General features: G+C 36.0%; 1 protein-coding gene and 10 long non-coding RNA genes across 33 annotated transcripts; 3 read left to right on the forward strand and 8 right to left on the reverse strand.

Annotated features, from left to right (window-relative positions):
- Positions 1-139,158: 139,158 nt before the first annotated feature.
- On the reverse strand, positions 139,159-145,974 carry LOC135304798 (uncharacterized). 2 transcript variants are annotated; one of them, XR_010366037.1, is made up of 3 exons: positions 145,910-145,974; positions 142,957-143,739; positions 139,159-142,872 (listed from the first exon to the last, which is right to left on the reverse strand). It is a non-coding gene; the product is annotated as an uncharacterized LOC135304798 (long non-coding RNA). The 2 variants fall into 2 exon arrangements; XR_010366034.1 differs by having other exon boundaries at positions 139,159-143,739.
- Positions 145,975-167,800: 21,826 nt separating this feature from the next.
- Positions 167,801-169,583, forward strand: LOC135288541 (uncharacterized). The gene is made up of 3 exons (XR_010351611.1): positions 167,801-167,985; positions 169,000-169,108; positions 169,454-169,583. It is a non-coding gene; the product is annotated as an uncharacterized LOC135288541 (long non-coding RNA).
- Positions 169,584-239,516: 69,933 nt separating this feature from the next.
- LOC135304890 (uncharacterized) lies at positions 239,517-251,910 on the reverse strand. The gene is made up of 3 exons (XR_010366134.1): positions 251,636-251,910; positions 246,287-246,451; positions 239,517-242,319 (listed from the first exon to the last, which is right to left on the reverse strand). It is a non-coding gene; the product is annotated as an uncharacterized LOC135304890 (long non-coding RNA).
- Positions 251,514-962,173, forward strand: CDH12 (cadherin 12). 13 transcript variants are annotated; one of them, XM_064427694.1, is made up of 15 exons: positions 251,514-251,937; positions 259,926-259,997; positions 261,950-262,050; positions 333,421-333,529; positions 807,654-808,069; positions 840,832-841,126; positions 888,323-888,442; positions 894,450-894,617; positions 912,650-912,837; positions 922,424-922,677; positions 945,328-945,464; positions 952,097-952,218; positions 952,830-952,947; positions 957,241-957,492; positions 960,915-962,173. In XM_064427694.1, the coding sequence occupies exons 5-15, from the start codon at positions 807,839-807,841 to the stop codon at positions 961,409-961,411; spliced, it is 2,382 nt and encodes a 793-aa protein (XP_064283764.1). In that variant the 5' UTR covers positions 251,514-251,937; positions 259,926-259,997; positions 261,950-262,050; positions 333,421-333,529; positions 807,654-807,838; the 3' UTR covers positions 961,412-962,173. The 13 variants fall into 13 exon arrangements, with proteins under 13 accessions (XP_064283764.1, XP_064283760.1, XP_064283770.1 ...); XM_064427700.1 differs by lacking the exons at positions 251,514-251,937; positions 259,926-259,997; positions 261,950-262,050 and adding exons at positions 324,274-324,328; positions 329,863-330,048; XM_064427690.1 differs by lacking the exons at positions 251,514-251,937; positions 259,926-259,997; positions 261,950-262,050 and adding an exon at positions 316,817-317,059.
- Positions 336,750-343,718, reverse strand: LOC135288546 (uncharacterized). Its single transcript, XR_010351616.1, has 3 exons — positions 343,643-343,718; positions 342,561-342,666; positions 336,750-338,279 (listed from the first exon to the last, which is right to left on the reverse strand). It is a non-coding gene; the product is annotated as an uncharacterized LOC135288546 (long non-coding RNA).
- On the reverse strand, positions 394,629-402,139 carry LOC135304881 (uncharacterized). Its single transcript, XR_010366114.1, has 4 exons — positions 402,008-402,139; positions 401,729-401,900; positions 400,268-400,401; positions 394,629-397,755 (listed from the first exon to the last, which is right to left on the reverse strand). It is a non-coding gene; the product is annotated as an uncharacterized LOC135304881 (long non-coding RNA).
- On the forward strand, positions 535,090-549,857 carry LOC135304817 (uncharacterized). Of its 2 annotated transcripts, XR_010366049.1 has the most exons (5): positions 535,090-535,199; positions 541,000-541,109; positions 541,220-541,702; positions 546,672-546,818; positions 547,148-549,857. It is a non-coding gene; the product is annotated as an uncharacterized LOC135304817 (long non-coding RNA). The 2 variants fall into 2 exon arrangements; XR_010366050.1 differs by lacking the exons at positions 546,672-546,818; positions 547,148-549,857 and adding an exon at positions 542,243-545,971.
- Positions 894,592-931,714, reverse strand: LOC135304865 (uncharacterized). 5 transcript variants are annotated; one of them, XR_010366108.1, is made up of 4 exons: positions 931,255-931,712; positions 929,446-930,376; positions 902,703-902,894; positions 894,592-896,019 (listed from the first exon to the last, which is right to left on the reverse strand). It is a non-coding gene; the product is annotated as an uncharacterized LOC135304865 (long non-coding RNA). The 5 variants fall into 5 exon arrangements; XR_010366091.1 differs by lacking the exon at positions 894,592-896,019 and adding an exon at positions 898,422-898,891; XR_010366093.1 differs by lacking the exon at positions 894,592-896,019 and adding an exon at positions 898,422-898,910.
- On the reverse strand, positions 936,923-951,531 carry LOC135304883 (uncharacterized). 2 transcript variants are annotated; one of them, XR_010366126.1, is made up of 6 exons: positions 951,260-951,531; positions 948,468-949,163; positions 946,360-946,481; positions 944,988-945,157; positions 938,080-938,221; positions 936,923-937,325 (listed from the first exon to the last, which is right to left on the reverse strand). It is a non-coding gene; the product is annotated as an uncharacterized LOC135304883 (long non-coding RNA). The 2 variants fall into 2 exon arrangements; XR_010366125.1 differs by lacking the exons at positions 936,923-937,325; positions 938,080-938,221 and adding an exon at positions 941,186-942,746.
- Positions 962,174-983,699: 21,526 nt separating the features above from the next.
- LOC135304892 (uncharacterized) lies at positions 983,700-1,021,543 on the reverse strand. 4 transcript variants are annotated; one of them, XR_010366145.1, is made up of 5 exons: positions 1,021,471-1,021,543; positions 1,000,858-1,000,951; positions 991,504-991,644; positions 988,333-988,410; positions 983,700-985,499 (listed from the first exon to the last, which is right to left on the reverse strand). It is a non-coding gene; the product is annotated as an uncharacterized LOC135304892 (long non-coding RNA). The 4 variants fall into 4 exon arrangements; XR_010366149.1 differs by having other exon boundaries at positions 1,000,853-1,000,951; XR_010366147.1 differs by lacking the exon at positions 991,504-991,644.
- LOC135304900 (uncharacterized) lies at positions 1,012,778-1,021,462 on the reverse strand. Its single transcript, XR_010366153.1, has 4 exons — positions 1,020,311-1,021,462; positions 1,019,371-1,019,931; positions 1,016,207-1,016,494; positions 1,012,778-1,012,915 (listed from the first exon to the last, which is right to left on the reverse strand). It is a non-coding gene; the product is annotated as an uncharacterized LOC135304900 (long non-coding RNA).
- Positions 1,021,544-1,153,433: the final 131,890 nt, after the last annotated feature.

Here is a 1,153,433-nt window from a genome sequence, read left to right on the forward strand (position 1 = left end):
TGTTACATTTTTTAAATTATGCTCTTTCCTGTGACTGTTAATGAAGTCAATGCTATAGCAATGATTTTCTTTCACACTAAGTTAACTGATCTAGGATAATGGTTTAGAAATCAATTATTTTTCCTAATTTCCTGAAAAACATTAAATGGCTATTATGAAAGCAGAATACAGTGAAATGTATAAAAAAAGACACAGCCCTATTATTATCTAACAACCTACTGCTTGCTCCATAGCATGATAAAAATTATGACAAAATATATCTAAATATTAGTGGTTTCTACTAAAACCGAGTTCTAAATGTCAAAATATTTAAAACTAATCTACATATCATAACAGACTACACTTTTCTTCTGTGTCTGAATTTGAGTAATTAAATTTTACAGTTTTTTATTCATTAGCATCTGCTTCATATTTCTGCACTGTAGTTAAGCTATCAATTTTTGGCAGTGTAATAACCCTGTTGAGTCAATAGCTACTGTTTGCTCTGACATTATTGACTCAGCAGCAAGTTTATTGTTTTTCTTGTTTTTACAGTGCATGCAATTCATACACATGATCACTTTTAGCTGATAGATCATATTAATAAAGGTGCACTTCACTGCATCTAGTAGAGAGCCCAGTGTCTCCACTGAGTGGAGACCCTAAGAAAAACTTTTATAGCCCCATAACTAGAGATAGCCTTTAAGTAAATCAAGTGATACAGCTCTGCTGCCATACCTTGGGATTGAATACCTCTTTAAACTGGGTCAGGTGCTATTTGTCCTCTCAATTGTTCATTACCCATAGCCTCTACACACTTACATGATCTAAAATCATAGAATCGCAGGATGCTTTGGCTTGGAAAGAACCAAACTTCCAAGTTCATCTAGTTCCAAACCTGCTCCCATTGGAGTGACATTTTCCACCAGACAAGGCTGCTCAAAGCCCCATCCAAATTATCCTTACACTCAAGGAGTGGGCATCCATAACTTCTCTGGTCATCCTCTTCCATTGTGTCACCATTTCTCATTGTAATAAATTTCTTTCCTCTATCTAATCTAAATCTATTTTAAAAATCTATAAATCTTTTTCAGTAACTCTATAAATCTATAAATATTTTTCAGTATAAAATTATTATTATTATTCCTTGTCTTATTACTACAAGTCTTTGTAAAAAGACCTTCCCTATCTTTCCTGTGCACTCCCCCCAACCCCTGTTAGGTACTGGAAGGCATCTATAAGATCTCCTATGATCCTTCTGTTCTTCAAGCTAAACAATTCCAATTCTCTCAGCCTGTCTTCATAGGGCAGGGCTCTATCCCTCCTATCATTGCTGTGGCCCTCCTCTGAACTTTCTACAATAGGACCACATTGTTCTTACCTTGGGGACCCCGGAGCAGAATGCAGCATCTCAGGTTGGGTCTCACCAACATGGAGTAGGGGATAAAAATCCCCTTCCTCACCCTGCTGCCACACTGCTTTTGATGCAGCCCAGGACACATTTGGCTTTCTGGGCTGTAAATACCCATTGCCAGTCCACGTCCAATTTCTTACCCACCAGCTGCCTGAAGTCCTTCTTTACAGGCCTGCTCTCAATTCCTTCATCCCTCAACCTCAACTGAAAACAGATATGTTCCTGTCTTGGCTGCTGGACTTTTCTCTAGGATTTGTCAGATTTTATGAGGTTCATATGAGTTCACCCCTCAAGTCTATCAGAATCCGTCTGGATGGCACCCCTTCCTTCAAGCAAATCATACATGCCACTCAGCTTGGTGTCACCTCCAAACTTGCTGAGGTTGCACTCTATCTCACTATCTCACTGACATTAATAAAGAGATTGGATAGTATTGTACCTAATAAGGACCCTGAGGAATACTGCCTCTTGATGAGCTCCATTGAGCCATTGACTGCACCTCTTTGGATATGGCCATCCAGCCATTTCCTTATGCATCTAACAGTCCATCCACCAAAATTTATCTTTCAACTTACTCACAAGGCTGTTGTTGGAGCCCATGCCAAAGGCCTTATAGAAGCCAATAGGTGACATTTGTTGTTCTCTTAGCCACCAATGCAGAGTCAGTCCATCCTTTACGGTTAGTAAACACCATGACATTAGTGAAGCATGATTTGCCCTTTGTGAAACCATGCTGGCTGGCTCTAATCACCCCCCCCGTAATCTCTGTACCTTGACACAGCTTCCAAGAGGATCTGTTCCATGCTCTCATTGAGGCTGACAGGGTTTTTTTCTCCACAATCCTCCTTTCTACATCTTATCAGAAAACAGTCATATTCTGTAATTGACTTCTGATTTTTTTCCTTTAAGTGCAGTGATTTTTCATTGCTGTTGTATCTTGTTGAGCAATGTACATAGAGCTAATAAAAATCCACATTACAAAGGGTTTCTTGCTGCATAAGTGTTCTTAGACATCTAAAGTTTGCCCTCAGCATGTCAAAGCACAATTATGTCTTTTCTGAATTACAGGAAAAGCTGTACAAGCGAGAGGTATCTCTGTGAGGAATATATGCCGTGTCTTTCAAATTATTTGGAAGAAAGAGAAGCAAAACTATATACTTTTTAAAAATTTCTGTTCAGTTGTTTAAAGCAATAAATTTTGTAGTTTCTGCAGGTTAAATAAAACACTATTACCCTCCTCTGGCATTAAATTAATAGATCTTACCATTCAGGACTGAGTGAAATGACAACCGATGTTTTAACAGAAATACATCAGAACCAGAACTATCAACTGGACAAAAAAATTATAAAAATCTTTGACATATATAAATATTATTTTTATGTCTGAAGAAATGATTAGAGAGATAGTCATACAGAGAGCATGGGAGAAAGAAAATGTCTTTGCTATGTTAAACTTTATGCATTTTGTATTTGGCAGGACTACAGAGCAGTTTCTGATCTCTTAGGTAGAGAAGGAAAAAGGAAAGAAGAAAGAACAGGCATAGATTATTTGCTCCTCTGCATATCTAGGTCAAGTTTTTGCCGCCTAGGCTCCCAAGTGTTTTGAAAGATGTTATAGCACCATCAATTTCACTAATCACACAAAAGATAAATGGGTCAGATACAGGTGGCCCAACTGCCCTGGCCAGCTGTCCAAGGCTAGCGTTGGGGATGACATGCTTCAGGTCTTGCGCAGTTTATACTTCCACAACACATATGGGAAGGCATCCCATTCATCTTCCTTTCTTCCAGACACAGTCCCTCCAGAATCAGCTAACAGGGCTTTGACTCCATTTTTCCTCAGCAGAAAAATTACAGTGGAAGAATATGGCCAGATTGCTAGAACTGCAAAACAAGTTAATGCTGATTGGAGTTATATTAACACATAAATGACTGGACAGTTTTGCATACTCACATCTGAAACATAGGTATGAGAGAAAATAAGAATGAAGTTCACATTGTTAAAGGACACATTGTATTTATTATCTGAGTAAAGTATTTGGAGTTCAAGTCTTTCTTATTTGCAGTTGTATCTGAACAGAAGTGCAGCACTGTGGATATTTTTTGTTGGAAGATTTTCTGCAAATTCTGTAATAAATTAGCAAATGGTCAGTGTACCCATTACACATTTGTGTTTTGAATGCTTCCAAATTATTTTATTTTCTGATCAGTGTGTCTAATTCAGACAACTATATTTTTAATAAGACAAGTCTCAGTGTCAAAGTTATTAATATAAAGGAAATTATAGTCTTTTTTTATACAACTAGAAAATAAATTCCCAACCTTCCCTACAATTAGCAAACTAGTATGGCTATCCTACTTCCACTCAGCTTCCATTTTTCATGAAGCTAGTACAAACCTAAGTTTTTCAGGCAATCATCTCTGTCAAACTTGGAAAAATTAAGTAAATGATTCAGAAATATTTCAGAGTGACAGAAGAGTCTGGCTAAGGCTAATTGGCAGACACACGGAGGAAGGCAGTTTAAGAAAATACAAAGTTAAATACAAGTCTCAGAACTTGGCAGTAACTACATTTTATATAATCAGGTTATTGGATACAAAGCGCTTCTCAGGAGGTTTCTTTTAGAAATAAACACTGATGCCGACTCTAACAAAAAGCTTAAAAGATTAACAAATATATCCAGTTCTGTATTAAGGAGATTGCAATTTAAATGCAATTCTTTGGAGACTTCAACTTGTTAGTATGGACTTAATACAGTTTTGCATTGAATAATCATGCTTTAATGCGAAAAGAAAAAGTAGTTCATGTTAAACTATATTTAATGACAAGTCTGTGTCCTGTTAAACCCTGAAATTGGTGGATCACATGACTAAAAAAAAGCATAATGTAGCAAGGAAGACTTCCAGTGTGAGATCAACAATAGTCAGTGGTGCTTTTTGATGCAAGGAAAAATTAACATAGCATTGGCTATTCTGCTTAGCATAACATTAATCAGATAATCAGAGTCAAGCTGTAACTTTCTTCTTTGGTTTTGTTATGAAATGGAAAACTTATCAGGATGCCAGGTTTCAGAGATTTTGAGAGTCAGCTCAAGCATTTCTGTCATGACAAATTGTTTTATATAAAATAATAAAATACTTACTTGCACTTGAAATTAAAGGAGTGTAAAGTATGCTGATCATATATACCTTAAATGATGAAACAAGAAAGGGCTTCCTGATAGCAGAATTTAAATTTTATTTTAATTATTAACTTTTAATCCCCATGTTTTACATACATTGATTTTGAATTGGATAATCCATTCATATGCAAAATACATCAATCAGCCATCTTGTCTAAGTGACTACTTTGAACTTATATACAGGTGACAAAATCTTTTCCAGTCAAGATGACTTTTAATTAGAACATATTTCTTCATGTCTTTGTTTTAGATTTGTTCCACTAAAACACAGAGGGTTATTATTAGCCTATGTTTTGTGTAGAGTGCTCTGCTTTAATTTAGTGTGATTGCCTCCAAACTTTTTTTTATTAATTTCTTACTTTTTTTAAAGAAGTTCTTGCTTTTTAGTTTGGATTTTAAGATGAGTGTTGACAATTTATGTTGAAAGGAAATACTGCTTCTAATTCCTTTCAATGAAATATCAAGAATATAATTCAGACCTCTGATTCTTCTGCAGTATAGGTAAAACTTTAACCTGCCCTAACATGGAATTATGGTGTCACCATTGCTGTTCGTACCACTTGATCGAATATTATAAAAAATAAAATAATAATGTAAAAATTTCTACTGTAACATCTAACTTGTCGCAAAATAATGGGCAGACTTTTTAAAATGGTTAGACACAGTGTTTTGGTTTATTTTGCCTTGCATTCCTTTGTATTCTGGAGTGTTAGTCTGTTTTGCTACTAGATTTTGAAACGTGATGCTAAGGGATTCTTCAGAAACTGCATTAAAATCCAGTTACATACTCTGTTTGTTTGGTATGTCAATCAAAGACTAAATAGCTCTGTCTCTGTAGTGTTCAAGAGCAATGTTTATTGCAGATCACATGTGTGCAACCAGCTTCTCTTTTGGTTAATAGACCTATGCATTTATTAGTTCATATGGGCAGTACTTATGTCTCCTGGAGTGGTCATGATTAGCAAGCAGTGCTTTCTGATTTTATTACCATTTATGAATGAATTTGTGCAATTTATTCACCATATTTTGTAGAATAAAAACATGCTTACATTTATAATTCCAAAATGTCAATTGTACATGCAAATTCTGCTTCACATATAGACCATGATGGTTACTATCAATTCTACAGTTGATTGTAATATTCATAGTTTTCAGATAATTTAAATTATTTCCTTGTTTACTTTATATCATCCAAATAAATTAGGAAGCATTCAAAATAGACCAATTATGAAGTGATAGTTTGTTATAGAAGTAGATGACAAGATCACACACAAGTATTTCCTTAGGTCATAAATTTTAAAAAGAAAACTGAGAAATACTTTGAATTTTTTAAAAGCAGTAAAGCAGTAGATATATATCAGGTGAACTTTGCTTTATATACAGTGTTGTGAATACAGTGGGCAGAAGTGAAATAACATGCTATCATTCTGTCTTGCTTAAGAGCTGCAAGCACTCAAATGCTCATGTTAACACATGGATAACATAAGTTTATTTTCCAGTCTGTAGTGTCTTGAAAATTATCTTTTTTTCAATAAATATTTCATCATTTACAGATTAAATAGCATACTTAATTCTTTAGGAATAATTAGTATTTTAATTATTTTACATTTTTTATTCATAACTTGTTTTCTTAAATTCCACTGGAGGCAGTGGTGTTGTACAATGCTCCCAACATCAAGTAACCCAGCACCATCTATCTCACTGCTGAGACAACCTCTTTTGCTGACCTGATCTCTCTCGAGCTTCTGGAATACTGTATCCAGAGCAAAACCTTTGTGCAGCCTGCAGCCTTCTATGTCATATAGGCTGTGCAGTTTTCATGCTGCAGCACCAAGACGTAATTCCCAGTAAAAGAACAGGGGCACAGAAGAAGGATTATTGAAAAGGTTTAAGACTGCATGTAGCATTGGTTTTTTTTACTATCATTATTTGCCCTAAATGTCTATAAAAACTTGGGATGTGAGAGGTTGAGTGAAATTTAAACACTTATGGAAAAATAAGGTGAGAAAATGTGAAAAACCCTAAGAGATTAGTATTAGTTGAAAATGTGGGGCTATCTTCTCATCATTTTGTACACAATTCAAAATGTCTGGACCTTATTAAGCTGGAAATTCTGTAAAAGGCCCTAAATCAGGAAGATAGTACCCGACAGAACAGAATAAAATTGCTATTGAATCTCAGTGCACTCCTAAAATGTGATTTTGCATATGCTGGCAAAGAGAATATGCAGCATCTGCTTTTGTGACAGGTTACATCAAAGTAGAATTAAAACAATTAAAAAAAAAAACAAACAAACAACAAATCTGGTTTTAATGTGATTCAATGTCAGTGGAGTGGATATCTTTTTGAAAAGCTACTTGATGTTATCTCTTTTTTTATCAAAGAAATAGTACTAACTTCTTATAAATTATGTCTAAGAATTGTAATTTATTGAGTTTTCCTCTTTGATAATGTTTTTTTTGCTGTCACAGAAACTTAAACCAACATATGTTTTTGCCAATGCCTGACAAAAGCACATACCAGTATTTACAATAGAATATTCATATAAGAAGAAAAGATTAAAATTATGGTTTAATTTTGTGACTCAAATGTCAAATTTGAAGGTATGTTTCAAACATCATTTAAATAAAACAAATACACACTCTTTTTTCTTCCCTTATTTTAAGCCATCCTAGCAAGAGTTATAAAGAAAAATGCACCCCATCTTTACACTTGGATCTGATACTAACAAATGAACAACTAAATCTCACAGCAACTTCTCAGGGTGCATTAAATCTACTTCAAATATTCTGAAAATAATAATCTGTTCCCCAGTAAATAGCAATCAATCTGGCAAGAACCTAAACTATAATGTGGTACTGAGAACAAACTCTTTTGTGGTTGTTCTATTTCCTTTCCAACACATGCCATTTGCATTGCATCCAGTATCACAGAGATGGCATCATTAACTTATGCTGATGCAGTGGTGTTACCTGTGCTCATCCTCAAAAAGCACTAAAAGTCTGAGCCCCTGCACTGTTTCTCCACCTGCACTATGAACTCTAAAACAGGCTTGTTTAACAACAATACTGCAGTTTCTGAAAAACTGCAGAGGAAATTAGGAAGAAATTGCACAGGGAAAGGGCATAAAGGGCAACGTGACTTTTAATTTTGTAAGCTGCTTTCTTCCAGTTTTGTGTTAAAATAAGGTGCCAGATAAAGTTACTAGTAACAAAAATGACATGAGAAACACAAATTGAAAAGTAATTTAAACCTGAAGTAAATTGTCCCAGTGGAATAAGCAGTACTTTCAGTTAGACCTCAAAAACCCCTCAGCATCTAAAGAGCATTCTCAGGCTCTTAACAGTAATAAGTGTCTGAGGTCACCTTCATGTTAAGCTTGTTACAACTTTCCTTGGGAAAATGTCGAGAGAAAACTAGAGCATCTGAAAGAAGAAATGTTGCAAAATTTACTCTGTGGATACTCTTTATTTCTTTGGGAGAAATATGTCAAGTGCTATGAACAAAATGACAATATTTAACTTATTAATAAAGGTACTGTCAGTAGTTCTAGAGTTTTGGTTTTTTATTCAACTGGACAATCTGTTGTTATAATTGCCCACTCTGAAGTTTACCAAAGACACAAGGCTGCTCTTTGCAGTAGCAATTGCTGAGGTTTGTCTGCAGCAAAAGATGTTTGGAGCAGTGCTTAATGATGACTTCTGAGTAGTTAGAGGTAATAATGGCTAAAATAAAATACTATAAAAACATGGTATCCACAGAGATTTTTGAAAACAGAAAGATTTATGTGATTTCATTTCTATATTGGTTTAATTTAATTTCCTTTATAAACCTAATTAATCTTCCAGTGGTAGAGATAAAAAAAATATTCCAAATCATCATATTAAATACACAAATGTGTTAAATATTAATTACATATACATGGAAAATGGTGGCCCATGATGAAGGGAGGGAGGGAGGGAGGGAGGGAGGAGGGAAGGAAGGAAGGAAGGAAGGAAGGAAGGAAGGAAGGAAGGAAGGAAGGAAGGAAGGAAGGAAGGAAGGAAGGAAGGAAGGAAGGAAGGAAGGAAGGAAGGAAGGAAGGAAGGAAGGAAGGAAGGAAGGAAGGAAGGAAGGAAGGAAGGAAGGAAGGAAGGAAGGAAGGAAGGAAGGAAGGAAGGAAGGAAATTCCAAAAATAATTGTTGAACTCACTATTTAGAGAGAAGCAGCCTTGGGTTTGATTAGTAAAAATGTAAAATCAGTTGTTTTTGCCAGTTTTGAATAGCCAATCGCAGAGTGCTAAAACATGAAAACACTTAGAGAAGCGTTATTGTACAATATCAACCTTTGTTTCTCTCTCACTACTATACCTTTTTAGTACTGTGTCTTTAGAGCACTGTTAGAGTTTTACCTTTTCTACCACTTATTTTGAAATAGGAAAGTACTGTATAATACACAAACAATATTTAAATACAATATATGTAATTTTTTTGAAAGATCCCCATTGCAACATAATGCAAACTGAAGTGATCATGCCTCATGTAGAGGTACTAGGCTTGGATTTTTTATTTTTTTGCAAATGGGTTTTCTAATCCCTTTTATGTTTAAGAAAGTCCCTGAAAATCTATCTTAAAAAAATAAAAATGTCTCTACAGCATCAGAGACCATTGTTTTTGTTTAAATTGAGAATGTCTGGATTGGTGAACAAGTCACTGATAAGGATTTTCCTGGGATTCTGACTACCAGCATCTATGTGTCCTTTTTGTCTTGTCCATGTGCTGTGGGATGGGGCTGTTTCCTGATGAGGCACCTGCTTCTCTCCATCTTGCTATCACCATCATCTCCTTTCTCGCTTTTTCTCAGGGAGCAACTGCTCTTGCTGTCACTTCACAGGATCATGCTCTACAGACTGTCAATGAGAGGATGTTTGAAACTCCTTACTTACTAGGGTCTTTTAAACAAGACCATGCTTATATGATGAATCAGATCTCCCATATTTTGATATGTGATCAGCTCCTGTCTGGGTGGTGGCAGAAGTGTCCATTGTAAGGAACTTTGCAGTGAGGTCTTCAGATGGATAAAGAATGCCTTCTCAAAACACATCTTTGCTGAATTTTTACATTCAGTTTTGTGTCCCATGAGACACAATGGGACCATGTATGTTCTATTGCGATTGATAAACAGTGTATGAAACACCTCATGCCTTAAGCATATTCAAAAGATCATCCTAGGTGACCATTTCTGCCTCTGCAGGAGTAATTTCTAAAGCTTATTTAGAATGACTTTATCTAGCTGAACTTAAATCTATTCTGCAATAAGAACTACCTCAGAAGATTTTCTGGAGCAACCAGATTTGGCATCTCAGATGTTAATCAATACATGGAAGCACATGGATAGTGACTATGAACTGGCCAAGTGCATAACAGAGATGATCACCTGGATTCCTTGAATTTTCAACCTCTTGCAGCTATTTCCTAGCTCATGCAGTAATTAGTGAAATGTTCCATAGTGCAGCTGAGTAAATAAATCCCTTTGTCTCAAATTAGTCAGTGGGATCATCTCAGTAGAAACTGGCCAGAAGCTTCTTTGATCAACCAGGGAATTGCTGACTGAGTGGACATGGGCATAGCCATGCTATCTACCTATACCACAATTTCAGGAAAAACAATAATTTCATATTTGTATAATATTTCTAAATTAAATTCTTTAGATCTTGCCACAACCAGATGTGAGCTTTGCCATAATTAAAACACAAAAATACTAGGTTTGTGTTTGGTAGGAATGTTTCCTCCCTAAAACTAAAAAACTTTAACTAATAAAAAATAAAGATGAACTTTTAGCACCTTCATCATTAGGACAAATTAGAGAGATGGACAATCACCAATTGTTTGAAATTTAACAGAGACAAGTCCTGGATTCTGTCTCAGGGCAGCCCTAGATATATGGATAGACTGGGGAATGAGATGCTGGAGAGCAGTGCTGCAGAAAGGGACCTGGGGGTCCTGGTTGATGTCAAGTTGGACATTAGCCAGCAGTGCCCTGGCAGCCAGGAGGGTCAACCCTGACCTGGGGCCATCAGGCACAGCATGGCCAGCCAGGCAAGGGAGGGGATTGTCCTGCTCTGCTCTGCACTGCAGCAGCCTCACCTCGAGTGCTGGGGGAAGTTCTGTGTGCCTCAATATAAAAAAGTCATTGAGCACCTAGAGAGCGTCCAATGGAGGGCAACAAAGATGGTGAAGGGCCAGAGGGGAAGCTGTACGAGGAGGAGAGAGGTCACTTGATCTGTTCTGCCTGGAGGAGACTGAGGGGAGACCATCTTGTAGTCCATCTCAAGCTCTTCCTTGTGAAGGAGTTTTTCGTTATTGCAAGTTTCAACTGTTCTTCCTACTGTAAATTGGCTTCATAAGAAAATACCACAACATGACATTCTTGTTAAGAAATTGGGTTTTTCTGCCCTTTGTGTTAGCAGTGATTTTTGTTATAATGTCAGAATCCTTGTGAAAATAACTACTTTGGAAAGAAAGAAAAGATGAATCACTGAAAGATTTTACAGACTTCCCCTACAATTTTCCTTAAAATATTGTCACAGGTGTCCATCACAAATGTACATATGCTAACAAAAGGTTTGTTTGTTTGTTTGTTTTTTCACTTCTCCATTAAAAAAAAAAAAAAGAAATATAGACTTCTTCAAACAACTCTGTGGCAAAGAGACAACATTTTCTTTTCCTTACTGTCAAAGAAACAGAACAAAAGAAAAATATTTTTTTTTAAAGAACAGAAGCACTGAACTACCTTGAAAGAAAGCATCATTTTCACCAGACGAGAAATAAAGTTTGTATCAGTCCCATAGTCCGTTCTCTTTTATTCCTCTAATACATTTGAGTCACGTTCTCATTTCATGCTTAAAAATCCTCAGTTACACCTCCACAGGTCTCTTAATGGGCTCTTTTCATAAACTTTACACTGTATAAGGCAATCTAATGCATCTTTTCAAAAAAACAGGCATCCTAACATGTAAAATATATTCTCATCCAGTCTAAGTGGGAAAAGTTTCTAGAATGGGACTACAGAGTCAAAATTACTCTCCAAATGTAGCCCATAGGGAAATGACAGAATGAGCAGCGTATTCAGCCCACTTTTCTACCATTTCTCTCTCTTTCCTCCACTTCCTTAGTCCCAAATGAGCACCTTTTTCACGGCTTTTAGAAGCTATGGAGTATTCCATCACATATCAGGAAAAGCTTCATGAAAGCTGTAGCAGTCAGCTTTTAGTAAGCAGTCTGAAAAGTTTCTGGGGAAATAATTAATGAAGGCAGAAAGAAAGTCAAGAAAGGGAAGTCTGAACTACTTGTAGGTAACCTATTACTTGAAAGTGTCAGCAGCAGCAAAAGTGCTATCTACTGTTTGCAGCAGGACTGTGGATACATGTCATGCCTGGATTCCTACTTTACTTACCCTAGGAATTTTCTCAAGGGTTGGGAACTATTTGGCTTTATTACTGTGATTAAATCAATGTGCCTTATAGGCTTTAGATCTTTAGTTTCTGGCCAATGTAGTCAGAATTGATCCTATGATCTCAAAAGACTAGACAAAACAGAATTTTGCAATCAGAAGAAGAAAGGCATATGAAAGAAATATGAATTTTGGGAGCAGAATGACAATTGATAAATCTTTCTCCTTTCTGCTTGCCTAAGGGACAAAGCTTTCATTTTCCCTGGAAGAGGTATTCATTAGGGCTATACCAACAATAGTCTGCAGAACTGAGATTCAAAATCCATTGTACTCACACCAATTCCAAGGAGATGCTGCTATGCTCAGTGTACTAGTAGCATGTGCTATTCTGGGGAAATCCAAACTTCTGTCAAAAAATTGGGGTAAGGCTGTTTGCAGTGACAGCAGGAATGACAGGATTGCCTGTTAATGAGGGTGTTTTCTTACCCTCAGCAGTCTACCTGGGACAAGTATTTGTCTATTGCAATCTAATTTCAGTCAAAAGGAGCAGGACTTTTCTGCTATTCAAGAAGGTTAAATTCTGCTATTCAGAAGGTTAAATTCAGTTTTAACTTTGTTAATGAATTTCCTGGAAGACAAGGAGTAAATTATTAGGTGAATTTAAGAGGTTAATAATTAAATCTTTCCTTTTTCTTAATTTTTCATGAGGTAAAATGGTTTATATTTATGGGTAATCAATTCTTTAATGTATTAATTTAATTGCTGTCTCAATGCCATTTTGTTGTAACTTGTGCAACCTTATTCAAAACAGTTGAAAGAAAAGTTTAAAAATCTATAGCTCCATTATAATTCTAAAAATAATGCTGAAGAGCATGTGTCATTCAGTTTGAGGTTAATTCAAATAAATTTATGTTTTGACAGGTTGGATTGCTCATGTGCACACAAGGTCTCTAAAGTCATCTCTTCCTGACATTCCTGATATTACCGTCTGCTGAGACTTCATAGTTTATCTTAGACATCTCTCCCAGGATAGGCATGACACAGATACAAACTATAAGGGAGGTTCACATCATCTGCAACAGTAGGCAGAACCAGATGAGACACATTGGAAGAGCTGAAGTGGCACATGGTGCCCGTGTGAGAAAATGGGGCCAAGCTCCTGACGGCGACTCAATGCAAAGCCTCTGCAGTGACTGACAGCTGTCTTGAGAAAGCTGCCTGACAGGACTGGAGGTACAGTGCACTAGGGGTTGCATCAAAGAAATGGTCGTGAGTTTATGAGTGCATTTGGGAATGTACTGGGAAAAAAAAATACTTGCCAACTAGGTGGAACGCCCCCTCTACAGGATTGTGGATGACACCAAATTGGAAAAAAGAGTTTGGAGTGTTGGACTGCTGTGTAAAGGGGCTTAAACAGAAGACACAATAGGACAGAAATTTAATGAAGTGTTAACATGGTAAACTGAGTCCTGCATTATGACTTTAAGAACCAAAAAACGCCACTACTGGCTGGACATCGAGTGAGCAGAAAGCAGTTTGGGGTCCTGGCAGGCAGCAAATCCATATGAGCCACCAGTGTGCCCTGGCAGCAAAGAGGGGCAGCTGCACCTTGGGCTGAGTTAGGAAGAATCTTGCCAGCAGGTCCAGAGAAGTGATTGACTGTATATCTCCTTTTGACATTTGTTACACTACATCTGGAGTATTGTATCTAGTCTTGGTTCTCCTCACCATGAGGAAGACATTGATGTACTGAGCCAAACAGCAAAGATTTGCCAAGGAAATTAGAGCACTTGACATTTGACATATGACATATGAGGAGGGGCTAACAGATGAATTTGGTCTTAGCAAGAGAGGCTAGGAGGGAGGTCTCATAAATACCTTTAACAAGCCAGTGGAAACATACAGAGAGCCAGGCTGTCCTAGAATGAGATGCAGTGGACACAGTTTGCAACATGGTAAAGTCTAAATATATAAAAGGAAATCTATTTTCATTATGAGGGTAGTTAAAGTGGCTTCCCAGACAGCTAGCAGAATTTCTGCCTGTGAATATATTCAAAACTCAACAGGATAAAGCCTTAATTTACATGGTGTAAATTGGCTTATATTGAGCAAGAGTTTGGACAAGATGACCTCCAGAGGTTTCTTCAACTTAAGTTATTTTTTAGTTAATAATTCTATGAAAAACAAAAAGTGAAAAGTGTAGTAATGTCATAAAATCCCAACTTTTATGTTAGTTTATGGATAAGCAAATAGTTGTTTCTGAACAATTAAAAATGCAATATTCTAATGCTACTGCAAATTTGAGATTAACAGCTAAGAATTTTTTAATAATGCGCCTTTATTTTATTTTGTTTCTTTAAAAAAAATTTAAATGTTCTAGACTGATTATTTTCAGAAACACAAAAGATTCCAGACCTTGGAAAAACAAAGTAGGCAGACTTTTACAGGCAGCAAACACAGAGAGAGTGCGAACTGTTAGCAGTCTCATCAATTTGTTTTGTGGGACCGGTGTGTTCTTGCCGTATTGCATAGGCAACTGTGTATGTGAGCATAAGGCATAGAACTTCAGTGTAATTTTGTTATCCTGTATACGTAGAGAGCAAGCATAAATTGATGAAATACAAGTTAAATAAAATTAACTGTTCCCTCTGCATATGCTTTTTTATGCAAAGACCACTATATACAATGACATGCTTTCTAAAATTACAAGTATCTCAGAACCAGAAAAAAAATGCATTTTACCCATCTGCTGTACCTATTTAAATCTATGAAGTAGATATTTTTGCATTTTGCAAGACAGAAAGAACAGAAAAACACACTGTCAAGCACAGTCCATAATAGATGGGGATTATCCAACTGTTAATCAAGTTGACAAGAATATATTTAGAAATTATCCTGAACTTTTCAAAGGGATGCAGCTTCATCTTCACTATAACGCAGTGGGGAAAAGCGCTTAAGAGAGAAATACAGGAAAAACAGGCTTCAGCTGTGGTTCACCAGGAGCAGAGATCAACATATCTATGAAAAAATGTACTGAATTGCTGATAAGTCACGTGCTGATAGATTTCAAGTATCTGGTTTCATCATTACTACTTTCTTGTATAACTGGGTTGCTCTTTTGGACCTCTCCCTCTTTTCCAACTTTAGCTGGCACAAAACTATAGTGGCAAAAATAAAAATACAGTCATATACTACTATAGTTCATCTCCATAAACAATCCTGATCTCTTCTTTATTGTAAGTTTACAAAACAAAATATTGAAGTTGGATTATTGCCTCCATAGAAAATTAATATATTACGCTGAGTTAAGAAAATTTGGGGTTTTTGTCAGATTTTAAGAACTCTGACTTCTATATAACACTGATTATGTATATAAAGACAACCATATTTGTCTTAGTTCAGTGACATTTTTAAAAATATCTCCTTAACATCATTCTTAAAATTCCCAGGATTCTTCATTTTTATGCATATAAAATTCTTTGCATTTTAGGAAGACAAGTGGCAATAAGATTTTTTAAATCTTCTTAAAGCATTTCTGCAGTTACAAACTGGTTTTAGGTTACCAGAATTTTAAAATTGCATGTTCTTTCAAACTTTCCAATTTCTCTTTCCATTTACTAAAAATTTCAATGCTTTTAATAAGAAACTATTTACTAAGAATTTTACTACATCTCATAAAGAATTTTGCAGCCCTATCTTATGGCACTTTTATTGCTGCTTTAAGTAGATTATGTATCTCCTCCCATGGGAATTAAGACATTAAAGTGGCTGAAATTTGCCATAGATCCTAAGCAAAATGAAGTACATACACAACTAGGAGACTGTTGCCTGTTAAAGTGTTGCAGAGAGAGAGAGATGCATGCTATTGTCCTCATGTCCTCAAAACAAAGTCATGGGGCTTTTGAAATAAAATACAAATACTGAATAAATGCAGATAAGAGTTTCAGGCAGGCAGTAGATTGCATGCTGTCAGAAGGAATGTGAAAAAGGACTTGCTTTCATCCAACTCAAACTGGAACCAAAAGAAAAGTAGAATAATTTTCAATGTTACTTAGAAAAGCCTATTTTAGGAGATTATAAAGGCAAAGCTTGGAGCCACACATTATATTTCCACAGCTTTACTCCACTGAATATAAATTGTGTTTAATGGCTTTATTTCACACATATTCCAATTGACTTAGGGGTATGGCCTGCAAACACAATGGCAGTACTGACTTAATAGTCTTGCATTTCATGCTCCTCTTAGCCACTAGGACTCATTTTAATCATCTCACCTCATTGTCCAAGAGAAATATTATCATACACAGAAAAAATTTGTGTCTAGGCTGCACACTGAAGATCAGTATTCATCACAATATGCAGAATGCTAAGACCAGATTCAAGAGGAAACTTCAGCACTCCAAATTAATTTGCAATGAGTTTTTAGATACAGAGCAGAGTTACTATTGGCTCTCCTACGTCAGAGTTTTGAAGAGGAAAAATGTATTTGCCAAGACAGACTTACTGACTGGGAAACTACAGTTAGGGAACTCACTGAATACGAAGGGCCAGCTATAGATGGTATAAAATTAGCTAAGCATTATTTGTGAAAAAAATTTTTCTTGTGACACTTAGAGAGGACATGATTTCTGACATGGAATTTATGCATAACACCTATGGTATGTTATACATTGTAAAAACTGCAGTTATGGGGAAACAAACAAAAAAAAAGAGAGCAAATAAAATTACTGTCTCATTTCAAGAAAATTAAACTTCTGCTGCTGAAGGAGAAAATATCCCAAAGTTCATTTTGTGAAACAATTGTGAAATATTTCAAAAAATGTGAAATATTGTGAAATATGTGAATATTTGTGAAATAATTTAATTTCACATGTTGAATAACGTAAACTTAGTAAATAATATTATGGGGGGAAAAATGTCAGTTTCCCAAAAATTATGTTTTCTAGTTGAAGTGGCAATAAATTTTATTTATGAAACTATTATGCTGTTTCTGGATTATTATCTAAAACCTACGTTTCTCTAACAATCTTTCCACACAGCTATAAAGTCCTCTAGAATGTACTCACAAATAAAGAAAAAATACATTCTGTAAACAGCAAAAAACTACGCTTAATATAAGCAAACCATCCCCCCCCAATTAATTTAAATTATTTGTGATTTAAAAGGGAAAAACAAAGCTTGAGCTGCACCTGGCAAGGGAAAAAGTAATGAACAAGGAAGTCTTCTACAGGTATGTCAGGTAGAAAAGGAAGGTCATAGAATGTGACCCCACAATAAACAAGTCTGCCAAACTGGTAGCTACAGATGAAAAGACTGAGATATTCAACAACTTTTTTTGCTTCAGTCTTCAATGGACATCTCTCTTTCCACACCTGTTGAGTGAGTGGACACAAGACAAGGGAGCAGAATGCTTCCCACTATAAGTGAATATCAGGTTCATGACCTGGAGAATCTGACTGCACATACTTCTACGGGAGCTAAATCAGGTCCATCCCAGAGTCCTGAAGGAACTGGCTGATGTACATGTCAAGCCACTGTCCATGGTTTTTGAAAAGTTGTGGCAGCCAGGTAAAGTCCCAGGTGATTGGAAACATTGCACTCATTTTTACAAAGGGTAGAAGGAAAAGAATTACCAACATGTTGGTTTCACTTCTCTGCTTGGGAAGATACTGAAACAGATGCTATCCTAAGGCACGTGCAGGACAGGGAGGTGATTCAAGACAGCCCGCATGGCTTCACCAAGGGCAAATCTTGACTGACCAACTTAGGGGCCTCCTGTGATGGAGATTTCATCTGTCTAGATTTCTGTAAGGATTTTGGCATGGTCCCCGCTTTATGTAAGGATTTTGTCATGGTCCCCACAAGATCCTTCTCTGTAAATTGGAGAGAGATAGATTTGATGTGTGGACTGTTTGGTAGATAAGGATTTGGTTGGATGGTTACATCCAGAAGGTAATCGTCAATGGCTCTGTGTCCAGATGGAGACCTGTGACAAGTGGTGCTCTTAAGGAATCTTTGTTAGCACCAGTATTGATTAATGTCTGATTGATTAGTGACCAATGACATAGAAACAGGATCAAGTCAACTCAGCAAATTTGCAGATGATTCAAGCTGAGTGTTACTGTTGACATTCCTGCTATCCAGAGGGACCTGGGTGAACTTGAAAAGTGTGCTCATGGAAACCTCATAAAATCTAACAAGTTTAAGTGCAAGGCACTCTACCTGAGTCAAGATAACCCCCAGTATTAACATGGGCTTGGGGATGAACAGATGGAGAACAGCCCTGCCGAGAAGGACTTGGAGCTGCTGGGAAACGAGAGACTGGACATGACCCAGCCATGTGCACTTGCAGCTCAGAAGCCAAGCATATCCTGGGCTGCATCCAAAGCAGTGTGGCCAGCAGGGCAAGGGAGGGAATTCTGCCCCTCTGCTCTGAAAAGACTCCACCTCAAGTGCTGCATGCAGCTCAGGAGGTTTGAAACTAGATGGTCCCTTCCAACACAGGTTATTATTCTATGATTCTATGATTCATTCTTACTTTATCCTGAATTAGAGTTTGAGAAGTTGTGTAAGAATTAAATGTAAGAAAACTCAGAGGAAGAAGTTTTGGAACAGATATTGCATTTTAAAGAAAAATGTTTTCAGTCATTCCCACCTATTTCCTCATGTGTTCTACTTATTCATTCCTTTGTACTAGTACCAAGAGGTTCATTCAATCAGTTAGATTACTATTACTTTTTGTGATGCAGAAGATAAGTTTGCCAGCTATTGAGTCATCTCTTAATTTCTTCTTGACTGGTCTTAACTCACTGGTAATAATGAACTGATTTTTGGCTAAAATATTGTTTATTTCTTATGAGTCAATTCTTTGTATGGCCTGATATTTCATCACCAAGGTCTTATATCCTCCACTTCATTCCCTGTAAATCTTAAAGCAATGTTGGTTCCCATTGCCTTATTTTCCATTCCATGTGGTTAAATTATTTTTCAGTTGAAATGACAAGAAGAGGAATCATATTTGCAGACTTCCATCCATCTGTAATAGTGAACATCTTCTCCTGGAAAGTCATCTGTACTGTAGTCTTGTTGCAAACATACCTGCTTCAGTGGTCACCAGCTTATTGTGATCAGGCATGTCCTGATTCTAAATACAGGCCAATTTTTTGTTCTGCTGTTTCTTCTGGTACTTAAAAGCCTATGCATTCCCATTCAAACTTCCCTCACAGCAGGATTTACAGGTCTCTGCAAAACACGTTTGCCTCACACAAGCACAGGTGTGTGAAAAATGACAATGCATGAAGAGAATTATGGACTTTTTTATTTAAACCTATTGACACAAGCTTATTCTGCACAGGAAGTATTTTTAACACAGTTAAAGCACATGGCATCTGTTACAAGCAAGTTTAATCACAGAGGAGTGAAGACAACTAACTATCTGTAAATAAAATGGAAAGAACTTTGAAGGTGCTAAATACTCCCCTCAAAAATGAGATAAAAAACAAATGAGATTAAATGTTGATGCAAAAAGAAAATAAATTATTTAATAGTAAAAGAGGCAAAAAGAAAGAAAACAAGAAGTAGAGAAAAGTTAGAAAAAACTAAGGTTACTTGAAAAAGCACAGGATAGGTCACCACCACATTGTGCTACTTTTGTTGCTACTGAGTCAGAGGAGGGGGGAGAGAAGCAGTTTTTGCCTTTTTCTCTTTTTTGCAGTTTGAAGCATCTCACCTGCCTCCTCCAATCTCGGGATCAGTTTGGCTGGGATGCAGCAGCACATCCCTTGGGATGCAGGTGCAGTGCCTGATGGCTGCAGCCAAACTTCAATCTGCTAGTGGTGCTCTCACCATGGGATGCAGGAGCAGGGTGGGGGCTCCACAGCTCACTGTGACTCTGCTCCAGGGCTGCAGGATCAGGGGGTTCTCCCCACAAGGGCGGTGTTGGCTCCAGGGGCCTCAGGGTGTCTTGCAGAAGGTGATGGTGGGGGGGAAAGAGTGAAGGCGAAGGTCAGGGATTCTGCCCCTTGCTTTCCCCTCCATGTTTTGCACCAGTTTCTCTTTCTTTTTTATGTGCCTCAAGGCGGGCTACTCAGTCCATCCTGCACATAGTTTTCGGGAGTTCAAGAGTGATTATGACAAAGCACTTTTTGAAGCCTTTCTCTTGTTATCAGGCTCTTATGGCATCTTAATTGTTGCCTCAAAAAATCTTCTTTCATGTGCTAGAAATCTGTTGATTGTATTCTTCTGAGTGTTTTGAATATAATTAAATTATGATAAAAAGAAGGTCTGCTACTTAGCTCTAGCCTTTAAAAACCATAGACACGTAGAACTGGAGAAATCTGAAACAATATACTGTTTCCATGTGTCTAAAGTTTTACCATCCGAGTCTGTTCTGATGCCTCAGAACATCTGCACATACTTCCATCTCAATATGAGAAGTACTTCCTAATACTCATACTGAGATGTCTCTTCAATATCAGCTTCCTAATACTTCTTTATTATCGCAGATTCTGTAAATTTTTTTATATTCTTGTGATATGGTGTGTACCAGTCCCAACTATTTCTTTCTAATAGTCAATGGAACACATTCTTTTCACTGTTGGCTCACTTGAGAAATTGAACTAAGGAAAAAAATCTAGACAGCTATTCTTCAAAGCTCTAATTGACTCAGAGCAGTTTTGCTACAATCATCTAAGCATTTTGGAAGATGTGTATACCTTAATTATTTTTTTTTTCTTAATTTTTTTTTTTAGGAAAACAAACAAAACCAGTTGCCTTTTGTATCTCACAGCATTTTCTATTTTGTCATTCTCCTATGCTTTTTGTCTCCTCAGCTATTCTTTTATGTGTTTTTCATAAAAAAGTACTTCTATGTACTAAAGAGAACTTGATGTTAGCAAAACCGACAAGAAGGGAATAATTTCGTTACTTGTAAGGCGAAGTACAGCTTTATATTTGCTTTTTTATTTTTCTTTCCTTTATTGTAAAATTGTATCACTGATGTGATTTACAGTCCTTTAAATCTATAGACAAATATTTTCTATTTTTGTGTCTCCCAATCTTAATTTACCTTCTGGTTTATATTATATTGCTTTTGTTTTTTGTTGACTTGATCTTAGTAAAATGGAGTCATGAGTGATTTTGACCAGCTGATTCAGATCTGTCTTTGAAAGTGTTTACTCTTCCTGTTTTGGTGATATCTGCAAAATGTCAAAGAGCATTTCACAGTCTGTTGTCTGAATCATTCATGAAAAAAGTGATCTTAACTGGGTTCATCTCAAACCTTTGCAAGGATCTCCCATATTTTCACACAGCCTGAGTGCATTTTAAGTATGTGTTAGCTAATAAGACCTGTTGTGCACTCATCTTATAGTGGTTTTAATCTAGGCTGTTGAACTTCTTTTATTGCACTGAAAAATACTGGAAAACAGCATGATTTTAGAGAACAGATAGATGTTGTATGGCTGTGCTTTCTTCAAGGGATTGGACACCATGAGTGGTTCTACTTTATTTTTTTCTTCGGTGCTTGTAAAGACATAGCCCTTATCCTATATCTTTTTTGTCTTTTACTGGTTTATTGTATGCATGTGATTAACTGATACCCTCTGACATTTCCCTTCCACATATGCTCCAGTACTTTTCCTTATACCTTGTGAAGTTCTATAAGCTACAAACAGCCAGTCAAGTACATCTTCTAACAAAAGGTTATCTACAGAATGTAACTTCAGATCTTGCTTATAAAAACAGAGTTTGAATTACAGTAGTGTTATTTTTTCAAGACTCAGTTCCAGTGCTGTCCCTTCTTTGGTAACCAAAGTTACTCAAGTTAGTCTAAAATTTAGGATTGTGAGGTCTATACATGTATGTAGATGCAGAAGTCTGTGTACATATGCATATATTTATTTAACATTTATATTTACATATGTACATACACATATCACAGAATAACAGTATAACAGAATATTCTGAGTTGGAAGGGACTCACTAGAATTATGAAAGTCCGGTTCCTGGCCCTGCACAAGAATCACACCCTGTGCCTGAAACCTTTCTTTAAATGCTTGAGTCTTGACCTCTATCAGACTTAGTGCTGTGACTACTTCCCTGGGGACCCTGTTCCAGTGCCCAGCCACCTGATGGGTGAAGAACCTTTTTTCTAAAATCCAGCCTAAACCTCCCCTGACACAACTTCACGCCATTTTCTTGGGTCTACTCATTGGTCACCACAAAGAGAAAAGATCAGTGCCTGTCCCTTCTCTTCCCCTCATAAGAAAATTGTAGACTGCAATGAGGTCTCCCCTCAGTCTCCTCTTCTCCAGGCAGAAGAGACCAAGTGACCTCAGCTGCTCCCCATACAGCTTCCCCTCCAGCCCTTTCACCATCTCCACTGACCTCCTTTGGACACTCTCTATGAGTTTAATGAATGTCTTTTTTATATTGTGGCACCCAAAACTGCCCCCAGCACTCAAGCTGAGGCTGCCCCAGTGCAGAGCAGAGCAGGACAATCCCCTCCCTTGCCCGTGTGGTGATGCTGTGCCTGATGCACAGGACACACCTGGCCCTCCTGGCTGCCAGGGTACTACTGGTTCATGTTCAACTTGCCATCAACCAGGACCCCCAGATCCCTTTTCATGGCACTGCTTTCCAGTCTCTCATTGCCCAGTCTATCAACACATCCAGGGTTGTCCCATCCCAGGTGCAGAATTCTGCACTTTCCCTTGTTAGACCTCCAATGGTTGGTGATTGCCTTTTTCTCTAATTTATTGAGGTGTCTCTGCAGAGCCCTCCTGCCCTGAAGGGAGTCAACAGCTCCTCCCAATTTTGTACCATATGCAAATTTACTTAATATCCTTTCAAGTCCTGCATCCAAGTTGTCTAGGTAGATCATATGTATACAAATAGGCATACACACTGTTTGTGTGGTTAAAGGTTCTCTTTTCCTAACCAAATTTTAATGAAGGTATTTCCCTTTCCCCTTCCCACTTAGGCTTTGTATTAACAGCAAACTTTATTTCAAATTAGAAAACCCATCCATAACAAAATATATAATCACAAATTATAAAAAGCCAGGGTGTTGGGCAGAACTGCAATTTTGTTAGATGTCAGTAAAATCAGTGTCTTATTTGTGTTTTAAGTTTCAGAATTTCATTGATAAGGATAGAATATCACATTCTACAATGTCTGATATTTGTAACTCTTCACATGTTTTAATTCTCTTTCTCTTGGTTGACTATCTTCTATTCATGACACTAAACTCTGCTTCTTAGCCTGTTCAGGAGAACACTAATGTCTTTGCTTTCTTCTTGTTAAATTAATTATATCTGACTTATGTACCTGTAACTATCAACTTATCAGGTACATTTTTTGGCCTATTTTTTTGGAATAGGCTATGGCTTGTTAAGTTCTTCCTTCTACGATGGTCAAAATTGTTATTATCAGGTGCTGTAATAATAATTTACACTATAACCCAGAAGGCTTACATCAATTATTCTCCTGCCATAAAATAAATTTAAAACTTTTAAAGTCATATGGCATTAAATTGTCTGGTGGAAGCCAGTGTTCCAGAGTTCTTTGATATTCACAAGGATCTGTATATTACATGATTCAGTGGAGGAATCTTCCCTTTCGGATTATCATTCTGCAGTTACATTGATGGCTGGCCACTGGCGTGAGCACAGTAACCTGTTACCACATCACATCGGGCCCTTCAAATTGTGACTTTTAGGATGCCATTAGTGAGACAGCAAGTCCAGACTGGATTTTACCCTATTCTGGATGGATTCTGTTGCTAATTTTGGCTGAGGTTATGAGTGAGTCATTTTGCTCAACAATTAATACAAAAAAAAGGTATTATTTTTTATGATACTTCAAAAAATTAATCTCACCCTCATTGTAATCACAAGTAAAACGCATATCCTAACCACAGATTCAGCTTAAGTTCAAAACTTGCAATAAACACCTTCACTGAAATCAGAGGACATAAACAGAAAATGGTTTAGTGGTTGAGCTCAGAAAGGCCAAGGCAAAATTTTTGCTTTTATTCTGTATTACGCAGTACTTTCATCCATTATGTTAGCATGTATTGCACATCCTCAATATTATTTAAATCTTTTGTTCAGGCTGGTCCTATAGGGCTGTATTTTTCTGGCTTCCCTGTGAGGTCTCATGTGGCACTGCGTAAAAAGTGTTATTAAAGTAAAGCGATCTCATCTTCTACTTCCTTCTTATCCATTATACTGAAAGTTACTGTGTCAAAGGAGGAAATTAAATTGTTTTGACATGATTTGCTCTTGAGAGAGCTGTGTTGGCTGTTTTTCATCACCTTTTTATTTTCCTGTAGAGTGGTTATAAATTGGCTGTTTAATAACTTCTCCCAGTATTTTTGTGCATACTGAAAGTGCTGTGACTGGTCAGTGGTTTCTCGAGTCTTCCCTTTCCTAGTGGAATGTAATGGCTTGCCCTTCCTCAGTCACCTGAGACTTCTGTCTTCTACAAGATCTCAAAGGTAATGACTTTGATTCAGATACTACTTTGGTTATTTTATTAAATGCTCAAGACCTTCTAATTGTATAATTTATCAAATATATTTAAATACCTTTAACCATAATTTATGCTGTTTCTCCATTTCTAGGAATTTTCATTTATTCTCAATAACTGTGACTTATTTGGGAGGGTATTTTTTGATGGTAAATCAAATCTTGCTATGTCATTCATCTGATTCCAAAATGGATGGAAATTTCTGAAAAAAAAAAAAAAAAAAGAAAAACCCAAAAAAACAAATAAACTTAAAAGCCCCAAAAATTAACTTGTTATTTCAGAGCCTTTCTTTCTTTCTTTTACTTTATAATTTTGAGCCTAAACCGCTTGTGACCATCACTAGTCCTTACACCTTCTAATCCTCAGACACCTACTGTCAGTTGCAATTGAGGCTAGAGAGAGTTGTTTCCTAAACTACCTCCCATTTCACATTCTCCCCACTGTATTCTCCAACTTCTGTTAGACATTGTGTCTGTGTTCCTTTCTAATACATATTGGGTAATTAATGTTTCCCTTTATCACTGGCTCCCACTTTTTCTATTGCCAAAAACATCTTATTTCCTGCCTGTGGTACAGTGGTTTAAAAGAGTCTGTCATCATTACAAACCTTTGTTCTTTGCTTTCTATATTCATTAAAAAAAAAGCCCAAAAAACCTAACCCAAAAGTGTTCAGTCCATCGCTGTGTTTGTAGAACAAATAAATGAATGTGTATATATACACATATTTCTTAATATTTAACATTACCTCAATTTTTAGTTCTGTATTTGTCCTTTTAAATTCTAATATGGGATGTGTTTTTACAAGTTAGGAAAAAAAAAATTCATATTAATTCCACAGAAAATACTTCATCCTTGTACAAGCAAATATAATTTTCATATCCTTTGCTCTTATTGTGACTGCAAACGAGATTGAGTAAACCTGCAGCATATGACATCTCTAGTTACTGTATAACTGTTATTAGGAAGAAAAGAGTTTACTGCATTAAACAAACTAACAAGAAAACTTTTCTCTTATAATTAATGGTATCTGCAGAACAGATTCGCCTCTCAATGCTCTCTCTGTATGAACAGTACATGTATGCTGTCTTATGGAACTTAATATAATTCTACTCTAAACCCATCATTCACTTCAATATAAACAGACAATTGGGGAATATAATATTAGAGGCAATATAATGTGCTTTTCTAGGTGTATCAGAATGAAATTGATTACGACATAATTTAATACTATTTAAAATAAAGTTGAATTAACTGGTTACTCTTTCTAGTGATTAATCTTCATTTTGATTGAAACATAATAGTCATGTTGTTTTAAGCAGAATATCTAGTGGTTAGCACCACCATTAACAGAATTGTCACTAGTAAAGCAAAGTATAGTACAAGTCATAACAAGATAAATTACATTTCCTGTAGGGGATGTAGCAAACATAAACATCTATTTCAGAAAAGTTCTGAAGCCACTTGAACTTAAGAAGACTCATATATTTTAAAAACATGATGATACTTTACTCCATACCCTATTAAAACTACATCTTTCACTTGGAAAAACTGCCAAGAATGCTGTGAAATATGCTGTCAGTATAAATACGTTGTCAGGATAAATTTGGCACTAAAAAATAAAATGTAAGTGTAAGCTAGATATGGGGAATTGTTTGAATAACAGGAGCCCATTGTATTTGCATCCTACTCTCTCCTTTAAAGTGAGATGAACTGAACTTATGTCTCTGCTCTATACATTTACAAGGGCAAAAAAGGGACATGATTTTCTTCCTTGAGATTACTATGTTATATGCACTCAGTGTTCATGTTCTCACCTCCATGAATTCATATCATGTGCTATTCATCTGATTTTCCTTCCAGCAGCAGCTAGTAAGGTGCAGAAAGGCCATGCCCAGGGTTAATGCTCATATTGCCAATGATTACCTGCTGAATGAATTGCTTATCTGCCCTTCCAAACATATTTTTAAGACATTTGGTGCTTTCATGGTATCTTACCAAAAATGTGTTTTCACAGTTATTCTATCTCAAAGACCTTCACTATCCTACTCTTAAGAATAGTCAAGTTAATGCCTATTGATCCCTTGAGAAACAGTAAAACTAAGTCAAAATACAAGATGAAAGAGTGTCAATATTCAAGCATGTTTTGGCATTTTTTACTGGTCAGAGCTATGTAGGGACAGAATATATGGCTTAAGAAAGTAAATTAAATGAAAATGTGTGTTTTCCGTACTGGGCAGGAGGCAGTAAGCAAATCCTATATTGCCTGTATTCTTGATTTAATGTGATAGAAAGACACCATCAGCTGAGATGTCCTGAGATGTTTTTCAAGGTAACCATTTTCTGATATTTTTCATTTTATGTAGTTCCCCCTTGGTCCAAGGTTCTACTAGAGTTACTAACTGTGAACAAAGCTGGCCCATTGCTATCCTGAAACAGAATTTTTTTAAAAATCTGACCTGACCTAGCTTGACGAAAAGGCCTCAGGTCGCTGATACAGAGGAGACCAATGATCTGCAGCTTCCCATGCATAAAGTGCACACATGTACAAAGTCTGCAGTCTTCCTTCCTGAACTTCATTGCCTGAGATAAACCTGACCCTCGGCCTACACTACTGCCAGAAGGATGACAGCCATGAATTCTACACTTCAGCTGCTTTTGTCGTGAGTTTCTGCCTTGGGTGCTGGAGTAGGAAGCTACCTTACAGGCCTCTTCTAGTCAGTGGTTCAGCACAACTGCCATAGGGGCAGGGTCCAAGGCTAACTTGAGAGAGTGGCAATTTTTCTGCCCTTCCCAGCAGCATTTAGAGCACACCTAGGAGACAAATGTTACTTAGAATAATTCACCTTAGACACACCTGAAAGTAGGCTGTGCTACCTGAGTCATCATCTGGGATTCATCATCACCTGCAGCTTGCTATGGCTGCAGCAGCAGAGCACTGCTTGCTCCCCTCATGATTTCATGTACAGATTTCATAGCTAAAATCTGTACCCTTCAAGAGCCCAGCAAGTGATTGTGTATCAGGTAGAGTCATGTCTCATCTGGAAAGGCTGCAGTAGGCATCTAAACACAGCCAGATACAGGTATATCACTCCTGTGATACTGTGCACCTTTCACTCCCCAGCCCTACAATGGCCTCTTGAATGACAGCACAAACCACATTGTTCCCATGCTTTACTTGTGAAGGCAACAGCCCCAACCAGCAACAGCAGAACCCTAATCATAGCTGACATGGTCGAAGATAGGAGCTTTCCATGTCCCAACAGCATTCCTCAATCTGCTGTCAGATTTCTATATGGATAACCAAAGCACAACTGGCATATGAGGGAAGTTGGGAGTGCATGCAGGAGTGAGCACAAGGACAATGTTTGCAAGACATACAGCAAGAAATGAGTAAGAATTCATGCACCTGTGTACTTACTGTTCTGAATCCTCCCACCCATGTCTTTTTCCTGAGAAGTTTTATTGCATGTCAGGCAGAAGAGACACAGGACTCCAGATACCAAAACTGGCAGAACTACAGCAGGCATGGCTATGTGTACACTGGCAATGAACCACCTGGTCCACTGGCAGGAGGAGGGCTGAGCCTTATTTCACTGTGGCTCCTCCACACCATGTAAACATAGCTGCTGATCTGAAAATTAAAGATACTTCTGGCAGTTGTTGAGTCTTCCTGGCTCATTAAACCACTGAAATAGTTTCATCCTTCTTCTAATTGACTGTCAGTCCAGCTCAGCTACTGGACCAAACACTGTGGCAATCAGCCCAATGGAGGTGAGACAGGATTGCTTCCTTTTTGTTTTTATTGGCTGTTGGGGACTTTTTTGGAAAAGAGGCCTAGTAGCTATTCAGCCTATTTTTGCCTTTGTTTTCCCATTTCAAGAGTAATTTTTGCTAATATGATGAATTATGCAGTGTGGTGACACTTTGCCAAGTGCATTTCCTCTTGTCTTCCCTGGGTCCTGCTGCAAGACCGGTGTTGCAAGCCCCAGTCTTGGTGTGATAAACCAGAAGATGTCCAAGGCTAAGTAAGGCTTGCACTGGGAGAGAGCAGGTGATGGCCTCCTCTCTGTTTCCTGAAGAAGTCAGTAATGGAGTTGCTGAGACCCTTGAAAACTCAGGGGTGTAATAAAGAGAGAGGTGAGAAAAGGTCTTGGGGAAGGGGAACAGCTTCAAGGAATGCTTAGTGATGCAGGTGGAGAGAGAAAGCAGCACAGGCCAGCAATACTTGGCTACAGCAGGGCTGGGGAAGAGGTAGTCAAATGTTTGTGCTACAAACCATTAAATACATTGATCTGATACAGCAGAGAGGAGATGTACAAAGCTACAGATGGAATAACTGCATATAACTCAGCAGTATGAGAAGAGTAGAAAGTTAGAGAAAAAGAGCAGAATTTAACGTAGAACATTTACATGAAATCTGTCTAGCACAAAAGACATACATTAAGTCAGAATAAAGGTCTAACTAGGATTCATACATATGACAGCCTGATAGCAACCACTCGTGAGAAAGGACAGGTCTGAAGATGTTTTCTTCTGAGATGTAGCAGTTCGGAGATTTCTTCAGCCTTCTATTAAGTCTAATATGCAATGTTATTGCTGTCATTCTTGAATTTGATTGTGTGGTATCTTTTAGGATAAGATCAAATTTACTTGTCTACTGAGAACCTGCTGTGACTGTAAAAGTAGTTTTGTTTATGGAAAAAAAAAAAAAGCTTTCTGGTGTACACCCATCCTAAGTGGCCAGTAGCTTAGGTAGTTTCAATTTGAATCATAACATTGACATTTTAGTATTTTTACTGAAGTCCATACTAAGATATATATATGCATATATATGTATGTGTATATATGTATGTACATATGTATATATGTCTATATATATGTGTGTGTGTGTATATATATGTATATGTATATGTATATCTATATCTATATATCAGAAACTATTGAAGATGGAATTTCAGGAGTGCTCAACCTCCACTGAAGTTCACAGGCAGTTTATTTCTCAGCTGAAGTACATTAAGCTCTTTACCAGGACACAAAGGTGTAGAGTGTGTTACACTTCATTAGCACATGCTTTAGTCTATTCAGACGTGGTTGAACCCAATTACATTAATTATTTTTTCCAATCTGATTGATTCTATGATTGTATATTTCCATGACTTTTTTATTCATTTCCAGGTCCAGGAGCTGAATTGAATGCACACTGACTGTGCACCAAGACTGCTGCTTCACTGCATCATTCTGGAACCCATTTTTGTACTGTTGCCTTTTGCCGGGCCTGGAAATGAAACTCAAGATAATTTTAGTAAGGAGGTAATATAAAAGGGGATCTTTATTTGAAGGTCTTCAGGAGCAGCTGTGGAAAGATGTCCACAAAATCCCACTCTCCCAGGGATGAGTGCATTTTTATAGGTTTTAGGAAATTAGCATAAAATATAAAAAACACCAGTTTGGAGGAGAAGTGGTGATGCAACTCCCCCCCAGGTCAAGATCCTCCTCTGTATAAAACCACTTTTCTCTTTTATTTTATCTTTCCATCTTTAGGACCTAAATATTTTCTCTGGACATATTGGCAAAAAAATCTATATCTCTCTAACTACCTCCCCTTTTGTTACATTAGGAAGTGATAAGAATTGGACCACTAGGATTCTGTGCAATCTGTAAAATTCTGTATGGACTTTTAGCTAGAAGATGAAGCTTCTAGAGGTGAAATATTAGTGTTTCAGGAAGACTAATTGGCATCTGTGAAAATCCAGCCTCACTGAGCAGAGATAGACTTGAAATGATAAAAAAACCAACAAAGAGGAGAACCTGCAGTCTTGCCTTGTCACTCGTGCTTCACTCTAGAGGATTAAATGAAAATATTCAATGTTATAGTGATGCAAGAGCGAGTAAACCCACACTGTCTATTAGGGACTGCCAAAGAAATGTTATTTAGTGTAATAAGTCTCCATACACAGCTTTGGAAGTATTGAGAACGAGTAGATTCAATTGAACCATGTAGAAACTTGTGTCTTATTTTATGAAGAATTTGTCATAGAGAGTGATTCAGGGGTTCTCTATGAGGAAGAAGGTTATTATAAGACATCTTTAATAAAAAAAAAGATTGGGCTTACACAGAGGATATCTAGGAGAGCAGCATGTGTAATAGACACCAGAACTTTAGCAGCTGTTCTGGACTATTTAATATAGAGGTGGATGTATAGCAGAAGAGCAATCAGTCTACAGAAAGGGTGCCATGATATAAGCTCAGTTTTCAATCTATTTGGCAGGTAGCCTTGAGCTGGGATTACTTTTAAGGTTTCCAGTAAAAGTGGGTAAATTAAGTACAGAAAAATGACTCAAAAAATCAATGAGAAAGTTATCTAGCCAATGGCGTTACCTACAGACTTTCTTACAACATTTAGTGACTTTTGCACCAGTAAGTCCTACATCAAAAATGCTTTTCTATACTGACCTTCATAGGAAGATATGTAAGGGCCGTTTTTTCACCAAGAAAGCCTACAGCCTTTGAAAAATAATTGTGAATATAATTAACGAAGAAATTGAATCTAAAAATTAGTATTAAAGCATAAGATGGTCAAGGTGTTTCAGTGTCTCATGCTGACCAGTTTCAAAAGCAGTTAGCAGTTTAGTACCTATACAGAAGGTTTCTACTGGTACCTTCCAGCTCAGAGTAAATGGGAAGTTGATCACTTCATGAAACTTCTTTGAAATACTGATCCCCAGATGAGTTTAGGTAGCAAAATCTACTGTAAAATAGACACATGGTCTATTACCCTTAGAAAATGTGGTATCAAAGTTATATGTGAAGAAATCTGAAGAAGATCTTTGCTGCTTGGGAGTTATGCTACTGTCAGTATCCAAACCAGCATGTTGAGACATTCATCTTGAAATTTACTTTACAACCTGTAATATCAAAACCACAGCAGATAGATGAGGTTCCAGTCTTACAACATCATGAACTAAATGGTTCATTTTCTAGATCTACATACCCTTATTCTGAGACATTATCTTGGAAATTCTTGCCTATGAGAAAATTGATTAATCAATAAACCATCTATCTGAAAAGAGAAGTAAAATAACTAAATCACATAGTTTTTACTGATAACTACTTCTTTATTCATGCATAAAGCAAATATTATTCACTTTAAAATGATGGTAATATGTTTTATATTTGCTTGAAGAAGTAATAACATTTGTAGTCTTATAGCAAAACGTTGATCTTCTGTCATTGTATAATGCAAAAATTCAGAGTGCCATGCCTATGCACATTGAATAGAAAATTTCAAAGGAATAATAAGTGTTTTGCTACCAACTATAGTCTGTCATACAAGTATCACATACTGAAATGCAATCCTCATTACTTCTGGATGAAATCACTGTTCCTAAACAAAGCCATGAGATTTAGTCTGTGTATCTGCTTTATTCATTCACATAAACACAAACATAAATAGCAATTATTGTATATGTGACTTGTGCCTAAAACTAGCAGTGTAGTATGACCGCAGGGCTTTAATCATGGTTACTATCTCTTCTCATGAAAAACAGCACGATGTGATGCTATCTTACCACGGCATGGTAGAAAGCCCAACAATAAAGATGGCAGAAGGAACTTGATGTTCTTTTATGCTACTGGTATAATAAGCAAGAGCATTTTTGAATCAAAAATGTGTTGGATATTAAAAAGGCAGTTTTTTTGCAGGCCAGATTGTGCCTTATAAGTAATGACATATGATATATATTGATAGTGGTGGTATAGTATTTGGTGACGTAAACAAAGTACACTACTAAATCAACCCTTGGGAAGTGTAGCACAGCAGCCTGAATTAATCCCGCAGTTACAGGCTCTTCTACTCTGAAAAAGTTTCCTAAAGCATATGCCTGATACCACAGTGGAAATGACATTACATATAATTGAACTAAAAGCTGTTGACTGCCTACGTGGTGAGGAATTTCAGTGTCTACACTATCAGTTGATTGAGCCCTGCAATTACAGACACTTGAATTGTCATGTTTGATCTCAAAATACATGTCCCATCTTTTAAGTGTTAAGCCTGGGCACTCAGATGTGAGTATTTGCCTTCACATGTGTGGAGTTACTCTTCAGCCATCTCACATTCACAGAGCGACATTAATGTGACTGGTAACATGACTGCCTTTCGATACTCTCACTTGCTCACCAGGGCTAAACACATTTTGTTTCTTACTCTAGGGGCCCCTAAGCAAGAGTTATACTAAGGCTACTCCAGATAGAGATGACAGAGTTTAGACATGTTCCTATTCTTGGCTCTTCCCAAACCTATTAGTTAATAGATTCCTACCTTGTCCTTGATGTCAGATTAGCCTTTGCAGCCTTAATAATAGTGAAAGTTTTGTCTCACCCTCTGTACCAGAATCATCACTAGACTAGCAGAACATCACCTCCTTCTCATTTTAGATTTTATTGCAATGTTTTCTACTTTTATTATTTTTCAATAGCACACTGAGATTTTACTGCATGTCCTGCTTGCAATTCATATGTTAATTAGCTTTCAAATTGCCTGTTATCAGAGAAATCTGCTGCTTTGCCAGAATTGTTGATCTGAGTTCAGTCTAAGGCCAGTACTTCTCTGTGCTGTGTTTATGGGATCGTTTTCCATAACCTATTCCCTGCAATTTCCTTGCAAAACCCTCAGATTTGCAGATGCATTTACTCCTTCAGATATTTTGATCCTTCTAATTAGTATACATCTTTAACATCATGCAATTGTCTTCAATTATCTGTTTCAGTTTTACAGGTTTTTAAATTGCCCCTATGAAAGTGCACTGTCAACAGAGACTAGCAATAAAGGTAATCTTGAAAATAGCAGACCCCAAAATGCATGGTGACGAGGTTTGTTAATTACTGAAGTGGAATTAGAGTGTATAATTAAGATTAAATTATCCAGTTCATAGCCTGAGAATGTCAGGATATGGCCGTCCAAATACATCACTCATCTATTCTGTAATTCTTTTACTATAATTTTATAGCATATTAGTTGTCTCAGTAAATATCACTTGAAAAATTTTTTACCTGAAAAAATGGTTTATAAAAACAAAAGTGGTTTCTGTTATAGTAGTTAAATTCCCTAGAAATCTGGAAATTGCTTGCTAATGCTGCGAACACTTGAAAGGTTTCAGCATTTCAGAGCCATTAGCGATATTGCCTTACTAAGAACCTTACCTCACACAGGTGTGAATGAACTATTTTATGCATCAGCTTTGAATTATTGTACATCCTAAGGCTTTACTTAGTATTTCAGAGAAAAAAGGTTTTTTCAAATTACATAGCATTACAACATTTATCTTGTGATCTTTTTTGATAGCCCAGATTATGAAAATGGACTGTCATACTCTGTTTAGCATGCAAAAATATTGCTTCCCTCTACCACTGGGAGCTGACTTTGTTAATGTGGTGGGATGACCTTGGGCATCTGGAAGACCACACTCAGTTGCTCTCTCAGTCCCTGTCCTCTAGGGAGGACTAGGGGAATGGAAAAGATTATTGGTCGAGATGAGAACAGGGACATCACTGGCCAATTATTTTGATGGGGCAAAGAAGATTCAACTTGGGAAAAAGTAATTCAATATATTGCCCATCAAAACCGAGTTGGATGCTTCACAAAAAAAATTCAAAACTATCCTTTGCTGAAAAAGGAGAAAGGCTAGGATGAGAAGTATAGAACTAGAAGAGTAATTTGATTCATGTGCATGAGGTGTCCTATTAATGTTGGATATTAGGTCACTCCAAAACCTTTTCTTTTCCAGGTTGAAAAATCAGTTTTCTCAGCCTTTCTTGACAGGACACAAGATCCATCCATTTAATCACTTTGGTGGACTCTCATATGGACTTGCTCTGACAAGTCGATATCTTTCCTGTGCTGGGGCCCCCAGAGCTGGGTGCTACACGGCAGGTAGGGTCTCCCTAGAGCAGAGGGGCAGAATCCTGTCCCTCACCCTATTGCCTACACTGCTTTTGGTGCAGTCCAGTATGTATTTCCTTTCTCGCCTGTGAGTGCACATTGCTGGGTCATGTCCAGTTTTTCATCCACCAGCACCCCAAAGTCCTCAGCAGGGCTGCTCTCACTCTCTTCATCCCCCAGCCTGGGTTGATTCCATCAGGGGATGGGGAACAATTTGGTTGGCCTTTCTTTTCTGACCCATGTGCTTATAGAATCCCTTCCTGTTATTCTTCATATCCATTGCCAAGTTCCATTGCATCTGTGTCTTGGCTTCCACGATCCCATTCCTACACATCCAAACTGTATTCTTGTACTTCTTACAGGTAACTTGTCCCTGCTTCCACTGACATATCTTACTTTCTTACTTCTCAGTTTGAGCAGCAGGTCCTTGCTGAGCCATTTCAGTTTCCTGCCTGCCTTGTTTGATTTCCTACTCATGGGATAGACAACTCTTGCACTCTTAAGTGTCCTTAATTTTAGCTGTGTCCTTATTTGTAATAAAGTTTTGTAACGTGAAATATTTTTGCACATTAATAACTTTTCTTTCTGGTGTTTATCACTACATCCCTTTCCTCTTTGCATATTGGTAGGTAACACTAAGCTCACCACATGCTACATATGAAGCTCATTATACATGTGCGAACAGCCCTACTGATTTCAGTGGAACAGCTTATCTCTGTAAAATATGCTGTATGTATAAAATTTTAAGTCTAAGTATTCACATTTGGATTACACATAGGATGAAAATTAACTGAAAAAATTTATTTATTTATTTAATATTTTCCACAGTTTGATGGAAAATGCTTTTTGTCATGCATAAAATGAAATCATGATGACATAATCATGAGCAGACACATAAACCCTCATGTCTCCTTAAATGTGTGCTGTGTAATTGCCATAATATTAAAATAAATCTGGCCAATGATTCTTGTACATAATCAAGAAATTGAACCACAATACTATGATTTATCACATGATTCACACTTTAGGAGAGATGTTTGCAAGAGGAAATACAAAAACTAGGATACATAAAATTATTCTGGATGATCAGTTCTCTCATTTTTTTGCATCAGATCTTAGTGAAGATTGCAGATACATTCCTTAGAAACATAGTCTGTAATATTTTTGTCTGAAAAAGAAAAATTAAAACTTTACAGAGGCCTCAGCTGAGTTCTAAAAAAGTTGCTCCAAGTCGATGGTTATATACTTTGGGATTGTATCTTTCCTGATGGATTGAAAACACAATCAATCAACCTCAGAAATGTTTCAAGTATCTGTAGTAATTTTCATCAGTTGAAAGATTCAGAGGTACTTAATGGATAAACTTGTTTCCCTTCTGTATTTTAATTGTGCACTAATAATGTGTTAGTTTATAATCCAGGGATAATTTCTGTAATTGATTTTTTATAGTTGCAACCATTTCACATCCAAAACATCAGATGCTTTTAGAAAAAAAAAATCCAATTACAAAAAAAATCTTCTGCACCATACTTGACTTTTCTTAAACAATCAAATGATAATCAGATAATTTTTAAGCTTTATTGAGTGATTTTCCTCCCCAGTAATCTTTCAGTGCTCATCAACAATAAGTTATGGAGAAAAGGCTATTTGCATTGGCAGTGGTTTTGTAAGCCAAATTACTTATTTTACCTTTTTGCACTAAGCAATATACTTGAAAATGCACAAATCTCTATAATTTACTAAGTTAATGGCTTCCTCAACTACACTCCACACGAATTTCTGAGGGAAATAGGAGACCTTAAGTATGGCATACTGCTGGTTTAAATTGCAGATAGCCTGCTTGCAAACCTGAATTTTTGAAGATCCATTATATCCTCTTTTTGAAATCATCCTGCACAACATGACTAACCCCATATATTTTTGTTTTTCTGTGGAAAATTGCAAAAGAAAAAATATTATCCTATTTAAGCAACTGATGTTTTTGAGCCAGTAGTCAGCTATAAAAGCATAGCTGAGGTTTGAAGGGTATGACTTGCTGAAAAATTAAAAGGAGTATATAAACATCAATTGTGACATTCAGCATTTTTCCTCAATTCAGTGATCTTCCCCAGTTGTCCTGCTCTTTGAGAACCATGGAATATATGAATTCTGTGACAGCCATAATAAAAGGAAACTGTGCCCTTCTGTACACTAGCTCCAGGGTTTTTCTTCACAGAAAATGGAACTGGGAAGTGATGACTGGTTGGCCTAAAAGGTAAAGCCTTTTCTACAACACTGTCTAGATGCTGTAAAAGACACAGGGTCAAAATATGGATATTCCAGAAGAAAAATGCGAGAAGAGATTCTGGGAAGAGAAAGGGAAAACAGATAAAACCATAAATAACCCCTCACTTTAAATGCAAAGTTTTAAATACAACTGCCCAAAGACTAAGAAAATTGTATAGCAATTACTCATTTCAGCTTGGCCGGAACACACCACTCTTAAAGATTACCTAAAAAGTTATTTAATTGTAATATTAAGTCAGATGTAGACATAGAATTGCTTGCAGCAGTATTCCAATACTAATCCAAATAGAAGTTTTGAAGAGAAGGGGAGTTTATTTTTGCCCTGGATTTTTTCTCACTGTTAAATGTTAGCTTCAAAGAAAAGCAGTTTCAGAAATACAGTTTGTAAGTAATGTTAACCTGCTTATTTTTAGATATGTAACAATGTAAGAATGTGACAACATATGTCCATTTCAATAGTATATGTAAGTATAGCAATCTACCCAAATGAATACATAGCTATTGTGTCTCATGATAAGAACACTGACCTTTGTCTTCCTGTGTCTTACTGGAAGAAAAGTAAATATTGACCCCCTCAGTTAATGCCTGTAAACCTGTAAATGCTTCATAGAACACTATATCAATGCCACCAGCCAGCTAAACTAGCAGTACAGAATCTTGGACAAACATTCTTATCACCAGTTTCAAACATCTATTTCATATTGAGTAATGTATATTTGTGTATATGGAAGTCCATAGTCAATATTTTATCTGCCTGTTTGAGAAGTGCATTTAAATGGCAAAATTTCTGCCTGCTATTTTTGACAAAAAATTACTTTTTTTTTAATTAATGTTTTTTAAAGGCATACATGCAGAATTAAAATTTCCTAACTTCTGAATTGTTTCCAAATGCAGTTTCAATTAAATTCTCTGGTTTAGGTATGTAATACTTTTAAAATGACAGGAGAAATCTGTCATGACAACCTTTGTTTGTAACTGTTGAATATAAACAAGGAAACAAACAAATCAGCCTGAAAATGGTGCTCACAACCTGAACTGTAGGGAAGTTAAACAATAACAACTGTCCTTGAATTTGGAAGTTTGGATTTAGAGTAAATTAAAAGTTAAAAGTAAATTAAAAGTTCACATCTGCAAAAGATACCCCAGCCAAAATCCTAACCCATTTTTTGTGAAGTCTAAGGTAGTAAATGACTGCATCCTGAAATTCAATAGACCAGGCACATTTTCAGCTTCACTCAAGTTTAAAAGGTTTATATAACTGAATTCTGGTCTATGATAGCTACACCTTACTGAAATTCCATAATGTCTAAAAAGTCTATTTTTGCATCCCAGCTGTCTAATGTTTTTATTTCTGAGAAAGACAGTATGTGCACTCTAAAATATGATTTCTTCAACTGGATTTTTTTCTACTGCAAATTTGATGAGACACATGTTTCTTCAAATTGCCAGAACACTAAATAACTGATTTCTGTACAGCAGTGCCCTGGCTGGATTATTTCAATGAGATTCTTGCTTTTCTTTGACATATTTTTATGGTAGTTATTTTTGGCTAGTAATCCACTTTTAAACTGCTTTCCAGAAACACTGCTCTTATAATAAAATCCAATTTTTCAAATCTCTGTAGTGTATGACTTTATTTCATAAAGAAATTAATATTAAAGTTTTTTTAAGTCTTGATTTCATAATTATGATGAAAATTCTTTTCATTTTTTGCTTAATTTTATAGTGCCCACATTTGATTTCCCTATTAAATCAGCCCTACCCTGCTGTCAGAGCAGTTTTCCTATCATTATTTGAGCCATGAAACTTACTGCTGTCCTCCAGAATAATTTGGCATCTCAGGATGAATTAACAATTTTGTTGGGGTCTTACAGACTTCACATGGTCAAGAACTTCTAAATTGAACACCCTGGATTGTGAAGTGTATTCTTTAAGGATGGCTTCTGAAAGACCACTCAGAGTTCAGTATCATTTTATTATAATTTAATAGAAATCTTTGCCAGTGTTGTAGCCAGCTTTATTGACACAGGGCTATGCATATGACAGATTGCAAATGACAGCAATTGCTCCTTGCTGTTAAGTGTTGGAAAATTGATATTAGATTTCCTCATGAAATAGAATGGGAAAATGAAGAAGATTAAATGGTGAAAAGTAACAATTCTAAGGATGAAGAGTTCCTTTGAGGACAGTCACTTGTCAAACAAACAGCAGTAATGTTGGTATTACATTATGCAGCTGTGGGGTTTTGGTGGTTCTTTTCTTTTAATGGGACAGGGTGGAGTTCTGGTAATGACTTCGGCTTGATTCTGCCTTCAGTATTGTACCATGGGAAGTTTTTTTAGATGGAGTTAATCAGCATAAAGAAGTGGAAAAAAAAAAACAAAAAAAAACTACAAGCATTGTTTTTCCTTCTGGTTCACTTAGGTGATACTTTAACCAGAAATCAAGCAAATCATATGTTTTCATTCCACATATTCACTTTGAAGTTACTGTTACTGAGTCACTTAAAAGGAAATGACTGGTCTATATTGAAAATTGCAACCCTTCGTAAAAAATTGGGCTTTTTTTGAAGATAAACAATGTAGTTGAAGTTTGGCAAGAAAATATATAAAACAGAAACTTGCCAATGAGTAATATTTTTAGACTTAGAAAACCAATGGTTTTTTTAAAACCTTATATTAAGTGCAAGAGAAGTCTTAATCATAGAGGAGTGTTCTTATCCAGAGTGAGATTTCTATGTGACACATTTAAGTTCTGAGTAGTTTTTTAGGCAAGTTGAAGTCCCTTGAAAATATTTTCACAGCTGAAGTGCTGACATAGTCTTAACTACAGCAATGTGATCATGCAATAATTATTTTTTTTAAAAAATTACGTAATTGATTTCAAAACAAATACAAGCAAAAAGCATGTGTCTGTACTTGAATTTCCTGAAGGGATGTCTAAGTTTTGGGTGCTGCCAAAGTGCACAATTTTCCTTGAGATTTACTGTGACTAAAGGAAACTGAATTTTTTGTTTGTTTGTTTTCAGTAATGGTGCTCAGTTTCTACTAAGAGCATTGCATATCAGTCTGTCAAGAAAAAAATCATCACCTAGCAGCTCCAGGTATCTTTCTAACGTTCTTTTATGAGTTTCTACCAATGGATATATGCCATTAAGCTGTAGTCATGTCTGTCTGTGTGTCTTCCTGTACACTGCACAATTATTTTGCTGAGTGTATACCTGACTTTTGATTTCATGAGCAGCACAGAAATTTACACATACAGTGACTGCTTTCCTGCTCACCTTGGTGATAAGTGTTACATTTTTAATGCATAACAGTTTGTTTAAAATTCAGTTCCAGTTCTCAGGATACATTTTCCTGCATGGTAACTTTTTCTTCAGATGAAGCAGAACAAGACGTTATAGTGCTGAGTATTTTAGAACTACATCTTCTAAGTCATTGATTTTGTTTACCATTACACTCTTCCCTGTTTCTGTTTGGAGCTGAAAGAATTGTCCCTTACATTCTGACACAAGGATGTATAATTTTGAAGTAGGACAACCAGATATCAGGCAAGAACCAGGCAGGTGCAGACACAGTGGCATCTAACAGCACAGTGGTTTGAACCATGCAAAATTATACTTCACTGTAGGTAAGCACAAGAAGGATGAAACTGAAATCTACTGTTTTCTTGGGATGTTTGGGGTGTAATGCATTTTGTGGTTTAACCACAGCCAGCAGCCAAGACCTGCTCACTCCCCCACCAGTATGATTGAAAAGAGATCCGAAGGGTAAAGCTGAAGAACTCAAGTGTTGATATAAAGACAGTTTAAGAGGGAAAGCAAAAGTCATGCACACAAGAATGGCAAAACAAGGAATTAACTCACTGATTCCCAAGGGCAGGCAGGTGTTCAACCATCTCCAGGAGAGCAGGGCCCCATCATATGTAACAGGGACTTGAGAAGACAGACACCATCACTCCAAATTCCCCCCCCATTCCTCCTACTTCCCCCCACTTTATATACTGAGCATGGCCTGGAACATCCCCTTGGTCAGTTTGGGTCACCTGTTCTGTCAGTGTCTCCTCCCATCTCCTAAACACCCACAAGCTCTCCACCAGCAGGGCAGTGCAAAAAGCAGAAAAGGCCTTGGCTCTGTGTAAGCCCTGCCCAGCAACAACAAAAACATCTCTGTATTGTCAACCCTGTGTTCAGCACAAAACACAGCCCCATCCCAGCCACTGTGAAGGTGATTAACTCTACCCCACCCAAAAACCAGAACATGCATGTGCATGCATGTGCTACTTCTAAAAATCACTGGTTCTTCATCTTCTGCTGCCTCTCTTTGCACTCTGACATCTGGCTCCTTGTTCCTGTTGATACTTGTGGAGAATGTGGCAGAATAGTTAGTACTGAATAGGTACTTAGTAAATATTCCTGCACAACGAGACAAGAAAAAATACTAGGACAAGAAGAAAAGAAGGAAATACATGGGAAGAGAAATTAATCCATAGGATTAATTAAACCCTGCTAATTAGAATGGGAAAGAATTACCACTTCAATGGAAATCAGCATCAAGAAATGTTTGTATCTGAAGCTTGTGAGCCTGCCTGCTATAAATTAGAGTGTGCTGTAATCCTGAAGACACAGACTGAGCTGAGTGTTCAAGCTCTCAATTTATCATCACATCTTCATTCTAATGTCTGGGGTTCGAATCTCAAATAAATAGTACTAGAAGCAAAATTTCTATCAAATCAATGATAAAAAATATTTCCTTCATGAAAAATTTTTCCAGATGAACAATTCGAAATTGCTGAAAAAAGCTAGTAGAATAACTGGATTCTGTGTGATGACATTTGTCCACACACTGAGAGTATCACAGGTGTTTAATGCTTTCAGGTGTAAGAGAAGGAAAATAAGGGAACTGGTGCATTCAGTACACTGTATCCCGAAGCAAAACATACACAATTCATTTATTCACTGTACTTGTATGTATGTATTGTTCCTTCTTGTGTAGTCTGCTTGGGGAGTGAGCTGTATATGAAACAATTCAAATTTTCACACCTGAAGTATAATCTCCAATACTTAAATATGAAAAAGGATTTCTAGGCTGATAAAAATTTACGGCTATATTTAAGCAACTGTAGCTTTATATATATAGTAAGAAAAATATGTTAAGATGAATTCCAGAACATTTTTCTGGAAATAGCAGAAACAAAATGCAGGGGAAAGTTTTTAAGCCATGTTTTTGGATTCAACATCCATCTGCTGATAAAGGTTCTCAGAAAATAATTGTAGAAATAAATATAGAAGAGGTTTCATTTGCTTGAAATGGCATTTTAATTAGAATATACTGATTTCATTTTGTCCACATTCCAAACAGTCAAGCTCCTATCGGGACATTTCTTTATTCAGTAAACTTCTAATAACTTGGGCAAGCTTCTGATAATTTGGGAAATCATATAACATGAGAAGTCCTGTTCAGTATATAATTCTGTGAAAATTAAAATTACTGTATACTTGGAATAAATATTCTATAAACTGAAATTTTGAAGTGGTTAGTTCAGATCTCAGTGGGAATGATGAAAACACCGTCTTTGATGTGTAACTAATTCAGGTTTCTGAATAGATGGAGGAAGAAAACAGAATTCTTCTGCTCCTCTGGTTTATATTTCACCATGAAGCATCACCAAATGGAATCAACACCATTGAATAAGAACAAGCAAATGGCTGGCATGATAATTAGCCTTGTGTTACTACTGCTGTAAAGTGTCACTCCACGTTTAGTATTGATGTATGTCACAGGATGGTACAGTGGTCTAGTACCTCTCTCAAAAATATATATTCAAAGGAGAAAAATTTGAATACCTGTAAATCCAATCTTAAAATTAATATTTTTTTTCCTCTTCAGTGCTTTGATTGACAAAAATCCTATTTTCTGAAATGCAAATTTCACTCTAACTCAAAACAGAGTATAGATTTTAGAAATATATAATTAGAGGCAAAAATATAAACTAATATTACCTTTTTGTCACTCTTACACTCACATAGTTAGAATTTAATAGCTGAACTATATTATCACCTTCTTGCCCAGTTGTGCCATGTCATGCATCTTTCCCTAAAAGTACTAATAATTCTGGAAAAGCTTTTGCATTTTTTGAAACCAATATCCTTTCACTTTACAGGGAAGAAATTACTTTTTCTGTACAAGTGAAAAGTATACTACACTGTTCTCTAAAAGTTTAAAACATCTAGGTTTTTAATATAACTGTAACTTCTGGTTAAAAATGTGAAGAATAGAACTCAAAATTTAGTTTATTTCTAAAGAATTTTGGCCAAAGCCTACCCTGAAGCCTTATGTACATAAAGAACACTAGCAGAGAACTATGCCACTTTTTTTTTCTGCTCAGTTGCCTGGAAAATAGGAGGCATGTAAGAAATGCAAAGAAAAAGACCATGCCAGACTGTGATTTGTAGAAGTAACAGATGATGACTGTCATCCACAAAAATAGCCCTAAAGCAATAAGTAAAGTAATCAAAAAAGAGAAAAAGACATTAATAATAAAGTCCCTACTGCCTGGTTTCATGGTTTGGGTTTCTTTTTCCCAAATATTACAGTTCAAAAGCTAACTTCAATTTTCCTTCTTGACATTTAAAACCACAACCTCATCATTAATATTATGCAACATGTCCTAGGCAGAGCCCTTGCCATGTTCAATATATGAAAATAATCTGGTTTATTCTCTCTTTGACATTTACTTTGTGTGTCACCTAATTTTGAGAGAGAAATGTGACAAAGAAGCAAGATGGAATGTCTAGCCATACGTGATGTCTCTGACATATTCTTCAACAGCAGACATCTGGAAGGGCCATAGTCTGTCATTTTCACACTGAACTACAAAAAAAAAAAAAATCACAGTAAGACATTTTGGGTACAAATTAGTGGTGTAAGTTAAAGGAGCTAGAATCAAGTCAAATAACCATCCTAGGAAGTAATGCAGATTCTGCAGTGAGTCTTCAGAGAGTCATTTATCACCATATGCCAAGAGACATAAAGAGGCAGAAAGAGAAATTAAAGCATGGTGGGACACTCCACTTTCTTCTCTTCCCTCTTCCTCTGCTAGGGACAGGTGGCAAACGTAACACCAGGATGCAATACAGTGGAAAAAGTTTTAAATTTGCTGATTATTTGTTTCATACATCTGTTTCATGTATAGGGAGCTGCAAGAGGAGGTGCAATCTGTGACTTGGTGCCAAGCAGTGTCCAGGGTATGGGTAAAGATTTTATTGATGAGGAGTAACTGTTTAACAATAATCATCATCATATTTGACATCCTCACAGGATTTACAAAAGCCAGCAGGTTCATTGAAAAGTAGCGGTGTAAAAGTAAAGACAGTTTTAAGGAGGAAACTGATGACAAAAGCTAAGGGGATTAAATCCTTATCTGTTTTGTGGCCATTATTGAAGTACACCTTCAAAAAAGTGCAACACTAATGTTAAAAAAAAAAAAGGTGTTTTAGCCAAAAGATAAGAAAAATCTTTAAACATTAGAAAATTTTTCATATCTATAAAAAGTTGAAGAGAGCTTTCTCAGAAGGAAAGTAGAAAATATGAGGAACCTTGGCAAAAATAAATTCAATTAATCCAAAAGCTTTTGAAAAGCAATTGACATAGGAATCAAAAGCAATACACAGCAATACATTCTTCAGACAGTAAAATAAAAAAAAAAATATTTAGCAAGTCTGCTCATTTAGTTGCAGATCAGGTTGCTAAAGAGTGCTTAGAGAAGGCAAGACCTGTACAGAAAAGTTAAAATTGTTCAAGAGGTTACACTATGAAAGAATGACATCAATTCACATGCTAGAACTCATCATAGCAGATGGCTCAGCAGAGGATAAGTCTTAAATTGAGGGGGATATGGAACAAGTTGATAGCATGAACATTCACAAGTCAGCAGGACTGTAATGGTATTTACTTTCTAACAGAACTTAGGGGTAGAGCAGATAAATGACTAATAGTATTTTTAAACAGAAATTTATCACTTTCCTTGCTACCAAGCTAGGGTAGAAAATGTACCACTGACTTAAAAAAAAATATAGAAAGTGATATAGTAAAGTACAGGTCTATTAGCCTGACATCAGTATTAAACCAGTTAAATAAAAAACTATATTAATTAGTGAGCATCTGGATCTGAGAATTAATTTTTTTAAGACATCTCAGCTGGCTGCTCTTAAAAGTTTTCTGAAGGAATTAGCAAAAATGAAGACAGGATTGACTCATATATCCCCCAAATGACTTTTCAAACAGTTTTATAAAATGTCTCCCAAAGCTAGTTTAGCCACTTTGCTTTATAACACCATGGTTTTTAAAGGAAATCCTATATAGTGACAGCTAAAGTAAGGATAACTTCCAAATGAGCTCAACAAATGTAAGAAGGATATTTAAATCTGAGAAAATAAACTAATAGGCATATTCAGCTCCTTCATCTTTTTATAATACATTTCAAAGACTTAGTATTATGACCTCCAAATTTTCAGACATGAAGAATGCTAGAATTTAAACCCATTTCTCCTCTGGATTCCATCTTGCATTTGGTTCTTGTTTGGTTTTTTTATGTTTTTTTTTAATATAATTTTTGTTTCTGCTTATTTCTTAAATTGAAGTACCAGATTCTGTTTGGACCTATTGTTACACAAAAAACTAATATCTGAGAAAAGTCTCCTTCCTTCTGACAAGGAAAGTCCTTCTGAAAAGGAAAGTCTTGTGACAAGCAAAACTCTCCAGTATGTCAACTGTAAGTATACAGACAATTATTCCAGTCTTAATAGGCGATGTCATTACAGAATGCATAGTCAAAATGAGGAGTTTGGGTATCCTTAAGATGCCTATTGTTTGTGATGAAAATGGCTTTTCAGAAGCATTTCCTGTTTGTTAAGTGTGCAATTGCAAATACTCAATGGAAAAATACAAATGTTAAATTGTGTGCTTCCTCTGTAGTTGGGGGGTTTTTTTGAGGGGGGGAGAGGTTTGGCATTTTTTGGATTTTCTTTATAAAAACCCCACATCTTTAAATAAAATTTGTAAAATACATGGCTTTTTTTTTTAGCTGCACTCTAAATTAAATTTGCAGTTCATGAATATTTAGGTCACCTCAACAGGTGAAAGTAAGTGGCTGGAGCTAAGAACAGAATTTAATCAGATTGTACACAGACTGTTGACAGATTATGTTTAACTGCATTTTTCTGATGAAGAAAAATCTTTGGATAGATTTTTGAAACATACTTTAGTGAAGATTAAAGTGCCTAATTATATTAAGATAATTAGAGATTCCAGCTGTTAGTTAATCAAGAGTGAATCTCAGCAATTTTCAGTGCAAGAATTGGTATTTCCTTTGTCTTTGTTTCCAGTTAAAGAATTTTCATTATTGCATACAGATGTTCAGGCTTCACAACTTTCTTTTTCTGATATAATAAGCTTATTAGTTTATTCCACCTCAGCTTAGAGAATACTGATAATGATAAGGTATGTCAAAATATTTGTCATGGGCATTGTAATATGGAGCCAAGCTGTATTTTCTTGTTTTCCTACTGTATGGTATTGATTACATCAAATCATAGCTCCTACAGTCTATCATATTTTATGCTATGAGGATATTAAGAAAACATTTGCTTTTGCTTCAGACTACCAATCCATTTGTTCTGTTTGTCATCAAAGCCCACAGCAGTCCTTTCAAGTCATGTCTGCAAAGTCACTGTGTTATGGGAGTTGTAGATATCAGACACTGGCATGAGGCATCAGCTACTATAGCAATACGATACTCTGCTGTTTCTCAGATATCAATTAAGCCTGGCTGAAGGAGGATTCAAAGTGACATACACAATATGCTTCTGTTATGAACTCTGTATTGAGAAATCATGCTGTAATGGGATGAATCATGTAAGAGTCATCATCTTCTGTCAGTGTTGCTAAAATTTTATAAATTTTAAGTATCAGAGTTGTATAACTATCTTCTCCTACTGTTTAACAATAAGCAAGGATGAATACAGGTGTATTTTGGCCTGGTTTAGGAAGTGGTATGGGGAGCTACAGGGGTGGCTTCTGTGAGAAGCTGCTATAAGCTTCTTCCATGTCCTGCAGATCCAATCCCTGATGGCTCCAAAGATGGATGTGCACCTGGCCAATGCTGGGCCAATTAGGAATGGTGGCAACAACTCTGTGGTAACATATTTAAGAAGAAACCAAAATAAAAAGTTGTTTTGCAGTTTTAATTGTGGCCAGAGAACAGCTGAGTGAGAACACGTAAGGAGACGCCAAGGTCAGTGCAGAAGGAGGGGCAGGCAGCGCTCCAGGCACCAGATCTGGGATTCCCCTGGAGGCTGTGGTGCAGCCCATGTGGAGCACCTGTGCCCCTGCAGCTCATGGAGGGCCATGGGGATGCAGAGATCCACCTGCAGCCTATGGAGGAGCTCCACGCCTGAGCAGGTGGATGCCTGAGAAGAGGCTACAAGCCCATGGGAAACTCATGGAGAGAGAGCGACTGCTCCTAGGCTGGAGCAGCCTGTCCTTGAAGGACTGCACCCTGTGGAAGAGTGACCCAAGCCGTCGCAGTTTTGGGAGGACTGTCTGCCTGTGGGAGGGACTCATATTGTAGCAGTTTGGAGAGCTACTGCTCATGAGATGGAGCCACCTCAGATAAGTTTCTGGAGAATTTTCTCCTGTGGGAGGGACCCCAGGGTGCAGCAGGGGAAGGACTCCTGTCCCTGAGCAGCAGGAGAAAACCTCAGGCGATGAACTGATTAAAACCCCCATTCCACATCTCCTTGCACTGCTGCAGTGCAAGAGAAGGAGGGAGGGGTGGGGAGAAGGTGTTTTTGAGGGCCTATTTTACTTATTATCCTGCTCTGAATTTGTTAGTGTAATAAATTCCATGCATATCTCAAAGTTGAGCCCATTTTACCGTGAGGTTATTTGATGAGCAATTTCTCCTGGTCCTTATCTCAACCCATGAAACCTCCATTAAATTTTCTCTCCTCTGTCCAGCTGCAAAAGAGGAGTGGGTGAGAGGCTTTTGTGTATGCCTGGTGTTGGGCCAGTGTCAACTCACTGCAACAGGCTGTTCAGAAATTTAATTAACATACCGTGTAAGTTGTAATTTTGTAATTTGTAACTGATATTGTGAACATGGATACATCCTTCACTTGAAATGAGCCTATAACTCTTTGACGCAATTTTGTGAGATATTTGTACAGATGAGATGGCAATAAAAATAGCTTACATACCTGTCCTGGTTTCACCTATGCACACACACACATCTTTAACTTGTGAGGTAGCTTTAAACTGAGAGGCACACTGGATCAAATGTTCACTTCTGAACTATGCAGCTAAACTTTATAATCTGTGAAACGAAAGAGATGCTCAAAGTGCACAATTGATCTTAATCTAAAGAAAATGTTTGAAAGAGGTTATAAGATTCACGGCCTAAAACTATGAATTTCATTTTATTGACTGAAAAGCTGAAGCAGCTCTCTCAGATACAGATTCATACAGAGTAGATACTGAAATACTGAGACGGAGATGAACTCCCAGTACCAGACAATCAGTTTTCTTACGTTCCATTTTGAGCACTGCAGATCTTGTGAATTAACTATTTCAAAATGTTGAACCACAGTTACCCTCCAGCTGTTCTGTATTTGGACATTAAATATACTTCTCCAATAGAAGAAAACAAAGAACTTACCATTTGTCATGTGATAAAATGTTCCTACAGTAAAACAGCCCAGAGTCAATGAGTTAATGAAACATTTGAGTATTCATATGGACTCTCTAATTTAATTTTTTTTAAGTCTTATAATAACTAACAGGGCTTTTTGAAAATGAGAGCTGTTATATAAAGAGTAGCTTACACAATGAGATTCTTGCTAATTGTTGCTCAATACATTTACAAGGGTACCAATGAAACAGTAAGCAATTAATTAAAAAAATATAAATATTTAATTTCTTTATACAATACTAATTATTTTCTGGCACTCATTGCTACAAGCTGTGACTAATGCAAAGTCTGTAGCATTAAAGGATTAATTCTCTATATTACTGAGGGTACACCCCTAGATAAGATAAATCCCCTCAGGAAGAGGACATAAAATCTTCATGTTTCCAAGCATAAGGAAGAGATTTCCTGTGTGGTTGGATTACATTTCCAGGCAGGTTTGCCTGCCACTTAGCTAACATGATGATAAAGCCTGCATCCTACCTTTGCTGACACCTAAATTTTGATTAATGTCATATTAGGGAACTTTTAGTATAACTTCAGTCACAACCTAATTTTATCTTCTTGTTTGCCAAGCACAGGGAAGTTCTTTTTCTTTCTTTGAATTATTTATGAGTACTTGGTGTGGAACAAAATCTTCAAATATGGGTTATCATATCTGGCATATACATTACCAAATTTTCAGCATACTAACCTGAACTATGCTGAAAAAGGTAAGAGGTGAATTCTTTAGAACAAAATTAATTATCTTTAATTTAAGATACTGTACTTTGGCCCTTTAAGGAAACACAAACACTTAGCTTTTTGCAGGCTGGTAGCTTATCTGTCTCACAAACAGTATTTAAAGATCAGGGTGGTAGGAGGTTTTTCTTCTGCTGAAAACTAGGCATTATTGTTTAATCAGAAGTTTTGTTGTATTGTATTAGTATCATCTCATTATTCTGAAAAGTATTAAAAATAAATCAGAGAAGACATGTCTGTGCATACCAATATCGTCTTCTAACAAGATCAGAACTTATCAGTCAAATCCAATACTGAGCTCAGATTGCCCTAGCCAGGCCTTCAGGTTTGGCTGCACTGAAAGTTCCCCACAGTATTATTTCTCACCTTTTGGCTTTTTATATGTCACATGTTGATAACATTAAGCTTCTGCTCATTTTGTGAACTTTCATGTTCTTCCTTTGGAAACAAACAGTACAACTAACAGCAAACATCACATAGTTGAATGATGAAAGATGATGTTGTTGATAAAACCAAAGAGGATTAAAGAAAGCTGAAAACATGCTGCAGTGTAATTTTATTTTTAAATTTATACAAATATATGCAAAATTAACATTGCAATGGCTTTTAAACCTGAGAAAAGCTTGACACAGGCCGATCTAAAATTTGTAGACTTAAATCTAAGATATGTAACAATTGCTGTCTTCATTCAGAATTAATGTTTTGGGACTTTTTTACTTGTATCTCTTTAGTGCTTCATTTACTTTGAAGAGTATGACATACATGAATCCCATTATCTTGAATAGATGCATAGGTGCATGGTCTTTCAATATCATATTATAGTGAGAGGGTGACTGCAACTTTTGTGGCAATTACTTCTGGCAATTCCAAAGGAGTGTAGAAACAATTAGGAATATATTAATTGAAGATAAGAGCTTCTCTGAAATGAATGTCCTTTCAGAGAATTTGTTGTATTTGTTGCTCCTATAGATAGCAAACATAAGATGAAAGGATAAGCAAAAGTCAGAAATGCTGTAAGGCAAAAATTTTATTTATTTAAATCATGTTTTTATTTAAACCATGGTAATAGACTTTTTTTGGGAATAATATCTGCAATCAGTTTTCTTCCTTAGATGTCAATATGAAAATTAGCATCACTGTGTGATAGTCAAGTACCTCTCATCCATCAGCTTGGAGAATTTTGATTTTGGCTTACTGGAAAAACCCTGACAGATTCAGCATATCTACAGTACATTTCTCTGATTTAACTTGAATTTCACAGTGAATATTATGTGTTTAGGCTGGGTTTTTTTCTGTGTTTTCTTTTTGGTTTGGGTTGTTTTTTGCTTCATATAATAGTTCCTATTTGCTGACTTGATTTATCAGAGCATTGGAGAGACCTGGATACACTGATAATGCTTGATGTACTTGCTCAGTGGTTGAGAGATTGGTCAATCTGTGTTAGGACGGTAAAAATTCTTTCATTAAACTATAAAAAGATTTTCCCCTATTGTTACATAAATTACTCTAGATTCCTATAAAACTTACAGATTCTGGAATAATGATGTAATGTTCAGTGTTTTCATTTTTTTTAAGCTGTTCTTTGGTTAAGTCTTACTAACTATTTACTTGTTAGTATACTTATCTATATTTTCACATATCAGGTTTGATAAAGTCACTTATCTTTTAACTGATCCTGGTAATATCTGTTCACCTCTGCATAGATAACAAATAGATTTTTTTGTATCATATTAAAGCATTAATATTATATTATTCTTATCCCATTAAGTATTCAAACAACATTCAAAATGCAATATATTTTTGAAAAAGACTGCCAAAATTTGAAAAAAACCCCTGGAGATTAGGAACAAGATGGGATGCATTTCCAAATTCTTCCATATGCAAAAACATTAGACTATGACTTAGTAGTAGCTTATACCATGACAGCAGCTTAACGAAGTTTTGATTTATATTTAGTTCATTAATCAGGGACATGGGATAAACAGTGAAAGATCAAAGTTTACAGGTGATAGCAAAGATGGTTATTAAGTCAGAAAGAAATTATAAGGCAGCTGAGGGAGTAAATTAAGTCAATATGTGCCATGATACTGAAAGAAATTAAGCGTTTATGAAGGCAAAGCAGTTGTAGGAGGGGATGACACCCTGTAACTCCACAACTGCTACAGATTTCTAAATTAAATGCACCCACTCCAGAAAGTGATCTGGTTACTAAAGCAGAAAACTCACTGTGGGCTGATCAGTGAGCAATTTCAATTCAAAAGTAAAAACAAAATGCTTAATAAGGACATTAAGACTGTAATTGTGTTATTTATATGAGAAGGAATATAGGGTATCTCATCTCAGAGGTGTCTCAAATTTCTCTGAAAGACTCACTATCAATATGTTGAGCAGTGGTTGAGGTAGTGTTTATATTTTTATTCCAGGCAAGGAGATGTATAAGAAGCAGCATGATAAGAATGTAAAATCAGAAACAGCTTAGACAAGTTAAATTGGATGTAGAATAGAAGAGCAATGGGGTGGCAATCTACCATTCAGTTTGCAGGCTACTTCCTTTATTTATCTAAAATTACATCTTTAAATTGAGGGTGGTTGTGCATTCATAGAGATTTTAAATTTTGTAGGTGTTACAATGTAAACTTAATGGAGCTGTAAAGGGGCATAGGGACAGAATTTGACAGAGTTATGGAGGTGTTTAAGGTGTGAACTATGCAGGCATGAATTAAAACTCAAACTGCTGGAAGTAAAAGGAATAAGCAGATTTTGGTTGGATCAGGATGTCAGTACTTAGCATACATACAGGTTTGGCCACCAGGCCTCTCAATTTATAGATGCTGTGCAGGTCTAAGCTCTTAACCAAGCACCATTTTCAGACATTTTACTTCATGGTATGTATTTGAGCAAATAATCACATTCCAGGCAAGCAGGCTGTGGCAGAATTCAGCACAAAAACTGAGCAGACTGACTGAGAGATACATGCACTCCAAACAAGAGTTCTTTGAAGATATATGTCCAGTAAACAAGGAAGCCACTTTAAATATGCACGAATGGAGTACTTTGTCTTAAATAACCTGACCACTTGCCGGTATTTTATGTACCATGTCATTCTATAGATTGGCTGACTGTAAAAAAAACTTCTCAGGAATAAAATTCACAGGCCTTAGAATGGCATTTGAGTTTAATTTGTGAAAATCAGTTGATTAGTATTCTGGAGAAAACAGTACATTTATGTTCCATTAATTCCACAAGCTCTTCATCTGCCTTCCAGAAAAACCTGCTTTTACATTTCAGAACTAAAATTTTGTACTGTAAGTAAATAAGAGCAATCAAAATCCATGGCTGAATTTAGAAGTTATATTTCCCTTAACCCCTCTCTAGTCATAAAGAAATTCAACAGAATACTGTTCCTTCTTTATAAACATGTTTTAAAATTTAATTTATCACAGATCATTGATACATTGTTCACCAGCCATGAACATTGGACCATTATTTTCTTCTTACTATGCACCATTGGTTTATATGCTTTCTAAAATGCAAAGCCAAATTAAGAACTGTTGAAACATCACATGAAAATGAAAGATTTTATGAATAATGGAATAAAGGAAATGATCACGCATCCTAGAATTTTAGCATTCTATTTCTATCTTGTAGCTCAACAAATCAAGCTGCAATAAAAAAAAATCTTTAATGCCTAGAAACACGTGTAATAGCGTCTGTTGTTCATGTATTAGTAACAAAATGAATTTTTGCTTTAGAACATAAGTTCTAGACGTGCTTGAAATGTGGAAAGAAACCAGCCTCAGTTAAAGCAAAGCTGTTCTGTGGGCTGTATATTTCCCACCACAAAAAAGAATTTAAAATAGTAGAAATAATAAAAATATTCTACTTCATGATAGACTGGATCATCAGTTTGTTTGCTTGTGTTGTTGTAAGATACTTTCAGACAGGTAAATAATTTCACTTTTCAAAACAATATTTTACCATTTGGTGTTATGAGGCAGTTGTTACTCTCAGCTGGGTGGCTTTTATTCAGCTGAATCTTCAGTGTGGCTTTCAAGGAGTACAGCAAAAAACCCATATATACCTGGAATTTTTGTCTTAGCTTGCTCTCTTTTCACTGGGTTCTGACATTTATATGCATTTGTTTTTATTCCACATAGGAACTTCAATTTTATTCTCTTCATGACATGAAAGATAACACATGATCTGAGTCAAGTTTTGACATGAAATCCATTTTATGTCTCATTATGACTTCAAAGTTACAAAAAATTAAAAAAATCTTCAGATGGATCAAACTTTTGTAGTTAAAAGGTTAAGTATGTTCTTATTTAAAGAGCAAATATGAGTCATCTTACTGGAACTGAGAATTTCATTTTACGGATGTTATAAATTAGTACTGTGCCAACATCTTTGCCATTGCTTCCTTACTATCAACTTCATTTCCCCTCTTTTTACATTTAAATTTCAGTGAAAACACATAATAGAAGTACAGGGACTAGTTAAAGAGCAATGAAATTGTTATCAGTATTGTCTTTTAAAGAGCTGACACATCAATGTTTCGTGTATCGTACATCACTCCTCTGAAACTTGACTTCAATACCCAAAAAGAGCTGCTGAATATTACCTATTATTGCACACGGAAAATTTCCTTCCATTTTTTTTTTTTTTCTGAAATGGATATTTTCATGTAATGCACATTCACTAATATCTTCTGAATTTTAACAAAGATTTGATCTCTCTATTTTCTTTGATGCAGGGATTATTGTGTCCTAGGGGTATTAACTTATTCATAGCCTATTAAGAAGAGACTTCATTTTCTTCATCTGGGTGTGAAAATAAGGTTAAATGGTATCATTCCACAAGGTGATGCAGAGCATTAACTAGTTTGTAGAGAAGGATTTCCTGTGAACAGTCTGGCCAACATCTTTGGTATAAGCTAGCCTTGAGCATGAAAGTGTATAAATGACAGTAAAAAAGCCTTCTATCTCCTTTCAGAGCTACTGAACTAAGACATTTTTTTGGATTAGAAAGAGTCTTTATAAATCAAAAGCAACTATCCATAAGAGGCAAACAAATTATTTTTTAATCTTTCAGAGCAACGAGCTTGGTGGTGTAGATTTGTCAAATAATTTTTAATTTATTCAAGATATCATTGAAGAGGTAACAGCATAAAATTTTCCCTTCTTGACATAGCAGAAAAGAAAAGAGGGGTGAAAATACTGTTAACATATTTATTCAACCCAGCTACTAATTTGTACAGTCTTCTGATAAAATCTAGTAAAGTGAATTATGGTTTTGTCTCATCATATGAAAAAATTTTGGGTTTGTTTTTTTTTTTTTCAGTTTAGGAAAAAACTTTAAAGAACTAACTGCATCTTATCAATTGCATACTTCTTCTTTCCATATAGCAGAAAGTCTAACCAGCCATTTTTAGATTGCTTTTAAATTATTCCTCCATTTATATGAACAGTGGGACAACCTCTTTGATATTAAACCATGAACAAGATGGTTGTTTTCTGGGTTTGAGTTGGTTTTGTTTGTCTTTAATGGACGTAAGGAGAGAGTATATATGTAGTGTACCACTGAACTCTACAAAGTATTTTCAGGAATTGCAACTCTTTGCAGCTTACCCAGCCTTAAATTTACAGTAAAATGCTTCTGAAATACCTAAGATTGAAAATTCCATTGCCAGGAAAAAAGTGGGGAAGCTACTTATAGAAATCAGTGATTCCTTACCTCTCAGCTGCCTTTGGCATTGAGACATGATGCATAAACATTTGGAAATAGATTTAAAGCACTATGAGGCTTCTTGTGTTTAATAAAAATGTCATCATACATTATGTCATCATAATGTTCAGATTATATTACTATTATAAAGCTTGTACTAATTTAGCCCAGTATTTTGAACTTGAACTTTAAATTAATATTCAAGTGCATAATCAGAGATTTATAACTGTACCGTATCTGGTAAGACATACATAGAGAAGTGGGCTAATGTTAGTTTTCTTTTTATCTCTTAAAGAGATGCAAGGTCAGATGTTAATTCCAAGAGAGCTACAGGCCAGTCAGTATCACCACTTCACATGGTTGGTGATTGCCCATCTATCTTGTTCAGATGTTCCCGCACGGCCTCCATGCCCTCGAGGGAGTCAACAGCTCCTGTGTCCAAGTCATTTATGAAGATGTTGAAGAGCAAAGGGCTGAGAATAGAGCCCTGCAGAGTCCCATTAGTGACAGATCTGATGTCACCCAACTCAATATAACCCTTTGTGCCTGACCCATGATCTGGTTGCTCACCCATAGCATGATGTGTTTATCCAGCTTTTGCTGGGCATTTAGTCCAGAAGGATCCTCTGAGAGACAGCATGGAAAGCTTTAATGAAATCCAGAAAGAATACATCAGCTGAGACTCCTTGTCTCTAAACACAGGAAACAAGGATTTGATGGCTGGAACACAGTGGATAAGGAATTGGATGGATGATTATACCTAAGAAGTTGCAGTTAGCTGCTTGATACCCGGGTGGAGATCAGAGACAATTGGTCCTCCCTCAGGAACATGGACAGTGCTATTGAGGAAGAAATTCTTTATCTTGAAAGTAGTGAGACACTGGAAGAGGTTACCCAGAGAAGTTGTGGATGTCTCATCTCTAGAAGTGTTCAAGGACAGGTTGAGTGAGCAATCTTGTCTATTGAAATGTTCCCTGTCTGTGACAGTAGGGATGGAAATGGGTGATTTGTAAGGTCCCTTCTAAACCCAGCCACTTTATAATTCTGTGATTCTTGGTTCATGAATATATTATTTGCAGAAACAGGAAGACTACTGCATAGGAGTCAGACATAGTAGATAATCAGCTTAGCTGAGAGATTTAGGGGGATGGAGAAGATAGCTGATAATTATGTCACTGTATTCAATTATTATAGCTACCTTCTTTATGTAGCAAATTAGTGCTTCCTAGGAAAAAAGCTGTTTATTTATGAACTGGACAGACGCAGTTTTGTGCTTAGATTTCCAACAGATTTGTTGATGAACTTGAATAGTAATATCTTTCAAAAATACAATCGAGCTAGGTGGGATAACAAAATCACATCTAAAGGAAATTTATATGATCCATGGAAAAGTGACAGAAAAATTAAACATATTTAGTTCCTATTACAGGGAAGGACAATTTCAACATCATCTTTATAGGCTATGTAGGCTCTTTCAGCCTTGCCCAGTTCAGCATTACTTCATTACACAGGTGCTTGTTTTATGCTACATATTTTGTGGCAGTCAGTCAGAATTAGCGATAAACAAGATGCACTAGCACAGAAAAGGGTTTTTTCATTGAGAACTCACTTGGAAACATCCAACTACTCTACACCTGAATGCTTGCAAATAGCGTGTTTGTGTGCAGGCAGGGCAGAAGCACACAGGTACAGATTTGCCAATGTAATGATACAGTCTTCATATCCAGTGGTTTTACTATATTTAATTTGTAAACTCTTTTGGTACATATTTGATTATTGTTCCCAGCAGTATTACAAATATAACAAGCAAGCTCTCCTGAGTCCTGTTATAAGTAAGAAAGCTCTTAAAGATCTTTCAGAGACTTGTTTGGAGGGCTTCGGGCCCTTGTATAATTCTCTGAGGACATTCTGCTGAGCATCCACTAACTGGATCTGACTCCTGTTTCCATCTTAGTCTTGGGAAAAATCAGTACTCAGGGTTGTAACTAAGGATGGGGTGTTGGCCTTGGATGCCTATATTCCCACCCAGATCATCTTGCAAGCAAATGTTTTAATGAAGAATTTATACTAACTAAAGTTCTATAAAATTGTGCAGCGTAGGATGTGGCCAGATCCCCTTCCAGCCGCCCTCTCACTCAATCTTTACAGTATGGGGCGGAATAAGATGGCATTTTGTGGGGCAAGGTAAAGACAACTACCATCATGGAGAAAGCAGACTCAACTTTGAGAAAATTGATTTCATTTCTTTCTAGTTAAAAAACAGAGTAGGACAGTGAGAAAAGAGTGACAAATCTTCCTTCCATTCCACCTTCTTCCTAGATTTACCTTCACTATTCCATTCCCTACTGCTCAGACTGTGCAAGGGGGTGGGGAATGGCTGAACTGCCTACTGATCCTTCCTCCTCTGACATTTCCCTGCTCCAGCCCGGACCATTCCCAGTGGCCGCAGGGACAGCGCAGCCGGGCCGGGCTCTGTGCCAGGCCGCAGGGCCATCCCTGCCGGGCCTCTCCTGCCCCGTCCCTGCTCCCGCTGTCCCCTCGGGGCTCGCAGCGCTGTTTCTCGCTCGCTTCCCCTGGCTCAGCCCTGGCTGCCGGGCAGCGTTTTGCCCTCCCTTGGCCAGGCTTTCCCCGGGGCTGAGGGGCTCAGCCGTGCCCTGCGCTGGGGCCGGCCCGGGCAGCGCCGGCACAGCCCCGGCCCTGCCGCCACCAACGGGGCACCTCAAAATAAGCAGCAAATTGCCTTTGTTTGTCTTCTTAAAAATGTTAAAAAAAAATTAAAAGTCTATAAATATTTTCCTTATTGTGTTGTGCATGTGTATCTTTCTCTGTGGAATATTTGTCTAAAAGGATGAGCTGAGGACCAGCGGTGCTCGGTATCGCTGTGCCACAGTGCTCACGTTCTGCAGTGTTCATACGTGGTGATACAGTGCAGATGAAACAAATGTTGAAGATTAAAGCACTGCGTCTGACCTCCATCTATGGGAAATTCTCCCTGGAGCTCATGATCCATCCTGTAGTTTCAGTCTACTGGGTTCTGTTTAGTGCTGTGGAAACTATTAGAAAACTGCCATGAAATGAGCCATAGTTTCTTGATAATACTTATCAAAAAGAATTCAGGTCATGAGCTTTCATTGATTTCTTTCTGTGTACCTCAAAACATATTATGATTTTTGTTGTAGTTATTTGGAAACTAGATATAGTTATTAACACACAGGGATGTTATTAACATACAGGGATTGGTGGGCTCAATAAAGCATAAATGTTTCCAAAAGCTGTTTGTTTGTAAGTTGTCTCAAACTACATTCTTGTCTTAGAGAAACTGAGACAAAACTGAGAAGAATTATTGACAAATTCAATTAAAAAATAAAAAAGTAATTTCCTGTGCAGAATACCAAATGTGTACTGGCTGTGTAGAATAAGCATTATTTTCAATAAATGTTTGTTTAAGCAGCATAAAATTTCATACCTTTATTGCAAAAAGCCTATGTTTGGCAAACTTTCGAAAAATATTTTGAACTTTAATGTGTGTTTGAACAAGTGTGCTAGTGAAGTTTTAATAAGCAAAGAGATGTTGGGGGGTTAAGATAAGAGTCTGTTTTTCATTATGATCAGCACCTCAGTTTTTCAGCTAAAACAAAAAGCCATAAAAGTTTAATGTAGTCTATTATTATATTAGTTTTTTGGTCTTGTCTCATGTATTTTAAAGGTCACTGAGTCTAATATAAAACCTTGACCTTACATTGTGGTTGAGGTTGAATGCTGTGCTTACATACAGTTCCAAAAAAATAATTAGCTTTATAATACACAGGTAGTGCATATTTGTTCTTTTTCTGGGATTCTCTTGGGAATTACTCCGTAACAAAAGGCATGGTCTCCAACTTGAGGTCTTTGTGACTGTCACAGTCCTCTGGATTAAAGCTATGTGGGGCAGTGTATGCCCATGTTAACTCTAAAAAACCCTGGTGTAGACAGCTGTGTTTGTCTACAGCAGATTTTTGTCCAAAGGAATAATCTGTATGAAAAGCTGCAGTTTATACCATCAGAAGTCCATCAAGACCTTTGTCAGTTTTCCTTCATAAAGAATTTTTAGCTCCTTTGTAGTTAAGGGCTAAGAGGAAGAGTAACTCTGGATGAGTTCTCCTGTAATACCAGATGAGTCTTTTGTGGATCAATTCCATGTTTTCTGGTCCCTTTGGCTCCATGTACCTACTAACTACTTAATTCCAGCTAAATGTTAAATGTAGAAGAGAGTGCCAGGGTCTGCTGGTATTTCAGAAAATTGTGAGATATGTGTGGGATGGAGGACAAATATTTTATTTGTGCCAGATGGGAAACAGTTGAGGGGTGGGTAGTGCTCAGGAATTATCTGGACCTTGGTCAGACATTTCATTTCCATCACTGTTTGGGTTTTATTTTCTTCACTTTAATATTCTTCCTGTTTTCCATTTTTCAAAAATAATGTTGATTTTTGATGATTAAGCTGCTTTATATCAGTTCTCAGATGGGAAACAGTTGTGGGGCGGGTAGTGCTCAGGAATTAGCTGGGAATTGGTAATTTGCTGGTAAGACATTTCATTTCCATCATTTTTTGGGGTTTTATTTGCTTCTCTGATATTTTTTCCTGCTTTCCTTTCTTTTAAAATAATGTTAATTTTTAATCATTAAGCTGATTTTAGTCAGTTCTCTCCCCCATCTCACTTGGGGGCGAAGGGGACAGTCAGTGAGGGGCTTTGCGGTGCTTAGTTGCCATTTTCAGCAAAAACATGACAGGTGATTTAAAAAATATATGAAACTTTGGCTTTCTAGTTGCCAGATGCATTTTCAGGGATGATTTAGTCTTCTTGGATTCAGAAGTCTTTTGAGATTAAAATACAGACTCAAAACTACACTGCAGCTGTGATCAGATTATTTGCAATCAGATTGTTTGGGGTTTTAGGTCAGTACTGCTCATATCAACTCTGTTAAGTCAGTTTTAGTTTGCCACAAGAAGAAGCATGATTGAGCACCGTATGTACTTTGATTGCTGGTCTAGTCCCAAACAGGCAAAAGAGCTAACCCATCTGAGGATATTTTGCTCTTTCATATGTGGATATTTAACTTCTGTTCATTGAAGGTATTGCTCAGATTTGTTGAGCTGCTAAGTTTATTGCCTGGACAGTGTCAGCCTTATTCATAATTAAAATGTATACTGCACTGTGTTTTTGAAAGTAGAACACTTTCCATAAAGTATAAGAAGTGAAAATTAATAAAGAGTTTGGGGATTTTGCTGGGATTTTCATGAGATATACGTAATTAAAAAAAACCCACTATCTGTGTACAGGACAAAAAAGCCCTGAAACAAACCAACCCCCTGAAAAATCTACTTTGGGGAAATTTTCTTATATTTTAAAACACGGATATATATATGTAACCACTGGAATTTTGAAAAGATTCCTGTCCATCTCAGGAAAATATAAAAATATATTTGCCTGTATAAAGAGGACCATATTTTATTAATGGTTGCATTTGAAACAAAATATGTGATTATATACAATATATCTTTAATACTTTGTCTCTCACATCATTAATTTAACAGCTACCTCATTAAAATAATAGCTACAATTCCTTGGTGAGAAGATTATTAGCAAATGTTAGAGAGAAGCTGAGCTTGAACAGAATTTTGTAAATTTTGATTTGGAATGGCTTTGACCATCATTCTGAGTTTTTTGAAAAAAGAGCAATTTCAGGTGCTTTTATTTACTGTGTTAGATACGTGAGTTATCAGCAAAAATAACAATTATTCCATGGTCATCTAACTAGAGCATGAGATGCTTCAGTATAGATGATCTGCTAACTTTTCATTTCCTTTTCTAGCTTGATGAATTCAAACAGGTTCACTGCTGCCCTCTAAGCCTTGCAAGAGCTGGGCCTTTTGTTTCTGCAATGCATTTTTCAGTTACACTGAAATTTGTAGATCACTACAAATATCAGGTGTCTTATCAACTCCATGATAATGACAGTAATTCAAAAAGAGAAAGCAGGCAATAATAAAGAAGAGTTAAAGGTAACAAGTATCCTTCTGTAAATGCTGTCTTTAAATTCTCCAGTTTCATTTTCATTGCAATATCTGTGATCAAATATTTAATTTTATTTAGAATATGTTAGACATTTCAGTGAAGTCTTTGTGTTTTTTGTCACCCAAATTGTCTGAAATTTGACCTATTGATACAAATTAGTTGCATGATATTGAAAGTGAATCCACATACACAATATAAAAAATTTATAGGTCTGAAAAGAAAATACCTCTCAAGACTGCTGGCTCAGGCAAAGTCTGGCCTTCATGATACCACAAACAGAACTGTCTTCTCACATTTAAACCATTGCCCACCATGTGCCTTATCCATACCTGAAATGGTTGGTAGGACTTCTTCTGCCATGCTGGTAACAAAATTCCCACCTTGCCCAAGCTAGAAAGGTAAATGGAGAGCATGTACAATACAGTCAGACTTGGGCTGAAGTAGAATTCTTCTGCATAGATTTGGTAGCACCAGTTACAGCAAATAGATTTCTACCAATGAAACTCCAACTTTAAATGGATTGTGCAAAGCTTGGAAACTGAACTGTACAAGATTTGCATTGGTTTTCCTCAAATATGTAGACCTGAGAGCAACAACCCATACCCTATTACATGAATGGAACTGCAAATTTCATAACAAAATTAAATGTATTTATAGTTGGGGTAATGTCAGTTTAAAATATGGAGTATTCCAGTCAATTAGTAAAGAATTATTAATCAGATGCTACTTCAGTTGATAAAATGACAGAATTCACCATTTGCAAAACTTGTAAGACTGCTCTAATACCTTAAAAAATAATTCATTCTTATTTTGTGTATTTATCTTTTGTGTTTGCTTTATATGGACATCACATGTTTTGCTTGCATAAATGTTCTCAGAAAAAGCATTTTACCCAAATTCTCTTAATGCACAGTATGTATCAACACAATGTATGAATACAATTGTGATTGAAATTAAATGTTATTAAGTAATGGAGTTTGAGTTATCCTTGGAAATTCTGCTGTATGTTGTTTCTTGTAGAACATTTAAAGTATTTGGAGTATTTTTCAAAGCATCCTGCTGCTTGAAGAATGACAAGTAATCAAACTTTCTATTGGAATAAGTCAAAGGATGTTCTCTCATTGTAAGTACATTTTTAATTTTTAAGGCTTAGAATAATAGAATAAACTGCATGTTTGTTAGTTTATCTGTAATAAGCTGTGAAAATTTTTAAAAAATTGATTTCTGAGAAGGACTGTGTATTCCTAAGCCTGGTTAAAAGCAATAGCTTTCTTAATAAACTGCTGAATTCCTGAAAGAATGCAGAGCAGCAAACCCCAAAATATGGAAGGATTGGATGCTCAGAAACAGATCAATATTTAATGCAACTTTCAGAACATTCACAGTATTGTGAAGAAAAAAACAATTGTTAGACTCAACACATGTATTATATTTTAGTACAGAATGTCCTAGACCTGCTACAATTACTGTATGTTTTAAATCAGATTCTGCCATTGTTCTGTATAATATCTGTTTGAAAAATAGTCCCATTGTCAGCATGGTTGAAATCCTGACTGTCCAATTTAACACATCTCTATATGAGTCTGAATTAGAAGCCTCATTAGAGTGTACTTGGAATACAGGTTTGTGCCTTTGTCACGCAGGCTGTGTGCCTAAGGTTAGGCTGCAATGTGAGTATTTGTAGAGTGTAACTGGAAAGTCTACTGAAATACTGTTATGGACTCTGATCTGCAAAAAATTGGAAATAGGGATTTTGATAGGTTGAAATAAAATCACTGTCACTAGAAACAGTATTTTTATAGTTGTAATAAAACCTGGAAACTTTTGATCCAGCTGTGGGTCAGGACATCAAACACCTCTGAAGTCCATTTGTATTTAGATCTAGAAATACTTACTTGTCTCTTGCTCTTAAAAGTTTCACTGCAGATGTTTTACATCTCTAAATCTGATACATATTTTCACTGTCCATTTGCATTATTTTCACTAATAGCTTTTTGCTATTATAATAAAAATTATAATACATTCAATCCTAAGTAAAACATTTAATGACTCCTCAGAAGGAATCTGATCACCTGTGATATCTGAGCTAACACACAATGTTGAACAAATTCTTTGTCCTTTTTTCTGGTTTGATCACTGAATTTGATCATGTTTTAAAGAATTTGGCTGGAGATGGGCCAGCACTGGAAAAAAAATAGAAGGTAAGCTATGAGAAAATAATTTGAGGGCTGAGAGATCATACAGTTTATACCTTCAAGGAATGTTTCATTTGGGAAGTGAGATGTTTGCCAAGGAAGCAAATACCTAGAAAACAAAAATCTGTCAGGGGCAAATCTCAGTGTTCGTATTTAGAAGTTATTTAAACCCTGAAGAAAAATCGTATTTATGATTGATGTAGGAATAAAAGGGAAAGCAGAGAGAACTCAGAAATTAAATGGAAGATTTATTTGTTAGGGAAACAAATCATTTGCATACCTGAAAAACAGTTACTGTAGCATTTTGTCATGGTGTTGGTAGTCTTGACAAGATTGGTGTTGTGTTTTTGTTGCTTTGTTTTTAACTAAAGGGTTTACTTTTAAAAGGCCCTTCCAGATTGTCTGGGATTGACTTTATTAGGGCACACGTGCCAGCCTCTACATTGTGTGATGAAGAATGATAGAATGCTTTCAAGTGGAACTGAGTGTATCAGGCTTTGAGACACAGCTTCTACATAAAAGTGAGTTATTTGATTAGAGAGTCACTAAATCAAACCTGAAACCACAGTCTATGGAGACATATGTCTTGAGCTACCTAGTTTCTATAAAATCAGACACAGACATTTTAAATGCTGTTTCAGTTTAGGAAATAAATCCATTTATGCTAATAATTTCCAGATTACTTACATGGTACTTAATGGTGTATAAATAGCACTGTTGAACATGCACTTGGTAAATGTGAGGAGTTTTTAGATTCCAGAAATTTGTATTTCAGATAATCACAGCTTACAGGGATCCATTCAAAAAGTCTGCTCAGCCCGGTTCTGCTGACTTTTGGTAATTTTTTTCACGATTTGAATTCCAAAACTACTAGTTATTTCTTATTCAAATGAAGAAAAAAAAAAGGCCTACAATTCAGAAGATGCATTTTTTTTACTTCTAGTAAGGATGTTCCTAGAAGTATTCAGAAAAGTTGTCTTTATCTGTAATATTCTTCATCCTTTCTTCAGTTCCTATTCTGTCAGTGATCCTTCAGATAGACTTTTTAGTGGATAGGTTCAATGAACGCATCTTTAAACATGAATGTAACTACAGATGTGTCAACATTTATTGTCTTCCATGTATTAAGTGTTCCATGTTTTAATGCATAAGTATTAATCCTAGCTAATCCATCAAAAGTGAACACTTAATATTCTCTCCTGATTTTCAATTTTTTTCTAACAACACCAGTAAAGTTTTTTTATCTTCATACTACTGGACTTTAATGATAACAGTAAAAATCAGAAGATAAATATTTTTGGGGAAGATTCATCATTCCAGGTGATTATCTTGGCCTGTGATGGATGCAAGTATGTTGATTTTAAAAGAATATATCTCTGTAAGAATGAAAAAATTACCCTATATAGTGACTGGAACAAGCCCAAACCTGCTTCATTTATTTTTTTCAAGTGAATATGTAACTCCTCTCTTTTACTTTGCAAAAAACATTTGCCTTGAAATATCTGACTATTTTATTCAATCTTCTGTATTGTTTTATTTGTTTCAGTTAGACAAATAGAGCATATAGATATAATTTAATTTCCTTATTCACTGAATCTGTATGAGTGTAATATTTCTATTGAATACCTGTATGAGCTAAGGTGAAGTGAGAGTAAGGCTTTCACTCCGGTGCGCACCAGAATGTGCAGGAACAATTGCAGAATGTTGCAAATAGCACTGGTTGAATAAAAAGTGTTGACATATATTACATGATTGGAATATTATTTCACTGCCAATATATTCAATTTTCTTAAATTCAATCTGAGAGACTAGTTTGGCTAGAGACAAAACAGGTACATTTGATTAGAGCAAATATTTTGGTATGTGTCGACGGAGCAGTTAGTGACTTTTATTTCTTTCAAGTGATACATAATCTGTCACCTACCTCAAAAGCCCTTCATTATTATTCATTCTGACTCTTGATTTGCCTTAATTTTTCTGAATTTTGTTATGTGCACTTCATAATCTAAAGTGCTGAAAAAGCAAATAGAAGAAATTATGGCCAGATTCTGAGACTTAGCACTTTGTCCAAGGTGTGGTTTCATCAGTTTCGATGGAATTACTCATGGAATAAAGCACTGATATAATCTGAGTAAGAATGTGACCGTCCTGTCATAAATCTGATGTTTTTGCCAACAACGATCTGTGTCATGTTTGGGCCTTACAGAATAACAAAACAAATTACCATCTGTTACTGAAGAAAAGGAGTATGTAACATACAAGTCTGCTACTAGAATAGGATATGTCCCTCCTAACCCTGCTTCTTGGTAAGCAGTAGTGGATGGAATGTCCAAAATATATAAAATACCAGGTATTTGATGATTATGATAGAATATATTTAGAAAATATGTAATATAGTATTTTATACCAATTTTATATGGTAAAATCTAAAAAGCTACCAAATAGAGTCTTATTTTTCTTAATAACATGACTTGCTCCAAGTGAAATTGCAATATAATTTCCATACTTTCTAAAAAACTCATCTTTAAAATGTTGAGACAGTCATGAATTAGCAGATGGACGTAACAGGATCTCCTCTGATCGGGGCTATGGTACTCCATCTGACTGAGATTTATTGGAGCCATTGTGGAATCTCATTCAACAGGCATTCCGTTTCTTCTGTTCTTCTCTGAAGTTTGTCCTTGGCAAACCAGATTGGCTTTAACCCATAGGCTTTTTGTGGCATTCAGCATTAGGAAAATAATCATTGTAGTATCAATTAATGAAATAAGAAAGAAGCCAGTTTTAATTTAGTCAGGTCAGAAAACAAGATATGTTGATTGAACACAATTACATAAAGGTACCTCAGAGAAGAAAACTGGGTCTGTGCCCTCTTTCTTCTTTATGAAATATAGACAAGATCAGAAACTTTGTAATTTTTCTTTAAATAAATGTTGCTTATATTCACTTGAATATTAGAAATCCAAATTAATCTCTGTCTTGGAACATTTTGTAGGCAAATTAATTAACAAGTTTGAGTAGCAGGCAGCATTTTTAAATTTTTACTCAAACAGCATGTAAAGAAGAGTAAGCTATGTTCTCATGTCACTGACACGAGTCACACATAGGCATGAGTACAGGACAGCCTCTACCTGATACTTTTGCAGACAATCTCAACCTTTCTGTAACATTGGTTGTAGAATATTTTTAAGCAGAACCAGGCAATCATATTGATCATGGCAACAAGACTGACAGTGAATAAGCTTTACAAAAACTGTACATAAAAGGTCTGAAGTTCTCCAGAAATTGAAATGGGACTTCAAACTTCTCATTTGGTCATACTGCTGAAGACACTATTCATCTAGCAAGTACTAGTTAAGAAGCCCAGGGATATGAGTGAGTTACCTTCTAGTGTTTGCAGCCAGCCTGGAAACTGGTCCATAACTGGTCTAATAATTTACATGCTTGCTTCTCAGCTAACCTGAAAGCATTTCCAATTGATTTTAGTGTGTTGAAATCGATGTCCTCATTATTTTCTGTGCAATCAACATCTACGGCATAACTAGAGTAGGAGCAATAATGGTACCATTGCCATATTTTATGAGGCAATAATAATGACCCTAGTGAAGTTAAAATTAAGAAATATAATAACAGGAAGGATGGATATATGCCCAGGAGTGTAATCATGGCCATTTTTTTCCTTATCCTGACTGAAGGATTATCTTTCTGTGAGCAGACAGATTTAGAAACAGTTCCTGTGAAAGAAGAAGGTAAAGAAAAGGGCAGTGTGTGATAACAACTACTCTCTAGATCTAAAAGGAACATTCTCAGCTGGATGGAAAAGGTGAAGATTACCATGTCATACATTCTTAAAGACTCTCATTTTCTCCATTGTTGTCACAAAACTCTCTCTGTTTGTTGAATAAGGAAATCACAACTTTAAGTCTCTGGAAGCTGTCACTGCCAGCAAGGATGCCAGTTACATTTTTGGAACAATCTCTTACTACACCATCTGGATGCCTTTAGTACAAGTCCAAAGACGAAATCACATGGGACCACATTTGTAACAGTCATACTTATTTGAGAATTGGAAACATTTTGCAATATTTATATGCTGCTGGTTTTTTTCCCCCTCCATACAGAAATACTCAACAAAACCCTCAATATACAAGTAGCATGGATTTCTCAACTTTTTATAATTCACCTTTTTATCTGATCTTTCTTAGAAATTTTTTAATAGTACATGGGATATAGATGACAGGATGTCACATCATGGTTTTAACATTGTGAAGCATTCAGAGAATAACCCAAGGGATCTCTTCCTTGATTTTTCCAGTGTGACAGCTATGCTGCAGTCTTACGTTCATATTTATGTAAATTATAAGTATTTTACTGTCTGGTAGTAAATTTTTTTCTTACATTTTCACAATACACCCTTTTTTCCTTCTATAAGTATGAAATGAAAATACATGTTCAAACCAAGCATTAATTTAATTGAAAAGCTTTTGCTCAAATCTTACCAATTATTTCCAAAGTGTTGACTTATAAATGAAAGGTAGGAATATCTGGCTTTGCAGTATTGAAGACTTCAGTCTTCAAAGTAGTTGAATACTTGATGACTGAGGCTCTTATCTGTTACTATCACATATCACAACAGCAGTTTTTGCAGTAACTTATAGCTTGTGCAACTTCCATGCTCAGCATCTGTTCTGAGGTTAGGCTAAATAGGTGTGAATGTTAATTCACTATGATGGGGTATTACTGCTAAATTTTCAGTTATGCAAGCAGAACCATGTTTTTTCTCAGTTCTACCTCTTACCTCTGGTCTTTCCATACGCAACACCAGAAAGAATAAAACATTATAAACGTACACTGTTTAGCTTTATCTTCATTATAAATTCCAAATTTACTTTCTCTTGGGTAAATAGTTCTATTATGAAGTCAGCAAAAAACTTTGAAGAAACTTCATATTTTTCTGTATGTTTGCATATGACATAAAATATTTGGTGGTTAATACAAATTGCTACGATTTGGCCTTTAAGCAGAAATCACTTCAACCTCCTAGATATTTTTAATGTTGTAACTGTAATCAAAGTATTGCTTATGTCTGTGTTTTTTTCTTGGGGAAATAAAATCTTAAAAATATATGAAGCTTTTTGGTGAGATATAGTTCAATAACAAGTCCTGGAAAGAAAATCACATACAGGCTATCTTAAAGCAGAAAATATTAAACTTTCTGGAAGACATATCTGAGTGGTTTTCAGATTATTTCAGTTTTTGTTTTTTCAACTAATTGAAAGTCAGTGCACAACATAGCTTGTACAAGTTTTTGTACCAACTTAAATATTACCCTCAAATGTGGTCCAAACCTGTGTACAGAAGGACAGTGTGTTCTTTTGCTAAGTCCTCAGTTCACAAAAAATAATACTTCAATCTGTGCATTACCATAGCTGTAGTTCCTTTGAAATTGATGTACTTGTATCCACGCAGACAATAAGACAAAAGGAGAAATTGTGTAGCTGCTTGCAATGTGACAGGATGCTTTATGAAGCAATAGGATACAGCAATATGTTACTCAAAGTTATTTCTGTGGCTAATTCTGACAAAACCAGAAGAAATGAGATTTGCAGATTTATGCTTTAACATCAGTGTAATTTTGTTTCAGAATAGAAATCTTGAATTGCCAGTGCATCCTACTGTGCCAGTAGAATTTTCAATTTTACTGAAATTGCACTTTTGGAAAAAAAAATAGAAACTCAGAAAATTATCTTTGCATGCAGTCAACATTACTTGTCTCTAGAAAAAAAGGATCAGAATATTTTTTTATACATTTGCTATATGGGTATTGAACTTAGAACTGAATGTTTTATGTAAGGAATGGAAAATAAATTTTTGGCTTTAACCTCCTCCAACCCCTCCCTTTATTCTTCTTTTGAATTAGATTGCATTTAATCATCTCAGTTCATGAGAAACATGGAGAAGTGGATCTCTGCCTAATTTATTAACTTTGTTATGATGACTGAGCACTAGTGGAGTATCTGGAAGTATCAGTTATACAATAAGAGTAAGATTGTGTTATAAAGGTGTTTAAAAGAAATGCAGTATATTTTGAGAATAAGGATCATTTCAATGGCATAACATTTCTTCCTGAGCAGAGAAGAAAATTGTTGTTTCTAAATAAGTAGAAAAAAAAAGGTTTTTTTTCAAAAAAGAAGAAGAAATATAAAGACTTAATTATGCTTTTATGTTTTATTTCCTGTTTCTGACTGTGTCAGGAGCTATCAGCTACAAGCTGGACGTCAACAGATAAGTTCTCTTCTACTTTCAAAGCTTTCCAACCCTGTATTTTGGCAAAATAAGCTTTAAAAATGTGTGAAAACATTTATCTCAAGTCAGGAAGTTTCTTCAAAATGGCATTTTCAGAGTCATTAATTTATAAGTGGTTTGCAACACCAAATAAAATAAATGGGTAAGACAAGCAGATGCTAAGCACCTCTGAAAAATCAGTCTATCAACCTCAGTGTACATTGTCTTCCAGAAATGTAAAAGAGGAATAACAAAAATGCTCTACAAATTGGTGGACCTATGCATAATTCACTGAAATTTCTAAGATGCTCAGATACTATGGTGATGAATACTTACAGCTACAATGATAAATAATAGAAGTAAGCAGAATTAATTATTAATTTATGTGATGTTATTTCTCTTTTCACTTGTCTCTGCTGAATAGGACTAAAAACTAGATGAGTTTGAACAGGAAAATAACGGGTATTTTTCTTCTTGAAAAATGCAGTATATGGAATTTAAAAGCTGAATCTAAAATGTTCATGACCATGTCAAAAAAAATTTTGTCTTCTTTAATGTGTAGACAACTTCAGTTGATAGTAGTGATAGCTGTGAATTTCAGTTATTAGATATACATTAAAAAAATAAACTTACGCGTCATTATTTTTTAATTTTAGTTTTAGTCTCCTGTCCTACTTTGTGTTGAATAAAAGGCAGAAGCTGAACAGATTTACTTCTGGTTTAGTCTGCTTAGACGTTATGTACTGTATCAAATAAAAATATTCTTGTGTTTTCTTTTGCAGGAGAAATCCATAATGTTATTTGGAAGGCATTCTCTCAGTGGTTTCACTTTTTATGCCACCATTTCATATTTGCTTCTTCAGTAAAAATGGCTTTATAACAATTGTAGCATGAAAGAGTAAAGTTCCCATCCCCACCAGAAAAAGGCTTTGAAGTAATATGCCGTCTCTGAAGAGCACCAGGGTGGACTTGGAAATAAGGCACTTGAATGAGAGATGTGGACCAGACACACACAGAAAGGTTACGACATTTTTCACCTCTTATACATCAAATTCCACTTTCGCATTTTTGCGTTAGTCACAAAAACAGGGTCCTCACTTCCAGAACTTCTCTTTCTTCCTCTCTTGAGTGTCTGTCATCCTCCCACTCAGACACGATGCAGACATTCTGTCTCATAGCCTCGGACAAATGAAGTCATCTTACAAGTACCAATGTAGACAATTTGCACTAGTTGAAATGTAATTAATCAGATTGCTAGGGTAGTACTAGCTGACTTTCACACTTTTCAGTTTCTTCTCTCCTCTGATGCCTTAAGTTTTAGCTTTCATATTTTTCAGATTCTGTACTGAATTGGTGTGTAACTCGCAACTTCATATGGAGTGTTGTCAGGTTCTCTTCACAATTTGGTAAGACAAAACAATCCTTTTCCAGCCCCAGAACCAAGGACACCATTGCAGCTTCAGGCCTCAAAAAGTATAAAGAAAAGAAAATCTGAGAGAGTAGAACTGGAAGAATGTCACTTCATAACATGAAGCTGTAATTGGATAATTAACCCCAATATGCAGATGTACCAAACTCATAAAAGTGTGAAAACTATCATGGTGCCCATCATGGGTGTCACCTTGGCTAGGCTCTTGTACTGCCCAAGGTGCCTTTGAAGGCCTTTTTAATAAATACCTACTTTATTTCTTTACTCTTTCTAGCCTCTCTTCTAGGTAGCCTCTCAAGGCATCACTCTCATGGTATGACTGGCCATTCATCACCTTTCCTCTGGGTTAATAAGTTGGTCTTGAATGAAAAGTGCAGAATTTTATGGCTGAATAGTCTGGCAACAGCTTCAGTGTTTTAGTGGAAAAGCTCAGATACTCTAGATTTTGGAGTGTGGTGTATTTCTGTTTAACTTTGGCTTCAGCTATAGCTGGCTTCTTTTTTTTAGTTGTGGCAGTTTATATCAAATTCATAGCACTAATTGTCTGTAAGTATATTATCACTAATCATGTAAATTATGTGAAAAAAATTGTCTGTTCGCATGAAAGAACAAAGATTTCAAGAAGTATGCTCTTTAGAATAGTAGCCATCATTCTGTAAGGGTTGTTTGTAAGCTTACAACATTTTAGAGCAGCTATAATATGTTAAAAGACATTAGATTTTACTTGTTAGAAAACATGCAAATATCTATACATTCTGAACCTCAAGTCTTCAGTTTTTGTTGTTTCTATGTGAATAACATTTCCCTTGAGAGTCTGCTTCGATCCATATTTAAGTAACAGAGATAGACCACTCAGCATTTGGTGTGGTGGGTTGACCTCATCTAATGGAACTGGCTCCTTTCTGCTGTGTGTCAGAAAGAAAAAGGCGGGTGATAAGATTCATGGATTAAGGAAAAAAAACCAAAAACAGTCTAATAGGTGGAACAAAATGTATATGTGAAAGGAGAGAAAAAAGGAATTATTTCCTTCTACTCCCATGAGGAGACAGAGGTCTAACAACTTAATGGAAAGCCCGACTTCAGAATGCCTAACAGTTACTTGGAAAGAAAATGCTTTAATCATCAGCTTCTCTGGGTTTGTTTTTGTTTTTGTTCTTTCCTTAAGCTTTCATTGTTGGACACAGCATCATATGGTACACAATACTGCTTGATCACTTGTTGTAGTTGTGTCCTCTCAGCCTCTTGCTCACCTCTAGCATACTCACTCCAGCAGCAGAGTGGGAGGTAGATAAAGCCTTGACTCTGTGCAAGTACTGTTGAGCCACAGCCAAAACGCTGCTGTGTTATCAACACTGTTTAGTCACAAGTCAAACACAGCACCATACTGGCAGCTGACAGGAAAGTTACTTCCATCCCAGCCAGGCCTGGAATAGGTGGGGACCAGCAGAAGACTAGAAGTTCTTTCTCTTTCTCTGTGACAGTTCTGGGTTGATGCTTGCTGCATTAAAAGGCAGATAGGACATGAATTTTCTGAACAATTTTCTTTTTTAGGCCTTGCTGTTAAAATAATTTTATTTCACCATGGAGACTGCAGTATTGGGAATGGCAGGAGAGATATTTGAAAGATAGCATCTTCAGTAAGTACTCTGTGCTCTCTGGAGTAATTTTCAAGGACTGTTGCTCTAGCATAGTGCCAAAAAAAGTAAGCAACTACCATATATGTAGCATTTCATTTGACATTTTCAGTTCTCTGTGTATCTTTAAATGTAGGTACAAACTAGTAACATTCATTAAAGAATAGTGGCACTTCCCTTTCCCAGCACAGAGCCAGGGCTCCATTTCAGAATCCAGTCAGTTGTGGGTGAGGATGATTGCCAGCTGGGCTGGAGACGCTCAAACCACAGAGGAGTCAGAAGGGGTAGTTTATCACAGCAAGGTGTTCCACTTGTCTGTTATTTAGAGAGTGTGAACTGACTGCAGTGTGAAATAAAATATCAGAGATTTAAAATGCACAATGGTTGCTGCAAATTTAAATTGTGGTAATAATTGAGAAATGAATGACCACATACCTAGGTGAAAACTGAAACGATAATTGTTGTAAACCTATTGGATGGATCTTGGGTTGTGATTGGGTACTATATCATGTTTGTATGGTTGGGTTTTGGTAGTGGGGCGACTACAGGGATGACATCAGTGAGACCTGGCCAGAAGTTTCTACCATGTCTTGTCACTATAGGACACAAGACAACACGACGCAGACACACTGTTGCTCTCAAGGCAGGAAAAAAGGAAGTTTATTTCTGACTCCAACATTTATAGATTTCCAAAGGTGACAGTGGATTGGAGGGTGAAAGTGCCACCTCTCCAAGGACACAGGATAAACCAACAGTCTATCAGGTTTCTCCTCCTCCATAAAAGAATGCAAAACAATAAGTTGTTTACAGAAAGTGTGTGAGAAAGTTTGGTACAAGAATGCAAACATCAGAAGGCTTAGAAAATCTTAAATTAGAGTGACCATGTCTGACAGAGCCAGTGCCAGCTCCAGAACAGTCATGCTTCTGGCCAAGGCCAAGCCAGTCAGAGGTGGTGAGGGGATCCAAAGGTGGAGATGTTTTCCTGGTAGGATTTGTTATTTTGTGGGTTACCCACAGAAGAGCTGGCTGTGCCTGAAGGATTGCATCCTGTAGAAAATGACCCATGTGGCAGCAGTCTGTGAAGAATTGTTGCCCGTGAGACGGAGTCATGTTGGAGAGGTTCATGAAGAACTGTCTCCTGTGTAAGGGACCCCACTCTGGAGCAGGGGCAGGACTCCTCTCCCTGAGCAGTGGCAGAAAAAATGTGGGATGAACTGACCATAACTCCCATTCCCTGTCTCCCTGCACTTCTGGTGGGGAGGAAGTAGATCTGGGAAGGAGGGAAGAGTCAGGGGGAAGATTTTAACAGGTATTTCCTTCTCTTTATCCTGCTTTGATTTTGTTGGTAATAAATTCAATTAATACCCCCAAGTTTAGCCTTTTCTGTGACTGTACTTGATGGGTGATCCTTCCCTGTCCTTATTTCCATTCATGACCCTTGAACTGTATTTTCTTTCCCCTGTCCAACTGCTGAAGGAGCTGATAGGGTGGCTTTCATGGGTACCTGGCATCAAGCCAGGATCAACACACCATAGTCTTTTTGGTGCTGAAATCTGGGAATGAAACAAGGACCTTTAGGGACCTCAGAATTTTAGTCTGTCTAGATATTCTAATGACAAATAAAATATTCATCATTTATTGTTCTGTTAACCACAAGACAAATTTCATTGACACCATTTATAAAGTTTAAAGTTAGGTTGGTCTCTAAACATACCATTGTTAAGCATTTTCTTTTTGTGTCTGTCTTCTTCTGTTTGTCTGTCTCCCAAATCCATACCTTCTTTTACTTCTTCCCAAAGAATTAACTGCTAACAAGAGGTCTTAGGTTTGTCAGCTAAACTTCACAGACAGTTTAACATGCTACTTATTACAAATCTTCTTAGAGAAAATCTTGTTTAAAATTACATAGTTTGCATTTGAATTTATAATGCTGAAGTAATGTTAGTTTACAGGTCTATAGGAATAAGAATAATAACAAAAAATAAATGTAAGCTGTGCAGAGAACATCCCTTCATTTTCACGAAGAAAAATCTTCAGTTTAAAGATCAACTGTTGACAGAAACATGGTTTGTGATCAAACAGCTGGAGGAAATCCTGAGTTAAAAGATGTCTTTTGTTAAGCATCTTACAAGAATTAGCCATACACTTGCATAGCTAATCCAAGTTACTGATCTTCAAAAAGACATGACAACATAACACATGGGCTGTAACTTGTTAAAATGCCCATAAATCATTATGACATGAATAATAAACTTAGCTAAATGCATGGCTGTCAGTTCTATAGGATTAAAAAGTGCATTTGAAGGGTTTAATTTAAGGGGTTCATATAAATATCCCTAAGGCCTTGCATTAATGCACAAGTTGTTTTGCAAATTTGCTTTTTAAATTGCCAGTGACAGCAAAAAGAGAATTCTTTTTTTTTCCTTTGGATAAAACCTTTACACAAATGCCATAAAGCTTTCATGCCATGGTGACTAAGACTAGATCTAATGAAGAAATTAAGCACCTACAACTTAGGTCCTAAAATGTTTTAATGATTAGCCCCTCCTCAATAACAGAAGCTCAGAAATAGGTTTGGAGTTTGCTTCAAGTAAATAAGGCGTTCAGATGTCATACCTTTTTTTTTTTAAAATCTGGATGTTCATTTCAGTTGGTTTTCATTCACTCTGAAACCACAGAATGATAGGATGCTAGGAAAATTGCTCAAAGTTTTTCAGGGCTTTATCCTGAGAATCTGGAACCTTGAAAATCTTCAAGGATGGAGACAGCATAACCTCTCTGGACTGCCTCTTCAACTGCTTGGCTGCCTTCAAGGCAGGGTGAAAAAGAATTTCCTTACAAAATACTGTTTTTCCCTGTGCATGCTGTCTGTCATTTTCCCACTGTGCACCACAGCAAAGGTGACACTATCTTGTTGATAAACTATACAGAGGTGCCACCAGGCTGAATTTATTTCCACCCAAAGCCCTTTCTCCTCCAGGCTGAACAAGCCTGGTCCCTCAGACTCTCCACACAGGAAAAGTGTCACAGACCTCAGCCAACTTGAGGGATCCCATAGCTTGGAGTATACAGATGGGAGCTTAGGAGTGCTGAGCAGAGGGGGATAGTCCTTCCCCTCAGTGTCCTGGCTATGACCCTGTGACTAACTCCCAGGGTGCTGTTGGCTGTCTCTGCACCTGGACACGCTGCTGGCTTGTGCTCAGCTGGTGTTTTGCAAGGCCTCCTGGTTCTTTCCATCTGCCTGTGCCTGTGCTCCCTTGCCAAGTGAAGCACTGACTTTGCTGTAAAGTTCAATACTATGAACTGACTGAAATAATATGCCTAGTGTTACTTCTCAAAAGTCTGAGAATGAAAATAGGATCATTAAATCCCCAGATGAACCAGCAATCGATTGCTGCTAGATGTTCTAGCTAGCAAAGTATTGAACTGCAATCACATACTTTCTGAATTTTTGGTGTGGTGCCTTAATTCTGTCTAAAGCCCATTTTAGATTAATATATCTTTTACTAAATGGTTATTGATAGCTTCTAAACATATGGTCTTATAGAAGAACATTCACCAGACCCTGTCATGTTCAAACCTATTCCACCACTACACTGTTCTTAAAGTCAAGACTTGTAGGATGTTTCCTTTGTTGTTGCTTTATGGTTGTGTTTGTCTAACAGTGTTGGTTTTTGTCAGACAGTTTCCTGGCAAGGTATAACATTCTGGTCCACCTCAGCTATCAATAAATGAGGATGAAACATTTCTGCATCCACTCTAAAAGCAAATACACTGCTGGGATTTAGCATTCCACAGGAAATTTATTTCTGGAGTTACTCAGAAATGAATAGATAATTATACTGCCATTTTTCAAAGAAATGAAAAAGGTAGAAAATGTATTAATTTTCAAAAACAATTTTAAAGCAAATTTGAGGAAAAAATAGCCTTTCAGAAGGAATCTAAAATTATTCTCTGCTTAAATTAAAATAATCTGGCTGTCATTGTGTTCAAATAGTGTACAAAGTGAATTAAAATAAAATTCTCTAAATCCATAGAATTGTGGCAGTAAAATTATGTATCTCTCTTCTGGAGGCTAATAGAATATTGAACTGTGGCCTTAGTATGAATTTTACTAATGTTCGCCCTAGGTTGTCTTTAGAGTCTGAGCATTTTTTTAACTTACAAACTAATTTGGGAGCTCTAACAACATTCAAGTAAGTTTGAGGTTTTTTGTAGGTTTTGTTGGTTTGTTTTGTTGGGTTTTAAAGTGAAGGCAAATGTTCAAAGGTGTCCTCTGAGAGGACTTTACAAAGAAAAGAAAGACAGAATAGAATGAAATTCTGGGACCAGAAAATGTCATAATGGAGTCCTCTTTGTTCATTATTTTCAGCAATTTTTCCTTCTCTTCCTGCCATCTACTGAAAAATCCTGTCTGTTTTTATAAAATCCTGTATTTGTTATATCTTGTATTGAAAATGAAAAATGGTAGCCAGGTCCAGCAATTTTCAAGCAAAACAGATATTTCAGTACCAGCTCTTTTGTGACAAATATTTTTTTTTTTATTGATGGCATCTGACAATTCCTGAGCTCATGATACTAAATGAAAGCAATTGAAACTTTTTCAAAGTCTTTGCAGAATTTGTTGAAGTGTTATAAAGAATAGCCAGGTTTTTGTCACTACTCTTTCCATAACTTGCCTTTTTTTTTTTTTTTTTAGCCACTCTTTATACAGGAAAAAGTACTTGTATATTTTTCTTACAGAAGTTTAAGTTGTTAATCTGTTACATTTTTATTTGCTTATCTGTGTTCATTTAAGCAAAGCTGGCCCATGGGCTTGAATCTTTTTCCCATAGTTCAAGCTCTTGTCAAATTCTGATTTTGCATTGCATTAAAATATGCTAATACTATATTCTTCTTCCTACTCTCCTACTCTCCCACCATATCTAGCATTGAAATTTTATGTTTAAAAGTGAAACTGCTTGTATTGGTTTGGCACAGACTGGTTTTTGATATCAGGGGGGGCCACAAAGACCTCTCCTGTGAGAAGTGGCTGGAAGCTTCCACCATGTCCAGCAGAGCCAGTCCTTGATGGCACTGAGGATGGACAGGCTGCTGGTCAGGGCTGGGCCAGTTAGAGAGGCTGGTCACACCTCTGTGATAACAAATTTAAGGAGAAAATCAAAACATAGTTTGGGTGCAGTTTTAATTCCATCCAGAGAAGAGGAGGAGGTGAGAGCATGTGAGGGAAACCACATGGAGACACCAAGGTCAGTGGAGAAGGAGGGGCAGGAGGTGCTCCACGTGCCGGAGCTAAGATTCCTCTGCAGGTTGTGGTGAGACCATGGTGAAGCAGCTGTACCCCTTCAGCTCATAGGGATCCATAGGGAATGAGAAGATCCACCCACAGCCCGTGGGGAGGTGCCCATGCAGGAGTGGGTGGATGTCTGGAGGAGGCTGTGATCCAGTGGGAGACCCAGTGGAGAGAGGGGCCCTGCTTCCAGGCTGGAGCAGCCTGGCCTTGGAGGACTGCACCCTGTGGAAGAAGAGAGACCCATGTTGCAGCAGTTTTGGGAGGACTGTCTGCCCTTGTGAGGGACTCATTTTGCAGCAGGTGCAGTTTGGCTGCTGCTCCTGAGAGTGGAACCATGTGGGAGAAGTTCACGGAGAACTCTCTCCCATGGGAGGGGTCCCACAGCCTCACAGGGGAAGGACTCCTCTCCCAGGGCAGTGGAAAAAAATCTCGGTGATGAACTGACCTAAACTCCCATTCCCTGTCTCCCTATGCTATCAGTGGGAAGGAGGGAGGGGTCTGTGGGGAGAAGGTGTTTTAAGGGCTTATTTTACTCCTCATTATCCTCCTGGGATCCTGTTAGCAATAAATTCACTTTGCAACTAAAGTCCAGCCTGTTTTGCCCTTAAAATATTTTCTCCTTGTCCTTATCTCACTCATGAACCCTTCGTTAATTTTTTTCTTTTTTTTTTTTTTTTTTTTCCCCTCCCCTGTACCCAGCTGTGGCAGGGGAGGGTGAGTGAGTGACTCTTGTGGGTGCCTGGAGGTGGGCCAGTGTAAACCATGACACTGGTTTACTAAATTCTTTGACAAGCATTCTGATCACAAATGCATTTTTTAGTAAAATTATTTACCATGAGAACCTGAAGGAGTTATTTCAAACTGAAAAAAAAATGAACAATACAACAGCAACAGAAAAAATTTAAAACTGGAGGTCATTTAATAAGAAATAAAAGCAACATCATTATAACTTTTATAACTAGTTATACAATGGTACAGGCAAATGTCCAATCTATTCAACACCAAGTCTGGTATCACAACCTAACTTTTGCAAATATTAAGAAGTTGCTTTTGCTCTGTTGTGTTAAAGCAATCTTTCAGTGTTGTAGCAATTCTTAGACAAAAAAAAAGACAAGTAATTTTAATTTCTTTTTTAACTGCTTATGCAGGTTACAATCCTCCACAAATACAAAAAAGTACTTTGATGTATCTGATGTTACTATATTTATGCCAAGAAAGAAGAAGATCTGCCAAGAAAAATTATTCCTGTTGAAGATTGTTGTGATGTTTTTGATGTGGCATTCTGCCCTTTTTTTTAACCTTGAAAGCACTGGTGTTGCATTGAATATATGATGGCTGAACGGTCAAAGGATTAACAACAGGAAATCAACCACAACACATGCTACTCTTTTTAAAGTCACATTGAAGCTGAGAAAAATTATTCTTTTCAGTGACTTCATTGGATGCACATATCACCAGCTATTGCTTTTCATTGACTCAACAATTCTGTGGATAGCTGTTGCTTCTACTTAATGTCATGAACCTGAAATTTGCTGCTATATTTGAAATTAGTTGTATTTGTTCTTAAATTTTATAATCACACTTTCTTTATCATGGGAAGCTGTCATGGCACCTTTAAAAGGCATTTAATTGTTTCTTTCATCCAGTATAGTCTCGGAGATATCTCTTTATTTTCATTTGATTTAAATAAGTATTTAAATTTAGTTTCAAATTAGTCAAAGCCTATATTTTGCATAGATACTGCAAGCTCTTTGTATAATATTTTTCATTTTAAACGGCTCTTAATGATATATTTAGTACAGAATGATTATCAAAAAACATGATGTAATTTTTTTGCTTGGTATTCTGAGGTACCATGTTCTTACCTTTTCAGTACACTAAGGATGTGTACAATTGATAAATTCTTAATACAGATAGTGTAATACTTAGATGTCCTGCCATGTAAGCAACCTGCAGTGATATCACACAGAACAAAAGCACACTGAATGAATCAATCATTGTTGAAAGTCAACAATGTTTTGTTCCTAGAAAGAATTTTCTTCAAGTGTTTAAAATAGAAAATTTAATTAATTTTATAACTAAAGGGTGTTATAGAAACAAACAACTCCTCCATACATTCCCACTAATTTAGTTTGTTCTGTGAGGTTTGCAAAATCCTCTAAGGTCAAACTTGGTCGATTAGACTTTGGCTGAATGCTTAAAACATGAACCCTGTGAAGTTCATGAGATTTAATGATTTTGCATCTGGTGGTTATTTACTGTTCTTTTTTCTCCTGTTGCTCTTTTGCTTGTTTGTAAGATAAAAATATAAAAATATATAACTTATATCTAGTTGTATTCATTCCTCATTGGTGGAAAGGGATTGGTTAAAACTAAGGGGAGATAACTCAATTTAGAGTGCCCACCTCCTAAATTATCTTAAACCAAGACAAGCATATGATTATTTCCACTGAATCATTTGATTTTTTTTCACGGGGAAAATGATGATAAAAATGAAATTTATCTGGTTACAGTTTTTAAACTTCACTCTTCTGTTAAGTCCTCTTAAAAAGTTTAAGGTTTTTTTTCTGCACTATCAGATTCTTTGACAGGACTGCTATAAACTTTTGTCTCCATTCGCTTTTACACATTCTTCTAGACATGTCTCCTTGTATGACAAAGAAGGAAGTAATTCTCCAGTGATTTACACATGAGAGGTCTGACATCCCCCGAGAAAGAATCCATTTTTGTAATTCTATTTCCTGCTCTGGGCACGTAATGAGGGAAGACAAGACCTTATTTTAGATGAAACAGATCATACAAGTTGACAGTATAATTTACTCTAACAAATAGAACTTGTCCTGAAACCCACCTCAGAAATACCAACTCTTTTTTTTTTTTTTTAATTCACAAAGGAAAAAAACCACCAGGTCACTACATTTGTACATGACATTCAGGTAAAATGAGTATAAATATCATCTTAAAGAAGCATATAGACTGACAGCACTAGGATGAGTAGTGATTAGTACCTGTATTTCCTTACATAGCACACTCTTAGGGTTTCAAGAATTTCTTGTTGGTACAGTTTTTCTGTCATCAATCACCTTTCTTACTGCCATATTCTCTGTCTTCCAAGCTACACATGTTGTTCTCATTACAGCTGGCCTTTATCCTTCCTTCATACAGTGCTTGGTTATATTTGTCTAATATTAAATTAAGCCTTATGTATCTGTCATGCTCAATCAGTTTCATAATTTCTGAGAAGATTTGTCTGTATGAATGTATGCTGAAGAGAATATGAGAAATAGGTAGAATTTCAGATGATATGTAATGTCTCCCACATTTGAAAAATGTGCTTATTTTCTCTGATATTTTATGCCACAGAGAAATACTAATTAATTTTTTTCCACATGCTGTGATCTGTGCAGTCTATCTATATTCAAAGCACTTATTTTATATGTTTTTATGTCATTGCTGCGTCTGTAAAATATGAATTTAGGGTGGAAGATTATTTTTATTAAATATAAATTGTTGGAATGCCTATTGTCACTGCTTCCAGGAATGTTTGCAAAAATACTTAGAAACAAACAAAACACAAAACCAGAGCAAAAAATAAAAATAAAAAATAAAAAAACCCCACAAACAAACAAAAAACACCAACCAAAACCAAACAAACAAATAAACATACAAATGCAAAGAAATAATAAACCCCAAACTTGTATTTCTACCACTCTCTTGCTTTTTCCTCCATGGTATGGTGAACAACTAATTCCTGATTCCCTTTGGTATTGTCAGAGACTGGACTACAATTCAAGCCATGTAGGTATTGCAAAGAATACTTCCATCTCAAACACCCTAAAATACATCACCCGGGTATATATAAGTATCATGTTAAGGAAATATCATGGTATCATGGTAAGGAGGATGTAATTGTTTGACAGCTACATTATACCTGTTTATTATTTTCCAAATAAATTAAAGTGTAATCTGTGAAGGAGCCCAGAAGATTTTTGATACCTGCTAGGCTGCATAATGCTAAGGGTGTCAGAAAACTGCTTATGTCTCTGGTATTTGAAATACCCATTTTTTTCAGTGCTGATAATTGCTTTCAGCTTACTGTTGTGCCAGCCAGGTTTCTATTCTCCTGTCCCCCAGTGCTGTGTCATTAGCAGTAGGATTAGTGCTTCCTACTGTCTTTTAGTCAACTTCATCTGCAGAGTGGATTTGCAAATGTTCAAGTCACTTTAATTAGCTGTGTTACCTCTTTGGGGTAATATCAAATGACAGAGAATTGAGAATCCCAATTTTCAGGCACATTTCCAAGTCCTGTGGGCTTACCAGGAATGTAATGGTAAAAAATATTGCTTTGAAAAGTCTCACTTAAGAAATTATTTAAAATGCAATATCCAAGCTCATTCAATCGAACTTCTCTGCTTCACTCTGAGTACAGTGTTTTCAGGAAAAATTGTTCTGTCAAATGATGTGCACTGTAGAAGAAGAACATGAAAGTTATCTGCAGCTGCAAGCTGACAGACTGCATAGAATGCCCTAGCTATCCTGGTATTTTAGTACAGTGCTGTGTGCTGACATGGTGGAAAAGAGAACAACTGATAAAACCCCCATAATATAAATATATTTGCTATTTTAAATAGAGTAATTTAATTCTATATAGTATAAACACATTTGCTATTTTAAATCTAGCAATTTAATTCTGAATACTTTTCAGTACACTTGGTTTTATAGGAATTTCCTGTGTGAACATTTCTTACGTTCTGAGACCCCACAGCAACAAAAGCATTGAGGTAAAACTTTATATTTTCCTTAAAGTAAGGTACAGAGAGATATCAGAAAGCTTTTCATATTTAATGATGTTATATTGCAGCATATTTTATATTGACATTAATTTTGAATTTTAAAAAAAGTCAGTTTTGCCAGCAGATACAGGTTCTGGAAGTCATTTCCTCCCTTCATCTCAGTCTTACACTTTGTAATTCGGAAAGTTATCGCCTCAAACTTGCTCTCATTTAGCAGTTGTCAAGGGCATCTTAGGCTGGTAAAGGCTCCACACAGTCATAACTGGCTCTTTAGGTTGGTTTTTTTCTTATCACACCAAAGTCTGGCTCACAACTGCACTTTTGCCACCTTAGAAAATTCCAGTCTCTCATGGGCAATGGTGTCTCTGTCTGGGGTTTGGTGTGGTCACAAGAAATATCCAGCCTCTTCCCACCTTCTTATAGTTGTGCCTTACCCAGCAAGCAACAGCAAGAACGTGGTAAAGTCAGTCTTTTCAGCTGCCTTTAGTCAAATATAACATGCATTTGACATTAGGTCAACCATATTATCATCATCATAGGAAGCAAGCCCATTGATCCTCCAGGTGTACAGTTATCAGCTACCAGCTAATAGACGTGGAGTCAGCAAAACAGAAAAAGGTAATTGGAACATCAATACCACAGTTTGAGCAGCAGTCACTCCTCAGCAATGTCTTAGCCATACAATATTTTTAGGAAATCCAAATAATTTCCTTTCAGGAAGCTTCTGACCTTCATTTAGGAATTTGACCTTAAAATTGCAATGAGGTTGCACAAAGAGCAGTGACTCCTAACTGAAGTGCATTCCTAAAAGTTACAATAAGTTGAAATAGTTTTAAAGTCTCTGTACATGCTTATGTAAACTGTCATATGTTTTCTTTATATACCCCATAACAAATCAATCTTAATATAGAAGTAATCAGAATATTTGTTTTTGTCTTGAGTGTCAAGCAATAGCTTCCTTATTATCCTTGCAATCTGAATCCATGTCAGAATATATCTTTTGGAAGCTTTGAATTGTCCTCATCAAGAGACAAAGCTCAGGCAAAAAACTCTGATTTTTGCCTTCAAAAATGTTGTTCTCTTCTGATGGGTCTAGCTGTGTTTCACCACATCCCTTTACTCTGGATGTTTACTTCAGCTCTTTATTTCCTGTAGATGGTATCAGCCAGGCAGAAAAATGTTGAAATTTTCAATTTGCATATGTTGGAAAACTCTATTTTGTATTCCATAATGGAAATTATTACTGCATCCTAAATATCCTGCAAACATTTTAAACATGCAGCCACTTTTATCCATTTTCTGTAAAACATTATCCACAAAGGTTCAAAAAGTTTCATTAGGGTTGCTATAAAAGTCACTCTTCTCTTAAGCTGAAGTGTCTTATACCTAATAGAAAGTACTTTGTAGACCACTTGCTAAGTGTGTGGCAAACAGTGCAGGTGATGCGTTTTTATATGGAGTGATAATATTAGAAGAGTTAGAAGCTAGTACATTTTTAGTCAATGATTTTTCTTTAGTTTTCAGTACATGAAACATTAGTTCATGTTAATTTTTCTATTTCTGTGCCGTAGTTTTGGCTGAGGTAGAGTTAATTTTCTTCTTAGTAGCTAGAACAATGCTGTCTGTTGGACTTCACATGAGAATAATGTTGATAACACACTGGTATTTTAGTGGTTGTTAGGTAGTGCTTACTCTGATTTTCAGTTTTCCATGCTCTGACAGTGAAAAATTGCACAAGAAGCTGGGAGGGAGTACGGCTGAGGCAGCTGATCCAAACTGGTCAAGGGGTTAATCCATACCATAGAATGTCATGCCTGGCACCTAAGATCATCCATGAGGGAAAGGTTGCTTATTGGGGATTGGCTGGGCATTGGTCACTGGGTGGTGAGCAATTGTGTTGTGCATCACTTGTTTTTCCTGGCTTCTCACTCTCTCTAACCCCTTGCAATGCAATTAAAAGTAGTAGTTGTAGTAGTATGTAGTAGCTGTAGTAGTAGTATATTTTTCTTTATTTCAATTATTAAACTGTTCTTATCTCAACCCATGAGTTTTACCCTTTCTCTATTCTCCTCCTCATTCTGTGGGGTCAGGGTGGGGAGGGTAGTGAGCAAGCATACATGTGGTACTTGCTGTTTGGGGTTAAGCCACAGTTGTCTTTCTTGGTGCCCAGTATGGGGTGGGTGATACAGCAACAGAAGCTTTTTGAGAAAAGGAAGAATAGCCCAAATCTTTCTGAAATGTGATTTTGCCATAAACCAAAGGTCAAGGGACCTGCACAAGAGATAAAGTTTTTAGGAATAAACTGGCAAGAAGTATGTTGTCAGATGCCAGTGAATGTGAAGAACAAGATAACACCAAAGTCTCCACCAACTAAGGTAAAAGAAACACAAGTGTTTTTTGTCCATTGTGGGCTTTTGGAGAATGCACATTTCACACTGCAGTCTGATTGTAAGCTGTTTCTATCCAATTACCTAGATGAAAAATTATTTCAAATTGACCCCTCAGCAATGACAAGCCTTTGAACAAATCAAGCATTAATTAGTTCATTAGTAGCCCTTGGGCTAGTCAGGACAGGGCAAGATGCAAGAAATGTTCCCTACACTGCACCTGGAAAGAATGGCCCTATCTGGGGCCTCTGGCAGAAGACACCAGGGAACACCAGAGGTTTACCCCTAGGCTTATGGAGTCAGGAATACAGAAGATCTGAAGCCATTGCACTCCAACTGCAGAGATACTGGCAGCTTACAAAAGGGTTTGAGCTGCTTCAGAAGTGATTGGTACTGAAGCACGAATTGAGTTGCACTGATCAAACAATATTCTCAAATAATAATCCCCAGTCATTCACAAATCCTAGAAGTGGTGTGTCTGGCCAGGAGACAAAGACTTGGGAATGCCACCAGAGGACAGTGACCTGTTCTGAAGAAGCCCCACTGTGTAATAAATTACCAGGAAGTGAGAAGACTTGATGGGTCCTGCTGTACTGTAGGAAAGCATTGGAGGTTGAAGACGGTTCTATGGAGTCCCATATGACACATCAGAGAAACTGCTGAAGGAGAAGGTGAATCAGTTTGAAGTCAGTTTGCAGAGGTGAAAGCCATCCATCTAGCTTTAGACATTGCTGACCAAGAAAAACGGCTAATATTCTCTCTTTGTTCTGGCTCATGGGTGTCAGCAAATGCCCTGTGAGAGTGGTTACAGAAGTGGAGGTAGAGCAGCTGGCAGCAAGAACTAAACCACTCTGAGCTGTGGCAAAATGTTGCTGCTTGGGTGAAGAACCTGGTTGTGAAGGTCCATCATGTGGATACTCAGGCACACAAGAGTTGGGTCACTGAAGAGCACCAAGACAACCAGCAGGTGGGTTAGGTTGGTAAGACTGAAGTGGCTTAGGTGGCTCTTGACTGGAAACATGAATGACTTATTTCTAGCTCAGAGGGTCTATGACACCCAGGGTCATGAAGAAAGAGATGCAACATATATATGGACTTGTGATCAAGGGGCATATTTTCACAGAATCACAGAATATTCTGAGTTGGAAGCTATTCACAAGGATTATCAAGTCCAGCTGGTAAGCAAGTGGCCTATACAGGGAGGCAAACCCATGACCTTGGTGTAGTTAGCACCATGCTCTAACCAACTGAGTTAATTAGACTTAACCACAGACACCATGGTTCAGCTTATGAATGTGAAATTTTATACTATAAAGACTCCCTAGTATCAAGGACAATGGCTGAAACATGAATATGGGGAGGCCTGGCAGAAAGACTCTATCACACTCCCCCAAACCTGTGACCTCAAGTGCCATGTGCTTACAATGGTGGAAGCCACAACCAGATGGCTGGAAGGATATCCTGTGCCACCTTCCACTGCCTGGAACCATCCTGAACTTTAAAAAGCAAGACTTATAGTGACATGTACACAGAAAGAACTGAGTCCAACAACGGGGCTCATTTTTGAAACAAGCTCATAAATACTTGAGGCAAAGAGCTCAATTGAGTGAGTATATCTCATTCCCTATGATGCACCAGCCTTTGGAGAGATTGAGCAATACAGTGCACTATTAAAGACTACTCTGAGAGTAATGGATAGTGGAACCGTCAAGCATCAGGATACACATTTAGCAAAAGCCACATGATTAGTCAGCAATAGAGGATCTAGTGGGCCCTGCATAATCAAAATTTCTATGTACTGTATGTCAAAAGGGATAAAGTTTCTCAGAATCATAGAATCACAGAGTAATGAGGTTGGAAGAGACCTCTAAGATCACTGAGTCCAACCTATGCCTAACATCTCAACTAGACTACAGCACCAAGTGCCATGCCCAGTCTTTTTTTAAACACATCCAGAGATGGAGATTCCACCATCTCCCTGGGAAGAGCATTCCAGTGTTTTATTATTATTTCAGTGAATTTTTTTTTCCTAATATCCAAGCTCTACCTTCCCTGACGTAGCTTGAGACTGTGTCCTCTTGTTCTGTCAGTTGCTGCCCTGTGGAAGACACCGACCCTCACCTGGCTACAACCACCTTTCAGGGTATTGTAGAGAGCAATAAGGTCACCTCTGAGCCTCCTCTTCTCCAGGCTAAACAACCCCAGCTCCTTCAAACATTCCTCACAGGGATTGTGTTTCCAGCCCCTCACCAGCCTCATTGCTCTCCTCTGGATGCACTGAAGCCTCTCAACGTCCTTCCTAAAATGAGGGGCCCAGAACTGGACACTCAAGATGCAGTCTCACCAGCGCTGAGTACAAGGGAAGGATGACCTCTGTGCTCCTGCTGGCCACACAATTCCTAATGCAGGCCGGGATGCCATTGGCCTTCTTGGACACCAAGGCACATTGCTGGCTCATATTCAACTGGCTGTTGACCAGCACCCCCAGGTCCCTTTCCGCCTGAACACTGTCCAGCCACATTGTCCCCAGCTTGTAACTTTGTTGGGGATTTTTGTGGCCAAAATGTAGAACTCAGCACTTAGACTTATTAAACATCATGCTGTTGGACTCTGCCCATCTATCCAACCAATCTCAGTCTCTCTGCAAGGCCCTCCTTCCTTCCAATAGATCGACACAAGCTCCCAGCTTAGTGTCATCTGCAAATTTACTAATGTAAATTTTCTGTAGTGCATATTAAAAATATGCTGAAGAAAACAGATTGAGTTGTTCCTGCCTCAGACAAAGGAAAAACTATGCTTGGGATTTTTTTTTTCTCAAGGATGTGAGTGCACTTTGTGTGCAATGCAGGAGGATAGGGAGGTTCAGTGTGTATCTTGAGGGATTTGATTTTGAGTGAGAATAGGCAATTAATTAAGTTGTACATTATTACTTGCTATATAGCACTGGGTATCATCACCTGGGATGTGGGCCCATCACTGTGCGGGACATCTCACAGCGCCCATCTCTGCCACTCCAGATATGAGAATCTGAACTTTTAATCATCACATTAATGAAGAATGGACCCTGATTAAATCAGGCAAGTCCATCAGTGATGGAATCAGAACTGGCTTCAGCTTTCAAAAATCTAACACCATTTTTTCTTATCATGAAAGACTGTTACACTTGCATCCAATAGAAATCACTTTATAGACTACTTGGTAATCAGTATAGCAGAGAAGCAGGTGATTAATTTTTATATGGAACGATGAGAAGAGTTTGAAGCAAATATATCCTCAGCTAATGATTTTTCTTTTGTTTTCACCACATGAAACATTATTTCATGCATTTATTTCTGTGTCTACAAAGCATCTAAATCTGCATTTGTGCTGAGCTTATTTTTATTACATAAGTGAAATGTAGTCTTCCATGTGCAAGTTTTTGTGAAAAACAGTGGAGATGGATTGAAAATTAAAAATTCAGATATAAAAAGTACTTAGCTCACTTATTTTTCCCCATACATCATGCAAATACCCTTACAGGTAAGCTATGCTTTGCAGAGTAGAAAACTAGGACTGTACAACAGAGACTGGTCACTACAATTCCATGAGGAATATAGTGACATGTTTGTCTTTTCTGGGGTAGGTATTTTGAGTCAACAGAAGTAAGAGGAGCCTGGCTCACTAAAATGCAATACAAAGGACCTATGAAGTGCCTATAAAGATTTTTCATCACAGGAAATGTGATTTTGATACTGCTATATTTCCTGGTTTTGTGAATGCTGAAACCACTTAAACTTTCTCATGTTCTGCTCTGAGTGATACTTCAGTATGTTAAATGAAGTACAGATATTTTGGTGATAAATTACAAAGTCATTGATTTTTGAATATTTTTTCTGTGTTTTTAAAGCACTAATCAAAGATTTTATATGTGACAGGAAGAAGTGGAAAGAAGAGAAAGAGGAAATAGCATACAAGAAAAAGAGTTGAAAATCTTAAGATTAAAAGCAGGACTACACAGCTAGTTTGATGCTACACAAGTTCATACAGGGACGTTGACTTTTGTGGAGTACATCCTTCCCTCTGCCACTCTCCTTTTCTGTTTCTTTGACTGCCATGGTTTAACCCCAGCCAGAGGCCAAGCCCTGTGCAGATGCTCACCCACCCAGCCAACAGCAGATTTGAAGAGAGAATAGCAAGGGTAAAAGGTAGAAAACTCATGGGTTGAGATAAAGTCAGTTTAAGAGGGAAAGCAAAAGTCATGCACACAAGTAAAGTGAAATAAGGAATTATTCATAGCTTCCCATGGGCAGGCAGGTTTTCAGCCATCTCCAGGAGAGCAGGGCCCCATCACATGTAACAGGGACTTGGGAAGGCCAACACCATCACTCCAAATGTTCCCCCATTCCTCCTACTTCCCCCTAGTTTGTATGCTGAGCATGATGCTGTACTGAGTGGAATATCCTTTTGGTCAGTTTGGGTCATCTCTCCTGGCTATGTCTCCTCCCACCCCCATGAACTTACAGCTTCCTCACCAGCAGGGCAGTAGGGAAAGCAGAAAAGGCCTTGGCTATGTGTGAGCCCTGCTGAGCAATAACAAAAACATCTCTGTATTATCAACCCTGTGTTCAGCACAAATCCAAAACACAGCCCCACACCAGCCACTCTGAAGAATATTAACTCTACCCCAGACAAAACCTGCACATTCTACTTCTTGTGTCCTGTCAGGCTAATCTCAGCCTCCAATACAGTCAGTTGTTTGGATCTCCCTGTCACTGCAGGCAAGTCACTGATCAGTACATAGCAGTACTGTATTTATTGATAATTGTTTCCTGTCCTACCTAGTAAAATAAATTTTTATTTATCAGGGCTCAGGACCAATAGATAAATAAATACACTTTTATTTGGTAGGAATATAGAGCTGAAATTTTTGATTCCCATTAAATAATAGCTTCCATTTCACTCAGAAACATAAATGTGTCTTGATAGGATGTAGATTTTGAAGTATATGGAAGAGAAGAAAAAATGTCCTACAATAGAACTATATTCTCTTGGTTCTCTTGGCTCTTCAAGAAAAGGTAAATAATGTTTTAATAATAATCCGACAGTTTTGGCCCAGACAGAATTTTTAAACAAACCTCATATCTATTTTCAAAATCAGCATTTCCAGCATCTGCATTTTTCTTTAATTTTTTTTTTTAGTTGAAAAACTGCTCAACTGTTATCTTAATGCGGAAGTATTTTGCTAGCACAAAGTTTTCCACTGGATCAGTTTAATCCTGTAAATCCTCAATTTAGACAGGGCCTATTTCAGTACAAGTATACACTGCTGTGTTAGCACTGTTGCAGTGAAGGCTAGTTTAGGTAGGGCAAATAACGTCCCTAGAGCAGCAAAGAAAACCTGAGTTATAAAATAATTTCTCAAATATTCATTAATAGTTTTGGGAACTCCTCAAAGAGCTTTTCATCCCTCACCCGACACTCTGTGTAAAAAACTTTAATCTTGCTTAGGAGTAATAGGTATTTGGCACCAAATGACCTTATCAAATTTTATCAAAAGGAAAAGCAATACAATCAGATTCCCTCAGGTAATTTCTTGGAAGAACTTTTAATATAGCATTCAGCCAGGGAATTTTTTTATCACTTTCTTTTAGCACAACTTTATCTGGGATCATGTTAAACTGATGCTACAACACTTTCATCTACTACAACTCAAGCATTAACTTTTTCACTTAAACATGTCATGTTCTATTTTTAAAAAACCTTTAGAAATATATATAGAACATTTCTGCTCTTTGTACCCTTTCTTTGATTTGTATATAGAAGCAGCTGAAAGCTGATGAATACATGAGGGAAACTGTGCTTAACTAACCTGATTGCCTTCTATGATGGCACAAGGGTTGGATAGAGGAGGGAAGAGCAGTGGATACTGTCTGTCTTGATTTCAGTAAGGCTCTCGACACTGTTACCCATGATGTCCTCATAGACAAGCTCCAAGTAAATTTGAAGTTTTGTGGAAAATAAACTAGACATGTAACGGTGGGAATCAGAGTCTGTGCTTAACTAAATCTTTTAAAGGAAAGACCGACAAATTTTTATGACATTATGAATTAGGTAAAGATAGAATTACCAAAAAAACCCCACTTTGGATAGCTGTGGACCAAGTTTAATAACTTCTAATGATTGGTCTTTTCTATAATGCTTGTGGTAAGGATAGCTCAGGATCTGTTCTTCTGAATATATATTCATGTTACTTGATTTTAAATGTTGAGTTCAAAAATTGAATGTCAAACAGAAATATTTTCATAAAGTCATCGAAAAACTAGACACCAACTTGAATTATGCATTATTTAAACAATGCAACTCATCTTTATTTTTGTAAGTGGAGACTATTACATATTTTTAATCTGCTGTCTTCTACAAATTGTTTAAACTTCAGGGATCTTTACTGAATTACAAGAAAAAAGTTTATCAGTGATTTGCATCAATGGAGCTAGTTGAAATATTTATTTATTCAAATATCTTAATATATTTCATATGACCAGATATAACATCTCATTCTGTACTGAGATCAGAAGCCAAGTATCAAAACACATACAGGAAAAGCTATAACTGTATAAATTCTCCCATGCTTAGGTAGCCACATCCTAAGAGTGATACAAATTTTTTCAGTCAAGTATCTGGTCAAAATCCTTTGCACTAGATTGCAGAAATTAAACTGAATTTCTCATGATGTCTTTGAAAATAGGCCCTCTTTTATAAGAGTAATATACAAGAGAAGACCAACTCAAATGGACAGCTGAGAAGAAGTGAAAATGCAAATAAAAATGAACAGCTAATGAGCACAACATTTCTGAGGTATTTTGAGGAAAAGAATATATGTAACAACCTAATTTTTACTCAGAGTGTTTTGGTCTTGAGCTCTTAGAAGTAAATAAATAAGGAGAGTAGGAGAATTGAACAAAACTAAGTAAATGTTTGCATGATGAATTGTTGTTAATGAGTAGAAAAGTAAAGTGTAAAATTTGCACCTATAAATGTAGGAGTCCCAAGTAACAGCTGATGTCCCACTTTATCAATTGTTGCATACAGAATTTCTGGGATATTTATTTGGAAAATGCTCAAAATCATGGACTACCTTCAGAAGCAATCTGTCTTAATTATGTGTTATAAGAAGGTTTAAGGACTGATTGAAACAGATCAAACAAATTTAAAAGCCTTCAGTGGTATTTCTTTTGGCTGTTGAATCTGTAAATTCTAATTTTATTTTGTAAGTTTATTCACATATAAATAATGTGAATTTATTTATTCACATTAAATAAATGTGAATTTGAATAAATGTGAAATGAATAAATGTTGTTTAATATATTCATTCATGCTTAAACTGATCATAGATCCATGTTGCACTCTAAAATTTAGTGGCAAAAATTAAAATAATACTTTTATTGCAAAGAACACACAAAAACACAGACTGTGACTCTATTACTCACTAGAGCATGCTTTCAGAAAAAAATACTGAAGATCATGGTTTCATTAAGATTTTTTAAAACTAATCCATATAGAAACTGAGACTGCATTCATGAATTCAAGTTATGTGTATGTTAATATTTGGATAAAGGCCCACCATATTCAATATAGAACAAATTAAAAAATCTGACAACAGATGGATGTGTGTTTTGCACACAGTTTATATACAAATACATATATAAGTATATATACACTTGTATTAACATATATCTGCATGTATGGGTATGTAAATAGATATAGGTATATAGATGCATATAAGCCTACATAAGGAGAATTAATGACAGAAATAAAAATAAGGCAGAGAAAGAAGAAAATAAATCTTATTTTTGAATCAATCAATATATTGCCATTTTTATCATTTGATAGGTTTCTAAATTAAAGTCATAACTTGACTAGAATTAAAGCAAAGCTCCCTCATTCCCTAACAGAATCAAAGTTGTACCCCTTAAGCTTACATTCCTTGTACAAAATATTCAGACCAGTCATTACAAAATCAACACTTTATATAATTCAGTTGAAGAAAAGGAAATATGTAAGAGATGCATTTTCTTCTAATCCTTACTAGTTTCTTACAACACGAATATAACTCAAGATCACAAAGATGTCTTAACATTGATCTCTTATTCATTGGTGAAATAGCTGAAGAAAGAAAGCTAAAACATCTTCACAGGTTTTACTTCCTTGAATGACTAACATGGTCATACACCAGACTTATATGAGGAGGAACATTAAATCAAGAAAACCTTAGCATTCATGTATTCTAACTTGCAAGGAAAAATACCTCACTTAATAATTATTTAGATTGTAAACTGAATACCCTTTGAGAACAATACCCAAGTGAAACTGATCATGTTACTGAAAATAAGGATTGAGAATAAGTGGGAGCAGAAGTGTGACATATAAGAGAAAGGAGTAAAACTGACTTTTAATGAGAGGGAAGTTATTAGCTCATTATAGAAACAATGCAGGAGGAACTGTTGTATGAGCCAAATGGCATGAATAAATCTGAGCTGTCAGTAGGTGACTGTAGCAGATAATACTAAGTAAAATATAAATTTAAATCCATGTAGGAATTGTCCATCATAGAAAAACATTATAGAAGGCAGTATTCATACTCTTCAAAAGTACTGTTATTATGATCAAATAGAACCTTTACATTTTGTAATTTTGAACATCTGGTCATTATAAGGGGAAGTTCCTAAGCAAAAGGATTCAGTTTGTTACTCTGCCTCACATGCAGTTGTGGAAACTAATATTCTGAAAATATCACTTTGGTATTCCAATAAGGAGCTTAACCCCATGGCACACGCAAGTTGTACGTTAGAAAACCTGATTGAGGTGCTTAGAATTCTCCCTTTTTTTTTTCTTTTTTTTCATTCATGAAAGCTACAAAGCTCCACAAGAATTATTAAAATAACTTCTATCTTGTTCTGTCTTGACTCCTATTCTTTACTGAGAGAGTGAGAGTGGTGGGGGCACCAGAACAGGTTTCCCAGATATGTACATGTTCCATCCCTGGAAGTGTTCAAGGTCAGATTGGATTGGACTTTGAGCAACCTTGTCTAGTGGAAGGTATCTAGAAGATCTTTAAGGTCCCTTCCAATGCAAGCCTCTCTTTGATTCTATGACTTTCATAGGTTTGGATATATTACTGTGATTTACTTGTCCTCAAATATTTTCCTTATCCTCAATTGCCAGCTGTCCAGTGGATTCCTACCTCTTTCTCTTTTTGCACATCTTTTCCATGCGCAAATTAATTCAGTAGTATTAGAGTACTTCATGTGGAAAAAGAGTTCTTTTTGCCTGGAATTGTATTATTATAATTGACAAGTGTCAGGATCCATCACATCTGTGTCACTTCTTTTTACAAACTGAATAGATTGCACTTTGGAATACTATGAAAAATAACTTGCTTCTAAAAATGTCACAAAAATATCATCTTGAGAATTATTAATAAGGTATAAACCTTCATTTTTTTTAACAAAAGTAGGGGAGGGAATGAAACAATAGATCATTTTGGAATTTTTTATCAAATGTAATGTATTTACCTCTGCCAGTCTGTCAAAGTACTTGTATTTTACTGTCAATTTATTCTGAGGAAAATGGTTTCACTCAGCATCATAATACATACAAATTCAACACAATACAGCTTAGGTAAGAAGTCTTAGCTGCTGTGGAGCTATTTTATTATCTTTCTCATTGTATTGAGTTCCTGCATATTCTGTCCTCCATAAAAAGAAACTTGCCTATAGACATGACATCCTTTATTTTTCTCACAATTTATAGGAATTTTTCTTAATTTCTTTGTTTTCAAAAAGATCAGCAGCTTTTGAGCATTTTCAAAACCACATCCTCTAACTAATGGCCATACATATATAAATAGAAAGCAAGGTTACATGTGGGCTACTAGAACATATGTGGAACAGAGCCCTCTGAATCTTTGAGATGATTAATGGGAAAAAATGACAGCATAAAACCCCTCTGATTGATGTGATGCTATTGATATATAAGTTTAAGACCTGGCTTACCATCAGTGTTACTCCCATTTTTTATTGGCACATCCCGGTGAAGTCAATTGACTAAAGCTGATAAATGCTATCTCCATTAGTTTAGAAACATTTTAAATACTAGTGGTTTTTTTCCAGTGGACAGAAAATTCTGTCACTTCTATTTCTTCTAGTCCTATTAAAGCCCATTAACATTTTTGCAGATAAGTTAATATGCTGCAAGTTTTAATCCAGTGTTTAAAATGAAGCGGTCTTGAACATTTTCTTACTACAAGTGGTTTTTACCTGTGCTGGGTTTGGTTGGGGTAGAAGTAATGTTTGTTGTAGTAGCAGGCTGCCATGGTGCTGTGTTTTGGGTTTGTGCTGGAAACAGTGCTGGTAATGGAGAGATGGTTTTGTCACTGCTGAGCAGTGTTTACACTGAGTCAAGGCCTCTTCTGCTTGGGTAAAAGTTGTGAGGGTACAGAGCTGGGATGGCTGACCCCAACTGCCCAAAGGGCAGAATGTACCATATGTCATCAAGCCTAGAATACAAAACTGTGGGAAGAATACGGAAGGAGAGAACATGTTTGGAGAGATGGCATTTGTCTTTGCAAGACATTGTTACGTGTGATGGGGCCCTGCTTTCCTGAGATCACTGAACATCTGCCTGCCCAGAGGAAGAAATGAATTAATTCCTTGTTTATTTTTCTTGTGCATGTGGCTTTTGATTTCACTGTTAAGCTGTCTCTATTTCAACACATGAGTTTTCTCACTTTTACTCCTCCAATACTCTTCTCTGTCCCTCTGAGGACGAGTGAGTGGCTGTGTGGCTTAGTTGGCTGGGGTTAAACCACAGCATTACTTTACAGCATTGTCATATACCGAGGTCATGCACCTAAATAGGTGAGTGCAAGTAGTCCTACTCTCTCTCATATGCTGTCAACCATCTATGAACAGCATCAACTCTTATAATTAGTTAACTGGCACAATTAGCAAACTGATGAGCTGAAGATAGGTGCTTATGGTTTCAGATTGGGCACCAGAGTAAGGTAGTTTGACATCTACTAGATCCCATCTGCCTGACAGATGTATCCTTCCAAATAACAGGCCTTTTTTGCTACAGACTAATCTTTCACTCTGAAAACAATAATACCAAGCCTACCCAAAAGATGCAGAATTAGGGCAAATTGTGGGATAAGCAACATGATGATATACTTTTTAAAATTTTAGACATCCATCCAGTTTACTGAATGAACTAGAGGTCAAACAGAAAGAATAGGATTTATTAGAGACTGCAATATTTTGTATAGTACTTTTTGGAAAAATTGTGTGCAAAAAGAATTAAAGGATGGTTACATATTTTAACTTTATTGGTTCATAGGCACCTAAGACCAATCATATCAGTTCAGATCAGATGTGCAGAAACCCTCAATCCTAGTTTCAAGAATGAACTAGATACTTTGGAAAGAGCACTAGGACAAATAAATTATATAATAAGACTCATCTAGACACCAGGTTTGTTTTTATCTTAGCAACGTCTTGAACCAGAACTGCTATCTGTATGTAAATAGTCCTTGACCTTTTTTTTAAATTTTAAAATTTATTTTAGGGTTTCATCTAATTGGTTTTGCAGTTTTCAGAATTCAGAATAACGTGGTAGGGAGTTTCATGTCTTATTAGATTGTCTGTGAAGAATCACATCTTTCAGTGTGTTTTGAATGTTACTTGGATTCATGTAATAACCTCTGGGGTTGTTATTAGGTGTGGAAGATAAAGTCATCTACAATTCTCACAATTTTCTAGACTGCTCTCTCTTCATACCTGAGTTATCCTTTGTTTCTCTACATGGCAGCACTCTAGCCTATCCACTACACAAACATCAGCTGCTTCATCCCTGTGGTTATTGCTATTACATTCTTTGAGAATGTGCCAGTTTTAGTATACTCTTTCAGAGAGGGAAGCCCCAAACCCGCAAGAGCTGATCAAGATGAAAGTTGACACACAACTGTGTCCAAGCCCAGGTTGGATGGGGATCTGGGTACCTGGTTAAGCCAAAGGTATTCCTGCCCACAGCAGGGGGTTGGAACTAGACGATCTTCAAGGTCCCTTCCAATCAGAAGCATTCTATGATGCTATGAAGGATTTTTCTATTTTGTCCTCTATTCATATCAGGTTGATTTCTGACATCTGTTCACCTTCTGCCCAAGTTTTAATTTGGGAGTGGTGTTATCCAGTTCAGAGCCAATCTTCTGTTATGTAAAACTAGGGCTCTCATTTTGAAGGTATGACATTTCACATCCATGTATGTTGAAATGATTTACTGTTTTATTACATAATTTCCCATATTATGAGATCCTTTTGCAAATTGGTCATGTCTGGGTAACATTTTTTTACCTTGAATTCAGTAGTCAGCAAACATTATTATCTCAGTAATTCTAATGTTTCCAGACTATTCTTACTGATATGCTTAGTACAGATATTTGATTTGATGGCTTGGCATCTCATAAAGTGGCCTAGAATATTTTCTAATAATTGAAACCCCATCATCTGTCTTAAGGTAGGACAGCATTTGGCAGTTTGAAGGGGAATTTCATATGAAGTCAGTATTTCAGGTGTTTCATCCTTTGGGAGTTTTTGCCAATCATATTCTCATCCTTGTGATTTATTACAGTTCTCACTAGCTTTTACTGAGTATCCTTTATCAGCAAGTTTTTAATTCAAGAGAGAACTTCCCAAGGGCCACCCATGTTCTGACATGAATATTTCCCTTTTTGTTCCTCTTGTACTGCAAAAAAAAAATCTTACTATTTTTTCAACATTTTGAGGTTAGTCTTCCTGTTTTTCCATGCTTATGTCTTCTGTATTCTATATATGAACACAACTTCATATTTAGACTGAGTGCTTAAAACAACACAAAAACAAGAATGCAAAATGTACTTAGCTAATTCCCTTTTTTCTCCTCCCAAAATTCTTCTGTAGTCAACTGGCTTTACTTACCCTCACCATTTTTCACAAGTCTGCTCAGACTCCCAGGTGCAACCTGTTTCTAAGCAGCTAATATTTCTTCTGAAAGGCTCAGACCCTTTATTATAACTTTTGGTAGTAGTTTTACCCCACCAAATGTCATTAGAAAATGTGTCTGCTGATCTGTTGTCTGGTCTTCATCACCTGTGCATTTAAATGTTTCTCTTACTCTGATAAAAAAATCATTTCATGGTATATTAGGGAAACAACAATTTGAAGGTGAAAGCAAATTGGTTATATAATTTTTTTTTTTTTTTGCTTGAGGAGAGGCGTAAATAGATTAAATAGTAAAATACATTATTGATTCATATTAAAAGATGCTAACTCCGTTATGTAAGCACACTAAAACATGCTTCTTAGTTTTGTTAGTTGTGAAATGAGGCTTTAAATTAAAGAGACTGTGTTTCTCCTGACTTAATAGACATCATGGATGGGATAAAAAATGAGGAGAAAACACAGAAATGTTTGTTATATGAAAACTTCATTGCAGCTTACTGGATTGTTTGAAAATTTTATGTTTAATGATCATATTGTGAAGTATGGGTGACTTAGATTAGAAATCTGATCATAATAGGCATTTCTTTTATTACTGGCTAAACATAAATCCAGGGATTATGTTCCTGGCAGGGATGTCTATTTTGACTTTGAAATTTGTCTTACAAAAACATTTCATGATGTTTCTGTCAGTAAGTTTCCTTCACTAGAATTATTCTAGAAAGTAATCAAAATGGTGATCACACAGAGTTAAAATTACATAATTTAAAAGATACTAGTGTTTACCTAGGTGCAATTATCCTTTGTTTACACTTGTTTCTTCATCCCTTGATCCATACACAGCTACAAATGAATAAACAGATCCCAGGATAAAAACTTAGACCCCTCATTACAGTGCTGCACTGCAAAACCTCAACACTAGCAAGATCCACTTCTGAGTACTAAAATGCAAATTAAGAGACAGTTAAGGACAAATTAATATCTCAAGTTAATTATAGCTTCTGGATTTAGGAATACTCAGGAGTTTTGAGCTATACTCTCATGCATACATATTTATGCTATTATTTTTATTTAAATCTATACAGAGGATGTAAGCAAATATATTAATTTCTTTCTTGTCTTTACCTGTCGATAACATGTTTGTCAAACTTTCATCCTTTGTAAGAAGGGATCATAAATTACAGAAATCATAGAAATCACAGAAACAATCAAGTTGGAAGGATCCAGTTTGGGTCATCTGATTCAACCTCCCTGCTCAAGTGGAGTCATCCTGGAGCACATTGCATAGGATTTTGTCCAGATGGCTCTTGAATATCTCCAGTGAGGGAAGCTCCACAACTTCTCTAGGAAACCTTTTCCAGTGCTTGGTCCCCCGCACAGTAAAGAGGTTCTTCCTCATATTCAGGTGGAACTTCCTGTACATTAGTTCCTGTCCATTGCCTCACGTCCTAGAGGCTGGCACTACCAAGAAGAGCCTGGGTCCATCCTCTTGGCACCCCCAACTTTAGATATTAGTACACATTGATGAGGTTCCTTCTCAGTCCTCTTCTCAAGGCTGAACAGGCACAACTCCCTCAGGTTTTTCTTATAAGAGAAATGCTCCAGTCCTCACATCATCCTTTTTGCCCGGCACTGGACCTGCTCTAGGAGCTCTATGTCTCTCATACTGAGGAGCTCAGGACAAGACATAGGACTCCAGATGTAGCCTTGCTAGGGCTGAGTAGAGGGGATTTCTTGATATATTATATCTCTGGGATTTCTTCATTCTTATTTATTACAGAGTCACTTCTGAGTTATTGTTGTACCAGTTCTCAAAACCAGTTCACAGAATTTTGTTGATGATTCATAATGACTTCCAAGCATACTCTGCCTATGTATCAAAAAAGATGCATTTTCCTTTATCAACCACTTTTTATGAACAGAGTTTCTTTGTACACCTGTATTACACATAAAGCTGAAATAAATAGTGATAAACCTTTGGGATATGGTACCTAACATCATTTGTAGGAGAAACAGAAAGGTAGACTAGATGCACAATTGCTTAAAAGACAGTGGTAATATTTTTTGTTTTGATGCATTTCTCTTGATGCATTTGATTTGGCTAAGGAACAGATTGTTTAAACTGTCATTTCAGTACTCAGACTTTGTTCTTTATAAATGACATGAACATAATGTGAACTTAAGAATGAAGTTGACACAAGGAGTTATATTCCTGAATTGGGCCAGTGAGGACAAAATTGAAAAAGTAGAAGAGCCTCTCAGTGCTCAATCTACCACCACTGATGAATCATGTTATCTGTTATGGTAAGAGTACACAGTTATTTTAAAATTGCTTTGTGTATTTTGTTCTGTTTTTAAATAAATATGTGCAACAGAAACTGGATATAAATATAAATCTGTAAAACATATAACAGTTTTTTGAGTGATGATGCAATCACATTAATACAGGTGGATAATGAAAATACAGTACAACAAATGGGTTTTGGTCACAGACCAACTTTTTATAGTGCTTTATTCCTTCTTCCACGTGTGTAGTCAAACATTGAAAAACAGCCATTGGTTTTTCTCTGTTCTTGTCAGTATAATTGGGGTGAACATCGCCCACTCCTTTCTCCCTAAACACAGCAAAAACAATGCTGCTCGTTCCAGGTTACATTGTTTTGGTAGCAATAATGACTGATTTGTTTGGGGGAAACTGTCAAGTCTCTGTGTAAATTATTAACAAACATATTTCTGTATTATTTATAAGACATTGAAAATATGGCTTAATGATCACTTAAGATGATGGTTTTAGAAAACAATTGTTTCTTTACAGTTCTTATTGACACAAACAATTTTTCATTTTATATAGGGAATATCTCACAGAGTAGCAAAGAAAAGCACAATTTTAATAGCATGATTTTTGCTTTTACCTCAATATTTTATATCCCTTTTATAAAGTAAACTTTTATTGTAACAGAGACAAAAATTCTGAGGAGAGAGTATGAAATAGGCTTTACTGTGAACATAGCTGTAACACATTTTTTTTTTTTTTATATTTGCAATTTAATCATGTTAAATTGTTCCTCCTTGATGAAAACCATGAAGAAGACATACATATGTGATAACTATTTCTCAAGTTCAAAAAAGCCCTGGGGAATACTACACTAATGTTCAGGTCCTGAAGAACACAAGCTATACAAAACACACTGTGCTCTTCTGCTGGACTTCAGAGAGGGAGCTTGGTCTCATAGTCAGGAACAATCTCTTCCACAGATACCTATCCTGAACTTGGATGAATACATTACCCTCTGTGTGCCTTTATGTTTCTGATTTTAATTAATTGTGTTGGTAACTTCTCTCCACACCTAAAGTGATGTCAGTATTTACACACTGTATGTCACTGTGCCCATATTAATGGGATCGCTGATGGAATATTTTCACTGGAGCACAGCCTGACACTCATCTGGGACAAGGATGTTTGCATCAGCTTTTATGAGAAAACCTGCTATAAAGTTTGGTAAAGACAATCAAAAACTTCATCATTTACCTTAAAAAGTTTTTAAATCAAACTTCTTAATTTAACTCTGAGATTGTTTGAAACTTTAATGCCTTCCTGTGTGTGTGCCACATGCTTTCATGGATACTTCCTTAATTTGAGAACTACAATTAAACTCATAGCTCTGATTCTTGATAGCAATTAGATGAGATGTCTTAATTGTAAAGAATGAAAACAAGGCCTATTGTTGTTTAATGATTTGTTGGACATTATTTAGGGTGTAATTATTTAAAGGAAACATGTTAATTCTTTATTTAGATATAATTTTACTTATTAATTATGTAACAATTCAGGGGTATAAATAATGAAAAGCAATATTCAGTGTCATCTATTTTTCAGTTTGTCTCTCTTGCATTTTTTCTTCATTATGCACATTAGAAAGTGAAGAGTGTGTCTCTTTCAAAGACAATAAAAATATGAAGTTCTATTTTGTTAATCATCAAACTGTTTTGAAATATGATGAGGTTAATTTTTTTTTTTCAAGCAAAATTTGGAAAATTTCTACCCACATGGAGCAATATCAGCTCTTTCCTCCAAACTATTTGGTCTTCATTAACACTCAGGTGACTGCTGTGAAGGTATCATAGGAAATTCTTCTTTATTCAATCCAGCTGCATCAAGAAAAAGTGTTCAGTCTCCATTAATTTCCTTTTGTTACTATCGCTGCAGGCTTTCTAATGGGATTGCATCAAATAATGGGCTATCAGAGACTGCATTGACAGTAATATAAGGAGAAAACATCCTTTCATCAGATTGTGTCTATTGATGATCTGAGTTGTGTCGACAAAGGGATTATAGTACCCTTATTTCCATCCATCTCTACGTGTTTTTTCAGGGTTGATTTTGTGCATGAAAGGATGTGGCCAGGGTCCAGAACGTTGCAGCAATTTTCTGGCAGGCAATTTTAAGTAGCAGAGCATGTTATGATATTGTTTGGCCTGTACATCTTACACTTGGAGCAGAGGTATAAAAATACTCTGAATATAATCAACAATTTAACAGCATCCCATTTCCTTGCCTTATGTCATATTTCATTCTTCTTTTAAATGCAAGGGCACAATACATGAAAGCCAGACTGATGGGCAGAAAGCATTTCTGCTGGATTCCCCTTCTCTCCATTAGAAAAGTAATTCAAAAGGGAGTTTGAGAAGAAAAAGTCAACTTGTTCACTAAGTAAAATTTCATATATTTTTACCTAGAACTGAATCTTAATTTTCACAGTCTGCTGAAAAAGATATACACAAATGATGACACTGACTTTTTTAATATTAATGAGGTGAATGCAGCTATGAGAGAAGCTAATAAAAATATTTTTAATCCATTTGCTTGAAAGGCAATAAAAATTCTTGTTCCTTGGTGGAACAAAAGTGTAATACAGCTATTAAAGAAATTGCAGGGAGAGAGAGATCTAAATAAAGCTGACACATCACAGTTAGTATAAGGCTTAATGGCATATAGGAGTCTCAAAATGCTGTGAGGCTGAGAGAAAGTATATATTGACATAAGTTTTATTCAAGTGTTAGATGAAATACAGTGTCATCAAAACTGAGATGAAGAAAAGGTCTACAATGGTAGGATGAGTAGAGGCATAATTACATAAAAAATGTATTACTTTGTGAAATTCGAACTGTGATTATATATAATGGAAGGCTTTGTTGCAATGCATCTGTGGCACCTTTTGATGCATTAGGACAGGATAAGCGTAAGGATGATTTGAGTGGCTATAGAAGATGCCCTGATAAGAAGCAGATATATCCCTGTGTGAAAAATAGGTGCTACATTTAATTCATTAAAACTCACCACTTTGGAGATGAGTGGTATATGGAGCATTTCACTTACAGGCATCTTTGATTCTGGCTTTATGACAGTGAGAAGATGAACATAAATGTTTTCCTTTAAAGGTGATCCTTCCAGTAAGTAGAGATATCCCTCAGTAAAAAAAAAAAAAAAAAAAAAAAACCAAAAAAAAAACACCAAAAAACAAAAACCAAAAACCAACAACAAAGAACACTGGAAAACACTCCTACTCACCTTGCTCTTGTCTGAAAGATATACTGCTTTTATTCCTTCCACTCTGAGTGCATCTGTATTAGCATTCTAGTTTGGATCAGAAGATCTTTTGCTGTGGGTCTCCTGATTCACTCTCAAATTATTTTAATTTTAAAATTGAGTGATCTTGGAATTCATGAGATATATTCATCTTGAATGATGCTAAACCACAGATACACATCAGGAGCACACCTGGTACACTGCATCCACAAATGAATATTCAGGGCATGGGGACTCACGAGGGTCAGTTTTACATACCCTCTTCCCCCCATACAGTGTGTATATTAGTCCTCAATGTCAACTATTTTTCTTCATAAATTCATACTTATTTGCACATGGTAGTTGCTGAAGTAGATGTAGCCATCATGTTGAGTACTCCTCATTATTTGAGGATGTGACAAAAAAGTAAAAGACTTTAAATCAATGGACTTTAGTAAGCAATAAGGCATAGCTAGTGGAAAGGGCTGCAAAATATTTTTTTTTTCTTTATGAAAATAATCTCATTCAAAGCTTTTCTTAGTTAGAGTGCAGGAAAAAGGTTGACATATTGATTATGTCCTTGAAGCTTTCAACAAAAGAAGTCTTTTCATTAGTAAATCTTTTTAGTCCCTCTAGTTTTAACAAATGAGCAAGCCTAGCCAAATGAAGGCCTGTGCAATTTATTGTAGGGTTTCAGTAGTGATTTTATTTGCTAAACCTATTCAATCATTTGTTCTAAGTCTATTTAGAGCATGCCATATTGAGCTAATATTGAATCGATATTTGCATTAGTTTAGTACATTGAACTAAACAGGACATGAAGACTCCAGTGAAATCACTTGGTTTATATATCATAACTGATCAATCTGTAGTAGATGGTAAGAGCTTCTTTTGGCTCAGCAGACAGTTCCAAAAGACAGCTGAAGTTCAAAAGTGATGTTTGAATGCCTTGTTAATTTGACCTTTATATGTACTTTGTCTTGTTTGAGGAAAAGTGAAGAGATGAGCAAAGACAGCTTCTCATAAAACCACAAGAAAATTCTTATAATCACTTAATTTACTATTGTTTTCTAACATAAATGTTTTCTATGTATCCAGTAGAGGGAAATTAAAGGGCTGGGAAATTTCAAGTTAGAATAAGTCCTATGAGCCATATGGGAAGCAAAAGTCTCCCTGGTTAAAGAAAAGGAAACAGTCTTAGGAAAGAGTAATTAAAGTGCAACTAAAGTACTTTCATGAAACACAAATTAGTGAGTCCCTCAAAGTAGAAAATATGTAATTTTACATAACATTATGACTAGGTCTGATGATAAAAAGATAATGTAAACTCCTAATACAATCTTATGATTCATTATAAAAATCCCCAAACATTTTTTCAGAAGTTTTCTTCTATTTTCTTCTTTTCTTTCTTTGCATCTATGTAGTGTTCATACTAACTGTGGTGCTTAATGTCTTTTTTTATATTGTGGCACCCAAAACTGCACACAGGACTTGAGGTAAGGCCACTCCAGTGCAGAGCAGAGTGGGACAATCCCCTTCCTTTCCCGGCTGGTGATGCTGTGCCTGGTTCCCCCCAGGACATTGTTGTCCCTCCTGGCTGCCAGGGCACTGCTGACTTAACTTGTCATTGACCAGGAACCCCAGATCCCTTTCTGCAGTGCTGTTTTTAGCATTTCTCTTCCCAGTCTGTCTGTACATCCAGGGTTGTCCCATGCCAGGTGCAGAATCCAGCACTTTCTCCCACTGAATTTCACATGGTTGGTGGTTGCCCAGCACTCTGATTTGTTGAAGTGTCTGCAGGACCTCCCTGTATTGGAGGGAGTCAACAGAACCTCCCAGTTTTGTATCATCTGCAAACTTCCTAAGTATCCACTCTAGACTTGTTTCCAAGTCATTTATGAGGATGTTGAAGAGCGTGGGGCTGAGGTTGAAGCCCTGCAGAATCCCACTAGTGACAGGTCACCAGTCTGATGTTGCCCCATTCACTCTTACTTTTTGTGCTCAACACAATCTGAACACAGTTCTGTATTGGGAAGTCACCAAGCCTATGTGCTGTGTGCATTGGTATTACATGGAAAAATCCTCCAGTTCTTTCCATATAGCAAAAGTACTATTAAATTCATAGATACTGATCATAGAAAATTGGTGTATAAATATTCATGTAGGTGAATGCTTACATGTTTGTGGTAATAAGCTTGCACAGCAAGACTTCCACCTTAATGTTAAAATTCTGTCTTGAAGATGACCCAGTTATTATATCCATTTCCATTCACATATGCCAACATTAAATTTTTTTCCATGTAAGCGACCATTGCTAGACATCAAAATATCAGGAGAACAAGTCTGGCTGGTTTTTTTAGTATCAGTTTTTACTATATATGTAGTGTTCTTGGCTCTTTATAGATGTGTTAGAAGAAAACTTTTCTGCCAGTTACCACTAAAGAAGCTATAGCTGACCCATCCTTCTGATGAAAACTTTTACAATATATTGCTGGATCTTATTTGCTACTAAAGCAGATATATAAACTTTTTTTTTTCTAAGAGCGAAATGCACAATGTTCCAGTTTGAGAAGCTCAAACTTTCATTATCTCTGTGCTTTTAGGTTCTCTTTCTCACCACCTTTATTTCATTTTAAGAAATCAGATTTAGCAGGCTATTACAACCCTTAGGTATTGTGGTTTACTTCTTCACTCATTTTGCCTTTTGTATTTCATTATGCAAGTATTTCTTTTCTGCTACCCTGAAGCATTTCTTTTTCATTATGTTGACCAGAATTTGCTTATGTGTCCTCATTTTGTTTGTATTAAAAATTTATGCAAAAGTATTTGTAAATAGGAACAAACCATACAGCTCATATCTGGAATCAGCACAGTGATACTCTGCATATACACTGCAACATAAGAGACATAAAAAGGAGAATTTAATGTAGTACCCACTACATAGCAAAGCATAAAATTAATTGGCAAAATATCTGTGAAGTGATTTAATATCATGATTTTTAATATAGGAAGGAAAAAGCCCTAACATCACAGCTTGTCCCAGACAACCTGCAGCATATGGCAATCTGTCAGAACAGTATTGGAGTATGCTAAATGTCAAACCAAATGGTCAGCCCATCCCAATCCACACATGAATTTTTAAAATCTTTTGAACCAGAGACAATCCAGGGACCTTCAGAAGATATCCTCACACAAAATAGATAAAAATAAGATGGTTTTTGTGTTGGTCATTCTCTTTTTTAAAATATATTAAGTTTATTTAACATTTTATATCTCAGAAAAATTCCTTAGAGATTAAAAAAGGGATTAGAAAAGGAAATATGAAACCACATTCTTTCTCTTTATATATTGCATATTTAGTATTCAATCTTTTCTTGTCATCCATACTGACAGTATTTTCTTTTGGTTTTTTTCTTGAAAATGCCAGTTCTTCTCAACTGTATAGGTTTCCATATTGATTTCTTTAAATATAAAATGCTTAACATTCCATGATTTTTTTTTGGAAACTGTGCTGCTCAGGAGCCAGAGGAGATCAGGTGCTCTTCTCATTTGGTCTTTGATTACAAGGCACAGTGCAGAGAGTGGCAGCAGGCTGGTGATCCCACAGCTGACACCTAAATCCTGGTTATAAGGCAGCAATTTTGCTTAAAGAGCTCCAAGATAGTCAGTAAGGGTGGCTTCCTTGACTCCTTTCAAAGCCAGCCCTGTTGGAGCCCCACTTAACAAGTTTTCCCTGGAAGATAATGCTGCTGGTGACTGCTCCAGTTGCATCAGACCGAGCTCCACATTACTGGGTCCTACTTTAAAAGAGTTCCCTACTTCCCAGCAGATGTTATTTCCAGACAGGTCACTCTGCGTGGCCAACAGGATGGGGTGAGACCTTGTGGGCAGAAAATATATCCATGGAGAGGCAAGGGCCAAAGCTATTCATGGGGATCAGGCACCAGATTGCCTGTGGTGACAGGAGGACAGGCTGCTTTGGAGAAGAAGGGAGCTTGAGCAACAGCAAATGCTTTTCTGCCATTAAGCCCGGAGGAAAAAAATGCCTGCATTCCTTTTGCTTCTTGTTGCCCTCCCAAGACCTGGATGCTACCGACAGTGGCTCTGATAATTTATTTACTTCGACTTTGGGTTAAATGCAAAAAAGAAGCTCTGCATGAATTTTAGTAAAACTGCTATAAATCCTGACCGAAATGTGAACAATGCCAGCAGGTGCCTAAGACTCTTAGGAACAGGCCACTGGAAACTCATTTGTGTCAGCTCAGTGCTGTGCAAGGAAGCAATGAGCTTCCTGATGTGTGGATACTCCTACATAATTTAGACTATAAAAAAATCCTTTCTCGGTTTATTCACTGTGTTAGTTCAAGGTCCATGGAAGCTAGTGTCATGCCACTTACTATGAAGCCTTTTTTGTGCTGAATTTCTCTAAATCTATGCTCATTTTGTCAGTTGTATCCCATGCTACTTTGCAGACTGTCATTTAATATTAGCAATATTTTAGAGGATGGCAACAGGCTCACTGTGAAGTAAAAAAATAAACTCTGAAGTTTGGAGAATAATTTTTTTCTTCTTAGTTGATGATTTATCTTTTTTATTATGTATTTGAAATTACTGGGTGTGTAACTCACAGAAAAAAGCAAAAAAAGGTGACAAGGAAGGGGGGAACTGTACAGATGGCAACTTGAATAGTTTTTCTGACAAAGCTATAAGAATCCCAGGGATTATTTCCAGAGTGTTTATTATACTGGGTCCATCCTACTGTGTGGTAATTACATTACTGAGAGCTTGAGACCCTTGTACAATATGGAATCAGATTACAAGCAAATACCACTGATCTCAAGTCCTGTTCCTTGTCACTGTGAGTTTCCCTTTCTTACCTTGTAGGAAGGAATGATAACTGAAGACAGGGGATGCCTTTCAATGGAGGCTTATAGCATATACTGGATAGTGAAACAAGGGTCATGCAGGCAAAATCATGTCTGTGTGCACAGCTTCCTGACTTGACACAGCATTACTCCTCTTTCCAGTCGGACTCAAAGGTTCGTGATCTGAAAGCAACCTTTGGACTGCAGCAACTGTGGTTCTGTATCAGCAGGACAGGTAAGAGTGGCATGATCATTACCATAATCCATGGTCATCCAAATCCTATATATTGACCTAAGAAGTTGCTGTAGAGGAAGCTAAAGCATGGCATATGTGATTATGTAATTGTTAACAGAGGCTTTGAGTTTATACAATGAGGTTGCCTTGGGAGAACAATGTGTCCCTGGCTGGGAAAATTCCTGTGATTGCTATCCAGCTCTCTCTCTTTCTCTCTGTCTCCCCCTGGACACAAACACTTAGTTATCTCGTTGGTGCCCAGGTTCTTTATGATGAGTAGCTCACTTCTCCTTTTTACTTGGCACCATCATAATGTACTGATACAGTCAGCATTTCCTGCAGAGCGGACTGCACATGGCAGCCAGCAACTCTTGGGGAAAGTGGGGCTCCTTCACTCCTAATGGTGGCTTGGGAAGGCAAACGTCTCACCGCCAAATGCACCCTGCTTCCTTCTTCTTCCCCCTCCTCATATGCTGAGCATGATGCCAAAAGGTATGGAAGTTGGTCAGTTGGGATCAGCTTACCTGGATGCATCCCCTCCCAGATTCTTGTGTACCAACAGCCTGTTTGCTGCTGGGATAGTGTGAAAAGCTGTCGTGGTTTGGCCCGGAAATGTGTTTTTGGAAAGGTCTAAGTCGGGCCAATCAGGGGCCAAATTCAAAATTGGCATTTAAGGTGGCCACTAAGGGTTTGGATACGCCTCTGAGAACACACGGGGGTTAAAAGCAGGAGATTCCCAGAGAATTTCCTCTTTGGGAATCCGGCGTTGGTGAGTAGAGTCTGGCCTCTCCCCTGCCCAGCTGCGCCTGGGTGGGGGAGGCCATGACAGGGAGGAGGCCGGGAGCCCCAAAAGGTGCAGAGGTGGAGGAGAACATGCAGGGATTGATGAGACTTGAGATGTCTGGGCAGCCCCCCCCGGAGAGAGGGACAGAGATTGTGCTGGCAACTCAGCGGGCCAGAAGCGGGGGATGCGTCGAGAGAAGGTGCCCGGCAGATGTGGGAGTCCTTGGGCAGGCAGAGTTGAAGATTTTAACCCCTTTGTAGACTAATAGAAACCTTACAAATACTGAATCCTCCTGAATCAGGATGAGGTGAGAGAGAGATGAGAGATGGGCAAGCGTGAGGAAAGCTGGAAGAGAGAAGAATCCTGAGTGGAAGAGATGATGGAGTGGCCTTGGGCTGGACTCTTTCTTGTATAGCCATGGACAGACCCGTGTTTTTTTTTTCCCTGTGACCCAGAGACTGTATTTAGGGGGAGGCAACACCCGGGAGTCAAGAGTGGAGCAGTGGCATGAACAGAGACGGCTGAAGGGGGTGTGGGATGCCCTCTGTCTCCACGGAGAGGAAGATCTCTGCTCATGAGGCCCCTCGGCCCCAGGGGGTGAAATTTGGGGGGGACTGGTGTCCCAAGAGTTGAGAGACTGCTGTTTCTGGAAGTGGGTGGAGCATCTTTAAACGGGGAGCCCTAAAGGCAGTCCTGGCCCGTGTCCAGTGGTGAGAGCACTGGACATGGGGGGGAGAAGTCACGAGGGCCGATGTTCTTTGGGTGGGGCCATGGATGACGCGGAAGCACAGGAGGTTTCAATTGTGCTTCCGGGGGAGGCCCATGAGGCAAGGGGGGACTCCTCTCTCCCTGATGGATTTGAGGGTTGATAATTTGAGGGGTGGTGAATCTGTGGAGAAAAGGGAGGGGGAGGAGGAAGGTATTTGGAAGGTTTTCATTCTTAGTTTAGTATGTGTTCCTTTCTAGATTTGTAATAAATAAAGTGTTATGTTTTTTTTCCCTCCATCCCCGAATGAGAGCCTGCTTTGTTCTGTTCCCGGGTCACATCTCACAGCCACCATTTTGAAAATATACCCTTCATGGGGGCCCTGGCATTGTGCCAGGGTCAAACCATGACAAAAGCAGAAAAGGCTTTGATGCTGTGCAAGTACTTCCCAGCAGTAACACAGACATCCCTGTGTTATCAACACTGTTTTCAGTACAAATCTAAAACATACTCCTATGCTGGCTACTATGATAAAAATCAACTATTCCAGCCAGACCAGGTACATGAGTACACATGCAGATGACCCAAATTCTAGCAGTCTGCACACACTGCAAAACTTCTGGGCAATACCTGGCGTGTGGTACAAATCTGCTATATAAGTGCTAAAACCCATCAAATTTCTGGTATAGATGAAACAAATTATCAAATAGTAGGCAAAAAAAAAAAAAAGAAAAAGAAAAAAGGAAAAGCCCTCCATCTAAATTAGTTGTGCATCAAAAACCTTTATTGTACAAAATTAGAATGATTTACAAGACATCATCCTTAAACAGCCTGAGCATTTGATAAATATCTGAATTTTGGCAATATATATATATATTTGAAAATATGTGATTCTTCTGTTCAGTAACACTTGCACTCTCTTTTCAAGCAGTCTTTCATTACAATGTTGCATGACTTTGAATATGTACAGGATTAAAACCAACCTTGCTATAAAAATCATGCCTCACACCCAACACAAGCTTCTGAATTGATCTTTCATGGAGCAAAAAAAAAAAAAAAAAACAGTGAAGAGGAAAAGTTAACAGCTAAATGCTGGCTTCTGTAGATCTGAAGTAGCAAGGAAGGAATATATGTATTTCAACTTTTCAAAGAGAATTTCCTGTGTGGTTTGAGAAGTGAGTAGTAGTATGAATGTATATGAGTTTGATATGTATAATGTCTGAAGTGTTATTGAGTTCAGATCACAAATCTTCACTGCCTAATTTCACAAATTCCTATTAGAGTACTATAATAACACTGAGAAAGATACACCTTGCAAATCCAAACTTTTAATGGTGGCCTATTCGTCTTGCAATGATTGCATTTGACCAAGCTTTAATGAAACATAAAAATTTGCTAAAGCTCTCACAGCCTTCGCGCTTGTCAATGTCCTTTCCATTCTGTGTGAGTAAGACCAAAAGATGAATGAGCTGTAAGTCACTTAAGTCCACACAGGAGGTGAAATGAAACTACCACTTTGAAAAACCGACCCACAGATAGCTTTTACAGTAACTAAATTGCACCACATGGCAATGTCAGATTTTCTGTCTTATAAAATCCAATAAAAACCCGTGCAGAAGACAACCTACATTTTTCAACAACTCACAAGTCAATACAACTGCCTCAGACCTTATCTCAAAATCAGTAATTATAAAGAAATTACTTCAGTGTTGCACTAGCATCTGAATTTAAGAATTAGCAGAAATTCTACTTAACTTTCATATTATATATGAGAATCTGCAAATATAAACAATGCATGGTAAACGTCCACTTAGGTCAATGTCAGCTAGAAAACACCAACACCATAGATACACTCTTACAGTGACTGTATGATGTGAATGTGTCAGCTTGTCAGTGAAAGGTGGGCTTTTCAAGGTGAGGAGTAAGAGGATGCTTTATTCCCTCATTTCACATATGCCTTCTTCAGATATGCAACATGAGGCTTTATTACTTTGGGCGCATAAAAGCTCTATGCAGCCTTGAGTGGGTGCCTTTGCAAATAGAAATGTATTCAGACATGTCTTTGAAACTGTGGAGGTTCAAATCTTCAAAGCCCTACATCAAAGAGGTTATGAAAAAATGGCAAAGACTAAGTTTCAGAAATTAAACCAAAGACCTATTCCCTGCTCTACATACCAAAATATGAATGTTTAATTAGTGAAGAAGGATCTGTAGTCCATTTACATGAGACATCTGTTCTAAGAAGGCTGTGGGAAGGCCCAAGTCCTAGGCAGGTATGGCTGGGGAGAGCGTGGATGAAGTCCTGGAAGAAGAGGCTGGTTCCATGCACAGAGCACCTCTTGAGCAAGGCTGGCAAAAGCATGCTAAGCCCAAAGCATGAAAGGAAAAAATACGAGGAGAGTTAGCATCACCATTCCTGCTCTTTTCAGATTCTTCTTTGTGGTAAGCTCTAACAGAGATCGTGCTAGTTATTTTATCATCTGGCTTGGAAGTGACCCCAGACACTATGGCAAATCTGTAGTGAATCCTACACTGGTCTGTGAAACAGATTCTAATTTATGTCATCTGAATAAATACAGTTAACTCTCATTTTTTCCTCATAAAAACTATAGGATCAGTTTAAAAAAAAAGAAACAACAACATAAGATTGACAACTCAAAAATGCCCCTAATATACAAAGATTAAAAGCAGATAAGCTGTAAAGGAACTGTTCTGAGACAGGCCCATTGAATCATAAAATGTGTGAATTGAAGCCTTCTATTCAGTTCCTACACTGTAGGCTAGCTCATGAATTCAGTTGTGCTCTATTGAAACCACTTCCTGGTTTAAAACTGCTGACCTCTTCAATGCAAAAGGCAAATCATTACACACTAAAATAACAGTAACAAATAAATAACTTCACCGTAGTACTAATAATTGTTTGTTACCTGTTCACAATAAATTCGTGGTGACAGTGAAATTTGTACTAAAAGATTACTTCCCCTGGTGCTTATAAACTCCATTCCATCTGAGAGTGTTTATCACAGGTCTTTTGCCTCTATGAGTTTAGTTTAAAACAAGAACAAAAAAGAACGTGAGGGAAAGAGTGAGCGACCTAATCTGTTTAGGAAAGTTTTGTAATTCGTTTTTCCATAAGCTACTGAGAAAAAAAAGTATGCATTCTCAGTGTGCTATTTCCCATTACACCTGAATAGAATTCCATCAAAAGATCTCATTCCCAAATTCCGGATTGCAGATTTTTTTCCCTAGTCTATGTCATAAACCAATTCTGAAGCTTATTTGAACATAAAGTAGTTAATTAAATTTTGTAATTGGCAAAGTAACTAGCATGCACTCCTTAAAAAGGAAAAGCCCTTTTTCTTGGATTAGTTTTCTGCAATTTTACTGATTTAATCAGGTAAGCTTCAAGTCAGGATAAAATCAGCAAAAGAATAGAAGAGGACATATGACTTCTGTCTTCCAGTAACAAGCTGTTAATTTGTTTCCACTCATAAGAAGAAACTTCCATTCCTTTTCGAAACTTCAGATACCAATATGTGGTCCTCTTAATGATTATGCAGTATATACTTACTAGCTGCTATTTTCAGTAACAATTTCTTAAAATTTCTTAATATTTTGCTTTTACATCTAATGAAAGATGTCTTTCTGACAGATTTCTTTTTCTTAATAGGAGTTTGAACTCCTCTCAAATTTCAGAAATATTTTCTTGATAAATCATGTAAAAAACTGTGGGAATTGATTTTTTTTTTTATTTTATCTAATTTCATTTCTAAGAAGTTAAATGAAAGAAATAAAATGTTTTCTTTTGAAAAACTTTTAAACTTGACTTTTATTCTCAATGAGCTAGTTGTGGAAAGTCATTAAGCATTGATGCCTAAAGGATTTCTTTAATTAGTAGTGGCAATTTTCCATGGTGAAATGTATCCTATTACTATTCATCACATACATCATACTACATGAAATAGAAATGATTTCAATTTCTAAAACCTTATTAACATAGGTAATTACTGTTAGAAATAATAACCACACACTTTAAAAGGTGTTTTTTGACGAAAAAGCATGTATGCTTTTAGAACTGTATGTACAGGATACATTCCAAAATTTCTCCAATTGCAAAAGTTTCAATTAAAATGAGAAAGTTTTTTGTAAGTGCTTGTAGAAACAAATCTTTCATAATAAAAAAAAACCCTTGACCTTATTTCACTACTTTCTTTGCAAGGGGGAAAGAAAAAAGTGGGAGGAAAAAAGGTCCTTTTAGGGATAATGTCTTATGACTCATACAATGCATATGTCCTGAACAAAAATTATCCATTCAGGATGTTATAGTCTCTTTTAAAACCCTATTTGTCTTAAAATTACTGAATTGTAGAGATAAAGATTACATCTGTACTAAACTGCATTGAGTTTCATTTATTTTATTCTTCTTCTCCAATACCCCATGTTTATAAAGGAGGTACACATAGTGATTGCTACTGTGTCAACAAAATAACTTCTTACAAAACTTACAAACTTACAAAACTTTGGGTTTTGTACATTCATGTAGTAGATAGGTAATTTTATAAAAAAAATTGTTAGATGTTTTATCCAAACAACTGAAGCACATTAAAAAAAAAAAACCAAACTATGACAGTAGATGTTAAAACTTCACTGTAGAGTGCTTATAACACATTTGTTTTACAGTCATGACTGTTGTTTCTGTTAATAGCTGAGACTCATCTAAATGTTGCAGCAAAGAAAATTCTCACAGAATTCCTGAATAACTGTAACACACATCTTGATGAGATGACCAGTCAAAACATTAATATATGGTTTTCTTCAAATGTTTTGAGTACAAACATAAAGTGTCGCGAAATGAATAAAAGATCTGTTGACATATATGTTTAACATTATTACAGTGTAATAGCTTTATCTGTTACTCTATCTTCATTAGCAGCAAAGTTTTGCCTGGCACCAGGTTAATTTTCAATTTCTGTCACTTACAAAGTCTGACTTTCAGAGATGCTGAGCATGAAAAAATTCTTTCTTTTGTAGGACTGGAAATGCTCAACTGTTCCTCCAACACAAGAATCCAACTAAATCCACCAGTACTGAGACATCCAGGAAGAATGATCCTGTGGAAATGAGGTATTCAATTCCTTTTTGTCCTCTTTTATAATGAGCAGCACAAGTATTTTCTAGGGAATTTACAAGGTTCTGTTAATTGATGACTAGTAATTTACTTAAAATCCCTGAAGAAAATGTAATTTCAAAATATTATTGTTCCTCCTTCAAAGTATGAGCTTTATTTCTCATTTTACAAGTGGAGCATTTTGTCTGCTTTTCTGCTGGCTAAGTTCCAAAGTGGGAATATTTTTAATTACCTGCTAGAATGACAAGGGCCATTAGGCAGCTTTGGGTGCAGCTTCTCATTGAGAAGCCAGTGCTTCCAGCCTACAGAGAATTGTATGTGCCACCTATTGCACAGGAGTCAATTAAAAATCTGAAACGTCAGCTGAAGAAGAGAAGAACGAGCTGTGATGGCGTTATGCTAATTGATTCCTGTAGTTGTACTGAAGTGACTCATAGAACAATATTATAGGATTAGTCATTCAGATGGATTGGAATCATGGAATCGTTCAGGTTGGAAAAGACCTTTTAAGATCATTGAGTCCAACCATTAACCCATAATGCCAAGTCCACCACTAAACCACATTCCTAAGTGCCACATCTACAAGCCTTTTCATAAGATAAGATGAGTGCTGTTTCAAGTAAAGCTCATTTTGTTTATCTAACCTTTGATTAATGTTTTTTGAAGTGGTACCATTTCCTGCCACATATTGATTACTTTAATTGAACAGTGTTCTAGTATCTCAGCAAGAGCACAAAAATCAGACATTCATCTGAGCATGTTTCTTGAACACACAGAAAAATTATGCATCATGATACTCATATTGACAATTATTTCTGTTAATATTCTAGAACATATGTTTTCTGTCTTACCATTTCCTGCTATACCAAAACAGTCCATGTGAATTTGAATTGCTTTTTACTTGGTATTATTCTTGGTATTGAGTATCAATACTCAAGAAAGAACAGAAATATAGCAGAAAACATTTCTTAACTTGATTTTTGATACCTTCACTGTATTTTTGTTTGCAGAGAGATTAATGTTTAAACTTACAGTATTTGTAAACAAAAAATCTGAAAATGTGATCTTGTAAAGGATGAAGAATATTTACTATCTGGCCTGCAGGATATTGCGTACATAATACACTGCAGGTATTATGCACATAATGAAATCTTCTTATACCTATTTTACAGAATGGAGAGAATTTCTGGTTAAACAGCAACTCCTTTGACTCCATGCAATATTCCAGTCAGATGGAAATATTCATTGTGAATTAACTAAAATTTGGCATGTTTAGACAATAATGAGTCATTTAAATCACATTGATTTATATGTATCTTTCCAAATATTACTCACAGTTATGAAGGAGGAAGAATGGGATGCAAACAGAATAATCAATCAATTGGTCTTGAGTAAACAGTCAAGTATAGAAAGGATGGCATTAGACAGAGGTTATACAACTGTGTTTATCAAATAGATGATAAATGATGGGATAAAGCTGGGAACTCCACAAACAACAAAGCTATCCTTTCTAAGAAATGTAACAAATCATTCAGGTTTATCATAAACTTCAGTGTAATCATGCCAGAAAATATTTAGGTACATCATGGCTATTTACTAGTCAGTTAAAATGTATAGAATCCTTCTCAAGTGGAGTTGTATTTTGACAATAGGTGAAGTAGTGGATGTTCTTAAAAAATTTGAGAATGTTACTTAACCACACAAGAGAAATGAACCATGCAGAGGTAACTTCAGTGAGAATGTAAGCTATAGAAAAGGGTGAGCTCATGACTGTCAGAAACCACTACCCTTAATTAATTATTCCTAGCTCTCGGGATCTTTTCTGGTCTGGTTGGGAAGATCCCAAGGTGTGTCTCTGTTAATAGTCTATTTTTTCCCAACCCAGCAGCCAAATAAGGAGTTGAGAAGTCTTTGGTTCATGTTCTCAAGGTTGTTTCATATTTCTTTATCTCAAACATTTTCTGTCTGGCCTGCCAAGGTCTGTTCTGCAGGTCTGTCCGAGGCACACCCTCTGCCTCTCAGGCTGGTGCTATCTTTTATACTAAAAACTACGTATACTATGTTTACAGTTATTTTCCAATACCTATCACCTATGTTAGACAGTGACTTTCTACTCTATACCAGTATGTGAATGCCAGCATCATCCTGAACATGGATGCCAGGGAGAAGAAAGGAGAAGGACAGGGCACACCCAAATCCCTCCATCTTGGAACCCCTGACCCCCATGTACGGAATTCCAAACCCTCTGTACCATGCTCCAAAATTTTTCCCTTCACCCTGTGATTGCTACTACTATGCTACTTAAACTTTTGTGACCTGTAATTCTTCATATAAAGTTGGTAATTTACTCCATGAGTTAAGATCGAATTTCCAGGTGTCTTTGGCTTCCTGCCAGGGTCTCCAAGCCCCTGCCAGGGGTTTGAGCCATCCAGGGCATCCAGAGGGATGTCCTGGGTTCCGACACCTAGATATTTTTACTGTGGTACTCCCCTTCTGGAGCCTGCACCAAAAAGCAGGATGTTCCATTACCAGAGACTGTGCAAAATGAGCATTGCTTCTTTCTCCTTTGCCCTAGCACAGCCCCCTTCATCCACTGGTCCTGCCTCCCATGGTCTCTTTTTGTATGTGTGTTCGTTTCCTTTAAACTGATTGTTCATATTCCCACTTCCTTTCAACATTGTCTCTTGGCTGAATCTCCACTAAAATAGCTTTCTTTTAAAAAATGGGTTTTTCATAGTGTTACAAAGTGGAGGCTAGGGAAAAGAAAACTCTGACCTATTTTCTCTGACCTAGGTACTTGAGAATGAATTCTGCTGGTCAACACAGCAGGATGTTAGTCTTTGATTGGAGCTTGTACCTATTAATGTCACAAAACAAAGTTTGTCACAGCTCAAGGTGTGTGATGCAGTCATTCTCTTTTAAGAGGAAGAAATAAAGCAAAGGATGCTTTTTTTCTTTAATTCTTTTTTTTTAATTGGTTTGGTTTGTTGTTTTGTTGAGGATATTTTTCTTAGTTTTGTTACAGTTCCTTGGACCACTATCAGCTATTCTGATATTTTATTTCTGGTGTAGCTGGAGGCGTCTATTTATATTTAAAGGGCAGAACATTGCAGCTATATATCGATGTAATACAGACCAGTTGCACATTCATTTCAAAAGGACCTGATAGGATATCCATCAGGAACGTCCTTGTGATTTTTGGAAAATAACCAGTCATCCTGATTGCACAAAATATCCACACATAAGAATTATTAAGAGGACTATATAATGAGTGATTGTTATTTCTTAAAATCTGGACATAAATCCTTATCTCCTATTGAGAGATTGAAGAACTATTTGAATTTAACATCCCAGATAACACCTGCGAATGCTCATGTCACAGCTCATGTGCTTGGGGTTGGATTGTACTCCATGTCTAGATCACAAGTTGTAGCCTTTTCACCTCAAAAATGTGTAAACAGACTCTAAAAACTTTCCACCCAGCAGAGAGAGGGAGCATTCATTGCTATTATAAGGAACCTGACAACCCCTGCCTGCCATTAATCCTGCACTCCAAATTGTAAAATAATTCAGATTTCATGAAATAACATTTCTCTTTAGTTTAATTTAACAATCCTGATTATTGACTTAGTGGTGGATTATAAATTTTTAAATGAGAACAAGCTTATGTGGTTCAGGTATATTCAGCCTGTAACTAGGGATCTTTCTTTTCTGGACATGCTGTCATCTGTATTTTCTAGATGGAAAGCAGAGTGTCAGCATCTCATTGGTCACTACACGTCCTTAATCCAATCAATAGCAGGTAAATGACATAAGCAGGAGGAAGCTCCACAGAAAAGTTTTGTCTAATTTGTGTTGAGTCGGATTCAGTATATGGGGGAGGGGAAGCTTGTTTGGTTTTGTGCTTGGGAGTTTTTGTTGTTGTTTTTAACCTCAGATAGCTGTTTGCCTTTGAAAGCACATTAGCAGGTCATTTTTGTCTACCTAGCTTCACTGTCACCAACCTCCACATTTAGTGAGTCCCATCTGGATCTTGGTAGCAGATCTAAATGTTTCATTTGATATTGTTTTCAATATATATTGTTTTATATTTGGTTTATTTTATACTGTTTTCTTGAGTCACAAATGATCTTACTTCTAGGGTGACTCAGCATTTGTATCACTGCCCTTTCTTGCCTCCCATGTTCTTTATGAAAAGTTTTAAATTCAGCTTTGCCTATCACTATTATCCCAGTTTTGCTGCTCACATAAGAATAGTGAGAAATTCTGCAAAAAGTTGGCAAAGGGTATTTAAATCAAGGCAGGAATGAGATTTCAGTGGGTAGATAGATTTCTGTGATAGAAGAGAAATAAGAATGAGGAAATTGTTTTTTTTGTCCATTCCCATCTGTTTTGCAATAAAAGCTATGCAGCCTTTGTAAGTGTACAAGAGAAGTGACTGTAAAGGACACACAGCATTTTTGATCCAAAAAAAAAAAATCAATTTATTTCCCGGCACAGGAGCTGTTAATGGCAATTGTTAGCACCTACATGGAATTCTATTTTTCTTCTTTCCAGGCATACTGAGCCGTATTTCAACAGAAAATAAATAGCTTATTACTTTCTGGGTTAGGAAATAGCTGCTATAGAGATTGTTGACTGGGTAGATGAGACTTCTCTCTATATGAAAAGAAATGACTTGTGTGTCATTATTAGTTTCATTCTATCTGTATTAAATTATTTTAGATGTGTTTAATTAAGAAAAAGGCTGCTTTTCTCCAGCTATTTTTATATTATGAATGGCCTTTCTTTTGTAATGGAAATAACTCTGCCATCTTCTAAAGGAATCTTGCTTCTCAAAAGTTAGCTAGTACAAAATCTGCTTCTTGCTCCCATGTTGATTGTATATTAGTTAGGTATGGAAAGTTGAATACAATCCTTTTTGTAAAAACAAAAGATAAAGCAAAGGATCCTGTATTGGTATTTTCTAACACTTTTGACATACATTTCACAGCAAAAGCAGAAAAAAAAAAAAGGGGAAAAAAAGAATATTTAGAAATATTTTTGCAGAGTCAAAATAGCATCCTTGTTTGTTTAGCCAGTTATGGAAATGCATTAAACAATCTGCCCTAAAATGGAATATTATATTTTCTGTAGAAAAAGATTACTCACTACATTATAAAACATAATGCTTGATAATTTTCTGCATGTAATTTGCATGGAATTAATGTTCTTTAGGATTCTTTTGATATGATGCTGTTGTCATGTTTGGGATTGGTGTAACAGGAGCATTCGAGCCCCATTTGAAACTGGAATTTATACACTTCAGCTCATAATGACAGCAAACACTAAGTGCTTGATATGGACATCATGCAGCAATATATTTCAGTTTAGAAATACTGTATTTTGCTAGCCAAGGGTCTTTTGCTGATCCACCTGGCCCATACTCACTCATGCATGTAAAAGCCATTAAAGAGTTTCTTGCCCCATGTTGCTTTCTGCCCTTGGCAAACACCTGTTTGTCCATATGGCAAAATAGGCCCTATCAAGACGAGTGTTTCTTAGCAATCACTACTTGATTCATTTAATGCCCGCCTTCCCTAACCAAAAAACCAAAACACAAACCAACCAACCAAACAAAACCAAACAAAAAACCCCAAACCCACAGAAAAATTACTTCATTTGGGCATTTGTGGTCAAAATAATTTGGAGACTTTTTATCTGATCTTTTTATTTTTCCTAGAATCTCTTCTAATATTTTATTTCTTTGCAGCAATTGATAAATCTATTTGCCTTTACAAGGAGGGAGGTTTAAGAACTCTATCCTGAAAGACATTATTTTTTGCAGTGCTCCAGTGTAAGTCTGATATTGTTCTCTTAGCTACCTATATACTTCATGAATTTTTAATTTCCCCCCAAAGGTTATCTGTTTCTTAATTTTTAACTTCTTTAATGTTGAAGAGCATTTAAATGAAAAATAAACATTTAAATGAAGCTGGAAAAGGCCTTGTTTGACTGGCACAGATTGTTCTTAGCTTTGCAGATCTTAGCTTATCTATAACATGGCACGACTTGCACTACAGCTACACCTAATCACTGCCACATGTGCAGTGAACCGATTGCTTTCTGGCATTTCTGGATTTACACAGCAAGGTTCATGGGCAGGCTGCAGTACAGCTCAGTGTGTGAAATCCTTGGGAAAGACAGCAGCTAAATGAGAGCTACTGCTGCCTGAGCACTTCAAGCAGTCTGATGTAGGCAGACTGAAATGACCAGTTCAGATAGGTGCTCAGGTCATGGCAATTTCTCCTTGAGGCTGATATGAACCGCCCTCTGCATCTAGAAGTTGTATTTGGAGCATCTGGGAAATGGAGGAAAGCTCAAACTAAATGGGTACTTTGTGCAAACATCTTTAGGTTAAATTAACTATTTGTGGTAATGATAAAACTTTTAACTGTACAGGCTATTTCCATCACAGACCATAAAGAGGAGATAATAGCTCATGTGCAGATGTAAATAGCACCTGAGAGAGTGATAAAGGTTAGCAGGTAAGGTGATGCCAGCCCTCTGTTTCAACTGAAGACAAAAACGCCAGTCAGAGTCCAAGAGGACTTTTTTTAATTAATTTTTTTTTTTAGCAAAAAAGGACCTTAAGATTACCCTTGCTCGGTATTTAAAGCTTCCTTATGCTTAATCTTAATGACAGTCTCAAGCTCCCTCCAGTACAGGAAGTCTACTGGGGTTTAATCTGACATAGTGCTCAGGGGAAGAGGGGGAAGAAAAGCTGAGATATCTTCACCAGAGGCCATTCACCATTTGCCTAGGAAGCCATTCCCAGGAGACCAGGTAAACTGGGACGGGCTCAGGCAATCCTAAGGGTGATGCAGAGCAAAAAAGGAGTATGTAAGAGCATCAGACTCTGTTCTATTGTTACTATTACACTTTATTGAGAAGGGACAGGAAAAAAGCTAGCAACTTATAAATTACTTGTGTGAGACTGCTTTTAAGTAATACTGTATTGATTGCACAGGAAAAAAAAGATTCTAGCTGTAAAGTACCAGACTTTAATGAAGGGTCCATCTCAAATCACAGTATACTATGAAATCACTTTATATAGGTTGCTAAGAAACTTTCTATGAGTAGTTCCCAAGCTCATATATCATATGGGATATATCACTTGGTACTATCCATAAACTACCTAGAGCCACATGTGTAAAGAGGTAATGCTGAAATTATATCATTGAACTACTGCAGGCATTATTAACAGTAACTGGAGTAATAGGCACACAATCAACAACCGAGGCTAACAGAGAGCCAGGCATTTCTGGCAAAGCTCATCTGTCAGGAGTTCAGAATGATAATGGTCCTGTTGCCATGGATAACTAAAACACTGGCAGTGCACAGCAGTGCCCTGACTGTATCATTTATGAGCTTGACAGTGTTTAGAACATTTATTTACAGTTATGGTGATGTACTAGCGTCTCAGATTGCTGCAATCTTTGGAAGACTTGACTACAAGAGTCATTCACTGAAGAAGGCATGGCGTATCTGATACCCAGTTCTGAGGAAGCAGAGATACAACAAATAGAAAGGTTAAAGTATTAATTGTCTTTATCTGTGGAGCTGCCATACACCAACATGTGTATGTGTGTGTAACATCCCTTTATCCTTTCAACCTTGAAGAAGAAATTAAAAGGAAAATGAGCCAGTTTTTCACTGATAAATCTCCCAACCTGACAGGATCAGAGCTTCTGGTGCCTGAGGGGCCAGCTTGGCCCTGCTGGCACTTATCACCCTGACTGCCTGGGTGTGACTGATTCTCACTTACCTGGGGCTCTGTGAGACCATCTGCCCCAAAGGCAGGAGCTGCCAAGGAGTGTCAAACACCAGCTCTGGATGTCCCTAGGGTGGGGGTCAGCCAGTTTGTGCTGGCCACACTGCCCTGGTTGCCTGGGGAGGGTAGTGGCATGTACTGAGGGAACATATGGAAAACAAATACAAGCATACCCCAGTATTAAAAGGAAAGAAACTTCTATAATGAACACCAGATTCTGCTTGACAAAGACATCAGGATTGTTATAAGTAAAAATTAAATATGCCCAATTCCAATAAAAAAAAAAAAGAATTAATTTTGCGACCGTAATACAGTCCCAACAGCCAACAATCAAATGGACAGCATAACACTCCCAGGAGGTAAGCTGGGTGAACATGGGAAATGGCCTCTCTACAGCACCAGATCCCCCTCGTCCACACTGGCTGCTCCAAGGCAGTGGTTCTTATACTCTTTAATTTGCTCGTGGCAGAGTCCCTTTGTTTCTTTTTAGAGTTCTTCATATTCAAGTTGGTTTCTTTCTTCGGTCTGGACTGCACAAAGCCTTCGTCCAGGAGTTGATTAATGCACTTCCGCGATTCCCGGAATCTGGCATTCAGATGGAAGGTGTTGATAGCTCTGGTCATCTCAGATAGGTATCCGGGCCATCATCTTTTGGGTGTCACTGGACACATGCCTTTGTGAATGCCCATCTCCTGTGCAGCCGAGGTTTCCTTCGCATGTAAATGTTGCGGTGCCTCCCTGTCCATCTGCCGCAGTTTCGCCATCCAGAGGATGAAAATTCTTCCTTCTCCCTTCCCCTATATACAGTTGGTTTGGTTTATATATTTTATACAACTTTATCTGCATGAATTACTAACTATATCCTTAACAAGGATGCTGATGGTTGTTGCAAAAAGCCAGTGACAGTCACTAAAGGCTGTCAACTAAGAAGTTGCACAGAAATGCAGGCATAAGTGTATGTATGTATAAGGGTGTGAATAAAAATTTCCTCTATGCTATTAATTTCCTTAAGTTGCTGAAAACTAGGGATTGTTGTAATTTTACTGAAAATTTAGTGAAAATTTTAGTGAAAAATCCATATTCAGTCTCTTCTCATCATCACACACCTAAATCATGCTTTTTGTTCAATTAATTAATTATAACTAGTTCTCATATAAACAGTACTACTCATTAAAGCACTTTGCAAAAGAGGTCGGTGTCATCAACTGCACTTTGCCATCAGTGAAACTGAAGCATAGAAGCTGATGTCACAACTGATCCATACTACTTAATTTTTGAATACATATTGTGATTAAAATAAAAAAAAAATCTTGCTGTAAAAAGGAAAAGCTTTTTTCTTTTTTAAATTCACAATAATTTAAAAGTTTGTTAAGAATTATGTCTTGTTTGCTTCCTAAATTGTTCGTAAATCAACTCTGAAACCAGAAAGACATAATAAAATCCAGAAACAATACATTCGAGTGGTATTCAGTCTTATAACTTGCATTTGGCAAACAATAAATCTTTGGGTTAAAAGCAACAGCTTGATAATTTTCTGTCAAACCTGACCCTCTTGCTGTCAACCTTAGTGCCAGCTAGGTACATAGCCAAAAGTTGACTCAGCCTACAAAAACAAAATACAACTAATTTTGAATTAGAATTGTATACACAAGAGCAGCTTTCTTCCTCATGTTATAGACTATATAACTGCATGGCTTTGTTTGCTGCTAAAGCCAACCTTTCCCACCATATTTTCTTTAAAGAGAAGTTGATTCTAAACTTACTTAATGAGAGATTTTTTATTTCTTATTGCCTATTCCAAACTTATTTGTGTTGAGGAATGTAGCCATGATATTTTAGGGAAAAAGCCTCTGCTGGGATTTTTCCTGTCCTGAGGAGCTGAGAACCTCAGGAAAGAAATGTAAACAATAACTATCTGCTGCTGTGGAATGCCACAGGTGCATCTTCCATTGGTCCATGTGGATTGTTTTCAATCAGTGACCAATCACAGCCACCTGTGCCGAGGCTGTGAGCAGTCACAGGATTTTTGTTATCGATTCCTATTCTATTCTTGTCTTTGTAGCCTTCTGATCTCTTCTCTCTGTTCTTTTTAGTATAGTTGTAATGTAGTATTTTAATATAATATATAACATAATAAATCAGCCTTCTGATGAAAATGGAGTCAAGCCTCGTGTCCTCACACAAGGGGTTCTTGTTGAAACAAGAGAGGAAAATGGGAGAGAGTGAACGACTGCAGATCCTACTGAAAATCTGTAATCTTTGGAATTTTTTGAGATTCTTTTATATGAAAGAAAAATATTCTATTTATCATAGAATTATGGAAAAAGAGAGTACTAAGCACTGAAATGGATGTTAAAGTTCATCTAGTCACATCCCCCTGCCATGTGCAGGGACACCTCCCACTAACCAGGCTGCTTAATTCCTTAACCAACCTGCCTTTGAACACTACCAAGGTTGGGGCAATGCATAAGTACGCATTTTTTCACACATAATTTAAATTAAGAAAAATGAAAGAATTTTGTGTTTAAATGTTGTTTCAATTTTATGCTAAAATTATACAGTTCTATCTATTTTTGTCTCTGACATGTCCCTGCAAATCCATGGGAAGTGTCTTTGAACTCAGTGCAAAACTCTTTATATGTGCAACTAAGTACTGGTTAAAAAAAGTGTTTCTCTTATTTTCTTTTTTTTTTTCTGGTCTCTTTTCTTAACTCTAGGTGTAATTCAGAATCATAGTACTTTTATTTTGCTCTCTTATTTGCTTTTTGTTTTTTAATTATGCTAGTAATGTGTAGGTTGTGGGTTTTTTCTTCTTTCAGACTAGGGTGAGAGCAAAAGGGCAGTGTATAAACTGACATTGATTTTTCACAGCATGACCAATAAAAACTATGGCAAAGGCTCTTAGAAAGCAGTGTCCTGCACTGAGATGCCTTTCTGAAAGATCAAGGTAATCTGTATCTTTTCACAGTAACCTGCAGGGAGTAACATCATAAACCAGTGAAGTGCATCATATGGTGGTTATTTGTGCTGTAGACCAGCAGATTAATCCCAGATAACAGGCTCTAGATGCATGTCATATTACTATTACCTGTAGAGAACAAACAGACAAGGTCGCAGAGATTTCAATACAGTGGAAAGAGTGAAAAAGTTTACAAGAATAAGATATTAAGTTAACTCCTGGCGACTGTTTGTTCCCTTGTACTATAGCACCCCTTCTGTCTCTGTTTATCTGGTGCTGGAAAAAAACCAAATTAAAACACCACCATATTAATCCTAGCCTAAACTAGCATCATGCAGACATGGTGTCAAGAGCAAGTTGGTTGCATCTTTGCACTTTAGTTAATATATTTTAAAACATCTATGAAATAGAAGGTAAATGGAATCTTTCCTGCCAATTTCTCTGTGGCTATTGCTTTAATGGCACAGATGTGTGTGGAGAAGTAGTCCTTGCCCAAAATGATGTAAACAAAATTTAAACATTAATAAGCTTCCATATTTTAGTTTAAATTCTAGTTATTAGACTAAAATTTGAACCACAGTTATTAGGCTTACCCTTGTGACTGAGATCCCAAACAGATATTTTAATTTTCTCAGACTTTAAGCAAGAGTATGAGATTGAGTTAAAAAAAAGGAAGTCAGAAATGGATGTAAAAGAAGTTAAAACAGCAAAAGCCATTTCTGGCAGCAAGTCAAATCTTGCTTAATCAGGACTTTGGCACAGGCAGAGTCGGGAGTGAGCAAGCACATTGCAAGTTTGTTTTGCCTGACAGGAAATCACAGCATGATATACTCAAGTGCTTATTTTCCCTAAGGCAAGGGATTGCCATGTCAAGCCTTGATTCATGCATGATCTTCATCTAAAACATAGATAATATTAATAATATTAAGAGTATTTCTTTTAAAGTTTCCTTCTCATTTTAGAATATATTTGCTGAGCTGATTGATTTTCCTAAGTAATATAACCATTTTCCTCATATTTCCCTTCTTTTTTTTTTTTTTTTTTTTTTTTTTTTTGTGCAGAGCTGGTAAAACTACACAAAACATTTATGCACTTCCTGAAATGTATTTTGATTTTTTTAAAGGTGTGTGTTTATGTGGATTTTTTCCCCCTAAATAGTTATTTTCATGGAACTAATAAATATAAGAAATGTTTAAAAATACCTGAATATAGTTTTCATGTCTGAATAGATAAGGAAAAACTGGATAAATACTTTTTTTTTAGATCATATCCTTATATTGAAAACCTCTAACCAGGAATATCAGGGAAAAGCTAATATTGTGGAGGTTTTTCTATTTTCCCCTTTACCTGCAGTGTTCATCCTTTTTATTTGTGTTTTGCTAACCTAATTTCCTTAAATTACTTTCATCATTCAAGTCCACTCTGCTGAACCTCACAGTGAAAACTTCAATCCATCTTGAAGGAAGTTACAATTTCCTAGTAGGTAATCTGATCTCAACACTTACTAAAAAAATCCCCCAGAGCTGCTGGACTAAGTGTATAAGACTTTCTACAAACAGTCTATGAGAACTTCCCAGAAACACAGTTCCGTGGCTTGATTAATTTCCCTCCCACCTGATGAAGTTTTTAAAGATGATCATAAATTTGAAGAAAGAAAAGAAATATGATAGTGCCAAAATGGCCTGCAGCCATCTGTGATCTCATGACATGAGTTAATTTAAGTATGATCAGGGACTTCTAAGGAAAGTCTCATTCAATAATCCTTTTTCTATACTGGGAAAGTAATCTATTTATCTGCTTAAAATACATGACTTTCAAGAATGTTTTGACCTAAAAGGGAGTGTGACAGAAGCAGCTAAATGTCTTTCTCCATCCAATTCCCTGTATTAGTTTATCTGTTCCAGCTGTCATATCTACTACTTAAGAATGGGTTCAAAACTTATCCTGAAAGGAAGAAAAATGAAAATTGGAAAGTAATTTTTCCTGTACTCAACTTTTTATGTGCTCGTTCACTGTTCCTTCAATCTTACATCATGTTTTAATTCTTCCTGTTACCTCAAAAGTTTCCTAGATAAAATAGGTAGAAAGCGAGTGTTTTAACCACACCTCATATCATCTTTGGTTTTGCTTCCTGCTAGTCTGCTGCTTGATTACATGATGCCATAAGGTACTTTTTTCATTATTGCTAGGAACCAGTCTTTTGCTCCTGAAAGTACACAAGACCAAGTTGGTGTCCTGGGAACCCTGATCCAGTGGAAGGTGCCCCTACCCATGGCAGGAGGGTTGTAACTAGTTGATCCTTCAGGTCCTTTCCAACCCAAACCATGCTATGATTACCTTGTTGCCATAGCACATGTTACCTGCTTTATGAGACACTGGGCCAATAAATTAAAAACTAGCATGGAAGGAAGACACAGGAAAGAGTTTTCTCTCAAAAACTCACAATGATTTGTTTATCAATTAGTAAAGTCAAAAATAGGAAACAGTTACCCCTTGGAAAGATCTAAAGCATGGAGCCGGAAACTTGATGCATTGACAAGCTAGAACTGGGACTCAAAACTCATTGATTGGTTTTCATTAGCGTCAGTAAGGTAGTCTTTAGCTGAAAATTTCATGTGCAGAATTAGCAAATGCAAGATACTATGTTGCATCCATGCAGGAGCTGATTTTTTCATCATTTCTTGATAATCAGCTACTATCAGTCAGTGTCAGAGCCATTTACTGTAGGCAGACTCGTTTATGTATTTGTGTAAATATATATATATATATATATATATATATATAAATATAAAACTGTTAACTCTCATTTTTTCTAAAAAAATTCTTAATAACAGCAACAAATAGACCCAAGTTTGTCTTCTGCATTAGATGATATAGGGGTCAAGGGTGCTAATGGGACATCAGTGCACGTACAAAATAATTTGCAGGTTGCAAACTATTAGGATTTTAATATAAAAATGTTTTTGAAGGGAAATCTACAATAGAATGCAATACTCCATTTGAAAGAATGATTATAGACAATTTTATCTTGACTTTCAGAGATAGTGCACTTGTCAGACTGTAAAAGGAGAGGCTAAGACATATAATTAGGCAGGTTAGTGGTGTGGCAGAGAGTCACCAAGCAGAAGCTCTTTTAGGGGGCAGCTGAAGATTTCCTATCTGAAGTCAATAGGAGGTCTGAGTCCATCGGGGATTCAAAACAAGCTCATATAGGAAAGAGTAGAGACAGGAAGTCAAGTGTCTGTTGTTTGCTCACCAAGAAAGACCTAAGGGCAGGGAAGATCAATACAACTGAAGAACTGGAGTTAAGAGGAAGATTTATGAATTATTTCTCAGACTCTTCATCTTTGAAAGAAGACAGAGAAAGAAAGTATCCAATTTTCTTGTGTGAAAGTTGGTTTTTTTTCTCTTCTAGCAAATTTCAAACATGTAGGTAGCATTTTATTGACACTAAAGAACTGGAAGAATTTTCAGAAGTATAGTTTTTGCGAAGCTCTTTAATCTCTCATCTTTTTTCTCACTTTATTTTTTTTTTTTTTTAGCCCTGAACTAGCTCAAGGTCAAAAACTTAATCGCATCTTCTTTTACCCAGTCAAACTTAAGCTGAGGATTCTTCCCAGGATCATTAAACATAACATTCCCCCCTCCCCCCTTTTAAGTATATATACAATTATACAGACTTTCTCAGTATATTAAAAATAAACCCTGGTGAACTTTTCTAAACACATCCTCAATATGCAAAGTGTAATGTGCCAGTGCCAGTATCTTGTATGCATATATATATTTATCTGTCTTGCGTGTGTGTGTACACTTGTGTGCATTTAAAGTCATAAGCATTTCTTATATCCTTTTCTTATTTGAGCTTCCCTAGAGCTATAAGGTATTTGTAAATATAGTATATTTTAAAAACATGTCAAGAACTTTAATTAAAAAAAAGGCAGTAACTTTTCAGTGAGTTTTAGACTTTCAAGCTAAAATTATTTTACTCTGCTTTGGCATCTTTGTAATCAGTGCAAATAGGAAGATACATACTCTGTAAATGACTGGTTTTCTTTATAGGATGAGCTTAGATGAACAGCCTAAACAAAACATTTAAGTTTTATTAGTCATATTAGTGCTTTTACAATTGCATTCATCTTGAAAATGGAAATACACATTTTTTAAATATCACATATTTATTTATAACATTAGTAGTGATATAAGCAATAAAACACACTCTATTATGAGTTACAAAATAATAGGTTTCCTTCATACATTGTTTTTGTTTTTGCATTATCTCTACAATTTTAAACTTAAATTTTGTGTTATGCACCAGTTCTAACTTGAGAACACTTCTCATTTACCATTTAAGGAAAGAGAAGAGAATGAAAAAGAAATCTTAGACAAAAGGAAAAATGCTAAGTGAAGGAATGATAAAAAATCCTTTAAAAATATCTTAATTTAGTAAATATTGGAGCCTGACAATAAGTTAAAGAAAAGATTATTTAACCGTAATGATTTCAATACTTCTCTATACTTTAGCAATAAAAGAAAGACTACTAGAAATTAACATCGAACACAACTTTGTTATTGTCTAAACATAAGTGGTAGTGGAGTAAAAAAAATATTTAAAAAAAGTTGAGTTACTTTGTTAGGAGCAAGTAACTCCGTCCACACCATTATTACAGGGCTTCCTTACAGGTGTTTCTATGCAGCTCGATAAAGCTGCTGTCATTTTAAAGGACACAAATGACATTGTTCTTAAGGAAAATAATTAATTGAAGTATTTTATTCTTGAATTACACTGGTTTCAAGTAAAACACTATTTCACACTGTTCGAATGTGCATACTAAAATTAAAAATTCAAATACTATTCTCATACTATTTATGTGTTGCAAACTTGCATTCTTAATCTTGTGCTTTTATTTCCTTTATGAAAAAACAGAATATTAGAAAATACTCTGATAGCTATATCCAAAACCAAATGTGAATTCAGATTCTGCTCCCCTTGAAAGCCAACATTTCATCAATTTTCTTTTCATTACTATATTCATATTTTTGTCCATATTCAAAAGGATTATCTGAAGCAACATTTCTAGGAAAGCACCTGTTGAAGCTGGTATGTCTCAGATGACCAATATAATAACATATATACTACATACTATATAATATATAATATATAACATATATAATATAATAGCAGTTAAATAAATAAGCAATATTAACAAGAAGGCACAATTCCTAGTCTTTTGGATCTAGTTTCTTCAGTTAATGGTGCTGATTTGATGTTGCCTTATAAATGTGTCTTAGCCATGCTCCTGATGTTGTTACGCCTCAGCTCACAGACGGGATGCAGCAGGAAGAGTAAGATGACAAAACAATTCAGTTGATATGAAGTATCTTGCAAACAGGGTCTAGGATATTCGGAAACTGCATTTGGTTGTTGCCCCTGTCTGATTTTGTTTATTTGTTTGTTGGTATAGAGTGGGATTACTGTGGGAGTGTTGTGGGGCCAGCTAGTGAATGAAAAAAGGAATAAAAAATTTACATGTTTGCAGAAGAGCTTGTGAAATGGCAGGAAAGCCGGGTGCATCAGCAATTTTGTCCAGTTGAAGTAAGTGGAAGTAGCAGTAGACATCCAAAAATGTAGGAATTGAAATGTAACCTCCTAATTCCCTGTCTTGTTTATGCTTTCTTTATTAAAGATAGTTTGTGAGTACGGAGAATTAATTCTATATGTGCACTAAAGTCCAGATTAAACTCACCATGATGTGGCAGATCTAAGCTATGTTTTTAGTGTGTCCTCTAATTTGACCATAACCATGACCTATATTGCTGCAAAACAGCTCTTACTAGAAGCTTATATAAAAATGGATGTGATAGTATAAACTACTTCCAGATTTTCTTGCAGAAAAATATGTTAGCTGGTCATAAAGTATAAGAAAAGAAAAATAACTTTCCAATTTTGTGTGATATTGAACACAGCAAAGCTATTCTTGCATCTCCAAATTATCTGTTACATTCTGGATGCAAATGCATGCATGTAGCTCTTTTCAATTTCACTAGAGCCTGACTCATTTAAGAAATGAGTATTATCCTGTGTACCAAATTTAGAGGCGCTGGTGCAATGAACTGAATACTAAAGAAGCATTGAATCCTGGAAATTTCTACATGCAAAGTGCCTGTAAAAATACTATTCCTATGTCTGAATAATATAGGTAATTTTTTAAAAGAAATGTATCTTCTGTCTAAAAGTCTTATTCTATTAAAGGGATTTGTAGAATATCTCAAATTATACAGTAAATTAGATATTAATCTTGATATTTATACCCAGGAAATCATTCCTGTGTTATTTAACCTGGATGGTTTGACTGCTTCCATTTCGCTGTTTTCCTGCACTGTCACTAATTCACTCTCTCAAAGTCAAGACTTCTGGCCCACATCCATTATCCTATTCATATTCGCCTTTATATTGCACTAATTTCAGAGGCATCTCCATGTGCCAGCATTGCTCACATTCAGTCTGAAAAACACTTTGGCTCACCATCAGCTGCAGAACAGATCCTGTGTGGCTGCTCATCGTTCTAGAAAAATATACTTGCTTACCATGCAGTTACTGATAGCAAAAGTCTGACTTTACTGAAGATTTGTACATTTTCTGGGCAGCTTTTGTGGGTTTGGCTCATTGATTTTAGAGGGGGGGAGATTTTCCACAGAGGTATTTCTCAAAGACAACTGGAGTTTTGGGATATTTTTATGAGCTCAGAAAAACACAGTTTTGTTATTCTGAGTTAGCACTTGTATTTTCATTATTTCCTTCCAACCTGGATTGATATACCTCTAAACACTTCTCAGTTCTGAACACAGAAAGGATTCTAGTGATATTTTTTCAGAAATAAGAATTATTTCCATCAAAATTTTGAGGAACATGATTACCTGAAAGACAGTGAAGTTTATTTGTGAAAAGCAGATCCTATTAATATCTTCAGCAATGACTAGTCCCAAAGTATCTGACATCAGAACTGACTGACCAACTTAAAGCAAGGGGAAAAACAGAGGATTTGAAAAAAAAGGAAGGAAATCAATTCTATTAATTTTTCACTTCTAGAGGGCCTGAGATGTTACCACAAAAATATAGCCACTGAAGAACCCAGAAGGGTCCAGATATAATCCTCCAAATCTCTCTTCTGATGCAAAATTATAAAAAAGGTTGTAGCACTAAGTTGTTCAGCTGCCAGTACCACATAAATATGGCTCATATTATAAAAATAATATGGCTATCAAAATATTTTTGATACTTAATTCTCATCTGTTGCAGTGTAAAATAGATGCAACACTGCATTTTTAGCACCACATATGTCTATATGTATTTAGTTAGTTAGTTTTTAAACACAGCTAAAGTTTTGATGCTTGTCTTCCACCCAGATTCTATGGAAGGCAGAACAATGGCAAGGTGTAAGATGACTCAGAAATTATAGACAAGTGAAATCCTCTACATCTATGATACCCAATTTGGTATAGCAGGCCAACTGGTGCACATTTCAAATGAATACTCTCTTCTGTTCTTAGATTTAGGATTAAGTAGATTACTTGTTGTATTCTTTTGTCCAGTCCTGCTGTAGAATTACAATGAAATAAATAAGTAGTATTAACAAGAGCTAATCATAGAGTTTGAGCTCTTCAATGCCAAGCTTTTGTCTAGAAGCTTAGTAATCAGACATGTTCCATCCTATTTTATAGCTCCAGCAATTGAATCGCAGCTAGAGACAATCAAATCATGGATTTAGGAAAAAAATCTGTTAGGGAAACAAAACAAAGTAGAGAAATGGAAGAGCAGGGTTTGTATAATGAGACAATACAATTTAATAGGTTTTAATCATTATATTGGTTGCATTCTGCAGTGTAAATAGAAAAGAGAATCTCTATGTGATTGTCTTGAAACACACAGTATAAACAGATTCCTTTAAGTTCTATCTGCAAAGACCGGAATATCAGAGGTCATGGCTCTTTCTGAAATATCTTGATTAACATGCTGAACTGTAATTTTGGACCCCTCTATGTGAGAACAAGAAGTGTGATTTAATAGTACATAATTATCTTTTTCCAAGGTGAATTGTACATTGATTATTCATATTCATGTTCTTTGTATTTATAAAATAACAACTACAGCACACTTAAAAGTCCTCCTGCAGCTTTTTGACACAGATTTCCATATTTCAAAATACATTACAATAAAATTTCAATACACAGCAATATAGATCCCATTACAAATTAATATGGATACCAAAGCTCTTTGCAGTTTTCTAGCCCTCTTACTACTTTCTCAATAAAAAGGCAGAGGCCCTTCAGACTGAGGAAAAGTTTTCTTGTTTGATCTGTTGTTGTATTTATGGACATGGGAAAATGCATTTCTATCAATCATGTTTGTTTGAAAATCATGAATCATCCTGGAAACAAAACTTTACCTCACATTCTTCTCCAGTTCAAAATAGGAAAAAAAACCAAAAAACAAAAACAAAAACAAAAAAAAAAAAAAAAAAAAAAAAAAAAACCCAACCAAACAAAAAAAAACACACCCAAACCCTCTGCAATAATTAATGTCCCAAAAGTCACTGAAATGATCCTGATGCTGCAGCCAGTTTCACCAGTCTTGATAGAATATATGTATTTACACCAGTCTAAACTGCAACTGAATCTATGTTCACTGCTCATAAAACTTTCACTTTTATGAAGATAAAACTATTCCGTGCATAAATATATCAAACAGTACTGAAATGCATTTTCAGTTTGGGCTTAACTTAAAATATACATCCATTTTATATCAAGATTTGATTGGTTTAAAATGATACACAATACTAGGTAATGAAATAATGGCTGTGCTTCATTAAAGGAAAGCTTTTTTGGTAACTGCCGCAGTCTTTCTAGCAATACTTGATAACATTAATATCCCCTAATGAAAATTGATTTTGTTTATGTACAGTCATAATGGATATGGCCACATAATTACTATGTGTTGACTGCTACTTATTAATTAATTATTATATTTTCTTCTGTAATTTATTTTCCAGGGAAAAAAATCAAGTATGAAGCAGCATCTGTATTCCAGTGAAGTTCTGCTTTGACTTAATTTCACAGCTGATCAGGAAGGAAAACATGGAGCTTGAATAACTTGCCCAAGGTCACCAAGACTGCAATCTGCCTTGATTTGAGCCAGGTGCAAATTGTTTTTCATTCTTGTGTTCTAGACACTCATGCTGATGTGGTTTTAGTTTTCAATAGCTGTTCCTGAAGTTACCAAGAGAGGCCACAATCTTAGATTATTACATCAACCACTTTCTGTGTATAGCAGCCAGACAGGCAGAAATTCTTCAACTTTGTGTAAAAGAAGAGCAATTTGAACATAAAGAGAAAAAGAACACCACATTTTCACTGGCTCTTTCCCTTTCCCTTTCCCTTTCCCTTTCCCTTTCCCTTTCCCTTTCCCTTTCCCTTTCCCTTTCCCTTTCCCTTTCCCTTTCCCTTTCCCTTTCCCTTTCCGAAACAGGCTTGGGGTAACAGCAATAACTGTAGCAGAATTGAAGCAGTAGATTAAAATCCATCAGGTGGCTGCAGCCTTACAATTGGTACGATCTATTCTGCTTCTCTGATGCATTTCCTTGCTATTAAGGCAGGCACCGCTCCTACTGCATCAGTTCTTGTAGCAGGATGGTTTTCATCTAGATATATTAATAGAGAGAAAAATAATTTGTTTTGCCTTGATGTGCCAGGCTGCAGATCACAGGTTTAGCAACCTATCTGTGAGACAATCAAATGTCTTAGGTTAGGTAAGCACCTTAATTTGGAAGACTGTTTGTGTGGTTTAGGTGGATCCTGCAAAAAGATGCCTCCTGACTCATCTTTTGATTCAGATATTTTTCATATTCATCCTGGACAAAATACCCTCCAAGTGCCACTTGCACTTGCCTGTGGAAGTTGGAGTACAGAGGCTGTTCTGTTCTTCTACCCTGTGTCTGTACAAGGGCAGTTTGCTGGCTGCACTGGCTCCAACAGGACAGGCTCAGAGTCCTTAGAATGTACCATTTAAATACAGCAGTCATGCTTTAAATAAGACTGCTGTTCTACAGGACTTCCTGATTCTATTCCAGATTTATTTTTAGTTTGCTACTCTCATCCCTTCTTCTGAAGACTGTCATAACACAAATAAAAAAACAGAGAATTCTTGGGATCAGAGAATAATCATGGAATAATCTGACTCTCTAGATCTGGGAGAACTAATATCAGTACAAAAGAAAGATGCTGGCTTCCCCAAATGCTGTGCAACCTAAAGTGTGTACATGTTTTCTGGCTGCAGAAAGAAGACTCTGTCTCTCCTTTTCCTTACTCTGGAGGACTGGAAAGCTATAGCTGATGTCACTTCTGTTGTTTGCTTTTCTAGTTTTTTTCACAGCACCAAGCAATCACATATACAAGGATTTAGATTCAGGTATGAAAGTTCTTATTTTCAGGGTACTTTATTAATGGCAGCTAGAGAAATGAAAAACATGGCAAAAGAAATGGGTTCTGAAATAACTTCAAGACAGTATAATGACCCATTGAAAAAAAAAACAGCAATCAAAAATTGATCTTAGAACCACTTAGAGTTACAGAAATTTACTGGAGATTTAAGGATAATATGCACACCTTGAAGAGATAACTGCAAATATTTTTGTTTCGGAAAACTAAGTCTAATAAAGTATATGTTTACAGTGGTACCCAGGTAATAGATTCTAGGAGTGTGTTTTAAAATGTAGTGAAAGAGACAAATAAAATTGGGCAGTAGAGTAAACAGGAATTTTATGTGGGTTCATGAAGATCAAAATTCCCTAAACACCAACTAGGAATAATCTTAAAACCTATTTTCCTCTATAAGAGGGAGACAACCACAGAAGCAGTGTCTACCATGCCAGTGCCTGGGAGTATGACAGCCTAAACAAAACAAAGCATTCCTCTTCTGGGGATGGTGACTCCAGATTTCAGCTAAAGCTGGAACAGGGTAATAGCTAAAGTGTTACTTGAAAACACATGCACTGCTGTGCCGAAGACTGCTATCATGGGAGAAAAACTAAAAGATATTTCCAGGCAAACAAAAGCATCGTGCTTTTGCACTATCAGGGTTAAGATCAGTTTTACTAACATATTTCTTAAGTGTTTTGATCAAAAAATATAAGACACAACAGGTGAGTCTCACAAAATGGTCATTGTTAAAAAATAATACAAAGACAGAAAATAGAAATTAGAAATTCATGGAATCTCAATGCCTGGAAGGACAGGGCTTGGAACCACAAGCTGAGGAATAGAAAGATGTTCTTATGAACAACTAGAGATGAAATTTGGCTGATCATTGTATTACATGGAGAGGTAAAGACATTTGTCTTTCATTTTGTTTCTTTCAAATACATCTTCAAAGAATCAACATCCTCTTACGCAGGAGGCCTCAAATATATGTAATACAGATAGCCCTTGGAAAGTGAAAGTGCCAGTAATAGCCCAAAAAGTCCCAGTTGGAAGAGTACATGTAAAAATCAAAACATTATTTCTTGGTATGGTACAGGAAAAAAAAAGGTAATCTAGTATTCATAGCTATCATATATTCTCTAGAGGTTTTTTAAATATCCATTGTCTTGATTCTATCATGCTTATATATGCAGTTCAGTTTCTTTGCCTCTATTTGATCTTCCTGGAAGCAATGGTGTATGCAAGAGCACCTAGGCTTTGTACAAACAGAGACAGCTAAATGAGAAATAACAAAATAGGCACCATGTTGGCCTGAATCTGTTGGAAGATTCAAGCCAGGAAAAGAAAAAAAAAAAGAAAATTCTGAAAATACTGTAAAAGAGAAGGGTGACTAACTCGTGAGGGAACATTTTGCAAGAAGAGTGCATGTGTACCTAATGGCTGCAAGAAAACATGACATATTGTCTTAACAAAGTGTTAACTCCAAGAATTAAGAAACAGTTCTTCATGTAAAACTTGAAGAAAGAGGTAGGCATGGTAAAGTGAAATCAGGTAGCAATTGCTGTGAGAAAAATCATCACTGCAGCATGATTTTTGTAGTAGTCTCCAAAGGCATGTATTATGGGTTTCAAATAAAATATCTGAAAAACACTAAAAGAAACCCCCTATTTTCAGGAACCATACCTACTTTTGCAGCAATTAATAATCTAAAATATCTTCCAATTGTAACACATCATACCGTCACATATAGGCATACAAATACACCGGCACAAGTCAGGAGTAACAGAAAAATAATATCAGTAAATCCTTTTTGACAACTATAATATTCCATTATGTAAATCTGCCACCTAAATAAATCTATGAGGGTCAGACTGTTGTCTCTTTTTTGGTGGATGGTGAGGAAAAGTTGGTGTGAAAATCTAAATGAAGCTCTTATATACAGAGATTTTATATGTCTCCTCCTCTGCAATCTGGTCCTTCAATTGCAGGCTTTTAATCCTAGAATGTAGGAGGATGAAATTAAAGGCCTCACTAAAATGACTAAATTAACCTCCCAAGTTTAAGGGTACTTTTGAGGTCCATCATCTTTTGAACTCAATGGAACTTATCCAGATGTTGAATTGTGGATTCCAGGCAATGTATTTTTCCCAAATTTTGTGCTTATTCTCCTAAATATGTATTTAAATTTCAAGAGTAAGTTACCCTTTTTCCTCACCAAAACTTAAGGAAAAAAATTGGATGCTTTTATCTAAAGGCAGATGCTGTACTTCTGATATTCTTGCTGTTACTTATTTAGTAGCTTAATGTCAGGAATGTGCAGCCCCAACCACACCTGACACCTGTGGTGCAATGTTGCTGTAGTCACAAGAACTGAATCAGTTTATTCCACCTGGGGACTATGTTCTCTACTACCAAAATTATTTCTGGCAGTTCTGTATTAATATAAAACTTGGGAAGTTTATTTTTTTCCTTCTTCTTTTTTCTTTTCTTTTTTTTTTTTTTTTTTTTTTTTTTTTTTTGTGGGGGAGTAGCAAAATTATCACTGAAGGAATGCTGAAGAGAGCAAGACTCAGAGATAAAGCAATTTATTTTTCTTTTGTCTAACCTGCTTGGTTACAGAGCTCAGTATCCAAGGGTCAGATCAAATCATGCAACCTGTTGGGTAGGTTTACACAAGAGACAGTGCAGTCCACTATCTGCATTGTTTTTAAGCTGCTACTGACAAGTAGATTGCCATTTAAATTCAGGCAGCCAGCTGCTGCTACTGACTACTGTCATTAATACCACGGCTTTGAGCACTGTTTCGCTGTTGCAAATGTTTCTTAAATTAGCTTTTCTCTCTTCTGCTGTGCTCCTGTAAAAACAACACCAGTGGGTCTTACTGGGAGTTTTGAGAGCAACCAGCCTCCACGGCATTTATTAGTGGCAGGAAGCAGCAGAGTTTTGTGGGCTCCGACAGAGAAGTTAAATAGCTTCAAACATTTTCTATCAGCTTAACACAGTGTGCTCAATGGTGCAAGCACACACTTTGCTTCCTTTGCCTTAGAATCACCCTGGGACACCCACTCTGGAAGAAGATTTGAATGAGCTTGAAAATTCAAGATAGGCTTCATTGCCAATCTGTCAACAGATCCTAAAAATAATAAAAAAATAAAATAAAGTGACAACTCAGAAAAGGAAACTGCCTGGCACACTCCATGCCCTGTTTTGTCTCTTCTGACTGTCAACTATCAATATTTATATTCAGTAGGGTAAACCTGGCTAAATTAGAGACATAAGAGGGCACCACTGAAATCAAAATTCTGTCAAAACTCACAGTTGGTCTTGACTTTTGTTTCATTAAAAATTTAATTGGAACCAAACTGTGCAGTCACAAAGCTCATCAGTGCTTCCTGTTCGCAACACTAAAGAATCAGATGCTCAAATATAGCAAATTAGTGAAGAGCATGTTTACACTCTGCTCCCTTATTACTGAAAATGATTATTTGATAAACAAAGAGGCACAGCCAGGAAGAAGCCAGCATGTGTTGACAGAATTAGCAGGCCTTGGTGACTGCACCTACTGCCTCTGCGTGGATCAAGAATGGTACTTCAATGAGTAGTCTTGAAGATCTGATAAATAAAAGAGAGCATCCAGCTGCCTCTGCGCTCTATATTCACCTCAGGGCAGAAATGGTAGGGGACTCTGACTCCAGCAGCACTGGCAGTGCTGCTGTAAACCAGCAAGCTTTCTTACGAGCATAAAAGGGAAGCCTGTGTGCAATACACAGAAGGAGCTCAGGGGACAGTGCACCATTGCAGACAGGATCTTTACCGTGTTCACTGTGTGCTTCTCACATTGAGAGAATCACTCGCAGGTAGAGCAGATGTTCCCGTGTCGGAAGGCACATGATATCACCCTAACCTTCCCCTTTTAAAGCTTACCCAGTCCAGCCATTCTGTGCGGCTGTCCAGTGAAAATTGAACTGAAAACAATATGGGGTTTTTTTTAATTTCTGAGGCTTTAAAAGATCAGGCTTCGCCGTGGGAATAAAGGTATTGCTGAGAGTCAGACAAGCTTTTATATTGTTTAATTTCAAACAGCTTGCAGCTGGAAGAAAGAATAATAAAAATCTCTTAGGAAGGTAACAAATACCAAGAGTTCAAGAACAACAGGACAAATCTACATTTCTTTAAATGGCTCCTTAGCTGAGATCAGTACCTATATGAGAAATTGAAACTCCGGCAGGTAAAACTTAAACATACATGGCTAAATAAAATAAGGGAAGAATAAAAGTAATGTTATAGTCATCTGTGGAATTACTAACGAGGAATTTATTAGAACATGTATTTCAATATGAAAATGTTAATTTATAGGGATTAAAATTAATAACACCCCTGCTAGTTTTATTGCCAGTGGGATTGACGTGAAATTGTTTTACACTAAAAAATATACTTGAGGTACTTGGAAAGTCTTTTGTATTTGATTGAGAAGCCCTTAAATCTGCTTAATTGGGTCTGATGAATCACACAAGGAATAGATTTAAACTCAGAGATAGTGGGAAACAACTGCAATTTATGTGGTTTCTATTTCCTCTTAAATAGGATTCAAATTATTTTAGTAATCCCTGCCTGCAGTTTGCGCTTCAACTACCCCTGCATCAGAGCACTCACAGACTGCTTGCTGGGAAGCCCAGTCAGAGCCACAAGTGTCTCCTCCTGGCCGTTTGGCATAGATGTGTCCATACTGATGCGTTCTCAGGCTCCAGCTGTGTCCCCTTGCACTTATTGCTTGGTATGTGCAGGTGCTACTCTTCCACTCTCCTTTACCACTCTATAAGTCTTTGGGAAAGCCTGTATTTTTAGAATTTTTTAAATTTTTTTTAATTATTATTTTTTAATAATTAATTCATGTTAATTCTATTTCAATGGTTTCGTTAGGTCACCTCACACCCACCCACCCACCCAACTTTTAACAATGTTACAGCTTTTATGTTTTTCTGGTTTAGGAATCAGTGGTTTTATCGTCATTTAATTATTGATTACTTCAATAACACCTGCATTGGCAAGAGTGTTCTGTTACTCAATGCACTGGCTACAACACTATCTTTTACTTTTCTTTAGAGATTCCAGAACTATTATGAGAGAAATTGTCTGAGACTGGCCATACAGGATACTTCTCTAATAAAATAAATCATTTGACTGGAAATGCTTTTATCCCAATGAAAACAAGAGGTAACAAAACTGGGGAAGTATCATGTCTGTTTTCCTGCCATGAAGCAGCTTCAGTCTTACCCTCTTCATGTGTTTCACAGCCCATCATTGGGGTGTATGTGCAGCTGTGTGTGGGTGTATGTGTGGGTGTATGAAATATATTCTAAAAGATGGTCTAGAAGCATGTCTAGGCTGCACATTACTGTGTGCAGTAATTCAGTAATTAAACAATTACTGCAATATTTTACTGCACAATGTGCAGTAATTTAGCCTTTGAATCAACAAAAATTCTTGGACTTGCATAACAAACCTGAAGGTCTGTCTTCTAATGGTACTGTACACCTAAAGCCTTATGCAGCCAGGCTCTTGGCCAAAGTGTTTCACACTCAGCTCATGTCTATGTATCTATGATGTTATTGCTGCTCGAGGTAAAGTGAACAAAAATAAATTGCAGAGTACATAGTTGAAAGCAAATATGGTCGTGTAACACCTTTATATTCTCCTACTTCATAAATAGATGAAAGTTGTGTGCATTGGGCCGAGGTGCCCCGTTGGTGGCGGCAGGGCCGGGGCTGTGCCGGCGCTGCCCGGGCCGGCCCCAGCGCAGGGCACGGCTGAGCCCCTCAGCCCCGGGGAAAGCCTGGCCAAGGGAGGGCAAAACGCTGCCCGGCAGCCAGGGCTGAGCCAGGGGAAGCGAGCGAGAAACAGCGCTGCGAGCCCCGAGGGGACAGCGGGAGCAGGGACGGGGCAGGAGAGGCCCGGCAGGGATGGCCCTGCGGCCTGGCACAGAGCCTGGTGGGGCAGCTTTTGACACCATCTCTCACAGGATCTTTCTGGACACGATGGCCGGCACACAGCTGGATAAACACGTCATGTGATGGGTGAACATCTGGCTTACAGATCGGAAACAAAGGGTTATAAGGAATGGGGTGACATCTGCTGGCAACCTGACAATAGTGGGATTCCACTAGTGGGGCTCCATCCTCAGCCCTGTGCTCTCCAACATATTCATAAATTATTTGGATGCAGAACTCAAGGGATTCTGGGCAAGTTCGCAGATGATACAAAACTGGGAGGAGCTGTTGACTCCCTGCAGAGAGATCATGACAAATCAGAGGGCTGGGCAATTGATAGCCCTATGAAGTTTAACAAGAATAAGTGCAGGATTCTGCACCTGATGTGGGACAATCCTGGATGTACAGACAGACTGGGCAATGAGAGGCTGGAAAGCAGTGCCATCGAAAGGGACCTGGGGATCCTGGTCGATGGCAAGTTGAACATGAACCAGCAGTGCCCTGGCAGCCAGGAGGGCCAACCATGTCCAGGGGGAATCAGGCACAGCATCACCAGCTGGGCAAGGGAGTGGATTGTCCTGCTCTGATCTGCTCTGGGGCAGCCTCAGCTGGAGTGCTGGGAGCACTTTTGGGTGCCAGAATATAAGAAAGGTATTAAGCTCCTAGGGAGCGTCCAAAGGAGGGCAATGAGGATGTTAAAGAACCTTGAAGAGAATCTGTTTGCAGAGTGGCTGTGGCTGAGGTCACTTGTTGTGTTGAGCCTGGAGGAGTCTGCAACCTCCTCGTGAGGGGAATTGGAGGGGCGGGCAGACACTGTTCTCTTCTCTGTGATCACCAATGACAGGATGTGAGGCAATGGCCTGAGTTTGTGTCAGGGGAGGTTTAACCTGGATTTCAGAAAAAGATTCCTTACCCAGAGTGTGTTTGGGCACTGGAACAGGCTCTCCAGGAAAGTTGGTCACAGCACCAACCCTGACAGAGTTCAAGAAGTGTTTACAAAGTTCTCTCAGTCCCATGGTGTGATTCTTGGGGATGGTGCTAGGCAGGGCCAGGAGTCGGACTCAATAATCCTTGTGGGCCCCTTCCAACTCAGCACACTCCATGATCCTGTGATTTTTTGGTCTCAGCCCATGAAGGTTTCCATGTTATTTTTTTCCCATGTCCTGTTGGGAACAAGTAAGAGCAGCTGAATCAGTGTGTGGCAGTCAGTCAAGGTCCACCCATAACTTTAACTCAAGAAAATTAAGTCTAAACATTTATTTTGCATACTTCACTTAAAAAAAAAAACCAAAAAAAACAAAAAAAAAACCAAAAAAAAAACCCCCCAAAAAAAACCCCCCAAAACAAAACCCCAAAACAACAAAAAACCAAACAACCAACCAAAAAGCACAAACAAGCAAAAAACCCTACCATTATTGAGAACTATGCAGCATACATAATCTTGAGGTGGTGTCAGCTAAATTCAGATTTTGCAAAGATGAGAATGTTTTTAATTTTTTTCTTATTAAGTGGCATATTATTTTTTTGAAATCATTCTTCTTTGAAGAACTGATTCCTTGCCTGTCTTTTCAAATCTCTTTAAACAGAAGTAAGATGGAGTTAATCTGCCTCACTCCACTGTGAGAATATCCAAGTGTTATAAATTAAGGAATTCCAAAGCTTAGCATATCTAGAATTTGGGTGCCTTAAAGGAAAGCTTAATCACTATTGATATATGAATGAAAGCTCTAAATTATCCCCTCACAGACTTTATCCAATTAGGTGAGCTATCATCACATGAGAACAACATTTTTTTGGAAATACTATGGTGCTAAACTCATAAAGTTATAATTTTACAGGCTTTTTTTAACTTTCCACTCAGAAAACGGCATTAAATCCAAGTTTACAGGGTTCACTTATTTCGATACAGTTTTGTAATGATCATACTCCTTGAATAACGGATGTTTTATTGCCATTTCAAATGAAAGGGGAATTGTTCTCTGTTTTCCTTAATTGCATTGCTATAGCAGAAACCTGGTTTACTATTCTTTTATGCCCATCAGCTTAATAGAATATTAAATAGTTATTGACTTTGGAATAGGTGAACCATCATGATTTATTGAGCTGAGAGGTAAATATTCATCAAGCAACTCCACTTAAGCTTCTGCTTGTGCTCTTCATTTACAGAAAATGTAGGTGGTAAAAAAAGGCTTGTGAAATGTGAAAATAACTACATCATTAAAGCCCAATTACAAACTGATCTAAAGAGGATCTGAAGAACAGCAATTTATAAGTCAACACAAAAAAATATTTAAAAATAATAATAAAAAAGCACAAAACATTTTATTTCCATCTTTGCTATCTCTGATCATGTACTTGTAATTCCTGACAGGCTTAAGGATTATAAGGAAAATGGTGAAAATCCTCCTAAAACATCAAGATAGTGTTTAATGTCATTAAGCTGAAGCAATGAATTACTGCAAAGTTGACATCATAGACTTTGCAGTTTTGTTGGTTGGCATTTTTTTATCGCCCCTAATTCATTAAATGAGAAACTGCCAACATTTGTTTCTGTTTTACAACTCCATGAAAGTACAGAAATGATATATCACACTGTATTTTCCTCCTCCCTATGTATGTGTTCAGATAAGAACGGTGATATTGGAGAGTTTGGAAGCAAGAGAGGTAATTGTCTACTAATTTAGATTTAAACTAAAACTGGAACATTATTGCAACCATCACCATTACTGATTACAGAGAATGATCTGTCAACACAGAGCTAATGTTAAGTGTGATTTGAACTGAAAGAGACTGATTCAAGTCTTGCCATAAATCCTTTACATAATTATAATCTTAATGAAAGGATGAGTGTAAAGGAAACAATATTAGTCACTTACAAGAAATTTGTGACTCATTTTGCTGCTTATCATGCTGTTACAGAAATGCAGAAAGTAATTTAACCTATATGAAAAAAACACCCAAATAAACAAACAAAATCTAAGAAATTAAGTATGGTAGGAGACTTCCATTGGCTATACCAGAGGTCAGGTATTCCCCAGTCTATGTCCTGGTCCTGCAAATGTGTGATATGCAGTGACCAACTGTTATGCTACAGTGCCCTGTTATGGGAAGGTCACTTGATTCACTCTGGGTAGTGCATTACAGAAACGACAAAATTATCAGAAATTCTCAATAAATAAGATTTACTTTTAAACTTTAGAATAATAAGGTAGAATAAATTGCATGACAAATTTTAAAACAACATCCAGGCAAAGTAAGGGACTTCATAAACTTTAACTAAGCATGCTTAAACTTAGTCAACTTTAATTTATCCAGACACAACAAAGCACTTACTAAGGCATTGACTGGAATTTTTTAGTCCGGCTTAAAATATACTTTGAGAAGAAGTTAGGAGAAGAAAGAGAGAAAGAAAGAGAAAAAGATGAAGGGAAGGGAAGGGAAGGGAAGGGAAGGGAAGGGAAGGGAAGGGAAGGGAAGGGAAGGGAAGGGAAGGGAAGGGAAGGGAAGGGAAGGGAAGGGAAGGGAAGGGAAGGGAAGGGAAGGGAAGGGAAGGGAAGGGAAGGGAAGGGAAGGGAAGGGAAGGGAAGGGAAGGGAAGGGAAGGGAAGGGAAGGGAAGGGAAGGGAAGGGAAGGGAAGGGAAGGGAAGGGAAGGGAAGGGAAGGGAAGGGAAGGGAAGGGAAGGGAAGGGAAGGGAAGGGAAGGGAAGGGAAGGGAAGGGAAGGGAAGGGAAGGGAAGGGAAGGGAAGGGAAGGGAAGGGAAGGGAAGGGAAGGGAAGGGAAGGGAAGGGAAGGGAAGGGAAGGGAAGGGAAGGGAAGGGAAGGGAAGGGAAGGGAAGGGAAGGGAAGGGAAGGGAAGGGAAGGGAAGGGAAGGGAAGGGAAGGGAAGGGAAGGGAAGGGAAGGGAAGGGAAGGGAAGGGAAGGGAAGGGAAGGGAAGGGAAGGGAAGGGAAGGGAAGGGAAGGGAAGGGAAGGGAAGGGAAGGGAAGGGAAGGGAAGGGAAGGAAGGAAGGAAGGAAGGAAGGAAGGAAGGAAGGAAGGAAGGAAGGAAGGAAGGAAGGAAGGAAGGAAGGAAGGAAGGAAGGAAGGAAGGAAGGAAGGAAGGAAGGAAGGAAGGAAGGAAGGAAGGATAACAGTAGAAAGACAGCACCACCTATGGATCCAAGTACAAGACTCAATTGCTGCAATTTAGATATTAATTGGTTGAAGTGATGGTTGCAGTCTTGATCTGTTGTGGGTGGGGGAACCCACAAAATGCAAAGCTGAGTGTGTTAATATGTGTTTAGGTTAACACGGGAACATGCAGGGGATGTTGCAGCACTGTGGATCCTGTGCAGTCCTCTGAGGTGGAAGGCCTCAGAAAGAATTCTGGGGGGGCTTATGACCCCTTCAAAGACATGACACTCCCTCTCACATCACCTCAGTGGAGTTGAGCCAATTATGCCCCATCAGAAGGGATGAGCACTTTCAGGCCTGTGCGTGAATGTTCCAAATATATCCCCTGGGGTTGGGGGAGTTTTACAACAGAGCCAGTTGGGTAAGGGAGAGCACGGGGATTATGGAAAGTACTATCTCACCTCCACAGTGTCAGCTTCTCATCATCCTCCTCCCTTGTTTGGCTCAAACCCCATCTTGTTCCTAAACAAAGGTTGATTTGTCATGGTCATCCTCTGGTGATCACCCCCTCTGCATCTGGTCTGCTCACTTGCACACTGTCAGCAAAGCACCTGCTGTTTTTACAAATGGCTGATTGAGTTATTAAACATTATCATCACAGTCTCACAGCCACACAATAGCTTACTTCTTGCCTGTGCACAATTTTTACTCTAAAAGTTGGGAGCTGCAGTTAACACAGTTCCAAAATAAAGTTGAAACCAGTCCAGGTGCTCAGAGGTACTCTTGAGTCCTTTTCTGAAGCAGGCAGTGTTTTCTCAGGTCAGAATATTTTTTTACCTCATGAGGGAGTGGCAGCTACTGTTCCTTGTACCATGAGGCTCATCACATCTGTGAACACACTTTGCCAGTGCACAGTGTCACAGACTGTGAGCTTCAAATCAGGTAAATCACCTACTGTGTTTTTTGCTGTTGAAATTTCGTTGAATCACAACTTTGATTATTTCAAGCAGAAGAAAACACAAGCATGTATTCATTATTATATTTCCTCTGACACTTCATTTTAATTATCTGATTCTGCATGATTCATTAAATGTGAAGAAATGTTGTTGATATTCCTGTGGCAGTAATGACTTTATGGGACATTAATGCTAGAGTGTAATGCAACTCCTGGTACAGAAAATGTATATGTCAAGGGCTTATATAATGAAATTGTTTCATTTTTGATGCAATAATAACACATTTTAAATGCACTTATAATGTGTAGTTTCATAATATAATAATTTAATAGTGTTTGTGCAAATGCTCTTTACCATGCTTAGAGGTTCATGCATACCAAGTGAAAAATCTTGCTTTAATGAGAAAAAAAAAAACATTTGTGGAAGATTTTTGAGCTAGACAATTACAGAGGTGTACATCCTGTCCAAAGACCAGGTTGTTTTCTTTCCACAAAAGAGAAAGACAGGAAGTCAGATTTTTAGAGTATTTTATTTGAAGATGTAATTAAGTGACTAACCCTTTCCTTTTGTACTTCAAGGAATGATTTCCACTCCCTGTTGCTACAAAGTTTTAGGCCAGTGCACAGTTTTTTGTCTCTGACGTAGAGGGGAAAAATAACTCCAACAACAGAAAAAAAGAAGGAAAAAACCCGACAACAACAAAGAAAAAACAAGCAAACCTCCCTCAATGGGGAATCCTGACATTTTGTGCTACCCTGGCCACTGTACCCACACAAGCCTTCTGTTAGCGCTCATGGGAATCTAGTCACACACAGGGAATATATTGAAAAGCTTTCTGAAAGAGACACTGCTCAGGCATTATTAGCTACACCTGCTCAAAAACTTCACAGGAGTCATTGAACTTTAGTACCAGCCAGTTCTACTTTCCCTGAACCTGCCATTCTCAGCTACTGCAGGATAAATTAATTTATTTACATAAATAAGGAGGATAATAGTTAGCTAAATACAAGAACAAATAACTCCTCTTGTATTCCTTTGCTGCAGCTCTAATGCTGCTGCAAAATATTAAGATGAGTTATCTGTCCCCTGCTGACATCCATATTCTCAGGCTTTATTGAAAGAAATCTGTAAATGTGTGATTCTTCTACTGATCCATTGCAGCAGTTTTATTATATGACAGACACCTCTCCACCGCTAGGTCATACTACGGGCTGTGAAGGGACATCCAGGCATTTATAACTTGTGATTTCCACATGATTAAATAAATAACACCTCTAGGTCAAGTACAAAGCACCATTAAATAGTGGAATTGAGAAGAAGCCTTTCAGTGGAATTCTGCTAAATTTAATACAGTGTAAAAGAAATTGTCCTTACTCCCCCTCAAGTCACAGAGAATAGACCATTTGCATATAAATTTCACTGCTGCAGCTTTTGCATAAAGACAAAAATGCACCATTTCAAAGCTAGTTCAAAATTTACAGTGTGGAAGCCTCAAGAAGCTGGTTTTACATGTAATTATATTGGATGTGGTATTTTGTCTTGGGTAGTATGAAATGGAAAATTGTATATCTCTTAATTTACTATGATTTTTGTGACCAACACAGATTTTTATTTTTTTTTGTAAAATTCTCCTGTTTGTTTTTGTTATAATCAAAATAATGCCAGTTGTAGCACTCTTAACATGGCAGCCTCTTTTGCATCTCCTCAATGATAACTGCTCTACTAACTTTTACACATTTAATGATCAAACTTTTTTTTTGATGTGTCTTAATTTAGCATGATTCAAAATATGATATTTATAAATTATAAGATAAAAAATCAAAAACACAAAGCAGTGCTAGCTGCTGCAAAAATTACATTGTAAACTTTGTGAAAAATTTGCAAGAACAGAGACTGAACAGGAGAAATGTTGCAGATTACATGGCACATGAAAAAAACCTCCAACTTTATTTAACCTATTTACCTTGGATCTGATTGTTTTCAAAGTCTGGGGTTTTTTTCCAAAAATAAGTATGCTTTTTAAGTTGCTGTATTCATATTTTACTAGAAATGTTACCTTTTGTTGTTGTTACAAATAACATATGGAAGATGTACTTGCAGCCTGTTTTTTTCAAAATTATGGTGACTAAGACAAAATCAAGCACCTTAATAGGTGTAAGGATACATAATTATTAGATATGTACTTCCTAAATAGTAAAATTTAATAGTAAATTTAATTAGTTTTAAAATTTCATCCCGCACTTTGAAACTGAGTGGGCACATTTTTCAGAAGATATCATCACTATGCTTTCCTAGATAAGCCAGATATTTTAAGGACAAGTCTTTAACAACTTACAAGAACTGGTAGGTCTTAAGGTTTCCACAGAATGATTTTAAGATTCATGTTGCTCTTTTCATTGTATCTGTACATGTTACTACATATAGACCAAATAATGCTTTTTTTATCCTTAGCATTTTCTCTTTCTGGCCAAAGCTGAGAATAAGTCGGGAAAAAGAAATTCGTGTTTATTAAAGTTTATGATGGTGGTACATGTTCTCCTTAATTAGAGTCTGGATTGGCTGGCATACTTCTTTGCCTTCAGTTTTGTAGTATCTGAATTTTTTTAATTACACCAGCTGTGTCAGGATACTGCCTGCTCTATAAGCACAGGTAAAAAAGTTGGAAATTCTGATCTCATTGTCTTTCAGATCTTTTATTTTTAAAGATTCTGGATTGGTTCTTCAGTTTTACGTTTGTCAAATTCTTCCCTTTTTGGGGGCTCATTTATGGTTTGTTGTTTTTTGGCTTTTTTTCCCTTTTTTTTTTTTTCAGTGGTGGTGTTGTTTCTGAGGAGTCATAGAATGATTTGGATTGGAAGGGACCTTAAAGATCATATAGTTCCAGCCCCCCTTGGACCTTACACATTTCACTGGTCCACGTTGCTCAGGGCTTGAACACTTCCAGGGATGGGCCATGCACAGCTTCTCTGGACAACCTGCTCCAGTGCTTCACCATCCTTAGAGAAAATAATTTTTTGTAATATCTAATCTAAACCTATCCTCTTTCAGACTCATTTCCCCATGCCCCGTCACTACATGCCCTTATGAAAAGTCCCTGTCCATCTTTCCCATAGGTTTCCTTCAGGTACTGGAAGACTGCTATAAGGTGTCTACAGAGCCTTTTCTTGTCCAGTCTGTATAACTCCAGTTCTTTTAGCCTGTCTTCATAGAAGAGGTGCTTGAGCCCTCTGATCGTCTTCCTGACTCTCCTTCCTCCTCCTCCTCCATTTTTTGTATAATCTCAAATACTTGCTCTTATTGCTATCATACAGTTTCCCAGTTTAGTTATCTTTGTAAGACGTAGTAGTTGAAAACTTGTGATAGGTTCTGAAGATTTTCAGGGGTACTGTTGGAAATAAAGCTGTCATCTGAAAGTCTTCCTTTTTGACCCACACTTGCTACTCATAGGTACAGATGCACCTGTGAGAACCTGAACAGTTTTCTTACATATTTTCAAAAGGCTTCCTCTGCAGTGATGTTTTCAGCTGTCCAGTTCATACCTGCAAGGTTGTTTTTTTTTCCTGCAGCCAAAAATTCTGCTACCAGTCTGTTTATGTTCCCATGGCATAAGATCAATCTCTTCCTTTTACCACTGCTTTCAAACATGTTATGACAAATTCTTTCATGTGTTAGGGAATTGTTGCCATTAATATGCCCCTTTTAAACTTTTATATTTTCTTTGTTTTCACTTTAAAAAATCTAAAGAACAATACTTCATCTGTCCTTACATAACTCAACCATTTGCTAGTCCCGTGACTGAAAAATAAAGTTGTTTTCAGTATTCAGTTTTTGTCCTTCTTCAGTACTCTTTTTTCTTTTTTCTTTTTTTTTTTCCTTTTTTCTTTTTTTTTGTTTTCTTTTTTCCTTTTAATTACCCAGCCCAGAGAATACTCTGGTTCTAAGAGTCTCACTGCTGCTGTGGAAAAATGAGTAGCTGCATTTCCTTCATGTAGATTGGGCTTCTTATTGTATGTTTTGTATTGAAGAGTTTATTAAGTGAGTGGCTCTTAAATAGTCAGACAAATCCTGAGGCAGTGTTTGGTGAGAAAACCTGCTGCTTTTTAGAAGAGGTTGAAAACCTAAGGGACATAGCAACCCTAATTAAAGCTCAGGAGAATTCTGAAGCCGGGAAGACACGGAGCAGCAATAAAAACTACTGAAGTTTGTGGTCATAAAGTCTAACATTAACTATTTCAATCTGAAGTGAAGCATAAAATGAGAAATGTCAATGCCTGATTTTAACAATGCCTGATTCTCAGGAGAGAACTGAAAGAGAAGACATCTAGATGCCTAAGAAATCTCTCTTGTATGGCAGTGACTCTTCATTTTTTTGGTGCTATTTATAAATTACAAAGCTCAAGCTTTGTAACTCTTCAGAGAACTTCAGTTTAACTGCTTAAAAGAGATGATAAATCAAATTGTGAAACAGTTTTTTAAGTAACATAGTGCCAAGAATAAGTACATAAATCAGTTGTTCAGAAGTCATATTCAGATACCCCAAGGGTCAAGTCAGAGAGCCCAAAATGAGGCATTATTGACAGATCAGATGTGCAGAATAGTTTTATTATACCACACCCCAGATTCGAATTTCTGGCACAGTACTTTTTACGAATATAGCTCCAGGGGAGTTTAAGAATGGCTGGTAGGGTGCCATGTGTATAGCAGCTGACAAATACTTCCTCTGCAGCAGTGTATGATCAGCTAATAGGAGGTAAGTACCACCATATTCATCTCTAAACAGCCTTTAGGAAAAGAGCCCCAAACCAGAATTCTAATTACAGAAGAAAATTAAATAGGGATATGTGAAGTAAGCTGTCATGGACTAGATAATCTCTATTTTTCTGTGATTTTTTACTGAAATAGTACTGACTTGTTTACTGTCCAGTAGTGGTAGGTAGACATTACCTGTGGTTTTTTACATTATTGTAACATGTAGGTTGTTTTCTATGCCATTGATACACAAATCACATAAGATTTTTTCATCTGAATGAAAAGAGATGCTAGCCCGCATGCTATTTAATATTTATTTTATACAATCGTTTGTTAAATTATAAGCATATTTCTCAACATCACCTTTTTCCAGTTGATTGTAACATGCTAATGAGACTGTCATTCATTCAAAGTCAGTTTTTTTAGATGAAATAGCAGGAATCATACTGAGATGCTAAAATGAATACATTACAATAATTGAGCTTTCAATTTACTAAGAGCAAACAGCATGAGTGACGGGCAACAACTAGATAATCAGAAACTTTCTTTTGCTGCTTTATGCATTTGATTAGTTTTTTCACAGCTTTGCCACATTTTTTTTCACCCTGAACTGACTCATTTATTGACTTCTGCACTCCACTTTTTCACTATAGCTTCATGTCTTCGTTTTCCATGCTCCTTTTCTTTTCCTTCTTTTTACCTGCTTCCTGCCATTGAATTGTTTTAGATCATAACAAGGTTTATGAAAGCTATGTCATGAAGTCCCAAGCAAATAGTTGCTTAAATGTACATCCAGTCTGGTAATGTGTCTTTGACAAGCTTTTTCAAAAGGTGCCAAGAATTTTGGAAGCTAAAATTGTAAACTCACTGATATTTTGGTGTTGTAGACTCATATTTGTGACTCTTTTCCTGCCTTGTCTTCTTTCTAGAAGACAAGGAAGTCTCAAATAGCATATTGAGATGTCAAGTCATCCTGCATTGAGATGTCAAGTCATTAAGGGACAGTAGTAATAAAAAAGATAGAGATAAATTTGATTCTAAAGGTTTCCCAGAGTGAAACTTTAATAAAAGAAAAAAAAAATGCACCTGTGCATAAAAACACTATGCGTAATGATCGATATCTAATTATAATATTATTATGTCTTTCAAATGAATGTAGATAATTTTAGCATAAATACAATTAGAAGAGTAAATGTGGAGATGTTTTTAACATGTCCCAGTATGGTCATTGTTTTAGTATTATTTTTCCTGTAAATGGGCCTGCCTTTTGTGCCCCATTTACATGTGACAGGTGCATAGTTCTAATATTATAGTAATAAATGTTAAATTGCAACCAGAGGCAGAATTGTAATCTATTTGCTTTTGCATTTTCAAGCTATTGTCTCTCCATCTGTGATCATTATGTGTTTAACCCAATTTGTATCATTATCTACAATTTACATCCTATTATTTTAAAAGGAGTGAACTCTAGCCCTGGTAACAATATGAACAATCTGTGTTAAAGAGAGAAATGTACAGCATAGGCTGCTTTCTCTATTCCCTTAATTAGACTGAAAGGTCTGTGTTACTGACAACCTGTGACTAGGGATGCCAGATGATTTTCTACATTATTTGTGCTTCCTGATCCAGCAGATTAATAGAAGTCCTTAGGGAATTTTGAACCCCTTTTCCTTAGAGTTTTTATTTCCATACTCTAGTTTTAGCATGATTACAAGAGCAGTTAAGCACGATAGGAACTGCATAGGTTGGATAGAATTAGATGTAGTTTCTCCTCTTTACTGCCATAAAAATACACAGAAATAAAAGACAAAGTTCACTGAAAAGTAGATCAATAATTACACATGCAAACATACAGAATGGAATTTTTCTTGATCACATAAATGTTAACATGCTTGCATATTTCATCTCTTGTAGTTTCTTTCTCCCAAAGTGTTTTTTATTTGCTATTAAGAAGCAGAGGAAAAGGTCTCTGTATTCTCACCTACCTAAATACATTTTAATACAGTTTACATTTGATACCAAGGGTTAATGTCGAATTTTCAAATTTCAACACCTTGCATCACTCACTATATAGCTAGATGAAAACTGGAAGGGTTTTTTCTGGGTTTCTTTTTGGTGGGGGAATTTGTATACAATCATATGAACATGAAGGCAATTATCCTGTAGTTGTATACACCCATAGATGTCTGACTTCTGGATTAAGAGAAAAATGTTGCGTACTGCTTTTCAGGAGGAATAGAGTGGCATAGGTCTGATCACTCAGTCACAGCAGGAAAAATAACATCACATTTTTTAAAACAACCTTTGTGTGGAAAAGCACGAGATGCTTCCTAAGCAGTGGGATCTTTGCAGTGTAGTTGGCCTAAAAAGGCCAACTGATACGATGGAGCTGTTCAAGCCCAACAGGTACTGTGATCCTTTCAAGCCTTCTTTCTCTTCACTGCCCGATTTACTGCTTGAAGAGGTGAGAAGCCCAAGAGAAAATCCATTTAAAACAGACCACAGAAATAAAATAAAAAATAGAGATATTAACTCAGGCTTGTTTCCTGCAAAACCCTCTCTGCTTCTCTACACCAAGTAGTAATAGACAAAAATGGTAACATTACCACTCTACTTCTGTGAATAAAGTGCTACTATGCTACTATGCAAGTAGATGACACTAAAAGCTCCACAGTGAAAAAGGGCTTAAATAAACAAAAAATAATTTTCTAAGCATTGGATAGCATTCGGCACTATTTTCATAATACTTTGCTAAACCTTGCTATTTAGGTCAGCTTATTGTTTTCCAAAAGCAAATATTCAGCTTTTCAGAAGTACCTTCATAAACCAAGAAGAAAAATCACATCTGGCATGAATGGCTTACAGTGCCTGGAGAGGGTAGTCTGCACTGCCAGAGGCAAGAAAGCTTCTCTTCCTTCCCTGTGTATTTCAATACACACTTAATATAGTTAATAATTCCTTTTCTACTGTAAAACTGCTGCATTCAGCAGGATATTTAGCTCTTGTCCCTTGGAAAGATTAACTTCTTTGTATTTATTTGGCTATCCTTACAGAAGTTAAGTGACCACAAGTTTTGTTTTTTCCTGAATTACTGCCACTGGGCGGTTTTTGCATTTTTTATGAGATCTGGTGAACTAGGACTTGTATAAAACTTTGTTTATTCTGACAGAGCTGAAACAAGATAGCCAAGTAAATTCTAGCTGTTGCTTGGAAGTATTGTCAAAATAAACAGAATTTTTCTTAGCACACAAATATTCAATATTGAAAGTATTTATTGCACGTCTTCTTCTATTCCAAGTTTTAAGTAAAGACTGTGGCTCTTGAATATGAATCTGTACAACAATCTGGAGTTTACTCTCCTCCACCTTTTTTAATATATGATTCTCTATTCTTGAGACAGAGAGCAAAAGCAGGTACTCACAAGGAGGATGGAGTATTGTTCTAGAGCCTATTAAGAGTCGTGAGTGTCCATATGGAGAAAGGAAAATTACACTGGGGAGATGATCTCTACATGCATTCCGCATTCTTGCTCAATGATAAAATGACCTGCAAGACTTCTGATGATTTTTGCTGTTTGATGGAGGTGTTAAAAATGTACAGCAGTATTACATGACAGAGTGATATTATTTTTCCTTGTAGGTATAATGTTTACTTACTGGCTTCTTGTGCTGGACAATATGCTATTTGAGACTTCCTGGAATTTGAAAAACTTACAGGACTTATGAGAGTTTGCTGTCAGAGTGTTTGTAGACTTCCAGTACTGCCTCAAAGGTAGTTTGTGTAAGGAGAAAAACAGTCAAACTCAAGCAGCATTCATTTTAAGCTAAAAAGTTCAGACAAAATGATTCCATGAAAAGTTTTTATGTAAGCCCCTGCACCATCCCACAAAAATGTGTAGTGGAAGGCAGAGCCAATTAAGCTGATTTTACACAGAGACTTTCTTGCTCCATGCTTTGAGCAGTGCTTGTTTCTTAATTCAAAATTGTGCAAGATGATTGTTTTAATTCCTGCTCACAAAAGCCCCTGAAATCCAGAGCATAGTGTAAATACAGCCAAACTAGGACAAGAAAGGGCAGTTAGGACTCTGCCCAGGTTTTTCCATTGTGCATGCAGAACTCAAATTAGAAAGCTAGGCTGATACTGAACTTAAGCAACCTATTGGACTAAATGAAAAATGTAGAAGTGATCTATTGCACTTCCATATTTTGACAGTGGCTCTGAGACTGACAGCTCTCTCTTACAAGCTGGTGCCACACTTGACCTGTAGCATGAAGAAAGAGTCTTAGAGAAAAGAATTAGTCTGAGACTAGGACTAGTTTTTTGTTAAGGTAGAGAAGAAAAGGAGAAAGCTACTCATATTCTAGTGATGGTGTGCTGGGTCATTTCCGCTCATAAGTGGTGATAGGAAAATAAGAAAGTTAATACCTATATCTAAATGTAATACCTATATCTAAATGTGAAGCTTTGGGCATAGATAACTGGTCCAAGATCTTTCACAGTGTGTAGTTCATCACCAGTGTATGTCTATTTTATCCAGGCCTTCAGTTTAACAGTGACATTATTCTTAACTCTCTGTATAACTTATTTGGCCAATTAAGCATGTTGATTTGGTAAATTACTGGCTTAATAAAATTGATTAAAACAGCCTAATGAAATAAACCTGGAAATCTTTAATTTATCTGACAGTACTTATAAGTAATTGGGACTAAATCAACAGTTAGCTAAAAAGACCCAGTAATAAAGAGCAGGTACTGGGATTTATCTTCCAGTTTGCAGAGATGAAGCAAGCAAAGTGACCACCAAAATGATGTCGTTGATTTCATGAAAGCACCAGGAGAGCTGATGATGAAAAATTGCAGGTACATAAAGCTGTTGCTATGGCATTCAATTCTCACAGCACTGTGTCGGGATTTAGTGACTTAGACTGAAGCCTTAGACTGAATTACAAAATCATATATTCCAAATGCTGCTTATCATTTCAACAGAGCCTAGTAATAAATGACAGCAAATATATTACCCATCCAAGATGTGTACCAGTGGATGAGAAAAGATTGAATTCAGGAATTCTAAAATGTTGTTTTTCGGGGTTTTTTAAACTGCTGTTTGTCGCTCCTAACATATATTTGTAATTCCAAGGCACGAGGTGGTGTTTGAAGACCAGATTCAGAGGCTGTGAGCAGGTAAGGACAGTGTCAACATGAGGGAAGAATATACAATACATCTGTAGATCTCATAAAAATCCATGCTTTACAGCAGAGGGGAAAAGAGAAAACAATTAGAAATGTAAACTTTAAGTGCCTCTGTGATATTGCAGATTTTTTACAGCACAACTGTATGTGCTATGCAGTACCACAGAAGACATTGCTAACAAAAGAGATTTTCAAGTGGAGTTCTGAACACTCATAATAGCAGCCACTCTGAGACAGGGAAATGGGGACAGGCAAACCTTTCTGAAAGGGAACAAATGATGGCACCGATACTTTTTCTTGACTTTCTTTGACCTTCCCTCCTTCTTTCCAGTTTTATTTTTTAATTTCCTCAGTGTTGACCTGTTTTGCACTTGACATTCCCTACCTTTCCCCTTTCCTGGAATCTTACATCTTCTGGTTTCTTGACCTTCTTCATTATTACTTTTATCCCTTCCACTTTTGACTTCACTTATGTCCTTTTTCTGCCCTCTGCTTCTTTTCCCTCAGTCTTCTCTGGCCTTTTTCTCATCATACAGTCTTTTCTCATTTTGAAACAAAGAAAAATCCAGGGCAAGTTTCAATATCTTATGTTTTAACAACAGCTTCATCCTCCAGAGTGGTCTTCAAAAGCCATCTTGCCCCATCCAAGTAACTTGAGAATACTTTTGCAGAGCTGATGTTTAAATGCTGTCATCTCGTTTAGGTCACTTTTCCTCTTGATCCCTTCTCAGGGATTCCCCATTTTTTTTTTCCTTCAGCCTACAGGATATCTCTTTATATCAGCTGTCCCAGACAGTTTAATGCAGTAGTGAGTCCCTGTTCCAAAGCTCATAAGAACACAGAAACTTTCAGATGTACATCAAAAAACTGAGGAGATAATCAGGAAAAGTGTTGGGGTTTTTTTCTGTCCACATTTTTTTCTGAATACATTGTTTTCCCATCAAAACACTTACAAAACATTTGTATCTATGTAAAATGCAGGTTCATGACCCCAGTCCAGTTTTGGACTGTGTGAAATTGTTACCTTAATCTCTGAGTAAAACAGGAATAACTTAATTTCTTCTGTTATGCACTTCTAATGGGATTGATCTCTCTTTCTCTTCTGCATAGTGGTCATGATCAAGGCAGAAACCTAAAAAATGTTTCATATCAGAGAGTATAAATAAAGATTTTTGTCTAAAGTATTTTGAAAAGACAAAGCTTTAAAAGCTTATCAAAATAATAAAAATCTTCTGAGATCTGGAAAGATTTAATGTAATTTGAAGGGAAAGTGATTCAGCAGTGTAGATTGAACATATTAAATTTTATCAAGCAAGTTATGCTCATAGGTAGGGACTTATAAAGCAAAATAATCTAATATAATATCATACTTCAATCAAGTTTAATCCTATGATATTCTTCATAAATACCTGTGTGAAGGTTTTGTAGAACTTTGATTTTTGTATTTAATTTAACACAAAAAGTGTTAAATTAACTATGCCCTGATTGTCTGTACAGTTCAAAGAAACTCCCTATCCTTTCTTCAAAAACCTAAAACTTGAGACATGTTCCAGTGCCTTTGCCTGAGTGATTGTAACTTACCTGTTTCATTGTGTAGTAAGGAATTGTTAGTGTTAGGAAGGAACAACAGAGAAATAAAAATAAGGAAATAAAGAGGAAAGATAACAAGAACTGTGGGGAAAAAAAGCTGAAATATATTCATATATCAGGGCACATTCAACATTTTACTAAGGTAAATTAGAAGGCCATAGAATTTGGTCTAATTTTAGGCAGCAGTATGAATTAAGTGATAACTCTTTTCATAGGAATTTTGACAATATAGCAAAAAACATGTAAAGGTACTTGCATTAAACAGAATGAGGAGACTTTCATAACAGGAGACAGGAAACTTTCAAAACTGGAGATTTGTTTAATTTGAAGAGTATATTCGGGTTCTAATTTGCTAATAGCAACACTATTGCTTCCCAGTTTTGCATTTTACAAGGGGTTTTCCAGCTAGAGCAATAACACATGGTACCTTAGCAAAAGTAAATTATTTTTTGTCTCCGTCTCTCTGGGTGCCTCCCAGTGAACCCCGGCCAGCCCCGGGTCCACAAACAACGGGGGGCAGCCCCGAAGTGACCGACAGCGGAGGGACACTCTCTGGTGCCCCGAGGGTACTGAGGGCAGCTGGGCCAGTCACCTTTGCAGCAGAGGAGACACTGGAGACATCGGTAGAGGATAAAAGGCTGACTCTCAGCAGGAGCCAGTCCAAGGTTTATTCGGAGCTCCTCAGGGAGCCCCATACCTCAGTGGGCGCCTTGCTCAGAGTGCAACAAAGGAATCTCAAGGTTACATTTAAAGCGGGGGAGGAAACCGAAGGTAGGTACATTTGCTGACCAATAAAGACCCTCCAGGGATGCAACCTTAGGGATGGACATTTGGGATAGAGTATAAAATAATACTTAGGAGGCTGACCCCTGGCCTCGGACTAATCACTCGATGACTTTGATCGAAAGTTCTAGATAGAGGGGATGGGATGCTGAGTGACTGACAGAGAGCCAGGGCGGGGATTTGGGGGATGATCTCAACACAGGAGAATGATTACACAGGTAGAGGAAGGGGGTACAAAATGGGGTACATCATTTGGGAAAAATAAGGGGATACAAAATCAAAACTATTACAAAGTATTACAAAGTATAAAAGCACACTGCAACAATTTTTGCTACTTATGGTTGTAATCTCAGCAGTCTTGAAGTGCTGACAGTGTCTCAGGTTATGTGGTGAGAAGGTGGGAGGAATCCCTGGAGAGCAGCTTTTATGTGAAAGGCACTGACGTTTGCACTTTCTTCTGCAGCCTCAGGTTCCATGAGAGGAACATTTAGCACAGGGCTGTTCCATGTGATTGTAGCAATATGAGATGCTCAGCACTGGTACTACACCATGGATCTTAGGAAGACCTTTACAGCAGTGGATGTGAAGCATCAAAAACTCTCATTGGGGAAGGGACTCTGACAATTCAGAAATTAGTTGCAATTTGGATGTGGGAGGCTCCAGCTTCACAGTCCCGTAGGAACTTGTCTAAAATATTAAATATTTCAGTCAGTGAAAAGAGATTCAGGAATCAATTTTGAGGCAAGTTTTGTTGCTGTTTATTCAAATTAAATACTGCTGTTGTTTATAAAGACAGAAAATGATTGAAAATTATGCAGTGACTCTATTTTTCACTCATGAGCTCATAAGCTCAACCCAAGAAAACAGTGAACTTGCAGTATCTTCTTCATTTTTCTTTAAGGCAAATGTTGGTGCAAGAGCAGTGCTGTGCTTCTTTGCCCTATGAATGGCACCATGCAACTGAAATGATCTGAAGTTTAACAATGAAATGAAATATATTTATATTCTTTCAGTTATTTTACAATTGACTCTTCAGAGCTCTGACTTACGGAAACAAAATGAGAAATTAAAGCACTTCACAGAACAAAATTAAAGCACTTCACAGAACAAAATTTAGCTGCAAATATTTCACTGGCAGGGTAACAGCTTTTGGTACAGTAAGATCAAAGCTACCTACACAACTTCTTAGATGTCATTGAAGACTACACTTCATATTATCACTGCAGATTTTCCCTGCAAAATTTCTGTAGGTGAGTATTTTCCTCAGTAGAAGCTAAAAAAAAATTAATCTGCCTTTTGCTTCTGCCAGAATCCAAGGTGGGTTGTTCCCCTCCTAACCCCTCCTACTGGTATTGGGATGCCAGGGCTCAGGGTGTATTTCAGTTGTCTGCCTTTGAGACATCCCAGGCTGCTGAAGAAAGTGTTAAATGGAAGAGAGTTGCACATTAAACAAAAGCTTCCACTATGTGGAAGGTATCTGAGAAACAAGTATTCAGAAAAGCTGGATGAAGCACGAGGATTATCAAAATTTTTCATCTACAAAAATAAGCTTTTAAAATACCCTCACTACAAAGTAATCTGCCCTTAAAAAACAAAAACTATCAAACAAGAACAAAACACCCGAATTCTGTTAGCATGAACATGTTATTTCAAAGCATGGAAATAAAAGACTTAAGATTTGTCTTTCAAATAATATGTAAGCCTGGGCTAAGTGCCAGGTTAAGACTGAAGGTAAAATTGTAGTGGTAACATGCTCTAAGTGACACATGGCCCTACATCTTATTTTCAGGACCAATTTTGGCATATTCTATCTAATGTGTCAAATTACAATGAAGGAGATTTAGACTTCTTCCTCATTAAAACCCACAGAAGACTGCCAGGAACTCATTAAGCAATCTACTTGGTTAGCACTCTAGCCATGTCTGTGTGTAGCACAGTTTATTTCAACTTGTTAGTTCCTACTGTCAGTGGTTGTACATCTCAAGAATTCTGTGAACAGAGAAAGATGATAGGTCAATGTGGCCACTAAATGAAAATAAAAGGCAAAGTTTTATGCAAAATATAAAGCATTATCCTTGCAAATGCTGAAAAGAGGCATGCATTCTAGAGATAATTCCAAATGCTTTTTATTCCGTTTGGGAGAAGCATCTGCCTTCATCAGTGGTCTTGAAGCAAAGCCAAACTGTTTGTCTTGAGGTGACTTAGGATCTGACTTTTTCTTCAACATACAAACATATTAATTATATAATTCGTTTTTGGCAAACCAGGATTAGAATTCATAAACTTCTGTGGCTAGTTACACTGTTAGCCCTGAAAAGTTGCTCTTAGTTAGAACTCATCTGTCTCAATTCATGTTTCAGTGGCAGCACTCTGGATGGGACATGGGACTGTACAAAGCAAGAGGTTGAACCAGAGGGCCCTGAGAGTTTTTTCCTCAATCATGTTTTAATTCTATGAAGTTTTAACAAATGTTTTATGGAGTCATATCTGCTTCTGTGTACTAATTGCCATTATAATTAATCCTGTTGTTCAAAGATTAGATGTTATTAGCTGTATCTCTAGGAAATCACATTTGTTCTTCTGATTTCACAGGACAGACCTGAGGCTTCTGCTAATGTGCTTTTACATTTCCTACTTATTTGGGGTTTTTTCTTATTTGGTCTATAGTCTAAGATGAGAGATTGGACCTGGTCAATCAGCTTTTTTTAATATCTGGTAGATTGTTTTTTGAGAGGTGAGTCAGATACCACTTTTTCCCTATGGCTATGACTGGTGGTGATAAAATGCATATGTTCACTAGGAATCTGAGAGACTCATAAGGAATATGGAATTTTCTGCAAATGTGGAAGACATGATATTTTTAGTACCTTACTGTCTGTTGGGCAAAACTTGCTTTCAATCCATATTTCAGCCAGTGCCCATTACTTGAATTTTGTTTTGTAGAGAGCTTTAGCCATGTCAAAGCTCTGAAAATCTGGATTTCAGCCATCTTACTACTAATTAGATCTTCAGAGGTGTCTGGAATCTAAACAGTATGGTATGCAGAGATATTGTCAATCATTCCCCGCAGAGATTGTATTCACTGAAGATATTCAGCAGGCTTGCTGTTAATAGATGCCTGTATATGTGAATCTCTCAGTGGGAGTGTAATAGAATCATAGAATATTCTGAGTTGGAAGGAACACACAAGGATCATGGAAGTCCAAGTCCTGGCCCTGCACAGAACATCCCAAGACTCACACCATGTGCCAGTATGACCAAAGCACCTGACAGTATTGTCCAAAATCTTTTATCAGGGTTGGTGCTGTGACCACTTCCCTGGGGAGCCTATTCCAGTGCCTAATAACCCTCTGGGTGAAAAATATTTTCCTAATAACCAACCTACATCTCTCCTGTAACAGCTTCAGGCCATTCCTTTGTGTCTTGTCACCAGTCAACAAGAAGAGATCATGTCTGCCACTCCCAATTATGAGGAAATTGTAGACTACCATGAGGTCTCCTCTCAGTCTCCTCCAGGCTGAACAGACCAAGTGACCAAGCCATTCCTCATATGGCTTCCCCTCAAGGCCCTTCACCATCTTTGTAATCTACCTTTGGACTATCTCTAATAGCTTTATATTATTCTTACATTGTGTTGCCCAAAATTGCAGACAGGACTCATGGTGAGGTCTCACCAGCACTGCAGTGGGGCAGGACAATCACAAGTGAGGATCTATAAAGTCTCTTCTTCAAAGCTATTGTTTATTATCTTGCTCTGATGCAAACCTTCTTTGTTATGCATTGGTAGCTTGCATTCCTATTTAGGTATGCTAATGTGCATCTTTTCTAGTTTGTTTTCAAATTTCCCCTGCAGGTATCTTCTTTTGCCTCAAGGTGGTCCCTGATGACTCCATGTTACCACACTGGTAGCATATCTGGTCTTTCCCATCCTCAAGCACTTCACCTTTGTGTTTGGAAGTGTCAATAATTTCATACATTTTTATGGGTGTATTCAGGATCTGAGAGTCCTCTGCTTTCCCACTTTTACTTTCCTATACACACACTAAAAAAGGCATAGAAGTAAGAACCATTTCCACTCCTTTGATAGTACACAGGGATCTTCTCATTAAACACACATGACTTTTGCAGTGGTCAGTGAGACTTTATAGGGCAAGTTTAAGTTATGAACACACTTTTCTTTCTCTAAGGTTATATAAGAGTCATGTAGAAGTTGGGCACAAGGGAAGGGACTACCCACAGATTTTCATTAAAACTAGTGAATGACAATTTTTTTAAGTTTTGCTTTTCTGAGGATTCATTTTTCTCATTAAAAGCCAAAATTATTCTGTCCTTCCAAAACAAATAAAAAAAAATTAGAGTAATAAAGTCTGTCTCTTCATTCACTTTACTCATGGGAGCCATCCCATAATTCTCAATTTAGCCTACAACAGTGAGTTGTTTGGTCTAACCACAGAGCAGAAATATGTCATTTGAAGAAAGATCGTCAAGGAAAAATGTTATTGTAAAAAAATATTTGTACTAAAAAGGGTCCTTAGCAAAAATTAAACAGATAATTTTCAGATATAATGTAAGTAATCCTATACTCATCCACTCTAATAATGCATCAACATGTTCCTTAATACAAGCACAGTTCTACCATATGTAAAATTTACCTAAAGTTAAACTGATGTTTATCAGCAGATTGTGAAAAGTACATCTGTGGTATTCTGTCCTAGCCTCCAGCAATATAAAACTCAAAGTCAAGTTGAACCAGAGGCAGCATTTGAATTTAACAGTCTTTGTCAGATTATTTCTTTAAGAGCTTTCCTAATAATTCTTATTTTGGAAAATATTTCCTGTTCTTGTATCTTTGTATATTCTTTTTCTGTTTAGATCTTTAAAAAAATAATTCTTAAAAAACCAAGCAACTCCTCTAAGATGTAATTTTAAGAACATCTAACTGTGGTGTCCATTTTTTAAAAAATGTAACTAGAATAATCTTTTTACCTTTTCTTCCTGTTCTGTCCTCAATAAAATTATAAGTAGCAGAATGGCTGTTATATTTGCTGAAACTTAGCAACAAACTATTCATGTAGAGGAAACTTAATAGGAATCAAAATACATAGTTGCATATTTAATTTCATGCGCTCAAATGACATTTCTCCTAAAAAATAAAAGTCAAGTCAATTTACTTTAGAATGCAATACATGCACTCATTACGGATTCAGCTAATCCATCACACTCTCTGTTTCTGTCTCTATCCTTTTTTTTTTTTTTTCCCCTTTGGTCTCAAGACATTTGCATGCTTTGGTTTTACTTTATATTGTAGTTCAGAAGGTCAGCTTTTACGGCAGGTTAAACTGGTTTACTTTTCACCTAGAGATTATCAAACATAGGTGCCCTTATGTATTAGGTGCAGGTTACAGAGAGAACCAAGGCATGCAGCACTCAGGTGCACATGTTTTTCTGTGTTGCACAAATTGTGTCAAACAGAATGATTTTGTGACATTAGGTTAAAAGTTCACAATGACAACTAACTTCTCCATACCAATCTGAATGCATTTATGTGTATATCTTTTTTTTTTTTTTTTTAATATGCTAGACAATTAATTCATACCTCATCTGACAGCACAGCAAAGACCTCTGTTGTAGGCCTGGAAAAATTCAGTTTCATCTATGCTTTTAAAATTGCTAAGCCAGCTCTGTACTTACAGTGATGCTTTCAGACCATTAATTAAATGTGACAGATATCTGATTTCAACTTTGTTTCTCTCATGCTGACCTCCAGATAAGTCTACATCACTTAAATTTTGTTATCCTATATTTTTTAGATATGTACAGCATTTTTCTTGATTGCCTCAACTTCCTATCACAACCTACACAGACTATGGTCAGACATTCATTACAGAGAATGTGTGTGACATATAGAAATGTCATACTAGAGTGACACTGGACTCTTAAGACCTTAATTAGCATGTCAGTTCCAAAATTTCAACTTTTTATGAAAAAATCTCTTAGTCTTTATGTTAATCTTTAAATCGGGAACTACTCTATGTTTTAATGACAATTGGAGCTGTTTCTTGCATTTATCCCCAAAGCAGTAATCCTTTCTACTGCAGCTTCATTTTAGAGTCTTTAGTTTTCCACATTTTAATCACCTTTACTGAGTTTTAGTGGTGATTTTGAGGTGAATAATTTATCATCCTCTAAACAGAAGCAAAGAATCAGAGTAAATGATCCTTCACAATTAGATTTAGAAGGTGACTTAAAAATCTTACGGGATTGACCAATATATTAAAAGTAGTCAATTCAGAAATTTAATTAGAAAAGTAGAGCCTGGTTTTGTGTGTTATATGTGTACTTTAGGTTCACCCTGAAGAAGATTTCATTAACATTTGCTCATTTTTATGCATTTGTGTTTTTAAGATGCTCTTCTCTATAATGGATCTGCTGCTTCGGTTTTTAGATAGACACAAGACTAAATAAACTCAGGCAAAACAGATACGAAGCTATTAGTGAAAGGGCACATTTCTGAGCAGTCAATTAGGATAGTCTGGTCTATTTAAATTCTAGCCAATTTATTTTCCCTACACATTTAATTCATTAAAACAAGATAGAAAAGTTGAGGACTCTATATAACGATCTGAGTATTTTTCCTTACAGAGATAATCTTACAGAGATGACCCTAATTCTTGCACTGTGGTATACAAACACATTCCTATTTTAGTTAGAAGAAAAGACTGTAAGGTTATTCTACTCAGATCTTGGATGTTTTGTATTGTTTTCAAGGTATCATGTCTCTCTTCTATATATATTAAAAAATTGCAAGTATTACCTCGCAGCATTATTTTTTTTTTACAGGAAGTTGAAAGCATGATGGTAGTTCTGTTCTGGGGTTTTTTTCGTAAATATTAAGTGGTTTAATAAATTGTTTATATGGCAAATCTGTACCCATGTTGATAGAATCATAGAATCTTGAAACTAAACCCCATCTCCCTCAGCTGCTCCTCTTGTGCTGCAGGCTCTTCACCAGCTCTGTTGCCCTTCTTTGAACACCTCAATCAATGTCCTTCTTGCAGTGAGGGACCCAGATCTGAACACAGGATTTAAGATGTGGTCTCACAATGCAGAGGGACAAAAACTGCCCTAGTCCAGCCAGGACACTATTGTTTCTTGACCACCTGGCTCATGCTGGCTCATGTTTAGCTGGCTGTTGACCAGCACAGGTCTTTTCCTACCAAGCAGCTTTCCAGTCACTCTTCCCTAAGCCTTGTAGCATAGGCTGCTTGTGACACTAGTGCAAAATCTTCACTTCACCTTGTTGAACCTCATACAACTGGCCTCAGTCCATGGATCCAGCCTATCCAGATCCCTCTGCAGAACCTTCCTATCCTTCAAAGATCAACACTTCCACCCTACATGATGTTCTCTGCAAACTGACTGAGGATGTGCTTGATCCCCTGCTCCAGGTCATTGATGAAGATATTAAACAGGGCTGCCCACAATACTGGCCCTCAGGCAACACCAGCAGTAACCAGCTGCCAGGTGGATGTAGCACCATTCACCACTACTCTTTGGGCCCAACCATTTGGACAGACAAGTTTTCTATCCAGCCAGGAGTGCTCTCATCCAGGCCATGAGCAGTGTCACCAGGAAAATCCTATGGGAAATGTTGTCAAGTGCTATATTGCAGTCTAGGTAGACAACATCCACAGCCTTTCCTTCATCCACTAAGGATGACATCTTGTCATAAAAGGAGATCTGGTCATTCAAGCAGGACCTACCTTTCATGCGTGATCTTGTGTACTGTGGTGCATGATTGTGCTCAAGGTGATCTGTTACATCACTGAGGTCTCACACTGACAGGCCTGTAGTCCCCTGGATCCCTCTTCTGTCCCTGCTTGTAGATGGGTGTCACATTTGCTTACCTCCACTCAACTGGGACCTCCTCTATCAGGATTCTTGATAATTGATGGAAAATAGCTCAGCGAGCTTTTGCACCAGCTACCTCAGTGCCCTTGGGTGGATGCTATGTGACCCTATAGACTTGTGAGTGTCTAAGTGGTATAGCAGTTTGCTGACTATTTTCCTAAGGATTAAAGGGGCTTCATTCTTTTTCCCATCCTTCTGGGCTTCCATCTTTCAGCTCAGGGCCCAGGTATCCTGATAACACTTGGTTTTACTTTTAAAGACAAAGGAGATATTAGGTACCATAGCCATTTCCTCATCCTTTGTTATTATGTTTGTGCTTACATGCACTAAAGGACAGAGATTCTCCTTAGGCCTCCTTGTGTTGCAGTTGTGTTTATAGGAACATTTTTTATCACCTTTTACAGCAGTAACCATATTAAGTTCCAGCTAAGTTTTGGCTCTTCTAATTTTTTCCCTGCTCATCCCCATGACATCCATGTAGCCCTTCAGAGCTCCCTGCTCCTACTTCCAGTTTAAGTTTCTGCTGTAATTTCTGTGGAGAAATATTCTATGGCTCACCTGGAAGATTGTGATTTCCAATCTGTTTTCAAATTGAATTTAAATACTTTGACCTTGAATAACACAGAAAGGGTTGGTGGTTTGGGTTTGGTTTTTTGTTTTGTTTTTTTTTTTTTTTTTCTTCTTGTTCCACGGCTGTAAATAGCCTTTGAACTTCACCTTTTGAAGATGACATCAGACTTACCAATTATTTCTTAACTATCTTTAGAACTAGGAGAAGATTGATTCCTTCAGTGTCAGGCATTATACTGAGGCTGACACTTCTGGAGAGCTGCAATGTTAAATAGCATTTCTTTAGCACTATTCTTAGAAATAATATACACACAGTATTCACAGTGTTTCTAAAATTATATTTTTGCTAACTTAGACTGGATAAGTGAGACCATGTAAGCATTCTTCTCAGTATCGCTGTCAATAAAGCTGACCTTTGTTTGGGAGAAAACCTTATTTTTAGAAGCTAAATGCCATCAAATTTGTTTTATAAGCCATCTTACCCTAGAACTCAATAAAAATTTAAATAAATAGGAACAATAATGATTGCTTTTACCAGGAACCTTTATGATTTTATTTCAGGAAGAAGAGCAAAATACCTGTTCTGTGAAAGAAATAATTAATTGCAGCTCAATAGGATATTATTTTCATGCATTTTAGCTCAAAGCTGAAAGTATCTCTTTGGGGAAGGGTAAGCTTCATTACTAATTATAAATCATGTTTAAAACATCTTATTTGAATGAAACATGTAGGACTAAGAGTGAGATACTGGAGCCTTTTGAAATTATATAAAAATATTCCTTGACTTCTGCTAGATCTAAAATTTCAGACAGTTTAACCTAACATTTATCCCCAGTTGAATAAGTTCTATTGAAGCTTGTAACAAAAACTTTTCTACAGAAATCTGTGGGAAGATGTCTACTGCTGTGGGACCCTAACGAAATTACATAAGCATCCACAGATTCATGTGTTTATATATTTTAAGATATGTTTGTGATCCAAAAAAATAACATTGATTCTTTTTGTTTGCTTTTAGATGATTTTGAGGCAAAACCCCGATGTGGTACTAAATTGCTTTTAAAAACTCAAAATAGTTTCTCAAAATGGCCTAATATATTTTCTCACATGACAAAATGAAACAAAATAAATGGAGTTGCACTAGTATATGTCAAGTGTTTTATATTCTATATTCATGTGATTTTAAGAGTATGAAAGACTTTACAAACAGAAAAACAATCATAAGCTCTGAGCAACTGAGATAAAAAAGAAGTAAATTTTTTAGAAGTTCTGCTGATAAAAACAATTCAAGGCATGTTACAGGACTTGAAAATCATTACTTGCCAAGTGGATGTCTAATGATTACTGTGTCTTCTAAAACTTCGCTAAACTAAAATCACTATGTGTGATAACTGTGTGAGTCAGCTTGTTAAAGCATCCAAGAGCCTTCTCAGAATTTCGGTATTCTCTTTGTGGGAGAATAGTGGACACAGTCCAATGGTTTCTTTCCCTTATTTGCTGTGGTTTGGTGTTTGGGGTTTTTGTTTTTGATTTTTCAGTGTGAAGGAGCTGGGGTGCATGACAGAAAAAAAGTGCAGGCCAAAAGAAAATATAGTTGCAACAGCTGGAATGAATTCTTGTCAGTCAAGATGGCTTGGAGGGTGGAGACATGGGAAGATTTATTCCAAGGCTATGATAGATTTTGAGGACAGAGCAGTTAGAGACATTCCCATTGTGGAAACCATTTGAATTTTTTAAATTAAGTTTTGAATTTTGTCTATTTGGTGGAGTAAACAGATTAATTAACCTTTCTTATCAGTGAAATTAAAACCTTCATAAACTCCAAGGAAAAGAGAGGCAGTATCTGTATGTTAAACAGGTCCAAAAAGTAGTCCTGACTTACCTAAGACACAGAATTATTGCAGCAGAAGAGACCGGTTTTAATGTGCCAGCTGTACTGTTCAGCTAAAACTAGTGGGCGAACTAGCAGGAACAAGTAACCAATTATATCTCTCTGAGTGCATCAGCAAATACCCAGGTAAAACCAAGCCTAATTATGAGTGAAGTTAAGCTTAGTGAAAAGCTGAATTTGTTTATTTAGTTTCACTTGCTATCTTTAGTTAATCATTGGCTAGCCTTAGTATATCAAGTACTAAAGCATTAAGTGCATTTATTAACAATAATTAAAAATCTGAATTTTTGTTACTTCAATAAACTGGGCTGTTTGTGAATCTGTGATTGTGAAAGTTTTTTGTTCGCTGCAACTGGACTTAAATAGTGTTGAATTGGCTATAATCACAAACTAAGCTCAGACTCACCCAGCCCTCTGTAGATCAGTTGGAAGGCAAAGGAGTTTATTTTCCACCAAATTTCTTCAGTCTTAATACACCAGTATTGGGGTAACTGTGTGTCTGGAAACCTCTGCAACTCATAAAAGTCATCACATGAAAGTATGCTTCAGGAATAGCACTGGAAATTTTAGATTTTTTTTTTTTTTTCAAAATAGGGGCACTAAGAAACAGAAAAACTGTTTTCAGAGGCAAAAGTTATATTGGCATTTGCAGTTCAGGTAAATAATATTTTATCAGTTCATAAGCAAATACTGCATTTTTTATCTTTATTTCCCAGAAAAGTAAATACTGAATTTAATATGAAGCTACCAATGTGACAAGGTAAAGATGCTCACAGCAAAGTTAGATTGTAACACAGGCTGTGATTCAAAACCAGATCTGTGATTACTTTGGTGAAAATCAGTGATGTCAGAAGTCTGTATGGGGTCTGAAGTTGTAAGCCCAGATATTGATATTGGCCTTGCATATTTTATAATACAAACCATGCCTCTAGCACCATGTAAAGGTGCAAATAACTTCTACAGATATCCTATATTTCTTTATACCTGCTTACTTCAAATATAATCTTAGGGGATGAGTATTTTATTTATTACTTTGGAGGGTTGTTATTTTTGGTTATTTTTTTTCCTGCTCATAAATAAAACATACTTCAAAGCACAGAGGAAATTGAAGTGACTAAGTTTCTTCTAATCATTAACTTTTTCTCATAATTATATTTGAACTATGATTTTCATCTATAGAAAAGACTTAATATACTCTTCCTTGATAATTTTATTTCTAATACAATAAAGACTTACTTTAGGAAAAAAAGTTTTGCATTCTGTTGAGTAATGGGAAAATATGGCTATTTCACATAGAAGGAAAACATAAGTACATTTTCTGCTAAACATGGCTAGAATCAGTACAGGCATTCCAATCTGAGTATGATTCTGTATCTTAATAAAAGTCTTGAGATTAATTGGGGAAGAGGATACTAATTCTGAGAAATAAAGTACATTTTTAGTAAAATAAGTATATAATGAGAATTTTTCTTGATTTTTTGGTCATATTTTTGCAACTGATGATGTACTTGATAAAATAATTAGGACTATAGCAATTTAATACGGTGCATAAATGCCAGAACTCAGCAGTGTGAATCTTGCTCCCTGGGGCAGTGAAACCCTAATTGCATAACTGGATGTGTTACCCAAGGAGTTTACCTCAATCCATGCTAAGCAAGGGAAACATGATGTTATAGATAAATTTAGGTTACTTAATCTGTTCACAAAATTTTTAAAAGTCATTGATCTAAATTACTGCAATTATAGTAAGGGCACACACTGCCTGATGTCTGTATTAAGACAGAACAGCAGACTAAAAGGATTGAGTTGTAATTGATCTCAGTGAAACCCTCTCAAAAGCACGACTTCCTAAGCCATGAGCAACACCCAGCCTTTTGTGCCTGCACATTTGTTCTGTTTGTAGAAATGGAACTACCTTTTCCTTGAATGGGTTTATGTGAAAATGTACCCACATAGCATAGACTAAACCTTAGCAAAAACAAGGTATAAATTAACTTGGTTTTCTTTTTCACTTGACAACATCTCATTTATTTATTACCTGTTCTTTTGCTCTCTCTCACTGATTATAAAAGTGCTTGTAATAGGAACTTGAAATCCTTCTTGTCAGGAAGCAGGCTCTAAACAAGTCTACTTTTAAAGCAGCAGCATAATTAATCTGCTCAACTGAGAGTTGCTTGAAGATGTGAAAACAATTGCAAATTGTCTTGAAGGCAAGTGATTCTCTACTTGATAATCACTGTATGTTCATATTTGTAAGTGAGGTCTTGTTTCACAGTGAGATGGCTAACTTCATCTCTTCATCCTAATATGCAGAGAGTGAGCAGAGAATTCTTCCTGCTTTCAGGTAACAGAAAAATTATTTTGACAGGTTGTTGAACATGGACTTTAGCAGAATATTCAGTATTGCCGTTGTACTTTCTTAAGACAATCCCAACTGCATAACACTGGTTAGAACCAAAAACACAAGGGCAGAAGTTCTCTAGGCAGATTTTCTTTAGTAACTTGGTCATTCTGGCAAAGCTTTTTATCCATCTTAAATTTAGTCTTGTTTCAGTAGCTGACATTCAGAAACCCCAGGGATGATAACTTCCTGGCTCCATAACTGCACACAAAAATTTGCTTTTATCAAGTTTTTTACTCATCTCCTTACCCAGAGGTACTCAGTAAAGGGAGATATGGGAAATCATGAGGCTCTTTCTCATCTCACAGACTTTAAAGGTGAACCAAATCATGAGAACCATGACTGCCTTTACTCCACTAAGAATTGGAATATTTCAGTAGAAATAATGATTTAAAACACAGCTGCCTTGGATGTACTGTGGTAATGGGAATAGTGTTCAAAAAACTATTAAAAACATAAATTGGTATACTTAATTCTTTACAAATATGGAAGTGAAAATATGTTTCTCTAAAAAAATTGGCTGCTCTTTCTTCTGTACACAAGCTTGGATTAAACAAAGCATAAAATATTCTCCTTCCTCACATAAAAAAAAATCCACGAAAAAGGATTGATAATAAAGAGGAAGTCTGGAGTATTTGCTTGCATCAGACATATAAAATATGTGTATTTTAAATTACCTTACTTCTCCAGTTAAAATATTGTGACTGTATCAAGACTGTATGCACTTTTATCTTTTCTTAGTTTTAAGAAATTCTCTGGCCCATATCAAACAGTAAGAATTAGGAACAAACAGCATGGGCTTCCTAGGTAAACACTAGGTACGGCTATTCTGGTTTTAATGTTTCAAACTGAACTGGAATAAGTAATTTTATACTGAATCTACTGCTGGATGCCACAATCATTCTGTAGATATCTATGACATACCATTGTATTGTGTCAAAAGCCAGATTAAGTTCTGTATATTTTTTGTGAAAATTTTGAGTAACAAAGCAAAGCCCATAGTGGGTCAGAAAGACAAATCTTTAAGTGTTATGTGACTAAAGACATATTAGACCGTTTTTGGTATCTGATTTTTAATGAAAGATCCAGTATTAAAGAAGAGATTGCTAACTTAAAAATATTAGCTTATTAAATCTTGTAACAGATAGTTATTTGTGTTATATTCACTGTCATAATCTTTTAACTTCCTAAGGGTTTAACTGGTTTTTTTGGTTTTTTTTTTTTTTTGGGGGGGGGGAGGTGATGTCTACATAGAATTAATAGTTTAATTACAGTTTCTACTTCTTTGAGCCAGCCAAAATTTCTCCTTGATTTCTGTTGCACAATTCAGTTATCAATCTAGACCTAAATGAAATTAGATTATTTATTAAGGTGTGATCTGAAATCTTGAATTTAGAAGACAGATGAGCAAGAAATCCTAGAAGTAACACAGTATCTTATCTATCATAACTAGTGGATTTATACGACCAAGCATTGTGGCAACAAAATCACCCCTTTTTTCAAGGCGATGGCAGATTGGTTACAAGAGCCAGACTTGCTTGAAATCTAAATGTGCCAGTTGAGAAATACAACAGTGTAAAATTTAGGTGAGACACTTGCCCAGGAATTATGAAATATTAATAAGTCAGGATCTATGTTGTTGATGTAATTTATCATTAAAATAAGGATAAGACATAGTTTTGTCTAACTTATACAAAAGTAACACAAAAATATTCTCTATTCTAAGAGAATTTCTGCCAACATATTTTCTTATGGACTGATTAGACACAGTCTATCTTACCAAACAAAATATTTCACATAGAGCTACTGTATTTTTAGATACAAAATTTCAAGTAATATTACTCTTTAGACTCCCATGGAAAAATGTGTATGTAAATAGAAGACTTAGAAAAAAATACTGATATAGTAATAGTGGAAATGAATAAAGAGCATAAAGAGGAATTTTTAGAACACGTAATTTTACTAAAAGAGATGGAACAAGAATGTCAAGCCTTGCTGTTTATGGTTGCAATAACAGTTTCTTCTATTTTTGTCAAGCATACTTTAAAACATTTGGAAAATGTGAGAGTTTAAAACAATCAAAATGTTACATTAGTGATTGCACGCTATTAATTTTTCCATTTGCTTCCATAAAAATCCTGTGGTAAGTAACAATTACTTCCAGTTTCTCTTCAGTTTTATTTAAAATGTCTACTGCCTGGTTTCACAGTTCTGACAATTCTGAAATAAATTTTAAATATCATGCTGCACAATGATGTGAGCCTTCATTTCAAAGATGGGAGAAAGGCTGGGGTTTGGCTTTTGGTCTGACAAGGTCAGCTATTAAGCTACCATACTGCTCTTTGTATTGTAGTCAAATACTTTGTCAGGGAGTACAGAAGACATATATCCACATGTTCAATAATCTCTTTATGACAATTATTTGGGGAACTCTAACTTCTGAAAGCAGTAGTAAAATGAGAGGAATTACTGCAAATTATCTGAACTTATTTCCTACCATTTTTTATTTTAAAATCTCCATTTTTGTTTGGAATCCAATCAATATTTGTGTGGTTTTGAGCTACAAGAACAACTGTTCTTCGCTGGGCACATGCCCAATATCAGTGTTCATAGTGAAGCTTTTGGGATTATTAATAGAGAATTACCAACAGCTGGACTCTAAGAAGACTGAGTAAGTTCAAACTAAGTGTTTACAGTAAGCAGTGTAAGCTCTCACAGCACCAAGGTCAGGGAAGATAAACCGAAACCTTAAAAATAAAGCAGATGTCCAGGATGTCCAAGAGTAGGATCTGTTACAAATATCCATAATCCAATTCACTGCAGCAGACCCCAAATTTTAACCACCAAAGTAAAGTATGCTTTGTTGTATGCAATGGCAAAAGACCTCCTAATGGGGCCATGTGGATTGTGAACTTTTCCAATTATTCTGTTTGTCAGTGAATTGGTCATAATGTAAAAAATGGTAAAACACCCATGATTTGAAGCTACAAGCAAAAATCTGCTAATCAGCATCAGTTTTACTAAAAAAGGAGACGAGAAAGAGAAATCCTAATGACAGGGTTTGTAATTTCCATGCTAGGCACAATGTGAGAGAGATATCCAAATCTCTCTTGGCTTGGATAGAATAAATAAATTTTTAAAAACCCAAACAAACAAGAAATGCCACCACCACAAAAAATAATTGAAAACACCAATAACAGTTGAGAAAAACCCCAGTAAAGCTACCCTACTGTATATTAATTCAGCCTAATAGAGGAGGTTTGCAAGTGTCATGAAAGAAGTAGTCATTGGGAAAGAAAATAGTGAAAAAGTAGGTGGCAAGTTCTTATGAAGATTCTTCTGTGATCCTTCATTTATGTGAGCATTATCATTAAATCTGGACATGTAATATCAGCTTCTCATTCATGAGAGAGTAGATGGCAAGGGCAATCATATTAGACTGTGTCTCTATTAAATGTACTGTTCCCTTAACCAAAATAGCACATTCAAGGTGAGAAAACAAGTCATGTCTATTTTTAATTCTGATGTAAAATATAGTCTATGGCTTCAGCAGGCACAGAGATAGGAGGTTATAAGCTAAAACTTTCCTTATTTGGAGACAAAGAAGTGGCTTCTACACTTCTACATATGCATGTGTATATATATATATATATATATATATATATATATATACACACACACACATATATATGTATGTATGTATGTATGTATGATGTGTCTTCAGACTCCATACATTATTAAAGTAGCAATATGTTTCCATGTCATAGCTAGTAAATATAAATTAAATATTGCTTTTAATGTTCTGAATGACTGAAAATAGGAAAATGCAAAGCAACTGACTGGAGGAGGATGGATTTGTGTTGGTTTTGCTCTGAACTACAATCACAAATAATCAGGTAATTTCTCTTTTAAAAGAAAGAGCACAAGGTGCAAGAGCAATGCACATTGTTTGCAGACAGATTTTTGAGGTACTGAGAATTTTTTATAGCCAGTAGCTATTTCAAAACTCTCCAGGACACAAATTAAGGTTTCCTGTGCCACTGAATATTGTCCTGGTCTTTTATGTACTAGTCAGTACCTCAAATATGCAAAGCTCATAAATTGGACATGGCACAGGCAAAGATAATAAGTGACATTTATAATGATTTCAAACAAGTTGTATTAGTTTTTTACTTGACTTTTGGCCTCAGGGGCTTTAGAGCACATTTGAGTTACATTTGTCCTTCTTTTCTCCAAAGCTGTGAGAACTAGGAACTTCTAAAATGAAGCACAGATTTTCTTCTAATTACATGACTGCAGGAACTGGAGCTTAAAGATTGTACAACATGGGGATTGCAATAAAATTAGCAGTTGACAAGTGTGTCACAGAAGAAATATTAGTCCAAAACCAGAATCTTGACATAAGAAAACCTGGTAATTATTTGAAATTATCGATCCATAGGCATGCAAGTAGTAAAGATGGAATGGTAGCACCCCCGCAGGACCAGACCTATAGAGAAATCCACTGAAAACATTAAAAAATATCCTTTTTTTCACATATTTCTATCTCATATGAATATAAAACTCTATTCTTGCCTTCTCGTACTCCCTTTTACTTAACTTTCTAATATTTACTTCATGGCAATTTTCAACTTTTCCACTGGAAGTATAAGGTACATTTTTCCTACTCCTAAGTTAAGGATTTCTGTCTAGAGGCAGTTCTGCATTTATGTCATCATACTACAGAATGTCATCATATACAAGTGCTGGAAGTGACTGTATTTGGTGATCAAGGGTCAGGCATGTTTAAGGGCTACAGAGAATTGCAGATTGCATCAGCTGGTCTGATGCAGAGGTAGCCTTCCATGTCTACTCAAATGTCATGAGGATTAAGAAGTCTTATAGCATGTGAAGAAGCCTTTTTAGTGGTGATACACCCACTCTGTATAGTAAACAAGCAACCTACACTGATCAAGTTAATGAGATCTGGAAGTGATAAGCATCTATATGGAGATGGCCACGTGTTTCTGAATGAAGAGTGCAATTGTCACCTATCTATGCTGAAATAGTATGAAATGGTTCTGGAGTAAATTCTGCCAGACATCCAGGAGAGAAAATATTTATCTGAAATTCCAAGGTCACTTCCCAGGCCTGCAACAGTCTCCCCTCACTCACTGTTTTTTAGCTCATAAAACACAACCATGAATAAATGTAATCAGAGGAAAAAAACTTCCAAATTGAATGGGAAGTCATCTCTCGCTACTGTTCATTGTGACCTTTTTGGTATTTAAAAGGAGTTTATACAAAAGATACAAAAGATGGAGAGGTACTTTTCACATGGGCAGATAATGATAGGACATAGGGAAAAATTTTAAACTTATAGAGGGGAGACTAGCCATGATGGCTGGAGGAGGCTTCAAACTACAGGATCTTTAAAGTTCCTTCTAACCCAAACCATTTTATTGTTCTGTAATACTGTTCTTGCCAAAACAGCAGCAGGTGCCATTGTCTGTCACCTAATGGCAACTTGCCAAAAACCTTTTGTGAACCACTGTGTGTTAGGGTGCTCTGCGTCATTGGTTGAGTTAAAGTAGTTGGATAATCACTTAAATATGGCACAGGTCAGCTCCAGAAAACATGGCTTGCTGTACAGAAATAAAATGTATATCAGGGTCTTGCATTAGCCTCATGTTCCTGAACTGCAGTTTTCTCAGATCTATTCTCTGTTACTAAGGACTGCTATGGTACATATAAAGTAAGCCGTGTTTTAAAAAATATGAAGAAATTTGGATTAAAACTTTTTGTTGATAAACCTCCTGTTTTGACGCTTGAGCTGTTATTTCACAGTGAAGCTTCTTTACTCAGGTTCTACAAAAGGGCTTTTTAATTTCTTTATGTGCTGAGAAAAATTTCTTAATGCCACCATGATGAAAAATACACACTTATTGGAGGATTTTAGTACTGAATGTGTTTGTATCAGTTGCAAGCACATTCAGAGAAGTTTTTACAGCAAGTAATATTCCCTGTATTTATTTCAGGTTGATGCTGGTCTTGATTGTCAGTGGGATTAAAGCTATGTCAGTTGTTGGTATCATATAATGTACTAATAAATTGCAACAACTTGACCTTGCAACCTAACTTGTTCCTAATATTACCTATGAGACTACTCTAAATTACTTAATAATGTATTTTCTTTTTTGACCATTTTGTCAGGATTCCCAAAAGTATACATTTATGAGCCTTACCACCATGTCTTGATGTAAAAAGCAGGCTGAGAATTTTTTGTAAAGAAGTTCCTCATCCTTCTAAATGAATATACATTTCAAATGTACATTTAAACTTTTCCAAAATTACTAGATACCCTCCCTTATTGTATCCTCTCTAGTACATTTATAGTCTAATTACCCTAGTGAAAACCTTAGTTCAAGGTTATGTAAATGACATCTGACCTCCTTAAATGGCATTGGGAAAAAGATATAAAAATAAACCTGCTGGTGTTAAGATATAATGCTAGTTACAAGAATATATCTAGATATAAATGAATATAATAGAATTTACAGGAAAGGAAGCCTCTGTTTCAGCTAGGTTAATGCAAATTAACTGAGTACTTTAAAAGTCCTATTTTGACAAAGAATATTCTGTTACTACTTTTTACACATGAAATCCTGTTAAAAGCAATAAAGCGCTATTGTTAAAAGCAATAAAGCGTATGTGTGAAAACAAGATTTTATTTTTAGACTAATCAAAATATAACAAAGTTACTACTTGTACAGTTAACTAATAAGATATTCATTAGCATTACAGTCAAGATTTATATGCATATACTTCCTTGTATCTGTGCCATTTCTTTAGCACCATGCTCCCTCTACCAATATCCATTTAGTTCCTGAGGTCCAATTTACAACTCTTTCTCAAGCAGAAATGGCAAGAGATTATGATAAGATACTCTAAATCTTCATCATGTAACATTTAATGCTAGCAAGGGAGGAAGGAGAGATGGTTATCTTCTGTGTTCTTTGGAGTCAATTAAGACTATCTTTTTCCTCAGGTTTTGTTACCAGTCTACTTTTTATACACAGTAGCCTCCTTAAACACCGATTAAGCCAAAATGTGTAAGGGTTCTGAGTTTCTTATCTTTTCTTAATTACCCTGACTATCCTCGTCTGGAATGGATCCTCACCATATCCTTTCCCTGTAGTGCCATGACATTTATTTAAATTAGACTTGGACACCCATCTTTTTCTTAAGGTGAATTAAAGTGATCTGTTTTCAGTCCTGCTTTTAGCCTCAGCTTGTGTATTCACCTATGGGAAGAGGTATGAAAACTAACAGTACTGAATTATTTAAACACTTCTGGTTTTGCCTCCATATGTATCTTCATCAATGTATCTTAAATCAATGATATATAACATTTTACAATGTTAAACTTTACCAAATAATGATAAGTGAGAAGAAATGTATTTAATTCGAGGATGATGTAAAATAACTGAGTATCACTAATAAAACATTTTTTCCAAAATCAGAACTTATGCAAAGTAAAGATGCTGATAACACTCAACTTTTTAAAGCAGAGTATCCATTAGTTTGTGCAAAGTGAGTTTCAATGTAAAATGTTAGTTTTCTATGCCAAATTTTCAATTGATCATTGTGCTGGTTTAGTCTGGAGGTGAGTTAGTTTCATTCACAATAGCTAACATGGGGTTAACAGCTAACATTTGTGCAGAAACAGTGTTGAAAATACAGAGATTACTGTATTACTGCTGTACAGTGCTTACATACACCAAGGCCTTTTCTCTTTCTCCTACTACCCTGAGTGAGGGGGCTGGGGGCAGACAAGAAATTAGGAGGGGACACAGTAGGGACCCTTGAACCCAGATGACCAAAGGGACATTCCATATCACATGGCACCATGCTCAAGATATAAGATGGGGCACAGAACAAGGAAGTGGAAGAAGTTTTGAGTGATGGCATTTGCCATTCCAAGTCACTTTCACGTGTGATGGAGCCTTGCTTTCTTGGAGATGGCTGATCATCTGCTTGATGATAAGAAGCAGTAAATTAATTCCTTGTTTTTCTTTGTATATGCAACTTTTGCTTCACATCAAACTGCTTTTATATCAAACCATGAGTTTTCTTATTTTCACTTCTCAATTCTCTACCCCATCCCACTGAGAGGAGTGAGTTGTGCTGCTCCTTAGCTGCTAGCTGGGGTTAAACCATGATATGCATGAAACTGTTTTGTACAGTTGATAGTGGGGTTTAACATTTTGAAATATCTTCCATTTGTAAAACTAAAAGGGAAAGTGGCTGGTCTCTCATCATACACTTTCAAATTCTTTAGTGATCTAGTAACATGGAGATATCAGCTCTGAAGACAGCTATAAATAATTTGAGCATTTCACTTCGCAGGAGGAACAATTTTACATATTGCTTTTTAAAATTCTGTTTCCTATCATACTTCACAAGCACAGGTGAAAAAAAAATCTGAAGTGGAAGCAGACACTCTACTCATGTTAAGGATGCTGACTGTCAAGTCTGTAAACCCAAGGGAGCTGTGCTCCTCTGTACTCATGCAGAGTCTTTGATCAACTGCATAACTACTCAGACTCAAGATTATGAGTATCTTGTGTGCATTCATTTTGGAATGCATTTAAAATTATACTTAATGATGAAGGGCAACTAGATTCTTAATCTAACTGCTAGTGTGATGATTATCAATTGGTATTCATCTTGAACTAGAATTTGATGTCATTCAAAACGGACTGTTTAGGTTGTCCTAATGTTTTGTTCTTGCTATACTTGCCAGTATTCAAGGTCAAGGTCTTCATTCCCCCACCTGTCCTATACTACTTGAAAATTTCACAATATGACGGTCTCCAATGCTTATAAACCACACTGCATTCCCCGCTCTTTTAATTTCTCTGGACTTCAAAGTGTTTAGGACCAGTGGTAATTAGGTACCCAAAGCATATATACTAAATGGATTAATAATACATCTTCTTAAAATGACCCTTAGTAACTTGTTTTGCATGTTACTTAAAAAGTCATCTTTATGCATCTATGTAGCAATATCACACTATTGCTGAGGGATGTGAGCAATTATGGCAGACCTGCTGTGGATAAATACACCACTCAATGTGAAAGACTAATACAATTACTTAGAATCATAGAATATCCTGGGCTGGAAGGAACCCTCAAGGATCATCAGTGCCAGTTCCTGTCTTCTGCACAGGACAGCCCCAAGAATCACACCACTTCTTGAACTCTCTCAGGCTTAGTGCCATGACAACTTCTCCAGGGGAGCCTATTCCAGTGCTCAGCCACCCTCTGGGTTAAAATCCTTTTGCTAATATCCAACCTAAAACTCCCCTGACACAATTTTAGGCCATTCCCTCAGGTCCTGTCACTGGATACCACATGGAAGAGATCAGTGTCTGCCTGTCCTCTACATCTCATAAGGAAGTTGGAAACTGTCATGAGGTCTCCCCTCAGTCTCCTCTTCAGGCTGAACAGACCAAGTGACCTCAGCTGCTCCTCATATGGCTTCCCCACAAAGGTGTTCACCAACCTTGTGGTCCTCTTTAGGACAATCTCTAATAGTTTAATGTCTTTCTTATATTCTGACACTCAAAATTTCCCCCAGCACTCGAGCTGAGCCCGCCCCAGTGCAGAGCAGAGCAAGACAATCCTCTCCCTTGCCTGCATGGCAATGCTGTGCCTGATGCACCCCAGGACATGTTTGGCTCTCCTGGCTGCCAGGGCACTGCTGGCTTATATTCAGCTTGACGTCAACCAGGACTCCCAGGTCCCTTTCCATGGCACTGCTTTCCAGCCTCTCAAACCCCAGTCTGTCTGTACATCCAGGGTTGTCCCACATCAGGTGCAGAATCCTGCACTTGTCTTTGTTAAAGCATGTATGGTTGGTGACTATCCAGCCTTTCAGTTTGTCCAGGTCCCTCTGCAAGGCCTTTTTGCCTTGGAGGGTGTCAACAGCTCCTCCCAATCTGCAAACCTGCCCAGTATACTTTCAAGTGCTTCATCCAAATAATTTATGAAGATGTTAAAAGAGCACAGACCCTAGGATGGAACCCCAGCAGTGGAACTCCACTAGTGACAAGTCACAAGTCTGACGTCACCTTATTCACTATAACCCTATAACGTCATTCACTATAACCCTATAACCTCATTCACTATAACCTGTAAGCCCATCACGATATGGTGCTCTCCCACCATGATGTGTTTATCCAGCTGTGTGTTGAACATTTTGTCCATGAGGATCCTGTGAGAGATGGTATTGAAAGCTTTACTGAAATCCAAAGAGGATACCTCACCTGGCTTTCCTTGCAACTTGCATTGCCCTATTACAGCCCTTCTGCTATGCAAGTCCACAGCTTTCTTTTTCTTAACATCTTGCTTCTCCTGGATGATGTTCATTATTTTCTCTGCTCTTCCAAGAACACATCCAGGTATCTTAAAAATTTCAAGATACGACATAGACGTGCCAAAACTCACATCCCTAAATGGTTGCTGTGAGTTTATTGCTGCAACTTCATTGGCAATAACAAGAGATGGTCTTGCTTTCTGTCCACTATAGTCTCAGCCTTTGGGCTCAAGTTTTCAAGCATCTTTTTTTTCCTGTTTTTACCTACTTTCTTTTTTTTACGTAGTTACAGTGTGCATTTCAGCATTCTGTCTAGGCAGGCTTTTTTTAATTAAAATTTCCCCCCAATGTTTTTAAAAGGAGTTAAGGGAGCACTGATGCGCTAATATAGTAATTCTAATCTTGTCCTAAGTGCCAAAAGTAGTGAAAGTGAGGTCTAGCATGACAGTAAAACTATATTAGATAGCTGACAAATATTACACCCAGAGAATATACTCTTCACAGGATAATACAAGTATCTATATGTCAGTAAGAATAGTAAGACAATTAGTAGTGGAAGATTGCCAGAAGCTAGAATTTTGAGAGATTGTGGAAGCTTTCTAACAGCTCAAAACAACACTAAACAAAGTTTGTGCTTCTGTTCTGAAAACAAGAACAAACAACTTGCTAAACTCATGCCAGAAAACATTTAAGTCTTATCTCCAGATATCAGGAACGACCAGTCAGTACAATGGCAGGAATCAATCCCACAATAATTATGGAACAACTTTCACTAGAGAAGTTTGTCTTCTGAACCTTAATATTTTGCTCACCTACCATGTTTACATTGTTCTGTATTTATTCTATTTTCAGTAGACATATTTTTTTTTTTCTTAAATACACCAGTCTAAGTCGTAGCATGCCATGACAGAAACAGGAATGAAATATCTACATGTAGAAGAAATTGTCAGTCATCTCCCCTTTAAAGTATTAAAATGATTAATGCATTGCTCTTTACAAATAATATTTACTGATTTAAGATTGCTGGTCCTCCCCAAAATTGTTGAACAAATTAATAATGTTTTAACTATGTGTATAAACAGCACGCCCTGAAGAGTTGCTACTGTGACTGTGTAATTTGCTCGGGACTGGATGAGGAACCCTGTAGCAAAAAGCACAGAAAAGAAAACATTGCTCTCAAGAGTGTTACAGTGCATGTGACCATAGATGGTTAGGTGATGGATTGAAGTAAGTGATGCAGAAGCATTGCAATATTTTAATAGTACTCAATTAATATAGCTGGGTGTTTGATAACACAAGAAAATAACCAGAAATAATAATATCCAATAATCATTTAAGGTGAAAACTTAAATCCAGACAAACTTGTAAGGAAAGAAAAGACACTATAAAAATAAAAGCATTTATTTCCTTGGTATCTATTTATTTCCTACCGGTATCAGAAGACAGGTTGCCTGTCTCACTGTGTGTGCTTTGCTGAAGATTTCATAGGTGGGGTCCCATCTTTTTCAAAAAATGAGCTTCTGATTCAGAAAATTTTGGCTTCTTATAAAAATATATTTTTATTGGTTTTAAATAACTTTCTCCTCCAGTTTACAAGCCTGGGGAACTAGGTCATCTGTTGTACAGAACAACAGTTTTTTGAATGACTTGAGAGGCTTAGTGGCTTTTCTCTGACAGAACCTAGGCAGATCCTGCTCTGATTTAGAACCAAACAATAGACTTGCCATTGTACTTAGCTGTCTAAAGAATAATGTGCCTTTATAAATGCCTTGGAGAAGACTCAAGGTATTGATAATTTCTTTCAGGAACACACAAAAATAAGCTTGATCTGTGTTTGTGCTTTCCCTCAAAAACTGACTGAGAATTTAATATGTGATCATTAGGATTTTCTTCCTCTAAAGTACTCAAACAGAAAATACTGCAGGCCAATTTAAATGTTAATGTGACACATGCTGTGATGATCAGTGCACAAACTGTGTGGGAATATAGATCCTTTACAGGTGTCAACTGAAATTACAAAAGAAATGTAGTTTCTTGAATGATAAATCATTCAGATACTAAATATGTGACCATAATATCAGTGTCTGTGAATTTGGGTGTCACAGCTGTGGACTCTTGTCTGACTGACTGAAAAAAACTGTCAAAGAAAAGTTTATCAATTAATTTTGGTATAATTTGTTGGTGAATTCTGACAAGCTCAGATTTTCTCTTACAGTTTTTTTCCCAGAATGCTATTTCAGGTATGACATCTTGTACTCACTTCTATCTGTAATGATAATTATTGTACATCTACCAATGTAACAATTCTAATCATATTGCTACAAATGTTATTCAGTACATACTGTTTTTTCAAAACAGACATCTCTGTTAGGTGTATGCAATTGCATAAATAATGAATGTAACTTTGAAAACACTTAAATGATAAAGAATTAGCTTGACATTTTACCAGTTGAATACCAAGGAAGTATAAAATCAAGCAGCTTAACTGTACAAATTTTTCAAAGAGCATGTTAATGGTGATAAAAGGCAGTCTGAAGTGATAGACTGATTTAAGGCTATGAGCTAATTAGTGAGATCCTGGTTAGAACTACAGGGCCTAATGATTTGATAAAGCTGTCTTGCAAAGCATCGATCTCTAAATTTTTCTTGAAAGTCTACAAATAGCCCTCATTAAGTGCTAGTATTATGCCTGAAATTAAATATCTGCATCCCTGGACTGCATTCAGAGAACCCACTACAAACCCCAGAAATTTTGCTCATCACTAAAGTTAGAGATTAAATGAAGGTGAACAACAATGCTTAGTTACACCTCCACCCAACAAAAGCATACCTACTAATTTCTGGGAGAACAGAATTATCTGGAACACTAGTTAAATGATAATTATGGATGGTTCACCACTGTTACTCTGCTATTGATTTATCACTGATCCTTTTTTGTGGTTCGAATTGAGGTTCCTATTTTTTGTTTACTCTTTTTAACCTGTTTCTGAGACAAATGTAGGATGTGGAGGTCAGAATTCTCTAGTGCTTTCTACTGTGCATTTAGTTTTCTCTAGTTCCAAGAGCAATAGATAATGATAAACATCTTGCCAAAAGTGTAAACTCAGAATTATTGTCAGATGAAGTCAACAGGTGCACATATAAAAAAGGAACACAACTTTCTTAAAAGGCTCATTTATTTATTTTATGGTATGTTTCAGCTTTCTATCTATATATTTGTAAAAAACTAAACTACCAAGGGAAGGAAAGTGTTGATATCAATACTTCTCTTCCTACAGTACAGTCAAATGGGTGGAAAAAAATGGAATAGTAGTTCAAAATTCCTTTTTTAATGCTGAAGACATTAAATTGAATTTACTTCTCTCTCCAGGGAAGTTGCCTATCTTTCCTTTCAACCAATGAGACATTACTGGATTATCTATGGATAATCCAGTAATGGCTGGTGGCCCAACCAATAAGCTGAAAGAATTCTACTGCTGGCTCATAAATAATGAAATAAATGTGCAAAGCAGAAAAGCCTCAAAGTTCCTGTGTAGTATCCAATGAACTCTCTTCCCTTGGCCAATCCCCAAGTCCCCAGCCCTGGAAACATCATTAACTACTTACCATAGAGTTAGCCCCCCTGGGGGAAAAAACAGTCTCCCAAATGGACCTTTGTGTATCAACTTCCTCTGGTTTCTCCTTCCCCTGTCCCCTCACTGGCTTGGCATCCCTGGTGGCCACCCCCCTTGCCCTGGAGCCCGCCCTCAGCTCTCTGCCTTCCACCCATTCCTCTTCTTAAGCTGCCTGCTCAACGTGGTTCACTTTCTTTCTAGCCGGGTTTTCCTTCAGCTACTGTGTTACTCCGCTGGAATAAAACCTTGCAAAAGAGCCTTTCTTGCCTCTGTTGCTGAGACAGCTGCGGTGAGTGAGTGGAGGAGTGTTGAGTGTTGAGTGAGCCTGAGTGTTAACTCAACTTGCTTTTCAACAGGAGAGGGTTGTTGCAGACAAGAAATAGGCAGCAGCACCTACCATTCTAACACCTGCATTTTTATTCCTGCTCTGACATCTCCCCAACTACTGCGTCCCAGAAACATGGATAACTGTGCTGGATGATAAGCCCCATCTGAAATACTTGAGGTGAGCAGAAATGAGAATATAACACTTCCTCTTTCAGAACTGGAGTGTTTTTACAGAATTGCATGTCCAGAGTTTGATGGCTTTATTCTGACAGTTTAATTTTCTTAAAAAAAAAAAAAATCCCCTGCTTTTGCTAAACTGAAAAAGTTTATTTTGGTTATTTTAGAAGGATTAAAATACTCCGCACACAATTTTTTTAAAACAGTATGAAACAAGGTCAAAATTTTGTGTGGTTTTGGTGGGGTTATTTTGTTGTTGGATTTTTTCCTTTCCAGTCTGTAAATTTATAAAAGAAAATAAAAAACCTAAATTTTTAATATAAAGGTGTTAGTATAACACCTCTTTAACTCGTCCTCTAACAAAGGTAGGTTATTACCTTAAGACATTTTAGATAATTTTTCAAATGTAAGATAAATCCATACTGTACAATCTCAAGTATTCTCTGTGTAAAGTAATGTATACAGTGCAATCTTGAACTAAAATATGTATGTTCATTGTTCTATGTCTTGCCCAAATCTCAGTCCTCTCACCAACGCTTGGCTTCCAGGAAGTTCTGTTACCCTAAAGATGCTTCCTTCCTACTGTGGTTTCTTTGTTTTTCTTCTCTTGGCACATTGGTGCTTGCCAAGCAATAGGGATGGCTTAATTGAGCAGAAGGTAGATAGGAGGCAAGAACCTTCCTGCTGGCATTGCCTGAAGTAATAAACAGCTCGTGTGTTACTTGAAGTGCTTCTATTAAGCAGCTGCCTCGCTTCCTCCTTACCCAGCACTGACTGTATGGGTGAAACACAACAGCACTCGAAGCACAGCAACCTCTCTGAGAGCAGACGTGGCAGACTGATCTGTCAGCTCTTGCTGTGACACCTGTCCTCAGAATGAATTGATGGCATTTCCTGCTGGAAATCTCCTTTGTTTTACACTGGGGCCATGGTGTGTGAGCATACAATTGTTCTGAGATGCTGTCATGGCACAGTACAAACCAGAGAGCCACTGGCAGCATGTGCAAGAGTGTCTGTGCTGCCTGTAGAGATACTTCAGGTAACTGCAGCCAAACCAATACATCTCTGTGGCTTTATGCTGTGTAATAAAGGAAAACTGAGATATTAAAAGGGGTGTAAAAACAAAGCATATAAAGTGATATAAAAAAAAAAACAAACCGAAACCCACATTGTCCCATGCCTAGGATATTTTCATCTGGGATTTAGCCCCATAAAAATGTTACATAGATGAAGCTTTATTCTGAAATTTGAGATAATTTTGAAACTCTTTGAAAAATCCTTATAAATTGCACAATTCACATTGCTTAGGTAATGTGCATATATCTTGAGATTGTAATGAAGATGGGATATCTAGAGATAGCTAGATATCTATTTGTCCTTTAAGCCAAGAAAAATCCATGAAAAAATCTAAACAATCTTGTGTAGAATCACAACATCCTACCTCAAAGCAGTTGTCATTTCTTTGTCTCTTTTGATCACAGTTAATGATCTATTAATTTGTCTTAAGTATGTTCTTATAACAAAATGCCCACAACTACTAACTTTATTCACTGAATACAGGAAAGCAAATATAATTCTGAGCTTTTTGAATGCTTTGTTTTTGTTTTTTCAAGTGAAGTGTAAGTGAAGTCTTTGGGGATAGTTTTAAGAAAGTGTCAACATGCAGTAGGAAATACTAAGGATCTTGAAATACTTGTTTGAAGTGTGAGGGTCTGAATGTGTAATTTGTCTTTAAATTTGTGCATATAAATCAAAGCAAAGAGAAAATAAAAAGGATCAGAAACCCTAGGAAGTTATGTGCAAAATATATATTGAGGCAAATCCCAAATTGTCTAAGGAATAATTTCTTTTAAACAGAAAATGCTGTCGTAAATCTTTTCCAAAAACTTCAGAATGAAAAGAGGTAGAAAAGAGTGTATAAAGCTAATTGATAATGGAGGCATAAAAAGAAAACTTAAAAGCTGAAACCACAGCAGAGAAATTATGAGGAGGGTTTTTGGTTGGTTGATTTGGTTTTTTGCATTACTATTCATCACTGAAAAGACTGGGGACTTCCTGCATAGAAATCCTGGGTTTAGTCTGTTAGGGAATCTGTTAAATTGTTTGGTAGAAAAAGTATGGAACATGAACAAATGAGAAAATGAACAAATAGAGATTGTGATGATCAGATGATATTCACCACAGACTTCTAATTTAAGTCAAAACTTCTCAACACAATTAATAGTTGAACTATCTCTAACATAAAACTGCTGTGGTATTGCAGGCCAGCAAGCAGCAGAAGTGGCACCAGTGGAGGCTTTCAAGGTTTCAAAGATCATCTAAGTGGCTGCAGATTAGTGATTCTGCTGTCTGTACAGAGCTAATTACTGGAAACTCTCCCAAAAAGTAAAATTAGTAAACATAGATTAATAGACTATGCTATTTAATATGATTTATCATGATTTTATAGAGAGAAAATTCCTGCCTCAGGGGGTCAAAAAATCATTAGGAAAACAAAGAACAGGTGCTTGTAGATATCCGTTTGTTCCTTGAAGTCTGAGCCACAAACTACTGGAATCTATAGAATATCCTGGGGAATCATTAAGTTTGTGTGTTCTCATTGCTTCCTATTCATTCTGTTGTTGACATGGTAGGAGGGAAATGGTTGACCGATAGTCACATTTCACCAGACTTGTTATGATCATGTTCTTCGTGGTGAAATCTGATGGTGGGAAAGGGTGGTATGTTGAGCTGGACTTTCTAATTTAGTCAGAACAGATTTCTGCTGCTGGTTAGTATTCTGGCGTCTCATGTCTGCGCTGTATCCCATGCAAAAAATAAATATTCTCCAGAAGGAAAAAGAAGTTACAGATGTACAGATGGTATATACAGCAAATGTATGACATTTTGCCATTACATTAATCTAATTTTAATATCCCAAAGAAGTCTGACTTCTGAGATAGTAGCAAGAATTTATCACTTCTCTATGGGCCTTAAGGAACCTATTTGTCTGTGATTTAGACTCTGTACTTCAAAGTAAACTGACTGCATATTAATAACAAATAATGGCCTGTCATCAATAAAGCTGAGGATTTAGACAAACATTGCTATGGAAATGGATTGCAGAAACTGGCAAATAGTTTGGTATTGACTGTTAGAAGTAAGCTACTGTGCAAGATATGCTGTGTGAGGAATCTGATCAGCAATGGCAGCTACACAGCTGCTGGTTTTACACAAATAGGTCTGTGAAGATATGTATACAGATAACATTTACCATGATTTGGACAATGCAAATTGTAGTTCCTGAAGTGCATTTGGATTCGTGTATTGTGAGTTATTTGGAAATTTTCATTCAATATAGCTCCATCTTTCAAATTTTATCTGGTGAATTCTAAACACATTTCCCAAAAGATTACGTGTTTGTCCTGGGAATGGGAATATTCTGTTTATAATGTTTCTATTCATTCCAGTTCCAGCCAGTCTTGTTCCCAGCTGTCTTTACACACTGTGTGTGTGAGTGTGTAAAATCAGCATTTGAGACTGTTGGTATAAGAAATTGCTACAGCTAGTTTGGACTTGTAGAAAAGTAATAATACAAAGATGGAACTCCTAACATGAGTATTGGTAAGGTATTTTGGATTTGTATTTTAAATTGTTTATATTGCTTGGTTTCTTATACTTCATATTTCAAACTGATTTAATTGGCGAGATTATTCAGAGTGACATTGAACAGACACTGTGATTTTATTATTCTTGCTATTTGAGAAGAAGAGATTTTTTACACCAACACAAATCTTTCATCAAGGCAGCATCCACAATCTTGTAGTTATGGACAGCTATGAAATTCTATGCAATCCTGCTGACAAGACACCCTCTTTGATTATTAGTCCCTGCTACAAGAAGCTTAAGTGTTTATCAACTTTTTAATCTACTTATTTGTCAGTTTGTTTTTTTCTTTCACACACTTTTTTCAAATTAAAATATTATGCTACAATGAGTTGGTGAGCAAGGTTTTAAATAAATAACAGGAAATAGATCATGTTGAATCTGCCAGGTATATCTTTATCAAAAGTATTATTAAGATTTTTTTTCCTCTCATTGATCATGTTTTAATCCTTTAATTCTTTAGTACTTGAATTAATTTTTTATTAATAGTCTTGTTTTAGCCATTTAATATTTCATCCAGCATCAATATCAAGCTGACAATCTGTTACCATACAGATCCCCTCATTTACCTTTTGATGTGTATGCCAAACTTTAGCTGTCTTCCACTTGAAACTTGGTTATTGTGCCAAGTTCTGTTGAACCTTGGTATTTCTGCTCCAACCTCCCTCTGGAAGCAGGCTGTATGGGAGCAAGGAATTTGGGAGCAATTTCCCAACATATGAGTTGCAGTTGTTTATCCGTCCTCTGGTATAATATCACTTCTCTTTCCAACTTGCAAAAAAAAATCAGCCACAAAAGCTCACTGAAAATAAATTCACCATTTGCTTGAAATGCATCTACCATTTCTATCTAGAGAGTCACTTTAAGTATGTTCATTAATTTTATTTCTGACTCCTTAAATAAGCACAAGACTCTATGCCCCCCCCCATTGTATTCATTAGTAATTTATTTCTTTAGTGTCCTTTGCTTCTTTTATTGATTTCAGCCCTATACCACCTAATTTTTAACTTCATTCATATCTACTGCGCTCAGCCATTACATATGTAAAATGGATTTTATGAGAGCTTTTTTCCCCATAAGAAACATACTGATTTTCTTAAATTCCTGAAACTTTTTTCAGCCATAGGATTCTGATTTCTAGAGAATCTAGCCAAATAACTCCCAATTATTATTCAGTTTTATTAATATTTTATCAAATTGCTTTTATCAAATAGTTTGAATGTCTTTCATTTGAAAGTAAAGAGTGTGGCTTTTGAAAAATATAAATGCATAGCTTTTAAAAAAGTGGAAGGACCTAGCTACAAAAATGCTAATTTACTTTTCATTATTTCTCCTGCTTAAATAGAAACTCTAATGACGGTGGCTACTTCTCATAAATTCTCCACAATTTAGGCCTTCTGGATTTAAGTGCATGCAAAAACTCCAAACTGTAGATAAAATTGCAGAGTCATTCAGAGAAGAGAATCTGTTTGGTTTCTAAATATTAGAGGAAGAATATATACCAAATATATACCAAACTGGCTCCCAGTTGCAAATGGTTAATTATACACAAGACAGACACATATGCTATGACATTGGTCCTCTACTCCTTACTGTACCTGTGGGGAAACAGATCCTGAGAAGATTTATGGGGTTGAATTTGGAATAAAATGAAAGATGTTGACCTGGTATTTTGTTGGAGTCTGCTCCTCCACTGCACGTGTGTTGGCTCTTGAGTGAAAAGTGTCAGCATACAGTATGCGGATATAATCTTGTTCAGAAGTTTCAATAGAATATTCCTGGGAAGTAATTGTGTCTCCAGTATCATCAGTTTAGCAGGCTGAGGTAAAGTAAAAGTTCTCAAGTTCAAGACAGGACTTGTCTCAGCTGGTATGCACAGCAATTGCAGCAGAAAACTGCGTGGCACAGCATTTTCTACAGAATTAAAAATGTGCCTTATATTCCAAAAGAACCTGCAAGGCAATATGTAACAGCATCATACACAATGTAATGAATTAGTCATGTGAAACTATTAATCATACTCCTTTCACCACTTGCTCCTCTATTAATCCATTCCTGTCAGAAATTTAACATTACAAATTCTTCAGATGTCTCATACACCTACCACTGTTTAAATTAATGTTCAGCTTCCTCAAGTCTCATTTCCCTTCAAAATACCTGTTTTTCCCCAGGAATGAGATGGTACAATTCCCATAGGAAGTTAGTTCTTATAAATACTGTGAGAGCCAGTTCTGAAATTAAAAACCTAGAATTATTTCATGCTTAGCAATGCATGACTACTATAGTTAAACTTTGTAATATTTTTTGTTAACTGCAAAATAAAAAAGAAGCAAAGAACCCAAAGTTTCTTTATTTTATGGATGAGTGAGTGCAGTACAAAACTGTGACATATTCAGTACTTGCAAGGATCTGAACATGAGTAAGCAGTAGGAAATAGATACCTGTGTAAGAGTAACACCATGTGATAACTAAAATACTTTGCTGACCTTTGAAGAAATGGAATATAAACCTGGAGGAGGCTGCTGGTGATATACTCTGTCTGTTTTGGGAATTAATGAGAAGCTATTTTAGGAAAACATTTACATCTCAAGAGGATGGTATTGAAACAGTAACAGAGCAGATATCATTCTTCAGAGTCTGATACCTCTGGAAGGTGACTTGAGTTTCGTCGTGTGACTGATGTTTTCATGGTTATGTTTTTTTGGCAATGCTTCATATGGGAAAATGGAAGCTCTTTTAGAAATTGAATATGGCAATAGAGTGACATGATCATAGGACAGGATCATAGAAGGTCATTCAGGCTGGAAGGGACCTCAGGAGCTTACAGCAGGGTCAGCTTGTAGTAGGATATTTTGCCTTGGAACGTGGTCAAGCAACTCACAAAATGCCCTATTTTACAAGTTATCAGTACTGGATTGAGAGGGGGTTCATTTGCTACTTTTGGTATTGAATGATGCTAAAACCAGTCTGGCTTATAAGCCCCAAATTAATATTTTGACAGGGAAGCAAAAATTTGGCAGATAAGCTGCTAGGGTGATGTGGAGACTTATGACTGGCGGTCAATCCTATAAAAGTCCAGTTCACTACCATAAAGTAGGTTACTCTAACATATTCTTTCTTCGAGTATGTCTGTGAAGTTTCCTTTCGTGAAGTGGGGATGCCTCTTCAAGGATACTCCCTCAGGTTGAGCGAAAGAGATGTGCCCGTGGTGAGTTACATTCATCTCTGGTTAATATTTAGGGCTTTTTTGCATATTTAATTTAATAGCTTTGATAGAGGGCACTATACCACTACCCTCTGAAATCAGTAATTGACATATTTTTGACTATAACATCTTAATTTGTTTCCAAGAATGTTGTGAGGGACTGCTCATGTGGGAGTAGCTCAGTTACTCAGAACATGGTGCTAACAATACCCAGGTTTTGAATTAAATCCCTCTATAAACCATTCACTTTGGAGTTGAACTTGCTGATCCTTGTGGGTCCAACTCAGTATATTCTGTGATTTCTGTGATCTGTAACTACAGATACTGTTCTCCCCCTGTCCACAAATACACTAATTTTATCACTTTTTGTATCTGATGAATTACTGGGTAAAAGGGAAAACTTAGGCTTTCCTATCTGGGGGGAAATTTCTGGAAATAAATACAAAAATTATCAGAGAAATATTTGCAACTCTCTGTAAATACTGATGAAGAGAGCAAGCAGAACTGATGCATGGAACACAAAGGAGGAATGTATTAAATAGGAAAAAAACCCAAAAAAACCCACCATTGATGTTATGCCTCTGTCCTCCTTGCAGAAATAAGAAAGGCGAAAAAGGAGCCTAAGAATTAGAAAAGTAGTTTACAGTGGGTTTATTACAATGAATGTTTTAAGTGAAGGCATTGGGATTAAATTTGTTGCAAAAACAAGCAGGCAACTGAGTCCATGTTTCTCAAGATAAAAATTACTGTTACTATACTTACCTCAAATGGAAGCACCTATAGCTGCTAATTTTTCCAACTTTCATTTTTAGCTGATAAGCACAAGGCAGCATTAAAAATTCCTGTCTTGCTTTATGCACCTGATTTATGATGAAATTATGACTCAGATATAATAGGCTATATTGATCTCTGATGTCTATAAAAGGAGATTAGCTTAAGAATATTTGTCTACATCATGGTTAGATGTGTTTGGTTTTTTTTTTGCTTTGAATCATCACTCAGTTCTGCAGCTGATATTAAAGTTGTCCACCAGAGGAAGATTTAAGTATAGATGACTGCTATAATTTTATCACAGTTGTTCAGATTTTGGGTTGACTCACAATGCAACTTTAAAAGTTTTGGTTTCATACATTCTGTTTTGCCATCAGTGTGACCAGCAGCAAAAGCTTTTAGTGCCACACGCTCTGAGGGGAGACCACGAGAGACAGCTACCACAAACTGACAGGCAACATGACAGCAGTAAAAATAGATTGCCACGCTCAGGCAAACTCAGTGACAAAATACTGCTAACACTGGAAAATACAGGGTTTTAATGTTCTCTCATTCAGCATTTGTCTGAGTCATGCCTTTGAAATATGACTGTTCGGTACAGAAACATCCCATGGTCTGCTTTATACTACTAGGAAAAGTCAGCTTCCTGTGACTGAAAGTCAGTTCACAGTCAGTGCTGGGAACTGTAGTTTTATATGAACACTAATCATCAACAGTGTGACATTAAGATAATGAGACCTAATTGTGCCTCCTCCCACCCCTTTCCATCAATGATTTCTACAAAGAATCATAATTTATTATAGCATTGTCTTATCAGTTGGATAGGTACATTCTAATGGTCTGAAAAGCCTCAAAGAAACAGTGTAGCTGATCATTGTTTGCTTAATTCACTAAGTAAATCAGAAGTTGAATTGGGTTCACAATGCATAGTTGATTTATCTAAATAGCAAACTGAACACTGAAAAAAATTTTGACAAATGAATGGAATGTTCCACAGTAATAATGGCAGGCTCATTCACCTCAAAAATTCTTCATTTTTACTGCTTATTCCTTAAATTCTTTATTTTTCTCCTAATAAATATCCCTATACTTAAAGCATAGATTGCAATTTTCCTTACCACCACAAAAAACAACAATCTGTACAGTGGCTAAAATGAAGGTAAGGGAATGCAGTACATATCCATTACTGTGAAAAATTTCATATATATGGGTAACCCATTATTTTGTTTCAAAATTGTTTGTTCTATGAAAATATTCAGCACAAAACATAAAAAAATAATAGTTTCAGGATAACAAGTAATTTTGCAGTTGATACAAAATTGGGAGGCGCTGTTGACTCCCTCCAAGGCAGGGAGGCCTTGCAGAGTGACCCGGACAAACTGAAGGGCTCGGCATTCACCAATCATAAGAGCTTCAGCAAGATAAGTACCAGATTCTGCACCTGAGATGGAACAGCCCTGGATGTACAGACAGACTGGGCAATGAGAGGCTGGAAAGCAGTGCCGTGGAAAGGGACCTGGTCAATGGCAAGTTGAACATGAGCCAGCAGTGCCCTGGCAGCCAGGAGGGTCACGTGTGTCCTGTGGGCCACCAGGCACAACGTCGCCAGCTGGGCAAGGAAGGGGATTGTCCCACTCTGCTCTGCACTGGGACAGCCTCAGCTCGAGTGCTGGGAGCAGTTCTGGGTGCCACAATATAAGAAAGGTATTAAGCTGTAGGGAGTGTCCAAAGGAGGGCAGAAAAGGTGAAGTGCCTTGAGTGGAAGCCGTGTGAGGAGCAGCTGAGGTCACTTAGTCTGTTCAGCCTGGAAAACAGGAGACTAAGAGGAGACTTTAGTGCAATCTATAATTCCTTTCAGTTATGGGGGAAGGGGAGGGGCAGACACTGACCTCTGTGTCCAGTGACAGGACCTGAATGAATGGCCTGAAGTTGTGTCAGGGGAGGTTTAGGTTGATACTACAAAAAGACTTTTCACCTGGGGTTGAGTGAGCACTGGAACAGACTCCCAAGGGAAGTGGTCACAGCACTAGCCCAACAGAGTTCAAGAAGCATTTGGACAATCCTCTTAAAGCCATAGTGTGACTTCTGATATGTCCTATTCCAGGCCAGGAGTTGGACTTGGATGATTTTTGTGGGTCTCTTCCATCCCAGAATAATCTCTGGTTCTTTGATTCTTTTTGCTGTATGGTTTGTCTTTTACATTTTTATTCAAGTATACAAGTAACTCTGCAGTTACTTAATACTAAAAATAGACATTTTACAGCTAAGAGCTATCACTTTTAACATCAGAAGTTTCTGCTTCTGCAATGAGCTAATCCCAAAAATTAAATTTCCACTATTTACGAGGTTTTTAATTGTATATTCACATGCATTTTCACAATAGCTAGAATAACTTGTTATATTGTAGTCCTTTGTCTGTACCAGAAAAACATTTTATGAGCAATCCTCAGGTATTGAAATCACTCTGCCTTTTAAGTGGCAGGACATTTTATTTGCAAAAGCGTCTAGGAATATAGCAAAATTCATTCCAGAAGCAACATGAATTTAAGTGCGCAACAGTTTCCTCTTTTGTTTTGGAATCAGATGTTTTCAGTAACAGTATTTCAAGAGCTTTATGATGAAACTTAAGAGCTGTTACCTTATCTTAAGTCCACTGGTTCCTTTACTGAGATTAGCCTACACTTATATTGCACTCCTAAGCTTATAGCTAAAGTCTGTATCCGTAAAATAGAACACTATAAAGACAATATAATTGGATGATTATAAATTTTAAAATAAGTTTTTTCTATACAACATATGTGACCTCACCTGCTGTATAATTATAACTGATTAAGAAAATAATTTGCAAAATGTTGAGTAGGTTATGTTTGGATTTTATCCCAGGTAAATCCACGTGGGATATACCCAGGTGGGATATATCCAGGTGAGATATATCCAGGTAGGATATATCCAGGTGGAACATCTTGTTTAGCACCACTAATTGTCAGCGTGTTGACAATTTGAAACAGCAGTTGATAAAATGTTGTTGTGGTTTTTTTTTTTTGTCTTCACTAGCCAATCTGTCTGAAAGGTCTTTACTGAAGTAATTTTCACTTTTTTTTTTTTCTTGCATAACACCTTCTTTTTCATTAAACTTTCACATATTTCTCCTTTGTATGTGTTGTCTTATATCAGAAAATGTAGGGGAGATATAACTTATGCACCAGCTTACTTGGCTTTGAGTCACATGTTTTAAAGTTAAGTTTTTAAAACTCTTTATGTCTTTTTAGGCGTTCTGTTCTTTTCCAGTCACTTGATGTAAGATTTTTTTGCAAAATTTGATATTGTGTTGCAGTTAAATGTTCATTTTCTTCCCCTTCCAATCTTCAACTCTAATCTTTGCTAAGATTTTTAAATGAATACATTAACTTTATACTAATTTTACTCAAATATAGTAGAGGTTACATTTTTTTCTTTGAGGAAATTGAAATAAAGGATAAAACCAAATTAAGGTGATAAAAAAATGGAGATCTGTATGACTGGTGAAAGAAAAAATAGAGCTAAGAAAATATATGGAAAAATTATAATAACATGGAAAATTTAATAAAGTAAGAACAAGTAGATGGGTTCACAGTTCACTAATAAGAAAAAAAATGAAGATCATGCCTAAAAATTTTATTTTTCCAAAGGAGAAATATTATATTAAAAATACTCAAAGTAATCTGATGGTTGAGAAGCTGTTGATCCAAAACCACGTACCTTCCACAATAGAATAGCTGTTTCATGTAAAAATTAACCTGTCAAAAGTCTTTCAATCCCAAAGACCAGACCATAATGTTTTAAAAAGTATTCTCCCACCTGGATGATGCTATTTGAGCTATCTCAAGTAGCACAGTGTGAGTTTTTATCAAAAGGGCTGTGATACATTTTACAATTTTAGGCTGTGACAGTGTATTGGGATAACAAATGCATGCATGACCTGAAAGATATCTGAATAATAGACTAAGAATGCATGGTAGCATTTTATGGCATTTATGTGTCTCTACAACACACACTTGGCTGACAGCCCAAGAGACCAAGTTGTTTTCTTTCCCATTTGTCCATCAGCTGTCAGCAATTTTCTTCTTTCCTGCTCAAGGAGACTTCCCTCTATACCTCTAGCTCCAGTGATACAGCTTTTTTTGAATGTATAGTGAGAAGAAAAAAACAAAGACCACAAATGAAAAGGAGCTCATCTCTAGAGTTTTAAAATAAAATTTGGTACAGAGCTAATAATACCTGTAAACCTTCATTTGCATGGAGTACAGTCACACTGACCAGACCTACCACTTTCTACTTGCTTTGCAAGTAACATCCTATGTGCTACCCTGTATCAGCACAGTTTTTATGGGAAAGGATATGCTTTTTAAAACTTTAAATATAGCATCTAATGACTGTAATATCATAACCTTGTTGAAATTGCTTGATTTACTTTTAACATTTGAATTCTTGGACAAGGAAGAAAGGACCACGAGGGACATGAAATCAACAGTCACATTCAAGCAAGAAAAGGTCAAAAGCAATAGTGATGCAAATGATACTTGGATTTAAGTTCATAGCCAAATTCCAGTTATCTGAAAAAAAATCTTGCAACACCCTGTATTCTAAGCCACTCTTGATATAGGATGCTCTTTGCATTTTCTTTCTTTCTCTGTGAAATTAGTTTTTTCAAGCATGTGTGTCTGAAGAATTATGGCTCATTATTTTACATGTAGTCTTAGAGTTGAAAAGTCTGTAGCCTTTGTGTTTTACAAAGTATTTTCCTATGAAAAACCTCTTATTTAAGATTTGTTTCATAGGTCCAAGGTTATATACAGGTTACTAAAATACAGATGTTTACCAAGATCTGCAAATTAAAACTCCAAAGCCTATTTTAAAGCTTTTGGATCTTGTTTAATCAGCAGCATAAGAGTAGACAATTCCCTTGTGTGCTCCAGTTAACTGAATGTTATTGCTTAGATAAACAGTAAAGCTATTCTGATTAGGTTCATGTTTATTCATTGAGTCAAGGAAATAAGGGATGGAAACACCTCTGAGGTCATCTTGTCCAATGCCTTGTAGGTGTAGGATTGTTCCAATGGGAATAGAAGTTTTGTACACTCCAGCTTTAACCAATTCAAATAATGTGGTTTCTGTCTGTTCCAGTGAGAATCATTAAGCAATTTAACAGGCTTATCAGACTTAAACACTTTTAACAGTCTTTCAGGAAAAATTGATAATACTCAGTTTGCATTTGATTTTGAGTTTCTGTCTGTTACATGGACTATGGCTCAACCAAAGATCTATCTTCCATACACAGTGTTTTCAAGTAATGCTAGACCTTTATGAAAGTCTTATTTCTTAGCTGATGAAAAAAAGACTTTATAAAGCTAGTGGTTTTGATTAATTAGATTTTTTGCTTTGTTACACATTCTCATAATTTTGAAATCTCTGTTTCTTCTTCAGCTGTACTCTTGAAAACTACTTACTGGTAGCCTAGGAGATTTTCGGGAGGGGTTAGGCTCATTTTTTCTTTCATGGGTGTGGTTAAAGGTGGATTTGTCTTCTTTTTGTTTAAAATATTTACATCATTATTCTTTTTGCTTCTTATCAAACTTTTTATATGAAGCATTTTTGAAACATCTCAAAATGTGTCCCTGGTTGACTTTGCTTTGATTTCATTGCTACAAAATATATTTTTAAAAGGTGGAAAAAAATTCCACAAATACGGCAAACAAGTTTATGTATGTTTGAATAGGTTCCATTTGAAATATGTGTTTGCAAAACATAGTCAAATTAACTTTGATTTCATAGCTGAAAGTTCATGCATCAGTATTTAGAGATGGCTAGTGGCTTTGTCAAGGGAAAGAAAGGTCCCTCAAGTAGGGACTGCTTAAAAATCCATTGCATCAGCAGTTTTCTGAGGCGTTAGTCTATAGCACTCCAGGTGCTATTCTTTTCTTAGTAACTGTGTGCCTTCCTTTAAGCACAGAGCTCTTCGCCCTAACAGTCTTCTACATCAATTATATATCAACCTCTCCATGATCTTTACTAGTGAAGCAATCAGGAATTCTAGAGAAACCGAAAGCCTCACATAAACTCACAGGAGGGTCAGAACAATTAAACCAATGGACAACATGCCATACTTCTCAGGTTGTCCATACCCATAGATCTTAATCCTGTCTGTAAGCCTGGAATTCCCTTCTAATACCTCATGATCCCAAGACCTATCCATCCTCAGCTGCTATTGGGAAGGCATATTTTAGTAAAAGAGTTGGGTTTCTGTCTTGTTAATGGGGAGCATTTTGTGACTAGAACAGAAGAGAGTGCTTTAATACATAACACCTGTGCTACTGTATAGTAGCTGAATGCACAATCATGGTAGTATTTGAATGTCTTCTCAGAAATCAACTTTATAAATATCTGTCAAAACAAATTTCACCTTTTGTTACTTCTATATAAGCTACAAGTTTTTAAAACATCTCCCTTTTTACTGACTGGGTTGCATCTGTATGTTAAATTTCAGCCTGTGTGAATTCAATAAATACATTTATGAGGGGTGAGTTTGGTATAAAATCTTATCAGCTCCATGTTTTTGACTGAGGTGACTGAGCTTGAATGTATATTTAGCTCTATAAATAAATTAAGTTCATCGATATAAATGGGAAATGAAAAAGAAAAATCAAACCATTTGCCCTTAGAAAAACAGCATAATGCCTTGCTCATAAAAATCAATTTTTATGGGGTTTTCATTTTGAAACAATAAGGTCAGTTAGACATAATAATCTTTAGCTTCCAACTCACTAATATCTGCTGCAGTGAAGTAAAACCTGCAAACTCTCATTTTATGCAGAATGTGAAAAGGAATTACCATAATGGTGCCTCGAGGTCTAAATGCTCTGAAGCAAGCACAGAGAAGTGCATTGGTGGATCAGTGGACAGGATTTCTTGGGAGTCCCTCTTTTTCTCAGTGGCAATTTTTGTATTTTCAGATGCAGTGTGGGAGCTGGCTGCTCTGTACAGTGTAGCCACATTTTCAGCAGTGTCTTCAACCAGAGCTTTTGCACCATGAATGCAATTCAAAGATGTTTGCCAGGGCATAGAGGGGATAAAGGTGAGAAGAGGAAGGCCCTGTCTGAACAGTCATCAGTGTTACTACCTGAATATTTACCTAACCAAGAGGTGGTGGTTACTTAGAAGCTATGAACTGCTCTTAAATAGGAGGTCTCCACAGCCACCTTTCCTATGCTCTATCCCCTTGTTTTAGGATAGTCCAAATGTGGTTCCCTGTTGTGTATCAAGAAGAGACAGGTAAAAAATACACTCATTCTTCCTGACTCTTCAGAGTCAGTACACACAGTACCTGTGCTTCATGGTAGTCAGAGAGACAGAAAGACATCATCACAGAGATGTTTCCATCAAAGCAGTGGCCTTGGCTTTTTATTATTGGAACATGGTGACACATAATGGTCCAAAACATCTTGACCTTGACTACCAATGCTGAATACCACCTGGACACAAGTCTCAAGCAGTAAAACATGGTTGGATGCTTTTAAAAAGCAACTGCACTTAGGTTTATCATCACCTGAGTTCTGATACAATAGAGGAAAGAAACAAAGCTACAATCCGTTATTAAAATATAGTTAAAAATAACTGAGGATGAAGAGTAAAGGCTCATTCAAACACTCTGTAGCTGGGGTTGCATCAATTGTTTTTAGTTCCTTATTGGCAGGCATTTTGAAAGAATCTAGAAAATAGAATCCATTTGTTTTGCTTTTAACACTTATTGCTATTCTTAGCTTTCTTACATTGATTATATCAGTTGTGATCTATGTACTTCAATAATGTGTGATCAAATAGAATGGGATTGTGTGCATTCATATTGAATTTTAGAGAAAATATTTTTTGCCTTATGCAGCATACAACAAAACCAAGTGGAATGAAATGCAATAAAAAGCCACAACACAACAAGAAAAACAGGTCTGTAGGTTATCTGGGATGCGGAGATCCTTCAATATGGATAAAGACTGCAAAACTAACAATAACACAAATAAAGAAAACTTAATTACTTAAATGAAACACAGTGATTCACTTATAGAAAGAAAAACTAATAATGGAATGCACTGACAAAAGCAAATACAGTTATGAACAAGAAACAGATTATATAGAGTTATAAATAAGCAACAGACAGAGGAAATGGGTCACTCAGCAGTATATTTTCCTAGAAGATAAGGCAAATTAAGTTGCAATAAATTCCCCCCAAATCTACAGCTTTGTGAGAGAAAAATTTTCCTTTTAATCAAGCTGAATGGTACCACATTAGAAAAATGGGGAGGCAACAAATTCATTTGGTCCTATCTGCCATAAGACAATGGATTAAATACAACAGTGTGAATGCAGAAAATAAGAAACCTACTGAACTAGAGTGGAACTTACTGCCTTCAGTTTCCAAGGGAAAAATAAAAGTTTCATGCTGTTTCAGCCAGCATTTGAGCATTTGGATACAGTGCAAACACACTTCCAGCAACAGGAAATTGTCAATGCAAAAAAATTAATGTGATGCTCTACTATAAAAATTTCCTTTTTATTTTTAAAAATGTGAGGCATTGCAAGCTTATATACATCGGCTGATAATGAACTGAAAAGTAGTAGATGAGTTACAAGAGGAAGGAAGAAGATCAAAAAGCCTAGCCTTGGACTGACAGTGAAATAAGTGGTTGTTTTAGGGCAGCTGGATGAGAGGCTATTAACACTTCTCCTCCACTAAGTTTTGCTGTATTCATATGTAAAATAGAGCATGAACATCAGACTAACATTATAACAAACTAATCAAATTACTGCTGGTGAAAGCAGATACTGGCACATTAAGTAATCTCCTTTTCTCCTATGATACTTGTCACTTCAGGGATTTTCTGATTAGTGTAAGGAAAAAACTTACAAAATCCATTCCTATTCATGGTACTGAAGATGTAGTACTTCAAGAATGGGGCAGTAATCTTCTGTAGATTATGTTTCTCACTGTAGAAATGAAAAATGCCATTAACATAATGTAAATTACCTTCTTAAGGTTTGTATTGCTGATCCCTTGCAGGGGTCAGCACTAATAATACAACTTCCATATATTCAATCCAAAACATTTTATATTTTTTACTTTGGTGATACTCATATTTAGTAAGGTACCTACAATTAGTAATCCCTGACACTAAAATCAGAGACCATTGAATTGACTTTCTGGAGCCCCAGTCCTCTTAGTAACAGCAATAATGATCCTTCCCAACAGCAACAATTTTAAGATTTTTTGGTATATTGGGAGTGCAATATTCTTATTGTAAATTTACTGGTTAATCACTGAAACTCTGGTAGTATCTGTAATTTTCTATACCTTACCAGAAGTGATAATAGTTCCTAAAGCTGAAATCCAGCTGTGATGCAGTCATCCAAAATCGGTATTTTTGTGATATCTTTGAATTATATTGTTCTCTTGAATTGTGCAGATTCTAACCAGCAAATCTGTCCAATGATAATATGGGTCAGACTAATTTTATTGAATGTAAATCCAAATGCTGATCAACTTCTACATTGGGCCTCCTCTACCAATTTCAAAACTGGTATTTTATTGCAGTTTCATTAAATTTTGTGTGGCATAACACTGAACATATCAAAGGAACTGCTTTTCCTTTACATCAGTAGGAGGGAAGAGAGCGCTACCATCTACTCTGGCTTTTTAGAGTATACCATTTGCTTTTTTAAAACCATGTGCTTAGTCTGTATTTCTAGCTATAATGTTTTATCCTTTACTAAGCAATTTGAAGTGTTAACATTGAAAATATGCTTTAAACATAAAGGTACATTTAACAAAGCTCAGTATGACTTTCCCCTGGCATGAAGTAAGTTAATTTTTCATCACTTGGGAGTATATCTTCTTGCATAATAAAGGCAGATAATTCATTGATGTTTAACGGTATTCTTGAAGAGCTAGAATACAGTATTTTGAATTGGCTTTATTGCGCTGAAATGCCTTGGGTTTAGATGATTTTCAAGGAATTTCAAAGCAAACAAGCAAGAAAGCTCTACTCCTAAATAATTTGATTTCAATCCAAACTTCCTTGAGAAATAGGTGTGAAGCAATACTAATCTTATTGGTTTACAGCAGATGACAGAATATTTACCAGAAAACACAGGAGGCCAAACCTGAGAGGTGGGATGGTGCAAGAGCCCCAATGTGCATGTGTGGTTTTTCATTTATATCAGCTCTAGGGTGCTCCTACCTGTGCCTAGCTTGCTCCCTCCTTGGGTTGCTCCTCCCAGCCCTTTTGGTTGTACTATGGATGGAGAAAGAGGTGCAGACCCTATTTGGAGAGTTATCCTGTCCTCCTGGACAGTTCAGAGATGTGCTTACCAACCTAGGGCCGTCATGGGAGATGCAGCCAATACCAGCAGTTCCTGCATCCGACACCTGCCTGGGGCATGTGCTCTGTGCTTATCCCAAATGGGCACCATGGTGGAATTCAGGCTGTGAATGCCAGAGGATTGGTGAGCAGGGGGAGCTGGGAGAGGCCCCGGCAGGAGTCTACCCTATGCTCAGGAGGAACCACAACATCCTGGACCACCCTATCTTGATCTCTCAGCCCACCTCAGTACCTATCTCCAACCCTAGCCCCATTTCTTCACCAGGAAGGGAGGACATATCCCCACCAGCCTGAAGAAATCTGTTGGCTCCATCAGATGTTTTGAAACATGTAGAACAGTCCTACAAGAACTTGAAGAGCTGCCTTGTGTATAAGACCGGTTTACACAACATATGGCTTTCTTCTATGCGTAAAGTAGGAAATAATCAAATACCTTCAGTAATGGAAAATTATTTTCCTGAAAGCGCTTTGACTAAAGTTACTACTGCTATTTTCTTTATAACTTTTCATTTGTTTGAATAAACAAATTCATTGTTTGATCTATAGAGCTGACTTCAAATGTCTTCATTATTTAGTCCATAAATCACTCAGTTTAAATGACAAGTTATGCATCTCAATATAAGTTGCAATGCAGTCATTCAGTCTGCCGTGTTTCTTAGTTAATTAATCATCTGAGAGTGACCTTTCAAAGGTGTCCTGGAATCACAAAAATCCAACAATTCCCTGAGAGATAAAAATAGCTTCTACATCCTGGTAATATGATTTTTTTATAGCAGTTATACAGGCCACTGAAATTATCACTTTCTTGTAATTAAGCTTTTCCTTAAATACTTTGATAGCGCATGTGCAGAACATATCTTTCACATTCATCTTACTTACACTTCTGTGGTAATTATGTTTCCTATTGTTACTACTAAACTTAATCTTTGACAGTTATTCAGAAAAATAAATATTTTCTGTGGGGAATCCTTATATTTGGACATGGACTGTTTTATTGATATCAACAGCTTTTTCTATAACATTTCTGTTAGGATGTGCAATAACTACTTGTTTACGAATACTCAAAGATGAGAAATTAAGGAAAAAATGAAAGGGGAGCAAACACAGGTTTGTGGTTCACAATACGGAGCAATTCTGTGTTATGAAATAGAAAGTGAATCTAGTTAGAATATGAAATCTTCAGGCATCATTTAATCCCCAGGCTCTTCAGAAAACAACCAAGGAATAGAAAACTGCAGTGCTGTTTCTCAGGATTTGTTTCAATTTAAACACAGAAAAGGGAAACAAAATCTTGCAAAACAGAAAAGAAAGACCTACAAACACTCTGGAAAGGAGATACCATCAAATGAAATGCAATGGAAAAAAACAAAACAAAACAAAAACCCAGTGCAAAGGAGCAAAACATGCCAAAACTAACCTCACAGATGCTGCAGTAGCAGGGGAAACAATGAAGGAGGAAGGCACAACCTTGAGGGGAAGATCTGAGAGACATGACATGGAAAGAAAACCACTTAGCTCATACTCTTTTGAATAATCATTTATTTAGTGACAGCTGAGATTTGAGCATGAACCTGACAGGATCCTCCAGCCCGAGTGGGTGAAGCTGTCATGAGGGTGTTACTAGAGGCACCACACCAGATTTAAATGGCTCCAGGTACCACAAATCACACAGAGTGCAGCAAACAGTCCTGGTGGACAAGAATCTCTGCATGAGCCAGCAGTGTGTCCTTGTGGCCAAGAAGGCCAATGGGATCCTGGGGTGCATTAGGAAGAGCATTGCCAGCAGGTCGAGGGAGATGATCCAGCCCCTCTGCTCAGCCCTGGTGAGGCCACATCTGGAGTGCTGTGTCCAATTCTGGCTCCTCAATTCAAAAGAGTTGCGGAGCTCCAGAAGTGAGTCCAGCAGAGGGTGAAAAAGAGGATTAAGGAGCATCCCTCTCACAAAGAAAGGCTAAGGAAATTGGGTTTCTCCAGTCTTCAGAAGACACAACTGAAAGAGAACTTCATCACTGATATAAGATTCTGAAAGGGAGTGTGTCAAGAGAATGGAGCCAGGCTCTTCTCAGTGGTGCCAAGCAACAGGCCAAAAGACAACAAGCAGAAACTGGTGCACAGGAAATTCTACCTGAATATGAGCACAAAGTTCTTTACTGTATGGGTGTCTGTGCACTGGAACAGAATGCCCAGAGAGGGGATAGAGTCTCCTTCACTGAAGATACTGAAGAACTATCTGGAAAAATTCCTGTGCCATGTGCTTTAGGATGACTCTGCTTGATCTGGGATGTTGGACCAGATGACCCACTAGGGTCCCTTCCAACCTCACCCATTCTGGGATTCTGTGTTGCATTTGTGTATTGTTCTCCAAATTCAAACTTAACTGTGAGGCATAACAATTTATCTTACTTGGTCTCTCAGTTCCACAATATGTTTGAATTTCCATTAGGTTTTGGCAACCTGTTCTTAAATGTAGCACATACTTTGCTCAGTGATTATGATGATAAATTCTTTGTAGAGGGAATCTGCAGGATGAGGCATAGTGTGAGACTGCTTATGAATCTCCTGGCAAATAGGCAGGACTCTTCCCTGTTTCTCACAGAGCTGTCAAAGAAACAATTAATGTGTTAGTGTGATCTTACACTGTAAAGCTTCTTATGCTGCTGGCAATAATTATGTGACCCAGCTGAGTAATTTTTTTTTCTAAAGAGAATGAGATACCAGATAAATTGCAGCCAGTGAAATCAATAGCTTTTTTTGCAAGGTCTGAAAGGCCATTTTCTTATTTTCCCTCTTCTGTGGAGAACAGTCATCAAAGTAGCTGAAATATGTCTGCAATAAATGCATTCATTTCTATAGTTTTGATATGGGCAACAGTCTTACGCTTTGCTAGGGAAACAGCAGGTCTGCTGTTTCTATTCCTGTTTTACCAGATTTCTTTTACCTTGCATTAGGAAGTATAACCTCTCAGGAAATATGGCTGATATATGGGGACACATGAAACTTGGGAGTCATTATAATATATTCAAGGACAGAATAACCATACTGATGCTAACTTTTCATGACACTGTGTGTTCCTGTGTTCTGCATGCTAACAAGACAGCACTAGAAAATGTTTGAAGTCAACCCACACTATTGCTTCATACTTAGATGGAGAAAGGAAGCACGATTTTTTTCAGAAATTTACTGATCAGATAATGTAATAAGTTTCCCTGTGTTATTTAAACTGTGTAAGTAGTTAAAAATATTTCTCAATTTCTGAATTAAAATTAAAAATTAAACATAGTGGTGTGGGGTTTAGATGGTGGATGCTGCTACCTATTTCCCAATAAGCATCGCCTGTGGAAAAGCCACTTGGGTAAGCACTCAGGCAAAGCAGTCACATTCACTCACACCACACTCACCACGGCTAGCTCTGTGAAGAGAGGCAGAAGGGCCTTTTGTATGATAAATTCCAGCAAAGGTTTATTCCAGTATGCCAAAGGGAAATCAGGGACAAAAGATGAAACCATGTGGTGTGAACAATATTAAATATGGGGGTGAGTGGCCAATAGTCTGAGGGCTTGGGGGCAGCACAAAGGGCAGGGCAAACGACATTTTCCTACAGGGAAGACGGGGCCAGCCACCAGGGATACCACAACCAATGAGGAAACAGGGAAAGGAGAGACCACAAGAATTAGAGACATATGGGGAAAGGAACTGGGGTGGTTCTAGTGTTGTGCAAGGCTCCATGGGGGAAGTTTTCTCTTTCAGCCTAGGTGGAGACTCTGTTGGATTATTCTTCTAAGGCAAGGACCTGGGGATTTCCCTGAGGGTTCAAAGGATTCCAGAACTCCCGTTTTTTCTGACTATGAACACTTCCCCAATGGACTTCTGCAGGCACTTAACTAAACAGGGAAACATAAAAAACAATTATTAGAAGAAAAAAAATTCCTTTAACAAAAGATGAAACCCATCCTGTCAATCCCCATTGTCCGAAAAGTTCATTGAATCAAATGCGTGTGATATGGCATGTGTTGGTAGACTTAACGGTGTAATGAGTAGTTTCAAAGATGTGATGCTTGATGTGAAATTTGGATTAGCAGTTCTGCAGCCATTAACTCCAGTGAGGTCTGCCAGATGACTGAGGATGTGTTAGAGTAACTTAAGATATTGTGGTGCTTCTTCTTGCAAATATGACAATGGTAGTAATGCAGTCAAAAAGCCTGAGAAACCATGATGACTGGAGATAATTTGGGGTTCATCTTGTAGTTGTTTAGCATTGCTACAACTAGAATTTTACTGATGTGTTTGCTAATAACTAGGATTAATAATATGTCTTTTTTATATTACTCTGACATCAGAATGCCCATACATTTATAGAAGAAACTGAATATCTAATAGAGTGATGTTACAAGGCAGGACAAGAAAGGCACCAGAGTCTTTGGATAATCCCCTAGTGTTGTAAATTAATCATGGTCTGTGTCTAAATCCTTTCTAAATTAAGTTTTATATGTACATTCTTCTACTACTTTTCAGAGTTCCTCAGTTTTGGACAGCAAGAGATTGCAAATTCCATCCTCTAAATAAAATTCCATTCCCAGTAGCCTGTTTTTCAAAGTCTTCAACAATGCAGTTCTAGCCCTCTTCTACTTGAGTGTAATGAGACCTGTGCAGTTTTACTAACTGCCTCTGTCCGTCATTTTTCCCTGTAGTAATTTTAGAATACACTGGTTAATTCTGGACATGGTTTAAAACTAGCAAAGTTTTTAAAGTTTTATTTTCAAAGATTCCTACATATTTTCTGAGAAGAATAGCTGAGTTACAGCAGAGATGAAAACCAGCCACCTCTGCTGAGAGGAAAAACAAACAGAAATTAGTTCCTGATATACCTGGAGAGGCTCATCAGTGTGTGTATATATCTTTGGGTTACCCACAGTTTTCCTCTCTTTTTGCCTGATGGAGTTGTCTTGGAGAATTGAATTGATTCATTTGAGGTATAGAGGGAAGATGCAGTATTGGATAGGACAATTAAGCACAGAAATGTTTATGTCTTACTTTGCATGATACAAAAATTTTTTTAAAATAAATAGTTTCTATAAAAGCCATCTTTCAAATATTAGTTTTGCCTTGCCCATGAAACCTTACCTAAATGGTCAGATAAAAAGATACTGCATCAGTGGCAACATTGTTTTGTTGTTTTCTTTTTTTGTAATAAAGATGAGTTAGAATGAGCAGTCTTCTGCTGTTCCTGAACCATGCTTAGGGTAATTTGTCTTCTGACGCTTGTGACTAATGGCTTAAACATGTCAACATTCACAAGTGTTTATTTCCATTTTGCAGATTTATAAGGGAACTAAATCTGTTCTATTTAAACAAAGCAAGATGAAATCCATGTTTATGATCTATGTATAAAAAATGTAAGGAGAAGGAAAAAAAGGAAAGAAAGCTAATAAAATTGTCTTAGGGCCATAGCACTTTCCCTTTGAAAACAGGCATAAAGTCTGGAAGTTAAAAGCTTGCCTCAGGCATAGTGCAGAATATCATGAGGCAAATTCAGAAGCTAGAAGCCTCAGTCCTGGATCTTTTTTTATATGTGGAGTCAGTCTAATATGGCAGCAGTGTCGTCTTTCTCAATAAAGTAAGTAGTTTTGAACACAGGTTAACTGAGAATGGTGTCTCTTTTCATGCATCTTGAGCTTCTCCAAGACAGCAATGAAAGTCTAAATAACGAAGTTCAGAGTAAAAGCAATAGCAGAACATGAGCAGAATAAGAACTGAGGAAAACCTCAGTTCTTTCAGCTGCTTTAGCTATTAAGTCTAAAGAAAGTATTAAATTTTAAAAAAGATCATATTTTTGGAACAATAACAGGAACACAATTATTCTTGAATAATTTTGGAATAAGAATGAACGTGTATTTTATACCATAAGAAAGTCATCCCAACTTTGAAAATCACAGAAGTAATGATGTTTCTGACTTAGACTTAGCTTAATACAAATTAAAGTATAAAACATATTATATCAACACCTCCTTTTCAGGTTTCCACCACTCTTTGAAGCTTTTTTTGGTGTCCTTTTCCTAAACTGCATCACAAATTAATAAAAATACCTTTTACCTTGAATTTAAATTAATTTTGGTAATTTCTTAATTAAACAAGAGAATAGCAAATATGCCTTATCTCTTCAAAATACAAACCAGCTAGCTCTTTTCTACAGAATGAGTGTCTCCCACTCCCTGCCCCGAATACAAATTTTGGGCTGTATTCTAGCAATGCATTGACAGTACAATTTGAAATTAATGTGTACTTGGAAAGTAAGGGAATTTTTGCTCTGAAGAAAAAGAAGTGCACTGTCCTTGAAACAGCAAGTGCTAATCATTGGAGCATGTAACATCCCAGATAGGAATACTATAGGGTCTGTTTTGTTTTTTCTCCGAACAGTCACTACATTGAAATCAAATGCATTAATTGATCTTGTTGATTACAAGTAAATATTTGATCAATCTAAACTGACTGATCTGCTGAAGTATGAAAATAGCTCAAAGCAGAATGCAGCTGAAGTTTCCTTTCATAAAGCTAACACGCTGAGTAGTCATTTCTTAACACATCCTGGGGACTTAACAAAATATTTGATCAATTTTCTTTGTATTGTATCACACACTTAATTCCAACAGTTCTTCAGCAGAAAAATGCTAGCAGTGATTTAACCCTATGTGAGTTGTGAAGCCGAATGAGAAGGTAGTGTGTCTTCTGTCCTCCACAGAGAAAACCTCTGCACGTTAACTCTAGTTGTGATTTTTCCCTTTGGGTGAAATATAATTAATTTCACAATTATTTTCTTCATCTTACTAAGCAGTGCAAATAATTGGTGTTTGTTCTTGGTTATAAAGTCAAAAATTCATATACTATCTTTATGAGGGAAAAGTAGTGTTAAATTGATTTAGAATGAGAGCTGTAACAGCATCAGAAACTGGTGGATTTTTTTCTTTTAAGGTAGTGGGAGGAAATAATGACTTTGTTACTGTTCTTGGCTAAAGGCCTGGTGGTTAAAAGCATTTTGTGTTTGTTTGAATTCATTATCAGAGCTTTGCAATCTTAAATTAATCTCCATAAGCCTGGTGATAATTCCTGTGGCAGGTTTGTGGGTGTAGAGAGAAGGAGGCAGAGCACTTGATCCAGCGCCCATGGTTGCTAGGGCAAGAATCTCATTGTCTCTAGAATGGGATTCTGTGAAAGCAAGACTGCGCATAATTGCATTTTAATGACAGTGCAAACAAGCAGTTCACCTAAAGCTACTGGAAGGGTTGTTGATGCCCAGTCTCTGTTTCACGTAGCCCCTCCCAGCAGAGGTCAGCCAGCTACAGCAATTATTGCTGTGCAGCCTCTAGAGCTCCTTGGTGGCTGTTCCTACTAACTCTTAAAAAAACCCCAAGCAAACAAAAGCACAAGACCCCCAGAAGCGCAGAAGAAAAAGCCCCTATACCTGTTCCCTATTGACCATTGCTTGGGGAAAAAGTCCCTATATCTCTTACCTGATGAAAACGGCTTGTTTGAAAGAAGAGTTTGATGGATACAACAATGTATCGCAGCTACTCCCAATGGATACTGCAGCAGGAGTAGTTATTTGTAGTTACTGTCTTTGAGTGAATAAATATCAATTTGCATGCCCATTATGAGGTTTTGCAAGCATAATGTGTGCAAAAGCATTTATGTCAGGCACAGTGAGATTTCCTATAAATCTTGAAAGCAAATGTTAAGAACAAAGACATGTTTGAAGTTCTGAGTACATAGGAAAACAGGTTGCTTAATGAGCAGCACAGGGCTTGAATGCTTGCAACACTATTTCCTCTAGGTTTTCGTTCTGATGTTGTCTCAGTGTTCGAACTTGTCAGATGGTATCCTAAGTGTAATAACTGCCATTTCTAACAGATCTGTTTCCCTTTCTTTCATCTCCCTCTTGGAAGGAAGAAGTGGGATTAGCTGTGCATTGTAAAATGTTTTATCTGTTACTGAACATGAGCAAGCCAGTTCCTCCATGAGACAGAGTTTGTGGATATTCAATTAACCTTCCTTCCCAGATGATCATTTCTGTCCTGGTACTGTGCCCTCCATTCCCAAGGTGGAACTGTTTGTGGGGCTGTAATAGCATCTGAAGGATCCCCACTTTGCAAGTGTGGGTTAAAAAGAAAAAATATTGTTTAAACATAATTAGTTTCCATATTGCATAAGGGTGACTTCTTCTGCTACTATAGAGATACATTAATATATCTGAAGGATAAGAAACTATATGACAAAGTACATGTTTCTGTCAGAGGTGTTTTCACTCTTAAATGTTTGTTTCACTGTAAAACTGTCATCTTGCAGGAGTCACCAGGGTTCTGCATATCCATGCTCTGTGATTACTATGAGTGACACAAACAAGGGGATACCCAATTGCCACTTTTTCAATAAACAGATTTCTGATAAAAAGCATTAATGCAGACAAAAATAATCTTATATGTACCTTAATGTATAATAAGGATTTGCAGCCACTGAACCTATATGAAAAAATGTATGAATGTAGCAACATATAAATACTATACAGATTATGTTAAAAAAATATAATTCTGGCAGCGGAATTTGCTGCTGTCATTTTTATCAAGTTGAATTTGGCAGGCAATCTGAGAGGAAATTGCAGTCAACAATAAGTATTATAATGAAAGTGTGGGTAAGGGCTATTGTAATATTCTAATTAAAAATATGTGATGCATTGCAATATTTCTAGACTAAAAGACTACTGTTAAAATAGAAAACATGGCAAAATTCTTTGGACTAAATGTATTAGAGTATTTTTTCTTTTATTTTTTTTTAACAGACTTGCCCAGAGCATAATAGCTGGTTTAATTAAATTAAATTATGTAGCACAATAACTATAATAATTCCAAGCTGAGAAACAAAATTTAAGTGTGATAAATCATTTCATCAACTAGGTATGTTTGAAATGTGAAATTACAGCATACTCATAAAAAACCAGAAAATCACATCATAATAGTTTCAGGTGACAAAATACATTACTAATTGTTAAGGAGCTCTTGAGACTTAAAGCAGAATTTTTAGCACTCTGAAAGAAATTAGAGCACTGAGCACATAGAAAGTCCTAAGCTAAGATCACATAAGTGTGCAAGGATCCTAAATGAACTGTGATATGTCTCACAAAAAATGGTATTCAGAATTCTCTACATTAAATCTCCCACAAATATATGAATTGATGAAAAAGTAAGATGGTGATAACTAAATTTTCTTACATTGGCTAAGAATTTCCAGGTTAAAGCATATCAACATGTGCAATAAATGCCAGAGCATCATGGCAGGTCCTGGAACTGTTTCACATAGAACAGAGGAAACTTCTGAGAAATCTGGTATAGTCATTGGGCTGTTCTTCCTTCTCTGGTGGAGCAGTAGAGAAAACAGGTAACTGACGTGTTAACAGTATCAGCTTACATTCTCACATTTTGTTGAAGAATTAATTGATTTTTTATTCTTTTTTTTCCTATATATTTTCGACCTTCAAAAAAAAGACAGACTAAATTCACCAGGTTATCTCTCTTACTTGGCCAAAGAATTTAGCATTTCCTATCAAATACCATAGTCTACACCACAACTATTTAATTTTTTCAGGCCCTAGATAAGAGCTTTAAACTGATCTTAGGTATTTTAGAGTTTTCACCTTAACATTTCCCGTCCCTCAAGATGAGAAGAGCTCCTTATTTAGCTCTTGTTTTCTATATGATAAACTGTAAAATACTGCAGAGCACACATGAAAGCACACATAAGTAGATGACATTTGACCTGAAGTCCTGCAACTATTGTTAAAAAGTTGGTGCTGTGGTGTGGCTGCTCTGTTGTGTTTTCCACAGTTCATTTGGACTCATGACATACTCAAATTGAGCAAACCTTCCTGAAGTGTCACTCTCACTCCCTTGAAATCTTTGGCAGCAGGGCTCATAGCACTTAGTATCTCCATTCACATTTGGGAAATAGATAGCAGGGGATATTTTAAGAGATAAGGAGCTTCTGGAAATAAGCTCCATATCATCCCATCAGGCCTCAGCTGGTCAGGCAACTCACAGTATGCTATAGCGGGGAGTAGATGAGCTTCCTTGATGATATGAAATAGAATGAAGGCAGATGGGTTCTCTCTCTTTCAAAACTTTTCAAGGAACTGTAGATGTCACGCAATGCTTTCAGTGCTCTCCTGTCTCCCTTGACATGATTAACCTCCTTTCCAAAGCTCTGTGAATCTTATGAACTCCCTATTTTCAAGATTTGAAAGGTGTTTTTGGTTTCCTGTTGGAGCTTATTTTAATACTTTCTAACAAAGCAATACTTGTACTGTTGGTTTCTGTGTTCTGTTTATTTCAAGTAAATGATAAATAGGCCAATCTCAGAGGTACCTGAGATGGTGCTAGGGAACTCTATATCTTTCAGGGAAAATAAAGGAGACTTGGAGATTTGGTGGTGGCAAAAGCATACAGAACTCATCCAGCCCTGTCACAGCCCCTCTGGAATAAGCCACAGAAAACCTGTCCCGCAGCACTGACTATATTACAGAAGCTCTGTAGCTTCTCTCTAGATTCAGTAAAATATCTGATATCTGGGAGGATGAAGTATGAGGCTAGTGCCCATTGCTGAGCTAAGAGAACTATTCTAGCTTCCTTCTGTTCATTTTTATCTTCTAGGTATCATTGATCAGATGATCAATGGAAGAAGAACTATGACATGAGAAAATCCTTTTCTAATATCCAGAGCTGCATGTGAGCTATTACTGAATTTATAATAGCTGTCTGTCACACTGCCCACGCAGTCCCAGTCATTATCAAGTAAACAGTTTGCAAAGCATCCTGTGACTCAAAACACAAACATAAAAATGTCAAAGGCAATTTAACAAGATGCCTTAATACAATGTATCAGAAACAAGACACATGATTTTAGTTAGATTCATAAGCTTAAATACATGTAACATTGTGTTGGATGGGTTTTTTTGTTTGTTCACAGGAAGAACAGTGTCATCTCATACGAAAGACAGTACTGCACCCTTAGCACTTGGAATTGTTAAAGATCTCCTGTTACTTAATGCTGAATTAAAAATATGGTTATAGATATAAAATTTGGATAGATCCTGTAGAGACTACTAAAAGTCTGAATTGATACCATTGCAGCACTTAGCTCCACTCTTTGCATATTCACAAAGATTTCTTCACAAAAAAATCACCTATGCTTGGGAAACTATCATGTTAAAGGGCTCCAAGGAGTTTCAAGCGACAATATGTGCTTCAAATGTAATCTCAAATAATGCAGGTAGTTGTATGACAACCGAAAAAACCCCAAACATCCCTCCAAAGACAATTTTGAATATATTTAAGCTTATGAATCTAACTAAAATAATGTTTCTTGTTTCTGATCCATTATGTTAACACATCTTGCTAAATGGCTTTTAAAATTTCTATGTTTATGTTGTCAGCTTGAGTATATATTACAAAATCACTGTTTCTACACAATTATTTGCAGATTTCCTCTTAATATTTCTCTCATTTTAAACATCTATATTTGTATTTCTTAGAGTATACATGGCTATAAAGGAAACTATACTGCTTAGGGTAATGATAAGTTCCCGTTTTCCAAATTGCTTTTCCCATGACAAAACCATTACTGTAGAATTTGTATTGCTGCTTTCTGTACAGCAACAAATTGTGCTCATGAAAGGAATATGTACAAGTGCCTTTTTTCTCTTTGTAAACAAAATGAGTAGTTTTTTCATCTTCTATTTATAATTCCTAAAAGCAAAACCGCTTTCATGTTAGCGCCTTGATGCAGCAAAATAACCAGTAATGAACCAAACATATTTGGATTTTCCAAGTACCCACCTGACTCAGGGCCTTTAGATATGCAAAACCTTCTCCAAGGAGAGATGAATGTTACCCTATGGTTTCTACTGGTCTTACTGCTAAAGTTTAATATTTTTGTTCAATTTCTACCCTGAGAAAATGGAATGAAAAAAAGAAGTATTAATATTATGTTGAAATTCAACAAAAGATCCACATCTGACTTGTGTTTGTGCCTTTCAAAAATTGCAGTCCAGTATTACAAAGCATAAAAGCTCCTCCTAAGCTTTTATGAAACTTACACTCCTGGAATTTCACAGGAACTTAATCTAAATTGTGATTTTATATCATATTCAAGCAATTCATGTTTTCAGTGATTTTGATGTGGAATTAAATACAACCTCAAAACTTGATAAAGTTAAAATATTTTGAATCATTAAGAACATACCTCTATAAGCCCTCTAAAAAAAAAGGTGAATGAATTTTCTAAGCACAGATCACAGAAATGGCTCAAACCATAGATGGCAGTGGTTGACTGATCTGAATTTTGAGATGTAACATATCCTATTTCTGCAAAACTCTATCACAAAAGGTTTGTGACAGCTTCTTGATATCTTCCCAGTGTAATAGTTTGGAAGATCTCAGTGGTAATCAGTTTGCAAAGATCAGTGGCACTTGGGTGGCTCTTGGTGAATGTTCAAGGGACTTTCTCTCTCCAACTCCTCACAGACTCCAAGGAAATAAAACTTGGGCTCTGGAACGTGTTCACTGAGGGGTTCAGCACAGGTAACAGGAAAGTATTCCTCGTCCTTTGCAGCATCTAAAAAGCAATACAAAGCAGGTCAGTAGTAGGATGCAGAAATTAAGATTGTGGTTGCACACACTGATGAACCATACCACAAAGATGAGCTGGAAAGGGAGGATGAGGAGAAAGTTGGGTTAAAAAAGGAGAGGAGAAGAAACTCAGACATGACACCATAAGAACTGGCTGAGTGGTGCACCCAGAGGGCAGTAATCAATGTCTTAATGACCTGATGATCAATGACAAGAAGTTCTCTTGCAGGATTCCTAGGACCAGGAGTGATTAGTATCAATATTAATGGCATAGACAGTATGGTTGAGTGCACCTTCAGCAAGTTTTCAGATGGCACAAGCTGAGTGGTGCAGTTGACAGACCTGAAAGATGGGATGCCTTCCACAGGGATCTGGAAAGGCTCAAGAAGTGAGCACACGTGAACCTCATGAGGTTCAACAAGGTACAAGGGGCTGCACTTGGGTCAAGGGAGCCTCCAGAATCAGCACAGGCTGGGGGATGAAGAGATTGAGAGCTTAGTCCTGCTGAGAAGGGCTTGGGGTGCTGGTGGACCTGATCTGTCAGTGTGCACTTGCAGTCCAGAAATCCAGCTGCATCCTGGGCTGCATCCAAAGCAGCATAGCCAGAAGAGTGAGGGAGAAGATTCTTCCCCTTTACATCACTCTAGTGAGCACCCACCTGGAGTGCTGCATCCAGATCTGAGGTCCCCATTCAAAGAAGGTCATAGAACTGTGGTCCAGAGGAGGATGGAACATTTCTTCTAAGAAGACAGGCTGAGAGAACCGGGATTGTTTAGTCTGGAGAAAAAGAGGCTCCAGGAGCCTTTCCAGTATCTAAAAGGAACATACAAGAAAGTTGGGGAGAGACTTTTCAGCAGGGTCTGTTCTGATAGGGCAAGGGGTAATTATTTTAAATTAAAAGAGTGTGCATTCAGACTACATAGAAGTAAGACATTTTTTACAATAAGGGTGGTGAAACCTTACCTGAAGACTCGTGTTTCCTAGGCTGTTGGGGTCCAGTTTGGCTAGCTATAGACCCTTGCCCACATGATAATTCATAGACAAAGGTAAAAGATTGAGAAGTGCTCTCCCCCACATGGGAAACGTTGTCCTTTATTCCAAAACACACATCAGGTGGACAAACCCATGGGAGAAAAGAGGGCTTTCCCTGGCAGCAGGGAGCTTTTATACACCCTGGGATGGGGACAGAGGGAGAGGTCCACAGCCAATGGGACACCAGTGAGGAGTGGCGAGGGGAGAGGTAACCCAGGGGAGAGACCACCAGGGGGTACCGGGACAGGTGAGGGAAAGACCATGTGATGGGGAAATGGGGTAACAAACCACATTATATAACATAAGCTATACAGTGTAATACAAAACTATTCTGTGCAAATTCCCAATCACCCAGTGCAAGAGAACAACTAAACTGGTGCACCACAACACCTCTCCCTTTAAAAAAAAATAATATTAAAGGAAAAGCATTGGACTATTTCTGTTACAAATTATGGATTTGTTCACAATACAACAGTCCACCACTCATGACCCCAGAAAGGTGATGGATGTCCTTGAAAATATTTGAGGTCAGGTTGGATGGGGCTTTGAGTAACCTGATTTGCTTGAAGACGTTGCTGCGCTTTGCAGGGGGTTGGATTAGATGACCTTTGAGGGTCATTTTCAACCCAAACCAATCTATGACTGATCTCTGAAGGCCTAAGAGAGCAGGCAAATCCACTGAACAACTCTATTCCTTGCCTATTCTGAACATCAGCTCTGTCCATGCCTTTATAACAAGGTGGTATTTTCAGTATTACTGAAATTTATGTGTGAAGCCAGAAACAAATTTTATGTCTGAAACTCCACTGTCATCAGATGGAGTGAAAAGCTGCACCAGTATGTTAATATTTTTAAAAAATGAAGGTGATGGAAATCAGTATATCCAGACAAGTGGAGTATATCTTCAGCCATGCTTTCTGGGAAATTTTGCTGTGATAAAAGGAAAATTTATTTTCTAGCTGCTTTGCATACCCTGAGCTTTTTTTTTTTTTTCCTCTAAGAGAGTGTAGAATTTACTGTTACTCTGAAAGGCTGATTACATAGTCATGAAGTATTGTCAGAAAGTTGGGAGGGAAATATATGGCTGTTGAGCTTAATTGGAAAAAATTACTTTTTTTAAAAAGGAAAACCTCCTGTAAATAATCAGCCCTGAAGCAATAATACCTCTGAAATACTATGTTTTGTATATGAAGATAAAAGACAAGACTGTTAACAGCTGAATGAAAAAATACAGTAGAAGCAGTAGTTTTTTCTTCTTATGAACTAAAGATCTGCCTAGTTTCATGAAAAAACCATGATCTAATTGTGACCTCAAGGTCAAGATCAGTAAGGCTTATTTTCCAAGAACTGGCCAAGCAGTCAGCCATCTGAGACTGCTGTACAACAATGGTCTTTGATGCTCAGATTTTCTGCTGTCTAAAATCATTATGCATCTGCCTTATTTAATGCTATTATGTATAGAGATCGATTTTGCATTGTATGATGAGATTTTTAAAATTTATGGGCCATTTTCATGTCACGCCCTGTCACAATTTAAAAAAGAACAGTTTTTGACAGAAAACCAGATTTTCTCCAATGATTATTCATATACAAAGAAATTGTTCTTTCTGTAAGAAAAGGTTACCTCTGGAAAAAAAAAATCTAAGCCGGAAAACATTTTTTTTTCACTTTCACATCCACAGATCCATACACATCTGTGGCAGACAAACTCTGCAACTTATTAAGGCCAGCATGTGATACTATTTCATTGCTATTCCATAGGCCAACTTTCCCAATATCTCTAAAATATACCTCTCTCTGCCTTGTACCATGAAATAATTCTCAGTACAGTGTTGAAATATCTGTCTACATGCACATACATTTAAAATCCATAGTCTATTTTTATCTTGTATATGTTACTGAAAAGGAAAACAAAAAAGCCCTTCCACCAATCCATGTTAAAAAAAAATCTAATTCATTGGGGATTTTAGCTTTATCCATGTGGAGAATATGAGTGTAAATGAAAAAAAGGTAGTTTGTATTTATAGAAAACATGTAATGAATGTGAAACCTCTAGAAATTCAAGTAAATGGTTTGGTTTATTTTCCTGGTGAATGATATGTTTTTGCTTCAGGAATTACTCGCATCTCATTGGTAAACCTGGGAGCAGATGAGTTTGACTTAGTCTCCTGTCAGTTCAATGACTTTAGTAATACTTTAAAGGCTTTAATGTGACTGCACTGAACTGCACAGACTTTAATAGCAGCTTTCAAAAGCAGTGATGGGTTTGGTCTGAAGCCTGACTTGTCACTTGGGACTCGAGTTCTTGTAAACAAGTTTAGCAGATGTCTGTGCAATCACTTCATTCATATAATTCACTCTGCAGAAGTACTTGTTTCTCCTCAGGAAGGCTGAAAAGAGATTATTTGTTTCTATGTGGGTATGCAGTCATTTTGCAATTACCCATGGAAGAGCACTACATTTGACACAGCATTTGAAACACAAATTGTATTATATCGATGATAATACAATTATAGAAAGTTAAAGATATAAATTAAGCTTGTAAAATTTATTATATACTCCTTGTCTGCCATGCAGCTCAGTAGAGACCTCTAGCAATTGAGGTGTTGGTACTCATTCAATTACTTCTAAGTTCAGTAGCCCTGTCTTAATCAGCAGAGATCACAGCAATAAATAAAAGTATAACACATATTCTGATTAGTTTTTTATTTATATCTAAAGTACTTTTAAGTGTGGCAAAGTCAGAGGTCTGGAAAAAAGAGAAGAGAAATAAAGAAATTAGATAAGAACAATTTGGTGTTGCAGTGATTTTAAGATCTTAATGTGCTACACATTCCTCTTCCTTTGTACTACAAAGTCCCTCCCAAAAAGTACTAAAGTAAGGTAGCAAATCAGAATATTAGACCGCTTAGCTCTTCTGCATGCCAGTGATAGACATTTTCTTTTTTATTTTTTTAGCTCCTCTATGCCTGCTTTTGAATAGCATAAAAATAGCTTGGGTCTTTTTAAAATTGTAGTGGAGTCTTTGTCTTTGTGCCACCCTGCAGTGCTATGAAGGACAGTTTAAGACATTTTCCCTTTCTATTTTCTAAGTGCATTATTTGTCTTCAGCTCCTACATGCAGTGGCCTGTTCACCAGCACTGGGGCAGAGGTTTACACAGCAGGAGACAGTTACTGCAAGGTGCACAGGAGAATGAAAAGAATTGTCCCTAGAGTTGTCTTAATTGTACAGTACTCAGGGAATAATGAGCCCTTGAAAGCAGTAGGCAGTTAACAAATACCCCAAAAAATGGTGCTTCGGCTTCCTTGACTGCAGGAGGTAGATATTTCACCTTCAGGAGCATCCTCATCTCGCTTGGGAGCCATCATCAACTGGATAGTGCTAGTGCAGCTGGTCTTTCAGGAATCAAATTGTGCCTTTGCTGAAGAGGCAAGAGAAGAGCCAAGAGCAGGATCAACATATTGTCAATATGATGGCAGCATTCTGTAACCCAGGCAGGTCACCTCTGAATGCAAACCATCATTTAATTGTTTCACTAGAGCAGAAAGAGGATAGCTGGTGAAGGTTTTTAACATGCCTCTAGTCCATGTTATATAACATCTTAGCCACCCAATTACAGCTGTTGTGCTTGGGGCAGAAACAGCATAATTGTGTGGAGGTGAGCTGAAAAGGCAACAACTTAGTATGATAAAAGGTGAGATGAGATTCTTATTTTGGAAAGATTTTTCCATCTGAAAGACTATTCCTAGACGATCTGGAAGAAAACATGTTCTGCAAATAATGTGCTGGGTGTAAAATTGGAAGAGGCTTGTACTTGTTGATCCTATCTCATCCTGAGAGATTGACTCTATTTTCATCTCCTTTTGAAACTGTCCTTCCCTATTCCACAAAAGCTTTGCATTTAATGTCGGTAAAGAAGAACCCAAAACCAAATAATGGCTTGGAAACTCTAAGGTGGAGGGTTGGGATTTTTTGAGGGAGAGCAGGAGGAATTATATTACAACAAAATCTGCTTGAAATGCTCGAAGTTTTTGGGGGATTTCAAAGGCAGTTTTGGCAGCCTGACAGCTGTGTGGCACCTGACACAGACTCTGGGAGGCATTGCCAGCACATCTTGGGTGGAAAGGTGCAGTGCTGCAAATAGCAGGCCCCTAGCATTGCTAAGGCTAAGGTACCATGGTGCCCACCACAGCCATCTCTGACATCTTCTGACGTAGAGACATGACTGGGTTATCCAAACTTGGGGCAGGACAGGGAATGGCCATGGCACTCTGACCTCACCTGCCACACAGTGCCAGCAGCCTTAATCAAACTGAATATATGTGGAGAGGATACAACAGAAGACCTTTAGGACACAGCAGACTTCATACTATCTGTTTCCTTCAGTATTTTCTGAGGATCATAGATTATCTGATTCTGAGTTAGCATTGCTGTCTTGACAAAACCTACTTGAAATGGAAACCTTTTATTTGTGAGAACTCCCTTTAAGAAGGAAAAGGTAATTGGTTGGATAAATCAATCTTCTTCCCTCTTTGAATTTGGATTGTATCCTATATCTTCCAAAACTTATGGGACTCAAATGCCTCTGCAATACTTTCTTGTTTATTCTATTCTAATTTGCATCACATTTGAATCCGTCTAACTTGTGTTCCATATAAGTACTTCATGACAGCTCTCTGAGAAAGAGGAGCTCCTTTAAAGTACAGAACAGGAAAAATAAACTTATCTTAAAATTTCAGGGATGAGGCTTTATTATTATCTCAGCCTCTTCTGGAAGGTGGAAAAGTGAATTTTTCTCTGAGGGTGGCTGTATGGTGTAGATAGGGTCAGAGCATGTATATGTGTATATACATATATCTATATATATATAGACACACACACATATATATACATACAGACAGACATATATATACACACATCTATATATGTATGTAAATATATATATAAATGTAGACAACAAATTTGTGTCTGTAACATTTGGAATAGCCAGCCCTGGGATTTTTCCATTTTATAGATAAAAGTTTTCAGTCTCATACGCTCTTGTAGGACATAATGAAACAAATCAAGTTCACACACCAAAATCAAACAGAAAGTACTGCTGCTTTTGTAATCTAGGTTGGTTCTGGTTGCTTTTTTTTTTAATTTTTTTTTTTTTTTCTGGAATAGTGTGGGTTTTTTTAGTGGTCGTTGTTGGTTTGGGGGTTTCTGGGGGGAAGGGGGATTTCTTTGGTCAAGTAATCTTGCTCCCAGAACAGCCATCTAACTAAACGTGAAAGAAAAGTTTCTGCAAGAAAAGTGAGTGCTTGAAAATAGGTGCTGTTAGTGATTTTTTTATTTTGTTGCTATTGTTCTCAGAATATGGTCTCACACCATCATCTTTCTAATCTGTATCCTAATACATAAAATAATAAAAATGAGTTTGACTGTGCTCTTTTGGAGTTTAACTTTTCCCTCACTTCATGTCAGCTGTTCTGATGCTCAAGTTTTGGATCACTCTTGAAAGCAAGGCAGAAAATCTCATTACAGAAAATATAAAAGGGAGGCAGTCATCTGGGTATGATGGTTTCAACAGTTTACACTCTTCCTGTGGTATTTTTATTATTATTTTTACTCAGTTAAGACTAATCCCTTGTGCCAAAATTTGCAAAATGGATTATAAATTATGTGAGGCTGGTGCTGAGGTTTTTCTTCATTTAAGAAGGAAAGGATATTCACGCATTCTCTGTGAAGAGCATAGCCCCTTCAGCTCTTGAAAACTCAGCTTCTTCACCTCACAAGGACAGCATGACAATGGCAAAAAAGTCACTGCATCCATGTTTCAATCTCTAACCAGCAGGGCATGCTGCAGCATGCGGAAGCCTGGGCAAGTCCTCCTCTCCTCAGTCCTGCTCTCTGAAGCAGCCATTTGGCACTGCTCCTGTAGCAGCCCTTGGGCTAAAGGACCTCCTAAAGGACTGAATTTTTAGTTTTAATTGTCTCTGAATTCACCCAGCAGCTCTTGAGAGCATATCCCTGACTTGCTATTTCCTTTTCATCATCACCTGCTCTTTTTCCATGAACCACAAAGATTACAGGTGATACCAGCTTTTACTCATTCAATCCAGTCCCCACACATACCATCAATATAAATGTGAAAGCTCTGTATCCTACAATCAATGGTCTTAACCTTAAAGTCCCCTGAGTTTCTATGTTTAGATTATTATGGAAAGAATATAACAACTAAAATTGTGTGAATAAGCTATGAGGAACAATTTGTCATACAAATGCCTCTATTTTGTCTTTTAGGAATATCTCCAAGTAAATTGACTTCTGTTTGTTTCTTGAGTGGCTCGTTGTCCAAGGAAGCTTTTCTCTTTCATGACTAAAATCATGAAAGTTAGTTAAAGCTACTTGTCATGTGGTTCTGACTGTTCCCTAGTCTTGATTGGTCAAACAGGTCACATAGGGATTTACCTTTATTCTAGAATACAGAAAAAATACTACCATAAATATTTTACAATGCCATTGCAAATTCTCTGAGCAAAATAATTAATGCTCTTCACTTGCTCTAAGTGAGTGACTGAGGTATTTTTTTACATAAAGCTTCCAAACTACTAAGCCACTAAAGACAAATGTAGCTGGTGTCATGGCTGGGTTTACTAGAATACAGGTTGCAGTATCTAGACAACGATCTCAGCTATCCAGGTTGGCTAAAATGTGCCACACATGCAAACACACACACATACAAAAATGCCCATGAAAAAATTTAATTCATCCTTAATGTAAAAGAAACCTGTATAAAAATACTGTAGCACTAATTGGGAGGTTTTTGGTGAAGATTTAAGTAAAATTTCAGTTTAATTTATTTGTTACCTGGTAAGTCTGTTGTGCTGCCAGTGATTTTACCCTGCTTCTTCCTTTGAAATCAGGATCTTAAATTAAAAAATAAGCATGCAACTACTATCTGAAATGGAAGTGTCTGGTACAGTAACAGGGGTTGCCAATTTGTATGCTTAATCTTCATTAATTAGAGAATTAGGACCATTGAGACTATATATTCTGAGCAAGTGTAGTGATATATTGGGGGGATTCACCAGATCAGTTATATAAAGGAATATTACAATACACCCAGTGCTATGACTACTGCACTTGTCTCTTGTCATGCCTGCAAGAGGGTAGCTGCCTAAAGTTCCTAATCCACCATTGTATATCAGGGTATAATTAGATCCACAACTCTAACAACAGTTGTATAAAATAGCACAGTCGAGTTCAAATCAAAGTATTTTTTGAGTTAGCTATGTTGCTTATAGCACTCTTTCTCACTGTACAATTTCTAACTGTAATTCTATTTGTATGTTTGGTTTTTTTCTTGTGTCATATTTTCTGCTTTGGATTATACCATGTTCTTGCATAAATTCTGCTGTTTTGTCTGTAAGGTAAATGATTGGACTCTTCTTCACAGAAGAATCCATTCATTTACCTTACAGACAAAACAATTGCAGGATATCTATTAATTTCCTATAAAGAAATAATCCCAAAATAAGTGCACAAATGTCTTTCAAATACCTTTTAAAAATATCTTTTTCCCTCCCTTAATCATAGCCAGAGTCCTGTATGTTATTATGTAAATTTAATGCCTTTTGTCACAGAAAAGTACTTTTACAAACAATGGTATTATCTGAAGGTGTGCTTTTTGATTAATTTTTTGTTCATATTGTTGTGATTTAAATCCAATTTATACGTGAATTGTCAGCAGGATCATAAGAAATGTTTTTAGATGGAGTGGAAGGACTGAAATTATTTGAGTTGAGAGCAGAGACAATACAAAAAATTGCTGAAGTGATAAACATTGCTGTCTGTAGCATGTTTTTATTTCTGTGCATTGGCATAGAGACACATGCATGTCTCTTCCTCCTTCCCATTGCCCTGAACGTCTGTTTTTACATTATTTTGAGTAATACGTGATAAGATAGAAGGAAATTATGAAAACACAGGAGAATTATAAGTGCAGACTGGAACAGATGTTTCAAATATGGCAAATGTTATTTTAGAATCATTATATCTTCTTTTTGTGCATTTTGAGATGGTAAGACCTGAATTGTCAAAAATCCAGGGGATTTTTTTGGGTCTTTATGTAGGGTTTATATTACTACAATTACATTGATGGATTTGATACTGTCTTCTTTGTTTCTCTTATATTTGCACATATACAAAGATGCTTAAAATCATACTACTGAAAATGCTTTATGGCATGTATTTTTTGTACTTTTTAAAAGGTATATTACTCGGAACTATTTGCTATTCCTCATACATGAATTCATTCCCCACGTATGAATAATTTAACAAGGCGTTCATGGGAGCCCTGTGCTATAGGGATAAGTTCATTCATTGAAAGCTGATTCTGGTATATCCAAAGGCAGTGGTTAAGGATATTTGCTTGGAGTACCTTGAAGCATAAAGGCCAAATTTAAGCTGGTCCTGGAGGTTGCTCCAAAGGGGACCCTGAAGAATTTCTTATGAACAGGATAAGTGACATGGCCTGCCCACATGCTCATGTAGAGAGGTAATGCAGTTTTGTGGTTTATAAGTTCTCAGAAAAGTTTTTGTGTGTTGAAGAGTCCGTACCTTGTATGGTTGTAAAATTTTGTAGTAATTATGGCTGTCAGCAGATAGACTTTACAGTGACTTTATCTTGCTGTAGTGCACAACAATCTGTATGGTTCAGATGGATGACGTCAGTTTAGTTTATTGCTAGAAAAAGAATAGTAGCTACCCGAAGAAAAAGATGTGTTTAATCTTTTATCACTGGTCTCTCACTAAGTACAGATTCAAACTTCCAGTCAAAATGGGAGAGAAAACAGGCTGCTTTGGGGCTAGTAAGTGTGCCCAGCTCTTGGACATCTAGTCTCCTATAGGGACTTGAAGTCATTCTAAAGCAGTCAATAGATGCTGTAATTTAAGCAATGTTTATCAAATCACTAAATGGGATTCAGCCAAGAATTTTTACTCTGACCATACTGCAAAGCAGAAAAATTCTCCTGTTCAGCACCTGTGACCCAGTCTACTCTGAGCAGTGCTGATATGTACTAACCACTTGAAATGAACATCTGGATGAGTTGGGCTGCCCGCAGGCTGCAAACTTGCAGTGTCTGAGGTGCAGGGTGTGAGAGATACAGACACAAATACAGCCACCACTGTGGGATGTGACCTGTTACTCCAAGGCTTTCTGCTTGTTTGTATCAGCTGAAATAAAGCCTGGTATGTGCACATACAAAATGGCTGGAGAACTGAGAAACACCTAAGGCCCTGACTCCTTGTGTGTTTTTTAAAGCATGGCCAGCTGCATTTTCTTTGGGTTTGTGGAAGTAAATTAATTGCTGTTCCCTTGCAATGAGAACCATGCAGCAAGGCTGTGCCTGCAGAAGGCAGTGCTGCCATTGCAGTACTGCTGGAGAAACAAAGTGCAACACATTTCAAAAATGCTTCGTGTGCCTTCTAATAAGAAAGGGCTTCTGTGCAGAAAAACGATACCATGATTTCTTCTTTAATATCGAGTCAACTGTCTCTGGAACCTATGATATAAATGAAACCAACTTGTAGTAAAGCCATGTCAGTGTGGGTGTCATTCCTTGAAGCATTAGACCTTCCCTTATGCCAGAAGAAAACTCATAATTTAGTTGCAGAATGTGTCAGCTAAGCTGGTTGGTTCTATCTCAGCATTGCGCTAGAGTAGCTCTCTTGCTGCTTGTCAGCAGGAAGCACAGGCAGTACACATTCAATTTCCAAATGGAATTTACCATTTAAACAAGTGCTATACCAGCACCTCAATTTTTATGCCAGTGTGATTTGCATCACCTTAACTATGTACCGTCTGAACTGTTGATTATATGTTGGATTAGATAATGCTGTAGGAGCACTATCTTGTTGATTCATTGTATTATTATGGTCTTTATCTGAAGTTCAGCTTCTACTAACTGCAGTCTTCCATCAGTTTGAAGTAGTCATAGATTTCCCCACTTCTAACAGAACAATTGTTTATTTTAATAGTCTTTTTTATTGTGGAATATTTTTCTTTTAGCTTATTCTTAGTATGACTGTTTTGGTGCAGGAAGGCAGATTTCTCCTTTGACATTTACAGAATCCAGATGGGGAAAATGATGGATCTGACTAAATTTGCTTGATGTTGATGCTTCACCTGTGCAGTCAACTTATGTTTGTACCTGTATAATACAGACTCAGTGTAATGGCAAATTAACAACTCTAGCTATGCTACATAGCTCCTTCATCCTTGTAAGTATTGTGCTGTTTCATAAGCTGATATCTTCAAATATGAAATAGCATTAATAGCCAGAAAGGTGAAGGGAGACTGGCAGATTTATTAAGAAATAGAGACTCACTCACAAGAATCTAAGAGAGGTCTTGGCAACATTCACTCTACATCTCCATTAAGATACTGAGTGGTCCATTACATTTATTCCTTTAAAACCTTCACTGATATTTTATTTTCAGAAATAAACAACTTTCCAGAAGCAGACTGTTAGAAGAGTTGGTAAAACATTTGAGACATGACAGATGTCTGAATAAAAAAAAAAAAAGACAATAAACTTCAGATTTGCTCTGGTCTATCAGTTATAGAAAAATATAACTATCAGTTATAGAAAAATATAACTGAATCTTTCCAGCTTTCTGATATTGAAGAACATCAGTAAAGTAAAAATGAATTTTTTACTTTGCTTGACACAGGCCAGCAGCTAGCTTGCTTTCAATATTCTTGAAAGTAACCTGAAGACTTCTAAATTATATCTGACTTCCCCTTAAAGGCCTAGAGCTAGAGATTTGAGAAGAATTATGGCAGCATGGCTCCTTTCTTTACTCCCAGCTGTCTGTTCTAAAAGGAATATAATATAGACCCAAAGGCTTTATATGTGCTAGTATCCCCTGATACTGGAAAAATAGCTAGGTAGTTTGAAAAAGGTACTGTCTTTATATTTTTTCATCACAGGAAAATCTCAGCATTTACTGAAATAGTTTCTGAGGTAGATAAATAACAATAGTTAGTATGATATACACTCCTACTTTAAATTTTTCTTACAGTATTCAGCTCTTTAACAGTTTCTTCTGTGCATAGAGTTTATTGATGAAAATAAGAGAGGTTGTTAGAGATTAAAACTTTGCTGATCCCAAATTTTTAACCCTTCCCCTTCAGAAAATGTTTTAAATCTGTTTTTGTTGGTTTTGCTCTCTTTTTTTTCTTTGACATTATTGCAGAAATTGTGTACACAAATGTTTCCAGAATATAGGAAATTTGTATTGCTCCAGCAATTATACCATATTGCAGAGTAGTTATGCTAATGCTGCACTACTTTTGCATGCAAATAGATGAAATGAGAGCACTGAAATGCAGCTACTTGCAACTAGATCTCTGCTACTGGTTTTCCACTACACAATGTCCTTCATCTTTCTATGTAACAGATTCTGCTTCTCTTGTGGTTGCCTACCTCTATTTCACTGTGTGCCTGTGATTATGGTGTGAGAGTGTACATGACTTTTGTGGGCTTCTGTCTAAGCATGGAGGGGTGTTTATGAGTTTGTAAGGACTTACAAAAGCAGAAGTGAGCAATATGTGATATAAATGTAGTTATTTTACTCTTTTGGTGCAAATTCCATATGCTATCTGAAAAATCCATCATTTATGCACAAAATATAAAGCAGAGATGACCACCAGATATGTGCTTTATACAGAAAAGTAACCAAATATGCAGTACTTTGAAGAAGAAATATTTTGAGGATAGCAAAAGAATTCCAAAAAGCTGACTTCCAAAAGGAATTAGTCTTAGCAGCAACAAAGTCCTAATATGCAAAACATTAGATATAAATGTTCTGTTGTAAATATTATATAATACATTAATAACACCTTATTCCAATGTTGTCCCTTATATTAATACCATAGTATTGTCTACATTATAGAATTAGGTAATGTTACATGTATGACACTGGTGCTACAAAAGCAATAACTGTTTCTAGAGTCCCCTTCTTCTCTTTGAATTTCCAGTCTACCATTACTGGTTTTGATTGATTTCCTCCAATGAAGCAAAATCACTTAATTTATTTATATGTAAAGTTTTATTTACAGCACTGGACAAGGTTAAACAAAGACTTGATAACATAAAAGATACAGAACAAAAAATATATCTCTCTTTAGTTATCAGTTAGGCTTTACGTAAGGTAGTCTGAGCTGTGGCAGTCAACCACCTCAACATTGTTTTACTCTAGTAATTGATTTTCAGATGAGTGTCTGTGGCTGTGTATAAGAGTACCTCATTTAGGGAAATGTTATATTTTGAGTTTGATTAGTTCCAGGGGACTTTAAAGAAGGAAATGTATCATCACCTAGGCTTGTCAAAAACTTCAGGTTTGATTCTTTGTGGTTTGGGATTTTTTTTTAGTTCAAGGTGGTGGGCTTGCAAGCCCTTGTAATTAAGAAAAAAATAAAAAGAGCAAGGGGCAGGGCATATTAACCTCTGATACTCGAAAATTCTCACGTATCCTAATATTGAATAATCTACAATCTCTCAATAAGGAAAAAAAACCAGGACTCAGAGGTTTTTCTTGATCAGATTTTTTGGCACCCTTTTTATTATCTTCTCTCATTAATCAAACATAATTGTTTGATATAGTTCCTTAATAATATAATAGGTAACCTGATAGTTACCTAAAAGTATAAGCAAATTTGTACCTGCATTGGAGTAGTCCTTTATTTAAGACAATTAGATTTGAGAAGAGGCTGTTAGTGTCCCAACACCCCCTTTGTACTCTGGTCTGGTTGCAGCATTTAGCAAAATAAACACATCTATTACAGAGTAATCTATTAATTATATAACCAATACTTTGTAATTTTCTGTTAAGAACTTGTAGTATCATAGTCTAAAGTGTAGGACTCCCTTTCCCAGAAAAGCGGTCTAGCTACCAAAAGACACTGTCACCATTCTTCTATTTGTCCCAAATGATACTTAATTATCTTTAAAAATATACAAACCGCAATGAGGTAATAAACCCTCTCCCATTGGTGGCTAAGATGTTACTGTAGGGTAAGCAAAAGAGTGTATCAAGTATTCTCTGGCAAAGGAAATAATTGAATTCAGGTTGACTACCCATGCTCTGTTAGATGAAATTGTGCCAGCATCTGTTCCTCCTCCTTTGGCTGTCCTTTGACAGGAAAGAATAATTCTTTAATGTTTTTTAAAAGATAATGAACTCTGGATGATTACTCAGAGCTGTGACTCCCAAGTGAAGGGCAACCAGTGTAAAGAATCTAATTGTCCCTGAAAGGTTGAAGGTTTAAAAGCCCTGTCGTGGATGCTTTGTGTTACCTTGGGTAGTTCTCTCTCTACCCATCAGCTTTCAAAAATTGCATTCCTCCTTCTCTGCATTTTATATAAGGAACTAGGAAAGAAGCTGTTACTTACATTGTGTCTGAAATCCTATCAATTGGGGGTCACAGACTCACAATACAGACTCAGATTACAGACTCAGATTACAGACTCAGACACGCACTTAATTTATTCATGTAAATATACTGTGGTTCATAGATTGGGTAATATCAAAAACTTTAGAAGGAATATATTAAAGCCAAGGACTAAAATCCTTAATGTACTGAAACCATAGAAATTTAGTAAATTTTACATTTTCCTCTGTCTTTTATGGTTATTCTTTCTGTACAGGCAGTGGAAACAAGGATATTTATCCTGTGAGGAACACTGAGACAGTGCCTGAATGGGGATGGGATTAGGAAATCTAAGGCATTGTTTGAGTTGAATTTGGCAAGGGATGCTAAGAATAATGAAGTACACAGTAGAAGAAAGACATGGACCTGTTAGAATGGTTCCAGAGACAGTCCACAAAAGTCATCAGATGTCTGGAACCCCTCTCCTATGAAGACAGTCTAGGAGAGTGGGGCTTGTACAGCCATGGAGATCTTTCAATACTTAGAGGGAGTTATAAGAAAGACAGACACTCTTTACCAACACCTTTTCTGTCAGGAGAAGAGGTAACAATTTCTAACTGAAAGAAAAGGCAGACTTAGATTGTAAGTAAGGAAGATATTTTTTTCTGGTGAATATAGTGGCTGAGAGAGGTTGTCCACAGAAATTGTGGATATCCCATCACAGGAAGCATTCAAAGTCTGCTGGGACAGGGCTTTGAGCAACCTATCCTAGAGAATTATGTCCCTACCCAAAGCCCCATGGCAGGGGCTTTGGAGAAGCTGATCTTCAAATGTTCCTTCCAACTCAAACCATTCTATAATTCTATGATTTTGATTGTAGGATCCTAAACCACAAGCAAGAAGTTTTCAACAATATTATAATTCCTACAAACACCTGAAAAATTACTTTATTGTCATTTGCATTCAAACTTCTTATTCTCAGCAACAACTACTGTTCATGCATTTCCACTGCATTACTGAAGTTGTATGTAATCTTTTTGATATGTATAGTTATATGGGCATCAAAGGGAAGAAAATAATGATAAGAAATCTCTATTCCCACAGAATCGTCATGATATTAGTCTAATGCTTTCCCAGCTATGGGCCATCTTCAAGATAATTCAATATCTGGATTGTAGGCTCTCGTCCTGCAATCTGTTCTGTCCTGTGAGGATGTGGGTGTGCTCAGTGACAGATACCGGCAACGCCCTCTGGAGAAGGGGGAATTCACAGCTTCTTCTCTGGCCTTGGTCCTGAAATGCAGGGAGGGGAAGAACAAGCTGTTTAATAGTTAAAATGAGGTCCTACTGCAGAAGATTCCCAACTGTCTGCCTTCAAGAATAGCGATTGCGACAGACATGTCACCTCTATGTCACTCAGGGATTAAGCTAATGTGAAAAGGATTTTCAGCTGCCTTCCCTGTGCCTTTTCTGCTGTTGGATTTGTAAAGATTAGTTGTGTAGTCAGGAAACAAAATGTCAGATTTGCACAATAGGGAAATGATAGCAGTGTTTCAAAGAATAGAAAATCTTGCCTACAAAAGAAATGGAAATTGTAGCAATTTCTGAGGCATTGAAATTTGACTAGTTCACAGTGATCTCAGGTATCTTGGTCTTGTTTGCATTTCTGTATATGCACATAAGTAATGAATTCACATTTCAAAATACACCCACAGTACTAATGTGGGGGGTTCTATAATATTCAGCATGTGAATTTCTGTTTGTTTCTTTTATCTTTCATGAGTTAAGTTTAAAATGTGTTGTAATGAGTCAGTAGTAGCAATAAACACCATTCAAAATGCTGTATGGAGATGTGATCAAAGTATAGAAGAAGGTACTGGAAACTCCAAACTTTTATTCCTCACCTCTCTTTTTAGATGAGCAACTTCTCTGTGTTTCTCCCATGTTACCACCTGGGGAGGATAACTCTTACAAGCCTTACCAGGTTGTTGTCAGCATTAATTATAATGTTTGCAAAATGCTTTGAAGATAAAAAGTGCTAGGTAAGTGCTAAGTAGTATTTTTATTCTGCTGGAGTCAAAGTAATGTCAAAGAGAATGTCAGCTTCAAAGACTTTGCTGTCATATCTCGAGTACTCACAGGATAGATGAAGGTTATTTAATTTTACCTACACATACTAAAATAATAATGGTCAATATAATCTTTTCTTTAATTCAAGCAATGCTGAGATGCTTGTATATTATAAAACTATTTAATATAATAATAATTTTTTGTTTCATGGCTACTACAAAATGGGTGGGTTTCCAAAATATGCCAATTACAGCCAGAATTATATAATATACAAGACATATGATGTAGAGAGCAAATGGTGCTCTGAGTTTTAATGCCAGTGTTATGGAATCTTCTCAGTCTGATCATTCCAGAGGCTCTTGCAGTCAGACTCCCAAGGCCAGAGACATCCAGTGCTGGGACAGAAGCCCCTTTACAGGGGGCAGCTCCAGTGATCCAGTGGGTCAAGCTCTGCTTGACTCCCTGCACACTCCACTCCCACACAGTCAGACCACATTTCCCAAGTGGTTCAACCCCAGGTTTCCCGAGGCAGAGTCTCAGGTGTCTGGTTCCATAAAACCATTTATTCATGGTGCAGCAACACAGCTCCTTCTGAGGAGCACATCCAACAAAGGAAGCCCTGGGCTTTAAGTCTTGACTTTCCTCCAGACTCTTTGGGTCCTGCCCCCTCCCTGTGTCCATCCACATCGTTGGTCACAGGTCTTCACCTCCTTCGTTATCCAAAAAATCTGCAATTCCCAGCTCCTGCTATGTCCCAGTGCCCATTCACCTGGCAAATGCATCCATTTTCATGCCATTTGCTATCCCAAAGGTTGGTAGTTCACAGCCATTGTCTGGGGCTCACATCCAGAGCTCAACCTGCATTTCAATCAGCATCTCAATCAGTAGCTTGCAGCCAAGCTACCTGGACCAGATGTATTCTTCTACAACTTTATGGTTTCTTTTGGGGTGATAGGGAGTGGGTGGGGGGGAGGGTGGAATAATATCTCAAAGGAGAAGCTGTTCTATGTTTTAAAGAAAAGCTAAGTATAGGTGAAGAAAGAAGTCAAAACCAGCAGAGAAAATTTTAAATGGAGTTTAAACTTGTTCAAGGTCCATGCTTTGTACAACCTGTTAAAGAAGAATTTGGATACTGTTAGTGGTTATGCTTTACATTAAAGCACTGTAGTAGTATGATCTACTACACTCCCCCTACAAATTTTAAAAATATGGCTTTCAATTGGACTTGATTCAGTTTTGGGTTTCATTTTAGTTTCATTCTAGATCTTTGTTTTAATTTGATTTTTTTTTAAATTCATACAAGTTTGTTAAAGGTAAGACTTCTCTTAGTGTATTTGTGGCTGCTGGACCTTATGTTTTGACATTTCTACAACCTTGAGCTTTCACATATTGTTTCATGATCCCTGTCAGGTTGAGAAGCATTTCTAAAACCTTAGCCCCCAAAATCATGACCCTTCAGCTTTCAAAATCATCTCAACCTTTAAAGGAACTTGAGTTCAGATTTGAGTCAAGTAATTATGTATTTTAAGAACTGAAAAGACACTTATTTTTTCAAATGAATCGCTTCATTCAGAAATACATCTTCACTGCTACTATGTAACTCTATTCCTTTTTTTTTTTTCCTCTTTCTTTTTCATTTTCTTTTTCATTTTTTCTTTCATATGACCATTATTCAGAATTGAAGCAGTAAAAATACTGGATTTAACATTTAAGCCTGAGTGGTACAGGAACCTTGTTTTCTTCACTGACTTGTCCTGGGGTGTAAGGTCTTATCATTTCATGGGATTCAGTAATAAATATATGTAATTAGCATTTGGGACAAGGCTGACCTTGCTTGGAGATCCAGATGCACAACCAAGCTCAGCCTCTAGTGAAGAACTGAGACCTGTTATTCAAAGGGAGAAAATCCTCAGTTTCAAAGTTCTACCTTTGAAAAAAAAAACAAAAACAACCTGTGTGGGTTCTTCAGTACGAAGATCTTGCTGCATGGCTCATTTCCTTGGCTGGGGAAGAATTCTCAAGGATTATCTCTCAGAAGTCAGGTTCAGAGAAGCACCAGCTCCTCACCTCATCTCTTTTCATCCTGTCAGGAAGAAATCCTTACTCTTACCTACCTTATACCAGCAGTAACTAGTTCAGAGCCAGGTCTGTTCCACACCTTCCCACACATGCTCTTGCCTCTCTCTATTGCACACTGTTTCCTTTGGTTAGAGCTGGTCTTAAGCTGCAGCAGCTCATCTTTGAGGGTTACAAGCTGATTGCACTTGGTAAATGGATGTATTGCCTGAACAAGTGGTTGTCTTTTCTGTAGTTTGGCTTAAGCAAACTGCATTCATTAGCCTGCTTTTGATACTCTATCTACATAAAAGGCTGATTTACGTACATTTTACATAATGTAAGTAAATAATAATATAATATAATAATTTTACTTACATGCTTACATAATAGCATTTTTATTTTGAAGAAGCTTCTTTTAAAAATTATTTTCACCTTCCACCCTTAATAACTTTATTTTGCATTAAAATGACTACTAAATTGACTGCCCTGAGTTGGAAGGAACCTATGATGATCATTGAGTCCAACTTCTAACTTCACACAGGGCAACCTAAAAGTTAAACCATGTGTCTAAGAGAGTTGTCCAAATGCTTCTCAAACACTGAAAAGCCTCGTATTACCACTGCTTCGCTGGGAAGCTTACTTCTGGTTTTCAGATATCCTTTAAGTAAAAAAACTCCAAAACTTTATTCTAACTCCCTGCTAATCTGATAGATTAAGAGGAACACAAACCATTCAGCTCATGCTGCTAGAACATTGTACTAACAGCACCAAGGTTGTGGGCTCGATATAGGCCATTCATAACTGATAATCCTTGTGGGTCCTTTCTATCTCAGAATATTCTGTGATCATCTGTGATTACCTACATACTCTTTTTGAGTTAACCTCCTTATGTGCATACTGTTAAGGTTATAAAGTGATTCTGCATTAGACTTCCCTTTCTCTCAAATGGAGTGCTTAAGTTGTTAGACAGGGTTCATGCACGTCTGTTTTAAATTCCAGGCTTTCTGCAACCCACAGACTAAGCTTTCAGCTATAGTTTGAATGTTTTGTGTACTCAGAGCATGATAATACAAGCAGATTTGAGGATTTCTGGTTATGTCTGAATGTAGTTGCAGAGAGATGTGACCTTCTTTCTGTGCAGTGTTTGTGTCAGGCTGAAGAATATTTGTGCTGTTTTCTTCTATGATCATGGGGCAGCTACATTTGCAGCGTTATAGAAAGGCAGCATAATTTATTTAGTTATTGAAGACTGACAGATAAAATACATTTATAAAATATAAAATGTGTCTTGGATAAAAATCTCTCTTTGCTTATATCTTCAACATGCCATATGAGTCCCTTCATTATCTCTTGGATTTCCAGCTATCAGAAGTGGAAGGTGCTGCTCTCAGCACAGTTTCTGCTGTGTGAATTTTCTGCAGGCAGTAGCAGTCACTAGTAAATCTTGTCCATGCTCAGAGCAAATACCAGCTGTCCTTGCCTGCACCACTCTGAACCAGCTGGATGCAAGCCAGGTTTAAACTAGAAGGCATGTAGCTGTGTTAGCACGGCGCTGAGCCGGAGTGTCACACCAGCCTGAAATCCCTGTCTCCCAGCAAGGCTTATTAGCTCAAACTCAGTGCCACGTTAATTGTACCTCAGCATCTTCTGGTCTGCTGCTGGCTTACATTTAGCCAGCCTGGAGTGTAGACAAATCCAGTCACGACTGCCCGTAAATGCCAGGTAGTTGCAACCCATGTTTCTTCACGCAGCAGTCAGCCTTCCTTTCCCTAAACCCTCTTTAAAATAAGACTGCAAATATGTAGTAGAAGCCTTGTGCTTAGAGGCTTATCCCTCTAAAGAAGTGGCTCTTAAAATATCTGGAGCCAAGTAGGGAGTATGCTTTGATAAATGTAATGTTGATAAATAACCCCAGCTGTTCCTTCAAGAGCACTTACCTCTCATTGTCTTTCTTGCTCAATGTTGTAACTGTTTTTCTCCAGTCATTTGGATTCAGGTGAAAAAACGTACCCTTGGTATATATCACTTGAAAAATTAATATTAAAACTTCAAAATATATTTAAGCTTCTGTGCATTCCAGAGATATAATTTAAACTATTTAAGTGCTGTGGAACATACTATGTCATACTGCATTTAATGGTATAACATTTCTTAATTAACTTCTGAGTGGCAGAAGATCTCACAACAGCAATTTTCAGGTATTGTGTAGTTTATTGTTGCCATAAATTTGTTGCCATAAAATTTATTATTGGCATATTAAAAGAAGGCAGGAAGCCTAACTAATAGCTGCTTTAAGGGGCTTTTTCACTATAGTATTACAAAAATTATTGAAGTTAAAAAGTCTGTTCAGAACTTGAACTGTAATTTGCTTTGAAAACTTTACTGCATGCTGAGTGAACTCATAATTCTAAATGTTTGTTTCTGCATTTCAAACAGCATAGTTTACTATACTGATGAAGTAGCCACAAGGTAATTTTCACATTTCAGCAATGGAGATCTTATCATAATATCCAAAAGGCACATACTGTGCTGCCATCTGCTTATTTTTTTTTTTATTAAACTGAATATGAGATCAAACTTTTTACAAAATATGTTGTTTAAAATATTTATCACCACCGAGCGTCTGTGCATGGTAAATATGGATTTATTTTTAGCTTACAAAAATGTTTTTCTCAAAAAAATTTTGATAATTATGTTTTATAATCACTTTATTAATCCTTAAACACAATGTGCTTTGCTCTTTTTTTTTTTTGTTTTACAAAAACTGGTTTTGATTTTAATTTTGTTTTTTTGCCAGAAACCAGCACATATAAAGTGAGGAGAAAACACACACAGACACACACAGACACACACACACATAGACACCCAAAAAAACCCACAAAAATCTACAAAATGTCAAGGACAGAAAAAATGAAGGCTTATGAGAAAGGGAGAAAAACTTGTAGCAACTATGAGTAACAACTTCATTCAAAATGGGACTTCTGCTAGCAGAAAAGAAAGGACTGAATATTTATAAACATGATGACAGACAAAAAGGCCCACAAACCTGACTTGTTTCAAATCATGTCTGTGGAAATCAGTCCATCATAACTTCTCCAGTGAGCAAACATTTTCATATCCAATCCTTCTAGTCACATCTAGGATTTTCTTGAGGACATGTTATTTTTATCTGATGTTTAACAAATATCTCAAAACCTGTGTTTTCTCCATCACCCTAAAAGGATAGTTTCTACTTCACCTTCTTTTTTCTTACTACACAAAATTATTTTAAACCTTAGGAGAAGACAAACTTACGATTTACTGTCATGTCAACTCCTGGAACAAAGAAGAGTTTCCTTTGTCATACACTTAGTGACTCAGTGAAAGCTACAGAAAAATATCTGTTCCCATGAGCTGATTTTCTGACTTACTGCTGGAAAATATACTTTGATTTCATTACACAGCTTTGTGGTTTGTTCTGCCTTTTGTATAAAGGTCCTACAATAAAAAGAAAAATAATCCCAACATTGATAAGGTAGGTACCTGTCTGCACTGCAAAGTCAGGCCAGGACTGTAAATTTCTAGAAGAGGCTTGGTTTTGGTGCACAGCCAAAGATGGAAATCTTTGCATTTGTCTTATCATTGCTAAAACATAAAGCATTCATAGATTTACTTCACATTGCTTGTTGTTTCTATGTAAGACAACAGAATACAAGCCCTAACCGTTTACTAGAGACACAGAGAAAATTATATTAAAAACCTTAAAATTACTTCCAGAATGATAGCAAGTTATTCTTACAGACAGCATATTTTTTTTCTGTTTCTGTTCCAGGTCAGATATTTTCCCATGTTGTGCTGTTTGCATCTCTTTCTGTATAGGATGTTCTAGAACTTCTGCTTAGATCAAGCAAGTGAGACTTAGGACTTAAAGGAAACTAAGGAAGAGCAAGCGGAGACAGAGCTGTACTCTGGGACTGCCTGAATGGTTGTAAATGCAAATGGTGTAGGCACCTGAATTGCACCCCTGATGACCAAATGCATGATAAGTTCTTAGATGTTAATAGGAATGGTCAAAGTTGATTGTGAACACCAATTTTCAGGAATTTACATAATAACTCTTCTTGCTCCCTCTGCCCTTTTTATCTCTGTTTTCTCTGCAGTAAGAACTTCACATTTTCCTGAAACCAATACTTTTCTTTACCTTTATCAAAAGAAAAATGGGACTCCATATATAACACGTAATGAAAATTACTATACTGTATGCAGCTAATTTGAGAGTCCCGTTTCTGCCTCTGGAAGGGACAAGTTACAAGTTGTATCAATCTGTACCTTAATTTTATATAAGTGTTCAAAAACTTGCATTTGGGTGAAGTTGATCCTCTGTAAGGGCACAAGATATTTGGCAACAGCATTAAAAAAAAAACCTCCTCAGAGGCTTAACAATAAATTTACATGTCATAAATTATGTAGATTTTTGAAAGGACAGTTTTTCATTTTGGGTCTCCGGTAACATCAGGCATTGAGCAGAGGGTGTTGGAACAGACAACCTCTAGAGGTAATTATCACTAAAGTGATAATTATGGAAAACAGTGATCATCAAACAGAAAAGACCATCATAGTGGCATTCCACTTTCCCCATTCTCTCTACCTGCAAAATAGTGCCCTTGTGGCACTATTTTCTACAGTTTTCTCTCCTATTTTGTGTTTTCATAAAGCTTTCCATTCTTCTCCAAAGTTCAGGAAACTATATTATACAGCACCATTTGATGTAGAAAGAACCACACAGCACAGCAAACTCTGTCATCCCTTTGAGCTCTGTTCTGGCATTAGAAACAAAAGCATATTGAAATTTACTCACAATGTTATACTTTCAATTATTATAAACATAAAATACCTTCATGCTGCATGAAAACACGAGGCAGTCAGCTTTACTTACAAACTAATTATATTTTTTAACTATCACATGCAAAAAAATTCTGAAGATCCTTATCAGTATCACAAATTATTTCTCATTTGAGATTTTAACAAAAGGCAACAAATAAATAAATTTAAGTGATGCATTTTCATACAGAAACTCCTTCCATGCAGTAGAATATTCTAAATTATCACAAACACCTTCTCAGTCTTAGAGTTTATATTTTTTTCTAAAAGCTTATGAAAGTGGGATCTGGAAAAAATAATGCAAGGTTGAACTGTCATGTTTTCTTTGCATTTAACATAAAGATAAACATAAAAATATTTTATACTCTTGAACAGTTTCCTCAGATACCTCCTTCCCCAATGCTGAAATGCTTCCTAAAAAATTGAGACTGTTGCTTTTAAAGAAGAAAATACTATATAATACTTAAGAATCCAAGGAATACTTTCTAAAAAACACCAAAACCCAGAAAAGGAATAAAACAAAATATTTTGTGACCTTTCATTGTGAATGCTTCATTACCTGCTGCCTGCTTCATGGGTCATGTGGATATAGAGCTGTTGAATCCATTTGTGATTTTAGAGGAGGAATTGATTAGGAACAACAAGGATGAAATAACTGTTAATAACTGTTAACTGGTGAAGAAATTATTAAGGTTGACATACCTAAGGCTACCTAATAAAACAAATTTCCTGCCTTTTTAGATAGTTCTGAAAGCATTAGGTCCCTAAAAGATTTGACCCTCACTTATATGTGCTACAGAACTAGAATATTATTTCCTCTGGATAACAGTATCCAAGGGAAGGCAGTTTTGGAAAACTCATGAAATCCTTGAAGACTGAAGAGCTCTAGAGCAGACTATCCTTCAGGTTTCTTGACTGAAGAACCATAGTAATTCTTCCAAGCATCCTCCATAATTGCTCATTACTTAAAATGAACTGTCAAAATGAAGAAAGAAGTGTAAATTATTGAAAGGGAAAGGTTTTAAAGTGAGTATCCTAGCTGCTGCTAATTTAAGCCATAATTCTATGGACATAGAATCCATCCATATATAGGGTTACAGCTACAATTCAGGAATTTCCTGAAACAGATGTTTAGAACTGTGGAGGCTATAATTGGAAGGTATTCCTATTGACTGTTGTTTTTCAAATGTTTATTTTTGTCCAGTGTTATAGATAGAATGCTGGGCTAAATGAGTCTATGTTCTGATCCAGTACAACAGGTCTTACTAAGCAGGTGGATTTTCAGGAATAAGATCTTTAAACAGTAAGGACTTTTTAACCCTAATTTTAACAAAAGAGGCATTTTGTCATAGCATTGTTTGCATTTTGCTGAAATCCACAGGAAAGAAATTGCTTCACTGTTGTCCCCCACTTGGTATGCTAATAAATAAATAATACATTTGGCAGTGAGTGGTCTCTTAATCTCAGTGACTGCTGGTAAAATAAAAGGTGGCCTGCAATCAGGAAGGTATTTTTAGTTGAAGGAACTTCAGCATGAAGTATGATGTTTTAGCTCTAAGATGTCAGAAGCAAATCCTTATTAATTCTGACCTGTCTACATTTTGCATATTTCTGATCAACTCTCTGGTCGTGCTGCTCTGTCAGACAATGGATCTTGGGATTCAGAGTAAATAGACCAGCCAGAGCAGGCTGCCACTGTGATGGGACCAGAGCCTGGATTGACATTCCACAGTTTCTTCCCCATAAAATTCTTCTCAGCGTCTCCTCAGCCTTGCAAAAAGAAGTTACACATATCCTGGTATGCAGTAATATTACAGTTTTACTTGTTGCTTAATGTTTTCACTGATGCTTTCTTCATCATCCTCTGGGCACAAACACTTTAGTATTTTAAACCATCTGTTAAATTAACATAGTTTTTAAGAAAAGTATGCTTCCATAGCTTCTGTTCAGCTTCCTTTACCAAGTGCACATTTGCAAATTGTGTAGTGTCTATGTGTCTGCTCTGAAAGCCCCACCAATTAAGATTTGTGAATATTGAACAATTTTGTTCTTAAAATTCTGTAGACATGAAATTAAGATTACATTCTTAAAACAGAAATGCTGCCACTTTTTCTTTCAGCTTCAGAGAAATTATATATTCAAGCTTAAGGACCATTTTGCATTTAAAAGAGACGTGTGTGGAGGTTATTCATAATGCCATCCTTCTCAAAAAAACAGTCTGAATGAATTCATCTGGTCTCCAAGACAACAGCCATGGCTTTCTTATGCCAAACAAAGGTTCTAATTAATGTCATCTAGGTATCTGCAGGCATCATTGCTGATCTATGGTCTTTTGTGTCTGATCTATCTGAAAAATGTCTGTGTTCCATAAGAAAAGGGAAGATGTGTCTATGTTGTGAATATAAGTGAACAGATGAAAGTGAGAATAATTAAAAACCATTTTTTAAGAAGGCAATAGTGATTTTTTTTTGTCCTCTTCATAGTTCTGTTGATAATGTGAAAATGGGTCCTTTACACTCCTGACTATCAGTTGCTGTTCTTTTTACAACACTGAATGACCATTATGTTAGATTACCTATGAGTTTTCCTTAGGGTTTTGAAGGCACCTCTGTTCCCTTGCTTAGTTTCTTCTTAAGGGGATCCAAGAGCTGGAGTGCATACCCAGAATAGTTCCATTGTTTCTTGTGTGCAGCAAAAAATGAATATTGTGTTTTGGTTTGGGTTTTTTCATTGCTTCGTTGAACTTTGTAAAGAATGCCTAGAGGGTTTGGTGATGGTTTTTGGGGGGCAAGTACTGGGGATTTTTTTTCAGGGGAAAAAGTTGGTTTTTAGGTTGATTAGTTGGTTGGTTTTGTTGGAGTTTTTTCATTGATTTTGGTTTTGGGTTTGGTTTGGTTTGTTGGAGTTTTGTTTTGTTGGAGTTTTTTGATTGTTTGGTGTGGTTTGTTGGAGTTTTTTTATTGAGCTTGGTTTTGGGTTTGGTTTGGATTTGGTTTGGTTTTCTTTTGTTTTTTTAGCATGCTTTGACTGCATGACAACATTATTTGAATTTACTGCTTTCACATCTTACATGGATTGGCAAAATAGTGTGATGGTTACTTTTACCCGGCTTTTTGGGGTCTTTTTTGCTCTTACTTATCCTGTTATACTATAGTTAAGTCCACTGTAGAGAAAGACAGTTTCTCTGCTGTGATATTGTGATATTTTGTTTGGACTGTGTAGGCACTTGAGAAGCTAATTCAGTGGAGTGTGCTGGGGTGGCAATGCAGATTGAGGTTGTTGACAATCTTAAGTGCTCTCACTCATTCTTGGTCACAGCAGTGCTGAATTGAGAGTATCAGTTTTATCTCCTTTGAGTAATGCTTTCTGTGCTGTGACTCTCAGCTTAGACCAGTATGTTAAGAGCATAGAGATTTGGGAGAAAATAAACCCCCTTGCTCCAGTGGGTCCTAGGGAATCAGAGGGACTGGGTGCAGCTGGGCTTAATTTCTGATTAGAACCAGTTTGGAAATATAAGTCTGATTGTGTTCAGTAAGACTCCAGATGAATAAATAATGTGGGCTACACTCTAATCTGACCTGATTCACAATGAGAGAGTCACAAATAGTGAGTTTTAACCAATTAAACACTAAAAGTCTGGATGAATTAAAAAGGAACTTTCAGGAACACAGGTTCACCAATAGAGCAGCTTACTGGAGCAACAGGTTATGGATTCTTTCAAACTGCTGATGATAAATTTACTGTGCATGCAAAATGTAAGTGTACAGCACAGTGAACAAGAGTTCCTGGGTATACTCCAGCACAGTTGGATGTGTAAATCCTATCACAGAGGTGTCCTAACTTTGGGGAGAAAATAAGAGCAAGCCTCATCCACTTGCATGCAGGGTCATCATATTCTTATTCTCTATCACTGAGGATTTCAGATGCCAGTTTATACTTCTGGAATAAGTGGAGGTGAGAGTGTTGTCAAATATTCTGTTACTGCCATCATAAATGGAGGAAGGAGACAATTTACGTATAAATGAAGGATATCAAGATTTACAAAGAATTATTGTAAAGGCTCTGGGTCATGCACAAGGACATAATTGAACTGGGACATATTAGAGCCCCACTCTTCCACCTGAACTACTGCAGAAAAAAGGGCTGTCTGGCTTCCGCCTGACAATGTGTCACCACCTCAGCAGACCATCACGTCCACAGAAATCCCATCTCACCCACAGAAATCACATCACATCCACAGAAATCCCATTACCACATATCTCATGAAAATTCCTTTACCATGTATCTCATATATATCATGGCTATAGGCCTCATTCCCACACAGTGTCATAAAGCACATTTGGAGACATCTGGATGATCCCAAAATGTACAGCTTATTTGGACAAATAATCTTTGAAAAGGAAAAAAATGAGGGAGAAAGTACATATGCATGCCAGCAGCCCAGCTCTTGGAGTAGAGGAAGGAAGATGAGAAAATTCCAAATAAGTTGATTAATTCATTTTTTTCACACAAATACAACATTTGAAGTCCACTTCAAGGCATAATGGTTATCATGATTCTGGATGCCATAAAATCATTTCAGACTGGGGAGACGATGGATGTAGCACAGTTTAGGATGTGGTACTAATTTGGCAGAGCTGATAGTTTCCTGGGGAATAGAGAGGGTTGTGAGCTTTCACTTTTATTCACATATCTAGAAGAGTGCAATGAACAGGCAGCTCAAAATAATATCTTGTATAAACCATACAGAAGAACTCACTGTTTACTCCTGTGAATGTGTCTAAGCATGAAATTCCATTAAAAATGGACAAGAAAAAAAACTAGAATTCATTTTTGTTTCTGAAGGGTCCCTTTTCTTCTTGTGCTTGCTTACTTGTTTCTTTTTTCAGGTAAAATAGTTTTGGATTCTATTAGTTGATGCTTTTAACTGCTCTCCACTCACCCCCTTCCAGTGAGGCCATGCATTTCCATCCAGGAGGGCTTTGCCTCTTTATTACTTGCTCTGATATGAGCAGCAGCCCATGGAAAGGACTAGAGTGAACCATATAATATCATTACTATTAATGGGCTCAGAAAGCACAGTCCATGAAAATACACTAGTTCAAGCCTGGAAAAGAAAAAAAAAGAAAAAAAAAGTAGAGTTTTTACCTCATCTCATTCAAATGATGAATGAAAATGCTGAACCATTTCTACAAGACAGATGAACACTCTGAACTGAGGAAGGATGTTCAGGCAGAGTGCATGTGTGAAACCTATGGTTATGAAAGATGACTGCAGTATCTTTCTGTATCAGTATTAATGATGCTTATAATGCATTCCTGAATATACACATTTGCTTACAGATACAGATAGATTTGAAGGCATGTCATGCCTTGTGGCTTTTTTCTTTAACTAATGGATTATTGAAAAAGGCTGCCATAGTTCAGCTTCCTAACTTCACTAATATAAGTTGAAAAAGTTTGGTTATCATTTGACAAATGTTCCTGTCTACATCAAATCCTCTGAACCATGTAAATTTTTATCCTGAGATGTGCCAAAGTACTTGAGAATAATTTGGGCAGCTGCTGAACTGTTACTCACTAGTTCACAGACAGAACTTTCACCTCTTCCTTTCCTTCCACTTTGGTAAATTTGGCTAGAAAAATGTTAGCACAGTGGAGGAGGTTTGGTTTCACTAAAATATTTTATTTATCTTTTAACATGTTTTTTGTACTATAGTCACAAGTGCACTGACACATTTATATGGTACGGCATGGAATTGCTGAGATGGTAATATAGTACACAGAATATCCAATATTACTTTTAAGTGATTGAACTGTTGATGAATTGATCTATGTGAGCCACACTTCAGTGTTCTCTTGGTAGCCCAATCCAGGTGACTGGTGACTTTTGGACTGCAGACCTTCTTGACTAGCAGAAATACAATGAAAAGCTGGCAGCTTGGGAAGCAAACACAAGAGATGCAACAAAAAAAAAATCCCATTCTGTGTCCTACTGGCATTCCCCGACCTTGACCCAAAAGAAGTATTGCAGTTATCACTGCACAGGAAGCTGAGAGTAAGTTCAGTAGTTCCTCACCAGAAAAAGAAGGGCTTCAGGCAGTGAAATTTGCATAGTAAACATGAAATTCACAATGCTCTCAACTCTGAGCCTCAAGTTCTCTGTCTGAGAGTGCTGCAACTTCTTGTTCAGCAGGTACTGGAGTGCTGTTTCTTAGGCATATAATTTTATTCTATTTACCTTTTAACATACTATTCTTTTATTGGCTACTGTCTGATGAAGATTTTTTACCGGCAAGTATTTATACTGAAGAGAGCAATGAAAAATGTCTTTTCTCCCACTAATTCTTATCAGGCTACAATCGTTATATCCTGATTAGGATTTCCAGTTGATCCACAATATATTTATATTGAGGAAAAGAACCCAAGAACATATGTTCTAATTTTCATTAGTGATTCAGGACTTGAAATCATTTGAGATAAATTCTGACATGTTTCTTCTGGAAGAAAGTTTTGAACCATCACATCAGCTTCAAACAATTAGCATTAAATTGAAAAATATTTATTAAATTAAGTTCATGCTTTCAAAATAACCTATGAATTCAGAAGGGAGTTGCATGAAGAAATATCTAGAGTAAGTGATGCTGGTATTGTTCACCTCTTCAGCAAAATATGACAGGCTCAAACAAACAGATAAAATTATCCAGGCTTAGAATAGATTGAGAGTGATTCTTCACGGATGGCAAACAGAGGCAGCAGAGATTCTTCCAAGAATAAAATTAAATTGTGACTGCAATTTAAAAGGTGGAGCTGCTGCGTATGATGGGATTCTTTACAAGGGCACTACTTCAAAATTTTATATATCACAAAATACCACTTTGCTTTAAAAAATGCCAAGGGTAAGCAATAGTGACTGCCTATATAACAAGAGAAGCTTGAAATACTTTATGATGTCCAGGCATGAATAGTAGAAATAAATGTTAGGTCTCTAAGCAGAATCTGATGTACCCAGAAGGTAAAATATAGACCAAGCAAAGTCCATTAATTTCCCCACCAATTTGGGGCCAAATCTGTCACAAAATTAATTCATTTAGTGGAAAATGTTACCCACTAAGACAATACAAATAGCTCCAAACTGTAAAAATAAATACATGAAAATTAATAGTCATAATAAAAAAAGTTGCAATGCAAAGCATGCACTGGAGAAAAAAATATCATGAAATGTCAGTTGAAATAGGTAACAGCTAAGAGCTCACTCTTTAGGAAGAATTCATTCTAATAAATCTCTTAGTTATGTCATTCAAATATTTCCTGTTGACTCACAATATATATAGACAAAAAATTAAGAAAATAATAAATATATATGAAAATAACTTAAGAGTTAATTAAACAAAAGAGAATATTTTAGTCAACTTTATCAAATTTACCATGCTTTATTGCAATCTTGTATGAAGGCTAGGGCTAGAACAAACAAATGCCTATCTAGTCTAAATCATATAATTGGAAATTCCTGTATCACATTACGTCATTTGTGGTCATGCAAGCTTATACATTTATCTAACTTTAACTTAAAAACATAGTGACGGGAAAGTCACAATATTCCACTGCAATTTTTTTCTTTAGTTAACTATAAAAATGTGCTTCTGATTCACTTTTGCTATTATATTCTGGCTAAACAGATGGAAGGTCCCTCTGAAATTTTTTGTCTGTTTTTTTTATTTGTTTACAGACCTTGATCAGTACTTAAATTAGCCTTTCATGAATTTGATAAGATAAATAGATTTATCTCCTTGTATCCTTCACTTTGTGATGGCAATTTTTGAATATAAAATGGAATTGGAAGCTAAGGTATTATTGATTAGAGCCAACCTCAAAACTTTTTTTGCCAGACACTGCTGAGAATGATAGCTCTGTAAGTCATGAGAAAAAGCTCATAGAGTACTTGATTCTTTGACTGATCGACTTCTAATGTTATTTTTTACTATTATGCACATATGCATCCTCATCTGAAAATCTGCAGATGACCCCAAACGGAGTAGTGCAGCTGACACACCTGAAGGATGGGATGCCATCCAGAGGGACCTGAACAGGCTCAAGAAGTGGGCACACTTGGACCTCAGGAGGTTCAACAAGACCAAGTGCCAGGCACTGCCTCTGGGTCAGGGCAAACCCTGCTATCAACACAGGCTGGGGGATGAGGAGGCTGAGAGCAACCCTGCGGAGAAGGGCTTGAGGGTGCCGGTGGGTGAGAGGCTGGACATGACCCAGCCATGGGCACTCACAGCCCAGAAAGCCAAATGTGTCCTGGACTGCATCCAAAGCACCGTGGCCAGCAGGGCCAGCAGGGCCAGGGAGGGGATTCTGCCCCTCTGCTCTGGTGAGACCCCACCTGGAACCCTGCATCCAGCTCTGGGGCCTCAGCACAGGAAGGACTTGGAGCTGTTGGAGTGAGTCCAGACAAGGCCACCAGAATGAGAACTATGAGAGAGGAGATTTAGATTAGATATTCAAAAAAAAATTCCTAAGGTAGTAGGGCACTGGATGTTTGCCCAAAGCAATCAAGGATGCCCCATCTCTGGAAGTGTTCAAGGCCAGGCTGGATGGGGCTCTGAGCAATTTCATCCAGTGAAAATTGTCTCTGTCCATGGCAGGGGGATTGGAACTAGATGACCTTTAACATCCCTTCCAACCCAAACTATTCTATGATTCTATGATCCTCTGAATGTTTTCAGCAAAATCCAGATACCATATGGAATGAATGTATTCAAACAGTTATTGCGGTTTTTCAGTAAAATACTTATTCTACTTTTGTACTTGTCCAAACAAACAGAATATACTTAGCCACATCAGGCTCTTATTTGTGTCTCCATCCATTTGGCCTCAACTCCAGTAAAAGACAAAAGAAATAGCTAAAAGTTCTTATCTATTGTATACAAGTCATCTCATCATAGAGATTTCTTCCTGTTTATTCTTCAGCTCTACCAAAACGTCAAAACATTTTCCTTTAGAGACATTTATTTCTCAGTATAGTGTCTTGCAGCTGCCACCTGCAGCTGCCACTGTAGCATCAACATGAGATCTGTGGGTTGAACAACTCCAGGTCACAGCCTGAAATTTATCTTAGTTTCTCCTCTCTGTCCTCTTATGTACCAAATGGTTATGTTATTTCTCTGCTTGTCATGTTATGGACCCCTATTACCATTTTACATATTTACAAAGGATCAAATATAATTTTAGGTTGTCCTCTAAGTTTACTGGACTGCAAGAGTATGATGAAATAGGGATTTTTCTTAAGTAGTATGAAGATGTAATGGGTTGACATTGATTGTCTGCTAGCCACTCTCTCAATTCTTCTTTTCAACAGGACATAGGGGGAAATAAGATGGAAATTCTCAAGAATTGAGATAAGGACAGGGAGATTGCTGATGGCAATTACCCCAACAAAATGGACCCAGCTTAGGGGAAAATTAGTTTCATTTCTTGCCAGTTAAAGAGCAGGATGGTGAGGAAAAAAAGAAAAAAGTAAGCCATCTTCCCTCCATTTCCCCTTGTTTCCAGGATCATCGTCAGTCCTTCATTCCTAAGAATCTTCTCCTTCACAGAGGGACGCACAGGAATGGGAATGAGAGGGCGCTCAGCGCACAGCAGCTCCTCTTTGCTGATCCCTTCTTCCCACCTTTCCTCCTCCAGCCCGGGCCATTCCCAGTGGCCGCAGGGACAGCGCAGCCGGGCCGGGCTCTGTGCCAGGCCGCAGGGCCATCCCTGCCGGGCCTCTCCTGCCCCGGCCCTGCTCCCGCTGTCCCCTCGGGGCTCGCAGCGCTGTTTCTCGCTCGCTTCCCCTGGCTCAGCCCTGGCTGCCGGGCAGCGTTTTGCCCTCCCTTGGCCAGGCTTTCCCCGGGGCTGAGGGGCTCAGCCGTGCCCTGCGCTGGGGCCGGCCCGGGCAGCGCCGGCACAGCCCCGGCCCTGCCGCCACCAACGGGGCAGGCAAAACCCAGCTGAGAGGAATGAAATAATGAAGATCCATCAGCTACTGCTTTCTTCCTCAGCTCTGTGCTGTGTTACTTCCCCATTGTACAGCACACAGGAAGGGATTGGAAAGCAAAATGAGGTGTGTTTAGAGATTTTTTTTTTTGGTCAGAAAGAAAGGATTTGTTGACGCATTTAACAGGTTGTTCTAGATTAGTCTGTTTCAAGGTAGAATAAAAATAAACTTAAAGTTCACTGAGTTGTGTTGTTAACTGGTAATGTTTATAGACTAGTAATAGTTTTTAGTCAAGGTGTCTCTGTCTTACCTTGATTGTACACTTTTAATCTCCTGGGTCTCTGTGTTAAGGAGTTGACAACTGAGGATATAGAATCCTACAGCTTGATGTTGTTGTTGTTGTTGATACTGATAAAATATTCAAATTGCCTGAAGTCGAAATAAATTTAAAAAAAAACCACAAAAAACCTAAGGCAGGAAGCAAAGACAGAATATCAGGTCATAGAAGTCTGAGTCTGAGTTTGCTTCGTGGAGAATCAAGGTATTCCTCCCAGAAGGTGTTCTCAGACATCTACCTACTGCCAAAGCTCCTGAGAGTTAGAGAGACTGCTGGTAAGCCCAAGGTTAAATTATCCTTGATGTTTTGGCTAATTTTCCAAAGAAAATTTTGTAAAGTATGAAAATTAAGGGCAACTTCTGCACTGGTAAAAGCACGTACTTAGAATAAGTTTTTATAAGGAGACTAAAGATTGAATGAGGATTAAGAGAATATGATTTTGTGATGAATGTTTTTTGAATAGGTGTATGTAACACTTAAATAAGAAGTACCAAACAGAGCTACATGTATAAATGTCTGTGAGATAATTCTGCTCTTCTATAAAAAAGAAACCATCCTGGAACATACTTTTGGCACAACTAAGACTGATCAAGTTAACTAGATTCACAGTCTTATTTCTACATACCATACATTTGCAAGTATGTGATGATACTTGCTAAAAAGCTGTTAAAGTGGCTTGTCATTTCTGGCTGAAACTCTTTGGCTTGTCCTATTTTATTTTTAATAAGTACCCTTACTGCTTTTTGTAATTTTTGTTGTTTTGGAGGTTAGGTAATTTTTAAATTGAGGTAAACCTATGAAGCCATTGGCTTCATCTACAGAGACAGATGTGCTGCATTTTGCAACACAATGTGAACACACAGTACATTAATTAAAAGCATAAAATATCATAGGTAAATTTTACACTGGGCTACCTCACCTATATAGTAAATCTCTGCAGAAGAATTCTGAGAAAAGAGTTAGAATATATGGGAAACCATTCTGTTTTTAACAAAATTGTATATCATTGTGGATAGTTAACTTAGGAAGGCTACCACACAGAATGCTCATATTTACAGCATATAGGATTTCCATACATTTATTGTCATTGTTAATTGCATATTGATTGTCATACATGCATTATTCTTAAATGATGTGTATTGAGAAGTGTTTGCTAAATTTTGTGAGTGAATCCTTAGAAGAATAAAAACTAATCTTAAAACATTAGATTAAAAAGGTGGAAGAGTAAAGAGAGAAAAGTTGCATATTTCTCAGTTATTTCTTTGAATATATTATTTCTTTAACTCCCATCACTCACTCATCCCTAATTCACTGACATAACTTGACTCTTTCTAGTAAACCAAAGCATTCTAAAGATACTATGTTTCAGATCAAGACATGAAAATAATTATTCTTGCTTATTTCACTTTCAAGTGGAAAAATATGAAGTTAACCATATGCACCAGTTTACAATACCAGTCAGTCTGTACCCTGGTAAAAGAAAGGACAAGTAATTGGTCCCTGGTTCTAGAATTGAGTAGCCCAGATTGGATCACAGCCTGAGGCTTGCTTTCCCTGGGAAACACTGGCCATGCCCTTCTAGTCAGGAAGTTCTCCTCTGGCCCTAAAACTGGTGTTTTGGTAGATTTGTATGAGTTGTGTCTGAATAAATGTGAGACTTGTGTTATTGTCTGCCACGTTGCTCTCTCTGCAAAACTCATTGGTGGTGTGTTATAAACCTCAGATATGGCATGGAGATATGCAGACACTTGAAGGCACAAGCATGGCAGAGCTGTGGTTAAAGAGTATCAAAATGTATGTAGTCTCTTTAATTCTACTTCTTGAATCATGCCCTGGTTATGTACAGAATCTGTTGGTGAGATTCAGAACAGAGCTAGGGAACGAGCTATTAAGGAACAATCAGGGGCTCAATGCTTGGATTCATTCTTTGGTCTTCTAGAAGTGTGCATATTACAGACAATCTCTAAACTGGCTTCCTTGACCTTGTAAATCTCTGAAAACTTGTGGATTAAGTTCAATATTGTTTTGCATGGTTTGGTTGTTGTTTTTTTTTTCTATTGATATGCTCAGCCTTTTTGAGTTTCTGGAATTTAAAGTCTGAGTCTCTTTTTATTATTTATTTTACTATAGAAAAAGTGGAAGGGTGAAGTCTTGCTCCTTAATTATCACTTGTAAAATGAACCTTGCAAGAAATATTTATTATGGCTGCCTGCTCCCTGATTATCTCTGTGGACACTGTCTTATGGTTATAAATTCTTTTCATCTTTTGATTGTCATAGGGTTCTTTGTAGGTTTTGTTTGTGTATGTTTGGGGGATTAAATCCTTTTTTTATAGGAGGGACTTAAACTAGCCTCTTTTTAAATCCTGTGGTTGTTTAGTCGAATGCAGAATTGACAGCAATGTGTTTAAAATCATAAATTTTGCAAAACATTTTGCTTCTTACTAATTACAAACCACTGTTTTCTCAGCACTTCAGGTCCTGTGCTCCAGCAGTGCCATTTGTGGACAGTAGCTGTAATTATTATTTTCCAATAACTATTTGATCCAGGAATCTGAAACTGTGACTACCACTGCAGGCTGTTTATATCAGAAATTTCTCGTCTGATCTTCCCTGATCTCTCTTCTATAAGCTATCTACTGCAGTGAATAGAATGTAGTTCTTGGCATAATAAGTTCTCTAACACATCTGCTTCAACAGCCCTTGCTTCAAAGTTTGAGAAAAGGTCAATGAACCCACCTGGACTAAAGTGGTATGTATGTAAAAGAGTTTCAAAAGAGTTTTCTTCCATAATTTTTTAGTGCATTGGGAAGTCTACGAGTAATTCCACTTTTGAAATTAAGAGGGATGTTGATCAGTCCCATATTTCTTCCCTTTTTCTTTTTTTATCCTTTTTAATCAATCAAATTTGTCATTAAAATTTTTATTGCCAGCATTTTTTCAATGCCTCTATGACAGTACAATTGAATTCTGTCAACAGAATTTTATATTCTGTTGTCAGCTTCCTTGTGCTGGTATAGACATCCTGGAATCAATCTTTAGCATTTCACTGCCTTTCTACGGGAGTTGTCCCAGAATTAGATTTAGTATTCTACATGTTTTTGATGCACTGTTACCAATCCATCTCCTGCAAAAGCTACATATGTCAACATTTTAGGTTTGAGCTTCACCTTTGCATGCTTCACATGCCCTGCAGTACAAAGGGTGAGCCAAACATTTCCTGTGTATTTTGGGGAAAATACTGCTGTGGAACTTCAGCTATCATATTGACCTGCAGAGAATGGTTTACAATTACCTAGATCTCAGTTCTGTTGAATATTTTAAGAATGTACCTCTCTCTTGAAGATTTCTCATAAACATTTTTCTGATTGTACACTGTGTGGAGTCTGTGTGACAATTTTAATTTTTAAGTCTGTTCCATGTGCTTTTACAAAATTGTTTTAACCTTTGCAAAGCATGGCCCTATTTCCATGCTAAAATACTGCTCAGGTCTGTTAAATTCCATATTAAAATTATTTTTGTCCTTGAAAACATGGTTTGTCAGCATTATGAAGACTCTGTGGAAATACTAATGAAATTTTTTTGCCTCTCTGTATTACTGTGTATCTGTGTTATTTTTCTCTGATTCCAGCTGATATTTCTGTCTTCCTACCAAACTTACAATATAGCACAACACTACTCTGCATGCAGTTTGTAAAATTTTAATTTCTTTACATAAAATCTTCTTCCTGTTGTTTTCTCAGTCTGATGATCCCGGCTAGGACCTGAATATAAACTAGGATTTCAGAAGCCATCTATATACATCTGGGATTAGTTGAACCCAATGCTGTTATAAATAAATGTGAAGTTTTTTCCCATTTCAAAATTACATGCAAAATGTATATATCAAGTTCATTTTGTTCTTTACATCTCCATAGGACAGCCTGAAAATTGTGTCAAAATTTTTAACTTGACTTTCACTACTTTATTTGGGAAGAGGGAGGAGAGAATAAGGTACTGTCTTTTTAAACAAGGCAGACTCACAGAGTTTTCTTAGAAAATCTGTAAAAAATAAAGTTCAAAAATTTGAAATTAAAGAAAAAAAAAAAGGGAAAGTACATTTTGCTTGAGACATTTAATTGTAGACTGTTGAATTTATGCCAGAAAGCAAACTTTTTCCCTGGTGATGGTTTTTTGCTCTGTTTGCTTTTTAAGGGATCCAGTTATCTACATGAAGAGATTTCATATGTGTTTAAATTATTTCTTGTTGTCTGTTGTGTTCCTTGAGACCTCCAGTTGTAACTAAGCTTTCCTCTTTGTTTGTGTTACCTATGTTTTTCTGGTGTCTTGCAGGTACAAGTACATTCCTAGATGGTTTTTAATAGGGAGTTCATATTTGATCTCATAAGGATGATAAGCCTTCATCTCTCAAACCCAGGAAGTTACAGAAAACCCCCAGAAGAAATAGAAAAGGATCAATAGCAATATATATCTCATAGCTTAATAGCAAAATAACCAATTACTAGCTTAATAATCAAAATTACAGTATCAAAAATTTTCCATTATTTTCTTTTTACCTTGTTGCATACAGTATACTTATGGCAGCCTTGGCTGGCTGGAAGGAAACTGCTATTATGATTCAGTGTAGACAGAGTGAAATTTAAGAACATACAATTGCAGCCTCTTGATGTGGGTGTTTCAGTGAAAGGTTATATTAAGCTCTTGCTGAGAGCTAACATCATCCCACAAAAAAATAGTAACTGCAAGAAATGTTCTCATGAATCAGCCATTTTGTTAAAAGAGTGTTTTAGCAGAGTGGTGTTGACAAGATCCATTTCAGCTGAGTGAGAATACCAGCTTTTACTGATTGATCAACAACCTATCCTGATAGAATAAATCTGTGAGCAACAGGAAGGCAATGACTGACCCTACAGTCTGTATATGAAAATACATAACTTACACTCTACATTATTAGTAGCATACGGCACAACACCAGGTGGGTCAGGAATAATTTCTTAGCTTTTATCTGGAAATATAGCTGGATGGAACATCTTGTGATAGGAGAGAGCAGGGAAAAATGATGTATGAATTTCACAAACAGGATCATAAGCTGTCAGGCAATGATAGCAGTGTGCAATATTAATATATGCATCTCACATGGGGAAGTGATAAATGAGACAGCCCTGTGACAAATTGCATAGGCATGTAATAAATAAGTTTACCACATAACTCTGCAATTTATCAGATGCCTTTTGCCATTACCTGCCCAATAATCCATCTCTCAGGGATTTATTTTCACAATTCAGATTTCCTCAGCAGCTTGAAAAACCCTACTTCTCTTAAAGTTCAACCTGTCAAAAAAAAATTTCCCCTGTTCTCCATACAATGAGCTAGCCTGGGCTGTTGAACATTAACATCTTTTTTACATCCTCACAATTCTAACATTCATTAATTATGAAAAAATCATAGTTTCCTGCACTTCACAATGGGCCACGTAACTCTTTATTCTATTAAAATCTGTTGCATATATTCTTTGAAACTATTTTACTTTTCTATGTGTCTTGTTTAACTATTGCAGTTAGCCATTTACTGCTGCAGCTGTATTTTTGTGGATTTAAAATAAATACAATATTCCACTTCTTAAGGGATGTGGCCAACTGGCTTTGCCTGCTAAATTAATCTCCCCAAATTTATTAACATCCCTTCATAATCCAAATTAGTCTGAAACACCAGCTATTTATAATACTAAATATACTTCCATCTTTCACCCTTGCTTTCTTTTCACTGAGGAATTGCTTCTAGAAAACCTCAAAGCCATAAGCCTGTGTGGATTACTGACTTCAAATGTGTTACTTCATAATTATTACAAATGAATATAAATTAAAAGGTAATGACATACTTGAGCAGGAGATGATTTTAAAATGCTTAGGCAAATAATAATTTTCATTTATAAGTGATGTGGTTTCTTCGTAACAAAAGTGTAGGTCTTTTTCAAGGTGGCATTTGGTGGGGGGCAGTTGTAAGCATTTATGATATTTCACAAAGTATGGTTTGTTTGTTATTTTTCCATTTTGAATATCCCTATTTAATCCACTTTCTTTGAAGAGTCATAGAAAGTCTGTCACAATGCCCTTACTGGATGCACAAACCTTCTCTACTCTTTGTTTGTTTGGGTTTTTTCATAACTAATATTGTGAAAATTGACTAATTTTTAGAAATTTCTGATAAATATTTCAGTGTGATATTTTAAGAACTAATAGCTCCAGTTTGTTGTCTGATTAACTCCACTGCCTCAAATAATTTTTTTTCTTTAGTTTTGATGCTGTGAAAATATTTTAATGGCTATCCTCATTTGGGATGAAATGAAGCTCTAAAAACTGATATAAACTCTTGTGCCTATGAAAGAAATAAAAATTAAATTTTAATTATTAACTTATTTCCCCAAAAATTGTTAAGAAACCCCAAGGTAATTCAAGGTCCCTATGGTTTTGGACATTATTGTCTTAATTTTATATGACAGAGATATACAGATAAATTTATTTTAAGCCACTTGTAAAATTTATTTGAAGCCACTTGTGGTTTTTTTATCTGCTTTTCTACCCTGTGTGGTTGGGTTAGTGGAATTCTACTGTTTTGATTTTATTTTTCTTTATTTCTTAAAGGAGAAATTGAATAAAAGCGCATGAACCGAAAAAGTTCTGCCTGTATTAGTTTCTCTCACTCTTTTAGGCTTTTGAAATATATCCAAATTCATACTGATTTCCTCTACCTAAATATTAAAGAATTAATTTTTAGATTTTTTTCACATTTTTCTGTCTGTACCAGTGTAGTAACAGTAAGATCTCTTTTAAGGGAACTTGCCATCTCCTGACAACATGATTGATAAATTACAAGGATATTTAATTTACTGGTTTGCTGTCTTAGTAACCATTTCTACTTGACTTTACAGGAGCCATGATTAATTCTTCAGGATAACCAACAGTAATTACCCAGAAATTGGGTGTGCCCACGAGTTTTATGTTCATAAAGATCAGAAACTATAATAATGTGCCTAAGTTAAATACTTCAAAGTTACATATCCTGAAACATTTCAGTCAAGCAGTCTTTAAATCATGAAGCTCAGCATATGCTAGCTGTTTGCTCTAAGTACTCTGTGTTACTTCTTGATGAAGGATGTACTGTGTAAATGATGGCCCATCACTGTGATGTGGAGGTCACTCTAACTCCTCTTTGCAGCGTTTGCAATATATAGGCATTCAGCCAGTACAATGTTAAAAGGTCATAAAATAGGAATTAACTGGGTTTATCCAAGAGTGGGCCATTCCAAATGTCAAGCTAAAGCTTGGCAAGATTCTTGACATACTATTCTTCTTGTCTCCCATTTGGCTAGGCCACCATACTGTAGGCATATTTTACTCATAGCAGTATCAAAATACCTCCTTCTGACCAGATACAAACTAAACAAAATAAGGTGTTTGAACTAGCTCATTCAAAGGGATTTTTTTGTTGTTGCTTACATAGTTTTTGTGCTTTTAATATGTAATGTCTAGGATCAATATTCCTAACACAGCTACCTTCAGTGAGAGGTGGACTCAACAAGCTTTTCAAATTCTCTTTGTAGGGATTCAAAGTCTGCAGTGTTCATAATTCATGAGATGTAGCTGTTGCAATAATATTCTCTTTTTAAAGGCCAGTGAACATTCATAGATGTGTGTGCTGCATATGATCTGCAGACCTGGCCCCTTTGTGAACTCTGGGACTGCTCTTTCCTCTCCTACCTCACACATGGATTTTCTACTTTGAAATATCAGGAGGAGAGATGAATTTCATTGAAATGTACTGCAGAAACCTGAGAAATTCTGAGCTCTCTACTCAGAAAGGGAACAGAGTTACACTTCTGTGCCTCTGGTTTAGCTTAGCCAAACACCAGGTGAGCTGATTGCCTTTAAGAGAAAGTTTTAGTGTAGAGAGGGTCAGAAAACCAAACCTAATTCTCTTGTGTCCTAGGCTGTAGTAACTGTTATATCATCCTCATCCTTTGTCTTGTCAGTTGTAGGTGATGAAAGCTTTCTATGTCCCAGAGTACAGCTTGGGTTTCTTAAGATTTTGGTTTATATGTTGGGGGAGAATTTAAATAATATGAAGCATGATCTTGAAAATAACTTATTATAGATTTCCGTTAGTGCTACCACTGTGAGGGAGGAAAGTAATGTAGTTTTCTTAGTGTGCCATTTATCAGTGAGCACAGTGGCTCAAAGCAATTTTGTGCTCTTCTCATGTCCCAGGCACCCTCATATGGATTTCTGCTTCTGCTAGCAGGATGGAACTCCTAAACACAACCTTGATTCTGTGACTTGGTGAGTGCTATTTATTGACTGTATAGGTATTTGTTCTTACAGCACAGGGGCAAAGTCAAAATTATGTCTTGCAAAGCGATCCTTACATTAGTTAGTTTCTTTCAATATCCCATGAACAGAAGTTTAATTTTTTTTTTTAAGAACATTTCATTATTGATCAAGAACCTATCTAAAAAGGCTGAGCCATCACCATAGAGTTTGCTGAGAACTTATGGTTTCTGAGGACACTGAACAATAGTATACAGAATTTCCTTGCATATCCAGAGATCATTAGGAAAATTAGAATAAGAAAGATGAAAGATCTTCACAGCAGGTTGTGTAATAAATATAATAACTTGTGCAGAGAAGAAAACATGAAGGGTATTTTTATTCAGATCAATCAGATTTAATATCTGTATCAATCAGTAAAATATTATTTTCAAAATGCTATTTTGAAAGCCTTTCAAAATATGTCAGAGGTATCAGAACCTGTTGCTTTGTGTTTATGTCATGAAAGATGGCACCAGGTTCTTCTGGGGTTTTCAGGAGATTTCAGAACTCAATATTTTTTCATGTGCTTTTATTAGTTTTTGTGTCATTTGCAGACAGTAGAAGGGGTATGACTTAGGGAATGAAATATATTTACATTGTTTAGCTGCTGTAAATATGAAGTATGTTGAGAGAAAAACAAAGCGCTTCCTTCTTGGTTTATACTCTTCTTTTTAAACTACCATTGCTTAAAGTGACACACAGAGAGTACCCTTCGAATTTTCATGTTATTTCTATTGAGTTGGCCAAGTTTCACCAATTACTGCAGACTACTGATGTGGGGAAAAAAGAAGCAAAATTACTTGAACTAAGATAATTTCCATTTCTGTATTTCACAGCCATAAAATCCCAAGCAAAAGATCTTTGAGCACTTTGATTCAAATTTTGAGTATCTATGTTTATAACAAATTTTATTCTTGCAGTTTCATGTAAAAAAGTAATGCACCTGATTCACTTAATATGTGAACATCTGTAGTCTATAACTCATGTATTTTTTTCTGATTTGGGCTTTGGAACATTTGCATATGCTAATTTGCATATTTTATTTATTTCTAAGCTTCTGAACCAATTTATATCCATTGAAGAGCTGGAGTTTTATGTAGAAAGATTTGAACAAGATTATTTTTTCTTTGTTTCTTTTACATTTTTTCTGCTATGTGCCTTTAATTAAAAAGTGGTCAATGCCATTAACTTGAGAGAAATAAACTTGTTCATATAGTGAAATGTGTCAGCATATGAAGGCATCTTTTTTACGTTGATCCATAGAGTTTTTAATATCCCCTTGGCTTTATATTTCATTTGGTCTGTATATTTTCAATCAAATAGAAGAAGATGTTAATACCATATTTTATGTGTTCTTACTTGTTTTGTTAGGAGTACTGTAAGAGATAGAAAGGGAATAATTCGGGTGCATTCTGAAAGTAAAGGTAATAAGGAATTCTGGAAAATACAAATCACTGCCTGAGTGCTTACCCTTTTAAATGCTATTTGTATGCAGTACACTTTGTTAAAGTTGTGTTTATAATAACTTAAAGGAATCTCATTTTGCCAGGGAGCATGGAATCAGATTTAACATCTATTTAAGCTACACTTCACTTTTATGAGGAGGAAAATAATGCAAATGTACATTAATACATATGTTTTTTGGGACCTGGGGGAATAGAGGGATAGTTTGTTCAGTTCCAAAAATGAATCAGCTATTTAGCTCTATAAACCAATAATTTTGCCTATCTAGTCACATGTGTAGATGTATAATTTGTAGTAGAAAGTTGAAAAATATTAGCTTGTGAAGGAGCATATTGATACCTCCTTTCTTCTGTTGGTAAAGTGGCTCTTTGTAGATGAGATTAGTGTGGTATTGAGTGGTGTCTTTGGGTGATACAAGGAGATATATCCTCTGTAACATCTTTTTTATCTACTCATAGGGTAAAGTAGTAGTGGCTCGGTCACTGTCACTCCACATAAAATACTGGAAAGAAGTATTTTCACGAAAGAGAAGATCGATGGCATCATGTGCTGCTGGAAGGTGTGAAGATGACATTAACTGTGAGATAAAATGATCATGACACTTTGAAAGTGGAACTGGTCTTTGCTGGGTATTAGCATATCCATTTGAATCTGTCAAACCAGAACAAAGAGTAGTCATAAGATTCCCTGTGAAAGAGCTGATTATTTACCTCCTTCCCCCATAACAAAATAAGATTTAAAGATTTTTAACTGTAATTTAGATTTAAGATTTTTAACTGTAATTTAAAAATTATAGTTGTAGTTAACATGGACATTTGACATAGAATCTCTTAAGTAGCTGTAAGGGATATACCAGTTCTGTTCTGAACAAAATTAATTTGGAAATAGCCTCTGTGTGCAAATGGATCAACAGAAGTACAGAGTCACTGTCACTTTCCATGCCCACCCAAATTCTTTATAGATTATCTGATCTCTCAGGGTTATCTTGTATTAACCTTTACTCAAAGTGAAATCTTAGTGTGTTGCCATCAAAGTTCAGTGTTTAAGGATGGAGATACCACCACACTGAACAACCTTTCTGAAGACAGTGATAAAATCCTCCCTTATTATCTTGACTGAAGAAGGCCAGCTCTCACCACCTTGCCTCATGTCCTCAAGTCCCCCTTTACCACATTGCTAGGCGTCAGTTGTAGTCACTCCCTTTTTCAATTGTTTTTTATACCTTGGAGCCTAAAATAACATAGTATTCCAGATGTGGTCCAGTAGTGCCAAAAAAAAGGGAAAGTGGTGGCAACGCTTTTGCTGATGCAGCCCAGTATACTGTTGTTTCATCATTGCAAGATAGTATTTGATGCCTGCAAATTTCTAAAAGTATAGCTCTCAACTCCAAGTTTCTCACATCAAAGTGGTACATTGTGTTCATCTTTCCGTGGGCAAGTGAGCCATACTTAAGGAGAGAACAGCCCTTCTTCCTTCAGTGTCCTCTGGCTCATAAAGGTGATGCCTTTTGACCAATTGCTGTCAATTGTTGTACCCATAGTAAGAAGCACAAGACTTCTTATTGTACCTGCAAAAAACTATGTATTTAAAATTGGAAGCTTTCACATTTGCATGAAAAGAAGCAATGAAATGACACCTGCTCTGTCTGAGGATGGCAGGAACAAAGACGCAGTGAGTTTTGTGTTTGCATGGGCTGGTAAGAGAGAAGTAGAAAATAACCTCCACTAAGAAATTGCTGAAAGTCCTTGCATGAATGTAAGCCTATATATAAAGTAGGACCTACTTATGGACAACTGCTATCACTTCTAAAGAAAAGCAAATACATTTTTTCAGTGAGAATGTTTGGGGATGTAGCTGATAATAATCTTCAGGTACTAATGAGCTCACGTATTATTTTCTTTTGGCAATATTTTCGTAACACCAACATATTTTTTACAGGTTATATAACATTTTATAATGTAACAGTTAATTTTTGACGTTTTGACAAGCTAAACACATTAGTCCTTGACTGTTGAGGAGATCATAATGTGAAAAAAAAGGAAGTGTGATACTTGTAATTGTGGGTGGATTATAGTGTTAATCCTGAGACAGAGTTTTAGTACATGCTGTAAGAGAGCACCCAAGGATCCTCCTAATTAGTACAGAGAGAGCTCATTCCAAACCTGTCAGAAAAAGCTGGTACACTTTTGGATATTCTGTTTTTTAAGGGTGCTTTGCTGATGGGGAGGAGGGAGGGGAAAACACAGATATAATGTAAAAATCTCAAGGAATAAATGATAAAGACTATTAATGCACCATTTTCAATGAAAGATTGCTTCTTTTCCTTCCAAAAATCTGCAGAAGGAATTACTAGTTTTCTTTCAAGATTCCAATAATCTTCCACTTGCAGAGATACAATTGTATTCTCCCTCAGACCTATGCAGGAAAAACACTGATGTCAGACAGGTATTCACTCACTGTTTGCATTATTTATGTAAGACATGCAAATACTTTGCAGTAATATCACCTCTAGAATTAGGTATTTTGGTTTTAAATACAACTAATTCATTTAAGCCATATTATAATAATAACTTTCTGTAGCAGGAGAGATACTGATTAATATCTTTGTTGATTTTTTATATTGAGCCATTGTTCTAGCTAGCTTCATAATATGAAATCATGGTATAATTAGTGACTTAGTAAACAATCAGTAAATTAATTTTACTAAATTTAATTTAGTGAATAATTAGTGGATTAAAAAAACCCCGATAATCTGACAATTAGCAGACACAACAAACAGCTAAGCTTGTGAGACCTGTGCTTAGTATTTTTATGATTGTCAGCAAGTAAAAAAAAATGTTACATTTGCTCTGTTTTGCAGTTCTGATGGATTTTGTAAACACTATTGGCAGAAATCTATTGGGTTTTATGATTACTGAGAAGTAGAAGTAGAGAAAAGCAGCTATTCCTTGAAATCAAGAGAGGTGAAAAGGTGGCATTTAAAATAATTTCTGGTTTTTCTTTCTGTGTGCTGGCTCCTGAAGCCATAATTGGGAAGAAACAACAGCATGGTATGAAGTCCTGGGTAATTAGTAAGAAGCTGTAATAGTGCAGCTTGCTTTGGACAAAAGGATTTATTTTATTAGGTAATAATGATGCCTTAAGTTTTATCTTTCATATTTTTCAGATTCTGTACTGCCTTAGTGTGTAACTCTGAACCTCATATAAAGTGTCAGCAAGTTCTTTTCACAGTTTAGTTAGACAAAACAATCCTTTTCCAAACTGAAGGACAGAGGACACTGTTGTAGCTTCAAGCCCAAAAAGTGAATTGAGGAGAGCGGTCTGGGAGGATGGAACTTTATAACCTGAAGCTGTAATTAGGCAATTAACCCCAATATAGAAATAGACCAAAAATTATAAAAGCATTAAAACTTGTGACCCATTGTCCATCTTGGGTGTAGCCCTGGCCAGGTTCTTGTACAGCCCAAGGTGTATCCTTTCAAGGCCTTTTAATAAGTACCTCCTTGATTCCTTTAATTCTGTTCAGCCTCTGCTCCAGACAGCCTCTCAGGCATCAATAACAGAAGATCATTGAATTTTTATTATTAAATTTATACATGCTTAGACAGTACTTGGTAAAAACAAAATCATTTGGAATTTTTGTTGGTTTGGGGTGGTTCCCCTTCTCTCAGGTATTGCAGAAAGATGAGTTTATATTCCCTAACAGTGTTGCAGAATTTTGCTCTGCTTTTTTATTGCCATTAATGCCATTAATTTTATTGCCATTATTGCCATTTATTTTTCTGCTTGTCTTTTGCCTAGTAAAATCCTGTCATCTAGTTGTTTGATTTTGGGTGTTTTTTTGAAATTAAGAATTTTTTTGTGAAGATGCCAGCAGACAACTGGGTTTTCTGTGATGCCGACAAGGTCTAAAAGATAGGCTGCTTTTAAAAACATAAGAACTGAAAATATGTATTTTACTTTGGGTAAAGATATTTGCATGATGCTTTGACCTGAGGCCTTTAGATTATTATAAGCAGAAGCTCTAGCCAGTCTCAGGAACAGTGCTTTGAGGACACAGCTTCATGTATTGTTAATGTGAGTGATATTTTATTGCAGTACTGTTAGGCAAGTTGTAATAGTGCTACATACCTAGTAAGGCATTGAAAGGAAACCTGTAATTTTGTCACATTCCCCTCTTCTTTGGGTGTAATGACCCTTTATTTGACTATAATTTTCCTTTGCTTCAGATTAGTGTCTTGTTCCACAGAGGCTCTAAATTTGGCACTGAATGACCACAGCTTAAGATGAGACTTTTACCTCTCTACTCTGAAGTCCATGATTGCATCCTTATTGTGTCCTGCCTTGATGAATGAAATTTATTCCTCCCTGGATTATGTTGTATGCAAGTAACAGCCCTCCAGCTTCCCACACAATTGGCTATTACAATTGTTCTATGCACAGATTGCTTTGTCTGTTTTCTGTTAGCTTTTTATTGGCCTTCAATAGAAAAAAATCCTTGCCTTAGATGTTTGAAACATGGATTAGATTTCTGCAGTAATTCTTCATGCAGGTATTCTTTTAGTATTGAAAACAATCTAACCATGCAAACAATCTATAGATGCAAAATCTGTCCCCAAAAGAACCAAATTTTAACTGTTAGATAAGTAATCTAATACATTTCTCTGCACAAAAATTTGAACACCTCAACAGCTGTTGAGAGGTGTTTGTTTTACCGATTAAAAAATTCCCTATTATTTAATTACATTATGTGTGGGTCTGTTTGGAATAGTTTTAATTTCTGACAGTACATCTGGAAGGGCTTTCTTCCTTTTTCGCTAAATTGATTCTTTTTCTATCATTACCACAAATTTGCATGTCCTTTAATGGAGGAAGTGTTAATTGTTTGATTTCTTTAGAAGAGATCCACTGAGAAAAATCACAGTTAAAATTTTCTGAAAAAGAATACATGGTATATAAATATGAAAAAATCTCTCTTCAAAAGAACAGCAGTTTTTTTCAAAAGTATTTTTACAATTCTTTGCTTTAAACTTGGACCATTCAGTCAATTATACTCTTCTTTCAAAAGTCTTTTCAGACATGTTCTCCCTCTTTTTTGTGTGTTTAAACCAAGAAAACTCATGTTTTTTATTCTTTTTATGTTTTACCCAATTGGCAAAACTGGTTTTAATCTTTCCTCCTTTTAATGCATCCTTCTGCCTTAGTCTCTTTATTTCCAATGTAGGGAAATGTGGGAACAGTCCTTTATACTGTGCCATCTCTCAGCTTTGAAGCACTGCCAAACTTCTACTTCAAAGCTGTTTCAAGGCTTCAGCTTTGTCACAAAACCGTCATGTGCAAAGCTTTTACCAACCCACACAACCGTTTAGCTTTTAAAGTGCATCTTTGTTACTGGAGAAAGGTTAATTCTGCTGATTCCATAAATTATCTCTGCAAGTAATAACTTTTCTCCACTATATGGAATATACCTCTGGACAATAGTGTTGAAATGATTCATCAGTAAATTAAATTACAAAAAATTGATGGTGTTATATCCTGAGAATTATTTTTATCAGGTAATTTTCCATTTGACTAGTATTCTGTTTCTAAATATCTGAAAGTGATTTTGAAGAAAAGTTCTCAATAGATACCCTAAAAGTTTTGTGATATTGAGCTAAAATACTAAGTAATTTTAGATTTTTAAAGTCATAACAATTATTTTGTTTTTAGATTATTGTGTATATATGGAGGTCCCATATACCAGGTTTTAAATACTCAAATTATGTTTTATAAACATATTAATAATATTAATAAGGTTAATATGGAAGAAAAATATATTATTTCTGGTGCAGGTACATCTAGGTAGGTATATGTGATGTAATCAGTTCATCCTTGCTGAAGCAGGAATCCTCTATTAAGGAAACTTTTAGGTTCACATAAGTAGATTCTGCAGAGAGCAGTGAACTGAGCAGAGTCTGACTTAGAGTTCTGAATGCCTTACACTCAGATGGGGTAACCTGTAGCTTGGCTTCGGAAAGTTTTTTCCTAATTAAAAAACCCAACTAGGTTTTGACAACAAACATACCCTCAACACTTAAAAAACCCCCTAAATAGGATAGTCTGTGATCTGACAGGGTCAGAAAAAGAATTGAAAATTAAGAAAAAATATGATTCTTGATTGGGAATTTTATGGTTCTTTAATGGGTTGCTTGGTTATCTTTTTGGAAGTTGAATCAATTTTTAAATTCCTAATATTAAGGTGATTGTCTCGTGACTTCTTTAACAATGAAAAACAGAAAATAAAGAAATTGTGAAAACTGCATCTTCTAGGACAAAATGGTATTAACTGTGAAAGTTTTACCCATCCTATTTATAATACTTGAAATAAACTCTATTGGTCAGGTCCATAAAACTCTTTTCTCTACCTGAGCTAATGCATTCTGGGTTACTCCAGTGAGTTTGTTAACATAAAATGAATGAATGCTACAGAAGATTTACATGAAGTCTAGAACTATCTGTCCAATGCTGTGACCTTCTGTGGCTGATTAATTGGGCAGATTACTGCGAAAGGAAATGGATAATTTTCACTTTGCAATTACATTTATGTGAGTTATGCTCAGGTTAAATCACACACTAAATAGTGGCTGTAATACCAGCCTTAACCCAAATTTAAGGATCATGTCAAGTCTCTCATAAAATGGAAAAAATGTGCAATCCAAGTGCTGTTTAGTTTCTTATTTATTTTTTCCCCAAGTGCATTGAGGTATAAAATATTACTGGTTTTATCTTTAAAATTTTTTAAAGTACATTACAAACTTTTAACTGATTCCTGAATTTTAATTTGTGAACATGTGTGTCAAGGCAAAGAATATAGAAAGCTTTGTGAGCAGATAAGTTTAGTACAACCTCTGCCAAAGTGACATTAAACAGAATTTCAAATTTAGTGAAGCTAAATAACTGTCTAAATTGGGTAGTAAAGAAAATAATGAGGAATGCTTTCAGATCTATTAGCAGCTAATGGAAAAATCAAAAAACAACTCCTTGTGCCTGATGTGGCAGGAAACAGAAAAACATGCTGACTACTGGATCACTGCACAATATAAAGGGCTGATTAGTAGAAAGCTGTAAAATCAGAGATTTTAAGTGTTCCAAATAAATCAGTTGCCACCTCTATCCCTGCAACAGGGTTAACTGGACACTCAGGATGGAGATTAGCCAAGCCATTCCTCCATTAGGAGGAATACTGTTGTCCACAGATCAGTTACTATTTCCAAAAGTGGAGAACTTCTACTTGATTTAGACTCTCAAGAACATTATCTAGGTCTAATGTCCATTTTTCCAGAGCATTGTTAAACTAGAAAAACACAAACATGCCACTTCTGAATGAAAGAGGATTAGCAATTCTGATCCTTTGCGATAATGGAAATGATGCTCAATGGTTATAATAAATCATTAAAAGTAGGTAGCAAATAATTTCTGCCTTTTTAATTTTTAACATTAGTTTTCTGCAATTGCAGAAAAACTAATTAATATATTAATACAATATTTGTATTTTTAAAAAAAATGTTGTTTTAAGCAAAACCGAAAAAAGTGCCTCCAATTTATTTCTGCATAAATTTATAAAAAATAGGTCTTGTGTATGAAAAAAAAATCAACATTAAATGTGTCATACTTTTTAACTGAAAAGGTCAAAAGCAATTTTCGCCATTCATAGTGTATTGCTAGGAAACCCTTATTTCAAAGTATAGTTCAGAATGTAAACACAACCATAGACCTCTGAGGCTACTTTGACTTTTCACCCTTATTAGAGAACAAGGAATTCTGAAATGCAGTAAATTCCTTCAAGATATAAATATTTGTTCAACTGTAATAAAATTCAGGATAGAATATATGTTTCCCTCATTCATTTGATGGGGAGGCTGTTTGGAAGGGCTGCTCATAATTCAGAACTATGCTGTTTGCATAATGAGTTGGAAAGGTCTTTGAATAATTGCATTTGGCTAATGAACAAGACATACATCAGTTCAGTTCTGTCGCTTTTGTGGACCCAGATATCTTCCTTTCTCTTCATATTTTTACTTAATGTGAAACTCTGCGTGAAGTGTAACACTTCATACAGGATGCATGACAACTTTAAACTCAATGCTGACAATTTAAGTCCTTGTTGCCCAAGAGCTACTAATTTAATTAGAGACTGCTATGCTGGAATTAACAGGGAAGCAAAATATCCCTTCAGAGAAATTTCATTGAAGAAGATTAAGAGTACAAGTGGAAAAAAGAAAATTACATACAGAAGCCTGTTATTTTCCATTGACTACAAAAGGAGTTTAGGATGACTAGGAGAGCTGGACATGCCTATTTGTAGACATGTGATGTTAGCTGAGCTGATCTCCATTTTGTCATTCAAAGATTAGTCTTTGCTCTCCTTAGTAGATGTTTCCCTTTCTATGTAGATGCTTCCAAGTTTTTGTTGGGAGGGTTTTTTGTGGGGAGATTTCGGGGAGTTTATTTTGTTTTGTTTTCCATTTGTTTTGCTATGGAGATTTTTTTTCTTTAATAAAAAAATAGTTTAAATCATTGAGACACCTAATTTATTTTTTCCCCCTACTCTTTTCCATCAGCAGTGAGATCTACCTGTGTGATATCTAATTGAAAATAGCCCTCAAAGTCGTATTTGTGGTAGTTAGAAATTTGTCTTTTTACTTGCATGCCAGAAACCTTGCCCAAGAAACTATGTACTGATTGAATAACAAAACTAAATAACGTATTCTGCAGTTCACCATTATTGTTCCAGTTCTGAATACTCTGTGAAAACTTGTATTTAAATTACACTGTTAAAAATAATATTGGTGACTAATACTGCTTGATTGCTGTGTACACGTCTAATTACTATGTTTCTTAATCAGTAAGAAGATTACTAACTAAAAATAAATAAAAAATCTCTGGTATATCTGATAACTTTTGATCTCATGTTTAATTTATTTAAATTACTGTGGATTTGCATTAACCCCACTGAAATACTGTACTAGAGCATAAGTATGAGACTCCATATCCTAGGATTCATTCTCCAGGAGAACTGTTGTGGTTGTGGTGTGACTTAGGTCACTTCTCTTGAAAACTATCTGAACTCTGAAATATTCTGTATTTCATGTTCATAGAGAAGAAAAGAAACCTTACTAATCTGTAACCAAGTGCTGATTTAGATTAATTTATTTTTTCATAAAAAGTAAATATCTATGATAACTTTGTCAAAGATACAAACAAAACAAATTTAAGTAGCTCAAACTACTTGAATTAAAAAGTTGAAGCTATTTAAATTCTTCTAATGGTCTCACTAGATCCTTTATAAATGTCCTGATGAAACTAGATTATCCTAATTAAACTCATTATATGTATAAAAGAATAATGCTTTTAGTCATGCGTATGCAGTAGCTAAGTAAATTGTAATATATTTAACATTTTAATAATTAGCCTTTTATTTCTCTAAATATGCAAATAAGATAGCTGAACTGTTGCAACCTCAATTCTCCAGCTACAGATGGTCTTAGTGTTGTCAGATCAGCAGGTTAGGAACTTCTCCCTCACCCCACCAGTGACCTACAACTGACCTGCAGTAAATTGCTAAATCAATGTGTATTTTATTGCAGGTTCACTGGAGATCCCTATCCTTAGGCAAAACCTTTACACACCATAAATAGATTCCGAGTACCTCTTTCTTCTTGTCTCTGAATTGGCTACGTCTGTAGGAGATAATGCCTAGGCTGAAGAGAAGCTGTATTTGAACCCCTCTCCAGCTGCTGACAGCTTGGGCATGGCAGCACAAAGCTGCTGGTGGTGTTTCTGGTGAATTGTCACAGGCTGTGCTGTCACTGCAGCTGCACTGACAACAGCCTCATACCTGGTTTAAATGTAGCTGAGACACAGGCACCTGAGGTGCATACATAACATTAAGTGCACTATGTGTGTCTCTAAGGCAAGACTGACAAACCAATGGCAACCCACCCGCAGGATGGTTTTATATATCCTCTGCCAGTGCTTTACAAGAGCTGCTGCTGTCAACATTTAAGTGATGTTTAACAGGTAAAGGGCACGCAGAGTACCACTGCGTCCAGTCAGGGCTCAGTGCCAAAAGGCAGGAGTTAGTCTAGCACAGAGCCCATGGCCATTATTAACAATTATCGTGTTGTGTTTACTGTCTGCAGGATTCTTACGGCAGTATGTCTGAGCTGATGACCCAAGGAAAGGGCAGCTATCTGGCTTCTCCAGTGAAGTTCATTCTCCCTTGGTCAATCTCAAGTGCTAACAGCATGAAAGCCTGGTCATGCATACATTTGTTTTGCTATGCATTGTCCTGACTGCAGCACGAACTAATAATTATTCGAGTTCATAGAATCATAAAGGGGTCTGGGTTGAAAGGTGCCTTAAAGATCACCCATTTCCAACTCCCTCTCTCATGGACAAGGACACCTTCCACCAGACCAGATTCCTCAGAGCTCCATGCAACCTAGCTTTGAACACTGCCAGGGATGGATGGGGTGTTCATAACTTCCATGGGCAACCTGTTCCACTGCCCCACCACCCTCGCAGTAAAAAATTGTATCCATCTAATCTAAACCTGCTCTTTCCATTTGAAACCATTCCCCCTTGTGCTGTGACTACATGCCCTTGTAAGTGGTGTCTCTACACGTTGCAGGTTCCCTTCCTGTACTGAAAAGCCAGAAGTCCAGAAGTAAGTCATCCCTAAGCCTTCTCTTTTCTCCGAACAAACCCAATCCTTTAAGCCTTTCTTCTTAGAGGGATGCTCTACCCCTTTAATCAAAAGTTAGCAAAACTTTCATCACTGAAAGAACTTGTTTATGATAATGTACCCTGCATGCATAAAAGTAAAAAGATGATGTAGGAAAATGTAATCAGAGATATGTAGACTGCCTGATTTTCCCATCTTCCCTAAGCTCAAAGGTTTTGAGGTTTTTTTTGTAGAAATCAGGGTTTTTCTGCACAGAATCATTTCCTGTATGAGCTTGCATTTGGATAGCACTTTAAAAATCAATTTAAAGAATATATTTTGTCAGCGTCAAGAATTGACAATAGTATTGTTTTCAGTAGTTTCTTAGAGCACCTGTCCAGTTATGAGCAGTTATATGGTGCTGGCATGGAGCTATAATAGCAATATACAGATTTTTTTCAAGAGACATTATATATGTCAAGTAGGGGAGTTGACCTAAAAGGTAACTGTGACTTATCAGTTTACAGGCCCAGTGCAAAGTGCATCTAAGGTACAGGTTTAATGATTTATATTTTATTTTAGGAGAGTCTGCTTTCCAGAGGATTGAAGAAGGATCAGCCTTGCACTCTTTAAAGCTTTTTGATAGATACATAGGCTGGGAGAGCGTGTAAGCTGCTATAACTTCTTATATCGCTGTGCTGCATATATGGGCTGGTTCCAACAGGAACAAAGCACAAAAATGTGTTTGAGCATTGGGAAATGTTATGTAAATGGGCTGCACAAAAAAATGCCATGTGCCTTTTCTGAGGAAATTCAGTGTCACTCTGCCTAAATAATTGCGGAAGGGAAACACTTGGCATCACAGTTATCTGTGCTTTAAGTGTAATCCAAGCATCAGCTATTTATTCATAAGAAATTAACAAATTTGTTCTGTCAACAATGAATCTGAAGGATGTATACAGAGATTAAAATTTTACTCCTGTGTGAAACCATGCAATATATAGTGAAAGACTGAAAGGGAATAAAGCAGAACAAGGTGCAATAGAGGAAAGGTTTTATTTCTACTAAAGTTGCAGAGAAATGAAAGGACAGAGAAAAGCAATTTACTAAACAATAAGAAGACCAAAGAACTTTCAATGGCAAAACAGAATTCACAAGGGTTTAGGACTGTTGTTATTCTTTCACATCCCTGTGCTGAATTTTCATAATTCTAAGGCTGAATTATCACAAGGCACTTGAATTAAAAACTGGATTTATTTCCCTTATATGTTTCTGAGACCATCTAGGTTCATACTTGACTGTCATACCCTTATCTGTAAATTTGACATGGACTGAGCTGGCAACTATGAAATCTCTAGGGAACATGAACAGAAAATCTCCTTGAAGAACTTCAGTTCAATTTATGCAAAATAGATTGTTTGGCACAGGCTACTGAAAACTGAGTTTAAGCACTTTGCGATAGACAGATTGTTTTCCAAAATTTTGCCTTTTGAAGCAGGGCCAGCACTTATTATTGGAACTGCTATAATTCATGAGATGATCTGAAGCAGTTTCTTCTGGGGGAGAAGAAGAGGGGGGAGATTTCATAAAGACATTTGAGAATTCATGCTCTCTCCAAATCACTGGTGAGAATAACAGAATGTCATCCAAAGACCATTGCTGTCAATGGGACTGTATAATCTTCACTGGACACCACAAAGAGCTCTCAGCCTCACATAATCTTTTGCAAATAAATTAAAAATGGGTTGGTAAATTAGTGATGCTGTGTAGTCATAGCAGTCTTTTGGGGTATATTAAAAATACTGAACTATATATTCAATAATGTTCTTTTGTCTTATGCATGTGAAAATAGATAACTAAGTCTTGCGTAAATCACTACCAAGACTTTATGTTGCTGCAATTCAAAACTAACTGCAGGAAAAATCTAACTGCAGAAATGAAATTATATAGAATGTACAAATGTTTTTAAAAGAAAGGAGGATTCTTCTGTCTTTTGAAATTGATTTATTTGAAATTACCACTTTTCAATATTTTGACATTTTATTTCAATTGAGGATGCAAACAAAATCGTAAAAATTTCACTTTTCAAAGGAATATAACTATTAAAATTCTTGTGCTTTCCTAGTTCTGCTTTTCTTAGTGACTATGAAAGTTATAAGAAAACCAGCTTTAGTAAAAATATTACATACAGGTAAAAAACCTCCCACAAACATACCTCGGCTTCATTTATAAATTGTTGAAAATTAGTACAATCTAAGTACAATAGCAAAAATTGACATATTATGTATTTTACATTCTAATCAACAGTGATTTTTTCCACGTGTCAAAGAATTGTATAGAATTTATGTGGAGTTTCTTGTATATCTGTTTTGGATTTTTGTTGGTGGTGTTTTTTGGGGTTTTCTTTCTTTCTTAAAGGTCTGGGTCAAGTTCATTGATAGTTGAAAGTTCCTTTTGTTTTAAAAGGCTATTCGAACTGAGCGCTCTCTGTCTTAAATTACTTACTGTATCTAAGATGCATTGTGAAAGGTAGGCAGTAAAGTGTTCAAGATGCAGCACATCCTAACTGAAATCTCTGCTGATAATTTAATGTGATACTCATGCCCTTATGTTCTATCCTGAATCACATAAATACCTTCAGCTGCCAGACACTTTTTCACTGCAAAATTTAACTGGGATTTTAAATGAGTCCTCCTCACGTATGAAAAATCTCATCTAAATGTATTATTGCCTTCATGCTGGCTTATCTTGGACTACAGGCAAACATATGAGTTCAACTTTTGCTTTTGGCTGATAACACCATGCTTTGCAGGGAGATTGGAGTTTAAACCACTGTGGTGCAGATAACAGTCCTTTAGTACACCCCTAAAAAGATTTTCAAACCTATCTTCCAAAAATCCAGTAGAAGGGAATTGAGGAATAACTCAGCGTTTTACAGCCCGGTTAATCATAGGATGTTCTCCCACAAGGCCTGAGAAGAAGCACAAGTGAATGTAATACAAGAAGAGGAAAAGAATGGGAAATGCCCTTTTTAACATTTTGTGTAGGAATATGTCTTGCTGACATAGATTATAGGATCGTTTAGTTATGCAACTCAGTGCCATGTAACTAATTGTTGCAAATGCTATCTGTCAGTTACAGTGTGAGCTGTTACTGTTTAATCTGTAAATATCTGGAGGGGTACTTTACCATGAAAATGGAATGGGCATTGAAAGATCATTCGATATGTGATTTTCCCCCACCCCCTTGGTATTGTTTATCAGTAGTGTAAGTGCATTGTTGAGCAGATGGTATTCACCCCACAGAAAGAGGGAAATCTAGAGGGAAATATGCTTTCATGTCTAGTGATAGGGAACAGAAATAGCAGTAACATGCCTAGAACCTTTCTTCATACATCCACACAGTTCAGACTGTCTAATCTATATGTGAGTCCAGGGTTAAAAAGTACAAAACAAGACTGGGCCTCATTCTTAGTAAAGAATGCAACTTCCTGATCAGATGTGGCTCTGATAAAATGTAGTCCTAGAAGGTAGTGGGCTAATGTAAAATTCATAGTTATTCTGTCTGACTTCCCAGTCTGATGGGAAATCTTGTGAAGGATGACAGTAAGGAACTGATGTGGAAATAGTCTTCAGTAAAAATGAAAGTCTACATAGTTGTGCTTCCAAGGTCAGTTTTGTTTCTCTGAGGGGAAAAAAAAAACAAACAAAAAAACCAAACCCAAAGGAGATAAAATAATCTTCTGTATCCAAACCACTTCTTGAATGTTGCTTTTTGCATTCCTCCTTTCTTTTCAGGACATGTCCCTTACATGCCCTCTGTATGGAACTGAGTAGAGATATTGAAGCTGGTGGTTTTAATATTTTTTAAGATGGATTCAAGATATACCAAAACAATTAGTTTGCTAGGAAAGGGCATAGTTGTATATCCTTGTCTTACAGTGCTGTTTGAAGAGACATGCACTGAGTAAAATTAACTGTTTTAATACAATCAGAAACAATCGTGGATTTAAAAAGTCTAATACCTGATCTGATGGATATGTTGTGCTTACTGATCACCCTAATCTATAATCCATAATCAGTTTTGGATGTGCATTCACTCAAATGCTGCTTATTTAGGCTATTTTTTGTTTGAGGGGGTTTTAACCTGCATAGCTAATTGTTCAGAAATCTATTGCACACTGTCAGACTGTTAAGGAGCTGCTAGACATGTGCAAATTCTATATTCAAAGAAAGATTTAAAGGGTCATTGAAGCAGAAAGCAAACAATATGCTGAATTTCTCAGACAATAAGCAAATCAGAAAACATGGGAAGAAAGCCTGTTAAAGTGTTCACAGGATGTGATGGTGATTTCTTCTTTACAAGAATTGCAAAATTAGTATTAAATCTGGGGAGAGGAAGAAGACTTGGATGGGAGAAGCAGGGAGCACAAAAAAAGGAATTCCAAAGGAGACCCCTAAAAGGAGAGGGTTTTGTTCGAGACGCTTTGGCCGATTCATCACTGTGTTGTCCTCACAACTGGTACAGGCATGTTTTAAATTTTTGGATTTTTTAAATTTAGTTCATGCAGCATTGCATTGTAAATATCATGAAACACTGACACTTTTAACTGACAGTTATGTTGAGTTTGGAGATGTCTTTGTTGTATATTGATGGAAGGAAATATTTTAGAAAAACCATCTGAGTGGATTTAGGTCGGAGACTTCTTGCATGCAGGGTAGTTGAACAGAAGTGTAATATGCAAGGGTACTAAGTTGGGGAAAATATACCCAAGCCTATTAGGTTGTTGCTGCAGCTGCTCCCATTGCTTCAACAAAACAGAAATTGAAGATGGAATGAGTTTTGGGAAGAAGAGAGAAGCCAAGATATGTTCACAGGTAGGACAGGGAGCTAGGAGGCCAAGGCAGTGTGTGTTTGAGTGCCACCTACAAGCTGGCAATGTCTTCATTCATTTCTTCGTATGTCTGTTTGATCAGAACTCGCTGTGCTTTTTCTTCCTATTTGGGTGTCTTATGTCCCCTACTCTGTTCAATAACTTAATGTTGGCATGTCTTATAATTTAATCTTTTTTTTTAATCTGAGTTTTGGGTTTTCCTTTTAATTAGTCTTAAATTTCCTAACCTTGTTATTCTAAGGTGTTCTGGGATGTTTGTTTATCATTTGTTTACCTAGGTGCCATCAATACAAGTCATACTCATGGATTGTTCTCTGCAGTATGTTCTTTCTCTTTTTTCCACATGTGGGCATTCCCATTCATTTTTCATACATACTTATTTCCACATTTCTATTGCACTTCTTTACAACAGCTCTCCAGCAGATTTTCTGTTGTTGGAGTCTTGCACTGCATAGTCAAAAGTACAATATGACCCCCAGGCAGTGGAAGTTAAAATCAAGAGGATCAGCTTTAGGGATTACAGTAATCCTACATGTGAATACTTCCATGCTTGCACAAACCACTCACTATGCTGGCAGAAATCTGGAGAGCTAGAAGTTTAGAAAATTTGAAATTTTATATCCTGCTGCATTGTAACAAGCTGGCAACAAAGTACCACTAATTTTCTACAGTCTATGGTATGCACTATCCCTTTGGACCCTGTTCTGGCCATGTTCCTTCCCAGTTTCTTGTGCAGCTCCTCACTGGCAGAATATAATACTGAAAAGTTCTTGATTCAGAATAAGCACTACAGAACAACCACCAAAACTTCAGCATTATCAACATTATTGACATATTGAATCTAAAGCAAAGCTCTGTACCAGCTACTAAAAAGAAAAGTAATTATTTCCCAGCCAAAACAAGGACTTCTGATTACACTACACAGCTTCTAACTCTCAAAAATATAAACTACCACAAATTATTTCTCTATTAGTCTCCTATCTTAAGTGAGAGGTAACATTTGAGGAATGAAGTTCACATTCAACATGACTAAAAACATCAGAATCTATACCTCACTGAAAAAGAGATATTAAAAAGCTGAAGTAGTATTTTGACTCTAAAATAAAATAAGAATGTTACCCGAGAACTAAATAAAAGAAGATATAATTCTGGCACTGTAAAAGACAGCAGTGATCACTACAATGTTTGAAATACAGTGTGCAGTTCTTAGGAGCTCATTATGATAGAGGTATTAAGGAAATGAGGCAATAAAGAAAAGGGCACGAAAGAGCATTTACAATTGAGACTCAAGGATTTCAGTTATTTAGAAAATTAGATAATCAAGGTTCAAATACTAGAAAAAACAGATTAAGCAGGGAAGAGACTGCAAGGGACAATTGATAGAAGATAATTCAAGCTGGTGTCAAGTTAAAGAATCAGATGGCAAAAGCTCAAGATCACCTCTTTTTATTCTAGAGTAATTAATAAATGAAACAGCAATAGAAACCACATTTTGTAAAGTACCCTTGTGTGTGGTGCTTTCATAGTTTCTCTGCTTAATGGATTGATAGCACTTTCTTAAAACAGATAGAATGCAAATAAACAAAATCCTTTTTTCAGAGAAAGGACAGTAATTTTTAAGAATTAAAGAAAAAGATAGTATAAAAGATACTGTTGTTTCATAAGGTTCCACATAGGCTCTACACATAGAAAAAAAGCTTCATTGCACTTTGTGAGTTCACTCTGACCCTTGTCCTGGTTTTATTATTAACCTGCAAAATATAATGGTTATATCTTTCCGTTTTATCATGTCTTGTTACATTTAATTTTATGCTGTAGAATCTAGCAGTTCGTATCTTCTAAGAATATAGTAAACCTGCCAAATAATAAAATCAGAATATTACCTGTGTTATAGTTTTGGAAACTTACTTGATTGCTTGGGGTTTGGTTTTTTAGTTACTATTATGACTCTTGGGAGATTTTACTCAGAATTTCTATGCACTGAGGATTTCCAAGAATGCAAAAATTTTGTTAATTTTTCTCATATCCCACCAGTGGGAAAAAGGTAGGCTGCTTTAATTATTTCTGTGCAGTAACAGGAGGGATAATAGTGTTTATCCAGGGGTCTTTGCAAATATAATAGTATTTATTGGTAACAGCTGGACAGATTTGAATTTGAGACTGAGCAAAACCTGCAATCGACAGTATCAAAACAATACACAAACACACATTTGCTCTCACAGAAGGGAAGAGGAAAAGAGAAAGAAAGATTGCTGATAGGGATAGTGATAGGGAGACAGAAAAAGAAAGATATCACTGGGCCTTGTATCCAACAACTCTGGTCATTACGTGGTGGTAATCCACTGGTGGGCATGCATTCCTCCTCCTGAGACTCAGTCTTTTTAGTCTCCAGTTTTTTGTCCTCAGTTAAAGGTTCAGACCTGGCCTCACAAAAGCACCACCCTGCTTTTGCAAGCTGCTGGGTGTCAGGGCATTAACCTTTCTAACTGTTTCTTCTCTCACAATTTTTGATTAGGAAGTACAACTGAAGTACTTAATTTATGATGATGTGTGCATGTGAAACCAGTTGTGATGTTTGAAACACTAGTGAAGCGCATAGTGAAGAACTGTTAGATCCTTACCAGCTCCCTAACCCCCTTTATGTTCAGTGATGTTTTTATTTCTTTATTCTTTCAGTCAGAAGAGCTTCTGTTATCTCTGTCTCCCTGAGTTGTTCAGAGATCATTCAGCACCAAAGAATCTGGTGGAAGGTAGCTTCTTTCAGTTCTGCGTCCTTACTGATGCCCTGAGCAAGACAAACCTCTGAACCTGAAGTTCTTGTCACAAGTATTTTTTTCCATGTACAGGTGTTTCCTTTTACCCAGATGTATTTGGAGATGGTACATTTCCCTTGCCTGTTATCTATATAAGCTCTCCTTGTCTAGGGTGTTTGAAAAAGCGCCCTAAGATGACTTTAGAGATTCACATCAAATTCTTCCCACATATTGCTCAAGATTTCTGTCAGGAACTGCTTGTGAACCACAAGGGCATTCAGTCTGAGGCATCTGGAACACTTTAGACGTCTTCATAGATGTACTTTATTTGTAATGGATGTGTGTGGGAGTTCCATATGTCCTTCAGCCTAATCACAGAAAGAATTTGCTGCCAAACTTTCTGTCACCCAAGTACTTCAGGAAAATATCTAAAATCCTATTTCTTTTTTTCTTCCTCTCCTCTCAGGACAGAATTGTAGGACAGAGAAATGTTGTTTGTGGAAACTAGGATATTTTGTAACCCTGATTATATAAAGAAAGGATCAGTTAGCGCTTTAATACTTTGGACTTGGTAAGATAGATTTATGGCATAAATTATTGTAGTATCTAAATGCAGAAGGAAAGAGCCATATTTCTTCGATTCATTTGGCCCTAGTAAAATTGTAAGTGTAAAATTGTAAGTCATATATGTAAAACATCGTCTAGGATGCTAAGTTATGTAGATAGCACTCCTCCAAATTTTTTTTTTATTATTTAAAGTTTTTTCTTTGTACCATTCCATTACATGGAACTCTTGTACAAGCTTTGTGTTATTATCTATCTTTCCACAATAGATTTTGTTGTGCTTCAGTACCACAAAAATGATGTTGAACTCAACAATTTAAGATCTTAACCTTTGTTCTTCATAAAAAACACAGCCAAGAGAAGCTTTCTCAGTGCTTTTGGGAACTATTCCAGCCAATTTGGTTTCTCTAATTCACATTTCTTATACCCATAGCACTGATGTTCATTGAGAATTATTTTTTAGCAGGTGATTAACATAGTAAACTTTAAACTATCCTTTAAAAAATAGAGATGTTTAAATTCATTGCCATATTTAACTAAACAGACTAACAAAAAATACTTAACAGGAAGATAAGCTGAGAGAGTTGAGATTGTTCAGCCTGGAGAAGACTCCATGGAGACATGATATCAACCTTCCAGTACCTTATGGGGGCCTAGAAGCAAGATGGAGTGGGACTTTTTATAAGAGCATCTGGTAAGAAAATGGGTAAAAACTTTAAAGCGAAAAAGTGAAAGTTTGGATTAGATATTGTGAAGATATTAGATAATAGATATGCTTTATTGTGAGGGTGATGAGACACTGAAAGAGTTTACCCAGAGAAGTTGTGGCTGCACCATCCCTAGAAATATTCAAGGGCAGTTTGAATGGCGCTCTGAACAGCCTGGTATAGTGGAAGGTGTCCCTGTCCATGGCAAGACGGGGCATAACTACATCATCTTTAAGGTTCCTTTCAACTTAAACCCATTCTATAATTCTGTGTAATCACCATTAAACCAATAGTTCTTCAATAATTACCTATAATGACAATTAATATTGTGCAGTGCAAACCCTCTTGCAAGTGATGTATCACCAGTAATTAATGTTAAAAAGACCTCCCCTACAGTTCTGAATTCGTTCTTCAATTAAGTAATTAATAGGATCTTAGGAAAGGGGAGATGAATCCTGATGTTTTAACTATATTGTCAAATTGCAATGATTTGCCACAGTTTTCTCTCTATTTTTAAATCTGTATGTGTAAATATAGACTATGATACCAATTATTCATGAGAGCTTACATGGAAAGTCATCCTGTTCAGATTGCAAAGATCTTCTGGAAGGCATTTATTGCCATCTTCTACCTAGAAGAAAATATTGTCTGGTTGGTCAGGGCCCTTCTATATATAATGTTTTTCCTCTCTATGTATAAATAAACAAGATGCCAAATACTTCAAATTTATTATGACTCTTGTATTTATTAATTTGCTGGGTCAGCTCTGGGCTTCTTAGTATTCTTGTAGTTGGACAGCTGCTTGTACTTTTTTTAAAGCTCTGATAATTTTTAAGTAGTCACTGAATTCTTTATTTGTCATCAGATAAAGAAGAGGATGACTTTTCTAACTACACATTACCAAATTGCAAATGCAAACACTGAGCAGGAAGTAAGTCAGAAAGATACATTCAGAGGCTCCATTGAATCATGGTCTTAATAGTGGTTTCTGCAAATTGTTTTAATCTTTTTGGTACCATATTTCTGAATGTTTGTCATTTATTAAGACCAGATTTTTTTGCTGATGGTGTTAGAGCATCATATATGGTGTTTTTGTATTTGCAGTGCTGTTGATGTATTTTAAATACTTAATACTTAAAGTCAATGAAAGTAATGATCCAGATTTAAAAGACAGCATGAGCTCTGTACAGCATGCACAAAAGTAGCTATTGTAAGGACTAAAGTATCATTGTTATGATTGTGAATATAAGAGAGAGGCTGTCAAATCCTTTTTTAGAACAACTCTGGTGTCAATAGGGATCTTTCAAAATATTATATCACTTCTACCAACATTTTTTTAAACAATTGTTAAAATGTCAAATTAATCCACTTATGCATATGACAACCTTGCTGGTGATATTTTGGGTTTTTGCATTGTCATGCACCTAACACACTGTGAGCAATTAAGAGCAACTAGGTTTTTTTCTGAATTGTTGGCTATTCTTGACCAAATTGTTCAAAACCCTACACAAAAAAATGAAAAAAAAAATTAACCCCTATCCATTCATAATTATTGAAACCACTCCAGCCAGATAGAAAATCCTTGTAATCCCTTTTCCCAACCATAGAGTTTTAGAACAGATGTTCTCCTTCTGTTTCTTTTGATACTAGGAGACATTAAACAATGTATTTGGTCTTATCTGTGAGATCTCATGGTAAATATAGTAGCTTTGCACTCACTACAATTCTTTTCACTTGACTGAGATGCCAGGAGAAAGAACAGCCTGGTAATATCCAGGTGTGTTTCTAACTTCTTGAAAGGAAAAGAAGTTTGGTGACATGGTAGAGGAGATTTGACAGAAATAATGATCAGTGGTTCCTGAGGAAAATTATTTTGCCATTTCAAAAATATTGAAATATTTATATATATATATATATATATATATATATATAAATTCAGTAATCAAATCTGATTATCAAAACCATCATAGGTGTTATAGTAGATGGAACACTGGAGTGCTTAGACAAAAATATGTATTCCCAGACTGCAGATAATCTGAGACAATTTCAGAATATTACATTCAGATCAAACACTGCATTATAGTTTTATCTGCCCAATTCAGGAGTTTGAAAAGGCTGACAAAAATCTCACAACAAACTTACAACAAACTACATATTGAATAGAAGTATATGCATGTGTCTCTGAGTAACATTTCTTCTATTTTTTTCCTCTCTTGGAAGTGGAATTACAGGTTAATTGACACTTACACAAGTGCTGGCTGCAGAACACAAAATACTGCTGAGTTCACAAAGGCATTTGCAATTGCTTTTTGGAAACATAATGCATTCCTGTAGAAAATGCTCTTTTAATGTAGCATAAAAATACAATTTAATCTCTAAGCAGGTGTAAGTGTAAATGGGGAAAAATTGTAGTTACTGTTCTTTCTTGTCATCAATTCCTCTAATTATTTTGCCTCATCATAAGAATTATACTTTTTATAGTGTCAGAGCTAATTCATGTACCTAAAATGGATGATTATATTTATCTTTTTATGCAGAAATAATAGTTATGCATTCTACATTAACAGGAAACACTATTGGTTAGAAATTTCATTTCTGAAGTTAAATAGCTAATATGTTAGATGTAGGATAAGACAGATGGTTAAGTGGGTAGAGCATCAAGTTACTGGGCCATGACGGTGATGCAATACTTAAACAGGAAATGTTCCTCAATCTGGTCACCTATGAGCATATGTATTCCTTCTTCTGCCATTTTTTTTGAAAGCAAACACTAATACTTGCAATGACATGCTTCTAAACGATTTCATTTTTTTCTTTATCTGCATTGCTTCAAAACGTGAGAAATAAGAGGATTAAAATGTACTCACATTTATCTCAATGTGAATTAATTGCAGCAATGCATGTTGATTTTATTCTTATAGAGAATTTATTAACTTCATAAAGTTAATAAACTAAACTTTTTTTATACATTTTATTATTATCATTATCCATAGGCCTAATTTAGTTGCTCTTATCTCTACATACAACAATAGCAGATTTATTATTGCAGTGAACATACTACTTGGACTACCAACAGAGATTTCTCTCCTTTGCACCTAGTAATTTGTGAATTTTCATGGATATCTGAAAGATCAATTGTTATTGCTAGTAATCTGGAAAACTCTTGAGGAACCAAAAAGCAAATATTATGATAAAAAATTGTCAGAAATTCTTGTTGAGATTCAGATAACGGTTTCAGTACATTGGTATCTAGTTTCTCAAACTCTTTATGCTTTTAAAACAATTAGATGTTATAACAATTTGAGGAGTCTTTATATAGGCCACAGCTGTCATTGAAAGTATATAGTATTATCTATGATGGGCAAATTGATGAGGAACATGTAATTACTGATTTTCTGAAAATATCTGGTTTATGGTTTTTCGTGATTTAGATGTTTCAACCTTATCAATAAGAAATCAGTGAGAATTAGACTAGAACTCAGGTTTCTAATTTTTGAGAATCTAGTATAAATATTAAATATGTATTACTCTGGGCCTTGTAATGAGGAGAGAGGGAAAATCTGCTTATTCATTATCATACTCAACTTCTTGTCTGTGCTTTTTTCCTGAAATGTTCTGTCTCATTCATCATAAGCTCTACACTATTTACAACTCATGAAGTGCAGATCTAACTGGAAACAGACACTTTCTATGTTTGGGTTTTTTTTTTTTTTTTAATGAAGTAGCAGATACCACTCTGAAATAGATGAAACCTGTAACTGTATATGATAGTATAGGCACAAAGTGATGGAAATAAATTTCCTTTAATTTTGATGAACATTACTTCATCCTGTTAATGCTGTTGTAACACCATCTTTCAATGTAATGTATATATTAATGCTCTTTGATTCAAATAATTGTTATTTAGGCTATCACAGTACATTGAAATATAAAGCATGAGATCTGCAGTGGTTAAGATTTCTGAAGTGATGAGCTGGACAAGGTTTAATATAAAAAACTAATTTTGACTGTCTGCTCTTTGCAGAGAATGAGTTAAAATTGGTTTTTCTGGCCCAGTTTTTAAGGACTGCTATACTCCTTTCCTTGTGCTCCATGTCCACTTACACTGTCATTTCTCTGGAGAGATGAAAATTGAAAGAGTTAAAAAAGTCAACAGGATGAAAATATTATTCTGGTTGGGAAAACTTGGAATTTGTGACATGAAGAGATAAAAGACTGGTTTAGGGTTTTAGAAGGAATCTGTTATAAAGCCAGAAGTAGTAAATCAGATGCATTAAGTTCCAAAATGTAAGAATTTCATCTATAGTGCAGGTATCATCATCAAGCTTTCCATTACATGAATTCTTAATTTTCTACGGAAACAATAGAATCATTTTCTCATTTATGATGTCTTTATTGAAAGAAACCTATGAGATGTTCTGTAAGTGTGAGGCTGTTCATCTTCTTGGTGACAGGATTAGATGTGGAATCTTCTGTGACATTGGCTCAAGCCCTATTACAACTCCAGTAAATTCACAGTAACTATGGTAGAAAATTAATATGATAGGTCTTTTATAATCATTGCTAGGATTTTTTAAAGAATTATTAGAAAAAAACCAAAACCCAAACAAAATAACCCCTAAAAATCCACACCCCAAACCCTGAAATCCTACCTGCATATGTTTCAAGTCTCTGTAGAGATTTGGAACTCAAAATCTTTTATCTTTGTTCTTCAATTGGAGCAAAACTAGTGGCAGCAGCAGCACATTGTTATTCTCAGAGTGAGCAAAAGGCATGGAGGGATGTGATACCCCTCTGAGCAAACAATCTCAGAGTCATGAGACAAACAAGATACTCTAGGAAGCATGATTTTGACTTTGTTATTCCCTGTGCTGGAGAGGCCAAAACTGTTTATAACCAGTACAACAGCTGTTAGTGCATTCAGCTTGACTCAATTGTTCATAAGTAGCAGAGAGATGTGCATCACTTGGGGCACTCAGCCTCAAAGTCAGTGAACGTTTCTTCATATCTATGTTATACATTCTAAAAGGGGAAAATATTATATTTACTGTCTTCCTAGCACAGCTCTCTGAGTCTTCCTTGTGTAATACAGACAATAAAGGGAATGACATTGGAAACCTCCCTCTGCTTCTCAGCCCTAGGCATTATTATTTCTATCAATCTATTTCTGAGAACAGAAGAATATATTACATGTTGTCTTGCTATCAAATATCCATTTGCATAAGCTGAAACTAGTGATTTTTCCCCAGAGATTTCACAGAAACAATTAGGTTGGAAAACACCTCTGAGATCATCAAATCCAACCTATGACCTAACACTGCCATGTCAGTAGACCATGGCACTATATGCCATGGCAAATCTTTCCTTAAATATTTCCAGGGATGGTGACTCCAGCACCACCCCAAGAAGTTCATTCCAAAATCTAGTCACCTTCTCTGTGAAGGTGTCCTGCCTAATCCTCCCATGGTGCTATTGAAGCCTGTGTCCTCCTGTCCTGTCACTATTTGCCTGGAAGAAGAGACCAACATCCACCTGGCTACAACCACCTTTCAGGCAGTTCCAGAGAGTGATAAGTTCACTCCTGAGCCTCCTCTTCTCCAAGCTAAACAACCCCAGGTCACTCAGCTGCTCCTTGTAACACTTGTGCTCCAGACACTTCACCAGCTCTCTTGACTTTTTCTGCACACTTTCCAGAATTTCAATGTCCTTCCTGAACTGAGTGGCCCAGAAATAAATACAGCACTTGAGATGTGGTCTCACCAGTGCCAAGTACAGGGGGAAAATCACTGCCCTGGTCCTGCTGGCCACACTATTCCTGATCCAAGACAGGATGCCATCTTGGCCACCTGGGCACAACTGGCTCATGTTCAGCTGCTGTGGACCAGTGATGGTCTTTTTCCACTGGACAGCTTTCCAGCCACTTTGCTCTTAGCCTGTATCCCTGTGTGGGGTTGTTGTGGCCAAAATGTAGGACCTGGCACTTAGTTTTGTTGAACATTATGCTGTTGGTGTTGGCATATCAATCCAGTTTGTCTAGGACTCTCTTGCAGGGTCTTCCTACAGTCCAGAATATCGACACTGTGACTCAGCTTGGTGTCATCTGCAAATTTGCTAATGCTAGACTGAATCCCTTCATCCAGATCACAAAAAAAATATATTAAACCGGACAGGGCCCAACACTGATCCCTAGGGTGCACTGCTACTGACTGGTCACCAACTGGATGCTGCACCATTTATCACAACTCTCTGGGTCTGGCCATCCAGCCGGTTCTTAACCCAGACACACTGCAGCTGTCCAAGCTGTGGTCTGCCAGCTTTTCCAGGAGAATGCCATGGGAAATGACATATGCCACTGTTAAGGCTTTGCTTAAGTCCAGATAAACTACATCAATTTGTACATAAATGTAATAAGTGTGTTTCTTCTCCTCAAGGAGTTCTCTTGTCCGCATAATCATTACAGGTCTTTTCTGTTCATCCTGTATTTGGAATTTAATACTCTATATTTTATTTCTATTTTTTCAATTTCTAAACAACGTTTTTATAGAGAACACAGCAGCCTTATCCACTATATAAGATTTCCAAAATTGTACTGGGGGAGGAATAGGTAGACAAAATACTTATCGGTCATGAAAGGAAATATAGAGCATTACTTTTTTAAAACTGATGTAGGTATCAGATGGATTTTCATGTCAGTCTTTCATAAAGATTAATTCCATGCTAGACAGATGAGAATTGTGACATATATTATGTTTCACTGAAAATTAGTAGTTCCAAATAAAACTCTTTCAGTGCTTAACCTAATTTCTGATAATGGGAACAAGTATGTAAATTTCTTAAGGATTTTTGAAAGTGTTATACCTTTAGTAGAATTCAATACATACAAAACCAATGATACTCAAATTTGCAAAGTTACTATCCAGAGCTCTACTAGCATGATAAGGTATTTACAGAATTTTGTGTTCATCATGGGATGAATTATGCAACAGACGTAAGAGCAATTGACTCACCGTGGTTATGATTTGGAATATATTTAAGTATTTGTTCACTTGATGATGTAAACAATCCCGTTAATTTCAACTACACTACCAATTAGGATGTGTGTGTTTAAATATTTGTATGATTTTGTTCCACAATAAGAGAAAATCTCATATAAAAAGATGGAGAGTAGTGTTGAAATGGTTGAAGTTATTTATGAATGTTAATGAAAAATACAACAAATAGATCAGGAGAACTTTTTGACATACAGCCCTTTATGTGTAGCCATGACTTAAATCACTCATAACACCTGTGGAGTTGTCTCACTGAGGTGAATGGATTTGCACATGCTGGAAATTACTAAAGACATAGAGAGAGTAAAACCCTACTCCTGTCACTGAAATATCTGATAAGTATGAAACATACTCATTATTTGATTTGCCCAGCCCTAATAACAAGTCCCATCTGTTTTGTGAGGCCTGTGAGTCATAGTACCTCCTGTATAAGTCATCTCTCTATCTCCCATTTTTATTTTTAACATAAAACGTAGCCTTAGCAATAAAATGTAATAAATATACTTTAGTAATTTCTCATAACAGTTTATTATATTGAAGGGTAATCAGATAAAATGCACAAATTACCATTAGACCTGCAGAGTTCCATGTCATTTTTTTTCTCTCTGTAAAATAGACCAGATTAATGTCTGCTTACCCTTTTCCATCATTCAGTTGTGAATATAGTTAAGAAAATCTCTGTTGCAGGAATGATGCTTCTTTGCAGTGACTGGATGTTTATTTTATGGGTATCCTTATCTCTAGGTGGTGTGTCATTTGTCAGATGTTTGTCATTCTGTAGTAACAAAACCTGGTGACTCATCCAACAAAGAAACTTTCAAGTTGATCCCAAACTCTTTTCCTGGAACTGAAAAGCCAGTAATTTAACACATTTAAAATTTCAGCAAGGGATCCAGGTACTTCCTTGCATATGATATTGTCCTTGAAATAATAGCAGCAAACCTAGCTAAAAGCCACCTATATAGCCATATAACCAGGAGAGGCAGAAGGAGGCAGATCCTGTACATTAAATCCACTTTGACTAAATGCAATTTCTACCTGTAATGTTAATGGAGCAGAAAGAGCAAAGATTTTTTTCATAGATAGAAAAAGAACTTGCCAGAGTTCCAAAACAGGCTGTATGATGGGGGAGGGGAGCAGGTGATGGCAATACACACACAGAAAGAGAAAGGCTCCTTCATGTTCTCCTCCTTTTTCCCTCAAGCAAAATATTTTCTCATATACCAGTGGCAAGAAGAATAGACAATATACAACTAATATTTTTAGTGTGATAATTTAAAAAACTGCAAGAGTACAGTCTTGTGTTTTCAAAATACCTCTTTTAACTGACTTTTTTCATATCATGTTTTTTGCAGGTTTGAGGGGGTTTTTTTTGAATGCAAGCATTTTTGTAGCTTAGGGCAGATATTGCATGTTTGCAGTGTTAATGTATGCTTGTATATATGTTTCATGTAGGCTTCTGTCTTTCCCACCACATACTTCTGTAATATAAAGAATAAATATAAAATCCCTGTCCTATTTATCTAATTGATAGGAACACTTCCTATTTGTTGGCAAGAATTTCTATTTGAGGCAAAATTTGTTTATATCTTCCATTTTTTTTCTTTAGGAGAAAACAGATTGTGAAATTCTATGGGTAGGGTTTTCAGAGTGTTTTCTTACAATCTCTAAAGCTTTTATCTCAAGGTAAAATTCCTCAGGTTTGAATTTTGAAGAAACAAAAATCAGTATATTTTCTATCTTTTGTGAGCTGTGGTGGATCCTCAGTGAACTTAGCTTATGTGTGCTCAAAGGCACAGAGAACATCATGATAAACAGGAAATATTTCTCTGGGAAGAAGTAGGCAATGACTTTTGAAGTAGCACCTGCCTTTGCATGCCTGTCAGAGAGCCCAAAGCTGCTGTTTCTGCCAGAGAATTCAAATTCAAGAAGGAACGAAGGTAAGAAATATACTTCTTACCTCTGTGCAATAATCTGTCATTGGAGTAGCTGATATTGGAGCTGATGGAGAAGGAAGACAAGAAAGAGTGTTCTGACTAAAGTATGCTTGTTTCTTTGAGTATATATATGTGGAGAACTGACTAATGGGGGAAGGAGAAAGGTTTACATTCATGCATAGTCTGATAGAGCTGAAACAGATGATGCTGCTGCTGAGATTTACCAGTATAAGATTTCCTGTATAAACCCTTAATACCATTTATGGTATTAAAAGCATGTGACTATTATATTTTCCTGTGTTGCTGCACAGTTCTAACAGTGTTTTTCATAGAATCATAGAATGGTTTGGGTTGGGAGGGGCCATAAAGATCATCTAGTTCCAGCCCCCCTGCAGAGGGTAGAGATGTCTTTCACAGGACCAGGTGGCCCACACAGCATAGTCTTGAATATCTCAGAGGGTTCAATACAGACAACCCACTGACATAATTTTACTCTTTTTCAAAGTCTGCAACCAAATGGCAACAATCTTAAACTGAAAGAGGGTAGATTTAGGTTGGACATTATGACAAAGGGGTTTTTATCATGGTGGCGGTGAGAGACTGGAACAGGTTGTCCAGAGCTGTGGATACTCCATCACTGGAAGTCTTCAAGGTCAGGTTGCTTAGGACTTTGAGCAGCCTGATCAGTATTGGTTGATGTGCCTATTCCTGGCAGGCAGGTAGACTACATGATCTTTAGAAGTCCTTTCTTACCCATATCATTCAATAATCTAAATTTTAATGGCTTCTCCTTTCCACAAAATAAAGACATTGTAAAAAGAGGGGAAGAAGTATGGAGACTTCAAAAATTTGTAAACCAAACTGTTTACATAGTCCACAAATATCTAAAGCATGGACCCCATCCCTGTAACTCTCTTGGATAAACCTGCATAGAGTATTTGTGAACTAGAGGCAAAACTAAGCATCAATAAGATAAATGCGTGTGTCATCAAATAAGCTTCCCAGAGAAAGTGCATCGAATGAAATTACCTGTGCCTTCCTGAAAATAAATTTATATGTATTTGCCTATCTTTTCATCACTCTATAAATATTTTTAAAAAATCTAAGGTAGTTTCAGAGGACTGAAAAACACAAGTCTTTAGTTCTGAGCAAAAAGAAAGTTTGCTTCAGCTGAATGTTTAGTAATGCAATGTCTATGGCCAGAAATAAGAAGCAAAATACAAAAGAACTTTTTTGGATGCTTTCTCTCTGCATTTACTGTTCTCTAAATGCAAGCTAATAGTGGTCCCATTATTTAGGCATTGCATCTCTTATGACTTTAAACAACAGGAGGATTCTGATTTAGCACATGGGCTGGTTTATTGATAAGTAGTATTTTATTGTCTCTTTAATTTTGAATTTGCTCATATTTTTTTGAGATGGGGATAATCCAATGAAATTTTTGAGTGAATCATACAAACCCATTTTTAGTTAACTGATGACTTATAATGTTTGCTCAGATTCCTAAATCAATTACTGTAATGAAACTCATATAGAGGCAACTAAAAGGCACTGTATCTTATTAAAACCTTATTAAATATATTTGGACACTATTGAATTGAATACAACAAATAACAAAAATCATTAGAGACAAAACTAACATCTATTAAGCTTAATTGCATTTTTGGTCTCATTGCTTGCTAATTCCCTCTCTGCTTGAGACTTGCTTTATACTAACATTTTACACATTTTAAATAAATATAAACCAAGATGGTTTTCATCATTGCTTATGGCAAAACAAAGAAATTATTTAAGCCAAAATATTTGCATTCTAGATTTGCCTTTCAAATATTCCTATAGTCTAAATGCAATCAAATGTGGAACCATCATTTTGGTTTCATTCCTGCTTTCATTCAGTGCCACAATACAGGCTCTGTGCTCAGTAGTAAGTAAAATAGCTACAATAATTGAGGTGTAGATGACTCTCATTTTTGCATCTCCCCACCTGCCCAGTCAACAAATTTTCTGAAAAAATGGGCCCTCATCCTCTCCCCACTTGTATCTTCTGCTGTCAGTCTTCAAGGCTGTAACAGAAAGTTTGGTATTTGTGGAGTTCTTGACTTTGATGGATAAGTCAAAAGGCACCTTAAGAAGCTCCTGCTCCTCCTCTGGCTCTTTGTTATTGCCACAACAGCTGCGTTAGTGTTACTCTGTATAGGTTGTGTTACACATCATATTACTGGAAAGGTCCATCTAAAATAGAACGTCAAAGGTGGATTATTTTAATGGCCAAAAATTCTCCCTTTTCCTTATAGTACAATAACAGCTATACAATACTAGCACAGAGGAGGGTGCAGGTGAGGTATAAATATTGTACCAGAAAAGATCTTAACATAAGTGACAGGATTTTGTCTTTTCTTTATGGATTTTCTTTTTGTTTTTACTTTTATTTTTCTCCTTTGATTATTTATATAGTCATTGTCCAGAATTCCCATTTAAGCCTTCAGCTCTAGAAGTCTGTATCAAGGCAAGTCTTTCTGACAGCATGTGTTAGAGCATCATGCTAGGCTAGGTTAGGTTATGTTCACTAGGAAGCATAAAATATTCAGGTGGTGTTGGATGACTAGACATAGTAGGGGACTGCCTTTTTCAGGCCTGAGTCACCGACTCAAACATAAATAAGGTGTCAAATAAAGTCAATTTTGTCCAGTTATGAACTCAAAAAAAAAAAAAAGTTGCGAAGGTTTGCACTGAAAATTATTTTGAAGATAACATATTTGGTGGTTTAATTCTGGGCCAAAATTAAACTCCAAATAAGCTACCCCACTTCCCCCCAGTCTCTCCAGCGACAGAGGGGCAAAAGCAGAGAGGGTTGAGATAAAAATTTACTGAAAGCAAAAACCGATTCAATAAGAAAAAGAACAGTAATAGCAACAATATTAATGGAAAAAAGTGCACAAAAAGAGAAGGTGCATTACACACAAAAAGGTGTTCACCAGCTCAATTTAGTTCAATGTGGCTGCTGGGACAAAAGCAAGGTGGCAGCTGTTCCTGTGAGCAGCACTACATGGTTTCACAGACAAAGACAAGATGAAGGATACTCCTTGCAGCAGGCACTCCCATCCCTGAAACAATGAAAAACAATGACAGACAAATCTCAAAAAATCTGGATTGTCTGCACTGTACTGCCCATTGCTTTTCCAGACCACTGCGCTCTGCTGATTCAAATCCATGTGGCACTGACACTTCAGACTGCTCCACCCTGCTCCATGCAGCACAGCTCAGCTTCTTTTGGCTCATCTCAGCTAGAACTGGGCTCACCTCTGCTGCTCCATTCCCTAGAAGTTAGGGTTAGGATTAGGGTTAAGCAGCTGATGATGCTTTTCAGCACTGTGTGTTGGAGCTGCATCTCTGTTGGAATGGGAAGGGGATGGGGAACCTCAGAGAATGTGGTTCACAGGGCTGATCCTGGCTACCCCCGCAACGAAGCGAGGGAGACAAAATGATGCACTTCCAGGGATACTTTCCTTTTTCTTCCCCCCAAAGCCACTCTCCCCCAGTGATGATGTACGTGGTACAGAACCTGGCCATGCCCACACTGCTCCTAGGTTTCACCCCCTCTCTGCAACCAGGATGACACCACTCGCACAGATTCACTAATTGAGAAAAATACAATATAAACAATAATGCTTCAGAGCAGAATGCTGTGACATTTCAGGCCATCTAGGTATTTTCTCAGGAGTTGCCATTTAAAACTAAACTGGTTTCCTATGCGGAATTCCCTTTTTATTGCCAACTACTCATTCAGTGGGTAGCACTTTTGATCTGCCTCTTGGATGACCAGCAGTGTGTTACAGCAAAGGGTTTTCAAGCAGGGTAAAAATCACTAACCACCAAATTATAACAGAGGAGCTGACTTCTAGGGAAAAGAAAAAAGCAAGTATCAAAACCTGTCACAAGTATGGTTCCAGATAAAAGTCTAAGGGTCAGGAAAATTGCTTAAAAAACTCCAGAAATATGTGCAGTTTTTTACATGGACAAAAAGAATTATAGTAAGAATACTAAATATTAATTATTCTTATGAACATATTATAATTCACTTTATAATTTAAGTCCAGTCATCTACTTTTAGCTTTATCTTTGTAGCTGCAAAAATGCACATTTTGACACTTTTTAGGTAATAACAGTGCTTCTTGAGTATACATTCACATATTATATGACTTTGCATATTAAAAAGAGTAAATTTTCAAAGAAACTTAAAAGAATCACATGAAAACAACAAAAAAAAAGCAATTTAGAGGAGCCAAAGAGTTTTATAAAAATCCAGCAAATATAAACTATACCTGTTGGGAAAAAACAAACAAAGCTATCTCAGGGAAAAAATTACAAAACTTAAGCAATTAACCAGTATGCAGTTTTAAATCATGTGAACAAAAGTAGGTGTAAGTATCCTTTCAATGCATACATAGAAAAAGTCATATCTTGTATAGCACTTGTATTTTTCCTTTGAAGAATGACCTATGAAGTAAGGAATTTAAACACAGGGAGACATCCCCAAAATAATAATTTTATTTCAATGAGAAAATTTATTTGAAATAACAGAAAAAAATATTGTAAATTATCCTTATGACTTTTTAGATGTTGAAAACTAGGATCTTATGTCACTCATTCACTGTCGTTTAAGATAGCTTCTGTAGTATTACCTAGTGCCAGTAAAGAATTACATTCTCAATCCATTTCGCCAACTTGATGATCCATTAATAAGCAGGTTAGTTTCAGAATAAGGCAGTGAAGTGAAACCTATATTATTTTGATATTGCACACAATATTGTCCGTTTTATTTCTTTTACTTATTTATTTAACTGTATCTAGTAGACAGCAGCAGTGGATCACTGAACTGTTTTACTAGACCACTTTCCCAAACAGTACAAGTTTCCATTTTCCCTTAGACTGTTGACATATGTTCTGTTCCCATAAAACCTGTGAACATGACAATCTATAACCTGAATACCCTTTTTACAAGTGTAGGGGTTTTTTCCCAGCTGCCTCCACTCGTCTGCGTCAGTCTGTGAACAGCACTTCTGAACATGTTTTAATATTCATCATATACAATGTGTTTAGATATGAGAGAGGATGGCATTAGGCCCTTAATGTGCTTTCCATTCCTTTTCTTTTTTTTTGAAAAACAAACAATAAACCCTGCAATTTGGGCTCAAATCATCCTCAAATATGTAGTCTGGTCTAATAGTGGAGGAGTGTAAAGAAGATGGCACAGTTAAGTCATTGATGTCTAGAGTGTGAGGGTTTGCTTATATCATGTATTTATTCATGTTAGAAGAGCTTTTTGAGAGTTCTGTCTAGTGCTTTGCTGTCAATGTGCTCAGAAGTATCAAGCACTAGGATTTTTGAATTTCAGTACCTCAAAAACCAGCAGAAAAAATATTCCAATGTCTTTTTTGATTTTGTCACTCAGAATGAAAAATATCTCTACTGTTTAGAGTAACTACTGTGACAGAATAGAATGAGTTGATAAGGGCTGTCTCTATAAGTAGTCAGGTAGGTATTTTTAATTTTTCTTCTAAGCCTGGCAAATTGCAGAGCAACAAGTGAAGAAACAGTGGAGCAAAAGGTACCCTGTGGTTATTCAGAATATTGTTATTGTTAAATTCATCTGTTCTAGTGCTTGATCTTCATAGAAACAATTAGAAACAGAAAATGAGAAGCATTCTTAATCTGATATAGTTGTAATAACTATGTTTATTGGAAACAATGTATTGATTAAATAGACACTGTGAATTAAATAATGTTAGTTCTGACCTTTCTTCTTCTGCTCCCAAAGTATGATGCAGTAACATGATCTTTATTACAAACCACCTCATTCCATGATCCAGTTCAAAAACTATTTTACTTATACAGATCATAATTTGGTCAAGGTCACATATCTCATTTGGTGAATGCTATGCACATCCACCATTTTTAGATTTAGTGAAGTTTATGGACATGTACTTATTAGTTAATAAAGAATCAGTAATTCTGTAATTTTCTGTTTGCTGGGACATACCAACATCCCTGCAACTGCGAGTCAAGTATAGTCCTGTGTTGCCTTTTCTTTTTTTTTTTTTTTTTTCTATTCTAAGATAAGATCATATCTATAATCTTGGCTGTCTCAGGTTCTTGTGTTTTCTTAGAGAAACTTGGCATGTGTTCATGTTCTGTGATACCTATGAAGAAGCATGAGGAATATTGACACAACATGTGTGAAATCCCAGAGCCCATTTAGCGTCACAAGCAACGTGAATGACGTTGCCATGGAGAAATCAGGAAGTATGTCTTAATGTAGATTCTGTGTTTACTTAACACAAACACAAACATTGTTGTCTTGCTCTTACAAGTCTACTGACGAGTGTTGCATTAGTCTCAAGAGATGAAAAGTGCTTTTTCCTCTTTGGCTTACTAACTTCACTGGTTTGTCTGCACACTTTTGTGGATGTACACAATGCGGCTTGCTTTGCCTGTGAATTTACCGAGAGCATGTATTTTCCCCACATTCTGTTAGAAAGCTGAACAGAAACTACAATGATGTCCTCCTTTTTCCAGCACCTTGGTGTGCCAGCTGTTATAAGCTCAGTGCAACCATTATGAACTCGATGAAGAAAGGTGTCTTGTTCTGTGAGTTTTTTACTGACGTTTTACTGAATGTATCCACCCACCAGAGAAGGGTTTCATTGTCTGTCTCCTAAGTTTTAGTTGCAATCCTTCAGGCTGTTTGAGCTTCATATTATTGGAATCACATTGCTGCTGGCTTTACAATGCCACTGAAATGGGTCATTGATCCAATAGTGTGATTGTAAATATGGCAGCTGGATGGTTGGCAGCTTCTTTATTGCACAGTGTGCATATTGGAAATGTCTGTGACAGCATCCCAATGTAGATGCTTTCCTCTGTTGGAGGCATGTATTTACTATATGTGTAGCTTTTTTTTTCTTTTACATTTCTGTCCTATTCAGTTTTTGGACATTCTTCCTTTATGATTTTATTTCTATGCTCTTGAATAAGTGTTCCATCCTGCTTATTATACTTTATATCAGTAGCTACAAAAACTTACAGTAGTAAGTAGTGCAGTGCAGATATTGTTGAACTATCATTAAACTTGTGACCACTGAAGTTGAATAGGATAGAGGTCATACAGGTCTGAGGAGTTACCCAGATTTTCATGGCATTTTTCAAGAATGTATCGAACTTTATGTTGCAATATGTCTCTCATTGATATGAGAGATATGAGAGACTGAAAAGTCTTTCAATTAAAAGTAACTTTACTGTTTTGGGTTTTTTTTTTATGATGATGGTGATTCAGTCTCCATTGTTTTTTTAGAAGAAGTTTCCTTATTGCTGTTCTGTTTGATTACTTTCTCACAGAGATTGCTCGTGTTAGATGATGAGTCTGTCTGTAATTAAGAAAGCTGTACCATTCCAGAATATTTACATGAAGGTCAGCTTTAATCTAATCTGTTTTTGTTTTGATTCTTGGTTTCAAATGAAAAATTGCATCTCATTATCTTGAGAATTATGTTACTCATTATACAACTTTACCAAGTGCAAACATATTTTCATTTCTAGCATTTGTTTTATTAATTTCTCATTGCTTCTTCAGTGAAATAGAAAAAAATCCACTTATCTTCCATGCAGACTCATTTTTTGGTACCATTTACAGTGTTTTCCTTTCTGTCTTCATTTGGAAATCTGGTTTACCATCTAGGTTGAGTTTTTCTATTCTCTAGTCTGAGTTTTTAAATGCTGTGTAGTTTGACTGTGGTTTTTTCTTTTAGTAGACCACATTGTTCATGGCTCTCAATGTTTCATTCATTGTGTGCTGGTTAATAACTACATCAAACTAGAGGGTTTATTTTATTTTTAGAGCTTTTCTTACCAAAATGTGACTATTGCAAATAAAACAGTATATTCACTCAGTATCACACTCTGGCAGCCTCTGCTCTTCCATGCAAGTTCCATGTCATTAGCCAATGCTGATAAGAAAGAGAGAAAATTACTCTGTAGAGTGAGGATCTATGGATTTTACTTGCTACTTTGGACCCCTAATACCAAAACATCGCACAATGAGAATAGGAATCAGGCTTTGCATTACGAAGACCAGTGAAGTAGGTGGTTACACGAAATAGAACTTCACATAATAGCCCTGTTACATGGGGTCGTGGGTTGGAGACAGACACACAACACAACACAACACAACACATCGAGTCATCAACAAACAGCCACAAGTTTACTATGGCTGCCATTTTTACAGGGGCTTTGAATTTCCCAGGTTAGATAGCTGTTTGGATGGGATCTCCCTCTACCCAGTTCTCTGGCCAGTGGTGTGTCTGCATCTAAGCTTGAACAGGGTTGCCTGAGGTGTCTGTTACCTCTTCTCTAGAATGAGCCAGGTCAGCTGAATTGGATTTGTTATGGCCAGATTTATCTTGTTCAGCTACACACTAGCTGTCCTGTGACAAGGCCAAATCTGGAAAACCCTAAGAATCTATTTCATTATAATGCTTAGTTTGAAGATTAAAGCTAAGGCTGGAAACATAGTATTTTTGTGATAATTTTTCTAGTTCACAATGTCTCTGTTTCATGCTAGTAGAAGCAACTACCATATATACTGTTTTTCCTAAGATAAAATCAGAAACACAAATGTTAAGTGGAAAACTTAGGGGTAGAGAATGAGAAACACAAATAAAATTAATGTCTCACTGCTGTACTTGTTTAGGCCTTAATTCAGAGCTAAGTGTCAGCTTCATTCCACTTTATTCCCTCTTATCTTTCCATTAATAGGGGAATTACTCTATTGCAGAGATAAGGTGTATCTAGCACCCCACTTACACTATATTTAATTACAGGGAGAGAGAACAAAAATAATTTAGACTGAAAACACATTTTGAAACTGGAACACAGCCAGCATGTCTGATCCTGCCATTTCCTGAATGAAAAGTGTTTGAAATGCATTTGTCCCTCATTCTTTTTATCATTTCCTGGTAATTGCTTTTGATTCTTTCAGGATCAGTGCAGAAATAAATTCTGTAAATCCATCCAAAGACTTGGTTTTAACCAGTGTTAAAAGAAGCAAATAAATAGATGGGTGAGGTTTTTCTTTCTCCTAACAGGAATTCAATGCAATATATCTAACATTCATATTGAGTCTTCTTTGTACTGAATTCTCATGAAATTGAATTTATATAGAACTGATTCTTTTTGGTCTCAAAGGTATCTGCATGACATTAACTTAGAGAGAAAAGTGTTATCTACATCTGCAGTGGCCTTGTTGTGCAAGGTATTGAAGTGCATTCTTCTTTTCACCAGGTTTTTCTGGTGCCACCTGCAATATTTAGGACAACAGACAACAAAGGGGGGAAAAAAACCAAAATATGCATTTTTATTGTCTTTCCTTTTGTTTCTATAAACACTGTCTTTAAGCAACATTTATAGGGACCTATTTTGCTTTCATTTCATAACACTTTTTGATTAATCATTCACAAAGAATGGAAGGAAAAACCTTTAAAATTGTGTTCACATTTAGAATACAACCTTTTGTTAAGCTCTTTTTAGGCTTTGACAGTATTTATTTCCTTCCTGTTTTCCAACTTGAGTTGGAAATGCTGAAATACCATAAAACAGGCTTGGACAAATTTGATAGATTCATCTCCAGACCTAGAGTTTCAGTGCACTCTTGACTGTAAACATGCCTCTCACTCTCCCAAATTACTACCCTTCTGTTTATGTACTGAAAGGGAAGAGAATTTCTATTCTATATCTCATCAAAAACTTCATGCTCTGGCTTTCCACTTTCCCCTGTTCCCATTATACTGCATTGTCATATTGTTTGACATCTGTCTTTTGTTACATTCTGCTATGCCAGCATTGATTGTTTCCACACCATCTTACTATGTGTCCTGTGTACAAAGGGCTTTGTACACAGAATGTTCTGGTCATTATCCCTTATAAGGAAAGCTTCCTCAGCACTTTATTTACTCTTACATGAATGAGATTGGAGAGTTCTATTTTATATATTGTGTACATTGCTAACTATTACAATGATGGAATGCTGCCAGGAATGCCAGAGATACCAAGATTTTTAATTGAAATAAAGTTGGCAGTGTTAAATGTAGAGTAAAAACCTAATGCCTGTGTTTTTTATGTTTTCAGCGTGTTTTACAATTCATATTTTACAGCATACTATAAGACAGAAAACAAAATATTTTTCCCTATTCTGAATTCTTTAAAAAAATCATCTGTTCAGGCTTTGTAGGATTTAATGTTGCTATGTGTTTTGTGTTTGCATGACAGTTTTTGGTAGGGGAGGGGCCTACAGGGGTGGTTTCTGTAAGAAGATATCAGAAGCTTTCTCCATGTCTGGCAGATCCAATGCTTGCTGCTTGAAAGACAGACATGCCAAGGCCAGGCGAAATAGAAATGGTGGTAACACCTCTGTGATAACAGATTTAAGACAAAAAAACCCAAGTTATTGGGCAGAGGTAACTGTGGCCAGAGAAGAGTAGGATGAGAACATGTGAGAGGAACAACTCTGAAGACACCAAGATCAGCTCAGAAAGAGGGACAAAAGGTGCTCCAGTCACTGGAGAGTCGCCTGCAGCCTGTGGTGCAGACCGTGGTGGAGCAGCTGTGCCCTTGCAGCCCATGGAGAGCCTCTGGGATGCAGAGATCCACCTACAGCCCATGGAGGAGACCTGTGCCAGAGAAGGTGGGTGCCTGAGAGGAGGCTGAGAACCCATGGGAGGCCTGTGCTGGACCTGACCTCCTTCCTGTCAGGGACCTGAAGACCCATGGAGAGAGGAGCCCATGCTGCAGCAGAAGTGGGATAATAACATGATGTAGCAAGCAGAAGTGCTTGCTGAGCAGCTTTCCATCATTTCTCAGAAGCCCTGGCTAACTGGGGAGGAATCTCCCAGTTGCCTGGAGTTTACCAAATACCACTTCCATCTACAAGAAATGTCAGAAAGAGAATCCGGGGAACTACAGGTCTGTCAGTCTAACTTCAGTGCCAGGGAAGGTCATGGAGCAGATCATCTTGAGTGCTGTCACATGGCATGTGCAGGACAACCATGGTACTAAGCCCAGCCAGCACGGGTTTATGAGAGGCAAGTGTTGCTTGACTGACCTGATTCCCTCCATTGACAAGGTGTCGCACAAAATGCATGAGGGAAAGGCTGTGGATGGTTTTTTACCTGGACTGTAATAAAACTTTTGACACCATTTCCCTCATAATTCTCCTGGAGAATGTCTGCTTATGGTTTGGACAGGTCCACTGTTTTCTGGGCAAAAAGCTGTTTGGATGGTTGATCCCAGAAGTGCTGGTGAATGAACCTACATCCAGTTGGCAGCCAGTTACAAGTGGGGTTCCACAAGGCTCAGTATTGTGTTTAGTCCTGTTAAATATTTTTGTCAATGATATGGATGAAGGGACTAAGTGCACCCTCAGTGACTTTGCAGGTGACACCAAGTCCAGTGTGAGTGTTGACTGCTGGAGGGTAGGAAGGCTCTGCAGAAGGATTTGGACAGTCTGGATCAATGGGCCAAAGCCAGTGGTGTGAGGTTCAATAAGGCCAAGGGCCAGTTCCTGCACATTGGTCACAGCAACCCCATGCAAGGGTACAGGCAGGGGGCAGGGTCTAGAAAGCTGTCCAGTGGAAAAGGACCTGGTGGTGCTGGAAAGGAGTCTCAGGGGAGATCTTATTTCTCTCTGGAACTACCTGAAAGGAGGTAGTAGCCAGGTGGGTGTTGATCTCTTTTCCCAGGTAACAAGTTACAGAATGAGAAGAAATGGTCTCACAATGTGTTGAGGGAAGTTTAGAGTGGATATTAGGAGCAATTTCTTCACGGACAGGATTGTTAAACATTGGAAAAGGCTGCCCAGTCACTGTCCTTGGAGGTATTTAAAAGACCCATAGATGTGGTGCTTAGGGCCATAGTGTAGTTGTGGACTTGACAGTGTTTATGGTTGGACTTGATGATCTTAAAGGTCTTTTTCAATGTAAAGGACTCTAGAATTCTATGAAAAGGTGTTTAAAAACAGATAGTGTTCCAGTGTAAACAATTCATTGCAAGAATGTACTGCACCATGTTGCAAAACAGGATCTACTTCTCCTATGGCTCCTAAATTGGTAGTTTGGGTGTTTCACTGCAGCTCAGAGTAAGGAAAAAAACATTGTCTCAGCACCACTGTGTATCTTTCATGACTCCTCTTTATTTTTGCAAAAATATAATTTCTTGGTGCTTGGGTTCATTTTTTTCTTTTCATTATTTTGTTTGATTGGTTTCCATTCAGAATGTTTATTTTGTACGTATTTCACAAAAGAGCGTCTTCAAAAGTACAAACACACCACAGGCTTGGACTAAGTAATATTCTTGTTCCCTCAATTATATATCATCAACTCCTTGTAACACCTGTTCATGCTGTGAAACTATATTCAGCATGGTTATCTTCTTTATTTCCCTCTGCTCTTTCCAATAAAAAAAATACAGTAACAAATCAAACCAGCATGTCATCTGCAGTGACAAAGTCTTGGGTTTTGTTTCTCTTGCTTGAAGTTTCTGAGAATATCAAATGCCCAGGTTTTCAGAGAGTTTTACTCTAAAAACTGCTCAACATCTGGTGTAACATAGGCTAGATAGGGTGCTGAAATAAGAGGAGGTGGAATACCTTTAAGTATAGAAAAAAGACGCAGAGCTTAATACTAGAAGAGGAGAAGCAATATGAAAGGATGGGGAGGCCATCATGGCACCACAGAAAAGGAAAGAAAAAATAGAGGTGTTGCGATGACTGAGCAGGATGCAATTCACTGATATGAGAACAGGTAGGTTTTATTGTTCAGTCATAGGTTTCAAAGCTGACACTACTTTTTACCTCTCATACATTCTAAAACCCTTCTGCAAATACAGTATCCACAAGGTTTTGACAACCTCAGCTCTCCAGATACTTAACAAATGCCTTTTTGGGATCAGATAATTATTGTTTGAATGTCTGTTTGAGCCTCACTATGAATAGGACCTCCTGTGGCAGTACAGCTCCTTTGAACGCAAACATGGCATTGCTATGACATCCTAAAGCATAAGAGAAAAAAATTGTTCAGTGCAGTTCTGATCTGCTCCCTTTAAATTCTGAAGCTAAATTGGAATAATACCTCTGAGTTGGTTGAGAAAGTGTTTTTCTTTACTGATATATTAAACAGGAGTTTGTTAAATGTAGAAAATACTTTAATTTATCTAGACCTGAATTTACCAAAGAGCTAAATTAGAAAACCATTAAATTTAGGGACATCAAAAGCAAAAGAATATGCAATTCCTGACAAATTGAATTTAAAACTTGACCTGCAAATAGAAAAGTGTGCATTCCTCCTTATTTCTGATTTTAATTTCTTTTTATTGTTTCTTTTCGTTTGGTTTTGGCTACTAGACTCCAGAGACTTTCAGTGTCCAGCATGTCTTTGTGAAGGCAGTTGTACACTGCAAACTAATTACTTCTCAATTTCTATCTATTATCATTTATAATAAGCCACATGTACTGAGTTTTACTACACTGCATTTCCCTTTACAAAATATTTCTTGCCAACCCACAAAAGCTTTTAGTTTGTTGCCTTCTTAGTTTTCTGACATTTTAGTTGGGAACATAAGCAATAAACTCATATAATTACCTTTACTGACATCAGAGATATAAAAATACCTCCTTACTTAACCTCTTTACTGGGACATCAGTATAGTGTTCAGTGCTGTTTCCCATGACCTCTCCTCAACACACTGGAAAGATGCAGATTGAATGGGTTGTATGTGAGAAGTGTAGGAAGTTGGAAACAGTTCACACCCAGAGGATGGTAATCAATGGCTTTTGCTCAGGTTGGCAACCTGTCACAAGTGAGGTCCCTGAGGGATTGGCACTGGGCCCTTTTTGTCCCAGATGTTCATGAATTACACAGGTGATGGGATTGAAAGCACCCTCACCAGGTTTCCTGGTGGTGCCAAACGTGGTGCTGAAGTGAACATGTCACAAGGGTGAGCCATCCCACGGGGAGACCTGGCAGGATGGAAGGTGAGCTAGCGAGAACAGCATGGAATTTATAAAAGACTAGTGATAATTTCTGCACCTGGGATGAAATAACCAAAAAGCTCACTGCACATCATCATGGGCGTGGCTGGTGAGGAACCTTGCTGAGAGGGATCTGGAGTCCTGGTGGGCAACAAGCTGAACATGAGTTAGCAGCAACAATGGCAGGTCTAATTCCTGGGCTGCACCTACCAAGGAACTATATTCCTCTGAATTATTCCATGTGGTGTATTTTGCTCTGGCTTGATTTGTTGGGTTTTGAGTGATTTTTTTTCCCAACAATTTCCTTACATATATATGTGTGTGTATATATATATAAAAGCATTTTTAAGAAAATCTAAAATTAATATTCTTCACCTACACTATAATAATGTTATTTACAGAAGGAACAGAGGGAACAGAGATGACTATTGTGATAAATCAAATATAGATTATGAAAATTTAAGGCAAAAATATTTGTTTAAAATAACATATTTGATCTGATACTCTGCTAAGTGCTTATGTAGGCAAATTAGACAAAGACCTTTATAATAACATGCCACTGCCAAAGATAAAAGGAATCTGAAAAAAATTGAGCAATATTTACTTATTCTTTAAGTATTATCTAATTCCTTAAATTTCTCCCAATAAACATGTGGATGAAAAGGACACAGAAGTTTTTTCAGGTCTTTGTAGCTTAGGCAATCTACCAAATGTTTTCCCAGACCCAGAAAAGATAGAGATATACTTGAATGCACTTCATGGAAATGGCCCCCTGAGAGTCCTACTGATGTTACAGAGACATTTACAAGTGCAAGGATCTGTCAGAATTACTTTTAGATCTGGAGTTTAGCTTGTAAGTTCTATGGATAACAACTTGGTAAAATATATCTTAGTTATTTTGTTGTTATTTCTTTTAAGCAAATGGTAAAAATATGAGTTATAAAAAGAGGATGAAACATTTGTATCAAAGTTGATGTTGAAGGTCTCAAGCAGTAAGTACTTGAAAACCTCGTCAGTTATAATTATCCATTACTTTTGTGCCTTCGTGCAGCACAATATGTGTTATGTCTACCTGCTGGTCAGAGGGACTTTTTCTTCATATGATTTTGGGTGTCAAAAACAGTATGAAGGAGTTCAAATCTTACCAGAGTGTTTAATCAGGTAAACAACCAAAAAAAAAATTGAAATATTTTACCTTCCTCCCCCCCCCCCCCAACCAAGGCTCACAGGTGTTTCTGAAGTGCAACTGTGCAACATGATTTCAAGGTTAACTGTCATTCCCACCCATCAGTTTCTTACATGTACAATGAGCAAGTATAGACTATCCATCAGCATGACACTGTGTGAGACAAGAAAGTATAACGGAAGGACATAAATTTTTCCATTAAGCATCTAATCACAGTGACTCTTATGGATGTTTTTGGTTTTTTTGTTTGGTTTTTTTTTTTTGTTTTTTTTTTTTTTTGTTTAGTACTATTGCTGTGATTCAGCCAAGGAGCAGCAGTTAGGAATTCTGGGAACTGCAGAGATTTCACAGTGGAATTAAATCTGCCCCACTGTGAATCCAAGGGAGCTGTACTATTTTTGATTAGCACAGCATTCCAAAAACCTGCAAGATGCAATACATGTTGCACCATGTATAAACTGTGAATTGCATCTGAAAACACTTCTTTTTCTGTGAAGTTCAGCATTTTGAACATTATCTTTGTGGCTACTGCTATATTCTTTTGTTGAACTGAGATTTTGACAGCCTTCCTGTGAATGACCATCTAAAGAGTGGCACATACAGACGAGGACATGACAGAGGTAAAAATCTACTGCCTCAAAGAGTCTAAGAGGCATCTTGTCATGTACAGTGGCCAGTTGTCACACTAGTGGGGACTTGGATAGCCACCATTCTTATTACCTTTCCATTAGTTACACATGCTGTGTTTTTAGTAGATCTTTCCTCCCTCTTGCTGACCAGTTCAAGTGGAATGCTCTAGATCGTTTTACCTCTCTTCTTCTCCCTTATCTTGAATCCTGTTTGAAGTCTAGGAAGCCTTCCTTCCCCAGATGGTGTCTTGTACAGCTAAGGATTGTGGATAAATTGGAAAAAAAGATTGGACAGAAATAGCTGTGGACTAAGAGTTTTGTGGGACTGAGCAGTTTATTTTAGTGATTGCATAATTATGTCTGAGAATTGGAATGGAAGATCTTAGAAGAGAAATAACTTATATGATAGGGACAATGTCAAGGACACTCAAGGTAAATATTCAGATTTGGGAAGGGATCCAGGAATGCTTTGCTGTAAGGAATATCTAGGGAGCAGAGTAAGTTGGTGTTCAAGGGAGGGATGACAATCCAAACTATTGACCATAAATTTAAACAGACATTAACAATTACAGACCTATGATAATACATACAGTTTGTGCAAAATTTCAGGTAAATACCATTCATCAATGAAAAATAGAATGGCCAGGAATCAAAGAGAATGCAATAAGGAATGCGTGGTATGATGAAAATTCCTATGTCCTCTTATCTTGACAATTTATTTTTTTTTAAATTTAAGATTTACAGTATATTTATTGGTAATATAAAGTAAGGAAGAACACATCTCAAAGTACATTTATATACATTTGGGAAAAAAGCTAGGGGGAGCTGAATAAGTGGAAGAAATAACAATGGCCTTGAGAACACCTAAGTCCTTAAGTGGCACAGAAAAATTGAGCAGGCAATACCAAATCTTGACAGAGTCTGAGGTGCTGGCAAGGTTCTCTGCTTTCCGGGACCTCATTTAGCAGCAGCAATCTTCTGTAATACATCATCTGAATAAGGAAACAAATGGCTGCATAGGGTATGTGCCAAGCTCCACAGTGAACTTCCTTACAGTCTTTGTGTAGGCTTGCTTGATGGTGCTCAACAGAATGATAGTCATATCATAGATAATCCTCTGGGATGAGTTGGGATAAAGATACATAAAACTGTGTCAATGGCTGATTTAATGATTTTCTAGAAACCAGCAGAAGCTGTGGCTAAAGTAGTAGTCTCGGGTAGGTACTGACTAAAATTTTGCAGAATAATTGTTGAAAGAATAATGAAGGATCTCATGTTGATGAGGTAGCCTTCCTTACCCAAATAATGATCCAGAGCAGGATGGGGTTTTGTATTCCAGCTCTATATTCTTAACACTGTAACCTTAAACCATAAATTTCATCTTGCTGGAATTCATTCTATACTGCATTTTCTATGTGCCATTTTTACTTCTTTGGCTAGGTTTAAGGCTTGGTTTAAATAATTAATTTAAAAATAATTCTACTGAAGTAATTATATGTTAATTTTATTTTACCCCACCATTTCCTTTGTATGTTACAGAGCTTAGCGTCATGTATTTCTATTGAAGTAACTTGTCTCTCCTTCAAAATGCACATCTCTCCCAGCCATTTGGAGTCTCTTACTCTAACTTCTCCTTTTTAGAATTGTTGATTTTTGCCTACAGCTTTTGTGAGACAGATTACTTCATAGCCCAGAAGGACTCTTAGTTACACCACAGGAAAACACTTCCAATTTGTAAAATGCCATACATACCAGTGACTTATAGATCTCTAAACGCTACAGCAAAATTCATCATATAGAATGCATTGGTGTCTATGGAAAGAAAAAATCAAATACTTCTCCATCTTTGAACAACTTTTCTTGTATTTTAATTTAAACATTTTCCTGTGAGCTTTCCTCCCATTTAAAAAATAAAAAAAACAAGTTCAGTAAAGAAAAATAACAGTTAAGGGCCTTGCAGAATACTCTAGGGCCATCATAGATGCACTTAAAATACACTTAATTTTCTTCTGTTTGGAATAAACCTCCTGATCATTGTTTATAGAGTATTACCCCTCATTCTTTTAATAAGAGGCTTTTCAAGAAAGCTTTTTTTACCTCAGCTTTTCTAGAGCCATTCATTTTATTATAAGCATTAAGCAATGGCCAGTACTTACCAGATGTACTTAGTTTGTTCTTTCTATCAAGTATATTATAAGTGTGCATACAGGAAGAGTAAAATTCCCTTCTTTCCTTACTCTAAGTTTTGCTTGCTCACTGCATATTTTGAGTCATTTAACTCTAGATTATTCCATAATAGTCACTAATTTGGAATTTGTTTCACATATTCATACATTTTTTGATTCTTATGATTTCACTTTGTGAAAAGTTTCTTAAAATGAGTTTTTGTTAGTTCTTCTAGCTCAGTAAATGGTTCTGAAGGGCTGTAGGTGCTGTAGAAACACAAGCAACATTTCTTTTGAATTAGTAACTGTCCCTAGGGACTCCTCAAAGAGGACAATTAAAGATCTCCATGTTATATTGTCAGTGTCTACAAAGAATCCCTGTCTAATGAAAATATTAATTGTTGCAAGTCATAACTCTTTCATAATTAACCCCTAAAAATTAACACCTAATGAGACTTTTTTCAGAGGCATTCATCGCTTCAAATTTTTCATTGCTCTCTGTTGTCTGTAACATTCTCATCTGTGATGACATTACAGATTTTAATATCTATTTTATTGACACTGGTGGAAATGTAAGCACAGTCATATCTACTATGTAATGTAGCTCTTGATGTAAAGAGTGACACCAGTGAGAACAATGATCTGATTTGTCAAGGTACCTGGTACTTTATATAAACATAAAATACTACAAAATCTGCAAGACAATGGTTTAGACAAAAAATTATTAACCCCAAATAATACAAAAAAATTAATGTGTTTGTCTAATTTTTTTCACTAATCATGCAACAGAATTGAGCAATAAATGTATTAGTATAGCATTAAAATGTGCATTATTAAAAAATACTCTTTTAAATGTGTGCAAATATATATTAATTTTATTTAGTCCAACACTTCTTTTTCATAATAAAAAGCTTAGCATTCTGTCACAAATACTTTAAAGATTTGTGTCATCAACTATATCAGAGGTCAGAAATTATGCATCTATTAATTATGTCCAAATTTTCCAGTAAAGGATTTCCAAGTAGTATCCCTATCTCCAAATTCACAGTGTTTTAAATTAAGCTTTAATTGTAACAGCTTCAGTGTAAGGATTCTTCTGAACTGTTTGGCTTCTATATGCAACTTTTAAAACACTAAAAATTCTAATCAGGAAGGTTCCTGAAGTGTAGTCTGTGCTGCTCTGGTCAAATATTTCTAACTGGGATAAAACATGTTGTCAAACATTTTTTTCTCTTGGAAGTTCTTCTTTCACACTTACTGAAATAATTACAACAAGAAAATAACCTGAGTTGAATTTAACTCCAAAGCCAAGATTATTATTTTTCAAAAAATCATAATACCAAATTTGGAAGAACTATATTATGGATTATATATTGAAGAAAAAAATATTCTGGTAGAAACTCAGTCACTTTTTTTGTATGCTTTTAAATTCCAGAACATAAGGATCATTATATGAAGTATTAAAAACCTCTAACTCACACACATGGACACACACACAAGGAAAGCTGAAATATCAGACAGGGGTAAATTGATTTTTACTTTGTTAAATTAGAATTATTAGCTCATTGAAGAGCTAAAAGGCTGTGCTGATTTGAAGAAGTGAGAAGTCAGCTAAGGTAGTTGATTTAGTACTTGTCAGTAAAATTGTACTTCTTTTGTCAGAACAATTTCTATTCTTTTCATATTTTTTCTATTTGTTTCCATATTTTTCATATAATAAGGTCATGATACCTTACTTGGCTGGTATATACGTAAAAGACATTTGGAAAGCATAATTCAGTTTTTGTTTCATTTATTTCTCTTGGATACCATGCTTTCAAAGTCTTTTACCCCTGAATTTAATTAGCATGATTTTTTTCTAATCCTCAGATCCATATTCTCACTGTGTTTGATGTGTGACAAACTTTTAAATACTTTTATCATTTCAAACTCTGATTTTTTTTTTCCCCACATACATAAATATGGGGAACTTTTATTAACTAAAGACATCTATGAAAAATGGCTTACAAGGACTTACTTCTTCATAGTACTTAAGAATAGTAGCTAAGTACTTAAGAATAGTAAGTACTTAAGTACTTAAGAATAGTAGCTAACACATGCTGAATTATTGCAATAAAGTGAAATTTAGGATTCTTTTAGGATCTATTTATACTTGAAAACTAATGCTGTGAAGTCAGTTATTTTTAATCACTTTTCAAAGATTTCATTAAAAGTATGTTATTTAAATTATGTATTTTTATTTGTTTTTTTAAGTTTAGTGTGCTGTTAGTAGAAAATGAATTGCACCTAAATATTACTTGATGAAAGAGAGCACTACCAGTTTTTGACTCAGTTAATATTTCTTTCTCCCTGGGGTTCTAATACTGCAAATATCATATATTCTTAATAGGTTCTTAACTAGTTTGTTGACCATTAAAAATACCCATTTCCTAGTTTCAATGCATTTTTATCATTAGAATCAAAGCAATAGCATGCAACAGGATTTATATCTCATGTGAGACACAACTCTGCATTCAGTGTCCTGCTTTGATGAATGGGGTTCTGTGTTTTATAAAAAGTAACATGTATGTCCTATGAAGTCATACATATCACCTTGCAATCTTGCTGGTATAACTAATTCAGAATATTCAATTATCTCTGTTTGTTCACCAGAAAAATTCCTATGCAAGGTGTTTAGGAGAGATCAAATGGTTTAAAGGTTGTCAGCATTAACTGTGGCCTTAACAGGAAAATGCATTTTATTTCATTATCCTTGCTACATGGAATGCAAGCTAATATGATAAATTTGCATTCATCTCCTTGACCTTCCCTTGTACAGAAGAAATTATGAGAAAATATCACCAATACAACTAGTTTTTGAAAGAGTTTTTCTGGCTGTTATTTGGACTCCATAACAGAGGTGGGATTTTTCCCCTTTTTGCATATTCATTCACATTCTTGGTGAAATGGCATTGCACTTAATTTACATTGGCTAGTCAGAAGATTTTCACAGTTCTGACTACCGTGCATAAACGACAGGCAAGATACTTACCATATCTCTACTAAAGAGCCTGTAGCATGAGTTTAATCATGCTATTTAATTGCTAGGCTTAATTTGAAAATAATTGTTCACAGCAATTAAGTAAATGCCCCAATTTCATTAACAGACTTTCTAATTAGAAAGTACAACATAAAAGTGCTAATGTTGCTTCATTAGGCTTGAATTACGGGTTCTAATACTACTTTTTTACTGTCTATACGATTTCTCTCTGCAGTAGAATATCAGCCTAATAAACTGGTACTAGATCAGTAACAAATTTCCTGTAGTAGCACAGTCATGTCCTAACCAAATGTGCAATGTTTTATTACAAAGGACACTCAAGTCTGTATTTTAAATTTTAAGTATAGTCTGCAATTTAAAGAACTCTGAGATATAGCAATATCAGATAAAAATGTATAGGACTTAATTGCTTTGAAGAAGAATACAAGTTTTTTTCAAATTTTATGTCCCAATATGTGTTTGCCACTTGCTATATAAAAAACTATATATGAAAAATAAATGAGAAGTAAAAAGATAATAAATGTGGCTACTGATAATATATAGTGAAGACCGAAATAATTATGTTAGTGTCACAAGATGTCATTATAATGATGTCATTGACATCTTTAACTGTCAAACCTATTGTCTCTTTACAACATTGAAAAATCATTATAATTTTTTACTGTATTACTGTAAATTTCTGTAAGAAGGAAGAAGGATATTTATATTTCAATCAAAAGGATTCCTTTTTTGCATATAAAAAGTGTGAGTATTCAGTAGCTTTATCATGCCATGGAGTGGAGAAAGGAAAATGTAAAAGAAAAAGTTACACATAAAAGCAATAAGAAGAAATCTAAAAGATTGTAAAAATACGTAAAAGCACAAAATAGAATAGCCCTTGCTTGTTTGTAAGTTACCTTCAAGCTTTCACTCAATTTCCTTTATTGTTTCCCATACTGTCTCTTGCTTAAAATATAAGTATGATTAAAAATAAGTTACTAAGAAAGACATATTGATATATTTCTTGTGAAGTGCTGCCAGCTGTCTTGTGTGCTGATCATTAGTAGATGAATGTAGCATTGACAACATTTATGTAACTATGGATTTTAATATTTGTAAAAATATGCATGTAGCTAGAGTTTGTGATTTTTTAAACAAGTTTTGGATTGCAACATCTTGTCTCCTTCATGCATGCATATGTATGTACAAATTGTAAAGCTCATAAGCAGAAAAAGAATTATTTTTATGTACTACTATCCATCTAAAAATACAATATCCTGATTATGTGTATGGAATGTGGCTATGGAGAAAAAACTATAAATATGTAAAAATGTTGCAAATAGACCATGGTGTTCATCTCATGGTTCAAGAGGAAATCAAGTGAATTTTCCCTATGGAAAGATGGAATCAAACTCTTCTCATTACTGAAAGACAATGCAGCAAAGAATAAATGTCTTGGTCTGGATTGTCTCTCCACGACATCCAGCCTGTGTTTTTGCCTAGGACCAGTGTAAGCCTGCACACACAGACCATAGTTGTGAGGACATTGAAGTCAGTATTCATTTTTTAAAAATGCTAACAGAATTAGTTATGTATGTGTGTACATTTACACATATACTTGCTGAAATAAGTTCACCCTGATTCAATAAAGCAGCAAAGCATATCTTCATTTCTTTTCTGATTGTCAAAACCCAGCAAAGTACTGCAGGATTTACTCTTACATTCTCTCTGATGGTCCACTGTGTTTAGAAAGATTTTTTTTTAATCATCAAATGTAACGAGGACCACTTTGAGTAATGTCCTGCTGATTTTATACAAGGACTGTTTGGAATTGTCGTTTAGTCAGATGTGATTCCAGCTTCCAGAAGTGCCAAAATAACCTGGATTTCAATTAATTACTAGAATGATATTCAACTTACTCTTCCCTCTTCCAGGCTAAAACAAGAAAAAATATACTCAGCACATACTGAAATGTTTCAATGCTGCAGTCCATCTTCTGTAACATACGAGAATGAAAACAGAAAACTGCACAATTTTTTCTTCTTATATTGTTGAGTTTTAACAGCCTTTGACCTTTCTGGAGGTCTTAGAGTGCTGCTATTATGTTCTCTCTGTTTGCTGCTACCCATATCATGCAAGGAATTTCTTTTACAAGTTCATCAGCCAGAGTTTTGTTTTATTCATGTATTTAATGAAATTTTTATATCATGACCGAAAAGTTATGATAATTAGCATAGCTGGAATTGTCTGTCTTTCAGCTCCCATGTTTGTGCATTTTCTTTTACTTACTCATTATTTCCTCATTTTGAATCTGTGAGAATATGGGTCTTACTGTGTCTCTGTAGTTGGTTTGTGATTGCAGCTGAGATTCTGTACAAACAGACACCTCTACAGTAACCCTTTCAGTGACCCTTACAGAAGTAAAATTACAGCTCTTATCTTTTCTTTAGACAGTTTGAAAAGTGGTTTTATCCCTTCTTCTCTTATCCCTGAGCCGATAGATTCTTTCTGACATGATTAAAATTATTTATATAAGGGGGAAGTTCCAAAATCAGGCCTTATATGTGTGTACATCCACTCACATGTTGAGCTTAAATTGCTTTTTCTCCATATTTATTGATTTTTTTTCTCCATGTTTGGTCAACGCAACAAGATAAAATAAGCCAAATAGTACTTCAATTTCAAATGGAAATGTAGAGTTTAATGTTTTCCTCTGGTTATGAATTTAAAAAAAGACAGGAAAGAACCTTTTGTTTGATAAATGGTGCTAATAGGATATCACATTATATTTAAACATATATTCATAGGAAATGTATCAGAATGTCATTGGCTTTTGCTATTTTACTTATTAGATTTCAATTTGGATGTCAGAAAGATATTTTGTGATAACCATTTCTACGGTTTGTGTTGTCATCTGTCCTATGGTGAATTCTTTATTTTTTCATCATTTAAATCTGATATTTCTAAATGAGAAATTTTGGAGGGAAGGAGACCATAATAAAGTTTTGAAATGTTAAAAAGTTGATAATTTTAAAGGGTCTTCTTGAGTAGGAATGAAAACTAAATTAAAACAATGTAAGCTCACCTAGGGAAATCCTATGTATGTTTTCCCAGTGAAAAATTATTGAATACCAATAAAAGGGGGACTTTTACATGTGCTTATATATTAAATTGAAAATCAGTCACCTCTTCTAGCTCTCACTTCTTTCTCATAATTATATCCCATGCAATTCCTCCAAGTAGGGCTCTGGACAGTCCAAAATCTACTCTCATGAAATCTAGGATTATGATGCTGGTTTTTGTCTTGTTCCCTTCTCTTGGGATCTTAAACTCTGGCAGCTCAAGACTGTCCCTGACCTTCACATCCTCAGCCAGTTCTTTCTTGTTTGTCAGTGGCATATCAACTTCTCTGTCATCTATGTCAGAACATCGTCACCAGTGCGTGCATCATGTATGAATTGTGCCCTGTTGTTTTGCCCCTTCAGCTGATCCTGGAGCAACAAAGCTGATTTTATTTCAGAATTATATGAGATATTTTGGCAGTCTGAAAAAAAATTGAGATTTTTTTCATTCTCTTGCACCATGGGAAGCATAATATGAGCCAGACAGTTATGTGACTTTTCAGTCACTTCATCAACAGCTCAGCAGGCTGAAGGTGCTACTTGCAAATTATGACTATCAGACCTAAAAAAAATATTCAGTGCCATTAAATGGTCATGATATGAAGCAATCCATGAGAACATGATTGTGATGTCTTTGGTTGCCTTCACACTGGAAATTACCATTGTACTATCAAATAGTTTTTACAGCATCTTCAGTTGACGTTCTAGTAACTGACCTGGCAGTATCAATAGTAGCAGGATGTGAAGGACTTGTTCTTCATGAATCAAATTTCTTTAGATTAAGGGCTACTGGTGTGAAAAAACTGCTGCAGACTTTGGTTATCCAGCAATTGCTCTGGAGAATCAGGATGACAGAGAGCTTACCTGAGGTTTTTTTCTTATGCACCAACAGCAAACCGGTATTGAAATTTCTATTCCATTGTTTATTAGCCTGCAGAAACATGATTTGACTTTACTATACAGATTAATGTGCCTGAAATTATGAGATAAATCATTACTTTAGAAGAAATGCTGAGGGACAGATTACATAATTTGTCATGTTTGAGTTCTGCAGTATTTTACTTCCATAGTTTTCCCAGTTATACACAAAGGAGGAAGCCCGGTTCCAGGTTCCTCCCCTTTGGCAATGTTTATAACCACTGTTTTCTCTGATCATTTATATACTGTGGAACTCATGTCTTTACATATATTTGATTCTTGTTAAGTGCTGTAAGTTTTAATGGTGTTGGTACTCTGCAGCTTTGGCTGATGGAATGATACCCTAAGCACTAAGCATTGCTCCAAATAATTACTTAATTGGTTAAAAAAAAAAAGTCAAAAGCACGTCTTTAGAAGAAGACATGGTGGCATTTCCATGTACCACACCAGATTGTTCTGTGTGGTCTGTACCCTGAAGTAAATTTGAATATTATGTTTTCCTCCTTACCCTCAAGATGGAATGGTTAATAAGAAATGTGAGAGCTCTCTGAAGTTTTTCTATGTGCAGAACTTCAGCACAGGCAGCTGAATGTCACCCTCAAGACCCTACTTGCTCAATTTATAAGTGCCAATATTCTTACCTTCAAGACAGGGTGCATTGTTCTTATTTTTATCTGACATATTAATGAACTTGCAAGGCCTGGTATTTCACATGTAGGAGGTTTGACTTTGTACACCTTTAAATAAAATTTTCTTATCAAAATTCTTCTACATTTTAATACATTCAATAAAAAACTAAATGCATCTTACAGGAAAATGTTAATAATTTAAGATAATATACTTTAAAACAGCAACTTAGAAAAAAGAATTACAGCATAAAGGAAACAAGTTTTGAAACTTGTGTTGCCTCTAAAGTTCTGTCTTTTTGATTGATTGTGTAAATATGTATATGTGGCTTTCTTCATGGTTATTCATCTAATGAGTAGATTGAGAGGCTGGTTTAGAAAGGCTCTAGGAGGTGGATGATGAACTTCTAGAACTCCTTGCTCTTGCAAGTCACCGAATTCAACTGGAGGGTCAATACAGCTGATGGGGGACAATAATGGTGTTCATTTAGCTCTATCACTTTATGGTACTTTCAGTGTTTGATTATGTAATGATGATTTAAACAAGTTGGTTTCAATGGATTTTTTTTGTGTGTGTGTGCCCTAAAATCTTTCAGAGTTGGGTTTTTGAGAGTTTTTCCTATCAAGTCATACCAAGATTGCTCAGTCATAAGCTTCAGATCACTTAGATATTCTGCCCTGCTCCTTTTCAGACCAAAGAAATTCCTTCCAACCCCTCTTAGCCTCACTTTAAATTCTCCAAATATAGCCTCTTTGCCTACCTTATTTCCTTTCTATATTTGACAAGTGTTGGAAGTCTACTAGTGATTTTGTACTTCACGGTTACCCTAGCAAATATGGCAGGCCTGTAAGAAGTACAGAAAAAAAACCCCAGAAGTTATTGGGGTTTTTTGTTCAGTTCCCATGGAAACAAATACAGAAATAAATCATCAGTTTTGTGCTTCCTTTCTTCTGACTTCTTCCCACTACCAGGGAAACATGAATTTTACCCCTCTTACTTCTGTATTTAGGTACCCTAGTTTGTCTAATGCCTGAGCTAATTTTGTGGACTTTGCCTGGGGAGCTTGGCTGCAGAGCATCTTTGAGTGATGTAGAAGTGCACTCACTGCAGGGATCTTGGATGAGTAAGGACAGGGACTGCAATTCTGCAGGAGCATCTTATGTCAGAGGACTTGGAACTGATTTGTGAGGAGAAAAAGCAGAAAATATATCAGAAAAAAGTGAGTATACATTAGCAGGATATACATAAATATTATGTTACAAGTACTACTGGACTGGAAATATACTGGGAGAGAGCAGCTCTGTCATGTAAGAAGCAAAACAGAAAAACTCTCTGCTTGAAACATTGTACAGTACATTGCCTTGTACAAAAAGATATGCTGTAGCAAAAGTCCAGTTTTGCAATTATTTTCTTCAGAATAATGAGAGTTAACATTGTTCTTTGCATCTTCTATCACTGTTTCTGTATTTATATATTTGTAGGCAACTATATGCCATGACATGTGCCCTAAATGTTTGCAGTTAAAATGCTATTTATGCTATCTGATAAAGTGGCTACATAAAATGCTATCAAGTATATCTTATAAAACACCTCGATAAAAAGCTGTGGAATATACCTCATACAGTGATGATACAATGCTATGAAATTTACCTCATAAAGTCCTAGGAAACAGACAGCTAGGGCACTGATCAAACTGTGAAACAAATTAATTTGGATGGGATCTACTTTTGCAGTACTCAAATATTTTTACTTAGAAACTAGTGTAGTTCTGGTCTCCCAGTTGGAAGGGAAAGAGGAAGGACAGCTCAAAGTCACTGTTTTGAGCACATTAAGAAAAGAAAAGGCATGACAGGCTGCTTGTCTAGGAGTGAGCTGGACCAGGCACTATAAATGAATAGGCAAAGTCAGACAACACTATAAAACACATTGTTCATGTGACAATATAAATCAGTTTATCAGACTGACGTAAATGCAGTTTATCCTGTCCAGGCAGGAGGAGAATAGCCTTTAAAATACCAGTGTGTATCAGCACATCATGGATGTTTCATTTGGCAAATAAACACAGGTTATATTCTTTTATTCATATTACACACAAACTATAAAAATAGGATTAACTTAACAGAAAGGATGCTATCCAGTGTCTCTGTTTTGTAGCTTCCTTAGAGTCTGTTTTCAGAATCTGAAGTCAAGAAAAAAATTAGAACTCCTGCGAGAGATCTCATTGTCAGAATGATAATGGTCTTCTTGTCTGTGGGTTTTATTATCCCTCTGTGCACTGCTCACAGTAAAGTACAGCTTGCTGATTGCATTCCCAGTCAAAATTTATCCTTGCTTCTTTTGCTATAAATATAAGCATCTCCCTGAGGTCCAAATTGATTGCTGGCTTCCAAGGAATTTTCTCTTCCTTGGTCTTGTTCCAGAACTTCCAGGAATCCTAGGTGTCACTCCTGTATACTCTTCCATTCTAAGTGCCTTCATTATTCGAGCAGTGACTTACAGAGGTTTTCTAATATTTTTCTTTCCCTGGAAATAAAGGTGACCCAGGATCTCTGCTGATCTCCAAGAAGTTGTGTGATATATGGAATAAAACTCAATATTACCACTCATACAGGGAAAAGCTTTTCTGTTCATATGATTTGAGCTAAATCAGGATTGAAGCATTTATGAGCAACAAGTAATTAAAGAGTAATGAGAGAACTATGTCTTCAGGATTGGTGTCAGTGATACAACAGATAGACCACAGCAATACATATTTAGGAGGTGTTTGCAAAAGACTTACAGAATTATGAGTACACCTCAATACCTAATTTCCCCCAAAGTGTAACATGCAGAGAGCACTGCAGACATGACCCCTGTGGTGGATATTAAACATAAACTGGCCTTGAGGTTAGTTCCTGTCATGGGTCTGTGTATGACCACTGGAGTGCTGAGCACCTGTTGGAGCACCACAGGCCTGTAGAGAGAGCTTCCTGTGCTCCGGTTTGTTATATGCTTATTATAACCACATAGGAATATGTAAACTGTAGTATTGTTTAAGTCTGTTAGTCAAAGTAAGCAAATTTCTTAACTGTCTGTATTAAACCTTTAATTAACCTTGAGCCAAAAAGCCTTTTAGTTTAAAAGCCTAACCTAGTCAGATTCCTCAAACTTGGAAGATGCAGGAAGAAATATGGCTTTGCAGTATTTTATACCAGAGGCAGAAAGACCTCTGGTATAAAATGAATATGTAGAGAACTAGGAAGCTTAAAGGCAATATCCTGAAATACATCAAGTCCAATACCAAGAATGCATTTACATAATACTTAGATTTAATTTGATGATTGCCTGGGTTATCTTAGGAAGGCTTATACATTTTGTTTTCTGTTCATTGAATTTACTGTTTCAAAAGGAACAGCTTTGGGAAAGCTGGAGAATTAAATCCCTTTATCTGTCCACTGAATTAGTTCAACTGTGGGGACAGTTGTACTTATCTGTTGGACTTAAACCAAGAGCTATTCAACAGAGAAGGTGCTTCTGTCTGCTGAGACCACTGACAAGAATGCCAACAGGGATACAACTTTCTGAGCCAGTAACTTCAAAGGGAACTGCGCTTTCATTTCAGCACAAGTTAAGGGTGTATAGCCAGCAATTTTGTCAAAATCTGTGCCTTGGCATTACTTTAAACTATCTTCTGCCAAATGTTTTCAACAGCAAAAAGGTTATAATGTGTAAGGGGGTCTTTAAGCAATAGAGCGATGTTTCTGCCACAATTTCCTACCCACAAATCTGAAAAAACCCTGCTTGCTTCCCTTGGGGGTCCTTATAAGTCTAGGCTTCTAAACCCAGAAATGCTGAATATATGTACACCACCAAAAAATCAACTGTCTGTCAGAAAAAAAAATACAGAATAGACTTATACAAGCTCATAAACTACATCAAACTGTCAGCTGAAGATGAGGGAACATATGATAACAAAGAAATATGTGCATGATTTGTGGCAATATGGTATGGAATTGCACGCCTGCTAAAATAATAGATGACATAGATTTAAGGCTGTCCACTTTGAATGAAAGATCAGATGATACCAGGCAATGAAATACATCTGTGCAGTTAATTTCCTTAGCAGATGAAGTTCTTTAAAATGCTACTGCCTCCACACTCTTGTTTCTTATTTGTTGTTTCTCTGATGATGGACTGTAGAAAGGCTTTTGTGCTTGAAATCTTACGCTTTTTTCCCCCTAACTATATCAGTGTGTCTATGTAAAAGATTCTTATCTCCCAGACAACCTTGCCTTTTGTATAACCATAATACTTAATAATCTATCAGCAATTTTTTTGCCTGACACCATTGTGCAAGGCAAAAAATGGAAGAAAATCTATGCCGTGAAGAGCAGTGCAGCAGTGATCTTATTGTGTGTGAGGATGTAAAATTCATTATTCGTTATTGTAAATGTTATTGACATCAGTCACTGAAAAACCTGTTTTCTCCATGGTCAAACTTTTTATCTTAGTGCCTTCTCTCCTCAAATGACATAAAATTTAGATCAAATCATTCATACAGGCTCAGAGGCTGCAATCTCAGGAGATGATCTATGCTTGTGAAAAAAATCAAGAGATGAGAGGCATAAGCAGGAGAGTAACAGTTTTGCTATATGCATACATGAGATGCTTTAAAAGTGCCAAATGAATATATATAAAATATGACACATTTTTACACATTAAAATGTATTATAAGCTATGAAACTATGTTCCAAGTGAATACCATACCTGAAAAAAAATTAATAGCGCATTGAGAGATACAGTCATGCTGTTAGTTTTCTTGTGTTTCTACATGACAAAAAGTCATAAATATTAATATATAACAAAATTATGTTCTGTTGAGAAGTAGCAGAATACGTTTGACACACCGAAGAATGAGAACAAAAAGGAAATCTTAACAATTCACGTTGCTTAATGTATGACTAATCATCATTTATCCATCCTTTTATTTTTAATAACTATAGCTTCACAAATCCAGTATCAAACAACTTTTCATTTATTTAATGAAAAATTTTTGAAAATATAGATTTTTAGATTAATGTATCAATTCTTATATGACTAGGTAATGGAAAAATATAATTTCCTGGCCTACTATCTTATTTTTAGAAATTGCCTGGAGTCTAAATGGCCTTCTCCTTGACTGCCATGTCAGCAGAACATGTATGATTCTGGAGTTCTAACACAAATTTGTAAGTGTAATGAAAGCAAATTTAACAAGATATAGCCTAAAAATCTCAACTCTAGTAGACCAAATGTACAAGCATAAGTACACTGTCAGTGGTTTCTGAAATGGCAGAAATGGAAATTTATGTGATAAAAACCAGTTTGTTGCTGTCAAAGACATCATTCAGGTTTCTGGATAAGTTTATTGTATATTACTTAGATAAATTCATTTACATAAAATCTAGTATCAAATTGGATCATAGCTTGTCTTATCTGAGAGTGAAACCTATGTTTGGCCAGTGATTTAACTTTATTCCCAAGAAGATTTGCTTGTAAGTTGAACTGTACACACTTTTCATTGACTCACATGAATCAAAACTCACTGCAACACTTCAGTATAACAAGAAATGTTAATGACTTTTCGTGTTGGTGTGGGACTCAGGCAATAGTAAGTAATAAAAAGAATGCACATAAAAATAATTATGTTGATTTTGGGCAAAATACTGAAGTGTCATCTATGAAATGTGGATCTTGTCAAAGAAGTTATGCAAATCAGTTTTACTGAAATAGGGTATCAGAATGTAAACAGTACAACTAAAAAAGCTACCATGAATGCTACACTACTTAAATAACATTAAAATCATTATATTTTTTGATAACAAATTTTATTTATTTCATTTCTACACCTGCTACAGTAAATAGGATTCCTGTGTTGTTTTTACAGGTGTTGGAAATGTAGGAGTGCTGATTCCATAAGAACTCTCCTCAAGTTGCCCATGCTCTGCCTCTCACACACCCCCATCCACCCAAGCTGAGTGAGAAGTGCCACATGACATTGGGCATTAGGTGCCTGCGTGGCTCCTTGTTGTACTTCTCAGGCTTCAGCATCACAGAAGTCTCTAATGCTTATGTGGCTTTCTCTACTGCTTTCACTCCTGGAGTGAAATGAAAAGGTGGAATTTGACTCATCGTTCAGGGAAAGCTGTTGGATAGACAAAACCAGAACCAAGGCATTAGTAAACTCTAGCAGATTATGAAATAGTAAAAGCTGAAATAATTATGAATCGTGGCTGATACTGTGAGAAGCAATTAAGAAAATCAAAGCTGTCCTTATTCCATTAAATTCAGTCACCCTGCTATCAAACATACAGCGATAAACAAAAAAAAAGGTTTGTGCATCCTAGTTTGGAATGGTGGAGGCTAACAGAAAATACACAACATTAGATTTGTCCAAGTACTTGTGACCTGACTGATCCCCAAATACTTGAAAGAATTTAATCCTGGTCTCAATGAAGGGTGGATTATGTTACATCACAGCCAGTCCATGTTGTGGGGGATCCATCCTCTTTTTCTGCACCCACACCCCAAACATTTTAACCACCCAAAATTTCATCACTGCTGTTCTTGTAAAGCCATTACAAGACTGCCAGAATTAAAAGGAAATGGTGAGTTTCTCCTTCCAAAAGAAAGAGAGATATTTGGAAAGAAAAAGGACATACACAAGATATTGTTAAACAGGAAGATGTCAGTGATGTGCAAAGAAAAGCCCTTAAGACAAAAGAAAATAATCTGCCTGACATATACAGTAAGCTGGATGATTCTAAAGCCAGTAAGTTTTGCTAATTTTTAGGGAAATGCCACTTTTTTTTTGGTTTGCTTTTTTTTTTTAAATTCAAGGAAATAAATCTAATATGGTAATCTCATATTTAAGTGAGGAATTCTGTTCAAAGAATTACAAACTTCCTTAGAAGTTTGTAAGTAAAATTGAAGATCCAAGTCAAAGAAATGAAGAATATACATATTTGGGTATGCAATAGCTATAATAAATTAATTTTTATATATATATATATAAATATATATATATATATATATAAATATATATATATATATAAATTTTAATCAAGAAAGAACAGATGGCTAGGTCAAAACATGGCATTGCCTCTGGGAAAGCAGAACATGTTGAGGGACCTAATAAAAGTGTTAGCAATAGTCTCTAAAGCTGCAAGCAATAGTCCCTTTATAGAGTCATTAATGGTGTTATAATTACTCTGAACAATTTTTACAATACTTGTGTTCACTCAAATAAATAACAAACTGATGGATCTGGTGACTAATTTTTTGTAAAGCACTGAGCTGTAACATTAAATTCTAAAATCAAATATTAATCCTGATTTTCATCATGTATCCATTATTAAAACATTAAAGCATTATTAAAATGCTTTGTATGCATTTTTTCCTTACCTTTTTTTTGTTTAAATCTGGAACTCTTGCCCTGTTCTTTCACAGTGAGTGTCTGCACAAGTGGTTTAAGTGCCTTTTGTCTTTTCTGTCTTTTCTTCAGAAGTACCACCTGTGTTCTTTACTCTGTTTCGTTCTGTAAGTTTCTCATACATCACCACTTGTCTCCACCTTTTTCTTCTAAATTTCTTTGATCCTCTATTAACTTTCTTTCAGGGCTAAATCCTGATTATGGAGTAAATTGATGCTTGCATGTGTCAGAAATTTAGGCTGCAGATATGTCCAAGCCTTGATTTTTATTACCTACAGTTATTAAGGCAGCCCTGTTTTTGTAGGCAGTCCAAGTGGAAAGCAGAACACACAGATTCAGATCCACTAGCCTTAGGCACTCCAGTCTAATAATGGAACACCCAACTGGATATGAAGCTACGAAAGACAATCTTCAATAAGTGCTCAGAGGAGAGGCTGACGAGCTCTCTCATTAGGCTGCTGTGGGAATTTGCACTATGGTTGTGACTCTAGTGGTGTACATAGTTTAACTTAATGGAAAGAAAAGTTATGTTAGAAGAATGAGGCTTCAGTTTCTGCATCCTCTGTAAAACATAGCAAATCATATACATTAAATTTGGCAGTGAGATGGAAGGTAAGTGAAAAATGGCCAAATGAGGTTTGGCTTGTTGGGAGGTATGTAGCAGAGAAACAGGTAGGCCAACTCCATTCTGTTGTGTTTATTAATTAATCTATCCCTGCACATAACCAAAAGAATAACATATTTTGGAATAAAGAAACACTTAAAACACCAGACTATTAAGTACATTTTAGTAGGAAACTCTTCCTCTAACCTCCCAAATCCCATTTCTATTGCAGCTTGCAGAAGCTGACAACTATGAGCAGTCAGGACACCAATTGTTTCCTCATCTTTCACAGCAGTGCAGGGAAAGGTATTGATGCACAGCTGTGCCTGATCAGATATACTTAGGGAAATCAGGCCACTACATAAGATGCTTTCTCAGGAAAGGAACAGGAGAATGAAATGTTTTTGTTTATGAAGTGAAGAGTCTTTCCTCTGGTAAGTTGGGATTTTTTTGTTTGTTTTTGGAAGTGTTTGTGTGGTGACAATGTTAGGGTTTCTTGGTTTTGTTTTTTTTAATCAGGTAACTTTTATGTCACCTAACAATGTCACCTGTCTCAATGAGGCAACCTATATTTCTGTTTTCAGTTTAAAATTTAGTTTGGTTGCAGAAAGCAGTGAAGGACAATGCATATTTGTGGTAGTCTGTTTTGTTGTGTTTTTGTTTTTTTTTTTCATTAGTGAGCAAAGTAGGGTAATAATATTACTTGTCTTTCAAGGTCTTAAAATCTGTTTCTAGTCTGGTAGGTTAATAACTGAATGCAATTATGTGGTCCAAACAGTTCTCCTGTTGAAAAAGGATGTTTCTTGATTTAAAAAAAAAATTAAAAATTACTTGCTGTAGAGAGATGTGTAAGTTAAGCCTTTTGCTAGAAAAGAAGGTTATTTTATATTCAAAGGTATCAAAGATCTTAACTATCGGATCCAGGGAGGTAGAGGAGAAAACTAGGCTTTTGCACAAGGATAAACTTGTATCCTATGGATGTCCTTCATCTCCTGAAAGACAAGACAATGGATGTCTGAATTTCCTTTTAAGAACTACCGATTTCAACTTGCTGCAAAGCCTAATTTTTTCCAGAAATGACTGTGTAAAATAGATGATTCTTTCTAATATTTGTGTTCTTCATGTTGAAAAGTTGAAGCCCTTTTGACTGAAATTTATCTATATGACAGTTATAAATACTTGTTTGATGTTGTTTCTGGCACTGTTTAGTATTGCTATAAATTATGAGACTGAAATACTAAATGTACAAGAAAAGTCTGCTGAACTATACAACCAAATTCCTTAACATTTTAAAGAAGAAAAAGTAGATGGGAGAAACTATTTATTTTCATTTTTTCTGTATGCAGTGTTTTTACATAGTTGATGCTCTCTATATTAAATTCTATGAAGTATATGCTAGAATTTCTATGGGAAGGATACATAGTCATCACATATTACTGATTGATCCATGGATTTTTATTTTTTTTCTAAGAGCTAGGGGGTTTGGTTTTTGGGGGTATTTTAGTTTGTTTTGTTTTTGTGGTTTTTTTTTTTGTTTGTTTGGTTGTTGTTGTTGGTTTTTGGGGGGTTTTCTGTTTAAATAGATATCTACCAGGAATTAAACTTGTAGATCCTTTTCAGTATCTCCCTAGGCCTTGCTTGTATGTATAACTGAAAAAATCTGCATTTAGTCTCCTTTGTGTGCTGAGTAGATTAATCTTCTTGGTAAAAGGAGATAAACTAGGGGTCTAAGGAGCTAGGAAGATTGCTTATATACAGATGTAGCCATTTCCTTTAGTAAACTTGTTTGAAGTTACACCTCAGTTATATAGTGTAACATGAGGTGCATACTCTTCCCTTTTTTTTTACTCAGAAATTTTCTGGAGTTGTATGAGATGTGTTGTCTTCCCATGTTGCTGTGGACCCCTTCAGCTGTGGAATATTAATTGGCCTAAGTATAACTGTTGCCTAGAAACCCCTTTATACTCAGGAAACATAGCAGAAAACCTAAATTCCCTCTGACATTGCTGTAATCATGTCTGCCCTGTGCTTACAGAGGAAAACTGAAAAAGGGTAGTGCTTCAAGTATGTAATGTCTGTTGTATTTGTATTTTCAATGGATTCTTCCTCACTGTGTGGGTAAATTGTAATAACTGTACACTTAATCTCCATCCACATCCAATACCTTTGTTGAAACATCTTATTTCTAGCTTTGATTTGTGTTGCCTGTGATAGTGGTTATTTTCCATTCTATTTTTTTTAAAGAAGTGGTGCTTTTCGCTTTCTTCTGACACTCAAGATATTTATGCTTTGCACTTTTTCCCTTGAAGCAGAAAAGGCATGAAGATGTATTTGTAGTTGTTTAGAGGGCAAGGTGGGAAATAATTGAAACAGTGCAAGGATTCTTCCTGCCTCAGCATTTCCCTTATGTAACCTTTAAAAGGCAAGAGCTCTCCTTTGCCATAGAACCCTGCCTAGAAATTGTTATAGAATGACAGGACACAATTATTACCTAACACAGTCTGTGATTTCAACATAATTACTAAAAAAAAAAGAAATTACTATTTTACAGTACCGTGATGGAAAATACTTTGCGTATAGTCTTTTGTGTGTTCTTTAAAGAACTGCTTAGCAATTCATTAGAATAAGCTATCTAAAGTTTTCTTTCTTTTTGTTAATCAGGTTTTATATATTAATTTAGCACTTACAGGAGCTTAACAAGTCTTCTTACTTGTATTATTGTTTCCTGGGGTATGCAGGGAGTCACTTTAATGTCTTGACAGCTTTTGACTATTAACTGGCCAATATCTTCAGCAGAAAGGATTTTGCTGACTCATTCTAATATTCTTGCTTTATCGATAAAAAAGACAATAAACATGAAGGCAAGACACTTAAAAGATTTGATTGGAAATTCAACTGAAAGCAAGCATGGATACTCTGTCGTAAACACAGCTAGGCTGAATGCCTTCCTGAATTTTTTGTAATGCAGTTTTATGGTGTTTTTAGCAATGCCAAAATTTTTACTGTTAAGTCTGGAACATGGTCTGGACTATCTAGGTTGCAATCTCTCTTGCTAGGTAAATAGATGGCTTATTTTCTGAAATTGTTCATGTAACTGCATAATGCATTTTTTTATGAGGTGTGTGTCTTTGTTGTACTTTAGTTTGTTTTTTTTCCCAGTGTGTTAAATCTGTACAGAGTACAAGCAACTCTTGGGAAGATTGGCTTATGCAGTAGAGACCTACAAACTAAAGAGAAAGCTAGAATTTTTTTTGTTAATTTGCCACTTTTATGCTACTGAAACTTGAACAACAGTATTAGGATTAATTAGCCTATGAATAAATTTGAATTCCTGTATTAGTTATAACTGCTTGTTGAAGATCACTGGAGATCCTCTGGGCTTAACAAATACATTGAAGGTGGAAATGAATGAGCCTAATGTCTGAGTTTCTTGAGTAATTTTTTCAATACTTGAGAGCTGAGCTTAAATACAGTATTGTGAATACCCTCTAGAACTTTTGCAAAAGCTCCTAGAAGCCTTTTATTTTTTTGGTATAATTGCTAGAAATGCAGAGAGTTTATTATTGCAAAAGAAATTTAATCCACTTTTTTTTTAAAGATCACTTTCATATGTAGCTGTTCCTTTAAGTCTTCAGTTCCTGTTTACTTATTTCAGCAAATAATGGTTTGTGAAAAGTGTCATGAAATTACTGGCTATGCTACTTTTCAGCCTATGTAGCAAGCTGCAAATTTGAGTTTGGTTTTTTTTTTCTCCTTACTGCTGGACTTTTCTGAAAATGTATCCTGGTACTAATACTGAATGTTTCAGAAAATACAGATTTCCTAATTTCCTCTTTATCACTGCTTTAGGTGTTGATTTGGGTCAACACCCTTTTTTCCCTTTAACATACTGCATTAGGGTTCTTCTTGGGAGTTTTTTCATCTGTTTAATGTGGGTCTTGAAGCAGGGGTGAAAATGCATCTCTTTCAAGGCAGTCATAGCAACACATCAAAAAGAGCAGCAAAGGGAAGCACTCTAATATTTTTTCTCTATATAACCCACACACTATCAAGAGGCATTTGAAGTATATGTGTTATCCTATGGAAACTAAAATTTTCTCAATATTGACAGATCTTTCCAGCTATGATTAATGCAAAAGCCTGACTATTCTTACACAGTTATGATGGCACACTCTTTATTTGGAGGGAAATCCCTTGTGTAAAAATAAATATGATGTCTGGCACTGCAGGTCCCTTGGAATTTGTAGGGTTGAAGCTCTTTACTAAGGCACAATAAAGCTGCTGAGGTAGAGTTATCCAGGGCCTCTGTAGCCCTGTTTTTCTTTCTTTCCTATCATGTTGTTAATCCCAGACTGCTGGTCTTGTTCTCTGTACCTGATATTGTTGTTGAGGCGTGACTGCCACTGATATAAAATTCATCTTTCCCCCTCTCTAGTTATTTTTTTGTGTTTTGTAGACTTGATTTTGTACTCTTTAGTGCATATGAGACTGGATTATTGAAGATGAATGACTCATTTGCCCATCTGTGGTGGTGTCAGGGTATTTTGCCGAGGCTAGCAGGAGGTGAGTTTTTGCGTGTGTAATGGCCAGTCTGCCTAAGACAGAGGGTGAAGCTACAGGCCAGGCTTTGAGGCATTTAAGAGGCAAACTCTGCGAGGTGAGATGGTTGCTCTTATGTCAATTGCCCTCCTATCATGGGCTTTTTGATCTTATATTTATACAACTTTTCTCAGGTTTATTTTAAATGTGTGGTTTTCTTTTCATTGATTGCCTGTTCCTTTAACACAGACATGCTCTTGGTTTTTTGCTCATTTACAGCACTTTAAAAGGCAATAGACTAGTTATAGTAGTTTATAAAAATAAACTGATCAACATTTCTAATCATTAAGGTTAGTTGGCCAAATGAAAACAAAGGAGTTAAAAGTATTTAGACACAGGAGTTATCCAAGTTTGCTATGTGTATCTTCAGGGAAATAATGACTTATTGAGAGAGTCATTCTTCATGTCTTCTTCATCAGAAGAAAATATAACAGGAAGATGAAGCATAGAAAATTTAATAATAAGTTAATGCTCTCCAATTTAAACGAGAGCTGGAAGACCTACTGATGAGATAGAGTTGTGACTTCAAGGATGCTCTTGAGAAGAAATATGGGAACTTTGAACAGGATATGAGAAAGCCTCCATGATCTGTAGGGTGTTGCATAACTAAACACTTAATATATAAAGCATAGGATATAATTTTCTAAAATACTACACATTTTAGGGAAAAATTATCCTCATTAACATTTTAGAATTTCTTGGGAGCTGTGGCAAATATGTACAGACTTATATGAGGCATCTTGCAACAGGCCTCTGGAAGTACCCCTACAGTATTGATTAATAATACTGCATACTAATTTGACTGATCATCCATTGCTATCTTCATTAGCTCTTTATTTAGAGATAGGAAGACAAAGGATTATTTTTTCACATTTAAAAGAATAGTAGCACACATACTTGTAATCGGCCTCTATTGAAATATATTAAATACACAGTGTTTTCCTATGCATCTCATTCTACTAGGTTTTTTTCCATCCCCTTACAGTGATTTTTACTCCTTTAACTCTTTCGTAAGGTCTTCTTACTAAATATTCACCTGAAACTATGGAGCAAAACATTTCTGCTGGAGGAAGACAGCATGCATTATGCTATTGTTATTAGTCAAATTTAGAGGCTGGAGGTAGATGCCTAGAAAGATAAAAATTCCTGTCATGACTGGTTTGTCATCACAAAATGTTATTGGTTTTACTTCTCAGTCTGCAGGGAGAAAGGAACGCTACTTTAAAAGACTGCTTCTAGCACCTAGGTTAATACACTACACTGCTTCAATCAGAAGATGATATATATAAAGGTGTAAATATTTTTTAAATGGTGCATTAAAAAAAATCACTGAATCCAATAAGGAACTGTATCCTATTTCTGCTTTCAGGTGGCTCCTATAAGGGGAGTAATACAGCTTCAAATTACTCCAAAGAGGGAAGAGACTGATTAGTAGAGAACACTATATCTCTTTATAGGCTGGTTGGCATATATTATTTAAACCCTCTGTTCTTCTGGAAATCTCAGCATTAAGGAAATAGTCTATATTTGAAGATGTTTTAGGGTCTATATTTAGGTAGGTATCTCCATTTCTCTAAACAGCTCTTTGTATTAGGGTGTTCTTGAGCAGTTAAAACATATTGTTCAGGAAAGTGGATTTCTTAGTCTGCTCTATCATCTATCCTAAAATGACTGTGCTGTCATTCTTTAGTATTAATCAATAGGTATCCTATAGAGCTGTAAAGGGGTACCTTTTTTCTGGGTGAAATCTTGCTAGAATGAAATGTGACTCTTGCTAGCATTTGTAGGTCAGGGTTTTCTTCCCCTGTGCTGAAGATGAAAAATAAGGATAAATCTGAAAATGAGATTCTCTTCATGCAGTACAGCAGGTTTGCATTTCTGACCTCTCTTTCCTTGCTTAAATTTTTATGAATACCTTTATAAAATATCTGAATCTTAGGCTGTATAAAGGATTTCATTTAGTCATCTGGGCAATGCCAAACTTTTGTTGACATCTGAATTTTTTTGTGGTATTTTTGCTTTGAGAAGTATTTTTTGGGGATTTTTTGCTTATGCCTATATTGCTAAGTTAAATAAGTCTCTGGGTATGTAATGAGTACAACTGTACTGTGTCAGCTAGCCTTAATGCCAGGACACTAGAATCCTAGTCTTTAAAAATATAATTGCTGTCTCTAAATTGGCATTTGGGAGTAATTCCTGAACATTGGAAATTCCTGAATTGTGCCCAAGAATAGTTTGGGAGAGCACTGTTTAATCCAGGCCAAAAACCATGCCAGACAGGACTGCTGTAACAATTAAAAGAACAGATAATTGAATTCAAATGCTGTGGAACACTTCCCAGTACTTCTAATGAATGTAGATATCTATGCAACATAATAAACTAAAAAGTGTTTTGGTTTCGTACATTTCAATATGTCACTTAACTTCAGAATTGGCAGTTATGGAGGCATACACAAACTGCCTTAATAAGGAAACATGTAATGAGTTTAAGCTGTAGACAAAATAATTGACACAGCCTTGAACAGTTCAGTTCACTCGTGTAGCTAATCAACTCATGATTTTGTAAAATGGCATGTTTTCTTTGTTTTCATTTGTCTTTTATTTGTTTTCTGTACATGTTCTGTTTCGTTATGTTAGATTATTTCAAATATCAGAGTGCTAAGATCTGGAGAAAAGTACCTTTAGACTCAGGATTAACCAATGATGCACATACAATCTTCCTACTTATTTGTCTTCTCCCACTTTTGTTAAGGCTGTAGGTCTTTTGAGCATCCTCAGTGTGAGCAGAAACTGAAATCAGAACTTCTGGCTTTCAGCTACCAACATATGGCAGCATACAGCTGTAAAATAGTGATCAAGTATGTTTCCCCACTGCTGTACAAATTCCAAGTGTTTATATAGCATGTGTTCATGTTCAGCACTTAAATATTCATCAATGTTTCTGGAGCACCTAATTTATGCAATTGTAGGAAGAATTTTATAGCAAAGAGTCAACTGCTATAACTGATACACTGCTATCTTATGGAATTTGTTACAAAATAGAAAATGTTAACCTTGCTGTGGGACTTTGTCTTCATCCGTTTGTGCCACAGAAACTTGTCATCCTTGCTCTCCATATTATACAGACATTCAGTTTTCTGTTTTTAAGGGGAAAACCTGAGATTATTGTTTTTCATTTTTCTGTATATTTTATGTACTTCAGAGTCACAAAATTTCTGTGAAGAGCTGATAAACAAGAATGGTCTAAATGCAATATGGGCTGACCAATGTATGACTCTCAGTTAGCTCTTCAGTGGATCATCAACTATGAGAACCAGAATATTTTGAGCGAGGGCAGAAGGAATGAGCAATGAAAACATCAGCCACCAATATAGTTTTCTAACAAAGGATTTCTGAAGTGATAAAGAACCACTTGGAAAAAAAATCTGAGAGAAAGGAAAGATTTAGGTATATTTTTATAAATTATTTAAATATACTGTTACAAGACGCAGTCAATCACATTTCCAGTGTCAGCACCAGCACTCCTTGGTCTGACTGCAAGTTAGCTGTGTAAAATAAAGAAAGCTGGAGCTGTTTCTCTCAACCAAAAGCAATTGTATAAGTGGTAGTACTAGGAACCTCCTTTGCACAAGCAAGGAGATCTGAAAAAATTAGATCATCAGTGAGCTTCAGTAGAAAGCTGGGAGCCTGTATTTACAAAAGCAATGCTAATTGGTTGGTGAAACTGCACTTTGGCAATCTGCCTGAAACAGGCTGCTGCACAGCTCTTTTTTATTTTTTTTTTTTAAAGAAAGCAAACAAAAAAAATCCCCTCAGACACTTTGATAAAGTTATTTTGCATGAAGAGATCAATCCATATATCTGAAGCAAGATCTTTCTATTACAGACTTATGAATGCACTTGTTATGTATCAGCACTTCCCTAGTTGCTGTCAAGATGTTTTTAATCTTAAAACTGGATGGTTTGACCTCGGGATGCTTGTCTTCTGTATTCTAAATCCATAGACATTGCTTAACCACAGCTGACCTCCTCTCCAGAGACAGATAGAAAGGTGAGGGAAGGGAAAGCATTCTTAGAAAACAAGCAGATCTACTTGACACCTAGGATTCACAGCATAATACTACATGAAAACTATATCGACAACTACCTGGAAGGAGTATTCAAGAAGATATTTACAGCGAGGGTCTGGAATAACAACTGCTAACCTATCCCCTCAGAGGGGTTGTAGTGTTGCATCAACATCCTGTGGAGAAGTATAGAAACAGTCCAGAGAAATTGCTTCAGGATTTTTCTGTTTAAAATAGCTTATATACAACTATAGGTGAAAAAATATCTTGTTATTTTACAGGGGGTGGGTTTTTCTTTAGCAGAATTGGGCTGTCATTAGGATGCTCACAATTCAACAAGTAGGAAAGAGATGGCAACGGAAATGGTATCGTTCAGCAGTGTTGTTTTAAAACTTTATAATGCATGCAGTACTGAAGTCATTACATATTGGCGAGTAATACTGCAGTTTATTACTGTATATCCTGTTTAAAACATGTTGACAGTTTCCTAGTCAGACTTGGCAGTAAGATATTCCACGCTTCATGTGAAGCCTTCATTTTACCAGAGTAGAACATAGTGATTTAAGGACTTATGGCATTAAACATCACTGATTGTGAGATCACTTTAATAATTCTCTTTATGTCACAGTAGGAAATTTGTTAACTTTTATTAATACCATATCTTGAATATCTGTCCTGATAAGCTGACACATTTTGTGCAAAGTAATTCATTAAAATAATCCATTTTCATATTTTTTCCTTTCTGGGTGTATTAGGTATAAAGTTTAAAATCATACTTGTAACAGTGGAGGTTGGCTCAGTGAGAACTGTCTTTAAGATTCTGTTCATTTGTGACTTAATAGCATACCGGTTTTTTTCAGGTAACTCTAGTTCGTCTTCCAGCAGTCAGTAAATGAGGATAAATAGACTGAAACCCGAACAGAATAAATTATCTTCAAATGAAACAATCATCTGTCAGAAGAATGAAGGGTAATGTCTTGATTTATAATGTGAATTATTTCTGTTGGAGAATGTGAGGTAGCTGAAATATATATTTGATAGGCCAAGCTGTCTTTGATTTGTAAGGGTGTCATGGCTAACACCAGCCAGCAACCAAGCACCGTGCAGGTTCTCATCCACTGGGATGGGCTAGAGAATAGGAAGAGCAAATGAAAACTCATGGTTTGACATAAAGTCATTTTAATAGGGAAGGCAATAGCAACATGCCCATAAGCAAAGCAAACCAAGGAATTAATTCATCACTTCCATGGGCAGACAGGTACTCAAACACATCCAGGAGAGCGGGGCTCTATCACATGTAGCAGTGGTGACTTGTGAAGACAAAGGTCCTCACATCAAACATCCCCCTGCCCATTTCCCTCTTTTCCTCCCATCTTTATAAACTGAGCATGACGTCCTATCACAGCAAATGTCTCCTGGGTCAGTTGGTGTCATCTGTCCCAGCTGAGTCCCCTTCCAACTCCTTCTACATCCCCAGCCCCCTTGTCCCCCGTAGGGCAGTACTAAAAGAAGTAAAGGCTTGACACTGTGCAAACCCTGCTCAGCAATAAAAAAACATTCCTGTCTTACCAACACTGTTTCCAGCGCTAACCCAAGACACAACCCTGTACTAGCTATGGTGAAGACAATTAATGCTCAAACAAGGACAAGTTGCTAGCTTTAGGTTCACTCGGACTTATTCTCTAGTATAAGAGTGTGTGATGGTTTTTTTGCCTAGACATGCATTATCTGACAACCCCATGTGGGATATATATAACATTTATAATATTATATAATTATATAATTTATATATAAATATATAATTTATATGACCATGTGCAACAGGTCATATAAATTATATTGACTATTTTATAATAAATTTGAAAAAACTGAGAAGTAATTAATACTTCATTTTTTGAGCAATGAAGCATATTTAGGGCATTATTTCAATAAGAGAAAACTTAGAGGTGCCTATTTCTTTCATTACAATTTTGGGCTTTGTTAAGGAATAAAAGAGAACAGAATAGTATTTGATACACATCAAACCTGTTAAAATGCATTGACTCTCCTTCAGACATTTGTTCTTCATGGCATATGGAGTGGGTGGGGAACGGATGGGGAGTTGGAGGCACTTTCATGTAGGATACTGTTTGACTGACATTTAATATAATAGTTGATCCCAGTTTAAGTCTTCAGATTTATCATGTGTTGTGCTGCTACACCTGAAACAGTTTCTGGTTCTATTAAGAACACAGATCCTGTGCTGTTTCTCTGGGAGCAGCAGGGAAATGGTGAATATATCTTTCTGGTTACAACAGCTCTTACAAGAGGAAAAATGCATCTCGTCTTTGAAGCTTATAACCGTAAGATTTTTTTTGCATGATAGTCTTGTCAGTTTTTCCCCTTGCAGAAGGAAATTAGTTTGGAGGAAATCATCCTTGCAGTGGAGACACAAACAAGTATGTCTAAGGGGTAAAGAAGTGAAGTGAAAAGAAAGCATGACAGAAGAATATCTCTTAAGTTGAAACATCTTGGCTTTCTCTCATATTACAATATTGCATTGTAACTGCAATTGCTACAAGCATGACAAGTGATGCCATCCAAAATGTGGCAGTAAAAACTTGCTCTGTAGTTGAAGTACCTCTAGACTTGTGTGTTCTTAAAGAATGAAAGTTATTCATATTATGTAAAAAATTCACAAAATTGATTCAATCATTCTTTATTTCAGTTTTATTTTTTGAAGACTTCTCCCATGATAAATTAATCTAGGTACATTATTTTTCCTTGCAAGAGAGTTGCTGTGTTCTATGCTTTACCTGTAACATGTTTTTGCAGTATTAGGACTAAGTTTGGGAAAAAGCAATTTGCTTTCCTGTATTCCATGTAACCCAGTGGGATTAAAAGTCCTACTAGTATTACTGCGTGCTTGTAAGGTAGTAGGTGGAGAGCGAATGTGGAGAAAAAGTGAACTGTTTGCTACTAGAGGCCGGAGAGAATGCAGGAAGTCTGGCTTTGAGAAGTCTTTACTAATTCTTACTACAGTTACCAGCCCATATGCTTAATTGTAAACTCAACTGCACGGGGGAAGGAAAAGCCTGGAATAGGCTTTGTGACGCAGCAGACCTTGCTAGAATGGCTGGTTGCTCTCTCCTTAGATGTGGGTACAGGTGATGGTCTGCAGGCTTAGCATCCTTCCTTTCTTTTTATTTTTAACAAAAATTAAAAAAAAAGTAAATATACTGTAATCTGCAAGTTGTAAGATTTATTACATATGTTATTGCATTTTCTGTTCAGACCACCATTGTGAAACAAAAAACTCCTGTGTACAAGTGGTTTTACATGTTAAATTGCAAGGCCAGCAGGAATTGAATTCTCAACAGTACTGACATCATTACCTAGCACAGAATTGTCCTTAGCCAGATTAATCTCTCTTGTACTGTCTACCGGGGAGTTATTTTATGTGTCACCCCTTAAAGTGGGTGACAGTCTTCCTTAGGACAAAATTCACATTAAGTATGCACATATAAGAATATGTTCTGTTCTACTACAGAATAAATTACATTGGAAAAGACCTCTGAGATCAAGTCCAACCTCTGACCAAGCACCTCATCAACTGAGTCAATGCATTAAGAGCCACATCTAATCTTTCCTTAAACTCTTCCAGGGATGGTGACTCTACCACCCCCCTGGGAAGCCGATTCCAGTGCCCAGTCACCATTTCTGTGAAGAATTTCTTCCAAATGTCCAACCTGAACCTTCTCTGGTGCAGCTGAAGACGACACCCTCTTGTCCTGGCACTGGTTGCCTGGGAGAAGAGACCAACCCCCACCCAGCTGCACCTTCCTTTCAGGCAGCTGTAGAGAGTGATAAAATCTCCCTGAGCCTCCTTTTCTCCAGGCTAAACAACTCCAGCTCCCTCAGCTGCCCCAAGCCCTTCACCAGCTTTGCTGCCCTTCTCTGGGCATGCCCCAGCACCTCAATGTTTATTCTGAATTAAGGGACCCAAAACTGGACACAGAATTCAACATGCAGCCTCACTAGTAGGCTCACAGATAATCACTGCCTTCATCCTGTTGGCCACACTATTTCTGATATAGGCCTGGATGCTGTTGGCCTTCTTGGCCACTGCTGGCTTATGAGTCCACTAAATGTGCAATCTGTCTTCCTGCTATTCTGCAGTTTAAATTATGACTCAGACCTATTCCCATTACTTTTGCTGAATTATGCTTGGAAGTAAACTAATTTTGTTTCTGATTAGTTTTGTTTGTCTTTCCCATTCTTATCCATTTAAGTTGATATATGTCGAAGTGTAAAATTCAATGCCAAATAATGCTGTGGTATCAGTCTGATAAGGTGGTGCAATTAGATTTGAACAAATTACCAAAAAATAAAAATTTAAGAGGAAAATAAAATATGCTAGCTACCACTTGAGACCAGTACTGAAGTCTTTGAGAATCAAAGGCAATCATATACTGGTTTTAAGTTCAATAAAAAAGATGCATTTGGCTGTCTCCTGGAATCAAATTTTTAAAGTTCTGAAATAGTTAACTAACTGGAGAAAGCAGTATTAGCTAAGTAAAATTCATATTATACATTTATAACCTTTATAGATCTTGAGAAAATGCACTGGTTTACTTTGTGGAGTGGGTTTTATCTCTTTAAACTGAATGTGGATGTGAATTTACCATAACAAAAGGGGAAGAGACAAAACTGAAGGCAATAAAATATGAAATTCTGTAATTTACTAAAACACCTCAATTATATCTACTTCTCCTGGTGTGATGTGGCTGTCCTGGGCAACCAAGGCCAACCGAGTTACTTGTCCTTTATAGAAATTCCTTCCCTACTCCCATCCATATCATGGTTGAGTGTGAATCTGGATTTGATGTTTGTCTGTTTCATCTATTTTAAATGTTATCTTTGAAGGAAGGTACTGTTTCTAACTGAATTTTCCTGATGCTTACTAATCTTCCTTTGGTAGCTTTTTGTCTTTATGGTAACAGGCACTAGTGAGTGGGGAATGTTATTCTGACTTAAACCTAAGAACTGAGGAAAACCTGAAATCTGCAAATTTGGTATAAAAACCATTATTCACTAGTTATGGTGCATCAAACAAAAAAAAATTCAGAGAATGTTGCTTGTATTACAAAGCAAAGAAAGAAAAAAATCACAAAAAAGTATTTGTTATAATAGGAACAGGGAGACTTAGGCTGCTACACTTTGTGTTTCTTAGTACGTGATCTCTCTATATTTAGCATATGAAAGTTTTTTGTTCCAGTTTGGGTCATTATTCTTTATAACAAGGACTTTAAAAAATAAGTCTGAAATTATAGGAAAGCTGCGTTTCTGTCATACTTTTGGCCTTACCATACATCTGTAGGGAAGCTCTATACACAGGAGGAACGGCTGAATGAAGGTCGCTAAATAACTTGAGAATAATCTGGAGAGGTTCAGTATGATAGCAGTCTGCATTTTCCTAAACCTATTTCCTTGAGTTGCTGCTTGTCATGGGCTCTTTGACTTTATGTAGCTGGTCCAGCCTGGGACTATTGTACTTGACTCCATGAGTCTTACAAAAATTCTTAGTTTTTGTGACCTTGAACTCTAGAAAAATCTTTCCTAGGTGTTTTGCAGGGACTGCCTTCTCAAATCCACTTCAGACGTCTCTTTATCAGGTAACTAGGCATCTGTTGTAACACAGTGACATAGCCATTCCAGCCATTGTGAACACAAGCAGCATCTGGAAAAAAGTTTTCAGGATGTTTATTGCATTTGGAATGCATTTTGAAAATTTTAAGATACACTTCTTATAAGATGATGCTATTTATACCTCTTGTACCTCTCTACTCCAACCACTGAGAGGAAGAAACATGCTCTGTGTAGTGCACTTGCCTTGTTTTGTTGCTGTAGATTTAAGATACTAAATCTTGACATTTAGTTTCTGAAATTAAATTGTTATTGATATCCAATCATAAGGTTTAGTCTCTGAAATTAAATTTTTATTGCTATCTAGTCATAAAACAATACTTGAGCCATTCAATTGAAAACTGACTGTGCAGTGCAGCTTTTTGAATATATCTTGTTCTTGCAGTGAAGTTATTGGTTCATAGAAAACTTTTGAGGAAATATTTACTACAGAATACATTTCTTTACTATTGCAAACACATTAGTATGGCAGATTTCTGTCCCTTGGTTATGTAATGCTTGAATAGTGCCCTCATTACCAGCTCAAATGGGGAAATTGAAGTATTTGACAATGGATTGCTCTTTCTAATACAAGCATCATAAAATGTCTTGTGACAGGAATAATGCGACTTTAAAGTATTTCAATTGCAATAGAAGCTTGCAAAAATGAGTTCTAGCCCATCGCTTTGGTTAGAGTGACCAAAACATCCCTTAGTCTCTTCATTTAAGTAGCTTTAAGCCCCCTGATTGCTCCTGTAAGTTACTATATACTTCATTAAATATAAGAACTTAGATTTTTATCTACTTTATATTCATAGTTCAATAAATCTGCTTTGTCCTGAGATGAAGGTAAATTTATGAAATACTTAACATTATAGTGTGAGAAGCTACTCCAGTACACAAACCAGAAATGTTTCTCAAATAGAGAAGAACCAAGTCATTGCTTTGGATTTTTTAATCTAAGTGAAGCTTGTTATAGTCTCAGAGAGGGAGCAAGGAGGAGAGGGAAACAATGTTTATTAAATAGTAAAGGAAATATTTCTGTTCTTACTTTGTGGGAGGAAAATCTTAACTTTTGAATTGAGTAATTTACCTTTTCAGCTGGCAAGTTCAACTATTTCCAGAGCTGTCATGCTCTGTTTAGTACAGAGAGAGAAAATGGAATTTGGTTTACCAAATAAGAAAGAAAAAGCATTGTACTATAGAAGGGAAAGATAGAAGAAGAAAACATTCCTGCACAGTGCTTCTCAATTTAATTTGATGCATTGTCAGTTTATGTGACTGTTTGTTAAACTTGTTTGGAGTAATTTTAGGCAAAATGAATGAAATAGTTAAAAGAGGAAAAAACAAAAGCTTCACTGTAAAGGCTAACATTAACAGACTTTGAAAGGGAGGAAAGGTAAATACTATTTTGTTAATGGGGAAAAGTGATATGTGGTTACCAAAATAGATTAACAACAGACTGTGGTTGCAAACGACAAAAAACCTCAACTACAATCCTTCCAAAAGACAGTCTTATGCACAGCAACAAGATTAAGTGAGGAAGATGGTCAGCTTTGTGTGCCACCTACTATCTCCTAGGAACAGCATTGTTAAAAACATTCTTTTATTGACTGTAATTCTATCTTCTGACAGCATCTTGAACTTGTAATATGGTCAAAATGCTGGTATCTAACATTCACTTTTTTCCAGTCTGGTTACTGGCAGTAAACAACTGAATATCTCGCACATGTCATATGAAAGATAAAAGATATGTGGAAATTTAGTCAGATTAAGGTCCAGTATGGTGACATACATGGGATGCCTGAATGCTGATAGCACAGGTGGCACTAAATAGTTTGTTATACTTGTGGCACTCACCTGATGCTCATTCAACACACAGTTAAGCAATGTCAAGGTATTTTCTAGTTAGGATCTTAACTAGATATCCAGTCAAGATCTTCATGTTGGTTCTCAGATAAATTGCACTTGATGGATTACTTGTAACTATAATCTAAATTATTATAGTATTATTTAAATTAATAGGATAACTATGTATTAATAGTATTATTATCAGTAATATTAGTGTTAGAATAATACTATTATCTTAATATTATTATCTAAGATAAACTTAGATCATTAATACTCCCCAATAATTTTATGTGAGAAATGCTTATTTGTGTGTTTCACTACTATTACTGCTTGTATGTAACTCTTTAGATGAGCTCAGGCATACAAGGAAACCATTCTGAGGTGACAAAAAGTTCAGCTAAAGCTACCTGTGTGCATGCCTATATGAAAACATATAGTTTGCAAAACTATCCAAACTACCTTAGCTTAGGTTCTGAAAAAGGGATACTAACTCAAATTTATTTCAAATGAAATGCATCTATTTAATGTGAGAGAGATATTTTATTGTATTTGAGCTCATATTGCCAAAAAGAGGAAACAAGACAAATCCTTTCTCAGATGGGTACTTATTTATATAAAATGTCAAAATCTCCAAATACTTTGATAATTTCAAGGAGTAAATAATAATGTATTTTACAGCTAGATAGGCAAAACAGTTAAATCTAGAAATCTTACTCATGATTACAGAGAAAAAATAATATTTTTTTTCAAATTTAAAAAGAAAAAGTTTATTTAGAATCTACTTTTGCAACCTTTTGTCTTTTGATTAGTTCAGCTTTATTTTGGACAATTCTTGGTAACACATTACTTAGAAGCATTACTTTGATACAACTATATGTTATATCCTTATTAACCACTGAATATGTTTAAGATACAGAATTTCTGCATGGTTTTAGGCCCACTATCTTTGCCACTATCTTTGGAAAAGGATGATCTTTAGTTCTATCACAATTAGGGTAGCATGTATGCATCCCACTTACCTTAACAAGTCATGGCTCTATAATGATCAAATGAAGTGAAGGCAGTACCTTGAGATTTGAATCTGAAGGGAAAGCTCTAATTTTAGTGCTCAATTATTGAACTCTTAATCACTATTATTTAAAAAAAAATTCTTGGGAGTTTTTTAATCTCTGGATACCTAATTATTCCCCAAGGATACATGTTTGTCCTTGGACAGGTAGTTCATAGAATATTTTTCTTTAGAGAATTGTGTTAATTTGCAGAGAGTTGAAACGGCAAAATGAAAACTGAATGCTTGCACTACTGAGACTGGAGCTACTGAAGAGTATATTGTAATAAGATCATGAACACACTCTCTTAGCAAAATATACCACAAAAAATCCCCAAACCAACCAAAATGCCAAAAATCCCCACAGAACCCCAAATACCAGATGTTAGCAGCTGAAAGATGAAATTAATAATGTCTAAGATCTTAATATTACCAAAGGAGGAAAAAAGGTACTTATAAGTTATTCTGATAACTTATAGGTGTCATTGATCATATCCAGACCTGATTTTAAACATTAAGGTTTGAGAACTGATGCAAATTACAATTCTCTGCTGCTTTTATTTCATCAAAGCTTTGCTAGTGGTCAGAGTGACTGGATGCAGAATGAAATGTGATGTCACTGAACTGAGAAAGACTACACACTTGATAATTGAAAATGTTGAAATTGAAAGTAGTGGGGAAAAAAATAAGATGCAAAACTTATAAGGAAATATATTAAAGCAGGAATTTAAAAATTGCATGAGTATAGGAAGTCAAATAAATGTTCAGGTCACAGCTATTCTAAAAACGCTCAGTAGTGGACCTCTAGCTGAGCCATAGCCCAGGGATATTCTGCTGTTCTGGGAAAAAAAGTAAATACTATATTCTGGTAAAAGTGACTCTACATTCTGTAAGGCCTTTTGAAATAATCCTGCTCTACAGAATACTGGGAGGATCTTGGCTTCTGTCCAGTTCTGAGCTTTGCACAATTGGAGAAAGCTCAGAGGGGATAACAAGGGTGAGCATAGGTCAACTAAACATGGCTTACAACAAAAATATGGTTCAATTAATGCTACTCTGTTTAAGATGATACTCTTAAATATGTAAAACACTATTGCAAAGAAAATTGGAATAATTCTTTTCCATGTCCATGAGAAGATAAATATAATTAATTCATAAAACTATATGAAATATTAAGGTTAGATATTTTAATTTTTTTCAAAATGCATAGGTAGGTAAGCACTGAAATGAATTGACTGGATGTAGCTTTAAACTGTGGAGGAGAAGTAGATAAGCAGGTCACAGAAATTATGTAGATTAAAAAATTAATGTAAAGAAATAGACTTAAATGATAATGCAGCATGTCTTTAAACCCTGTAATTATGTGGTAAATGAAGAATAGTATGTCAGTCCTTTAGCCTTAAATAATGGAAAACCTTTCAGTTATCTTCCACTCACGTTTGTGTCAAGGGTATAGAATCCTGCACCTTTTTTTCTCTCCCTCTGTATCTGCTTGTAACCTTCTCTGGCTGTTCCTGTGCTCTCGGTCTCCTGTTCTCCTTGCCTGTAACAAGGTAGCAGTCAGAATACTTCAGTCTTGCTCATGCTTTTCATCTTGGGATTCAGGCATTAGAAAGGCTATCCCTTGCTATCACAGCAAAGAAATTGCACTTGGATGATCCCACTGAAGAAGGTAAGGTTTTTTGTTTAGATTTTTGTTTGCTTTTTCCCAGTGATGGTTCTATTTTTTCCTTGATCCTGAAGTTAGGATGAATGTTCATATATGGTAGTCATTCTTTTGGTTCACCCAACTCTTTTGTTCACACACTATTAAATGTTTCTGTGACATGTTTTAAGGATTTTTGTAGTTTTTAACACCAGGCCGACATCTTTCTTGTCCTGAAACAATTCACTGCCAGTGATATTGTCCATCATACTGATTTGATGAATTCAGCTGGAATGTACAGAAGACAAGTGAGTTTCTAAAGCAGAAGACGGTATTTGTCAAAAGCTGTATAGCTTTTATATCAGATGAGATAATTTATCTCCTGTTTTTCAAGAAATCTGATTGTGTTGACCAGACTAAGGTTAAAGCCTCTTTTCAATTGACATGGAGATTGGTGCATTCACTCTTTTAATTCAGTACTGCTTTGAACTGTACCCTGGAGCTGTATACCAGAAACACACAAATCTTCATAAGATCTGTAGACCATTAAAGGTTTGATATATTTGCGATAGGAAGCAAATATTACACTTTGTAAGGATCTAAGAGCTCATATTTAACCGGTTATATAACTGTTGCCGTTACGTAACAAAGACTCCAATTCTGTCACTAAAAGATACTGAGTCATGCCTTATGTGCGAATACTTCTGCTGACTTTCTCACAATTCCTTTGGTTTGTAAAATTCAGAGAAGCTGATATTCTCCTATGCCCTTTTGTCTTCCCCTACTTGTACAAAACTTGATTGAGTTTGGCTACTTCCAGCCATTAACTACTGCATGAATAATGAGCAAAATACTGTCTCTAATACCTACTTACTGTGAAATGAGGCTTTCAAAAGGATGTTTACTTTCTAGGAGACTTGGGGCACATCACAGTGTTTTTAGTCCTGAAATGAAGATATTCATGAGCAATCATCATGATTACTGAGGATCTATGCTCATATAATAACGTGCATGAATGCTAGGACACTGGATTCCAGACTCTCTCTTAGTTCTCAAAAATATCTTCCCTATAAATCTAACTTACATGCAGCTAAGTCCAAAAAATGGATTGCAAATTTTAATTTTTATGTTAATGATTTTATCCCAGTTTTTTTTTTTTTTTTTTTTTTTATTAGTAGGAAAGCGGAGTTGCTGGGGTTTTGATTAGCTGGGAAGGCATTAGACTTACATTCCCTGCTTTTTTATTTCTTGGAGAACACTACAACCAGTTCTTGATTTTATCTTGCCAGTCATACATCCTTATTTGCAAGAGTAACATTTATATTCCAGGCAGTGTGTGGGACATGCCACTATTTGTAAACCAGTCTAATTAACTTACTCTCCAGCTTAAATATTATATTAAGTAAACAAAAACTAATTATCATCTGGTTGTAACAGAATAAATTTCACTTCTTTCATTGACTCCTCATCACTCCTTCTATTACACTCCTTCCTTCTCTGAAGGAAGAGCACTTGGTTTGCTTTCAGAATGCAAAGATATTCCAGTAAAAATCAATCTCCTGAATATTTTTTTTAATAAAATATGATTAAATATCTTGGTAAATATATAATTCTATGAAAAAGACAACGCAAGCATTTTATTGCTTCTAACTTCAGCTTCTTTTTTCCCAAGAGATGTGCAACTTCTTCACATTTAAACAAACATGTGTCATAAATATTGAGATATAATTGTAAGGTTTAATAGTTAGGTTATTTGTACTGTGATTAATATCAGAGATCTCAATGCTTTTTAGGTGGCCTCTTAGAGATACTTTTCTGCGTCGAAATCACAACATACTTGCACACACCATGCTTCAAAGACAGGCATATGGGCTTTGCTTTAGAAACAACATTTCCTGTCTTTCCATGATTATTTTGCAGACGGCTAAAAAGTATTTGTAGTTTTGTATTTTAAGAAATAGTCCTTTCTAGAATGTGAGCATAGGAAGAGTATATGAACTGAAATACAGACTTAATAGTGTTAGTGAAAGGGATCCATATTTCTCGCTGAAAGAATTTTTAAAATATTTTTAGGTTTTCCCTTTATTCCTGGTCTGCAAACTGAGAGACTAAGACAGTTAAAAGTGACTTTCCATTTGGGAAGGAGGCGCTGGTAGGCTGTTTCCTGAATAGCCTTACTAGTAGCTTGTGCTGTAGACAATGATCTATGACAGGAAAAATGCTTCTGTATCTTGTGGTCTTTTCTGAGCCCAAACATCAGCAGTTCTGAAGGATGCCCTAGAGAACTAGTGTGGATTTTCCTGTTGCCAGACTTGCACACTGTTGCAAAGCATTGAGAAGTCATATTTTTCAGAAAGCTATTCTGTTTATGGAATTGTTTTGTTGGGTTTTTAGTATTTTTTGGTTTTTTTGGACAATATCTCTAAGAGCATCAACTTCAACTGTTAACCCAGAACTATATCCTGTGTCCTTAAGTGCCACATATATGTGCCTTTAAAATACCTTCAGGAATGGTGACTCAACCACTTCTGGGGAGAGCCTGTTCTCATTGTGAACAACACTTTCCATGAATAAATTTTTTGGTAATACCTTATCTAAACCTCCCCTGGCACAATTTGAGGCTGTTTCCTCTTGTCCTCTTTCTTGAAACTTGGGAGAAGAGGCCAACACCCACCAGGTCGCAACCTCCTTTCAGGTAGTTGGAAAGCGAGAGAAGATTCCCCCTCAAAAAGCTTCACTTTATATATAGAGATTTGTGAAAAGTAATTGTAAAATATTGCAGATAATTTTTGGTTGTTTTACTGAAATTCCTACTCTCTTGGGACTAATTGCTCAGCCAAAAAAGAGGGAATCAATATTACACAAATTATTTACCTGGAAGAGCAAAGGAATGAAATAATCCTGTTTATATTCCTACTTCTCTGAAAGTGTTTCAGTCTTCCCTCTCCCTCCCTGAATCCTTTTCTTGAATTATGCAAGTGCTTGAATACAATAGTGTCTGACACCTGGATGTTTTATGCAGAGGCATGTATAAAGCATAATCCGTGGTCCACTTCAAACTTTCCAGGTTTTTGTTTGTTGTTACTTTTTTCTTATATCAAGGATATGTGAAGCTGCCTTCTTGTTCAGTATATAACACTCAAATCCTGTCCCTGCAATCTAATTGGCAACATTTGAATCTTATTCTTTGACTGTGGTTCAGGTCATCAGAATAATTTACATGTGGGAAAGGTTTTCTTTGTTTTGTTTTGGTAGGGTTTGTGTTTCCCTTCCCTTCCCTTCCCTTCCCTTCCCTTCCCTTCCCTTCCCTTCCCTTCCCTTCCCTTCCCTTCCCTTCCCTTCCCTTCCCTTCCCTTCCCTTCCCTTCCCTTCCCTTCCCTTCCCTTCCCTTCCCTTCCCTTCCCTTCCCTTCCCTTCCCTTCCCTTCCCTTCCCTTCCCTTCCCTTCCCTTCCCTTCCCTTCCCTTCCCTTCCCTTCCCTTCCCTTCCCTTCCCTTCCCTTCCCTTCCCTTCCCTTCCCTTCCCCATGGCTTTAAGTTGTACTGTAAATATGCTTACATTGGTGAAAATCAGTTTGTGAAATTTCAGATGTGTGTGGTCAGAATAGTCACACTGTGAAAAGACTTCTATTTAAGAAGAAAATGTTTAGGAGGAAAGAAGAATCATGTTCATTGTTAACTGGATGATTGAAACACAAGAGTAAAGTATACATATTCATACATAGCAATCAGTGGCTGGCAGGGTAGGCATTTAAACCAAGACCTTCAGAGAATTGGAAGCCTCTCTCCTTTTACTGTTACAAACGATTAAACTGCACACAAAAATTCAAATGCAAATTATATAACTTTTTCTAAACTGACAAATACAAATTTCTTATTACTAATGAGTGATTTGATGGATAGTGAAGAGTTTTAATGTCTGGATAGTTAGAAAACAATTGTGGAAAACAAAACTATAATAACAGCACACTTTGGTAAGCAGGTGTTTCTTTGTAAATGTTAAAAATGCAAAGAAGTAACAATAGCAGGGGAGAAATTATGGCTTGTTAGCACTGCCCTCTGGCTAGGTAAGAAATGCCAAGTATACCTATGCAGAAACCTGAGCTATATGTCTGAGGTCCTTTGTTTAGCACATAAGAAGCTCTGATCTCTACAAATAAAACCAATGGTGACAGTAACCCTTACACAAAAGCTGCTGCCTTGCTCTACCCTTACAAAGTGTAAATAACTTAGAAAGTTATTTATTGTGTATCTGACTTGCAACATGATGTGAAAAATAGGAATGTATGTTGGTTTTAGCCTTTCTACTATCTATTAGTGACATATTTGAGATCAAGAGGCTTTATCATATTCTTTTGCAACACATGACTTTTCAACTGAAACTCATTTTGGGATGAAGTACTAGATACCATAGAATTAGATGTAATGTATAGTATTATAAAATTTTCATCTCACTGAATAATTTTTACTAAAACATGAATTAATTCCTTGAATATGCAGTGTTGTAGCTGTATATTTTGTGCTATCTTGTAAGGGTTTTTTTTTTGTATGGCAAAAGGTAATTAAAATAATTGAGTCTTATGAAATAAAAGTCTTCATATTAAGCACTATCAAATTTAAGATTACTGATATAAGTTATCTTTTTATGATACTTCCATGAGACCATCTCTTGTTTTGTTGGTTTGCAGCAGGAATTAGCACCTACTATTTTTTAGCAATTTCAAAAAATGCTATTTTAGAACTAAAGTAGGGTTTTGCATCAGCAGGTACCATTTTCTGCTAAAAATCCTAGGTGTTTTTTGAAAAAAGATTGTGAACTGATTTTCAATCATGCATTATTTTTATTATCCTTTTGATGGAATTTCAGAACCTTAAGAAATTACTTCCCAGCAAACAATATTTTCAAATAGGTTTCAAAAAATTGCTCAGGCTAAACAAGGAATTTTCAGAATGGAAACATATAAATGGTAGTAATAAAGCTTTTGATGCATGCCGCTGTTATCTTGAAATAAAGCCAATGTATAAACAATATTATATTTAACACTACCGTAACAAATAAATTTACTGGTTTTTAGTTCAACTTTCTACTTGAAATTTACTCCCTGTGGCAAAATTAATGGTCCATGTTGTTTACTAGAAGAAAATGGTGTACTGATATTCTTCATGTAAAACAGAAGCTGAGGATCGGTAATCAATTGCACACTGCCTAGTTTTTACTAGTAATGATCTAGTAATAATTTCTTAGGATGCTTGTACAGTTTTTAATGCTTCTGTTGAAGAAGAGTATACTGTTCAGTGCTACATACACTCCCTAAACCAGTACAAGCAACTATCAAAAAGGACAGGGTTTTACCCTTCTTTAAAGTAAGGATTTGCTGTTTAATCAAGGAGGGAAATTGCCAGTACTAGAAAACCTTTTTTTTGTAACTAAAGCACTCTCTTTCCTTAATTAAGACGTGACCAGACTGTGTTGCAGGAGGAATGAAAAACTGGTTTTGCATGAAGGACTTAGGAGCCCTTCGTAGAGGAATTCAAGAGAAAGCTCAGCTCTAGAAGTAACACCACTGTTAATGCCACCACTATCCAGGAGATCTGAGAAGAGAGCTCTTTTGCAATAACCCTGTGAGAATACCATGAAGGTGTCTAAAAATGGCTTAATGATTAGTTCATTGCCTTATACAGTTTCCTAAATAAGTATCATCCGTAGCACAATGGAAGTCTAAAGCACACAATCCTTATTCTGATGATACAGAGAGTATAGGGAAGGTAGTGAGGTTTTTATGGCATGTTAGTGTAAGCATGCTATATTTAGGTTCTTATTTGTCATAATGTTTAAAATTGGTTTTGGTTTCATGTTAAAAAAAAAAAAAAGCTTTTACTTGCATTCCTCTTACTTTAGATTAACCTGAATGGTTTTGAATTTTTTTTGAAAACAACAAGACACTGATAATGTAAGGGTGTCCTGAATTTATATCTTCACACACTTTTCAAAGTGTGGTCTGGCTTAAAAGGATTTGAGGGACAAGCTTAATACTGACTTCTAGTAACACTAAATGCTTTTTGGTATGCAGTGAAATACTGGGGTATGTACTTGAACCTCAAAGTCACAAGAGGAATACTATGTTCATAAAAGATAATTGATTAATAAAATTTTTAAAAAGCTAATTTATTAGTCACCCATCTAAATATATTTACTTTCTTCATGGAGTATAAGAATATGAGATTTGAAGAGTGGACTATATCTTCAAGTACAAATCCTATATTATTTTTTATTTTCCTAAGTGGACCATATTTCTTTTTCCTGACAATCATCTGTATTTTGTCCTAGTAAAATCTAATACAATGACTTCAAAATGCATCAAAACAGAAGAACTGCATCTCTGAATTGAACTTGTGGTTCATCTGCTGATTACTACCTCCAGTAGTGCTCACCTAAGGACAAAAAACTTGTAATTGCAGTTAGATAGGACATGGTGAATGAAGCCTGAATCATCAGATATAGCAGCTCTCCTAATCTGCTCTGAATTAAGAGTCCTTTGTCCTTTTTCAGTATTTACTCACTTTTTTGAAGTTCTGTGACAATCATGGCTTTATTCTGCCATCCTGTGACAATGTGCAATAAGGTGGACGTACAAGATGGTCATACATAGTGCAGGAGGAAATAGAAGAATACAGTCAATTATTCTAAATTTACCAGCCTTACTCTGAGGGGATACAGAAGTTCTTGTTCTACCAGGACTTTTACCATTGCTACACTACTGGTGCAACCATTCTATGTATTGGTGGGGTTTAAAAAAACCAAAAATTTTTTTGAAAATGGTTATAAGTTATAGTTGGGCTTTGACTCTTCTATTTTTATCTTGCACAACCTCATGACATCCTTACACAACCTACTGGCATCCCTATCGTCCATTCTCCCTGAGGTGAAGTCAGTGTTCAGCCAGAGAAGTGAGCATAGGTAATCTTCCGTATCATACATCCCAATCTCCCAGGAGGCCTGTGCCAGGGAAGGCAGACCCAAAGAGATATAGCAGACCTTTCTTGGATTCCTCCACCTACTCACCAGAGATCTGTCACTAAGAAGAGAAGCTTCTCTACCTGAAAGACTTTGTTCTTCCCTCTAGAAAGAAGAATCAGAGGGAAAGGTTCTTATTTTTTCAGTTAAAGCAGCAGGGTTTGAAAAATAATAAGCAGTAAAGTGGTAAAAGTAGAGGACTTAAATGTTGTAATTTAGAGCCAAATTTAATATAGTTCATGTATCTCTGTTTCTTTTGTTTTCAATTGTCCTTCTCTTTCCATGAGGATGGCAGAGGAGACTAGTCAGCAAAATACATTATTTTTTTGACTAGCTAGACTTTACTTAAGAGTGGGCTGCATAAATGTCCCCAGTGGTTGTAACTCCTTTGAAGGGGACATGGGAGAGAGAACCTATTGTTCAGGAGAGCCATGGATGTTCTGCATTTGAGAACTTCTAGTTTTGCCCAGCTTAACTAATGATTTCATTTCTCACACAGGTGTCATGAGGAGGGAACTCAGGACACCTAGCATACTGAGAGTTCAGTTTGGAACAGGACTTGCAGGATGTTACAGTACTGCATATGAAAATAAGTGAGTACTTCTCTATCAGTTAGCCACTTTTCTTTCCTGGAACTCCCAAAAGTATTTGTGGATAATTTAATGCAAGCTGTACATTTGTCAGCCATGGAAACTCATATTCCAGAAGTCTCTTGGAGAAGCATATACCTGTGACAGGTTCAGGATTTTTAAATTATGTTATTCAGTTATAATTATCCTGTGAAAGGCTGATGGAAGAGACATAAATGGATAATAGCTCCACTTCATTTTTAAAATTCATGGAAATATAAAATATGTCCTTATAATGTGTCACTGTAATAATTATTGTAGTCCTCAGCATAGTCTGTTGTGGTTGGAAGTTATGATAGGGAGTTCTAAAGAGTTTTATACTCAGATTTCATTGGTATAGTTTTTGTGTGCTTGGATACTGGAGAACAGTTTATAAGTCTGAGATATAAAGATTTTGATTGCACTAGGATTTGGTAGGAGCAGGTAGTTCTCCACAATCAGTATTGACTGTTTACCTACATTACAAAGTCAGATTTAAATAATCAAACTCTTAGCTATCTGTAAACACTTAAGTAAGCTATGATGATAGAACATAATTTAATCTAATTTCAAGGAAAAAGTTCCCCAGTGTCAGCCTTATCTTTGCTTTTTAACTATTGTAATATTAATAATTTCCATTTTTGAGTAATGCAAAATGACTGGGCTGAATAAATGGCTTTCTTAACTGGCTAATTAAAGAGTTCTTACTGAACAAAGTTTAAATATTGAAATTTACAGCTTTTGAGACATAAGAAGCAAATATTTTTATTTTTTCTTACTATGTTTAGTACTTCATTAAATAGGATCATTACTTAAGTTTAATTTTTGAGGTAAACAAGACCTCATCAAGATACAAATGATACTGGTGCAGTGAAAGAAGCTATTCCCTATTGAATTATAGAGTCAATGAAGTATGAAAATGATGACATTTAATATCTTAAATGAAAGCTGCTTTAGGGAATGCTTCAGCACTTTAAACTGGTAACATAATTTGATCTCACCTGGCTAATTCAATATCACAATACAGCTGCCAACTTTTCAAACTCCAAGTTTCTGGTACTGCTATCAAATTTAGAAGGAAAACATGATAGGAGAATATGCAACAATAAATGTGATATCTATAGACATTCCTAATCAGGACATTTTTATGAGCTGTAATATTTATGCAGTTTTCATTTAAGCATATTGTAATATGACTACTACTTCAGTTAGAAAAATTAACCTAGTTGCATAGCTTTTCCATTTCTCTGATATTGATGAAATATTAAGGAAGGTGAAATCTTCAATCAAATAAATTGTCTTTCTATAAGAAATATATTATGGAGATTTTGGGAGGATTGCTGAACCCACACAAAAAATTTCAACAGAAATCAAAATAATGTTATAATTTTTGAAACTTAATTCTATAATCTATCTCAACCTCAAACGGGGCAGTATTTTTTTCTATGTGAAATATTCCATTACTTTGGAGAGTAGATTGGTCTTATTGTACCAACCCTTAAATATGATGTGTTTTGAAGGAGTGGGTCTTGCCCTTGGCTCACAACAACCCCAGGCAGCTCTGCAGGCTGGGGGCAGAATGGTTGGAAAGCTGCCCAGTAGAAGAGGACATAGGGGTGCTGAATGTGATCCAGCTGTGCCCAGATGGCCAAGAAGGCTAAAGACATCCTAGCCTGCATCAGCAGTAGTGTGGCCAGCAGAATGAGGGCAGTGATTGTCCCTCTGTACTCAGCACTAGTGAAGCTGCACCTTGAATTCAGTTTTGGGCACCTCACTTCAAGAAAGGCATTGGGGTGCTGGAGCCTGTCCAGAGAAAAGCAACAAAGCTGAAGGGTCTGGAGCACAAGTCCTATGTGGAGTGGCTGAGGGAGCTGGGTTTGTGTAGCCTGGAAAAGAGGAGGCTTGGGGGAGACCTTTTTGCTTTCTCCTATTATCTGAAAGGAGATTGTAGAAATATGGGGGTCAGTCTTTTCTGAAGAAGCGACAGAACCAGAGGAAATGGCTTTAAGTTATGCCAGGGAAAGTCTATATTAAGTATTCAGAAATTTTTTTCACTGAGGTTGCTGTCAAGCCTTGATACTAGCTGCTCAGAAGAGTCGCGGAATCACTGTCCCTGGATGTGTTCAAAGAACTTGTGGCTATGACAACTGGGGACTTGATTTAGTGGTGAAAATGGAAATGCTAGCTTGATGGTTGAACTCGAGGATCTTAGAGGCATTTTCCAACCCATGATTCTTTATACTTCTTTTATTTACTACAAGAGCACATTGCTTATTGGGGGAAAAATTCTTTTAAAACCAGGTTTCTTTTGGATGGTGTTCATGCACAGAGACAGTGTTATAGATATTTATTAATAAAAGCTAGTTGCTTGCAAGCCTCTTTACAGTTGCAAATAGAAGAGGAAAGCATATACGTTATGGAGATCATGGAGCCTGGTAGCTTTGCATATTTAACTAGTATGAATATGTACTTGGACATTTGAGTGTGGCAGGGTAAATTTTAGCATCAAATTTACTGAAGAAAAAAAAAGTAGCATAAGGACTATTTCAAAATTAGGGTAAAGTAATAAATGCATGCATTAAAAATAGCTATCTTTTTCTGTTTCTCTATGCTAGAATAAGAAGAAAAGACCCCACACAGGGATGCTAAGAGCTCTAGCATATCTGTATCAGAATACATAATGGTAATTGTGGCCCACTCTGCAATTTCAAAAATGTATAAATTTTATTGGAATACTTCCCTGATATATGTCTCCATACCAAACTAATGGAACATGCTTTATCTCAGCGACAAAGAGAAGTATATGTAAGACAATGGAGCATAAAAGTAGTATGTGGTCCTGTTTGATTTGCTCATAATATTTATTGTATTCCCTACTTGATTATGTCTTGAATTGCTGAGATTTTACTCTTCTTTGACTTGTTAATTATAAAGGCTTAATGCTTCTTTTCAATGAAAACAGTAAATACTTAAGAATCAAAGTTTTAGGGAAAAAACACAGAAGCAACACAGGTTACAGGAGTTGAAATGTCTGAAATCCAAGGTATTGTCCTAAAAATCCTCAGGTTTAGTACAAAGAAAGGTAACTCTAAGAGGTAATTCTACAAAGGCAAGTTTTTTCAACTATATACATAATTTCAAATTGCAGACCAGTTCAGAACTTCTCACAACTAGCTTTTAAAACTCTTTATCAGTATTCCACGCTTCATAATTTCTAATGCAATTAAGCATAACATGCTTACTTATCTTCCACGTGAAAAACAAAACCACCATCTAATTGAGGGAGTTAGAATGTGATGCAGATACTCAGATTGGGTTTGCTCTGAGGGGAAAGACACCTTAAAAGTTCTGTTTTCTTGCATAGTTACTTCACCCAAAGAAGTTAAGGTTACATTTGTATGATTCATACTGTATTCTGAATCTAGCTGAAATCAATGCAATTTTAGAAGCCTCCTTAGATCTAACACTTATTTCTAAGTTATAGGCAAAAAAAACCAGTGTAGTCTGTTGGGAAGACAGGAATAAGGATTGGGGAACACAATGAGGGGATGTATCTTGTGCATTCAACTAAATATCAATATAAAGCTGAGAGCTTAGATGTGGGATATCTACCCAGCAAAGAGCCAAGCTGGAGTAAAGAGGGAGAAAGCAGTAGGTCTAGGGCAACCCTGGTTGTGCTGCTGTCAATTAGTATGAATATCAATGCACCAAGTGATGTTTTTGATCACTACAAAGGCTTTTTTTTTTAAAAAAAAGGCCTTTTAACTCTGCATTTTAGTCTAGCAGACCTTCATGATGATCCCCTCATATTAATGAATCACATGTGCTTAGCTCTGAAATTTTTATCATCTTTCCAACTATTACTATTCATCATGCTGGGGTTTATGGTTGTAGACCACATTGTTATTAATAAAACATTAATTGCAGAGTTGAACAGCAGGCACATTCTGTAGTGGAACAGGGAATCGTAGCATATGGAGGGAGTGGTCCTGACCTAGGGAAAACCCAGGCAGTGCTCAGACCTGCAAGGAAGTGTCAGCTCTCATGTGAGCGACTGATGAGTTGTGTGTGGGGCCAGGAGGAATGGTGTCACCCCCGATGCCCACAAAGAGCAGCCCTGGGGAGCAGGAGGAGCAGAGTGGGCAAACAGGACCTGGCATGTCAACCAGAGCATGGTGAGGCAGTTTCCACAGGAGCACGTGCAGGGCACAGGGTGCTTCTTTGAAGGAGAGGCCAAGAGGAGAGACTTGCTCCTATGTCTGTTGGAGGTTCCTGGAATGCATTAACAATAGCTTCCTTCTCCAAGTGATAGAGGAGCTGTCAAGGAAAAGTACTTTGCTGAACCCTGTTCTCACCAAGAGGTGCTGTGGGGAATGTGCAGCTGGTTACAGCCGCTGTAACCATCAAACCATGGAGTTCAAGATGCTAAAGGCTGTGAGGAGGGTGCACACCAAACTCTGTATACCCTGGACTTTAGAAGAGCAAACTTTGGCCTCTCCAGGAGTCCACTTGGTAGAGCAGGATAAAATAAAGCCCTGGAGGGAAGAGGAGACCAAGCAAGTTGGTTGATATTCAAGGATCACCTCGACAACTTCAGGAGTTATGCATTCCAACCAAGAGGAAGACAGATTAAATGACCAGTAGGTAAATAGAGGGAAAAAAGGTCTCCTGGACAAAGACAAACATAAAGCAAGCCTGGAGAGCATGGAAGCAGGGACAGGTAGTGGGAGGAATATAAAGAGATTGTCTGGACAGCAAGGGATCAGGTTAGGAAACCTAATGCCCTGACAGAATTAAACCTGGCCACAGGTGTCCATGGCAAGAGGTAAAGCTCCTATGGGTTATGTCTCTGATAAAATGAAGACTAGGGAAAATATGGCCCCACTTCATAAGGAAAAGGAAACCTGATTTTCTGGCATTTGAAGAAGGTAGAAGTGCTCAACAACTTTTTTGTCTCAGTCTTTCCTGACAAGTGCTTCAGCCACACCGTCTGAGCCACACACACAGAAGGTAAAGGCAGGGACTGAGAGAGTGAAGAACCACCTGCTGTAGGAGAAGATCAGGTCTGAGATGGCCTAAGAAACAAGACAGTGCACAAACCCATGGAACCTGATAAGACGAATCTGTGCATCCTGAGGAAACTGGTGGAGGAAGTAATTAAGCTGCTGTCCATCTCTGAGAGGCCACAGCAGTTTGGTGAAGTTCCCAGTGCCTGGAGTTACCCCTTCAAAATTAGCGGTTACCTCTTCAAAAATGAGGGTGGGCAGGCACTGGAACATGTTGCCCGGGGAAGTTGTGGATGCCTCATGCCTGGAGGTGTTCAAAACCGTGATGGATGGGATTTCATGCAATGTGGTCTAGTGGAAGGTGTCCCTGGCAGGGAGTTATTACTAGGCGATACTTAAGCTCTCTTCCAAATCAAACAACTCTGTGCTTCAATGATCAAAAGATGGCTAAGAAAGAATCAGGATTTTTTAATAACTGAATTGCTGTAAGTAAAGGGAAACTATGGCAAGGAATTTCTTACTGGGTGGTGAAGGAAAGGCTAAAAAATATTCCTTTTCTAGTCATGAAGGCAGGAACTAACCATCTTTTAGTTTTTTTCTCTCCTCAGCTGCTTGTTCATTTAATTTTTTTTAACAGGAAAAGAGTATTTTTGTTAGGCTGTGACTTCAAACCGCAATAAGCTATGTAGAAGGGTTTTCTGCCTGATTTTGCTTTCTTGATAGGAAAGATTTTTCAAACTCCTATTAATGCATAATTTAAGGATTTAAGGCAAACTATTCAGTGCTTCTTTGGTGAAAAAGTACAATCCAGAATAAAGCTAAACACACAGTTCTTCTAAAGTTGATTTCCAATATCTCTTAAATACTTACAACTCCATGAAAAATTTTGCAGTTGTCTTTCTTTGGTAGTTCCCAGAAATTATGCAGCCTAGCATATGTGTTAAATGTGAAGCATGTGTATGTCCTGCTACTGTTATCTTATTGTTAAACTAGACAACTGTTGGAGGGGAAAGGAATAGTTTTTAACTTACGCATCAAAGGTATGACCAAGGTCTTGGAACAGGATCTAGATATTGACTTGTATCTAGTTTTTCTTTGAAGTGTTCCCATTCATTTTATTATTATGGTGATAGTTATTAAAACAATATATTAACTTGACATTCCACTTGGTCAGGGAAGTATAACATGACAGTATTTCATAACACTTTGTTTGTCTTATCAGCCACCTACAGATTTTTAAGTACTTACTGACATAGTAAGTATATGAACTGCTTTTTGCTTTAATTAACCTCTAACGGCTCACCCATTAGTACATGTAAAGCACGATCACAATTCAAGAGACAACTGGCATCCTGTGACAACACAGCTAATCAATAGAAAAGTAGCTGAGACAACACAGCCCTGGCACCGTATGAACTCCATCTTTTAGATGTACAGGGCTCCCATAAACAGTTGTATGCCAAATTTTCACCTCTAACTCAAAGTAAACAAATCATATACATCTCGAATATTGGCATTTCTTTCTCTGAAAAAAAAAATCTGGTTTGAAGTTTTCTTTGTATGATTCTCCTTGCACAGTTATAAAGATCACAATGGTATTTTGAAAAACTCCACACAAATAATCCATTCTAGCTTTAGGTCTGCGTATACATTTTAATAAAATTTTTGTATTAAATATTTTTGTTCTTGCAGTCATAAACTGGAAATACTCGAATTTCTAGTCTAACACTAAAATGTGAAAAATAACAAATCTGATAAAAATATTATCAAGAGATTTCTTTTATGAGAAAGTCATGGCTTGTTTATCTTTCAGTCTGTCATCACCTTCTTACAGCTATTATTTTGTCTGCATATATTTTCTTCTCTGACTTTTATTTTTGGATGAAGTGAAGGTTTTGGATATTTTGTGGTTGCTGTGACTTTCAATCATAAACACTTCAAGGAGGTTGTAGGGGATCTAAATGAAACTGATGTACTTCCCTCTTGTATTGCAGCTTTGCTGTTGATATCTCTTTTGAGGAATGGAATGAAGGCTTGTTTTTAAGAGAAGTCTCTGAATGTTTATTGCTTCTGCTATAAATGACTACTCAAATCTATGTGTGATGCTATGTCCAACAGGGTTTGGATGCATCAGTGTAAACCTGACCTGTGTATTTACACAGAACCAGAGGTTGGCCCATCAGGTACCTCAATTTCTTTAAATGTTGCTTAGCAGAGAAAATGCTTAACTGTAAGGAGTAGCATAAACAAGGCTTGATTTATGTGCTGGAATGCTTCTCAAAGTTTAGACAGAATTATGGAGGTTAAACCTAGAGTACCATATATTTACCTTGTAAATACTCAGGAATGGAGATTACAAATAATTTAATAACCTAACTTTCATTTTATTTCAGTAGTGCTTGGACTCCAGAGTGCCATAACAACTGGAGCTTTGTAAAACCAGCTGCATTTAAAAATGGATCATGAAGGTGGCTCTGAATTCCTCTAATGCACAGAATTACCTGTAAGATAAAATTCTGCTGTTTGCAGGATTGGATGAAAGAATGTCCTCTTTTATAAGAGAAAGATGAAAGAGAGAGAGGAAGGCAAGCCATGGAAATGTTTTCTTCCAGTTGAGTATAGTTAGTGAAGGTGAACGAAGTTAATAAAGATTAATATCCTTTAGCTTGAAAAATTGATTTTGGTATCGGAGACTGTGGATGTGTTCACTCATCAGAGTTTAGCAATCTAAATTCAGGATCTTAAAGCAAGATACCTAGGCCCTTTCTAAAAATGAATAACTGTAGAATAGCCTTTGAAATGGCTGAATTATCTGGAGAAGAAATCTCACACAGGCAAGACACCTGTGTAATGTTATAAAGGAGCTTTAATTTTTTTTGTGCTCTTATTTCAAGTGGTTAAAGCTGACTGTGTGTGTATCCTTTCTTTCCAATATATATTACATTCTGACCTCATATTATGTATGTTGGTCATATAACAGGAGCTGTGACTGTAATGAAATGATTCCTCCCCTGAGGAAAACACAAGACCTTCATCTCTTCTGTAGACATTAATTTTTGCTGTGTTATGCATGGCCACACTTGCTTCAAAGTGCACTCTGTTAGTGTATATCATTCAAAGCACTTCCAGGAATTAAGGGTCCTCTGAAGGAAAGCACTTAATTCCTCTACTTCACTTACAGCTAGGGTAGTCCAAAAGAACAAATAAGATCATCTACCTCCTTAAACTGAGGGTAATAGGTACCTTGGTTACTTAGAAGTTACTTTAGAATTTTAAAACTTGTTTGTTTCTATGTTGTTTGATCATTGGAAGATGATTTGTTGTAGATTCTAAGTCAGCTGAGTATTAATTATCTATAAAGCATGAAAATTCAGATATGCTTAGGGGAGAATTAAAAGTCGTGAGAAAGTGAATAATTTTAATTTTTATTCTTACTGTCTAAATATTTCCCAGATCTCATATATTGAATGATAATTGTAATACTTAAAGGTTCATATGAAGGTTGCTGTGAATAATTCAGCTCCTCTGGGAAAATAGAATGGGAAAAAATATTTGGAAATGTTATATTAACATATGAACAGGATTTCATATGGAAATGGGTATGTTTGGGATTTTCTGCATTTGTAAATTTGACTTTGCAATGCCAAAGTCCTTTAATAACTCATTTTGGACAAAAGATTTCTTCAAAATATGCAATAAAATAGGATAACAATATTTAAAGTACGAAGAAAGACAGCTTCTCTATAAAACATGGAAGGAGAAATATTATTCAGCTGGAGAGTGTATCCTTTGTTCTTTCAAGTAGCAGGTTGAAAAAAAAATTAGTGTTTTCAAAATTGCTGATTTTATTCTCACACTATTACATCTAAATATATCTTGAATAAATAACTTGACCTCCAAGTGCTGAAGTGTTTAGATGTGTTCAGGTAATGTAGAAATATTTCTTAAAATATTTCTACATTACCTGAACACATCTAAACACTTGGAAAAATGTGTATTTGAAAGCAAACATCATATGATATTATATAAAAAATGTTGCCTGAAACTTCGCTTCTATACATTTACTGTAATATTTTTTCGCATGCAAATACAAAAAGCTCCTCTGGACCCTGTTTGCATTGCAGAATATCTAAAGAAAGATTTTTGTTTCTAATAAGAATTTGAACTTGTGAGTACTGTTCTATGATAGTTTTTGTAGATAAAATCTATGGAATATTCTCCAGTAGATATATAAATGGAATGTGGGGATTTTAGTGTTATGGTTTAGTTTAAGTTTCTAGAGGTTTTGTTGTTTTTTCCTCCTCAGATGTAATTGTCTAGCAGTAAAGTAAAAACTCTCATAAAATGATGATTATAAGACTAAGCCTTTTGTTTGTTTGTTTGTTTTTTAAAGATGAAGGAGAATAATAGGGCTATATAAAGATTCAGGCCCAAGGATTAGTCTGAGTAGGAACAACCCACCTTTTACTATCTTACCCTACTTGGCATCTGAGCTAAGAGGATTAGCTCACAGAAAGCTAAATAGCCTAAGCTGATTAATACAATTTTGTAAACCTTTGTCTCAACCTCGTGGAGCTCTGATAGTGAAAATACAATCTGTAGTCTGTATCAACATAGTATTTCCCTTCTCTAATTCCTAGTTTAAACTTCTTATCTGAATGCCAGTCACTAAACAACATACCAGTTGGAGACTTGGGGACTATCAGTACCCAAGATCATGTTCTTTGCAATATAATTGCCCAAAGTCTCTCAGTGATGTAACCACGCACTGGTTATTACTAGTATTCCTACTTGGAATAACATAGCACAACTTTAGCACTTAAGGATACTAAAATGGTAAAGCATCCTTATGGATAGAGTGCCCAGAACAAGTTGTATGAAGTGGGTTTATTTAGTCCCCTGTAATTTTGACTTTTTCTTTGGCAATGGGGAAAAGATCATTCCTAACTTTTAAATGCCAGTAAAATTAGCTTATATTATGGGCTGTAGATATGCTCTGCATATGCTCAGCCTGCTAGGTTGTTTTTTTGGGGTTTTTTTTTAAGCCTGATAGAATTTCCCTAGTGTTGACTCAGAGATCAAACAAAAGAGGCATCACTCCCACTTCATGTTCCAAGACCTCACATGTTCGATCAACTTTTTCTTTCAGTTTATAGAAGCTTTTGGAACAGGGCTCTCTGTGTATCTGTAATGCCATACACATTTCATGTTCACAGGGTAGACTGGGCAGAAACCAAGTCATTCGGATATTATTCAAACCAATAGAGAATCCCAGAACTGTAGAATCAATTAGGCTGGAAATGACCTCTGAGTTCATCAAATCCAACCTATGACCAAGCACCATCTTTTCTGCTAAACCATGACACTAAATGCCACGTCCAGCCATTCCTTACACACCTTCAGGGACAGTGACTCCTCCACCTCCCTGGGCAGACACGATATCTAACCACAATATCTACTTCTTTCTGTAAAGAATTTCTTCCTAAAGAAAGATGGCCTTTGGGATCCATGATCTTTTGAAGTAGTCTCTCAAGTAGATGAGCTTCAGTCATTGGATTGCTTGGTAAACATAAACATGTGTTTATGTGTATCATGGGTTTGCTCTTGTACTTATTAAAATAAATGAAATTTCAAAATTATTAATTTTTTTTTGTAAGAAACTGTGGTCTGCTTCATTATGATAATTAGTCCTCTGACATCACATTAATTGTTGGAACCAATGCTGAGGAAAGTGAAACACTCATCAACAGGAAGTATTTAATTTACAAACCAGTGTACTGAAAAATATCAATTTTAAAACACAAAGTGAAAGAGAATTATTACAAAGAAAGCATGAAAGGAGCTAAACACTGTCTTGATAACATACCATTACATTACTTCCATGACCATTGAACAGCTGTTTCATTTTTTCCTTCACTTTTTTTCATCCAACAATATGCTTGTATGTTGTGGTTTTCTTTCTGTTAGTGGCATCTCTTCCACTGATGTAAAAAATATGTTGAACACTGGATGGTAAGTAACCTGGTATCCATAAGAAAGGGCTGAAGGTATTTTTCAAATGCTCCCTTGGCTCAAGAGCAAATGGGAATAAAAGTTGCTGTTACTATTGAAGCCTGATTGTGTAAAAAATGCTATTGTTATGAAATCTGCTATATTACTAAACTAACAAGCAATAATCTGCAAGGGTGTTTAATTTTTTTTTGTTGGTTTTTTTGGGATAATTTATGCTATTGCATATTTTACAACTATTTATGGAGAGATCTCATAATGGTATTAAATATGTAAGATAATTATTATCTATATTTTCCATGTCAGAATGGAATTCTATTATAAAAACTCCAGTAAACACAAATTATCCCTTTCTATTTTTAAAGCAAATTAGAATTTGTTATATTTAAGAAATGCAGTGCCTTTAAAACATGAAGAAAGCAATCTCATTATCATGCTAGTCATGTTATCATTGTTTTTCATGTTTTGATAAGTACGTTACTGAAAATGTTCAATAAAAAAATGCAAACAAGATTACTAGTACTGCAAGCTGTTATATTTTGCTCTATTGCCATAGAAAATGGCTGTGCCACTTTAATATGGCTTGGTGGTTGTAAGGTACAGAATAGTTGTTGAAATGGATAGGTCCTTATATAAATGGCAGTGAAAACCAAATGCCTCTCCTTTACGCAGCTCTGGAACTATCCTACAGAATTGCTTTAAATATTTGGATGGCTTTGTCAAGACTTAATGAATTCTGGCCATCATAAATCTCAGATGCCCTCCCTGAGTAAAACCCAGAATTATCAGACTTTCATAGCTTAAGCTGCCCTAGCCATATGGTGAGTGCAAATGTTTCTAAAGCAGCAAATGTTCTGTCAAGAGTTCCCAGTGATGTTTTGATTGGATTGCTCTATTATCTGAACAAGTCTGCCAAAAGAAAGCACCTGCACAATGAAAAGTGTGCAGAAGCTGCCAGTCTGTAGCAAGGGAAGGAAAGTGAAGCATGCAGTGATAAGTTACCTGTCATTAGAAGATGTGCTGCATAGGTTATAATAGATTCTGCAGCTTACCTGATCTCACAAAATGTCTCTCACAAAAAAAGAAAGGCGGGGAGTAAGGTGTGTGTGTGAAAGAACTAACCTAGCTCCAGTAAACTTCTGCCCCTGAAGATGCCAAATCACAGCTTAATGTGCTGTAACAGCTCACAAAACAATGAACTCCTCTGTGGCTTCTCAGCCAGACCTTTCCAGAGAGGTTATCAAACAATAACTCCAGAGAGGTTAGATATGTTCCTTTTCCATATTCAGTTTTGCTTCGGTTTTAAGATGCCAATGCTGTATGCAGATTTTTATTCTCTTGGACAGTCTGGCCTGGAGCGTACTATTCACTTGTTATAATTGATAGCTGAATATGCAAATGCATTAAAGAACTGACAGAAGTAAAATTATTTTTTCTCTTCTGAGAAGGAATATATAATGAGATCCCTTTGCTATAGTCCACTTTTCTGGACTGTATTTCTTCTTTAAGTAGATTAAAGTTATATTTTGCACCAAAAAAAAGTTTCACATGAACATGTAACAAGTTTTATCTGTTATGTACATAGGTTTACAGGTCATTACCATTTCTGTCACTGAGAAGGATATGTAGCTATACTGCACCTGTTCTTAAGAAACAATAAAATTCAATCTTACGTAGTAGCCAGAAGTGTGTGAAGTGTTACCAGGATATGATCTCTGTGCAAATCCCTGGACTCAGCCTTCGTACTGTAAATTTTGCTGTGTACTCTGTCATGGAACTGAGGGAAGAGAAGTGATGTGGAGAGGGAATTGTAGATCAGATCAAGGGAACAGAAATAGACTCTGTCAGAAAGAAAAAAAAAAAAAAAAAACAACAAAAAACAACAAAAAACAAGGCAAATGGATGGTGGGAATAGGGTGGGGGCTGGGAGATTTTTCTTTCAGTTAGGTGGATTAGAGTTGAGTGGGAAAACAGTAAAAATCTGGGGGGGCAGGGGGTATGCAGAGGGGAGGTGGGAAATGGGTAAAGATAGATGGTATTAACAGTTTTATGAGAACCTTTTGGGATTGATTTTTTTTATTTTATCCCCACTGTAGAAATGAATCAATTAATCTTTTAATGGATTTTAAAATTCCAGTTTAAGGTCAATAAAATTTAATTATCCTCCCAGACATATCTTTGCATATTGTAGTTCTAAATTTTTCCCACAGTAAAATTTCATCAAAAATAAAAGGGAGAACTGGAGTATAATAAAAGTGAGTTGCCTCAGTAAAATATTGCCTCAGTATTGTCTGATCTTCTACCTCTCACAGGGTCAATGCAGCTTTTACACAGACACTGCATCAAATGCCAGTTGTGCACTGTCCAAAATCTAACTATGTAGATGTTTTGAAAGAATTATGTTCTAGACCATGCTGTTACAAACCTCATCAAACATGGCATCAGTCTTGGGACTTGCAATGTTTAGCCCTCAGTAAAGTATTCTGTTAAATAAGCTAGTTCAAAATTCCTGGAGGTTATGTCTTACTGTTTAAAATTTCAACTTGGAATAAAAGAAAATGTGAAAAAAATTTACATTGTCTTTGGAGATCTGTTTGATAGAGGCAGAATGATCTCTGCTACCAGTATTTCCATAATTCATGGAGTGTTGAAGTGATATTCTCACTTTCCCTTTCCCAAAGTATCCTTTGGGTATTTAAAGACAAACCATTTTGACTTTTCTTTATTCTACTCTGTGCATCCTTTCATAAGTCGCCTGAGTATAAGGTTGACCAACTAGGAATAAAAGCATAATGCTGCTTTGCTAAACCTTTTTCTGTGTTCTCTCACCTCACCATCAGTCCACATTTGCCGGATGGTTTTCTTGTTTTCTCTCTTAGTGTACTACTGTCCAAACTAAATTGCAATCTAACATGACTCTAATGCAAAATTGTTTATTCTCACATCAGTGATGTATCCTGTACACAATAATTATTTTCCATAAGCTATTCTGCACCTTTAAACTTGTATTTTTTTCTCCATGGATGCTAAGTATGATTTTGGGTTTTCAGAGTGCTTTAGGCAGTAGAAATTAATATTATGTGGGTCTTAACCCTATCTAATGCTAGAATTCACAACTATTTTCTTCCTTCTTTTTTATTATTGCCCTACTTAAAGTAGGACATATTGTAAAATAAAAAAGCTCAGAAATAGGGGAAAAAGAATTCTGTGATTACATTGTTTGAATGCTGCAAATATGCAAGCAGATCTCTAGAGGCTATCTCTAAAGACTACACAGAGTACCTCTTAGATATTACTGCATAATTCAATAATAATGATATGAATGTTATGAATACAATTGGCAAGAAAAAAAAAAACCTACTTAGATTATCCCTTTTTCTGAAAGATCAATTTGCAAAGCAGCGAAGTTAACACTGGTGGAAGGAAATACATTATATTATCTTTTAAAATCTGCTGTTTGGAGGCAGTGAAGAGAATGTACACACCATGATCTGGTAGTTACCCACATTATAAGAAAGAAAATGCCTCTGACAAGGTAAATGAATTAACTTATTTATGTGGTAGTCTTGACTTTTTCCATGAAGCAATAGAAATTACCCACTGGGTTAATACAACTAGGTTTTGGTTTTGGCTTTGTTGTTTTTGGGATTTTTTTGTATGAATGCCCAGAGGTGAAAAATTTCTTGTTTTTCTTATACATGGATATTAATTTTAATGACATGGAATTAATACTAAAACCAGTCTAGGTACAGAGGACTGTAACTCTTATAAGCCACAGCACTACAGGCATTTCTTCATGTGTGTTTTGAAGACCAAAGCACTTAAAGCAGGTATTTTATAAATCAAAGGAAGCACTTTGCTCACAACTGTTGCTGGCAGATCCACAAAACTGGTACACCTGCATGGCAAGCACTGTATCCTAGTGATGCCAAAATAAGGAAGAAGTCAAGGCACCTGGTGACTGGCCATTTTGTTGCTAGACTTAGACACATTGATCAACCAGCCGGTTTATATTGAATCCATTAAGTGTAAAAAAAAGATTTGAGGATGTTTTTTCTAAAAATTTCAAGCAACTTGCTGCACTTGGTTTTTTTGTGAGAACAATATTCAGAACAAGAAAAAGGTTATTTCATTCTCTGATGCTTTAATTCAATTATATCCTAAAACTCATTGTGTGCTTCAAAAATAAATTAACTTGAGATGTTATTCTGCTCTCCATCTGCTGCATTTCTTTAAATGCATTGCTTCCACGCCTAGATCAGTTTAAGTGATTTTTTTTCCTTTCAAACCCACAGGCATATTTTCTTTTTTTTTTATTTTTTATTGCCTCTGTTCTAGAAATTGCCTCGTAAACCATGTGACTCTCTAGTTTACTCCTTTTTTCCCTTGCATGAAAAGCAGCCAGTAAAATGCAGCTAATGGCTGTTTTATGTCATTCCTGCTGTAGACTTTGTAACAGCATGCTTCATGTTTTCCATCTGTGGTCTGCGTCTCACTCGCAGAAGAGGGTGTGTGATTGTAGAGCAAATGACCAGAGTACAGTTGCATTGTTGCCCCTTAATGCTGAGAGGCAAAAGAGACTATTTCATATAACCAGACTTTGGGTCATAATTCATCTGGTTTCCTCAATCTTGGATGGTCCCTTCCAAAGCATTTCTGCTTTAGTTTGATCAGCTGATACAGATGCTCAAGATTTCTACTGTAGTATTAGCCATGCTAAATAAAAAGTGTAAAATGTCTTTATAGCATGTCTCCTGTTTGCTCTTCAGGGTGTACGTACAGCTTTAAAATCAATGAAGGAGTAAAATAAACTTATGGAGATTTCTCCCAAGTATTAAATGAACCTTGAATTAGTAACATAGCTAAATACTTCTGGTTAACTAATAAATCACAATTATACCTGGCTAATAGGAGCTCGAGGAAAAACATTAAGTTTCACTGGTTAGCAAATGGGGACTGGTCAGCACATTTCCTAAACATTTTAAATACTCTAAGATGTAATAGCACTGTCCAACTTTGAAATCTCTTCATACTTTTGTATTCAATTATACAAGGAAGTCAACCATGCTTTTGTTGGACTAAGGGTAACTTGTCTGAGACTTTGTCCAGGAGGCCAAAGAAGTTGGTACAATTTCTTTAAATGCATGATTTGAGGCTGGGCAAACCACTTATTCTTGCATTTATGTGAAATACGTGTAGTGCTTGTGTACTTTAAAGAGTTTTTATTACAAGCAATTTGCATTTTAAAAATTGCTTGGCATCTTTAAATGAAGATTTATTAAGAAACACAGAAATTAACAAATCTTCAAGATAGATATATGTGCAGTTGAACAGATGTCTGTCTTGATACCTTTATGCTGTTTTAATACTGCCTTCATAGAGACAAAAATTGAACAGCTGTTGAGTTTTCAAATGAGTATATGAAATTGAACATTCATATCATGCTGATAGCAATCCTAAAAACAAAAAAGGCCAGTTTCATGCCTCTGCTCCAGTATTGAGTACAATTAGTGTTAAGAAGTCCTATGTAATTGGTTTGTCTAAATGTGTTAGCTGAGGTTTTGAGCTTTGAATAACTGATTCAAGTCCTACTTCCTTCCCAGTAAATCCCATAACTTTTAGAAAAATGTTTCCTGTTTTTCACTGCTTGTTGTACATGGGTGTGCTGGTTTTGTCTAGGGTAGAATTCAACTTCACAGTAGCTGGTATGGGGCTGTATATTGGATTTGCATTGAAAATAGTGTTGATAACATAGGCATGCTTCCACTTTTCCCAGAACCAAGAGCTTTTCTGCCCCCATCCCACCCCACCACTAGCGTGGAGGCTGAGGGTGCACACGAGGAGGGGACAGAGAAGGCTGGGACCCAACTGAGCTAAGGGATATCCCATACCATATGGTGTCATGTTTAGCATAAGTATCAGGGGAAGAAGGAAGGGAGGGGACACATTTAGAGGACACGATGATGTTTGTCTTCCCAAGGCATCATAACAGGGGATGGCGCCCTGCTTTCCCAAAGTCAGCTGAACACCTGCCTGCTGAACACCACATGAAGGGGTGAATGATTTCCTTTGCTTGTGTATGAAGGTTTTACCTTGCCTATTAAACTGTCTTTATCTCAGTCCACAAGATATTTCCTATTTCCTCCCCGCAAAGGGACAATGAGCGAGAGGCTGTGTGGAGCTTAGCTGCTTGCTGGGGTCAACCTATGACAATGGCTTATGAGATTCAGAGGTTCAAAGCAGACTAGGACACAAAGATTCTATCTGAAACACATACATGATTCAAGTTTTCTTTAGTCTGTGTCTGTATTTTCTAAATCAGAGTGAGAACACTCTAACTGTAAAGGGCAGAAATTCAATCTGATTTGAATCACCTCTCTTTCTTCACAAGACTGCATATCCTAAGGGGTGATTCACCATTATTTTTGTCTCAACCAGACCAGTTTTTCTGAGGAAGGAAGCTGCTATTGTCCTGTTCTCTTCTCACTTTGCCTGGGATGTTCTCTATCTCACTGATACTTAATGAATCCAAAGCATCCTCCCCAAAAGAGAAAATATTGGGAATTTTCAATCTTCTTTTGGAAAGAAGGTTCTTTGTTCAAACAGAAAGTGAACTTAGAGGCAGCAATATCTTCTTTTTTTTTTTTTAAATTTATCCTAACAACACTTACTTTTCTCAAGGGAAATGACTTCCAGCCCAGAAGATGAATACTGTAGGTAAGCAATGGAGGCATTAAGAAATTTCTTATTATCATCTTCGATTCTTATTTCAAAACAACCATGTGTTTTGTTATTAAACTTTTGCAATCATTGAGCTACTGTGAATGAGGAGGTGGAAAGAAACCAATAGATGTTAGGTGTCAGTGAGATGTGAGAAAGAATATAGCAATATAGAAAAAAAACCCTTCATCTTTAGTGACCAAGTGATTTGGCCCTCTGAAATATTAATCTAAGTATAATGATGACCTTTACAATAGTTTTATTTTATTCTAATCTATATATAAGACTATATTTTTTAGTTTAGTGATGTATTTGTTGTTTCTAATTTTCATAAAATGTTAAAATGGACACATAAAACACTTTTTTCTTGATTTACTACAAAGGCCACTAGCTCAAATAACTAAAGTAGTTGAGCTAAGGTATTTTTAAAGGCATTTCACTCTGTTTAGACTAACATCTGACTAACACCTTCTTCAAGGTGTCTACTTCAAATAAAGTCCTAAGTATGTGACTTTTGTTGTAGATGGTAACCATAGGTATTTTCCCCTTCTTTGATTTCGAGGAATAACTCTTCTCATATCTATCCCTGCTTAATAACTGCTTCCAAACTCTTCTCAAACACAACATCTGAAAATGAGAATGCTTCTTTTCCAAGTTTCACTGCCAAAAATGTGATAATTCTCAGTATAGGTAAGAGTAGATCACTTTTTTTCTCAGAATAGGCGGATGTGAAATACTTAGTAGTTAAAAGTTCTGTAAGTGAATAAGTTATCAATAAATGTTATTAAATTATTGCATTTTTCTAGGAAAATACATCATCATTTCTAGATGTACTTTTGATACTGTGAAAGCTAGGAATAGCTGATTGAACACAAATACAAAATTACTCCAGTTAACTGCTTGATATTCCATTACAACACATGGAAAATACTGGTTTATTCAATTATGCTAGTTATAGGTTTTCACAAATTGCAACATTCAATGACAACAATCAATAAATAATGAGAAGCTACAGGAAAGTGTAAATAGTAAAATATTTTTGCACCACCAGAAATAAATGAGGACTGAAATACAATGAATTCTTATAGTATTATAATTGAGGAAAACATGCAAGTCTGCAGGTGAGTCACCTGATCTGGTGACAGCAATGTGGGTGAGAATTTTTAAACTCTATAATCTCATATGATTTTTACCCAATCTTGTCAGTTCTTTCTAGCCAGGAGATCTGACAATATTTTACCGAGAGGTCAGTAGTCTTTTTGTTTTGTGTGTTGGGAAAACTAAGGTACAAAAAATAATAATTGGATGTTCTGGGTACTCACCATGCCACAGTGGAGTGTCTACCATGGTAGAGTGGAAACACAGCTCACATTTCATGAGTCCTCTGTCTTGACTGAGTGGAAGGAAATAGTTGCTATGTTACAATTTAAGAACTCAATTAATGCTGTTGAGTAAACTTACTGATTCTACCAAAATTCAGAAATCCTTCACCTTATTTGAGGCTGAGTTTCATGCAGTCAAACTACATGCCAGTAACTATGGCATTTGCATTAACTTATCTCCAATTGTCCTTGATATTCATTGATCTATTTATATATATGTAAAAACTATTATGAGAAGTTACTATTAGGTCATTAAGGCAAAAACTTTACATCTCCGGCTTGACATTTAAAAGCCAGAGTTAGAAATTTAATGGCTCAGTATGATAGATTTGTATCCCATGAAAAGCTCCGGTATCTGTGATGAGAACCATGCAGGGCCTTATTAGTGTTTTGGGGTTTTTTAACATTCTCCTGAACCCAGATGTCTTGTAATAATTAGGAAGCAGGTGGAAAGCAAATTTTCACTCCATATGGTTTTGGACCAGATAGAAAACCAATTAATCTGATTCTAATAGACTATAATTAGGAAAGTAAAATTCTAAGTGGTGGGGCTAATACAGACTTTCTGCAGAACTCAAGAATCATGGAGAATGTCTTACAATTTTCCTGTGTTTCTGTCTCTCGTTGAACAAAACAAATTGTCTTGACACAAAATAAAAATAGTGGAGGACTAAGCATCCATCCAATTTCCAGTGTTCAGTCCTAAATTATACTAAGAATCTGTGGAGGAGAATGAAGAACATCTCCAAGAAATCACCGTCTCCAAGAAGCTGTGTGATGAAATCCAGATATAGGAAGCAGACAGCATCTTGCTGCAGTGAATTGAGAGCCACAGAAAGGACTTGTAGAGGTGAAAAAGGAATGAAAGGGTGAGTCACTCCTTATTACTGAGATGTCTTCCAGATGTCACCTCTCATAGGCACTTCCACTGCAATAGTGGGGGGAGAAATGCAGCAGCTGAGGTGCTATGAAACTGATGGAGCAGCCACCATTAACCATGGCAATTAAACTGTGGGAATGATATATTCCATCAAAAGTTATAGGTATCTGGGATGGTACATTAGCACAATTAACTTTTTCTTTTTCATAAAACAAGATCAAGAATGTCTCACAGACCATTTTTCCTGCATGAGTAAACCAATATGATATTTTTAAAGTATTGTATGCCCTCTTTCCCCATCCCTCAGAAAGTAAATTTGCATTCTCACACAATCAGTGTAGAAAAAATACAAGTATCTTATTCTAAACAGACAGGAAATGTGCAATAATCATGCAAAGGAGAATTTTTCATCCAGAGAATGAAATTCTTAGTAGCAGAGGTGATCAGAAAATCCCATGTTTATGAATCTTTAAGCAGCTGAAACGGATGGGATTAACATAGTGGTTTAATAGAGTATGAGAAGAGAGAAGATAGGCAAAGAACTTTTCAAATCCTGGCAAACAGAATAATAAACAGACAGTAAGTAATTCATAGGTTGAGGAAATTGTATTGTGAAGAAATGATTTTCAAAGCTATCTGAATGGAAAATTTGTCCAACACAATATAATTTCTCTAGTGCCAGTCTTAAGAGTGCTTAAATGGACTATTTTCCATTAACAGAGCTTAAAGTTATTGTAACAGTAAGATAAACTTTAATTGTTGGCAGACATAGGGATTTTAGAGATCTCTTGCGTGGCCCCACATTTCCCAATAATGCACTGTTTTTCTTGGAAGTTGCACCACTTTCTGTACAGTAGGAATTAATAAGTCCCCCTATGGATGATGAATGGTTTTAGCTTTTCTCGACATAGTTTTGTGACTAAACCTCCCACACAACCAGCAGATCTTGTCACAACCAAACAAAAAGAGCAAGTGAAGTCCATATTTCAACAGGCATTTTGGGTTGCATTTTTGTGTAACACCTCCATTTGAAGTTTCAGTCTTCCATTGATTTTTCTTCCATCAGTAAATGAAAATTTTGTTGGTTTTATGTCACTGAGGAAAATTTTAGTTACTTTTCATGTCATTTTGTGTTCTATTGTAACACTTTAATTTAAATGTAAAGATCACGCAGCAATTCTTCAGACAAATCCCATACAGAGCAGTCATAAGGACCATTAGGTATGACAGGAATGCCCACCCCACAAAGAAATAAATTCAAGCCTACTGAATGATATTACTGTTGAAACAATACTCCTTTGCAACAGGAGTTGCAAAAATGTCTGACATGCCCATTGTCAGCATCATCTTTTTGAACTAAATCAAACAACAAAGCATTTAAAATTCCATTTAGAGTCCTCTGTAAACATTTTTTGACAAATCTTCTTCCCAATAAAAGGAAAAGCATGACTGAATTAAGTAGCTATTCCTCTTAACATATGCAGACACAAATGGGCAGCATTAGTTGTGTTTGTTTTCTTAAGAAAAAGATAACTGAATATTTACTGGTTGTGGAAGTGAGTATGTGATAAAGCAAACAATCACAGAGTTACTAAAAGAGGAGTTATTGTAGGGTGTCCATCACTGAGCAAACAAACAAACAAACAAACTTGTAAGAAATGTTTTTTTTTTCTCCTAAGGCCTCTTTATAGAAAAGAACAAGCACATATCTATGTGGATATATAGATGGATAAATATATCTAATTTTCTATGACTAGAAACATGTATGAAAATTACAGTTTAAATAATTTCATAGTTATTCTTAATTAAAACAGCTGTTCTGATTCCAAGAGCATCTTCAAATAAACAATATATTTGTTTCTATATATTTTCTTCCAATGCTGTGCATTTCATGTAATTATATTTACAAGTGTCAAAATTAATGAGGTCATTATGGAAGTAGGCTGTTAAAGGACATACACAATGAAAAAGTGTTTAAAATTTAAATATTTATTTATTTATTTAATTCATATACTAAAGATACAGACTTGGGTAGCAATTTCTTTGGTTTTAAAGGGGAACAACCTTTGGTTTTGGGTAATGACGTACACTGGGAATTAGATTTTGATCTCTGTTCCACATCTTTGTGGAATTACCCTAATGTCACAAACTACTGTGTAATCTAGGTAAAATTTGCTTTGAAGGATGAGTTTCTTATCTTCCTTCAGTTTGTCTTGTTTAAGTTTTAGAAAAATATATTCTACTGGTTGCCTTTTGTTTTTCAGTGTCACAATTCTTACACTAATACTCTAATCTCGGTGGGGGCTTTTAGATCCTATTGGAATACAGATTCTTTTTTTCCTTGAAATTTATTCCACCATTCTTGAGAAAAGCATTTTGAGATAAATTTAGATCTCTCCCTAGAAGAGTAACTGTGGAGGTGCCTGTAAAATAAAAGTGAGTATATAATGGACTTCACTGAAATTGCTAATAGAAATACCTGAGTTTAATTGGTGCTTAAGTGTTCATCAGCTCCTGACATTCTATCCTCAAACCACAGGACTTAGTGGGGTCACACTGCAGCTTATTTGACAGCAGCAGAAACCTAATTCGCTAAAGCCTAATTCTAAATTATTAACTAGTTTGTCAACCTTATGGCAGATCTAACATCAACAGTGTTCTCTTTCATAACACCAAGCAGTGCAGGTTGAGTGGATTATAGTCATCAGCTAAACTGCATCCACAGCTATTCTGTTTTACCAAAATAGCATTAAAGTAACTGAAGTGCATTCTCAAATATCTCTCTACCTCTTTACTGTCAGTCCCTCATTTTTCTTCCACAGCCACAATATCTCTCATGAAGACACTGTGTGTTCCTTTTCAATACCGTTAACATACACATTGCTATATCTATCCTTTAGCTCATCTGTTCTTATTTAACACTGATAGCAGTCTTGGGAAAGAAAGAAGAAAACACATTTTGAAGTCACCCTCCTAAGGACTAGGAAGAGCTAAAGGTCTTTAATTGCTGCAGATATGCACTGGTGTTCTGGAAGGTGCTCAGTGCTGGCTTGGATATGTTAGGGAGATGGCCAGATGAAATTATTTTTCTGGAACTTGAAGGTGTTCAAACCACTCTATGAGCCAGGTGATAATATAATGAGGGAGTGAAGCAGCCAAACCTTATTTCTTTCTACATATACATTGTCACGTGCACAGGTTACATGTAAGCATACTTGGCAGTGTTTCTAAGTCTTAGACTACTTGGGGAAAAAAGTGCTCAGTCAAGTTGAATGCAGTGGAGAATTATTGAAAATAAATAGTTTTACTAATACAGTCATATTGATAGATATGACTGTATTAGTCATATACATAGATATTTGTAACATCTATCTTTAGAGGAATTACATGAAATTTCCATTCCAAGAAATGTCCAAGTTTCCTTCTGAAGTGACTGCTGCATCTCACTGCTCTTAACAGCACTGAAACAAACTGTCACCTTCCAAAACATCCTGTGTGCTGCTTTTCCCCCTGAGGAATAAAAGCTAGGAGATGTTTGAGCAACTTACACTGCTAGAAGTCACAGTCACATTGGTAGGAGTGTGAGGTAGAACCATTTTGCAGCTGGATAGTCCTTTATGGAATTTCCCTGTTGGAAAACACCCATGGGTCTCTAGTGTTGAACCTTCAAAACACAAGAGAGAACAAGCTATTAATTTAAAAAAATATTTTTTAAAAAGTTAATTAAAAATTAAAAAAATATTTTGAAAGTCTTGAAATATTTCAGTGTACAGTTTTCAAGAGTGTGTGCGCTTTAGGGCATGCACTTTTTCTTTAGGGGGAAGAGCAAAAGGAACTGCACAAAGCACTACTTTTTCTACAGACTCTGTGTCATATTTAAAGGATTTATCTGCAAATGGATACATTTTTCAGTGAAAATATGTGTAAGATGAAATCAAGAGGGACTGAGTCAGGTAAGTGCTTTATCTTATTACCTGAACAGTGCATCTACATATTTATTATTTGGGATGTATTCATTGGTGCTCACTGTAGCACCACCACTGTTTCACTTGTGGGTTTGGTTTACCTCAGCACCTATTTTGGTATGAAACTGGATTCTGAGGCATTGGATTTCTACAGGTGCACGTGTGTGTGTGTGTGTCTGTATTGGTTGTTCAAGAGAGGCTCTGTGGCCAGAATGACCGAGATCTCATGGGGTATTATTCTCACATGAATCCTCCCAAGAAGCAATTTGTGATTAGTTTTGTGTTCTTCATGGAAGATTTCTCTTAGAAGTTTTCATTTTTTGCTATTCAGTACTGAAAAATTATGGAGACTTGTTTTGAAGACTGAACAGGCTTACATCTCCAGAATGGATTTTTTTTTTTTTTCAAATTCATCTGAGTATTTTAATTTCACTTTTTTTGCTCCATGGAGTGACAGGTGACTTGTCATAACCCAGGAAACCATAGTGTATTGGCACATGACTGCATGGATAAAAAAGTATATAATATCCTTTTGATAGAAAATATTGAAAACTCTCATTAAAGATATAGTGAGTGATATTTGTTGATACATCAATGATGACATGTTGGTTTATGTAATTTGGCATTTTATATCCACTTCAGCATAGCTTCCTATTTAATAATCAGTAAAGGATATTTTCATTCTTTTATAATGTAGCTGAATATTTCCTGCCCTTTTTTTTTGCCAAAAGTTCCTTATTCTTGTTTTTAATCAGGAAAAAAAGTCTTCTGAAGTGAAGAAGTGAAAAAGAAGTGAAAAATTTGGTGATCTGTAGTGTGTATGGTTATTGACTTGATGCACACTTTACCCTTACTATTCTTGGGATAGGTATCTTTAACTTGACTATATTCAGGGGATAGGAAGCAGGGTTCTTGTGCCATTAGATCTATGATGATCAGTACTAATCAGCCATTTATCAACTTGTGCCTAGAGTGAGTGCTGTACCAAACAAAAACAGACTTGGTGAAGTAGAGGCCAACTCCCAGGACAGCTCTATCAAAGCTGCTTACATGATAAGCATGCTATTTCCATTCTTTAACAAAGGGAACAACACAGTATTTTGCATTGCTGGTAGTAGGGTACGGCAGGTAAAGTTTCCCATAGGTACCCAAAACACGTAAAAGGAATTAAAAATTAAAATAGCCTTAAAATGTGAGAGGATTCTTGTGTAATCGAACCTCATTTTGGACGTATGACTTAAGGTATTAAATTAGTTCTATGGGCCAAAGGAAGATTAATTCTATGGGCCAAAGGAAGTTTCTCATTTGCTAGCTCTAACAGTCAAATGGCATGGTTTCCTTCCCAGAACTCTCTTTGGAAGGACTTTCTCTTTTTCCAATTTATAAAAGACAGTGAGACTATGTTGTTGCTGTGGTGATCCTGTGTATTGAATGCTTTACGTCTCCCTGCCCAATTGGCCCTGCACAGCTGACATCAGGAGCTGGCTGTTTCCAAATTAGACGGGCTGAATGCATGCTGAATACCACTAGTAGGACAACTGTGAATGACAAATATGTTTCAGACACCTTTGTGTGCATTCCCTCATCAGTGTTTTTGGCATGTGTAACATATACACTTCTCTAGTTTGTGCACACATCATGCATTAAAATTTAGCTGAGCTCTGCGTACCACCAGTAATTTGCTACCACTCATGATAGCTGTGACAACAGAGCAGTTTTCTGTTCCTTCTGCTGAGACCTCTGCCTTAGCTGCTTTCATTAATCACATTCCTGCTACGAGATATCCCCACTGTTTCAAGCTGAGAAACCTAACTTTTCAGGATGATGGTATACAAGCTGTTGTAGAGTAGGTATAACCTGCAGGAAGTGGTACTCCCAGGCACACCACAGTAGAAGAAACAAATTATAAATATGTGATGACCCATCACTCACTGTGTGTTAGTAGTGAAACCATCTGGGTCATCTCCTACAGGCATGTTTCTTTTGTTTAGAAGCTGCTGATCAGGGACACAACACCCACTGGTGGGACAGGGCAGTAGTCTGCACTTGACATGACAGTTATAATTTAGGAAATATAAAGTGCACGTGTGGATGTCTCCCTAAAGGTGCCTTGTTCTTGCTACAGAGCACAAGCTCACTTTCTTAGATTTAGTGCATTAATAAAGAGGTTGCTATCAGCAGCCTTTTAATATTTGTGCTCTTTCTAAAATAACAAAATAGAAAATAGAACTGTCTGAATCTCACCTTTCATCTCACAGATGGGATTCACTTCCAGCTCCTACACTAGCTGTAGCACAAACTAGGAGACTGATAAAGCAATCTCTGTGCCTGGTGATCTGCCCTGAAATAGCAGAATATATTTTAAAATGTTAATAGAAAATATTTTTCTCTTAACATTTCTTATAGTCTTGTATATAAAGTGATGAGTGTAGTGTTTTGTATTTTTGTAAGGAGATGTGCTTCTGCACCAGGATGAGGATTCCTCTACAGGTCATGGAACACTGGTGTAATTGTTGCACAGCCTTGTAACCCTCAGCACCTTATACAGCAGGTGCATTTGGCTAAGCTCAGAAACTCACAAAAACTCATTGAGATGTGAATCAACACATGGGTTGAAGATACATGAAATAAAAAAAAAAAAGTTTAAATAAAAGGAAGACAGCAAGGATTCACAAGACATAATTATCAGATGCTATCGTAATAGTGCTTAGCCTAACTCCTTAATCCTAGCCTTTTATGTGAATTAGCAAATAAAAGATTGCTTTCTACTATTTAGATGGTGTTTACTGTTCCCTCAAAATTTAGGAGTTTCATCTTCCTCAGAAGAGATGTTTAGCATTTTCAGAAACAGGTGATCAATGTCAGAGATCAAGACAAATTTGTTATTGTCAATAAATTCAGCTAAATTATGGGAAAATAATTTTTAAATTTGAATAGATTTTTAGTGACAATTGTGATTTTATTTATTGTTTCAGACAAGCATGTCCTTTCCTTATCCAGCCTCAGTTTCCTCTGTGACTTGAATTTTAGTTTCAAATCTTCAGTCAACTTTATTGACCTCTTAACCCTCCAATTAACTTTTTATTTTAAATGTCCTCTTCCCCTTCACATTCCTCAAAATCTGCATATTTAGTGTTAAGCTTTTAGTTGTGGATTTTAAATAAGCAGGTGCACTTGGTTTAAAGATTGAACAAATCATAGTCAGAAAATAGAGAATTTTTAAATTTTTGGATTCATGAAGCTGGAGTCATCCAGCTGGTCAGTCCTATAACATTATTCCCTCAAAAGCCACACTCTGTCTTTATTTAAACTTGTTTAAATATGTTTTTCAGAGGTGAAAAGTTTTTCCACAGACTTGTGTTTTCTTGGGGAAATTTTTGCTTTTCTCCTGTTTGGACCCAAGGGATGCTGAGCGGGCAAGATTGCTGCTGGGCTTGTATTCTGCTGCCAGTCCTCCTGTGACTATGGCACAGAATGTTCCTGTGCTCTGGTGCATGGCCACAGCTCCAAGCTGGCCGCCTTGTGCCACAAGATGAGCTCCTTGGGAAAACTCTCATCCAGGCTTTTGTAGGGCAGTGGAAGATATGCAACAGCTGGAAATTACCCATAGAAATTAATGATTTCCTAATTATCCTCTATCTTAGAACAGACTTGCTGTCTTGTGTTCTGAGCTACTATTTACACTGGAATCAGTCTTACATGTTGCTGCTCTGATACTGTGAATGTTTTAAGACTTTTACGTCAAGCACATGTGATTCCACAAACAAAGAGGTAAATCAAGCTCTAATTCTGTAAATTCAGTGTTGTTCTTTGAGCCTGATTTTTTTTTTCTAATTCAATAGAAGAGAAAAAATTAGACTATGTCATATTTTGCCTTCATTTTCATGGGATTAGCAGGTCAGCCCCTGTATGTGGCTTGCTTATTCTGCCACTTTATTAGACAATTCAATGCTCTAATATTATAGCAGGAGCAATTTGCACACTACATTTGAATTTTAAAATAAGTAGGTTTTGAATATTATCAGTGTTCCAGGAAGGAGGATGTTTAGAGCTGTTTCGTAGATAAAGAAATGGATGACCTTATTAAAATATTTGGGTCTAAACTTTAAAACCTTATTACAGAAACAACCCATACTGTGTTTTACTGCAAAAGTGAATATTTGGGGAAAAAAAAAGTAGATCAAAAGAAGGCACTTAAAAATGAAACCCGTTTGAAGGTCTGCTGCATTTGCTGGTAGCATGAACTGTTTTGCTTACACATGCATATTTATCATTTTCTTCTTCAGAAACCCAACACAAAGCAGAAAATTTCTTTTTATCTGATGTCAGTGAAAGTGATAATGCTTACTGATATCACTCTTCTTTCTAAATGCAGTGTTTCTTTCCTATGCTGGTCTGAGAGAACTGCTTATAACCAATACATGAATACAGAGCAACATTGATATTTTTCTTTTCTTTGTAAGCATGCTTCCATGTATATACAAACACAGACACATTATAAATATATATAGTCTACACAAATGCAGAAAATGCAAGGTAAGATCCATTTCTGAGGTTTTTGGTTTTTTTTTGGTTTTTTTTTTTACATTTGCAAATCCTATAGCTATATTACCTAGCCTAATGTTCTCAGCAGATTCCGTGAAGAGATTCGCACAATTTATGTAGTGTTTTTCATGCAGGAACTCTATAAAATTATGTAGGCATCTGTTCCTGCAGATGCTTTTGGAGACATGTTGAGCTCTTAGATTGAATGCAGTTACAGTATGCACATTCTAAAAATTATGAATGTATTGAATCTTCTCCAAGAAGATAAAGATAAGAGCTAAAAATGGATGTTTCATTTGTTTTCTAAGACCCACACATATATATGTGTGCATGTGTGCGTGTGTGTGTGTGTGTGTGTGAATGCACACATAGAACATAGAATTTGTGACTTTTCAATGACTTCTGGCTTTGAGACAACAAGCTAACATCCTTTTCATTTCTCTCTTACTGAATACTCGGCTGTTGACTAGTCCTTCTTGCATGAATAAAAATAGAACATAGAAAAGAATTAAAATATCTGCCCCTTTTTCTAGCTCCAGGTCGATTGAAGCCTATCAAGTATCAGGTATTTTTGAAGCAGCAAAGATACTGAGTTTCTGCTGCTTTTTCAGTCCTCACAACAAGGTTTGTTTTTAGGCAGATGGGAAAGACACATTCTTTTTTCAAATATTAATACTGTTGAAAATACAATAAGAATTTTAAAATACTGATTAGCTACTGTGGTTCTGGAGCATTTTAGAATGTATAGTTGATAATATATCCCACTTGTAAAATCACAAGCCAATTCTATTTCAGATTACAAACATGGAAATAAAGTTAGGAGTTACAAATATAGGCATTGATTTGATGTGTAGAAATACTATTAAAAAATAATAAATCCAAAGAATGTGAAAAAATACAGGAGAAAACAATACTGAAAGGCATGAAATTAGATAGCGTATTGACAGGGGATTTTAATATCAGCTGCATCAGAAAAAGGGAACAGTGATTTTTAGCTGTTCTAATCAATGCCATGAATTGGAGAAGCAATTAATCTTTTTTAAGCCTCAAAACTTCTTCTGCAAGTGCATTGTTGCCATAATTTTTTTAAAGTATCTCACCAGGATGCTGTTTATAAGATTAAGGTTCAGAAAAGAGCAATGAAAGTTATTGGGAATAAGAAAGAAAAATATCTGGAAGGAGAAAAACAAGAAACATGCAACATGGAGAAGTGCTTGACTTAACTTTAACAAGCTCATACATATATTAATTACCTGATTAATGATACAACAATACAATTAGCAGATGTAATTTAAATATTTAGATGTTTTAGCAGTTGAGAAATTGTTGCATGTAATCTATCTTTTAGCATAGTAGTGTGTGTCTAGGGGGAATTTATAGTTCCATTTTTTCCTTACAGGAATTGTGACTGTGGAAAGAACAATGTTCTAAGAGTTATTTGAAGCTTAATTTTATGCAATCATTCATTTTCTATTGTCATGTCATATTTTAGTTCATATCTTCTCTATAGTGAACTGCCTGTGAAATTACAGGTGGACTTTTCTTTGCAAGCCTTTTTTCATCTTAAAAATTCCTTTCCAAGAGAGAGATGAAAAATTATCTCAATTTGACAGGTGGAGAAATGGTACAAGACAAGGTAAAAATTGTTCAAAACATGCAGTGATTTTGAATTTTAATCTAAAATGACAAAGCTTAATTTTTTCAAGTAATTTACTATTTCAATTATATTTAGTAATTTTGAGCCACTTTTGTGATATTCATGGGTACTCAGTAAGCATTGTCAATAAATTCTGTATTTTGGTCATTTAGTGAGATGTAACACGAAAATGATGGTCATTTGTGAAAGGCAGTCCTGGGAGAAAAGATTGTTAACCATTGCACAGAAATTTTGAAAGAGAAGACAGCACCTATTTCTATGGGGTGAAGTGCAGCTGCTCACGGCTGTAATCCATTGTCTGTTTTGTGAGAGGTTTTTTTGCTGCATCCTTCCCACTGGAAATAAATACCTCAGTGTTCAGTCATTGGTTTGTTCCTTGAAGGTGCCCAGTTCTATGTATAGAACAAGAAAAATCTGCAGAGAATTGACTATTGAAACCTAAGAAGAATGGCCATTAGAATTGGACAGGCAATTTTAATTCAAGCCTTCTAAAATTTTGTGATCCTTGGGTTTGTGACCTTTTTCATACATATTCTAAAAATATTCAGGAAAATTATGCATTTCAAAACTTAGACAACTATTAGAACTGTGAAATATTCCTGAGACTGACAGATTAGTTTCCTGACTGGTGGGCAATACTGATGCTCACAGATCACAATTTTTAGTTTGAGGTCAGATCTTTTTTTGTTTAGGAGTACTGTTAACTATAGTCTGTTCCCACCACGTCTTACACTCATTTTTGCAAGAAGGCAGGAGAGCACAGAGAGCCTGGGAGGACAGGACCATGTGCTCCTCTGGCAGCCTCAGCTGCCCCAGCAAGCAGGCAGGTACTTTCTCCAGAGGAATGAGAAAGGTATGTCCCTGACAGATTGACAACTGTGCCTTAAAATTCAAATGAGTACAGCACCAGCAAGTTAGCTGTGAACAAGCAAAACAACAATAAAAAGGGTAAATAGCATTTCTTTACTGTAATTATGAAAATAGTTTCCTTTTTGCTACCTTAAAAATTAATAGTTAAGTATAATATGATGAGGTAAATAGCTACCATGAAAAATTTCAGCCTTCATGTATGAAGTTTAACAAAATTATAAGAATCTGAAAATGGATCCAAGTATTGGAAAATAACATGCAAGATTAAGTACAAGTGAGCTAATATTTATAAGTTGAGCAATGATCCAGAGATAGATTCTGCCGATGAAGTTTAAAAATTACAGAGAATGATATATCTATTCCTTTTCAAGAAAAGAAAGAATAATCATAAAATTATTTGGGGTGGAAGTGACATTAAAAATCATGTTTCAACCCCTCTGCCATGAGTAGAGACACCTTCCAGTAGATGAGATTGCTCAAATCCCATTGAACACTTCCAGGGATGGAGCATCTGGATCTTCTTTTGGCAGCCTGCCCCAGTGCCTCATCACCCTCACAGCAAAGAATTTCTTCCTAGTATCTAGTTTAAGCCTATTTTAACCTATTCTCTTTCAGCTTTCTCCCTGTGCTATCACTACATGCACTTGTATATTTTGTAGGAAGATCTATTTTGTATCAAGGCATATGTTGAGATTCAGTTACTGAGAGATGCCTCTGTCCAAATTAAGGAGCAAATAAGACCATATGCCAAAGTCAGTAATACAATTTTTTTTTTTAACAATGAATGTGAGGTGGAGAGGTAGAAAGAAAAAAGAGAGAAGAGAAAGAGATTAAGTACAAGATAGACAACACCTGTGAATCCAGTAGTGTCTTGATGGTCTTTCTTCATCCTGGACTTCTCAGTGGTGGGGATCCTGAGGTTGTTCAAAACTTTTCACCATTTATACATTTAAGCAAACAAAGGAATTAATACTCATTGGCTACACAGTTCTCCTATTCTATTGATTAAATTATGTCTTTGCTTCTGGTAATAACTGGTCTACATGCTCAGTTTTTCTCTTCTTTGGTGGGTGTTTGTGGGTGGGTTGTGATGTTCCCCTCCCAGAATTATTACCTTGTATACAATCAAAGCTGATTCAGCACAGTTGCTAAATTGGTTTTCCTTGTGGTACATAAATTTTGTTTTCCTTGTGTCCAATATCAGTGATGTGTTCTTCTCCCACAGTTTTGCTAACCTCCCCCTAGGTATCAGAAAACACCTGGACAACAGTACCTCCTTCATCTTATCCCAAGTTCTCTCTGTGATGGCTTAACTTGCACTTAAGGTTCTGAGTATCCATGCAGGCATATTTGGGGGTGCTTTGTTGTTCATTGGTGGCAAATGCCATCTGTCCCATAATTTGGGGTGGTCTTTGTTTGACCAGTGGTATGTGTACAAGCAGTTACTTTACACAGTTTGCCATGGTGGGAATTTCTGCCTGGATGTGTTAACCAGGATGAGCTAACCAGACTTCGCCTCTGTGAGGCCTGGGGTTCACGCCATCCTGTTGCCCCATTCTGTTCTTATTTCATGGCAAAGTCCTTCTGTGGCCTGAAGAGCGTTTGAGACAGGTACCTGTGTTCTTTAACTCCTCACAGTATAAGACACTGTTTTGACCTTAAGAGTGAGTCTGTCACACAATTCTTACAACTCTTTTGTAATATAGCAGTAACACATAAGGCCTTACAGAGAAATTCAGCATTGTTCAGTTATACCTTTCATAGTTTTCTAACACTTACAGATGTAATATTATTCTAAGTGTCATTAAGAGTCTGTTGCTGTTTCTGGGCCATGGAACATAAACTGGCTTTCCAGTTCTACATGCATCTGGAACTGCTTTGGGAATGCTTGTTGTACTCATCTTCATGATATATTGGAAAAAGTGTTTTAAAGACTTATTAAGTTTTGTTTCGTCGGGCCAGGGTTTTATGAGCCTTTAAAAGAAAACTTAATACACACAAAGGATAGCTCAGCTATTACCTTTGGAGGCAAATAATGAGCAGGATGGCTTCTGCTGCAGTGTTGGAAACCAAACTGTTTAATAAAAGGAAAAACAATAAACAGAAAATCCGATCCAGGTACAGAGGTCTGCTCCTGGTAAAACACCTTCACAAAAGCCTCGTCATTCTTTTGTCTTCTCTTTTTCTACCTGATGGCCCAGGCGGGATCTTTTGGCTCTCATCCAATTAGGTGACCCTAAGGTTTTAGTGAAGTCTCTGGGGTCCTATAAGGTGGCTTTTCACCTGATCGTTGGGAGAAACTTCTGGGCTTTCTTCCTTTTTTGGGGGACAAAGGCTAGTTTGTCCCTCTCTCATTGGGGGCATCCCCCTACACTCCTTCATCTCACCCTTTACTATACATTTAGAAAGAAAGAGGAGAAAGGAGTATAGATTAGAATGCCAATAATTTTTACTGCCAATTCTCTATCTTAACTTTGGTGAAGTGTTTTTCCAGGTAGGCTTCAAATTTCTGGCTATATGTGTGACTTTTACATAGAGGTAGGTTTAACAACTTTTTTATCACAACAATAACTACAAAACTTTTTCAGTGCAAAACTTTCTTGTAAACAATTTTAACTAATGCAAACTTAGAAAACAGTCTTTGCTTCTATCCGTGGCTTAGTTGTTTGTGCATTCTTCTTCTGGTGCCGTCTGCTGCTCTCGGATCGGCTGCACTTGTGGCTTGACATTCTTTGCAGGGATCCATCGAAGACCTGTGTTTGTAGAAATGCATGCAAACCCCCGGCCCCATGTTACAAGAGGATGGGGTCCTGAAATCTGTCCTGTCTCTGGATCCTTGATGAAGACTGGTGGTCTTTCCTTGAGCTTTGCCTGACTGGTATTGCTGAAATGCCTGAAAATTGGTGGTACCTGCTCTATAAAGGAATTGTTTAAGAAGTTAAAAACATATACAGCTTTATTCAGCCTCTCTATTGTAGAAAGCACTTCTGTCCCCCCTTTCTGTCTTTCTAGTATCATTTTCAATGACCTGTGTGCTCTTTCTACAATAGACTGGCCTGTGGAAGAATGTGGAATACCTGTGGTATGTTTGATACCCCAAGTTTTGAAAAACTCTTGCAATTTATTAGAAATGTAGGCTGGTCCGTTGTCAGTTTTGACTTCTTGAGGAATACCTAGGGATGCAAATGCTTGTAAGAAATGTTTAATCACATCTCTACTTTTTTCTCCTTGATGTGCAGAAGCAAAAATTGCTCCTGAGAAGGTATCTATTGATACATGTATATGTTTGAACCTTGCAAATGACTGATATTGAGTGATGTCTGTTTGCCATATCTGCAGGCTATTTAAGCCTCGAGGGTTAACTCCTGTTGCTATTGCTGGTATAGCTAATTTTTGGCAATCTGGACATGACTGAACAATTGCTTTTGCCTGATTCTGAGAGATGTTAAACATTCTTACTAAAGCAGGTGCATTTTGGTGATAGAAAGCATGGCTCATTCTTGCTTGTTCAATAACATTAGGAAGTGTGTGCTGGATTGGCATGGCTAACAAATCAGCCATGGCATTTCCCTCTGCTAAGAAACCTGGAAGAGAAGAATGTGAGCGAATGTGCATTACAAAGTAAGGTTCTTGTCGAATGGAAAGAAGTAAGATTAACTGTTTGAGCAAACTATATAACTGATCATTAGCAACTTCTTTTAGCAGAGATCCTTCTGCTCTTTCCACCACACCTGCAACGTAAATTGAATCTGTTACTAAATTAAAAGGAAATGTGAACTTTGAAAAGACCCGTACAACTGCTGCCAACTCTGTAATCTGTGCAGAACCATCTACTTCCTCAATATCTGATTCCCATTTTTTTGTCTCTGAATTCTGCCAAGCAATCACAGATTTTTTAGACTTCCCAGAACCGTCTGTAAAAAATGTGATTGCCTCAAGGGGTACATTACTTCTTAAAGGCTTATGAATTAATTTTAAAGATGAACTTAATAGCTCATGTTTGGGACAATTGACTGAAATTTTTCCTGCAAAATTTTCCAAAGCAAATTGCATAACTTCTGAATTTTGAATTAACCATTCTAAGTAGATGGTTGTGACAGGCAGAAAGATTTCTGCAAAATCTCTTCCTGCAAGGGAAAGCATTCGAGATCTAGCCTTGATAATCAATTGTGAAATAATTTCAGGGCAAGTTGTTATAGTTTTACCCAATTGACGCGATAGGAAAACCCACTCTAAGATTATCAGATGGTCCTTCTTCTCTAGATCCCACTGGAATATCAAACCATGAAGTTGTGGACTCTCCCCTAAAACTGCAAACAAAAAAGACAGGTTAGGATTATACCGATGAGCCTGACGTGACTGGATGGCTCTCATCACTTTCTCTAAAGCATTTTGAGCTTCTTTGTTGAATTCTCGCGGTGAGTTTAAGGCTGTGTCTCCTCTTAACAAATCTGCCAGAGGAGCCAAGTCCTGATTTGAAAGGCCTAGTAGTGGACGAAGCCAGTTCAGAGTGCCTACAAGCTGCTGCACTTCATTCAAGGTCTTTGGATTTGTCCTTAGCTGGAGTGGCTGCGGAGTTACCGTTTGTTCTGTGATCCTGTATCCTAAATATTTCCAGGGAGGAAGTGTTTGTATTTTTTCTTTTGCTACAGTGAGTCCTGCTTTCTCTACTGCTGAGATGACCTGATCTGTTGTCTCCTGCATTGATGCTTGGTCCTTTGCTGCTACTAAGATATCTTGTTAAAATCCAGTTTCTAACCTGAGATGCCATTGTGATAAAATGTCCCGTCCCCAAAGAACTATATCAGCTCCTACAATGAATGGTCTTGTGGTGGCAACACGACCTTCAGGCCCCTCAAATGTGACTGCGTGCGAGCTTCGAAAGCTCTCACAGTGACCACCAATACCTGCTAGCTGATCCAGCGTAGGCACGATGGTCCAGTCCTGTGGCCATTTCGATCTCGATATCAGAGTGACGTCTGCTCCGGTATCTATCAGGCCAGTGAGGGTGATGGCTTGCCCGAGGTGCTTCAGGACACAGGTGAGCTGAGGCCGCCCGCGGCTGATGTGCCTGGTCCAAGCGATGACAGCTGTGTTGTTCTGTGACTCTGGTAGGAGGAAAGCTTGCGCTATGGTTAGTCCTTTGGGTAAAAAACATGGAGGGTCTAGACACAAAGCTAAGACTGTAATTTCCTGTGAACAGGTGACAGACAGCACAGTTGGAATGACATAAAAACCTTCTGCATGGGATCTGCTCACTCCCACTATTAAGAACTGACGTGGTTGTGGTTCAGGTCCCAGCTGTCCTGTAGACACTGTGTGAGCAATAGCATTGGTTAGCATCACTGGCTGGGCTGTAGACAGCTCCAGTCTGGTACCTGGGGACATTGTGGTCGGAAGTCCTGCAAGGATGTGTTGCAGTTCTGAACTTGGTGGCCTGTGGTGGTCTCTGGCCTCTGGTGCAGTGGTTTTTGTATCATTGCACGCCACTGCTCCGTGCTGGGCTGCACGTTTCCCGGCAGATGGTACGAAAAACCCTGTGCTGGGTAAAAGCTGTTAGTATTGTGACAGAAACCTCTGCATCCACTGTTTCTTGGCAATGGCCTTCTGCGGGTCCTAGGACATCCCCTTTTAAAATGACCTCTCTGACCACACGAATGGCACGAGTCCCTTGGAATTTGTTGGTTCTCAATTGCACCTTTGAATGCTATTAAAGCTTCTGCTAGGGTTTGTGTTTGCCTTTCTACTGCTTTTTCCTGCTGCTTTAGGGTGTTTTCTTGAGCTGTTGTGATGGCACTGGCCAATACTTCTGCCTGCATGGCTGCTGCATGCTCAGGGGTGCTCAGGCGGTTGCAAGCATCTACTAGCTGTGTCAGGGTGGGCTCAGGATCCTGTGGTAATGTACGTAATGCCTTTTTACAGGTTGGGTTTGCATTAGAAATTGCAAGCCGTTTTAATAACTCTTGTCTGGCTCGGTCTATTGGAATCTGCTTTTCTAATGCCATTTTTAAACGGTCCAAAAACTTAATATAAGGCTCATCTATGCCCTGTTTTATTTCTGTAAAATCTAGTTCTGGCTTGTTGCCATCAGGGACCTGTAACAAAGCTGTTTTTGCTGCTTCTTTGACATCCTGCAATACTTGTCTACTAAGAGTTCGGGCTTGTATTTGAGGATCTGTATGAGCTCCTTCACCTGAGAGCTGATCTATAGTCAAATTTGCAGTAGCTGGAGTTCCTGCATAACCTCTTAAAAGGTCGTTTAACAAACGTTTCCATGCTAGTTCCCACAGAGAAAATTCTGTTGGAGATAGCAGGGATGTGCAAAGCTGTTTTAGATCATGTGGAGTGAATATGTTTGCTGTGAAGGTGGCCTGTAATAGGCTTCTGAAATAGGCAGAATCTCTACCATACAGACGAGAGGCTTTGCAAATCTCTTTTAACTCAGCAAAGTTGATTTGTTGCCATGTTTCCCTGGGTCCCGGACCTGCAGTGTATTTCACAGGAAAAACCTTCAATTTCGATGCAATTTCCCACTCTCCTTCCTGAACTGCATCCTTTCTTATCCTCTGCCAGGTATCTGTGACTCCCTGTGTGTTAAACTCTTCCTTAGATTGTTTGAAATTACATTGTGGAGCATAGGAATAGTTTGTTTTTTGTTCCGGTAAGTTATCGGACATGGGCGCCGCCATTTTGGACAGGGTCAGTTCCGGCGCATCACTTCCGGTTCCCACGCTCGGCAGAGAGGGGGTGTGCTGTCCCGGGCTGTGGGCGGGGAGCAGGGGCAGGGACACCGACCGGGCACCGCCTACAAAAGGGGTGCGTCCCTGCTCCGATGGACAGGAGCTCAGGGAGCAGCCACCCAGGGACTCCTGGGAGTCCGACGAGGATGGCGAGCCACGCCCACGAAGGACAGAGCTGGGCTCGGGGCTATAATGGCGATTGCCACGTGCTCTATTGTTCTCAGACTGGATTCTATCGGCTCGGCTTTTTCCAGTTTTACTGTCAAAATTCACCGATTTTGAACGCCAAAGCAAGGTTTTGAGAGGAGATAGAGAGGACTTTGCTCTGGTAGGGTTTTTGGAAGACGGGTTTTGCAGACAAGCCTGGCCAGGGCTGGTCTGCTCCCCCCTGTCTCGGGATGGGGTCGGTGAGGCAGGCGGGGGGGCAGCTGGCCTGGCTGCCTCCCGGCCTCTCCACCGGGGTTTCTCGGCTGGGATAAAGGAAGGTTTTTGGGTCCCCTCAGAACTTCGCTTTCTCCTGTCTTCTCTGTCCTGCCTGCATTCTGCCCTCTCCCTGGTCTTTGCTTGCTTTTCATTTTCCATTATTACAAATTTCAATACCGTCCTGAATATTGGACGCAGCTTTAAGTTGGACTTCTTGTTCTTTTCTGTGTTATATAATTTCAGTCCAACTGAATCCCAGAAGTCTGGATCGAGTTTCTGAGACATGTCTGAGTTTGGGAATTCTTTTAAGACCCATTTTACAAGCTTTTTAAGCTGTTTTTTGTCAAACTGAATATCTTGGATTTCCAACTTATAGTTAAAATACGAAAAAAATTCCTGCTCAGCTACTGACAACCGATTCCCCATGGTGAAACTCACCGAGTCTTCTGGTCGTCCTTCTTGGTATAGACTTTTTCCCGGGTCCTGGGTGCAACAGTTTCAGCTTAGCCGATTCACAGTATCCTCTGAGGGTGTGCCGTTTGCTCCCGTCCCGTCTGAATTATAGCCTCTTCTTCACCGGTATGAGGCTTCGATTTGGGATTCCCTCTAAACCTCAAATCTCTTCTTCTGAGTTTTCTTTTTTAACGCGACAAAAAACTCAGGTGCAGGCCTGCTTCCCCAAAAACGCAAATACCAAGGAAAATTGTCCTATTTTGATTGAGGTAATCAAAAATTCCTAGACCATCTTCCTCAATATGAGAAATTCTGTCCAGGTGCCACGTATTAAGTTTTGTTTCGTCGGGCCAGGGTTTTATGAGCCTTTAAAAGAAAACTTAATACACACAAAGGATAGCTCAGCTATTACCTTTGGAGGCAAATAATGAGCAGGATGGCTTCTGCTGCAGTGTTGGAAACCAAACTGTTTAATAAAAGGAAAAACAATAAACAGAAAATCCGATCCAGGTACAGAGGTCTGCTCCTGGTAAAACACCTTCACAAAAGCCTCGTCATTCTTTTGTCTTCTCTTTTTCTACCTGATGGCCCAGGCGGGATCTTTTGGCTCTCATCCAATTAGGTGACCCTAAGGTTTTAGTGAAGTCTCTGGGGTCCTATAAGGTGGCTTTTCACCTGATCGTTGGGAGAAACTTCTGGGCTTTCTTCCTTTTTTGGGGGACAAAGGCTAGTTTGTCCCTCTCTCATTGGGGGCATCCCCCTACACTCCTTCAAAGACTAATCTTGATATTTGTCTGAATTTCTTCCCGGGGCACCTTGAATAACTAACTTGTACTTATCAGAAACATTCAAACTCTTGGCTTCTGTTTCCTAATGCAAAGCTTGTTTATTATGGACAAAGGGTTTCATTGTTGCCTACTTTTAATGGAAGTCTAGAGGAACTTGAAGGCATTAAGGAAATAACAGGCGGAGTTGTCTGTGTCAATGTTTGAGAAGTCCTATGATAGTTTAAGCATTGCAAGTTTGTTGTTTTTTTTAAGTGTCACAGCATGTCACTGAAACCTAATTGTGTATACTGTATTCCCACATCTGCAATTATCTCATCTCACTAGCATGAAACTTCATTAATATAGAGTATCTCATGCTGTTGTGTTCTGAACAGCAAGCAGTGAGGGAGAGATTGCAGACAAGACCCTGAAGCCTTGAAGTTTGGTTCATTCATGGCAGTTTGTCAATTTCTCACCTAAAGGTTTTGTTCTGTTCATAGTGTGAGGTTATGACTGTCAAGAGAATTTCTATAAAATGAAATTTTACTTTCTTCTACATGTCTCTGGAGCTGAAGAAAGATCAAGCCTGGCATATTTATAGCTCTACATAAGAACATCTTTGGCCATCACTGTCAGCATATGTAAAACTTGCATGGAGCAGCATGGAAAGACTATTAAAAAATAAAGAAGTAGGCATACTGTAGACACAGTAACCAGCAAAACCCCTTAGTACACAGAACTATTCAGTGGTTTTCATTGTGCCTCTCTTAAAAAATCTGAGTTTATGTTGAACCACGATGTCCATTCTATTTACTAGCATTCATTGCATGGCAAGTTGGAATTTTTTGAATACTTTGGCAATCAAAAGAAGTTTTGAAATTTTGTGCCCATCAGAGCTCAAATATAATTATTTCACAGGGCTTACTCTTTGAATTGGTAAGAATTTTTATGAATTTATAAAAATACATAATCTTTGGCCCACAGACCATATATTGCTTGCATAAACTAATATTGCTTGTCCATATGTGCCAGAAATAATCTCATAAGTTTTGCGTGAAATGGTCAGTGATCACAAATTCAAAAACATTGTTCTCCAGCACTGCAGCATTACATGCATGCATTTGTGCAACAGAACAGCATTCACTGGCTTCTCGTTTCTCCCACACAGAGCAATGTCAATCCTCCTAAAGCACAGTTGTCTTATTTAATCTGTTAATCATAGCATTTGTCTTCTGAATTTTGGTATAATTTGATGATAATTAAAATCACTGTGTTACATTTTTCTTCTCCAAATTAGACTGACATACTAGGGAGAATGATTGCAATTTTATCTTAAAATTTATCAAGGAGGGATGGGTAACATAATGCTTGACTGTGTGACTGCAAGATATTTCCTTGTTTTTCAGCTGTCAGTTTTCCATGAAATTGAATTAAGATATTTCTTAGAACTAGCACAATTGTGGTGATATTACACTGACTTTTATTGCCTAGAAGCAATGCATTAGATATTTATCTGATTAGAGCAGTGGCCACCTTATTGATCACATCAGTATTATCCTTCTGTGAGAGCTGTATAAAAAAATCAGCATCTTACAGAAATCGCCTATTAGCTATGGAAATTATTAGCATGCAGGCCACTGGCTGGCAGAATCAGACTATGCCCAAGTTAGTAAGGCTTCCTTTTATTCAGGCTTGTTCTCCTTTGACTGTCAGAAAGTTCAAATAAGATACTTTTCACCAGATTCTTCAGAAACTCTGTCTTCTGTAAATTTGAATTACCCTCTTGATCTCATATAAGAGCATCTGACAGGCATAATAGAGATGCAACTCACAGTGTCGCTTTTGATTATTTAAAGTTTAAATTGACTGATTCAAGTATACTGTAAATAGTTGAGGACACCATTACTTACTGTTTTAGAAGTTTCAATGTAGTATATTCCTTAATTATATGTTTTTAAATATAAGCTTCATAATTTGATTTTTAAATAAATCTTTCTATAATAGTATTTCTAAATAATCATTCAGGTGCATATAGAAAAACATTCCTAACTAGTGCTATTCTCAGAATCTTGACTTTCAGGAGTCTTACATGACAAGTGAACACTGCAAAAAATCCTAGAACATTATTTTGAGAGGAATCAAAGGAGAATACTTAAATAGTTGTTCTGTAATCCTTGCAGTTAGTGACTTGGACTAGAAACCATATTTCAGAGCAAGGGAGCATAGGTCAGAGGATGTTGAGCTGTCACTTATGGGCATAAATATTCACAAAATTGTGGTTTATTTTTAAACTTAGAAACATAACAACAGGTTTGTCCTTAATACTTCTCTATTCACAGAATTACTAAGATGAAAACTGCTGATGAAACAAAAAGATTTATGTTTTGTACTTGAAGTAAAAACAACATAAACTATAGCAATTAATCAAATTCATTCCACAAGCCATGTATCACATAGTCCAATTATTATATTGCAATCATAATACTTCCAACCAGTGCCCTAAAAATTCAATAATATTTGTATAAGCTTATCCTCTTTCCAAAGTAAACTAAACCAGAAATTTTAAAAGTATATAATGGATGGTAATTATTATTTTGCTAGATTGAGGTTACTTAAAAAACAAACAAGCAAATAAACAACACCCCTTACAATTTAAGTAGGTAGGTTGGGTGAAAAGTGAGTTACCAGTGTCACAGCAGATACTGCAATTATTCTCTCACCATGGTTTTTGTTTGCTTTTATTTGAAGATGAAGATGTTAAGGTAGGGAACACAACATAAGCATAGGACAGTGAAGCAGCAGCAGGAAAAATGTGAAGGAAGATAATCTGTAAACAGCCACAGAATTGTGGAATTTTAGATCTATTTATTTTAATAAGTTCTTCCTATATTTTATAAAAAACATGTGTTACCTGCTTCAGCAGAACTTTTATCTTATAATATGCTTCTGGAGGTTTTATGGTTTCCTTAAGGGACCTTTGGATATTCAAACAGGGATAGTCAACAGTTTGGTCCTTCCCTTATCAACTCTCAGTACAGCAGAATAAATTTAAGGATTTGCTGATTCCTTTTCAATGCAATGAGTTTTCCTTACCTGTAGACTATTTTGTGACACCCTGAGAGAAGCTCATAGGTCATACTTTCTTATTCCTACTTTTGTCAATATTCATCATTGTACAATCAATAATTTATCAACTGCTTTTCTACAGCAACACAAAGTAAGTGACACAAAACCAGCTCAAGAACATCTGTGTTATTCATGGCTCCCTCAGTCACTCATTTTTATTGTGACATCTCAGCAGTGACTTTATTTATGCAGTTATCATGCTGCTACCATGTACCTTTGGCCCAAAGCTATGCTATAAGTCACTGGTGCCAATTTTGCACAATCCATTTTACTAAGTGGGTACATTACGTCCTGGGAGAACTGCATTTCAGTGATGAGTAACAAGGCAGAATCTTAAAGGAAAAAAATATCTTTTTGCTGTTTTTGACAACAGTAGTTGTCAAACTTGTGCATCAATTATTATTGATCTCATTTTGGTGCTTTTATAGCAAGTGTTACCTTGCTGCATGAATGGTCTGAAATGAGATCAAATAAGAGTATTACTAGCATAGAAGAGCCATACCAACACTCCTTTCAGTAGGATCATGCATTGCTCTGGGAGAGAAAGGTACTCCCACAGTGATTAAAAATTATCCCAAACATTATTTCTTTCACCTAAACAGATTTAGAAATCAGGGCCCCTCTTTGGCTGAGCTTACTCTTGGGCTGTATTAGCAAGTATTCAGAGAGCCAAGAGAAGTCATTCTTCCCCTCTGGCATTTATAAGACTGTGTCTGGAGTACCGCACCTACTTTTGAGCTCCACAGTACAGGATGGTCTGTGACATAGTCATGGAAGGCAGAGGGGAGAGCTAATTTCTATACAGATGTGAGAGGGTACTGAAAAAACAGAATCAGCTTCCTCTTGCAGGTGCATAGTAGTAGCACATGAGGCAGCAAATCCAACTTGGAGTTAGGAAGGGTTGGTTAGATATTAAGGAAAAAGGAATTGATCCTGAGTGTGGTCCAACACTGACCCAGGTTGTTCATACAGGCTGTTAAATCCTTGTCATGGACATATTCAAAACAAAACAATATAAAGTCCTAAATAACCTGACCTAAGTTGCGCTGTTTTAGAGCAGGAGGCTGGTCTGGATGAACTTCTCAAGTAATTTTCAAAATGTAAGACTTAGATATCAATGACTCCATAAAAAACCCCAAACCACAGCCTAAAGGAATGCTTTACAATATGAAAGTGATAAAGAGAACACTACAGAATTTTATATCCAAATCGTCTAATCTGTGTAACAGATGCCAATATTTGGATCACAAGGGGAAATATAAAACCATTAAAATATATAAAAGTATATTACCATACATGTTTACCAAAATTTTGATTATTATCAAAGTAGCTAAGGAAATAATATCACATATTTAGGGCATCTTAAATGTGTCCATTGCAATTGTGCTTGTCACTGCAGTACATTTACATTGTAATTGATACTCTTGGCTTAAGGTGCTTTGTGGCTGCTCTACTGGCATCGTATTTTATCTTATTTGTCAGCCACAGCTTGTTATATGTTATGACATGACATAAAGCTGTGCAACATAAAAAAGGGTGAAAAAAGGAAAGCAATCCACTATGACATAATTTCTGTAGTGCAATACAATTTTTTATTCTAATTCAAGCCTCAGAAAAAAAATACATATTGGTTGTAAATTGTGACTTCTGTTAATGCAAATATATTACCTGCTAAAAGAAAAATAAGACTTCAGTGATACTATTTGTATTTTGTTATAAACAGTTATTTCCTTGGGTTTTATTATATAAGGAGATTAGATGTCCTACATAAAGCATATTAAAAGTGCACTTCCAAAACTTGTTTCAAAAGCATAATTTTAATTACTGTGCAAGTTTCTTTCCCATCATGATGGCTACCATGATAGTACAAGATAAAAGTGTATGTTAAATCCTAAAACTAGCAGATCAAGTCACACTAATTTGAATGAAAATAAAGCCTGGAAAAATAATGAAATTGGAAACAGTTTCACTGAAGACAAAAAATGTCCTTTGAAGAAATATTTTCACATTTTTCCTCTTATAATGTCCATGATTATATCATCTCCCATATGTTGATACATTTTTCATCACATGCACATTTTCAAATAGAATTGCAATTAATGTAATTTTTAAACTTACTTCTTGATAGACTATCCCCCATCTACTGCAGTGGTAAAGTTCATATTTTTAGTTGCTACAGGATTTAAATTTTTTTCTGGAAAGATTGCATATATACCACTTCTAAAAATTTTGTGAATGCACGTTATTTTAAGGACTATTGACAGAAACTTTAGTGCCTTTTTAAGTGTTGTGCTGATAGAATTATAGTGCTTTCATAGAGACTAGCTCTTATGTTTAAAAGATAATCCTTCTGGTAATATGAGAATGACTGTTTCTGTAATACACATAATGTGCAATCAATTGCTGGTTTACATACCCAGTTTCATATGTGTAAATTTCTTTCTTTAAATATAATTGCAGCAGAAGTCCAAAGGAGACTTAAATACTTGGATTAGCACAGACAATCTCAAACTACAATGACAAAGACTATCAGCAAGAGGAAAATGTCAATTGTCTTCTCTAGATGACTTCATAATGTATGCAATGTAAGTTACATGTATGAATGTTTAAATTGCTCTTCTATTCACAAATCAAGTATGGGTATAATAAAAGTTTGGTATCATTCTATATACGATTTTAAATTCAAAGATTTTTTTTCTTAAGCCTCAAAGTAGTTACATCAAATAAACCAGGTGATTGGCTAAGTAGAGAAGGTCTAAGAAGATCTGAGATTTGTCTTAGATAAGTTACAAGAATGATAATTTATGTTATAAATTTTGATAAGCTTGCAGTACTTACTCTCTGTTAAACTTTCATGTATACCTTTATAACCAATAGATGAGAAATTGAATCCTTTTATGGCAATCCAGTCTTTACCAATTGTATTTTCCATAATGAAATTGTGTACTTTGATTTAAGTATAATTCAATGAGAATATCTGGGGCATTAAAACACAAGCCATTGAGTTGCCCTGATATATTTGTAGTGTCTACTGTATTCTTAATGTGAAATGTCCCATACAAGATAGGGTCTAAGAAGCCTGGCACAAGATTTTATTTTGTATTTTTGAAATAAATTATATTCATGAAACAAGCTGGAAAATCTACTCTATAATTTTTTCCTACATTATTTTTCTATAATGAAAATGTTTGATTACTTTTCTATAGCAAAAATGCACCTTAAAGGCAGGAAAGCTTTCCTCTCATTTTTCATTTAGCTTTCTCTTTGTTCTCTTGGAAACTAGAAGTCTCTCTCTGTCATATCTTCCTTCAATTTTTGAATGATTCATTATAATAAAGATTAAAATACAGTGAAGGAAAAAATTATATCTAATTTTTTATTCATTGAAGGTTTTATCTTCTAATTTATGTCCTGAGTTTTCCAGCTGGAATTTCAGCATATAAACTTGAATTTAGTAAACTCTGTTTCCTCCAATCTTGTGTCCCCTTACCTGGAAGAGCTTGAGAGACCTGGCTCACTCCTGGTCAAGTTTGGGTAAAGTCTAGCACTCATTGACTCAGCAGATATTCCACTCTCTTATTTAAGAATGCCCATCCAGGCAGACCAAAAAATTCCTTGTATAGCTTTTGAGGCAAGATATCCATGTTGCTCTGCTCTTCCACTACAGGACTTTCTAATCATTTGCAGTGGCACAATTACAGTACAATTCCTCTTCTTTTAAGATTTAGCTTTCAAAGAATCATCATTCTGGAATGATCCTATTAAGTGATTTAAAAAAGAGGATAATGTTGCTTGTAAAAATGCTAGTGGGGAAAACTAAGGCATCCCTAAAAATAATGTCAGAGATTAGAGGAATTTACAAGACTGATTCTAAAAGTTATGATTATTGTTGTAAGACAATATTGTCTACCAAAATTATAATTAAGGAAAAAAACAGCAATAAAAATAAGGCAGATCACCTCAGCTGGCTGCCACGTGCCCACTCAGCTGCTATCTCACTCCTCCTCCTAAATGGGATGGGGACACAAAAGATTTAAAAAAACTCATGGATCAGAAAGAAAGGCAGTAAAATGAATGAAAGTAAAGGAAGCAAGAAACAAAGCAGAGCAAAATTATTTTTTCTCTTATTTTCCACCAGCAGGCAGAGTCCAGCTACTTCCTAAAAACCAGGGATTGAGTATGTATTATAGTTAATTTGGAAGACAAATATCTCTACAACAAATGCCCCCTCCAGACCTTCCTCTTTTCTCTCAGCTTCTATTGATGAACATTACATCATATGGTATGGAATATCCCAGGAAAAGAACTGCTTTCTACCCCTTTCTACCTGCCAATGCAGACAGCTCTATGAAGGCTAATATGGTGCTCACTGACTCCATTCCAGACACAATCAATACAGAACATTTTGGTATTTGGTGGTTATTCATTGTTTGTAGAGAAAATGAGAGTGAGTCTAATACACCAGGATGTCAGCTTATGTATCAGTCACTTTTACAAGTTCATAGTTTGTGTAGGCAAATGCAATCTTTCTTCATGTCTGTCCATTGAGTGCTGATACCATATAATTTTATAATCAGTTTTATTTTATCATATTATTCTTCTGCTCTGTGCATCCATTTTTTGTTTCCCTTTCTTAATTCTGTAAAATAGTACAAGCTTATCACTGTCACTCTGAGGTTGATTCGTTCATCTTCCACCCTTTCTGACATCTCTAATTTATAATCACAAACATTGGTGCAGACCATCAGTCTTTGCTGGCAGCTTCCTTCATGCTCCTCATTTAAGCTCAACCAGGGTTTTTTTACTGTTTCCCATAATTGTGCCTGAAAAAAGAAAGTAGATTGAAATGTTTTTCTTTTCAAAAGTCTCCTTAAGTTTTTCTTGTCTTGTGTTGCATATTCGAAGTTGCTAATAGCCTACATTTCTGTGCTCTTCTCTACTACAATTCTTCCTGTAGTTTCATTGTTTCAATTTCCTTTAAGACAATTCTCACTGTTTGTGCAGCATGAAGCTCAATGGAGTGAGGGTCTCTGAACAGGACCATATGTTATCCTGATATTGTACTGATAAATGAAAACCCACATTATTCACAACCAGTGTGGTGATGAGTTGAGTTTTTATTCCTGTTTAACTAGCTGTGACTAATTATTAGGTGCTTTAGACAGTTTTAAAATAATGGATTTATAAATTGAATGAAAGGCTGTTTTTGCTATAATGATGAATGTTTACAGATTCGTATGCTAGAAATTAATAAAAATAATAAAGACAGTTATAAGTACTTAGTGGTTTTGTATTCAACTGAAATCAGCGGTAAGGAAGACTTTTTAAATAAAAAAATCATTCAATGTAAATTTGTTCCTGCTTGTTTTGGTAGAGCTTGCTTCTACTGTTGCACGGGGTTGTTCATACACAATATATTATTTCATAGTGTAGTGTATGGGCAAGTAAGGAAGAGAAGTTTGAAGTGGTGGTTATTTGGAATGTTTATTTTTGATAGTAAAATCTTGCAAATTGGCTTTTCTGTCAAGAGTTAAAATCTGCTATTAACAACTGCATTCTTTCCACTGCTCATATACTGAGAGAATTTAGTCAGTTTACATATTTTATAAACTGAAGGAAAAATAAATAAAAGGAAAAAAGAAAATAAAATCAGGAAGCAGTCCATGTTTCTAAAGGCATTGCCAAAGGGTTTGCAGCCTGAAGACAGTTTTAAAAAAAACAAACTAACAAGCCAAAGCAAGTAACAAGCAAACAACAAACTTATACTGAGACATTTTAATCTCAGTATAACATAGCCATCATCAGCCTGAGGAGTGCTGAGTGAGAGATTAAGTATGTTTACTAGCTTGAGCTCTAATTAAAAAACTGTGTGACAAAAGAAATTAAGGAAAACATTTCTTATAAAAAATTCTCGAAATTAAATCCTAGCTGCTGACAGAACTTGGACTAAGAATAAAGCTGAGAAGTTATATTTTATTCAATGTCGAAGACAGGCAGATAGCAGTGTTCCAGTCTGTGGCAGATGCATAAAATCTATTCATTTAAATGAAAATACACATATAAATTTTCTCTTATACCCTACTTACCTCCAGCAGACAGGTATTTGTATTTTTTGAAAACAAGTAATTTTTCAAGAATTACCTTTATGCACAGAAATAGTCATGTTTGTTGTTGAAGGAATTGAAAAGGCAATTGAAGGCTTTCAGATTATCAGCATTGTAATGAGTTGAAATCCTGTCTTTCACTAATACGTTAGAATAATTAGTCTGATTTCTTAAAATTTCCCAACTTAAAAACATGCCAGTGAAATATTCAGAAGTGAGTTGAGAGGAAGATGAAGGTCTAAGTTCTTAGAGAAAGAATAATGATTTTAGGGGCACAGGCATCAGCTTTCCTTGTGTTTATTTCCCCCTGCAAGGGTATGATTAGGTTATGTCTGCCTTGATTTTAGTTTGACATTTGCAAGAGTCATTCTAGCCCATTGCAAAAATTGTTACGATGACAAAAATGGCATGGTATCATATACTATGTCATATGTGCAGGTGGTAAATTCTAATGGGAAAGTTGCATGAAGTACGTGCATCATGTTTTTAAATCTCATTTGAATGAGCATTTTAACTTTCCCCCCCTCAAATTCTACCTATTTACTTATTTTTCAAAGACATGATTTATAAGCATAAAACATCCTGTAATCTGTTTTAGGAATGTTCCAGTCTTTTTGAGTCTTTATTTCCTTCAGCAACTTTCTCTTACTTTTTGAGAGTTTTCCTCTTTCTACATAACATTGGTCTTTCCTAGTTTCAAGTAGGTGCACCAGTGGTGGTTTACTTTTTCCTTAATGTCCATTAGTTTCTATTTTCCTCAAATTCCATCATTACAGTCCTTCTAATAGAGACAAAGTTAACAGGCTAACTCCATAGTTTATATGAAAAGACTTGATTTTCTTTTAGTTCATAAGCAATGAATTTACAATTTTTCTTTGTCTCTTCATGTTTATATGGTAAATTTGTATTAATATTATTAAACATGTTGTAAATTACATATAAAGAATAGAATCACAAAAAAACCCTCTAAAATTATTGAGTCCAAACGTTAACCTAGCACTGCTCTGTTCACCACTAAACTACGCTCCCAAGTGCCATATCCACACCCCTTTTGGACCCTTCCAGGGATGGTGACTCTACCACATCTCTGGTCAGCCTGTTTCAATACCTGAAAAACTTTTCCATGAAGAAATTTTTCCAAATATCCAATCAAAACCTCCCTTGGTGCAACCTAAGGCGATTTCCTCTCGTCCTATCACTTGTTACTTGTGAGAAAAGATCGACCTCTCACCTTGCTACAGCCTCATTTCAGATAGTTGTGGCAGGCAATAAGGTCCCTCCTGACCTTCATTTTTCTCCAGACTGAACAACTCCAGATTACTCAGCTGCTACTCCTGAGACCTCTGCTCTAGACACCTCTTTGTGCTGGTAAAAACACAGAATATTGATTGAAAAACTCGTTGATATTGGTGTTATTAGATGAGGCAAAAATTAGAATGGTAATTTTAACTAAATTTTATTGAATATAAGCCTATATTTGGGTTCATTTCAGAGGAGAACTTAACTACTTAATGAGCATTTTTGCTTCTCTTAGATACCTTAGACAATATTTAATATTTTAGACATCACCTAGAGAGATTACTCAAAGAGTGGGTGAAAATACTGTGTTTAACAAATAAGATTGTCAACTGTTCTATATTGATTTTATTATGTCATTTTAAATGTCACAATATTGTTACATTTTAGGAAAAGATGTAGAGGAGAACATATGCACCTTAGGTCTAACTGACAACACAATTTTAGACTAAGTTAATAAATTAATTATTTTTTAATATATTCAGTCATTTTCAAAGCACCTATTGTATTTAGAAAAAAAAAATAAACTGGAGTATATGACTCCAGTGATTCCATATTCTGGAAAGAAATAGAAATGTGAACACAGGGAGAACAAGGAATGTACCTGCAATATTTTTCAGAACTTCAGCTTGTCTTGAAGGAGAAAGGAATAAAATTATGAAGGACAGAGCAAGTCATTAATGCTTTCATTATTAATGAAATTCATATTCATTATTTTGGCGACTGGAAAGATCGGGATTGGATAGATTTTCTGAGTATTCTTTGTGTCTTCTGAGTCTTTGTGTTGGTTTTGCACAGCCTGGTTTTTGGTAGGGGGGCCACAGAGGTGGCTCCTGTGAGAAGTGGCTGGAAGCTTCCACCATGTCCAGCAGAACCAGTCCTTGATGGCTCTGAAGATGGACAGGCTGCTGGTCAGGGCTGGGCCAGTTATAGAGGCTGGTCACACCTCTGTGATAACAAATTTAAGGAGAAAATCAAAACAAAGTGTGGCACACAGTTTCAATTTCATCCAGAGAAGAGGAGGAGGTGAGAACATGTGAGGGAAACAACATGGAGACACCAAGGTCAGTGGAGAAGGAGGGGCAGGAGGTGCTCCAGGCACCAGGGCCGAGATTCCTCCACAGGCCGGGGTGAGACCATGGTGAAGCAGCTGTGCCCCTGCAGCCATGGGGATCCATGGGGGATGCAGAGATCCATCTGCAGCCTGTGGGGAGGTGGCCATGCAGGAGTGGGTGGATATCGGGAGGAGGCTGTGATCCAGTGGGAGACCCATGGAGAGAGGGGCCCTGCTTCCAGCATGGAGCAGCCTGGCCTTGAAGGACTGCACACTATGGAAAAAGAGAGACCCATGTCACAGCAGTTTTGGGAGGCCTCTGTGCCCATGGGAGGGACTCACGTTTGCAGCAGGTGCGGTCGGGCTGCTGCTCCTGAGTGGAACCATGTGGGAGAAGAACTGTCTCCTGTGGGAGGGATCCCGCAGTCTCAGGGGGAGGACTCCTCTCCCTGGGCAGCAGAGGAAAACCTTGGGTGATGAACTGACCAAAACCCTCATGCCCTGTCTTCCTGCCCTGTTGGTATGAAGGAGGGAGGGGTTGGGAGTAAAAAGGTGTTTTAAGGGCTTATTTTACTTCTCATTATCCTCCTCTGATTTTTTAGCAATAAATTCACATTGTACCTTTAAGTTGGGCCTGTTTTGCCCTTACAGTGTCTTCTCCTGGTCCTTATCTCAACTCATGAACTCTTTGTTAAATTTTTCTTCCTCTGCACAGCTGTGGCAGGGGAGGGTGAGTGAGCGACTTCTTGGCTGCCTGGCGTTTGGCCAGTGTCAAACCATGACAGTTTTACTTTGAGTTATGCAGACATTCAGGATTCGTACACAAGTTCCTTTTTAACAATGTGGTGGAAAGCTGTTTGTTTTACATCATCCCAAATGTTTTATAGCTTGTGGAGGATATTTAAAGGTTGTCTGGAGTGCCAAACATAGTGTTTAATGTTAATTTCTTTGTTTGAAGAGTATATTCAATGGCACAATTTCCTTAAAGTCCATACTTTATCAGCCAATATCTACTTTCAAAAACACCTCACCTCTGAAATGAACTTAAAGATCGTTCATTTGAAAGATCAGGTTATTTCACACACAGAAAACTGCTGGTGACTTCATAATTTTGCCAACTGACATCTAATCCATATTACTGTTATTTTCTTTATAAGTAGCTGATAGCTGATACTGAGGCTGAACTGATAAGTAGTAATAGATATTAGTAATACATTTGAGAATTTACATCTATTCAAACTGAATTAATGTCACAGCGCTTCTTTATTTTCTACTATGACATTCAAGTTTTGAAGAGCCAGTGTAGCTTGGATACATGACCAAATGTGGAAAAGATGTAAAATGTTAATATCCCATGGCAGAAATAAAACTTTTTCTTCCCACTTAAATATTACCACCTAGCATTTTATGAAATATAATAGCCTATGGTGCCCAGGTGGCTTCCTCCCCTGATATCTTGATTAAATATTTATTTTGTTTAAGAGTGAACATAGGACAGAAAAAAACTCAGAAAATGCATTTTTAAACATTCTCTAAAGGTTCATATTAAAAAGGAATTTTAAACAGAACTCTGTAAAATGCAATTTATTTGCATTAGAAAAATATTTCACATCATGTTTCTTAAAAATTTAGACAGTTGCACAAGATTAGGTTTTGAATTATTCATTTACAGATATTTGCTATGTAAAGACATAGAGGGGAAAAAACCACCCAAAAAAGAACCACCCAAAAAAACCACCCAAAAAATCCACCCAAAAAACCCCCAGATCCTGTTTCAGATATCTTAAATGCCAATTAGCAGTTACAAATAAATTACATCAAGCATGGCCACATGAGTTCATCATAATCCCATGAGAGAAAATAATTCTATTCATTTAGGACAGAGGCTCTAAGCAATCTGATGTTGAAAATGTCCCTAGTCATTGCATGGGCATAGGACTCCATGATCTTTAAAGGTCCCTTCCAGCCCAAAATATTTTATAATTCTATGCTCTGAAATTTATTATAAAAAAAATAATTACTTGCAAGTTTTAGGGAAAGAATTTGTGTGAAGAAAGTCTGCAAAAATGGAATATTATTGCAAAATTGCAGCAGTATTTAGATTAATCTACAATAGTAGATTTTTGCTGATTTATTTCCAGAATGAGATGGTGTTTAAAAATTTTAAGGAATTTCAAAGAATGGAAGAAAGTAAATATCCACCTTTATTTAAATGGGAAATACAGATATAAGTAAGACTTGTCAAAAGGTAGACAAGTTGTCTATAAGTTGTGGCTATGCCATAAGAGAAAACCTGTTCTTTCACTGGAGGATTTGCTCAATAACTACTATCAAAATGCAGTCTTTCTTACTACTGTGGCAAAATAAAAGACCGGCTATAATCTGAAGGCTTCATTTATTACAGGTTATCATGTGACCTGATCTGTTTTCTGGAACGACCAGAAGGCAAGATTTCCTTTTGTATCATTTTTGTTTGTACTGCTGTGATAAATAAAGAAGTGTGGTAGGAATCCCAGTGAAATATCCAGATTTTTTTTTCCACAAGCCTTAGAAGGATGGTTTGATAGTAAGTTATATTTCCAGCATTGCACCACTGTCAGTCTTATGTAAAGATTGTTAGTTTCCAAAGAATGTATGAATGGACCTAAACCTCATGAGATTAGACATATAAGACAATCTTGTTAACCTTAATATTTTATTTTTTTAGCTTAAATTTCCGTTCCATTTTAAGATTATAAAAATTGGTAAAATTCTGTTTGATCTACTTCTTTAAAAATCTGATTCATTATAGATAGTAAAAAACCCCAACTCCAACATGATTCAAAACAGAACAGGAGATTAAAATATCCATCATGAACCCATGAGGGAAGGCATTTCCTGTGAAATAGACATGATAAAGCTTGGGAATATGCCTCAGGTGGGCACTATGTTGTCAGCACAGACTGTTTTGCCCATAGAGAAAAAAAAAAATCTCACTTTTTTTTTTTTTTTTTTTTTTTTTTTTAGCTGTGTCACTGGTCTTGCCAGTAAACAAAAAAAGAAACAATGCAACGAAGCCCCCGAAACAAATGAACAAATGAACAGAAGCAAAAACATAATCAAAGTTCACTCTCAGAGAAATGTTCCTGTTCAATCCTGGCTCCAAAGCTGAGGTGAATCAAACCAGTAGGCATCTTCCAAGAATGATAGATCTTAGGGGTTTGCTTAACCAGCAAAAAATTGCGATTAATAAAATGGAGTTGCTCTGTGAGCACTTTTTAATGTCTGAAGACTGGTAAAACTGCTGAGTTTAAGAAAGTAAAAAAAATTATTTATTTTTGACAAGTTAACATGAACTTTTATATTCAGTGCTATGCTTTGAAATATATTTGCCAACAAGTCACTGTCACTTATTTCTCTTGCTGTTTTGAAAGTCCTGCTTTTAAAGAATTATTCCTAGTGCAATTCATGTTTGTTCCAGTCTGGTGTATACATGTACAAAGTGTTGAGAAAAAAAAAAGTGGTTTTTGAAAAACATCTAGAATCACACTTTCCAGAACAAAAAAGACTTGTTTAGAGATAATTAAGCTACCAAGAAAAAGATGCAAGAATTTTAACTATACACCTGACTTAAACTGGATTTTGTTTATTTCTTCTTTTATAGTAATTTCTTCCATGTTCTTATTCATAGTGGATGCAATAATTCTTTTAAAATTTATTACAAAGAAAGTCCTTTCTCTTTTAAATTTAATGCTTATTTTGTATTAAAATGTGCAAATAGATTTCATGGATATTGATGTTTCTATTTTAATATCCTGGCATAATTTTTTTAATGACCTTTGCAAACCGTTTTTTATGGTCTTTGCTGTAGGCAATTTCATTGAAGAGTTTCCTTAGTTTCCTTAGTTGTGAGAGTTTCCAGAGTTATAGTTGTCTTTCTGTAAATGCAAATTTCAAAAACAATCTAAAAAGGAAGAAAAAGCCACAGAAAAAGAATTGAGGATAATTTATAATCTAGTAGAATTACTGTTGCCATAGTACACAAACCTTTTTATATTTGGAGGTTTTTTTGGTTTGGTCTGGTAGGGTTTTTTTGGTGTTTTTGGTTTTGTTTTAGTTTTTTTGTTTTTTTTTTTTTTTAAAGATGCAGACACTGAAATTGTGATAAACATGAAAATGCTTATGGAATTAATCTTGCGTGACAAAAGCAACTGGGACCATAAAAAAGACAGTATTTTTATTTGAGAAAGAACTACTTCAAGAATCAATTTGTAGTACAAAGGACAGAATATCCAAGTGGTTTTTCTCTTCTATCAGACAGTAAAAGAAAAAAGAGAACAAGATCAAAACAAGATCTTCAGTGTTGAAACAGGCAAGCAACCAGAAAGAGAATTTGGTAAATGAAACCATTTATACTAAAAGTCTATGCTGAAGCATTGGTTACTACTGAGATTTAATTAACACCTCAGTACTGGGAGAAGAACCAATTATACAAGCACAGAGATTTAACTAGGGAGGCTGAATCCTCAACTACCTCAAACTTTTAAAAAGATTCTTGTTTAGAGACAGAAAGAGATTTTTGTTTTCCTTGTATGTTTTCAAAAAAGGAGCCAAACCACTGAAAATAATTCCCAGAAAGATCGGACATTAATTTTATTTTGGATTGCCATGCAAATTTTAGGAGGGTTTCCAAATGTATTTCAGCATGCTAAAGTTAAACACCTTAAGGAAGGTTGTTCCCCCCACACCTTTTCTGTACTTGTTATGGCTGTTTCATATTTGTGACATAGTTGTGAGCTGATCTTTCTCTATCTGTAGACCCAGGAAAACCAGAAAACATGAAAAGTCATCCAATGTAAAGTCATAAATAAGTCTTCCTTATTTTTTAACACATTCAAAATTACCTTCAAATTTTCCACAAATGTTTCTTATCCGATTATATTGCTAGATGATGCTGATTGTTTAAACGTTTCCTCTTTTGTTTTACGTTTCCTCAAGTATACTACTTGATCAATAAAAAGAAGATTATTGATTGCTTTGTATTTACTATTTTAATCAGTAAAGCTTATTAAAATTCTTAATTTACAGCCTTTTGTTAATTCTAAAATGCACATGATTTTAAATTCAGGCAAAGCTAATTTGTAGCACAAGTACTTTCTTGCGTTTCTAAATTAACTTCATCCTCAAATCTCTGCATTGATTATCTACAGATATGACATTAAATTAAATGTTGTTCAGTAGTCATCAAATTCTTTAGTCATAAAAATTGAGTTTGTCTCTTAGACCTACTCCTGCCATACACTAGAATTCTCTCAGTTGCTTCCAAAGACAAGCAAGTGTTGAATATCTGACACTTCTAGAACAAGAAGTTCTTGAGAAGCTGAGGTTTCTGCAGTTTTCCATCTGTGAAGTCAATGGTTCTGAGTTCTGCAGGCTTGTGTTTAAATCCAGATGATGGGGTTTGATCTCTGTTATCAGCTACTGCCCTTCCATTGCTATAACCTGGTACATAGGAAAAAGAAGCTGGATTAAAGCACAGCCACACAAAACTAGCAAAAGGAACAGCTTCAGAACCCATCATTTCCAAGAAATAGTGCTCACATGCACCTTTTGAATGTGACAGTGATCCAATTTTGTATGTGGTTTATGACCACATTCGTGGTTCAATAGAGCAGCTATTTAGATGGGAAAGAGTCTGGAGGTGGAAAAGGTGAAGACTCATATTTTTTCCTCACAACATGCTCCTAGAAAAAGAAGTGTTTTTATGGATTTTTCTAATAGCATGGTAACTCCAGCCCTATTTGTGTGGTTATCTCCTCAGAAAAGTTGTTGCTGTCTGCAATTAATAGTTTAAACCCAGATATAGTTAAAAATCTTGATTAACCAACAGCAGGTCTGTTTAAGTCATGATTTGATCTGACTTGTTGACCAGAAGCAAAACATTGGTTTTCAATGTGAATCCCCAATATCTTAGATTTTATAGTGTCTCATTGAAGAGGCATTTTTTTCTTGTCTGTATTCCCACAGAGTCTAATTTCTTGGCCAGCCTGTATCTTTCAGAAAGTCGTAAATTAATGTGTAAATACTGAGTTAACATGCTCAGTATCATGATCATAGAAGCCCACGAGACTAGAGAAAAAAACATTTTGAATAACTGTATCTAGAGAATTCTGATTGAGACAAAATCTATATATGAATAATATAATATGATTTGGTATTTGGTACAAGTGTAGTAATCCAGAGTTATTTGGGACACCTGGATGCTTAGCACAACAGGCAATAAAATTAGCAGCTTCCTAACAAGCAAATTTTTAAATACTCATAGTAAAAAGTGTAATTCCACAAAATATACATCAACAAAGCACAACTTTGAGATTTATGTGCTTTGTTCCCTGAAAACTACTGTCTGTCTCTATTTAGAGCTAAAAATGTCTGTTCAACTTGTAAGGTGTTATAAAAGTCCCTACTGCTTTTCTAAGTAAATTATTTCTGTGTAGCCTGAAGCTGCTAACAGTACCTGAAGAATTAATAATGGTTTTGGCACAGGTCAGCATGTATCCTGCCAGTTCTCTCTCCCACTGAGCACACACATTGATACAGGACTTGTGACTTCAGTGGGGTTTATTACACTTGCTTATGGTGAAGATGGTGGAAATTTTAAGTGCCTAGAGAAACAGGAGACCACTAAAAAAGATGTCGCTGAATAGAACAACAGAAGGAATGGAGATTTTTTTGACTCCATCAAAAAGCCCTTGGAAGAGTTGGGGTTATCACATACTCCCTCAGTGCTCCACTGAGGAATTTTCACTTCTTCCTGTGAGAACCTGGTAAAATTAACTGATTTTACCTTCCTGAAATTTTAGACAGGAGTTTGAAAAATCAAAATAACAAAATCTGATGTTAATTAATAGATGTCATTTGGTTAGCTCCTGGTTTGTTAGTGTATTGAATACTTATCTTTCTAGTAGGTTTGAAAAGCCAAGTGGTGTTCCAGTACACTTAATGGGGCCAGGAAGCTTGTGTTTTCTTCAGGCTTCCTTGTATGGGTTTTTGAAGCTGCTTTGGAGACCAGATTTAAAAGTTTTAGGAAAATTTTATTTATAAGGCTGAGCACTTTCTGATTATGATTGGTTTTACTTTTCTTTCCTGCTATGAAAATGAGGCCAGAGCAGGGTCCTATTATAGAAGTCAGTAAGCAAACATATAATAAAATGCTAATCCCTGTCATAGAGACTGCACAATCTAAAAAATAGCCTGACATTTCAACCATGCTAATATAAGATATATAAGTGGAATTGTATTCTCATTACAAAAGAGATAGTTAAGCCCTAAGAAATGCATGACTATAAAAACAACTTGCCTTACAAATGAATATATTTTAAATTATATTTTAATAAAGTGGGATAATTTTGAAGCGATGGATGTTGTGTTATAGCAAGACATCAAATTTTTTAATTTAAGAAGTAAATTTTTTTGAAAATATTATATTTTAGGGAACATAATGGAAAATTTTATGGAAACAACCAGATATTTTCCATAGAAAAACATGCTAAAATTCTCCTTTTGGGGAGATCTTACATAAACTTGGCACTAGATTTTCACTCATTAGTTAAATTACAGTATTGCTATTTCTAAAGATCAATTTAAATCCCATAGACACACCATGAAGAGTTTGATCACTACGTTCATTTCTGCTCTATCCAAGCTGAAATAATTAATTTTATTTTACAAAAGCTATTGTGACTCGGTTTAGACATGTCACGCAAAGTTCAGTGATGCTACCAGAGTAGCTGCGGACTGTCCAAGCTGCCAAGAACGATCAAGTGAAGGGAAGCGGATTACATGGAAGCGCTCCTCGCCCTCTGCGGTGTGCGCTGACAGCAGGTGGTGCTCTGCCTTTAACTTAAGGAGCACCACAGCTCCCCCATCACATCTGCCTGTGTAGGAAAGTTTGGGTCAAGCTTCATCTGCCTTCCTTGGTAGGAGGGCACGTGAAACCTGAAACGTATTTTTTGTTGTGTTTTGTTTTGTTTTAACCGGTATGGATTCACATAAATATGTGTTTTTATATATGGTACATGATATGACATTTCTGGGGGTTTTTTAGTTTAGAAGTTCTTGTGGGAGTTGTCCGCTTTGTGAGGCTTTACAGAGCTAGGTGGTTAATGTTCCAGTTAGAATTAATCTTCTCAGATATGACACTCTTCCTACAGAGGAGAAACCTCCTGGTTATTTATGTAATGCTTTAAAGCCTGAGGTGGATAAGGCATATGGAGCTGCCTACAGTGGAGAACAGTTCACATCTGTGACAGGTTTTACTTTGGTCATGATTGCTGTTTTTAAGTTCCTTGAATGCACTTTTTTTTAATGTATTTATTTATTTATTTTTATGCCAGATATATTGAAGGGCAAGCCAGGCACAGCCATATCATTTAATTTTACTGGGGAAGTTTTGGGCTTTCATCCTCAAACAAGTTGAACTCCTGCTCCAGCTGTACAGTTTAATTAAGCGATAGATCTATAGATTGTGGTGAGGTGTTGCAGTTCTCTATGTAGAACTGAAGCTGAATTTAAATGTCTTTGACAGAAATAGTCCAAGCAAGCAGTAAATTACAACAAATTACCACATTCCTAGAGGATCTTGTGAAGATATCACAGTGAATAGTTTGTTATATGAAATATAAACCAATTCATTTAACTTGTCTCAAGGAAGGGCTAACAGGCTAATCAAATGTACAGAATGTTATAAATCTCTTGAGATTTCTCCCTCCATAATACTTTTTAAATACAGTGTTTCCTTTCTGTATTCATATATCTCCACTGGCAAAAAAGAGGTTTAAACAGAATATTGTATATGGGAAAAAAGGTCTATATGCAGTCTATGAAAAAGTTTACAGCTCTTTATTATATGCAAATTATTTCCTTATTGTGGAGTATCATGAATGATGAGACACAAAATGGACTTGCTAATTAAAATCCAGCTGAGCATTATAAAAGTATCACTAGCCCTGCATTGACTACATCTACAGAGACTCATGTTCTATTTAATGAGACAAAAAAAAGGAGGTTAGTATTGCATCCTTTACATCCTGATGGTACCTAAAACAATTACTAAAGTAACCTACTGAATACCTATTTAAATACTCGCCTGCTGAAGGTAAATGAAAACCACAGTATTTGTTGTATTCAATTTACACTCAAATGGATGCAAGGAAGACCATTACTGACAACCTAATTATCACTTGGAGCTGGATGTGTGATACACTTAATCTTGAAACTTGGGGGCCTTTCAGTTCTATTGATAGAGAAGCAAAGTGATGAATTCTTTCAATAAAAGTTGTGATTTATATTAGGATTAAACTGCATACTGCATTATTGTTTGCAATATTGTTTGCAGTTCAAAACAATAAATACTTATTAATGAGAGATTGATCTAATTACTTTTAACATAAATGGAGAAAATAAAAGAGATTTCTTAGCATTTTTTAGCTTTCTTATACATGCTAATTATAAAATGTGTTTTGATTATATAACTGTTTTCAAGAACGCTGCTCATGTTGAGGGTTTTTTCTTGGGTAGTGTTAAAAATTAGGAGAAACCAAAATAAATACAACTTCTTTTTTCTTTTTTTTTTTTTTTTTTTTTTTTTTTTTTTTTTTTTTTTTCCTTACTGCATATAGCTAAGATTTAATTTGATATTTTTATATGGGTCAATTAAGACCCTAGTGTTTATCATCCTGGGAGATATGGTAGGTACTAACCAAAGAGCATGGGTTGGAATCTCATAAAGGATTTCATTTCTTTTAAAAGTTTCTCTTAAGCATACATTATTTGCATGTGCTTCAATTCTTACTTAATTTTTGGATAAAATATATTTTCCTTTTTTTATTACATCTGAATATATATCATATTTATTCAAAGTGAGTGTTACTCCAGAAATATGTATTCTGTAAGGAAACATTCGGGGTTTGCTGGTGATAGATTCATAAATTTTGCAAAAGACTAATTAAAAAAAACCCAAAAAACAAACAAAGCAACAAACAAACAGATATGCAATTGTAAGCTTCATTTTGCCTCCTTTTAATAATGTTCTTTTCTTCATATGCTGGATCTTGTTTAAAGTTAAACACTTACCTAACTCCTTCTTTGGTGCTGATGTTTTATTAATCGTCTTACAGGTGAAAATATTATTTTATTAAAATTTCAGAAAATATTTGGAATAATGTCATGCTTGTAGCAAATATCACTGAAGTTCACTGCAGTTCTTTTGGAACAAAGTTGATACAGCCATTAGCAGGGAAACCCAGAAACAGCTTGTACAGCTTTAAAAGTATGCCTGTCTAGACAGCAGATGAATGGAGAAGAAATTCTTCCTGCACTGGCCTTGAGCAAACTCTACACAAAATTACAAGTACTTATGTAAGCCAAGACTGCAGTGACCAGACAGGAGAACTTAAAATTCTCACTCTAGATTATATTTTATGTAATCATGACTTTGATTACCTGTTATAAATGAGCATTTATCTTATGTGTTAGGTACTCTGCAATAGTATAATGCATGGCTCATGGAAGCCCAACATTAAAAATTTATATATAGAAAGAAATAACTCCACAGAAGGAGTAATGATAGTATTCTTTCATCTCTCACTGTGTGCTATTCTTGGCAGAAAAAATAAGCTGCAGGACAGAGCCATTAATCCAATCTTGGTACTCTCAGCAACATTTGTAGTGGTCCTGCAGGCTGACAAGAACTATGAGCCTTCCCCAGTGAAATCCTTGTACTTGCTTCCCCAAGGAAGTGTAGACCAGAAGGGTCAGTTCTTTGACAGGGAAGCCACCCTCTTCCTCCAGGGAATTTCTGACATCCTAAACAGTGTATGAAACATGATGAGCAAAGAGACACAGAAACTCCCAATGCTGGGTTCTGTCCTGCAGTCACCAAGAAATACAGCAGTTGGCTGATGGCTTTCTGAGGGCAAGGGAAATCTTGTTCAAATATTCCCTCCCTTCCCCCTTCACTAGTGTGGAGGCAAATATGTACTCTGGTAGATGTTCACACTTGAAGTCAAAATATGTCATGAATAGAACTAAGGGCATATATCTGTAGACTTAACTCATATATAGTATAGCTTAACCCATAGTGAAAGAGTTCAGATAAATCACGTTACCGCACTATTGTTGCAAGCTAAGAACATGCAGTGAATGTGAAAGGTAGCTCAGCAGATGCTTGGTAAGCCACAGTAACTTGATTCATTATCAATTCCCCTGCAAGAGAGGCCACAAATCGTATAAAGTTGCATAGGTTAAACTCTCAAGAGGTTTTCACGGATTCCTGGCATAATGTACTCAATATATGACTGTCAACATATTGACATTTGCGAGATTTAGCTGAACTCTCTTTAAAACAGCTTCAAAAGAGAAATTCTGCTCAAGATTTATTATTATAAATGACAAAGATGGTGCAGAAGATATTGAATGTATCAGAGTATGGGGTCAAACCTCAGGAATCAGGCAAGGAAGATGTAATCAACACCATCTCTAAGTGTTGGCATGGACTTGATAAAAACCTCAGGGGGAAGTAAGGAAAGATAGCAGCTTGAGCAGCTGTTTTCACAGTGTGCCAACATAACATCAATGGGAAGTAAAAGCTGGACATAGAGGATGGATCTTGTGCCATTAGTGCAGAACCTGGAAAGGTTCCCCTAGGTCAGCACACACAGAGAACCTGGTGCCATTCCAAAAAGTACTGCATTATGAGCTGTGAGGATAAGCAATTAAGAATGATGGTAAGGAGCTCAGAGCAGCAGCGATCTCACTGAGCCATCTCTGCCACTCATCTCTGACTTGGGAGGATCAAAGACTGAATAGTGACATGCTTTAACTGGAGGAAGCTTAATACAAAGCACACATATATTCAGCCCTGCTAAGTCAGCCTCTCAATCTAAAGACAGTGGCAAAAAAGAGGCATTTTCAGGCACAGAATACTTAATGTTTTACTGGTGCCCAAGCTTACATAATTTTCCATTTGCACAGTTAATACAAGGTAAAATATGTGGAATCTGCTTGTCACATGAAAAATTAAAAAGAGGGCAGCACACTGGGATGAGTTTGGTGTAGCTGATATTTTGCAGATTGTATCAGAGGGTTAAAATTACTTGTTTCTTCAATCGTCCCAGCAGTGACATAAGCTACTGACTGTCAAAATTTTCTTTGATCTATTCTCAATTGAAAAAAAATTACTAACTTTTCCACATTCACCATGTCAGATATTGTACTCTTTTATACTCAGTCTGCTCTGTTTTGAGGAATTTTTCCACAACTCACTGATTGGAAGGTAGAAGAGTAAGCAAAACTTGGTCAGCAAGAAAAAATTTCCTGAGATTTCCATTTCCATTTTGGATGTTTCTTAAATTCGTTAAGTCATTTAGAACAGTCACTGAAAAATCACTTTAGAAAGTTGTATTAGCAAAAGGGAAAGTAAAGTACATTATTGTCTTTATTAATAAAATAAATAAAAATTCAGAGAAATTAATGGTTGCAGCCTTGACAGGATAGGCACAAAATGAGGAGCATTAATATAACACTTTATGGAACAGTTAAAGAAAAATCATTAGTTTTGTTTCCTTTCCAAATCAGAAAATGTTCATGGTTATTACTTCTCTGTATATAATATATGGAACCTGGCAGTAAATTCAGGATAGTACACTTGGTTAATTCATCATGTTAATTTGAATCCATATGAAAAAAAATTATTACATGGTTTTTTATCTGTCTTAGCAAATAAGATTTCCTTTTGCTAAGGAAGTAAATCTACATACCATTTTTCTCTGAAGTCTTTAATGAGCTTCAGACCTTAAAAGCAATTTGATTTTCTTCTACCAGACACCTTGCTTCTCTTGCCAATGTTAATAAAGCTCTTAATTTTATTTTATTTTTCTATTGGCAGGAAAAAGTGAATAGGAGCTCTCCGTCACAACCTTCTCCTCAAGATTTCTGTTTTCCCAGCTTTCCCAGAACAGGCAGAGACAAGCTGGCAGTCAGCCTGGAGGAGGAGGAGGGGTTGACAGTCAGGGCACTTAGGCTCCAACAACTTGCCAGAGAAGTGCATGCCAATTTTACTTTCCCCCTGCAGTGAGAAAATTAGTTGGATAAAAGCCTTTCAGACAGGCAACAGGCAAACTACTTTTTTTTTTTTTTCCCCCATTTGTACATCCAGTAAGGGATTTTTCTAGAAATCATCCTTTCCCTTCTCAACTCACTGATTTTAAAAACATTATCCCAATTTCCACCATCAAAAATACCTACAAAAAGCATGGAAGGAGAAACAGATGGAGACAGATAGTGTTGGAGAGAAGACTGAAGGCTGAGTAGCTTTGTATGGTTAATTGGCTGGTTAATAGCTCATATCACTTTGCAGTATTACGCAGCAGCTGGAAGATTCCTGTTGAGGTGGAGTTGGTTGAAAGAAGTGCAGCACGGGATTTCAGAGGTCCAGTGGACTTCTAGAAAAAAAAAAAAAAGGATGTTGATTAGTAAAAATAATGTTTAGAAGAATAACAGCTACATTGTGTGTCTGTTGGAATCCCTGATCTAACCTTATTATTTGCTAAAATATGTCAATTAATAGATTCAGTTAAACTGTATGAATACTACGTCAATGTAGGAAATGCAAAGAGCAGCTTTGAAGACCAGCTAATAGGCTGTAGGAAAGAGAAAAGCATTCAGCAGCTGTGTGCCTAAATAGTATGGACGAAGAGACTGCGCTCTATCTTCTATAATTGCTAGTTACAGAGCTTCTGGAATTTACAGACCGCAATGTTCTACTTTGGTTTCTTCCAAAGCAAGACCCTGAAGAGGTTTTAAATAAATGTTTACAGTTAATCATAAACTTGGAACATGTAGTGCAGTTGCATATACTTGGTTTGTCGCAGTGAGGCAAAATTTTATGTTCATACTCCTTGAAGAACAGAGTGAGGACTCTGAGCTTCTTCAGCAGAAGTAGGCAAAATTTTGCATCCTCCGTGCTTCTTCATATGAGTGATGACCAGGATATTTCTGTAAATTCCATTATTGACTTTAAAATGTGATTCTAGATTGCAAAAAAGTGGGAAAAAATAGCGTTGATTTATTTCCAGGATATTACTGTTACTCGTGCATTTTATTTAAATCACACTCCCCCCTCCTGGAATCACTTTTCTGGGATTTTTTTGTGTTCTTACATAGGTTATTTTCTTGGAAAATCGGTTGCTGGTTTTTAATTTAATTTTAGGCTCTGAAGTGTCCTGTAATCAATTGAAAATATGACTGAAATATGTTTTCATTTAGGTTTGCTGGAGTTAATTTTATTTTAAGAAAGAAATCAGCAGAACTCCAAAGCCATGGGTTTTTTTGTTTTTTCCATTACTCTTAAGACAGTCTTGAGATTTTGGAAGGAAAGCTGATACTGAATTCTTGTGGCTGCTAGTGCTATGATAACAAATATGTGACTATGTCAGGAAAGAGAAAAATTCAAGCAGTGTGTCACATTATTTCAACTGATTGTGGATGAGGGAATTTAAAATTTATTTCTCGACTTTACAGAAGTATGTTGGATTTCATGCTAGTCATAGACAGGAGGCTCAGATGAAAGACAGGAGAGTACCTTTATTTATACCTAAAAAATTATGAGAGGAGACACAGGACTGGCTGTACTTGCTAAACATTTGGCCTTGCTGAGGACTGGTCTGTTGGGCACAACCAGTAAATTGCAGAGGTACCAGCACCACAACAGGCTCACAGAGGATTCAATGCTTACTGTTTCTTTGCTGTGAAAAATGTGGTGGTTATAACTTGGGCTAAGGATAAGATGAGATACAACTTGTGGTTTTGGTATTAGATCACTGAAATAGCTAGTTCCTCCAAAACACTTTACAGAAAATAATACACTGGACAGACTTTTTGCAAGTGCAGATATTCACTTATCACTAAGCTTTAAGAGCTGTGCCAATGTGCATCAATCAAAGATCTCCTTGACTAGGAAATATGGAAATATAAGAAATCAAAATTCACCCTAAGCCACATCATGAGATCTTTCTGGGTATTATTTTTTGTTTTCTCCTCAGGTCTGTGGTTAATCACTTTCATGGTATTTCTTATTTGTACAAGTGAGCTGTTGAAGAGGGAGAAATAAAGAAAAAGTGTTGACTTATGGGACATAATGTTAAACGTTTACCAAATTTTGTTATATATTAACATTTTTAATTCTCAGAATAAGCAACTCCATCAAGTGTACAGTACAACTAAGAGGTCAGCTGGGCACAATTGTATGGTGGTGTTTCAGACACTACTCACGATGGATGGATGTATGGTGCTCAGCAAAAAGAGGGACTGAAGTGTTCTTGAGGAAAGCATAGATCTGTGAGCATAATATTTGACATCTGAAACCAAAAGACAGTTGTCTATATTAAAAGGTGAACCTTTTGCAAACTTGTGATTTCTCAAAAGAGCAAAGCCTCTCCTAAAGGTATGACCTGAGTTAAATTGAAGTGAACTTCAGAAGAGGATTTTTTGTTGCCATGCATGTGCTTGCCCAAGGACATGAGAAACAGATCAGGGCTGATGCAGCAGGTAGAGGATGTCCTCGTGCACTCTCAGCAGTCTGCCCAGGGGCCAGTCCTCTTGCACTCTCCAATGGCCAGGGGCTACCGTAGGGATCACATTGCAGCTACTGGGTCCTGATTGCAACAGCTTTGGCAAAAGAACCTTTATCCATATTTTATTACAGCTCAGACATAAACAGCAGCTGCATATCTCCCCTATATCTATTTTTTCCCTTTTTTTCATTTCACTCTTGAAATGCACATAACTCTGATAGAACCAAGCTAAAATTTGGAAGAATCATCAAGGAAAGATCATAGGAATGTAGTTAAATTATAGTATCAAATTTTTACAACAAAAATGTAAAGTGTAAGGCCATAATACAAGCTATGTGAGCTTACATTAGCAATTGTATGACCAGCAGGATCCGGGCAGTGATTATTACCCTGTACTTGGCACTCGTGAGGTCACACCTCAAATCTTATGTTCAATTTTGTGTTCCTCACTACAAGACAAGTCACTGAGGTGCTGGAGCATGTCCAGAGAAGGGAAGTTAAGCTGGTGATGGCTCTGGAGCATAGATCTTATGAGGAGCAGCTCAGGGAGCTGGGGTTGTTTCGCCTGGAGAAAAGGAGACTCAAAGGAGACCTTATCACTCTCTACAACTCTCTGAAAGGAGGTTGTAGCCAGGTGGGAATCAGTCTCTTCTCCCCAGGACAAGAGGAAACAGCCTCAAGTGGCACCAGGAGAGGTTTAGACTGGATATTCAGAAAAACTTTCTTCACTGAAATGGTGTTCAAACAGTGGAACAGGCTGCCCAGGGAAGTGCTGGAATCAGCATCCCTGGAAGTATTTAAGAGATGTGTGTATGTGTTTCAGCAGTAGTACTGGGTTAAGAGTTGAACTCAATGATCACAAAAGTTTTTTTTAACCTAAATAATTCTGTGATTCTATGTAATGTGTGTACAATTGTTTAGCAGACAAAGATCTAAAAGTGTCTTTCTTCTCTATCTGAAATTATTCCTTTTCTGTTTGGCTGAGAAATTCACCTGATTTGGAAGCTGTAGCTATAAAGCTATAGTATTGGCAGAAGCCTATTCATAAAACGTGGAGATTTCACTGTAAGTTCTGGAGGAAAGTCAATGTTGCAAAGTGAAGTGTAAAATTATTCCTGTCTCAGTGTTATTTTTGAGTCATATATCTCTGCCTTTTATGAACAGCAGGCATATTTGGAAGAATTATGTCTGAGTCATAAATCCCTATTTGCCTGGGACATGACTAATAGGTGTCTTTAACACAGTAAGATGATATTACTGTCTTAGCTTGCAATTTTTTTTAACCTCTGAAGCACATACAACAGATGAAGTTTAAACAGTACAATGACATTAATCTATGGTCTGTCAGAATGTTGTTACCACCCTCCTTTTCTGGTCCATTGATTCCAGCCAGCAGACGCTGTAATTTATATGAGTCCCAAAATTTATTATTTCAATATTTAGCAAGCACAATCAGCATGGTTGCTTTCAGAACCTGCTGAGTGTGGTGGTCCGTGGGAGAAAAGGATTGAGAGAGTCAAGGCAGGGAAGGAGGGAGGAGATCATTGTTCCTGCACTCCCTCGTGCTGCGTTGGCTGAGCTGTGACCAGGGAAAACAAAAGTCTGTTTAAATGAATAATGTTGCAGATCTTCCTGCTGCAGCTACCAGTGGGGGCCAGTCTGTTTGTAAACCATTACCAAGCCCTTGTGTTTTGAATAGCTATGCATCTTAAGTACAAGAAAATCATCTTCAAGAGCTGTTTTCTGTCATCCTCATTGTCTTGTAGAAAAGACAGAGAACTCTAACAACACATCTTAATATAAATATTTAATATTTGTAAATATCTCTGCTATTCTAAATGCTGACAAGCATTTCTTATGAATATGTTCTGAATTTTGCAGAAGAGCTTATTATTACAGTGGAAACCACACCACTGCATTTACTAGCTGCCTCCTTGCCATTATCATTATTATTAGCTATTTATTTATCTCTTGTAGGTTAGACTGTGCACTTCTGCACAGCATTATGTGTGGTTACGCTAGATGCCCCAAATTATTCCCCTAAAAACCCAGTCTCTTCATAACTGTGTATATATGTGCAATGTTTTACATGACACGGTGATAAATATGATATCACATAACAGGAATGAACAATACTCGGTGTTTCCTGAACATCCTCAATTGTTCCTGAAAGTGTGTTACCTGCAATATTAATTTATCTTGGCTGTGCAATGTGTAAATACCATCAAGAAGTTTTTGTGGGAATTTTTTTTTTGTTTGTTTTTTCAGAATATTGAAGTTTATACTTCAATATTCCTGATATGTGATTTGTCCCTTAAATCACAATGCATTGTGTTTGCTCAGTCAATTAGATGGCTAAATTCCTAGAAGAAAATAACTGTTGAGGAATAATGAATGAGGAATAATATATAATACATCATTAATATGGAAATTAATCAAATTTATGCAGAAACTCACAAGCCCTTCTGCAATTATCAGCATTTTTTATAAATAAAATGGTAGCTGCCCAAGTGTTTACAAACAAATAACATGCCCTATCACTATTATGGGCCTAACTGATTATATGTGCTAAAGCGTCAACAAATTATGGTTTATGCTGTTCGATCAATTCTAATTAATTCTAGATGTTCCTCAAGGGAGGTTCTGTTCAAATGAACTGATTATTAGCAGTGATGAGAGCTGCATGGTGACAAATGTATCCTTTTCTACAGTCTTCAGGAATGGGACAGCATTTGGTTGGACATGAAAAAAGGCAGTATTCTGTGTATTTAAATATGACACATAAAAGAGATTTTCTTCTGGTAGAAAGGACCATCAGAGGCTTTGTGTGTTTATTTCTTCCCACACCCTTTTAGTTAGAAACAGACAGTGCAAGATAATGCTGCAACACCCTAAACCAGAAAGTGACTGACTGTGGCTAGGATTCAGCTCACCAGCACCTACCTCCAGATAAAGCATGCTGGTGGTTATTTAGTTCAGTACCAGGTAGGAATTTATAGTTTTTACAGTGGAGTTTGACTTTGTGAGCTTTGGGCTCTGCTTGAAGAAGAAATGCCATCTTGAGGTACCAAAAAGTACACATTTAAAACAAACAGCTGAAATGACAGCAGCTGTTGCCCCCAGGCTGATCAAGCTGAGCACTGAAAAGGATGATTTTATCCCTGTGCTGTGAAGACTGTCACTTTCTGATGCAAACAACTAACATGCAGCATTTCTTCTTATAATTGTAGGCAACATGCCACAAATGAAAGAGAAACTGTGCTACTGCATCTGCCAGCCCTTGAAGGCTACAAGTGGTGACACTGGCTCCAAAATTTAGACAATTACTTGAATTCCTTTTAATTTCATTATGCTGAACTGTTTTAGTGGAAGAATGAAAAAAGAGCAGCTGTGAGAAAACTGCAAGGACAAAGTTGATAATTTTTGCTTTGTATCCAAAGTAAAAACTACTATGTTATTGTGCTTAATTTTAAATACACATTTAGACATGTTTGGAGTGTGGATTTCTAGCTTCAGATATCTAGCTTCCTCAGACACCATTGTTTAATGAGTGCAATTATCAAATATTCATCCAATTTCTTTGCAATTGAATTTTCTTCATTACTAAAATTTCATACTACTTTTCTACATCCATAATGTCTCTTGTAATTATTCCATGTTCTTAGTGTTCTTTCTCACAGAATCCCAGTTTACATATTTTTCAGGTTTTTATGGAGCTTATAACTATTTTGTGTCTTGTGTAGTCAGGAATGGGTTTTTGCTAAATCAAGGAGATATAATTAATTGGTGCTTGAAATACACCTTCATCAGAAATCTAGTTTCCTATGTTAAGAGAAATTAAACTCCTGGAGTGACTGCAGACGTTGCTTCATGCTACTTTTAATCAAGGACGTTTGTTTAAGACTAAAAATACCTTTTGAAAAGACGTTGCTTGTCAAATATTTTAATTTTTTATTTAAAAGGTTAATTTTGTTTCAGAAAGTTATGATTTCTGATCTAATTTCTGACAATACATTGCACTCCACCTACCAAAGAACTCTCAGACTGAAGTCTCCGTTCAAAACCAAACTGAGTTACAAGTAAACTGTGTCACTGAGTATGTAGATCAGGAACTTCACAACCAGGCTCCCAGACTGCTTGAAAACCTCCTTCAGGAAGTTTATTATTTTAATTGTGTGTGTGACCACAAAGCAAAACAACAAACAAAAATCTGGCTTTAACACAATTTTCAGATTCTTAATAGAAATGTTCTTCAAGAGCCGTCAAAATCAATATATTGTGAAAGGTTTCTGAAAAACCACTGAAGTATTCAAAATGTTTTTTACAAGTTTAAGATGCAATCTCATTACCATACTACTGAGGTAATAAGAAAAAAGTATTCAAATTCAAATGTTTGAGTTCAAGTGCAGAGAGAGCAAATAACTTTGCAGAGAATTTGAAAAAAATATATTTTCATTTTAACATATGCTGTATATACTGTTGGCTCAGTAACATGCAAGGGAGAGAAAAAAGAGGAAAAATATACACCTTAGCTGAAGTGTGATTGTATATATACTACTGAGTAGGTGAAATATCATAATCTTGCCAACAGTAGCTCTCTGTTGGCAATATCTGTGCTGGGGTTTTTTGACAGAAGTTTTTAGAGGACCAATGGACTAAAGAAACTACAAAGCTTTGTGCCTTACACATCATTAAAGATCTTGTTAAGATCATGTGGTAGTAATGTAGGAATTGCAAGAGAAATGTAACTTTGATGTCAGATTTTTATTTTGGCTGGCATATAAAATTATCATTTTGGGACCCATAAACATCATAGCAGAGTACTAAAGGAGAAAAGCTCTGAATTCCCATAGAGTTTTGTTATAGCATTCCTATTAATTCAAGTTGATCAGTGGAAATTAACTCTGGAGACAGAGTTAATACCAGAAATGCCATCATTTTCACAATGGAAGAAATCAAATGCATTGTTTTAGTGAGGATTCAACTATGAAACAAATTCCTCTGGAGGTTAACAGTGCTATGTAAGAGTACTCCTCTGCAGTAATTTCAGTGGAATTCCTACAGACATACACTTTATTAAGTTACTACTGTTTCATTCATTGATGGTCAGGCCTGCTAAATCTACCATTGCGTTCTCTCCATAGGTTTTCTTTGTATTCAGTCAAATTTTATCAGAATGTGTCTGGCTCACATCTCTAGCCAGCATGGATCATGACATTTCTAAAATATTTCTCTCATTTCTAGGATAGAAAAGTCTAGTCCCAGAATACTCCCTTTTATTTTTTCTTTCTGAGAAACTGGTGTCTTTTCACCTTCCTAAGAAAGTGGCAGTGAATACAGAGGAAGAGATTTAGAAGCTAGGTTAGAAGCTGAGTATTTTTCTGGCAATGGAGAGTTTTGGTAGTTTGAAAAAGCACTGACGCTTACCCAAATAAAAAGTTTCTGATATTCTCCTTTGTTAGATTTATGCTTCAATGTTCTGTTTGTATATCCATTTATGCTGATTATTACACATTGTAGTGGTGTGGGTGGCTTATTTGTATCCATAGCTTCTTTATACTTCCACTTTCAAAAGTTAAAGACATATTTCTACTGAGAGTAATAAAACAAAACCAAAATCTGCTCAAGAGCTGCTGCATTTCCTCTGTCTTTGAAATAAAGGATAGCTGATGGATATATAGTCCCTAGTGAGTTTTTATATGCATCTTGGACTAGAATTTTAGCAGAATCTAACCTCCTTCTGCAGAGAGACATAAGTCTTGCTTCTTTAGCTGCTGCTAGCAAGAAGGACATCCTCCATTATCATCAGCATATTTATAGATATAAATTTATTTGCCTTTATATAGAGATGGTGTTAGTCATAAAAATCTTAGTAGACTTTTTTACTTTACTGTGTTCCTCTCCCAATTCAGCAAAATGCATAGTGATCTCCCCAAATCGGTACAATTTCACTGATTAAACATTTTTTTATTTTTACTGGTAGGATGTATCTAAGAATTACCAGGGACCAGTTTTTCAAGATTTATCTTATCTTCAAGCTTCATTAAAACACTAAGGATATAATAGCATTAGAATTTTATCTTGGACATGTAATTTAATCAGAATTATTTCTCACTCTATTTTTTCAGCTCTTTAAATTTCACTTGTGCAAGTTATTCTTAATGTTTTCCAGTTGCAGAACAATCAAAATCAAAGCTTTCTAAATGAAACAGAACTGGTGGAATTTCCTGTATTTTAATAACACTCCTTTCCATTTATTATTATTTTATTTTATGTTTATTTTCTTTGCCCAGTGCTTTTTGTTGGTTGGTTTTTGTTTTCTGTTTTGTTTGCCTTTTTTTTTTTTTTGGTCTTGAAAAGAGTCTCCCTGGTAAGTATTTGAATACGTAAACTGCTAAAACATATGAGAAATTAAAAATAAAATTATTGCCTTTTCTAGCCAAGTAAATTTCCACAGTCTACACACAGCTTCTTAATTACTTACTAGTTTCAGTTTTTCAGGTATTACATATGCAATATTATCATTACCTGGCACTAGCAAATTAATACTTTATAATAGCGTCTGCTTCCATCATCTGCTCACTTGCTTTCATTGCTTGAAGACTATGTCTTGAAGAAAACTAGAATAAACCACAAATGAGTAGAAGGAAACAGATGATACTGAGACTTTGCCTGTTCAGTTGGGGAAAGAAAGAAAACCAATTTTTCACATGTTCAAAAATCAGTTATTCTGTGATTTTCTCTGTAAAGTAACAACCTTCCCAGAAATAAATGCATATGTTAGCAGATCCTTGCAAAAAGATGGATTGACTCCCACCAAGATACCATTCAGCCAAATCTAAGAGTATCAAGTCTTACCTTTCTCTCAATAATGGAGCAATGTTCATATGTGAGGGGGATTAGAAAATGAATTACACATACTATTTCCTTTATCTGTATAGAATCCCTTCTTACTCATTTCTGGGAGCAGGTACCAGACTTTAAGCAGTGTATTTTAATTACTACAGGTGTCATAGGATTATAAAATAATATCTTCACACCCTTTATTATCTTATCTGTAAATTCTTTTCATTTCTGTAATGATAAAAGAAGTCTGCAATAATTTCATTATATATGTTCAATATTCTGAAGCAGAACAACAAGCCTGCATTTCTTAATATATTAAAATTCTCTTTAATGTTTTTACATAATACAACAATTTCACATCTCCTTGGAAGTGTGTCTATACATAGAATTAGACCTCAGGGGAAAAAAACCTAACAAACTTGTGTGTGTGTGTGTGTGTGAGGTGTTAATGAAAAAATAACTGTTTGATTCGCAACTCTGTTTTGATTTCCCTGACTCATCTACTTAAAAATGACATAAAGATGTTTCCTTTGGTCCTCATTGTGCTTGTTACATAAAAGGAAGAACTGGTTAGGACCCACTCTGTCCCAAATAGAGACAACTTCTTTTCTTAGCAGTGGTACTATGTGTTGCCTGCTAAAACTTCTCTTCAAAGTACAGTGTTGGAAAAAAATGACAAATATTTCAAGATTTTAAGCCTAAATCTTTGACTGCTATTTCAGTATTCTCTTGGAAAAACAAATTGTTCAAGAATACTTTTAATTGAAAATTGAATGAGAAAATGAGCCATTTTCTAGTGTTTGAGACAGATATCAATCAGCTTGTTTCTTTTGTTTCTATAGTGAGTGGAAAAAGAGCCAGGCGGATGACAGAATGCAGCATTTCAGTAACTAAAAAAATCTCAGGTGTTTCTTTGATTTCTAAGTTATATGAAAAATAAGAGAATATCTAGTAGTTTCATATCTGTAGCTATTAATGGACCTTGCAATAATCTTGTACAGACAGCTGTATTTTTATGTTGCAACATGCACTTAGACCACATCTGTATAAGCCACTGACTGAATTTTTGTTCCATCTTATTTTAGTCCTCTTTCTATTAATGCACTTGGAAGCTGGAGTGAGCAGTCTGTGTAAATATAAAAAAAAAAATGTATGAACAGTACTGAAAGTTTGTTGAAACAAGTTCTGCAGAGAATTAAAAAAACTATAAAAATGTAACTATGTAAGTTTAGAGATAGTAATTTCCACATACTATAAAATGCAATTAAAGTTGAAAAATTTTTCAAGAAGACAATTGTTTCCTTTCCTATTTTCAATAATATTAATTTGGTTCTGTTCTAAGCCTGATAAATGTTCATTATTTATTTTTGGCAGGGACAGTCAAAGATCATTTTTGCTTTTATTTCCAAACCACTACTTTTTTCATCTAGTAGTAGTGACCTGTTTTCAGTAAGATGGATGGATGCACTGGCCTATGTACATCAACAATAACCAAGGTGCAGAATCAAAGAAATAACTCCCAACTAATAGATGTTTTGTGGACTGCAAACATATGTTCTGTGAACACAGGGGTTGGAGATCCCTTGATGTTTCTCAAGCATCTTTGTGGAGAATACTGAATGAAATACTACTGTGCTAGATACTATATTCACTTATCCAGTGGCCGATAAATCTTGCCACCTCCAAAAGCCTTAGGAGAAGAGGGCAATGAATTTCAGGGTGATGTAGAGGTACACAGTAGAAACAAAAGGAAGGGCACTCTCTGGTTCAGACTGACTGATGTTAGAGCACAAACTAGATGTGAATAGACTAGAGGAAGCAGGAACTTGTTGAATTGCTGCCTCTCGAAGAGAAAGCCAAAATACCCTCTAAGAATTTTTCTCTCTGTAAGCTCTAAAGCAACACTTCATCCTGGTGTATGTATGGTCAGGCTCAATGGGTTTTTCCTAACCTGAATTCCAGGAACAAACCTCTGACTCTTTGGTAATCATGTGGCACTTTTCAGTGCCCCAGTACCTAGTGCTTCACTATGAAAAATATCCAATCTTCTCCCAGAATAGTTTCTATCTTAATGACAGCATCTGTATTCACATTTCACACATTAGTGTAGCAAAAAACATAAATTAGAGAACTTGTTAAAAGTTACAAGAAACTTGTAAAAATGGTGTGTTGATTTTTGAGGTCAGAATAATAATTGCATCCAGTTTCATCAGTAGATATTAGGTACATGTAAAATTCATGCTGCTCTTTTTTTGGAGGATTTGCAAACAAGTATGTGATATGACTTTTTTTTAAGGTCTAACATGCTGTTCCAGTTCAGTGATTTAACACTTATCTAGCCTTTGTTTACAGAAACCATTCCCTCAATTTATTTTTTTCTTTATTATTTCCTTTTGAAAATAGTGCTGCTACTGCTATGAAAACTAATTTTAGATCTGCATCTATAAAATTGTTATTCAGATGTAACATATATGAGGTAAACGCTTGATGGAGATGAGTACATAGTACACAGAACATACTTGCAATCTTAGCAAGGCAATCTTAGCAAATGTAATTTTAAGAAGTATAAAGAATGGAAATGTAGGTAAGTGTATTTTGTTTCTTGAGAGAATCTTTGCCTGGATGTATCATCTAGATAAGTATATAAAATGACAAAAGACTTTTAATAGTTACTTTAGAAATTAAAAAAAAAAAACTACAACGAAATATAACATTGTTTTAAAGATAATGTCTATTGCTTAGAGGTGGTATTGTATTGGGATTTAAGAGTTTCTGAGTTGCAGGAAAAAAAATTTACCTCTCAGTGAAATAAATTCACTGTCTTGTTAGAGATGCAGTAAAATAAGAAATGACTAAAAATGGATTATGTTAATATGTATGTATTTATAATTGCACTCCTGTGAAAAAGCTTGCAAAAATCTAAGGTTAGTGATAACAATTTATGGAGATGTACTTATCCCCAGAAGAAAACTGCTAGAAACTTGCTAGAACACAACAGTTTCAACAGTACTATCAAAATATATAATGTAGAAAACTTGCAATTTAGGAAATGTGGGTCAATAGAATACATTATTTAAAAGCAAAGTTTATAGCAAAATTAAAAATCAAAAATTAACTATTTTATGAACTACCATCGGTGTACATTAGGGCTGATTTCCATTCTGTGATAACCACACATAGTTCTCATCTGTGCTACTGACATAACTTTGTATTTCTTAATAACTGCTAGAGCCTTTGCTGTCCCTCTCACGTTGATAATCCATTTGGTGTTCATGATTCTAATTAAGTTCACACACAGCCGGGTTTAGTTTGCATCAGTTTGACACATTTCATAACTGTACAAGTTAGTTATATGGTTCTATTTGTCTTATTGCTTCTATGAATGCATGGAAACCTGACTGTTGTACTGAAAAGTGGGATGAGTAATCGTTTGTTGACAATGTTGGTGGAGAGCAAAACTAACTGAATTAGTAGGCAGGCCTTAAATAAGCCACAAAAGAAGGATGCAAGAAGATTTTCCTCATGCTTTGTTTCATGTTTTCAGCAGTAGGACAGTCAAAGTGTGACTCAGTGCTGGAATCACCAGCAAGGAAAACTATTCATCTGGTGAAATCTGCTCTCCCTTTTTTAGCAGTCATTATGTCTAAAATACAAGAGTAAAAAAAAATATCAACAAATCCACAGAACACATTTTAAGAGTAGTATCAATTGTAAAGTTGAAAAAAAACCCCTAAGCATTTTATATTAAAAGACTTATGAATTAAATGTGATACAGGTTATGTTTTGTGTCTAAAGGTACATCTTCCAATGGGTAGATGGATAAAAAGCACCACGATCTGCAGACATATAGACATTGTGGAAAGTAGGCAGTTGAATGAGACAATGACAGTGGCACAGACACTGACAAACTGAAAGCTTTGTGGAAGGATGTAATAGGAAATACAAGAAGTTCAAAATGCTTCATGCAAACACTATTGCACCCTATTGTTTTGTCTCTCATTTCCCGTGTTGACGATGACAATTAAACAGTCAGTCATGCCTGCACTGTTCTGTTCATAGTGTGCTGCTGCACTGATTGCATCTGAGAGTTCTCTCTCATGTTTTGTTTAAAGTGCAAGTTCTTTAGAGAAGGACTGATTATTAGGATAACAGCATGACAAAGAGAAAAATGGCATTGACCCTGAATAAAGACAGTACTCAAATCTGAAGGCATTACCTTTCTAATAATCCTCAGGATGTGCCTTACCAGCACAGAGCACAGCAGCCCTATTGTATCCAGTATTAGACATTTAATTTTAGGAAACAGGAAATCTGTTGAATAGAGTAGAGAGCAGAGTAAAAAGAATGCTCAGAATCTAGGAAGCAAAAAGTCCTGTGAAGAGAGATGGAAGGAATGGGGATTGTTAGAGATGATATATCTGTATTTCATATCTGCATGATATGAAATATCACAGCAAAAAGGAAGAGAATAATACGCATTATGCTAAACCAGAGTATATGTAGAGCAAAACCCAGAGGACTTAAATTTCAACCAGGCAGTTTCATGTTAAGCACCTGGAAAATCTTTCTCTTGTTAATGTAGGTAAAATGTGGAAGAGGCTAGTTGAGAGACTGTGAATTCTCTGTCCTCAGAGATTTCTAGGACAGATTAGACATCATATGAAAACGACACCTGTCATTTCTGACTCTGCTTGTGACCTTAGGGAAGGATTTCAAATACTATCCAGCTCTCTTAGAATAATGCTGGATCTCTGGTTGGTTTCTCTAGATGTCACTATAACAATCTGTATTTATAACTACAGTAAAAACAGAAGCCTGATGGCTACATGGATAACAAAGTGGGAAATCACTTAAGAGGCAGGTTACCACTTCATTAATGTGATATACTGATTTAAGTTCAGGGAGGTCTAACTGCAGAAGTATCAGAAATTATGGAAGATCCCATAGATTCCTAGTAAGTGTATCTATAAAATTAAGCTTTCTCTTTGAATCTTGTCTAGAATAAGGTTGCTCAACAGAAAGAAACTCTCAGGCAAAGACTGCTTGGCTGATCTTGCATGTATATAAATATTTATCAATTAAAAAAGTTCATAAATGAAATCTTGGATCCATTTTACCTATGTTGTGCAGCATGTGGGCTTTTAATCCACTTTACATGTGTAGATGAATGAATTCTCCTCAAAAATGGCTAAACCTTGAATTTTACCATGCACAAGTCAGGCAAATAAGTAGCTGCATAAATAAATTCATTTATCCTTTTAATTGTGTTTCCATGATGTTGCAAGGCTAAAAAAAATCTCAGACTTTGTTTTGGATGGCATAGGAAATCTTTTAGACTCTGTAAAGGGTATTTGTCCAGCCCGCATTTTCTTAACAGAAATCTTTAAAAAATCTTAAGAGCAGCAAGAAAAAGAGGAAACTTAAGTTATCTGGACTATATTAGAAGAATTTGTAGGGATTTAGGGGTAAAATGCAATTATGTTTGCTTTTACTGGTATGCAAGTTGTTTTTTTTCAAAAAAGGAGGAATTCCAGTTCCTCTGGATGCATTGTCTTCCATGCTACATACATTTTCAACTTTAATGAGTATTCTCTCATAAATAAGTAGCTCTACCTCTCTTTTAGAGTGACACTAAGAAATGAGCTATTCATGCTTCAGTGTTTTCTAAAAAATTTTTTTAAAAAACAAATGGAATTTTAAACCACACACATACTTCTTTATGACAGATAGCAAAATTGGAGGCTAAAATTAGCAATTTAACTTTGTGACTTTGCAAGGACTCACATACTCCTTTGTAAATGATATTGGTCTGTTTTCTAGGGTTTGCTTTGAACTTTCAATTGCCAAACTTTAAATCAAACTGTAAATATGAAATAAAGACAGTTTAAAGTAGGCTTTTAAGTGTTTCAGTACTTTTGCAGCTAGTATGAGCTTTATTGTTGGTATATTCCATTATAAGAGAATAACTAGACTGAATGAATTTTTTACAGCCACTTCTATATTATCATTTAACGAAATGCAATAACAACATTTTCCTTGTCATCAGCTAATAGAATTGACAAACATGAAAATTATACTTGCTGATGATCTCTTAGATTTAAAATATGGAACATCTTCAACTATTTTCCTACACTACACATCCACTACACATCCAAACTGCTATGCTTGGAGGACACTTTCATGTCTTGTTCACATGATGAACAAAAAAAAAAAAAAAAAAAAAATTCATTTTTAAGTCCCTAGAAATTATTTCAATGTCATGAAACCCACAGCTTTTCACACAACAAAGATAGGACTCTGTGTAAGAGGAGAACCTAGTGGCTCTGATAATCTATACAAACATCTCGTAGGGTATGAGTTTTTTTCTGGTTAACTACCAGCATTTCCACATACAATACAGTAACTGACAGTTCTGAGGAAGCTGGACTTTGAGAAATAGCTCATGTATTAGTTCTGAGCACACATCATACTGGTAAGGGATGAGAGAGAGCTACAGGACAAGGCTGTTGCAGGACTGGGAGGGCTGACCAGCTGTGGAGGAGAGCATTTCCCTGTTATCAATTCTAGAATCTTTCATCTTGATGGACTTGGTGCTCACTAGGAGGACAAGGTTTTAATTTAGTCATGCTACTTTTTCTACATGATAGCTCAAATCTATTAACTCTGGGAAGAGAAATACCCTTTTTTCATGTTATCTGTGCACAGAAAACCATTCAATGAAAGCCAGTGTCCAAAAAGGAGACAGAGGAGTCCTGCAACTTTATACGGGGAGACAGTCCTTTGGGACACATGCCCGGGAATTTCTCTTTCAAGGTTTTGGAGGCCTCAGCCTCCTTTAATCCTAAACTCCTGGCCATGTGTTGCCCTCTTCCTTTCCCCATCAGCCGAGGTACCAGGAAGGTACAGCCTTCTAGAACTGCCTACCACATATTCCCCCTTGAACCTCCTATTTTACCCCAAAGTCCAGAAGTCCAGGCTTGTGCAGACCACCTTGTTTGTTTTAGAAACCAAGGTGTCTGGGCTCTGTAACAAACCTGCTGCTTGAAGTTAATAGAGATAGTAAAGCCCATTTCAAAGATGTTAACACCCATCCCTTCACCCTTGAAGTTGTTTGTAAAGACATTAACACACATCTTCCCTAGCACTAGGAATTTGGTTTTAGCAAGTATAACAGCTACATGCAGTTTGATTTCAATTGTAACATAGTGTGTGGCGTGGGCAAAGATAGAGAATCTTAATTTGTCATGGCTTAGCCTAACATCTGTGGCTTTATGACTTTGTTTTGGTGGAAAGCTCAGCAATCTCTTGCAACTGGACAGTACTATGAGATCTTCTCCACAATATAGCCAGTTGTGCCTATATATGTGTGCATGTAAGGATGCACAATATGATAAATTTGGCAATGTCCCTTGTGCTTCTGAACTTATTGACGGTGTCCGTCAGATATACCCATACTTGTTATTTCTTCAGCACATATTCTGCCTACCTTTTACTCTCTACAGAATGTTCTCAGACTTGATCTGGGAAGCACACACGAGCAGAAAACAACTGATCAAGACTTTTTAGGGCTCCTCCAATGACAAATCATGGATCAGGTGTATTTTTCTTTTGCAGGTACCATGTTGAGAACTGGAATTACATTGGGGAAGAAATTCCCTGAAAGGGAGCTCAAAGCTGTCCTGCAGCCACTGCCAGAACAGCACAGCACACCCTACTCTCTTCCACAAGTTATTCTTGGAGAAGAGGGCAGCTGCAAGTGAGCCTAGAGGTCATACAAATTATCCTAGCAGGCTGCAAACGGCCCACAAGCCAGAAGCCAAACGTCCTGAACTATGTCTTTGTAATGCAGAAAGTGTTCCCTGTTTTGACTGAGAGGAAGGCCTTACCTCATGGGTGCTTTGTGTTTCCCTGAGTAGTTAGGCCTGTTTCCCTATTTGACTAAAACTAATGAAGTTACTGTCTGCCACATTAAAGTCCATGCATGTTTCTGTAATTTATTTGCCTGTCTCTGTCAAATGAATATTATGTTATATATAGCACTGCGCTTTTTTCAACTAAATTGAGGGGAAACCCAAGTGTGTTTTTTCTAGACAGGCTAACTAATTTGCAAGTACAAACTTCAGAATATTGAAATGCTATGAAGATTGTATTATCCACATGGAAGAGGAAGTGCTAATGTTATATTACTCACTTACCTCTGTGTATTTTAGCCAGGTTTGTTTTGTTGAAAATTCAAGTTATTTTAAAATGTTCTATTTTTGCAGTAATTGATGTAGCATACCTTTTAGTTTAAGTCAGAAAATAAGGTCTCAGGCTTAATTTGTTTTAAAACAGTTCTTGCCTTCATATGTTCCCCAAGAAAGAAACCAGAAGGTGGTGTATTTACTATGAGGGTCTAGAAATAAAGTTGTAGGTCTCTACAAGTAAAGCATTCAATATCCTTGATGAAATGGTGAAGTCATATCCAATAAATAAAATTAAAGACTGGCCAAAAATAAAAATTTTTCTTCTCTAGGTATGCTACTGTGACTGCGTATGCCACTATTTAAATTCTTTTTTCTTGCTTGATTGAAGTACAGGCATATTTTTGGTCAGAAAAATGGGGAGTTTATGGGGAAAGAAAAAGATTATGATCTCTGGATGATAGATTTGAGGCTTTTTTTCATTTTTGGCGGGGGGGTGGGGCAGCTTTTTATGTGTTTTTTTTTTTATTTTTTTGTGTGTGGTTTTTTGTGTGTGTGTGTGTGTGTGCTTTGGTTTTTTATGTGGGGGACGTTGTGGTTTGGTTTTTTTTCTTTTTTTTTTTTCTTTTTTTCTTTTTTTTTGGAGGGGGGGGCGGTTTTTTGGTCATGGGCTATATCCACTAGATTGCAAAAACATCATCCTCCCAGTCAGTCAGTTAGTTGATTGCCAGGTCGGGTGTTTTGGTTTTCTCACTAATTGTAACCCAGCTTAAAAGCGTCCAGGTGGGGATAGTTTGGACAGTCAGAGGCTTTTAAAATGCAAAAATAAAAAATGTGGTTTTCCGGAGCTCCAAAAGGACAGCGCGGTTTTCAAGAAAGGGGTTAAAACTAGTTTTCACAACTCACAAAATTTCAAATGCAGACGGTGTATTTTTGTGGGAGGGGGTTGCCGAAAGGGAATCCTCAACACCAATTGGCTGCTCTCTATCAGCCGCAGCTGAGCTCAGGCTGCTGCTGAAGTGCAGTATTGATCTGAAGGGTGAATGTGTAGGGAGCCTCAGAGACCGGTTCAGAGGCGTTCTGAGAAGGGAACCGACCTCTTCCAGTAAGAAAGTGGTTTCTAGCTGCCTGTGCTGCCCGCGGCATCCTTGGTGAATGAAGGGGAACGCGAGCAAGGGCAGTCTGCCGCTACAGCGATTGAGCGAGCGAGGTGCTGCCGCTGTGGTCGCTGCTGCTCCTCTGCCTGCTGCTGCTGCTGCAGCTCCATGTAGCAGGTAAGGCGGCTTTTCCCGGGAAGGGGGGCAGACAGGGATGGCCCCGCGGTGCCGGGGCTGTGGTGTGGGGCCCCCGGAGCCGGGCACCAAGGGACAGACGCCGCCGCCGCCGGAGGAGCGGCAGGGCCACTGGCGGGGAGCCCGAGCGTGCGGATGCGCTGCCTCCATTCCCTGCTCATCCCGGTCTGGAACCGCAAAACTTCAATAAGTTCCAAACAAAGTGTGCGAGGCCGCAGTGCCTGAAGGGAGAGAGACCAGTGCAGGGAGAGGGAGCAGGGCAGGGGGAGGAAGGAGCTGCAGCTTCCCCTGCCCGCCCTGCAGGTGTCCGGCCCTCCGGCCGGCGGGCAGCGGCTCCGGGAGACGCGCGTACCTGGGCGCCACAAAGGTGTGGGTGCCGCCACCTCGGCTGGGCTGGCTGCCGAGATCAGGGCCGAGAGACGGGAAAATACAGCGTGCTAAACTGGGCACTCACTTAAAAGGGAGAATAGCTAAGAGATGGTGTGAAACTAGTGGGACCAGACCTTTTTTTTTTTTTTTTTTTTTTCTTTTTTTTTCCGAGCGCTCAGTACTCTGTGTGTGTGAAGACAGGGAGGCAGGGGGGAATTTGTGCATCATTGACGTTTGAAGTAATAAGGTTTAATTACAGGAAAGAAGGTAAGGAATGTGAATTCGACTTGAAACAACTTTGAAAACACCTGAGCAGCCTCCCCCCCTGCCCCCCCCTTTAAAACAAATAAATTTTAAAAAAAGGCACTGCAGAAAAAATTTAATGGGGAGAAATAAAATTTAGCCCTGACACAAGGTTTTCAAATGTGAGCCATGATTTATCATTATAATGTTTCAAACTCATCTTCTATGAATTAGTCATGTGATGAACAGTATGACATGCACAATCTTTATAAGAATGTTTTAATAGTGGGTTTTGGTCTGAATTACAAATCATGCAGCAAGTGTGCATATGACAGCGACGTGTGAAGGTGCTTATCTTGAGTATTTCATGTAATTTTTGATGTTAATGGCTATGTGGCTTTGGTATTTCAATTCTTTATATTCAGTCTAGAGTAAGGAGGAAACATAGTCTCTTGCCTTTTAAATACTCATTTCAGAGCGTGCTATGGTGTGGTGGTTATGATGGACTTTGTGTAAATTTCTGTGTTTATTGAGTGACGGTTAACTGTGTTTTTTTCTGTATCTGCAAATATCTGTACAGAGCTAAATAGGATGCTGGATAGTATCAGTGAATGGTTGAGGTTACTGGTATTTCTTTCTCTATTTTCAAATTCGAATATAAATAGCAAAACCAAACAATTCAAGAATACTAAGTAGGTTTTATTATAATGCATATTTTGGTGTGTATGTGATTGCATTTCAGATTCAGAGTAAATCAGTATTAAAATATTTCCATGAAACCATGCTTTTATGAAATTAGCAAATGTGTCAGGATGTCTTTATTTTCAGTCTTCCAAACATGTTAAACCTTTTACTGATCACAGTGTGTTTTCAAGAGGTCTCAAGGCTTCTTACAAAATATTTTCCCAGATCTGAAAGCTGATGGTTACAATGCAGAAGTCATAAGTAGTTAATTGCTAAACTGATTTGAGTGCTCAAGAACACTTCAGCATGCAGATCAAAGTCTTCCAACACAACTGATCAAACTAGTTACCTCATGTTGCTTTTTTCCGAGGTTGAAGCCCCTGTGAAGAGAGCTCAGGGGGAAAAGATTCTCCTTTGGGGAAGCAGTAAACAAAATACTTGTTTTGAAAAGACTGTTTTATAAGCAAATTTATTTTGTCATTCTTGCATCTATCCCACAGATGACATTCATCCTCAAGTTTGCTTTATTTCGATTAATTTGTCCCCTTTCTGCCCTCCTCCCTCCCACGTGTTCTGAATGTCAGGTCTATGGTACTTGTTTATCCACTGTGCTGGAGGGATCTCCCACAATTTCTATTCATAATATGTAGACAGAATTCCTTCAAAATGTTCAATACTTGGTAATTTTTTTCTTCCAAATGTATAAGAAGAAATAATCTTTCAGTTGCAATGGCATGCAATAGAAAGTAGATTACAGAATAACAAATATAAAGGCTACCGTTGTCTCACTATTGCACCCATCAGTTGGAGTTGTGTTTCTCTGAGGAAAAACATGACTTGTAATCAGTATTCAGAAGGAAAGCAAATGCTTATTTTGCTTTCTTTTAACCTTAAATAACCCATTAGTTCAATAGTAGTGTTTGAGATGATTAAAAAAAATTTATAGGTTAGCAAGTTCTTAAATTACTTTTCCTTAAGTGAGTTTCAGACTAACAGCTTTTCCAGTACTCAAGTTATTTTAAATACTTTTGTATAAGATCATGTTTTAGAAATCATTGACACCTGTGTAGTAGAAAAATGTCATGATGCTTTTGTCTTGTCTGGATGCTACTACCACAGTATCTTAAAGGTTTGGTTATAAGTGTTTTGTAAAAGGTTACAAAGTTGTGCTTCAGTAAGTATTTAAACAGTTATCACGGAATTAGAGACGGGAGTAACTTACATGTAACTGTGCAAAGCATCATTATCAAATGTTTCAAATATTATTATAATCACCCACAGCTCAGGTAAATTGCCTTTAATGTGTTCAGAGGACCTGCTAGTCTCATATTAGCTTTCCTAAACTATTCTGATGTGGACATGCAGTGTGAAGTCTTACAGTAAAACAGAGAAGATAAAGTCAGGGTGCAACATTGTGCTGTCTTCATGTAGTGAAGCACAGAGGCTTGGGGGTGGGCACACAGCCTGGTGCTGGCTGTGGGAGCCACTGAAGTACATGAAAACACCTTCTCATTGGTGGGGAGCAGGGCTCTCCTTACCATGTAAAGGAGAGCCCTGCTGTAAAACTGGTAAAACACTCATCATTTCCTGTGTGATGACTGGGTCTTAAATTATAAAAAGAAGGATTATTTGGAGCACAGTTTTCTCATTAGACATAACATGGTAAATACCAACTTTCTTGAGAAAGCCATCTAATCGAGCTTCTGCAAGTACATTTCTTCACAACAGTGCCTGCCCAGAGGGATCTTACCTTTTGCTCTGGAATGTATTGCTTTTACTTATTCTTATGCTTTTAAAGATTATGAGAGAGTGCATGTGCTCATTGCATGTCTTTTCCTTATTTTCTAGCTATAATAAAATTGTCTGAAACAACAAAGAAAAATAATGTATTTCAAGTTTTGATATATTTATTTTAAAAGCTTGATTTTTGTCATATATTCTACTTTTGATTCCAATAACATATGCAGGTTTTAATACAAAAATATTCAAAATTTACTAAAACCTTTGCCTCTATTGCTTATATTTCATTACCAGACATTATTTATTATTATTGATACTTACATTATTATTTAATAGTACTGTGTACTGTGTGAAATAATTTTATGATGACAACCAGCATTTTGATTAAATTACAGCAGTTGTCCCATTCAATCATAAGGCTTTGAGAAATGATTGCATATATGTATTGCTGTTGAGCATCTCTCCTTCTTTTAGAAATACCAAACTATTTTCAAAAAATTTTTCTTAATATTGACCAACAGTGATGTGTGTGTGTGTGTATGTACTGGGCTATATATGTATCCAGTTGAATAACTCATGCTAAGAGTCTGCAGCACCACTTTTATGAGGAGGAGCTGAGGGAGCAGAGGTTTTTTAGCCTGTAGAAAAGGAGTCTCAGGGGAGACATTATCACTCTCTACAACTGCCTGAAAGGAGGGTGTAGCCAGGTGAGGTTGGTCTCTTCTTCCTCAGTCAACAAGTGACAGAATAGAGGAAACAGCCTCTTGCTGCACCAGGGGAGATTTAGATTAGACACTAGGGAGTGTTTTTTTTTCCATTGAGAGCATGGTCAGACATTGAGATAGGCTGCTTAAGGAAGTGATGGAATGGTAATGCCTGGATGAGTTCAAAAGTCATGTGGCTGTGTCACATTCCGACATGGTTTGGTAGTGAGCATGGCAGAACTGTTAGTTTGACTCAATGATTTTAGACCTCTCTTCCAACTTTAACAATTCCACGAGAAACTATAAATACAAAGTCAAACACAAGCAAATTGATGACAGTTCTGCTGGAGTTATTGAACATTTCTTGAAAGGATAGAAAAGAAACATAGTTCAATTTTAGTGTGAATTGTTTTAAGCAGTAAAATATGCTGATTTTTTTTTCTCAGTATGTTGCTGGGTGGAACAGCCATATTTAATCTTATTTCCACATTGTCATTAATTTCTGATAGTTTATGTCTTTGAACCTGTATATTAAAGATTCCTAATTAAAAAAAAAAATCCCAACACACAAGAGAGAAACACAGAACAAAAAAGAATTAAAGCTGATGCCATAGTGTCGATGATTTTTCTTAATTTAACCATGGTTTTCTATTCATGTGTGAAGAGAAGAAACTCTAGTACCTCTGCATTTGTCTGCTACCCTTCAAATCATGTGTTTGCCTACAGCATCAATATCTTTGGTGGTTTCCAAGTTATTCATTTGCAAAGCTCTTTGAGGTATCTTGAATGCGAAAATTGTTATGAAGCCAAGTGCTGTTCTGCTTTTAAGTGACTCATAAAAATGCCTCCACTTAAAGCATTTTATGTATACATCAGTTTGTGTGTGTTTATACATACCCTTTAAATGAAGAAATTTTTATAAGGCATTTTAAAGTGCGAACATGATTTGAGTTTGTATGGCACATTGAGTTGAAGGTATTGCAAGGAATGAATTATGGTTCAGGGTGGCAAGAAATAGACAAATTTCTACCAAGAAGGTGTGTTACATGAAGTGTTAGGTTTTATAATTGCATTATGAAAAATATCATATGATCTTTGCTTTTTCTTAGATACTTGACTGTTCACTAAAGGAACTGGAATATAATGTCTATTATAAGATATGGTTCCTCTTTTCTGCTCTAGATTTCACTTTTAGAAAAGTCTTTGATGTGGAGGTAGGTCTACAGTCTGCTGTGGTGCATTAATTTCTCTCAGCGTATTCACTCCTACCGGCATTTAGGAGCTGTATGATACTTATAAGTTGTTGTGTCACAGTAGTGGAAATAAAGTTGGGTATATTTTCACATATGCCTTATTTTGTATTGTGATACTATCAGATTTCACAGAGTAGATGTGGCAATGTGCTTACTTCTCAAGGGAAAAATTAGGGTAAAACGGTACAGATTCTGTCATCCCTCATTAATACAATTTGCTACTCAGAGACCTAAATTTCAGAAAGGTGGTTAAGTCTGTCTCTTTTTAGGATGCCGCTTAAGAGTCTTCCTAATGTTAAGGATAATTCCAGTATATGTCAGTATGGTTCTAAGAAGCTGTCTGCTAAAGCACTCTTTTTCCCTGAGACATAGAACAAGATATTAATCACCTCTCATCACTGAAAAGCTTACATTGCTATTGAATAAGACAGGGCTAAGACATACTATTTTGGCTTCTTTGTTTTAAAAGAACTTCTTTCCTAATTTCATTGCTCTTTATTGGTTTATCTTGGCTGATTTGTTTTCTTCTCTTCAGTAAAACCAATTGTGAGGTACTCTGAAATTCGTACTTTGCTAAACTCCAGAAAGGGATTGCATTTCCTCAACAGATCAAGTGAACCTGTCATAACTTGTTATAACTACCTCCTTTTTGAAATCTTGTAACAAATATTTTGCTTCTTTTTTTTTTTGCTTTGTGTTTATTCTCTGCTTTGTCTCAGCACATACATTCTTAATATCTATAAAATTCAGTTATAAACTGAATTTTGAGATGTCCTGACCACTGCTTCAGTGTAGACACTCCTGTTGCACTTACTGTCTTTTAATTCCCACTGTCAGTTAACAGATGACAGATTTTTTTTTTTTCCCCCAAACATGTGTCCTCTAGTAGCAGAGTCAGAGGTGGTAGACTGTGCAATGCATTCACTCACAGAAGCAGTCTTTTTTTTCAGTTCTGAGCTGTACATTACATCTTTCTTATAAACCACTGAAAACTTTTACAATAGCATGAAAAGCAATGAGATTTTTATGGAATTAGAGATTAACCTTGAAAATTACTTCAGCAACAGGAAAGCACTTCAAAATAACAAAATGGGTCTCATGGATAATGTGTTAATGATCTGATGGATTGAACTGCATAATAAAAACTAATGATGGTAGATAGGTTTTATTCTTCTTCTTCTACCTTAGTATTATTTCTCTATCTAAAGTTAAATAAAAGCTCTTTGCTTCAACTTTCCTGTCATTGATGGAAATAGCCCTACTTCTGGTCCTTGTCAGAGAGATAAAGCTTCATGATTCACTGAACAGACAGCTCAATGAACAAGCATGACAATCTTGATTCATCAAAATCTTTCATGTTGTATTCCAGTAGTAATTATTTATTTCTGTGGAAATTTACTTTGAAGTTAGATTTTTGGCCGGGTTGATTCTCTAGCTTCTATAGGAGCACAGAGCAGGAATAAAACTGGCTTAACCTTGGCTGGAGACTCCCTTAGTCACAAAGCTTGTACTGTTCTCTGTCTGGCAAGCAGCAGCCCTTTGGCCGGACAGAGTATGGCCCCCGTGTTCCTGCCCTGCCTGTTGCACACCTGCTAGTAGGGCTTCTTTTGGAAGTTGCTGTTAATATGGTTTAGGAAAGCCCTGAAATTAGTGATCTTTAATATCTTTATCAATGACATAAACAGTGAAATCAAGTGTGCCATTAGCAAGTTTGCAGATGGCCCCAAGCTGAGTGGCCCAGAAGGACAGGATGCCATCCAGGCAAGCTCGAGAAGTGGGCCCGTGAAAACCTCACATGGTTCAAAAATGCAGCAAAGTGCTGCACCAGGGTTGAGGCAATCCCAAACATGAGTACAGACTGGGAGCTGAACTCATTGAAAGCAGCCCTGTGAGAAGGACTTGGCTATCGGTAAGTGAAAAGCCCAATGATCGTGTGTGTTTGCAGCCCAGAAAGCCAAATACATTGTGGGCTGCATCAAAAAAAGTGTGGCCAGCAGGTTGATGGAGGTGACTGTCCCAGTCTACTCTGCTTCTGTGAGACCCCATTTTCAGTGTCCAGCTCTGGAGTCCTGAGCACAGAAAACATGTAGACCTGTTGGAGTGGGTCCAGAGGAGGGCCACCAAGATGATCAGAGGGCTGGACCATCTCTCCTACACAGGCAGGCTGAGAGTTGGGGTTACTCAGCCTGGAGAAGAGAAGGCTCCATGTAGACCTTTAGCAGCTTTTCAGTACTTAAAAGGGGGCTTATAAAAAGAGGGCCAGTGACTATGCAGATATTGATAGGGAAAAGGATAATGTTTTTAAACTAAAAAGAGAGATTTAAATTATATGTTAGGAAGAAATTCTCTACCTTTGAGAATAGTGAGACCCTGGCACAGGTTGTCCAGAGACGCTGTGTGTGCCCCATCCTTCAAAGTGCTTGAGGCCAGGCTGGATGGGGCTTTGAGCAATCTGATCTAGTGGGTGACATCCCTGCCCATTGCAGGGTTTTGGATCTAGATACTCTTTAAGGTCCCTCCCAATCTTAACCACTCCACATTTCTATGAAATACTGGTATTCATTTTCTCTTTCTTCTGATAGCAGAGTATCTTGGTAATAGGAACAAAGATTAATTACATTTATAAACAAGTATCAATATTAAAAAAAAAGGCAAAAAAACCCCAAACAAACAAACAAACAAAAAAAAAAAAAAAAAAAAAAAAAAAAAACCAAAAACCCAAAGTGTTGCTAACATTGGATTCCAAAAGCTCATCCATATAAATCAGGAGACAAGAATGAACTTTTCAGTACAATGCAGCTATTATTTCTACAGTATGCAACTCAAAAGAAAATTAATTAGGTGTCAACATCATTTGTTTGGCTATGACAGAGAGAGATGATCAAAGAATAGTTTGCAGGGTTTTTTGTCCTATATTCATAATGTTTGTCTTAAGCAGTTGTGTTGATTTCTATACATTCTTCCCTAATTTATTAGTTGCCTTGTACACTGAGAGAATGCATTTTCATTTTTATTAAATTACTAGATCAAATAGAAATCAAGAAGAACTCATCAGTGGTCTGCATACAATTATAACAGTTTAAGGGTAAAAATCTTCTATCTATTAAAGTTGATATGCTATTTATATTTTAGAGACAGTTATAGATATCAACAGGGAGGTTCCAGCAACACAAGTGTAAATCAGACTTCAAAGTTAGAGGAGGGTCTGATACAGCAGCTTACTCAAGCATTTAACATTCTGCAAAGGTTGTGTGTGGTTCATGGGGATTTTGTTATTATGCACAGGAAAGGTGTTTCACTGGAATTTTTTCCCACAGCCGTAGAGTGGGAGTGTAGAGTGAACTGAGTTGTTTAAACATGAATATAAATGTCCTTCTTGAAGCTGCAACTGGAGAAAAAATATTGCATACTGTTATACTTGGCTCTTGTCAGTAACAGCAGTATCCCCCACTGAATTTCAGTCCATCAGGGGAAAGTGTCAGAGGATCCTGAGGAATTATGCAGGTAATGAGTACATAATTTGAGACTATCAAAAGAAAAGTGTGTCCCAACAAAGAATTTGGCAAAACAACAGTATCATATAGTAATTTATTATGGTAATGAAATGTAGAAATGTAACTGAAATTATTCTATGTGGATGCCCTAGAATTCACAAAAAGTGCTGCAACACACAGTCCCTAAAAACACCTTACATATTCTTGGAACAGCTGTTTAACAGAGTTATATAGCAAATGGTCACAGATATTTTTCAAGTTTTCAGGGTAAAAGTGAAGAATGTGGAAGCTAATTATCCATCCTTTCTAGAAGGAAATAGAAGTGTTTTCAAGTGATTACCAATTTATCACTATTATCAAGTTCTTTATTTATCAAGTTCTTTGGCATCTGGTCCTCCCAAGTTATCCATGCAGTACTTGGAGAAGATCTTTTCTTCCCAACTGTGAAGCCCATTCCTGCCTTTTTGAGGCAAAACTGGTTTGCTAGTGTATAGTGATTTGATTAAAAGATACATTCATTTCCTTCCCTTATTGCAAAGAATTGCTATAAAAATAAAACAATTTTTTGGTAAGGATATATAATTTGTGATTTAAACTTGATTTCTGGAGTATTTAGAGGGAAAATAATTCCTTCTTCTTTTATGGTCCAGCAGTCTCAGAAGATGTCCATATTTCCTTGTTGTGTCCATAAATAAATAAAGATGCAAGGATGCCATAAGAAAAGGAAGGTCATGGGAGTCCTTGAAAGGTTTGTCTTAACTGATTTTGAAGCTCAGTCCTGTTATCAAAACTGAGCACTGAAGAACTGGTATTAACACCTGGACTTGGGTCTGTGCAAAATCCGGAGTTCCTAAGGTAGCAATTAATTGTCTTAATTCTGAATTCTCAATCTTTTTTCTGAAGGACAGTGTTATTTGTCATGTAGTGCTGATTCAGAACAACTGGAAATGCATTAATTTTCTACACTCCCAAAGTCTTTACTCATGCATTATGAAGGTTTGTGAAGAACAAAAAATTATCAAATTAGTGATTATGTTCTTTCCTCTTTAAGACAAAACTAAAATTGAGACACATGCTTTTCTATAGAAAGATACCTTCTAAGAATAGGAATACCTTTCTATCTGTGTGCAAGTAAGTGTTTTAGTGGAGCATTTAAAAATTATTCAAGCCTAAATCTTAGGTTTTCCCTTCATTGCTACCTATCCCTTAAAAACACATTTAGAATCTCTGTTGTACTTGGGCTGTATGCTCTAATAAAATATAAGATCTTGGAGCATTAACAAATCTCTCAGCTTTTAAATAGACTGTGACCTATTCATTTGCAGGGCTACTTCAATAAAGCAATAGCTCACTTAGGTTAATGATGGATCATGGTGTGATTCGATTTGCAGAGTGCAGACTTGCCTATTATCCCCTAATGTTTGTATGGGTCATGTTATCACATCCAAATAATGATTCATGCCACCCCTTGTTCCTGAAGATATCACAGTGATTACAGGAAAGCTCAGCGTGCTAGTACATAAAGCCTTTAGGGTTCTGTTGGATGCTGTTGAATTATTATTTTTGGCTAGAGCATGATAAAGCAGGGAAGTCTCAGGCTTCTCTGTGACACCTTCCTCTTGTGATTCAATTGGCCATCTGGCTGAGCAGACGGGCTGGACATTTGCAGAAATCAGATCTGTCTCTCCCTGTCTTTTGCTTCTCTTTTTTTTTTCCTTCATTTAGGTGAGGAAAGTTAGCTGGCTCTGACCTGCTGTGACAGATTATTTACAAGTCAAGTGCCTTATGACTTTCCCCACTCTACCCCCTCACAGCTTGAGTTTCTAACATGAAAATAGAGCAATTTCCAAGAGGAGGAAAACATCAATACTATGTCCTGCTCTAGTTACCCGCAGGAGAGATGCAGGCTGGTAGCCACACCGAGAAGGGAATAAAAGGATATGTTTTCTAGTTGTGAATACACTGTGAGTATCAACATAATTTATTCTCTCAGTGTTGCAACATTGTCATTTACACTGAAGAATTGTTGTCACTTAGGCATAGCAATTCAAAACAGTCTAAGTGATGGGATGAGAAGACATTTTGGCTGTGATTGTAAATGTTTGTACAGTGCTCTCAAGGTTTATTTTTACTTCTCATTTTTGGGAATTATCTGGGTTTCCTCACCCTACCGCTGTGTTTGTGCTGAATGACCATCAGACTGCTCACTGGTTCAGCTGCTGACAAACACTAAATCGTGATAAATGCTTCCAATAAAACTGCCATAAACTTTACTAGCACTAAACTCTCCTATACATGAACCATTCCTAGTTAATATAAAGTACAGCTAAAACATGAATGGGTAGAGGAATAGTTGCCTTATTTTTCTTTTATACAAAGATATAAGACCTATGGAAATTAAAAATATGAACTTTGTTTTCTACCAACTGCACATACAACCTAGATACAGAAGAAATTGCCATAAGAAATAGTTCTGTTCTTCAAATAAATTAATTCTCTTATAGCTGAATTCAAAGATTCTCCATCAGCTTCTGTCACTAAGGAAATATAATTGTTTCAGTCAGTCAGCATTTTTCTAAGGAAAGCCACAGACAGTGAAAAAAAAAATCTAACTTGAAAGTACCTGTTAACATTGTTTCTTTCACTTTCTCTGCTTCTGTACTTTGGCAAACAGGCACATTCAACAGCATCAAGTAGTGATAAAATGCTTAAAAATATGCTCTTTTTTAACCCATTTGACTTTTTCTCATCCACCCATGAAAGCATTTCCTAAAGAGTTTGAATACTATAGAGGGAGTTTGTTGTTCAAATCAGGCATTAGAGATATCATTGCGATTCAAATAACATTGCTGTGTTGACCTGTTTGGCATGGAATTTGGTAAAAGGATAGGCACTTAAAATATTTCATCTATTTGGCTCTCATTATGTAATAATTTTATTTTGTTTTAGAAGTATTATACAAGGACCTTCCCAGGAACAGTGCCAAGGATCTCAAAACTGTAAGCAGATTTCAAACCTAAATTAGGTTCCCCAGCTGCTTAGTGATATATACTCACATTCAAATAGTGAAGAATGGCTTTTGAAATGTGTACTACATTAAAACTCTGAGAAGTTTTATGTATTTTAATTTTCTGAATGTTGCAGCAAATTTCAGACTTGAAAGTCTCTTGTGATTGCTGCCTGAAGCATTTATAGAAAGAGATTTTCTTCCTTTTCCCTCCCCTTACATTCACAGTATAATGATTTTTGAGGATCAATATTGTATTCCTGCATTTGGAAGCTTAAACTCATGCAATTTTATTTCTCTCCAATGTTTTCCTACTTAAGCATGTTGGGCTTATTGAACTTTGAAAGGATATTCAAACTCACCATTTCCAATCCAAGGTCATTCTCTCTCCTTCACAAATCCCATTCCCAGTGATAAATTTATCAAAAATATCCTGGTGTTTTAGTAATATCTAAGAAATATATAGACTTAGTTTATAATCTGAATACAATGACCAATCCTTTAAACTCAATGGACTAATAACAGGAACATGTGTGATTTTTGCAAGCAAGACATAGATTTTCACTCAAACTATAACCATAGTTGTAATTATTAACAATTTTTATTTAATAATTTTACAGCAGAGTGATTTTTTTTTTTTGCAGTGAAACATAAAAACACTTCAAGATTTCAAAGTTTGTGTTAATGCTGATAATTGTAGATTAAGCTGGCTGTCAGGTATAATACAGAAAGCAGGGAATTTTTTTTTTTTTTTATCTTCAATATCTAAATATAATGTGGCATATCTGTATCACGGTATCCTTATTTTCTTTACATTGAAAACAGAACAATGAAAACATGTCCTGAAACAAACTCCTGGTTCTATTGTTATTTTTCATATAGAGAAGTGGAATCCATCCCTGGAAAGAAGGAATTGTAAATGTCACCACTATGAAATATCTACATAGGAGTTTCTGGAATTGTTTATTTTGTGTATGAAAATATGTACATGATTAACCATTATTTTTATTGTCATTGAGATGATAGAATTAGGGTTCTTGTTTTCATATCTTGATATTTTAAATGGGAAATTATGATCCTTAGAGAATTTAGGGCTGTAATATCCTTTTGTTGTATTCTAGCTCTCAGGTAGCAGCTAAGTACTCAGATTTTTTTGAGGGTTAAAATATTATATAGAGACTGAACCACAATGAGAAGCAATGCAAAGCAAGAAATGATGCTTTTTATGTCAAGTGCAAAGTGGAAAGCTTTGCTTTGGAATCTGTCAAATATCTCTTGCCTGTGTCTTACCTAAATACCCACAGACATGTAGGCTTACCCCTGTCAGGGGAAGCTCATTAAATCCTACTCTTAGGCAAAGCACCTGACAGGAAAAGAATCTTCCTCTCACAGCTTCTCCTGGAATTTTCTTTGTCATGATATTTTTTTGTCTATGAAGAATAGACTTTTCAAACTTTCCTGGACTTAGTTTAGTATTATAATATTACACTTTCTTGTCCAATTAATTTAAAATTACATAGGAAATGTTATTTCTGCCTCAGATATAATGTAACAGTTCCGAGAAAACCTTGCTGTCATGGTATATTGCTAAAAGGAATGAATAAGAGAGAAAAAAATATGACCTTATTTTAGTAACAACAGTGCTTTTCTAATGACCAGTATCATTGTATCATAAAAATTCAATTTAATCACTTATATATGTAATATATGAGGCTAGTCAACACTAATGACTGGTAATGTAAATTAATTTTTGAGTTTCAGCTTATTTTTGATGCTAGGCATCTAATCCTGGTGCCCTGTACTTCCATATTGCATGTAACAATTTCTTATTTTGAAACTTTTCTTCTCCTGTTAAAGTCACACAGTTGCAACAATAAATGTTGGTATAATGAGATTTTTATAAAAAAAAGGAAATGAAACCAGTGGAATCATAAAATCATGGTGGTTTGAAAATTGTGATACTAAGTAAATGTGATGGTTCAGCTTTCACATGTGTGGAAATGAAAAGAGAATTACTTTGTAAAATCTTGAGAATGAGTCAGTTTTTCCAGCCTTGGTATGAGCTGTAGAAGCCCTGGTGAAAACCTTTCTGAGGAAAATATTTTTCTATTGAAAATTTGATTTGTAGCTGAAGAAATCATTTTGGAAACAGAATTTGCTTTCCTGGAGAAAAAAAATTGAAGGAAATAAATAAATAGTTGAAACAAAATATTCTGCAGACAAAGACATAAAAACTAGAAGCATTTCATTCAGAAACATTGCATGACATTGTAGCTGTTGCCTCATGCTCCTGACTGAAAAGCAGAAATGCTTTTTCTATGTCCCTCCATGTAATGCTTCAAGGCCTTTTCAGTCTTATTCACTAAGGAGAGTGTTGGTTTGTAGAACAACATGGAGAATACAGGGAGTAGGAGCACTCCCATTTAAAAAAAGAGTAGGACTGTAAATCTAAGCTATCTCTCTCCTATAAGATCAACAAAAATTATACCTTGTATTTTGACCCCTTTTTTATCTAAAAAGCAAATACCTTTATTTTGAACATTGTTTAACTCTCTTATTTAATACTACTTTAGTTCACACTTTTTGCATAAGATTTAAGCCCCCAGAGTATATTTTATCTGTTGCTTGTGAGCTTAATAATGTGGAAAGTTGTCTTTATCCATCTTCTTTATAGAGGTTTTCACCTCTAGTTTATTCAGCACTCACTTTATTCTATTGCTTCTTCACTCCAGATCAAGACTTGGAGGAGTACAAGTGACACCACAGACTAAATTGTAGAAATTTAAGAGCTTGGAAGAATTATTAGGCCCTAGCTGTTGTCTGACAACCTAAATAATTATTTTAACATCAAGGCTTGACCCTCTTCTACACTTAGTGAAAAGACTGCATGCTGTTTCGTCATTCTTGTAATAGCTAAGGCAGATTATTTTTCATCTTTCCTTGAAGATATTTATCAGCTAGATAACTTAATGTTGGTACCTTATGATTTCTTGACAGCTGGCCATAAAACCTGATAAATGCTCCTGCCAACAATACAACACGTGGGTTCCAAAAAAAATTTGTGATTTTTAATAAGGTAGATTATTTGATTGATGTGCAGTATGCATTCTAATTACAAAAAAAAAAAAAAGAGGAAGAGGAAATTTGTCACTTCCCCATTCATTATTCCTTAATTAGACTACAACTAATCAGAATTTATGATTGGCTAAAATAACCCCAGATTTAATTTACTGCACTGCCATTACAGACAGATAAAAAGAAATCATGAATTATATCTCGCTGCCAAGACAGCACAAAAGGACAAGGAAATTGGATGAACCTTGAAATATTGTAAACATGACTGTCTGCAATCTCTCAGATTAGTAATTTATTTCAGCAAATGAAATGTTTCTCTTGTGAAATGACAGAGTACATTTTTTAAATATGCAATATTTATATATATTTTGAGTACCAGAGTAGATCAGTATTGCAAATGAGACCAATGCATTTATTTTGGTTTTGGCTTGTAACAGCATTTTGCATACTTTACATAGCATCAAAATACTTCAAATGAGTGGTGATAATAACACAGCTCTCACATTGTTACAGCTTCATTATGGAGCTGAAATATAGAATGGAAACTTTCACTTAGATGTGTTTTTTTCCCTAAGTCAGCTTTATTCTACGAGTCTGGGTTTAATGTGGTGTCTGTTATGTGCTTCCACTAGCTGCATTGCTGGTCTCTGTTTTAATGTGTGTGTATTAGGGGAAGAAAGTAGGACAAAAAGAAATGAGTACAACGTCTCAGTTGCACTCATTTTCTTGCATGGTGACGTCAAAGTAACTTGTCTCTCCATGATACAGCCATGTGCATATGAAAGCAATATATTTGTTTTCATATGGAAATTTGCTGACATGCAGGCAAACACATCAGGTGCCTGTGGTGCAAGGTGTGGAAAATTCTGATTAGTCAAAGTTAGTTTTTTTCCTGAAGCACTGTCATTGTTTTGTGTGTCCAGAAGAGGAAAAGAGAGATAGAAGAAAGATGTCAAAACAGAGATTAGCACAATGGTTAGATGTTAAGGAATGCTATTGGGCTGTTAGAAAATAAAGTTTAAATCCCTGTTTGCTTTGACTTAACTCAGGTCTCATTTTAAACTGGGTAACTTTGCCTCCATATTTTACAGCTTGAGTCTCTCCAAGGAAGTTATTTGAATTTTTATAAAAGCTAAAAGATCATTGGTAGGGACAGGAATTGTAAATTACTCAGTAGCACAGTGGGCAGAATACTTATCCACTCTTTCAGAGGCAGGTTGGGTTTCTATTCTGAATTGATCCAAGCAGAGGCTTCAAACCTTGGTCTCCCTAAATCTCAGATGAGTTGCCTTCTGCAATATTATTTGGTCTAAAATATAGCTTTAGGCTTTTTACAGATGATTCGATATTGCCTGTGAGAAGTGTTCCCACTTGCAATCTGAAAAAGTATATAAGTACAATAGATACATGTTAACTACTTCTTTGTTCAACTTTTTTGGTGTTCTAGTTTAGGGATTGTGTTTTGGCTGAATTTATTTTCTCTTCAGTTAGTGTAGATCCAAAATGCTTCAAAAATAAAGGCAGATAGTGTGTTAAGAAACCTTAATCTGAATTTGTAATCCTGAATTTCACAGTGCAAAAGCTCTCAAGGTCCTGGCTACAGTAAAACCAAGTCATTGAAAATGCTTATCTCCTTGTAATACAGCTGCACACTAAAACAGCTGTTGTGACTCACTGTGGGCTCAGCAACAAGCCACAGGGTCATTTTTATTTCCTCTGATTCTATGTCTTGTAATTACGTAGGTGCAGTGCGTAAGATTGAGTCATGTACAGTCAACCATTGGTTCTTACTGCTTTAAATAGCATATAAAAATTATCAGTTCACTAGGCTGTCATTGACAAGGAATCACTGAAAATGGCAGAAAACTGTGTACTTGTGTCTGTTTTTTCAGTAAGATTCTTTCTTACCTGCTTTTCCAGGCAGAGCTTGTCCAAAATATGTAGGGCATATTTTCTGTGTATGTGTGCACAAGTGAGATCTCAGCATCCTGCTAGTCCTGCTGCTGCTGATGTTCTCATTATCCCCCTTTCATATTTTTCTTTCTTCTAAGCTTTTGATTATTTTTTTTATTTTGCTTTTTCTTTTTCTTGCATATTTCTTTTCTCCATAAATTTCTACATCTCTGGTCTTTCTGTATTTCCCCTTCTCTCACTGGAAAAAGGTAATGTAGTTCAGTAATGATACTGTATTAGATTTAAGGAACCTTCTGCTTCATGCCAAGAAAGCTGGGTCACATCTGCAGCAAACAATAGTTCTCAAATGCATCAGATACAGGGAAAGAAGCCTGAGGCTTCATGTAGCACAAAAAGAGCTGGAATATTTTTGTAGTGAACTTCATTTGCATCATGCTTGTACCCTAGTAGACATCTCTTATTTGATTGCATAGGTGTTTTTACTTTTGTACTTTGTAGCTATGCACAGTTGCACATAGCTTTGTAGCTATGCACAGTTCACATGAGGATGTGAAGACACATCCAAACTCTATAAATATTTGTCCGTAAAGACAAGAAAATATGAAAGTTATTAATGGAAATGATGATGGACATCTATATTATGGACTGATCTATGAGAAAATTATGTAAAGGAACAAGATGGCAACTCCTCGGTATCGGTAATCAATACAACTGTATTTCTGCAAAAGTTCTGATAGCATTTTATTATGCAAAGCTGAATCTTAATTCTGATGATTATTAAAGCATTATGTATTAGAATGTCTTCTTCACTACACAAGAAATATTTTCCTAATGAATTTTTTCATTATTGAAACACTTTAACAATTAGGCAACCAGCAAAGAAGAAATGGGACAGTCTATCTAGGCTAAGCCTACACTTGTATGCTTTTGGAAAGGTGCACAATTATTTTTATTATATTCATTTACTTCAGGCACCTTCTGATTGACCTTGGCAAGGCTTGCAATGAGGACCTATACAATATGATTTCAAGGAAAATGGATGCATTTCAAGTTTCCACATGGATTCATACATCTGAGCAACCTTTAAAAATGTCCAGTGTTGTTTTGTTTGGTTTTTTTTTTGAAGAATAGAGATTATTTCTGTCAAATATACAAGCTCTGGTTTTATTCTGAATTTGTTGGGAACTTCTGAATACTTTCCAGGTGCTGCTGTGTCTCTTGAAAAACTAAAACAACAGCTTTGCAAGTGATGCCATCTGCCTGCATCCTTTGAAATATGTTAACTGAAAAGAAGTAGCCTTGGAAAAGTATTAACTCTTTAAGTGCTGACCACAGAGGCTGCAGCTGAACCCTTAATACTGTAAAAATCCTGCCTATAGCTGCGGCTGCAAAGCCACACAGAAGCTTCTCTGATGTGTCACCTAGATCGTGACTGGCACACAGGTGAACTCCAAAGAGGTCCGTGACCTTCTCAGACAAGAAAATCTGTTCCTAATAGTGCCTAGCTAACAAATGGTGTCTGTGGGTTAAATGTTTCATTGTTTCTTAGTTTAAGGAGGATTTGTACAGGTGAACAAATGAATGCTCTTTACCATATTGCCAAACAGGATGGGACAAGTGCTAAATAGGGAAGATGGAAGAGAATGTAGTTTTGAGCACTTGGCTGTGTGAATGGAGACTGCACAGAAGTTAGTTGATGAGTTTAAAATTGCTAATTGAGTGTTTCAGCAGATAATTTTTCCCCAAGGGAAACTATCCTTACTTTATTTTTCTACAAATCCTTTTTCTGAATGTGTCTTGTTCATCATATGGAATATGTTAACACTTTGACCTGTACAATATTTTCTTTGTTTTTATGGCGGACACCTAGGGGCAGTAACTTTGAATGTAAGGTTTTAGTGAGACAAAGTAGCACAATTTTACTGGTGATATCTTAAAAAAAAGCTGGAAAGTATTTTCCAAAATATATTTCACTCTATATTATATATAAAAGAAATATGTAAAACTTCATCTAATAGTTCCACCTGGCATAATTACTTTTGGCATAATTAATTTTGCTGTTTATCCATATGTTGAAAATCAGATTTTGTCCACTTTGAGTTTAATCAAAAGGCTGTAGCTGATTAACTTTCTTTTGTTAGAGTTCTTCCATAATGGAGTCCCCATGACACCAAACAAAAAAAAAACTAATTGGTCAGCTGCCACTTACCATTTCTTCTTTTACACTGGCTTTTTCTGAAAATACTTCTCCTTGGCCTGAGGCATAATCCTGAGATATGCACACAGTTAGGGATGGTGATGCTGCAGGACAAAATAATCAAGCCATATAGATGCAGTGACAAAGAAAACAGGTCCCCTGTGTTCTTTACATGGCTTGATTTTGTTAGAAATCTTATTTACACACTGCAGGGTGTAAGCACAGATAAAACAATGCAGACATGGTGTCATGAGCATGGATAGATACAGATTCTACATACACAGTGTATATTAGAAAGCTAAAAGCATAGAAAAGCACAGCATTGATAACATGATCCAATGGTCTGTGTCCTAGGCATTACACATTATATCATATATCTGTATTTTGTAGATTGTATTCTTCCTGAAAAGTGGCATAGCTGGCAGCATCCTAAATCAGGGTTTGTGACAGAGTGCAGGTGAGAGTCTATGTGGAACCTAAGAGTTCTCAGAAGGAGAGGTATCTTGGAGGACTTTGTTATTGAATAATGTTATATTCATTAACAGAGAAATACACTGCCCTAAATAGAGCAGATATGTGGTATTTTTTCAAGCAGATGTGTCTATTTCATCATGTATTATTACATAATCTATGCTTCTGACAATGCAGCAGATTTATTGTCTCAAGATATCTTGTTTCTGACTCTTTCCCTGGCTTTCTTTTTCTCTTGATGAATTAAAAGAGCATTGCTTTTATCCTCCGAGAACGAAAGAGTATGTTGTTACAAGTATTCTTTCAGAAGTGAATGTCTTCCACCAGCTTTAATGAGAGCTGGCTTAGTGACTTCTTCCAAGTTTTGAGAATGTATTTTCTGATATCTTTACACACATATAAGTACAATATTTACTTCCACCTTGCCTTGCTTACTCATGCACTTAATTCTCCCTAAATGCACTTTTCCCATGTTAACAGATTTCTGTTTCTATTTTCCATTTAGTTTGTTCATTACATGTTGGATTGAATCAAATCATCTTAGCTCCTAAAAAAGCATTATCCCTTACTTCTGTAAGGAATTCATTTAAGATGACCTCCTTACTCCCTCCTACTTGACTTGATCGTGTCATATGTGGTAGAGTTACCCTCTTTGGAACAGAGTAAGGCTTTCATAGGTCATTAAATCTGTGTTGCCATGAAAACAACTTTCTCTAGGAGGCTTTTTATTAGCAGTGGGCAAACTGAGTTTCTATCTTTGGCTCCTGGTATCATATTTGGTATAATATTCTTCTGTCTATAAGGGCCCAAGTGTTGTGAAAAAAAGAAGTAGCAGTGAAACAGAGCTGATAGTGTGGCATCTAGGGAGAAACCAGGAGGGTTACTTCTGCAAGCATAATATTTCAGTTAGCAAATACTGTACCACAGCTATCCTCAGAACAGTGTTTGCCTCTGTGTCCCTTGGAGCTTTATACCTGAAAGGGCAGCAGCAGAATAAAGACAGTCACAATAATGGACCAACAGTGAAAGTGCTACTGGTACAGAAGTTCCTGTTCCCTCTGCTCATGTGGGTGTGCAAGCCTCTCTGTGCAAAAAAAAAAAAAAAAAAAAGGAAAGAGGTGAAAATTTTCATTATTTTATTGTTATTTGGAATCTTAAATTTGTATTCAAGCTGTCTGAATGGTTAGATTGCCTTGCTGGGGTTTTTATAGCCACAGTGTTGACTATTTGGATTTTAATTCTCAGTTATTAGGGAGAACTGAGATGCATTTTACTCCTTTGAACATGACCTCTGCAAAGAAGAGGAACCTCTGCATTCACTCAGTGCATTTGTGCAATATTGTTACTCATAAAAAGACCAGTTTTATCAAGAAAAAACAGTGAACCTGTTAGTATAAAAACATTTTAAGGCAATTTACCACACAATTATTCTTAATTCCTTCTGTTTCTGAAGCAATGCTTTATAAATTTATCAGTCAGATAGTAAAGATGCATAAAAGATAGTGGTAGCTGCTGTTAGCCTATAGACTATCAATATATTAGATAAAATAATTTTCTTACAGTGTAATTAACTACTACACATCTCTACTAGCAGATGAAATATTTTGCATGGATTTATATGTCCTTGAATGTCTTTCTCATGCATTTCAGAGTGCTTTAAATGCAGTTAATTTGCAGTTTAAATATTCAATTTTTTCTCAAGCACTGTGTTTCTTGATATGGGCTTAGTCTATTATTATGCATTTCAGCATTTAGGATTTGTGTGAAGTGCCAAAGTTAAGTAATAGAACTGGTACTCCATTTGCCATAGAACTGTGATGGACTTTATACTGTTACTTTGGAAGAGAAGGAGTGAAATACATCTGTTACTGCACTGAGCAGATAAATGTAACCATTGCTCTGTGCTATTACAGAATCAGAAAAACAATATTTATCTCTAAAAGTCTTTTCTAGCATTACATGTTACTTGATTACATCACCTTACCCCAATTTCAGTTACCTTGAAATAAGAGCTGCTAAATGACCGCTGAAGCTTAGCTTTATTAGAGGTCACGGTTTGAAAGTTTTTGCATGGCTGAAAATACAACTTTTGATTCTGTACTTGTTTCCATCAGTTTCTCAGTAGTGTCACCTGATGGTTTTAAGCAAGTAAGTTTTTGAGTTTTGGCAGAGCAAATGAGAGCAAAACCAATGTGAGGTCTTACTTTGCACCTAACTGGTTAAAAAATGAAAAATAAAAATCTTTGTCAGGCAAGAAGGGCTGTGTTTTACTGTGCTGGCAATTCCCAGAAGTTATCTCTCTTCTTATGATACGTCATCCACTAGCACTACAGTAAAGCCCATAATCCACAAAGCAAAAAAGAGGACCTGTAAAGAGGTTTTTTTAGCTCAGTTTAAACCTGTCTTCTCTACAGAGATAACAAAGGTGAAATACAATGTCTGTGTACAAACTTTCATTAAGATCTTAAAATACCTGAATGCCCATGTCTCAGTTACACCACTTGCTTCCCCTGGTTCTCCTTAGAAAGGTGCTCAAGAGAGGAATAATAACTCTACAAAACTGTCTAAAACAGTTGGCATACAATTTTTCATACAGGAACACGTCTCTAGACACTGATTCCATTGCTAAAATGCAAAGGAATTTCACATGGCAGTTAGCATATTGTATGTTCATTTATCAATCTTAGTCTGCTGGGTTTTGGTTTATTAAATGTGCAACGTTGAAATCAGCTACTACTGAAAACTGTTACTGGTTTTACAAAACCATTTCTGAACCACACTTTTTTTTTCTTTGTACATATTTGTGATATACAAATTCACTTGATATAAATGCTTATTGTTCAGTAATATTTTCAGTTTCTTGTATTTCGCCTGTTGACCTATTCTATAGGAATTTAGGTCAGATTTTTCTTCAAATTAAGCAATCCTTTTCCTGCTCTCCCAAAGACCTCTTATCAGTTTCTGAACTACATATAGCTACACTTGCTAATTTTTGATATGATATCTATTGTTAAAGAGGTACTCGTATATATTGATGTGTATGTATCAGGCAGGGACCAAGTGACCTGGGAGACTTCAGAGAAAGAGAAACTCAAGAGGGGTTATCCAGTAATGAGTAAGAAAATGAGCAAGGAAAGCAGAACAAATTGTTTCTTCAACTGAAGAAATTATTAGAGACGGTTTGGGGGTAACTGCACTAAGTTTTCACTGTCACAGATTCTTGGCAGTAGCTGTCCTAGTTTCAAGCAGCAATGAAGTGTCTGAATTTATAGCTGGTGTGAAATGACGCTCTGGTATCAGAAAACAGAAATACTGAGTTCAGATCATTCCTAAGTGCTTCAAAATCTAGAGCTCTGAAATACATGTTTAGGTATCTAATTTTAGGCAGTCTGATTTGAAACTGGACCTATTATTTGTATATGTTCTGAAGACCAGCTGACAATTTATCTCACCACTTTAAATCTCCGATATTTCAGACAGTTTCACACTGCTAGAAGGTATGATATTTGAAAGGCACTTTGCTGTGTAGCAAAGCATTCATTCTTACTTCAATGAAAACTGCAATAAATTTGATGGAAGTAAACAGATTTGAAATGTAATAGACTGACAGTTCACTAGTTATATCTGAAATATCTGACCATGAGCAGTCTAAATTTCAAACCAGTTTTTCAGTGCCAGAGAATGTATTTGGGTTTTAGCTGAAGGGCAACTAAATGGTTCCATTTCCTGCTCAGACCCGACTGTATTATTTTCTGTGATGATAAGGACCCGAATAAATTCAGTACTAAATTAATTTTAAGATTAACAGCAATAACACCAGTGGTTGTTATTGACTTATAATAAAAAGTTAATAATTATTGTCTTTTCAACTACAATATTCAAGACTAGAACCCATGAAAATGGGTGTTTTCAATTTTAATAAATATACCAACACTGAGGCCACAAGAGAATGAATGAACTTGGAGCATTTTGGAAAACAGGAGAACTTGCAGCTCACAAAGATCAGTCATATTGCAAAGGTGTGAAGAATTAATATTAGATACTAGAATTTCAATCAAATACTTTTATAGTAAAGATAAATGTAAATTTTAAAACTGTAATAAATTATTTATAATTTTGTCAAAATTACAACTTGCCAAAAACATGCATATTTTGAAATCATTTCAAGAAAGGGGTCAAGTTGATATTGCTTTTGTGTTTTTTCAAAAATTCAGCCTTTCACACAACTGTTAGTAAATTATTAATATATAGCACCTTTAACAGTTGGGATTTAGTGTGTGTAAGACTTTTGTTATATGGGATAGTGATATCAAATTTTGAAGTGGACTTTTCAGTAGCCTTTGAACAAGTGAGGCATTTGCACAGGTGACCATGTTGCTCAAATAAATTACCTCCCTTGCTGATTTGGTCTAGCAAAACCCTTGTTAGCTGTCCTAAGTTCTTGCACTTAGATTGCTTTATAATGAAATTATTGAAGAGAGGTGAGTACATCTCAGCAGTGAACTGAACCAAAGACTTTCATGTAATTCCACAACAAATTGCAGAGTTGAGGTTGATTTAATATTGCAAACAAAGCTCTTTAGAAGAGCTTTATGTACTAACCCTCTAATTGTGTATATATATATATATATATATAGGTTTAAAAGAGTCGTCTTATTAAGAAAAAACAATGACATTTTAGAAGAATCCTATAAATGTCAAGGCAAAGGCAGTCTTGAGGAAACATTAATATCCTCTTAATTGTTGCAGTCACAAATGAAGTTATCAGAATGGAAAATGAATGAGCTGATTGGTTTCATGGATGGTTGAAGTGTGAATAGTATCAGCACTTTTGGCAGAGTGGCAGAACTGAGAAGATCTTTCCATTACAAAAACATGGTGGCATGGCCAAAATCCTTTCCTTCTGTGCTTACAAAATTCTTTCTTTCTTATGTGCATAACAAAATCTTTCTTTTGGCATAAAATGCTTGCAATAAGACTATATAGCTGGTCAGAAAATACTGGTATGGTTTAGGTTTTTAATTTTTTTCTTTTTTTTCACAAAAAAGCCAGGCTATATTTCAACAGGGATTTTCTCAGGAGCCATTCTCAGCTGTAGCACAGCCTGCAAGTATTACAGTACAGGCTGTGTGTGGATGTCTGTGAGAATAGAGTGATATGAAGGAACCAAATTGTTCACCTCTGATACACAAATTGCAGGCTGACGTCTTGGTTCCAGCTGGCAGAACAAGGAATTCAATTTGCATTGAAGTCTTGAAATAGGAGACTTGCAAGGGGGAAATGCAAACATCATAGACACACAAGAGGCGGTATTTAAGTATTTTTAAAAGGTGGAAGAACATAAAATATTAAACAAGGCATTTACTTCTAAGCTCTGTGGTCACAGACCTTGCAGTGTATAAAATAAACAAATTAAACCCTCTAGATAAATAAAGCAGGCATTCACCTGTGTCATCTGTGGCCCAAGTGACCAGTCTAACCACTATGCCTTTAGCCATACAATCACAAGACAACACCTTTGCTGACAGGAAACAATGTATTGAATTTTGGGAGAAAGCAGCATGACTGTAGAACATTCTGCCTGTTGCTTGTGTTGAGCAATGGGAGGAAACAAACAGCAGCTGTACGTGCTTAGACATAGCTGTAGGTCTTCTGTGGCTCTAAAGCAAAATATTTTGAATAAAAGTTCCTTGGATACAATTATTTTTTTAATCCTTCCTCACTGGTGTTCTCAAAACCATTTTTTATTTAATTCCAGTGTTATTTTAAAATCTTACAATTCCTATGGAACATCCTGCATTTTGGTCAGTTGTACTCAAGAGTTTCAATTTCTCTCCTCCAAGTACTGATGTGAAACAGTTGTTCTAGGTTCAAATAGTTTTCCTATATTAAAAAAAAAAAAAGGGAAAAAAACCACCAGCTAAAATTGGTTTTTGTATGATCTTAGTCATCAGTGGGTTGCAGATCTGTACCAAATCCCATTGAATTTGATGAAGTGACCTGCTTAAAGATGCCATTATGGCATATAAGGACAGACATTTTAAAACAGAAGAAAACTTACACAGATATTTAAGTAAGTATATTAACACACTTGAAATATCCAAATTAAAAACAAAAAAGAACAAGGAAAAAAACCCCAAAACCACCTTTATAATTAGTAAGAAAATATAGCCTAAAAAGAAATTTCCAGTAATTATTCTATGTACAGTCTTATTCATCCAATGGACCTTGTTTAATTACTGCATTAATAATAAAGCTACACTTGGCTTTAATTTTTTACTCTTTTGCTTTTTGGGGCAGTCAATAATTCCACATCAGTATTACCTGCCTAGCATACTTGTGAGAATAAAATAATTATTGAGTACTTGGACAAAAAACAGGGTTTGCCATTTGGTTGATCTGTTTGAATATGGAAGATTAAAGCAGTTTTTTCACTTCTGCTATTTACTGTTGGTACTCTTTGATGGGTACATAAATCAGGTGACACTATTTCAGCTACTTAATTAGGGAACTGATGTTATTTAGGGGGAAAGATCCTAAAAAAATATATCAGTAAATTCTTTATTTTGTATGTGTATGCACACATTATTCATGTCTTTGATGAGAACTACTGTCAGTGCTCATGCATTTCATGAATAATTATTGTAAATAAGATTACAGAGAAAGGAAAACAAATCATGTCCTGTTGTGTATGGCAAGGTTTTAAGCTTTGATTTTCCTTTATGGAAGAAAAAAAAATCTTAAAATATACTACTAGAAAACCTCACATCTGGTGCACAAATTGTTAAAGGGTGGGATGATATTATTGGGAAAAAAACAGTAGATGTTTGCCATGTTCTTACACTTTTCCCCCAGGCATATTTTGTTGAACTGGAAGAGACACTACACTGACATAGATGGATATTTTATTTTGACCTAACTGTGTTATCCAAAGTGATGGTTTCCACCGTTTCCTAGTCCTCTATAAGGAAACTGCTGACCTATATTATTCCAACAACCTATCCTCTGTGCACACCTCAGCATGTCAGTGGCCCTCTCCAAAAGTTCTCATGGTTGGATATTTTCATGAGATTGGTTTAGAGATTTCTCATGAGTGAAATATGCTATAAGATCACAAGAACTTAGAAACTTGTAAATTAATCTTTTGGAATAAAGTATAATAAAGTTAAAACTGATCTAAAAATAAAAAAAATTATCTTCATGCAAAACAAAATTCAAACAAAAATTAGAAGTATTTAATGGAAAAAATTCTAATTAAAACTCCTTTTTTTTTTCTGGGTCCAGAAGAAATTTTGAGTTGGTATTTATTTTCCCTTACAGTAGTTTGGATCGTTGTTACTGGCAGCATTTCATCTTGAACAAAGATGGAAAACTCAAAACTTAGTAGCTTGTTTCTCAAGCCTTCTGAAAGTAATTTATCCTCCAACAAATATTGTGACAAAGATACTACTTTGGAGCCTTATGTCCAACCAGTCCAAATCAACATTCCAATCCTACGTTATATCTGAAATTCATAAAGGTTATCCTAAGAAACCAAACCGTTGGAGGTTTATTGGGAGTACCACAAGAAGCATTTGGTAGTATTTTAACTTGTTGGGTTGGCTGTTTGTCTGTTTTCCTGTTTATGTGGACTATTTCTTCTCTGTGCACCATCATAAATAATCTATTTAAAGTAGGTTTGTTAAGTTCTCATAAGTTTTTTTTTTAATATATTTTGAAATAATACATAATAAATAAAAAATATTGTTGTTGCCACTGAGGGCCTTCTCGTTAACCAGGATTGGAGATGAAATGAACTGAAATGTTTCAGTGCTAATGATGTTCAGAGTCTGGTTTTTGTAATAAGAGATGAAGTATAATTTTTTGTTCGACTTCTCAAGATATGTGCCATTGATAATGTCGTTGGATTAAGTTGGCAGTGCTCTTAATTCATCCTTAGATATGTGTTGTGCAGCATAATTTACATATTTTCAAATGCTGCAAATCTGCCCTAGTGAAATAAGAATAAGTTTTAATGTCTACTAACAAAAGACACTAAATATAATAAAAATGTAGAAGAACATAAATACTATAAAAATCCCTTTTTAGAGTAAGGACATTTTTACATTTAAAAATAATGACTAAGAAGGGCATTTTTAAAGATAGTATTAACTTGTGCATGGTTGTCTCAATACATTTCATTGGCAATACAATAAAAAATAAGTTAAACTTTCAAGTACTTATTACTTTAATTTTGTTTGGTTCCCTGTTTACAAATGTATGTGCCTTTCCTCTCTTCCTTCCCTCTAGTGACATCTGGATCATAGGTGTTTATATAGTATCATATGGTTGAGGTGCAATGATGAGTAATAGGGTTATAAGACCATTTTGAGCCAGGAAAAAACCAAAAATATTAGTAAAATACATGTGCATTTGCAGCTCTAGCCACACATGAAGTATAGGTTCTGCTGCAGGAAGACATGAAAGTTGAATTAAAGAAGCATTTCTTCTCTGGTCTTAATATTTTCTTGATCTAGTTTGATAGTTGGTTTGCAAGAAAAGCTGAGTTAATAGAAGAAAAAACAGTTGATGATTTTTGAGTGTATTTATTGTAAGGAAGAAGACAAGGTTGTTAGTATGGAAATAGGTTAGAAAAGATACATGAACATTTTTGTAAGTTAGGTTATGTGTATAAGTAGATGTATAGGTGCCTTATTAAATTCCTGTAAAACTTTTGCCAATTATATTGACACCAATTGCTTTGCACCAATGAATATAATAAGTTATTTTAATGTAGTTAATGACTTAACATCAGGCTTTGTTAAGAGTATATAAGCCAGAGAACACGCAGAATAAAAAAACTTTTTTTTTACACCCTGGTCACATGTGTGTATGTCATGTCCAGCCTAACGGTGACACTAGTAGTATTTTTTTGACTTTGAGATTCACTTGAGAGACTATACCTTATGAAAGTACTATATCTTATGTTCATGACTGGATTAAACCTGTTCTAGTGGGAGATGTCCTGCCCTTGGCAGGGGGGTATTGGGACTGGATAATCTTTAAAGTCCTTTCCAACCCCTTAACATTCTATTATTCTATGCTTCAGTGAAATTAAACTTTAGTTTATGTGGACTTCACATGAAGTGTAACAAATGCAGATTATAGTGGAAATGTAGTATCAGAGTTCACTAAAGAAGTTTTTCTGCAACTATTTTGAACACAAGATTGACTAAGATATTTGTAGACATCTGGACAGGTTAAAACTGTATGGAACAGTAATTTTTTTTTTTTAATGCTAAAATGAAAACTAAATCTAATTATGTCTCCTTAATACTTGATTACACACTGAGCATTGATAATACTTTCTAAAGAAATTATACACAACATGAACTTATGTTAAAGGATCAAAAAATGAAGTATATACTGAATTAATCACTTAAAACTGATTCCAGCTGTCTTTATGAAGAAGTATCAAGGTATCTGACATAATAAAAATATTATCCCTTAAAGAAGGACTGTAGATTTGCTCCCGATTAACAGGAGGCAATAAGCCCTAACTTAGCCTTGTTTTCAAAGGTAATAAATACCATGACTTCCTCCAAGTGAAAGTTATGTTTGAATAATACTCTGTATAGTTTTAGAATACGTCACAGTGATATCTGATTTTTTGTTTTATTTTTGTCTTTTCTGGATCACTTGCATTTAGACACTATTTTAGTTTTTTTTTCTCTTTTGTAATCTAAACTCCAACTCCTGTGTTGCATCTTCCTTAAAAGTTCAAGCTTAACAATGCAAGTTGTGCATAATGTGTTAATTATGCTCGCTCTTTTTTTATTTCTGGTTGAACTAGGGCATATGACATGAAAGGTCAATAATACCTAACTGAAACAATGATTAAAGTGCTGAAAATCAGCTCTGGACAGAGATATTCCCTCTTGAAAATCAACAGAACAGACTGTCATTGAGCTGTCCTGTTCCATTCTTGTATCTGAACCATTTATTAACCCCCTAGCACTTTAAAATAAGTTACATAAAGTTGAAATTTAGATTTAAGGAAACAGATAAAGAGTTAGCTCTCTGACATTGTGTCTGGCCCACAATCCATTTCATATGCTGCAGTCAGACAGAATTTTATGGTCTCTTCAGCCAACAGAACTGTCTGGACTAATATTGTTATACTCATATTGCAATTTAAGACATTTGCATGCTACAGAAATTGAATTTGTGTCCTTTCCAATAATTATAAATGTGATCACTTTTTCCCCCCAAGGATTCTGGGGAAATCATCGTAAGATCCTTGAGGACTACTACAAGTAGTACTTGTTTAGTGTGTTTGGAAGGCAACTTTCTAGTTTCAAGTGTTCATTAAAGATAAGGTATGGTCAAAAAATTATGGCTATGTAAGTGTCAGGAGAATCAAAGTAGTATGCTTTTGGTTTTTTTTTCTTTTTGCTTTTTTGGATTAAATTTATATGGAAGAATAATTTTACCATCTTCCTTATTCTTTCCCAACTAATTGTGAAAATCTGATATGTGGACATGAATTTTCTAAGTTAGATCTACATTTTCCAGATTGAATTCAGATATAGATCTTTTTAAACAAAATCTCCTGAGAAACAGTATAGACAGAGAGATAATTTTAGAATTTCTTTTCAGAAGTTCACTGACTTGTTTTAAATTCTTTTCGTTTCTAAGGGCTGCTTGGTTAGAATTCTGTATTTTTCAGTGATTTCTTCTCTCCCGCCCATTAACATTTACTGGTTTTCTATGTTCTTGGTTATTTTTGTGCCTAGAATATATTCTGTAAATGACAATGTTGGAAGGCCACAAGGATATTCTTTTATCATATTCATGTTATGCTCTTCCTGGCTAATGTATCATCTTTTTTTTTTACTATTTTAATAATTGTCTTCTTGAGTAACAGTCTCCATTTTAATGTAAAGTTTATGCTTTTCTTCCCATGTTGAATATTCTAAGTTTTTTGATAGGAGGTAAACTACAGGTATGTCAAATGGAATAATTTATTAAACTTATTAAAACAGGATTTTTTTTTTTTTTGTGGGAGGTGGGCAACTGTATGAATCATTTCTGTTACAAAAACTTCCTGAGTCCATCATAAATCTGTGACGAAGTCATGTTCTCATACATCTTAAATAGCCAAAGCCAATAAAATATATTTCTCTCTTAAATGACAAAAAGCTATAGAGACCATCTCATTCTGTGCCCTACCTTGCAAAAACTAGATGGAGAGAGAATTTTTTGAACAACTTGCAGCATACTCATTGTGATAGAAACATCGAGTGTGAGATGCAGGTAGAATAGCTGGCAGATTTTAGAAATCCTTACCACTCCACTGATTGTGTTAATTAGCAAAATATCTGCCTTTTGGTGATTATTAAAATATTAAGCATTCTTTTTCTGGAATAAGGTGACCATTATTTGTATTTTAATAATATTTTTTTGTTTCTTCCAGTACTTAAATGTTAAAAAAAACCTCCATGTTGTCTGGAAATGGCACCACAGTGTCTTCTTTCTTTTCCATAATTATTCTGATGTATTTATACCAAATACTAAGTTCATTTTCTTCTCATCACTTCCTTACTCTTATCAAATACCAATTGTGAGTAGTACAGCTGGTTTCACTGGTATCTTTCACCAATATTCATGAAGCTAACATTGATGTATTTTCATTTGCTTATGCCCACCTGTGTGCCTGCCAGGAAGAAGTACATTCATACAGTCTGTACAAGAGCTTTTTAGTAAAATTAATGCTATGTTCAGCTGGGTCTTCAATCAGGAAGAAGCATTCCACAGGCAATGATGCAGCACAGAAGCTCTTTAGGATAGGAAAGAAGAGTTTCAGCCTCAGCTCAGATTTTCAGAGAGCCTTCAGTAGAAAACCTGAAGAGAAAGTATGAAATGAGAGAAAACTTCCATCATGAATCAAAATGAGCCTCAAGCTGGGCAAAACCTAGAGATGATTTGCTGACAAATACTATCTCTTCTTTCCTAATACATCAAGAATTCTCAAGAAGTAGCATGTGGAAATCTGCTCCCCAATGGCTATTGATGCCATTGGGAGATACCAGTTGGCTGGTCTGATCTGAGTTCATGCACAAACTGAAATGAAGGACTTCCTCAGATTAATTTTATTTCCAGTCAGACATCATTCTTGATTTACAAATTCCTGGTTTAGATAGTTCTCAGTGGTGCTTGGCCAGTGGGTCCAATGGCTAATTACTGCCATTATGGAAAGCAGCATGTGCTTTATTTGCAGGGTATATTCAGTTAACATTAGCTTACAGACATGGATTGTTTTTTGTTTTTGTGTTATCATGAGCTTTTGATAATTTTACCTGATAAAATGGAGTATAATATTATTTTGTTGTTTAAATGGGGGAATAAAAAGTTCACGAGTATCAGAGATCCAGGTCAGTAGTAAAATAAAGCAGTAAAATAGGAAAATCTGGTACAGTAGATTATCAAATACTATGTGTTGTAATATTTGTTTAAGATTATTTCCTCTGAATGTCCTTAATTCTATGCACATTTTAACACTGCAGCTATAAAGATGGCAGTATTAGCTAAATTTATAATATATTCTATTAAGAAAGGTAGGGGAGGGTTAAACGACTGTCTGAAACTCCTGGAAATCAAAATGAAATTTGAAAACCAAAATAGATTAACAGATTTTGTTTTGGATTTGGGGAATATAATTTTAGTTGCATCTTGTCCTTGACTGCCATAGACTAGAACAGTCAAAATAGAACATGTAAAGATGACATTTTTAAAGAAGCTAAACCAAGAGAGAGTCTTTGGACTTGAAGCATTGCTTCCTCTTCCCCTTCTCCAGAAACATAGGATAGAGTGTCTTAATATTGGCTGGTACTTAGGAATATAAACAATAGTTATATATTAGGAACCATCAAGCTGTGAAGTTACATCTTACATGAAAATCATCTTAGAGATTGTAAAATGCTAGCAATATTTTGTTTTCTTGTCAGATGTGACATATAGTCTGATATAGATCGGGGATATTACAAAATTGAACCCATGAAATACTGTGTGAAGCATAAAATTTAATTCTTGGAATAATTTTAATTTTTAATTTTTTTTTTTTTTTTTAATAACCGGATATGAGATTCCTCCTTTTTTTCTGAAGCTGAACATAACTGCACAATAGTTATTTCCTATATAGGTCATCAGTATTTTGTGCTGCTACATTATTCTCTTACTCTTCCCTCCCCAGTCTCCCCAGTTAATTACAGCATCATTTTTCTGCATATGAAGTCACATGTAAACTCTCTCTGGTGTTGTTCTCTGTCTAAGCTTTCTGTAATCTTAATTCATAAAATCCTCAGTGACTGTGCTTTGTTTGCTTTGCTTTGCTTTGCTAAAGCATCTGCCATATCCAAGTGGCTTCATGCATAAGCCAGGGACAGAAGATACTCTGATCTCTCTCTCAGGCTTTGGTATTCATACAGATGTGGTTATTGTAGTTCAATCTGTTTACACTCCCTAATGAATTCATACAAAATTCCTTTGAGATGCAGAGGATGTACTGCTCTTCCCTTTTTATAAGTGGGTGTTGAAGCACCACAAAAAACCCCCTGTGATTCTTTTAGAAAAAGAATGAATTGTTTTTTCTTTTGCTTTATATGACATTCAACACTTAGATCTCTGAAGTCAAGATTCAAAAGAAACCCTGTTAATTCCAGCTGATGCTTAATGACTGGCTGGGAGATGTAACAGAGAAATTGATATGGCTGATGGCCCCATCTGGTGTGGTAGAAGCTTGTAGTCTGGATGACTTCAGTGCTGTCCTCATCAGTCTGCCTAGTTGGGACAAAATGTGAGTCATCAGCAGACAGAACTTCCTATTTGGCAAGATCTGCCCCGACTTTAAATAATAGCTTTCTAGACTGTGTACTTCCTAATGGACGCCTCTCTTGTATTTCGACCTTCATCTTCTTGATGGACTGGGATCTGGCTCTTTAATGGCGACCATAGTAATGACTGGACCATAGCCAGATTTTCTTTTCCCTATTTCCTCTTTTTTGTTGTTGCTCTTTTTCAGTTTTTTTTCTAGCTAATAAAACCATTAGAATCTGTGTGAAATTCTGCTCATTAGTGCACAGGTAACAAAAGGAGAGGTTTTACACTCTTCAAGAGATGTTTTATTAAATCTAAATTTTGCAAAGTTGAGCACTGAAATACTTTAAACAATCTGGGAGTGTATATATTTCCCAAGATCAAATAGGTGTGTTCTGTAATATTTCTAATTTGTCACCAAGATTTTGTCTTTTCCTGATTTTATGTATCCATGCCAGAGTTGCTGTACATGGAATAAGAACTAGAAGTATATTCATTTGTTTTTCATTGCAAGAAGAGGATTCTTATAAGATAGGGTACTGAAAAGAAATTACCTCTCTTACCAAACACAGATGTTTTGAGTCTCTGATGAGGTTCTGAAATCTAAGTCTATATATTCTCCTCAATTTCACACTCCAATTTTCCCAACACTACCTATTAAGAGTGAATTAGGGTAAATTGCATAGAATTTAATAAAAAATAGTGTGGAAATGTGAAAATATACATGGGTTTTGTAAAAATACTTCCACTGTATACTTCTCTGCAGAGAATATGGTTATTTAGCATGCCTTATATATCCTCTTTAATGAAAAAAAAAGAAAAGAAAAGAAAATTTGAAGTTGCTTTAGAATGAATGGCAAATCTGAAGTTTTGATGTTACTTGGTTTGAAGTAAATAAAGCAAAATGTACAATCAGGATTAGTATTAATTACTTAATTTGGTTGCATTGCAACTGGTTAGTTTTTAATTTATGTAAATTAATTTATTAATCTTAACACTGAAGGACTTTCATGGGGGAAAATTTTTCAAAAAGGGATTTGTATTATTTTATATGCTCAGCTTATGCTTACACAGTACTAAGTACTCACTTTTATTTGGATACACAAGATCTGACTTCCATTCTCACTATAATTAATAAGAGAGGGTAAAAATTTATTTGAGTGCCTGAAGGAAACCAGAATATCTGTTTGCAGTAGGCAGAGTCCAGAGTGAAATAATTGCTAGAGGGTTACATGGTTAAACAGAGAGATGGAGAGTCCTGTGTGTGTTGTAGGGAAAGCATGAAAGTTGCCATGGCTAGTGTAAGGCTTAGGGTCCACTTCCCTCTAAGTCTGAGGATCACATTCTTATTTTCAGTAATAACAAGGGTTCAGATGTATTCAGTTTCTTTTCATGACTATACTTGTGAGAGAGCTCTCAAAATTGGATTTAAAATGTTCTAGCCCAATCTTTGCAGTTAAGCCAACAGTCTTCTTTAATCATCAAATAATGCAAATAATTATCAGATTCATACATAATTTATAGAGAATATCATAAGTTTAACCACACATATCTGTTTTCCTGTAGAGGCTAATCTAGCCTTTATATGAATTAAATTTTATTTAATATGAATAATGTTTTTTGTTGCTACATAGGGGCCTATTTATTAAATTATCAGAGTTATTGAAGGAAATATTGGAGGCCTATTTGGTATGTTTAGGAAAAAGGAAAAGAAAATCAGATTGTTCTGAGTTTTAATCAGTTTCAATGCCTTGCATTTGGTAGAGTTAATACAAATAAAACATTTTAATGTTATGTTTCCTGCTCAGATAATATCTCTCTTCTTTCATTTTCAATGGTTGGTCCTTTTTCAAGCTTCTGGATGACAACCCAAACTCTGCTGGAGGTCAGCCTGGTGCAGGAGATACCAGTAGGTAAAGCAGATGGATATATCTTGCCTGAAATCAAGCATTATCTTTCCTGTTCATGTGTGTGTATTTATCTCCACAGTCATTACAGGTACTGTTAAAAGCAGTGAATCTTTTCAGAGAAATCATCTTGCTCAGAAAAAAAGAGAGAGGAGTGAGAAAAACCAGTGCTCCACACCTAGTAATCTGCTTATACAGTAGATGTCAACAAAAGAGTTTGGGCATCTAAGTATCTGCTGCTTATTTAAAACAATCATTTAAGAGTTTTGCTGCATTTAGACTTCAGAAAGGGTAAGACAGCTCTTACCTGTGGTCTTTCACTTACTTTTAGAAAATCAAGTTTTACTAGGAAAAGGAAATGCTTTAGGAAGTGTTTCTGTGGAGGGTAATAGTGCCAATAAGATGCTAATGTCTGTAGGATCATTATTTTCTTTGTAGAATTGGCAGAATTGTGGGTTTCTGAATGGGGGAGAAAAAAGTATCACTTGTATGTATTACAAGAGCACAGAAGAGAGAACAATACCAAATGTAATTTTGAGAAATGAGATTTGCATAAGGTCTTGGTTCACAATGTTTACAGATGTTGTGGCAAGGGCAAAATAAATTATTTGGACAGGTCAAGGTGAGGAAAGTACCCACATTTATATCAGAATACTTGTCAGAGTGGACAGAAAACCCAACAAAGGAAAAGAAGGTGCCTTTTCAATGCAAGAGAGTCTTCAGTATGAAAAAGAAGTACAATAATGGCTAAGGAGGGAAAAGGACCAAAAAGAAGGAAATGCTTTTAAGTGAGGGGGAAACAGCTATAAAAATAAAAAATTTAAAAAGTATAAGGATTTTCTAAATTTATGATGGGTAATTGAAATTATAAAATGTGATACTGTGAAGAGGAAACAGGAAGCTAATATGATGTTGAATTTAGAAGCAGAGTTAAAATACCAAGAAAAAAAAAATAAGAAATCTCTGAAAGTTGTAACCCTTGAATAAATACTTTTAGTGTTACTACTGCTACTGCAGTAGTACTAAAGGTGAATTACTAAAGGTAAATTAATTTTAAAAAATCCTCTAAATTATACATGTTCCTTATTGATTTTGAAAACCAGGTATCTGAAACACCAGCAGGCTGTAAATAGAATAGCCTTTAAAATGGAAGCTGGTCAGAAAATGACAAAACTGGTTCAGGATTGTAACATTACTCTGTTAGACTGTAATGAATAAGAGAGTGCTAGCTATTGAGATTTCACCCACTTAATGTTTTGTCCTTTCTTGAGGACACAAGAGTATAATTTCATTATCTCAGAGTGCTGATTACTGGACAGATTAAAATTAGCCAGGAGTCAAAACTGAGACTTGTACTTGTTTAGCCTTGTGTTGAGAACCTGTAAGGGTTCTCACGAAGAATCTGAACTCAGTCTCTGTGTGGTGCAGGATTGTGAAAGCATTTGTGAGCTCAGGATGCTGCTGGAAGCTTGATTTTGACTTTCAGTTTTCCAGTCTTAGGTTATACGTTATATACACCTCCACCTAAATGAAATGTAACTTATAGAATCATAGAATATGCTGACTTGAAAGGGGCCCACAAGGATCATCAATGTCCAACTCCTGGCCCTGCACAGGACCATCCCCAGGAATTACACCTGAGAGTGCCTGAGAGTGTTGCCTAAAAGTGCTTCTTGAACACTGTCATGCTTTGTACTGTGACCACCCCCTTAGGAGCCCAGCACTCCCAAACACTCTCTGGGCAAATAAACTTTTTTCTGATACACAACCTAAACCTCCCCTGACTCAGCTTCATGCCATTTCCTTGAGTCCTGTCATGAGTGAAGAGATCAGTGTCTGCCCCTCCTTTTTCCCCTCACAGGGAAGTTGTAGGCTGCAATGAGGGTGCATTGTCTCCTCAGTCTCTTCTCCAGGCTGCACAGACCCAAGTGCTCTCAGCCACTCGTCATACAGCTTCCTGTCCAGACCTTTCACCACTTCATTGCCCTCCTTTGGATGCTCTCTAATAGTTTAATGTCTTATATTTTGGCACCCAGCACTCAAGGTGAGGCTGCCCCAGTGCAGAGCAGAGCAGGACAATCCCCTCCTTTGCCCAGCTGGTGATGCTGTGCCTGATGGCCCCAGGACAGGGTTGGCCCTCTGGTTGCTTGGGCACTGCTGGCTCATGTTCAACTTGCAATCGACCAGAACCCCTAGGTCCGTTTCAGCAGCTTCTTTCCAGCCTCTCATTCCCCAGTCCATACACACAGCCAGGTGCAGAATATGGGACTTGCCCCTGTTAAACTTCTTACAGTTGGTGATTGTCCGTCTCTGATTTTGTTGAGGTCTCTCTGCAGGGCCTTTCTGCCCCAAGGGAGGCCCTGTGTTTGATGACATCAACAATTGCAGAAATGCAGTAAATATTTGAATGAAAGTTTGAACTCATATAATTTGAGTAATTTAAAATGGTGTTAATATATAATTATGAATGATGTGATTTCAGTTGAGATGAGATTTATCATTTTACAGGTGAAATATGTCCCATTGAAAAGAATGGACAAAATGAAGGATGACAAATTTAAACAAAAGAATGGGAAGCAAGACAGTGAAGTTTTAACATTTTCTAGCCAAGAACTGCATAATATTTCAGATTCATCTCAGTCTCCTACCCCTTTTAACTGGGAAGAAATGTATATTGACAGAAAAAAAGATTCATAGGTTAGCCTAGAGCAAAATGTTCTTATTTTTCAGAATCTTCCACTGCATTTGAGAAGATGGCCAGTAGTATGGTTTATATTTTTCTGACATCTCCGGTTTTCTCTTTTGCCTAAAGCAGACTGAAAGTGTAGGCAAGAAGGAACTGTAGAATCCTCCTTTCAAAAGATGCTGAAGGCCTGCTGCTCTTCAAAGTGGAATTTTTCAAAGGACAATTAAGGGTTTCTGACTCCCAACTAAAATCTTATTTAAATCTGAATCAAGATTTAACCTAGAAGTTTTAACTCTTCTCTTCTAAGGGTAGGAGAGCTCTACTTAGTGGAGTGAAATATACTTCCACTTCTTTAAATAACTGAAGTTTCATATTGATAAAAGGAACTGCATTAAACAAATCAGTTTAAGTAATACTATACAATATTACTGCCTCATAGGAGAGCTCAAATGTGTGCTGATAAACCTTGCATCATGATTCACAGAAATTCACATATTTTTTTCTTTACAGCATAGCTGTTTTCTTTCTTTAAAAAGACATCAAATATTTCACATGAGCTATGTGAATGAAACAGAGGTACTGAGAGGATACAGAAGAGTATTATAAAGAAATAATTATAATAAAAAATACATCTAGATTATTTTTTAATTATTGTGCTTAGAGTTGTAAATTTTTAGCATTTCAGACTTGTGTCAAAATGTATTCCAAGATTTGCAAGGATGGGTGTGGGCAAAATACTTCACATCTAGTTTCTAAAGGAGATTAAAATATCTGTGCATACAAAAAATGCAACCCAAAACTTGTTTAACAAAACCAATAACAGTGTAATCTTATGTTCAATTTTCTTCTTACCAAAGACCCTCACAGGTTGCACTGGGAGTGTATTCAATTAACTAACATGTGGAAATGATATGATTTTTCAGCATTTAAGATAGTCTGTCAGAAGGGATTTGAAGTTTAAATTAAGAGATTCAATATTTATTGCAAGTGGAATTTTGTCTGAGGTATTCCAGTTTATTAACCAGGAAAAGTACCCTACAAGCTTTTCTGGATAGAATAAAAGTCTTGCTAAAAGTTTTTTTGGAAGGATGTTATTTGCTTCAGGATGGTGCTTCCCCCACACTCAGCTGTGGGAAGTGCAGTACAGTTTACAAGATGTTCTTTCAGCCCAATTACCAGCACAATTTGCTGGATGTTCCAAGGATTCTTCCCTCATTCAAACATTTCCCTCATTCAAGAAGGATGAGTTCCTCATCTTTCTACTAGGATAAAAGGATGTGACTGCAAACCAAGACAAAAGAAGCAAACAGATCCAGGAAGCACTAGATTTAGGCTCAGTACTTTAGGTATACATGCTCAGTGAAATTGAAAACACTTGAGATACAGATGTAATTTCAATATATACTTTATTAGCACACTAAGTGGCAATACTCAGTATATTAAGCTTCTGTGAATAGCAGTTATAATAATCTTGCCAAAGTTCAGATAAATTGAATATACAAATGGTTTTGCTTTAGTACTGATGCTTATAATTTGTTTATTATGTTCTATTACAGGAACTGGATATAGTTCATTTATTCTATTTGTTTCTAAAATGAAGATATTTCACAAGACTATTATCTGACTGCAAGAAGGAAATCAAAAGGCTTGATAGAACTAATATTAATCAGGCTACATCCTACCTAAGCATGTGCACAAGGTACATGCTAATAGTAATTTGCTAAGGCAATATGCTAAGGCATAATTTACATGTATATATATATGGTATGCATGTTTGTGTGCAGTATGTAAATTTTTTTATAGATACATGTTTACATATATTACCCATATATATCGTCAAGTTCAATAACTGTAGATGAGTGAACTGAGCAATAAAGGCTATTTTTCTGCAAAGTATTGATGTGTAGATATTAAAGGAACTTTCTGGTACTAACTTATTCTAATATTCCTAACTTTCAAAAAGGTTTGTTCTTTTCTCCTCATGATGTACCAGTTTCCTGCCTTAGGTAGGATTTATAGCCAAGAGTTGTAACTTTTCATTTTATAAATTTACTTGACCTAAGGTTAAGTGTCAAATTTACCAGTTATCTATTTTACTTCTGTAGTAAAAAAGTCCTTCCATGTTTGTGATCTATTATCTGCTGGGAGATAAGAGGGAAGCCTTTGGGAGTTTGGGTTGCTTCAACTTTGTCAGTCCCTAATTAGATATTTCTCATGACCCTGTGAGCAGCATATCAAAGTTTTTGTAATACCAAGAGCCACAAGACAGAGTTTATACCACGTAGATAGCCAGAAGAGAAATATGTGGGCACTCCTGAGAAAAGAGGTAACTATGGTTTCCCAGGGCTTGCTCTACTCTGCTGGGGCAGGAGATGCGATTGGATTTTTCTAGACACAAGTGCAAGTATATAGCCTACAGCCAGGGCAAGGAGCAGTTTGGATATCAGCAGTCATTGCTGGCTTGGATGCACCTGGGCTGCTTCAGCTGCATGCAGTCAACAGCCACTGGATATTCACATTTCACCAAATATTACTTAGATTAAAGGCAAAAAATTATCTGTAGAAAAAATTATCTGCTTCTTTTCAGAGCAATTGTATCTGGGAAGATTAAATATTGCTCCAACATGAAGTGTCGTCTCTAGCAAAAAGTGGCCAAAAGTTGTAGCCTAAAATAGTATCAAATGAGGGCCACACATGGAATCGGGATGATTGAGGTTGGGAGACACTTCTGGAGAAATACCAGGACCAAGCTCTCTTCTCAGTGCAGGGCCAGTTGAAGCAAGTTGCTCAGCATTGTGTCTCATTGAATTTTGAATATCTCCAGGAAAGGAGACTTCAAAATCTCTCTGTGTCATCTGTCTCAGTGTTTGGTCATCCTCATAGTATAAAAGCACATAAAGTACATACTTTTGTTTTGTGAGGTGGGTTTTAATTTTTGTTATTGTTTCTTTTTATTGTTTGAATACAGTTTTTTTGCATCATTTTATGCCATTGTCTCTTGCCCTGTCAACAGACCCTACTGAGAAAAGTCTAGGTCCTTATTCTTAACTCCTCCATCAGGTATACACATTGAAAAGATCCTCTTGAGCCTTCTCTTCTCTGGACTGAAAAGTCCCAGCTTTCTTTTGACTTCTATGTCAGATGCCCCAGTTCCTCGATCATTTTCATGGTCTTTGCTGGACTTGCCCTAGAAAATCCATATCTGTCTTGTAGCGGGAAGCCCAAAACTGGACACAATATTCTAGATATGTCTCATCAGGGCTGGGGAGATGGAAAGGATCTCCTCCTTTGAATTACCATCAAAGGCCTTCCATATACTGCCCAGATGTTGTTCATTTTTACTTCAAGCACACAGTTGCTAGTTCATGGTCAATTTGTTGTCCACCAGAGCCCCCAGGTCTGCTAGAAAACACTGCTTTTCAGAAAGTTGCCCTCCAGTGTGTACTGATGTAGGGTATTATTCCCCTTACATAAAATTTACATTACTGAACTGCATGAGCTTCTTGTCAGCTCATGCCTTCAGCCTACTGAGGTCCCTCTGAATGGAAGCATGATGCTCTGGTGTATCAAACATTCCTTCCAGTTTTGTATCTTCTCCAAACTTGAATCCATTGCCCAGGTCATAGACAACTGTTTGCTGTGGTATCAGCTCTTGGGGCACATGTATGTAGCTCCACCCTCAAGGTTCAGGTCACTGACTTCCTGAGCTAAATGTCCTTTCTGTAAATTTAGTATTTTTAAAAGCATGTATGAATTTGTCTGTCATGAACTTTTCCTCACCTCGTTTAAGCAAGGCACTTGCTGGTAGAGGTAACTTGCCTGGATGTCAGTGATGCTCAGGATTTCAGACCTGTCAACAGAAAACCACAGGAGGGTCAGTAGGGTGCTTTCAATTCCCAATGGTCACATTATTGTTTCTAAGAGACACTTGCTTATTGAACTCCTAAAATTTATTTAGTGGTAGACCTCACATAGTCACAGTTTCTGCTTATAAAGTGAAAATGGGAGAGCTTAGACATTGTGAGATATCTTTTGACAAATGCTGTCACAAATGGCAACTACGGTATTAGTTTATGAGTCCTGTTTAATTATATGCTTTTAAAAATAATTGTACCCAAGTTATATAAAATTTGCATTTTATATGTACCAGTTATGAAGAAAGTTGCCTCTGGAAATCAGAAACAAATTATAATAATTCACTAATTATAATATAACTCAGTTTGTGTTTAGCTGATGCTTTTTCCAAGTGACTGACAAATCAATAGAATTTGGAATCAGTTTGTTGGCTGAATAATTTTGAAGCTCAAATTTCAGATAAATGGTCTAAGTGGAATTGAGTTTATCAGATTTTTAAAGGTTGATTGATGTGTGAAGGAAAAATCCATTACAGTAGTATAGTATTTGAACACTTTCCAATATGTAAGAAGCACACAATTATCTATGATAAATATGGATGCTGTAAAGGTTTGGGGGGATTATTTTTAAAATTCTGCCAAGGACATCAAAACGAAAGTGATAGTAAGAAATTACAACTCTAAACATGATTATAGACCAGTCAGCATTTTTCTACAAATTAAAAAAAAAAAATTGAAAAAAACCCTTTTTTCATCATTATTTTTCTACATTTTGATCAACTTTTTTTGTTTAATCAGTGAACATTTTTCAGAAACACAGTAAAACTATACTTTTTTTTTAATAAATGTCTGGCTCCTTTGTTTATTCCTGTTTAAAGAAAAAAATATATATATACTTGTCACTCTGAACCTCATGCTATGTTACTGAAGTTTGCGTTTTTACTGAAATACTTTGAATTTGACTTCAAGGCTTTAAAATGAGAGAACACTCTCCTACTGAGACTTTTTATAAGTAGAGACAGAGGAAAGTGACATGGACAGCCTAACTTAATAGACTATAAAAAAAATACTGACAGAAAACCATTAATTTCACACACATGTTCTTAATTTCATGATATGACAGGGGTAATTCGGAATGCCTTTCCCATGGTAGCAATACACTGTATGCAACAATAACAGAAATCACAGTTCATTCATGATATCTCAACCTCCACCTTTTTTTGAGCAATGGGAAATCAGATGGTTAGATCATGATATTCTGTGCTCGAGAATGTGAGGCTGGTCTGAGTTCAGCTTTGAAAAGCATTTTCCCATGCCTTTGAGACCAAATAAGGTATGAAGTGATTTATTATCTTTTATGAATTGACTCCTGAAAAGAAGAGATAGAAAAAAAAAAATCAAAATATCTTTATTTCTAGAAAAGGAAACAAAATTTTTAGCTTATAATTTTTCTGTTGTCAAATATTTTTGCTGTGGGTCTTAGAGGTGTTTTGTAAACAAAATTGTGCTTTTACATTTAGGTACGTGTACTTGCAACAATAGTGAATTGCTGAAATTCAACCAAGTGTGTTTTATTTCTCAGTTAATGTACATTTCAGGTGTGTTGTATGGCTGAGTGCTTTTACCACCTGATGTTTGTATTAATAGGCTAATAAAAAATGCCCTGGAGTGTTTTAATACTGTTACTGTATGTCTCTTTAAACATCAATTAATTTACTTTAACTATATTTTTAAAACATTTTTTCTCTTAAAATTACTTCTTTCTATATAAAATTAAAATCCCTCAACAGCAAAAGAATAAAATAGGAAACCCACTATTTTAATGTCAGTAGTATTTTTTCATTCACTACGTATTATTTTATAAAATATTTTCATTTGCATTCCCTTTCCTGTATTACATTTGAATCTTACTGTCTTTTTCTTATCCTTCAAGCACCGCTCTACTTCCTTTCATTGCTTTTCCAATTCTTTGTATGTTTTTTCTTTCACATTTCAGCAAATATTCTCTGATGCACAATTTTCTTTGTTATCTTGTTTTAATTGCAACTGCAATTATCCTTATATTTTAAGCTACTGAATTGCTTAAGAACTATCCTAAGCTTTTAAGAACCTCTAGGGTTTGTTTGAGATGCTTCATCAAAATGGCCTAAATAAAAATGGTAGCTATAGAAAGATGGAAACTTATGCTAAATCTTATATAGACAACTGTTCTTCTTGTAGGTTGTCAGGTCCCTCATGGATTGAATAGATGTGTTGGCTATTTTAAGCCCTCGCAGACCATATGAGCTGTGCCCTTTAAATTCTGTGAAAGTCAGTGGTAAAAATGTATAATGTATCCAGGAAAAATATTCCACTTAGGAATTTGTTATGCAGCAGAATTCTAGTATGTCTGACCTTTTCCTTAGCTGTGTAGATGTCACCCTAGAAATATAAGTGCAAGCTGCCAGTTACTTTAAACAAAGTAGTTATATGGGGCAAATTTTAATCATAGCATATTTCAAAGAAGCATGGGATTTTTTTATCATTTCTATAGAATCATTGTCACTTAAAATAAGACCATGCACTTTGTACAGATAGTTTCTGTAGACTTCTGTTAGATAGGTTCTATGCTGTCCCTTGTGGATGGCAGTCAAGGTGTTGTAAAAGGAAAAATTTGGGTGTCTCTACCATGTACGTCAGAAAACTTCATGATTGCCATTTAAGAATATAAAAGCCTTTTAAGGTCCAGCTACAACTTGAAGTGCTAGGTTGGGAGCTTCCACTTATCTTTCTATGTGAAATAAAAATGGAAAGTAAATAATTTCAACTTGTCTGTAATGCTAATGAGAAGAGCAGCCAAGCTTCAAAGAAAATTGTCATCTAATTCTGGAGTCCACCAGTTACATCTCTCAGTCAGCTCAACTGCTGAAAGGCTTGCCTTTCACCACAGAGGTAAATTAGCTCTTTCTGAAGTGCTACAGCCAGATAGGAAGGGCAGTTTCTCTTTGAAGTTTGACCACTAGCACTTCTTTTTCAAGGAGCTGAACTTCAAAGGGAAATATTGTTTCTCTTCTTTTTTGGATGTTGTATTCCGTTGTATATGAGACACAGCTGGCCTATATGTGTAGGGGGAAAAACATTCTTTTAAACAATATTTCTGCAAACATATTAAATTGAAGTTTCAGATTACTTTCTCTATGATTAAATAAGCTGAATAATGGTTGGGAAGAGCTACGAAAGACTTATAACTCTCTAATTTATTGGATTTTTAAGAACGGGTAAGAAAGAGAAAAAATATCAAAATGGTGATTTTTCTTACTAGCATTCAATTTTATTTACAGTAGGGACCATCCCTCTGCCAAAGAAACCTCCAAATCCAATGACTGCTCATTTCGTTTAACTTTTGTGCTTTACTGGGCAACATTTAGGAGTTTGTTATAGAAATGGTGGTTAGAAACACGTATGGAAGCCATCCAAATTCCTGCTCTCAGCAAGATTATCACCAATAGATCACATCAGCTGTGGTTTGGTCTAATTAAGTCTTAGAAGTTGACAATGATGGAGGTTATGCTGCTTCCCTAGGTGACCTGTTCTACAGCTGCAATAGCCTCCAAATATCTAATTTGAACCTCTCAGGCAGGTGATTTTAGCCATTTCCCCTTTGTTGTCTGCTACCTGTAGAAAAAGTTAGACTGAGTCATCCTTGTAACTTTTCTTCAAGTGCCCTGGTTTTCTCTTAAATTGGCCTTTGACCTTGGCTTCTCCAAATGAAATAAACACATTTTCCTCAACCTCTCTTGAAGGTCATGACCTTTTTCAACTGTGGGGCCCAAAACTGGTCACAGTAGTCCAGGTTTGGGTCCATTGCCACTGAGTAGAGTGGAATAAATGGTCTGGTGGTCACAGTCCTCATAATGTAATTTAACATGCTGGTTGCTTTATTTGTGATAAGACACCACTGCTGGATTATACTCAGTATTGTGTCAACTGTAATACCCACTTTCTTTTCAGCTGGTTTCCATGGAGCAATAAAACTATCAAAACTGCAGCTGGTCTGATTCATACCAAGCAGCCCCAATAATATGCCAAGGCAGTCACAGAAAGAGTAGTTTGTCATTAATACAGCTATCTGGAACATTTCCATTTAGACAAAGCTTAAGTAATGCTGCTCATAAGCTCCACACTTTTCCTTTGCATAGGAGTGTTTCTTTCACATTAATAATATCCTGAAATTCAGAAGAATGAGCACCAGCTGTAATGATGGAAAGAGCACTAGAGTCTTCAAGACCTCATGAATTATCTTTAGAACTTTCTTCTCTCATGATTAAGCACTTATAATCTAGACTTACAGGAAACGGACTTACATCCTTGAAATATTTAACAGTTTTGTATAGAGTAGATGAGCTGTAAAATTACATAAAGTCTTTCACAATTGACCATTTTCAATTAGCTTCAAGGAGGGATGTTAGGAGTAACTTAAAATTTTACTACATGCTGTAGCAGTTACGAACATCAATAGGAAACTCTCACTGACTTCAGTAGGTCTGGAGGGAAAGGTAAAACACTGATACACACAGATCCAAATGAAGAGGTAGAATGGTGCAGCCCCAAGCCTCACTGCTTCTGCCAAGATTAATATGATACAAAGCCAAAACAATAGCAGCATATTTCAAATGTTGAAATAGAATATAACGAATCTGTGTTCTACAGTGACAAGGAGAGGCTTACAGCTGTGCTAAATTTTTGCAGTCTCCAACATCAATTAACAGTCCCATTAATCTCTGTTATTCTTGATCACACTTTCTTAATTATGTGTTTCAGGTATTGTTTGGTTTTACTTAATTGTAATTAATTAATCCTAATTTGCACAAACATTTTTATCTTAGCCTACATGCTTTTGAATTTTGTTATGCATAGGAGAGACAGAAGTTGCATTGTTTGGCCTCAGAATTATGCTGAAATCTTTCATAACAAAAAAGTCCAGTTAGATTTTCTGATAAGAACTTTTTTAAAATTGTGGTTTATGATTTTTCTATTCAAGTTTTTTTGGTCTGTTTCATTAATTCTAAATATGCTGGTATTGTCGAAAAAGGAATCTAGACAAAAGAAGTAAACAAAATGTGTTAGAAGCCTGATAATTTTGCTATAGCATGAGTCAAATATTGTACTTTGTTTTCATTCAGTTTTGGTTTTGTAGGCATTGTTTCATGACAGAGTTCTGGCTGACTACTTCAGTTATGGAGATATACATGATTCACTGAGGTGATTGCTGCTACAGGAGTAGTTTCTTGTGGAAGCATTCAGGTTTTTTTGTACATCATCCCTGTAAACAGAACTGTAGAATTTCTAAGTGAATTGGCAAGATTCTGAATTCATACTTTCACCTACTGGAGTGAATAATTTAAATGAAAGAGCTGATTGATCTAGAAACACAATAGTTTGTTTTAAAAAAAAAAGTGCAAATAATCAAATTAAAATGTTATTGCCCCACTAGTATAGAAGAAAAAGAATACAGTGGAGATTGCTCTTCTGTTAGACAAAACTGTAAAGATAAATGTTGGGAGATATATGTGTGATTTATCCAAGTTCTTGTAAGATAAGTGAGTAAGTCTTGGCTAACAGTCAGATCACCACACAGCTGCTTTCTCACTTCCCCTATGAGGGGATAGAATAAAATAAGAAATCTTAGGGATTAAGGCAAAGATAGGGAGATTGCTTTCAGTTAATGTATTACAGGCAAAAAAGGCTCTATATGGGGAAAATGAATTTTTTGTTAATTTAATTAGATTTAAGTGGTGAGCAAAAAGAGACAAAAAATAAAGCCACACCTTTCATCACCCATTTGTTATGCCTAACTTCACCTCTCCACTCCCAAGCCCTCCCCAAGCAGTAGTGGAAGGTATGCGTGAAGAACGAGTGTTATCTTCAATATTTATTTATTTTAGCCTTTCATGTCAGCTGTAGAAAACAGATGATACTTGGTTTGATTTTTTCCCAAATTATTGAAATAGCAGATTGAACTTTTACCATATAAATTCTTTGTATGATATAATCCACTATTTTTATTTTAACCTAAACCCAAATTGTACTGAACTACTAACCTGATTCTTCTGGAAGCTGTATACTAATTTACTCAATTGTCATGGAATTCTACTGCTAAATATAAACTTTATATATATGTATACACACCAGACTGGTAATCTGATTTTTAATGACACATTTAGACAATATTTTGAAGTTTTTGCTCATTACATTGCATTTGATTGCTTCACCATTTCTGAAAGAAGGGCGCTGTTTTGAGATGTTTGCACTAAAAAATTCTCAAAGGTAGATGAGTTTAGTGTTAGTAATGTCAACTGACATTTTATTACCAGTGTAGTATATTTTACCACTCCGTCAAGTGCTTTAGGAAATGAAGCCATGTAATGTAACAGAGATATTGCTTCAGAAAAGTCAGTCCTCTACAGTAGGTGGCTTGAAATGTGTGTGCCAAGTAACATGGAAAAACAAATCAGAAAAAAACAACTCTTCATAAGCCTCTGCTTCCCAGTATGAACTTTATAGCTGACATCCTGGGTTTTTTATTGTTTGTAATCTTACATTGAAGCAGTCTCTGTCTCATAACACTGAAGTTGTTTTTCAGAAGTTTTTTCTCATTAATTCTTGCTTGAAGCCATGTAATTAATACCTCACAAGGTGTTTCTTGGTAAAAGATGAGTACCTTTTACATGAAGATACTACACAAATCCCACTCTTAATACAATGGACCTTCTCACCTGGCGCTCTCATAAAACCAAGATGTTGCCAAGTAAATTGGCTGCAAGTGCTATCAGTGCCCTGCAGTGCTTTTGTTAATTATATTGCCATAGTGCCTGACACAGAGAGCAATCTTTCCAAAAGAGCAGGCAGATTTAAAGAGGCAGAATTAATTAAAATTGATTTTTGCAGTCTGTCATGTTGAGCTCTGCTGGGAGAGTTTTCTTTCCCCTTCTCTCTGTAATTCCTACTGCAGTAGTAAATGTAACAGGTAGTTGCCTCACCTTGGATTACTAACTGTGGTGAATGAATAGTTTTGTCTGCTGTGATAGATACAGGACAGAACAGGATTAGAAGACATCAAAATTTACTTCATTTGAGTACCACAGAGAGAAAATATCTTTTTTCCCCAACTTTCTGGGTTCACTAAAAAAAAGGACTAAAAAAGAAAAATTCCAAGGTCACAGTTTTTTCAGTTAAGGTCATAGTTTGGTTTAGTATGTCCAAAGATTCAGGGCTGTAAGCCTTTGTTGCAGATATTATAGAAAATGGCAGTGGAAGGTGTGCAAGAATGAAAATACTCCAACAATATACAGAGAAATCCCAATGTGAGCAGTGAATTTATTTCCTGTTTATGAGGCTCATTATCAAGGAATACTGCTCAAGAATTCCTGAGCTCCTTTATCCAGTTCAAATTTTATATACAATACTTCTCATATTTAAAATATCAAAAAGTTGAGAATTTATAAATAATCTTGAAGAAAATGTCAACTCTTTATTTTGTAAAAATTTACCTGTCCTACTGCCAAATAATGGCCATGTGTGGGAAGAATTCATGTTCTTTAAGTATTTACATCAAGTCTCTCCAAGATGGATTTTCAAGAACTTGCTACTTTGAAAAATCCTTAACTTTTAAAATGTTTCAGATTTAGTGTATGGTTTGCAGTCAGTTTTTTCCAACTGTGATTTATGTATATAAAAGTAACTTTTATTATTTGGCAAGGTTAGATAGGGATATGATGAAGACATAAACTGTAAAACCAAGGTTCTCCTTATTTAAACAATTTTTTCTAATGTTAGGGGGGAAAAAAGTGTATTTAAAATAAGCGCTAAAATGTATTTATTAATGAGGGGCTTATCAAACATAACGTGATACATTCAGTAGATTTTTTTTAATCCTTTCCTGGACTTTTTAAACTGCAAAACCTTTACCTGGGTTTCTGGTGTTGGTGTCACAATTTGAAAAGAATATCTCAATCTAATTTGAAGACTGATTATAATTTGTATTTACTGTGAAAAACTGGATGAGTATTTTAAGCAAAAGATTGCTTTCATGCAGTTCTTTACTAAATCGAAGTTAAAAAATATATTTAAGGTGCCCACAACTGTTGAAAACGGACACAGCAACTGCTTGTCTTGCACTTTCTTAAATTCTTATAGTACTCTGACTGGGTAAAAACCAGAGAAGAATCAGACGCAATATGCTTCAATTATTATTTCCATATCTAAGTCTAACAAGTATGCTGTTTCAGTTGAAACTGGCTATTCGCAAGTAGGATTTGCTTTATTTGCATCACATTTATAGAGATTCACCTGGGGGAAAGGGCAAAAGGGGAAATCTGTAACACACAGTAACAAATAAAGCGTAAAGAAGCTAGATAGCAAGCTAAATATGGAAATATAGCCAGTACATGCCAAGGTGAGCATTTTGCCTAATGGATTTCTTTCATGATGATCTTTTGAGCCTGGCAGTTTAGCCAGCTTTTAGTCCATTTCACTCTCTGTTTATTTTGTTTGCACTTCATCCAAGTAAGTCCCACAAATCAGTTTGTTTATAAGCATGATACAGGAGAAACTGTTGAAAGCATTACTAAAGTGCAGATAAACCACTCCTTTCTCCTGAATTAGTATCTGGACTAATTATAAATATAGTAGTTTTCTATTACTCCTTTTAAGTAAATGGTGCTATATGAAATGTATCATGAGTGCTTAAGATAACTTTTAACTCAAAAAACTAGTGAAATATATGGGTCAGATATAAAAATATTACTTGTAATTATAATATTAATAATTGGAGTGCTTAGGATTTATCTTCTTTTGCAGTGCAACTTTTTAACTGGCCTCAACAAATCTCTGATGATTTCAAGTATATTTACGATCTCCTTAAGGCTGATAAACTTTATTGAAAAATTAGGTTTTACAAACCTATTTTGAGACTAAAAAATCTGCTTTGAAAGTCTTTCAGTCATGTGCTATAGCCTGATGAAACCAATTATAAATCTTGAACAGTAAATCTGAATGGAATAATGAATTAACCCTCATAAGATAAAAATACTTTTTACCATATAAAAAAGTTGAAAAGAAGTCACCAGACCACTACATTTGTAGTAGATTGGTTGTACAGAATGGCCAATTACTAAAAACTTGAACAATTACAGTATTGAGATAATGCAAATCAAAGGTTCTCCTTTGATCAGATTCTTTTGTAAGAGAAGAGAATTTGTATTTTCATCAACCCCTTTCCAGTGACAGATTATAACAAAACTTCTACCCAAATAACTAAATTGATATGCAGTTAGAACTCAGCAGATGTAAAGACTTTGATGGCAAAAAACTTTAAACAACAGACCTATGAAAATTGATTGTATTGAAATTCTTTATTTGCTTAAAATATTTTTAACATGGTGATTTAAAGTATTTAAGCAGGGCCAATCTGATTGTTTAAATAGGGATTAGGAACAGAGGTTTCGCAGCAAGTCTGCTGATGACTAAGTGTTACTATGTGTTATTTGTATCTAAAATACAGTGCTTTCAGGTGAGATAATTTCCAGGTTTCTGAGGAGCCCTTTAATTATTTCTCTTTTGAGTTACAGCAAGTAGATGTGAGGTTAAAACAGCGGGGGGTGGGGGAATAAAAGAGTATTTTAAATTATCCTAACAAGAAGCTGCAAGCTATTCAAATAGAAAGGATTAAATCACAAAATGAAAGCTGTACTATCTACCCAGTAATAGAGTACTACAAAAAATCAATCAAATATTTAGGTTATATGAACCAGTATTTAAAATCAGCAAAGTTACACTGACCTACATCATCTGGAAACTAGGATTTCTTTATTTTTAAAAACATACCACTGAGATGCCCTTATTAAATGTATGATACTTGTATATATCCCAGGTCAGCAGCAGTGTTTCAACAAACCTTGATAAGATTAGTTTTGAGAAACCTGTGCTATATATCCTTGGTGACAGATAGGAAAAGCTAGAAAACACAGAGGAAAGGAATGATGTCCTGAGAGTTTCAGGTAAGAGAAAGTATACTGGAATTTTCTGATTTCCTAGCACTTTTAGAAGCTGAATGAAACCTCGTATGTGACTTGGGAGAAATAAATTCTGCCATCTATGCTTCAGTTTTCCTTTTTGCCCTTGCCTCTCTTCTTTGTTCGTATTCATCTTTTTTGAACCTGCGTTATTTCTGGAAAGGAATTTTCAGTTGCTGTAATATGAAATAATTGCTGGGAAACAGAGACATTTGATTGTTCAAAGTGATCCTCAGACGAGCATGTACAATCATCATGACAGTCCCTTTTCTAGAAATGGGGTATCTAAGATGAAGAAAGCAGCTTTAAAGGCATAGTCTTGGCTAAATTTTCTCATCTGTGTTTTTAAACAAATCACTTTTTTTTTTATTATATACATGTATTAAAGACAAACAAAGAAAAGCAAATATAATCCTAATGGTTCTAATATCCAATGACATTGCAGCTGTATTGCTCCTTTCAGATTTAACAGATTTTCTAACTGGTCTAATGGTACCAAAGTGGAAAACAAGTAACAAACATATATTTAAATAGTTTTTTCTTAATAAGGAAAGAAATAAAAAACAAGACACAAAGAAGCAGTGAGCAAATGTTCTATACTGACATCTCTTAATCACAGTTTCTTACGATTATCTTTTAATTTGGGTTAGAATTACATCTGGGACATATCCTGTATATCGTCAACTAAATTAAGGTGCTAGACATGTATTTATAAATTGTATTCTGGGCAGGTTGACATCCAGAGGTCCCTTGCAAGCTACACCATTCTGTGGTTTTGTGATTCTTTGAGATATCCAATACAATTTAAAAATAACTTGGAGAGTTCCATTTAAGTATTAAGGGGAATAGTGAATCTTATTTAGTCCTATATGGAACCTTACAATGCAGTTAATTTTCCATAACTCCATCCTGTGAAAACTAGTTCAGAAATCTTTCAATTCACTTTAAAGAGCTATCTTTAATGACAGTATCAACAAGAAAAGAAAAAAAAAATGTATTAAGCTCTTTGCCTTCCAGAATCAAACTTATAAATTTTAGCAAACAAAGTTTGAATTCTTAAACACTTCTTCATGAATATACAGTCATAACAACCTGACACTTTAACAGAAGTTGTTAAATGGTAAATACAATGACTTTGAGATTTGTTACAGGAAAAGTTCAAGCTTAGTCTACTGCAACGCTTTGATTTGCACCCTTTCTCTAGTCATGGCAGTTTGTGCTCTGCTCCCGCATGCCAGAGTAGGGAGTTAAAGATTCTTGAGTCATCAGTAACTCTGTTAAACTTCATATTATCACTTATTAATATTGATGTCGGTACGTTAACAAAGCTTTCAAGCAGTGCAAGTATTGAGAGAACCAATAATGACAGAAGGATCATTAACAGTAACCAATCTGGGTTACTTGGAATAAGACCTGGAAGAAATACAAAAAAAAACCAAAAAAACCCCAGAGATTTTGAAAATTGAATAATTTTCTTTTCCTAATTTGGTCTTTGTGGTCTTTGAGAATTTACTCCTCTGGCTTTTTTTCTTTAAGACAGACAGTAACCAGAATTGTAAAGGGCAATGGTCTGAAGTGCGGTTCACCGTTACTGTTCTCAAAATCATCACAGTTTCTCAAAAAGAGAGAAAGAAAACCCACAAAAGCTATCTAACTTTTAGATACATTTTTATAACACCAAATAAAAATATATGAAGCATTAAAAATTATAGAATTTTAAAATCTGGACTTCCAACTCTATGGCATGGACCTCACAGTGATACCAGCAAAGGGTATATACCTGGAAGTTTTCATGCCTGTATGTATTGAAGGAGAAATGAGATTTACCTTAAAACAGTATTATTTAATTAGCCTGAACTCTTTATTTCATGTAATGAGCAACCAAAGACATGAGCATGAGAATTATGTTTTTCCAGAATTACATCTGAGAGAAGTGTCTCCTATAACTGAGTAAAAGCAATGATTTTACAATATGTAATATCTTTTTTTCTCCCCCCTTTATTAAAATTTGCGGCACCTAGTTACACCAAATTGCCCTTGTGCAGACTTTAATATCAGGTCTGTGCTTATAAAGCCCGTTTTTCAGATTTCTTTTATTTTAATAATATTTAGCAGTAGGGTAGGTACTTGTACTTTGGATTCAGGCAGTTTCAATTAATTCTTGAATATCTAAAATTGTAATGATGTAAATAGGGATCTGGTGAAAACTCAAGACTTCTTTTAACAAGCTCTTGTCTGAGCTATATTACCAGGTCTATAGTTCACACCCTGAAGCAATTCAAAGTCTCCCAGTCAAATTTTCCTTTTGGAAATAAGTCCACAGAAATAAAAGTGTGTATTTTTTAGTCCTTGTTAATCATTATGATTTGCCATGAGCTTTTGAGAGTGTCCTACTTGAAGGCCATCTAAAATACTAATTTAGACCATTAGTCATTCACACTAAAGTTTAAACACGGAACTACTCAAGTCCTTGAGTATCTGATGAGCGTAGTGCTTTTCAAAGGCGTCACATGACGTCCCAAAATGCCACGACGGCACTGGTGTGGAGCTGCAAAAAACATATCGGCTGCAACTCTTACAGTAGTCAACATGGTAATTTTGTTTATGGCTCTGTGTTTAACCCTTCAGATCTTCTGCAGATCGTATGACATACAGAAACATTATGCTGTGTAATTATTTGAAGGGGCAGGAGAACTACCCTGAGCAGCACTATTTGCATTGGTAGTCTGTCTTTTGATTGTTCTCATACATTTCATTAAACATATAGAGTGATTTCCCTGACCAGCTAAATGTAAGGTTCTTTGCTATCTCTAACAGCACTCTGCAGTGTTTAAATGCTTAACATTTTCCAGGGTTGCACACTTACTATTCACCAGAGTCTTGCTTCAATGAATAAAGAGAAGGTTGGCTATAACAGAGTATTCCCTGAATATTCTTCCTAGAAAAATTACTATTGTTTTTCCGATAGTAACATGGAAAATTTCTAAAACATGCTTGAATTATAGGGCAAAGATGATTGTTTTCTTAAATTTCTACATAGGAGTGTAAAATACTCTGATTGTAAATACAAGAGGATCCATATATGAAACAGCATTCTTAATGTCACTTTTGTTCTTGAGAGATAGAAAATAAAATCTTGTAAGTGGTCACATTTAATTTGGTAAGAATTCCTATTGACTATATATATGGAATTTTTTACCTTTTGCCTTTACCTTTTTCTTGAAATAAGTGTTTATACTAATATGACTTTACTATTATGTAAATATAGTACTGTATATAGAGAGGACAATTTTTACTACTTTTAAAGAATCTAAAATCATGTCACAGAGACTGTGTTATTTAAAATCTTTTTCTATGTTCTAAGGAAAGATTTAGTGCTTAATGAAGAGATGTTTTTATTTTGTAAGTGGTGTTTTAAAAGGTAAGTTGCTGCATATTACAGAGTTTTTCTATTGTTTTGTATTGTGTTTTGGAGTGATTGTTGAAAATTTCATTTTCCCTTTCCAAGTTTAAATAATTTGTGGCAGAAAATACAGCTGTCTGCTTGTACCGAAAAATGTTTCTAATTAGCTCTTAAAGTCCTCTTCTCTGAAGGGGGTTGGGATTCTCTCACAGATCACTTATTGCTTTATTTCTCCCATCCATCTTCTTCAGGCATCTTGACATTTTATGGTGCATTATTTTTTACACACCTTGAATTGAAGCTCTTAACCTGATCCAAGAAAGAATATTTTTCACTGAAGTGGGAAAAAAAAGGACTTTTGGTTTTGATCAGACAATCTCTGGGCCACCTGCCTTAGTGGTACATGATCAACTGCTGTGCCATACTTCTATTCAAGTCTGTATCTAAAGAAAATGCCACATAAGCTTACATTTATTTAAAGAACTGACAAATTTTTTATTGCTGCTTGTTAATGAAAAGACAAGGTGACCTTATTATTTTCTTCTTTTAAAAATCTTTTTGTTGTTTTGGGACTGGGGCTAGAGATAATTGCCATACTTCTTAACAGTCTCTAAAGACCAATTAACAACAGGGAGTCATGTACTCTGCCAGTCTGAGTTTCAATTAAATGTCTGCTCCAGGAGGAGCTAAACTAACACACAGCTATTGAACAGCAGTTACACTATTGATATAGCTGAGTCCACCACAGAGGACAAAGACTGTTCCTTCACGACAGATGGCCTAATGCTCTGGCAATTAATACATTTTTATGGCTTTTAAATCTTTCTGACCTTTTACTTTTCTGTCTGAATTAGTAGGGCACAGTTTTATTAGTTGAATGGAAGTTTAAGAACATGTTTATATGACAACTTTTGAGGAACGTCTTTTTTTTCAAAAAGGTAAAATATATTCTGTTGGCAAGACTTAGCAGTCCGATTTTTAATCATTCAGGACTGCAATGTACTTATTCTGACTGTAGGGAAGGTGGCTATTTCTGATGAGATCCTATTGTTTTATTACAGCTGGGCTGCCAAGTTAGCTAGAGATTAGAGAACAGAAATATTTGGTAAAGGTTATTAAGAACTCAGTCATGAACACGCATGCAGTGGAATTTGGTACTTGTCCTGAAAATAGTTTTCCAAATATTAGAAACTTAAAAATCAAATCATCATGGCAGATAATTCCATGTAAGCATTCTTTCAAATTTCCAACTACAGTTTAAAAGTATCTGCAAATTTTGATTAGCTTATACAGTAAGATGGAATCTGAGAAAATGCAGTCAATTTAGCATTATAATATATCATTCCTGTATTAAGAAATGTAGCAGAGTTTCACTCATTTGCTTGCTTCTTCCCCCAAAATATCATCCATATAAGGTTAAAATAATAACAATAGTAATAAAAATGGAAATAATACCTTTCTCTCAGGCATACTTTATCCTGAGTCAGTTTTCCCAACATGGCTAGTAAGAAATTATAAGTGCTTGGTATTTCTGAAACAACCACATGTCTAAAACCAAAGAAAAAATTATGAAAGACACAAATTATTGGGTGCCTATCACATACTGAGATTGTTTTAAACATTACTTAATTACTATTCCTCTAATTTTTTCAATAGAATAAGGATTGGACTATTTGTGTATGCACAGAATGCAATATTTCAATATGTCTTTAAATATAGTTTTTCACTCTTTCTATCAAATGTACATCATCTGAACAATGAAATCACTTTATAGAAAGCAAAGAACACTCACAGTTATGAATTTACTTGATTTCTAGACTACACAATATTGCTAGTCTGTTTAAACTTATATTTGTGTTCTAAGGCAAAGTATTTTCATTTAAATCCATTAATTTGTTTGGAGTTTTCCCTAGTATCTAAGTATTAAGATGATCTGTAATAAATTTCCAGTATTAATATATAAAAAATTTTTGGTATTATTTTGACTGCAGATAACTTAAACAAAGCACTTGTGCGTTAACTTAAACAGAGCACTTGTGCTAGTGATAACAAGGAAGTAACACTCAGGGAAAAAAAAAAAAAAAAACCCAAACTTTTTTGTTTTATGAAAGATTAATTAGATTCTAAAAATTCACGTGTATCTCCTCTCTGCCCCCCGAGGCACATACATATTCTTAGAAATTAAGATTTTATTTATCCACAGATTTATTGAAAATCTTAAAAGACTGAAGTGTTAACTTTTGCTATCAAAATCAACTTCTTGGGGATGTCATATATACTTTCTTCTGACATCAGCAGAAAATTCAAGTACTTAGTCAAGCTCCAAGTTAAAGCAGCCATAAACTTTGGGAACTAGTCAGCTGACCAAACTCACATGTTTGGAAATGCGAGTTTCGAAATTTCGCATTCGCTCTGTGAAATTTGCTGATTTTTGTTGGTTATTCTTTATTAGCTAATTAAAGTTTCCGCACCTAAATTGCATGCAAAGTTTTTAATGCCTACATTTTTCTCTCTAAAAGTGTATCTGCTTTTCATCTGTTATGGTATCTAGAAGTAAGATTCATTTTGATACTTCCTGGGTATATACTTTTCTTCCAATGTTTTTACTGTGCGTGCACAACTTTTCATTGCGCAGACAAGAATAGAGTAAGATTTTGTCTGAGAAAACAAAAAGTTAAAAGAACAGGGTTGAAAATTCTCTTCTCTATCTTTCTAAGATGGCCAAGGTGAACTCTGAATCTAGATTTAATTAAGAGTGTCAGACTATTTTAAGAGTGTCAGACTATTCAATGTCAAGGAGTTGATACTTACCCATTGTCTGTGCTAAACATAGACACTAGTTATTACTTGTAGGTGATCTAAATAGATAAATAAGTAAATGCACCACCAAACCTCTAAAGGATTGCTTAAGGAGACTCTTGTTTTATTTGTAGTTTTTTGGGTGTATATAAGCGCCTCTCAGTTCTCAAGCAGGCCTTTTCTGAACTAATTCACCATTCACAAGGGAAAGAGGTGCACCAGATTAAAGATGCCAGGACTTTTTTTTTATGTAGGAACAGATAAACTATGGGTGAATATTTGGCTATCTAGAGATAAATGGAAGGTTTACCAAGTGAACAGAACCTTAGAATTATGCCTGCAGTTATGAAAATGAGATTTATTTGGAGTGGAAGAAGTTGGTTTGTTGTCTTCAGAAACTTCAGGTACACTGTAAAACCTATAATTATTTCTGCCATATAAAAAGTTTTTTTGTTTTCAGTACACATCTTTACAAGTTAACATAATATTTTTAATATCTCATCCCTTGTGAACAAACCTCTCTTATTTTGAAGTTTATTATGCTCTTATCACTGTGCAAATGTATTGCTGTTGAATTTCCTTTCTTTTTTTTCTCTTCAGTACCCTAACACAAGCAACCTGTAAATGGGTAGAAACTTTAAAGTTTTGTCTTTGAAATAGTGTTTTTCTATGGATTCCATTAGTCTGCAGTGATAACTTTGTTCACATAAGTCTGTTATTTCCATTTTACAAACTAACTTCTAAGCTTGGCTTTTATCTTTCATAGACTTTTGGTTTGGGAGATTTATGGGCATGTGAGAAACTATGTGAGAAATTTGCATTTTACTTTCCAGCTACGTATTTGCTGTTCATAGCAAGTGACTATTGAATGGAAGAAATGATAATCATTTTTTATTAATAGCTTGGTTATAATTTTATTGCTCACAGAGCACTCCAAGCTGGCAGCACTCTAGAATGCTATCAGTTGCTTAGCTGGGTGTAAGTACAGGATCATTAAATCTATGCTTTTGATAGTCCTATTTAGTGAAACTCCAGCTCCATTTAGGTGTATGATACCTTTGGGACCAAGAGTTTATAACCATTCTTTAAGCTAGTTCAGGGCGTGTGAAGATCTACTTCTATAGTGCATGGTTCATATGGTTTGGAAGGATTTTATCTTCTTTATGTTTTCCTCTTTCAGTCTTCCTTCCTCATTTCTTGCAGCCTTCTTTGGCACATCTCATTTTCCTTTCCCTTCCCTTCAATCCCTAAAACAAACCACAGCTCACAATGAACTTCTTACCATTTCCCGCTACCTGATTGAAATAAAATTAATCTGCTAACCAATGTTATTCCAATCAGCAAAAATGCTGTGAGGGAAGGCCCAGGGAACTGTAGATTTGTTGGTCTAACTATAGCTCCTTGAAAAATTACGGAGATAATCATGCTGGATACTAGTGTAAGTTATTAAATGAATAATGCAGTCATGAGATACAATCAACATGGGTTCAGAGAGTTCTGTTTCAGTAATTTGACATCCTTTTAGGATAAGGTCACTCCCCTAGTGGATTAATAGAAAGTGGTAGATGTAGTTACCTGGAGTTTAGTAAAGCTTTTGATACTGTCCCTCACAGTAACATTTTGAACAAGCTGTCCAGCTGTGGGATGTGTGCATTCACAGCACTCTGGGTGAAGAACTGGCTGAAGGGCAGAGCTCAGAGGGCTGTGGTGAATGAAATTACCTTTGGCTGGTGACCTCTGGCTGGTGACTGGTCACCAGCCATATTTCTCAGGGTGCAGTTCCAGGGCCAGTCCTGTTCAATCTGTTTATCAATGATCTGGATGCAGAAGGTGAACCTATGATGAGCTTACTGATGATCCCAAAGTGGAAGACTGGTAGGTGGTGTTGACTCTCTTGAATGATAGGGGGCCTTGCAGAGGGATCTAGATAGATTAGTGCTTTGGGCTATCATTATTGGGATGAAATTTAAGAAGTTCAAATACTATTGCCTCTGTTTTGAGGCAAATTTAAGAGAAGATGCTCTGCAATGAGTAGTCTCCTCTAAAGGTTTCAGTAATCCCCCTCCACCAACAGAAAAATGAATGCTAAGGAAAGTGGGAAAAAAGAAAACCACAACCAAAAAACAATGGTTTATTAACAACAGAATACTCACAGAATTCACCACCCCCTGCCCCACACAGTCACAGGAACAAAGCCTCAAATATGTCCAGAGAGTGGGGCAAAAGTTAAAGAAATACCCCTGACATATGGTGTGAGATGGCACTGGCTTTCATGCTGAGGGAAGTGCAGCTTCCATGGAAGAGTTTCAGCAGTAGGCATAAACCTGGTGGCTCTCTGGCATTGACCTCACCACAACGCTGATGGCAGGCGAAAGAGCTGAGCTGGAGCCTCTTGATGTGCCTTCTCCCTGGCTTGGCTACCCAAGGCTTAGGGAATGGGACGGCCCCACTCCCACTTCTCTAGGCTTGGACTAGCAGCCATTCCAGTCACCTTGACTCAGCTGAAAGATTACTGCTGCATCTTCTCCCAGACAGGGGAGGGAAAGCTTTTTGCATGGGCCAAGGAAACCAAGCAAAACCAAACTCGCAGTTCCGCGAAATGCCTGGGACATGAGATTTTGAAAAACGCTTGCCAAAGATCCCAGGGCTTCCCTGGTCCCACACACACCCAGTCCCTGGCCTTAAAGGTGGTACTGCCATTTTTTGGGCATAAAGCAGAGAATTATAGAATGGACTACCACCATAAATCACTCCAAGACAGCTGTATACTGCACCTAGGATGGAGTTACGATGGGGAAAAGTATAACTGAAGAGAGGCTGGAGAGCAGCTCTGCATGTAGGGATCTGGGGCTGCTGGTCAGCAGCAGCTCAGTGTGAGCCAGCAGTGCATGCCTGGCAGTCCAGAGGGCAAACCACATCCTGGGGTACATCAAACACGGCATCACCAGCCAGTCAAAAGAGGTGATTATCCCACTGTATTCAGCGTTGGTGTGGCCCCACCCTAAGTATAGTGTGTAGTTCTGGGCCTCTCCATTAAAGAAGAATGTCAAGGTCCTTCTATGTGTCCGGAGGACAACAAAGCTGGCAAAAGAGGTGGAAGGAATATCCTGTGAAAAGCAGCTGAGGACTTTATGCTTGTCTAGTTTGGAGACAAAAAAGCTGAGGGGAGGCTTCATTGCTCTCTACACTTCTTGAGGAAGGGAAATGGGAAGTCCTGATCTCTTCTCCCCGCTGTTCAATGGTAGGATGGAATGGGAATGCTTCATAAATGCACCAGTAGAGGTTTAGAATAGACACTAGAAAGCATTCCTTTACCAAGAGGGCAGCAGCTAAACATTGGAACAGGCTTCTGGTGTGGTGGTTGATGACTCATGACTGTCAGTGTTTAAGTATTTGGACTTGACAACTCGGTCAGCCCTGATATAGTCAGGCAGTTGGGTTAGATGTTTGCTCTATGTTTATTCCAATGGATATAGTCTATTCTAGTCAGTTCTGTTCTTAGTTTACGCATTTGTAGGGAGATTAATCTGAAAAATAAAATTGGCAAGTATTTAATTATGTATACAAAAACCTTTTACCTTAAAACACAACATATTAAACAGATACATGCTTTTAAATAACAGTGAACAAAATATCATCTTCACTGGAATTTTAATATCCCAATTTTGAATTTGTTCCTACTACAGTATTGTTTTTGAAGCTACACTTGTTTTGAGGTTTGAAAATGTTAAGACCATGATAAGCTCAAGTATTCAAACATCTGTTCAAAGCTTACAGATGGGCTTTTGTGTTCTCTCTGGATACTGTATAATTATATGTGACACTGTGCTTCTCAGGGAAGTGTTGCAATGTACAGATATATTACAATTGAAATATTCCAAGGGGCTCTCCTTAATACTTATTATTATCTATTCTTCAGTATATTCATCATAACCTCGAGACCAAAGATTTTGCTCTTGTACAATGATTTGTTCTTGTTACAGAATTCCTGCAGTTGAAAATTACTGTCTTTTTAGGTTGAAAATATCAAAAAGCTTTCCTTCTCTTTTTGCATAATTTAATAGAGAAAAAACCCCCATGTTTTAAAGCTCTTCAAACCCTGCTGCAGAAAATTATGCTTTTGATGTTTGCATAAAGTAAATATTAAAAAATTTCTTTCTAGTAACATCAGCATAAACCTTTTGGTTCATGTTTGCTTCTTTATTATTCTTAGACTTTCAAGTTTCTCTCCTCAGTGAGAATGCCTCCTTCTTTCTTGAGTAGGTTGGCAGTCATAGAAATGTTTCTTCTGTTTGACTCCCAGAATCTCCCTGGTTAACCTCACAGAATAAAAATGAAAGGGTTAAATGTCGCAATGTAAATCTGAAGTTGGTTGAAGAACCATGTGGAATTTCTTATGGATGAGATTTGTACACCTGAGTATTGAAACAAAAAGGAAGAGAACTATCCTGAATTATTTATTCTCCTAGATTCTAACAGGATGTGTTTTTTTTTTTTTTTTTAAAGGCTCTTTTCTTTTTGAATAAATAACCAATTCCCAAATGTATACCTGCTACAGTTGAATCATATTAATCCTAACATGAAGGACAGGAAGACATTTAAGCAACCAAAACACCATGCAGTGTATGAGGGAGAAGTGACAATATTGTAGACAATTTCTGTAGAGAAAAAAAGAAAGCTGCAAGCTTGCTCGAAGTGTATTATATATTTTATACTTTCAAATCTCTATGCATAGTTTGAATATTATTAGGTTTTCTATTTCTTAATAGATCTTTGTACTGCAAAGAGCATGGAAGTACTGTTTTATTAATGCAATTCCACAGTAACTAGGAAGCGTTTAGTTTGTTTTGTTTGTATTGTTAATTAGAAGATCAGGTAACTACAAAATAATTAGATACCTGCTTCTGCTGTCTACAGCAGGGCCTTGCAAATAAGTGCATAATGAGCTGGTGGTCTACTCTTCATTCTCAGTACCTCTTGACAGTTTAATCATCAGGATGAGAGCTGAGTAGATTTTATGGTCATTATTTATAAAACTTGCTGCAACTTCATCCATACAGAACTTTGTCCACTTGAAAGTACAGGATAAGCAAATATTGGCCAAATCACGACGTTCTTGCTGTTTTCTGCTGAATTTTCATTTAGTCCTTACTAAGCACTCCTTGTGTGAACTCTGTGTTTCTAGTAATATTTTAGAGCAGTTCAGCTCCATTGGAGCTATGTATAGTATTCATTGTAGTAGAACTGGAATAATGAATTCACTGGAATAATGAATTCACTAATTAAAACTGCTGTTCTCAGGGAAAAAAGGTGTTTCCATTGTATTTTTAAGTGTAAAGGTTTTTTCAACAGTCTGTATTCAGCAAAATCATTACTACAGCTTTTCTTAATTCTATTGACTTTGGTGATACCCTGGGTATTCAAAACCAAAATAACAATTCAGCCTTCCAGTTCATCCTAAGGAAATATTTTTCTTTATTAAATGCTCTCTTTTTTTTTGTTTTCTCATTAGAACGATTACAGTATAATGAAAGGGGGGAAAAAAGATAAAAAATGAAGGATTTTCTGAGGTTTTTAATTCAGCATTTAACTTCATTTACCTTTCAGAATGTGAATCACCATAAATGTGTATTTATGTCAAGCAACTGATGGTATCAAAAGTAACCCCTCCATGCATACCTATTAAGTGTACTTTTTCTTAAACACAGCCATGATATGTGCAGGTGAGGGGAACAATGCACACTGAGGTAAAAATTACTTGCACAGGATTACCTTCATTCTGGTAAGGAGCCCCAGCATTTTGACTCAAACAGCATAGTGCTTTGAGGCATAAAATATTTTCTTATTAATTTCTGTTCAATATGTGTTTCTGTAGAGTTGCGTAAAGTTTTGCAGGATTTAAAAGTGACATTGACTTTTGGAATTGGGTTGCATGAATGTTGCTTTTTTTTTTTTATTTAAAATAAGCAAACTTCCATGACAAGAAAAAATGTTAATAACTGATTAGTTGCTAATAATTACAGAGAGAAAATATACTGATTTTAAATCTTGTCCAGGCTCTTGTAAAATATGTTCCAAGAAAATAAGCCAAACAAACGAGTAAAAAAAGAAATAGAACACTGATTTTTGAAAACTATTTCTTGCATTTATTGACTATGGAAACTCAATTACCAGCAAAAGTCAAAGTAGTGAGTAAAAGCCTTTAAATTTTATCCCACTTCCCTTGTCAAGACAGTATTTTCACTTGAAAATTTTAGAATCATATCAGATTTTTATTAGAACTGATGACATGTGGACATAATGTTTTTATCTGGCATGTGTTTCTATCAATTTAGCTATAAATTTGAACTTTTTCATTATAGACAGGCCTCATGACCACAATTTATTCAAATGACATCTTTTAATCAACTCCTGTAGCATGTTGTCAATGGTAATAAACTTAAATATAAATAGAAAATCTTAATAAACCCAAATGCTATTGCCTGGTTCCATATAGATACATTGCATCAATTATTTAAGAATGTAGTTTGTGTTTAAAATCTGAATTTCAAGATAAATATCCATAATTGTGCTGAGTTTCTACTCTAAGAACAATTTTTCTTCTCATGAAGTAGCTGAGACTAGCCAGATAAAGTTATTTCCAGATGATCTTCAAGTTATGTGGGACAGTGTTGTTTTCCCTTCAGCAATAAGTAAGCAGAAAAACAGGAGGGAAGATGGAGTCTTAAAAGCGACCAATTGACAGCCAGTTAAGGTTGAACCTTTTAAGTAGTTTGGCGATTTAGGCAAATATCCAATTCTCATATCACAAACAAAATTAGACTACTCTATATCTTACCTGAAAAAAAACCTACTAAGTTCATAATCATGTGGAAATAGACCACTTTCTGCAGAAATACCTAAACAAAGGAAGATGCATAAGAAATATAGTAATACAATAAACATAAAAATACCAGCATTGCATTGCAGAAATACCTTTGCAGAGTACCTCATGCCTTTAGAGATTGTCTGGAAGGGAGAATTAACTGTTTATCAATGAAATTGCACATCACACTAGGGTGGAATTGTTGGCATTAATCAAAAAAAGAGGAATAGGAAGCTAAAGGGTATTCAAACATGTACAAAAGCAAGATGAAAGCCATCCTGGGGAGGGAAACAGTTAGTGTAACTAAGGAAAACAAACAGCATGTTCACTGTCAGCTGGAAGGCAGTAACACCTGAAAGAACAAGGCTTACTGTCATCACAGGAGACAGCTACATTTCCATGAGCACATCAGGAAAAATAAAAGGAAAACTAATGCAATGTTAGGCTTTTTGAAGAACAGAACATTAGTAATGACCATCACAGACCCTTAAAAATGTGGTCCAAGTGTGACCACATCCTGCTACATTCCTTGGATTGATTAGTATTATTTATGCAGTTATTATAGCATTGTTCAGTGAAATAATAGGGAAAGAAATAAAAATAGAAGACAGGTTTTTCATTGTAAACATAATTGTTCTTCTGCTTAAATGGGAATCTTTTATTTTTCCCCTAGAAGTAGTAAAATGTGCATTCCTTTAAACACTAAAACTCTTAAAATACCTGGGAAGATCAGTCTTTATCATCCTGACAAGAGGGACTATTTAGTGCATGTTTTCCATTTCACATTTGGCTATTTCTAGAAAGAGGATATAGTTATATTGTCATACATATTTGAAGTATGTCTTCATTCTGTATGTCCATGTGTATGGAACAGCTAGGTTTCCAGCATCCTAAAGAAGTAATTCTCCTATATTACTATGCCTCCACATCTACTACAGGAATCACCTGGCTGGCCATGCAGCATGTCCATTGGCACAGTGACGTGTGATTGCAAGTAGGACTTGCCTGGTTATTCTGTGACTGATGTTGCACACTAAAAAGAATTCATAAAACCCTGCAATGCTAAAAAACTTTTCCAGTTCTGGTAGCATGCACTCTTCACTTTGTATAAACATTTTTGTAAAAGAATTTGTCTAAACTGTACCATTACAATGTCCTTTCGAGGATGAATTTTGAATCTTTAACATTGCTTCAAGCAATTTTTTATGTGCCACCTCCAACTCACATTCAGGCCAAAGATGTGTGTCATGAAATCTGAGATTTACATCACCTCTCCATAACTTGCATATCCCAAAGGCAGTTCTGGACTTCAATCTCTGCTCCTAACCAGTTTAAACCAAAGAGAAATATTGCCACTTCTATATGTGTGTGTGACTACACTTGAGCATGGAATTGTTTGAAGAATAAAAGCCAAAGAGGACAAATATTCAATCACTATAAGAATGAAAGCACACTCTTAGAATAGCAAAACGTAAGCAAGTTTAATTTTTAATTATCACTACTACCAGTAGTCTTGCTCTAATACTGTTTTTTGGTTAACTTTTACACTTTTCCATGAAAAAAGAGCTTTCTACCTGTAAAGAAAGCATAATATACTGACAAGTATTGCCCTACATGTCACAATTTAGACTTGTTGATTACCCGTGGCAGTAGACAATGAGTGTAAAAGTTGTTCTTATTTGGATACTTTCAGAGTGCTTTTCTGCTTTTGAGATAATTTGAAATAATTTTTATCAGTTTCTTTCAATTGGGAGTGATTAGTCATTAAGAAATGGTTCTTAGAAAGAATAATTCCTAAGAAATATTAAAAAAAATATTTAGCTATAGTATGTGGCATGGGGACTACTGTCTGTGATCCTGAACTAGCCTCCATGAATATGAGAAGGATAATGCCAGAGGCATTTTTAGTAGATTAGACAATAACTATGACTTATTTTGGTATGTTAGGGATATCTTCTTCCACAGTCTTGTTTAATGAATTGACACAGCTTTTCAACAGTGAATTCTTTGATCTGATCTTCTGCAAAATGTCATAACTGCCACCATTTAAATTATAAAATGGATTTATGTAAAGCTATTTAAAAATTTAAGGTGCAATTTAAATGTGCAGAATTATAATTTTAAATACAAGAAAATGCAGAGGATTTTTCCCAGGGTGGATTGTAATGATCAGCAGTATTGCCCATAGTCAAATCAGTAGAGAGAAACATATGATCTTCCAGCTGTGGCAATACAGGTTGCTAAAGTCAGTAATAATTTAATAAAAACCCTAAAATCTGTATGCTACATTGCATAGCTATTTGTCAGGCATGCAAGTATATAGGGGCAGAATAACACATAGTTATCTGTTTAAACTGTAGGAGACAGAATCCTCAAGTTTAAATAAAATAATACAATTTCTTTTTAATGTATTTATCATGCTCCCTCCTTCTTTTTGGACCTCCTAACATTTTATGAATGAGAAGGATGAGATGTTGCATTATTATACACTGCTTATCATAGTGCACTGGTAACTATCCTACTCCAAATCACACAGTTCCTGTAGCTCTGATAATCCTTTTAACCCAGGATGGCACTACTGAAAAAAAAAAAAAAAAACCAAAACCAAAAAACCAAAAAAAACCCACAAAAAATCCCAAAACAAACAAACAAACAAACAAACAAAAAAAACAAAAAAAAACCCCAAACCCCCCCAAAAAACAACAATAAAAGGAAGCCTCTTTGAGCCTTCAGCAGCTTAATTAGTTCTTTGTGTTCTTTACATTTCAGTTTGTATTTCTCTTTAGGCATTTGGCATATCAAGAAACCATTTTCTCAAGAAACTCTCAAATCAGAGGATATCTTCATTATAAAGAAATGGTGTGAGTTTCTGAGGAAAGGGCAGATGGTCATCTATGAAAAGACATCTCATTATCTATCTAGTGAAATACATCTTTGTCAGCCTCCTCCTGTGCTAGAGCTTCCCCGCAGTAGGATTCAGATGATTTATCAGCAAAAGTCAGACTAGAGCCAGAGTCCAGAGCAACTTGCAGCACTAAAAGGATTGTGGTGGATGAGGGCAAGTTCAAAACTAAGTTAACACAGATAGGAAACATAGCTGGGGACCTCCATCTCTGGAGACTTTGAATGAAAACCAAATTCCAGACTATTTGATAGCACTTATAAGAAATGCAAGTATTTAAAAAACAATAGTAATTTATACAACATGTTGAAAGTGACTCCAACAGAAAATATGCTCAATATCTTAAGTTAATCAATATCTAAATCAAAATTAGCTCTCCAGCCTCAGAGTTCTCTAGCCTCAGGAAGAGGAAAAAAAAATCAGTCTTAATTGTCATTTGTCATACGTTTGCATTTTTTAGTATGATGCAGTTGTGAACTTCAGATTCTAGAATAATAAAAAGTGTGAGTAGTCAAGTGTAGTATGTCAAGTATCACAATTGAACAGAAAGTTCTTAACAGGAAGGTCTTATTGACAGTGCAGACGCCTGTGTGCTGGAGCAGATTGCCCAGAGCCATTGTGAAGTCTCCCTCACTGGAGATATTCAGGATCCACCTGGACAATTCCTGTGCCATGTGCTCAAGGATGACCCTGCTTAAGGGTTGGGAGGTTGGACCAGATGACCCAATGTGTCCCCTTCCAGCCTGACCCGCTCTGTGATTCTGCCAAAGTTTTCAAATTCAGCACTCATATGTACAGTAAATGTGAACAGTTGTCTGAACATTGTTATCTGTTCCTTCTGCCAAACAGAGAGTTTTAAAAAAACCAGGTATTTTCTAAAAAAAAAAAAATCAATTATTTATAAAAAGCAATCCCAAATTATAAAATTACTTTAAAACGACCATGTGGAAAACCTTAAACATGCATTCTAATGGGAAAAGAATACATCCTTGTGCTTTTCTTTCCTTTTTCTTTTTGTTGTTTTCGTTGTTTGTTTGTTTGAGGCAGAGGGTTGCTTGGGTGTTTCTGTGCTTGGTTAGTTGGTTGGTTGATTGTTTGGTTTTTTAGAACTTAAAAGTTTAGATATTTAGAAGGGCAAAACAGGTAATTTTACCAGCAAAGTCAATTGTTAAATATTTGAAATAGTTTTCTGCATCTGAGAATCTCCAATCTTAATTTGTGGTGCTATCTCTAGAGAAACAAACTGGTATTTCTTCTTTAAATCTAATGAACAATAATAAAATAATATATTTTCCTGGATTTCTATTAATTTGTTGTTTAACTTTTTTTTCTTATCATATCAAAATGAGGCACAGATTGAGGCAGTTCTTAGACTACGTAAAAGAAAACCCAGCTCGCTGAATGAATGCAGTGTTTGCAATTTGCATTAGACTGATTTTGTTTATCTCATGTGAGTTTATTTATAAATTTACCTTAGCCTGGCTCTTTTTATCTTGATTGTAACTGAGAAAACTAAAAAGTTATTTTTGTTTTTCTGAATGCATTTTAGAATGATTGTATCATTATCTGTTCATTACTCAGTTTGGGTAAAATTAATATGTAAAACTAGGTAAAACCTTTTGTTTAGTGGTATATGTGGCATTAAGCAAATGGAATTATTCAATCAATGCCAGAAGGAAAAGTGTGGGTTTACAGAGCCCAGCAGCATTGATTGCACATGGAATTACATCCACATACATCCAACAATATTCAGTCCTTGTTCTTTGGACAGTTAAATTAGAAGCAGTTATTAGAATGACTTCCATGAACATAAGGGATACCATCCACATGGATGCATCATAACCAGCTCCTGGTTTGTATGGCTATCACATTTCTGCTCTACAAACAAACTTCAATTCTGGATAACTCCTACTTTTATTGTACAAAGAGACTAACTGAGATGTTTTTCGGCATAATTCTATGAGTTAATTAAAAATCTTGATGATTTTTTCTTTTTTTTTTGTTTTGGTTTCTTTTGTTTTGCTTTGTTTTTTCTGAATTATAGCAAAACACTTTTACCATCTAAAATTTAATATGTGTTTATTTATTTCCTCCTGTACAGTTTTAAATAAGCTGCATGGATTAAGTTAAGCTAGGATAGGATGAATCTACTTAAAATTTCCTCTTGGGGGAATTAGTTTTGAATATAATTCATACATTTTAAATCCTAAATTTTATTTTAAAAATCAGGTAATTAATTTTAGTCTAAAGAATTATGCAAAATAATAGCTGGATTTATTAAACTTATCTTCTTAAAAGTTTAAGATGTCACAAGGACTTCTTAAAAGTCCTTTTGAATATTTGTCAGTATATAATTTATTCATATTCCTGATTCCTCTTTAAATATATGTGGCATATTTTTTCACCCTGTAGAGCCAATCACAAAATTTATGGTCAGATATTACCCAGGAAAAAATGCTTAATGAATATCTATGAATTCTGAGCTAAAGGTGGAAAAAAGATCTTTGATATGCTTCTGTAGAAAGCAGAATTACCTCGACAAATAAGTCTATATTTGTATTCAAGTTCTGTGGATTTCATGGAAAGTAGAAATTCTATGGCATATGTAATCCAGGAAACACAGCAGATTCCCAAACTAACAGTTCTTTGCCTTCTTCCTAGTAAGGAATAGTTCAGAGTTTTCTCTAACATGCTAAATGTGCTTTAATATTTAGTCTGATTGCCAGAATATATTTTATTAGTGAGGGCTTATATTTGGCAACAGGAATTACATCTTTCCCACATGCCATTCTTTTTTATATGTCATTATTTATCTCTCTAGTTTCTAAAGAAAGATTGGCCCAAAGATATTTGCAGTGTCTAACAACAGCTGTGATAAAACAGGAATAAAAGTATTTGTTGGCATTTAAATACTTTGCATGCTTACCACATCCCCAGCTGTTACGACAATTTTCTCAAAGACAAAATTTAATAGAGAAACATTGTGTCACATGGTTACATAGCTACATGTTCAGCTACAGCTTTTACAATTATATAACAACTTTTAAACAAAATAGCTGAAAATCAGAAAGGCTTTTAAATTTTCTTATTTTCTCATAAGATCCAGTTGTTGAATGCACTTTATGCTTTTCAAGATTGAACATTTTAGTTAGATTGGAACTCCAAATATCCAGACTTTTCCTTTTACATTTCTTCTGTAAGACAATGTTTCTACCTTTCAATATTGTAATTATGTAATTATGATAATAATAATAATAATAATAGTAATATAATCTCATAAGCCCAGTAACAAATTAACAATGAATGATAGAGGGCAATGAGTCCAAAGAAAATACTCTACATCCATTATTAAAAAACCCTTAATTCTTACCTGCTAAAATGTCTTTCTGACTTTTTTAACCTTATCAAAACATCCTTTTGAAAGACCTAGATTCTTTTTCTCTATTTACAATGTCTTTCCTACAATAATACGAATACTAATACTAAAAAGTGGAGGAGGAAATGGCTTTCCAATATTTACCGCAGTGCAACAATAAGAGAAAATGCAATGGCAGTTTTAAGCAAGCTTAAAGCAAATAAACCAGGTTACATTTTTAAAAGTGCAAGATAGAAAGTAGCTCTGATTGCCCTGGAATGTTATCAAGGCTAAAAGTATGTTTAAAATAGCCATATAGCAGTGACCAGCAACAAATGTCACCGAGACACAATCTCATTTTCAGTCACATACTTAAATGTTTAATTATGTCTCTCAAGGAACTATCATTTTCTGTGCTTCTTTTGCTGCTCCTTCCTGCAGTGTCTGCTGCTCATCCTTCTCAGGATTTCAGGCTACACAGACCTTTCGTATGGGCAATTACAGGCATTTTAATGTTCACATTATTCCAGTTGTTCTTTCTGCCTGGTTTCATTTAGCTCTTTTCCACCACTTAGGAGCTCCATTAGAGCCTGAACATCTGTAACTTCCTTTGCTGTGCTTGGATTCAGCATCTTCCTTCTCCATGAGTCCCATTTCTTTCTTTCATTCTTTCCTTCCTCTTAGCCTTTTCTCCTGGCATGTGGAGAGGGCATTTGCTTTCTTGCCTCTTTTCATTGTGGTGTTAAATGCCCTGAAAGTGCTTTTGGTTGAGCTTTGTCTCATCTCCTATGTTTTGGGGTTAAGCTGTGAAAAGTCTGTGTAGAAGTGTGGCCTGTGGGAATTATAACAAGGGCATCCAAGGATGCCAGTTGTGGAACTGAATCTGAGGAGTTGCTAAACACTGCAGTATTTTCAGGTTTGATTAGGTCCAGCAGTCCTTGGGTATCACAGGCACTGCCTTGGGACAGCACAGGCAAAGTCATTTCAGGTTGTTTGCTGATCAGCAGCTGTGCAGTGGGACAGGGGCAGGGACAAGGGACAGCCACTGGCAGAATAGCAATCCAGTCAGAGAGGTGAGACTGACAGAAGCTGCAAGTGCAATTCTCAGACAACATAAAATACGAGAAATACAACATAAAATACAAGAAAAGGCTCTGGGGCTTTGTACGATTAGCAAAACCTGAGACAAAATACCAAACAAATTTCATGTGAAGTAGAAGGTTATTTTTTTTCTGATTTAACAGCTTGTTTTTGTCCTCTAAATTACCTTCTAAGTTATCTTAGCTCTTGTGTAATAGCAAATATATACTCATGGAGAAATTAATCTTCAGTCTTTTCAGAGAAGAAAAGTATTGTTTTCTGTGTTTCTATTTCTGAACCTTGAAGAAGTTCTGGAGGCCAGGAAGTGCTATGTTTTGCTTTATTAACAAGCAGTAATTAAAAAAGTAGAATACAACTAGTTGGGTTTTTTTGTTGTGGGGTGTTGGTGTTTTGGTTTCTTTTTTGTCTGTTTCTTTTTTTTTTTTTTTAATTTCAGTCATTTCTGAGGGGGTTAACAAGCATTTGAGTGCCTGGGGGATATGAAATTTTGTTTCCTACTAAATTTCAGACTTTCTCTTTTCTGCTTCCTAAACCCAACATCTCTTTCACTATTTTAGGTTGTCAGTTTTTCTGATTTTTCAATCAACAAATTGTTTGCAGTCAGTCCCCCACTGATGGAATTTTTGGAAAATGCATAGTGTGTCCAGGCTTCAGAAACTCCAAACAAGATTCAGTTACATGAATTTTAGCTGGATGTGGAGATACAATAAAGGGTTAAGACAGGAGACAAAATGAAGACCTATAGGGTGAGGGGGAGAGAAAATGACAGTCTGCCATGGGAAAAACTGCAAAACTTTTATAACTGTCAGAGACTTCTGGGAAAGGTTTTCACTGACGGTATCTCATGAAAGAGGGTCATGGACAGTATTCCCTTCTCTCTTAAAATCGAGATTCTTGCTAAGGCCTATGAGGGAAGTGAACATAATGCACAGGACAGCTGTCTTGTGTACTCTCTGTCACTATCTCCCTTTACGAATTAGCATGTTACCCCTTATGTTTCGATAATTATTATTTATTTTCTGTTCCTTGTCTCCCCTTATGTTTTCCACACTTTGATTTACTTATTTACTTCTAGTGACTCTGAAGCCTTTTATCTTTTCTACTAGAACTCTTCTGAATATCCTTTTAAAATACATTTTATATAAAAACTATTTGTTCTGGGGGGTTTTCCTTTCCTTTCCCAGAAAGTGAAATTGAATATGATTATGATGCAGGTCTTCTAAACAACCAAATTTGTTCTGAGCCAAATAAAGTATTTTCCAAAACCAGCCAGCAGATCATTTCTCAGCCTGTCATTACTTTCACATCTGCTGCTGCTGATAGAATCTTCTGCATTGAAAATGTGTGCTTGAAATGAGCAGTGCACACAAGTGGCAGGACATAAAGAAATATAATGAGTGTAAATGAACAATAAAACCCACTTTGAAATGCCTTTTATAGGCTCAATCTTGCAAGCTGCTTGAAAGTTTCAGAGATTATAAAGGGCAATGTATAATCTGAGGGAGTGGTCAGGACCTTACCAGACCAAGATCTGTAAGGCTGTGACCTTCCTTTCAAAAGTTACTGTAAGAAAAACTCTTCCTATTGCCAAGATAGAGGTCTGATAGAAGAGAGGGAAAGCATACAGGCTTATTGTGACGTGGAAATACAGCTCTAGCCTACTAAAATTCAGTAATTCACTGAAAAGGTCAGCCACCTACTGTTGACATTTCAAATGTCATTTTTAATTTCTAAAATAGTAAAAAAGTGAATTTTTGACTCTCAAACTGATTTTTGAACAAAATATAAACCAGCAGACAAGCCTGTCACTAAACCCAAAGCTCTATAACAAATTTGAATTCTATCAGAAGTCCAAAATCGTATCTAATAATGTCTGGGCATTTCTTGTTGCAAAAGTAGAGTGGTACCATCACTGTTTCATTCCCTGCTGGAAGGACAGTGGGTCACTATTCTGGACTATTTGTATCTCATCTGCAAAGCTGGCTTATATCTGCTCATCTGCTTCCCATGCTGTATTTTTTTTTTTTATTTATTATATTCTTTACTGGGATGTCAAACCATGAATATAGCTTGTATGTTTTCTGTCTCAGCACTAGTTGGTTCAAAAATAATGATAATAACAGGTATACCAATATTTTATTCTGCATTAGTTGTTCTGTCATAGGTCTTTGCTTCTGTCTGTTTTATTATTGCCAGAATTTAAGTCTGAGGATAATATAGTCCTTGGTTGCTGTCTCCTTCAGTCTTACTGTTTGAAACAAGTTTTAAGACAGAAGCTTTACTAATATATTAAGAAAAAAAGCAGAGTATTATTTATCAAACAAATTCCATTGCTTCTTAGTGTTGGCAACTGATTTTAGAATGAGGCCAAACTGCAATTTTTTCCAATATAAAGGTCTATCAAGACCACCATCTTTTTGTCCTATCTATATCTGAAAAATAAGACTTTCAATATCCTTGTTTTTATCAATTCCATTATAATAAAATATTTCTCTAAAATAATTTGCTGAATGGATTGCAGGTGCCAGTTGTGTCCCGTATACCGTAGCTCTAACATTATTTCAATTGATTTTCATCTCAATTTTGCAGATGTCAGACTTTCTAGAAATAATTTCTTGAAGAGATCTTTAATGCACATCCCCTCACTCCCTCCTTCCCTCTCCCTTCCCCCTCCCCCAGTTTCTAATTAGCCTGACTGAAGTCTAATTAATTCAGCAACAAAATTTGGGCCCTTTTTTAATGACTGTGAATGTGTTTGCTCAATAACTATGTGATGCTTTTAAAGGAAGTTCTTAGGATCAGAAGTTCTCTGCCTGTAGCGTAAGCAATTATGTATATGAGACTTAAAAGTCCTTCAGGTTTATTTTATTGTCTGGCTGAAAAAACTTCCCATGTTATCATACAGTGTTCATTCAAATGATCAAGTTGTCTATAGGCTACATAAAAGTCTGTCAGGTGGAAGAAGGTGAGTGAGAGGAGAACAATATCTTGAATCATGGAAGTATGTGAAGGAGTGATGCTGGACAAAAATTTGTACTGTTAGTTCCATTCTTGGTCCTCTTCCTCAGCTACCAGGTGACCCAGACAAGAAGGAGTAATCCATACACAGAGGGAGAAGGTTACAGAAGCAATATTTAGACTTGCATTTTCATACTTTGTGAGTTATTACATTGTTTTCATTCTTTCAAAATACCATAAAGCCTATTTGGATGACTTGAAACATTTGTTTTCCATTTTTATTAATAACAGAAGGACTCATTTAAGAATGGAGATATGTTGTTATCAAATTATAAGCAAAGCAACGTGACTGGGTGGTCTAAATCCTCTATCCTGCCCTTCTTTGTTACTGAAAATTTAGATTCATTTAAAAGGAAAGCCAACAGGAGTCAGAATGAGTTTGGGGCTTTAAATTAGAGTGAGGAAGTGTAAAAAGAACAAAACAAAAATAAGCTTTGGAAAATAAATAAAGTCTCTCCAGAGGCAGTGATGGTATCTCTAATTAGTAATACTGGCCATGGCACTTATTTTTAGAGAAGGGCTCATGCTGCCTTTAGCCTTACTCAACATAATAGAAGAGAAGGAACCTAGGATTTCATTAGTCACTTGTTGTAGCTCAAAATTATTTATGAAGACTAGCCATTTGATGACTGGAGGAATATCAATAGGAGGAAAAGATATCAACATGTAGCTGCTAGGAAATATTCTTCTCTTAGACCCATTTATAAAAAACCGTGCATGAAAAATGTGTGCAAGTACCTGAAGAATGCACTCAGAAGATCCCAACAGTAAAAGGTTAGGCTGCTATGTTAAGTTACTACTCTATACTTCCTCCTTTGAGCCTAAGAATTGCAGGAGATTTCCAACCAAAATTTCGCTTTCCTTTAAAGACAGTTTTGCTTTGCTTATGTGCAAGGTGGCTGAACTAAGGCCGCAGAGAACATCTGAATTCTGGCATTCCCTGTCTTATCTATACCAAATTACACAACTTTTGATGTCCCAGTATGTTGTTGTACACTAGTTCATATACAGAAAACAAAGACTTCCTTCTGCATTTATCAGTCTAGGCTGTTACATAAACTGACCTCTGAACATGTCACCTATCACCTGATAGCCAAGAAGGAATTTAACTAACAGTTTTTGCAGATTAGGATAACAGACTCACAGACTTTATGGATTTCTGCAAGAACATATGTACAATTAATTACAGATGCTGTTTCTTGCCCTTTCTCCTGACTCGTATCTAATCTTTGCTACCTTAACCTCTAACTGCTGTTTCTTCACCTTTCCTCTACTGTTGCATTTCCATTTCTTGCCAGGGTATTTTATTCACATTTGGCTTCCTGTTGCCTGCATCACAGCATGGACAGTTCTGAGGAAAAACACACAGTGAAACAGGCTAGCATCTGGTTATTGTCCATATGTATTTATCAGATTAGACTTAGTACATGGAAAGTTTTTCTGTATAGCTTCACAGGCAGACAGGAGGTACTGTTGCTAAAACACTGTAAAACTCTCTGTGTGTTTTAGGTTTTTTGGTATTTACACTTAGGAACTCTGTATTGTTAAATATTGCCCTGTTGTATAATGAAAGATTTGCCCCAGAAAGTTTATTGTATATGATGTGACTTATTCAGATTTTCAGACCTTAGATCTTTGAAGATAATGAAAAACAATATTCTAAGTCTAGGATATCTAAATAAGGTTCTCACTGCCTTTGCTTTGAACCTCACAATTTTGCAACTAGAAGACCTGTAAAATTGTGCAGTCTTCTCATTCTGAGATATGAATTTTATTAATATTTTAAAAAGTCTTGCTTCCTGCTGAAGGCATATTCTTCTCTGGATCATTACCAGTAGACATGGCCTTTAATTTCTAAAACCAAAACTCAGATCCTGATCCTACACAAGGAGCAACCAAAGGGACTAAACCACCATACCATACAGGCTTGAAATTGCTTACCAGTAGTCTTGATGTCTTTACTGCTTTTCTGGTGATATAGTTTTTATATAATATTACCTTTCTTCATGCTTGTGTTTATAAACTCAATTTACACTTAAAGTACTTAGTGTTCCTGCTGCCATCTACTCCAACAAAAACATTTTCATATAATTCCAAGGGTAACAATATGGTAATAATCTCTTTGAGGAACAGAAGTACTTTACAGACTGAAGTGGGATGCACAGATTGATGTACATCCCACTTCAGTCTGTGAAGCATTTCCTTTTCTGAAAATGCAACTGATTCAAAATAGATTCCGGTATCCAGAAGATTTACACCAATAAAATTCTTTGTTCTTCCCCATCTAATACTGCATTCTAAATTTCTAGAAGTCTTTTCATAAGAAACAATCAAAGCAAATGATAATATTTTTAAGAAGGGTAAAAATAGCTGGAGAGCTACAGGATGGTCAGTCTCATCTCTGTGCCTGGTGTGATCATTGATCAGATGCTTCTGAAAACTGTGCTAAAGCACATGCAAAACAGTGCAGTGATTACTGGTAGCCAGAACGGCTTCACTAAGGGCAAATCATGCCTGAAAAATGTGGTGGCCTTCTATAACAAGTTTAATGTATTGGTGAATGGGGGAAGAGCAACCAATATCTACCTGGACTTGTGCAAAATATTTGATACTGTCCCACATGTCATCCTTTGTCTCTAAAATGGAGAGACACAGAGTTGATCAGTCAATGGATAAGGAATTGGCTGGATGGTGTCACACTCAAAATGTTGTGTTCAATGGTTCAATGTCCAAGGGGAGACCAGAGATAAGTGGCATCCTCAGGAGTGCATATTGGGACCAGTACTTGTTAATATCTTTTCTGGGGACATGGAAAGCCGGACTGAGTGCATTCTCAGTGAGTTTGTGGATGACATCAAGCAGTGTGGTCAGCATGTTGGAGGGAAGAGATGCTTGACAGGCAGAGGGATCTTGAAAGGCTTGAGAGGTGGGCTTGTGAGATCCTCATGAACTTCAACAAGGCCAAATGCAAGGTCCTGCAGCTGGATCAGAGCAATCCTAAATATGGATTTGGGCAGCAAGTGGATCGAGAGCGGCACCATAGAAAATATGTGGGGTTTGTTGGTAGTTGAAAAGCTCAACATGAGCCTCAATGTGTGCCTGCAGCCCAGAAAACCATCTGCATCCTGGGCTGCATTAAAAGCAGTGTGATCAGCAGGGTGAGGGAGGGGATTCTCCCCCCCCACTATTGAGTCTGTCCTCAATAGACTCCACCTGGTGTGCTGCATCCAGCTCTGGGATCCCCAACATAAAAAGGTCACGGACCTGTTGAAGAGAGTCCAGGAGAAGGCCACAAAGATGATCAGATGGATGGAGCACTCTTCCTGTGAAGACAGGCTGAAAGATGAGAGAGTTGTGGTTGGACAACATGGAGAAGGTAAGGCTTCAGGGAGATCTAGCATTCTTTCTGAACCTGAAGGGCCTTACAAGAAAGCTGAAAAAGGTTTTTTTACAAGGGCATGGAGTTATAGGGCAAGGGGCTTTAAACTGAAAGAGGGTCCGTTTAGATTAGATATTATGAAAAAATTCTTCACCCTGAGGGTGGTGAGGCACTGACAGTGGTTGCCTAGGGAAGTTACGGATGTCCCATCCCTGTAAGTGCTCAAGGCCAGGTTGGATGGGGCTTTGAGCAACCTGGCCCAGTGGAAGGGTACCTACACACTGCAGAGGTGACTGGAACAAATGATATTTAAGGTTCCTTCCAACCCAGACTATATTTTATTTGGCTAATTTGTTAACAAGTAGATACCTCCTACAGATTTGAAATTCAGTTTGGAAGAACAGTCACGTGTGTTACACTTCCTAGTAATTGATAGTCTGTTTGAAGTATTTAATAATAACTAAAAAAGCCCTTTAAAAACATACACATTGAAAGATAAATGAGTCATCTTTTCTCAATTGTTATTTCCTAGTCATGTTAACAAGCAGATGGTTATTCTGACAGTATAGCAGCAGATTCTGTGTAGTTTTTCCAGCTGGAGGTACAACTGTATATTTCACCCAGGGTTGAATATTGAATATATATTTCACCATATTGAATGTATGCACATCTTATGTGGGTTTAATTTGGCCTAATTTACTTCAATGTTCACAGACTCACAGAATCATTTAAGTTGCAAAAGACCTCTAGGATCATCAAGACCAACCTTTGACCGAACACATCAACTACACTACATCACTAAGTGCCACATCCAGTAATTTCTTGAACACTTACAGGGTTGATGACTCCACCACTTCTGAGGGAAGCTTTTTCTGATGCTGGACAAACCTTTCCATGAAGAAATTCTTCCTGATACCTCAGGCACAGCTTGAAGTTATGTCCACTCACCCTATCACTAGTAGCCTGGGAGAAGAGACTGGCCCCCACCTTGCTGCAACCTCCTGTCAGGTGCCTGTAGGGAGTGATAAGGTCAACCCTGAGCCTCCTCTTCTCCAGGTTAAACAACTCAAGTCCCTTCAGCTGTTTCTCATAGGAGTCACTGGAGTCACTCTCTAGACTCTTCACCAGCTCCACTGTCCTGGACCGTGGTCTAGCACCTCAAAGTCAGTCTTGCTGTGAGGGGCTCAAAACATGACACAGGACACTGAGGAGGGTGAGGTGTGGCTTCAGCAGTGCTGAGGACCGAAGGAAAATCACTTCTCTGGTCTTGCTGGCCACACTATTGCTGGTACAGAACAGGTTGTCATTGGCCTTCTTGGCCACCTTGGGCACAGCTGGACCGTGTTCAGCTGCTGACAAACAGCACCACCAGGTCCTTTTCCACTGGGCAGATTTCCAGTCACTCTTCCTACAGCCTGTAGCACTGCCCGGGGTTGTTGTGACCCAAGTAAAGGACCTACCACTTCACCCTATTGAACCTCTTCCCTTTGGCCTCATTCTATCAATCCAGCCTGTGCTGATCTGTTTGCAGAGCCTTCCTACCCTCCAGCAAATCAACCCTCCCACCCAACTTAGTATTGTCTGCAAACTTGGTGAGGGTGTACTCAAACCCCTCATCTAGATGATCAGTAAAGATATTAAACAGTACTGAGCCCAGTACTGAGCCCTGAGGAACCCAAAGAGTAAATGGACTCCAAGTGAATGAAGCGCCATTCACCACCACTCTCTTTTAACACGGTGAAGAGCGAACCTGTCCAAGCCACAGGCTGCCAGCTTTTCCAGGAGATTGCTGTGGAAGATGTTATCCAAGGCTTTGCTGAGGTCCAGGTATTGTTGCTATGTTTACCTGAATTTAATTTTGGTTTTATGTGGTTTGGTTTGCCTTGATCAAGGGCTAGTTTCATTAAAAGAGGAGGAAGAATAAAGGCAATATCAGATTAATAACTGACTTGAAAGATACTAAGATTAAGCAGACAATGGAAATAGGAACTGATTAGAAAGAGAAAAAGGAAATTAAGTCTGTGTTTTAGAGTTCAGTAATGAAAAAAGTAAGAAGTGCCAAAAGTCAGGTTTGCAGAGGAATTAAAATGAGAACCACTATTTCTCCAAATGTATGTATAAAATGAGATGAAAAAGGAAAGAAATAGCGGGACTGCTATGTAGTGGAGATTAGGCAGAAATTAAAGAAAATCCTTATTTATCTAGATTTTCAGTAAAGATAATAATGGAGCTCAGGGAACCAAACTAAAATGGCCCCTAAGGCAGAGGTAACAAAGGCAAAATGAAAACATAAAACATAACCAAAATAGTCAATTTCAAGGCAGATGGATCATAAAAAATTTACTCTGGAAAAGGTTTGTCCTGCCTGGAGAATAAGGGGCTTCAGGAGAGCCTTAAAGAAGCCCCCTTGTACTTGTGTGGATTTAGTGAGAAGACAGGGCTCTTTATAGAACTACACAGCCAGAGGAGCAGATCAACCTAGTCTGACTTCAGAGCTGACCCTGCTCTCAGCAGAGGGTAGGACTAGGGACCTCCTAGGGGTCCCTTCCAGCCTGAATGAATCAATGTGAAAACACTGCCCCAAAATAAAATGAGGCCTGAGAGAGCACAATCACTGTTTCAGATTATGTATGAGATGAGACTGAACAGAAGGAGGAAATTTAAAGAGAATTACTGGCTCAAGAGCAAATAAATATACATACATTGACTCTGAGTCAATTCAGTCTGGAATGAAAAGACCCTGTTAGGGTCATGAAGATTTTGGAACCACCTTCCAAATGGCAGTAGTGAGGCCCAAGACTAAACCTGTTTTGTCTTGGAACTTAATTCCTATATGGAAAGAATTACAGTACGTGTTTTCTTGCTATAGCATATAATTCCAGGTCTGTGGCTAGGCTGATCTTCACAAGACACATCTTTTTCTTAAGAGAACTTCTTTGTTGTGATCTACTCTTGAATACCCAGGGGTCTCTAAAATTTGTTTTAAAAACTTGACACAACAGACTTTTGACATCCTCCCTCTGTGGGCAATCAGTTGTAGACGTTATGAAGAGGTAAGCAGAAGAAACCCATGCATTCACCAAATAGAAAAAGAAATCTTGTTTCTGCCAGTCATCATCTGTTTGCACTCATCATGCTCAGTTGAGTAGCTCTTTGAGATGCAGGGGTTATTGCTCCATTGTAGTTAGTGTTCAAGGATTCCTTCCTAGTTGGCTGTTATTAAACAAATTTGTATTAATGTCCTTCCTTTATAATTGAAATTGAGTATACTAATTTTGAGAGTTCTTTAATGAAATACTGTTGTGTTTTCTTCCTACAGATAAGACTGCTTTCTAGGCTCTTAAATTCAGCTCTGCAAAAAATAAAATTTTGTGTAAACACTTCTAGAGTTCTAGATCATTTAAAGCAAGAGTTTCAAAACTTGAGATAAATGCCATCAAAAGATAAGGGGGGAGAGAGATTGAGAACAAATTTGAGTCTTTCTGTAGAATTATTTTTTTCATATATCTGTGGTAGATTTACATTTGGAGCAATTTTTTCAAAGAACAAATCTAAACCATCTGGTAGCATAATACTTGGTTAGTGCTTCATATCTATGTACTGGATGCACAGAAAAGCTTTGATTTACACAATGTCTTTCTGTGGCAAATGAGATACACAATGCATAATTCATGGCTGTACATCTTGGCATTGCATGGCAGTCTTGATTCTGATCTTAGAACCATTTTCTTTTTCAGAAGATTGTGACTCTTTAGGAGCGTGATTGCAGTTAAGTGCACTGATGAGCGTCAGATATAATGAGAGGTTGTATCTCTCTTACATCTCTGTTCTGAGCATGTTGTTTTAGGGCAGCCACAAGCTGCAGGCCCTCATGCCAGTAATCCAGTAATGAAGTGTGGATGAGTGACATTACCAATATGCCTGGAGAAGATCAGTGAAATCTGAGTTTGTTCCAATCTTTGGATAATTCTAAAAAAAAAATAAAATAAAAAAGCTTTAACTGAGGTAAAAAATCATAACTTTAAAGATTTTAGAAAACCATGGCAACTGTCAGTCACATTGCTTTATAGATGGGTTATGCACCTGTTTCATGCCATTCACTAACCCTTACATTTGCTTTAGTCTGAAAACAGATAGGGGACTTGGAATGGTTGCAGAGATGCATTTTAGGGCCACTGTGTTTTGCACGTGAAGTGCCTCTTGTCTGGCAGATCAGTGGAGGGAATGATTTCCTTCAGGGTGCTTTTGGGCTTTTGGGTTGATCCTAAGACTAACTTCAGTGACTGTTGACATAACACTGAAGTAGCTGTCCCATCTGTTCAAAAAGTGTGTTGCCCTTCACTGTGGAGAGAAGTGAATGTTTTCCCCACACATGCATTTCTAGGACTGTCACCCTGATTTTTTAAGCCTTCTGATGTTTGCATTCTTGTATCAAACTTTCTCACACACTTTCTGTAAACAACTTATTGTTTTGAATTCTTTTATGGAAGAGGAGAAACTTGATGGACTGTTGGTTTGTCCAATGTCCCTGGAGAGGTGGCACTTTCACCCTCCAATCCACTGTCACTTTTGAAAATCTATAAATATTGAAGTCAGAAAATAAACTTCCCTTTTTTTCTACCTTGAAAGCAACAGCATATCTGCATCATATTGTCTTGTGTCCTGTAGTGACATAAGACTATATTTTCTCAGTAAATCTCATTGTAGTTCCAGTCTTGATTTCTCTCCTCTCTAGATTCTTTCTCATTATGTCTGTTTAACCTGGTGATAAAAACATCTTCTCTAACAAATGTTGTGTTTATGCATGCTGTTGGATTATTAACATAGTTGTTTCATAAAATAAATCCAACCTCTGAAAAATGCAGTAGTCTAGCAGATTAATCTCCAGACTCAACATATAGCAATATCCTTCAATACCTTTTGTAATCAGCTGCAATGACATGGCTTTCATTACTTCCTAATTGTCCATAACATTTCCTTGTATTTTTCTCATTAAAGTTAGCTTTAAAAAGCAGCCTGGTGTCTGAGATGGTCCAGAATCATCAGTAATCTAACCTTCTTCTGGAGAGGTTGCACAATGATAACCACGTAAATCCTTTATTTAAATTAAGGGAAATATGATACAAGCAGCAGTAAAGATGTTTTTGTCTCAGAGCTATTCCCACCTCGTAGATATGAATATCCTTGAGGGGCAATTCCCCAAGCCTATTTAGTCTTTGGCTACTCTTATGAAATTACTTACAGAACTTCAAATTAACTTGCTAATAATAGTGAGACAGACAGCTTGTACATGAATTTATAAATACCTTTCCCACTTGTTAATAAAAAGCCTTTGAGCCATCAAAGCCATCAAAGTTAGCTAAGACATACCCTTGTGCTTTTAACACTAACATTTTTTTGTATTAGCTTTTTCCCTTTTAATGTTGTACTCAAATGTTATTATATATGATCCTTATTTTCTATTTTTATTTGTCACAATCCTTGGAAGATTTTTTTCCCCTATTTCTACAGCATTTAGAAAAATGAGTCTCAGGATGTTGGCTGGAATTTCTCTTCTAGTAGAAGAGATTTCACAGCATGCAATATGTAATTACTTTTCTAAGATGCATCAAAGAAAAAAAAGTCTTACATTATATGGTAAATATGAAAGAATATACCCAAAAGGGACCATCTTTTTCATCCTCTTGCCTCAACTGCTCCTGACAGTTATTTCAAATCCTGGTAAATACTTCCAGTGATGGAAATCTCACAGTCTCAATTTAATTTAGTGCTTAACTGTCTTTACAGTTAAAAGTTTTACTAATGTATAATCAAACTTAAGGCTTTAATTTAAGCCTCTTACTCCATGTTCTATTCCCAGTGGACATTAACAGCAAGTTATTCATTCCTTATGTGCAACATCCATGTAAATGTACAAGGCTGTGAATGCTGCTCTTACTGTAAGCTATCCAAAGTGCCCTTTCTCTTCATACACTGCTTTCTCTGTAATTGGTCTCTTTTTCATCTAATGTTTATACTTTTTGAGAAATAAAGAAATGACCTCCTAAATTCCCTATATATGGCATTTCTACATTTGACAGCTTAATTAACACCTTATTTCTAAACTCATAATTTTTATTATGAATATCTAAATCCTGAATTTGTAAATAATTGTTAATAAAGCTTGAATGTCTGCTTTTTTCACATTTGACATTATGATTACTCTTCATGAGATGATATTTTCTTGAAAGGAAATTCTAGTTGTACAATTGTGGAAGTCAAGCACCCTGAAATTACTTGGGTTAGCAAATGGATATATTAGCTATAGTAGTGTACATCCCATCCCATTGGTAGGTTTATCTTTGTTCAATGAAATCAGAATCTTGACTAGAGTTTTTAAAAAAACCTTTTTTAAACTTCAATTAACAACTTTATTACTTCAATAATGCTAAGTCAGCCACTATAATGCAAAGTGTTTATTTGTCAATAATTTTAAATTCAACTGCAGTGAACTATTAATCTCTGTAGAACAGCTGCCTAATGCTGGTAGACATCCATGCCACTTATATTGTCCTTGTTTCTTGTCCAGAGCAACACCAATAGTGTACTAAGTTCACTTAAAAATTTATACTTCTTTAATGGAGCATTAATACATCTGATTACAATGCAGAAAATCTATAAATTTGAAATGGTTTTTCTTACTTTGGACATTAATGAGGTGCATGGAATTAAGTAGATCAGTCTGACTCTTTAGGTATGCAAAAAAGCAGATGCAGTGATTTAACTCACTCAAAGTTTAGAAAATCTATATTAAACCATAATTTACCAAATTTAATGCCTCACAGGTTTGTGGGTGTTACCTAGTGCTTATGAAAGCACATGTAGATACTGTGTCCTCTTTTAGGGTCCCAACACTGAAAACAGTGGTAGACTTGAGGAAATTCATCTGGCTGGAATCTGGAGCCGTTATCCCATGAGGAGGTGCTGAGGAACCAGGACTTGTTCAGCCTGGAGGGGTGGCTCCAGGGTGCACTGGAGCAGTACCCACCACCCACTCCAACACCTGTGAGAAGATGGAACTAGGCTCTTCACAGCACATAAGGTGAAATAAGAGAGGATCAGGCTATAAGAGGGGTGGAAATCATCCTGAGGACAGTCTAGAAGTGGAGCACCTTTCCTATAAATGTTGTTCAGTCTCCATCCTCAGAGTTTTTAAAGTCAAAACCAGATAAATACCTGAGCAGCCTGACTTGACCCTATGTCTGACCCTGCTCTGACATCCCTTTCATCCTGAATCATAATGTAAATACAAACTATAGACAATTTAGTTACTATGCTTTTTAAACTTATTTGAAAATACTATGGAAATGCAGTTGTTCAGTCAACTGTGCTTGTTTTCTGCATTTACTTGTGATTAAGTTTAAATATTCCTTATTATTTCTTTTTGGGTTTTTTTTTTTTTTTTTTTTTTTTTTTTGTGTTGGTGTTTTTTTTTTTTTTGATAATGCAATTACTTTTAGAGACTTCTTTTGAGATTAGGACATGTCAAGGAGTTAATTGCAGCATGTCAGCACATTTCCTGAGATGATGAAAGATAAATTGTTAAAGCCATCATAAACAACTGTGTTTTCCCTCCATCTCAGTAACTGATTCTTTGTATGATTCTGAAAAGCTCAGTTGCATGGGTCTTTTAGCAACTGGGTATCATTCATTTCTGAATACTTGAATTTATTAATTTGCAGAAACCCTGACACATAAACCCTAAAGTTAACCAGAGCTGTGTGAAATTTTTTAGCATATTCTGTGAAGTGTTCTATAAAAGTATACATTTGATGATACTTACCAGATACTTCTGACAGTCTTGTCTTAATTTTCTCACTTGTAAAATGAAAACTTAGATCCAGATGAACTTAGAGAAAGGTTGGTATCAGTATTTCACTTTCCTGTGAAACTTTGAAGAAAAAAAAGACATGTATGGAGCAGGTCTTCATTGGATGAAACAGGGTCTTAGGGGAAAAAAACCGTGTATCACAATGTCATAGAATGTGTGAAGTAGATAATAGTGAATCAATCTGTTCTGCTCTTATTATTTGTTTTTTCAGTCTTAATATTTTTGAAGTAGTTTAGGATTATTCGTTATTGTTACAAAAAATTTTTGAGGCTTTACTAAGTAATGCAGTTTGATTAGAAATCTGTTATATGATCTAAACACAGGAAAACCTAATATAAATATAGGAAAGTGGTATTTGGATTGGAAAAGGGAGACTTGCTCCATTGTCACAGCATTGAAAGAAAACCTCCTAATAAGCACATACAAAACATCTTTTTTCTTTGCTTTCTATTTTAGCTTCTTTCACATGAGTGGAGATTGAGGGACTCATACCTCATTGATATCCATATCACTGTTTCGCAAGTGAATTCATTGTATTGTCTTTCACTTCAATGCACATCTCATATATTTCTCCAGCAGAATACACAACTATCTTGTAAGGAAAGCAGCACAGCAAACTAAAAAAACCCGCAGACAACAGAAGCCATCACTAGTCACACACCACAGGTCATTATTATTGTTGCTTTGCTATCATCTTGTTTTTCTCTGTCTTGTCTCTCCTCCTGGGTGGAGAGAGCACATCTGGCTATAAAAGCAGAGGTTTTTCTTTACTGAGGAAAACATTTCTATATTAGACATTCTTGTGGTGTTTTTTCCTCTTGGTTATGAACCAAAAACCATCTGTCCAACAGTGGTGAAAGGCAAGCTTGAAACGGTATCCTTGAGGGGACATAATTTGCAGAAAGCTTCTTGTAGAAAAGGAAGTTTACAGAAGGGATACCTATAATTTGCATACGTATAATCTGCTATCCCTTCATTCTCTTGTATCTAACACAAAACTTTTTAAATAGTTAGTATAATTGAGCTGTTCCATGTCGACTCATCCTTTTGGTCAACTTGGTTTCATTACTAGAAATGAGGGCTTTGAAATTATGCAGCAGAATAATCAGATATTTTTGTATTTTGTTTATGTAAGTGAGCAGAAGTCAAACCCAGTCTCTCTTGGCCTAGATATTCATCTTAGTAAATGTGAGACTGTGCTACCAGATAAGCACAGTCATACTTTAATTTTTCAAAGGAGTGTTGCCACCTAACATAGCAGTCCAAACTTATTTTCTATGAGAAACTTGCTTTCTCTAAATTTACAAAATCCTTGTCCAGCTTCAAACCAAACACAAGAGTATGCACTTAGTCTATTTACATCATGTCACCTTGAATCTTTTCTCCCTGACAATTTAATGCAGTCTGCTTTTCAGTTTCTTGTGGAAAAGAGTGCCATACAAATACGAATCAGTCAGTGATAGGTTTCTCTATAATGTTTACCCAGCAGTAATTTTCCCTCCAAAGTGCAATGCTAGTTTAACCTCTTTCCATTACTGAATTCACCAATTACCTAGGAAGCAATTCAGGGTTAACATAAGGTATTAGGACTAATCTTGTTAATTTGAGTTTATGGAGATACAAGTCAGGGTCCTGACCCCTACACCAGTATTGAGAATAAGTCATAGAAGTCTGATAGTTTGCAACTCATTAGCGTGCCTAGGCTGTAAAATGATCCCTTCTCAGTATTTCTTTGGGAACAATCACTCCCAAGTAAGACGAATAGAGGTGGAATTCTTAGCCTTGTTCCTTCCTTTGCTGAAATAAAGGCTGAAGCACATGTATAAATGTAGAAGCATTCACATGTAAATGCTGGATGAATGAAAACCAAAGAAAAGGATAAAACCCATAACATGATACATCAGTCTCTGGGGAGGGCACAGTCTTTAAGGCATATGCTCCTCTGAGGTTTTTCAGATGAGTCAAGAGATTATGTCAGATGATAAACTGACATTTTTCAGTTTTCATAACACTTTTCTAGTCCTGTGCCAATAAAAGCCATTCAATAGTTTGCAGTATGAAGCTGGAAGTAATTTGTCCCAAATTGGAAGGGAAAAAAAGTAAACCAAATTAAAATATGTTCTGCAACTGGTTTTGTAGTTGACTTTTCTAAATAAGTAAATTTACAAAACATATTTCAACATGTTTAACACAGTAGAAAAATGTACAGTAAAAAAATGAATGACAGGGTGATGCATTTATTTGTCCTTCAGGACTTCTCTTCAGTTGTCTGAAATGCCATCACTGAGATAATTCTAGTGCTTTCCCATGCAATTGAGATCCAATTACTGAGATGCCTTCTTTGTTTCTGAAAAATGTTACAAACCAGTAAAAAACATCTTCTGCTGATACCTTCCTATCTTTATTATTTTTCATTATCTCACTCCCATTAATTAAAGCTTTTTATAATGAAATACTATTTAATATGCATGGAATAATCCATATTATCATGAGAATATTTGTATTCTTTCATATGGTTTCTATTTTCTTTAAAATGTTGCTTGAAATTATAGTATCACTTTTTATTATACCAATAACACCTATACTTTCTTATCTATGTTTAGCTAGAAATTATTGTTAAAAATTTGAAATTTTATGTAAGTATTATAATGTCTATTGAAACATTTTTACTCACTCTGAAGACAAACCACTATCATGATCAGTCAGTCATTAGCATTATGTGTGGAAGGTTCACAGTTTTTTCTTAGAGAAACAACCATTAATTTTATTTACTCATGTTATACATAAATATATTTGTATATTTATCAAGAAGAAAATTGTAGATTGCTGTAATAGGAATATCTAGAAGACTGATGCCATGACTCCTACAGCAGTCATTTCATCCAACTGCCTGACCACTTCAGCCAAAGGGTTATTAATGCCATTGTCCAAATACTTCATAATCACCTACCGTAATAGGGCATCCACCACCCCTACAGGAAGCCTGCTCCAATGTTGGACCACTCTTGGTAAAGAGGTGTTTCAAAATGTCCTTCTCTCCTAGTGCAGCTTTCCACACATCCTGTTACTGGATAGAAGATCTCAGTATTTCCGTCTCCTCCTTCCCTCTTCAGGAAGCTCTAACCAGCAGTGAGGTCACTCTTTGCCTGCTCTCCAAACTCTACAAGCATAAAGTCCTCAGCATCTTCTCATAGGATATTCTTTCCAGCCCTTTCACCAGCTTTGTTAGCCTTTTGCAGCCACTTTCACAAAACTTTTTGAACTGGGGAGCCCAGAACTACACACTATACTTAGGGTGGGGCCACACCAACACTGAATACAGTGGGATAATCACCTCTTTTGACTGGCTGGTGATGCCGTGTTCAATGCACCCCAGGATGTGGTTTGCCCTCTGGACTGCCAGGCACACACTGCTGGCTCACACTGAGCTGCTGCTGACCAGCAGCCCCAGATCCCTACCTGTAGGGCTGTTCTCCAGCCACTGTTCTCCTCATTTATACTCTTCCCCAAAATTTTTGTGTCCTAGGTTCAGAGTCCAGCATTTGAACAAGTCAAATTTCATCCCATTAATCATAGCTCAAAGCACCAATCTCCCTAGATCCCTCTGCAGGGCCTACTGTCCCTCAAGAGAGTAATGGCACCTCCCAATTTGGGATCATCAGCGAGCTTGTTAATGGTGCATTCAACTCCTGCATCCAGATCACTGCTAAACAGATTGAACAGTTGTTCCTGCACCTGAGGAATACCACCTGCCACCACTCTTCAGTCAGTTCTTCTATCAACACACTGTGAATCCACACATCCCACAGCTGGACAACTTGTTCAGAAGGCTGCTGTGAAGGTCAATATCAAAAGCCTTATTAAAATCTGGAAAAACTACATCTACCACTTTCCCTTTATCCTTAGGGGGTGACCTTATCCTAGGAGGATATCGAATTACTGAAACAGGACTTTCCCTCTCTGAACCCATGTTGACTGTGCCTGGTGACTTCATTATTCTTTAAATAACTTCCATTAGTACTCAGTATGATCTCTGTAATTTTTCCAGGAGTTGAGGCTAGACATAATAGTTTGGTAGTTCCCTGGATCTTTTATAATGCTCGTCTTGTAAATTGGAATAGCAATGGTCAGCTTCCAGTCAGTAGGGTCCTCTCCAGACTCCCAAAACCTTCAGTAGAGGATCAAGAGTGGTTCTGCCTTCAGTAAACTGGGATGAATCCCCATAAATTTGTGAAAATTCAGAAGATACAGCTGGTCTCTTATCATGTCAATATCCACAATTATGTCCAGGGACAAGTGGTGTTCCCCAGAGGCTGGTACTCGGATAGACACTGGTTAATATCTTTATTAGGGACATGGGCATTAGGGATTACATGTAGCCCAAGCTGAGTGGTGTGTTTCACACCCTAGAGGAAACGGATGCCATCCATAAGGACTTCAGGGCTCCAGAGGGCTTTGAAGGTGGCCTGTGTACTCAGGGAGATGATGTGCCTATTTGTAGTCCCTTGTGCTTATCCTGCTGTCTCTTGGTTAATTTGTGTTTGTTGGGTGCCTCCTTTGGGCAGCTGCAAACACTTTTAACCCTTTTGGTGGCCACATTCCATATGAAATTATATGTCATTTTATGTATTTTTTGGGTATCTGTTCTCTGTTTTGCCTATCTCCCAGGGTTACATCCTGATGATGGCATGTAATGCTTATTGTTGAATCATTCATAGCTCTTCATTTTATCCTGTCCTGGTGACAACCTATGCCTCTACTTAAATCACATGGCTATGCTAGTGTGCCACTTCTTTCTGTACAGAGTAGTTGTACACCATCATAACTTACTCCTTTCCAGAAAGTTATTCCAACAGGCATAACATGCAGTTTTTCAAAGCTAAGCAAAACTGAAGTAAATTAAGCAATAGTAACCTCATTGTTCAATAATTGCTAATAGAGCAAAACAAGTTGAAACAAAGAACTTGGGAAATGTAAGGAAGCCCAGAGAAACCAAGACAAACAGATTCTGGTTCTGAGCTCTTGCAGAGCATTAGTAGGGCATTAATACATTATTATCAGTGATGGGAATTTTTCTTGCTGAGGTACAGGGCAATGCGTTTCTTAGAAGATGGATTTAATTTCATGCTTGTAGCAGATGAGCTGCATAATCAATAGGGAAAATAGTTTGAACAATGTATTTAATGCTAAATATTTGTATATAACAACAAACATATTAATGAAATCAGCACATTTTTAGAAGAAAGAACGAAAATAAATGTTGAATATTGAAAACATTAACTTTTTTCTATTTTTATCCAACTACAAAATATAAAAACTGAAACATATTTTTACTGGTGAACGGAGATGAGTTACAAGGCTGCATTCAGCTCTATGTGCAAATAGAATGCTGGGAAAGGAGTTTGTTCCTGTTGTGTGATCCCAGACTTACAATGAAATCGACTGCTAGGAATGCTTAAGAAAGTTACCACAGAAGGTAACTGAGGTGTGATAGCAATAAACTGGAAATGGTACAAACTGAGTTTCTACATACAGATATAACCCCCCACATGGGTATGTGTACAGACATATATCTCTCTCTATACAGAGCAGAAAGTCATTCTTCTGAGAGAAGTCCTAAATCTTCCAGCCATTTGCCTCTGCCAAGGGACTGTAGAGCTGTTTTTCTCAGGTCATGTATTTATACTTTTCTTCTTAGCTCATAATGTAAAAAACTACCAAAATTATGTATATTCACATTTATTCATATATTCACACAATAATAGCTAAAAATTCACCGATTGAGACATATGTGTGTCATGTCTCTGTACATGGAAGTATAAGACATTTCCACATGCAGAAAGCGTCATTTGACTAGCAGAGGTGGTTTATTATGATAAGGACTAGAAGATTTACATGTTAGCATAACAGTGTTTTGTTGTCTTACAAGCTGAATTATTTGGGAGTATGTTTGAATTTCAAAAGTCCAATTTTTAGGGGTTTCTAAGAAATATGATGAAGTAAAAAAAAAAAAAAAAACCAAAAAAAACACCAAAACTCTAACAACCGCCACCAAAAAACCACAGAAAGTAAAAAAACCCTTACAAAATAGCTTAAAAATAAATCCAGAATTTGAGCCAAGAACTGAATCAGTCTTTAGAGAACCAAGGACTGTACCTACTTTAGGTCTTTAAGAATAAAACTGTAGCTTACAGTGAATCTAAAGTACAAAACCCGCACTTTAAGGTAAGACAGTTTGTCTCAGCAGAGAAAATATAGCTGTTTGATAAGGCAGATAGTATCTGTTCCTAAGATCCCATAAACTGTTCTTCCCAGCAAAGTACTTACATAGAAAAATTTACAGACTGTGTGATAATCAGTGAACTTCAAATGCTACAGGGTCTGAGTCTGATCATTTTATAGGTGGGTGGTGCAACAAATGAGACTTCCCACAAAGCCTTACTATTGCAGCAGTGTCTCTCTGCTTTGGTACAGCTGTGTAATTGAAGATTTTACTTTATAACAACACTTGGCCTTAACAGAACCTGGAGTTTTGTGCAATTTCTCAGGTATTGAAATGATCCAAATTAATTTTTCATATCAATGTACTACAGAGTTGCCCCCAAGAGCTTCTGCTGTTGCTGGAGAGGAGGACTTGGGACAGTAGGAAAAGGCAATTTCATATAATATTTTAAAATAGTCTCACTTGGTAAAGTTGAGAAACATTCAGAAACACTGTACAATAGCTGTAGGCCAGACTGGGAGCTGAGGTGATGGACTGGGCGTGAAGGTAGAAGGAGTCAAAACTGGGAACTGGAGACAGATGCTCAGGTGGCTTCTTGGCTCAGCAGGTCTGGGCTCCCCACTGCACTGGGATTTGGAAGGGCTTCTTGGCACCTAAGAATGAGCCGAAAAAGAAAAAAAAAGGAAAAAAGCAGGGAGCTCTCCCTCTTAGAGGTCAGTTGGAGTTTTCATCAAATTTAGATTGAGATTTTATCTGTTGCTGTGGTGTCTGCCCTCAGTCCATCCTCAGATGGACTCAGATCTTATCTCTGGCTACCCATCTCATTATGGTAATACCAGTCTATAAGGAAACACCCTTAAATTATGTTCAGAAAAATGTCCTGCAGCATAAAGGGAAGAATGGGGGGAAATATATAAATATATATATTCAAAAGAATCTGAGAATATTTCTGTTCTGAATATTTTCAGTTTTCTTTAGCATTGTCTGAAATTAATATTTTCTATATACATTTATTGCTTTCAAACACAAGGAATGTAGGAAACTGTGGATAGGAGTCCAACTTCACCTTTCTTTCTCATTCTTCTTTGCTTTCTCAAGAAAAGCAAATAGGCTGAAAATGAATAGACCTGGAAAACAAACTTGTAATCCACAATCACAATCTGAAATATTTGTGTTCCTTAAGAAAGTAATATTAGTTACAGAAAAATGCAATTTTTCTTTTTAATTCAGAACACAAAATATTAACTTTAATTGCAGGCAGTAACTAAACCAACATTCTCAACATATTTCAAGCTTTCAAATTATTGTTATGTTTATTTTTTATTAAAAAAGTTTTCAGGAAGCCTTATTGCAGTCAGGCGTATAGAAATATAAATGAAAACAATCTCTTCTAAAAATTGTTGTGGAAGTTGATAATAATTTTTTTATTTCTATTTCTATTTGTATTTATATACATGCCATTTACCTGTAGATAATACAGATAATAGTGTAGTATAATAAACCTATTCTGAGACATGCAGAATTTATGAGGAAGAGGAAAGGAGATTTTAATTCCTTAATCTTCAGCTTCATGTTGATAAAGGAAGACAAAATATTAGTTATTATCCATACTACTCAATTTCCTGTTTGCATTGTTCAGGAAATGCCAATTCAGTTAAGTAATACTGCAGGTTTTGATTTTTTGTGCAGTGAACATTGGGATGTTGAGAAGTTGCTTGTTTCTGTGATTTTTTCCATGTTCAAATGAAATGCATGAATAGTAGAAGTTTCCTTGTTTATTTCAGTTTATTGCCTCTCTCTCACCTTACTAGATTACGTTTGTGCTAATCAAAGTCACTGTTTGCACTTATTTAACAGTATTGACTGAAGTAACACTGAATCTCTTTCAGTAAGGGCTGATTTAGCTACAAATCACTGTTCCAGCACCAAGATCATTAATCAGCCTCAGGCTAGATCCATTATGTAGATATTCAGTATGGAGAAAATATTAACAGCTCCACAGAAGAAATGTTACCATCAGATTAGCTCTGACTCCCTGCTGGAGCAGCAAATTACTCTGAAGTAATAATTATAATACATTAGTAGAGGTTTAATTTCCAATAAGTGCTGTATATTTAAGGGATGGCAATCTCACCATACTTCAGAGAACGATAGATCATGTTATCAGCAGGAAAAATCTACATGGAATTTAAAAAGAAAAAAAAAAGACAATAAAAAATTGATTACAGTCTCCAAATTGAAAAAAAAAAAAAGTCCACAGAACTTTCCTAGCTAGAGCTTTGTGGAAAAAAAATCCTATTATTCTAATTGCTAAAACTTTCCTGCAGTGAGTAAGCAAGGATAAACATCTTACCTGTAAGGTAAGGCCTGATTATGCAAACTCCAGCTTTCTTTTCAATAGTCATTTCTGGAACATGCTGACATCTGGTTTAGGGTATATATAAAGCAAGAAGGAAGAAAGGTGTGCTGTGCCTGAAGTATTTAGCTTAATTAAACATAGCACATTGACTTTGATGGTGTTTACCATAGCTCAGGGTCTGGACTTCTGTCTATATCCTGAAACCTGGGTATGAAAGGATTTGATTAATTGGCACAGAGCCACTGCACACCACACCATGGAGTTTTTCTTAAGGATCAGTAACAGCAAAAAAAATGTGTATTTTTTTTTATCAATTTCTCATACCTCTCTGCAGATATCCAACACTTTAAAACTTTTCAAGTCACAAAGCCTGTGCTTAAAGATATTTTAAGTCCATATGTTGGCAGTCTAAGGAAATAAAATGGACAATTTCTTTCACATGGTGGCTTTGAAATATGCAGTGCGGCTCTGATCAATGCTATTGTCTAAAATCAGTTACTAGAAATGTAAAAACCCCTCAATATCTGATCACTACAGAGGTGTTCCAGGAATGACCTGTTGCACTGTATCAATTTTCTGTACTCTGTGCTTGTTTGTGAAGTTTGGCAGAGAAAGGAGGAATGGGAAAAACAAAGATGCTGGATTGCAAGGGAAGAGGGGCAACATGACTTTCATAATGTAAGGATTAAGATATTTAGTAGATCAATATATAATCTACTGTACCTTTAGTTGCAAGTATTGTCTCCTGTTTTGCCATTTTAATCACACATTCAGTTCCTTTGGACAATCAGAAAAAAAAAATAAATGTGACCCAAATCTGATCACATATTCTGAGAATTGTTCTCCATTTTCACTTAAACCTTGATTATGGGACTCTTTGTGGCTCCATTATAACTGTAAAGAGATGAATATATTTTAATTCTGTAGATTTCTGATTTGATTTATGTCTCTCAACACTTGAAAGTTTTTCCTGTTCTCTTTTTTTTCACTTTGAAAATATTTAAACCATATTGGCAAATATAGAATAAATACAAGCTGTGCTGTCTGGGTTTAAGCTTTTATAGCAGAATTAAAAATATAATGTTGAGAAGATATTGGGTCCAGATCACTTCAGTTCTGCAGAGTTTGCATTACAGAATTGAATTAATTTCATTCAGAAAAGAAATAAGCTTCTCAGTTGCACTGAAACAGCAATTTCTGAGATTTAAAAATAGTTGAGCATTCTAATTTCCTTTGTGTAATGTCATAATTTCAAACTAGGCAATGAGCTGGAAGAAAGTATCACAATGTTTCAAGACATGCTGTTTTCTTTGTATATAGGTTCAAATCAGAATTATTCTTTGAACTGCTTACACTCAAGTTAATTCTTGTATCCTTTAATAGCCCTGTTACATTAGATGTCCCTCAGCTTTAAAATGTTTATGTGAGACTCCAGTATTGAGACTTAGTCTTAAAGCATCAAAACTGCATTCATATTCATCATACTCTCCTATGTAGGAATAAGGATGCTTACACATAATTCGAGCTTCTGTGAATAGCTGAAATAGTAGAATAAACAGAAAATTATATTAATTGAAAATTAAGATGGATAACCCAAGAAAATATTTCTTAAAATCTAGTACCTATGTAGCAATTTGGTACATTTCTGCACCTATGTTGTCCAGAATGAATCCATCACTGCTGATTTTCTATGTGACTTTGAGTTTGACTCATTAGATCAAATAAATATAGATTTGTAGCTTATTCATTTGATTACAAAGAGAGAGAACAAAATTATGATAAGCTTTACTCCCTCTCCTGCAATAGTGGATAGCAACCAAATTCTGAATAACATATTATGCACTTCAAATACTTGTACAGAGAATTCTAGTTAACTCCTTTTAGGTCTCACTATATTTCAATGCAAAATGATAAAACTGTGCAATCACAGACATGCATATTGTTATAAATGTGAGTGCAGCCAAAAACAATACTCAGAAATGCATAGCTATATAGCATATATAGATTTTTTTAACAAAATCATCATTATGGCAAACTGTGAAACTTGGAATTCATATAATTCCAAAGTATTTTACTCTGTAACTTCGGGACAATGATATTTTCTTTCTTTTATTAGTAGGTCTTTTTCTACCTGAATTTTGTTGACTGAACATAGGTACTGTTTACATGAGTATGTTTTATGTTGAATCAATGCATGTAGTACTTTTCATGAAAATGAGGCATAATTCCTCCAGTGCAGATGGGTCATGGTAACTACTTTACTGAGTCTCCTGCAGCTAGGACAGGATGATAGACCATAGTCTGAGAAGAATTTCATGTAAAAGTAAGTATTGGAAACAATTGGCAAGACATGTTCTTATAATATTCTGAATATTAGTTTGAAAATTGTATTTTTTTATGGCCTTTCTCTTTTCGCCTGTCCATAACTTAATTGAGAAAGGAAGAGAAAAAATAGAAAGAAAAAGAGGGAGAAAATAAACCCTCTCTTTCCCACTACACCTTCAAAGATTAGAGAAAAAAACCCAAAAACCTTCTTGGTATCAAAGAATTGTTTTGTAATCTTCTATTTCACTTTAGCTACAAAAAGCCTGTGTGAAAAAAGGTGATTTTTGCTATCCCTGAAATTTAATATATCTTAACACTGAATCTCAAATCCCCATCACAAATAGAATTTGTTTTCAAGAATCTATACAGTTCTGTTCAGGGGAGTGGTAAAAAGTTTAAAAAAATCAATCACAGCTCCTAGGACTCTGAGTCTTGATTCCAAAGCTATTGATCTTAACTCACAGTACACTCATCAGGCTTACTACCTCAGCCAACTATTTTGGAGACTACAAGCTGAGTTTTTTAGCTTACTGCACACATGCACTAATTTAAGACAAACGGACAAAACCGAGTATGAAAACTTTTCGGCTCACTTTCTATTCTGTCCTCAAAGTAAAGACAGAGGATTCTGGTTTAATAGCATTATCTAAAGGATAATTCCAAGTGTATGGAACACCAAAACACTCTTTCCTTTAAACATCCTCCATCCTCTTTTCTGCTTCCTATAGGTGATACTAATTAGCTTCCAGTCTGAGCAATACACCACCCTATCTTTCAGCATTTCAACTGCAAGCCCATAAAAATTTGTTTCTGTAGATTTCTGAAGAAGTTCTTTGTAGAAATCCAATTAAATTTTCATTTTGCTAGAGAATACGTTCTGTAAATTGCAATTGAAACTGCAAAAAAAACATCTATACTTTTACATTCTCATTGTTATTTATTACAGATTGAACGTCACTGGAAAAATATGAGATAAGGTAAAGCATACAAAGCTTACCAAAATAGAAAATAAAAAACATCTTTTGAAACTTACTTTTCTTCTACTGAAAACCAAAGAATAACATTTTTATTACTATTTTTAACTTAAAAATAGGATGATTTTCAAATTTGCAGGTTGAGGTTTCTTTTTCATTTTTGCACTATATAAACCTTAAGACCATCAGATAATTCTAATGAAATCTTCTTATGAAACAGGTGTAAGCATGATAATTGATCATCAAGTATTGATCTACTTTCAACTGGCTACCTCAAGTTTCAGGATCAGGAGCTGCAACTTCAAGGTATAGAAAAGTCCTACTCTACTATCACAAGCACAATGTTTCAAAATACTATGAGAAAATACTTCCAAACAATAAAATAGTTATAAATCAGAATTAATATTATAAATTTTAAAAGCAAAGATGTTTCAAGATGTTTGCTCTTACAAAAATAACTGGGTTCACACAGGCATTGGTTTATCTAACTTTCAGACTCAAACTTTTTGAACTTCTCATGTTTACTTAGCTCTTTGGTTTGAATTCATCTCTGTCCTCAGATCAAAACCATCTTCTGAAACCTTCCAGCAGTTTTCATCCTTTCAAACTTTTAGAAGTACACCAAAGACAAGGTGTTGATGTGAGAATAGACTTGCTGCCTGAACTGTTACAGACATTGGGAATTGTCATTCATTTCATCATTTTCTCCACTGAAAAGGGAAATAAGCTATTTATGGGCCCCAAAAGAGACGCAAGCATGTGAAGCAGAGAGATCTTCTAAAATTTTAATTAGTACTAAGCATCCTAATAAGAGGTTCGACCACCACAGCACCAGGTAAACAATTAGTCAATGTCAACTGTAAGAAAAATATGACTAGGCTTAATGCAATTTATTTTTTGTCTCACTGGCTTTGGTATGGTCACCTATTTGCAAATTATAACACTTTACTAAAATTCCTTTGTTGCATTTTCTTACTATATTAGTTGTGAATTTTTTTCATTTATACTACAAACCAGAGAAAATAATGATACCCATTTTTAAGGTACAATAAGTCTAAATTTAATACACTTTTTTTAAATTCAAGTAGAACAAATAATTTTCCTTGATAAATTACTGCTGAGCCCACTAGTCATAAGGAGATCAGGTAAAGCTCCTCACCATGTTTGTTGGAACTTGCCACTCATAAACTGTGCAAGTGCTCAGGGTCTTAATGATGACTTCAGAACCTAATGTGGACAAAGTGGACAAGAGCCCCAAAGAGACTTTCTACTCACTTCTGATTGTCAGAGTAAAATGCTGTGTACCTCCTATTGAGGGAGAATTACCTGTGGAATGTAAATTTTGAGACCCAGGGGCAAGGTGCTCTACAGACTTTCAATTACCTAATCAACCTATTTGATCAAATTTATTTCTTGGGGGACAAAATTATTTGGTGATCCTTTGGATCAGTAGAGAGAAGAGAGATGATAATTAGAAGTGAACATTTGCATGAGCATAAGATGTGAAAATCACACCCATAATATAAAAGCTCTCATGAACACAGAGTATAGACAGAGGGTATTTTCAGCTATTTGAAGAATAGCTGATCTATCTTATTCTCTTTGTGGAAGGGTGGCAGAAAGGTATTGCCATGAGAGAATTAATTGGAACATCAAGATTGGGCTGCTTATGGTGGCAATTTACTTAAACATCAGATGTCCTACAATATGTATGGCACTACTTAATACCCTTTCTAGGGTGGTTCTAGAGCAAGTAGAAACACTTAATCAGCAAGAGCTGTGAGCCTCATGGGAGTTCCCAGGGCCATAAAATGTGCATGGACTAAATAGTCAGATGCTAAAAATATTTTAAATGGCATTGATTAGGATTATACCTAATAAGTATATTGTTCTTTAGAAAGTAACCATATTTTTTGTTGATGTGAGGGAGGAAACCCAAACTGTCAAGAACTCTGCCATAAGTTCCAAATTGCCATGGTTTAATGCCAGCTGTCAACTAAGCCACACACAGCCATTCACTCACTCCCCTCAGTGGGATGAGGGAATGAAGGGAGTAAAAGTAGAACTCCTGGGCTGAGAACAAGACAGTTCAAAACAGAAAGCAAAAGCTCTACATACACAGAAACAAAGCAAAACTTGGAATTAATTAACTGCTTCCCTTGGACAGGCAGGTGTTCAGCCATTGTCAGGAGAGCAATGTCCCACCATGTGTAACAGGAACTTGGGAAGACAAACACCATCACTCCAAATGTCCCCCCTCTTCCTCCTTTGCCCCCTGCTATATTTACTGCACATGACATAAGGTACAGAATATCTTTTTGGTCAGCTGTCCCAGCTGCGTCCCCTCTGAAATTTTCGGGCACCCCTGGTCTTCTTGCTGCTGGGGTGCTGTGAAGAGCAGAAAAGGGGTTGACTTTGTGCAAGCCCTGCTCAGCAATAAGGAAATCATCCATGTCTTGTCAACACTGTTACATAGCACTGTTCTAGGTGCTGGGAAGAAAACTAATTCTATCCCAGAAAAAAACAACGAGCACACAAGCAAACTTTGTTTCTTGATTTATACTCTTGATTCATCCCCTTTAATAGCCACAAATAAAGTTAGAGATATTATAGTGCAGTAAATTTAAGTGAAGAAGACTTGACTTCAGACTTCACTATAAGAGATAACTCTGTTTAAAATATACGTCTTTCTACACATACACACAAACACATACATGTATGTATACTAAGGCTTTAATAAGGTAACTGGCCTTGTTAGAAGAATCAGAGTTTATTTTAACAGTGGAAGGTGTGATATCCTCAAATCAGACACAATACCTGTGGCAAGATGCACAGTGACCTTGAGTGAGACTGTATTTCATACCTCTGTTATCCCATTTTACTCAATGTATTCATTATACTTGTGGTATAGCTATAATCCATGGTAAGCATGGGATACTGTATTTTGTTATGTACTGTTAGTGCATTCATACACACAACAAAGTGACATTCCATAACATGCATTTAAGCTAAATCTTTTTTTTTGCCCTTTGAGCAATTGAAAAGGAATTATTTTTAACTGATGTTCACGTACTTACTTTATATTTTCACACCCTCTTATCTAAATTTTTCTATCTATATTTTCACACCCTCTATACTTGACTTCCATTTTACTGCAAAAATTTGTTTTCTTTATAAAGAATTTATTTTCTTTATAAATTCTCATTTGGAGTTCATCAAAAGTCAGTTTTCCTTAGTATAATATCCAGTCTAATCAAGGCTTTTCCTTTTAAACAATTTTTTGTTCTAATTTAAACAAAGTTTTGTTCTAATTTAAACAAAGTTTTTCCTTTCAAACATTTTTTGTTCTTAATGTTTTTTCATCTTCTCCCTCAAAAAGAAAAAAAAAAAAGCTTATTTTTACTTTCCAAAAACTTTGTCACTGTTTCTTTTTTTTTAATCTTATCTTGTAAATAGACAACATCACAGAGAATAAGAGAATTCTGTTATGCTCCCAGGGACAATTTAAACTTAAACTCCTTCTTGAATACCTTCTTTTTACTGAAAACTAAGTGGTGTAAACATAGCTGAAAATTTCACTACTGAGTCTAGTGAATTAAAGCAGGACAGCTTATGTAATAGATAAGAAGAAATCAATTAGCCCCTGTCTCTTCATTAACCTGCATGGGGGAAACACCTGGGTTCAATGTGAAAGGTTCTGCTGTATGAGGGAGTGGCAGGCAGGTGGTTTGGGTGGGTTTAAATGTGATGGAGGTAGGGAGGGGTCCTCCTGGGAGGGTCCTGGTGTTCCTGAATGGTTTTGTGGTAAGTTGTGGTTGAAGCAAGTTCTGTGTAATTGTTTCTAAAATATTGTGTTGCAGAGCAATTGGTTTGGTAGGGAAATTTGGAATTACTTGGTTTCTGTGTGACTGAGGTTTTATTGAAGAGTTTTTTACTGGAGCAGTAACTTGGAACAACCAAAATGGTATTACTGAGCAGTGTGATTGGAGTTGGTTTTGTTTAGTATGCTTGTAGGGAGCACAGGAATACTTCCTTGAGAATTTTGTTCTTCATGGGCTTTTGATTGAAGCCCATGAGCAAAGAGTATTACAAAGCCCTGTGGTTTGTTTGTAGGAGCTGGTTGTTCTGTTTGTGGCATGAGCTCTATTTAGATGTTTTTATACTACTCATAAGTTCTCTTCTCTGCTTTTATGTTGCTCTTACACATTTAAAAATGAAGAGAAGGTTATAGGTGTGAGCCTTGAGTAATTACTACAATTTTTCATGGATATGATGTTTCAAAGGCTTATGTTTCCTTTTTTTTTTAGTGTTAGCACTATTGACTGTAGCAGTATGGACTTTAGATCTGTTCAGCCTTATTTTTTTTCCCATAGCCTGAACACCACACAGAGCATCAGTCCTAAAGGCTGCTACTGTTAAATGCCTTAGTTGTTTGATGTTTTAGGAAACATGGTGTTATAACACAAGAACAATAAAATAAACCCCAAACCAAAAAGCAAACAGCCCCCAAACTTTTGTTTCAATAAAATAATCATCAAAACCCTAGGATGTAAGGGTAGGACTCAGATATCTATACTTCTAAAGAGCTTGGATAAATTTCCTTTCACGAATGATAATTCAATCAGATATTTTAAACGTTTGATTAAATTTTATTGACCTCAAAAGTAAACATATTCTGAAGTAGCTTGATTACTAAAGCTTTATTAAAAAGAAAAAAAAGAAAAAACTGTGCAACTTTAGTAGTAATATTGATAGGATGATATTTCTCGGGCTTTTTCGTCTTAGTTCTCGGAAGTATTTTTATGTTAGTCTAGTGGATATTATGGAAAACATTTTAGTCCCTTCTGAAAACTCAGGCTTCTGTTATATGCCTGGTTTCAGACTTCTCTGCAGCTCACAAAGAGAAACTGGTGTTCTAAAACTTTGGCATGCTGAGTGAGAAATACATTAGGGATTGTTTTAAGTTATTTCATGTTTGTTTTTTCTCATGTTTCTTTGTGCCTTCAGTACCTGCAACAACTTATCAAACCCAGTACTATTTTGAGATTTTGGTTTTGCTCTTCTTTGTGTTAAATAATATTCAAAATTGCAATATAAATAAAATATAGATATTCTGTACTCTAAATTTTAGTATTTAATTTCAACAGATAAACAAAAACACAGCCGTGTTACTATTTTCTCCTTTTTTATTGCTCGAATTGCTGACTTCATAAGTACCATGTGCAACTCTTGTTTACTGATTTAATTGATAATTCATGTTTTAAGTTATGGATAGAACACAGTCCAGTTTCTATTCCTAGTAATTTTACCAAAAAATATCAATCTGGAATGTTACTAGAAGAGAACATTGCCCCTTGCAAGCATGTTAAATATAATTAATGAATGACAGCCTAATCCTGAAGTGTAAGGAGCTCTTGTTGTATGAGGAAGGGTAGTTGGAGACTCCCTTCTAAGGGGGGTGGAGGGCCCAGTGTACAGACTGAAGCTAACTCTCACTGAAGTCTGCTGTCTCCCAGGGGCTCGGATAAGGGACATCACTGGAAAACTCTCTAGTGAGGTCCTCCGATTACTATCTGTTATTGGCTGTTCAAGCTGGCAGCATTAAAATATCAAAGTTCAAGGGCAATCGAAAAGAGACTTCAGAGCCCTGGGAGAATTGGTAGAGGTATCAGGAGCATGGATTGTGATTTCCTCAATTTTTTCACTACCAACAGATAATAGGAATAGGCAGGCCCACTGGATCAATGTGTGGCCACAAGGTTGGTGTCAGCAAAAAAGTTTCATTTCCTGACCACGGGATTTTCTACTCAACGCCTGGTCTACTGACACCTGACCAGATATGTTCTCATGAGGTGGAAAGAATTCTAGCACAGGAGTAGCAGAGCTCATTGACAGAGTTTAAAGTAGCTTGGAATTGGGGAAAGGGACAAACCTGTGTTTCCAGTGATAAGCAAGGGGATGATGTGCCAGAACGTGAGGAAATGAGTACTAATGAGATCCCTCGGTATGTTTGAGGAGTGGTTGGCTACAAACAAGGTACCGCACCTGAAATGTTTGTACCTAATGCACACAGCAAGAGGAAGCTTGAGTCTTTGGCCAGTCCAAGATTTGACACTGGTATAAGTGAACCTGTGTGGATGAGTCCGGTGACTAGATTTCCCTGTTGGATGGTTACAGGGTCTTTAGGAGAGATAGACAGGGCAGAAGAGGTGGAAGGCTGGCATTGTGTGTAACAGTGTTAGAATATAGGGAGCTCACAGTTGGCAATGGCATAATTGAGAGCTTCTAGGTAAGAATCAAAGGACGAACAAATAATGTGGATGTCTTTGTGGGTGTCTAATTCCTGGCCAGAACAATGACACTGATGAATTATCCTATGAGGAACTAAGGGATGCTTCCAAGGTGATTGCCTTTCCTTTTATGGGGAACTTCAACTTGCCAGAAATCAACTGGGAGCATCACAGAGCTGGTGCAACCTGGGCCAGAAGATTCTTAAAAGACCTGGATGACAACTTTATGGAAGAGGGCCTAGGGGAGCTGACTCAAAAAGATGCCCTCCTTGATCTGCTCCTTGTCAACAGAGAAGCTCCTGAGAGCAAAGTGGTGGTTTAACTACTATAAAGGATCTAAAATGATTATTTTATTTGCTTCCAAACAATTGTTTAGGCAGATATTATCAAATGTGACTGGGTTTTTTTCCCATTGTTGTCTTTTTTTCTTCATCCTATGCCTCCTCTGTATTTTTTCTTTGTCTTTCAGAAGTAACATTTTCTAGGTAATGCTGGATAATTAGCAGTATAGCAGTATAAGAATTTCTTTGCTTCTGTCAAATAATTTTTTAAGCTCTTAGGCTACATCTTAGTTTTGTTACTGAATTTATGTTATCCTTGGAGTGTCTGATCCAATTATACAGTCAGGTGAGCTTTGATACAGACAGCTAAATTAGCATGTGATAAGAACCATGGTTTAGAATTGTTCATAAACAGATAAGTGTTTTGTTAAAGCTCTGCTGGATGTCATCCTTGTTGATTAATACCTGTAAAAGAATAATCATAAAGGTGTAATTAGGATAGATAAGAGACATAATTTCATTAGATATCCTAAATTTTCATCTTATTAACAAACACCCCCACTGTTCCTATGTAACAGAAAAAAGTCCTAAGAATAAGTACAGGTTTTATTGTGTTTTATTGAACCTAGAAATAATGCTTTCAACAGGAGCCAGTCATACGTACAAATATTTTGTGAATGCAGATGTAGTGAGTAGTTAATTATTAATTTATCTGGCCACCTAGCTGCCTAACCTACATTTTAGACAACACCTATCAATCTTCATTTTTCATGGGCTTTGTGGCATTTCCTACTGATTGACTTATGTTCAAGACCTGACTGTACAGAGGGAGAGACATTAAGAGCTTTGCCTGAGCATTTCGTAGTGCAATTCCAACACATGCTCCAAAGTTAATTTTCTGCTTCCTGTAATGTTCAAGTTTTGACAATACATAATTTCTTGTCAGAGTTAAAATACACAGTGCTTGGGTGATATTTCTAAAGAAGTCAGGAGTTTAAAGTTTTTTGTTCTCTGTCTCAGTTTTTTATAACACCACAGATTTAGAAGATAGTTTAAGCTGTGCTTAAGGCTTTCAAGTGATTTTTTTTTCATTAATGTATTCCAGAGAAATGCAAAAAGTGGGGGAGCAATTACTTTTTTTTCATGTGTCACCTGTAATCAAATTCTTTGGGATGGTTTTGATGCATAACATACTGTGATAGATTTGTAACTCTTCCAAAATGAGAGCTTTTTAGATCATGCTGATGCTTACTGTCCTAGCATCTAGTTAGATCAGCTGCATCCTTAATTACTCTTGTACTGTGTGATGTTTCATAATCAGAATATGATGCTGCTACAGCTAGAGGACTTTCATTATTGTTGCTGCTGAATGACTGCATTCAGTTTTCTGTATTCCACTCCAGGGAGTACAGCAGACATCCTTTTTACAGATTCTAAAGCCCCGTTAAAAACACTTGAATTTTCCTTCCATTCAATGTGGACTTTAACTGGTTGTATATATAAGTGCAATAAGTTGTGTATATAAGCACTGCATCAAACAAATTTTATAGAGCTCCTAATCCATTAACATGAATATGAACAGTTTTGAAGAGTGTATAGAATGCAGTGAAAGTGCCAAAGTAATACTGATTTTTTTTTTTTTTTTTTAATATGCTTATTTTCCCTGCTCAGGATGAGAGGAGGCTAAGTACAGAAATGTGACATGTAAGAAAGAAGTTCTCTCTGGTTTTATTTAATCAGCATTTTGGGTGAAGCTGTCAAACCTTTGAGGCTCACTGAGCAATGACTGTGTCATATTAACAACGGGTATTCTCCACACTTCTGTCACACCAGGATGTGCAGCCTAAGAGAAGCCTCTGACCTATCCACCCTACTTCTGTCCATTTAGTGCTGTGACATTATGGGTTTGATCTGAGGGGGATTAGACTTCACTCTCTTTATGAAGACTTATTTTTTTTGTCTCCCCCAAATTATTAAAAATATAAAGAGTGAAGCAACTTCATGTTTTGAAGGTAGACAGGAAATAGTTGAGTACCACTCTTCAGATTGTGGGGGATCTAAAGGCATTGTTCTTGGGTACCTTCACTGGAGGCTTTCTGGCCTGTTCTTTTTAGCTCCTCTGTCTGGTTACCTCATGCAGAGTTTTGTAAACTTCTGATATGTTCTTCTCTCTCTACTCATCTCTCCAGCTGGAGTTGTGTAGTAAATGTTTATTGGATTTTTATGCTCTCAGAGGACATGAAGGCACCTAGTCTCAGTCACTTAGTGTTGTTCAGAAACAGAGTAGATTAACAGGCCTTTGGAAATGCAGGATTAACTCCTCTGTTTTAAAAAAATCAAATTTCAATATTAAGAAAGCAATATAGTTTTCTAATGGTTAGGAGTGTATTATGGTCTGATACTGCAGAAGATTTGAAACATTAAAGTGAAATCAGTTCACTGGTTTATAAAAAAATATACAAATGCTACTAAATGATGCATAATATTTTTAAGAAAAAGAAAAATCTGGTTGCATACACTGGAGTGAACTTTTTCTTAAAAAAATATGATATTTAGAAAAGTGTGAAATATGAGAGCTGACTACACTTGTAGTAGATGGTTTCAGCACAGCCGACGTTTCTTGTGGCATTATCAGTTCAGTTCATCTTTCATTAGTCTTTTCATACATCTTGTTTCTAATTGGAGCTTCATTTGGAAGTTACTTGATAAGCTATGGTAAGTGTGGGATTGTTTGAAGTTAGACTATTTATGTGTGAAGCATGATCAAGTGGGTTTACACAATATTGTGTTTAAAAATTAGGTTTTGGGAAGTACAATATTCTCATCTGTTAAAAAAAAAATTACTACTCTGACCCTTTAAAGGGATATCTCTTTTAAGGGTTTTTAAAGCAACAGAATATTTTGTTTCCAGGATAATATCTGTATGGAAAAATAATTTGATGTGAACTCACATTAGCTAATTTGAGCTAAGTGTTTGGTTGAAAATGTCTGATTTTGTCTAACTGGGGTTTAAATCTGCTTTTCTCCCTCCAGTGAACTAAAGAGATAAGAAGCTGATGTTTGCCTTTAAAGCTCGTCATTTGATCCTCTAGCTATTGATAGCAAGGATAACCAGATTTTTTTGTATGACTTCAATATAAGAGGTAACTAAATTTTTACCGTGAGGAATAAACAAACTGGTTAATGGCTTATAAAATGATGAATGACCATGAATTAATAATTTTATACTCATTTTTCATGTCTCATTATTCAGGAATGAATGACAAAAAGAATAACAAAACAGGAGGTAGAGAACAAATGGAAATATGTATTTATCATAAAAAATGCAATTGAACTGTGAGAATCTTCTTGCCAGCAGTCAGCATGGTAAAGCAAAGTGTAACTGCCCAGAAGGATTAGACAAACTCATAAGTTCTTCAAGAGGTGTTAAACACTAAAGTGAAGACTTTAACTACTTTTAAGAGTCCAGGAAATATAGATTAACATATCTCAGAGCAAAGAAAATCTCAGAACTTGTGTTCCCAAGCTTTTTTTCTCAAGCACACAGTATCCTTTGGTGTGCCTATAGTCAGATTGGATGCATGCCACTTGGTCAAGAAAATCAAAATGCCTTTTGAGATTACAGAAAATGAAGAAACTTACTGCAGAAGATAAATGGGGGATGGAAGGGGAATGGGGATAAGGGGAGAGCAAGAAAAAAACAAAACAAAAACGAACCACATGAATTCTGAATGAGGTAAGCAGGTAGGGCAACTGAAAAAAACCACCAAAAACAAAAACAAACAAAAAAAAATGCAGACCTAAAAACTGCTGGTACTTGCTGAAGGCATCCAAGAGACTAATATGCTTTGCCTAGAGGCAGAAATATACAGGGAAAACTATATCTGTGGATATTTGGGAACTCCCTGACAAGCTTCAAGCAATTGCTAATGAAGAGCCAACTCTGTAATTATTCTATTTTGGTATTGAATTTTTGTGTGTTACTGGTGCTAATTGTTGACACAGATAGCTTGTTTAATCGTAATTAATTTCTAAGTTTGTTTGAACATACAGTATTGCTTCACTTCCAGCATAAGCTAGTTTAGCTTTCCTGGCAAATTGTTTATCCTGGATATATTTGTCATTATTTCATCATGATTCTGATATATCAGAATCATGTATATCTTGTATATCAAGGCCTTCTTTGGAGCTAGCTATGCCAGCTCCTTTCTCTTAGGTTTTCTTACTTGCTCATCCCTGTGTGTCTCTTAGGGGCTCATGTGTTCTGGCTTTCCAGGTTGCTTGAGCATCTATTGGCCTCATTCAGAGGCCTTTCACTTAAATAGACTAAAAATTTTAAAAAAACCCAGAAGTCAAGGTGAAAAGGAGGACAGCTGTGTCTTGAAAAACTAGAATCTTGAAGTAACTGAAAGAGGAATAAGCAGACCTTCCCCAGCAGTACCCTTTGATCCCAAAGATATCCAGACAGATGAAGCCTCAGGGACCTAAGAGCAGGAACACATTTCACCTTGTTTAAGATCCTTGTGACTGTCTGGGCCAGAGCAGGGATGGGGTTTGAGGAAGAGCTCCTGTAAGTTGCTGATGTCTTCGTGAGTGACAATTTATGAACTATGAAAGCGGATCCTGCTGAGTTCTGAAAGGAGAGCACCATGCCAGTGAGTGCTGTGCAAGATGTGTGTGTCCAAGAGCACTGCAAAGGTGCCTGCACTCATTTCTTGAGAAGCAGCAGGTACCAGAACCAAGCCTGACCCTCAGGGCTGCTCTGTGCTGCTGAACTGTTTGCAAGGTTTCGTCTGTGTTCGGTGGGAGATGCAGGGAATGCTTACTTGTTAAATGTGTTTGTGGCTCCCCCCGGTTCTCTATAAGAATATGCTGCCCAACATTACCTGAAATTTCTACTTGTTGGCTGGTGATTTCTCCAAATTTGATTAGTTTTGTGATTTGGTGCTTTGAAGAGTTACCCTTCCTGCTTCCTCACTGCCCTCAGAAACTAACTAGTCTGCTGCTTTCCTGCTTTCCTTGGTGGATGTAGAGGGGAGAAACTACTCTGATATTCAGACTGTTCTGTTGTCAGTAGCAACATCTCCAGGTTATTTGAGCCTTTTTTTCTCCTTTGTTTTCTCATACCAATCTCTATAAATTCTGGAAAAATACTTTTTTTACTGCTTCACAGCAGTATCTATGAACAGAAGAAATCTCAAGATGGAGCCTACTAAACTTTGATTTCTCAGAATGCCTAGTTTCTATAGGTTAAATAGAGGAGTCATCTTAAATTTCATTTATGATTTTGAAGATATCAGACCATTGTTTTGACATTTTTGGTTATAATTGTCGGTACCCAATGTACTTAAGCATTCCGTTTGCATTCCTAGTATTCTGACAACCAAACTCCTCAACTTGTCTGTGGTGAAGTCCAACATTCATGTTAACAAAAATGGAAAAAAAATCACTGAGAAATTCAAGAATTATTCTGGAGGTTTCTTATCCTCTGTCACTGAGAACACAAGTTGTAGTACTCATGTTACCTTTTATGTACTATCCTCTTGCTTGTTTTGTAGCAGAAGCAGTGTAGCGTCACCGGGGAAATGTCATCCATTTGCTAGCTATTTCTGTTTCCAAATCATTGACTGCATAGACCCATGAGATTTTTCTATTTAAAAATAGCTGTGGTTGTTTTGAGGAGTAGCTTTTAAACTTTATTTCCGATTGCTTAATTAGTTTCTAAATCAAGATATTTGCCCCTTAGAAAACTACCTAGTACACAGCTGGTGACATAAAGCTAAATTATTGATATCCTTATGTGTAATTACAATGAAATTAATATTCCTTTAGGAAAGATCTAATTATATTTTTGAAAACTGAAGTTAATTAAGCCCATTTTCATCTACTCCCTTTCCTTCCCCCTGCCCCCCCATTTTGTGTGTGCTTACAAAAAGTTCTCTGCTGGGTTAAAGGAGTGAGATTTCTTTCTCCTCTACCCATTTCCCCCTTACTGGAGCCATGCTGGCTTGAGTCTATCAAGTTATATTTATCCAACTGTTCTGCCATCCTATCTTTAATTAGATTCTCTATCAGTTTACTCAGTAATGGGACAAATCTCACCAGGCTGTAAATTTTAGTTTATTTTTTAGCAGCATTATTTAAAATTAGGTACTGCGTTATTATTTTCTTCACTATTCATCTGCAATGTAACTGTTTCTGTAAGGATGTTCTGCAGATTTCTGTTTCAGCACTTATTTTAAAATAGTTTTTTTGTTTGATGTTGCAATTTATTCTCAACCTTTTCTGAAGTACCACCCAATCTTTAATCCTCTTCTTCTGTAGATAAAACTTGTTTGTCTGATGTCAAGTCACAGGTTTTACACTAGTGATTTGAAGACTAACATGCACATCCGTAAAGGGTACTTCAGAAAGAAGTCTTTTTTTGACCAACATCTATATTTCCAGTGGAAGGCTTAGCATTTTATTGTAGAAATATGGTGAACTCACACTGCAGTAAAGCCACTGACAATAACTGGTTTGAGCAATTTCTTTCTTCTTCTGGTCTTTGCACTTTATAGCTAATTGTAGTGCATTTAGAGTTTCCATTTCCATTTGGAAAACTAAATGTAATGTGGATAAAATCAAAGATGAAATAGAAGGTAATTAACTGCAAGGCCAAAATTTTCATACTGGCACCCACATGGAGCAATGCAGATGATCTGATTTACTTAACTTTAGTCATATATAGCCTCATTCATGTACATAGTAGGAAAAAATGTTTTAAATTGACTTGCAAGCACTTTCACACTAGCTCCTTATTAAAATTTTATTTGAAATGTAATTTTTACAAATTCATCTTGAAGCAATATTTTTATTAAAAGGAAAAGAGGGAGATGTGTTCTGATAGAGTTAGTATTTCAGCTTGGTTTCAACTGAAGTTGTTCACATGGCTCTACCATGAATATGTTTTCACTGCTGCTTATGTTAAAGTTAACACACCTGTATCATGCACAGTCTTTTCCTGGAAATTAATGCCTTTTCACTTAATGGATTTGCTTATGATACTTGATTTGGTATCAATCATATTTAGTCCATTTTGCATGTATAGAGCTAAATATATTAATACCATGTTAATATGCAATATCTGGATATTTGTGAGAAAGGGGATTAGCTGCAAAGTCAAACGTAATAAGAGGGGGATTACTTGTTTTTTAACTATATATGGACTAGAAGGCTTGAATTTTAGGATTCCTTGCTATGTCCGAGACATGATGATAAATCAGAATATCTGTGTTCTGTCCCCTGATTCTGGAAGAAAGAAAATAAATATTTTGAACTGTTATGAAGAGTTCTGAATATTCTGCTGTGATAGGTAGATAACTGGCTGGCCACCAGTTGCCTGCCCAGCTGCTCTCTCTCTCCCTCACTGGGAGAGACGCTGCCATGGAAGAATATGGCTTTAAACAGAGGGTGGAATCCCTTATGAGTTACTATCAGGCAAAACAGATTTGACTGTGGGAGAATCTGTATTGGCATTTTAAATAGATCTGAGTTGTAAGAAACAAAGACTTTAGAACAACACTTTTGTGCCCCTGCCCTTTCCTGGCTGACCTTCATTCCAAGCTCTTAGATGCATCCTCAGGTGGCCCTGGTGCAGAGTGTGGGGGATTGGATTGTGGTCAGTCCAAAACAACTCTTCTGTGCCTCCTTTCTCCTCACACTTCTCTCAGCTCCATCTGGGTACCTTCCAGGAACAACAGAAGGGCCAGTGCCCAGGGCTCTTCTTTCCTCTCTCCCCTCGGGGTTTGAATGTACAGTTCCCAGTCTCATTTGATTTGGGTAAACTGAGGCATGTGTCTTAATATGTGGGTTTTCTTGTTAGAGAAGATAGCATTTCCTCCTTTCAGACATTGGTTTATATTATTTTGTGGCACTTTTACTTCAGTAAAGGAAGAAGCAATTGAACTCTTTACTTGCTTTCTGGCACCACCTGTGTTGCATGGAAATAAAGAGGGGGATTTGGGTTTCTGGACCTCACTTCTGTCCCTTGGGTGTTTCTTTTAATCTTTGTTTGTTTTGGTCAGGTTGTTGTTTTGGGTGTTTTATGAACTGTTGGTCTGTTTTTAAACAATTCACATTGCAATTACGCTGCTTTAAATTTAAGGTCTCTTCAATGAAAATTGTGTTTTTACTCTGTAGGTGATAAAACCTCTTTTCTTTCTTAAACAAAAAAAACCCAAAAAACACTTTAGGACTAAAGAGCTTGTATCAAATTGCAATTAGAGAAGTAAAAACCTAGATGTAGCTTAATGAGTAAATGAAGAGTTGGATAATGGTTGTCCCTTGTAAGAGATTTTAATGTGTAAAATGCTCTTTAATCATCTGATGATTATAGAAGAAGACCAGCAATCTGTGCCACTTTGATGCCCTGGCAAGGTAATTTACTGTATTTTACTTTCTTGCTGTGAAACTGAATAGCCTCATTCTGTGCCCACACAGCAATCTGAAACATCTGGAGTCTGCTGTATTCAGGAGTCTTTATTTTTAAGTGTTCATCCCAAATTGAGTGGAGAGCGGGTGCTTTTCTGCTGCTGATGCACAGAAACATACAGGGACTGTGGATGTAGTTAGGTATAGGATTATTGCAAGGTACATTTTGTGAGCACTTTGCTTTTCAGAGAATCTTTATACTTATTTCTGAAAGCTGTATTTTTTTTTCCTAGGAAGTGAGCCAAATGCTTTGACTGGCTGTCTCAAAATGAAAAGCAGCAGCCCCCACCAAATGCTTATCTGCTGCTGCAGTGAATGAAAATGCCTTTAAAACTAAAGGCTCTGAAGTGTTGTGGCACTTTCTTCACATAGTGAAATATGTAAGAGGTTAAGCCTTATAGATTGTTCTTTCTGTATCTAAGTGACGAACTTAGGATAGGCAAAACACCATTCTGTGTGCGATCAACCCCTTGTTCGCACACAGAATTGTTATAGAGGGAAAGGAAAAGAGGCTTCTCACCTTTGCTCCACAAGTAGAGTGTCTTCTTAATATCTAGTATCAGCCTACTCTTAGTTTAAAATATTATCCCTTTTTCTGTGCCATTGTAAAATGTCCTCTCCAGCTCTTTTGTAGGCCCTTTGTTAGAGGCCACAGTTAGGTCACTCTGAACAACTTCTTCTCCAGGCTGACCAACCTCAGCTTTCTCAGTCTTTCTTCATAGGAGAGGTCTACAGCCATCTTGACAGCCCTCCATTAGACTGGCTACAACAGTCCCATGTCCTGACAGTGCTGGAGACCCCAGAGCTGGATGCAGCACTGCAGGTGGGCTCTCAGCAGAGCAGAGGGGAAGAATCCTCTCTGGCCCTGCTGGCCACGCTGCTTTGAATGCAGCCCAGGACACGTTTGGCTTTCTGGGGTAAATGTTCATACTGCCTGGTCATGTCCAGCTTCTCATTCACTAGCACCCCAAGGCCTTCTCCATCTGTTCATCCCCTGTGTTGATGCTGGGGATTGCCTCAACCCAGGTGCACCACCTTGCATTTGGGTGTGTTAAACTTCATGATGTTCCTGTTGGTCCCACTTCTCAAGTTTGTTCAGGTCCCTCTGGATGGCATCTCATCATTCAGGCATGGCAACTGCACCACTCAGCTTAGTGTGTGCAAAATTGCTGAGGGTGAACTCCATTGTGGTTATGATGCCAATAAGTTAAATATAATTATATGTATATATTTCTCACATTGTTTTTAAGTATTTTCCAGCTGCTTTGTTATTTTTAAGTTTTTTTTAGTGTCAAGTCCTATGTTACAATGTCATGACTCTTCTACTGCAATAAAAGTGGTTACTTTTTGTGTATAATATTATAGTCTTAGGGCTGCTAATTGTTAGTGTAGAATTCTTCTGGTAGAACCTATTAAAAAACATCCAAACCAAACCTAAAACAACCCAAAATTCTAAACCACATCTGTGTGTAAGAATATCTGTTACTAGGCTGTCTGAAATCCTGTGAAGGATGTTTTTTATGTTATGATGACAAGATAAAGTTAACCTTTCAAAGAGTGATCATGTTTTTCATTAATGGAAGCCTAATTAGATGGTTATCATGTATGTAAAGTCAAAAGAAATTCCTGATTGTGATAACTAAATACATAATAAAACCACAACTGCTTCTAGAATAGTATGTAGATAGTGGATTTGCTAAAAAATCCTTTTTGAAAAAAAAAAAGGAAAAGAAGAAAAGTCAAGGCAGAGATTTCACAAAGCAATAGATTCAAACACCTGGGGTTTTATTGTGGTTTTTTTTTGTTTTTTCTTTTTTCTTTTCCTCTCCTTTTGCCCTGTGTTTTTTAAAGAAAACAATGGCTGTGCAGAGTTTTGGATGAAAAAGCAAAAGCTGTGTAATGAGAATACTACAGCTGTCACAGTGCAATTCCATTGTACTGCTGTGTCCGTGTCCCAGTTTTCCAGTAAATCATAATAACCAGCTGACAATGCAAATATCGCAGCATGTTGTCTGGGAATTATTCTGATTAGTTTGTAACTTGCAAAGGCTCCTTTCACTCTTGAGCAATGAGTTTTTCTCTCATGGTTGCTATTTTCCCTGATACTTTGTGCCATAAGAGATACTGAGATTGCAGTGGCCATAATTCTGGTTCAAAGGTGGTTGCAATAGATTAGGTTTGTTACATTTTAGGGCTTTGGGGAGTATGCTGTTAACCCAGAAGATTCTTTTTTTACCATCTTTTCTTGCAGACTATCCATAACTAGATTTTTAAATCCCTCTATAGAGCTTTGGTTTTAAATCTTGCACAAAGACAAAAATGTATATTAAACCAATGTATGAACAAATAGTCTGCATATGTTTGTAACATGTCTGGAATTTTATAATTTCTGTAGAGGAAAAGACTTGTAACATTTGTATTCCTGCATACATCATTAGTATTTATTGCATATGTTTTAGCTAGGAATACAGTTTAAGCATCTAGATTCAATTTCTCACTCTGCCACAAATTTATCAAGCTGTATTGAGTAAGTAATCTAGCTTTCCTATACCTCAATCTTCAATCTATGTAATAGATTATTATTTAATAAATATTCTTCCCATTGTTAGAGAATATACTCTGTAACTGTGCAAATAAACTTATGATGGATTCCAAAATGCTTAGGAAGTGTGGGATGGATCCACATGCCAGATTTGGATATGTAAAGAAGTAGTTACGTGCCCCAGTATGACAAATGAGTTCAACCAAACATTGTCCCAGCATATATTTGAAATGTTCAAAGAGTTATACTAGCTTCATACTAATTATAGGACCCTTGCAGTGTTAACAGAGTAGGCTTTGGTTTTAGGGAAAAATACAGACTATTTTTTACAGAGTATTGTATTATCACCTTCTGCTAAACATGAAGCATTTTAGCTTATAAGTATGTACTTTGAAAAGGAAGACAAACAAATTTCATAAAATTATGGAGGTGAAATATGGAGAGACTACAAATTCACTGTATTACAAGCCATAGAATTACAGGATAGTTTGGGTTGGAAGGAACATTTAAAGGTCATCTAGTCCAACCTCCTTGGCATGAGCAGGGACATTTTCAGCTAGATAGGATTTCTCAGAGCCCTGTCCAGCCTGACCATGAATGTTTCCAGCAGTGGGGCACCTTCTACTCCTTTGGAAAACCTGTTTCAATGTTTCACCAACCTCATTATAAAAAAATTTCTTCCTGATACTTATGTGAATTTGAATTTGTAGTCTTTTAGTTTAAACCTTTACCCCATGTCCTCCTAGAGCAGGACCTGCTAAAAAGTCTTACCATAACGTTATTTTCTTGTGGAAGTGTACTTGATTTTTAACATAAAAAAGGAATGGTTATTGCTTCCTTTATTAAAGTATAAATAAAAATCCCATTCCTGAGTAAATATGTTTTTTTTCTCCTGTTTTTCTCAAGATGCATTCCTGGCAACAAACAGATAAAGTTATTAGAAAAATCTACAAAGAACAACTGCTTCATTACCAAAATACAAAAAAGAAATTCAGCAGAAAAAGCAATTTAACTGGGAGAGAGCTAGTGGGAAAAGAATTGTAAGGAAGGCCCCATGCTTCAAGAATTCTCTGAAGGACAAAATAAAAAATGCCTGGTTTTTTTAGAAAGAATCATGGGCACATCTGAACATTTTAGATAAATGTTTTATTGGATGAATCACATTCTAGCAGCATATGCTGGCAGCAGGGGTTATGACTGAACTACAGCAAATGCCAAGATTCAGTTAAATATGTTTCAGAATGGCTGGGCTGGACTTTAATTACCTACTGTAAAAATAAGAAATTGTCATGCCTGGTGTTGTGGCTTAAACGCAGACAGCAGCTGAGCACCACTCGCTCACCCCCCACCCTGGTGTGTGACGGGAGAGAGAATTGCAAGGGTCACACTGAGAGCTTGTGGGGTGAGACAAAACAGTTTAATAGGGAGAGAAAAAGCTATGCTCTCCTGGCTCTGGCCAGGCCAGGGATAATTTGTGTCGAGGAAGGGGCATGGCTGGGACATGGTAGTAATTCTATATCACTTCACATTGTTCTCTGGGGATGGGAGAAGGGGCTCCCTTCTTGGTTGGGGCAGCATGGTGGTGATTGGATCAGGGTCCATAGTGAGAATTTTCATGCGGATTTCTTGCCTCTATCTTGTACACTTTTGTTATTAATATTGTTGCTGTTAGTGTTCATTTTCTTGTCTCTTTGCTGTTTCCAGTAAATTTTACTTGTCTCAATCCCTTGAGCTGCACCTTTTGTGCCTCCAGCTCTCCTCTCCAGCCCATTGTAGGGTGAGGGGAGGGGGAGTGGGCGAGTGGTGCATGGTTTCAGTGGGAACATTAAACTGGAGAATAGTGTTACTAAACCATGATGCATGCATGAGCAAAACAAGGAATTCATTTCCTGTTTTCCAAGTGCTCAGCCACGATGCACAGCGCAGGGTCCCATCACTTGTAACAGTTACTTGGGAAGACAAATGCCATCACTCTTCCCTTCTTTTCTCCTGCTTTATATATTAAGCACAAGATATCTCTCTGATCAGTTGGGATCAGCTGTCCTGGCTGTGTGCCCTCCCAGCCTCCTTAAAGCTGGTGTGAGAAGCAGGAAAGGCCTTGATGCTGTGTAAGCTCTGCTCAGCAGTAATGAAAACATCCCAGTTATCAACACTTTCCACCACAAAAACATAGTCCCATACCAGCTGCTGTGGAGAAAATTTTACTCTATCCTAGCCCAAAGCAGCATACCTGCTGATACTGGAAGCAGCATCAGCATCAGGAATTTGTACCTTGAACGCAGCAGAGTATCCAAGAGGGTCACGTATATGCAGCTTACTGTATAGGCACCTCACCTGCTGCTCACTGTGACATCTTGTGCTACATCTTTGTGCTACTTCTTTGAAGGCTGGGTGCCCATCTGCATTTGTGCATCTCCTCTGAGTGTGTGGAGGTGGGCCTGTGATGGACAGGTTCCTCCTGGGATGGGTCTGAGTGCAGCTGAGTGCTCCCATTCCTGCTGTTGCCTGTCTGAGCTCCTTTGTGGTTCTGGGGATTAGCTCTATCACACAACCTAGCAGTAATGAATACAGTATAATGCCTTATGAATAACAGGCTGTGTTTGCTAGTTAGTTATAATGGAGGATTACTGTTATACAAGTTGCAATGTGTGCAAGTCTCCAGAGAGGAAGATGTCCCTAATTGAAATAATTATAAGTTAGATTGTTTTGCTGAGAATATTATGTTGTTTGCATTTTGACTTCGGTTTTTAATGATTTTTCTTCAGAATACTCAAACTGTATATTGTCTTTCACAAATGAGTTTGTAAAAGGGGAATTAAATTACTTTGTTCTCTTTACTCTTCCCTAGCTGTCATGATGTTTATTTACAAGGTTATGCTATGTTCTACTAATTGTTGAGTTATTCTGGCATGGCAGTATTGTTTCATGCAGAAGTTTTGCCTGGGATAAAGTCAGCAGGAAAACAAGTTTAGGCAGTCCTGTGATTCAGAGCTTTCTGTGCACTCCAGTGCACAGAACTGCCTGTCAGTGTTGCAGCAAGATGAAGCTGAATGGGCCATGAGAGAGAGGGATAAATGCTCTTTATCAGGGAATTGAGACCTTTCTGAAAAGTGCCAACCAACTGGGGGCACACAGCATGAGCATATATGCCCTGCAGATGTAACTCTTCTTTCTGTACTTTGATTTCTAAAATAAGTGACACGGTGATAGTTGTTGGAAAAGATTGAAAAAATATGGAAAATTTAGTAAATGCCCTTTTGGCTAATATAATATTTATTAAAAATAAAAAAAAAAAAAAAAGAAAAAAAAAAGAAAAAAGAAAAAAAAAAGGAAAAGCTTCCAGAATCAAAGAAGCTAAAACAGTCAGCTGGTATGCTATCATGGGATTTCAACACTGAACTGAGTTTTGGGTTTCTTGTCTGTTTGCGATAGGCATAATAATTTATCTCCTGGTTGGTGAGTGTTTGGTTCCCTGTAAGTTACCTGAAAGGAAGCACATAATTTATAAGCACATGGTGTGAGATGAAGGGAGTACTCAAAACTGCTTACTGGAAGGCCTTTATGAATTGAGCTTGACTAATTATATTCAGTTGTTTGTGGGGAAGTAGAGATGTGAAGCTTTCACTGGTGGATGCCAGTCTCTGGAATATGTGTTTAAGTAGGTTTGAGTATGTGTGCAGCTGCCTTTTCTCAAACTCCATGTCTTATCATTGGTATGAGAAGCCATGATGAAAATCTTGATGAAAACCAGCCTGTAATTGAAGTAAACTCCTTGTATTTCTCAGATCTCCTCTTCCATGAAATATTCTGGGGTTTTTAGAGGGAGACAGAAGTGTTGTTAAAACAGCTACTTCTTATCCTATTTATATCTGCACAGATGATAAAGATTTAGTACTTCTAAATATTTTTTAATAAAATCATGTCAACAAAAGGTTGGAGTCAGTGTAATTTTAACATTCATATACTCTGGTAGCTTCTTATTAATGGGCTTCTTTTTAACTATCTTAGAGCAATCCATCAACAAACAGGGATGAGAGGTAGTGATGGGTGTTACAGAATGAGAATGTGAACAAAGAGCTCAATGTTCAAATCAAAGGATTTTTATGTAAATATATCTCATTCAGGCTTAACTGACTGAAAATTAGTCATTATTACAGCATCTTTGTAGGTTGACTTTTTAGCATTTTATCTTATAATAGGCAATCTATGACTGCTCATACTGTATACAGGCAGTTATTTTATACAACTTGATGGTCTAAAAAGTTATCAGATTGTCTTTTGAACAAGATTTTAGCTTTTGTGAAGCTAAATTATCTGAATTCAGCTTCACAATAGTATATTTTAGTGTTGGGTTAAAATTCTATTTCTATGTGACTATAAAGCCTGTCTGCCCAATGGGAAACCTTTCTAGATTCGAGTGAGTTACTGACCTAAAAAGAGGTCTGACAGTTTGGCTGTATATTTGAGGTAATAGATGTATCAATGGCTATAGATGTAACTGCTATTACCGGTTTCATGTGTATATCCAGTGTTTTCAGAATCTCTGCCTATAATACAGCAGTGCTGCCATCTTACAAATATTAAAGCAGTAAGAATAAATTCAGTCTTTGAAAACATCAGTTAGAAGGGCTGGATGGTACCTTCTGAACATGTTCCAGCCACTAGTGGTTTAAAAAAAAAATGGAAGCTGCAAAATTTTTATAGCAGTTAATTGTACAGAGAATATTATAATAATATTTGTGATTTGTTAGAATTTTCTGAACATTGTTTAAATCCACACAACTAAGTTTGACAACTTAGTATCAAAGTCCTTTAAAATACCTTCTTTTTTATTTTCTTTCTCATATCTCATTAAATATTTGAAAAAGTTTTCAGAGACTCACTTGATATCTCACCTATAATGAAAAAAGTTCTCTGTAGATGGAGGTGTCTTGAAGAGATCTCAAAAGGTCATATTGTCATTATCCCTGCTTAATGAAATCAGGAGATGAGGTGTGTTTGAATATTCAAACAGCCACTTGCAGCATGCATGTGTTTTTTCTGTTGAAATCTTGGATTAACTATGCACTGTAAAATGCAAAGTCCAATAATTAGTGTTAATAAACTTCAAAGACAGCAGCATGGGAAAGCGTGTAGTAATTACAAATGTAATTACAAGCTCTTATGATAGTTTACAAAAATATGTATGTGCTTTATGTTGCTTTCTGCTTTGATTTTTGTATGGAGGTTACAACAAATAAAATGGTCTCCAGAGATTATTTCTCTTGCTGCTGAGAAAGTGCATCTCATACTTAGTATGCAGCTTTCTAATTCTCCACCATTTCCTATCCCTTGGGTATGAGCTTTTATCCTGTAAAAATGGGGGATTAACATTCTGAGTCTTCAACGTTGAAACAGTGTTGCCTCTTACTTATTTTCCCCTCTGTATTTTATGCACCAAGTGGCTTGTAACTCAGCATGGCTTATGTTTCCAGCTCTAGCTGGATTCCAGCTAGATTTCTGGATTTCAGAAATAAGCTGTGCTCTGACTGTGAGGGACAGCTGCAGTTGTGCCACTGTTTGCTACTTAAAATGAATGTTGGGAAAACAGAAATATTCTTGCCTTCCCTGAGGTAAGCAAAATGACTGGCAAAGTGATGTTGTGTTTGAATATGAAGCCATCATACAAGTTCAGATCTCCCCATTTAGTAAGATTCACATTATCAGTCCATGGAAATAACTCTTGCATTAAGGTTAGCAAAATTGAAGTATGCAAAATACACAAATCTTGAGTGCTAACTAATGTACAGGATTGGACAGGACCATCTATTATGATGTCCAGCTTTTCATAGCTGTAATTTTGCATATAAAATTCTCTACCATTACTATTGATGTATTCTGTTAAAAATACTTATTCCAAAACATGAATTATGTTTTCTGTTTCCCTCTGCAATTATTTACTATTTCTCTTACCCGAAAAAAGACAAAGTAATAGTTGGAGTTTGTTTGTTTTGTTTTGTTTCCTTTTTTTGGCATAGCATATCTAGCTAGACTTGGCCTGATTAGTTTTATGTCATCATTTTTGCCAAAGGAACAATTCCATGATGTGATAAGATATAGCTGGTCATGCTATCAGTTATGTTGATGAGTGGCAAATGATATTTAGATTTAGGACAAGGTCGTTTTTTTCTCTTAACCATTATCTGTCACGTGTCATAATGGCTTAGCCCATCCAGGATATGCTTAATGCTTTCTGTTTTTTTGTTGGTTTTTTTTTTAATCCCTTTACTTTTTGTTCTATGGGAAACCAAAATCTTATCTCGCAAGGCTTTTTTAACTAATACACTATGGGGGTATTATGTGGTTATGGATGTACCTATCTCATTCTATAGCTGTAGAATAAAAATGTCATTATCAGTAACTAGACGAGGTCAGGAAATAAGAGCATGCTATATTCTACAGAAATATTGTTGAGAGCTGAATAAACAAAAAGCTGAATGAACTAGAATTACAGAGGGTTTTGGGTTGGACCTTAATGATCATCTAGCTCAACCCTGACACGAGCAAGGACACCTGCCACTAGAGCAGGTTGCTCAAAGTTCTGCCCAACCAAGCCTCAAACACATACAGGGGTGGGGCATCCACAAGTTCTTTGGTCCATCTGTCCAATGTCTCATCATCCTCATTGTGTAAAACTAAACAAGTAAACAAAAACTAATAAAATACCCCAAATATCCCAAGAAAAAAAAAAAACCAAAAAAATCTTCCTTATATCCTTCTAAATCTACCCAATATCTACCATCTTGCAGTTTAAAATTGTTGCCTCATGTCCTGTTTCTACAGGCCTTGATAAAGACTCTCTTCCAGTCTGTCATATAAGCTTTCATACATTGAAAGGCCACAATGAGGTCTCCCTGGATCTTTCTCCAGGCTGAGCAACCCCAGCTGTCTCAGCCTGTTCTCATAGTAGAGGTGTTCCACCTCTCTGACCATTAATAGATTTAAAGATATATTATGTATGAAGAAATAGTTATTGAAGACTTTCCAAATTACTGTATTGAATGTTGAACAAAGACTATAACGACACTTCATGTGAGTTATCAGGAGACTAAACTAGTGGATCACAAAAAGTATCTTTATTATTTAGGCACAGTACATTGTGAAAGATAACCATCTTTTGCCTGTTTCTTTTGATGACTCTCAGCAGCATAAAATCTTTCTGAATTAAATTATTTTAATGATGATGTTATTTTTTAAATTATTATTTGGAAAAATAGATAACCTAATCAGGTTAGAAGATCAATTGGCAAGTGGCAGAAACAGACCTGCTGAGAAGATTGTTGTTAAAATGGCACAAAGTACACATGTATGCAAGTTCTTACAGCCTAGATTTGGATCTAGAAAGGCTAGCTTATTAAAACAACACAAAATTTGTGGATTTCTTGAAAAAACAAGGATTTCTTGTGTATAGTTTGTTCAGAAACATTTTCCCATTTCAAGGTTGTGGATGATGCCAGCTAGAGAAATTTAATTTTTGTTAAGACCCTGGGCTGAAATTCATAAATGTTTCTACTGCTTTTCAGGAAGTAATGGTTTTCCATAGAACTCTTCAACACTGGTTTTAACTTTTGTGGTCTAAGCCTTACTGGAGATCGAAACAGCTACTTCTTTCTTATGTAGTTTTTCCTTAACACTTTATAATTCTCAGTAAAACCCAGATTTTGGGAAATGCATTGATACTGTTGACTGTCCAGTTCCTAAGTTATTACTTGTCCAACAGCATTCAGGAAGTGCCATGAAGAGTTAGTAAATCTAACAGGGGGCAGCTAGAATTTTTTTTCAAGTGAAGCCTTAGCATAAATTAATGTTCACATGCATTGAATGAATCTGTTCATAATGGTGGGTTTCAAATTGCATCATTAATACATTAGCACATCATAATGGTCTGGTTTCTCCCTGTATTGCACTTAACAATACTGGGTTTTTTTAAAAACTGAATGTTCCAGAAAATTGATATCAAATTCCTGGGAACTATTATTGAGTCAATGAATTATTTCAAGAAACCAGTTAATATGGCAGGCTTCAACAAACCATGTTTTTTTGAGTGGTGTGTTCATAAGATTACTTATAATGCACACATTCTTATAATGCTTTTACTAGAAAATGATAATGTAAAAATAATTTTCTGCTTTGCTGGAGATATATCTGCTTTCTTAAAGCTGTCTACCAAGCCTGAAAGGAAAAGTTTTCTTGGACAAGTGTGATTTTTGCTTTTTTTGTTTTTTTTCCTCTTGATTGCTTTGTTTCCATTCAGTAGTCTGTGCTCTGTAAACATAACGAAAGGAAAACAAATGAAACCAGTCCATGAATGGAACTGAAACAGCCCTACCTGGAAAACAATTCATAAACTGTTAGGAGTCCAATCTTTTTTCCTGTTTTCCATAAACGTACTGTAACAATGCATTAAGAAAACAACCCTGAGTTTCCAAGATGAAGGGATAACTAGAATAACAATTATTATATACAATTAAGAAAAAGCTCTTGCTGGGAAAGAGGTAGATATGTCATAATGAGGAGCCTCTTCCAAGCATAAATGATAAACTACGCGAGGTGAGAAGAAGAGTGTGTTTCATGAAAATTTTTGAGAATTATGAGCGCAAAAAGTAGTGGATGCATACGCAAAAAAAGCATAAAACTAAACTGAAGATGGTACAAAGCTGAGCCTTAGGCTAATTAAGAGAATATAGCTTTTTTAGAGAATGCAGAAATTCCTTTGCACATTATTACTGCCTGATGCATCTAAGACCACCTTTTTATTTCAAATTTTCAATTTTTCCTTTGAAATTTTTTTTTTTTTTTTGGTGCATGTTCTGTAGTCACTACTAAGACTGGATAGATGAGTTTGACTTTCTGACAAATCAGTGCTGCTTCTCTTAAATTTATTTTGGTGTTCAACTACTGTTATTTTATAACATGTCTGTCTACTTAGGATGAGTTGGTAGCTGTCGCTTTAGGGAGACTTACTGTCAGCTGCCTTCTTGACATATTGCTTGCTCCTAATATTTTTTGTTTTTACTATAAATGAGAAAAAGGTAATTTTTTTTCTCAATTTCAGCCCTGTAATAGAACATGAAAGAAATCACATTTGGTGCTTCTTATATTGCTAGACTTAGATAAGTCTGATCCCTTGGACTGCAGAAAAATCTTGTGTTGTAAAATTAAGCAATATGATGACGATCAAAAGATCAGTAGTGTACAAAAGACAGTAGTAATGATCTTTCTTATCAGTGAAACGTGCATGTTTAGACCACTTTACTTTTTCAGTGTCCTTCTTATAGACGTTCCCCATATAATGTCTTTTTCCACCAGTTACCTTCTGGGATTGATTTTTTTTTTATCTGCGCGCTCGTGTTAGCACATAACTTTGTGCTTTACAACCAGGGTTGCAAACCTTGTTTGCCTTCTGAGAAGGTCGCTTCCTTGTTTTGATAAGGACGCCTGTATGAAATTATAACCCAACATAATGGGTTCCATCCTTATATCTACTCATGGGCTAATTCCATGCAGAATGAAACAATTTTTTTTCTTCCTTTTCCAAGAATCTAAAGGGTGTTAGATAAGTTAATCTGGTATTGTAGTTGTAGTAATATCTGTTCTGTTGAACTCCAGTCTAAATGAATGTTTTTGTCTGATTTCTCATGACTCCATAGCTGAAAATGAACACCAAATTAATACTGATGCTTTATTAGAGTGCTCAAATTAGTTTTAATTTGAAATGTGTGTCTTAGCATCACAGCATACTCTGAAATTTGAAAATGGAATAGACTTCAAAAATAAAAACTGAATTGTTAGTTTCAATTTTCAATTAGAAAACAAATTGGATTTGTTTTCATTTTTAAAATTAATTGACTTGGTCTCCTGACTATAACAGATTGACTGGGTATTCAGCCCTGAACTTCACGCCTGAGTATCACCCCTCTTCATATGACTTTAATTAACCATCTTATTTTAATGATAGTACTGTAAACAGCCTGATAAAGTTTAAAAAATTCATCCCCTTCAATAATGGAGAAACAGTGTGTCTACACTGCTGTATTATTTTATCCTGTTGGTGGGAATAGATTTGAGTACACGTAACTGGGAAAAAAAAATGAAAGAGAATTAAGCCCATAGTAAAAACATAGTATATAGTTGTGTGTTTGAATCTCTGGCAAAATAGGTCCTGGCTAGTTATACATGTGTGTGTAACTGTGCATGTGGATGCATTTCAAACACTAGCAGATATGTCTGCCTGCACATGGGTTTAAAGGAAAGGGTTAAACTAAAAATCCCTTTGTGTTTTAGCAGCACTGCACTGGGAGTCAGTTGAGATTCCAGTCACATGTTCTGTTTTTCCTGAAGTTTTTCTTTTATTTTCTGCGGTTCTTGAACAGAGGCAGTTTGTAATAGGAGACTGCTGCCTGCTACAGCGAGTCTTCAGATTAGTCAAGACAACCACCAAAATCAAAGGCTCTATTTCTGTCGAAAATATGTGTGTATAATTCTGCATTACAATCATAGAGTAATTGGATTCAAAGGGGCCTTGGGAGGTCCCCTGGTCTGACTTCTTGCTCAAAGCAGGATCAAGACAGAGTCAAGACCAGATCTTAGAAATCTACAAGGATGGAAACTGCACAACCTCTTTGGAGTACTTGTTCCACTGCTTAATTATCTCCACAGTGATTTCTCTGCTCCCCACCACAAGTCCTTTCCCCCTTATATCAAATTGCAATCTGTGTTTTTTAGTTCGTGTTCATTGTGTTTCATCTTCCAGCTCAGTGCAAAGAGCTCCTTCCCAAAGGCCAAGAGCTTGGCTTAGCCCTCCCTCGCTGAACTTGTCTCAGTTATCAACATCTGCTTTGTACCTAGGGCCCAGAACTGGACACAGTATTCTAAATATTGTCTCACTAGCACTGAGTAGGGGAATCTAATCTTCCCTCCAGCCTCCTGGCTGTGCTCCTGTTAGCACACAGCAGGATGCTGCTGGCATTCCTTGCGGCCAGGATGCACTGCTAATTCAGGCTGAAATATAAACATCTTTGCTAGTCTCTTGGGAATATAAAGTTTGCCACAGAAGGCTGAAATTTTTTCTTTGGAATTCACCTGTGTGCAATATTTCAGATGAAAGTAGGAAGTCATGAAGTTCTAAATTGGAGCACAATAAATTTTGTGATCAATTTGCTGCCTGACGCATGGGTGTTCTGACTAATCTGCACATTGTTCTAAAAATGAAAAAGCTCTTTTTGGCTATGTGAGTGTTAGCATCGACTTTCACAGCTCCTTTACCAAGGACAAAATGATAATGTCTTGAATAAAGTGGATCTTAAACATTTCCACCACTACCAAAAAATACACTTCATACTTCTTTCATAGTCCATACTTTCTTTCATACTTTGTACTTTTTTGACTGTATTAAATACAGTCAAAATATGTCCCGAGGGTGGGGTTTATTTGTTTTTTGTTTTTTTTTTTCTTTAAAGAAAAAAAAAAAAGGTCACTCAGGCAAGCAGGCAAGTATCTCACGATTTGTGTTGTATTATACCTTTAAGGCATATGATGCATCTGTTTTTGAAGTTGTATTCATATTTAGAAATAGTTATTTATTTCAAATTGCTTCAAGCTTGTGGAAAGGTCCTCTAAGATTTAATCAAATGCAAGTTATTTGCTTAAGGAATCTGACAGAAAAATAGTTTATTCCTGACACATTTTTAATAGCTCTAATATAATGTATAAAACAATATCTTCAGTAACAATTTCTGTAGAATATGCTAAAAAAAAGGTCTATTTAAAGACCTTTTTTATAATAGATAAAATCAACAAGAAAGTTCTTTATGCTACTTTTCTGGCTGCTTGTGCCCTTTCAGGTTAATACTAGTAATACATTTCATCTGTTATCATAAAAGAAACCTGGCCAAAAGCAGAAATAATAGGAAGAATTTTATATTTTGTTTTGTGGTTTTCTCTTATCAGTTCAGCCAACAAATATATCATGTCAATTTAATTTATCTCTGAAACGTCTTGAGCCCAAAACAAGAAGTGCAATTACGAGGAATTTATAAGAGGCTATCTTTTTAATTAAATTAAAGGATAATTTAATTACTCTAAAAATTTATTGTTCTAACAATTACCTAAAGAATAAAGCTTATATGCATATCAACAGTTTAATCTGAATTGCAGTTTGCTAGCAGATGTTGAGCCTAATATTCTGTTCATGGATATCAGTGATAACTGAAAGAAAAGGCACTAAATCTACTTGGGAAATTTTTAATTTTGCATTTAATTTCTTTTCACAGATCCTTACATTGCTATAGACTTTTTTTTTTGACAGTTGCACTTATGTTAGCTTGTCTTATTCTTGGTGATTATATTTAATTTTAACCTCCTTTTGATTCTTGTATTTTCCCCACCAGTAATTTTAAATCATTAACTGGTGGGAAAATTACTTGTAGAATTGTTATCCTTTATCAGGAAGCTAACTGGTTTGTACATAACTATGCTTAAGGGATAAGACTTTTCTGCCTTGGGCTTCTGAACTAGCCAAAACTCATTCACAACAGATGCTGGTGATTTACCTTGCATCTTTAAAGTCTTGCTTTTTTCCATTTCACGTAAATGATTTTTGTTAGAATTGGAGAGAGAAGTAAATAAGACATTTAACCCTGCATTATCTATTCTAATGCTTTTTCTTTCATAGATACCTAACTTTGAAATCCTCTTTAATTTTACTCTAGTTTGCCTGAAACTTTCAGTGGAGGTGATCTGAAACTTGTTTTCAAGGGAAAGAAAGGAAAAAAAATGCAATAATGCTTTTTATCTGTGTTTTACTGTCTATGTACAGTCTTTTATTTTATATAATTGAGCCGTGTGATCTGCTTGAGTTTCTCTCTCACTCTGTCAAGGCTATTATACTTCAGGCTTCGTTTCCTCCAGCCTGTCTACCTTCATCTGTTGTAAAGAAGCAAATATAAGAGAAAATACAAGAGGAACTTGTGATAAAACATAAAATAAATGGTCAAATTTTTCTGTGCAATCATTGTCCTATATAAAGGAACTGTTCATTGTGCAGGATTTTCTTCCCTGCACCTTTGGTTGCTGCTCATATAAAACAATCCTGAAAAATCCTGCAACTTCTATAAAGATGCAGCTGGTAATTAGCAGCTCTGATCTGTAATGCAAAAAAACACCTAAGTACGTAGAGCATAGTGGTAGTCTTTAAGCTCATATAGATGGAGGGGGAAACTAAAGTCAAAATGATGGAACTGGATTAGGAATATTATTTTTGGAACCAAGTTCAGCTATTATTGAGCCTTTAATGCTTTAGAAAGTCTTTAAGGGTTTGAATTTTAAGAGGGTTTTAATGTTGAGGGTTGTTGGTTGGTGTTTGTTTTGCTGTTTTTTTTCTTCCAAAAAGAGTTGGAAATATTTTTTTTTTTGTCGGTAAGCTTATGTTTTTGTTTATGAGAGATTCTTGTTTCTGGTAGTTGTGCTGGATCACATTTCCTTGCAACTTAATGTGAGTTTTTAACCTAAACAGTTGGGTGCCATCCATAGTCCTTATGGTCTCTAATTAAATTGAAAGGAAAAAAAAAAATTGAACACCTGATGACTGCTTTAGGAAGTATATTTGTCAAGCACATAAGCTGGATTTATGTGACTCTAAAACACTGCTTACAGTAGTTCCAGTACAGCCAAATTCTAATTTGGAAAACTTCCCAAGGCCAGGAATGGTGTCTAATGATTGCAATTAGAAAAAAACACATCAGTATTATACCAGTTGCTCATACTTGTGTTATTTCCATCACTTGACTAATTTAATTTTTGTTTAACTAGTCTCCTCCTTTGTCTGCAGTATATGTGTTTTCTGCTGATAATCTTATGCTGCAGATGTTTTTCTGACATGTTTCCTTGTCAAAGTCTGTTTTGTGTTTGGCCTGGTGCTGGTTGCTATTGCTAGGGCCCAATTCTGCTCCTCTGTCCCTGACAGCTGACTGAAATGACAGAGGAGTCAGCATGCAGTGTTGTAGCTGCCTGTCCCCGTGGGAGTCTGCGAGCCATGCTACAATGCTCTGACCAGCCCTACCTCTGTCTTTGCTGGAGTGCTGCTTGCTCACAGGTGTGATAGGCAGTGACTTGGCAAGATATTTTCTTTCTCTAATATTAAACTACCAAAATAACCCATTGCTAATCAATACATGGCAGAGTTATAAAATAAGTTTCATGAGCACGAACTGAAATCCAAAAGCATCTGGATTGTATGACTCAAGAAACTGTAGTATTAGATTATTTAAGGTGTTTTGGACTTTGGGACACTACAGTATTTTCACTTGCTTTAGCTTTTGGAGATAAGAAAAAATTTTGAAAATAATGTGAATTAAAAATCATTTGGCAAAAGAGACTAGCATACTTTTGGCATTCTAAGTTACTTGTTCTCTTAATTTACATACTAATTAACACAGTTGAAGGCTGATGTGGGAAACTTTATATGATGGATAAAATTAAAGAGGAGTTTTTCAGCATATTTATTTGCTTATGTAGACAATATTATATCCTGAACTATGAAGGCTGTGGATCAAGCATGGAATTCTAACATCTGTGAAAAAGTCTTGGGAAATAAAGGAGTTCAGTGAACAAGGAAGAAGTTAGTTTAAGTTATGTAATTATTGTCAAACTGCTAATAGTTATGCAGAGACAAAAACATTGCCTCATGAAGTGTAACAGTACGAATAAGCAATATTACATCATCACAATAATAACAGATAAAAATGTATTGAATTTCCTGTTTATGAAGTAATTGAGTAGCAGTAAACATGGGATAAACTGATAACTGCTGGAATGAACACAAACAAATAGAAAATAATTCTGTCTTTTATAGACAGAATTAAAACATTCCCATTCCAACATAATAATAGGAATTAAGATTAATCTAGATGTAGAAAAGAAATTCTGCTAATTTGCATGATCATCACCATGCCTGGTTTATCCAGCTACAGGTGCTAATCACATGAACCTTAGTAAAAATAATGTCTTTAAACTTGTATTATAATGTGCATACCTACCAAAGAATTTATATGCCTAATTCAAGATGTCCACTAAGTAAAATGAAAAGCCGTATTTTTCATTTTGAAAGGAAAAATCACATTATGTGACATTTACAGTGTGTGCCTACATGCTTCATGACAACCGTGCAAAGTTGTTGTGAAATATACAACTCGAAACCAAAATTTTATTGCATGGTTATAATCATGAAGAAAACAAATTCTGAAATGTCTCATCATTTAAAAAGATTGCTTTAGAGTAAGTGGAATCTTTCAGACATATCAGTGAGGAAAACGCTGCCAAGTAAGTTGTATAAATGTGCTTGCAGGCTTGACAGAAATCAGGCAAGAGGTAACAGCTAGTCTTACAAATCCTGGGATCAGTATTCATCCAATAGACTTTTTTTTTTCCCTACTGTTATGCAGAGCAGACTGTTGTTTTTGTTTTGTTTTACTGAATATACCAGCTTTTTCTTCTGGATGGCTTCCAAGGAATATAGGTGGAATTTTATTCATAACAGCCAAAGAACACCAGTTTAAAAGAATCACCTTAGTTTCCTTTATTTCCTTATCATAGGAAGTAGCTTTAGTAAGCAATTTTCTGCCATATGGAAACCAGAAAGTAAGCTTTTTTTTTTTTTTTTTTTTTGGATGGTTCTCAAGAAGGCCTGATTACAGAATTTTGGAAGATATTGTGATAGCGTAACTATATGAATATCCTAAGTGGGTCAAAAAGCTCCTTGATGCTGGTATTTGTACCCTCAACCTGGTCTATTATTCACAGTCAGACTTATAGTGCACAAAAAGCCCTGTAACTTAGATCACTTCTACTCACAGATCCAATACTTTAAAGCCTATCCAAAGCCTGTCTTGGCATACATTAGGCAAGATACCTGATATACCTATGGTGTGTTAATATAGGTAGAATATATTAAAGTCAATGTCATATCTGTGAGCATCTTACTATGGAAGACAATTTTCAACATTTTTACATTTTTTTTCCTAATAAGTGCTTTTCCATATTTTCCATGCTAGCTTCAATAGAAATGATCCAAAATATAACCTTTCATCAAAAATCTCTGACTTGTTTATAGAACCTAGCCCATCAGTTATTTTCTTAATGAAGAAAAATTCTGGTATCTATCTTGATATGTTTAGCATATAAATGCTTTTAAATATGTGCATAATATATATCTAGCAGTTCAGAATATTTAGTTATATTGTGGCTGTACTACAAAGCTGTAATATTTGAAAAGGGTGTCACACATCTTGGTTGACTGTATCCACTCTGTTCTTGTACTTGATGGTAAAAGGACATGAAAGATGTGTTTGCACTGACAGCAAGACAGAATTCTGGTTGTCACAACACTTGAGCACCTTTGTTGGTTGCTGTAGTGGTATTGGCATTTTTATGTTTTTTGAATATTGCTGTATAATTCTAGCCTGAATAATGTAAAAAATGGATTTGTTGCACATCAGCTCTCCTAACTGGATTCTTAAATATACACACATATTTATTGAAATGTCAATTTTTAAATGTGAGAATATATCTATATTATGTATTTATTAAACCCACATTTCATTTCTTGCATTTAAAATACTTGATGTGTACCATTTTACTAGCTGCCATTGCAGACACCTGACTTTTACTAGATAGCTACTTTTTTCCCCTGAATTTACAAGCTGAGAAAATGGGCAATTTCGTAACTCTAGACAGTACACCTGTGCTGGTACCCATAGGATTAAATATTTTGCCAGTTGTCATAGATATTTTTTTTAAGCCTAAGGAAGTTCAGAACAAAAAGGAAATTATTCTCTTCAGGAAAATATATAGAGAAGTGAAAGGATTGAGTACCTAACAAAAGGCTGCTAAATCTAGCTTTGCTTATAAGTACTCTCTCTTTCTCTCAAGTACTTTAATACGACTGGATTTCCTCTGCCAGAGTGTAGTACAGGTTGTATACAGTACAATGCGATGGCTACCTGTTGTATGCATCCGCACAAATGTACAGCAAAAAAAATACAGTTTGGCTATGCCAGATCATGGTCTTGTCATAAGGCAACTGACCCATGATTCTTTCAAACAAGCTGCTGTCAATACTCATACATATGTGCATATATCTTTATATATCTGTATAAATATGTGCATGTCAACTTTTCCTCTGCATGTTATTCTCATACCTTGATGACCAGTCCTGTGTCCTTTTTGCTTGGGCAAAACAAAAAGGGATTTTTGTGGGCAATATTTCAAACATTTTGATGGGCAGTGTTTCAAATAGGGGAACTGACTTCTCTGTATACTTCTTGGTCATTACTTCATACTTGTCACTATTAAAAATAAAAGACTTCAAATTTGTGTTCTGTAATTTGGAATATGATCTCCATTTACAGTTAAAAAAGCATAATTTGGGCAGTCTCTCCATCTGCTTACTAATTTATGCATCTGTGGTCTTGTAGGGCATGAAATCTGTGGGTTAATAGAGTGTGGCTTTGGCTTTCTGCAGTTTTGGAAATTGTACTGATTTCTGCAGCTGAGTTACAAGGCTGTGCTGAAGTTGCTGGGTAAAAAGGTGAGAGCCTATTTCTGTAAAAATTATATTGGTTTGAACTGTTTTGTTTTTTTTTTATTTCTCACCTTGCTCCTTTTTTAGCCAACATAGTTGCATGTCTGAGGATCCATGGGAAGATGTGGATAACAAAGCACTAGCCTTCCTATGGGAAAATGTCTTTTCTTGCCTTTGCTGTTTATGTGTGATTCCTGTCTCCCCTCATGTTGGTAGCCTAAATGTTCATGTCTAATATAAATTATATATCTGAGCCTCCTCTTAAGTTATGGGTATTGCAGTAAGGACTATCCCACCAGCCTTTCAGCAGGAAGACTTGTCCTTTTGGCTGTGCTTCTCTTGCTCCAGGCTAAAGACCTCTGGGGTCAGCTAAGATGGAAAGCTGAGCTGTTACAAGCCAGCTCAAGTCAGCCCTACTGACCCTAACTTCTTATGTAGCAAAGGCCCAGATGCAGCTATGTCAGCTGGCTGGATTTCTTGCCTCGGATGCCAAGTGAGTGAACCCCTGATTGTGAATTAAACCATTATGACATTCTTGCTAAACCAGAGGGACAAATCAGTTAACTCTTACTGCCTTTCCTTTTAGTACCTTATGCCAATACAGAAGGAGAAATTTCTGCTACCAGGCACTGCAAGGACATAGAAGTGACAGTAATTCTTTCAGAGTTGTAGTTTCTTAACTTTTTACTACTTCTTTTGAAATTGTATTTACACAATTTTGCCAGCTTTACCAGCTGTTTTCAGACCTAAACCTAGAAGCTTCTTCTTTGGGATATCTGGGTTGTTGCATGTTTCATCACTTCCCCTTAGGTGCTTTGATCTGGTGTTTTGGAGCAGATAGCAAGACCAGGGTCTAAGGGGAGGAAGCTGAAAAGCAAAAATGTTCTCAAGTGATGCTGCCTCTTATGTAGTACGTGAACAGCTTTTGTTAGTGCCAGACATTTCTTCAAAGGATATTATTTGTCTCTGTCTTGTGGTGTTAGACAAAAAACTAGCAAAGAATTAATGATTAGGTGTCATGATATTTCTTGACTTCTGTGTTTCTTGTAGCTAGTGCTGTCTGTCTCTGCCCAAGCCAAAGTGGTGGCTATCCATTATTTTTATTTTTCTACCTTCTCCTCCAAGTATTATTGACTCTGCTTTGCTGTAAGCCAGTTCATAATGAGTGGTAAGATTTTAGGAAATTATTTTAGACTCTGGAAAAAGAAAGAGCTAATTAAAATTACTAAATGATGTTAAATTTCTGAAGATGTTGTGTATTGGTGCGGAAATCTCCTACAAATGCACCCTTTCAGTCTAAGAAATCAATAGCAGTCCAAATAATCACAAATTCGCTGTACAATACTGACTAAAAAGCTGAATCTACATGTAGAGATTCAGCCCCGGTCATGAAAACCCCACCCCCTAAATGAAAATGTTGTATGTTGTTTAATCCCATTCAATACATATGACTTTTTTGAGCCAAGAAATGTTAGGTGGTGTCCTTTATAAAGCTCTCTCAGTAATATGTGGTTCAGTGATTACATCTCCAAGATAAAAAACCCAAAAATTAGATAAAAATGATTTCTCATTAGATTACTATAATTGGCTTTAAAGGCAGACTAATGACTACATAGGAAAAACGTTGGAGCTTGAAGAGGAGGTTAAAATTGTATTTTGGAAGAGGCAGCTTGAAGATGTTTTCTGATTGTGCGGTAAGGAACTCTTACAATATAGTAATTTATCCTTATAAATAAAACAGATGGAAGTTGGGGAGATCCATGTTAAAATCTGAAGTTGTCTTAATGTGGTTGAGTCATCCCTATGCCAATCATAGTACTTTAAAAAAGTTGGATAAGTACTTGACAGACTTCTAAGCAGGAAAAACTAAAAATGTTAACATAGTTTATCCTCAAGTGGAGAATATTCCATGTGTAGTTTATCCTATTATTTCAAAGGTTTATATTCCTTTTTCCTTTGTCTGCATTTCAATATTGCCTTTAAATTCTTTTTTGAGATTAAAAAATATGCAAACTAGATTTGCATTTGAGTGGTTTGTATATTGCTTTTGGTGACTGCATCTTGAAGTTGTTTTCTACTAGTTAATCTGTTAATTCTGTAAGAGGTTACAGTTTAAAAAAGAGAATGAGAAATTTCAAAACAAACTTTGTGTAATGAACCAGTGCCTCTATATTTTTGGTGCACATTTAAATATGCTGATGTAGCTATTCTGAAGATGCATTGTCAGCCAAGGAAATGACCTATAATTCTGTTGTGTTCAAACACAAGGAAGTAGCAGCTGGAACACAGTACATAGACTGAAGCAATATAAAACCAATTAATATCTTTTTTTGGTTGCTTGGCCAAACACTGAAACCAGAATAAGACCATTATTTCTGACACTACTAAATTTGTTAAACTAATTTTAAGAAACTTCAGGAGGCCCTCTTGCTGTTGTGAGAAAAACATTCAAGGCAGTTTTGTCTGAAGCATTACCTACCCAGTACCTGTTAATTCCCTGAATCATTCTCTGACTTTAATGATAGCTTTATAACCCTGGAATTAATTTAGTAATTGATTCACGTAACCTTAATTACAGTATGAAGTAATGGAACTCTGATTGTACATGAGCCAGACTATAATCAGTGATGCATGCACTCTGGAAGAAAAATCCTGTCAGAAGTGCATGATCATTATGGGCTGTGGATAGTTAAAAGTACAAGATGAGAAAAAAAATCCAAATAAATAATCAATATCTTCTTTTCCTAATGGAAATCCAGTTTAAGAGAATTCTCTTGTGTCTGTATATATCGGGAAATTCAGCATAATTTTAATGATTTACTGGCTTTCCAATAGAGTCACAGTATCTGTGTCTGTCAGTTTTCTGTGACAGCTTTTGAATATATAGGCTAGTTCATCTTAAATTTGTCAGGCAGTAGAAGCCTGCAGGCAGTGAAGGAGTTCTGGTAAGTCCTGTGAAATTCTGTGGTGGAAGAGGAGTTTGTGCCTCTGTCCATGCTGAGGGAAGGCTGGCAGGGTGCCGCACATGAGGAAGGGCAGGCAGGTGGTCTGGCCCCTGGTGCTGTGCCCAAAGAAGATTTGTGCTGCCTGCCGGAGCTTTGACATGGATTTGACTTCTGTTTTAGCTGTCTAGCCAAAAGTGGAAACAAGGAGTGGGAGGAAGGGAAATGAAATGCTTTAGATAGTGCAGAGGAAAAGGAGAAAAAACATTGTGGGAAAGAGGGTGAGGTGAAGTGAGGCACATGCTTATAGTAAAAGAAGTTACAGCTACATAGACAGAGGACCCTGCTTACTGAAATATCCACAAATTAAGAAGACTTAAAGACATGTTTATTTTTGATCTACTGCTCCATATAGAAAGATGGGGAAGCTCTATCATTAATTGTGTACAGAGACTGTATGTCAAATCTTGACCTGCATACATTAGGTATCTGCCCTATCTAAATCAAACTTATACAAAAAATAAGTTTTTTCTGGGAATACATATGTTAAAACTAGTTTTCTTATGGGAAAGAAGTTTGTAGAAGATGGGTAATTGATGACAGTTAACCCAAACCACAAGTTTTGTGTTACCTATTATAGCTCTAGGAGATAAATAGGTAAGGAATTTCTTCTGCCCTGCTTCTGACATTTTCAGTTATTCATTTGAATATCCTACAGGGTAAAAAAAGTATCTGTCTCTGTCTGTCCTTTCAACAGACCTAGGAAGTATTTGTGAAATGTGAACAGGTGCTGGAGGCAGTCTGAAAAAGTGTCCAGATACACACACTATATGTACATATATATATATTAAAGCACTTTGATGGCTTGGGAGAATGAAAAGCAGTATAACAATATCTATTCATCCAAATCTCACTAAAAATCAGTATTATTAAATAACAGAACTCCTTAAAGACTTTTTTGAACCTGTTTGCTCCCAATAAAATTCATGTCCAGAGAAAAAGAATTGCAAAGAAAAGTAAATCTGTTTGCAAAAAAGTTGCTTTCTGATTGCATAGTACATCAAAATCTGAATATTACTTATATATTCAATTATATACATCTTATACATTAGATACTGTATTTTGAAAGACTGGCAGCAGTCACCTTGACAGAAGAGGTTACAGTGACAGTGCCACTTTGTTGCCAGTAGCAACATCTGTGTTAAATGTGCTTTAATTAATTTTGAGTTTTGAAGTTTATTGCTGTCACAGTACTTGGTGACATTTTGTGAAAACGAAGTGGGAATATTAACACAGCTCATCAGCCAGGTAGTCTCTGCCCATTGCTCCTTCTGCCAACTTGATACTCCACGTCCACTGTCATCAAGAGAAAGATGACATCCTGCTGGAAGACATCTAGTGGGAAAGGGTAGAAAATTCTGGGTTCAATTAATGCTGCATTCAGACACATAAGTGAGGTTCACTGGGGTGAACTCCCTTCATGACTTCGCTTCATGAGTTAACTCCAGTGTGTAACTCACAAATTTCTTTGATGGTAGAATCCAGTGAATTCATATGGCTTCATATTTTCCTACAACATTTACAAAGTTATACATTGCCTAAATTGTCCTCTTACTACCAAGTTTAACTTGGCTCACTGTTTGAGACTCTGCTGAATACTAGAAACTCAAGTGGAAAAAGTAACAAGGATTTACAAAACCTGTCAGGAAGAGGTTCCATTTTACCTGAAATCCACATTACTAGTGACTTTTGAAAGACAGTCAAAACATTTCATTACTGCTAAACATAATACTTTTACAATTAGGTATATTGGGTTTGTGTGGCCAGGTTTTGGTAGCCAGGGGTGATTGAAGGGAGGCACACAGAGAGCTGTGAGAAGCTGGTAGAAGCTTCCTCCATGTCCAACAAAGCCCATGCTGACCAGCTCCAGGATGGATATGCCACTGGCCAAGGCTGAGCCAATCAAAGTAGGTAGTAGCTCCTCTGTGACAACATATTTAAAAAGTAAAAAATAAAATGTATAACACAGATTCCATTGCACTCAGAGGAGAGTGAGAATATGCAAAAGGAACGACTCTGCAGACACCAAAATCAGTGGAGAAGGAGGGGCAGGACCTGCTCCAGGTGCCAGAGCTGAGATTCCTTGAGGCCTGTGGTGCAGCCCAGGGTGAGGCAGCTGTGCCCCTGCAGCCTATGGAGATCCATGGGGATGCAGAGATACACCTGCAGCCCATGGAGGAGACCCACACTGGGGCAGATGGATGCTGCGAACCTGTGGGAGGCCTGTGCTGGAGCAGGGTCCTGTCAGGACCCGCAGACCTGTAGAGAGAGGTGCCCATGCTGGAACAGTTTTCCTGATTGGGCTTTGGAGGGGATCCACACTTGAGCACAGTGTGCCTGAAGGACTGCACCCTGTGGCTGAAGACCCACACTGTCACAGCTTGTGGAGAGCTGCTGCCTGTGGGAAGGATTCAGGCTGGAGGAGCTCATGGAGTCATGTCTCCCATGGGTGGCAACTCAAGTTGAAGCACAGGAAGGACTCCTCTCCCTGAGCAGTGGAAGAAAATCCTGTGATGAGCTGACCACTCCCTGTCTCCTCTACCTCTGGGGCAAGATAATAGAGCCCATGAAGGAAGAAGTGGGATTAATGTATTTTTAAGATTCATTTTAATTCTCATTATCCTGCTCTGATTTTGATTGGTTATAAATTCAATTAATATCCTCAAGTCAAGTGTGCTTTGCCTGTGACAGTAATCAATGAGTGATCTCTCCCCGTCCCCATTTGTCTTTCATTATAATTATTTTCCTCTACCCAGTTGCAGAGGTGAGTGATAGAGCACCTTTCGTGGTGGCTGAGCATCCAGGCAGGATCAAAGACTACACTTAGGCTATTTTACGATGTCCTATTGCTGAGGAAAAGAAGCTTGCTGGTAAATTAAAGCTGCAGTGCTTTGCAGTTTTTTATGGTGCTGGGTTTGTTTTCATTTTTATTTTTATTTTCTTTTTCTATTGTGTTGGGGTTTTTTGTTTTGTTTTGGTATTTTGGTGGGGGGAAGGTTGTGACAGTTAATTTTTCAGCTTTCATTAGTTTAATTTACAAGTGTCAGCAGTGCTGAATGAATGTATATACTTTAATGAAATGCAAGACTGAAATGTTGAGCCTTTCTGGTTCCATCATGTAGATGTAAAAGTTGTAATACCTGTGTGTGTGATTTTCATTTGATATATTGGCCTATTTGGGGTCTTAGGTGCATGAGACAAGTAAGATTAATAGGGTTCCTGCATGCAAAGCTGCAAAAATAGTAGTAAAAAATTAGTGGAAATTCTAAGTAGAAATTGGAGAAATACTCTTAATTATACTGTGTAAAGACCTTTCAATTTGCTACTTAATCTGTTTAATAGAAAAACTTGTCACTATTTTTTTTCTATGTAGTATAATGCTTTTTCTAAAGAGGAAGGGGAAGGTTGAGGTTACAGAACATTACTCTGTTATTATTTATGTGGTTGTTGGCAGTGAGACTTGTAGTATAAGGATGAGGTTAATTCAAACATTCATAGATGTGTCTGTGGTTTGTTTGTTCTTTTCTGATACGAGTTGCATGAATATGGATATGTGAGATGAAGCATATTGATGAATACTGCTGGAAGTTTTTATGCTTTGCAAATATTGAAAAATATATTAGCTATCTCTTTGCTAATTCTTCTATTCTTTACCACAGATCTTTTCGTTTACAACTTATGTTCAGTGAGGTAGATTTAAATCTGATTTTTGTTTACCCAATAAATAACCAGTGAATTTCCTATGTCTTCACTACAGAACCATACGTATGCACAGACAGAAATTGTTAATATATAAATATTGTTCAATAATGCAATTTTTGAATGCCTATTGCCATTATTCTGTAATGTATTTTCTGCATTTGAAATGCAGGACCAATTTTTTAGTTGTTTTATTGGTTCCGTGTAAAAAATAACAGTTGTTAAAAAGCAGTCAAAATTTAAAATTGTGCGTTGCATCTTTTTCTGTTCTTGGTGGAGGAGGAAGAACTTAATTTCCCTATTGATGTTTTTGATGTTATATTACTTAAGAAAATGAGCAGAAATATAAAAGCCTGTGTATAGATTTTGAAGGCATAATTGTGATGATCAAAAACCTTATGGGGAAACAATTCTAAATGAATTTAAAATTCAATTTCTCAGAGAACAAAAGAGCTCTGAAAGCTCAGTGTCACTCTGAACAAAGCAATTAATTACCAGCCTGTTGAAACATCAGTTTTATTCTAATAGAAATCGTGGATACAACCCATAATCAAGAAGTGCAATTTGAAATAAATATTTTTGTTTTAAAGCTGCCAAAATTATAATAGATTCTAGTGTGAGCTATTAGTTTAATGGCTGAAATGTCTGCATCAAGTCTATGAAAGGTAATGTGAGGTACCTTTGCCTTCTGCATCACTAATTGGAGCTGTGGCAAGATAAAACTAATTTCTTGCAGGTGCCAAGCTGAAGATCTTGCAAACGTGTTCCCAGGAACATTGGTGTTGACCAGATCAGTAATGTGGTCTCTCAATTTCCCACACTTCTGAGCAGCTGTTGCTCACAAGTTAAAAGCATTCACAAGGCTCCCTGCAACCATTCCTTTATCTGCAGGCCACAGGTGGCAGGTTTCTGTATGAAATGTGCCTTATCGGCAGTTGCGTTACTCTGATATATGATAATGGGTTATCAATGAAATGGAGGTAAACCAGGCCAATAATCTATAAAAGGAAAACTTACTGCAAGAACTGGATAATCAGTTGAAAGAAAAAACTCAAGTACTTGTTTTATGAAGAGCCTCAGTAACTGCTCACAGTGGAATTATTATTGTTTGTTTGACAAATAATAAATATTGAATAGAGCAAGTTATGCATCTATAAAACACCTGCATGCAAAAAGTATTTAAATGAAGCTAAGCAGTGTGGATTGCAACATGAATATAAATTGGCAGGAAAGGATAAATACCACATACAGCTCAGAATTTTGTTTCACTCTTTATGCATGTTAAGAGAAGACTAGTGGACTTTAGAATTTATGGCAGTTATCAAAAACAGAGAGGAGGGCTTGCCATCCCTGATAAATGCCAGGCTGCCACTTTTTCTCTTCCTGTTATCCCTAATGCACCAGTGTACATGCCTCCTCACACACACATCGTGAACGTGGCTGGCTGTAAGAACATCACCTCCAATTGTTCAGGTGTCCCAGACTGATAAACAGCCCTCATATAAGGCAGAACTGTACGTGTAAATCTTGTTCTTACCCACTGGCTAAACATGTTCAAACTTGCACTCAAAAGTCCCTCTGTTAGCTCCTCTTCGACCTACATTCACACTCATATCCAGTTGCAGATTTCCAGTCTCTCCTATCTTCACTTCCTTGCTGCCTAGTTAAGTTTGAAATTTGCAAGCCTCTTGCTTACTCGAGCACACACGGAAGAAACAACACGCTCCTGAAGGTAGTAAGTTTGGAGTAGAGTTTAAAAAGAAAATAGGAGGGTCTGTCGTGTTCAGGCACCAGATCTCCTCCTGCCTGCGTTCAACCAGCTGCTTTCATTCCTGCTTCTGTACTCCTTGCTGTGCCTGCTACTTCTGAGTCACCTTAATCCCTCTGGTTTTCATCCTGTCTCCTCACAGGTAAGCAACCTGCCCCAATTTGCTTTTAACCTTTAGGGCCACTGTTTACACAGATATTCTCCATTTTGGGATTTCTGGTGTTACTGAAGGTAATCTCAGACTCATTGTAGCCTTAAGATGTTTGCCAAAGTTCTGTTGGTTTTACAAGACCCCCTGAAATGTTTCAGTGATCCCCATTCAGTTATTCATGTATCTGTTTCTCCCACACCCATCCTCTTGAACCATTCAATGAAACCCAGCCTTTCCTCACAGTGCCAGGTGTAATTCTTATTTATTCTTGCCAAGGCTTATGTTGTGTTCAGCAAATTCTCACATGGTCTTCAGGAGTTTCTCTCACCCTCCTCAGTAAGCTTAACCTTACTTCAGGGCCCAGTTACCTGCTGGCATGCTTCAATATTACAGTTGTTCTCTTTTGTTCCTCATCCTTACTTCAACCTATTTTTCAGTCCAGCTTGCTGGAGTAGCTTGTGCTTGGACTCAGAGAGGGTCAGTCTAACACTGAAAGAAGCAATTTTTTTCCCCATTTTTGTTAATACTGATTGTAATATTAAGTATCTGTGTACAAAACCAATATCTCACCCTTGTACTTCACTTCTGCATATGAATACATGTGAAGAACAGGAAGTTTGATTTGCTGCAAGGCGGAGTAAAAGATCCACTTTTTAGAAATAAGGAATTAGGAAAACATCTGATTGGCAGTTTTTCAGAATGTGTAAGAAGCTGATTCCTTCACTTGCTTGCAAACAGGCATGAATTTAAATTTCCTCTGCAGGACATCATTCTTTTTGTCAAAACTAATTAATTTCTCAGAAATAACTGAAAATTGATTAATTAATTGATTAGTTTCTCAGCAAGGCTGATATTTCCAGATACTTCTGTAATTTTATTTTGCGTGGGGAAGAAAAAAGTCTGAATTCACTTGCCTCCTTGATTTTGATAAATTCCAATGAAGTTATTATAAAATAGGTCAGGCCTTCAGGAAGCTTATAGTACATTTTCAGTAAACAGGGGAAAAATCATTCCTACTCTCTTTATTCAACATCAGATGAAATTGAGAATTTCTGAAGAAATACTTGAGAGTGGCCTCTGCAGATTTCACGTCCGTCAATAACTGGCAGATAATGTGACACTATTAAAAAAGACTCAAGCTCCTTAACTTTATCACACAATAATACCACCAATGTTATCCAAGTATAATAGTCTTCTATAAGCCATAACCCTCTTCATAACACTCTTCACAAGTACCTTGCTTTTCTGGAATATGAAGATTGGCACTGTCATGAAGGAAGAAAATATTGAAAAATTACATAAGAATATATATTTCACATAACCTACAGCTAATCCTTTCAGATAATTATTGTCTCCTGCCACTTGTGTGGGCTCCATTTGATTTGATGTTTTGAAGGAAATATGATCTTTCCTCAGTGTTCTTGGTAATGTTTTATGTTTTTACTATTTTTTCTTGGTTTTATATTTTAATCAATCTGTGATGTAATTTAGCAGCAAATGAAAAGGAATTATGTTGTAGTTAAGGAATATGAATGGCAGAACATATACTACTAATTTAGCACCATGTTTACCACTCTGTAACTGTTAGAAAATCAATAAGTTACTGAGTTCACAAAGCAACCAGTAAACCATGATGTGTGACTCCTTGCACAGTGTGAGATTGTTCAGGCAGTGGCTTCTCCTTTAACAATGCAAAGCTTGTTATAAAGTTAAATATTGGAGCTATAAACCCAGAAACAGTAATGCAGCATTTAACAGTGGGATTCTCATTAGACCTGAAGATAATAATTTCTCTAGCTCAATATTACCTTTCCTCAGCAATGATAGAGACTAGACAGGATCCCTTCTAAGAGGAAAGACAATTTCAGTCTTACACATTCATGGTGTTTATCACTTAAAAAGGGGGGGGAAAAAAAAAAAGGAAGAAATTATAGTGATATTGATAATTCACAATAGTGGAAATGAAAATGGGATGGCAAATTCTGCCAATGTGAATATTGTTATTATTTATTAATTCTTGGTGCCTGATTTTAAGAGTTGTGGATTATATTAACAAAACTTGAAGAAAGCTGGTTATTATGGGCCTGAGTAGGTACAAGTGTAAAAAGAGTAAACATCAAAATCTAAGAGCTGAAAGATCCTTTCACAATTCTTCTCTTTTGATCCTTGGAAATGCAATAGTGGAATTGATGTTTAAGTGCTCAAAGACCTTTCCCTTTTGTGCAGAATAGTGGAAATGTTGTGCCTCAGTGTCTCACCCTTGCATTCAAAATACTATGTGCAAAAGACAATGCACCACAGACCTGTACCAGCTTAACTGCAGTCAAAATAAAATCTACATGTGAAACTCATTTATTATTAGTCATTTGCAATATTTATGGTTGTAGTCCAAAATAATGCCTTATTAATACTGCCTTATAAAATTATTACACAGTAATTTGCTACCACTTATGTCTGTCAGTGTGCAGTGCTCCCATGTCTCTTTGGGCTTGCTATAGCAGAATAGTGCTGAGGTGCTGCAGGATGTTGTTAGCAACTGGGAAATGTTTGATGCTGGTGGTGACAGCCACGTGTTCCTTAGTTTGAGGGTCTGTGAGGAGTTATTTTATAATGGAGGAATCATATTTGAATCTCCTGAAAGGTTTCCAAATGGACTTTTTCAAATGCTTCTGTGACTAAGAATCCGTGAGAATGGAGGAAAATTGAAATGGAGGTACTGTGAGATGACAATCCCAGTGACATTCATGAGTTCTGTGTATATTTCTCAGTCTTAAAAGCTCATGCTTTAATTAAGCACATGTTTCTGTCCTATTTGCTGACAGAGATTATGTTTTTGAAGCTAGTTATTTGGAGTTGACCTTACAAAAACTTTCTTATTTAGAGTAACGGTTAGCTCTCATTTATGACTTGCTAACTTTATATATTTTATTAGAAGTAGAAGAGCAAAATAAATTCTTAAATCATTGCATAATATTTTAATTTAGGGTTTGAAAAGAGCTTTTTTAATTATGGAATTTCTGTCATGGACTTTTCCCTTGAACCAGCTCTGTCTGAGTTCTTATGCAGTTCTAGTGAGACTACAGACTGGAGTTATAAAAAATTTGAAAAGGAGATTCAGAGAAAGATACACCTATGGGTGGTAGTCTTCTGAAAATTTGAAAGTAGGACATGGAGGTCTCTTTCATACTTTTGTTCTTAAAAAAATCTTCTTTGGGTCATCGGCAGTGCAAAGGTCATCACACCTGATGATTTTAATTGTAAGGTTTGCTGTAGTTGTAGCTGTTTTTCTAAAACCCAGGTTTCTGATATAAAGGAACAAATGAATCTTCGGTTTCCTTAAAAAAACAGCATTCTTCTGATGTCTGTAGTTTAGGAGAAAAGTTTGAAAATATGTTCTATGTTGCAGAATGATAATCTGAGAAGAAAGCCTTTATTCATCTCATTTCTTAAAAACATGGTCTCTTAATAATCAGGCTGTATTGTGTTCCTAGTTTGGAATTTCCTAATTGTAATTTCTCTGGAGACTTAAATTACTGCTTTCCTTTTTATAGAATTAGTGGGTGAAATAGCTTAATACTTGGAAATTATTTGCTTTCTACATTAGATAATTTTGGTTTTTGGTTTTTTTTGGTTTTTTTTTTTTGGTGGGTTTTTTTTGTCGTTGTTATTTTTTGTGGTTTTTCAGTTTTGTTTTGTTTTTTCCTAATTTTAGGACTGCAAATATATTAAAATATTTGCAACAAACCTGCCTTTTAAAATATCCCTAAGTATTTTATTTTTTTTAGCACTGACTTCAACTGTTATATATGTTTATTTATTTTTTATAAGTAATTCTATGTCAGATTTAAATGTCTGTTTTCATACTGAGGTAGATCACGTGAATTCACCTTGCAACTCCTGTGCTGGTATCATTATCCATGGAGTTGGATTGGGCCATGGTGTTGTAGGATATAATTCAAAGTCCACATTTCTGTGGGCATGACTTATCAAATGTTAATTGTTGCTCTAAGTATTTTTGGCAAGATCTGAATCTGAGAGAATCTTGAAGTATATCTTCTGGCACCTTTTCTTTAAAATAGATGCACTGAAAATACTGAAAAGCTTCCAGCTGAGGTTTAATGAAACATCAACCAGAACAAGGTGTATTTTTTGGAAAGAGAAAATTCAGCTTTTGGCATCTGGAAATGACAGGAACTGGAATCAGTGTCTCCCTGCTTATTTTGCTCTTCTAGAGCCATTTGGGTTTTTTTCCATGGCCTTGTTCTCCAAGTGATTTCCAGTTCTTCACACATACACCTCTAGATCCAAAGTTATTCTAACTTTGTCTGCCTCCTCTGAAAACTTGGCAGTACCTTTATCTCCTTAGGAGTTTCTCAGCATGCACCCTGTCTGCAAGTTCCTTCTGTGCTCTGATGCTGTTTCTGCCCATCATATCTTGATTGAGCATCCTCATTTGCTGTCAAGGCCATCTCTCCACCCATCCAGCATGTCCTGTTAACACAGCACACAAGCACAACAATTCTTGTGCTCATGAATCTTTAAAAAAAAAATACTGGACTGTGCAATAAAAGATGAATAAGGAAAAAAAATGATACAATCATTAAGACATGTGAAATGGACAAATGGACAAAACTTGTTCATCATCCCTCACAGAAGTTAAAGGCAACACTGTTAAGCTGTAATGTGACTTGGCATAACTTTCCTTCTCTAGCTAATCTTTGTAGGAACTGTGGAGTTACATGACATGCTAATATCCTTTTGGATGAGATTAAAAAAACATCAGAAAATACTACTACAGGGAAAATAGTGCAGGGTAAAATTTTTAGAAATGCTTTTAAGATGTACCACCTATGATTTTGTTTTTTTCTTCTGAAACAAAGATGGTGAATGCTTTGGCATCAGAGAGCACGGTACCTTTTCAGCAAAACCAGCTTTACCAATGTAAGTACATCCTCCATTTATATATAACTATGTTAAGAGAACGTGGAAACAGGTCATGCCTGCTGGCAGGCATTGGCAAGTGTCTGACAGTTGTCTGAAAACACATGTACAGACTTGTCATGTTTTATGGCTCATCGTGATCTTCTCACTGCTGAGTATCTGTGTCATAACTCACTGAAACCATGCTACATGGAATACAAATACTCAAAGAAGAACAATACGGTCTTTTAACAGTATTTTCATTTTAAAAACCGATAAGTCCTATGAAAATAACATTATGATTTTGGGCCATGATGAGAGTGCAGTACTTTCCTTCAGAAGAGAATATAGTACCTGGAAAGATTTTCTAGTCTTTCTGCATTGAAGTTTCTTATTTGTTTCTGATTTTCCATATATTCCACCTGCCTGTTGAAGAGGGGAAAGTGTATTTAGCAGTTGTTAGGATCTCAACCTGAGATGCATGTAGATAATGTGTATGTATCTGATCATGACCACATGTGGTCCACAAAACAGATCCTGCTATTTTATTTGCTAATTAGCTCGGGTGGGAAGCAGTGTTGGAAAGGCAGTGAGCAGAGAGTTGTGCAGGGCATCTCCAGCTGCCCTGGTGCTTTCTTTGCCAGTTGCAACACTGCTGCTGAGCATCAGTACAGCTGGGCCATATGGGATCAACCTCCTTGTTGTCTAGAGGCACTGCTCTAAGCAAAGCTCTTTAGTGTGGTGGTTGAGGAGAGGCAGACTGAGTTCTGGGTGGGAGCCTGAGACAAGATGCTGTGAAGTGCCAACCTTTGGTTAACAAAAGGGCATGTACAGCGGTCCCACCAGCCAGGACAGTAGACACTCAGAGATACAAGAGAAGACAAGGACCCATCTGGAAGATCCCAGACTATGGCACACTTAGACTGTGAGGATATAAAAGCCCAGGGGTTCCTTTGTCAGGGGTCCCTAAAAGGGGTCCCTCAGAGGCAGCAGCTTGGGCTGTTTCTGTGTTACTGCACCATAAATAAGTGGTTTTATGGGAAGAGGTAGGTTTCCCTTAGCAGAATCTGACCTAAGGTCAAACTGGTCAGGCAATCTGGTTGACTGTGTGAGAGGGAGGATGTGTAGGGAGTTGAATGCACATGCATTGCTCACTGGACCCACCAGCTGTGAAAGGCTTTGGGCCCAGCAGTGAAAGTTTCTGGTGGTGGCAATGTGACTGCAAGAGTGCCTTCTGAATGGTCACAGTGAGAAGCTTCCTTAGCAGCGGTCATGTACCATCAGTGTTGCTATCCACATGGGCACTCTGACTTTGCAACTGCTTTTGCAGTACAATCAAAGCAAAAATGAGAGGTCAAAACAGACTGACCCAGCCATCTTTGACAAAGATACAGGATACCACACTAAAACTGCTGACTCTAGTGGCTAAAGACAAACTTTCTTGCTAAGAGGTATCCGATCCCCATGCTAACATCCTAAGTGCTTAAAATTAACCTCTTGTAAGGTCAGACATGCAAGACAAGAATAGGTGTACCTTGCTTTTAGATAGTAATATAAGTTACCATAAGAAAGCTTAGTGCCCAAACTAAGATTATTTAATTAATTTTGATTGACCTGGATGGGGTTTTTTTTGTTATTTTATGTTCTTGAGAGGTTAACTACAGAAACCTTCAGATGCAGTTTCTTTATGCTTAGCTCAGATGCAAATCCTGAAGACTCACCAAAAACTCTTGTGAAATGTGATTGTGTTAAATAAGCTTTAAAATTCTGCTGCTGCATATAGTTTGTAAGGTTTAGAGATATTTGCAAAAATGCAGAGAAGATAAGAACTTGGAAATCCATTCAGGCATGTGATTGCATGAGAAAAATGAGTGTGTAATTGAAGATTTCATTTGCGCCAAATTTTAATAAGCTTTTTTGTGTGTGTGTGTTTCTACCTCCTGACTGGCTAGCTGACTGTAATAAATTGAGTACATAGGTGCACACATAAGTGAGGACCTGAATGTTATGCTATACAGAGCTGATTAAGACCTTAGATCATGTCAGAATGTGGATTTTCCTAACTTTCAAAGACTTGAAACTATATTCCCTCCCTAGGTAAAGTACTTATTTTACAAGTAATTATTTTTCATTCATGCATGTATGAACAGTAACTGGAAAAGTGCCTGTGTGTTACCACCATGGAAATTCCACCCTAAAGGACGATCCTAATCAAGTTACATAAAGAATTGCTCATAAATATTATCAGGAGGGAAACTGAACCAGCACAGTAATATGGCTCTAAAGAAGTTCCAGCAGTTGGATTCATGTCAGCTCTGTTACATTGTGAACAGCAAGATGTTGCAGAACAGAAAATTAATTTTGGAAATTTCTGTTCATCAATTCTGAGATGAGTGAATGTCTTCTACTCTGTCCAGTTTTTCAATCTCTATTTACAGTGTAAAATCCACTCCAGGAAAGTAAAAACCTGTAAACCCTAATATTTTACACTGCTCTAACAGGAAAGTTATAGAAACATGAAATTCAAGCCACACTCTGTGATCCTCTGACTGTTGACATGTGGTATGTACATATTACAGCTGTCCACTCTTGGGGAATTCCAGCCAGGATTCATTGATACAAAGTTAGTAATTTTTAAATTTTAAACAATTCATTCTTTAGCATCACAGCTTTTAATTTGCTCCATATTAATAATGTAATGTTTAGTTTAGATGAATGCTGAAATATTGTAGGATCAAGGCTTTACTTAAACACCATACAGCTAGTATATAGCCCCATATTTTGGCAACAGGCAAGTTTAAACAGTGTGCTTCAGTTTTTAACAAGGAGATAATTTCATAAAAATGTCACTTAAATCTATAAAAAGATTCTCAAAAACACTTCATTTGTTTTCTGTAAGCTGTATAATACTTTGCTGTTTTCAGGGTTTAAAAAAAATCAGAGGGTTTGATTGTTTTACAGTGAGTTTTTTAAAATTTTTGTTATTTGGGGTGGTTTTTTTGCTTTGTTCTTTTGGTTGGCTTTTTGGTATTTAAATTAGAGGAATGTAGATTCAATCTTAGGGAGACAGTCAACTTTTGGTCAAGACATTGACAAAAGAATGGTAGCATAAATTTATATTTATGTACTTAATTATAAAAGTCTTTCAGATAGTTCTATTTCTCTGACATTGGGAAAGAGCCTTAAGATTGGACTATGGCAGAAGAACATTTAGTTCTACATGTACATGTAGTGTGATACTTCTGCCGATTCATTTGACATGAAAGTCAGAATTTGGAATTATTTTGGAATAATGAGATATGTTATTGTTATACATTCTTTCATGGGATTTTTTTTTAATTCTATGTTTTTCTGTAGATAAATTTCTACATCTCTGTTTTCAGTCTTGCTTGACTGTGGTGCTCAAGGCAGGAGAAGGCAGGTACTGTGTTGCGTTGTTGGGTACCAAAGACAGCTGAGGCTGGATCATAGCTGCACGTGCCCAGTTTTTCCTGTGGGGCTCATCTTCCATTGACCCAGGTCACCCCTGCTGTAGTAGTTCCTCTAACATACAGATCAAATCAAGGAGTTTTTTTCCCTGAAATGAAATCTCTTTGAGATGCACACTTGATTTCCTCACCAAGTACACCAAGGTCCTCTGTAGCCTCATGAATGTGTTTGCCAGAGGAAGGAGCAATGCAGTTGATTCACAGCCCAATCAGTGCCACGTGTCGACTGTGGTGACAAAGTGTACAGGAGCTTTGTTTGGGCAGGGCCTGGCCAGTTGGCCTCTAGTGCTAACAAGGCGTCTCCAGTGAAATTTGCTGAAGATACAGTTAATTCAGGATTTCCAAAAAGGGATAAAACTCTTAGTCTGGACATGATTTTGCTATGCTCTTTTGAATGTGAAGGCAGATCAAATTTTCAATACTTTTCTCTGTTTGGAGTATTCCTTGTCACTCCTTGTAAATTGTTGCCATATTCTTGCAGAAAAACAATTTTATGAAGACAGAGGGCTTTTTTTTCTTTCTAAGCAGTTAAAAGTTCTTTCGTAGAAGTAGTTTTCAAGGCTGAAAGAAGTCAATGCAAACATGCACAGTCGTGTGACCCAGAGCACATATGTTTTACTCTTTGATCTTCTAAATCCCCCTGATAAGCTTCAACTTTAATTTACTATCTGTAAAACCAAACTTTAAAATATATAGGATTTGTTTTCAAATTCAGTTTTTTGGCTCCTATTTTTGAGTATGTTAAATATTTTGTAATAATTCTGAGGAAACATGCAAGCATGCCTTTAATTAGAGGGCATTTCTCCAGAGAGGAAACCAAAAAATAAACTTTCATTCATGTATTTTGTTCAGAAAAAAAAATCACACTCAACATCTTAGATTTTAGTATGTGCTCTGAAGATATGGAGGATTCTTTGCAACACCAAATACAAGTTCAATTCTTCAGTTTTCTAATTTTAGCAAAAATCCTTGGAAGAATGACCCAGGTGGAATGAAGAAGTTGTTCAAGGTAGATTGATGTGTTTTCTTTATTTTCATTGAAGTTTTGAAGCAGAAGAGAAGCAACACTTGTAAATGTGGCAATTTCTGAGAACGTGTATACTAAACGTTTAATTAGGTATCAGTTTAATCTACGATGGAGTATGTAGAGACAGGTTTCTGCCAGAATTCTGCCAGCAGACTAAAAATGCTATTGCCCAGTTTTTGTCATCATTCAACAATACCCAGTAGGTGGCACAAGTACACAAGGAATTTGTACAATTCTTTTCTTGTCGGAGTTATTTTATGTTTGATTGATTGATTTCAAAGATTCTAATTTAAATGAAATTATTTTGCTTTTTGTTTTCTTTACAATGTTATGCAACTTGTTACTACAATTTTCAGGTAACAGTTTGTATTTTGTACTGTAGCAGGAAGTTTTTATTTTGGAACACATATAAACTGATGTCCTTAATCATAGAAAAAACCCTAAAAGCTCCATCAATGAGCAAGTCACAAGTGAGGCTGATTTGATACTTGGGGAAAGATGATTGTCTTCCTTACCAGTTTCCCTGACAAAACTAAAGTGGTTAGTTTTCTATGAAAACATACAAGGATGCACATAGGAAGGAATTTGGGTTATAATTTTATTTCCCAAGTAACTGATCATAGATGGAACACATTACTTATGAGGAACAGAAAAAAAGCTGTAGTGCCTTATTGCAAAGATACAGTCAAGGCATATTGTCTATCTACTGATTTAATATTTATCAGTTATTTGTATAGTTATCTGTTTCTTTGCAGATTACCAAAACAAGGAAAAAAATATTCTTTCACTATTATACAGTTTATAAAGTGTTTTGAAGAACAGTGCACTTTAAGACCAGCATGTCTCTACAATGTAAAAGCATCATATTTATACTGCATTAATGCTGTCCAGATCTACTTGCTTAAGAGACTTCTTTGTCTCTGAATATATCATTAGATCCCATTCTTCATGCACAGATATTTAGATATGGTAGCTATTTTTCCTCATTTTGCATGAGGAAAGAGAGTCAATCTAGCTCTAAGGAAGCCCAGACATGATGAGAGAAAATAGATCTAAGAGGATTGCTACCCTTTAAATCCTTCTGTGAGAAGATTTTATCAATGGGTAAACTCCATGGACTCCTGTTGTAATTGGAAAACTTCAGAGAGGAGGCTGTACATGGAGCTTGTGCTGCCCCCTGAGTAGCAAAGGCACAAAGACTACTCAGTTTACTCACAGCAGTAGGCTTGTAAAAACGTCTTGCTAAAACAGAACCCAATCTCAAGTATCATGTTGCTTGGCTTGTAAAAATGTGAAGACAGCTATCATACTGTTTTTAATTTACTCCCTTGGCCTGTAACTATGATAGTCTGTGTAACATTGTGTCAGTAGTGCTTCCTTTCAGAATATCAATCCAAGATACCACTGTGGTGACAGTGGCTGCGGCTGCTGAATTTTCCCATTCTTTTCTTTTTCTTTACTGGTATCTGAACGTCAAATGATGGGTTCCTTGAAAAGCATACCTGAAACTGTATCTGTATTTTAATTTACATGACTCTCATTAGATGAGAGCTCCTCTTTAAATAGTTAGTGTCTAAATATAAGTTTTACAAATTATTATAATGGTGTAGTTTTTTTCTCTGTTGTTTCGTTCTTCTTTTGAGAAGGAGAGGATTTGTTTGTTTATGTAAAAATTTAGGTTTTGTAGTAAGAAGAAACTACCTCCAAGTGATCTAAGAATCACATTAAAAGATTCTAAACTTCAGATTTGATTTCTTGTTAATTTTGCTGTTAAATAAGAAAACTGACACAGTTGATGGCAATAAGTTTCCTACATAATTTGTATTTGCCTTAAACTACTAAAAAGGTCTTCATTAAAATAAGAAAATACAGTCAGGTGATCTTTGCATTTGCAGTTATAAACCTCAGCTTTACAAAATTGAAACCATATGATAGCATCTAATAACTTCATTTTCTTCCATGATGCCTGCTAGAATGATGGAATTAGTTCATAAATTTTGGCATTATTGCCCAAATAATACCAAAAACAAATTATGATGTCTATATCTAGGAATGTAGCATGGTGGGGTTTGTTTTTTTGGGGGGGTTTGCTGTATGGTTGGTTTGAAATACAGTATATTTGAAATTGAAAAAAAAATAGAATCTGAAAAGTAAAAAATACAAATCAGTGGTTTGGTTTAGTTCTAGGATACTAGTTGAGTTATTTAATGTATCTTGTGTGTGGAAAGGCTTGTGAATATCGTAAGAGTTCTTACTGTTATGGAGTATAATTGAAAAATACCTTTAAAATGATGAATTTTTACTTGAAGTGTTTTCTACACTCAAGGATTAAAACCCCAACTAGAGAAAATTTCAGTAAACTAACCTTGTTAAATTGATAATTTTTGTAAATTTCTAGGTTGTTATTGAAATATATTTCAAAGTTATTTTTCATACCTGTTTTGTAATGAATCTCAAAACCGCTTGGTGTTTGCCAAGAAAATGTGAAGGAAAACCATGTGATATGAATTGTTATCCATCCTGATCAGTCCTCCAGGAAGTAACTAGTTGCTTGGGTTTTTTACAGGCTCCAGGACAGTGTTTTTATCAGTTGCTAACAAATGTTTTGGATAAATCTTTTCCTGACATGAGGATTAATTACTCCTAAATTACATATTGTGAGACAACAATAGTATAACTACTAAATTAACTATTTTGCCATCATACAGCATAATGTCCCACCTGACACTGCAGCTGCACGAAGATTTGGCAGTTTTCTAAAATATCTTATTTGCAGCCCCCAACATTTTTTGTTTTGGTGTGTTGGTTTTTTGGGGTTTTTTTGGTTTTTTGGGGTTTTTTTGGTTTTTTTTTTTTGGTTTGGGTTTTTGTTGTTGTTGTTGTTTGGTTTTTTGGGGTTTTTTTTAATACTATGATTAGAGATATTTCAAGTCTTCATTTTCAGCTCTTCTTTTTGTATCTGTTTCTAGAACTCATTGTTTTCCTGGATAGTCACCCTAAAAAAGAATCAATGTAGTCCTAGGGAACTGGGGGCTTTTAAAAGGTCTTTTTCATGTAATCTTACAGATAGTGGTAAAATACAATCTGAATAGTAAAATGTAAACATTAAGAAATGCCAAACAGGTTTTACAGATAGTATCATTTGACCTTCATCTAACTATACCTCAACTGTATGTTGTATGTAAACAGATATTTTTGAAGTAAAAATATTTAGTAGTCCATAGGACAATCTGATTTACAAGCTCCAAATGTATCTGAGGAAATGACTATCAAATAGAATATATTTTTAAATAAATAGTTCTCATTTTAATTTAATTTTCTCAGCTAGCTTTTCAAAGCAATAAGGCATAAAATGAGTGAGTTTTGCAAATAATTTTCATTTCACTATGCTGAATAGGGCGTCTCTGTCACTTTCCAGACAAACTGACTCAGGTCAATATTATTCGGGAGACTGCTGAGTGCAGATCTTTCCCCTTTCCTTTTTTAATGGTGACCAGCGTTAGGAATTGCCTCAGGAAAAGTCTAATAACTGAGAACTCTCCTGTGGTGCCTGAATGCTGATGAGAGGAATATGGTGGAAGCATCATCCTCTTCCACCAGTTGTGATTATCACTGGCCACTCTGTTGCATCAACTTCATTCAGCACTACCACAAAAGCTTCAACCAGTGTCAGGTTTTTTTCTAGTGTCCTCATTGTGAACTAAAAATAAGAGACTAATTTGATTCAAATAATCAGATTTAGGTGGAATAGATTTATTGTAGCCAGATATAATCTTTGCTAATGTGAAATACATTTCACAGATGAAGCAGTGGCTGTCATTACCTTATTGAATGTGATCTTAGAAAATATGCTAAGAAAAATTAGTATAGTCTTTCAATGTCGCTTCTAAAATTCTTTGAGTAAAAAAATTGAAAGGAATTCAAATATATATATATATACACATACACACAGATATATATACATATATATATATATATATATATACACACACACACACATATATATATATATTTTCCAGGAAACTTCTAGACGTTTAGTGGGTTTTAGAGGAGGTTTTTGTTCCATCAAGTGATGACAAAATAATGATAGGTTTGTTTGATCAAAGCTGATTTCATATGGCATATATCATAGCGATACAGTGACTTTCCATCCCTTCCCATCACTCATAACAGGAAATTAAGATCTACTAATAATACACTGAGACAAAATGACCATGATTAGGTTGAAATCCAGCCCACTAATTTTGCTCTTTCTAGCTGTAAAGTGGATGATGTACATAAATTTGGCTACTTGGGAACAAACATTCTGGCAGATCAATATACAGGATAGACCCTGAATCCTGGGAAGGTTTATAGTGAAATACACATGAATAAAATGAGCAAGTGTTGCCTTTACTATTAACAGGTGAAGGAGAAGGGGATGTGTGTGTGTAAGTATTGTAGATAGATTAATACAAAGACTGCATAATCACACCGTAAAAACAAGATTAAAAGACTGGTAGCATAACTGAAGATAATAGAATTTGTGTTTGCCCTGATAAAAGTTACTAGTGAGAAAGTCCAAGCTAGTAGCTTTGAAATAACCTGAATGCATGAAGAAGCATATGGCAGGTCAAGTGCAGAAGGATTCTCAGTCACCAAGGATGGATCCCTGTAGGTCATGTATTTTGCAGCTAAGTTGCATAGGGTTCACACATGTTCGATTACACATCCCTTTGATGAAAATTAGGGTTGCACCTAGCTCCTAACTGGGAATAGGGGTCAGAAATTTAAATGGGGTTTCCAGATAATCAGTAATTGTTTACTCACTGTTGGCCAAAATGCATCCACTCGTGGCTCATGTGTTCTCCATTATTAGTGAATTGTGGAGTTGCCAGTCTCAGTGCCAAAGGTGTATTGCTCTTGCTTCCAATCTGTCTGAGAGGTTTGATTTGACAGAGCAGAGTATATGATGACACAGAGAAGAGAAAGGAATCAAAAATAGGGCTATTTTCCATGTCTTTGTCTTGTCTTATATCCATACTCTTGAAGGTAAAAACATTAGAGGACCATCACATCCTCCCTGATCATGGATGCTCTGAGCACTGGTAACAGGTGCATCGCTCAGAGCTGAGAAGAAACTTGGGTCGGTAGCTGTATTTTAACAGAACCACAAAGACACACCTAGTGTTTCATTAAGCACTTCAGTTTGACTTCCTAGCTTCAGACAATGCTGTTATTGACACTGATGTTTGCTCCAGTGAACTAGGGAAACAGAGAGAAGAGTGCCATTTGTGTTTGTTTGTTCTACTGTTCCAGCTGGATTAAGCTAAATTATTCTCATCTCAGTGACTCGCTGCAGACATAAAGGCTTGTGGTTCTTACTCTGCTGAGAAACAAGGACATTTCCTCTGCTCCAAAATCTCTTGTTCATTTTATCTTTTTTTTTATTTTTTCCCCTTATGAATAATGTGTTCCTCCAATATTTGGTAGTTAAGTGAATCATAAACTTTTCATGCTCCGCAGTGGGTATATTCATATGTAAAATTACCACTATGCTTGTCATGAAATTGTAATAGGACATAGCGCTTATCACAGCTGTGGACTTTTTCCCAGCCATCTGAATCTCCAGGTGTGCCCTTGAATTGACAATAACAAGGTGATATGCTACTGTTATAACTTTACTGTATTTTTTGTCAGTGTCTTGGAAAATAGTTTCATAAGAAAGAGTTAATATAGGTTCCTGGTCCTAAATTTTTTGCAAGATCCACATTTTTTACATGTTAGGAATTTCACGTGAAAACATATAAATGCATAGATGAAAAAAAGATATATAAAGTTTCATAAACTTTATGGATTAAAATGTTAAAGTAATAAGACCTTTTATACTTCAGATTAATAAAAATATTCTATAAAACTGATAGCCAAGACTTTATATTGTTGAGCATAGTTTATGGCTGCTTAATCGTTTGCATCAATGTAAATCATAATGACCTGTAATTAGAACACTCGAATTCCACTCTCTTTGCAAGAAAGGAATGAATGACAAATATAACTTTTCTGCCTTATGGAAAATCCACATACATGAGGGTTTCTTTGTTTCACACCCTGACAGCCCCCTTCCCCTGGTCCCCCTAGCTTGGAATTCCATTATCTTTGTTTAATATTTCTCAAAATAGTCAATAAGGGTGAAATTCTTCCACAGATCTTCAGCAGAAAGCTCTTTATTGCCACTGCATTTTTCATGTAGTTGGAGGAGAAACAGACAAAAGGAATCTCAGGTTATATTAGGACTACCTGCTCTCTCCCTGCTACATCTGTGTAGTTGTGGCTGTTGGCACCACAGTTAAATTGACTTCTGCTGCCACTTTTTCAGATCCTCCAGAGATCTGGTCTACTCAATGACTTCCAAATGTCATTATGTTGCTGGAATAATTTCACAGGACTTTATCTTCACAGGTGTTTTTTCATCAACATTCTGTTTTGTAAATTCCAGAACAGAAGAAAGCAATTTGAAGGAACTGAGTGGATTTTGAAGTGTTCTTTGTTAGTTGATTTTTATTAGTCTGCTTAGTAAATGGATGTTTTTCCAGACATTGTTAGGGTTTTTCTTTATACTGAGAACTAATACTTCAGGTGATGCAGTGAACCTGATTTTAAGCTATTAAAATTTATTGTTTCCACTTTACATTTGTAAAATTCCTATTATTAATAAAAAAATCTTAAGGAAATTAATTATAAAAGATCTTTTCATTTATAGCATAGGCATCTTGGTGACTTATACACAAGTACCTTCTAGTGATATATTATTTTCTGATGGGAGAAGGGAAGAACCTGTTTTCACTATTTTTTTCTTAAAGGTGGATATATTAATCTGTAATCTGCCAAGAATTAAGTATGAGACCAGATTTAGTTGTTGAGTCTGCAGAGTCTTGATCCCTACTTTACTTACAGCCACCACCTTTTAGATGAATCTAGGCGTGACCACAGAACTTTGTTACACAACCTCCTCAGAGTAAGACCTCACCATATCTGCACGTGCTGTTGTATGTAAAAATGTGCTTTGCGTAGGTATCTTGGGTTTAGCATTTATCTGTAGATTACAACATTTTTTGGTTTGCCCTAACTTTCTACAGAACTTACCTGTAAAGCAGCTAATGCCTAAATCACATAAAAGCCGAATCTCATAGAATGCACTGTGAATCACTGATGGTCAATAAAGTGGATTTTCCTTGGGAATGTGGGATTTTAAGCTATGATAATTAGTGACGCATGTTTTCTTTTAAACAATGTAATTTCAGGACTGTAGAGGAGCCAGCTGAGCTGTAAATGTAAAATGTAAAACCTTTTGAGATTTTAGCCTTTCTTTTCTTTATAGTTTCTTATTTTTAGGAGACTATTTTGTTTTTAAAACTTGAAAATTACAGTTCTTATATCTTTAGATCTGCAACTGTTTGCTCTTTTCTTGAGAAATAACTTCGTAAATAAATTTACCAAAATATTTTACTCTCTTTGAAATTCTTCTTGCCAAAAGCAACCATATAAAATTTTAATCTGGAATTTCTATTGTGGAAAGCATTCTAAAAGAAGGAATGGAAAAAGAATGTTCCCCAGGAACAGTCATGACCAGTGAAGTTATGCATGTAATGGGGGAATAAAACACTAATAACACTGTCATTATGTTTGGTAGAAGTGCTTAGATCAGTTCTTACCACAGAGATAAAAGAAAGGTAATAACCTAGTTATAGGACATAACTGATAACTAGATGCTTTGAACAATAATTTCATTATATTTTTTTTTTTAAATTTAAAATTGAAAAGCATAATTGTAAATTCAAAGCTGTTGTGCAGATAAGTTAATTTTCAGCACTGGAGTCTAACCCAAGACCTGCAAATAGATAGACAATGTACATTTTTGAACATTTAGAAAAGTTCCAGTGCACTGGGTTCTGATAATATGAAAAAAAGACTGTGGCTTCTGAGAAATAAAAATAAAAGGCAGTGCACTGCCAAAACCTATCATGTTTCACAGTGGTTTTCAAAAAAAAGCAAATAATTTTGGTTTCCTCAAGGTATAAAGTGATAGTAAAAAGTATCTCAAATCCTGAGAGGTTTGCAAAATGCAAGATGAAGTTGCCCTTGTACAGGTGGGCTTAACTTCTCTTCAGAGAGCTTGTTTCTGTACATGAGTAGACACTATATCATGGCTCCAGATGCCTGGCTGAAACTGAGGCAGGCTGCTTGTTCTTTCAAACTTCTGCAGAATAGATCCAAGGAGGGTACAAAATTGCATGGTCATCTTGTTTTCAAAATGGTATTTCCTACTGTTAACTTAAAATAAATTTTGGGGTGGATTGTATTTAAATGTGCTGGATAATGGCCACCTTATGAATTCAACTTGGATCTGTTGTGTTAGACTAATAAGACTAGAAAAAACATGATAATGTACTATATCAAATAAGAACATATGGCTTCATTACATTATATTTCTTTTAATGTTATTCTATTTTTACATTTCCCATGTGGTTAATGGAAGTAGTGTTAAATTGACAGTAAAGGCATTGTTCCTTTTTTCCCTTAATTTAAACTTCTAATATTTTTATCAAATAAATCAATTAGAGTTACTGGGAAAAAAAAAAAAAAAACAAAACAATGAAAAACATGTTAAATTTAAAAGAAAACATGTAATAAAAATCTGTTATGTAGTAGAAAGAAATTATATTTGTGCGTTTATGAGTCTGTATAAGTAGGTTCTTACAGAGGGAATGGAGAGAAACTAAGAGAATACCCATTTATTTTTCCACTTAGATGAATTGTCTTTTTACAGCCATTAAGCAAGTAGACATATGGTATGATTTCACAGAAGAATTTATGTATAGCAAATTATTCGTCAATTTCCTGTTGTTCCTGAAACAAGCATGCAGCACAAGTGTTGTGTGAGCTATTCCAAAACAAAAAGATGTAAAAATATTTTGAAAGTTCTTGATGATTTATTCTAAGAAGTAAGCCATATATATTTAGAAGTAATCTTAATTTTTTTTTTTCATTACAAGAACTTTAAAAGAACATCATATTTCTCTTGAGGCATGTGTATGATACAAAAGGACATGAAAAAGACCAAAAACCTACCTAGAAAATCACTATATTTTCATCTGGAGATAGCAATAAACTGGCTAGTATCACAAATAGTCTAGCACGAGCATAGATAATCCTCTCCAGAGTCCACAAGATGGTTTTCAGAAGGCCAGGTATAGATTTTTCTATGTATCACAATAATTCTGTGAAAATTTTGACTGCCTAATGATAAGTCCAAATACTTTTAGATGCCATATTGCGCTCTTGGTATTTGAAACCACATGAAATCCTGTCTAAAAATTCAGACAGAATACAGATGTTTAAGAAACCATGAAATAAATTTAGCGTAATGACAGCATACTTTGTCTTAATTCCTAGACAAATCTTGAACAGTCAATATTTAATTTTTTAGTAATATTTATAGTAGAAATTTTATAATGGTTTTCTTGACTCATTTCTGTGAAGAAGGAGCCGTAGGATGGAAATAAATGTCAGAACCAAAGGCTTATTTGATTAAACTATGGCAACAGCATTAATCTTCAAAAGGAAAACAAGATAATAGAGGGGTCTGGATGGACCAAGAGATTGATAATTGGTTATAAAGCTTTTGACCTTTGAGCCCGTAGTTCAGATTCAAGCTAAGCCAGTAGTGACTGAAAATCATTACTCTCTGATAGCAGTGCAATTGCTGTGTGAAATGGGTGATTGGTTTCATTCCAGTTTCTAGCGAACTGGTACTCATTTTGCAAAAATAGCTAGTGCCATTGTCAGGGGCTTAAAGAAGAAAAGGATGAGAAAATTCTTTACATGCTTATCTTAGGAAGTGTTTTGGGCCGTGAGAGATAGGAGAAGCTGCAGTCCATTGGCACATTGAAAACATCAATACCCTGTCAAAGGTCTTGTTAAGGAATTAAAGCCACCTGTTTTGTCCACATGGCACTTCTCACTGACCTAAGTAAAAGAGAAAATTTTGTATGTGATGCAGCTGTGTACACCCTTATAAAGATATTTCTCATTCTCATGAATTGTTTTCACCATTTTTAGCATGAAAGAATGTGGTTTTTGTTTTGTTTTTGTCACTTGTAATTCACAGAAAAAACTGTCATTCAAGTAATTTATATGAATCTGTTTGACCTTGGAATTGTGCTTGACCTGTTTTAAGTGAATGGATGACTCATACCTGAAGTGAGTTGCTAAAGATTTGTAACTGCTTGACTGTGTTGGGTTGTGTTCTTCCTCCTTAATTGGATGACCTGACGTTAATAATTAATGCCACCTGAAACCAGTACAATTAAATTCTGTAAGAAATCATTTAGGTTGCTGGCAGTCTCAAAAACCACAGAGTCATATTAAAATGTTGGAGCATTACGAACTTGGTAGTTCTGGGTTAGTGGCTGGACTTGATGATCTTAAAGGTCTTTTCTAACCTAAACAATTGTATGATTTGTCCTCCTCTTACTCTTCTAAGTAAAAGTTACATTTATCACCTCCTTCACTATGCATTATTTTTCATTTTTTTTAACTGTGGGGAATGTGGCAATATCACTCAGGCACTCTTCTGACTTCCTTTAGGTTTGCCAGTTTCTTCAGTCTGTTTTCTGAATCCTTAGCAAACCAGGAGGAATTCTATTGTTTCAGCATGCTTGTATTCCCATGTTCTTTATAGAATTTATGTTTAATTCAATTATGTGCCTATTCTTGCCTAGTTCTCTATTTCCTTTTCTTTTAAATGCCTTTAAATTAATAGTTTGACTGTGTAATGTGTATTGTCACTCTAAGGTATTAAGTTCTTTTTCTTTCAAATACAGCCACCTTGCCTCACCTGGAACCCCTCCCAAATTCCCAGAATTTAAATTGTAATTAATCCCCGTCTCATTTTTCTGTAGCTAGTCCAACTAGTGGGCTTGACTAGTAGAGCTTTTGTGTAGCATTTAGTTCCAGAGTAAAAAAAAAAAAAAAAAAAAAACACAGGAGAGAATAAAAATAACACTGGACCACTTAAAACTCAAAGCTCATGTTGTTGTAAAAATTACATTAAAAATGTTGCTGAATTCTTCTTTCCATGGAGAAAAAGCTGGTTTAGAAACCCACTGGACTTTTGTAGGGTCTTTTGGGATCCTTTCAGACATGTCCTTCTAAAATACAACGTGTGAAAAGGGTGAAGAAAAATTATTATTTTATAGCAAATGCTGTAGGTTGCTTTAGTGTAATGAGTGGGTCTCACTTAGACTGCCAGCAATGTCAGGAGAAAACCTCCATGTACTTCAGGCAGAAGAAACAGGGAAAACGCAGGGGTGTATGCAAAGACTTACACTGAAGTGCTGCAATTCATGAAAGCTTTGTTACTGAATTCTGCCACAATAATCCCAGAATTCAGCAAAATAATTAATGCTGCTTGTTTTAATATTGACTTGTCAATAAGTAAACATGAAAGTATTATTAGCTGTACACTGTTGCATAATTGTGTTGGAAGCATATTTATCAAATAAGCCCAGAAAGAAATGCTGTTCTTTACAAAATTGACTACTATGGTTTGGAAGAGCGTGTTTGACTGCCAAATATCTGTAAACACACTAGTGCTGTTAAATGAAAAACTAAGGACATTGAAAAATACAGGGAGAAGTGAGGCCTTTCAGTCTATGATTAAGTTCTTTCTGAATGACCTTGTTTGTGGGGAGTTTTTTACCCGAAGACATTTGGTTCTGAAGAATAAATGTTGATATAAAGGGAATGTGAAAAAAAAATCCTAAAACATGGACCCAGATGCCAGCTTCACAAAGGATGAATCATCATTATCATTAGCAGTTGTGATCCACCTCTCCCCAGTTGGGGGCAAGGGAGCTCAGACAGAAATTCAGTCCCCCTGCAAAACCAAAAGAGAGTCAGGAACCATAATTTCATGTAAGAAAATTTAGGTGACTTCTAGTTAAATGTTTTACTGTGAAAAATATCTGTAAATGAAAGTGAATGATGTTTCACCAAACATGCACATTCTTTTTCACTTGATACTTTTTGCAGTTTCACAGATGACAGCAATCCTGACATCTTTAACTTTGTATTATAAATGTATTCAAAATGTTCTTTGAATGTCTATATATTCCAAGGTACTCAATGGCACCATGGTTCCCAGTCAATCTCCTCAGGTTAGACAATTATTGCAAACTATATATTACAGTTTTCATGCTGTACTTTTCCTTCAGCTAAGTAAACTGGATTATTTGCAGAAAAGATATTTCAAATTTAATCAGTGCAACTGAGAAAAAAATCAATAAGGTTTACAGAACCACTCCAGTCTTAATTTGCAGTAAGAGTCATTGGGATCTCTTTTTTATTGCCAATGTTTTTGGTAAGAGGTGCCAAGCAATAAATAACTAGGACTGTATACTGCATTTTAAGAATATTTTTAAGAAGCAGGAACTTGCTATGCTAACATCAAAAAGCTGCATTCTTTTTTTTTCCTTGGCTTTTATGAGGTTCTTTATTTATTTTTATATTAGCAGACTCTAGAGTCCTGCAATGTGTGTAGTTCTGGATGCATGTTTCAGCTGCTCTTTTGAACTCATATCAAGTGTTATTGATCCATTAAGTTAATATCATTACTATCAAATTCAATAATGTGAAGAACTAAGAGATTCTTACTATACTGAAAAAGAGCAAGTTGTTTTGTTTATGATTTCTGTTTTCTGTTAGGGGTTTCTGCAATAAAAGTAGCTTGTACAGTGTTGGGATTCTTCTCCTTTTGGACTGCTTCTTTTTGTTCGTAAGTTTGGTTTTTGGCAGGTGTATTCAATTTTTAGTGTAAGGACTACAAGTAAATTCTTCAAAAGAAAAAGGAATGTTTTTTCAAGCTTACCAAAAAGGTTTGGTAAGCTTGAAAAAAAACATGTGATCCAAATTCTGTTTGAATTAACAAGAAACTCAAAAAGAATTCTGTTGTTAAGGGGGTAGGTTTACTTCTGGTGCTGCCTTCCTCACAAATATGGTGAATTTAAAGGGTGAAATATATCACCACATCCATGCGGACTGTTTAAATTGTACCAGCTATTGCATTGGAGTCAATCATTCCTACAGTAAATTCATTGTCAGTGAATAGAATGACTTGGGCATAAAAAAATTGTGGTTGAAAGATATTAATAATTTCAAAATTTAATTGAACTAATTATTGAACAAATATTCCTTCCACTGAACTTAAAGATAATTCTATTATTCCCTCCACACCCCCAAAAGGTATTAAAAGTTCTGAAGGTACCAAAAGTGCTTCTGTGTTAATTCAGTGGAGGGGAGTGGAAGTACTCTAAGCAAGTTATATATTTATAAATATGCAGTTTATGTTGTAGTGTTTTACTAGGTTTTCTTTTAATGTTTTCTTGAAGTATGGTGAATTGGGTTGTTGATGTCATGTGAATGTCTTATTCTCCTCTGCAGGCATAACTCACCTGCAGCTCTCAAGCTTGTACATTCTTAAAAGCCTCAATTTAATGTAATCTAAAGGTTTGGCTCAGAGTGGGTTTTATACCTCTCTTTAGTAACCTCTTATCATAGATGAAGACACTGCCTGGGGTACGAAAGAAGACAGAGAGAGTCACCATCTCAGTTGTTTGTCTTCCCTTGAGTTTTTTCTTGTTTTATAATTTTGTATCTGTATGCCATCACTCTCTTACTTCATATTTTTCTGGTTTGAAAGCAAAAACAGCGAGAGACTCCAAGTCAGAAATACAATTTATTAGGAAAAGAGAAAAAAACCCCAAATACACACAATAATACAAAAGAAAAAGCACTGACAGTGTCAGAATACAACCTAACACCCTGCTAGTTAGAGCGGTCCAGATGAAATGGTCTTGTTGAAGTGGTGATCCAGTAGAAATGATCTGGTAGCTCTTGTCCTCTGCAAACCAGTGGGTAATGGCAGTCGTTCCTCTGGGAATCCAGTGGAACAACTGACTGCTCTGTCCCAAATCCCAGATTATATCCAGGTGGGGATACTTAGCTCCTCCCCCCTGGGCAGAACATCTCACAATGAGCTGATATCGTTCTGAGTCATGTGGTGGGTCCTTGATTACCTGTTAAACAGAAATGGCTCCCAGAGCGAGTTATCTCTGAGCCCTGTGGCAAGGCATTGATGGGCCCATTAACAGGAAATAAGGAAAAAACCAAAGTCCCTCCCGTTTCAGCAGCTCCTGAGGATGGGAATAGAAAACATTTTTATATTGTAATCTAGGAAAAATATCCCTCTAGTCTTAGGTTTGGAATCCTGTATATTTTAATTTATTTTTTTCTCTTCCTCCCTATTAAGTTAGCTGTCTGTCCATCTGCATTAAAAAACTCCATTATGCAAACAACTAGACAATAAATAAAAGCAGCAAAGGGCCTTCCAGTTTTTCATCCTATTGAAGTAATATATTTTCCAATATTTTTTGTTTGTTCCCCCCACCTCCATCATCTGAAGATCAGACTGAGGTTCAAATAACAACGTGTCTCAGAGCTGTAATAGGAACCAGATCACGATGGGCTAGTTATAGAAGTTGCTTCTGTGAGTTACAGAATTGCATTTAAGAGAAAAATTGCAATCCTGCCATATATGATACTGATTTATATGATTATAGTAGTGAAAAAATTTGCTGTAAAACCATTGTGAAAAGAACAAAACATTATATGAGATGTCCTTAGCTCGTATTATCGCTACTCCATCCTTTTCAAAAATTCTTTGCATGTTTATTTTCATGCTGTGATGAATGATAGCTGACACAGAGGAAACCCAGCCAAGGCAATGCATACAAATCAGAGCTGTAATATGATGTTCTGAAGTAATGCCTACTGGCAGTAAAATCCCCCAAGTTTTAGACAGCTATAAAGAATGTGAGCAGTTTAAATCTGAGTGTTTTCTCAGTGGGGTCCATCATCTTCAAGGGATGTCTGTGTCCTGCTCCTCACCTTGCCATATTTAGTCAAGAAGCACAGAAAAAGTGCTGTCTGGTGATCTGTTAATATTTTTTTATGATAAATTGATTTTCTAATAACACATCATTGTGCTTTGGCTGTTATTCTTCCCATCTTCATGAGGAAAAATCATTGACAATGACAATTTAACTTTTGTATATTTGTTACAGTTAAGTGATGCAATCTGTTGAGGATTGTCGTAAATAAGGCCAGCTAAGAGCTGAACTTCATTGGTATAAGGTCTTGGAAAATGTGGCATTATATTCACAAGTAGACTTAAAAAGATGTCTCTGTCATCTCAAAGAAATCTGTAATAATTGTGATGAACTTACTGTGTTAAACCTGGTGTATTCACTTCTCACTTTTTAGTTGGTGGAATTTTTTCTTGTTTTTTTGTTGTTATTTATATATTAAACAGAATTTAGTTTTAGGCCCACTTAACTGAGCTCAAGAAATTGGGGATTATAATTATCCTTGCTGCATATCTCAACAAAAATACTTCGTGCAGTCTAGAGATATTTCATTGCTGCAGACCAATTCACTGTTTACAGAGAGCTGTACTGTATGTTACATTCTTCAGATTATTTCAATTTAGATGTAGATTGGAGAACATAAAAGCACCTTTGCAGTCTATTCTGTACCTCTTAAAGGACAGAACCTAATTTTCTCTTTGAGCGTTGTTTTTATGATGGTTTTTTCCTTGTATTTGCATGGTATAATTTTTATCAAATGATATTTGTCTGCTTTCAAAGGCATGCCTTGGCAGAACCCTTTCACACAGGTCAAAACCAGTGTAACAGGCTTCCTCATGTTTGTTAATACACTATTGTTTGCTTCAGTTGTTGCATATGGAGTGTATGTAAACTGGTTTTACTATATTCTGGACAACAATTTAATGCTGGGAATGACCAAAAAAAATTAGATATGAAGGTATGAATTTTATAACTTTAGCTATAATGTATTTTGAATTAAAAGCCTAAATGAGTTTAAAGTACATTCTCAAAAAGATTGCAAAGGTTGGTGAATATTTTGGGGTTATAATTTTTTTTAGTAATTTGGTCTATGAATCTTGGTTAAAAGTGTCTGGACCTAGTTGTTTTTGCTCAAGTCTGTATTCATTTTCTTTGAGACAAGAGCACAAGGCAATTTTCAGTTATGCATCTTCTCTTACAAAACTCTGGGCTTCTGACCAGTCAAAAGAAATTAGGAAATTGAGATTATATCTCAGAAACTCTGACAAATAAATGAAAATAACTTCTCTGATGTCAATGCGATCAGCACTTGCTATCTTGACTAGGCTTGCTGGAAGGGTGCCAGAAGAGCTTAGGATGTGACTATCATTTCTGCTTAATAAAATGGTTTGGATGACATATTTTCATGCACTTTGCCTTTAAAACATTATTTTTTTGACACCTGGATTGTAATTTAAATTGCATTTTGTTCCAGGACACTCAGGTAGACAGTGCGGGAATGTAATGTGGAATTATTTTATTGAATTTTTTTTTGGAATTTAATGACATCAGCACTGAGTAGATTATCTTCTAAGAATGCCTGTGTGTGGACAAAGACAAACCTTGTCATGCTGGGTGTATGATTTGTTGTTGATAATGAGTTTATATTCTCATTGCATTTATTATGGAATAAAATTTTAAGCTGGTTGATTATAAAATTAGGCACATAATTAAAAGTCTGGCTCAGCTTTTCATGTGGCTTATATAACCCTCTGAGTGTTTGACAAGTTTATATTGATACGTGTACATAAGTACAGATGTGGAAATCAGCATATTAATAAATATGTAATAGAAAAGTAGTAGAATAACAAAAAGTTATGTATTCACCTCATTTAGAATGGTTCTAAATGTTCATACGTTAGGTTTAGCTATGTATATTTCTGGACTAGGAAATTAATCTCCTTGTGAACTTTGAAGAGCGTAATGGATAAAACACACATTACATAGCTGTCTGCTCTGAGCCTCGCAGCTTGTTCCCTCCCCTTCTTTTTACTTTTTTTTTTTTTTTTTTTTTTGTCAGTTTTTACAGTGGAACATGTTGGTTGAAAGTGAGCAGAGCAGGCAGTAATCAAGGTCATCATAGCATCACCCAGTCTGGAAAAACAAGAGTGATAAACAAGGGAAAAGAAAGACTTTTGCTATTATCAAAGAAATGCTACAGGAGAGATCAGGAGGCAGCTTGATTGTGGGACAACAATCTATAATTTACTTTGCAGATGTCTCTGTAATTTAAGCAGCAGGCAGAACAACCGCAGAATTGTGGATGCTCTGGGGAAAGGATACCCAGAGCCTCGTAAATCATGGTAAGGATTAAAAGCAATGAACATTCATCTTCTTAACCTCATAAGGTGGTATTGCAAAGCCAAGGATTATAACTTACTGTGCATGTAATCTTTGTTCGGGGATAGAGGGTGGCAAATTTTTAAAATGCTTCTCTCAATTAACAGTAACGCATTTTGAAAGAGAAAAAAAATCTGTAAAATTGATATTAAAATAATTTCTGCTATTAAAGGAATACTTAACATTTTCCACAAAATAAGGGAAAAAAATATTGATTCTTGCTGAGCCCATTGTTTTTAAGCTCTGATCTGCTTTTGAAAGTTAAAATTAGAAATGTATTTGAAAACCTTGCTTAATAGGCACTAGACAAAAATAATACCTTTCCCATTTTACATTGGTGGACTCCTGAGCAACCCTTTGCCTTTGAATTGAATTGCCCTTTGCCTTTTCTTGAATTCAGCTACTTTTTCAAGTATAAATATTCAACTAAAATACTCATGGTGATTGAAGAACAACCTCACAATGAAAACACACAGCATGTGTGCAGTCTGCTAAATAAGCACCATAAAGCCTGAATTTATCTGTTCGGTTTGTAAATGTTGCCAGTATACCTGGAAATAAATTTTATCCACCAATGTATTGAAAATATTTTACTTCCATACTCAGAATGCCAGTGTAGAGGGACTGAAAACATTTTTAAGAGAACTGAATGTATGTGATGTCATAAGAAGCCCCTTTCATAGCCCTGCAAAATAAGAAAATCAGGGAAGCAAGAACTTTTGGGTTTTGGTCTGGTTTTTTTTTTGTTTGTTTTTTTTTTGTTGTTGTTGTTTTTTTGGTTTGTTTTTGGTTTTTTTTTTAATTCTGATATGTGACTCAAAATTCTATACATTTCTTTCAGGGAAAGAAATACAGGAATATAATGTTCAGCAGAGTTCTGTATTGCATGACTGACAATGCTTGTGATCAGTTTCATGTAATATGAAGGAAAAAAAATTGAAACTTCTAAAGCTCTAATCCATGCATAATTAGCACAGTAAACCAAGAAAACAAGAAAGATGGAGAGACACCTTTTACATGGACATGTACTGACAGGACAAAGGGGAATGGTATCAAACTGAAAGAGGTTTAGATTAGATATTAGGAAAAAATATCTTTACTGTAAGGGTGATAAGGCACTGGAGCAAGTTGCTGATAGAATTTGTGGATGCCTTATCCCTGCAAGTGTTGAAAGCAAGGTTGGATGGGCCCTGAGCAACCTAGTCTAGTGAAAGATGTCCTTACTCATGGCAGAGGGATTAGAAAGAGATAGTCTTTAAGGGCCCTTCCAACCCAGGCCATTCTATGATTCTGTAGTCTAAAGGTGAAAGATAAAGTTGAACCGCAAAGTTATGTCCTGAAAATGAAAAAAGAAAAGGAAGATATTTGTGTGTAGTTTTTCTTGATAATTCAAACCTTTGTATTGCCAACAAACCGGCAAAAATGACATTAGAATGTTTATATTCAGTCATTATGTACAGGGAGTGTTTTCTAGAGAGCACTTCCTGAGTATTGTCAGAAGATCTCAATCAGCAGAATATTGGTTCATCAACTGCTTCAGGCCTGACTATTTGATAGCTGCCTAAACAATGCTGTAAAGTTTTACAGGCCCCCAGCAAGACTTCTTCTTCATCTCTTTAGGATAGCTGTTTCCTCTGATTAGCTCATAGAGATTGCACTGGAAATGTTTTCCTGGGCAGATTTTCTGTGGTAATTTTGCTTTTAATTAACTTATTTAACTTTCTTAACTTTTTTCCTACTTTGATGAAGTGAAAGTTCATTTATTTTCCAGTATTACATTGGGATGTTTGATTACTCTAGAAATCCAGCCAATAAAACAGATGATGCAGGGAGAGAAAGTTTGCTTATACATCTACCATGCTAGTCAGGAATGATGCTGTTGCTATGAAACTAAACACTGGCCTTGAATACTATTTGTAGATAGACTGTTTTATTTCTCTGATTCATGTGAACTTGAAAATTAGTTCTTTTTCATAGTATAAATATGTGCTACATGCAGTTTCTTATCCTCATAAAACACATCATTCTGCATTGGAATGGATCACAGATTAAGAGTCCATGATTCATGAGAACCATTAGAGTAAAACCAGGAAGGAAACAGCTGTCTATTTAGTGAACTGGCAGAAACTGCTCTTTGTTTAGGAAGTTTAATTTGGCCCAATGTAAATGTCTTTGTTTTCTTTTTAATAAAGCCTTCTGTAACTTGTACTATGCATGACAGAAGTGTAACATGCTGTTTTGAGAAAGCAGGATGATTAGGTTACAAATGCATAGCTGAGACACATTTTTATAATCTCATACTCAAACACATGCACCTTTCAATACCAGTTATTAATTGGAATTCGTTAGATTTTAGTGCCAATTTGAGATAATTTTTTTTAAAAAAGGTTAATTTTCTGAGCATGCATCAGAAACAACCTGAAAACAGGTTTCCAAGAATATACCTGATGACACTGAATTCAAAAACTGAAGTCTTAATCTAATCCAAGGTAATCAAGTTCTTTAGAAATTATGAATTTACTTCTCATGACTGAAATGAAAGGGCTAAATTAAGCTGGAAATATGCAATATCCTTATTCACCTGAAACAAATATTTTACAATGGCAAGTTGTTGTTGTAATGTTAAAAAATTTTATAATGCCTTGTAAAATTTTAAAATTTTACAAGGAAAATGGAATATTTTGGGGATGATAAGTTTCCTTAGATATATTTTTTTTAAATTGCATAATCGACAAATTGCTTGTCAATTGTTAGACAATTATTGTGTCTCTATTTTTGCCTATCCATCTTGTGACATCATGTTGTCACCCATATTTCAAAAAGATTGTTTGGTTAGCTGCTTTTGCAACATAGGCCTGTTGAATTTCTGTGACAGTGACCAGGTCAAAACATAGGAAATCTATATTCCCCAGTGATGTAAAACAAAAAAAAAACAAACAAAAAAATCCTTAGCTGCTTTCTTATATCAACCATTCACCTGACCAAACCTAAAATCTTTATTTGTTAAGATCTCTGCTATAAAAGTTATAAATGGAATCAATGTCACTGTTACATAATTGTAATCTTAATACATAATGCTTCTAGTTTGCTGATAAGTGACCTCACTTATAACTTATAATTTTTACTTTAGAAACGAGAGCTAAAAAATAAATTAAATTATAGAAATTCACATATTTTGAATAAATTATGTCAGAACTCTCTAATCTTGTAGCCTTATGGAGAGAGGAGAAAATAGGTGCCTTAAATCCTGACTAAGAAATTTGGTACTGTGTTGCTTAGTGTTTTAATCTGTGTTTCATCTAGATGTATCAACAAAGAGAAAGCACAAAGTTGATTTCAGACCTTCTATATAATGAAAAGATATCTTGTATTTGGTGTGAAAGTGTGTAGTCATAAGGATCTTCTTATGGGCTTAGATCCGGCTTTATTCAGTAGTATCATTAACATGATGGGTGATGAAATAGAAACCTGTATTTCGTATCAATTTTGTAAAGATAAATTTTTAAATTTTGCAAAGATAAATTTGCCATCTATAAAGATGATAAGAATTTAGTGTGTAGAGGCTAGACTCTGCATTCAAAATAAACCTGAGGAGCAGAGAAGTAACCACTAAAAGATGTGGTGAAACTTAGACAAATTGAATATCCTTGCATAAAAATCACCAGAGACAAAATACAGACTGAGGAACAATTGATTCAGTAACAATTCAGGAGAAAGAAGGAAGAAAGAGAGGAGGGATTGCAAACTGAAGCAGATGCTGTAAAATTATTTCAGAATGAAGCATGAGAAATTTGGGACATGATGTGGTGACTGGGGAAAGGCAAATTTTGCACACATCTTCCAAACAAGGCCCAAAAGACAGTAGAGGAAACTACTATATAGATATCTCATGTTAGTTTCTGAGGGAATCATGGAGTTTTAAAGCTCACATCTGGGCCCCTGAAGAAGAAAGCTGGGGCTGGGAACAGTCAGGCTCCCATTCATGCCTGGCCAACCTGATTGCTTTCTGGTCTGTGAGCATGGAGAAAGAAACAGGTAATATTTGCCTTAAATAAGTCTTACGTTGTTAGTGTTGAATATTGCACTCTGGATAGCAGAAAACTAGATGGATAAAAAGCTGGTTGGTTGGCTGAGACAAAAACATAGATCATGTACTGCTTGAAGGCCTGTGATAAATTAAATATGTGAGGGATCTAACCTGGGCCAGCAAAAGTGGCATCTAACCTGTATTCATAGGGAAATAGAAAGGAGATTGAGGGAGCGGGACTATCTCTCTTCTGTTCAAAGCCTATGAGACCTCATCTAGCTACTGCTTACAGTTTTGGGATCCTCAGTACGAGAAAGTTGTCAACTAGCTGAATTGGGATTAGCAGATGATTCCCAAACTAGTCGGGAGCTGGAGCATTTTTTCTTTGAGGATAGAATAGAGGATCAGGGCTTGTTCAGCCTGAAGAAGAGACTGCTTTGGAAGAACTTGTCAGCAGCTTGCCCATGCCAGCAAGGGGGTTAGCAAAAAATGGAGCTGGGCTCTTCATGTCCATTCATCAGAGTGAATGAAAGGCTACAGGTATAAAGTGAGACAAGTGGAGTTCAGACTGGATGTATGGAAAGATCTTAGAGGTCATAGGACAGTCAAAGTGTGGAACAGAATTTTCAGAGAGACAGTTTAGTCTCTCTGTTCTTGGACATATTCAATACCACACTGAATAAAGCCCTGAGTATAGTGATCTGACCTCACAGCTTACTACTGCTCTGAGTTGAAAATTGGACAAAAGATGTCCTGATGTCTCTTCAGCCTGAATAATTCTGTCATTCTATATATAGTTTAGGAGAAATTTTTTCATCTCTATTCAGCTCCTGTAATACTTTTGTAGTGTTTTTGACATTATACTTTGAGATACCTGATTGGTTAAAAAAACCATACTCATTGCATGAGACAATCTTTGAACAGGTATATCTTCAAAGTAAATAGAAGATGGAAAAAATTAGGTGTCTTAATCTGCCATGATAAGTTCTTGAAAGAGGGAAGAATAACTTGGTTTTTTTTCCCAGGTCAAATAGGGCAAGTATTAAGTGCTTTTTAACTTTATAGCAGGAGAGACTTGGATTACATAGAATTAAAAATCTTATTATTAAAAATATCATTGAAATAGACTGTGTAGGAGAATAATGAATTCTTTATTATTAGAGGTATTTAGGAACATAAGCATCTGTCAGAAACACAGTGATTTCGAGAGCAGAAAATGGAATATTTGAATATATTTTGTATTGTGCATTGAAGGCTATGCTGAAATGATTTTAAGCTTTCCTGACCTCAAGCCTCTATTGTTTGCAATAAGACTGGGAGGTAATTTTTTTAAAAAACCTTCAGACACTGAGTGTGTCAGGATTTCTTCAAAGACTGACTTAGCTGTCGGTTTCACTACTTTTCTCTGTAAGATTTATGTCAAATCATGTTAAAATATAACAGTACGTTTTTACACATGTCTATGTAAAAACCACGCAATCTTTTTAGAGTTTGGACTGGTGCAGTTCACGCATTCATGGCATGTATCCTTAAATGCTTCTAATAAAATACTTATATGATGCTTTGGTTTTTTGGTTTTTTTTTTCTGCAGCTCATTAAAAGTGTGAAAAGCAGGTCATTAAGCTGTTATCATATTACAAAGTTTAATTATCTGAAATAGAAATAACAACTGACCCAGGAATTAGCAATCCTGTTTATTTCAGATGTTTTGGAACCACAGCTGTGCATTTTCCACCACACGGGCAAGGTAAGATAGCCTTGTCTGTAGTATGGGTTTCTGATGCTTCTTTTTCAGGTCCCTTTAAGTCTGCTTTTTGCTGGAATGCAGTCAAGCTAGAGATGAGAATTAGGGTAGACTGCTTGTCTGCCTATATGGAGATGAGGGTGAAGGCTCTAATTCTTGGAAGATTAAAGGCTTTAAGTGAAATGAATTGTAAAGGGAATAATCTCTTTCCTATATTGTCAAGGTTGATAACTACTCTAAAGGTCAAACCTCAGTTTTAGTCTGAGGGGTCTCTGAAGCAGACATATCTTATGCAAGGACTGACTCACAGAGCAAGTAATTTTAGAACTGGATAAATAAAGGAAAAAAAATTACAATATGCCCTCTACAGTGTGTTTTTAAAGTGCTGTTTTGCTCCACAGTCTTGTGGCATTTTTTTTCTTTCAGTCATACCTCACAGACTCTATTAGGAACTAATTTGAAGCAAAAAACCCCCTCTCTTTAGTTGCAGTTTATGTGAGTTAGAGTGGTATTTCGCCCAACTGGTCAGGTGACAGAGGGAAAAAAGGAAAAAAAAAAAAGGTAAAATACAGTATTAGTTTAGTTTGTTTTAATATTCCTTTGGATGACTTTGTGGAGTATAAGAGATGCGAGCCTGAAACACATCTGAGCTATCTCGGATGGTTTCTCTGTGAAAATGCAAGTTTGTACTACATAAACTGGCATATATTTCCATGTTAATGGACAGCTCGTGTTTCTTACCTTCTTAAATCGTGATGCTGCCTGTGGGGTGACTTCACGCACTTAGTGTCGCATGACACTAGAAGAGAAATGAGTTCTGATTGACTTGCTTATCCTTCAGAGTGTCAATAGTTGTGTTTAAAGTGGTGACTCTTCATGAGATCTCATGAGTCTGAGGTTTTCCCTTCACCATTGGCAGTATTACATGAGTATAATCAGTAGGGAGAACTCCACTAATTGCCAGGAAGGACATCCTTATCAGACCAAACTAATGATTTTCCATTTTTTTACTGAAGTCATGGTATTCGCATCTGACATGCTGGATATTCAGTTTGTGCTACAAATCACAGTTTGTGTATTTTTATTGCTCACTTGATTTAAGTTGCATTTTATATTGATTTATTTATATTGATAAAGATAATAGTGGCTCTTGAAATTTTACTGCATTATATATATTATATGAAATACTATAATAGTATGGGATACAATTATACAATTTATGAACATTGCAACTAAGGCTGGTGTGGTAGCAAATATGTTACAGAAAACTGAAAAGATTAACGACCCAGTAAGAATGTTAGTTTGGATTGATTCTGGTTGTTCTCTCAGCTACCAAGACCTTTGACAGCTGCAGTTCATTTTGTGTCCTATTACTTATGATATAAAGATTGGATGGGTGTGTTGACTTTACGAGCTAGACAAGTGGAGTACAATGAAATATCATCTGAAGCTCGCTTAGCATCCCCTGACATATGGTGATTTGTATAAGGTCTTCTATGCAGAACCTATAGGCACTTAATTTTGTAGTAAAGGTTTCCTCGTATTTTTGCACTTTTTCAAGTAGTGTGAGTGTATGGTTTATTTCTGAAAGTTGACATAACTGCCTCACGCTGAGCAAAGTGTGTCCTCTCCGTTGCTACAGATACTTGAGAGAAGTGGAGAATAATCCCTCAGTGTGGTTTTGGGGTGTTGCTAATTAGAAGTATTCTCAGATATTTCTTGGTTCTACCTCTCATTTCAAATGGAAGGCTCAAAGATGTGCATAGAAAAGTGGTTTTTTGGTTACTTTATAAAATTAAAAGAAAGAAAAGGAATAGTGGAACTGTGTAATACCCTCGGTAGAAATATCTTGGACAATATGTCAAGTTGGAGTTCATGTCTTGAGTTTGGGAGAAGAGTGAAATGTTAAAATTCAGAAATTATATAGAATTTCAGAGTAGCAGATCAGACTGGAAAATCTTGAGTGAATAAAAATTGTCACAGTAGAAAATTCATCTTTTTGGAATCAGGGACACTCGCCAAGTAATGTAATAACTGATTATGAAATAAATGAAGGATGATAAAATCAAAAAATAGAATATGGAAGAGCCTATATCGATGTTCGATTGATTGCACCACTTCCCTTACCTGGCAACAAGGAATGGATTAGGGAGGCACACAGAACAAGTAACAAGATATAAAGTACCTTTTTGCCCCAGTCATTTTCTATTAGGAACAAAAGATTTTTCTGTGACTGAAGAAAGAATTGGGCTAGAAAAGATAAATATTTAACTGTCTGAAAGTGTTAATACTCTGAGACAGTTCCATGCAAAATATTAGATAAATAATAGAGTAGGTGCCAGCTTTGTCTCCTTCTGGAGCCCACCAGCTGGATTGGTAAGAACATTAAATTTTTTTTGTGAATAATGTGGAAGCTTGAGGAAAACATGTGCATACGTACATGATCAGCTGTTGGTATTAAGAAATGTAGCAGACGTCTGTGGATGAAAAAGGAATATTACAGACATGAAAGTGAGTCAAGAACATAGCCTGGAAAAAGAGTGCTTTATTGTAGATTTTAGTACTCCTTTTACAGTATTTTGTGTTTTTCTTACTAATGTGTATTTCTGCTGTCATTACCCCCCATAACTGCCATGTACAGACCAGCAATAAAGTGCTTCAGTGTACCACTTACAGCTGAGTTTTTGATAAATGTTGATGCATTTCAATGCACTTTCCCATAAATTCATTGCATTTAAAAAAATTTCTGTATGACAATCAATTCTGTTTACAGAAAAAAAAAATTCACCATGGAGGCATGTGGCAATAGAGATAATAAATTTGCACAAGTTTTAAGAAATTGAGATGGATAAGATTTGAGGATAAGTGTCACATTCTTTCATAATACTAGACATCTGAAGCATTTCTCTGAATCTCTCATGATCCCTTAACAAATGATCTACTTAAAACCTTTTTCTGAATTTCCCAGCTTTAAAGACAGTCTCTGTTTTTTTAAACACTTATTTTAAGGAAATTAGTAATGAAATTAAGATAATTTTGTTCCTTGAACAAAAACTTATAGGATTACTATGTGAATTCTCTTTCCCATCTCATCTATTTTTGCTCTGATGTATTTTAGAAAAGTGGATGGGTGGGTGTCAGGGTAGGGCCAATACATTAATATATACAAATCTGTATTCAAGACTGAAAAATTAAAGTGTTTCCTCTAATTCAGAGATACCTTTTAGCAGTTGGGTATAAGAAGAGTTGAAAAGTCTTGTATAAGTTTCAAGATCTCATATATGGGCCGTACATGGGAATTGTTTGTTGTCCTTGAAGTGGTTTTTTGTGACATATAGTTAAGTCATGATCTGTGTCATTAATTGTAGATATTATTATATTTTTATGTTGCGCTTTCACTGATTTTTTGTTCACAAGTAGGATAGCTTTGTTACAATTAGTGCTAAATAAAGTATAATAATCTCCAGTCAACCTATAAAGTGTATAATTATTTTTTCTTTTAAATGGCTTTTTGACCATCATAGCTGTTTTTCTGACCTATGTAAGGAGAGGAGCTAATGTACAGAAATTGCATAAGTAATTCCTAGGTCATGATCATTACAATCTTTCTCACTATGGGATGACAGTAGGTTCAGAATATGAAGTCAGTATTTAGTGCCTGCTAAAATTATACTGTAAAATCATACTCATAAATAGATTTAAATGCCATGAGTCTGACCATAGAAAATGCTTTTACTGTAAAAGAGTAGGTTTACATTAGATCTCCTATAAGGAATCTTGGAAGTCCAGATTTCCTTTGTATTTTAGTGAGAATTGGAGTATGTAAATAAGTGTGGCATCATGTGGTTTTATTTTATAGCTGAAAAAAATAACTTTTGTTTGACATGGTAAAAATTATTTTTATCCTGTCAGTGATTTCTAGTTTTTTGGTTTTATTTTTTCTCTTGTGACCATATTTTTTAGATTAAAAGTACTATTTACTGTTTTATTCAAATGAGCCATCCCTTTCATTTTCTGGATAGTGTGTTTTTTCTCTAGAAACCTCATGCTATGATAAGTTTAAAGGGAAAACTTTCCTTTTTTTTCTCTTCCATTGCATGACTCTGAAAATATGTTCTGCAGTTCATTCACTTAAAAAGACGAAACAACACAGCACAAAAAAAGCAAGAGGTAAAATCCTGCTTTACCTAGAGCTTACTGAGCCTACGAAAATGAAAATTTAAAGAATGGTCTGGTAATACTTCCATGCATGAGCTTCTAGACTTTACCAAAAGGAATTGAGTTGGTGTATGTTTCAAAGCCGTAATCTGCACATGATACTCACTGAGAGTTTTTCCTACAATATATCATTGCTTTTGCACAAGCAGCCTTTTCTGTCAGTGTAATTGGGTTTTCTAATGACACTGTGTCTGTATGGATCACACCTACAGACATCCAAGGTGTATAGGAAGGATAAGATTTAAAATATAATCTCACATTTAGTGTTTGTTGTAGTGCATTGATTGATTAATCTGTTTGCCTGTGTTGTTTTGTGTGTGTGGGTTTGTTTTTGGTTTTTTTTTTTTCAATCACTACATTTATTCAGATATTCTACACTGAATAAAAGTTTAAATAGCAATTATAGATATTGTTGAGTAGTAATTTACTTTTTTCTGTATTTATGTGACAAAAAAATTTATGAGACTTTCTTTAAGAGTTTTGGGATCCTCCTCACAGCATTGTGTGGAGCTGTATTGTATAAGTAGAAGGAAGAGGGAAATAAATTGAAAAACTTGACAACCAGTACATTATTTGACAACCAGTACATTCTGAAATCAATGCAGTGAAAACCTTTTAGGGAGAAGGGAATTCATTTTAAATTGTTCATAAAGTGGGGCGGTCCAGAGAGAAGTTTTGGGGATGGAAAGAGCCTATGTAAGACTATCATCTTCTATGCTGATACTGGAAGAAATGTTTTTTACTATCACTTAATTTTATTCTGCTGTTCAGTGTAGATCACGACCTGGTTATGTGCTCTGGATTGAGATGAAAGAAGTCCCACTTAAATGATTAAACATTAAATGATTAAAGACATCAAATTATAAGTGAACATATGATGGGGAGGAGAAAAGCTAGTGGAATAAAAGGGGAAATATAAAAGTTTGTCTCTTCTTCTGAAATCTGTACGCTGTATTGCACAATAATAATTATAAATTGACAAAATCTTAGTGACATTTAGCAAAATGTGGAAGATGTGGAGTGGCTGTTTAAATGGGGAGGACTCCTCTGTGTTTATTGATACCTTTTAGGGTAAGAGATCTTTGGTCAAAATCTGGTTTCAAAGAAAATACTTCTGCAGCTCACTGATCCAGCTTAGGCATAAGGAGACTTCACAGAGTTGTGAAACTCTAAAAATAAAATTATATGCAAATAATTGGTAATGATAGTAACAGAATGGTAATTGAATTCTAATCTGGTTCCATTTTTATCTATAAGTATTTTAAGAAAATATATTTTAAAAGTAGGTAGCTAAAACTACTTGGTATCTACAATTACATGGACAAACTGAAGTGTTTTTTCAGTTTTTTTACTTTCTGAGATTTTTTTGATAGTTCTTTTGAAGTCTTAGAAAAATGCTGGGTAGGTGTAAATTCCACTCCATGTTCAGGTTCAGTTATTTTACCAAAGATTTTATATTGCTTACTGCACAGTTCTTAGACTAGGCTTTAGAAGACAGATCTGCATTGCTGTAAGGATTTGCTAGGTATTTGTACATTACTCTGTTAATGGCTTCTCCTGGTTCCAGCTCAGATCAGCAGAATAAGGCAAGGCCAAGATATTGTGTTATTCGATATCGCATTACTCCATTGCCAGTGGCAGGGAACAGCTTCCAGGAAAGAGGGTCATGCTTTTCCTGTGGATCAAGTGTGACTGCTGCAGCAATGGGTCCTGACCAGAGAGAGCAGCTTGGGTCGAATGGTTGTGGCCAGATTGGGCTTCTGCACTCTCCTTTTTATATAATTTTGTTATTAAGTTGATGTTGTTAATGTTTATTTTCTTATTTCATTGTTGTTTCCAGTGAACTATTTTTACCTCAACCCATGATCTTTACCTATTGTGCCTTCAACTTTCCTCTCTCCACCCATGGAGAACAGGGTAGGAGAGAGGAAGAGTGTGTGAGCAGCATGTGGTTTTGGAATCTCAGAGAAGGGGGGAGGGGCAATAAATTAAGGAGTACCATTCCTAAACCATGGCATATTTAAAGAAAATTACTTTATTTTGTAGAATATAAAATTCAATAACATCTGGAAGCTGTTCTTATAGTATATTCTGTAGCCTGAGTATAAGACATTCTGCTGGGCTGAAACTGCCCAGACAAAAAACCGAAAATCAAATACATGTTCACGTGGGTTTTTTTGCAAACTCTTTATGATTAAAATTACATATAGAGGTGACAGCATTATTGTTCTATTTTGTGAGCCCAAATGAAACCTGGTATCATTGCAATACTTGTGTGGACTTCATTTTGTAAATGTGAGTACAATTCATCATCTGAAGGAGTCTTCAGATGAAGATTGACACTAAGTCATCCAGAGACTTCAAGGCTATTCCATATGAGCACAGAGACATTCAGGAAACATGCTTTCTGACTGGGGCTACTTACGGGCTTATGCTTGTATTTGAGGATGTGACTGCTTAACTTCAGATATCTTTCCAAATTCTGTTTTTGTTTCTTACCTTTTTTTTTTAAACTTTGTGCTAGTTCTGTGTTTCCAAAAGGGAGATGGTAGCATTATCCACATTGCTGCAATGTGTCTATGCATCATACTGATGTTTATAAAGGGAAATCAAAACTTTCATATGTGGCTGTCCAAAACACCTTTATTTACTTTGGCAGTCACTTCACATGGGGTTTAGTTTAGTATCTGCCACTGACACATCCTGTATTTTGGGTTTTTTTCCTATTCAATTCCAAGATCATTTGGCTTACTGCAGTGATTCTCAGTTGCTTATTCATTGGCTAGTACACTATAATCAGTCAAGCATAATTTTAAGCTGCTCTTGAAGCTAACTTTCTATCTTGCTATAGGGACAAGCATATTTGCATGACACCTTTTTATTTTCTGTATTGTAGCTGGTTTTTATCATTGCCTCAAAGGAAGAAGTACACATAAGATGCATTGGATCAAGAAGGAAAGAAAGCAAAGGAGAACAGAACTAAGGGAGTTTCAGGAGCAGAAGGTGAACTGAAGAAAAAGATGGAATAAGCAGTGAACCATTAGATTTATTTGGGACACACATGCACAAAGGGAGAGTTCAGAGAAAGGAAGACACATTCAATGCATGCCAAAGCATTTTGATTTTTTACATTTTGAAACATTCTTCTCAAATGACCTCCAACATGAAATCACACCTTAATAAATTCTGTAAATGGGTGTAATAATCATGTTGTTGCAATATGTGACTCAAAGAGGGACTCCTAATTGTTAGCTAAGATTTTTTTTTTTCCTGTGAATTGATATCATGAAGTTGTTATCCCAGGTAGAAGCCTCAAACAGATGAAGTAAAAAGACATTTTCAATCTATCTTTTATTTGTAGGTGCTTGAATAGCATGGCCTTGATTCTGAGGGTGGGAATAGGGATAGGTGGGTGTTCATTTTTTTGCTTCAGCAAGGAGGTTTCTTTAAGTTTGCTACATTACAGCTCTCTTTTGGTGTAGCATATATGTGAGGTTTTGTTTCCTGTTTTTTTGATGGTTTGTTTTTGTGGGGTGTTTTTTTTTTTTTGTTTGATTGTTTGGATTTTTCTAAGACCAGAGAGTGAGAGTTAAAACGGTAGATTAACTAGTCCTTACATGATGGTGTTGACATTTTCAGTTTTCACTTGTATCATTAGAGAAAGCACACTGAAAAGCAGATAATTTCAATGCATGTGTTTAGATATTATTCTGCTTCCTTTGAAGCTGTTTTCTTCCCAAACCACTCCCTTCACTTAGAAAACATAAAACTTATGTATTATTATACATAAAAAAACCCTTATGTATTATTATGATTTTCTGCAAAACCTGTTGTGAAGACACAAGACCTATATTGAGACATCAGATCAGGAAACAAATGCATTAAAATAAAAATTAATGAACATGTACAATAGAATAGACTGTGAATAGGATTTGATTCCACTTTTTTCTGGTCCATAAATGAGCAGTAAATAAACAATTTTTCATATTCAAAATAATCTGTTCAGACCTGAATTCTTCTTTCTTGTAACTTTTCATATACTTACTTTATTTGAATTTTCATAGTACACTACAAGATATATTTAGCATTGACTTCTTTGAGCTTTTTACAAGGGAGAATTGTACTATAGCAGAGTTTTAAACCTATAATCTCCTGAAGAGCCTGGGGATAAAGGGCAAAAAACACCCGAAATCACATTTTCTTCTTAAAAAACCTAAAATAAAATGTTATGCACAAATAAAGTTGTATAATGATCAAATATGGAATAGAAAAGGATGTAAGTTTTGTAACTTGTGCCATAAACCAGCAATGCCATAAACCAGAGTTGGATTAATAGAGCACAGAGGCTTATCACAGTGTTGAAGGTCCTTTCTAGAAACTGTGAGGTCTTCAGTCTGAAGTAACTTGAATTGTGGAAGTTAATTTCCATCCTTACTGCAGGATTCTGATACATCCAGAGAAGGTTTTTCAAGCTGTACTTCTCCCTTGAGAAAACATTTTGAAGGAAAATAATGTCACCCCCACCTCATCTGGAAACCAACACTAAGGTGCACCCATACTTGGGTAACTTCTTGTTAAAAGCCTGTAATCAAAAAGCAGCGTTTTCTCCCCTAAGGCATTTTTATTTTCTCTGTCCATCCAACAAATACTAAGCATAAAGTGAGCACTGATTGTAACCTTTTGATAAACAGCAACAAGGAATCAAAATTATTTCATATTGGATTTCATACCAGTGTCTTTACTAGAGGCCATATGTAGCTAATAATATGGGAAAGCCAAAGCCCACATGGAGTTGGGTTTTTCAGGGGATGTAGGAGGAAATAGCCAATTTTACAAGTACATAAAGAGCAAAGGAACAGTAAAGAAAAGGTATTTGTCCACCTTGTTACTGAATATTTATCTTGACAAGAAACAGAATTAAGTGCAGTTACATAAAGAATTTTTTTGGGTAGTAACACAAAGCAAAACCCTAAACAAAAAAATCTCCCAAACTAAGACCATCAAAAGTGGGCCTGCTGCTGAATGCATCTGATAAATGGCTGACAAGGAATGTGTTAAAGGCAAAGACATTTAATGTCTTTTCCTGTTCAGTCTTTACTGGTAAGTCAGCATTCAGGAACTGTAAGAAACTAGGCATATGTAAGTCCATGTAACTGGATAGGTGGCATTTAGAAGTGCTGAGGGAGCTGCTGATGTCACTGTGTAGCCACTTGGTTATCTTTGAAAGGTCATGGCATTCAGGAGAGATCCCTGAACACTATAACAGGACAAACCATAGTCACTCATATTCAAGAAAGCAAAGAATAAAGATCTGGGAATTGATAGTGGTCAGTCTCACTTTAGTGCCTGGGAGGCCAATGAAGCAACTAATCCTGGAAACCATTTCTAAATGTGAGCGAGAAGCAGGTGCTCAGGAGTAGTCAGTGTTGATTTATGAATGATAAACCATGCTTAGCCACCCTGATAGTCTTTAGAATGAGGTGGCTGGCTTACTAGACAAAGAGAGAGCAGTTGATGTTTTTTTACCTGGACTTTAGTAAATTCTTTAACGATGTTTCCTGTAACATCCTTAGAAAAGACTAAACGTGGATTGGATAATTAGACAGTGAGGTAGGTTGAAAATTGACTGAGTGGCTTGTCATAGAGAATGATGATCAGTGACAAAAAGTCCAGTTAGAGGCAAGTCATTAGTGAAGTAACTGAGGGGTCAAGGATAGAGCCAATACTGTTTAACGTCTTCATTAATGAGATAGATGATTAGGCACAATGTGTGTTCAGATAGTTTCCAGACAATTAAAAAAAAAAAACACAACCAAAACTGTAAGAAAACTGTAAGTAGCTGATCCATTGTGCATGTGATTCACCAAGCTCAACACAAGTTCCCAACAGTGGGAAGTTCCAAGTTCTGCAGTTGGAGAAGAGTAACTCCAGGAACTGGTACAGACTAGGGCTGGCCAGCTTTGAAGCAGCTCTGCAGAAAAGAACCTTGGGATCATGAGGAACACCAAGCTCACCAGGAGCCAGCCAGCGTGCCTGTATGGCAAAGGTCACAGACAGCTTCTCAGGCTGCATGTAGGAAATGTTGCCAGTAAAGGAAGGTAGTTATTTTACTTCTGCATGATGCTGATTAGACAAACTCTGGGAGTGCTGGGTCCAGTTTTGGTTCCCCCAGTCCAAAAACTATATGGACTTTAGTAGAATAAGTCCACTGAAGTGCAACAAAGACGTAAATGCAGCATCTGCAATACAAGGAGAGGATGAGAGAGCTGGGACTGTTTAGTATGAAGCAAAGAAAGCTCAGGGGGATCTTATCAATTTGGAAAAGTACCTGATGGAGAGGGAGTGAAGGAGAGCTCATGTCAGTGATACCAAGTGACAGGACAAGAAGCAATGGATGTAAATCTGAAAATATGAAAACACATCTGAACACAAATTCCATGATTCTGTAAAAACAGCCATACAGACAAAGGAAAGAAATAGAACATCCTTTCTATGTAGGTGCAATCATACCATTATTGCTTTAATTTTATTTGAAACAGCGGTCTTCTATTCCCAGTGAATAAGAACTCAACTGAGTTCTGATACAGTGTAAGACTAAAAGTCATTGACATGAAGAAGAACCACAATCTCTGTTTCATCATTCATTACTGTAATAAATGGACAGTTTATGAAAACAATAAAAGATTAAGCCATTGCTTCATCTACACATAGACAAAAGAGGAAAAGCTGAAATATTAATAACTCTATTTATGCTTCATAGTTTTCTTGCCACAGCAACCTGGTCTATGCTTCAGTCAGTCCTGTACATAGCAAATCAATTAAAGGTTTATCACTCTCTAGTCTTGTTTAGGTAGAGATCCTAAAGCAGTCTAAAATGACAGATAGCAAGGGTAGTTTGTGTGCATCAAGCTGAATGATAAGGAATATGTTGGTCTAGAACATGGATATCATTAAATTAGTTGTAAGGCTGTTCTGCCTTGTTTATTTTTACTGCATACAAATCTAAAAACCTCAGTGGTGGTTACATAATATGGGATATATATTTTTCCTTTACTTTTTTCATAGAGTGTACATACAAGCCATAATCATGAAAGAGATTAGGTTCTTTTTTTTTAATAGCACATAACAATCCAGAATTCCTTTACAACATTGCTCTTGCCACAGCCTTCAATGACAATTTTTACTTGAAGCCTTATTGAAGCAAAAATAAGACCAAAAACTTCACTTCTGATATTCAGTGCATAGGATTTAGAAAGCTTCCAAAAGATCTGAGAATCTAATATAATCTTCAGCAAATTATAAGCAAAGAGTGAAAAAATAAAAGATGAGAGCTTAAGAATAAATTGCAAGATGAGAGCTTAAGAATAAATCAGAATTAATTATGTGAACAACTGAATGAATTGACTAAATTTAAAGACACAATTATATGGCAAATTATGCTGAAAATTAAATTGCTCACTGAAATAGAAGCAGCTCCCTGGAGGCTGTGTATGCTATGCAATAGTATCCTGAAAAGAACCAATGTAAAATGGCTTTGTCTTACTCGTTGAATTTATGTAAATAGAGAACCAGTTTGATTACTTTGCTGACTGAATGTCCAGTAATTTTTGTGGCTTGTCTCTTAGTACTGAAGTTTCAACACGCAACTTCAGGAAAGTAGGATGGATCATTAGCAGGATTCTTGGTTAAATTCAGATGAATTTGGTGAAACTCACTGTTAAAGGTCATCAGCATAAATTCCCAGGACACCTTAACTTCTACTTTTCATGGCTCTGGTAAGCATGCACATTTCATATTGCATAGTGCTTTTAAGAAATAAAAAAAATGCCAATGAACATAACAAATATTCTGAAATATTAAATATTTTTCTACTCAGATTTAAACATTTTAAATGTATTTTAAAAACATGTTTGTAGTTGAATTGGAAAAGTAATTAAAGAACAAATGCATCATAAGTTGTGTTATTTAGTTGCCTTTTTCTTGCTGTGGCTCATTTTTTTTCTCTTTAATATATCTTTATATGCATAAATGTGTAGTATTTCTTTATATGTGTTTCTTTATATGCATCTTTATATGTGTTTCTTTATATGCATCTATGTATCTTCATTGAATAAAAATAAATAAGGCAGTATTTAAAGATCACAAGATAGTTTTGTTCTGTAAGTATAAGAAATAAATTGAAAATTAGACAAAGAAAATTTGAAGCTTAATGATTTTGAAGTGGTGATAAGAATGGAAGTGAAGCAAAGTCTTGTTTCTTGTCATTATAAGAAAAGGGAGAAGAAAAATAATAAAAAATAATGAGTAGATAAAGCCGTTTGGAAAGAAAATATGGTTTTGAGCTTCTAAGGGAGTATATTGTAAATAGATAAGAACAACAAATTTTGAAGTTGCTGAGCAGTAGAAGAGTTTTCCACTAGCACTTAGTTCCCTGGTTATTTTTAGGTGTGTTATATCTTATGAGGATTGTGTCACAGAGGCTGGGGAACAGCAGAGTCAACGGGGAAGGATTAATGTTCTAAAAGACAGAGTTCAGGTTTTTATACAATAGGAGGCATCCCTTCAGCATGTTCTGAAATGTTTTTCTCTTCCAACATAACATTTCTTTTGCTCTGGATATCAGATTCTAGCTGTTCTTTTATAAGATAACAGAAAAGAAAGAAATAAAGGATGAGAGGGGCAGGCAGATGGAAGACCTGCAGGAGGAAGGTCTGCTGATGTTATAAGGACTGTCTGATGCTGTAATGAAGGATCGAAGGAGAGGGTGCCAAACTATCTTTTGGTGCTTTCAGGAGATGAGGTTTGGCAGAACAGACAAGATGATGGAACTCTTCCATCCCTATACAAAAGTTCATTTTTTCTCATCTCAAGGCTCTAGAGGAAAGAAGTTTATGACAGATCAAAGAAAAATGATCAAAAAATAAAATCACTCAGAAATTTTAGTATGGCAGTAAACAAGGACTGAAGTGTTTTAGGAACCATAGTTTGAATTTTAATTAATAATGAATGCGGGCACAGTTCAGATGTAGTTATCTCATTTGTCCTGTGTTGGAACACTAATAGAATTACAATTGCAAGAGCTAAAAGTTTTGTTCCAAGTCTTGTATAATTGGCAGATGGAAGCTGAGATCTGTAATGCCCTTGAAAAAGTCCTGCTACCAAGCAACCTTTACTAGAGGCACTAAGGTAGGCATTATTAGTAAAAGTGGTGTGTAATTCTAGTGATTGAAGCGTGATCCTTGACAGTTTTTCTGCTCTGGTCTCGAGCTCTTCTTATCTGACATGAGCAAGCTGAGCTAGGCTATGAGTCACTTCTGAGGAATGATTCAGAATTCAGAATCAAAATACATGGGCTCTGTTGCAGGGGTGAGTGACAAATCTATATCTGAAAATTCACAATAAGGATTTTATGACACCTAGGTAGGACAATTCATTGACCTTACTCAGAAGCTGAAGTTGGATGCATCTGATTGTATGAAAAGGGGGAATAAATTGACATAAGAATGGTGAGGAAGCAAAGCACTGAGTCCCAATTAAAGAGTTCATTCTTTTGTAACACAATAGCTTGAAATATCTAAAATCTGCAGGTTTCATTTCACTGATATTTGTTATTCTTGGCTAATAGGATCTCATAGCTCTTCACCCTTGCTAACTGTTCCTATGTCTTTCAGATGAAATCAACACAGATTTGTGTTTGAGCCAGAAGAAAATGAATGAAATTCCATGAACAAACTTTTTCTAGCTTTGTTGTCTGAGGAGTTGCAGATGACACTAGAAATAAGGTTTTTCTTCTGTTATAGGAAGTAGTTTGGTCTTTACAATCATTAGTATCACCTATATGAAATAAATTGCTGTGTAATATTATGACTTTATGTAGTGACAGCAGCCATGGGTTTGCAATGGGTCAGCCATTTTTTAATGTGTGGATCATTCTGTGTATATTAAGTGCTTTGCAATTCTGAAAAAAATTATGCTAATGCAAGAAAACACAACAGTTTCTTTTCTGGGCTATAATCAATAGAATCATAAATAAGAGGAATGCATAATACAACTTGGAGCTGAGCAAGGAGTTGCTGAGCTCCCTCCTATTTATATGCAACCTGCATAAAGGGGGTCATAGCAGACATTATGGTTTTTCTCAGTTTTCTCTTCTTATATCAACATATAGCTGGTGAGTTGTAGTTGTAGTTGTGAAAGCAATCTATGCCACTTCAAGTTATATTGTAGTCAACACTGGATGTTACTTTTCCATGAAGTACCTCATGTGGGAAAAGGTTCTGTTGCTTGGCACTTGATTCTATTTCAGACTTCTCCCTATAATGTTGTAGAGTGTTTTAATGTCGCAGTTTGGGCTTAAATTCAAATTACTTACCTTTAAGTTTATTGTGTAGTTGTTTATATAGGTTGGTATTTCCCTGAATATTTAGGTGGATATTTTGAATGCTAGAGAGAAGGCTAAGTGGTACTCTGTATCAAAAATTGCTCTGAAACTGAAGCCACCTAATGGCAATGAACTTACACACATGCAAAGTTGGTGCTTTCTTGTTCTGGGTTTTAGTGGTTTCCTTTGTGTTTGGTTCCTTGGGGTTTTTTTGGTGGCGAGGAGGCTGGAGGTTGGAACTGAATGAATACAAAAGGGCACAAGTTCTCTGATGCTGAGTTGTACAGATATCCTGCAGATCAAGTATCAAAAAAAACTTCATTAAATTATTCTTGTCTTCCTAAAGAAGATTGATTTGAGGTCATATGAAGAGAAACAAGCTTGGGTTTTTGGTTTTAATTTTGGACAATTTAACCCATGTAAATATTTATGGGGAAGAATAATGTCCAGAATGTCCATGTCATGTTTGTCTCAGAAGCAGTCTAAAAAAGCCTCTCATACTGCAATTAACTCAGTATCTCTGCAAACAAGTTATCACAAAAGTCAGTTTTTCAGGAAACATAAATAAATGTAATATTTTGACAACACATCAAAAGACACAAGGTATGTGACTTAATAAACAATGATACAAATTATTTTAGGGAGGAAAATACCTATGTCTTTGAAGCATCCTGTTAGAGTGTAGGCTTTTGTAAGACTGAAACGTTCTGGAAGTTTCCATACCTCATATCAAAATGATATAAAAATACTGATTAGATAAGTGTTTTTACTCCATACAGGATAACTTCAGAAATTGCATTAACTTGTTTATTTGGGGGGGACTATTGGATTGCACTTTGTTAGTTAATGGGTGTGACAGTACAAATGAATCTGTCATGGCTGAAAAAGATCAAAGCAGGTAGTGAAAACTGGGTTTCCCTGCAAACCATCTTGAAACTGCAATGCACCTTCTTGTGCCAGTCAAAGTGGTGCATGCATGTAATGAAAAATTACAATTAATAAGGACTGCTATACTTTATAACTTTCCCTGTGCTTAGTAAGCAAAAGCTAAAGTCACTGAAATACAGTTCTGTGGTGTACATTTATTTCTGGGCAGAGTGTAATTTTCCCATAGTGATCTACAGTACGTCCTACATATCTATATCTATGTATCACCATCCTTGCTAGCTTTTTAAAATAAATTGTCTGAATTGTCTACATAATTTCTGCACCTCGTTGTTCACATAGATTCACGTATTCAAACATATATATAATCTTCATGCCTTCTAAAAATTTGAAATAACAAGGGGAGATATTTTTGGAACAGTGATCCATTAGCTATTGTTAATTAGGACATCTTTACAGATTTCCCTCATATTGTCTGTTTTTTGAGTTTTTGAGTTGTGTGTCCACATAATATTTCTTGAAAAAATCAAGTGGTGCAGTTTATGCTGAAATTATTTGAGAATGGCAGGTGTGACCAGCATACCTCTGAGCAGCGGCTTGGCTTTCTTCTGTTTCTTTTTCTTTTTTTTTTTTTTTAAGAAACTCCAATTGTATGCAAATCATCAGAATAAGTAAAGGGGGTTTGGAAAAACAAAGTCTATTCTGATAATTATATGGACAACAAATAATGGACAACCCTAATGTAAAGCAAAGCCTGAAGTAAATCTCAATATCGCAAGGACACATATACCAAAGGCACCATGGTGTTTATTGTTTTAGGCTCCCATCTTAAATTTTAGTAAATCACTTCTGACCTTTGAGTGGCATTCTCCTGGAGTTGCCCAGTAAAAGCCTACCTGGCATAGATTTGGAAAGATAACCTGTATGGATTTTCTCAGTGCCTTTTCTAAGTGGTATAGTCTCCTTGCTAAAAGTGATTTTACACTATTGAGAAAAGTCAGCAAAAGGAACTAAATTACAGGGAACATTTCAGCCTTTAGTGACAGAACTATTTTCCATTGGAGACCTTCCTCTTTCTCAGAGTTAGTACCTGAAACAGATAAGTATTTAATTCTACTGCTAAGGTTGCAGTTAATAATACAGGTAATAATTACAGCAGTGAAGTTAATGATCTCATTTTGTGCAGTCCTAGATACTGTAAAATGCTGCTATAACCTGGATACATCAGATACTTGGTAATAGTATTTCCTTAAGCTTGTCTTGGGTAGACGGGAAGAGGAACATAATATAAACGTAGAGTTTTAGTGCAAGAATTCTATTAGCATTATAAAAGTGAAGTCTCGTGGACAATGATCATTTTCCATTTATACCTGTAATTTCAGGCTGAGTATCTTCACAAATACCTGTCTCAGCTCTATTTTAGAAAAAAGAAAAAAACGGAGTTGAAATGAATTTGCCAGTTTTTCAAAAAATAGTGTCTTAATTTGGTTTTCTTTTTAGAGTATGCCATCACATAAAAAAATGTGTTTTGTCCTGGAAGGTAATTTTGGAAATATTAATGCCTCTCTTTTTGGCTTGGTTGGTTGGGTGGTTTATTTGCTTCTTTGTTTCTTTGTTTTTATTGTTTTGTCTGGTTCTTATCATCAGGAACTCTCAGAAATTCCCAAGCAATGTTCAAGGATCAATGCTGATATAGATAAATTTATATAATAATACATTATTTAGTTGTCCTACTCTTAAAAAAAAAAAAAAAGTTGAAATCATGAGAAATGCCTGTCCTGAAATGCACCAAAACTTTTGGATGTGATTCTTTGAGGGAAGAAAAGGTAATTTGGAATAATGCAATTTCCATATGGTTAAACTACACCAGAATCCAACCTATCTCAATGTTACTGACAAACTCAAGTTTTGGAATAGTGAATATGGCTTAGAAAAGCATGAAATTAAATTAGAAATTAAATTCTACACAAAGTAGAAGAATTAAGTAGATATTGTACATGCATATTTATATGTGTGTGTGTGCATGGTATACATTATATATTATATGTAATTATGTACATAAACATACTTTATATGATGTATATAATATACAATGTATCTATTTTATATGTATAGGTATACATTACAAACTGTTACATGTTCTCTAAGATACATTAGAGTTTGCTACAGTTTTGGGAAATTTAAACTGCTAAAAATTATTTCTCCCAATTGATTTTTCAGAAACTATTAAAAAAAAAATTGGTTGATAAAGGTGCTTTAATAATCTTTCTCAAGCTTATACTTATGCTTTCTAGTAAGTAGGAAAATATATTCTGCATTTTACAAGAGAGAAAATAAAAATTAAAAATTGCCATTTTTATCTTCACACATTTATCTTATGCACGGTAAAAAAAAAAATCTGTCCAATGGGTATATGCTAATATGCTATAGGCTTTCACTTCAGTAAAACAACTTTGTAGGTTTAAATCCTACTGAAATAAATTCTTTTAGTAATAAATAAATAAACAGACATTCTGTCTGTTAAACCAATCCGGGTGCCTGAACAGACGCACCAGGCATGAGGAGAAGCAGCACAAAGCTGAAGTGAACTGGTCAAGGGTAAACAGGCGGGCAGAAGTGGAGCAAAATCCCCTATAATCTTAAAATTTTATTCTGTACTGTTGTTTGAACCATGCACCTATTCCCTCCAAAGTGAGAGGTCAAGGAGTAAATCAGTGCCTTCACCTGAAAATAACAGAATAAAAAAAAAGGCAGAAAGGAAGACATTCAGTCTTAAGAACTGAAGAAAAAAATATTTCTAGCTGAGCTATGCCTAGATTTCTATTAAAAGATTACACTTTCTTTTTTCCTTAAGAATTTTTAAACTACATTCTCCATTGTAGTAAGAGAAGAATTTAGACCATTACCAGAAATGCCAGATACATAGCAAACATTCTATGTGGTCTCAGTTCAATTCGAGGTGGTCTCAGTTTATACATTAAAGTCTAATGCTTTTGTTCCTAATGATGATTGTCTGGGATATCTGAGGCAATATGCATTAACCTGAGGTGCTGTTAGGTGTGTGAGGTTCCAGGGAATTTGTTGGTTTTTCTATAAAATCCTAAAGATGAGATTTTTGGAGTTACATTATTTTTTTTTATTTTCTGAAGGATTATTATGGCATAGGCATATTAATTTCAGGAAATGTGTTTAATGGAAATATGAGAGATAGGTGAGAAAGCATTCAACAGTTTTTTTGACAAAGATTTATTAAATCATGTTTTTTTGACAAAGATTTATTAAACCAGTTATATGTGTGTGTACGTATTTTCATGTACGCGCACATATAATTGTGCCTATAAGATAGATACAGGTTATGTGTGTATATATAGGATACAATATTCCAGTTGTTCCAGGTGCAGGTGCTGGCAGGAGCAGTGAGGGTCTGTGGAGCTGTGACGAGAATCTGGTGCTGCCCCTTGCTGTACACAGCCAGCTCCAAGACAAGGCCCAGGCTAAAGCCGAGAAGAGCATGAAGAGGAGGGATCAATAGAGAGAAGCTCTTAAAACTGACTGCAGTCCCTAATTCCCCATTCCTCTAAGCTGCTCAGGGAGGAGGAGGAGGAGGATGGGGAAGTGAAGGAGTGAAGGTCAGCCCAGAGAGAAGCTGGAGGAGAGGAGGATATTTTTACTTTTGCTTTTGTTTCTCACCATTGAATTGTGTAATATGGACAATACATTAAATTAATTGTCCCCAAATTAGGTCGGTTTTGTATATGGTGGCAACTAACCAGCAATCTCCCTGTCTTTATCTCAACCTGAGTTCTTCTGTCTTATTTTTCTCCACTGTCTGGTTGAAGGGAGAGAGAAAGATTGGCTGGATGGGCTTGTGATATCTTGCCAAAGTCAACCCATCACATCCTTGTAATGAAAACTAGAAATAAGAATAAAATATCAACCTGACAAATGTTTTAAAGGCTTGTTTTAAAAGACTAATTTCAACAGCACATTGGAGACACATGTTTTAAGTGAAGATCCTAGGTAATTTATTTGCCGGCAAGTATCTTCCTATCTTCTGGTTATCTCTGTATACAAGGAGTTACAACAGAACTTGTCATTTTGTGGAAAACTACAGCTGTCACTGCAGAATGAGGATCCACCTGGAATTATTGTGTCATAGCGACTCATGTGTTTGGGTAGTGCTCTTCCAGTGATACTGGAGTTATTTGACAGTTGAAGTCAGTCTTGTTCAGAAAAGTTGTGTTGTTGTTATTGTTGTGGTTATTGCTGTTGTTGAGGCACTTTCAAATTAAATACTCATGTTGTTTTCCATCAACTCTGCTGCTGAATACCTTGAGAAATAAGCTTGTATATACAGTTGTTGAACTTGTATATACAGTTCCAACAAGGCTGTAGGTAATGGGGTAGTAGAAACTACTACTTTTTAATCACTAAAATTATGGAAAGAACAGGGAAATTATAAAATCACTTGTTCATACTGGGTAATTTTTTTTCTTACAGTATATCACTAAAACCTCTGCAAAAAAATCTTCCAAGTTGTTACTGATGAGCTCTTAAATATTTAAATATTGTATATTTATTACAGTCTGCAATTATTGGGGAAGAAGTAAACTTTCCCAAATACTTGGAGGATAAGCAATTAAGTTATTCAATAAAATATCCTGTGTTTTTTTATAATGATTAAGAACATAATGCATTCATTAACTATACAATATTTTAATCAAAAGTAGTGCTGTATAATGTGACAGCTAAGTGCACATACATTTTAACAAAAAAAAGTCCCTGGCAGTAAAATCAGAGCTATGCTAAGAAATTGCTTTTCCTTTTTACAATTTAAGAGACTAATCTATGAACCTGCACATTACAAATAAGACAAATGTTTCCTTTTTTTCTTTTTAATTCGTGAGTTGGCAGTAGATATCCAAGGCCCACTACAGTCCATTCTTGTTATTAGATAAAATCTTACAGCTGGAAATAGAATAGAAAAAGGGAAACATCACTCCCATTTTTAGAAAGGGGTGAAAGGAAGATCCAAGGAAGACTAGTGAGCCTCACCTTCCTGTCTGGGAAGATCATGGGGCAGATACATCTAGAAAATGTGGTAAGGCACACAAAGGGCAAGGAGATTATCTGAGACACCCGTTGGAGTGATAGAAATGTTTGACAAGGGAAGATTGACCAAGGTAATCTATTTAGACTTCTGTAGGGCCTTTGATATGGTCCCACATGACATCATTATCTCCAAATGGGGAGACATGGATTTGAGCAGTGGTGCATAAAGAGCCGGTTGGATGGATGCAGCCAGAGAGTTGTGGTCAGTAGCTCTATGTCCAGGTGGTAGCCACTGACAGATGTGTCCTTTAGGGCACCTGCCTTGGGTCCAGTGTTCTTTCATATTTTCATCGGTTATACAGATGGTGAGGTAAGTGCACCCTCAGCAGGTTTGCAGATGCCACCAAGCTGAGTGGTGCAGCTGATACACCTGGCAGATGGGACACCATCCAGAGACACCTGGACAAACTTGAGAAGTGGGCCTATGGGAACCTCATGAGGTTCAACAAGGCCAAGTGTCAGGTGCTGCACTTCATTTGGGGCAGTCCCAGACATGAGCAGACGTCAGACAGACTGGGAGGAGGTGTCATTGGGAGCACCCTTGTGGAGGACTTGAGGCTGCTGCTGGATGAGAGGCTGGACACAATCCAGTAATGTGCACTTGCAGCCCAGAAAGGCAAACTTGCCCTGGGCTGAATCAAAAGCAGCATGGTTAGGAGGTCAGGTGAGATGATGCTGCCTCTACTCTGCTCTGATAAGACTCCACCAGCTGCTTCATCCAGCTCTGGGGCCCCCAAAATAAGATGTACATGGACCTGTTGGACCAAGTGCAGAGTGGGGCTGTGAAGATGAAGGGTGAGAGCACCGCTTCTGTGAGGACAGGCTGAGGCAGTTGAGGTTGTCCAGCATGAAGAAGAGGTGGCTTTTTGGAAGAGATTATAGCAACTTTTCAGAAGTTTAAGGGGGCTTGTAAAAAGGAGGGAGAAGATCTTTTTATATGGGCAGATAGTGACAGAACAAAAGACAGTGGTTTTAAACGGAGTGAGGGCAGATTTAGATTAAAAGTTAGGAAGAAATTTTTTACTCTCCTTTAGGAAAAAGTCCTTTCTAGAGATGTGAAGAGCTGGAACAGGTTCCAAAGAATGCTGGTTGACCCACCCATGAAAATGTTAAAGGCCGGGTTGGATGGGGCCCTGAACAGCCTTAATGTAGTAAATGGCATCCAGGGTGCAGATTTGGATGATCTCTAGGGTCCCTTGCAATTCAAACCATTCCATGGCTCTATAAGTTAGACATTGGTGCTGATCGCAACCTATAGGACGCTTAAGAAGTATAGTAATAATGATGACAATGGCTAGCATAGAAAATTCAGGAACCTCAGAAACAGTAATTAATGACTGCAAAACTTTCACTGACCAGAAAATTTGTCTGCAGAGAAGAATTCAACATTTTCATTAAAGAAACATGAATCTTTGTGGACATCACACATTTTTGACTTGCAGACTCTAGCACAGTAGGTGTACATCATATGCATAAAGTGTATATATATATATATGCATATATATATATATACAAAGAATAAAATCCAGTGAGCCTATAGGTTCATTAGCTTGAAATATGTTAATTTTTGCTCACAAAGTGCTGTTTAACTAGCCTGTTGACTCCATGAAAACTACTGGTGTTTATGGAAGTATATCAGAGAATGTTTTATTTTCACAAAAAAACAAAAAAGCAACCAAAAAAAACCCACCAAAAATATTGAAAACAGAAATTGTTTCAACAGAAATCAAGTTATACCTCAGAAATAATAATATTCAAAGATCTTTGGGGACAAAAATACTTAGCAATCATTTAGCAGAAACTTCAATGCAGTTAGATGTAAGCAAGATGGTTATTTTTCAAGGTTGTTAAATCAAATTATTCAAAGAAATTTAATAGCTTATTAATATGTAGTTATTAAGTTTGACATTCATGATTTAAAATATTTTAAAGGTAAAAGATTGCTATTCCTTTTTCATAGAATTGCTGTAATTCTGGCAGTTCTGCCAGTTTATTTTTATAGCAGGATTTGTAATATAGTGATGCAAACACATTCATGCTTTGAAATATACTTTGAAGCCAAAGTTGAGAATATAAAAAACAGAATAGAATAGAAAAATAGAATACAGGAAGAAAAGGGGAATTCTTTTTTCAATCATATTTATACTGTGAATATGCCAAGTGTCTGGGTGGGTTTTCTTTCCTTCCCATTGTTAAAAATCCCCAGAACTAATTAATCATGTTTCAGTGAATGTCAAATGTAATCATTCTTTAGTTTGAGAAGCCCTGACATTACAATAAGGACCCCAGACAGGAGAATTTTTTTTCTGAGCATTATATTAAAGCTTATGCACCACCTGGTGGTTTTGAGAGATGGTTCTGTGCCACATGAGGTACACCTGAACAGCTGGCTCCCCAGGTCAGAGACAGCCAGAGAGAGCTGTAAAAAGCCACAATAACAGTGTAGAATGTGTCTGAGTGTCTAGCATTGCTTGATAGAGAGGATATATAAGATGAGCTTTGAATTCACACAGCAGTCTTAAGTCTAGTGCTTTAGTAAGTGTTTTCTTTTTTTCTGGAGCTCCTGTTATTTACAGGTGACATAATCATTCACTGACCTTTCCTCCTCCTCCTCAATCTCCTTTCCACAATTGCACATGTCCAAGATTGATTAAATTAATAATCTCAACCAGACTTACTCTGCTAGTTTCTTATCTGTAAACCATTGTGTGGAATTGTTTTTTCACCCAAAGGCTATTATTCTCACTGATTATTCTCTCGGCTTTTCAGTTCAGTATCTGGTTATATATATTTCTAAGATATGCCCTATTTCCTTTCTTAATTATCTGGTAAGCAAGTACGAGGACATGCATAACAGTTTTACCATGCAACAAGATCACCAAGAGACATCACCTTTCTTTTACATGTAGTAAGTAATCAACAAAAGGCCATGGGTCCTCACACTGTCCTCAGTAAAATACACACAGAGAACTGTTGTATTCCCTTCTCTAAGACTATATTGGAAATGTCTTTATGTGTTGGCAACATCATGCTGTTTATTCCTCACAGTAAAGCTCATTTTTCTCCTTCTTGTCCTCCAGCCCCATTTTCTTCATTCTACCTTAGAGTCTTTTTACCCAGTTTTTCCTTCCACAACTCCAGACAAGGTTTGTTTGGGTTTTTATTTTGGCTTGATTTGGTTTGTTTTTTGGAACTGAAGCAAAGCATTTTTAAAAATACTTTCACAAAAACAAATATATCTTCTCTAAACACATAAAAATTCTAAATTAAAAACAATACGAATTGAAAAAATATTGGAAAATATTGGAAAAACAACAAGATGAAATATTAAAAAATATTTCTCCAGCTCAGTCTGCATGAAGATGGTGAACTAGTGGCACAAAAGTAAAGAGAGATAGAATATGTTTGAAATAGACCTGTATATAAATCAGAAGTTACCAGAATATATTTGCAGGCCACCTATGTGGCAGACGTTAAAGCAAGAAAAAAACCTCAAATTATCCTGCACATATTCTTCAGGGAAATCCACTGAAAATTAATTCAGAGAAGTGCAGAACCCAATCAGTAATGACTCAATAATTTCAAAGCCTTGATTTCTTTTATTATCTCATTCTGGATTCTAATATTTTTAAAGTGTTCTTCATCCATAGACTTGTATTACAGCTTACTTGTGCTTCATATTCAGAATCTGGAAAGTATTTGACTTTTAGGTGCATTTTTTTGTCTGGAATGGAAAAAGTGAACTCAGAACTAGTTTCACTGCAAAGCATTCATAGTTACTGCCTTCCTATGTTTTATGCAGAGTTTGCTGACTGTTAAAATCTCACGAAACAAAGAAAGGTATGAAAGATACTCTTCTGAGACAAATCATAGTGTCATATATTATTCTAACAGTTTATTTTTGGAGCCACAGATCATTTCAAAATAAGGCTATTAATTTTTTTTATAACTTCCTTGCAATTTACTTCAAGATTGAAAGAAGATATATAATAAATTAGGTGTCATGCTAATTTTGTATACACCATGCTTTAAAATAAATAAATAAATTAATTAATATACTGGGCTGGCTGGTATACAACAAGCCTTTTCTGCTACTAGGACAAATAAAATCTATCCTAGTAGCAAACATCTTCCTCTGAACATTTGGAAAGTCAGTGTGACTTTGAATCTCCTGCAAGGTGTCCTAGATACCACCAGTCCCAACACATGGGAAAGAGGCAGAGGGTAAATATAGAAGCCACGCTCAGATGATGCCATTTACATGAGCTGCAGTGCCTCAGTTAAGGGTCAAACAGTACTATGACTTTCATATAAAAAGGTATGCGGAAGGAAAAGAAAAGGGGGTACTTTTCCATTCTCTAATTTTTTTTTGATACCAGGAGACATTTTTGAGTGATTTGCCTGCCTAGTGACCTTTGAATATGTATAATACACCATTTTCTATTTATGGTTGCCTTTAGCAAGGAGTGCTATTGAACAATGACTTATTTGGTTTGAATCTGGCTATTACTACCTTTATTGGGGGTAAACAGTAGCATTTTATATAGTTTTTTTGGGTTTCTTTTTAATAGGATATGGAAGAAAATAGATTTGTTGCATTGCAGGATAATCTCCTGGATTTTTCCTCTGCTCTTTTTCTCCCCACTCCTCTCAGCATTTGTATGTTTTGTACACCTTTTGATTAAGCTCTCCAAACACCAACCTAACTCTCCTTATGTTAAACCAGAGTTCATTGTTTTATTTCTGGAAGTAGATTTATTTCTTGTCACACACCTTTATTAACCTATAACATTTTCATGTCTCATTTTGTCACTCTGTTGTTTGGGCCCCTATGAGCCTTAAACAATTCTTTGCAATTTTTTTTGTTCTCTTAAATATCTTCATCAGCAAACCAGCTCACCTTGCTGCTTGCCTCTTACATAGGTTATTGATGAGGATATCAGAAACACAGGGCCAGAACCAGTTAGAACAGAGGCTCTGGAGGGATTCCATTGGTGGCAAGCCCTAACACCACTCCTCTATTATGCAAAATAGCTCTTTACATCTACAGTCTGAATTCAGATCTTTAAATGCAGGGGCTGCTTATTTTTCTTAAAAGCCTGAGGTCAAGTCTTAAAGTCTTTTGGAAACCTAAGGAAGACACAAGAACTTGGTCACTCTCATCCAAATGTTCTGAAAAGTCAGGTGGCTCTACAAATTTTGTGACATCAGATTCTGTAAAAGAAAGGGCTGCTGTCCCTTCCCAAGTACAATATTCACCCAGATGTTCACAATTTTTTCCTTATTCTTTCTTTATGAATACATATTAATACATCTGAAGTTGCTTACATCCTTTTGAATCCTTTTGTAAAAACTAACATTCACATTTGCCTCCCTTCCGTCCAGAGCTATCAACCAATTTTCACTGAGAGGTTATATATCATCATTAGCATTCATTTTTTTTCTTTCCTTGAGTTCTTGTTAAGCTCTGAAGTGAGTGTCATCGGATTCCAATGACGGTTGTATGTGACTAGTTTGTGTTATTAAATGTTGGTTTTACATTCCTTTAAAAGGCCAGCATATATACTTTGCATTCATTTACCTACAGACCGAGGACAGAGATACTTTCTAGTTTATACAGCATTTTATACGATTTTAGGGCTCAGTTACATCCAGTCAGGGAAGCAGAGAACAATGTTGGGATAAAGTAGCCTTTCCCCATACACACACAGGCACCCAAACCTGGAGAGGGAAAAAAATTATAACTCATTTTATAATTTTAGCTCTCTAATATGTGTACTAGATACTGTCGGCTATTTTTAATTACATAAAAACTGACATAATAGAAAACCAGTTTGAGAGCCTAGCTATAGCTAAGACAGCTCCTGTTGATGCGTGGGGAAGTTTGCTTTCTATGCACTGTACCATTTATTGTATTTCTGGTGTAATTTTCTGCCTTCAGGTGTAATTTAAGTGTGAACATATTTCTATAGACACACACCCACACTATATAGATTTTTTTTGTAGTTAAAGAGACGAGAAGCAGAGAATTAAGTGAAGTGGTGGTATTGGATCCAACCCATTTTGCATTTAAATGTAAAAGAGAAATGAAATTGCTCTATCTATTGTAAGTGGATTTTCTTCAGTCTCATAAAGATGAATTCACTATTTTACTTGTACTCTGTGCAAAAAAGCATGAAAAATAACTGCAGGTGATTTCTGAGTCACAATAACAAAAATTTTAAAAATTATTTAATAGTTTACTAAAACATCAATTTCCAAAACACAGCAATACAAAAACTGTTAGTTTTATTAATTGAAATCATTGTGGGGATGGGGAGGAGAAATGAAGTTTTCAACACTGACTAGCCAACAATAAACTTCTGACTTTATGTAACTAGTGAGTTTTCTCACATGAGGAAAACTCATGTTTTTCTGAAGATGACCTGTCTTGAAATAACAACATTTCATAGGGTGTTGGATGATTTCTCATCACATATAATTGTTCTGAATAACATTTTTAAATTTCATTTATTCCATGACTTTAGGAATCAGTTTGTTAGAATTCACTTCATAAGTAGATTTTCATTCATTAAGCACAGAATACTTAAATCTGATAGCTCATTTCAGGTTCAAAGTACTCCATTTTGCAAAGCAACTAGAGAGTGAATAGGTAAATCTCTCAGTAATCCTGAAGGCCAAGTTTGACACATTAATTATATAACGATTGATTTAAAACTGCTGCAGGGGGCAGCTCTGAAAGCAGCAGCATAATAGGTGTAACTAATATAAAATAAAAATTAGAGCTGTAAAACCCTTGAAGGATTTTACTTTTTTCATGTGAAATCTTTTTTCAACATGAAACACTGTGACTTTTACCCTGCATATCCATATGCATATACACATATACATTATATACATACATAGTTTATACACATTGATATGTTTATTTATTTATTTACTTATTTAAAATTGAATACTTGTAGAAATCCCAAAGTGAAGATAAAAGGTTGGAAGGTACAAAAAATATTTTGACAGTACATAATTGTTTTCATACTCTCTTGAGCACATACATGTTTCTGAAGTTATACTGACTGAATATCATGTCCAAAGAGAAGCTGCAGAGTGAATTTATTAACCTCTATTGCCTGAACATATGATTGCTTACAAGACTAACTAATATTTCTAGTAAAAAAATAAGTTAAGAATTAATTTCTGTGGCAATCTGAAGTTTGATGACATCTTTTAAAGGCCAGAAATTATATTTAATAGTTTATAAAACTTAACCTATAATACTTAATTTTTTACTACATACGTTTTGTGTTGGGAGTTGTCCTTTTTTCCAGATTTGTACAGTGCCAAGCAAAATGAAATTTGACTGTAATATCATTATCAAGAAATAACATTAATGTACTAGGTATCCTTCTTGATCAGCTGAGAAACATATGAATGTGCTTCTTGTATGCATGTAATTGTTTGCAAATTATACTTAAAATATACTTGTTCATCCTGTTGGAAAGATTTACACAGTAAAATGACTTCTATCTCAAATCCATTTTTAGTGTTAAAAGGAGAATATTTCTACGATAATAGTTTGTCGTTTGTCCTTTTATGTTTGTTCATGTTTGGTGACAGAAACACTGAATTTTACTTACAATTTTCTCAAGAAAAATTCTTAAATATGCATAAGTATTTTTTAAAGAAATTCAAAAAATATTCAAGACTTGGTACAGTGCTTTGTATTTGCCAAAATCCTATGGAAGATTAAGCTTTTAAGAACAGTTCATGGGCAGGACAAACATGAAAAATACTGGTTCAGATTCAGAAATGCTGTGCTCTTCATCAAAATTTAGGGCGTTTGTGCCTGTCTGTATCTACTAAAGAGCTAGCCTAGAGTTTTATACATAGAGAAAAGATGAGGGAGAAAAATTGTCTTGTGCTTTACAGCCTCTAAAAAGAGACAAAAATTGCTGACCACTCATACTTTATATGAAACATCTTCTCATATGTAGAAATAAGCTCAAAGATCAATACAAATTATGTTGAACACCTGATTAACAGTCTCTCTCTTTGTCATGCCTCTTTTCTGAAGCAACTTTTATGTCCCTAAACACTAGATAGCCTTTAAAGCTATGGGGTTTTTGCACATATAAGAGGACAGAAAGTAAAATGTCTTTTTAAATTGTCCAGGTACCTCTTTTCCTTTTGAAATGCTTTCTTTTTTCCTCCACTATCTATCAGGACACTCAGAAGACAAATTGGATTTTAGGATTAAAGGGAAATGAAGGGTCAGAAATAATGCTGTGTGCATAATCTCACTACTTATGTAGCCCAAGCTGTGTAAACAAATCAGCAAATTTGAAGTCTTTGAAGAAAATTACACAACAAACAACTGCCTGAGTATATAGTGTGTCTAGTTGGCCAACTCAATTATAAAGAACTATTGTGTCCCCAGCAAACACGTAAGACCAGAAATGAAAATGCAGTTCAGTGCTTTCTGGGTGGGTTGGTTTGTTTATGAACAGGACAGGTGGCTCACAGTGAGACTGTTGGTTGACACAGACCACTGGCTTGGGGTACACTCAGGTAAGGGCACACCAATGCTAATGAAATATCACATATAAAGCTGTGAATTGACAGCAAGTGCCATTCTCAAACCACCAGGAAAAAGCAGTTTCACACTTCAAACCCAGGGGGCAAGAGGAGAGACACCATGCAGGAGCAAACCTGGAGGGGTGCACGGAGGAGGTGCAGATGGCAACAGTGAATTAATTAATAGACAACCTTGGGGAAACAGTGATCAAAGAAACATTTTATCCACATCAAGAGATTCAGCTCAGAAAGAGTACCCTCTTTCTGAGGGTACAGAAATTAAACCCTTTGACTGGAGAGTTATTTGGAAGCTCTGTTTATTAGCTACTGGTTAGATTTAGTGCTTTCAAAATGCAATTACTGATAAACTAGAGTCTCTGCCAAATCAGTGTGTAACACATATGTCATTAGAAGTTTCAAACAACCCAATCACTTTGTTCCTAGAAAAAGATGATTCATCTTCAAATGGTTGACAATCTTGTTTAGCTGTTATAAGAGTGGCAAAAAATAACATGCTATAGCCATTTAAATGCAAAAGAAAAATTAATGCTTGTTTATTTATAAAAAGTTAATGTGATTGAACATTTTATTGTTCTTACCAATCAATCACACAAGTTTCCTTTATCTATTTTATTAATTTCTGCTATCAATGTTTTTTCTTTTGTTTTCACAAAATATAGCAAGTGGTTATTTTTCGTGATCTGTGATATCAGTCCATAATTCATTTCTAGCTGTGTTCTCAGTGAGTTGTTGGTTTATTTTCTGTTTAAAATTCAAAGACTGAGGCCTAACGAAAATTTTGGTACTCAATCACAGGTTTATGTATTCAGGCTGTCTTTTTTTTTTTAAAGATAAATTCCTCAGCCACCATATTCTCATCTACCCAGTTTTCAGCTATTCTGCATGCTGTATAACATGAGGGGTTTTTTCCGTAGGACTGTTTTTCCCTTAGCAGTTCCATAGTGGTTCTGTGGCAGCTTCTACAGTCTGTGTCATAGGAAAAAAAAAGTACTTACACAGGTGTATCAGGTTGATTTAGGGTTTGTGGTTTGTTTGTTTGTTTGTGGTGTGGGGTGGGTTTTTTTTGTTGTTTGGGTTTGTTTGTTTGGGGATTTTTTGTGAGATATGGCTGAAATTAGGAAATCCTTAATCCTCTTCATCATGTGCCACAGCAAAGCACAGTCTAAGACTCATCTAATTCATCCTTTTGAAGGCATTCAGTCTACCAGAATGTCAGAGTTCACACTGATATTTTTTGTGTCATAATGGTTTTATTTCCTACTTTCTGAAAGGTAAACTTTTATCATTTCCAGTTGTATCTCCAGCTGTACTGGCTTTGCACACAACTCTGCCTGTCTTCGTGTCTCCCCAGAAATCTTCACAATAGGCACTTTTAATTCCCTGACATGTAATGAAAGAAGAACTTGGCAAAAAAAAAAAAAATAAAAAAAAATCAGTAATGTTTTCATAGATGTTACCAGTAACTACATAGAATTAAAACCAAAATATACTAACCTAAAATACTAGTAAATTGCAAACAAGTCTTTAAATAAGTCCTAAAAAGTATATCTATGCTAGTAAGTGAATGGGAGATGCTATTATGTTATTAATTAGGCCTGTTCACCCTGAGAAAAAAGTCTTTCAGAATTTGACTTGATCAGGAAAGCACTTGTGAGCTATGCACTGGCATCATGCATTGTAAAAGAAATCAGCAACACAAAAAGAAAAAATACTAATGAAAACAGATGATTAGTGTGAAATATCTAGTTAGGGTACGCTTTTGCACAATTTTCGAACTTTAAAATGTGCTACTTTAAGAAATCTGATACAGTTTTTAAGAAAGAACTTACCTATTTTTTGTTCTGACTAGGACAAAAGATGGTCATTTGAAGTAAAGTTTAAATAACAAATAAAATAACATCAGCAAAATTATTTAGAAGAGCCATTTTTTGGGTTTTTTTGACACATTTGAATGAAATATCAGGAAAAAACCCTCACAAATGCGTAATCTCATGTTAGCTGAACTAGGAAATAGCAATGATTCAGTTACACCTGTTATTCTTTAACATTATATTCCGTGGGGAAGAAAAAGGGAACAAAGACAGAAATTACATTACTATCAAGATTTCAGGACACAGCTCATCATCTGCAAAATTTTTATGCCCAAGTTCTAGAAGTGTGCAGGTGACAGTACTTACATTGGAAATGGCCTGAGAAATGGATCTAGGCTATACTGTAAGGCAAACCAAAAGGGGTTATTTCATTTTTCCCAGAGGCAACAGCAAGAAGAGCACTAAGATAAGTAAACCCAACATTGTTCTTCCATTTTTCTTTGCCTTCAAGCACTATACACACTATTTCTGTAATATACTGACAATTCTAAAGACAGATAACGATGGAGTAGCATAGGTAAATATCACAGTGATGCAGGTGGAAATAGGTCAAAGATTTTTTTGCCCAAATATTGTTCCATTATTTTTACATCCAAATCTTGAAGCAGTTATAGTAAGTAGAGAGATAACATTATTTGAAGATAATAGGAAGAAAATTACTGTTTATGCAACTGAGCTACGAGTACTGTATATTCTATGTCCTGTAGGCAACTTTTTTCCCTTGCAAACGAAAGACACATTTACTGTTTCCATTTCCCCAGCAAGTTGTGGGAGGTTTTGGTTTTTTGGTTTTTTTGCATTTTTTTGGGTTTTTTTCTGTTGTTTTAAAATTTGTATGTGGTGGGGTTTTTTTAGTATTTCAAGAGAAATTACTTAGGAGGGCATAACAACATGGAGTATTTATTGTTAACTTAAAATATTCTATTATTTCTTCATGGTTTATATTAGCCAGACAAAAGAGTCATTCCAGGCCTTACAAATCTTTCTAGGAAAGCAGAGTGATCTTTCAAAATTTACTGTTGAACTAGTGAACAGCAAATTGGTATTCATATTAGTGTTGTTTATACTATTAACCTAATAGTAAAGCCCATTCTGCTGTGTGGCAAGATATCAACTCCTTCAAGACTGCATCAGAAGCCAATTGTGATCATGAAAGAAGTCTATGACTTTTTTGAACAAAAAGTTGTTCCATTTGAGGACAACGTATCATGCTCTTTATAGTTGTGTGTCTTGATGGGAGCAGCTGTATACATGTGATTGTTGCCAACACAAGGAATGCCACAAAATGATAAGACATTTAAAATCCTTCTGATTAGAAATCAGTGTTTGGTTTAGGCAGATGTTACGTGTTTCACAGACACCACTGGAGAGTGTTTAATATCAACCATTTCATAAATGATCCATTAGGGTCAGACTTCATGGTGACTCCTGGGAGAAGTATGTGTTTATATCTTTGCCATTTACTCACTCGGCTTTCTATCCTGTTGGGAATTAAGAGCTGTAAATTCTCCAGATAGCTGTTTGTAGTCAATGAGAACCTGAGATGACTGTGACAGGATGTTGGCAGCTGCAATCCCAACCTGTCCATTGCAGGAGGATCCCATCCTCTCTTTCAGAATCTCTCAGCTTTTATTGTGGTTTTGGGGAGAAAAGGAGGAATTGTACTAACCATGTTTATCCTTGTTTTGGCATCAAACCCTTTCTAACATTCGTATTTTTGTATGCAAATAGCGTTTTGCCACTTCCAGATTACTTTATGTCCCATACCAGAGCCATCTTCTGTCATCTTTATTGATAATTCTCTAGCTTCAGAGTGATAATTTTACTAATGAAGAATTAAAACACATCATCTTCCAAACAATTCTGAGCTGAAGAAAAGTTCATACTGAGAGCCAAATTTGAAGTGTGACATTTGTGGCTATTTTGCCTATTTCTTGAAGGGCCTGACATTTCCTGTAGGACAAGCTGCTCTTTAGAGCCTAGCTGATAAATGTGACATCAGTCAATTAAAGAAATAATAACAGAGATGTGTAATCACAGAAATTACAATGTAATCATGAAACCAAAAGTGTTCTAGATGAGACAAATATTAGCTATTAAAATCAAAATTACATTCTGTGACAGAAACAGTCTAGTATTGTATTGGATGTATAACTGTGTAAGAAAACATAATTTCTGCAACTAACTAACATGTATTTAAAAGGAAAGAAACAAGGATAAACCTGTTAACACATTTCAAAAGTTTTGGAAGAAATAAATGAAACAGAGATCAAAGCCCTCTGATGCTGGTGTCAAAAGAGGATGAAATTATCCATGTCAAAATAAGGATTACACCATTTTTAGCTCTACTTTTCCTATTTTAAGATTGTACTTATTTGTCCTTATGATTTTATTAGCTTGTCTAATGGAACATTTTTCCTTATTAATATTTTTGCCAAACCATGTACCTGTACATCAAAATCTCTGTGATGTTCTCATTAGAGGAATTAGGATTTTTTCTTAATATTTCACCATGTAACAAATTTTCTGTACCTTGGATCCTTCCCATGGGCAGGTACAGCTGCAGGACTTACCAAACTGTTATATAAATTATCTGTCAGATAGCTTTATACAAGTCATATTTCCTCTGCAATTCTAGCTGATCTTCCCTTTATTCAGGTACACCTAAGAAAAGTTGTGTTTTTAATTAGTTCATTATGTTGTATGCAGGAATCAGCTGGTTATCCTCTCTTAAATCCTTCCTATACAGTTTAGAACACTCACTCTTTTTCTTCACTGGTTTTACATGTATTCTTGATTTATACATATATGATATAGCAAATGATATAAGAATATATGTATCTCAAGTGCACCTAGTTTACCTAAGAGTCTTAATTTCTTTGTAAAATGGCCTCCACTTAGAATTATTATGTCAATGACTTTGTGTCATCTGAAGTCATAAAAAATTCTTTTTTTCCAGATAGCTCACGTAAATATGCATAAATATGTGCAGTATATTGATTTTTATTTCCCCTGAAGGACCATATTAAAATTTTTCAAGTGAATTATTCTTCCTCTGCAAATACATTTTGAGGTCTATCAATGAGAACATATCAGTCTTGTCATAGGCTGAAACAGAAACAGTAAGCACTGCCAGTGATATTTTTTTTATCTGGTATTTAACCCAAATGGCTCTAGATACTTTGGGGAAGCTAAAAAGAGGAAAAATTGGTTTACATTTTCCTGTCCATTAAATAATGAAGACATCAGCAATCTGCATATCCTCCAAGCAGGAAATCTGAGAGACAAAGATGTTATACATAATGTGCTGTTACTTTTATCAGAATTGCACTGTTCTTCATATGAATGATTCCTTTATAATTAAAATAAAACAAGTACTTCTGCCTCTTTCCATAGAGAATTGAGAAGAGCCATCAGGTTTCTTTGTTTTTAAGATAAAATAATTGTTGAGGAAGATCAGCACAGATACTTGGATAGATTATTATTGATCCAGAACTATAGGTCAGCTGATGTGGATGTTATTTTCAGACTAGAGCTAGGACAATGTCTCTGGTTTAAAGATCTTATAGACTGCATTAGAATGCAGGCTTCTAGCCTGGCATGGACTCAGCCTCAGCAAATTCATTGATTCCTCATAGTCATTTAAAATGCAGTTCTAAGATAAAAAAGTAATGATTTATTTTGTCCTTACAAAGACTTATAAAGCCATGAAAAAAAAAAAAATCCTCTAATGTGTTTTTTGCCATTTTTAGATGAATGCATTTCTGCTGCTTCCCCTCCAAAACTAGAACTGTAAGGTTTCTTTGCTTTGCTGTACCTCGTATCAATTGGTAGGCACAGGTCAAATGTAAACATGTTAATTATTGATCTCCATGACAACATTCCATTACCCATCTAAGTCTAAAATAGCTTATCAAATTGAGTAATCTCAGTAGGGTTTTTTGACTACATGATCCAATAACTGTGCCACATAGTGAGAAACAATATAGCAATTCTGTTATTATGTGGAGGAAAACAAGTGTGAAACTGAATGCATTTACAGCAGATAAGAAAACTGTATTTACCAGTGTGTCTAATCAACCATGTTTGATAACATAAAGCAAGAATTCCCAACTCATTTAAAGAAAGATAAAGGAAAAATTAAATGCAAAGTCTTTATGTAGAACTCTTTCTGTAACATCAGGTGGTTTTAGTCAACTGTGTGGATGGTGCAACAATTGAAATGCTTGTCAAGTGCATCTTACTCTTAACAAGAGCTCCTTTCAATGGGCATAGAGGAAGATTTCCCTAATTAAGACAATTTTCAATCCACTTTTATCTGTATTTCATTGAATACAAATTTTTAAATTACATTCTGCATTATAGTAAACAGTTGACTGCATAAAAAATAGGATGTGTCCCCCTAGATTTGCCAGAATAATATTGTTTTCCTGAATTGCTTTGACTTAACTAAAACTACAGATGTACCCAAAATATAATAGGCTGACATTGAAAAAAAAAAAAAGAGCTGTGCTAAAAGAGGGACGCTGAAAAGATGTATTCTTCAGGGATGGTTGCCAAATAGTTATAGTTTTCATTTTGCAATATGACATTACACGACAATGTCTGTTGCTTTTTTAGATGCTGACGTAATTTGTTCAGTTTTCAAAGCTACAGTTTCATCCAGTGACTTTGCTTAGTTTGAGAGCACTACACTTTTTTTTTAAAAATAATTACTTTTACTGTACTTATTCTTTCCCTGAAGCATTCAGGAAATTCCATTACCTTTTTCACTTTACTAATAGCCTTTAGTGAACTGGACTAGCCAATGTTTGCTGCAAATGAGAACACCTTAAATGTCTTGCTTTACCATTAAACTTTACAGAGCATGAACATAAGCTGCGCCACAGTGGCAGTGGCAGTTTGTTCCAAAAATGAATGCAGTAGAAAATGCAGTAGAAATTTTTCACTGTAACTAGTCTGGAATATTTTTAATTGCAAAATATAGTAAGAAGGAAGAAAAAAAAAAACAAAAACAACGGTAGAGCCACACAGTCTTGTACATAATGGAATGAGCAAGCCTAGGAGGTGTTATTGATCACAATATTGCTTGCATCAAATTGTTTTGGCTCAGGCTGCCTTTAAAAGGAGTTGTCACACTGAGTTCTCATCTGTCTCTGTCACGTTTCTTCATTTCATTACGGCACTGCCTGCAAGCTAAGGACAGGGTAAGAACACTGGACTGCAGTTTGGTTCCTTAATTCCTTTAGAACCAACATTACTAGCTCTTTGGTAGTGGGCTCCCATTGGACTGTCATGCCCTGATTTTAGCAGTGAACTTTCCATCTTGGAGGTATGCATCACACAAAGCATCCAAATGCACTGTGAGTATTACAAGTTCCAGTGATGAATGCAGGTAAAGGAAGAAATTGCAATTTGCCATCTTCTATTTGCAACAGCTCTTGTTTGAAAATATGTGTAAACTCAGGGGTTTCATGTACTTGGAATATACAGATATTTTGAAACAGATGGTTGTCAATAAGTCAGATATTTCTTCACAAGTGATAGAACCTGGGAAATTTTCAATTAATGCTCAATTGTCAGACATAATTCAACAAATTTTGGCCTTTTGCCACATATCTATTAATGAATGTTGCCTTACTTCCCTGTATAAGACTTGTGAGGCACTTAACTGTGCCATTAAGGCAAAAGGTTGAATGGAAAATATAATAGTTTCTTCCTAACAAAAGATTTTCAATGTATAGTTTAGCAAATTAAAGACTGGGGATACTTATATATTACTGTTCATCAAATATTTTCAGACTGCAGGTTTGTTATTCAGACTAGACTAACCATTTTTCTCTGCTTCTTAAAGGATTCACTCTTACTGTAATTAAGCAAATAGGACTTTATTTCGTTAGAAGTTAGGCATATATAGATATTTTATATATAAGTATATTATATATTTATTTATATATATATATATTAGAATTTAGGCATATGTAAAGAACTTCTGGGGAGTATGTTGCATGTCAATAAATATGTTGAAACATTACATCTTCAAAGACAGGAAGGATTGTCAGTGGAAATTTAAAGAGGCAAAAATATCCATAGCTTTTTCCTATTCCTGAATTGTGTAATGTTGCAAAGCCCAATATTCATATATCCTTATTCATCATAATTAAATACACAACTGATTTGCTGCAAATGCACTCATTTTCCCCTCTCCTGTTATTACCTCTTATCCAAACTCTTGCTCACCTTCGATTCTGCTCTAGCTCACTTGTCTTCTTTAATTCTCTTTCACTTAATGCATGACGAAGATAATGAAGAATAAAACCATAAAAATGGTCACATAAACCATAGTAGTGCTTGTTGAGGCTGACAAGATTTGATCTCCTAGAATCCTGTCTGTGACACAGAAAGATGAAAAAAAACTGAGCTTGGTTATTTATTTTCTGACAAATGTTAACAAAAAGTAATCACTTTATTACCTTTCTATGAAATTTCAGTCGAGCTTTAAGCAAGAAAAACTCTTTCTGAGTCAACTAGCACGAGAGAGTGCAAATTTAAATCAAGTTTGGAGTTAATAATGAGCATGAATATAAATAATATTCTTAATGGATATTCTGTTTTTTGCTATAACCACTTAATTGTTTCAAAGTCATAAGTGAATATTACCTACACCATTGAAACAGTGAGAGTTACTTAACAAGTATTACAGGAAGCACAGTAATAATGACGTGTGAAGCCATTACCACATCTGGGTCAAAGAGAAGGAGAAACAGGAAGGCTTGGTGGGAAGCACTTTGAGTGGGAAAGTATAATATTTTGTCATTAAACTTGAGCCAGATCATTTATTATTCAGTTATGTTCATATCTTCTTTCATGTGAGAGTAACAATATTTTGATCTCTTTTCTTTGTGCCATCTTTTTAAAAATCAGACCTAGAATAAAGTCCATTTTATTTGTCAAAAGAAGCTGTTTTTTAAAAGCCATGCATAAATGCTGTTTTCTGATCCTAAATAAGCCACAATAAGAAGAAGACCCTATTCCTTGAATTTCTAAGTGTGATCTTGTCATTGTCAGCAGTTTTCTGCTCATATCAGCCTATTTCCTGAATTTCCTTACATAAGAAGGATGACCATGGTTTTCTGTAAGTTTCCAACAGTGTTTGAATGCTTTATTTTCTCCACCACTGACTTTCCCTGGCAATTTTTTTTTTTCTTAAATACAAAGCTGATATGAAAATGTTCATGTTAGGAAAATTAATCCAAGATCCTGCCTTGGTGGTGTGTAGTGGATGTCCAGCTAGTGAAAAGAAAAGGTAGTTTTAATTTGAGTTTGTATTTTTATTTTAGACTAAAAGGCAGAAACAACTTATTTTACAGTGGACTTCAAAAGGCTGTGCAATATGTAAATTGTTCAGGGATAAATCTTGGCACCAATGATGTCAAGAGCCAATTAGTCTTAATTTCTGCAATGATGAACCACTTCTAAACTAGAATAAACAGTAATATTTATGGCATGCTATGTAAAACTTTGCTGGAGCTGAATATGTGGATCCTGAGCTTTGGGAGGCGGTAGTGCTGGCAATATTTTCCATCCCCTGGAAACTTTGTACCGTGAGTGAAATTCCTAGTGGCTGAGAAAAGCACAGACATAAACATGGTGTGTCAGCATCAAGCCTGGCTTCTAGCTAAACTCTTAGTGTAAGTCTGTCAGAATTGACACTAAAGAGTTTTAATTATTTCTGCCACAGTTGCGTTCATCCTCTCTCGTTAGAAAGAGATTACTGCCTGCTTGTGTTCAGAGAGCCCTGTCTCTGGAATGGCCATGACTATGTCACATGTATCTTAAAGACACCATGTCTGGGTGAGCTCAAGCACAGAATAGAAATCATGTATATTTGACCTGCAAATATGTTCTTGCAAGCTCTGCATGTTCTCAGTGTAGGCATATTCCCATATTCCCTACATGCAGCTGGCCTCTCCGTTCTGTCGCAGTGAGTGGAGAACCTGCATCAAGATGCTCTCACACGAGTTGTAAGATCTGGTTTTAGTGAGGGAGGAAAACTGGACTCTTTGAAGGTGGTGGTTCTTGGCTGTGAAACTTACTTATTTTTCTTCTTCAGCTCAAAGTGATGTTAGTGTGTGCTTTTCAAAACCAAACTATCTCTTTTTGTCTGTGAGACAAGGATGTGCTGAAAGGAGTAAGGTCACTCATGCAAGACTCAGCAATCGATTGGCTCAATTTGGCAGTTAAAAATACAGCCATTGATGTCTTAGCAAGACAGATATTTAGTGCATGAGCCTCAATAAAATATTTGAAATATATGTTTTAGCAAGGATTATCTTAAAAAAATAGTTTAGAAGATTATTCATAGGTTGACCTATCAAAAGAGATATATTCCAATATTGATAGATAGACAAAAAATTTTTATGGTCTTCTAACTATCTTAGAAACATTCTAATAAAACATAAAATCTGTTTCTAACAATGGTATGGTTTTCTTTGTTTTTTTTTTTTTTTGTCCCTAATGATTTGAGGGAATGAGGTTTTAGAGAGAATGTCAAGGAGATCATAACCCTGCAAGGTCTTAGTAGGAAGGAGTTCTACTTGTCCTGGTGAAATCATGAATTTGGTAACATAACCTAATCATACATTATTTATATTATAATGTCATTCAAATATGCATGTCTATTAATGATTTTTCCCAAATCTGGTGTATTTCTAAGAACTGGACATCTATTTACTATCTGACTATGGGTGTCCACTGTATTTCAATAAAGATGAGCTAAGAACAAAGTCTTTTTTCTACCCAAACCATAGCCCTTTATAAATTGCCTTCTTAATCTTGCTTCATTAGAAGCAGAAGAAAAAAAAATATGGGGGAAAAGGCTTAACATCTGCATTTCTTTTATCCATGTGCTCAGCCCCTAATGCTGTTTCTGTGAACTCAGAAAATAACTAGGTTCCTTCAAATTGCATCATTATAAATATTTTCTGCTTTACTGATTACTACAAGTATAAAGTCCCTGTTTATCATGGAGATTACTCTGAAAACAATCAAAACCCTGTCATTCTCAAGGTCCGTGACTAGAGGACAGAGACTGTGCTGTGGAAATATGTAATGCTGCATCTTCTAGTGTAAACAGGAATTAATCTTTGACGTATTGCACATATTAATCATTATCCAAATAGCAATTCCACAGTAATGCAACTGGAAGAGGCCTAAAGAAAGGAGTCCATCTACCATTAAAGTGGTTATTGATTGAAGGTTAATGTTGTGTGTCTGGGAGATCAATCTGCATCCTTCTTTTAATCAAATAAGTACAGAACTGAATGACTGACTAAACTGCTTGGCTAGCTGTTTATCTTATTCAATATGGGATATCAACATTGATTGTTTAAAGTAATCCAGTGGCTAAAAATCTACATCTCTGTGTCAACTGGAAATAGTCATGTGCTCAAGCATACCTACCAAAAAAATACTTAATACTTTTTTTACTTTGTTCATGTTCAAGCTGTTAACTTCTATTGCTTATTCCACTCTAAAAAAAAGGTATCACCTCTTTTTTCCCCCTGTAAACAGAATAATTTATATTATCTTATATGGTACTGTGCATTTCTGTATGGTATTCATACGAAATAGAATGACAAGGTTGGATAAAGGCTCCTGAGGGATGGAGAGATAGAGGTAGCCTAGGGAGCATGGTCAGAGATAGGAAGGTTCAGGTGATGTTCAGGCATAGCCGTCAGATAAATGCCAACCCAAGCAATGAATACACAGCACAGGAGGGACAGGAAGGCTGCTAAAAACAGGCAGTGGAATTAGATCTAGGTTTCCAGAATGACAAAATCAAAACAATTTATTAGGACCACAGATTGTGCACAGATAGCTGTTGCAGTCAGGAAAATTACTGAGTTGCTGAAATTACACTGGGGGGGGTGAGGCTGGGCCAGAACTTCCACTGCTTATGGCAGAGTGGGAAAGGCCTGCCTTTTATTTCTCTTTTGTCTTACTAGTCAGGTAGAATTTTCTATGCTTTCAAAGTAGAAAGAGATGATGAGGAGCTAAAATCTAATCAGGTAAATTAAATGGCTTAGTCCCTAAATGCTGAAGGATTACACAGGAGTTAACACGGCATTTCAGAGCACATAAATGAAAAGCCCAATTAAAGTCTGCATAAAGTAGGTTGTGTAAATATCATACCAGTCTAGGACTTGACAGTGTCAACTTGTCAGCTGATATTTCCTCTGCTCTGATATATTCTCAGTGGATTGACGATTCATTTCTCTGTTTTTCTAGCTTAGGCCTGACCTTTATTCTACAAGGGCCAAAATGAATTGCGGTGCAATCTTCGAGAAACTTCAGTAATGAATGTCGTGTGTGTTACTGTTAACACATAAAGAAAGCCATGCAAAGAAGTGATTCTAAATTAATATTTTGTTACCATCTTTTTGTTGTGTGGTCTGAATTTGAGCTTTTAAGCTATGTTATACTAAAGTCAGTGACAGTTTAAAAATTGCAAAAAAAAAATTATCCTCTTATCCTTTGTGGCAATAATAACTAGTCTGTATAATATGAATGTCATATGCTGTGCATCTTTTGAGGAGCTTAATTGTCACATGACATAATTCCCAGAACTCTAAACATTAGTCTGCCACAGTAAAGAGCCTATTTCTATTTACAAGGTAATGAAACCTTCTCTCAAATAATCAACAAGCTAATGAGACTTTCTGAATGACCCTTGACTATATGTTGGTTATTCTTGTAATTTAGATCAAACACTGCTGACAAATAAAACAAAAAATCCTTAATTAAATGTAAATATTCAAACAAGAAAAGAGAGAAGAAATTAGTTGAAGCCAGAAATGAAAAGGACAAAGGAGTTCTAAATGAAGTTACTCCAGCCAAGATGATTGTGTAGGAGGCAGAAATGCACTGCACTAATGTCTATTGATTCAAGCATAATAAAGGCATAATAAAGTTTCTCCCTGATTGCTTACTGAGCTATATAAAGACTTTCCAATGGACAAAGTAGCAAGATTTTTCCCAAAAAGTGTCTGAATTCAGCATAATCTCTCCTTTTCTGTACTTGCTTGCTCAAATATCTGGTGTGGGGCAAGAATTTATACAAACAGCCTCAGAGGTTCCTTTGTTTTCACATGGCCTGTAAAACATGCTTTTCAATGTTCTTCATGAGGCAGCAGCATTATAAAGACCAACAAAGTCTCTAAGGAATGTGCATGATAGCTGAGTACATTTTCTAAGATAGATGCAAAATTATATAGAGTTTATAGAATGTTTGTTTTTTTTAAATATGCATCTGTAATGTAGCATGAGTAGAGTTTTTGAAGGGGAAAAAGAAAGAAAGAAAGAAAGATAGAAAGTTACATTTGAAAATATTGACACTAGCCCTGAAGCCCCCAACTTGGCCACTCCCTTTTCCATATCTCTAGGGACTGGCTTCCAGGGCTTCCTGATTTCCCATGTGGCCTATATTTCACACTTCTTTCTCTTTTTGTCATTGCCAGTTATCCCCTGTCATCCCTCATATTCAGTGCAGTTATGGATCATGCTGCCTGTCCTGCTTTTATGTGAGCACACTCAGAATGCAGAAAACAGTCACCCCAGCAAATGGCTGGTTGGTTCTGCAGCTGAATGTATGGGAGAACAGAGAGCAGCACAAACTGAAGAGAAAGTGTTTATGATGACACATAGAAACTCTGGACAAAGAACATTCTCATATAGATGATATTAGTGTCGTATCCTTATTTAGAAAAAATGCTTAATTTCTTTACCAGTATGAGGACATTGGTATAGGAATGCTTCATTAACAAATCTCATCAAATTAGAATATCAGTTCATAGAAGAAATAGAAGAAAAGTTTATGGTTTGGTATTTTATTTTTAAAATTTAAAGGAAGTAGTAACTAGTTATTAACATACATTTGTTAGTTATTAACCTACATTTGTCAGTATTTACTTTTCTGGAGAAAATTTCCCTCATCTACAGCTTTAAAGCTAAGTTTCTTGTATTTTATGTATGCAAGTTTCTGCCTGCTACATGTATATATTTTGCACAATGATGTGTTACTCATTTCTCAAGACACTGGAGGGTATTATATATCAAACTAAGGGTTTGGTCATTACCTTGATACATGAGATTCATTTTGCTGGTTGTGAATGTTATGGTTGGCACAGCTGTGTGAATCACAAGCATATTTTAAACAAGAACATAAAAAGTTAATTTTTTTAATACAGTGGTGTTATCCTGTGGCCATTTGTTTGTGTTCTTGAGCATTCTCTTTTAATGTGTGGTGCATGATAGTCAGTTGAGCAGAAATGAGATTTCCTCAGCAAGGGTAGAAGTATCTGTTATGGCTCACTCGGAACAGGAAAGACAGGAACCTGTTGGAATGGGTTCAGCGGAGGACCATGAAAATGATCCCTCTGTGAGGATAGGCTGAAAGACTTGGAGTTCTTTAGCTTGAAGAAGAGAAAGCTACACTGAGGCCTTATAGCAGCCTTTCAGTATCTGAAGGGGGCTTACAGAAACAATGAGAACAAATGTTTTAGCAGAGGCTGTTATGATAGGACAAGGGGCAATGGTTTTATCTGAAGGAGGGCTAGACTTGATATAAGGAAGAATGTTTTTATAATGAAGGTGGTGAAACACTGGAATAAGCTGCCCTGAAAAATTGTGGATGCACCATCTCGGGAAGTGTTCAAGACCAGGTTTAATGCTGCTCTAAGCAATGTGATCCAGTTGAAGATGTTCTTGTTCATTGCAGATGACCTTTAAAAGTCCCTTCCAACCCAAAATATTATATGATTCTATGATATAAGATTTTTTTTTCAGCAGATAATGAGTAGCTCTTTTCCTCCACATACCTTGTGCACGGATGGAGCTCTGGGTTGAAGGAAGTGCAATTCCAGACAAAGGATGGAGAACAAACACCATGAAACCCTGAGTCTTTGGCTTGTAAACTCTACTGCCAAATTTGAAACTGACAAATTTTAACCTCTCTTACTGTGAAAATAAACTCTCTGTTTTGAAAATGATTCAATTATGTGGAAAGAGATTTCTGATCTGTAACACTGCTTCTGAATCCTGTGTATGATACAGAGGCATTGGTCACAATCTCAGTAGCTGACTTGTTGCCAAGGAAAAAATTATGAGTAGATAATGACTCAGTACACCAATAGCTCACATACTGCCTGTACTGTCTTAGGAAAAAGTGGTTGTGAGAAGGCAAAACAAGGAATGAAACTCAATATGTGATTAATATTATTTGTGTTCTGGTTTTTCTGAGACAGTGAAAGATATCCTTTTAGTAAGATCAAAAGCATTACAGAAATATCCACATCAATTTATTTATTTATTTATTGCAAAAAGTCTTTAGACAGGAAAGAAGAAGGAGATTTTTGGGGGGATGGGAAATTTGGTTTGGTTTGGTTTAGTTTGGGAGAGGGGTTGTTTTTTGGGTTTTTTGGGGTTTTTTTTGGTTTTGTGATTTAGGGGATTTTTTGTTGTTGTTTGGTTTGGTTTAGTTTTGGGGTTTCTTTTTGGGTTTTGCTTATTTTCTCCTTTTTAAGTTTTCATAGTTTAACCATAATTTACTTTCATCTCTGTCTGTCTCTCGTCTACATAATCATTAAATTTATTGTTGCTGTGGTCTTCAGATTTGTTTTTACCAAAAAAAAAAGCTTTTGGCAGCTCACACAAAGAAAGTACCAAGACCATGTAATGCATTATTAAAGAATTTTGTCTGAGAGGAAAAGGAGATAATATAATGCATGTTATACTACAGGGCTGTTTATCAAGAAAATTGGTAGAACATACAAGAGCCTGAACAATTTTATTTCTCTTTGAAATTAGCTGTACTTTAGCAAGAGTTTGGACAGGTGTTTTTTTGCCCAACCTATATATTTCTGTGGGAAATACTTAAAATGTATGGAGGTCATATTTATGCATTTATGGTGGTTTATGTCAAGAAGTAAAAAGTTCCCTTTTCTACATCCGCCTATGTCTTTCAACATATATGTTCTATCCTTCAGCATCATTAACAACCTTCCTACTGTAAATTTCCTAATGGGTAGAACAGTATTTAGCTCTCTTCTAGGAATCTCAAGTGAATATTCTCTTACAAAACCAAAATCTACAAGACTTCTGAAGACACAAGTTGAGTAAATATGTAAAGTCTTGATAGGATTCCTGATTTTGCATAAAGTAAGGGTATATTTAAAGGCAGAGTTTGAAATCCATTGGAGTTGGTAGGTCTTTCAGCTAATTTGGACTCTGAAGTCAGTAAATATTTTGCTGGGATTTCAATAACTTTTCTACCTTTTTGTGAATTCTTTACTGAGTCTTACGGTTCCTGCTGCTTCTGATTCTCTGAACTGGTTAGAATGGAAAATAAAACCTGGAATCCTGCAGAAGGTGTTCAGATTCTCATAACAGTAAATGTTCAGTTGACTAATTTTCTCTCTTTCACAAGTGAATCCTCCTGTTCTCTCCAGATGATTTTATGGCAATGAGATGCCTAATGAAACAGAGTAAGAAATACATTGGCAAAGGTTTGGAGGAGGAAAAGAGTGTGAACCATATTCTGTTTTAAAAATAAAGAACCATTTGAAATGTATCAGTAGGAACAGGCAAGAGAGAAGAAAAGTGCTGGATGAAAGTGAATTGGTGGGAAGTTACCTGTAAGTGTTAACACTAAACTTGTTCTTGCCTTAGTTGGTTTCTTATTCTTTTTTACTACTGTGCTTGGAATTAGCTTTACTGCTTGACATTAATTTATCTCTACTATATTTTTGTTATATATTTCTATTAAGAAATACAGAATTAATATACAGAATTAATGGTGTAGAGACCTTTAGTGAAATCACTTATTAAATGAGTATAACATCTCACAGCCCATCACTTAAAATTCCTGTCTTGCCATATTAATGAGTCTCAGACAACATTAATGCACCTGGAGGACATGGGTCTAAAAACCCAAGTGTAACATAAAGGAGATGGATGTTCATTTGAGTCTTAGAGCCCCGTGGGATCTTACAGGTATAAACTTGGCTGTAAATTGACAAGAAACTTTGCTTGTCCTCAGGCTGTCTGAAATCTACGAGAAGAGAATTTTGTAGTGTTTTGAGGAAAAAACCACAACACTCTAATGGATTTCCATTTGTTTAAAATCTGACTGTGGAACTGTGTTCTGTGTGCATACTTTGTCTTGCTATGGGACATAAGGTGAATTTAAGCCCACTGGCTATAGATTTTCATAGCAAGAAAACCACGCTTCTACACTGCTCCATACAGACCAACATATATTAAACAGGTACCGTGTGGGGTTTTTAGAGGGAGATTAATGTATAACTATGCAAAACCTTTTCCTGAGCATTAGTGAATTAAGATGTTCTGTTTTGTTTTCCTGCAGAATACAAGGAGTCTCAAACAGTCTACCCCTTTCTCTTTTGGAAAACAGGAAAGAAAATCTTTAGAAAGCAGACTGAGGGATTTGTCTTGAGTGCTCAGATAAGTACTCTAGTATAACCCTCAAGTACCCTGCAAATGTTGACAAGCTTCTTCCTAAAGATTAAACCATTGTTTAGTACTCACATAGTACTGAATTAACAAGGACCATCCAGAAAAATGTCTTTTCAAAGTCGATGCTGTAAGATCAAAATGTATTAGCTTCCTTTTTCAAGTTTGTTTTTTTTCTGATGACTTTCTGTGCTTTTGTCCTCTGCCAGAAGCAAATCAGAAGCGATTCCAATTGACTGTAAATCTGATGGCATATCAATAAAGAACACAAGCACAAGAGGTTTCAGGTAAAACTAGATTGCATCCATTCAGATAATTATCACTTGTCCATCAGAACAAAACTTGCCCTACTTTTACATTTCTTGAGTAGGACATTGGAGTGGGACACTATTCCATTGACTTTTTCCTGAGTTTTGGGCAAGTCACTTCCTTATTATCATTAATTACAAATATAATTGCACTTAACTTCTTTTTTAGAGATTGGTAAACAGAAAGTGCTGTGTAGTTGTTTAGTTTTATTTTTACATTTTAACCTTAAACCTCCTTTAAAATAGTTTCATGGTGTATGTAACTCATTACAAAGCATAGGTAGTTTTATGGAAGCTATCACAGAATTTTTCCTAGAATTTAATACAGTTGGAGTATATGATTGCAGAAATCAGTAGAAGATGGTTTGATTTTTCTTTCTTTTCCTTTGAACAACCAGTTGAATTGGTAAACCAGATAAAAAGGAAACCAGGATCAACATCAGTGGAGATCCTTTACATTACGGCTGGATCTCTAACAATGAGACTTCTGAAATTCTCTTTCATATTCTGTTTAAGGCACTGATTTGTAACTTGATTGTCTTAGGTTTGGCTCTGCTACACACATCTTGTATGAGTTTTGACAACTTGTTTGGTTAAGCTTTGCATGTGTTACATGGTTTACATTCATAAAATTGTGATATAGATGATTATTTTCCTATTTGATGTACAACCCTTGTACTACAACAGACAATGCTGGTAAATAAAACATGTGCTTGTGAAGGACACTCTTCTGATTTGAAATATGGCAAGTGAACATAATTATGAGATTTCAGGAACCTGGTTTCTACCAGTTCATCAGGCAGGAGCGACTATAAAGTACTTCTTCCTGAAAAGAGATTTATACCAGAAAAAAACTATGGAATCTCTTTTCCAGATTTCAAAAAGTTTTCCTTTTTAGAGAAACTTTTGTGGAAAGTTTCACATATTGTATTTTTTTTTTTTGGAGTTTATCTGTCACTAACTGAGATATAGAAATGTAGAATATTAGTCAGTTCTAAGTTTCTCTGCATTTTGATCAAGGAAAATTTCTCTATAATCATGAATTTTTGAAAGATTTAAACAGAAAACCAGAATAGAATAAACAGAAAAGAACATTTGTAGAGCAAACTCAAAACATTTCCTGTTGTGAATGTCCCTTAGACTCTACTAAAAAAGTTAAAAAGCAATTGCCCTGCAGTAGCTAGGACTGTCGATCCTAATATAGTCATAGGAGATCAGCATAAATGAGCACTATGAATATTCTCTAGGCCAGGATGAAGAAAATAATTGCAAAATGAGTCTAAACTGCTCTCTTCTCCCTCAAAATGCTCCAATGGCTTGAAAAACTCCACAACTCTGATAGTCTGGATTTCTTGGAAAGACATATTTAAACCTGACAATAAAGAAAAAATATGGATGCAGGATAATCTACATGTTTCCACATTAACACTCAGGATGGTTGACTAAGTAATGATAAGTGGGGTTTCACTTGCGATACCTAGCACAGTGTTTATTCAAATGAACCTGTACAATATGTGAAGTGCACCCCGTAATATAAAATAGAGATTTTTATATTGGTCCTTTTGTATCTATCAGCTTCATAGTTTCATAGGCCTTTGGTACAAAAATTCCCTTTTAAATGTCTGTCATTTGCCTTCTAATATACACTAATGCTTTGACTTCCTATTGCACTGGACAGTTTTGAGTTGGTGTAACACTGGTGAAAGTAATGGTGATGTTGTCTCTGAGGATGGAAAAACTTGGTATTAACTCATGAACCAAGTCTTACCTTTTTTCTCTGAAATTTTGTCCAGCTTGAACTGTGCATGGTAAAAGTTTGACCATCAAAATAAAACACACATGTGGTAAAAGCCATCTCCAACATTTTGCATTCTAATAGTGAGATTTTTGCTTTTTTTCCAATTCAAATGAGCACAGTTACAATTATTCTATATTATCCAGAGAAAAAACAAATGATGAATCATAGCTTCATATCCTAGAGTGTTATATAATACATATTGAATTCCATTTGTATGCTGTATGCATGTGTTTATTGTGCTGAGAGCTGATTACCCAATTTCTTCTAAAGTCTTTGAAGGCACTGTGCCAGCCCTTCCTAAAGTTTGCAAGCATATTGTTTTTGACAGTCAGGAGAGTTTGAGATTTCTGTATTAATTACTCTGTTTATATAAAAATGAGCTTTATAACATTTGTGTGTTCTTATTATACGTATTTTAGAAATTACAGAGTAATTACAGCAATTGCTTAAACTGCATGTGGTGTCTAATTTAATTTAATAAGATGCAGCTACATCATTTTTCACATCTCATAAAACTAAATATATAAATATGTGAGACAGTGAAGTCATAATGAAATGTTGTAACAGTGTATAACACATAGAGTTCTAAAAATTTTATTCTTAATGGTAATAATTAATATAGTTAAGAAATATTGGTGTATTTGTCTTCATATGTAACGTGTAAAGTATGTGAACGATTATTGCTTCTCACTTTGTTACCTTATAAAAAGAAAAGCATGTTATTTTTTTCCGCCTACGCAGGGCAGAGCCTTTACCAGTATGAGTCTGGTAATATTAGCTCCAGCCTGTGGTAATGCATTTTAGTAAGCCAAAAGGGATGGCCATTTATCAGACTTGACAAGTGGTGGCTGAATAATAACTTTCCTGTAATGCAGACACTTTCCTGAATGTTTAAGTGCTGATGGTTTGAACATTACAGCTCACCAAATTTTAATTGATTTGAGGTTCACTGATTCACTGACCTCTGAGTAAGTGCCAGAACATACTGGGGTTTTATTTTCTTTTAGCTGTCTATGCAGATGAATTTACAGTGAAGTGTTTGATCCTCTAATGTTCTATAGGTATCCCAGAAATGTACTTCCTGCTCAAATTTGTAAAGCCTTCTCTGCACAATGGACACACAATCCATACTTCCAAAAATACTGGTTTGAGCTGTGTGTGAAGTACAGGAAATGTAAATATTGCTTAGGGAGGGAAGTGCTTGAACAATGAGATATAATGTTTCTCAAGCCTTGTTTGCATGACTTAGAAGTGTAAGTTTTACAGCTAGGCAGTTTCAGAGTAAGGATGAGATTATAGAATCTGGCATGGGTTTGAGCTAATTCTGCATAGCTATTGCCAAAGTGTGACTGGCAGCCTGATCAATGTTTTCATTTTCCTCTCATGCTTCATAGCCATAATTCAAGAGTTTGTGAAAGAGTCTTGGAAACTTGCAGCTATGTCCTTCAGTTCCTGAACCAAGAAGTTTATTTTTTTTTAAAGCTTTCTGCTTTACATAAACACAAATTCCCCAGATATTCTGGGGATTTTCAGCTTCTTGGTTTGGTTTGTTTTTTTTTTTTCTCATTTTGACTTCAAGACATGTAGACAGTCCTCTTCTTAACTTAAAGGAGAAATGAGAATAAAAGCTCTTCTGTGCTCTGTGAACATATAGGAAGCATTGTAGTGACAAATACTCCCTATTGATCAAAAAATATGAGCAAAAAAATACAGTTTGTTTTCTGTTTCAGAGTAATCATTCAAAAATTATGTGCTTTCTTCAAAGACATCAGTGAAGAATGAAAAAATCATAAAAATAAATTAATGAATGTATTTATATTTTCTTGTTGCAAATTATTTCCTTGTATGCCATCATTTGTGTTTGGAAAAGGCATTTTATATAAAATTTTATGTTTAAATTGCAATGATCTATAAGGTTTTTTCCAGAGGGTTCTAGACCTTGTTGCCCACGTGAGACACCTCAAAGTCAAGAACAGGTATTTGGGCAATAAATGAGGGGCCTAAATATTGTCATTTCATTCATCTAAGAACCAGGTAAAAGAAAAAAGGCAAAATAATTTTCTTTGTATTCTTATTGAAGATATTATATAATAGCTTTAGAAATTGTTAGAAGAAACAAATTCAAACAGGAATAGATAAGAAATTCTTATTATATTATGGCTTTTCATAGCTACTTTCTGGAGAACAGTGCAGTCTTGCCTTCTTCTCCAGGTCTTCAAAGGATGAAATATCCAAAGGGTGACAATATTCATAAAGTCCAGCCACTTACACAGAAAATTCTTACACTGATAAGTAAGAAATGGTTACAATGGTGAGTACCCAAAATAAATCAAAACCACAATTTAGACATTTAATTATTCCTGCAGTGTATGAAACTTCCTAGCTGCATAAAAACTTTGCTTTACTCAACAAAACTGCTTTAGTTATTTCTGTCTGCTTTGGCAGATACTCATATAGCTTAATGAGTTAATGTGTATACTCATGGCATTTATCATTAACAAAGCCAATCACTACAGAATGTACACACATATATATATACACATATATATATGTATACATATATACATATATATATATATATGCATACATATAATGGAATAAGCAAACTGTAATAAGTTTGCTATTTCTTTGCCAGTTATATATGTTTCAGATATGTGAAAAATACTTTCATGTTCCTCTTTTCCTGTGTATTAATATACTTTGGCTTGAATTTTAGTGGATTTTGGCTTTTTTTTTTCTCTTCACAGCAACTGAGTGCTGTGTGTGCTGACTTAAACATTGTGTACTAAAATTCACACAGGACTGGAGATAGTGGACTTCATAATACAATAAGTCATAATTAAAGTCTATTTGATATTTACCTACCACTGGAGAAAGGTCCAAGGCAGGCAGTTTCATTTGTTGTCATTCAGCAAGGGGTTCAGGAATGAGTTGAATCTTCCTAAGGTGAAATGAGTTGAACCTCTGTAATGACTCACAACTGGAAAGTAAATAAGAATGATGTTCATTCTTATTAAAGCACTGTACATGGTGTTTTTTACATTTTTATACACAAAATGTAGCAAAGAGAAGAAGAAATAGGTGATGGAAAAAGTGCATATTTTATCGAAGCGAAAGGATTTAGCTGATTTTTCAAACTGTTAGTATGCTGGATAAATAAAGTTAAAAACTCTGAGTATTTAACTAAATATATGTTTAAAGATCTGTTTCCAATTCTGTCTTTTAAAGCTACCTGATCTAGGCCCAATCCTAAAAAACATCCATTTTATCTAGGTAAATAAAATATACTAAGGAAAAAAAAAAGAGTAACATCCAGGGATGTAAACAGTATTTTATAATTACTGCTTTTTTATTTTTCTTACCCTATAGAAACCAATATAATCTCTATATACTACATGGAATCTAAATTCCAGTGGGGAAATGTTTCTGATAAATTCTTCTTTACCTTTACACTACTTGTTCTAGACTGTAAAATGACATGCAGGCTAGCTGTGCTGCAAAATAATTTTACATCCATGGTTTGTGCTATTGCATATTGTGTTTTAAGCTGTTGTGAGACAATTACCAAAATAACTCCAGTCTGTATTGGTAATGGGCTTGAACATGTGTTTTTGTAACTTAGCTGTGATTTTACATTTCATATTTTGGTAATATCTTAATTTGTAGGTATTCTATTCTGCTTTAAACTTCTATATATACATATATGTGTGTGTTTGTCTGCATGCACATATATGTACTATATATGTCTACAAGTGCTTGTAATATACTGATAGTACTGTTTATAATTTTAATTTACACTCTATATACTCTTACCGATATAAAACAGTTTCCATTAGGAGCATGGAGGTGTACTGTTATTCATACTGGGACAAATCATCAGTTCCTTAATCAGGAAAATTTTGACAGTGAAGTCTGACCTAATGAGACTTTACTCTGAAGATTTCCCTATGTATTTAGACAAATATTATTGCACATTTTAAAGATTCTTGAAAAGGTATAAAAGTCCCTGACCAAATGATGGAATGGGAAAAATGTTAATGTTGGTGTCTTAGTTTTATTCTTTTTAATATGTGTGAAATAATTTTCTTCTCTTCTTGAGAAAACAGACTATCTAAGTTTGTTTCATATGCTAGAAGTTCATAAGAAGAATCATTAACACTTTATTCTGAGAAAGATGATAACACCAAATTCAACTTTTCCAACAGGGATGCTATCCTGCTATATTTTTTAAACTGATTTAATGAGCTCTAGCACTATTTTTCATGCAGAGTTCAGGTTCTGTTTCAACTGTGAAAGCTGGTTATGTGTGGTAATGTAACAAATAAAGCTGTAAATAAATTTCATACCCCAGCTTTTCTTTTTTGGTCATAACAATATCAAATACTGCACTGAGAGGAATGTTCTGTCAAATCTTAGCAGCCTGGATGAAAATGTCCCAACAAGCTCCTTTTTGTCTGACTTTTCAGAAGCTGGTAGATTTCCTGTACCTTTTTTCTATACATATATTCTCTAAGTCTTAATAAGTACAGAAAAAAAAAAACAAGGGAGAGTTTAGTCTGCTCTCTAAAAATGAGGTTGAAAAGCTATGATTTCTTTTTTCTCAACCTACAACTAGTCCAAAAATAGTTTTCCCTTACTCTTAAGGAATAAAGGAAAAAAAATCACTAAAATTGAGAGTAAGCACAGTTTCATGCAAATAACATTTTCTGAAGTTTTATGTGTGATAACTCTTCCTCCATAACTAATTCTCATTTCCTTGGTGAATCCTACCTCATATGGGATTGAAAAACAAAAGCAGTGAGGTCTCTTCTCTTACTGAACTGTCCTCAGGAAGTCGATGCACAGTGCCTCAGGAAGTTGATGCACATTGTGATATGCACTTCTTGCTCTTCTTCTGATGTGCCTTCACACTGGAATAAGGGGACTTACTGCACCGTGTTTTGATTAACCACTTAATTCTGAACCCCTTTTGAGAATGTCTTTATTCATTTGCAATCTGGTATGCACAGTCTGAAGCCTTTTTTTGTTCTATTCCTCCCTCAGAGTATCTTCTAGGGGTCAGGTTGTTCCTTTCTGCTGGAAAGGCTCTTTACTGCTAGAAGATTTTTCACAGAAAAACTGCCTGTGTTAGCTCTGCAGTTTTGCCAAAGATTAGGACATTGTGAAAAAAAGGGTGTGATTTAGGATCTCACTGAATTATTTAGATGCTGTTCAGCTTGCTGGGATACTCTTTTTTAGCTCCTTTTTGGAGATTAGATAATTCTACAGACACATGCATGATCTGATAACAGATATGCTGTTTGTAAACTTCAGATGTTCTATAATACAGGGAAAAAATTCTTTGTTAAGAAAAGAACGTATTAGTTAGTTAACACCACTCAAGTTGGCTTCTTTGTCCTTCTCCATTTTTAAGTGGAGTGACCAGGTAATCTAAACCTCAACCCCTTCCAGTCCTTGATTTTATAAATAATATTTACAGTATTAGAATTTAACATCCAATGTAGACCAAGAGAGATTTGTTTAGGCAATAGTCTGGAAAGAATAAAAAATTTATGTTTTTTAGCATAAGAATAGAACTAGTCTCCAGGTTTGGGATGAAATAGTTCCACTGGTGGTAGTCCTATTAGGCAGCAGTCTCACTCATTCTGTCTTCATCTGAACATAACATTGAATGTCAACATCCTCAGCTGAGATGACAGCTTGACTTTGGGTGGGTAGACAATGTATTTTTCTACCATAATTTTTTTCTCCATGTTTAACTACACCCCCAGAGAAATTTTTGAAAAGCAAAGAAGAAAACATAAGGATTTTTGACTGTAGAGGTTAAGTTTGTTTTTTATACTCTCAAGATGATACAAAGATGCATATGCTTTTAAAAATCATTACCTGTCAGGAAAAAAAAATGCTCTTTTCATCTCTTTGTGTGAGCACCTTTTTTGTTTTGAGGTGTAAAATTATGAGACTAATGGAGAGCAGGGCACGGTCTGGCATGGGTATTAAAGGCCATTATTTTCTCAGGGTAGTGGATGATAAGAATTATGACTACACAGTCAAATTGTAAAACTTTGGTTGCCTTCTTTCGCCTTTTCCCAAACTAATCACAGAATCTGTTTTATTTATTGTAATCTGCTTATAAGAAACAGTAAAAAAGCTGAAGCCAGTAAAGCAGGAAGCCTTAGCTTATCAATTTGACAATTTTCAGCTGTAGATGTACAAGAAAAATTGAACTATAACTACCATGAAAGATCTGTACTAATTGACAGTAGTTTCCAGAGAGTATACACAAGGTTGGGTCTCTGGTGAGTACTAGATATGTAAATTGATTAATTGGGGGTTTGTTGGCTTGTTTTTTTACTTAATATATTTACATTATCATGTCTATTTGTATAACTTTTTAAAACAATTTTCTTTTTCATATGCTCCTTATTTTCATAGAAGGGCTGACAGCATTTACAAGTGTTCTAAAGGAAGCAATAACAAGAAATGTAATTTCTTGTAGATGATTTCTTTTTTGTTGTTTTGTCGTAGTCATAAAGACATTGTTTTGTGATAGAGATACTAGAAGGAATAAAATTATTCTGCCTAAATATAATGGAGCTGATAAGTATATAGCATTTAATACAGCAGTTGAGGGTTTGGAACAAGCAGTTAGAAAGGATGCTTGAATAATGTAACATCATTTCAGAATTAGATCAGGAAATTGGAAGTCAGAGTTCCTACGCTTGTCTTTCTTGGAGATATTGGATAAAAACGCTTAAACTTGCTTAATTCTGCAAGTTAATGAACTATTATGTATCTAAATGATACTTTGCTGACTATTGAGAGATGCATGTAACCATTTGAGATCTTATAATGGAATTCTTCCCTCCACCCTTGCGTCCGCATAAGTTTAGGAAGAGAATCATTCTCTCTCTCAAAAACTGGTGATATTTTAGTGATTATTCTTGGGGTTTTTTGTATGCTTTAAAGTCAGATTTTCATGGAAACCTGACCCTTTTCTTAATATTAATTTGTATAAATTTAGCCTGTGTTCCACCAAAAGTGCCTTGCCTGTAAAGGCTGGTTGTTGGAAACAGTGCTATTCATAGCATATATTTCACACAGTACATAACTGAGGTTGTGCTGGCTGCACTTGCACATGTTGATGGATGGCTGAACTGACCAGATATGGATTAGACATAATTTTGGAGGCTGAACAAGTTAACAAACAGCCTCCAGTTAACAAATAAGCATTTAAAAGCATGATACCTGGCCTGAAAGCAGATGTCGGTATTGGAAGACCTAGAGGAAAACACAAGTGTTTTCCAGTGTGGTTCTTCTGCCTAAATTAAAGTGCTTGATGTACTCTTTGATCTCTTCTGCTAGTTCACTTGGGTATAAAGGCCTTCTCTTTAGTACATTCAACAACGTGGTAATCTACCAAAGGCAGCAAAATGAATATTAAATATGCCATTCCTAACACTGGACTCAGATGAATGAAGACAGATACAGACTTTACAGCTTCTGAGAAGGAAATCAGTATTGTCTTTTCCAGAATCTGGACAGAAGGCTAATCTTACTTCAACTGTCTTTTCTTGCTTGGTGAGAACTGGTTAAAAAGAATGAAAATATTTTGTAGTTATAGCTTACATTCTTGCTCTTTTTTTTTTTTTTTTTCCACAACTGAAAATTGTGAAAAGTTGTAGCTCTTGTAGGAATGAATGTAACTTCAGAAATAAGAGCAGCTCTGAAAAAGTCTGTCTGCAAGATGTAACCTATTAAAGATCCAGTTGCATCACAAAAGTTGTGTTCTTGATGGATATATTCAAAACAGTGAAAGAAACTTCTACTGTATGTGGGACATTGGAGAGGGGAAAGGTTCTAAACATTTTAAAATCTGATATTTGATACAATCTTGCATTCTTTATTTAGCAGTTTGGAATTTACTTGGACTTTTTCACAAGTGAAAACAAAAAGAAACAACCTCACCTGATATAAACTGGCAGGGCTTCACTGAAGCCAAACAACATAGTGTTTGAAGCAGCTGAGGAACTGACTGCTGCTTTCAGAAAGGAGGCTGGTCTTTATCCTGCCATTTTATTTATTTATTTATTTATTTATTTATTTAAATCTATGCAGTTCTATTACACTGTCTATTTGAACTAGAATGCCTAACTCATTTATTACTTAAAGTATTTTTTGGTCAAAGGGGGAAGAGGGCTGCAATTTTCTGTGCAGATGGCAGAAGTACTGTACAGTGGAATGGAGTGGAGTGTATCTATTAATCTCATCTAAAGAAGCAGACAGTGAAGAGGTTCAGTTCTGTGGCAGACTAACCATTAACAGCATCCCAAACTTGATTTTATTTCTTTACTTTTTTGGGCTGAAAACACTGGGGCTAAGATTTATTATGTCATTGTCGTCTCTGCCTTTCCTCTGTCTCATCTGTATTCTTTACAGAGTCTATAAACATGGGCTGTCAGCAAGCTAAACCTGTCAGATTTCCACTTCCCCCCTCCTCTGCCTGCTACTATGCTGCCCGAGAAACAGCCCCGCACATCGCACCCTTACTGTGATTCTCATGATCACATCTCATTCATCACTGTGACTCCAAACTCAGCTCAACACATTAGAAAAAAAGGTCAGGGATATGAAAGGAAAAGAGAAATAAACAACTACCCAGCGGAAGCCGTTGAGCTACAGGAGACGTGGGAGGTAAGATCGGAGCCAAATTCTCTGCCAGCAGCTGTACTGGGCATAAAGTACTTGCTATACAAGTTCTGAGTGTTTTAAACTGGAGGGTTATGTCGGGGTTTTCTGCAGCTCCTGGTTTATTTCCCAGCACAGAAGCATAGTGAAAGGATAGAAAGCCTTAGTTAAAGGTGGGAAGGTGATAAAACTTTTTATAACTGGAGTAAAGATGACAGATTGCTTGCTGAATGACTAGAAACCTGATAGCATACAAGATTTGGGCTTGAGAGTTCAATAAACAGTGATGAAAGGAAAACTCCTTTGTTGACTTTCTGAGCCAAACTTTAAGGTGCTTTTGTTTTGGGATTGTAGAAATTTTGTATGGATGAAAGAGAAATTTTTTTGTATGAAGCAGTAAAATTCCTTTAAATGGGGTCTGTTTCCTTCTCTGTGCTATGCTGCCAATCTAGTTAGGTAGAATTTATTTTAAAATTATTCTGGCTTAGTGATATTTCTTCTCCATTGTCCTCACTACTACTTTGGTCATTTATATTTAACATGTTTGTTTTCTTGATCGGGATATATTATTTTGCCTTTATGCAATTACCTTTTTTTCAATTTATTGATGCTTCTCATCATAAACAGAAATAGTTTTAAATTCTTTTTATATTTGTACTTTGCAAATCTATATTTAAAATATTGATGTGATATCATGCCAGTAATTTATTTCAAGTAAATAAGAGGGAAAAAAAAGAGAAACTGCAGAGTCTAACATAAATAACTTGTAAAACTCTGTTTGGAAGATTTTTTTTTCCTCACAATTATTAGTAAATGTATCGGCATTTTAGTTTACTCTCTTATTTATGTATGCAATAATATGGTCCTTGATAATAACATATTGCACAGCAAGTGTGATGATATTGGTCAAATAGTCAGGAATATATATATCTATATTGAGTAATAATGTGACTGTGCTTTATGTGAGCACAGATTGTTTGTCTCCTAACTTTTTTGACATGTTCCTGTCTGGCTAAAGTTACAAGCCTGTTTTCATGCTTTATGTGTTAAATTCTTTTTATGTTATAAAAGAATAAAAGTAAATTGATTATTTGATAATTCTCTTTAAACAAAGAGAAAAAAAAGGTAGAAGGCCTCTAGTGAAGTTATCAGGCAAATGATAAAACCAAAAGCATCCAATGATGAAGCAGGGATAAGGAAATTTTATAAAAGATGGTTCCCATGGTGTTGATTAAATCCAATGCTTTGAATGCAAACTTCAGATCTGTGAGCCATGTGCCTCTGACTCTTGTAAGGTGAGAAGGAATACTGCACTGTATATTTGCTCCATTTCTCATCCTTTTTGAAGCATTTGCTGTCATACCTAAGCTAGAGACAAAATGCTGGAGTTGGTGGCTCAAAATAAAATAGCACATCTTACAGAGTCACTCATGGCAAGAATCTAGCAGCATTTGGGGAGAAACTTCTTATAATTCAGAAAAGGACCTTTTGCATTAAAACTAAAATATATACTGGACTGTATACAGACTGTAATTATGGCACTTACTTCTGTGCCATAATTTGTGTTTTCTTCAGTAAATGTAACTGCTCTCAGTGTCCATTAGGAGGCTCTTTCCTTTATGCTTATCATTCTCCATGGAATGATAGCATGGAAATTCGACAGTTTTGAACATACTGAACATCCTAGCTTTAGTGGGTAGGGGAAGTTAAGATCCTTGAATCAGGTGACTGCATTAACATATTGCATGCATAATAATGTAGCAACAGAAATAGACAAAAATCTGAGCATATGGAGTTTATATATTCAGAAAAAAGTTAGAAGTTGAGCTGAGAATGGATAAATTCTAGATTAATATGAACTGCAAGGAGTAAAATAAATTCCAGAGAATAAGAAGCAGAATGAAAATATATTAGAAAAGACAAGCACATTTGAATTACTATAATTTACTGTATATAAATGTGCCATTGTGATACAGCAGAGCTCTGTACTGACACTCCAAAATAAAAAAAAAAAATACTGCTAGAAATCTCAAACTTTTGAAAGAAGAGGTGTGAAAAACACCTAGTAGTACACCTATAAAAGAGGCTATCACTGAAGAACAATTAAGAAATAAATGTGAGTGGCTCTTCATGAACTACATTGAACTGCAGTAATAACAGTGCTGGCAGTATGAAAATTATGATCCTACTAAAGGAAAACAAAATAAAGGATAAGATCAGGATAATAAAGTAAATTGCAGTAAGAAAATAGGAGTACTTCAGAAAATAAATGTATGAGAAATAGAGATCTTTTCTTGCAGTGTATCTTGTAAAAAAATCATAAAGAGTGTGTTTATCTACCACATCACTGCAAATAAAATATAGATTGAGTGGAGGATGAAAGGAGGAAGAAGAACAGTCCAGAATCCAGTACTTCCCTCTTTACTGTTATACTGGGAAGAAGCCAACTATTAGCCAGTTTACCTTCTGGCATCAAATGAGATTGTTTCAGTTATCTTGATCAATACCAGATGAAAATGAGGTGTAAACCAAAGGTTGCTTTGCACTGGGATATCAAATATTCTTTTATGGTTCTCTGCTAAAATAAACTTGCAAATATTGAGCTTGGCAGAGTGAATCTGACAAGTACTTAAAATTTGGAGCGATGTCTTAAGAAAATAAATGGGTATATCTCTTTTCCTTCTCGAATATATAGTAATGTTTGCATTACATAATACACTGCTGTCCAGATAGAAGCTGAAGGGCTACATTAAGCTATGAAAAATTGTCTTAAACTGGTGTATGAAAGGCAGTAATTTTAAAATAATAAGACTGAGGACAGAAAGACAATTTGGAAAGTGAGTACTTTCAAGTGACTAATTCATCTCACCAAGCGAAAATTTGTGTTAGCATTTACCATATAGTAAATATCAGGAATGTTATATGACAGAACTTGCCTACTCCTGAGTGCTTGTAGTCACCAAAAATAGACTTGTTTTGCCAGGTTGCAAATCAGATTCCTGTAATGCAGATATATAGGGGTTGGGTTTTCTATTCCTATATTTCTTAAGGAGGATTGGTTTATTTGCACAGATCTCATTATCCAAGCTTGCAGCTCAGCTGGCTGCAATCAATAGTGTGTAGTCCAAGACAGATTTGCAAAATAAACAAAAGTATACCTTCATTAAAGATTTCATTGTGACTGATAGAGTTAAGGTCCGTATATTGGCTCTGACAGCTATAATGCTTTCACTGCAGGCAAGCCAATCTTTGTAACACAAAAGGATATACCACTCTAAGGATTGACATGACCACTGACCCTTTTTTAATTTTCTGGCAATATTTACTTCCCATTTGACAAGGCCTTAAAAACATTACTTACTACACGGAATTAGGGAGAAAAACAATGAAACACATTCAGATTTCTCTTCAGAAAGTAGCTAGTACTCTTATTTCTCAGCTAGGAGACTCTGGCAGTTCTAACTACTCTGTTCTAGTATTCAGAACTCTGTGGGTTTTAATAAGACTGCTTGAAAACATCAAGAGAAGAGGGTATATTTGCATGCTTAGGGAGTGCTTAGTCTTGATTAGTGGAGCATAGGAAATCAAGTAGGGTCTTTTTTTTTACCACAATTTATTCATTTGATGGTACCTATAATTCTGTTTATTTAATAGGAATAGTCAAACCACTGAGTATATTTGAACATTGAATTTTATTTTTGCTCCTATTTTTACCTTCAAAATTTCCATGATTCAAAAACGGTCTCAGTTCTCCTGCATGTCTCTGTAATAAAAATTACTGTCCAATATAATCAGGGAATGCATTCTCTGACTGTGCTGCTTCATTTCTTTTCCTTGGCCCCTCCAGTGAAGGCAGACCAAATATTTAAACATTATTAACCTGTTTCAAAATTCTTGCATAAATATGAACCAAATTATTGTTTAGGAAAGAGTGCATTCTTTATAGTTACATTACTTTTTCTTTTGTTTTTTTTTTTTTTTAATGTTATTGTTTGAAATGGTTTAAAGTAATTCAAGAATGACCAGGTTCCAGTATGGAATGTAGTTTGTTTCCACTTTGTTTCATCTGAGGATGTATAACAGTGTCGGCCATTTTTTTTTCTTCAGGATGTAGCTTGTAATATTTTTTTCTCAAATACTATATTTAAAACAAACAAACAAACTTTCTAAATAACTCAAAATAATTAGGATTGAAATAGAAAAGAGAATAAGTAAAGGAATTTTCTAAAAGTAGTCAGATAATTTATTGTTAGACTTACAAGAATTATGTAAAACAGTTGAAATTGAAACTACTCTCTACATTGTGTTTTATTCATTACTGGTACTGTATGTAATATGTTCTTGGCATTCTGTTGCCCATTACAATAATGGGATATAATGAGATCTCTTTTTAAGTACCCCAGGAGTAAAAGTGCATTATTCAGGGTTTCTCAGGCAACCACTGGAATATAGTCAGCACTGAGATGTGCTTGCTAGTAACTGGAGGTTATCTGCACCCTCATGTGTAAGGGCTGTGGTTCAAGCCCAGCCAGCAGCCAAGCCCTGCACATCCACTTGCTCACTCTCCCCAGTCAGGCTGGGGAGGAGAATGAGAAGGGTAGAAGTGAGAAAACTCTTGGATTGAGGTAAAGACAGTTTAATAGGGAAAGGAAAAGTTGTGCATACAAGCATACCAAAGCAAGGAACTGGTTTACCACTTCCCAATTTGTTCACCACATTCGATGTGCAGGCAGGTGTTCATCCATCTCCAGCAGAGCACAGCTCTGTCACATGTAAATTGGGAAGACAAATGGCATCACTCTGCTTCCATCTTCTTCCCCAACCATGAAATCCTGAGCGTGATGCCATGGGTGGAATGTCCCTTTGGTCAGCTGGGGTCAGCTGACCTGACTCTGTCTCCTGCCAGTTCCTGGTTCACCCGCAGCCTCCTCAGAGGCTGAGCCACCCTCAGACCTTGATGCTGAGCAAGCACAGCTCAGCAAGAAATAAACATCCTCATGATATCAGTGCTGTTTGCAGCACAAATCCAAGACATAATCCCATACTAGCTATTATGAAGAAAATTAACTCTACCCCAGCTGAAACCATCAAAGTAATTTACCTTCTTACAAGGTCCAACTTACAATAGTCCAGACATGGGAAACCTTTTATCATGTGCTGCCGGGGACGGCTGTGAGTTGTCTCTGCCCCAGCACGGGAAAAGGTGGTTCTGGGCAGACCGCGCTCTCGAAGAAGGAGTCTGGACTCTTGCTTTTCAGTCTTCAGTTGCGTTTATTGTTCCTTATCTACAAAGTTTTTCTGTCTGTCCAGCCGAGGTCTGATCAGCAAGACAGCCAAGGGCACTCTCTCCCGCCCACGGGGCAGTTGTCTCTTTTATAGTGAAAACTATGTATTAGATATTTACCTTTAATTTCCAATACTTTTCGCCCTTGTTGGCAAGTGCACTTTCACTATGAACCAATCCACACGTGCCAGCATCATCCTGAACATGGATGCCAAGGAGAAGAAAGAAGAAGGACAGGGCACGCCCAAATCCCTCCATCTTAGAACCCTTGACCCCCATGTACAGAATTTGAAACCCCCCTGTACAACATACAAAACCCCCCTGTACAGTGCTCCAAAGTTTTTTCCCTCACCCTGTGATTCCTACTTAAACTTTTGTGGCCTGAAGTTCTTCATATAAGGTTGGCAATTTGCTCCATGAATTAAGATCGAATTTTCAGGTGTCTTTGGCTTCCTGCCAGGGTCTCCGAGCCCCTGCCAGGGCTTTGAGACATCCAGGGCATCCAGAGAGATGCTCTGGGTTCCGACAATGTGTCATGGAGAAAGCATATGGATAAGGTGAATTTATTATTCACTCCAAACATCTCACCTGCTGTATGTTTTGGCTTGAAGGTTTTAGCAGAAAATGTCCTGAGAAGCAGCATGGACATAACTTTTGAAGGCAATTAGTACACTTTCCCTTCCCTTCATAAAAACTTTGAATTTTACATGATGACAGTTGTATGCCCAGGAAAGAAAAATATATACTTGTTACCTCTCTCTGCTCAAATATAGCTGAATGTGAATATTAACTTTCCTTCTGCATTTTATAGGCAAGATGAGGAAGAAATAGATCTAATTCAATACAGTGGTATTGAATTTATATTCACTAGCTGTGATTTGGAGAAGGAAGATTGTCTTTTAATTAAAAAAATCACAAAAAACCCCCTGCCAGATAAAAATTAATGCAGGTTTTGTTTTAATGTTATATCATGTTGAATGATATATCATGTTGATATGGAACCAACCATACCACTATCGTTTCCAGTGCATGTCTAGTGACAAAACAACTTGAATTTGTAAAACACCATCTCCATTTACAAACCCTTTTCGTACTTAATACCTTCTTTGTCAAGTAACTACTTTTTCCAAGATATCCTTATTCCCTCAGTTATTTTATTCTTATTTATGACATAAAGGCTATGAAATGCAACAATTTGATAGATCAGCTTATTTAAAATACCTTTTTTTCAATCTTTTGTTTTAAGAACCATCCCTAAGCATGTCTAAGCATTATTTTAATTTTATTAAACAATGTATTTTTACTTTTTCTTTCTGCAACCATAGATTAGTATATAAAAAAAACAGGTAATAGTGCTAAAAACAGTAAAGGCCCCTTACTAGTATCTCTCAGTATTGCTTCTCCAGAGACATTCTGAAAGAATAGATAAAATCCACCATTGTCCAAAGTCTGTTTCTTTCTTTTTATCCAAAGTGTTTAATTGGTGATAATTTATTTCTGAAATTTGTTTTTGCTATTGTTTTTTTGTCTGGGTATCCAAGGTAAAGGCCACCAAAAAAAAAAAAAAATGGACTCAAATATTGCAATATCAATAGGAGCATTTTCTGATTTCATTCTAATTTTACTTCTGCTTAGAAGTGTTTGGGAATTCACAGGGAAAATTCCCTTCCAAGAAATTTCTCCAATGTAGCTTTTTTGATTGACAATTGTTAATGAAAGTCTAAAACAAGAAACATTAAAGTTAAATCTTAAAATTTAAGATTTTAGGATATATTATAACTACCTAGAAGATAGTGCTAAGAGAAGCTGAAAAAAAAGTAATAAATTTTCTCAGCTGGTGTTTTTTAGCATGTTTTGAAGAAGTTCAAGATAGAGGATATAATTCAATGCATTCTTTTGGAATATTTAGATAATATTAATCAATTGCATTTTTGGTAGGGGAAAAAATTATACCACTTTTATTTTAAACTGTTTCTCTGGATGGAATAGCTGTTAACAGTGTTTTAGACTTGAGGAACTGACATGAGTTGTAGAATCTTATACTAATGAATACATAGATGGAAGAAATTCAACTGGATTTTAGAGGATATCAGAGTTTAGAATAAGCTTCCATATTTGGAAAAATCACTGTTTTGCAGTGAAAAGGAAAAGTGTTTGAAATATAAAAACAATATCAGGACCAAGTTTTTATAATTCTATTGGAACAAAAATTCTAGAAAAAAAATTTAATTAAATATTTTAATAATTTTTTTAAATTATAAGAAATTGAATAAACTTGCTGTCTATTTACATTTTTAAATGCAATATTTTCTTGCATTTGAATTTTAGAAATGTATATTTCTATTCATTAAATTGACTTTCATTTTTATGGCCTACAGAATAGTGTTATTTTAAATGCACACTTTTTTCCCATATCCTTCTTCAAATATTTTCACATTTTTCACTTCCTATAAAACCATAGTAATGAATGTTTCTTAGCTGAGTAGTATAATCTTATTTAAGGATTTCCTTAATTTGTTTTTTTTTTGTTTTTTTTCTGGTTAACATCCTTTAACAGTCTTTACACTTAAGAGTCTGAATTTTCCCCTCATTAAACCAAGACAAATACAAATGAAAGCATTTGGCGTAGCCATTTTTATTATCAGTGTTCAAATGAAAATTCTGTGAGGCTCAACAATACTCTTGTTTCTTACTCCTGCTTCGAAACAGATGAATTTTGGGTTTCTCTTCCTTTATTTATTTTTGTTTGTTCTTTTTTCCTTTGTCATCCTATACTAATCTTATATCAAATAACTGCAGCATTAAACCTAGGGTCCACCAGTTTTCTCTTTATTGATGTTACAATCAGAAGCCTGGTTTTAATTTTAGAATTCTTGCAGGAAAATGACCCATATTATATGTGTTCATAAAAAATTACTCGGTTATTCTGTGTAGTTCAGAAGAAAACACTTTTGTATTTCTCAGCTGTTTTAATAATTGCTTAACCAGAGACAAGACTTTATTTGGGATTAAAAATATATGAGTTCAACTCTCCAATCCATGAAAAAAATTAAGTTGTTCTATATTCTCTGTGGGAAAAGGGAATTTTATTTCTTGCTTCATAAGGATACTGAGAGCATTAATTCCCTCCAGATTACAGGGCATGTAAATGCTATCAGAAAATGAGGAACGGGCACATAATTATCTATTGATAGACCTAGATAATATGCCTCTCATTCTCAAAAGGTTTTAGGTAGTGAAATGTCCCATACACTGGAATTCAAATATAAACATGCACATTTTTATCCAAGACGGATGTCTTGAACTCACGCTTTATAGTAATATACTGGAGAAATAGTATAATTGTCCTAGTTTTTTTTAAAAAAAAGGCACATGGAATGCAGTAAATGTTGATGTGAAGAGGAGAGCATTGAAAAGACATTGTGGAAGGAAGAAGACAGATCTACCAGAAAATGCTCTCATGTTTCTACTGTCTAACTGCACTTAAACCCCATGGATAGCAACTCAAGCGTCTGCACTGATTGGTTTATTTCTGCTCCTAGCTGAAATTCCAGAAAATTATTTTCTTCAGGAGACTTCAGTGTCTTAATATAAATGAGCATATGGGACTTGTACCTTGATGCCTTACACTGGAACGCTTGGGGTCCTCTGCTGCTGCCTCACCCCACAGCTCTCCAATTATGCCACAAAGAACATGAAATTATGTATGAGCAACAGAGTAGTGCTGAGACATCCTCTGCGTGGAGCTGGATAGGAATTGCTGAGTGAAACTGCTCAATGGGCACATCTGAAATTTTTACAAGACTAACAAGCAGAATTCCAGGCAAAGGGATTGCTGATGTAAATATTTTTCAATGGAGAATGCATTTTATTTCTTTCAATGAACACAAAACAATAAACAGGCAAAACCCCTAGGATTTTAGTCTTTATAATATTTTTAGTCAATAACCAGTTTGTTATTTTTGTAAGTGTATAAGTATATTTTGAAAAATACCTGAGTTTGTTAAATGCAAATCAAAATTCTTCAAGTTTTGCATCATGAAAATGGCAGAGTTTTAATAAAGGAAGTTGCTAATATTTAATATCACCAGTCCTTCCTTGAGAACCAGAGTGTAAGGAGCTTCATCTTACAGAAATGGTTTCCATTTGGAAATCTTGTGGTAAAGAAATACTTGATCACACAGTCCAATTCTACTCTATTAGTTCTTGATAAAATTGAATATATTTATTTGCATAAAATTATATGGACAAAAGGTGTTGTGAACCCTGGCATTGATCCAATAAGTCCCTGCTTTGATAAGTGAATAACTTTTCAGCTTATCTCCAAATTTACTAAAAGTTTTGCTTAGTCACGCACATACCATGCTCTGCCTATAAATTACTAAGTTAGAATTGACAGTGAAAAAAATCAATTCTTCTATGTAGTACAGGTAATCTGTTCATAAACTCTGCATTATTATCTGAACTTTACCAGCATAACCATACCAAATGAGTAATTTATAAATGCATCAACCTATTGTATCAGCATTTTCAAATAATTGTAAGAGAAATAGTGATTCATATTTGAGAATCACCACACTTTTTAACTCTGTGGAAAGTACATGTAGCCCTATTCTGACCTAAGGGATAAGTAATCATAGACATGCTATTATAAAACGTGTCTGATCTTTTTCTTCTTTGTTTCTCTTCCCATTTCTTCCCTGCATCTCTCCTTGATGATCATGCACAGCTTACAAGGATAGAGACCTGTCAGAAAATTGAGATCCCTGTAATTTTGAAATTTAATGCTTCTCCATATATTTACAGTTTTCTACATATATGTATATGTAGTGTAGTACACATGCCATTAATCTAATAATTCATCATGCCATGGCCGATCCATCTAAATGCTCTCTGCATTGCCACAAACATTGCCTACTGCACAGAACTGATGACTAACACTGTCTGACAACTTGCACCACAATTTCTGGAGATACTAGAGTAGCAAATATAAAATGTTGGTCAGGTTAATGTTCTTGAAATGATTGATAAGTTTTTAATTATAAATCAAATTTTAATTTAGTTACTCTGTTCAGCCAAGTACATCTTATGAAATTTAATGTATGTAATATTAATACATGATATAATTGAGTTTCCAGAGCTGGTAGCTTTGGTTGCTTGAGAATGCAGAGTAGATATTTTCATAATGACTGGTTTTATGATTGGGAACTTGCTCCCATAAAAAGGAATGCAGGAAATACCCTTTTAATGGTATTTCTTGTACTGGAATGGTGACATGAAGAAAAATCACTGTTTGAGGCCTTGATAGATAATTTTTTTCCATCTGTGTCCTAGCCTTGGTAGCACTGAAATATAACATTTTTCTAAAAGTATTGTGATTCTATCTCTTCTCCTAGGCACTGTGACTCATACTTAACCATACATATGGAAGGGTATGAGCAAAGACAATTAATAACAGCCAGTCAATGACACCTCCATGTTATTTTAATTTCCCTTCTAAATATAGATAATAGATCATGTTTTCCCTGATAGACTTCTCAGGTTCAAAACACTTTGCATGCATTCAGTTTGATTTCTATAGTCAGTCCTCCCTGGGTTTAACAACATGTGTGTGTTTTCATGGTTGATGGATGGCATTTATTTCTGACTTTCTCTGGAAGAACAGAAATTATCAAGACTCTGTCATATATTGTGCCTATATGAAACTTTCTATTCTTTTCTTAAATTTCAAAAATTCCCAGAAAGCTCATGAATCTGCTAGACTTCATGTCTTAGTAGTTTAGCCTGTGGTACATTTACATTTTTAATGATGTTTGTACCCTGTTGGTCAAAGTAGCTGTAGGCAAGCTATTCCAATAAATACAATGTGTTGAATAGTATATGATAAATGAAAAATTAAGTTATTTTGTAAAAATTTCTATGTGTTACAAAATATTGCAAAATACATATGATTTTCATAAGTTGAATGTGCTCTCTGCAGGTTTCAGTGCTTAATTAGAAATTATGATTACAGGAAACTGAGTAGACAAATAACACCAGTACTTGCCTTTGTGTTTATTCTTTGACTATGAATTAAGGACCTCATGTTTTAAAAGACTTCTAACTGTAAAAATGTAGGGAAAAACTTTGTTGACCATAAATAAACATGTGGTATTCTGTGCTATACTACGAGTAATAAATTCAGAGTTCATGATAGAATAAGAGTTTATCGTCTTGGTAGTTAAACTGTGCTACCTCAGTAGCAGGACAGGTAGCAGAAAGAAATTTATATTTCTTCAGTTTGGAATAATCAGGGAACTCTACAGAATCACATACATTTAGTTTGACTAAAAACTTTCTTCTGATCTTTTATCTGCTAGGGAAAGTTTACCTTTTTTTTTCAGGTTTCTCTTACTGAAGCCTAACAGTATATGGACGCCGATGGAGATTTGATATTTCGATTTTTAATGAGATTACTTCAATGTGTGTTTTTCCTCAGTGTATCAAGTAACTTTGAGAATAATTACTTTGGTTCTATATACTTGTGACTTTTAAAAACCAATTTATGCATTTTAGGTGGATATTAATGAATATCTCTTAATTTCATTGATGATCTCTTAGTTCTTTCTTGTTTAACTACTAAAGATATAACAACTGTACTTTTGTTTTCTGCTTTCATTTTTTTGCAATCATTCAAGGTAATGATTACAGGCTCAGACTTTCAGTCACCACTTCCAGTAATACTAGAAAAATTTCCACATGCATATTATTCATAGGAAGCTGTGTAGTCGGATAAAATATATACATGCATTTGGGCTGGAGGAAAATTATGGTTCTTAATTTGCTTATAGGGATGCTGGTTCTCCAAGAACAGGAGATTAATAGTGTGTCTTGCAACAGTGACAATAAAATTAATTTTATATCAAATTAAATTAGTACCATATAATCCTAATAATCCTAAATACTTCTTTGAACACTATTATTGGACAAAATGTACAACCCATAAGAGTTAATGTACCAGTCATGATAAAGATGTAGCAGAAACTTTAAAAATTCTTCAGGTATCCTTTCTCATACTGTAATCTTCTGCTCTTTTATTCCCTCATGTTTATACTGGTATTTGTACAAATAAATATTATCATCATGACCTTGTAAAGTTGATAAAAATCCTGTTGGTGTGAACATTCAGAGAATCAAGTCCCAATTTCTAAAATGTCAAATACACTTAGTATTCTTATTTTGGGACTCCTAGTGGATGTATTTTTTCAGGGAAAATGTTATAAAATTAAAATTTATATCCTAATAATTTTTGAATAGAACTTTAAGCAGCTCTGCTTTTAAAAGTAAACAAGCATACAAGCCCATTTCTGGTCTTTACCTACCTCTACTTGGTTTTTTTATATCCTATTTTTTTACTTTTTTATTCATGCTCAATACTGAACTCTGACAGGCATTTTGGGAAAGTGTGCAATAGAAAATGTGTAGCATGAAATATTGTGGCAAAGTAATTTTTTTAAAGCTGCTTCCAGACAGGGACAAATCTTTCTTCTTTCCAGAAGATTCCTTCTAGTGTACATTTTCAATATTGTTTGGGTCTTTTTTATATTTTACGGTAAAATAGAGAAAGTGAGAGAGAGAATGTTTTCTAGCAGGTGGGAAAATTCCACCTGGTAGGAGGCTTGTGTGTGCATTAATTTGTTTTTGGGGCCTGTGTAACAAATTGTTCCTTCTTAAAAACAAAACCACCTGTTTTATTTTTCTTTTTCCATTAGGAATTACCTCTAGATTTCAAAGGAAAAAGAAACAAGCACAAACCAGTAGTACTCTTTCTTTCAACAAAGCAAGTCCCACTGTGTCTCAGACATATATTTTGAAAATCCTCCTCTTTACGAGGTTCTCATTGCAGTGCCTATGTCAGCCCTAACTGAGTCTCATGGGTGCAGGGCTGTGCACAGGATTTCCAGAGTGCCATTTTTAGTGCCAGTTTGAAAGCAAGAGACTCTGGGCCATACTTTGAAATATCATTCAGCGACTGTTTGATGGGACTGGAGTAATTATTGGATTTATCATTCCCTCAACACTGAATAAGTTTGGAATCTCTAATGCTGGTTTTATTAGAACACAGACTAGAAGCATGGACTTTTAAAAGTACAGAGTTCAGATAGATAATGGAATAAAGCTAAGATAGAATGTGGAAAGAAATTTCTCCTGCTTTTTTTGTCTTTTCAGAGTTGTCTTGTCTTCCAGGCTTGGTATTAGGCCCTTGGTATTGAGGAATGATTAGTATAAATTAATATTGTTGATCCCTTGAAAGTCACTAACTCCCATTTTGGAGGTGTGTATGTTTGAAAATACCCTTTTCTTCCCCACTGCATGCTCTCCCAAGGCAGCATTTGTACTGTCTCATGAGCCCCTTGCTTGCTTCCACACCAGAAAACATCTCTGGTACCTAGGTACTCTTTCTGCTTGCATGAAGGAATAGTCTCCCCTTGATCCAAAGGCTCCTTCTGATCCAAGACAAAAACCAACATCCATCTGCCTTCTGCCTGATCTGGGCTTTTAAAGAAATGGGACATAGTAGTTCACAGTGACAATGTTAAGCAGAGTCCATTCTTGGCACCTTTCAAAATCAACGGTCAGAGATGCTCAGAAACAGGTTTGTAAGAAACAGGTTAGCTTAGTAGGTTTGTATTATAACATGAATGGATAGAAAGGAAAGCTGCTATTTAATTATAATTTGGTCATTTATTGAAGGGATATCATTTATGTTGCTACCTCTGTCTTTCTAACTGGAAAAGCTGTCTGTGTTTGTACTTTCTAAATGGCATTTCAGGATGTTTGGCCAAAAAATTACACTTGGTTGATGCTTTCCATGTTGCAATTGTATGCAGTGTCTAGGACGACTTCTGCAATTGTATGCATGTCTAAGACTAATGTCTTAAGTAGAGATCAGTGCCATCAAGAAGAGGGCTTGTAGAAGTTAGGTAACATTTGTGCTGCTGTTTGAGATGTTTTCACTGGCCTCTGGGAGGCAAGTCTGACCAAAGTTTCCTAGGGAAGACTTTCTAGAGTCTAACCAATTGCTTGCACAGAAAGCAGCATTCTCATAGCCTGTGCTTTTCCATTCTTCAGACTCCTTTTTTGATCTTCTGGACCCCTGTCATGTTGTAGCCTTGGGCATTAATTCCAAATGCAAAATGCTTGGTCTGACTTTCCTGACATGTTCCAGAATGACTGCTAATTATATTGGATGTGGGCTGCCACTGCTGTGCTGGTACTATGTTCCAGTTTCTGTCTTTCCTGCTCTTATTTGCTCCCTATCTTTGCCTGAAATGAAAGGACTCATTTAGTTGAATGCATTTACCTGAAGAATTATGGTTTGGTCCCTTAGCTGGAAGGCTGGTTGGAGGCATTTGGCACAGAATCAGTTTCAGTGGATTGTGGCTGCCTGTTCTTATTGTATGAGGTTGCCAGTTGTAGTTTATAGTCTGCGTGGACCAGCTAATCTCTCTCTGGTGTAAAGGACAGAGCTGAGTTGTTGTATACTATACATTACATCTCCTGCCAGCTGGAAAGATTGCTAGGCACTCCGAAGATTTTTTTTTTGTCTAAAGTAAGGACTTCTACATAGTTTCTATATGTAGCTTTTTTCTTCTCTTGATTATCTCTTAGCAACAGGCTTGAAGAGCGTTAAGAAGATTAAATGAACAAATGAAAAAGGAGACTGATGGGAATTCTTTTAAACTCGCTCCAGAATATGACAGAACAAATGGAAACAGATGTAGCATTGATCTACATCTGACCATCATTGCATCCCACAACTAACCAATAAAGGCTGGAATAATTGCAGACGTACTCTATTGACATTTATCACAATCGTGTGGGTGTAGAATTGTTTGGAAAGACATGGTGGGTGGGAGAGGGGGGAAATAAAAGCCCCTCTGGGTCTTTTCCTTAGCTGATTATATATGAATTCAAAAGCAAAATCAGAGCTGTGCCAAGTAAAATTTACAAGAGAATGAGGTCCACTACAGATTTTATATATTTTTTTCTGTTTGAAGTTGAAAAGGAGGTAGCTAATGCAATGATTTCTGGGTAGATTGAAATTACTCCATAATGAAAAATAAGAAGAGTTAGTGATATAGTGAAATTTAGCCCTTTTTCATGTTTCATCTTCCCATGCAATGTTTGAAATAGATGAAAAGTAGCAAATTGCTAGTTTAGGTTCATGAACACTTGCAATAAAGTGTAAGAATGGCTATACTGAGTCACACATCCCCATAATCTAATATTTTGTCTCAGATAGTGATCAAATGTGAAGGCCTAGAAAAGAGTATAGAGAGTGATTGTGTCCCTCTACTTTGGCACAGCACAAATCCTTTGTCCATTTTTGGCCCCTCACTACAAGAAGGACACTGAGGAGCTGGATCATGTCCAGAGAAGGGCAACAGAACTGGTGAAGGGCTTGGAGCACAGCTTTTATGAGGAGCTGCAGAGGGAGCTGGGGATGTTTAGCCTGGAGAAAAGGAGGCTCAGGGGGGGGACTCATCACACTGCAGCTTCCTGAAAGGAGGCTGTAGCCAGGTGAGGGTCAGTATCTTCTGCCCAGTAACAAATAATAGGACAAGAGGAAATGGCCTCAAATTGCCAGGGAGGTTTAGACTGAATATTAGGAAAAATATCATCACCATAAGGGTTCTCAAACATTGGAGCACATTTGCCAGGGAAATACTTGAGTCACCTTAGTGGTGTTCAAAAGGCATGTAGGTAGATGTGACACTTAGAGACACGGTTTAGTAATGGACTTGGCATTGTTAGTTTTACAGTAAGGCTTGACGTTCTTAAAGGTCTTTTTTTAACCTCTATGATTCTATGAATCTATTGTATTTTTAAAATATGTCTTTCCAGCCTTCCTCTATTTTCAGGTCATGGGCTTTTGATATGAATGAACATCTTATCTGGGTATTTAGCAACCTGCTGTGGATCAGTCTTCCATGACCTTCTCAAGTTTCCCGAGTCTCTTTTGAAATGTACAATCAAATATGGTTTGGCAAGAAGTTTCACAATTCAGCCATTGGTTTTGAGCCTGACTTCTCCTGGCTAATCTTACTATCATCTATTTTGTTTTGAAATACACTGTTTAACCTCATCCACCCCTTTTTACTTAATTTTATAAATTTTTACCACATCTCCCAACCTTTTCTTTTTTTTCCCCAGGATGCAGAGATCAAATCCCCTCAGGCATTCAGTGTAAGTCAGACACTTCATCCCTTTGTTTATGTATAAGTTCCGGAGATGTAGAAGGAGGGAAGGGCCAGAACTGCACATGGTATTGAAGAAGCAGAGGTACCATGGATTTGTACATTGGCATGGTTATATCAAAGCCTGGCCTATTATCAGGACTACCTATATATTTCAGAGATCTCACTGTAGGTTTGTGAGCCGATGCAAGACAAATTTATCTTCTAGAGATAGATTCAGAGCAGGATCCTGCTTCATCCAAGTGAATTGAAAACTAGAAGGTTATGCTAAATATCCTGTTTTGTGGGAAGGTCCAAAGCAGCTAGCTTGGTTCCCAAAGAATAAGACCAAAACCAAACAAATTATTTTAAATGTGTATGTCTTTACGTCTTCTTTAGACTTAAATCAGGTCTATATATAAATGAAATAATATAACACCAATTATGTGTAAACCATCTGTGAGTCCAATTATTGTTCCCCTATTTTGAAGAAAAGAAAAGACAAGAAAAAGGTGATAATCAGAAAAGAAAAGAAAAAGGTCATCTAGCTCATGATAGAGCAATTATTTAATAGCAAAAAATTACAGGTAATAACACAAAACAAGTTTTTCATTTTGTTTAGCTATTGCCATAACTTGAATAATTTTACTGGGATCTACGATCTTTTGCTTTGTTTGAAGACTTGGGTCAATAAAGACAAACTAAGTTGAATTTGTAGCAGTAAAATAAGCATTAAAATAGTATTTATTAATGCTTCTGCAAATACCTTTTCTGACTGCAAAGAACAGGAAGAGTTTGAGCCTACAGTGCATTTATTAGTTGCATGGATAATTGCAACCAAAAGTAGAGCAATTTAAAATTTTTGGAACAAATTCAATTAACTAGGAACTGCTTTGTCCCAAAGTGAGCTACTTGAACAGTTGACAATGTTATGGTTGAAGAAGACTACAATAAATCGTTCTTTTTAAGGAGGCCTTTCCAATGCAGCAAGTAAAGGGCTCAGTGTTCTTAACACTAGAATACAGTCTTGCTCCTAAGTTGACAGGTAGGTAAAACAAAAGCGGAACAAATCCTCTGATTTCAGAACAAGATCTGAGAAAGAGTCAGTTAGGGTGGAAAGCATTCTTCAAGCTTTTGAATAGACTTTTTCCATTCCACTCTTGTGCATCCAGTGTTATATGTATTTTTGTGTTTTCTTTATTTTCTTATTTCACTTTCAAAACAAAACAGTTCTTTAAAGCCAGTGGTAGCTACTAAGTATGTTTGAGGGACCTTCTTTATTTCCATTTATTAACTTTGATGTTAACTGACAAACGTGCATGAACATGTTTGAGAATCCACTGTAGCATTGGTCATGTTCTTGTTATTTTTGATGTTATATCTTGTTTTAGTTTTTAAATTATACCCTACTTTGGATGAATATTGTTGTTCAGAGAGCAGCAATATCTTATATACAAAAACCAACTCAAATCAACGAGTTACCTTTCAAATGAGTAAAAGTATCTAGATGAGGAGCAGTAAAAAGAACAGTTGATCAAAAGAAGATAAAGTTAATGTAATTTTTAACATGACTTTCATGACTGTATTTTTTAAAAGCCAAGGTCCATAACTGAGAATTATAATGAAGTTCATGGAAGTGATATGTTTACTTATTAACAATGAAAAAATTGCTTGATTTTAAGTTTGGATAAAGAGGATTCTAAATTCAGTAGTATACCTCAGCTGATTTCAAGGACTCAGCACAGGCTTAAAGGTTTTTCTTATTTGTTTGCAGTAAAGAATAAAATTAAAACAGTATGGAGCAAGAATTTTTATAATAGTAATTAAACAAGGGGCCTGTCTTCAGAAGTTAAATGTTATGCTGCTAATTTATGAACTCTACTAAGTTAGTAGCAGAGATTACTAAAACAGTACATTCAATGTATGATACATATTCAGCAGATTCATAAACAGCATATTCAACATGCTTCAAGAAGTACATCTTTAAAAATATAGTCTGTTGAAATCCCTAAAATCCTTAAAAGCAATTCACTCCCTAGTCAGAGATTAATAACACCATGATGTTATTTGTATTGTTACAGTTCTTAATTAAGCAGCACACAATGAGTTTACACAGGCACTAAAAAATCCCTTCTTAAAAAGGTTTTATGAAACCATTTGTAAACATCCACAGCAAAGTAAAGCTCAGTGGATCTATCAGCCCAATATTACCTCTATTTGCATGTCATAAAAATACAGGTACTCATTTAGTGGCACCTTATAACTTTCATAAAAGAACAGGGGCAATATAATTAGAAAAGAAAGGACAACCAGACTGCTGGGGATTTATCAGCACTGCAAAGTTACTGTGACTCGTTGCTATGAGAAGCTTTAATTCATCATCAATCACACTCAACATTTAAATGATCACATACGTATTGTGATGTACAACATGCAGAACTGCTTGAGGCATCACAAAAAAACCTCTATAGAAACCAGTGTCAAACGTCCCATTTGTTATAATAACTGCTCTTTGACTACATTTATTATTTAAGGTAGGGATATGGAATTTATGAAGCCAACTGAGATTAAAATGTGAAGTACTTTGCAGGTTATGGAAATGCTGGAATGACTTTAAACCTTCAGTCTAAAATGATAAGTTTTATACTGGAAAACAAATTAGAAAGCCAATGACAAATAAGCCAGTAATAACTCTTTTTCTAGTATTATCAGTATTTGTATTATTACCCAAAATAATTTTGCCATTACTTCTTCTCATTTCCTAAAAGAAGGTGGGATGTTTGCAAAAAAAGCCTATCCAGGGAGGCAATAATCTGAAAGAAGTGATTGATTTATTAACCCTTAGTATAACAGTTAGCTCACTGGCTTGGAGGGTCTAGAAATGGTGATGATTTCTTTGCTCTGTTACCTTAACATTTCAGATGATCTATTATTATAATTAATCTCTAGCACTACTTCAATATTTTAGCTGTTAAAGGAGTTGGGGTTCTAATACAGATCAAAGGTTTAATATGTATGCATAGTATCTAGCTTTAAACATCTGGGTAAGAATCCAGTTGGGTCTAGTTTAGTAGATTCCTGAAATTGATGGCTGAAGAAAGGGAAGTACTCTGATTTAATCTTTCCAATAAATTCTGAAGGTTTTACACCTCTCTAACTTCATTAGGAGATTAGCCTGGTAAATTAGCCAGCAAATTCAGGTGTTTGAAATGCAGTTAAATTAATAGTCCCTTAGCCTCCTATTTGGGTTGCTGTGTTACAAAGCCTGGCTGTGTCAAAATTGGTTTTCCACACTTTCAGGTTTCCCAGAATTTTCAAGCCTCTGCCTAAGATATGACAATTGCACAAGAATAATATACTCTTCATTCACAAGGAAGAAAACGTGCCCAAGTTCTCAATTGATGTTATGTGAAGAAGCCCATAAAGTGTCTTAAATGTTTATAACACGTCAGATGTCCTACCAGTCATTCTCGATGTTTCCACAGTAATTTAGTAAGCTATTTTATTATTCTTTATTCTTCATTCTTACTGTTGCACAAATGTAGAACCCCACATGTTTCACTCATCTTCTGCATTCTGTTTTAAAACAGATTAGGTTATTACTCATCTACTATGAAACTTATTTTAAGATTATGTTATCTCTATTGTGAAATGACAATCTCAGATATAATACTACTGCTAAGTGACCTGTCTATAAAATAAAATAAAATAATGAAAATATGACACCATGGCACACTGTTTTTGTTAGTTACATGTAAAATAAACCATATTTAGGCCTTCAAATTCCTATGTCTATTTGTTAAAATACAACTATACACAAGAAAACTAAAATTTTCTTGCCATCCAGAATAAAAAAATCCCACAGAGAGAAACATTCTCTTGAGTGATGTACAGTGTTTACCTTGTCTGTAACTTGATGTATTTTCCAGACTTGTATGTCTTGCTTTAGTTCGGAGAAACAGTTGACAGTATTCAAAGCTGTACTGATTTCAGGTGTTGCTGAAGGTGAAGGATGACAAAATACAACTTTTGGCTCTATGCTCCAAAGGACTTGGTATGCTCATCCTTATATTCTAACATTCAAACTTATGAATTCCCCCAGCAAACTCATTTGATATAACAAAATTTATGCTGAAATCTACAGGATTTTGCTGACTGCATCTAAGACCCTTGCTTTTTTTTGACATTTACCTATCACCTTTTTTATCTTTGTAGGATTTCCCTGTTTACTTTTTATCTTTTTTATTGTTTTTAAATGTACTTTATCTCAGAAAATATGTTTACTTCTGAGTCATTGAACATCTGATTTGTTGGACATAGGAAAAGTTTAAAAAATAGCATTTTTATTGAGTATAGTTTGCATGGCAATACACTGAATTTGATATTCAGTAGCAAAATATTATGATATTTACAGATCTTATAGAATTTATTTTCTAAAATTGATAAGACTGGAACACTGATATTTTGAAAGGTGGTGAAGATGTACAGGGAGAATGGGGAATGGTTTCCAAGGAGAAACAGGAAAGAGAGTCAGTGTTTAATACGGACAGTGAGGCTGATGAACTGGTGAACCTTTTAAAAACTGCATGGCCAAGTATGATAAAACAGTGTTTGTTCTGCCTAGCAGAGAGCAAGGAAATCATAATTTGGGGTTTTTTTCATCTTCTGAATTGATTTGATTCAGAAGCCAAATGGTAATTGACTGAATTTAGCATTATCCAAGACAACAATAGCTTTTCATTTTTGCTATTCTGCCAAGTGCTTTTGGCTGCAGGTACAGAATGGGTCAGAGGAACCAGAGATGATTGCTCTATGTTAAGGTTACTTTCCTTCAGGAAATTTTCAATAGGTATCTTAAGACATCCATAAATTTCTTACATATGTTACATATTTCTTTCTGAACCTTTTCAGATGGTTGGGACTGTTAGAGTTCCTCCCATATGAAACAGACTGCAGCAGACATGACATTCAGACTATATACCATTATGTGCTGATTTTGGCTAGGGTAGAGTTAATTTTCTTCACGATTGCTGGCAAGGGTCTGTATTTTGGATTTGTGCTGAAAGCAAGATTCATGATACAGCATCATTTTTTATATATTTTTTTTATTGCTGAGTAGTCCTTATAAAAGTCAAGGCGTGTTCTGCTTTTCTTACTGCCCTGCAGGTAAATAAGAATTTCTGAAGGGGACACAGCTGATCCCAGCTGACCAAAGGGAGATTCTAGGCTTTATGAAAAGCCAGGGGAAGAAGAAGGGAAGTGGGGGGCCATGGGAAGATGGCACATGTCTTCACAAGTATCTACTATACATCAGGGAGCCTTACTTTTCCTGGAAATGGCCTGGCCAGGGGAAGTGATGAATTAATTCTTTGTTTTGCTTTGCTTGTGGGTGTGGTTCTTTCCTATGAACGTATCTTTATCTCACCAACAAGTTCTCTGACTTTCTGCTTGTCCTACCCATCTCACCAGAGAGAGGTGATCAGGCAGCTGTATGGTGCTTCCTTGCCAACTCCTGAGTTAAACCACAACACACTAAGGCCCAATTAAATGCATTAAAAAAAAAAATTAACTCACGCAACAACTAAAAAGCTGCCTTTTCTTCATTAGGATTTTAATTAGTTTAGTTGCAAAGCAAGAAACTCATCTTTTCTCCTCACAGGGAAGACAAGGTTGCTAAGAATGAATGTTTCATATCTTTCCTTCTCTATGCTGTCTCTTTGTGTTAATTTCAGAATGACCCTGCTTGACCCAGGGATCACAGAGGTGTTACATGTCATACTCTGACTATAATTCTGTTTCTCCATGGATAATAGGTGTGAGTCTGCATGGCAGTTGCCTTCTTGGTGTCTGGTCATTTTAGATTTGAGGATCTTTCAAATTCTTTAAAGAAGTAGCAGATTTCCTGTAGCTGTTCAATCCATATGGTAAAATACATTATACCTGATTATCAGGTGTTAAGTGTTTTGGTTTTTTAATTCAGTCCCAGTTTTATGGACTAGAATATGCCTTTTCTACTTTACTTTTTTTTTTTCCTACACAATTTTCCAGATGAGTGCACTGGTTAAATAGGACTGCCTTAGAAGAGGGACCATATTTCTGACCCTGGCCATCTTTCCCCTAAAGAAACATGCTTTTCATTGATGCAGTTTGGCGTGTTGCTACATCTGGAGGACAGGTTTAGAATAGAAAGGTGAGAAAGAGGAGTGAAGCTTTTGACTAGTACTAATGAGCTGTAATGAGAGTTTATTTTTCTGATCATCTAGAAGCAGAACACAGCCTCCTGCCCGCAGACTTGTGTTACTCTCCTTCTGAGAAGTGTGATTTCAGAGCTCCCTTGCCTATGTGTAACTGTAGACTTGCACAGGAGATTGTGTGGGAGAATAGGAGTGTTAGCTTCAGAGCACATCCAGTATTCCACATGTGAGCAAACAGCTGCAGAGGAAGGAGACTTGTACCTTCACTTTGGTCTCCAGAAAACACGACTGGAACATTTTCATGGACAGACTGTGTCTTTTTATTCTTGCTAATTAAAGTCTACAGTTGAGCAATCAAGTTTTCTGTGCCTGGAGTGATGAGCCTCCAGTACCAATAGAATAACACTTAAACCAGATCATAACACATCTATATCACCACTGTCTTCCTAACTCTTGTCCAAATGTCATGTAACTGTCAGATTCATTCCTTGTGTTAGTTTTGAACGGGAGGAGGCCAGAGGACACAGACTATGAACATCGCCGTATTTTTCAGAGGATTACTTCCCAACTAAAGCATCTTGAAATTAAAATTCTCAACTGAAAGTCTTATTAAGTAGTTGTATGTAACTTGCAACTGTTTTATATAAGACAAACATTTGTAGGACAAAGAATTGCTTACATAGTATTTGCTAATTAAATATTCTTATGAATAACAGCAAGAAAATTTTTACAGTACACAGGACAGGATAAATTGAAACTTGCAATGAAAATCTTTTAAATGTAAAGCCTTCATTTAATTTAAGCAAAATCAAAAATAACATCAATGGAACCGTTACAATTCTCCCAAGACTGGAAACATAATACAATTTTCATGCTGTCCAGTGATGGATCCAGTTAATGGAATAACCTTATAAACTTTAGTGTTCTAATTCATATTCAGGGGTAATATAAATATCATCTGTCCTTCCCTTGGGCTGTAGAACATTAGGCTAACCAATTTCTTCAAGGCTCAATGTGCTGTGGTTGCTCTATCTGTCTGATGTATTGATTATTTTTAAATAAATGGTGTTATTTTAGGCATAGAAGATTTCTTTAGTAGATCTGCAGTGTGTTAGAGACTGAAAACTACACTGAAACTTAAAAAATTGAGTCTGTTCCGGAGACATACCAAACCCAAAGAAAAAAATATTATTTATTTATCCAAGGAATTCTCCCTAGCAGATTTGTCACCTCCAGTGTTTCTTCATGTGGGGATGTCTAAATTAGAGTTCAAGTAATCATAGTCTTTATTTTCATTTAATGAGCATTCTCACTTTTCCAGAAAGCTTCCTTGCACTGTAATCCTTTATGAGTCAGTTTAATTTCTAAAATCTATGAAGAGTGAACATAAAATATTAATCTGCAAAACTTTTGATTTACTGGTTTCAGCTTTCACATGATTCACATTTTACACATTTATTAACACAGTAAACAGTAAATTAGATTACCCTCTGGGTGGAGGTCTGGGGTGGCCTCATGGGTTGCCTGTGTCAGCACTTGTGTCCTGTAGCTCTTAGCTTCAATCTGTGGGTAGAAGGGCTGCTGAACACCTGCAGCCTATCAAGTAAGGTGGTGTTCAGCTGGGGGTTCTCACTAACGGCTATGGTAAACTTCTAGGGAAATGAGCCCCAGAGACATATTTTTATTAAATAGTCTTCCATTACTACACTGTCCTCCCAGAAATGCTAAGGCAAGTATACCCAGCTCAGGTTTAATAGAGGAAAACAGCTTTGTCATTCCTTACACACAGATGTCAGTCTGGCTTTTGTGTACTCCTACAGCTATGATGAAACAGGAAGAGACAGGCATGGGAATTGGGCAGAATGATAAGCTTGAGTCAAGCCAAGGAAAAAACTCTTAGCTATCATACCTTGTTTTGGAAGAAAAGCCATTAATTTTTAAGTCAGAAAAGACATTAATTTCAAGGAAAAATTTTGAAATAAGAGGGCTGAACTCAAGAAAGAAATGAAGGGAGCAATGAAATGCAGGATATGGGGAATGGAAAGCTGCAATGTGAGACAAGATACATAGTGCACTTGTATGGCAGTTAAGATAAAGCAAGTTTCAGTCTTATAGTGAAGGTAAGTCCTTTGTGGAATGTTCTATTTTACATGTGCATAAAGGAAAGTGCTGATGGCAGAAGAAAAGCTCTCTCTTTTTTCCTTCACCCAGCCTTCTCATACCACCTGGTGCATAGCTCAAACCAGAGGATTCTAAAGATCCAAAGGAAACTGTTGTTATTGAAGGGAGAGAAATTAGGGAAAATAAATGAAAGAGGAGGAGGATGATAAGATGCTTGTTAATGGAGGGTTTTTCGCATACAAGGATTGCTATGCAGTCACTTCTTTCCTAAGATCTGTGAAATTTATGGGGAACCTCCATCTACTTGTAGATAAAACATTTACTTATCCATATCTGAGGGTGAATGTGTACTAATTTAGAAAAAATTCCCATCCTTTTCAATGAAGCTTTCTAAGAAATATTCTAAGAAAAGATTCATTTGTGTATTGATTCACTGGAATGATGCTTTGTTTCAGTTTGCGTATAAGCTCAGAAGATTTGAAGCAGGACTCCTCTATGTTTCTTTTTGAATCAGGGAGTTTATAGCAGCCAGACACTCAGACAACACTGCAGTAATGAGGGTATTACTAGATATGTAATGTTCACAGCCTTTCAGGACCATCAGGTTTTAATAGCTGCTGGTGCGTGTAGTGTATGAGATAAAGTATATGGTTATGGTTCTGTGCATGTCTCAAATATATGCCTGCTACCTTCATGCACAGTAAAACAGAGAGGAGAAAGAGAAGATAATGACCTGGCAGGCTTTCTTTCGGGTGGCTAACAAAGAGGGCACTATCTAAAATCACAGGTTTAGAATTAGGTGCCATAACAATTTGTGCCTCCATCCTCAGCTGACAGTCATCCTCATCCTGAAAATACTTGTTTTCACATTCCCCAAACCTGCAAAATATCTGTAGCTGTGCTTGAGCTTCTAAACTTAAGTGAGTAGGATCACTCACAGGCTTGAAAGGTTAGACTAATTATGAGATTTCCTAGATTGAAAAACCAGGGTTCATTACTTTGCAATGAGATAACCTTATAAATAAACCTTATAAACCTTATAAAGCAAGGTCTTAATTATTTCTTTTTTTTCAGATGTGTCATATAAAATCAACTTGCCGTTGATGTGAACAAAAATAATCTTTCTGGCACTGGCCAATAATGTGTTAACTAGCCTGCTCCAGCTCTAATGGTAAAGCTGAGATGATTGGGCTTATTTACAGACAGGATTGAATTAATCTCTCCATAACCTTCTAAAGAGAATTAAAGGGCTATGAGAAATAATTAGCTGATGCCTGTCATATTCTTTGAAGATGAAAAATACTAAGTGCTACTGTGGTTACTGTAACAATCCCTTCCTTTGAAAATGACTGGATGTAATCAAAATGTTAGAACCACAAACAGCACCATGGTAACTGAATTGTATTGGCAGAGAAAATACAAGTTTGTATGATGATAAGGGTTGATGACGTGTTCTTTGCCATCTCTTCTCAATTCCGTATCAGCAGCAAAATGTATGAAGCACAAGAGTATTTATCTTTCCCTCTGCATGCCTAATAAAAATATTAGGTGACTGAGATGGAAAGAGAAGGCTAGAACTCAGTGTGCTCTGAAATTTTGTTATATGGAGTACTTTGGGAGTGAGCTTTGGGACCCTGAAAAAAGGATAGTCTAGAAAGATTAATTATCCTGTTGCCAATTATCCTTCTTATTTTAAATTTTCCTGAGACAAACTGCATTTACCATATGTATCAACAGGGTTAGCATCTCAGGGACGGTGGATTGATTAATGAGGTTTTGTTCTGATGTCTTGGCTCTGTAAGTTCTCTCTTTGTGCACCTTCAGTTGTTGTTGAACCCCAAACACTGCAGGGAAATATTTATAGAAAACAAACTGAGGAAAAATGTGAGAGATCTTTACAGCACCAGGATTCTGGAGAATTTACTTTCACACCTGTCCTGGATTGATCCCAGCCAGCAAAACAGCTTCCTGCAATCGCTCACCCTCTTCTCCACCAGTGGGAATGGGGAAATAATTGGAAAAGTAAGAGGTGAAAAAATTGTGGGTTGACATAAACTTTGTTTAATAGGAAAAGCAAAAGCTGGATATGCAAACAAAGCCATAAAAGGATTTAATTCAGTGCTTCCCAAGGCCAGGCAGGTGTTTGGCCATCTCCAGGAGAGCAGGGCCCCATGGCACGTAATGGTGACTCGGGATGAGAAACATCATCACTTCAAATGTATGATTTTTAGAATTTTCCTCTTTATTCTGTAAAGAAGTTCATCATCTCAGTAGGATAGTAAAAAGATTTGTATGTTTTGTTTGGTTTTTTTAATTTGACATTTACATTATTATAGGTTATGCCCAGCCTAGCAAGCAAGAAGACCCCACAAGTCTTTATATATTTTGCATTTCTTAAAAGAAATGAAAGATGAAAGGGCTACACATTAATTTACAGATCACTAATCATAAGCAATAGCTATGTTATGTGTTGTCTTATATGCAGGTAAATCTATTTCTAAGCATGAATGAACCTTGCATCCAGAATCCAAATCTGTGGTCAAATTTCACCTTTGCATATCTCAAGTTAAGAGGCATGTAGATGAGACAATACAGAGCTAATATTATTAGGTGCTTGCTGAATTATGATTTATTTTGGTTGTTCATTTTTGTTCATTTTATCTTTTGAACAGATAAGCTAATTAAAGATGTAAAATCTAGCAAAGTCTGCCAAGGTTGGTATTTTGGTTGAATAGAGTTGGTATGTCAGATGTACACATTGATAAAATACATAAGCCAAAGATACTCTGTCTGGGAAACTTACTTAAATATGACCAGTGAAAGCTGCACAAATAACTGATATTTTGATTCCTATTGTTTACTCAACACTGCAAAAAGATGATGAAATCTGAGTAGTATGAAGAAGTCAAAATTTTTCATTAACCAAAATGTCAAACACAGATATGTCAAACAAAATGTTTGTATGGGGTTTTTTTTCTTTTTTTTTAAGTCACAGCCAAATATTTTTAGAGATTTTATCTGTTATTTTTAAAACAGATGTTGTTTTGTTTGTTTTTTTTTTAATTAAAAAACCCCAAACAATTTGTAATGCAGATCTGTGTCACCTCTTGGAAATACTGCAGTGCTACTCTTAACTTTGAACTGATCAAATTAGCTGGCAAGCTATCTCAAATTTAATTTCCTTTCCCTGTTTTATGATGTCCAGATGGCTACAGAACATGTCCTGAATACGTCAGTATTTGGACTTGTCAAGGAGCTGCATGGAGATCAGTGGCTGCTTCACTGTACATGTTTGAAACTTTGCAGTCAGGGTGATTATATAGGAGAATGCATTAAACATGCTATTTAAATGCAATATTTTCCCAACAGCTCAACAAAATGCTTCTATAGCAGTATACTCTGCTACCTCTCTTGAGATAGGTTTTGACAATCCTGAGAAAATTTCTGAGTTGTTGGGTCACAGGGCAGAACTGGCCTGGAAATAGTAATCCCTATTAGGTAATATAGAATCAATATTCTATATTAGTATAGGATTTATAAATCCAGAACTTGTCATTTCCTATCAAATACTTCAGGCAAGAAGGAGAGAGCCTGTATATGCTTTGTGTAGGCATAGTCGGTGTCACTTCACTATCTTTTTCAGGTGATTAGTGTGCTTTTGTTTCAACTCAGTTTTATTAAACCCCATTGTAACCAAAATAAGTTCAGAGAGACTGAATATTTTTTGTTTCTCCTTCTGGGCAGTGTTAGATCTGCTTCTTGGATTTGTGTCTTCTGTACTCATAACCACAATGCTGTCTGAAAAATATAATAGTATTTTTTCCTAGCAAAATTTTAGTCCCTTGCAGTTCTGCCTCAAGAAATATTTCTGGACTCATTACTACATGAGCGTGCAATTTTCTTGCATTAAAAAAATCTATGAAAAGCGTTAGCCATGTAGCCACAGCTGAGGAGAATCTTCACTCTCAGGATTTGGGGACAAAGACATGTAAATTCTTCAGTTTTCCCAAACTGCTAACTTAATTTTACTGGAATTTGAATAAGGCTGCATGAACCATTCTACTACACCTGATTTTCTCTAGGTCTTCACTGATTTAACTAAAGCTTACAGAGTTCCCACCCTGAAACATATGACAAAGGTGGGGATCAAAACCATAATTTTCAGTTTCACTGGGGTTTTTTGTTTCTTTGTTTTGTTTTGAAACAGTTGCTTGTCAGTGGTAGAGAGAGTTTTTCAAAAACTGTATTATTTTACAATTCTTCAAAAGAAAGTGATTCTCATTTTCAAGGGTTTTAAATACCAGTAATTCCCAGGAAGTTGCAGTGCTCTAGAGCACTTCTAAGTGTAGCATGACTAAGTCAAACCTGGACATGAAGCAATCATATGATTCACTGTAACAGTGCATAACAGCAGTTTAAAACCTTGGGTAGTCACTCAAACTACCAAGGAATTAAATCTGATAAGAGTCTTCTCAACATTTTATTTTTAATCTGAAATTTCATCTATAACTCCACAGATAACAATTTCTGTTTACCTAATCAAACATTACTTCCCATATTATAACCTCATTAATGTACCACTTTTTATTTCCAAAAGCCACTTCTTCCTGATGTCAATCCTTAGTCTAGATATAAAGTGGCAAGAGATTTTTATCTGCAACTTCTTTTAATAACACACTTCTCTGGACAGTCTGACCCAATGCCTGACAACCCTTTTGATGAAGAAAGTTTTTCTAATATCAACTCTAGATCTCCTCTGGTATAACTTGAAGCCATTTCCTCTGATCTTGTCACTCATTGCCAGGGAGAAGAGGCTAATCCCCACCTTGTTACAACCTCTTTCAGGCAGCTGTAGAAAGTGCTAAGGTCTCCCCTGAGCCTCCTTTTTTCCAGGCTAAACACTCCAATCTCCTTCAGCTGCCCCATAATATTTCTCAGACCCTTCAGCAGCTCTCTTGCCCGTCTCTGGACCTGTTCCAGATCTTCCATGTCTGTCTTTTAATGAGGGGCTGGGCACTGAACACAGGACTCGAGATGTGCCCTCATGAGTGCTGAGTACAGGGGAGCAATCACTGTCCTGGTCCTGCTGGCCACGCTATTGCTGATACAGGCCAGGATGCCACTGGCCTTCATGGAGATCTGAGCACATGGATCAGATCCACACAGAGGTTTATCAACATCCCCAGCTCGTTCTCTGTGGGCTGCTTTCCAGTCACTCTGCCCCCAGCCTGTAACACTGCAGGGAGCTGCTGTGACCCAAGAACAGTCCCCAGCACCTGGCCTTGTTGAACCTCTTAGAGTTGGCCTTGGCCCTTTGATCCAGCCTGTCCAGATCTCTCTGAAGAGCCTTCCTCGCCTCCAGCAGATAAACACTGCTGCCCAACTTGGTGTCACCTGCAAACTTACTGAGGGTGGACTTGATACCCTCACCTAGGTCATCAATGAAGATATTTAACAGGACTGAGCCCTCAAGAAGACCACTTGTGAATGGCCACCAGCTGGATGTAACCCCATTTACCAGCACTCTTCAGGCTCAGCCATCAAGCCAATTTTCTACTCGGCAAATAGTGGACTTGTCCTGAGCAGCCAGTTTCTCCAGGAGAATGCTGTGGGAGACAGTGTCAAAGGATTTACTAAAGTCCAGGTGAAAAATATCCAGAGCCTTTTTCTCATCACTGAGTGTGTCATCTTTTCATGAAAGCAGATCAGGTTGGTCAAGCAGGACCTGCCTTCTCTAAACCCATGCTGACTAGCCTGAACCTGAATGGTTATCCTGCACGTTCTGGCTCTTATTAATGGGTGTCACTTATGGTAACCTCAAGTCAACTGGGACCTCCCCAGTTAGCCAGGACTGCTGGGAAATGATGGAAAATGGTTTGGCAACCTCTTCTGCTGATTCCAACAGGACTTTTGAATGGATCCCACCTGTCTGTCCCCATAGACTTGTGCGTGTCTAAGCAGGTTGCTGACAATTCCCCCTTAGTTTATGGGGATTTCCTTTTCCTTCCCATCTCTGTCTTCCAGCTCAGTGGGAGGAGAACAACTGTTCTTACTGTTAAAGGCTCAGGCAAAGAAGGCATTAGTACCTCAGCCTTTTCCTTAATCTTTCTTACTATTTCCCCCTGTAATCAGTAAATGATGGAAATTCTCCTTAATCCTCCTTTTGTTGCTGATGTATTTGTGAAAACATTTTTTACTATCCTTTACATCAATTGTCAGATTGAGTTCTAGTTGGGCTTTGGTCCTTCTGATTTCCCCGCTGCAAAACCTCATGACATTCATGTAGTCCTCCTGACTAGAAAAAATCTTTAATAATGCATGCATTTGCATAATGCTGTGGGATATGTATTGACCCCTGTTGGTTGCTGACATACATTTGAACATGGGAGGATTAATAATACAACTCCCTCTGCTCCACTGACATGTCTGTTCTGAACCTCAGAGGAGGCTGCTTTCTCTGTAATAAGGATTATTCATAACCCAGTTATATTGAACAGCTATATATTCTCAACCTGAAGTACAGCTTATTAATCAACCATACAGTCCAGGAATTTCAACTAAAATATTAATGTAGTATGTTATTCACTCAGGACAATTCATGTCACCACAACTGAACAGGTTCAATTGCTGCATCATAAATTCTGGTTTTTAATAAAGTTGAACACCACATCAAGCTCACTGTTGTCATGCAGAATGTTGTCACCTTGTCAATGTTTTTTTTTTTCCTTTGATTAATAGGCTCCAAGTTTCAAAGCATGATATTTTAGATTGCCTTTCTTTTACACCTTTACATCCTATAGTGTGAAATCTGACATTTCAAAGGAACTTGAGTCTCCTGAAGTCATTACCATCTATTCCTAACTGAAAACATTACAAGACTGAGCAGAATATATGTAGATTTTATATTGTATATATATATATATATATATATATATATATATATAAAATAAAATGGAATTAAATATTTTATTTTAATCATACACATATTCAAATAATACTAATTTAATGGGTAGTACTCCTGAGCAATGGTCTATGGAGTGTGAAAAGACAAGTTTCTTTAGTGACTCTTGTTGTCATATTGCAGTGTTGCAGGAATCTAGAGCAGAATTGCAGAACATGAAGAATGACTCAAGAAGACACAGATCAAGTAAACTGATAGTTCCTGTGAGTCTGCACAATTTCTCCTACAGAAAAGTGCAAGAAAAATATTGAAATAGTTTTATCTCTTGGGCTCTAAACTTATTTTATTGATATTTCCACAGTCACAGACAGAGCACCTACAGTGTGTGACCCAGGTATCCTTGCTTATGTGATATTATAAATATGGATAATTCTTTCAGGCTTTAAAGCCTAAAGGTGAACTACTGAAGAAGGGAAAGTGTCAGTATAGATATCCCAGTACATCATATTTTTTTTATTTTGACACACTGCTTATTCTGCAGAATTATTATCTTGCATTCTCCAGAGCTGATTTCTCCTTAGTTATTATAATGTCTGTGATCTGCATAGCAATATCTCACAGCCTAACTGAGATTTTTAGATCTAATCTAAGATGCAAAATTAGGCCTTGCACACTTGTAGTTATTAATGACTTTTTTGGCACTTAAAGAAAGGAAAGGCATCACCAGCAGAAAATTGTCTTGTTCTGCTAGCCACAGCCTACTCTAGGTAATTCACAGCATTGCTTTTTATAAGAAAACAGAAGGACCAAACTGTCTGTCCTGTTAATGCCATAAAATTAATAGTCAGCTCTGTAACAAACACCATGTTTTCCTCAAATATAACTAATCACCAGTTAGGACAGGCAGGCTATAGGCCTAAGAGTGTATAGGCTGCCCCTCTACACTATTAATTAAAATCTCTTATGCTGTAGTGGCAGTGCAACTTAAGTTATAAAATTATACCTTTTTTTGACCAATAGAAACGGATTGAGGGGAACTGTTCTGGAACATCTTGTAAGTCTGATTTGGGAATCTGGACTAAAAATTATCATATTATTTGGAAGATCAGTGTTGCTGTAGGAATTTATATATTGGGGTGGGGGTAGAGAGGAGGATTGATATTCAGTTAGTAACATTAAAACATACTGAAAGTATTTCTGAGTTGGAGCTTATTCAAAGATTAATGATAAATTGTAAAAAATAGATGGTCTGCTTTGGGGTTTTTTTTTGTTAGAACATTTTTTATGAATATAGTGAAAAGAGTACTTGAGCCTCCACCTTATCCACATAAGAGGAAACTGTGAGGAAATATGGATTTCTTCAGCATGTTTTAGTTTTAATAGATTGAAGCATTTTTAAATATGTGTTGGGAACAGTGTCTTCATCATATCAGCCTGCTGACTTTTACAAGTATTTTGTTTTTCATGGTACCTAAATTTGGCTTCAAGATAAGAGCAAATCAGCAGGGGCATTGGCGTGATTTGAACTGTGTTAAAACAATCGAGACATTTCTTCCCAAAAAGGAATTTTGATATGAACTCCTGCATTTATGGCTAATTTTATAGGATTGACTGGTTTCTTTGTACATCCATTGGGGTCTGCCAGTTCATGGGAAGAGCAAGTTCCTCTCCAGAAACCTTTCCTCTGATGCTCTTTTTTGTTATTTGTGAACTTTTAGAGTCTTTTTATTGGGTCAGGGTCTCTAAATCTAGAAACTTGGCTTGAATTCCCTTAAGGTAGGTGTTGTTTGTATGTTGTTCTTCTCCTGCTATTTTCCTTGCTAAGGGACTTAAGAAGACTTAGAAAGAGAAGTAGCTAGAAAATGGTATAGTTAAATCATCAATTTACTTTCTGTAATTCCAGAGGGATATGATGAAACATCGGTTACTACCCTGGAAGCTGCAAAATCTTTAGTTTGGGGGTAAATGGTATTTTTAATGTTTGCATAAAAGGTAGTAATTTAAAAAGTAGTAGCCTCTTCATGTCATTAATCCTAGTTTGTTTAGACTCACTAGTCCTGGGGAATATACTGCCAGTAGACAGTAGACAAATCTACTCCTTAGGCATAATTCCCAGCAGTAAAGCTGGCATTTGGCCTGCAGGAGTAGATTACTATGGATTGTTTCTATGAATTATGTCCTTTGGCATCTGAACCATATCTCTGGGAACACCCTCTTCATGACTTTTAAAATTCAGTCTGTACTTTCACTATGGACTTGACTTTCAGCAGAGTGCTTGTAGTTCATCCCAAATCATTTCATGTCAGACCACTCGCTATAGTTGCAAACTTTTGCAAAACTGTCAGTCCATGAAGGAACAGCTGGGACTTGGTGATTGAGTATTTTGGCCTTGGAGTGGAGGCAGAAATCATGGTATTTAACACTTTAAGGATTCTTACTTATTGTCCCCATCATTCATCTGAAATGAGTCTCTGCCTGCACTGTATTATAATACCAATTACACATCTCTATTTGGCATTTCTGATTTAAGTCTGGCATTTTAAAAAGTTTAAAAATTTTTTTTTCTCTTTTTTAAGACCTGTGTTGCAAGTTTGTTAAATATTTGTAGTGAAATGTGTCATTATGTGTTCAGGTGTTTGAGCATCTGTCAGACTTTTGCTGAAATTTGGAGAAGCAGTTGAACTGTCGCATCATTCAGCCAAACCTTTAAGAACATGCTTGAATTTCATTTATTCAAGAGTGCATAAAGATTAAGGATTTTTTTGAGTGCTTTGCTGAATTAATATTTTCATTATTAAATACAGGCTTGCCTTCTGGTAGGGATCGTTGTTTATTTATAGTGGTATATATATACACCACTATATATGGTATAATCCTTTGAGAAACTTAATCAGTCATGGTTTGATTGGGCTAATTGCTTCTAGACAAGAGAAAAGAGGTTTTGCCCCAGTCCGGCATCTCTAATAAACAGGAAAAATAAAAAGCAGGAGGAAAAATAGTATCATTTGGTCTATATTTTTGTGAAACTGCCATTCAAAGAATATCAGCAATCTGTACAAATGAGCAAGGAATCATACAGGGCAATAGAAATTGTGCCTTACCTTCACAATATTCAGCCCTGAAGATTGTTCTGTTCATTTTCCCTCACTGCTATAACATTGCTAAAAACAGTATATTCCTTTTTCCTTAATTAATTGATAGCTGAAAGACACAAGTTGTGTCTTTCTATTTGCCTTTTGCAAATAATAGAATTTGTCTTTGACTAACTTTGTCAGATTTCCAGCAACTGTAAAGTCTGGAATGACTGCTTATGCGTGCTAAATGTTAAAATCCAAACTCAGTCTTTAGCCTTAAAAATCATCTCATCTTCATCAATCTCAAATAACGCTGTCAAAATTCTCTCCCCAAGTGTCTTTATAGATGGAAGTTACAGCTGGTGTCCATCCTGCTCTTTACATTGACGTTTGTACTTTTCCATCTGACTGAATGCCACCTGCTGCAAGGGCAGAGGGTGGGATCACCAATTTCTGAACAATGTCTCCCTGCCAGCAGAAGGTTATTCAATTAGGCAATCACTTCTGCTTAATGCTGGGTGGGATGATGTCAGTCACCTGCACTCTCTCTCCCTCACTTCCCACTTCCTGGGGACAACAGTCTTTTCTGTCCCTGGGGAGGGGGCAAAGGTTTTCAATCTGTTCCCTTTTTGCATTCGTTCCTGAATGCAATTATTAGAATCTGACATTTGTTTTGCTTCCTGACTGGGGCTATATTCAGTGCAGACACTAATGTGAAATATGAATAAGCATTTAATAATATATTTATATTTTAACACTCCTCCCTGCCCTAATATGCTGAATTTTTCTCTTGCTTGCTTTGACCTGGTGCTAGCAAATTTCATATTTTAAGGTATTACACCAGGATCACTAAGGAAAGAGTCAGAATTCTAAAGTGTAATGGTGCTACAAGACTTTCCCTGCACTTTTGTTTGTGTTTACGTCTTTTTTTGTTTTCCCTGAAGTCTGTTTGTATTGTTGATTTTACTGTGTTTATTCCAGTTTGTAGAAATAGAACCAGTGTTTATTGCTGAGATTACTCTTGCTTCACAAGCAGGTAATTTTGTGCTCTCTTTGTTTACTAATTAAAGAGATGTGTGGCTCCGTGACTTTTCTTGGTGTTTGTTCCATGCTCTTTACATAATTAATCTCATTTTCTGGGGGAAAAAATGCATATAAAAAGAATAAAAACCAGAGGGATGATGAACATCATCTGTGTCAGAAGCAAACAGACATACTCCTTTATACCCTTTCTAAAAACTTTATAAATTCATCAATAGTATGTCAAACAACCATCCACTCAGAAGTTTATTTTAATAAATGGCAACCCTTACATCCATATCAGATTACATGATAATATCCTGAAATATGTAATAGTTATGGAATCCTGAAATATTTACATGAATCTGGAAAATTGTCGTCTAAGCAGGGTTATTAGAAAAAATTGAGTTGCATTCAACCCTCATATGTCTCTGAGACCCAATTGAAACCAAGTGCTATACTGTTGAATTTGAAGTAATTCCATTTGGTTTTAAGTGCACTGAAGATAAGATTGAGTCTGTCAGATCTTATTATAGGTGAAGAGCATAACTCAAATAATTTTTCTGCTGTGATAGTCCTTAACTTTTTATTTTATTTTATTTTCTATTGACATACTCTTCTATTCTGTCAAATATTTTATTTATGTTGCCCCTGTGCATCATTTTGTTAAGTAGACTTGATTACTTTTTACTAGCTTTAAAACTTTTTTTTTTCAGTAGAAATTATTTTACCCCCTAATGACTGTTTAAACAGTTTTGATAATAATGCACACTTCAATTTTTTTCCTTCACTTTCAATGGAGAGACATTCTGCAAGACTTCAGTTTCCTAATTATCTTTAAAATTTCTAATGATTATGCCCTTCTATATTTAATTAACAATTAATGTTAAAATACATTAATTTCTCAGACCTCTCAATAATCAATACATATTCTACACTCAGTCTGCACCTTCCACCTAGAACACAATAGAAATGGAGATAGTAAGGGGGTTGTTATTTGTGAATACACAATAACAAACTCCCAGGGGTATATCTCTATTAGTGGAGATTTTTTCCCTTCGACTTCCCTTTGATTGAGAACTCTATTATAGCTTAGTATTTTGGGATAAAACAGCCCATTGGACACTTCCTGCAACATGTGGGATTCTTATATTTTAAAGAATGTACCACCTTAGAAGGTTGGGCAAAGCTGAATTCCTGTAGACTTACCAGTTTTAATGCTCCTAAAAAGGTATCTAAACTGTAGTTTTCCAATGGTAATTAGATTTATATAGTCTGTCTACTTGTTTACCATGAAAGTAATAGTGCTGCTTTCAGCATTATTACATTCAGTGTATTTAATTAACATGGTCAACACTTTTTTTCATGTAATAAATTGAGGCAGAAAAGAAGATATGCAGACTGGTTATTTAATTAGCCAGCTACAAACTGTAGGAATAAAATTAGTATCTCTACACTAGAGAAGAAGGACCAGGATGTTAGAAAGTGTTCTCAACTTTATTTAAATCTTCCTTTGTCTGTCTGAGCAACATATAATTTAAATATTTTTATTATTACTAGGCACAATCCTAATAGATGCCAAGTAAAAATATACAGGAAGTGAAGCAAAACCATTTCTTCAAGTGAAGAATGGTGATCTAAACACTCTTGGACAAATGTAAAGAGAGAAGATGAGTAGATGACTGAGATTAATAAAAAGACTCAAAAGCTGAAAATGAGTGAATATCCATGAGTACAATACATTCACACATCTCATCATTCAAGACCATCATACACGTAACTTTCCAAATTGACAGAGGCCAAGACAGGTGATAATTCAGCCATCTAATCAGACTGTATCATTTAGTATTTTGAGTTGCAATGAGGCAAAACATGTTATTTCTACTAGATTAGGTCTACTGATCTTTCTTAAACCCTGTGAGATTAGTTTTCAAGCAAACTTTAAAAGAGCAAATTAAATAAAGTTTTTTAAAATACAGCAGAAGTGAAGATGAAGGAGGAACTTAATTCCGTATGGATAAACTTAAGGTAGCTCAGAAATGAAAAAACTATATGCAAGTATTGAGTTGAAACAGGTCTGGGAGAAAGATTATAGTAAAACAGAGCAGTTCAGTCACTGAAGAATTAGCCATTATAACACTCATTTTGATTTCAAGACAGATCATGACTTGAAAAATGTGTTTCCAGACCACACTACTGTGTACATGTTACATTTTCAGCTAGGCTAGTGCATTTTATGTCTGATGACTTTATGCCATAATTACATCTGTGAGGTAACACAGAGGTGATTTTTACTTCTTAAATGGTATTGTACAAGAAGGTTGCACTGTTTTAAAAGGCTTAAGGTGCCATTTAATTCTCAGTATGATGCACAAAATTTGTCCAAAGGCATACAGTTACAGGCAAATCATCCTATGCAAATTTTTCCTAGGAGGAAAGTTGATCCTTTGAAGGACTTTTCACATATTTTCTGTCAATACTAGAAATTAATAATATAGGTCAACTCTGTTTTCAAAAGAGATATTTTCTCAGTTGAAACAAAGGTAAAAATCCTTGCTATCTGTCAATGACAATTGCTAAATTAGGTCAAGGATATTATTAAAACCATTGCAGTAGTACAAGGGCTCATCTTCCGAGCACTTCTGGAATATTGGTATGCATCAGTTTAGAAAATGAGAAAATTACATTTGGAACAAGGATTTATCTCACATCTACATTAGCACAACAGTGCTGTGTACTAACAAAGACTGATTAAAAATATCTTCTTACAGTTTTCTAAATGTGTTCAAGATAAGCAGGAGTTCTCATGGAGATCCTAATGGGTCTATTGTCCACACAAAGTCTACAAGTACGACCTGCAGGATGAACCCATTTATACTTTTTTGAGTGTACAAAACCCAGCAAGCCCAGAGATTTTCAGCCAGGTAGCATGCTGACAGTCAAGGGCAGACTGGCCACAGCTGTGTGATTGGAACAAAAGCGTTGGAGCATTTTGTGCTAAAGCTTCCTTAGGAAAATTACACCTTCACAGCAGGACAGACATAAAATATCAGTCAAGTCTTTAATTCATACAAGCCAGTGTTCTATAATGGAATTAGCCTTTAAATTGGGAAGTCAGCTGTAGGGATCACAAGGTCCTTATTACACATGTAAATAGATCCATACATATAAACATGCATCTATATTGTGTGTATATATATATATTTATATGTAAAGTTGGTAACATGCAGTTTAGATTGAAGGTTAAGTTTGTTCAAAATGAAAAGCCATAAAAACCCTGTTGCTGGCAGAGATAAGTACACGGCCAACAGAGTTTAGCTTTAAACAGGTAAATCTCTGTTTTGATTTACACCTGCAGCACTCAAAATGGCAGAATCAATTTGCTTGAAAATTGGTAAAACAGATTTGTTGTGGGCTATGACCTTGTACACTGAACATCATCCCAGAAGGTTTTTTTTTCTTTATGTTTGAATTATAAATCTTTGAAATGTAGTTTTTTATTGCAGAAATATTGACAGAGCTTTAACTATAATGGTGTGGCTATATTTCCTTAAAGAGTAGGTATGTGTTTTGCCAGTAGTTAACTAATATTTTCCAAATAGTAGCACATGTTGAACAGAGAAGACAAATTAAAAATGCAGTGGCAAAAACCAATAAGTCATTGATGTGAAGAATTAATAAAAGGGAAAAACTACTATCTGAATGACCAAGGACAAAAATTAACAGCTGAAAATGATAAGAGTATATATGGAGATAATCAGACATGGACCCTCATGGGGTTGTATTTACTGTGTGTTTCAAGACTCAGTTTTGTTAAGTGAATACAAGCACAAGATATGTAAAATTACCAAAAGCAATAAATGGAATTATTTTGCCTAATTGCCACATGACTTAAAATAACATCTGGATGTAATTTTATTATGTACTATAAAATACATTTTTTCCCTTTGTCCTTTGTGAAAAAGCCTGTTAACCTTTTTTTGTAGGAAACATGGGCATTGCTGTTTATCTTATGTAGCATACAGACACAAAGGTGTCTGATCCTGATTTATTTACTTAGGGCAAATATTTGTTTTCACCTGTGGTGTGCTCTTTAAAGATTCAGAGATTTTATTGGTTGCCATTTAAACTCACTTGTGTTCAGATTTAAACACACTTGGACTAGTTGAGATTTGTGTTTCATTCATGTCTTCATTGAATAACATTTGTTCATTTTAAACTTAGGCTAAATTTACTAGCAAGGGCACGTAATTACTTAATGAAGTACCTTTGTGATGATCAGATAAATTCTCCACAAACTTTTGTATGAGTTGATGTCATAAGGAGCTTGTGTTGCCATAAAAAAAATGCAGCTAAATTATACCTTATTTCAATGGCGCTATATTTTAAATGAAATATGAAAATGAGAAATAGCATCTCCACTGAGGTTGTTCCCTTTGGTAATGTCAAATCTGTAAGTTGGTAAGCAATCCAAGGCCATGATTTCATTGAGTCATATTTGCTACCCGAAGAGGGAAAGAGGACAAGTTAGAGACAAACTTTTTTTCACTGGAAATCTAAGACCAAATAAATTAAAAGATTTTGTGGTTTTTCATCTCTTCAGAAGTGCAAGAAGATTATGAAGAATAAGGAACAAACCACAGATATGACTGTGGTAACAGCTTTCTATGTTAGCCACACCCTTAGTTAATGTGCAATCACAGGCCTGTCCTGAGTAAAAGCTCCATATATTTTCAAGAAATAGAATAGTTAAGATGAAAATTTGATAAAAATGGTTTGTGTTTCAAGCTGGGCTCACTTTTGTTTCCTTTGTTTTTTCTAAACTATCTTTATCCAACGTGGTTTAATTTTAAAATCTAAATCTAAAATCTGACATCTTGGTTTGTTTGAAGTATATGGACTTCTGAGGGAGTATGTAATCAGGAAGCATACTGGATTAACTGTTCTGTGAATAGACACAATTAGCTAACATTTGCAAAACACCCTCTCAATTGCTGTTTTTCTGCTCTTTCCCCGGATCTGCACTTTCTTGATTCTAGTCAGGAGTGAAACGGGATGGTCTGCTGTAGTGGGAATTTCTCTGTATTTATATTTCTGTACATGTTTCAGCAAATTCTGACCTGTTTAGCCTTTGGACCATATAAAATTCTACTCTAACATCTCACCCTTCTTTTTATGGTGTCTCATAGAAACTCAGCTAAACTCTTTTTTTCTTGCTTTCCTGACACGTTCTCATCCACTTGACTTCTTTCTCTTGAATAATTTCCATTATTTTTAGTTTCCATGGTCTTCTGGCCTTGCTATTGACCTTGTACAGCAGAATACAAAGAGAATTCTTGAGATTTTCCTGGCCTTACTGACCACTAAATGTTGAAAAGAGAAGTCTTATATCCTGTGTTGATAACATAGAAAACTAACAAATCTTTTAAATCACAGAGCTAAGGTTCCATTGGTGTGGGAAATGAACATCCTGCAACATTTAGGTACAATCTTAAAGCATCATCAGCACCACTGAATTCTCTGCTTGAGGCAGTTTGCTGTGTTCTGTCAGCTCAGCAGCATATGGTGTGACTTGTTCTTTGGTGCAAATCTAATGGGGATTAATGGCAGCAAACTTGAGGGTACTCATGGCCTTGTTCACCCTGGGCTGACACTAAGCAGCTCCCTGGAATCCTGAGGAAAGTGCCTCAGTTTAGGTTTGACATAATGTCTTAGCTGATTCAATAAGAAGTACTTATTTTAGGGAACCAATATTACAGGATAAAAAAAAAAAAAGGCCTTGAGAAGTGTGAAGGCACTTTGTATGTCTTTTTACTGCCTAGTGAAATTCTGTCAAAATTTTGACCCTGTAATCCAAAAGTGTAATAATTTACTCTCTTTAGGAGACTGTCCTTCTCTGCAGGTCCGTAAGTTCTATGTGGATAATCAGTTAGAAATGTTTGGCATTTTATTTCTTATCATTCTCACAGAAGTATAATATCAAGAAGCAGATCTTAATGAAAATTGGTTTGTGAAAAAATTACTAAATTCTTTTTTTTCCTTCTCTTTTAGTGAAATAGGAAACTTCTTCTTCCAATCCAGAATGCAACAATATGCTATATTTAACTTCAATAGGAACAATTACTAGGAATGTAATTCCAGACTCTTTAATTTTTAGGTCCATGTCCAAAGTGGACAGCAAGCACTGCACCCCCAAACATAATGTTGTTTTCCTCCTTCCTCCTCTTTCAGTGTAGATTATACAACTTTAGTTTTCAAAGCTGGAATTCAGTTTTAACTCCAAAGTTCAGTGCTTTTATAGATGTTCTGCACTAATTGTGTTAGGGCAGAAGAATCCTCAAAGTAATTCAAATCATACATGTCAGAGTAAGAAAAACACCCCTGTGTATCCAAATCTTGTACATGAATACAGGGAATTTCAACTGCTTAGGTGAAACAGAACCAACTTTTTCTGAAAGTCAATTCTTATCTCCTACAAACTGTCCACTGGTAAAGTGAAATTGATTGCAATCAGTTCTTTCATTGCAAAACTATACTCCTAATTATAAATATAGTGCAATTTCTCTGAAGATTTTAGTTAGTGCATGTTCTTTACCACTGTGATGTTTCAGAAATCAGCTCAAAAGGTTCACCACATATTATCATATGTTTAATTATATCAGCAGCTTGTAGAAAGGGAACGTTTTTTCACTGTAGATGGCAAGTCTGTTCTTTTTATCTACTTTAATGCTTGCTCAAGGGAACTTTATTTTATGACATTTGTAGTATTTGTTTTTCTTTTTTCTGTGGTAAATTATTTTAGAGGTGTCTTGTCTGGAAATCATGAGGAAGGAAATGGATAGACATATATTAGTTCAGAGTGAATGCTTTTTAGATATGTTACATTAAAATGCTATCCCTATGTTAATACATCACATTCAATTGTATAATCTTTATGTATCATCAATATTTAAGAGAGTACCAAACAGTGTCACTCTGTTTCTGAAGCATGAGATCCTGCTTTTTCTGTATTAAAACATCTAACATGAATGAGTTATTGGATCAGTTAAACATCTGGTCTCTCCCTGTCTCTCTTTTAATTTTTTGTTTGTTTTGTTTTCTGTTGTTTTGTTAAAAAATACACATTTGTGATTTTTGCAAGCTTTTTCTTCTTGGAAAACATGTTTTTCATCAAAGAAAAATCCCTTTCATACCAGTATATCTATCTGAGATTTTTTTCTGAAATCCAGGTAGTAGTGTTTTGATCAAAAAGAGAAAGGCTTCACTCTCCTACTCTGTGGGAAATGCTAAATCAGGTTCTCTTTTCGATTGTTATTAGACATAATGATTCAATATCAAATTCTCTTATCAATTGTTATTAAATATAATGATATGCTTTTAAAAAGAGACATTTTTATAATGATTCATCAGATTTTAAGTGACTCAAAAGTGGTTTGCTATATGAATAGAATGATCTGAACAGTGTCATTGGGGGCAAGTGGGACATTCTGACACCAAAATATTCCAAAGTAGCTGTGAGGGAGCTCCCATTTAACAAGTGAAAGACCAATCCTCTGAAGCTGATGTTTGCCACATACGAGTATCCTCATCTTGCCTCTAATGAAAACCCCTCTGACTCACTGTTTCATTCTTTTATATATTTTTTTCTTTTTTCAGAAAGTAATAAAAAAGGTGTGGTTTTTTTGTTTCATTTCAGCATATATTTAATATTCTTGATACTTCAGGAAGAGCTGTGTTACAAAGAAAGACTTCAGGCACTTTAAAATGAAACACCTTCTTTAAATATAATTTAAAACATTAATGTTAGAAGATATTAAATACATTTTACAGAATGTGGTTGGAAATTAGATACATCTTTCATTTCTCATCTGTTCAGTCTCCAAAGGTATATGTAAATACGTTAAGTGAATTCTGGTAAAGCTTCATCTTGCAAGAGATGCTGCCTCAAAGTCAAATAAGGGATAAGATTAAAATTTATTTTGTCATGAGAAAGGAAATGGAACAATTGTCCAAACCATATTTTAGTTCTTCCGTTAGTGGGTGGCAATCCTTGGCAATCCAGGTCATACTTATGTAGGGGACGAGGATTGTCTCCATTTTGTTTCTATGCTACGTGACACAGGTTGGTTAGGTCATCATCTCATGACCAACTTATCACCAGCTTTTTTTACTCACAGATAAATCTTGTTCAGAGGTATGCTGGATAAAGCTTAAAGCATGTGAAGAGTATGAATCCACTTTCTAATCTCAGCCTGTGTGATCTTAGAGAAGACTGTAGATGGTGAGAATTATTCTGAATGCTTTCAGATCTCATTGTTGATGCTTTTCTTTGCCAAGTTCCATTTTATTGAACTGCATGCCATGATTTAATGATTTTGTTTAAGTTTAAGAAAACAAGGAGATGGGTCTGCATATAAGCAATGAAAAATAGACACAAAAATAATGTTTTCTACAGCCTCTGCTTAGACTATGTGGTCAGATTTCCTAGTTTGGGGGAGCTACTCAGCTGCCAAGAGAGGCTGAGACTTTAAGGATTTTCATAGTAAAATTTTATGATGGTGGTTGATGTGTAGAAAAATATAGAAAGCAGTTCAGTCTTTTTACTGATTCTTGAAATGTTTAGGAGCAGCTTAAGGAAGATTCTGACAGTTTGGTGATTTATGTATACAGACCTATTAACTATTTAACTGGTAAATGGGTTTTGCTTGAATTGCTGTGGTGTGGATGCCTGTGTTAAATATCTTGATAATAATTACCAGTGAAAATCATGTGAAAGAGATATCGGGCTTCTGTGGAAACCAGGAGGATTTGAGGTTCTGCTAAGAACATAATTCTGTGTGTAAATGCATGGAATACTCCTTACTGTTTGGGTCTGCTGCTCAGTAATACAGAACTTACTAGGATACCATTCTTAGATAATGGAGAAAGCAAAAGTCACACCTACATGCAAGAAGTATGAAATTAGCATCAATATAGATTTTCAGTTGTTAATGGAATAGAAAAGAATAAAAATTACATCTGTTTGAAACAAAACTGTGAATCAAATATAATATTGTGTTTTGAAAAAAATATAAAAGTATCAAAAAATAAAATTAAGCTGATTTATGAACATCAGGCAAAGCCTATTTGTTACCCAATTTCTAAGAAAGCTCATTTTAGCATCATTTTTATGTTTCAATTTAAGTGAAGCTTTTTCTTTCAGTTGCCACAGTAGATGATAAGATGCTTACATATTATTACACAAGAATTCACGGTTCATAAGTACTATAAATTTTATGTTTCTGGTTGAAGAAGCCTGACTGACTATAGAATGGGTTATATTTTATATTCATCTGGTTGGTATATGGAGCTGGAATGAAACATGAAGAATTAAAATGTGAACAATTAAACTAGGCTTTTTTAAATGTAGTAGAAAGATAAATTTTTTTTGAAGTGTACAAATAATGTAATTTATCTTGCAAGACTGACATATGAATAATTGCAGCTCCCCATTTCCCTGCTGAAATAAATTCCACATACATATCATGCTGCTGTGCTCTGCAACTCAGCTCTTTTCCACACTTACACCATCTAACACTAACCAGCACACATCAATGTGCTGAAATAATTTGTCTTCAAAGCAAGTCATCCACACAAACAGCCTTATTTGAAAGACTTAGAGGACGATTAGTTCCTTAGGCTATATTCCTATTTAAAAAGGTACAGAGAAGAATATATGATAGTCAGCAGCATGCATGAAAATTAAAAATAGTGAATTTGATTTATCTCAGCAAACAGATTAAGCACTCTGTAAAAAGTGTATTAAGTATGTTAATTTATAAACATTAATTTGAACTTTGAATTTATATAATTAAAATAGTATTTTTCCATTAAAGCCAGAAGCTATGTGCAAATCTCCCAAAGATGCATTTTCTTCTTAGTATTATATCTTTATTGATTAATAAAAAGCCAGAAAGGAAAAGAAAAAAACCTTTAAAACTCTCTTTGAACCCTAAGGAGCAGTTATGGTCAGAAAATTGATTGACTGTAAAAGAGTTGTTTTTATGATAGCTTTGAATAGAGTCTAATTACCTTGTTAGCTGAAGCAGACTCGTATTGTTTGCACATATCCTTACAGTACTCAGCACAAAGGATGTTTTGCATCTTCCTTTGTTTTTTCTTGTTATCTTAGATCATTTAATAAAGATGGAGAGGTCAGGTAAATAACAAAGCCATCAGAACTGAAATAGTAGTACCAGGCTATGGGAAAGGAACCACTTACCCAGGATCAGCAATGTCTGAGGTAGCCAGCCTGGTCAAGCTATGTGCCAAGGACTCAGGTCACATCTTGCACTACAGCAGAGTCCAGTAATCAATGGCTTTTTATTTAATTTAATGTTTTAACTAATTTTTTTAGGGATTATTTCCTTATATTGTTTGTTTGTGGTTACACTATCCTTTATTCTACCTGCAGTACTTCACAGTTATAGTTTCTATAAAAAATGAGCTGAATTAATAGCATTGCATGTGACTCCTATAACAGATTGTATTTCTAATTTGAAATTAAATTAATAATTTTTAAAAAGTCTCCATGCTAACTTGCAGCAATTGAATATGCCCTCTTGCTCATGTCTAGAAACAAAAAACCTAACTCAGTTAAAAAGTTATTTTGAAATAGAAAGCATTCAATACCATAAAATAATTCGCTATACAAATTATAGCCTTTGTCATTTAAACTGGCTTATTTGCTCAAAAAAATAGCACTTCTTTGAAGAGATTTGATGAGGATTCAGTTCCTTTTGAAAAAGAAGTTTTCCATTCAAAGGTAGATTTTCAGCTCAGCCTCTTCTATTAATATCTATAAGGGGTTTTGTGTGAAATGATAGTTCTGTTACATGTCTGAAGTAATGAGGGAATTTGGACTGTTCTTATAACATATTAAAATATTCATAGTTCATTAATCAAACCTGAGTTGTCTAATAGCAACACATTTTCAGGATGTGAATACATGTGGACTGGCATGTTGTTGAACTAAAACTGGATTCTGATGTCCATGTTCCAGTTCTGTAATAGCTTATTTCTCAAGAAAACATTCCTTGAAGTGACCAAAAGAGTCAGAAATTCAGAACAAAAACCCACTAATAATTTTACTATTTTATTCACAATTAAATTCCTCCTCAGATGATTATTGTTTTATATTTTTAATATGGAAAAGGAGGAACAGAATTATTTATTTTTGCTTGCATGTTATCAAAATAAATTGAAATATATTCTTTGAAATTTTATATATGCTGCTAGTTCTTAGAATAAGGACTTATGAAAGAGGGTTTAAAAAAAAAAAGAGTGAGCTTTTAAGTTCATTAACAGAAATTAACATGGATCTGAAGAAGCAAATGATTAAAAACAGATCAAGAAGTAGATTTAGTCAACAATCTACAAATTTTTTGAGTCAGAGGAAAATTCTTTAACTTCAAAAAGCAAATGACTGGGTCCAGAGCAAGATTCTATGTCATGCCCACAGATCTATTTGTTAAATTGTCCTAGGCTTTTTATCTAGAACCCTGTTCTTATTTCAGCTTCTTTGTCCTCTTCCTTGAAGCGCATAAAAAATAAAATACACATGAATGGTAGAACCTTAAGAGTCATCTTTCTCTGTGTTGACTTAGTAGTTAATCAGTCTCTGTAAGTCTTTACTGTCAATGTACACTGATGATCAGGCAGATTTTATAAGAAAGGTCCCCATGATTTCTGCAGTGGTAAGTTTCTAGACATGATGTACTGTGTTTCCACAGTGCTGAGAAAGACATGAAAGCTTTAGACTTGAGTTGGCCCAGGAAAAAAAAAATCCATCTTTCCTCATCTTCACTAAAATTAAAAGTTAGGAAAATAAGAGCTCTAGAACATGGCCCACCTTTCACAAGATGGGAATGGGACTATGTCTCTACAGGATTTCAATACAAAAAATGCCGCAACAATTTGTTTTCGTTAAAAGCATTCTGAATTGGAGAATGCTAGAACTCAACATAGTATAGCAATTATCAACTCCAGTGTATTTCATGACCCATTACCAAATTTTCAGTGTCTTAATATCCTCCATGAAGGACAATGGATGCTGCAATAAGAAAAATGCAGCTGATTACATTAAGGGATGTCACTGTGATATTTTATAAAAATCCTTTGCTAGGATTTTCTCCTGAGAAGCTGAGAAGCCTCAGAAAAGAAATGTAAACAATTAACTATCTGAAGGCTGTAGAATGTGGTCTGGAGGTTGTTTACCAACATCTCTGATTGGTCCATGTAGGTTGTTTCTACTTAATGACCAACCACGGTCCAGCTGTGTCGGACTCTCTGAGAGTCATGGATTTTTATTATTCATTCCATTCCTTTCTAGCTTTCTGTCTGTATCATCTCTCTAGTCTTTTTAGTATAGTTTTAGTATGTCATTATAATATACCATATCATATCATATCATATCATATCACATCATATCATATATCATATCAATCATATCATATCATGATATAATAAATCAGCCTTCTGAAATATGGAGTCAAGATTCTCATTTCTTCCCTCATCCTGGGGACTCTCGAACAAAACCACAAAGGGAAGATTTTCTTTCTTTCTTTCTTTCTTTCTTTCTTTCTTTCTTTCTTTCTTTCTTTCTTTCTTTCTTTCTTTCTTTCTTTCTTTCTTTCTTTCTTTCTTTCTTTCTTTCTTTCTTTCTTTCTTTCTTTCTTTCTTTCTTTCTTTCTTTCTTTCTTTCTTTCTTTCTCTCTCTCTCTCTCTCTCTTTTCTTTCTTTCTTCTTATTACACTAAGACTACAGCTACTGTCATTGTTCTCTCTTATCCCCCTCTCTTCACATCCTTGCTAGTTCTCCAAGACAGTGGTGTTAGATCCTGACAGCAAAGAAATGAGATTTAGCCATGGGGAGCAGAAGCCTCGTGGGGCTTGGCAGTGGCATGAGCGACGCTGGCGACCTGCTGTGTGTGACTGAGTGACTCTCAGTCCCTGGGCAGAGCCTGTACAGGGCCATCAGTGGTGTGGCACTTGCCGAGGGAAAGTGTGGGAATCAACTGAAGCAGACCGAAGTCTGCAGAGGGAGAAACCCCTTTCATGAACATGGCAATTGCTTCAAGGCCCCTGCAGCCCACCCTCCCTCCTGTGCATGCACATGCCAAGAATCTGAGGAGCCATGGATAGGCAGAGAATAGGAGGGAGCAGGAAGGGTGTGAGTTTTACTGCAGTTTGTACTGGATCATTATTGAAGGGGCTTTGCATTTGAGAGTGCAAACTGTAAAAACCATGAGCACATCATCTGCACCAGCAGAACTTTATTAGTACTGCAGGCACAACAACAGTTTTGTCCATGACAGGCTTTTGAGGGTAACCAGTGGTGAAAATGTGGGCAAACCCCTCAGTGATCCCAGGCCCAGTGACCTGCCTTCTGCAAACATGTCTCTGCAGATGACCAGGCTGATCAGAGATGATTAGAAAGGCAGAGCTTGTGTCAAGAGTGTTATCTGTTGTGAAATATTACTTTATTTTGTTTTGTATCTCATTTCATTTCATTTCATTTCATAAATGGTTCAGGAGGTTAAGGCTCCCCAAAAACATGAGGAGAAGGGAAGACAAATGTTTTTGTCCTGGTTTTGTTGTCAGGCTACAAACTTCAGCTGGAAAATCATTGGTTTGAAGAGGAAGTAGCAGAGGAACTGGTGTCTCATGTTGTTGTTAGTTCAAAACCTGAGAAGGAGAAAGAAAAGAGGCAGCCCCCGAAGAAGCTTGAGAAGATGTGGGATCCAGGTCAAAATCTCAGGATTGCTGCAATGTGGCTTCTGTCTCTGGTCAGAGTCTGAGGAGATCAGAGGTCTCTGTTTTATGTTATTTTTTTGTGAACTGGTTGAATCCAGGTGTTTGGTCTACTTGGCAGTTTTTTTTCCTATGAACTGATGGAAAGGGCAGAAGGCCAGACACACCTATAGGGAAGGCATGGAGGAGGAAAAGAGCCAATTCCCCCACTCTTGACCCCACACCAGATCCCTGCTGTGCTGCTGCATGAGTTCTCAAGGCTGAGCTCAGCTGAGTAAAGGGTACCAAAGCCCTGGGGCTGGGCTTCCAGCATAGGGATTCTTGCAGAGAAACTCTCCAGAGCTTTCGCTGGGAAAACTGGCATCCAAAGAGGAGAGAGAAGTAAAAAGATAAATGCCATAGTGAAAAGAAGATGGGAAAAATGTACTTTAAAACACAGAATCAGTGTCTAAGTGCTCTCTATGCTTAAGTAGCTGTCAGTGAGGTGAGGCAGAGCTAACTGCATACACCAGAATATAAAACTGTAAGGGATGATTGCAATTGATGCATTCAAAAAGACATTTATTTTGAATGGAAAGAAGGAAAAGAGAAAGGTGAAAGTTTAAATACAAGTGCCTGACTTTTTTTAAGTTAAAATACTTAGTTTTATAGGTTTGCTCTAAGAAAGAGATGAAACCCAGGGGTAAGAAGTGAGGCTGTTTGATCACTGAACAGTTCCTTAAGCACACAAAGTAAAATGTTCTTACCTAGTAATAAAGTCATTCATAAAAAATACCACAAAATGTATTGTCAAAGCAACAATGGTGCTAATTAGCTGGAATATCACCAGAAAGTCCTCTGGAAGGAGATGCTTTGATTGGGACTGACAAAGACAGCTATTTGTAGCTCTCTTGGCTGTAAGATTTTTGTGGGGTTTGTTTGTTTGTTTATATGGTTTGTTATCCCTATAGGTAGAAAAGAAAGATGAATAACCAATGTCAGTCCTATGGGTATTGTTAGCCGTGTAATGCACAGCTATTATCTGTTTGGATTTTGGTTTGATTTGGGGTTTTATTACCACATCTCAGTGTGGGAAAAACAAAAGTTAGGATAGTTTTCTCTTGAAGTAGTTAGTTGCCATGTCTGAAGTTAAAAACATAAGAAAATAGGCACCTGGATAAAAAACCAATTTAGGTACAGTTTAAAGTGTTGTTTTGGGTTTTTTTTCTGTATTAATTTGAAATATTAATGTAATTAGAAAAATGCATGTTTGTTAGGATCCCTACCCATAGGAAGTTATTTTACCAATATCACTAGTTTGAATGTATCAATCCTGAGATAAATATGTAGAGTACTATCTGCTCTGCCTGTGAGAAAACTTTATCTCGATTATAATAAGACTGCTAATGCTGGACATACCAAATCAGTCTGAAAGGAAAGCTTTGCCTGAATTCAGCTGAAAATCAGACCCATGTCTAAGTTAGCTATATGAAGAAACGTGGTGGATCACTTTGCGAGCTACCTAGTTCTCATGAATGGATTTACTAGGGAGCTAAAGTAGCTTTACATAGCCTGTTTTTATTGTCAGGGTTTGCATGTATCTTATATTGCATGATCGATGTGAACTTTGGCTTCAGAGTCTTTTCTTAGCTGAGGCTCTATTAAATGTTGCTCCGATACATTCCATGAGTTGGGGGGAAGCAAAGAGTGCAACTTATGTGAAATTTAAATCTATTTGAATTTCTACAAATCTCTGAACTTTGCTGTGTTCTTATGGATGGATCCATCTCTTCACTCTCCTGAACTGAATGAAGTCGTATTCTCCTTCTATACAGATATAAAATGTAACATACTGTATTCCATGAACTTCATATACACTTCTGTAGATTTTATTCACTTTTTTTTTTTTAGATAGCCAAAGTTCATGTTCCATATCTATACTTTTGATCCTCTTCCTTGAGTAAGCTCTCACATGGGCAGGTGGAAGGTTTTTGTAGAAGATAAAAAGAGGTAATTATGCCTTTGACCATGTTGAAAGACCAAGGAGGGAAACAGACACTTGCACAGGTTATATAGACTTCTGTTATCAGAGGTGAATCTCAAAAAAAAAAATCCGCATTACACTATTTGCATGTCATGATTTGTCCTTTTTCCACTTTGTTATTTAATCTGTTTGTAAATATAATTTTTTGGGGGGTGGGGGTTTACAGTAGTCTTCACTTGTTTTTTGTTCACAGAAAATATCCAGGGCTGCCTACCTTTAACTCCGTATTTAAAGGTGAGATTACTCAAGGGCTGGAACTGCTTATTCTTCAGACTTGCACATTTTCTTCAAATTCTCATCACTGCTTGAATAGAGTAACTGTGTACTTCATCATGTAGACTTTGCAAATGCTTTTAGAATAAAAGCCTATAAGAGTAAAAGGCACTACTGGATTTATTTAGGGGTTTGCTTTTATCCTTTGCTTTTCCATAGTTCTGTTCCCCTAATATGTCTTCTTATTGAATCCTGTCAAGAAGCTCTGAAATATGAAAGGTAATCCTACATCTTGTATTTTGTCAAATCCAGTTGATCACATTGCTAATACTTTCATCTCTCCGTAGGAACATCCTTGTAATGCTTTCCTCTTACTGTTGTAGTTTTGTTTCAGAGACATGATGGGTAAGATTTTAAATAGTTACTTTGAAACTTTTATCAGTTTGCAATCAGAGTAAAAATAAGACTGTATTTCATTGAGGAGGTTAACATGATCCCATAATTCTCATAATATGAAGAGTAAGGCTGACTGACATTGCAGGTAAAATGAAATAATACACTTCTTTTTATTGGATAAGTTTTGTTTTCAGTGTGACACTCAGTCTTTTAGTTGCATCCCAAAGGGGAAATTTTATATTCATGAAAAAATTTAAGGTTTCACTGTTTATGGTTTAGGGGTTTGTTTTACATTTTCTCATTTTGGATGATTTTAGGAGCACTGAATTCCAGAATGCAATTCTGCCCTTGGAGGGAAGTTTTGATCATCATAAGCTCTCTGGTTAGTGGCCTAAGAATCATTACTTACTACTGGTTTATGATGCTTTTACATCTACTTTTATTTGAGAGATTACTTTCAACCTTTTAAAATATCTGAAGATTTATTACAATTTTTTGAAACAAATATTTTATTTTGATTGAAAAATATATCATTTATAAATGCCTTTGGCTCGTTGCATCTAGGACAAAAAAATGATATAAGCATGTAATTCAGTCCTTTTCTGAATCATAGGCCTTATATGTCTCTGAGATAGAATAGAAATGCCTTCTATCTATAGCACTGCATATGCAAATTATGAGTAAAATTCAGTCCTCACATTTGTTTCAATAGAGAGTTTTGCCAAGAGCAGAAGATAAGATATATCCATGACAAGAAATCTATGTTGTATGTTCCTTGCTTAGTTTCTAAATTTGATTTTTACCTTTCAGAGCAGAAAGGGTCTGAGCAGGTTCCTGTAGCAGGAAGCAACAGCTTTACCAGACTCTACATCACCTCAAGACTCTCCATGTCTGGCTTTTAGGCAGGCACAGTACGAATTAATTTTAAATGCATCAGGGACAGACTTTCGTTAGGAATCTTTCTCTGAATAGGGTATGTGCCTCTGTAGATTGGAAAGATTCATCTTTCATTTACCTTTTTTCCATATCTGCTCCATTTAAGATATTGGAATTCAAGAAATACATACATGTATCTATATATATCATCTATATCTATATCATCTATATCTATATCTATATCTATATCTATATCTATATCTATATCTATATCTATATCTATATCTATATCAAATCAGTTGCATATGTATATATATATTATATATGTGTATATTGTATTATTTTGTGTTGTGCATAACAGTTGATTTCATGGAGTTGTGCAATTAAAAATGATGTTTCAGGAAAATTTGTGACATTGACCACTGAGATTTAACCAGGAACAATTAGAATCAAGCTGTAGTTATGCAACGGAGGGCAGCATATTCTTAAAGTTCACATTTTATATGTTATCATTTCTTTTACATTAAAAATGTTTCTGTTTGGTTGATTTTTGTTTTTTACTTTTTGTTGGTTTTTTTTCTCTGTGTCTTGATAAATATTTTAAACTAGTTATCAATAGGGAGGGGAATATCATCAAAGAAAAAGATCTCAGAAAGCTTAGTGAACTAATTTGCCTGACATTATGTGGATGTTGTGGTTTGGAAATAGAGCTGTTGCTGTGAAACTACTGCTCTATACATACATCCCTAGGGGCATACAAAGGGGAGGGTTTTTTCTATAAACTCTTAGAGGGATGCTCTCATGAATTTCCTGGAAATAATCAACAGGCTGTTGATGGTGTTTCCTATAGAAGATTGGCTATTTTGGTAGTCAGTGAACCTGAACAGGGTATCAGCTGTTCAAAGTGCAGCCTGACTCCAAGGCAGCAGTTAGAGATGATACTTTTAGACCAGCAGGGAGAGGAAAATGCTTTGAATATGGAATCCAGAAGATGGTAGCAGTCACTCCTACTAGTACTTCTTTCTTTTTTTCTTTTTCAGGAATCTTTTCTGTTAGTTGGAAGATTCTTATCAATAGTTAAATAAAGCTTCTTAAAATATCTAAATTTTTTAATATTCTCATGAAAAGCAGTTTAATATTCTACAGAAAAGCTGTATTTTTTAATATACTTTGTTAATAAGATACCAAAATCAATGAAAAACATAATGCAAAACTATTTCTATATATCACATAGACTTAACTATATAAATTTTTAAATTTTATTTTACTTTTAAAATTATGTGTAATTCTTTTGTGAAATATTCATTAAGGTAAAAAATCATGAGCCAGGTACAGAAAAATAGCTCACCTAAGTTATCAAGGAAGCCAGTGGAGGTCCAGGAACAGGATGTGACTTTTTAGCATCTCGTTCTAGAAACCTACTTCTAAAAAATAAATAATTCAATGTCACAGTGAGGAATTCTTTTTTAAAAACCACTTTCTTCAGAAAAAAATTCTATTGGAATGAATCTGTCACTGAAGACTTTGAACATGCTTATTGCTTTTCATTTAGAAAAATCTAAATCAAATGTTGCATTCTGAGCCGTTAATTTAAAATAACTTATTTATTTCTATTCTCTCTATGTGAGATATATGTATGTATGCATGCATGTATGTATGTTCCTGATTGCTTGATCTTGATTTCATTTAAAAAAGGAAGGACATTAACAATTTTGTTAAATTTAAGGTAGAAAAAAAAATAGTACCAAGGTACACTTAAATCAAAACGAAGGGTTTTTTTGTATTAAGAGACTTCAGAAAACTTTAGTTTGTTACATACTGAAATTTTGTTCCATTTTCCAGAAAATACAATTTTCTTTCTCTTTCTTGATAGAAAAGACAAATGTTGAAAGGTAGTATTTACTCTGCCACAGAAATTATGAGGTTTGCATAACTCTAATTCTGGTATGTCTGTTAGTTTAGAAAGTAAAAGGCTTTTGTGAGAAGAATCAATATACCCCCAGGAAGTTCAAAGGAATTTTTAGAGTAAGTGAAAATGTGTTCGAAAAAATGTGTTCTTCATGAAATATGAGTCCCTTGAATTGTTTTGCGCTGAAATGTTTTCAACATAGATTATGCAAAATATTAGTTTTATCAGCAATTTTCCAGCTTTAATGTAGTACTTAGTTAAATACTTACTGATGTCAAGGACAGGGCTGCAATCAACAGACTCTAAGCAATGCTTTTTTACAGGAAGTGATGTTCCCAAATAAGTAAGATGAGCAAATAGCATTGGAACATTTGTTGGTGCAAACCCAGAAGCTGATCAGAAGTTCTGTGACAACTATTATTTCAATGATGCATCTGGTTATTTCCTATCTTGGAGCAGTTAGCAAATAGTAAATACATCTTGGCTGCTGACACTTCATTTTAGTCTTAACTTGCTTTGGATCACATCCAAAATCAATTGCTATCAATGGCAGTTTTCTGACCTATGTTAAGGAGAGCTGCATCTGGCTCTTAATGACCTAAAACAGTTTTATTAGTATCCATAACACTGTCTGCCACACTGAAACACTAAACACTTTCAGTGTTTTCTGCTTTTCTGTTTCATGGTGAGATGTGGCATCTCTATTGACTAATGGGATGGAAATCACTAATAATAAATAGCAGTTTATAAGTAACACTCTTAGAAGATGTCAAGACAAACAACAAAAAACACAGAGGAAATTGATCTTTTTAATAACTCCCCCTTTAATTACTGACAGACACATGACTTGTTATCTATAAAATAGATTTTTGGTGCATCAGGAGAGGAAAAAAAAAAAAAACAACAAAACCAAAATAAACCACCCTTCTCATTCCACTGTGGAAATTAACTATTCTGGGAACTGAAGTCTCAATGGTATCTCTACACTTGTCTACATGGAAGACAAATGCAGGACTTGGAAGCCCTGAGCCATTGTATTTTGAGGATGTCTACTTCCAGAAAGACCAGTCATGACTGGAGTTCATTACTGTAAAAAGTGCATGAAAAGTGTAAAGAACTCTTCAGCAGCTCAAGAATACATGCATGACATATGATGTGAATGATACAAACCAATGTTTTTCCTAATTGAAATATCTGTATTCTATTGTCTGGGAGATTTCTTATATTAAATACTCTGCAAATTACTACTTACTACAAGGATTAGATTTTTGGCCATGAAGGCTTGCATCTTTGTCTAGTGGTGGTGGCTTATATGTTGAGGATTGCTTATGTTCAGAATCAATATATTTTGAATTTTTCTCTCTGTCTTCATGAGTAACACTAAGGCTTTAGATATGTGCCTGGATGACAGCCCTGAAAGGCAGAGGGTTTTTTATATTTTGTTCTAAGTTTATGTAACATGGATAATGCATTCTCCCTGATAGCTTCCTTTTCACTAACTTAAAATCTTGATAAGACATCAATAGGAGAAGTCTTCCTTCCAAATCTTGGTCACTTTGGCCGTGTCTGTATCAAGAAATGAAACACACTGGGGTCAATATGACATTGGTGGTGAGATACTGGCACAGGATTTCCAGGGAGGTGGTGGATGCTCCATTCCTGGAAACACTCAAGGTTAGTAGCACAGGGCTGTGAACATCCTGATCAAGTCAAAGATGTCTCTGCCATTGCAGGGAAGTTGGACTAGATGACCTTTAAAGGTCCCTTCCAACTCAAACCATTCCATCATTCTGTGATTTTCTGGCACTGAGGCCAAAAAGCAGAGAGAAGCAATGTAAGTAAACTCTCTTAATTTCCAAAATAATATGGTTTTATATAAATCTCCTGCCATTCTTTTCTACTTCATAACACATTCATATGTAATAACTTGCAAGAAAACACTGAGGATGCAAGTATATTGGACAATGTTCTAATTTGTGGTATGAGTGACTGAGCCCAGTGCCCAGGAAAAGTCACAGGAACTGGGTAATTTAATAGCATAGGCATTTTTTTGTGGTGGTGGAAGGCTTAATTTCAGGTACTTGCTATATTTTTTTAAATTACAGGATTCTATTTAACATGCAGGTTGGAAAACAGTGTCAGGACACTTTCCTGTCTGGATCTTCAGTGGACTCCAGATACAGGTGTAACATGACAGAGTGCTCCTCTGTCTCCTCATCTAGAAGTAAAGATGCCAGATTGAAACTGAGATCAATGTTAATACTAGGAGAAGCGTCAAGGCAGTTGATTCCACCAAAGATGAAGCCTAACACAATTAAAGCTATACCTAATAAAATAAAGTTAATTCTTGCTCCTGAGGCCACTTAGTTGGGATATAAAAAATTACACGTCTTCATATGGAAAGCTGAGCCATGGTACCTTTCCAGCTCAGAGATGCAAATGCATCTCTTGACAAATGAATGAAAGCTAGCTCTGAACTCATCATGTGAGGTGCTGTAAGTGATGTAACTGCACAACTACAGAGCTCAGTTTAGCGACCTCCCCTCTTTGGCTGCCCTGTGAATTTCTCTTAAGAATGTCAAAAAAGCAAAAGAAAACCTTGATGCTATTTGATAGATTATTGTGTTGTAGCAAATACAGACTATATAGAATCAAATATTTTTGTATTATATATGTATAGACTTCGTATGATACACACATTAATTGGGTTTTGATTTATGCAGAATTCTTTAAAAGATAACAAAACAGCACAGTAAAATTGCAAGAGACTTGGCACAGACATCCTATTTTCTGTAAGAATAATGTTTTTGGAGTATGCTGAATAACTAAATATGTGTTCAAGCATCTTGTCCTTTTTTTTAGTTATGCTGCTGCTTCAAGGCCTAAACCAGTCCTGTGTTAGAATGTGTTATGCTTGCCACAGTGCTATTAAAAAAAATGTTATGTTGTTATCTCTTGCTGCTGCAGAAAGTCACAAATCTACATGATGTAATTCAGGTATTGTCACTGGGTCACAATTGGGAAAATCTTAATATTTAATCTTCTTCATCTAGCTCCTTGTGTTCTAACTCTGCTGTATTTTAGCCCTCCAAGAAATGCCTGCTTTAAGATATCTCTGCTCTTTGAATATATAAGCAACAAACTCTTAGCTTATATAGTATTAAGGATAGCAGTAGGCTAGCAGTATTTTTACATGTAGATTTCTGTGTGCCTTTTTGCAATCGACCTTGCAGTAATATTTTTAGTAACTGCTGTATCCCTTTGTTGGAACTTGCTCTATTGGTATAAAATGCTCTTGTCAAATCTCAGTCTTTATAGAACCAAAAGCTGAGATCCTTCACTCTGTCAAAATCAATAATAAATGTGGCCTTACCAGTGCCAAGTAAAAGGAGGGATCAAGTTCTTCTACCTGCTAACAATACTTAATGTAAAACATCCCAGGATGTTGTTATTCATCCTGGCTGCTAAGGGCATATTGCTAGTTCGCGTTTCATTTGGTGTCCACCAGGATCCTCTGGATCTTTCTGGCAAAACTGGTTGCTACAAGCATACCTGGGGTTGTTCCTCCCCAGGCACAGAACTTGCACTTCCCTTGACTGAACTATGCAGCATTCCTACCTGCCCATTTCTCCAGCTGGCCCAGGTCCCTCTGGATGGCAGCATGACCCTCTGATCTATCAACATCTCCTTCCAATTTTGTGTCATTTGTAAACTTGCTCACAGTAACAGTTCAGTGCAGAACGTGAACAATGGTGTTGATCGGGTGTGGAGCCCAAACTGATCCCCGGGTACACTGCTAGTTACTGGCCTCCAGCTGGGCTTTGTGCCACTGTTCACCACCCTTTGGGCTGGCTATTTGTCAAGTTTCTTATCCTCCTCACCATCTGCTCATTCAGCCCTCAGTTCAACAGCATCTCTATGATGATCTTGTGAGGTCTTTTCTGAAGTTAAGGGAGACAATATCCACTGTTTTCCTCCCATCTGTCAAGCCAATCGTTTCAGCATAGATGTCTATCAAGTTGATCAAACATGACTTCCCCTTTTTAAATCCTTGCTGGCTGTACCTGATGACCTGGTCGTCCTTTGTGTGCCTGGGAATGGAACACTGGGAATGGGAAACCAAATTATCAGTAGTAAAGTGCTTAAATGCAGAGGTGATGTTACATATCAGTTGCTTCACACATTGCACAGTGACAGATGGGGAGATTAGAGGTAGTTTTTAGTGGGAGGTGTTTTGTCTATTTTTAATTTACACCTAGTATGTGAATTAATTTATTTATTACAGTAAGAAGAAAAGTAAATTGCAACTGGAAATGGACATATGATTGAATTCCTTAAATTGAATTGGGGCAGGCTGTGTTAGCACAATGTGCCATTAACATTACAATCACTGTTGTGAGAATGATTTCATGTTGTTCCATACTCTGCTCTCATTATGACCTTTTTATTCCCACATAAACATACTGAATTGTTGGGGTGAACAATAATAAAGTGTGTTAATGCCAATTCCATCTCTCCTTAATTCCACTGACTTCATTTGTCCAGCGCCTCATGTTTACAGTGAAGGGCATAGAAAGATAAAATAGCATAGGTATGAGGTGAAAGCCTGACCTTATTTAAGTGAAGGGGAACTTACCCATGGCTGTCTTTGTAGTTGAAATTGTTTCTATTATTTCAGGGCAACTCTGATATGAGGGGAAAATCCTAAATTAAATCAAGTTGAAAACCATTTTAATATTATCCTTATTTAGGAATTAAAAAATCGGACAAACTTTGCAATTATTTTTAAAATAAATTCGAAAAGAAACCCAAACCCCAAACTTAGGGGTTTTTTTTAATTTCAATTTCTTAAATTGTTTATAATTGGAATTAAAATACAGTAAGAAGCAAAGCATCAGTATATATATAAGTAATGAATAATATTAAGCTAGGACTATTTAAGGTTCAGGTACACTTTTAGTTTGTAAGCTAAAAATCTCTAGGATGACAACATTTACTTTATAAAATAACATCAAAAAATCCATTAAGTTGGTTTTAGAAAAGGTAACAGCTGACATAATGACAAACCAGACATTTATATTCTGAGGCTGCTTTTTCACATAGCTGGCATGGTAATTTGCTCAGAAAAATAAGATATTGACAAGATATTTTTAAAACAGCTCTTTCCCTGTCTTTGCTAGCTGGCCTTGTCCATCTTTCTCCACTCTAGAGTGATGAAGAAATATGCCATGTTCCTCAGATTTTCCATGCAGCGGCTCTGCATTATTTCTTTGCTGAATGGATTTTTTTTTTTAATATTCAGCAGGAGTTACTTGCCTTTAAATAAAAACCAAAAAAGCCTTTCAAGATTGTGATATTTCTTTCTCCATTTATATATCATCTATTGGCAACAGTAAATAATGAAGTTATAGAGCAGATTTCTTTCTTCTAACTATATGAAATTAAGGTCCATAGTATACCTAAAAGTGTCTGCAGTTCAAATTACCATTCAATGTTTTAAATCAATTTGTAGACCCTCATAAATTCTGTGTAACAAATAATTTTCATTTAGGTGGCTATTCAATAGTTATCTGACAGCCTAAAGCTTACATGTATTAAATGATAATTTAAAGAAGTTGCACAATATACTGAGTTGAGGAAAAGGTGTTTACAGTGTTCACTTGTTCTTACCTCAGCCCATGATGTTTCCCTTTTGAGTCTGCAGTCCTCCTAGGAGGCCACTCAGAGGTGGAAGAGTGGAGGAGGGGAAGCAAGTGGGCGGCGTGCGGAGTCTTGGTGGGAGGGCAGCACTAAACAGGGAGCGCGATTACTAAACCACGACAGTAAGGTTACACGTCTCAGTGAGAGGAAATCGATGCAGTTTTATTCCATATCTTCTACTCTTTGTCCCAGCCTGAATCACAGACGGGAAATGCTTATATAATATTTACAAAATTATAAACATCTGGGTAAGACTGCTTTGATAAAAAACAAAGAAAAGTTGTAAAAGTTTGACAGGGAAAGACAAAGCACTTATCAAGACATGTCTTTTCAGAAAAATAAGGCCTTTTTCTCTTTCCATGTCTTCTAAAGTAAGCTTGTGGCAAAGAATGGTTGGATTCTACTCAGCTAATATTAATTGGTTAAAATTTCGGCATCTGATCTTAAAAAATTGTCTATGATGTTTTCATAATTGAAAGAGTACAACTCAGATGCCAAACAAGAATAATAAATCTCATTTTTAAAAAGATGTCCATGTTCAGATGGAAGAAGACTTACTGACATTCCATTCTAATAATGGATTGTCAGGTGACCTAAATTACGGTGCAAATTCAATTAAATAAACCACACATGAGAGCCTGGAGTTGTAATGATATTGCAAGGCATACAGGTATGTTGCAGTATTGGGAAGGATGAAAATTTGACAAGAAAGTCTCACAGATATGTATGCTTAGCAGAAAGATTTTTGAATGTAGAAGCTGAAGAAGGAATAGAGATGGAAGCAAGTTTTGATATAGAAGAAAAGAATTGCTGAGCCAGTCTTACTGGATAACCAAGGAGGCAATAGGTATGTTAGTTAGAAGGGGGTTTTTATGACTTAGAACAAAGGATAAATCCACCTCAAACAAGATGTTTTTACCAAGCAGAAAGATAGCACAGGCAGAAAAGTCAGCAAATGTTGCAAGTAGAAAAAAGGTCTGAGAATTTTCCACTGCAAGAAAACTGAAAAACAACTTCTAGCTTAAACTGTAATGTACTAACATTTAGTGATTGGAGAATACTAAAATGAATATGGTAATTGTATTAGTTATGATAGGCTATAGATAAAAGTTAAGGTATAGATTGATTCTACTGTATTAAGATGCTCAGCAAAGAAAAGTATATAATGCATTTGTAACCTAAACTAAGGGTCTCCAGGCCTGCCTGCAGATGCAGCTGACAGCTGTAGGCACAGGCTCTTTTGCCCACGACCCTGGACTGCTGTAACATCTTGCAAGTAATAAACTGTGTTTTGGAAGAGCCGCCTGGAGTCCTGCATCTCTCATTTAGGCTCTTACATTGCAGTATTCTTTAAAATGTGACTTTTACTTGTGAAAATGTTGAAATTCTGAAAACTTTGTTTTTAGTTGGGGTGTCGTATACCACCCTTTCTTCTTATTAATAATTTTATCTAAGTGTACATGTGTGTCATGGTTTAACCCCAGCCAGCTCACTTCCCTACCACATGGATTGAGGAGGAAATTGGAAGGATAAAAGGCAGAGAACTCATGGGTTGAGATAAAAACAGTTTAACACGGAAAACAAAAGCCATGCACACAAGCAAATCAAAGCAAGGAAATTAATTCACTGCTTCCCATGGGTGGGCAGGCGTTCAGCCATCTCCAGGAGAGCAGGGCTCCATCAAATAGAACAGTTACTTGGGAAGGCAAATGCCATCACTCCAAATGCCCACTCCTTCCTCCTTCTTCCCCTAACTTTACACACAAAGCATGTTGTCATATGGTCTGGAATATCCTTTCAGTCAGTTTGGGTCACCTCTCCTGGCTTTGTCTCTCCTCCCAGCCTCCCAAGCAGCCCCAGCTTCCCCATCAGCATGGCAGTATGAAAAGCAGAAAGGGCCTTGGCTCTGTGTGAGCCCTGCCCAGCAATAACAAAAACATCTCTGTATTATCAACCCTGTGTTCAGCACAAATCCAAAACACAGCCCCACACTAGGCACAATGAAAAAAATGAACTCCAATCCAGCTGAAAGCAGAACAATGTGTAGATTATGTATTTTAGTAATGCATTATTAAGATGTTTCTCAAATTAATGATGTGAGTGTGTATATATTAGCAATGTCTTTTTAGCTTGTCTCTTACCTGCACAAATAGGAAAAGTCTTTTGTGGAAATGTATGCAAGGTCTGGCCCACAATCAATTGGGTCACAAATTTCATGTAAATAATCTCACTTATTTCACTGGAACCACTTTCTCTGAGAATGCAGTGAAAAAATATTGAACCATGGGGTAGATTTCTTTAATGAAATGTAAGGGATACATCCTCTATTATTCCTTTGCTTTCTCAAACTTACTGTTTGCTGGGCATGATATTGTAAAGAACATATTTGGGCAGCTCTCCTGCAGTTATTCACTGTGCCCTGCTATGCTGCTACTGGTATTTCAGCTAATTAGGACTAACTCAGATACGTCTGTGTGAATTTCAACCATTCCCAGTCTGCTTGCTGTTGAGAATAAAATCATTCATATTTTCTGGAACATGAATATTTGTGTCTGATGTTTTACAAAATGTGATACTCCTGAGCTTTGTGCTTTGGGACCTGCATGAAAAGATTTTTAATGTATATAATACCAAGTGGAAGTGAAGTGACTGGAAATATGCCTATTAGTATTGAGAATGAGGCATAGAAAGAGACAGCACTGTGCTACAAATTAAAGGGTGCAGACGTCATCACTGTTGCCATAGCTTTCCTGTGTGCTTCAAAAAACAGTTTGGAAAAAAGATGCATACAAAAAAGGAGATGATTTTCTATGTGAGCAAGTGTAAAGGATGAAGAATTGAGGTGAAGGTAGACATAAATAATGGGAAAACCCCAGTAACTTAAAAAGCAGACAGCTACTTAGGCCACTTGCATATATTTCAATTATTGGGAGGGTTATCAAAATATTGAAAAAAAGTTGGAATCACTATGTAAACTTTTAGAAATTATCTGTTGCAGTCAACATTGCCTATGAATTTCTGTTGTGGCAAATCCATAGTTATACACAGGATGTTTTCCTGGCTCATCCTACTCATTATTTCATTATTATTTTGTTCCATTATTTGGAAAAATGATTCAGGGTTCTGGACAAGTGTTATGAGTGGATTTATCATTAATCTTATGTATATTTTCCTGAATTAGATAATAAATGTTCTAAAGTACAGATACTTTCTTTTCAGGCGTTGGTTGTGAATTCTATACTTTTCATGTCTTTTATTTATGCAGAACTTTCTTTCTGAAAAAGTAGTGTTTTCAGAATTAATGGTCAATGATACATCCTCCGTCATTATAACACACATGTGCAAGTTCTTGCTTAGAGGTTGTTCCAAGTCATGTATTTTACCACTGTTTACAAGACAGTAGAGTTCTTTTTTATGAATGTATGCCTGTATTTAATTATTTTCTTAACCAAATTAAAGAATTTTCCTTCTGGTATCATGTTCATGGAGATCAGGATTATTTATTATTAATACAGTGTTTTCTTCAACAAATTAATATTTTATTATTAATATAATCATAAATAAGTAATTTGTGCCTTTTTATCATTAATGACATAGGACAAATATGCTTTTGGTTGATTGCAAATGTGCTGCTGTGCAAATGTCAATGAGCTATAGAGAGAGTTTATTTTATGCCATTTTCTATAGTTTTAATTAAGCAATAAAAGAAGACATCCAAATAATTACATACATACAGTTTCCTGCTTGAAGAATATAAAACTAAGCCTATGCAAACAAAAAGACTGCTAAAAAAGAAAACTGACACTTTCTTGCTTAGCGTAGAATAACCTTAGGTACTTTAAAATATTAGAATCAGCAACATTCAGAATGTGTTAACAAATTTTAATTAAAGATGAGCTGATATGTAAAGCTAGTCCACTTGTAGTTCCCAACATCTAAGAACCAGTATTTGCCTTACCTTGATAACCACACATTTAACTTACAGCACTGAACTACACAGCACTGCCTAGTTTCTGACAAAAATTTAGCCTAAGTAAATAAATAAAAGTAATTTTTTAAAGGAACCTGGTTCCTAAAACAGTAATTAGGTTTCTATCAACAGCACTTTTGAGCTCCATCTTTGCTCAACAGCTTCCAAATATAATTATGGAGCAATGTAAATAAAATCCGCCTCTTCTTTTTAACGCTGAAACATACTGAAGAAAGGGCACAAAATGAAGTTACAGTAGCCTCTGTGCAACCCAAAAGGATCCGGGAAGAAATTTAGGACATCTGGTCAGAATCCTTGACATTTTTATGTCTGTTGTATAAATAAAACTTATCTTCTCCATGTTGGGTGACATCACAGCTGACCCAGGCAGTTTGCTTTCTTTGCCACTTTTCCTATTTGCTAAAAGTCCTTTCTGCACAGTGCTCTGAATTTTGGTGAGAGTGATCTGTGGCCTTACTCCAACAGGCTGGCCTAAGCAAAGCAAATCTAACTAAACCTCACAGCCAAAATGCAGCCTTTGTTTGTCATGATACGCTCATGACATCACTAACCATCCTTCTCAAAAGTCCTGTATCTGTGTACGTGATCTGACTTGAAAGTTTTGTGATCCTTACTTTTTTGTAACAACATAACTCCCATTCTATCACAGGAGCTAACCAAAAATTTAATCACTGGATGAAATCACAAATTTAATAGCTTCATCCTGATTACAATATACTGTAGGAGCTCTTCCCAGTCAATTTGTTTCTTACTGCTACAGAATTTTGAGGTCACAAAGGGTAAGTTGCTTGCTGTTGTCAGTGATTGGGTTGGTAATCATGTGTATTGTCTGCAAAGCTTGCAAATGATGAATCCATAAAATTGTGTTATTAATATCAAAATATTGCCAATAGAGGCTTTTTTTCACCTTGTCATTTCCAGGAAATATTTTCCTGAATACACATCTTAAATAAAGTTTAAAGGGAGAATTAATTTTAAGATGATGTGGAACTCAGAGAGAGAGAAAGCAATTAACTTTACTTTCAAATCCTTGGATAAGCAAAATATATTGTTTATTATTCTTTTTTGAAATAACAGTTTTGGTTTAAGTTCTCAGTGCTTGGGAATCAGATAATTTTCCATTTGTTCTGTGTCTTGGAAATTATTTACTTTCCAAGCTCTAAGAACCTGAAAATTTTAGCTATTCTGTAGGTAATTAAATTTCATTTTAAGGGCTTCTCCAGAAAAAAAGATAGCAGTGAGAGAAATGCACAGGTTTCAGGAGTGAGAGTTCCCTTCTTAGTGCTGAATATTACAGCACATATGCAGTGTTTGAAATTGTCAGGGGCCTTTTTACATTACCCCTTGCTCCTCTTCATTCTCATTGGGGCTTTCTGTACTCTTGGATTGTTTGTCCACTATTCAGTAAGCTACAGTATTATACAAAATGTCAATATTGACATAAAGTGCAACTGAAACAAACATTTATCAATGGAGCAGAAAGCTGAACTTCTCAGAGACAAGTGAAAGTCATCTCAGTTTGACTTGATTGTATATCTTCTAGATTTTGCACAGCTTTCTGTGGGTTGTTATTTTTTGGGGTTTTTTTTGGTTGTTGTTTTTTACTTTGTTCCCAGTCTGTCTGGAGCATAAAGTCCATTGAATATTTGTGTAATGATTTTGATTTGGATAGGTATGACAGCAGTATCATACAATAGTATTATCCCATGTTCTCCTGTAGTCCTAATGTAAAAATGTCTGTTTTCCTGGAATCATTTGGGATTGTAAACAAAGCAAAACCAAACTAAAACAAAGTGGAAAAAATGTAATTGAACAGAGGTTATTTGGAAAGCAGAAAGCCAAGATTCAAGAGGGAAATTTATTTATTTAGTTTTTTCACTTACAGATGGAATTCAATATGTGAGCTAAATCTAATCTTATACAGAGCATATTTTTTTTAGACACCCTAGATGCAAAATGAACCAGGCGTAGAAATCCTAATGTCACTAACATTGGGTAATCTTTGCATTTAGTTGACCCATTTGAGTACAGATAGCCACATATCAAATGAGATATCAAGTAAATTAGAATTTTCCAGTTTCTTGACCCTAGTTTTGTGCTCATGATTATTTTCAAGATTTTTGCCAGTATCTAAGAACAGACTGTTCTTGTATTAAAAATTATGAAAGAGCAGTAAGTTTTATTTTCAGGTTTTTTGGTTTTTTTTAATTTTTAAAGAAATTTTATTTGTGTATTGTATGGTAAACTGAGTGCCTGTATAATATACAGTAGGACTAGCACTGCCTGCCCTCCGGTGGTATGTTGAATTCTTCACTGGAATCTCATGGATATTTGCTGAACAATCACCATAATTGTCCCATCTGCCTCCATTTCATTCTAGTTATAAGCATCTTTTCTCTTAGTCCTCTCCCCTTTTTCTGCTCTCCATGGCCTCAGGCAGGTCACTCACCCTCTCTGCTAATGCTTCTCCATCTGTAAAATGGGAGTAATGTGAGTTGTTGGAAAGATTAATTAGTGAATTAATATTTGTAAAGCACTTGAAAGATGAGAAGCACTAGATAAAGGCTAAGTAGTGTAATTATTATTCTCAGAAGTGCCTTCATGAATAGGGGAAAAAAAAGATGCAGTATTTCAGCAAACTGATTAATATCAGTATAGGTGGCTCTTGAGATAGATGAACACAAGCTGGTTGGCATTGCTAGTAAAGAGACAAATTAACATGAATGAATATGTAGTGTTTGTGGTTTTGATCCATTGTTTTTAACAGACAGTGTTAATATTACATATTTTCACATCAATCACAAATTACAGCTTGAAAGCATGAGAGAAAATGTGACTGTATTTATGCAGTGAAGCCCTGCATCTTTCAGCTTCCACATTCTTCTACTCCCATTCCGTATATGCAAGTGTCTTTTAAACATGCTACTTATTACAGATGCAAATGGAACTGAGAGGGTAACTGAGAATAAATATTTTAAGGTAATATTATACAGTCTCAGCTTTGTATTGTCATTATGAGACCATCTTCTCTACCCCCCACCAAAAGGCAAGTAATTTCCTAGTGCTATAATTAACCCATCTTTCATTCCTCCATATTCATAAAAAGGAAAAAAGAGAGGCTAATGGCTCAAAATGAGTATGATCACATAATGATACTTTCTGTCCAGAAAAGGTATGATTATTAACCTGAACTATTTTTTTAATATGTCATATGATTAATCTCTCCTGTGTGACTAGAGAATTCTATGCTATTTAATCAGTGGAGGCCAAATTTTATTGCTTATCCATTGTCTCAAACCATGCTATCTTCAGAAGAGGTAGCAAGTCTCTGTGCTTTGTGGAAGCATGTTCTCTTCCAAAAGGTTTCCAGAGCAAGGTTGTGTTAAAGAAAATGTTCCAGCATGCTCTCTACTGGTTTTTGGCAGCAAACTGCAGTGAAGTACAGTTTAAGATGCCACTGCTGAATTCCCTCTGTAGGATGCAATGGCCAAGTTTATGATAGACCATGGCTTATGCTTCCCTGAGTGAAAAGGCAGCACCTGAGATATGGCTTTTGCTTGGGCTGCCTGAGCTAAGGAGTCTGGGTTTTTAGATCTGATCTCCTCCTGCCACCTTCAGTTTCCTGCTGGCTAGAACTGAGTGTCACATATCGTATTGTGATCTGATTCTCTGCCTTCTGAGCTTTTAAGATTAATGCATTAATGGATCCAACTGGAAATAATGACTACAGGATGGAAAAAATTAAGAACACATCTTTGTATATTATTGCTTTTTCATTCTCTTTTCAGCTGATGATTTAAGGTAAACCTTCAGAAACCTGATAATCACAAAGGCTTATGAGACTTTTGAAGTGCAGGGTATAGTCAAAATCAGGCAAATGAGAAATAACATGCAGGTCTGAAAAAGGAAGCAATATTTTTTTCTGAATTTTTACTACAGGCAAGCAAACTCATGGCAGAGTAATATGTAGCATATGATATATATCATATGCCTGTAATAAGAGGTGTTAGAGGGAGTATCGATGTGAGTGGTAAAAACATAAAGGAAACTCAACAGGGTTAGACCCTGCTAATCAGTCTCAATGTCTTTGTACTAGATTGAAATCTTCATGTTCTTTGGTATCTAAAAATAAGATTTATATACAGTAAACACTTTAGCTTCTTTATGTCATGGAAGGTGCTTAACTTATTACACAATTGGATGCAGTGCAATTCTTTTGGGAGTAATAATCTTGCCATTAGGCACATGGAAGGCACTAAATAACTCCTATTCCTGATAACCTCTGAAGAAGCTGGGATAAGGAACTGCCTTACCCTCCGGTTCATGGTCACCTTGATGTGGTAGCTTGAGTATTCCCACAGCAAGTCTAACCAAGCACTAACCAGCATGGTCCCACATGAAGGGAGAGTGCTGACTCCAAATAAGGGCTTATCTTACTGGCTGCTATTCCCATCAGCCTACTCCTTCTGGGCTTGGCACAACAATGCTGCAAGTACTCTTTATTTTATAATCCAGCCTTCTTCCCTGTTACAAGGAAGTTGCCCTTCACAGTGAAGGGGCTGGTGTTTGTCATCTGAGGGAAAACTTGTTTCAGATTATGAAGAATGAGACTGTATGAGGAATTAAAATGTTTCCAGTCATGCTCCTTTACAGAATTTCCAACTCCTCCTGAATAGTAGTTGAGGGAATGAAAAATAAAAGCAGTTTTGGTAGCATTTGATTCCTTTCCCTACGTAAGATATTTTTTATGTGTATATGGAAAAATGCAGCTATTATTCTCCCTGTTATTTCCCTCTATACCTATCCATTCTAACACTGCCAAGAAAAGGCAGTATACTTCTTATAAGACTGGTAAAATAAAGAGCAAGAAAACAAGGAAGGTGGAATATATTAAAAAAGATTGGAATTTTGAAAATTTGAAAAAAAAAACAGATTAAAGATGACTCTGGAATTGAAAAACTGCAAAAGAGAAGAGCAATATCATATAAGAAAACAGTCAAGGGTAAAATAAAAAACAAAACAAAAAACAAAACAAACCAGAACAATCAAAAAAAAGAAACAAATCCAAGTTCCCAAAAGTTAGAAGACTAAAATCTACTCAGACAGATGCAAGTGAGGATTGCTGGAAAGTTAATTAGTGTTTGTACTTGTTACTATATTTTTCTGAGCTTTTCCAGAAATCAGTAGCATCTGAAAAATCTCAGGCAGAGATGTTGTCACATCCTAAGATCAGATTTTCTCAATTATTATAAAAGCCCTGTGCTTACCCTGAAAAATTGACAGATATGATGCTTTATGACACTGAAAATGTGGCCCTTAAAGTGTGCTAGATTTATAGTGTTAGTCTGAGTAAGTAGCAGACAGGCTTCAGCTATAAAAATGCCAGGGAGAATCCCAAGACTAAATTGCAGTTCAGTTTTGTCCCCTTCAAGGGGACAAGCAACTCCTCCTTATTCAGAGAGACAGGAACAGGGAGGCTAATGGATGAGTGTAAGATATTTATGTGGTTACAAGCAGTACATTGCATCCCTGCACATGACTTTCTGCACTATCCTCTCCCCCCTGTCCCTGTATGCTAAAGCAAGTTGATGGCAGAAAGGAGTGAGCAGAGAGATTTTACTGGGAAGTTGTAAATTGCTGCTGAGACAGATCATACCACAAATCACACTGTTCCCTTCACCTGAACAAGAAGGATGTGAGGGAGGAATTGTACTTTAGAAAGGATGTCCCTGAGTCATTCTGTTTCCCACACTGCTCCTGTGGTGCAAATTGCAGGATGCTTCTATTTTTGTTGTTATGTCTAAAGAAGATTTATAGCCCCCAGCAAAAAGAAGACCCCAACCTGAAACTGCAAAATTTGCTGTAAAACCATGTTCTTGGTTACAGCTGTTTAATTTCTTTTCCAGCTGAGTGTATTGCTGGTGTATTGCTGACAGAAATTTTCAGCAGAGATTAAGTAACTTTATATTCAAAGTTTCCTTGGTCTTATAGAGTACATTTTAGTAGTCCCAAGGTTCTCAGTTCATACAGAAAGACACACCAAACAGACTGAACAGAATTTTGATTCCATTATTTTACAAAAGTGCCTTTATAGTATTAATCTCTAAATGAAATAGGATTGCAAGCATGTATCACTTTTGAATAACTGTTCGTTCTGTTTCCTTTTTTATAATTATGGACAACAATAATTTACTTGGTGCTTGAACATGAATGGTGTTCCTCTGTGATACAAAGTTAATTTCTCTCAGATGGTAGTAAAACTCCAAAAGAGTGGTGGCCTTTTTCTATTTTACATCTTCTTTCTACCTTTATTTTCATTTTCTCTTTACAAGACCTGAATATATCCTCAAAAATACTATTTCTTTATATTTCATTTCACTCACAGGGCTATGTACCTCTCTACCTTTAAGTTCCCTACACTTAAAAAGCATAATGTTAATAAATTCTTCCCAGGACTGAATTGTAGAGTATTTAACCACCACCTGCTTTTCCCCTGTCATTATGATTTTGGGACCATACCACTGTGGTATTAGGATGTTCCAAACCTTTCATTTGTTTATGTATTTTGTGGGCCTTTATTTAAATCTAGGGTTACCCATGTCTCCTAAATGTCTCAGACATTGTGAGAATACCTCTAAGGAAACAGAGGTCACCAACATTAAATTGTCTCAGCCTACAAGGCTGACTTAATAAAAGCGAACAATGAAATTCAAACAGCATTTTACATAACATTATCAGAAGGGTCTTAAATCAATAGGCTGTGTTACTTTCCTTATATTGGAAGTATGGCCTAAGTAAAAAGTGTGATACCGGTAATTATTGCTAAACTGGGAGTGAGAACAGTGACCAGATGACATAAAGCAGTTTGGATTTGTCTGAGCCCCTTGAGGTACCACAAGGGGAAGCCTGATGAAGTCAGCAGTTTTCCACTGAATATGACAAGGATTCAGCTGTCTCCCTCCATCCAGATCACATCTTTACTTTAACATCAAGAACTTGATGAATTAAAGCACTGAATGCTCAAGATTAAACTCTTTGGTGCAAAGAAATTTCCCGTGTGGTCCATACTCACTGTGGCCAAAAAGTTTGGAAAGAAATTATCCATATCAAAAAGTAAAATATTGGATGATGCTACAGGAAGGTTGATCTTTGAAACCTGCTCTAGTATTCATTGATGACCATCTCATGCTGTTACATGAGATCTCACTGATTTATAAATCTGCTGTACAATTCCACTTAAATCAATGTAGCTGTGCTGATATAGACTAGATGAGAGTTTGGAGTTGCCTTTGCTCTGCTGGTAGTTTTGAAATTATGAGGATGACAGTAAAATTTCAGAGCTAGAGTGCTCTGTTAAGAGTTAACTAGTCTCATTGTTGATTGAAGCCATGGGGAAAACTGGTTGACAAAATATGGAAAATACGGTTGTGAAAGTTTTAATGGCTCAAATATTTTTCTGCAGAGCATTTTTAATATCTTAAAGTGGTTTATTATTTATGTTTTTCTCTGCAGAGATGAAGGATAAATATAGCTTTACTTAATCTTTTCTATGTACTCTGCCAGGTTTGCTGCTATCCTATAATACTCACACACCTTATTTCTAGTTTCTGTGTTTCCAGCCAAAAAGAAGCAGACAATATCTCTTTTTTGTTATTTACTTATTAGAAAAGAAGAAATTACTCAGAAAATCAACACTCTAAGTGCATCCTGTATAGCATTTTTCTTTATTCATACCAAAGGATCTTTTTAAATGTAGGAGAAGAGTAATTTTGTGTGTTGACGTGGACATAGACATGATTTACTTCTACTCCTTTCTGTTCCTGAGATTCAACAGAGCTGATATGACTGACTCTATGGGATTTGGGCCAGCAGGAAAGTTGTGAATGTATGAGCACTTTTCTTACTGCTCTTCTAAGGCCTTTTATTTTGTATTGAATTTACATTGATGCATGATAAGGTATTGAACTGAAGTAGTTGTGTCTGTGAACCAAAGGTCTTTACAAGAATATTAAGAAACTTAGACCAGTACAACTCTCTGTATTTATTCAGGCATTCAGTCTATATAAATGACCAAGTTTGGAAATACAGTTTTTTAAAATATGCTTTAAAAAAAAATCTTTTAGTGAAGCACAAATATCTAAAGGCCTTTGACAGTAAAAATACTGTGGCTTATTCAATGCTACGGTAAAGGTCTTTTAAATATTGCTGCTAAATCTTTAGTTGGACAGTGATTCTTTTCCCCATGATTAGTAACCTGTCTTGCCCATGAGAAAACGTTTTTCTTTTGCATTGAGGAACAATAATGAACAAAGAAATTATATTGTGTAACCATTTTAGATTCTGTTATTATTTCAAAATACTCTCACATGTACATATCAATTCTTTCCTACTATCATGGTTTGGGGCAGTGAATTCACAAGATTAATTAGAGATTACATAGAATATTCTTTTTTTTTTTTTTACTGCTTTAATATACTGCCCCCTTTCTGTAAGAATGATGTGCTGAGAAGGGTGCCTAATTTTTTTATCTCTATAAGTAACTATAAAGTTTCCTATTGAAAACATACATACTTTTCTGATCTCCTTGTTCAGAAAAACCTCTGTCCCTTTATTGAGATGACATATTGGAATTGAATTCAAAATTTTAAGTTATATTTAGGATTGGGAGTAGGACCTAAGGTGCCAGACTGCTTCTGTTACTTAGATTGTAGTAAGATTCCTGAGTGAGTCAAATTATTGTTTTCTTTTGTTAACACCAAATTTAAAATGCCAGTGTCTTACCTAATAGTCCAAGACTACAGTAAGTCCCAGTTGTTTCCACACAAACTGAAATCATGTTGTCACTGCAGGTTTTTTCCTTCATGCTTCAGTCCCTTTTCTGGATCTGCTGTTATTTTTTTCCCCAGACCATTACTTGTGGTGAGAAACAACTAAAATAATTCAGTTTTACACAATGAACTTCTGACGAATGTTGACCTTTAAACTTTAAAAAGACAATCAGAGCATTGAATGTGAATGATTACCATTTAAATTGTTATAACATTTTTTTTGGTATAAAACTATTGAAAGGTATTTGAAAAATAATAAGTGGAAAAGAATTTCTGTTATAGAGATCTCGTAGGTTGGAACAGCAGTTTAAAGGAAGTGTTGAAATTTATACGGCTGGTGAGAGCTAAGATTCAATTAAACAAAGCAGCATGAAACCTGAAATTGAAAGCTTACAGGAGTGGCAAATAAATTGTCTTAATAAGGTCTTTTTCATATTTAATTTCTTTAATTGTATTTAAAATCATTAATAATACAGCATGTGTCTGTGAATTACATGTTTCATGAGGGATGCCATGGCAGAACAGATAAGATTTTAAGCATTGGGATGACTTCAACCCTTTCACTGGTACAAATGTATAGATAAGGAGAACAGCCTCATTTTCAGTGGGGGTTATAACAGGAAATCATCTTAGTCCTGACACATAAAACCTTTTATTCAAGAATGTGTTTATGTTTCATATTAGTGTGTATAAAAGCCTTCTTATTTGATTAATTAGTAGATTAATTATTACGTTTTTACCATTAGTCCCAGGGCAAGCATGAATCCCTGGTGATAGGCATTCAATAAATTACAAAAAAAAAGTAACCTACATCCTAAAAACTTTGCTGTCGGAATATAAAATATTGCCAATCTTATAATACAGATTTTTTACATTGAGGCACTTTTCAGTGGAAAGAGAGTGGCAATTCCAGAGGAGGAGCTTGAAAATTATACTGCTAACACTGCTAGGGTAGATAAGTTTATAGGTTCTTACTGATTATCTAGTGGAAATATGGGGCACTTACATTTTTTCCCTGTTTCTGAGACATTAAAACCAGGGTGAAAAATCTTTGTTTTCTGTATTGCTAAATAAATTGGAGATTCAAACTTCCGTGGTTACTTTTGAGTGATCTAAATCACATGATACTCTTTTTTCTGTAATATTAAGCTTTCTGATGTGAATGCCTTCAGAAGGTAAATATATAATCCACTTAACATTTTTTAAATTTCTTTCATTACTGCTTTTCCTACGAAAATACAATTACACAAATTTACCTGAAAAATGTATGAGTAGACCCAAAGTAATAAATTTGATTAAGAATTTCAGTATATGTTTATGATTAACTTTGTTTCATCATTCATAGAGCATTTTTTCATAACTATATATGAACTAGCATTGCTATTATAGGTTCTAAATCTTCTTCATTAGTTGCTAGAAAAATATCAATTTTCCGTTTTATATTGGTGCTTCAGATCACCAATACTACATATATTATTTTGTGAAAAAAGTTATTTTTAGTCACCAGCTGGTATTTTCATAGATAAATCTGAATGGAAAATGGAGTCAACTGCCTAGTGCTGTAATTATCGTCCAAGAACAGGAAAATAGCAGATGAGAGCAGTCATAAAAGTTGACACACTTTGGCTTGACTCTTTTGTCCATGAAGCCTGAATACTTGGTACACTGAAGTCTAGTTTCCATAATACCCTTGAACCAAAAACAATGAATACACCTCATTCTTCTTTTACTCTGCTTTTTTTTTTGTCCTGATCTAAATTTAAACTGTCATCTTTAATAGATTTATTTGTATCAGTGCAAGTGAAAGGCAAATTAGATCCTTTAAATGCATTCCTTGTTGGTTTTCCCCCTCTGCTGTAACAGAGGGAAGAACTTGCACTGCTGTATTGTTGTGTTTTTCTACTGATTTATCTCCATGTTGAAAAGTCCTTTTTGTACTAATTTGAAATTCTTTCTCCACATTTTATTTATATTGTCATATACAGTTGTGAAATAATTCTAGTCTGTTTGGGTTTTGTTGTGCTTTTTTTTTTTTTCTTTCCATGCTGACTGATTGCCATCTGGGGGCTAACATGAGCCCACCATACTAATTTCACTTATGCTACCCATTAACTGCTATTGTCTCCAGGGTCAGAGACAAATGTATGGATCCACTTTATCTCTCAGCTTACAGAACATCTCATACAGTGAGCCTTGTATTACGAAATGGCTACATCAGCCTCTAATTACTTAGCTCTACCCTGCCTTGAATGCTGGTGTACTTTGAGAAACAACACGCAAAAGCACAATTGTTTAAGTCCTCAGATGGTTAACATTGTGCATAACCTCCTCACAAATTACAGCCTCAGCTGCAGCACATCCATTAGTCTGGAAGAATGAAGATTCCCAAGCGGCCCTGGTGCCTTTCCCAATTCCCTTGCGACCCACCAATCCTCTCAGCGCTTTCTCTGCATGTAGGGAGTGTTCAGAGCTAATCAGGTCAATGATCATCTCACAGCTCAGGGGACATGACAGGAGCCTATCACAGCACTTACAGGATCTTCCAGACCTGAGCACGCTTGCTGAGAATCTCCTGTTAAGAAACATTGCTTTGGTGCCTCTTCTCTCACTCCCTACGAGCCTCTGAGGATTTCAGCTGATCTCTCTCTCTCTCTCCTCCAGACAGTGAGGAGTTCACTGAAAAAAAGGCAGAGCAGCATGCGGCTGCCCAGAGGGTGTTGATTGAAACTTAGATTCTCCCCGATCGCTGTTGATTGGACTGATGCTCCAGCATTAGCAGAGAAAAGATTTCAATTAAGGTAAGTGCTGCTTTATCTGGCTGCCTGCATCGTGCCGAATTTCTGCATGGAAAGTTCGAACTGAGAGAAGTGCCAGCCTGCACTGCAGCAAGGGAGCCCGCGCCGCGGGAGCGGGCTGGGGGCAGGACCGGGTGTCCCAGCCCGCAACACCTCGGGAGGGAGCCGAGTTTTGAGCAGCATCTAATGAATGGCTGCAGTTCTCTCCGGTCCTGTGATTCTCTGAAGCTTAAAAAAAAAAAAAAAAAAAAAAAAAAAAAAAAAAAAAAAAAAGCCCCCCGCAAACCAAGAAACAAAGAAGAAGGAAAAAAAATGTTACAAGCATTCAGGAGTGCGAGAAGGCAGGAGGAGGAAAGGCAAGTGCACTTTTCCTCCTTGTGTATGTATTTGAGGAAGCACAGCAGCTGGAAATCAAAAGTACATGATGGTAAAACATAATCCTGAATAAGGAGCATCATTCCCTCACCAGCAGGAACTCGTAGATGCAGGGCTTCAAAGTCCCATGGCATTTAAATGAGACAATAAGGGCTTCTTGAAATGTGAGTCAAGAATATGCATGCAGCTTTCCAGGCTGCCTTCAGACTGAAGGCTGTGACTGGCATGTGGAAGGAATGTTATGCTTGGAGGCTGGTAGAATTTGGATAGTTGCTTTTGTAGGATTAGAATTCCTCCTGTATATGGGGGGAAAGAGTGAGTAGGGGTGCTGTTTCAATACAAGTGGCCAGAAAATTAAATTGGTTTCTATGAGGTGAGAGCAGTGTTTGACTGAGGAGAGAGAGAGAGGATGCATTTTTTCATGGGCTGATAGAAAGTGAGACATATCAAAAGAAATAGACTGATGCTTGAAGACCTTTATCTGTAAGGAAATAAGACAGTAGATGAGGGAGGCTGTCTTGAAAGATTAAATGAGTAATAGGAAAATGTCAGAGATTTTTACACAGCCTGGAGTTAGCTAGCCTTGCACCTATGGTTTATCCACCCTGAAATTTCTAAAGTGAACTGACTTGGATATTCTCAGTCATGTCCATGCTTTATAGCTGTGCTATCAGGGTATGTAATTAAGGAGTGTGTAAAGAGGCCAAACTTTTTAATACTGTAAGGGATGAAATTAAGATCTCTTGTATTGAAAATGTTAGTTCTCTCTGCTGCTTTTAAAAGTTAACACATTTTCTTTAAAACTCTATCATAATAGAAAGAAAGCATTAAGGGAAAGTTAAGTGATTTCAAATCTTCATAGCTTTTACAGATTTATAACTTCTGGGCAGTTTACAGAAGTGTGAATTTATTGCACTGCCTGTTTTCAGTTCAGTGCTGTTTATTGTCATTAAATATCTCTATTACTGATTATCATTTATTGTTGGAAATACAATTCATAGCACTATATCCTGCATTAAAAACTCAGCTGATCAATACGGACATGTACTTCAAGCCTTTGCCCTGCTCCACTCCTCCTCTCCACATCACCACCTCACCAGCTGCCCCACCCCCCACACCTTGCTCCCAAAAGTAAAAGGAAAAAAAAAAATAAAAGGAACAATTCTGGCAAATACTAGCTTCCTGCAGTTTACTTACTCTATTAGCCTTTTCAGTGAAAAACACCAAATTGTCTTTCTTGCAAAAACATTAGCATAGGGGGAAATTACCTGAGGTTTTGGGGCGATGTTCGAAGAAAACTGAGACGTTTAACTGTCCATCTCTATATTCTCTTCTTGAAAATTATTTTGGAAAGTAGTATTTTTTATAATTGTGACTCAAAACTGACTGTTTTCTAGGAAAAGAAGCTGGTTTTGGAAGTAGTTACATGTACTGATCCTCATTTTGGTGTAGCATATGGCTCACTTCATTTGTCATGTTATATTTACATGATGTTTACTAAATGCCTGGGTGCTTCCTCCACCTAGAGATGCAAATCTTAACCAGGGTAGAAGTATTTCAAAGCACATATAAGAATACATTATATATATATCTTCACTTTTTTTCTTTCACAACTAATCAATGTTCTTTCAGTGTAGTATTCATTCATATACATGAGAGCATTCATTATTTAAAAAAATCAAAATACAATAACTTAATGCACTGCAGGGAAAAAAAAATCAAGCCTAAAACTATTCCAGTTGGAGATATCCAGGTTACATACAAATTGCAGGAAATTCCTTTCCAGTCTTTCCCAAGGTTTGACTACAAACATTGTTTGACATGATGGCTTTGTTCTCCTTTTGTTTCACAAAGCTGTTGCTGTAAGTAAAAAATAAATAAATCACACTTTCATGGCAATGTGTCTGTGCCTTTCTAAACAAGTATTTCAAATACATCTCTATTATTATTTTACAAGATCACATGTTCTATCTGCTTGTAAGTGAAGAGCACTTACTTTCCAGTGTGTCAGCCTCAGAGGTTTTATGACATAACAGCTTACCTAACACAGGCAAATGCTTGCTTTCTCATGTTTTGAAAAAAACAGACAATAATTCTATAATTTCTTCCTGATCTTTTCTGTTGGTGGATTGTGAGCCTCTTCCTATATAATAATGATCCTAAAAGTGATGTCAGCAATGTGGGAAATAATATTCCTCTCATTAAACAAATAAATTTGGGCATGTGATTTACTGGAGCTTTTCAGAGTTGTTAAACACAGGCAGAAAAATTACACAGGAAGGCAGTATAGCCTATTTCCCTCTCCTGAAGTTATTTTTTTTTTTCCTAAGGCTGTATCAAATACTATTAAATATATAGATATATATATATGCAGAGTTCAACTTTATTTTAGATATTTCAAGTTCTTTGAATGAGGTCGATGTTAATTTTTTTGCCTCAAGCTACGTCTCCTTATTACTGACAGCAGAGTATGATTACTATCTGGCCCAACTCCATTGAAAATTAGTGCTTGATACTAATGCTTTAATGTTTTATGAGCTTTTTAGGGAGATTCATTAAAATGAGGCTTGAAAATGGGTAAAAGAAAAGGAGTTTGATGAAAATTGACATGAAACCAACCACAGACCAGTGAGGACCACTAAAACAGGGGTGGTGACATGTGAAAGACGAAACAAGTGTTAATGACTATAGTTCATAATCCAGATAATGTAAAATAAAGAAATATATTATTCTAAATTATATATAATTTCAAGCCTACTGGGGGGCAGTGAGTTAGAACAAACTTCAGGGGTTAATGAGTTTCCAGTTTCCCTTCTTGAAGATATATGGGGAAATTGCTTTACCTGAAAAAGGAGACTTTTTAACCCTGTGTTATTTACATAGGTTATGAAACTAACACCAGCTTTCCTAGCAAGACCATTGTGTCCCACCAGACTCTTGTTATCTGTCTTTCATTTGTTGTTTTCATAATCTATTTCCTAGACATTTCTTCTTGCACCTCAGGGTAGCACCTTCCTCTTTGTAAGTCTTATTTTCTTCCTAATAATATATGTTTATCTTCATTCTTTTCCTCTTAGCATTCCCTCTTTCCTTTTCTTCACTTACCATTAATGGGAAAAAAAAAAAAAAACACTGAAGACACTCCAGTGCCCACAAGAATGGGATGTCTGTGCTCCAACAGCTCTACCATCTCTCGATCCCCTTTTTCTCTAGTTTTAATTGTTTCCGATTGTACAATCTTTGTGTCAGGTGCTGTATCTCACTGTACAGTAAGCAGCTAGAACAGTAAGATGTGGTTCTTCTTCCAGCTTTGGAGCCTATATATGTGTCTAGATTGCAGAAATCTGCTCTTCGCTGGTTCGTAAAAACAATGCAAGGTTTAAGTCATCTGCCTCAGGATGACATTGTTTTTGCAAAAGCATATATTACAGTTAAAAATAAGCCGAGGTTACAATGTATATATTATCCTTTTAAATGAGTAAGCTTTGAGCATATTTTCAGTGGTTGCTCTTTTCAAGCCACTGTGGAAGCTGTACCTCCTGAATGACTTTTCAGACTCTTATTAAAGTTGATATAGAGGCTAATCTAGTCTTTGCTACTACTTTTTTCTGGCTTCTCTTTTTATTGTGACTTGTCATAGATAAGCTAACATAGCATGTTAAAAATTAATTTCAAGCACTATCTTTTTTTGTGTTAACAGAATCTTTCACAAAGGCCCAGTTGTTGTTTAGAGGTGTAACTTACTGACATATGTCACTGAATATTTTTTCAGGTAATTATTTTGCAGCAAAGCTTTAAGGGTACAGTGCTCTTTCGGGAGGGACAGAGCTTCAGTCTGCTTTCTTGTTGAACCTTCAAGCCTGTGGTTTGAGTGGGGAAAAAAATTTCCAGGTAGAAAAATTCTACATCAAAACAAAATACCAAACCTACCATGTTGATTACTGGAATTTGTATTTAGCAGAAATCAGGTTTTACAATGCTAATATTGCAATGGATTGTTTAGAGTCTCTTCTTCTCACCACTAGAAGGGAACTAAGAGAGTTCACATCATGAGACTTGGTCAGATTCCTTTAGAAGCAGCTGTGGTTCAGTTTCTCTTAACTGTATCACTTCAGGTTTGAGGGTGAAGAGTCTTCCTGTAAAGATCAGATTCACTGATGTACACCAGACAGTCCTGGGCTGGAGTACTGTCTTTCTGCTGCAGATGTCTCAGCTGTCAATATTTTTTGAGGCAATGACTGCATTGGTTGGGATATGTATGATGTAAGCTTTGTTTACTGTCCTGTGTTGCAACAGAGTGGGATTTGGGGTCTGTGGGTACTGAAGTACATCTCTGTACTGTTGTACTGAATGGCCCAGACCTGGAACCACAGCTCAGATGCAAACCTTTATGGAGATATTAATAAGAGAAGTAGATGTCTGAGATTAAAAATAAGAAATTGTTGAAGCAAAATATTTTGTCTACCACATAAGTTTAGAACTTGTTTATTTAGGTACCAGAATTATGTTCTCTGTCAACTTTCGGAGTACAGTATATTTGGAACAGTCTCCAAAACTGATGATAAATACTAAGTTAAATTACTTGGATGAATAGTTTTTGTTTCCAGATTTAGTCCAGATTTATTATTCTTTTCATGCATGCATTTACTCACTGACTGCATTAATACTTTGTCCAGCGCACCAAGTACACTTACAAAATAACATAGTGACTGACTTGATTAGTAAAATGCATGAAATGTTTTTTTTTCCACTAAAGGCAAACCCATTCCTTTTTCAGAAAACGGACATGACTTTTGACCTTTCTTGATCAACAATGTACTCTTGCATTGATCCTATAAGCCAGCTTTTTTAACTGGGTCATTTGACCTAGAGTTTATGAGCATTAGGTAGGCTCCTGGCTGCTGCTCTCTGAAGGCTGCCAGCAGGTGCTAAGTGTAATTGTAAATGCAGACACACATTTGCCAAACACTTGTCTGTGGCCATTTATTAATTTCACAAAAATTTTGGTTTCTTTATGCAGTACAAACACTACCCCCAGGACTTGGTTTGAACTGGAGACCTAGATTTTAACTTCCTTTCCCTTTTCCTTGTTTGTTCTGCAAGCCCCTTGGACCATTTATCTAGTTAGTTAGTTAGAAATACTGCAGTATTTCTGTATATGGAGTTGAGGTGATAGTTTAAGCAGCTCTCTCAAAAGCCAGTATGAAGATCACAAAGTACATTTATTAAGAACCTCCTTGACATTCTATCTTCAGGCATACTGGCTCTGTGTGTGTGTTACACACTTCCATATATCTGTTTTATACTAAGTTTAATGTGTAATTAAACAAACAAACAAACAAAAACTCCATTCCACGGTTCATTTTTCCTATTTAAGAAAATGCTGAAAATAAAAACAATATTGTTAAATGGAAAATTTAATTACAGATTTCTAAGAATACTTATAGCATGAAGAAAAGTTAGAAATTAGTATTTGTTTACTAGATTTTTGTTGTCTTTAACAGTCTGAGCAGAATTTTACTCAATACTTCTGCTAGGAATTTGATGATAAACCCATTCTGCCAAATCTGAGTCCATTCAAATTAATTGCAACAAGCTTTCTATAAAAACTCTTCTAGTTCAAGTAATATTTCATTCATTAAGCTGGAGTAATAATTGTATAACAAAATGAAAAGCCATTGCCTTTCCATTTAGGAACTTGTATGTTTGCTTGTTAAATGTCTTTTCAATTCTCTCTAAAATATTAATGGTATTCAATAATGGTACTTGTTTGCCATAATTTAAAATATATAACTATGTCTCTTAAAAAAAAGTTTCATTTACCATCACAAGGAGCACTTTTTATTCCTTTACTACATAAATAGTAATAATTTTGGGTATAAGTTAAGTTACATATTCAGTGTAGATCTATCTCACTGTAACTCTAAACAGATGTTACAGAAGTTCAGAGTTATACTATTATAAGAAAAGAAGGAAGAAAGTAGCTCTATGCCTTTCAGTAAAGGTCCTGACTGATGAGCAGACCTCTCAGTAGACCTGTGTTTCATATTTTCATAATGAAATAGCCTGCTGGTTTTTGGTTTGTAATTTTTAAAATTTGACCTCCTAGGTAGTGACACTCAGATTTTCTATAAACCAGAGCTTTTTGTAATTTGGCCCTTCCTCCTCTGAACTGCTACTTGAAGGAGAATGTGTCAAAACAATAAAGCGAGAAAATGTGATATACCTGGCTTCTACTTGAATGAGTACAAATATGTCAGAATAAATACAGAGTGTGAGAGGTGGTGTTGAAAAGGTAAGTGCTGATAAGGAAAACACTCTAATTAATTTGCTAATTAAAATGTTTTTTGAAGAACATCACTTGCCTCTGATATTTTTGTGATTCAGTATAAAAATTGCTATCCCGTTTTTTGGTCCTCACTGCTTATAAATCTAATAAAATTTTCAGACACTATCACCTTCCTCTGCATTTGTCCTCATGTCTCCTCATCTCATCCCTATCCTCCTCTTTTTATTATTATTTGTAAACGTCCTTTGTTAATGTGCAGAATGCGTAAGCAACTATTTCAGGTGCATCAGTGGACTTCAATCCCACTATGCATTACCCATCAGATGCAGCACATAGCAATTACCTGTCATTCTTTCTCACTCAGAGAGCCAAAATGTATCTGCCAAGGACATATTTGAGTTCCAGCAGCCAAGGATGTGAATAATCCTAGGCTAGGTAGACAAGATTCTATGTACGGCAGGACTGAGCAGAGTCATCAGGGCAGGCAATTGGATGATTTTAATAGTTAAAGATAAAAAACAAAAACAAAAAACCCTCCTACAACAAACAAAAAAACCTCAAAGAAAAAACACCAAAGAAAAAGAAACCAAAACCAAAAGAACTAACAAAAATCCCCAACACAACAAAACAAACATACAAAAAAAACTACCTCAAAAAACCCTGCAGGAAATATTACAAAGTAGCCAAATTTTTTTGTTGGTTTGGTTTGGTTTAGGGTATTTTTGGTCAGTAGAAGTATTTTTCTCCAAGCCTGTTATTTAAACTGGGTGGGTTTGTTTGTTTATTTGGTTTGACTATTTTTTTTTATTTTTCCTGGAACTGCTTAGAGCATTATCTTTTAACAAACAGTGGGCATTTTTTGCAAATGTTTTCTAAAGGTCACTTTTTTTAATCAACTCACTTTTTCTGTAATAATTGTATGACATTTTTTGCCCTATTTGTGATCAAAGAGCATGAATACTTTGAATAGAAAACTCACAAACTTACTGTTTTTCTAAATGTTGATGTTACAGTTCTGTGCAACGCTGGAACAGGGTTGCTGAACAACCAGAATTATCATTCACTTCTCATTACCTAGTGGCTATACAATTCTTTTTGTGGTACACACTTAGGGATGCTACAGGTAGAAATAGCAAGGTGCTATATTTAAATTTTTGTCTTGAGTGGAAGATCTCACAACTATTTTTAAATATGTCTTCCGTCCAGTCAAAGCATGAACACGGTTCATGTTTATGTACCTAGTGACAGATGATGATTTTAACTAACAGCTGAGATTTATTAAATATAACTTGATGTAATCATTATGACTAATAATGCAGGTTCTACCACCCAAAACACAAGTGGATCTACCTAAAATGATTTGAATGCAGTGTTTAGGTGTTAGCAGACATTTTTTTTCTATCAGCTGTTCTTTAGGTTCTCTTTGGACAAATATCATGGCAGAACCATTGTTTATTATCATTTCAAAGCATACTTTGGGATGTTTGGGATAATTTTTTAACTCTGCCTCTTTGTGTCTGTATGTCTTGTGCAAGAATGATTAAGAAAGTAGAGGTCTTGTGCCATCTAAAATTTTAAAAGATACAGGTTATATCTATGTGTGTTGCGCAGCTTACCTGCTCATCTTGCTTTCAGATTTTAATTTTGAAGAAAAAATGGTCTGATATTACTGATTTCCACAGTTAAACTAGTCATTTTAAGAGTCTTTCTTCTGAATGCTGTGATAGGATATCTCCTCACCCCCAGCAAAAATAAATAACAGTAATTGTTTTGGAAAATGTTGCCTTCATACCTCTTTAGTGCTAACGTGCTCAGATGGAAATTGTCTTTCTTGCAAAGAAACAAAACTTGGGTCAAATGGGTCTAGTTTTCATGAGATACGTGGATATGTCTTTTTTAAGTGCACTTCACAAGGCATAAATGTGATGTTTTAAACAGCTTGTCAGGAAAAAGAAGTGATTTTTAATGCAGATCTATGAAATAGATGCTCTTAGTAGCATCAATACCCCTGAAGGCAAACATTTGAAAAGGCAAAGAGCACCATAACACCAAGATAAATGTTGTGAGTCGGATGGAGGGCAAAATATAATACAAGTAAATAGAGAAACATTTCCTGTCAAAAAAAGAGAAAGTGTTAGTAATCAAAATTATTGTTCTATTTTTTAGTTTATTTGCAAATCTCTAATAAAACATTGAAGTTTTTTTTTAATATTAAAAGGTTTTTTTCCTCTTTAATTACTTTTTAAAATGTTTTTAAATCTTTATGTTTTATTCTGAAAATAATTAGGGATACAAATGAAATACATAATATGTATTTTCTTTATAATGCAAAATCCTATTGCTCTGTTACTGAAGAAAAACACAGCCACAGAAATTAAAACTAATTCTAAGTAATCACTTGAAATACTACTTTATAATTCTTTATGAGAGTATAATCCCATATATGTTGGAATTTGATATTCTAAAATTGTAAAATTTCTGAAGCTCTCTGTGAAACCAACTGTTATTTGATAATAATTTGCAAGGGTTTTGTAATTGGGTAATCTTATTCATCCCTCTTTGAGGCATTAAACCATGTTTTATGGAAGGTATTGTGAAAAGAGCACTTCTCTGGTACTATAACCTAGCTTTGATTTCATTAAAAATGTTATTGAGCATGTTTACCAACCCCACAAGTGAAAAAATTTTAGTCTGCTCAGTACACTGCCACATAGATAAAAACCTACAAAAGTATCGGGCAAACTCTGGTTTATGAGCAGGCAAAATTCAGAAGAGTCAACATGGATGGAAAATGAATTTAACCTTCTATTATTTCATCAGGAGCTGGATCAGGCTATGGCTGTGAAGCACACTGGATATGATTGATAGAATTAGAAAATCTAGCTGAGCAGATAGGTTTGATAGGCACTCATGAGAGCTTTGAAGATTCATGGAATGTCTAAACAGAGTCTTAGAACAATTAAGTCTTGACTTCTACTGTACTCTTACGTCTGGGATTGAAGTGTCATTCAGCGGCTAGGATGTTGAGTAATAAAGTTCCTGCTTCAGTCATTAAACCAAAGCAGCGTCAAGTGTGGGACAGTGCAGCACCTCTGACTGAGATTAGGTGAGAATGTGATTACTGATGTGATGCCATGAAGAGCTGCTGAGCTTTTTGTCTTGGACAAATTGAAGTTTATAAGTACTTGTGGCAGTTGACCTTGGCTGGATTCCATGTGCCCTCCAAATTACACTATTACTCCCCAGCTGGGCAGTGAAGAGAAAAAAAGATTAAAAACAACTTGTGGGATGAGATAAGGCAGTTTGCTAAAGCAAAAGTGAAAGTTTGCATGTGCACAACAAAAGAAAAAGAAAATATTTATTCTCTACTTCCCATTAGCAAGTGATGTTGAGGCCGCTTTCAATGCAGTAGTTGCTCTGGAAAGCAAACACTGTAAATAACAAATGTTTCCCCCTTCCTCCTCCTTTTCTTAGCTCTTATATCTGAGAAGATATCATATGGTATGGAATATAATTTTGGTTATCTTTGTGTCAGCTGGCCTGGTTGTGTGCCATCCCAGTATCTTGTGCCATCCCCAGCTGCTTGATTTGGGGAATGCTGAGAGACAGCAGTACCCAAAATTCTGGTTGATTATCAACACCTTTCCAGCTACCAATGCAGAGTACATCACTGTGACGACTGCTGAGGGAAAATGAATTCTGGCTCAGCTAGACTCAATACAGTACTGAAATTATTACTATCTGCCAAAATTCCTTTGCCTTTAAATGAAAAAAAGCAAAAAAAAAAGCAAAAAAAAAGACAAACTTGGTTTGTCTCTTTTTCCCCTCACATGTTGCCCACAAAGAGGTCTGTTCCCAGCTTTTAGAGAGTTGTGCATCTGCCCAACATAAAAGTCAGGAGACCGTTTCCTTTTTTCATTTATCCCAACAGAGCAAACCATGAGTAGTGGGTTAATATACTAACCACTGCTTTCTGGGAGTCACACAGTTTCCCTCCACAGGTCCTTAGCATCATTTTCCCTGTTCTGTCCCAAAGGAAGTAATAAGTCACTGTCTCAGGACCTAATTCATATTTTTACAGGAGATTGGCTTGTGATCACAAATTACCATAATGTCAGATACTAATCCCAGGGATTATCATAGGCATAAATAAGAGCATTCTTAGTTTGGATTAAGGACTTGGTGGGGGAAGAGGGATTGAGGTTATATATCTTCTTGAATACGGAAGCAGTATATTTATTTTCAATAACTGTGGTAGACAGTAATTACGGCCTTTGCTCATTCTCCTGCCTCAGGGGAACTGAACTGCTTTGGCTTAGGGGAGGCTGAGCTGCTGCTGCCATTTAACACTTAGGGTCCTTTGAAATGGTTTGTGAACTACTTCTCCTTCCATTTTCTTGTTTCTTTGATTTTCCTGATGAATATGTTCCTGAAATGCCCTTTAAAGCAAGTTCAGATATCTGTGCAAATAATATCTTCTAAACACCTGAAGGAGACCAGCAAACATAAATCATTAGCTCAAGAGTGTCTGTCTTCAATAAGCTCCCTCTCCTCCCCATAACTGGATGCACTTGATTAAACAGCAGTTAATATGAACTTATAAATTATCATTCTTATTAATATTCCCATGCAGCTATAATGTTTCTTTTCTATTGTTCTCAGTCTTCCTAATGCCAATGAGTGAAAATTTAACTAGTTTTGGTTTTTACTATCAAGAACAAGAGAGATACTATTGCGTGTATATGTCAGTAAATACTTCTGACAAATGGAAGTGGCATTTCTGTGAGCATGGACATACATGAACATCTTGGTTTTGTGTATTACTGTCAGAGCATTGTTTAAAGTTAGTGCAATGTCCACAGCATGAGATGTTGGCATATTCATCAAATCTTTACACACTTTGTATGCTCCTCAAGCTCTGATTAGGAATTACATCATGATTTTCAATTTTTGGTTGTTCATTTCCTGTTATTTCTTCTCTCAAAAATCAGATGATCCACTATTCTTTCCAAATACTACTGTTTGCCATTTTCCCAGGACAGGCAGGCTTCCTAATTAAAAGATTCCTCCTTTCCTTTCCTGTTCCTGTGCTTAACAGTTATCCCTCAGCACCCACTTTAGAACAGACACAGGTCAAAGGAATAAAAAAGGATATGTCAGATGAGCTCATCTTAAAGATCTTCTATATTACACTCTATCCAAGTGTGTTCACATACTGTTGAAAATCTTTGTTCATTCTTGTATATGGATTCTCTTCCTGTGTGGCTGTTATAAAGGGTAATGATATATATATGTACATATATATATATTTATGATATATATATTTACCCATAAAATAGGTAAATAGAATTAAAGAAAACAGTGTAATTGCATACTATGATTCTTTTAAATCAGAATCAAACCAGCCTTTTAAAATGTCTTTAGTATTATTGGCAAAATATGATTTTAGTCCACTGTTTAGAAGGCCGATGAATTTACAGGACCCAAAGAAACAAGAGGTTTGTAGAATAATCCAAAAGAGAATGTAATGGTACAATAGAAGGATTAATTGTGAAAGTAATCATGCTAGTTTTCTAATTATTAAAATCTTAATTACAACTATGTTGGCTCAATTAGTTCAAAACACAAGGCTAATGTTAGGGTTGGGTGGATACTCAGCATCTGTGCATAAGTAAGAGGCATCTGTTGCCAAGTGGTGAAGCGATAGAAAGCGTCAACTCACCAGCTGTGAAGTCAACAAAGCTCTTAAAAAGTAAAATTGAGCCAACACAATGATTTAGCACCCTTGGGAGCATGTAAATCTTATCACACATGTATACTTTAGCTAGTTGTTGTCACCTAGTGGGACTGAAATCTAGAGCAACTATGCATATTTAAATCTTTGTCTGCTTTTTAAATAATGCCCTGCCTGACAGGGATCTGCAATCTGACAGTGACATTTCTGCCTGACAGTGCTGCAGTGGTGTTTTTCTGTTTTGTTTGGTTTTTTTTCCTTGAACAATCTCGAGAACAAAATATTATTAACCTGTTCGGAATATGCATTGCCTTAAGATTTTACAGCATTTTACGAGTATTACATACAGATAAAAAAAGAGATAAAAGTGAAATAAGAGGAATATCTTGTTTAAAAAGTGTTGTCTTTTCTTTCCTGGCACCAGTTTTGTAGGAAGATCTTAAATATCCATTGTACCTTGTACTTTGTTTATTGCTATCAATTCGAGAAAGACAGGATTTTTATGTTTCTGACTATTGATACTGATCTTAGTAATTTCTAGTGTCGCCTACAGAGACTAAGGATATTAATAGTGTTGCTAACTTTACAATGGTATGTTTAATATTTATGCATTATTAACATTTAATGGTAACATGTAAACTTTACTGAAAGATAATCAATTGGCAGCAAGAACAAGAGAAGAAGGTGAGCATTAAAACCTAAGATGGAATTATATTGAACACTAATGCATTCACTTACGACCTAGTTCTGAATGCTATAGATCCTTTGTCAGTGACTTCATTTGCATTACTTTCAAGTTTTTATTTATTCACATATCACAAAACACAGATGGAGGAGTGTTTAGATTCATTGTAGTCTGATAATGTTGTTAATTTACATGAAATGCATAGAGTTTGTTATTCTACTGCAGTGCAATAGAAAATGATCTCAACTTTCAAGATTGCCTTCACAAGAATTTTCAATTACATTAAAATAAAATTAAACTGAGTTATAGGGCATTTCAACCATTCTGGGTCCAGGTTTCTTTATTTGCAAATTGTGAGGAAAGGTTTTTATTTCCTTCCTGTTTGAGCCAATATCCCTTTTAAGGTATGGCTTGTGCTTTAATACAGAGACTTTTGCTTTAAAAAAAAAAAAAAAAAAAAAAAAAAAAACACCTATGCCTGTATGGCACGCTTGATCTATTATATTAAAGCAGCAATCTGGCTGGACCACAAAAGCCAAGCAACTCAACCAGCTTGTATAAAAATATCTCTAAATAAACACAACTACTTCTGAAGAGATGTCATGAAGTGTAAAGTTTATTGGTTGTAAACTGAGCACTTAGGTGACTTGGAAAACATTTTTAAACTCACAATTTATTTAGGTGTTTCAACATGTGCATAGTCACAAAGCAAATTCAGCAGTTCTTCACATTATACTGAAATTTGTGTATAATTATGTGTGCAGTGAAGTAATGAAACAGAAGGTAGTACTACATTACATTTAGCTCAGGTTAGCTGACCAATTTTGCTTATGATGGTGAGACTTCATCAGAAGCTCCTGGAAGCTCTAATGCTGTCACCTCCACCAAGGAGTCACAAGTGCCATATGTCTAACTATAGTATTGCTGTAAATGGGAAGAAGGAACATAGTGAGACATGCAGCAATTAATTACATGTGCTCTAGTGCTTTGGATGTTGGCTTCCTGTTGCATTTGTGGCTATATTTCACCTGCAAAACGTTCTTTCCTTTTAAATCATATTGACAATGTGTATAACGTGTATACTTTAACTAAACAATTTACCAATTCAAGTGGGCTGCCTCAGCTGTAAGGCATGACTCAGAAGTGATAAAGCATGGCACTGCTTCAGTAAAATGGAATAAGAAATCATTTTGACAGAGCTTAGATCTTGGTCTGGGCTGTTGAATGGGTTTGGTTGTGGGATTTATTATTTCCCCCCCTGTCTGCCCCTTTCCTTTCAAGGTCAATGTTCCTTATTTTTTGTAGAGCACATCTTACACTACAGAAAGAAATGCAGCCTGGCTGGGTTAGTGCTTTTTGGGTCAAAGTGGATTCCTGAATGCAAGGAAACAGCACCTGAGAAGTAGTGTTCACAGCCACCCCATGAATACAAACAGTGACTGTACATCAGATGGTCAGACTGCATGTTTTTACTAGAGGCGTGTTATGAAGGATTTTGAAAGTAAATATTTTGGTCTATAAGTAAAATAAATTCTCTTTTGTTTAACTCAACTGCATGGAATTAAGAGAGTGGAAGTGCCATGATCATAGAATATTCAGCTTTTTCTGAAAACCTATTCTTGTTTATTGGGTCTGCAGGCATCTTTAAAATAGCAAATTTAGGCAATAAAAATTAGAAATAATACTTTTTTTTTTCTCATTTCGTATCCTATAATTTACTAATGAAGGAAACATTGTAAAAGTCAGCAGCAATGATTTTTTTTGAAAATTACTTTTGCTTATGATAATAAGGTAATTTTTGAAATGTCTAATCTATGATATTGCAGATGACTGGCTGTGGAGTGTATGTAAGACTGGTTCATCTTTTTTTAAGCTCTCTTGGGTCCTGAAAGAAGCAAACCTGTGCTCCTTTAGTCACAGAGGGAGATTGTTCTTCCTTTGCTGCTCTTCCATTCTACATGCTAAAACAATGGCAAAGCATCAGTCTCATGTAAACAAGACTAGAATAACTTTATCTAACCCTCTACCCAGTACAACTTTTTGTGATGTATACATTTACATAAATACCACATTTGTGGGTAAAAATTGTGGCAAGTTAGAGCTTGTCTCAAAATCAAACTCCTATATTCAATGGTTTTCAACTCTTAAATTTTCCTTTGTGATAAAATACTGAATTTTACCAGAAACTAATGAGGTACAATAGAGTAGAAAGAGCATTTAGTCTGACAGAATCATTTCAGTAAGATGGTATTTCTTCAAATAATTTCTGCCAAAGCCAAAGGATCCCTCTCTCATAATTTTATTATATTATATTCAAATTGTCATTTTTTGTAAAGCTTTCTTTTTGAAGACCGCTTAGGTTACATTAACAGTTGCAGTTTGAAAATGCACCTTGAAACTTCATGCAGCATACAAACTCTTATCAATACATCATGTGTCAAACTTACCAAGTAAATCAAGTAACTTCAGTGAGGTTATTCCATAATGTTATAAGTTTCCATAAGAACAGCTATTATCAATATCTGTCTGGTAGAATCACATCAGCATTTTCTGCTGCTTCAAATTGAATTGTTATGGTAAGGTAAATGAAAGAAATTATAAAATGTAATGTGCTTGGGTGTCTAGACATGCTGTTTAAAAGAATGACTAAAAGCTGTTCACACTGAGGTCAATGACACGTGCTGTATGATTCCTTAAATAAGTTTCATCAAGTGTACAAACTTATAGAGTAGCTATTTAATTTTAAATTATACCATAAAAAAAGATTATCAGATTTTGATTCAGTGAAACTTTTACTGGATGAAGATCTGATACTCTCACTTTCAAAAAAAAAAAGTAAAACCAAGGAGGAGCTGTCTTTGTAGTATATAATGACATCTCACTCCTTACTCTCAGTGTCACAATCACTTCAGTGAAACAAGGCCAGCTATGAATTCTTGAAAATTTAAAGGTATTAGGAGGTTGTGTACTTTCTTTGTTTATGACAATTGTCTTGAATTGTTTTGCAGCTGAGTTTTTCCACTGAAAATCTTGAGAAGTGAGCATACTGGTACTGAAAGTGTACAGGGATAAACACAGCTTGAAGATTTTAGTGTAAAAGATCATTTTCCTGGGGAGAAAAACAATATTCTGATCATGGCAGAGATTTATGCTTCTATTTAATTGTTGTTGACTATTTTATGTCAATTAACTTCAACTTCTACAGTGTGCAATCACTAAGAGGAAACTGGTTTTATAATGTCCTGCACAAAACTTCAGTAGCTGTTTAATTCTCATGCAATCTGTATTCAAATAGAGAAAGTGGTCAGAAAACAGAGTAGCAGTGAGGTAATGATTTACCCATTAGTCAAAGATGAAGACAATGTATGTTGCCCTGTATGCCATGCCCCTGCAAAGATTCTCTTTGTACTATTGCTTAACTGAGCTGAGTTTTTTTCTTCAGATTCCATCAGGACAGGAATAGGTCAGACATAAGATAGCATTAATCCAGTTTTACAGAGGAAGAAAATTACAGTGCATATTCTCTCTGAGGCTCGTTATAGTCCCGAAGACATGTGGAAGCAGGCACAATTCGTTCTGTACAAAAATCAAGATCTGAATATGGTATGAAGGACACTGATAATTTTTTTTATACTCCTATAACTTGTAATACATTAAGTCATGACTCCCCATCCGCTCTGTACAACTGTAGCTGCACTAAGTTTAATAACTTGATTTGAATTCATTATATGTGAAGCTGTTACATCACGAGACCTTTCTGAACCTTTTAAGGACTTGTATAAAGATAACATACTGGACATCAATCTGTTTATTCCACAGTTCCTATAAACATTAATTTTTTGCAATTTAATGTGAATAAATAGTTTATTGATACTGCAAATCAAATGGTTTATATAATTCTTGTGGTGATCATTTGCCATAACTTTGTGTTGTTGTTAATACAAGTCCTCAGCATTTATAGTATCTCTTCATTTTCTAGCTTCTCCACCTACTTGCTTAGAGTAACTTCAGAATAAATTCCAGAGAATTCCTACTGCTAGTTTTAACTTTCCCATGCTCATAAGGACTGTGTTTGAATTGTAAACTGAACATAAGAATTATATCATCAGCTGGATTTTTTTTCTGTGTCTATAGGACTAATTCACGTCCCAGTGATGTGAGCCTGACTCTTCTTATTGACTTCCCAGTGACCTGGATTAAGCCCTTAGGCAGTGCTTCTAACTCTGGTTCTCTAATGCCTAGTGCAGTAACCAGGAAGAACTAAAGAATATCTCAGTTATTAACCATTCTCAATCAACTAAATGAGTATTAACCATACTCAATTCAACATCAGAGTTGGAGTAACTGCAAATGCATCACTCAAGAGAGAAGAGATAGTAATTGCAGCTCATGGTTCCCCATTTCAGAATGAAAAATAAATAAATTCTTAAATTATTAAAATTGGCAAATAAGGTAGCATTATTCATCCTCTCTTTTTATATGAAATTATAGAAAGAAAATTAATAGTCACTATAACAGAGACACTGAAGTAATCAAAGTACAAACCCATAATCCTTTATACTACTTCAAATCCTTTTCTTAATTTTAGACCCTCTAAACTTGAATTCCCATAATTTTCCCTTATTTTGATATGACTGTCATCCTGATAATTCCTGTCAGTAATGATGTTCTTTCTTCTTTATGAGAATGAGAAAGGAAAAGTTGAGCAAGGTTTTTAATGAAATTACTCTGTATGTCACTTCCACGTACACAGGTTAAACTTTCTCTTGAAGGTAGCCAGGAAATGATTCCCACTTAACCACAAGAGCAGAGTTGAACAGAAAAAAAAATTAAAAAAAGAGAAAATGAGAACAGTGTGGTAATCTTTCAGTTGTCAGTTTTAGTAGTAAGCAAATGTGAATTTCCTTAATGCATTCAACTGGAAAAATTCAAATGTAAAGTTGACACCTTGGTTCCACATTCCTTAAGGAATATAAAATAACGGATGCTGTGAAGTGACAGGCACTAGCTTCTTGTCAGACAATACCAATGAAATTTAAATGATCTTTGTGTACTTTAAATAGGTATATTTGAAGAGCAGTCTGATAACAGAATTCTCTCCTTTTCTCACACTTCAATTTGCAAGGCCATTGCCAAAAGTGAGAACACAGAAATCTGAAGACTGTCCTATGAAAGGGGCGATGAGCCAATTCAGATTTGGAAAGGCAAACAACACAGTTATGTAAGCTGGACCCCTAATACTTCTAACTTTACTCAAGGCATCTGCTGTAGTGCCATGTGTTCTTCAAGAAGCATAGAAATGAAATAAAAAAAGTAATTATTTTCATTTTATTCACCAGATAAGTGTTATGCTAAGGTGAATGTATTAATTGTTTTCCTACATAATCTCAAGGGAGAAGACAGAAGATCAGATCTACATCCCAAACTTTGATTGGAAAATTCTAGATTCTCATAAGCAAAATGTTAGGAGAAAAAAACTAGGTCTCAGTCTTTCTGAAACATGTAGTACCAGTTGCCTGTATAGTTTTGGAATACTTCCTCTGGTAGAGACTAGAAAGAAAAAGTTTATTCCTGTGTAAAAAATGCTATATAATTTCTTCCAACTGCCTTTTGGAATTGAAAATTCAGGAACGTAAAGGTTTCCAGAGCTTAATGGGCAGTTTCTGTCAAAGTTATCTCAAAATGGGAGAGGCAGGACAACAGAGATTTGCAGAGATGATGTGCTGCTATGAAAAGTATGGACCACACTCCTCACCTTGCCTAAAGATAGAGTTGAGCATTTGGAGTCTAAGAAGGGTCTCTGAGACAAACTTCAAACACAACTCAAATTTTTAGGTTGGCCAAGTGTTCTACAATCTACTGTTTGACTTTTCCAATTCCTGAATTTGGAAGATTTTTTGGGGATAGAAGTGTAGCTGCATAGAAGAGTTAGCCAAGAACATATCCATGTCTTTCTAAAGCAAGACAAAATACATGAGCTTGTAAGAAAAGGAACGTTTGCATATGTACCTCAAATAAGAGTTCATTTTTTTATTTGATGTGCGTAAGGAAATTCACAAAATAAATGATTTTTTGAAATAAGTTGACACATTTAACCAACAAAAAGATTCCTGCTGTTACATTCCGTTTCATGAACATTTGAATATCTATGGGTTGCTGGTAATTCATCAACTCTGTAACGAAATTTTAAAATTATGGTTGCCAAAGGTATTACGTCCAAACGCATGTCAAGAGACAAACATATGTCAAGGGACAAAACATATTCAAATAGATAAAATATTATGAAAATGTTCTTAAAAAGACTAACAATTATTTAATTTCAGTTTGCCTGAAATATATTGTCTGAGTTTCTTTTTATATTTAATTTGCATTTCGGGCTTTAAAAAACATCAAAATGTCATGGTAAAGAGCTGTAGATTTGAGACTACTAAAGAGACATTTTTCCAAAAATGTGAAAATAAGTAGCATAATATCCATCATCTGGTAGGCATTAAAAAATGATGCAAGTAGAAATGATAGAATCATTTATGTTGGAAAAGACTGTTAAGATCATCAAATCCAACCACAAACCTTACACTACCACTAAATCATGGACCAAAGTGCTACCTCTACATGTCTTTTATACACTTCCAGTGATGGTGAATCCATCATTTTCCTGTGTAGCCTGTTCCAGTGCTCAACAGCACTTTCCATGAAGAAATCTTTACCTAATATCCAAACAAACCTTCTTCTGATGCAACTTGGAGCCATTTCCTCTTCCCTACCACTTTTTACTTGGAAAAAGAGACCAACCCTCATCTCACATCTACCCCGTTCAGTTAGTTGAAAGGAGTGGTAAGCTCTCCTCAGAGCCTCCTTTTCCCTGGGGTAAACAACGCCAGCTCCGTCAGCTACTCCTCTCATGTTTATGTTCCAAATCCTTCCCCAGCTCCATTGCCCTTTTCTGGACATGCTCCAACACCTCAATGTCTTCTTTGTTATGAGGGTCCCAGAACAGAAGACAAGATTTCAGGTGTGACCTTACCGTGCTGAGTACAGAGGGACAATCACTGTCCTGGTCCTGCTGGCCACGCTATTGCTGATACAGGCCAGGATGCCATTGGCTTTCTTGGACACCTGGGCACACACTGGCTCATGTTCACCTGGTGGTCAACCAGCGCTCCCAGGTACTTTCCTGCTGGGCAGCTTTTCAGCCATGCTGCACCCAGCCTGTAGTGCTCCAGGAAGTTGTTGTGACCCAAATGCAGGAATCAGCACTTGGTATTGGTCAAGTGGCCAATATCCCATTGATCCAGCCTGTCCTGATCCTTCTGCAGAGCCTTCCAGCAGATCAACACTGCTTCCCAAACTGGTGTCACCTGCAAATGACTCAGGGTGCAGTCAATCCCTTTGTTCATGTTCTTGATGAAGACATCAAACAGGACTAACCCCAAAACAGAGCCCTCAGGAACCCTACTAGTCATCTGACTGGTAGCTGGATGTAAACCCATTCACCAGCATTTTTCAGGCTCAGCTATCCAACCAATTTTCTACCCAGAAAACTGTGGACTGTCCATGTCCTGAGTAGCCAGTTTCTTCAGGAGAGTGCTGTGGGAGACAGTGTCAAATGATTTACTAAAGTCCAGGTAAAAACATCCAAAACCTTTCCCTCATCCACTAAGGGTGTTGAATTGCCGTGGAAAGGAGATCTTTTTGGTCAAGCAGGGCCTGCCTTTTCTAAACCCATGCTGACTAGGCCTGAAGATCTGGTTGTTCTGTACCCATCATGTGATAATGTTCAAGGTTATGTGGTCCATTCCTTTTAGTGACATTTAAGTCATACTAACAGGTCTGTAGTTCCCCAGGTCCTCCTTCCAACCCTTTTTATAGATGAGCATCACACTGGACTAACTGCCATCCACTAGGACCTCTCCAGTTAACCAAAATGATGATGGAAAGTGCTTTGGTGAGCACTTCTTTCAGCTTCTTAAGTACCCTTGGGTGGATTCCACCCAGCCCCTTATACTGTGTGTGACTAAGTGTTATAGCAGGTCACTGACCATTTCTTGTGTGTTATGGGGGCTTCATTCTGCTACCCATGCCTGTTTTCCAGCTCAGGGGACTGGGTACCCAAAGAACAGGCCTTACCATAGAAGCTGAGGCAAAGAAGTACTATTAAGTAATTCAGAAATTTACTCATCTTTGTCATTATATTTCCTCTTCCATCCAATAAACAATGGAGATTCTCCTTAGCCCTCCTTTTGCTGCTGATGTGTTGATGGAAACATTTTTAATTTTATTAGCAGTGGCCAGATTTAAGTTCTAGGTGGGTTTTGACTTTTCTAATTTTCTCCCTGAACAACCTAACACTACCCTTTTAGTCTTCCAGAACTGCCTGCCCCTTTTCCCAGAGGTCATAAACCAAGAATTTTACACATTCACATATGGTTAATCAAGAGCTATGGTAAGCAGTTGCCTGGATCAGCAGTTTCTAGCAGAGGTATGATAGGTGTTGGTAGCAATTAAGCTACAGTTCACTGTCAAGCTGTATTATGTTGCGTTGGAAGATTCTGATTTTCCATTTAGTATCAACAAATCTTTGTGTTGGTATGATTGTACATGTGTAACTGCTTGAATAGCAAATGCAATTAAGAATACCTCCTGGTGTACAGATTGAAAGGTAGTAATGCATTAGAATTGAGAAATCATAGATCACTAAGACTTGAAACTTCTAATGTAAATTTTGATTTTCCTTTTCATCAGAAGTTATTATTTCTTTATTCCATTTATATTACCTGTATATGAAATGCCTGCAGGTTTTTTCATATCTGAAATACTCAGGATTATTTTCATAGTTGTTCATAAACTACTGCTTCTGCTTGCTGTTGTAAAATATTAAGATTCTTTAACCAAAAATATTTTCAAGCCTATTTAATCTTGTGACTAGTACTGATGAGTACAGTAAGTCTACTGACATGCTTAATTTTAAATCACATGTAAGTGATTTGTTAATAAAAAGTATGTGAGCATATGGAGCTGTATAGTCTTCCAGTTCACAATTTCAATATCAAACTGCTCTGAAAAAAGTGTGTTCTCTGTTAACAGAGAAAGAAAAGGTATAAAAATGTTTCCTTTTCTGTCTTGTGCCACCACAGCATGACTCCAACAGGTGGTAAGTAGCTGCGCCTTTCTCTAAAATCTGCTTCATAACTCTAAGCACTACATACCTCTTTGTATCAATGCTTTTTATTCACTGGTTTTGTCTTTATCATCTCAAAATACTTTGTAAAGTCAGCCTGTTTAAAATAGCTGCAAAATTCAAAACAAAATTGGCCAAAGTCATAAATCAAAGATTTCCATGATTTCTGATATTTTAAATTATTTTCTATAGAAAGGAGAAGTTGGAAAAAGGACAATGAATATGCAGAATTTCATGCAAAATTTTGAGTAAGAATTCAAACTTTTTTTTACCAGTCTGATTGAATTTAACCTAATTTACTCAAGACCATATTAAATCTCTATACCCAAATGCATTGCTAGGTGGAGTGAGAAGTTGTGATTTTTTTTTTTTTTTTTTTTTTTTTGTACACTGGAGAAAAATTCCTATGTCTGTGATTTTTGAGGGGCATATTAGTTACTCAGTAATAAGTTTCTGGAAATGGTTGAAAAGGATCCAGGACACAGAAGGATTTAAACTTTTTTTTTACATTAGCATTGGGAAGTGTTCTTTTGGTTGTGTGTCTTGTGACATATCTGTGACCCTCAAGTCTGTCCCAGGCCTTCATGCCCTACTTTAAATTTCAGTACACATGGATTTTTTCAGGGGTGCTTCCAGCTTCCTAAAACCATAGTCCTAAATTTCAATTTACCTTATAAGCATACATAAAAAAGAAGGAAAGTTCCAGGAAAGGAAAGTTCCATTAAAGTTCCCAGAAAGGAAAATTCTGGGAAAGGGGAAGGGGAAGGAAAGGAAAGTTCCAAGAAAGGAAGGTTCCAGGAAAGTTCCAGCAAAGTTCCCAGAAAGAAAAGTTGGAAGGGGAAGGGGAAGGGGAAGGGGAAGGGGAAGGGGAAGGGGAAGGGGAAGGGGAAGGGGAAGGAAAGTGTTTTGCATAAGGTACAAGAACTGCTCAGTCGATTCTTTGAGGTATGTCTAATTGATCTACTCAAGCTATGGTGATTAAGGCATCTATATAAATTAATTCAAAAGGAAAATTACTTTCTTCACAGAATTTATGAAAATATAATCGTTAGTTTTGCCCTGATTTGGATTCTCTTTGGAGACACTGCAAATGTTTATGAACTCTTTTGGTGCCATGTTTTACACTCAGTGAGTATTTTTTTCTCATTAAGTTTTTGCAGTTAAATTGCTTGTTAATTTTAAGATATGCAGTTGAATTTTAAATATTTTTTAAAATTTTTTTTTTAAATTTATTTTTGTTTTCATCAAGCAACTAACTTTAGTGTCTAAATATTTTGATGCAATTATGGCTTAATTTAATTACAGAGGGATGGTCACAACCATAAGTTATTTAGAATAGTGTAAATAAAACAGATGAAGAGGAGAGTACAGGTAAAATTTAATGGATTATTACCCACGTGTATTTTGTAAAAACTTTTTTTAAGTCTTACAACAGGAGTGAATGAACCCTCAAAAGGTTCATAAAGATTTAGAATAAATAATTTACTGACAAGGTGAAGACCTTCTTGACAAGAGCTTTCAAAAAGTATAAAAAGAAAAAGTACATTTGAAGTCTTTATATGAAGTGAGAGAGCACAATCCAAACCAATCTTTTTTTACAGTGGCTGTTGGATTTAATTCAAACTGCCCCTCTATAGTAGAGTACCATCATTTAGATTTATTCTGTAGCAAATATACAATACTGGGGTGAGAATTTTTTTGATATCTTTCTCTCTTAACAATTCTACATAATGCAGGAAAGAAAATACTCATTTCTCTGTGTTGAATTTTCTGCTTAATAGGTCTCAGATTACACAACTGATCAGCAACATTGAAAGTTCCCTTGGATGTTTCTGTCTACCTTTACTTATGCTGAACAAAATAGGAACTTCATTTTTCCTTCCAGTAGTGCTAAATCCTCCTCATCTAAAAGATGATGGTTAGGTAATTCACACTGTGAATTACTGAGGTAGTAGAGGTTAGGTTATTTAATCTAGGAGCTGTTGCTGGCAGTGAAGTTTTCACTCCAATGAAGTTTCATTTTAATGTGTTTAATTGGAGGTCTATTTTAACTGTCCAGAGAATTAAACATGATTTCATTTCATTTCATTTCAGTTCATTTCACTGACTACAGAGATCTCATCTAAATAAATAAAATTTGAAGATTCACCTCAAATACCATGGATACTACATTTCTAAGTTGGGAAGGTTGCTGGAATGTTGTGCAGTTGTGCTGAATTTGATTTGGAACACACATTGACCTTGGGAAGTGAAAAAAATAATAACAGAAATTACTTTGAGACCATGAGGTTAATTTATTTGTGTATATATTTTAGTTGGGGATTATTAGAGATAGAGTTTATAAACCTTTCAAATATGTAACATGATGTCCAGCTGGGATCAGTTTAAGATTTGACAGGTTGAGTTTATTCCCAGTTAAGATAAACTATTAGTATTATAATTTATTATTATAAATTATTAAGTAACTAACTATGTAGTTACTTTTTAGTAAATACACACTGCAGCTTGCTTTCCCTCAGATGCTAAGACTCATGGAAATAAGCCCTTATCTTATAAATATTACATGAATTTAGGTAGCAGCAAAATATTATTCACTTAGAAAATGCCTATAACAATGTTTTATTTTCATACTTTCATACATCTGTAATAAAGATAATGTGGTAATAATTTAGCAAGCATCATCTGATAAAAATGCTTAATTCCACTCTTTGGTTTTCTTTTCTATATCCATGCTCTGCAATTTTTAAAATTAGTTAATCCAAATGGATATCTCAGAGGCAGTTCTCTTATTACTTGCATTTAAGTTTCAGTGTCAATATCAGTATTGAATTCCAAAAACTGTTTTCACTTGAAGAAATCGGTGTCCAACATGTTGCCTGCCTTAAAAGCAGTTACTCTTTACCAAGATGGAAAAGGTACCCCAGTAGTGTACTTCTTTTTCTCATCTCACTTATTATGGTGAAATGCATATTTGGAATAAATAAAGTAAAGTTTATATACAAGAGGAAAATGCACTCTCTTTTGTATTAATTGCCTTTATGAAGCATTTTTTGTCACATACTCATGATTCCTTTCATAAATTCTCCTAAGTCTGTATCTTAAATTGCAGATCTCCAAGTGTTTGGCAATTTATATGCACACAGCATAGAGCAAATGTCTACATGTGCCTTTATATCACTTCTCTCTCCTCTTCCCCACTGAGATATTGAAAGTGATGCAACATATTATAACTAAATAGTTCCCTTTTCTGGGTGGTCCCCTTTTCCATCATTTCCATCAGTTGTACTAAAAATAGCATCTCTTGAAAGGGAAGCATTGTATGTTTGTGTCAGTTATTGGTATATTCTTCTGGCCTCATGCTGAATTTAGTAGGAAAAGCTCTGTATTCTTTGTGGAAATAAGGCAAGAAAAGCAGAACATGAGGATATTTTTAGAACTTTTTATATATTTTCAGTTGATTCTCTATGTTTCAGACTGGCTGCTTATGGTGTGTAGTACAAGGTTACACAAGACGTTTATTTAGGATGATCTTTACAGGTTACTCATGGCTTCACACAGAACCTCATAAAACACAATAGCTGAAACCTCTTAGAAACAAAAAGTTACATTTGTCAAATAGATAGTTTGAGCACTGATAATGTGAAACCTTGAAGGAAAGATTAACAAAATGACCTAATGACAATTATGGATCATCGTCTTCCAAATGGATCTGCACTAGTGGTCTCTTTTATAGGTACATTTATAGAGGTGCAGTTTCTTGTCCTTTACCCACATGTATATGTTTCAGTTTGGGGACATATCTTCTATTTTCTCTTGGATAAAAAAAAAAAAAAAGCTGTCATATTTATCTGTCTGTTCATTTTTTTCATGAAACAGACAATGCCTTCACAGTTCTGTTCTCTAAAACCATTCTAATCTTCACAAAGTGGGAATGATGAGAGCTAGGAAAATGATTATCAGTAAAAGATGAAGCAGTAGAAAGACAATGTATTTAACATAAAAGATGTTTCTTGGTTTTGAGACTGAAAGTCATTTTCAAATGAGGGGAAGAATATCATAGGTTTTTTTCTGAGCAGGTCTTCAGTCTCACCTTGTATTTTGTTTTTTTTTGTTTACGGGGGTTTTTTTGTCATGCATTTTAATAATTTTTCTTGATGCGTGTTTTGTTTGAATAAACATGTTTACTGAGCTTATTATGAGTTTGCTGTGAGGTTAGGAGGTAATACAGATTTTGAATATTAACTAGGAACATAAGTTTACTGACCTGTGTTTAATGAACAAGAGCAATGATTTATTGTAACAGGTCTCAGTGATGGCTGTTAAAGGTTTTTTTAATGGTAGGGATTCAATGCAAAATCATGTTTCTGGCATTCAACAGTCACTCTCTGTCCTGGTTTGCTTTTGTGAGGTCACTCAATGTCGATATGCTCCTCTTCTCACTGGGACAAAGTACTCTGAGAACAACATTCCTGACTAATCTTTTGACATTCTTATGTTTCAAATATTCTCAGTATACACAGGCACTCCTAGAATATGAAGTGAAATCCTCAAAACATGTTGACTCACCAACCACACAAGCATGCTGCAAAATTATGCATTAGCTTACACTGATTAAAATTGGTCTCATCTAAACAAATTAAGGGGTCTGCTCTCTCATCCATATGCATGGCTAGTTCTCATTAATGCTGACAGAGACTATGTGCATACATGGATGGGAGAACACACCTCTTTGGCTAACTGTACAGTTTCAGTTTGGTTTATTTCTGCAACAGCCATAAAACTTTCAGTGTTAAGTATTTCAATAATTTAGAGAAAATCAAACGGGAGAAAGCTCAATACTCTACTTTTCTTTATACCTTAATGTGATAAATAAATAAAACAATACACCTTATCTCTGTAAGGTGGGGGACAAATAGTTATTTTTACCTGCTACTGGCTTTTTATAGTGCCTACTCAAATTCTGATTTACATGCCTGTGTTTTCAGGCAGAAATAAGGAAAAAACCAAAATCGTTTATTCAAAAAATTTCATCCTCCCAAAACACTGAAACATTGATGTATATTTGTTACAATGGGCTTATTAAACTTTTTAGAGAGGTGCCTCTGCCCGAATTAAAGTGCAAGTGAGACCATATGCTGAAGTCAAAAGTATGGATGTTATTTAACAGTAAATATGAGGGAGAGAGATTGAGATATAAAGAAACAGAAAAAAGAGGTTTGGATGTGGGAGTGAGAAGGACACTGACAGAGATTAAGTAGAAAATATCACCACTACCATTGATTCTCTTCTCCCAGGCTCCTGGGTGCTGAGGGTTCTGCAAAACATAGAGTTCAGTGGATTATTATATGTTTAGGCCAGATGGGAATGTCCAGGTACCTTCCCTGGCAGGGTGGCAGGGGGCAAGTTTGACACTGTCTCTTGGAACAGATTGTGGATCTGCAGCATCACTTCTCATTATGTGCAATGCTCTGGTTCAAGGCCTCAGCAAAGTGTCTGGGGAGAAGTTCAGGAGGTCTTTGATGGACTATGACACCTCCTTCATGTGAATGTCCTGTGAATGCAGGGAAGGTTTACAACTGAGACAATTAGTGTAAGGGAGGGTGGATGATCACTGCCTCTCACCTGAGGCCATGCCACATATCCAAAAACTCTCTCCCCATACTCCCTGCCCCTGAAGCCAGACAGAGCTGATATCTTTCTTGATACATTCTTCTCTCTCAGCCTTATGTATTCCTCCCTAAATCTGAGCTAAATGGACAATAGTGTCACCTTTATCTTATCTCAAGTTTGATTGAGCAGTTTAACTCACAGTCTAAAGTTCCAGTCCAGAGGCATATTCAGGGAGGATTTGGTTGTCACACCTTCTTTACACAGTTTTACCATAATGGGCAAACAGGTCATTCATAACAGTGTTTAAGCCGTGAACAGTAATTAGTCTCTCACAGTATTAAATCTCTTTATGCCATCTTCAAAATTTTACAATTAAAATTTATTTACTGTAAATACCATTTACTGTATTTGGTCATGTTCTTGTGCTACATGCATCATATCAACTGTAATTATTTAGTGCTTTTATATGCTGTTAAGTGTTCTCAGAACATGTTTTGTCAAGGCATTTTAAATGTTTGCTTAATACTGTAAAAATAGTGTTTTGCGTATGCTATCAGACAGGAGGAGATTGATTAGCATTCCTTACAGTCTGAGCTGCACTGGGATACAAGAAGTGCACATTACAAGGTCTGGTGCCTCAAGAGAGTTTGTTTTCTGCATATGAGGGCTTTAAAACTAGCGCCACTGTGAGAGGCTGGTTTGGACTTTTTAATTGCAAGAATCACCAAGTAAAAATTAATTGATTCATGATCACTAAAATACACAAATCACATAGTTGTGGCAAAACTTATACCTTTAGCTGCTTTCATAAAGCTCAGGATCTATTCTGGGCTGTAAATTCCTTGATGCAATACTTAAAAAAAATTGCCAAATGCATCTCTTTTCTTTACAATTCAAAGGGACTTTGTGTGTACTACTGACTATCAAAGCCTAGGGTTCTAGTGGAAAAACAAGTCACTGGATATGATGGAAGATTGCAAAACTGATTATTTTAGAAAATTGTCATGGGTGAGGTAGACACAGGAGGAGAACCACACTGCTTAGTGACACATAATGTAAAACGTATTTGCAAGTAAAATGGGACCACTGTGCAAGGATGTCCTCCATGAAAGGCTGCTGCTATTGCTGTTTGTTGCTTTTAACACAGCTGACTGCTGTAAGTAACCAATGTTTTCATTGGTGACATCACCATTTCCTTTCACTTTCTCTATCACTATGGCCATCTGGACGTTGATACCTAGATTACTATCACCTCCTGGCTTCCTGATCAACAATGTCTTACCAGGGCACAAATTTGTTATGAGTTCATCTTCTTTATTTCTTTTATGTGTGTACCTAATCGTCAGAGCAGGCCAGGTGTACCCAGAGCTTTGAGAAAAGCCTCTCCATAGAAGCTGTTTGTCCTTGGTTTGCTTTTATAGCACATGCCAGAGTCATGTGACACAAGCTGAGCACTAGGCAAATTCAGTCAAGGTCTCAGTCATTTCAGTGGTGTTGTGGTGCTTTACCACAAATTAAATTACAAATAAGCCACTCACCTTCCCCTCGCCCGCTCCAGTACAAGAGGGACAATGACAGAGACTGTGGGCTGAGATAACAATTCACTAAAAACAAAAAGCAATGGAATAAGAAACACACAGTAACAGCAGCAATAGCATTAACAAAAGTATACAAAAAGAAAAGGTGCTTTTCCCACAGAAAAACCCACATAATCTTAGTTCTGTCTGCCTGGTGGGACAAAGACAAGATGGTGGCTGTTCCCATGCTGCCAGCTGACCCTGTCCCAAAGCCCAAGACAATGGAAAACAACGATGGCCAAACCCCTGCAAGCTGTACTGTCTGTGCCATGCCTTGCCACTGCTCTGCTGCACTGGGGCTCAGGCTCTGCTGGGGCTGTGCCTCCACCCCACGCTGGCTCTGCTGGGCTCAGCTGAGCTGGGCACTTTCCAACACCACATCCCACAGGCATGTTTTGGAGGAACAGGAGGGGATGGATGGTGGCAGCAGAGGATGGGGTCTGCAGGGCTGATGCTGACAACCTTCCCACTGGAGAGAGGGAAGCAAAATGGTGAAATTTCCAGGGTGTGCTCCCCTTTTTTTCCCTCCTCTCTTCAACCAGTGTAGGTGCTTTCAGAAAGGTTTTACTCTTTAGCAAATGGTTTCAGCCTTTGAAAATTACTGTACTTTGTGAATCTGGACTGGACTTGCTGATGAGAGAAGGAGGCTTTTCATGTGTTTCTGATCATAAAGATGCACAATGAAGAGATACTTCTTCATTTGCCTGCTTCTTTCAACTTTGCCCAGCTTGTAACTTGAAACAATATAATTACATACAAGAGTCATACAGACAATTTTCAAAGACTTTGGATTTTGAGTTCTTAATTAATGTGAACAACAGAGTTTGGGGATTTTTTGTTTTACATTAATCTACAAAGGCATCAACTCCCATGAATTAACAGAAGTAATAATATGTTTGAGTAGAAGTGGAGGTTTTGAAGCAGAGTTCAATTCTGTAGAGTGCTTCATGGTCACTGGTGGAAGTCACAATCAATCTTAATAATTTTAAAAACTGGAATTAAAACCTTTGTGCAGTAAGAGGCAAATGATACAGATTAGAAACATAGTAAATAATTGAGGCCATAGTATATGATCCAAAAATAAAGCAGTTACTTTTCTATAGAAGTTTAGAATTTGTTCTGCCAAAGGAAAGACAAAGAAAAATCCATTACTTTGATGGAATATGAATACTAGGTTAGAGAATATTTTAGTTAGAATTAAAAAAAAGAGTAAAATTGCAGATTTTGTAATGAATATTTCCTGAAAATGTGTCAGACCTAGTTGCAGCTTAGTCAAGAGATCTTTGAAGCAAGTCAGGTTTAGCAAGAACTAGAATGACAGAGAGAAAGTGACAGAGTTTGTTTTACAAGGTCAGCCAGTCCCTGGCTTTTGAGGCAGAGGAAGGAGGTTACCAAAGTAATTAAAGCATAAAAATGAAAACCAAGATTAATTACTTAAAATGAAGAAGAGACACTAAGTACTTTCATTTGCTTTGAGAATGTGTTCTGTGGTGCTGAACTCCCACATGTGGGACACACCATCTTCTGTCTCAGGGACATCTCAGGAGCATTTCCCCTGATTTATCATGCCTGATGGGCTGTCAACATATTCCCTCACTTCCTATATCTGGGCTGGTTTTTGGTAGATCCAGCTCTTTGCTATCGTATTCCTAAAGTTTGCTTCAAGCCAGCTGCTGCCGACTTCCACTTATGACTACAGAAAGAGCATGGTAGAGCTGGTTTTGTCTGGGAAGTACAGGGCAGAAGAGAAGTAAAGCTGAGTTAGGGTGTAAATACACATGTAAGTCCTTTTCTGATGCCGAAAAAGAACCCCAAACCAAGGAAAAATCCTAAACAAAACAAACCAAAATGAGAATAATGTTTTATTTTACCTTTTCATTATACAGTCTTTTCTTCATATTCTAATTCTCTTATCAAAAATTTGTCTGTATACTGTGGAAGCCTGTCTTCCAGGAATTTATGTCAGGCAAAACTGTGAACATGCTGTAGATTCTAGAGAAATGAATTCCTATCCAACCATTCATATAATTTAGTAAAACTACTTCACTTAATCTTATCTCTTACAACAAATATGCATGCTTCATTAATTGACCAAAATAAGTCAGTGGCAGAAATGTAGCTTTTGAATTTTTTTTTTTAAATAAGGAGAAAACAAGGACAAACAAAAACAGAATGAGAGTGGCTCATGTGGGAGATTATAAATTGATTTTCTTTTGAGATAGAACATAAGGATTCTATTTCTGTTCAGTGCTGGCTTATTTGAGTATTTGTGCTGGTTCAAGAACCTGCTGTTAACAAGAAGAGTTGCAGAATGTTTTGTAGTCATTCTTGTGCATCCATAGTAATGTGAGATGTCATTGAAGAATATGAAAAATTCAAGAATACAATATTTATTATTAGTTTGTTAAAATGAAGATGGATATATAGATCAATTTGAAGACTTGTGACAGAATAATTTACTCATACTTTTAAATGAGAGAAAGACCTTAGAAAGTCAGGAGAGAGGGTTTTCAGCTTGAGGTTGTTTATAGACTATTTTTTCTCTGGATTATATTGTATATAATGGTTTAGGTTAAATGGAAATTTTATCATTATCTAATTTTACACTAATGCTACAATTACCATTTTCTAATCCATAAATTCTTTCTGGTCACATGGAAGAAGCTAAGCTTCAGTCTTCTGACAGGTAGTATAAAAAATACATTCATACAAAACTTTTTTGTGGAATTAGATAATTTTGTTATAATACTTCTGAAGATGTCATTTTTCATACACTGTAAGCCTGCTATTTCCTCTCAGTTATGCTTACGCAAAGCAAGTTTTTTCATAGATGTGGTTAAGGTTAGAGGTGTTCATTAGCAGCTGAATTTCCTGCTGCTTCACTGACGGTAATAGGATGAGCTTTTTAAATGGTAAGGTTATTTTTCATTCAGCATTATTCCCTTAGTTCCTTATATTAAAAAAAAATCCCACAAAGGTACCACTGAAGAGAATTCAGCTTGTGATTGGCACACAGTCTAGAAGTCAATATATCTTTCTTCTCCTTGGTCTAAAAGGTCCTTTATTGTAAGGATGTCATTTGTCATACCCAGTTCTTTTTAAGTAATACAATTTGGACTGCCTACATTTTGGTACTTAAGTATTTATAAATGAGTTAGTCAATAATTTTGTTCTTTAATGTTCCATTTGAAAAAGGTGGACAAGACAACTTTTGTGTACTGGAATGTTTTATGAAGTTTTAAAGGGAATATGAAATCTTTACTAGAAGTTCAAAGGTATATTGAGTTATAATGAACATACATTTTTGAAAGAGATAATGCAGAATGTTCACAATAACATTATTTCTTAGGGTCATAATTGACTCATTGGTTCAGATAGCTTTAACTTATATTGATGGGTGATCAGAAAAATTTTCAGTGCCTGAAAATTTCTATTACATGGGAATTTTCTTTTCCCTGGTTCCAGCAGTTTTCATCAGCTATTGTCTTTGATTGTTTTGGTTTCTTAAAAAAATGCAAAAAAATTGTAATTTTTTTAAAAATATTTTTATTGTTTGATTTTATAGATTTAATGCCTTATTTGAAGTGATGTGCTACGAGTGAGTGTTTTAGGTCACTCAAGGATAATAGCAAAAGCAGGTTTAGTGCTAACGGAAAAGCGTGGCAAAGTTTGTTGGCAAGGTTCACTCTATACTTACTAGATTGTTAAAGCACACAGAGAAAAATCTGAGTGAAATCTAAAGTTAACAAAAAATAATCTATGTGAAGGCCTGGGATAGAAAAAGTGTAAGAATGGGAAAATATAAGGATAAAAAAGAATAAGGCAAACTCTCCTATTGGGTCACTATGTTGAGAGTGGATCCCCTTGCCAGATTTAGCCCCAGACTTGACAAATGGTTCCGGCCTGGAGGTTTTAAGAACACATGAAGTTTACAGCACTTAATTGATAGCCTAATTTAAACAATTTAACCAAAGATTCTATCAAATTTGCTATAGCATGAGAATAACTCACTTCTAGGCCTTACTTATGAATCTAATCTATTTAAGAATCTAAGAGAGCAACATTCACAGTACATTTGCTATGCCACATTCACACTCATAGACACACAGTACTAAAGGAGTACGTATGAGGAATATACCTGGGAAAAATTCCCATTGAATTCAGTAAAGTACTTGTGTTGGATGCCTTTGCATATTCTCACTGGTCAAAGGGTTGAGTCTTGAGGAGTGGGGGGTATCAGCCAGGGCTCTGTGATCATCGTTGGGTCATCCTCCAGGTATAGCAAACTTGAGACTTTGCTGGTGCTGAGCCATGTCTCGCTCCGAGGGAGATTGCTGGTCACAGCCTGCTATGGTCCAGGAGAGCTCAGACGGTCTCACTTAGGACTGCTGTTTATAGGGCCACAAGCAACAATTGCAACAATATCTGTCAAACCAACAAAGAAAACCCAGAGAGATTTGAGTAGCAGGGTGGCCATACAGTTCCACAGGATTTTTCTGTGTTTGAACGTGTCTGAAAGCCCCCACTCTCCAGGCCAGCTGTCTCTTTGTCATCAAGTGCTGCTCCTGCCATCTCAGGAGTCTGACTTATTCTTGAGGGGAGCAGAACTTGGCAAGTTTGTGCTTTTGGGCCATCATTCTGCTCCTCGAGTGCACCTCTCTGTGCTAGGTCTGGGGCTGGTTCAAATCAGTGGTACTCCTCCTGACCTGAAGTAGGGGCTGACACAGAAGCACATTGCTGAATCAGAGGCTTAGCATGCTGATGGATGTCTCTTCATCATAACTACATTCTACAAAGCTTTCTCTGTCACTTCCAGTTTGTTAATTCATTACTATAGTCCTCTACCAGTGTTCCAAATATCTGTTATATCTTATATTTCAGTGATGGAAGTATGTGTCTGAAGAGTGATAACATTAAGAATGGCCAGTTTCTTGGGACATAGATGCCATAGATCAAAGCTGAGCTTTCACTGTAAATCTAAGGGAAATTAAATTTTCAATGACTTATTGCTCCATTTTCAACTCCAAATACTCAATCAGGATTTCAAATTAATCTGTTCCAGCATTCATGCAGTCAAATGATTGCAGAGTACAAGAGTACAAATTTAATCCCTAGAAAAGATTTTTGTTGTTATGTGATTTTATTTTAATTCATTTAGATGTCAGAAGTTAAGGCAGAAGGCTTTTTGGTTTTTTTTTTGTAATGAAGCAACTGAAGAAGCAACACAATCTTTTGGTTGAAGGCAAAGTCTATGTCACCAACAAAGCTTAGTAACAAGGGAAGGGGGGGAATTGAAATAGTACATTATCTAACAGAAAAAAAAACAAAAAAGAAAAATCCCAGTTTCCTGAGCCTTGGTAACTAATAAGACTTAGGTAATGATGTTGGGCTACTTCAATGTACTCAATAAAATTAAACTTAAAAGTTAAAATATCATGAAAATATCAAGTTAGCAATAGTTATGAAACATAATTACAGGAGGGTCTGAAATTTGTTTGATACAAAAATGTACAAAGAAAATCACCTGTAAAAAGTCAACCATAGGGCAGAAAAAACCCAGAAATTATCAAAACGCTTTTGTGCTTCACTTTTTCATGAAGAGACAGTTATAATATGTATGATTTGAAGGGGAATAGGCAGTCTGATGAGTTTAAATAATTTTTATTGATGCTAAAAGGATTAATTTGAATTCTTAATACTAATTTCCATTTTGCTCCATTGGTTAGTGCTTCATGAGCTGTTCTTTGTGTTTTCTGTCTCTGACAAAGGTTTTTTGCTGTTTCTCAGAAGTTTCATTTATATGTTGAAGAGTGGGTGTTCCACCAGAGCAGCATTTTCTTATGAAAGAAATAGTTATCAGCACTATTCACATCAATAATGACAACCTCAATGCAGGAATGTGTGTCAGATGCAACCCAGAGATCCATGGCTCTGGGAAGAATGAATGACAGTTGACTTTCAGTTTTAAGACTGGCTAGACAGTTCTCTATAGCTCTTGTGAGAGAGCTGTGTACAGCCAGAAAGAGCAGTAGGGATGACAAAGTGATGCCTAATTAAAGCCACTGCTGTCAACAATTCAACTCTATTAGGACTTTTTCTCTATTTCTTTTGATGTTAGAGGTTTCACCTGAGTGAAGCTAACCATTAGGCTATATATGTTACGTGCATTTGGTTCTCATTATTCCCAAACTATTCCTATAATACAGAGATACATGTGTCACATATGAATACACTGTTAAATATATGCACAGTCTTCAAAATTATGTTTAGATTGTGGTTTTGGTGAACTCCAAAGTATTACAAATATATGTATCTGCTTTCTATATATGTGAAGCAGAACAGTTAGAGTGCAGGAGAACCAGGATTTTTGAATGCCTTTTTAATGTGGCCCCCACCTTCTGTCCCTCCAAAATGCAGCGAGGTTGATGGAAACATACTGTATTTCAAGGACTGAAAGTAAAGTTTTGGAGCTTCTTGTAGAAAAGGTGAAACAAATTGTGTGTAAATTGTGAGTCCCTTCAATAGCTGGAAGTTTCAGTCTCATAATTTGTTTTTTTCCTATAGTCTATTTTACTTATCAGCCAAGAGTGTGAGAGAACATCAGAAGCCACAAGTATTCCTTTCTGACAAAAGTGAAATAAGACATGATTCCAGCAATTACAGCTGAGTAAGGAAAACATTCTGGAAAGTGATGATTTTCATTACACTGCTGTTTTTATGAAATCTTGTAATATAAAGGTAGATCCACAATTTTTTTTTTTTTTAATCTGAGCTCAGTTTTCATCACACAGCCATAGTCCAAAGTATAGAAGTCTGGAGATGCATAGCACTTTGAGGGCTGATTAAGAGCACTGGAAATGTAATAGGGAATAAATGAAGTTCTTCTCATTTTTAGATTAAATTTAATAAGCTCTGTTTCTGTCCTTCTCATCCCTTTTCAATGTCTCTTTTTTGTTCCATTCACTTTGAAAGAAAATTTGGGTCTTAAGGAGTTCAAAGAGGGTAGGAGTTTTACACACTGTATTAGGTAGTTGCTGCATATCTAATTAACTAGAAATTAACTACCTACTGAGTTGATATCAGCTAGACTTTACCTTTAGTGTCTTAATAGGACAACTGTGCTGCACATGCATAGATGTTTTTCTTTAATATTGCTGTCAAAAGAGATTATCCGTGAGAACAAAACTTTGAGCATGAGAATAGTGAAAACTGATGTTGCATCTGGTTGTTTGCAAAGCTGTCTCTTTGTATGGGCACAATTCAGAATTTATAGCCTACAGCCCCAATTGCTTTTCTTAAACATTATTTTACCTTCAAAATTTAATTAAATATCTCATAAATATAAAAACATATAGTCAACTTCCTACTAACTTCTGACATTAGCATTCACATCTACATGTATATTTTAATGTCCTTACCATTAACATGCTCTACAAAATGTAAGTCATAACGTAACATTATTTTTTTTTCAACCAATGGATTCTGAGGTGTTTGTGCTTCATGCTCACTTCATCTGCTCAATAGCATTTTTCTACATTATTGTATGTAATGGGAAGTCCCATATATTTTTTAAGGCTATAAAGCAAAGCAATAACACCCCCTCTGTGGACAGACATGTCAAAAAGGTATTGTATGTGGCCCTCTTTACTCAGTGGCCCTTTAGCCTTTAGCAGTGTTGACTGCTTTGTCATAGTATTTTGTTCCTTATGGCCTTTTCTTCTATATCTTCCTTTGTTTCTTGCCTCTCCTATGGCAGCATCATGTCTCTTGTGTGGCAATTTCAGTTTTGGTTGCTAAGAGGCATTGGGTAGATTTAATTACACTGTGTCATTTTGTCCAATTTTTGGGCATCCAGTCACATAAGCAGATACATCATCTGTATATGCATCCTGTGAAGGACATGTCAACTTGATTTTTTTTATCTTATAAAGTTGTTTTTTTCATCAAGTAAAAGATCAGGAATTATTTCTCTGAATACTAGCATAAGAGGTTATGTGGCTTCCTAAACCATATAAGGGTTTGTATATGAGAAATTTTGCAGCTGAATCTAACATGGGTGAAGAAGAAAGCCTTAGAAAATTTTAAAAATAAAAGTTAAAAAAAAAGCTGAAAGAATAATTCAGCTCATGATTGTATAATTCAGCAGTGTATATCAAAGAAATTGCATACTTCAATTTGAAATTTGAAACTTCTTAAATTCATGTGTAATTAAGTCCAGAGTTATATTTTTTTAAAAAAAAAAAAGACAAAAAAAAAAACAACAAACCAAGGAACACCTTCCTATCAATGTGTACTCACAAACATTTTCAGGCATAGTCTAGCTAGTCATAAATCATCTGATTTATGATCTGTAATTTATGGACTGATACAAAACTAGGTTACTTTTAAGATGTATAATATTATGAAGTATTAGTGTTTGAGAGAGATACCATGCTATGATATTGACTGCTTAAAACCCAGAGATTCCAACCACAAAGAAATTAGATAAAACATGAACATGTGGAAATCTGTGTTCTGCTCCATTTGCGTCTGACTTTGGACAGGTAACTTTAAGTAGAAATGTGAAAAAGAATGAAAAGTAGAAACTACTTCTGATAAATTTTTTGAATGCATGTTACTGTTACATCTCAATACACTAAAGGTAGCTAAAAACACTAATAGCCTGACCTCTTCTGAGGTAGAAGACAACTTTCATATGAAGTTGCTTTTGAATGTCCTTGAGTCAGTCTGATGTGACCAGATCTACTGCAGAACTTGAAAAATTATGCATTTGGTTCTGTTCTTAAATATATGACTTCCAGACCCAAGGGGCTGGGATGGATTAATGACAATTTAAATGAATCCATAACTATATGGGATGGATACAAAAAAATAAGCCAAGGTCTTTGAGATGCTGTTTAAACTTATTAAATACATGTCCCAGAATGCTCTGCTTGGATTTGAAAATATTCCTGTCATTTGTTCCTTGATTGTTCCTACAGCTGTTTTGTCTATGGTCTGGCTATATGCCCCTTGCCATAAGATTTGTTATATTTTTTAAAAAAGGTGAAAATTCTGGGACAGAAACCAGCAATTTCCAGAATTCAGGACACTGCCAACAAGCCAAGACAAGATGCATGAGGCATAAGTATGAACACGGTACAAAACTGGAAATAATAAATCTCTAGCATTTGGTCTACAGCTATGAGTAAATGCAAGCTTGTCTGGAAAACAAAGTAAACACCGTAATATCTTGCTGCTTTGTAAAGGTTAATGGTATTTAGGGTCTGGAAAAGGGAAATACTTTGACAAGATACAAGTTCTGTTGAGCTGCAACTCATGATTAATATTGCAGCTAAAAAGGAATAGATTATCTACATAGGGAAGGCATTTATTAATTTTAGACCGGGCACTTCTACATCAGAAACAATAAAATAGTTACCAAGCAGGTGACAAGGGAGCAATAAGGTAAAATTAATCATATCTAGTGCCAATTTTACCCATATTATGTAAGTATTTGAACTACATGTGTGGGTTAATAAAGTGGAGAAAGAGTGACTGCTTGTAATATTGTCTTGGTAAAAGACCTGGGCTTGTCAAGAGACTGTTCTTATTACATTTTAGGAGATGTCATATGAACTACTCCATAGTTCAGAGTCAGAGAAAGAATCCAACCTTGCCTAAAACTTATGCAACTAAAAGGTTCCCCTTAGCAAAATTGATATGTCATACTTTTTTTTAATACAAGCAGATGACATAAATTAAATATAAACCCCAACAATCAAAATCAACCACTAAATTAACTGTACCCCCAAAACAAAATTGTGATACATTTCTTTCCATATATAGAGAGAAAAGTAATTATAGGAATGGGAATTAGGAGGATCTTTTTCTGCTAAGAATGAAATTCTAGGAGAAACGCTTCCACAATGCTTTTATTAAAGCAAAAAATAATCTCTGATTACTTCTTGGGTTGCCTTTGTCATCTGATATACCTTCTGGGATCGATTATTTTGATATTATAGAATCATAGAATGGCTTGGATTCCAGAAGGGATCTGGAAGATTGTCCTGTTCCAAACCCCTTGCCATGCACAGGGACACTTTCTACTAGACAGGTTGTGCAGAGCCTGATCAACCTGACCATGAACACTTCCATGGATGCATGATATAATAAAGAATATATTGGGCATTTACTCTGAGGGAAAGAGACAAATGAAGGAGAACGACTAGAAATTCTGAGCAGCACTGGGAAGACCTAAAAATTTAGACCATAAGAAAAACAAAAAGGGAAAACAATAAATAGGAAAATAATAACTAGGGAGAATAGAGGGGAAAGTAATAGGGAAAATAGTAAGTATAACAAACGTAAAAATCTATGTAAAGATATATAAGCCCATCTTGTCCATCTAGGGAATGTCTGCTTTAGCAGTGTGTGGGTACAACACTTTCCTGGTTTGGCAAATGCAAGGAAAATCCCTCCCACCCCCCACCTATTTTTTTTTTTAATAACTCTGGAAGATACAAAAATGTGATGTCCAGTATTTTGAGAAAATGAAGGAGTTTCTATTAAAGCAGTGAGGCTCTGAAATACTTTTATAGGATATAAACCTCTTGATCTTGTCCAACTTTGATTCTTCCAACTAGGATATGGGTATACATATTCTGCATATTAGTTTGCAGCTACAGCATTGAAGAAAACCTCTGCTTTGGCAATTAAAATGTGATCAAAAGTTGAAAAGAAATATTTTCAAAACAAGAAAGTTAAAAAAAGAAAGCTGTTTAAGCAGTGATCATGAGAATGCATAGAAATATTATTTTATAAAAGAATATTAAGGATTGCTGAAATTGACTGTTATTGATCTTACCACTAGTAGCTTGGTGAAAAGATCTTTCAGACTGAGATTTTGCACAAATCATAGAGGCCACTCTTTCCAACACTTTAGATGTTCATGGAGGAAAGACAGGAGATTCATTATAGACCTGTTATTCAGTACAGTGAAATCCAAAATCCACTGGGCATGAGACACTGCAGGGTGTAGTTAAGTCATTAGAGCCTGGTAATTTATATACCTTTCCTTTCAAGTTACCCTATATGTCACTGGTACTACAAAGTAAGATTTTAAACAAAGGCAGCAGACTTGTGACTGTCATAAAAACATACTTTCTAAGGCTGCATGAAGGTTACTTGACTTTGGGGAAAAAGGTTTGACCTGTTCATATGAACCTCAGCTGCACAAGGAAATAGAACAAGCTGTGGAAGCCCATTGCATAGGCCAACAGTGCAAGCTATAGATTACAGAGCCTAAAGTGCTAGTTAGTAAATCAAATAATGCTTCTCACTCAGCAGGTAGCACTCCTTCCTTCCAAAAGAATAGTGACTGTCTTAAATTTGTAAAAAATATTCCTTGCCAACTTGCTGGAAACCTTTTCACTTCCATTCATGATACAGAAAAATCACTCTGTAATGTAACTCATAAAAGACAAGGCTTTTCTTTATCTTACAAGCAGAGAATCAAAGAAGTGCAAAAAGAATTCTGGCAACCTGCAAAGGAGAGCCTTGCAGAGTTTTCAGCTGCTGTCCTGTCATATACTGAATTAGGAAAATAACAAATTGCCAATAAAACTGAAATAATCACATTCTAGGACAGCATGAGCAATATGAGGAAAGATGTACTGCTTTTGTTGGACTCCGTCTTCTGCTGGTAATGGAAAGTGTGTTGCTGGCTGACTCCTAATTTAAAAAAAAAAAATGCATTAACTGGTTATATTTTATCATAATATTTAATATAATATGACCTTAATTTAACATCTGTTCTGGGCATGCCCAGTTAGATAACAATGTGTTATAAAAATCTGAGTGCTTTGAAAGGCTGATGAAAAGAAGACAGGAAATGAATGCTCAAAATTAATCGCCAACTTCTTCATCTGAAAAAATTATTCTCACTCTCTTTGTTGGCTGAACTCCAGGCAGCAACCAAGCACCATATAGCTGCTTGCTTGCACTCCCCACAGCAGGAGGGGGAGAGGGGAATTGGAAGGGTAAATGCAAGAAACTCATGGCTTTAAATTAGAACAACTTAATAACTTCAACAATAATAACAACAACAAAACCAACAACTTTAATTTCAATTTAAAAAGCAATAAGAGGCAAATAAAACCCAAGAAAGACAAGTGGTGAAAATTATATCAGTTGCTCACCACCAACTGACCAATGCCCACCTACTCCCTGAGCAGCAGCCCTATGGCAAACCTTCCCCTTTATATATTTCTGATCATGACTCTATATGGTCTGGAATATCCTTTTGGTCAGTTGGAATCAGCTGTCCTGGCTGTTTCTACTCTCGAATTCTTATGCATACCCCACCTATTTGCTGTTGGGGTGGTGTGAGAAGCAAAAAAGGCTTGGCTCTGAGCACTGATCAGCAGCAACCAAGACATCTCTGAGTTATCAACACTGTTTCCAGCACAAATCCAAGCCATATTCCCATATTAGCTGTTATGGGGAAAAATTACTTCAGCCCAGCCAAAACCAGCGCATGTTCCACTGTTACTGTGATACTTTCCTTTTAGTATTTTAAGGATGAAAAAACTATTTTGACACTTCAGTTTAAGATTTGATGCAGTGAAGTATTGAAGGGCTTGTACAAAAAAGTAAAAATTGTCAGCAGGCTTCTGCGGGAATGAGTAATCAGCATAATTCACGCAAAAAATAGTGACAGTGATCTGCAGCATGCACAAATGGAGGCAAAAGGCCTGCTTATCATTGTACAGGTTTTGTAAAGTTTTAGTCATGAGATGTTGACAATGGCTTAGAAAAAGACACTGAAGATCATTCACCAGAGAATGACTAATTACTACCAGTTTTATCTTAATAGTAGCAATGAGTTACTTATCTGTACAACATCAAAATGTTTGTTAATTATGTGTTTTTAGTATAGAGGGAAAATTACACAATTAGTAGTGTTTATTGATTGTATATCACAATAAAATGTATCAGTGGTTCACCAAGGGAAGAAAGGAGTTCTCTCTGAGTAAAATAATGTTAATTAGTCAGTCAAGTATAGGATATAACAAGCAAACATATCTAAGGAAGCAGAAAAGGACTTATTTTACACAAAAAGCAGAGTCAGCGGATTTTCTCTGTATGTACCTGATATAGTAATTTTCTAAGAGAAATGATGATGCTGCCTGGATGCATTGGGAAATTTGATGGGAGAAGATGGCTACAGTAATGTAACATTTTGCAAAAACATAATGATTTTTGGTGGAGGCAGTAAAGCAGAGGTTCTCTCTGGCAGTACTGTCTGGGTTATAAAGTAAGGAAAATATTATAAATGCTTCTGCCATCTTAGCTGCAAGAGCATATCAGCTATATCTGGTTTTAAGAGGAGGAGAAAGAACATTCTTATTTAACATTAGATGAATAGACCAAGTTCCTCTTGTGAACACATTAAAAGTATTAAGGTTGAAGAGAGAAAAAAAAATTATAGAGCGGGAAATATGCATTTTACTTTAACTTGTATTCTATTAAGGTTATTTTTAAATGTGTTGATAACTAATTGCCACTTAGATATTATGAACATAAGAATAGGAGGAACCTAAACATTATATCTCCAGCAGGGTTTGGAGCAACCAAAAATGTGAATCTTCATTTCATCTCCATTTATTAGGCACCAGAAAAAGCAGAAAAACAGGTGTGACAACCAAGAAGCCTACTATAGTGCCTACAAATAATTTTGATTTTTCTTTCAGCTGTATATATGTCCTAGTGATTATCATGTTATTGGTAGTTAGAACATGCAGAGTAAAAGGTCAGCTTAAGTGTAGACAGTTTGTAAATTGAATAAGAAAGCCAAATTTTGATCTATGTGTAGAAGCCAAAATCAAATTAATGTTCACTATCATGGATAAGTAACACTAAAAAATATGATCAACTCATCTTGAAAATAATTGTACTTTTCAGCAAGGTACTGTAGAGCAAAAGAGTAGCATATATTAAGCAGAAGCAGAAAATTGCATGCAGTTCTATTGAGATGTAATTGTTATAAACAAAGGTTTTACAGGGAGTATTCACCACTCTCTGTAGGAGAGAGATCAATAGTATTCATGAGACAGTGCACTTGAGTAATCAAATTTCTTATTCTTTTTTACACGGAATAACTTCCCTTTGAGCACTACACAATTTAGATCAGCCACAAATTATAGGTCAGCAAATAAATTGGTGTATGTTTTCCAAATATTGAAATCAACCTGAAAAAATTGTAATGGAGTATATATTTTCTTTTTTTATTCCTTTTAATTTTTTTTTTCCCCTCTGGATGGCTTTTCTTCATTAAAACCACATTGGTTTGTGCTCTCATGGAGCACACTGAAACTGATTGTGTTTTGCATGCTCTCCTTTTGATTAACTGCGGGCATTTCAAGTTCACATGTGTGATAGACCATAAAACCAAATGCATGTTGCATGCTCTGTGCATGTGACTTGCTGCAACATGAAGGCATTGACAAGTCAGTCTTAAAAGAGTAGTCTTGGAAGCTGAGAAAAGCACTTGCTGTGCCAGGTCATGTAGCTTTTAAGTAACATGGAAACCTATTAAATGAATTTTTATTCTCAGAATACAGTTTTTGAAAATGGCATAACCTTTTAGATAAGAATCATTTGGCATTTCAGTCTATCACTTATAGCCAAGAAGGACTAAGCCAATCTTGAAGGCACATGGTTGGATTTAGTTCAAATCCTAGCTCTGCTTGCTTCCGAGGATTATTTTCAGATCCCTTTACTCTATATTCAATTCCCTCTTCGTGAAATACTGTTGCTGGTATTCATATTCTGTGAGGATCTATTAAGATGTTTTATTCATTAATGCCTAGAAAGTCATGTGCTGCATTCTGAAGAGTTTATTTATGTGATATATATGGATATATAAATGAAACAGTCCTAGTATATGTACTACTCATTATTACTTGGATCATAATTTAGTTTTTTTGGTCTTTAGAAGATTATGAAACCAATGTTTTATCTAGGAAATACACTTTTTCTTTAATGTTTAAAAGGTTTTATGTGTTTTTTGTTTACCACCATCAAATTGTGTTATAAATAACCATACTGCTATATTATAAACTCTTTATTCTTTCGTAGTTCCATAAAAGTAGGGGTTTTTTGTGGGGCCATTTTTTTGTTTCCCAAACAGGATGGAAAAAAATTGACAGCCAATTTTTGTTGCATTGTAATGAATATTTCTCTTGGTTTTCTTGCAATAAGGTTGCAATAACTGTGTCAGTTTTTGGGTTTGTTTTTTTTGGTTTTGGGTTTTTTTTAACATTCAGGATTAAAGTTAAGGAAAATGGTAGGAAAATATAAATTAACATTGTAGCTGTAAATCTTAAAGTAGAATTTCACTTGTGCCAATATTTTCTGAAGGTGTATGCTAAGTGTGTTAGACACTGGGAATTGATAAAGGAAATTAGGATTATAAAAGAAAGTGTTTCCTTTACATTGAAAGCTCTGCCAAAAAATATTACATGACAAATGTTGTTGACCTTTTTTTAAAGCACAGCATTTTGAGGAGATGCACGGAAGGACATTATACCACACCGAAAAGAAATGTTAGCAAACTCAACACGTGTTACATACATCTCCTTCCAATGCAAAACTGAATAGAGTGTTATCAAGATTTGCTTCCTCAACTGTAAACATATAGCTGAAAATTTCTCCTTTATTATACTTGTAGTGGATGCAGAAGACCATAGTATTAAGGTCAAAGAATGAAGTTGTAGTTGCCTTGTCATTGACAAGGGTTTTTAGAAGAACATTTTTACCTTTTCTGACTTCCTTCTTCTGTTCCCTTCTTCATTTTTTTCTTGTCTTTTCCCTGGTTGACTCTAAAGCTCAGAAAATATGGTTTCCAGTGTTTCAGCTTCTGAAATGAAAAATAATTTTGTAGAGTGAGTGAATACATGCTTTTGAGCAGACAAATGAACAGAACCAAAAGCATCACCAGGAAAAATAGTCCATAATGACCATTGAATGTCATGCTGTTTACCCAGGGCAATGTGTGCTCACATCCCACTGTGCTTTGCAGCTGTTCTCAATAGAAGAAACACTGACTGTCCTAAAATATGTTATCTACAGTGACCATATGCAGCAAAAGGAGTCACAGGAAATTTAGGCTTTGTAAAAAACCCTCCCAGAACTGCAACTACAATATATCCCAGAAGTAAATTTTCCCCAAATTCTTGATAAAATTATTGAAATTTGAACCATTGAGTGTGTATAATGCTTTTTCAATCTTTGTAGTATAAGAATGAGGAAAGTCAAGTATCATTTTTTTCTGGACATTAGGGACTTGAGTTCATTTCAGGTGGAACTGATGTACACTGATGCTTTTTTTTTTCTTTTAAGCTTCCCTGCAAGCCACATTTTCTTCTTCTGAAATGCCATTTAAAATGCCTGCAGGTCCTGTGAGCACAAAGGTTTGTTTTGCCATCCATATCATTGCTCTAAAATGCATTCCACAAAAGTGAAAAGAAAAGTGGCAAACTATTTGTTGAACTTTTTCAAACAATATTTTCACAAATGTTTAGCCTCTTTTTTTTTCCTGATCAGCTTTAGCAAAATAAAAGGGAGCCAGAAGACTCAGAGAAATTAATTATTAACTGACATGTTGTTGATTTCATGCCTTATGTGGATGCAAAAAAAATTAGCTTTTTCACTAACAGCCAGTCCTCTCTATTCTTTTTTTTTTTGGTGTTTGACTTTCCTTTTTCTTTTTTTCTCCTGGTTTTGTTTTGGTTTCTTTTTTTGTTGTTGTTGTTTTGGGGTTTTTTGTTTGGTTCTTTTTTTGGTGGAGGAAAGGGGTGTTTCTGCAAGCTGTGTGAATGCTACACTTTTCAGCTGTGTGTTTCTAGGCTTTTTAATAAGCCTAGATCTACTTTGATAAGCAGATTTTTGTGTCAGTTTCATTGATAAGTATCTGCATCAATGCTTTGCTTGTCTTTGGTGCTTGTCTAGGTGTCTATCTGTGTATTTGAAATACAGAATCTTTTATCCTTTTTTTAATTTTAAGATCTGACCACTGATTAGGAGAAAATGGCTTGTCAACCCCTGCAGGAAAATTTGCTGCATCCCAAATTGCTTGTTTTGTGCTTGCCTAACAACGAACTGTCGAGTCTGTTGCTGTTTATAGAGTTAAATGGCGTTACCAAAAAAAAGCAACAATACACCAGCAAAAACCATCAAAATAAACATTTTGTATCTGTTTGTCTCGTTTCCCCCATTAATTTTATTTCCTTAAAAGCCTAAAATTGTCTGTACAAAGGTAAAAAACATATCTGCCTCCATAAGAGGGTTCTGCTTTAAGCAATGTCATAACCCACCCAGGCTGTTAAAGTGACACACAAGACTTTCTTCACCCTTTTTCATCCTCTCTGAAATATTTTAGGGTAGAAGAGAAAGTGTTTAGATCCTCCGGGTGATTTCTGCTCAGCCAAGCTAATCCCATTATCCGTTAGTCATGTTTACATCAGGCTAACAGCTAATAACACGTGTGGAACTCTGTAACCATCTTTAATCTTGTTCTTCATCCAGGAGCCTGGCTTTCTCAGATTATTAATGGTGATGGCTGAGTGTCCTGTCAGGCTTCTGCTCCTGGAATTGCAAAGCGACACAAGGTCAGCCCTTTCAGGCCAGCTCTCTGGGGTGACATACGGTAATCACGTGTACCCCTCCCCCTAAGGAAAAGAGCTGACTTTCTCATACAGGGTCTCAAAATAGTCATTGTTCTCACGCAACCCATTAAAGAATTGATTTTTCCCATTCTGAAAAAGTTGGAGATAGATGTAGAGAGAATTGTGACCAAGTCTGCTGTCAGCTTGGTGGCAGGCTGTTTGCATCCAAGTGAGTCTTTTTTGTAGTAAAATTATCTTACAGAAGATTTCAGAATCCTGGTAGGCATACAGATGCCAAAGGATGCCCTCAGAATTAAATAAACCACAGATGACATACTGTGAAGAAATTACTTTTTAATTCTTTTCTGGCTGACTTAAACAATTCAGTGTACCAACTGTATTATAGAGCAATAATAATTTTGCATTAATTTGTCAAAACATTTAGGTATGAATACCTGAAGGTATGAAGGCACAATAATTTTTCCTCATTTTTTGTAGACAGCAAAAAACCCCTTAGTGTCAATATAATAATGTCAAATCACAGCTTTAACCTTAGTCTCTATAGGATAGGTGAAACTGTAACAGGGTGAAGAACTTGTTTAAGCTGTTTCTATTCAAGAGGGCAAATCTGCTCTATTGTTGCAATCAGAATGAGCAAATGTAAGCACGTCAGGCTAAGTGATCATTCTTTTCATCCTAGACTCTGTTCGAGAAGCCTTTGTCTATTGAATAAAGATGATGTGCAAGTATCCTGCCAAGTTTCAATTTGTGAAAAATAAATGAGGCCAAGAGGAGACCTTGATAAGGAACTCATAATTTATGCAGCCCTGAAATGCAAAACATTCTTAGAAGAGTGTTACTACCTGTAATTAAAACAAAACAAAACAAAAAAAACACAACAAAACCAAAACCAACCAACAAAACAAACACCCCAACCCTCCACTAAAATTATTCGGTCATGTAAGTCTGTCAAGAACGAAAAATAGCTTAGCATGTACTCTGCTCTGCAAGAGTCTCCTTTATTCATTCCAATGTAAAATCTTTCAGGTTGAAATAAGTAACCAAATCCTTATCTTAACTGACATCATATCTGCAAGCAAATAATGTTTAATTGAATACAAGGGAAAATACAAGGATGTCATAGGATCTGTGAAATTGTGGATTGTCTCTTGGTAGAAATGGAAAACAGTCTGCTAACTCAGTTAAAGTTTGACCTCATCACATTATTCTAAAGAAAAATTAAAATATGAATATGTATAATGAACTTCAAATATTTTCAGACATTTGATTTGAAAATCTAAACATAAAATCTCTTTTATTTTATAAATAAGCACAAAATCTCTTTCTTCCCCTCTTTATTTCTAAACTATCCATAGACTCATAGCATCATAGAGTCACAAAATGTTTTGGGTTGAAGGGAGACTAAAAATCTTCTAATTCATGCCTTTTACCATGTGCCGCTAGATCAACCTCTCCATCATGGCCTTGAACAATTTCCCCAGAAATGGAGCATCCACAATGTCTCTGTGAAACTTCTGCTAGTGCCTCACCACCCTTTGAGTAAAGAAATTCTTCCTAACATCCAATCTAATTCTCACCTTTTATTTTAAAATCTTTTCCCCTTGTCCCAGCTGCTAATGTAAAAAATTGCTCTAGATCTTTCCCATAAGGTCCCTTTAAATACTGGAGGGCTACTATTGAGGTGTCTCTGGAGCCTTCTCTTCTCCAGTCTGATCAAATCCAGCTCTCTCAGCCTGTGTTCATAGGAGAGTTGCTCCAGCCTTCTGATCATCTTCATGGCTTCCTCTGGACTCTCTCCAACTGGTCTATCTATGCCCTCCTTGTGCTGGGGACCCTAAATCTGAATGCTGCACTCCAGGTGTGGTCTCACCAGAGCAGAGCAGAGGGTCAGAATGACCTCCCTTGCCTTGCTGACCACACTGCAGGATAAGATTGGCTTCCTGGGCTTCAAGCACACACTGTTGGCTCATCCTTTTGTCTACATGAACCCTACTCTGAAGACCTGCTTTCAATTAGTTATTTTTCAGTAATTTCTGGGATTGCCCTGATCTAGGTGCAGCAACTTGCACTTGGTCCTGTTGAACCCTGTGAGTTTCTCACCATCACAGCTCTCTTCTTATTTGGTCAGGAGCCTCTGGACAACATCCCACCCTTCAGCTGTGTCAGCTGCATCACTCAGCTTGGTTTCATCTGCCAGCATTCTGAGGGTGTGTTTGATCTCACTGTCTATGTAATTGAGGAAGATATTAATGAATATCGGTCTTAAGAAAGAGTTGGTTTTTTGTTGGTGTTTTTTTTGTTGTTGTTGTTTCTTGTTTTTATTTTTTTGTTGGTGGTGGTTTTTTTTGGTTTTTGGTTTGGTTTGGTTTGGTTTTTTACAGAATGAAATGTAATCAGTTTAACATAATTATCTTTGTTACTTCCCTTTCCTGAGTCAGAAGCACTGGAGTATGGGGAACAGTGGTTTGGTAAGAGAGAAATCCTAATTGGTCTTGTGGCCTTTGACTCAAAGCAAGGACTTTCTGTTACTGCCTATAATGGGGAAAGGTGGGAGGAGAACACAAGTGACAAAAGTGGCTGAAGAAAGGGAAGCCAAGCTTACAGGCCCCATGGAGGTTGGTTTGCAAGCCTTGAGAGCTTGAGCAGGTGCAAGAGCACGGGCCTGTCAGGAAACTTTGTGTTGACAGAAGGATGGAAATTCATGCAAATAAGTCCTTCTTGTCACAGCTTAACATTTGATAGATGAAAATTATGCTGATTTTATAGAATTAAACTGTCATTTTATGGAGAGAATTATTTAGAACTGCTGGGTTATAAAATTCAATCATGTGTACGTAAGTAAGGCTGACTTCAAAATCTTTACCTCTGAGTCCTTGCTCTTCCTGCTGGCTTCCAGGAACACCGTGGCCTCCTTTGCATAACTCTTTCTGTGGCTCAATTTCCTCTGCCTGTAACTGCTGGATTTCTGTAGTCTCCAGCTCATAAGGTCATTGCCTATCATAGGGACATAGATTTTACCTCTCTGCTAATATGAAATATTAAACCATCTGGGCAGGCTTCTGGCTTTTGTTTTATGTTGAAAATTACTTTTATAATTTCCTGTGTCTGCTTTACAGGATAGCACCTTTTAATCTTCTCTTTTTCACTTCTATTTGTACCTCCAACAAATGATATCTCCAATTGGAATATATTCCATTTAATTTATGACAGCAGTGATTTCAGGATGCAGGGCTATTGCTGCACTTTTTTTTTTTTGTGTTTTTTTTTTTTTTTGTTTTTTTTTCACTGTTTTTGTTCAAAAAGTTTTTTTGGAGCTTTTTTGATTAAAGGGCAGTGGAAAAAAATTACTATACAACACTACAACATACTGTTTTTATGAGAGGCCTTACCTTAGAGTGCTTCATTAAATGGAGAACAGGTTTTGCTTTTTTTCATTTTTTGCTTAGGAAACCCTTTGTGAACAGACTTTGTTTTACAATTGTTCTGGATTTGAATTTAGGATTGATCGAAAAAACTGATAATTCCAAAAGAGAAGGTATATGTGTTTCAATTTGTTTGTTTCTTTAATTACAAATGAAGTGCAATTTACAAAGAGATGGCATTTCAAAATACCATATGAAATGAATTGAATTTTTTTTTTAATCATAAGGTCAATATATTTTGTTCATTTTTGAATATTTTTATTTCAAAATTTTTTATTCTAAGTTGTTTTTTATATCTGAAAATACTTTGAAAAGGTCTGAATTTAAAAGGACTTTTCAAAAATATTTCCTCATTTCTCAAATAATTTTTCTTTAGTTTTACCTGATTTGATTTAGTTTAGCCGACAACAGCATTTCTGATAGAAGTTTTTCACGTAAGTTATCAGTCATATTTACCTTTCATTAAAAAATGGAAAGACAATTCAGATCTAAAAGTTTAAAAAAGAAAGAGCTTCCCATTTTACAAAGTTTCCTACTTCATATAATCCTAATCTAAATCTAATTCCATTATTGAGTCTGTACATGCCTCTTTTATTTTCCCTCTGTTTCCTACAATCTAAAAAGGAAAACTAAAAACTAAAGCAGTATCAGAAGAGAAAATGTCATGGAAGGGTGTATGAAAAGATTAGACATTTAAAATGGTTGTCTTTTCAACTTCTGTCATGTTTTCGTTTGCAATTTCTCATCTCCTTAAAGTCTCAGTAAGTGTCCAATTCTATTTTTCACAGCTTGAAAGTTTTCTGGCCTTCTTAGATGTGCTGTACTTTTTGAGTGCTGCGGTAAGAATTTGGCAAACAAGGACTATTTCTCTTATTAATTCCTTACTTTGAAGGAAAGCAAAATGTATTCTAGCATCTCTTGTGCTTGCAATTTATTTATTTAGTCTTACATTTTCATCACATTATTCCTCCCCCACTGCCCTCTGTAACCTCAAGAAGCTTTTGGGACACAAATAGGATTAATTTTATTTCTTTTATCAGATTTACATCTATAGTTCCAGTTTTGACAAGAGAAAATTTAAAAATAAAGTATGGAATGTAAAAGTGCTGCAGTAAGTGCTGTCAATTTGAGAAATAAATGTCACTGGTACGCAGTCAAAATCAGAAAATGCATTTGCATTTTGAGTAGGGAGATTATACTCTTTGGGATAATGCATTATATTTGGGATTTTTTCAGCAGAAGAATATATTTAATATTCTTATTTTTTCTTCTAAGCACTGGACCACTGCTCTTTGTAGAAAATGGAAGATATACCAAGTGTCTACTTTGTTTCTTTTTTACTGGCAAACAGCAACTTTCTTGGAGCCCTTACGGTAGGGAAAGGAAGCTGCATCTTAAAAACATTTGAGGAAGTCATATTATTGGCAGTGTCCCTCATGAATCCTTTTTCTTTAGGTAACCTAGGTGTGGAAAGGATTTTTTGCATTTTATTGGGAAGATTAATTCATATTATTCAGCAGAAAATATACTTGGTGTTTTTCTGAGAATTTACCACACTTAGGCGTGCCTGTAAGGAATAAACCATTTTCTTAGGTATATATAAATATGCCTCTCTGTGTCCTACTATTTATGCATACATATACACACAGAATAAAAAATAAAGGGATATTTGCTGTCCTGAATTTTTTGTCCTGCAGACCAAAACAAATGTAGCTGTCATGAAAGCTTTGTTTTGGTATCATAAGAATGACCGAACATTGTATTATTTTTGAAATAAGTTGAAGAAACTTAGTTTTACCTTGATTTTTTAGATTTCTTAAAAGAAAAGAAATCACTAAGACAAATTGCAATACTTGAGTTTGGCTTTGCTCTGAGAAATTTTTATTTTAAAATTTTATTTTAAAATAAAATAAAATTTTATCTTATTAAATTTTTTAATTATTTTTTTTAAAGTGGTTAAATGCTTAACCTTTGCAGAACAAAAGGGATGTGTGGGAGGTCAAACTTTGTTACCTCCCATGGGCCAAAAGGCTCATCAACTCTGAAAGACAATTAAAAGTCTTAGATTTGCTGAAAATTCTTGAAAAAACTAGTGGTCTTCAAAATCAGACTGGTATCAGTTTGGTCTGCCTGTTTCAGAGGTGGCATCAAACAGGAAACATGAACTAAATCATCAAGGATGCTGTAATTTTTCCATTCCTCACACAAGCAAACAAATTCTGAGTTTTAACAAGGCATATAGTCCAACTTCCCGTACAAGCTGATCATGAAAAGATATATTGTGCTCTATGCTAATATGTATCCAAAGCTTGCCCTAGTTTTCAAAGTGCTTGGCACACATGACCTCTGAAGCAGACCTCTTTAATTCACGTGTCTAACTACAAACTTAATGTCTTGTTTTAACATGCTGTTATATTTTAATGACAAAGTCTCATCTCCTCTCTTTTCCCTTTGCTCTTTTCTAAATACTGTTTCTAAAATTGATGAAGAGAAAAAACAACCACAAAGAGAGCGAGATGGGGAAGGTGATTAATTAGTGAGTAATAAAGGGGTGACTTGATTGATGTGTTGACATGGTGGAATGCTGCTGCAGTATTTTGTTCTTCATTTTTGCAACTTGAGCCAGTATGACAACCGAGATGCTACACAGTGGCTGACACTCATCTGTGGATTTAGGGGCAATTAGAAATTCCCTGCACCTCATCTGCAGGTTTTCTTATGTAACGGTAAGGTGATTATTTCTCAGTAATAGCAAAATATTAAAGTCTCTGTAACCTGTCTGAAAATGCTCATTTGCATAATTATTTTTCAGCTTGTTTCTGAACAAAGGCTGAGTAAGTCAGCCTTTTTCATTGATTAGCTGAGAGCCATTTTAGCTACCTTATTAAGAAATAATCACAACAATTCTTTCTGCTCTGATTGTGTGCTGCTGCCCAGCCAGGCTGCCAACTATTGCTCCATATGCTAACTAGTTAAATATTTAATTATAATTAGCGATGCTTGAATACCATAAAGATGGCTAACACAGGTAACAAAGAACTACAGCCTTTTTACTGAGCAAGAAAGAGCCTTCAGGAGGCATAGTACTTCATGGTTGTGGAGGTTATGTATCATAGCGAATTAGTAGCTCATTCTGTGCTAATGACAAACCTGAATCTTGGAACCTTGTTTTTCCTTCTTGTTTCCTTTGGGGACAGTAAATTTGTTTCTGCACCTTCCATTATTATGCAAGTAAATTCTATAGAAACCTCATGATATTTACTCAAACAACAGTAGAAGGATAGCCCCCTTCTTCAGCAATATCAAAACATAGTTAAGAGTCTCAAGTTTGTGATCTTAGTGCCAGTCCAGGTTTTGAACTGCTCAACAGAGATTCTATTTCACATATATCAGACGAGAGGTATGTCTGGCTCCTGTCTGTCTCTCTCTTCCTTTGGTCTTCACATGAAATTCTGTCTCTGGGTCTGAACAAAGCAGGTAAATAGGTGGAAACCCATCTGGTGGTTTAGCAGATGCTGAGAAACAAGAGTTGCAAGTGGTGAATCAATGGAAAATTCTTAGTCACAGGAGTTTTCTGCATTATGCTTTGTCTGAAAAAACAAAGGAGCCGTAAAGCCAATAGTGGTTGATATAATCTAAAAAGTATGATTTTATTCCATTTCCACATTGCAGGGTTTGGGTTTAAATGCTCTTTAATGCCACAAACCATATAAAAATATGCATGCGTATCAAAAGGGGTAAAACCAAAGAATTGGTTTTGTTCTTTTTCAAATGGAAAATAAGACTCTTCCTGGGGATAAAACTCTCCCAGGAATTTCAAAAGCTCTAACATCAGAGAAAGTTTTAGCTAGTGAGGTAAAGTTATAAAGTCATTTCAGTTGGAATTTTCATAAGCAATAAGATTTTACTGTCTTTTATATCATCAATAGCTTTTAATATAACACTCAGCAAAGCAAACACTTGATTTCATGGTGAATTAATTGTTCTCTTTATATGTTTGAATGATCTGTCATAATATGATGAGAAATACTTTTACTATTTCTATTAGAGAATAATAAGAAACAGAGTAAATTTGTAAATTGTTAGAGATATAAGGAAATTAATTTACAAATATATTTTTTAAAGCTCACTGTGCAAACTGAGTTGTCTCTACTTATTTATGAAAATTTTCCAGGTAAATATTCTGTCACTTAACAAGATTTTTTCATTAAAAAGACAAAAATTTTGTTCATTATGTTTATGATAAATTGTGACCATTACCATTAAAATTTAGATCTTCATGCAAAAAAAAATCCATATAAATATTTTAGATGTCAGAGGTGAGCTCCTCTTTTTGTCCTTTACATTAAAATCTTGTATTTCAAATAGCTTTTATTTTGCATATTTAATATGTGTTGAGTATCTGCATGTGTATTGGTATTGCTTGCAATTCTTTAGACTACACAGTTAAGTTGCTTCTTGAAAGCATTCTAAGGGTTTCACCGGGCATTTGAAGTCAGCAGTGTTTCTGAAAAATCAAAATACTTTATTTTTGAACACGGAATATAGACCTATATTTTGGGCTTTCTTGTTAACAAATGTAGTAACTAATAATAAGAAGAGACTCATTTATAAGGATGAAATTGGGAATTTAATTGAAAAATTAAACAAATCTTCTCTAAAAGTTCTTGGGACTGTCAAAGGCTCCTTTCCTAGCGGGAAGAGGGTTTGAAAAATAATAGGGTTTATTTCAACTCACTTACCGTCTTAGTGTAAACAAAAGTTATCTTCAAGAAGAGACTTGATCATAGTGCTTGTGGGTGAGGTTTTGAAATTCCAGGAAAGCAGGAAGTACCTGCTGCTCATGTATGGACCAAAGATTTGCTCTCAGTGATGGAGAGCACTTCAGCAATCAGTACATACACAAATCCGTGGGGCCTAAGGCATCAACCTCACCTAAGCCCTCAGGTAAATAATAAAGCCCTTTAATGCCTCGAAACCATTTCCAAATACATGCAAGACAAGAAGGTGACTGAGAGAAGTCAGTATGGATTTACAAAGGAGAAATCATGCTTAACCAACCTGGTAGCTTCCTATAATGAGGCGATTGGCTTGGTGGATGAGGGCCGTGTAGTGAATGTAGTCTTTAAAACAGCTTTTCACATCGGCTGCAAACAATCTCATAGAGAAACTGCTAAAGTTAAGTGGACAGTGAGGTGCATCAAAAACTTGCAGAATGGCCAGGCCATTGAAACAGGTCACCCTGTGGGGTTGTGTAGTCTCCATCTATAGAAAAAACCTGTTTCGCCTATGTAGCTACAGCTAATTCTTATAGCTGATCCTGACTGAGCTGGGGGTTTGGACCAGATGAGTTCCAGCAGTCCCATCCAATCTCAACCATTCTGTGTTTCTGTGATTCTGTGATCAGAGGAACTACACAGTGGGTCATACTTGACCGCAGATCAGAGGTTGCATAGATGGAAACATATTTTTTTTCCACAAAATTAGTAGCCTTCCTTACAGCTTAGTCTTAGGCCCAGTACTCCATTTCTACCAGGACAAAATGTGTGTCTGGGCTGTGTCATCTAGTAAGGTTAATTCACTAGTCTTAGGGAAATATTTGATTTAGGTTGCTCCAGACTAAATGTGTCAATCTTTCTACCTTGAGACCTGAAGGTATTTTTTTAGTACAGCAGGACAGTGCCCTTAGCGATTACAATATGTCTGATTGATTGGCTGCAATCTATTATACTGCAGGTATGACATTATCCTCTTGCCATAATGCTGTTCTTTCTGAGTTCAGCTGAGGTGCAATTTCATCAGGACTATTTAAGCACTTCATTTCACTGAGCTTAACCTTAAAAAGACATTATTGATTTCCTATCTAAACCACAGTTTTGCAGACTGAAATAACTAGAAAATTTCTGTTTGTTATAAAAAAATAAAATATGCATTATATGCAATAAACAAGCTGCTCATTACATGTCTTGAGGTAAGTTACATAAATCATAAACCACCTAGCTACTATATAGTTATATTTTTTCTGTAGCATAGAAGGAGCTCAGACCAAACTAAAGGAAAAACCTTTCTTAAGTTGCAAACAAAAAAGAAAAAGTAACCACTGCCTTTTCTAAAGAATGAGGACATTGACTATAATAGTTTATGAAAAATATGTGCTTTGTTTTAATTAATACTCATTTAATTATTGAAGTCATTCAAAGCAGGGTGTTAAGGCTGAAACATAGTAAGATGAAATGGTTTCTATTCTAAGTTAAATCAGTGCTAACTGAAAGTAGTTATTGACCCATTATGGATATTTTTATTTTAAAAAAAGACATGTTTTTGAAATTGTAAGCTTTCAAGTGTTGATGAGGTTTTGTATTTCATATTTAAATTTGTCTATTTCCTATATTTTCTGTGAATCTGTGAGATTGAGCATGTATGTATATATGAACAATGAAACAGACAAAATCATATTTGCCTTTAAGTTATTAAATTATAGCAGATACACTCATGAATGATATTATGAAAATATATTCACCCCAGTTAATAAAGATCCATGTGTACCATATGGGGGGAAAAAAGTACCAATAATTTATGTTGCTGAGTGTGAGTGTTACAAGACATGTTTCTTTCTAATGCATTATTTTCTTGTCTTTTTAATTTGAAACTTACAAAGGCAAGAAAGAATCTAAAAGGAAAATTGTTTTCACCAATAAGATTTGTATTTATTTCTGTAGACAGGACAGATAGACCTGCAGTAGTGAGTGTCACTTTATTTCCTTGAACACCACCTCATCTATTGTCTGTGCTTGGCCATAATTGCTGAAATTCACAGCAGGCATCTGTTACAAAATTACTCAATTCATTACTCTTAAATTTGTGAAATGAGCAATCATACACAAGGGACATGAGGATTTATACAGATGAAATTGAGGCACAAATATTATTTAATCTTCTCTTAGAAGTTGTACACAAAATGTCTCCTGGCTGCTTTTAGCATCTCTGAGTTTAATCACTGGCTTAGTTTGGGAGCACTTTCACATTGACTGGCAAATAGAGGGTTTTACTTGAGTGAAAGGTTTCTTGAAGAGAGACACACAGCTATTCACACACAGATTTGGTATTTGGTGAGTCTTCATTAAATACATCCAGTTCTGAAAAACCAAATACAAATGAGGATTACTTTGGCTGAAGTTATTTGTAGATGACTGTACTCTCTAGTTAGAGTAGCCATTGCCAGTCTAACTACAGTGTGCCTCAGTTGCTCTAATGACCTTATATTCCCATGCAGTAATGATGAGCAAAACAAAGAAAAAATTTAAATAATCAAAATAGAAGCCCTAGCATTATTATTTCTGATACTTTAAAATCCATGAAGGTTTTGATGTATTTGATTTTTTTTTCAGTTTATTGTTGGTCAGAAAAGAGATATAGTCTTGCCAGTAAATGTAGGTAGGGTGAAAACAAGCCAAAATGAGTTGTGAAAAGACATAAATTACCAAGCATAAGAGTTATTTTTATTGAGCCTTGGAGAAAGCCCAGAATAAAGTAGGTGACTCCAGAATACTGAGAGGTCTGTGCTGATATTCTCACAGTTCAGAAAATTGATGGGTTATCTCTCACCCCTGTTGTCTCTGGGACTACCTGTTAAAATTCACAAGATTAATGGCTAGAAACCTGTTGGACACAACACCTGTCTGTCATGTTTTCCTGAGGATGGTATCATCCTCTGAAATGATATAATTCATTGCCGTTAGAACAAATCTATTAACCTTTCAGAAGAGTGAAAGTCTAAAAGTTGGACTATGGATTTCCATAATCTACTAGAGAAAGGAATATTGGAGATTAAACACCTTTTAATACTATCTTGATGGAGACAAAGACGTTTAAATCTACTTTATAGTAGTTGCAATAATGGACAAGAGGAGACCCATATTTTCAGTTTTAAATGTCTGAGGTTATACATCAAGCTGATATTAAGCAATAATTGCACCATTATATACACAACACACAAACAAATGCCTGAAAGACCTCACTTCGAAATTTCTATCTTTGAGTTAGTTCTCTAATTTAGTGTATTTTCTTAGTCTTTCTGACACCAGAAACCATAATTAATACTTTCAAATTTTTTATAATCAGGTTCTGACCAATAGCAGAAAATCTTTTAATAATGAGATCTTAACTAAAGACTGTTTGCAATCTGGTAGAATTCTTGACAGGTTCAGAAAAACAGAAATATCCCAAGGATTAAGAAAATAATGTTAAAGAGTACATTAAAATATGCTCACACACATTTCAATATCTCATGTTACATACAAAATTATAAATATATTTGAGCTGCAGCCTCAGATTTGTCAATTATTGCTTTATATATATTGCTAATGTGTTGAAATGTTTTGATTTTATTTCCCTTTCCCTCCTTTCCCCCGTCTCATATATTTATTCAAAAAGTGTAGAATGAGTAGAATGAAGGATTGTTTCCTGATTGTCCATGCTTTAGCATTGACATTGACAGATTCCTAGCAGAAATGAAAATATTTGTAATTTATCAAAAATAAAGATTCTAGACTATTGACAAAGTAGGTATAGATTGACCATGGGACTTTTCTGAGTCAAGCCTGTCACAAGAGAGAACAAAAATGAAATTGATGACTGCTTCATCATCGGACCATATTTGTAAAGGAAACTTTGTTCGTTTTGGAAACAGTTTGTTTCTTTCTTTTAACTGATGATTAAATTGCAGAGTTGCATTATGCATTTACAGAGTAGTACTGGCCTGAATTTGAATCTCAGCAAAATATAGATTAATTATTAACCTGGAGTGAAAGTGAAATTTCGTTTTACCTGAGTTTACTTTCAAGAGTTCAATGAGTTGCAGAGATTTGTGCATTTACTGATGTATTTACATTTTATAATGAAAGTTCCAGTCCTTTTTTTTTTTAACAATTTCCCTCATATTCTTATGCATGTTTGTGAATTAGAAGTGATAATTTCCCTGGTAGAGGATGATGGCTCAGTCATAAATGATCTTCTGTAAGTGTTACTAATGATGACAAACGTGACACAATATGTATAAATAGTTGCATGCAGGACCAGTTAATTATTTTGCCCTCAGAATGTTTTTACCTTGCGCTTCATAAGCCCCAGCATTGTAAAGCTACACTGGTTTTGGAAGTATGTAGTATCTGATTGTGTTATGTTACCAAACTCCCTAAAGTCATAATTTTTTTATATAATAGAAAACCAATTATTAAAACATACCTGAAAAGCAAGAATAATTTTATTGTTGTAAGACTTAGAAATGTCAGCCATAATTAGACTCCTCTCCAATGTTAGAAATTTCATAAATATGTTTACTGGGTATTGATAGAATATAACACATGTTTTTTGTCTTGTAATATATCTTTGTGGCAACCTTCCCATGGATGTACTTACAAGGACAATCACGCTCAAAGACAGGGGACATCATTCTCATCTCACTTTGGTTTTATGCCAGTTAAAATTCGATGGAGTAGTCCAGATTCATAGATGGTGTTACTCTGTTGGCACAACTAACATTAGAATCAATCTCTTAGCTAGTATGCAAAATACATCTCTGCAGAGAACAATTGAATAGGGAGAGAAAGTGGCTTTGGCAATCAAATCCAAAAATCATAGCCGTAACCAAAATGATATTATTCTTGCCAAGTTAAATTATTAGTAACTTCATAATAAGCAAAATATTTGACAATAAATAGTTGGATTTGGGGGCTTTTGTAAGAGAATTTGACAAAAGTGAGCTAAAATCACTTTATTGCAGGGGAAATGCTTCCATCTCTTTGTTGTTTAGTAGTCTACAGAGTATAGTTCTTGTCCGTATGAAGACATATATCTTCCAGAAATACCAAGATTCAGCTTCCATATGTTTACTTTCTGCATATATTTCTCACATTAAATCAGAATGCTCTTATCACTTATCTACAGAATATTTGGGATTAGCTTAGGTGATTTTGGTTTCTGTTCCATCTCTTAATCAGCAATTTCATATAAACCACCTCTGAAGCAATGGGACTGAGATTCAGATTTTCAGCCTTGTGAGGATTCAATTTAAATAGAGAGCCTGCCTAGGCTTCTGTACTGGTTTTGGCTGGGACAGAGTTAATTCTCTTCACAGTTGCTGGTATGGGGCAGTGGTTTTGGATTTGTGCTGGAAACAGCACTGATAACACAGGGATCTTTTACTGATCACTGATCCGTGCTCACACAGAGTAAAGGCCTTTTCTGTTTCTCACACCAACCCACCAGCACACATGTGGGGATGCACAGGAATCTGGGAGGGGACACAGCCAGGACAGCTGATCCCAAATGACCAAAGAAATGTTCCATTACATATGGAGTCATGCACAACAATAAATTAGGGGGAAGGCTGGGAGCTGCTGCTTGGGGACTGGCTGGGCATTGATTCACTGGTGGTGCCCAATTATTTTCATTTGTATTTATTGGTGTTTATTTCTCTCACTCAGTTATTTTACTTTTCAGAGCAATATTATTATTATTGTTATTAATATTATTAATATTTTAATGATATTTCAGTTATTAAACTGTTCTTATCTGAACCCTCAAGTTTTCCCACTTTTATTCATCCAGTTCTCTTACCTCAGCCTCCTGTCTGAGGGAGTGAGTGAGCAGCTGTGTGGTGCTTGGTTGCTGACAGATGTTAAACTAGGACAGTTTATACAGGTTATTGAATCTCACACAAAGGGAGATAAAGGAATAACTGGTTTGGATGATGTTAAGACTCCAGCAGGTAGAAACACTGATATTGTTTTTTCCCCATGACAGTTACCTGGCATGGATTCCAGATGTTATTCTTGCCAAGTTGTTATAGTAGCTGCAGAGGTGGGACCTGCTTAATCTGTTGAAAGTTTTCTAACTTGTAGGATGGACAGATTGACAAATTAAAGTCTTTGCTAGTTTGTGGTTTGTGATCTGTTTAATTGTAATCTCCCTCTTAACCCCTCTTTTGATATTATCAAGTAGGTCCCGTGCTAACTGAAAAGACCAGGTAGAAAATGGAATAATTACTTTCATTTACAAGGTATCTAGATTGGTTGTGAAGCTCAGGAAAGTCAAACTCACAAAGAAATGTGGTAATTTAGAGTCTAATCTAATGGGATTTGTTTAATTAAATGACTTTGAGGATATCCACCTAACTGATTTGTTTAAACTCAGAGAAAGATTTACCATATTGCTTTTACCTATTCTTTAACCAGAAGATATATAATCTCAAATATTTTAGTAGTTAATTTTAATAGATACCAAAAGCATGGACTTGTTTTTTCTGCCGTTTTCTTTCTTTCTTATTCCAAGATACCGCAGAGAAACAAGATTACATGGTCAGCTAATACAGCATATTCATAGTTATAGATGTTATCTGGCTTTCCTGCTGGTGGGATCAACCATCTTACAGTATCGCCAAGCTTTTTCAAACCTCTTTATGGGTAGGAAGATGGTTGCTCTACATTAGCTCTTATTTCACGTGAGCTAAAGCATTCTCTGTGCTGATAGATTTATGGTTAAGGTGGCTGCAGAAATGTTCCCACCATCAGTGCATAATGGATACTTTGTCAGTAAGCAATTTGCCTCCATTCATGGAGGTTCAACTACCAGCCTTGCTGGACTGGTCACAGTTTCGAGTGCATCATGGAGCTTTAGTGTTTTCTGCTTGTCTGGGTGTGACAGTAGTGCATTTGTAGTCTGATCCAAGTAGATACATTGTACAGGTCTGCACCGATTTTGGCTGGGATGGAATGAATTTTCTTCATAATAGTCAGTATGGGGCTGTGTTCTGAATTTTCCAGAAAATCTCCTGAAAAAAACACCAGAGTAGATAGCATGGGGTTGTTTTAGCTATTGTTGAGCAGTGCTTATGTATTCAAAGCCTTTTCTGCACGTCACCCCAGCTCACCAGTGTGTGCGTGAGCAAGAAGTTGGGAGGGGAGACAGTCAGGACAGCTGATCCCGATTCCTTCCTGACTGAAGGAATATTCCAGACCATATGGCATCATGGACAGCATATAGAGCTGGGGGGCGGGGGAGAAGAAGAAGAAAAGTTATAATGTTTGGAATGATGGCATTTGTCTTCCCAAGACGCCACTATGTATTATGGAGCTCTGCTTTCCCAAAAAAGACTGAAAATCTGCCTGCCAATGGGAAATGAGTAAATAAACTTATTTCCTTTCCTTGCATTTGCAGCATTTGCTTTATTTATTAAACTCTTTTTAGTTCAACCCATGAGTTTCCTCATTTTTATCTTTTTGATTCTCTTCTTCACTGGGTGTAGGTGAATGAGCAGCTGGGTGGGGCTGAATTGCTGTCTGGGATTAAACCATGACAAGATCAAAGATCATTTAAAGTTTCTTTTCAAATACTTCTCTACATGAGGCCTTATGTGCGTACTAGTGATTGCAGAGAATCTGTGGCTGTTGTCTCAACAAGGGACAACCTTTGCCAAGCTTGGTGAGGTGATTTGTGCCTGCTGTACCATTGATTAAGGGTTGTTGCAGCAGCAATGGCATGCATAAATTTTGTATTCCAAAAGCATTTCTTTGCTCAGGCTCTTTAGATTAATGGCAGTATAGTCCACGTCAGAATCAAAATTCTTGCAGGAGCACCATTTATATCATTTATACCATGTATTTTGTTATTCCCAATAAATAATTTTAGGAGTGATATTTTATTCATCATTTGCATTTCATGAGTTTCTAAGCCTGTAGTTTGGGGGACACAGTAAATATGATCAAGATTTCATAATAATTGTGTATTAAAATACTGTCCATGCTTGCTGTTGGGTCATTTATTTCCCTTCATCAAACTGGGGAAATGAATAAATGTAATCACAGGTTATAAAAGCATATGTGGGACTAAATTCATACAGGGTATCACTTTGAAGCTCTCTTTAGGGGTTAATTAGATCATGCATAATGGTACTTAAATTCTTACAAGATAGTTTGAAGAAATTAGTAACAACAGCTCATATTGAAAAAACCCCAAGATCTAAGAAAAATCTGACCATCTGTACTTCTCTAATATATAAGAAAGAGATGCAATGAGGGTGCATGTCTGTTCACAACTCTCTCATTGGATATTTCTTTATGAGCATCACTGGAAATAATGCCATAAAAATTTAGGAAAATATAGTGCCTTCATTATGGTCAATTGTTCTGACAAATCTTTGTCTCCTAGTTGCCTTAGTAGTTTTCTGATCAGAGGTACATAAGGTATCAATGAATATTTGACAATAGAAAAGCACTAGGACGGGTTTTGACATAGTTTAAAAAGAAAATGCAAAACAACAAGCACAGACTAAAAGAAAAAAAAAAGATATATATTAGCCTTTGAATTCCTGTACAAGTTCCAGCGGTGCTATAAAACAAATTCTATCAGAAAAAGCCTCCTGCAAAGCCAGCAATGAAATTATGGGGAAGAAGAAGCTATTGGGGAAGAACCTTCTGCCTCAGTTTCCTATGGCACAAATGTTACAGAATAGCAAGCTGGAGTGATTCTTTCAAGTGACAAAGTATGAGAGTCTCAATTATTTGCCTTGCTGAGGTTTAAATTTAAAAAATAAAATAAAAAAAAAGAATAAAAATTGAAAGTAATTCTTCACATTGAACTCTTTTGCTGCTGATGAGGGCATCTGTGCTACAATCCTGTACTGCAACATCCATTAGCCTCCCATTTTTTCTCTGACCCTCCCATTCATCATCTTTTGAAGCTGTAGGAAATGAAGAAAGCACTGGCATTGCTCTTTCCTGACTCTGCAGTAGGCGTTCTGGGAGGCTGTCTGGGAGACCAATGGAGAAGGGGTTAAAGTGCTCTGTGTCTTGCACTTGGTTACTAACCTTCCAGCCAAGGGGGAATTGCTCTCCTTTCATTGAAGTCTTTCAATCTCTTTGCATTACTTTTGGTGCTGTATAACATTTTAAAAGCTCCCTGACTGACAGACATGGCCGGAGGCAGAGCTCTGCTGGGAGAACTGCAATGTACAGAGTCTTCTCAGCAAAGAGAAGTGGTATGGCAATTAAATTGACTACAACATGATTTTGGCATTTCTGAAGCAGTACAGACTATCCCACCCCTTTTTTTTAATATATTTGTTTCTACTTCCCATCTGTGTCTGGGCAATTCAAAAGGATATGTTGAGTTGGTTTTATTTTTTGCTATGTTTTATGATTACTATGATTTTGCTGTAAAAACGAGGCATGCACTCTGCAGCCATGGATCAGGGGAGGCAAAAAAGTTTGGAAATCTTGGAACTGAATTATGGATGAACACAGTCGGAACGTGATGTTATATACCACTGAATGCATTAAAAAAAGCAGCAGAAAATCGCATATGAACAGTTCAGTGAAAAATAAATTCATACCAAATATATTGAATGCGGATCTCTGCTGTTAGGTCGTGTCTTAAGGTTCCTGTGCTGGAATAAGTCCATAGACTGCAAATGATTGTGCAAGTAAGAAGTTTTTACTCATTGCACAAAATAGTATTTTGCTGTAGATGAAAAACATTGAAATGTTTGAACATAAATTAGAAAAACTTTTATTTAAATGATGCTGAGCAGATGGGAGTTCTTTCCTCATCTTTTATCATTTCTGAAGGTAGAATTAAAACACTCAGTAGATACCTTTCACCAGGTTTTTTACTTTCTTTTTTATTAAGACCTAAAATGTAGCCTTTCATATCTGAACAGGAAATCTCACCTAAATTTAGCATAGGAAATAGTTATTCTTCTAGGATGTTTATTTTTATTTTTTCTTTTTTAAGACTTGTTAAATTTTCCAGGTTGCTGATTATAAATTCTTTCTCTTTAAACACATCAGCATGTACCCAACAAATAAGAATTTCTATGCTATTTATTTTTATGGATCGTAAAATATTATTCATAAGGAAAATATAACCTTTGGCAGTATTTGAAAAGGAAAAATATATATGGTTAAGTAATTTATTATTCTTTTTTGAGGTCTATATCATGTCATTGCTTTTTAAGCAGAACTCTATTGATTTCCTAGAAACCGATGCTTAAAAATCAATGACACAATACGACCCTAACAAAGTGGTGAATTCCATAGCACTATAAATTGTATTTTTTTTTTAATGTAAAATTCATCTATCTTAAGTCCTATAGGTAGCTATTTTTTTTATACATGGCAACCAGCACACTCTAGAGAAGACTTCAAGAAGCTTTTCGTGGCAGAGAAAGTGAGCAAAGGGTCCTGCTCTGCACAGTAAGGTGAAAGAGTGGATCCCCTGTTCTTCAGTATTTCATTTGTAAAACTTTTTTGAGGAAAAGATTTTTGAGTAAAATTTGAGTAAAACTAAAATAAAACAGAGTAAACATTTTTAATATCACTGATGGGAAACAGGTTTGTTTGATACCTGATCCTAAAACAAATACTACAAGTAATGCTAAGCAGAGCAAGAGTGAAGTCATAACTACACAATGTTCTAGGGCAGCTCAGTGCTACAATGAAAATAGCTATCTCTTTTAAACTGTGATTCTTAATATTTTTCTCTGTCTCTAGAAACTAACTAGGTGTGAACATTTTGATGAATGTTTCAGTGTAATCCTATGTAATTTGATGTTGCATGTAAATCTCTTTTATAGGTCCCTATAGATGGAATTTATTGCGGCAAATACCTTGTCATCAGAAGGATTAATGCCTGCATTAGCATTTCTGCAATAAAATCAGAAGCTAAGTGGTGAAGGCCACAGACACCTCAAACCTGGATTCCTCTGCTCAGCATTAAGTGCTGGAATTTTTATTACTTGTGGTAGAGAAGCCATTGCCAATGCTCACAAGGAACTGCTTATCCCTGCTTCTCTGGGTCCTGTTTGATGGAGGTCTCCTAACACCACTGCATCCACAAGCACAAGAGATTTTAGAAGCACAGCCAAGAGAAAATGTTGTTCCAGTGCCAGGGAGGAGATCATCTGCCCAGCGAGTTAAACGAGGCTGGGTGTGGAATCAATTTTTTGTGCTGGAGGAGTACATGGGCTCTGAACCTCAGTATGTGGGAAAGGTAATTTTTACTATTTCTTTGAAAGTTCAAATGATACAGAGAAGTAGTATAATGTATTATAATTGTGCACCTGTTTCTGGTGGGACAGGACAAATCTTCAACTGGCAGTAGCTCCCTCTGCTCATAGCTTTTACCATCCAGCGTTTCCTGTAGTCACTATATGCTTTCTGTCTTTGCATGTTTGTCTTATTTCCCTGTTCTTGCTTTTTATATTAAACAAAAACAACAGCAGCAACAATAATAAAACAAACAAAATAAGAGAATTCTGATGTAAGTCTGTATCTTACAACTAATTTTAATTGAGACTACTGTGGTAGCATATTTGATTTTTAGAAACAAACATTGTTCTGATGTCAAGAGATAAGATATAAACTTTAAACCTCAAGCTCAGAATGAACAGTCATTCCTGTGATTGATATGGTTATTCCAAGTGTGTTTTCAGCTAATGAAGATGCATCCTTTTTGGTCTGTTGTCTTATGTCTCAGAACTATTTGCTTTTATTTCTGATTGTTCAGATTGTTTTCAAGTATTTCTAATATGTTTTATTGCTTCATAATTCAAAGTCCTGCAACTAGAGCTTTTGTACTGTGTATAGACAAGCACAATCATACCTGGTGAGAATTTTTGCAATTCCCTCTCTCATCATATGTCCACTGTTTCTGTAAAACAGCATAAGTAATTGACAGAAAACTGTTTGAGGGGTGTGGGGGTGGTGAATTTAAACAACAGAGTTTTCAGATAGGAAAGCTGAAAAGGACACCTGAAGAAAATCTTAGCAGAGTGTATAATTGGAAGTTGTGTATAATTTTCAGTTTAAGTAAAGGATTTTATTCAGTGAAAATAAAAAGTCAGGAATTTGTTTCCTGGGTCGCCAAATGCCACTTCCCTAGACAGCAAGGTTTCAAATTCACCTACTGTAAAAATGAATCATCGTGCTTCAGTTTTTATTTTAATACCATTGTGAATTTTTTTTTTTTAATGTACAAGTGGGAAATCTTTTTTTTTTTCCTAAATATAAATAAATCAACAGAAACTTAATGTTTCCTCCACCCTTCCAGAAAACTCCAGAAAACCATTCTGAGGATGTATACATAAACCAGCAGATTATTTAGCACAGCAGCCAAAAATGTATTTGGATATTGCATGTGAAGACGTTCGTGTTAATCCCTAAAATGTATTAATCAAAGCAATTTGCAAAGCAGTGTGTTTGTATCCCAAAGTTAATACAATGAGCTTGCTATAAGTCTGAAGAAAGGGGGACCATATAATGGAAAAAATCATATTTGTGATACCCAGTTGATACAAGTTACACTTTCTCTGAGACATATCTGTTCTGGCACCTTGCTGAAGATGCCAACAAGGACTCTCATCACATTTGGTGCTGTAGCACAGGCAATGTCATTGCTGTGCCTTTAATGTCAAAAGACAGAGATATTACTGATGAAATCATTTTGAATCATAATCACTATGTTTTCATTAGACTTTATTCCTTTGTGAAAGTTTTCCTTGGTAGTCATGTAGGGTCAGTTCTAAACTGCCAAAAATTTGGTAATTTTGCACAAAATGGACTGTTATCAATGTACTCATGAATCAGATTCTTCCTTTGTCCTGTTTTTGCTCCACTGACATTAAGTTTATAAGCAACTTTAGTACTAATGGAATATTTTCATTAAGACTAACACTTATTACAGATTTACCTGGAATATTTTTATCCCTTAAGACTTTTTAAGACTCTTAAGACTGTTACAAATTGTGCGACACTTTTCAAGTATGTGGAAAGTCAAAAAGTTAAACCCCTTTTTATATGTCAAAACACCTACTTCTAGAATAAAGCAATTAATTCTAGATTAATACTTTCTTTAACAATGTTTATTTTTATGTTTATCACAACTTGTTTCATCTATATTAACTATTTGCTTTACTATATCTGAAAAAAACCAACAAACCCTGCCAGTCTTTGTATGTCATCTTTGCAGAATCTCTTACAAAAAAAACCCCAGAAGACAAACAAATAAACAAAACCAAGCTGGAGATGTTGGTGTTTCCCCCTTATTTTCCACAAAGCTCTCAATGCAGGTATAACACTGAAAGAGAGAAGTTCCTTTGAGAAATTGTGCTTTTAAATCCAGATAGCAAAAGCCAAGCTTCATATAAACTCAAACCATTGTCAGCATACTAAATTACATCCAACAGTCACTCATCGGTATCTTTAGATCATATGCAATTTTTTTAAATCACGTACAATTTTTAAGATGTTAAATGCAGTTGAGTTCTGGAGTGATTGCAGAACTAAATCTGCAGAATCAAATGATTCACCAAAATTACATGTTTATTCCAAAAGCACATATTTTCAATTTAATTATTTTTATAATGCTACTGTTATATATTTTAAAGTAGCAATAAGTACATTATAAAGCGTAGGATATTTCATGTGACCTGAAATCACAAGGATTTTATCTTCTTCTAGCCATGACATCAGGACACCTGTGCATAGACATTTATATTATTATGTCACAGTAATTCATAAATGGGATTTTAATGTATCTATTAAATCAGCTAACAGTTTCACTAAACAGTTGAAAGTGACTAGCTAATATTGCAAACCTTCTGTAAGAGAATACAGATTTACAGAAATAATGTCTTCTATTATTGGGCAGTGCATGTAATTCCTTTCATATCTGTTTTTAGACAACTATCTCAAGAAGTGTCAGGTTGCAAATCAAAATATAGTTTACAAACTGGTGGGGATTAGTCTAGCTTACAGGTGGTGATTTTAAAATTGTTCTTGAAGCTTACACATTAAAGCATTTGACCTGATTATTAAAGTTTGGGAATCTGCTTGTGTAATCAAGAAGAATAAAAATCCATCAGATTGTTAACAGAAGATAACCCTCTTTGCTCAACATTCATTAAGCAGATCCAGTCTAAAAAATAAAATTAGAGTATGTTATTACCCATGAAACCCATGAAAATGGACAGGGTGCTGGGAGTAAAATAAGGCTAGCCCATTTGCTATGCAGTGCTTTACTTGTTTTCCTGTATTGTGAAACTCCAGAAAGCCAGGCAAAAACAGCACGTGCAGATGAAGACGAAAAGTTCATGCCTTGTTTTTTGTGCAAAAGCACAGGTCCCAGTGAATGGTGACAGAAATCATCAAAGGATCAAGTGCTACAAGTTCCAGTACAATTTACACCCACAAACAAGACAGCAGTTTTAATTACCCTTATGCAAAGATGGCTGAAGGGGGTGCAGCCCCACCAGGACACTACAAATATGTCTGTAACCTTTCTTTATTGCTGTGTTTCAACAGTGACATGCAGAAGCAGCAAAATAAACTGAAAGTTCAAGAGAATAACATGGTCAAAATAATACTAGCAAAGGTTTTGATGTGCTGCGTGTGGCATCTTCCCTTTATATGTGTCTTTGCATTCCTAGTGTGAAAGTGTGCATCACATCTTTTTTGTGTTGCACACCTGCACAATTTCTTCCAGTGAGAATTTTTTTGCTGTTTGTCCTCAAGTTTGCAGAGACAGGCATACGAATGCAGACGGTGCATAGGAAAAGTTTGCAAAGTCCTCTTCAGTGTGGTGGCCATTTCTCTTCCATTTTCCAGTGTAGCAAAAAAAACAAACCAACCAACCAAACAACCAACCAACCAACCAACCAACCAACCAACCAAAAAAAAAAAAACCCCAAAAAACCCCAACACCCCCCAACTAAACAAACAAGAAAACCCAACAAAAATCCCAGAACCTCAGCTTACCAGATCTTTTTCTGCCAATTAATAACCTATGTTTTACAAGTTTGTTGTTTAAACCTCTGACACAATAATGCATGCTCACATACAAACTACTACAGATATTTTTTGTTAAGAAAAGGATGCTGAAAAATTTAATATTCATGACTGTTCTGTGGCAGTACAGGGTAATGTAACAATATGGTATTTTTCATCTGACTCTGTCCTGAACAAGCCTCGTCATCTTCAAAGGCTTGCCCATGTATCAAGGCAGAAAGAGTGTGGATTTGGAAGAAGCAGAGCTCTATATCTTTGACCAGAAAGCATGTTTTTTCAAAGGCTTATCATTTATTCTCTGCATCTGAAATATGAGTATAGAATTTATTTTTGAATTTTTAGTGGATAATTTTTAATATGATGTAATTAATGTTGGCCACCTTCCATTAGGCTTAAATCAACATGTACTTCTGAATATATGCTCTCTTTTTACAGTTATTTTCCCTCTTGGGTGAGTGCCTGTATGACAGGGCAGTCTGTAAAGGAAATTATGCACTGCTTTTTTAAAATCTGTTCAGACAAACAATTTTACAGAGCAGTGGCTATCATTTTGGCATTAAGCAAAACTCATAAGCACTGAGTTAACTTGAAAGAAAAAATAAAATTTAAGGAAAAGAAATACATGCAGTGAATTTGAAAGCTACTGCCCTGTGGGAACTCAGTACATCACTCCAGATGTCCAGAGCTACCGAGACAACCCTTGGGGGGCTCGGAGGTCCTAGAATGTTGACAAAAGTACCTGGTGGCTTGACTGTGATTCTTCTAAAGAAATGACTCCTAAAAGTGAAGAAATGAGAGAATTTCAATTTTGAATAGTGAAAGGATGATATCCACTAAGTAAAACTTAAATTATAATGCACTGTACAGGGGGGTTTAGAATTCTGTACATGGGGGTCAGGAGTCCCAAGATGGAGGGATTTGGGCGTGCCCTGTCCTTCTTCTTTCTTCTCCTTGGCATCCATGTTCAAGATGATGTTGGCATGTGTGAATTGGTTCATAGAGAAAGTGCACTTGCCAACAAGAGCAAAAAGTATTGGAAATTAAAGGTAAATATCTTGTACATAGTTTTTACTATAAAAGAGACAACCGCCCCGTGGGCGGGGGAGAGTGCCCTTGGCTGTCTTGCTGATCAGACCTCGGCTAGACAGACAAAAAAACTTTGTAAATAAGAAACAATAAACGCAACTAAAAACCAAAAGCAAGAGTCCAGACGCCTTCTTCGAAAGCGTGGCCTGTCCAAAACCGCCTTTTCCCGTGCTGGGGCGGAGAAAAGTAACAGCCAACCCCGGCACTGCCCTTTGAAGGAAAAAGCCCCACTTAAATCTATTCATAAATGTACCCTGATTAAACTAATCTTTTTAAAAATTGTATTTACACTAGATTTCTAATATGATCACAATAATATTTCATTTAAAGTTGTCAAAAGTGTTTTTTATAATTTATTAGATTCCATTCCAGCAAATGAAGTAACAACATTAGAGATAGCTGTGTATTATTTCCATTAGACATTTGCACAGTGCCATCATCAAGGCGATGAAAATTGTTTCAGGGACTGCTGCTAGTAATGTATTAATTGACTCCCAAGATGCAGGACATCACAGTTACTCATTCTGTATGATTTTGATATGAAAGATATGCTATGTATAAGAATGAGCTTGTTCAGTACATCGAACATATACTCACCTCTGTCTGCTGACATCAAAGTGAAATCTTGTTGGGCCTTAGTGGTCTTTAGATATAATTTAAAGAGCAATCAGGCATGATCACATTAACCTGGCTTACTAAATTGGCTTACAGAGTTTATGCTGCGCACATATTCAAGCAAAAGCACTGTCACAATTTATTACAGACAAGGAAATTGATGAGGAGAAATGAAATGGTAAAAAATGGTGTAAGAGGAATCAGAGCTGGTATGAGAATTCTGGATTTCTTTTCTTGCTCCGTTGAGCTGAGACCTTTGTCTCTTCTACTTATGTCTTTCTGGTGAAAAAAAGTGATGACTTTAAAAGCTTTGCATCCTGTATATTGCATAGAGTATGTGAGACACAAAGTAATTTTGACAGTTGCACATGAAAGTGTGAGAAAGAAATGGAACCATGGAAAAACAAAACCCCCATGAGCAAGACAGACCTGCATTTAATGTTTACTCCTGAAAGCTAACCTTTTTACAAGGTGTACAAAGACATGCAGCAGAGATGAACAACTTGCAACAGAGTGTTTATTATTGATCTAGAGGCTTCACTTTGTTTATTGATTTGCTTAGGTAGCTCATAGCAGGTAAATTAGGAGTGTAGTAGTAGTAGTAAGACCTCTTGCCTGTGGTCCTTACATTGATTAAAATTATATGAGGTTACTATTAGGAGCTAGAAAAAAAAGGAGGACTGAGTTTTCACTGATTGCATGAGAGAGGAGAAAGACTGAGCTCAGGACAAGGAGAGATCAAAATAAAAATGAAGGATCAACGTCTTGAGCTGTCAGCCACGTTTTAGAGGATGTAAAAGGTTGAGGTTATTGTTCTGAACAGCTAAGGAGGTCACAGACTGAAATATTTCAAACTCTAAAATTTAGCAGGCTTTATTATGCAAGGATTCAGTGATCACTGTAGATGATTTAGAACCTGTGGAAATGGTCCTGTTAGCATGAATGATTGGGTCTCACAAGACCTCCAAACACAGGTGAGTGTAGGGTGCTAATGGTGCTTGCGCGTCTGAAATTTGTGTTGCCAACACAGATGGAGAAATACAAATGAACTTGTAGAAATTAAACTGCTAAAGAAAAATCTTACACATATTGTAGTTTTATTTGGACTGCTTCTGTATAAATGGCTTCATCTGGGCAGGAAGTTTATTTACACAGGGAAATATGGGAAAAGATACTTTAAAAAATATTTAGAAATTGGAAAGGACTTGAGGAGAACAGACAAACCAAAACATTGTCTCCTTCTTTAATCCAAGAAAATGTGAAGATTTTATTTTTTGTTTAAATCTAAATATGGAGCTTGGCTGAGAATTTGTGATTCACCTGGTAGAAATATTGTTGTTGATAGATCAGACATGGGCATGTATTCTGTATGTCAGCAACACAAGCTGAATTTATAATTAGTGAAACATTAGACCATCATGGGATCATGAGACCTTCCTGGAAAAGCATGAGAATGCCAAGTAATAAATTAAATAGCATTTGCCAGACAGCAAAATTGGGCAAGTATTAAATACTTGGAGCCATTCCTCTATCTGGGTAATAATATGGAAACCAAAACAACAAGAAGGTTCAGAAATTGAATAAAATTTGTGATTGCTGCAACATGTGAGATGTTAAAAAAAAAAAAAAGAGATACCATAATGCCTCAAATGTGCTACAAAAGTATAAATTTTCATCAGGAAGACAAAAGAATTACAGAACTATTAAGGAACTGCTAAGTGACAGGAGACTAGATTAAAGTTCAGGATTTCAAATCTATGAGATGGATAATTTTTTTCACAATGTGGACTTTTTTATTTCCTTTGCTCATTGTAGAGGGATGTGGATTTGGCATTAAAACAGTAATTGGAAAAAAATTAAACTGCAAATTTCAGAAATATAAATATATATAATTCTACTTAAATACTTGTCGAAATATGCATATTTATATAATTTGGATATTTATACAGTTTTCACTGAAAAGCAGCACTGTGGAGAGGAACCAGGCAGTCCTGGTCGATGGCAAGTTGAACATGAGCCAGCAGTGCCCTGGCAGCCAGGAAGGCCAGGCATGTCCTGTGGGCCATCAGGCACAGCATCACCAGCCGGGCAAGGGAGGGGATTGTGTCGGTCTGCTCTGCACTGGGGCAGCCTCAGCTCCAGTGCTGGGAGCAATTTTGAGTGCCACAATATAAGAAAGACATTAAACTGTTAGGGAGTATCCAAAGAAAGGCCTCAAGGATGGTGAAGGCCTTGAGCTGAAGCCGTATGAGGAGCAGCTGAGGACACTTTTCAGGTCTTTTCAGCCTGGGCAAGAGGAGACTGAGGTGAGATACTATTGCAGTTACAACTTTCTCACGAGGCAATGAGGAGGGGCAGGCACTGATCTCTTCTCTCTGGTGACCAGTGACAGGACCCAAGGGAAAGGCCTGAGATTGTGTCAGGAGAGGTTTAGCTTGTATATTAGGAAAAGGTTCTTCATCCAGAGGCTGTTTGGGCACAGAAACAGGCTGCCGAGGGAAGTGGTCACAGCATCAGCTTGACAGAGTTCAAAGAGCTTGGAGAGTGCTATCTGGCACATGCTGTGACCCTTGAATATGTTCTGTGCAGGCAAAGACTCAAAGTTCCTTGTGGGTCCCTTCCAACTCAGAATATTCTGTGATTCTGTAATTAATTTTTTTTTTCAATAAAATGCAAATATTTGAAAACACAGCATGAAAAATCACCACCGAAATTCAAAACTGAAGTATGAGCATGAAACAGAATGTAACAAAATGAAAACCTAAATTCATTTTTTCAAACAAAATTATAAATATCATAAAACAACAACCCTCCCCTAATAAACTAACAATGAAAACCCCAAAAACCCCACAAACAAGCAAACAAACAAAAAACAAAAACCAAAAACCCTCCACAAAAAAACCTCAAAACCCCACAGCTAGAATCAATCATTAATAAAGCATGTTTCATAAGAAGAAGAAAGAATAATTTCCTATCAGCTGTCCAGCACCGACATATAGGAGAAGCTAACAAGTTAGAAGGTTATCTCAGCTTCAGTCACTACAGTTAATATCCTTGTATGCAAATCATAAACAGAAATTATTTGGATTGGCAGTCTTGTCAGGTACTGACATTGCATAACTTACTTTGCTATTTAGGGGCCTGTTGGTGTTTTAACAGCAGATGTTCTAAAGTGAAAACCCCCCTGCTCTTCTGAGGGTGATATATCAAACCACAATTTCTGTTATATAACACAGAAAGCAATGGACTTGGAGCAAGTAGTGGTTGTATGGCAATGACCATTTCCCTCTCTCAGCAATGCTTCATGTCCCACAGGCTCTACATGTCCTGTCTCTCCTCTCCCTCTAGAGACAACCATTCCCAAATCCTTCTGTCTCCCTGTACCTGATATCCACTCTGATGCAATTAGCTTACTTCTTGCATAGGATCTGTTATGTATCCTATTAAATTCTGAAGAATTAACCCAGTTAACAGCAGCTTTGAACTCCACAGCCTCTCTTCCAGTTTCAAATAGAACATGTGTACCCAAAATCTTGCTTGTATTTTCTACACGAGCTGGTGAAATGAATTGTCTTTCATAAATGAAAGACAGTTTATTTATTAGCATTTACTAGCATTTATTACATAATAATTATTTCATAAAACAGAGTAAATTGCCTATTTTTCTAGCCAGGGAAAAAAAGGCAGACAACTCAACATAAAAAGTCAAAAAAGGTCTTAACAAAGAGAAGTGGAACGGGACAAGATAAAGACTGAGGACATAATAAGAATTCATAAAAATAACCAAATATTATTTAGATGCCCCTGTAGTGGAAAACAATTTTGTAACAGGAACACTATGGTATAATTTTCTCCCTGTTGTCACTTGCTTATCATTTAGTCAATCTAAATGGAGATTATAAAATCCCAAATAACCCAATAACCCTGTAGAGGCATTTACAGACTCTTAGAAAAAAGATGATGTTTCTAAGGGTGGAAGATGATATAAAGCATAAAAAAATTCTGGTGTAAAATCAGCCTTTTCCTTCCAGTATTTTTTTTAAATGTTAAAATAACTCTAAGGTAATTTCCTTGATGTAGTTCACTGTGCAGTACCAGATGCATGTATTCTATGACTGCTGCATGGCAGTGATACATGTGCCCTATAGGCAAGAGAGGGTTACTAAGGAGAAAGGTCATTATAAATATCCGGAAAGAAACGTGTCACTGCTGGGTGACATGTCCCTCTTCCACCCAGCCCAGGGGTTGATCTTGTAAAAGGTGAAAAAGGAAGGAGAAAAGCTGAAAGACATACTAATAAGAGAATACAATGTCCACTAGCATTGACTCATATTAAAATTAAAACTAATGTAGTTTTATTTTTAGTAACTAGCTTAAATTTAATTTTCCTCTGGAGAAGATTTTGTTTCATAAATATATAAATACAATGGGTTTTGTCTAAATAGCTGTGTGCAGTAGTTATTCTTGTATTTACAATAAGAGAAAAAAGCGAGTGTAAAGAACAAAGCAAACTTGGAAAAAAATACTATCTACTAGTACCAGTTGTAATTATAAAAATTATTACCTTGTGTGCATTGTATTTATTTTAGCTGTCAGTTCCTGAACATGTAAGTTAGAGTTGTTATTGATTCTGTGATCAATGATTGATACTGTTATGCCGTTAAAACCTTGCTACTCCTTGCTAAAAAAATAGATTTTCACTAACAGATGGATTATTCACTCCTATTGTTGTGAAAATGCTTAATTGACCACTGAAAAAACATTACTATATTTCATCCTGGACACTATGATTCAGTACCAGTAAGGATTTTGGCTGGGGCCTATGTTGTTTACTGTCATCATAAATTATCTTGGAAAGTGTGAGAGTATCCAGGAAAGTGTTTGCTTTTCAAATTAAGCTACTAGAATTACTAAAGACAAAGGCTAAATGGAAAAATGGGAAAAACCACTATGAAACAGGACTAAAATAAGACTGTAAAGCAATCTGTTGTAAAGCGGAACATACTGTGGGAGGAGGGGAATAATTCCAGTTTCATTAATAAATTGTTGTTCTCTGTGGAAATTATAATCTCTCTCAAATGGGATCTTGTTTCATAATAGCTGTATGCACATTTGCTTAGTGTGCGGTGAGTGCCAAAAAAAGCAAATGGGATGTTAGAAATTCTTAGCAGCAGCTGAAAGAAATAGATGTCATTAATACAGCTTTGTGTCTAAATTTCTGGTGAGCCTATATCTTCCACACTGGGAAATGATTTCTCTTTAGTCTCAGAGAACGTGTCCCAAAGAACTTGGAAAAGTACAGACAAGGACAAAAGATCTTTGGACTGACTCGTCAGTGAGGAATAAGTGAGTAAGACAGCTTTCCTTAGCCTGGAAAAGAAACAAAGAGAAGGAGTTATGATAGGTCTCAAAAATATCTATAACATAAGGGTGAGACTAGAGGGGGAAGATTGCAATGCAAGATGTGTGTGGCACAAATGAAGCCAACAGGTTGCCCATTCAGAGCAAAGAAAAGGAAGTGACTCTTCACAAAATGAATCAATCCAAAATAGGTAGCTCCATGCCATAGGCTGCTGTGGAGATAACAGAATTTTTCATGTCAATGATAAGAGAATGAAAAAATTAATTAAAAAATCAGTTTGCCAAAGGCTAATAACTATAGTAACGACTAATATCTGCATGAACTAGTGGATGCTTGGCAATTTTGTGGTGAACTGTGACCTTCACCTTTGCCAGAGGCAGAGTTCTGGGTTGGAGGCCACGTGCATCCAGTGCAGCATACCATGCCATGGCATCCATCAACAGTAACAGACATGCTCATCCACCTAGAATGAAATAATGATAAGTGTTTATATTAGTCATGTTCCCAAAAGTGACTCATTTAACTTTGTGACATGTGGTTTGGATAGTTTAATGGGCAAGGAATTTCATTAAGAAATAAGTTCTAAACAGAAAATATACTTTTTTTTAAAATGGCATTTCTCCTAGGGAAAAAAAAAATTGTCTTTATATTTAAAATGCAAACATCTGCAGTACTTCACATAGCAATTTACTGATTTTTTTTTTTTTTTTTTTTTTTTGGTTGATTTGGATATATTAGTAATAATATTAAATTGAAAAACCATAAGAAAGTAGTGCAGGTCACTGTTATAAATGTAATGCCAAGAAAAATGTCCGGCATTTTTCTGGCAAGAGGCTTGGGATGTTGTTGCAAATCTTCATGCCTTTCAATATCTCATACTGCCAGCCATTCCACACAAACAGCTTCTTTGGGTTTCTAGTCTGTGTCACTGACAAGAGGATTGTCCTTAAAACATCTTTAAAAAGAGCTGAGCCTCTTTATGCCCCTTACAAGTCTCCCGGAGGATCCCTTCTATGTGAATCTGAGCCAAGCACAAAACACATTTGCTATGCTGAGGATGCAGCCCACACACTCAGCTGGTGATTTGGTTTCCTCTCTGACTCTAAGTGAGAGGGAGTGAGCTCAGCCTATGCTTGGGCCAGCATGGGAATGTGAGGGGACTTGATCAGGTGCAGCGAAACCTCCCAGGCAAGCTCATCATCCACATTCAGCATGAATGTGGCAACCCTTGAACCACGGTGGTACCCACACTCAAACTCAAACATGCTTGTAAAAGACAGACGGATACAAAGCACAAATATTCCTGTATGTCTTCTTGCTGGGATATTTTTACCCTCTTATGCAAATCTTATGGCATTCTAATAAAAGGCAGTAGATTATTTAAATGATACTTCACAATCTGCTTCATGCAAATAAAATGACCTCTTTAAGGGGATAAGAGTTGTGATCATGCCTTGTTATTCTGACTGCCTGATAAGCTGAAAATCAAGAAGTAAATGAAAGGATTTTTTTATTACACCTTCTGCTTTACTTCTGTGGAAGAATTCCTTGTTCATCTTGCAAGCTTAAAAACTGTCAGAGTTCTGTATATGTTTGTATAAAGTCTTCATATACAAAATCCCACATACATTGAAGGAGAGTGTTTTATGTGCTGGTTGAAAAAGAATTCAGGTCTCTCAGGAATATGTACACCATCCGTTTGTTTTTTATTTAATTTTTGGGTCTTCAAAAACCCTTTTTTGTTGTTCAATTCAAATTGTCCTTCAAAAACCCTTTTTCGGTGTTCAAGCTTAAGGTGAGATGAGAGAATTTTCTGTTCCAATATCCTAGAGGATAATGTCAATAAATGAGTTTTAATTAGTAAATCCTTTTCTATGTCACTGTGGCAGTAGGTAAACCATAGTCCCTGATGATTATTCTGTGCCATTCAGCAGAGGTTGTTCTATCTATGTTTTTCCTCATAGTACTGGTTTTCAGGAGTGATGTCTGAGTAAGTTGTTGATCACAGCTGATTCTGAATTTTTTATGTTTTCTTGTACTTTGGTGTCAGTGTAAAATTACTACTTTGAAGAGAGTACAGTTTTTTAGTGTTTCATAATGCAGGATCCAAAGATATTTTCTTGAGTGTGTCAAGTTGTAGATTTGGATAGTCAACAAGAGGTATTGTGTCAAAAACCATCAGCCTATAAATATGTATGTATTATTGCTGATGTGAATTAAGGATTATAATAAAAGAGTGAGATAGGACAGTTTAATAGGTGTGACAATGTTGTTTTTTTTTTTCTCACTATGAGAATTGAAGCATAAACTGTAGAGGAGAAAACTAAGGAAAAAAGCCTCATTGACATTATTAGTGCAGTATATATTTTCTGGAAACCAAGAGTACTTTTCAGCACTGTCATATAAGCCAGTTAATAGGTCTTGCTTGTCAAATCCAGCTGTATCAGCCCAACAGCAGGTAAATGCTTCTAGTTTAATTGGTGCCAGTATTAGAGTCCAAGAAAATAATCAATGAATGTTTGCAGAATCAGGAGATTCCTGCGCAAGCCAAATGAATTCTGGCAGACAGCATTTGTACAGATTAAGGATCATTATAAAGATGCTGAAAACTTGAAAAACTGACCAGTAAAACTGGTAATTTTCTTTTCAGTAAAGGTATGGGTTGCTGTGGTATTTTTAAAAAGTAAAATATTTACTTATTTTGAGTAATTTATATGCTAATAGACTACTTTGATATTATGAGGGAGTTAAAAGGCAGTAACAAGTGTATGATTCATATTAGAAACAAGAACTTGAGCTGGTTCTTTATTTCTATAGCAAAATACAGAACCAAAAATAAGTCATTCTTTCATTTGGATGCAAACAAGAATGGGTTTAGTTCTTTTTTATGTACTGTTTTATTTACTCTATTCACCATTTTGACGTGTTTATTGCACTATCATATCTGAAAGCTATTGCAAGTCTTGGTTCTGAAGTGCAGTTGATTATTCCTTCTTCAGCAAGCTGAGTCTTCTGCCAGGTGAGTCTGGTATCAAATATAGCATAATTTTATTACCCAGGGTAGTAAATTTAGTTATACTAAAAATTAAAACAAAAACAAAAACAAAAACAAAAAAAGTCTAACTTATTATTTTGTTTTGGAGCAACACTGTCTAAAAAGAAATTTTAATTGAGCATACCAAAAAAAATTAATTGCCCTGTCCTCTTTGCTGATTAACCTGTCTGTAAAGTAGAGTGATTGAAAGACATGCTTTTATGGGCCCCATCACTTAGGCATCTGAACCTTTCAGTCACTACCCTTGCAGTGGCTCTGTGAGGCAAGAAAGTAGCAGCTCTCTTCCCTAAGTAGGGAGTCAAAGCACAGTAAGGCTGAATTATTTGCTTGAATAATTTACAAATGAAATTGAAACCTTAAAAACTAGAAAGTGCATCCTTCTGGTTTTTCTAATTCTTGTTAAATGTGGGACTTTTTGTATTTACATTTGATATTGTCTGGATTGATAAGTAGGCAGTTGTGTCTCTGTTGAAGGACACAGTAAGAGGGGAGCTGGGCAAATCTGCCTACCTGGAAATTAAATAAAGGATTACTGATTAAATTTTCCTACATCCAGCACTGCAGTGCTCTTTAGATTAAATAGTTAGCTTCTAAGTCCATTCCTAGTCTTGACATTAATAATGTCAAATTTGTAACTGCAAAGTAGAAAGTAATGTAAAGTAAGCTCAAGGGGAAGAGGGAAGGGGATTAAAGGTCAATTCTGCCAAGTCCTCATGAGCCCACAGTATTCATGGATCATCACAATAGACGACAAAATTAAGAAAATAACTGGCAAAACAGGCAATCGAGAGTCTTGTGTTTGTAACAGTCTGTCTGCCTCGTGCTTTATGGGTATTCACTTGTGTTCCGTGTAATAGATTGATAACATGTTTCTTTGGGGAGCTCAGCCCCAGAGACTGATTCTGAAGTAATAGCTTCCTCAGTGTATTAAATAATTCTGACAGGCTGCTCATTTTCTTTAATTATCTCGAAGTATTAGTGGTTAAAAACTTGTAAAAAGTAATGGTATAAGTAATTAGCCTATTGACATTACTTTTCCTATAGGCTATACAAGATAATATGTCCTGAATTTGATCACATTTTATACATTATACAGATAATTTTGTATTATTGGTGAAAATATAAAATGGTATTTCTGGGACAAAAAAAGGCATGTGAAATCCCTCTTCCTGATATCTAGGTTCTTTTATTCTGTGTGTTTGTGAGGAGTCTACTCTCATGTTTGTTGGTGGTGTACAAGTCCATTCATATGCTGAGTTAAAGAAGTTGGCAGAAATTATTTGCTCCAGTAATTTATCTGCAGTGTTACTTTCTAGTAATGTAACTCAAACGGTAGGAAAAAAAGTAAATTAGAAAGATAAATATAGGTAAATTTATTCAAGGACTTTTCAAAGCTGTTGATATTCTTTCATGACAATATCTAAAAGAACCCTGAAAGTCATTCTTAGTCTTAATGTTCATTAATGTTATACACTAAAGGACCTGATGAACCTAAAACAGTGCCTACAAAATAAATAAAGAAATATTTCTAAATGTTGTCAATACCCCGTGCATTTTGACAGAATTTATTAAGAAAAACATTTTCAGAAATTCTTTTTCAGATTCAGGGATTTTAAAGTTAGTTTTCATTTTATCCTGTTAAATTCCAGTTCACTTTACTTTATGCCACCACAAATTTTATAATCAGAGGTCTATATCGTTACTTAAAGATACAATGCAGACATAAAATTCACTTCCCTGGGCTGTGTCCAAAAAGTCAATGGGACCTTTCTTAAAAAATTCTTTATGATTCTTCCAAAATTAAGAAGTGAATATATACTTCCTAAATTCTGAAGTCATAGCCATGTTTCAGAATCGTTACCAGATAGCTGGCAAATCTTCCTGAGTGTTTTCATTCTGAATTGAAGGGTACTTTTGAGGCAAATCTCTTGATCATTCAGACTTACTGTAGTTTTGTTCACATCAGGAGAGGTCTTGGAGATTACAAACAAGATCACTTCTCAATAAAAAAAGCTGAGAGGATGCACTACATGAATTGGCACTTAGTCCACTGAACCAGATGAGATTTTGTTCACAGCAGAAAACCCTGAGGTGCATTTATTGCCTGCATCATTCCTCTCTGTCAGCTGCTTCATTCCACAGAACATTCTCACTGGCTCACATTACCTGCTAACACAGGTACAGCTTGCGTCTAATAAAAAATATATACAGAGATACTACCCAAGGCTAGATGAGTCCTTGGCATATTTAGTCAGCCATCTTTCCCTAAATTTTGGTCAAATTTTCCAGTATTTTTAAGATGATCTACTGAGCAGAAGGGATTTATACTGCTAATATACTAAGGTGGGGAAGAAAGTATGTCAAATAGTAGTATAAAGCATGAGCATATACTCTCAATTTTGGAGTAACTTTTAGTGATATTTCTATTGATGGTCCTTACATGCCAGATTATGTAAAAATTTGAAGTTTGTAGTGTATATCTTTCATGACTTACAATCATTGAAAAATCAAGGTACTAAAAATAAGTCTTTATATTGTTTGTGTAAAATAATCTTGATTTAGAAGAAATTAACTTCCAAGTTTGGTGCTGCTTGTCTGTGCATCTATGTGTCTCTGTGTGATCTGCAAGTAAAAGTTACATTTGTCCAAGTCATCTTTTTATGATTAGTTCTTATCTGTGTTAGAACATTCACCCATTACTTTTAATGTTGTGAAAAACATACCAAGAGCAAAAATATGATGCGATAGTTCAAATTTATGTTGAATTCAACAAGATATTTAAATTTGAATAAATTTTGACTTGATCTTAAATGATTGTTATGATTGTTTACTTTAGATGGTCTATTTAACCAGATTTTTTCACTGCAATAATGAAAGATAAAATGAAGTGGAGTTCAATTATTTTTATTAAATGGAAAGATAAGTAGAATAGTCCAACTGAAAACTGAATTTTTCAAGATAAAGATTTTTGTGTAAAAATGATACAAGGTGTTATGAAGAACATAAGTAATTATCTAAATACTTGTTTATGCTCTTATCATTATTTTTATTTCTCTGAAGGCTAGTACTTCTGAATATGTACTCCTGAAAATATTCATGGTAATATTTTCTAAACTAGGAAAATTAATATTTTAAAAGGTTTTTTATATATAAAAGATATGAGAAGGATATATACATAATTCACAATCCATGATAGAGAAATCTTGTATGTAGAACTCAGTCTAAAATGCCATCTGTTTTTTCCTTTAAGGTTCTCATAAAATGTGTATTTTTAAAATACTTGGCTATGTAAAATTAATTTGCCCTTTCTTTTGGAAACATTTGTTAACTGTTTTGCAACATCCATTAGTAATGCGTGCAATTTACACCTTTGATCACAGCCTTCTTTATTTTCCTTCTTTTCTCTTTTATTTTTCATTTTTCCCTCCCATGTTAACCAGGAAAAGAACTACTCTAAAACAAGCATATGGACAATCTGTGGGTGTCTGTTTGTGTGTGTAAAACATGCACTTGGGGAAACTTCATTTAATTATTTACTTTTGAGCTGGTAAACAATCCAAATTTTTTTCTCATAGGTCCTCTGGTTTTCTAGTCTTGACCTTTCTTTTCTTGACCTTTAGTGGTTTTGACCTTAAACCTTCGTCAAACTGAGCCAGGTTCATATGGAAGGAGAACAAGTTGCTTTAGTTCATGTTCTCTGTAGAGCTGATGTTTCTCTATTCTCTCTCTCACTAACTCAGCTGGAGTTACTAAGATCAATAATTTCTTAGGTGCCCCTAGCTGAAGTTCTATAAAATTACACTATTCCTCTTCATTTCTCTGACTTTTGAGGTTCTATGGCTTGAATGAAAAGCAAACTTCACACTCATCTACAACTATTGTGCTGGAAGGCAGCTGAACGATTGAGTACTGCCATTAAAGTCAGTACACTTTCACAGAATTCTGTTTACAAATTGTACCATTGGACTTCTTTGTACCATTCTATTTCTTTGTCTGTTTCCCTTCCTCTAAGTAGGGTTGATAATGCTCTCTGAAAATTGATGTAAAGTTATCATCTGTAGCTCTTACATGAACATGGCTTTGTAGAACCTGAACATCATTAACTTTCCTTTGTCAAAGTCTGTAATACTGCTGGGACTCAGCGTGTCGCTACACAAATCCTATATACACCCTGCAGTGCTGATATGTGCTGTTAATTTGCTGTTGCCATGACTAGTTTATTATTTTGCCAGTTCACAGGGAAAAGTGCTTTTCCATTCTTTTCACAGTTGGCAGTACTGTTCAGCCAGGCAATGTAGAGTTCTTGCGGGCTAAGTAGAGAAAGAGCTGGTATCTGCTGCCCTGGCACGGCATTGGCACACATACTTTTCCTGTGGGACATAGATAGGTGTAACAGCAGGATCAGCCTGCAAAATGTAGCCAGTAATGCTGGGAAAACCGTGGTTTACTTGCCCTTTGGGAAGTCATTTGGAAGGCTCTTACAACCTTCCCTTAATGATTCTGGTGCGTTTATGTTGCTGTGCTGAGAAGAGATGTATGTTAGAAAGTTGCACTGCACTCATGGGGAGAAATATCCTCCACCTGAGACCTGTAACCTGCCTTTTATAACCTCTTCAGGGACAAGCATGTATCTGTTCTTAGCTGTGCTTTGTACAGCCCAGCCTGGCTGAAGCATCTATTCATCTGCCTACCAAAGTCATGACATTCACAGATCACAGGAAAGTTGGAGAACTACTCTGTATATTTTATTTTCAGTCTTCCAAAAATATTTATTTTTGCTTCTTCTTAAAATCAAAACCAGTGCCTGTTGGGGGCAAACTTGCTTAAATACTGAAGAATTTTTTTGAGAACAAGTTAATCAGCATCAAATCAGTTTTTAATTTATGTACTGAAGAGACATCCTCAGATTATACCATTATTTTTTCTTCTAAAATACAGTTTAAATTTCACCTTCATCTCACACTTAAGAAAGAATTTGTGTATGTTTATCTCAGGGACAAAATTTGAATTCTTAAAAGAAAAAAAAATCCAAAGGATCCCATATTCCACAGTCGACCATATGGTGTTGGTAAAAAAGGAGTCATACAAGACCCAAAATTGTTTCTAGGGGTCCACAGTACTAACCCAGTCCACAAAATAGATGCTTCAGGAAGTCAGAAATGCTACACTGCTACTAGTGGTACAGTGCAGCTGGTATATCAAAATATGACAAAGGTATCTAACTATTGCTCCAGGTTCCAGTTATTCCTTTATTGGAAACACCTATTCTTAATAGTGTTATTTAAATTAAACTAATTTTAAGATTATTTTTATTTTGTGTGAGATTGGTATTAAAATGGCTTGATAATCAAGCTAAGCCTAGTCTAACTAGGTTATTAAGTTAGTGAACAAATTAGCAAAGAAATCTTGATGTATTTATGAATTTTAAAGTATTTATTGGTGTTTCTTACTAAACTTACTAAACTTATGAATTTAAAAAGAATATTTAGAGTAAATTTGGTATTCAGTTGAATTCTTAGAGAAGAACATTATCCTGATATGGCTGTAAGTGTGCTGGGACATAGTTTATTCATGATTTTATAGCATGAAATTTCTTTGTGACAGGTGTTTGGCATCCCACAAAACCAATTCATATTTCCAGAAAATGTATCATTAAGATGAAAAATATGTACATTTAAGGCACACATGTAGTAAATCAAAAGCTTGATCTTGCTTAATTTTTTTTTCTGTCTTTGCTATATGATTTTTTTCAAAGAAAATTCTGCAGCACTCAAAACAAGGCCAGCTGGATTCCAACAAGAGATTATTCTGAAAGATTAAAAGGCTCACTACAAGTGAACGCTGTATTCTTCTCATTATGCTAAGCCAGACTCTCAAAAAACTTAGAGTAAAGTGTGTTGCTCTAAATTAGATCTCATAGCAGCTCGAGAAGGATGGCTATTTCTCTGTGCAGATGTGGAAGGTGGGGGTGGGAAGGTGGGAAGCTCCGTGCATAAAGCCTTTTTCTCTCCTTATTGAGTCAAATAAGACTCAGTTATTAAGAACCTTATTCCTTTAATACAATCAGCTCTGTGGGGCACGTGGCTGTTCTAAATAGACCTGTGCCCTGCTGTGGATATGGGCTTTGGCAGTTATATGTTATTCCCACCTAGATAAGTAATGTGCAGTTCTAGAGTACATCTTTGCAAGGCTTTCCATGGATGCTTGCAGACTCTCTTTTTAGGGGTTGTACCTGCTATGTTCCTACAGTCAGTCACACACTATGATCATAGTTTGGTATTTAGAGCTTGCTCCTGAATGAGATAGGGAAATACAACTTGCCTGAATACTAGGGTGAATTACTGTTCAATTACTGTAAGCACTTCTTACAAGAGAATATGCTCTTAAGGTAGTTTTCACATTGAATCTATTCTGATTCATTAAATCAATACTGCAGAAGACAAATAATCGTCACATATCCTTGAAAGAAATGAGATTTTCTGACAAACAACTTCACACTGAAAAGAAATATTTTATTATTCAATTTTTTAAATTTAATTAAAAATGCTAGTTTTCAACAGATTTTATTATTTTATATCTAGAGTATTTTTCTCTGAAAAAGTGGAAGCAACAAAAATAACTTCTTTTTCCCAATTTGCTCAATTTTGACAAATTCATTAGCAAATAACTGCAATTACCTGTTCATTCTATACATTCATCTTTCAGGCAGAATCAAAATTGATGCTACTAGACTGTATATTTTCTTAAAGTGCCTTATTCACTATATAGAGATTTTCTATTATTCAGTAAGTAAAATATTTACAGTCTTTTTAAAGAGGCACAAACACTTTCCTCAGTCCTCGTTTCTACATTTGGAAAGTGTCATAAGATGATGAAATCTGTAAAAACTTAAAAGCAGACAACAAAGGAAAGATGATGTTTGATGCTCAGAAGGTCTACAGCCAGTGAATATATTATTATTTAATAGATAAGTCTGTTCTTATGTTCAAAAAGGGCCTGTGTCATTTATCACACCAAAGGAATATTTTTAGGAAAATTGCTAAAATGTGTTCCCTTTGTGAATACCACTTCCTTGATCATAATTAACAGCTGTTGCAAATGCAGGTGAATTTAGCTACCAATAGCTGCAATATTTGTCAGTGAAAGAAGCCTGACTTCTGCAAACATTCATGAATGGATAAAAGCCCTGCCACATCACAACTAACTCTCACACCACTGAAAGGATTTCACAGTAATGTCTACCTAACAAAGGTTAGTGTTAATTTGCAAAAGCATTTTTTTATAAAGTTTTTCCGACCCCTGAATCTTGAAACAATCAAATATTATTATTCGAGGTATTTGAAGTTCTGGAAAATGAAAAAGGAAGAGTGGGAGGTATAGGGAGGAGAGATGGCAAACAGAAGAACAAACTTCTGTTGTTTCCATTTTGAGATCTTTAGTATGGTAAAACTTAAAGGTGAAAAGAAAATTTCCCTAAGTGCATGAACTTAAACAAAAGAAAATGTTTACTCTCAGTCTGCAGGACAGAACCCTGCCAATACTCTGCAGGACAGTACTTTGCTAGTGCTTGCAAGGCCCTAATTATTACTGAATAAAATTGGAGACAACGGAGTTTTTCCATTGACTTTCTAAAGTCCAAGACTTATGCTTTATGGACACAGTAACACTTCTCTGGACCCTGAAGAGATTTTGTCCTTGTTAGCTGATTTTTCCCAGGACTTCTAGAAGAATTATATACAAGATAGGAACAAATTAACATCTCTGTTGTTTCAATGAGCAGTTCTGTCAGAAAAAAATGAATACAAACTTATCCAGAAAGAGGTTTCTACTTCATTTCCTGCTTCTTCTAAGTTCTCTGTAGGAATAACCTTCCCACCCTCTTTTGTCTGGGGTAAAATGACCCTATGCTCTTTTCTTCTTTCTCCACTCCCAATAGCAGCAGCAGAAGTGGCTGTTTTTACATCTCATCAGTATAAAACATAAGTACAGCCACAGCTATAGAAAACAGATATCTTACATCAACCATACGGAAATTTTTTGTCCCAAATTATAAAGCTTTCTAGGTTTTTATCTATTGTATTGTACTCTCAATGGATTCTCAGGAATATTTGCCTTTGTTCATTAAATACATGAGTAAATCTTGAAAGTAATTGCTGTGGCTAGCATATAACTGTATGTAAACTCAACATGTTTGTCTTAAAACTGAATTGGGAAAATCCAGCGGAGACAATCATATTCAGATTTATAATTACACTGTTCGATTTGAGCAGAAATGATGTAACCTTGAGCTGTGAAAGATATTTTTCTTTTGCTTGTTACTACATAGGTGTGACATTTTTATTAAAAAGAAGGCATACCAATATTCTTACACATTGTAGCTTAACAATATGTGGAATATAAATGTATCCATAACTTAGAAGATATACAGTCTTTCTGGGATTTGATTCAGTTCTATACAGTCCCATATAAATCCTTCTTGTTTTAAACAATCCAAGCCAGAAGAACAAACTCTATCTGATGCTTTGCCTTTGTCTTAAGAACCTACTTTTCTCCCATGCAAATGTTGATTAGTTAAATGACCCCACTAAAACAGAATGTTTATTTATTTTTGCGAAACGTCAAACCTTACAAAAAAGCCTCAAAAACCTGTGTCACAAGCTAGCAAAAAAATGCAAACTATGCAGCATGTCACTTATCTGTCCTGCTTCAGCAAAATGAAAAAAATACATACAGCACAACCCTTTCCTATGCTACTTCTGGAATCTGAGGAAAATCAACACTGCTGTGTGATAACACAGCCTTTAAAAATATTGTTCTGAGGAAATCTTGCAGCCAGAACATTATTCATGGGATGTGATTTCTTGGAATTGATGCATAGGGTACAGAAGAGCTCTTTCAGTTTTTTTGGTGTACTTTCTATTCCTTGCACATTAAGCATTATTTGTTCATGTTTGCTGGATTATTTTGTAATTTTTTCTGTGTGTTATAGTATGAATGTTTGCCGGACTTTTTTTTGGGCCAACTTAAGACAGAGTTTAAAAATTCTAAATATATCATATTTCACTCATAAAATTCTGTGCCTGTAAATGCCTTAAAATTATCTCTCTAAGAAGAGAGATAATTCACGTCTGTGATGGAACTAGAGATATTTTCTTTCCTGTTTAGGTAAAAGTACTGGTCAAACCATTTATGATAGTATGCCTTGTCACAGTGATAGACAGGCTGAGGTAAAATCTTTCTACTCTGTCATTCCTTACCTGTTCTAGTATATCATTATTGAACAAAAAGAGACACCTTAACTGACAGAGCTTTACAGCAAGTGTGATCTATGAAACAAGTTTTTTGTATTTAACTTAACATTAAATTTAAATACATGAGAAAGGGAGTTTTTAACATTCATCTGCTAGGTGGTCAATAAAAAAAATTGATAAAACCAAAGAAAAATGAATTAAGGGAAGGATAAAAATGAAGAAATCTTCATCAGCTTTAGTAGACCTTTACTCTAAACCCTTTCAAGCTCCAGCTAGATTTGAAGGGCACACTGATATAAATCAGAAAATAGCAGAAGATGTATTTGCTAAATAAGGTTCCAATCAGTATAAAATTAAGCATAACCTTTTATAATCAGTTTATAATCTTTTAACTTTCCAAATGCAATGGATTTAAACTGATACTCATTCAACACACATTTCTAGGCATGTGTTTGCTATGGTTCTAGTCTTTTTTTTTATGTTTAACTGCAAGAACCTGTCATTTTTTGTTTATGACAGAGTGCCTTTTTGAAGTACTTAAAAGTTGTGTATTTGTTAGTAATGTTGATATTATTATTTCTATTACTGTCTTGGATGCAGAAAATTTTCAGCTTATTTAGACTAATAGGTAAGGCAATGAGAGTCTGTATAATAAAATGCCCTTTCATGCCCCTGCATGTGATGAAATTGTGACTTCTTGAAGTAGAGTAAACCTCATTTAGGGAGCCTAATTAGGGTACACTTCTAGGAATGATACTGAGCCCTTGACTTTACAGAGAGGTTAACTCTGGATATTTTGCATTCAGGAAGCCATTCCGGTTTGGGGTTCACTTTGTGTGTGGTCACACACAAAACTTTATGTGCCTATGGAGTTCAGCTAACCCCCAACTAGGGTTTTCTATGGTAGGCCTTGATGAACGGTAGGAGATAATTACTTTGTGACTACTTTGCCTGTAGATATTTATGACTGCATAGCTGGAGATGTATTTTTTATCCTAGCTGCACCTGTGGTATAGAAATGTGTGCTGCCTCACAGCTTCCATCCCTCATACAGGTTGCCCCCCCTCAGAAGAGCAACTCTAGCAGGTAATTTGAGTTTTCCATAATTGATTTGAAAATAACCAGGCTTACAAAAGTCAGCTATTCAAATCCTCTAACTAGATGGGACAGTCTTACATAAAGAATTTTAGGGGAATTCAATTAGCTCCAGATGTTTAGGGTGGAGAAATGAATACCACCAAGAAAAGGAGTGGGAAGCTTCTCAGAGTCAAGATCTCTTCCAGCAGCATGGCAGTTGTCAACAAGCAGCTGTCTTTTTGTCTGTCACCTCAGAAACTGAATGGCACACCCCACACTTTCTTCCCTATCACAAAACATATTCCTACTACCATTGGTAGGGCAACTCCTGTGAGAGAAAAAAATCTCATGCAAACTGACAGGCTGTAGCTATAGCTTCCATCATAAATTAAACCTCAAATAAAAACCAAGTTCATAATGTCATAACTTTTAGGTGAGATGAAGAATAAAGCACATCTTTTTATGATGATAGTATTTTCTGCATAGAAAAGTTCAAGTAACTAGCCAGGATTTTAGACCTTGCAGCTTAAGACATCTATAGACTATCATTCTACAGAAACTGGATCACATTCACACACCCTAAAAAGAAAACAGATTTTATCATTTCAGGAGTATAAACATCTCATTCTAATCTGAAAATTTTTAACCTTGCCAATAGCTTCATTTCAATGATGCTTTGCAGTATAAAGTTCCTGCTTGTTCTCAGTGTTCTGAAGAGTGGTTATCTGGTGATCTGCAGAGAGACTATCTTCATAAATATAAGTAGACAATCATTAGAAATTATAAACTTCTTTAACAAGTGTCTTAGAAATTTTGGTTTAGATTGAAAAAAAATCACATAAAGTCTTCTTAAGTCTCTAGTGTCTATTTTTATTATATTTATTCATACAGCATAATCAATACTTTCATGCACTGATCTTTTATATGTGTTGTAGAAGAGATACAACAGGCAACACAGTGCAAAATAATGTATTAGTGTCAGTATGTGTTATGTAGAGAGATGCAGCTCTTTTTGATATTCTGATAGTGATTCTTCTTTCAAAAAAGAAATACTGCAATTACTACCTCAAAAGATCACCACTCTTCATACTTACAGTTTTAATTGAGTACAGCAATGCCATTGAACATTTTGCTGATCTTGCAAAATTAAATAGCAAGAGTTAGAATTTGATTGTCATTCTGTCTTTTCTTCATTTAATTTTTGGAATCAGTGAGTAAGTGTTGTCTTGAAGAGGAATACAAATATCTCCTGCCTAAAGCTTGGATTATATTTTCCCCAAAGTTCTGTTTGTGGCAAATTCCCTTCCCTCATTTCTGAGTTTTGAACATCAACATTATCCTCTGACTTAAGCACAGGGACTCCAGCCAGGCAGGAGTACAGGTACAGAGGGAGTACCAGTGCTTTCACATGTGTAGATCAAACCAGGCCTACTGGTGCCAACTCAAATGCATTCATTAGTAACAGGTGATGTACTCCACAGGCTCCTTCAACCCAGAAGATTATTTACCACTGATCTTGGGTGCACAGTAGTGAAAAGAAAAGACTGCATCTGTGTATGACAGTACATGGCACAACCTCACTTTTCCATGTATACATTAAGGGTTTTGGATTGTGAGGGTTTCACTTTCAATCCCCTCCTCAGTTCCTGTTAAATACTTTGAAAAATTATAAAATTATAAAAAATTAATAGTATGGTAGAATCCTTTTCCATTGAGCTGTCATCAGCAGCTGCACACTACATTGTAGCTCATAATCCTTTGGAAGGATATATAAAATTGAGCTGGATAAAGAAGAAATTGGAAGTTGATAAATTTCCTCAAATTTTGTCTCCTGTTGCTGTCTTATGGCCAATACTGGAATTTGTTGTTGGAACCTATGATTATGCTGTTACTTGACACTGACTATACCCAGAGACCTGAACAGATTGAAGTTCGCATTGGCTGTCACCATTCTGCAGAACATTTCTCTCAAATGACATTCAACACAACTGAACTGAAACCTATCAACATGTGCACACAGAGCACACTGTAACATGGAGTTATATGAGATCAGTAAGCATAATTTAATTTTAAAACTTATTTTATGTTGATTCCTGCATTAAAGTGGAAGAGGGAAAAGCAAAACACTGTGTTTCTATGTGCATCAGCTCCAGCTGATATGGTGATGCAGAAATAATCATCAGAAGTTTATGCAACTTGTAACTTACATATATAATTACTTGTATAATTAAATGATATTAAGACATTATTGAGGAATTTTTATTCTTTCAATGTTTTACTGGTGCGTAGTATTTTTCATTGGTCAATATTTCTATGTATATGGCATTCCATCAAAGGCATATTGGGAGTTTTTCATTATGATTACAGAAGCGTTGCTATTGAATTCCACATAATGCAACAAAAATATTCATGTAGAGAAGAATTAGAAAAATAACAATCCTTAACGCCTCAAGTGCATGATGTTGGTAAAGATGAAGATTAATCTGAACTGAGAAGTTCAGGTACTGTTTTTATTCCTTTCTAATGACTCATTTGCCATCATCTTACTACCTGACAACCACACTCATTATTGAAAAAGTCTGTTCTGACTTAGTGTGCTTAGACTAAATCCCCATGATAGAAGAAGATAATGTTTTATTTAATTGGATAAGTGCTTTAATTTTAATAAAGCTCATCTTTATTTTAAAAAAAGAGTATAAATTCTTTTTCACTTAATTGCTGTTGAATAAGGTTTTATTCTAATCTAATTTGACCAAGAAGATATTTCAAAATGCAGAATCGTGTTGTTTATTACTATTTTTTCAAAAAGTAGTCAGAAGAATGTCAATTCTTGAAAGCAGATATTTTGCTAAACATAAAAAACAGGACAAAGAAAATTAACCATGATTATAAGATACACACAGCTTACTAATTCAAATAATATGTTTTAAATTTTTGTATATATATGTGTACACACACACACATATGCATCCTTCAATTGACATTTTTAATTATTCATAGTACTAAGACAGCCAGCTCACAGATAGGAGTCTCTTATAAAAGGCCTGTACAAAGCTAATAAAAAAACACCTCTTCCTAGTACAAATAATTTTCAGATTTGAAAATTGTTCTTTTCCAAATGACCTTTAAAAAAATAAATATTTTTTCCTTTTGTTCACCTTTCATTTACCCCATAATTTTGCCGTTGGACTCAGCTATCTTAAAGGTCTTTTTTATCCTCAAGGATTCTCTGATTCTGTGATTTTAGTTGCTCCTTGTTTCCATATAACTATTGTCATGCATCTGACCCATTTGTAGTAGTGTCCTAACTCCTCTCAACACAAGCTTTAGTCTGCAGTCTTGCCTGACTAATCAATGTTAACTTATTATTTAGAAGATGCCCTAGGTAATCCAAACTTTTGGGATCAGGAAACATTTGCACTGGTTGTGTTGTGAGCAGATTTGACCTTATCCCTAAATGTCCTCTGCAGTGTTGTGTGTGTGGTGGAAAGGGAAACAAACAAAAGCCATTTGATTTGATTAGCAACAATTACACTGTTTTTTGGTTTTGGTTTTTTTTTTTTCCATATCCTGAATTAAAGTCTCTGCCACCCCCATACCCTTTGAATCTTAGGAAAATTTTCAAGGTTTATGTATTTTTAGAGGGAAGAAATAAATACATTTGTGTTAAAGCAGTACATTAGATTCTAATTATCAGTTTTAAAAAGAAGCTATGCAATCTGTGTGGATGATAGAGTTCTTGCCAAGAGAAAATATGTGTAGAATAATTATATTTTAAAAGGGCAGCCTTCCAAATAGAAAGTAGCAAGACTCATTTACACCCTCTTCTCTTGTAGTGGGTATCCTTGTTCCAACACACACTTTTGCAGTACACATCTGCCAAAATAGGTCTGCATGGGTCTATGTTAACTGCACAAAAATGGCCTTTTTTTCCTTTACTCAGTTCAGTCTATCATTCTGTATTTTCAGTCTTAGGTAGGATTGGAGTTGAATGGATGTTCTGGTTTCTCAAATAGTTTTCATTGCACATCTTCTCCAAGAAAGTACAGGGGCTGGTGGCTACAGAATGAATAGTGATACCTGGGAGTAGACGCAGGAAGAGAAAATAATGGAGTAAAGTCCTAAAGTGTATCGCATAAAAAAAAATGACATAAAGATACAGATGTGGGATTAATACTGTTGTGCAGGCAAGGAAAGTTTAATACCCTGAAATATTTACCATTTTTAAAGTCCAGATATGCACTGCAATGTAGCATTTTAACTTATTTAATAGTAACAAATAAATGGGACAGTGATTTCTGATTTTTTTCATCCTGTGAAAGTGGCAATGGAATAAGACCTAGAATCTCAGAATGTATCATAGGGTAAATATATTAGTTTAGGGGTTTTAAACATTCCTTTGCATCTGGGAAATGTGGAAAGGGAAGTTGTCAACTCATAAAACAACTTTCAATGCCTGTATTGATGTGAAATTAAGATCACAGCAATCCTGGCAGATGTCATAGCCCTTGTTCCGGCATGATTTGTGGGGTATAGCGATTGCGTCATATTAAAGTAGACTATCTTGCAATTTTTTAAGCTTCTTTTGCTTCCAATTTCTTTACCCATGTATGTGAATTGATATATTTGACTTTCAAAATGGTTGTATTAATAGAAGTCACAGAACTATTTAAGAAAAGAGAACATAAACAGTTGAGGATCAGATTAATAGGATACTGAAGAGAAAATCAGCACTGCAGGATACTGAGGAACAAATACATCTGATCTATACTCCTGCAATGCTCAGTTTACCTAGGAGTATAGACCCATTCTTGAAGTACATTACCTAACACTTTTACTGGTCTTTCATGTGGTTTGAAATTATTTGTGCAGGTGTATGAATTCTTGAAGTGACACGGAGCTGATAACACTGAGTTATTGAAGCAGTAAGATCTTAATTTATTGCTAAAATACAAACAATCATACTTCTTGCTAGAAACTGTCAGAAGAACTGAATAAAAAATTTCTCCCAGATGTGCTAGTAGAGAGTTGTTACCAACTTTTCATCCTCTTTGAAGCAAACTAGCATTCAGCTTGTTACAGACTGAAGCAGATTGCTAGATCACATGGATTTGTAGACTGACTCAGTCTGGCATCTGGTACTGGATATGATTCAAAAACACAGCCATAATTTCTGCATAGATTTATGCAATGTATCTTACAATAGTCTCCATCTTATTATTCATACTTTATTTTTTTTAAATCAGTCCTTTCTTTTGCCATATGTGTTATTGTTTCTACACATTAGCAAGAATTATGGAATTATATGTCTTTTTCCGCCATCATGGAAAAATATTCATGATTTTCTGCACTAACAGAGTTTTGCTGCAAGAAATTATTAGTTTTACACTTGGGGTAGATTTGCCCAAAGATCTGACTCTAAACTGTGTTCCTTATATAGTAGAGAATACAAATGTAGATTTTAAGAAAGATAGAAATGAATCCATCACATTTCCAATCCTCTGCTGCATTTTTAATATTCAGGGTTTATAGGGAAAACATAAAATTAAGACAACCTTTGTGAATGCAATAATTTGTACAACTTTGTTGCAGTAAATTCATGTGATTCTGGATTGTAAATACCTTGTGGGGATGGAAGTAGGTAATATCTGATCACTTGTTCTCTTGCCGTTTAATTTTACTGAAATTGTAGAAGACCAAGAATTAGAAAATAAGTGCGAGCAAGAAGGTGAAATGGGATACAAACCCAAAGTTGCTGTGGACACAGTGTCAGAAAAACTAGTCTCTCACAAATCTTTTGTTCTTCAGCACAAAAAGATAAATGTCTTTTCTTCCAATGCAATAGAGCTTGTAGCACATAAATCAAGACACAGTAGCAAGCACTTATTCTTTAGCCCAAACTGCTTTCTGGAAATTTTCAGGCATTGAAAGTCAGGATTATTTCCTAGTGTTCTGTAAATACAGCTAATGCTAGCTTCTTGCTCTTCATCCTTGCATCTGAATCTAAGTTTTGCATCCCCTTTATTGATGGAAAATTTAGTTAATGTTAAAGTGATAAATCAGCTGTTCCCCTGCAGTAATTTGACACTGCATAATGTGCAGTAATTTGACACCACATAATGTTGAATTGACCCACAAATTGCATAGGTTGGTGTGGGTTACAAATAAGCAGGCATTTGCACAATGTCCAGCAATGTCATCTAGGAAGCTTATGTCAAAATCAGCAGATTTGGTGAATAAATACAACGTGACACATCCCAGCTAATGCAGAGCATTGCAGCTCTGCTTAAAAAGGTGGAATGGTTCCTAGGTTGTACGAGATGAGTGATACTTGTGAAGCCCTGTGAATAAATCTGCAACTGTAGAATTGCTATTCCTACCAGTTGTAAATCTTTTTTCTCCAATACCTTTTGGAAAAAAAACCTATGTTAGTCTAGTCTTTATATTTCAGTCTTTCTTTGTCTTGGGAGCCCTTGCTTTTCCTGCTTTTTCTCCAGCTATGAAAAGGAACTGTAATTGATTCTCTCTAGTACAATCCAAGGGCTCAGATAAGCCATGCAATACAGCCTCATTCGTCACTAGTTAAACACAAAACCTACAGCTGCCAATCAGAAACACACTCAACCATCTCAGCTTTAGTGCCAAATCCAATGACAAGAGATGGGAGTAATCTTGTCATTCTTTCCTGTTTACAAATTCCTGTTTTATAATTGCATTATTTTGCTCTGTGATATTATTATTTCCAGGAATATTCATCAAGGTAATCTTCACAATGAAGCCCAAACAAATTTTATTTAATATAGGGATACTACTAAAACAGTTGTTTGGTTCCTTCTAAAAAGTTCTAACATGTTTTTTCTTCAAGACTTCTCATCATTATTTTTATTCTTTTTTTCTCTTGATGTGTGTCTGTACGCTTCCAAATGATAATGGAAGGAAAATACCAAGTTTTTACTTAGCAGAGTGTAATGAAACAGCAGGAAATTTTGAGCCATTTAAATTAAAATAAGAAGGAAGAAATTGACATTAATTATCTCAGACTACATAATCTTTTCATTTTGCAAGAAAGGAAATATTTAACACCTTAGAAGCAAAATACTTTAGTTTGAACTGGAGAGATAATTTAAAATCACATGTGGGGGGCAGCTAGACAAAAGATCAGAAATTAATATATTTGCTGAGCAAGAATGATGAGATGGAAAATGTAGACAAGAAGACACTAAGCTTGTGTTCTCTCTCTGCCACAAACCATGACCTCTTCCACAGTCACAAGGACCTATTTTCAATTTCAAGTCAATAGCTATAAATGTTAGTAATTGCCTTTAACTCCTTTTCTGTAGCTTAGCTTCTTGCCCCATTACCAAAACCATTTAGTTTCTCAGTAATTCATTTTCTACATAATCTCCTTTTATATCCCATGTTTCCTCTATTGTGTTTCACCTTGGGCAGTACATCATGTAAATAAAGTCTATATCCATAATCGCTTTACAATTCAGCTTCGGAGAATTCACTCTTGAAAACTCCATTCTGACTGGTGGCCATTATAGAAGAGATTTTTAGTCCTCATTAGATGGGAAAAGTGGACGAATATTTTAAAAACTATTTCAGCATCAGTGATGTAACCTTGTGTATATTTTCAAAGCTTTTAGATATAGTTAAAGGATGAGTATGGAGCAGGTAAAGGCATCTGAGAAAGAAGTTCATCATACTGTAGTTGGATTTAAAAGCACCATGTATTTAAAATAATGTTTAAGGCCAGTTTATTGTAGCATAGACACTGAATAAAGGGATAAAACATCCAAGAAGTTGAATTAAAGTTTTTTATTTTATTTTTAAATTATAACTAGAGATTCATCAGAGTAATGGCCAGAAAAAAATGTGTATCTTGGTATTCAAGGCAGAAAATATTGAGTTCTGTACTCTTTCAAAATGAGCAAGAAACTCCTATATTCACAGTCTGCAGTGTGATTATTTCTGAAAATTCAAAAGTATGGGATCCATTATTTGTGTAAAAGGCAGTATTTTTAGATCTGTTTAGCATTTACTGTAATCATGAGGTGTATGTTTTCTTTTTTTTAACCAAGTTTGACTTTGAGTTTCCGATGCCATCAAGCTCTTGCTCTTGAAATAATTAGGTATTTCCTTTTTTATTCTCTGAAAGAAAAATGCCTGTGGAAACTTTTTACACTCTCTCATGTCATCTCACATTTGTTTGATGTGGTTATGGGTGATTTTGCGTGCTTGGATTTAAATTTCAGTTTATAAAAAATGGGAAGCCCTGCTTCATTGTAGTTTTAGTTACTGAATTGCTGCAAGTCTGTGCTGTATTAGATAGGAGTAAAAGTTGCATAATATACTACCCACATTTTTTCCATGCACTTAGAGATAGTTAAGGACTTAGGAAATTGGTTCCTCCAAAGTCTTTTATTACATTTAAAAAAAAACAACAAAAAAAACTGTCTACCCTAGCAAAAGCCATTAATGTTTCTGTCCTCTCTTTTGTTCTTCTTTTTCTTCTCCAGCTTCATTCTGACTTGGACAAGGGAGTCGGCACTGTTAAATATACCCTTTCAGGAGATGGGGCAGGCACAGTTTTTACCATTGATGAGACCACGGGAGACATTCATGCCATAAGGAGCCTAGATCGAGAAGAAAAACCTTTCTATACACTCCGGGCTCAGGCTGTGGATGTTGACACCAAGAAACCACTAGAGCCTGAATCAGAGTTCATCATCAAAGTGCAGGACATTAATGATAATGAGCCAAGGTTTCTGGATGGGCCTTATGTTGCCAGTGTCCCAGAAATGTCTCCAGTGGGTGAGTAAGAAGCTGTAAATGCTTGATAACTAATTGCATATTACTTAATTGCCTCAGTGTACTTTTCTTGCTGAGACAGGGATGAAATGAAAAAAAAGTTCAAAAACTTATTAATAGAAATGTTTCTATTATTCTGTGCCTAGATTACAGTTTTGTTTTAGCTTTGCTTATTTAGAAACTTATTATTCAGCAATATGAGTACCTGTGATGTTAAGTTTCTGAGGGTAGGATGAGTTATAAAAAAAACTATATATATATATTCAAGGAAGGTATGCTAAGGTCCAGGGGTTCTCTAACCCCAAACCTGTTATGTCACATGATGTAGTGCATTCTTCTCTCTTCCTAGTTTACATTCGTTGTTTGCTGGAAAAAATTAGATTGTCTGTTTACAGTAAAGCATCTTGTCTTTTAAATTGTTTTGTCTTTGTGGCTCTTAAACTCCTACAGCACTTGCATGATCTCCTAATTATGCATTAGGGGACAATTATTTTTCGTTATACGTTGCATGCTCAGAGTAACTATTGCCCTTGCCTTCGTCACAATGCAAGAATGAGAACCTGCAAGAGTGGCTCAAGTTATCAAAAACCTAACATCCAAAAAAATCTTTAGTGCATCAGACTCCTAAGTTAAAAAAAAAAAGAGAGAGAGAGAAAGATTGCCTGCGTACATGGTAAGTTTTCAAAAACTTAGTGTACAGAAGACAGAGTAATTTTCTTTTCACAGAAAGGTGGACTGCAGTAATGATACTGAAGTACTGGGACAGGTTTTTGTTGAAGAATTTTCACAACATGATAGATATTTGCCAGGAATGACATAAAGAGCATTGATCCTGTTTTGGAGCAGGAGAATAGGCTGAACGGGTCCTTTTGGTCTCTTCCTGATGGCTGATTCTGCAGTGGTCCTGAGCAGTGTGTTTGCAACATAAGCACAGTGTTTGTGTCCTGCTGCCAGATGGCATCCCTGCAGGCACCAGAAATTAATTTGTTCTGGGCTGGGAGTCATTTAACTTCCCAGTGCTAGTTTCAGCTTATTGCCCTTCTCTCTCCTAAACTGCATTTTCCCTGTACTTCACAAGCCAGTACCAGCCATTTAATACTCCTGGTAATTGTTAACAGTTTTGGAAGTTTTCTGACTTTGAAATGGAAGAGGGATACTGTTCCCCTTAACCTATGCACCTCAGATGTTGACACTTTTAAAGTCAATCTAGGAGGTGACTAGCTATCTACACAAGTTGCTACATAGAATTAGTGAGGTATTGTCTTAAATTTTGTGGCAAGGAGCAGTAGAATGTGATAGAATGTGATAATCTTATAGAAGTGTTGAGAAGCAATTACTATAGTCACCTACAGGACTCTGTCTGTAGATTCACAATATAGGTGTACTATTTTTTCCCCTAATGAGATGCATAATAATATTACTTACAGTTGTATTATGTGTAGATGAAAACCATTTGTTACATTTTGACGCCTGTGTCTGTGGCAAATTCAGAATAACGTTTCTCATCAGTGAACTTATGGTTGGTAGTGAAATTGTGTTTCACACCTTGTGAGAAAGACAAAATGAAAATCAGTGATGGTGTTAGCACAGAAGAACACAATGCCTACATTCATTCCCTTACTCTGTTGTTCTCCCCCATATTTCTTTGTTATTTTCTTACATATGTGTGTGAAGCAAATTAAATGCTAACAGAACTTTTACTTCATATGGAATACTCTTCGAGGTGTGCCATACATTGGTGGCTTTTACGTGGATGAAGAGTTACATGACTAAATGAGATACAAATGAGCATGCTGTGACATGCATACAGCATTTTAAAAGAAATGCTTTTCAATTTATTCTCCTTGAGAAAAACAGAAGTAGGTGCCATGGCAAAAATAAATCCTCATGGTCTTCTCTTTATTCAGTCACATTCACTATATCTATTCTTCTATTAAAAAAAAAAAAAGGATGCAAATTGATCAGAAAAGGCAAGGCAAGTTCCCTAAATGGAAGCCTAAACTTCAATTAGTGGCTACCAAAGCAGATAAGAATTTTTGCTGTTGGGTTGTCTTGCAGCAAAAATATGAAGAAATGCCTTGTCCTCCTAGTGTACTAGGAGATTGTGCCTTCTCTGATGTAGGTCTTGCTATTCTCTTGTTCTCTTTATCTGTTTTTCCTTCCTTATGTAATCACTGATTTCTCAGAGGATCTAAAACTACTCCTTTCTATCATCAGTACCATTTAGTTGCACCTTTAGAGATGCTTAGACCTACCAGTGCCTGAGGCTGACATTGAAAATCACTTTGATTTTTCAGCTGGTACAGCATATGGTTGTCTTGGCTTAGGAAAAAACCCAGATAAACTCTTCCTCTCATCCTTTTATTTTTTTTTTACAATTTTATTTTCTGGTTGCCACTTTTTAAATACCAAATGTTCAAAATTTCACTTACTATAGTTTTAAAATAGTGTTGATTATAAACTGCACTCATGCACATATTTCTTGGGAAGTTGTGGGAAATTCACTGAAACACTATATTTTTAACCCTTACTAGTCTCTTATGTGAGCCTGACAAGCTTTTGTGACTGGTGACTTGCAGGCATTTATTGTTTCATGACATTTGCATGCAAAGGTTTACCCAGTTTGGTACTTTATTCCAAGGTTATTTGTAATATTATGAGTATTTGTACTTTTTAGAAATTGTCATGGCTACATGGTTCTCAGTTTTGTAATGTCTCTGTAGACTTCCTAATAATTGCTATTGCTAAATCTGGGATGGCTGAAATAATGCCATAGCATTTGTCTCTGGAATCAGGGTTGCAATTACAGTGTTATAATAAAATCATACATCAGCTGGACCTTGGTAACTTTTTACTAGAAATAGTGCAAAAAAAGAAGAAAATTCATGTCCTTCTCAAGTTCTGGTTTTCTGCACAGAGGTACTACTTAGATATACCTGTCATAGCTGTGTTTTTCACAGTAGATTTTCTTAGAACTTTCCATGCATATTATAGGTAGAAGTTACTTTTTCCCTTCAAATTTACATTGAGGGCAGATTGAATTTTCTTCTACAGTTTCTGTACTTGTTTTTCCTTTTAACTTATATCACTCATTAAAAAAGGTACTAAATATAGGCTTTTTTTCTCCTGAAGAGATAGTTTTAGGATGCTGTTTTTACCTAGTGGTGCCTTCCTTACCAGGAGCCAAATTCCTTCATATGTTCTCAAGGAAAAAAATTAGAAGGACATTATACAAGTTGGACACAAACCTATTTCATGCCAAAGTTTGAATGGACAGCCAGCCTTGCTCTTTCCATACATGCACTGTAATCTGTTCTTGTATGATGGAGAGGAAAGTCAATCACAGCCATAAACAAGAAAGATCTCTTGAAAAGGCCCTCGGGTTTCCAACTGTTGTAACATGCAGGCTGCTGTACCCATCTGTGATTTCCAGTGCTTCTGATAGTTCCAAAGTGGGCACAGCTTCCACACTGTAGTGGAAGGATATCAGTGCCTCCAAAGTTGACATTGTATTGCTTACATGATAAATGGGGTGCAGAATACTTTATTGTGAAGATTTTATTTTTTAAAGGACTATTGGAAAATTATTTTATTTATTATTATTTTTGAAAATTATTTTACAAACTATTTGAAATTCCCATCAAAAAAAACCTCAGCAGATGGAGTCAAATTACAATGCAGAACAAATATTTTAAGAACATAGATTGCTATGCTGTTATCTTATGCTTAGTAAGAGACTTATAAAAGCTTAAGAGCTGAACTCCTAATGTTGGTTGCGGCGTTTTATTATGGGGTTTTTTGTGTTTGTTTTTTTTTTTATATTTAATTGGTTTTGTCAATATCTTTATTTGGAAATATTTTCTTGTTTTAATATAGGTCCCAAAATAGAATGAGGAAGAAATATGGATTTATCTATGAGAACTGAAAAGGGTGCCGTAATATCTCCATTTTTAAGTTTGTATTAGCAAAACATGTTCTCCTTAAGTATAGTTTAATCAACTGTGTTGTTGCTTCTGGCAGCTGTGCCAGCTTCTGTTGCAATACAGTTGACGTAAGCATGCAAATATAGCTGAGTTTAAACCAAGGTTATCCCCTTATTAAAGCTATCAGTCCAGATGACTAAGAATGGGGGCATAGCAGCATTAAGCACACATTCAAGGAAAGATATTATTATATATATTTTTATATATTTATACATAAAAATGTGCACAGAAATGCATTTGCTTTCGTATGCATTTCTTTCACTGAATATGCTGATTTTAACAGCAAATTTATTACTTCTGTTGTCACAGTCTCCTAATTGTTTTCTAAGGTCTTTGCATTGTACCTCTATGCTTAAACATAGACCAGCTAGGGCTCTACTAAACCCATCAATTCCACAATATACAGCTACCATATGTTCTTTCTTACACAATTTCATTTCATACTTTTCCACCACATTAACTCTTTATTGATTAGATGGGACTCTACAAACTCCAGATCACCACGGCAGACTAAGATGGTCAATGTTAACAAAAAGTTGATGTCAGGTTAGTTTTATTGTGTTTCTCAGTGGTGCAAAGCAGCTACCTGAAGAGACTTATGGATCTGCTTCCAGTTGGTACTGTCAGTGTGAAAATAGTCTCTATAAATTTTCTAGCAGTTTTCCTTCTGGAATGAATATTAATTGGCTTTTATTTAAACATTGGCTTATATTTGAACATTGACAACGGAGCATATATATACATCCACAAATGGAGCATATGTTTAATATATCCACAAATGGAACATATGTTTAATATATCCATCCATGTAGTTACATGTGAAAGAATTACAACATGTAGAAAATTAACCTGGTGAAGTGGTGGGTAATAACCTGCACTCTGGTTTGTCTTAGCTTAGCACTGTGTGCCTGATTTTAGCCTGAAGCTTACAGTGACCAGGGGATGGGGAAGGAAGGGCTATAAGGCATTGGAGCAAATGCTGAATGAGACTGCCTTTGATATAGATTCCTAGCTGTTGGCGATATATTTTTAAGGGTTTCCAAAATCTTACCCAGGCTGTTGCAGAAGATATTACTTTGGGAATCCATTGAGACCAGAGGTACTTTTGAATGGCATTATGTATGCTCATGAACAGATAACTGACAGCATAATCTGTCTGCAAGCATTGTCTGCAGCCCCTCCAGCTCCAGCCTGGTCTCCAGGGTTTTTTTCTGGTGTTATCAAGTCCTTAGAGAAAATGATAGAGTTGGATATCATAGTCGAGATACAAACATCTTGAATATGTTTTCTTTTTATCCAGTTTTCCTTGTTGAATTATTCCCACTGATCATTTTCGTTTTTCTTGTCTGCTGTTGATCATTGAGAAGAAAACTTTGGAGGATTTTCCATAGTGATTCCAAGATCAAGAATTAATCAGAGCTACAACCCACCTCTGCAGAAGTACTGATAAGTTACTTTTTCTGAAGCCTCTTTGTGTTTCTCCATGTGAAGTTCCATTTTCTCAGTTTCATGCTATGTTAAGATTCCCCTGTAGCACTTTGCAGCAAAGCTTTCATTTTGTCAAGCTGTCACCTGTTCATATATTCTCTTTTACTGGCAACCTATGAGTTCAGATCCAAGAGAGATGCCAGTGGCAACCCCTCTCTCATATAAAGACTGGCAATTTATTCCTACTGTTTTTAGATCTCTTTTTATTTGGATTATATAAGGAAAAGCTGTTGTACCTTAAACTTCCTTTCTTTTTTCTTTTTTTTTGAGTCTTTGCTTAGGAATGTTGCTGAAAACCTTTTTGCAATTTAGATACTCTTAATCTATGCCAGTAATCTTGAACTATATACTCACTGATGCACCCAATAATTTTAATAGGTTTAGTGAAGAGCAACTTCCCTTCAAAAAACTGCACTGAATTTGACCTTAAAGTATCACATCAACATGTCCTCTAATTTGATACTTTATTAAAGCATAGAAATTTTGTCCATCACTTGGATCAGACCTGGTGCCCTGGGTCATTCGGACTATGTTTCAGAAAAATTAATGTTCCATCATCGTTTTTCTGTGTTCTTTCCTGGGGCTATTTCAGGTGGCAGAGAACGTATCACAATTGACGGTTCAGTGATTTCCCACTAAGAACTACTTTTTTAAATTACAGCTCATGCCTTTCTGATTCTTGTTTTGTTTTAATTTTGAAAAGATACATCATCAGAATAACTTTTTTTGCCACTGTAGGAAAGTGAGTTTTAAGGAAGGAGCAGAGGGGAAGGCAGGTTAGGGCTGGTTAGCCTTTTCTCAGAGTGTTTTTCCCTATATACAGAACATTGCATAAAACATAAAACAAAAAGCATGTTAAGAAACCCCAACACTGAGTTATTGAGAGAATAGTAGTGAAAGCTTTTGAAACAAAAGCATTTCTTTATGATAGACCATATAATTGAAGCTGCCTGGGCAACTAAGCAGCTTCAATTATGGTGCAGGGGGGAGCCAGAAAAAAATTAGATCAAAAGAGAGGGAGAAAATAGTGCAGAAAATCAAGACTAGATTAGTGAAAGGATAATGGTTGTTGCCATATTGCAAGATTCCTTTCATACACCCTGGCTGTTGGATATTGTCAGCGAAACTAAGACATTTGTCAAATGCTGTGAGGTGGGACAATCTATACAAAATGGAAGCTGTGACACACAGGACTATATAAACATGTGAACAGCAAAATTCTCAAACAAGCTAAGTTTTGGTTGCTAAAAAGAGACACTGCATAGCTGTTTTCTGCTAGCTGTTTTTACAGTCCCAAAATGTCAGTATTAGTGCTGAAACCATTTGAAAGCATTTGATACTTACCTCACATATATCTAAGCCTACATGTGATATTTTCTACCCTGACTTAAGCAAGGCTTTCAACACTGTCTCTCATGATATCCTCAAAGGCAAACTCAGGAGATGGGAATTAAATAACTGGATAGTGAAATGGATTGAGAACTCGCTGAAAGACAGATCCCAGAGGGTTGTAATCAGCTGCACAGGTCCTAATTGTAGGCCTGTCATTAGTGGTGTCTGCCGAGGTTCACTACATGGTTCAATATTGTTTCACTTCTTCACCAATGACTTGGATGAAGGTTCAGGTGCCTCCTCAACAAGTTCACTGCTGATGGCACAAAGCTGGGAGGAGTGGCCAGTACCCCAGAGGGCTGTGCAGCCCCTCAGAGGGAACACAGCAGGTTAGAGAGATGGGTAGAGAAGAACTTCCTGAGATTCAACAAAGCAAGTGCAGGGTCCTGCAACTGGGGAAAAATAACCCCACGCACCAGCACAGCTGGGGGATGAACTGCTGGAAAGCAGCTCTGTGAAGAAGGACCTGGGAGCTCTGGTGGACAGCAAGAGCCAGCAGTGTGTCCTTGTGGCCAAGAAGGCCAGAGGTATCCTGGGGTGCATTAGGAAGAGCATAGCCTGCACAGATTGATGGAGGTGTTTCTGTTCCTGGGGAGGTACAGCTGGAGTGCTGTCTCCAGATCTGGGCTCCTCAGTTCTACAGAGACATGGAGCAGGTCCAGTGGATGGTAAAATAGAGGATTATGGGACCGGAGCATCTCTCTTATGAGGAAAGGCTGAGGGAGCTCAGCCTGTTCAGCCTTGAGAAGAAACAACACAGAAAGAACCTGATCAATGTTGGTAAGCATTGTGTCATGAGGATGGAGCCAGCCTCTTCTTGTCGGGGCCAGGTTGTAGGGCAAGAGGCAACAGGCAGAAATGGATGTACAGAAAATTCCACCTGAGGATGAGGTGACCAAGCACTGGAACAGATTGCCCAGAGACGCTGTGGAGTCTCCCTTGCTCAAGAGCCTCTGGACACAATCCTGTGCAATGTGCTCTAGGATGACCCTGCTCAAGCAGGGAGGTTGGACAAAATGGCTCACTGTGGTCTCCTCCAGCCTTACCCATTCTTGGATTCTCTATGTGATTGTGTTTAACTGTGTGTGGGCAAAGCTAAGAATCCATGACACAGGAGTTAAAACCACTTTGTTTCCACATACTGACTTTACTGCAGCTCAGAACTTTGTTTCCACATACTGACTTTACTGCAGCTCAGAAGTATAAATAAAATAATATATGTTATCATACACATCTTTTGATATAACCTAACGGTTTTTAGGTTCCCTTGAAAAGCTTTAATTATTAAAATTAAGCTATTGGGTTTGTCCTAAATCTATATTCTGTATATTGTTGGTAGTTTCAGTGATATTGAGTATTAGTTCTTTTTGTATATAAGAGAAGCTTTATTAGTCAAGTCTTGCTGTTTGGATAAACACCTTTAGGTTCAAGATATATAGTATTACAATTGTTGGGCTTATGTGTTAATTTTTTTGTTAATTACACAGTTGATGAGGGAAATAAATTGATATATTTAAGTTCAATATTGAAAAATATAGAAATTGTTTTTATGCAGACATGTAATATCTGTAAACATAAAATGTGTTGTATTGAAAGTTGTTTTACTAGCCACAGATCAGCTGTAAATGATAAAAATTAACAAGAAGTTGCTTTTTTCTTACTGCAAAATTACTCTGGACATTAAATAGCTTTTCAGTAAGAGGTGTTCTTTTGGCCACCAAGTGGTTTTAAACATTAAACGTATTTTAAAAATATTACTCTTCTCAGCCACTGAGTGACTGTAAACATTAAATATGTTTTATAAAAGCTGCTTTTCAAGCTACTGCCTGCATAGCTATGAATATAAATTTTGTTTAAAGTTGCTTTTCAGCCACTGAACTATTTTTTTTTTTTTGTTATGTGATCAGTTCTATTTACAACTTTTCAGAGAATAAACAAGCACAAGATTTCACTGGCACAAGGCAGCTCTTCATTTATGGCAAGTAATCATGTCCTACCCATCATCTCATAAAAACACTGCAGGTAATAATAACAAGCCAAATTTTAAAAGGATTTTAATGGATATTTTGCACGGAAAGTGAGTGCATATCTAGAGTTCTAGTTGCCCATATTTGTGTTTTACTCTTCAGTAAAACAAAACAATGAAAGCAGACATGACTGATCTTCTGTACTAAGAAATATTAGAAGTCTAAGAAATCAGTCACTGATGGATTGTGTGAAGAAATGAAGTCATCATCAGCCCTAGAGAAGGGCAAAAGAGAATGCAAAATAGTATCAAAATTACTAAGCAAATGGGAATCACTAAACCAAATATGATTGAAGGCTTTAATTCTGTGTGCAGAACTAACTGTGTGTGGCAAATTAGATGTAATACTAGGAAGGCCTGGAGTGATAAGAAAAGTGTTCATGAGAATCTGGTTTAACAAGAACTAAGAGAAAAATCACTGATCACAAACATACTGTTAAGGACAAATTATTCTCTGTTTAGAGAATCCCATAAGGCCTAAAGTCTACAGCAAAGACACTGCAGATAAAAATAATATCTTAGAAAAAGAAAATTGACATAAACCAGAGGTCTAAAAATATCTGCAGACTGAGGAACAGCATATACAAGAGTATCCTTAAATGGAATGTCAGCCAATTAGTAGGTGTATCTGTCTGTCAACCTTGGATTTAATGAGTGCTAGGTACTTAACATTTCTTCTTGTTTGTAGTAAGGAACAGCATAGATTGGCAATCCAGTCCAATATCTGTCCTGCACACTGCAGGTTTTTCCCAACTAAGGAACCTTTACAGATCTTCGGGTAACAGGAATCTGCCATCCTTCCAGCCTTTTCTCAACAAGGATCCTGATAGAGCTGATTGAAACCTTTCCACATGAGATATTTTGCGAAGTTTCTGTACAACTGAAAGGTGCAAACATGTAATTCTCTTAAAACTTTTTATGAAAAAGCAGATGGCTGCCTAGTAAGTCATCCCACAGGTAAGCTGGTGACTAGAAAATTAAACAGGTGGTTCCTGTATTAGCAAAGGAGCATTCTTTATATCACCCTGACAAGCCAAGCACTGGCTGGATTGGAACCCCTAGACAAGGCAGCATTCTCTGAAGCTTGGAATATGGTGTGTTTGCCTGTTCCCTGATTTCAGTTCCATATAGTAAATGACAAGACAGGTTGTCATTACTTTCCAGACAAGCTAGTCAGCTTGAAAGCTAAACAGGTCATAACTAAATAGGAAGAAGACCAATAGAAATGAAAGAAGCTGTTCTCTTTGCTAAAACCTCAGCAGTTCCAGTATTGTTTTCTGGAATGCAATTTTAATGTTTTGTTTTTTTTTTTTTTCTGGAATGATGCAGGATGAAGTGAAAATCCAAAACTTTCTGAAATATCACAGTAAAGTAAAATTTCACTGTCTAGACATCCTTACTTGCCAGTTATGTCTGAGCACCTTTTGTGCAGAAGCCAGCAGTAAATGTGAGCTCATTGAGGATTAGAGAAGCAAAGACTGGAAATAGAAGGGGAGTTGACTTCAGGCAGGTGTGAAAGTAAAGAATGACAGCAGAGGAAGAGGAAAAATCTTTACAGACTCTTCAGCTTTCACTTCAAGAGCTTCTGGAGAGAAATTGACACCTTTAATACTGCCTTCAACTTGATTTATGTTGACACTGCTAAAAAGACAGCTATTATTTCTGTTAACAAAACCTCAGAACTGTTTTCTTATTTTCATAAAAAGCTTAAAGGGTATTAATGCATACACACTCAAGGTATCAGTATTCTTATTTATCAGTACAAGCTAGCTTGTACAGTAACACCTACGAAGCAGTCTTGAGAGAACAAGGAAACAGCAAGGAGTAGGCAAAAGGACCTCCAATGAAGAGATTATCTGACACACCATTCTGCACCAGGATTGATGGAGAATATTGCTGCTGGTACTCTCAGAGGAGTAGTTTCAGTGAACCATTCACATCTCAGTACATATGTTTAACAACGGATGATTTTCTCTGGAAATAGTTTGTTGGCTGCTGGTTATCCCACTGAGGCTGGCATGATGCTTTGGGAATAGATGTTCTAAATGGTAAGGGATAATATGAATCCTAAAAGAAAATCCAATAAAAATCTGGTCAAGAAACCTACAGCTGAAAATCATCTCCTCAATAATATCTTTCACTTTCCCTCTGTGTTTATTGCTGTTAGTACAGCAAACATCAATTTTATAATTTGTTCTGATTTAAAAGTGTATCCCAACTAATCTGAAATATAAGTTGCAGCTAAGATTTCCACTTTGTAGAAACATCACCTTAGAAACCTATCTATCCTCTAATATCTGTAAATTTCCAGGACTATAACCTAGGAGAAGGTTAAATACACATTTAGGCAGATTATAATGTCACAGCCTATTTGGGACAAAGTTTTATCCAAGCACAATTTACTTCTTCTCTATCTCTTAAAAAGGATTGTTGTTTGGGCTCACATACATGTCAAACATTTTTCTAAACCCCATTTTTTTAGGTGTAGTGGCTGTGCATTGCCTAAATTTTTCATGTCATTCTACAAAACTTTTTTTCCTATTTTTAACATTTTTGACTTTTAGTCTGGAAGGTAAAAGGTGTATAATAGCAGATGGTGTAGGTATAGTCCTACCTACTGAATATATCTCTATCATGCCACATTTTTTTTGTCTCCTTTCTAAATTAAACAGATAAAATCTTTAAAGTTCTGTGTGGAAAACTTTTCATGTCTCAATCATTTACTGCTTGCCTCTGAGCCCCTGTTACTTGTGCTGTCCTTTTAGCGATAAGGCAGCAGTAATCAATATTTTCAACAGCCTTGAGAGAATTCAGATGAGAAAGATGCCTGAAGGGCAGGTTCAAGTGCTCAAGTCTACAATTTATGGTCTTGCAGGAGATGATACAGACACAGATGCTCAAATTATCAGCCCTACTTGCTACTTCTCTGGTTCAGTAGCTCCAAATTCATCTACTTTTTCTTGCTGCTTTCACTCCTTATCACCTTATGCCTGAGCAGAAGCCAAACCCTTTCAGACAGTTCTCAACAGATGCTTGATAGTCCTGGGATTCTTTCATGATTTTTCCATGTAATTCTCAATGAATTCTTTGTTCACAGATTTTAAGTCCTAAATCAATATTAATCACTGAGCATAATTCAGTGAGGCATAGTCCCTTGTTGTTCAAACAGTGCATGATCCTGTGTGCCTTCCAAAGATCATCCAATTGGTAATACAGTGGAGTGGGGGAGGAGAAATCTTACCCTGGTTGAGTAGTAAAAATAGATTTGCTATGACATATTTGACATATTAAATTACTGTTTCTGATAGGTTCTGATAGGTGAGGGAATAAGGCGGGTGGGGGGGGGAACCTCAACATTTGTGGAGGGAGAGGCAGAGAGTGAACAAAGGTAAGCAGCTCTTTTATTTCACACAACCCAGATTCTGACACTGCTGTACTAGGAATTGTTGCAACATAAAGTGTTGGATAATCAGTTCCCCCATCAGCTTTTCTTTGTAAGAAATAAGCAAAAGGAAATTCTAGCTTTTCCTTCTGAAGAAAATCTTACATAAATGACCTGAGAGGTGTCAAGATGTCAGACTGTCTGCCTGAATCAAAAGATCGTAGCAAGGCATCAGCTCCTTAAATTCCAAAATCCATATGAAGCTAGTAATTGAACTGGCAAGCTGTAAAGAAGGAATCCTCTCTTTGGGCCACTGCACAGCAATAAGAGATCTTTGAACGGCTGATTTAAAGGAAAGATAAGGGATAAGAACTGCACCAGCACATCCTACTGATTTACTGTAGAGATGAAGTTGTGGCAGCTCAGTAATACCTATACTGCAATCTGGATGCTTTATATTTTAGCCACCTTGATCGATTTACTTTGGTTAGCACAAGGGGACAGTAACAGTGATGACAGGACAGGTTTTATGGCAGCATAGTACAAGAGACTTTCGGACACTAGCTCACCAGCTACCTTGCAGGAATGTCCCGATGATTCATTTCCAGTGCTGCTGTTGCTCAGACTGTCTGTATCAAAGACTACATGAGGCTGCACCTCTCACAGTGCAAATATGTTCTATGATTTGAGTATTGACTTACTTGTGGACACTGTGCATCACATCAGTACTGTTCTTATTAACAATAGAGATTTTAGACTCTTTTGTAGGGTCTTGTTCATGGAAGCTTTTTATCAGCACGTACTCAGGACAGATCTTTAAAGGAAACTTGGCACTGAGAGTTTTACATGAATCTTGTGGGTATTTTTTCTCCTTAGTATGACTAAGTGTAGGGCATATAAATGGTTTTTAAAACCCTATTCAGTCTTTAGGGTCCAAATATTTTTAATAGCTGGAGCTGTATCACTAATTTCCTCAAGCTATACTGAGAATCCCTTATCTATAGACACCTAACTTTTGCTGACCTACATTATAAATATGAGTCAACGTGTCCTCAAAATTTGGACAGGTACTTGGAGCAATGTCTCTGGAGCCCAATCAGATCAGACAAAAATAAAATTCAGCACTACTACAGTAAGTGAGGGCATGCCATTGAGGGTTAGACACCCACATGCATTTATTTGTCTGATTCCACATGAAATATCTTAGCATCTGCCTGAAACTCTAAAAAAAGTAAAATTCCATGTTTTTTTTTTCCATGGGTACCTAAAATGTCATCTAAGTCTGTCCCAAATCTGCTTGCACATAGAAGCATCTGAACTTTACACTGCTGAGGAGCTAGAAGCCAATTAATGCCTAAGCACTGTCAGAAATCATAAAGTAGATATACCTAATTCTCTTTCTGAAGCCATTCAGTGACATTTTCAGAGTTCAGAGTTATATCCCATGCAAAATGTTGCTGGAGGAGAGGTTATATGTTTTTTTTATTTTGCAGAGAGGTAGGTAAAAAACTCACACAAGATGCTGCAGATGCAGCTTTAATACTTTCCATTCTTTGAATACCCCCTCCTTATGTTTTAACCAGCAGAGTCTTTGTAGTTTTTCTTCCTTCTCCCTTTTTTTTGGGTCTGATAAATATTTAATGATCCTACATAAAACAGATCAGCTTCCTCCTTTTTTTTATCAAGAGTGATGCTCGTGAGAGACCATTCACTTAGGAGGTAGGAAATAAGCATTCAACCAACATATAACAGGAGAATGACTTAAAAAATCTGTAGCTTATGTATCCACTGAGCAGTCAGGAGGGCAACATCTTCTGCTTCTTCATTTTATTGCAATAAGTTTGCTTTAAACTGTTAACACAGAAAAGAGTTCAAAATTTTTATCCCCAGTAAATAATTTCTGAGAAAGAAGATATCTAAGATGCAGCTTTTCTCATTGGTATTTCTTACAGCATCTTTTTGCTAATAAGCTAGCTTGTATGGATCTCTTCGTTAGGCATCTAAATAACACCAAAGAGAAAAAACCTGCATCTGGGCTTATTGCATTTTGCAGTGGCTCGTTTTTATGATTCATGCCCTCAGTATTGTTGTGCATAAAAGCACCACATAATGTCACATCTCTGTTTTATAGATGTAGTCTTGAAGTTGGTGAAAACTGAGAAGAAATATTCATTGCAGAACTTGGTTCTTAATACTTATTTGGAACCAGAACTGACAAAAAACAGACAGGATGTCTGTGCAAGTGAACTGGGGGAAATAACCTTAAAAACCACTATGTCTTTTAAAATATGTCTGTGAAGGTGTCAGGGGAAAAAAAAAAAAGTTGATGAATACAAAAATAAAAAAGTAGTAAAAGGTTAGTAACGCAGGTGAATAACAGGACAATATATTAATGCTCATTAAGAAACATGAGCAGGATTACCTTAGTGAGTTGATAACCATGCATACCTGGATTTGATTTTTAACAGATTTAGATTCATCTCTAAAATTTTAACACAACAAATGTTGAGCAAATATTTTCCTCTGAAATATAGAACTTTGTTTTTATGAGTTAAGCAGGATATCTAGGCCATATTTAGGTGCATTTAATTTTAGCTCTTGTATTTCGCAACTTCAGAACTTTATAAATATCAAGGCTTGCTTACCTCACCTCATAGGTTTTAGAATTCATGAATAAACATAAAACTATTGGGGAGTAGAATACAAAGGCAAATTTCTAGAATAGAATCCTCACCTTAGAAGCATCAGACTACATATCAGCCTGAGAAACAGTGATATGCTCTGCCTTTACCATTTTAATTACCTTTAATTATTCTGATTTTTGTATTTTATTTTATTTTATTTTATTTTATTTTATTTTATTTTATTTTATTTTATTTTATTTTATTTTATTTTATTTTTTCTTTTTTTTTTCTTTGGCCAGTGGTGCCAACTTAAGCATTGTTTTTTATCTGATCTCCAGAGACAAATTATTTTGATCATCAAAATAAAGAGAAAAATGAAAATCAGGGGGGGAAATCCCAGAGTAGGCTCAGAATAAGTCTAATGAGTAAATGATTTAAACTCCTGTCTGGTAAAAATTGTAGAGTTTCTAGTTTAATAATTTTAGCCATGTGAAATACAAAGTTATGCCCATTTGTATCACCTTTAACTAGAATTTTCTGTCTCCTATCTGTGCTATAGAAATATTGAAGTACTTGCATTTATGCATTTAGATACAGTCACAATTTTTTTGCTTGTTGCTCTGGTCTTGTTTTTTGTGTTGTGTCTTGTTTAAAGAACATAATGCATTGAAATAAAATTGAGGCATTAAAGCCCTCAAACAGGATACAAGGGCTTAAAATTAAAATTATAAAAGAATGCACCCTTCCTACAGAGACAATGAAGCATCATTGTTTGATTTTACTCCTATTTTCCAAAGTCCAGGTATTTTAATTAAGTAATCATCATTTTTCAACACATTTCTTTATCAAACTAACAGACAACCAGTGAAATATTTGCAAAGTATATATATATATAACTATAGCTATATATATGCTTGAATCACATCAGGAGAAGGATATGTTGTAGAGCTGATGGCTCAGAACTCCCAAATAGGAGAAAGTCTCCTCAAAGAAGAACTGCTGTAATTCTTGTAACAAAGACTTGCCAGTCCATAGTGCAGTGACAGCAGAGGAAGGCAAACAAATGTTTTCTGCTTACATTTTACAGCAATTAGGAAATTAGACAGATAAAGAAAGTTTGGGCTTAGATTTTTCCTCAGAGCTATCCGATTACCAGTTATACACCTGAATGTTGGGTTACTGATAAGGAACAGAGGAACATGATGAAGGAATGACCATGGAGAAAGGAAATGAAACTGTGTATTGTATTACCATATATCCTTCAATTATTTCAATAATAACTCCCAATTACTTACTTTAAAATATAATTATTGGATCTCACTGGCTTCAGTACCTTTTAAAATTTTCTTTAAATGAAACATATGCCAAGTAGTGTGCTGAGTAGTCATGTTCCTAAAGCTTGCACTCAGGCTTTCATTCACATTTTAGATGAATCCAAGGCTGTGCTTACCCAAGATATTTGGGCCATGGAGCAATGTAATAGGATTCAGGAGTGAAAGTTCTGACCTGGACTGGTATTTCTCATTTTATCCAGGGATAACCCTCCATGAAGAGAAAATAACTTCTCCTGCTACTGTTTGATCAGTGTAGTCTTTTGACAAAACTCAAATGACAGGGAAGGGAGGAGGATAAGCCACCCTGGGTGGCAGGGGGAACTCAGGACAGTGAGGATGAAGCCAAGGGAAGTCTCAGAAAAAAAAAAAAAACCAACAAAAAAAACCCCAAAAAACACCACCACCACCAAAAAAAACTCCAAAAAAAAAACAAAAAACAAAACAAAACAAAACAAAACAAAAACCAAAAAACCCCAAACAAACAAAAAAAATATCTTAAAGCTTTTCTGCAGATGAGTTTCAGTGTTGAGCTCCTGCTGACAGAAGTCCTCTGACTAAACATCCGGGAAAGTGAGATGTTTTGGGCATATACTATTTCTGTACTAGGGTGGGGATACGGCAGTGGTGAAGATTGTGTAGATGTGGAGTGAGACTCTCTTGAAGGCTTTCTGAGTGGTGATTTTCAGTGCTGCCTTTTAAATACTCAAATAATGAGGCAGAAATTAACTGTTTTATGTGTTTTCTTTGACATAGCCTAGAGTTAATGAGCCCCTATATTTCTGGTATTTTGCACACATCTGTCTACAGCACATTTCTGCTCCCTCAGGTGGTGTATGCACAGGACCATGGCAGCCATCCTTGGTGACTGGGGTCAGCTTCACAGCTCACACACACTTGTTTTTCTCTTCGCACATTGTGCTAACAAATACTTAATCCCTGTCATAAAATTTATCTGATAAAAATAAACAAAATTAGCTTTCACTGTTAGAAATAACTTCATTTTTATTATCAGGAAGATAAATGCCTTTAAAATTCGATCTGTACTGTATGCTCACCCATATTGTACTGTCTTATCCAAACTAGACAAATAAAGTGCCATATTGAATTACTTCTCTAATGCAAGGGAAAAAATGGGTTGCTTGATTTTTTTTTTTTTCCTTAGATGCCTGAACTACACACAGTTAACACTGCATTCCAATTTGCAGAACACCAAATATTGTACACAAAAAATGTAGTGGGATCATTTAATATTGTCCATGGAACTTTTCAGGTATTTTCATTTAAAAGAAAAACTGACAGAATTTCACTTTTAAGGTAAAACAATCTCAAGAGTTGAAGAACTTCAACTTCATTCCCACATGTAAAAATATATAACTCAAGTTCTTAGATCTATCTGAGCAACTTCTACTCATTGTTTTTTCTCCCTAACCTCCCATCTTCATTTAGGGACTGCCTTCTGACAATGAAGTAGTACTGCAATATGAGAAATGGAGCCAAGCCAGAACTCGCAGGCCCATATTAATCCTGTTTATTTGTTTTGTTTACTATTTCATGTTTTGTTTTTACAGTTCCACATGAGACATATAAGCAAATACACTCTATTTGTTATTTACCTATGAGTGGGAAAAAATTCCCCTTTTCTGAAAAATCTCACCTTATTTTTAGAATAAATAGGAACCTTCCAATACAGAAAATTTTGTGAGATTAACTCTTTTAAAATCAAAAGTAGTACTTCATATAGCAGTGTATTCTGAAAATACAATTGAAAAAATTATGAAAATCATATCTTTCACTAGGCTGATGAATTCCCATGATATTTTATTTCTACAGATGTTCATATAAGTTCTGAATGTTTTCCACTGTATTTGTAAATTAGTTCTACTTTTTAGTAAATTCCCAAGTATTCCTACAGATCTTATGCTCCAAATCTGCAAAACAGTGTGTCATTTAATCTTAAATCTAATTTCAAGTATATTGAAATACTTTAAAATATATATAAAGCATGCAGCTTTTTATTTTAAACTACTTTTTTGTAGTGTGTCCATTCTGTATGTAGACTAGCAGATGATCCACACTGATTACATGCTCACTAAATGAAGAATACAGAGGAAAATTCTGCTAGAAGAATTTAAGACACCAGGAAAACAATATAAGAATGTCAGGCATTGGCTGAGAGTTTTATCTTAAAGCACATTTCTCACCTGTACTTCAGTACAGTGGTGATATACAACATTCAGTGCTGTTCTTTTTTCTTTCTTTCTTTCTTTTTAGCCAGAGGCCATAGGAAAGACTGATGACCTTTAAAAATGCTTTTTTTCCTACACTTGTTGGATTCTTTTTTTAAGAAGATGCTCACCATGCCTTTCTTTTATCTTTGTTCAAGAGGAAACATCATGTCACACCTTGGTAATGTACAGTATATTTGCTTTTGCAACTGGTCCCTTTCATGAAGCAGATCTTTAACTTGTGAGCAGAAATTTAATTTGCCTTTTTTGTCCATTTTTCATCTGGGGAGTCACACTGACATAGAATTTTCTTGTTTCACCAATCTATGCTTAGGTTTTGAAGTACCTATGCTGTTGCCCTGGAGAATCATCAGGACCCAAGTGTATTAGGGAGTCAAAGACGTATCGAAAAACTTAAATATTTATTTTAATATTTCTTTTAGTGGCATGTAAATAAAGAGTTTTGACATACAAGTAGTCTGTACAAGTAGCTGCTTTTTCTTAGTTTACTGGCCTGAAAAATTAGAACCACCTAAAAAAATTTACCATCAAAGATTGAAATTTTGAAACCCAAATAAGTTGACCTTTCTTACTAAAATTTCAGGGATAATTGTGGCAAAATTGTTCAGCACAAATATAGACATATCTTTGATTAAGATGAGCCTGAGTTATTTGGCTATTTTTCTACATCCAAAATTAAAGCGAAGTTTAGGATTTTGTTCCCAAGGTGGGGGGGAAACCATTGAAAAGCCTTGAAAAGTTTTCTTAATATATGAAATGTTTATAACTAAAGTTTTCACTGAAGATCAATTATCTATTGCAACATGGCTATTGCAAACTTCTGTGTGGATTCAGTTGGGCAGTAACAAATGGATCTGAGCTTAGCTTGAGGACTGCATGATACTGTTGTGCATATCAAGATGATTTTAACAGTAGAGTTCCTACCATGTCAGTATGCAAGTGGAATGTAATTTCAGATCTTTCAACATATTTAAAATTTTCATAAATATTAAATGTTTCCAGATTGTTGAGAGTTTTGCATAGACATCTCCCAGTATTCTTATCGTGCCTCATGTGACAATTATCAGCATAGGGTTTCTTTTCTTCTATAAGAGGTTTAACACTACATCCTTTAAAACACACACTTTGAGTATTTCAACAGAATGAGTAGAACTAGGTCATGTTCAGATCCCTTGCTATTTCATCTCTCCATCTCCCATCCCAGCTGGCTTAATCCATTCTTGTGCTTCTCTTTAGACTGTTGAGCTCTGATCACCATGATGACATTGGATGGGTGCACTGCACAGTCAGAGCTGGGGCTACTGATCTCTAATAGTCCTCAAATTTACTACAGTGGCTTTCACTAATGCAGTTTTATTAAGCTACTAGGAAGAACTTGATAAATGATCTTTCTATGCTTGAAAACCTCACTGAGCATTTAAAAGCCAGGTGATAACACTGAGAAACTGCATTAAATTCTAACAGAAATTATAGTAGGAGGAGGAATATATTTTTGTGCTGAAGAATATAATTTATATTGCCATTGTTGTAGGTGAAAACATCATTAATGTTTGCAGTCCCATATGGATTTTTTTACACTATTCAGATCACCTCTGGGAAAATTATAATCATAGAATGCAGAAGATTTAAGTAAGATCAAGTCAGTGATTGTCTGGCCAAGGAAATGGAAACTGCCTATTTACAGAGGACCTTATTCATCTCTTCACATGTGGTGTCAGCCCCAAAGGCAAGTAACTAGAGGTGTCTATTCACATCCGGCTCCAGGCACAAGCCAGATGGAGGCCAAAGATCAGGAGTGTTTGAGGGCTAGGCTTCAGAGGGTCTCACAGTCAGGTAGTTCTCTGAAGCTGTTCCCGATGCTGAAAAAGTAGAGGTGATCTGGAGTGAAGACTCTGAGACATGCAAGTTAGCCTGAAAGACCCAGGAAAGGACAGGTATTTCATAAGCAACATAACTGAAATGGCTCATGGAGAAGGTAAAACCTTTATGATATATTATACTTGTTATGGTTTGTGTTTTTAAAAGCATGGCCTTATTTTAACAAGATGGCAGAGCTGATGGAGGCTCTTCTGAGGGCAGCGCAGAAGAGGTCCAGAGAGCTCTGTAGCTGGGACTGTGCTCTAAGCTATGAGCCAAGTCATGACATGTACATGGCTGCATCAAGCGAGGTTCCACCAGAACCCAGATCTTTCTTCCCTGTTGCAGGCTCTACACACAGTGAAGCATTAGCAATACCAAAAGGTAAAAAAAAAAGGATTGAGCTCTCTGAAAAGCAGCAGTTTTACATAAATGCATCTCTGGTGCAAGGGAAGTTGCTTCAGGCTGTAGAGTTATCTTGAGATATCTGAAGATTCTGATTTTGTTTTTCAGTCTGAAGAGTACTATGCTTGGCACGTGTGATAGTTTTGTAGGGGAAAAAAGGATAGAAAAAGGGGAAAATAATTTTGCTCCTCCTGATTTAATCCTGAAATTTGTTTAACCCCTGAAAGTTATCTTTAAGGAGATTTTTTTGGCTAGATTGTGGGAAACTAAACAGAGAAGATCTGTGTAAAATTTCAGCTGAATAAAATTTGAAATTTAGGTGATATTAAAACCTGAAAAGAATAGTTTAAAAAATGAGAGGGAAAAATGCTGCTTCAAGGAAAAGGAAAAAAAAAAAAAGAGAAGAAAAAAATCCATATAATCCATATCACATCAGTCCAAACTGTGATGCATCAGAAGCATCAGTATGGGACGGCATGTATTTACTATATCTCAGTGTGCTGTTCCAATGTCTTTGTACTTGCTGCTCTGTGTAATCATCACTCCCTGTTGGATTCCATGTAAATTCCAAGTGCAAGCAATGCTTATTTCTTCTGGAAGCATTTCACTCTACAAAACTACTGCACAAAGTGATACAATATTCCCATTGCTCAGTGGTCCCCTTTTTCTTGCAGCCTTATCTTTCAGCCCTTAGGGACTGAAGCTGCATCTGCTGCCGAGCTGTTTCTGTAATAGCTCTCTGAGAGCCTATTCCAGGTAGTCTCTAATTAGACACACCCAGATGGTGGGCACTGAGCAGATGTCCTACCAGCTTGGGGTGGAGATGGAAGAAAGTTTTCTCTTGGCTCCCCGTAGTTTGTCTTTCTAATGTTTTTTTCTCCTCAATTTTTTCTCACAGTGAGCATTTGAAATATTTGCTCACCATTTCTAACATATGAAGCAAACGTAGGCACAGTAATCTAAGGTACTAAACATCCACAGTGTTTGGTGTTCTCTGAAGCCAAGACATATTGAACTGATGTTGCCCACACACTGTCACGAACAAAACTGCTCACTTGTGCTTTGATACACAATCTTTATCAGCAATTAAGATTTTATTCTTGGAAACTAATTAACAATTATGTTAATACTGCCAGAGACATAAGTAAGCACACTCAATCATGTCTGTGTAGCCAGCCTTGCAGATGAAATGAATGCAGCTAGCTGGAATAGAGTCTGATATTTTCAGTCACGAGTCACATAAGAAGCAGATCTCAAAAGTACAAAACAGTTATTTTCTGACAGCTTTATTTAACAGCAGAACCATACTTTAATGTTTAGCCATATCTGACATTGAAAAGGTTTTGAGGCAGAATATTTACATACCCAGCAATTTGACCATCATGTTCACAGTGCTGTGTTTCATGCTCCATTTGCCATAAATGTTGATGTGTTTTTCAGGGTATTTGGGGCAATGACAATTTAAATTAAAAAGTTCCCATATTATTCCTTCACCTTTCTAAATGTGATCATGTATAGAACAAGTAAAAAAAAAATAATGAAAGCTCAAGTGGATTTGCAAGAGTGCCCTGTAAACACTTATGTTTCAAGAGATTTAAAAAGTCAATCCTCAGATATCATCTCTCTATTTTATTGTCTTTTTTAATATAATAATTTAATTTATTATTTTTTAAAAAGCAATTATCACAAAATGGCTATGCATCAGGTAATACTTTATGATATAAAGATTTGTAAAATATGTAACTTAGGAACTTGTGCTGGTTTTGGCTGGGGTAGAATTAATTTTATTCACAGAGACTGGTATGGGGTTGTGCTTTGGATTTGTGCTGAACATAGGGTTGATAATTCTTTCTGAGTTTTTTGTTTTGTTATTGATGAGCAATAGCAAAAGATGTTTTCATTATCACTGAGCAGGGCTTGCACAGAGCCAAGTCTTTTTCTGCTTTTCACACTGCCACACTGGCAAGGAAGTTGGGGGTGCTTGGGAGGCTGGGAGAAACAGCCACAACACGTGAGCTAAACTGACCAAAGGGATATTCCAAACCATGTGAAGTTATGCTCAGTATATAAACTTCAGGGAGGAAGGAGGAAGTGGATGAATATTTGCAGTGATGGTGTTTGTCATCTAAAGTCACCGTTCTGTGTCATGGAGTCATCTGTGTCATCTCCCTGCTCTCCTGGAGATGGCTGAACACCTGCCTGTCCTTGGGAAACAATTAATTAATTCCTTGTTTCTCACTGCTTGTGTGCATGGCTTTTGCTTTCCCTATTAAACTGTCTTTATCTCACTCGACAAGTTCTCTACCTTTTGTCCTTCTGATTCTCTCACCAGTTCTACTGGTGAAGGAGTGAGCAAGTGGCTGTGTAGGATTTGGTGGATGGTTGGGGTTAAACCACAACAGTCCATTTTGGACAATAACAAAAAACCTTCTCTATATTATCAACCCTGTGTACTGCACAAATTCAAAACGTAGGCTCATACAAGGCACTGTGATGAAAATTAAATCTACCTCAGCCAAAACCAGCACAGAACTGACAATAAATTTGAAGCATGGAAGGCTGCCTTTGTGAATCAGAAGGCTTCTCTTTAGGAGGTTTTGAAAACAGCTTTACAAAACTCCCTGTCAAGAATCACAACTAAAATATGTTTGCATCATTATTTTGGGCATATTTACATAATATTATATTTTCACAATCCATGTTCTTGCACACTACTTTCTGATTTGACATTTCTTGGAAGGAAGAATTTCAAACTCTTATCTTTAAATATCTTGTTATTTTTTAATATCTTGTATGAGAAAGAGTTACATTGTTTTTTAATTGATGAATATGTAAGTTCCCCACTAACAACTTCTTAGTCATGCTATTGTAAGCCAAAAGGTAAGGAAATAATAGAGGTCTATGGAAGGAAAATGTTATTTATATCTCATCCTTTGAAGAAAATAGAGAGCAATAGAGAGGGAAGGAAGGAAGGAAGGAAGGAAGGAAGGAAGGAAGGAAGGAAGGAAGGAAGGAAGGAAGGAAGGAAGGAAGGAAGGAAGGAAGGAAGGAAGGAAGGAAGGAAGGAAGGAAGGAAGGAAGGAAGGAAGGAAGGAAGGAAGGAAGGAAGGAAGGAAGGAAGGAAGGAAGGAAGGAAGGAAGGAAGGAAGGAAGGAAGGAAGGAAGGAAGGAAGGAAGGAAGGAAGGAAGGAAGGAAGGAAGGAAGGAAGGAAGGAAGGAAGGAAGGAAGGAAGGAAGGAAGGAAGGAAGGAAGGAAGGAAGGAAGGAAGGAAGGAAGGAAGGAAGGAAGGAAGGAAGGAAGGAAGGAAGGAAGGAAGGAAGGAAGGAAGGAAGGAAGGAATCAAAACCCAAACCAATAACATAATCTCTGAGAATTAGATTTTGCAAGAGAAACAAGGAAAAGTGACTCCATTTTTTCTTCTGACCATTATGGAATTGTTGAGACCATCTGAAAATATACATGCAGCCATTTAGAAAGCAATATTATTCACTAACTATTTTGCATTTAATTATAGTTTAAATTTAGGTAAAGACAAACCAATTCAGTGAAAAAAAACCCATTCTTCTAAAACATTTCTAAAAGCAAACCATCAAAGATGTTCTGTATCTTTGCAGAACATCTTTATTTTCCACTACATAATAATTTTTAATAATGCTTTAACTCATTTTCTAACTGAAAGGGTTGCCAAAATTTCTGAGAAATCATAAGTGTTTTGCAGGTTATCCTGGCCAAATGCAGATTTTTAGAAGTGCCTTCTTGAAAGGGTCTTCCCTAACAGAGTTTCAAATTCAATTTTACAGACTCAACACATGTAGAAAAAAAATAGGAATAACTTTCAGACTCCCAAGCCTTTTCTCAACTGAAATTAGAAGTCCAAAATTCTTGAAATGCACCCATGACTAGTGAAAATGTATTATTATACACAGTTATGATATATAGAGCAAAAAGCTTTTAATCTTGACATCCACTGAAGCCAGGTCAGTGATGCTAACCACTGAAAATACCGTTTAGTTAAATTAATAAACATGGCTAACTGGCAGTGTTTCAATATATTCTGGACAGACAATGCAATTCTGCTTCTGATAGCATTTTTTGAAATGTGTGTTAGAGGCCATAATCAGGCAATTGCTGCAAAAATTAATTACATTAATTGAAAATATTGCTGTGTCTCAAAAGCACCATCCCCACATTTGAGCAAACAGAAATAATGGCATATTAAGTCCTTATCTGGTTTAGGGGCAAAACATCTGTCTTGGCTTGAACATTTACTGCAGGCTGCTCAAGCCAGGCTGGAGAACATTGCACTGGGTTCAGGTGCAGAGAGCTCAAAGCCAATGTCCTGGCAAATTGGCAGCACAAAATCTGACCTAGAGAAGATGGTAAATGCAGGCATGGCAGTACATGTCAGTGAGCACCTAAGGATGCTGCATCTCCTGATTACAGGACACAGGAGCAGACATCGGGCTCTGCAGCCTGTACTATTCATGTTGTACATGCTGTTAACCTTGCCAGCAAGTGGCAGCAACATGGTGCAGTGGTTGCTTGGCTGTATAAGACAGTCTTAAGAAACTAGTATGGACATTAAAGTAATAAAAAACCCAGTGTGCTCTCTTCCTGGGATAGTTTATGTTGTCATTGTAACTTTTTTTTGCTTTTTCAAACTAATCAAGCTCTTGTTCATCTTAATGCAGCAAGACATTAAATAAGAAGACCTAACTGGGTAATTTTAGATAGCTTAGTTCGGGAGTAGAGGAGGTTGTGGTGCAATGCATGTAATCTCTCTGTATCACTCCTTCTATGGTTATTTCTGCTGTTGGTGTGATACTCCTTTTTGTGTTTTAGCTGACCTTCTGTCTCTCTGCTTTTTGAGTATTTAGTACATTCCAAAAATAGCAATAGTGAAAACTTAAAAGCCAGCATGTTCCTTATAAATGTAATTATAACTAAACATAATTTTCCCTTTGTCTTTTAAATGAAACATAGTCATTGATCTTAAATGACTGTTAACTCACAAAATCAGAGGAAGAAGAGAATATTCACCATAAGCCTTAGTTATGTCTGTGTTATTAAATTATCTTTGCTAGTCAGCCTATTATTTTGTGCTCTGAGTCCTTTCTTTTCCTGCCTTTCCTTTCATTCTTATCTGTTTTCCCTGAGAGTAAGTTATATATCTGATTAAACGGTAATTAGTGACTTCAGTGGGGCTGCATGTGTGTAACTGAGAATAGAATTTTGCCTAAAGAATTTTTTTAAATCAAATATGTGGTAATTAAAGGAAACTGAAGTAGCAAATCGTATTTAATGTGATGACCTAAAAATCCAAGTAATTGACAGCAAGCTTTCTGAAAAAAAAAAAAAAAAAGAAAAAAAAGAGAAGAAAAAAACAAAAAAGAAAAAATCTTTTCAAAGCATGTGAAGTAAGGGGAGGAAAGGGCACAGCACATACCATATTTGCTAAGTTATCCTTCTATGTTTAATTTTAGCTTGATAAAAAACAGATATGTGCATATTAAAGAGAAAGTAAAAATTAATTCAAGTGCAGGAGTATATCTTTAAATTTAATATAAAATTAAACTCAGAGTTCTCTAATTGCTTTTCTCTTTTTCAATTAAGCCATACAGCATATTCATCCTATAATTATTTTTACTGCAATATTTAAGTAGCATGACACTTATCATTTTAAGTGACTGCAGAGGGCTGGGAAAAGAGACACGACCTGCCTGGCTTCTGAAAAGACATCTGAAAAGACATCTTTCTTTGGTTAGCTACTTGACAGGTAGCCAGCTGCCTGCAAGTTGAATTCCTGTGTTGCTTGGGAGGCCACTGCAGCTGTCACCACACAAAGCCCTCAGGGAAAGAGCAGAGGACAGGAACTGGAGTGGGCAGCGGGTGCACCAGGTTGCAGCCGTGGCTGTGGCACTCCTCGTGCCCTGTGGCCCTGGCCAGGTGCCTGTGTTTCTGTCCCAAAGTGTCTCTGTAATAAGGTGCTGATAACCACCTGTCAGCAGTCCTAGAGCTTTATCCCTAGTAAGTGAATGGGAGTAGTGGGGAATTGTATCTAGGCAGATACTGAAAAGGAGGGACAAAGGTATTATCACAATTTTTGTGGTCTTCATATCTCTTACAGAGACTTTTCTTTTTCTTAGGGTAAAAAAGGATGGAAGTTTGTTGTTAAATATACTTGCATGAAGGTGTGATTTGGTAAGTCTTTCTTGTATGCCATATGGTGACATACCAATAGCTTGCCAAAGATAAATCACTAGCTTTCTCTGCTTTACACCAAGGAAAATATAGCAAACATGCCAGCAGTCAGTTATGGAGATAACTGCATGAGCTTTGGCTTTACCAAACCATGAGACCAGAGAAACTACAATACATTATGTAGAGTAGAACTTCTGACTTCATGTTTGGAAAAACCCAAAATTTAATCAAAAGAAATAATCTTTAAGTTTCTTATTGTATTATCATTCAATTAAATGAGTTTTATGCAAATATGGACAAAGCACACTGATTTCACAAAGGTGGGAGTTTACTTTGCAAATTTTTTCAGAGCAAGAGCTGATCTCTCATGCTGCTGGCTCTAAGCAGTGGCATTTGTAATTTTTATCTTACAAAAAACTCATGGTTAAAGGCCCTATGTGGATTAATAAAGTATATTCAATTCCTGTGTTTCATATGTAAGGGACAAGGGATTTGAAATGTCATAATTTTCATGCTTCTTCCCTTTCTGAGAACTGACCTAAGGATCAGAAGTGGTTTTCCACATACTGTATGAGTTACATACTAATTACGGTAACACGCCTGCTATTTTCAGTTCTTTCCTTTCATGAGCTTCCACATGACCTAGAAATATGCACTTCCAGCCCAGAAGGCCAACCATGTCCTGGGCTGCATCCAAAGCAGTGTGGACAGCAGGGCAAGGGATGGGATCCTGCCCCTCTGCTCTGCTCTGGTGAGACCCCACCTGCAGGGCTGCATCCAGCTCTGGGCTCCCCAGCACAGGAAGGACATGGACCTGCTGGAGCACATCCAGGGGAGGGCCATGAAGATGATCAGAGGGTTGGAGCACTTCTCCCATAAAGACAGGCTGAGAGAGTTGGGGTTGTTCAGTCCAGAGAAGACTCTGGGGAGACCATAGAGCACCTTTGAGTACCTAAAAGGAGCCTTCAAGAAAGCTACAGAGGGACTTTTCACAAGGGCATGAAGTCATAGTACAAGGGGTAATGGCTTCAGACTGAAAGAGGGCAGATTTAGATTGAATATTAAGAAATACAGAAGAAATTCTTTACTGGAGGGAGGTAAGACACTGGAACGGGTTGCTCCAGGGAATTGTGGATGCCTCATCCCTGGAAGTTTCAGGGTTTGATGGGACTTTGAGCAACCTGGTCTAGTGAAAGGTGTCCCTGCCTACAACAGGGGTGTTGGAACAAGATGATCTTTAAGGTCCCTTCCAACTCAAACCATTCTATCATTTTATAAGGAAATCTGTCTTAATGTAATATAGCTTAAAGTAAAAGGCTATCACATAGTTTCTTATAGAGAAGTGTACAAATTTCTTATTACCAGGAGATGAGGGCAGAAAAAAGGCTGAATGATTATGCTTTTTTCAATATTTCCTTGTAATGATTGGAATCATTATGCATCTTTTAGTGCAATATGATCAGGAAATGAAAGGGATGAAAATATGAGATACCATTAGGATGGTGTCTTTGTAATGGTCACATATTGTTAAATCTAGTTAAAAACATAAAGTGTACAAACCCTGGAGAGAGAAGTTTAAATAAACATATAATTTCAGGTATATAGTTGCAATGATATTGAAAGACTTATCTGTTAAAGTGAGTCCTGACCCACACTATTAGTAGAGGGAGTGTGGAATCCTTAGTCTGTGAGGTTTGCTGTCAGAAAAATTTCTTGGTGATTTGTGCAACAGTGTCTGTAAGCGTAATTCATTAGTCATTGCCAATAACAGTCATAAAGTCTAAAAATGGGAGAAATGGTTAACTTGAATTGCTTTATTTTGGCTTAAACTCCTGAATTTTTCTGTATTTAAGGAACTCCAGCTGAAGACCTACTTATCTTGACAAAAGGGTGCTGTTGTAACTGAAACAAACTATATCCCACAGTTACAGAGTCTGGCTCAGAATATCACACTGAAGTTAATGTCTTGAGTCAAGCTATCTGACATCTTTCATTTCTTCTTTGTTGACAGAGGACTTACTGCAAGGGTGCTTCTGCTTAACCTTTCTTGCACTGCCACTGTACTTTACTTAGAGGCATTACCCCAGGGAAAATAAGGAAAAATGAAAACATAAGTCAGCCTTTGCAAGAGAGTCTAGGGGCAGTAACTAATTTCAGTGAAGGCAAATTAAAAATAATAATAAAAAAAAATTCTTTGAATGCATTCTTACACTGTGAGACATGGAAAAGAACCACAGTTAGTAAGAACAAGTATGCTGGAGGTAGAAGTCAGACTCTGTTGTATTTTGGATTAGTGCCATAACACCTGTATCAATTCTTTATCACCATTGTGGCGTCTGTCATTTTAGTTTGATTTCATGAGATGAGTTGTTCTAGGAGTATAGTAATGCAATCCATTGTGGAAACTAGAACTGGGCTTAAAAATATTAGTCAAGTTCAGGAGATTTTGCTGAGTCCCCATATACCTAGAAACTAGCATGACTTACCTTTCTCATTAAACATCTTTTTTTTAAGAAAAATATTTGAAGTGATAATCAATCTTTCTTTTTGACTAGGGAATTATTACTCTAAAAAAGCTAAGAAAATGTTACAGAATGCTTTTCTAGCGAATGTATGATTCACTATTAACAGTCTTGGCACTGTGTAGTTTTTATATGCAAACCTGTTATTACCACCATCAGTTTACGAAAACCAAGCAAACCCAAAACTCAAGAAAGGGGGACTTGATTGAAAATGGAATCCTGCTAATTATATATGTGAGAAGTTTTAACTTTCTCAGGTCAGTAACAAATACATACATATATATCTATATATATCTATAGATATATATATATACACACACAAGCAAATGTATTTGCTATATTCAGGCCACAGATCCAATTTGTAAGCATTTATATATGCAAAATTAAGATGTTAAAGTCTGGAGACAACTTTAACTATATTTAGTTCAATGAAAAATACATAGAAAAATAAAGAAACAGAGAACCAATCAAAAGAAAATGAAAGCTAAGGTGTTGTGTGAATATATGAGGCAGAGAACATGCTCATAAAGGTAAGAGTTCTGCCAAAATCTATTAGCATTGTCCTGAGTAAAGTTTGAGACACGCCAAGTTTAAATGGGAAAGTAATTTTGAGCAAGGAGGCGCTTTGACTCCTCAGAGGACTCTGCTTTCAGGGCTTTCCAGAATTGTGATGAAAATTAAATTGGACATTATAGATGCTCTTTTTTTGGCTCAATGTATGAATTTATTGCATTAAATAGAGAAACATTTGTGTTGGATTCACTTAGAGTTTGTATGCATTGGTGCAAAATCCCTGGGCATGCACTGTGAGAAGCAGCTTTGCTCCCAGGGCTGCCCGTGCTCATTAGCACATGTCTGTGCAGAGCCTGACATGTCCTGTATCTCAGGTGAATGGATGAGCACTGTAATGCCTGTGTGGCTGTTAGCCCTGTGCTGGCACACAGCCGTGTAGGAAAGTGTCCAGAATTAGCACCAAACCATTTAGTCTGTGTCTAATCCTTTTTTTAGCCTGCACTTTATCAGTAAGTACAGTGTTTACATCTAGGTAAGTGCCTTGTTTCTCAAGCACCTCAAACTGTCTTGCTGATTGTTCCAGATACGTTTGCTCTACTGTCATTTCTGTCCTGGGAACAGTGATGACAGGCAGCCTGTGGAATGGGTAGAGGGAATCACTTCTGGGGAACGGAGACAGGTGAAGACTCCCTCTCTGACAAATGCTACGTTAAGCCTGATGGAAAAATGATGTGTTTTCATTAAGGGTCAACCAGGTAAGGATGTAGGACCCTGTGGAATGGTCTTCTATTGTTGTACTCAAATGAAGGATCAGGCAAAACTGAATACTACCTAAGATATGGTATGAAGATAGAAAGAGGGTAAGATTATTGCTAAAATAAAACTTGGACGTGTATTTGCTATTTAAGGACTAGGGACTAGGATTGATAATAGAACAATAGGTGTATAAATATTTATTTTCTGAGAAGAAATACTAATAATTTGAAATGGCCATTTAAAGCAAATCAGAAAAAACCCCATGCATTTATTTAATAGATAGACTCAGCTCCAGTTTTTTTTTCAAATCTAGAGAGCAAAATTAATAGAAGATAAATTAAATATATTAGCCAATGGTAAAACATTCTGAGCAGTTTTGGAAGACAGACATGGGTTGCTTCCTACTGAGGGAAAAAGTAGGGAAGTGAGGTAGAAGGTTCTGCTTTTCTTTTTACCTTTTTTATTTTCTGTGATCACATGCAAGTTTTACATCAGCTGCAGGATCAGAAGAGTGGGTAAGATTGGAGGAGACCAAAGTGGTCACCTGGTCCAACCTCCCAGCTCAAGCAGGGTCATCCTAGAGCACATTGCACAGGATTGCACTCAGACAGTTCTGGAATATCTCTAGTGAGGGAGGCTCCACAACCCCTGTGGGCAATCTGCTCCAGTGCTTGGTCATCTCATGTTCAGCTGGAACTATATGTGTATGTGTTTCTGCCTGTTTCCTCTTGTCCTGGCTCCATCCTGTAAACATCCTTCCTCCAGACACTTATACATGTTAATTACGTCCCCTCTCAGTTGTCTTTCTTCAGACTAAACAAGTCCAGCTCTCTCAGCCTTTCCTGAGGTGCCCCAATCCCTCAATCATTTTTGTCACCCTCTGCTGTACCTGCTCCTTCTCTCTCTTGTACTGAGGAGCCCAGAACTGGACACAGCACTCCAGATGTGCCTTACCAGGGCTGAGCAGAGGGACAGCATCACCTCCCTCGATCTGCCGGCTATGCTCTTCCTAGAGTACCCCAGGATCCCATTGGCCTTCTTGGCCACAAGAAGAGACTGCTGGCTCATGGACAGCTTGCTGTCCACCAGGATCTCCAGGTCCCTCTCTGCAGTTCTGCTTTCCAGCCCGCAGCCTGTCCTAGTGCATGGGCTTAATCCTTTCCAGGTGCCTTTGTTGAATTTTTAAAACACAGCTTCGTGTTTTAGTCTTAGGAAAAAAACAAACCCAAAACCAAAACTGAACACTCTGCTACTGAATAACATGTTAGGTCATCTCTGACTACCCACCCTTCCTTGAGAAACAGATGCTGTGATAAATTTAGGTCTCTAAATAAAAATCAGCATAACATTCATAAATGCATAGGACATCGATAAAATGGTGAACAAAGATATATTGATTATTAAATATTATCAATGAATAAGAAATTGAAAGCTTTCATGGACCAAATTCCTCATCTGGCTAGGTGAATGGCACCATCTGGTGGATCTATCCTTTGGAAAAGATTTCCTGGAAAGTAGAGTCATAACTTAGAGGCTGTTCCTCTACCATAAAACAGAATATTTTGCAAGTACTAAAAGTTAAATAAGATGTGAAGAAATGTAACAGTTATTAAAAACATAATTTTCACCATTGTTCATTTTGGAAAATTACCATTATATTTTGCACAAGAAATGCCATGTGAGTAATAAAGAGAACAAAGAAAATTAGTAAAAAACAATTTATTAAGTATTTACTTGAACTCTGTTCATAGCTATGAGTATCTATTAAAGAACCTATTCTAATTCTGTGAATAGTTTTCTGAACATGGTAATGAAGTACAGGAAATTCATGGTAATGGAATACAGGGGTGTTTTTGGGGGGATACAAATGCCTTCATTTACTCCTTCATTACATTGCAACTCAGTTGATTTGAGGACTTCTGTAGTAGTAGTTCTTGCTGTTCAAATACAATGACAGTCACTGGCAAATGCATTCTGTTGGCTGCCAGCAGCGTTGGAAATCTCAGTTATTCAGTCGGTTGTTCCCACACAGGTAACATAGGTGACCTTTATCCACAGGAATCTTTGACGACAGCATGTGCCGGCACCTTCTGCCCATTGTACTTGCCCTGCTGCATTGCATCACTTGTAACTTTTCAGGTAACTGGATGAACTGGATACACTCCCAGAATTCATTTCTACCAAAGAGCATGCAGTCTATTGAATGTCCTGCTCATGCATGGCTGTCCATGAGAAGAATATTTCAGAAACATATAATCTTCATTTATAGTGAAGTGGAAAATATTGCAGGTGACTTTTCAAAAAAATTGCGGTTATCCTAAATAAACAAATAATACTTAAGTCAATGTAAAATAATAAGTATAACCAAGCAGAGTCTTTCTTTGTGTGGCCACAACCATCATCTAATGTGTGCTTAAGAGTTTTCAGTGAGAAATTCTTCGAATTACTTAAGGACAGTGATTTTCAGCTGCAAAATTCAGTTACCATTGGGAACCCTAGTAGTCCCAAGCATGTAATAGAAACATATTGAAAGTGACAAAGGAAAATTAATTAGACATTTTTACAAAATGGTCAAAGAGCACATTCCTTCATTCAGTGTGGCCTTCACATGCCTACTGAATTTTAAGAAAATAAGACTGTATTCTGCATTATATTTATCTGCAATAAAAAAAGAAATTAATGATTGTTTTCTCCACTGTCTTCCTATACATTTCTCCTCAACTAGTCTCCATTAACATTGATTACTATTAATTTTCTTTTTTAAAAAACGTTTGATTATTAAAAAATAAAAATCACAGAAGTCTTCAGAGTAAGAAAAATGAATAAATTAATACCGAGAAAAACATAAGTGGCCTCATACTGCTTAGATTTCTCATTAAGGTGTCCATATTGTTTACTTAGTATATTTTTTTTAGTACCTTGACATGAAGCCTGTTGTGGGCACTAGGTACAATAGGGACAGGAAAAACTTTGTTGTGATGCAGTGTGAAATATTTCCTTTGCAATACATTTCCAGAAAATACAATGTCACATTTATTCATCCCATAGTTGATAAAAAAGATTTGAATGTGTCAAAAATAGTTATTTCAAATATAATTTTATTTTATAAAATAAAATAGAAAATAATATGGAAACAAGAGAAGTAGGCTGGTTAGTGCTGAAGAGTGAAAAATGACTGAATGTGCTACAACCAGAAGCATTTTTTTGTGGGAAGGAGACACTATGAAACAGCTTTTTTTTTGGTTGGTTGGTTTTTTTGTGTGTGTGTGTGGGTGGGTTTTTTTGTTTGTTTTGTTTTGTTTTTGCTGTATAGACAAATCTAGGGAAAACAGAAGCTTTCTCAGGAACATTTTATCAAGCTAGATGTGGGCAAGGTTCAAGAGGGAAAGACTCAGAGGTGAAAGAAACAGGGGTACAAGGGAGATGGTTTCATAACAGGTACAGTAGGGTACGTGTCAGGAGAAACGGGGAGGATAAGCAAATGTAATAAGCAACTATGGGAAACTGCAGTTTAGACTGGATAAATTTCCTCTGTGTGGCTCACTAGATGGAGGCTGTGGGAATGGCAATAGGAATATGGCTGGAAATTGCAAAAGGTATGAGTCTTCTCAGCAGCCCAGGAGAAGAGCTGCAGTCAGTCAAGGTAAAGTATCATCGTTCTCTAAAGAAAGATTACTTCTAGCAGCTCAGTGGATGACTTGGCATTTTCATTGTTTTGGATTGATTTTGCTTTTAGATGGTAACTTGTCCTATGACTAGAAGCCTTAATAAATTTGAGAGGAAAATTGAGTACTTACTGCTTTCAGATGCTAGAAATTTGAGGACCTCAATGTGTCTTTGCAGATACCTGTGCTCCACTTCATCTAAAAGGTTCCAGAGTTGTAGAAAAATTAAAGAACAAAACTGATCAACCAATCAAAAGAAACAAAACAAAAAACCTCAACAAAACCAAACTAAACCAATCAATTTAACAAAAAAAAACCCAAAAAAACCCCAAACAAAAAAACCCAAACCAAAAAAAACCCAAAAAACCCCCAAACAAACCACGAAAACTACAAAAAACCCAGAAACAAATAAGCAAAAATTATTCTGCTGAAGGAATATGAGACTATTGAACTGGACTGCAGTATCATTGTATGATCTCATTTGCTGTTGATCTTTAGAAGTTGATAAACCAAAAATGAATGCTAAAGACAACTGCTGTCTTATGCCTGAGGCTTGCTACTAATTTTATCCCTGTTGAATAATTTGGATCTCATTTCAGGGATCAGTTAAGTTGACAAATGTGATTGTGGCTCTTGGGGGAGAAAATTATGTCAAAAGTGTTTATATTTGGGAAATAAATGATAATTTATTAAAAGCTGGGGGTTTTGTCTCCTGCAGCATCTGTAACACATAGGTTGAAGTACATTTCTAAAAACTTTTGAAATTTTTCTGAGTCAGTTTCAAGTTAATTAAGTAAACGAACCTTGGCTACCAAGTTTTTGTAAGTGCTAAAATCTTCAAAGTGATCAAGTAAGTTAGAGAAATGCAATGAGAAACATAAAATTACAAGTTATTTGGAATCTAAACACAGCTTTTTTTGAAGATGTTAATTGCTCTTTGCAAGGGAGAGCAAAATATTTTGGATTTCTTGTAGTTATCTGAGATAGAATACACAGGTTTTGTATTTTAAGAGTTCCTGTGGAGTTCAATCACATATTGTGCATACAGAGTGCATTATCAGTTAGTGATTTGAAGAAAGGAATGCTTGAAGAATCATTCAGGCAATTCTTTGAGTCGGTATTTCCAACAGAAAGGCTGTTCAAAACCAACTGATAGCTTATAGAGTCAGTTATGAAAATTTAATTTCTATCCATTTTATCTGGATAATTATCAACCAGATGGTAAACATCTGGTTTTATCTAGACTGATAGAGCTAGATAGATTTTGAATTTCAAAGCACCAGGAGTATCTAAATACATGGTCCTTTGCTATCTAAGGTAATGACAAAGTTGTTCTTAATTTTAGGATGAACAAGATCTCAGCCTTCTCAAACAGGACTTTAAAATGGGAAGTGCTGCATAAAATGAGCTGAAATACTCTTAATTGGCTAAAATATAAGGAAAATAATAACACTTTGCCAGAAGATACACGTTTTGACTAGCTTTGAGAACAGTCTCTTTTGTCATCCATGGCAAAACAAGAACTGTTGGGGGTGGAGGTCTGGACTTACCTCTGGCACACAGGGAAGAGCGGCACATACATGAAAACAGCCTTTAATGTCATCTGGAATAACCCCAGGACCACTGGCTGGCTCGCTCTTCATCTGATCTGGCATCATTCCAGTTAGAAGCTTTGCAGCCACAACCCACGCAGTCAGTATAACACAGACTATCCCATGAGGATTCAGGCTTATTTTTAAATAACAGATGAATTAAAATTTAACTGTTAAATGAACACTGCCCATATTTTGGGACACGCAGGTACATTAACTTTTAGAGTGTTGAGATTGAGTCTCAGGTGCCTGAAGTTAAACAGTAAAACTTCAGTACCAACAACTAGGATACACTGATGAAAACAATATTAATTATAAATAGAGCAATCTTAGAGTTATTGTCTCCTATAAGCAGAGGAGGTAGGGGTTTTGTCTCATACTTCAAACCTCCTTCTTCTCCATATTCTCCTTAATATTTTTTGCTGCAACATTTCCTTGAATATCTTTTAGGAGGTTAAAACTGAGTCACAAAAGGCAAGAATGCTACAGAAGTCAATTTTGTGTCAGTGAAGAGTTCACTCACTTAAAAGCTCAATTCAAAATGCCTTGAATCTGCTTGCCAGTTAGCCAATTACGTACACATAAAAATGTTTCAGGGGAAATTTTTAATACAGATCTCCAATTTATGTAGAAGACTCAACTTTTTGTTTCTCTACCAGTAGTGGTCTTATTCCACCTATTACAGATAAATGTGTGTCTTTCAGGCTCACTTGATAATATTGTTTCATGTTTCTGAAAACACAGATTTCCATTGATCAGGAGTGCTCATACAGAAGAAACTGAGATGGAACAAAATGAAAGAAAGAGTAACATTGCATGAGTCAGGAAGCTGTTTTAGAAAACAGGTGTATACCCTTGTGAATGATTAAATGAAATATATAAGTATATAAGCAGTCACATGTACAAAATTTTCCAGAAAGATGGGCAGTACAAATTTGAATTTCCTCAGGCAAAAAAATCATCTGAACTGAGAACTCCCACAGCATACCTGAATGTGTTCCACTTCTAATGCAACCCTGGAAACAAAAGCTTTCTTGCTCTTGCCTGTTTACCATGCTCAAAACTGAAATGCTTTTTGTGTACTGACAATCATTATGCTAACCTAAAATCACATTTTTGCTTCAGGTTTTTTGTTTGTTCCAAAAGCTACACTTTCAGTTTTTAACAAGTTGTCTGAAAAGAATATTGGGTGTTTGCACAGCCACAGGTTGCAACATGCTTTCTTCTATCATAAAATTTATTCACTTATAAAATATTGTTCAAAATAAGCAATATTGTCATTCTGTCAGCTCTTGAGATTGTTATTTGACTGCTTCTTGTGTGTAGTACATATTTTTTCAAAGATATGAATTTGAGGGATTTGAAAAATAGGATGTGCTGCTTCATGTCTTACTTTGGGATGGTGTGGTATTCTACATAATGCTACATTTCCAAAATGTGTATATTATTATGTCATGATCAATGATGTAACAGAAGACATCTATATTACCATCACACCACAGAGCACCAGAAGTCACTGCACATTAAACTGTCTTAGATGAGTATCTACCACTGAGGGTCTGAAGGCTCCTGCTTTCATTTTATCATGGAGAACCTAAGAAACAGTAAGATATTTTGTTAAGTAACAGTCTGCTATTGAACTAAGAACAAGACCTGATCTCTGTTACCATCTTCTGCTTCAGTCTTTCTTCATGCATGCAGTATCCTGAAAATGAGTTGTGCTTAGTAAGGCAGAAAAAAATGAAAAGCATGTTTCTGTAACCTTTTGGCAAAGAACATCTTCCTAGTTATGCCTGGGAAGTGCATTCCTCTGGTGAAACACTGACATTTTCTTTGGCTCAGTGGACTTTTCCTAAAAAAATTGGATGTATGTCCCCAGTCTGGCAGCACACAGTCCAGAAATTTGCCTGCTGAGAAGGATGCTTGAGGTTTTGTTTACTAGGACTGTATTATCAAAGCATTATATTGATCCAAATTATGAAGTAAATGCAAAAATTCAATTAACGTTCAGATCAACACAAATCAGACTGGTACACTAGAAGGTTTTAAAATTATTTTATGAAAAAAATAATCAAAACCTAATGCAAACACATGAAAAGAAGGGAGCTGTCACACTAATACAAGATATTTGAGACAGAAGAATCATGCTCAGTTTTAAGTGTGTATATATAAAACTTCCATATGTGTTAATATGACCTTGTGGGTTGAATTCCTTCTATCTCCTAGTCACTAAAATATTCTCTTTTCAGTGCCGTGAAATTGGCCAAATATGTGTAGTTGTACTATGATAGCATTTTAAAGAATCAGTTAAAACTTTATAGATTTTAACTAATTAAGTTGCAACTATTCCTGATGTGAAATAATAATGATACTTATGTAATGCTATAGTATCTAAAGGCTCTGAAAATAATGTGATGTCATACCAGGCAGTAGCATGATGCAATAGAAACAGAGCTGTGTGATGAAACAGTATGTTATGAGAATTTGGCATCCAGAGTATTTGAAACCCTCATGGTTTCAAATAAACTTTTATCAACTACCTATTAACAGTAGCACTGCTTCAAGTGCACACCTACCTCCCATCTTAGCTTTAACCCAAAATCATCCAGTTCACACACTGAAAGAGTGTACTGAGGGCAAGGGAAAGATCTGCTTCAATAGTGCACTCCTGAACCAAATTAAAGCACTCCCATCATAGCCATAAGAAAAAGGTTCTCAGAAGGGGGGGAAGTCTTTTTATGCAGTACATGTCATCACAAAGCTAGGAAAGAACGAATCTCAGATTCATTTAATGTAGTTCCATGAGGATCACCACATATATGTTGTTCCTAATGCATTTCTGGTGTGTTCCTGAGAACTTCCAAAGATAGTGATGCTACAATCCCTCTAGTGGAAGAACAAAGTGGAATTAATTATGTGCCTACTATTAACATGAGGGCTCTATTTAAAGTCTGTCCACTCGTAACCTTAATGCCTGCATGGTTTTCTGTTGCCAGTTGTTTGTTCCCACTCTTTCAAGAGTATCTGCTGCAAGGATGACTCAGCTGCATGTTTAAAGTCCACCACCTGCTGTGAATTATTAAGGAAATCTGAAGCTGACCTGAGTTTCTACCTTTACAAGTCACTGGGTCACTCCTACAACAGGGATGGGATTTCTGAGAGGGAATACAAGGCTCAGATGAGAAGAGTCGCCACAGTGAGCTCTGTTCAAGCTCTCTCTATTCATCCATCACAAACCTCTGACTCCCTTCAGTTCCTTGTATTGTTCTTGTAGAAAGAGAAATTAGATCAAAGGGAAATTAGACCTTTGTTTTAGGAATTTGTCCAGTTATTGTGGTAAAAGGTAAGAGGTATTTGGAAATGGTATGCTTCATGGTGTAAATTGGTCATGGGTAGGAATCAGACCAGGGCTTACACAGGGGCTTATTATCCTGAATGTTTTCAGATGCTGGATTTCTTCCCCTTTTTTTTTCTTAAATACCATTTGTGATGGAAAATGTGCCTGATGCCACCTAAAGTAACAATCTCTCTTTTGCCATTTCTCTTATTCCTGCATATGGATTTACATGAGGGGAACCTCTTGTCAAGCCTGAGCATGTCCATGCTGTTCCATGTTCTGAAGCCCCTGTAGTCATACCCTTATGGTGGGTATGTGGGGTTACTGTCTCCTCTCACCGCAGAAGGTTATTGTAGTTGGATATTGATGTAGAGAGCTGTGTAAAATAGTATTGACATTATGAATTAAGTCACTGAATGTATCAGATTACATTTTAAATTTTAATGCAAAGGTATAGGGTAGAATTCTATGAATTCTTCAGTACTTTGATCTTCAAGTAGCAGGAAAGTCTTCAAAGCAATATTCTGATTAAATAATCAAAGTCAGCAACTCTCACAGAGAATCTCATTGCATACTTGGTTGTGTAGAAGTCACTGATATATTCTGAAGCTCCTTTTGCTTGTTATCATGACTCTGCTAATCCAAGATTGCCCTCAGCATATTTGTAGATTTTAAATAGGAAAAAGCAGTAAATACAAAAAAAAAAAGAAAAAAAAATGTTCATGAAGATGTTCTCTGCATCCTTCCTGAGAGATTTAACAACATTTTAAGTAGGTAGGAAGAAATGTGATACAGGCAATGCAAACTTTAGAAGTGCTCAGTCATCAATATCTCCAAATGTCTTTTCCTTTAAATGTTACCACATAAGTACGTAATTCTGTCACCAATTCTTGAACCTAAGTGCATGACTCTAAATATAACTGGGAAAATGGCCTTGACAAACTTCTTTATTTCATTCAAAATTTTAAAACAATATTTTTTCACCAAATACTGGTTGGTGTCTTTCCTTAGCTAAAGATACCTGGGTGAACATAGAATTAAATTATTTCTAAACAGGTCCAATATCTGGTAAAAATATTGAAACAACCCAGCCTCCATATAATATTAGAACATCTACTGAGATTCAAAACCAGGTGTCTTTAGCTGACATTCACTCTGAATGGCATTTATTTAACAGTATTTTTTTCTTGTATCCCCTGTAAAGCTCAAGTTTTCTCATTACTACATTCTGAATAAATCATTTGACATTTGAAGAACTGATGTGTGAAACTCCAGCTCATGAATACTTCAAACCATAATTTGAAGTTTTTTTGTTACTTCCATAGTGGAAGTAACACTGTGACTTTCTTTCTTCTGAGTTTTTTATGTAATGGCCACCATTTTTAACATTCTTTATTTTGGGGGCAAGAAGGCTTGAAGGCTGTCAGGAGGAGTGTCACAATTTCAAGTTCTTTGTCACACATTAAGAATCTCCAGAAGCTCTTCCATGAGAAAAGTTGCTTAAAAATGCTTTATCTAATACTCTTTTATCTGGCATGAGAAGAATCTATGTTGTTGAAAGGGCATGCAGCTGATACTAACAATTCCTGTCCAGGTAAATATCATAAAAATCATCAGGTTGCATCAGCTTGGAATCAGTTCCAGCGTATCACTTTCCTTACTCAAATTGAACTTAGTATTTTCTTTGAACAATTCAGTCTGAAAAAAATATCTTAATCACATGGAAACAACTTTACAGATTAATAAATGAATAACAACTCTTTGTGCTGTTATTCTAGGGTTGACTCATTTTTCTTCAGGCCTTTAAGATTTCAGTGCATTGAGTAGGCCTAAAATTAATTATGCTGCAATTCCATCAAAGAAGTTATTTCCCACAACATATCCAATTTCCAATGGTATTTTTAAGAAAGTTGTCTGGTTGTGACCTATCAGTATTAGAACCTATAAGGTATTGATATCTTATAGGTTCTAATACAACTTAAACCACCTTTCTGAAAAACATAAACTAAGGCAGCAAAAGCATGTTTTTATCAGCACAGTAACATCTACAGTGGGAGATTTGCCAGAATAGCTATCATGATTAGAGAGTGTACTGGTTATTTTTATCTCACGTACCCTAGCCATGAAGGTATACTGGCACACTTAAATCCCTGTTGAGTCATAGCCTGAAAAATAATCAAGTTGTCGAGATGATAAAAGCAGAAGTCAAAGCTAATTTTTTCTATTTGCTGAATTTCATATATATATATATATAAGACCTTCTGTCATATTGGTAAGATGAAAACAATCTTGAAAACAGAAAGGAAAAATCACTCTCCAGAGGTATTTCTCAAACAGATAGGTATCAAGCTTAGTATTTGCTAATTGGTTCCTCTGCCATTCTCCTTATGCATAATTTCCAGCAGTTACTTTACCAGGCCACTCCTTTATGTGTATATTGGGTTTAGACTATTAGCTGCTATTGCAAGCTCCTAATTTTCTTCAGAAGTATAACCTCTGTAAACATTATCACAGCTTTGAGGCTGTGTAAGCCACTGACTGTCTTTATAAATAAATGAATGGCCTAAATTAATAAAAATAAATAAATTAAATTAATATTCAGTGAATAACAGGCACTATTAGCTTAGCCACACTGAGTTGCTTAACTCTGGCTGATCCCAACAGATGACAGTACCAAAAAAAAAAAAAAAAAAAAAAAAAAAAAAAAAAAAAAAAAAGGGGAAAAGGGGCAGGGTGGGGGAAAGAAAATAATTGCTTCACTGATTTCTAAGCTAAACAATTGGCTGAAACTACCACAGTAGGTTTCCCTTGATTTCCCTCATCATCCATGAGGGAGACAGGGATAACCAGCAGGAAATAAAAAAAGCCAGCTTCCATAGTCCCTGGATTGTTGCCAATATAAGTTAAATGTTATTCTAGACATACTAGAAACATGCTTGATTTTGTGCTAAATGCTGAGATTTGCAACAGCTGATTTTAGCTACTAGCACAGCAAAACTATTAGCAAAAGGCTGCCATTCTTCATCAATTACAAAATGGAATGGCAGTAATGCTTTTGTGGCCATGGCTGCTTCTGACAGTTGAGAGAAATATATATGTTCAGGGTGATGTCTGGAATGCAAAACAGGAATAAAGTGTGCTTCCCCAATTGTGTCTAGTGTTCAAGATATTGATGGAGCCAGCAAGCTTGTGTTATTATTGGGGCTGCACAGCCATGAATACATAAACTGGAAACTGACTTTTCCAAGTAAAATATGTCATTGTCACATTACTTTTGTGGGAGTCAGCGTCCAGAGTATATATTCAAAACTTATTACTGGTAATTTTTCTACAGAAGATAAGCCCCAAAAGGGCAATGTCAGCATCTCTCTTTACAAATGCACCTGTCTTCTGGGCACTGGAGTTTTGCTGAAACTACTAGTGGCAGGTCAGGGGAATATTTATTGAGACATGGAATCTGCTGATCTGAATTGCAATGTAGGGCTGCAGTGAGCCCTACATTCACTTCTTTTTTTTTTCTTAGACTTAAAAAACCCCAAACCCACAACTATGAAATGTGTTGATTCGATTTTTTACTTGAATTCTGATAAAAAGATGGATGCTGTTTGGGTTGCCATGGTGCTATTTTTGGAATTGTTTAGAAAGAATATTGCACAAAGTAGTTAGTTTCTATGCCAGCAGCTGTGCTCTTCCTTCACCCTTCCCATAAAAAAATATTTTCACAATCATCTAATTTCTTTCAAAAGTATTACATAATGCATGTGGAAGGGGAGAGGTTGTGCAGCAAGATGATGAAGTTCTTTTGACTGTACAAGGAAATCATGTCTTTACTCCCCATGAAGTAAATGAAACTACCTTTGGTAGTCCTTTACAAAAAGTAATTCCATGAAAATTCACATGCAATACATACACATACTCATTTCCTACTAACAAAAGACTGGAAAAAGGTGAACAAGAAAAGTGGCAAAATCAGATTCCTGAATTTCAAACGAGAAAAGTTGAGGTAGGAATCTGCTTGACAGTATTACCAAAGAAGTGATATCTTTGTTATTGAAGAAATTCAAAGCTTGGCAGGTTGAGGACCTGAGTCACTTGCTTTGACTGAGCCTCTGATCACTGTGGAGTGGAGAGAGGCTCCAGCCAGAGCCTATGGAACACTTGAATTCTTGTGATATGATAATTTCAGCATCCCTTCCTTTTTCAATTAACCTTTAAAACTTATTCCTCCCATCCAGCCTTCTCTTACCTCTTAAAAGCCTAGAAGCAGGCCACCCTCATTTCCTGTGTAAAACAATGCACTGCTACCACCTAACTGAATTTTGGCATTCGAAACCAAACTTTATGGGATTTGCAGGCCTAGTGTAAGCTGTTCTTAGCAAGAAAATAACATATCACCATCTCCTTTCTAGTTTGTCTTTGCAATTCTATTGACTGTGCATTATTTTTTTTTCAGGAATCATATTTAAATCAGTCTGCTCTGTTATTCTCATAGCATTGAATCCTCTCATTTTCCTTTACAATGAAATAACCATTTTAACTACTCCCAGTCGAGTTTTGTGTATTCTTTGTCATGCTCTTCAGGTCAACAAACTAAACATAAAAAAACTGAGATTTCATGCTTCATTACTTTGAATGACAGAAATAGTTCCACAGAGAGCAAGATATCCCACCCCAACTACACTTTGGTGAAGGTACATTTTTTTTCTATGTTGAAATAATAAAAAGACTCAATATTTTAGTCTTTTATAAGGAAAAAAAAACCAAAAAACCAAAACCAAAACAGGAAGGATAATCAATGAATCAAATACTCTGTTTCAAAATTTGGGAGGGTCTAAATTTTAAAATAATTTTTAAACTAATTTTGACATCATAAGCAATTAAAAAATCTCAAACCGAGTATTAGAATATTTTGACATTTCTTTGTAGTACTCCTTGGATGAGAAAACATTCCATCAATACTGGTTTTCGTTCAAAGATTCTTTTTATTTTGGCAAAATAATATTTTTTACCAATAAGAGACTGGCAGAAAAAAATAAGGTAATTGTTCTAGAAGTCTAATCAATATTTCATAAACATTTCTGTTATGGTATAAACTCAGATGTCCTACAGTTCCTTACAGTTATTCTGATATAAACAACAAGGCTTTTTTTATTAGTGCTATTTCTGTCAGTTTTGCCAACAAGTTATAGATCTTAGGCTCCATTCTATTAGCACTTATTGATGAGTGTCCTTTAGTTTTAGCTAGAGTAAAATTCAGGTGAGTATGGTTGCTGTGATTTACAGTATGCTATTTTTCAATACCACTTGTATTTTTTCAAAGAAAACACAATCTTTAAAATTCCGTAGCATTTCTTAAGCTCTGTGAATGGTTCAACATTATTTTTTTGTCTTTCTAAAACATAAATAACTAAAGTAAATTAATTTTTTTCTGCATTTTATAATGCTTTATATCAAATGTGTGTTGTTTGCACATGAAAAATTAAAAATATATTTAAATATTGACTGTCATATAAGATATTTCCCTAAAAACAAACATTGTATCTTCTTTTTTCATTTCATTACTCCATGTAGTAATGTAAGTACATATTTTAATTGAAATGTCATGAAATATAGTTAATGTCATCCTTCCTCATGACATTTTCGCATTAAAGATTTACAGCTTTAATGTAGTGCCCTGCATTATTGCCTGGAAAAATATAATTTGATTCTAGAGTCTACTTTTAAAAATACATTGGTTTCATGCTTTGCAATAAAATAGAAAACTTGTTAGATACAAAGAGCAATGCTTGATAATACTGAAAGGATGAGAAACCAATTTCAGAAAACCCATTTAGAATATTAAGTATGCATTTAAATAAGTATGCATTAAATAAGTAAAAAAAAATACAAACCAACATGCCAGATCTCTCATAAAAAAGATAAACTTTACATATTATCTGTTAGTTTAAAAGATCTGACAGGTAGGTTAATACAGTTGAAAATGCTGTCAATGTGAAATGGAGTATTTTTCATATTCATTGCCAGCTATTTATCAGACTCTGTATGTTTCCCTTAATAAAACTTAATTTGTACATCAACTTTTCTTCTTTTGTATAATAAAGTTGGACTACCTGGATCATGTACCTAGGAATATCTACACTAATAATCAGTATGTGCAGGAATCATCAAGCACCTCAGTCGGTGACAGAATTTTCAGGCACTTTGATGCAATGCCTGCTTTCTTCACATTGCATCATCACATTTTTAAGTGAGGAGATACAGATATGGATTTAGCTGTGGTGTTTATTTTCATTAATTCACTTATTATTTGCTAATATTTTCTTTCTTTTAGAAGTTGATTTTAATGAAATTTTTGTCAGCTTAAGAACATGATGTGCCCATTAACTTTAAAAAGTGATTGCTAATCAAATAACAGGTATATTTTTTGTGTTTTCCTCACGAGATAGAATATCTCTTGGAATAGCTTTTCATTCTCTATTGCTCAAAAAAACCCTAACAGGAGAACTCTGTGCTGCCATCATGCAGCAAATGCTTTTACAATGCTAGTACCAAACCTCTCAGCACCATTGTCAGTCATCACTGTCATATGACGGGATTACATGGGCCGAGCACTGAAAAAATTGCCCTTCAAACAGTTAATCTTTGCTGTTACTTTCCTGCCGAAGTCCACCTTTCACATGGAACATCTCTCAGTGAGGTATTTCCAGAACAAAACTTTGACAAGTCCATTAAGGTTAATTTCCAATTCTGAACATTTTTTAAAACTTGTCCATTTTCATTGCAGAAAACAAGAAGTCTTAAAGGTCTTGCAATATTCCATGGATATTCTTGAAAAAATGTCAAATGACCTCCAAATGCACAATGCTGCTTAAAGCAGGAATGGTGGAGATTATGCACATCACTGTACTGTTTCTTGTGTAGGCAATCTTCACTCCAAATCAGCACTGCAAATTCCAACATTGAATTGCACAGAAGATCATAGGAAACAATTCTTCAAGGCTGATGGGAAAGCCTAACAATGTGACAGGTTTTTTTTGCTGCAGATTATAGTTTTAAAACTATTTTCATTATGAGGCAGTGAGGAAATGCAAGCAAACAGATTAACAAACAGCAGAAGGAACAAGACATTTCTGTGGACTTTTGCTATTTGCAGTGAATTTTCTGCTTTCATATGCATTTCTTTTGCTCCATTGATCCATTTTAATGTAAAGAGAACTGCACTAGGTCTGGTCTATAGTTAAGGCTGAAAACAAAGTGACAAGGAATACTTCCTCCACAGTATTTCTAATTCTTACTGAGCTGTATTGGAAGGGCGAGGGTACTCAAGCCTGGACTTTAAAGACAACTACCTGAACTAAACATCTAATTTAATTCTACAGTAAGAATATGAATTCCAAATTCAGGAGACTGCAGTGCAGTTCTTTAAAGTACTTAGAGCTTGGTTCACTTGATCTTGCTGAAGATTCAGGAGTTGATTTACCAAACACTTGTTTTAAAGGCAACTCCCATATTTTGATTTCATGGTTGGCTACTTTTTCACAAAGCTGTGGGGTATAATCCTTTTTCATAATTTAATATTGAGTTTTCCCAAACCTCCATTCTGTATGTGTTATGTAAAAGGTTTTTGCAAAAAATCATAAACTATTTATAAGTATCTTCTGATGGTGGATACCTTTCCCTTTCTTCCCCTTTATGCCTCAGCTATTGCCTAGATGGCTGCTAGCATGGACCTGAAGAATTAACAGTTTTATTCTCACCTTTTTTCCAGTGGAACAAGAATTGCAACAGAATCCATGAGCAACTGCACTAATGTGTCTGAAATATCCCTGATCACTGTTCTATGACAAAAATGTGATTACCTGTGTTTCTTTGCAGGAGCATATGTCCTTCAAGTAAAAGCGACAGATGCTGATGATCCCACTTATGGAAACAGCGCTAGAGTGGTTTACAGCATTCTTCAGGGGCAACCATATTTCTCCATTGATCCCAAGACAGGTAAATAGTTTATCAGCAATAGTGGAAAGTTTAAGCTTTGTATTTTTTGATTCATGTAGGCAGTATCAATGAATAAATATGGACTCAGTTGATATGGCCAAAATTCAGGAGAGCAATTTCCCATGATTCACTTTTGAGTGTTGACTAGCTTTTTATGAATTACAATGTGTTGTACAAACAAAAGAAACATGCTCGTCCAATCAGTACTGGAATATCAAAAATATGTCTACATTGAATGATTATTTTTTCAATGTTTTACCATTTCCCTAAGATCAAGCATAGTCTTCTACATGCATCCTTTTTTTCCCCTGATGACTGAGTATTTTAACTTGGGTCTTCTCAGCATTTTTACTTGCTGAACATACAGTTAGAAATTTTCCAGCAATTATTGTTTTGTTATATTGAACTAATTTGAGACTGTGGAACAGCTAATCGTCTTCTTCCCTCCTCTTTTCCTGTGGCATATTATCTTTGGGGTTATTGGATGTGTGAGCAGAAAAAGATAATATGTGTAAAAAGACTGAAGTATTTCGGAGGTTGGTAGACATGTTAATTGGGTATCTTGTCCTATATTTCTAAATGTCATTCTTGATTCTATATTTAGTAATTCAGTTGAGGAAGCGATAACGTACATGGTGAATGACACACATTGTGGCATCCTGAGTGTGCTATAGGGAAAGCTATCCATATGCTCCTTTCAGCAAATAGTTTCGCCTTCCAATGTAGCTGTACTTCAATGTCAGATTCAGGGCCTTTAGCCATGATGGTGGAGCTTTGAAAGGCTGTGAGTGCACCATCTCCAATGTACACATTCCTTTTCTCCATGCTCCATTTAGCAGGAGATCATACTGCAATTTGCAGTGAGCAATTTTACTTTTCAAACTGAAATAGGACTTCTTCAGGTGTCTGGAAAAAAAAGTAGTTGCCTTTATACTTAATTTTTCATTTCAGTTTTGTAAAGAATGGGTATAAATTCAGTGGCAAGAAAAAGCTTTACTGGAGCCAAAATTGGAGTTTTAGTACAAGTTTCTCAAGGGAAAAAGACTAGTTAGTTGTACATGGAAGAAGAACTATTTTTCCCATGGCACTTTGAATGGCTGTGTCATATGTTCTCATCTGTTACTCAGCAGTGAGTCAATGATAGGTGATGGCCTGCACCCTACAAGCCCTGGAACATCATACAAACCTGGCTATTACCTTAAATGAATGTGCTAAAAGAATGGACACAGCTGTAGAGGAAGATTAGTGAAACAGTAGCCCAATGTAGTTTAAAATCCTATACCAGAAAAAAAGCATATGATTCATGCTTCTACAAGCATCAATAATATGCTTGTAGCGTGTCTTATGTTAGGAAGTTCACATTATGAGAATTACTCATGGGTCTAACAGTGACTTTAGAGATAAACAGTATATGAATAACACTGAACAGGATGATGCCTAAGGATTTGGTCTAAAATCCAGAAGTCCAGAGCAGTACTACAGTTCTGCTCTTTCAAATTCTTTATTTTATAACTGAGGAGTTTATGCAGTAGTTTTTCACTGCAGAGTTTTACTGCCAGAAATCTTTCCTGAGTGCTTTTGGCAGGAAAGGGGAAAAAAGCCATTTTGGTACAATGACAAACTCAGAATGGCCCAGCAGATGAATAAGCATTTTTTGTGTTGTTGCTGGCTTGTTTTGCATCTCTTGCATTCCATAAACAATTTTGAGAAATAATCTTGTAGTTATTTAAACAACACAAGAACATCTATGCTAAGTTTCTACCCTGTGTCGTGTTTCCAAAAGTGACGACCTGCTTAGCTCTAGTGAGGGATGAAGAGTGTTTAGTGATGTACCCCTGGAATACATTTCTAGTTTTGAAAGAACTTGTCCTTTCAAAGTTCCTGGGTGACAAGCAGGATCAAAGTAACTAAAAGTCTGAAAGCATTTCTCCTTCACAACTTTTCCACTTCCAGTAGATTTGACTTGTCCAGGAGTACAGCACCTGCATACCCACTGATTAGAAATTCCACAGCAAAAGTTTATTTGGTTAAGAACCAGATCCTCTTGGATGGATGTATAGAGCTGTTTAACAGCACTTCTGTTCTCTATTCCTTCCCAAACATTTCCCAACATTGTTTGTGTCTTTAGCTTCTACCGCCCAGATACTGATATGCTTGTAGAAATTTCTGTTGCTAGCTGAAGATCCCATTGCAAAGCAGTAACAGAGAAACCACTGACCATAACTTCATGTGTGAAATAAGGGTTGTGTTTGTCAAGCACAAGACTTAGCACATACTCCTTCCTCAAATTACTCCTAAAAGTTACACATTTACTCTGATATGAAACTAGTACACTTAAATAGTTTTCAACCTCTATGGGTCTAAATGTCACAGCTGCCCCTTTTTTTACTCCTTGTCTTTATTGACTTCCTAATCTTTCCCCATCTTTTTGTTGGAGATAAGCAAACCATGTGGAAGCAGGAGAGTTAGCTTTTATTGCTATTTCAGGGAGGTTACATGAAGGACAGTACCTTCTGGAGAGCAATTGTTTGAATGCCACATTCTAAGGCCTCAAACCTTGTGTGTCAGGGGTACTTTTAAATGCTATAAAATTTCTCTCCTGAATTCAATGTGAGGGGTTTTTAACATGACAATTTATCTTCTCCTTCCTCTGTATATTCTCTTTTCTTATGAAAATGTCTATTTCCACCATGAAAATGTCCTTTATACCAAATTTTCTGATATGTTTTTGAGGTCAATATTCTTATTTATGGCTAGATGTAACCAGGTTTGTTAGACTTTGCATTCTAGTCCATCTTCTGACTTCAGTTATATTATTGAAATCCAAATTGGTATCAGCAGGAATATTGATGTTAATATTTATGCAGGAGATTTTTCTTGGGACATGTCTTCTCTTCTACAAAAGTGAGTGATCTCCTGCTGAATTATGGGTCAATAACTTTGGAAAGCAAATCTTATGGCCCAAGTCACGTACATACTATTTTCAGTTTTCAACAATCACATAGAGACCATATTTTTCTACACATTTGATATTGATGACATCTGAAAAGACAAAAAAAAGGAAATCAATGTATTCACTTCTGCAGTTGAACAATTTTGTAAAATCTTAATGTAAAAGGACTTACAAAAACTCAGAACTCCATCACATGCACATTCGGCCTCTACATTTTAATAACACTTTGATTTAAATTTAGATATTCTTTGTGATGTTGTAATTGAAATACCAGCATTTGTAGCCCTTTCCTTCCCATGGATCCTTACCTGTATTTATTCTTCTATTTTGCTGGTAAGATAGCTCTAATTCACATTTGTCCTGTTCATATGAACTGATTTTGGAAGAAATAATATTTCTCAGTATTTTGTCTAAGCCTTTGAAATAGAGTAGGCTGAAAAAAAATTTCCCATGAATTGCTAGACATAAAAATTATTTTCATAGATATTTTTTTCTAAAGATAAAGTTTTTTTTCCAGAAAAATATATAGAATGACCTTACACTTCCAGACAGGAATAAACAGTGGGTGATTTGGCACTTTACTACTGGAGTGATAGCCCATTCTTCATATTCTGAAAAATCCCTGGAACATTTCTGAGAAAGTCACTTAGTTGTGCCCAGAACACCTATATCAACTAGATAAACTGCATTTTTTCTTCACAGCCTGTTGTGTGCCCATGCTTAATTTTTTCTGCCATCTTTTTCTGTCATATTTTTGAACTTCAGCATATTTTTGAACTTCAGCACATTTGATGCTATCTCTCACAGGATCCTTCTGGACAAAATGTCCAGCACACAGCTGGGTAAACACCACATCATGTCATGTGTGAGCAACTGACTCACAGGTCAGGCACTAAGGGTTGTAGTGAATGGGGTGACCTGAGTGATGGGGTGATCAGAGTGGTGACCTGGCATTAGTGGGGCTCTGTAGGGATCCATCCTCAACACAGTGTTCTTCAACATCCTCATAAATTATTTGGACAGAGGACTACAAGGAACACTACATAAGTTTACTGATGCCACTAAATTGGGAGGAGCTGTTGACTCTCTCGGGGGCAGGGAGGTCCTGCAGATTTTTGACAAAATAGAGAGCTGGGCAGTCACCAAACATAGGAAGCTTAACAAAGACAAACACCAGATTCTTCAGTCTATACCCTGGTTGTGTATAGACTGGGGAATGAGGGGCTGAAAAGCAGCACTGTGGAAAGGAACCTGGACGTCCTGGACAATGGCCAATTGAATCTGAGTCATTGTGTCCTGACAGCCAGGAGGGCCAACCGTGTTCTGGGGTGCATCAGGTACAGGAACGCCAGCCGGGCAAGGGAGGAGATTGTCCCACTCTGCTCTGCACTGGGGCAGCCTCACCTCAAGTGCTGGCAGCACTTTTGGGTGCCATAATATAAAAAAGACCCATGTGAGCTCCTAGAGAGTATCCAAAGGAAGGCCACGAAGATGGTGAAGGGCCTTGAGGGGAAGCCATATGAAGAGGGACTGAGGTCTCTTGGTCCATTCAGCTTGTTGTAAAATACTGTGGAACATATAGCCTCCACAATTCCAAATTAAGCACTAATTAAGATTAAGAGATTCAAGAGGAAACCTGTAAAGTTGATCCTATTTGCAAAAATATTCTTTTTCTGAATCTCATGAATATGAACAAATTTTTTGCAGTTTTATAATTCAAGATTTCAATTTGAAGCAAACTGCATGCAGTATACTACATGCCATCCTAAGGCAGGAAAATGGTGATACCTAATATTGTCCTTATCATCATGTTACAGGTGGCAAGAAAGGAAATTTTTATGGAGTTCAATTCAATGGGAACTTTTAATAGGTTCCAGAAATAGCAGATTTAGGTCAACGTTATTTCTAGACTCTGAAAAAGTATTATAAGCAAATGGTTCCTATTCTGGATTCTTAAGACAGCAGTGGTTAGCTGCTATAAAGATAAGAATGGTCCTTGAAGTTTGATTCTTGCCATTCCAGACTCATTTTAACACCAGGTAAAAACCTGCTTTTGACATCAAATTGTTTAATACTAGAAAATAATACTTTCTAAATCAATAATAACCAGGAAGGTCATACTTTCAGTTGGTTTATTTTTCAGTTTTGTATGTTATCTGCACCAATGTGCCTAGGCATTTTCTGATAACTGTTGTTGAATAAACGGCATAAATAAATTTTGCAATGATGTTTATATTTTTAAAATTTTGATGAAGGCATGTATTTCCTCCTACATATTTGATTTCAAGGAAAAGCTTTTAGTACCCCAAACCTTTTAGCTTTATACAACCTCATTGGTTAATCTGTGTGTTCAGTAGTACCTCTCCCTTTCTCTCCCCCTCTTTCACTCTCCAAGTCTTCCTTTCAATTCTATATATTCTTAGTATATGCAAAGGGAGATTATGGCATATCTGCTTAGATAGCAGCTATCCAAAATCACTAAAGACTAAAAGTAATGTCTTACTGTGATATTTATTCTTTTTTAAAAATAAATTTCTCAAATTTTCACTACATATTTGTGCTATATCAAAAAACTTTCTCTAGGAAAGGAAGAGTCTTCTAATAAAGACCGCCTTTTGTACAGAGGAACATTGTCTTGGCCAACAGTAACTTGAATTTATTGTCAAGTGAATGGTTGGAAACAATTGAAGATGCAGGCTCTGCAATGCAATGCCACCTCTTTCCACATTGCCTTACTTTGTACAAGGCAGTGCTCCTCATCCCTGATGTGGCAAACCTATGATCACAGCAGTCACATCCCAAGTGAAAACACATCATTCTCTTTCATCCATTCATAACCTGACTGAAAAGACAAAACAGTCATTTTGAGTGGTTGAATAGCTGACAAACACACTTTTGAAAAGCCTGAGAGATCTGCATGTTTTCATGTGACCTCCTCTCATCAAACAATTCAGAAGAACAGAATTCTGTTCGAGATCCAGTATTAATTTATAAGAGTAGACAATCACAGCCCTTTGTTTATTTGCTCCTTCTCTTTCTGATTTCTTCTCATAGGTGTAATAAGAACAGCTTTGCCAAATATGGACAGAGAAGTGAAAGAACAATATCAAGTTCTAATCCAAGCCAAGGACATGGGAGGACAGCTGGGAGGACTAGCTGGTACCACCACTGTAAATATTACTCTCACGGATGTCAACGACAACCCACCCAGATTTCCTAAGAGTATGTAATATTCCAAAGCACTGATTTTCAAATAAGCATGACTAAAAGTATTAATTTGGAAAAGTCCTGTAGATAAGAAACTGATGTAAAAATATATGATGAAAAGTATATGATGAAAAAATCATCCTGTTTTTTAAAAAATAATATAAAGCTCAATTTGAAAGTATGAGTTGAATGTTTAAGAGGATATATACCATCATTCCACAGAACTAGCCTGAGCCTGAGTTCCTTTCATTTACACTATAAAAATTCTTTGGGAAATACTATTTTGTCAAGGGAAACTGCGTGAACTCCTTCAAATAACAAAATATTATAACCTGAGACTTCCAGGTACCAAAGGCAGAGCTGGCTTATGCTAGGTGTTACTGTTATGATATTTTAGAACAGATTTTTATATGTCTTGTCACAGAAGATATCTATCCCTGAAAACAGTTACAGCCTCAAAACAGTGATCATTCACTGATAATTTATTATATTTCACATCAGTTAGTTTAAATGAAGCTTTTCAGAAGTATGCTAATTTAAAGAGTTTCATAATCTGTGTATGATTAGGAGGATTGTCACTTACTTGTCTCCATAAATTTACTGAAGTTTAGTATATTCTGTACCTTCAAAATGCAGAAACTAATCAAGCATACATCTTGATAACTATGCCAAAATAATTAGTTGCTAAAATTCATTAGTAAGGCTAATTCATATTAGAATATATTGCATGAATCTGCAGTAAGATCATGGCAGCTTTTTACTTTGCATCTCTTTTTTGCCTGTGAATTGAAATCATGAATACTCCATAGGTACAAAACCACATCTGCAACTGTGAAGTTTTCTCTCATATAAAAATTATTCTTCTTTTACTCAGTCTGAAAATAAATTGTGTTTTTGCAGGCATGTAAGAAAAATCATGTTACGAGAAGGATCCATTTGGTCATTCCTTCTGTGTCTTACACTCATGTCTAGATAGTCTCTACAAAACAATCCAATCAATACTTCATAAAACTTCCTTACTTTCTGATTTTGTTTAGTTTTAATGGTACCTTAATATTTAACAACCTGCAATGTATTTTTCTTGTAGCAATTTGCCCCATTGCTTTGAAATTTATGTTAAATTTTATAGTCTACACCCTCTGTTAGAGGTCCACAGATATATCTCATACAACTAACAACTTCCCCTCATTTGTTTTTAAGCCATCTTCACATAATTGCTTGCATGTTAACCTCTTCAAAGAATTCAGAAAGCACTGCAAAATATCAGCTTGATTTAGAGCAGCTGTGTTGATTTCTCTTTTTTTCAAAATGGGAAATTCCATCTGACTTGAGTAAATCTGCTCCTACAGTAAATCTGTTTTGCCTGTACATGTCAGTCATATCCATCCTTATCTCCCCTGGACTCCCCGGAGAACTTCTGGGGGAAAAAAAAAAATTAAAAAAAATTAGTGTTATATTATACCTCTAAGCCTTCTTTTGCCAGTGTGGTTTGAAGCAAAATATTGCACACCATAATAGTTCCCTTATTTCATTCTTCAGGCTCTTGGCATGTAACAGCTCATCCAAATGATTTGTTACTCTTGTGTCTGTTTGTTCCACAACTGCTTCTATAGCTAATTTAACCTTCTCCTGAGTCCCCTATAAAGTTCTAGGGTAAAAAAAAAATCCCCAGTTTTTTTCTACACTAAGAATAAAGGAAAAAATTGTAGTAAGTTTTACATTTTTGATATTATCTTCTCTGAGCACTTCTGCATTTCAGAGTTGGGCTGGCTTTACACAGTTTCTCTTAGGCTTTTGTTTCCAGATGTCTTAAAAGACAATTATTATTAGCTTGTTTACAGAGATTTATTCAAACTCATTTTTTGTCTTCTTTATTGTGGTTTTATAGATAAAGCAGGTTTTATCGTTCTTTCTTTTGTCATCTCTGAGATATAGCCTTATTTTTTTTTTTGAAAGATGTGTTCTTTCTTTTATTAGCTATGTTGTTTGCCCTTACAGATTTTCCTTTTAATGGATACGTGCATTTGCTGTGGGTCTTCTAAATGATATCCCTAGATAGCATCCACACCATCAATAGTGATTTAACAGTCTCAGCTATCCCATTCAGAATTTCTATAGTATTATGCCTCAGTTTTATTTATTTCCACTTTAATTTTTTTATTTAATTGAATACAACCATCTTGTAATTCTAGTTTTTATTGCTCTTGCACAAGTATTGTATTTAAGCTAATTATAGTTGTAAAGTGTAGAATAACTATGAACTTTTCCTGAATAGACAATGTTAATACTGTTCTCTTTTTTAAGTCTTAGTTGACAAAGATTCCTTTCACAACCATCATTATTCCTCCATGGACAAAGTCTGCTGTGACTTTCCTGTGTACTTTGCTCCTTGATGCTATGCTGCCTGACTGATTTTCTTCTTTCCCACAGATATTGAACACAGATATAATGCTGATATTCTTCTTTAGCATTAAGCATTAAAGTTACCTATATCAGGGTAACTAGGTCCCATTTTAACCCTTGGCTTTATATTATGGCTTTCTTTCTCCTCTTCACTGGTCCCTAGTTTGATTCTACATGAACTACCACTTCTGCATTTCCTACTGGGCTGTCATCTCCTTTTGTAGCACTCTCCGGTGAAGAATCCAGAATTCTCATAGCTTCACCTTTTGTCTGAACTGCATACCTTTACTTTTTTTTTTTTTTCTAATTTTATGCTTTCCAACATCTGAAAATTCTCCTGAACCTTTCACTAGGTATCACGATGGTCATAGAAAAGTTTTTAAACTTTCAAAAGCCTATTATTCTCATGGCCAAAATGAATTTTGCAATTTTTCCTATTCATTAACAAGTGCTCCAACATTCTAATATTGTGACTCACTTCTCCTCACCACTTTTTATTAGCCAGGCATTTAAAGCTCTATCTTTCAATCTTTTCCTCCTGATTGTACATGGTGAGACTAGTTCAAACTATGTTACTATTAACATCCTTATCTTCGGGTTTCATTTGCTAGCCTAAATTTCAATCCTAAGACTTTTTTATTTTATCAGATCTCACATGATATGTCCTTTAGTTTCATGACATGCTGTCAAAGCACTTGTGGGATGCTCCAAACCTGATCAATAAGCAGAGCATCCCAGAGGGCCTCTTTGTAATATCATTCTTACTGCTTTCATCCTCAGTGCTTGTTAAACTGACCACAATTGCAGTCTGCCCCTTCCTTTCAGCTTCCTCTTCAGCTCTTGGAAGGGTACCATGGGTACAACAGGAAATAATCTAACTGTCTGGAGACTGAAAACTCAGTACATTGGTAAGCTTCATGTGCCCAGTGTTCACTCCCATTCTGGTTTTCACTTGTCTATTTTACTTCCTTTGCTGTTAGGGGCCTTACTATTTTGTATTTTGTTGTATGCTTTCATCTACTGTGGTGGTGCAAAAATGCACAATTTTCACATTATGTCAGATGGCTTTGAAGACACAGAGGAAACCATGGAATACATCATCCTCTTTGAAGAAGATAGCCTCCAGGTCTAATTTAATGCATGAATTGCAGTTATGACATCTTTGCACAATTGTTGCTATGAAGAAAAAAATTAAATCACACACAAGAGACCAAGCTTGTCCTGTACTTTGCATGCTAGTAAGGTTGAACACCTTTTCTTTATATCGAATGTCACAAAAGACAAATTACAGCAGTGACGCTCAACAAAACAGATGAGAATAAGATTGGAGATTTGTGTTGATATTGAAAATAACAAACACTTAACATGGCTTACAAGCTAAAATGTCAGTATGGGGATTCCAGTGTACTGGTCGTCTTTTTTTTTTTTTTTTTTTTTTTTTTAATGTGTTAAAGGCAACAGTCTTGATCAATGTGAATTTACTTAGTCAGCTTTGTTTGGTTACACAGCATGAGATGATGTGTAGTCTTCCTGAAATTCACAGAGACACCAGGCTAATTACAGCTAAACAAAATAACTAAGTGAGAAAATGTAGAGCATTAATTATATTTCTAACATAACAACTGTATTTTTCTTTTTTTTGTCCTTGAAAGTATTGTAATGATTTTTCCTGCCAGGAAATGGAGTTTGCCATTTGCTTGACTACCATAGCTAAAAGGATACTTGCGAAGAGTTTTAGTTTATGTGAAAAATAAGTCTTTCAAATCTGGTCAGTGTCGGTGCCAAGTTCAGGCCTGACAAGAGGTCAGAACCCCTGGGTGCTGCTGGGATTGAGACCTCCAGTATCCCATTGCTTGTCGTTGGTCAACAAGGCCAGGAAGTGCAGTCTGAAACAAAGGACATAAACTGCTCCAGGGTTAATGTTTTTGTCTCACATAATCAGGACCACAGTTTTGCAAAGGACTTATGCCAAAGAAGCCATGCTATAGATCACATAATATTTCACAGGATAAAGTTTAAATTTATTTTCTGAACTTAGTAAAGCTGGAGGAAGAAAAAAAAGGATTTCACAGCAGAAGTAGGAGAACATGTATTATTAATATTTGGAAGGAGCTCTATTGATAAATAATACATTACAAGCTTGCAAAAAAAATGTATCATGAAACACCTTCATCTCATTGAGGGTCCTTTAAGGAGACAGGCAGGTTTGGATGGGTTATCAGCATCCAGTGATGAAAAACCACTGACTATCCTGCTGAACATGGAATTTTTTATTTAGAACCTGTGCTTTTGAACGTATTCAGTGGGGAACTCCCACCTTGCATGTCTCCTAGTAATGAGGAGTGTAACAGAGAGGAAAGCTCTAAACATATATTTCAGTCAGAGTTGTTTGACCTGCAGGTATCTGTTGGCCCACATTTCAGAAAACTGACACTTCAGTAAACTGATATTTTCTTTAAAACTAGTAGGAAAAAATTAATCTGAATGATTTTATCAGTAAAAATTTATTTCCAGAAGTATTTTCTTTCTTCCATGGCTCTTCATTAGTACAGCAGCTTTCTGCATTGCTGTGCATGTTTCATTGTTAAAGATATATATTTTTTGTAAACATTAAAATAAATATTTCATATCAAAGTTCTATTTTTACCAAAACAAGAGGAAAAAAAATAAGGTAATGACTGAAAAGGTAAGTACTTTTCTTATCATAAAAACAATGTCCAAGTAATTGAAAAAAAATTTGGTATAACACAACAGTGCCTTTGAGCAGAGAGGAGGAAACAAAAGGTGCGTACGTGTGGTCATGCATCCTGGTCCACAAGGGGACCAATGGCCTTTCTCTCTCAGCTACTTATTTACATGATAGCTGGCTAAGTAAAAACATATTTAAGCACATAATTCCTGAAAGCTAATGGGCTAACCCTTAACTCATCAAGCAGAGGACCAGTCTGAGCAAGCTGCCAGGACAGCAGTGGCTTGTTTCCAATTCTTAAAATAAGCTTCAAGAACAAAATGGATGGGTTATATTTACTTCAACATTTAAATGACAAAAACTGCATAATTAGTTGCTATAAATTATTCTTTATGGAATCAAACTAATTAAGTGAAGTGTTGGATTCATACTTTGTAAGTTTATTATGCTTCAGTTTCCCAGTCTCTTTCTTTTGTTCACTGCTGACAGAGTGTGTGTGAAAACAATTTAAAGATATAAACTCTTATATGCAGAGCAATAAAAGCGCATGTGAATCATTTTAGTCAAAGGAATAGTATGCCTTTTTGTTTTCATATGACATAAATATGCTTTTGGAGAATAAGACCCTGACATGGAAGAAATGCAATTGAATTGGACATTTTTTAAGGTGACATCTTCTGAATTTGCTTTTCTGAACTCCAAAGAACTATTTGGTTAAAGCTATGTTTTATCACATCATTTCCAGCTAATAGAAGTCAATTTTGTGAGAGATTATTTAAAAGCTTTTTCTAATATGAGAGAAATTAATTAAGGTTTGAACCCAACATTTGAATTTTGTCTACTTGTGCATGTTTTTGCTTTAAAAAAAAGTCATCTCTCATGATCAGAAACCATTATCTCAGGGTGGCTTTGCAACCACATATAAAATATTCAGACAACTGTAAAGCAAGGCCTAGACATAACAAGGACCATTTTTTTTTTTTTTGCTATCATTGGTCTTTCCAAAAGCATCTCAGTGAAATCTATCAAGATAGTTTGCATAAAAGAACATGGCAAATTTCCAGAAAGGCTAACATGTTTGGAAACAGAAACACAACTATTCATCTTTCTGACAGTGACACCTAAAATAAAGCAAGGTTGAAGGATCATTCCTACAACCTTGCACCTCAGACCATACTGTAGGAGTTTGCAGGTAATTGGATTTGGATTTCACCAGTAGCCAGTACAGTGTATTCCATAGAATGTATTAAATCCTCTATTGGAGACAGCAGAGAAAACAATGATCTTCGAGAATGAAGTTCATAAAATAAACAATTCTGAAACAACAAGAAAAACCCTTTCATTTATGCAATTCCAGGAATTTCAGTGTAAGTGAAAAGGACCTTTGCAAACATAAACTAGCCCATTATTCTCTAAGTTATTTAACCTTGGCATGGCACTTGAATGATCTATTAAATGGATGATCTATTATATAGACATAGTATTATTTTATATTAGGAATAGGCTTTGCATCTTATTACCCTTTAGATTGCATCTTTTTTTCTGTGGTTATTTATTGGTTTGCAGTTTATTTGAATAGGCTTACTGTCAAGTACTACAATCTGTGAAAATATTTAAAAAGAAAGAACAACCAAGTGCTGGACTGGGAATAGTCTGTCTATATATATATATGCATACACACTTTTTAGATTGAAAATTCTTATCATAGTTATTTATATATTATTGGAAACTTACTGCATCACAGAAATGGCACATGCATTAACTGTCCTAAGTTTTACTACATTAAAGCTGGTCAGTTTTTAACTCAGTAAACTATATGTGGTTGATTCCATTCAAGTGACTTTGAACAAGTCTAGCTCAGATTATATTGAAAAACTGGTTCAGAAGCAGAGTGCAAGGAAAAGGTCTTCTGGTCCACAGGAGACAGAAGGGAAAAATATTTTAATCCATTGCTTTGGATGAGTGGCTTATGGAAGACAATGGTATCTACTTTTAAAGTTTTCAGAAGAATGCAACACAAATCCCACACAGTAGTGCATTAGAAATCTACAGAAAAAGATCCTGTGATTAATAAATTATTCTGTTCACTAATCTAAAAAAATTAAATAATGAAAGCAGATATTTGATTTAAAATAAAGTGAGGGAGATTTATTCCCTCCTTCTTGGACAATTTAAAACAAGAAAAATTACCTATTTTTCTTTAGCTAGAAAATGTGTTCAGGATTAAGGTTCAGATCTGCCTATTAAGCATTTTAACAAGTCTGCATGAGTTTCTGGGCAGTTGTTCTACTCCCTGTAATTTAGATATGGAAACATGGCTTCTCTCGGTATTTCTGTTGAAAGTTGTGCTTTTTATACAGCACTTGCATCTCAGAATGAAAATGAGTCCATCTTTCATTGATTAAAGAATTTGCCTGGCAGAAAAAATGCCCTAATTCAGTTCCAGCAACTAATTACTTGTTACACCAATTGGGACATACCTGCACAGGACAGGTGGACAGATTCATTGCAGACTAGCCTGCAGGCAGAGATTAGTTATGAGACTGAGCCAGAGCTTGCTTTGAATCAGAGAAGGAGGGATGGTCCAATCCTGATTTTCTCCATCTTTAATTTTATAATGTCTATGCCATAAGACATAAAATGAAAAAAGCACCAGCTTCATTTTGTTAACCAAGCTTATATTTTTTTATATCAGAAAATCTTACGCAAGTCTGATTGTCATTTACTGTGAGTTATGAATAAATTAAAACTTCATTTTTGAGTTAAACATGTACTTTAACTAACCACTTCAAACAGTGATGGAAGATAGGAATGCAAATGCTCGAGAAATGCACTCATGCAATTGCAAACCAATCAGGAAAAGAGTACCCATTTCTGATTGCAATACCATTGATTCACTACTGCTGGCCAGTATTTGCAAAGGGCTCTTACAGGAGGAGAACGAAAGTTAGCCCCTCTTTATTCCAGGTTCCTTCCAAGTCTCTGTACTATTTGCGTTTGTTTCTCACCTGTCATCCTCCTTTGGCCTCTCTTTCTTCCTCATCCTGTATATCCTTATTTTCAACATACACTCTTGTCTCTACTCTCCTGCGTGAGAGACACATATTTATGCTTGATCTCATTTTCATTGTATAACCAGATTGTGGCCATCTTCTTCAACTCCACAAGTAGATTTTTTTTTTCCTTTCCCAATGGTATCACTGCAAAAAGAATTTATATTTTGCTGAGTCACTCCCAGCTCTATGTTTCTCCATATTTTGCTATACAGAAATCATGAGTCTTCATGGTCCCAGATAAACTCTTTATATCTTCATCTTACTTGTTTAGGCCACTTCTCTGTCGCACAGCTCTGTGACCCTTACCTGCTGTTTCTATTTCACTCACTTGAGTTACATATTTGTCAGGTAGTCATAAAAAAGCCTCTGTATTTTTATTTTACTGTCACCACCATTTAATCAGTGAAATTATGGGCATTTTTACATAGACTAAAAGAAGATATACAATGGCTTATTGCATTTTGCTTTTCAAAGCAAAAGAAGGACATGAGAATATCTGGGAAAGTTCCTGAAGTTTTGCGTTGTCTGTACTGTTAGTCTTAGAACAGTCCAGGGCACATTTTTGACCAACACGAAGTAAAGCTTTCTCAGAGAATTTCAGGGCATTTGGAGAAATTAGTACAGGTCAGAAACTATTTTCTGCAGTCACTTTCCATGAAATTGACCTATTTTCGTTTGAGTAAAAGAATTTAATAACATGGAATTAGGCCATTTATATTGGCTGGCTTCTGGGCCACAGAGTATGGCTGGTACATTAAATTTCTTTGTAATATTTGTAATTGGTTTGTGCCTATGCTTTGTAAACCAGGCCATGCAGCTGTCTTTGGGTCACAGTACCCCACAGTGAAGTAGCCTTCTATCATTATTTGTGTGTGTCCAGCATAAAGGAGTTAAAATTTAACCTTTGTAAAAATTTCTATTTACACTTAGGACAACTTTTTATTAATTTTTTTCTTATTCCTTTCCATATCAGAATTCTTCATACACTTTTAGTAAAAGCTGGTTTTCCCCCCAAGATGCATGTAACCTTAGTAAAAACTCCCTGAAAACTTCTCTTTTTTGTAGCTGCCACTGTTTTATGTTCTTAATCATAAAGCATCTTGAAGAGTGAATCATTTTATTCTGAATAACTGGATTCCCAACCAAAGCATACTAATTGGAAGAAAACTGAGAAATGAACTGGAGGGGGAGATATTCAATTATTACAGATTCGCAAAACACCTAGTGTTTAACAAATTCTTTGTCTGCTACGCTTATATTGTTTTTTAACTTTCCCTAGAATGCTTAAGTAACAGAGGTTATCTGAGGACATTTTGGAGTAAGCATTGAATGAAACCAAAAACATGTTCAAAGGTCTAAACTGAGAAAGACTGAACATTTAGCTGCAAAGCAGAGCATGAGCCCAAATATAGGCATTTCTTTAAACTACTCCATAGCCAATGAAAAATAGAGGTAATTTCTCACTAGCTGAAATGCAATGCTCTGATTGCACTGTAAACAATAGTTCAAGAAATACAAATGAACACAATAGTGATTAGAAGTTAAATATTATCTATTTGTCATAACATTCTGTTGTTAATTCATTTCCTTTCCATCATCATCTCTAAGTAGTAATTGATCATTAATGAAATATTAGGTAAATTGTTTTTAAACACTATAGTTACCATTATAGTAGATTATTATAATTAATAATGGTATTTTACATCTGCTACCTTATGTAGAGAAGGTGCAAATAAATAGAGTTCATAGAAATTCAACAACCTTTGGCAGGAATCATGTCATTCGTTCCACTACAATGTGTTTTCTGTGGGGAGTGATGAAATTATTCATTCAAAACACAGAGAGTATTTAGATTGGATGCATGAAATTACTCTGAGTAACCTTGGTATGTCTTAAAAGCCCCATGCATCTCCGCCTACTCTGATATTGAAAAGTAGCTAAGGCTGCAGATTTAACAGCATGGGGTTGCCTTGCAATGCTTTGAGAATTGGTTCCAAAGTGACTCACTGACAACAGTGTCACTTGCTGTGTCACTATCAGTTCTGGCAGCATCTGCCTTTCTCCCTGAGGTCTTCCATCTAAGTAAGAAATCAACATATTCTTTCTGCTTCTAACCATGGTGAGATTACTTTCTGAAAATTTAGAGACTAAAGTGCAACATAAAGTGAAACAGACCATATGTAATTATCTAATTATAATCACAACAGTTTAGACTCATGATTTTCAAAAATATCTAACAACCACAGTAGTATGCAGATTTTCAGCAGGGCTCCACTCCTTGTAAAAGCATTAAATGGGATGCCCAAGTGCTTGCAATGTTCCTAATGACAGCAGTAGAAGCTGAGCTGAAGATATCAAGCAGTTTGTAAATGTCTTCTGTGAATCCAAAATACATCTTCAGTATATTTGCAGGGAGAAAGCTATAGAAAGAAAAAGAAAATAACAAAAATATTCTAGAGTATATTTTTTAAGTTTTGTCTTGAATTCATGACAATTATTTTATTCTTCTTGGCTTCTATGGAAAATTTCTTGAATTTGTAAATGTGATTGTCTAGTGCTTACAAGAAAAAGACCTGTAATTAAGCACTCATGCCTTTTGCATTTTATTGCAAAAGGAGCAGTGTTCATAGGGAGAGCTTACTTAAAACACTTAAACTGTAAAACATAAACATCACTTGTGATAAGCTGAGCATACTTACTAGAAAAGTATAAGAGTAGACAAATGCAAAATATGCAATTTCTATCCCATTATATCATTATTTTCCTATCTATATCACACACTAAATCACAAGCAATTAAGAAAACTGCAGAGAGTAAACCAAAACTTGAAACAAAGTACAGGAAACTATTATAAACATGTACTTGATGATTTCACAATTTCATCTTTAGAATAATAATTTTTTGCCTTATCCTGTGCCTTCATGGGAAGAAAAGTAATGTGGAGTTCAGGGGAAAAAATTGCATGAAATGTACTTAATGAGTATGTAAAAATCAAGTCTTCAAAAGGAGTTTTTTAAGTAACACAGATGTTGAGAATGCTTTGTTTAGGTGATTTTAGGGATAAAACTGAGGTGTGACTTGGAGAACTTAGGAACCTAATTTCCTTAGTCAATGGAGAGAAAAATTATTCTTCCAATAAAGATGATTTAGATCACCTGGCTTAGATCCTAAAGTAAATGTCTTGACCATATTCTTAAGAGTGAATGAATTGTAGTAAAAGTTGTCTTATTATATCTTGTGCCAGAGTGATAAAGACAATATGAAAAGGCTCCGGCAAGATATTTAAGAAGCAGGGATGTTAAGCAGAGCATTACAAACTCTATGTTGCATCCTTGAAAATGTACTTTTTATCATTTTAATATATCACATGTATCTTTCAATTTAAATTTTATGAAGGGAACAAGTGTACTGATTTACTTCATGGTGATGGTGTGATCACCGGAATATTACCAACCAACCAACCTACCTGATAAATGCCAATTACATGCTGCCTGGGATTCTGAGAAAGGAAAGATATCTTCTCCTGAAAACTTTTTTCTATCTATAAGATAGAAAAAAGATATATATATACCAATATATATATATAGATATAGAAATCTATACCTTGATAATTCTTTATAACCACTATATAATTTATATACAAAATTGATTCAAGCTTTTAGACTGCATCCCCCAAAATTTATTTCTCTCATTGTATTATTTTGTTTGGTAGTAATTTCTAATTAGTAGACTGGATATTAGCAGAAGAATTCTTCATTGGTTATGATACATAATGAAACTGATCATGTGGAACTGGTTTGCCATGCAAGCCTTCAGAGATACAGAAAGCTACACTAACATGCGAATGCATTGGCAAAGTCAAATTTTTCACAAAAAGAGGAAGTGATAAAGGTGGGATCTTTCGTATACAACAATAACATCAGGATTAAAGCAGTTACTCAGGAACTTGATTAGTTCTCCTCAGCCTATAGGAACATGGAAACTCCATATTGCCTAGAAGAAACACTTCTTTATGAACTTGAGGAATTTAGAGAACCAAGTATTTTTTTCCCCTTATGGTAAAACTATGCTACCATACAAAGATGATTTAAAATCTTCAAAGAAGATTAAGTTATCCTTGCCTCAGTATTAGGACACACATCTGACTGTGTGTGTCTCCAAACAACTGCTTCTATAATTATTTCTACATTTTATTGTTAAACAGAGTCCTCGCTGTTCCAACAAGAATGCAACAGCGAGTACTTATGCAACAGACTTTAAGCAACAACCAGCACACTTTGAAGGCAAAAGCTGTGGGCTTGACTATCTTGAGATAATAAAAATGAACTGCCATTTCCCATTTCCTGAACCCTTGCTCCAACAAGAGGGATGTTCATGTCTGTGGAATTATTCTCTGACATGCAGTGGGTACGTCTATTTTTAGAAAGCTATATGACAACACCTTATGAGTAGGACAAAAAACCCCCAAAACAGCAAATTATTATACTGAATATTTCAGAATACAAAAATTATTCCAGCACAATGAACATAATTTTTCCTTTAGGAAGGTGGAAGGAGGATGGCTTCAAAAACACAGTCTGCTAACTCACCTCAAGGGGTGATAGAGGGTTGGCTCAGGAGCCAGATAGAGCTGGCTCAGGAGCTGCCAGGTCTGGGAAAGCTCCATCATGTGGATTATCCTAAACTAGGGCAGGATCAGACTCAAAATGGTTGTGGTTTCTGCTCATTTTCCCTTGAAGTACTGGTGACTCTTGAACATCCACAATCTGTAGCATTTGGAGATGCATTTTTCTAGATGTGGACTTTGGAATCCACAGAAGAGAATCAGAAATTTTTAATCATGCTTATGTTATATCTAATGAGCCTGCAAACCCTTACTCAGAGAAGTGGGTTAAAGACTGGAAGGATCCTTTCCATAACTGAAGTTTTACAAGCCCATCCCACATAATGCGTGGCCTACATCAGGCGCACAGTGACACAGCCTGGCTTTTTTTCCCCACATAATATCCCAGCCCCTCTGCAAGGCACAGAGCCACATCCAGGAAAGGAATGAATGCATCTTACTGCTGTGCTAAATCACATCTCCCTAGTTTTAGGAGCATATGCATCAGATGCTGCTATTTATTAGGCTGATTAGCTGTAGCTGATGTAGCAGGTTTAATATATTGAGTGTATGCTTATATATTTACATTATACTTTCCTGTCCCTATTATACTGTAGATAAAACACCAGTGAGAAAATATGAACTGTTGCCTTATGATTCTTCCTAAACAGATGTAAATCAGTGTCATGGTAATTTAATTTAAAAAGAATATTACAATACACTGTCTGGTGGGTTTGGGATTTGTTGTTTGGTTTTTGAGGTCTTGGTTTTTTTTTTTTCTTGTTGTGTATTTTTGTTGTTGGTTGGTTGGTTTTGGTTGGGGGTGGGGGGGTCTGTTATCTGGTTTTATTTAGTTTGTTTTGGTATTTTGTTTTGTTTGGTTTTTTTCTCCTGAAGAAACATTAAAGATTTAGAAGAAAGAGAGAGAAATTATTTTACTTCAGTGTTTTTGCCTTTAAAAATCATGCTATTGTGGACCACTGCAATGGACTTTGGCAACTGCCAGAAAGCTGAAAAAAGTACATTAAAAAAAATCAGGAGAGGATAATCTTGCACAGTGCAAATATGGTGACAGATTAGAAAAAAAAAATGTTCGAATAGCATTTGCAGCTGTTTGATTAAAAGCCATTATGCATTTAGCTTAAGTCCTTGGATGTTAACCTGGGTAATTTCTTAATAGTTGTTTTGCTGATAAGAAGTAATAATGGTTTTCATGTGCTATTCCTATCAGACCTGAAAAGCTTTTTGGTAAAAGACGGTGTAAACTTCAAGTGTGGAGACACACAACAAAAAAACCTCTTTTTAAGTAAAAAACAAACAAAAATGCACTTAACATCTTCGTAAGTAAAAATCAAACCCCAGAACAGCTTTTGAGCCTTAAAAAATAAAACTAATCTTATCATGTCAGAGGAACTGTAAATGTGTGCTGCATTTCAGTCAATATGACTGATTACCTGTCACTTAGCTCTGATTTCTTCCCGCTGTGTGCTTTGGAACCACCTTTGTTTTAGAAACTCAGAGGGAACGTGTATGAATTGTTAGCTAACCTCTGCTTCATTTTCCTCAATGATTTTGGAACTAAGCAATTAGCCCTGTCAGTTATTTCGGATTAAAAGATTCAACAGCATCATTACTCATTTATTTTTATAATCTTCACTGATGCCACTTAACATGAAAGACAAAGTTCTAACCAAGCAATAAAGCAATATTTATTGCTGCCAGATTTCCTATACATGAACATATCCCGACTTGCATGCAATATAGGTGACTAAAATCAGCAAAGTGGGGAGCTAGTTTCAGAGTCCAGTTTTATACTGCAGTTTGAGGAAAGTCAGGGCTTTCTCCTTTGGTACATCCCAAAAGACAGCAGCAAACTTAGAAAACACGTTTAAAAGAGATTTATGCAAGTAGAAGAAAGATTTCTGTTGGTAGAGAAGTTACATCAAAAAAATTTGCCAGAACTGTTTGAGCAGCATAACCAGCTGCTGCGTAAGTTTGTCTGAAGTGCTTGTTCCATCATTCCTGGAAGTTGAAGAGAACAAGGTTTTCAGGACCTTTGGGAGTAAAAGGCTATTACTCAGGCCTGTTTCAATATATCTCTATAGCAAATGGAGGTAGTAGTGTATACAGGCAAAATGGACGATAAAAAATGAATAATGCTAAACTGTCACAGCAAGTCCACAGCAAGAAGTAATGTCTGCTGGAAACAGAAAAATAAAAATCTACAAAACTGTCTTTCTATCTCATTTGATGTATAGCATATATTGATAATTTCGAATGTTCTTCCTACAAAGACTGAGCCTTTCTGAGTTCAAGAAGCATTTAGACAACACTGTCAGACACATGGTGTGGTTCTCAGGGACTCCTGTGCGGGGTCAGGAGTTGCAGTCAGTGTTCCTCTTGGGTCCCTTCCAGCTCAACATATACTGTGATTCTAGGATTCTCTTATTTGAGGGTGGGGAAGGAAGGGAATGAAGGTTTCATGCTATATATTGTATTCCCTTGAAGTTTTTCTGCAAGCTGGAAGCAATATACATTATTTGTTTTCATTTATTTTATTCTGAAAGTAAGTTGTCACAGTAGAACAGTTAACAGCTTCCATGTGCTGTGAAGATAATATCACAGAAGGACAATGGCACTGTAATTACATACTATGTCTTTAGAAATATGACTTGCAGGGTTGAAGACTGCTTCAGAGTTTCAAATTAGTCTGGATGACCCCATCTTTATTGCTGTTGAATTTCTGGAAATGATGAAATGCCAAGTCATTGAAAATAACTGATAAAAGCCTAAACAATGAGAAATTAATAATTTAGTCTTTCTTTGACTTCATCTAAGTCCCATATGCTTTTCATCCAGGTGCAATATTTTATAGGGAGATGCTTGTTTTAATGAATCCAAGTGATCTACAGATCACTAAAAGTAGACCAATTTGTCAAATATGGAAAAATCTATGACCATATGCTCTTCCATTTGATTTTCACTAAAATTGTGGATGCAAACAGCAATGGCTGCAGCAATGATTTCTGTTATCTAAGTGCCAGTAAATGACGAGGACATCAAGGTTAGGACTGTGTTGCAGAAACTTAATGTAAGATTCAAGTGTAGATAAGGGCCTTTTTGGTCTCTTTACTTCATAATTTGCATAGCAGAGACCCAGTAATACATGTGTTTGTAAACATGTGTTTGACATTAAATAATATGAGGATTTCTGATTGTATTACGAATACCATGTTAAAATTTTATTTTTTAGTCAGAATTACTAAAGTACATCTGAGAAATAGCTGAGACTATCTTGTCATGACACCATTTTCTGTCATAACAATCCTTTCCTGCTGTTAGAAGAAAGAAGTACTGCACTAAGAAATACAGCTTCCTTTAGTATGTTCCCTTGGAAAGAAAAGTAGTGAAATGATAATTTCTCAGTCTTTAGTAGCTCAGTCAATGGATAATACAAACATATACACTGTGATGTTCAGAAGTAAATGCTGGCACAAGCTGACTTTGCTTATGGGGATTTTCTCTAAGAAAAAAAGGCAAATTTTGCCTTCTGGTGTACTTTGCGTACTGTTGGCCAGAGCAGGGGAAGCAAACAGAAGAGAATTTTTCAGACGCAATCAAACAGACAATTATATAGGTATTATATGACTAGCTCAGAAAAGAGTAAGCCTGCTCCTAATCCAGCAGTGCTAATGTCATTTTGTTCCTCACCTGAAAATATTGTGAAGCTGAAAAGGTTGACACAGCATACATTGTAAGAAGATAACAACAGGGAACATTGTCTGCTGTTTAATTCAGCGGCTGAATGTGAAAGTCATCTATCCTGCTGTTACATAATATACAGGCTTTTCATAGCCTCATTTTGTGATATGTGGCTGAACCACTGCCGGGTGGAAATCTCTGAGACATCCTCCTAATGTTCCTCCCAAGAGTCACAGGTGCCTCTCCTGCTATGCTGTTGAAAAAGAGGTGCAAATTTCCTCCTACAAGTCACATGTAGCAGAACCGAGCAGGCCACTGCCGATGCTTTCTGCTGCTCTGTGAGAGCTGTGGAACATTGATCCAGGAAAAACAAAGAACCAAGGGAAATAAAATGATGGGGCTAGCTTTGTTGAGAGACAGGATTAAGTGAATCAAGCATCCTGGGCTTAAAACCAGCTCCAAAAGTTGCTGACATTTTTGACAGCAGAGATTGGTACTTGAAGAAAGGTGAGCTCTGCCTGCCCACTGTAAACGCTGATCATGGAGGCGCTCACTGGCAGCTGAGCAAAGTAATAACTCCAGCAAGAGGTGCAACTAAACACGGAATACAGACACTTCAGGAGCAGTGAAATAGGTCAGGGCACCATGTTACAAGTTCAGGCCTGCTGCTACTGCTGTTGCTAAAATGAAGGCTGCCTCAAAGCACTTTGGACTTTTACATTTAGCTCTATTATGTCTAGCATTTTCCAACATAGTTGTTCACCTGAATGAAACCATTTTCTCCTTACATGTCAGCAGCAATGCTTATTTTAAAAGTGTGTAATTTTTGGTGGTTTTTTTCTTTTAATTATTATAAATTGTAGTAAATAATCTGAAAACAAAAGTGTTCTAAGCTAAAAATTGCTTAGCTCTGAAATTTTACTAAGAGCACCCTCTGGTGGTTCATGTATGAACAATACTCTATATCTTCTGAAAGCAGTAGTAAATTTATTTATAGTACTGAATTTTAAACAACTGGGTGAAAACCTTTTCCATTTAATTCTTCTTTTCAATCAATGTGAAAGTCATAAATATACTTTCTAAAAAAAACCAAAAAAACAAACCAACAAAAAAAAAAAAAAACCAAAAAAACCAAACCAAACAAAAACCCCAAAAAACCCCCCAAAAACCCAAGCAAATGAAAAATGAACAACAAAATTAAAAACAAAAACAACAACAAACAAACAAAAAAAAACAGGAGGAAAGTGTTTAAAAACATGTGCTATCTAATTGTACTACTATCTATAAGTACAATTTAATTCAAGAGAGTCAACTACATGTGAAAAATTTAAGATAGAAATACAGATATATATCTCAAGAGATAGATATGCTAATCCTTTGTAATAATGGACAAAATCTAGAATCTAAGGAGTCAATAGATAAAACTGGAATATATTTTTCAAAACCTTTGTTTTTTCCAATTTTAATTAATATCCTAATTTTAATTAGATTATTTAGGTCTTTTTATTTTACCCAGGCTCCATTATTTTAATCAGAAATACCTGTTGTAATTACCACGAAATCCCAAGAATGACTGTCTACCACTTTCTCACAGGTATCTTCCATTTAAAAGTACCTGAGACCTCTCATGTTGGTTCTGCTATTGGACGGATCAGAGCTGTGGACCCTGATTTTGGGAAAAATGCAGAAATTGAGTACAACATAGTTCCAGGAGATGGAGGAAACTTGTTTGACATCACAACAGATGAGTACACCCAGGAAGGAGTCATTAAACTGAAAAAGGTATGTGGCACCAATGGGTGGATGTGCCTATGACTCACAGGGTAAACCAGGTAAGGGAATGAAACCCTTCACAATTTTACATCATAAGTAGCTCACAGCAGGATTGCTACATAAGTAGTTTATATTTCTATTTGAATCCATGATTGTGATCTTCATTTAAAATGGCATTGCCGTTTAATCTTTCATTTCACATACAATTAGGTGTGATGTTTCATAAATAATGTCATGGTGAAGAAGTAATTCTAATCTCTGTCTAGAAAGTACAATTTCTCTTGCTTGTGAAGTTTTCTATGTAAAACCATGCAAAAAACATTTTAGTTCAGAGCATGGAATGAAAGAGTTATATTTTATGTTAGATAAAATGTAATAAATTTTGACTTGTAAGCATTTTTATTTTGAAAAATTTGACTTTGTGTCTGCTATTTTGAGAATGAATATTGTAAAGTACTAAGGTGAACACAGTTTTCATTCAGGGTAGACGAGTCCAAATGGCAAATAACCATGTCCTACTTCCAAACTTGTGATGGTGTTCCAAGTAGCTGGTTATAAGATATTCATGCAGAAAAACACACTACATCTCAGTCATTGATGTTGCTTTAGCACACTAGAATAAGTTCATGATTACTGAATTAATGAATTTTGAGGATGGAAAGGGCATTTTTCATTTAGAATTTGGTGATTAAAGCACTCAGTAGGAGAAATCAAAACAGGGAATTTCACATTTTAACCAGTTATTACTTTCTGAGCCCAGGCATTTACATATACACCAATGATCAACACGTTCAGTAGAAAGAAATCTGAACCATGGGTCATTTTGGAAGGCACAGTTATGTTTTATAGACAGCTCAGACTTGTAGGTGTAAATTTTATAAAAAATCCAAATTATTAGCTGAACACTTTGCAAGTGTCTGGGAAGGAAAGAGTTCTGGACATGTATGTTAAGATAAGCTTTAGGAAAAGTGAAGCTTTAATTCTAAGAAAATTTAGAATGCTGGTGCTTAAAGTTCCTTGGCTCTGACCATTGATCTATACTTGCATTATATCCATTCTAATAATGGAAGTCCTGGCTTCAACTTCCTGACCTAGGAAATAGTAAATTATCTATGGGTGCATTAAAGAACAACATGATGTCAAGTCACTGACTCTTCTGCTAGTTTTAATGACATAAAATGGAAGCCACTATACTCACAGGAAGTAATTTGTCAATGAGACACAAACTCTTTGACCTCTTAACACCCCCCTTCTTTTCTGACTAAAGGTTTGAGTGTTCCGTTTCCTCCTAATGGGAATTTGTACACTTTGTTTCATTTCTAAAAACCCTTCTGGACACCTTTTTCCCCTCCATGCAGATGACTCAAAAATGGGTCCATCTGGAGCTGTCAGGCTGAGCAGCTGCACACCCCTCCATATGCACTGCCAGTTGGAAAATGCAGTAAGCAGGAACCATTAAAAAATTAATATTTCATCATCAACACCAGGTTTTTGATAGAATTCAGTTCTCCTTGCATTAGTCCTAAGCCTCCTCTGTGTTTCTTCTTCTTTCTTTCTTTCTTTTTTTTTTTTTTTAATACACAGCAATAGAATTTTCCATACTTGTGGTTAAGTGTATTTATTACCCACTGCTGGTTTTCCAGGTTGGCAATGATGATGTTGATAAGAAGGGTGCCAGGGTAATTAAAAAGGAACTTCAAGGCTCTGGGTTGATTGGCTGATGAGACAGGAGTGCAGGCAGTGCTCTGCTCAGTTCCTCAAGTGGCAGAGATGAATGATGAAAGAACGGGAAAACTCATGCTACCAATAAGTGGTTTAAGGGCCGGTGTCATCAGAACAATTTTGAGTTTTTTGATCATGGGGTAACTTTTACAGCACCAGGCCTGCTAGAGTCAGAGAGGCTCCATCCATCTATCTAACAAGGGAAAATGGATTTTAACCCATAAACTGGCTGATTGAGAGGCCTTTAAACTAGGTGTGAAGGGGGAAGGGGATGAAACCAGGCTCTTCAGAGATGAGCCTGAGAGTGGCAAGTTGGAGTTGAAGTTGAGATCAGCCCACCAGAAGTGCATGTACACTAATGTTGTACAGGCAACAAACAAGAGGAGCTGGAAGCCATGGTGCAGAAGGAAAGCTATGCTGTAATCACCATCACAGAAACACGGTGGGATGACGTGCATGACCGGGGTGCTGCAATGGATGGTCACAGGCTTTTCAAGGGGATGGGAGAGGAAGGAGAGGTGCTGGGGTGGCTCTGTACATTGGGGATCTCTTGACAAGACAGGATTTGAGGTCAGTGGTGATGAGGTTGAGTGCCTATGGGTAAGGATCAGGGGGAAACCCAACAAGGCAGACATCCTAGTGGGAGTCTGTTATAGACCACCCAACCAGGATGAAGAGGGGGATATATTACTCTGTAAGCAGCTGGAGGATGTTTGAAGATTACGAACCAGGGGTGGGGCTCTGCTAGTCCTTCTATTTACAGATAGAGAAGGGTTAGTGGGAGATGTGGTGGTCAGAGGCTGTCTGGGGTACAGTGATCATAAGGTTTTCAGTGTTCAGTAAAATAAGGAGTATCAACTAAACTGTACATTGGACTTCTGGAAGGCAAACTTCAGCCTCTTCAGGATGCTGAACAGAGAGTACCTTGGGAAACAGGCCTTAAAAACAAAGGGGTCCAGGAAGGATAGACATACCTTAAGAAAGAAATCTTGAAGGTGCAGGAGAAGGCTATCCCTATGAGTCAAAAGACTAGCTACAGGACAGGATACAGCTGCAGGAAAAAAATAGAAACTGACCTGTCTGGACAGAGAGCTTTTGAAGAAACTAAGGAGAAAAATGAGGTTATATAATCTTTGGAAAAATGGGCAGGCATCTCAGAAAATGTTTAAGGATGACATTAGGGCATGCAGAAAGAAAATTAGAGGTGAAGCAAAAAATAAAATTGACACAGCCTGATTTGACTTTGTGGAATTATGCAAATATTTAAGTATGTATTGAAGTCTTTTTAAAAATGAAAATGGGTGAAAGAATAAGACCAACACATTCAATTAAAAATTATAAATAATAAACAGTGAAAGCTACTAATAAAATGCTTTAAAAACAAGTTCACAATTTCTTCTCTATTATAGCATATTGTTAGCATGTGCTGTAAGTGCTGCAGTAATTCAGTGCTGAGCCACTTCAATACCATTTATAAAATTTGCTTTTATTTTCTCTGAAAAGTTTCTTGCAGCCAGAAACTGTCCATCACTGCACAGATGCTTTTATGTTCTGTTATTATGCAGAAAAACATTGATAGATATCAAAATTGGTAAAAAATTAAGCCTCCCTGGACTACCTTTATTTTTGGTGGAAAATACATTTGATGAGAAAAAAATAGCACAGACTAAACTGTTCCTTTTAGCACAGTGAGTGTATTGATGGATGCAGAAGGCCATTCTCTGCTTCAGGGATGCCATTCTCTGCTTTGGAAATGGGTAAGAAAGCTACAGTTGGAAAAGTTGAAAATCTTAGATCATCTCCTTTTGGTTGTCCATTTTTTTTGGTGCCATGATCCTATATAAGTTTGATTACTACTACTATTGTGGTAATTACATGTGTTAAAAATAAAATGGCTTTTCTTATATTCTGCTAAATAAATCATCCAAATGCCATCCAGCACCACTGTGTGGTTAGTACTGTAATATTTTTTGCCTCTCAAAATAAAAAAAATAAAGGAAAATAATATCCCTAAGAAAGGGGGGGAGGGGGGGAGAACTTGGCTTAAGGGTAGTGCTGTATACAGTTCTCTGTAAATAGTTAGAAATATTGCTATATTAGGAATAGAATTATAATTCCCTCCCTTGTTTAGTGTTGTTTAAAAAAGTGTTTACTGCATTTGGTATTTAGATAGCATCTTCTATTGTACCTGATCTTCAGCAAACTACAGTGGGTGTAAGCTATAAGAAACATGGCGACAGAAGGGGCCATCTCCTTCATGCCAGAGTACAGTGGCCTCAGATATATCAGTCCCAGGCAAGCGACTGATTTTGCAATCTTTAATGGCCAGGCACAACAGTAAAGGAAAATAGAAGGTTCCAACCTTCTCTGAAAAGTTGTCACTAAATTTATTAAACCAAGGATGAGTTTATACAATAACCCCATTTTGTGCAGAGGCCTTTTAATTACCTCAGCACGTGCTAATCCAGAAACTGAGTAGGGTTCAGGCACTGAACTTGTTCTGCTTGAAACATCACTTTACTAATTTGTGCAGTGTTTCATTAAAACCTTGGAAAGCAACTTTTTCTAAGCTTCACCTGTTGTGATCATACACTGCTCCATTATACTGGCTGAACTTCTCCACATGGTTCAGTGGAAATTCAGGGGACAAACATATCTTGTTTTCTGTAAATTGTGCACCACGACTAAAACTAACTGATCAGATGACAAACCTTTGGCCATGAAATCCCAGCATGTCATAGCATTGCACAATGGGAAACAGTGACTTTAGTGATGATAAAATAGAAGAAATTGGGGGACAATTAACAGAACCAGAAGCTGGAGGAAAGTATTAGGAGTGTGTGCTTCCTTTTAACCTCAGGAGGCACTTTTTAGAAGCCTTTAATGCAATCAATAAATAGTGCTTTGACTGTGGGCTAAGTTCAGTTGTGTTGCCTGTGGGACAGCCTATGTTCATAGCTCTGGGAAGTTGCTGTAATCTAAGAGCGGTCTGAGAACACCTGTACCACACAAGAGTAAGCATAAGGCAGACTCCCAATGCCCTTCAGTGAGAACTGTGTTAAAGCTACTCCTTGCTTTACTACCAAAACTGTACAGACTTCTCATCACACGCCACCCCACACATTCTTTATCCAAAGCAGGGAATTTACTCTGCAAGTGTGAGAACAGGCACTGTCTGCCTGTAATTGTAACTCCTGGGTTTGTGGGAGTGGGAATAGTGGTTGTGCATTTTGAGGAGGAAGAGCAGATGATATTAAGTCCTTCACTACAGGCAGAAAATGGTCAGCTGTGTGCAGATACAATCATAAAGAACAGGAAAAATAAGGAAGAGGAGATGTTCAGTCTTTGTAGTTTGTGGATAGAGCTGTTTGGTCTGGTTTTCCCTGGAACAGGGAAAGACACCTTCAGAAATGGGTGAGATGCTTGAGAGCAGCAAACAACTGAACCCCTGACACTGGTCAGCTTCTCCCCTTCTCCAGATACAGAACAGACATATATTTTGTCCACTTGCCATCAAATCTTGAAATACTCACTACAGATCTGTTTTTTTACTGTGCATTCTAAACACTTAACTAATGAATGCCCCTGGTTGATCTAGACCCTACTTTACTAAACCTGCTTTGTAATACCACTTCTTTCTTTATGCTATTTAGAATACAGTGCAGAAGTCCAGTTAGTGAAACTTAACTGCTCATGCAGAAATTGTATCAATGCATAGCAAATTGTCTTATGCCAATATTTAACAAAATGCATAGATGCTCAACCCATTTGAAGGGGAAAGTGTTTCCAGCTTTTGAGACTAGCACAGATGACCCAGAGCTATTCTGCAACTGCACAATGCTATTATGAAGTCAAGCCTAATTTATTATGCACTTCCTGTCAACCCAGTCCTACTATCCATAACTATCCTATGTCCCGTGGCTTAAAATCTCATCCCAAAATATAGCTTTTCCATCGTTGTAGGTGAAAGCCTCTATCAGAAACAATACTCTCTTATGTGAGAGAGTATTTCTTATGTGTGGATATCTATGGGTAAAAAGCAGAAATTTCTGGAGTTTCCAGTCCTGCCTCTTTGTGAAGCAGAACAAACTGAGAGGGTAATTCTTTTTCCACCCTTGTTGTGCTTATAATTAGAATTCATTATATCTTTTGGACCATTTTTTTTTCTTTCAGTTCTTTAATTATTTCTCTCTCTTTCCCACTATAGCACCATTTCTTCTGCTTTGAATGTGGAAAACAACAATATTTCAAAATATGTTTATTTCTAATACAGGACTGGTTTTGTGCTGTCTTAGTCATACTAAATAAGTCCATTCATGGTACTTACAGAGTTGCAAGGTAAAGGGATTTGTCAGTATGTATTTGATTTGGGGATTTGTAGAATGGCTTTGCTGTGCACAGGTGTGTATATGCTGATAGCACTTTACTAGGCAACTATATAGAGCAGCTGGTAACCCCTACGTAGGAAAAAGCAGATGAAGAAATGTTGAGGGGGCCAAATACATCTGTTCTGTCACTGGTACTTAGAATATCAATTAGGAATATTCCTGCTATTTAATAGTTCACAGTTAATAAGGTATCACCTTCCTATTAGCAAATATGCTGTTTCCTGCACACAAAAAAAAACCAAACTAAAACAACAAACTTTGCAAAATAAAAGCCTTATTCAAATTTACTTTCTGCATGTAATTACTTTTATAGAAGGAATACATATTTTTCTTGCTTATTAAAAAAATCTATGGAGTAATTTCATTAAAATCTGCTTAATTGAAAGACATTTCAAGAACCGTACAGGGCCGGTTTGGAGTTTTTGTACAATTCAAACATTTTACTGTGTTCATTTTCTTAGCCCTATTCCAGATTCAAACTGAAAATGGGACTGAGCACCCTCAGACAGTTATTATATAACAGCAAAACATAGTGGTGGAGGTTTTTATTTGTTTGTTTGTTGGTTTTTTTTTTTTTTGTTTTAATACAGGTAAAATATTGTGTGGACCACTCATTTCCTTTACAGATTTTAGTGATATCAACTAAAAAATAAAAATATAATGAAATGGTTTTTTAACATGTTTTAAACCAAAAATCAAAAAATCCGAAAGGTTTTGCCTGAGACCTATGCAGACATTCAATTCTACTGTTTTCAGGCAAAGTCTGGACAATTCAGAAAAAAACTAAATGTTAAACTGTCAATGCTATCTATATGACTTAACTGTTCAAATATGGGAAAACCAGAACTGGTCGGGAGACTGTAGCATGCAATCCCCATTTTACAAGACAATAAAACCATACTCTTGCTACATTATATATGTTGTACAAAATCTTTTTCTATTTGAAATTAAGTCCCAGGTTTACCATTTGCAACATCTCCCAATTCTCCATACATTTCAGTTGTGGTTTAGCCTTACTTAGGCTAAAGGCTAATTTCTGCTATTTTGTGGGAGTCTGTCACTGATTTCTTTCTCTCATGATGGCTCATCACTTTCAGCCTGTCTCTTCTTATTTTGACTGCCATCTGTGCTTTGCACTGGTCGCATAACCCCTAACTATATTTATCATCAGACCCATAGAAGGACAGAAAGAGAAGATGAGTTGCTCTGAGGTTACAGTGGAAAACATTATCTCTTCTTGGGATCACACTGTATTTTTAAATATATACTTTAGTATTTTCCCATAATGCTGGGGAGTAGAGAAGTAATGCAGCCACTTTGCCTGCTTCCTGGGTACCTGTACAGTAAAATATGCCAGTCTGAACATATCAATAGACAAAACTGTTTGAAATCTTCCTGCTTTCTGTTCCCCTTGCATCATGAAATGTTGTGACTGGGCACTGGCCCTGCACCATGATCTAGTATAAGTGCTTGAAGAGCAATTTGGTGAAAGACAGCCTGCAAAGACTCCATGAATTATGGTTTTTTCCATTAATACATCTCTTTGCAAATATGCTGATGTATTACAGCAGCCAACTTGAAAAGTTTTAATGCAGTGTTGGTGGTATGGAAGATACATACAAGGTATTACCCAGAATTACTACCTATGTGGGAGTTTAGATTTCTTACTTTATTTGTCTTAATCATTTATCTCTAGTTTAACCCTTGACTTTTTCTCTCCTAAGTCCTTAATCTTCATATTTCTCCTTTCATTATGTTTTTTGAAAATGTGTTACCAATTTATATAAATATCTGGAGAAGAGTTTTCTTTTTTTTCTTTTTTGTTTTGGGCAAAATTATTTTGGCACTGCATAACAAGTGTGCATGAGTAGTATAGAAAATGAAAATACAGTGTGCCAGCAATTTGGATAATGGACCAACATGTCTATTTTTAGTGAAGGCAACATCTTAGGGTTTCACCACTGGGACATGAGATCTACCAGACTTAATTTTGTCTGTTTCTTCTCAGACTTAGTTTCTTCTTCTTTCTGTCAGTCCAGACACAAAGGTACAGCCTATACTGGCTTTTCTGGTAATTTTGTCTGTAGGAGGATGTTGTGTTTGGTAGTGAATTACTTTCAAGTCTGATTATTTCTATTAAAATTTATGTGGCTAATTTTAAGTCCTCAGCTCAAAAAAAAAAAAAAAACACCCAAAAAACCCCTGAGCATCTAGTCTACTGAAATGACAAAGTCTTTTGTAAGGATTTATAATAATTATGGTAGCTGTTCAGCTAATGCAAGTCAATGTAACCAAATTGATTTTAAGGGAGGTGTTTCAATTTACACCAATCTGTCATTTGGCCAATTATGTCCTGTTGTGATAAAGACAGAATTTAAATCTATCCTGGCTGTGACAACTGTCTGGAAACACTGGGTCAAAAATAACAGACATTGAAATATTCTTGTTCATACACATGTTAAACGTGCTCTTTTTTTATTCATTCCTGTTAGCAAATTTCCAGCTCAACAATTATAGGCAGAAACCACTAGGTGCCAGTGTTACCCAGACATCAGGAAAAGGCTTTGTTAGAAATGTTAAAAACAACATGAAAGCCAATGCAGATAAACCCTTTAAATGAAAATAAAGCTTCTGCATCTTTTCAACTAAATAAGACTGCATTAAGGGTTTTGAGATGATTGCTTTTCTAGAAGTAAAGGCACTAAATTGATATGCGTTGACAGAAACCCACATCAAAACAACCTTATTTTGCAGGATACATTCTGTCAAAACCTCACATAACTACACAAAAGCTGCTGTGTCATCTTCAAGACCTTATGAATTACACCTAGGATCATAAGACAGAGACAAAGTCTGCATTTTGCAAAGTACATGCAGATCAAACATATGGCATGTATAGCAGTTCACTGCTAAAGATCAACATTTTACAGGAAAAGCTTGTTTGAGATCAAGTTAGAATTCACATTCCAAGTTGTACCTGAAGTTCGGTTTGACTTATTAGTATAGATCAGAGTTTTCATTTGGGCTCATCTTCATCATTGTCATGGTCTTCTGAAAGCCTTTCCTACTAAAAAAACTAGGCAATCTATTTAAGGAGCTGGATCCGTTAGAGACAGCTGATTGCCGGTGCATGGGAGTTGCAAATGCAAATCTCTGACTAACCTTCACTCAGCTCATTTGCAAGAGATGAATCTCACTCATTTATCTTCAGACATCTACACTATAACTGTTTACATCCATGCCAGTCATCCTGATTTTTTCGATGTAGAGCAGCAGTAATTTCCTGACTATGATTCATCTGGCCTATTTCAAAATTCACCTTAGCATAAGATGAACTGCAAAACAAACTTAAATGATTGATTAGTTCAGGAGATGAGTTTTGCACAAAAGGCATCTTAAGATTTGTCAGATTAATCCAACCAAAATGATTTTTCAATGCCTAATTTTTAGTCAAATCTAATGTTTTGCTTCTGTTCTTTCTACAGCCATTAGACTTTGAAACAAAGAAGGCATATACCTTTAAGGTGGAGGCCTCCAATCTCCATCTTGACCATCGATTTCACTCAGTGGGTCCATTCAAAGATACTGCCACTGTGAAGATAAATGTCTTGGACATGGATGAACCCCCAGTGTTCAGCAAGCCCATGTACACAATGGAAGTCTATGAGGATACACCAGTGGGGACCATTATAGGTGCAGTGACAGCACAAGACCTTGATGCTGGCAGCAGCTCAGTTAGGTAAGAGAGCTTTTCTTCCTTTAGTAACTCTCTGACAACCCAAAGTGCGGCTGACAGTTGGATGCACTGGCAAAGAACTTAGTATGAAAATATAAAATATACCTAGTCTGTCACTATAACAGATAACTCATGCTCTGAAAAAAATATTGGAAGGAGATGCTCGTTTGGGTGAATTATCATTAAGTGCTCACAGCTTCTTATCATACTGATCATGTAAGTTACCACACACTGACATGACTTCAGAGGTGGTATGTTAAGACTAAGGAATAGCATGGTGTCTTGGGTGTCACAACCCACTGGTAGAGGACGTGATATTTGCTATAAATTCGCCTTCAGTCTGAACAAAGACATATGTCAGGGAACTCTCATGCTATTATCATACCATCACTATAACTCTGACTCATAAGGTGTCAGCTAGCAAGCCCTTAAATTCTTATAATGGACTTCCACAAGAGTGGTAGCCCCTAATTTTGTAAGGTACACTTCCATAAGTTCTCAGCTCCCACAACAAGCTCCTCAAACCATGCTGGCTCACATGCCACAACACACCTCCAGAGAGACTGAGGGGGCCCAATCCATTACTTTTATAATTAACCTGGTGCACACCTCTTACGTAAAGTAGATTTTTCACAGTTTTGTTGGCACATGCACAGCCAGCATTTCTCCAGGCAATGAGTTGGCAGGTGGAAGCTGAGAATGAGTCTCAAGGTCGAGCAGGAAGTTGGCTGAGAACAGCCCAGCCCCACCTCTGCACGATCCTCTCCTCTGATCACACCTTTCCTGTAGCAATGCTCAGAAAATTTGAGACAAAATGTGCTTAGGTATGGTCCTCTACATTGAGTCTTTCACAAAAATATCTTCAAAGTACCGTAGTGAGAAAGGTTTTACTTGCTATGTCTGTTTGAGTTAGACCCCGATGGATGACAGAACTGTCCCTTTCACCATTTACTCTCTACATCTTGCAAAGAACGAATGCTCTCATAAACAATCATCAGATGTGTTTTAGCTGAGGCTATGGGGACATGATTGCTGACCAACATGCTGTGTTCAGCACAAGGAAATTCCTGCCAGGCAAACCTCTCATTTATTGCTATAGCTTATTTTAATGAAATAAAAAGGAGGGGGGATCTGGTATACAAATGTAATACATTGATTTTGAGAACCTATTTACAGCCACATTAGAAAGATTAAAGTGAACCAGAGCCATGTACTGACAAGGAAGCTCCTTAAAGCTTAGACATGGTCTAAGGTGTAGGCAGTTGTTAACATATACTTCCAGTACCAATTTGTGCTGGGCCTACCTGACTTCAGGCCCTTTTTTATCCCCATATTTTCATAAGAAATATTAAAGACAGTGCACGTCATCAATCTTTAAATATTAATGTCTACCAAATAGGACTATGACAGAACAGGAAAATGCCACTAGTGTCTACCAAGTACATGTAAATTCATGCATATTTGATTACAAATTGAATTTGGAATTTTTAAATCCGTGTTTATTAAATATGTGTGTTTTGGCTCAATACTTATACTCTCAAAACATACAATAAGCATATTAGTTGTAATCACATGCAAAAATTTAACATACAACAGTGACTGTTTAGCTCCTGCTTTGTCAAGTTACTATTAATTTTTGCTTAAAACTATTACTATTGCTGTTTGTTTGACTTGTTTTTAATATATTCTTCATTTTTTAAAAATATAGAAATGTATTTGTATATGAGTCTCTGACACATTCCTTCTCTGAAAAAGGATCAAAACCTTCACTAACAAAGACTGAAGTCTGAACCTTTTTCCCTGGTGGTAGCCTATGAAAGAAAATAGCCCCAGTGAAGTCAATATTCTGTTGAAAACTATACTCTCTTGCAACCAGATAGAAAGCCTTTAATGACATTGTTGAGCAGTTTTTCATATGACAGTGGAATCATTTGGATGTATAACCAGTCTTCAGTGAGAGCTTTTTTTTTTTTTTTTCACAAACGCTCCTAGGAGACTCAAGTGCTTTTTACTGATTCTGTATTTGCAACTACACAAGAAAAGTAATTGTCTCTCGATGGTTTATCCACATACTGTGTTCACTAGAATATTGAATCCTAAGCCATTTTATAATGTCCATGACTATGTTTTTTAACCCCGAATTCACTGCTGAAGTGTCCAAATGCTCATCTACAGTTAATACATTTTAGTCTCACTGCTCTTCCTGGTGACCCATTACACCAATAAGTTGCATAGGTCCTCCAAGGGTCACATTTATGAGTTGATTCAGCTGGTTGATGCCCACAGAAAAACAGGAACTATGTCCCAGAATGTTCTGGTGTTCTTCAGTAGCATAACTTTTGGGTACATGTGCATCTACATAAGTTACATTCAGAGTCATATTTTCTACCTGTGCAGCGATGTCCTGCCCCATTACAGCAGCTCAGATAGGTTTATCCCTGCTTCCAGTTAGTCTTCTTCCATTGGGGCAGCCACCACCACAGGACATTAGACACCATTCAGGAGTCAGTGTAGAGACAGAATCCAGACCACTTTTTTATTCAGTGATCTCTAGAGCTAGTTGGATGGCTTTCACTTCTGCAAGTAGGTTTGCCTCTCCTTCTCCTTCAGCAGTTATTGTGTAGGACTCCACACAGCAGCTTACCACCTCCAATGGTTTCCTACCATGCAGAAAGATCCATCAGTAAATAAAGCATGGCCTCTTTTGTTTTGGGACAACTTGTTATATGATGGTGCTTCTTTGGCCCTTTGGGCCACCTTCCTCCATATGGCCATTGTGCAAAGGGCATGCTCTGGATCTTTAGGGACTGTCTTGGGGAGATTTTATAACGATACTTTATTTCTAATTGTCTGATTATGCCCAGAAACAGCTGCTTTCTTTTTATTTTTCTTTTTTTTTTCCCCTCGAACTATTTCTGCTTTTTTTTTTCTTTTGACATTTGTTTTTACCCATGTGGGGAGCTGGTGGGGAGTATACCCCAAACTTGAGACCTCGAAGCAGCTGAACCAACATGAGAAAGGACACTAAAACCCACCAGCTTCTCCTTCAGCAAGGAGGGGACTAACATCAGAAAAATTGCCATCTATTCTGTCTGAGTGGCTATGCTAACTCCTGTTCCTCCCTTTCCCTGATACAAAGAGCAGCCTCCATCTTTGCTTCATGGCAATGGTGTCTGGTGGGGGGTTAGGGTGAAGTTTTTGAAATTTCAGTATCTAGCATTTATTTAATCCTTTTCCTTATGGAAAATTTCAGTATCTAGCATATATTTAATCCTTATGGGCACCCTTTTGTTTTTTTTTTTTACTTTGTTAATAAACAGTTTTGGGGTTTTTTTCACTTTTACCTGCTAGGATTTATTTCTTTCATTGGCAAACAGGATGATCAAAGCCCTTCTCTCTAGAGGAAATGCTCATTCAAGGGCATTTTCTCCTAAAATTTGTCCCTAAACATAGACAGGGACATTACACCTTTTTACTTTACTACAGAACACTTCCAGGACTTCTAATTCTCTCAAGGACTGGATACCTTAATCTGAAGTGATCCACCTTCCCAGGGAATTCACAAGATCTTCCTTAAATGGATTTTGTGCCCTCATGCTTTAGAGAGGTCATCTCTAGAGACTGAAAATTGCTCCTTCTTTTCCAATTCCTCCTTCAATTTCCCCATCTCTAGCAAGGGATTTCAGTTGTTGTGGCCTCATGACCTTCTAATTGTTGACTGTCAGCCCTGTTATCCCAACATCACCTGGCTGGTGACTGTAGTCTTTCCGCAAGTCTCAAAGTTCTGATGAGGTCAAGGAACAGGTAACTTCAGGTTCCTATTTGATTTTTCTCACTCCTTCAAATTTATTTGTTGAATGACCAGTTTTTTCGTTTGATCTCTCCTCTCTCTCTCTCCCCTCCTTCTCCTCCTCCTCGTTTTCCTCTTCCTCCTTTTCTTATCAATTGTATGGACTGGTAGCTTCCCTTATCCATTATTTTGTTTCCACTACTGCTGCAAGTACTGTGGTTGCTGTGGTTTGAGTCCCTGTGTCAGCCATAGTGTCCTCAAATGCAGTTTGGGTTCCTGCCTCAACTACAGTCCTCTGTGAGGTCTGAACAGTGGCTCAGCAGGCACAGGCCCAGCCCCAGCACAGGGCAGGAAGCTGCTGGCTTTCACTGGGGTGGGCAAGGCACCCTTCCATCACTGATGGGTCAGTGCCAGGGTTGGTCACGTGTTCAGGTGTAAAGTCACAGGTAAGTGGAGGCAACTCTAGAAACCTGCCCAAATCCTTCCACACACCCTGCCACCCAAAAACTGGATGTCTCAGGGCACATTTCAATATCACCATACTCAAAATTTGTCTTCTCTTACACCAGGACAACACTGGATTCTGCAAATCCCATAGTGTGCCAATAGTATTCCTTAATACTATTAACAGTATTAAGCAACTTGAATAAGGATGAGCAATATCCAAGGCAGCCTTCGTTATAAACCCACTCACATCAATTTTGGGCAGGGAGAGGGAAATGTATTTCCTTATCATCCACAGAAGACAGCTCTCCCCACTTAACAAGGCTGCCATGTCAGGGCAAACACAGAGCTATAGTTTGTGTTAACATATTCTTATTAAACGCAGCAAAACAGAGAGATAAGGAGCACAGCTGATAAACCTCATGTCCCACCAAGGAGCTTGCTATTAGATAACTGCTATTACTCTAGCATGCAATATTGAGAGATAGATAGATAGATAGATAGATAGATAGACAGACAGATGAATAGATAGACAATCAGACAGTCAGAGAGAGAGAGACAGAGAGATAGAAGTGCCTTTGTCTCTCTCCATGGGCACTTAAAAAGACTGTGCTGGTTTGACCTTGGAGACATGCCACATGCCCACCAAGCCACTCTATCACTCCCCTTCCCAAGTGGATGGAGAGTGAAAATAAGACGGAAAACAACTCGATAAGGCAGTTTAGTAAAGCAAAAAATGGAGCTTTGTGCATGCATAAGTGAAGAGAACAAAAAAAAGGTTTTTTCTCTACTTCCTATCAGCAAGGGGTGTTCAGCCACTTCCCAGGATCCAGGACTTTAACACACATAGTGGTTTCTCTGGAAGGCAAACACTGTAAATTACAAATGTTCCCCCTTGCTCCTCCTTTCCTTAGCTTCCGTATCTTGGCTGATGTAATACAATATGGTCTATCCTTTTTGTTAATTTAATTGGCATAGCTGTGTCCCCTCCTAGGATTTTGGGAAATGTTGGAGACACTGAGTTGATGCTGTACCAGAGCTATTCAACAGTAGACAAAACACTGGTGTGTTATTAACACCTTTCTAGGTACCAATGCAGAGCACGGTACTGTGAAATCTGCTATTGGAAAATGAATTCCATCTCAATCAGACCCAATACACAAATGTATAAGTATTCAATATTCCGTAAGTTTTATATCCTCTAAATGAAAAAAGAAAAACAACCAACCAACCAAAAAACAACAAAACAAGACCATAACTTAGAAAAGTGTAAATGAGTTTGAAGGCATTAAATGTGTTTGCAAGTTCTTATTGTATCTTAACCAATCATGCTCTGTTAGCTGCTTAAAATCTAGATGATCTCATAGAGCTAAAAAATGACTTCATCAATTTCATCATATTGCAAAAGAGTTCAAGCAACACCTGAGTAAATATACACTCAAAACAAATGGGGAAAAGCAAGTCATGCTCTTTGAAGTCACAGCCCATACAAAGTACCAGATAGCACTGGTAGTACTACAACTACTGATTATAGTCTCTCTAAAAATTCATTAATTTTCTGTGAAATGTTTTCCTGGAATGGTTTGACTATTATGAAGTTTGTAACAGAGAAAAGAAATAGTCAACATTCTGCCAAACAATAAAGACTAGGATAAAATCTGCACTGTATGCAAGAGAAGGCAAAACTCCTGAGAGCAAAGCAAGCTAGAGCAGCTCAGATGAAAAGAAACAATATTTGTTCCAGCAAATAAATCCATGTTATCAGACAAAAATTTTATGTCTGTTGTGTTAGACACATCAGAAAGGGGGAGATAACGACTAAGGATGAAAACCAGACTCAGCTGTTAAAGAAAAATATTTTGCTGGATGACATTGAAAATGGCCATATTATTTTTCTCTTCTGTTACTAGTATCAAATTTTTAGACAAGTCAGAAGCCTTAAAAGGTTTATTTTGTAGGAAGGCTTTTGCTAGAGATGTTGGAGTGAAAGGGCACAGAGCATACATTTAGTAATGAACAGGAAATTAAGCACAAGGAGAAGAAGAGCTGCAGGTATTCAACACCTGTAAGGGTGACTGGCTTTGCAGCTGTTTTGGAACATTACCCCAGTGCACCTAATTTTCAAATTGTGTTAAATCTGGAGCTTATGTGTCTCAAGTGATCTGTTTTGTCTATTCCCATTTTATCCATAGTGCTTCAAAAACCATGTTAAGGTGAAGTCCTACGTACATTTTGGCCATTAAAAATCCCAAAGCACTTGCAAAAACAGCTCTGATCTCATTTTATTTCCAGACTCCTCCAGTTTACAACAGTTTGAAGATGACTGGAAGGAAAAAAGAAGCTGCTGTCCTGTAGTGTGTTGCAAGGCCTGTAATTTGTAACTATGCAAGTTTTTGGTAAACGTCCTTGTACTTCTGGAACAAGGGGTTTTAGGACTTCCTAAAAATCACTGGTTAATGTGTCCATACAGCATGAATGCTATAGACAATTCTGTCTAAATAACAAGAAAGCAGAAATGGAGGGCAAGACTGAATTACCTGCAGTACCTCCTAGTCAGCTCCGTCTGACAGCGTGTGAGAAGTTCAACAACTTTGCACTGACACGTCTGAAGTTGTCAGATTTCCATGAAGATGATCTTCTGGCATGAAGTATAAGAGGATTATTGTCCCTGATGTGAATCCCAGACAACTCTAATTAACAATGTGTTTCACATTCTGTGCCGTATTTATTTCACTTTATTCCAGCTACTTTATCTTCTTTTGAAAACTATGGAAACTGGGTTTCACTCCAACATTTTCTCTGAATCCCAAGGTATATCTTTAGCAATTAAGTTTGTTATCAACGTGTTTCGTGGGGTCAGTTGTTGGAGACAGGGAAAACACACCAAAGTTTCCTGTGATGAACAGCCTCGAGTTTATTCCTCCAGTTCCTTTTATAGGTTACATATGTGATTGGTTGAGGTCTTAGCCCCATCCAGCTCTCTGGCCAGTGATACATCTGCATTTAGAACTGGAGGACATTTACTGAGAGTCCCTGTGTAGATTGAATCCAACCTATCCTTGCTCACCCATAGACTTGAATGCCACAACTCACCCTTTTAGTTATATTGAAAAATATAATTGATGAGCTTAGGTTAACAGGGCTTTTTCACTTAACAGGTAGTGATGCACCTTGTGCATCATGGAGCTGTGATGCTCACATCCAGAAGCTGTCAGTTAAAACTACCAACATTAAAATGTTTTTAGATTAGCATGTCACAGGCTTAATGCTTAGAAGTTACAACATGACAATTTAACACTACAAACAATAACAATTCAACTCAAAACCATTTCAATTAAAACCATACATATTTCTACTACTGATGTTCTCTAAATATTTGTGTCTTGAAGCTTGAGTAAGTTGATGGACAGACTGCCTCCCTGTTGACAATCTCTTGCCTGTGATGAGCCGCTGGCTTTTCAGCTCATGCTGTAATTTTTATTGAAAAACATGAGAGAAACATGGGAATATGAGAACTCAAGACCTTTGAGAGGGCTGTACATCCACCCTCTTTGTATCTTTTCTTTGTTCTAATAACCACAGTAAGAACACAAGATGTACCTTTGAATAAAATCAATAAGGTGAAATTTACAATTGCCTGTATGCTTTGCCCTCACCCAGGGTCTGCCACCGCTGAGGGGCCTCTTTCTCACAATGAGGTCTCGGAGGGCTTTCGCCAGACAAAGCCTCCATATTTATCTCAAAGGAAAGCTTTTGCAAAGTCAATTTAGCTAGCACAGAAATACCCGGGTTTGATAACTTTCCCTGCCAGGTAAAGCCATAGCCTGGCTGGGGCTATGACTTAGTCTGGAAGGGTCTGATGGAACACCTTTCTCACCACTTAAGGCCACAGCTGGGCCAGAGCTGAGGCCTAGACTGAATGAACTTCCCATCATATCTTTGAAAGTAATCCTTCAGTAATAACCCATAGAATAGTTGGCTTTGTTTCTTAACTCTAGCTAAATTATAAGATTATAAAAAATCTGTAAACAATTATAATTAAGTGCTAATATAAGCAAATCTCTTAAAAACTTATGAACAATTATAACTAAGTACACACATAAACAAATCTCACCATTTGCCCTCTTGTTACAAACAAACCAATTTAAAACTATAAACACAGATAATCTTTAGTACTACAAAATAGACAGCAAAAGTGAAATCACTTTGACATGTTATATGAGTCAGTTAAACCTTAACATATGTAGATGTTCCAGTCTTGCCTTTTGTGGAATGAGTTATTAAACTAGCCCGACCTTCTCTTTTATTTAGTATCAGCTTATTAGAGTATGAAAAATATGAAAGACCTTGGTAGAGTTGAAGTAGTAGTAGGTGTCTTTTGCAGATTTTTGTGTCTCTCCCTCATTGCTTTTGCTGCCACACCTCTGCAGAGAAAGATCAGGAGAGGCTGTGGCAGGGCCAGGAGCTGGAAACCTTGTTCTAATGCTGTTCCATTAGAACTCTCCCCTCTAGGGCAACAGCAAGCAGGTGTGGCTGTTGAAGGCTGGATCAGGGGTGGAACCACGCCTCCGGGAGGCATGGCTATGCTCCAGAGAGGCATAGCTTTGGAGCCAGTCCACTCGGGTCTCAGGATGGGGTAGTCCTCATGTTTCCATGGTGATGAGAGGTGTGGAATGCTCCGGCATGCCACCTGTTGGGCCCCTGGCAGGGGTTTGTCCTATGCCCTGATCGGCATAGGGGAAGCGTGCCCAGGAGTTCCCCCCCCGGGGGTGGCGATTTTCAGCGCAGTTGGGGTTTGTTCAGAGCGCTGTGTTGGGCTCTGGAGCCTTTGGGTCACTGTTCGGGGTGCCAGCACTGGGGCTGCTGGTGTCCCGCTGAACCCAGTGAGAGAGTGGCCTTCCTTTTGCCACTGTGAGTTGGTTGTGCCAAGTGGCCAGCACTATCTTTTGGGAAGGCTGTTGCTGCTCCCACAGTACCACACTCCCGCCCACCTCTTCCCTTGTAGGGGTTTTATCCCAGTTTTCTTGGAAAAGGGGCAGGAGCCCAGCCCTTCCCCCCCCCCCCCATCCCCCCCCACGCGTGGCACAACACAACATACTGCATTTATTATCTACCTGATCTGTGGGGTCGGTGGTTGGAGACAGGGACAACACACACACACCAAAGTTCCGTGTGACAAACAGCCTCGAGTTTATTCCTTCAGCTCCTTTTGTAGGAGCTCAAATGACACATGTGATTGGTTGAGGCCTTAGCTCCATCCAGCTCTCTGGCCAGTGATAGAACTGGATGACATTCACTGAGAGTCCCTTGCTCACCCAAGGATAGGTTGGATTCAACCATTCCAGGGACTCCAATGCCACATATACCAGACATGTCTGCTCTTTTCTCACCATCCTCTCCATTCTCATTTGGCTCATTTTTTTAGTGAATACTAAGCTACCATATAATCAACAAGATCTCTATCTACCTACCTTCCAGCCATGCTGGGTATGATGTAGGGCAATTAACTCCTTCTTCTGGCTCCCACTGCTCCCCACTTTCTGACTCTTCCTTTGTTCTCTGTTTTCTAGCTCCTAAACTTCATCTTCATGAACTCAAGCAATCACATCCTTTACTCCACCACCTTTTTCCTGTAAGATTTTCCCCTATGGTCCCAAGTACTGGTCTGTCATTCTCTAGGTTTGAATGACCTGTCTTCCTCCTTAGCGACTGGGTGGTTTTAAGGAACTGGACAGAAAAGTGACTTCTTTTCAAACAGAGTGCAGAAAAAATATTTCTCCTCTGTGTATAAATTGTCTGTCAAAAGGAGCTGTTTTCTAGCAGCACAGTCTCTTACCTTTACCTTTACCATGAAACAAGGTGTGAATAACAAATTATTGTGGCAATCTCCTTCATGGTAGTTTAAATTACTACATTTTATTTTGCACTTGCAATAGATTAGGTGCACACAGACAATTATCACAGCTCAGCTGGTAAGTGGCTCAGTTGTATCAATTCAGGATCTGCGGTACCTTGATTCAGTGATTGGCTTGGAGCTACTACAAGGAGAAACTACAAAAAAAAAGTGTGAATTTGTCTTAACCTTAATCTTAAATCTCTATACTTAAGGCTGAAATGATCACACATGATCACTGGGAAAGTTAAATGTAGTCACTTATTAGCCTCTGTAATGCTGCAGCAGGTTCACTGGAAACAGACGGAGTTGTGTGTTAAAAATCCTTATTTGCAATTTTGGGACACATGCAGACTGACATTTTGATCTGTGTGGGTTTTCTCAAGACTGGCAGGAACATGGAGCAAAGGTAAGTACTTTCTGGCACAAGTCAGAAAGACTGTGCTAGTGAAAAATCAGACCTTCCCAAAGAAAAGACTGGTGGGATTCATTTGAATTGTATACATTTTCCTAGATAACTCCTGGATGCACTTGAAGTGTGAAATATTATTTCTGAAGTCCAGCAAGTCAAAAGCAACTGAAAACAAAGTCTAAAACTGAGAGAGGCCAGTAACTTTTATTTACAGTCAGTAATTCATCAACTTACTGAAGCTTGTGAAAAACAGCAAGTGATCTTCTGTTGGCATATGCAGTCATATTACACTATAAAATGTCAGTCAGGAGATTGAACTGAAATAGATGTGTAGACCCAAGAAGTTTATGGACTACAGCTCTCAGTGAATGGCCTGTTTGTGAAGGAAGTGGATGCTGAAAATCAAGAAGTATGCATTCAGATCCAAAGCAAAGAACAACCTAGCAAGAAAGCTTTTAAATTAATTGAGAACAGCTAAGTAGCCAAAGTGAGGGGAAAGGAACAATATGATCATAATAGTTCATAATAGTTTCTGGTTTATTTCACAGCACTTTTACCACCTGGTGATGTGATTTTGCAAAGCCAGTTCTTATCCCAGAGGCACAAACTGTAATTTTACCTCAAATAATAGTCTTCCTGATTTTTCATCAAGAACTGTTATTTCAAATTTTTTCAGGAATGGATTTCTCAAGGATTCTAGAAAACAACGGTGAGATTAAAACAGAGCTTTAATGGCTACAGCCATTTTCATATTACCTCAGTTGGTGAACCTCTCAGGGCTTGGCAGAGATTTATGAGGGCTAAGGAATTAAAACAGTGTCTAAGGAAAACCTATGTGCTACAGGGAAGTGTGCTAGTTGGTAATCTGCACTTTGGTGCACAAAGTCGACTAGTAAGCTATCTCATTAGTATAGAATAATAAATAATCTTCCCAATATTTTTCATTTAAGGTCTTCCATCCCTTTCCACAAGGATAACTGCAGCCTAGTCAGATTCCAAATCCTTTCCTTCTGATTTTGTCCTTTAGGTCTGTTTGTAACCATTAACTATACTTTCCTGTCCTAAAATACTCAAGTTTATTATTATGTTTAAATAGTTATTGCATACAGTTTCTTATATATTTTGCACTTTGTTTGTTGTTTTCAGTTTAAGTGATCAAGTTTAAACAAGGGTTTTTGAGAGTTTTACACTTTTTGAGATGTCTGTGTTTTGATGTTTCAGTCATGTTCTGACTGTAGATGCAAACAAATCTCAGATATTTCTACTTTTACTGATTCCTAATTCTGGGCTTCTCAGTACAAGAAAGACGGGGACATACTGCAGGGAGTTCAGCAAAGGACCTTGAAGATGATGAAGGAACTGGAGTATCCTTTCTATGAGGAAAGGCTGAGAGAGCTGGGAATGTTCAGTCCAGGGAAGAGAAGGCTCAAGAGGGTCTTAAGAGTTATAGAAGCATTTAGTGCACATAGGAGCACCTGAAAGGAGGGTGCAAAGAGGATGGAGACAACTTCTTCTAAGTGGTGCCTGGAGGCAGGACAAGAGGCAGTGGGCACAATCTGAAGCACAGGTTTCCTCTGCATATCAGGAACAGGAAACACTTTTTGCTGTGAGGTTGCACTGGCACAGATTGCACAGGAAGGTGGTGGGGTGTCTGTGGAGATATTAAAAAAAAACAGTTGGAGTTAGTCCTGGGTGAGTGGCTCTTGGTGTCCCTGCTTGAACAGAGGGCTTGGACCAGATGACCTCTAGAGGTCCAACCTCCACCCTTCTCTGATTCTGTGACATCCACCTTTAATAAGGTGGAACAGAATCTGTGGAAAATAAAGGCGGGGAATAATCTATGATAGCTGAAAAACTGCTGTCAGCATTCATTGAAGTAGTAAGAATACAGAATTATTTTAGATTATTTTAGAAAATAAGCCTGAAAACAGTGTGATGGAAACGGCAGAGAAATTCAGCTCAGATAGGAGGAGAGAGGAACCAATTTTAGAATTAAGTGATGAGACCTGATGTTGCTCAGGTCAGACCATCAGCATGCAAATGGGAGTAAGGAGATGCTTATCCAGCAACTTTTGCCAGGTGTCCTCATGAAATTTATAAAACCTTTGAAAAGGTGACTTCATAGTTATACTGACCTCTGTTGATTTTGCATTCCTTGATACATCAGAGGCTTGGGGAGGAGAAATGAAATAGGAAAATGCAGCAGCTCTGCAGCATCAGAGCTGTTCTGAATAATTTCTTATTTTATAAGCACTTCATCAAATCAACTTCAAAGTAGCACAAATAAGCCTCCAATTCTTGACTTCACTGTTTCCCCTTGCAGATCCAGCTGAAAATCTGAGTCCCAACTGATGATCTAAGCAAGCAATAAATCTTTTACTGTGTGCTGCAGTTCAGTTTTCTCTGGAGTCAGCATGGTTATTTTATTTGCTTTTTCTTTTATTATTTCAGCATCAGCATTTTAGTTCAGCTTTTTAAATGGATAAAAATATAAGATATTTGTTCAGTTTTTGGTTCCCAAAGATACAGAACAGAGCTAATATTTATGTATTTACATGATGCAAAAGAAAACAATCAAAGATTATTTATATTGGATATATGCCAGTGGGCCAGTTCTCCTTTATCGTATTGATGATATTTAATGCCTTAGCACTATCAGAAGACAAAGTATTCCAGGCCAGGTATGGGAACAGCAGCCCAGGAAGCACCTCTGTCTTATCCTTTGGGTTTATGTCAGATGCATCCAAGTGCAAAATAAAGTTTAGGCATCTACTGAGGCTGACTATCTGATGGAGACACAGCATCTGCTTTCACCCTCTCAGCTTTCTTAAGGGTTGAGGTATTCATTCAGGTTTACTTGCTCCATCTTTCTGTACTCACTCTGCCCATTAGTAGAGATACTCATGCACATCCAGACACTCATCCCAGCATGGTCTTTCCCCACCTAAAACCAGCAAAGCAAGAGCCCTTCTTTTCTTCACCAAGCCTGAGCTGTGCCCTCTGATACCTGGGTACCTTGGTGGAAGCAGCGGGTGGGTTCTTCCTGCTATGGACTGCATGAAAGGGGAGCGAACAGACCATGGACAGCTGGGCAAAGGGCAAGTGCACACCTTTCAAATCAGGGTGAAATTATATTCAGGGTCTATAATGTGTAGTGCTGGTATAGAAAGTGCTCTAATGCTTTTCCACCATAGCAGGATTGACTGCTATGCCGGGAGTGAGGGTGTTAAGTCCAACATGCCTTCTGCTGCTGCTCACAGTCCAAAAACTGAGACTTAATTAAACTGCAGGACAAAGCTTTCCCTCTCCCTGGCTGTCTTGCTGTTCTGCTTGCTCAATGAAGCAGGAAAAATGATGTTGAGACTGCATAAAAACAATGCATTTTCCAAATGACAACAGCTTTTGATAAGATACTCAGCTGGTAATGAGAAATGCAGAGCAGGCAGTGGAGCTGACTGGAGGGTCAGATAAGCAAATGAACAAAACCTTTAAATGCAGAAGAGAGAGAAATCACAGGAAGTTGTAGACAAGCAGAATTGGCAGGGTGAAAGGGCTGATAACTGAACTGCAGCACATTTTAATTCCCATATTACCTACCATGTTTTACTAAAATTCCTGTGTAAGATTTATAAGGCTTATGAAAAGTTTAACAGCTTCCTTAGCTTGACTCTGACCCATCATTAGTTTGGCTGTCTGCAACCACTGCTTTCCTGCCAATTAATTTGGCATAATGATTGGTCTTCTCCAAAGGAGCAAAATGTAATTTATTTGCACTGATACTACTCATTCCAGACCAAGTAAGATACTGGCTGCTAACATCACTAAACCTTCTAGTTCTTGATTAAAATCACAGAAGTAAGGAGCCCTGTATAAGGACTGCAAACCCAGTCAAGTAGTATGCCTAAGACCATCTGTTTTTTCTTGTGGGAGATTAAGTGTTTCATGAAAGGCATGAAAATGACAGGCATGGAACAATGAGAAGAAGCATTCATACCTTCTCCCAAGGTGTAACAATCCCTTCATCCTTCTCTTAAGCATCACTACATGATGGGCAGTATAGACAACACTCATTGTGGGAAGGCTGAAGTACAGATCACAGGATATTTGAACTCCTTTGGAAGAGGATAGAGACAGCAACTTATTTGGGCTTCTGTCAAACTAATTCCAGAATTGTCTGTTTTTTAAGCCAAAATATTTTAACTATTGCAAAACTATCCTTCCTAAAAGACTATATAAATTCCTTCACTAGGATCTTCAAAAACACTCAGCCTGCACTATCACAAAAGCTTTACCTCAGTGTATTGTACATTTGAAAGTTTCTGCAAAATCCTGTAAGATTATAGCTTTTTGTGTGAAATGCTGAATGAAAAATCATAGTAAAACTGACAGAAATATTTTAGTATGTCAGTAAACTTGGGGATGTAGTTTTTTTTTAAGTGTGTCAAGTGTGATGTGGTATAAAGACAATTCTGCCACTTCTATAGCATCAGCCACACAGGCCATCTCTAGTTTTTGATACCTTGGAACAAATCAGTGTCTCTGAAAATATTCAGTGTATGCTCCCCTTGTTAGTTTTGTGCTATTATATGACAGTAAAGCCGACCAACATTGGCTGCTCTTTTTTAGTTGCATTTTATTATGCAAACTTAGCATCACACTTCAATCGGTTTTTGACATCAGTTCTGCAAGCACAAATGAGCAATGACCTGTTTGTGATATTGGTTGGGTCACAAAGCAGCTGAAACCAAAATACCTTTTTACAAACTCTCTCTTTTCATTTGAAAAAGAAATTGCATTTGAGAGAACTACAGGCTAATGCTGATTCATAGTAGGAAGGGAGGTCAGGGTAGGACACAGCTACTTAACCTGGAAAAGCAGCAGAAGCCCTTCTGTGACTGTGCTGACTCCTTTCCACACTTCAGATAGAACTGGGTTTTCTCCATTGATGGTTTTTTGTTTGTTTGTTTGCTTGTTTATTATTATTTATCCTCCATTTCTAGTATTCCTTCTAAAAAAAAGAAAAACAAAATCAACTTATTTGAGACTATTATGTATTGGCATGGGTAGGGTTCTTCTGGGATCTACTTGGTATCCATGAGATTACTGAAGGGATATCATGAAGGGATATGATTAAAGGATATGATCTGACAGCAGACAAGTCCAAGTTTCCTTTGCTTTGATCTCTAATATCTCAGCAGCGTTCTGAAGATATTCAGCACAGGTACAGAAAAATTATCCTGTTATTAAGGGAGATGTCTTAATAAATTATTTAGAAGATAAGCAAAAATAATACCCCACAAACTAATGGAACAGTATCTGCTATGTAAGAACCAAGTCAAGACAGGTATGAATGTATTAGATTATGGTTTTATGTGAAAATAGTTAAATTTGATTGCATTTACTTCCTTCAAGCAGACTATCACAATATTAAACCCAGGGTATTAAAACTGGGAGTTCCGCACAAGAGAAGTCCTATCTCTTTTCATTATACTAAGAAATTTATTTATTAGAATATTTTATATTAACAGAGTTTATCCAAGTGCTTTATATAACAAGTACTTTTTTTATAACTTTTATTTTTTAAAATACCTAATATTTCACATATATAATAGTGTGCATGCATACAGCACAACAGCTGCTGGGTTGTACAGTGTAAAGGGCACTTAAAGTTATTGTAATTTTATTAGCACAGGACAACATGAATGATATGCAAACCTGCCTGCTACTCTTGAGCAAGTAGTACATGACATTTTGCTTCATATTACTACATTACGGAGGAGAAAATAGATTCTTTAGCATTTCTGCTCCTCTAAAACTATGTGAAACAACATTTTCAAGTTAATAGAAAACGATAAGAATCTGAGTCAGAGTAATTTTTAAGTTAAAGGGAGATATGGAAAAGAAACTAAATTAATATAATTCTGATTCAAATGCTGTAGCTCTGAGAAAGACTAAAGGTAATTTAACAATCCTACTTAGTCATAAATACTCATACGACTGTATCATTTAGCACAAGAAAATAAAATGTTTTGTTAAATTTATTTATACCTATTTGAACTTAATAAGTTCTTTAGGCATGCACAGGTTACAGCAACAAGCAGAAATCTGTCATTTTTGAGAAACTTTCCAGAGCGGACAAACGTCTGGCAGACTGTGCTGATGAATTCTTGCAGTTGATGAGTGTCTGTGCCCTTGTGATGCAGCAGCTCACACTGAACATCTGACTCCTCCAGCATCCCTTTGTTCAGTGGGTGGCTGGGACTCTGAGAGCAGGGACTGATGTGCTTTTGTACCTTTTTTTCCACTAAAAAAAGCTGCTCAGAAATTGGAAAAGCTTATGCTGGAGTATTTGATTCAATATTTTCACACTGGGGACACATTTTGAAAATTCTTGATTGCACCTTTAGCAAAATCATGGAAATCACTCCTCTGCATTGACTGGAATGGAAGATACTTCCAGTAACTGGCAGAAGAGTTTAGCACTTACCTTGGAGAAGAGCAATAAAGTTCTGACTTAGAGTTTCTCATATTTATGCATGTAAATATGGTGATAAGATTTGTTTGAGTTTTACACAATGATAACTAAGTGAATAGATTTAGAGTTGCAGGAAGGAAATTTAGTGGCAAGATGGGATTTTGGAGGACACATAATTTGTATCCTTCAACACTTTGCATTCTCTAACTTTTTAAATTCTTTCAGGCTTAACTTGAGGTCTAAATTTCCTGTTTCTCATTGTTGGAGTGATTCACCTGTTTCCCTACATTTTGTTAGCAACCATCTTAAAACGACCTGAAAACCATTGTCATATTTTAAAATATTTGTAACTTCACCTTATGATGAGTATGATTGGTATGATGATAGTGTTTCCTATTTAGTAGAGTTTACAGTTGCAGAGACTATAAGGATTATCATTTCACCTTTCTGGAAATGTCCTTTACTCCACAGTCTCTTTTATATTACACAACTTGCCTTTTTAGTACCAAGCGACAGCACTTCTGTCATTCCTCTGGTGTGCAGCATAATGTACATCACTGACAGAAAGATTTTGCTACAACACATAAATTTTCCCATCTGAGTTTTTGTCCTTCACTTCTCTGTGCTGAAAAAAATCCTACCCTCCCCTTTTTGCTGTTGAAGCTCTTCAGTTATCTGCAGGCTGTTATTCTGTCTCCCTTTTTTCATCTCTTATCCATGCTAAAGCATATGTTAGTTCTTTTAATCTTTCCTTATAACTTGAAAATTCTTAGAACCAAGACAGTTTTTCTTGCTTTTCTGTAAGCTTTCTCTAATTTTTTTTATATTTATCTATTGACTTAATGACCAGGACAAAATTGTATTGTAGAGGTGTCATATTCTCAACATCCAGTTATATGCAGAGATCTAATAATTTCAACCCACAGCACATGATTAATCTACTAATGAAAATTCTTTTGGGCTTTCAGGTAGTCTCATCACACCTAGAAGCTCATTTATATTCCTCCAATCTCTCATCCCTTTTGCCATTCCTGCTTTAATGCTTCTTTCATCTATTTAATTATATATGTATTGGAGTTACAAAAAAATCTTAACTATCACAATACCCAACTGAATTCTCTTAGCTTTCATTTATGTTTCTAATGTTTTTAAGCCACTCCTTATTATTTCTGATATGATAGGTGGTATTTATATATCTTAAGTTGTCATAGACCCAGAAATTCATTTAGTTGCAGTTTAATATTTAAATAAAACTTAGAATGAATGCAGTTTAAACAATTTAAGGTCATATACACAATTAGTAATCTATCACATTACAGAAAATTGTTATTTCATCCCTTACCTTTCTTTGCAATATTTTTCTTAAAAATAACCTGTGTTGTAAGTCACTAGGTACTAGAGTAAGCAATGTGCTTTACATCAGCAAAGTGTGAGTTGAGACAAATTAAGGTTATTTTTGTAAAGCTCCTCTATCACCTGGTTATTTCTCCCTCTCAAACAAAAAACAAAACAAAACCAAAAAACAACAACAACAAAACCCAAAAACAAACAAACAAACAAACAAACAAACTATACAAATGTTTAAGGAAATGTTTATTGAGCACAAAAGCATAATGATCAGAAGCCATTAACCTTCAAATGCCTAATTTTGGTTGTGCTGATCTTATATTGCCACTACCTTTTTTTATCTTTCACTTTATCTATTGTTTGTGCTTTAGCACCCTTTAAGGTCAATCCTTGAGTTTTACCTCTGGCGTTTGGCCTTAATCCTCCCAGCACAGCTTTAAAGCAGTCTTCTCTTCCTCTAAAATACACACACTTTTAGATGCCTTACCTTGCTCATTTCCTGCCTTAAATTACTCGACCATAATATCAAAAACAAACATTTTCTGTGATAGGCAGGAGAAATCTTTCCCTCCACATTTTTAAGACCAAAAAATACATCCAAGTCCTAAGCTTCACAGCCTCCTTAGCATCCTGACACCTTCCATCCCTTCAGAGCAAGTTGTCACACAGGTTTCTCCAGCAGCACAGGACAGCTATCCAGTTCTTTTATTCATGGCACAACAATCTGAAGTCACTGCAGTTGTCTGCTCAATGGCTCAGAGTCACTGTTATCCTCACAGGGATGACCTGCTGTCACTCATGTATTCAATAGCACTCCATCAAGCACTGCCATCTTCTGTGCTGCAGCAGGAGTCAGCTCAGTCTTCTTTGTTGTCCTCCTCACTTTGAAAGGAGGTGAGCCGTCTTCTGTGGAAGTGTTCTGTGAGAGCTCGTGAAGGACATGCAGCCTCACTGTCTAGCCAGGGTGAGTGTCCATAGTTCTTGGAGCTTCTAAGAGGTCATTGTGGATTCTGGGTGAGCCTTATAGGCTTGAATCTAATAATTTTAAAAACCGAGTATTTCCATTCTATCTCTCCTATCCTACATGATGTCCAAATGCAGCTATTCTTGAGAAAACTCAAGACAGTGTTACCAAAGATATATCCTTCCACACACTCCCTGCCTTCAATAATATAATCTGGAAAACACTTCTGCTGGAAAGAATATTCAGAGAGACATACATGTCAAAATTTCTTCACTGACAGTGAATATGAATGATATCAATGTCTGGTACTGAGAGCTGCAAGGCAGGCCTGTTCAGGGACTTCTGAAAAATAATTCTGCTTTGTCCTATATCAACAAGTTCTCCCTAACTTTTCAAGGAAGGAAATGCCTCTTAGGATTAGTGCACTTATCCATGGTCTGTCTTGCAGGCACTCTGAGCAGTCAAATAAACCAACCTCAGTTTCTTCAAGCTGCTAGACCATGACTGGAAGATCCAGACAGCTGTCCTAATACCACTATTTCAGCAGTGTTCCTCTGTGTATCCCAATCTCACAAGAAATGTCAGACTTTATGTCCCAGATATCTGGGTTTATCTCTGGAAAGTTACCAATTTTTCTGGTTGGAGACATTTTTCCCATTTCTTCTCTTCTTCAAATCATCTCTTCCATGTTAAGGACAGAGCTCAGGCTATGCAGCTGGCCTTAGAAAGAGATTAGCTGTTGCTGTCCTATATACAAAAAAATCACACACTGAGCATCAATGTGTGAAAGAGTAATTTCTGTCTATGAAAGGAAACTACATTTTCTTAGGGTCTTTGCCAAAAATTGTCTTCTCTTGGGGTGTCCCCAAAAATTTCCATTTCAACACCAGAAAAATGGGGTCCTATTCCCACTTTTCTTAAGCTTTTTAGGTTTACTGATGTGTCTGTGAGAAATTCTGTGTCCAGAAGATCTGCTTGTAAGAGGATTTTCTGCTAGGAATGTTTTCTTGGGTACTATACATGGAGAACCAATCAAAGGAGGAAGAATGGATGCTTGTTGGAAGGATTTCCTGTTAATTTATCTCTTTTAGACAATACATCTCCAATAATTCTGCCTATACCTCTCCCTTTGGTTGTCTAATTGGATATGTAGATTCTTAAAATAAGAAAGCTGAAACAACATGCTTAATTTAACTCAATTCCCATTTCCACAGAAGCCATGAGGAATGCTGCCAGAAGTACCAGCAGGAGTAGTGTTAGTCTTGCAGTGCTTACTGTGAACTTTGATCCTGTTGATGCTAATATTTACGAATAGGGATACTGGGCCTGTGCATGAAGTTATCACCTGTGTGAATGCTTCCAGACAGACTATCAGATTCTGATCCTACAAATATTCATGCCTGAACTTCACTTCAAACACAACAGTGTTCATACTTAATATGTTTTCCATACTTTCAAAGCTCTGGTGAAGGAGGCCATCCCCTACATGGTGCTTTGAATTAAGGCCTGTATTTTATTTCCCTGGCTCATACTGCACTGTGCAGGGTACTCAGGCAAAGTTAATCTTCCTAAGGGGAAATAAAAGCCAAGTTGCTTTCTCATGTTTTGAACTCATTTATTTGTGTGTTGCTGCATATTTAATTTTGGAAGAAATTATAATTTATTAAAGATGCAAAGCCTGACAGAGTAATTTTGCTGCTCCTGAGAGAGTATCTTAGGGTAATGATATTTCTAATAAATGGTTTATATATTTTTCATAATTTTAATGTCAAGCAAATTTTGAACAAAGAGAGTGAAATTACCAATATGGGTAGATAATAATATCATATTCAAGAAAATGTGCCTGCTCAACTATGTAAAAGGATACATGCTGCCTTTAGCAAACCATTTCTGTGGCTTTTCAATTAAAGCTGTAAACCAGTAATGATGCCTGTCAATCGATGAAAAAACCTACTTCATCTACATGTAAGTTTTTTTTTTTGAGATTTTGATTGAACAAAATGTCTCCAAAGAAGCACATCACCTTATTTGTGGCTTTTTTACTCTTCAAGTCTTCCAGAGCTATTGGCATTCTTAGTACCAAGTAGAAATATTTTCTTTGTGAATATGACATATACTCCTTTCTACTGTTGCTTCCTTCTACAGAAGTAAACACAGTGCTTATCATTTCATCCCCTCTATATTAAATACATAAATAACTCTAATTAGAGATGGAAAAAGCAGATTTTATTCCTATTCTCACTGGTTTGCATGAAATAAGATGTCATAGGAGTGGTTCTCTAGGCTTTATAGTCTTCTGAATGTACTTGTTGAGTGCCATTTTGTTCTTATTGCCTACTGCTCACAAATGGCTTTCTCAATTTCATCCTGCCTAGTTTTTGAGAAACGCTATCAAGGTATGAAGAGACTAACGATGAAAAGGAAATTAGTAGCTGGAGGCAGTTGCATCAGAAAAAATGTTATTCTGTTATGACTACAAACAGTAGCATCAAATGTGAAAATAGACTTTCAAATTAATTAGCATTTAAGGAAAATGGGTTTGGGATAGTTATCACATTGCTTTTAAGCAGCTGTGTTACCAGGTACATCTCTGCTTTCTATTCCTCGCTAGAGAAAAATAAGAAATAAGTAAACGTTTCTAGTTTTAAATCTGTTCTATGTTCATACTTCCTGATAAATAAGGGCTCAGGAAAACAAAATAAAACAAAACAAAACAAAACAACATAAAATAAAAATATTTCCTTGTTCCTCACAGGTCCAGTGAAAGGTACTTATTCTTCACAAAGGCAAAATGCTATTTATTGATCCTGTATATGTATGGGAATAAGCATACTCTTCTCCATCTCCCTTGCTGTTACTCTGCCAAATTCCTTTGGGACACCTCTTTGTGAGACTGTGTCCAGCCCACTGCAGCTACAAATGGGTGTAAAGAGACCAGATCTGGCACACTCCATCACCATTCATCATCTCAAGCTCTGTTTCACATACCTTTTATCTCTTTCCCTCTAAGCCTGTATAGTGCTTCCAAACTGGCTGATATAAGTAATCAGGGTCACAGGTGTGCATCAACTTCTTGGGACTTCAAGCTTTTCAAGTCATCTGAATACCAGGAGTACTAAACCTTTTATTATATCTCATTTCCCCTTGAGCATTCCAACCTGGCAAAAAAAGAAATAAACAAATCATTCTTTATTGGCTTCTTCCTGCGAGGATGGTAATAGCTGTGAAGGGAAAAATAACAAAACTTGAGGCAGATACATTGCTGCTATGATAAATGAGTAATCTTTGCACATTTGCATCTACTTTCTTTAATATTTTTCACATACAGATACTTCATGGATTGGAAGAATGATGTGGACAGCTACTTTACAATAGATGCTACTGAAGGAACCATTGCTACTAATGAATTACTGGACAGAGAAAGCACAGCACAATACAATTTCTCTATAATTGCAAGTAAAGTTAGTAAGTATGACACAAACTGAATTAATATGCTAATATGGTATTTTTCTCAGAATATAATACTCAGGTATAAATATAATGTGAAGACTACTTGAATTGCCAAGTGTTTATTTAAGAAGGTTCAGTGAATATAATTTTCCCAGACTCATGAGGATAAATGTGATGTTCAGTCAGTCCTGTTTAGTAAGGTTTTGCTTGCAGACCTCATGTAACCATAGTTCCATTAAAAGCTGAAAAACATTTTGTCAGCATGGAGAGCATGAGGAGTTGTATGGGTGCCTTCCAGTTCTGATTTCTGACTTTGTAAGTCACTAAATATGAAATTAGATTAGTCAAATAACAGGTCTGTCAATATACTTTTTGAAGGCAGAAAAATGTGAAGAGTCGTTTGATATTAGATAAAAAAGTCTAAAATTAAGTCAAGATTTAATGCCCTAAATGAATCTATGTGGTGCATCTCTGCTCCTATCTCTTCTCTCTGCCCAAAATTTTATGCCTAACCCCTTCTTTTATTTTTCCTATGTGATTTGTGGTGGGATAATTTAATTTCTTTTCTTTGTGTCTTCTGCATAGCCTTTTTTTAATAAGAAGTCCTTTCTTCCACTATATTATGTACCTGCAACTTTCTTCATTGCCATCCATGTGTGTGGCATTTCTCATCCATGTTCTTGTCAAACTGTAACTCTCATGGGTGTATCTTATGCTTTGAATACGAGTATTTTGATCACTTAGCAGTTATGCAAAGGTCACAGAATTCTTTCTGTTGACATCAACAGGCTGTAGAAGAGGTATTTCTTATTAATTCTATGTTGTTTATGTGTCAGAAAAGGCAAGTTTCTGTAGCAAATAACATGTTTTCCTCAATGTATTGCTTGGCTTGGTTTTCAAAAGTTAATACCTGCTACTAACAGGAAGAAGAAGATTTGGGAAGCAGAGATGGTATATATTATTTCAGATTTAAAAAAATCCCCTGAATTCTCAGTTGTAGTTATCTCGAACCATGGGCTGACTCCTTGGAACCTGAAAATATAAAAAGAACACCAGCCAAATGAACACTTGAATTTTATCCCAAGATTGGAAAAGACATACACTAACAGAGAAGCCTAAACTGTCAGAAGTGGTTGAGTCCATGGAGATATATGTGCAGGTGTATATTCACAAAAAAAATAACAGAACTGTAATTTGTTTCCAAAGAAACTGAAAGGCAGGTGGATGCAGAAAGAAGGTCTCATCAGGGTCCATATTTCAATAAATCTTAACTATTTAGACTCAATATTGGGCAAAGGATATTTGAGATTTGTAAATTTTTTCCCTGCTGCAAGGGAAACAGTTTTAGTAAACTTGATTTAAATCTGTTTATTATTCCCAAGAGTAATTAAAGATGTCAAAAACCCTGAAATTTATTTGTCCATGGATACATATATATAATAGTATGACATTTAAGCAGACCTGTAGCAAATAGTATATATTTTGATATCCCAAATTTTACCAATTGCTATGCTAAGAATCTGCGCCTAAAACATATTTGTGCTTTTTTGCAGCATATCCCAAAATATTTATATACTGACTATTATCTATAATGGTAATAATTGCCATATCTCTACTATACTAGTAACTGGCAAAATTTGGGAAGATTTGAGCTATAGTAACTGTCAAAACATTGTGTGCAATTGTCTGACTAAGAGCATAGAATAAGGGTGGAGGATTGAGGGATGACACACTGCACAAAAGCAAAAAATAATGGTTAGAGAGAAAAAAAAATTGAAAAAGATTGAGGGGAAATTGCTATATTTGAAGAAATATTGATATAAAAAATTGCTGCCCAGTGCTGACATAGAAACTGAGACTGTCATCCCTTATCACAGCAAAAATATGCTGAGAAGAGCCTTGACATATACATGACTATGTAAAGAGGTGGTCCAGTATTGAAATTAGCTTCATAAACTCTCTTCAGAAAAGAACAGACAGTATTGTTATTGAAGTATTTTCACTTCCTGGTGACTTTATCTCTCTATGAGGACATATATCTAAAATATATCTTTATAAAATAAGAATAAATAAGTAGACTCATAACGAGTAATATTATTTAAACATGCCATTGCTAAAATTTTGTTTTCTCGTTGCGAGAGAATAGCAACAAAAAAACCTCTCACACTTTTTAGGCACATTCCAATGGCCATTCTGTAAACTAACTTTTCTTGAATTGTCCCTGAGTGGAGATGTTTTTAAGCAGGAGATGGATGATTGTTCTGCAGACATACTGAGAAAGCAGCTGAATCCCTAGAACATCCCTAGCCCATTCATAGATATAAAGTTCAGGTTTTATATAGAACAAAGTGCTTGAGCAGGTGGAGGATGTTTCAGATTATGTTGTTTTTCCCCATTTTGCTTCCCAATTCCATTGTACCTCTTTTCATTGCATGACTATATTTCATTTTAGCTTGTTGTTTTGTTTCTTAATAATTAGAACTAATCAACACCCTAGTAGTCTGCATGGTTGCTGTTTCTGAACATTTTTTGATGCCACAGAACCTATGCAAACTAATAAATTAAACATGGCTCTCATTCATGTCAAGCACAAAGGCCAGCTGGCATTAAGTAGCTCATTTCTATGCCTTCTTACCTTCCAGAGTCCCTCCAGATGTAAATCAATCCTTCAAGAGTAGTCCCTGCCCTTACTAATGCCCATCACATGCATGTGAATTGTCCACAAGACCACTGGTTGCCTCAGGCCAAAACTGCACCAAGAGCTGCTATAAGAACTTAGTGGCATAAAAAAATCACAGTCCAGTGTTCAAAATTCCTTCATATGCTGCCTAATTACCTAGTATGGAAGTACTCCTCTTTAGTAAAGAGGAGACAGATAAAATGCATAAGAACTTCTGTTTTCCATCCTCCTGTCATAATTTAAGGGTAAAAATGAAGTAATAATCCTTCCTGTCCAAACCATCTTCCCAACTCACCTATGTCTTGACCCAAATTTTGAGAATGTTGAAGAAACCTCACCTTAAATCTCAAGATGGAGTTGATCTTCTCCTATATACCATAACTGGGATTAAGGAATCAGCAGTTCTCTTCTATAGTCAGTGTTTATTTTCTCAGATACCTTGGATTTTCACAAGTTCATTATTCAAAGAATGTTACATGTTTTCTACTGCTGTAATAGCTTTGAACCATTAAGATGGTGACAAATGATGGTAATCAAGCAGAAAAAGGAAGCAGCATGGTCACTGTTTTACAGACAGGAAAAACAAGGGAAAATGAAGTCGACTAATTAATTAAGTTGATAAAAGAAATTAATGAAGCTAATTAATTTTCCTATATCTTACAGGCAGAATTGAAACATGAAATCAGTTTTTAATTTCTAGGCTCATGATTTACCCAGTTTGTATTCTCATCTGTGTAATCTGGGTTTAAAAGGCATAAGCAGATGTTTTTAGTGACTCACTCACTGATACCAGTATATACGTCACAATTGTGTTCACAGGGTTCATGAAGACTTGAATTTGAGCGAAACATCAACCAAAAAGCAGAGAAAATGGAGGTCAAGTCCGCAAAGTAGTATTTTAAATGCAATTCTTCATGCTTGCTCACATGAAGTGTTACAGGTCTTTGGTATTATATATGAATTCAAAGCTGTACACAATCTTCTTGCAGTCTTCATTTATATATTCAAGTAGTTAAAGTGATGTCTGTGCAAACCTGAAAGAAAATAATGCAAATAAAATGAAAACCTGAAATAGGTTCATCTTGGGCTCTGGTAATTCTCTTTACTTTCATAGCTGTCTGTTCCAGACCATTTATGCAAGGTAAAATTCTAGTTTGCTGAAATACTTAGGAATAGAAGATTTTGGTCTCTAATTTATCCTCCAAAGAACCACAGAGAATAAATCAGATACCATCAGTGAGAAATAAATGTAAAAATTATACTCATGTTCATGTGTATTTCCAGAGCATGCTATTCTGTTCTGGTTTTGAGGGGGAAAAAATGTCAAATCCTTCTGTTAATTTTAAAAATATAGGTCACATACTATCTAAACTGTTGCAAAAAGCAGAAAAAAGTAATTTATACAAGTTACTTTACAAAAAATATGACCTAAAAAACTTCTTAAAGAAACTGATATATCTAACAGAAATTATCAAAATAATCTGATATTTTCATGTACATGATGCAGAAATTTTGATTACATTCAAAATTTTTTTTGAAAGGCACTGTGATTCCTAAAAAGAAATGGACATCTATGCCTGTATCTTAGTGGCAATGCATTAATCTCTAATCTGTTCGAAGAATATGTCCTGGACCCCCATTTCTCAGTGTTGTACCTTAAATTGAACACAGACACACGAAAACATCTAAAGCAAAACCTGAGATACTCCATGTGAGTTGATACGTCCTTTTCAGAAAGTTTTAGGTCAGATTGTTTCTCTCAGTAGCTGTGTGAATTTGACCTCTTCAGGGATTTTCTGATCTCTCTATAGAGGTCTTGCCCTCTAATGAATAAAATAAGTTGGTTTTTTGTTGTTTTGGGGTTTTTTGTTTCCTTTTTTAATTTTTTTTTCCTATTTTACAAAGGAACCAATGCAACTACGAACAATTGATTTAGATTTTTTTCCATCTCTTCAGGCATGTCAAGAATGAGTGCCCATTTCCTAGTTGCTAGACCAAACTGTGTCTTTGATTGTACTGCACAATGCCCTCCTCCACAGAGACATTCTGCAAGTAGGGATAATGCTGAATTGGAAATGAACAAGAATTCAAGGAGATGTCATTATATATTTTCTCTATTAAATATTTCTCTAATAAATTCATAGGTAGGGACTACAAATGTGAGTTCTGGGTAGTGCATTTTTGTTGTCTTCTAGGCTCCTTCTTCTCTTCTAGCTGTGTTTATATCTTGATCAGTTTATCTACTACTTGTAAATAGGTAAAACAAAGTTCATCTTGCAGATAGTCTTGTCAAACTTGGAAATAATTGGAGAATATTTTTGATTTTGACAGAGGTGTCCTGAAACTAGTCCTGCATTTAGTAGTCCAAAGAATAAGGAAGAAAGCATGCAAATTTTTTATGGTGACAACATGAAGAGACTTTCCCCTTTGCTATGTTAGTTATAAACAAAAGAAATGCCAAGGATTATAAAAACTGCAAAGCAAGTGCCCAATGCAAATAATTTGAACGGTCCATTGAGGGCCATGAAGATGATCAGAGGGTTGGAGCATGTCTCCTATGAAAACAGGCTGAGACAATTGAGCTTTTACAGCCTGGAGAAGAGGACACTCCGGGATGACCTAACTGTGACCTTCCAGTACCTGAAGGGAGCCTACAAGAAAGCTGGACTTTAGACAGCAACATGTAATGACTAGACAAGGGGGAACGGCTTCAAACTGAAAGAGAGCAAATTTGGATTGGATTTTAGGTAGAAATTTGTTACAGTGAGGGTGCTGAGCCACTGGCACACATTGCCCAGAGAAGTTGTGGGTGCCCCATTCCTGGAAGTGTTCAAGACCAAGCTGGGAGGGACTTTGAGCAATCTGGTCTAGAGGAAGGTGTCTCTGCATGTGGCAGGGGGCTTGGAACTAGCTGATCTTTAAAGTACCTTCCCACACAAGCCATTCTATGATTCTATGATTATATTATTTACTCCTGAACATTCAAGACAGCTCCTCTTGCAATTAAACATTTTCCCATGTTGTCATTCCTACAACACCCTGATTTATAGCATAGAGTTTTTCAGCACTTAACAGTTTCTGCCACTCATCTTAAGTGAAAAAGGATAAAATAATTATACTTTTGACTCACCAGCTATGCTATTTTTCACATATTTGCTATTTTGCAGGAGGTCTCAGCATAAAGTAAAAGTGAACATTATCTGCTTTGTATTGTACTGGGGTCTCTGTTTTGTCAGACATTGCATTTGTGAGCAAACTTGTTTATAACATGCATCTAGTGACTGATGAAGATTATCTGTAGAGGAAGGACAGTGGAAAGAAACATGGTGTATGCTGTTATTTAAGATTTCTTTTGCACAAAAATATTTGCTGCCTGCAAACACTTTTGCATTTAAAGAAATACCTTCCACGACACAGCCAAGTCGTTGAATGCTAGCTGTGCGTGTTTCACTGCTGAATTTAACACTGACTCTGTCTGGCTTTCAGCAAGATTTTGTTTTTCCATATCTTTCTCTCTTTCTCTGTCTTCTAAATTGCTATGCTCTGCTTGCCTCCTTAATATTTTGAAGATTTAAACAATGGCTAGGCAATAAATATTGATTTGCATTTAGTTTTGGGAAACAGAATTCAGTTTTAATCATTGAAAGTGTTTTCCACAGGCTTAATGAAAGGTGATCTGAGAAAAGTTTGCATCCTTAATAACAGGTACAACTTCACTTTTTTTTTCCATTTATGCTCTGATAAACATAATCACCCCGATTGATTCCTTAACCCATGAAGAGTAATGGATCAAAGTCTGATACAAATTGATAAGAAGTTTGGTTCTCTTTTTTTCTTAGTTCAAAACAGAAATAAATGGAAGTCAAGGGCTTTTGGGAGCCACAGTACTGAGATTGCAAGTTTATGACAGCTTATCAGACTGGTGATGACAAAAAAAGTAATGTTTTTCTTTTAAAATTATTTATAGGTAACCCACTATTAACCAGCAAAGTCAATGTTATAATAAATGTTTTGGATGTCAACGAGTTTCCTCCTGAAATTTCAGTTCCATATGAGACATCTGTATGTGAAAATGCCAAGCCAGGACAGGTATTTCAAATTTGTGATGCTTGCTCTTTTGCTTTTTCTTTCCTTATTATTTATAGCAGTATAAATTTTTCAGTTTAAAAATTACATCATTACTCTTCTACAAACAAAATGTTTGTGTTGGAAATACGTATTGGAATTCTGTTTGTTGACTTTTGTGGTCAATTTGCAGTCTATTTTTTTTTTCTTAATTTCTCCAATTATATAGGCCTGAACCACCCTTCACTGTACATTTAATAGCTATGAGAGGAGAATAAATCTCTTTCTTAAAGGGTTGTATCTGTGACAGAAGTAGTAGCAGATAAAGCGCAGCATAACTATTCAACCGAAAGCCATCATTAGCATTTTAATATAATCAATAAATATTAAATACCATGAATATAGAGTAAATCTTTCTGATTTTTATCAGATATGTCAAAGCAAGACCTTCTGAGTTCTCCAGTGATTATAGAATTCAGACTTCTTGCCTCCACTGTGCAGTGTTCTAAGGGAATGACAGTAATCCAGCAAGAAGTCACTTTCAACAGTTTCATTTGATGCTCACTTTCCACTTCTACAAAACTGCTGCTTTTGTAGCAGCAGTTTTAATTAATTCAGAATTAATCTGGTTTCAGGTGATACAGATCATCACTGCAGCAGATAAAGATTTGTCACCAGCTGGGCAAAGGTTTTCCTTCAAACTGTCATCTGAGGCTTCCAACAAACCAAACTTCACAGTCCATGACTACAGAAGTAAGTTGGTTACCCATAACTCTCTTTCAGAGCAGCGGATTGTAGTTACAATGACAAATATGTTTACTTTCAATTACAGTTGTGTCTGCAGACCTAATATTTTTCTTTGGCATTTCTAATTGCTAAACTCTCTGGGACTTATATTAATATAAATTCAGGTCTTGCACCTTTTCTTATTTTTAGGGGCAGGAATTGTCAGAACACCAAAGGCTGAGATTTCCCTACAGGCCTTCAAAAACACTGCTACCTGTTTTATTTTCTTCCTTTTATCATTCAGTATCTCAGGAAGAATCCATATGCCAATGCAGGTATACCTTTAAACAAGACACTACTGCTGTCTTGTTTAAATACTATGACTTTGCTAACCATTTTCAAAGTACCCAGATACTGTGCTTTCTTGAGGATACGTAGTCCTGCAGAGTCAGTTCCAAATATGAGAGCTACTGAAGTACAATACCCTTAATAAGCTGGAAATTTATACAACTGACAGCTCTGATTTTTCTTCCAATTTTTGTCATAACTGCATATCCTTTTGTCTCCTTATTAACTTGAACTCTTTTGTTAGATGCCAAAGAAAAAAAACAAGACAAAAATTTTATCTTTTTTTTTCTACTGTAAGCATCTTCAAGGATGTCGTCTTGTGGACAGACACAGCTAAACTAAAACTGTAGTAAATTTTCATCACTAACTACTTTAATCAAATAAGAGAAAAAGAAGTATTCAACCTATTAGATTATATTTAAATTTAAATTGCATTTCAAAGAAAGAACATCTAAGCCATCCAACAAAGTCCAAAAACATTTGACTGTGCAGGTTGTAAGTATCACTATCTAAAAAAGTATATAATTCTTAATTTTTTATTTGCTGTTTTCAGTTTAAATTTGAGGTTACAGCATTTGTGAGGTAAAGGTTCCTTTCTTGTGAATTAAGTGACCCAAGCACTTAAAAGTGCTAGAAATGAATAATACATCAATTGAAATAAAATTGAGAACTCCTATTTTTTTGGCCTTTTAAAAAAATGTATTTAACTTATCTATATGGCCCACATAATTTTTAAGGCCATGCACTATTGACATTGTTATGTAATAGAAAACTAAAGCCAACAACATAAGCTAACCACTATTAGTCCTGAAGAAACATCAGGATGAAATAAATTTGAAAAAACAAACTGTGCTTCTTTTCTCTTTATGTATAGCTCTCCTGTGAGGCTGATACAATGAAAATGGTTTATTCCCAAACTAAATAGTGACTTTTATCTTTATGTGTCATAAATAGTTAAAAAGATTGAACCGATGAGCCAAGAACTTCACTTAGGGATTTGGAAATAGAGAATATAGTGAAACCATCCATAATATTGTAGACATGAATAATAGTATCTTATAAAACAAAACTATGTAGATCTAACACATTTTATCAAAGGCTTTCAAACAGTTTTCTTGAGACAGAGAGCTCAATGAATAAGAAGGATGACCTTATAACAGATTAAGGTTCCTTACTTCTGTTCCTCGAAGATTAGGGCATTACTCTGCTCTGGAACATAGTTCAAGGCCCATATGGGTAGAATCTTCACAATTATATACTCTTAGAACATTAATACTATGCCTTTTTAAATGCCTTTAAATTTTTTTTTGATAAAAATTTCTTTAAAGTAGGAGCTTTAATTTATTTTTTTTTCTTGTCTGTTTTTTAAAATATCCTTAAACTTCACCAAGTCTTGGTATTTTTTTCTTTTTGAATAACCACAAACTTCTGCTTTAAAAAGAAGTCTTCTCAGATAATTTTAACAGATTTAATACATCAAAAGAATTTTTAAACTTAGCAAGTCTATACAGTAATTACAGCTTTTGTTAAGTGTGCTTAGCATGTGAGTTTGGTGAGGAAATGGTTCAAATATTATTAGATAATTAAATTTCCATGTTTAAACCAGTAATGTTGACACTGAGATGACTTTGGATCTCAGTAATTGTTAATGAAGCTTCGCTACTGTATAAAAACAAGTGCAATATTCTGATAAAAAGTGGAAACCACCAAGATATAAAATTGTAAAAGCATTTCTTAACATTTAGAAACAAAAAGAAAAATAAAAAAAAGAAGTATGTAATTTGTTACAATGTAAGGAACAAAAAACCCCATAAAAACCTTTTTTCATTATTGATGATTTGCAGAGATATTAGGAAAAAAATATGTCCAAACACAAACCCTGTCTTGCAATATCATCTGCCTTTTGTTTGCCAAAAATGTGGAGGAAGGTCTGTTCTGTGCACAATTTAGTGGTGTGGTAACACAACCTTATTTTCACTAAAGAAATCTCTTAAAACAAGTACCATTTTCTTTTAAGTTAGCAATTATGTTAGTAACAAGCAGGTATTATGTGAAAGCATTTTTTTTTATTTTTTTGAGGACGCAGTGTTGTTCACTGTAGTACAATTAATGCTTTTACAAGTAAAGGTGGAATTTAAATTTTTTTAATATATCAAGAAGCCCTAATCCCTGTGCTATTCTGTACAACTGAAAATCATAGGTGGTCTGATACTTCAGCAGGTGTAATTTGAGCAGGTATTCTTGTGCTGCACCCAAGAGAAGCCAGGCCCCAAACTTCAGAATAAAACTTAATGAGGACTGGAGTGAGACAGAAGCTCAAGGTTGCCTTTCAGCAGCACTGAGATCAATCCACTGTGTTAATAGAAGTGATGCCCTGGCAGGGCTGGAGTGCTTCCAGAGGGACTGCAGATCTCTTTCTTCCTGCTTTGCCAGCCTCACTCTGCTCTCTAGAGGGCAGCTTCCATGTGGAGTACACTCCATTGCTCATGTAAGAGACAGAATTTCTTCTTCTCACACATATCCTATAAATTAATTTATTGCCAGCAGATTGAAGAAGCAGAAGCTATCTCAGCTTCTTTAGGTTCTTCTGTGTAGAGTTCAAACACCTGCCTGTGTTCATATTCTCAAAAGAACTTTGAACAATTGAAAAGGGTCATAAAAGAGCAACAAAAAACGTTCAAAATCAAGGAGTTAACAGGTTGATCTGATTGATTCTTCTCAAAGGAGGATGAAAAGTCATTTAGTTGCATTGTAGGCTATTAAAGTGGTCTTCAGTGTTTCACTTAGAAGAAAAAAAAATAATTCTAATAATAGAAATATGGAAAAAATAACAGAAGTAAGATTCAACAGAATGTCTTCAAATTAGTTAAACTTATTATACCATGCAGGTAATCATAGAGAGAAAGAAAAAGCTGAAGATAGAAGCTAGTTTCATTCACACTATTCTGAGACATTTTTCCTTTTCAAAACTAAGTGTAACTGAATTTGACCTGTCCAAGTTTGAGTTTGATGAAAAGGAGGTGTCTGAACCTTTTTTTTTAGCCATGCACTGTCTCCGTGGTGTCTAATCATAACATACCTAATTTTGGATATTTAGAGTTCCTTCTTATTGTCCTTAGTCAGAACTCCATACCAGTATATGAGTGGGAAGTTCAGAGCCCTTAATCCTTCTACCTCATAACAAACCACTGAGGCATGAAAACCATCATATGACATCTTTTAAAAAATATAATAAAGCATATAGGTGAGATGGAAAAATGGGAATTGCAGCAGGTTACTTTCATTTATTTCTGTCATCTCATTAATTCCCTTCCAAATTAATTTTGGTTTTGCTTTTAATGTAATTATTTTAATCTTACATAATTTCCTTGCTACTTTCTTTGATTCAGGAAAAGCAGAAATAACTAACTGGGAAGAAAAGACAAGAAATTACAAAGTCTAGAAGTGGACTAATTGATGGAAACTGTACTGATTTTTTTAGTACTTAGTTCGTTTCTCTAGTTATTTTTAATGGGGCAGGAAAGCTAAAATTATTTCATATTATCCAGGTATATTACTTTGTATTTTTAAATTAATTAATTCATTGATAGAGATATGATTCTAAATTCATATGCAATCAAAATCCTTTGGACCACAGGCTTAGAATGCAAGGAGATCCAGTGAAAATAAACTGAAAAGTCTTCAGAATCACACTTGTAATTTTAATTTTTTTTTTGTGGGAGGGGGAGGGTTAGTTATTTTTATCTTCTTTGAAATTTCAGCTGTTAAAAGGTTTACAAGAAAAGGAATATTTAATTCTCTGCAATGAATAACTGTACCAGTCAGAATACAATACTTTCTGTAATAGCAAAGCAAGGCATGTCATTCACCACATTTAAAATATGAAATACCAGCCTATTACTGAAGGTGATACAAGCTAAAATATGGAGTGAAGTACACAATAAAAATGTTAACGACTGTCATGTTTTACAGACAACACAGCTGGGATTGAAACCAGGAGAAATGGCTACAGCAGAAGGCAGCAAGAGCTTTACTTTCTTCCAGTAGTAATTGAAGACAGCAGTTACCCTGTCCAGAGCAGCACAAACACTTTGACTATCCGTGTTTGCAGATGTGATTCTGATGGCACCATCCAGTCCTGCAACGTGGAAGCAATCTTCTTGCCAGTCGGCCTCAGCACAGGAGCTTTGATTGCAATCTTGTTGTGTATTGTTATACTTCTAGGTTAGTTCTCATGAAACCCTGCAAAGTGCTTTACTTTGATTATTCACTAGCTTCACCTAGTTTTTAACAAAAGGCATAGAAAGTTTGTGGCTGTTAATTTCTAGAAGAATATCCCAAAGCATTGCTCATGACCATGAATCTGCTAATCCATGCAATATCTCTTATTGCATTAAGAGAATCAATTTTCAATGGAACCAAAATAATATTTTTTTTTTCTGAAATGATTTTAAATATTTCTTGAAAGATTAATTTTTTAGATTATTACTAAAGTAGACGTGTCCTACTGGCAGTAACAGCAGTAAGAACATAGTAAAAGTTTTTATTTAATTCTTCATGCCCACTTAAGCAAAAGCAGAATGAAGAAATGGAAGAGGAGAAAACAATTGCAACATAGACTGTTACTGGTCACATTTATATCAAACTCCACAGGAAGATTTTTTTTTTATTTCAGCCAGGCATTGATTTCATAAGGTGGCATTATTTTTTTTTCCACCTTATATTTATATACTGTCTTATTTACAGCATATCCAAAGTGCATCTGACTTGTAAAATAGCCTGAAGCAACTGCTAATGAAATAAACCCAACTTTAAGGCTTACACAGGCACAATGTGGACTTTAGAAACCAGACTGAGTCTTACAGATGCTGGCCTATGCCTAGTTTTGATACTAGTGGCTTCCAAGACCTCATGATAGTCTAATAAGTATGCAAAAATAGCTCCTGACATAGAATATAATGTGGATATCTCATTGCTTTTGGATGATGCAGGTGCCACTTAAGTAAATTACTGAAGGCTCAGGGTTACAAAAATAGCTTCTGAGTAACAGTGGGTAAAAGTCAGGATTTCTGCTCTGTGTCAAAAAATTATGTTGTGAGAAAATTTTGTTTTCAAATCAGAACAAGAATGGCAAATGGTCACACTTCCCATGGAGTAGCAGTTATATTCACAAATACACTCACTGTGAAGAATTTAAAACCAAAAACCAGCTAGACAAAATAACTTATGTTAGTTTTTTTTTTTCAGGCAAGGAGAATGCACTCTCCTTTGCCACAATTCCAGTAAGAACAGGATGGATACCCCACAACTTCTCTTGACAACATATTCCACTACTTGACATCCTGGTGATAAAGAAGACTTTTTTTCTAACATTTTTATGGAATTTTCCACATTTCATTTTGTGCCCACTGCCTCTTGTCCTGTGACAGGACAACCTTCAGAAAAGCCTGGCCCTATATTTAGTTCATCTCTATTAGGTATTCATTCACATTGATAAGATCCCCCTGCACCTTCCCCAGAATGAGCAGAGCCTCTTTTTGGCTCTCCTTGTGTGGCAGATGGCCCCATCCTTTAATTGTGTTTGTGGTTCTACATTGGACTCACTTCAGGGAGTCCATGTCTGTCTTTTAATGAGAAGCCCAGCACTGGGCCCAGAACTCTGAGTGTGCATAAGCAGAGCTGAGCAGAGGGCAATGACCATCTCATTAGACCTGCTAGTAATGTTTCTCCTAATATGGTCCCAAATGCTGTTGATCTCTTTTGACACAAGGGGACATTGATGGCCCATGGTCAGCTTCTTGTCCACCAGGATTGCAAGGCCTCATCCATCAAGCTGTTTTCTGGTCAGTTGGCCAACAGCATCTGCAGTAGGCATTTACTCCTCTCTGTGTGTGGGACTTCAAATTTATATTTGTTGAACATCATGGAATTCCTTTTGGCCCACTCCCTCAGCCTGATGAAATCGCTTTGAACAGGCACAACCACTCTTTTTTATTGCCTGTAAACTTGCTGAGGGTGCACTCAATCCCACCATCCAGGCTATTTATGAAAATATTAAATAAAACTAGTCCCAGTATCTGGGACTGTGGTACTTTATTAGAGACTGGCCTCCATCTGGTCTTTGAAATATTGCTCACAACATTTACAGCTGGCAGTTTGGCAGTTTTGCAATCCACCTCACCATCTGCTTGTATAGTCCACACTTTCTCAGGTTTTCTGAGAAGATTGTTATGAAAGATAGTATCAAAAGCTTTGCTAGAGTTAGGATAAAATTCTTCTCCCTTCACCAACTAGTCACCTTATTGTAAAAGGCTATCGAGTGAGTTAAGCACAATTACACCTTCATAAATCCATGACTGTTGCTCTTATGCCCCCTCTTAGTTTCCAGAATTATTTTCTCCATCACTTTCCTAAAATTCAAGGTGAGATTCTAGTTCCCTAGCTCATTCTTCTTGCCCTAATTGAAGGAGTGACACCTTCCTCATCATTCATGTGTGTATCTCGCCATATCCCGTGCACTTATGTGGCCAGCTTGTGACAGTATTCTCTAACCTGATCCTCTTCCACCAAGGATTAGGTCTTTCTTATTCCAGACTTTCCCTCAGGTCTGAAAGACATGGAATTACTGAAGGACAACTTTACAAAAAAAGACAGAGTCAAAGAAGCTGCTGACTAGGTTGGCCTTTTCCGTGTCATTTGGCAACTGCTCCCCTGCCCCATTCAGCAGTGGGCCCACCTTTACCTTTCTACCCTTTCTTTCCATCTTACTTGTACAAGCCCCTCTTGCTGCCCTTCATGACCCTCCTGAGACAGCACCATGCGGGCTTTGTCTTTCCTTACCTCATTCCTGTGTGTTCAGACTGTCACTATATATTCCTCCTGGCTCACCTGTCGCTGTTTTCAACTCTTAGATGCCTCTTTTTTATCACTGAGTTTAGTCAAGAGCTTCTTATTCATCAATACAGGCCTCCTGCTGCCTTTTCTTGATTTCCTGCTTCTCAGGTTGGACCACTGTTGAGTTTGAAGGACATGATACTTGAAAATCAACCAGCTCTCCTAGACCCCTCTTCTCTCCAGATCCTTATAACAAGTATTTTTTTGAAGCAGATTCCTGAAGAAGCTGAAGTGTACTGTATAAAAAGATACAATAGGGTTATTTTTAATGTGTTTCAAAAATTCCAAATTTGAAATTATTAAAATATTTATTATTCAAATTTCCAATTTATTTTTTTTTTCTGTAGTACTATTTGGGTTGGGTTTTGGTTTAGTTTTTTATTCTTCAAAGTGTAAATTTAAGGATCCTTTCACTATCTGTTTATGGAAAATATTTTTTAAAAAATCACATCTCTCTTTCTCTGAACTAAAAACCTGAAGTCCAGTTCAATTCTATTCATTTGCAAAGCAGGCCAGCAAGAAAATTATTTGGTACTTTCTCCAGCAGTACAGTAAGCACTTAGGAAAGATAGATGCATATGTCAAAGAGCAAATAATTTTTCATTGGCTAGAGCACTGTTAAGCACTGCTCTTTTCTCAGGACAAAAGTCCCTTTGATTGCTTGTGGCTTTCAAAGAAAGATATAATGATGTGTCATCAGAGCACTAAATTGTTTCTCTGCATGTCTTAACTTCAGTTGTCTCTCGTTACAGTCATTGTGGTACTGTATGTAGCACTACGGAGGCAGAAGAAGAAAGACACCCTGATGACCTCTAAAGAAGACATCAGAGATAATGTTATCCATTACGATGATGAAGGAGGTGGAGAAGAGGACACCCAGGCTTTTGACATAGGTGCCCTGAGGAATCCCAAAGTGATTGAAGATAATAAAATACGCAGGGACATAAAACCAGACACCTTGCGTTTTACACGCCACAGACCACCAGCTGAAGATAACACAGACATAAGAGATTTCATCAATCAAAGGCTGCAGGAAAATGATGTAGATCCCTCAGCACCCCCTTATGACTCCTTGGCAACCTATGCTTATGAAGGAAACGGATCTGTTGCAGAGTCTCTCAGCTCTATAGACTCCCTCACTACAGAGGCAGATCAGGATTATGACTATCTGAGTGACTGGGGACCTCGCTTTAAGATCTTGGCAGATATGTTTGGAGAAGAAAGTTATAACCCTGACAAAGTCACTTAAGTACAACTACAACAGAGAAACAAAAAGAAAAGCAAACCAACAACAAATTTAAAAGATAAACCTAAGCTTTATATAAGACACAATTACTTTGATTATAAAAGACAGCAATTGTTTCCGGCAAGTTACTACATTTATCATACCGTCAGTTTTGGTTTGATTTAAGAATGATAAATCCTGTAACATACACAGGGTTTTGTTGTTGTTATTTTGTTACTCTGGAATTACACTGAGACAAGCTCAGGCCTACAAGGTGCAGTTTACTGACCTGACTTAGAAAGAAGGTAGCTTTCTGGCATCATGGTGGAAGAGTGGTAGCTTTTTCGTAATTCCACTAAAGTGCCTATTGAAACTTTTATCATTTAAGTGGTAAACTGTCTGCTGTGATGGTGTTACAAAACTGAATGGTAAATCAAACATGAACTTTAAGACAAGAAGCAATAGCAAGATGCTGACTTCTTTTAGAAAAAAAATGGAGATCACTTCATGGAGTATCTAATGACTAGAACTGTGGGGGAGGAGGGGGCTGTGTGCATTGTGTTTGGGGGTTATGTTTGTTGTATTTTTTTTAAAGAAAACAGTATGTTGAGACATCATATTTCCTCTTCCAAAGTTTCACTGAAAATCTAAATTAAAAATGCTATTGCTCACTTTGAAGATGTAAAGCCCAAATTAAAAAGGAAAAGAACTTAGCATACATCAATGAATATTTAAAATGTTCACACAAAGACTACATTTTTCCAAAATAATAAAAAGATGAAAGCAGCTATTCCTTGATGTGAAGGAAATTTCCCTTGTCTCTCCCTCGTCTTTTGAAATGAGACTGTTATTAGAACGCAAAAATTGAGAGGGTTTTTAAAGGCTATTATTGTATTTTCTGTACCAAGACATCTTTTCCATTACAAGTATCACTGAAGAAGTACATGTAAATAACTCCAGACCACTTTTCTTTGCAGTTAGATTGTTACTCTGTAGTCACCATAAGGATATATATTATAAATATAGTTATTTTTCCATTGAAAATCTGCTACAGTTCAGATATCACCATATTTCACTGCCATACCCACAGGAAACATTTGAGAAAACCTTTTGAGGTTGGACACTTTCTTAATTTTGTTCTTGACTAAATTTAATCAGAAGCAGAATAAATATATAAATCAGCACCTTTGTCCACTCTCTATGTACATACCCGTGACTAAATGTAGCTGTGCAGATGACAGAAGTTCAGATATGCACAAGGCTTTATGTCTTGGAAAATGTCTTGCAAAACTATTTTATGTGACTTTTTCTGATGATCTAAGGCACAGACATTTTCTAAGACAATGGTTTATGTTTCCCAAAGTGCATATATCCTTTTATTCTCCTTCCAAAGTCTCTGCAGTGCTATACAATCTGTTTGAGCTGTACTCATGATTAATGGCACTGCCAAGGTCAGCCTGAGTCTCTCTTGAACCAGAAGTCTTTTATTCACCTCAGGTCTATAGCTTAACTTTTGTATAGCTAAAGAATTAATGACTACCAGATATACTTAGCTGACAAGTCTGATATTAATGTGCATAAGTTTCCCTTTACCCTCTGGGGGAAAAGCTATTTCAAAATTATATAACTTAATCTCTCAATAAGACTTTGAAACACATTATAAATGAGTTTTGGATCATTCAGTATAATTGGACAGGGCTGTATCAAAAGTAGAATTGGCACAGTTTCTACCAGCAGTGTGCTGAGGAAGAGACACAGAAAGTGGCAACAAGGAAATTTTGTCGTTTTTATTGTTTTCAGGAAAGGTATCCTGCATTCCCTAAAGACAGACTAAACCAATAAAAGCTCTCTACTCAAAGGACACGAAAGCAGATGAAGTGATGGAGCCCATTTGACAGCACAGAAGTTTTCTTGTGGAAGATTGTTTTAAATTTTCACACATCTTGACAGTACATCAAAAGCAACTTGATACTGCACAGTGGGTCCAAAACAGAGCACTGGATAAAAGGAGAAATATTTATATTTTCTACTAGTCACAACTGAGACTTGATTCATACATGAGTTGCAACTAATTAGCAAGGCTTCCTCATGTAGCATGTGCATGGCAATGCTTCTTACCCTGTTGCCACAACTTAAAAAAACATCTGACTATGATGATTTTCAGATGTGCAGTCCTGTAGCCAAACCCTGCTCTTAGCAACTGTGTTAGTCCTTTACATGCTTTTCACTTGTAAAATCACCGTAAGTGAGGGCAGTGTGTGACTTTTTTGATACCATGAGGCAGCTTGCTCCTGAGGAAATTATCTGTATTTGTAGAGCATACTGGCTGAACATTAGTTGTCTTGAATAGGTAGGCTTTTGTTCTAAGCTGGACAGTCTGTATGTGAGCCTGACTTCCAAAATGGGTAGACAGAAAACATGATCTTTAACATGCTGCTACACACAATCTATATGTGACAGTGAGTGGCTGTATGCTAAATCAATACCAAAATTGAATATCAAATGTATATTTTTGACATTTAAGTTATTTGGAACTGACATGTTGCTATCACATAATTAATACACATCCAGGAAGATTTAGAAGAAAAAAAATTACTTACAAAAGTGCTCTAAAAATACATAACTAAAATATTTGGAGACCATTTTTGAAGAGTGATCAAACAATTTTAACATAATAGGGCTATTTTTTTGCAAACAGTTGTGTAGAACTAAGGAAAGGAATTGCTTTTCATTTGTTCGTAACCTGGGATTCAGGAATTTTTTTTAATTCCATGTTCTTTCACTCCCTTTCTAGAAGATGTTTGTCAGGTTTTAAACATTTTTAAAAGATAATTAAAGAAATATTAAATTTACAGTAGTTAAAATATTTCAAGGCATCTGAGATGACATGAAGTCACTAGGATTAGGGAGCCCCACTGCACATGTAAAATGTATTAATTCATTTCTTCTGATTTTACACACTGTACTTAAAACAAATCCTTGCACAGTCAAGATGTTGAAGTGGATGTCTCTCTTTCAAATGCTATCAGAGTTTCAAGAAGCTAAGAAAATGTATAAAAGGCACAGAATTGAGAAAATGTTTTTGTTTTAATTTCCAAAAATAGGGCATTAGTGCATACGCATTTAACTTCATCTCAAATGTCCCAACAGTACACCCATTGCGAATCACATTCTGTAAAACACTTTCTGCATATGAAGTAATTGAAATACTTCACTGTCACAAAAATTTCCACTTTTTAAGTTAAATATTTATAACATACACTATTGGTGCTGAAATTAAGCATTCAGCCAAGAGTGGAAGTATCTAAGGAAAGTCAATTATTAAACTTGCATCACAGATGTACAGAATTGAAGACAAATGTAGAACAGAACATCTGAAACAAATTTCAGGGAAGAAGGAAAAAAATCTTCCTTGCCACTATTCTTTGCCCTCTCAAGAAAATGTCAATACTTAGGGAAGTTCATACAATTTCTCTGTGGAGTCAGAAAATAAAAGATTGTTAATATTTGGGTTTAAGACCTTTACCATACAAATCTGAAATTACTGCTATTCTTATAACACAGATCTGCAAAAATCACAGTGAGTCAAAGAGTAAGGATTTGGAAAGCAATGACAGTAGATTACGTCTCCTGCACAAAGATATGGTTGAATATTTAATACTTTCATGATTTTTACTTATTTTATATATTGGCTAAATTTCACTGTCTGAAGTACAATTACAGATACTGAGGATTTACTCTAGGTTTGGAAGTTCATTATGAAGCAAAGACCAATAAACGACTCATAGTCATTTATACAATAGTTTACTAATAATATTGTTCTAGAGATTGCCTTCAAAATATTTTTGCCTTAACAGTAAGATTTCCATATCCTCATAAACACTGCCTATATTTTACACTGCTAAAAAATTTGGTTATGCCGATGCTATATTCATACCTGGTCTACCTCCATTCTTGATGTGAGAGTTAAGACTGTTGCTATGGAATAAAAGATCTCTACTGAATGAATACAGAAAGAAAAGGTAACAATTCACTGGGTTAAAGGCATTTAATATTACATTAATGACTGTATTTTACTTGTTGAGATTTGAGGTTGTACTGTTTTTGCAGTTATATTATTACTTTTATTATAATGATTGTTATTAGCATAGACATTCAAATCCCATGTGTATAAAAACATATTTGAGCTTTGAAAACATTAATGAAAGCAAATAATGAAATGACCCCCAATAATAACCCTACTGAGGTGACATTTAAGTGTGAATGAAAATCAGATTTTATATTACACGCATTCACAACCCATTTTTTTTGTAATGGAAAATCTATAATAACCTGAATCCTTTTCTGTACTTATTGAAATCAAAAATCAGATAAGTAGTCAGAACAGCAGTAACCATTTCTATTTTGAGAACAACTAAGAAGAGTACCTGGAGATTTTTGGTGGGCCTTTGGAGTGTTTTTTAACCTATTTATTTAATTCATAGGCTTCTTTTATTCAATTTTAGTTTTCAACTAAAATTCCCAGGTAATTGTTTTTTATTTTTATCTTACTTTCATGCCTGTTTTCCCAATCAAATTTCTTCCCAGGACTCAGGGAAATCCTATCAATGTGTATAAATATCTGATGGATGGAAGTAAACACGGAGGAGCAAGGTGTTTCTCAGCAGTGCCCAGTGAAATGAGAAGCGTTAATGAACTTTAATTGAAATGCATGAAATTCCATTAAAATGCAAGAAAAAAGGTGCTTTATTGTCAGGCTGTAAAACAGTTGATCATGTTGCTCAGAGAATTTGTCATGTATCCAACCTTGGAGATCTTCAAAACCCAACTGGATTTTTTCCTGAGAAGCCTGCTGTAATTGACCCTGCTGTAAGCAGGGAGGCTGGACTAGATAGAGGTATCTTCCAGCCTCATTCACTTTGTGACTTATGATAAAATCACACTTGGACTCCTTAGCTTGAGTAAGCTCAATAGCGCTAGGGGCCTAACTACATATAAGCAGAGTAGAATCACAGAATCCCACAATGGTTTGTGTTGGAAAGAGACCTTAAACACTGTCTAGTTCCAGGCCCCCAACATGGGCAGGGACACCTCCCACTAGACCAGGTTTCTCAAAGCTCCATCCATAGTAACTAAGACTTGTTTCGGTGAGACAGCTTCAGGTAGGAATGAAGGAATAGAGTAGCAATCTGCACAGTTACTAGCAATGAGGGTAGGGTGGAGAGAGATAAATTATTTACTGTAATTTCCAGTACAAGATGTTAGGGGCATCACATGAAACTAGTAGATGTAAGGGTGAAATTAAAAAAAACCTGGATGTGGTTCTTCACGTGATAACCAGCTGAGAGAATCATGGAGGCTGAGAGTTTACACAGATTGAAAAAGAGGCTTGACAAAGTCCAGAAAAACAGATAGTTTGTGGGTTGTTTAATACATAGGAATTATGTATATCTGGCTGAATTTGTTCTTGAAGAGTGCTTGATTAGCATCTGGGAAGTCTCATAACCTGGTTGGTTTCTTGGTGTTTTGCTGGGACCTCAGTTTCTGCCTGTCCTGAGTAAAAGTTTACTACTCAAGTTTTACTGACTTATTTTCTTATTATGAATATATTTTAAATTTACTTGATCTTCATATCAACATTCCCTCACTTCTCATTTTCAGATCACATAGATAAAAACATTTTTCTTATTGATTACATGTCACATGTTTATGTGCATACATATTTTATTATTTCCCTCAGATTTTAACCATTGTAATTGCTGTATATCCTTCGATACTGCACACCTTATATAGACCTTACACTTTTCTGTCTTTAACAGAGACACTAACTCTGATGGCTGTTAGGGCTGATGAAACAGTTTGGCTTAGTCTGTGTTAAAAAAAAAAAAAAACAACAACAAAACAAACAACAAACATTGCTGCATGAAGAAGATAACCTCTACAAAACATGTCCTCTTACAAGACATGTCCTCTTTCGCATGTGTTTCACTTTGTTAGCTGTCGAGTACATCCCTGTGTTCCAAGAACACCTGAAAAAGAGAGGGGCAAATGAAGTTACTGACTAGAAAAGGGGCCAGTATTAGTCCACTATTCTGGAATGCAGGCTGCTGTTCTCCTGCTATGTGTTGTAATGTTAGAGGTGATTTACTGCTTTCAAATGTTGAACACTCTGCATTTACACTCAAATGCATGTTTTTCTACTGTATGCCTCCATCAAAAAACACAATTCAAGAAGCATACACAAAAAGGTGTATGGTGAGGAAATGAAATCATATTAAGAGGGGTCACAAATAAATATGCCTAAAAAGTTTGTCTTATATTATTTGGTCACATGGCTGCAGTAAATAGTTATATTTTTAATTTTATATTTTTTAAATTTTGTCCTTGGAATTCATTTTCTCTGAGCAGTAAGTGAGGTCAGAGGATGCATTTAATACTATTCAAATGCCTCAATTGCCTTCAGCCCCTGCTGCTTTAGGTTGTTTGGGTTACTTTGAAGTTGGATCTTTATCCCTCTGTGTATTCATTATGTTCCCAGTTGTGAGTCTTGCTGCATAAACAACTACAGCTGAAGTTTCACACCAGAAACATCTGACCAAAAGGACACAGGAAGACAGGTGCAGAACTGTAGTTTGGGTTCTCATAAGATGGTTCTGAATGAACAAACATCAAATTAATGTTCTGCCACCTTACAAATTACAAAAATCAATGAATGTGAAAAAGAAAAAAACTAACTGCAATATCAAAATCTGTAGCGTATTTTCTCCTGTTCTACTACAGTATGTAAAACACCTCCTCTCTATAAAGGGAAAGAGATACAAAGAGTAAGAGATTAAGGACTCTGGAGCTGTTATCTTTTTTTAAGGCTATTTTTATTTAGCATCCTTTTGTATCTATAAATAACAACCTAACATTTCTTAGCTCAATTGTGTTTTTAGTCTTAAATTAAGAAAAATATATTCTATTAAATGAAGAGGGATTTGTCAGCGACAAATGAAATATAAATGCTTCAAATGCAGTAAAGCAAGGTATTAATCTTCAGTTCATAAAAGAAGAAATTTAATAACAGAAATTCAGTTTATCATTTTTCAGGTTTGATGAATTTAACTCACCAATGAATGACTATTATTTCTAGTAATGCTGTCCCACTGTTGGTAAGTGTTGCATTTTTCCTTCTAGGACTAATTTTTATGATTGAAATTCTGTTTATTTAAATTAAAATTTTATATCATATACTTTTTTTTTTTTGGTTGATTCAAATGTTATGATTGAAAATGCTTAATATCATATGTAGTCAAAAGAGCACGGTAAGTAAGATTAGAAAAATTATTTAATGAACCAATTTGCTGACCAGAGATGTTCAAAGACAGATACTAATGTCTGAATTGCTGCCTGTCTGGAAGAGAGTAACCCAAGCTTTGTAACCCAAGCTGACAGCAGTGCTTCAGCTCTCTCTTGATGGTTATGGAGAGGAGAATGTTCTCCCACAGCTCAGATTTCATGAAACAGTGTCTTGATTTGACAATTCCTCTGGGTAATTGCTCTAGAAAACTGTTGCCACGACCAGAGTGAGATACCAATTTCAAATACTCAGCAGCTGAGAAAACTTAAATATGTGGGAAAATCTAAGCAGGACCATTCTTCACATTGAAATGATCTCCAAAGGACTGTAAGGCACATTTTCCTTATAAATGGCTTCCACTGCTCTTCTGTAATTCAGAGACCATGCAAGCATTTACACAGAGTATTGCAGGATTAAATAAAACTGTAATATGGATCAGACAAGATGTTGCAAACCAAAATTGTTCTCTCCTTCTTGTTCCAAGTCTCTGAGCTGACCAGGCTCCATCATGCATCTTATTTTCTCTCTATACAAAAATCTGCCCTTTTTTCTGCATGTAACAGAGCCCCTGTGGAGGATTAGCCCCACTCAGTACCTAAGCACCATATATCCACTCACTCACTCCCCACCCCAAGGGGTTGGGGGACAGAATAGGCAGAGGAAAGTCAGATAACTCATGAAACAAGTTAAAGACAATCTAAAAAGTGAAGGAAAGAGAAAAGCGTGAAAAAAAGCCACATACCAAGACCAAGTGATTAACTTATCTCCTCCTCCTACATGGAGACCAATGCTCAGCCAGTCTAAAAACAAAGACTGCCTCCCAGAAAAACCTTCTCCTCCAGCTTTATTGCTGAGCATGGCACCATATGGTCTGTAATATTGCTTTGTCCAGCTGGGGTAATCTGGTCTGTCTCTGTCTCCTCTCAAAGTCTTGTGCATCCTCAGCCTCCTCACTGCAGAGGCAGAGTTGGAAAAGTAAAACCTTGACTGCTCAGCAATAGCCAGAAGATTTGTTTATCAGTGCTGCTATGCTCACAGGTGCAAAAGGTTGCAATGAAGAAAGCTAACTCCATCCCAGCTAGACACAGCAGAGCCTCCAAAGGGCTGGTGAAGAACAACTAATCTGAAACTTCCCACAGACACCTACACACCACACATGACTTCATTTACACACAATTGAAAACATGCTCTGAAGAGTATTTTTCCTCCTCAGATTGTGCCAGGTTCTCAGATGAGAGTCCATAGGCCTTCTTTATTAACCAGGGTAAGTTTTCTGTGGAGAATTTCTAGGTAAGGTAGAAAACCAGTGACAGTGCTAACATATCTACATTCCGCTGCAATGCAGGAGGACATCCTCCCTTTTCTAAATTGTCAGTTGGAATCCTATTAGCCACAGCCTTAGTGTATCCCACAGGCTGCAAAAGTCACTTGCAGAAATCAATCAAAACAGAAGAAAAAACTAAACTTGCCAATGACAAGAAACTCCCTTCTCTCCCATGCAGTAGCTCAACAGTAAAAAAAAAAAAAGAGCCCAATTTTAAAGCACTCCAAAGATTGCAGCAAGTATCTTGCTTCTCACAATAGTGTATTCAGTTGATCATTGTGCCCCTCACACTATCTGCTGAAAATATATAAAAATTGTGTGCAAAGGAGTAGATAATTTAGCAGGTCATGCCCATAAAACATAACCCACATGTCCATAGGAAAAGTTAGGCTCACAAGCAAGGCATTCTGCCCTCTAGATTCTTCTCCCACAGCTAATACTTGCTTTTTACAAGCTCAAATCCCTGGCAAGGTCTTCTTCCCTGTGTGGAGATATAATGGCATTTAATTAGTTGTATGTCTTCCAGGAATTTTTCATCCTTCATCATGAAGACTGAAACGTCTATTCTATAAGAAGATTGGACTCAATTAATCACAAATAAGTGCAGGCTGGCCTTTGGATGTTTCTTAGGACTGGAACTGAAAATGCTCCCGTTGATAAGGACAGTAAAACACAACAGTACAGGCTTGGGAAAATAGACAAAGGATGAAACTTAAGCAAACAGGATGGCAGCTCAACTCTGCAAGGCTGACAAAGCAGGAGTCATGCAAAACAACAGTATTGATCTTACTCAAGGGCTGGGGTCAATGAATGACCACCACAAATATTATGACACCTAAAGATCACAAAAGAAGACCCCGAAAGACCACACAAGGACTTCTGACAAGGGGTTTGAATACGTAAAATAAATTAATATGTATACATCAAGTAAGAGAGGATGACTAATGTATGTCATCAATGTGCATGATAAAAACTCTGTTCATCTGATGCTGGGGCACTCAATTAGGGGAAGGATCTCCAGAGTGACAAATACGCTGCAATAAATGCTCAACTTCTAATATGTGTTAGAAAAACTGTGTTAGAAAGTTGCTATCTGGCTGATTTTTTATCACAGAAAGATCTAGCCAGTTACCTTCTGATTCCCCCTCAGTGTTGGTCTCATGCATTGGCTGCTCTTACTCACCTAGACACAGCTAAACTTGAAGTATCAAGTCGAATTTTCTCTGGTTTAGAGTAGCTTGCTATAACTATCCATTAAAAGAAACTAAAAAAGTTTTTTCTAAGTGTGCAACAGCTCTTCTTTTTGTCTGTTCTGCACTTGCTGAATCTGCAGTATTTAATGTAACTGAAGAACTTTGTTCTACTTGTGAAACGAGAAAAAGCTTGTAGAAGACACCACTGCACATAATAATTATTACAAATATGCAGAGGAAACTTTCCTGCCTTTCTTCTGCAATGTTCAGATACCAAGAGCTTGAGAAGTAAAATTTAGAACAAAAGGTATATCCATGAAAAATCAACATAAAAACAGTAAGCAATTTTTAAAGAGATATCAGAACAGTATTTTCACTCTATTTGGTGGAACATATAGATATTCTACAGAACTACTTAAAGATTCAAACATGTTTAAGCAATAAAACTGAATAATTTTTTTAATATATATTTTTTGCCAGATGGTGTATTTTGAATGTTTGAGATAGGATGTCTTGTACTTTTCACAGTACTGTAACACCTTGAACTCTACCAGAAACAATCCTGAATTGCAGTGACAAAAGACTTGTAAATGAAAATAATGGCTATTATGAGTTGAAAAGTTTGTTTGTATGGAACAAGTTTTCACTGAAAACATGTGTATTTTACTATTTTAGATATTATTTTTATTCATTAAATTTCATTTTAAAAAGTTATAAAAGTGTTGTAAATTAGTTTGGCAACTCTAGGCACTGGAACAGGAAATATATTTTCAACAGGAAATGTGTTTAAAACTAATACATGAAGCTTCCTCAACTATGGCTTTAAAGCATTTCAGAAAGTTTTAGTATGAGTATGATTCACAGAACAAATGGGACAGAAGACACTGAAATAAAAGAGGTTCAGCATAATAGGAAAAAATTGACAGTAACTTCTTTTGACAGACTACTTCTTTCGACAGACTACTTCTTTCATAAGAAAAAAGAGAAAAATGTGATGAAAATTTTAAAGAAAATTGTGTATCCAGACAATAACACCCATTTTTCTAACCCCAGATTTCTTACATTGAAACTTTTTTTTCCACTTTGCAGTTTATTAGGCTGATACTTTTACTCTACAAGAAATAATGTAATAAATTTGGATGTGGTTATGTCTAATTTATTAAATTGTATTTAAATTTTTTGTTGATGTTTTTATTTCCACCCAGTCATCAAGAAGTTATTTTATCAAATTAATTCTAAACTACAAAGTTTAAAACCAAATGTTCATCATTTTCAATAAGTATTGAAAATAGTCAGAGCAATTTTTAAAATTATGAATACATTCAATACATTGATTTATAAGTATATAAAGGAACTTAAGAAAATGAGTTCCTCTTCAATCTGGCAATTCTAATAGGATGAATGATGCCAGTATAGAGACACAGATTGAGAATACTCAGTTTGCTGCACAATCAAGAGTTCTATATTGGAAACAACCTTTGAAAATGAGGTTAAAAAGAATGGGAAGGAATTTGCAAAGACTTCAAAGCCTTTTTTGGTTTAAAGGCTCTGTTAGCAGCACAGAGGAATCTATCACTGAATATTTTCACAGTAGTCAGGCACAACATTTTCCAGCCTGCAATGCCTGACTGGCTGAGTCAGCATGACTGACTGAAAAATGTTATACTGCTAAGAAAGTATGGTAGTGGAATGCAAACAGGTTGGAAAATAAACACAGGTGCAGCATTAATATACTGCTAGAGTCAGTTTCATGTTCCACACCTCAGGTTTAGCTTATTTCACTAACTTATTTCACTAAGACTCCTCTCCAGAATTATTTCCACTCTTACAGCAAATTGGACAATGGATCATTTGGATACCAAAGTTCTTGTGATCTATGGGCAGTGATATGTCATCATTTCTATGGGATGTGGCCACTTCTCTCCTGAATTACTGTTATATTGCTCTGTTCTTAAGTGTACATAGGATTACTTCTCTTCTGGTACTCTTGATCACTTAGAGGGGATTACAAAGTCATGCTCTCTCAGATATACCTTCCACACCCCAAAGCATATAATTTATTTCTTGCCTGTCCACTAACTCACATATTTGGCAACAGTTTGCTGAAGTACTGACAATAGTCCTGCAACCCTTACAAATCATAATGTACAATCAATATGCTTCTCACCATCATTTTGTGGTGCACTCTACCCATGCTACAGGTACTCTCAAAGCATCGAGAACCCCTTTTGCTCTGTTACAGCTACACTCTAGCCTTTGCCTCCCTTCTCTTAGAGGAAAAATGTTTACAAGTGTTTTATTAGTACTGAAAAACAGCTGAAGAAGACTTTCCTAGAGCAAAACACAAATACACATCTGAAAAACACTAGCTGCTGATAATCCAGCAGCCTTTCTTCCTTGGAACAGGTCAGATATATGCCTATGCCTGAAATGGAGTGTGGCAGATATGCAGTCCTTTCCCCAGTAAAATGGTGGGATGCAGTTAGAGATGTTTTTTGACACATACTTACAGTAAGCACAAAAGGAGTACTTTGCTGCAAGGACTTAATTCCTTCACTCAACAGAACATATGAGGAGAACTTTCTAAAGTACCCTTACATGTGCAAGGCAACAGTAGTGTAAGCAAAAAACCAAACTGCTATCTGTCTGAAAGGCTGGATTCTGGTTCTGATCAGTGGGATCTGAGACTTAATGGTTAGGGGAAGGGTACTGCTGAAGACATGTCTGCCATTCAGCTCTACTTGCACTTTTTGAGCAGCAGTGTCACAATCATTTGCTAAAAAAGTTTATACTAACATTTAGAAAAATAAAAAAGTAATGATCAACATCAGCATAAAAATAGAATACTAATCTATCAGGAGAGCAATGAAATAAGAGGGTAACCACCTGATATGATTCTTTGCCTATGTGAAATAGGATCAGCACTAAGATTGCAGAAAATTGAACTATCCTGATTGACAACTGCTGAGTGCCATATCAAACCATAGAGCTGGTAGGTTTTACTATCCTAATTTGCAACTGACGCTTTACATTTCAGAGAAACTTGTCTCAATTTGACAGAAATTTTGACTCATTTAATTGTGTGTAGCTATGAAGTACTCTGTTTAGTAAAAACTAAGAGGACTGCAGTCCATGCATTCTTATTAATCTGATTTTTATAAATTTCTAATTCTGTTTAAGATCATTCATTGTTAAGTAGAACAATAGAAAGTAAAAATACAGAAATCTGAAATGAATACTCCTGCAATTTAGGCTAAGATTGTACTGACCAGGCAATAGATAGTGGGGGGTTCTCTTGGTTCAGATTACCTAATGTTTCCATTGTGTGAATTTATAAAGCATTGAAACAATTATAAAAACCGGGATATTCAGATGTTTTGTATTCAATGTGACAGAAAATGAACAGCAAAGTGGCTCAAGAAAAGAAAGAGTACTCAAAAGAAAAAAATATTATTAAATCAGTGCATCAGATGAAAACTTTCCATATTTCCATATGGAAAGATACATATTTCCGCTGAACTTCCTCATCGCAAGACAGTGCCATCAACTCTGTCCAGTGATTTCTAAAAGACTGCAGTGATGGATTTTCTACCATCACTGTTATGATCTTCTTAATTTTTTTCTGGGAAAAGCAAAAGAGAAGTAGAAGAATCGCGAAGCCACTGTGGCATTTTCACTTCTGTCAATGGCTCAAGCAACCCTCCCTTAGAGTCTGGGTCTTTGCTGCCCTCATGTGGCTCAGAGGTTAGGAATCCTTCCAAGGCAGGAAAGGGGCCTCACCTTGTTCACACTGGGTAAGTGTACCTTTGTTACAGTACATCCGAACTTTGCGGGAACCGATGGGATGGGGCTGCACTTAGTACACGTCAATAAAGAAACAAACTATACCAGGTAGTATTGGTGATTCCTATTTGACTCCTTATTTATATTTATTAAGATCTATTTCCATGGTATAGTATGCATGTTTATTTTTTATGAGCTTTCATTCAATTTTTTATGGGTTTTTTATTTCATAAAAATAACATTGGATGTTGTCAATTAATTCTCGAGTAGTAAAGCTGATTGCTTCTACCAGTAACTAAATTTTCTTATGTGCATTAAGAAATTGATATAAAAATGGCCGTCACTAAAGATATGTATATATATATTTTTTTTTTTAATACACTAACATCAGAGATAATAGCTCCTTCTATAATAAAGTTGTTTCAGCTTGCCCAAAACTTCATAGAAACAAGAATAAAAAGATTTGACAATCAAATACTAGCTAACAAAAATCAACAGGCTCAGATCTCTATTCAACAGTACCACTGACTGTGAGAAAAAGCTTGAATCCACCAAAACAACACAGTCTGATGAATATTGACACTGCAGAGGGCTTTGTGCACTTCAAAAGCATAAATTAGTAGCAAGTACCCAACAATGGCTCTCCACAGTTCCTGTATTTAGTGCAAGGCTTCTCCTGCTAAGTGCTCACAACTTTATTAAGAGCAGTGAACTGGATTCAGAGAGGAAAAAGGGCTGAACATTCCAAGTCAGCAAGACTTGTGATAGCTTACATATGAACCAGATTTAACTGAGCCCTTACTGGGTTTGCAGGGACAGGTTTTGGTACCGGGGGGAGTCCAGTTGTAGTTTCTGTGAGAAGCTGCTAGAAACTTCCCCATTCCTGGCAGAGCCAATGGCCACTGGGTGTGAGACAGATCCACTGCTGGCCAAGGCCGAGCCCATGCAGTGGTAGGAGCACCTCTGGGAAAGCATATTCAAGAAGAGAATGTGTTACTGCACAGCAGCAACTGCAGCCAGGGAGGAGTGAGAGCACCTGAGAGGAACAGCCTTGCAGACACCAAAGTCAGTGAAGAGAGGCGGAGGACGTGCTCCAGGCACTAAAGCAGAGATTCCTCTGCAGCCCATGGAGCTCCATGGGGGAACAGAGACCCACCTGCAGCCCCTGGAGGACCCAGTGCCAGAGCAGGTGGATGTCTTAGGGAGGCTGTGATGCTGTGGAAAGCCTGTACTGGAGCAAGCTCCTGGTACGACCTGTGATCCAGGAGAGAGGAGAGCCTGTAGTGGAGCAGGTCTGCTGACAGGAGTTGTGACCCTCTGGGGGGAACCACACTGGAGCAGGCTGTTCATGAGCAACTGCACCCCATGGAAAGGGACCCCTGCCCGGGCAGTTTATGATGATCCAAAGCCCTTGGGAAGTACCCCAGGCTGGAGCAGGTGAAGAGTGAGGAGTTCTCGCCCTGAGAAAAAAGGAGGAGCAGAGAGAACATGTGATGACTTGACCACAGTCATCATTCCCTGTCCCCCTGCCCCTCTGTGGGAGGCAAAGTACAGAATTCAGGAATAAGGTTTACCCTGAGAAGAAAGGAGAGGGGAATTTTTTTTTTTTTTAAGTTTTAGATTTATTTCTCATTCCTGTGCTGGTTTGATTGATAATAAACCAAATAATTTTTCCAAATCAAGTCTCTTTTGCCCCTTACTGCAATTGGTGAGCTGGGGAAGGGAGTGATAGAATGGCTTTGATGGGTTCTTGGTGTCCATCCAGGGTAAAATCACCACAATTACTTAAGACACACAGTTCAGTTTAGAGTTACAATCACCACAGTTCTCTGAGTTAGAACTGGTTTTCTATTCAGACACAGAGAATACAGACTTTTACTTAAAAAAACAATGCAATTAATGGACAGCTCTCTTAATTCTTTGTTCTGAATAGAAGGAACTTTCCAATATTATGGTTTTTAAATCCTAAGAGAAACTTTTGTTAATTTGGAGAAGGGCAAAATGTTTGATAAGGTTCACTTTTCTACTATTTAAATGGATGTTTTTGGATGTTTAAAAAATATTGCATAAGCCTTCACATTTTAATGTGAAGACATTTAAAATGCTCTTAAATCATTAATATGTTATGCTGAAATAATAGCATTTATTAAGTCCTGTGAAATGGACATAGAAACAGTTAAAATTCTGTGTATTCTGTAGTGTGTTAGCACAGGAAAATTGACTTGCATCAAAACTGCTACTGAAGAAATATGAACATGAATAAATTCCAAGGGAATGAATTAAAAAAAAATTACATTAGCAATATTGGTAGTTTTTAATTAGCAACTTTATGTTATTTACCTTGCACCTTAAAGCTTTGTGTATATAAAAGAAGCTATACTAGTAGTGAATCACTGCCGAATATTTTTTCACTGCTTCTTGAAAGGAAGCAAGGAAAAGCCATCCAATGTTACATGTTCTGTAATTTTTCCTATTGTGAATAAACAAAGCATCTAACCTAAGCAGTTTTGATGTATTTTTTAAAAATCCCTAAAATCATAATCAAACAGTTTTTGTAAACATAAAATGTTGCAGCAACATGACATCTGCTGTCCATATGGGATTTTCTAGATGTTCACGAGCTTCATTTGAGTGCACTCTGCTCTGGCCAAAATCCATGAGAATGTTATTTGTTTTGACTCATTATGGATCTGAGCTTAAGAACACTGTGTAAGAATTTATCTGGGAACTGATAAAAAGTCAATGCACATATCAGTGCACAGGTTTTTTGTGTTTTTTAACAGGAACTCAAGTTGCCAGGCAGGTATAACCTTCTCCACCTCTGAATTCCAGCTGGGTGATTTGATGTAGCTGCTAACAATATGTGTCAATAGTTGGCAGTGAGAAAGGAAGAGATGTCTGCCTTTGGCCCCTCCTATAGAAACAATAATGATTTGTAAGAGCAAAGAAGAAAAAGAAAAAAAAGAAGAAAAATTTTTCAGAACTTTCATTTTGGCTTGGTTTCATAAAGTGCTTTCACACAAACTTCTTAGGCGTCTGATATCAGTAATCTCTTCAATTCTCCAAGACAATGCCCTGTTGTTAAAGGTAGGAATTTGTCTGCACCACACTGAGGCCATGAATGGATGTCAAACAGATCAAAATGACCTTTCTCAACTCCCACAAATTTTAATTGTTTTTTATTTACCTGACTGATAAGTTTGGTTCCATTTTAGAACTCCCACTGACTACTGTGAGACTAGGAACAATAGACCAGCAATCAGCGGCTCCCTGTGGGAGGACAAGCTTTTGACAGATTTTACTATGTTCGAAAATCTCTCCTGATGTCTGTTTCAACATGAAGGACAGGGAACTACAAGGATTACCAGCCTGAATTGAAATACAGAGATTTTTTTTGAACACTCTAGGCAGAAAGAATCCAGTTGTATAAACCAGCTGGAGTTTTCATCATTCTGCAAGCAATTATCTGAGTGTATGTCTTCTGCATCAGAAATGACTATGTGTGAAAAAAAAGAGAACATTCTGCTGCACCATAGTAAGTACTTAAAAATTGTAAAAGAACTATTGTGGATATGTTATAAAACTGTATTCATTTAAGTATTTCTATCTTTTTCTTCTTGTTAAAGAACAGTTTCATTCCCTATCTCAGAAATTAGTGAATCCATGATAAAAGTGTTTCCCAATAGAAAACTAGATCATCAATATGTCAAAATGATGAATAAAGAATGATGACCTGCAGATTTAAAGTATAGAAAAGAAGATGGATGGGGTGAGAAAAGGCGGGTATTTAATTACACATAATGCTTTTCTCTATGTTCTGGTTTCTCAGGATGATTTAGTCTCCATCCTACTCTGAAATGTCAGGATTCTCCAGTTACTAATGCAGCCTCATTTTAGTCTAGCTATTTTCTTCAATTATGGTGAGAATCTGAAGTGAATAGGTGGATATCTTAGGTGTCACAGTTCAGTGTTTTAGACTAAGTGGAATAATTCTAAATTTCTGAGAATATTTTCAAAGGTTCATTAGTAGCTAAATAGCAACACCCAAAAGAAATGTCAATTGCCTTAATCTCTCTTAAATTTCTCTGTCTGTTGCAGTTTCCTTATAAGTATGATAGAAATATTCCCATTAGCGCTCAGAGCACTTTTAATTCTTTTTTAATTTACTGGTATGAGTATGCATAGTGCCCACCACCATAAGAGTCCATCAGACAGCCCCAGTTCTACAGGAGATACCATTAAATTCAGACAATCTATTCTACAATGAAAATCTCTCCAAGACTTTTTCTCCTTTCAAACTGAGAAAAATAATACCATCCTACTTCAGAGGAAGGAGGAAAAATGAGTGAAACAAACAGAAACTGCTACTCATTGGTGTAAGTATATTTTTTAAATCTATTTTTCGTTAGCTTTTCCTCATCATCAATCCCTATTTTTCAATAAAAATTATTAAATCAATCATTAAAAAAAAGAAAAAATATGAAATGAAAATAAGTATTGTCCAATTCAAGAAAAATACCATGTTTATTCAAATTATTTGTTTGGAATGGCTTAATCACAAATTAATTACTCTCTTCCCTTCCTGCAGGCTGTCAAGATTCATGTAAACAGCCTTTTTTTCCCCCAGAATTTTCAGATAAACTTTTTAGGCAAGCAAGGAAAAAACTACATTTTCAAGCAACTGAAATACTTATACTTTTAAATGCAGGGTTCCTTCAACATAAACAGGCTATTTGGCTCTATGTGAAAGCAAAAAGTAGATGTGTATTTAAGCATGGAAAACCCATAAAATGCTAGTTTTGATGAATCCAGGAAAAAATATCACATATGTCTGATGGGCTTAATCTAGGCTGGCATAATTTACTGCACAGTTATAACAAAATATTGCAATCTAGAAAAGCTTTCATAATCTCAGCTTTCTACCTACTGCCAAAAAAAAAAAAAAAACTTAAACATTTTAAAAAGCAGATTATAAAGCTACTGATTTTAAATTTTCTGAAGAAAGACACAAGGCCACAATTACAAAATATAGTTACATAGCAATTTGTCTAAGAAAGAGTGCTTCAGCTTTCAGTATTTTTACAAGAATGAGAAAGAGGATATAGTCTTGCTTGTAGTTTGTATTTAATTTGTCTAAGCTCATCAATCAAACATTTTTTCTCTTCAATAAGTGTTAATTCTATCACATGTGTCTATACAATGACTCAAATATGTACATCTTTACTAGAAAAATGTTAGCAGTGAGAAATAGATAACAAAATCTTGTATCTGCATTATTGTCAATTCCTTTAACATGCTTTTAATAAGTGTTATGAATTTAAAGTGTGAAGATGAGTTGAGGAAAAGGTGAAAGTATTTCAGCTTTCAGAAACCATTCAGCAGTAGTTAATCACAGTCACAATACATTTGAGAAGAAATGAAAGATGTATGTGTAAGGTAAGAACTTCCTTTAACTTAGTTTGAGACCATTTGTTGGTTTAATCTGCATATGGAAATTACCTGTGTATTTTAGACATAAACCCATTTCTTCCTTTATAGTGAAGTGATGACGACTGGGACATGTACAGTCCATAATAGTTTCATTTAGGTGCTTTATTTCTGGACAGCAAATACTGATGAGCCTACCTTAAGAGGAATGTAGGCAGTACTTGCAATATTAGATCTTTGATGATATACTGAAATAACCATTATAAATTAAAAAAATAAAAAATAAAAAAAATCAGCAAGCCTGGAATTATCGATTTAAGAGGACTCATCCAGTCATTTGCTTACTCTATCCCACAGCAGCTTGGAAATGATCTTAAAGTGGCTCTATTGATAGGGTTTTTTTGGGGATTTTTTTAAGGTTATCAAAGAAGGAGATATGGATTTGGAGTGTTCATACCATGACTAAAATATGCTGTATCTTTTGTTTATCTGAGAACTACAGGCAAAAAATAAACCTAAGCATTTTTAGCTGTGCTACTTTCTACTCTCTACTTTTCATGCCAACTTTCCTCATGAGTCACCTTGCAGCCTAGATTCAGAACAATCTTTTCAAGATCTTCCATTCTTAATTACATTTGTGGAGAGTTTTACAAAGCAATGTCCTTTCCCCAGGGTAAGTGTTTGGGGACTATAAATAAAGAGAATGTACATAAACCTTTCCCACATTTTTGCAATCTGTTTGAAGAGCCTATGGAGATATCTGACAGCTGATAAAGCCTGCTTTTGGGAATATTATACCTTATGACAGGGACTGTGCCACTTGATGGCAAGCCTGAAGAATGACAGGTACCTTTTTCTCCCTCGTCCCCAGATTCCTATTAACATTTTTCACGCATATCACTGAGGGCATTATACAAGCATGTAAGTCCTTAGTGAATATGTTATACTGCTTCTAATAAAGCACTGTGAAATGTGGTAGTCCCAAGTAAACTATCCCATTACTTCAGAGAACAACTACCTTTCAGCAAGAGCTGCAGCTGTCTGATAAAAATTCTGGTATTTATCTTGTGGAGATGTAAAGTTCCATCCACAAAGTTTTTGTTTCGTTCTAGTCAACATTTAAACTAATAGTTGTTCATTTTACTACTAACACTTCAGAGAAACATAATTGGATGTTCGCTCAACTGATAACCCAAGGCAATGTACTTAAGCTGAAGAATGCAGCACTCAGTTATTCTCAATTATTGGTGATAGAAGAAGCAGGAGTCATTCACCTCTGCCAAAATGAATGGATTTTCTGAGGGAAAGATGCTGAGAAAAGTAACATCTTAGAGGTGTGTAGATGCACAGCCCCATAACTGAAGACCTAATCCCATTTACCAGCTAACCTTCATTCTGCTGTTATTGATTTGACAGGTGGGATGCAATGTGTGATAAATCCTTTAGGGATTTATCAGCCTTGTCCCAGCAATAATATGGTAAACTTCACTTGAAAAGGTGATGAATAATGAAGAGCATCACACCAAGACACTCAGCAAACCTGAAGGGAGAAAAATGTAAGCTCAACATGAATTTCACATTTACAGAATGTTCATCTAAACAAACAACAAATTAATTGAAAAAAGTAATGATTTTGCTCAAACATAGTTATCTTGGCACTTACTGTCTGCTTTAGTTTTCATAATTCTTAAGACAGAACTTGGCACAGATTTTTACCCAAGTGTAAAAAAAAGAGGAAAACAAATTTTGCTGTTCTCTGACAGCTCTGAAAATTATTCTTATCTTAAATTGGTGGGAATGGTTTAAAATTTTATAGGGGTTATTGACATCAATAGTAATTAATTCAAGAAAGAAAACTGAAAACTTTTTTATGTTTCATTTAGGTTACTGAAATTTCAACAATATATTACAGATAAATTATATTTTCTAAACAAAAATTCTTATTTATGGAAAAGGTAAAACGTAAAATGAATAACAAAGTCAACTTTTTCAGCATTTGGAAGCAATGGTTTCCAAATGAAAACTGAATTGAGAATTGTCAAAAATTTGGTTTCATCTATATTCTAGGATAACCAAAAACAAGTAAAGTAATCTGGCAGGGGAGCGAAAAGGGACCTTCCCCACAATATCTCAAACAGATCTAACTAGGAGTTAGTAAACAATATATGTGCTGAAGTTACATAAAATATTGTGGAATAGAAACTTAGCTGAGTAGCAAATGAATTCTTCAAGAGACTGTGGGAATAGTGGAGAAGAACAAGTGTCCCAGCAGAAGTCCCATGGTGAGCAGTGGAGTTTGCATCAGCTACAGTGGGAAATGAAAACCTGCATTCCCTACAAACCAGGGAAATGAAAGAAACATGTATGATTAATGGATGGAAAAGGTCATTCTATTTCCTACTCTCCTTGTGCACTCCCAGCTGAAAACTAATCCCCACACTCACTCCTCCCTGATGGGATGGGAGACAGAATTGAAAAGGTAAAATAGAGAAAACTCCTGGGTTGAGATAAAGGCCTTTTAACAGATAAAGCAAAAGCTGCACACACAAACAGAGAAAAACAAGGAATTTATTCACTGCTTCCCATGGGAAGGCAGGTGTTCAGCCATCCTCAGGAGGGCAGGGCCCCATCATGTGTAACAGTGACTTGGGAAGAAAAACACCGTCACTTCAAAGGCTCCCTTTCCTTCTTCATTCCCCTAAGTTTACATGCTGGGAAGGATGCCATATGACCTGAAATATCCTTTTGTCACATGAGATCAGCTGTCCCACTGTGTGTCCTCTCAGCTCCTTGTGCACCCCCAGCCTCCTTGCTGGTGTGGCGGTGTGATGGGCAGAAAAGGCCTCGGTGCTGTGTGATCCCTGCTCAGCAATAATCAAAACATACCTGTGCCAGGTGTGAAACACACTGTTTCCAGCCCAAATCCAAAACATAATCCCATACAAGATATTATGAAGAAAATAAACTCTATCCTGGCAAAGATCTGCATGCATTTAAAAGAAATGTTCTCCTTAAATACAGCATTTATGAATCACCTTGTGACAATTAATCACAGTTTCTGTTTTACTGCCATTAAAAACTACCAAACACAACCTCAATTTTGACAATACTTCAGTGAGGCATTTGTTAACTTAAGCCTTCTGTCATCATTTTGTTGTGAAGACAGATGATACCTGGAAAGGTACATTTAAAACTAAAAATGTATAAGAAAGAAACATGATTTTTCCTATTCTCCTGGGACACAACAGCAAGTACAGGAGAAAGAGAAAGGCTAGATCACTGTCTCAGTCACTTTGGAGCATTATTCTAATTGCTTGAGAGATCATGTATGGGGGCAAGACAGTAGGCAGGCCACCTCTGGATACATGGACAGATCTGGAGACAAATTGGGGAAAACAGAGCCATTACTCTTTATTAATGCTAATTCAGCACCAGGCTGGACTCCAAGCAATGATACAACAAGTGGACAGTGGAGACACATTGGTTCTCTATAAGCTGTTTTCTAGACTGCCTCTGTGAAAAATGATTATTTTTTTTCTTCCCATCCAAAAATATTAAAGCAGTTAGAGTTAGCATGATGAGATGACTCTATGCAGAAATTGTCTTAAGGCAACAATTTTCAATACTATTTCTCAGGTGGATAAAACTGCCAACAGAAATTCTAAGATTTTGTGTCTATATAAATTGATATAGTTTCATAACAATTTATCGTTTCAACAATTACATCAATGACAGCCTGAAGCAAAGAAAGTATTTCCCTCATGCCTCAGACTTCAAGCTGAATGTTTCATTTATGTGACACAACTTGCTATGAAAACTACTGACATTACAAACAAAATCACGTTTAATATTGTTTTATAGATTATTTAGCAGAAAAGAGTTTATGGAACACTCATTCTGAAATATCACTTTGTTGCTAGAACAGTGATACATACAACTATCTAGCTAGCTTTGTGCAGTACTTCATAACCAAGCTAGTCTGTGTCTTTATTATATAAAGAACTTGCAAGAACTTCCAGATTCCATCTTTTTATTTTATCATTGCTACCCAAAGCAGTTCTAAATTTTATGGTCTTATTAAGGATAGTGTAATGAAATGCTGTTTCTGACCAAAACCCAGGACCTTTGCCCCTCACATGCTCTGCATCTCATCTGAAGGCCAGAGTACTCAAGACAGTTTAATCCGATTACACTTCTAATTCCTTCAAAACTAAGCAATGTAGCTACATTGATTTATATCCACAGTAAATGATACAATTTACTTAACTACACTGCTATTAAGGAAGAAAGAGCTTCTAGGATTAAGATTACAAAATTATTTTAGAAGGCAAAGCTGTGCAAATAACTGATTGTCTTGATATGTCCGGTGCACCAAAAACCAAGGAAAAAACATTAGTATTTAAGGCCCATAAAAGGAAAGAATTTCTTACTTATATTAATCTCATCCCCTCAAATCATAATTCTCAGTCAAATAAACATTGTCTATTGGAGGTAAAAATATAAAGTTTTGGTTTGTTTCCTTCTTGTTGGCCCTTTTTGGGTAGGGGTGTTTATTTCAGTTATTGGGTTTTTGGTTTTTTTTAACGTAACCAGATTTGGGGGTGAGACTTCATTTTGAAACAGGAAGTTGAAACATCAAATGGAAGCATTTTGGGATTTCACACATATACAGAAACTCACTCTGATCTCTTACTTCTTCCCATCATTCCTCTCCCCATCCTCATCACAGATTGCTCATTGAGTCAGGCCATAACTCAAGGAGTGAGTTTTATCCCAGACCCAAATCTTGGGCTGTAAAGACAAGTAAAACAAATAAATTCCATAATCTTCAGGCTTTTTCTTTTATTTTTGGTTGTTTGTTTTTTGTTTGGTTGGTTTTTTTTTTAAAGCTGAGTACTAGTATAATACTCCATAATTCTTCCCATTGAAGTTGCCACAAATACATGACTGCATGAGCAGGTATTCAGTCAGAGCATCTCACCCTTCATCCACTATCCTGTTAAAGGCAGCTTTCTGAACAGATGTTGTATCAGTGCACCAAATCTGCAGCCAGAAATAGAATGAAGAAGCAGGTGTGTAAACAGTACCAACATAAGAATGCAAAGTCCAAAAGACAAAGGATTGTGGAAGAAAAAGAAGATAAATAGAAAACGGGTAAACTATCAATAAAATAGCTGAGAAGAAAAAATTTCAATAAGCATTAATTTGTGAAGTTATATTTATACATTCTGTCTTAAATTCAGCAAGTTTATAACTTTCTGTTTTTCCCATCAGCTTTCAATCCTTCTTTTTCCCCAAGCCACATTTGAGTGCGTAGCACTTCCAGTGCTCTAAGTACAAGAACTTTTATAGCTGTTAATATTTGTTGCACACTATGCGTGCAACATTAGCAAATGTTGCACCATTTAAGGTTTTACAAAAAGGGTATATATCAAAAGCAAAAAATGGCTTAGAAACATTTAAACTCTCATAACTGAACTAAACTGTTTTCTGAAAACTGAAGGACTGTTAATCATTATATAGCATCTTTTCTGTAAAGTGATTGAAAATTGTATTTTACAAAGTTGTTAATGCATTTGTACTCTAGCTACATAGCTACAGATTTATGCTCTGGCCTGTGGTGAATCCTGAACCCTGTTCACATAATTGGCTGTGACAGCAAGGTCATTTTGTGGTGTTGGTGTTTAAAGCATAAGATAAAAGTTAGTGTAGAAATCACATCCCAGCAAGAAATGTTCTAACATTTTATCTTGTAAAACATTAATCAGTATTTGCAGGGCTGTCTTCTGAAGTGTTGCATAAGTCTTATCCAGGGAGTTAGAAAGAGCAGACCCATTTCTTGTGCTTTGCACTTCCCTTCTACTTGGTCCTTCCAGGAAGAAAGGAAAAGCAAGGAAAAGCAGTTCCCCACAAACCAGTGGTCCTTTCAAACTAAAAGCGGACAAATGTGGAGGCAACTGCCACATCTGCCTGCACAAGGAGCAATGAAGAACATATTAAGCAGGTCTAGGTCATGCCAAACAATAGAGAGAACAGAATAAAAGAGCCTTTTTTCTCCTAAGATGTTAATTTGGTTTTACACTATTGCATTCAGCTGTGGCTTTAAAACTAGTGCTGCTTTGAATCACTATAATTTGTGGTTTGGGTTGTTTATTTTTTCCTCTAAGTGCTCTCCATCTCAAGCCTTCTGGGCATACAATGATTTGTCTATTGTTTGTCTATTGAGCTTAATCAAATATATCTTCAGTTATGTTTTCTCATCCTCATTACTGCATATTGCAGTGAGAGTTCATCGCCTGATGAATATTTTTCATAAATATTTCTCAGCTAAGAAGAGAGTTTCTTGTCAGAACATTTATAAGTTCCTCTCAAATTTAATTTCTAAATGAAATAAGAAACAAAAGAGTTGTTTTGCTTTGCTTTGAGTTTTTCTAATTCCATTGGCTTTTCAAGAAGCACACCTGATAAGAAACAGCCTACTTTAGGAGGCAAAAGATTAAAATCAATCTACTTATTAAATCATTAGAAACTCAGCCAGAGAGTAGTGAAAGAATATTGTTAGTCAAAAAAGCAGAAAGTCCATCTGAGTGAATTTTGTCACATATATGTGACCACTTCTTCTATGCTTGAGATTACTACCAAGTTGTCCAACACTGCACACTATCATCAATTCCTATTTATGTTTCCATTCCTGAGTAAAGAGATTTTAGCATTGTCTAGTGCATGGGTTGCTATGTCTGGTGAAAATAGAAGACAGAATTGTTTTCAGAAGAACTAGGGAATTTCTGCATTTACTTTTCACAGTATGAAAGCAATCCCAGTGGGTGCCCAGGCATTAAAAATGTCCATGCATTTCTAGACACTCTGTTTTGGAAAACAATAATACAATCTGATCTTGAGAGTGGTTGCAATGAGTTTTTTAGGTGAATGCTTTTGTTATTAATATAATGCATCTTTGAAAACAAACCACATGGATACACCAAAAAAACCCACATTTCTGCCTTTCACCAAAGGATTTACTAATTCTTTATGAAAAGGCTTAATATATATTTGTATTTTTCTCTTCTGTTTATTTCTCACTTTTGTATTGATACTTGAGAAGTCTAGTTTCTGCCTCTCCCATTGTGTCAGGATTTGAACCTCTGATTTAAATGGATAGTCATCCTTATCTTAGCCCTTCCCTTCACGTGGGTGAAATGCATGGCTACTTAGTATCTTAGAACATATTTTAATATTGACCTCATCACCTGAAAAAATTCTCTGCTCAGAATAATTTTTTTCTTTCTTCAGGGGATCAAAACCCCCTTTATTAGGCTAAATTGTACTTATCCACAAAGCTGGTCTGAAAATGTCTCTTCCAGCCTTAGTTTCAATAAATAAAACCATTGCACAGACACTCTTTTCTCAGTTTGCCCAGTAATTCCAAAATTATGTACCAGCAGGATACTGGGCCCAGGCTCTTCCTCTTTTCTCTGAATTGACTAATGATTCTGGTGAGACACTAAACAAATCCCTACAGTGTAGTAGATGCTTGCAGCCATAAAGACTTTTCTGCTTCATAAAGGATGATGTGATTCCACACAGCCCACAGTATACACTGTCCTGAAGTGACACTGAGGAGCCATTTGTGCACAGCAAGAAGTATGAATCTGTCTAAATTACTGTTATTAAAAGTACAATGTTGTTTCATGAAAACAGTAGTTGCACTCCACATGAAAACAGCTCCTAAAAAGAGAAAGAAAAATAAAAGTAATGGGGACTGTTAATGGGGTGAAAAATACTCAGATGTTTTCTCTCTTAACTATGTAAAGCCAAATTATCCTATCACAATAAAAACATTATGCTATTTGCAATAAGTATGCAACTTCAAAGTTACCTTACACCTGTAGACTAGTTCAACATCACAATTAAGACACAGTTTCTGCTTTCCTTTGTCACGTAATGTCAGTTTGTACTGAAAAAGAAACAAAACAAAAATCCCTTGAGTATTTAAAATCACAACTATGAGTCTTTAACTTTGTTTTCTTATGCAAAATAAAACTTTTGACCATACTATCACACATAATAAATGCTCTAGTTTAGTTCTGCAAACAGGACAATATCCTGGCACCATACAGAGTGTGTTAGGCAGGAATTCACTTCTACACATCTTCCTCACTCTAACAATTAAAAGATGCTCTATTAAATGTTTGCAACCTGCATTTTGTTCCTGACAGAAATTAATTTCCCATCTTTCTCTTGTCAGTCATCATGTAAACATAAACTGGTCATCCACCAGGCATCGGAAATTTGTTCCTCTCAAATGAATTTTCCCCAAATTAACTTTATAGAACTGCAACTGGAATTCACTTTTCTGCCAAAAAATACAGTTTGTATTTTTTTAGAAGCAAATTCAAACTGCGTAGAAGTTTCTCTTAAGAGTATTCAGCTTGTGCAACTAGACACCACCTTTGTGAGATTTATTTTAATAAAGATGTATTTATAATATGAAGAAACCCTTACCATATTCAAAGTACAGTGCAAAAACCCAAAAGTGTAATCTCGTTCTGCAGTGCACACTGTATTTGTGATTCAGCTTGTTTTCTGTGGTAAGGGACTTAGAAGGCAGTGAGCAATATAAATAACCTAATCTCTCCCAGTAGTCATTGCCCTTTATTTGTCCTAGCAGGAACATCTGTATGGGGAAGAGAAAAATAAAAGTGTGCCTTTCCAAAGGCAGAGTATGTAAATGTCAAGGAAAAAAAAATCAAAAAGATTCTGCAGGAAAAATATGTAATCAGAAATGATAATTGGAAAAATCAGTCTGATCAATCATATATAACTGTGGACGCAGATTTTTTGATTACACCATGAAAAGGTTTTGTTCCACAGAACACGTTGAAGTAGGCAACAAACACAAATTATAATGAAAGACTATAAATGTTGTAATGAAGCAAAATGAATGGTTACAAATTCCTAATAACAAAAATGTAGTGGCACACTATTAGAAAAGGAAAAACATTTTTTAGAATGTATGGCACGTAGTTGTGTGATTTAACAACTTTGTCTCAGTTGTTCCTGGCAGGGATTTTTTTTTTTTTTTAAGGATTGCTTACAGTTCTGACAGTACAAATCAGTGCTGCATTTGATGTAACAAATTTATAAAAATAATTAATATATGTTGGTATTTATTTGCACAAAATTGCAAAACCTTTTAGGGTGAAAGGGATTTCTTGAGGTAACCTATTCAAATCCTGCTGCTTAAGCGCAGTCAGCTACGGCAGGTTGTCCAAATTTTTGTTCAAGCAGGTTTTCAGTATCTCCAGAGACAGAGATGCCATAAAAATTCTGGGAAACGCGATCTAGTGTTACCTGAGACTTTGACTTATTTCTGATTCCCATGTGTCCCAGAATCAGAATCATAGAATGGGCCAGTTTGGATGGACCACAGTAAGTCATCTGGTCCAATCTCCCTACTCCACCAGGGTCATCCTAGAGCACATCCTAGAGCACAGGATTTTGTCTAGATGATTCTTGAATAACTCCATTGAGGGAGACTCCACAAACTGTCAGCAATCTGATCCAGTGCTTGTTCACACACACAGTAAAAAAGTTCTTCCTCATAACAGGGAAGAAATTCCTGTGCATCAGTTTCTGCCTATTGCCTCGTGTCCTATTGCTTGGCTTCACCAAGAAGAGCCTGGCTCCATTCTCTTGACATTTTGACAGTTTTGTACGTCTTGTTTTCTTGCTGCCTTCCCAGACCCAATATAACTAACAAACTTCATATAACTTTATGCTATTCTCAATATAATGTTTATACCATTAATGAGTATCACTAACATAGTTGTAGTCTACATTGTTTTATATGTATGTTGGGAAAAAAAAAATCTCAGTTTGAAAGTAGCTAGCTTCACTGTGAGCAAATTGTGACTGAACTGTATAAAGATATTTTACAGTATTTCTTTGCACTATATATAACAATGCACAGAAAATTGGGAGGGACAGGGTGGGAAACCTTGGAACTCTAATTTCACTCATGAAAATGTTGTATTTTCCTGTATTTCAGAATAAGATATAGCCATCACTGAAATTCTGTACTTAGAAATCCATCTTGTGAAACCTAAAAATAAATTTATCTCCTCCTTTATCTAAGGCTCTACAAAAATGATTGGCTTTTTACTCTTCCAACCTTTTGTTTCTACCATTAAACAGACTTCTATTTTATTTTACTGTCATTTATCATTGATGGAGATTCTATGGAAGAATAGAAGAATAAAATCATAAGAGGCTAATACACAAGTTATGTTCTGTAAACAGCTGTATAATTGTTGTCTTTAAGCAAGTGTGACAATTTTAAGTGTCTAAGCTAGTGTTTCTGAACACTACAGATGATGTTCTCTCAGGTAATTTTTATGGCATGGTATAAAGGCACTTGTGGTTTTCTCATCCAGGTATTATATGCAATTTCCCACTTACTCTGTGCTTTCTTTTGTTTAAATTTGAATTTTTGCCTGCTGAAAACACAAGAATAAATGGAAACAATACTGCACATCTTTGGCAGCCTTCCAATGAAAGAAATAAAAAAGAAAAGAGGCAGGAAGAGGATAACATGCTGACAGGCAACTTAAGTCTCATGAATCTCTTGTGTTCTCTGGTGAACACAAAAGCAAGATCAAGAAGAAACTCTTCTGGCATTAAGAAAAGTGATTACAAATTCAGCCATTTTTTGTAAGGAACAGAAGGAAGAAATTATACAAGCAAATTTTTCAATCATTTATTATAAAAGATAAGTACTTCAATGTAACTAGGTAGTCTTTTCAAGGCAAGAGAATGGGCTTATCTTGTGCAGTGAAGCAGTACCAAGGCTTAAACTGATGTAAAGGCTGTAGGTTTTGATATTTTGAAAGAAAGTGCTAATGTTGCAGACCCTTACATTAACAACTGAGCTTTCCAAGTGTTCCACTAATCCACTTTCCACACTGTTTTCTCATGGCTATTACAGCAAGAATCTTTGAATGCTTTTAATTACAGCATGAAACTCACACTTCTGCTCTCATTCATATACCTTCATTTGTTTCAGGGCTTATGATCTCTCTTGCCCTTCCTTTGGTCTACACAGATGACTGGTAAGAAGTGTATCTGAATACTCTGGTTATTTTGCTCTGAGACCTCTGATTCTAGCTGGTATGTCTCTACAAATGTGGTTCTGCAGATTAAAGTGTGAAAGGAAGAAAAGTTTTATAAATTTTACAGCTTTAACACTGATAATTTCATAAAATACACATTTTAAAAAAGAGCAGCATTTTTGAAATTACGATGGATGAACTGTGAATCACAAGCAAGACTTCTGACTCTCTAAGGGCTTTCTAGGACATGTCAGGAAACACGAGTGGAAAAGATTTCAAGTAGTTAATGCTCATTCCACTATTGAAGTACAAGGATTAAAAATGTTTACGATTTAAAAAATGAACTAGATTTATGAATATTATAAATTTTATTTCAATACAGCATCCAGTTCTTTTCAGTTATACCTCAACTGTGATATCTTACTTTTCATTTTTGCCAGGAAACTGTGAAGTTAATTTCACCAAAGATACAAACACTATAGAATTTAAAAGTGAAGATGTTGGGTTTTGCAATGTTACTATAGGCTCCCCAGGCATGCAAGATATATGTTGAGCCAAAAATCTCTTATCAGAGTACTTTAGAAGGTCTTGTTCTCTCTTGTTCAAAGACACATATTAAAGGAGAAACCCAGAGTCTCATCCAGCTGACGGTACTGCCAGTAAATGTGGAATTTATCTGTTTAAATAGCGGGAGCAGCTCTGCAGTTATGCCTTCTCATTCCACAGCAGCATCTGCCACTGTAATATACCATAAGTCTGGGTTCTGTTTGTTTTAAACTTCATGGTACTTTTCCACTTATAAACAGCTACTTCATATAATTTGTCCTGCATTTGAACTAGAATCACCCTTGAGTTATCAAACTTAAATAGAATATTTCCCTGACTTCAAAAAAGCCACCATTTTCTCACTCTGTGAAATTACTGAGTAGAAATTGTTTTTGGTTTGGATTTCCTAAGCAAGATAATGAATCAGAATGGAAAATACAATTTAGAAAAATTTTTAAAGGAATTAATCTTTCATGCTCAATAACATGAAATAATGCGTAAATAGCTGTTACAGAGAAGAAATAAAAATACAAATTCTCATTAGTGGATGAGGAGGGCCCTGTTTTTCTCAGTCATTGCACATGAAGCATGCTGTGCGCTGCTAATTAGGAACCTGAGACTTCAAAAGCAAGTGAGATCAAGCTGGTTATCAAACGAAACTAGATTCTACCCTTTTACTGAAGGTTCTGTTGATGAAAGAAGTCCAGTTTAGTTGATACAGCTGGAGGTTTTTTATCTTATTGAGAGGATTATTTCCATATATGTACAATTCAACATTTAATTGATACTCTTTTGGGAATAAAAGCAGTAGTGCCATACAATTTTCAGTTTTGTGAAGGTTGCTGATCCTGGCTGGACACCAGACGTCCACTGAGAGTGTTTTATCACTCTCCTCGTCAGCTAGATAGAGGAGGAAAAGTATAACAAAAGACCTATGGGCTGGGATAAGGACAGGGAGAGATCACTTACCCATTACCATCATAGGTAAAACAGACTGTATTTGGGGAAATGAATGACATTAATAACCAATCAAATCAACGCAGGATAATGCAAAATAAAATCAAAATCTTAAAATACCTTCTTCCCATACCTCTTTTCTTCCCAGATTTAACTATATTCTCTGATTCTCTACCTTCTCTCCCACAGAAGCACAGCAGGTTGTGGGATTGGTATTTTTGTCAGGTCATCACACATTGTCTCTGCCACTCTTTCTTGCTAAGAGGGAGAGAGCTCTTCCCCCGTTCCAGCTTGGGGTACCTTCTATGGGAGAGAGTGTTCCATGAACTCCTGAGTCCTTCCTGTGGTCTACAGTTTTCCACAAACTATAGCAGTGTTGGTTCCTTCCAAGGACACCATCCTTCAGGCACAGCCTGTTCTTGCATGAACCCCCCACAGGGTCACAAGTCCTGCTTAAAATCCTGCTTCAGCATGGGGTCCTCTCTCCACGAGTCCACAGATCCTGCCAGGAGCCTGCTTTAGTGGGTCTTCATAAAGGGTCACAGTTTTCTTCAATCATCCACCTTATCTGGCTTGGGGTCTTCCACAGGCTGCAGGTGGATCTCTGCTCCTCCATGGAGCTCCATGAGCTGCATGGACACATCTGCCTCACCATGGTTTGCACCACAGGCTGCAGGAGAATCTCAGCTCTGCTGCCTGAAGCATCTTTACCCATCCTCTTCCATTGCCCTTGATGTCCTCAGAGTTTTTTATCCCTCATATTTTTACTCCTCTGGCCTCAGTTGCACAGTTTTTGTCCTATTCTAAAATATGCTATCCCATTATCACCACCATTATTTCCAATGGGCTTGGCATTGGCCAGTGGTGGGTACATCCTGGAGCAGGCTGGCATTGGCCCTGTCAGACAAGGGGAATTTTCCAGGATCTTCTTCTCACAGAGCCACCCCTGTAGCCCATCTGCTACTCAAACCTGACCACACAAACCCAGTACATAGGTCCACTGAAATAAGGGGGCAATACTAGGCCTTGGCTCTGGAGCCCAAAGTAGTAGATCTGTGCAGAACTGCTATGCTCTGTTTTGTGCAGATGCAATAGCTCGTCTGAAGATGAGTATAGCATCAGTGTACCAGGCAAATATGTCCTAAGATTCTGTTTATCAGTGTATCAGTTCTGCAACATATACTTACCAAAATATTAAAAGTATATCCTGCTACTTGTGAAAACAGAGTTTTTTCCCCACAACAATGTACATTTCAGCAGCATTTAGTTAATATCTATTTTTTAATCTTCATAACTTGTACAAAATAATGTAAAAGCAATGGAAACCAATTGAATAAATTTAGACACAAGTATTTGCTGAGCATTTCTGGTCTCCTAATTTGTCTGGCAATGTATCAGTTTCCAAATGATAATAAATTCAAGGCTGTAATTGACTTGTCTCTGCTACACGAATCAGTAAAAATACTTCAAAGTGCTTCAGACAGATGATAAAGTTCAAAAATGAGAAAGCTGTACCCATCTAATAAGTTCTGAAAGGCTCATAAGGTTTATCTACAGGTTCCTAGAAAATACATGTTCAATTTTTGTGGAAATGATTTTTACTTGCATTCCCCAAGGTCAGTAAAACTCTTAGAATGCAATTGCAGAGTATGAATGCAATACTTTGAGCAACTTTCCGTTATGCTGATTCACATTTCAAAATTTACATTCCACCTTCCCAGCAAAATAAGTGACAGGATATACCAGAGGTTAAGCATGAAGTTAACTACAAAATGACAATTATGGTTATAAAAAGGAAGGCATGCATCTGATTTGTAGAGGTCAAGTCATGGTTTGTGTGGGCATCTCAAGTGGCAGCTGAAATTCTACATTGCTCCCATAGGAATACACCTTTCTGACCTATTTTTAGAGCTTCTGATAAGTCTGAAACTGATGTGGATATCTTTTATACAGTTAAAATTTCTTCCTCCAATTTAATTTAAAAGGATATTAATATTTACAAACTAATTTAAAAAATCTTGACAGGAAGTGTCAGCATTAACGAACTTTCTCCAAATGATGAGGGTAGCATTCTTTCAAAAATGTAAAGGACAAAAAGTTTTATGAGAAAGTATGTTAATTTTCCAAGTTATTTTCTTACTAATAGAATTGATCATTATACATATTTTTCTTTCATTTTACAATTCATATAAATAGTAATTAAGCTTATGCAAGGTGAAATACCAGAATGTGTTAAACCCCAAACTAGCCTCATCAAATTCCTCACACTCAAATCAAGAAAATTCCTCAGTTTCTAAGAGAACCAGCTTGTGAATATCAGCTAGTCAAACTGGTTGCCAGTTCCTTGATATAATACAAATAGCTAGGTATTTTGGTAGAGGTTTGTTTCAACAACTAATGGATATTCACCAAGGATATTGGGTAGCATTTAAATATAATTCTCCTGACTATGCTATTCTATCAGACACTTCTGCTACTTTTTTTTTTGCAGAGAACTGTTGCTCTGTATGCAGCAATATTGAAAAGAATGATGCAATTTATACAAAAAATCTGTAAGTCATGGAAGATACCATTGCTGTGCTAATCTGTAACCACTGAGTAAAGATATGCATCAGAAGATGCAAAACAAAACCTACTAGCTAATCAAGGAGTTCAGACAATGAAGACAGAAGGAATTTTATTTTTGTATCTTAATGCCTTCAGTTATTCTCTCCACTATTCCACAAAGTTTTTCTAATAATGTCAGGATGAGTTTAAGGCTTTATTTTCTCTGCAGTCTGTAGTGTTCCTGTGCCTGCATTACTGGAGAGTTAACAACAATTTAAGTATCATACAAAAGCAGTCAGAAGCTGTCTTTGCAACTGAAATCAGAATTAAAATATACTTGAAGAAAAACTGCAGTACATCTTGAGACCACACTGATTATACCTTTGAAAATTCCTGTCTTTTGAGCAAGGTTAATCTAAATTTTAAAATCCTAACCTCCAAATCTTGAGAAAGTCAATGACTAAAGCCTGCCACTCTAGTGTCACCTCTAGAGAGATGCTAAGGGGAGACAATTAATTGCTAGTTACTTTCAAGCCTGGGAATCATGGAAGTCTTATCAATAAATCAAGTTACAAAGACTTTCCCACTGAACAGAAAGTAAAGAGAAATCAATAACAGTGAGACTTAAAGAGACTGTAAGTTTAATTGTTGTGAATAAAATTAAAGGATTAAAGGTGTTAAAGAAACTTAAATATCTTTATTTTTGTGTCCAAAATTATCTCTCTGAGGATCTCCATAATAAGAGCTTTCATATAAATACTATGTTTTAGTGACAGTAGTAAAATATGACCTTTTAAAACCACTGAAATAACTTCTTATGTTATCTACCCACATCAAAACGGGCATTAGACCTTTCCCACTTTTTATTTCCCTTGTAAGTTTTACAAAGAGCAAAACATAATGGAGTCTCAATAGGATATAGGACTCAATGCTTCTTTTTTAAATAAATGCAATTTTCCATCTATCCTTATCTTCTGGTTTCCTTTTATCAACGGAAATATATTTAGAATTAAATTTTAAAAAAATCTTAACTTTGGTTTTTGGGTTTTTTTGTTTGTTTGTTTGTTTTTTGGGTTTTGTTGTTGTTGTGGGTTTGTTTTTTTGGTTTTTTTTTTTGTTTTTGTTTTTTTTTTTAATTGGGTTAAGTGGGAAATTGTTGCATTAAGATTCTAGAAATTTGGCAGAAAATAAACCTTATGTTCCATCTCGTCCTTCGAGATTAGAGGTGCTAAGCGTGGCTGAGCTTAATTTCCAATTGGAATAAATTTGGAATTCTAACTTTGGTTGTGTTCATAGGACTCCAGGTGCATATAATGGGTTACACTATAAGTCTGGTCTCATCCACAATTACAAATTCACAAATAGAGCAATCTACTAGAGAAAAAGTTTATAAATTCTTTTAGCTTGCCAGCTATAAATTCAGTAGACCTGGAAAGTAAAAGTGTAGCACTATGTACAAGTGTTCCTGAGTACAATCTGACACAGCTGGAGATGCAATTCTTATGGATGAGGCACTCCTGCTTTGCAAAGGAAAGAGTTATTTGCCAGCAGCAAATAACAGTAGGAGTGTGCCCCCTAATGACAAAGTGGCAAAGCTAGCCTTTGTCCCCCAAAAAAGGAAAGAAGCCCAGAAGTTTCTCTCAACAATTAGGTGAAAAGCCACCTCATAGGACCTCAGAGACTTCACCAAAAACTCGGAGTCATCTAATTGGATAGAAGCCAGAAAGTCCCGCCTGGCTCATCAGGTAGAAAAGAAGAGAACAAAAAGAACTGAGCGGCTTTTGTGGAGGTGTTTATACCAGGAGCAGACCTCTGTACCTGGCTTGAGTTTTTCTGTTTATTATTTTGCCTTTTATTAAACCTTTTTTGTTTCTAACACTGCAGCAGAAGCCATCCTGCTTATTATTTGCCCCCAAAAGGTAATAGCTAAGCTATCCTTGGATGTGTTAGGTTCCCTTTTGAGGGTTTATAAGACCTGGCCCGAGAAAAAGAAACCTAACAAATAACTAATGTTTTGAATATAATTATGCCCATTCCAATCCTATGCAGTATATCAGAGCCCTCAAAAGAAACTTCTGACACAACTACATAATCTTAATTTAAATTTTAAATTTTAGGAAAATGTGGAGATAATGGAAAGAAGAATAAGAGAAATGCTCACTATTGCTTTGCAAAGCAAAAGTGAATTGGGCAGCTTGAGCTAGTAGAAAAGTGAGAGAAGAAAAAGACAAAATAAGACAAACTTTTTCTTGCACATGTTGGATGGGGACAGATCAGGTCTCAGTGTCTGGTACTGGAAAAAATTCCCTGCATGACCTTAAACACATTGTTAGATTGATCATGAGGTCATCTGACTTCTATAGTGGATGTGTTATGCTCAATTTTTAGACCAAGATCTCAATTTTTGAGACATCACTTTCCTACTTTTCAGATCCCTGGGATTTCACTTTTCCTATGTTTCATTGAATCTTACCCCTTTATACTACATCTCAGGTAGTAATTGGTTCTTACTGTAATGTGGGAAGGATAAACTACTGCAAAAGCTGAGCAATAATCATTCAAACTCTACCATAACACAGATAAGACAAGATATTGCATTCTAATATTTCTGTCACTAATTTCTCACTAAAAATCAGAAAAGGTTTTAATCATATCCTTTCTGCTCATAGAAAAAGAGAGTTGCATAATAACAGACATAAAAAACCAAAGCAGATTAGGCTTTGCTAGTTTTTCCCTCATATTTTTTTTTTCCACTATACTTACAACATTGAAACATAAATAGTGTTTATGATGAGAAACTAGGTAGACCAAAATCTGGAGGAATATTAAAAGAAAGAATCTTGTTATGGAATTCAGTGTGTCAGTTTTTTCCTCTCCATTTCTGAATGCCTCAAAATCAACTCCTGGTAGTTTGGGTTTTTTTCTTTTTTTTTTTTTTTCCTTTTTTTCTTTTTTTTTTTTTTTCTTTTTGATGTTGTTTTCATATTAACCTCCCCATGTTTTCCAGAAAGAGTAAAAAATCTATTATCTTTCTGTTCTGACATTTTTTTTCTACTCTGTTTCCAAACTTCTCCAATGCTAAAAGGAAGAAAAGATGGAAGACCAATCCTGATAAAAGGTGCAACAGTACCTTACCCCATTCAGAAAAAGTGAAAACTCCTCTAAATTTTTAGAGTCTCATTTCCTCTCTGCTTAGGGGAAAACATAAGAATTGTTTCCAAATGGTTTTCTGATAATTAGGTCTTATAAAATAATTGAAAGAAGATGTATAATGAATATTTTAGCAATTTTTCAAGCCAGGGAGATCTGCAGGAGCTTTAGGACACTCTGTGTTTATGTGAATAAGAGACATTTTTTAATGAACTTTGACTGTATTTATCTATATATGAAATGAATCAATATTCCATTTCATTTTTAAGTTTCAATTTTAGTTAAATTTTATTCTCTGGCATTTCCAAGTAATTCCAAGATAGTGTCCTTTCTTTGTGCAATATAGTAAATTTATGTATATTATAATATTCAGCATATTATTCTGAATGATGAAGAGGGCCTAATTTTTTACTGGGCATGAACACAGGCTTGCATAACCAGGTGAGTATGGTTAAAAACATGCTAATTTGACCTGGGGGAAAAAACAAAACAAAACAAAATCCCAAAAATCTCTGCCAGTATCCTACTGACATCTATGTAGTTGTTTCTAAAAAAAATTAACAACTTGGTATCAATGAAATGAAACTTATTCTGCAAAACACTGACAAAAAGGTAGCACCTTCTGGCATAAGCTGATGTAAACTTCATATTCTTACAGAGGAAAATAACCTGACAGTCTGTCAAAAGTGTTGTTTTTACCACTCTGTTGCCTTTGCCCATCGTGAGTTTAATCTCAGGTTGTTTGCAGATGTACTGCTTCTAGAAAAGCAAACAATGCTGGTGCCAGGAAGTGGCTTCATTTCTCTTATCATACTGATACATGTTTTAGGACTGCTTGATAATTAGAATAATTTCTGTACTTATTTCCAAATCAGGTGTCCTGAAGATTGACTATGGACCTATGTCTGCATGGACCACCAAAGAATATTACAGATATTTTGGGTTGCATCTCAGGCATGAGCACAAAGTTCACAGCACTGCTTTGAACACAGAACGCAGAACATTTCCATTAGGCAGCACAGGGACAGTTAGTAAGTCTGTCTCAAGATAAATTCGCTCAGGCTCAGCACCAATAGATTTTCTCTTTTCGTCACAGAAAAAGTAACTGAAACATGGAAGACCAAAGAGAACCAACTTTTCTTATACCAGCACCTATATGACCTGCTAATCACAGATCACATAAGAGTTGATATGAAAAATGTCTTAATAAAAAAAAAAAAGCCCAAATATCCTGCCACTTTAATAGGACCCAAAAAATTGTGAAGCACCAATAATGAAAAAAGGGCTGGAACACTGAAAAACACTGGCAGACTGGTATGTCTCAGAAATAAAATGTTTAGGAGGAGAAAAAAAAAAGCCCAGAAAGATGCCACAACATCTTTCAGTTGTGTCCTGGATATGGATGACTAAGTGTACAGAATTTGCAGGTACCTGTTTACAGAGTAGACGTAACCCTCGGAAAATCTGAAGGATGAATGCATACACAGAATTATTCTAATTTTCATTCCAACATGTCATTTAGTGGCCTCTAGTAAAAGCCATTCCTTCTCCCTGGAAGCCTTGTCCATCTTTTTTGTGAGTACATAAATGACAGGACCAAGCAAACTAGCAGTGGCACAGGCACAAAGCATAATGAATCTGAATATGGACAACAACCCAAAGTGAGATATTCCAAAAGATTATCTTCATGGAACTACAGGATGAGGACTAGAATGATTTTGTAAAATACAGACTGATAAATTTGAGAATTGGTATATAACTTCTTTCTGCAAGAGCAGCAGACTCAATTTTATGGCACAAAGATGGAAAGACTCTGCTGTACAACACACTGCCAAAACACCTTTTCCAGGATCAAACACATGGATACACTTGTGTACCTTGAACAGATCACTCAACTCATATGCTTCTGTTTTCAGGAAAAGCTATCACATCTAAATTTCCATGGAGGTCTTTCAATATAGAAGATGGCAAAACCCCAATCTATCCCCATTTTTTAATCGATAATAACCAGCATCCAGACAAAAATATAGCAATTTAAGAAAAATATAGAATAGTTATATTTCTCCCAAAAATAGAATAGCATTTTACATTACAATCACTGTCAGTAGTTAATCTCCTTTCATGAATTCACAGTGTCGTCTTCTTTCTGCTGAACTTTAGGTAAAGAGCCTCACACCTCAGTCATATCTGTTTGAAAATGGAGAAGACAATAGTATTTTATTCTAATTTATTACCTTAAGTGAGCCATATATTACAATCCAGAAGACACTAGACCTCTCTGGCCTCAGTTAACCTTCCTTCTACTAGCTTTAAAGCAGTAGGATGAACTCAGATTTCTTCCCTTCCAAATACAGCATAAATGGTGGTAATGTCCTTGCGCTGTAGTACAGAACTGTCAACTGTTTTAGTCCCAAATACTACTAAGTTAGATACATCAATCTTGCTTGTTCAGAAAAAAAATTAAAAAAAAAATATATATATATATATATTCCAGGAGTGATAAAGTAGACACTAATACAAAACTTTGTTACACCAGCACTTTGGATATACTTTGTCTAAGGATTGATAGTCCTTGTGTCATACAGCATCTGATTAGTTTGGGAGTTAGTACTCTATTTACATGACTGCAATTGCACAGTAAATCTACTATCCAGATTGCACTAAGTTATTAATGCTGTAATACTGATCTGTAGGAGCCTGTAGCTCTGTTATAAAAGCAATAGCAACAGTGTATTTTACCATAGTAGATAACCCACTCAGACTTAGTTCCATTGCATCATGGCAGAGGACCAGAGGCTAAGATTTATATGCTGGAGAAATAAAGGAATTTGTGCAAAAATAATTTTTTACTGCATTTGGGAGTGTCTAATTGCTTTAGATATTTTCTGTTGCTTATGAGAGACTGAATCAGTCAGATTCTACATTTTATTGAGAAAAACTGTTTTTATGAGAAGGTTGTTTTACATGAGCAAAGTACTAAACTAGCATCCTTCTCATTAAAGGTATAAGGCCAGATTCAATCCCCTGATAGTGATACTATAGAATAAGAATTGTGGAAAAACCCTGGAGCATCCTTTCAGGAAAGAGTATAAGCTAGGAAAAACCATTGAAAATACATTAATGAAGGACAGCATGATACAGCATACACTTCTACACTTATGCATGTGTAGAACCTTTGTATCTTGTTGAGAATAATTACACTCTAGGTCAATGTATAAAGATTCCTGTATATTGCTTACTCCACAGTTCTTAAAGATATTTGTTGTAGAAACAAAATCTTTCGACCACATGAAAGAAGTACTGAGTATAGAACAGGATCCTCACCATACATTAGGAAATCCTCACCATATATTACTGCAAGAAAGGGTAATACATTATATTACAACAGTTGCCTGGGATGTTAGAGGTGATGTTCTGTCGGAACCCAGGACATCTCTCTGGATGTCTCAATGCCCTGGCAAGGGCTCGGAGACCCTGGCAGGAAGCCAAAGACACCTGGAAATTCGATTGTAACTCATGGAGCAAATTACCAACCTTATGTGAAGAATTACAGGTCAAAAAATCTTAAGTAGCATAGTAGCAGCAATCACAGAGTGAAGGGAAAAATTTTGGAGCACTGTACAGAGGGGTTTTGAACCTCGTACAGCGGGGTTTGGAATTCTGTACATGGGGGTCAGGGGTTCCAAGATGGAAGGACTTGGGCATGCCCTGTACTTCTTCTTTCTTCTCCCTGGCATCCATGTTCAGGATGATGTTGGCATTCACAGATTGGTTTAGAGTAGAAAGTCATTAACATAGGTGATAGGTATTGGAACATAATTATAAACATAGTATGCATAGTTTTTAGTATAAAAGATAGCACCAGCCCCAGAGGCGGTGTGTCTGCCTTGGACTGACCTGTAGAACAGACCTTGGCAGGCCAGCCAGAAAATGTTTGAGATAAAGCAATAATAAACGACCTTAGAAACGTGAACCAAAGACTTCTTGACTCCTTCTTCGGCTGCTGGGTTGGGGAAAAGAGACTTTTAACAGAGACACACCTCGGGATCTTCCCAATCAGACCAGACCAGAGGAGATCCCGAGAATGTTCCTGACTGAGGAGATATATAAATGAACAGCACATCCTCCACATGTTGGTAGAATCACGCATGTTGAGCCTGTAGAGATGTAAGCTACATTTCCAGCTCTGTCTTGGGTTTGCTCATACTATTCATGGTAATTTGTGTGATTTCTATGCCTCCCTGATAAGGTGCATTTTGTGGGAGCTCATGTACCTCTCTTTCTACTGCATGAAAAGGACAGAATGTTACTGACGTTAAATAGTGCATGGGTCTCAAGAATTTTGAAACAGATAATAGGTTTAAGAATGATCATTCAAAATATTTATCTATTAGAAGATATTTTTAATGGCAGCTTTAGAAAGATCAAAAGGAAAAGATTTTATGTTTTTCTACATTCTGCAGTTTTTTTCTAGATTCTGCAGTTTCTTCTGTGAAAAAATAGAAATATTTCAATACTGAAGTATCTAAATTTACAGTTAATGTACTTTTTCACAATAAAGGTTGCTAGTAAATGGCAATATGATTTAAAATGTCTCGCACTTGCATATTCCTGTGTGTGACTGCTACTTCCTTTCATCTAGTGAAGAAAGTGCATAAATATAACTTGTAATTAATTTTTCTCTGATCATAAATGGTGAAGCAGATCACTGAATTTTTCTCCTCCATCTTTCAGATTATGGGATATTTCATCAATCCTTACACTACCCTTGTACTGTGGCTGTAATTACGAATGAAAATGTGATATAGAGATTGACTGGAAGATTCAGAAAGTAGAGACCTCCATTTAGGTAACACTATGACTAAATTAAATTCATTATGACCCTGAAAAATACTAGGGATATTTTGATTCATATATGTCATCCAAAGTCATTCAGCACTCTAAATCATATAGAAATTATTATTTCACAGAATTCTCACGTAACTTATGTTATCTTTTCATAAGCTACAATAGAAATTAAAATCTGATTTTTTTTTTTTCCAAACTGCAATGGCAGCAATCTGAAACAGACCTCCTAGTCTCTGAGAGACTCTTTAGCATAAATCAATAATATGGTATAACCCAGCAACTTTATTGCACTGCAGGTACAAATGGAGTAACTTGGAGTCAACTCAAGTATGTTTATTTAAGAATTGGTATGGCTAAGAGCTAAATTTCAAAAGAACTAAAGGAGAAAATTTCTAGCTACATCTCACTTTTAATAAGCGAAGCAGCACTTTATGAATTATCATTTCAGTAAAAAAAATTTATCAAATTCAGTGGCTAAAAAATACATGCAGGTATTCATTTATCAAACACACATATTGCTGAATAAGTTTATGCACATGTATAAACAGAAAGTTTATCTTTTTCCTACTTACATGTGTGACTTAATGAGTAACTTAATTTGCTCATCACTCAAAGTAGAAAGCAGCAGAATGCAGACAAACAGATATATATCTGACAAAGAATTAACTGGGAATCAAACCCTTTGTATGAACACAGGAAGAAATATCACAGAACGACTGGATATTCTGAGTTAGAAGAAAAAAATTAAATTAGCTTATTTAAAATTAGCTAATTAGCCAGACTTGAAGCAAGGGCTGAAACAATTTGTCACTGAAATATTTTGGTAGTGTATCCATCACTTTATTACCAAACTGAAATGGTGCTTTTTGGACCAGATGCAATGAAAAATTACTTTTTTATTTGGGACAATTTCCTATGGGCTAATAAAATGGACATAAGTATAGTTTCTTCTGATCTAGAAAGTTGCATAACAGAATGCCATAGTAAACTCCACCCAAACAATCAAATATCTGACATAAACCAAAGACTATGTTTTTTTCATTTGATTCACAATTATTTTTAAAAAACTTTGCAGAAGGAAGCCTACACTGAAAATAGTACAGATCACTCAGACTTAGAATAGCTAAAGTATGAAATAAGTACTGTTTATCTTTTATAATGTTCATTGTTTAAGCTCACTGGTCTAACAATTACAGTCAGTTAATATTCTTTCAGGTGAAATCTTGCAGGTCTTGCTAAGATTTTAGAATGATTCATAATAAACTGAATTGAATGAATAATTAAACAGCTATCATTATTTCCTTTATGCAAGATATTAATTGTGGTCAAAGGTCACAGAGCACAGCTACTAGAATATGTATATATTAAACAGAAAGAATTGAAAAATATGCTGTGATAGCCTAATAGATATGTAATATCTGGAAAGCAATAATTGTGGAAAAACTTAAATTATTCCTATGAAAGTTTTTTGAAACAAATCATGTTATTCATGAGTCACACAGAGCCCAGATGCTGAACCAGGAATTCCATCATCCTAATATTTGCTAGAAGCACATTGGTTAAGCACATATATCCAGGAGATATACAGTGTGTTCTGACAATATGTCCTGAACATATGTCTTGACATATGTGACCTATAAACCAAAATCAGGAGATATTCTTTTGAACTAGATAATCCCAAAGGAAGATAAACTGGTCAAGCTGTGAAAGCAAGGAGCAAATATCAACAGCAGCAATGAAGAACTTAAAGCCCTGAAAGTGGGTAGAAACACAAATAGTGGAGCAGTGTCCATCAGAATGATGCAGAACTGAAGTTTGTCAGAAAACTACAGTTTCATCAGTGTTTTTTAGGCCTTTTGCTATTTCAGTGTTTTACTTCCACTCCCCAGCACTTTCCTATTTATATTTTATCGCTAGATAAGAAAAAGCTTACCCCTCCTCTAATTAACTGAGATGTCAACATACACTTGGACAAATATTTGTTAAATTTGTGCAGAAAAAAAAATCCAATTTTGTGAAAAGCCTTTCTGAGCCAAACTAACTGAAACTGGTATCTAGCTTTACTTGAGAATAGAGTTCACAGAACTATTGAGAAGAAGTTTCTAGGTCTTGAAATGTTAGGGAGGCAAGTGTGTGTGTGTTTTGGATTTTTTGTCTGTTTTTACTGTATTTTTAAGAAAGCATCTGCAAGGTGATCTCTCTAGTCTTGACCCAAAAATAACATTTAAAATAATGGCTTTGCTTCAGATCTAAGGATGCCTCAGAATAGTATTTACCTTCTTAAAGTTAAAAAGATGCTTTTTTGGTTGATAAAACTCAAAATAGTTAAATTTCACACTTTGAGTAGGGTATAGAATGTCCTCTAAAAGTACTAATTGCCATGCTGGGAAAGTGACATAGGATTTCTTTACAAAATTATTTCCAAAATACATCAGTGTTATAAACCTTAATGTATAACTGTCTACATGTTTACTAACTAAATAAATGTTAATCATTTGCTGACCGCTTTCATTTTCTTTTCAGTATAAATTAGTGCAGCCTTCAAGTTTTTTGTTAGTTATATAAAATGAATGTGGTTCAAATAATGTATTGCATCTTCCTTTTCTAGAACACAAGATTATTGAGGTTAAGAACAGTCTTTCACAGGGTCCATTTTATAGTATGTTTGATAATCACATGGGACCATACCGATGCCTGCAGAAGGCTGAAGAAAAGTATACATATCATTCTAGGAAATATTAAGAAAAAAATAGTAAGTGTTGGCATGAATACTATGTTAAGTAAATGCTCTTCATAACTAGAAAAATTATGAAAGAATTTTTAGTTTGTATTTTGGGGAAAATTAGTCAAAAATAGTAGACCATACTACTACTGTAAACTGAATGCTTGTGTACTTATAATTCCTTTTAAGTCAATAGAATATGAGTGGTAATTAATAAAGGTGCCATTTTAATCATTAAATACATTTAAACTCAGATAACAATATTAAAAAATAACCCAGATCTTATGTTAATTCATGCTTGATATTATTATTTGTTATGAAATTCATTTTGCTAATAAAAAATACATGGGGTTTCTGTATTCCAGAGGAAATAAATCTGTTCAACAATAAAGTCTAATATATAGGATAATTCAAAAATAATGAACAACCAATGTTTAAATATGCAAAATTACTCAGTCTGTGCATCCCAACTGTAAAGGGAATTTAATGATTTTTTTTTTTTTTTATGATCTTGGTTATGATAATAATATAACTAAACATATATAGTGTTTCTTTTCGGAGAGTCCATCAACAGTTCATCAAAATTTCTGCGTAGACTTCCCTTGATCCATTTTATGCGGTCCTTGAACCTTAGTCTAAAATGTTAACTGTTGCGCTGTGAAGTCATGGCTTGCCTTAGTTCCCTTGGTTTCTCCCAGAAACTTCCTTCCCCAGGTGGGTTGTCAATCACCTCTCCTTTTCCCCACCCTTGACCCCTACTGGGCACTGTCTATCAGCCCAGAAATTCCAAGGAGAATGTCGAGCAATTGGCAGGTTCAAAGGATGCTCTCCACCCCCTGGGAGCCATTGGCCCACCCAGGTGTCCCTCTCACCTGACACCCCTCCCCCTGTGCCTGGTTGGTGGTCCCTGTGTTCCCTCCCGTGCCCCTCTCCCCAGGTAAAAGGGCAAGCAGACCACAAGGTTGGGGTTCTGGTGGAGAGTTCTGGTGGGAGAGTTCAGGGGATTGTTGCAAGATTCAGAGGCCGTGCCACCAAAATAAAAACTCTCCATCAGGACCCGCTCCTTTCTTCACCTTGCCTTAAGGGTTTCTCCAGCTCAGCGAAGGCCTGAGGAGTGACCCCCTCAACAACAAGTTCCAGCCCGCAAGCACTGGAGCTTGGGGCATGCCCGGATTTATCTCCACGTGCCCAGCTGCGACCACAGGTACTGAATAGCGTCTCTGGGGAGGAAGGACCACAGGTGCCGCTATTTGGTCAGCAGCCGAGGCCAGACAGACCAAGGCAGTTCTGTCTGTGATATTGGTCAAGCACCAATATTTTGGCACCCAATGTGGGGCAAGAACACCGACAGCCCTGAGATGAAAATGGACCGTGCCAGCACAGCGCAGAACACCGCTTCCCCGCCACCTTCGACACCGTGGGGCGGCCGCGCAGGGCCGCAGCTGTGGCCCCGGTGGCCTCTCCACCACTGCACAGTGACCCCGTGAGACACTGCACAGCTATTCCACCGCCACCAGCCCGCTGCTGCCACGCGGAGCGCACCCGGCCCGTCGCTTGCAGCTCCGTCACCACGTGGTTGGCACGTGGCTGCTTGGAGCCGCTGCTCGCCCGGAGCTGCTGCCGCAGCAGGGCTGATCCCCCGCTCCCTGCCCGGAGGTGGCGGGGCCGTGCAGATGGCCAAGCCCCAGCAGCCGATGCCCTGGTCCACAGCAGCGGCGAAAGGAGGAACCCAAGCCCACCAGTTTCTGCAGGGGAGCCACCAGACCACCAAAATGCAGTTATCAGCTTTGTCCGAGCCCTGCACCTCTCCAAAACTGTTTTCCTCAGTTCTGTGACCTCCTTTCTCGGTCTTTCTCTCCTCTCCCCTCCCTGCTCCTTCTCCCTAATTCCATCCCTAACCTGCCCTCCCCTTAACAAACCCTCAGGAATCCATTCCATCCTTCTAAACCCGGAACTGCAGCCACATGGCTAAGCCTCAACATTTCACTGAATTGAAAATTCTACTTTATGATCTCCTTCCCCTGTTATTCCAAGAGCAGGATAATATCCTTCTCTGCAATCCATACTCCTTTTTTCCTTATTTTGGGTAGATCACTGAGAGCAAATGGCTTGAAGGTGCAGGGTACCCCGAAAAGGTTTTCCTTTCGCAGAGTCCCTGGCTCCCTGTAACCTCCCCAGTTCCCAATCCCTATCCACTTGTTCTAGCTGAAAAGAGCACATCAGCTAGAACTTTTATCCTAAAACCCTCTAACCTTTTATCATTCTTATCCAATACCTGTCCTCTCTCCACTTCCTTCCCATCCCCATGAAGTAGTTTTTACAATTATGCTTTTCTAGTTTGTGTGTGTTCATGTTGCAGATTGTCCTCTTTTCAGTTTTAGAAAGAAGGGGCCTGTCAGGTCACAAGGGTAGATCGGACGAGAAGCAGTTTTTGATTGTTTCTTTAATAGCAAGGGTTCAGACAGTATTAGACTGCTGAATCAAAATTGCTGTTGGGTTTATGCTGTCCTCAGTAGGTTCTGAGGGTGACTGATAACCTAAAATGGTGTCTAGGAAAGTATTTTGACAGTTTTTGTGGTGAATGCTCCCTGAATATGGGTTGTAGCTGAAGCTAAATTTCTTTTTTTTTCTTTTTGTTTTTCTTTTAATGACCTAAACCCGGGGGTCTTCTGGGTTAAACTGGTTGGAAGGTGAAAGGCCTGAGTAGGGGAGCAAAGTCGGCACCTCAGCCTAAACTGGGGGATGTGGTGGTCCGAAAAGGCAGTTGGAAAATGTTAGACACCATTGGGCCAGTCACGCTGAAAAGGCCAATCCCAAAATTCCCCTATGAGCTTAGTGCCAAAGGAAGCACTCACTCATGCTTTAAATTTGCTTAAGATCTGCAATATGGACCCACATAACCTGTTTATTTCAATTAAATGCTCATTCTGTCTTTGCTGCCTACCCCCAAAAGCAAACATCAAATCAAATGGACTGTTTAAAACATAATCCTCAATGCAGCTGTATTTATTTTAATGTTACAAAACTGTTAAACTGCTGTTTCATTTTTAAATTGTTCATTATCATATTTCTCTTTATCTTTCTAACAAAAAAAAAAAGGGTGAGGTGTAGTATTGCATTTTATTTAAATGGTATGCTCTGTCTCACCCCTCCAAAATGTATGGCATATCCCAAGCCTGTGGTCCTGCCCTGAGCCATCCTGTATCTGGAATCCCATTGGCACAAGTCTGATTCCACGCCCACTTTCAATCTGCCTCTTAAACGGTGCGAATGAAACCAGTCGCGCTCTTAGCCTTTTCCCCCCTCTCAGCCTTCCTCCCCTCTTGTCCCTTCCCTCCCCTAGGCTCCCCCTCCTTCCCCCTCCCCCTTCTACCTCAGTAACCATGCTGTTCCCAAGGATGGGACCCTCAATAAACCCTCATTTAATCAGTACCCTCAGAAGCCGTGTGGAGTCTCCTTGCCTGCCTGCTGCTGCCAGCGAGTTCAAAGGCTAGGGAGCCCTCCGAGGACTCCTCAGGGTCCCCCCCCAAAACAAACCACGGCAGTTAACAAGATGATTTTGTCTTCCACAACACTTATTTATGCAGAATAAATGGAGAAACAATGCAGAATCAGGTAACTAAAAAAAAGAACAATGCTATGAGCTCACAGTATAGCTACAAATATTCCTGATTTCCTTTTTTATTCTCTAGAACACTGTATCCTAGAAGACAGAACAGGATAGTGCAATTTCAATTTAGTGAAAACCAGAAAAATTAAACCTTTTTGTTGGTCTGGAAAAACACAAATCTCTTTTTATAACTGTTAAAAGACATTTTATGTGAACTTTAACTAGAGAGATTAATACCAAAGAAGGGTTATTTCCTTTTGAATTTATGATCTGTTTGAAAAGAATAAATGGGAAACCATTAAAATACTAATGATGACAAAATATTTCAAATAATCTTACTGATATGCAGTTGCTGCAAGAGACTAAGTTATTTACCTGCATTGTATAGAGTGATTTAGGTTTTATATAATTAAATGTACAATTTTTGCACCCTTTCATCAATTCTGCATTCCTTATATGTCTTCTTTAAATAATATTATGTTAACCAAGACAGTAAATGCAGGAGTGTGACTTCAGGCATAGTGATAAACATGTCTCATTGACACTTTTCTTCTCCATTTTATTTTTAATATTCTAAATGCTGTGCCAAACTCCATTACCGCCATTTCTTTGAATGATAAATGGTTCTCAGCCCTCAGAAGTCATTTTTAGGTAAAAAAAAAAATCTTTCTCCTCTAGTTTCTCCACACCTCATTTGTAGGAAAAAAAAAAAATCAAGTGAATTTTTTTTCTTTAAAGTCATAAGCGAAGCAAGGAGGTGGTCACTGGTATCACTGAATTTTACAGTACAGGTACAGCTGCTCAGTATGAGATCACGTGCTGGTTTCAGCCAGGGTAGAGTTAATTTTTTTCACAGAGGCTGGTGTGAGGCTGTATTTTGGATTTGCGCTGAACACAGGGTTGATAATACAGAGATGTTTTTGTTATTGCTCAGCAGGGCTCACACAGAGCCAAGGCCCTTTCTGCTTTCCCTACTGCCCAGCTGGTGAGGAAGTTGGGGGTGCTTGAATGGTGGGAGGAGACAAAGCCAGGACAGGTCCCCCAAACTGACCAAAGGGATATTCCAGACCTTGGAAGGAAGGTCTCGTTGGGAAGAGTGAGAAAGGGTGGGAGGGTGGACACCTATGGTGTGATGGCTTTTGTCTTTCCAAGTCATCATTCTATATATGGAATACATCCTGGAGATGGCTGAACAACTGCTTGCCCATGGGAAGTAGTGAATGAATTTCCTGTCTGTCTTTGTGTGCACAGCACTTGCTTTCCCTTCTATACTCTCTTTACATCAATTCATGAGTTTTCTACTTTTTACCTTTCTGACTCCCTCTCCAGTATCACTGGTGGGAAGTGAGTGAACCACTGCTGGCTGGGATTAAACCATGACAGATTATAAACATAATTCCCAATAATATTATGTTGTTTGTCCACCTCTGGCTAAAACTGGTTTACAAAATACATCAGAAAACATGTTTCAGTAGTCCATAATGATGAAGGAAGGAAACGCAAGTAGACAGTAAATTCTTCTAGCAGCCTTCCAGTACCTGAAGTGGACTAACAGGGAAGAGGGAGTGGGACTTTTCACTAGGGCATGTAGGGACAGGACAAGGGGCAGTGGCTTTGAACTTAAGGAGTGTAGGTTTACAGTGGATTTCAGGAAATAATTCTTTACTGTGAGGGTTGTGATGCACCAGAAGAAGGCTGCCCAGTGAAGTTGTGGGTGTGTAATCCCTGGAAGTGTTCAAGGTCAGGATGGGGCTTTGAGCCACCTGGTCTTGTAAAAGGTGTCCCTGGCCATGGTAGGGAAGGTGGAACTAGATGATCTTAGAGTCCCTTCCAACCCTAGTCATTTTATGAATCTCTGAAACAGCTCTGAAATCCACCTGGTTAAAATATACCTTTGGTTTGAACATTTGCTTTAAATTGTTTAACTGTTCCCTAGTTTTGCATATTCTAGCCCTGGATGCCTAAACATCCAGTGCAGGCAGACAGTGCAAAAGCTAAACAAAACATGCATTGTCTCCAAATTCAAAAAGAGGATTTTAATTTCATGGTCTTATTCTTCAAATGTCAATCTGGATGACTGCTGCACATGGACTTTAAAAAGAACTGCATAACACAAGTGTCTGTCTAGCAGAGATGAGATGCAAACTACAAAGCATGACTCTGGCATGAGATCTGCTGGAAAATCAGACAACAAACAAAAAATAAAATGGTGACCAGGGGATACAAACTAAAAGCTTACAGAACACAAAACCAGCCACACAGATAGAAAATAAATTTAAATAAAAGATAGTGTAGGAAATTGCAAACTGATGTTAAATTTATTTGTATTACACAACTTTTAGTTTGTTGTTTTTATTTTTGAGGGGATGTTTGCTGATAATGTTTTTGTTGGGTTTTTTGTTCTTGTCAATTAGCAATTGCTGTATAACTGATTTCCATTGATTAAAATCTATTCAAAAGCATCATTTTCAACGCCACTGTATATACACTCACTCATTGGCACAAAACCAAGGTAACTGTTTCCCCTATACCTACAGAACATTACAATCTCTCTGTTGAACAATTTCTGAATTATGATAATGCTATCAATACCAAATTATTTCCATTTATGACTGAATCTTCAGGGTTTTATAACACTGTGCATTAGGATATGGAGATAGACCAATAATCAGTACACTAGAAATTACATCAGATGTAAACATGTAACCTTACAATCAAAATGATAGATTTTAAGAAAACATGACAATGAGTAAATCTGTACATATTCTAATTTTTTGTGTGCTTATTCAAATCCAGTATTTTGGAACTGTGAAGATTTTTCATTACTGTGCCCTAGTTTACAGAATTTTTAGTTACACATTTCCCTTTAACAAACTCTGTTGCAGAAATAAGCTTGTTTATATAATGCAGAATCATACTTATGTCATGCAAGCAACAGTTCTTGCCTTCATTAGTCAATATTCATTCATTCCTAGAAAAAAATAAACAAATTCGAAATTTAGACTAATAAACAACCTTCTGTTGCATTTTAAAAACCACAAATCTTAATACTAAAATTGTGTAAGTGAGGTGTTTTCATTGCACTACACAGTGTGATGTCCCTGCTAGAACACGAGAAATGAGAACACGTTACTACGGACACCAATTCAGCATAACAGAAATGTTGCATCAGAGGAGCTATGTGATCATTGAAAGAGCAAAGTCATCTCACTTTTTGCTTGTTTTCTGAAGTCAGAAGGAAGGTAAGAACAAGAAATCAATAACACATTATTTAAGTATAAATGAAGGTACATGTCCCAGCTTTTCATCTACAGTGAGTGGTGCAAGAATAGAACATTTAGAAAAGAACCCCCCAGGATAGTATTTGTCTTTAGGACATGCAGAGTTGATGAAGTTTCAAGTGACTAATTCAAGGACATATAAATGCTGTCCTGAAAGCTCCATGTATAAAACAGATTAAGTACTGTATTATGGAAGTACATTATCAGCTTCACAGCTTCAGTTGCAATGAGGGATTTTTTTCACAGCTACCACAGAATTTTTACATAACTCCTCACAAGTGCTTGCTAAGAGCTAAGAATGCTTTTGGTTGACATAAAAACAGCTTAACGGTTAGGATAACCTGGAGATCAAGAACAATTATCACTTGGTAGGAAGGTGAAAGAAAGATGGAAAAAGAGGCTTTAAATTTTTTTTTTGTGATTACCATAGCTATCTTTGACTCCTGCTAAAACATATCCTTCTGTATTGAATTATAGGGCCTCAATAACCATTTTTTTTTCTTTTTTTCTGCTCACTTCCTACCAAAACTTTAAAATTTATTGAATCCACTTGAAAACAGTCGAGTCCTCCAACTGCATGTGCATGTTCTTCAAACAATTTTCCATCCTCACACAAATATCTAGAAACTTTGAGGAGTTTTGAATGACTGGTTTACTTCAGTGCTTTTTTGAAAAAGCAGCAGGTCAATAGTGAGATGTTGATAAGCTACAAGTGAAGTCGGTTTTGGTACTATCATCTCTGGAATCTAGCTCTCGGCTCTCCAAGCGATTTTTTATAAATGTCCAAAAGCAATTGCTCTCCTCGGTTACAAGACTGTTATTCATTACCTTTCCCTAAAACAAAACCATGAAAAATCAGCAGAGCTATTCAGGTTAGCAGTACCATTCATCCCTATCAAAATATGCAGTTAACTGAACATGCCATGTTACATCTGAAGAGACTGTCAGATCTAATGAAAACATTCAGCTAAACAACCATCACAGTCTGCTGCCATTCCTCTGATGGCATAGACTCAGACTTGCAAGGAAAAGGATCAAGTTCCACATGTTACATTTAAAACTCTATAGCTGCTCAGTTATGCATTTTCCCACTGAGTTTCAACAGATGGAAATCTCATTTGAGAATGCCTCAATATTAAGAGAAAGTTTCCCAAATGCTGACTGTGCAAAGAGCAATTTGATCACTGCCAGAATTTTGCACTGAAATAAAAATGTTTGAACTACTGAAAAACAGAAGTAGAAAGTAGAAGGAAAATTTGTGTTAGAAAATTTTGTTTTACTCAAAACAATATTTTGGTTTAAATCTTGGCAAGAAAAATTGACCAGTTCTAATCTCCTGAGAAACCTTTGTTTCATATGGTTTTTTCACATAATCAGAGAGGTCCTCAGCAAAGCACTTTTTTTAGTATGGTCCTTTGCCTGTCCAGTTGAGGAGGGGAAGTAATAGCAGTGCTTGGTTAGACCACTTGTCCAGCAAAGATCAACATCTAAGTAATGGGAATTGAAAACTTAGAAGAAGCATCGGCATTCCTTATCACACTATTTCAACATAATTAAAGGGCAATTAATATGGTAGATGATAGAGGCCTTAGATGATAAATGTGAGCTAGACGATGAGTTGATATCACAGGCATCAGAAGAGGATAAAGATATCTTTAAACTGCTACTGTAAACAACCATTTTTACATGCAGTGAGTTCATGGGGACCTCACCTAAGACCTTGGAAAATATCTCAATTTCATATCAGTGGATGACAGCAAAAATTCCTCTAACAGTATCAGATCAGTAATCCTACTTTAGTAATAAGAATTTTGAAAATAGAGTCACTAAATGTACTCTTCCTCTGAGAAAATATTGTTTTTATGAACAAAAGTACTGTCTTAATAATCACTCTGCCATAGCCACAGCCATCTGTCCATATATATAAACTGAAAATAAATCTGCTAGATAGGGATGCTTGTCTTGTTTTTCTCCATCCTCCAGTGTACACAAATAAGGTTGGTGAAAACATGCTACAGTATGGGAGTCACTGGAACCATTGCAAAGTTTGCTGTTGTTGGGAGTTCAGGAGCCCTAAAAAGAGTTATCTTTTTTATTTCTAGGGACATATTACAGTATGGAGAATTTTTAGGATCACTATACTTTTAAGAATTAGTATAAAGGTTTGTTCAGGCACATTTTAAGCATGTATAAATGGAATAAGAAAAGCAATGACTGAGAAAAAACCTCAGTTTTAATCCATGAAAACAGAATTAGAGTAATATTTCATTATTTATAAAGTTTACTAACACCTCAGAAAACAAACAAAAAAATGAATTATATTTTATTAAAGCACCATCAATCAGCAATACAACCTAGGCCTCCCGAATTCTAACACAATACATTATCAAAAGGAACATACTGATTCTCATTATGTGTTGAAATGGTGCATAGCAGTTTAATATTCTGAAAAAGAAAAGAAACAAGTATTTTTCTAACGTAATATCAATTATGACAATGACAGAGTGACATTGTCCACACTCATAGCAAAAAAGCAGTTCAGTGGCAGATTCTCAAATAATGTGCTATTTTATCATCCTTCAGACCAAGCTGCATCTCTAACAATGTAGTTGCACATTTTTATTCACTGCTACAAAAAGAAACAATTCTTCCTTCAAAACTTAATGCCTTAATGCATAAATCAAAATAAACTATACAAATCCTGAATAAGATATTTGGAAAAAAAAAATTGGTTGATTGTGTCTGAAATTACGCTCAGTAATCCTCAGTAAAAAATTAATAATTATTTATCGGTACTCAACCCAAAACACTGAAACTTGAAATATCTTCATATAGTCAGTTAGGTTTAATGCTGGTTTTCATCTGCTGAAATCTTAGCTATTCGCATAATTTTCTTGTCACTCCTTCATGGATTTTAGCAGCTTCATGAACATTTAATTATTTTTACTAGCAGCCCATCAGGAAGCATTTGTTGCGTTTACCTTGCACTGCTATTTCTGGAAATGAACTAATGGTAATATGATTGATCAGGCTTTTTTCTCTCAACCTTTTGATCAACATGTCAGAGGCAGGAGCTTTAACTGGTGTATTTTAATGACTATATAAATATATGTCATGTCACTGTTTCTGGAGCTTATTTTTCTCTCATGAAAGTTAGAGTGTTTCATTCTTCTTGCCTTGCAGATCCATCAAAATATTAACTCCAATTTGCCCTTTGTTCATCTCTGTTCATATATAAATGCATGTATATTCATATATAAATGCAAAACCTGCAAAAATAAAAGAGACCATACTGAGTAAATGGTAAAGCTGCCAAAGTGAATTTAACTTAAAATTTTGTGAAATATAATTAAGATCTAGAAATAATTTCTACTTCCATCCATCCTCTAGTTTATACAGAAAAAATTGCATGTTCTGCTAAGCTCTTGCAGGAATCCTACTGGAAATAAAATGTTATAATTTTTTATGAGCATTTAATAGACTTATGACAGCAATCATTTGAAAACAAAATTTACTAACACTCTGTTATCTGCATAGTTTGATTTTTACCTATATTAATATGGTCTTATTTTCCTTATCCTGAGCTGGCTGATAGATCTCGGCCTTGGCTCAGTCAGCTTTCCTGTTAAATCACTTGAGCCACAGTCTGAGTGATCTCTCTTAACCAGCTAGCACCCTACACTGTCAGCTTTTAAGAACACTCCCTAACTATCTAAATGTAAAATCTTGAGTTTTAGCTTAGATTTCTTTTTTTTTTTAAGCATATTTGGATGATTTTTCTTTGAAAAAAATAGAAGCTGCTCTTAGGTAGAAGGGAGCAAGGGCAGCCTATGTGTCAGTCTTCGTATGGAAAAAGGCAAGTCCAACCCTGACCTTTTGAAACAATAATGAGCTGCTTAGCTCTACTCAGTCTACATCTGACTATATATTCAATTATTCCCTCGAAACTTCTCACTGATACCTGACTTCATTCATCTCTGTAATAGTTTCACCCCTTCATTGAAAGTGTTGTCAAGGAAAGTGTTTGAGTCACCATTTCTGCAGGTATTTAAAAGACATGTAATGTGGCACTTAAAGACATAGTTTTGGTTTGGACTGACAGTGATGAGTTAATGGTTGGACTTAAGGGTGATCTTAAAGATATTTTCCAACCTAAAGAATCTTCTGATTCTAATTTTATGGTAATAGCTTCCTTCTTTGTATGTTTTGGTAAATAAAATAATATAATAAGCATGAAGTAGTCAGATGCAGTGATGATCAGGGTAATGTTAAAATATAAATATATTTGGGATAATAAATACTTGCCAACATAAGCAATTAATATTTTTATAAATTCTTATGTAAAACAGACCTTTCATCCACCACTGTTAGGCATAACAGCAGGAATAAAACTCTCATTACAGACCTGATGTACTAAAAAACTCACAGACTGCAGTTAAGAAACTCAAGTAGAAATTTCAAACAGCAGAGGAAATAAGAGTAATTTAGAATTCTGTATCAGTTTACATTTTAACTGTCCCCTTTATATGAGAGAAAAACTAGAAAAGCGCAGTACCAAAATATTCTTGAGAAAGAACTGTGCCTCAGAGGGGGTTGGGCTATATTATTCATTAGTGAATCCTGTGTCAAATATTAGACAAGCTTAAACAAGAAGCAGTTATATTAGTTAAATTAATTAAATCAAATTAAATTTTCTTGTATGCAAGATTACGAAGAGATTTGAGATTCCTTCTTAAAACAATAGATAATATTTTGAGTAGAAGCAATAACATTTTTTGAATACATTTTATTTTTATTTAATAACATGATGTATTAATGTGGCAGTTGTGACCAAAAGGCAATTTGCCAAATGAGAACTTTTAAGTAGGTTTTTTTTTTTTGCATTAGCAAAGTATTACCAATTTACTCAATATTATGAAAGATACCGTGCAGTATCTCTGACAATGTGAACACTCAGAATTCAAACAAAGGGAGGTAAGAACTTCACAACCCTTTCACCTTGCAAGAGGAGAAAGTTAAAAAGAGAGAATTGAAAATCAAAGAGCTATTAAAAATAATCCTGACAGATTTAAACTATGTTTCTGTCGTGATTTAAATAGAAACCAGAAATGAAACAGCAGATCAGGACTCTTAAAAGAAAAAAAAATAAAATTCTAAAGATAGGAAATGTGTATAACTAGCGACTGATATTTGAAATTTTTCACACTTTCCTTGAGAAATCTGATAGTGTCACAATAGGTAAGATTTCATAATCCAAAATTAAGAGGGAACTGTAAGCAACAGAATACTTGGAATGTAAAAGTCTTCACCATGAATAAAATAGGGACTGGATGATATGGGCTTGGGGTGCTGGTGGATGAAAGGCAGGACATGAGCCTGAGGTGTTCTTGCTCCCAGGAAGCCAACCATACACATCCTGGCCGTCTCAGAAGAGTGGCGAGAAGGTGGAAGGAAGAGATTCTCCCCCTATACTCCACTCTGGTGGGGTCCCACGTAGAGCAGTGTGTCCAGTTACAAAGTCCTTAGCACAAGGAAGACATGGGCCTTTTGGAGGGGGTTCAGGTGTGGAACACAAAAATGATCAGAGGGCTGGAGCACCTCTTCTATGAGGGCAGGCTGAGGGAGATAGGGTTGTTTAGCCTGGAAAAAGAAAAGGCTCCAGGGAGACCTCATTGTGGCCTGTCAGGTCTTGAAGGGGCCCTACAAAAAAGATAGGGACAAACTTTTGAGCAGGGTTTGTTGCAATAGGACAGAAGGTAAGGGCTTGAAACTGAGGGAAGATAGATGTAGATCAGGTATAAGAATGAAAGTTTTTTTTATGATGAAGATATTGAAACACTGGAACAGATTTTCCAGAGGGGTGGTCAATTCCCAGTCCCTGGATATGTACAAGGCCAGGTTGGAGGAGCTCTGAGCAACCTGATCTAAATGAAGCTCCCTGCTGATTGCAGGAGCGGCTGGAACTGGGCAATCCTTAAGATGCCTTCCAACACAAATCATTCTATGATTCCATGACTCGGCTGAAGGGATGTTCTGGGGTTGACTTTCTTCATAGCAATTTCTCCACTCTGCATTTGTGGTAAATAGGGTGCTGGTAACATATCTGTGTTCCAGCTATTGCTAAGCTGTACTTGCTCTTCCTCACCTGCTCAAAGTGAGTAGTCCGGGATACACAGGAGGTTGGAAGGGGACATCACTGGGGTGGCTGGCAGCTGACCAGAGGGATGGTGTGAGCACTACAACTCATCTGCTGCCCGGGCCGGCCCCAGGCGGTGCCGGCGGCTGCAGCGGCCCCAGCGCAGGGCACGGCTGAGCCCCTCAGCCCCGGGGAAAGCCTGGCCAAGGGAGGGCAAAACGCTGCCCGGCAGCCAGGGCTGAGCCAGGGGAAGCGAGCGAGAAACAGCGCTGCGAGCCCCGAGGGGACAGCGGGAGCAGGGACGGGGCAGGAGAGGCCCGGCAGGGATGGCCCTGCGGCCTGGCACAGAGCCCGGCCCGGCTGCGCTGTCCCTGCGGCCACAGGGACCGCTCAACACCAGACACGGGGAATATTTCCTGGAACACTGCAGACTGTGGAAAACCCGCACTGGAGCAAGTTTATCCCAAAGTACTGCAGCCTCTGGAGAGGTCTCGCACTGGAGCTGGATAAAGTGTGAGGAGGAAGGAGCAGCAGAAAGCTGTGACCACAGGTCCCCGTTCCCAGGAATGCCTTGGAGAAAAGGAGGTAGAGGAATCGGGAGTGAAGGTTCAATATGAAGGTGATCCTTGGAAGTAAAGTTGACAGATAAAGGGAGAATATTTATGTGTGGGGTTTTGTCTCTGTTTCTCACCATTCTATTCTTATTTTCAATGGGCAATAAATTAAATTGCTCTTGCACAAGTGGAGACTGTTTTGCTGTCACTGTGACAGTAATGGATCTGCCTGTCTTTGTCTTGACCCAGAAGCTTTTCCATCCTATTTACTCCCCCTGTCCTAGTGAGGATGGGGAATGAGAACCTGCCTGTGTGGGTGTCTGGCAACTAGGCATGGTCAACCAGAAGACAAGCACAGATAGCTGTAGATTACACAATTTGAGAACAAAACAGACCTGAATATCCTGTTACATGTTTGGCTGACATGTCAAGATGGTGATGTGTGATCAGCATTTCAAGGAGAATAAAAAACAGGAAAAGTAAGAATTGTGATGCTACTCCCCCTGTGAAAGTCATCAGAAACACGATACAGGAATTAGAAAAAGTATTGAAGATCCACTTTGTTTCTTCTCTCTGCATACAATTCAGATGGTTTCCTCTCATTCTCATCAACACAATTTCTCTGGTTTATGTTGTATTGCACAAGTGTAATTTGCAACCTAGTCCAAGCACAGTATGCTTTTTGTATAATAAATTGCAAAATAATGTTGGTATTCTCCTTAAATAAAAATCTGGCTAAAAATATGCCCTTCAGCTGTACCTATCCCTCCACCAACTGACTTTTGGATTTTATGGATAATAGGAGCCCATTGTTAATATGAAGAACAAAAGGCATCTATCTCAGATATGTATGTTTTCCTTCAACACAGTAGCTAAGACAGATTGTGTCAGAGCACCATTTATAGAATATAGTATTGCTACAATAAACTACCCAATACTATCAAAAGTGTAATCTTCAGAGAATGCTAATTGACTTTAACCAGAATATATGTATAACCTTAACAATAAAGGGTAAAGTGTGACTCAAATACCTTGAATATTTCTTCCTATATTAAGTAGTGGTGCAATTCAAAAAAAGGATTTTATAGTTAACATTTTTCCTCATTTAGTTTAACTAAAGGAGCTTCTTTCTATCTGTAATGATTCTTACAGTAAGTGAATACTAATGCACACATATTCTGCCTTTCATCAGCTGAAAATGTCATCACTGAAATAAACATTTTTTGACCATTAGCTCATTTTAAGCTTCTGATTTTGTCTTTCAAATAAAAAAATCCAAAGGCATGAGTCATCTCCTAGCGCTCTGAAACAGCAGGGGGAGCTTTCAGCTTGTTTAGAACTCCACAGTGTTTTAATTTATCATTCAGGAAAGTGTAACTGAGCTGAAATACATTGTAGAATAGATTTTTTAGAAAGATTAAACAATTTTTGATTGTATTCCCAGGGCCAACACCATACCAAATCGATAAATAAACAAGGAGAAAACCCAACAAAACAGATCCACACACCACCACATCACACATACACACACACACACAAAGCCAACCCTGCTTACTTTTTCACTGGCAGCTTGGTATTCTGGAAAAGAGGCAAGAGTTCAAGTCCCTTGACTGGCACTTTATTATGACACTTGTCTCACAGTTGGATGCATTTGGCATGTCACAAAGGTGTTTCAGTGGTCATAAAGTGTTTAACAACAGACTGAAACATGTAAAACTGGTTATACTTCAGCTGATATACAAAGGGACATGACCGCATGAGTCTGAAAAATTGCAACAGATTGTTTGTTTCTAAAAAAAATTGTTTCTTAGTATAGTAACTGCATTTCCAGGTAGTTTCTACAGAAATCCAGTAAGCATACATTTTGTTCTTTGTAAATGTGTTATTTGTAAACAAGGTATTTATGTATTTATTTATTACTTTCAATTGACCTCTTCCAGCACTGGTGCATAATAATGCAGGTCCTAGTACCATGCGTATTTTCCCTTATCTAATTAGCATTAGAATATGATCTTGAAATAAAGAAGAGAGATGAAAAATCTGAAAATGCAACATTCATCTATAATTTGTAATTTCCACTTAAAGTTGTACAAGTTTGAAATTGCACTTAACTATGTTCATTTATTTGCATCTTGACTTGCAAGTAAAATTGGACACATGCAGCCTAATTCCTGACCTTTGAAACTTCTGGCAAGATATCCTTTTATTTTCCTCTTCTATTTAATTGAGTGTTTTAATTATTTCTTCCAGGTAATTTCTACTTATTTCAGGGAGACATCTAGGGAAAAATCCTATCTTTATCGGCTTTCTATTTACTTTTATTTATTTTGGTCTTTGAACAGTAATATTTTCATTCTGCTGTAGCCAGCATTTCCGTTAACTTCCTATAGTTTCAGATTCCTTATTTTATTAATTTTAAAAAATTTGAGCAATGAAATCTGAGTTCATTTTCAAGAGTTTCAAGAATGATACTTAAAATTAGCCAATTCAGGAAGTCCTATATGCTTTTATTACATCCTTGGTTTGTGCAACTACTCATAACTTCATGCCTACAAAACAGCTAAATCTCTGAGGTCTCTGAGGAGAGAAACTGAAAAGACTCTCCCTTCAGTCAAGAGAGCAAAGATAGACTGCATGTTTCTCAAAGTCTCAATTTTACTTTTTTTTTTATACCTCTTCCCTGTTAGAGCCACTTTCTTCCAGATATATGTGTCAGGTATGCTAAATCATTTGACTGTATCACCTCAATCTGTGTGCTGTGTACTTCATGATATCTATTGAAATATTCCTGCCATATGTGCTCGTAATTTTGTTTATCACCAAATTCCATTTCTCCTTCAATTCTGCCTTTCAACTTCAATGTTTTATCTTCTTCATCCAGCCTTCCTTCCACCTTAATTAAAATTTACAGTTGGAAACATAGCATACATTAGTATTACCTAAGGAAGAGAAACTGATTTAATCAGCATATACATCTATCTTTGTTATTATTATTACACTGGAATATATTCATGTTTATTAACAGATCATATATTACTATAAATATGGGCAAAGTAATCCTGAAAAAGAACTGTGATCTAACTATTAAGTATTTTTTTTATTCAGATCTTGGTGTTAACTTCCATGGTCACTAACACATGAATAATTTTAGACTCCCAGAACGCCACTACAGCTGATCTTCTGTTAAAATAGCTGTCACAGGGTGAACAGGCAGCTTGAAATGAACAGTTAGGATCAACTTTGACACCGTTGACAGAACGGAAAACTGGTTTGCTCTAACATCCTTCTAAGTCATGTCAGGACTTTGTATATCCCGAAGTCCCTTGCCTTGTTTATTTTTTTACATCATCTGTTCTGTCTTTAACTTTTATACACGTGATTAATGCTAATGTTAAAAATTCATGTTCTCATGTGTTATGAAATCCAAGCCCTTTGATTTCTTCTGAAACTACAGTGATTGGAAAATTACAGTCAAAGAAAAAGCACTCAAATTTTTGTTACACTTTGTAATTATAAGCAAATTATTTAAATTCTTTGGTCTCCCAGTGACTCATCTCCAATAAATAAAATCTTTTCTCTTAAGTATTTTCAGTTGTTGAAATTATAAAATCTGTAGGAGAAAGAAAATATGCAGAGGAATATTATTAAACATAATGTGGGGCAAAGATCTGCAGTGCAGGCAGACCTGTGATTTCCTTGAATAAAATGAAATTTAATTATTTATAAAGTTATAATGATTGATGTCTTGGGCTACCTGACTTTTGCAAGGATTTTTGAAGTGACTCATTGAAATTAAGATTTTCGTTAAACTACAATCATAAACCAGTTTGTTAACATACTGTTCCAAGAAGAGAGAAAGCACAATGAGACATTTGGAAAAAAATTAATGACACTTCACTTTTTTCTTTGCTTCCAAATGTTCTGTATGATGTCTAACACATTCAAATGTTCAAAAAACAGATAATACATACTAGAGTAGAACATGTGAGGCTGAAGGTCTATCAGTTTATATCATATAGCATGGAAGTTTTTCACCATGCTGACAAGATAATATTGACTGTTTAGAAGGCCACATATCTAAATTAGATGCAAACTGAGACACATCCAATATGTTACTCCAAGGAAAATGGAAAAATGTATAAAAATTCATTCACCATCTGGTAAGTGTAACAAACATAAACAGAGAGGAGGGACTATGATGTAGCCAGACACCTGTAAGTGCACTAGTATAAGCTTCAAAAAGGACCTTTCAAGGCCTCCCAGCACAATACAGTATAGAAGAACCAATGCACAGAAGGTTTGTCTAACCACCAGGCATGTAAAAAGACTAAGCTAAACTTTGATGCAGATCAAGCAAACCAAGGGCATGATTTTGGGCTTTCATGCCTTATGCAAGTGCTCCAGAGGGTAAGCTGCTACTGTACCTCTGAAGAACTTCACAATTAAGATTAGGAAGGTTCTTTGTATTTAATCTAGGATTTGTAAAATTAATTTCAGAGCTGCAGGGGAAGCAAAAAAAAAATTATTCCCTACTTTGGTAATAGTTTAATGAAACCAGTGTTCTGAAAAACTATTCATAAAGCTGACAGTCAGTGCTCTACGGGTCTCCCTTCATGCCTATAAAATGCATATCCTGAAGAGACCTCCATTTACAAAAAGAAAAAAAAAAAGCTTCTGAACTTACAGAAAAGGGTTTGCTCTAGGACTTGTAATAGAATTTAAGCAGAACACATTACTGCTTTTACAGAAAAGTCAAGTACTTAACAACAATAACATAAGAATGTGAACAGTGTGTAGTGGCTGAAAGTAAGCTTCCTGAATTAATTTTTCTCCCATCCTTTAAAGGGATAAATAGAAAACGCAGAGTGTGGCAATGGTGTACTCAACATGAAATAGCAAGAGAAGAGATGAGTATTAAAACTACACTTTGGTTCACCTTTCCTTGCATAGGCAAGGCATTAGGCATATGAGCTAAGTTGCCCTTTCTTCCCATGGGAAAAAAAAAATTGTAATTACTGAGGTTTGTTTGTTTTTTGGTTTGTTGGTAGATTTTTTGTTGGGTTTTTTTTTCCTTTTTTTGAGTTGTTAGGAGATTCTACTGTAGTAAGAGACAGAAAAACAGAAGTTTCTTATCTTTTAACAAAAACTTCCATGGCTCAGGCTACCTGTTGCTTTCCTACAGTCAAAAGGAAGATGTATCTCTTAGACTTGTTAAAGATATTGCAAAACAAAAGCAGCTAATGCAGAAATAAAATCAGGCAAATGGGCTGTTTACTTTTTAAAAAAAAAAAGATATATTATTTCTGTACAATCTTACACACCTTATATCCTTCCACCAGCCCAGGACATTAATATAGGCTCAAGCACTCCCACAGCAAAAGGCATATCTCCAAGTTTTTAGAGAGTTTCCAACTTCAGTGTGGAGTTACTCCACATTTTGGAAGCAGTTTGGCTGAGCATTTATCGGAATAAAAAGAAAATCTCAGACAACTGCATAATCCATTTGATCCCTCAGGTTGCTCTCAATACAAAATGCAGTTTAGTGAATGAATTACATGGCCCCATGGAAATTTATACTCTGATACATAAACAGAGGTTATCTTTATTGAAGTGATTGCTGTGATACTACTCAAGGGCACATATAATTTGACTAAATCTTTCTTCAGAGTACCAGGTACTTCTGCATTATGAATGACACATTTTATTGTATTCAGAGATTAAAACAAGGCACAATATTTTGTGAAAGGCAATGGTTTCAAACTCATTTGGAAGAGCAATTTAAGGGGCAATAGATGTTCTTTATTATAAAGCTCTGGAGAAAAAGGTATTTGCTTATCTTAATATCTAGTACCTTGTCACTTGCATAATTGGTAACCCAATACTGGATAAGCATACTTCTACTTTTTGGAAAAAAATCAGATTCTTTTTTTTTCATTTGAAAGTCTTGCAGCAGAATTTTTCAGCACGTTTCAAGGGAGTTGGAATTAAAATGAAATAAATATTACAATTCACACAACCTCAAATAATTTTCTCTATGTTCATATACTAAGCAACATTATCTCACACATACGCGTGTGCGTGTACACACACAAGAAATTTGAGGGCAAAAAGCATTTGATTACAGCTGCTGAGCCCAATACTCATTCTCTTTTTCCCCTAAGTAGTTTAGTAGTGGTAGATTAGAACAATATTTTAGAGTTCAAGAATTTCTATGGGTTCATCCCTATTTTATCATAGAGTTTAAAAATATGGTTTCTCATATTTCTCATGATTAAATAAATTCCTTCTCAACTTTTGAAGGTTTTTATTCTCATATCAAAATTCAAATCAACATTCCATTTTGAATTTGTATTTTAGATTTTAAGTACATGGGTTGATAACCATATATAATAAAACTTGATATGTTTTCAAAGTGTATTCATTCCAGTAGAAACATGACTTTTTGTCAGAATACCTCTCTGACAGTAGAGTTTTTGTCAAATTTGTAAAGTGTGCAAAGTACCTAAGTGGTAACCTATCAAAGACAGTCTGCTAAATGATACTATTTTTTCTCTAGTTATGTACAAAGTATACATATTTCACCTACAAATATAAATGTTTTGCATTTCTCATATTTCAACATTCACAGAAATAGACATACCTCCATCATAAAGAACTGCATTTCAGGTGGAGTATACTAAGTGCAGGCAATTGTCTTCTCTGATAATTTCTCTAAAGGGCTGCCAAAAAATCAACAGAAAAACATGCATAATGATCAATTAATTGTTATTAAAAACTGCTACCAAAATTAATCTTAAAAGCCCACCCTTTTTTCATGTGCCACATTTTTTCAAAAATTTCAGGAACCAGGCAGAGGAGGACCTACTTCATACTAAGCAACTTGCTCCTACAGACAGCAAATCAATATAGTTCAATAAATTGGTAAAAACGTCTCTTTAGTACATTGAAGACTTATGACTTAAAAAGGGTAAAACCCTGGGATAACAGTGCTGTTGTACAACAGACAGTTAGAACCACAGTTTTATAAATCACAAGAAATTAGAGATGTACCCCAGAGTATGGGGTCCAATTCTGTTCAACACCTTTATTCATGATTCTGATGCGACAGAGCAAACACTCAGCAAGTTGCAGATGTCTGGGCTATTGTGCTGCTATTCAGGAGGTATCTTGAACCTGGGGAAAATAGCTGACAGGAACCTCATGAAGTTCAGCTAGGAAAGTGCTAAGACCTGTACCTGGTAAAGTGACCCCTTATGCCAGAATAAACTACAGGCTGACTGTCTGGAAAGCTGAAGCACAGGGTAGGACTTGGGGGTCCTGGTGGACTATAAGTTGAACATGAGTCAGCAGTGCTCTCTCAAAGAAAAAGTGCCTAATTGTATCGCTTACAGCAGCAGGAAAGGTATTGACCACCAGGGTGAGGGTCAGTCTTGTCTCCCGAGTGAAAAGGGATAGAACAGGAAAAGGCCTCCCATTTTAGCAGGAAAGGTTTAGACTGGATATTGGGAGAAGCTGCTTTACTGGAAGGGTTGCCAAACATTAGAATGGCTTGCCCAGGGAACTGGAGGAGTCAGCATCCCTAAAGGTATTTATGAAACGGGTAGATTTCAGGGAGGACATGATTTAGTGGTGAACTTGACAGTGTTGGGTTAATGGCTGGGCTTGACAATCTTTAGGGTCTTTTCCAAACTCCACGATTCTGTGATTCTATCTGGACTGAAGTTCCATTGGCAGCACAGAACAAAACATCAGTTTGCATTGAAACATTTTAATTGAAACTTTGCTTCAATTAAAGAGCACACAGATAGTGACAGGGACATATGTTTGGCAAGGACAAGATATTTAAGGGTATATTGCAGGACTATAAGAAAATGTTATATATGGATATCCACAAAGGAGTGCAATAAAAAATCCTATGAAAAAAAATCCCAAACAATTTTATGTGGGAACTTTCTGGCATAATGAAATAATCAGAAAAAATGAAAATTTCCTTTGTTTACCAGAAACCAAATGTTACAATAGCTCAGTAAACCTCAATGTTACAGAGAAAATTTGCATAATGCATCCATTTATTAGTAAGCATCAAAAATGTCAATTATGCAACACTTAATAAATTGAAGTTCTTTTAGTATTATGATTTTGTTCAAATTAATCTTACATACTGAACACTAGCAGAGCTTGCTCATAAAAATCCTAACAAGGCCAGCTTAGTTGAGAACACCAGCATATTGTTCCTCTTCACACACTAGCATATTTCACAGTGAAGTAACAAATTCTTTCTTTCAAGAATATGGGCTATTAAAGGAAACTATATCCTCTTTATTTTCAGATCTGAGTTCTCTTTCAGCATTCCTACTCACTATGCTTGTGGAGGAAACCTTGGTGAGCAAGACTATAAAAGTGAAATTGTCTTCAACTTTTCCTTAAACCAGGCAAACAAGGATGGCTCCCAGCTACTAAAGCAGCACAAGATTAAAATGCTGAAGCATTAAAAAATTTGTATAATTCTTTATGTTCTTGTTAGTGAATCCCTTGTAAAGGTTATGACTTAACTTTGTTAGGAGCTCATCTTCAGCAAACTTGCTTTTGTTGTCTCCTCTTTAATAAATCTTAAAATGCATAGAAAATGGAAGTCATAAGCATCAAAGAATGACAGGGATCTGTAATACTCATGCTAGGACTAGTTTCTCTTACAACAAAAGCACTTAAAAAATATTGCACTGGTACAATACATCCTGTGATGTTTTGCTCTCCACTCCACATGCTATGATCCTAACATGAATTTCATTCCCTTTATTTTATTTTTATTTCCTAAATTTTATTTATATGTCTACTTAAGTGCTAACCATAAGTTCCCGTGGTTATCATGGATGTGTCTGATCCTTTCAGCTGTAGCTCTCATTGTGGATTTGGAGACAGGTAACAACCCAAGAGCCAAGAGCTAATGTCAGCGGCGCAAGTACCGAACAGTAGCGCCGGTCAATGGTTTGACTCAAGCCAAGTTTGGAAGAAATTAACGTCTGTAGTCAGTATACAAATATGACTTTAAGCCAATTGTTTTACCCAATAAATACTGGACAGCCCAGGGCCTGCTGAGCTCTCCTGCATGGCAGTGGGCTACGTGCCAGGGTCTCCCCTTGAGTAGAAATGCTTCTCAAGGTTACTTCTTTAGACTGAAATATTCCTTAACACAGCAGATCCTTGGTGAGTAATTAATACTGAAATTTTTGCTGACATAAAGGATTGATTGTGCGTATGTAATACTTTACACATAAAACACTGACCAAGTTTGGGACTAAATCTGGATCCAGCTGCACCTAAACTCCCCTCTTAGGAGGAGTTTAGAACATAAGGATGTCCTTTCTGAAACTCAGAACTCTGTAGGTGGGTTATCCTGACAGTTTTGTCTGACCTGGTTCTCTATGAAGTAAATAGTCAACAGTACCTTGTTATCAAATCTTGTTTAACCACTGTACTATTTACTATCCAAATTTATTAAATTTCCAGTTGATATCAATGAAAATATTGCCACTTATCTCTTAAAAGTGAAGTGTATCACTCCATCCAACACCCATCCCCAAAGGCCAATCTAATGATGCATATTACCCATTTTGATTTTCTTCAGTTGGAGATAATGAACTCTCTTCCAGTTAATGACTGCTAGCACTTCTATGCCTTGTAATCCCTAGCTTCAAGAAGCCATCTCATTATCTGTTATGGAACACAAATGCTTGAAAAACAGCATCTTTCATTCTTGCAGTTCATGTGCAGAATAATTAAAATACATTCTTTAACCACTCCAGCATTACTTTAAGGAAGAGCTATTATTAGTAATCCCAGGCAAGAGATGCAGGGCTTATCCCATGATTAAGCCATATTTATTGGACAGAGGGAAAGTGACATTAAAATTGAAAAGATGAATTTTAAGGAATGTCTGTATTGAAAACTCCTGAACATAAAATAACCCCAAGGGCATAACATAAGGGGAATAATAAAAGCATATATTCACAGCAACATATATAAGCTTATTTTCTGCTGTATTGCATTATTGGCTCACTGTAGCTGAAACACTGCAAGAAATTTATTTGAGTGTTCATTGAAATATTCTATTTGCCTTCTGTGTGATACAAAAATGTCACCATTACCTTTAACTCCTTTTGTGTAATCTAGATTTTTTGCTGATCTGAAAGGTTTCAGAAGTGAAAAAATTTTGCTGCTTCCAGTTTTTACAGAGGATGTAATTCCCTGATGATGGCAATTTCACATTTTATAGATATCATAGTAGTCAACAGGAAAAATTAGAATATTTTGGAGGCACTTCAGCACAAAATTATCGTTTCACAAAGACCTGACATACCCTTAAAAGGCTCTAGAAAGTAACTACCAGGCCAACTTAGCCTACTTGTAGCTAAGGGAACATCTTTTCAGTGCTCTCAGTTGTCTCTGGGAATGAGGTTCATGATATGTCTGACATGCTTCCTTCAGAGAACTATTATCACTGTTCAACATAAAATTTAGAGGATGAAGAAGAAGAGTAATTTAAGGTGCTTTATGCTGTAAGAGTGAGTTGGGCACCAGGACCTCAGGCTATGCAGTGAAACACTAGATCCTGTGTTTAATAAGATATTAATAAGAAATATTTTTAAAATCTACAATAATACTGTCATGAATAGAGAGTTTGGTTGTTTCAGTGCTTTTTCAGCGAAAATAAAATATTTTACATGTTGAGGTTTCATACGGTTACATGAATTTTTCCTGATGAACCAATTCAGGATTATCAGATTTAGGGTTTCAGCAGAAAATGCAGAGTCTCAAAACCAGAATGTTTTCTGTAGCAATAGTAACTGCATTAACACATCTTTTACTGGAAGTCTACCTTCTTGATTTTCCTTTTAAATGCCATACACTTGCAAAGCATTCAGCCTACAGTCAATGACATATTCAAGTGTCAGGATTTGCCACTAGGTAAGAGCATCCACAGGATGACAGATCGAAGCTGCTCTAAGAGTAGTTTTCACTGGAGACTAAGCTGCATCATTTAGTTCTACAACTTAATAGGTAATACCTGATAAGATTTGGCCTTGAGGTGCTTGAATCTCTATTTCCTAAGTATTCCAAATTAGGGACAATTGAAAACTCGCCCAAAATTTTGAGAGCAAGGCCAGCAATTCCATTATTGCCTGAACCAAAAATTCTTCTATGAGAAAAAGTGATTTTTTTTTAATCAGATACTACAGACTGAAAAAAGAAATACAGGATAGGTATCCAAGAGTAAGTTGGTGCTTGTCATACCCTGACTACCAGAGACAGAACTTGTAAATTGAAGCTGAGACAGATGCTTTTGAAATGTTATGTTCAGAATCTTAACATTCTTTCAGTAATGCAAAGTAATTCTTCCTTCACTGATCATTTTCACATATGGGAATTTATTCTTGCCATGACTACAAAGCTTTTAGTACTTCATGGATGAGCACACAGCACTACTGACACAGTTCTTGCGATGAATTATCCAGAAGAAGCCATCACAAAGTGCTCTTGGATAACCATTAATATTACATATCCTTCTTTACCCATTTTCTCCAGGCACATTCTATGTCGTTCTCCCAAACAGTTCACATTTTTACTCATACAAAAAAATCTCTCAAAAACTTTTCTCAGTTCTTTAAACAAAGTTATAATTTATCCTTCCCTGCTAAAGTTTACAACTTTTTATTTTTGTCTCTTGTACGTGTCATTTGTCTTAATTGTATACATTTTCAGGGTAATTTACAAAATAAAATTACAGTAACTTTCCATTGAATTAGTAAACTTTGCAGTCTGCAGGAGATTTTAGCACATTGTGCAGGAACATAGGAAAGGTGGATATTTCCTACTCAACCAGGAATAAAAAAACAAGAAATCCAACCCTATTTAATGTGGACCATGCATACTATAGCATTAGTACCCCCTATTTTCCCTTAAAAAGGGGTTGAATTTTCCATGCACAGATTCAACAGGTATCAGCTTTTTATTCTAAATGCCTTATCCCGTATATATGAGCACTGCAACAAATATTTCTGTTTCAAGACTAGCAGTGCAATGACCAAAAATATGTGTGCATCACAGGAGTGGAATTAAATCAGTCTCATATCAGGCACTCATTTCCAATAGTGGTAGAAACTGCCTGCTAAGCCCCAGGCAGAGCAACCTCTTACTCCACTGCTGTTGAGAAGGGCTCTAAGAGGTGACAACTTCATTGTAATGTCACAGTTCTGCTAGTCAACTGCAACTGGCCCATCAGCTGCCACACAAAATTGAGATAAAAAACAAAATCACAAACACATAAAGACTCTATTAAACATATAATCTAAAGGCAGATTTATTTTAAGTGTTTCCTCTTGAATTTTTAACTCATCTCCAGGCTCCTTGGAATTCTCCTAAATTGCAATTAAAGCACTTACTCAGATCCCATCCAGTACCTGAGAAATCTTCCCAAGACACCCAGGCCAGTGAATATTTAATTTTAAAAGCATTTTTATTTCTAGAAAGTTACATCCAGATTCATCTAAGAGGACTATTGTGCTGAAGCCTTTTAAAATCATAACTTCCCATAATCAGCAGTGTAAGCATATACCTCTGTAGTTAGTAAAAGTTTCAAGGGATATATGAAAAATGAAATAGAAATTACTTGACTATATTGTCAATATTATCATAGCAGTACATTTGAATATGTAGGTCACCATTTTGAAATGCCATGGACATGTTACAGGAACAAATATCTCTTAATAAATGTAAGATTATTCCACAGTTAATACTTATAAATGCTATCAAAGAACTTTAAAACACATAGATATACTAAAAATATCTCACAAGAAACACTGTGGTCCCAACCACCCCAATCCCCCAAAACCTATAAGGGAAAAAAAATGGGTGTAAAGAGTTACTCATAAAATTGGTCTAGATTTCACTCCATTATATGAAAAATTGTGGCTTTCTCCTGGGAAAATGCTGAGATCGAGATCCCTGTACAAATATTTAATCTTAAAACTATTTATTCTTTAAGTTTACAAATCATAACACTTTAATGATATATTACCAATGTACCATAGCATTGTGCAAAATATTTTGAAGTATTTCAGCTTAAAAGACTATTCATTATTCATGAATACACCTGCTAAAATGCATAGAATTTGGTTTGAATTTTAAACATAGTTCATAGTGTGACCCTGTGATTAGCTCAGTTGGTCAGAGCATGGTCCTGATAATGCCAAGGTCATGGCTTTGATTCTCTTGAGGGCCATTCACTTCTTTTTAATAGAAGAAAGTTATTAAAAAGACCACAGCATAAAAAAGGAAACATGTAAAAATTAACCCGACATTTTTTTTCTTACATTTTCATAGGGATTAAAATTTAAGAGCCATGGGAAAAAAAAAAAAAAAAAAAAAAAAAAAAGAAAGAAAAACAAAACCAAACAAACAAACAAACAAACAAACAAACAAAAAATCCCCCGCTGGTGTGAAGCACCAGGATTGGTGACTGCCAATCTCACCCACACACAACCACAGCAAACAGGATGTAGCTGGCTGATTATATATTCCCCTGACCATCTTCCACATCTGGTTTTACAAAAACACAATAAGCATATATGTCTATTAGGGCATGAGAGTCTTCATTTGGGATTTCTTCTGCTGACCCGAATCACTAATTTTATTCTTGACCTTTTAATTTTATTCTTCTTCTTAAAAAACTCTTAGCTCCATTTAGGTGCAGAGTAGAGTCTAGTGCACTGTAGTAAGAGTCTGTATCTGAAGAAGTATTGGACAAACACTTAATGAAATCATTCCAATTTTCGCTGTTTAAATATATAATTTAACATCAAATATCTTCATCCAAATTCCCAATTAACAGTGCTGTGCCTAAAAGCTGTATTGTTTAGTATATAAGCACAATTTAGTGAAGGCTGAGAATTCAAACTACATCTGTGTAAGGACAGAGCACTAGTTCAGCTGCTTACTAAAGAACAAATTGCAGCTTTGAAACACAAAACCAAAGAAAACAATTTTGTAGCATAGACAAGCAATTCTCAAAGCTTTCACTAAAATAATGTAAAAATACTTTGAACAGCTAATGGTAAAGACTTTGTGATCGTAAACAATCTTGCTCATCTCAATACATAAATTCAAACATCTGATCCCATAAGCCTTGGCCTATGAAGCCATCTTAACTCTACCAGAAGCCTTAGATTTGTGAAGTATCTCTATTTCTCGTACAGATTCCCACAGAAAACTCATATGCCATGGACTCTGCCCTAAGGAATAGCATTCTCTGTTCACAGAAAATAGAAATTTCTGAACACAATCCTGTAAAACCTTTTTTTCTAATATACCTGTGAACCATGTAAACTTGAATTAACATATACATGCTGTTCACAGCACATGAAGGAGTAAGTGCATACAGCATTAATGAAATTGTTAGGAAATAATTTGAATCATCTGGGGAATTTGAAATAACTGCCTCCATGAGTTTTGTAAAGCTCAGGGTTAATTTTGTGAAATTAATAAAATCTGCACAGAAAATTTTGCTGAAGTAAGTATTTTAGACTCTAAACATTACAAATCCAGATATTTACATATGTAAAAAATAAGGTGATCCTTTGTTATTCAAACCAATTTTTTTAATTGAACTACTTTTTGTGCTATCAGTGGATGAAATATGTGGATTTTTTCCCCTTAACCATGGAACATGATGTAAATCAGAGTAGCATTGTGAAAATCTGCACAGTCAACTTCAACTGGTATTTAATCCTAGTGTTTCAAGGAGGCAAAAGTTAGGATAGACATAAAATGTGAAAAAGCAAGAGTATTTTTTCCATCTCTCATGTGATTTTTACTAGCCAGTCTCCTTTAAATCTGCTACCAACTTTTGACAGAATACTTTGTGCAGCCAGAACCTATAAAATGAAAATTATAATAATTAAAAGACCACTAATCCTGTAACATAAAACTGGGGCTTTTTAACTCACTGTCTGCAGTACAAAACAGCATCCTACTTTATGTGCAAAGCTCAAAAATGGTTACTATCTTGTTGCATCTGAATAACTTTCTGATTTGCTTGAATCCACATCAGTTTGTTACACTCTAAGTGTTTTCAAGAGCAAGTCCTTCTGCAGTACAGATACAATGCTGAGGGTTTCTTCTTTGTCATGTTTTGTATCATTTTAAATATGTTGTTAATGTGATTCACCTTTCTGTTTTTCCTCCCACTGCTTTGCTGCTCCCCATTGCACTCAGATTTACTAAAGTCTGTGTTGCTTAGGTGTGTTACTTACCCTTTCCCTCACTTTTTTATCCCTAAAACTAGTTTTGCCCAGCTTCCAAGCCAACATTCTGCTGCTGAACAACTGCTAGGCATTTATCAGTTTTTTGTAGCCCTGTAGCTATCACTGTCACCTGTACATTGCAGGCTTCTGTTGTCATTCCATAGCTGTATCCCTATGCTCTGCATTTTGTTCTAAGGCTATATATATATATTTCATTATTTTATGCAGAAAAATTATTTTTTATTGTAGCCTAGTAGTTGCAAACATGGAATAGAAATTACTGTTATTCCCCACAGCTAAACAAAATATTAAACCAAGAGAGGCCATAGTTACCTGGCCATTACACAGCTGGTGTTACAGCTAAATGAACTGAAACAGGCCCATGAGCAGGACAATCCCAGATAAAGCCTGACATGTCCAAAGGCTCACGCGATCAGTGTAACTGGTACCAAGCCTCTTACCAGCAAAGGCAACAATATAATTCCTAAGCTGGATAAGGCTGCACTGTAAATAAACAAAACCTTTTGGGAGCAGGGAAAATCCAAACCTATGGAGTTCATTCTTCTGCTACCAAAGACCTACACAGGTATTGCTGCAAACTGATTCATTGTGTGCACTAGAAAAGGGATACTGTACGAATAAATAGATGTAAATATGCCAATGCAACAACTCTCAAAGAAGGGCAGACTTGATAAAGGTCAAGAAAGAGAGGTGTTGTGTGTCTGTAAATTCCTCTCATAATAGGTACTGTCTGGATAAGGCATAGTCTGCTGTATGACAGCCTGAAATCTCTCAAAGTCCCCGTCTGTTTTCTGTAGACCAGAAGCAGAATGAATTAAAGGGTGCCAAATAGCAATTAGAGAGCCCAAATAAAATGATCATTAGATTGTTTTTCCTTTGTCTTCTGAATAACTTTTCAAGAACATTTGGTCCTCTGCACTAATGGATTTAGGGTTAGAAAATATGCTTAGAATAGAACTAACTTGCTAAAGTACACAACTGAAATTATTGTTTTTGAGATGAGTTAGATATGATTGTCAGTAATGTATTTTCGCCACAGTATTGGATGAAATGTTCAGTGATTTCTTCTCCCCTTACACATGGTCTTAGGTTGGAAATGGAGTGTGTATTCTATTCCTATCTGATGGGGCAGTTATCTTGTGTTAATTGGGCAGTTTTCTTTATCCCTTCTGCAACCACCCTCCCTCCAGGGAGATACCTTCTGTTAACATGCCCTGGAGTCTCACTGTGTGACTGATAGAACTACATTGTCCCATTGTGAGCAACTCCTCCCAGAAGGAGGAGCCAGGCATTCCTAACTAGACCTAATCAGAAATCTGGAAGACCACAGCAGCCTTTTCCACTGATTCCCAGAGGAGCGGCTGCCTCCTCCATTGGATTCCCAGAGGAGGATCAGGCCCATCTACACCACCACTGGCTCTTCAGAGGAAGACTACACCCTTCTACAGGATCACTGCTTCAACAGAACCACACCTGTCACTCCAGGAGGGCTACAGCCACCATTTCTACTGGACTGCTACCAACACCTTGACCAACAGGGTGTCAGCTTGTATTCCGATTCTATTGCATCAGTGTTGTTTTGCTTGTATTCCGATTCTATTGCATCAGTGTTGTTTTGCATTTTTATTTTATTTTTATTTTCTTCCCTAATAAAGAACTGCTATTCCGGCTCCCATATCTTTGTCTGAGATCCCCCTTAATTCCAAAATTATAACAATTCGGAGGGAACAGGTTTACATTTTCCATTTCAGGGGCGGCTCCTGCCTTCCTTAGCAGACACCTCTCTTTTCAAACCAAGACACATATACACTCATGAGAGAATAGCACTTAAGAGGTTAACATGTACCTGTACTGAGAAAAAAACAAAGTATGAAAAACAAATTCTAATCCATTATTTACATAACTGGACTGTTGTCAAACCAGCATTTTTTGTGAAATTACATATCATCACCCAAAACTCACAGATGTCCTGTGTCTGCTTAATATCTTTGAGTTTAGTATGGCACTGTTGCCAATTTAGGGACTCTAAACATGGACAGGGTGCCTAGTATAAATAGGCTACATTGCTGAGTCTGAACAGGGTGCAAGGTGGAAGTTTTTCCAGAAATTAAGCCCACTCAAATTCAGATTCTCAAAAGTTGATACTATTGATACATTTTAGAACAAAAAAAAAAAAATAAATTTTGGCTACAAGTAACTTAGTTCTCTTAAAATTAGCACATTACCCTTTATTTGTTAAATAATTCTCTTGCTTCGTGTACTAATTAGGCCACATGGTCAATCTTTCTCTCCTTTTTGAGTCGATGGGTTTCCTGGGTCAGCAGTCCATGAGTCAGTGGTTGCAATCTCTCACTGCCAGACTCCAGAGGCCATGAAATGGCACTTATCCCTCGCAATAGATAGGCACCACACTCTTTCACAACCATTTTGTCATTATGTATAAATTCCTGGGAAAATTGTTAACTGTTTCTGACTCTCATCAATGCCTTTTTCAATTAATTTCTTCAATGAATTCATCTGCTCTACTCATCACCTCTGAAATCTTCTATGAAAATCACCACCATTTTTTCTATTGTCTAGTCTTCTGGAAGTGAATTCATTTCAAGGGAGATGTTATGTATATCAAGCAGTTCAAGCATTCTGTTTCTAATTTATTAATTTGGTGTGTATTTTTTGTAAATATATAGGTCAATGTGTCTTAAAGAACTGTTGGTCTTGTGATTCATACAAATTAAACCTAGAGGTAGAAGCACCATATTAGACCCTTCATGCAATCCATGTGTGATGAGTAAACACACCTTACATGCAAATGTATTGATACTCTAATTAAAATATTAAACATATAAATGAGCGATATCTTCAAAAAGTTGTTAACTTTACAAGAAATTAATCACATTTTCAAACTATTTTTCTCAACAACAAGACTAGAAATTTCCTATATACAGATTTCACTGTATCCACCCTTCCCTGTTGTTATGATTCCCCAACCTTACACTCCTCAATAACAGATGTGGGTATTACTGTGGTGAGTTGTCAATATTCTGAATTCTTCACTGATGTGGGCACGCTCATCCAGCCCACTGTTGGCAAATAGACTGAATAGCAACGTGGGTAGGATTAGAACAAGTGTACACAGTGTGTGCACACAGATCAAATGCATGAAGCTCAGCAGCGTGCCTGCCCAAAACTGATCGCATTAAATATCATGGCTGGGAAACAATTACCTCCAGGGGTGTTAAAGGGCAAGAAAAACATCAGCCAGAGTAAATGGTAAATAGGAAAATTCTAACATATTTTGTAAATAAATGAAAAGTTCATCTGAGAAATACAGAAATAACAAGACTGTTACAAAGAGAGGAAGATATCTTAGAGTAGGAACAGCAGCACTCCTCTTTGCTGGCACTATAACCTCTGCCCTTGCTAAAGAGGATGAATTCCCCATGGGAAGCCATGAGCAGCTAGTATTCAGACTGTGCCCCAGCATGGTTAGAATTTTGGGTGTCCAGTTGCAGGGAGATGATTATTGATGATTTAAAAATGCTTAGGATTCTGACTTGTCTGTTGTACAACATATATTAATCCCAAATGGACAAATCAAAGATAGATGGTTAACACACGTCCATAATAAATTTATTAATTGCTTTGATTCTAGTTTAAGATTAATGTAGGTGAATTGAGCTATTTTTCCCTTGTAATACTTGGCAAATTTATTATATTTATAGCAAATATTGTTCCTTTCTCATTTTATATACTCTGGAACATACACTGTACCTTGTTTTTGTTTTACTGGTTTGCAGTTCTGTGTTATACCTGAACTTAATGTATATGACATGTTTTACGTATGCTAAATAGCTATTATGTGCTTCCTTTGTTAGTTCTGAAACCAATTTTCCTAGTTCAGCACTGCATGTTTTTAGTGGCCAGTAATTGACTACTGATCATCTGCTCATAGCTCTTGACCTGTGGTTTCACCATGTACCACATGTTTTTTCCATCAGCTCACACCCATATTCCTCTAAATTGCATTTTTATTCTATCATCATCTACAACCCATTCAATACATAAGAATTATATACCATTACTACCTATTAAAGCCTCCTGGTGCTGTCACAGCCCCAGCACCAGTTATTAGCAGTGCCAAGTGTCTGCTTTTTGTTTTTGTCTTTCTCTATTGGATACAGTATCCCAGACTCCAGTCCAGTTGCAAAGATTCAACTCTCTTAGTTGCCTCATTTTTTCTTTTTTTTTTTTTTTTTTAATTTTCCCTTTTCAAAACTGCCTTGTAGTTTTTGTTTTTACTTTTGCAAAAATGTTTCCTTTTAAACAGATTATGCTGCTCTCACAAAGTGACCCTCATAAGAAGAAAACTCCATAAAAGGCTGTTTTCCTATTGCTGTTTCCCCATGAAGCAATGACTGTTCATGCCTGAGCAGCTGGATTCAGCAGCATGGCATGCATTAATCTAGACAGCAATGGAGCTTGCTTAGAGACTGATAAACACACTGATTTTGCTGTTCTTTGCCTATTATGCCATAATCACTTCCCACAACACCTTCTTCAGGAGAAGTCACAAATCTGGGGACTTTTGCTGCTCTGCTACAATGTATTTAGAGAGAAATATGCACAAATCATGCAAACACAAATGCTCAAATTACTAACATTTTCCTACATTATTGTTTTTCAGAATTCTCTTTCAATTGAAATATTTTTATCTCCTGACTTTTCAAATAGACATATTTTTTAATTTCTACTCATGTTTTTGTAATGATTTTGAGTCCAATGATATTATGCCTGTAAGCTGAGTTTGCTTTAGTTTCTCCTGGTATCGAAACATATCAAGATTTCATTACCATTTTCCTTCTGATTTTCATGCTATTTGAAGCATTAATAATTTAGCTTTTTCAAAATATGACCTATTTTCCTAATGTAGACAAGCCTATAACATTAGCTATCTATGAAGAAAAATAAGTGGATTCAGTTATGCAAATAGTTAGCAAATGAAAAAGAGGATTGAGTTTCACTGCAGTATGACTTTCATTTCTAAGAAGTTATAAAAGATAAAGTATAATGGAAATATGAGGGAGAATAATGAAAGGAGCCTTTATAAAGGGAAAGGCTGTCTGAGCTATCTAGCAATAGTCTTTGGAGAAGTCAGCACACACAGAGATAAGCAACACAGCAATCCATCCAAAGGGCATCTCTTTTTACAAAATCTCTGCAGCTGATGTTTGAAGTCTAGCACCACTATGGCCTTTTAAACAAACCACAGAAGTCATGCCCCATCTACAGATTGTTATGCAACTTAAAATTAAAATGAAGCTCATCCTAGAAGCTCATCCATTACGTAGAGTGGCACTATTTATTTTGGTCATTCCTACGAAGTGAAAAGGTTATCTGTATTTTAAGTTTTGTTAATTGTCATTGTTAAACAGGTAGAGATGCAAATCAGTGCAAATAACTTCAAAATACCAGACTGCTAGTCATCACTCAAGAGGATGATAGAAAAGGCTGAGGGGAAGGGGAGGGAGACTGAATTGGCTCACATTCCTTACTCTCTCCCACATCCAAGGAAGGAAACTACAGATTCAAGAGAGAGCATTTCCATATTACCGTATATTAGGAATTAAGATTATCAAATCAAGTTCAGCTGCAGTCAAAACAGGTAATTACAATTATAAGTTACTAGAAAAGGTATAAATTCAAAACTGTGATGTGCATAAATTCATATGTGTGATGTCCTGTGTTTTGAATATTGCAGTTATGATCCTCAGTCTCAAAAGAAGATAAGAAAAGAATACTTGTTTTGATTATAGGATACTTGTGAATAAAGAAAAGACATGACTGAAGGGGTATCTGACCACCTACCCCAAAATCATCCATAGCCATACCATAGGCCATACCACTTCATGTTGGTAAGTGTCTTGTGTGTTGCATGGCCTACTCTAAGTCAAGAAAAACACCACACTCACTGAAGTAACTTGCTCAAAATTCTATCTTGATATGGCCAAATGCCAGATGATTTTACAAAAATGTCTAATCGCTGGCAATAAGTACAGTGGTATAAATTCTACCACTGATTGGGAAGTTAAAAAAAAACAAAAACAAAGCAATAATGGAGTGCTAAATTCTTGCAGTTGCTGGCTTTCCACTATGACCCCCTTATGTGACAACATGAGAAATCATATTGGATTAACCCCATACAATCTTTCTTACATCAGCACAATTTTATGGAATGACTAAATGCAGATGTTTAATTAGGGCTCATACAAGAATCTAAAGTCTCTACTAGGCACTATCTTATTCTGTTCTGTAGATCATATAATAGTTTGTTGGATAACTACAGAGAGCCACATTGACATAAGCTATTATTTAAAGGTCAAAAACTGTTGGCAAAACATTGGTTTTGCATGCTGCCGGGTGATGCTGATGTTCTAAATGGAGCTTACTAATACCAGGTGGCCACAAATTAACTTGAAAATTGGGACTGGCAGAGGGAATAAACATCTGAAATGCAACAGCAGATCAACAGCAGAAATTGGAGGACTTAAATGGAAATGTACAGTTTTAAGCTGGAGTACAATTGTTTATTGCATGGCTGCCAGTCCCTCATCTTTGAAGTTTAAAATTAAAACACTGAAATAAAATAATAAAAAATACCCACAGGGTATGCAAAAAGAATGGAAATTACCTCTGTAAAGGAAACCAGGGAAAACTAATATCCTTGTCTGGAAGTATTATAAGTCTTGGAAATTTTTGTTACTAGAATGTCCCACATGAGGGAGCAAGGATCATGATGACATAAGGAATGAAGACATGTACCTGGAAGTTGTGTTAGAATTCATATCCTTAGGATGTAGATGACTGCAATCACATTAAAGATTTTAAAGCTGTCTATACTAAATGTATTCTGGTAGGTTGACATTTGTTCAATGATTAGCCTTAGGTTCTCTACATTGAAATACAGCCACAGAAGGAATTATAGAATGAGTACAACAGATCTGCCAGAGGCATCCCATGATCTTTCACAGTACTTCCTGTCTCTTCAAAATGATTTAAAAAAGCAAAGGATAGGAATACACCATCTCTCCTTACCTTCTTACTTCACCTAAAAGAGAATACCACAACATTGTCCAACCTAGGCAGTGACCGATATTCGTTCCCTTATGAGGAATGAACAGTGTTACTTTTGCTGTACTGAAATCACAATCCCAGAATGATAAGTCATTCATGTATGACTCAAAATTGGTTCAAAATATCTGTCCCTTCACCCAGTCCCCCAGCCTCCACCTCTCTGACCCCCTGTGTTTAGCTTGCTCTCTGACTGTTAGTAACTCTCTCAGAGGAAGAGGTGTTGCAGAAGTACCACACCCTTTGCCAGGGGCTTTGCTTGAACCCTACACGCTTCCTTTTGAAAGTAAATAGGCAGGAAGAAAACAGCTGAAACCTCTACAAATACACAAGGCTGTCATTTTTATTAAATTCTTATAACATAAGCAGTCTCTCTTCCAAGACTAGACAGTCTTATATATTAGATTGTACACCTCCCATTTTTGTTGGAAATATGCAATAAAAACTGACCAAAACCAATATTTTAGCGAATTAAACCTCTGGACTTAGTTTATATAAAAGATCAGGTTTTTAGAGACCTGGATACATACAGGTTTTGTGGTTTTGTTAAGTTTGTTCATTCAGTAACACATGGAAAAGAACAAAAGGTAAAGTATTGTAAACATGTTAAGACATAATCATCCAAAAGATTTTTGTACCGTTTTTATTTAAGATAATCTTAGAAGAAAATTCTTTAGTGTTTTTATCTAGAAAAAAAAAATGCTACAACATTAATGTCCATTTAGGCTTTTTTGTTAATAACAATACTCATGTTCCTTCTTCCAGATCTCTCCAGATGCTTCTGCATACCAAAAGTAACTACGTGAATACATCATTTTAATGCAAGGAAAGGACACAGGACACACATCTTTGAAAAGGTACATGAGAGCTACACTCAATGGCATTCAGACCTCTGGTTTCCTATACCCATATATAAGCAAACTGTAAGTAAACTATAAGTTACTACTAATTTACTAACAAACAAGAAATACACATTACTGTAATACCTCAGGATCTTGGCTATACAGTGTATTTTCTTTTGCCTGCTCACTGCCTGGAGAAATAACAAAATGAATTAAATGTTGCCTAGAGTCATCATTTTCCTAACCCCATCACAAATTCCTGCTTCTGCTGTTGTTTTAAATTCCCTTGGGAACAAAAGAGGAATGCTCAAGTAACCAATTTATTAATTAATTTCTGGTGAAATACCATCTTTGAACTTCGTGCCTCATCTATGTTACATTTTATATTTTATACTGTTTATGCATTCAATTTCCTAACAGTATAAAAATTATCAAATTCCCCTGACTGCAGAAGACATATTTATATAAAAATGTCTTAAACTGGCAGAGCTGATTTAAAGAGCCAACTACTACAGCAGAGCCTGCCACAGAGCTGTGGTTTGGGAGGCAGACACAAATGAAAAGCAAGGGGACGAAGAACAGGCCTAGTTCTCATCACAGGTAGGTTACTTTGCTTCCTATCTTCTACACAAATGCAAATTCTCCCAAAGGAGGACACTTCTATCTTTTTAACTAGATTTGAATATTAAAAAAAAATAGTTTTTACAATACAGAATTGCAGCTTTTCCCTCATTCCAGGTGTTTTTCACCAAAAAAGGACAATAATCATATAGATTGTAAAAATCCATGAAGAAATGGTAGCAGGTCTAATATACTAAAATATCAAAAGAGAAAAAATAACAGTGACACACATACACAAAATCCATTCCTATTCAACATATTATTTAAATTTCTTCTTAAATCCTCTTCTAAATTGGATATTATAGCTAAGTATCAGCAGTGTGTCATGACTATCCTGTTGTACCCCATTAAGAAAAAATATTTTCAATTTTTCTCTGGTTTTAATTTAATTTTATATTTTGAGAAGATTAAGAAAGAGAAAATTTAAATCAAAGTTTTAGAAAAGCAATAAAGGTTGTGATAATAATATGATGAAGGAAATAAAATTCCATTTTAGAGCTCTGCAATTTTTATCACCTTTCTTTCATACTTTTGTTTCATTTATATTCCAAGACCTAGACACTGTTTCATCATTTTATCAAAGAAAAGCTATATTCCATTAGGAAACTGTTCAACGTTTTATGGAATTAAGCTCTGTATTTATAACAAATGTCTCCAGTTATACACTACTAATATAACTGTACTCCAAAACTCTCTCGAAGCATGATACCAGTAATGAATTTTCTCCTGGAAAAACTGATGAATTAAATGTGAGGCTGTAAACAGAAATTACATTAATCCATCTTGTAGCTCACAGTAATGTAAATTTCCTAACCTTCTCGTTCATATTGCTACAAACATGTCATTAATCTGTTACGCCCTGAACTTCTGTTCTTTTTACTGCATAAGAGCAGTGGAGTAGATAAACTATGGGCAGTGTATCAAGAGGAAGGAGCAAATTATAGTTTTGACACTTACTAAGTGACTTCCCCATTTTCTTTCTATGTATTTCTTCTGCAAGTTATCATTTAGGTACTAACACTTCCATTACACTTTCAAATGGGCTTTCACTCTGTATCAAACTTGTGGACATGAAATAAATTATTTATTTCTTCGTTCAGAGTGGCTGCATGAAAGTGCTGTCCCCTGTTTTATGCTGATGTTTTAAATTCTGGAAGAGGAACTTATCCAACATACTCCTCCATAACACTGTGATCATGAGACTGCTAAAAAGAGTAAAATTATTATGTACTTGCAAAGATTTATCTGAATAATAATAAAATTTATAAGAAAGCTTGGTGACAAAGACACTCAAAATGCTCTTATACTTTCCACGGCATGTTTTTATCTAACGAGTAAATATTAAAATAACATGCCATCTGTCTGTCTATTGGGTTTGCATAGGCAAGCTTTGGAGGCACAGGGGGAACTACCGGAGTGGCTTCTGTGAGAAGCTGCTGGAAGCTTCCTCCATGTACAGCAAAGCCAAACCCTGGCAGCTCTAAAGACAGACATGCCACTGGCCAAGGCTGGGCCGATTAGAAAAGATGATAACACCTCTGTAAAACAAAACAAAACAAAACAAAACAAAAAAAAACCAAAAAAACCACCACCACCACCACCACAAAAAAAACCAAAAAACCCAAAAAACAAAAAACCAAAAAAAAAAAAAAACAAAACAAAAAAAAAAAAAAAAAACAAAAAGAAAAAGGAGTTGTTTCACAGGTGCAATTACAGCCAGAGAAAGCAGTAAGAACATGTGAGAAGGACAGCTCTGCAGACACTAAGGTCAGTGAAGGTGGAGGGTCAGGAGGTGCTCCAGGTGCCAGAGCTGAGATTGCCCTGCAGCTCATGGTGCAGCTATGATGAAGCAGCTGTGCAGCTGCAGCCCATGGAGGTTCATGAGGGATGCAAATATTCACCTGCAGCCCTTGGAGAAGACCCATACCAGAGTAGATGGATGCCTGAGAGTAGGCTGTGACCCTCTGGGACACCCATGGAGAAAGGAGCCCACGCTGCAGCTGCTTGTACTTGAAGGACTGCCCCCATGGAAGAATGACCTGCTCTTTCCAATTAAGTGTAAGATTTCCAACAAATTTCTCCTTACCAATATAGCTATCAATTTATGGTAAAATAGTAATGGAATGCAGCTTCAATACTTTGAATATCAATGTATTTCCTCAGCAATATAAAATACTCTATCATTCCCGTGTTTTAGACTCACCAAAGAGATAGAACACTCATAATCATGTGCTATTGCCTCTGCTAGAGCCATACTCTGCTTTCCTAGAAGGCATTTATGTATACCTAAGTTACTACAGTTTAAAGTCTCCTTATGGTTCTTTTTTTGTTACTTTATTCCACAAATATTTGACACTCACATATTTTTATTGGCAAATTAACTCTCTTTTTTTTTCCAGAACTTAATTATTCTAAATTTTAATCTCTTTAATTTCTTGCCCTCTTTACTTGAATTTCTTACCTACCTCATAGTACCACAGCTGTTATTCTGCGTATTCTTTTTCTCTTCACTGTTTGAATAACACCAAACTCTAATTTTAGCAAATCTAACCTCCACTTTTGAAATTTAATTTAAATTCTTTCCTAACAAACCCTTCTCCACCCTTTCAATTTTTCTTGGTCTTTTTTGAAATTTCTTTGGAAGTTCTCATCAGAAAATTCCAGATGTTCTATGGCAGAAAAGGTTGTCAATCTGAAATTCTTTCAAAATACGACCTGGCAACCACAGGGGAAATTTTTTTTAAAATTTTCCTTTTACAGTCTAACATAGACTTCGTCAGAAAAGCATTCTAGTTTTAATCCATATTGCCATCATTCAATCTAAAACAGGAATTAAAAGTTCTATTTAAAATACTGATTAATATTTCAAATGTACTTTCATTCTAAGCATAAAATCCAGTCCAGGTTTTATGCTCCACATGAACTGTTGTCATACGTAAAAGTCACTGAGAGATATTTTGAAAAGATAATTGAGAGATAAGTACATATATTCTACAAATTTTTCAGCCTTTCTCTCCTTGAGTCTCTCTCAAAGCTAATCGAAGCTGACAACTTCATTAAAAAATGTGTTCAATGGGGGTGGGGGAGTATTTGTTTGTTGGTTTTTTTTTTCTTAACTGTTTGCAACACAACTTGAGATAATTAATTGACAATATTCTCCATGGTGTAAGGCCTGATTTAGAAACAATTATGCAAGGTGATATATCCGTCCTTGTCAATAGCTGGTTTAATGAGAAATCTCTGAAATAATAGATTTTTTTTTTTTGAAAGAGCTTGCTTGATATTTAATGATCCAATCGCTTAAAAAAAAGAGGTAATAAAAAAGATTACTTGGGATTTAGAAATCTGTTCATTTCATACAGATTAGTTTTCTGCAAAATGCAGCCAACCTAACACATACAAGACTTTTGTAATATTAGTCTGCATATGTCTGAAGATCTGGACATTCTCATCTTGGGTAACTCACTCTACTCACTTTTGCAAAGAGTCTTATGTAAAAGCATATTCACTGGCTATTTTCTCTACCTCAAAAAAATATCAGCCTTGAAAAAATCATGTGGAAGTTTTTCTCTGCTTTGTCTACAATAAACTCCTGTTGAGTACATTCTTATTTGTCAAGTATGCTTTGAAATTTGAAATATGGCTCAGATACTTTATTTTTCCATAAAATTCCCTTTTCACCCACTGAAAGTAAAAGAAAATAATGGAAAATTATTAGGACAGAACTAGTTATCTCTAAGAATCTAATAGAGCTAAGATTCTAATAAGAATCTTAACAAAGTATTAGTTTCCTATTTTAAAATCTGGCCAATCAACTTGTATCTTATAAGCATATCTCCAAAATTTTAATTGAACTTCCTCATGGAAGTAGCCTTGAGCTCTAAGAGGATTTTTCAGGATCTGATTCTCTCTGCTCTGTAAAAGATTTTTCTGTCCAATATAACTGTTCATAGATCCAAAGTTGTTTTATTATTTTATTTTCAGTTACTCTAAATATTAGAATGGATAATCAACACCCTTATAAGTAAGTGGCAGCCATCCCACATTTACGCACTCAAGGTAACCTGGAATCAGTAAAACTTTCTGTCTTCAAGTTAATCAGTGCTTATAGGAGTGGATTTTGTAGCTTTCTTCCCAGTATGAAATCTGTACCAAAAAAAGCTTGTTACTGGCCTCAGAACTCTGGAGCTTCCACTAAAGCAGTAGGACCTTGCACATGGCAATGCTCCCAGCCAAATTGTTAATGTACTGACCAATCTGGCAGCTGTCACACAGATCTGAATCAAATGAAAACATGCATCATGAGGTGAATCCCAAAGTAGACCTTAATTATTTCTAGCACTATTGATTAGGACCACCTGACAGGAGTGTTAATTACATGCTAGGTTTCTAGAAATTAATGCTTGACATTCTGCATCATTTCTTGCCATATGCTGAATTTTTGTAACCATTTAATTTTAGCCATTTTTTGAGAAAAGAAAAAAACATTGTGGCACATGTTATTTTATTGTTTTTTTTTTTTCTCCCTGCATCTCTATCCATTAGCTCAGCAGTTCAGCTATTTGCAATCCAGAGTCTATGTTTGATGTACCAAGCTGCATGACCTTGGGTCAAGTTTACCACTAAAATTCTTAGGCTTTGAAAAAGAACACATAAGAAACTACATAAACTGGAGTCATGCCATGTAAGAAAAGTAAAAGTGAGATGAGTAACAGCTTAGGAATTCAGGAGGAAAACTACAGGTATGCAAGAGCAGACAGTGGTAAATGAAACAAAAACTGAAACAGTGAAACTCCAATGCTGAGCATTGATTGACATTGAACACGGGTCCATTCCAGAGAGCAACACAGGCCAATTCTTCCTGATCTAAGATTGACTGGCCAGCAAAGGCTCATCATAAGCATATTAATGGGTGTATTAACCAGGCAAAGTTGAAGGAACTCATTAGTTCTATCAGCTCTCTGAGTAACCAATGTGTAATTGCTTGTTCTCTTCAGATGTATGTTTCCTCTTTATAAGTTAAAAGTTACTCAGTGTAAAATAACTGAAAGAGAGAAGGTTTCACTGCAGCAGACTCATGCTTTGGAACAAGCTCACTAAGTCAGAAAACATTACATTTTTCTGATTTTCCCACTTCTAATAAAAAGTCACGGGGCATATTTTGAACGCATTTTTGACATTACTGACTATACAAAATAACAGTAACTTTGATAGCACTGGTTAAAGAGCCACAGATGTCTAGAGATGATCATAGAGTCTTAACTGTAGTGTATTTGTGCCAAACTCACATTCTAAAAACCTCACACATTTTCCAACACTTGGGAAAGTTGTATATGGCAAGACTAAGATCTCAGCAGAATGTCTGAATATGTCAACATTGTCTTGCTACTGCATGTAAAATGAGGCTTTGATCATGTATTTGGAGATTGTTCATCAATGTAGTTTAATGAAAAGTTGAGTGGAATGTGACAACTCCTAACTTGAACTTTTTGTTTTCTGATGTTTGCACTATTGTTAACACGATATTTTTTTAACCAAAACTCCCCAAAACAAAGAAAAAAACAAACAAATCCAACAATGTTTAAATTTCTCTCTTTGAATGTAGTAATTTGTTCTTTTTGTATTTAAGGTTTAGGAAGGTTTTGGTGATGCAAAAAATAAGGAAGAAAAAGTGAAAAAATCTTTTTAATTCTGGAAGTTCTGTGCTGCTCTGAATCATCAAAGAGTGCATTTCAGTGTTAACAATTTTAAAAGTAGTGTGTTAATCTTGAGTACTTTCCTGCTATATTATTACAATCTGCATTCTGTTTAAAGTTTAATTTTAAAAATAATTGTCCCTTATTAAAATCTCCCACATTACATTACTACTGGTCATGCAGAAAATTACTTTGCTTCAGGAGACAAAACCATTCAATAAAATAATTTCTGTCCTATAGATGAAAGAAAATTGGTATAATCACAGTGCAAAATCTTGTAAGTGCTTTGTTTACTAAACTGAGCTGCAAGCATCAAGAAGAGGATTTAGTGCTTGTGACTCTAATGCACTTTTCACTACTTTCTTGAAACTAGGAAGTGATCTCCCAGGTCCTTCTGTCATTGTCTATATAGCATGGTCTGAATGAAATGGAAAATAGACATTTCATAAGTGCCAGAACTATCAAAACACTTGGAAAAAGTGAATGCAATGATCCCACTTACAAGAAGATTTTTCTGTACTTCCATTTATGCATTTTTTTTTCAGAACATAATGAGTTGACAGTACAGAAAAAGTTGGACAAAATTAGATTTTTTTTTTTTCTCTTTTCTTTCTACAAATTTGATCAAAAGAAGAAAGAGCATGAAACACACCTCTGGGCAGAAAATGAAAAATTATAGATTTAAATTATTGAATTTTTAATAATCTATCTGTCTGAGAATTTTTTTGTAGTGCTAGCAATAAATGCAACAATAGAAACACTAATATTACTTAAATAAACTGAAAATGAGAATACTATTATGTAAGAGACTTTTATTTTATCCAAGAGAAAGTAATTTTTGTTATGGCAAACCTGAAGTTTCCTTTTATTCTTATTTATTCTTATCCTATTTTATCATATAAAGGCTAGAATTCTCCATGTACCTGTCCTTCCCCTACCCTGACCTGCTTCAGAGGCTGGAGGAGAATTTGGTTGGAATTATGGAAGCCTTAGTGAACAACAACCCTGTGTATTCTATAACAGATGCCTGATTTGGACAAGCAGGTGTGTTTGCCCTGTGAAATGATTAAACAAACCACGTACCAAACAGCAGCACTGAGGCTGTTCCACCAGGGCTGCTGGAGCAGGAGCAGCAGATGCTGACAGCACAAGCCATGCTGTCCCTAACAGGGTGCAGCTGGCAGGACCCAAGCAGGGCTGGACTGGGGATGGCAATCCACCGGATGGCAATCCCAGCCAAGGTGAGGGGATGAGTCAGGGCTGGGGTCCTTCCAGAGGGTTTGCTCAGAAAGAGCAGAAGTTAAGACTGAACACAGGGACAACCACAACTTAACACAAGGTGTGATGGGGTGTCCCAGCCTGAGAAGCCTGAGCCCAGACAGAACTCCTGGACCTGGCAGAAGACACCAGGGTAGAGACCCCACTGAGGCTGGTCAGGCCCAGGAAGGAACCCCAATCGTGACACCAGCAGAAGGAACTGGCTAGGATGGATTTGCTGGAATTGAGACCTCACAAGCAGTTCTCAGAGTATGTTTTCTCCAGATGATTTTGGTTTATGAACCATGAGGTCAATTTTGCAGGACCACGCCCATTTAACATTTTTGTCTATCCCTTGGAGAAAGTGTCAGAGCTCATTCTCAAAGATTACAGATGACACCAAATGCAGGGAAGCTGGTCATTAACTCTAGAGTGAAGGGGCATTGTTCATACATATCTAATCAACCTGGAGGAACAGGTCAATAGGAAATGTAAGAAATTTGGCAAGGCACACAAGGCACTGGTACAAGGATATGGGCGGGTGTTTGTCTGGCTGGGAGCCACTTACAAAATGCCTGCCAAGTCTCTTGTGGGTTTGGTTTGTTTTGCTTTGTTTGTAATCCCCATAGCTTCATCCAAGGCTACTTAATTATTAGTAAGAAGTACATCAGCTGCCTGATGATTGATGAAAAGATCTAATATACACTATGTGGATTGCTGAACAGATATTACAAGTCCATTGACTTATATGAAAATTCAACACAAGATCTCTTTAGCCACTGACAATATAGTGGATTTCTCAAGCCTTGGAATAAACTTAACTGCAGAAAGCACAAATACTCATTCAGGAAGGATTTGGAAAGAATTTCAGATTTTATGTGTAACTGTAAACTATTGGTTTGTGTAACTCTAACTTTTCCTTTACCTCAGCACTTTTAGCCTTTTTGTTTCCGTTGCTGCTAACTAAGGGAAAACTGCTGGTGAATTATGAACTGATTGCACAGAGGTGATATGTGAGCAAGCAAGGTACCTACCTACTTTGATCCACTGGCAAAGTTAATTTGTATCAAACTGCCTTTTAGATATATTACTGCCTCCAAATGCATACTGAAAGGGGGAGACCATTAAATAGATTATTACACAAAGGTAAGTTGTAGTAACCCCTCTAAGACATTTAAGTGTGGGATTGGCAATAAAATGTAATGATAAATTCTAGTTTTAATAGATCATGAAAAATATGTTCCAATAAAATTTTAGGAGTTCAATAAAATGTGATTCCTAACCCTCAGTAAAATACACCTAGCTTTCTGTATTAGTGCATAATGATAGAAGGCTTTAGTAATTTCAAGGGAAAGTTAATATTTTATATGAATATTTAAATACTCGACACATTATTAGATAGATTGAGACCAAAATCTCATATTACTAAGTGACTGTTTAGTTGATTCCATTAGAATTTTACTCATTTGTGCTAGTTCTAAAGTCATTCCTACTTTGGCCCATGCTAGAGAACTAAACCAATCTTTCAAAAAAATATGTCACCACTTCATCTCTGTGTTTTTCATCATTCATTTCACACTTATATTTGCTGCTTCATAAGAATGATTCCTTATTGAGAGCTCAGTTCATCTCTCCTGGTCATTAAACATTTGTCCTTCTTACAATGATCACCAAGTGATAATTTATCATCACACAATAGACAGGGCATTTCTATATTGGATAATAAGGTCCATGTTTGTTCTTGCTAAAAATTATGTTCAGTACTGCATAAATTAGTAAAAAATAATCTAAAAGAAAATAATATTTCTCACAAATGAGACTCATAAACAGCATAATTTTTTATTCACAAAATTCCCCACAGTATTTTTTAAAATATATTGAAGATTTTTAATTTAAAAGTATAAATTAAAAATTTAAATGTCTTAACAAGTAACTACTTACTGACTAACTATGGTTGCCTAAGTTGCAATTCACACTCTTATTTTTTGAAGAAAGTTATAAACCCATATTATTTCCAATGGAATTAGTATTGATTCCACTTGGATATATTGGTTCATTCCTGTAATTACAGTCATCACTCATTAATAATTGGTCTAGCAAGTATTCCAAAATACATACTAGAAAGGAAAAAAAGAGATTTTTGTGAGACACTGTCAAGCTCCTAATGCACTAAGCTGAAACAAGAACTAGCTCTTATCAGCAGATAGTGGAATGACTTACATTTTCAGATAGGTCAAAATTTTAAAAGCACTCCATGCTGATGAGGCCAAAGACAAAAACTACCATGTTTTCTATCAAAATCCCTACAGAAGCAGAAACATATGTTCCTTGTAAGATGAGACTGTACAAAACTGACCTTAGTTTTATCAGTTTGTTGCTGGCCAGCACTAAGCAGCAGGAAAGGACCTAGTAAAAATCATGCAATTTTTAGTCTGAGAGGATCACAGCTCAAATCCATCTCTGAGGTCACAAAAATGCTGAGTGAGAAGGTATTTCCTGAGTAGTCCTGAATGGAAGCTTTTCTTGAGATAAGTGAATGGTGATAGCATGACTTCAAAAACCTTATATAAGATTTTCAGTATTTGCCTGCCAAACTCTGTGGTAGATAGTTCTATACATCTTTTTTTCATCAAAATTATAACTCTATAATGACATGTTCCATAATTGAAAAGCTGTTGTCTAAGTGGGGCACAGGAATTTTGCATTCTCTCCACAGATTAAAATTATCTATACTTTAAAAAATATATATACAAAAGGATATTAGGTACTGACTTTTTACTAATGTAATCTGAGCTATGCAGATTCCCCAGACATCTTTATGATTTCTTATGTAGAAAAAAAAAAAAAGAGGGGAGAACTAGGGAAATGATTGACACTAGAGCGAGCAAATTCGCCTATGATTTTCCTGCGTCATTGCCTTAGAGAAACCTAGGAACAAGGTTATGGAAAACAACTACTCCATTACTGTGCCTAACTATTCTAACATTTTTCTTCTAACTATTGATTTTCAAGATTTGTAAAATATATAAACAATCAATATGTGAATTTTCTTAATTATTCTGAGTGATCCATATGTTTCCTCCATTTTTCATATAGAACCGAAAGTGCCTGCATAGCAGAGCCTGTGTTGAAGAACTAAAAAAATATCCAAAGCATTTAAAAGTCATGCTGAAAGGCGAAAACTGTGTAACACTGGAGAAGTTTACTTTGCACTTTAGTGCACTCAGAAAATTGATGCAGTACATGATGCTATCTGTTTTTTCATTTAAAATTAGGAGCTTCAAGCTATAGATCATCAAAACTCATTTTCCAGAAAACTAACAAAACACAGTTTGACAGATTGATTCTTGTTAACAGTGAAAAGGTATTGTACATACTGACCTGAACGGATTTCAGTTTAGTTTTTTTTCTTTCTTATAATAAGAACTAGATAATCACTTTTTATCTCCTGACATATGGATATCAGAAGATTTATGTAATTTGTTAATGTCGAAGAGTTTAACCAGCAGCATATATAGTTTCTAGCTCAATCTGATTTTTTTTTTTAATGAATATGTAAATAACAATAAGAAACAAAATAAGTTAGCAGGAAGTGAAAATTACTTCTGGATGTAAAAAATAGCACATGAATATGATCACTGTTGTACATAAAAATTCTTCCCTGTATAACTCTGATCACCTACACCTAACCCCTCCCACGGAGGAACCAAGTGTCATGCAGTGGTTTAAAAAAAGTTAGACATTTTTAAGGGCATGGTGACATTTTTCAAAAATGTGTTTTTACAAAATATTTATGTATTTTTCATAGGTTCAAGATCAGAACTTTTTCCTATTTAAGAATAAATAAAAAGTTCTCATTTAGAGAACTACCAAGAATTCCACCACTGTCAAGGTTATGTTTGAAATCAAATTTTTTTTCAGGAAGATCAGGTCCTGAGCCACAATATTTCTCAATGTGACAGACACTGGTGAGACTGAATGTTTTGCAATTAATACAGCATATAGAACATAAATTTACAAATCTTGAAAGTCTGTGGTTTATGAAAAAATATAGATAATAAAAAATTCCTGACCACCACTTCTCCCTGAGGACAGACAATCTCATGATTCAAATTAATCTTTAATCATGAAGATAGCTGACAATCTTAAAAGTCATTACATAAATGAAAGCATCTTTGTTTATCTATGGAATCATAGAGTAATTTAGACCAGAAAAACACTTAAGGTCCTTGAGTCCAGCTATCAGCCTAATACTACGAAGTTCCCCACCAAAGCCTGTTTCATCTGTTAAATATGACTCCTGTTCCAGCCTTTAAATACCACTATGAATGGTGACTCAACCACTTCCCTAGGCAGCTTGTTCCAAAGGTTGATAGCCCTGTCAGTGAACACAGGCAGCTTTCCAACCACTCTTTTTCCAGACTGTAATACCACATGGGGTTGTTGCCACTCAAGTACAGGAGCCAGCACGTGGCCTTGCTGAACCTCACACCATTGGCCTTGTTCCATTTATCCAGCCTGTCCAGATCCCTCTTAGGAGTCTGCCTACCCTCCGCCCTAGGTTACATCGAGTATCACTATTACCTTTTCTGTGCTCTGCCTCAGCTGACTAGTTTTCATGGTTTTTTTTCTCATCTCTGCCAGTCACTAGAAAAAGCAACTAAAGTATCATACTTACCAGTATGTCAGTGAAAATCACTGGTATTATCAGTGTTGCTGCAGTTCAGACCATCCATGCCTCAATAAATCCTGCAATGCAGGGACTGAAAGAATTGTGCTGCTGCCTTAAATAAGGGTACAGTGGGGGTTATTCATGGGGATTGATTACATTTCCCATTATACTTTCTCCAGAGGCAAACCATTGTACAAGTCAATCTTCATTCTTTAAAATATCACTAGAAAACATGGCATGCTTTTATTACATTAGTATATATATCAGGCTGCTAACATGCATGTTGAAGTGTGCATGAATAATGTTAATTTCAAACTTATTTTAGTTAGTGAAACATAATATGTGATGGAAACAATTTAAAATTAAAAGGTTTTATTAAAAAAACCAAATATATTATTCATTTTGTTACCACTGTGAAAATATTTCCTGCAGAAAATTGTTATAAAGAAACTAAGTATAGGAAGGCGACTTCTTAAAAAGGAGTCATTAGCTGATCATCTGCCCTTGATTGCAATCTCAGTTGTACCTTATGGACATAGAGACATTATGAACCTCTTGTAATATTTTAAATCCAAATAGTTAAATTCAGCTAAATACTTGTATAGGAGTTCAAGCTTAAAAATACCCCATCTGGATTTATGTTTCTGTCCAGAGTGAATTCAGTATATTTTGACTAGAAACAACAATGTGCAGGTTTAATGTAGTTTAAGTAATTTGTTTGAATTAAATTCACATTGACTTAATTTTTCTGGACTTTCTAATTTATAAAATTATTGAAGGAAGGACTGGCAATTTTAAAGATAAGAAGGTTGTTTTCCAAGGTTCTAACATAGGGAAAACCCCCTGCAGAAGGAAGAACTACTTCTAGAAATTATCATTATCATTTTAAGTTATCTTCTCTGAATTTTAAGAGTCCGCTTCAAAAATAGAACCCCATTAAAGTAAGTAACATTTCCCAACATTTAAGTAAGATTAATTCAGCTAAATAACATGTACACAACAATGCTCCCTTAAAGTCATTAGCCTCCCACTGACTTTCTGCACAGAAATATAATCAAAGCTTAAGGGAAAACTAATTCTCTGCAGCTACTTTGTGTAAAACCAGAATGATCTCAAGCTACAGCAATATAAAATTTCTGCTCTGTAAAAGTGTAGGTGGGAGAAAAAAGATGAAGGAATTTAAACTAATTACCCTATGTAAAGGTTAGGTACAGTGCTTAGAGCAATGATAAAATCGTGGCTCTTAGGTAAGCAAAAAGGATTGTCATAGCTGTTTAATACTTGTTATCTTTCTTACTCTGAAATATGAGAACAATAAATACTGAAATGCCATATTGACAGAAAAAAAGACAATAAACATCTCTCAGCAATATCCAGTTATTATTTCAAAAGACAAAGAGAACAAAGGCTGTTCTAACCTTATGAAGTGTTGTAATGCAACCACAAACTCTTCTCAGAATACTAGGTATTCAAATTCCGAAAGGAGAAATATTTTGCAAAACGAGCTCACTGTCCTCCACTGAAACAAAGGATCTCTATTGTGGCAGTACCACTGACCCCGCTTTAGGACGTGTTGCACACCTTGATTATAACTGTATTTCATTAATTTCATCAGCTCCCTGTGGACACAATAATAGGAGAATTTCTCACACATCCATCCCTCAGATGATTTCAGTGTTTTGAATGTGGTTATGTCTGGGAGAATTCATCAGCTATTTAGGAGTACAGAAGTGAAAAGTAACAAACAAAAATGTGGCAGTGTCAAAGGTGCCTGTTAAACAGAGATTTAGTTCTGAAAAGTCAGTGAAATACCTTTTTTAAACCTCCAAATACATGTCTACTGAACATATGATAATATCTTCCCACCAAATGAAGTCTGAAGTCACAATTATAATTTGACTAAAGAGAACAGGAAAGCCTGAGAATATCGTCAACATCTAAAAGAATGTAAACCAGCCAGAAGTGTGTTAAATAAAATCTGTAGACTTATACATACTTTGAAGGGAAAAATAAAGCAATAGCCTATATGGTATTAAAGCTGGTATTTAAGTTGATGCTGCTGCTTGTGTTTAAACACTGAAGAAGCATAAAATTAATAATCTAAACTGTTATAACAGAAGTGTTTTCAGCTTGCTGCACCAGACGGGAAATCCTCACCCTTGCCACACAATGGGTTATAACCAGCTTTTTGCCTTTGCATTCTTGTGACATTTCTGTTACAGGTCTGTGAGACTTGAAAGTTGAAAAGTTTAATCTTTAAGATCTTTCCAGAAACACTCTAGATATACACTACTTCTAGGTAGATTAAATATTTTTCTCATTCTATGTGACAAAAAAACTTCCAATAAATGACCCAGATTCTAATAAAGTATTGAATATTATTAACAAGACATTTCTTTGCAAATGTAGATTCTTGTAAAAACAAAAAATCACTCTCACTCAAGCATTGGCAAATACTAAATAATACCTCCTCCCTGTCCCTACCAGCAATTCCCATCCCCTACTGATCTACTTCTTTCCAAATCAGCTAAGGTCTTCACTGAGTCTTCTGGACAATCCCATTAGAATACAATACTTAGTAGGAACAAGGATGACTTTTTCCAAGTGGGAGAAAGATCATTCACTCCCAGAGTTTAAGATCTGTACTAGAGACTGCCACCAAGAACAAATTGCTTGAATAACAGATCTATTAGCAGTACTTTGGTTCCCTTCCTAAAAGTTTCCATTCATGAAGGTATATAAAGCCTGCCTGATTTCAGAACACTTCTAAATTCAGTGTGTTTCTGCTCCTACTGAATTGATTTATGTCACCGTTTTATTATCTGTACTAATCCTTTCCCAAGGTCCCTAACTTTTTAACACCACTACTTTCAAATTTAGATGTAACAAAAAATCTCGTTGAGGACTTCTTCTACAAACAAGCCTTTCAAGTATTATCAAAAGACTAAAAATCTAAGCAAAATAATTAATTTCTTAGCAGAATTTTCATATGGTTTCTGTAAGTCTGTATGACTCTAATATTTCCTGATCATTTAGAATTTGCATCCCTTTCAGATCACTTTTTTCATTGTGTAGATAGTGCTTACTTTAATAATTAATATTGGATAAATCTCAGCTCTTTTTGCTGAAGATTAACTGCAATCAGGAGGCCTGTGATCATCACATATAAAAAACTACTTACACGGAATTTGGAACTTAAAGTCCATGAAAGTCTATTTTATTCAATTGGAAAAATAAAAACAAATATAACCAAACAAACAACAAATAAAAACAAAACAATGACAACAACAACACAGACCAAAAAACCCCAAAACCAAAACAAAAACCAAAAACCAACCAACCAACAAAAAAAACAACCCACAACAACCCCCCCCAAAAAAAACCAAAAAAACCCCAAAAAAACAACAACAAAAAAAACCCCAAAACAACAACAACAACAACAAAAAAACCACCAACCAACCAACAACAACAAAATCCCAAACCAGAAAATGGAAGAAATCTGGGAACCTTATATGTAATTTTAAGCTTCACATTTAACATTGGCTATGCCACGACTATGTCCTGCTCAGTACAAGGACTATTTCAGATTCTTAGTGGAAAAAACTGTGCCTTGTGCTGTACAGGGATCAAAGCAGCCCCACTAACAGAAATTTATCTTGTAGGAATATGTACTGCAGCTCCTCATTTGCAGTTGTCAGTGACATTAAGCATACTGAGGCCTTATTACTTTTATTCTGCAAAGCTCTAGATTCAAATTCCAATAGCAAAGAAACAGCCACTCGGGGTGAAGTAGGAATCTCTCATCCTTCTCTGAAATAGTTTCTCATCATTCTTTGGTATGATGAGAATAAATCGTTCAGTTGTCTGTTTTGCATGTGCCCAGGAAGAAAGTATCCCATTCACCTTCCTCTCTGTACAACACTCAGAGCTAAGCTGAACAAAATTCTTAAGAAACCATGTACTATTAAACAGCAAGAGCAGAGATGAGATCAGGGAATAATGAATTGAAAAAAAAAAAGTAAAAAACACTCCACAAACAGACAAAACTCTTATACGGGTATAATAAAATTATCCACAAAGAAATTTTTGACTCTTTATATTCCTCAAGTGATACAAACTTCCCAAAATATTGAAGAAATAAATGCTTGTTAATTGTTGACCTAAACCACATATGCTCATAACATTGCAACTCTTGAGTAGTGAAAAGTTTTCATTAGGATGCAAACCTCTGTGCAAAAAGGAATAGAAATGATACTATATTTTCTTGTCAAACTGAAAAAGAAAAATTACCATTTCTGTTTCAAAAATGGCAAAACAGAAAAGTAATTCCTAATGCACCAAAAGGAGCACTGGGATTACACTACATTGTATTTCTACCACATAATTAAATGAACTAGCCTTAGAAAAAAGTTATTCAAGAGCAAATACAGTTAAAAATGAAACCTTTTTTTAAGATACCTTTACACCAAAGGCTTCTCCAAACTGGAAAAAATTATTCAAGAAGCAATATTTTCTTGATAATTGTAAATATAATCAGGCAAGTTTTCATGTCATCTGTGTTGCAGAAAGACCTGAATTTCAATGCAAGGGTGGGGGGGTGGGGGGCGGGGGGGGGGAAATAGGAAGAACAATGTTTAGGAAGTGGTTTGTTTTCAGTCTGTTCAGATTTTATTGTAAACTGCACAAAGAATCTTCATTAGTCTGTGATTACCAGTGTGCCCTGGCAGTCAGGAGGGCCAAGTGTGTCCTGGGGGGCATCAGGCACAGCTGGGCAACGGAGGGGATTGTTCTGCTCTGCTCTGCACTGGGGCAGCCTCACCTCCTTCTGTATGAAGTTCTGGGTGCCACCATAAAAAAAATATATGAAGCTGTTGGAGAAGATCCAAAAGAAGGGGTATGACAATGCTGAAGGGCCTTGAAAGGAAGCTGTATGAAGAGCAGCTGAGGTCACTTGGTCTGTTCAGCCTTGAGAAGAGGAGACTCCGTGGAGACCACACTGGAATCTACGATTTCTTCATGAGGTGAAAAGGAGGGGAAGGCAATGACCTCTTCTATGTGGTGACCAGTGACAGCACCTGAGGGAATGTCCTGAGTTAGGGGAGATTTAGGCTGCATATTAGGAAAAGGTTCGCCATGCAAAGGTGGCTGGGTACTGGAACAGGCTCCCAGGGAAGTGGTAATAGTTCTAAGTCTTAGAGAGCTTAAGAAGGGTTTGGACAATGCTCTCCTACTCATTATATAATTCTCAGGGATGGTCGCAGTTCAGATTATTAACTGAAAATAATTACATGGATGGTCACTGGGTTGAGATTGTCAGCAAGGTATCAGGATGTATACTATGTATACTCAGGAGGATCCTTTCCTTCTGGGAGAAACTTTTTTGCTGCCAAAACAGAACTGAGGGAGATACCTCAGAACTGCTCTCAAACAACTCATCTTTATTTAATCCATCAAGTTCCTGCTGCAAGGTACTCTAAGCCAACAAATTGTTTCACTCAGTGTATAGTGATGTCTTTGCACCTAATATATGAAGGGAATTATTATTAATGAGATTATTATGCTTAGCAGTTCTCGCACAACACACTGATCATTTAATTCATTCTGAAAAGAGAAAGAGTAAGCTATAGAACTGTCAAACTATGTGCCATGCCTGCTGAATTGATGAAGTGCTGAATAAAGAAGGAGCCTGCCTCTGAATCTTTATCGGGTTGTATTTTCTAATAAACTGTGACACAGGATATAAGACCCTTCTCTGTGCTGTTTCTCTGAATCAGTTACAGCACTAAAAAATGGGTCAAACATAGTGAACATTGTTCATGAGTAGTAATGGACTAGACCCAGAGCAGAGAATAGAGAATTACGCCCAGGTATGTCTTTACGTTTGTGTCTCAGATCCATGGTAAGAGGGCAAAAGAGAGAAGCTAGGGATTTTATAATCCTGATTCACCTGTCTTTCACATTCTCTTCTCTTTCTAGGCAAGAAAAGATCAAAGAAGAACATTAAAGGGAATATGTCAATGGTAAGCCTACCTTGATTTTTTGAGGGAGGGTAGCTACTTGAATATTGGTTGGGAAGTCTCACTGCATGACAACACTGCAATGAAATTAAACTCTTCCCACAAGTCTTAAGACAAAAACAGTATAAGAAAGCGCACCAGAGAGAAGATGGCTAGAAGGGATTTAGGTAGGCACGGCAGGTGAGTAAGACTACCTCCAAAGACAGTAGGTGCTAAAACAACTGCTTCAGTCTCCCTGTCCTCTGACATTCAACTGGAAATCACAGTAAATTTAAACCTAGTTTGGTTTCATTTTAGAGTGATATAAAGTACATAAATCCAATGTGGCTGTGGAAAATATGATGCTTCAATATCTTGAAAATTGCAGATTAAGTTTGTGTGACTTAAAGGGAAAACATTAAAGAGCATCGCAAAAATGTGAACAGAAACAAGAGTACCAACTGCAAGCCAATCTAATTTCTAAACCACACCATGGTATTATTTACATAAACTTCAACTCATTTTTAGAAAAATTAAATGAGAGTATATAGAAATGGTCAGTCTCATAAACACTGACATTGGTGAGTTCTACTGTGGACTAGTGACTAATCTTCAGACTACTATATTTTCCATGCGGTAGCCTACATAGTAGATACAGAGCACTCCATTTAGCTTTTGAAATATATAAACTCTAAGGGGAAAAAAATAAAGATGGTAATGTAAAATATTCTCACTCTTCCATCTCAAGTTGTTCTGTGTAGTTGAGACAACAGATTATTTATAAAGTTTGTAAAATAAAGTTTTGAGATGTATGTATGTGTGTATGTATAGAAATAGTAAATTTAGGTTTACTGCAGCTTTAACAACTCCCAAAGAGCAATCTGTATGAGTGCCTAATATTATGCTCTATCTTCTCTTTTACGCAATTATTCTTCCTTAAAGTACCTAGAGTGTGGGTTTATAAATGGTATGTTTACCCATAAAATTTACTGAATTTAGTACTTTATGCTCTTACACACTTCAACAGCTTTAATGTATCTCAGATTTACAGAGCTGTGTTCCTTTTTAAATGTATTTTTTTCTTTTTGCAAAACTGTAAAAGCTTTTAATAGGCCTTAGAGTATTGCATGTATCAATAGATACAGTTTAAAATATTTGTCCTAGCATTGTATTTCAGTAAGACCTTCAAAATCAGTCATTTTTCCCCAGATAGATCTCTTAAAATTATTTTATAAATAAATTGTTTTATATCCCATTCAGCCAAGTTCAAACTAGTATAGTGCTTTGTTTCATGTTGCACCATATGTTTATTTATTGTGACCTTATATTTTGTTAACAATTATCACCAATATCTTTAGATACTGTACTCTGTGTGTACCATTTGTAGTTTTACTACAAATGTTTGGTTTATCTGTGCTTAATTCTACAATACTTATTTCAGCTTTTTACTTGAAAATGGGTACTAAAAGTATATTTAATATGTTTCTGTATGCTTGCCCATTTGCTAAAGCTATCTATAATCCAATGCTAAAAAGTTCTTTAAATCCATAAAGCAGTAGGCTGTATCTGAAAGTGTTTGTGTAGTTTCTCTATTCCTAAGGAAGTCCACAGTGTGTTGTAAAGTAGAAGCTCCAGACTGCTGATTTCAACCACCTGCCATGTACACCAACACTCCTAGCTGATCCATATGCCTCCTTGCAGATACAACTACCTCAAGAGATTAGAGCAGGTGAAGATTATTCGTAATTTCAGGATAAATAATTTGAATTTCAGGGTAATTTCTCAGTACTTCTGAACTATAACTAGTGTCATGTAGTGTGGAAAGTTGTCCCTGATGCCAGGAACCGATGGAAGATTTACACTGGCCTCAGGAGTTGTCATCTCACTGCAGTCTCCTGGAAACGGCTTACAAGAGGTTAAGTAAGCATCAGTGCACTGGTGTCATTGGGGCTACCTCCTATGCAAACTCCTGACATGTAAAGCAATCAATCTGGGCCATAGTGCAAAAACTATTTCAAAATATGTTTTTCAACTTGATGGCTCCCGTACCAAGAGACTGTTGAAAAAATGACTTCTTAAATCTACAAAAATCCACTTTATGTTCTATGTAAAAGTAGATGAACAAACCATATTATTACTCCCTTTTTAAAGCAGATTTATTCCTCAAAGACTTTCTCTGGATGTTAACCTGACAGGACCAATTTATTACTGACCTGATGTAATAAGTTGTAAGCAATTAAACAACTATTGTGAAGCAGTCTACTCTGTCAGTATTCTCACCTTGCATTTAAAGAATTTATCTACTAAAATTGTAACCTAACAGTTACATTGACAGAATCATAACACATGAATACAGTGTCATAATCTGAGTAACCATTGCACAACAGAATTCCTCTGGTTGTGAGAAGAAACAAGCCATGTACTTATATACTCATATTGTGTACACAGAGAAGATTCAGTGCACCCACTGTAGCCAGCTGGCTTCCCAGAATAATTCAGGAATCACTTCCATGAAGAAAGCTGGAAACCACTCTTCCAATAACATCCAGATATCAGAAAATCCTGTAAGACACAGAAATATATTACAATTTGACATAACTATAAAGAACTTATGCTATGCATGGTAAATTTTTTCCTCAGCCAAAAGGACATTTCTTCATTTCTGCCAGCTTAATTTAGAGTAAATAGAATCATTATTATTATTAAACTACTACTCAACATATAATAAATTGAGAGTGGCAGTAGGAAGGACTATGTGACCATGAATAGCTTTCCTTAGGATCTGTATTTCCTAAACTTAAATAAAAAATGTATTTTGCAAGCATGAAAAGACCTCTATTGAGCTAAACTTATGCAGCAAAAGAAAAGCAGTAGGTTGTTGTTAATTGTGACAATCTAATAAAGGGAATTTTTTATATAATCCAATTCTAGAAAAAAATCAAATATGCTTATAAACCTTTTCAAGGTTTTGAAAGCATTGCTAAAGCATGTCAAAGTAAAGATATGAAGTGTGCTTTCTGAGTACCAACAACCTATGCTTAGAGATGGTTTGGCCATTATTCCTCAAGCAAATTCTTCCAGCTACAGCATCTCAAGTGCTTCTTGAAGCAATATCTTTAGTGTCTGGTGACCTAAATAAATGGTAGTTGCATGTGTTGCATTTGCACATAATTTCTGGAAAAAAGTTTTAAAAAGGGAATTTAAGAGCATACCAGATTAATTTCTGTAGATATTAAAAAACAAAACAAAAAAAAAGGTGTTTTTTCCACATAATAAAAGAATTCTTGGGATGTTTTGCTCTATGAAATTGAAGGACCTACATAGTAGCTGAATAAATAACTAATTTTTATTGAAATTTCTATTTACAATATGGATGCCCTAAGTTTTAGATTTTATATTTTTCGATCCTGTACTGTATTCATGTATAACTCTGAACTTCATATGGAGTCTCTTCACAGTTTAGTCAGATCAAACAATCCCTTCTCAGACAGAAGCAAGGTCGTCTCAGCCTCAGGCCAAAATGTATAAACAAAAGTGAATTGGAGGGGAGGGCAAACTGGGGAATGTGACTTCATTACCTGGAACTGTAATTGCACAATTAACCCCTGATATGCAAATACAGCAAACTCACATCTGTCTGAAAAACTGGTGACCATCATCTATCATGGGGGCAGCATCTGTGAAGCTCCTGCATTGCCCAAGATGTAACCTTTGAAGGCCTTTCAATAAATACCTACTTTATTTTCTAACTCAGTCTAGTCTCTGTTCCAGGTAGCCTCTCCAAGGCATCAGTATAAACGCAGAATTACAATTCCCAAAGTCAGAGGCGTGTGGAATTAATTTCTATTTTCTGGTTTTGTATTCTGAAAATAATCTTTGCAGTCTATGGCAGGCCATTAACTACTTTGTCACAGCTCTGGTTGCATTTTTTTGTTCTCGTCTCTTTCATGAAAATATTGTTTCTCATACTACCTTTTGTCTGACTTAAACGTTTCTTTTTAACTTAGTTTTGCTATACATGATGAAATTGAATTTAAAAGCACGAAGCATCTAGGTGAAAGTAGAGAAAATAACCAGTAAACTTGGTGGAATTTTATTTCAATGGATTTTCTGCCAGCTAACCATGAAACAAAAGTTATCAAGGCCAGAGAGAAAGTTTCAGTTTATCTTTTTTTTTTTTTTCCCAAGACACAACAATGTGATATGTTAGTTCTACCAACTACTTTTTCATCTATTAATTGTTCCATCTACTCACATTTATTAACACATGAGTTTGGATTATTTCAATTCCTTGAATGAACCGTTTTTATTGCAATTTTTATTACGAGTCCTATGCCTAAATTCCTTTTTCCTTCTATAATGATCATTACTGATGAGCTTGTATTGCTGATTTTTTCCTCATCAGAAATTCAGTTATCTTCACGGTTCTTTTTGTGCTGCATATCTTATTCCAGTTTTCATAACCCTCACAGCTTGCTAAACTACAAGTTTTATCTTCCAGTACTTAAATTACATGTAGTTCATTGTATCTTTAAACAGAAAGATTTCAACTTTAAATGATGTGAGCCAACAGCGAAAAGACAGTTATGACTGACAAAGAATTTTGGAACATTATATATAGGAATATGATTAAGAGTGATATAGAGAGTAAAACATGAATTAATTTACACACTTATTCATAGATATAGATATAGATACAGATATATGCTACATATATAGATCAGCCTTTAAACATATAGATTAATAAAGGATGAACGGATTTATAGATAAATAAAGGATGAACATTCATCCTCAAGATAGCAAATATCCTTAAACAGCTTCACCCACTAACAATAGCTTTATAATTCCTTGCAAGGAGAAAGATCATCATGAGATGGTCACTCTGTATAGGCCCTAAGAGCACTAAGTTCTTACAACAATGAATAAGAATGTTTTTTCCTTAGGACAGGTACTAGTTTTGAGCAGCCCTTTTAGTGCTTAGTATCCCCCTTCACTCTGTGGTGAGAAGAGCTGTTGGAGTGGTGTCACTACAGTGGTCCTACTGCAGCATGTCACTGCTGGTTTTTGCAGTCAAGATGAGGTGCTGGGCCAGGTGTGGTCAGACTACCATAAGTCCACGCGTAGTTAAAACAAATTTCAAATATTGTCTTAAACTATACACTGAATTTCAGCTTTGCTAAATCACATGAAGGGATAAAAAGTTCCTCTTTCACATTTCTCAGCAAAAAAGGAAAGAATTGTTGCTGCTCCAAGGTTATATGATTTCAGAATTTCATTTTTGTTATAAGAATACACAATAACACTGCTATTACTTTGTCTTGAAGTGATGTCAGGGAAGTATTGTTACAATATTTACACAGACCTTTACTAGACAGAACAGTTCCTTTTTCTGCTTTCTTTCCGTTTCGAACCTTTCAACAACACAATTTTACTTGCAAAAAGAATCGTGCTGACATTCAAGTTTGTACAACTTTTACAGGGCATCCATGGCATGACAACAAATTTGCAGAAAAGCAGTAGCAACACCTTAAAGCTTGTTTTGCATACAACTGGCTTTTGGGAAAGCAGATATTTCAAATAGGTGGGTGCTTTAGCTTCTAATATTGATACAAATTATCCACTTTTAGGAAGAGACATAATCTTCAGATTCTTTTTTAAGCCTCCTAATGTGAATGTTTCACAAGTTTTAAGACTTTTTTTGCCATGTTGTAAGTGTGATACCCAACTCAAAAGGCTGCCTAGTCACTTCCTCACTGAAGGCACAGTTGTGCCCTGAAAATTTACAGTCTCTGACCTGTACATTGTTACTGATGCTGTCTGGGAGCTGCTCCTTGGGCACTCCACAGTCCTGCTCTCTCTTTCTCACACTTCTGCTTTCTCTTTCTCAGGAACACGGGCTTCTCCCCAGCAAAGTCTCCTCAAATACTGAATATTGCAAAGACCTGTGAGCTCAATGTCTCTGGGCTCCCTGAGCCTCCTTTGGTGCCATGGGCCTTCACACAGCCTGGTCAGACCTGCTACAGCAGTAAAGGGAAAGATAGAGATTCCCCTAAGACAAGAATTAAATGGGTGCTGTCTGCCACAGGATCAAAACTACAGGGATGTATGTAGTACCTGAGGGATAAGAGCTGGGAATAGGATCAGGTAGCTTTTGCTTAATCTGCTTATCCTTGTGCATTGATGCTGCTGTGCCACTAGTGTGATTTATAAGTAATAGTCCTTGTCAAAAGGAAATTGCTGTTGTTTCTGGCCATGCATAACTTGTCAAAATTAAATACACACTTTGCACTAGGGATGCTGTCACCTCTGCTGCACCTCATTAGGCAAATTTAATTCATAAAATGTTAAATAAATGTTGGGCCTAAGCTTCCCTCAACCACAAAATTCAAGTCACCAAATTACTCTAATTGGGATATTTTTTGCTGGGAGTTCGTTTCAGAACTCTTCCAGTGTCAGTGTGTGTTTGTGTGTTGTCTACTCATGACTGCCTTTGCTGTGGGGCATAGTGCTGCCTTTGCTCTCACCCCATGAGATCTGCAAGCCTGGCCTGGCTTTGAACATTCCAAGGAGCTGCACATGTGCAGCTTTTCCCCTGGATGTGACAGCTTTTTTGAGCTAAAGGCAGAGCTGCACAAAAAGTCAAGGTGCCAGATAGGCTCTATACACTGGTCTGGTGGAGTGAGGGTAACAAAGGCTTCTCCATGATTAAGGAAAAAACTGTGTGCAATATACTTAGATATAGACAGAGATGATATAGATACAGACATAAATACATAGATATAGGATATAGATATAGATAGATATAGATATAGAAATAGAATATATAGATGTAATGCATACAAATAGATATCTTAGTCTATATTAAAAATATGATTTTAATTTACAAATCTTATTTATAAAAAGGTAGTTTTTCATATGTGTTGACATCAGTCCAGCATGAAACTGTCAGTAGAAACACCACTACACTAGTATGAGAAAATCAGGATAATTTAGAATGAGAAAAAAAGCATGGAATCATGTATGCATATAAAATCAGCTAGTGGGAATTCTCCTACTAAGTTTGTTAGAGACATAAGTTATGATGCTGGTTTGCGTGGACATAAAACAACATGTTTGTCATGGTAACCTTTTTCTTTCATAAAGTGGTTGCTATAGAACATAAAGGTAGGAAAAATTAACTACTTAAACTAAAACCAGCACAAATGACTACAAAGAGAAATACAGGAAATTATATATTAAAAAAAAAAAAAGCTTATTTTACTGTGAAAGTTGTCAAATACTGGAAGAGGTTCCTCAGCTAGGCTGTGCAGTTCTCATCCCTCGATATATTCAACACTTGGCTAGATATTGTGTGGGACAAACTGTTCTAGTCAGAGCTGCTTGAGGAGGGTGACTGGACAAGATTGATAACAACTAACTGGGAGGACAAATGGAAAGCTTTCAGAAGGCCCAAAATGAGCTCCCAAGATACTATGATTTAGGCTTTTATTTTATAAAAAATGGTGCTGTTTCACCTAAGTTTTATCTCATTTCCCACTATTCTCATATCCTTTTTCAAATGGAAACTGAAAAGATCTTCTTCTAGAAATTTGTTTAGAGAAAAAAAAAATCCTAAAGTACCAGTGTCACAGTCTGGACAAAGATCTCCCTCACTCCCAAATGATAAAATCTGTAAGAACTAGGTCAAATCACTTCAATATTTTTTGTATTAAGACCACTTGATTTGACTTCCTAAGTACTATGCTGGAGGCACTCAGTAGACAAATTACTAAACTGGAGTAAATTTATAGGCTTGCCTTTGATAAAGTTTAATGACTAGAAATAATAATTACCAGTAGTAGTCAGCCAGGTCACCTTTACACATTTCGTGTGGTCATTTCCACAGTCAGCATTTGATTAATGTGAATTCATTGACCCTAAGGTAATTACCCAATCATTATCAGACAACAGAATTAACTTCAATAATAACTACCAATCAATACAATCACTAAGGCAGTATGGCTCACATTAATGTTCCAACATTCAGACTAGTTTGCTTAATAACCACATCCAATAATCCTTGTCTGTTTGCTTCAGAATACCAAATTCTGAAAGGGATGCTTAGATTAAACATCTGTTCCTTCAAATGCAATAATTTGTACCTGACATATTAGGTTTTCCCACTTTTCATTTGCATCTCAAAATGTGTATTGGTAAATGTCTAACAATGGAAATTAAGAGCACATGCGCAAGCAGGATTAAAATTCAGTATACATTCACACTTACTCTCAAGTTCCCTTCTGACATCAATCTGTGGCTAGAGAGTGTAATTAATGATATTTCAGACTTCATCAAATCAGTAGAACTACTGACTAATGCATAAAGACAACTAACCATTTCATACAGGACTTCTTGAACACCCTGTTTTTACAAGTTGCAAAAAAACCTTCTCATGCAGAACATTTGCTGGGTTGTCACTAAGATGTGCTTCATATAACTTGACATTCTTGAGTGAAGCTGAGCTTTCCTCCCCAATGAAACTTCTTCAAACTGAGGTACAGTTAGCACCATGCTTCTTCTACCTGATTGCTCCAAGACCTGCAAAGATATCCCCTCTTGGCTCTAGAAAATGTTAAATTATTTCAGATACATGGACTTCGTGGGATTTTATATTTATATGGTCAAAATGCTGTGAATAGCTAATGAAATTTTACTTAATATGTCTGAAGGTAAAAAAGGTAAAAAAAGTCAATAAAGTTTAAAAACTTTGTTATCTAAAATATTTCTAATGTCCTTTAAATTATGTTAAAGATACATATAACACTTTGTATATATGTAGCTATTCATATAATGAAATTGTTGATTATAGAAAATTATTTACTTCTGAATACATTTTCTATTTAATGTTCCTTATATTCAGTATTTTCTAGTTTAAATTTTTTAAGTAGTTTTATAGAAAATACTTATAAAATGTATAATGAGCCATCCCTTGAATGAAAAGTTTATTTTTTTAAATTTTAATTTCAATTTAAATCATTACTCCTAACACAAATCTATCTGAAAATACTACTAAAGGAACTCTCAGTTTATGCTTAAGAAACCTGTGTTCTTTAAATTTAATTAATTAAGGTTTGGATTCTAATCTTATATTTAAAAACACCTTGCAATATTTCTTAATTTCTCTTAAATGTATGGCCTTAATATTGCTATTCCATGATATTAAAAGGTTTCAGAATAACCATGACTGTGTAGATACTTTCAGAAGGAGGCATTTATTTTTGAATGGAAGACCTTCGATATTAAACACATGAAATTTGAAAAACTTGAAAAATAGGAAGTATTTTAATTATGCTTGCCAGAAAACACACACATAAAAAATAGATTTGTTTAATTTACCCAGCCATAGAGTACAAACACTAAGAAAATTAGCAGCCTTTAATACAAATAACAAACAACAAAATATTAAATTAAAAAATATTTTAAGGGGAATGATACAATTTTATTTTTTTTTTTGGAAGCTCTATCAAATTATTTATATTTTAATTAACTGTGTTAATTGAAATTATAAGTTGATTTTCATTCTTTGTTTCAAAATATCTTCTTAAATTGCATTCTGAATCATAGTTCAATTAGTCTCAGAAAATATATTTCAATAAAAGCTGTTGAAATATAAGGTAATTTCTATATTCCTTTGACAACTTTTCAGGCCTCATTTATCCTGTTTATTTATTACATTTATACATTTATTACATACATACATTTATTATACTATCAGGACTACCTGAAGTGATAATTGCCTTCCAAACCTATGAAAACAGCCATTTGAGGAAAATGTTTTCTATGTTTTTTCTAGGCAGAAGTCATTCTGCTAGTGAAAATTCACAACCAATTAGATGCTGGACCAGAAAAAGAGAATCTGTTATCCAGTCGCATTGTCCTGAAGATACATTTCTATTCCAGGGCCCTGTGTTGCTTTGTGAGGTAGCTGCGGGTCTGGAAGTCAGCATGCCAAGGACAGGGGTAAGTGGCATCTGGGTCACAAGTGCCACAGGAGACACCTGGCAGGGCAGCAGCACATACCAGCACCTCCACAGCACAAACCTGGTGGGCCTTGGGGGATGTCTGGGGAGGTTCCTTCCTGCAGGAACAATACTGTGCTATTCCCAAAGCCAGAGACTCATGGATTCCCCAGAGGTGACTCCTGCTGAGTGAGGAAGAGCTCACCAAGAGCTCACCCGCCAGAGAAGGCGATGCCATGGCTGCAGGTGCTGCATCACCACTGCCAGCTCACTGATGACTGCACGGACACCACAGCCAGCGCTGTGCTAGGAAACCACCTCTCTTCTCAACAGGAGGCATGGGTGAGCAGTTCCCACTTCCCTGGAGAGATAGAATTTTAGTAATCAGTGAGATAGTGAGTCAGAAATAGCTTGCAGCCAGAGGAGCTGGGAGCACAATGCTTGGATGAGCCCCTGTGGGCATTCTGAAGGACATGCTTTGTCCCCAGGATTGTCAGAATAAAATAGGAATATGACTGAGGTTAGAAACATCAGAGATTTTGAGTTAAGCTGCTATGATTTCAAGTAAGACTCATTATTTTGCATTATATTATATTTACAATGGAAATGCTTCAATAGAGCTTAATAACCAAGGTGTTTTAATGGCTTGATGAAGTATGAAATATATCTCCTTTAACAAAAATATTTTCTCAGTACTGATATTTTTTCTTCATTTGTAATCAGTACCTTTCTAGACACAAAACAGTGAAAAGAGTCTTGTTTCAGTTATCACCTGTGAAACTAAAATAATGATTCCTTTTTAATTGTGAAGGATATTACAGAATTTCCACTATTTTTAAATACCGTTGGTTTAAGTTTTTTTTTACATAGATGAAAAAATTATGTTATGTTGTACTACAAAATCTATTAACCACTGTTAAAAACAAGGTGAAAGCATCTTACAAGAATGTGTAACAAACATTTTGAAAAAGTGATTTTAAGTCTGAAACAGAAGCTGTACTCATAATTTCCAATATATTTCTAATTGTATTTTTTATACAGTAAACCCCACTCTTAAGAGCAGTGTGGCCTGTTATCCCCATTATCCCCAAAATGAATCAGTTGCAAACTGCAACAAAGTTAAATAGGAGCAGAATAGCTTGTGGTAATATTAAAAAGTGTCTTTTTGTTTTTTGAAAGATGTGTTCAGGTGGGGTCTTTACATTGCTAGAATAAGTGATATGAGCATTCTGGAGGCAGAAATTAACTTCTCCCAGTGAAGTGCTTGGTTAACTTGCATTAATCCACTAATTTCTGTCACCAGTAGCATGAGGTAAATATAGTATGTCTCACCTGGATTATGCTCACTAGGAATAACACTGTTTCTTTCTCAGTACAGATGATTTTTTCTAAGTCGGTCTCCCACCTTTCATTTTCAAGTTGCAAAATAACATAATCCCCAATCCTCCACAGTTTTTTTTTTTTTACCAAACTGCAACGATGGTTAAATGACATCATTGAGATATCTTTGTACACCCAGACCAACCTCAGATACAATTTAACATTAATTTTCTCCCTATTCACTAGCACATCAGCATATTTGTTAATGAAGATGATCTTATTGCTTTGGTTCTTCTGTTCTGTCCCAATAGGCTTAAAAGAGCCTATATCCATTTTGTATAGTTGAGATCTATTTTATCTGATTAGTACAATCACTTGCCCTCAGTCAGAAACAGAAAATAAACTGACTCTAGTACAAATGCTGAAGGACAGTACAGGCAAAAAGAAAAATAGACCTGTCTGGTGGAATCTGTAATCCTGCCATCAGTATAGAGCTAAGACGCCAGAATGCATGTACAGAGGCCAAGATTTTCCTATCCAAACAGCCCTAAAATAAATTAATTTAAGGTCATGGTATTGGATTCATAAATAGGAGGCAGTAATCCATTTCCTAAGGCTGCAATAGGCTTCCTGTGAGACTGTGATAAAGCCATTTATTTCATAGATTTGGGAATGTATTCCCAGACATAGCCACAAATTTTTTCTTAACAATAGCACATACAATGAAGCAAATTGCTTAAAGGTAGACCTAAAGTATTAAAATACTTTACTGAATCAAGATTTTTAACCTGCAGTTTCCCAAATGAAGATAGCTCTTTTTCTCCCTCTACCAGGTCTCAACAGACTTGTTATCTAAATGCCCAGTTTTACTTGTGTGAAAAATCTTCATAAATACAAACAAATTATTTAGCACAATTAATCCTGAGCTTATTTGCATTGTATTTGACTTTCAGAACAAAAAATAATGGTGTACTTTTTCCATTCATTATAATACAGTGAACTTGATCTCATTAAAAAATGGCAGATTTAGCATTCAATTTTGTTAGAAGACCCTCTCCCAAAGTCTTATGTAGCCTGCGAGATAGGAAGGAACTAGTGAGGAGTAGGTTAGAGGATAAAGAAGTAACAATATCATTGTTCCTGACAGAGAAGTCTGAATTCAATGTGGGAACCGACACAAGCAAAAATCTATTTTAGAGCATCCCTTGCAGTAATAAAAATTGCTGTTTGAGGCCACCTTCTGAGATACTGCTAAAATAATTTCCTGTGATCTTTGAAGGTTGTTCTGTACAGATATATACACACAGACATACAAAATTGTCTTGCATTGGAGGACAAAGCAATAAAAGAACAAAAAAAGACTTTGAAGTTTAAATCCTATATCTTGAATTCAAAACCACTATTCACTTTCCCAGCAAAGAACTGTCTTAAAAAAAACCCAATCATACCAGATACCCATCTTTTTTTCAGGAATATTAAAGGAATAATGAATTGCATGGATATTTTATCCTCAGTAAGTAGTTCAGACAAATAAGAAATTACCTACACCTTAAAAATAGTTTGATTAAGCTATTAAGATTGAAATCATCACACTGAAATACCTCATCCATGAAACTGAGCATAAAAGTTATTTTGAAATTTTTCTAGGATAAAAATATTTTTTTCCGGTGACTTGAGGTTGAATTACCTCATGTTTGGTTTTAGTACTTAAGGTAGCATAGTGGCAAGACTGCAAAAGAAATGCAGGGATTTTTTTTTGTTTGTTAATTATCTTGAAATAGTCAAAGGTATTTATTTTCTGTCAGAAAGAACACTCTGAGTCTGCCCACAACATCAATTTTTCTTTCTGACCTGCAGTCTCCAGCCCTGCCAGACCATCGCATATGTAGGGGAGATTGCAATACTTTTGTCTGCTGTTGTTTTGCCAGGCAAATCTGGGCAGGCTGCCTGCAAGGTAGGTTATGCAGATGGTTGGTAGTCAGACACAAAATACTGGGTGCCAGCATTCATGGAACTCCAAAACTACAGTTTAGAAAGTAGACATAGTAAAAATACAGAAAAATCACAAAACATTGATAGAAGTGCTTTAGTGAGATGATTGATGTCATAGCAGAAACATGGTAAGAAATAGACTGCACACTGCATAATCACTGCTGCTGTGAGCCCTACGGAAAAACAGATCCCCAAGAGGACTTGGGAGAATTAAGAGTATGCTAAGTGTAATCTCTGAACAGGGCCCTCCTGTGGGAAATCCACTTATTATCTCCTTGCAGGGTCATGTTTGCCAGCACACAGAACTGCCACCACATTGGTGGGTCTGAGCACTCAGCACTCCATGATAATGCTCTTCTACCTACTTCTTCCAGCCCTTCTTTGCGCACACAACACGCCTCAGTCACTCCTGACAAAAACATAGCAGCTGTGTCCCCATTTCCTACAGTTTCCAAAGAGCAGAAAGAGTTGGACTGTCCCAGATGGAGGAGGAGCCAGGAGACAAAGACGACCAAAGGCATCATCCCTCACTAGTGGGTTACATCCCTAATTATGTAAGGCAGTCAGGTACAAGTATTGGAGGGCTTCAAGAGCACAGCAAGCAACAAACCAGGACTGGAGTCAATCCAGAGGGCCTGTCAGGAGCAAGATAAGATGAGGCCAAGAGGCAGGACTGGAGTTGCAACACAACTCTGAGAGATGCAACCTGAAAACAGCTGGAGTCAGGCTGCTACCAGTACAGAATCAAAGCCATGCCAAGAAGCAGAGCATGAACCGGACTGGAGAGAGACACACCTGCAGTTCAGCCCAGGGAAGAGCTGGAGGCCCAGGGCTGCTCAGAAGATTCCTGGGCTCACTGGTAGAAGGAGTGGGTGGTAGTATGAATCGGGGCTAGGCTACGTTATTACGACCTGTTAGTGTCCTCAGGGCACTGGCAACAACACCAAAGTGGCTAGGAAAATCATCCAAGAAGATGAAAGACTTCTCAACAACTGGGATATGATTTTAAGCATTGTTACATACTTCTTCAGAATGGTGGTTATATATTTCTTCAGAGTGGTAGATCAGCTTGAGTTTTGTTGTTCCCATTTAAATCTGTGATCTTTACAAAAATAGAAAGCCCTCCTCAGTAATGAAGACATTTGTTAGGGCTGAAGGGCGATTAACTCTTTTTTTCTAAATCCAATCACAGTTTCAATCAATTAACATAAAGTCTCAGGTGTTTCAGTCTGAGCCAAGATATGGTTTAGACCTCACCTGGGCTGAAAATAAGGTGTTAGGTCTCAACCTTGCCCACTCAGAATTCACACTGCAGACAAGGACATTCTGTGCCATGTGACTCTTCCTCCCACACAAGTTCATATGGACCTGTATGCTCTTTAGTCCACACAGACCAAACCTCAGACCTGAATTACTCCAACAGCATACTCCTAGTTTTGGGACCAGTGCCCTGGAATGGAGGCTATGTGTAACAATCTACAGAGTGTAAGTGAGGAGTTTTTCTTACTCCATTGTAGAGTTCAGATCTAGAGAGAGAGATGAAGAAGGGAACTTCCTCCATATTGTAGTTTGCTCTACTGTGAGTACCCAGTATTTTCTAAAACTAAGGAAAATTTATTGAAGGAAATTTAATAAAATCTGGCATTCGATAATGTGCTTTGCAAATCCCTAAAGGATTTATTTCATTACCACAAATTCAAATACATTTGTATTCATATGTTATTAAATGGCATTAATTTAAATTTACTTGATGTTTTCCATACATCTCAATGTGTTACAAAATCATAGAAACTGTTAATCTCCCCCCTTACTACCTTTAAGCTACAGCTTTTTGCATTTGGACAGCAGCCTTTGGTAAATTTGTCTGCATTCAGTTACATGACAGTATCTACAGTCTGAGTTAGTACCTTGGCTTTATGATCTGAATTGCATAAGCAGCAGTCAATTTTTCACGGTTTTCTTGATTACATCTTTCCATTTCACACTTAATATACCATTGCTATAAAGGGTCACATTACACCATACAGAGCCATTTTTTTTCAAACTATTTGCAGAATAGAGCACCGCATCTGTTCCTACGCAGTTGGCATTTGGATGTTCTGGCAATAGAAGAGTGTATCTCTTGCTGTTTGCATCTGTATGGCTTAAGATAAAAAATCCTACTAATGCAGATGAATCCTATTGATGCAGAATCTCTAGGCATGTAGGTATCTAAATGAAATAAATATCAACATTTTTGATTTAAAGACTAGATTCTGGCAAAAGAAAAAAATCATGGAAACAGCAGGTCCCCATGACAAAATTGCAATAAAGAAATATATCAAACCCAAATGTCAGGTAGCGTTTCAGCAAGCATTAAAAAAACAACACTAGATTTTGGCTCTGAAATTCAAACTTTTCTGTGTATAATATGTACAGAATTAAAATTTTATTTCAATTTCAGCTGTAAGTCTCTTGGCTTAAGTGTCCTGTCTTATTGATTACCCAGACCATCAAGTGTAGCTTCTACACCTTGACTGGATGACTCAAGCTTTTGAAGCAGGACAGTAATAAAGTAAGAGTTCTGAATACTAATGAAAGCATTTACAAAGTAAGTGTTCAGATGAAATTTTTTTTTTATACAGTATTCAGGCAATTTTTGAGACTCAGATGCATTTTGGTAGTAAATACGAAAGGGCCAGCATCCACCATGTGCCATGGCCCAGCAGAGCTGCCTGCAGGCCAGCCAGGTCCATGCCCTTCAGCTCACAGAGGTTTTTTTGCAGCTTCTAAACCGCTATCACTCATCCAAGATATATCTTGTCTGTTTTTTGAGCTACTTGGTACTTTTCAGCTTCTGTCCTCAAGTTTTTGTGGTTCTTGGTGTTTCTAGAATGTGTTCTTCTTTGTGTTTATAAAAGAGAGGAAGCGAGGAAGCTTGTATGTCACCAGCTTGTCCAGCCATTCCCAGTACCCACCAGAGTGGACAGTGCTATCATTCAGCATGCATTGCTCTCACATCTCAGATTTTGAAGGAGTATACCCTTCTTTTGTGTAACGATGGTCTCAAATTAGAAATGCAGAAACATATCTGTAAAAAAAAAAATAATCGAGGTCTTCAGACTGCCTACTGTCCTTTTGTATGTTTGTGTGGAATGTGTGTGAATGGGCAAAAGACGCAGATAATCAGCAAAACTTATGCTGATGTTTTTTAGGTCTTACTGGAAATAGTTTTGTACGAAGTTGACATGAAGCTTTGAAGACTTATGAAGCAAGTCATGTCTGGATACCAAATTAAAAACATTTTCTTTGTGACACTTCAGTCCCTTCCATATTGTGTTGTGGTGAGAATAAGCTTTAAAATTTGGCATCCGTTATGTTTCTTAATGACTTAAGCAAAAGACAAATTCTTCACTACACTTTTCATAAGCACAGGTGGAGAAAACTTATAAAATACAAATCACTCTGTTTTTCAAATGTAATAGAAGGAAATATCTTATAGTGGACATATGGAAAATTGCAGATAAATTATGAAGTTATGCTGCATTACAGTGGTGTACGGCAACACCAAAATGCAAATAAAAGTAAAAAACCCCTAGGGTCTTTTCAAAATGGATGCATAAAGAAAGAAAAATATAAGCTGCCAGGGGTTAAAAATACTGTTTTTCTAAACTTTGGGCTTAGATTTAAACAGATTTTTTGCCGTTAGATTTTACATAAGTTGAATAAGTAACCTCATTTCTCAAAACCACCAGCTGTTGTTGAGATATTTACATCCCATTTCTGGATTTTGCAGTTTTTAGCTCCTACTGAGGCCAGTAAAAATAGAAGAACTGTGATGCCTTTTAACTGTTTTAGACACTATATCTACAAAAGTGACACATAGTGACAGACTGTGCGGCTTAAACTACCTCTCAGAAATGTGTCCAGTGGGTGTCACTGTACTGAATTCACCAGAAGTGGTGGATATACAGTCAGCATGAGGTGGTGATCAGCTCTTTAAAAGATGTGACTCAAACTTTGTTCCAAGTGCTCAGATTTGTGTATGCTTTTCTAAGGTCAGGTCTTAGTTAAGCCTGAAGACAAAATTGAGGCAAAATTTTCCTCTTGGTACAAATCTGTTTCATATACTAAACACATTTCATGCTTGACATTTCCACTGACATAGATAAGAGACTTGCACACAGTGCAAGTATAGAATTAGCAACATGGATCCCTGCTGATGAAAGACGAGATGAACAACAACAGCTAAAACCAAGGCTCCTGCAGCAGATGTGAAGGGTAAGATTCTGACTCTGCCAGGAACTTTTGATCTTCTTTTTGCAAAACTTAAATTTCAGTGAATTTTCTCTAACCACTGCAGACATGCTGTTTATCTTATATCTCTTTTCATTCTCTTTTTATTCTCTACATGGTTTAACTCTTATGTGTAGTCTTGCTGTAGCTTACTCTGCTTTTCTCCATTTAGTCGTTTACCTAGCAATTAAAGTTAGAATGAGAATATATCAACCCATTTTCTGCTGCTAGATTAGTCATTCTGTGTCCTCACATTTGGATTAAAAGGCCATTGATCAGTAGAGTACCATGTTTTGACTTTAAACAGTGTCTATTATTGTTCTAGTCCTGATCCCTTAGTTATTCATGTTGATATGTCATTTGATATAATAACAATATATTTAATCATAGTGTAAATAAAATATTATTCAATTTTTCCTAAATTAAAATGGAAGATTTCTAGTAATTTTCAAGTTTATTCTCTGAAATAATATATCCACAAAGAATGTGAATAGGCATACATACCTTATATGTTTCACAAATGTCAGTACAAAAATTTATTTTTTGCCTAAAGTAAGAATGGAACACATCTAGATGAAAAAGAATGTACACAACTCCTCTTCTTTACTGAGGAAACTAATTTGCAAGCACACTATAAATACATTTATATGGTAAGCATATTTGTTCAGTAAATCATAAACATTCACAATTTATTAAATAAGAAAAGACTGTGAAACTAGTGCTTTGAATCCATTTTACATGATGTTTTTCAGACTTCCATGTTTCCTCAACCATAAATCTCCTCAAGCAATTAAAAGCATATTAAAATCATAATCAAATAAATGTCATTAATGTGTTTACAGGTGACTCAGAATAAGAGTGGCAAAAAGACATGCTGTAATGCAGTTCTTCTAGCATAATACCTGTTTACAGTTCAAATCAATGTCTTCCAGTGGCCAATCAATACCACCTCAGTCCGTTTATCACTACTTGTAAGCCTTTTCAATACTTCTAATTTTAGAGTCATTGCTGAAATTGTATAGCCATTGATTGCTTAAAGGTTGCAGATAGCATGAACAAATTGAATTTTGGATTCAATTAAACCTGTTGAAAACTTGCAACTCACCTTTTCTTAAGAAAGTTTTGCATCAGTCTTTTAGATGAAATCAACTCACATAGATCCACTGTAACCACAGTGTGCCTGTTAATACACAGACACACTGGTCTGTGGATCAGTGTAGGGCAAGCTGCAGAGGAGCTTGTACCCTAACCCAGGGTTGAAACAGTTTTCTCTTCCCATTTTCCCTTGACCTGAGCAGGGGCTGTAATAGAAAAAACCAGGATACCATAATATATTCTTTGCTTTTCATATCAGGTATCCTATCTGGTAGAACCACACACACTATACCCCTCTCCAGTCTGATCAGATACAAGACAGCTTGCATCTCTGAGCTTCACACTCACAGTAAAAGAATCTTAGGTGAGTATAATGTCCAGTTATTTCAAAACAATGGCTTAGTGTCAGGTGTGATCATGGTGCAGCCTCTCAGTAATATGTTCATGGTGAGATATTTTTCAAAGACAACTGGCCACTTACGTCGGTGTCTCAGAAACAGAAACCTTCAAAAGTGTTCAGGTTTTTATTGAAAATCTGGCCTGTACATTAGCTGTAATAGATAGCAGAATTCAGGTTCACAATGTCACAGCAAAAAAGAATTAGATGAGAAATTGTCACTGTGTCTTCTCTAAGGCTGTCCACAAGTAACTTATCACTGTCATTTTTTCTGGACCAGAAAGATGAACTTCATATGTACTGAAGAGAAAATTAAATGCTTAAAATGGCAGCTGTCCACTATCTGAGCAATTACTATAATTCATTCTATAATAAGTTTAGTTCTGTGAGTGCATTTGTTTCTAGGACTTTAATTCAGATTTTTTTGTGGCCAAATGCCAGAAATAGTGATAAGATTCTTTTTTTTTTTTTTTGTATCTCCTAGGATAATTAATCATAACAATTTCAAACATCTTCCTTTTTCTCCTTTGTTCCCTTCTCTTTTGGGAACTACAGATATTTCTTGTTTGTTGATTTGTATTTATTCTCATTCAACTTTCTGCATTGCTGACAAATTTAAGTGGAAGTGTCACTTGTTTTCCTCACCGGGGTCTTGCACACAGCTAAAGATAGAAGGCAATCAATAAAAAACCTTTGTTAGCTTTCTCAAATTGAAGTAAACAGCCCCGTTTTTGTGTACATGCTTATAAGCAAACCTCTGGTGAATCTATCCACTTGAGTTGTGTTGATTTTAGATGTTTTTGCAAGTCAGTAACATTTTAAACAAGGCTATCTTAACTTATAAACAATAGACCTGTTTGGCAACTTGAATGCCCAAAATACACACTCTCAAACCTCTTGAGTTTTATTGATAAGCACTTGGCTTGTTTGCAAATAAAATTTGCAAAAATGGAATGACAATGAATATCTATATGTGCCACAGCTTTTGATCAGTACTATGGAGTGTTTTCTTAACAGTAAAATTAGAAATGGGCCAATCTTATGTGCAAGTAAAAGCTGTGTTCTGTTGCAATTTTTCTGACAGTCTAGCTTACACTATCTGTAAATTAGTAATGTTTTTTGAATGGCCTGAATAATTTTAAAGGCAGTGATGGAGTTAGGAAAACCCAACTGTTCTCAGTATTCCCTTCATGGCAAAAGCTTCTGCTGAACAGAAAAAGAAAAGCATGAGCCACATCAGAGATTCCTTTAATTGAAAGGAAAAGGATGACTGTTAAAGCAGCTAAATGGCTCTTACTACAGTAACTTGTTCTGTTTGTAAAAATTGCATTGGAGACAATGAGTAATCTCTGCTCTATCAACAGGTTAACTTGGACACAGCTATTCTGCATCTTTTCACCTTACAGGATCTTTATTCCACCCATGGGAATAGACTTTCATAGAAGAAAGGATTAAAGCAGATATACAGATGCTGTGTTGCCAAAGGCATTAGAAGGCTTACATTTTAGAGTAGAGTTTGTTAGAACTGAAACCTGAGGACATTGATACCTCCTTCCTTGGAAAGCACCTCACTATTGGAAAATGTAAAGCATCATACCTGGCCTTTAATAACAAGAACAAAGTGGTTTTATGATCACAACCCTGGTAGAAATGGAACTAAGTAAACCTTATGCCCTGAGCATCTCCAAATTTGTGCTTTACAGCATCTGAATTTTCTGTGTGGACCTCCTGAGCAAAATGTGCTAGAGTTTTAGTAAGGAAATATTTCAAACTACTGAAAAGCTACAGGATCTGAAATTTAAATAAAACTAAGATAATATGCCATCCATATAATACATAACCTATACCAATCTTCACGTTTACCTCAGTATGTTCAATCTTTTATGAATTTGTACAAAGTGTCATATATGGGAATGCACAGTGAACTTTGATGTAGTAGGAACAGCAGCTTTAGTGAGGAAAAGCATAAACATTTAAAGCACTCAGATGACTTTAAATGTCCACATATCAATTCCATTTAAGCTTAATTAAAAATATGTAAGTTTTCCTGTTGAGAATAAAAGTCTTCAAGAGCATAACATTTCCTAGAACAAATACAACTGTCACTTTTTATTATATTCAGCAAGTCTGAAATGTATTTTAGCCCTGTTCCTTGGCTATACTTTCTAGTATGTCAACTCAACAAACCTGATTTAAGCTGAATAATACTTGGTTTCATGCCATTCTCTGTCCACTTTAAGGCTTCTCTATAAGCTTGTCTCTATCTGCTTGCAGTGGTAGAACTGGGTCTCGCAACTTCATAGGCATATCTAACCACTTTAAAAAAAATGGAAAAAGAGAAGGGAAAATTAATTTTGAAACTCTGGAAAATTAGTTCAGACCTCTGAATACCTTTTTCCTAACTATTGATATTGATGGCAATTAATGTGTTTATCTGTATTTCTGAAGGAGCACCCCTTTTTCTGCCTGTTCAGTATGAGATTTGTCACAGAGACCAGAATCTCACCAGCTTAATATTTTACTCAACTTGTTTTACATGCATTCAAGTATTTTTTTAATATTCTTCTAACATAAAATCATTTGTTGCTAAATAAAACCTCATTTCACTCTGTAACCTTGCTATGAAAGAAGTGTCTCAACTCTGCTTATCAGACATATTGAAAAGTAACAACATCTGGTCCTCAGTATTTTCATACAAATTGTGTACTTGTATATAAAGCTTAGGACCTTATTTTGTTTAAAGTCTAAGCTAAATATGAATAGGAAATTACTTAGCACACAGGAACTCTAGATCAATGTTGTAGAATTTAAGATTATAAGCTCTGCTGTCAAGATCCACAGTGCAAATTCAGATGCCATCCCCAGTGAGAAATGTTTATGCAAATATACATTTCATCAAGTAAATTGTCTCAAATTGAATTTGAAGATAGGGAGACATTTACTCTTTTCCCTTTTTGTGTGTAGAAGAGAAAATGCAATGCAAAGAATTAGAGTGATTTATAAAGCACTGTTTTGCACAAGGGGCTGAGATTTCCCATTAACTGCAAGCAAGGCACATAAAAATGTTTAAAGACTCAGCACAATTAAGTTTCTTCTTTTTTTGTTGTGTTTTGTTTTGAATTAATCCAGTCAATACATTATTGGCCAGGGAAGGGATGATAATTTAAGTCATAATCAAAGAAAAATAAAACCACAGGCACAAAATGTGCTGGTTTTAATGATTTTTTTTCCAAAATAAGCTATTTATTTCTGAAGTATGTAAATCCAGTTGTATGAAGTATTTGATTGAATTTTCAATCAAATCACTTCCAACAGAAAGCCTTATTGGTATATTCCAATAAGGAACTTCCAATATTAGCCTTATTGGGATAATACAATTGCATATACCAACTGAAATGGAGTTCAGTATTTTCTGGAGTTGTTGCTTGCCGTTTGCAGCTACTTGTCCACTAGGAGACACCATTGCTCCACAGAGCTGAAAATGAGGTGGTGGCAGTAAATTATCGGAGATAATACATGTTAACAGTCGCTCTTATCTTCCAGGTCATTCTCCACTGTTCATAAAATTTATATTGACCCAGATTAAGTTTGCTTTTCTTTTCCAGGCATGAAGAAAATGCATGGGTTTAGCACTTTTCACAGTCTAAACTTGCAAAAAAAGAAAAAAAAATCCAAAAAAAAGAGGATAAATTGGAATCAGGAATATTTGGTGAGAGAGTAAAAGGGAAATTGTTTTGTAATACTTATGGACAAACAATCAAAATTTTAGAAGAAAAAACTGAAATTTAAAATACATTAACATTCTCATGTCTTAGTGTATTTAAAGATAAAAACCTCCAAGCATGAAATTGAAGAGAACATTACAACCTAAAGATGATGAGATTTTCTCCTTTGTGCGGTAATCTTCTAATTCAAGAATTTGCCTCATATCATGGAGTTGAATTCAGCATTTTCTCTTTCATTAGAAAGATTATTTATATTTGTACATGTACATAAAATCATGTGTATGTATGCTGTATATACACATTCATACCCTAGATAAAACATTAAAATATTTGTTAAGAGTGAATTTGCACTCAGAAAAACCTTTAGAACAACATAAGGAAGGGAAGGATCTTTTTATGTCATCAGCTAACCAAATACAAGAATTAGTTCTTTGTAATTTTGGAACACAGATTAATTTTTTAATTCAATATTTCATACTAATATGTGTAAAAGTACATAATTTAAAATATTAAAAAGAAATGCTGCATAAAATATGTCTCATGATTTAATTTGTTAATATTTTTCAGGGTTACTTTTGGTCATATTTTATCCGTTGCCTTTTTAAGATGGATTCCATAGCTGTATTATCCTTATGCATTTAATTATCTGTGATCTAGCTATTTTAATCTCAAATCTGCAAATAGCAAAAGTAATTAGTAGTTTTGAGATCCATAAAAAAAAAAGCTCTTATTTCAAACTAAAATTCTATTTAAAAATGTTAAAAAATATGCTCTTCATTAAATACAGGAAAATCCAATAACTGTGAAAAAATTAGTTTGAACACATTTACTTTGTCACTGAGATCAAAAACTCTAGGCCATACCATTAGCTGGTGTAAATCAGTGCAATTTGACAGAATTTCATAGAGTTAGGCTTCTTTGTAGTAGATAAATATTTATATCTTTTGATGTTGCTAAGTATACCTTGTTTATCAAAAATTTATTGTCTTTGATACTGCTTAAGGCAGTTCTGAACTAAAGAAGCTCTTAGTGGAATTTTCAGTATTCAAAAGAAAAGTATGAGATTCTTCTTGACACTTGAAATATCTTGGAATATTAATATGGCAGCTACCAGAAAAAAAAAAAAAAAAAAAGCTAGCAATATTTATTCCTTTTAGTAGACCTGAGTATACAGAAGTAAAATAAGTAATTATTGGAGATAGTTATGAACAAATTTTGAAAAAAAAATATCCAGCCATCTTTTAGGATTTATTTACAACAACTATAATGCTACTAAAAATTAGTCTGTTTTCTAGAATACTGCAGCAAAAAGGCCCAAGAGGAAGAAGTTGACTACCTAGAAAATAGACCTCACACAAAAACAATCTATTTCATCCCACAAGTGTTTCAGATTTACTTTCCCAACATCTATGAGAACCTACAAATTTACGAGAAAAAGATTTGAAAAGTTAACAGGGAAAATAACAATAAAATACAGGAAATTATTCTAGACAATTTCAGGCAAGAATTACATGTCTGATGCAGAAATTGGTTAAAGAAATTACATGGCCTACTGGATGAAATGGTGACAACAGACCTCTTAGTTTTCAGAATTCTATGAAAAATTAGTATTAACACAAGGTTAGAACAAACCAGAGACAAAACATTTATGATTTATCAACTTTTTGCTGTTCTACCATGCACTTCAAATGATCATATCCAAAAGATAACCATTTTCTAGCAATCATAGTGGCATTTATAATTATTTTTCATCTAAGTCATGTAATGAAGAAAGCCAAATTCATTGTGATTCACTTCACCTTTTTTAGAAGTGTGTTTTCTGAGAAAAGGACATTTTGAAGTAATAGTGTCTCATTCAGCATCCTGGTCTTAAATAAAATTGATCAGATAGTAAATAAGATAAATAGTGGTAATAAAGGTGCATGACTTCAACGTTTGGAAGCTGAAGTGCTGATCCCTATTTATCTTTGCTAGTGACTGCAGACTATTCTTTAGGTACCTCGTGATAGGCAAATTAAGCAATTTTAGAGGACAGAATAACCTTCTGCAGTCTTTGGCTAGGGCGCAGATATTGAACAAACAATTACCATTAGGGCTAGAGCACATCCTTCAAATATTGTACCCAGTTTAATGGTACTTGAATACAGTCTTTGCTGTGCAGCAATAAAAGTTCTAACGCCACGAAGGTAAGTCAGGTGCTATTGTAATTCCTCAGAATACTGTTAAAACAATTGAAGACCACTCCTTTTCTTCTTTGCCTGCTTCTTTTTCCGGCAGCTGCCTTGACTGTGCTTGGATATGCAGGACATCTTGTCTGACTCCTCTGTAAATGTTTGGATCCAAAAGGTCTGAGCTCCCAAATGACTGAAGAGAGTCCCTGCAGTTTCTCACATTTGACCCAGCTCTTTTCTAGCTTGTCTTCCATGTTCTTTAGTTTCTACAACTAGATGATGTACAAAGCACTGTATAATGTCATTAACTGTCTTACCTTTTGACAAAATAAAAGACTAAGTACATTAATATGTTTCATGTGCTACTGATATGTCTCAGTCAAAAGCACAACTTGTCTTTTACTCCTCATCCACATGAATGAAAGAAATGGAGTGTCCTTTTCTTTTTGCCTGTTTGTGCTCACTTTTAACTCTTCTATATATTGATACATATAATAAATTTTTTTTGCTGAGGGGAGAATTTCATAAAAGCAAAATGCATCTTTTTCCTAAATGAACCTGCATAACGCTGCTTATCACTTCTCAAAGGGAAGTTACATATCATAAAGGAAATGAAATAATTGGATATATAAGCAATGAAATGAGCCATGTGAAAAAGAGGTTGGACGATATCTTACCCAGAGACAGTTAAAGGTCTGAGTGAGGCATGTTACAAAAGTGAAGAGAGGCCATTAAGCAAAACAGTCTAGAGAAACTAGACTGGGAATATCTCTTAACTGATCTCTAATTAGCTCCTGAGTAATTAATTTGCAAAGTTGACTATAAAACTTGATAAGGCTTTTAATGTAATTTGATATTAATAAAGTCCTCAAGAATATTCTATATCCAAAAAAGTGCTGGATTCTTTCCTCTTAGAATAAAATGAAGCTCCAGATATTTGAGAATAGATTAAGAAGTACATGGAAACAGATAGTTATTCTTTTTAGTCCTATTACATTTCCTTTTATCTCCATTGTTTGGCAGTGAAGCATGATAGATTTTTTTAATCTATCAATACATATTAGCCTTTTTTTCTGTAATGATCAAATTTACCTACTTTCATCAATATGTTTTAGAAAGATGTCATTTTGTGAAACATTATTCATCATTCCTCAAAACCCAAATTATTGCCACTGTAAATAAACCTAATATCCAAGAGATTTATCCACCTCTACCTCCCCTTTCCTGACTTGCCTACAGGACAGTGTGCCTCATACACACAAAAGTGATCCCAAAAATCCTTAGTTATCTAACTTATCTAATACCACATCTATATATTCTTGTGCAACCCTTTTGCTGTAAGGACAAGATCTTCAGTATTCATTAGATACATTTTTTACTAAACAGGTAATGGCAGAAGCAGTAGATTGTGTTATTCTGAACAAAATATATCCACAAACTTCTGGGCATTAATTCCCTCTTTGCCTTTGTTTGAGTTTCTCAATACTGTTGGAAGCCATTATCAGAGATTGAGTGCACTTTTCCCTGCTTCCCTAATATCTGCAGCAAAAGCACATGACAATGCTTGGTTAAATTTACCATCTGTAATTCCAGAACCTCAGGTATATCTGAGCCAGCTAACTGCAATTCACAATAATGATTTAATATGTCATAATTTTCAGCATTCAAGCATTCGTTTTCACTTGGAAATGCAGAGGGTGAGATTCATAATGGCACTGAAATTTCCTACTAAATTTCCCATCTGGCGATCCTCTCTCACTACCACTACAAAATTCTGTATTTCCATCCATTTGCAGCTGTAGCTCCTTCCCCTGTGGGATCCAAGTTGCACCTGGCTAAGCAGCCTTTTTGAAAATGCTACAAATAGTGCAATATGTCATTTTAAATGGTGACGACTCTTTTTGGATGTGGAGTTAACAGCGGGCAGCCCACAACTTGCTGGCACACCCTACACAAGACACCAAATCAGAGTATATATATAATATTAAATTTAAGTAGACTTACTGATTTGCTAAAGGCCATGGAACAGATCCATTTTAAAGGGGAAAAATCATTTTTAGTGGCATCCATAGGCCAATAATGCAACTTAAAGTAGCTGTTCTTAAGCTGTGTTAAAGCCAGGACAAGCCCTCTTAATTAGGCAGCTCCTTCTCTGCCTAATGCCTGTGCAGTGCAGATATGCACTTCAGGAATGAAAAGAGCTGATGTTCTTCATGCTTTGAGAGATGACTGAATCAACAGCTTGACAATTGCTGGAAGCATTTGAATACATCTTGTTTTTTGGTTTATGATGAAGGCATTTTTGTGACTGCTTTTTGTGACTGTTACTTATAAAAATCAGCTGTGGAGGCTGCTGGACAAAACAGCAGGCACGGCCCCAGGAGACCAAGATTCTACTTCTTGTCCTTGCCACTGGCTTGCTGGGAAACCCTGGACAAGACATTCCCTGCCTCTAGCAGAATTCTCCCTTCTCTACAGCTTAGTTCTTCTAAAAATACACCATTAAAAATCTTTCATTCAGCCCACATTTCATCTAAACCCATTAGCCTCAGAATCCCAACACTGAAGAGTGTTGAAAATGACAAAACAGAATTAAATCACAGTTGAAGATAACACTGGAAAAAGGAAGCTGTAACTTTCTTTACTGAGGGTTGTTGCATATCACCTTGGGACTATTTCCACTATTCGTGCCAGACAGAGATATTTACTTTGTTTTGACTGTTTGGTTTAACATTTTATGTCTGAAGTCTCAGAAGAAGAAATTGCTAGAGACAATTTCATCTCTGGAAAAGGCTCATGAGGACTCTTTAGCTGCTTCCAGGCAATATACTTGGCAATTAATTACTGAATGTAATATGGCCAGATTTCCCAGGTCACAGTTACAGGTAAAAGCTGTTGAAACCTGCTGTCTGCTGCTGTACTGCAAGTCACCAATGATTAAACCAGGGAGAAAATGGGACTGCTAAAGAGCCCATACTATTTCAAGTGGTAGCACTTGAATGTAACTTAGGTGATAATGGGTCTGATTGGGGGCCTTTTTCTGCAGTTTTAGTTCTCTTATCTCTTTTTTTTCCCTTGAAGGCCTGGTAATGGTAAAAGCTGCCATGCTGCTGGATTTTCATCTTCCCTGAAAATGTTTTAGTGCTTCCACAAAGTAAAACGGACCCAACACATGAGACTTTATCTCCTTAGAAGACATGGAAGATGTATTAAAATTTGGCTTAGTTTGATCTACACTGAAATTGTCACAGTTATTAAAATGTTACTAATTAACATTTCTTTTGTTTTGCAAGGACTTCCAGTCCTTCATGTGCAGTGTTTATATATAAAAATGTGGGAATGGACACGCTTGATGCACATGCATTCAGAAACTGTTAAAACTCCATAGCCTACTCTAAAAACAAATGGATTATGAACTCTGGCCTTTAACTAAACCAATTTTATAAAAAAAAAAAAAAAAAAAAAAAAAGGATATCAACTGTCAGGGTCCCAGCACCCTTCACTGTCTGGGGCTCTGAGCCATGATTCCCGTCACACAGCCCAGCCAGGCCACCCTCTGCGATGGGATCGAGCTGTCAGGCAGGAGCACACCCACAAACTTCCCATCACCCTGTGGCTGATGCCTTTCTCACACTGAAGGCAGAACAAATCCCACCAGATTAAAATCTGGTTTAGGGGCCAGGACATGTGGGGTGTGTGCATTCCTGTGTCTGCTGGCTGGTCCTGTGCAGGATCCTTGAGTGAGATGCCTTGGGATCTCCACATACCCTTGGCTCTGACCAAAATATGCTTTGTGTGCCTGAGGCAGCAAAGAAAGCAAGTGGATTAGCAAATCACTGTGACAATTTTGAATTTGTGCTAAGAGAAATGATTACTAAATTTATCTATCTCTAGGACAAGGGAAAAAAACTCAAACTCCATTTTGAGTTCAGAACATCCATTGGAAACAGCTGCACAAAACAAAAGCTGCTTATAAATTACTATTTTATATAAAATTAAGGAAGAACGAATACATGTTGCCCTGTGTTTTATGGCCAGATCAGAAAAAAACTCACTCAACAAGACTTAAAAGTTGTTTGTGCACTCTGAGTTAGACACACAGGAGAAAAACTGACAAGATATTCTCAAGAGGTCCAAACAACAAAAAGAACTTTATTGGCAACTTTAGAAAATCAAAGAACTTTGGCAAAAGGTATTGAGCAACATTCAGTCAATATAAAACTCTTCCCAAAGCTTTAACTTGGCCCATTCAACTTCACAAAATCTAAGCCAGTCTGATTTTAATTTACACAAAAATTCCGAGAAGAGGGAATTAAAAGAAAGAGAGACAGAAAAGATATACCAAAAAGCAAATATAGCTACCACTCCTGCTGTAGAAGTCCTCAGTCTGATAGAAATTTTAAGAGGAGGTAGGGTCAAGACGTGTGCTTAGTGCATGTTTGGCCTTAAATACACCTCGGCCTTCCTAGATGCTTCTCCTAGCTGGGAATTCCAGTCATTTAGCTACTCAGGAGCTGGGTTAGGGGCTCCAGAAGCAGGTGGAGAGCATTGACCCCAATGTGGCAGGGATTGACAGCCACTGCATGGTTGAGATCAGGTTTCAGTGATGAGACATGTGGAGAAGGGCGAGGTCTCACCTGTCCCTCCCCTTCCCTCACAGTCCCACCCCAAAATATCTCAAGACAGTCTTCCCAGCTTCTTACATAGCCACAGCTTGAATTTTTCCACAGCTTATACGCCACATTTATATTAATTATTTCTGTTTCAGATGCATTCATATTTTCCTAATAATAGATTCACATTCCTGAGATCTAAATATAAAGTTGCATGATAAAGAGTCAGATGCTCTAAAGCTGGGGGATGTATTTAGTAAATCTGGGCCATGTCACAGACAATTCTAATATCAGAGGGCTAGAGATCCATGGTTTTTTGAAAACAGATTTTACCACAGCATGTGAAGTCATGACCAGTGTTAACTTGTGACAACAGTGTTTAAAGAGACTAATTTATGTGATAATGATATACACATTCATAGAGTAGGTATCACATGTGCTTGTCCTTTCCTTACTCTTTTTTGGATGTTCATGGAAATCCATTGATGAGGAAATTTCTAGGCTAGGCTGAATCTTTGCCAGAACAGGTAGGACTAGTTGGGATTTATTACAATTTTAACACACACAGAGGCTTTATTAGGGTATTTACTGCAGTCTTTATAGCAGTTTTTCTTAGAAGAGTTGGTTCATTGCTGGAAATATTTGAACAGTTGAAAAAAATGAATGTACAAGAAATAGACAAAGGTTAGATATTTTTTCATATCCATTTATAATCAGGCAGGAACTGAATATTTAATTTCAGGTATGAATATTTTTCACAGATTATTAACAAACTCCTAATAGTATGAATGACCCAAAAACCTCCTAAGATTTTTTTTTTGTTTGTTTTCCAGTCCTGGAAAAGGGGAAAAAAAAATCGACTCTTTTCACTCAGACTACTTGGAAAGACTAAGAGACTTGTTAGCACATGCTGGGATTTGTGCACTTAAGCTCTGAAAGGAGAGAAAAATCAATTAGCAGGAGAATGTGTAACTTTTTTGTCACTTTCAGGTATAAAAGTTTAAAAAGAATGTAACCTCTGACATTGAAGTATACTTCAAAGGCCAAAATTGTGGATTCTGTAAGATATGGCTGGAAGGACAGAGAGTTCTACTGAATGATTTACTGGCTGTCTGCCATACTCTGAATTGCTGCCTGTCAATGCCACATGTGGCACCTTTCAGATAGGATATTTTTTCAAGCAAGCCTATAAAAGTGGCAGATATCAAGTGTGTGAAAGCGTGCTTTTGTTAATGCTCCAGAGTATTTACATTGACAGCTAGAAAAAGAGAAAACTCTTTGTCATTGCTTCTGTAGGTAGCAACACAAAATGATCACATTCACTTCACTCATAACCAGCTGTGATTTGTATTTTGAATCTAGGAAATCCATATATTTATGTCCCTCAGTGATCAAAATAATTTTAGTTTCCTACCAGGCAAACTGAATTATGGAGTTGCAAATCTCCTTTCAAGAAAGAAGTTTTAATTCTAATTCTTGATTTCTATCTGTTTTAAAGGTTGTGTTTTCAATCCTTTTCACCACAGACCTACAAGTTATAAAATTAATTTATGGTCTTGGAAGGAAGGGAAACAGCAGTATTTGAAAAGAATTAGATGCTGTCTGGAACACAATAATATGCCTACAACTTCTCTCTCCATGATATTCCCTACTCAAGGATCATTACCATTACACTATTTTTAAATAGCATTTTTTGACACATATGGTTGACCTAAAAGATGAATTAGAATTTAAATGTTCTCTAAATGTTTTATTGTAAAGAGAAATGTCTTTTTACTAAACATAATAGAAGCCTGTATCTCCATTACAGGCCCTTTACATTGCCAACTTTTAAATGAGAAACTTGACTCCAAGAGAAAGAAATCATTGTACTGTAGGCCATCACTGTATTTTACTATGTCCATCATCTTAGACAATAGTTGAAATATGTGCATATTTACGTAAACTGGGGGGTGGGAGGGAGCAGAAGCAAAGATTTGAAAAAATAAAGTAAATTAAAAAAACAAAAACAACACCAATAGAAGTAAAGCCAGACTCACTACTAAATAAAAATTAAAATGAGGAAGACAAAACTCTCTTCTTTAACCTTTTAAACAAACCTGAAACCAATAATGTATGCATTATTTAGCCAGTGTAACTAACTGGGGCTACCATGCTTCCCTTGCCCTGTCCTATCTTTTCCCTATAGCAATGCTATGCATCATTCCTTCACCCAGGCATCTGCAGAGGCCTCTGCAAGAGTGAGAGGTTATATTCCTGAATCTTGCAGGGCTGAAACTCTCCAATACATGGTGTGTAACACAGCTCACTCCTGATTGAGGCCCCTGGATCCACCATTATGTATTTAGCTTGAAAGAAAATGCTTAGTGCATTAAAGCAAATGAGAATCCACAGTCTTGTTAAAGTGCAGACATAAACCATTTTTTAGCTAATCCTGCTGAAGCAGCTAGCAGTGATATATTGTAATGTGGCAATAGTTTCTGAATTGTTTTCTGTGAGCAGGAATACCAGAAGTATATGTATTTGCAAAATAAGTTCAGTCTGCTTTCCTTTTCATCTGTTGCTGACTAGGTAGTTTGGGTATTCTTTTTCAATATTTAAATAATATTTTTTTATTTCTTATTTGTTTTCATGATGCTAACACACCTCTAACTCCCCAGGAACCAAGAGGATTGGATAAACAAGGTTGGCTGCCTGCAGGCTTGTTGGTCATTTTGTTGGAGAGTACAGTATCATCGTCTTGGCAGCACGTGTTCCCTTCATTCATTTCCACTATCAGTGCTTGGGCTTTGCCTGAAGGATGGTTTATTGAAAAGTACCATTACCATCATTAATTCTTCTTGTGGAAGAAGAATAACAAAAAGATGTTTATGGATTAAGAAGAACAAAAATCAGTCCCTCACAGCACATAGAGAAATGTGTGTTAATTTATGTAATTATTCATTAATTTATGTAATATATGTTAATTTAGGCCATCATTGGAATTACCTTGTGTAGTCATCCATACCTGATGTAGTGTTAAAGAATAAATAAATAATACATCAGCGTCTACAAAGAGAGAAGGACAATATAAACTTAGACTTTCTAATTTTCTGGCTGTCCCAGACTAGCCCCTACAGCTATGTCACTGTCATTAATCTTGGGACAAGTTAAAGAGTGTCATAAAGGTGAATTTCAGTCCTGAGAGAATATATACACTGTGTTGGGATGAGAACATGTGGCATTGATCCAGGAACTGGCTCTGGAAGTCAATGGCCAGCAGCACAACTACACAGATTTCTTTAGTAGCACAAGCTCAGCTCTTTGATTCTTCTTGGTCCCTTAAGATGATTTTGTTTTAGCTATAAAATCATGTTTTCATCTATTCTCTAGAAATTTACATTACAGCTAAAGGTCAGTGGTATTTTGGCTACACAGTTTGTCATAAAGGTGTTATGATATTAAACAATTAGAAGACAGCCCTGGGAATTACAGAGATGGGAACATCAAAAATAATTGGTACATATGGAATGTGTGCAACAGTCCGCACATATTACAGTTTACTGTTATTTGCTTTGCTCCAATATTAGATTTGTGTGTATTTCCTTAGCTCTTGAGGTGGACAAAACTGATCAGGTAATATCATTTAATAACAAAGTGTTATTGCTACTCGTATAAAAAATCTGGCTCATAAAACCCTGAGGCAATGCTTTTTATTCTGTTCTTGGTAAAAGTCAAATGTGTGGGATATAATACAAGGGAGTTAGTTGAAATAAAAAGTGAAATAAATAATGACCTGGGAAATTAGTGAAGGTCATTGAATATATGAAATACATTACTGAAAATAAGCAAGTTATTTTATTATAGCTGTTGCTTATTTAAACAGTATATTAATTACTGAGTAATTAAGTGAGACTATTTTTCCTCATTATTATTATTATTATTATTATTGGGACCTGTATTCAGGAAGAGCTTTGTTTAACCATATTCTGTATGAATAGCCTGGTAATTTACCACTGGCCTAAATTGTATCCTCTGGATGAACACCACATGGTCTATCAAGAAGGACCGTGCTACATCATCCTGTTCTGTCCAGTTTTCAGAGTCTGATCGTGCATAAATATGAAGTATTTCTGAGCTTTTCTGTAATAACAGTGCAATATCTTTCCTGAAGCTGGGAGGTTTTTTGTATTTTTACACACTGTACAGAAAATATATGCAAAAAAGAAAAAATAATACTGTCAGAGGGGAATTATGTATACAGTCATTGTAAATAGATTGGGGAAGTAAGTTCAATATCCGATTTTGAAAAACAACGAATCTTTTAGAAGTAGCAAGCAAATTTAATAATGAAAATGAAAAAAGATTAAGTAATAACTATAATTCCATTTCTTATTTTTATTTATTTATTTTGTTGTATTCAGACTTTGAAATGTCTGCTTATATTTATAATGAGTTCTATTTTGCTATAAAGTTCTTCCATATACCAGTTCACTTCATGTTTTTATACACTGCCAAGAAGAGAAACTGTAATATAATTTTTCTTGGGAAGGAATGTTTCTTGAGTGTTCCTCATTTAAGAAGCTGTCCACGTAACTCACAGCTGTGGCTTCACAGATTAGATTCAGTGATTGCTCTTTAAAAAGCAGTCTTATCCTATGAAGCTGTCCTAAAGTTAGCTACAACAGTGTATTTCAACACATAAAAAAACTAACAAGGTTTTCAGAGCTGTTGCATACTTGTATCTTTCATTTATTTCTAAAGAGGCTGCAGGTGCCCTGAATTGAAAGTAATCATACATATGGTTAAATATTATTAGAAATAGAAACAGAAAAAAAAAAATATCTGAAAACTGTTTGTAGTGGCTTTATTGTGGATGGGTTTCAGGTGCCCAGTAAGCTGCTCTATCACTCCCTCTCCTCAACTGGACAGGGGAGAGAAAATACAGTCATAGTCTCTTGGGTCCAGATAAGGAGATAAAATACAGTCAAAGGCTTGTGGGTCCAAATAAGGACAGGGAGAGATCATACAGAATTGTCATATTGTCACAGTCAAAAGAGACTTGATTTAGGAAAATTATGTGAATTTATAGTCAATAAAATCAGAGTATGGTCATGAGAAATAAAATAGATCTTAAAACACCTGCTTCCACTCTTCCTTTCTTCCTGGGCTCAATTTCAACCCCAATGTTTCTGCCTCCTCTCTCTAACTGCACTGGGCCACAGGGAATGGGGCCTGCATATGTGACTCATGGGGATGGGGCTGTGCAGGGATGGGAGCTGGACTCAGTGAACCTTGAATGAAGGTGAACCCTTCAATGAACCTCAATGGACCCTTCCAAACCAGCGTATTCTGTGATTCATCACACTCATCTCTGCTGCTCCTTCCTCCTCACACTCTTCTCCCGCTCCAGCTTGGGATCCACCTACATGAGGCAACCCTCCAGGATCTTCAGCATGGGTCCTTCCCACAGGTTACATTTCTTCACAAAATTTTCCAGAGTGGGACCCTTCCACAAGGCGCAGCCCTTCAGGAACAGGCTGCTCCAGTGTGAGTCCCACACAGTGTCACAAGTTCCCCAGGGAACCTGCTCCAGTGTGAGTTCCTCTGTCCACAGGGCCACAACCTCCTCAAGACACAGTTGACCCTTTGGTCTGCCAGGGCACACTGCTGACTCATATTTAACTTGCTTGCTTCAAGAATAACAAATTAGAATAATATATAAAATTTATACATCAAATTTTAAAAATTAAGAGAGAATTGTGCTGAAGAACTGTAAAGCTGAAACGAATTTTATTTTATGCTGCAAAAATCTTCAATCTTTGCTTTACTGATTGAGAATGTATCGACTCCTACTGTACAGAAAATCTGTGATATACAATTGTGATTTTAAATTACTAACTTAGTTTGCAATTTGAAGCAGTTATCTTCAAGAAAAATCCTCCAACAAATTTCATTTTCATACAATCTGCAGAGTATATCAGAACAAAAATTGTATTACTTTAAATTTAGCAAAGCACTGTATGTGTAAAGTAAACTTTACAAAACTGAATCTGTCAGCTAAAATAAGGTAATACATACAAACGCTTGTATACATATATTAGGTAAATAACGAAAGTGACTAAACTTTTTAAGTAGTTTTCCCTAAAGGAAATGGAACAAATTTAAAAGTCACTTTTTTTTTTTTTTCCCCTCACAGTGAGAGCTCTAGTTTGCTTCTCAGCTATGAATTAATTTAGGATTTAACTCAGAAGTTTCTCTTGAATCTTACAAGAGGACCTTGCAATAAACTACAACTCAATTTCAAAGCTGCTATTTAAAAAAAATACAATAGAAAATTGATGTAGTGACATAACACAAATGTAACTAAACTAATTCAGAACCCTTAATTTTCTATTGGTGTAGATACTTGAAATTTATTTTTTATCCCTTTTTTTCCCCCAAGTTGGCATATAAAGGACAGATGAAATTTTTTATTGCTAATATAGTAAAGGTTACCATCCAACAAAATATCATTAACAGTTCCTGCAGTATGACAAGAGCATCTCAAAAAATGTCACATCTAACATGGGCAAGTCAATGAGATTTATGCTGTCAGGATATGTATTTTAAGGGCACTGACACACTGCAAATGGATAGAAACAGAAGATTATGATTCATTTCCACAAGTTCTTATTATATGTCTCAGTCCTGTAGTGAGATATAGCAAAATGAATGGGTGAGGAAAAGAAAATTCTTTTATTCTGAGGTGGGAAAAGTTGTTATATTTCCAATGAAACAATTTATGTAAAGTAAAATTTCTGTCTATGTCCCTAGCTTTGAAACCATTGATATAGAATTAGAATTATAAATCCTGCCTTCCTTACAAAAAGTTCCACTCTGTTAGGTACCAGCTGAGCAAAAGAACTTGGACTTACTCCATAAACTGTGTGTGAGTGTCTACACTGAAAGTCAGTTCATGTCTTTGTCTTGAGACACTTCAGTTCTTATATAAATACAAAATTTCCACTCATTTCAGTTAAGCCAACTGTGTACCTCAGTGCTTTGAGGAATCGAAAGCTCATAAGAAGTTATCTTTTTTTTAGTATGATTTTTTAATGAATAGCTTCAGTAATTTTATGTCTACAAACTTGGAGTTGTGCAAAACCAGTGATTTTTAAAAAGCTTTCTAAAAATATTCTGAAGTACCATTTATAATTGGAATTCAATGTAAGAACAAATTAATCTAAATGCTTTGAACTCCTTGCGTTATGTTCATTATATAGAAGTCTTAGCTGCTCATCTACTGCATGATGTAATTCCCTGCATGAAATTTTGCTTCTTGATCTCCACAACTTAAGCTCATTGGTGGCATCAAATATAGAGATCCTAAGAACTACAGCTGTCTGAAATATTAAATCCCTTATTAATAAATACTGGAAGAGCAACATAATGATTTTATAACACTTCAAGGCATCTGGTTTCTATCTTTACCACAGTGAATAAAAGTAACAAATAGCCACAGTCCCATATCCACAAAAACAATGAATCAGCACTGTGGGTAACCATCAAATAAACTGTCAGCTGTAGCCACAAAAATCAGAGGGAGTGTAGGTGCGTATAACCACAGTAATACAACAAAGTAACACAAAACTACCAACAATTATACTCTAAAAGCTGAACAGGCATTTTTTGGGCCCTTGATGCACCTTTTTTCTGAATTGCTTTAAGCAGCTCAAGAAAAAAACTTGGTAAGAATAGATTGAAAAAGATGGAGGTCAGCGTATCTGTGAATGATGGAGTTTTGTTTTCCAGCTGCATTTTTTAAATGATAGGGAACTTAAGAAAAGGTTTAGTGATATTAGAAAGCATGCATTGGAATAACTTATGAGGTTTGTGTAGTGTTCTTTTAAATTCAGACATTTCACAGATCATGCAAGAGAATAATTTGTGGTGGTGTCTGCTCTAAAGGACCCATGTAATTGTGAATGTGGGAACAAGCAGAATCAGTGTTAGCTACACAAATCTGCTCTCTGCTAAAAAACCCAAATGTGTGGAGTCATGCTCTAAAAAGTGTCATAGGCAGCTGAGCTCCCTGTTTATATATTCTCTAGGATGTTAAACAGGGAGCACACATCATTATCCACCTCATAGATATCCACTGCTTTGAAATATACAGTGCAGAACATTATTGTGCTATTTTCTATGGAGGTAATAAAAGTCACACACTCTGCTTCCAAATTACCTCTAAAAGACACAACATTACAATATTTTATCTGAATGTCTGATAAATGTTTCTTCAGCAATGTGATGCACACTCTTTCATAAACATGCAATAAAATTCCCATACTATGAGAATGTGAATTATTCAAAGACAGTCTTATTCCATTTGATAACAAAAAATAACATCTTGAAAGCATCTAAAATTAAGTTTATTTAAAGAGGAATGGGATACTTTGACAATTTTGTAATATTGTCTAGAAAACAAATAGAAATTGATTTTTAAATTTTTTTTTTGAACTATAGCTAGAAAATTCCAGGTCAGCTTTCTACACCCTCAGGAATAAACAGAATAAAACCAGATAGTTCTACTTTAAGTAAAATCAGCTGAATTATCTCATTAAAATTCATCAATTATTGAGTGTACATTCTTCTAAGTAAGCATTTTAGTGGAAATGAGTCACTTGTTTGTGTTTCTATTATCAACTCTAGGTAAGCTCCAAGTCAGAATGCATCTTATTGACATTTACTAATTACACAGAAGCAAAAATCATATGCCACTTTTTAGATAGCAGATTTATGCTATTTTTTTCCTTGGAGAAGCAACTCACCTGTTTACAGTGAAGAGAAAATTGAAGGTTACAATTTAACACACTTTATGTCAGGAAAGCTGGTATCTCCAAAAAAGAAGTAATCCGTGTCTCCACATAGCTGCAGCCCTTTTTCTGGAGTCTTTAACTATGGTTCTGTGGTCAAACAGTGAATTTATACTGATCTAGATAAATCCAAAAATATTTATATATAATCCTTCTCTTTGTGTATAGATTTATAAATGCATATATATTTAAAAGTCCATTTTGGAACTAATTATCCCACAGCTTTGTTTACTGCCCACACAGTATAAAGTCCTATATAGTGCTGAAGCAGAAATGAGCATTAAGAACCTCAGGGGAGGGAAGTGAAAATGTTGGCTTAAACAATTTTAGTTTGTAGATCAAACTATGAGAAACACAGGCTGTTAAAAAATTTATGAGATGAAAATTTCTGACAATCTAATGTCTAACCGATGACATTAACCTATACAAATGAAGAACAATTACCTCAAGCATCCCAAATAAATAATAATCTTACATTTGTCATAAAATATTTTCAATTTAATTCAAACTGATATTAAGCAAAGTAGGTCTTTTAGTGAGTGGATTAAATTGATTGCTCCTAGGTAGAAGTATCTGTAAGATTTTCTGACTAGTAGATTTTACCTCAGTTATATATTTCTCATGGAATCAAAAAAAAGAATAGTTTTCTTACTTTTTTCAGCTCTAAATACCTTGACATTTAATTTTAATTAATTCAAAAAGTTAAATCAGGAAAATACTTTCTGCATATACAGCAGAGGCTACAGTTTCTCAATGTTACTTGACACAGTGAATGTGCTTAAGTAGTGACATTCAGCAAGGGGTTTGCCTTCAAAATTTCAGAAGCATATAGTGGAAAATAAAAGACAATTGATTTTGATCCATTTTTTTTTGGAACTACAGTTGGTTAATAACTTTTTTCTAGTGTCTTAGATTATCATTTATCATAGCAACATGAGCAAAAATACATATATTTTGTGGTCTGTTTGTGAACATCAAGTCTAAGTAATGTGATTTTTTGCATGCCTTCTGAGCAGGTAAAATTAGTCTGATTTGCATTTTCGACAATTTTAGATGCCACATGTCATTTTTACCTCTGTTTAAGTCAGGTTTGTTCCTGATAAATTTAATAAAAACTGTATTTGTTATCAGTTTTGCATTCAGTCCGCTGTGCCCATACTTGATTTCAGAATAGAAGAATTAAGGTATGTGCTTAAGTGTTAAAGACAGGCAGACATAGAGTTTTGTACATGTGGATGGACATAGTCTTCAAAATTAGGACAAAAATTAAAAACACCAGGAGAAGCATAATTTCCAATAGTTTGAATTCGGACTTCTGCAGGGCTGAAATTCCTGTAGAGTTTTGGGAACTCTGAAGGTGTCAGAACACAGTTGAGAGCAGGGACCTTTCCATGTCACAAAGTGTACTGATACCTTGGTTTGTGACATCATAACAGGAAAAAACAAAATGACAAAGAGGGAAAAGTTTGAGAGAGACAACTACTGTGTAATTCAAGTGAGTTTTTTCATTATGTTTATTTATATGATAATCTTGTTTGTCCTTGATATGTTAGAGAAAACTAATGACAATGTCAGCTTTTCCCTGTGCTGCACCATTACTGAACACTTCCACCAAAAGAAACTCCAGGGATGTGACACCTTTGCCTGATGTGTTTTACTGTAGGTCCATGGAGAGAGCTGGCTTTGGAAACCATTTCAGAGATGATTAAAAGCCATTTTGACTCTCTCCAGGAAGTAAATGAGTAAACGTTTGTGACTCCTGGGAAGAAAGCTTGAAGTACTAACAGGAATGTCTTGGTAACAAAGGTCAGTCCTAACAGGCAAAACATATTCATTAGCAGACATTTTCAAAGAGAAGTTAAAAAAAAAAATTCCAAGTGAATCAATGAGGCAAAATACCTGTATTTCAGTCATATCACCAGTCAGTTTCAAAGACGCAGACTCACATGGTGTTCCAGTGAAGCAGCTGTGAAAAGTAGTGAGTGTAAAAAATTAACATAAAACATTCAACAAGAAGTCCTGATACTGTGCAGGACATGGGAAACACATAAAAACATACAGATGCCATGCACTGAGCAGAGGGTTGTACCATGTGTTTCACCATTTATTGACACCGTCTGCAACAGGGCAAAAGATTTCAATCCACTTCCTATCATCTTCTGGGACCCTGAGCTTACCTCATAGAGCATTAGAGATTTACCCTCATTAAGGTGATTGGACTGGGAGGACCTGGGAGGACTTGCCAGTGCTGGAACCAGAGGCCATGCTGAAGGACTTATACCATGCCTTTTTTCCAGAGGCAGGTGCCCCGGTGCTGGTGGCAGCAGCAGCAACAGCACAGAGGGTCCTGCCAGGGTGCCCCATGTGTGAATCAGCCGGGGCTGTCCTTCACTGCACACAGATGGTTCTAGTGGCTCCAGCAGGCTCCACCTGGTGATACCTGAGGGAGTAGAAGCTCCCTTTGCACAGGACCCAGGGTTAGCACAGCAAACAGAAGGAAAGAGAAAACTTTTCTTACTGAAACAAATGGTTTTGAATTTCAGGGGCAATTCACAATAAACTGGAAAAAACCCCACATTTTCCTTACCAGGGATAGTACTTCTGAACTAGATTTTAGAGTGTTTCTTGACTTTCTCTTATGTTGAAATAAAGGATCGTATTTTAACAACAGAATATGCGCAAAGAGAAATTGAATGCCCTGATTCAAACAACTGTGAAATACAGTCCTTGCATGGTGCAGGCTGATGAACCTGGGAGGCTCTGACCTCTCAGCATCCCTGCAATGCTGAGGTCTGAGAACACACACACCTTACTCTCAGCTGTGTAATCACTGAATGATACAGACAAAATAAAATGAATAAAAGAAATAAAAGAAACTTAATATTAGCATGAATGTTTTTAAGGTTTTCAGTAAGTGAAAAGAGCAACTGTATGATTTTACAGATTGTCCTTTTGTTTTCTGAAAACTTTGACTTCAGAATGTAATATGAATGAGAGATCATAAAATAAATAATATTCAATAATGTTTTTCCCCTCTATAAATTACATCTACTAGTCCAGAAAACTGGGGGTCTAAACTCAGTTCATTAAAATTAGAATTTACTTTGTATTGTCAAAAAGAAAACCTTCTTGTACAAAATCACGAAAACGCTGAAGAGAAGCAGCTGTGCTATCTTAAAAATAATAAAACAACAGAAAAAAAGAACAGTTTAATCTTAATCAAAGAGAATAAAATAAGTTAGAAATTGAAATGCATATACATGCGTATACATTTATATACGAAATTGTCATTAGACACACATTATTAATTTAGTTAATCATTAATGTCTCTTTATAATGTATAACTTGTTTCTATTGGAGAATATGGATTCTTATTTATTGTAATTATCTTATTTAAAATAGCCACTACAAGGAGATTTCAAAGAAAATATTTGAGCAAGTTTATGCACCATCACTCAGGCTCAGTGATATAGTTCTGCTGGTTCATACAGTATTCCATTTCAGTCATCACAGAAATAAGGATATCACGGTCTAGCACTATATCAGGAAAAAACAACTCTAACATGCACAGCTTGATAGTATGTGGCACTTTCTGTAAGCTAATCCAGAATCCATTTTTCTCCTGGAACACCTGGGTTTGTTTTTAGGGGTTTTTTTTTGTTTATTCTGTTTGGTTGGATTTGTATTTGGGGTTTTGTTTTGGTTGGGTTTGGTTTGGTTTTTTTAAAAAAAAATATAAATACATATTTTTCTCTCTTCTTCAGTAGTGATAGATACTTACCTTAGGCCTGATGCTGAAAATATGTAATGCAGAATTTTCAAGACTTCAGTCTTTTAATTTTCACTGAATCCTAGGATCCTATTTCTGTCTAATATGCAATTTTTGCAGCTATACTTATTATTCTCTAGAAAGCTTGATGTATTTTTAAACTGCAAATATTTTTAAATGTGGGTACAATTGCTAGATTACCCTTTCCTATTTCTTTATCCCGAAATAGTTTTATTGCACTGAGATTGCTGCACCTTAACACTTTCTTAAGAACCAGGCCTTGGGGCTACATTCCTCCTTTTGTGTTGGAGGAGGCTGAGGGAGAGGCAAAGCAAGCATCACTCTTGTCTCAAATTTCTCCTATTTCCTGCCTCTTGTCTTTTTTTATTAGTGAGGAGCTTCATAAAATGAATTCTGAAAATATTATTTTTAAAGATATGCTGATCAATTACACTTTCTAAACTGTAGTAAAACCATTAGTGCAAGGATTAGAATCCTTTTTTCCCGTGCAAATCCAGGAGTGGCCCTTGGCCATAGCAGGAACTCTTGGCTTAGGTGGGGGTGCACTGACGGCACACCAGGGATACCTGTTGCCATATCAAGAAGGTGAAAAGTCATCTCCTGATAGCCTTGGAACATTTCTCACCCGAAGTGTAACCCAGATGGAATAGTACCATTGATATTGTCCTTTTGAATAATTTCAGTAACTAACATCAGATTACAGCCAGGACAGAGTTTCAAAAGCAAGGTATCTCTGTGTGTGTGTGTGTGTGTGTGTGTGTGTGTGTGTGTGTGTGTGTGTGTTACTCTGAACCTTGTGAGTCAAAGTGATCGTTTCTCTTACCCTTTGTACCCTAATTACAAAGATAGTGGAACTTGTGTTTTAAAGGTTTGAAATATGTGTTACTATTGTTCTACTAAAGCAACATGGACAATTTGGCTGGCAAATAATGAGCAAACAACTGGAAAAAAACCCAAACTGAGTATCCAATAGTTTCAAGTAATTTGTATTTAGTTCTTCATATCGAGCTGGAAAAAAGCTTGTTGTATTTTTTAGTTCTAGTTTCTTGATGCTTTGCCTTTTTTTATTTGAATTACTATTCTTGATTTTTATGCTCTCTATATTTCTGGTTCAACTCCTAACTCAGATGACTGTCATGACAGCAGATGACTGTCATAAAATGTATAAACTTCCCGTGAAATGAAGGATTGTTGCCGCCTATGCAATGTTTTGTGACAATTTCTGTTCAGTCATTTTATTATTTTTAGCCTCACTGAATGCTTGCCTTTGCACATTAAGGAGTGGAACTAGTATAGCACCATTCTATGTAAGTAGAATCTTCTATTTAAGACATGGGACCTCACTTTCTACAGTGACAAACAGAAATAGCACAACTGCTTTGTCAAAAATTTAATGAAAAGAGACCACCGTATTTTAGAATATATTCTTTATCAGAGAATTCTTGCAATGTATCAAGTAATGGAATTATAAACTCTATTTCCCTACTATTCCAAATGCAGTTTATTAAAAAAAAAAAAGCTTCATATCTCAGAAGAATTTGGTGTTTGAAGATTGGATTTGTAATGTGTTCTTTGAATTTTTAAGCCTGTCTGTCCTCTGAGATGTAGTTTGTGGACTGAAGGACATTCATTCTTTATCACAGAAGATGAAATGAATTTGAGGGACCAAAGGTCACAAAATATTGCTGAGTGGCAGTTAGAGTCTGGAGGTTATTAGTAGAGGGTTTGTGAAGCTGCCACCAGTATCCACCTCCCCCTGCAAAGGGACTTCAAAGGACAATGGTTCCTCTCCCTGTACTCTGCCTTGTATTCACAAGTACTGAAGACAGAACTGAACAGTACTGTATTGAACTTTAAGCTGATCACGTGAAGCTGTCAAATAATTCATATTTCTTAACACAGTGATCTGATGGAAAAGAATTGAGATCAATAAATAAGAACAGCAGTAAGGAAAAAAAATCCTCAGTTCTAAAATTTTTGGAGATAGGATAACTGGAGCATAACTAACTTTCTGGTCAAACAAGCATAATCCTTTCCTCTTCACATGGTATTTTATAGGCTATATTGTTATTAAAGCTTGTTGCATTGAAGATAAGGTATTTCATGGCTTTTCAGATTTTTTAAAATACATATTGAAATCAAACGCATTTGAGGACTTTTAATAAAACATTTAATAGATACAGATGTCTTGAAAATTCTCAGTTTGTTTTTTTTTTCCTCTCTTTTTCCAGCATGAGAAGGCTTTTTTTTTTTTTTTTTTTTTGGCCACATAGCAGAGCCAATGTTGTAGCTCAATCCTACTGCAGGAAAATATAGCTCCTTGCTAGATTTCTCTGCGCATGCAGCCCAGGATACAGGCCTTCCTACTGCTCTGTGATCCCACTGATGTTTCAGGTCACAGAAACGTAGAATTATTAAGCTTGGAAAAGACCTCTAACACCATGGAGTCCAAACTTTGACCCAAAACCAGCATGTCATTTAGACCATAGCTACAATTGCTAGATTCAGTCATTTAAGTGTTCAGTTCTTGAACACTTAAAGGGATGTTGACACCACCACTTTCGTGGGCAGCATGTTCCAGTGCCTGACCACCCTTTCAATGAGGAAATTCTTCCTGATGTCCAACATGAACCTCTTCTGGTGCATCTTGAGGCCATTTTCTCTTGTCCTGTCAGTAGCTGCCAGGGAGAAGAGGCTGATCCCTGATTGCAACCTTCTTTCAGGCAGTTGTAGAGACCAATAAGGTTAACATCTGAGCCTCCTCTTCTTCAGATGAAACAACTCCAGTTCCCTCACCCACTCCTCATAGGACTTACACTCTGGACCCTTCACCACCTTCATTGTCCTTCTCTGGACACACTCCAGCACTTCAATGTCTTTCTTGTAGTAAGGGGGTCCAGAACTGAACACAGGACTCAAGGTGTGGCCTCACCAGTTCCAAGTACAAGGGGGACAATCACTGGTCCTGCTGGCCACACTATTGCTGACACAGGATGCCATTGGCCCTTTTGGCCACCTGGGAAGAGCTGGATCATGTTCAGCTGCTATCAACAAGCATCTCCATGTCCTTTTCCTCTAGGTAGATTTCCAGTAATTTTTTCCTCAGCCTTGAGATAACATTAAAGGCTTTACTGAAGCCCAGGTAGACAATATCCACAGTCTTTCCCTCACCCAGTAGGTGGGCCACATGGTCATAAAAAGAGATCAGTTTGTTTAAGCAGGATCTGCCTTTCCTAAATCCATGATGGCTTAGCCTGATGCCCTGTATATGCCATGTGATCACACTTAAGATAATCTAGTCCACAACCAGATGTGCAGGACACACTTTTCAACTTTCTTTGGCATAGGTGATAGCAGTTACCATAGTTCATAATCCTTGTTTTCTGAGAAGAGGCCTTGTGGCTTAGGAAGGAAAATCCCAAGCACAACATGAAAAAGTGACCTGGTCAGAGTTCTTCTGGCTCCGTCAATTTTGTGTATCTCACCAAGAGAAGTCACTGCTGCATGTACTTGTGGCTTTGTAAAATGAGAGTGAGAGCAGCTTTCTCTGCACTCTGCCTTAAAATGTGTGGAAAAAAAAGCTTGAATCAGCACTACTGGTTCACAAGTAACTACAATTGATTTGCATGAGTGTGCTATTCAAGAGGGCAGTTTTCTTGCCTTAACTGCATTAGGATGATATCCATGAATTTTCAAGCTAATGTAGGGAACTACCAATGTGCAGAATATAGTTTGCTTGACTGTTTTGAGATAGAATCATCCTGAGCAGGCGCAATTCCAGAATGTGAGGTTCGCACCAGCTCACATGACAAAAAAGATTCGTGTGGTTGCTGGGCAATGCGACATTCAAAATTCATCATCCTCTTTTCGTTCCATCAATAAAACCATTACTGCAAAGCCCATGACAGAGGACCAAATCCTTCATACTTAATTTTAAGAACTTGGGATGTCCAAAACACTGTCTTTGAGTCAGAAGAGAGAAGCAGGACATTCCAAAATCAGTTTCAGTTTGCTTAAGATACAAATGAATAAGCTTACCCTCCTCCTCTTGATCAGCTGAAGTAAGGCACAAAGTCTGGGCATGTTCTGCATTTCTTTTATGAATATATAATGCAGAAAACCATATATTTGTCTTTAGACACAACAACTGTATTAGATGGCTACAAGAAGCACTTACTAATACAATGGTAATATGATTCTAAACTGTTCTAACACTATAATATTTTTATTTATGTGCAAGGATTTTTTTCTAAATTATGAGCATGAATCATACAGGAAGTTATGCAAAATAGAAAAAATTATGCAAATAGCATTCTTTGAAGTTTTGAATTAAGTGCTATGCTCTGGAGTACACAGCATGCACACTGAATGCTTGATGGCAGTAAAATACTTAATGTTTAGAATATATTCTAACAATGTCAGTTTGTGTTGATCCTTTCTGACCATCAGAAAATTACTTGCTGATCTTCAGTACCTCATTACCTCTGCTGTTTAGAAAATCCAGTCACATGGGATCAACCAAAAAAATTTCATCATTAGGACTTGGCATTAGTTTGACAACTGCAGCACATCATGTGAGCATGGTCACGTTGCTCTGACATGCAGAAACATAAAAACTCAAAACCACCAGAGAAACCACATGAAAGAAATTTCACTACCCCAAACTGCACATATTAGAGGACTTTGAAGGTCCCATCATAAGCTGATTAGTAATTTCTCCTGGTCTGTGATGAAAAAGTTGTACTGCCAGGCTTTTTGCTAAAAGGTGGAAGTTTCAATTAAGACCCCAGTCTTATTCCATGTTTACCTCTTTCAGCAGATGGTAGCCATCACTCAAACTAAAGTAAAAATTAATGTACATAAACTCTTGTAAAAAAAAAAAAGGAGGGAAGTAATATTTCATTTCTATATTCAGATCATATGTTTACATGGTGTATTGGTATATTAATATTATTTGAATATACATAATAGAGTAACCAATTTCTTTATTTATTCCTTGAGACTAAGAATACTCTAACAAATGTTCTTCCAAAAAATCAAACCAGACTTTTCACTCATCAGGCTGATTTAACTTTACTATGCATTGCTTGTTAAGAAGAACAGAACTCCACCTTTATACAAAACTAGGAATTTCTGGTTTTATTTCATAGAGAAACCAACATTAATCAGCATAGGTAGTGCTGAAAGGAGAAATCTTACAACAATCGGTGGCGTAGTGGCTGCTCCATACTGCCAAAATTCTTGATTTCAAAGACCCCCTCACTATGTCAAAGAAACAGAGGAGGCTATGTTTCTGTTTCTCTCAGAATTACAGGGTTAATACTCTGATAAGAATTTATTTAATGCATCATGCTCCAAATATCTGATCAGCTGTGACATGCCATCTGTAAAAGACTTATCTACACTTTTAGATTCCACAAGGAAAGTATATTTCAAGTGCTGTCTGAAAGGAAAATTTTTTAAATCCCTCCTAGTGTCAAATGCTTGCAAGCAGTCACAGAATGCTATGTCAAGGTCTGGGCTTTCAATTTGCTCAGGTATTTAAGAGAGTTCTATGTCAGCAAAAATTTAAATGGAAGTAAAATACTCATCAGGCAGATGGGCATTGCCTTTCACCAAGCCAGATGCTAAATGGCCATTTTAACACAGACAAATTTTCTCTCTTACTGAGAAAAAGATGCTGAGAAGAATTTCTGCAGTGAAATAAAGCAATGTCCTGGCCATTAAAGAATAAGAAGTCACATTAGAGAAAAAGAAAAATGGGAGTAAAAACCCACTGAAAACCCTGTGCTTTTTCTACCATCTCCATCCCAACCATCTGCTCCCCCACCATCCTGTATTGTCCCTCTCCCTCCCATCCCTGAGAGGTTTTTCTTGAAGAACCTGAGATCTTATACTTTCACTCTGCAGTTCTTTATTTAAGAGAAATAAATACACTAAAAAGTATTCCTTAAAGTCAGAAGCATTAGCACACTTCAAGCACATCATTACCTCAGCATGATTTACTTTTTTCTTGTGCTCTTAATCAAAAATGGGTAAAACGCTGTAACCATAAACTCAGGTTTTTTACATGTTTTGTATGGCTTTGTGTGGCTGTGAAATTACACCCTCCTGTATATACATATGAATGTATATAGCATTTGTCCTGAAATGTAAGCTAAACGTTTCCGAATAAAAGGAGAAATGGAAAGAAAGGAAAATCATTTGGATTCTGAAAAAAATGTTCTTATTCCTTTCCAATCATTGTCTAAATCTGAAGAGGATTATTGAGTATAATGCAAAATGAGCTCCCCTCTAAGACTCAACTCAGTTGTGTGAAGAAAATTTGATGGCTAATGGCATCAAAATAACCAGTCTTTCTTACAAAGACTATGAAACATCTATTATCTTTCAAATCAATGCTTATATGACAAAATAAATTTTTTAAGCTAACTGAACCATTAATAAACAAAATCAATTTATTTTAAATTTTGTATTCCATGTCCTTATAAAGCATATGTGGAGGCTTCTATCTATGCAAAAGCATGTTGGGTATTTTGAATTTGATGAGCTGTTACTGTTTTTGTAGTGAAAAAGGGAATGTGGAAACTTCAAAAAATGGATTCTAAGGTGCTCTAGAAGTGTCCAGTTCCTAACAACATTGTTCCAGTATGAAGAAGAGTCCTCTGGTAAGCAGTAATTACCAGGAAAACGTTTTTCACAAGGAAAGAACAATATAGCAAAGAGAGAACTTTGTTATTTGTGCTGCACCAGAAGCTCAAATGCATCTGATAATTATCTGTCTGCAACTGCATCACTGTTCTATTGTAAACCTGCTTTCAGGGACAGTTATAGCTCATAGCACTTATCACATTCACAGACTTCCCCAGGCACTCTTAAAAATTTGCTATTATAGACAAAGTCTAAGCTGCCTGAAGCATCCTGTGATCACAGACTAGTTTTAATGATTTATGAAAGGTAAAGTCAGAAGTCATAATTACTCTGTATTTGCATGTGTTCACACTTGGAGTATGCATTCATGGCATGAAAAAAGCAAAGAAATGTTAGGATCTTTCGCCGTGTCCTCTCAGTGACTGTCCAGTCACCACCCGACCAGCCCGACACGGTCGACTGCAGGGGACACTCCCCTGTGCCCAAGGGGTATAGGAGGGTGGCTACGGCTATCAACCCTAAGTCAGAGGAGAAGCTGGCAGACGGCGGTGGAGGAAGAAAGGGTCAACTCTTGGCAGGGGTAAATCCAAGATTTTTTTTGGGGCGCAATGAAGCTCTGAACCTCAGGGAACCTGCTGCAGAGAGCACAATGTGAGCCGCTGCACCAGGTCATAAAGGGAGGAGGAAACAAGGGAAAGAAACAGTGAACAACCAATAGGGGAAACAGGGGGTGTGTAAACCTGGGAGATGGACATGAAGGATCACAAATGAGGAGGTACTTTAAGGGAGGGCCCTGACCGCTGCCCAATCACTCGACGCCCCTGAGGGAAAATTCTGGAAAGACGGGAAGGGATGTCGGGTGATTAACAGGGGTCCAGGGAGGAGACTAGGGAATGGCTCTGCAGACATAGGGAGGATTGACATGACGAAGGAGGGGGGCAACTGGAGGCAAACCATTTTTGGGGAAGAAGTAGGGGTACATAGGTGAAACCATTTCAAACTGAGAACAAGGATAATAAAACACAATGCAGCAAAGATAATAAAATGGAATACAACAAGGATCAACTTCCAGATGGTTCCAGCTGAATTTGTGAAATATAGGCAGAGTACAAACCCAGGAGACTCCAACATGGCTGCTAAGGTCTCACCAGTTGAGCTCCCCATACCTAATTTTATTTTTTTTTCTGAGGTCTTACCATCTGTGTTGAGTCCATCAATCCTTTCCTGTTGCTATAAGTGAGGCAATGAGGGAAAAGATATTCATTCACTCACTGCAGTAAGTATGGCAGGCATGACAGAAATAACTAGAAACAGCTCATTTGTCTGCTTTCTCAGAGGGTGCCATAGTTACTCTTTATGTCACATTGTACCCACCAAAAACTCACAAGCTTCTACTGTTTGGAGTCCAAAGGGATGCCTCACATTGAGGTAAATCAGAAGAAATGAAATATTGGTGTTATCATGTGTAGAAGGTGAGGCGAATCTGGTCTCTATATGCCCATAAATGCACTATCTGAGTCAGCATTTTCAGCTTGCTAAAGCAAGAAAACAGACACCTGACAAACATGTTTTATTCTGTGTAGTTGTTATTATTTAGAGAAGTGCAACCTTCTCAAAAAAATTATCGTTCTCCTGTCATACGTGAACACACCTTCTACAGACACGGCTTCTTGCTCTGCACAATTGGTCCCCCAGAGCAGATAGTTAATAGTGCAGGCTATATGGAAAGTTATTCTGAGCTGATCTCTGGGTGTCTATTTTGTATTTTCCTAATGGATTTATACATATCAGTATTGGTTTTCCAAGACCAGACTTCTTAATATTGCCACTTTAATTCTCAAGGAGGCATTGCCACATTTAAAGGAAGCTTTTAAAGAAGTACAACAGAGGAAATGTTCACACTTGATTCCAGTTAGTATTGCAATGTCACAAAATGCCAGGAAGATAAGCTTCTTAAGGACAGCCAGGATATTCATCTTATAATCGTCTTTATATTAGCTCAACAGAGGGCTAGCAAAATCATCTTAATCTCTATAATTCTGCTTAATATTTGCCATTTCATAAATTTTTGAAAATAATTCAGAATAAAGTTGAAGTCTTTTCTGGGCTCTGTGGCTTTATAACAATTAATAGAAAGGCTATAGCAATCTCTATTAAAAGGCTGACAACTATTTTTTGTAATGGCATTGACTTATCTCCATATCATTTAACCTAGGCAGGAAAATAATCAGATAAAAAAGATCAGTTATGTTTTGGAAAATTTGATCTCTGTGAAACTATAACTTATTCTGAAATATTGAGTACAAACTATCTGTAAATGTGATTCTTTCCAATACAATATTTTCAGCTATTGCCACAAAGGTAAATGAATTTAAGGATCAGTGAAACACTATGTTTGTAAAACATTGTTCTCTTGAAGGACAAAATGTGACAAAGTAACAGAAAAGGTATCATGAACTTGTCTTGCAAACTGCTGGAAAGTACAACATTTGATCTGCTATGAATATGCTATATGCTTTGAAAGGCAAAAGCTGACCCCCAAAATAAAACAATGTGAATACATAACTATAAGAATAATAAAGAACACTGAAAGGATGTCTGACCAAAATATTTAAGAGCTAACAGGTTGACTGAAATAGAGCTGACACCGAAATGAACATCTACCTGTAACTATGCAGAGCTTTTATTCTCCACAGAACTGGGGAATGGGCGAAGATCAGAGAACCTGAAATTTTTTGAGACAATTGAGGGAACACTACTTTTTTGGCAAAATGTGCAAAAGAAATTGACTACAGCAGTGAAAACTAATGTTTTCAAAGATGACTGGATTCCCTTTTTCATCATAAACTACCCAGATATAAGTTTATATTTTCTCACAAGTTCTGGCATGTGTAGTTTTGTTGATTTGTAACATTGTTACTCTTGGTGTCTGCCCTTCCTCTGCATCAGAAATTCATCCCAGCAGTGTTGGTGGACTCAAACTGTGTTGGCTTTTCAGCTGCTGCATCTTGCAGTCAATGCATTCATCTGAACCATGCTCTTTGTCAGTTTTAGCTAGTGCTGTGCACAGTGAACTATAACAGAAATAAATGTATTGCCTTAAAACTAATTCCTCAGCATTTTCTGGTGTTTCACTGTTGTGTGAGCTAAGAATTAGCACATTTTATTTTCCTGCTACAGCTAAGGGGCACAGTGGTGGGTCATGGCAACATCATAAAGTCTGCAACACTGCATAGCACCTTGGTAAAATTCCTCTTGTGAGATGCAAGCAGAGAGCCAGATATCTCAAGACAAGCTGTGTGGGTTCACACCTGCATTTCAAACTGTCCTTCATTTTTAAACCCTTTTTTTCTTCCACCAGTTCTTGGAATTTCATATCTAACTATGAGAAATTATTTGTGATCTCATTTTTTTTTTTTTTTACTAAAAGAAAGATACTTTATAATTCCTACCTATTACTTCTGTTAAAATCTACAGATTTATTCATGTTTATTTCTGCTGCAGCAGTTGACCACTACAAAGATTTTAGAATCTGATCTTTTATTGATTGTTGCTGATAAATAAGCTAAAGCTGAATTCAGCATCATCAGCTGATATTTGTATTCACTCAAAAGCATTTACATTTCCAAAATATTTTTATGTGAATTGAATCAGTTAGTATAAAATCATCAGCTACAACTTCACATAGAGTGTCTTAAAAAGGAAAAATATTCCCTTTCCTAGCAAAATTACAGCTACATTTTAACAGCATAATATGTATCTGTAGTTGCTGTAATTATTATAAACATGTACTTTCTCAGCTTTTCATCTTTCTTCTTTTTTAGTTCTACAAATCAAAATTTTTAATTACATGTCCCTCATTATATTTGATTGATTATATTTTCTGTGATTTTTTTTTCTTTTACTATATTTTAAAAATGGGTGTTATCTGTTCCATTTTATTTTCTGGACTCAGCTAATGAAATCTTCTATAACCTGAAGTGTCTTCTTCTGTTTCCTTTTCTTTCCCACCACATATGAAAAATCTATTCTTGTTGCCTTCAATTCTTTCAGTTGGTGTATCATAGTAGTAGTGATATTATTCTCTTTCTATTCCTCTGAGTATCAAGTTTTCTGTATTTTTTGGCTTGGTTTGCTTTGCCCTCTACAAAATTTGTGGCCAAATAATTGAAATGGCTCACACTTTTCCCATTTTTTTTCCTGTGTTTACATATAATCCAAGAATTACACACTTTTGAAACCTTCTAAAGATACAGATCTTGTCTTGTCACCTAAACATTAGCATATTTATGAATTAAAAAGATATGAAACCCATTTCTGTTATATTAAAGTTTTGCAAATTACTTCATTGGGATCCTAGAAAAATCTGAGGTAATATTTTCCTCAGGTCTACCAGGTCTCCCTTTGCAATATACAAGGGGATAAAGGTAAAGAGGCATTCCTAGTTAGAGACTACGACTTTCTAATTTGCTGATATTTAAACCACATTTTGAAACAACAGGAAAATCTGCAATTAGATTTCTCATTCTTGCTTTGATGAACAAGAAATTCTGGCCTACTGTCACAATAAAATAACAAAGCACACTACTGGATGAAGAGCCCAACCATAAGAGAAAATTGAAAATTGGAGCTGACAACAATGCGTTAAACAATGAAACTACAGGCGAGTGATCACACATAAAAGCCAATTAATTAAAAACAAATTGCATACATCATTTAAGTTTTGTTATACATTTTCAATATGGTTCAATGGCTTTCTTAGATCAAGCATTAAGTAGCTTTTTATTATCTTATTTACTATAACAACAGACCAAATTTACTTCTTCCTTGTGTAGCAGTACTGTACATTGCAAGGTAAGAGAAAAGGCAAGATAAATTAAAGGAGCTGAATCTCATAATGAAGAAAATCAATTTCTATTGCCTGATAAATCAAAGCAAATTCAAAGTCAATAGAATGATCCAAAATTTATGGTAGAATAAAGCATAACCTTGTTTTCTTCTTTTTCTCAAATACCAACTGAAGCACAGGGCATTTCGAGGAGTTTAATGACTAACTGGATTTAATGGCACTTGACTGCAGTTCATACCTTCATCTTCTCTCACTAGTTATCAATCCCCAGGAAATTACCTGTGCTTCAGTCACGAATGTTTATGTAATGGAATTTGAACAGTTTGAGCAGATTTTAAACACAAGAGATGATGTCTTAATGAAAGGTATTTGAGTCTATAAAACATTCTTCTTCCCTTGGTATATTAGATTTGCATGGAAATATTTGATGACTAATCTCCCCTGGTTCTTATCTCAGCTAAGAAACCCTTTGTTGCATTTTCTCTCCCCTGTTCAGTTGTACAGGGGGGAAATAGAGTATTTTTAGTGGGTACCTGGCATTCAGACAGGCTCAAACACATTTCAATTGCCAAAGGTGGCACCAAAAATACTACAGAAACACACGTGCACTCCAAACAGGCTGGCACTTGTCTTTACAGGCTATGTTTCTGGTCTGCTCATAATTCCTCAAACTGGTATATCACTCTGCCTCAATTAAAACTGTGGCAATAGTGATCAATTCACAGAGGGATCATATGGGGCCAACAATAGACACAAAACTGTTGTACTTGTACAGGTATGCTGAAGACCCTAAATGAAATCCAAAAAAACATCAAATCATGTTTCCCGGTTTCTTTAGAGAGGACATGTTTCCTGATTTGCACACCCCAAATATCAACTAACTGAAACAAAGACGAGTTAGCTACAAGATGTTTATTGGTGTTTGCTTTTCCTCAGTTTTCTTGTCAGTGCTGTCAGGTGTTAAACAGCAAGAACAGTTTAGAGTCAGCCCTTCCCTTTTGTGCCCATTCATTTTCCAGGTCTGGCACAGTCCAAAATGGAAAGAATTTTGTTCCTAACCTTGCAGTGAACTTCTAGTTATTGTGGGGCTTCCAACATTTACACATGACAACATGGTCATAAACTTGCAGCCATTAACAATGCCTGATATGAGTCTCTCTATTTCACTACGTCACTGATCTCTGCAGATTTGAAGAAAGATGGCTCAGTCCTGCAGTAAATCTTCAGGTGTCTTTCCACTGAATGAACACCTTTCCCATTTTTCTTATCTTGGCTTTTCTCTCGAACTGTGTTAGCTTGTCAGTGCGGACAAGGGGACTTTTTATTGAGAGTACACTTGGGAAAGTTTTGTCTCCTCGTAGTTTTAGTGGTTTATCATCCTTAAGATCAAAACTTCCGAGTCCCTTTCTCCTGCCCCTGGAAATGACATAGGGTGGTATCAAATAACCTCCTAGGCCCACCCGAAGCCATGCTCCCTCAGTTACTGAAGAAAAAAAAAAAAAAAAAAAAAAAAAGCTCTGTTCTGGATAAGACTAGGATAATTGTATACACAGTAAATAACATTTTTATGTATAATACCCCCAATAATTCCCAAATTATGAATAATTAATCAAAAATTCAGTTTGTTATTGAACATCATCCATGTAACCCAATCCTGTTTCCTGCAGTGGGATTTTTACCGTGTGTTTCTTGATTCTTCTTTCTTTACAGTTCAAGAATAATGAAAAAAATTTTTGTTCACTAGATAAGCTAAATAATTGGTAATAGGTTTTAGATCACAAGCATGCTAATTACTTAGAAGGAATAGATAAGATCAGCATTATTGAGTCTGATGTATAAAAATAGTAGGATGGCATGCAAGAAATAAGGGAATGTTTTAGCTTTAGATTTTTTTTTCTTTTTTCTTTTTTCTTTTTTTTTTTTTTTTTTTTTTTTTTTTTTGTAAAAGAACAGTCCAGGGAGAGAAAAGTTGATAAAACATGTAGGAAAATCATCAGGGCTGTTGTTTTCTGTTTTTTTTTTTCTTGGAAGAGACAGTAAGTATTTTCTGGCAGCTTTGGCTTTATGAACCAGTTATGTTTGTCTTCAGGCAACGTAACAATGAAATTAATATTAGCAGGGTAGTGTAGGAGTTTACATTTATACAGAAAGAACAGTGATTATTTTCATTCTGCATCTTCCATGTAAGTATCACTTGAAGGAATGGGAAAGAATAGGCAATGGAGAACATCAGTAATAAAACCCACTTAAAAATAACCTTATCTTAATTAAGAAAAGAATAAAAACATCAGAAATAAATTTAATCTAGTCAAAGAAAATATCTAACTGAAAAGAAGCTTAAGTTGATCAGAATTTGGATGCTTCTCCATGGGATGCAGTCTGCACTATTGCATTGATTTATATTGTGTCAAGGGTAAAGCCTATTGGCCCTGATCTGAAAGAGCTATCCTCATACCCATATTCCCAGGAATTGGAAACATGGAGTTTCTTAGCCCCTTACTTCTTATCTTAGATCTGAATGCTTTCCTTGACTGGAGTTCAGTACTGTGCAAGAGACAAGGTTTTACTGCCTTTGAAAAAAAACACATGCATCAATATTTAGGATACTGGACTAGAACTTTGGGGATGAGAAACCTTTGCTCTGCTGTGCAGACTCAATTCAGAGCCTGTTTTCCTGGCTATTCTATTTGAACTGAAAACCTCTGGAGCAAGGAGTCTTTCACAACATGTATGTATTTATCCATTAGTTGTTCTAAGGGGCCTCTGATATTAATGTGGATCTCTGAGTAAGTAAATTAATACAAGGAATATAATTAGATGTGCATTATCCCAAATTATAGTTGTGCAACTTAAAGAAGAGATTTAGTTTAGCTTGTGCTTTGGTTTAGGTCTAACAAGCTTGCATAAATTGACAAAAGGTAATGGAATTCATAAGCATTCTTCTTCAGAATTGCCTCTGCTTGCCTCAAAATCTACAAAAAGCTATCAAGTCATATTCAAGTACCAATGGATTGTCTTTTTAACATACTACTCTTGAAATAGGTATTCATTTGTGAGTGCCCTAGGGTTTTTATGAAATATATTAATGTATAATGCATGCAGAGTACATTCATTTATAAGGCTGGTACTCTTTTGCTTTTCCTCTTTAAGGCTTTAGACATATTGATTTTAAAGTTTATCTCTTACTTATTAATTTATGTATATTAGGGACTATTCTTAATCACTGTCTTTACAAATGGTTACTTTCTGTAAAATATGTTCATCTGAGGGGACTCCACACATTGACAAAGTACATTACAAATAATATTTGATTTATGATAGTCCCAGGAACCTGAGCTTGGACTACTACTTTGCTGCACAGACAAAGATGAGTAAAACAAATTACCTGATTTCAGAAGTGCATGTAGTTCTTGTTAGACTGTGGCTCTGTGAACAGCAAGGCTGCACTTTTTATCTCCAAACATCACCTGCTGATTTTTAGCTGACCTTTCAGCAGAATATCTGAGAAACAGCATGTACAGGTCCCAGTCACCCTGTCCATTGCACTGTAGCTTGACAAATCACAAGCCACTTGCAGCAAGACAGAAATTTGGCATGCTTTATCACCCTGAGAGATGTGAACCACTCTGTAGGTCCTGATGTATTCCAACCAGAAATACACTAGCCAGCTGTTTGCTATAGTATAAGAAAGGACATGATCAACAATGAAAACTGGCAATTTGCAGTCATTTTTCAATGAATACGTGTAGAATTTTAAAGAAACCCAATCTGCCACTTCCCTACATCTAACTTTTACTACTGAGAATGCCTCACAGCTGAGGAAATAGCACATTCTGCAACAGAGCTAATATGCAAAAAACTGAATGCAGAATTATGGAGAAGAACCTGAATAAATGAGGTATTTCAGAGCTGAAACCGCTAACTTCATTCATGTTTCAAGCCTGAACTAGATCTTCTCTTCTGCCATGTGAATGCCTTGTGAATGTGTATTGTGAATAACCTAAGAAAAACTGTTACAGAATGAGAAAGATTACACTACACAATTTATAATAAAATCCCAATTTGTTGACACCTGCTTTGTTTCCCTCCAACCTTCTTTCTAAGACATAAACACTTCTTTACATACTGGGATTTCTCCATCACCTCATTTGTAAGTGTCTTACAGGCATTTCAATTTCCTTTACCTGGCCTTAAACAACCCCCTAAATAATCAAGACAATTCACCATTACCAGATTTTTTTTCTAATGGTTGTTGACCAAGGGCAAGTTACTTATATGGAACAGAGTAAAGATAACAAAGAGGTCCCTTTTCAGTGGGTTATTCAATTTGTTCTGAATTTTCAAAAGTAAATAAGCAAACGTTCAATCTAATAGACTAAAAGTTTGAAGAACTCTTTTTGTTCCAATGAATGAAAGCAGAGGTCATAGAATAGTTGTAATCTATTCAGGATGGCCATGAGTAATATAAAAAGCTTTCTTTTGAGCGTCTGTGACTATTAAGGTGTAAAGAATCTTATATAATTCTTGGTTGAAAAAAAAAATAGGTCAGACCTATTTAAATATTCTAAAACTAAAAATTTATTTTCACTCCCTTGGGAGAAGGACCTCAGTAATGATCTGAAATTCTACCTCATCCAGGCCACTCTAGTCATTCTTTGGCTGCATTAGAGATGCACCTACAATCACTGTTGTCTTCTGCAAACTGGACTGTGGGATTCCCTGTGCCTGGCACATACATTGTCTTTGATTCATGTTCCACTCGCTTTACCTGATGATACTTAGAGTGGATGGGAACTTACCAGCTGAATTGTAGAGAAATTAGCTGACAGGAGACTTGACCTACTGTCACTACAGGAAACTGCTGAGGGCAGAAGGAACTTAACTAGAACAGAATACATTATCTTTTGACAGCTTGTCACACTTCAGTCTCAAAAAAAATTACTGTTACTAGAGATGGAAAATTAAAGTAGTTTTTGTTTTGAAAATAAGTTTTGGAAAAGAAAAAAAGGACTGAAATATCAAAGACATATTTACTGTGGGACACCTACATGTTCCATATGAATGAATCACACTTATACCCACAAATACTTCAGAGACCGGTCACAATCCAGAGATATGCCAAGACTTCCTCTCTGATTTTCAGTTAGCAACATCCTTCACCTCATTTCCTCTCAACACTCTGCATGCTGGCAGTATATTTTATATTTTGGAACTACAGGTGTCAGATGGTGGTAGTGGAAGGCATACTATGCAGAGGGGCTCCCCACCAAGAAAAAGGGTGTGTCATTCAGAGGGCAGCAACAGGGGACTGTGCCCGGCTGTGTAATCAGGGAAAGTTACAGGTCATATTTTGTTGTTGAGAGCTGAAATGGGATGTTGAAAACACGAGTGGAATCTATGCTGAACCTATTTCAATAACAGCTTAAAGTGTGAAAAAAAAAATCGAGAAATGCATTTAAATTTGAGTTTCACTTGAATTTACAAGAACTTTAGCTTTGCCTGGAAGATGCATTGAACAAAAGAAACAAATCTGTTCCAGAGGTGAATTGGGTCCTGAAAAAGAATTAACATCTTCGATATAAATCTTGGCAATATATGTCATATCTAATAAGTATATTCTGAAATTCTCCCAAACAAATCAGAATTGACTATACCAAAAGGCAAAATTAAATCCTAATACCAGTGAAACACGTGGTTTGATTGCATGTACCTTGCTAGGGAGAGAGAAATCCTTTGTAACAACAACGGAATTTTTATGTCCTTTGAGGCAACCACCTTATTTCAATGAGCATCTGGAAAACATTCAAATTAAGCTAAGGGTACTTGCAGCTTAGTGGTGAATCTGCTTATGAATTACATAGAAATCTATCAAAGAACTAGATTGCATAACTGTTTTCAAATACTCCAGCCTATACAACTTTGCAAGTTTAAGTTCATATAACATGTAAAGTAAGTTTCTGTATATTTGATTTTTTTTTATTAAAATTGTGCAGCTTCCTTCATCCCTATATTGTAATGAATATAAATAGGGGTGCCCCAAAGAATAAAATGAATTTGGATATGTTGGAGCTTTTTTTAACAGTAATGAAAATTGCCCTGTAGTATTGCACTACGTCCTAATTACTTTTGATTTTTTTGGTTTAGATGTGTTCTTTTTGCATCTTGAGATGCAATTTTTTCATGCAATGTCTTGAGATTTAATTTTTTCTCTTTTTTTTTGCATTATTATATTAAGCTAAAATATAGTAACATAATGTAAGGAAAATATATGCTAAATCTCAGGAAATTATTCATGACAAGAATGTCAGCAATCTTTGGAAGATTCTGCGCTTAAAAGTGGCAGAAGTCCGCTCAAAATTTATGAGACAAAAGTCTGAGAAACACTTTAATATATATATATATTTTTAAAAAATGAATTGGCAAAGCAACAAACTCAAATGTGACTTAGCTAGTGTTTCTGTCTCCTGATATCTCCAATGCTATGCAAGGGGTCACTATACAGCTGAAGAATACTCTTGTTATGTTTTCATAATTTCCCAGTCTGGTCAGTAAACAAATCTAGTGTGTAGTCTATCTAGTCAAAGGCTGGAAAATTTACCATACTTTTCAGATTTACATTGTCATCTCTACTGTATTATGTTGTTTTTGATATAAGTATATAAATTTCCCATTTCAGTCATGTTACTCACCAATTATAAGGATTTTGATATATGTTGCTATCAGGAAAATATAGACTTTTCCATCCCTGAAAAAAATTTCAAGTTCAGTATGAATTTGAAAGTATGGATAAGCTGATGCTACAAAACATAAGGTGACAAGGAAGATGAGGAGGACTTAGAAAATTTTCCGTAGTAGGAAAGAGTCCAATCTGACAGATGGGGTGACCAGCCTAAATTCTCAACTACGAAATTTCATTATCACTTTCTTACATGCACAATATTCAGTGTTACTACGGATAATAAATTTATTCATTGCTTTTATAAATCCATCCACACTTCTGCATTCAAGCTTACTATCTTTTCTGATAGCACATTCAAAGACTGAGAACACACTCTCTGAAGAAATAATTCATTTAACTTCAACTATGGTTACGCACTTTTTCTTTCCCCCTGGTGTTCCAGAATTCTTATTTGTATCTTTTTAAATACCTTTGTAGTCTTTTAGAAAATACAGATCTAAGGAAATATTAAAAGGTCTTCCAGACAGAAAAGCTTCTCTGACAAAATACTTAATATTGACTTTGGCTCTACTGCTGTTCAACTTCAAGCCTTAAGGCCTTTCAACACTAATATTTGTATATGTTTCTGTTTCCTTTAGATAAGATAAATCAAAGAAATGACACAATTTCAAAATGACAGATCAAAATGAATTTGAAAGTATGGATAAGCTGATAAGATATATTGACAAGCTAAAATGAGCTATTAAAAGTCTGACATTGTAGGCCTTCCACTCAATTAGAAAAAATATTTATCCAGAAAATTAATTACTTTAAATCTTCTCCTTTGTGTATAATTGTGGCAATAGAATACACTCAGAGAAACAATGCAAAAAGGATTGCAATTGGATATCCAGCATATATCCCAAGATATGGAGCTCCTCTAATTAATTGTTTCTGTTGTTATAAATCTCACATGTAAGTTGAGATGGTTTCATTTATCTGAATTTTCAAATATTTAACTACATGCATATCAGAACTTTTCAACATATTTCTGAAGTCTCCTTCCTTCAGCTTATATGCTGGGGCTTTTTTTTTTTGTTGTTGTTTTTGTTTTAGACCCAATTGTACTTTATGCCAATGAAAAACACTGTCTTTGTCAGAAATCTTCAAATATTGCTTCATACAGAGTTATCCACCACTTTTTTCACCTGGGACGAGCTGTAGTGATCATTAGTGCAGCAGGTTCACTTTTTTACACTGATCTGACCTCTCATGCATATATTCATTAAGGTTTTATGAAATCTCTTACTGATATCTAAGTGAGAGACTGTCATTCTTTATCAAGACTTGCTGTAAGATGCAGAACATACCCATCACACTTCAAGCCACAAAGATATATTCTGGGTGTTTACACAGGTGAGAGGCGTATTCTCAAAGCTGAACCTTGCTAGTGCCAGTTGCTCATTCTGCAACATAAATTTTCTCTGTGAACACTAAGTCATGATACTGGCCTACCTCTAAATGAAAATAACTGTCTGTGTACAAACAAGAAAGGTGGATAGGATAATAAAGACACTTGGACAAGATTAGATTATAATGATGGAGAATCAGTGGAAATTGCAATGATTTAGACTTCAAGGAAATATTTAAAAATAAAACTCACTGGACAAAGGAACTGCAGAAAACGCTTGGAACAAAGATGTAATACCACAGACTTCAAAATAAAATAGAAAATTAAGGCGAAATTATATTCAGATTGGATTAAAGGAAATACAATGTAATCATACACATATGGAAATAAACACTAATACTTTTTTTAGAATGGGTTTTAGCAAAGAATAAATTGAGATAAGCAGTTTACCTAGTTTTAATTTGTATAGTGTAGACCTTCCCTTCTTATATGACTGTTCATGTTAATCCACAGTCAAAATTTATAGAAAATAAAATGATGGATGAAGAGTTTGTAATGAATATTATATGATAAAATTTTTAACACAAAGATATCTCAGAGATGTACTTCCTATAGGGCTCTTCTTACTTCACTGCAGATATGTTGTTGTATTATGAGTATCAGACTATCTCTCCAAGACAGACATTTTGCAAGTTCCAAAGAAAACAGTACACTTCAGAGAGCTCAAATTACTAAATTACACAGAAAGAATGAAAGCTTTAAGCAGTGAGACTAATCTGAAATGTCTGCAACACCATTATAGTGCCAGGAATTTCTGTGAAGCCCTGCTACACCTGTTGTTTCTCTGCCAACTCTATGTTTCTTAGCTAACAGAAGGATAAGGGAGCAGACAAAAATGGTTTCAAATAATGGGATAGCACTCAGAAGACCTCATTTTAATTCCAAGTGCTCTTACCAATTTCCTATCTTATTTAGACTAAGTACATAATCCTTCTGAGATCCTGTTGTGTGCACATAATGGTGCTTTCGTGAATTCTTTGTAAGAGAAAATATCCTTTGCTATGTTTATATACCTACATACTATATTCATGGTATTAACTAGAGCAGCACATTCACAGCATGGCTGCTATGAAATTAAAGCTCAGTGACAGAGAAAGCAATTATGGTTCAGCAATTAGGACGAGGAGGATATTTCCAGTAAATTAAGATGGCAAAACAGGGACAGAATATGAGAAACGGATTGTTGCTAATGAGAATGATATCCATGGACAAAACTTCCTTGTGTACTAAGGTCTTAATTGCAGGAATTCTCTGAACACACAGGAAAATAGACTTGCACTGAGGGCATCCTGTATGACCAACAGGTCTCTTCCAAATTTATATGATGCATTGCAACATTAATTCCACAAATAAAGGAGGAATGCATGTCATACTGTTGTTAGGAAGGCAACCAAAATGATTAAAATAACTTTTTCAGACGTTGCATTAATTTATGATGTATCAAGAAAAATACTTTTTTAACTGGAGTTTATTCCAAAGCCACCTGAGAGATTCAGATGCTCCAGTCCCTGTTAAAATTAAATCTACTAGGCAGCTTTGAAAATCACAATTTAGCAGCAAAAACAAAGAGCTGTCTATGTACATAGACACTTGCAAGTATGAACCATATGTTGTCTCTGCAGGACATCCTAAAATTAACCAGGCATCTTGGTTTCTATTATATTATATCAAAGAAACAAAAGTTGAGAATTTGTATTGTTTCTAAAAAGGAGGATTCATTAAATTCAGAACATCTCCATCTGGAGGCCATTACAGTCATTGGAATTATTCAAGCTGAAACTGCTTTTATATAGCAACTTTTTGTGCACGAGAGCTTGCTCTCTTTTCTCTAACCCATGAAGTACTGAATATTAAGATACAGAGGTTTTAAAGATGTCCCTACAGAATGTTAGTACTAAACAAAATGTACGTCCATGTATACACACATAATCATGTTCTATATGTTTCTTCAAAATGAGTGTAGTCAGGGGAAAATTTTTTTTTCCGAAACCCAATTAAAAAATCTAATCTGGAATGCTCATTTTCATTCAAACAATACAAGATGAATTTAAGCACTGGGTTTTCTTATGTGATTCAAATGGGTAGGAAATAATCTTCCCCTATCCTCCAGCAAAATTCTGAGAGTTAGAATATCCTAAATGCATACAAAGGTAAAAAAAGCAGGATATCCAATCATACTTTTGATTTTAGGGACCAGTTTTTATATGCAGGTAGATTGAAGGAGTGTAGGGGGATGCCCCCAATGAGAGAGGGACAAACTAGCCTTTGTCCCCCAAAAAAGGAAGAAAGCCCAGAAGTTTCTCCCAACGATCAGGTGAAAAGCCACCTTATAGGACCCTAGAGACTTCACTAAAACCTTGGGGTCACCTAATTGGATGAGAGCCAAAAGATCCCGCCTGGGCCATCAGGTAGAAAAAGAGAAGACAAAAGAACTACGAGGCTTTTGTGAAGGTGTTTTACCAGGAGCAGACCTCTGTACCTGGATCGGATTTTCTGTTTATTGTTTTTCCTTTTATTAAACAGTTTGGTTTCCAACACTGCAGCAGAAGCCATCCTGCTCATTATTTGCCTCCAAAGGTAATAGCTGAGCTATCCTTTGTGTGTATTAAGTTTTCTTTTAAAGGCTCATAAAACCCTGGCCCGACGAAACAAAACTTAATAGTAGATATTGCAAAGGTAAGATCAGATAAACACTTTGTTAACAATTATTAATATGGAAACTTACAAAATGCTGCTACAAAGTGTGTCAAAGACTCCAGATTTACTGATCACTTATTGCAATAATTGGCAATTCCCTGCTTCTTTAGATGTCTTTCTCAGTTTCTCTACATTTTAAGTTTCACAATTAATGATATACACACAAGTAGATAAGATTAGGAAGATTATTTGCCTATGGGCAGGTTATTCCATAACTGTTTATTATGTCTGCTCATTCCCTGAAGTAGCTGGTATTGACTGCTGACAGAAATAGCACATTGAATTAGCAGATCAGTGGTTTGACCTGCAATGGCAATTCCAATTGTCCTTTGCTGCCATGAGCACAAAAGTTTAATCAAAATGGATGTAAATTAGCTCAGACTTTTGAAAATTGAGACACATTATACAAACTGCATACAGAAAAAAAATACTGTAATGCAATTTTTCCAAATTTCATCTTCAGAGCAAAGATAGGAACAATTTGGAATCTAGATTTTCTGAGTCATGTCTTACAGGGAAAATTAATGTCTTACTACCCACCCAGCTACAAGACTTTATCAAGTCTTGCCCCAATACTGCCCCCTTTCATTCCTCCCTCATGAAAATTACTTCCAGTGACCTGGAGAAATCATAGGAGCTATGTTTTTGCAGGAGGATGAGTGAGATGGAAACAGCATGGAAATATTTGAGACAAATAGGGTTTCTGAAGATCATGAGAATATTTCTTCTTACCTAGAAAGGTCCATTAACACTGAAACATGATATTTGGAAGAATAGCCAGGGTATTACAGATATTCTACTTATGACTACTTCAATAAAAGTATTAGAGTATGTCAGGATGACTGCAAAACCAAGTAACTTTGGCAGATTTAAATCCATCTACACACTGGCCTAAGCTTTTATGAAGAGCAGGTTTTATTTGAATGTGTAAGATCTAAATGGAGTGTGGTGTCATTCCATCACTTAACACACTTTTTAAATTAGTTTGTGCACTATTAATACAGATGTTAGAGTTAAAAGAAAATCCTAGAAAATAAACCACCTTTAAAAGAAGCCAAGATAGAAAACCTTGCACATTTTATCCAAACTTAGAATGCTGGGTTTATTCTCTTAATTATGTTCAGCTCTATGGAGGAATCAAATAGAGCACTCAGACTTCCTTAATAGCAGATGTACTGAGACCATAAGAAGTCTCAAAGTCGTGCAATACTTCATAAATATGTTTAAGAATAAACTTTTTAAAATAAGTATTTCATCAGGGCATTGGTAAGGCAGTGGTCATAATTTAACTAAATTTATGATTACCAGTGGAAGTACTACTTAACTGATTAAATTCTTGCAGATCTCCCACTACTCCCCCTTTAGTTTCTGTTTCTTATTTAACTTTCATGAAGGGCACCTGACACACAGCCTCCTCAGCTTCAGCTCAGGTATACAAATTTTTTCTTGTGTGCTTGCTTCCTTTTCTCCAACAATATAATTTCAAGTCTTGAATTTTATATTAATATGTTCCTGACTTTATAAAGTTTTACCATGGAGATAGAAGAAGAAATGTAGAGGTTTTATTTGCTGGACATCTTTGTCTCATTTTCTACAATTAAACGTTTCATTCTATTGACCTTAGAGCTTAATCATGTTCTCATTATTTTCAAGGAGATTGTTTCTAGGATATGAAAGAGGTGAAGAAGGAGGTTATTGTCTTTATATCACTATACCTTTATTACAGTATTTCCTTCAGAAAATGAACTTCATACTTTATAATACCAGTATAATTTAGGATAATTTAGTTGAGGTGGGGATAAAATAAGATTTGCTATTAAAATCGAGCATCTGAATTTTGCTGATGGGAAAAGATACAATTTTGTGTCATGCTGTGTGAACATGTGCAAAGCAGATGTCTAATTTCTTGTTTCCTCCAATAACTCCAGAGGTGATAGGAGACCAAACCAGATGTGTTTGAATAGTATCTGAAGATGAGAATAGAAGATAAAATTGTCAGTTGCTAGTCTGGAACCGGTTTTGGTTTGCACACACTGTTTTACTATGTTTGAGTGACTTTACACTTACAAATTGAGGAAACACTACATTTGTAATAGTGTAGAGAGGTGTAGGCCAAAACATCTGAATCTTCCTACAGAGATGTCATGCTGAGTTAAAGTAATGTTTTCCAGCTCTGGAGTGATGGGGCTTGATTTAGACTGAAGTAAAACAAACAACAACAAAAGATGTCTCATCACATAAAGGGAGAATAAAAGAAGCTGTTGAAGGACTTCCTGTGCTTTAAAAGGTGGTGTATTGATTTCAGTACCACATGCAGTTTTCCAACAGTTGGAAAATAAAAACTGTTAGCAAAGCTGCTGGAGATGGCAGAAAGGGGTGGCAAAGTGCAGATGGCAGAGCAATTCAAGGCTACTGGAAGAAACTTGTGTGGGAAAAGGCTGTAAGTGATACTTTGCAGAACCATGCAGGACAGCTGATGAGAGGGAAAGACTCCCTTAAGTTTGTCAGGGGAGGACAGGTGGTAGAAGAGAGGAAAGCAAGAAGCAACTGACAAAACCAGGTCAAACCAACCTGAGAAGCTGGACACACTGATTAAACCCAGGAAAGCTTGGGTTAATTTTCCTAGCTTATTATGAGTTAGCTAGCTTATAGTCTGAGCTAATGCCTTAATAGCAACCTGCTTGACTTTTAATTCAGTTCTTGTTGCTGTCCATCTAGAATCTGTGGAAGCATTAGATGCCTGAGATCTGCTAGCAGCAATTAAGAAGCACAAACAGAAACATCAAAAATTGTAGCTATGGCTACTTAAAAAACTTAGGATTACTGGAAGTCTTGTTCTGGCAGGAAAGAACAGAACAAAAGTTTTTTAATGTGAATTCATCAGTACCATTTGCAAACCAAGGAACTGGTTTTTATGCATAGTCAGAACCATCTTGCAATACCTAAGCTGAAACCACACTACTTTTTGAATGTTAAGCAGTTTGAATCTGCATCTGTGTGGCATTGAGAAGTGCTACCAATTAGCTGCATCCCATTGAAGCAATTATTCTTTTTCCCAGCTACAATTTGATATGCCAGTTTGGACTATTCTGGGAAAGTGCACATGGTTTTCTACACTATCTTAGGTAATTTCAACAGTACATTTTGCTGAAAATAATGTTTTCTTGCATTTTATTCTATCTTATGCTGAAATTATCAAGTAGTGTGGAACAACAAGAGTAGAGCCTGACAGCTGTTACTGGGGCCACAGTGTTTGTATCATCTCTGTTACAGGCAGTTTTGCTCTGCAGGCCCATCAGGTCCTGCAGTCCCAGTGGTTGGTATCAGCTGCATGCATCACATGCCCTTCTTGAGCACATCTTCTGCTTCAGCTTTGTTTGAAAGTCAGTTCAGCCACCTCAGGGCTTCTCCATGAGATCAGATGTTAGTGGGCACAACCAAGAAATATGTTTCTAAATCAGACTCACAATACGACTCAAAATGATAACATAGGTCCATCTTTATATACTAAAGCATTTCTGGGCTAGTCCTCTGTGTTTGCAGATATCTTTTTAGTACCACTGATGCCTTAGGATTTTATGAGGATTACTACCTGCTTGGAAAATAAATTAAATTTGTTTTTGTTGTTGAGAAGGCTTGCATGAAAAAGACACCTTTTTACAGTTCTGAATTTTAGCACTGAAAAATGTCGTAATAATCAGTTCTGTGAATAAATACTGGCTCATAAATTCAGTGTTCAGGTTTCAGTGACAAAGATGCCACTATAATTTGTGCAATATAGCTGTAATATGCCTCACCTTGACTTCATTTTCAAAGTGAGCAAAATAAGGCTGACTATTAGTCTATTAGAGGATTTTCTACAATGATCAGTGAAGTGAATGAGACTGTGGTGGGTTGACCCTGACGATGCCAGGTACTCACTGAAGCTGCTCTATCCTTTCTCTCCACCACTGGACAGGTTTTGCTTTTTAAATACTCTCGTTTGTTTTTCAGGGGGGAGAATGAGTAGGCAACTAGATGGATACTTAGCTGTTGACTGGGATCAACACTCCACAGGAGGGGAAAAAAATCTATTTTGCTGAAAAATTTAGCCTTCCAAACTGATTCTCAGTAAAATGAATTCCTTCAGACAATCTTTGTACTGCTTAACACTACAGAGAAACAGATACTTGTAGGATATCCAAGCCTATAGTCTAACACTAGAACCTGGCCTGAGGGAAAATAACACATAGAGCCACGGTAACTGTTAACTGGTCAGAAAGTAAACGGAGCTTTTCATACAATGTCAGAAACAACAGCAGCGAAGATGTCTCACTGTTTACCTAAAGGGGAAGTTAATTCAAACAGAAAATAAAATACATAAAAGAGACACCTGTCTCTTAGCACACTGCCATCCAGTGTATGAAGGAACCCTCTGTGAGCAATCCTGCCTGCACTCAGGAGCACAGACAACTGCAGAAGGTTTCAAGGAAAGGAGCAACACTACCTCCCACTAAACACCATGGCAGACAGAAGAGACTGAGGGCTACAATTGCTTTGAATTTAAATACCCAGAATCACTACACAAAATGCAGCTAGGCATACAAAATGTGAAGGAAAGCATTATTTCTCTGTACTTTGCCTCTACATAAACATAAAGGCCACAAAAGTAAACAAGCAGACAAGAATGAAAGCCAAGAATGAAACACATATTGGAAACCTACTTTTTAAATGCTGGGAAATTGACTCAGAAGACAAAACATTTTGAAAATATGGTTTGACTCTGGAGCTCCTCAAGTTACTCTGGGGTGTATTTTAGAGCAAACTCATTGCTACAGATAGAAATTTATTCCTCCCCTGACTCTTCTTGTAGTCTTAGTTGCAGGATCACTTGAGAATGAAAATCCTTAATATGTCAGTGTGTTCAGAAGCTGCATGTAATAATGCCAACCAAAGTTGTCTTATAAGTGAGGAAATACACACAATTATAGAAAACCCCTTGATATTTGGCATTAGACAATATTTTACAAAGCTGCCTCTTCCTTCTAATTTTCCCTGTCTGGAAAATAGTGCTTCCCTCCATTCCCACAATCCCACACGTTAGGTAAGCCACAAGCTGCAAACAGTGTGCATTAAGTGCTCAGGAACTGGGTAAATTTCCCTTTTTGAACTCATACATGCAACAAATGAGGATGGCAAATTTCTTTAACCCTGCATAATACTATTTATGACAATCAGAAAGACATTTCAGTATGAGTATATCTGTCTACTAAATCAAATTTCCAGACTGGGGCCACAGCATACAAAATAGAACTTCACACTGATCTTCAGTCTGTTTCTACAAATTTCTGAACAAAACCCCTTTTTATGCTATTCATTTTGATAGGTCTAGCTCTATAGACATAAAGACCCCAGACATGTCCATGTTTTTGAGAAGCAACTTAATGCTCTCCTGTCTCCATATCCTGGTCTGTAACTTTTTGTCTTTTGAAATTCAGTGTGATAATTAGACTTAGTTTTGTTAGTTCATCAATTTAATTTAATTTAAACAGAAATCAACTTAATCCAGATTGATCCAAGGTTATTATTAATATAATTTGTTCCCTAAGCTTTGCCTATCTCAGTATTACCCGTTATTTTCAGTAGTATTTATGTTTCTGACAAAATTAAGGATAGTTTTATCCTATAGCAGCCAGAGTAAAGGTTGAAAAATCCGTTTCAATATTAAGTTTTCATAGCTACTTCTGATTGACTATGTGGCAACTCATATTATGACTGACGTCATTGATATGAAGCAGGAGTCAAGCTGGAATTCTTAGGTGCTTTTCCACATTCTTCTTATGAGAAGACCCTGCATACCAAATATATATGCAATTATATACAATTATATACAATTATATACAAAGTCTGCCCCAAAGTGAAAAAGCAATTGGCCCTAATAGGCATTATGAATAGTAGTCATTCTCCATCCTGAATCTTGGAGGATGAATTGAAAACAAATAAATAAAATTGTGCAGACTGAAGCTTTCCTATTATTTTTAGTGTTGCATGGCACACAGTTTAATGCCAAAATCATACTTGCCATAATAGAAACTGGAGTTGGGAAATAAAAATAAGAATTAATAAAATGAATCTGTCCTAGTTTTAGGACCATGTTTGACTCAATGAGTCCAGATAAAAAGTGTTAGAGTAATAATGATGAATTTTATTTTAACAAGTCTTGTTTACCCCTTACATTTATGAAATGGGGGACAAAGAAAAAGAATATTACTTTATTTTTGCCCTAAGTTGTTCAGTTTCAACTTCTTGTTGCTTAAAATAAATAAATAAATATTTTCCTGTGGAAGTGAAGACCTTGAAAGACTTTTCCTAAAGAGGGTACTGAACAAGGAACTAACTGGTTTTTGCAAAACAAAACAAAACACAACAAAACACAATAAAACAAAACAAAAAAAAAAACCCAAACCAAACCAAAACAATACTACAAGATTCCACATGACTGCTTTGATGAAGGATTTTGAATTTACTGATAAAACTGTCAAATTTCAAGTTTTGACTCACCAATAATATTTTCTTTGAACAAAAATATTCTAAAATGAACATCTGCAACCATTTGTCAATGTCTCCGTAACTCTAAAGGAGTCCCACAGAAGTAGTTTCCATGTGAACAGGACAGTGATGCCTGCTCACAGACTATGAAATCCAATCTCAATTTTACAGTTATTAAGATTATTAACAACCTGCAACATCTTTTTATATAGCAACAGATGTTGCAATCAAATTATTTTCCTCTCTGGAAAACACAATTATTAATCCTTTATAAGTATTATAAATTTAACAATGTTACAAATTGTGGCTATTCAATTGTTTCTGAAGAACAATGTGATATGCAATGAAGATGTAAACAATGTGACACAATAGAAAGAAAAAATAAGCTCTGTAGAACACTTTTGATTGATACTGCAGAAAATTGTTCAGAGTTTGAAAGGAACAGGTTCAAGACCAGCAGCACAAGCATTCAAATAGATACATTTCTCTGTCCCTTCTTGTTAGCTAAACCTAAAATATTTTTTCTCTAGAAAATAAACACACTTTTCTCATAAATTCACAAGACTTGATCTTGTGTGCACAGATCTGGAGGACACAGCTCATGCTGAAGTCAAGTACCCAAGTCAGTTAAATTTTGCTGTGCTAGACAATAAGAACAAAATATGCCCTCTGAGCAAAGTTCCCATATACAAGTGCATTTTTCAGCAAGTGTTACGCATCATGGGGATCTATATGGCTTCAGGCATTCTAACAGACATCTGCATTTTTACAGAAATAGAAGTATCATGTAAGAATAATTCACAAAATGAGATTTTGTTAGATAGTTTTGTTTTATGCAATCAATTTTATCTCTATTAAGAACAATTTTTGTAAGATATAGGTCTTGTGAGATTATGCTAGACCATAACCAGTTTAAAAAACAAACAAACAATCTATTTAGCAAACCTGCAAATGAGGGATTGTATCCATGAAGGAATACCAGGGCATCTTTTCAAGATCAAAGTTCCACAAGTATTTCTGGGCAGACCATGTTTATAATATATCACAAATCACCAACAGTAACACAGTTTGATCTAAAATCACATGGAGAATACTCAGTGATATCGCACTCTTTCCCAATAGTGGCCACTGAGAAAACTCTCCTTGTCTTGAGTAAAGCCATGGTTCTAATTGTGCTTTAAATTCCATTTGTTTCATGAGTTGTTAGATATCATAAAGAAGTAGGTGGTAAAATTATATCAAAGAAAGGGTATGTGTATATATATATATGTATATATTTATATATATGTATGTATGTATTCACACACGTAAAGATAGTCCTGCCTATGTGCATGTACATAAACACCTGCTTTTGAAGGTATCAACAAATCTCCACCAGCGCACAGCGCAGGACATTTACTGATCAACTTAGTTTAATCAGCTAAGAGGAGCAGAAACCAGATGTATGTATTAATTGGCAGAAACACAGCAAAACTGAAATTAACTCAAAATATGAAACTCTGATGTCATGTGAACCTGAATTTCACACTTCATCAAACAGTTGTAACATTTCCAGCTGACTGCTGCAGAAGAAACAAAGACAAAAGTTTTCCTTTTTAGTACAACATGCCACAGAGGACTTCAGATTGTTATTTACAGTCCTGATTCAGAATGTGATTTTTAAACTGATGTTTCAAACTTCATTGCTTTTTGTTTTTTAATTTTCTCACAAAATATGCTGTGACCTGGAAGGAAGCCATAGAAAGTTGTACTTAGGAGCCAATGAACTGACAAGAGAGGACAAATTATGTTTATGGATTCCCACAGGGCTATGAATAAAATGGCTCATCACCCACACAGATTTCTTCTACTTAGAGATTTAAAGTACATCATTCTCAAAGGGCATACAGACACAGACAATCACCAAATCCCATGGGAATAAATGCAAATCATAATCCCAATATATGAGCTGTCAAGGACTACTGGAGACTGCATTTCAATCATCTTGGCAGTTATAGTACATTGAATCAATATAGCACATGGCATTATTACTCAGGCATGTGCATTACTATTCAGTAAAACAAAAAAATGTCAAGGAAAGGTTCTAAAAGGTAGCAATAGTTCTGGATATCGCAGACTGCTAAAATTCCAATTATCTGAAAATTAGAAAAGACACTTTTTTTTCCATTTAGTAAATTATTACATTTACAAAAAGAACTGCAACATTAGCTCCCAACATTCCTAACCACATTAAAAAAAAAGGTGATAAAAGATAAAAGATAGATTAAAAAAAAAGTTTACATAGATAAAAGTTTACTTTCTGTAATACTAACCTAAATCATAGAATCTTATTCACAGTAAAGTTAATTAAAATTTTAGCAACATAAACCAATTGATAAATATGACTATTTTGAGATATTTAACCACTCTGGGGGAAAAACCCGACAACAATCCAATAACAAACAACCCTATATAAACCTGTCATGTAAAGACTGGTTCCACATCTTACCTTTCATTGGTGAATAGACCTGAAAAACTTTGTCAAGAATTTGTTACTAAGTACTTTGTAAAGGACTGTAATTCTTTCAATATATCTGTGCTTGTGAATCTTGTTTAAAAACACAGACAAAACCCCACTTCACACAAGTTATTTTAGCTTTTCCATTGATTGAATTATTTTAGTATGTTTACAGATTTCTGCTTATTTTTCATCCATCCCAGGGTGCCCCCTGAATGAATCGCCAGTTTTGATCTTTAAGTTGTACTCTAAGTGCTATCAGTGAAACAGGATAGTGTCTTTATTGGTGAAGCCCCTGTTTGTAACCTGTGTCTGTGATAAATATTGGGGTTTTTTGGGGTTTTTTCGTGGGTTTTTTTTGTTTGTTTTTTTGGGGGGTTTTTTTGGGTTTTTTTTTTGTTTGGTTGGTTTTTTTTGTGGGTTTTTTTGGTGGTTTTTGTTTGTTTGTTTGTTTGTTTGTTTGTTTTTTAAAACTCATTTTAGCTACCTAAAGCATTCTAGAAGAATTTTGTCTTCACCTAGAGTTTCAGGTTATACTCAATGTGCTATAAATATGATTCAGTGTCATTCCCATGTACTATTTTACCACAGCTAGCTGAGTCACAGGTCAACCTTAAAAGTGGCAAACAACTGTTAGACTATTCTACTCTGCATAGCAAGATGTCATTTCTTGTTTAGATTTTTTTCTTGAATTCCCACATGAACCCTTTCTTACTAAGATTTTTCCTCCTTATGCTGTGTTAGGTAAACAGGTATTCAAAAACTGACAGAAATATTTCTCCTTGCAGGATTATGCTAATACTATGCTTTCCTTCAAAGATACACATCACACACAACAGAATGTTCCTACGAGCTTAAAATGCTTCAGCAATAGTCTTTGGTGCAGTTATGTTCCTAAAATCACATATGGTCTTCAGAGTTTCAATAACTTGAATTCCAGAATTTTAAGCAAAAATAACATAAGTGTTTAAAGCCATTAACTTAAAAACTACTTCATAAAGGCCACATGCATACATGTGGTAGAACTAAAAAAGTTGTAAGTAGTAGCAGTACTCAATTCAAATGAAGCAGATTTCAGCATATATTGAAATTCAGATCTAATAGTTTAGATTAATAAGATTTTTACAATTATATCATTGAACTGTCCTCATAACCCAGCACTTGCTTCCTCTACCCTTAATATTTAGCACTTCTAGAAGTGGATACTGAAGTTTTTCAACTTGTCTGTACAATACTGTCATAACAGAAAATCATATGGTCAGCCAGAAAGAAAGGACCTACAGTGTACTAGTTATTGTCCATAACTTTTTGAAGCAGAGAAGCAAAAAAAAAAAAAAAAAAAAAAAAAAAAAAAAAAAAAAAAAAAAGAGTAAAGGTAATAGAGTAATTTGATTCCTTCTAACATGGTTGACAGCATGGACATGAGCAGTTTAAAAACTCTTCCAAAACCCATTAAAAGAGACAAGAAATACTAGTTTCTATTTCATAGGCAGTTATTTTGTATATGACTGCATGTTATTTTGGTGATCTGGTGACTGTTAAACTGATGGGGTAATTTAAATTTAGGGCAGCTTTGGCAGTGAGTGCTTCACCATGTTTCTAATAGAAGCTCCCTGTGCACAGAAGAAAACTCTGTGGTGATGAGGAACTGCAAACAGAGGGAGTTCTGTCCTGGTTCTTTTCTCATGTCCATCTCATTTTCAAACCTTAAAATGCAGTAAAGTAGTGACCATCAAGTCAACCTTTTCCCAAGGTTCTTTATTATCAGTAAAATGCAGAAATCTGTTTTTGTTGATGAAGATTCAACAGCTAAAATTTGGACTGGCCAAAATACATGAAAAATATCTTTGTTAAAGATACTTTTTAAAGTTTATAATGGTTTTTTTAAGGCTTTCACTTTATTTTAGGGAATTCTCATATCTGTGAGCAATGTGATGTTTGGAATGGTAAAATATAGTCTTTACATGGCTGAAAATGCAAGAAGAGCAGGAAATCAGTGATTTTTTTTTTAAATGGATAAACATGTATGTATTAATTATGAAGATGCACATTGTAAGAAGGACACTGTGATACCTGATTGACCCTGATACCTAATAGGTCAATACATAATTTAAAAAGCACATACAATTATTATACTTTGACAAATTAACTTACTCCATCACCCAAGTTTCTTCTGTGAGTTTTTCAGCCATAGGTAAATATATACACATCTGAAGCTGGACTACTTGTCTGAAAACTGTTTTCAGATCAAGTCCTAATTAAGTCTCACAAAACCTTGCCATTGAATCCTGTCAAATCACTGTCATGTTTACTGCTGAACTTTATTAATTTTTTCACTTTAAAAATAAATTCTATTATTGTTTACCTCTCAAAAATGAGGTGCATTATTTTCTTCATGGCACTGAGGTATAGTTTGCATAGCTTACTTGTATTTTTTAACTCTCATTTCTCTTTAGCTAGAAAACATGTCATAAATCTACCTGGAAACAAGGTCACTTCAACACTTCTTCCTCAGTTAGCATAAAAGAATGACATTATATAGTGTAAAAAAAGCATTCAATTGTAAAATAAAAGTTACTTTCTTTTCTTGGTGGAAGATGAACACAAGGAGAAAATAATACAGGTTAAGTTTTGCTTCTAGGAAAGATTGTCTCAGTTAAAATTCTTAGCCATATTTTACATCCTAATATGTCTTGAATATTTATAACATAGATTAGTCACCATCTAGGAGTCAGCTACTTGCATTTATTTTTTATTTTGATTTTTCATGCATTCATAAATTTGTAGTCATGTCTGGATTTACTCTGTGACACTTTTTGTCAGTGTTAAGTATTTTGCCTTATCTATACAGAGCACAATGCGCCTCACTGAGGAGGGCTCTAGAGCTAAGTTTTGTCCTTGACAGTGCAGGTAGAAATCTCATCAGTGCATTCTTTAACTGTATACAGCACAAAAGTGATTGAAAGCCATATCTTCTTCAACAAATACATGTAATCCTGTTGTCACAAATCTCTGTGCTTCCTTGTACTATATTTCCACCTTATATCTTGACACCACAACTTGTCTGTTCATGGCTAGGATTAGACTCTGGGGCATTTTGGTAAACCAATTATACTGAAGAGAACATGTTTATTGTATCCCTCTGACAATAAAATTAATCTCAATCACATTTTTGTTTGCAAAAATCCCCCAAAATTTTCTTTTTCTATTAATACTTAAATAAAAATATCACTCAGTCTACACATATTGTAGGCACATTTATAATATTTCTTGGACTATGTTTTAGAAGTTTTTTCCTGAAACACTAGTTTTCACAATTAGCTCTCAAAAAAAAATGTACCATTTTATGGAAATAGTTGAAATAAAGATTTAAGACAAAGGGTTTTTTATCATAAGCCACCACAAAATTATTGCAGAGTGAGGAAAAAAAAAAAAGGAAAAATTCAGGGCTTTTGAAGCTTTCATGATATTTCAACTGATGTCTTTGATCTGGGTTTTGTGATTAATAAGTAATTTACAGAAAAGTTTATTTAACTGGTGTGTACATTTACAAAATAATTAAAGCTGATTTGATAATAAAGCTGTCTGCCATCAAGCCTTATAGAAAAAATATTTAATGAATTCAGTGGTTTGAAGAGACCTGCAGATGGCATAAAAACACTGAGAAGAATCAAAGATGCTGCTCTAGAAGCTAGGAAGGAATTATTTACATATGGTTCTTGGAGATATAACTGAAGGTAAGAATGGCAACAAATCATTCAGAGTTTCTGTCTTTCTGATGCCATTAGAAAATAATGACACAGAGATGTAGTTCTATGCATATGGTAGTGATAGAGGTTGTTCAATAAGCAATAATTTCTGTGAAAAATACTGTTCATATTAAAAGAAATATAATTCCTATGCATAACATTTTTAGTTTTTCTTACCCACTATGATAATTATTTAAACATAAAGCATAACAACAGAAACAAAGCTACTTTCTCATGAGCTACAGTGAGGAAGCCACAAACCCTGGCTTATCTGAGATCTATTTGGTCCTACATGCTCTGAAAGACATTAGGCAATTGCATTTCTAATACCACAGTTGTAGTTAATTTGGAAGTTTTCTCCAGCCCCTTCTTTATTGCCAAATTGACTGCTGAGTCCATGAATGGAGCCAGGAAGCACTGAATTCCAGGTCATTCACAGGTCAGGGTTTCTTACTGTAAGGCTGCTAAGTCTGAAGCATTGGTAACTTTATTCCAAAGTAATATTCAGTAATGGATTGGTCAACATACAACAATAAATGTTAGAGTTTCTGACCTAATTTTCATTGGGCAATCAGGCAGAAAACTGTCATGTAGACTAAATGCTAACCGGTTCTGTGAAACATTTCAATCTTGTCAAAGCTTTGTTTTCTGAAATATAGTTTTATCACAAAATTCTATAACACTCAGCTTTTTTGTGTATTGATGGTTGAATTAATTTCAAAATTATAGCAAATACATCATGCATTCAATACAATACAAAAAATTCCCCTCTGATAAAACACAGTACTGAGTTTTCCCAATCCTTTTGCTTCTCTTCCATTTCACCTTCAGCAGCAGTAGGAAGGTGAAAACAAGCTGAGTAAGACTGACAATACTAAAGAACATGTTTCAGGCTTTTTGAGGTGTACAGATGGTGATCAGGATGATGAGAATCTATATAAAATGGATTGAGCATCTCAGTTCATTGACAGTAACTCTAACATCACAAATGAATCTTTAGAACTCTCCAAGAAGAGTATGATTCATAAGGTAAGACTGAGACAGGCTGTAAGTCTTTATCAGTGTCTATTCTATCTGCTTTCTTTTAGATCTGTGACTCAAAAAAGTCTAGAAGATTTGAGATGAAAGAGGTTAGCTCAACAAATCAGTAAATTTCTTCTGCTTCAGTGCAGGATCAGCTGTATCTCAAAAGTGCTTGTGAGATATTTGTCTAACATCTCTATAATAATGTCTAAAAGGAAGGGATTCCCAGTCCCTTAGCCAATATGTTACAGTGCTAGTCTGTCTTTGCCATTAAAAAACTATTATTAATGTCAGGTCTAAATCTCTTCTGTTGCAGTTTAAGCCCATCATGAGTTTTCCCAGAGGATGTGAAAAGAGTTTATTCTCTTCTTTTTTCAGTAGCTTCTTGTTGTTGAAATCCCTTACTAAGGTGTATTACGTTTGCATGGCCAGCTTTTGGTAGTGGGAGGCTACAGAGGTGGCTTTTGTGAGAAGCTGCTGGGAGCTTCCTCTATGTCCAGCAGAGCCAACCACCTCCATGAGAGATGTGCCCTGGTCAAGGCTGGGCCAATCAGAAATGGTGGTAATACATCTGTGGTAACATATTTAAGAGGAAAGAAAAACAAAATGTGGTTGTGCAGTTGTAATTGCTGCCAGAAAAGAGTGAGTGAGAATATGTGGGAAGAATAGCACAGCACGCATCAAGGTCAGTGGAGAAGGAGGGAGAGGAGGTGCTCCAAGCATTGGAGCTGAAATTCCCCTGCAGCCCGTGGTGCAGACCATGACTAGACAGTTGTGCCCCTGCAGCCCATGGAGGTCAATGGAGATGTAGGGATCCACCTGCAGCCCATGGAAGAGTTATGCCAGAACAGATGAATGCCTAAGAAGAGACTCTGACCCTGTGGGAGGCCTCTGCTGGAGCAGGCTCCTGTCAGGGAGCTGCTGACCTGTGGAGAGAGGAGCCCACTCTTGAGCAAGTTTTCCTGTTAGGACTTCTGACCCTGTAGGGGCTCATGTTGGAGCAGCCTGTGCCTGTAGGACTGCACCCTGTAGATAGACTCACACTGGAGCAGGGGAAGGATCCTTTTCCCTGAGCAGCAGCAAAAAAGAGGCAACATAAACCCCATTCCCTGTCTCCCTTTGCTACTGGGTGGGAGGAGGTAGAGCTGGGAAGGCAGAAGGAATGGAGGTAAGGTGTTTTCAAAGTCTTATTTTACTTCTCATTATTCTGCTCTGATTTTGGTAATAAAAAATTCAAGCAGTATCTCTATTTCAAGTCTGGTTTTGCCTCTGATGTCAGTTGGTGATTGATCTCTCTCTGCTCATATCTCAACACATCAACCCTCCATTACATTTTCTCTCCCTTGTCCACCTGTGGAGAGGAGTCATACAATTTAGTGGATGCCTGGAATCCAGAGGTCAACCCACTTCAGCTGGTCCAGCCCTTTATCTCCTTTCCTTTGCCTTAACCACACACCCACTACAAACTTCTATACTATTGGATGCTACATAGCTATTACTATTTTGTACATTTATTAGAGACAGAATCTCCTCAAGTACTAGATTATAAGAGAACAGCAATCCAAGTTGGTCTTGGCAGATTTTAGACGCAAATTAAACTGCTTAAGTCCTCTAATTATTGGAGAATGTTAGCCTACAATACTACAGATACAAAATTATATAGGAGAACTAATTTTTGAGGTCATATCCAGGCAGACAGCTGCAAACATCTGTGCATCTGCTCTGCCTATGCTCAGAGGTGGTTGGAAGCTGTTCAACCATACTGCTATGGCTCATGATCTGGGGCTCTGACTCAGCACAGTGTGCTGCCTTTATTGCACCACTCCAGGTTACAAACAGCTTGCATCAGCTTGTCTTGGAGCAGGAACAACAGAGCTGCACGGCCATCTGCACCTGTACGCAAAGATATATAGAGATGTTTTGGGGCAGTTTCTCCCTCTTTACGAGCTGCAGTCAGTGAAATGAACCTTAGTCTTCCCTGGGACCACGAGAAGCTTTTATAACGCAAATAGCCAAGCGTGCACAAGTTCTTATAATACAGATAGCCATAACCATACTCCTAGGTAGCCTATGCATGTGTACATAATTTTAGATAGGTTTTGCTTACATGTGCATGATACAGCTGTATGTACAATAATGTGCCCATAGCTGAGTCAGACACAGCACTATTCACATTCAAGGTATGTATTTTTAGATAGTGTCATAGGAATGACTCATTAATGTCAATAATATGGATCCAGGACTCTATTATGTTGAAATGAAAAAAAACACCCTTAAAAGAAAACTGATTTTGATCCTTATCTTTTATATTGCTATGCTAGTGAGCTTCAGTGTAGAGTAAAATAAACAACATAAATTTTTACTTTAAAAAGCTTTTGATACATTGTTATTATCAAGTTTTGAGAGGTGCCTCAACCCAAATTAAGGTGCAAATGAGACCATACACTAAAGTCAATAGTACAGATTTCATGTAGCAGTAAATGTGAGAGAAAAAGAGATAAAAGGAAATAGACACCTGCTATGGTGGCTTGTCTTATGGCAAGTTCCTCCTGTGGCCTTAACAGTTTTTGAGGCAACTGTGATCTTTAAGCCTTACACATACTTTAAATGTGCTCTTTATTACACAATTTATAATAATTTATTATTAATAACCTCCAATGTTCAAGGAACTGATATGGCACATTGTATGAAGGTAGGATTTCTACTAAATTCAGTTATACAGTAGCCTGAAGTCCAAAAACATTTGGAAGAGCAATGCAGCTTATGTAAGTATGATACTGTGGTGGGATGACCCTGATTGGATGCCAGGTGCCTCCCCAAAGTAATTCTACCTAACTGGAATGGGGAGAGAAAGTACAGCAAAAGGTTTGTGAATTGGGATAAAGGACAGAGAGAGATTGCTCATCAATCACTGTCAGAGACAAAACAGACTTGATTTGGGGAAATTAATTTAATTAATTGAAAATCAAAATCAGAGCATGATAAGGAGAAGTAAGACAAATATTACAAACACTTTACCATCTCCCTGCTTTCTAGGTTTACCTCCTCCCACCCAGTGGTGCCAGGAGATGGGGGAATGGGGTTATGGTGAGTCCATCACATGTTGTTTGTAATGTTGCTCAGGGACAGGAGTCCATTTCCTGCTCCAACGTGGAGTCCCTGCCACAGGAGATGGTTCTCCAACAACTTCTCCAGCCTAAATCCTTCCCACAGTTCTTCATAAACTGCTCCAGCATGGGTCTTTCACCACAGAATGCAGTCCTTCGGACACTGCATTCTCCATTGGATGTAGGTGGATCTCTGCATCCCTGTGGTCCTCTAAGAGGGACCACAGCTACTTCATCATGGTCTGCACCACAGGCTGCAGAGGAATCTCAGCTCCACCACCTGGAGCACCTCCTGCCTCTCTTTTTCCCCTGACCTTGGTGTGTGCAGACATTTCTCTCACATATTCCCACTTCTCTTATGTCTGAGAACAATTATATCTGTGCAGTGACTTGTTATTTCCTTCATGTAGCAGTCTGAATTGCTGCTAGCATAGTCCAGGGTAAGGAAGCAAAAAGGACCTTTGCATAACATCCACAGATGTTTTACTGAGCCATGCAGTCCCAGCACCCACATGCAGAAGGTCTGGCTTTTTCTGTACACGGACCTGGGGGCTGACCCTGGTCATGGGGCATTACAAAGGTGAGGGCCAATCAGGGGATAGGGAAGGAGTGGCTCAGGGACATAGAAACAGACATAGGAACAGGGGAAGGAGCCAATAGGGTCTAACAGCTTTTTGAGGGAAGCTTCCTGTGTCTCCCTTAAACCAGGGAATGCCCCCCCCCTCCCCCCCCAGGGGCTCCAGACCTTCATAAATGTGTTATCACAGAGGCACTACCTTCTCTAACAGGCACAGCCTTGGCCAGGAGGGGCCTGTCCTGGAGACAGTTTGGATTGGCTCTGTCAGACACGGAGGAAATTTCTGGCAGCTTTTCACAGAAGCCACCCCTGTGGTCACCACTACCAAAACCTGGCCACATAAATCAAATAAAGATACAGACAAAAATCATGTCAAAATTTGGCAGTATTCATGGGTGTCATGACCTCTTCTGTAGTGAAGTGTGTTCTATCTCTAAATGTAGTGTTGTTTTAACACAAGAAGCATCTTCAGAAAACACTTTAATTTTCCTCTTTCTCATTCTTTTGACACCAGATGGCATCGCAATATATAACCATTATAATCACACCAATTAATTTTGATTACTTTTGATTTCGATTTCAGTGGAAGAAAATCTTCATTAATCAGTTTTCATACTAGAGATATGTGATCAAAAGGCTTACTAACCCTCTTGCTCAATTTCAGTCTTCCAAGCAAACAGCTGTCATAGTACCAGGGACTACCTTTGTCTTTTTGTTATCAATATTCAAATTACAGTGAAGCATTACTATCAGTTTTGTTCACATCTTTCAGTTTCACTAGGCTTTATCTAAAAACACTTGCTCACTGATTAAGAAGGGGAAAAAAGTTAGATTTGGGAATTATGGATCTAGTCTACTAGCTGTGGAACCAAAATCCACAGCCATAATGAGAAAGTAGCTTGAAGTTCTAAAGGACCCTCAGTTACCATCTTCAGCTCATGTGCTGTAGCAGGGTCTGAGCTGATCATCAAGGAAAAGAAACAGCACAACCCCTACATCTGAGCAAAGATATTACTGTTTTCTTTACCACTTCCTGATCATTTTACATCCCTAGCAGTTGCTCAGAATAATGGAGCTTTCTTCAGCATATCTTGTAGGTTCTTCCCTGATTCCCTTCCACCCATTCTTCATGAAAGAGTAGCCAAGTATTATGTAAGAAACGCTATTATGCAGGAAATAAGAATTTCTTAATGTTAACAGAAACACTTAAATTACTTGTCTTAATGGCTCCAGAGAATTATATAAGCAACCACTGTTGTTTAGACCAATGGCTGGGTGACGGTTTCTATACATCATGCAAATTTCTTCAGGAAACTAATGTAATAATCCTGTGAGATCAGAATCATACCAGTATAATTAACATGAAGTCTGCTGAAATAAAATACAGAGGAATTGCAGAACTGTAGGATCGTTTAAGTTGAAAAAGACAATTAGGATCATTGTTTTCAAGAATTAACCCAGCACCGTCAAGTCCACCACTAATACACTACTTATCATGTATAAGTCTTTTAAACACTTCCAGATATGGTGGCTCCATCACTTATATAGGCAGTCTGTTCCAGTAGTTGAAATGGGATTTTCAAAGCCAATCTGTTAATGGCTTTAAGGACATCATCAATGTTTTCAATCAGAAATAATTATTTTGGCATCGAAAAAGCCTTTATGAAGAGTCAGAAAATCTATGTTGCGAAGAAGAACTGAAAAGATGTTAAGCAGCTGCCAATTTTGTGTGGGGTGGGCTGAAAATTGCAAACTTCTGATCATGCATTAAGAAAGACTTAAGGGCTTCTACTGCCTAAATAAAGCTTTGTAATGGTCAAAAATAGTTTACCTTCTTTAGTATGGCCTAGCTTTGAATAAGTTTCTAAGAATAAGTACTCTGGGGTGTAAAAAACTGTCGAAGGGATATTCAAGACACCATCTATTTTTGAACTATAAACCATTGATATTAGGGCTTAAAGCCTGAATTTAATTTTTATAATTTTAGCATAATTAATTTCTGAATAGTTGCAGACTATGGTAGGACAAAAATGTAAAGTTTCTTTACAAAACAGATGCCCACAGACAAGATTTATGACCTATAATTTTGGGGTGGTTTTTTTTGGTTATTTTTGTTTTGTTTTGTTTTGTTTTTTCCTTTTCTAGTTTGCTCCAATGGAGTTCACAGATTTTCACCAAAACAAGTTTCTCACATACCAGATGCTTGTAAATCCAGAGCAGGTGTGCATACGTGTTGATTTATGCCTCTGTGAAATATGTGGGCAGCAGAGGAGAAAGAATGATGCAACAGAAAAAAACCAAAATCATGTCCCAATGGCCCGATGTGGAAACACAAGTCCTACTCTTTTCTATGCCTTTTCAGTTATGAGAAAAAATTAAAATAAGTTTTCTTTCTGTAAGACACATTTTTGTGCTTCCTCTGATTTTTTGTGCCCATTTCTTAGACTGAACGTTTCCTCCTCAGGAAAATTTACTGTTCTGCATCACTTTGTAAATCTGTGTACACAGCTGAAAGAAGAAGTTATTAATCTTTACTCAGGAGTGGTGTTGTCTGAAATCCAGTCCTTCACAACATTTTTGCATAAAGAGGTGTAAAATAATTTTAATTTTAACTTGTTTTTAACACTTCAGATTACAGAAAACAAAGTGTGAATGTTTGAAGGCTAGAGGAACTGGAGTTTTGTATAGTTCCCGTAGTAGTGCCTGAAGACCTTTATAATAGTGGTTTATGTAAATAAAATTTCACAAAAATTCCTAAGACCATATTACTACCAACATTTTTCTGAATTAGGGAAGATTTTAGAAAAAAGGCTACACCCCTCCAAAAACCCCAAAATGAAAAAAACACCTGAATTCCTAAATACTTAAAGCAGCTTATGTAACAATATATTATATTTATTTCCATATTTTATATGCAAGAAAACCTTTTGCATGATTTTTAAAACCCATTCCCTCTCATCCTATTTATGTGTATCTATTAGATGATATATTTTAACAGTGCAAGAGGAGCTGCTATGTGTGAGATCAAATTTCAGTTTGGGTTGAAATTATATTATAGAAACTGGCTATAGAAACATACTAATCTCCTGTTAGGGTGGCTGTCCATTACACAGTATAACAAAAAGACACTTCTTTTTTATGGCTTGCACGGGTGTTTCCTACCCAGGGGTTATGCTTGACCTTGGCCTTTTTGAACCCCATAACGTTCCTGCTGGCCATTTCCTACAGGCTGTCTAGGCCCCTCTAGCTGGCAGCATTGTCCTTAAGAGTATTACTTGGTCATTCTCCCACATTTTGGAGTCATCTGCAAACTAAAAGAGACAGTTCTTCATCACCTCTTTCAGACTACAGAAAAATAATGTTGAATTATTTTTGATAATTTGAAAAAAATTCAATTTTTTTCCAATTAGGATTTAATTATTAAAATTATTAAAGGGACCAATCTCAGAACAGAGTTTTATGATTAGTCTTCTTAACACTAGGCTTCAGTTAGAATGCACCTTTCCAAGTACACCTCTACATATCTGATGATCCACCCTTTTTTTTTACCTGTCCATAGCATCCAAACTAGGATGCAGGAGTGAAAGATAATATAAAAAACTTTGCTGAAGTCCAAATTAAAAATGGCCACAATTTTCTCTGACCCACATATTTCAGCATTTGATCACAGAAGGGAATCAGTCTGATCAGACATGGTTTACCATTCAGTGAATTCAAAGTTTCTGGTTCCAGTCATGTCCTGTGTGTGCCCAAAAATGGGGTCCACAAGGACTTGCTCCAGCATCAAAGTCGGGCAACTTGGGTTAATTGTTTTTTTTCTTTTTGAAGATGGCTGTGGCATTTATTTACCTTTCTTCAGTTGTTGGTACTTTCTCCTGAACTCCACAACAACCTTTCAAAGATGAGAGAAAGCAGCTTTGAAAGGATGTTGGCCATCTTTTTTAGCACCTTGGATGGAGCCTGTTGGGTCCCAAGGATTTGTGTGGATCAAATCACTCAGCAGTGGGCCTGGACTTTCATTGTTCTACCTCCCTTCCACAGAAGTATGCAAGATGTAAGGTGTATGAAAGGTGAGTGTTTGGGATGTGGGGGATGTAGGAGAGGGGTTTTATTTGGAGAGGGAAATAAGAGTGGGTTGTTGGTTGCTTGCTGTTTCACATATTTTTTCATTTTTTTATTAAGCAGTATCTTGAGGACTTTCATCCAGTTGCTCTAACAAAAGCTACTCACTTCTTGCATTTACTATACAAAGGAAATGGAGAAAGAAATAGGTGTCATAAAATTATAAAAAAGAAAAAAAAAAAAAGGAAAAAGGAAAATATACAAGACCAAAATCTGCAGACATATAACAAAAGGAGAAAGAAGTAGGAGAAGACTGAACACATGTCAAGCTATTTTGCTAGAGCATAGTGGGAGAAGATCATAGGGCTGCAGTCATACACCAGGCTTTGATAAAAGGAGAGACTAGAGAGGTCGAAAAATGACTGAATGTAAGGCACAATCACTTCAGTCATCCTGAGTCTAATAATTCTGTCCTGCCGTGCTGTTTGAAAATGGCTGACAACAACAGCAGTGCCTGTCAATCTCTTTGCTGGCTCAGAGGCTTGAATCTTTTTTCTGTTCTCAAAACATAGGGATAAAGAACCACAAAAGATACATAAAATAAAATGAGCAACCACCAGGCTTGGGTACAATCAAGTAAGAAAAAGGCAAACTTCCTCTAAAAATTTGCAGTAACATTAAGAAAAAATCCAGGAAAAAAAAATAGACTAAAAATAAAGATGAATGGTCATTTTAGCACACAAAGGTGTCTAAACTTCAGGATTAACAGGAGGCCTAATCAGAGCTTTCCAGCATTTGACACATGGGCACAGGTACATATAGATGTATAAAATTACTTTCATTCCCCCAGTTGTCGACTCTTGAGGTGAAAAGGTGCTTCCCAATGGCTCTGCCACCAAAACATCTGTAGAAGCAGATGAAGAGCTGGTGCTGTTCTATATACCCTTTCCTGTATTAATTCCTCTTCTCACACAGAAGATGGTCTGTGCCTGTCAGATCTTGTATGGGACAGCAGTCCTGGCAATGAGTGATCATCTTGGGAAAAAGAAATATGGATATTCTGATTAGGAATTGGGAATGTGAATCTATGCCCACATAAATCAGAATGTACTGACATTTTAAAGTTCAAAATGGATTTATTATCTAGGACAATATGGTTCATTATGTGCCATGAAAAAAATGGGAAATAACCCAAATCTTTTGCATAATGACTTTTATATATTATTTCGTAAATAGAGTAAAATGAGTAGTCAATGCATGAGAAAACAAAGGAGATAAGACAGATAAAAAAAATCTAAATACTAATATCTAAATGATACATCACCCTTCTTATTCTGGAGTAAAAAGTGGGTGTAGTCTTAGTAAGTAAATCTTTAATTTCAGAACACACATTTTAATCAGGATCACTTGCTTTTAGCTCGTAATAACTTACCTTCTATTACTTTCTCCATACAATCCTCCCATTGTACACTTACTCAAGAGGAACCATTTCTCTTTGTGTTTATAATAACCTGCTTTATTAGAAAAGTTGATTCAAACATAAAACTCCAATACTTCTAGTTGATGCAAATATTAGCATTACATTGAGAATATAAAATATCCAGTAAGTGCAAGTAATTAACAACGTGATTTATTTTAAACCTTTCTGTTATATTTTACAATAAGAAAAGCAAGTAAGAAAAGAAAAGAAACACTGAGTCTTTTAAATATGAGTTTAAAAATTTGTGGAGATTTCTTAGCCAGTACTGTTTAGTAAAAGGCTTTTTTGCATGAAATAGAAGTGACAAATGTTAAGAATTATGAAGTCTTTAATTACTTTTCTTGCTATCAAATATGATTGCTATTGCAGCATTGTATTGTACTAGTCTGAACTTGGTTTAAAGCAGGCAGTTAGAGTTTGTTTTTGAACTTTCATCCAAAACAAGAGAAGAAAAAATTTTAAGAGCTAAGGGAGTCTAAGAACTGTTATACCTTGACTGTCTATTTCCATCCTAGCTGTCATTTTATTTAATCCCTTTGTCCTTCCCAAGATGTGATTTTGTAATTTCTTTTATAATTGGTCCAAGAGATTGTCCTAAAGTGATGTAAAATAGAAAAAGAATCATTAATATCTAATGAACTACAATGGTTCATACCCATTGAATTGTGTCTAACAGCACTCATTTTGTGAGAAGTCCAGATACAGAAGTAATTATTTAACTATATTTCAAATTTATTCAGCTAAAAGCATTGGGCTGTTACATTCTTCCACTCATATGCTGGGGTGTATTTAATGAAACTAATGCTATTACCCTGCTCACCTCAGTAGTGACTGAGTCCCTCTATAGTACAGAATACTGTACGTACAGCTGGCTGCAACTTACAGTTTCCTCTTTGCCTTAGTGGGCTACCTCCTGTAAAAGGGACTGAAATTGAATCAGGTGGTTTCTATCTCTCATAAAAAAACACCTATTATTCTGAATTCCATAGGAAGGCTGCTTGGTGCATCTACAACAGAACATATGATTTTCAAAAAGTCAATAGATATTCATTCTCACAGTGAACTCTGTTTACAACCAAGTGTTTTCAAGTAGACCAGCCTGATCAAAAATTCTGTAAATACTTAAAAACTACTGCCAGCCAAACCTCGTTGGTTGTAGTTTCCCTCACTTCACAATATCTTTCTTATATTTAAGTTCAGGAACATTATACTGAGACAATTTTGATATTCAAGTAAAACTAATCTTTAAAACTAAAAGCACATCCTAATAGAAGATGAAATGAGGTCAAGTCGTTTTAAATTATAAAAAGTAAACTATTTCATTATCCCCTAAAATACTATTCATTTGTTGAATGTTGAATAAATTTTGTTTCTATTGAGATAAAGTTTGGAAAAAAGTTTTGAGAAAAATGTCTTAGGAATATCAAAAATGTTCATGAGACAGAAAATTTGTTACCTGTGTAGTTGAATCACACAAATATTGCTCTTAATTCACTAAATAAATAGTAGAAAATAAAATGGCAGATCAAATATTTTTCTGGTGTAAAATAACAGATTCATTCTGAAAGCATAGTGCCATATTTGGAACCCACTTACTAGATATTCCTTTTAAAATAACTATACCACATTGATTCATCTATGATTTTAATAAAATCTTTATAATCTTCTACTTTAAATATATATTTACTCTTATCATCAAACTTGGCACAAATTATGCGTTCTTTGATGAGAGATAAAATCACAGGGACAAAGATGATGAAGTCCTGTATTATGGACTCCAGGTATTTTTTTCATTAATTTAATACAATAATGAAGTTTGCAGTCAAATAGCTGTATAATACAGTAGTGTAATTTACAGTAATAATCTAGAAAGTTTGCTCAAAATTTAGCCCTCCGGACTAAGGGTTGTCATTTTACTCTGCCTAAATTATTCTTGACCTGTCTGCAGCTTGATTTTATTTGATTTAGCTGTGGCAGCAATTTTTCTTGTTGACCAGATATCTATAGGTAATTTGTTTTGCTTTTATTTATCTTTGTGTGGTATGATGACATTTCTATAGAGGCAGCAGGAAGAAGAATTTGCTGTCTGTAGAAGAAATTTGCATCCTTGACAATGAAGTGTAGAGAAATACTTGGCATTATAGCTGCTCTCCACTCAGAAGCTGAAATACAGGATGTGGTAGAGGTCTGTCAGGAATGGGAAGAGAAAAGATTGGGTGTGGGATAGCAACAGGGACACTGTGACTATAGACAACTTTTCAGTGGTTGATTAAAAACATGCAAAGCTGGAATGGGGCAAAGCTGGTTGGTTGGGTATCAGGACAAAGAAGTAGGATCAAACATACATAAAAGCCATAGGTCGAATATACCAAATTTGGATTTAACATGGAGTTGTGGAACAATGAAATGTAAAAGTAGGTTAGCAAATGTGTAAAACCTCAAGTGAATGTCAAGGGTGGAAGACGATACAACAGGCTTCAACGTCATATTTCTCCCCATGAAGGTCTCCAGATACTGAAGATTTAGATTAACTTCTCCAATGTGTGGACTCAAGATCCAGTGTTGCCATGACATAAAGAAATAAAGACTTCTATTATGAATCTGACAGGCAGATTTTCCAAAACTCTAAAATGAACTTGCCCTTAGGTATTAAAACCACCAAAGCTGTGGTGATCACTACAAAGCTCTGTCATGTTCCAATCCCATTTTATCTGCCGTCTTCAAACCAGAGAAACATGTTTTACCTCTAAGAATAGAAGTAGACAATCCAAAGCCCATAAAAAGAAAGAACTGTCTTAATTCATAATTCTGTCCTTGAGAAGTAGATGAGAGGTGAAATAAGCATCATGGTAGTGATGTTGGACAAAAAGAGCTCAAAGGGATATTCCTAGATCCTGCAGTCACAGACTGTTGAAGATGCAATAAAGTCATTGTCTGAAATAAACCACTTCTGTTTGTGATGAGACAAGCTAAACCAAGATTAATTCTTAAAAGCTTTAGTCTAAGTTGAAATTACATTAAGCACCTATGCCAGAAAATTGTAAGCCCATTACTTGGTCCATGTTTTAGAAATTTAAATTTAGGAGTGCAGATGACAGACACCTATTTAGGTAGTACAGAGAGATGGACAATTCTTTATGACTTTAACCCACATTTAGATATGTCATGACCTTAATTTCTTTAATTTTGTTATAATTCCTGATTTTAAATATCTCTCAGACAAGATTATTCATGTCTTTAACAGCCAACTAAGTGGTCCATAGGGCAGGATCCCAAGTTTTAATTAGCCTGGGCTTCAGAAACCAAGGGCATAAAGACAAAAGAATTTAATTCAGTAAAAATACACAAAGTGACTTACTGAAAGTTTGCTATCTATAGGGAAAAAATTTGGATAGTTATTATGGAAGATTAGGTATTATTTAATACAAAGAGTTATTATTTTTTGTGGTTGTTGTTGTGTATTTTCTATATTTATGTAACACTGACAAAAAAAAGGAACTGGTGATGTCATACTTTGTGAAATATTTACATTTGTGGTAGGCGTTCATTATGAAAGGATGAGGTATATGTGACAACTTCTTCCAAAAAATAATTTTCCCAAGGAAAGTGAATTTGGCAGAAAGCAAAGAAAGACTATAAGATTATCTGCCTATCAGACTGAGCCTTTTCTCATAATAACTCCAAATTTTGGGAAAATAATTCCCCCAGGTACCTGGCTTTTTCTTAATTTTCATAGACATTATAAACTGCTTGTTTGCTTTGTTGTCATAACCAAAGACCATTAAGAAAATGGTTTTTCATCCTCTTAAAATCTATGCCACAGTAGCATTATTATTAATAAGCATTAAAGTAGGCACTTTTTCTGTGAATCTTTAATGGAGAAAAAACCCACTCCAATTAGTCAAAGTATATTTAAAATTGTAGTGGACACCTTTGTTCGTTTCTGAATAGCAGTTGGCTCTCTGTGCACTGCAGGTGCCATCTCAGCTCAGAGCTGCCTCTCACATGCTGTCAGGAACATGCTCGTGAGCCAAACAAAGTTAGTTGCCAGCTTGGCGCTCAGAAAACAAGAGTGACTCTCTGTTCTCTGCATTTCTCACAGTGACAGTTGTACACTGTTGTAGTCACAGGGGTCTGGCATGAGAGGAAAACAACATTTTGGCTGCTAGAGGCCAAGATGCTTTGTGCAAACTAACACTGACACCAGTTGTCAAAAGAAAAGACTTTCCCTCAATCCAGCTAAGCTAATCATGTATGCAAATTCATTTTTTATCAGTCAGTCTTGTAGTAAGCCATGAAACCCAGTTCGTTATACAATTCTAATACTGTAATTTTCTCTCTGAGTTTTGCCAAGCACTTATTGAATCAGTATTAAGAGCTGATATAAAATAATACTAATAATAATAATAATAGCAAACAAATAATAA

Source organism: Passer domesticus, chromosome 1, assembly GCF_036417665.1.
Source record: "Passer domesticus isolate bPasDom1 chromosome 1, bPasDom1.hap1, whole genome shotgun sequence".
NCBI classification, from domain to species: domain Eukaryota; kingdom Metazoa; phylum Chordata; class Aves; order Passeriformes; family Passeridae; genus Passer; species Passer domesticus.

Excerpts from the sequence above, each read along its gene's own strand:
- CDH12 (XM_064427694.1), top strand. The coding sequence starts at position 807,839 with ATGCTCACAAGGAACTGCTTATCCCTGCTTCTCTGGGTCCTGTTTGAT. Across the intron at positions 888,443-894,449 it reads CTCCATTGATCCCAAGACAG|GTGTAATAAGAACAGCTTTG; the intron begins GTAAATAGTTTA and ends TTCTTCTCATAG. Across the intron at positions 945,465-952,096 it reads TATAATTGCAAGTAAAGTTA|GTAACCCACTATTAACCAGC; the intron begins GTAAGTATGACA and ends AATTATTTATAG.